The sequence below is a fragment of the Balaenoptera musculus genome, chromosome 2, assembly GCF_009873245.2.
Source record: "Balaenoptera musculus isolate JJ_BM4_2016_0621 chromosome 2, mBalMus1.pri.v3, whole genome shotgun sequence".
NCBI classification, from domain to species: Eukaryota; Metazoa; Chordata; class Mammalia; order Artiodactyla; family Balaenopteridae; genus Balaenoptera; species Balaenoptera musculus.
The window spans coordinates 78,863,300-80,016,732 of NC_045786.1; the positions used below are offsets into that span (position 1 = coordinate 78,863,300).

At 36.9% G+C, this 1,153,433-nt stretch overlaps 2 protein-coding genes and 1 pseudogene across 2 annotated transcripts; 2 read left to right on the plus strand and 1 right to left on the minus strand.

The window, feature by feature from the left end:
* Positions 1-81,579: 81,579 nt before the first annotated feature.
* UNC13C (unc-13 homolog C) lies at positions 81,580-673,062 on the minus strand. Its single transcript, XM_036844585.1, is given in 32 exon segments — positions 81,580-83,434; positions 86,887-87,046; positions 88,575-88,667; positions 132,717-132,864; positions 140,970-141,050; positions 147,242-147,298; positions 149,809-149,932; positions 154,341-154,490; positions 163,991-164,079; positions 184,646-184,723; positions 189,596-189,673; positions 197,882-198,025; positions 198,679-198,775; positions 208,007-208,133; positions 272,765-272,850; positions 305,879-306,012; positions 357,580-357,727; positions 363,624-363,712; positions 365,402-365,470; positions 374,541-374,697; positions 405,956-406,119; positions 408,034-408,149; positions 410,910-411,079; positions 448,786-448,927; positions 449,878-450,105; positions 461,683-461,902; positions 475,167-475,238; positions 476,383-476,388; positions 477,424-477,502; positions 547,744-547,808; positions 548,394-548,416; positions 670,069-673,062. Coding segments are annotated over 32 exon segments (6,669 nt in total). The 5' UTR covers positions 673,058-673,062; the 3' UTR covers positions 81,580-83,148.
* A 159,157-nt stretch (positions 673,063-832,219) lies between these two features.
* On the plus strand, positions 832,220-838,809 carry LOC118889840 (annotated as a pseudogene).
* A 63,899-nt stretch (positions 838,810-902,708) lies between these two features.
* Positions 902,709-1,103,646, plus strand: WDR72 (WD repeat domain 72). Its single transcript, XM_036843803.1, has 20 exons — positions 902,709-902,784; positions 917,113-917,277; positions 922,840-922,946; positions 928,731-928,809; positions 929,925-930,099; positions 930,764-930,840; positions 931,879-931,998; positions 933,000-933,145; positions 933,526-933,625; positions 939,999-940,143; positions 940,772-941,017; positions 942,647-942,867; positions 945,375-945,570; positions 976,678-976,880; positions 1,018,491-1,019,308; positions 1,022,027-1,022,118; positions 1,025,993-1,026,072; positions 1,031,653-1,031,848; positions 1,097,975-1,098,079; positions 1,103,573-1,103,646. Exons 2-20 carry the CDS (start codon positions 917,125-917,127, stop codon positions 1,103,626-1,103,628), a joined length of 3,315 nt encoding a protein of 1,104 aa, XP_036699698.1. The 5' UTR covers positions 902,709-902,784; positions 917,113-917,124; the 3' UTR covers positions 1,103,629-1,103,646.
* The last annotated feature ends 49,787 nt before the right edge of the window (positions 1,103,647-1,153,433 follow it).

Here is a 1,153,433-nt window from a genome sequence, read left to right on the forward strand (position 1 = left end):
TTACAGTTTCAATTTCATTACTTATAATAGGTCTGTTTATATTTTCTAATTCTTCCTGGTTCAGTCTTGGAAAATTTTGTCTTCTCAAGAATTTGTCCATTTCTTCGAGGTTGTCCATTTTATTGGCATATAGTTGTTTGTAGTAGTCTCTTATAATCCTTTGTATTTCTGCGGTATCAGCTGTGATTTCTCCTTTTTCATTTCTAATTTTATTGATTTGCCTCCTCTCCCTTTCTATCTTGATGTGTCTGCCTAGAGGTTTATCAGTTTTGTTTATCTTCTCAAAGAACAAACTTTTAGTTGTATTGATCTTTGCTATTGTTTTCTTTGTTTCTACTTCATTTATTTCTGTTCTGATCTTTATGATTTCTTTCCTTCTACTGACTTTGGGTTCTCTTTCTTCTTCTTTCTCTAGTTGCTTAGGTGTAAGGTTAGATTGTTTACGTGAGATTTTTCTTCTTTTCTGAGGTGAGATTTAATTGCTATAAACTTCCCTCTTTGAACTGCTTTTGCTACTTCCCATAAGTTTTGGGTCATCGTGTTTTCATTGTCATTTGTTCACATGTATTTTTTTTTCCTCTTTGATTTCTTCAGTGATCTCTTGGTTATTTAGTGCACTGTTTAGCCTCCATGTATTTGTGTTTTCTACAGTTTTTCTCCTCTAATTGATTTCTAATCTCATAGCATTGTGGTTGGAAAAGATGCTTGATATGATTTCAATTTTCTTAAATTTTCTGAGGCTTGATTTGTGACTCAAGATGTGATCTATCCTAGAGAATGTTCCATGTGCACTTGAGAAGAAAGTGTATTCTGCCACTTTTGAGTGGAATGTCCTATAAATATCAGTTAAATCTCTCTGGTCTGTTGTGTCATTTAAAGCTTGTGTTTCCTTATTTATTTTCTGTTTGGATGATCTGTCCATTGGTGTAAGTGGGGTGTTAAAGTCTCCCACTATTATTGCATTACTGTTGATTTCCCCTTTCATGGTTGTTAGCTTTTGCCTTATGTATAGAGGTGCTCCTATGATGGGTGCATAAACATTTATAATTGTTATATCTTCTTGGATTGATCCCTTGATCATTATGTAGTGTCCTTCCTTATCTCTTATAATAGTCTATTTTAAAGCCTATTTTATCTGATATGAATATTGCTACTGCAGCTTTCTTTTGATTTCCATTTGCATGGAATATCTTTTTCCATCCCTTAACTTTCAGTCTGTATGTGTCCCTAGGTCTGAAGTGGGTCTCTTGTAGACAGCATATATATGGGTCTTGTTTTTGTATCCATTCAGCCAGTGTGTGTCTTTTGGTTGGAGCATTTAATCCATTCACATTCAAGGTAATTATTGATATGTAAGTTCCTATTACCGTTTTCTTAATAGTTTTGGGTTTGTTTTTGTGGGTCTTTTTCTTCTCTTGTGTTTCCTGCCTAGAGAAGTTTCTTTAGCATTTGTTGTAAAGCTGGTTTGGTGGTGCTGAATTCTCTTAGCTTTTGCTTGTCTGTAAAGCTTTTGATTTCTCCATCGAATCTAAATTAGGTCCTTGCTGGGTAGAGTCACCTTGGTTGTAGGTTTTTCTCTTTTATCCCTTTACATATATCCTGCCACTCCCTTCTGGCCTGCAGAATTTCTGCTGAAAAATCAGCTGATAAGCTTATGGGGAATACCCTTGTAAGTTATTTTTTGCTTTTCCTTTGCTGCTTTTAATATTTTTTCTTTGAATTTAATTTTTGTTAGTTTGATTAATATGTGTCTTGGTGTGTTTCTCCTAGGGTTTATCCTGTATGGGACTCTGTGTTTCCTGGACTTGAGTGGCTATCTCCTTTCCCATGTTAGGGAAGTTTTCGACTATAATCTCCTCAAATATTTTCTCAGACCCTTTCTTTTTCTCTTCTTCTTCTGAGATCCCTATAATTCAAATGTTGTTGCATTTAGTGTTGTCCCAGAGGTTTCTGAGATTGTCTTTAATTCTTTTCATTCTTTTTTCTTTATTCTGCTCCTTGGCAGTTATTTCCACCATTCTGTCTTCCAGCTCTCTTACTCGTTCTTCTCCCTCAGTTATTCTGTTATTGATTCCTTCTAGTGTATTTTTCATTTCAGTTATTGTGTGTTCATCTCTGTTTGTTTGTTATTTAGTTCTTCTAGGTCTTGCTAAACATTTCTTGTATGTTCTTGATCCGTGCCTCCATCCTACTTCCGAGATTCTGGATCATCTTTTCTATTATTACTCTGAATTCTTTTTCAGGTAGGTTGCCTATTTCCTATGCATTTATTTAGTCTAGTAGGTTTTTACCTTGCTCCTTCATCTGTAACATTGTTTTATCATCTCTTTCTTTTTTTTTTTTTGATGGGTTGGATTGTGTTCCTGTCTTACTGGTTGTTTAGCCTGAGGCTTCCTGCACTGGAGTTTGTAGGCTGTTGGGTAGAGCCAGGTCTTGGTAACGAGATGAAGACCTCACAGAGACCTCACTCCGATGAATATTGCCTTGGGTCTGAGGTTCTTTGTTAGTCCAGTGGCTCAGACGTAGAGTTCCCACCATAGGACCTCAGTCCCGACCCCTGGCTCATGAACCAAGATCCCGCAAGTCTCGCGGGGTGGGAAAAAAAAAAAGAAAAAGAGTAGCAGAGGGCTTCCCTGGTGGCGCAGTGGTTGAGAATCTGCCTGCCAATGCAGGGGACACGGGTTCGAGCCCTGGTCCGGGAAGATCCCACATGCCGTGGAGCAACTAGGCCCGTGAGCCACAATTACTGAGCCTGCGCGTCTGGAGCCTGTGCTCCGCAACAAGAGAGGCCGCGATAGTGAGAGGCCCGCGCACCGCGATGAAGAGTGTCCCCCGCTTGCCGCAACTGGAGAAAGCCCTCGCACAGAAACGAAGACCCAACACAGCCATAAATAAATAAATAAATAAATAAAAATTAAAAAAAAAAAATTTAAAAAAAAAAAAAAAAAAAAGAGTAGCAGAACAATAACAAAGAGTAACAAATAAAATAAAATTAGAAAACTAACGGATATGTTAGAAAAAATAAAAATATAGATGAAACAACAACCAGAAGGTAAAACAGAACCACAATAGCAAAAAAGAGGAAAAAAGAGAAGGAAAGAAAAAAAAGCCGGAAAAGGCCTTGGCTGTGGGTGGCGGGGCTCAGGCAGGGGTGGGGTTTAGGCAGCGGGTGTTTCTAGGCTTAGGACCCATGCAGCTGGAAAAGGCCCTGGGGGGGCGGGGCTTAGGCTTACTGCGGCCGGAGGGGTCCAAGATTGCCTCTGGCCTGGGAGTGTGGAGCCCCACGTTCGGGACCCCAGCAGGCTCCCTGGGCCCAATTGGGTGGGGGAAATGCTAGGTATGTTCCCGGTGATCTTCCGATCACAGATCCCAGAGGGCCCCTCCTCATCTGCCTCTCCTCCTTTTCCCCCTTCCTCCCTCCCTCCTACGCCCCTAGGACCTATGCGCCTGGAGGGGTCTCTGGAAGGCAGAGGACCTGGCTGGGAGCCCAGCAGGTTTCCCCGGGGCCCGATTGGGCAGTGGACACACTAGCCACGCTCTCCTGTGATTCTCCATGCCCAGGAGCATCCCTCCAGGTGTGGGAACCCCTGCCCTCAACCTGTCACCCCCCAGGGGCTCGAGTCTTATACAGCCTCCACTCTCCTCCCCCCTCACTCCCCCCCATGTCCTACCCAGTCAACTCAGGGGTTCCTCCCATCTCCTTGGACATCGAGGACCCCCACCAGCATCTGGTAGGTGCCCTAGTTGTGGGGAGATGCGAACTCCGCATCCTCCAACTCTGCCATCTTGACTCCGCCCCCTAAGAATACATTTACTGTTGAGAATGTGTGCATGTGTGTAATCTTTTATTAGATGTTAGAAACATCTGTTCTTTCATCCAACAAACTCCCATACTTATGTAATTTATTCTAATACTTGTGTCTTCAGAATTTCAGCAATGTATCTATTCATTTTCTGAAAGCATTATCTGCCTGAAAGTCATTTTAATCACTCTACCTTATTCAGTATGTAACTTCAGCCTTGTTTAAGGCTTCAGGTAGATCAAGTGCTGGTCCCAAAGCCATGACCTTTTTTTGGCTTGCACTGTGAAATAAAAAATCCCAAAAGAGGTTTTTTCATTTTTTAAATTATATTTTATGAAATATGTCATATCTGGGTTTAAGAATAACATGATTTGCTACAAAATTGTAGAGATTTGTCTTCAGATTCTAGATGACTAATTTTTTCAGGGTGGTGATACATTGTTAGCTACTATCTCAAGTTACAGTGTATCCTTAGGATGAGGTTCTCTGGTAACAATAGTGCATTTAGATGTAGATCTATATTTAAAATAATCTTGACAAATCCAAGTTTTTGTAGCCTACTTCTTGTCAGACGTAATTAGACTGTCATATTTTTAATCTCAAAGCTGACAAAGGGCTTGTACTTAGAGTAGGAATAGCATTGGCTCTGCTTTTTTTTGTTGCCTGCTTCTGCTTTCCTATTAGTATTGTATCCAAACTGATTTTTTTTTGCAGAAATTTTAAAGTGTGTGTGTGTGTTTTTTTTTTAAATGAGGGTTAATTTGGTCAAATACAGACAATACAAACTGAAAATCCATTTAATCAGTTGTGCATATAATGAAATATGTTGCAGTATATTAAAAGCAAGCCTGTAAGAAGAGGTGCCACTCTCATCAACTCTGTGTGGGGAAACTTCCCCACCTACTTTAGGGTGGCACAGTACTGGGAATGGAGCTGACACAGAAATAGAGTATTGATTCATATAGTAAATGAGATTGAGTTTTGTGTTCATTTCTATACATGTATAACTGTAAAATAAAAATTGGGATGTTTTCTTATCATGCTGCAGTGGATCATCTTGTCGAACCCCTAGGGTATGAGATAGCCCACTTTTGGACATGCCTGGTCTAGGCAAGTTGGTGTGGGAAAAACCAGTGGCAAATGCTTTGAACTCCAATGAGTCTAGTTCTGAATCTTGACACTCCTAAGGCTGTTTGGTTTTTATTTTTTTAGGTAATAAAATTCTTTTTTTCCCTCAGTTTTACTGGGATATAATTGACATATAACCTATGTTATATAAGTTTAAGATGTACAGCATAATGCTATGATACATACATATATTGTGAAATGATCACCACAATAAGTTTAGTAAACAGCCATCTGCTCACATATTTACACTTATTTTTTCCTTGTGATGAGAACTTTTAAGATTTATTTTCTTAGCAGCTTTCAAATATAAAATACAGCATTGTTAACTATAGTCAACACGTTGTACATTACACTCCCAGAATTTATTTATCTTATAGTTGTAAGTTTGTACATTTTGACCACCTTCACCCCATTCCCCCACTCCCCACCTTCTACATGTGGTAACTACCAATTCGTTCTCTGTTTCTATGGGTTCCTTTTTTTTTTTTTTTGATTCCACATATAAGTGATATCATACAGTCTTATAATATACAGCTACATGTTCCTCAAGGCACAGAGACTCCAGAAGACAGATAATATACTTGTTACCAGTTATTAATATTCTCTGATGGGGTGGGGGGCGGATTTATGCTTTGTAGGAAATCCCTTGCCCCAAAATCTATCTTTCTGGCTTCAGTTTTATAGCAGATTCACTCTTTTGCATCAGCAGGAGGCATGTATCTTCAGTGCTATAGGATCATCCTTTTACTCAAAAACAACCTTACTTTACTAACGTTATTCTGTTATTGATATTCATGTGTGGATATTTTCTATATTTTATGTTTCCTATGTCAGACCAGATAAGATATAAAAATGAAGCCGTCTATAACTAATATAAAACCATACACTTCCTGGTTGGGTCTACTTAATCAGCATTAGATTGATTTTCTCTCAAAAAATTCTGGTAACCTCCAGAAAATAAAGCATCATAACCACTTCCTAAGCATAGTCATTTTTGGTACTTTCTGGTTTCTTAGCTTTAAGGGTGACTACTCTTCCATCACACTGATGCCCTTCAAAGGCAAAACTATCAAAGCCTGAAGTAGTTGCTTCTATCTGCCAGCCAAAGTTGTCTCTGCTCATGGTCCAGAGAGTTGATGTCTGAAATGAGGGCACTGAAACTGTACATTCTCATTGCAAAGGGCACTGTTACTGCAGCTCTTTCCACCTGTTGGTATCATCACTGAGGCTACAAAAGTTGGTGAAGACAGGCTGGTGAGATCTTCATGTGAACTAGTTTTGTATTTCACTTTGCCTGAGGACTGTAGCAGCCCTGTGTTGAACTCAAGTAGGTGCTAATATAATATTTATTGAGGAAAGAAAAGAATCTTATGGCATGAAGTTACATATTACATTAATGACCCCATACTACCATTTGCAGAATTCATCAAAATTATAATTAATTGGATTTGTCTGTAATTGTTTATTTACCCCTTAGTTCTAAAACTATCCCCCTACCAAGTAAGCATCATGAATCTAGAGCCCAAATCATGTTTAATTGCATCATTCTGTTTGCTTCTTGGAAGATCATAGTTAAAGAGTAGGATAACCAGAATCTTTCTTCCCAACCTGGTATACTGTAGTTGATCAAACTTTTGTGCCTCAGCTTCTGATTCTTAGGATGGAATTTTCCCTATGATGCTGCTTTGTCCTTTAGGGACATAAACTCTTAAAGAGCTTCTCTCAAATCTCTCCGTACTTGCCTAGGCACCCTACATCCATGACCTGGATATGAACTACAAATGTGAAAGCACAGACTTCTATGTTTACTGATGAGGCAGTAGAAGAATATAAGAGACAATTTATCTTGTACCACTCTGAATATAGAAGAGTGAGACTTGCAAAGCCCTGTTCTAAGTGCTAGGTGACATGTGAGAGCTGGAAGGTTTGAGAAATTTTAGATTTAAACTTTTCCATAAATTGTTACTAGTAATGATGTTGTAATTTTTGTTACTCTTTGCATTTTCATATTTATTGATTTGAGTAGACCTAGGCAGTTCAATAAGAAGAAAAGGACAAGACAAATGTGCTTTGTGAGCAACAAAGTGACAAAACATTAGTGGCCAAAATGAGAATATATGGGAGAGCCAAGGGCAAAATTAATATAATGGAAAAATACAGAGTACTCGGGATTTGTGCTGATAATTTTATTCTCTGAAATTTGAATTGTGTGGTATAGCTTTCTAACTTATATGAATTACTGGCTTGTACCGGCCTATTAGAAGTATCTGCTGAAGTCATATGGATTGAATTTGACCAATGGGACCTTATTGCAAAATACAAAAGGTAGCGTAATAAATTCCAGTTGGATTGGGTAAGTGAAAAACTTAGTCATGAAGCAGCAGAGAAAGGCGTGATCAACAGAAACTGGGAATTTAGACAAGGAGAAAAACTAGCTTGCAAAAAATGTCCATCGCTCACTGCCTGAAAATTAAAGTAGCCTCACTTAGACTGAGTGATCCAAGGTACAATGAAATTTTAAAATGCCTTAGAATTGCCCCATACAAGAGCTGTGTTTTTCAGTGTATCAGTTTTTGTGTGTGCTTTGAGCGTATATTCAACAGATGGTGGAAACTTTTGGGCTTTTTGGGAGAAATGGCCAATCTCACAGTAGAGGCATCTGGGGGCAGGATATCCTCTTTAGGCCCAGGAGAAAAGGACTGAGCTATTTTCTAAGCAGGCATAAGTCTATTTGGCAGTGATCGGCAGGAACTGAGCTACACTCTCATTGTAAGAGCTGTGTTTGCCACAATATCACTAATCAGAAGGGAGTTCCTCTAATTGATAAATACTATGTAGTTTCTTTGGGAAATCGTAGCATTATGCCATGACTGGTGCACTTAAACAAGCACTAAGAGAAGTAAAAGGTGGATACATAATAAGACATTGGTGATTCCCAGGACCTGAACTCAAAGAACCAGGGACAGGACCTGAAACTAAGAATTATGACTCAAAAGAGGATATATAATAGTTGAGGAACATTAAACCTTTTTTGTTTCTTTGTTTTTGTATTAGCCTATTGGGTTAATGTAGTTCCTTGAAGGTAAATCTAGGCTTACTTTCTTGCAAAATTTCAGTGAATGACTTTCACTCAGGCTACCAGGCTATCTAGAAGATGGATCAAGCCAGAAGACACATGGCCTTTTTGAAAGACCTGCTTGTTTCTTAAGACTATAAAATCTTTATCAAAAAGATTAACTTGCAAGTGAAAGCACCATTTTTTAAATGTGTTTTGTGTCTACTATGTGTCACTGTGGGCTGTAAGAAACAGAAAAATTTATTGGTACTGGTGGTAGGAGATTCAAGGGGACAGTTTTCATTCAGGGTCTGCCAGTGATCCAAAATGGATGGTCGATTTTTAGCTAATAAAAGCTAGAAAGAGATTAAAAAAAAAAAAAAAAAGGATAGGAGAATAGAAGAAGAAAGGAAAAAAAAAAGAAAAAAGGAAGGAAGGAAAAGAAGAGAACACAGAAAAAAATGAAAATTAAAGTGAAAGGGGGTGGGACAGGAAAATATCATGTGTTCCCTTTGATCCTCATTTCCCTGCCTTGGTATTTTCCAGATGTATCAAAATTTTTAATTTATTTTTTACTATGAAGGGCAATTTTTAGTGTTTCTCCCTGTATAGGTCTGTGCTAAGAAAGTTTTTGTGTACTGAGTACAAACTATAATTTATGTGACACTATTTCTGTTACGCTTATTAAAATACTGACCATAGGTTTATTACCGTCATTTCCACTCTCAGAAACTCTAGATTGGGACCATTACTCCTAACTTCTGTGTTGATTTAGGGAAATTAATCCTGTTAACTTTGGTACCAGAGTGTAGAATATAGAACTGCTCAAGAGTTCTCTAGATCTGCCAGAGTGGGCTGTTGGCCATTGGGCACTGCCTCACCCTGTTGCTCATACGCATTTGCTGATTTGTCTTGTGCCAATACCCTCTGGTCCCCTCTACAAGGAGTTCTCAGGCTGCAATTTTTCCTTCTTTCTACTCTTTGATTCCCTGAGAGCCTAAATATACTCTCTCTGGCTCTTAGAAGTTCTTTTCTTAGCATTCAGCTTTGTGAAAGTAGAAATTAAACTATTTAAAATAAGTAGCTATATTATTATATTTTAAGTAATTAATTTTGGTAAGCCATCAAAGAAATATGGATATTTGACTCTTTTTAAAAAAATAAGTTTATTTATTTATTTTTGGCTGCATTGAGTCTTCATTGCTGCACATGGGCTTTCTCTAGTTGTGGCTCGTGGGCTCTAGAGCACAGGCTCAGTAGTTGTAGCACATGGGCTTAGTTGCTCCGTGGCATGTGGGATCTTCCCAGACCAGGGCTCAAACCCGTGTCCCCTGCATTGGCAGGTGGACTCCCAACCACTGCACCACCAGGGAAATCCAGATATTTGACTCTTAAAACCATGTTCTGAAAATTTATAGTCTCTGGAAAACATGACCTCTTCTAATTTATATAGTCTTATCATTGTGTCTATGAAATTATTCAGCACACTGATAAGGTCTTGTGTGGGGTGTAAATTGGATGCTACTGCATTGTATCGTAGGTCCCATTAACTAAGAGGAAAATGGTCTGAAATAATTTTCTTCTGTAAATCTCACTTTCAACTTATTTGATTCTACTAATTTCTAAGAATGTATTCTTTTCTTCTAGGTTGCCCAATTTGTTGGCATGTAATTGCTCATCGTCATATTTTATGAGCCTTTGTATTTCTATGGTATCGGTTGGAACTTCTCTTTCATTTCTGATTTTTTTCTTGGTGAGTCTAGCTAAAGGATTGTCAATTTTGTTTATCTTTTCAAAGAACCAGCTCTTAGTTTTTTTAATCTTTTCAATTGTCTTTTTAGTCTTTATTACATTTATTTCTGCTCATCCTTATTATTTCTTTCCTTCTACTAACTTTGTGATTCATTTGTTCCTTTTCTAATTCTTTTAGGTCTAAAGTTAAATTGTTTATTTGAGATTTACCTTCTTTTTTCTTAGACTTTTACATCTTTAAAAATTTTTTTGTATTCTTCAAAATTTTTTTTATTTTTAATACAATTTTTAAAGGTTACTTTCCATTTGCAGTATTAAAAAATATTGGCTCTATTCCCCATGTTGTGCAATACATCCTTGAGCCTATCTTACACCCAGTAGTTTGTATCTCCCCACTCTGTCACGCCTATAATGCCTCTTCTGGCCTCACCCCACTGGTAACCATTAGCGTTTTCTCTGTATCTGTGCGTCTGCTTCTTTCTTGCTATATTCACTGGTTTGTTGTATTTTGTTTCTTGAGGTAAGCCTATATAGCTGTGAACCTCCCTCTTAGGACAGCTTTCGCGGTATTGCATTTTGGTATGTTGTATTTGTTTTCAGTTGTTTCTAGGTAGGTTTTGATTTCTCTTTTGACTTTTTCGATGTCTCAGTAGTTGTTCAGTAGTTGTTCAGTAACATGTTTATTTTCTTCTTGTGATTGATTTCTGGTTTCATACCATTGTGGTCAGAAAAGATGCCTGATATGATTTACATTTTCTGGAATTTATTAGAAATTATTTTGTGGCCTAACATATGATCTATCTTTGAGGAGGTTTCATGTGCACTTGAGAAGAATGTGTATTTTGCTGCTTTTTAGATGTTACTTTTCACATTTAAAAATTTTATATATCTTTTAACTAATTACTGTAGCGTTAGTTAATTTTACTACTTCTGTCTTTTAACCTTCTTAGTAGCTTTATAAGTGATTACTTGACTATGTTTACTATTTATTTACCTTTTCCAGTGAGATTTTTACCTTTGTATGTTGTCTTGTTTTTAAATAGTGTCATTTCTTTTCAGCTTTCCTGTAATATTTCTTGTTAGACCTGTTTAGTAGTGATGAGCTATTTTAGCTTTTGCTTGTTTGAAAAACTCCTTATCTCGCCTTCAAATCTGAATGATAATGTTGCTGAATAGAGTATTATTGGTTGGAAGTGTTTTCCTTTTATCACTTTGCATATGTCATGTGACTCCCTTCTGTCCTACAAAGTTTCTGCTTAGAAATCTGCTGATGGCTTTATGGAGTTTCCTTGTATGTAGTAATTTGTTTTTCTCTTGCTGTTTTTAAGGTTCTCTCTTTAAATTTTGATGTTTTAATTATAATGTGCCTTGGTGTGGATATCTTTGGGTTCAGCTTATTTGGAACTTTTTGGTCTTCCTGGACCTGGATGTCTGTTTTCTTCCCTAGGTTAGGGAAGTTTCCAGCCATTTTTTCCTTCCCTTCCCTTCCCTCCCCTCCCCTTCCCCCTCCCCCCTCCCCCCTTCTCTCTCCTCCCCTCTCCTCTCCTGTCCTTTTTTGCCATTATTTCTTCAAATAAGATTTCTGCCCCTTCTCTCTCTCTCTCCTCCTTCTAGGACCCCAATAATGTGAATGTTATTATGCTTGATATTGTCTAAGAGGTTCCTTAAGTTATCTTCATGTGTTAAATTCTTTTTTCCTTTTTGTGGCTTTGTGCGGGTGAGTTCCATTGCTTTCTCTTCCAGCTTGCTGAAACATTCTTCTGCTTTATCTAGTCTGCTGTTGAACCCCTCTAGTGTATTTATCAGTTCAGTTATTGTATTACTCAGCTCTGTGACTTCTGATTGGTACTTTATGTTTTCTGTCTCTTTGTTGAAGTTCTCACTGTGTTCACCCATCCTTCTCCCTAGTTCAGTGAGCATCTTGATGATCTTTATTTCAAATTATTTATTAGGGCACTTACCTGTCTCTGTATCACTAAAGTCTTTTTCTGAGGTTTTGTTTTATTTTGTTTGGAACATATTTCTCTATTCCCTCATTTTGCTTGATTCTCTGTGTTTGTTTCTGTGTATTTGGTGAAACAGCTACCTCTCTCAGTCTTGAAGAAGTGACCTTGTGTACATGATAACTCTCCTTGTTTAACTTTGTCCTTGGTTGTCTCCAAACCATCGTGATGGTCTAAACTGCCTGATTTATTCTTAATAAATAAGAATACCCCCATTGTTGAGGGTGTCCCAAGATCTGTCAGTGTTTCAACTGGAAGTGTTTCAACTAGTTTCAGGCTGATTGGATGCCAAAACCTCAGGCAGCAGCTTTTTTTTAAAAAATTAATTAATTAATTAATTTTTGGTTGCATTGGGTCTTCGTTGCTGTGCGTGGGCTTTCTCTAGTTGCAGGGAGCAGGGACTAATCTTCGTTGCTGTGCTCAGGCTTCTCATTGCAGTGGCTTCTCTTGTTGTGGAGCATGGGCTCTAGTCATGCGGGCTTCAGTAGTTGTGGCACGTGGGCTCAGTAGTTGTGGCTTGTGGTCTCTGGAGCACAGGCTCAGTAGTTGTGGCGCATGGGCTTGGTTGCTTTGCGGCATGTGAGATCTTCCCAGACCAGGGCTCGAACCCATGCCCCCTGCATTGGCAGGCAGATTCTCAACCACTGTGCCACGAGGGAAGCCCAGCAGCAGCTTTTAAAGTTTATAAAAATATGCAGTCCTGTGGGGCCACAATCCCTGCAGGTCTCCAGGCCAAAAGATCTGGAGATGACCCTGGGAGACAGTTGTGAAAATTGGGGCTCTAGAAGAGTGTATAAGCTCATTTCTGGGAAATTTCATTGAGCCATAACAAGGCCAAGGGGATATGCAAGGATGGTGCATATCACCATCCTTGCATCTCCTTAGCCTCTAGATGGCTGGGAAACCTGAAGTCTGTGCCTCAGGCTGATGCTTTGGGTTATGTAAATAGCCCTTTTTCACAGGAAGAATGGGGTTGTGTTTCAGTCTGTTGTCTGCAGTGCCCAGGGAGTGGTGGCCTGGCAAGAACTGTCTTTCCAGTTGTTCTAATCCCATGGAAATCAGGAACATCAGCCCCCTTGACCACCAGGACCAAGTGATCAAGTCCTGTCCCTTGTGTGGATTGTGCAAGGCAGCTGGAGAGTAGAGGCAAGACATACTTGCTGGCTTTAGAAAGGCAGTGGGGAAAATGTCTTGATTGTGCATGACTTAAGGTTTCAGTAATGCAAGGGAGAGTGCCTGTCTGTGCACATGCACTGGCTTCAGACTGGGAGCTAGTGAATGCCAGATTGCTCCAGCCCCAGCTTGGGGCAGGGGAGTTCCACAACCACCTGTGGTTCACAGGCTTTAGCTAGGTGGCGGTATAATGCTGCAACCATTCCCATGTGCCCGCCCCAGCCAGAGAGTAAGAGAGTGCTGAAACTGCCTGCCGTCTCTGGCTTTAGCAGGGCAGTGGGATACTACCAGGACCGCTTTCCCCCATGTCTTAGAAAGGTGGTGGGAAGGTGCCATGGCTGAGCTCACCTGCCTGTTCCAACACATTAGGTTGAGCATGTTATGGCATCTGCCAGCACCTCCGTCTCTGTGGAGAATTTTGACTGTCTCCTGCCCCTCCAGACAACATTTTTAGTTAGCAAATGAATCTCCTTCACGTATAGTTTAGGCATTTTCCAAACTGATATTGTTTCATTGGGTTTCATGGTAAGCCCTTGAAAAGGGGAATCTCAGTTTCCTATAGCAATTTGGGTCCCTTGGACTTCAGCTCTGTTGGTTTTCTAAGCCAGACATTTTGGGAGCTTGTCTCTCCAGTGAAGATTCCAGGGATTGGGGGTACCTAATGTGGGGCACCAACCCCTCACTTCTCCGAGAGAGGCACCTGTCTGGTGGCATGCTTCCCTGTCGTGTGTTGCTACACTGGGGGTGGGTATTTTTTGTGAGTGACTGTGTCTCTGCCCCTCCTCCCCTTCTCAATGTGGTCCTTTGATCCTTTGTTGTGGAAAACAGTTTATCTAGTTCCCAAATCTTTTTCAAAAGGAAATGATCCATATGGAGGTGTAGATTTGGTGTGTCCATGGGAGGAGGAGAGTTAAGAATCTTCCTGTGTTGTCATCTTGGACTCCTCTTCAACTTACTTGATCTTGAAATGAATATACCTTGACCCTCTTTTCCACAGTACAAAATAGTTTGTTGTATTTAAAATGTCATCAGTGCTGATAATTGTCTTGAAGTAAGAGGCAGTTTTATCACCTTATTTTAATATCAAATTGTTTTCCTTGGTGAAATAGAGCTTACATTTGAGTAAAATACAAAACTTTTAGCTAAAATCCAGGTATTTCCAAGTATTTCAATGTTCATCTTATAGAAAAAAAGTCTGTGTCATATAAATGATTTTTAACCTTTCTTATAATACTACTTTTCCTATAACTATTTTGAAATCCAGAGGGATGCTAGTTCAGCCATAATGATGAAGTTTTAAAAAGAACTAAATATTGTGACACCAATCCTCTTTGGAATATTTTGCTTACAATATTTTCTAGCCTAGCAAGCCTTCTTGATGGCAACAACAAATATTTTATGTTAGTTTATTGTGTGATTTATATCAGTTTCATTAATCTTCCCACATGTAGTTCAAGAATAAAGCCAGATGATGCAGAAACATTTTGTTTAAAGTACAAAGTAAAGTTTTAACAGATGAAAATCTTTAGTGGAGATTCAGGGGTATATTAGGTGGTGATTGGTTAATGACCATAGTTCTTTATATCATTTTATAAAGATCAAAATAAAAATTCACATCACAAAAATAACACAGAATAAGTAGAACTAGAACTGTGAGCATGAAAGATAGAAGTCAAGTTAATATAGTTACTTACCATTTGATAAAATGAGTGTACGTGAACCCCAGATGCTTGCATAGATGTATTATTTTTTACTCATTCATTCACATATAGATGTCCTGTTTATGCTATATATTAACTCATGGTAGGAATAATAAAGATTTTTTTTGATTTACAAAGAAAAATAAACTCCTTAATATTATACAAAGTCACAATTTAAGGATTCCCGTAGGCTTGAAATTGCAGAGTTTTAGAATTTCAAGAGACCTTAGGGAGATTATTTGGCTTGGTCATTTTACATTTGAGGAAACCAGGATCTAGAAGCCTGATGTGACTCTTCTGATTATATTGCCATGGATCAAGGAGAATTTGGTTCTTATTCTCATGACAAACATCCCTTGCTTCAGGTATAGAGGAACATGTGCTCTACAGACAACAGCTCAACTTTCCCCCCATCTTCAAGTGTATGAGGACTACTATGAACACAAGCACAAATTTATAGTAATCATAGCTACCATTTATTGGGTGTCTTCTATATAGTATCCACTTGACAATATTATTTATTATTCTGACAACTTGTGAGCTGGTAATTAAGGTTTTTAAAAAATTAATTAATTTATTTATTTTTGGCTTCATTGCATCTTCATTGTTGCAAGCAGGCTTTCTCTAGTTGTGGCAAACGAGGGCTACTCTTCGTTGTGGTGCATGGGCTTCTCATTGTGGTGGCTTCTCTTTGTTGTGGAGCACGGGCTCTAGGCACGCGGGCTTCAGTAGTTGTGGCTCACAGGCTGTAGAGCGCAGGCTCAGTAGTTGTGGCACATGGGCTTAGCTGCTCTGTGGCATGTGGGATCTTCCTGGACTGGGGCTCGAACCCGTGTCCCCTGCATTTGCAGGTGGATTCTTAACTACTGCACCACCAGGGAAGCCCTTTCTTCTTTCTTTAAATATTTATTTATTATTTATTTATTTATTTTAAATTTATTTTTGGCTGTGTTGGGTCTTAGTTGTGGTACGCAGGATATTTGTTGAGGCATGTGAACTCTTTCATTGCCATGTGTGGGCATCTCCATGGGGGATCTTATTGAGACGTGCAAGTTCAGTAATAGTGGCACACATGCTCAATTGCTCCACGGCATGTGGGATCTTCCTGGACCAGGGATTGAACCTGCATCCCTTGCATTGGAAGACAGATTCTTTACCACTGGACCACCAGGGAAGTCTAAGTTTCTTATTACACTGATGAGGAACTAAAAACTCAGAAAGGCAAATTACCTTTTTCAAATCCATGTACAAAGTAAGTAGCTGAGCCAAGACCTGGTCTGACTATTTCTAGCAGTTTCAGGAGAAGGAGTTGGGAGGAAGAGGAGATGTGAGTTTTTCCATAAGTGTATAAAATATTCCCAGGGTGAGTCCACATAATGGGAGACTTGGAGGGACTTGAACTTCTGGTGGTGACTGAGATAAGCAGCAATATCAGACATGAATGCTTTGGTTTTTAAGAGTTGGTTAAGTCTAAATTTAGGAGATGATATTTATTCTTTATAATTAAAGATATGTAAAAACTAAAGTATACATCTATAGCATTAGAATTTTCTGTTTGCCAAAGAAAATTTAAAAGTGATATGTATTACAGGTGTAAAATCTATTCACATTTCCAGCATTCCATTTTACTCTTTCTTCATAGGCTTTATCTCTTTGATGAGATTTCCCATTTGTTCATGCATATTACAATCCTTTCCACTAGATCATTCAATATATTAATCATAGATATTTTTAAGTCATTGTCTGAAAGTTCCAACACCTGGTCATCTCTGGGTCTAGTTCTATATATAGGCTGCTTTTTCACTTGACAATGGGTGGTTTTTATTTTAACCTTTTTATATGTCATATTGTTCAATTAAATACCAAACATTGTATAGAAGAAGGGTAGAAACTGAGGTTAAATATTATTTGTGCCTGGAAATGGACCCACCTCTTCCTCTGTCAAATCAAGTGTGGGGAGTTGAGTGAACCTAGTCAGTAGTTGAGCTGGGTTTGAGTTTTGTTGCAGTAGTTGCATTCAGTGTACCATAACCTTTAAATACTTCTAGCAGTGGGCTGCAGCTACCTTGGGCTTGGGGTGCCACAAAGTCTTTCTCAATGTTCATATTCCACTTTCATAACCACTTTGCATATATGGGTCACAATGTGGATCTCTATCTGCACTCAGCAGCAGACAACTTTTGCTACTATCTTCCCTGGCCACTAGGGACAGTAGTATTTCCTAAACCTGGTGTATGGCTTAAGGCTTTTGTTTCACATAATGGTTCAGAGAATGGACACATTTTGTGTCTGTGCACCACCAAAGGGGCTCATTTGGACATCCTGCTCTGATTCCATTCTTTCTTGTGAACACCTGGTGGAGGCTTATGAAAAAGAGTTGATGAATGAATATAGATACCCCTTGTGTCTGTGCTTCCAGGGATTATAGGCTGTCACGGTAATCCACAGTCAGCCTTTAAGGATTATTTATTTTTCTGATTTCTTCTTTTTCTTTCTTGGCAGGTTGCCTCTTTCTCTTTGTGTTTTGTCAAAAGTGAAACCATTCTGGTGTCCCATCTTTCCTTTGGAACTCAGTTCACTTGATTTTTCTGAAACCTCAGCTCTTGGTAGGCTTAAGAAAATTCTGTAGATTTTCCACCTTTTTCTGGTTGTTAGGATGAGAGTTACATTTTTTGTAGCTTTCCATTAATAGCAGTGGAACTCCCTTGGCAATTTATATTAAAAAGATGTGATTATAGCTATCTATCTTTTCTTATTCTTGACTCAGCCTCAGTTTGGGTGCTTTTTAGCATATTTCCTTGTCATATAAAAAATATGACTCAGGGCTTGCAATGAGGCTGGGTGTTTCAGTGAACCTAGAAGCTTGTGCTTATAGCCAGACAATACTAGGTGGAAATCACTAAATGCCAATTTGAACAATAGCTTATTACTCTGTAACATGATAAAAAATGGCATCATTTTCATACTATTGTTGTGAAGATTAGAATATACTTGTTCATCCAACAAACCTTTTTTTGAGTATCTACATTATACCAGACACCACTGAAGGTGTTACAAACACAGGGATTACAAGAGAGAAGCAATACTTTGCCTTTACAAAGCTTGCATTCTACTGGGAAGAGACAGATTCTAAACGCAAAAAAATAAAGATTCAGGTAGTAGTAAGTGCCTTGATCAAGCAGGGAGAGAAGAGAGAGTGAAGGGGTCAAGTGTGAGCTGTTGATTTGGGTGGTCAGCATATGTGAGTAGGTGACTTTTGACTAGAAAGTGAATGGAAGGAAAGAAAAATCAGCCCTGTGAAGGCAAAGAGAAGAGAAGATCACTCTAGGCACAGGAAACAGCAAGTGTGAGGCCCCAAGGTAGAATGAGCTTAGTGTACTTGAGCAACAGGAAAGTCATTCTGACCACTGCAGAGTGGGAGAGAGGACAAGTGGAACAGGGTAGTTTGGAAAGAGGCAGAAGCCAGATTATGTAGGGTTTATCAGGCCAGGTTAAAAAAATTGTATATATGCATGACTCTAACCCCCAAATTGACAAATAGTGGGTATTTAAGAAATGTTAATTCCTTTGTCATTTTCGGTTACTCATCTCCATGGATGAAGCTATTTATCCCACCCTGAATGAATGAAGGGCATAAAAGGGATGGTGATACACTGCTCTGGAACCATGAATTTGGATAAATTAGTCTAACACTACTACATATAAAATAGATAAACAATAAGGACCTATTGTGTAGCACAAGAAACTATATTCAATATCTTGTAATAACCTATAATGGAAAAGAATCCGAAAAAGAATATATATATATATATGCCTGTGTGTGTATGTATATACATGTATATATATATATGTATATAAGTGAATCACTTTGCTGTACACTAGAAACTAACACAGCATTGTAAATCAACTATACTTGAATTTAAAAAAAAAGATAAATAAATCTAAACTGAGAAAACTGTGGAATTTAGGAATCTAGGATTTTTGTCCTCCAGATTGGTCCTAATATCAATACTCAAATATGTGCTGGCTGCAATTAGAATTCTAGGCAAAATCTCAGAGTGGCCAGAGTTTGTGTTCTCACTCACTTAATTACTATTTTTCTTCAAATGCTCTTCTGCCCTATATATTGCAAATATCTTCATATCACCCCATGAAAGCTCTTATTCTTAAAGCCAATATGTGAATTAGGAATTGAAATAAAACTTAGAGAGTGATGACTAATAGCTTTTTTTTTTTTTTGGAATATAGTTGCTTTACAATGTTGTGTTTTTTTCTGCTGTACCATGAAGTGAATCAGCTATATGTATACATATATCCCCTCCCTGTTGGACCTCCCCTCCCACCGCCCGCCATCCCACCCATCTAGGTCATCACAGAGCACTGAGCTGAGCTCCCTCTGTTATATGGCAGGTTCCCACTAGCTATCTGTCTTACACATGGTAGTGTATTTATGTCAAACCTATAAACTCCTAAACCCTGTCCATGTAAACACACTCCTACAGGGATATATGCATTTCAGACAAAAGTTGCTGATAAATGTGAGAAAAGGTATTTTTGAGCAAAGGCATCTTGCGTATTCAAACTTATTATCCTCAATCCATGTGACTCTGGAAACACAATACATTCAACACTGTTTATTAACGTGCAGACACCTTATCTACTCTTCCTTCATTTTCTTTAAAAAGTCTTTGCATTAAAACAACAAGCAAACAATTACTTTCATTTCATATCGAAATTGGCTCAGCATGCCACAGAGACAGGTTTCAAATCTACTTTCTCATATAATCCTTTTGTTTCCTATTTTAACAGAAAAGAGCGTACTTAGATTTAAGAATAGAAACTTAGAGCGAAGGCTGAAAGGCAGCGTAGAGGTGTCTTGTCCCACCACCCTCCAAAGCTTCTGCTCCTCTGTAGCCCTGCTGTAGCATCTCACTGGCTCACCAATGGTTGGACAAACTCCACTGGTCACTCTAGAGGACCCAGTGTCTCAAGAGGAGGCCCACTGAATCTTGGGTTATTTATTTTAAAGTTCTTTATGTTAGTAGATATACATACACACATCTCATCATTCTCTCATCCTAAACTATTCATAAACATTGCATGTTGGATTCTGAGAGACTGAATGTTCTCAAAATGCTGATGTTTTTTTCTTCAATTATTTTATCTTCCTCTTTTGGGTAATGTCTCTTACCCTCATGGTTGCTTCTCTGGTACCTTTTACATACTTATATCCTTCTGCATTTCTATTGTCAACTTGTCAACATTTTAATTTTTTTGGTAAAAGAGCATAACTTTTTATTACTAGCACTATCACAAGAAATGATAAGTTTGCTTGTTGATTCATTAAATAAATAGTTATTCAGAGCAAGGCATTCATCTAGGCCCTGAAGGTACACCAGTGAACAAAAAGAAATTTTGTAAGTTAGATGTTGTAACACCTGACCACACGCGTTCACCTATTTACTTTTTTATCCCCCCAAACTTTACACAGGTCCTCTATATACATATACATGTATAATTCCCTTGGATGCCAAGAGTGAGAAATTCTGGAAATTCTCTAATTTATGGGATTTTAATTATTGTTATATCATAAATATCAGTGACACTAAAGTAAGAACCTCACCATAGGGCTTTTTTTTTTTTTTTTTTTTTTTTTTAGAAATTCAACTCCCAAAAGTCAGCTTTTTTTTTGGTTTTTTGGTCTTTTTTTAAAAAATTTTATTTATTTATTTATTTATGGCTGTGTTAGGTCTTCGTTGCTGTGCGAGGGCTTTCTGCAGTTGCGGCAAGCGGGGGCCACTCTTCATAGCGGTGTGCGGGCCTCTCACTATCGTGGCCTCTCTTGTTGCGGAGCACAGGCTCCAGACGCGCAGGCTCAGTAGTTGTGGCTCACGGGCCCAGCTGCTCCGCGGCATGTGGGATCCTCCCAGACCAGGGCTCGAACCCGTGTCCCCTGCATTGGCAGGCAGATTCTCAACCACTGCGCCATCAGGGAAGCCCTCCATAGGCCTTTTGTTATTGCTGAGAATTGGGTACTTCCCCCCCCCCCTCCTGTAGTCTCAGTGGATTCATCCTTTACTCTGGTGCCTTCAGAGTCTCAGTGCTTTGGGACTCTGCCTTCTCAGTGGAGTTCTCTTGACGGTGCTCTCTCTTCCTGTCTCTGAAACTCAGAACTTTGGTTTGAACTGGGCTTTTCAAAGCAGCGTACTCCAGGTGACATCCCTGCTCTGACTACCTCTTAAATTTTCTTTAGCTCCTAAGAAAATTATAATAAATATCTATTTTATGAGTTGAAAGTCTCATGCTGAAAATCTCCTTTGAGATTTTTTTGTATACTCTTTTGCTCTCTCTCTTTTTAAATCCTCAGGCTGTATTCTCAACCATGCCATTTTTTTCACTCTTGTGTGTTGCCTTGTGTTTATGTGAAAAATCTTTCTACTAGCCTTTCAAAACTGGCAAGTACAATCTGGACTGAAATCTACGGTTGTTATCCTCTGTTGTTTTTTTTTTTTTTTTTTTTTGCAGAAACCCTGAACTCCTCTGCAGTGGTTTTGGTCAGCCTGCCTTTTCTCTTGTTACAGATTCATGACCCACCTTTCAGTCAAGTGTTTTGCCACATAGCCTGTTCTTCCATAGGACAATAAGGGACCCTGTTGGTGGTAGGAGCTGTCCACAACTAGTGTACAAGAGAGAAAGGGGCACCAGGACCATATTATCATTTTCTATCAGCCAGTAAATTCCCCACGAATATATTTCCCTTTCTACTTCACATCGACATATATACACTACCAAATGTAAAATAGATAGCTAGTGGGAAGCAGCCGCATAGCACAGGGAGATCAGCTTGGTGCTTTGTGTCCACCTAGATAGGTGGGATAAGGGAGGGAGGGAGACGCAAGAGGGAGGAGATATGGGGATATACGTACATGTATAGCTGATTCACTTTGTTATAAAGTAGAAACTAACATACTGTTGAAAAGCAATTATACTCCAATAAAGATGTTAAAAAAAAAAATTCCTGTCTTCCTTCTCCTTCCCCCCATCTCAGTATTATAAACCCATCATCATTTTCAATTTCTCCCATCTCTTTCTGAGTTCCCCTCAGAGATTTTCTTTTCCCACAGAAGACTATCCTGAATTGATCGGGGCACATTTTACCTGGTCTGTTGGTTCTTTCTTCTCCTGTGTTCTAAGCTCTGAACATGTGTGCCTGCCTGTACTTATCGTTTAATGGTCTTTAGCAACTTGAACAGGTTAGTTTTCTAAAGCACAAATTATACAAGATTTTGCTCCATTTCCCCCTGGCCCTCATAAGATCAGTGGTGAACTTGTTTTAAAAAGAGCTGAGATTTTTTTTTTTTAATTTTGTACATATTGTATTCCATTTATTTCCAGATCCATAAAACATGGTTTTTTAAAACCTTATCTGAACCTAAGTGAAAAGCATCTGGCATTAGTTAATCTATCTGTCTCTTGTCTAATTTTACTTCATCTTTGTATTTCTGGATCCAAATCTCGAAATTTTACTTATTTTTTTTCTTAAATAATGTTTTTATTACTCTTACAACAAGCTTTTTTTTTTTTTTAAAGAGAATTAAAACAAAATCTTGGGTTCCTTCTTCCTATTGTTACAATTCCCAAAGTTATCTGTGTGTTTACCACTGACTCAATGCTGTGTCAAATGCTTTAATTCCTAAACATTTTTAAGTGCTGTAGAAAGACAGTAGACACTGGAGGCAAGCACTGCAATTCAAATAACTTCTATCCTGGGTTCTGATCATGAGGCCTTGATATCTAGCTCCCTTAAGTTCCAATTTCTTCTTTTGTAAAATGCAAACGATACCTTTCAGGACATTTAAATGATAAAAATTAGAGATAATATATGTAAAGGTTGATTGTAAACACATACACATATTAAAGGTAATGTATAGAAAACATCTAACAGCATACCTGGCCCATAGAAAGTGTTCATAAAATGTTTGGTATTTATTATTTCAGCAAATGAGTGCTTTGGATTTTATTTTCCAATGAAAAATAACAATGATCACATAATCTCTTGTACCTAGTGTCACAGCTAATTTTTCTCCTCTTCCAGAAGTTTTACAGATTGTCTTTGTTTCTTGTGTTCTCTTTTTCACCAAAAATTCTAGGATTCCAGAAAACAAAACAGCCATACCAAATATTTGCTTCAGATTTTCTCTTTCCTTTTTAAGGCTTCCAGCTTTGTACTGTCTCTTCTTTTAGTTTCCATTTTTAAGTGGCCCTGATCCCTTGCTTTTCACTAGTGGAGGTCTGAGAGGATGCGGGGAAGGAACAGATAAAATGAAGTCTCAGCATATCTAATCGTCCCCAATTTATGACTTTTCTTTTTGCGCTCAGTTTTTCTATCTCCTTAAGAAAGCAAAGTCACAAGGCTATCTTCCCACACTGTGGCCTCCACATCTACCTCCTGTCATTGATCACTTTGTCTTTTTCCCAGTAAAACTTCTTGGTTTAGTGGGAAGCAGCCGCATAGCACAGGGAGATCAGCTCGGTGCTTTGTGACCACGTAGAGGGGTGGGATAGGGAGGGTGGGAGGGAGGGAGACGCAAGAGGGAAGAGATATGGGAACATATGTATATGTGTAACTGATTCACTTTGTTATAAAGCAGAAACTGACACACCATTGTAAAGCAATTATACTCCAATAAAGATGTTAAAAAAGAAACAAAAAACAAAAAAACAAAAAAAACTTCTTGGTTTAGAAAACGCACAGCAACCTACAAGTATTACCATTATTGTCTTGTAAGTAAGAAAATTAGGACTCGCACAAGTTATTTGCAATGGGCAAATAAAACTGGCAGCATGTCTGCATCTCACGTGACTCCAATTATGGGACTTTTCCTACCTGGCCAATAGGTATGTCTAATTCAGCGTTTCTCAAACCTGGCTAAACATGATAATCACCTGGTAGCTTTTAAAAGCAGTATTACATGCCTGAGATACACCATGAACGATTCAGAATCACTGAGACTCGGGCCAGGGTCTCTGTATTTTTAAAACCTCCCTCAGTGATTATACTGTACAGACAAGGTTGAGAAACATTGCTGTAATGAGCCATCTACTCCTAGCATGCCTTTATTTTTTAATTTATTTTCTTCTTTTTATCTTTTGCTTGCTTTTATTTTTAAATGCAATTTCTGTGGTTTTGAAATCAAAGAAATAATTTTCAAAATAACATTTCTTTTTTTCCAGTGAAATTTTTTCTTTAACAGAACAAAAAAAGTAGAGTTGCTCTGGAGTAAGAGTATGGAGATCTACCTAACCAGGATCCCTCAGTCTGCATCTCAGAGCCCATAAGGCCACCTACACTATTTGAAAACCCTTAGCCTAGGAATAGTAGGCAGCAGTGCAAGGTGTGTAGTGAATACAGTACAGGGATATCTGGACTATTGCCCCTGTAGTGTGTGGGCCATCTGGGCAGGATGTAGACAGTAGCACTTTCTGGCCAGTTGCCTGCAGTAATTTGGTGCTGCATAAACATTCCCATTTTCTATGTATGCATTGGTGTGAAAAATGTTGGGAAGCACTGGTCTAAGAAGTTATTTAAAAAAAATTTTTTAATAGACCTTTATGGGAGTATAATTGTTTCACAATGCTGTGTTAGTTTCTGTTGTACAACAAAACGAATCAGCCATATGCATACATATATCCCCATATCCCATCCCTCTTGTGTCTCCCTCCCACCCTCCCTATCCCACCCCTCTAGGTGGTCACAAAGCACCGAGCTGATCTCTCTGTGCTATGCTGCTGCTTCCCACTAGCTATCTGTTTCACATGCCGTAGTGTATATATGTCGATGGTTCTCTCCCTTCACCCCAGCTTCCCCCTCGCCTCCATGTCCTCAAGTCCATTCTCTATGTCTACGTCTTTATTCCTACCCTGCCACTAGGTTCATCAGTACCATTTTTTTTTTCTTTTTAGTTCCATATATATGTCTTAGCATACAGTATTTGTTTTTCTCTTTCTGACTTAATTCACTCTGTATGACAGAATCTAGGTCCATCCACCTCACTACAAATAACTCAATTTCGTTTATTTTTATGGCTGAGTAATATTCCACTGTATATATGTGCCATATCTTCTTTATCCATTCATCTGTCATTGGACATTTAGGTTGGTTCCATGTCCTGGCTATTGTAAATGGTGCTGTAATGAACATTGTGGTACATGACTCTTTTTGAATTATGGTTTTCTCTGGGTATATGCCCAGTAGTGGGATTGCTGGGTCATGTGGTAGTTCTATTTTTAGTTTTTTAAGGAACCTCCATACTGTTCTCCATAGTGGTTGTATCAATTTACATTCCCACCAACAGTGCAGGAGGGTTCCCTTTTCACCACACTCTTTCCAGCATTTATTGTTTCTAGATTTTTTGATAATGGCCATTCTGACTGGTGTGAGGTAATATCTCATCGTAGTTTTGATTTGCATTTCTCTAATAATTAATGATGTTGAGCATCCTTTCATGTGCCTCTTGGCCATCTGTATGTCTTCTTTGGGGAAATGTCTATTTTGGTCTTCTGCCTAGGTTTTACTTGAACTGTTTATTTTTTTGATATTGAGCTCCATGAGCTATTTGTACATTTTGGAGATTAATCCTTTGTTGTTTCATTTGCAAATACTTTCTCCCATTCTGAGGGTTGTCTTTTCATCTTGTTTATGGTTTCCTTTGCTGTGCAAAAGCTTTTAAGTTTCATTAGGTCCCATTTGTTTATTTTTGTTTTTATTTCCATTTCTCTAAGAGGTGGGTCAAAAAGGATCTAGCTGTGGATTACGTGAAAGAGTGTTTTTCCTATGTTTTCCTCTAAGAGTATTATAGTGTTTGGTCTTACATTTAGGTCTTTAATCCATTTTGAGTTTATTTTTGTGTATGGTGTTAGGAGTATTCTAATTTCATTCTTTTACATACAGCTGTCCAGTTTTCCAGGCACCACTTGTTGAAGAGGCTGTCTTTTCTCCATTGTATGTTCTTGCCTCCTTTGTTGTAAATTAGGTGACCATATGTGTGTGGGTTTATCTCGGTTTTCTATCCTGTACTATTGATCTATATTTCTGTTTTAGTGCCAGTACCATACTGTCTTGACTACTGTAGCTTTGTAGTATAGTTTGAAGTCAGGGAGACTGATTCTTCCAGCTTTGTTTTTCTTTCTCAAGATTGCTTTGGGTATTTGGGATCTTTTGTGTTTCCATACGTATTCTAAAATTTTTTGTTCTAATTCTGTGAAGAATGCCGTTGGTATTTTGAGAGGGATTGCATTGAATCTGTAGATGGCTTTGGGTAGTATAGTCATTTTCACAATATTGATTCGTCCAATCCAAGAGCATGGTATATTTCTCCATCTGTTTATGTCATCTGTGATTTCTTTCATCAGTGTTTTATAGTTTTCTGAGTACAAGTCTTTCATTTCCTTAGGCAGGTTTTTTTTTTTTTTTTGAACATCTTTATTGGAGTATAATTGTTTTACAATTCTGTGATAGTTTCTGCTTTATAACAAAGTGAATCAGTAATACATATACATATGTCCCCATACCTCTTCCCTCTTGCCTCTCCCTCCCTCCCACCATCCCTATCCCACCCCTCTAGGTGGTCACAAAGCACCGAGCTGATCTCCCTGTGCTATGCGGCTGCTTCCCACTAGCTATCTATTTTACGTTTGGTAGTGTATATATGTCCATGCCACTCTCTCACTTTGTCCCAGCTTACCCTTCACCCTCTCCGTATCCTCAACTCCATTCTCTAGTGGGTCTGCATCTTTATTCCCGTCTTGCCCTTAGGTTCTTCATGACCTTTTTTTTTTTTAATTTAGATTCCGTATATATGTGTTAGCATACTGTATTTGTTTTTCTCTTTCTGACTTACTTCACTCTGTATGACAGTCTCTAGGTCCGTCCACCTCACTACAAATAAGTCAGTTTCATTCCTTTTTATGGCTGAGTAATAGTCCATTGTATATATGTGCCACATCTTCTTTATCCATTCATCTGTTGATAGACACTTTGGTTGCTTTCAGGCCCTGGCTATTGTAAATAGAGCTGCAATGAACATTTTGGTACATGAATCTTTTTGAATTATGGGTATATAATTTTTTATATGGGTATATGCCCAATAGTGGGATTGCTGGGTCGTATGGTAGTTCTCAGGGTATATGCCCAATAAGGGGATTGCTGGGTCATATGGTAGTTCTATTTTTAGTTTTTTAAGGAACATCCATACTGTTCTCCATAGTGGCTGTATCAATTTACATTCCCACCAACAGTGCAAGAGGGTTCCGTTTTCTCCACACCCTCTCAAGGATTTGTTTCTAGATTTTTTGATGATGGCCATTCTGACCGGTGTGAGATGATATCTCATTGTAGTTTTGATTTGCATTTCTCTAATGATTAATGATGTTGAGCATTCTTTCATGTGTTTGTTGGCAATCTGTATATCTTCTTTGGAGAAATGTCTATTTAGATCTTCTGCCCATTTTTGGATTGGGTTGTTTGTTTTTTTAATATTGAGCTGCATGTAAATTTTGGAGATTAATCCTTTGTCAGTTTCTTCATTTGCAAATATTTTCTCCAATTCTGAGGGTTGTCTTTTGGTCTTGTCTATGGTTTCCTTTGCTGTGCAAAAGCTTTTAAGTTTCATTTGGTCACATTTGGTTTTTTTGGTTTTTATTTCCATTTCTCTAGGAGGTGGGTCAAAAATGATCTTGGTGTGATTTATGTCATAGAGTGTTCTTCCTATGTTTTCCTCTAAGAGTTTGATGGTGTCTGTCCTTACATTTAGGTGTTTAATCCATTTTGAGTTTATTTTTGTGTATGGTGTTATGGAGTGTTCTAATTTCCTTCTTTTACATGTAGCTGTCCAGTTTTCCCAGCACCACTTATTGAAGAGGCTGTCTTTTCTCCACTGTATAGTCTTGTCTCCTTTATCAAAGATAAGGTGACCATATGTGCATGGGTTTATCTCTGGGTTTCCTATCCTGTTCCATTGATCTGTATGTCTGTTTCTGTGCCAGTACCATACTGTCTTGATTATTGTAGCTTTGTAGTATAGTCTGAAGTCAGGGCACCTGATACCTCCAGCTCCGTTTTTCTTTCTCATGATTGCTTTTGCTATTCGGGGTCTTTTGCGTTTCCACACAAATTGTGAAGTTTTTTGTTCTAATTCTGTGAAAAATGCTTGTGGTAGTTTGATAGGGATTGCATTGAATGTGTAGACTGCTTTGGGTAGTAGAGTCATTTTCACAATGTTGATTCCTCCAATCCAAGAACATGGTATATCTCTCCATCTATTTGTATCATCTTTAATTTCTTTCATCAGTGTCTTATAATTTTCTGCATACAGGTCTTTTGTCTCCTTAGGTAGGTTTATTTCTAGATATTTTATTCTTTTTGTTGCAATGGTAAATGGGCGTGTTTTCTTAATTTCACTTTCAGAGTTTTCATCATTATTGTATAGGAATGCAAGAGATTTATATGCATTACTTTTGTATCCTGCTACTTTACCAAATTCATTGATTAGCTCTAGTAGTTTTCTGGTAGCATCCTTAGGATTCTCTATGTATAGTATCATGTCATCTGCAAACAGTGACAGCTTTACATCTTCTTTTCCGATTTGGATTCATTTTATTTCTTTTTCTTCTCTGATTGCTGTGGCTAAAACTTCCAAAACTATGTTGAATAATAGTGGTGAGAGTGGGCAACCTTGTCTTGTTCCTGATCTTAGTGGAAATTGTTTCAGTTTTTCACCTTTGAGGATGATGTTGGCTGTGGGTTTGTCATATATGGCCTTTATATGTTGAGGAAAGTTCCCTCTATGCCTACTTTCTGGAGGGTTTTTATCATAAATCAGTGTTGAATTTTGTCAAAAGCTTTTTCTGCATCTATTGAAATGCTCATATGGTTTTTCTCCTTCAATTTGTTAATATGGTGTATCACGTTGATTGATTTGCGTATATTGAAGAATCCTTCCATTCCTGGGATAAACTCCACTTGATCATAGTGTATGATCCTTTTAATTGTGCTGTTGGATTCTGTTTGCTAGTATTTTCTTGAGGATTTTTGCATCTGTGTTCATCAGTGATATTGGCCTGTAGATTTCCTTCTTTGTGACATCTTTGTCTGGTTTTGATGTCAGAGTGATGGTGGCCTCATAAAATGAGTTTGTGAGTGTTCCTCCCTCTGCTATATTTTGGAAGAGTTTGAGAAGGATAGGTGTTACCTCTTCTCTAAATGTTTGATACAATTCGCCTGTGAAGCCATCTGGTCCTGGGCTTTTGTTTGTTGGAAGATTTTTAATCACAGTTTCAATTTCAGTGCTTGTGATTGGTCTGTTCATATTTTCTATTTCTTCCTGGTTCAGTCTCGGAAGGTTGTGCATTTCTAAGAATTTGTCCATTTCTTCCAGGTTGTCCATTTTATTGGCATATAGTTGCTTGTAGTAATCTCTCATGATCCTTTGTATTTCTGAAGTGTCAGTTGTTACTTCTCCTTTCTCATTTCTAAATCTATTGATTTGAGTCTTCTCCCCGTTTTTCTTGATGAGTCTGGCTAATGGTTTATCAATTCTGTTTGTCTTCTCAAAGAACCAGCTTTTAGTTTTTATTGATCTTTGCTATCGTTTCCTTCATTTCTTTTTCATTTATTTCTGATCTGACCTTTATGATTTCTTTCCTTCTGCTAACTTTGGGGTTTTTTTGTTCTTCCTTCTCTAATTGCTTTAGGTGTAAGGTTAGGTTGTTTATTCGAGATGTTTCTTGTTTCTTGAGGTAGGCTTCTATAGCTATAAACTTCCCTCTTAGAACTGCTTTTGCTGCATCCCATAGGTTTTGGGTCGTCGTGTTTTCATTGTCATTTGTTTCTACATATTTTTTGATTTCTTCTTTGATTTCTTCAGTGATCTCTTGGTTACTAAATAGTGTATTCTTTAGCCTCCATGTGTTTGTATTTCTTACAGATTTTTCCTGTAACTGATATCTAGCCTCATAGTGTTTTTGTCGGAAAAGATACTTGATACCATTTCAATTTTCTTAAATTTACCAAGGCTTGATTTGTGACCCAAGATATGATCTATCCTGGAGAATGTTCCATGAGCACTTGAGAAGAATGTGTATTCTGTTGTTTTTGGATGGAATGTCCTCTAAATATCAATTAAGTCCATCTTATTTAATGTATCTCTTAAAGCTTGTGTTTCCTTATTTATTTTCATTTTGGATGATCTGTCCATTGCTGAAAGTGGGGTGTTAAAGTCCCCTACTATGATTGTGTTACTGTCGATTTCCCCTTTTATGGCTGTTAGTATTTGCCTTATGTATTGAGGTGCTCCTATGTTGGGTGCATAAGTATTTACAATTATTATATCTTCTTCTTGGATTGATCCCTTGATCATTATGTAGTGGCCTTCTTTGTCTCTTGTAATAGTCTTTGTTTTAAAGTCTATTTTGTCTGATATGAGAATTGCTACTCCAGCTTTCTTTTGATTTCCATTTGCATGGAATATTTCTTTCCATCCTCTCACTTTCAGTCTGTATGTATCCCTAGGTCTGTAGTGGGTCTGTTGTAGACAGCATATATATGGGTCTTGTTTTTGTATCCATTCAGCCAGTCTATGTCTTTTGCTTGGAGCATTTAATCCACTTACATTTAAGGGAATTATCGATATGTATGTTCTTATTACCATTTTCTTAATTGTTTTGGGTTTATTATTGTAGGGCTTTTCCTTGTCTTGTGTTTCCTGCCTAGAGAATTTCCTTTAGCATTTGTTGTAAAGCTGGTTTGGTGGTGCCGCATTCTCTTAGCTATTGCTTGTCTGTAAAGGTCTTAATTTCTCCCTCAAATCTGAAAGAGATCCTTGCTGGGTAGAGTAATCTTTGTTGTATATTCTTCTCCTTCATCACTTTAAATATGTCCTGCCACTCCCTTCTGGCTTGCAGAGTGTCTGCTGAAAGATCATTATTTATTTGTTTATTTGTTTTTCCTTTTCTTCCACTTTATTTCATATTCCCACCACAATAATGACTTCTTTAATTTAAACTAAAAACCATAGAGGGTTCCTGAAAGGGTGGCAGCAAAGGAATGAAAGTGTCAAAGACTGGGGACAGATGGGGTGGTGAATCAGCAAATCGTCTTGACTGGACTGTTGAAGTTGCTGGCCGCTTGGAGATGCAGCTGGTAGACCATCGGATGGATCTTGAAACCATAGAGCCTGGGCACAAACTGGTTGGTGGGCCTCTTGGGCCGGTACTCAGGGTGCACCATGAAGAGCATGTGAGGGAAACCGGTGTTATTTGTTGTTTTTCCCTTGCTGCTTTTAATATTTGTTCATTGTATTTAATTTATGATAGTCTGATTAATATGGGTCTTAGTGTGTTTCTCCTTGGATTTATCCTGTATGGGACTCTCTGTGCTTCCTGGGCTTGATTAACTATTTCCTTTCCCATATTAGGGAAGTTTTCAACTATAATCTCTTCAAATATTTTCTCAGTCCCTTTCTTTTTCTCTTCTTCTGGGACCCCTATAATTCAAATGTTGGTGCACTTAATGTTGTCCCAGAGGTCTCTGAGACTGTCCTCACTTCTTTTCATTCTTTTTTCTTTATTCTGCTCTGCAGTAGTTATTTCCACTATTTTATCTTCCAGCTCACTTATCCGTTCTTCTGCCTCAGTTATTCTGCTGTTGATCCCTTCTAGAGAATTTAAAATTTCATTTATTGTGTTGTTCATCACTGTTTCTTTGCTCTTTACTTCTTCTAGGTCCTTGTTAAATTTTTCTTGTATTTTCTTCATTCTATTTCCAAGATTTTGGATCATCTTTACTAACATTATTCTGAATTCTTTTTCAGGTAGACTGCCTATTTCCTCTTCATTTGTTTGGTCTGGTGGGGTTTTGCCTTGCTCTTTCATCTGCTGTGTGTTTCTCTGTCTTCTCATTTTGCTTAATTTACTGTGTTTGGGGTCTCCTTTTCTCAGGCTGCAGGTTCGTAGTTCCCGTTGTTTTTGGTGTCTGTCCCCCGAGGCTAAGGTTTGTTCAGTGGGTTGTGTAGGTTTCCTAGTGGAGGGGACTAGTGCCTGTGTTCTGGTGGATGAGGTTGGATCTTGTGTTTCTGGTGGGCAGGTCCACGTCTGGTGGTGTGTTTTGGGGTGTCTGTGTCCTTATTATGATTTTAGGCAGCCTCTCTGCTAATGGATGGGTTTGTGTTCCTGTCTTGCTAGTTGTTTGGCATAGGGTGTCCAGCACTGTAGCTTGCTGGTTGTTGAGTGGAGCTGGGTCTTGGCCTTGAGATGGAGATCTCTGGGAGATTTTCGCCATTTGGTATTACATGGAGCTGGGAGGTCTCTTGTGGACCAGTGTCCTGAATGTGGCTCTCCCACCTCAGAGTCACAGCCCTGACACCTGGCTGGAGTACCAAGAGCCTGTCCTCCACACGGCTCAGAATAAAAGGTAGGAAAAAAAGAAAGAAGATAAAATAAAGTAAAATAAAATAAAGGTATTAAAATAAAAAATAATAATTAAAAAAAATTTTTTAAATAATAAAAAAAAAAGGACAGACAGAACCCTAGGACAAATGGTAAAAGCAAAGCTATACAGACAAAATCACACACAGAAGCATACACATACACACTCACAGAAAGAGAAAAACATATATATATCATTGCCCCCAATGCCCACCTCCTCAATTTGGGATGATTTGTTGTCTATTCAGGTATTCCACAGATGCAGGGTACATCAAGTTGATTGTGGAGATTTAATCTGCTGCTTCTGAGGCTGCTGGGAGAGATTTCTCTTTCTCTTCTTTGTTCACACAGCTCCCGGGGTTCAGCATCTGTTCTTCACTCAGACAGGACGGGTTAAAGAAGCAGCTGATTTGGGGGCTCTGGCTCACTCAGGCCAGGGGGAGGGAGGGGTACGGATTCGGGGCGAGCCTGCGGCGGCAGAGGCTGGTGTGATGTTGCACCAGCCTGAGGTGCGCCGTGCGTTCCCCCAGTGAAGTTGTCCCTGGATCACGGTACCCTGGCAGTGGCAGGCTGCACAGGATCCCAGGAGGGGAGGTGTGCACAGTGACCTGAGCTTGCACACAGGCTTCTTGGTGGTGGCAGCAGCAGCCTTAGTGTCTCATGCCCGTCTCTGGGGTCCGCGCTGATAGCCGCGGCTTGCGCCCATCTCTGGGGCTCCTTTAAGTGACGCTCTTAATCCCCTCTCCTCACACACCAGGAAACAAAGAGGCAAGAAAAAGTCTCTTGCCTCTTTGGCAGCTCCTGACCTTTTCCAGGACTCCCTCCCAGCTAGCCGTGGCGCACTAGCCCCTTCAGGCTGTGTTCACGCAACCAACCCCAGTCCTCTCCCTGGGGTCTGATCTCCGAAGCCCGAGCCTCAGCTCCCAGCCCCCGCCCTCCCCGGCGGGTGAGCACACAAGCCTCTCAGGCTGCTGAGTGCTGCTCGGCGCTGATCCTCTGTGCGGGAGCCTCTCTGCTTTGCCCTCCGCACCCCTGTGGCTGCGCTGTCCTCTGTGGCTCCGAAGCTTCCCGCCTCCGCCACCCGCAGTCTCTGCCAGTGAAGGGGCTTCCTAGTGTGTGGAAACCTTTCCTCCTTCACAGCTCCCTCCCACTGGTGCAGGTCCCATCCCTATTCTTTTGTCTCTGTTTTTTCTTTTTTTTTGCTCTACCAAGGTACATGGTGAGTTTTTTGCCTTTTGGAAGGTCTGAGGTCTTCTGCCAGCGTTCAGTAGGTGTTCTGTAGGGCTTGTTCCACATGTAGATGTATTTCTGATGTATTTGTGGGGAGGAAGGTGATCTCCATGTCTTACTCTTCCACCATCTTGAAGCTCCTCCCTTAAGCAGGTTTATTCCTAGGTATTTTATTATTTTCATTGCAGTGGTAAATGGGATTGTTTCCTTAATTTCTCTTTCTGATTTTTTGTTGTTAGTGTATAGGAATGACAGAGATTTCTGTGCATTAATTTTGTATCCTGTAACCTTACCAAATTCACTGATTAGTTCTTGTAGTTTTCTGGTGGCATCTGTAGATTTTCTATGTATAGTATCATGTCATCTGCAAACAGTGACAGTTTTACTTCTTCTTTTCCAATTTGTATTCCTTTTATTTCTTTTGTTTCTCTGATTGTCATGGCTAGGACTTCCAAAACTATGTTGAATAAGAGTGGTGACAGTGGACATCCTTGTCTTGTTCCTGATCTTCGTGGAAATGTTTTCAGTTTTTCATCATTGAGTATGATGTTTGTTGTGGGTTTGTCATATATGGCCTTTATTATGTTGAGGTAGGTTCCCTCTCTGCCCATTTTCTGGGGCATTTTTATCATAAATTGGTGTTGAATTTTGTCAAAAGTTTTTTCTGTATCTATTGAGATGATTATATGGTTTTTATTTCTTAATTTGTTAATATGGTGTATCACATTGATTTATTTGCATACATTGAAGAATCTTTGCATCCCTGAGATAAATCCCACTTGATCATGGTGTATGATCCTTTTAATATGTTGTTGGATTCTGTTTGCTAGTATTATGTTCAGGTTTTTTACATCTATGTTCATCAGTGATATTGGTCTATAATTTTCTTTTTTGTGATGTCTTTTTCTGCTTTTGGTATCAGAGTGATGGTGGCTTTGTAGAATGAATTTGGGAGTGTTCCTCTCTCTGCAATTTTTGGAAGAGTTTGAGAAGGATTGATGTTAGTTCTTCTCTAAATGTTTGATAGAATTCGTTGGTGAAGCCATGTGGTCCTGGACTTTTTTTTGCTGGAATATTTTTAATTACAGTTTCAATTTATTTACTTGTGATAGGTATGTTTATATTTTCTAATTCTTCCTGGTTCAGTCGTGGAAAATTGTACCTTTCCAGGATTTGTCCATTTCTTCGAGGTTGTCCATTTTGTTGGCATATAGTTGTTTGTAGTAGTCTCTTATAATCCTTTTTATTTCTGCAGTGTCAGTTGTAATTTCTCCTTTTTCATTTCTAATTTCATTGATTTGCATCCTTTCCCTTTTTTTTTGATGAGTCTAGCTAAGGGTTTATCAATTTTGTTTATCTTCTCAAAGAACAAACTTTTAGTTGTATTGATCTTTGCTATTGTTTTCTTCGTTTCTATTTCAATTATTTCTACTCTGATCTTTATGATTTCTTTCCTTCTACTGACTTTCGGTTTTCTTTGTTCTTCTTTCTCTATTTGCTTTAGGTGTCGGGTTAGATTGTTTATTTGAGATTTTTCTTGTTTTTTAAGGTGAGATTGAATTGCTAGAAAGTTCTCTCTTAGATCTGCTTTTGCTGCATCCCATAGGTTTTGGGTCGTTGTGTTTTCGTTGTCATTTGTTTCTACGTATATTTGGATTTCCTCTTTGATTTCTTCAGTGATCTCTTGTTTATTTAGAAGCACACTGTATAGCCTCCATGTATTTGACTTTTACGGTTTTTCTCTAATTGATTTTGTAATTGATTTCCAATCTCATAGCGTTGTTGTCATAAAAGATGCTTGATACGATTTCAGTTTTCTTAAATTTTCAAAGGCTTGATTTGTGACCCATAATGTGATCTATATGGGAGAATTTTCCATGTGCACTTGAGAAGAAAGTGTATTGTGCCACTTTCAGGTGGAATGTTCTATAAATATCAATTAAATTATCTGGTCTGTTGTGTCATTTTAAGCTTGTGTTTCCTTATTTACTTTCTATTTGGATGATCTATCCACTGGTGTAAGTGGGGTGTTAAAGTCCCCCACTATTATTGTGTTACTGTTGATTTCCCCTTTCATGGTTGTTAGCATTTGCCTTATGTATTGAGATTCTCCTATGTTAGGTGTGTAAGCATTTATAATTGTTATATCTTCTTCTTGGATTGATCCCTTGATCATTATGTAGTGTCCGTCCTTGTCTCTTGTAACATTCTTTATTTTAAAGTCTATTTTATCTGATATGAGTATAGCTACTCCAGCTTTCTTTTGATTTCCAATTGCATGGAATATCTTTTTCCATCCCTTCACTTTCAGTCTGTATGTGTCCTTAGGTCTGAAGTGGGTCTCTTGTAGACAGCATATCTTTGGATGTTTTTTTGTATCCATTCAGCCAGTCTGTGTCTTTTGGTGAGACATTTAATCCACTTACATTCAAGATTATTATCAGTATGTATGTTCCTATTACCATTTTCTTAATTATTTTGGGTTTGTTTTTGTGGGTCTTTTTCTTCTCTCGTGTTTCCCATCTAGAGAAGTTTCTTTAACATTTGTTGCAAGACTGGTTTGGTGGTGCTGAATTCTCTTAGCTTTTGCTTGTCTGAAAAGCTTTTGATTTCTCCATCGAATCTGAATGAGATCCTTGTTGGGTAGAGTAATCTTGGTTTTAGGTTTTTCTCTTTCATCATTTTAAGTATATCCTGCCAATCCCTTCTGGCCTGCAGGGTTTCTGCTGAAAAATCAGCTGATAACCCTATGGGGATTCCTTTGTATGCTATTTTTTGTTTTTCCCTTGGTGTTTTTAATATTTTTTCTTTGAATTTAAGTTTTTTAGTTTGATTAGTATGTGTCTTGGTGTGTTTCTCCTAGGGTTTATTCTTTATGGGACTCTCTGTGAATCTTGGACTTGAGTGACTATTTCCTTCCCCATGTTAGGGAAGTTTTCCACTATAATCCCTTCAAATATTTTCTCAGACCCTTTCTTTTTCTCTTCTTCTTCTGTGACCCCTATAATTCAAATGGTGGTGCGTTTAGTGTTGTCCCAGAAGTCTCTGAGATTGTTCTCAATACTTTTTATTCTTTTTTCTTTATTCTGCTCCTCAGCAGTTATTTCCACCGTTTTGTCTTCCAGCTCACTTGTTTGTTCTTCTGCCTCACTTCTTCTGTTATTGATTCCTTCTGGTGTATTTTTCATTTCAGTTATTGTGTTGTTCATTTCTGTTTGTTTGTTCTTTAGTTCTTCTAGATCTTTGTTAAACATTTCTTGTATTTTCTTGATCCATGCCTCCATTCTATTTCTGAGATTCTGGATCATTTTTAGTATCATTACTCTGAATTCTTTTCCAGGTAAATTGCCTATTTCCTCTTCATTTATTTGGTCTTGTAGGTTTTTACCTTGCTCCTTCATCTGTGACATATTTTTTTTGCCATCTCATTTATTTTTTCCTTTTTTTTATGAGTGGGATTTTGTTCCTGTTTTGCTGTTTGTTTGGCCTGAGACTTCCAACACTGGAGTTTTAAGCTGTTGGTTAGAGCTGGGTCTTGGTGCTCAGATGAGGACCTCCATGAGACCTTACTCTGATGAATATTCCCTGGGGTCTGAGGTTCTCTGTCCGTCCAGTGGTTTGGACTTGTAACTCCCACTGCAGGAGCTTTGGCCTGACCCCTGGCTCGTGAACCTAGATCCTGCAAGCTGCATGGGGTGGCAGAAAAGAAAGAAAAAAGAGAAGAATAACAAAGTGAAGAATAAAATTAGGAAACTAACAGATATTTTAGAAAAAATATAAAAATAGAAAAGTAGATGAAATAACAACCAGAAGGTAAAACAGGACCACAAGAGTAAAAAAGAGGAGGAAAAAAAAAAAAAAGGTGGAAAAGGCCTTGGTTCTGGAGGGCAGGGCCTAAGCAGGGGCAAGGTTTGGGTGGTAGGCGCAGCCTATGCTTAGGGCTTATAGGGCTGGAAAGGCCCTGGGGGTGTGGGGGGATGTGTTTTAGGCTCAACAGAACAGAAGGGGCCCAGGCGTGCCTCCTGCCTCTGGTCTCAGAGGGTGGGGGACCAGCCTGGGAGGTCAGCAGGCTCCCTGGGCCTGAGTGGGTGGGGCAGACACCCTCTGCTCCTCCCCTGCTCTTCCAGTCCCAGAAGACCCCTCCCACCTGCCTCTCCTGTTCTCACTTGGCATTCCTCTTACGTCCCCAGGACCAACCCAATCTGGAGGGGACCTCTGAGGGCATAGGACCTGGACCCGGCCTAAGAGCTGGGCAGACTTCCCCAGCTGATTGGGCAGGGGAAACGCTGGGCATGCTTCCCCCTGATCCGAGCCCCTGAGGGTCCATCCAAGTGTGGGAACCCTTCCCCTCTCTCAGCCACCCCTCAGGGGTGCCGGTCCTGTCTGACCTCTGCTTCTCCTCCCCTCTCAGTCCCCCCACCCTGTCCTTCCAGTTCGCTTGGGGATTCTTCCCACCAGTGTCTGGCAGGCACCTTAGTTGTGGGGGGACATGAACTCCGTGTCCTCCCACACTGCCATCTTGACTCTGCCCCCAGAAGTTATTTTTAAGTCGGTTTTGTCACCATAGAGATGTCTACAGATTTCACTGCACACACACAACAATTGATAGTCCAATGAACAATTTGCAGTATCTTTAAAATTTTTTTGCCAGTTTATCCATTCACTGTTTTTGCTTTCTTTTGTTTTCCTTTCCTCCCAGTTCTTATTTTGTATTTCTTTGTGAAACAGCATGTAATTAAAATTTAATCCACAACTGGTTGTAACAGAAGATAACTAAGCCAAGGAATCATTTCTGTCACTGTTACTCAGGATTTCTCAGGGGGTACTAGCCTTGTTGCTATGTATTTTTTACAACAGAAACCTTTTTACTCAGAAAGGAATACATTTTTGCATCCAGCTTGCCACCTGCTTGTAGGAGATTCCCAGCAGGCACACACACACCCTGGGTCAATGATTCTCATCTTATTTCATGTGTAAAGTGAATTGCTGTTAGGTGTAATTTTGGGGTATGAGTGAATTTCAGCTGTCATCTCTAGGGCAGCTTACCTAGAATTAGATCCTGTCATTTCAAATGCTATTTGTCTTCATTAATCTTCACTCTTGCTCCATTTGTCCTGAACAGTTAACGTGATCTGAATAGCTTAGTGGTGCCTGTTTGCTGGCAGGCTGGCTAAGACTGAAACACAGTCATATCCTCCAGACACTGTTACCTGTAAATCTAAGTAATATTAAATCTATTCTTTTTGTAGATTTGTTGTAATTGTTTTTCATTTAGCTTTTCTTTTTATTTTATTTATTTATTTATTTATGGCTGTGTTGGGTCTTTGTTTCTGTGCTAGGGCTTTCTCTAGTTGTGGCAAGTGGGGGCCACTCTTCATCGCGGTGCTCGGGCCTCTCATTATCGCGGCCTCTCTTCTTGCAGAGCACAGGCTCCAGACGCGCAGGCTCAGTAATTGTGGCTCACAGGCCCATCTGCTCTACGACATGTGGGATCTTCCCAGACCAGGGCTCGAACCCATGTCCCCTGCATTGGCAGGCAGATTCTCAACCACCACCAACGCCACCAGGGAAGCCCAGCTTTTCTTTTAGTATTACCTTTTTGGTAATTTAGTATCAAGACTGCTGCTGTCCTCCTATTTTATTTTTATAGAACAAGAAGTATGTGTGATAAAGAACCACCAGACAGACTCTTGAAATCTAAACCAGTCTGAAAATTTCTGTTTAAGTCAACAAGGATTTAATGAGTTACAACTATATTCTGGGTAGTTGTTTTATTAGATTAAAAGTTCTTTAAGGTCAGGAGGGATGTCTTAATCTCCTTCATTCTTCACCTCTAACACAGTGCTTAATATGTAGTAGGCCCTAGAGTAGGTAAAGTTTAATGATTAACTTATAACTGGAGAATACAAAAGAAGTACAGTAAAGGTTAATTGTCCTTAAGGACTATAACAATCTTTTTGCAGAGAAGATAACTCCCTGAACAGGAAGCTTTACATATGTCATATATTTTAATGCTCTTAACATCACTGTGAGGTAGGTGATATTATCTTCATCTAGAGATAGATAACAAGGCTCAGAGAGGTGAAGAAAGTTACACAGGTCACAGAATGTATTAGTGGAAGAAGTTTTTCAAATCTGAACTACAGTTCATACAGAAAGGCAGGGTCAACGTTTGATTCTTTCCTTTAACTTTCCAGCTTTTGGATTAATAGGTTGATGTCCTGGCAACCTCCAAAGGGCACTAATAGTTTTAGTTTTTAAAATAACACTATTAATTCATAAATTTTAACAAATATATTTGCTCTGTCAATCAATAGCAGTCATTATTCTTTTTGATGCTTATTTTTCTACTTTTAACCACTCTATTTCTTCAAGATGGCCCCAGTATACTTTAGACACTAGCCTAGTAAATACTCTGACATTTTTCTTTCTTTCTTGCACAAAAGTATGCACCAGGTTCCTTTTGTAAATTTCCTTATCAAGATCTGGAATTAGCTATTTCTCCAAGGAACTTTGGCTCTAGTGAATTGGTTTTTAGACACCATAATTTGGGCAATTGTGATATTCATTGCTACTAGGTTTTCATTACTTCTAGGCTATTTCCATGGACAGAGCTAGAAAATACATTTTTTAGAGAAAGAAATTATGAGTTAATATTGATATTTATAATTCAGGACTAAAAATGCAGGTTTTTAAAACTTAATTACGATATGTTTATATTTTTCTCTTTAAACTGAATATCTTAGTTTTGAATAATGTTAGCATAATTATTTATTTTCCTTATTCTACATTGTATATATAATTGCAAAATAACAATATTATTACTAAATAAGGCAGCCATTCTTACACCTTATTTTTCACTGATAAATATTCTGAAGATCAATTGTATATAGAGAGATTCCTCATTAGTTTTTTCATAATTTATTTTGAAATCTTTTCAAACTTACATTAAAGTTGTGATAACAGTAAAAGAAAAACAAAACAAAAAACCTCCTATATTCCCGTATTCCCTTCACACAAATGCCCCAATTGTTACTTTAGCACATACGCTTCATCAACCATAGCCTCTTTCTTCCTCCTAACCTCCTTCCCTCTCCCTCTCCTTCTCTTCCTCCCTCCCTTTCTTTCTCATAAATACATGGGAGATAATAACTTAAAAAGAGGTGGATTAGAGCTCTGGTTTATATTACATCTTCAATCAAGGACAGTAAATTTATAGAGAAATGAAAAGAAGAGAGAGAAAGAGGGAATAACCAGGGATGACACTTGAGATTTGGTGGCCAGGGAAGGCTCCAGTGAGTGGCATTTCAGTTAAGAGCCAAAAATCTGCTAGGGGATCTCTGAAACATGAGGATGACTGCAGGAGAGAAAGCAGTTGGGCACATGGAGAGGAGTCATTCCACCAGCCTGAACCCTGTGGCCTATGAACAGAATGTCATTTGTGGGTGCTCTGCTGGCCCATCACCTACCCCATGGTTAGTGATATGCTCAGCTTGGCATCGGATAAATTGGGAGGAAAAACAAAGTAGGAAACATGCTCTTTGACCTTAAGAAACTTACCACCTGGCTGGAGAGGTGAAAGTAATCTGTGAAACAATCAGAGACTTTTAGAGAGTTGGGGGATTGGGGAAGAAGGAACTAGGGATGGAACTGGGTGTGATTTGTTCAGTGGGTGGAGAAATGGTGAAGGCCTGATGGGCCAAGAATTGAGGCGGGTGGATCTATTTTGGAGAGAGGCAGAGCACGGTCCTGGGGTCAGGAGCTGTTCTGAATCCCGGCTCCTCCATGTACCAGCTAGGTGACATTGGAAAGTTTTTTTCTCTCCGACCCTCAGTTTCCTAATCTGGAAATCACATCTTATGGTTTTTTGTTTTTTTTTTTACCCTTTATGTTGTTGTGAATATAAATGAAGTAAGATATATTCAGGACTTTGGAGAGTGAAACGCCCATGCTTCACAGTCATGTAGGTAGACCCTCTCCCACTGGTAGCACTTGGCAAATTTCCAGTGTCTGCTGCAGCCACCAGCTCAGCCTCCTAGTTAATAACTGGGGGCATTTGCTAGCAGTCCAAGTCTGTGCTCCCTAATTAACAGTCTTGACTAAATGATAGGTGGAGTTTGTGGAAACCACAATCTGGGTTTGTAAAGGAAAATCAATCTCTCTCCCCCACCCTCCCTCCCTTTCTTACTTCTTTCCTTTCTCTCTTTCTTTCTTATTGAAGTATAGTTACTGTACAATATTATATGTTTCAGGTGTATAGTAGAGTGATTCACAATTTTTAAAAGTTATACTCATTTATGGTTATTATAAAATAATGGTTATATTCCCAGTGTTGCACAATATATCCTTGTTGCTTATTTTATACTTAATAGTTTGTACCTCCTACTCCCCTACCCATTTATTGCCCATCCTCCTTTCCCTCTCCCTACTGGTAACCAATAGTTTGTTCTCTATATCTGTGAGTCTGTTTCTTTTTTGTAAAGTTCACTAGTTTGTTGTTTTTTTAAAATTCTACTTATAAGTGATATCATACAGTATTTGTCTTTGTTTGACTTATTTCGCTTAGCATAATGCCCTCCAAGTCCATCCATGTTGCTGCAAGTGGCAAAATTTCCTTCTTTTTTATGGCTGAGAAGTATTCCATTGTGTGTGTGTATATATATATATATATCTCACATCTTCTTTATCTATTCATCTGTTGATGGACACATAGGTTGCTTTCATATCTTGGTAATTGTAAATAATGCTGCTGTGAACATTGGGATGTGTGTGTATATCTTTTTGAATTAGTGGGATTTTTTTGTTTGTTTGTTTGTTTTTGGGTATATAGCCAGGAGTGGAATTGCTGGGTCATATGTAGCTCTATTTTTAGGTTTTGAGAAACCTCCATACTCTTTTCCACAGTGGCTGTATCAGTTTACATTACCACCTATAGTGTACAAGTGTTCCCTTTTCTCCACATCCTCACCAACATTTGTTATTTGTGTTCTTTTTGATGATAGCAATTTGACAGGTGTGAGGTGATATCTCATTGTGGTTTTGATTTGCATTTCCCTGATGATTAGTGATGTTGAGCATCGTTTCATGGCCATCTGCATGTCCTCTTTGGAAAAATGTCTAATCAGTTCTTCTGCCCATTTTTAAATCTAGTTGTTTGTTTCTTTGATGTTGAGTTGTGTTAGCTATTTATATATGTTGGGTGTTAACCCCTTATCAGTCATATCGTTTGCAAATACTTTCTCCCATTCAATTGGTTGTCTTTTTGTTTTGTTGATGGTTTCCTTTGCTCTGCAAAAGCTTTTAAGTTTGATTAGGTCCCATTTGTTTATTTTTGCTTTTATTTCCTTTACTTCAGGGGACAAATCCAAAAAAATACTGCTGTGATTTATGTCAAAGAGTGTTCTGCCTATGTCTTCCTCTAGGAGTTTTATAGTATCCAGTCTTACATTTAGGTATTTAATACATTTTGAGTTTATTTTTGTGTATGGTGTTAAAGCATGTTCTAGTATCATTCTTTTACACATAGTTGTCCAGTTTTCCCAGCACCACTTATTGAAGAGACTGTCTTTTCTCCATTGTATATTCTTGCCTCCTTTGTCATAGATTGATTGACCAGAAGTGTGTGTGTTTACAGAAATACGTTGTTTATATTGATCTTATATTGATAAACTTTCTAAGTTTTCTTACTATTTTGAATAATATTCTTATACATTCTGTTTTCTTCCCTTTGTTGGTAATCATATAATCTGTGAATAAATATGGTGTTATTTTCTGCCTTTTCTATCTTTATAACTTTCTAATTATTTGTACCTTCTTTTTTTTAGTGTTTCTTGTAGGGTTTACTGTATATACATATGGTAGAGATATGTTGATATACACTTGTATATATGTTATGCGTACACATATATAATTGTATCACTATCACTAATTTTTCACAGTCTAACTTCAAATAATCTACCATTTCACATATGGTTTTAAGAACCACAAAAGTACACTTCTATTTCTTTCTTCCTATCCTTTATGTTATTTTTCCCTTAATTTTACTTACACATATGCTGTACACCTCAGAATACACGTTTACTACATTTTGCTTTAGGCAGTTATATTTATTAACAAAATATTTTGAAATTTTAGACTTACAGAAAGTTGCAAGAGGAGTACAGAGATTTCCTTTATACCCTTTACATTATTTAAGGGTGGCATCTGTAAAAACACCTGGCTCAAAGACCAAAATCAGGAAATTAACATTGATTTAGTAGTATTTATTCCTTTAAGACCTCAATGAAATTTTGTAAACTTTTTTGCTCATGTACTTTTTCTGGTCCAGGAAGTTATTCAGGATCCCACATATGATATAGCTGTCATGTTCCCTTAGTCACCTACAATCTGTGACAGTCCCTCAGTCTGTCTTGGTCTATCATGACATTGACACAATTGAGTTACTATGAATAGATGATTCTTGCTTGCCACAATCATTGCTGTGGTGGTTGCCTATTGGGTTTTTTTTTTTTTTTTGGCTTCGTTGAGTCTTTGCTGGTGCGTGCGAGGTTTCTCTAGTTGTGGTGAGCGGGGGCTACTCTTCGTTGTGGTGCATGGGCTTCTCATTGCGGTGGCTTTTCTTGTTGCAGAGCAGAGGCTCTAGGTGCGTGGGCTTCAGTAGTTGTGGCATGTGTGTGCAGTAGTTGTGGTGAGCAGGTTCAGTAGTTGTGGTGCATGGGCTTAGTTGCTCCGCGGCATGTGGGATCTTCCCAGACCAGGGCTTGAACCTGTGTCCCCTGCATTGGCAGGTGGATTCTTAACCACTGCACCACCAGGGAAGTCCACCTATTGGATATTTTCTATTTCCCTCATTATTTATACATTTATCATTTGGAATTCTACTATAAGGAAGAACAGTTTTTCTTTATCTACCTGTCTGTTTACTCAGTTATTTATATCAGAATGAATTTATGGATATTTATTCTATGGGTTATAATTCATTATTGTCATCACTTATTTTGTTACTCAATTTGTCCCCACTTTGGCCATTTGAAGTCCTTCAAGGTCCATTTTTAATCCTTTTATTGCAAATTGTCTGGTCATGTCTTTTGTCCATTTTTCTATAAGATTTTTATTTCTGTCTCAATTTTTAGGAATTCTTTACATATTAGAGATATTAACCCTTTGTCTTTGGTATATGTTGTAAATATTTTCTTTCATTTTATTAGTTGTTTTTGAGTTTCTGGGGGGTTTTTCCTATGAAAACTTTAGAAATTTCTATGTGGTCATTTTTTTCAATTTTTTCTTTCATTTTTTTTTTTTCTGGATTTTTGAGTCATAGTTCAAAAGTCTTTCCTTACACAGAGGAGTTAGATAAATTAATCCATGTTTTCTTCTAGTACTTGTAAGGTTTATTTTTATATTGAAATCGCTGGTCCATTTGGAGTTTGTTCTTATATACGGTATAAACTGTGAATCTAATCGTAGTTTTTCCCAATACTACCTAGTTGCCCCAGCTTCATTTATTAAAATTCCCACCTTTGCTCCAGTGGTTTGAGATGCCACCTTTATTATATTATTATAATATTTATAATATAAAATATAATAATATAAAATAATTATATTATTTTATCACATACTATTATGTATGAAAATCACACATGTTTGTTGAAACTATATGAATTGTTACCTGGTCAGTCTTTTATATATTTCTTAGATGACTCAGAGGAAACTATGTTCTCAAAGTTTTGAGTGCATGTTTCTATTTGGGCCCATGAGAGCTAATTTATTGATTGTGTTGCTAAAATTTTCTATTGCCTAACCTATCATTTACTAATAAATAGATGTTAAAATCACCCACTATGCTAGTATTTTCATATGTCCTTGTAATTCTGTCTCATTTTCTTTTAACTAGTAGTATTAAGGGAAAATAACTTTAGAATTATTAAATTTTTCTGGTTTGTTGAAGCTTTTTATTAGTATGTAATGAACCTTTTTATTGCTAATAATGCCTTTTGCTTTAAATCATGTGTGGTGTGATATTAGTATAGATTTCTAAGCTTGTTTTCTTAGTATTTGGCTGGTGCACTTTTATTCATACTTTTATTTTCATTCTTTTATATACTTATAATTTAGGTTTGTGGCTAAGTGGCTTTTTAAAATCCAGCCTGGTAATTATTGTCTTTTAAAGGAAAATTTTAAACCCATTTGTTTTTATTGTGATTACTAATACATTTGGATTCTTCCCTACCAAATGCCAAGGAATGCTATCAACTCAGGACTACCTTAGATTAAGTTCTCAAGAGTAAGAACATTTATAAGGTAGAAATATGATAGAATATTTTTGTTTTATTTTTGTTTTGTTTTACTGTGTAGGTGATAGACATTTGTCTAAACTTGTGTGAGGGTTTGCCTTTGGTAGCAAATATTCTTGGGAGTCTTTTTCTCTTCTCTGCTCAGAGCCCAGACCTAGACAGACCATTTCTCTGGTATCTTCCTTTGTTGTAGAGTTTGTCCCCCTGTCTTCCCTACTACTGAGTGTATATCCCCTTTGGGATTCTGTATTTTTGTTTTTAATTTATTTTATTGAAGTATAATTGGTTTACAGTGTTGTGTTGGGATTTTGTATTTTTGAAAGGATCTCTATTCAAATGTTGGCCAGACCTAAGGCTTCTCTTTATCGCCTGTGCAGTCATTAAAACTCAAGATCCTGTGTAATTGGCAGCATAAAAACTTGAGATGAGATTTTCTTCTGAACATCCCATTCACATAGTGAATTACCTAGCTATTGTTTCCCCTGGAATATTTCACAAATACATGAAATCAAATGTTTCTTTAACTGGACATTTGCTTTCCCTTCCACATTAGATCTTCCTCAGTCTTCCCAATCTCCATTCAGTCACTGACACCACCATCTGTCCACTTATTCAGACTGCAAACTGAGAATTAATCTTGCCTTCCTCCATTTCCATTTCTGTGTGCAAACCATCAGCCAGGTGTATTGATTTTACATTCAAGTGTATCTCAAATCTAATTCTCTGCATCAATCTAGACAAGAGTCGTCATGATTTCTGTAGACTATTTCAATAGCCACCTAACTGGTCTTCTGCTCTAGAGCCCCTTTAGTCTATCTATGCCACATACGCCACACACAGAGAGACATTTTAAAAAATATATTTGATCATGTTACTCCTTTATAATGATTTATCATCATGCTTAAAATAAAATCTAATTTCTATATTATTTCCTACATAGCCCTATGTTATTAGGCTCCTCTATTTTTGTGCAATCTAAACTCCTTCTCCTACAAACTCTGACAAAACAGACTTTCCCCGGGGCTGTCCTGAGTGTTCTACTCCTTGCTCTTTTCATTAGAGAAAAATACTTCAAACAGCTGTGCCAGGAAGCTTATTTATTATTTGCATTTCCATTTACATGTCATAACTATAGAGATTTCTTCTCTGACCACCTTATCTAAATTATATCTAGGTCTCTCCTTCTGGTCTTGCTGTTCTTTTTCATTAAATACTGTTGGGGTTTTTTGTTTTGTTTTTTTGGTAGCACTTACCATAGTTTGAAGTTATATGTTGTTTGGGTGGTTTGTTTTTAATTTAAAAATTATTTTAAATTGTCTTATTCTTCATTAGGGTGTTAGAATGATGAGCATAAGGTTTGTGCATCTATGAACTCTTGTATTCCCAGCATCACACATAGTAGATGTTCACTAAATATTTCTTACTTTATTAGTCTTGACTACAAAATTAATTTCCCTAAATATTACTAGATCTCTCTTTGGAGAGATATACCTTGTGAATTTGATTCAGAATCCAAAGTTAAGGATTTGAGTTTTGTTTCTGCCACTGGCAGCGTATCACTTCATTTCTCTGATTCCCAACTTCATCTGTAAATAATAGGCTTGGGTTCTCTATGTATTAGGATAATTCTCCCATTAACCAACTACCCTAGGGTTTTGGGGTACCATAACATTGGGAAAAAAGTTAAAGTATCTTGTGGGTGTTTTTTTTTTTTCCCTACATGACTCCCACAATGTAGTGTGAATCAGACTGTCTTGGTCTAAGCTTGTCTTAGAAAGAAGAGAAAACACATGATTGTTTATAAGTTCAATAATATAGTTGTTTCTCAGTTGGGTCCCTTTTCCATTTCCATTTTAACCCATATAGCAAAGGGTGGGAGAAGAAGATCCTGATGCCTGTTTTTCCTTACAGCTTTATCTCCTTTGATATTTCATGATTTACGACTTAACTAAATAGATCATGAAGAGACTATTGTGCATTTATGCCAAGAATCAGAAATCCCAACTTCTTTATATTTTACATATCATATAGGGCATTGTTCTATCGATATCTCTTTCACAGAGGGCTGTAATTGGCCCCAGGAAAGGCTGGGTCACCATGGTATTCTGTAGCAATTAACAGGCACTGCTGACAAACTTTCAGCAAATATATGCCCTTTCAACTCTATAATGCTCTGAGAATATAAAATCAGACACCAAGTGTAGAATAGACTAAGGGTCAAATGCAAAGTTTTTCTGTTTGAGTGCAGTTCAATTTTATTTTAGTACTTGAATTCATAATTAATATTTGGACTTTGCAGTAAGAGGGCTTTGAAATTTTAAATTGCTGAAACATCTCTAACTTCTAAAGGTGTGCCTTCAGACCTAATATTCTTTTATTTTACTGTAAAATATACCTATCAATTTTTTGATCAATTTGAGTTTTTGTAATTCTTTAGAATATAAATTAGGCAATAAAATAACTTGTAATTATATGATGACATGCAGTTAAATTATTTAGAAACAAGTCAAATTAATGGCTTGTTAAGACATAGAACAATGCAAGGAATTGTGTTCTAGGTAAGAGTGAATCAATATATATTTATACTGTGTTTTTGTGGAAAATAAGACAAACATACATTTGAATTCCATTTCTGTAATTTAATAATTGTGACCTTGAGATACCTAAGTGATACATTGCCTCCTGCTACCAAATTCCTAGAGATTTTCCTATTTTATTTTTTAGTGAAAATGATAAGTACCACTTTTAGTTCAGGATTAACAACCCTTATAGCCATATGCTTACAGGTTAATAAACAGGTTTGTGTCATTCCTTTTATTGTTTAAATGACTCTAAATACTTCTGTTAATTTGGAGGAATGGCTCCCAAATGTATATTGAATATATTAGATTTCCATTCATTTCCACAAATTGCCTTTCTTAAAAGTGTTAAGAATGGGAACAGGGATAGAAAACTCAAACTTATACTGAACACATGTGTTTTTAGTAAAACCTATAATGATTTGCTTTTACTTAGTGGAAGCAGCAGAGTATAATGCTTGATAGCTTAGACTTTGGAGTCAGACCGACTGGTGTGAATTCTAGCTCTGCCATTTGTTGGTTTACTTATTTGTTTAGGATGAGTGGCTTGACCCAATATGTGGGAAATGGGCTGAGAGAGGTTAAGTTCTTGTCTGAAATCACAGAGTTCTTACTGTAATTAGTCCAGGAGAGGATCTAAGCAGTCTGTCCCCCAGTCTATTCTTTAAAAAAAAAAAAAAAAAGTAATGTATTTACCTGTATATGACCTTAAATGTTAATCACAGAATCTCACTGAAGGCATTTTATGCATTATAATAATTCAGTACTGGTAACCGGATGCCGTTGCTGTCAGTCCTGTGTCCTGGGCCCTCTCTGATCCCTGTTTCTTGATTATCATACACACAGACAGCCTTGTGTGGTGTCAAGGTCCATGTGAGGCATATTTTGCTCTAATGTTTGTCTTAAGGGAGACTTACTATTATTGGCATCTTTAGTGGCATCTGAGAGCTGGCCATAGAACATTCTTTTACGGGATTCTAACTTATCCAAGAAGTGTGTCAGTGGCAGGGAAAATAGACATGGTATGAAGGATGCTTTCCTAAAGGAATTTCTGAAGCAGTAGAAATTAGTCTGGCTTTTCGAGTGTACTTTTTGTGCACTTTAACTGAAATGACGGATTTGCCATTCTCTCCTCTCTGCTACCTCTTGATCTAGTCAGCACTGGATCTGAGATGAACTCTAGAGTTTTCTAACACAGAGATTTCTGGAAAGCTTTTGGCTTCCAGGATATTTCTGTAACATTCAAATGTCACATAAGGTCCAGAATGACTTTTTATTATTTTAAACTGTTGTTCAGAAAATAATCCAATATTATATTCTTTTACCTATGTAGCATGATATCACTATACAGTCTATAAATTTACATGACCTCTATTGTCAATGACTGTTATAGTAGTTTGCTCACATATTTGGTCCAGAGATCCCTGAGGATCCCCAGTGCTAATTAACAGTAGAGTTTCTCACTATCATTGTAAATAGCCTTGACCTTAAATTATTATTTCACTTTGACTCCATTTGGCACCTCCATGCTTGTTCTATAAGGTTTGGTCAGTCACGTAGAAGCCGACTTTTCTTCTATGTCCGTATTTCTTCCTAAAAGGACATATTGAGAGAAACATGCTTTGGCATCATCTCTCTGCACTGTTAACAGACCCCTGCTGTCCTTTGCTAGGTAAGTGGCTGCCAAATGCTTTGGGACATCCATGGTGAGGATGCATTGTCCCCAGACTGGCCAAAGAAAACCCAAGTGATCCCTCAAAAACAGACATGAAAAATTCAAATCCCACTGTGAGCTCACAACTCTTTTGGAATTCAAGAATCATGAAAAGTTAATTAAGGCTTTGTCATAAAGAGAGAATAGCAATACCTAATGTGTAGCTGGTGGGTTACTCTCTGCATACACAGTTACATTCCCTTTGCACAGCTAATCCGGTCCTGCCAGGCTAAGAAATAGGCGCTCTGCCAGATGTTTTGTTAGGTGGACAAATAACACAGCAGGTGGGAATATGGGTATCAGAATCAGACTAACTCATGTTCTCCCCCCATAAACCTCTCCCACTTACTGGGTGTGTGACCTTGGACGAGTTACATAATCTTGCTAAATCTCAGTCTCACCTGATGAAGGGTGATAATGCTATTTATTTCATGCATCTGTCATGAGAATTAATAATATAAAATACCTAAAAACTTAACACAGTTTCTGGCATATGGTATGTGCTTTTTAAACAGGAACAGTTATTATTAAGGAAAGAAAACAACTCAGTTGTCTAAAAGATTTCCCAGGTTCTGTGTTTCTAAGTAGACTGCAAATTAATCACACACTATCTTTCCATCCCAGCAAATGATGCTGATAGCTATAAAGAAAATATTTTCTAAATTCCACATGTTTATTTTTTTCAAAAATTGCTAAAGCCAGTGGGAGTAGTAAAATGAAATTGTGCCATTTGCAGAGTTGTGGATGGACCTAGAGACTGTCACACAGAGTGAAGTAAATCAGAGAGAAAAACATATAATGTCGCTTATATGTGGAATCCAGAAAAATGATACAAATGAACTTATTTGCAAAGCAGTAATAGAGACGTAGACATAGAGAACAAATGTATGGACAACAAGGTGGGTAGGGTGGGATGAATTGGGAGATTGGGATTGGCATATATACACTACTATGCATAAAATAGATAACTAATGAGAACCTACTGTATTGCACAGGGAACTCTACTCAGTGCTCCGTGGTGACCTAAAAAGGAAGGAAATTCAAAAAGAAGGGGATATATGTATACGTATAGCTGATTCACTTTGCTGTAAAGCAGAAACTAACACAGCATTGTAAAATAACTATACTCCAATAAAAATTAATAAAAAAATATTTGAAAAGGGACTACCAAATATTTGAAAGAATATTTGAAAAGGGACTACCTCAAGATATAGGTGGATACTCCGGGTGGTCAATTAATACTTATCCATCTTAAACAAACAAACAAACAAAAAATAAGTTTGATCAACACCAATTACTGGAAAAACTTGATTTAGAGCAGTTACAAATAGACCTCTTCTAATTGCACAATTACCCAGTGTTCCTAGAAAAGAATGTAAATGGTGTAGTTGGATTGGATTAGACATAATACTAGACTAACCACTGGTCAGATGATCCGATTCTAAAGGAAGTGCCAGGACAGGCCACGGACAAGTTTGTGCTGGGTGTGCGCTGGCAGCTGCCTGATAACTCTAAATTTTAAACATTAAAAAAGCCATAGTAGGGCTTCCCTGGTGGCGCAGTGGTTGAGAATCTGCCTGCCAATGCAGGGGACACGGGTTCAAGCCCTGGTCTGGGAAGATCCCACATGCCGCGGAGCAACTGGGCCCGTGAGCCACAACTACTGAGCCTGCGCGTCTGGAGCCCGTGCTCCGCAACAAGAGAGGCCGTGACAGTGAGAGGCCCGTGCACCGCGATGAAGAGTGGCCCCCGCTCGCCGCAACTAGAGAAAGCCCTCACACAGAAACGAAGACCCAACACACCCAAAAATAAATAAATAAGTTAATTAAAAAAAAAAAAAAAACATAGTAAAGGCCAAATGCCCACTGACATATTCAATGAAGGTTTCCTGACGTCCTGAAAAACACCTGGATATAGTTATCCAACTGTTTCTGGGAGTTTGGCTATCCTTGTCTGGCATTTTTTCTGTAGTGAGCACACAGTGAACTAATAGTCCCACAGACTGGCACTAAGCAGCTTTTAAAGCAAGAGTAAATGTCACTTAGGATTACATTTCAGATCCCTGTGTCAATCAGCTGGGCTTAACAGGACCCTGAGAACAAAGCCAAGCGGGGGCGGAAAAATAGATGTCATTAGTGCTAGGGGAAACAAAATATCCTTTGTTCGTACATTTCATCTATGAGAGCAATCTCATGATCTCATTCTGTTCTTTCAGAGCTGGTGATTTCAGTAATAAAGGTTGCAACTTGATGTGTAGAAATTCATAGCATGCTGTATTTGCTGAATATTCTGAATCTGCCTCTCAGGCTTCACTCTCCAGCTTTCTCTTATCCTGTTTAGGTGGCTGACCTCCAGGGATGTTGTAAACCAGGCTCTTTTTCCTTTCAGCTATTGGTTGAGATGCCCAATGGGAGGACCCAAAAGGAGATTGGTGCACGGGAAGAAAAAGAGGCTGGAGTGTTTATTTCTTTAGTCCCCTCTCTGTGCCTCTCTGCTTGAGGTCACAACTCCTGTTGGATGGCCCTTTCTTGGAACTTTCAGTGATTGTCAGTAACCATTCTGGCTACTTGCTTCCTGTCGTTGCTTACCCCAGGATGCCTCGTCATCCTTTGTGGTTTCCCTTAATTCCATCGTTTGTGAATAGTCCCTTTATTCAACTCTGTGCCTTCATCCTTTTGAGTGGGCTATTTCCTGTTGTGACATTGTTTCCAAAGGAGCCTAAAGGAGCTGAAGAAAGAGTGGCTCAGTGTGATCATGGATTTCTATCAGTTTTCCTTACATGCCTGTTAGGAATTGGAAAATTTAGTAACTTGGGTGTCTGTATATATTCCTGACTGTTAGCTCACAGCCTGAGGGGGAATTGAGCACTTGAGTACTTGGTGGTATGGTGAAGTGAGCACAATGTAGACTTGAGAAAAATAATACATATTTGGAAATTAATACATTTTAAAATAACCCATGGGGCAATAAAGATTTCATGAGGGAAATTGGAAATATTTTGAGCTGAATTAAAATGAAAACAAAACATAAAAATTATGATGTTAACTTTTTTCAGGATGCATGCAATTCTAACATATTAAAAAATCAATTATATTTCTATAGTCCAGCAAAGAACAGTTAGAAAATAAAATTAAAAAAATTACCATTTAAAGTGGCTTTGGAGAACAAGAAATAATTAGGGATCGTTGGCTGAAAAAAAAATGCCCGACATGAGAGTTGTGAGTTAAGACTTAGTTGGGGCAAAATGAGGACTATAGCCCAGGAGACGGCATATCAGTTGGCTCTGAGAAACTGCTACAAAGAGGTCGGGGGAAGGTCAGTATATATGTGATTTTGGTGAAGGGGGAGTACATGCAGTCAAGCACATATTATTTGCAGAAGGTTTCTGCTAGTCTTGAGAAGGTTACTGCTGGTCGCGAGGAGGAGACATCACCATAAAGGATTTTAGTGCTTTTCTAGATATGAGAAGATGCAAGGCTTGAGGTCATAAAATTGTCTCCTGAAAATATCTAACTATCTGAAGACCTGTTCTGCCAGTTTTTTCCAGAGCACAGAGTGCCTCATTTCTGATCTTCACCCTGAACTCCTTTCAGGGGGTGTTGAAGGTCAGCAGCTGCAGCGGCTCATAATTTAATCCTTGTAGAGGTAGTTGGCAAGTGCCATTTGTAGGTGACAGGATACATTTAACAAAATATGTGCTTGACCTATATCCTGAAAACTACAAAACATTGCTGAGAGAAATTAACATAAGTGTTCATGGGTCAGAAGATTCAATACTATTCAGATGTCAGTTCCTCTCAAAATGCTCTGCAGATTCACTGAAATGCCAGTTAGAACACTTGTAGTCTTTTTTTTTTTTTTTTTTTTGGTAGAAATTGAGCTGCTTCTAAAATTTACATGAAAATGTAAGAAAAAAGAGAAAATACAGGGGAATTAGAATATCCTAAATAATTTCTAAAAAGAAAAAGTTGGATGATATACTGATTTAAAGGATTTCCATAGTTATAGCAATCAAGATAGTGTGGTATTAGTATAAGAAAAAAAATAGATCAAGGAAATGCAACAAAAACAGAGTAGAAAGTCCAGAAATAGACATACATATTGTGTGTGTATGTGTACATAAGTTGAGAATATATGTATTTTATTTTTATTTTATTATAATTTTTTAAAAGTACTTGAAACTTTACCTTATGCTATACGCAAACATAAATTCAAAATGTATCAAAGACGTAAAAGTTAAAACTAAAAAACTTATCAAAGAAAGCATAGGATAAAAAGGATAAAACTTCTTGACCTTGGTGTAGAAGATCTGTTAGGACACAAAAAACATGATTCACAAAGAAAAATGTTGATAATTGGACTAAACTGAAATTTAAACTTTCTCATAAAAAAATACCCTTGAGAAAATGAATAGGCATGAAGCAGAAGACTAAGATGAAATTGTATGTATGTGTGTATGTATGTGTGTGTGTATTCAACTTATTTATAAGACTAATTAAAAATGGGCGAAAGATTTAACAGATCTTTCACATATGGGGGTATGTAAATGGCTTATACCTACATGTGAATATGCTTTCTATCACTTACCATTAGGGAAATGAAAAGTAAATCTTCAGCAATATATGACTGCACACCCACTAGAATGACTGAAATTTAAAATGTTAATAATAATGTGTTGGCAAGGTTATAGAGCAACTGGAACTTTCCTATATTGTTTTAAAAATGCCAAATCATAACAACCACTTTGGGAAACATTGTGGAAATTTTTATACAATTACATAAATATACATTTACCATAAACACCAGTAATTCTACTTTTAGGGATTAAGTCAAAAGAAAAGGAAACTTGTATCTATACATAGTGTAGACTCTAATATTTGTAGCAGCAAGACTTACAGTAGCCAAAACTGTGAACAACTTAAGTGTCTATCAGCAAGTATAAGGATAAATAAGTTCCATTCAGTGGAATGCTACTCAATAATAAAAATGAGCAATGTACTGATACATTCAACAATGTGTATTAGTTTCAAAAATATTAAGTTGAATAAAAGAAGTCAACACAAAAGTTATGTATTGTATATTACACTTATGTAAAATTCTAGAAAAGACAAATCTGATTTATAGTTACAAAGAGCTTATAAATGGATTTGGAATTAGGAGCAGGAATGGCAGGATTGACTAAGGAAGGGGGGCAAGGGAACTTTTTAGGGTGAGGCAAGTGCTTGTTGTCTTGATTGTGGTGTTGGTTACATGAGTGTATACATGGGTCCAAACTCATCAAACTGTACCCTTAAAATGGATGCATTTTATTGAATGTATATTATACCTTAAGAAAGTTGACTAAAAATAAAATTAAGAATATACAAGTATTTCTATTGTTTATATTATGTTACCAAAGAGTAACAAAAGAAACATTGTAATGAGTTTATCAGTTTCAGAGAATAAGCCACACAGTGGTTGAAAAACACATTTTTCTTTTAAACTGAAAAACAATTTACTGTCCAAGAAAAATAAAAACTCCTTGCAACCATGATGGATTTTAATAATTAATTGAGTTTACCTTAAATTTTAGTTTTAGTGTAGTTTTTTATTCCCCAGGGGGGAGGTTACTGAAGAGAAATACAAGGGCATATGTTCATGATGTGAAGAGATACCAATAACTTGAAACTAGGTGGAATTCCTCCATAAGATTTCTATAGGCATTACAAACCAGTTATCTAGCTTTCTTTTTTCATATCTTCCTGATGTCTGAATTCTTTTTTTTTTTTTTAAAGATTGATTGATTGATTGATTGCTATGTTGTGTCTTCGTTTCTGTGCTAGGGCTTTCTCTAGTTGCGGCAAGCGGGGGCCACTCTTCATCGCGGTGCGCGGGCCTCTCACCGTCGCGGCCTCTCTTGTTGCGGAGCACGGGCTCCAGACACGCAGGCTCAGTAGTTGTGGCTCACGGGCCTAGTTGCTCCACGGCATGTGGGATCTTCCCAGACCAGGGCTCGAACCCGTGTCCCCTGCATTGGCAGGCAGATTCTCAACCATTGCACCACCAGGGAAGCCCCTGATGTCTGAATTCTTTTTGTTAGCATTTGTGCCTCTCACCTGTGATCCAAGACCTCCTCTGTATTTAATTATCCGCGTCACTCAGAAATTACCCTCCTACTAAAGCATCATTTTCCTATGGAATCATTGCTTTTGCATCTACATTTTAAGAATTTCTCTTTGTAAAACCATTTTTTATCTGCTTTTATTATAAAAATGATGTGTGCTTATTATTACAATTAAAAATAAGAAAGCATATGAATTAAAAATGAGAGTTTTCCCCGTCCTCTTTTCATTGATGAAGTAAACACCGTTAAAGGTTTGCTGTGTATGCTTTTCTATGTCTATAGAAACATAAATATAGGTGTAAGTTGTATATATAGCAGATTAATAGGTAATCATACTTTATATAGTATTCTGCAACTTGCTTTTTTATTTAACAGTATAAAGTGAACATCTAATGTGTGTGTGTATAATTGTTTCTCATGGCTGCAGAGTATTTTATAGCATGCATGAACCACAGTTTATTCAACCACTTGTCCATTAATAAACATTGGGTTTGTTTTGGTCTTTTCCTCTTTTCTATTATAAGCAGTGCTGCTCTAAACATTTCTCTACATATATCTCATATAGTCAGGTTTTTGTTTCTTTGCAATAGAAATCTAGACAGATCTGAGCAGGACCCTAAACACCTTCAGTTGTTTGCTCATAACTTTCAAAAATCTGTGTATAAGGAAATAGAGGTTCTTTTTAAAAAGTGCAAACTCTGGCTTACCTACCTCCTACCTCCAATGATTCTGAGATGGAACCCAAGACTTTCTACCTTTAAACAAACATCCTCAGTGTCTTTAAAACAGACATTCTTAGAGCCACATTTTAGGAAACACTTCAAATCTTAATTATCTTGGGCAAGTTGCATAGTGTTTTTGAGTTTCACTTTCCTCATTCTCCCACACTAGAATGTAAAATCCACCAAGGTGAGTAGTGTTTATCTGTTTAGTTAACTGATGTAGAGCCTAGAACCATGCCTGGCACATTGAAAGCACATAAGTATTTGATAAGTAAAAGAATAAATAAACTAATGAATAAATCTGTGAAATGGAATTAATACCTACTGGATAGGATTGCTTTTAGGTTTCAGTACAATAACGCATCTAACACTAAACTGTAAACAGTAAGTATTAACTCATTTTTTTCCCTTAAATTTTCAAAATGCCAGCTACAACTCAATGGATAGTGTTAAAACAACAATAAGTATAATAAAAGAAGGAAAATGAGCTGGCCAGTTCAATGACGCAAACATGATATGCTGTATTTTTTTAATGGAAGGGTTATATAGGTCATTCTATACCCTACCGTTTCTTTACCAAAAAATCCATCAAGATGGGAATGTTAACTTATTTCAGTAGCTTTGTGGAATGTGAAAAATATGTCATAGAGCACTAATGTTGCTTGCTATCATAAATCAAGCTGAGTGTGTGTTTGTAGAAGCAGAGGGATATTTCTGAGGATAATGGGAGATCTATTTAGTTTTTAGAATTATCTTGACTAGTCAAAATTTAAGGACAAAACAGATTCTTCCAGATACAGTGAAATATATTATTTATCCAGATCCTAACTGACATTAGTTTTGTCTGGGCTATTTCCCTTTCCATTGTTAACAAAGGAAATGCATTGGTCTAAGAGGTAGACAAAGCTTTGCAAAGTTTTAGGTTTACTAAGTTATGATGGAAAACTTCATCTTCTCATTCATATTAACTTATTGTTTAATTGGTCATTTAACTTCATACTCTGGGAGCTTCTGTGAAACAGTATAGTCATTCATGTAGTTGTAAATACAGTTGTATTGCTGGAAAATTACTGGAATGATGAGTTCCCAAAATAGAAAGTTAAGATTTAACCTTAAGAGCTTTAGAGACAAGATAAACATAGAATTTCAGTACAACAAATAGGTAGTATTGTACTGGAACGAGTAAAAGAAACTCATAAGGCATTTTTTTTTGTGGGGGGAGGTCAAGTTAATTAGTATGGTTTATCATAAAAAAAATGAAAGCACTTTCAAAATATCAGCTATTTCTCATAAAAAATTAGACAAGGAAGACATTTTACAAGTGAACATAACGTTAAGATCATATCTTTATAGTGAGTTAAAGTGAAATATTATGGAACATCTTGATGAGGCAGACTAGTTTATTTTGTCAGTCATTCTGAGTAATTGAGGGAGGCTTGGGCAGTTAACATATAGGTAGATTCCATTATGACTTATGATTGGACGTGATTTCATAGAACTGATGTTTGTTAATATAACAATCTAAGAAAAAAAGGAAGGAGCAGCATTTTTGCCCCAAAGAGGAATATTTCCTATTACCACATGTTTCATCTCAGAGGTGAAAGTCAAACTGATGCAGAGAGAAGGTGAATAACTTGCTCAAGGTATATAGCTACTAAGAAGCACAACCAGAACAAAAAATGTCATTGACATAATAAAGAAATAAAATCCTTGCAATTTCTGACTCATATTAGATTTATAAATTAAACTGGTTGCCAAAGAATCTTCTACCATTTCTTTGGTGGAGAATATTACATTAGTCAGCTGCATGTTGTTTCCTAGACACCTTTTCATGAGGAAGGTGGGCTTATCTGGACTTCATCTGACCCCATAGATAGTGATGGCTAGTTCATACAAGCAGGGCTGCCTTGTACATTTCTGGTATCCAGCTGCCCTAACCACACTGCCTCTTCTGAAACCTATTTTTATCAGGCTAAATATCTAGATTTGTATTTGTTTTAGACATTGAGTATTTTGCTCTTTGGCAGGAATTGTGACTGTTAGCAATTTCAAACTCTATGTTGTAGTTTCACCTACGTGAGAAAGAAAGTTTGGCTTCTTTGGTTGCTTAAGTGAATTCCCACATCCGTGATAGGCAAGCCTAGCTGTGTTCTTTGTGCAGACAGAATGTCCCCTGGGTCCTGTTGCAGATTCTCAGAATGTTCTAACTCCTGGTTACCACCACTATGGTATCTGTCTATTCAGTTTGAAGGTGGCTGGAGCAGGTTGAGCCAAGTGGGTGGGAACTTGATCCAGGTAAATAAACAGGATTAGATGGTGTTACCAGCTGAGTCGGCACTTTGAACAAAGGCTCAGAGGTGGGACTAAGTGTCATATAAATCATGGGTGGTGGGAAGTGAGTGGGGAGTACAATGAGGAGATCAGCCTGGTTAAAGCAAACAGTAAATATACGGAAAGTGACTTATGCCCGGAGTGGTGCCAGATTTCTGCCTGTGTTGAATTCTAGGCAAGGAGTTGTAGGTAGTCCCTCAGGATGGATTCAAAATAAAACAGATTATATGGAGAGCAGTGTAGAACTCTTGTCATATTCCAGGCCAGAAGCAATGAGAATGTGACTTGAGAAGAAAAAACACATTTCAAAGCCATTATTAACAAAAATAACAAAGAATTAGTAGTTCATATATCACCAAACTCATAATCAATATTTACTAGGTACCTCATTATATTCATTGGATCAAGTTTGCCCATCAGTAAGATAGTTATTATTGTGATTTGGAGATTAAAACCAACTTGATAAATAAGCTGTCACTAGGGAAGTAGCTAGTCTATGGAGGATGTATTAGTATACCTAATGCAGAACAGACAGGACAGCCTACATGGAACTTTGAAAAAAGGAAAGGCAGGTGGGCAAGTTTTTCTTTCTCTTCCAACTCACCCCTTCACCCCAGCTGGACTTCAGATTCAAGAGGCCTCCTTAACTCTCAGACTTCTCTTCCTGGTGAGAGAGAGTCATTCTGAAGCACTATAGGTCACACACAATTGGAATCAAAGTGTTACTTCATTGGCAGCTGGGGATCTGAATGACCTAGACTTGTCCAAAGAACCGTGGAAATCATCAAAGGATACAACTCTTGAGACATATGACTCATATTAGAGTTTTATATTACTGGCTGCCAAATAGTGAGTCTTAGGACATCTCTGAGAAGACATTTGTCAGGTCATCTCTGGATATTATACTTAGATGTGGGAAGTGGGAATCTCTGGGGCTTTCTTAGTGTTGTCCTCTGTGCAGCTGCATCTAAGGGGAGATTCTGGCTTGTCCATTTGATATTTGTTTGCTGTACATTCAAGAAACTTTGAGCTTCCAAACACTCAGGATACAAAAATAAAGGTTTAATGATGGAAGTAGATAAGTAAACATGTGCATAGGATAGGAAAGGGACATCTGTGTGTGTATGTGTTGGGAAGGGATACTGAGGTTTCCTACAAAAATATGACTTCTGAACTTGAGTTAAAGACAGACTTCTAGGAGCTAACCAAATGAGAGAGGGTGAAGGCAAGGGCATTCTAGGCTGAGGGCAGAGTTTGAAGTCAACTCCTACTGGACATTTCGTTTTATCAGTTTAGAAAGATGTTTACAATATCATGAGGGCATTTGAAAGGCATTTATTCTCTGAAAGCTTTCTTTTTCCTTCATTCAAAAATAAGTGAGTTGTGTTTTGCATACAGGTTGACAGTGGCAGAAACTCTGAAGGAGAAGAACTCCTTGAAATACTCAATGTGACGGGTCATAGGACCATGCCCTCCAGGAAAATGGAGGAACTGGTGAATCTGTAGTGTCGATGGGTTCGTTTTAATAATGATGGGAGACTTTCTTGAAGGGGGTGGGGCTTAATCTGCCTTCTGTAGATTTCTGAAATCAGCCTGGTTTAACTGTTTCAAAGGAGCCGGGGTTTATTTGGTAAGGAACTGTGGAATTCCTTATCCATCAGGGAGGCTTGAACGTGGATAGGGAGCTGGCTGTCCAGTGGGAAATACATACAATTTTATGGTTAAAATAATGTGTTCACTGAGCAACCATAGAGTCAGAAAAAATAATCTTTGATAAAAAAGACATCCATCTCCAGACTACAGATTCTCTTCCTTGCATAGTAGCAGATTTCAGTGCAACTTCTTCTCTAAATAATTAATACATATGAAAGATCCATCAGAGGCACACACTGACTGAATGCATTAGGAGCCATTAAAAAAAATCAACAAAAAGGACTTAATATTTCCAGTATGAGGAAATAGGTATGCTTGTATTTGTTCAATGAATAAGTTAATTAATTAACTGTTAAAAGTTTGTTAGATGTTTGTTCATCATGTTTGTCCATGTTTCGACGGCAGTAAAAGACAGAGTAAAACTCCAGCAACTATCTTCATGATATAAATGAAAAGCTATCCTCAAAGTGCTGGGTGATATTTTTCTCTGTGATGACCTTTAGCAAGTGTCATGCTCTGTTCTCTAGAAGTTGTTAACTCTCATTACATACTTCACACACCCTCAACATCAAGCTTCCTACATTATTTGTGACACGTCTCCAATCACAGAATGTTCTGTAAATAATGCTCCCAACGTTTCAATCTTGCCATCTCTCATGAGACTTTGGCCCAAGCAAACATATTTTCATAAAACAACAAACAGAAATTTATTTAAATCTGTATTTAAAAAACCTCATAAAATCTTTTATTTAAATGCTATTCAGAATGTAATGCAGTTTTCTGAAAAAGGGGGAAGGGAGCTAGTATTCACTGAGTGCCTGCTTTGTGCCAGGGGCATGTCATGTTTTTTCCTAATCAATTCTCAAAACAAATTCAAGAGGTGGGTATTAGGCTCTATTTACAAAAGAGGAAATTGAAAGTCAGAGGTAAAAACGCTTGTTCAAGGTCACATAGTTAGATAATACTGAGCAAAGATTTGAGCTTGAGTCTGCAAAACACCAAACCTCTTCCTCGTTCTCTTACACTCTTGTGAGTCAGAGGGAATTATCAGACTTTAGGGTGCCATGGACTCTACAGCTGCAAAGAGAAGTGTTAAAATATACTTATGTTCAGGAAACAACTAACTTAGTACCTAGCATCTCAAAACAACTGAAATCAAACAACAACACAAAACAAACAACACCACCAAAAACCGCAGCCTAATGAAAGTGTTCATATCTTCTGCCAGAGGAGATTTGAGATGTTTTGTCCAGACAGTTTTATAATACCAACAAGAAGTGTTCAACTATCTAATTTCAGAAACAAAAATATAAATTCATTAAAATAAATAATGTTCACTCCCACACAATATCCAAAGAAAGGAGAGATTTATTTGAATCATTTAGTTTTCTCTGCTAGGATTCATGTAATTATTTAGCATTTTGATAACATTTTCAGTAACTTATATTCTGTTTAATAACAATCACACATGCCGAAAATCCTAAAAGTAACTATGGACACATAAGAAAAGTAAGCACTCTTGTGGGATGCTTTTTTTTCTTAAATGGATGATAATTAAATATTGTGCTAATAAGTATGCGAAACGCGTTTACCAAGTACCTGAGTTAGATGCTTTTTATGTCAAGACCACACTGCAGTTGGTAAAAGGGACAAGGATTAGAACAGAAAAGCAAAGGTCAAAATCAGCAACAAAACTTTACTGCATAAACCCCATATATGAAAAAAGAACAAGCTATTTGACATTAAATGCAAAAGAAACAAACAAGTTCCCTGGGGAAGGGTTAATTAAGGGGGCATTTTAAACTGTGTGTATTCAGACAGAATCTCAATCTCACTAAGCACTGTGTTGAAGATTTACATGGTTCTATTTCTGAAGGAGTCCATTTTCTCTTCTTTTTTCTTTTTATGATGATGGTAGATAAATATGCACTTCCGGAACATGTGCAGATACTGGAGGTTTTGCTTGAGAGTAATTAGAATTCTCTATTTCCAGTTCAAGGCCAGGCTACCAGATGTTTATTTTCTCAGGACAAATAAGATTTTGTGGACTTTTCTGGGCACTCAGTTTTTCTATGTATGCTTTTAGCCTTTGCAAAGGCCACTGCTATCAAGAAATAAGAGATACTGTCATTGGTTCAATGAAGACTTTTACCTACCTGACAGAATTCAATTGTCTGTTTTTCAAGATTTAAAAAAAAAAAAGTATCTTTAAAAATTATTATTAATGCTATAGAGATTGAATTAATCAAATTCCTAGGTTAATGATGCACTGTTATTGGTACATTTAACGCTTTGCTCTTGTTCAACTTTACCCGTTCATTTCATCTGTCTACTTCCTTTCCTGTTCTTCCAAAAGTAACCAATGTAATTTAATCTATGCAAATGTGCATATGTGCATTTTTAGTACAAAGGGAATATTTCCTCAAACATAAATTTGGGTGGTATTTTTTGGAATGTGAAACATTTACTGCTGTTTTAAAATTTCTCCAAATTTGTAAAGTAAATAAACTTAATATAAAAAATAATAAAAATTACTCAATGCTAATTGTATGAAATATGAAACAGAGAGGAGTAAAATAAGGAAAATGTAATCCATGACCCTATCGCACATTATTAATATTTTAGGATATTTATATATTCATTCATTTATTATGTCCGTTTAATCTCTCTCCACATGTACACCTTTTTCAGCACCTATTTTGTGCCAAGTACTGCACAGGAATGCAATAATGAGCAAAATAGATACAATCCATGCTCTCAGAGCATCCAGTGTGTGTTTTGGGAGAGGGCACAGGTAAATATCAACCAAATAATCACACAAATATGTAACTGCCACTGTGATTTAGTGCTGTGAAGAGAAATATATGACACAATGAAAGATATTAAGAGGGAATATCAGATAACTAGGAAGAAATAAACATATATGATAATGAGATATTGAGGAAAGTGTATCTTATCAGGTAAGCTCCTCAATGAAGAAGATTTGAGACAAGATTAAGGCTGAGTGGAAAATAAGAAATAGAAAGTGTGGAGTAAAGAAAGAAGAGAGGAAAAGAACTTCCAGGCAAAGGGAACAACCTTTGTCAAGCCTCCAAAGGGAAATGCAGGAGGTGCATTTGATGAGCATAAAGAAGGTCGGAGAACCTGGAGCACAGAATACAATGATGAAGAGTTACCAGACACCAGACCATAGTTTTTCTTTTAGGTTGTTATCAATTTTGATCTTTATCGTAAAGGCAATGGAAAATCATTGTACTGTTGTAAGCAAAGGACTTGTATAATGAGATTGGCTTTTTAAAACGTCACGCTGCTTGCAAAGCTGCAGAGGAAATTGGAGGAGAGGCCAAAGTGGATTCAAGTAGAAAGATTGGTAGGTTTTGATAGTAGTGCATAAGAGCTATGACAGTTGTGTAGACCCGGCTGCTAGTGGAGAGAAAGAAAATGTGGGCAAATTTGAGAGATACCTAGAAGCTTAAACAGATAATACTGGTCACGGATTCGGTGTGGGAGGTTAGGGAGATTGCCTTACATTGACCCCTAAGTTGTTGGCTGACCTAACTCAAAAGAAGATAAATGCTGTGACAGGAAAGAGTTAAGGTAGTTGGGTTTGAGGGAAGTTTCTGAATTTAGCTTTGGGCATGCTGAGTTTACTGCTTCAGACTTTTACGAGGTATCAGTAAGCAATTGCGTGTGGATGTTTAGGGTTCACGCAAGTGATCTATGCTGGTAAGATGTATTTGGGGTTCCTGGGGCAAGATGGTAATTGAAGATATAGGTATGGCTGGCTGTGCACAGCTGGGTTTTTTTTTTTCCTTTTTCTTTTTAAGCCAATTCCTCACTTAAAGTGATAGTGCAAAACAGATAAAATCCATGCTCTCAGAGCATCCAGTGTGTGTTTTGGGAGAGGGCACAGGTAAATATCAACCAAATAATCACACAAAAGAATAATGTCTAATAAGCTTGTGATCAGATGTGACTTAATTTTTTCCCATAGGAAAAAGGAGCTATAACTCTTCCTTATACACTAAAGTTTGGGTACAGGATGAAAACAATTAAGGTTGTTTTAAATATTTTAAAATATTTTCATCCTGTTCTTACACTGAAATTTGATTACCTCATTTATACTGTAGAGGAAATAGCACATGCCAGCTAGCATATACAAGCTAGAACACATACTCTATATAATAGTGACTTGAGCAGACAAGGAATTATTTTTCTTCATGTAAATGAAGTCTAGAAATTGCTCTCTGGGGTCAGTATATTGGCTCCACAGTCATCCGGGTTCTAGGTTTAGAACATGACTTAGGACCTTAAGGTTGCCTTATGATCCAAGATGGTTGCTACACCTCCAGCCATCACACCTGCAATCCTGGAAGCAAATATAAAGCAGAAGAGAAAGGTACTGTCTACCCACAGCTACAAGGGAAGTTGAGAAATAGCATCTTTTAAAAGGACACTTTGCCATCTGAAATAATGTCTATTCTCCTCTTCTGTTAGTGAGAAAGAGGGGGACAAGGAATATGGGTAGGCAGATAGATCTTTCTGTCACAGAACATGTGGAGATTGGGTTTAATTCCAGGTCCTGCTGTTAATGGGCTTTATTACCTTTAAAAAGCCCTCTGTGAAGAATAAATGGCATACTATATGTGAAAATGTTGTTTAGTAAATGATATACAATCTTAGCCATTGTTATTATTTCCAAAATGACTAGCTGTGTAGGTACTTGAAAAGTAGTTCAATTTTTGTTATAAATGTTGAAAGACTACTTGGATTTCCAAATTACTGCTCTAGAAATAAAAGTTATTCTTTTAAATGCATGACTATTGCTTTTCCATAGCTATAATAAATATAATTTTGTATCTTGCTTTCCTGTTTAATATTACATTCTAGGCATTGCCCATTTTCGCATAATGCCCATAGCCATCAATTTTAGTGGCTGTATAAAACAACAAAATCAGTATTTTGTAAATTTGCTGTTATTTCAGTAATTTTCATGAGTGAACTGAAGAGCCCACTTCTTTTTTCTTTGATTCATGCATTATTGCATTCTTTTAATATTCCAGAAAAGAAACTTTTATGGAGTATAATCTATTAACATTTTGAATCACTACGTTGTACACCTGAAACTAATATAATATTGTAAATCAACTGTATCTCAATAAAACAATAAAAAGACAAACGAAAAAATTTCAGAAAAGTATTAAATACTGTAGAAAGTAGGAAATTTTGTCTTTTTCCTCATTTTAAAGGAGTCATTTCTTGTGGTGAGAGTTATTGATTTACTCCTATTTTCTCTAAACTGTTATCTAGCATATTTGTTACATTTCACAGTTTGTAGCTTCTAATGAGAGAATCATTTAAATTTTATATATCAATGTGATATATTTTATTAATGGACTTCCTAATGTTAGATCTTTGTATTAGGAGAAATTTACTCTCATAGATAATTTTCTTGCAATGCTATTGAATAGTTTGAAATAATTTTAATTGTTAAAAAAAATTAGTTTACTAGTCTATTAGTTACTTGTGGCATGTAATAATAATAGGAACATATGTTTTTTACCATGTGCCATTTATTATTTCAGCATTTTATGTAATTCATTTAATCCTCTCAATAATTCCAGCACTGGGAATATTGTTATCCCCACTTTGCCGATGAGGCAGCTGAGGCACTATTTCTATCACAGTGGAAATCAGTGTTAAAGTAACTTCATAAAATACATTGTGTAGTTCCCTATTTTTTAGTACTCTGACATTTCATAGGGTATAGAGACGAGCTACTTCTTGAACATTTGAATGAACTCACCAGTAAGACCAAATTCCCCCACAACCTTTGGGGAGGAGATTCTTTTAAATTATTTCCATGTCTTTCATAGTTATAGCTCAGCCAACTTTGCTGCTTCATCATGAGTCGCTATTGATATGGCAGAAAGTGGCTACGTGTTCGGTAACTCTGGGTTTCTCTCAGGGAACACAGGATGCCAGCTTTGCTCAGCCTCCCTTGCAGCCAGTGGCCTTCCAGTTAGGCCAGCGGAATCTGGATGGAAATGATGTATGCTACTTCCATGACAGCCTTAAAATGGTCCATGTGACTGACTTCATGGTTATCTTCTCTCTTGTCTAGATGGCTGTAAGTGGAGGAAGGAAAGTCACTGCTTAAAGAAAACCTGCCCAGGAGTCAACCAACTCACAGTTTGCCGTGAGTAAGAAATAAACCTTTATTGTTTTGAGCCACTGAGACACATTGCTTGTTACAGAAGCTAACGTTATTTACCCTAATATAGTTGGTAAATAAAAGTTTGCCAGAAAAGTGGACATTTTATCCATGCTTTCAAATTTATTAGCATGGGGTTACAAATTTCTTAAAATTTTAAGCCTTTGTGCTGTTATTTTTCTTTTTTAAAAAGTTATACTTTTCTCAATCCCAATTTTGTCTATTATTTTGCTTATATTTTCATCTTTTCACTTTTCGAAAGAAGAGTTAATTTTATAGTTTACTTTATTAGCTTTTAGTGTGAGGCTAGTATGGCCTGTATGCTTTCTCTTTTCTCCCTTCCTTCCTACATATTTAATGACATTTCCTTTGTGGCAGAATATTTGATTCATATTTTTTAGATATTCCATATAGGCTTGAGAGAATATGTGTATTGTTTATAATATTTGCAGATTTCAGGAGTGACTTAATTCTTTCTAGTTTAAGTGTATTATTCAAATGTTATGTATTTTCCATTATATTTCAGCATGTCAGTATCTTTTAAAATTTCAACCAGTGTTTTAGTCCTTACTCCTGTGTCCTGGATTTACTCAATTTATTCTTTTATTTTTTAATTTTTTTAACATGTTTATTGGAGTATAATTGCTTTACAATGTTGTGTTAGTTTCTGCTGTATAACAAAGTGAATCGGCTATATGTATACATATATCCCCATATCCCCTCCCTCTTGCGTCTCCCTCCCACCCTCCCTATCCCACCTCTCTAGGTGGTCACAAAGCACAGAGCTGATCTCCCTGTGCGATGCAGCTGCTTCCCACTAGCTATCTATTTTACATTTAGTAGTGTATATATGTCCATCCTACTCTTTCACTTCCTCCCACCTTATCCTTACCCCTCCCCGTGTCCTCAAGTCCATTCTCTAGTAGGTCGGCGTCTTTATTCCTGTCCTGCTCCTAGGTTCATCAGAACCATTTTTTCTTTTTCTTTTTTTTTAGATTCCATATGGTATTTGTTTTTCTCTTCTGACATACTTCACTCTGTATGACAGACTCTAGGTCCATCCACCTCACTACAAATAACTCAATTTCATTTCTTTTTATGGCTGAGTAATATTCCATTGTATATATGTGCCACATCTTCTTTATCCATTCATCTGTTGATGGACACTTAGGTTGCTTCCATGTCCTGGCTATTGTAAATAGAGCTGCAATGAACATTGTGGTACATGACTCTTTTTTTTTTTTTTTTTTTTTCATGACTCTTTTTGAATTATGGTTTTCTCAGGGTATATGCCCAGGAGTGGGATTGCTGGGTCATATGGTAGTTCTATTTTTAGTTTACTAAGGAACCTCCATACTGTTCTCCATAGTGGCTGTATCAATTTACATTCCCACCAACAGTGCAAGAGACATATAACATTGTGTAAGTTTAAGGTATGCAAAATGTTGATTTGATACATTTATAATTTGCAGTATGATTGCAACTGTAGTGTAAGCTAGCACCTTTATCACATCACATAATTATCATTTCTTTCTTGTGGTGGGAATAATTAAGATCTAGTCTCTTAACAAGTCTGAAGAGTATAACACAATATTATTGTCTATAATCACTTCCCTATGCATTAGATCTTCTGGACTTACTTATCTACTAGCTGCAACTTTGTACCCTCCTATATCTCTCCTATTCCCCCACTGGGGAATCATTTTACTCTCTGGTAAACATCATTTTACTCTCGGTTTTTAATGAGTTTGGCATTTTTTAGATTCCACATATAGCAATATCATACAGTATTGGTCTTCCTATGTCTGACTTATCTCATTTAGCATAATGTCCTCAAGGTCCATCCATGTTGCTGCAAATGGCAAAGATTCCCTCCTTCTCATGGTTGAATAATATTTCATTGTGTGTGTGCATATCATATCTTCTTTATCTATTCAGCCTTTGAGGGACATGTAGGTTGTTTCCGTATCTCAGCTGTTGTGAATAATGTTGCAGTAAACATGGGAATGTATATCTTTCTTTGGTATCCTATTTTCATTTCCTTTGGACATATATCCAGAAGTGGAATTGCTGGACCATATCGTAGTTCTATTAATTTTTTTAGGAACCTTCATATTGTTTTCCATAGGGCTGTACCGATTTATATTTCCACCAACAGTACCCAAGTTTTTCCTTTTCTCTACATCCTTGTCAACATTTGTTATCTCTTCTTGATGATAGCCATTTTCACAGGTATGCCATGATATCTCATTGTGGTTTTGATTTGTGTTTTCCTGGTGGTTAGTGATATTGAGCACCTTTTTACGCAACTGCTGATAATTTGGATGTCTCATTCAGACAAATTTCTATTTAGTCCCTCTGCCAATTTTTTTTCCTATAGTATAGTTGATTTACAATATCATACTGGTTTTGGGTATACAACATAGTGATTCAATATTTTTATAGATTATACTCCATTTAAAGTTATTAAAAAAATAATGGCTGTATTTCCCTGTGCTGTACAATATATCCTTGATACTTACTATTTTATACATAGTAGTTTGTGTCTCTTAATCCCATACCCCTATCTTTCCCCTTTCCCCACTGGTAACCACTAGTTTGTTCTCTATATCTGTGAGTCTGTTTCTGTTTTGTTATATATATTTGTTTTATTTTTTAGGTTCTACATGGAAGTGATAACATATAGTATTTATTTTTCTCAGTATGACTTATTTCACTAAGCATAATACCCTCCAGGTCCATCCACATTGTTGCATATGGCAGAATTTCATTTTTTTAATGGCTGAGTAGTATTCCATTTTGTGTGTGTGTGTGTGTGTGTGTGTGTTTGTGTGTGTTTGTGTATAGCACATCTTCTTTATCAATTCATCTGTTGATAGGCACTTAGGTTGCTTCCATATCTTGGCTATTGTAGGTAATGCTGCTATGAACATTGGGGTGCATGTATCTTTTTGAATTAGTGTTTTAGTTTTTTGAGGAACCTCCATACTGTTTTCCATAGTGGCTGAAACCAATTTACAATCCTGACAACAATGTACTGGGGCTTCCTTTTCTCTACATCCTTGCCAACATTTGTTATTTGTAGACTTTTTGATGATAACCATTTTGATGGGTGTGAGTGGATATCTCATTGTGGTTTTAATTTGCATTTCTCTGATGATTAGTGATGTTGAGCATCTTTTTCATGTGCCTGTTGGCCATCTATATGTCCTCTTTGGGAAAATGTCTATTCAGGACTTCTGCCCATTTTTAATCTGATTGGTTGTTTCTTTTGATGCTGAATTGTATGATCTGTTTATATATTTTGAAATGTTAACCCCTTATCAGATAATGGTTTGCAAATATTTTCTTCCCTTCAGTAGGTTGCTTTTTCATTTTGTTGATTGTTTCTTTTGCAGTGGAGAAGTTTTTATGTTTGATGTAGTCCCATTTGTTGATTTTTACTTTTGTTGTTTTGTGCTCTTGGTTTTATATCCAAAAAATCATCACTGAGACCAATATCAAAGAGCTGCTTCCCTATGTTTCATCTAGGAGTTTTAAGGTATCATGTTTTATGTTTAAGACTTTGATCCATTTCAAGTTAATTTTTGTGAGTAGTGTAAAATTGAGGTTCAATTTCATTTTTCTGCATGTGTTTATCTAGTTTCCTCAGTACCATTTGTTGAAGACACTATCCTTTTCCCATTGAGTATTCTTGGCTTCCTTTTCAGATATTAATTGTCCACATATGTGGAGCTTTAATTCTGGGCTCTCTGTTGTTCCATTGATTTGTGTGTTTATTTTTATATCAGTAGCATACTGTTTTAATTACTATAGCTTTGTAGTATAGTTTGAAATCGGTAAGAGTAGTGTCTCTAGCTTTCTACTTCTTTATTCTTATAGTTTCTTTATATAAGCCCAAAGTTGGCAGAAGGAATGAATTAAAGATCAGGGTGGAAATAGAGAACAGAAAAACAATAGAAAAGATCATAGAAATTAAGAGTTGATTTTCTCAAAAAGATAAACAAAATTGACAAACCTGTAGCTGGACTAAGAGAAAAAGATAAACAAAATTGACAAACCTGTAGCTAGGCTTTCTCAAAAAGATAAACAAAATTGACAAAACTGTAGCTAGACTAAGAGAAAAAGAGAGAAGACTCAAATAGATAAAATCAGATATGAAAGATAATACAACTAATAGTATAGACATATATAGGATCATAAGAGACTACAGTGAACAATTGTATGCCAATAAATTAGATAATCTAGAAGAAATGGATAAATTCCTAGAAACATACAACCTGCCAAGACTGAATCAGGAAGAAATAGAAAATCTGAACACACCAATAATGAGTAACGAGATTGACTCAGTAATTAAAAAACTTCCAACACAAAATAACACGAGGACCAGATAGCTTCACTCGTGAAATCTACCAAAAATTTAAAGAAGAGTTAATGCCAATCCTTCTCACACTCTTCCAAAAAATTGAAGAGGCGGGAACATGGGGACCCTGCCAAACTCGCTCTATGAGGCTAGTATTACCCTAATATCACAGCAAGATAAGGAGACTACAAGAAAACTTAGACCCATATCCCTGATTAATATAGATGCAAAAATTTTCAACAAAGTATTAGCAAGCTGAATTCAGGAACACATTAAAAGGATTATATACTATGACCAAGTGGGCTTCATCCCTGGGGTGCAGGAATGATTCAATGTATTTAAAGCTCTATCCTTGTGCTGCATGTTCATGTAGTCTGTCTCACACATTTGGACCTGAGTGAGAGGTTCTTTGGGATATAAAGCCTTTAAGTGGAACTTGTAAGTACTGCCATATTGCTTTCCCAATTGGCTGTTCAAGTTTACACACTCACTAGCATTTTTGGAAGGTGAATTTCTTAATAAATTTTCCAATTAAAAAAAGCATTTTAGAGTTTATTTGAGGTTCTATACATGTTTTGGCCAGTTTTGGCATTTTATATTTTTCTACACATTTATCCACCTCATCTGTTTTTTAAAGTAGTTTTATTCATTATTCCCTTATTATTATTATATTTCTTTTGGGTCCATAGTTCCCCTTTTCATTCTGTATTTTATGCAGTAGTATCTTCTCTACTATTTTTCTTCACTAGTCTTGCCAAAGGTTTATCTATCTTATAAATCTTTTCAGGGAACTAGGTTTAGGTTTTGGTTTTGATAAACTTGTACATGGATTTTCTTTTGTAAGGAATATCCGGGTGTCTGATTTTTTTTCTTAACCTTAACTGTATACCTTTCTTCTTTGTTGTTTCTTTGGCCTGTTTTCTTGATTGTCTTCCAACTTCTTGAGTTGGATACTTCACTTATATTTTTAATAATTTCTTGTTTTTAAAACAAATATATTTAAGGCTATAGAATTACTTCTGTGTATTGCTTTCACATATAAATTTTGACATGTAGTGTTTTTATCACAATTCAACTTCAAGTATTTCTTTCTTCCTTCCTTCTTTTATTTATTTATTTCTTCCATAAGACAAAGAGTATTTGGTAAGATGCTAATTTTCAAACATATGTAATTTTTAGCTTTCATTTTTTTATTAATTCATATTTTTTTTTATAATACTGAGACATCATTTGCTTTTTTTTTTTAATTTTATTTATTTATTTATTTATTTATGGCTGTGTTGTGTCTTCGTTTCTGTGCGAGGGCTTTCTCTAGTTGCAGCAAGCAGGGGCCACTCTTCATTGCAATGCGTGGGCCTCTCACTATCGCGCCCAACTTGTTGTGGAGCACAGGCTCCAGACGCGCAGGCTCAGTAGTTGTGGCTCACGGGCCCAGTTTCTCCGCGGCATGTGGGATCTTCCCAGACCAGGGCTCGAACCCGTGTCCCCTGAATTGGCAGGCAGATTCTCAACCACTGCGCCACCAGGGAAGCCCCTAATTCATATTTTTATTGCATTTTGTCAGAACACATTCAATGTGTTCTTGATCCTTTGGAATGTTTTGAATTTGCCTTTGTAGCCTACTAGCTATTTTTCTAACTGTTCTGCTGCTGCTCAAAAGCAAATCATATTCCTTGTTTGTAGGATATAGAATTCTCTGTATGTATTTCATACCTAAGATTTACTAATTGTATTGTTGAGACCATTGATGTCTAAGACTATTTTAGAGGGCTTTATAAATTTTTGAGATGGGCATAATATTAAATTCTCCAAGTATATTTTCTGGTTTCATTCTTTTTAATCCTCTAGGTTTATAGGTTGTTGCTTAAATACATTTTGATATAGGCTGCATTGTTAAGTGAATATTTGTTTATAATAGCTATATCATTGTCCCTCTTTTTTTTCCCCTTGAATTTAAAATTGGAATTAGACTATCCCAGTTTAGATCTTGATTTCCTTAACAGCTTCATGACATTAGGCAATCTACTTAACCATTCTAAGCCACAATTTTCTTATCTTTACAATGGTTATTATAATACCAACCTCATAATGCTATTGTGAAGATTAAATACGTTGATACATCTAAAGCATTTAGAATAGTGACTGGCATATTCTAGTTCTTAGTTAATGGTAGCAATTAGTTATTAAGCATTAAGGCCGATAAAGCATAAAGGACAACTGAATAAAAGAACTAACCGCTCAAGGGAGAAATATTGGTAAAGTAAATATAAGTAATTTATTAAAATATTACAATAACAAATATAAAATAAAAATATCTTTATGTTGAAAGTTTTCATATTTAAATGAGCTCACTTCAGGAAAAAAAAAAACAAACACAACTGGAAGTCTAAGAAAGGCCAAGAAGCTGAAAAACAAAACAAAACAAAAAATCCCAAATCCCCAAGAAATAAGTGTGTTAAATTTCTTGACTGGTAAGTGTGAGATAAAAGTTATTTTGTGTGTTTATGATAATAATGACTATAAATAACTACTTGTGAAAAAACTATAAATCATTAGTAGAATTTTAAATGGAGTATCTTTCTTGCAAATTACTGTAGAAGAAAAACTTAAACAAAACATAGTCAATTCCCCCCAATTTGTTGAAGAAGGGAGAGATGAGCCCCAGCATAGAGTCTTTGGCACTGCAGAGCCACTGTTACCAACTTCTATTTGGTGCTGCATCACTAGGAAACATCTAGTTGTCAGAGGTTTTTCTCTAAACTCTCAAAAAGGAGGAACACTGGAGAGACACTGTCTCCTTAAGTAGTAATTTTTTAGCCTTGGGAGTTTAGAAGGGAGAGCAACAGAGGAGAGGATCATCATGCAGCCAACCTGTTTACACCTGGTTTAACAGTGCTTTCATAGTGCTGGGTGGTTCATGCCCATTTCTAAGGTGAAGGCCATGATTACCTTGACCCAGGGTAGAGGCCAGCTATACTGCCAAACATCCTATAGTGCACAGGACAGCTCCCCACGACAAAGGATTATCTGCTCCAAATGTAATATTTTCTCTCATTATTTACTTCTCTTGGCTATGGTCATTTTTAAAGCACTTTATTTTGGCTTTCATTCTTATAGTTCATAGACGCAATGTCTTCTTGGATCTTGTTAATGACATTGATGAGGGATTGTTCAAAATATTATGTTGATTCTTGAATCAACTTTTTCACGTTTCTGCTGATTTGAGTGAGATATATTTTGCATTTTTATTATTTCTATTGAGAATAAGCATCTCTAAATATATTTATTGTCATTGGTGTTTCTCTTTTGTGGATTGCTTATTGATTTTTCTATTGAATTTTTAAGTAATTTTTAAAAGTTTGTGCCACAGTGTAGTTGAGTTCATTATTAATTAAGCATATTAAAATATTTTTTGTTTGGCTGTTCATCTAACTTTGTTCCTTTTGTCACTGAAAAGTTTTAAATTTTAGTATGTGCAAATTTATCAATTTATTTCTCTCTTTTCTTTTATGCTTTAAAATTCCTGTTTAAAAAATTGTTCCTAATTTCTACATGGTGAAGATAAGTTTTTCTTCTAAAACATTACTGTTTGACTATTAATTATTAGGTGTGCAATTCATCTGGATTTCGTTTTATTTTTGTTTTGCATTGTGATCTAGTTTTATCTATTCCTATATAGATATAGAATATATACATTCATTAAATGTATATTAATGTATACATTTATTAAACGTCTACCCTACCCAACATGATATCAAATTCTCACATATTCATAGATCTATTTCTAGGGAATCTATTGTATTTCATTGTCTATGTATCTCTATGCAAAACCTACACTATTTACTACAGCATTATGACAAATCATGAAATCTGTTAGAGGTGTGCAGCTGGGGGGGGATACTTGATCATTCTTCAAAATTACCTTGACTTTTCTTTTGCTTCCATATGAATTTTTAAATTAGCTTGTAATCTATTCGAAAAATATGTTGTTTTTTAAATTAAAATGTAATGAAACTTGTAGATTAATTTGGAAGCAATTACCATCTTTATAATATCGAGTCTTGTCATTCATAAAGAGACCTATGTTTTCTTTTGTTTGTATTATCGTCTATGCCCTTTAATAGAGTTAGAATTTCCTTATACAAGTCTTTATGCATTGTTTGTTAGATTTCTTCCTAGGTACCTTAAAATTTCTGTTGCCATTGTGAATGGAATTTTTTTCTTTTTTCTTAATATATTTTATAATTGGTTATGAATGTGTCCATATATCTGTATGAGCATAAATAAGTAAGAATGTGTATGAATCTTGCCAAGTCATTTAAACTCTTCAAGGTTTGGTTTCCTCATACATAAAATTGAGATTAAAAACATATTCACAGGATATGATTCATTAGAATTAAATCAATTCTTCTAGGTATATGAACAAAAAAGATGACTAGCATTTGTTAATGTTTTTAACCTCCCTTTTCTATAATGCTACATTTTAAAGAAAGAATACTCAACCATCTAATATCATCACTAAAAAATATGTGAGAATTAGCTGGCTAATTTAGATACCACTTTTGGGACAAAAATCACAACTTGGCCTAAATTTATCCCTTTGATTTCTGGAGGCAGCCCTAGAGGACTGATTTTAGAGTATTTAGAAGTGCCCCAGACAAGGTACAGGTGTGGGGGAGAGAAGATAGCTTTAGGAAAATTAGCTCATCTGGATTCCAGTTTCCTATTATGCTATTAACTAGTTGATATTAGGTTAGATATTATATACCTCTGAGGCTTAGTTTCTTCTCTCGAGTGAAGAATTTTGATTATCTGTATGATTACTTTGAGCTCTTAAATTTTATAATTCTGTCATATCTTTTTCAAGAAGTACCAGTGTAGATGCTTACAACTTGGGCCTATATTAACTTTTCAAACTTGTGGCCTAAATGACTTTCTATAAAGAAGACAAAAGACCAATGTATTATGAGTCTTTTTATTTCAGCTATCTCAGATCAGAATTTTGGCAATTTAAAAAATCTAATTAATTAGCTTTGTAAAATGGTCAAAGTGTACCGTGTAAATAAAGATTGTCAAGTTAGATTTTAAAAAAAAGACCCATATATGCCACATAGATGCTGTCTACAATTATCATACTTTAAATATAGTGATACAGATAGTTTAGAAGGAAAACAATGGGAAAAGGTACACAACTTAAATCCTAATTTAAAGAAAGCGACACTACTATCAGTTATTGCAGACATGAGAACAAAGGAAATTATCAGGATGAAAGAGGAACATCACATAATTATAACAGCGTTAACTCACTGAGAAGATAATCATAATCCTAAATGTATATGTACCTAACAACAGAGTTTCAAAATAAACAAAACAAACAGAAGAAATGGAAAGATAAATAGAAAGATTCATAATTATATTTGTCAATTTCAACACTCTTCTCAAAGTAGCTGGTAAAACAAAAAAGAAAATCAGTAAAATATTGATGATCAGAAGAACACTACCAATCAACTTGACTTTGATTGTTAGATTTCTTCATAGGTGCCTTAAAATGATAACTTCTAATGTAAAATTATAAAATAACAACAAAATAGACTCTTTTCTGGTGCATATGGGACATTTACCATGCATATCTTGGGTCATAAAACAAATCTTATCAAATTTAAAAGAATTGATATCATACAAAGTATACTCTCTAACTTGTAATGAAATGAAACTAGAAATAAGTAAGAGACAATATTTGGAAGTTTAACAAGACACATAATTTGTAACTTATGGGTCAAAGAAGTCATAATGGAAATTGGAAAATATTTTTAACTGCACAAAGACAAAATACAGCATACCAAAATTTGTGGAACGAAGCTAAAGCAGTGTTTAGAAGATTTGTGGCATTAAGTGCTTATATTTTAGAAGATAAAAGGTACCAAATCAATAATCTAAGGCTCCACTTTAATAAATTGGAAGAGAAAATTAAACCTATATCAAACAGATGGAAGAAAATAATAAAGATAAGAACAGAAGACATTGAAATTCAAAGCAGAAAAAAATAGAGAAAATGAAATCAAAGCTAGTTCTTTTTAAAAGATTAATAAAATAGATAAATAGAAATGGAGGAAACAGTTCCAAAATCTTTAGGAGGCCGTAAATACCCTGATAACAAGACACAAACATTATAAGAAAAGAAAAATATAGATCAATAGAATTCGTGAATATAGATATAAAAATACAACAAAATATTACCCAATTGAATTCAGCAATACACAAAAAGACAATACATCATGACCAACTGGGGTTCATCTCAGAAATGCAAAGTTGCTTCAACAATCAAAAAATCAGTCCATGTAGTTTACCACATTCACAGACTATAGAAGACAAATTACATGATTATCTGAATTGATGCAGAAAAAGCATTAGACAAAATTCAAAAGTCATCCTTGATAAAACTGTCAGCAAAGTAGGAGTAGGAGGGAACTTCTTTAAGCTGATAAAAGAAAACCTATAACTAACATCATATTTAATGGTGAAGGACTGAATGCTTTCTCCCTAAGACTGAGAACAAGCCAAGCTTACCACTCCTATTAAAAATTGTACTCAGTTGTAATATTGCATGCCATGAGAATAGGTTAAAATGTGAAGTCAGTGTGTTAACAAATGGATAAAACTAATGTAAAAAATAAGAACTGTGCCTCTTCTTCCTGCTTTATATTATATATTGTGGTGTGAATACATTATGGAGGGAATTCAGCTACACTAAATAGTTTGAGACCACTGAAGCCAAATTCTTTCTAGGGTCATTTTCAGTGCTACAAGTTGTAGTTGTATATGATATGATTAAATCTACATAAACAGTTTTTCCCTGTTCTCAGAAAGAAAAAAAGAAAGAAAAAAAGAATGTACTGGAAGACTTAACCAGTGCATTACAGAAAGAAAAGTGATAACATGCACACACATGAAAAGAAACAAAAATGCCTCTCTTTGACATGATTGTCAATGTAGAAAATCCCAAAGAATCCACAAAAAAGATCCTACAAATAATAAGGAAGATTAGCGAGGTCGTGGGGTACCATGCTAATATACAAGAATCAATTTTTATACTAAAATGAACAATTGAAATTTGAATTTTATTCTCAAATTACTGCTTACACTATCATACATGCACACACAGAAGAAATATTTGGTAGGATTTTTATGCTGAAAACTAACATTGATGAAAGAAATTAATGAAGACCTAAATAAACGGAGAACAAGGTACTGTGTTCATAGATTGATGACTCAATATTGTTAAGATGTCAGTTGTCCCCAAAATGATTTGTAGATTCAATAAAATCCCAATCAAAATTCCAGTAGTGTTTTAATTTTTTTAAGAATGCAAAATTACTAGAACAGCCCACAACAATCTTAAGAAAAAGAACAACATGGAAAACTCACACTGCCTAAGTTCAAGACAATACAAAGCTACAGTCATTAAGACAGAGCCACACTGGTGTTAAGGGATTTCAGAAATAGAGATTTTAAAAATAGACCCACACACATTTGGTCAATGGATTTATGACAAAGGTGCAAAGGTAATTCATAGGAGAAAGTGTAGTCTTTTCAATAAATGGTGTGTGGTACTGGAACAATTTGACTTCCCCATGCAAATTAATTAGTAGATTAAAAATAATGAAATAGACAGATAAACCTCAACCCAAACCTCACATCCTATAATTAAAATAAATAACCTCAAAATGGATCATGGATCACAGACCAAATAGTAAAATCTAAAACTATACAACTCCTTTAATAAAACATGGGAGAAAATCTTTATGACTCTGAGTGAGGCAAAGAATTTTTAAATATAACAGCAAAGCCATGATCCATAAAAGAAAAATATGATAAATTACTTTTTCAAAATTTAAAACTTTTGCTCTCTGAAAGACACTCTTATGAGAATGAAACGAGTAGCCACAGACTGGGATGAAATATCTGCAAATCTCATATCTGACAAAGGATTTCTATACCCAGTATGCAAAGATGTCTCCAAATGCAACAATAGTAAAACAAAAAACTAGTTGAATAAATGGACAAAAGATTTGCAGACACTTCACCGAAGATAATATATGGATGAGAAACAAGCAAATGTAGAGATAATCAACATCATCAATCATCAGGGGACTGCAAACTAAAATAGAAAAAGGACTGACAATACCAAGTGCTTCAAGGATTTGGAGCAATTGGAACTCTTACCCATTGCTGCTGGGAATGTAAAATGATACAACACTTTGGTAAAAGTTTGACCGTTTTTTATAAAGTTAAATATATAATATGACCCAGAAATCCCACTAGTTTGTATTCACTTAAGAGAAATAAGCACTTATGGTGACACAAAATCCTGTACACAAATGTTTATAACAGCTTTGTTCATAATCTTACAAAAACCAACAACAACCCAGATGTCTTTGAACTTTTGAATGAACAGATGCTCTTTTATATGCCCATGCAATGGGATACTACTCAGCAATGAAAACAGTTGATACATGCCACAACATGGATGACTCTTAAATGAATAATGCCTAGTGAAAGAATTTAGGTTCAGAAGGATACCTACTATCATGATTCCTTTCCATGGCATTCTGGAAAACATAAAACCAGGGGGACTGAAAATAGATCAGTGCTGCCAGGAGTTGAAAGTAGAAAGAGAGTTTGTTTACAAAGTAGTAGGATAATGGAATTTTGGAGGATGATGGAACTGTCCTATATTTTGCTTGTTGTGCCTGATACATGATTCTATGAATTTGTCAAAACAGAAACGTTTACCAACAGAGTTAATTTTAGTATATGCAAATTAAAATATATATGATTCTTTAAAAAGATACCTAACCATTACTTTCTTTCTCTACATTTGTTTCTAAGAAGTCATTCATTGCACGATGAACCGTTATTTACTACTAAAAAAGGAAAAAAAGCACCCATTAATCTATAGCTTGACAATGATTATAAAATATATCCTGATTTCAAAATCATCATAATGTGAAAAAAGTATATTTTAAAATATGTATAATATGATATTTACAAATTGGAGCTTAGTCTCAGACTTCTATCCAGGGATATTTTCTGAGTCCTGCATAAATCTGATTATTTTTCATTATTTGAGTATGAAGATTGAAACTACTATATTAGTCCATAAAAGTGCTAGTATAGTCATCTTTATATAAGAGAAATTAAAAGGAGAATATAAACCTCACTTCAAACATTTTTTTAAAAAGGCCAAATGCAAAACATTAAGCTAGGATTGTCATTTATAAATGTACCTCATTTAAGGGAAATTCAATATATAAATTATCCTAGAAATAGATGAATTAGAGCAGGTTGCGATGAGGACATCTGATTACTTATCTTAAATAATAATTCATCAGAGCTCCTTTAAATAATAAGTGTTCCACTGTGGTTTTAAACACCTCATTTTAGCCAAATTTGATTTTCATGTGTTTCTTTGAGAACTTCTAATGTGAGTTTCATCTGTAGATGAAAAACAGAGCTTTGTCTTTGTGCATTTTATCTAAAATATGATAAATAAATTGCTTCACACTTTAATGGAGTCTATAGTTGACAGAGATTGCTGTGAACTTCAGAGTGGTTACTAATTTGGGTATGTAAACACAACAGGCTTTGTTCTGGAGACAACAAATACTTGTATCTTGGGAGAAACAACAAAGACTGCAGAATTCATAATTATTTCAAAATTAGGACTGATACTTTATGATATTAATAAATAGACTCAATTCATACCATCACCATTAGTGTTTGATATATATTGTGCACACACACAAAGACGGAATGAATAGATCCAATTAAACAAATACTGGAAAAAATACTTAGCTCATAATTTTTTAAGTGATCAATGCAAACGCAAACTGCCATTTATTCAAGGGTGTGCTGCTTTATGACATTAATGTGCTCCTAAAGAGCTCAAGTCAATGTTCTGTAAAATTGTTATAAATCTTGAATGAATCTTGCAATAAAATAATGAAACCTTTTGTCATGTAAGTTTTTATTTAACTGTGTTGCTTGTCTATATGTTGAATGTTGAATTTTCTTCATGGCTTAACAGTATTCAGAGACGTACTGACAGGTAGATACATCAGCTTTTTTCTTATTTGCAGGGTCATTATCCTGTAATATGTGGCTTTTTCCATGAATACAACTCCTGGAAAAATTTTTTTTCAAATTCTAATGAGATACTAGAACCAAACGTTGTGAAGAGTGTTCTATCCAGTAAAAAGAGCCTGGATTTTTTATTCTTAAATAGTGGAATGATGTTGCATACATGAAATAAAAAGGCAGAAGATACAATGAAGTATTGCATGTGCTCAATATACATCCATTTATTAATGCATATGCCAGAGGATTGCATTGTACTATGCATTTGGAGACGTCATTAACAAAGCACTTGCTTATCAATTTAACACGAATTAGTGGATCTTACCATCTTTGATTTCTGTTCTTAACATATCAGACCAGCTTGTTCACAAAGCACAGTCACTGTAACAGGATCTTGTTCCTGCATGTGTATGTTGCCCACTAACAGTTATGACCATAAGTTACAACTACAAAGTACTCTTCTACAGCCAAGTACTTAGGTACAGATTCTAAAAAGTCAAACCATAAAAACAGAGAAAATGCAAATATTCATAAACTATTTCATATTCAAACTCTAACCTAGTTATATTTTTATCTACCGAGCTGTAATAAGTCATTTTCCTATTGCATTGTATGCATCTTGGGCTTATAAATAACATAAATTACAAAATTGTAAGCAATTTCTTCAGACTTCATTTTACATTTTTCACTAAAGAGTTGAAGACATGACTTTTTGCTCCAGTGCAATATATAGTAATGCTGCATTCAGTACAAATTGTTGAATATTTCTAAAAAGAGAAAAGCATTTAACTGATTATAGCACTCAGTAAATAAGGAGTTAGTCATAACTGTCAGAAGGAAAACACTAACAGTATAATTACTTATCGTAGGTAATTTAAGAAACAAACCTTCCATCATACTCCTAAACCATTAGTCGTATGACTTTCTAAAGAATGAAATTTGGTAAAGCCAAGACATAATGCTAGATGGCAAATGCTTCAACTTACCTTTTTTTTTTTTTTTTTTTTTTTTTTACAAATGTGATGTGACCTTGGCAGTTTTAAAGAACAAAGTTCTGTTGATATATCAAACACTGTTAACAAACTATTTAGCATTACTTTTTATAAGTTTGCTTTAAGAGCATTTCTTCACAGTGATTTCAGAAAGGTTGGAAACTGGTTGGCATAAAATATTTCCCACATTTTCTATTTTAATATGTATGCAAAAATCATCACAATATATCTGCAACTATAAAATTACAAATGCTTTCTAGAAGTAACTGCATTTCTAGTCATGATAGAAAAGGGTATTTGTAAGACATCTATAATGAGGTAAGCCTAAATAAAATAGAATTTGAGTAACAAATGCTTTCATACCTACTGGCCATATACACCAGTGTAACAAGGACAACTAATGGACCAACTTAAGAGACTGTTTTTTAGTATGTTTAATGGATGAGAAAGTGGTAATGAAATAAACATTTTAAAAGATACTCTGGATATTTCACTTTACATCATAATTTTGGCACTTCATGGAACATTTATTTCTCAAAGAAAGACCAGAAATGGTATAAAAGTTTCACAGGTTTTCCACATACCTTGTAGACATTGTTCTTGAGTACTGGCAAACACTGAAACGTAGTGAAATAAACATTCCCGTGTATTTGCACATGCATGCAGTAGTCAAACAGTTACAGTTTATGAATTCTCAAAGATGCTATCTTGCAGTATTTGTTTCAAGCACTGTCTTCAGCAGATCTTGCTTCAGATTTAAGTCTTACAAATTCTTTAGCCACATCGTCACTGGTCCTCTGCGAGAGGATTCTAAGGATAGTCAAACCAGTTTCATCCATAGAGACGTTTTTCAATAGGGGATACCATGCCCCGTGGCTTCCCTTTTCTGCTATGTTCTGGAGCTGAATTACTGTCATTCCGATAATTCGATCTTCTCTGGCAAAGCAGTAATCTTTAACTGAAAGGTGAAGTTCATAGGCCCCTGGGCGGTTTTCTTTACTCAGAATGCTGTGTGGATTAAAAATACGGATTTTGAGTGTCTTCAAATAGGGATCAATATGGTTCTAATAGACTGTTGAAAATTTTATACATTGCTCAGAATATTATATTGGCAAATAGAGTATCATTGTCTTTGAACTCTGATGCAAATATCCTTTAAATTTTACTTAGATTGTATTTACATAGCTATTACTCTGCAATCGAACTTAAAAACTCCTTCTTTCCCTAGATAGAAATAGGAAATCAATCTAAAAATGCTTTACTGCCCTGATGTTAAGGATATTAATAGAAACTGGAATTAAAATATTATGTTGTAATTAATCATTGGAGGCAAGGTCTCCCCAGTGATATAGGGGTAGGAGGCGTTACTAGGGGTCATGGAAGCTAGGCCAAGGGGGACAGGTACCTTTTGGAACAATTCCTGTGCCATTTCAACATCCGTTATTACAATTTCCTTTCTTTACCTCAGACTCCTGGATACGCTATTATATCTAGGAGCCTTTTCTCAGGGGAATACACTGGACAGACTGTCAAGCACTATTCACAAGATGCTAAATTGCATAGAAATCTCCAGAGTAAATCAGTTCCAGCAGAGCCTGGTGCTTCAATGCCAGCTCTTTCCTATGGCAACAGTTAGACCTGTCAAGATTGGGACTGAGGATGGCCTCTCCTAATAACAACCCAAGACAACTTAGTGCAGAGCTGAACCTAATGAAGAAGGCTGAGTGGAGAAACTCTGAGGATAATCCTTCCCTGCCCCTTATTTTAATTCGTCCTCAGATAGTCCTGACTTTTTTTTTTTTTTTAATAATTAATTAATTTATTTATTTATTTATTTGTGTCTTCGCTTCTGTGCGAGGGCTTCCTCCAGCTGCGGCAAGTGGGGGCCACTCTTCATCGCGGTGCGCGGGCCTCTCACTATCGTGGCCTCTCTCGTTGCGGAGCACAGGCTCCAGACGCGCAGGCTCAGTAGTTGTGGCTCACGGGCCCAGTGGCTCCGCGGCATGTGGGATCCTCCCAGACCAGGGCTCGAACCCGTGTCCCCTGCATTGGCAGGCAGACTCTCAACCACTGCGCCACCAGGGAAGCCCAGTCCTGACTTTTTAATGAATGCACATCTATTCCTCAGCAGTACAAGCTTCCAAATTCCTTCCTTTTCTAAGTCATTTTTTCTGATCAAACATTTTGCCGAGTCAGACTCTTGTTTCCAGGTGACATTGACAACTAAACTGTGTACTTATTTTAAGAGACAATCTGAAATAACATACAAGAAGATGGAATCCTGGGGGGTAAGAATAGAATGGCAAAATATGATGGGATCTGGGTCTTCTTGTGAACTAAAATGAGTCAAAATGCCACCTTTTCCCAGAATTGTGGTCTTGGTAGCTCACAGTGTTGTATCTGAATTTTGCATTATCCAAGTAGTCCTAGAACCTTTTGGAAGACTTTTCAATTGGATCAAAATTTTTGTGTAGTTTGGAGGAGCAGATAGGTGGAATCTTGTGAGCTGGTTTCTTAGCAGGCATTATTAGTGGGATTAATCTGTTAGAACCCTTTTAATTGATGTGGTAGGATAGTTAAGTTTTAATGAGTGGTAAGAGAGTGAAATATTCAGAGAACAGAATGCTGCAAGGTCTCTGGGAAATCGAGAATGCGAAATAACAAAGAATCAAACCAGTAAGGGATGGTTTGGTAAGTGTGCATGCGTGTGCGTGTGTATGAAAGCCCCTAGGGCTTGGTCCTGTGTCCCTGCTCTCCATCTCTGGGTCAGCTCATGTAGATTTGTAGAATTAATTACATCCTTATGCAGATAATTCTCAAGTTATATCTAACTATGTATTTAATATCTCCTCTTGGATGGACTGTAGGCATCTCCAAGTTAATAGATTTAAAACAAAATCTTTGATCTCCTCATCGCCTGTCTCTATTTCCCCATCTCAGTAAATCAACATCTACCCAATTGCTTATGCCAAAAACTAGGAGTCATCCTTGATTTTATTCAGTGCCAGATAGCTTCCGTTTGCTCCAACTGGATCTATTCTCCATCCTTCTTCTTGTACTTTGCAATACAGTGCTGACCTGTAAGGACCACACACATTGAGTTTCTCCGTGCTCTGGCTTCCAGTTGGGTTTGGCCAAAAGGGAGCGTCATTAGAAAATCAGAAAAAATGATGAGAGTGAGGTCAGAGTTTATTTCTCTGGCTTCTTGCATGTGAGGCTCCCTCAAGTAGGCTGTTTCCCTCCATGGAAGGTCACTCTCCTAATAAGGTGAATGACTACAAATGAAGTTTCACAGTCCCGATTTTAGTAACTGCTCTTCCTCTCCCCTAGGCACAGAAGGGGTAATAACCTGGCTATTACTAGCCCCAGGTTACACCTCTATTGCTCATAGCCCCTCTATTCTCACATCTTTGTACATTCCTTTGTAAATATATGTCTTGAATTAATCTCAATTGAATGTTCTTGGGAGCCTAATTCATATACTCTTTCTTTCATATTCTATCTCCAATCCACTGTAAATTCTATAGGATCTCTTAGAATTCCAACACATATCCAAAATATTTCCACTTTTTTCCATCTCTTGACTACTTCCTTCCTCCCTAAGACTATCTGATCAGTCACTATTATCTCTTACCTAGACTACTGCAATAGCCTTCTAACTTATTTCTACATGTTTGGTCTTGCCTTCCCTATAGTTACTTCTCTATACAGCAAACACCATAATCATTAATGATGTAAATCAGATTGTTCAAACCCTCATATGAAAATCCTTCAACGTCTCCTATTGAACTTAGAATGTGACCCAGGCTCCTTTACCACTGACTTCAAAGCCCTGTGTGATGTAGTACCTGATCACCTCTTCAAATTCATTTTATCTCACTCCCTTGCCCACTATATACTGTGTTTTAAATATGCCAGGCATGCTCCTGCTTAGAATCCTTGCACTCGCAATTTTCCTTGTCCTAAAATGCTCTCAACTCTCTTCCCTACATGACTGGTTCTTTATATTCTCAGGTTCCTATATAAAAGGCACATGCTCAGACAGGCTTCCCTGAACACCCCGTCTAAGCAGCCAACCGATCACTCTATTACATCACCCTGTTTTAATGCTCTGCTTAGTACTATCATACGATAACTTTATTTATTTATGATGTTGTTTATCATACATTCTTTATCTCTAGAGAGTAACTTCCACGAGAGCAAAGTCCTCCTTCTACATTTATCCAATGCCTATACTATTGCCTGATACATGGTAGGCACTGGACAAATATTAAACAAATGGAAGAGAACTAAAAACTTCTTCATTTGCCTTGGATCAATGATGAACAGGAATCTTTAAACCCATAGGTTTTGCTTTCCTTAGCAAAGCCCAGTGCCATTCCTACCCTGTGAGTCACTCATAAGTGTAGCTCTACAACGCCTATTGCCTGGTTGAATAAAGGATTCAGGTCATAACTTACAACTGAAATGTTTCATTATATTTTGGTGACCATGTGTTGCTTTTTGTCTTTGTGCCTTGTTTTCTCTTCTTGTCTCCGAGATTGGGTCCCAGCATACAAACTTCCACAAAGGGGCGGAACATTGCAGTGGTCTGCCAGTGTAAGTCATTAATAGCAATCACTAAAAACCAAAAGGAAAGAGACAGGAATATAAAGTATTAACAAACCAATGTGTGGAATCCTAGACTCTCCCTTTGATCCTTAGAGTGAATTTTTATTTTTAAAAATGATGTATGAAGTTGTAACTTGCATTTGATAGCACCCTAACCCCACTGATGAGGAAAAACAATTTACTCTCTGGACTGCATGCTTGTTGGCGCTTTCAGCTCTAAGCCATGTGGCATTGGGATGGCAAATGTTAGCTGTAATTGAAATGACAATCATTAATACTGAAAAGTTATGATTCTTGTTTAGGTGAAAAAATGATGCTTTTCATATTTAAATTATATGTTCATCATGAAATATTTAGAAAATATACAGAAAATAGATTTTTAAAATCTATAATTTTATCACTCAGAAGAAATGACTGTTAATATTTTGGTATGATGTTTTCAATCTTTATATATAGAATGGGATCATAATGTATTGCAGTCTTATAAGTAGCTTTATTTTTTACTCCCATCACGGCTAGCATTCTAATTTATTATGTATTTTCCAACAGCAAATATTTCATTATATGTACATTTCATTCTATATTTACCCAATCACTTGTTGTTGCATATTATGGCGGTTTCCTAATTTCAGGCATCATAAATAATACTTAAATGAACATTCTCATACAGGTTTGCTCATCCTTTGATGATGATATCCTTAAGGAATTGTCTTACAATTAAATTTGCTAATGCAAAAGGTTGATAAAACTTTTACCATTTGATATGCATTGTCAAAATATTTTTCAAATATATTTAGTGACACTGGAATATATAGTCATGCCCACTTTTCTGTATGATTACCAGTACTGTATATAATCTATTATAATCCATAGCAGTGTTACTTTTATAATACAAAGATACATTAGGTAATGCAATTTTAAAATGTTAGAAGGCCATGGTTTTGATTAAAGTAGATATTATTTAAAGTGACTAAGTCTATAATGATATAAAAATAGAACATGGTTCTATTGAGCAAAGTATTAATCATTAAATTACATCTTTGAAATGACCCCTATTTTCAGATTGTGCTTTTACAATATAAAACCAATTGATTCAACCACCCATTTAAAAAAAATCAAACAGTTGTTGGAAATCACATAGAAAAAGTAGGTAGATTATGTGGCTAGTAAGAACATGCTGACTTAACATCTAAAATGTCATTGGCAAGTTGGAGCCAACCACAGCACCAATGTTCAATGTATATCATAGCCTCAACCATAGAGAACACGTTCAATGTATACAGTTTTGAAATGTAATCACCAATGTATTTAAACCATTTAGATATTTCAAGTAACATAGGTTAAATACCTGTGCCATTCATTTTTTTCAGTTTTAAATCAAAAGTTCTAGATTCATGAAGAAATTCTGAGCATGCCCTGAAATCATTTAATATAGATTTTAAAAGAGAGATTCAAGAAAAAACAACATTTTTGATATACTTATTTCCAGAGGTTAAAGTCTCATAGGCTGTTTTATCTACCTGGACCCGAAATATACCTTTTATAGTGACTTTATGCTCTCCTGTTCCTGGGGTGGCGGTGATGTCCACATGAACAGATATCTGACCCACTGAATCTCTGGAGGAGGGACCTGCAAATCAGCAAAAGTTTACTGGCCTGACCTTTCAGACCACTTAATAACGGACATCGGCATTCTGTGCACAAGGGACTGTAAAGTGTGATCATAGAAATAAATGGTTCTTTTCGTTAACAGCACATACTAGATTTTGATAAATGTTCACTAAATTAAATTTGCCATGCAGGTTTGAGGCTTGGGTATAACCATATTTAGCCCATTTAGCTAAACTTTCATATAGTACTCAGATACCTTAAGGCACACTCTTAGTATTACTATCGTTAAAAAAAAAAAAAAGGCAGTTGCCTTACTAGGCACTTAATAAAGCTCTCCTCGTTGTTGCTTATGTACAAAGATGTATCATGCCTTTCTTTCCTTTGTGCAGTGCTTTTCTTCAGTGTACCACACCAGAGCACCCGGTATACAAAGATGGCTCTACAGAGCACCTGCCCTCACGAGGCCCACACTAGACCAGGGGAGAGCAACATATATACATATTGCTGCATATAGTGTGATACATTCTAAGATAGCTACATTTACAAGGTCGACTGATGGTATAAAAAGGAGTAGTCAATTCTACCCTGATAAAGGATAGTCAAAGGTTAAGCATGTTGTATTGGAAAGTGCCTGTGATTTGGGGTCAGATAAGCTTGAATTCAAATCATAGTTATGCTGCAACTGGTTCTGTGATTGGAATTTGCTATGTTCTCAGGTCTCGCTTTTCTCATTTGTAAAACAGGGATAACTACATCAACCTCATACACACACACACACTTATCTATTAACATATCACCTATAAGCACGTGTATTTTTTTCACAAATAAAAGCACATACTCTAATTATCATTTACCTTGCCTTTGTCTTTTCACCTAAAAATATATTAAGAAGATCATTCCATTTCAGTATACATAAAGCTATGCCCCATTCTTTAAGATAGTCTGTAATATCACTGCATTAACTACAAAGTCAGTGTTCCCTGAGTACTTGCTTAAAAATGAATCACTAATCTGCTTACCAAATAATGAAAACATTAAAATATTCAAAACATTTAAAATAATGTTTAGCCTTTATTCCATTATATGAACATACCATTATTTATTTAACTACACTTTGGTTGTTTCTAATCTCTTGCTCTTATGAGCAAAATGTAACAAATAATTATTTTTCATATTTACAAGTTTATCTATAGTATAATTTCTAGAAATGGTATTTATTTGTCAAAGGTAGGTGGAATTCTAATTTTGTCCTATAGAGATTTTAACCATTTACAATATATATGAGAGTAATAAGAATCTTATTTTTGTAAAATAAATGGCTAATGACCAAGCTGAAAATGAAAGGTTTTAAGAGACTTCCAATTTCTAACTTCAGAAAATCACTGGATTTCAGCCAGAACCTCTTAACAGGACCTGCTGAGAAGAGCTGGTTCACCACAAGCAGCCCTCTCACCCACACCCCATCCTAGCCATTTGATAATAAAAGAACTGAAAGATAGAAAGTGATCACTATGGGCATTAGCCAAGGGACTGTTCATTGTTCTGTGGGAAGGGAAGAGCGGAAATGTTTCCTTTTCCTGAGGTGAAGGAAAGAAAACTCCAAGTAGAAGTACTCCTAGACTCTGGAAGTGCCAGCAAGATGAGCATTTCATTTTTTAATTGGCTGCCTACTTAGCAGACCTGAGCATGGCCAAGTGAGGAACAGCAAGCCAAAGAGTATGTCAGGACTTTCCCCTCTGCTTAAAGTCATGGTTGCTGAGAAATATGGGAGATGGCTCCTGAATGGGCTTGAAGTGCCAGAATTGGGGATAAGAGAGGGAAAATGTGATTGTAGGCTCTGGTTTTATCAGGGATTGTCACAGACGTGGTAAAGAGGCAGACCTCTCAAAGGAATGTGCTATGCCCAGGTGAGGTGCAGCAGGAAAAAGTGTCCAGGTCTTGAGTTTTGGAAGAGTTCGTCAATGCCCTGGGGAACTATTTGGAAATAAGTTTCACACCAGCCAGTTCTATCAATCAAGCTTGTACTTCCCCTAAGAGAAGGGGCTGGAAAAGCTCTACCACTAACTGAATAGACAATGACCTTTAAATAGATAATGACCACTAATGGCCACCATTGAAGTTTATTTTTTAATTTAATTTTATTTATTTATTTATTATTATTTTTGGCTGCATCGGGTCTTAGTTGCGGCATGCGGGATCTTTGCTGAGGCATGTGGGATCTTTCATTGCAGCATACAGGCTCTTTGCTGCGGCTCGTGGGCTTCTCTCTAGTTGTGGCCTGCATGTTTTCTCTCTCTAGTTGTGGTGCGTGGGTTTTCTCTCTCTGGTTGTGGCGTGTGGGCTCTCTAGTTGAGGTGCACGAGCTCAGTAGTTGTGGCGCATGGGCTTAGTTGCCCCTGGGCATGTGGGATCTTAGTTCCCCGACCAGGGATCGAACCCGCGTCCCCTGGGTTGGAAGGTGAATTCTTTACCACTGGACCACCAGGGAAGTCCCCAACCGTTGAAGTTTTAAATAAAGAGTCATCCTTCTCTTTTCTCTCTTTCCTTCCTCCTCAGTATCAGGGAAACTACGTCCAGGAGAAAGAGGAAAGGTACACATTACAGAAGCCCATGTCTTCCTCCACCTCCTGCTTCTACTACTACTAGAGTCACCATTTCCCCCTGCTTGTGTAGAAAGAAGGAGAGCTTTGAATCCAATAAGTGATTAAAACTTTAATGTGAGCAGAACAAGGTCTTAGAACCTGAAGAACGTTCTAATAGTGCAAGTAATTAACATGGTATGTACCTGGGTGTTGATATCAGTGAGGGAGGTGTCCATGCAGTAGAAAGTAGGGCTCATAAGAGGAGCTGATAACACTTTTTGGAAAAATAAAATAGTTTGATATCATTCCTAAACTGGTGACATCTTTCTGGTATGAAGAATAGAATATATCTTCCCATTATTCAAGTCTCCTTTTGTGTATTTCAATTATGTTTTACATTTTTCTTTATGTGAATATTGAACATTTTAAAAGCTTATTCCTAGTTATGGTATCTCATCTTATTTTAAATGGGACCGTTTATTCCATTATATTGTATAACAGGAAGGCTAGTGACTTTTGTATATTTTTTTATTCAGCCAACTGAATTTTTAATGAAAGATTTACATTTACCCCTTTTGAGTAAATGAAATACAATCATATTATTTTCAGTGAATGACACTTCTCCTTTCCAGTTTTTATACCTCATATTGTTTGCCTTGGCTAATTTTATTAGCTTATGTTTCTAATACTAGATTCCATGACAGTGTTAGAAGTGGACATGCTTGTGATCTTCCATTTGGCTCTCCAAATTCATTTTCCACCCTTCTCCACTCTGCCCTTAGATGGACAATTCAATGGTCTCCTCTATACTGTACTACCGCCGAGAAGTCCTGGCAAGATAGGGGAAGGAGGGAGTAGAGTCGGGTCAGGTATTTATTTCTTTAGTCTCCTTCCTGTGGGGTCACCTTTTGCTGGCTGAATCCTGCAACCAAAAATCAAAATTCCCCTCACCAGCACTCAATAGGCGACAGTCTCTTTCCTGGTTTTAGGAGCTTCTTCCTCCCTTGTTATTTTTGTTGCAGGGAGGTTAGTTTACTATTTTTTTCTGGTCTCCTTATATCCAGCACATACCTTTGTCCATAGTTTCTCCATTAAATCCTTCTCAAATAATCTTAATTGGGTGTGCCATCTGATTCCTACTGCAACCTTGGCTAATGGAGTTAACATCTTTGATTTGCTCATAACTTTAATGGAAATGCCTCTAGTATTTTCACAATATTCTTAGGTCTTGAGGAACATTGAGACAATTTTTTTTTTGTGGGGGAGACAGGACATAAAATATGGATCCTCACTACTTAACTGTTATCATGATGGATTTTACAGGGGAGACAATGCTTAAGGAGGCTCTTGAAGGTTGAGTTGAAATTCATTTGTTTTAGACAAAGGAGCAGGAAATAGCATGTGCCCACATGTGGATGCATAAAACAGAATGGTGTGTCCTGGAAATTGCAAGGAGTTCATTGTGGATGGAGCAAGCATAGATGGAGTAACAAGAGGAAATGTTAAAATGTTGGTCCTTTGAATGCCATTTAAAAGTTGTTAGACAAAAAATAAAATAAATAAATAAATAAATAAATAAATAAAAGTTGTTGACATTATCTTGGAGATACAGAGAAGTCTTTTAAGGTTTTGGCCATGGGGGGCATAGTCAGACCTAGATTTTGAAAGAATTTGTCTCATCTGTGTAAAAGATAGATCATTTCTATCACCCTATTCCCTTCTGGAAAACCTCCCACTTGCATCTTATTATACCATGAATCAAATCCTAAAACCCAGCCCCTTGCAAGGATGCTTCTGATGACCTTTCCTTCATCTGCCCTTCTGGTCCATGCTGTTGTCTTTGGCTTAATTCTTCAAAACTTTCTCCATGTTTTCATCAACTCAAACCACATGTTTGGAACATCTTCCCTCTATTATCTTATGAAGCTCTGTCCAAACACCTCTACTGTAAAATACTTTCATTTTTTATTATTCTATAAATAATCTGTAGTTATATTCCTGATTTCCTCAAATACTATAACATAGTATAAAAAAACTGGGCAATGAAATCAGATTTCCCTGATCATGAATCTGGTCTGTCACTCATTAACAGTTTAAAACTCCATAAACTTGCATTTCCTTATTTGTAAAGTGGGGATAAACCCACCTACCTGGCAACATTATGGTGAGGCTAAAAAGGGAAAATTTTGAAAAATATGTAGGATATTATGTGCCTTGCACATAACAGCTATCTGGTAAATGGATCCAAGTTTATGATGATAATAATTCTTAATAAGAGTATTTCAAAGTTATTAAATACCTCAAAGATTCATAGAAAAATTATGGAGAAAAATCCATTGATGCTATAGTTATCTAAATCAAATACTGCAGTAAGACAACATGAGTGACTGGAGTTTTCCCCCAACAACTGTGGAATTCTTACTTTCTTCAGTAAGATTTTATGGGTTGAGTACACTAGAGAGGGAAGGTTTTTAAGAGCCCTCATGTTGAATGTCTATTAGGGAATATTGTTCCCCACTATGATGTATCAATAAAACCCTTGATTAATCAAGAATTCAGTGAAATGAGTTTTCTTGATTACTAAAGGTTTTTTGTTTGTTTGTTTAACTTTTGTTGAAATCAGAGTAAGTGAGAGATGGTCTCTCAGCAACACTGAAAATGCATCCAGATTGTGTATGTGTCTCTGTTGTTACACCAAGGATCAGAGCCTGCTCAGTACCTGGGTTTGTGGTTAAGACTTTTATGTGCGGTCTTATATGTATTACTATAAGCAGTAATGTAGCAATGGCTGCTTTCTGCCCAGAGTAAACATCTAGAAATTATGGTCAGGAAAGTTATTGATTTAAGAAATTTGTAAATGAGAAAAGCCTTCCATCAGAGCACTCACCAGGATGTACCATTTCTTCATCTGAGTTTCTAACCGGAAACTTTTCCAAGGTAATTTAAAGCCTTTAACTGTGTTGTTATAGAATTTGATTTTTATTGGAGAATATATAAAACTTGAATTAGGAAAATATGTGAGTTTCTGTTTAGCGCTCTTATAGAGGAGGAATTTTATGCTGTTTGAAAACAACTAACAGCTAAAGAAATGTGCCTAAAGCTTTTTAAAAGGTACTCTAAATGCATAGATAGGTTTTTCCCTTTTCCAAACTGCTGCTCTCTAGTCCTCCACTTGTATATCCTAACTCTGTGCTTGTGTGTGTGTTTTCTAAAAAGATTTGGAGGGTTGCATTGGTGGGGAAAAGCATGTTAAAAATCAAACTTATGGGGCTTCCCTGGTGGTGCAGTGGTTGAGAATCTGCCTGCCAATGCAGGGGACACAGGTTCGAGCCCTGGTCTGGGAAGATCCCACATGCCGCGGAGCAGCTAGGCCCGTGAGCCACAACTACTGAGCCTGCGCGTCTGGAGCCTGTGCTCCGCAACGAGAGAGGCCGTGATAGTGAGAGGCCCGCGCACCGCGATGAAGAGTGGCCCCCACTTGCCACAACTAGAGAAAGCCCTCGCACAGAAATGAAGACCCAACACAGCCAAAAATAAATAAATTAATTAATTAAAAAAAAAATCACACTTATGTACTCAGCAGTCCCTGAACAATTTTGTGGAACCTCTTGTGTGGAAACATAGACTAGAAAATACACATTTCCTTTTCTAACATAAAATGTGAAATTTACTGCTCAACCAAGTCAAACATAGTCTTGAGAGCTGCCTGCTTAATATGGTACAACCCTAAAAAAGTGGAATTAGGAATGTGACCATCTTCTGACAATTTTGAGTAGATGCAACTAGTGTAAAAGGTTTTATCATTATTGCAATTATTGCTTAATAGTCATGTTATTCATAATTGTCTCCTGAGAGCTCCAGGTTTGTGCTTCCATGGCACAGTGTTTATACCACTCCTAGCACCTATGTTATGCCTAGTATTGTAGTTACTTATGCAGATTTTTTCTTCCTAACTATATTCCATAATGGCAGGAAGCCTCTATTCATATTAATAATCCATACTTCTTATCTCTAATTCATACAATAAACATAATATTCTTTTGATACATATTAAATGGCCAGTTTATATTTATTCATTGATTAAACATGCGAGTAGTCCTCACTTTGCACAGGTTTTCATGTTCCGTGATACGCCTGGATTTCAGTGCCCACAGTTTAGTTAAATAACACACACTTCCCAATGACACATTCAAATTTCAGTTATCATGGCCTATTAAACGTGTATCATTGCCTAAAGTACAAACTTTGCTGCTAGTTTCTGAGTCCACAAATCATCATATAAGTAACAGATAGGTATTATCATCAGCAACCAATGACATCACTTCTTTTAAAGTCTGTTGGTGATTGGTCACTGTGCCCCTGTTCAGTTCACACATAGCAGAGTGTGTAGTTGTGTTGCTGCCTTGTTTTCCAGTGATAAAAACATGGATAATCAAAAGAGGGAATGAGCCAGAAAAGAAGAAAGTGCAACTAAGGAACAAAGAGTGATAACACTGGAGTGAAATTTGTATAGAATGTAAATGGATTAATAGAAAAAAAAAGTACTGACCTTGTGAATGTTGACAGTACTGCCCTTGCAGGGCTCTAGAGAAGCAGACAAGGAACTTAATGAAAAGTGACCTTATTGACATAAATGAGAAAGAAGATGAAGATGTCCTAGTGGAGGTGACATTGGAGAAAAACTTCACATTAAAGGAACTCTGAGATACGTTACCGCATCGAAAGCAGGAAGGATAAACTGTTGGTGACTGATCCAAACTTTGGAATGACAATTCAACAAGGCACAGAAAAGATGCTTGCACCTTATAGTTATGTGATGAGAAGAAAAAGGCAAGTACTGTTCAAACTACACCCGCTAAGATTTTAAAAAGAATCGAAGTGCTTTAATTCTCCATGTTTCTAATGCTTCCAATTACAGCGTATTAAATAGATGTTTTCTCTTTTTTCATTTCCCTATACATTTATAGCTGACAGCAAAAGATTTTGTTTCTTTTGACAGAATGTTTTCAAAAGTCTTGGTAGAATTATAATTTTCCCCATTAATTAGCAAGATTGCTTTGAACAGTTTCAGTTTGCACAGTCATTTTTATGATTGTACATATTTGAGTTGATTCATTTAATACCTTTGCAGTTGCTGAAACAATACCTTTGTAGTTGCTGAAACTATGGAAGCTGCTTAATTCAGTCAGATGTGATTTACATCTGTGTTGCACTGTGCAATAGAGTTTTCTTCCCATTTGGTGGGGTTGGTTTGCTATAACCTTGATCTGATCCATCTAACATCTGCATGGTGAAATCTGTTGATTGCCTATCCCTGAATAAAAATGGTACTGAATAGAAGCATCTTCATGTTGAAGAAGGTATATATCAATCAAGCAGTTATTTTCCAAAAAGAGAAAAAAAGGTAACATATAAGAGATTTCCATTTGTGACGGAATGAAATATGAGAATAATCTAATATGGAGCTTGTTGTTCATCTATTTAACAATTTTTATGAGCATTTAATGAAGATTTAATCAGAGGCTATGCCTGTTACATCATCTTGTCTATTCTAAATCCATAGAAATTAGGCTATTGTGCCTCAAATCAACTTCTGGGCCCCTAGAATGTGTCCTTTGTCACCAACATTACTGGATCATGAATACCAAACTCTCTATTCAGGAATGAGTAATGCTCATGTGAGTAAACATTGGCAAAGGGCAGGAGGATGAAAGAACTGATTGTTTTATTTGAAGTTCTCTTTAGAAGAGCAGCTTTTGATAAAAAGCTTTTTGATAATAGATCCTGATTACTATCAGATTATGATATAGCATTATATAAGCACCCCTAATAGAGTTAGTCTCTCACCCAACATAATTTGAGTACATTCTGTGAATGAATGAATAATTTAAAAAACATTTAGTAATGATTATTCATGTAATGTTTTAAATAATTACCTCCAAGTCTCAATTAGCATCCTGTAAAATACTAGATGAAAAATATCACAGCTGCTCGTCATTTGTACAAGTTTACCAAACTGCTTAAGCCCCTGACAAAGGGGTTTGAATCAGTCCTCATGGGACTTTGCTGGGCCCCTCAAAGGAAAGGTGTGGTGAATTCATGAGGGATGACCACTCTGGCAATGTCATAGTTCAGTAACAGCTGACCTAACCTATCTCTCCTCCCACCTTCAAGTCTAGGACTCCAGGTGGGAGTAACTTACCTCCATTCAGGTTTCTAGGTCATTAGACATCATCAGAGGTGCTAGGAGTAGAATAAACCAGGAAGTGGCTTGACTTAAGCCCCATTCCTTCTCTTATGCTTTTTGTGCTTTCCTCATGTTCCCTCCTTGTCCTTTGCTCATTATCTCCATGTTATTTAATATTTATATTTGAAGTAATTCATGGTAATGATAACAATCATGGGTACAATTTTTGACTACTTGTGTGTGCCAGGCATTGTGCTGAATGCTTTAAGGATAAGATCTTGCTCTGATATCAGATAAAGGTATTGTGTACATTTTACAGATGGTGCAATTGGGCATGGATGTTAGTTACCTGTCAAAGTCAGTAAATGGAAAACTGAAATTTGACCTCAGATCTCTGACATGCTGTGATGTTCATTGAATAGCTTCTCTTCTACTCTTTTCCCCTCCCCCTTCCTTTTTTCACATCAAAGAGGAGAAAGCAAACTGTCTTGGTGGTTTTATTTATTTTTTGTTAATGGCATTTAAAGTCTTGGTGAACTAAAAGGCAGAAGAAGATGTGAAATATAAGACAAAGAACATACTGCATAGACAGAAAGCATCGATATATCTTAAGGTTATTTTTGTGTGTGTGATAATATTTAGTTTTCATTTGCAGCTTTTTATATTAAGCCCCATGGTAATCATTCAAATGTATATTTAAATTAATTTTGTGTTCTGGGATGCTTATGGTCTCATAGCTCTCTGTGTTTTATCCTTAAACCTACTATTGATTGAAACATCTTATATTGTTACTTTCTGTCAGTGAGTTTCCATGGCTATAGCATGCTTAAATGTGTTGCTGAAAAATTAATCAGTGATTACTAAGATTTGAAATGTGTCAAATCCTGGAAGTAAGTCACTATGCTAGTTGGGTATCCTTTTAGAATTGTTTTGGAAAGTTTAGTTATCCTAACCTGAAATATTTTAGTATTGAAAAATATATAGTTTTAATGTTAGAACTAGAGTGGGCCTTGGAAACTATTTGATTCGATATTTTTGTTTTAGAGGTAAGGAAGTTGAGGCTAAGTGTCTTGTACAAATTTCCATAGCTTGGCAGTATCAGTGGTGGGTCTTGTTATTTTCAGTGAAGGTCTCTTTCCACTGACAAACTAGCTTGCCTCTAAAAAGGTCTTCTGGAATTCACACAATGGGGCAGACTTTCAAAGAACAGTAGAATTTGGGAAGTAGGTAGGATGTGGATATAGACAGTCACTGCTGTTTTTTCCTACTGGAAACTCAGAAGTGGCAAAAATCAGAAAATTAAACTTTCAATTCTGACTAGTGCCTAAGAATTATATCTAATCATTATCTATTTCACTTGATCTGTTAGCATCTCTCTTTTAAGATCTTTTCATTAGCATCATGACTACTAGCAAACACTACTACCTGGAGGAGAATGAGATAAGAAAGATTACTCTCATAAGGCAGTATGTATTCACACCATGTAAATCATTGTTGGTAGGAGGAGACTAGAGTAGGATACGTTTTGAGGGATGAGAGCTTTAGGACATGTCTTTTCTTCTTGGTAGTCACTGACGATGTCAATAAATGTAGTAGTAGAAACTGAGCTAGTTTAGATAAGTGAAGTCAGGCTAGGGGCTATGCACCCCACAGCTTCAAATGGTTGGAACTATCAGTAACCAAGGATTTTTGAGATGTGGCTAAGGGTAATCCAGTTTACCTGAATGTATGATCTGAATAGATCTTCTTATTTGAGGATAAATATACATATAAAACTCAGGGGCTTCTGAAAAATAATTCTACGGTGCAAGGAAAAGGTAACAATATCTCAAGGACTCAGGCAAAAGCCTATTGCTGGAAATGATGCTCCTGAAGAAACCATAATGAAAAATGGAGTCATAATCAAATGCATAAGAAAAGCAAATTTCTTGAGCTTAAAAAAAGCCCTCAACTTTTAAAGAATTCAATTTGTTTTAGAAAAATCAAAAAGCACAGACTATACCCATGTATATCCAGGTGAAAAGGAGAAGAAGAGAAGGAGAAGGAGGAGAAAAAGAAGAGGAGGAGGAAGAAAGGAGGAACAGGAGGAAGAAGACATGTATCCAAGAAGAAAAGGGAAAGCATTTCAGCTGGCCTATAGTTTTCCTCACAAAATAAAAATCAGAAGGAAATGAGCCATGCCTACAAAGTTATGAGGGAGAGAGTCTATGATCATAGAATTTTAAATCTAGGAAAGTTGTTTCTCATTTTCTCATGTATGAATGAAACAAAATGTAATTCAAGAGCCAAGAAAATTTATTTTACACACACACACACACACACACACACACACACACACACACACACACACACACACACACACACACAGAGTTTCCCCAGAGACTATGACTTGGAGACATATTTCAGCCAAAAGAACCTCAGACTGGGGAAGTTGTGTTGTAGAAAGTATGTCAGTAAGCAATAGCATGATTTAGATAAACTATCAGGTGGATATCAAATGGATATACCTTCCTTATTAGATTTGAATTTATTAGGGCAAGCGTAGTCTTATTTAGTTTTATATTCCCAGTGTCTGTCTCTGTGCATGGAACAGTGAAGGAGCTCCATAAGAGGAGAATGAACAGAAATTTGGATGACGTGTGGATTGAACAGGAAGGCAAGTGTTAGGAAGGGATGAACTCTTTTTTAAAAATTTTTATTTATTTATGGCTGTGTTGGGTCTTCGTTTCTGTGCGAGGGCTTTCTCTAGTTGTGGCAAGTGGGGGCCACTCTTCATCGCGGTGCGCGGGCCTCTCATTATCGCGGCCTCTCCTGTTGCGGAGCACAGGCTCCAGACGCGCAGGCTCAGTAATTGTGGCTCATGGGCCTAGTTGCTCCACGGCATGTGGGATCTTCCCAGACCAGGGCTCGAACCAGTGTCCCCTGCTTTGGCAGGCAGATTCTCAACCACTGCGCCACCAGGTAAGCCCAGGAAGGGATGAACTCTTTAATGGGAAAGTAACTTTGAAAAGTTTGTTCTCTTCGTTTTAGTGTTTTAGTGTTGTGTAAGTGAATCAGTGGTAAAATAATGAAATTATAGGCGTGCTTAAAGCAGATTTTCCTCGTCAAATAAATGGGTATTGATCTATGTCTGGCTTCCATCACACAGAAGTATTCTCTCTTTCAGTACAACAGCTACAGAGGCAAGTTACCATCTTTGCAGGAAAAATGTGCAAATAAAAACAATTCATGTGAATAGATGACTATGGAGTTTAAATTTGCTTTGTAGCAGCTTAGAGATGCTCATGGCAATCCCTTCATTATAGAGGTTCTGGGAGTTTGGGGTTGTGGGTATTAGCTATGGAGCAAGTCTTACCTTGAGTAAAATTTCAAATAATTTTAGAGATTTTATACATATTTTGCTAAATTTATTTGTAAGTATTCTTTTATTCCTATTTTAAATAGGATTCTTTTTTATTTCACATTCTAATTAGCTATTAGTTTTGTAAAGTTATGCTGTTGAGTTTGTATATTGATTGTGTAGTGAACGATTTCATGGAAAAGTCTTATTAGTTCCAATAGTTTCCCTATAGAATTGCTTATGCTTTCTATGTAAATAATTATGTTGTATGCTTATAGGGACTTTTTTTTTTCTTTTTCAATTCTCTTGTTTTTGTGTAGAGAACAAGATGATAATCTCCCTAATTAATTTTATATATATATAACATTGAGACAAAAACTTAATATGGAGAATATAAAAAGAAGACCTAGCTAAACTAATTTATATATACATAACTACAAAAATTCTAAATAAAATATTGATAAAATGCAACCCTATCACCGAGTAGGGTTTATCTTAACAAGAAATGGTTGTTTTAAACTATTATCCTAATAAATATCACTAGAAACTTTTCTCATAAATTCTGAAAAAGCATTTGATAAATTTCAGTGCCCATTCATGATAAAATCTCTTAGTTATTCAGGTTTGAAGGATGGTTCCTAACTGTGATAAAGAACATTTCTTTTAAAACAACTGACATCATACCCACATGTGAATCATTAGAAATTCCCTTTCAAAATTGGGAACAAAATAAGACTATGCAAAATAAGAATAAATACAGGGTCTGAAAGTTTATGTGGAGGTAATGGTTAAAAATGGAAAAGTCAGTATGGGTCCTGGAAATGGTGACATTATTTTTTTTGCAATAACTAAAACAACAATTGAAAAATTATTGAACAAGAGTGTTTCTTGAATTAGTTTGATAAGAGATTAAAACATAATAAACAAATAGTTACATGATTCTGGATGACAGTATATCATTCTCAAAGCAGCCAGAAAAAAAAAACAACCCTGAAATAAAGTTAATTAAAAATGTGTTAAAACAATGAAATTTCATATAGGCATAAAATAATAATTACATGAAACATATCTCTAAACTTTACAGTTAAGGCAAAATGTCTTAAGGATGTCACTTATTTGCATATTTAGTTATAGATTTACTGCAATTTTAACCAGAATCCCAAAGACTTCAATATTTTTTTTTGTTTTTACAGAATCCAAAGCTCATTTGAAAAGCAGTGACAATAGAAACTAAGAACTTATTAAAAATAGAACTTATTAAAAGTAAGAATTTTTAAAAACACTAAATGAATAGTAACTAAGAACTTTCCTTAAAAAGAGAGAAATAAAAATATATTATTCTTATAAAATATTAAAATACTTTATTAAGCAACAATAATTAAATTAGTCCAATCTTGGGCTATAAATGGTCAGACAGAATAGGATAAAAGGTCCAGAAACAGAATTCCAATATATTTAAGGTATCAATGGCAAAGGTATCATCAGTGGGACAGGGCAGAATTATTCAATAATTGGTAGGAGAATAGGTTATTATTTGGAGAAAAACTTTATATCCTCACTGTATATCATATACCAAAAACAAATTCTGATATATTAAGTTAAAATTGAAAAATACAACTGAAAAAGGAAGAAAACATAGATGAATTTTATTTGATATTTGCATGTGGAAAGGCTCCTTGGGCTTAAAATTAAGGAAATAAATCACAAAGGCAAACATTTGAAAATATTTGTGTGTCAAAAGACATACTATGCAAGTAATCAACTGAGTGAGAAAATGTTTGCAACAAGTGTTATAGAGAGTTACTATCCTTAATGTATAAAGAAATCACACAAATTGATAAACTCAAAGGCACCATTAAAAAATGAATAAAGGGCTTCCCTGGTGGCGCAGTGGTTGAGAATCTGCCTGACCAATGCAGAGAATACGGGTTCGAGCCCTGGTCTGGGAGGATCCCACGTGCCGCGGAGCAACTGGGCCCGTGAGCCACAATTGCTGAGCCTGCGCGTCTGGAGCCTGTGCTCCGCAACAGGAGAGGCCGCGATAGTGAGAGGCCCGCGCACCGCGATGAAGAGTGGCCCCCACTTGCCACAACTAGAGAAAGCCCTCACACAGAAACAAAGACCCAACACAGCCATAAAAATAAATAAATAAATAAACCCAAAGTTAAAAAAAAAAAAAAAAAAATTAAAAAAAAAAAATTAATAAAGGTCATAGACAATTCACAAAAAGAAATATTCAACTAGTTAAAAAATATTGAAAATGTTTATTCTTTTGTAATCAAATAAATGTATATTACCTATTACATTAACAAATATTTTAAACAAATATAACCACCTAGAACTAGAGATTTTTGTGGAAAAATCTAATATTCTAATCAACTTTTGATTGGAACAAATTTATAGTTGGAAAGCTAATTGGGTATTACATGCCTTCTAGATATTCAGAACTTTGGATTCAGTAATTCCATTTATGGAATTCTATTCAAAACATAATTCTAAATACAGAAAAAATTTGCCTGGAAAGTTTTTAGTAAATGTAATTTAAAATATTGAATGAAAATGAGAAATAAACTTAAGTATTTTGTAATTGGGGAATACATAAATTATGAATCATCTATGTGAATGGATATAAGCATGACACATTGACAAGGAGTTATAAAATACTTATGTTGGAATGCTGTATGAAAGGGATACATAATTTCCTGTAAAGCTTCTGAAGTATTTAAAACAAACATAAGATGAAATTGCAAGAAAATATATCAAAAGGTGAATAATTTGTGAATAATCTTTTCCTTTTTAATACTGTTCTGAATTTTCTATTTTCCAATATGTATATATTACCTTTATAATCAAAATACAAGAAACCTAGTTAAAACAATGTTTTAAAACTTGTGTCAAGAAACTTCGGGGCTTCCCTGGTGGTACAGTGGTTAAGAATCTGCCTGCCAATGCAGGGGATACGGGTTCCAGCCCTGGTCCGGGAAGATCCCACATGCCACGGAGCAACTAAGCCTGTGTGCCACAACTATTGAGCCTGCGCTCTAGAGCCCGCGAGCCACAACTACTGAGCCCGCATGCCACAACTAGTGAAGCCCATGCGCCCAGAGCCCGTGCTAAGAGAAGCCCAGGCAATGAGAAGCCTGCGCACTGCAACAAAGAGGAGCCCCCGCTTGCCGCAACTAGAGAAAGCCCGCGCAGCAGCGAAGACCCAAAGCAGCCAAAAATAAATAATAATAAATAAAATAAATATTTAAAAAATCTTTTCTATAAAAAAAGAAACTTCGATTTCATACTGGCTAAAACACAAAATTTATCAATAAATAGGAATTTTTAACTCCTGATTATAGAGTTTTGAAACAGCATATCCATATATTTTTGCAGAAGAGTTTGATAAGGAGGTTAAAAATAGCTTAACCTTTCAGGATCCTACAAGTTCCCCCAGAGATTAATTCAGATATACTTTTTAAAAAACTCAACCAGCCTATGCATCAACCTTCTGACTTATTTAGATGTTATCTTATCCCTCATATTTAATCATCAAATTTCTTGAATGTACCTTCTACATTTGCTCACTTATGTCCAAGCAAGTTTTAAGTCATCTCTTGTGATCGTATAGCATAACTCTACTGGAAATTTTGAGAATCCCCAATGATCTCTTTTTAAACTATATAAAAATATATTTTTTCCAGTTCCTTGCTATTTTCCATGTCCTTGGCTTTGACATATTTGAATACCTCCTTGTAGTCTTATCCCTCTTGACTTCCTTCACTGTCTACTTTCTTGATTCACTGTTTACTTCTCTGGTTTACTCCTTTTCTGCCATCTTTGTAGCCACCTTCTTCTTTCAGCTTTTCATTATGTGCCATTCCCCGATATCAGTCCTTGGCTCTCTCCTCTCTTTTCTCAATACTCCTTTCCATAGTGTTATAGTTTCAACTTTCATCTTTATTAAGTTTAAAAAATATATTTCTAGTCCTTATCCTCATCTTCCAAATGAACTCCATTTCTAATTGTCTAATAGATACCCTTGCTGGATGTTTTCCCTCTTAGTTTAATCTCATTAAGTCCAAAAATTGACCTATGGTGTTCCCAAACCTACTCCAGTTCTCAGCTTCCCCATTTCCAACCAGATGACACTATTCTTTCTGCTATCCAAGCTCAAATCACTGAAAACCTCATGGAACTTTTCCTTTCTGCTTTATTGCTGATCCTAACCAGTAAGTAAATCTTGCCCATTATTCTTTACAGAGTTTATTTGATTCAATCTCTACTTCAACATTCTACTCTCTTAGTTTGTGACCTCATCACCAAATCTGGATATCTCTGTCACCTTCCAAGAAGTCATTTTGCTTTCATACATTTCTATTATATTTTATATCACTTAGCAGGACTAAACTTCCCAAGATACAAATTTCTTCCTATTACTCTTCTTCTCCTAGAACCAAGGGTTCCTGTTGTTTTGAGGGGAAATTCCACATTCCCTAAGTAACTCTTGGCTTTAGAAATTCTGCCTCCATCAATTATGATCAAATTCATCCCTCACTACACTCAACAGTAGCCCTTTCTGCAAGCCTTCCTTCCATATATTTAAGTACTACCCCCATCTGAACTCTGCCATCTGTTTATGGCTTTCCAGTCACTCCAGCCTATATGGTTGACTGTCACTTGCATCCACTTCTCTGTTCTTATCCATACCACCCATTTTCGTACTTAATATTCTGCCTCATTGTGTACTCCTGTGTCTGTTCTACTGATTGAACTTTATTGCATCATGAAGTTACACCAAGATTAAAATTGTTTCAATGTTAAATTAAAAAAAACTATAATTATCTAAATTTTAAAATAATATCCATTATTGGCAAAACTGGTGGGATAACTGATATAAAAAATTAATTGGAAAGCAAGTTTTGGAGGCAGTGTGCATAGCAAGTCTCTGGGCCATACGCCTTAGATTTGAATTCAGGCTTCACCACATATTAGCTGGGTGACCTTGGGTAAGTTGTTGAATCTCTTTATATTTCAATTCCCTCATCTGTGAAATAATAATAGTAGTACCTGCCTCCTTCAATTGTTGTAAAGATTAAGTGTTATCACCTGTAAAGAACTTACAAAAGCACCTGGCATATAGAAAGTCCTCTGTATTATTGTTGTGGTTGTTTATTAGAATATTAAATCATTCCCTTTGACCTAGCAATTTCTTTCCTATGAACCTGTCATACAGAAATATTTGCATAAATACACAAAGAATTGTATGACTAAAGATTTCATGGCAACATTTTTATAATGACTAAAAAATTTAGATACAACCTATATGTTTATAAGTAGTAAAATAGTGAGTACATCATCATATATCTTATTATGAGATATTATGAATCCACTCTAAAGGGGGTAAATCCATATATAAGACATGAAAAGGTGTGTATGAAAAATCAAATAGCACAATAGTATGCATTGTGCTACTATTAAATGAGAGATCATTTAATATCATAGACTTCATTGCAGGTCAAAAGGCTAAAGAACTAGAGGCTAGTGTTCTAATAGGAAAATGTAACTCTCCCCATCACTTTGAGGCAGTTACTCTGCAGGAGGTGGGTATACATACACAAATGAACTCCTCTTCAGAAACGCACCAGGACTTGGTAATGTATTGCTCTGAACTTTTTATCAAGAATTGGTCTAATCTAATGTAATTCAGTGAAGACAGCATAACAAGACAGAAGGAATTGTAATGGACAGAATGAATAACATTTGTCAGAAAAGAAATAGAGAATAGATATGGTTCCACTTCCCAGCAGGTACAGTGAACATAGTTAGAGAACTTCATGCAAGAAACCCTCTATGTTTCCTTTTCTTCTTTCCTTTTCTTTACCTTCTTTAGTCTGTTTTGCTTACTGATCATTATACAGTACTGAATAAGACTTTGGAATCTGGATATATAAAAATTGAGTTACTGTACAGAGTTTAAAAATAAATGAATTAAACATGGTTTCTTCATTCGGTTACTAATATATTAAACCTGCCACTTGGCTAGGTTTTGTGGGGGCAAAACCCCATGAAATGAGCGCACTGCATTTCCTCCTTATACAGCAGTGGAATAAAATAGATACATAAATAACCCTACTTGAAGATTTTTGTAATTTTAAATGTGAATTTGTAATCTGAAAGATTTGGGTTTGAATCCTGGCTCTGTTGTTTATTAGCTTTGGCCTTGGGTGATTATTTTAACATCTCTGACACTCGGTTTATCTGTGGAACTGAAATAATCACATCTTCATAAGATGAAAAGGACAAAATGAGGTAACATTGGCTGAACTCTCTGTCTAACATATATCAGGTGCTTATAAATGTTAATTCCTTTATGTTTTTTCATTTTAATTTGGAAAGATCTATTTTATTTTTGTTTAAAAAACACATTTTATATTTATAGCAAATACTAATATGCCTTGTTTTAAAGGAAAGTATCTTGAATATACTGATTAGATTTTAGCTTTGATCTAGGCCTTAGATTTGATTAAGAAGAAAATTTTTAATATCTACTCTTCAGTAATGCTTATTTTCTTCAAAAAACCTTGAGCCTCTGAAAAAAACTTGAACCTCAGAAAAGTGAAGAGAAATTGGCTTTCTTTTTTCCCCTAGAGAATACATACTTTTTTTTTTTTTAATTGGGATATAGTTGCTTTATAGTGTTGTGTTAGTTTCTGCTGTACAGTGAAGTGAATCAGCTATATGTATACATACATCCCCTACCTCTTGGACTTCTCTCCCACTCCCCTCATCCCACCCCCCCATCCCACCCATCTAGGTCACCACAGAGCAACGAGCTGAGCTCCCTGCTCTATATGAAGTAAGTCAGAAAGAGAAAAACAAATATTGTATATTAACGCATATACGTGGAATCTAGAGAATACATACTTTTGAGGAGACTTTATGTTTTGAAGTAAACACACATAAAAATACAAAATCAACTATTTGTCTGAAGCCATCAGGAAAAAAGCCAAAGACCTTAGAAATAATTCCCAGTGATTGTGTTCTTTATAACTGCCATCACTCTAAAAACTTCATAAGTTCAAACAATGCTGAGGAACTCCATTGTAGGGTAGAGCATTACAAATTATTTTTCTTTTTAAAGAAAAGTTTGGATCTGACTCTGAAAAAGGTCAAACATGCATGGAGAAATACAGATAAGGACAGAGTTTTGAAGGAATTTAAATACTAGCTTCCAGTAATTTCCCTGGTCCAATACATCCCTGCACCCTCTGGCTCAGTTCTAACTTGAGAGTTGCTAGCATTTTTACAATTCATTTCCCTCTTTGTTTAAACTATTTAGAACTAGACCTCAGTCAGAGCCTACAGCTGGTTGCATTCATGATGCAGAATGTGCCTTAGAACTGAGTATCACTGCCCTAAAATAAAAAGTCAATTTCAATGTATTATCTTTTCAAGTAAAAAATAAATAAATAAATACAGGATGTGAGGCTGAGGCCAAAGACCATTTCCTAAAGGAAGCCCTCCTTGACCTCTCCACCAGAAAATAATCTCTCCTTTGATACAACTTCATTTATAATCCGTTTAAAGCTTTAGTATTTTCTACTTTGATTATAGTTATTTGTATACAAAATGCATATACTTCCAATTCAGTAAACTGTAAACTTCCTAAGGATGGGGATTTTGATAGATTCGTCCATGTGACCACCATGCTTACCCCAGCACTACGAAGTCAAGATGGCCTCAGTAGTGGGGCACAGCAGAGGGCATGGGAACAGGCTCTGGAGGATCTAGTAATAACCTATAACAGAAAATAACCTGAAAAAATATATATATATACAAAACTGAATCACTTTGTTGTGCTCCTGAAACTAACACAATATTGTAAACCAACTATACTTCAATAAAAAAAAAAAGAGAGGTTTAGAACTAGAGCTTATTCTGGGGGAATCAGGGAGACAGAAGAAGGAGAACCCCTTATGGATAAAGACATCAGTGATCCCCCAAAACTTCTACCACCCCAGTGAAAACAAAGTGTCAACAGCAAATATCCACCTAAACTCAGAGATGTTGTAGCTGTTACTTTTTTCTGGTATAAGAGTACCTGCAATTTCAAATTCTTAGTTGTTTTCCTTAATTGAAAATAACCTACAAGAGTTAGATGCATGGTTCAGCACAGTTTAGGCATGGTAGGAAATTATGCATTACTTAAAACTCGTACTTTCCAAGATTTTTAAATGGCATGTGAAGGTGTTATATAATATTGGGAAAAGCAGGCCATCTGATGCTATACAATGTGGTGTTTACAAGGTCAGGGCATGAATGAAAATGGGGCCAGCCAATCCAGTGTAGGACTAAGAAAAGGCCAGCTCCATGAAGAGATGGGCAGGGGTCCAGGTCTCAGACCAATAAACTGAGGGTTAATGCAGCAGAAGCAAATCAAAGGTCTGGAAATCTCAGTATCAGGCATCTGTGGCCTGAGGAGATCAAAGGACCTATGAATAAGTGGGAACAAACACTTGGAATTTGGTAATGAAGACTATGGAAACACTATATTTAGGAAGTCAGGTAAAAAAAATAAATCATGCTCAGGAGTGAGGTTTCAACAAAGTGTATTTGAACAGAGACGTTCCTTGTGTTTTTACTATTTGTGTGTGAAGGGGTTTGGGGTGAGAATGGTTATAGGTCTGGATTGGAATATTAGCAAGAGAAGTGATTTTCTGAGTATGGCTAAGAAAGAGTTCAGTGCTACAAGTAGGATTCTGGTAGCAAATTAACTGTGGATTGATAACCAGATAAGAATCTCTCAATATACAGAATAAGCAGGTTTTCCCAAAGTTGCCAGTAAACTGATTTTATGAATATCAAGTATTTTTCTCATTAAATATACAATAATCTATTCCTTCAAAAATACATTCTATATGATAAAAAATCATACTAGAATTCTGAGGAGATGGCTCAAAACAGTGTCAGCCTAATTTTTGGATCTTCCTAAGTCCATAAAAAGACACACAGAGCAACTACTTGGTGAAACTACAAACCCGAGGGAAACATTTACCATGTAACCGGTGCCAAGGGAGCCCATGAATCCCTAATCGTGAGAATGCAGGAGCCACCAACAGCCACTAGGCTTTTGTGTAACTGATGGCTGTTTGGAAGAGAAGCATGGGGACATCTGACAGATTTGAGAACCAGAGTGCCCCAAAATAGCCAATAGGTACTCACCAGATGGTCCCGGTGGCCAATTTGAGATAGCAGCTGGAACTTGGAGGGGAATTGCCCAATGCACAAACAGGAGAGGGCACAGAGAACAGAGTGAACATTGAAGGGGCAGGAACACCCCAGCTTCTATGCACTCTCTACACTAATCCTACCTATTGCTTTACCTAAGGGATGGAACTTGAGTCTAGTCAAGCCTCTGGACCCAGTAGCTAATTCGTAGGAACACAGAAGGATATGCTGAATCACACTCTAAATCTTCAATCAGGAAAATCCAGACTATGGGAGACTCTGAATCAAGCAACCCATGTTCTTCAAAAGGTAAATTGTAAAGAAAAAAGGTGGAGGAGGAACTTACAAATTAAAGGGACTTAACAGGTATCCAATAAAAAAGAATGTGCAAGGTGAAACGCTCGAGTCTAAATAAACTCTCTTGGGTATAAAACTACGAAGCGATGCTAAGAATTGATTACTATAAAAGTCAAGACAGTGGTTACGTTTGGAGGAAGGTTGAGGGTGTGATTGGGTCAGGGAACATGGAGACGCTTCTGGGGTGGTTGGCAAAGTTCTCTTCGTTGACCTCTGTGGTTCTTACATTTGTTTTATGTGGTTCTCTTTACTTATTTTTACAATTAAAAAAAAACCTTAAAAAAGAAAACCTATTGATACTATAACCTCAAAGTAAAAATATTAAAATATGCTACCTACTTGATGGCGGAACGGTGGTGGCCACTTAAAGGATATTCCTGTGCCTCATTTCTATGAGGTTGGCTGTGGGTGGGAGGATTTTCTTCCTACTCTCAGCTTGCTTTAACCCTGTCTCCCTTTCAGCCCAGTGAATCTAATCTATTGTTCTCAGTGAAAGCTAGAAACAATCGTGTTTATTACTCCGAGTAGTGTGTTAAAGAGCTATTATGGTAATTAAGGTGCTTCAGAAATAAAGTTATCCCCTCCAACTCCAGGCTGCACAGCTCCATGGAAACCACCTATGGCTTTGCTTCCTTTGGATGCTTTCTCGGTCCTCAGAGGCCAGTAAGGAGCTAATCTGTTCTCCATAGCTGTTAATTGATGGAGAAAGAATTGCCTGTTGAGTGTAAGCCAGGCTAAACCAGACAAGAAGAGGGCTAGTGAGGAGGGCAGGAATAAGACCGGGGAGCTGGCTGTGGGATCACAGAAGAGAAGTACGGCGAGGGTGTGAGTCAGCCCTCCCACTGATGGGGCAGTGTGTGGGGAGGACTGGAAATCACTACAGTAGACTGCAAAGACCAGGCCCTTCTCATCCTCACTCTTTCCTCACCTTTTCCTGCTTCCACGTCTCCATTTTGAGGGGGAACAGGACCTTAAATGGTTGGCAGTAGCCCTAGAATGACACCTGGATGATTTCATTATTGGCCAAAAAGTTTGTTCGGTTTAAAGTAAAAAAAAAAAAATTTCATTTTCACCAAGAACTTTATTGAACAACGTATTCATTAGCCGAACAAACTTTTTGGCCAACCCGGTATTTCCTTCTGCCTGCTGTTAAATTAATTGAACAGCTCTGACAGAACTCTTTTAAGGTGGGGCTAGGGAGGAAGGCAGATGTCTGGACCGTTCTTCCATACCCTCAAAATGAAAGAGCATAGTGGTAATGATCAGGGAAGTCTGGTACTCGGTGATTACCAAAACTTTACTACTTTTTCCTGCTGACAGAGTTGGTGAAAGCCAAAGTTGATTTTTATTAGCTGCCTATAGAAGACAGTGATACAAATAAGGCTAATGCTACACCACTCTGCCCAATGTTTATGTCTTTCTTTTATTCTCTGCTTGTTGATGACTATACAAATCCTACTCATCCTTCAATGTCAAGCTAGGTCTTTGTTTCTCCAGTGTCTCCTCAGCCCATTCCTGCCATCAAATGCTCTCTCCCTCCTCTAAACCCATAGCACTGCCCTGTAATGCTCTGATAGGCTTGCCTTGGATTATTAAGTAATTTTGTTTGTGGCCTATTCCCCCAGGAGGTTTTCTTCTCCTTGATATTAGAAGCCCTATTACATTGTCCTCTGGATTCCCTGCAGCATCTAGCAGAATTCCTGGCATATAGATTATCAAAATATGTTTGTTGTTTATTTGATTTATTTTACTCATACCCATTGCATGACATGCCAACCATTTCCTGGAACTAAAGAATTAATTGCTAGGAAGAATGCAGTAGTTCACTCTAATCTAACCTAATCCATTAGACTGTAGATGACCTGAGAGTAGAGGCTGAAGTATTCGGTGTTGCATCGCTAACATCTAGAATAGTGTGTGGTCCATGATAAACACTTAGCTAACATTAGTCCTGTGAATTAATAAATGATCAATCTATGGAGTTCTCTTAAGGTATAAAAGAGGTGAGTTTTTTTTTTTTTTTCCCCAAAGAGAGAGGGGGGAGAAAAAAAACTTGTATAAGAAAAAAAACAAAACAAAAACTGATTAGGTGAGAAGGATGTTCCAAATTCAGAAATGTTGTTTATCAATAAAACGCCTAAAAAAATAAGGCACCAAAAAGTGAATTGTAGTGAGTATTCAGGTGTTACAGTTACTATGTATTCAGAAATATGAAAGTTCTATATGGACAAAGAAGTCTAAGAGGCACTTTATAATCTAATTTAATCTACCTGAGCTCATCCTGTTCTCAAACTAGACCTTCTGTTCCTGACCTTCTGGCCTGTGCCCCCCATATCCTGAACCCAGCCTAACTCTTTGCCTTTGATGATTTGATATTGTGTTCATAGAAAATCCTTGCTTCTCTAAAGCATATGCCTCTATCGAGATCCATCTCTAGACTTCTCTCTTTCACACAGTGCTCCTTGAATAACAACTCTATCCTTTTGGGATTTATAGAGGCCTCGCTCTAATGAGATGAAGGAGCAGTCCACGCTAATAAGTGCTGCTTTGAAATGACCCTCTAACGGTCCCATGCTTACCTGTTAGCTCTGGTAAATTAGATCAAGACTTACTCTGGTAGGAATGGCATCCATTATTCTCCATGGCTCAAAGCATTTAATAGAATAAGAGGTTAATAAATGATTATATGTCTGCTATGTTACACCTATGAAACCTCTTCCTAAAAACAAACAGAAATAATCAAAACACTCAACCACTTTAAAAGCAAGAGAGGAAATTAATCATTTCAAGGTCTCTAACTTAAATAGTATAGATAGTTAATGTGCTCTTCAAGTTTACTTGCAGTGGTTGGGGAGAGACAAGAGAGAAAGAAGAATGAGAGGTCCATTTTTTCTTTAGGGTATAAGTAATCTCAGGAAGAAAAGAAACAGATATGCTTCATTTCTATTCAGGACAGAAACATAGATAAAATAAGCTTAACACATACCCAGGGAAAATGTGTCTAAATGTGAGGAAGAATTTTTCACTGTACAAGGGATTGAAAACGAATTGGGCCACCTAAAGGAGATTCTTAAAAACAGTGTAGACCAAAAGTGTTTCGGTGGTTTAAGCATTTGATTACTGTAGGAACAATTGCTCTCTTGAGATTCTCCCAGGGCCCTGGATCCATAATGATCTAATATTATTGGAGTATCTTATTTTTCAAAACTTGGACAGTTTTACCAGAGTTAGAGAAAAAGTTCTTACCTGTTATACTGTTGTAGATAAAAACAGTAACAATGATTGCAAGGAGATACTGAAGAAATAGAAATTACATTGGAGATTTATAAAAGATACAATGTCAAAGTGAAAGCAGGAGGAGTCCAATGCAGAAGAAATTGCTTAGCTTTTCTCTTCTTGATCTGAACCTCTGAGGCTGGCATAAGTGCTCATGGGTAGTAAAGAATGTACTGGATGTGGAAACTTGAAGCAGGGATTTGTGTCTTAATCATTAGTGGTGGGACTTTGCTTGAGTCTTTTCACCTCTCAGAACCTCAATTTTTTCATTGATAAGATAGGAATAACAATATTTCTCTACCTATGTTTTTGTGAGGATCAAGTAAGATCATGAACACAGATATATTTAACAAACTCTAAAATCTGCTATTACTGTAAGGTCTGATTATTCTGAGAGGGGTAAGCGGGAAGAAAGGATTTGGTGAGAAGAAAAACAGAATGGACTGTTTTATTTTTTTTCGCACTAGCACGATTGCTGATTTTTCATTCAATAAATATTGAGCACCAGGCACCAGGGGTACAGCAATGAACAGAACAAATACCCTGCCGTCATTTTTGAAAGAAAACAAACTCTAAAAATTCAGGAGTATGTGTGTATGCGTGTGTTTTAGTTTAATCAATATTTATACATGGCGTTATGAGTCATCTATACCAAATGAGCTTTGTAAATATAAGAGATTTCTATGAACAAATATATGTGGAAATATTGCACACTATGTCCTCTTCTCAATGCATATTAGCAAATTAAAAATGAGGGAAAACTCCTTAACTTTTAATTTTAAGACAGAGGTCACAAAACTAATTTGACCGCATAACCTATTTTTTCTTGTTTCTGGATTTTTTTCCCCTCATATCTTCTATCATCATCCTAAGGAAGAATTAGAAAACACTAAAGTATTCTTCATCTGGTAGCTCTTAAATAGAATAACTCAAGTGGCCATTTTTTTTTAAGCCTAACAACCCAACGACCCATCCTCTCAAAGGCTAGCCTCACTGCAACACAGCAAACATCTACTGTGTGTCTGCTCGGTAATAAATTTCATGAATGACATATGCAAGCAGCCAAATCCTTCTAAAGATAGAAGGAAAAATTTAGGAAATTTAGTGGAAATTATAACACCAAATTGAATTTTACAATACTTGAGCTAAATCAGGATACATTTCCTAAATTCTTTTAGGAAAACTTTAATAAACCTTTCCTAGTGCTGCTTCCTTTAGCTTGATTCCACAGAACTTCAATCCACCCAAATCATACACAGAATGCACGGAAATGTCTCTGGAGAATATAAAACTGTAGGACTGTATTCAGATAGCTTTTTACTCTGAATTTCTAAAATCCTCAAGCAATCTTACAGAATCTTAGAATTAAAAAGGACCTTAGAGGTTAAAACCTTCCATTCATTGCAGCAGTCCTTTCTACAATATGCCTGGAAAGTCCTGACCAGTCTTAGCTTGGCTATTTTCTATCATGCAGGCATTACTACATAAGAAGGCATCCCATTCCTTTACTGGATAGCTCCAATGGTTAGTACATTTTTCCTAATATTAAGCCAAACTCTGCCTTGCAGGAATACATCTAATACCTCAATTTTAGTAAATCATTATTTTGCTCCATGAAAATTAGATATAATTGAAAAATGGCTTATATTATTGGCTAGACATAATAGTATTTTTATACAGTCAGAATAAGAATTTTATATAATGTATCTGCTTTTCTAACGTTTAGAATCATCATTAACGTGAGCAGTTTCCTGTGATATTTCTGATGTAATGTATTAACACATCATTCTGTAATTTACGCAAATAACATGTGGAGTTCTTTTTATGTGTTAGGCAATAGATTGCCAGTTCATGAGAAGATCAAAATCCAATTCTTTTTTAAAAAAATTATTACCTTTCACACAGCTTGGGCACTCTTGCCCCCTTCTGCAATGCCTCAGGATGTGACGATTCTCCATGCCTAGCAATTCTCCCTCTCCTTCCATACATCTTCCCCCAGACATTTCTGTGAGGTTCATAAACAGAGAGCCCCAAACCCTGGGCTAAGATGAACCCCTTGTGTGTGGAGGGCCTGAAGCAACAGAAACTCTGGTCTGGAGGTGCTGTGGATGCCTTTCTACCAGAGGATGCTGGGTCTCAAACGGTTTGTCCTCCAGCCGTTGTCTCCTAGTGAACCTGGTAGGATTCCTCTGGCTCTTGCCTTTCTCTGGGCACCCAGTTCTGTGTAATGTCTCACACGTGATCTCACTACTTGTCCCGAGAGACCTTTCTTGCTTGGCCTCTTGAGTTGTTGTTGTGCTTGTGTCTGCACACGTGCATAGCAGAGGGTAGCTCCTCAGAGTAAGTCTGGACCTAAAGTCATTTGACATATTTTTATTTAAATTCCCATTCATAGATGAAAAAAAATCCACAAAACTAAAAACACTATAATTGGCTGGCCTCTGTAGTCAGCTTTCTATGGGGACAAATTATCTAAAATTCACAGGGAGGCATGTTTGGCATGTGTTACAGGAAAGATTCTTTTAAATGTAACATTTCTGGGAGAAAGAATGCCCACAGTTGTATTAAGCATATTTATATGCCACGAAAAGGCAACATTTTGGTAAATATAATCTCTAAAATGGAACTTACACATATTTCTGGTTTGAACTTTCACACTAAGTAGCTTAACCCCAGTCCAATTCAGCAAGACTCAGGCATATTGGATGTTTGACCAAAACTGCCAGTTAGTTCAGTCAAAACACTAAAACCAAACACTCAATAGACAACTATAATTGCTACTGAAGATGCTTTTTTTCACTGAAAATTCTTAACGCCATTTTTATATTTAATATTTGTTATGCTGTGAGAAAATCTGTTAGCCACCTAATCATTTTTCAAGAGATGAAATGAATAATAAAAGGAATAGAAGATTATCTTTCAATTATTTGGCTACATTTCTATACAATATCAAGTACAGATCATTCAAAAATTGAGTCTGTTCAAATGAGCCAAAGAATGAAACAAATAGAAGCTGTCCAAGAACTTTAAATTATTTCTGGAGAAAAATGTTATACACTTAAGTGATGTATTTGCATCACTAAAACCACTCTTAGCATAAGGGCTAGGAAATAGATTTCCATAGAGTTTTCTTGGCAAAATAAGAGATGAAAACACAATTACCTTCATTTAAACAAAAACAATAAAATATCACTAGTTCTATAATTGAGAATCCAGTTATAAAGTACTTATTAAGTATTAGGCATTGTTTTAAGAGCTTTATATATATTAATTCATTTAATCTTCTCACCAACCACACTGGGGGTACTATTCTTATCCTCATTTTACAGATAACAGAATTGAGGCAAAGAGAAATGAATAACTTACCCAATGTTACATAGTTAATAAATGGCAGAGCCAAGTTTTGAAGAAATAGATAATATGACCATATGTGCAGAGGAAATTTCAATTTACTTTAGAGAATAAATTTAAAATATATTAGCATTTCCTTTGTATTTGAGCAGATAATGCTTTGGGTTCTAGGGCTAATTGCTGAACCATCTTATCTAGGGATTTCAAATCTCTACAACTTTGATTCTACCTGATCCAGGAATTAGACAAAATCCATCTTCCTGAGACTACAGTGTTTCACCTATGGTCAGTGCCCAGGACCAATTTTATTATCTTTTGAAACTTGGTATAACAAATACCCTCCCTAGAAATTTGGTTGTCTAGGGAAGGGGGCAGAGTGACATATGCCTACTGGGATGAACCCCATCCTAACAGAAATGTCTATAAATTGAGAAGTAGGGGGATGGTACAGAGGCCTTAAAACCAATGCCAAACTTCTTTGTTGTCAGTTATTTAAACATGGAAGTTATAAAACTACATAATCTTTTAAAATATTGCAAATCCATACTCTGTCCAAATTGCCTTTTACACCAGCCATTTTGAGTAAGTTGTATTAATTGCTTGCTGGTTGTTTTTAAGAACTGGGAAGGAGTGTAGAAAACTCTGTTTCCCACAGTAGACTCTGGGCACATAGGAAACTTCAGGCCATATAAATATTTCATGGGTTTTCTGAATGGCACTGGTAGAAGGAGATTCTGCCATCTGATATTCTGTCATGTCACTTCATAGGTATCGTATCAAATCAACATGACACAAAAGTCAGAAGCTGAAATCTAAGTTTGAATCCCAATCAATAGACTTACACAATTTACAATGGTAGTAAATGATTGCTGGAAGGAAACAAATTATCTGGGTAGCGTCTAGCCATATGGTGTATAAAATGAATCTATGAATGATTAAATGTTGAGTGAATGAATAAGGGAACTGATGAAAAGTGGCTGTGCTGCTGGTAAATTAATATTGACTGATGGCTTTAACAGTCTGTCCAACCTAATTATATCCCTCAGTAGGTGATTCTTCTGTACATTCACCTTTCTAGTTCCTGTCTTCTCAAAGATTGGGAGGAAAAACTATTTTTTAACTATACTTCCCAAACACTCCCCAGTGCCAGGGAAAAGATTTAGGCAATATATAAATGTCTGTTGAATTAATGTCTATAGTTACCCATCTCGGTTACTGTTGTATGCACACGAATAATAAGAGGTTCTATTAGACTTTATTACATCTTAATTCTGCTGCTCATATAGATTACTTATGGTAGGCTAATGACAAGGAGTAATGACTATGGGCCAAAATTGGTTTTACTCATATGTCCAGAGCATTACTCTGTTAGAAAAATCAGCTTTCTGATGAAAGCTTTGGTTAGTGGGCTGGTTAGTGAAAAAGGCCCTGTGTTTACAGTTTGAAAAATTTGGATTTGAGCCCAGTTCTACTACTTAATATTGATGTGACTCTTACAAGTCACCCAATCTCACCCTGAAGACCTGTCTTCTCATCGGAGAATGCGTATAGTCTCCTGTTCTTTATAGGATCACTGAGAGGATCAAGTAGGATACACAGGTATGCTTTGTATAATGGACATTTGGACCCTGTTTGTCTAGGATTCACTAGCCTTGCCATCTAAATAACTGCAACTTTTTACCTGCTAATTTCCAAACTGGCCTACTCCAAAGGAAAAGAAAAATTGACATTCTTCATTTGCATTTCCAGTACATCCGTCTGTTCATCTATTCTTCTGAATTTCTTCATAGTGGCTTTCCTGCCTTTCAGCACCATTTTCTTTCCTTTCTTGAATGATGTAGGACATGATGCCTATAGTTTTGCTCTGCTTAGTTTGAGTCTACCTTGGGGGTTATTATTGCTAAGGGGGATGCTCTATCAAGTTACCTTGTCTTTTCAGTTAAAGAGAATTCAAGGTGTTTATAAACCAAGGGAATGAAATGACTTCCAGTGGAAAATGAAATGAGGCATAACCGCACATAAGACAGCCATACAATTTAGAGCTAGAGGATCTAATGTATTCTAAACCGATCACAAAATTTTACATTATAAACACATACGTAAACGGCCAAGTTTTCCCATAGAAATTGGCCTTTCAATCACATCATATTGTTCATGAATAAAAACTGAACTGAAAATAATTGAAAATAACCCCTTTTGTATGGAATCACAGGCAGGAGTCAAGTTTCTAGGTTCTTCTACTATACTAAAAAGGCAATGTCATTTGAAGTGAAAGCTAAAATATGAGGAGAATGAGAGGAAAATATGCAGGCCTGAATGTCAACTTTGGCCAAGAAGAAAGTGCTTTTGTTTTCTTTCATAAAGACTTTTCTGTATTTTACCTTTTAGGGTGTGTGTGTGTGTGTATGGAGTCTACAGGAGGCTCTTCCTTTGAGGCTGTAAAGCACATACTTTCATTTGGAAAAGAACATTTTTATTGACTCCATGCTTTCTTCTTATGCTTCTCCAGTGCTCTGATCTAGAGGTTTCAGCCTGGAAACACTAAAAAAACTTGCCTGAAATGATTGTTTGCAGCCAATGCCTTGAATGAGCTACAGGTGACGTCATTATAGGGTGTGCCTCTGTGTAAGGCTTAACAACAGTTCTCAAAGTGTGGTCCCCGGACCAGGAGCATCAGCAACTCCTGGGAACCTGTTAGAAATGCAAAGTCTCGGACCCAACTCCAGACCTAATGAGTCAGAAATTGTAAGAGTGAGGCCCAGTAGTCCGTGTTTTAACGAGCCCTGCAGGTGACTCTCATGTGCACTAAAGTTTGAGAACCACACATTTATTGTTACAGAAACCCAAAATGAAGTAATTAACGCATTTCTTAAGTACATATAAATGGTCAGCACCCTTAGGTCTTTCTGATGGTACTGAAGGCCATCACCCGGTTTAACAGTAGGCTAATAGCAGTGATGCTCATAATTCCTATTTTTCCTAGTTGGCCCTTGTCACGAGCATGATGATTTACCCGCAGGACTCACAGGGAGCTATAAACTTGTCCCTTCTGAAGTGCTTAGACTCAGAGACCTTTTAAGGCGCTAGTAGCAAAAGTGCTTAAATGGCACTGATATCTACCCTGCCCTGATCTTCACCTTCTGTTTCCCAGCCACGGCTTTCCCTCTGAATAGTGGCTTGCTCCGTGATTTCACTTATCCTTCCTTGCTCTGTGTCCTTCCCCAGAGCTTGTACCCTCTCCCCAGGATTCAGGAATCACCTCCTGAACGTAGTTGAAGAACCAACCACTCTCTCCACTCCCTTTCCCATCTGCCCAGTGGACATAGTCCCTTGTATGTCCTGCTGTTAACACTGACGTAAGTAAAATTGAATTTATCACTTGCATCAAAACAGCTCCCCATCAACACTTCTACATTTTGCTTAGTGGTAGGTTTCACTGATCTACAGGTTACCTAAGTTTACCACTCTTTCTCCTTTGCTTGCTTTATTTTGTAATGACCTGTAGTTTCTTCCTTCATGATGTTTCTCATATTCATCCTTTCTTGTCTGTTCCTGCTATTACTACATTTAGACTGTAAATATTTAAACTGCAAAACTATTTACCAAGAGGTTTCCTTTCCTTCCCTTCCCTTCCCTCTTCCTTCTCCCTTTCTCCCTCCTTCCCTTCCTCTCTCCATCCCTTCCTTCTTTTCTGCATTCTTTCCTTCCTTTCTTCCTTCCCTCCTATGCAAAAGTAGATGGCATAGCATGAGTCCTTTAGGTTAACCTGTTGACCTCCCCTTTCTTCTGGGCCTCACATTGACTGCAGGTCAATCTCTACACTCCTGGGCCTGACATTCAAAGCTCTCCAAGTTCTGATCATAACCTATTTCTTCCATCGCCCCTCCATTCACTCCTCCCTACAGACCCTTTACCCCGGTGGTTCTCAAAGTCAGTTACCTGGAGGGCTGGTTAAAACACAGACTTTTGGGCCTTAAACCTGGAGTCTCTAACTCAGCACTGGGGGTGAGGCTTAAGATTCTGCAATCCTAGCAAGTTCTCAGGTGTTAATGGACCAAATGCTTGTGTCCTTTCAAAATCCATATATTGAAGCTCTAACTTCTAATGTGACTGTATTTCAAGACAGGGCCTCTAAGAAAGTAATTAAGGTTAAAAGAGGTCATAAGAGTGGGGGGGGGCCCTGATGCAACAGGATTAGGGTCTCTATATGAAGAGACACCAAGAGAGTGTGCTCTCTCCACCATGTGAGGACACCAGGAGATGAGAGCTACCTCCAAGCCAGGAAGAGGGCTCTCACCAGAAACTGAATCTGCTGGCACCTTCAGCCTCCAGGACTATAAGAAAATACAATTCTTTGGTTTAAGCCACCCAGTCTGTGGCATTCTGTTACTGTGGTCTGAGCTGACTGACGCACCGGGAGGCCCTGACACTGCTACTCCTGGGACTCCACTTTGAGAAGTACTTCTTCTTGTAGATGTGGACTCTGTGCCTTGCAGACATGCCCTCCTCTTCTCCTCTTACCTGAACCTCAGACATTCGTCAAAGCCCACCTTGAGCCACACTTCTCTGAATCCTCCCAACTCTCCTGCCCACAGTCATTTCTCCCTCCTTGAAAGCCCTTAGTACTTGGTCTTTAGATTCACCTGGTATTTAGCGTAAGCTACCTTGTGTGATGCTTTTTCCCTCTCATGTAGTTGTTTTTAGCTTCATTGTAAGCTCCTTGGAGCAGAGAGTTTTCCCCCTGTGTCTCCTACCAGCATAGCGTTTTGTGCATATACCAAGTGTTCAAAAAATATACAATTATTTGACAACCATGGCGTGTATGGAGAAGAAGTTCATAGAAACTGCAGGTGTGAATCCTTCAAGTGTCAGTGTGGTAGGTTTCTCAGTCACTCTGAGAGCCCCTTGGTAACGAGGTACAACTCACAGAGGAGCATGTGATTGACTATCAGCTTCCTTGCTCAGAGAGCTGCATCCTAAGACAGTTCCTCTCTGTTCATGTTTGTAAAAGAAAGAGGTACTTTTTAGACAGTGTGCCCAATATCAGTGATGCACTAAAAATTAACATTTATTGAGAGATTGCTGTGCACTAAGCACTTCACATGTATTACCTTTGTGATCCTCCCAGGACCCAGTGGACTTTGGAATTGCTATGTTATCCATCTTACAGATGGGAAAATTGAGGCTTAGAGAAGTTAAGTGACTTGTCTGAAGGTCAGATAGCCAAGCAGAGGTAGAACAGATGCTTGGGCCATGACTGCATGGTTCCCCATTTCCCGGTTTTAACCAACATACCAATTTCTTGCCCCTTCTTCTCCATAAATAAGCAGAGACCTTTATGCTAGAGGTTTATACAAGCTTGAATTTCAACCTTTAAAGATTGAGATTTACTATTTCCATTTTACTTAACACAGTTCTTATTTCTTTTTCTAAGATAAATTAAACACTGAATAGCAAGGCTTAACTTCTAGTGCCACGGGATAACCGAAGGAGAAAACAGTTATAAAGGGCACGTGGAGGTTGTAAAGCAATAGTCTACAATTTTCAATTAATGCTACTGAACCCACTGGTCACAGAAACCTGTTCTCAGTGAATAAAAACAGATGTTACAGCTCAGAGGATCCAGAGAAATTGTTTTGTGTTTTGCTTTCTTGACTCAGTGATTTGAAGAATGTTTTTCTGACATCTCAGTTTGTCAGCATTTCCATAAAATTCCCAACAACTGATTCTAACCTCTGTTTCGCTTTCTAATCAGTCCTAAAACAAAAATAACAACAATAACAAAAACATTGAAGAATATCATAATTACCCATAATAAGAAAGTGTTAGATAATTTTAAGAATACCTGTTTTATCACTGATTTAGCATTTGCTTAATTTTAATCAATGCATTACACAATTACTCTGGTCATTTTCTTCATAAAATAAAATTTATAAATAATTAAATTACATATACACATATAGCCTATATATGTTTGTAAATATAACACGTATGTGTAGTTCATACTCTAAAATTCTCCTACCAACAGAGCAATTTTGAGATCCTTTGAATCGTAAGGAGAAGGTTTAATTGGGCTGTTAATTTCATCCCACAGATTTAAATCCAAGGTCCTGAAAGACATTAAAACCTACCACCTTGAACTGATTATACCTTGGTATTCAATGAAACTAATTTACTTTGCAGATCAAAGTGTGTTCTCCACATATTTCTTTTAAAATTATGATTCAACAGAAATGCCTGGACTTTCTTTGATAATTTGAAAGTGCAGAAAATTATAAGCAGGCAGAAAAAAAAACATAATTTCACCACACAGAAGTAAATATTGCTTTATTTTAATACCCTATAAAAGAAATTTATTATCCTAAATTTCTATTAATTTGACAAGATTTATTTCACCAGCTCATGCCTATTAGAATGCTGAACGACATCTTGAACCTGCTCGCATGTCTCCATAGTTATTCGCACAGCCTAGCCTCCAACCTGGCTGCCTTCTTTTGTCTTGTCTCCCTTCAGTCTTTTTCTGCACACTGTACCCTTGCTCAAATCACTTCAATGGCAACTACTGCTCTTGGGTGAAATGACCATCTCAAAAGAGCACCCAGAGGCAGTGTGGAATATCAGACCAATAATCCAAAGACCTCTGTCTGACTTTGCAGGGCTGTTCTCAGACTCAGGTGAGAAAAAAGGTATTTGAAGATGCCTATAAACTATAGTAAACTCCAAGTGTGAGTGGTTATTCATTAGATCCTTGAAAGTAATGCCAATGTCAAGTGCTTTTTGTTGTTGTTTGTTTTGTTTTAGAAACAAAATAATTTTTATTTAATTTTTTGGTTTAATTTTAGAAAAATATGCACATTACTCATTATCAGAATTGTTTAAATCCAACTTAGCCTTTAAGATGCAACTAACAGAGAGTACTTTAAGTGAGAAAGCAGTGTTCTAATACCACTGATATTCTGCATAGTCTTGGAATGAGATCTAGTTCTCACCCAATTGAGAAATGAAAAGATACCTTTCCCTTACACACAGTTGTATGGGTAGTGTTATGGAAAAATTAATCTTTCAACTATTTATGCTAAAAAATGAATGAAGCAATAATGAAAGTACCCTTTTTCTGACCTAGAAATATGCATACTTAGATGAGCGCACAAAGAATGATAATTTCCCCATACATGACATACAATAAACACCTGCTTAGTCTGTGCTATGAGGGCTCTTAAACTTTGCAAATTTCACCAGTGGCTCCCAGTTGTCTCAATCTGACTTCCAGTTTTCAGAGATGAAACTGAGCAAGATAAACTGCATTATGAGAAAGTGGGAGCTGGGATTTTGATGACTTGGCCAGAGTATAACAAATATTCTTGTGAGTGAAAAGTTAACATACTCTTCCATTCATTCTGGGTAGCTCAGTCATCAAAATGCAATGTTTTTTGTTTCTCATTCCAAAGATAATTATTCTGATGCTTGATTTGTTTATTTTAAAATGTAATCTTTGATGACCTGAGTGAAAGAGTTGGCATGGAAGAAAAACCTAGCAAAGCCATGAAGATTTGCCTTTGTATGCGTCGGGGTATCATTAGCAAACAGATGGAAACTCAAATTAGGGTAATTTTGGATGGTTTAAGAAAGAGACTGTTTGTGAAGGTTTAGGTGGTGGGTTAGGGAAAACACGAGGGATAGTGGGGCTGTTAATATCCATAATCCCTAAAGCCTGAGGGGCGGAAGTCGCTACTGTGGTCCACAAGGAGAGTCTTCTAGGCAAGGCAACTTTGAGAGGCTTAGAGTCAAAGGACAAAGTCAGCTTGAATGAATGGATCATGCCCAGAGGGAGCGGACAGAATGAATACCTTACCTCACTCTTGCCTCCCCCACAGCTTTGCAGGGGCTCCCTACTGGCTGAACCCAATGGGAAACAAGGAGTAAGAGAGTCTATTGTTGTAATCAATACGCCCCAGCCCCAGGGAGAAAGTAGGGTGGATTCCAAGGGGCAAATGGAAGATATTCAGCACAGCCTTTCATTGTAGTTTTAACTAGCATCTAACACAAAGGCTGGCACATGGCAAATGCTCCTAAAAATGAGTCAGATGAAAAGGTATATGAATGTATCTGTGACCTAAACTGAACACAGTAGTGTATTTCATTTTTTCCTGGTTATGTTTAAGTTCATGTAACAGATTGAATAACACATGGTGATTTCAAGAGTTTAATACAAATCCGTGATCTTATTCTCTCCGTCTAACTTTATATAGCCCTTTGTATTTCTCCAGTGGCACTTACTATCTTCTACCTTGTACAGAAACTACTGAACATTATCAGCCATCAAACTGTAAACTTCTCTCTCTCTGTCTCTTTCCCCCCTCTTCTCTCTCCCTCTCTTTTGGGCTGTAAATATACTTGCTTTCAATAAAGATTTGTAATGGCATCAATTCAAATATGAGGACTGTGTCATATCACACAATTTAAAATTTTCTGCATTTAATTTCCCAGCATTTATTTTTTCTAAAATTCACTAACGCACCTACTTTGTATCCAGCACTATACTGCGCACTTAGATTTGAGGGATGAGTAAGCAAGGCCTGTCTTGTAGGATTTACATTGGGAGAAGAGAGAAATGTAGATTAGCACTCATGATATGACTCTATGTGCAAGGGGAGTGTTACAAAATGATCTTTCTGCTGGTGGGGGACAAGGGTGAGAAGAGTAGAAAAGAGAAGAAAGACCAAAGCAGCAATAGCCTAAACACACACACACACACACACACACACACACACACACAGTAGACTCTAGAGGAGTGAAATCAGCCTATGTTAGAAAGGGTTTTTGGAAAGCAGCATGCATTTTCTTATTCTCAACTTAGATTCCTACAGTACAATTACTTCCAATTAACATTCAAAAGATGCCCTGGCCACTAAGTCTGCCCAGTAACTGGGGCCAGAATGAGAAGAAACTGGGAAGCAAGGAAGACGTTCGGGGATAGAGAGTTTGTTGCTGATGTGAAAAAGATACCAACTGAAAGATTATCTCCTGAACAGAAGGGAGCTTTAGTCTTACCAAAATGAGAAGTAAGAAGTATGAAGTGTAACCCCAATTATTCACAACTATGGAGAAGAAAGCGCGGGGTGTAGGAAGTAATAATACATTCTGCTTTTTGCTGATTAAAATAAGTGTGAAATAGTGAAAGGGCGTTGTCTCTGCCACTTATCTATATGACTTTAGCAAGTTTCTTAATCTATTTGTGACTCGTTTCTTAACCTGAACAAGCATGGATGGAGTTACTCACCTCGCAGGACTGGTTGGGAAGACTGGCACAGCGGTGGACAACTTGCTTTCAGTGCCCAGTATTGCTCAGCATTACTGTAACCTTATCTAACACACCTCTACCTTGGGAAAGGATTCAGTGTGCTCAGGCCATTATCACATCACCACTCCTACTAAAGTTATTTGTGTACAGCTTTTTGACTGCACTGAAGAGCCTCACCCAGCGTTGAATGTCGTCAGACCAACTGCAATATTTGAAGAGCCAAATCGCATAAATTCTCAATTTTTCCACTGCATAAGAAATGCTAACCTCTTGTCTTAGAAGGCAGCGCTAACTAGTGGAATCCCACTGTCCCAGGGATAAGACAGGGGCATAGACGTGTTGGAGGGGATTCTGGTGATCTCTGAAAGGCTTATTAGCTAAAATGAGAGACCACTTCTGACTGTGCTTTCAAATCAGTATTAAGTTGAAGATGGCTAAATGAACTTTATTTAGCCTGAAGACATTCCTCAGCATTTTCTCCCATAGGTGGCATCAAGGTGAAGTTTCCGCTGTGGCCCTTGGCCTAAAGGCTAATCTCTTTATTTTGATGCCAGCTCTTCTGCCAACTAAATATTATTAATGTTAAGTTCTACATTTCTGATAAGAAGAGACCTTTTCTACAGTGAACCACTTCACAAAGGGTTTCTTTTCTTCTTATGGACATATCTTTTGTGATTTGAAGAACATAATTAGAGATAATTAATGCTTTATACATAATGAATGTATTGAAGCATATTCATAGATTCAAAATGTGAGTCAGTAGCTATCTGATTTACATTTCAGATTAAAATATATTATACTTTACTTTAGCAGGAAACAAGTTATTATAATGACCAAAACGATCTGATTTAAATTTTAAGAAATTTCAAATAAGTAAGGACTCAAAGATATTGCTCATAAAAAGTTAAAAAGAGGACAGATTATAGAATAAAGACATTTTACTTCATATATTTTAATATATACAGTCATTTTTTATTTTTTTGCTTTATGAGCCATTTGTAACTTAGACATAAAAAATCCCCTTTGTCTTTAAAGCTTTTTAGATTTAGGTTCCTCAAGCTGTAATAAATGCTCAGGTAAGGAAACAGAATATGACACAGGATAGGTCAGCAATTAATCATTCTGTGCCTCATTCCAAATTGTGTTATCCATTGAAAAGAAGTCTACTTAATATGTTAAAGTTTTATACATTTTTCACTGTCTGCTACTGCATGAAATATTCAAAGAGCCCTTGGTATAATGAAATAGCTGTTAGAGAAGCTTTTTTTAAAATGATGATGAATATTGTAATTAAGATTCAAGAAATGAATTTTGTACCAGCTTCTAAAACTGTAAGTAACACATTTTTGAGAAACCACAATAAAAAAGTATAAATTTTCAAGATAACTACCCAATTTAAGCCATAGGGCCAACTCCAAGAGAAGAACATGGTAATTACTTTAAATATTAAAATAATTTCTACTAATGTTACACAAAATAGTTAACAGTGCAAGGAACTCTAAGGTACTTTTAAACACAGTGGTGATATGGTGAATTTTGCTTTAAAAGCAAAACAAACATTTTTTCCTCATAAAAATATACTGTGGATATGCTTGACATGTTGGGATTTTAAAATTAAGAATGCAAGGATATTCTTTCCTGGACAGTTTCTGAATCCAGAATGCCTTCCTCTTTCTACCGCCTCATGACTCAGTTTTCCCACTGACTGTTCTGCCTTTCCGGTCTTCCCAAGGCAAATTTTTCCCTCTTCTTACATGACATGTTACATCACTTCGCATGTTGTTTCAGTCTAGTATTAGAGCAGGGTGTCCCAACCTCGGCACTACTGCCACCTGGACACTTTAGGTAACTTCTTGTTGTGGCCTGTCCTGTGCACCGTAAGATGTTTAGCAGCCTCCCTGCTCTCCCCCCACTAGATACCAGTAACATGACCACCACTCCCAGATGAGACAAGCAAAGCTCTTCAGATATTTGTAATTAATTGCCCTGGGGGGACAAATTCACCTCTGCTTGAGAACCACCATATTAGAGCACCTGGTGTACATAACACTATGTTCAGCTTTGAATATATGCCCCGTGGTGTGGGACTTTATTCAGAGGTGATGCTCAGTAAATATTTGTTAAGTGAATGCAGCATAATATGGTGTTTTCTTACTGCAGTACCTTGCTAGACTAATAAACATGACACTCTTATAAATTGAACTCTCAGTTTCACTTGAGGACTTAAGAATACTTCTCTATCCATTTGGCGTTTGTTTATTTTCCAATATTTGGAATAGAAAGAGGAGAGAAGACAGTGTTTTTTCCAAACTGATGGATTTCATTTGAACTCTGGGCTCATAAATTTCTAATGAAACTCTATCCTTTTTTTTTTTTTATTACTGGAGAAAGAGGACATCTAAATCTATTCTAAAAAGAGATCAAAGAAAGAGGAAAGGAAGGTGAAAATGGAGAGAATGGAGCAAGGGAAAAAAAGAGGAATAAAATAAAGAATAAGTGAGCAATATACAGCAGGTTTTTCTATACTCACAAGCCCATTTGTGTAAAAACTGAATTAAAAATATTTTTAAAGAAAGTATGTCTTTCAGTTTGAAGACAGTGAAAAAATAATTCATTAATATTCATTGTTTTTTTCCCATATATTTAATGTTACAATTAATTTGCTAACACAGATCAGGAAAAAACAGAAAGGAGAAAGAGATGTGAAAGAACACTTTAACAAGAGAGAGGGAAAGAAGAAAACGGAGTAAGGGAAGATTTTATGAGAATACGAGAACAAAATATGGATGCTTTAAAAAGCACAGTTAAATTTCTAAAGGATTCCAAGTTCTTTTACACAACATGTTGATTAAGTAACACTTGAATGATGTTTCATTAATACTTGTAGAGTATGAGTTAGAAATGAAGGAGACCAAAAATCAGTTTGTGTTTTGTCAGTCATAAAGTAAATGAAATATGTAAAATTTGTTTTCAAATAATGTTCACTACTTTATAAGCTGAGTTTCTCTAATTAGTTCTATATTCCTAACTTAAGAAATCGTGAGAGAAAAAGCTCAAGTAATGGGGAACAATTCATTCAGGGCATTTGGCCTTTATAATTTAATTAGCATCGAGAAGATGCAGGCATAATGGTTAAGAGCCCCGGATTTAGATCTAGAGGAGCTGACCTGGAATCTGGATCCTCACTTTCCAGCAGGGTGACCCTGGATTTGGGTTCCCCCGGGAGCAGAGAGTTGAGACAAGCATTCCATGGTAAATGGTCCATCTGGGAAGGCATCCTCCCTGAAGGGATGAAGCTTCATCTCACAGGGGAACTCTGGAGTTGGCGTAGAATTCATTTTAGAGTTGTCCCAACTGAGGAAGCTGACGTTTTGTCTGTTTTTTAATCTGCCAGCTTCCTGTATTTCACTGGTTGAGGGCTGCTTCCTGGGGATCTGACAGCCCAGCGTACCCTGAATGGGGCTCCTCAGGCAGAGGGTAGCAGGGGTGTGCAGTGTGCAGCACTAGCTCCCATTTCAAATTTTATATTTGAAAGATACCATAACACCAGTATGGTCTTTCTAAATTGTATTAACAAAATATAAATTAGATTAACAAAAATTAAACATAATAAATATTCGTGGCTATTTGGTACTGAGCCAAGTTCTAGAAAATTATTTGAATAATTGCAACAATATTTACACTGGAAACTGAGACTTCATTTGGTCATTTTGGACTCTTCCTGATACTAGGATAGCAGGTACAAAAAAGGGAGAGTTGATCCTACTATTAATTGTAAATGAGCATCTGCAGGGAGGATACCAAAGGAATCCAAGGGGTGGCACCCAAGTTCCTCTCTTTCAACACACCCCGTGTCATATGTTCATAGAAGAGTAGAGCAGCCCATGTAAATAAGGCCCTCGAGAATTCAACAACTTTTCTGTTTCTCTGTCAGTTAAAGAACCCTGGAAGCTGAGGTTCCTTAGAAGCCAAAGGAAATATGGGCTGGCCCCAGGCATTTGGAAGTCATACGTACAACCCATGATAGGGACTGTTATAGAAATGGGGATTGCATCCTTTAATATGTTCTATTTTGGGGTATGTCATACAGAATTCTAACATTCAGTGAATTTTCCTCTATCTCTCCTTTCCCTATTTTATAAGGGATATGGTGCTGTTGCTAACTTTATTATTCAGTCTATGGTAATGAGTATTGCGATAGGATTATGATAGAATTGGAAGAAAGGAACTGGATAAAAACTCAGAAACACTGCATCCATTAATTGGTGAGACTTGGCTCGCCTCTGTTTTTGATTGAACAATGGTTATGCTCTATTAGGCAGCAGTGTTTCTCTCTTCCTCCTCCCCTCCCCCCAGTTTGAAAGTATAAGCAAGTATTTGAGCAGGTAGAAAGGAGAATTGTAGAGAGAGGGCAGGTGATTGATAGTGGAGAAGTCCCCATTATCACCAAAGACGTGGAAAGCATATATGAGCTGCGGTGGGGCCCACTGGAGGAAGCTGGGTGGCAACCTTCTGGCTGGGACCCCGTTCCAGAGGGCTGGACACTAGGAGCAGACACTCAAGGAGCAGGAAGCCACAGTAGGTGCTGCAGGAGGCAAGAACTGAGGACTCCCTGAAGGGAGCGGAGCAGATAGGAGGATCCCTAGCACTGGGCCCTCAGGAAGCAGGTACTGGACGCAGCTGTACAGGGGGCATTAAAGACATCTCCCTCCTCCCCTTCAGTTTCTGCCCCCAAAACCCTGAAGCAGAGAGGGATCTAGAAGATGATGGGGACGAGGGAGCAAAGAGCACTTCAAGTCCCCTTCACACCTCAGGTCCTTTGGGCCTGATCATGCTGGGCTGGGGGGCAGTTGGAGGGATGACAAGGGAGGGAGGGAGGAGATGGAAATAGTTTCCACCCAGCATGGTTGAAGGTAACTATCAGAGAAAAGGCAAGCCATTTCATATCCATAGCTTACCAATTTCAATTATGCAAAAAAAAAAAAAAATTGTGTACTTAGAAAAAGCCAGAAAAGGGGAGTAAAAAAAGAAAAAGAAAGACCAAGATGAAAATAAGTTATGTTGTCAGGGATTATTAGGATTATGAATCCTCTTATTCCCCGCCGCTATTTATTTTTGATGTTGCCAAACAATTCATACAAAAGAAAATCAACACGTGTGCCAAATTCCATACACCAAAATTCATATACATATGTAGATTTTTCGGTGTAACATCTATGTTGAAACATGGGTTGTGCGTGTATATACACATAATGTATACCTATAAAAGCAGAGCTAAGTTTTTATGCACTCACATTCTTTGGGAATAAAGCAACGACACTATTCTGATAAGATGTGTAAGAATTGCATTCATATTTACACAGTTTAGAAAACCTTGAGGGATCATGGGTTCAAGGAGTAATGTATATCTTGACAAGGCTTTATGACTCAACTCTTTTCTCCTTTCTGGAACCATCCTAAAATGTAAGCTGGGTTTGAAGATCACATTAAGAGGAGTATTTATAGCATTTAGTCGGATACTATCAGAAAGCACAAAGTATTATGTTAAAGACAGGTCAAGCACCTACCTAGCACCTACCTACCTTGGCATTATCTTCCATGTAATTAGAAAAATGAAAATATCCATGATGAAACATAGACAAGTCTGGAGCATTTTCATCAGAGGAAAAAGATCCGTATGCTTCCTTCGAAGGAGCTCTCATGAATGAAGATAGTGTCCTCTTATTTCTTTTTATTATATCTGGGAGGCAATTTATTATGTTCTAGAGTTTGAGCCTGCATTTGGTTTTTTTTTTTTTTTTTGACTCAGAGGGACATTTTCAATAATCTCTCAGAAATGCCAGATCTTAAATACATGGAATTACCAAAATATAATAAATCACAAAGCAACTTGAAAGAAAGGTTAACAGTAATATCCTAGAAGCTTATGAGATGGGAACTTTGCCACATGAAACAGATCTGAGTTTCCAATAAAATACTTGGCTCTTGGCTCATTTCAAAGTAAGTTAGAATTTTTCTCATATAAAATTAGGATTAAATGATGTTGCCCTCCTGAAAACCCGACAGCAGGAGATTTTTGCATTTGAAGGCAGGATTTGGGGAATTATGCTCTTACTTTGGAAGGTACCAAGACCAATAAACACTAACTCTTTTGTTCTAAATTGAGAATATCACAGTTATGGATATTCAAAACTAGGGTTTACTAAATTTTATGAAATTAGAATCAACAGCAAAGGTCAACCACCCTATATAGTTTTAGTACTGAGCATATCCCAGTGTTATTGAAATTATAAAATAATTTGCTAAAGATTGGGCAATTTTCTATGAATAATAATTACCCATTCTTATTGCTGCTTTAATTTATTATAGTCAAATTAGAGATATTATTTATAATGATTTCTATGTTGAAGTTTAGTTGTGTTCAGTTTACTTATTCTCACATCCAATGTGTTACTTACTCTGTGAGGTTTGAGTGTCTATGAATTTCTTTATCAAGGCATCAGTTGTTTGGGTATAAAGACTGAGAGCGTATCTCAGAGACTGAAGATCTGGGCTTTTCTCCAAGAAATTCTTTTTCAGGCCATTTCCTCCTGCATGAAAGTATTGCTAAAAAGAAAAAAATAATGTAAGCAGAGGCATTTAGAAAGAAGTATTAGATGAAGGATTTTATTGCCATAATCGTGAGGCTCAAATGGAATAATACAGTATGATCAACATGAGGTAGATACAAAGAAATAGCACCAGATGGCCATTGCCAAGTCATCACCATGTAGTTCAGGTTCCCTCAGTATCTCTGAAGTGTTGCTCTGCATCACAGACATCAGATCCTCGCAGCTTAAGACTTTTCCTCTCATTCAACACTTAAGTTAAAGAAATGGGATCATGAAGATGCAGTGGTCAACATGCTTACAGAATGCCAGGTTTAGATACTGTGTCAACTTGGTTGTTGACTTCTGTTTCCAGAACATGAGAAAAACATCTAAGGTTGTCAAATTTCATAAAGAAGGTATCTCCTGGTCATGTATTTTCCAGATACTAGTTTGCAATTCTAGGACAGGTGCCCACTGCTCCCATCTTCCCCATGATCTAATCACACAATGGTGCACACATAGGCCAACCTGAGGATGCAGAGTGGTCCTTGGAAATCCAACATCTCCTGAACCTTGTGTCTGAGAAATGCAATGAAACACAGAGCTTCTTTCTTCTTCTTTTTTTGCTCTTGTCATCCAGCAAACTCAAAGCATTGCAATATTTATAGGTAAGATAATAGACAACATATATATTTGACAATAAATGAGGTGATTGAGGGATATGAGCATTTCTAATGCTGCAGGTATTAAGCACAGACATCACTTTGGAGGGCTCACTAAAGATATGTGATAGGATTAAGGATGTTATTTCCCAACCATTTATAGATGATAATGTGTTTATAGTATTCTATTAATGTTAGATAAATGGTTCTCTCTCTCTCCCTGTACCAACAATGCTAAACTACACCCTCATTGCAACCTGCCTCGTACAATCTAGGATTCTCACAGAATGGCATGTTTTGGAAAAGCTCAACAAATGATTCTGATACACTCTCCTAAATGGATATATGTTATCCCTCTATCCCACTTCTTAAAAATTTCTGAGGTGAAACATGTCAGTGAACTGAAAATTCATAATTGTCTCAGTTTTCTTCCCTAAGTAGAAACACACTCTGAGCATTTGTAGGCATCTGAGTGTAATTTCAGAGACCGTAATGTAGAGAAGACTAAGGGCACAGGCCTGAGGAAGTAGGCAATGGTGATATGATCTGAAGAAAGTTGGCTACAACTGCAGACACCCTTCTCCCAAAGAAAACCCCATGGCCACTTACATTTCCATTCCACTCCAGCTGGGTGCACTGTGAAAACACAAGCTGCACCTAAAGCTACCTATGGTTATGAAGAGGGGGCACAGCAAAATGGGAAGAGCCTTTTCTTATTTTTGAAGAGTCAACAAAGCTGTAATATTTAAACTTGTTCTGTACCTTGATCTTCTTATATAAGTGTTAAAATATTTTCACATGTAGAAAGTATTTATTGAAGACTGAGAGTCTGGAATTGTTTCAGGTGCCTTGGTGGATAAAAAAAAATATCAGAGTTCCTTTCTTTAGGAAAGGTGATATGATACTTAAAGTGGAAAAATATTAAATGAGTGTATTGAGAGGGGAAGGTTTCACTTGGACTTGATTGTTTTTCCTGGAGGAGTGGTGGGGTGAGCTCTGGAGCTCTGTTTACGTAATGACCCAGGGAAGTATCAGATGAAATAACATACCCTAACTGTAAAGAGTAGTGGGATAAACTGAACCAGGACTAGGTAGCATCTGTGGAGGGGAAGGCATTCTCCCTCTCAATGTTTCCCAGACAAACTTCAGTTTTATGAAACCTGAGCATAAGTGCTGGAGAATTAAATTAGTAAAGTACAGGAAGAATAACAAGCAGCAGCTACAATGATGTTTCACGATCTCTTGGCAACTGAGAGTTGTCAGAAATGCAAATTAATTATTTCTGGTGGGATGCAACTGATGACTGTTTTGTGGCTAGACCTGTTTTGCCTCTATTTGTAAATTTATTTCAGCTTTCCTCATTGCTTATCTTTATGTGTGGTTCTTGGAAATCTTCTTTGAGCCAGTTATAAGATCTTACTGGTTCCCTCATTAATTGATGAGTTAAATAATATTTTGGACAAGTTTTATAACTGCATGAATGTTACAGTTATACTCTAATTTTTTAAATTAATTTTTATTGGAGTATAGTTTATTTACAATGTTATGTTAGTTTCTGCTGTACAACAAAGTGAATCAGTTATACATATACATATATCTACTCTTTTTTATATTCTATTCCAATATAGGTCATTACAGAGTACTGAGTAGAGTTTCCTGTGCTCTACAGTAGGTTCTTATTAGTTAACTGTTTTATATATAGCAGTGTGTATATGTCAATCCCAAACTCCCAATTTATCCCTCCCCCCCTTCCCCCTTGGTAACCATAAGTTTGTTTTCTACATCTGTGACTCTGTTTTGTAAATAGGTTCATTTGTACCATTTATTTTTAAAGATTTCACATACAAGCAATATCATATGATATTTGTCTTTCTCTGTCTTACTTCACTCAGTATGACAATCTCTAAGTCCATCCATGTTGCTGCAAATGGCATTATTTCATTCTTTTTTATGGCTGAGTAACATTCCATTGTGTATATGTACCACATCTTCTTTATCCATTCATCTGTCGATGGACGTTTAGGTTGTTCCCATGTCCTGGCTATTGTAAATAGTGCTGCAATGAACACTGGAATACATGTATCTTTTCGAATTATGGTTTTCTTTGGATATATGCCCAGGAGTGGGATTGCTGGATCATATGGTGGTTCTACTTTTAGTTTTTTAAGGAACCTCCATACTGTTCTCCATAGTGGCTGCATCAATTTACATTCCCACCAACAGTGTAGGAGGGTTCCCTTTTCTGTGTTTTTTAATCACAGTTTCAATTTCAGTACTTGTGATTGATCTGTTCATATTTTCTAATTCTTCCTGGTTCAGTCTTAGAAGGTTGTATCTTTCTAAGAATTTGTCCATTACTTCTAGGTTGACTATTTTATTGGCATATAGCTGCTTATAGTAGTCTCTTATGATCCTTTGTATTTCTGTGGTGTCAGTTTTAACTTCTCCTTTTTCATTTCTAATTTTATTGATTTGAGTCCTCTCCGTCTTTTTCTTGATGAATCTGGCTAATGGTTTATCAATTTTGTCTTCTCAAAGAACCAACTTTTAGTTTTACTGATCTTTGCTATTGTTTTCTTTGTTTCTATTTCATTTATTTCTGCTCTGATCTTTATGATTTCTTTCCTTCTGCTAACTTTGGGTTTTGTTTGTTCTTCTTTCTCTAATTCCTTTAGGTATAACGTTAGGTTGTTTATTTGAGATTTTTCTTGTTTCTTGAGGTAGGATTATATTGCTATGAATTCCCTCTTAGAACTGCTTTTGCTGCATCCCATAGGTTTTGGATCATCGTGTTTTCATTGTCATTTGTCTCTAGGTATTTTTTAATTTCCTCTTTGATTTCTTCATTAATCTCTTGATTATTTAGTAACATATTGTTTAGCCTCCATGTGTTTGGGTTTTTAATGTTTTTTTCCCTGTAATTGATTTCTAATCTCATGGTGTTGTGGTTGGAAAAGATGCTCGATGGGATTTCAATTTTCTTAAATTTACTGAGGCTTGATTTGTGACCCAAGATGTGATCTATCCTGGAGAATGTTCCGTGTGCACTTGAGAAGAAAGTGTAATCTGCTGTTTTTGAATGGAATGTCCTGTAAATATCAATTAAATCTATCTGGTCTATTGTGTCATTTAAAGCTTGTGTTTCCTTATTAATTTTCTGTCTGGATGATCTGTCCATTGGTGTAAGTGAGGTGTTAAAGTCCCCCATTATGATTGTGTTACTGTCAATTTCCTCTTTTATAACTGATAGCATTTGCCTTATGTATTGAGGAGCTCCTATGTTGGGTGCATATATATTTATAATTGTTATATCTTCTTGGATTGATCCCTTGATCATTATGTAGTCTCCTTCCTGGTCTCTTGTAACATTCTTTATTTTAAAGTCTATTTTATCTGATATGAGTATTGCTACTCCAGCTTTCTTTTGATTTCCATTTGCATGGAATATCTTTTTCCATCCCCTCACTTTCAGTCTGTATGTGTCCCTAGGTCTGAAGTGGGTCTCTTGTAGACAGCATTTATATGGGTCTTGTTTTTGTATCCATTCAGCAAGCCTGTGTCTTTTGGTTGGAGCATTTAATCCATTGACGTTTAAGGTAATTATTGATATGTATGCTCCTATTACCATTTTCTTAATTGTTATGGGTTTGTTTTTGTAGGTCCTTTTCTTCTCTTGTGTTTCCCACTTAAAGAAGTTCCTTTAGCATTTGTTGTAAAGCTGGTTTGATGGTGCTGAATTCTCTTAGCTTTTTCTTGTCTGTAAAGCTTTTGATTTCTCCATTGAATCTGAATGAGATCCTTGCCAGGTAGAGTAATCTTGGTTGTAGGTTCTTCCCTTTCATCACTTTAAGTATATCGTGCCACTCCCTTCTGGCTTGTAGAGTTTCTGCTGAGAAATCAGCTGTTAACCTTATGGGAGTTCCCTTGTATGTTATTTGTCATTTTTGTCAATTTGATTACTATTTGTCTCAGCATGTTTCTCCTTGGGTTTATCTTGCCTGGGACTCTGTGCCTCCTGGACTTTGGTGGCTATTTCCTTTCCCATATTAGGAAAGTTTTTGACTATAATCTCTTCAAATATTTGCTTGGGTCCTTTATCTCTCTCTTCTCCTTCTTGGAACCCTATAATGCAAATGTTGGTGCATTTAATCTTGTCCCAGAGGTCTCTTAGGCTGTCTTTATTTCTTTTCATTCTTCTTTCTTTATTATGTTCCACAGCAGTGATTTCCACCATTCTGTCTTCCAGGTCACTTATCTGTTCTTCTGCCTCAGTTATTTTGCTACTGATTCCTTCTAGTGTATTCTTCATTTCAGTTACGTATTTTTCATCTCTGTTTGTTCTTTAATTCTTCTAGGTCTTTGTTAAACATTTCTTGCATCTTCTCAATCTTTGCCTCCATTCTTTTTTCAAGGTCCTGGATCATCTTCACTATCATTATTCTGAATTCTTTTTCTGGCAGGTTGCCTATCTCCACTTCATTTAGTTGTTTTTCTGGGGTTTTATCTTGTTCCTTCATCTGGTACATAGTCCTCTGCCTTTTCATTTTGTCTAAGTTTCTGAGAATATGTGTTTTGGTCCACAGGATGCAGGATTGTAGTTCTTCCTCAAAAGCTCAGCTTTAAATAGGGTTTCTCCATTGGCCTCTGTAGCAGCTTGCACATACTGATTAAGTTGTTAGCTGTCTGTTTCAGAGCTGTTGCCTTTCTCCTTTTATTTTCAAATACTGTTGATTTGGCTCAGTGTTGGCAGGTAAATGTTATGTCTCTAAGGCCAACCACGCCAGCTGTGGCAGATCATTGTAATTCTGTTTCTTGTGCCATGTTCTATCCTTTTAACTTACAATTGAAACTACCTGCAACTGGTATGACTAATCCAGTCCAATTAGAATTTTAGTATTTAAGAAAGTTAATATTTTCCTTGGTACTTGTGTAGAGGTTGAAGGATTTCACATTATTTTAAATAATTAAAAAATAAACTAAATAATTGAAATACAGTATTTTAATTTAAAAAGAACTAATCTCTCTGTGGGAATATTACCTGTTTTGGCTTGCTGCATTTTCCTACACCTTGTTAACATTTAGTGAAATAATGAAACATAGAAGCAAGGACACTGATTTTAGAGTTTGGAATCTTTTCTCAGCTCTGCCAATTACAAGCAACTCTGTGGCTTTAGGCAAACAAGTTAAACCTGCTTAGCCTCTGCTTTTTCATCTGTAAAATGTGAATGATCATTCTTGATGTACTTAACACCCAGGATGTTTACAAGGATCAGGAGAGATAATTTACGTATATGAAAGATGATTGAAATAATGCACAACACTATTTCAGTCTATAGTCTACAAATTCCATAGCATTCTCTTCCTTCAGTTCTCACTTTCTCATGTCCAGCTTATTTGCTTAAATTCAGCTAAAGAGGAATTAAGGATCATGTCTTTGGCAGCCTGGGTAGCATCTACTGCTTCAGTATAAGAATATCTTTCTCATGAAGTCTCTGCCTTACAGTGTTCCCTTTGCTGGGCTCCCAGCAGATATTGAATCACTAGCTCTTGTGGCTACAATTCTTTTAAGTAGTACCTCTTTCTCCTGAATTCCTTTGCAGTCAACATTTCAGTTAGTGCCCTGTAGTACAGTCAGGGCGAATCTCAGAATCAGAAAAGATAAAAGGGTCTCAAAGCAGGTAAAGCAGGTGTAGCATGGGGACCCCAGAGAAAAAGTTGGCATCACAGAAGTTGGGAAATAAGGAGACTGAAGACCTGACCTCAGACTCTGAGGTTCAGAAGGACCAGGGTCAGACTCTGGTCCTGGAGAACAAGATAATGACATGGATCCATTTGCTGGATCTTGGACACCAGGCAGTAGTTTTTTCCTAAAGAGCAAGGCAAGTGTCTGGTGGCTGAGGCTGAACTAAAATATCATTGGATGACCTGGGAAGGAAGATGGGATAGTTGAGCTGTCAACATGTAGATCAGGGGGATCTGCTTGGGGATCAGGATTGTCCCAGAGTTTGGGCAGAACTAGTCCTGTGGGAGGTGGTCATTTGTCCCCACCAAGAAGAATTAGAGAAATGCTGGGGTTAGGAACAGGAGCCAGGTCTGTCAGTACATTGAATGCCATTCTCTATTTTCACAGAACATATTTTTCTTGTGCTCTCTCTTAGAGTCATCCATTGACTTTATAAAATCCATGCAGGGCTGAATTCTGATTTTAAAAATCTTACTTTTTTTTTTTTTTTTTTACTGTTCATGGTGTGCCTCGGAGTTATTTTTTCTACTAGCACTTCCTTATTTGTAGCCATTAGTGCTGCTATAACTCCATAGGGTCAGTCATTTCTTATTCATATTTTTGAAAATTATTTTCAAAAAGAACAGGTTTTTCTATCTTTTCCTTTTTCTTCATGTTTACCATTTTAAAAAATGATTTTGCAAAATGTTTATACTTCCAGCCCATACTCTGGCTGCATCTTTAGAAACTCCATCACTGTCATCTCACTGCTGAAATTCACACTCGCCACTTTCCACAAGGTGTCACAAAATAGTCACCTCACAAATTTCGTTTTGCAGTTTTTGACACTGAAGCAGCAAAAGATGTCCTCTTATTAAATGCTGAAACTACAAAAGTCATGAAGTAATAGTTTTTTGAAGGTGTCCAATTGTTAAACAAATAGAACTCGGTTTTAATGACTACCGTTGCAGTGTCTGTTTCTATCCAGTGAGATTATTCTGTGCTCAGAAAATGGCTTGTGGTAGCTCACAGTTCTTTGCTACACTATTCACACATCTTTGATGATAGATGCTTCCCCAAGTGAAGCATTGAGACACTGGACACAGTCCAAATTTAGGAGATGAATTAATTTTTCACTCTTTAATGAACTTTCACATATAAATATAAAATGTACGTATATAAATCTATAAAGAATCATATGAAAACAAAGAACTTCTAAGTTATGTTTTGAGATCTGCCTATATTTAGCCCACAATCCAATAACTTTTGGTCAACCTTTGGCTATGAAAAATTGATGCACACAATGCAATGCCTTTGCGTTTTCAGCAGAAAACTAAATTATTGTCCTTACTGAGAGAGAAGAGAAAATTGCTGTTTCCAAAACCATTTCAGCAAACATAGAAAACACAAACAGAAATTCTGTTAATCCTAAATCCCCTGAAGTATCTATTTAACTGGGCTTTGGGGGTACATGTCTTTCTTTGAAAACACCTGTTAAACATAGATTTCATACACGTTTTCTAAAGGTAGACAAAGGAAGCAACTCTAAGGGCAGAGCAATATGGATGTAATAATGACAGAGTATGGCCTAAGTCTGACACACTCCCAGAATGTATGTGTACAACTGTCTACTGTGTCTATGGATGGCACAGCTCTATAGATATGCATCTGGGGGTATCTTTCTCTGAGGGTACACAGAGAACTCTGGATCCATATCCAGGGACACTATAACCTTACCTTGATCGTAGCCAGGACCACCTCCATTATAGCACACTGTCTCCGTGTCAGACCCTTGGTATCCTCTCGAATCATGTGCTCCTGGAAAACAAACAAGTGAAAAACTGCTTATAAAATTACCAGTTCATTTATTTAACAACTGTTTTCAAACAAAATCTGTATATAATCCCTGTATGCAGATATTTCCCATTTGAGATATCTTTTTCATATGAACACATTTTAGAGGATGATTTTGTCAGATATTTAATAAGAATCCATTTTGCCAAAAGAAGAAATGCTTTTGAATGTTTTAATTTTAAAATGCTTTTAAATGTTTACTTAAAAAGCAGTGCTTTGATTCATAGGTGGTTTTATTTTTCACCTGCAAGCTAATGGTAGGGAAAAAAAAAAAAGAGATAAACCTGGAAAATGTGTGTCCAAGCTTTTCCACCTTAATTCCTGCTTTCTGTTCTGTCACACAGAGGAAGGTCCATCATGTAAGGGATTTAGGAGGTAAATTTTAGCCTCATTCAATTATCACTGATAAAACCTACTTTAAGTATAATGCTCCCACTTTATTTTCTTTCTAGGATACCCTTAATGCTTAGTCATTACCAGGAAAATTCCTAAAGAATTAACTGATTTCAGCTCTGGAGATTTTCTATATTTTAAAGTCATTTTTCAATATTTTGGAACTGATTTCCATATTAACAGTGCATTTTCCTCATTGTTCACTATGAACTCTCTTTATTTAAAACTATTTTAGGGAAATGATGGTAGAAAGTTGAAGACAACAATAAAGGAACTTTGTGTAAAAGAAAAATTTAGAAATTCCTGACCCCCATATTGATATAATCTCCCCAGGGAGCCACTAGTCTATGTCAACAACATTCAACAAATATTTATTGAGTGCTTATTATGTGCCAGCACTGTTCTAGGTGACAGATAGATATATTGTTTCATAACAGAAAGACTTTTGTCCTCCTGGAGCTTAAATTCTAACTTATGTAAGTGCCTCTTTGTGAATTAGAAGGAAAGCCGATGTAGCTCTGAGAATGCATGACTTGGTCAAGGGATCAGTGCTTTTGGTCAGTAATAAAAGGTGCCTCTTTTTCTACGGGGCACAGCTGCACATCAATACATGTGGCTTAGCAAGTGCTGCATGGGCCCTAACTCGGCCGTCATTCACTCCCTTAGTGGGACAGTTTTGTGCAATATACAAATTGTACAGTCACAGCCAGTGGCTCATCCTTCTATTCTAGCCTTTGTCTTACTCTGTCATTTAGTAGATGCCATGACTTTCTGAAGATAATCTATATGTTTTACTCCTGCAGACTTTCAGTGCCTATCTATCTTGGCAATTATCACCTGCTAGGCCCTCAATATGTTTTTGGTAATTGAATTGTACTTCTTCAGCATATCCTAAATGATTCAATATGCTTGAATGGAATCACACTCCTCTGAATATTGTTGAAAACATGGTATAATGCTGGATCCATGATATACACTTCTGCATCTCACTGCCTCTTTCTCTGATATAGGGATTTCAACACAAACATATGAGTCCATTTAATGTTTTAAAAATATTTAAAAAATGGGTAGTTAACTACCCATTGAGACCCAAAAATTGATGGAAAATTTTTGCCAAATTATAGAGAGAAATGCTTTACTTTATATTAACTAAATCTCTCTGACTTCATCAATCTTGACTGGCTTTTTGATGTGGTCAGATAATTTTTTAATAGATCCTAATACATGTTAGTGCTATAGAAAAATACAATTCTTGCAAGAAATGATTTTCTGGGATTTAGCAATAGCTCATTGAAATAAGGTAGTCTCTGAAAAAGTCTTGTAATGAGTTACTCCTTGCTTGCAGTAAATTCATAGTCTCAGATGTATTTTTACTAACTGGTTTTGATATTGTATCACCTGTCCATAAAGATGTATTCATTTTTAAAAAAATGTTATGCCAAATAAATCTGATACCATAAAATAGTGATAAGTTGGGCATACTTAATATACATACATTATAAAGTTCCAGAGGATGAAGTAATATAGAATATGTCAAAATCTGAATAAATGTTTGCTTAATGAATTAATCCTAAATCATAATCAATCACATGCAGAAAAGCAATTAGTTTCCCTCATTGTTCTATTCTCCTCGTTTCTGTGTTCTTTTAAGTAAGGTAGTCATTTGTTAATATTTCTATATAGGATTTCTGAATTTACTCATCAATACAATTATTTCAAATGATGCTTTTCCTGTGGATCAAATCTGCTTTCAAATTAACACATGAAAATGAAAAGACCCATGATTTTAAATGAAAACAAAAACATTGAAAGTGACATTCTAGTAAAATATGGGAAAACAGCTTTATAAAATTTGCAGTTCTGCCTAGAACACAGGCAAAACATTCTGACATAAATTGTACCAATGTTTTCTTAGGTCAGTCTTCCAAGGCCATAGAAATAAAAGGAAAAACCAAGAAATGGGACCTAATCAAATGTACAAGCTTTACAGCCACATAGGACAGGGACAGGGAGATCAGCCTGGTGCATTGTGACCACCTAGAGGGGTGGGATAGGGAGGATGGGATGGAGACGCAAGAGGGAGGAGATATGGGGATATATGTATACGTATAGCTGAGTCACTTTGTTATAAAGCACAAACTAACACACCATTGTAAAGCAATTATACTCCAATAAAGATGTTAATAAAAAACAAAGAAACAAAAAATGTACAACCTTTTGCACAGAAAAGGAATCCATAAACAAAATGAAAAGACAACCTATAGACTGGGAGAAAATATTTGCAAGTGATGTGACTGAGAAGGGTTAATTAATTTCCAAAATATACAAACAGCTCATACAACTCAACAATAAAAAACCAAACAACCCAATCAAAAAATGGGCAGAAGAACTAAATAGACATTTCTCCAAAGAAGGCATACAGATGGCCACAGGCACATGAAAGGATGCTCAACATTACTAATTTTTAGAGGAATGCAAATCAAAATTACAATCAGGAATCACCTCACACGGATCAGAATGGCCATCATTAAAACTCTACAAATAACAAATGCTGGAGAGGGTGTGGAGAAAAGGAAATCCTCCTACACTGTTGGTGGGAATGTAAGTTGGTGCAGCCACCATGGAAAACAATATGGAGGTTCCTCAAAAAACTAAAAATAGAGTTGCCATACAATCCAGCAATGCTACTCCTGGGCAAATATCTGGACAAAACTACAATTCAAAAAGATACACGCACCCTATGTTCATTGCAGCACTATTCACAATAGCCAAGACATGGAAACGACTTAAATGTCATTGACAGATGAATGCATAAAGAAGATGTGGTACATATATACAATGGAATACTACTCAGCCATAAAAAAGAATGAAATAATGCCACTTGCAGCAAAGCATGGATGGAACTAGAGGTTATCATACTAAGTGAAGTAAGTCAGAACGAGAAAGACAAATACCATGATATTGCTTATATGTGAAATCTAAAATATGACAGAAATGAAGCTATCTACAAAACAGAAACAGACTCACAGACATAGAGAACAGACTTGTTGCCAAGCGGGGGCTGGGGGAGGAATGGATTGGGAGTTTGGGGTTAGCAAATGCAAACCATTATAACATGTAGAATGGATAAACAACAAGGTCTTACTGTATAACACAGGGAACTATATCCAATCTCCTGTGGTAAACCACAATGGTAAAGAATTTGTATATATATGTATAACTGAATCACTTTACTGTATAGCACAAATTAACACAACACAGTAAATCAACTTCAGTTAAAAAATTTGCAATTCTGTGTTTTGGCTAGAGTTTTAATTTTTTAGATAACAATGTAGAAGGCTTATTGCTCTGTAATTCAAATAATAACAACTAAATGGACCAAAAATTTAAAAATCAAGGGACAATAATAGGAAAACATGATTTAAAACTAAGTTATTTTTCCATCACCTATGGATAACACGATTCTATTTTTAGTCCTTCAGATTATTTCAGTCTTAATGAATTAACTCTTAGGACATTTTATTCATAATTTGCTTTAGTTCATTATAATCAAGAGAGAATTCACTGAATTGAGGAAATTTTGAGGCCACGAAGGGACCTAAAGTGTGATGTTTTCTGTGGACTCTGATTTTTCCCAGGTAGCGTGCATATGCCCAATGAGGACCCAGTCTCTCCCATTTAGTGTTCGTAAGATTTGAAGGGGGCTGCCTGTATCCCCAGCTCAGGGGTGGGTAAGTGAATTAAGCCAAATAGCATACGCCATTCCCCAGGCCACAGTGGTTGGCTTGGGAGTGGTGATAATATTCTATTAGAGTTGATGATGTGCCAGTGGACTTTGCTGGAATTCCTTGCACCAAGGGGGGGTGTTTGTTTTGTTTTGTTTTTTTTTTTACAAGATTTCAAGTCAAAAATGTTAGATATAAGCAGAGAACCATCTTACAAACAGGAAAGGAGGTTTGTTAAGGCAGTAAGTCAAACAAGGAAAGAGCAGAGTTGAGAGACATTGAGTAACTGGGTTCTGTAACATTGTTTGACTTCCTAATCAGGCAGTGATGGAAACCAGAGTTATCCCAGGACTATAAAGTTTCATGGAGCAATGAATTCCTTTCTTGCTTTTGTTAGTCTGGCTTTCCATCACTTGAAACTGAAATAGTTATAGCTGATATAACAAACATTCAGTTCAGAAAACTGAAGCTGGGGGAGATGGATTATGTTTCCCGATGTCATACAGAATGCTAGACACACAGCCAGGGCTATTTCTTTTGTAATAAGACACTGTGATGTTTCACTTTCATGGTTTTCTATGAGAAACTTCAACACTGTATAAATGCATTTTTCAAAGTAGGGACTAGAAATGTCAGGGAGGTAATAAGAGGGATCCAAGATCCAAAACGATAGCTTGACAGTGACATCTACCTTTTACTTTCCCTCTGAACCACCAACATCACTGAATACCTGTGAGAAACAATTTTATATCATGGTTATGTCTCCTAAATGGATTACTGGCTTTTAATTTTTTTCTGACAAAGGGGATAATGAAGGTGATATAATAAAGTACTGACGTTATAGGGCACCTATTTTATCTCAGTAAGTAATTATACAGTCAAATGGATTATCCTTCGCCTGTGTTGTACGCACAAAACAGTGCCAGTGATACCTAACCCTGAGCTGCCAGCTGGGGGAGGAAGCAAGATAACCTCTGTGAGTGGGAGATGGCATACTCTTGACAGTTACCATGCAAAGATAATGCATGCATTATCTCATTTATCCTCACAACAATTCTCTGAACCAAGTGGTAACATCGTCTGGATTTTACAAATGCCAAATCTGAAAATTAGAAAGGTTAAATACTTTGGGCAGCGTCACATATTTGGAAGCAGCTGAGGTAGAATTTGAGCCAAGGTGGTCGGTATCTGGAACCCACCCCCATGCTATACTATATTCTAATAGGTAGTAATGGAACGGGAACAAATATTTCAACTACAGGCACAATGTTGGCCTATATGTGGTCCACTGATACATGAATGGATAAAAACACGTGGTATATACTTACAATAGAATATTATTCAGCCTTTAAAAGGAAGGAAATCCTGCCATATACTACAACATGGAGGAACCTACAGGACATTATGCTAAGTGAAAAAAGCCCGTCACAGAACCGCAATATGTATTTTAACCAATCGAGTTCCTATTCTACAGGGGAAAGAAACCTGAGGTTCCCTGCACAACTGCAAAGTCTTGTGAGTCTCCAGCGATAATAAAAGGTAAGGTTATTTATACAGCAAATCCTTGTTATAATGGGGTTGATTATGTCGATGAGTTCAATGTCTGCTTTGATGAGTTTATTTTCCCGCATTAGGTTTCTTGCCTTAAGAGTTCTCTAGACTTTACTGGATTTCTATGAAGCATTCTTTGCCTTTATTCATACAAAGTCAGTTTACTATAGAGAAGAAAATATGCTCTCTAATTTAGTCTAATTTAAAGCAGTAATGCTTCATGCTTCAACACAAAGTCAAAAATTCCCAGTTGCTCTATGAATTGGAAAATATGAGAAATATGGTGTGGGGAGAAGAAGACAGTATAATTCAGTCCCTAAATTTTGATCTGATTCATCCTTAAAGCAGATTGTGAGATCCCAGACACACATCCTCCCTAGTCCTGCCATATTAAATACCATTACTAATAGGAGGTTGGTTTCTCACAGAGTTGTAGTCAGCTCATTGCTTGTCATAGACAACTAGTAATTTCTTTATTCTTATTACCTTCAGTTTGGATAGTTGTCCCAGATCTTTAGCTGCAATGAAAATCATCTGGGGCCCCTAGAGACACACACATAAAAAAGGAGAGAAGAGGACTCAGTCATAAGATCTTCAGTAACAGTCAAAGTAGAAATGTAGTCAATAGATAATGTACTCTATTTTTCTTATTATATTTGTGACTTTAATGCCATAAGCCCTTAACTGGTCTATTTTACAACTTGGATCAAAGATATCTAGTACTGCTGACAATACAACTATCTTCGTAGGCATCCTACTTCTGGAAGTTTTAGTTTGAGTTACTGAATGGGTTACTGCTAGTGTATCTAGTTTAGTGTATGTATTACCTCAGTGAGCTTTATTTTTTATTTCTTTATTTGTAGCAGAGGCAACTACTTCACTCCACTCTCCACCCCCCAAAATAAATCTATGCAAAATGTCAAGATCCAGAGCTGAAGAAGGCAGAGTGGTCCCCCTGACATGCCATTCAATCTATCAGAGCCCTGCCCTCGTAACTCCTCCCTCAGCCAGAGGTTTTCCCTAGCACCCCAAGGCCCTGGGGAGAGCTTGAAAAACATCAGAAGCACTACTAGAATACTCAACAGTAGCCTAGGATGTTTTCACAATAAGGAAAACCAGCTATTCTGAAGTAGTAGTCTCCATGTTTTTATTGGAGCCTGTATATTCATTGAGAAATCCATACTTGGAGATCTTGATGTTCGAGAAAATTGAGGTGATGGTTAGCTTTCCTAGGGAAGATCTTATATCAAAAAATGAAATGTCATATACAGCACTTCTGCTATTTTAACATGATAGGTGTAGTCTTGAAAAAACTCATATTCTGTAAAATTGTGCATTAGAAATAGTAGGGCTTTTGGGGAAAATAGGAGGGGGCAGTGCAAAGTCCATGCAATTTTGTTACCAAAGAACTAGCAAAAACAATAAATGCCACTTTGGGAGACAGCGCAAAGGGAGCTCAGTGAAGCTGGTGGCTACCTCGAGGGATATTAAAAATGTAAAATAAAAACCCAAACAAACAGCAGCACAATAGAGTATAACGTGGGCTGAGACAATGCCTGTAGAAGTGGAGCTCTGAGCACAGGGACGGGGCAGCCTGCCACGTGTGAGAGGCTAGGTGCACGTACCTGGATACAGACCCATGTGCAAGAATGCCCCCTTCCGCTTTTTTATCTTTTTAGAAACAGGATGAAAGGGCTCCTGCCTATGTAGCAGCCAAGCTGAGTGCTCTTTCCTTTTCTGCTGAAGTTTATAACTCTTCTGTTATATTCCCAAGCCTCTCACCTAGAAACATTTACTTATAAAGCAACCCAACTTGCAGATTGCACTGACATCATTCCTCTATTGGCAAATTAAGTGACAGGTAACTGGTGTTACAGAAATGCCTTACGTGTTATAGCAGAATAAGGGGTGTGTGAGAATGTGGGGTGTGTGTGTTTCTGTATGTGATTTGGCTACCCACGTTGTGTAGGCTATAATAATTATACCATACACTCATGGCATGAAGCAAAACTCAAAGTGATTTATATTTAACACTCACTGTCTGGCCGTAAATCAACACAAACATATGAATCTTTGCACCTTGGAGCACTTTACAAGAAAACATTTTCTATATAATCTCACTGGATAAATATGGACTGAGTGTGCATGATTAATGGGGTCAATATATATTTTAGTTTAGTTTATAATTACTCATTATTTGCATCAACTTATTGTCCTCAGTCACAGAAAAAAAAAAAAAATTCCATAGCAGGTGCTTGTTAGGGTTCTTTCTTTCCTCGCTTGGCTCAGGATATGCTGAGTTAGCTGGACGGGGTATCCACTTGACCACTGTCTGACTTTTGCTGCCAACTGATCTTTCTGGTTCTTTTTGATTTCACTGTGTATGATACAATCACATACTTCAAATCCAGTAAAAGATGTCTCCTGTATTAATCACCAAGTGCGAAGGTGATAGATAAAAGCGAAAGGGAAAAGTAAAAAAAATTCCAGATAGCAGTGTTGTCTTTATCTTCTTAAACTAAAATTGCAGAAAGAAACACAGCAGGCATATTCTATCAAAAATCTATTTCCCTGGGGTGGGGGGGTCATAATAAATAAAAATTACATGTGTAGACCAGATAACCCTACAAGTTGAGCTTTGATACATTTGTTTTTCAAGAGATAACGTTTGAAATGTCAAGCCAGTGTGAAGTATGACTGCTATTGCCACTATTTAAAATTGATTTGTGATGGTGGTGCGGGAGGATTGCATTGGGAGTTTGGGATTAGCAGATGCAAACTATTATATATAGAATGGATAAACAACAAGATCGTGTTGTTTAACACTGGGAACTATATTCAGTATCTTGTAATAAGCCATAATGGAAAAGAAAAAAATTGATTTGTATAAGGTGATGTCATTGGAATGATCATTGCTAAGACACCGTATACCACAACCTTTGTCCCCAAATGAATTTAATTACTATTTCATCGGGATCAAAACCATTCATTGAAACAAAAAACAATTAGGTGGGCTATTGAAAATATAATCAAATGTTAGTTTGAATACTTACTGTTTGATCTGTCAGAGGAGGGAGGACAATTTGTTTTTCTATTTTGTTGAGAACTAGCTTCCATAGTTCTTTCAATATTCGCTTCAGGACTGTTTTCTCACAGATTTTTGCTGAGAGACTTAATCTGAAACGAAACAAAACACACCATCACTTATAAGTCTCTTACTGAGGTATCATTTTATTGATCAGAAATTCACATTTTTCAGCACTGACATTCAAATACCTGAATAGGTCTTTATAATTTTCAAATGCTAAATTTCATTTACTGAAAAAAATACATAATATCAAAAATCTGTTTCATCATATTATACATTAGGTAATTCACTGTTTGGTAGAAAATGAATTCAGAGTATTTCCTTTCTTAAATTGCATCCTAAACTGACATCAAGGCTCCCAAAGTACACAATTTTTACCTGCATTCCAGACTTATATTTACTACATGCTCCATGTTCATGGTACAGGCCAAAGACCAAAGAAGGACATTTTCATCACTATCCGGCACTGGACCAACATAACAACATGGCAAACATGCATATGATTTCACTCAAGAGCAAAACTTTACCAACTTTAATTTCCAGATTTATTGAGATACGATTGATATATAACATGGTGTACGTTTAGGGCGCACAAGATAATGGTTTGATCTGTGTACATACTGTGAAAAAATCACCACCATAAATTTAGTTAACATTCATCACCTCACGTAGTTATTTTGTTTTGGCTTGTGATAAAAACTTTTAAGATTTACTCTTAGCAATTTTCAAATATATAATTTAGTATAGTTTCCTAGAGTTACTATACTATATATATGCTGTGCATTACATCCTCAGGACTTATTTATCTTATAACTGGAAGTTTGTACCCTTTGACTCCCTTTACCTATTTCCAGCCAGCACAAATGTGTTCTCTCTCTGAGTTCAGATTTTCTAGATTCCCAATTTACCAACTTTAATAGGCTTAAGGTATTTCTTACAAATTCTTCTCATGGTGAGATAATGATGGTAACATCATCTAGCATTTATATAACACTTGAGTTTAGAAAACTCTTCTGCAGATTTCTCACGTATTATATGAATATCTAGTATATCCATTTTAGAAATCAAAAACCAGCTCAGAGACGTTGGGGAACTTGTCTAAGGAAGTGAGGCTAGTAAGTGAGGGCCAGTACATTGACCAATGCCCCATGCTACCCTTGGTAAATGTACTTGTGTGTGAAGGCCCAGCAATACATGAAGGCACAGTGCTGCATAAAGATTTACGGAATGTACCATAATATGACACTGAACTCTTCGAGACTCCTTTAATAAGAGTTAATCAAACCTGTTGCACAGAGGGCCAAAGGGGGGCATCATATATTTCAAGGTAGCCTCATGGACTTTCTATAGTGCTACTAAGTACTCTGTACTTTTGGACTCAGAAATTATAAACTGGGTTCTGATAGAGACAGAATTGACTTTTAAATATTTAAATATATAATTAATATTAACATTTAAGGAATTAATATTTAAAGGCATGTGATGTGTGAGAGGCAAAGGGAGAGATTTCCCAAACACATTTTCATGTAGAAGTATTTCTCCTAACACTGCTGTGTGTAGATACTGAATATATAAAAATACATGAAAGTGACCTCCTCTGGTTTAAGAGGAGGGTTGGGGGTCCCTGAGGCATAGCTAGGGAACTCTGTAGCCCCACTGGTTTGGAAACCATTGTTCAAAGGTGGTAATTCTAGCTTGCTGGTAGATAGGTATTCACTATATGGACATAGGGTGGAAACCAGATGATGTGTCATAGAAGAACAGCAGAACCTATCCTCAGAGAAATTCCTAGGATGATTTGAGACGCAACAAACCTGCCCATTTTACAGCAGATGTGTCATTTCCAAAAGGTCTGAGTTTAAAAATGGATCTTGTTTTTATGGTCAGCTGATGTACTTGGCATGCTAACTAACCCTGTTTAAACTGGAACTGAACCAATAGGAATAAAATTGTTGACAGGTTTGCAGCTCTGCATGGGATTTCTGTTAGCTGGAAATGGCCCTTATAGCTTGTTTTATAGAGTGGTGAGGTCTTGATGGAGAAAATGAAGCATAAAGAAATATGATGTTTTATATAAGGAGGCTGCACAAAGAGAGTCTATACATTTATAATATAACAATTTTTAAGGGGATTGTCTCAAAACCACAACAAAAAATAGAGGGGAAATCTAGCAACTGCTTCCTTAATTTAGTCAAAGTTAACCAACTTGGTAATGCAAGCTGAGCACATATATTTTGGAACCTGAGCTATCTATTTTGGCTGACCACAGGACCAATTAACCAGACAATTTTCAAATGCCATGTAGACTAGCTGCTAATATGATTTCCTGTCACACAGTTGATCATATTCTCATGAAAACACATCCAGCTGTTTTTCCTACCCCCTGGAATGCCCATCCCCTATTTCCATACATCTAAACCCTAACTGCCTTTAAAGAAGACCCAACCCAAGTGGAATTTCTACTGACCACCTGAACAGGAGATGATTACTTTACACTTTATTGCATTTATTTGTTCTTTTTCTTTCTAAACTCTTAGCTCCTTGAGAACAGAATTAATATCTAACTTTTAAAAAAGTCCTCTAACAAGTGGCTTTATGGCTGTACATTCTGTATTAGCCCAGAAAATTTCCACAACTCTCCATGCCTCATATAATATCTCTTTCCAAAATTTTAAAATCTTTTACAATATTTTAAAGCTCATTGATGTTTTTCTATTTTTATATACTGTCTCTTTTTACTAAGAATTAGAGGAAATTACATACATGATGATATAATAAAGTATAATTAGAAAGAGAAAATAAGACTGAGGAAAATAAGAATCTAAATATCCTGAAAAGAAGAGCCAACCCACTTTATGTATTAGCTCTGTTTTATAGATGATGAAATGGATTCAAGGTCCCTCAACTAGTAGATAACAGTATTAGGATAACTTCAAACTTTTTGTATGTCCCACAACTTTGCTTATAACATATGCAAAAATAAAGTTTTGTCAATGATAAATGATGTATCTCCAAACTGCTGCCTGGAATTCCAAAAACAGAAGGCATCCAGTAGGAGTTTTAAGAAGATCAGGATTGCTTTGTCCTGCCCTCCACTCACCATCACATTCACAACTAAATGGTAGTTTCTGTGATTCAATTAAGTCTTGTCCATAGAAAAGAGCCATATAAGATGACACAAATTTCAAGGGGTTTTATAGGAAATGAGGTGATAAAAGTGTCTATTAGGAAACTAAAGATATGAAGACGCCTTTCTCTCTTTCTTCCTCTTCTCTCTCTTTTCTTCCTCCCTTTCTTCTACTTCTTTCTTCTACACCACTTGCCTACCTACTTCCTGCTAAACTACCTAATTACCTATTCACCTATCTTCTAGATATTTCCCCATAGCAGACAGAAAATAAGACTTAATTTTTCTACCAAATACTAAAATTAAAGTGATAAGAACATTAGTCTTACTTATGCAGTAAGGTTATAAGCAAAGGGAAATGGAATTAAGGTAGAAGTCATAAATATATAGAAGAGGTTCTCCTTACTTAATTCCTTCTTTGTTGTCCTTATCTTTAAGGAAAGGTACTGTATCCCTCTTATTTATCTTGGTCTCTTTGGCATTAATTAATTTTCCACAACAATATTAAATGAGGTAATATATATAAACTAGTAGGTATAACACCAGTCCCATGGTAGGCATTCAAAATTATTTTTTGCTTTTCTACCTTCAGTTCTGGTTTTAAGTATCACCATTTAAGAAATCATACCTCTTGTTGCTGTAGATCAATGGTTCCCAATCGTTAATACATTTAAAAATGAAGGTGCCTGGACCCTACTCCAAACTTACAAAACTAGAACTTCGAAGAGGAGGGATGGAACAGAAACAAAATAAACCAACCTTTTTGGTTCAGAACACGGTCTTAGTTGGTCATAAAGACCTTCATTCCCACCCACTCCCACCACTACTGGACTCGAATCTCCATGGAGTCAAGGACCTTGACTCTCCATCATCACTGTCCAGTGCCTAGATTAGAGTTTGATACAGGTGGACACTCAGTAAATAGTTATTGAAGGTGGGGTGAGGCAAGCAATCTACTTGCCTCTGAGCTGAATTAATTGTAGTCACATTTGTGCTATTCTCTTCTTCAGCAGGTTTCTGACATGAAATCAGATATTCTGGAGTCAACTCAGTCTTTCTCCATGTCCAAGAAGTTGCAGAACAATATGTTATCTGAGAAGCATGAAATCCTAAATCTCTCTATGCCTCAGAGCAGCAACCTCCTTAGTTACCCATACTTATTTCCTCTCCATTTTTCCTTTTCTGTACATAGTCATTCCCATCTAGTAATGAATTAAGAGTGAGTTTTTCTTTTTTAATGCATTGATCTATTTCTGTAGAAGCCCTTTTAAAGCTGTCCTACATAGAGGAAAATATGTTTTTTCTCTCTCAAATCTATATCAGCCAAATTGAGGGCAGCGAATAAAAAGAAAACTGGGTAGAACACTTACATTTTGTCCAAGAAGTCCATGAGAGGTCTTAATACAACCTCTGCATCCATGGCTGTACTGTTCTTATTAGATGCGGTATTTCCAGTTGCTCTCATTTGATTTAGTTCAAAACTCATCTGTTTTACGCACTCTTCAATGATAAGCTGGAAACTGAAAATAAAGAATATAAATTCTGGAATAAGAGCAAACATTTACGCCTTCCTTTGCCTGTGTCTGTTAAATTCACCCCAAGGAGTTTGATCTGTTTGTAATGGTGTGATAGCCCTTGCTCATTAGTTTTCAAACTTATTGTTTACCTGCAAAAAATTGTGTTGCAATGAAAGCTTACTTAGAACTCTTATATGTAAAGTAGGTAAGAATGATGCTTTTCAGGTCGAATTAACTTGAGTGGGAGATCATTTGGCCCCCATCACTCACAGTAATAGCTGAGATGTCCCTCTGAGCATTTTTTGGAAAAATGACTGTGAATGACTCTTGGCATCTGGGTACACCTTCTTCACTTAGCCTCTGGGACTTCACAGCCTCTTAGCTTTCCTCCAACCTCACTAGCTGCTCCTTCTCCATTGTCTGACCTCTAACTATTGTAATAAGGCAGCCAGACTTAGCATATTAAAACACAGAATGCCTAGGTAATTTTAATTTCAAATAGTGAATAATTTTTAGTGTAAGTATGCCCCATGTGATACTTGGGACATATTTATACTAAAGATTGTCCATTTTTATATGAAGTTCAAATTTAATTGGGCATATGCTGTATTTTATCTGGCAACCCTACATTGGCAATCCCACCTCTAGGCTCAATCCTTGGACCACACCATTTCTCCATCAAAAATCACTTCCGTGGGGCTCCCCTGGTGGCAAAGTGGTTAAGAATCTGCTTACCAATGCAGGGGACACGGGTTCGAGCCCTGGTCCGGGAGGATCCCACATGCCGTGGAGCAACTAAGCCCATGCGCCACAACTACTGAGCCTACACTCTAGAGCCTGCAAGCCACAACTACTGAGCCTGTGTGCCACACCTACTGAAGCCCACACGCCTAGAGACTGTGCTCCGCAACACGAGAAGCCACCACAATGAGAAGCCTGCGCACCGCAATGAAGAGCAGCCCCCGCTCACTGCAACTAGACAAAGCCCGTGTGCAGCAACAAAGACCCAATGCAGCCAAACATACATAAATAATAAAATAAAATAAATTTATTTAAAAAAAATCACTTCCTTGGCAATCATATCTAGTCTCATGATTTTCTTACCATCTGTATACTGGTGATTGCCAAATATACATCTATAGATATGACTTCTACTCTAAAATACAAACCATTATTAAACTGCCTATGTAGCCTTTTGACTTAGATAAAAGTCTAATGAATTTTTCTCATCCAATCTAATGAAATTTTCAACATCCAATTCGTCAGCAAATCTTTATAAAGTATATTAAATCTGAGGATCTATTATTACTTCCACAAAGCTACTGCAGACCAAGCCACCATTATCTTTCACCTGAAATTGTGTAATAATTTCCTACATTATCTCTCTGTTCAACCCTCTACAGGTATCTTTTAAAATAGAAACCAGATCATGTTCCTCTCTTGCTAAAAACCTTCAATGGCTTCCAGATCCACTGAAAAAAAAAGAAAAGCCTAGAATGTATTTCATGGAGTTAATTAAATCCCAACATATTCTGGCCCTGGAAACCTCCCTGATGTCATTTCTTGCCACTATTCCCTCTGCTTCATTGCAGTCCCGCCACAGTAGTCTCCCTGGTGTCCTTAGAATTCTCTGAGGACACTTATCTCATGGCCACTGTTATGTTCCCTCCCCCATGCAACTTCTCATAGGTCTGTTAGTCCTTCACTTATTACAGGCATAAGCCAAATGTCACCTCCTCAGAAAAGTCTTTCATAAATACTCCACCTGCAATGAAATTCCTATCATTCTCCATTTCCTTACAGTTCTTTATTGCATTCTCCATTATCTGACACATTACATAGTTTTTATCTATTTGTTTGTTGTCTATTGCTCCAAATAGAACATAAGCTCCATGAGGTCAGGACCGTTTTTTTCAGTGTTATATACCCACACTATGAGTTCCTCAAGAAATATTGGCTGAATGTATCAATGGACCATCCTCCTTCCACCCACCCCTATTAAACGTGTTGAACAGATAAATGACCTGTTTAACAACCCCCCATGACCCTCCCCCACTTAAACCCTATGCTCTACATGCCTATAATACCCCACCAACCCCCCAAAACAAGACAGAAATATATAAATACATAGAATTTAATTAATCTATCCAACAGCGTGAACATTTCAGTGCTCAAAGTAAGATAGACCTGGAAAATAAACCCTAATCGTACCAATGAATTACTTAGATATATACCACTTATATAGACAGACATCTCCCTAGATCTATATCAGCCATTTTCATTAAAATTTTCATACTAAATCTAACATAAATTATACAGGACACCTATATACGTTACATCATTATATAAACACAACTTGTTAATGTAGCTTAAATTCTAAAGCAAGGCACTGAAAATGCCTAGATGAGTTTAATAACTCCATAGGTTTGTTCCCAGCCTTTCTATTAGTTTTTAATAAAATTACACATGCAAGCATCTGCACCCCAGTGAGAATGCTCTCTAAATCATTACTATTAAATGGAGCAGGTATCAAGCACACTAATAGTAGTAGCTCATAACACCTTGCTTAACCACACCCCCATGGGAAACAGCAGTGATAAAAATTAAGCCATAAATGAAAGTTCAACTAAGTTACATTATCTAGGGTTGGTAAACTTCGTGCCAGCCGCCTTGGTCATACGATTAATCCAAATTAATAGAAAACTGGCGTAAACCCTGTTAAAGAGTAATAAAAAATAAAGTTAAATTCTAACTAAACCCTAAAAAGCCATAGCTAAAATAAACTATGAAAGTGACCTTAATATTTCCTGATTACACGACAGCTAAGACCCAAACTGGGATTAGATACCCCACTATGCTTAGCCCTAAACCCTAATTATAATAACAAAATTATTCACCAGAGTACTACTGGCAGCAGCTTAAAACTCAAAGGACTTGGCGATGCTTCACACCCCTCTAGAGGAGCCTATTCTATAATCGATAAACCCCGATAAACCTCACCAAGCTTTGCTAATTCAGTGTATACACCGCCATCTTCAGCAAACCCTAAGAAGGAATAAAAGTAAGCATAAATATTATACATAAAAAGTTAGGTCAAGGTGTAACCTATGGGATAGGAAGAAATGGGCTACATTTTCTGTTTCGAGAATGTACTTCTCACACACGAAAGTTTTTATGAAAACTAAAAACCAAAGGAGGATTTAGTAGTAACTTAAGAATAGAGTGCTTAGTTGAACAAGGCCATGAGGCACACACACACCGCCCGTCACTATCCTCAAGTATTATAACAACTTTCTATAACCTATTAACAAACACCAACTATATGAGAGGAGACAAGTTGTAACAGGGTAAGCATACTGGAAAGTGTGCTTGGATCAATCAAAAAATAGCTTAAATAAAAGCATCTTGTTTACACCTAGGGGATTTCATAATCTATGAATACTTTGAACAACTCTAGCCGAAACTTCCACAAATTTTACTAACACGAGCAAATTAAATAAATCGTTCACTCAGCATTTAAAGTACAGGAGATAGAAATTTAAAACAACCTTTGGCGCTATAGAGAAAGCACCGTAAGGGAATGATGAAAAAAGCATTACAAGTAATAAAAAGCAAAGTTTACCCCTTTAACATTTTGCATAATGATTTAACTAGGAAACATTTAACAAAGAGAACTTAGCTAAATACCCCGAAACCAGATGAGCTACTTATGAACAGTTTGTAGAACAAACTCATTTATGTAGCAAAATAGTGGGAAGGTTTATAAGCAGAGGTGACGAGCCTAATGAGCCTGGTGACAGCTGGTTGTCCAAGAAAAAAATCTTAGCTTAAATAACTTTAAAAATTACCCCAAAATTAGAAATTTTGGGGCTTCCCTGGTGGCGCAGTGGTTGAGAATCTGCCTGCCAATGCAGGGGACACGGGTTCGAGCCCTGGTCTGGGAAGATCCCACATGCCGTGGAGCAACTAGGCCCGTGAGCCACAACTACTGAGCCTGCGCATCTGGAGCCTGTGCTCCGCAATAAGAGAGGCCGCGATGGTGAGAGGCCCGCGCACCGCGATGAAGAGTGGCCCCCACTTGCCACAACTAGAGAAAGCCCTCGCACAGAAACGAAGACCCAACACAGCCATAAATAAATAAATAAATAAATTAATTAATTAAACATTTAAAAAAAATAGAAATTTTAATGTAGTTTTAAACGTTAATCTAAAAAGGTATAGCTTTTTAGAAATGGATACAACCTTATCTAGAGAGTAAATAAACAACACCATAGTTGGCTTAAAAGCTCCACCAATTAGGAAAGCATTCAAGCTCAACAATAACTTTATCTTAATATCACCAATAAGCAAATCAACCCCTAGTTTTACACTGGACTAACCTATTAACCAATAGAAGCAATAATGTTAATATGAGTAATAAGAAATATTTCTCCTTGCATAAGCTTACATCAGTAACTGATATTATACTGACAGTTAACAGCAAATAAACACAATCCAACATTAAATTATTTATTAAGTACACTGTTAACCCAACACAGGCAAGCAGTCAAGGAAAGATTAGAAAAAAGATTAACTAAGTCTGTGAAGAGTAAGCCTTAGAATTACTGTTTTCATTCCTTACATCCTCTACACCAATTTTGGTGGTTCCTACCTAAGCAGCAGCAAATAGTAAGAGATTTAAATAGTGGAGAACTTCAGCATATCTACAATTTCTCTATGTTGTCTGTTACTTTCATACCTCCAACAATAGGAGTAATTATAATACACATTCAGGCAGGCAAGAAAAAAGCCAGTTAGGATAATGGGGGTAAATAAAATCCCAGGAATGGTGATGAGAAGGAGGGAGTTGATTTTAGTATTGAAATCAAGTCAGTCCCATTCCTCTTTCTCCACACACAATGATTACACAGTTCATGTTATTTAAGAAGGATCCAAATGCATCAATTCCTCACATTTTATATAGAGGTTTAGGAAGTTTCACTATATAATGCTGTCATTATTCATTAAATAGAAAGAATATAAATATTTATTAATGTATGTATGCATTCTATATGTTTAATTAATACTTAATGTGTGCCAGTCTCAGTTACTAGGATACATCAATGAACAAAACAGATAAAATTCCTTATTCTTATGGCACATATTTGACCCTTTATTTTTGAATTTACATTATAAAAATATTATAGTTAGTCTGTTGTTAAATATTTCATTTTTCTAGTTTTTGGTTTTGCCACCTAATATGGGAAATCTTTGATGTATTTTAAATGATCACAACTCGGGCATTTTTCTTGCTCCTGATATAGCAGGTTTATAAATATTGGTCCGTATTTTTGAGCATGTAATCAAGGCCTGATTCTACTTCTACCATTGTGTTTTGGCTGTTTCCATCTTTGGCTCCTGACTTCTCTGTGACTTTCTTTACTAGTGATATCACCATTTTTGTTCCTCTGCATTTGGTTCTTTGATCCTTGGATCTCAGTTTGCCTCTGTGGATGTGGCTCATTTCTTGGCTCTCTGTGTATTTATCTCATTCAATGGAATATGCTGTTTCAGGTTTAGGTTCAAAGGAAGCTGAATGCCTGACCATTTGGCTTTTTTCTGGCTGGACCTGCCTTTGGACTTTTGTCAGGTAGTGGTTGGGGGGGAGGGTGGCATTGTGGGTAGTGAAGAAGGTGAGAAGGGGGTGATGGTGGTGGGTGTATTTAGTGAAGGGTAGTGGTGGTAGATACTTGGGGCAAGAGAAAGGAAAGGTAAATAATGTTGGAAAACTTGACCTAGTTGATTTACCACTGGGCATCAGTGATCCTGCTGACTGTAGTAATAATCACCTTTGAAATATTTTGAACTTATTCTCAAATCAGTGTACTGGGGTGGAGGATAGACTGAGCAGAAGGTATGATACTCATGATCCAAAAATGTACAAACAGGTTCCTACAACAGACCCATATGGTAAACACCCACCAGAAGCCAGCTCTGTGTGGGGGGATGAGGCATATGGAGGGAGGATTACCAGAGAATAAAGAGAATGACATTCTACCTTAGCATGAATCCAGGGTGAATCAACACCTGCATTTGACCTGAAAATCTTTTGTCTCTATCAATTTTTGGTAAATTCACCTAAAGAGTCTTTTTTTCCTATCCATTTTATAGTTGAAAAGTTTTTATTAATCAGCAGTACCAGGTAATAATGACAGACTCTGTGATCACTCAAGATGCCAAACACACAGAAGAAATCTTATGAAATATTCCTAAATTTTTAGTCTACTTAATCCAGCCAGCCACTGGCATCAAAGATATCATTAAAAGAAATGTAATAAATCAAAAAACCAAGCTGCAAAATGTGTGTAAGCAGAAACCTAAGTGGCACAGGTTTTGAAAACGTTAAGAACATCCTTAAGATATCATTGAAGTCCTATTGCTTAGTCTCAGTTCCCAGGTGGGTGCCCTGCGCATGTTATCAGGAACCTGGGGACCTGGGCTTCAAATGTTTGCTTTGGCTCTGTCCTGACTTTCCTGAAAAATCACCCTACCAGCTACATAGGGTAGAATAATTTAATTGTGGGTTTTAATAACAGCAGATGAAATGGATTTGGGGCAATTAATTATGCACTTAACTATAAAACCCTAGACCACTAATTTAGACTGTAAGAAGGGTGGATTCAGTTTGACTTCACAGCATGAAGTCCAGCATGAAATTATCCAGTTTGACTTCACAGCATGATCACACTGATCATTATGGACTTCCCACCCACCCTGAGTGTGTGATGCAGACCTGGTTGGCAGTATGGGAAATAAATCTATGGCAACAAAGATATAATAATTATTCTTTTTATAAGGAAAGCATGACATGTAGGCTGTTTATTTCAATAATCCTAGCTCTCTTAGAGCTATATTTAAAAAATAATGAAGAAGTACAAACAGGGTAACAAGGAGTTTCAATATCTAGGTTAAAATAGCTGACTTCATATGACTAAAGTACTTCAAGTGCCCTCCTAAGGGCATCTCTCCTTATTTCATAACGGAAGTTTGCTAAGTTTTTCCAATCATAATACACATTACAGCCTTTGTAACCTGAATATTCCCCAATCTTAAACAAAACAGAAGATAATTTGAATATCCTTTTTTTATTTAATTATAGTTTCTATTCTGTTTAATCATCTTATTTCCCATAAGGTTCTGAACGCCTCTAGCTATTCCTGACCCCTTTTTTCTCCCCTTAACTTTGCTAAATAATCTCTATTTTTGCCTTTGTAGCTGAAGGCAACAGTCCTTCTGCTAATCACATATCAATTTACAACTAGAATAAAGAGAGGTAAGCCTCTAAGTGTCACCCCAAGTCAGAGCCAATGAGCCCCCAAATCTCTGGGACAATGTCTGCCTCTCCAACTCCTTGTAAGCAGAAACTTCAAATTGCTTATTAACATTTAGGCCAAGTAAGCAGGATCATCCAGGTCAGCTAACAACACAAAGCAGAAGGCAGAGCTATGACCCTAAAAGCTCAATACATCAAGACTGCATCTGGCCCAGCACTTACACTATGAGAGGGGGCTCCATGAAAATAATGAACACACCTCTGATACTGAAGAGAAGTCCAAGCATAGGATTTTTCTTTACTTTGCCTCATTTCTACATTTGAGAAAAAATATGATACTTTCAGTGTCTTTTTTGTTTTAGTCTTTCGGATTTAAGAGTGGCAAAACTAATCAATGAATGTGTGTTAAGCATGTATCTTTCCAAAACACACTAATAAGTGATGACTGGGATTCAAAGAGATAACTAGCCCTCTCCATAAGAGTAAATTTCAGTCTTATTTGAGAACTGAAGACATAGCTTCAAATAATAAGTCAACATTGATTGAACTCATATTTAAAGCAAATTCTGTATGAAATTAATGAACCTCATCAAAAATGTGTTTGATTTACCATTGCATTAAAAACAAAAACAAAAACAAAAAAAACCCACATAGGAATAAACCTACCTAACGAGGCAAAATTCCTGTACTCCAAAAACTATAAGATGCTGAAAGAAATCAAAGACCACACAAACAGGTGGAAAGATACTGTGTTCTTGGATTGGAAGAATCAATATTGTTAAAATGACCATACTACCCAAGGCAATCTTCAGATTCAATGCAAACTCTATCAAATTACCAATGGCATTTTTGACACAACTGAAACAAAAAATTTTTAAATTTTTATGGAAACACAAAAGACCATGAATAGCCAAAGCAATCTTGAGAAAGAGCAGAGCTGGAGGAATCATGCTCCCAGACTTCAGACTATGCTACAGACTATACTACAAAGCTACAGTAATCAATACAGGATGGTACTGGCATGAAAACAGACACATAGATCAATGGAAAAGGACAGAAAGCCCAGAAATAAACCCATGCACTTATGGTCAATTAGTCTATGACAAAGGAGGCGAGAGTACACAATGGAGAAAAGAGAGTCTCTTCAATAAGTGGTGCTGGGAAAACTGGACAGCTACATGTAAAAGAATGAAATTAGAACATTCTCTAATACCATATACAAAAATAAACTCAAAATGGATTAAAGACCTAAATATAAGACTGGATACTATAAAACTCTTAGAGGAAAACATAGGCAGAACACTCTTTGACATAAATCACAGCAATATTTTTTGGATCTGTCTCCTGAAGTAAAGGAAATAAAAGCAAAAATAAACAAATGGGACCTCATTAAACTTAAAAACTTTTGCACAGCAGAGGAAACCATCAACAAAATGAAAAGACAACCTACTGAATGGGAGAAAATATTTGCAAATGATATGACCGATAAGGGATTAATTCTAATCTATTTTAACATTTGCTGATGAGATGATGGCTTTTTCCTATAGGTCCAAAATGAATTTTATCTAGGATGAACTTCTCATTCTTTAGAACCACACCATAGGCAAGCAAAGTTAATTAAAAAAAAAAAAAGACAAAACATAGATATGTCAGTAGTTTCCCATGAGTTAATTGCATTAACATTTCTAAAGCCTAAAATAAATCATCCTGACTTAATTCAGTTATGGGGTTAAGAGTTCAGTTCTTTGGAAGTGAAACCACACTGATATGTATGGCATGAACACAACTCATACTTGTTATACATGTGAGGATCTTCTCCCTGCCTTCCTTCCTCCCTCTATTCTTTCAACAGCCAATTGCTATGCTCTAAACACTAGAATTGCAAATAAGAATGAGATGTTAAGAAACATACAATAAAGAGAGGGAAAGAGGAAAGTTAACCAGAACTTAGAGCATAGTGTTGTAAGTGCTACTCAACTGCAGGATACTGGGGAGCAGGAGTTCTGGGGAGCAAGCAGCAAGACATCACTATAAAATCGCAGGGTCATAGAAGATTTTCCAGAGGAGGTGATGCTTAGATTGAGTCTTGAAGTTAAACGGATTTAGACAGAGGAGAGAGACAGTGTTGAAGGCATGATTATCATTAAATGGAACCTAATACATTTGGATAATAATTACTTAGGCCACTTACCTTTCACCGTAAGTGACACTGAGCTCATCCAGAACCCCACTGAGTTTAACCTGAAGTTCTTTTAGAATAGTACTAGCTTCAGGATCTAGCTGCAAAGAGACCATAAACAATATTACTTTGGAGTTCTGAGAGAGCATGCCTTTTATCTCTTAGAACATTTTGCTTATTACAAGGCAAACTTCAAACAATATAGCATACATATACTGTTTTCTTTCCTTTCTTTTTTTCAACCTTTGAAATCAAATGCAAAATTTAGATAATTCTAATGAAACCAGAAGAGTTCTTACATTTGAAAAAATTGATTGAAATGCATAGCATGCATACAAAAAAGAGCTAGAAAGCAAAGCCTTTGTTGGTTACAGCAGTGGGATGCAAGGCATGACAAAATATCCTACAGAACTTGACAACTTCATAACTTAGAAAACTGGTTATACATTAGTTGAACATACGTGTTGCTTGAAAATATATTTTCATTTTTAATATCCCTGTAAATAAATACGCCCACTGAAAACTTTAAAAATGGCTAAAAATTAATTTTTGCATGTTGTGTTTTGCCTTATTTTTCCAAGTATGGAATTAAAAGTAATAAACAATTATCCTATTGCTCCAGTGTGTTTCTCTGGAGGTGACAGGGCTAACTTTTCTTCCTGGATGCCAATGGGTAACTCAGAGTTCAAGATTCAAAGTTTCCCATTTTATTTATTTATTTTTAAAATTTTCGCTTGGGGGGAGGGGCAAAAGAAAAATAATTAAATCAAGAGGACATTTTATGCTTATTCTTACAATGTAAAAGCCAATTATTCTTTTTAACTGATTTCAGTGCTAAAATAATATCAATCAATATTAGAAAATAACATATTATAAATGAACACAAATAAAACATCAAACTATTAACGTGGCAGTATTTTTTTATAATTAAAGGATGAACACAAACTTTACCAGCATTTAGAAAATTTTATCCTGTTTGTTAATTTAATTTTTGCAAACTAGTTGTCAAAATAGAATGACTTATAATAGATGTACTGTATCTAGCTGATAGAAATTCATGTAAAGGGAAACCTAGAATATTCTCTGAAATTTAAGCCAATCTTCCTTTGAGTCTTCAGAGATTCAATTTCCTACCATTAGTACCTATAGTGCTTGCCCAAGCTGAACTATTGTTGAAGAGAGGGGCATAGGATGAAGACAACTTTGGGGAGTAGAGAAAATTAAAGGAGGACTTGGTATAAACAAGAGAACCTAAGAACACCAAATTCATATATGACCCAAATCAGTTTAAACTCCTGGGAGGCAACCCAGGACCAAAAAGTGTCCCTAATAGAATACACTGGTCATAAATCTTATAATCCTCCAAGAACATTTTCTAATACTAAGAAACTATTAGGAAGAAGTATTATTTACACACCTCAGCATCTGGGTAGCTCTATGTTATGCTAACTTGATTAAAAACATTGGAGTAGAAACCAAAGATTGCATTTGACATATGATACTTTACTGGTTATGTCAAACCAACCCTTAATGTCAATTTTCACTCAAATCTAGGTGATTTCAGGATTGGTTAGTTTCCGCCCCTTTATCAGAGCCAATGTGATTCTTCTGGACTAATTTTTTTCTGTCTCTGTCATAGGAGATTACCCACTCATGCACAGGCCACCTTAACACATGCAGACTTCTCTAGCAGTTGGAAACTTACAATATCCCTAAGTCTCATACTTTGAGAGTTCCATTCAGCTATAACCAGTTACAAGGCAGTGATTCAGAAAAACAATTAGATATTACCTATTTTTATATAGCCCTGACACTGATGTGCATTTAAACATAATTAGCCTAATAAAACATATCTCCCCAACCCTTAACCAAGAAAACATATGTGAACTGCCCACCCCAATCCTAGGGAACCTTGTAAGCCGAATGTTTTTTATCACATGTTCTTGCTATTATCCTAATACCAATTTTAGACCAACTTCACTTGGATAAAAATGTTTGGGAACAGAAAATGAGAGAAGACCTCCCATAGAATTTTCTTCATGCCCCACTCCGTGTTAAACCGTGATAGGTGGTTGTTCCCCACCCACATATCTGCCACCTCCAAGGAATGGCTCTGACAGTAGGGTTTTCTTCAGGAAATTGGGTTGCTTCTTATTTAAAGTATGTATTTTGTTTCCATATTAGTTTGATATGCAGATTGACTTAGTTTGTTCACCTGTTAAGACAATTACTTTAAAGTCATACAAAAATGGTTAGGTAGGTCAGTTGGATGAAATTATGCTCTTTTCTTATGAATCATTTTAGTCTACCTTAGGTATTTTGTGAATGGAAATTTCCTATCAAATAATTGGTTATTACTTGAAAATCTGAAACTGTCAAAATACAGCGATTTAAATATTGGATGACAGTTTTCATTTCCTGAGAGAAGCATGAGTTTCTAAGCAGGTACAGACAGAATGCCTCTGTCATATAAACAGGAAAAAAAAAAAAAAAAACAACCCCAGAAAAGCTTTAGTTTCAGTTAGGTATTTGATATTTATCTGATCTAAATCATATGATTAAACCATTAAAATAGGAACAGTAATTTTGAGGCAAATATGCAAATTGCAGGTCTTTTGTAATACAGGGCATAAATAGCATACCCATCTAATTATAAAACAATCTCTTTGGCCAGCAAATTTGCCAATTCTTGAGTTCTTCTGCATTTCTTTATGTGTCCAAATTGAGAAAAATTTCCTTACTCCTACAAACTCCCTAAAGTTTGTAAGAAATAATAATTTGGCATTGAGAATTTATTGCCTAAATTACCAATAGCATATTTTACAAATTATTGGCTACCTTGGAAAGGTAAAAAGCTACGTAATTTTTTTCACAAATGTTTAAAACTTAGCTTAGTTCTGTAAGGAATATGACATCAAACATCAAAAGTAACTTGCGCCTTTTTTTGTATTTTAGACTTATTAAAAGCAAAAAGAGAAACAAAGAGAAAAAAGAAAAAAGATAATATTTCAAGCATTCAGAAGTCAAGGTTAATAAATTTAGTTTAAATTAGAAACTGTATTAGCAAGTGTACCTGAACAACTTGGCTGGCAAAGTTATTTACACCACTGAGATATTTTACACTATTGAGCTGTGGTAATATGAATGACTTCTGGAAGAGATAGCTAGAAGGCAAAATATCTTTGCAGTTTTTTGTCCTCAAGGCTCACTTCTACTTTTCCTTTAAAAGACAATTTACTTATCACCTCCTTTTACAAATCTGACCCCAGATGTCACTCACCCCAGGCAGTCAGTGGCTCTAGTTTCTGTACTAACTCTGCTGTGCACTCTTACTGTCTATACAGCCCTCTCTTTTAACTGTTCTCCTATGAATCTATCTCTCCCACTAAACTCTATCTTACTTAACTTTCTCTCCTGAGTGTCTGTCCCTGCAAGCCTAGGCATTTACCAAATATTTGAGGAAGGAGGTGAGGGCAGCAAGAAGCATGAAATGATTCCCTCAAAGGGAATCTTGATATCCAGAGTGCTCCTTCTCCTTAGACTGATACTTTGCATTGACTATTAATAGAATACTTTTGCATTTGAAATCTTTCATTCCTTAGCAACCACATATTCTGGAACTACCAAGTTAGTCCTAATTTCAAGTTTTTGTGTCATTGCCAGACCATGTCAGATTATGTCCTGATATTTGTTTGGTTCTAAAAATATGGTTACTATACCCCCACTGTATATTTTTTTCCCTAGCATAAATTCTTTCCCTAATGGACCTATAGAGAGTATATGTTATTTCAACCTCTTATAACAGTCATTGTTAAACCAACTGTCAAGCTCTTGACAAAGATATAAATATTGAGTTGGAAAGTGGAACTTAAACACTTTAGATAGCACAATACAAACTACTGAAAAATAAAGACTTCCTATGGAAGAAGTTCAGGGCCTTTTGTGTGAATTGTATTCCTTTTCCACAGTCTTCATTACTATCTCATTTCCTTTCTCTTTTCTACAGGCTACTAGGCTGCCTTTCCTCATGTTCACCTCATCAGTGTTAGGGTTCTATTATTTGCTCATCTAAAGAAGTGTAGATTAGGAAGGTCTATCACTCCCCTGGCCCTTATCTTTACAGCATCCAAAATTTGGTCATTAGTCTGGTGGGTTTCACATCTTCTTCAAGATTTTTCCAGAAAATGCAAACTTCACCACTATTTCTATATATATATATAAAAAAAAGAAAGCCTCGTTTCCAAGTAAAATGTTCAACTTGAGCTCTTAGTTTCTTCTTTTGGATTTTGTTCCATCAAATATCCCTATCTTCATTCTTCCATTGTTATTTCTATTACCCCATCCTATAAATCATACTCAAATAGCATTTATGTTAACATAAAAAGTAAGCAAGTAATAAAGGAAAAAGCCAACTTATTTGTAACTACCTTCTTATTGACATCTAGCTAATATTTTTTCTTCTCTTGGCCTTTAAACTGCTCACAATGTAAGTGTAAAATTTGTTGCCTTCTTATCTCTTACATATTCACTAATCCTTTGTCATGTGGTTTCTTCTCTGAATACTCCACTTAAATATTCACATATATGTCACCAGTGATCTCTTAATTGCTAAGTCCAATGACGTTATCCTACTCAGACCGCTTTCATACTGTTGTTTACTCTCTTTCTCAAGCTTTTTATTTCCTTGCTTCTCTAGAGACTACCTTCTCTAGGTCTCCTATTTTTCTGCCTATGATTTGTCTATCTCTTTGGTTGACTTCTCTTCCTCTGTATACTCCTTAGACATTAATGCCCTGCAATTTTCCCTTTCTAGTCTTCTTTCTTTTCCACTCTATATTCCGTTCTTGAGCAATCACATTTATGTCTATGACTTCAGCTCCCACCTCTATGCTAATGACCTCCGAATCATCACCTACAGCTTTAACAGGATGCATGAGCACCAGGTCTATATTCCCATTTGCCTATTAGCCTTTTCCACTTTGACAACCTCAAGCTCAACCTATCAAAAAGTGACCTTGTTACCTGTCCATCCTTAGTTTATTTCTCTTATTGTCTCTGATTTGATTGATAGCATGCAGTCGCTTAAGGCAGAACTATGAAAGTCATCTTTGACTCCTCTCTGCCTTCTTCCTTCCATATTCACTTGGATACCAAATATGATTGATAATATTTATGGAATGTTTTCTCCATCTCTGCTATCCTCTTCATTTTCTGATGTGGAATTTTTCTCATCCAGACTATATTGCAATCTCCTGGTTGTGTTCTTCTTTGCTATTTTCCCACTTCTATTCCATCCTCCTAACTCTTCCTAGAGTTGTTTTAATAAAGCCCAAATCTGATCATGGCACCTGCTGACCCCTCTAGCTGACTTTCAACCAGGGAAGTGCTTCAAGCAATTTCTTATGGTCTCATCTGGGCTCTTGCTATTTCTTTTATTTTGAAAAGATCACTTCTCTCCAACCCTTCTATTTGACCAGAATTTATCCATCCTAAAGTACCTAGCTCAACTTAAAATAGATGACTGAGAAATCAGTGAAAATTCCCTAGTGAATCCAGCAGGAAGTTACTCTCCTTGAAATGCCCTAAATCACTTTGTAGAGCTACAGCATTCAGCATGGATACTATGGTATGTTGTCAGAAATAGAAGAACACATGGTCCTTTCTACTGCAAACAATATGCCCCAGATCTACCAATGCAACTCTGTCTTTAGTTTCTTTATGTTTTATTCGTCTTATGAGAGAACCTCCCCAAGAACTTATAAGATCATTTTTGGAGATAGACTATGACATTTTTGTGCCATTAAGATGTGCATGAATTGTTATGCTAGAAGTAACAGTTATATAAATTCATGCTCCTAACTTCTTGGTTTCGAAAAGTGGAAGAACATCAGTAGCTGTCTCTCATCCTAATTAAAAAGTGTATGCAGTAAATCCAGCTGTCATTGTACTTCAAATCAACTAAATGTCTTTGAGATATGTTAAGTTAGGTTCTTCAGACTAGACAACTGAAGGGAAAAAATGCCTCATCTTTTATAATTCACTCAATGTAGTTTTGAGTTAGTGAATATATGGCAAATTATGAATTTTTCTATTTCTATTTCTCTGAACTTTCGTAAAAAAGCCTTTAAGCCTTATATGAGTGACATATTCTTTGCTCTCAAACATTTTTTTTCTTTTTCACCTACAATACATACATTAATCTTATACTCTATGGATTGATAACAAGGTTCTTGTCCTTATAACCACAGATTTTTAGACTAGACTAAACTTCAGAAATCCTATAGTTCATTTCTTTCTTTCTTACAGGTGGGGAAAATCAAGGCCTAGATGATGTGTCATGTCACATGACACATTGGGGAGGCCACATGAGAACTGAAAAGCAATGATCTAAGAAACTATATTCTTTTAAGAAATTCTCTTCTGAAAATGGTCATAAAAAATCAAGTTCAATAACTTGATTGTGAAGGAATTTTGGGCTTATAGTCGGCTGACCAATTAAGAAACTGGACAGAGTAGGGATAACTCAGGAATAGAAGAAATGAGACACAAAGTTTATGTTCAGAATTTATTCTGTAAAAACTGTCTTTTTGCCCTGTCTCACTCTGTCTTTGCCTTTCAGCTGTTCACATTACTGAATCTCACCACTGCTCAGTACTGTGAATACACTCTTCTCAATCAACTGAATTGAGGACCTGTTAATCGTCAAGTGATGGGCACAGAATGCCCTCAGTGAGCCATCTGCATGAGGTGCCTGAAGGCCAGTCTGCCAAGTAGGAGAAAAGGGAGGCTTGGTTGGATTAAAGGAGTAAGTTTTACTACTTTCTGCATTGATCTATGGTTTGTTAAGGCAGGCATAAACAATTGTAGGGGGTTCGCAACAAGACAATAAAATAGGTCTATTCTAGAAAATGTTTCTCTGCCCTCTGGCTGTAGCTCACATCCTCTCTCCTGAAGTTTTCTTAAGGTTCAGAGGAAGGTTAGTTTAAAAAGATGCTTGGGGAGACCTTCAAGATGGTGGAGCAGTAAGACGTGGAGATCACCTTCCTCCCCACAAATACATCAGAAATACATCTACATGTGGAACAACTCCTACAGAACACCTACTGAACACTGGCAGAAGACCTCAGACCTCCCAAAAGGCAAGAAACTCCCCATATACCTGGGTAGGGCAAAAGAAAAAAGAAAAAGCAGAGACAAAAGAATAGGGATGGAACCTGCATCTCTGGGAGGGCACTGTGAAGGAGGAAAAGTTTTCCCTTCACTGGTGGAGATGGGGTGGGGGGGGGCGGCTGGGGGGAAGCTTCGGAGCCACAGAGGAGAGTGCAACAACAGGGGTGCAGAGGGCAAAGCGGAGAGATTCCTGCACAGAGGATCGGTGTCAACCAGCACTCACCAGCCCCAGAGGCTTCTCTGCTCACCCGCCAGGGTGGGCGGGGGCTGGGAGCTGAGGCTTGGGCTTTGGAGGTCAGATCCCAGGGCTAGTGTGCCACAGCTAGCCAGGAGGGAGTCCGGGGAAAAGTCTGGACCTCCCTAAGTGGCAAGAGACCATTGGTTCAGGGTGCGCGAGGAGAGGGGATTTAGAGCGCCGCTTAAAGGATCTCCAGAGATGGGCGTGAGCCGCGGCTATCAGCGCAGACCCCAGAGACAGGCGTGGTACGCTAAGGCTGCTGCCGCCACCAAGAAGCCTGTGTGCGAGCACACGTCATTCTCCACACCTCCCCTCCTGGGAGCCTGTGCAGCCCGCCACTGCCAGGGTCCCGTGATCCAGGGACAACTTCCCCGGGAGAACACACGGCGCGCCTCAGGCTGGTGCAACATCACGCTGACCTCTGCCGCCGCAGGCTTGCCCCGCATCCGTGCCCTTCCCTCCCCCCGGCCTGAGCGAGCCAGAGACCCTGAATCAGCTGCTCCTTTAACCCCGTCCTGTGTGAGCAAAGAACAGACGACCTCAGGGGACCTACACGTAGAGGCAGGGCCAAATCCAAAGCTGAACCCCGGGAGCTGTGCGAACAAAGAAGAGAAAGGGAAATCTCTCCCAGCAGCCTCAGGAGCAGCGGATTAAATCTCCACAATCAACCTGATGTATCCTGCATCTGTGGAATACCTGAAGAGACAACGAATCATCCCAAAATTGAGGTGGTGTACATTGGGGGCAACTGTATACTTGGGGTTTGCTGTATGCAACTGACTAGTTTCTGGTTTTATGTTTATCTTAGTTTAGTATTTAGAGTGTATTATCATTGGTAGATTTGTTTATTGATTTGGTTGCTCTCTTCCTTTTTTTTAATATATGTATATATTTTCCTTTTTCTCATTTTGTGGGTGTGTATGTGTATGCTTCTTTGTGTGATTTTGTCTGTATAGCTTTGCTTCTACCATTTGTCCTAGGGTTCTGTCTGTGCAGTTTTTTTCTTCTTTTTTTTAGTATAGTTTTTAGCACTTGTTATCATTGGTGGATTTGTTTTATGGTTTGGCTGCTCTCTTCTTTCTTTCTTCTTTTTTTAAAATTACTTTCTAATTTTTAAATTTTTACTAATATTTTTATTTTTTATTTTAATAACTTTATTTCTTTTTATTTTCTTTCTTTCTTCCTTCCTTCCTTCCTCCCTCCCTCCCTCTCTTTCTCTCTTTCTCCCTTTCTCCCTTTTCTTCTGAGCCATGTGGCTGACAGGGTATTGGTGCTCCAGCTGGGTGTCACGTCCGTGCCTCTGAGGTAGGACAGCCAAGTTCAGGACATTGGTCCAGCAGAGATCTCCAAGCTCCACATAATATCAAACGGCAAAAGTGCTCCCAGAGACCTCTAACTCAACGCTAAGACCCAGCTCCATTAAAAAACCAGCAAGCTACAGTGCTGGACACCCTATGCCAAACAACTAGCAAGACAGGAACACAAACACACCCATTAGAAGAGAGGAGGCCTAAAATGATAATAAGGCCACAGACACCCCAAAACACACCACTGGATGTGGTCCTGCCCCCCAGAAAGACAAGATCCAGCCTCATCCACCAGAACACAGGCACTAGTCCCCTCCACCAGGAAGCCTACACAACCCACTAAACCAACCTCAGCTACTGGGGGCAGACACCAAAAACAACGGGAACTATGAACCTGCAGCCTGCGAAAAGGAGACCCCAACACAGTAAGTTAAGCAAAATGAGAAGACAGAGAAACACACAGCAGATAAAGGAGCAAGGTAAAAACACACCAGAGCAAACAAATGAAGAGGAAATAGGCAGTCTACCTGAAAAAGAATTCACAGTAATGATAGTAAAGATGTTCCAAAATCTTGGAAATAGAATGGAGAAAATGCAAGAAACGTTTAACAAGGAGCTAGAAGACCTAAAGAGCAAACAAACAATGATAAACTCAAAAAATAAAATTAAGAATTCTCTAGAAGGAATCAATAGCAGAATAACTGAGGCAGAAGAATGGATAAGTGACCTGGAAGAGAAAATAGTGGAAATAACTACTGTAGAGCTGAATAAAGAAAAAAGAATGAAAAGAATTGAGGACAGTCTCAGAGACCTCTGGGACAACATTAAACGCACCAACATTCTAATTATTGGGGTCCCAGAAGAAGAAGAGATAAAGAAAGGGACTGAGAAAATATTTGAAGAGATTATAGTTGAAAACTTCCCTTATATGGGAAAGGAAGTAGTCAATCAAGTCCAGGAAGTACAGAGAGCCCCATGCAGGATAAAACCAAGGACAAACATGCCAAGACACATATTAATCAAACTATCAAAAATTATATACAAAGAAAAAATATTAAAAGCAGCAAGGGAAAAACAACAAATAACATAGAAGGGAATCCCCATAAGCTTAACAGCTGATCTTTCAGCAGAAACTCTGCAAGCCAGAAGGGAGTGGCAGGACATATTTAAAGTGATGCAAGGGAAAAACCTACAACCAAGATTACTCTACCCAGCAATGATCTCATTCAGATTTGATGGAAAAATTAAAACCTTTACAGACAGGCAAAAGCTAAGACAATTCAGCTCCATCAAACCAGCTTTACAACAAATGCTAAAGGAACTTCTCTAGGCACGAAACACAAGAGAAGAAAAAGACATACAATAACAAACCCCAAACAATTAAGAAAATGGTAATAGGAACATACATATCGATAATTACCTTAAATGTAAATGGATTAAATGCTTCCACCAAAGACACAGACTGGTGGAATGGATACAAAAACAAGACCCATATATATGCTGTCTACAAGAGACCCACTTCAGACCTAGGGACACATACAGACTGAAAGTGAGGGGATGGAAAAAGATATTCCATGCAAACGGAGATCAAAAGAAAGGTGGAGTAGCAATTCTCATATCAGACAAAATAGACTTTAAAATAAAGACTATTACAAGAGACAAAGAAGGATACTACATAATGATCAAGGGATCAATCCAAGAAGAAGATATAATAATTGTAAATATTTATGCACTCAAGGTAGGAGCACCTCAGTACATAAGGCAAATGCTAACAGCCATAAAAGGGGAAATCGACAGTAACACAATCATAGTAGGGGACTTAAACACTCCACTTTCACCAATGGACAGATCATGCAAAAGGAAAATAAATAAGGAAACACAAGCTTTAAATGATACATAAAACGAGATGGACTTAATTGATATTTATAGGACATTCCATCCAAAAACAACAGAATACACTTTCTCCTCAAGTGCTCATGGAACATTCTCCAGGATAGATCATATGCTGGGTGACAAATGAAGCCTTGGTAAATTTAATAAAATTGAAATGGTATCAAGTATCTTTTCCAACCACAATGTTATGAGACTAGATATCAACTACAGGAAAAAATCTGTAAAAAATACAAACACATGAGGCTAAATATTACACTACTTAATAACCAAGAGATCACTGAAGAAATCAAAGAGGAAATCAAAAAATACCAAGAAACAAATGACAATGAAAACATGACGACCCAAAACCTATGCGATGCAGCAAAAGCAGTTCTAAGACGGAAGTTTATAGTAATACAATCCTACCTCAAGAAACAAGAAACAACCTAACCTTACCCCTAAAGTAATTAGAGAAAGAAGAAGAACAACAACAAAAAAACCCCAAAGTTAGCAGAAGGAAAGAAATCATAAAGATCAGATCAGAAATAAATGAAAAAGAAATGAAGGAAATAATAGCAAAGATCAATAAAACTGAGAGCTGGTTCTTTGAGAAGATAAACAAAATTGATAAACAATTAGCCAAACTCATCAGGAAAAAAAGGGAGAAGACTCAATAGAATTAGAAATGAAAAAGGAGAAGTAACAAATGACACTGCAGAAATACAAAGGATCATGAGAGATTACTATAAACAACTCTATGCCAATAAAATGGACAACCTGGAAGAAAAGGACAAATTCTTAGAAATGCACAACCTTCTGAAACTGAACCAGGAAGAAACAGAAGATATAAAAGACCAATCACAAGCACTGAAATTGGGACTGTGATTAAAAATCTTCCAACAAACAAAAGCCCAGGAACAGATTGCTCCACAGGCGAATTCTATCAAACATTTAGAGAAGAGCTAACACCTATCCTTCTCAAACTCTTCTAAAGTACAGCAGAGGGAGGAACACTCCAAAACTCATTCTACGAGGCCACCGTCACCCTGATATCAAAACCAAAGATGTCACAAAGAAAGAAAACAAAAGGCCAATATCCCTGATGAACATAGATGTAATAATCGTCAATGAAATACTAGCAAACAAAATCCAACAGCACATTAAAAGGATCATACGCCATGATCAAGTGGGGTTTATCCCAGGATTGCAAGGATTCTTCAATATACGCAAATCAATCAATGTGATACACCATATTAACAAATTAAAGGAGAAAACCCATATGAGCATCTCAATAGATGCAGAAAAAGCTTTCGACAAAATTCAACACCTCTTTGATGATACAAACCCTGCAGAAAGTAGCTATAGATGGAACTTACCTCAAAATAATAAAGGCCATATATGACAAACCCACAGCCAACATTGTTCTCAATGGTGAAAAACTGAAACCATTTTCTCTGAGATCAGAAATAAGGCAAGGTTTTCCACTCTCCCACTATTATTCAACATAGTTTTGGAAGTTTTAGCCACAGCAATCAGAGAAGAAAAAGAAATAAAAGGAATCCAAGTTGGCAAAGAAGAAGTAAAGCCGTCACTGTTTGCAGATGACATGATACCATACATAGAGAATCCTAAACATGCTACCAGAAAACTACTAGAGCTAATCAATGAATTTGATAAAGTAGCAGGATACAAAATTAATGCACAGAAATCTGTATTCCTATACACTAATGATGAAAATCTGAAAGAGAAATTAAGGAAACACTCCCATTTACCACTGCAACAAAAAGATTAAATATCTAGGAATAAACCTACCCAAGGAGACAAAAGAACTGTGTGCAGGAAACTATAAGACACTGATGAAAGAAATTAAAGATGAGACAAACAGATGGAGAGATATACCATGTTCTTGGATTGGAAGAATCAACATTGTGAAAATGACTATACTACCCAAAGCAATCTACAGATTCAATGCAATCCCTATCAAACGACCAATGACATTTTTCACAGAACTAGAGCAAAAAATTTCACAATTTGTATGGAAACACCGAAGAGCCCTAATAGCAAAGCAATCTTGAGAAAAAAAACGGAGCTGGAGGAATCAGACTCCTGGACTTCAGACTATACTACAAAGCTACAGTAATCAAAACAGTATAGTACTGGCAAAAAAACAGAAACATAGATCATTGGAACAGGATAGAAAGCCCAGAGATAAACCCACCCACATATGGTCATCTTATCTTTGATACAGGAGGCAAGAATATACAGTGGAGAAAAGACAGCCTCTTCAATAAGTGGTGCTGGGAAAACTGGACAGCTACACGTAAAAGAATGAAATTAGAACATTCTCTAACACCATACACAAAAATAAACTCAAAATGGATTAAAACCCTAAATGTAAGGATAGACAGTATTAAACTCTTACAGGAAAACATAGGCAGAACACTCTATGAGATAAATCACAGCAAGATCCTTTTTGACTCACCTCCTAGAGAAATGGAAATAAAAACAAAAATAAACAAATGAGACCTAATGAAACTTAAAAACTTTTGCACAGCAAAGGAAACCATAAACAAGATGAAAAGACAACCCTCAGAATGGGAGATAATATTTGCAAATGAAGCAACTGACAAAGGATTGATCTCCAAAATTTATAAGCAGGTCATGAAGCTCAATATCAAAAAAAACAAACAACCCAAGCAAAAAAACGGCAGAAGCCCTAAACAGACATTTCTCCAAAGAAGACATACAGATTGCCAATAAACACATGAAAGGATGCTCAACATCCCTAATCTTTAGAGTAATGCAAATCAAAACTTAAATGAGGTATCACCTTACACCAGTCAGAATGGCCATCATCAAAAAATCTACAAATAATAAATGCTGGAGAGGGTGTGGAGAAAAGGGAACACTCTTGCACTGTTGGTGGGAATGTAAATTGATACAGCCACTATTGAGAACAGTATGGAGGTTTCTTAAAAAACTAAAAATAGAACTACCATACGACCCAGCAATCCCACTACTGGGATATATCCTGAGAAAACTATAATTCAAAAAGAGTCAGGTACTACAGTGTTCATTGCAGCACTATTTACAATAGCCAGGACATGGAAGCGACCTAAGTGTCCAGTGACAGATGAATGGATAAAGAAGATGTGGCACATATATACAATGGAATATTACTCAGCCATAAAAAAAATGAAATTGAGTTATCTGTAGTGAGGTGGATGGACCTAGAGTCTGTCATACAGAGTGAAGTAAGTCAGAAAGAGAAATACAAATACCGTATGCTAACACATATATATGGAATCTAAAAAAAATGGTTCTGAAGAACCTAGGGGCAGGACAGGAATAAACACGCAGATGTAGAGAATGGACTTGAGGACATGGGGAGGGGGAAGGGTAAGCTAGGACGAAGTGAGAGAGTGGCATGGACTTATATATACCACCAAATATAAAACAGCTAGTGTGAAGCAGCCGCATAGCACAGGGAGATCAGCTCGGTGTTTTGTGACCACCTAGCTGGGTGGGATAGGGAGGGCGGGAGGGAGACGCAAGAAAAAGGAGATATGGGGATATATGTATATGTATAGCTGATTCACTTTGTTATAAACCGAGACTAGCACATCATTGTAAAGCAATTATACTCCAATAAAGATGTTAAAAAATTAATTAATTAATTAATTAAAAAAAAAGATGCTTGGTAGTACGGGAGTGACCCTATGATCTCTGGGGAATGACGTTAACAAGCAGCACCTCCCTGGGTTTGAATTTCATTTTGACATGCATCAGCCGCCCAGAAACCTCTCAGCCTCCAAGGGAGCACCTTTTCTTAATATCACCAGCTTAGCAGTTAGCTGAACTTTATGTGGTAGTAGTGCTAGATCCTTAATCATATTTATTAAATCACCTCAATGCGATTTGCCCTTTTGGTCCTCATTATTCCCTTAATTTTTGATTAAGTCCAACTTATTAACTCTAGTTGCAGAGATGGTTAGGAGGAAAAAGAAATCAGGCAGTATCGTCATGCTGCCAAAATAGAGGGCCAGCACTTAAAACTTCAAGCGTTCAGTCCTCTTTGTTATGTGCTGCCATGAAACTAGAAATAACTGCTTACTTTTACTGAGTTCAGCCAAATACATCTCACCTTTGGGCTTTATTTACACAATAAGAGGCTAGAGGTTTGAGCTGATTCTTTGAATTATTGCGGAATAAGATATAACAATTACAACTCTCATTTGAAAGGTACTGTGAAGTTTAGAAATTGTCATGGGGGGGATTGTCACAACAAACCTTACCTCTTTAATTGTTCTGACTTCCCTCATACATTCAAAGTTCTTTGAGGTTGGGGTCTGCATGCTAGTAATCATTGTAACTCTGGTGTCTAGTAAAATTTACAGCTCATCATAGGTGCTCAGCAAATCAATAATTTGTTGAATGAATTAAGGAAGGAGTAAATTCTGTCTTCATGTGCAGCAAGCTCTAGTCTCTGTTTTTCTTGGGGTAGTCAGCACCGAGGGCAAGAGGTGTGTAAAGTTGTCCAGGCAGGACAGGGAGCATTTGGCTTCTAAATATCTCTTTCACGGGGCCCAAAAGGGAACTCTGCTCTAACTGTTATTTTATAAGGCCTCCTTACTCCTTCTTATTAGCTCCTTGAGGACTAGAGCATTCATTAAAATTTTTTTCTATTCCCTGTATCAACACCTGCCCCCCAATAGAAAATATAAGTAGGCACCAGTAGACACTTCAATTAAATGGGAAGAATTTTGCAAATTGCTTTAGGAAATATTTTATAACTAAAAGGAAGACATACTATGACTAGTTAAAAGTCTACTATCTAATGACATCTAATACCTACTTTAATTATTTTATTTTGTAATTCATTTTGTATTTCTGAAAAAGAGACAGAAATCACAGATGGCTTCTCATTAATGTATTAACTAGTGAGTTATATCTCTATTTACATTGAGAAAAGTTGAGACAGATCAGAAACCTGAACATAAAGCTTTTAGCTTCTTTACAACTATTACACCTCTTTTAATAAGATTATAGATAAAAATGCGAGTATAAAATTCCAGAGTTTTAAAAATGCTGGATATTTGTATAAGACTGCAAATTAGCCACCTATATTTTGGGATTATTATATTCTTTAATCCAAATGCTTCCCTGTCTATTGCATGCTGTCTCAAGGTCCATTCAAACACATTAAATCCGATGTGCTCTCAAGATTCAAAACACATTAAGTAGGTGGGTTAGGAGTCAAGCACAGGTAAGGCAAAGGGGTATTCTGGGCCATTTCCCAATTACCTGGTTTCTATCCTAAAAGCAAAGAACAATAATTCTCACAACATCATCTCCTGACCAGTAGCATCAGTACCACATGGGAATTTGTTAGAAACGCAACTCATGCGGCCCAACCTCAGACCTACTGAGCTGAATAGTCCAGGATGGAGTTCAGCAATGTGTCGTAATCAGCTCTCCAGGTGGTTCTCATACCTGCTAAAGTTCAGAAACTACCGGCATGAAGTATTAATACCCTTAAAGCAGGGATCTTCAACCCCTGTAGCCCAGGAATTATAATGTTGAAAGCGTATTGCTAAGTAAAATATGACAGAAGTTAATTTCTGTCCTCTCTGGTCAGAGGTTGCTTAGCTGAAGACCGAGCCTGTATGGCTAGTAAGTTTTACAGTGAATTTCAATCAGCTACATGCATGCACTTTTGGGCAGTCAGATTCAGTTTCTAATTGACACATCAAATTCATCATTAAAAAATAAAAAGCAATATAGTATGCATCTCTGAAACAAAAGATAATTAAGTTGCTCATTAAAATATGTACATTTTTAGGATAGGTAGGGTTATGTTCCTGATTCCCGACCCTGTTCAGGAAAGTTTAACAAGGTGCAATGAGTCAAGAGATTCAATCCTTCTGGGACATATCAATAAAAATAACGTTACTATTATACCTGCTTCGTCTGTTTTGTGGTCAGCAGAATGAGAAATTTTAGCTAAGAAAATACCCCCCCTTCCCATTTCCCCCAAATGTCTTAATAATGGCTAACCTCTAGAATTTGAAGTACAGTCAGTAGAATAGCGGGCCTATGGATAACTATAGATTCTACCATTCAAGATGATTTTACCATCCCAATATTGTGAAGGAGCAGTGCATCCTCTGCTTACACAGCACAGTCATAAGTCTTCTAAGTCAATCACTACAACGCAAGTTCATAACCAATATCTTATGACTTTCTGAAAAGAAAGTACATTTTGGATTATCTGATTTTCTTTTTCATGTACTTGTAAAAATTAGATTGCAGATCAAGCAACTACAACAAAATCCCTTCTGTTACTGTAGCAATGTTTTTATGAAAAAATGAATATAGACTTAAGTATTTATTTGCAGTTGATATGTGCTGAGTTATACTCATGAAATAATCAAGCTATTAAAATGATATAAACCAAAATATATCTGTTTTACTTTTGAGCTATTATAGGATGATAAAACAATCATTAACCAATACATGAAAATTATTACCTAGCATTCTGATGATTGTTTTGCTGTTACTGTGTTACAGAGGGACAAGTAATACCATCTGGGAACTGTGGTATAAATAATTTAACTTCTAGCTCAAGTCAGTCCATAGCAGTTTGGTTATTTTTTCTGTTTTACTATAGTGATTCCTAAAACCATATGAACATAAAAAATCACCAGGATGCTCTTTAAAAAACAGACCCTGGACCTCATTCCTAAAGGCTACTTTTGCTTCATAGTTTGTGACTTTTTTTATTCTTATTTTCTAGAATAATCAGAGAGTTGTTAAGCTAAAACATGCTCTTAATTTGTACGCAGGGAAATGTGTTGGAAAGAGACTATAGGAGAAGAAATATAGTGGTTTGCTTTTCTCTTTTGATTCTTTTTTCTAAATAGGGCATTGGTAAAGAATGTGCCTACAGGTCCCACAGGCTACCGTGTGTGCATTTAACAGGGACTACTCAAGTGGTGGTTTTTGGAGCTACTGTCAACGGCATCACCCCCAAGACTGTCACAGCGTTAGGCAATGTTTCCATCTTGGACTCCACACAGAGAGTGAATAAAAAAAGGTTTTAAACACTCTTTCTGTTTCCAGAGGGAAAAGAGATTGATCCTGCAAAGAAAGAGCAGTTGCCCCAACAGTGGTTGGGTCAAAGCAGCAGAGAGCTGCAGCATCATGCAACCAGGCCTGCAAGCGGCCAGCACTTTGCAGATGGTCTGAGAGGCCAGCCACGTTATTGTTATATTGTTAGAGACCATCTAATGGACACATGGCAAAAAAAAGAAAAAATGATAAAGGAGTTAAAGAGAGGGAGAAATCACTACTATTTTGGAAAATCAGTAAGGTTTCCTAAAAGATGTAAAGAATAAATTTTAATTGATCAAAAAAAAAAAAAAACTATTTTGAGCATATGCACAAGCAATCATTAGCTAATTAGTTTTCTGTAGCAAGAAGTGCACATCCTAGCACTGATGGTGGGGCACAAACTAGTAAGAAACTACTAAAAGAAGAATCAAATCTAGTTTAGAAAATTTTCCTTAGCAATAGCAGTCAAGGTTTTATAACTAGTTCCACTGTGAGGAAACAACTGGGAATTGGTAATAGTACAAACACATTGTATTATCATTAAAGACCACTGAACATGTTCATACTAAGTTCTGTATATACTTTTCCTATCAACGAGTGAATTTGTCTTTCTCAGTAAAATGCTTTTTCATCTTTATGAAAGGCCCAAGTTAAGGAACCCATTTAAATACTGCCATATAGATAACTACAATGAATGGGCTTTGCCTATTATATTGAGATTCTGGAGGCTGAGTGTAGCAATCAGCAGCTCTAACATCATTCTGTATTAATAAAGATTATTTCCGTCTGGGAGGCTGCCTGTTACACTCAGACTTGGGTTTAAGTCAAGCTTCTTCCTGACATTTCTTCAATCCCTATGTAGTACTGACAGGGCCTGCCTAAGGCTTTTTCTTAGCTACAAAAGACAAGATGAAAATGGAAAAGAATAAGAGAAAAGAAACAGCATAGAAAGGGAGACAGGAGAACATAAAAAGAGAGGGAGGGGAGGAGGGTAAAGAGAGGGAGGGGAGGAAAAAAAATATTTAAATGTAGGAAAAGAAAGGAGCTAGGGTCAATGCTGTCCCTCTAACAAATTCCATCTTGAGAAGCTAGACATTCGTTTCATTTGTTTAATTGATTTTCCCTTGAAATTATGTATGAGGAGTTTAAATTAGCAATTGGCATGGAAAGAGTTATAAAGGGAGAAGGCATCCAGCTGAGCACATCTTCCATCATTTTCTCCAGTAAAGAAGAGTTCTGTGATGTAGCCATAGGTTTGCAGCTCAATTTATCATGAGAAAACCTGTACATTTCAAACTGGCAATTTTATCTGAAACAAGCAGTCAATTTTGGTTGGTGAACAAACCACCCCATAGCTTTTTTGGTTAGCAGGTGGCTTGGCCCACACAGTTTCCTTTAAATACAGGCATAATTTGGTTAACACTCAACTCAGCAATATATCACTCACATTAGAGTTCAACCACAAAATCGTAATGACATAGTAGTAGCATTAGGAGACATTTCTGGAAATGTGGCATTTCAAATACAACTCTATCTTCAACTGGTTTGTGGTCTTTAAAGTTCACTAAAAGGAGATAGAATTTCCCACAAGAAATCAGTAATTTCTTCACTACTTTTCAAGACAGTAAGTGGCCTTAAAGTCTGAATATAAAACATCACTAAAATTAAAAAGGGAATCTCCAGTTATGATCTCCAATTGCTTGTGCTTACCTAATTCAGCAAAAGAATTCTAAAACTGAGATCGACGCCCTCAAACTGTGCAAAAACCATTAACGCACTTTGGGGAATGAAGCCTTATTTCATACAAACTAGACGGAGACAGCAACAGCAGCACAGTTCAGAAAAGTTCATTTTTGAAGTTTTGCACCTTCACCCATGTATCCTGGTGCTTCTCATTTGTAGGATGCTAAATAGCAAGTTCATTTTTCAAAAGACTGAGACTTGAGAATAATAAAAAAGACATCAGGGGGAAAATGTATAAATGTCTCTTGGGTTAAAAGAAACATCATGTGTGAAGAGGTCCCATCTTAAAAGAAGCATTTTCAGCCTTATCAATTTAGAAATGAATGGGATCTTGGCTTTGAAATCGAACCTAGCTTTACATACGTCTTGCGTACTTACCACAATAATTAGGAACAGTGTAAATCAAACCTTAAACAGAAATATCCCTTCAGCCTAGCCACCCTTGGGATTGTTTTACGGAGGGGGTGGCGGTGGGAGAATGACAGCTGCATGACCTTCCCTTGCAGCACTGTCTCCAGTCCTCAATTCCCCAGATGCGCATGTCAGTTTGTGAAATACTGTGGCAGCTCAAGGCAGGTGCCCAGTTAGTATTTCACAGTCTGCCTGATCCAAACAAGCAAATGAGAACAAGTAGGAAGTGCAATCGTCTTTGAGTTTGGAGGGGAAACAGTCATAAGACGCTTACTATCACAAACCTCATAAAAGAATCTTCCTCTTTCCTTTTTCTGCTCATGAATTGCAGGTCAGAGATGTTAGACAAGGACACAACACATTACAGACACTACACAACACAGTTCTGACAGATTTTTGAGATGTGAAAAATAAACCAGCGATACATCAAGAACCAGTAGTGCCACAAAGCACACTGCAGAAGAAAATTGATATCAAGTCGACATTGTGCAGTATGGTAAAAGACATCTGCAACTGTGAAACTTTACATATCATTAGCATATACAAAAATATATTTAATAGTGTATATATGACTATATATACACATTACAAAAGGCTATTGACCATCTCCCTCCTCCGATTCACACTTCCGATGTATTTACTGAAGTATTCTGTTGCGGAGTAATGATCACCTTAGCTGTTAATGGTATTTTACATTGTTAGCATTTCCAGTTCTTTAGCTAAACCTTGATTATGTCACTCTCCATAGCAAAGAGATACGCTGCTAATGATCTCTGAGATATTTGGCAAACGCAGGCATAAAAACATACCCACCTCTTTTCCTCCCATGGATTCAAACATTTTTTCCAGCTGAACCCGCAATTGTTGAATATTGTTCATCAATATACAGGGCTTTAAATAAAGCAAACAAAACAAAAAATACATTAAATTATTGAATGAGTTTACCTTCAATGTGATAGTATACAACTATCACCTAAGTTCAATTCTATTTGGCAAATAGAATATTATGCTATTTTAAGATTATACTTTTTAACAGTTAACAATAGAAGAGAGAAAATATGACCACTTTGGGGAATGAAATTTAATAATATACTTAGACAATAAACCGTCGGAGACCTATTACTAGAGTTTATTTTATTCTTAGCATTGTGGCGTTTTGTACTTCAAAAATAACCAAATTCAGTTTAGTTTTTTAAAGATTTACTTTAAGAAAAACAAACTAGTTTAAACTATTCTATTATTTCACTGTTTCAAAAGCTAAAACACGATCTGAATTTCAGAAATGCAAAAAAAAAAAAAAAAATACCCCAAAAAAACTTTAATAAATTCTGGCTATCGATAAAGGCCACCCCTTGGTATTCAAGGCCCTTAGTTATACAGCTCCAAACCATGCTTTTCTTCTCCTCTCCCTCTACTGTATTATGATGAACTCTCAACTCCAAGAGGCTTGCTTCCCACCTCCCCAACACCTGTGCTTTCCAGACTCTGTGGCTCGGCTGAGCATGTAGGCCCTTCACTTGAACTTCTTCACCTATTTCAGTCATATCCATCATTCAGGTTAGGGCCTTTGTTTTCCCAGATTGTATCTTTTTTGTCACTCACTTGACATTTGTTTTATTTAACTTCACGTTTGAGTTGCTTTTGACTGTCTTGCCAGCTGACCTTAAATGCACTGTATGTGCCTCTGTGTCTTTTTCTGCTTTTTCTTACAGAGTACTACACAGAGCCACTACATAATACATGCTTTAAAAATGTTCCTTGAGTTGTTTCCAAGGAGGCAGAAATATAACAATCACATAAAGATGTAAAGCTTTCTGACAGGACTAGATGTGTCCTCAGCATAGTAGAAATTAATTTATAATGGAATTGAGAATAGTTATGGAATAATTTAATATTTGCTACATACTGATTCTGAAAAGCCAGCATATCAAGGGAAGAAAAGAGTGAAAGAAAGGAAAATGGATATGCCTTCCAAGGTGCTGGGAAATGAGCCAATAATGAATCAGAGAGAGAGGCCTGCAAAGGACTTCCAGGACATCAGAGAGGTGTGAGTGCCCATCAGTGGAAAGATTTTATTATTATTTTAACCACATTACTGACCTTTGAAAAACTTTATATTTGACTCTTAAAGTGACCACATCCTAACTTCAATTTACAAAAACAATTTAGAACTTCTACTCTCTTAATTCCAGGCACTCAAATATTTTCTTTTTTTTAAACACAGAGATTTATCTCCTATAGATTCTGTTCAGTAAGCTGAACCACAATGTTCTACAAATGATTCAGATTGCCAGCTGTGATGGAGAGCCACTGGATCCAGGCCCAATCCTTTCCGTGGCATGTATGATCAGATTTTCAGGGTTTCCGCATCTTGACCCAATGTCAACAAACTGAACCAACAGAGCTTTTTCCATGAGGGTATAGGGCCATTGGGGTTTTTTCTTTTTCATTGCAGAGGGAAGAGAACTAAGGAAGAGCATGACTCAATGAGAAGCAGGAAGACTACATGGGTAAAGGTGTTATCACCCTGCTTCTCATGGGTCTAAGTTAGCTGGGTAGTCTCTTTTATTTACGATTATTTGATATTAGCATTCAAGCTTATCTCTTTTGACACATGTAATAGTACTTTAGTTCCAGCTTTACAAATTAAACCAACCTCCAAGCCTTCTTAATATAATAATTTCCGACGGAAAAGAGCTACTAAGAAGCCAAAGGAACAAAGACACTTGGGCTCACTTGGCATGGATTGCCACTGACCTGGGTAAGGCGACATATAAAAAAAGAGATGCAGTTATCCAGAGGGAGATAAAAATAAATATGAGACTTTCCTCTTTGATTAAGCTTCCCCTGACCTTGACATGTTCAAATTTCAATTTTATTGAATCAATTTATCAAATCAGTACTGAGAATTGAATTACACAACTCTACCTTAAACCTAATCGGGGAACAGCTTTTACTTTAAAGACTTCAGTAGTAAGTGAAAAACAAACAAGCAGAGACAACTAAAAATATCCACAGTAAAGGGAACATTAATCTAATTTAGAAGCATCATTTGTTGATGAGTTTAGCTAGATAAAAATAACCTATGTTTAAAGTTAATTTGTAATCTTTGTATATTTTGGCTTTTCCCCTAAAAATGTCATAATGTATTTCATTTGCTCTAAACCTGGAACAAAGTTAGGAACCTAAAGTACAATGAATATGAAAGTTAGATTTGTTCAGACTATGGCCATTTCTACATGACCCAAATAGATTTTTTTTACCAAAGTATAGTTGATGGACAATATAAGTTACAGGTGTACAGTATAGTGATTCCCAATTTTAAAAGGTTATTCTCTATTATAGTTATTATAAAATATTGGCTACATTCCCCATGTTGTACAATATATCCTGTAGCTTATTTTATACATAATAGTTTGTAACTCTTAATTCCCTACCCCTATATTGCCCCTTCTCCCTTCCCTCTCCCCACTCATAACCACTAGTTTGTTTTCTGTATCTGTGAGTTGGCTTCGTTTTGGTTATATTCACTAGTTTGTTGTATTTTTTTAGATTCCACCAAATTATGTTTTTGAGTTGAAAAAGATTTAAAAAATAAATCAAGCATTTCTGATTTAGATAATGTTGCTTTGCTATAATGTGGAGTGTGGAAGAATGGATTGAAAACTTGTGACCCGGCTTCCCTGGTGGTGCAGTGGTTGAGAATCTGCCTGCCAACGCAGGGGACACGGGTTCGAGCCCTGGTCTGGGAAGATCCCACATGCCGCAGAGCAACTAGGCCTGTGAGCCACAACTACTGAGCCTGCGCATCTGGAGCCTGTGCTCTGCAGCAAGAGAGGCCGCGATAGTGAGAGGCCTGCGCACCGCGATGAAGAGTGGCCCCCGCTTGCCGCAACTAGAGAAAGCCCTTGCACAGAAACGAAGACCCAACACAGCCAAAAAAAAAAAAAAAAAAAAAAAAAAATTTTTTAAACAAAACAAAAAAAAAACTTGTGACCCATTCCAAATTTAAAATGTCACAGAAGAAAAAAAAAATTCTGTCACAGATATTTAACTGTCATCTATAATTCTGACCCTTGGGAAAGCAAGTGTTATGGTCGTCTCTTAGAAGATGTCTCTCTTTAAAAGTTTCTAGTGCAATTTGCAGATGAAATAGGAATATTGTCATATATATACAGAGAAAATAAAAAACAATAATGTTTCAATGTTCTTGATATTTAAAGAAATCTGTAACAACAGTGATATGTACACACACAAATGTACAAAAGCACTTCTTCAATTTATCTCAGCTGAAAGCTTAAACTAGGCAGCTAACTGATATCCTTTCATGGAAAAGCTAAAATGATACTTGGCATTTGAATGAGAGTCTAAGACTGGTCAAGATATCAGTAATTAGGAAAGAAAAGCATTGAGAAAGGAAAAGTAAGTTCTTGTGCTATAATATTTCAATGACTTTTTTAAAATTTGATTTTGAAAAGTATAAAATATAAAGGAAAAATACAGAGAATAATACAATAAATGCTGATCTATAATTTTTCTCCTTTAAAAAATAAAATATACTATAAATGTTAAAACATAAAGTAGAAGTTTGCAGGGGCCTTTTAAGGCTACTTTTCCTTTCTGAATGACAGGAATTAGCCTTGATAATTCATAGCCACCTTTCAAAATCTTCAGTTTGGTTGTCCTAGTAAATCAGAATCTTTTCTGAAATTATCTGTCACTGTTTTGATTTTCAATATAATACTTTTCAAATGTATTATAAATTTAATTGTAGCTATATGCTTGCAATAAATAAATACTCTATCTTGCCTATTAGAGTATTTATAATCAATGGCAATTAGAAATCACTGCTGAGATACCTGGGAGTTTCAGTAAAATTTCTGGGTAGCATTTTCCTTTAAGGAAAAGAAGCATCTTCTGGGACCCTCAAGAACCATTAGGACTGACTTATCTTAATGAGCTGTCAGCAAGAGGTCAAGGAGGTTTCAGCAAGAATTCTCTTTAAGACTTGCCTGATAGTGGGAACTGATTTTTTGAGGGAGAAAAAAACACCCTGATTTTTGTCTTGAAAAATCTAGTACTGACTTTTAAAATATTTTTTCAGTGCTTAAAAAAAAAATCCTATAATGTTACCAACAGATTTCTCCTAAAATTATATATGGTGAATAGAAAGATTTTACCCTCTACCATAAAATAACACTGATTATATTCTAAATTAGTTTATCTTACTTCTCTTTCTTCCTTTTGTTAAGCTTCAATACTGGCTTCGATTTTATCAATGTTTTCTCAATCATCCAAAAAATAAAAGGCTAAGTTAATAATTCAGAGTATAAATTAGCATCACTCCTTACGTTAACCATACTTTTCAATTTATTTGAAAACTGAAAGGCTAAATTATACTCATTTTGGTATTGGTGCCAAAACTATACTAGTTGGTATTAACAATAAACCACTTTTTAACTCCTAGGTCCCAGCTCCAGTGTTTACAATGATGAGGGTTTTCAGCTGTTTATATGAGCCTTATTCCTTATCATCATGGAAAACCACAAGCTGGCTGGCATTGAGATGCTCTCAACCTTCCTTTGAATTCTATTTTGTACCAGTTCAGGACTACTAGGAAATTTTCGAACAATTTCTTGAGATCCCTATTTTCTATCATCCTGTATGAAAACAGAAAGAAAACAACTTCCTTTGCTTACTTATTAGTTTGAAGAAGTGGTTCTCAACTGAGGAATACTTGAAAGTAGAGACATTTTTACTTACCACATTTTCCTTATCACAGTATGAACTGAAATCACTCGATACAATTGCAGCATACTGAAGCAGAACTTTATTGATGGTCTAGGAAAAAAAATTGTGAAATGTATCCAGGTAAGTAGAGACCTATATGTATGTATATACAGATATATGTATCTATCTACACACACACACACACACACACACACACACACACACACACACACACACACAATCCAGGTTATGTTAACTGGGAAAACTTTTCAAATGTCATTTTCAGCTGAACAAAGGCCATAAGTAGTGATTAAATCTACACCCTTGCCAAAAGAAGGATCTCAATTAAACTATTATATTTAGATGACAATTTGTAATATTTCTGAGTACATTTGGAAGATATTTCACATGCATCCATTCCATTTTAATACAACCAGCTCAATCACAAAATTCTTTATTTCTAACTTATCTAAATACTCAGAAGGTATACTGTTTGGTGGTAACCTCCTCTATGCTTGGATACTTATTACCTAATGCCCCCTAATGATTTTTCTTTTCCTGAATGAATAACACTTCATGCTTTCATCATCTCTCATGGTTTCTAGTTCCCATCCTCTCCCCCTCCACCCCTAACACACACACACACACACACACACACACACACACACACCCCTACCATGACAAAATTCCTTGTGGTGGTTATTTTTTCAACTTTCTGCAATGTTCCTAAATAACTCATTATGAGAGGGGGGTCAGAACATTCCCATATATGTCACTTAGCAATGAATATTTTCAGTAATTTTCTATGATAAGGAGCCTTACTAATAACAAAGACCACCTCTTAAGACCTAAACTTCAGCTTTTGTTGCATCACACTATCTCAATACATTTACCTTTAATTAGTAAGTTATTTATTGGTGCAATATTTGCTAAAAATATTGCCTAATCCTCCCCCTCTTTCTGTCTTTTTCATCTTAATTCCAAATTTTCCTTCTCCATCTAATAACTCTTTCTGAGCCTAAGGATGCCCTCTGCTTCCATTAACTATGCAAAATAAGGGAAAATGAACAAACTTTGTTACATTTTATTTCAACTACTTAAAGAGATATTGATGAGTTTGCACCCTACTGCTGTTACTTACAGAGCTTGAATTATCATAAGTCCAATGTGGACATGATTTTCTTAGAAGAAAGAAAGCAACAAGAGCAGTAGATACAGACCATCTCTTTCCATAGAAAAGCAAAGACAAAAAAGATTTTCTTTTTTGTGTAACTTATTTGTCTGAAGTTTCTTTGTGGGTCAAAATCAACTTGGGGAGACAGTCCAAGGAGTTAAGCTAAAGGAGAGATGTTTAATTTACAAAGCTGAATTCACCGAATGTGACTATGAACTCCTTTTATAGACTTTAAAAATCACAATGAAAACCTGAAACTGGAAATTAGGGATAACAGAAAATCCATAGTTTGTGGAAGTACAAGGTAAAGTGATAATATGCATCAATTTAAATGGAAGACTGGCCTTGGAAAATATAACATCTTATCAAGCAGCAGACCAATAAATCTAGGAAAATAGGTGGTGGATCAGCCTAAAGTATCTTCCAAATGCACCTGTTCAAAACTTATTTTAGATGTAATGTTGAAAATTACTTTGGGACTTACCTAATGAGTGCTGATTTACTCATACATGTGAACACTACTCTCAATTTACAGGTTCTTATGACAGTGTAAACTGCAGGAATCATTTCACTATATTGCAAGAACAAAAACCAACAGAAGCCTGACTTTAGGAGCTTGTTGCAACTCAGACTATCACTTGTTCAAGATTTAGTTTGGGCAGGGGAATCCAGACATCCATTTCTGATTATTCTTAAGGTCTTCCCATGGTCTAATTCTTGCCTCTATTTCATAGGAAAAACCTAGTCCCTTGAATTCCTGCTGGGAGGAAACTGATCCCACGATCTCGCATCCACTAGCCTACAAATGCCAGTGGTTAGCAAGTCAGGATAGGGTGCATTGAAGGAAAAGGGCTCAGCCATGTAGGATGTAGTTTAAGGCCTTCTGCCCATAAGAGTTGTGAGTACACTGGCTATAACAACATCCATTTCTTTGTGAGTTATACAAAGTACACCTGAATGAAAGTGTTCATGTACATTTCAGGGGCAACCTTGATTTCATTCTAATTTATTCAACAAAGTAAAATCACTACTAGATATTAGTTCTTTAATTAATACTAGTGAGTACAGTTGAACCTTGAACAACCAAGGGGTTAGGGGCGCTGACCTTCCGCACAGTGGAAAATCTACTTATAACTTATAGTCAGCCTTCCATATCTGTAGTTCTTTCATATCTCCGAATTCAACCAACCACAAATCATGTAGGACTGTAGTATTCACTATTTAAAAACTGTGGACCCCCATAGTTGAAACCCATGTTGTTCAAGGGTCATCTGTAGTTAGTTAAGACATGTCTACTTTAGGCATGTCTCCAACAGTATCATAACCATCACCTGGGAACTTGGCGGAAATCTAAATTCCCTGATCCAGTCCCAGATCTACTGAGGCAGCAATTCTGGGGTTGGGTCCCAGCAATTTATGTTTTAACAAGCCTCCAGGTGGTAGTGGTGCAAGCTGAAGTTTGAGAACCATTGTCCTACCTAATGTACAGCAGGGTGGAGATAACTCTTCAGAGAGAACCAGTTGATGGAAGGGGTACCTAGGAAGGCCTGGAAGGTAGGATTTCTGAGTGTGTGAACTTAGGTCATGATTTTCTTTTTGGTGGACTGTTGGGCTTCAGCAGTGGGGACAGTATAGAGAGAAAGACAGAGAGAGGCAACAGATAGCCTAGTAGGGGAAGTTTGCATCATGTTCTATGGTAAAATACAGTTTTTATGAAGAGATAGTCATGAGATGTAGATAATTCTTTTACGAATACAGCAAAGGAACTACCATTGAAAAAGCCCCCAATTAAATAAGATGAAATTCTAATAGGATTGTGGCAGTGAAGCAAGGGATTCTGCTGTATTTAAAGAATCAGATAGGATGACTAAAGTATCTCCCAGCTTCAATCTGCTCTGATTTGACCTGCAGCTTCTGGTACTATTGAGCTGGGATGGCCATCAATTACTCAAACAAAGCCATTATGGTCTCCCTTAAGCTAATGCCACACTAGTAGAAGTAGGCTAAATATCCTGTCAGTACTACTGGTCGGTACATCTAGGGGTATTACTCTTACAATCAGGAAGACAAGAACCCTGGTCCAAATCCATCTTTGCAGTCACATTTTATGCATGGAGCTTTACAGTATTAGAGCAACACAGAAGACAAGAAGACTGCAGTATTTGTTAAGTGACATTAGTAATGTTACTTCAGTGCTTTATACGCTGTATTTTAACACATCCAACATAAGACAGAATCCCCTACAGATGCCTAGGTTTGGTCTAAAGAGTAAAAATAAATGGTGAGATTCTGCTCTCCAAGTTACTAATTGATTTCTGATGACACTGGAATGTGAAGGTAGTATAGCTTGGTGGTTGAAAGCATTCCATTCATACCATTTCTAGTCTTGTTTGAATTATATAAAGTTTCTGAGCTTGTTTTGTCATTTGAAAAATAAGGAAAAATAATTGTATCTATCTCTTAAGAGGTGAGATATATATATATATATCTTGTATATATAAAATGATTAGCACATAGTGGTACTCAATGAATTATAATTATTATTTTTAAAAATTAGGATTATGTTCCCAGAGAACAAAGAATATGTGGGTCTCATTCACCATAGTATGGCCAACTTGGAGCCAGAAGTCAATATTTGTTGATTTGTTTTTAAGTAGTACTGAAGATACCATTACTTCATATTTCTCGGTTTTAAATTAAACTACTCATACTTGTCAAGAGCAGCCATACAGCCATAGGAATTTTCACCGCTCATGTGCCCATTTTACCACTCATCGCGGCTCCTAAATGTACCAGCTATGAAATTTGAAGCATTTGTTTGATACCTTATTCAGTCTTACGTAGTAAGAGTGAATCATCTTACTTTAAGATACATTAAAAAAAAAAGTGAATCATCCCTTTAAGATCCATTTCACAATGCTAGCTAAAGTGTCCTCTAAAGTGTCGGCAGATATCATTAATGTGTCTTCTCTCCAGGGGATGGTTTAAATCAGTCTAAGTCCCAGAAGGATAATATGATGTCAGTATCTTTTGATACAAGGATCCCAATCCTAAGAAGGATAGGGTTTTCAAGACTGATGGTCACATCTGATGAAATAAAACAAACTTCAGTAATCTAAAGTTACTGTGAAATAGCTAATTATATTAACTACAAAGGGCTATTTTTATTTTTATGATTTTCAATTCTAATAACATAGAATTTATTTTTCAATGAAGGTTGCCCATTTCTACTTTCCCAGAAAATGTTTTTCATTCCTTGTGATAATTCATCTCCTTGTGATAATACCGGATTAGTATTGAATGCCCATGGATTAAAAATGCTTTACTTCACTGAAGTTATTGTACTGTGCCAATAAAAGCTCACATTTCCTCAGTGACACATGGAGCCTAATTATTTTCTTCTTGCTTCAGAGAGTCCCAGTTCGGCTTTCCTGCTACTCCTACTCAGTGCTTCCGTGTCTCCACCTTACATAACCTGCTACCTGACTACTCTGAGGGTGAATTCTAGTTACTTTTGCAATATGTGCAATTATGACAGTATGTTACTAAATATATTAACTCTGAGATTCTGAAATTCTCATCTGAATCTGCTTCTACTACAGAGTTCCAGTAATAGCATGTAACACAGTTTTAAAAACACTATCCCTAATGACCCTGTTTCATTCTTTTCTTGTCAGTCACCCAAAACACAGCTGCTAGTCAAGAAAAGACTTTGGGCATTTTTTAGAATAATTCTGCAGAATTCACTGCAGATTTCCCCATTATGAGAAATTGGAATCAGCTGCTACCAAGAAAGTCTCAATAAATGATTTTAAGCTATTATTACCCTTTTTAAAAGTGTGAGGTTACTTTAGTCTTCCTAGTAAACAGATATAAAGACTGGAGTTCAAAATATCTCATGGCAGATAAATATTTTAATACAGTTTAGGCTGACAGCTTGTCTGCCTAAAAGCCTTCATTGGCTCCTCATTTTCTACTAAAGAAGTTCAGCCACTTTGCCAGTTCTTTACGACTCTTTACAATGCAGGTCTAACTTTCCAACTGCAGTTGCACAGCACTCTATGAATCCTATGCTCTTTCTTCAGTGGGACCTCTCAGGCTAGAACTCCTGAGTCACAGAATGGTGAAGGACAACAAAGATTCTCTCTTGACCAAACTCTACCCAGGTTCTTCCGAGTCCTCTCCCTTACTAGGCCTCAACCTTGGCCTATAAAGACTTGAACAAAACAGTAGCATAGTTTCTAACAGCTCAAGGCCACACCCCTGGGATGATTCTACATGCCCTGAAAGTGCCTGCCTGAGAAAACGCAAGGCTGCCAAAAGATTTGCCACTTGTTCCAGCCAACGTCTGAAGATAGGGCCCCTGTCTCCCAGCCTCTGCGGGAGGGTAGGAGGCTAACTTCGATAAGCACCAGTTAGCAAACCCAGATGCGCTTCCCATGGACCAACCCCCCTCTTCCTGCTTTTTGAGACCCTGCTTGTGCCCTCCCTGTTCCTACACTCTGCCTCTAAAACAGCCAGTGACACCTGTACAAATCAAAATTGACTCTCGTTCAGTCTGGACTCTTCCCCATTGCACTTATTTATTGCTAATTAAAATCTGTCCTTACAACTTTAACTAGTATCTGGCTTTGTTTATTTTTGACAAAGGCTCCCCCATAGGGTCGCCCAACCAGTATCTGATGTTGGGTGAGCAGGAAGTAAAACTTTGTTGTGTTAAATCATACAGTTTCTTGGTTTCCTTGTTACCTCAGCAAAACTATCTTACTACAGTTAATAAAGATGCTGCCTCCTACAAGAAGCCCTTTCCTAATCCACCTGTCAGTGAACCAGGCTTAAACTTTTCTAAGAGCCAGAGCCAATGACAGGGTCAGGCTCAAGCCTCCCATTCATAAAGGATCTCAAATTTAGACTTTTTGTGATATCGCAAATGAAGTAATCTACTCTTGTGTTGGTGTCTGTGGTTGAAAGCAGTGGCATGTTAAATGTATACATCCTTTAGGGGCTGAATTTTGCCCCTCAAAATTTATATGTTGAAACCCTAACTCCTAATATCTCAGAATATGACTGTATTTGGAGACAGGGCCTTTCAAAAAGTGAGTTAGTTAAAATAAGGCCATTAGTGAGAGCCCTAATCCAATATGACTGGTGTCTTTATAAGAAGAGAAAATTTAGACACACATAGAAACACTAGGGGTGTAGGTACACAGAGGAAAGACTGTGTGAGGACACAGTAAGAAGATACTCATCTGCAAGAATCCCTGAGAGCCCTCAGAAGAAAACAAACCTGCTGACACCTTGATCTTGGATTTATAGTTTCCAGAACTGTGAGAAAATTAATTTTTATTGTTTAAGCCACCATTCTGTGGTATTTTATTTATGGCAGCCCTAGCAAATTAATACTTCTTAAATATTATACAATTTCACTGAGTTTTGTCATGTCTTTATTTTTAACATGATCTATATCTATATCTCTCTACCTATCTCTCTCTCTATCTATATAGATAGAGAGATATAGATATACACTAGGCCTTTTTCAACCTCTGAGATACCCTGATTATAGCATTTGACTTTTTCATAGTTGTTTATAGGTTTGGCCATCTCATTATAGGTTTTTTGAGGTCGGAGATTGTGCTTATTCATGACTACATCTCTTAAAGTGGCTAGTAAATTGTGCAAGTGAGGCAAAGAGTAAGCCCTTGTCAAATAAACAGCCAGCTGAAACCTCTGCCATCATCCAACCCATGAAGCCAGGCTTATCCTTAGGGCCGTCAGGCATAGGAGTGTGTAGGTCATTGCCCTACATCCCTACATTTGTCGTATCACTACCGTGATTCAAACTCTCCAAATATTCACTGTTTCTTAAATTGTTCAAAAGATTAAGTATAAACTTCTCAACCTGGGAAGCAGAGCTCTTCAAGATCTGGACCCATCCTCACTCTCCTAACATTCCCCACTACTTCTCCCAGAACAGATTTTCTTTTTCCTTTTCTTTTCCTTTTTTCTTCTTTTTTGCCAGAGGATTGTTTCTCCCTGCTCTTCACGTCACGCTCAGCTTTTCCTTTCCCTTTGTTCCTGCTGTTCCCGTGGCTTAAAATACTTTTCTAACTTCACCTTTTTAGGCTGAATGAGCCCTGTTTTCCCAGGGAAACTGTATTTCAGCTCTCATTAGTTTTCCTTCCGCTCAACTTACTGTGCACTCTACTGTGCTTGAGATTGAATTGTGTCCCTCTTCATGCCATCTTCCAATTAGTTCATACCATCTTCCAATTAGTTCATGCCATGTGGTCTTATTATATATATATATATTTTTTAAGATTTGAAGGGCAGAGACAGCATTTTTTATTTCTTATATTTCCCCAGAAACTTTTGCAAAGTAGTAAGTAGTTTGCAAGCCTTCTTAGACAATAAGAGGAGGAAGAGGTCTTCAGAGGAATCTGGTTGCTCAAAATCAATTTGCCAACTAAGAAAACTAAGCTCATAAAAATCAAGGGACTTTGTGACCTTGATTGTGACCACCTAGAGGGGTGGGATAGGGAGGGTGGGAGGGAGACGCAAGAGGGAGAGGATATGGGGATATATGTATACGTATAGCTAATTCACTTTGTTATACAGCAGAAACTAACATAACATTGTAAAGCAATTATACTCCAATAAAGATGTTAAAAAAAAAAAAATCAAGGGAACTGCTCAGACTCACACTACAGTTATTGGCTGATTTGAAGTTAGAACTCAGTTTTCATTACTCCAAGTTCAAATACTTTTTATCGTACTCCTGATTAAAAAAAAATACTTGGCGATTTGAATATGAAATTCCAAGATCTATTTTCAGCTACAAAGCTGAAATAGAAATTAATTTGGCCACCTATGGTAGTCTCATCAATTACAAATGACTGAGTCATTCATGTGAATAATAAATAGGTTTTTTAAGATGATAAATCCATACTTAGGAAACAGGAAGGGTAAAAAGAGAGTCAGATGACAAACCTGAAACAGCCTATTTTTACTGGAATTAGAAAATTAAATTGGGGTAGTAGTCAGACAAGACTAATGTTACAAAACAACAGCATTTTTCAAATTCTGTGCAGGAAAATAACAACATGCCATAGTCCCAGTGAAGAAAGGATTCATTCCATTTAACCTACCTTTGCAAATCTTCTCATTAAGTGAGATAATGCTTCAGGATTGGGGCATTCCAGTTTCTTAATAATCTCAAAGCTCTGATTAAGCTGAGCAAAGACATCAACCACAGAGGAAGAAAACAGCGCGTGATCAGATGTCTGCTGGAACTGAGGGGAGAGAAGGTGAAACCATCCTCATAAGCATACTTTAGAGGGACTGTGGAAGGAATCTTCATTATTTCACAAAAACAGCTCAATCTCCTATATCATGTACTTTCATTTCCCAGTAATAAAATGCTTGCTCATTTTAAAATCATCCATCTCCTTTTCTGGAAAGTGTAGTAAAACTAATATCATGGGGCAGGTTGCTATTAATTGGTTTCTCCATTACTGAATTGAGGGACTGGTTCTTTCAATTTCTCATTCCCCACAGGCATTAGGATGGTTTAGCAAGCCGATTGTGGCTCAAGACATTTGATTTGCTCCAGAGGGATTTGGAGGGTGTCTGTTCCTAATCCTGGAATCCTGGAAAGGTTCCAGAACTACAGGGGAGCTTTGTATAAGCCCACTGAACTTGTAGATTCAGACCAATTCAAGGAGTAAAGAATCTTGGGGCAAAAGCGTGATTGATTTTTTTTTAAAAAGCGATTCCCTAGGGTTCTTATCAGCATTTAAAATTGTGTTTTAATTATATTTTGGTAATGAGAGGATTAAAATTAAACTTAATTAATAGCAATAAGCCTAACAATTCCCATTAGCTTAAAAGTGAGCAGTGTAAATGCATCTTGACAATAGGCAATCTGAAAGTCATTTAAACTCACTCCATCTTTTTTGTCTCTTCCCAGGGCTCCATGAAGGAACTCCATTGACACGTCTTCATTTTCATCTAGCCACTGCATGACAAAAGGTTCAAACCACCTGAAAAAAAATCAATAGTATTGCATACTATAAAAGATGTCATTTGCACATGATTAACAGTGAATACTGCTCTTTTCTTATCTGAGAGTAATTCAGGACCAAAAATCTCTTTTCATTCTCTCTTTCTAGTTCTGCTACCTTGAAGACCTTTAGTTTCACTTCTCAAACATATCCCCTTCCCAAAATTCCTTGGCAGTCCAGTGGTTAGGAGTCCAAGTGAGCTTCCACTACATGGGGACATGGGGTACAGGTTCATGGGTTCAATCCCTGATCGGGGAACTAAGGTCCTGCATGCTGTGCAGTGTACCATATACATGTGTATGTATATATATATATATATATATACACACACATATACACACACACATATATATGTGTATATATATATGTGTTTGTGTGTGTGTATATATATATATATATATATATATATATATATATATCCCCTTCTCTTTTACTTTCAATCTCTACCTTTCTCTTGGCCCTTCCAATGCTGCCTCAAATATGCTTAGTTCCCAATTCCCACTCTACAATTCTCTTTACAATTCAAAATCCTGTAAAATGTAGATCTTGTGTGCTATGTCCCCCACTGTGCCATTCTCTCATTTCTTAGGGCTTTACCATCTGGCTTTCATCTACACCGACTCACCTCCTGTAACTGATCCTGGGTGCTCACCTTTAACTTTTAGTGATCTGCAATCCACCAGTAGGTGGGTTTTGTGAATGGTCTAAGTTTCAAAGTTCTTTTTTCCGTATGAATGTGCACTTGTCTAGCACCATTTATTTAGAAGGTCATCCTTCCCCCCACTGCTTTGAGTTGGCATCTTTCATGCAAATCAGGTAACAGCAATGTGTGGATTTGTCTCTGGACTATTTTGTTTCATTGGTCTATTTGTCATACACAGCACCATACAATTAATAATTAACTTTTGAATAAGTCTTGATGACTGATAGTGCAGTTCTCCAACTTTTTTACTTCCTCTTCAAGATCGCTATGGCTAGTCTTAGCCCTTTGCATTTCTATGTATTACATATTTTTGGATGAACTTGTCAATCTGCACAAAAATAGCTGCGGGACTCCTTATGGGATTGCTTTGAATCTGTATGTCAATGTGGGGAGAACTACCTCCTTTACAAGAATGCATCTTTTTAGGAATATTGTATATTTTTATTTAGTTCATCTTAAGTAATCCTCTCAGTAATATTTTATAGTTGCCTGAATAGAGGGCACGCACATCTTTCATCACATGTGTTTATCACAGTTTTAATGCCATTCAAACGGTATTGTTTATATGTAATTTTCTAACTGTGGCTATCACATAGAAATACAATGAACTTACTACATTCACTTTTTAGATTCTATTAGTTTTCCTATACTTTCTTTTGAATTCTCTAGGTGTATAAATATGTCATATACACATATGGATAGCATCATTATATGCTTTTACAACCATTATACTTTTCTCTTTCTTGTCTTATTGTACTGTCTAGGACTTCTAGCACAATGTGAAATAAAAATGATGTTATCAGCTATCGGTCTCGTTCTTTTTTTAAAAATTTATTTTACTGAAGTATAGTTGATTTACAATGTTGTGTTAATTTCTACTGTATAGCAAAGTGATTCAGTTATACATATATATAATCAGTCATTCTTGATCTCAGGGGAAGTTTTCAAAATTTTATCCATGAGAAGGTTTGTACAGTTTTTTTCAAAGGGTGGGTCTTTTATTAGATTAAGAGAGTTCCCTTCTATTCCTAACTTGATAAGAGATTTTTATAATAAATTGATGTTCTATTTTATCTAATTATTGTTATATATTTAGTGTAATGATTGTAGCGATTTTCTCCTTCATAATTTAAATGTGGTGATTTACATTCATTGCTTTTAAAATGTTTAACTAATCTCATATTCCAGGAATAAATTCCCCATGGTCATGTTATATTACTGTTTTTATAGACCACTGAATTCTATTGGCTAATATTTCATTTATTTTTTTAAACTATGGTCAGAGAGAAATTGGCCTGTAATTATTCTTACTTGTCAGGTTCTCAATAGGTTTTAGTAGTGAGGATATGCTGACCTCAAAAAGGATTTGAGAAGTATTCCTGCCTTCTCTGGAACAGTTTGTGTAACATTGCTGATATTCTTTCTTAAACAGTTGGAAGAATTCCATTTGGAGCCATCTGGGCCTGGAGTTTTAATTGTGACATGATTTTTATTTAAGGATTCAAATTTTAAAATAGTTATAGACCCGCTCAGATTTTATCTTTTTTCCTATGCTAGCTTGATAAGTTTTCTTTTTAAAGGAATTTGTACATTTTGTCTAACTTTTAAATGTGCTACCATAAATACTCTCTTAATAATTTTTTATCTTTGTAGCATCTTTAGTGACATCTTTTCCTGATAATGGTAATTTGTGACATATCTTTTTTCACTGGCCTTACTAAGGTTTTTTTGATTTTTATAGTCTTCTCAAAAGCACACTTGGCTTTTTAATTTCTCCTTAAATTTTCTACTTTATTTTTATTACAGGTCATGTTGATTATTTTTTCTACTTTCTCTTGACTTGACTGGCTTTTAAACATTTCTTCTGATAACTTATATTACTGATTTCATAGCCTTTTTTCCTTTCTCTTTATAGAACTAGAGCTATAAATCTTCCTCTGTTTACTGTTTTAGCTGTAATCCACAAGTTTTGACATGCCATATTTTATCACTTAGTTAAAAATATCATGTAATCTACACTGTGATTTGTTTTTTGACTTATGAATGATCTAGAGTATCTGCTTAATTTCCCTATCTGGTGACTTTCTAGTTATCTTCTTGGAGTAGATTTTTGGCTTAATTCCACAGTGGTCCAAGAACATACAGTATATGCTTCAATCTTTTAAAATTCATCATACTTGCTATCAGATAGTCTATTTTGGTAAATGCACCATGTACATCTGATAACAATGTGTATTTTCTCATTGCTGGTTATAATTGTAGATAGGTAGTGTGTGTGTGTGTGTGTGTGTGTGTGTGTATGTGTGTAAATAATATCTATGAAAATTTGTGGAAACTCTGGGTGACCAGAAATAGATGGACAGATATCATGTTGTTGAAATGTCTTTTTTCTTAATAACATTTTTTGTCTGATTCTTCAATCAGTTTCTGAAAGATGTATAATCTCCAAATAGAATTGTAGATTTGATTTTTCATTTTACTTCTGACAATTTTTGCTTTATATATTTTGCTGACATGTCATTTGATACATACAAATTTAGAAATGAAATATATTTTTAAATTTTATTTTTGAAATATTTTAATTGAAGTATAGTTGATTTACAATGCTGTGTTAGTTCCTGGTGTATAGCAAAGTGAGTCAGTTATGTATGTTATGGTTTCATATATATATATATATATATATATATATATATATATTCTATTTCATATTCTTTTCCATTATGGTTTGTTACAGGGTATTGAATATAGTTCCCTGTGCTACACAGTAGGACCTTGTTGTTTATCTATTTTATACATAGTAGTTTGTATCTACTAATCCCAGACTCCTAATTTATCCCTCCCTCCCCCTTCCCCTTTGGTAACCATAAGTTTGCTTTGTGTCTATGAGTGTTTGTTTTGTAAATAAGTTCATTTGTATCATATTTTAGATTCTACATATAAGTGACATCATATGATATTTTTCTTTCTCTGTCTGACTTCCCTTAGTATGATAACCTCTAGGTCCATCCATGTTGCTGCAAATGGCAATATTTCATTCTTTTTATGGCTGAGTAGTATTCCACTGTATATATGTACCACATTTTCTTTATCCATTCATCTATCAATGGACATTTAGGCTTCTTCTATGACTTGCCTATTGTAAATAGTGTTGCTATGAACTTTGGGGTGCATGTATCTTTTCAAGTTAGAGTTTTCTCCGGATATATGCCCAGGAGTGGGATTGCTGGATCATATGGCAACTCTATTTTTAGCTTTATAAGGAACCCCCATATTGTTTTCCATAGTGGCTGCACCAATTTACATTCCCACCAACAGTGAAGGAGGGTTCCCTTTTCCCTACACCCTCTCCAGCATTTGTTATTTGTAGACTTTTTGATGGTGGCCATTCTGACCAGTGTGAGGTGGTACCTCTTTGTCATTTTGGTTTGCATTTCTCTAATAATTAGCAATGTTGAGCATCTTTTCATGTGCCTGTTGGCCATCTGTATGTCTTCTTTGGGGAATTGTCTATTTAGGTCTTCTGCCTATTTATTTTTGAAGTTTGAACAAAAAGAAAAATGATATTTATTTATTTGTTCTGCCCATTTTTTGATTGGGTGGTTTGGTTTTTTTTACTGAGTTGTATGAACTGTTTTTATATTTTGGAATTTAACCCCTTGTTGGTCACATCATTTGCAAATATTTTCTTCCATCCCATAGGTTGTCTTTACATTTTATTTATGGCTTCATTTGCTGTGCAAAAGCTTATAAGTTTGAGTAGGTCCCATTTGTTTACTTTTGCTTTTATTTCTATTGCCTTGGGAGACTGACCTAAGAAAATGTTGCTATGATTTATGTCAGAGAATGTTTTGCCTATGTTCTCCTCTAGGAGTGTTATGGTGTCATGTTTTATATTTAAGTCTTTAAGTCATTTTGAGTTTATTTTTGTGTATGGTGTGAGGGAGTGTTCTAACTTCATTGATTTACATGTAGCTGTCCAGCTTTCCCAACATCACTTCCTGAAGAGACTGTCTTTTCTCCATTGTATATATTCTTGCCTCCTTTGTCAAAGATTAATTGAGCGTAGATGTGTGGGTTTATTTCTGGACTCTCTATTCTGTTCCATTGATCCACATGTCTGTTTTTGTGCCAATACCATGATGTTTTGATTGCTGTAGATTTGTAGTATTGTCCGAAGTCTAGGAGGGTTATGCCTCCAGCTTTGTTCTTTTTCCTCAGGATTGCTTTGGCAATTCACGGGTCCTTCATGGTTCCATGTAAATTTTAGGGTAATAATTAGTTTTGTGAAAAATGTCATGGGTAATTTGATAGAAATCAAATTAAATCTGTAGGTTGCTTTGGGTAGTATGGCCATTTAACAATATTAATTCTTCCAATCCAAGAGCATGGGATATCTTTCCATTAGATATCTTTCCCACCTTTTTGTCGAATTGCTCCTTTAATCATCATGAAAAATTTCTCTCTCTCAAAGTATTTATCTTAAAATCTATTTTGTCTAATATTAGGACAGCTGTGTAATTTTCCTTTCAATTATTTTTTTCATCTTTTCACTTAACATTTCTAGACTCATGTTTTAGATGAATAAACTGTAAGCAAGATATTTTGGGTTTTGCTATTTTATCTAGTAGGACAATACTTGTTGGCTAGAGTATTAATATATTTGCATTTAATGATTACACTTAATTTTCTGATACATTAAATTTTAAATCTATCATCTTGCTTCCCCCACCCTCAATTTCCTACTTGCTCTTCCCTCTTTTCACTCTCGTTTCTTGATTTTTACATAATTTTGTTTTATCCTCCTCCCCTTCCCCATTATCTTATTGATGCATAGTATTATATTATACCTTAAGGGGTTACACTATAAATTATAATACACATCCACGACATAGTCAAAGCTTTTTAAAATGAGTATTTTACACTTTTCAAACAAGTCAAGGATCTTGTATTTACTCAGTGTATCACTCTTCTACCTTTTCATGCTATTGCTGTCTTCTATTTTAAATTTATTTGTTTATTTATTATTTATTTTTGGCTGCATTTGGTGTTCATTGCTGTGCGCGGGCTTTCTCTAGCGGTGGTGAGTGGGGGCTACTCTTCATTGTGGTGCATGGGCTTCTCATTGTGGTGGCTTCTCTTGTTACAGAGCACAGGCTCTAGGCGCACAGGCTTCAGTAGTGGCTCATGGGCTCTAGAGCACAGGCTCAGTATTTGTGGCGCACGGGCTTAGTTGCTCCGCAGCATACAGGATCTTCCCAGACCAGGGATTGAGCCTGTGTCGCCTGTATTGGCAGGCAGATTCTTAACCACTGCATCACCAGGGAAGTCCTAATCCTATGTATATTTTATTCTACAGATTTTTAAAATTTTATATAGTTAATGTGTTTATTTATTTATTTTTTAATTTTTATTTTTTAATGTGTTTTAAATGTACTCATTTGTTCACCTTCTTTAATGATTTTAATTCTTTACTATATTACTGTATTTTTATCTTGAGTCATTTTCCTTGTCTGAAGGCTTAGAGTATATTTTTGGTGAGAGTCTGCTGGAAATAAGTTCTCTCAACTTCTCAGTTATATAAATGTTTTTATTTTCCTTTATTTTTGAAGGCTATGTTTGACACTTGTAGAATTCTAAATTGTTGTTTTCTTTCAGCACTTAAAAGGTATCATTGCATTGTATTCAGGTTTCAGTCACTTCTATTGAATAATCAGCCAACTGTTTTACTGCAGCTCTTTTGAAGGTAAAGTGTCTTCCCTTTCTTGACCCAGTACATTTAAAGATTTCTTCTTCTTTTTGATTTTAAGCAGTTTTCTATGATGTACCTACAGGTAGTTTTCCTTGCATTTACCCTTCTTAGGATTTATAGAAATTCTTGAACTGTGGCTTCATGTTTTTCATCAGTTTTGCAAAATCCACATCTAGTGACTCTTCACACACTGCTCTAGTACTGTTTCTCTCTTCTCCTTTTCTGGAACTCAGGTCTTTGTACATTAGACCTTTTTATAATTTGTCCCATATATCTCTGTTCTATTTTTTCTATATTTTGTATTTTTTGTTTCTATGTTTTTATATGAATATATTCTTCAAAAATATGTTCCAGTTATTTTAAACCCTCTTCTGCTATGTATATTCTGCCATTAGGTCCATCTATCACATTCCTAATTTCACCCTATTTCAGTTCTACAATGTCCATTTTATTCTTCTTATAGGTTCCATTTTTCTGTTGAAATTCTCCCATAAGTTGAAGTACACATCAAACTCTATGTCTGATAAGACTAATATCTCTTTTTCTCTTGGATTCTAGTCATTTGGTCCTGTTGCCTGGCAGTCTTTAATCTTTTGTTAAATATTGTGCATTGTCTATGAAAAATTATGGAACATTTGGTTGATCATTTCCTCCAAAGTGGATCTGAATTTCTTCTTGTAGACAGAATGTAGGGAGCTCACCACAATCTAGGAAAGACTGGGTTTTAGACTGGGCTACTTCCAGTTTGCCCTTATTTTTAGGACAGAGTCCTTCAGGGATCTCACCTGAAAACCTGGGATGTTTATAATGCATCTTCTTTCTTAGGAAGCTTTGCTTTCTAATTTTTATCTCCCCAGCATTGTGAGACTGCTGAAGTCTCTGCTTGGTTTTTAATCTCTTAGTGCCTGCTTTCTACTTGTTTATTTCTGCCTTACTCTCCACACATGGGCAGATTAAGAATCAGAGAATACCTCAAGGAGAAACTGCATGCAACATGCTATACTTACTTCTCTGTAGTTCCCTTTATTCTAGGATGTTGGTCCCACAAGACAAAGCAGCCTTCAGAGTCTTGAACACCAATGTTTGTTTCTCTAGCCCAGGGAGATCACTATAAACTCGGGGTTACTGTTTTCTATTTGACCACCATGACTTATATGGCAAATTGGTAAATGCGTGTAGATGGAGAGGACTGGAGAGAAACTGCAGCAAATACAGGGTTCACCTCAATGCAGTTCTTTTCTCAGGGACCATAGCTTCTCAATCCCTGGTTGCCTCAATTGCTGTCTGATACTGTTTAATTTTGTTTTGCTTTTATAGTTGGTCTTCAGTGAGCATGTTAGTCTGATTTAAGTTAGTGTAGTTTAGTTAGTCTACACAGAGCCAGAAGCAGAATTCTCTTGGCAAATAGCTCCCTTTTTCATTTCCCTATTCCCAGTCAATGATACTACCAACACTTAGGCACATGTACTCCATGTTTAACTCTTCCTTCTTTCTTTTATCCTCATGTGTCTTTAGTTGACAAATTCTGTAAATTCTATCTTTGAAATTTCTCTCCCATACATCTTCATCCTTTACATTTTTACTACAATCACTCTATTATGTGTATAAAATTTTTACTTCTCCCAGTATACAATTCTATCTTATAAGCTTCTATGAGAAAAGTTAAATAAATGGGCAGTTCTAATCTCATCACTACGTTACTCACTAACTTCTAAATCCCTTCCCTACCTCCCTCCATTCTCTACCTTTTCCAACCCCCACAATGCCTAATGAAAGTGGTAAAAGCTTCACAGTATTTATATAATCTAGTTCAAAACCACATTTCCTACATTACTTTCTACTAATTTTGTAAAGATACCCTGTACTCCACTGAAATGAAACTATTTCCCATGGACCATAGCCCATGTATTCCTTCCTCCATAATTATGCTCATAACTTTCCTTTCGTTTTCTTGCCATAGCCAGAACAACATTTCAAAGTCTGTATCAAATGCTACCCCATCCATAAATACTGTGTAGAGTCATTGAAATGGGGTAATATCTCTCTTCTGTGAGACCCGATTGCACTTTGCTCATATTACTTGAATTAGTAATTATCTCAATTTGCCTTGCTTTAGCAGGATTTTTGTTCTTACACTATCTCCTTGAGTATAAGCCCTTTCAAGGTGAGGCCTTTATTTTATTCACTATTGTCCTACAATACTTGGCATAGTGCCTAGAATTTGGAAGCCCTCCCTCAACAGAATAAAACAGAATTCTGACAAATATAAAATGCAGAGTATTATAAATCTGTGTGATTACAGTTATATCTGATAGATTCATGTTTCTGAAAATGTTACCTGTTTAATAATGACTTCTATTTTAGAAATATAAATATCTAAGACATTTTTAGGTTTGAAATAAAGAGTAATTTGGATTATATAGATCAATACACAAGCACCCCTCATTTTCCCAACAAAATTTGAGTTCAAGCACTTTTACAAGAAATAATTTCATCATGTGAGCCATTGTGTATTATGTATTATGTATTTCTTTCTCTTTGAGTTGAATATCCAAGTAAGTCATACTTCAAAAATGCAACACAATTCAATTAAATATGGTTCCCAAAAGTATGCAAATCATTTAATGTTAATTTTATGACAGAAATGTCAGCATTCAAATGAAGCTTATGTGAAGAGATTTTACGGCTGCATAATTCAGGTTTAATTTTACAGGACTATGAATTGAGAATAAACTTGGAGGTGAAAATCACTACTTACAAGGAATATTCAGGAACGGCATCCTTGAAGGCAGGAAGTTCTCGCACATATTCATTATAAAACCATTTCACTTTGAAATGCAAATTCATATAATCTGTGCTCTTGCATAACCGCTGCTTTTCATGTTCTGTAACGGATAAAGTCAAATATTTAATAAAGTTTGGTTTGCCAACAATGCTGTGTTCCAATCTACTTTTATTATTCGTATTTCAAAAAGGAAAAAAAATAACATATCTGAGGTTAAAGCAAATTGAATTGCTAAAGACAGACCTGAAAGTTTACAAAATGCAAAAATCATCTGTTAGGTCCTATGTAGAATAGCTCAGGCAGTAATGAGAAATGACTTAAATGCTCTAATATGCCTTCCTGAAAAAGGTGAGAATTCTGGTGAGTTAAAGAGTGATAATGTATCACCATTTTTCTATTTATCTGCAAGCTTTCACATTTTGACTACTTTTAGCATGATGCAAAGTGCCAGAAAGAATGAAAACTTGTAAGCATGAATAAAACATGAATCAAACTAGGAGGCATAATCCCTGATTAATACTGGAGATGTGAATGAGTAGACTGCATTTTTGGCCTGGATATTTAATACTTAGAGAATTAAGGAGAAGAAATATATTTAACTTCTAAGCCAGCTGATTTCTTCTTCACCTTTTAAGTTCAGCAAAAATTATTTTGTACGCTGTGACCTTTTTTTGACATTTATTTAGCAGGATTTTCTTTTTTTTAAATTTTTATTGGAGTATAGTTGATTTACAATGTTGTGTTAGCTTCAGGTGTACAGCAAAATGAATCAGCTATATATATATATATATATATATATATATATATATATATATATATACACATATATATATATATATATATCCACTCTTTTAGATTCTTTTCCCATATAGCAGGATTTTCTAATATGCGACTTTTTCTCTCTCTCTTGCTCAAAAAGTATAGCTTAAAACTGTTACTTTGATCTGAACATATAGTACTGGGGAATAGAGACAAAAATAATGTTACTGAACACATTTATCTCTGCTCAATATTAATATGTTGGCCAATTCTGGCTCTAAGTATAGACACAACCAAACCCCAAATATCCCTAACTATATGTAGGTTGAAAGTGTCCTCTGAGAAGTTCTGGTTGAGGTCTGTGAATCTCCTTCAAGCTAAGGGCTTTAATTTATAATAGGAACGCCCTTTACTTAATATTCCAGGCTGAAAACACTAACTGAAGCAATTAGATTGTTATAAGGTAACTGAGGTCATCCATGCTTTTCAAAACCTGACTATAAAGAGACTTAAATCCCAATAATAAACACAAGAGGTAACACAACCCCAAATCAAACATTTTCAAATTATCTAAGCAATGATTAATTCAAGACAATTTGTAGAACCAACAAAGAGGCAGAGACAGAGAGAAAACACATCTATACACAGAAACAAGAGTAATATACTAGTACCTATAGACCAAACACCCAGACAAAATTATGAACTAGGTGACTGGCAGCCATTGTGCAAGGATGGGCCTGGCAACCAACCGGACTGGGAGCCAGCCATGCCTACCAGACTGCCCCCAGTAGTCTACCCTCCACAACAGAAGGATCCACACACATAGGGGCACCCCTAGAGCATACAGCTCTGGTGACCAGTGGGGAGTGGGCTGCTGAGACCCATAGGACATCTCCTACAAAAGGCCACTTCTCCAAGGTCAGGAAACATAATCAACCTACCAGATACATAGAAATAAAAACAGCAAATTAGACAAAATGAGGTGACAGAGAAAGATGGTCCAAACAAAGGAATAAGATAAAACCCCGGAAAAAGAATTAAGTGAAATGGAGATAGGCAGTCTATCTGAGAAAGAGTTCAAGGTAATGATTGTAAAGATGATCAAAGAACTCAAGAGAAGAATGGAAGAACAGAGTTATTAGTATGTAAATATTATCATTATTACTATGATTTATGTCAGAGAATGTTCTACCTATGTTTTCTTCTAGTTTTATGCTTTCCAGTCTTACATTTAGGTCTTTAATCCAGAAGTTAAAATAGTTTAACAGAGATGAAGAATACAATAACTAAATGAAAAATACACTGCTAGGACCCAACAGTAGGTTAAATGATACAGAGGAACGGATCAGTGAGTTGGAAGATAGAGCAGTGGAAATCACCAAAGCTGAACAGATAAAAGAAAAAAAGAAAGAAAAAGAAATGAGGAAAGTTTAATAAATCTCTGGAATAACATCAAATATTCTAACACTCACATTACAGAGGTCCCAGAAGGAGAAGAGAGAGAAAGGGGCAGAGAACATATGTGAAGATATAATAGCTGAAAACTTCCCTAACCTAGAAAATGAAGCAGACCTCAAAGTGCAGGAAACACAGAGAGTCCCAAACAGTATCTACCCAAAGAGGACCACCCCAAGACACATTGTAATTAAAATGGCAAAAATTGAATATAAGAGAGGATATTAAAAGCAGCAAGGGAAAAGAAACCAGGGAACTCCCATAAGGCTATCAGCTGACTTTTAAGCAGAAACTAAAGTGATGACAGAGAAAAAACTACAACCAAGGATACTCTATCAGGCAAGGCTTTCATTTAGATTTGATGGAGAAGTCAAAAGTTTAACAGGCAAGCAAAAGCTAAAAGAGTTCAGCACCACCAAACCAGCTGTACAAGAAATGTTAAAGGGACTTCTATAAGTGAAAAAGAAAAGGCCACAACAAAAAACATGAAAATTACAGAAAGAAAAATCTCCTCGGTAAAGGCAAGTATCCAGTAAAGGTAGTAAATCAACCATGTACAAAGCTAGTAGGAAGGTTAAAAAACAAAAGTAGTAAAATCATCTATATCCACAATAATCAGTAAAGGGAAAACTAGACAGCTACATGTAAAAGAATGAAATTAGAACATTTTCTCACACTATATATAAAAATAAACTCAAAATGGATTAAAGACCTAAATGTAAGACTGGAAAGCATAAAACTAGAAGAAAACATAGGTAGAACATTCTATGACATAAATCATAGTAATATTTTTTTTGGATCTGTCTTGCAGCCAAAGGAAACAAAAGCAAAAATTTAAAAATGAGACCTGATTAAACTTAAAAGCTTTTGCACAGCAAAGGAAACCATCAACAAAAATGCTAAAACCTACTGAATGGGAGAAAATATTTGCAAATTGTATGACTGATAAGGGGTTAATATCCAAAATATATAAACAGCTCATACAACTCAACATCAAAAAACCCCCAAACAATTTGATTTAAAAAATTGGGCAGAAGACGTGAATAGACAGTTTTCCAAAGAAGACAGACATGGCAACAGGCACAGGAAAAGATGCTCAACATCATTAATCATAAGATAAATGCAAATCAAAACCACGATGATGTATCACCTCACACCTGTCAAAAGGGCTATGTTCAAAAAGGTCATAAATAACAAATGTTGTCAAGGATGTGGAGTAAAGGGAAACCTAGTACATTGTTTGTGGTAATGTAAATTGGTGCAGCTACTGTGGAAACAGAATGGAGTTTCCTCAAAAAACTACAAATCAAACTACCATATGATCCAGCAATTCCACTCCTGGGTATACATTCAAAGAAAATGAAAACAGTAATTTGAAAAGATACATGCAGACCAGTGTTCACAACAGCATTATTTACAATTGCCAAGATATGCCAACAACCTAAGTGCTCATCAACAGATGAATGGATAACAAAGATGTGGTGTACACACACACACACACACAATGGAATATTACTCAGCCATAAAAAGAATGAAATCTTGTCATTTGCAAGAACACGGACCTGGAACATATTACGCTTAGGGAAATAAGTCTGAAGGAGAAAGACAAATACCATATGTTACCACTTATAGGTGAAATTTAAACAATAAAACAAATGAATGAATACAACAAAGAAGCAACAGACTCACAGGAAGAGCAAACTAGTGGTTAAGATGGTGAGATGGAAGGTGGAGGGGCAAGATAGGGGTAGGGGATTAAGAAGTACAAACTACTATATATAAAATTAATAAGCCACAGGATGTATTATATAGCACAGGGAATATAGCCAATATTTTATAAAAACTATAAATGGAATATAATCTATACAAATTTTGAATCACTATGTTGTACACCTGAGACTAATATAATACTGTAAATCAACTATATCTCAATTTAAAAAAAAGAGTGCATATAAACTGAGATTGGATAGAAAACATGTAACCTCAGAGAAGAAAAAAAAGGCTGAAAAGAAATTTTTAAAAGTTCAAAGATATGCTTAAATATTTTAAGACAGGAAAGAATTAAAGACAACAGACATCATGTGACTTTGGAAATGTATTATTTGGTGCCACTGTAAATAGAACACAAAATATGTGAAATATTTTATTATAATGGCATAATTAGTCATTTTGCGGAAATAAAGGTGAAAATATACATTTCTGAAAGAAAAATATAATTTATGACTTATTTGTATCTTCACTGGAAAACACAAACATTGCCTCTTGGGACACCAAAATATGCATATTGATAATTCAATTGCTATCTTTGATATTTTGCCAACTTTCAGCATATTAAAAAATAACGTCCAAATTTTTTTATTGTATCAATATGAAAGTAAGTTTATTTTTTTTCTTTTTTTTAAAAAATTTTTTAATTTTATTTTTGGCTGCGTTGGGTCTTCATTGCTGCGTGCAGGCTTTCTCTAGTTGTGGCGAGTGGGGGCTACTCTTCATTGTGGTGCGCGGGCTTCTCATTGCAGTGGCTTCTCTTGTTGCAGGGCATGGCCTCTAGGCACGCAGACTCAGTAGTTGTGGCTCTCGGGTTCTAGAGTGCAGGCTCAGTAGTTGTGGTGCACAGGCTTAGCTGCTCTGCGGCATGTGGGATCTTCCCAGAACAGGGCTCGAACCCGTGTCCCCTACATTGGCAGGAGGATTCTTAACCACTGCACCACCAGGGAAGGCCGAAAGTAAGTTGACTTTTTGAGGTAAGACGATAGAACACATTTCATTTAAAAGTTTATTAGCTTGATTTAGAAATGATAAATATTTAGGTCTATGCTATGTGGACCTCCATTTATGCTCTTGTCTTTGCAAGTGTTAGAGGTGAGAGCCTGGAAATGTATTACCTCTTCTTAGAGTTTTTGCACATTATCAGAATCCTGAGGGAAGGGTAACCCAGTTCCATCTAATAACAAAAATGTTTACTGAGTGTGTAGCTTGTGCCAGGTCACATGGGAGGCACTAGAGAGATAAAGATGAAGGACCCATATGCACAGAGCTTAGGGAAGAAGGGTGACATGTAACAGGGAATTTAATATAGTATGGCAAGTGCCGTGATTTGATATGTACAGGAGGATGTGGTCTCTTGGAGGAGATGAATTTAGCCCAATTTTATGTTTTAGGTGAACAATTAAATACAGAAATTATTTGCTGTTAGTGGTTCAGTGCACAAAGAGGAATTTGAGCCAGATGATACGTATTATATAAAACAAAACTTCATATAAGAAATGCTATTTAATATAGATGTGTCTCCTTTGCAAAATTTTATAACTATGGTTCCAATTAAGGCTTTGGGTTTTTTCCTCTTTCTACTCATGTTCTGGTAGCAAGTTTGGGTGAACCCTATGTTGTGTCATAAAAGGAAAAGGTTTGCCAATCTCTGTCCCTTACAATGAAGTCGCCTCTGTACTTTGGAGAGTAGGTAAAAGCAGCTGTGGGCAGTCCCCAGTCAGATTTCTAGACAAGACCTGCAGTTTATTTGCTTAACCATTTACACTTCACTTCTCCATAAATGCAGCAGTCTTGCCTTCTTCCCTATTTGGACACTCTGCTCAGAGCTTACAGCCTTCCCCAAACCCACTCTCCTGGACTCTGCAAGGTCTCTGCCCTCCTACATTCCCCTCATTCCTGCTGTTCCCACATTTCCAGGAAAGGAACACTTCTATTTGTCTAATGTTCTGTAGCCACACTGTAGGTAGGCCCCCCAACTCTTCTTCCCCACCTACCACGTCCCTCCTACTGAGGATAAACACAAGAAAGGAGAAAAGAAGGAGACCAATTATCTTTTAAAACGATGAAATCTTGTTTTGCTCTAGTCTGGAGACCATCTTTTCTAGTTCCTAAGAATGTATGTGATATGATAACTCAAATTATCAGGGTTTTAGTACCCCCCTCTGCTAAAAAACAAACAAACAAGAAAACAAACCTTATAAGAATTACTAATAGTTTTCTCCTTAAAGAATTGCTTTTGAGGGGAAGACCTTCAAGATGGCGGAAGAGTAAGATGTGGAGATCACCTTCCTCCTGACAAATACATCAGAAATACATCTACATGTGGAACAACTCCTACAGAACACCTACTGAATGCTGGCCAAAGACCTCAGACTTCCCAAAAGGCAATGAAACTCCCCACGTACCTGGGTAGGGCAAAAGAAAAAAGAAAAAACAGAGACAAAAGAATACGGATGGGACCTGCACCAGTGGGAGGGAGCTGTGAAGGAGGAAAGGTTTCCACACACTAGGAAGCCCCTTCGTGGGCGGAGACTGTGGGTGGCAGAGAGGGGGAAGCTTCAGAGCCATGGAGGAGAGCGCAGCCACAGGGGTGCAGAGGGCAAAGCGGAGAGATTCCCACACAGAGGATCGGTGCCGACCAGCACTCACCAGCCTGAGAGGCTTCTCTGCTCACCCACCTGGGCGGGTGGGGGCTGGGAGCTGAGGCTCAGGCTTCTTCGGAGGTCAGATCCCAGGGAGAGGACTGGGGTTGGCTGCGTGAACACAGCCTGAAGGGGGCTAGTGTGCCACAGCTAGCCGGGAGGGAATCCGGGAAAAAGTCTGGACCTGCCTAAGAGGCAAGAGGCCATTGTTTCAGGGTGCACGAGGAGGGGGGATTCAGGGCACCGCCTAAACGAGCTCCAGAGACAGGTGTGAGCGGCAGCTATCAGCACAGACACCAGAGACGGGCATGAGACACTAAGGCTGCTGCTGCCGCCACCAAGAAGCCTGTGTGCAAGCACAGGTCACTATCCACACCTCCCCTCCCAGGAGCCTGTGCAGCCCGCCACTGCCAGGGTCCCGTGATCCAAGGACAACTTCCCCGGGGGGAACAGACAGCGTGCCTCAGGCTGTTGCAACTTCACATCGGCCTCTGTCCTGGCAGTCTCTCTCCGCATTCCATACCTCTCCCTCCCCCCGGCACCCCCCCCTACCCTGGCCTGAGTGAGCCAGCGCCCCCTAATCAGCTGCTACTTTAAATCTGTCCTGTCTGAGCAAAGCACAGATGCCCTCAGGCAACCTACACCCAGAGGCAGGGCCAAATCCAAAACAGAACCCCAGGAGCAGTGCAAACAAAGAAGAGAAAGGGAAATTTCTCCCAGCAGCCTCAGGCACAGTGGATTAACTCTCCAAAATCAACTTGATATACCCTGCATCTTGGAATACTTGAATACACAATGAATCATCCCAAAATTGAGGTGGTGGACTTTGGAAGCAATGATATGTATATATATTTTTTCTTTTTCTCTTTTTGTGAGTGTGTATGTGTATGCTTCTTTCTGTGATTTTGTCTGTATAGCTTTGCTTTTACCATTTGGCTTAGGGTTCTGTCGGTTTTTTTTTTTTTTACTATAGTTTTTAGCACTTGTTATCATTGGTGGATTTGTTTTTTGGTTTGGTTGCTCTCTTCTGTCTTTCTTCCTTTTTTTTTCTGTTTTTATTACTTTTTAATTTTTAATAATTATTTTTTATTTTAATAAATTTACTTTATTTTATTTTATTTTTTAATTTCTTTTTTTCTCCCCTTTCATCTGAGCCATGTGGCTGACAGGGTCTTGAAGCTCAGGCTGGGTGTCAGGACATGTGCCTCTGAGGTGGGAGAGGCAAGTTCAGGACACTGGTCCACTAGAGACCTCCTGGCTCCATGTAATATCAAATGGTAAAAGCTCTCCCAGAGATCTCCATCTCAACGCTAAGACCCAGCTCCACTCAACGACCAGCAAGCTACAGTGGTGGACACCATATGCAAAACAACTAGCAAGACAGGAACACAACCCCACCCATTAGCAGAGAGGCTGCCTAAAATCATAATAAGGTCACAGACACCCCAAGACAGACCACCGGACACAGACCTGCCCACCAGAAAGACAAGATCCAGTCTCATTCACCAGAACACAGGCACCAGTCCTCTCCATCAGGAAGCCTACACAACCCACTGAAACAACCTTAGATACTGGGGGCAGACACCAAAAAGAACGGGAACTACGTACCTGCAGCCTGTGAAAAGGAGACCCCAAACACAGTAAGTTAAGCAAAATGAGAAGACAGAGAAACACACAGCAGATGAAGGAGCAAGGTAAAAACCCACCAGACCAAACAAATGAAGATGAAATAGGCAGTCTGTCTGAAAAAGAATTCAGAGCAATGATAGTAAACATGATCCAAATCTTGGAAATAGAATGGAGGAAATTCAAAAAACGTTTAACAAGAACTTAGGAGAACTAAAGAGCAAACAAAAAAAGATAAACAACACAATAAATGAAATGAAAAATTCTCTAGAAGGAATCAATAGCAGAATAACAGGCAGAAGAGCAGATAAGTGACCTGAAAGACAGAAGAGAGGAAATAACTACTCCAGAGCAGAATAAAGAACAAAGAATGAAAAGAATTGAGGACAGTCTTAAAGACTTCCGGGACAACGTTAAACGCAGGAACATCAGAATTATAGGGGTCCCAGAGGAAGAAGAGAGAAAGAAAGGGACTGAGAAAATATTTGAAGAGATTATAGTTGAAAACTACCCTAATATGGGAAAGGAAATAGTCAATCAAGTCCAGGAAGTGCAGAGAGTCTCATAAAGGATAAATCCAAGGAGAAACACACCAAGACACATATTAAACAAACTATCAAAAATTAAGTAGAAAGAAAAAATATTAAAAGCAGCAAGGGAAAAACAACAAACAACATACAAGAGAATCTCCATAAGGTTAACAGCTGATCTTTCAGCAGAAACTCTGCAAGGCAGAAGGGAGTGGCAGGACATATTTAAAGTGATGAAAGGGAAAAACCTACAACCAAGATTACTCTACCCAGCAAGGATCTCATTCAGATTTGATGGAGAAATTAGAACCTTTACAGACAAGCAAATGCTAAGACAATTCAGCACCACCAAACCAGCTTTACAACAAATGCTAAAGGACCTTCTCTAGGCAGGAAATACAAGAGAAGGAAATGACCTACAATAACAAACCCAAAACAATTAAGGAAATAGAAATAGGAACATACATATTGATAATTACCTTAAATGTAAATGGATTAAATGCTAAAACCCAAAGACATAGACTGGCTGAATGGATACAAAAACAAGACCCATATATATGCAGTCTAAAGACACACACTTCAGACCTAGGGACACATACAGACTGAAAGTGAGGGGATGGAAAAAGATATTCTATGCAAATGGAAATCAAAAGAAAGCTGGACTAGCAATTCTCATATCAGACAAAATAGACTTTAAAATAAAGACTATTAGAAGAGACAAAGAAGGACACTACATAATGATCAAGGGAGCAATCAAAGAAGAAGACATAACAATTGTAAATATTTATGCACGCCACATAGGAGCACCTCAATACATAAGGCAAATGCTAACAGCCATAAAAGGGGAAATTGACATAACAGAATCACAGTAGGGGATTTTAACATCCCACTTTCACCAATGGACAGATAATGCAAAATGAAATAAAAAAGGAAACACAAGCTTTAAATGATACATTAAACAAGATGGAGTTAATTGATATTTATAAGACATTCCATCCAAAAACAACAGAGTATGGGCTTCCCTGGTGGCGCAGTGGTTAAGAATCCGCCTGCCAATGCAGGGGACACGGGTGCGAGCCCTGGTCCAGGAAGATCCAACATGCTGTAGAGCAACTAAGCCTGTGCACCACAGCTACTGAAGCCTGCGTACTTAAAGTCTGTGCTCTGCAATAAGAGAAGCCACCACAATGAGAAGTCTGCACATTGCAATGAAGAGTAGCCCCCACTAGCCGCAACAAAAGAAAGCCTGTGCGCAGCAATGAAGACCCAACACAGCCAAAAACAAAAACAAAAACAAAAACAAAAAACAAACAAAACAACAGAACACACTTACTTCTCAAGTGCTCATGGAACATTCTCCAGGACAGAACATATCTTGGGTCACAAATCAAGCCTTGGTAAATTTAAGAAAACTGAAATCGTATCAAGTATCTTTTCTGGCCACAATGCTATGAGAATAGATATCAATTACAGGAAAAAATCTGTAAAAAATACAAACACATGGAGGCTAAACAATACACTACTGAATAACAAAGAGATCACTGAAGAAGTGAAAGAGGAAGTCAAAAAATACCTAGAAACAAACGACAATGAAAATACGAAGACTGAAAGCCTATGGGATGTAGCAAAAGCAGTTCTAAGAGGGAAGTTTATAGCAATACAATCCTACCTCAAGAAACAAGAAACATCTCAAATAAACAACCTAATCTTACACCTAAAGCAAGCAGAGAAAGAAGAACAGAAAAACCACAAAGTTAGCAGAAGGAAAGAAATTACAAAGATCAGAGAAGAAATAAATGAGAAAGAAATAAAGGAAACATAGCAAAGATCAATAAAACTAAAAGCTGGTTCTTTGAGATGGTAAACCATTAGCCAGACTCATCAAGAAAAAAATGGAGACGACTCAAATCAATAGAACTAGAAATGAAATAGGAGAGGTAAAAACTGACACTTCAGAAATACAAAGGATCATGAGAGATTACTACAAGCAACTATATGCCAATAAAATGGACAACCTGGAAGAAATGGACAAATTCTTAGAAAAGCACAACCTTCTGAGACTGAACCAGGAAGAAATAGAAAATTTAAACAGGCCAATCACAAGCACTGAAATTGAGACTGTTATTAAAAATCTTCCAACAAACAAAAGCCCAGGACCAGATGGCTTCACAGGCGAATTCTATCAAACATTTAGAGAACAGCTAACACGTACCCTTCTCAAACTCTTCTAAAATATAGCAGATGGAGGAACACTTCCAAACTCATTCTACGAGGCCACCATCACCCTAATACCAAAACCAGAAAAATATGTCACACAGAAAGAAAACTGCCAGCCAATATCACTGATGAGTATAGATGCAAAAATCCTCAACAAAATACTAGCAAACAGAATCCAACAGCACATAAAAAGGATCATATACCATGATCAAGTGGGGTTTATCCCAGGAACGCAAGGATTCTTCAATATACGCAAATCAGTCAATGTGATATACCATATTAACAAACTGAAGGATAAAAACTGTATGATCATCTCAATATGTTCAGAAAAAGCTTTTGACAAAATTCAACACCCATTTATGATAAAAACCCTCCAGAAAGGAGGCATAGAGGGAACTTACCTCAACATAATAAAGGCCATATATGACAAACCCACAGCCAAGATCGTCCTCAAAGGTGAAAAATGGAAACCATTTCCACTAAGATCAGGAACAAGACAAGGTTGCCCACTCTCACCACTATTATTCAACATAGTTCTGGAAGTTTTATTCACAGCAATCAGAGAAGAAAAAGAAATAAAAGGAATTCAAATTGGAAAAGAAGAGGTAAAACTGTCACTGTTTGCAGATGACATGATACTATACATAGAAAATACTAAAGACTCTACCAGAAAACTACTAGAGCTAATCAATGAATTTGGTAAAGCAGCAGGAAACAAAATTAATGCACACAAATCTCTTGCATTCCTATACACTAATGATGAAAAATCTGAAAGACAAATTAAGGAAACACTCCCCTTTACCATTGCAAGAAAAAGAATAAAATACCTAGGAATAAACCTACCCAAGGAGACAAAAGACCTGTATGTAGAAAACTATAAGACACTGACGAAAGAAATTAAAGATGATACAAACAGATGGAGAGATATACCATGTCCCTGGATTGGAAGGATCAACACTGCGAAAATGACTATACAACCCAAAGCCATTTACAGATTCAATGCAATACCATTCAAATTACCAATGGCATTTTTCACAGAACTAGACCAAAAAATTTTTACAGTTTGTATGGAAACACAAAAGACCCCGAATAGCCAAAGCAATCTTGAGAAGGAAAAACGGAGCTGGAAGAATCAGCCTCCCGGACTTCAGACTATACTACAAAGCTACAGTAATCAAGACAGTATGGTACTGGCACAAAAACAGAAATATAGATCAATGGAACAGGATAGAAAGCCCAGAGATAAGCCCATGCACATATGGTCAGCTTATCTTTGATAAAGGAGGCAAGAATATACAATCGAGAAAAGACAGCCTCTTCAATAAGTGGTGCTGAAAAAACTGGAGAGCTACATGTAAAAGAATGAAATTAGAACACTTCCTAACAGCGTACACGAAAATAAACTCAAAATGGATTAAAGACCTAAATGTAAGGCCAGAGAGTATAAAATTCTTAGAGGAAAACAGAGGCAGAACACTCTATGACATAAATCACAGCAAGATCCTTTTTGACCCACCTCCTAGAGAAATGGAAATAAAAACAAAAATAAACAAATAGGACCTAATGAAACTTAAAAGCTTTTGCACAGCAGAGGAAACCATAAACAAGACGAAAAGACAGCCCTCAGAATGGGAGAAAATATTTGCAAAACAGGAAACTGACAAAAGATTAATGTCCAAATTTACAAGCAGCTTATGCAGCTCAATATCAAAAAACACAACCCAATCCAAAAATGGGTAGAAGACTTAAATAGACATTTCTCCAGAGAAGATGTACATATTGCCAACAAACAGATGAAAGGATGCTCAACATCACTAATCATTAGTGAAATGCAAATCAAAATTACAATGAGGTATCCTCTCATACCAGTCAGAATGGCCATCATCAAAAAATCTACAAAAAGTAAACGATGGAGAGGGTGTGGAGAAAAGGGAAACCTCTTGCATTGTTGGTGGGAATGTAAATTGATACAGCCAGTATGGAGATCAGTATGGAGGTTCCTTGAAAAACTAAAAATAGAACTACCATACGACCCAGCAATCCCACTACTGGGCATATACCCTGAGAAAACCATAATTCAAAAAGAGTCATGTACCACAATGTTCACTGCAGCTCTACTTACAATAGCCAGGACATGGAAGCACCCTAAGTGTCCATCGACAGAGGAATGGATAAAGAAGATGTGGCACATATATACAATGGAATATTACTCGGCCATAAAAAAGAAACGAAATTGAGTTATTTGTAGTGAGGTGGATGGACCGCAAATCTGTCATACAGAGTGAAGTAAGGCAGAAAGAGAAAAACAGATTCCATATGCTAACACATATATATGGAATGTAAAAAAAAAAAAAAAAAAGTCATGAAGAACCTAGGGGCAGGACAGGAATAAAGATGCAGATGTAGAGAATGGACTTGAGGACATGGGGAGGGGGAAGTGTAAGCTGGGACGAAGTGAGAGAGTCGCATGAGCTTATTTACAGTACCAAATCTAAAACAGATAGCTTGTGGGAAGCAGCCGTATAGCACAAGGAGATCAGCTCAGTGTTTTGTGACCACCTAGAGGGGTGGGATAGGGAGGGTGGGAGAGAGACGCAAGAGGGAGGAGATATGGTGATATATGTATATGTATAGCTGATTCACTCTGTTATAAAGCAGAAACTAATACACCATTGTAAAGCAATTATACTCCAATAAAGATGTTAAAAAAAAAAAGAATTGCTTTCACACTCATAGGAATTAGTTTCTATTCTTTTACGTTTCATGTCTCTCGTGCACCATCAGCTAATATTTACAGCTCTGTGGACAGGAACGAGAGACCAGTACCAACTGTTGTCACATTTTGCCAATTCAACCAGAGTAATTGACATCTTTGCATGCACTATGCACTTCAGCTGACATAGCAAGAGGTTTTCAGCTTACTGAGTTAGTTTGTGATGTAGGTTTGATCTGAAGAAAAATGCAATTGATAATGGAAATGGTACCCGCCTATATAATAAGGTGCACCTGTTTTGTCCTTAAGTAGAAAATATTAAGTAGAATTTAACTTTTTTCAGCAGTGACTTGTGGTGATCATCAAGAAACTCAGTATCTGTGGCAAGTTTAACTAATTAGATGGTTATCGCACTAAGTCCTTTTCCTCCCAGGCATACAACCAGACTACATTTCCCAACCTTCCTTGCAATAGGTTGGCCTATGACTGACTTGTGGGCCAAAGTAATATATGCTATTTTCAGCCTTGCCCTAAAACACCTCCTGTGAAATCTGCTGTGCTTGCCTTTCCCTCATTGTGGCCAGATGCAGAAGATCCAGCCAAGGATTCCAAGGTTCTAGGGGATCACAGAGCCGCTAGACGGTTGAAATCTGGGTCCTTGAGCCATTTCTCAGAGGAGAGCCACCCAATCAGAAATACCTTCTTTGACTTGTACAGGTTAAGAAATAAATAAGCTGGCACTGTGTTAAATCATTCGTTATGGAGTTTGGCTACGTGGGGTTATGTTCTGTTGCATCACACAAAGGTTTCTGAAAGGTTAAGATGTGCTTATTAATTAACCTCCAAACTATTTTGCTTTCTAATTTCCTGTTTCACACACACACACACCCCCACACACGCCCCCCCTCCACACACACATACGTAGTCAGGCTGTCCCTTTGCTTTATGGAACTGTATCAATGTAAGAACCTTTAGCAGACCCCACTGTGAATTGATCCACCATCACGTAGGAAATCAGTGAATCAGACTTCTTAAGAACTTAAGAAGTTCCATGTTAAGAAAATAGTATATAGGCTCTGAGAGTGGAATTATCATAGAAGTAATACATTTTGCAGGGAGACTAATATTACAGTTAATCTTCCTGTCAGCCTCGTTTCATACTTGTAGTCTCTCAGCTATATGCTGAGTAGTTATCACCACTTGGATGATTTTATATAAAGTGAGCTGTTATTTTCCAAAATCTATATGCCTGTTTTCCTCATGTCTTCATGTATTCCTCCCATAATGTGTAATGATATATTATAAGGAGATATTTCAAATAAACTACAATTATATCTTAACTACCACATGCCAAATATTGATTTAAGATATTATAATATCAAATTCAAAGATATACTTCAAATTATCTTTAATTCTCCCAAAGTATCTTCTGCTTAGTTGTAGACCAGTCGCAAAACTGCATTTATCTCATATGATGTGAACAACCAAATTTATTTAGCCATCAGTTCTCCTACATTTTTAATTTTGGCAACAAATATTTAACTTGCTCATTACATTTACAAGATAAACCATTTAATTAATTTTCTGAACTGCAGTATAATAATTTTCTACAAAATTTAATATTTGATGAAAGAAAACCCTCAGAATGGGAGAAAATATTTGCAAATGAATCCTGACAAAGGACTAATTTCTAAAATATACAAGCAGCTCATGCAGCTCAATATCAAAAAAACAAACAACCCAATCAAAAATGGGCAGAAAACCTAAATAGACATTTCTCCAAAGAAGATATACAGATGGCCAATGCATGAAAGGATGCTGAACATCACTAATCATTAGAGTAATGCAAATCAATACTACAATGAGGTATCACCTCACACCAGTCAGAATTGCTATCATCAAAAAATCTACAAAAAATAAATGTTGGAGAGGGTGTGGAGAAAAGGGAACCCTTTTGCACTGTTGGTGGGAATGTAAATTGATACAGCCACTATGGAGATCAGTATGGAGGTTCCTTAAAAAACTAAAAATAGAATTACCATATTCCCCAGCAATCCCACTACTGGGCATATACCCTGAGAAAACCATAATTCAAAAAGAGTCATGCACCACAATGTTCGTTGCAGCACTATTTACAATAGCCAGGACATGGAAACAACCTAAATGTCCATCAACAGATGAATGGATAAAGAAAATGTGGCACATATATACAATGGAATATTACTCAGCCATAAAAAGGAACAAAACTGAGTTATTTGTAATGAGATGAATGGACCTAGAGACTGTCATACAGAGTGAAGTAAATCAGAAAGAGAAAAACAAATACCGTATGCTAATGCACATATATGGAATCTAAAAAAACGGTAATGATGAACCTAGTGGTAGGGCAGGAATAAAGATGCAGACATAGGGAACAGACTTGAGGACACAGGTTGAAGGGGAAGCTGGAACGAAGTGATAGAGTATCATTGACATATATACACTATGAAATGTAAAACAGATGGCTAGTGGGAAGCTGCTGCATAGCATACGGAGATCAGCTCAATGCCCTGTGATGACCTAGAGGGGTGGGATAGGGAATGTAGGAGGGAGGCTCAGGAGGGAGGAGATATGGGGATATATGTATACATATAGCTGATTCACTTTGTTGTACAGCAGAAACTAATGCATCATTGTAAAGCAATTATATTCCAATAAAGATATTTAAAAATTAATCTTTGAATTTCAATTAGAAGAATATTTTACTACCAGAATAAAAATGCTTCATTAAAATTGTACAAGGAAAAAGCTTGGCAACTTAGAAGACTATTCCTATTTGCCTTTAGATGGTGTTTACCAGCATTTACTTTAAAATAATATATCTTCTTCTGAAAGTTAGTGTATGCATGGGATTTTATGAACAATTATGTATCGATTTACAGGATAGGGGTGACATACACTCAATCCATTCTCATGCCAAAAGCAAATTTGCTGCCATCAATCATCACAGTGTCACTTTCCAGTTCTTAATCTATGACACCATTTTATTGCATAAACACTCTGTGTTGTCCTAGAGTTGGTAGTTCAATTCTGTAGGGCTCTCTTAAACATCCCTCTAAGTGTTTGACAGGCTGCTCTATCTCTAAGAGGTGATGATATGGAAGGTTTGGAAGGAATACCAAATAAAGAGTCAGCATTAGGGGGTCAATGCACATGATGGTTTGTAAGATACTATGTGCTCACAATCCCCAAACCTTATCAATCAGAAAGTGTGATTGTAAAAATAAATATGTATCAGACTTTTACAGATAATACACACATATAAACATCTATCAAAGGTAAGCATAAATGCATATTAACAATATACAGGTGGAGATCATGGGCTCTTTTTCATATACTGAGAATGCCAATCCATGTAACTAGAAGCAAAAAGAGAAAGGCAGAGAGAGAGGGGGAGGGGAGAAGAGAGAGAGAGGGAGAGAGAGAAAATAAGAATTACAATTTTCCATTTTAGAGCAGCTCTATAAAGGTTTTGTAATATCAGCACATCTTTGGAGGTGAGATATCATGTAAAATTCTGGCTGCCAAAGTAAGGTATTATACTTACAAGGTAATAAAGCTTGGAGTAATAAAATAAAAATGAAAAAATAATGGACTATACATAATAATATGTTAGCCAAAAGTAATTTGGACCAATGTGAATCTTCCAGAGAAGGAAATCAGCAAACAAGAGAAAAGATTAGCCATAGTAATCAATTATTGTAGTCAACTTTCAGGAAAAAAATATCATTAATTTTTGTAGGGTAAGAAAGAAGATACGGAAGTTTCTTTCATGAAACATTTCTGGTAACTAAGCCTTAGCAAAACACTAGGAAAAAAAGCCAAGCAATATTAGTAAAATATTGCCTTACTCCATGACCACTGAAACTGATGCTAGAAGCAGCTTTATACTTGTAGCTGGCAGTCCAACTCAAAATTAAAACAAGTATCTCAGCAGAATCCCAGAATGAAACAAGGCTCCCTGGTAAACTAAACCAGAAGTGATGTGAGGTCAGACATACTTCACAGCCATACACTCTGATATACCTGCTTAGAATTCTGGTGTAGATCTACAACCCACAAATCTAGACTGCTGGGTTTTGAAAAAGACTGGCTATTTCCACTGGAACCAAAAACCCTTGAACCCCTTTCAGCATCATCCAAAACTTGAACTTCCTCTGTTTCTGGATAAGAAACCTGTTCACAAATGAGCTGTGCAATTCAATCACCCTTTTGACTTCAAATGTTTCTTTGCCAAAATTAAACAGTACAACACCAACATTTCCTCTATAGTCTTCATCTATGACACAGACTGCTACATCTGTGAAGTGTTTTACAGGCAAGCCAGAGTGTGAAGCTGCTCTTCCATAATACTCAGAAGGAAGAGCATACCATTTTATATTAGACTTGGAAGAATTCTGCATGATTTGTCTGAGTCATAGACCTTGAAAATTCAGGAAGCGGTATGAAGTCAGGACCACATAATCTGGTGCTAGGAAACTAGAGATGGATAGTTATAAGGAAAAAAATGGGATGAGACAGACTTCAGACTATACTACAAAGCTACAGTAATCAAGACAGTATGGTACTGGCACAAAAACAGAAATATAGATCAATGGAACAGGATAGAAAGCACAGAGATAAACCCACGCATGTATGGTCACCTATTTTTGATAAAGGAGGCAAGAATATACAATGGAGAAAAGACAGCCTCTTCAATAAGTGGTGCTGGGAAAACTGGACAGCTACATGTAAAAGAATGAAATTAGAACACTCCCTAACACCATACACAAAAATCAATTCAAAATGGATTAAAGACCTAAATGTAAGGCCAGACACTATCAAACTCTTAGAGGAAAATATAGGCAGAACACTCTATGACATAAATCACATCAAGATCCTTTTTGACCCACCTCCTAGGGAAATGGAAATAAAAACAAAAGTAAACAAATGGGACCTAATGAAACTTAAAAGCTTTTCCACAGCAAAGGAAATTATACTCCAATAACGATGTTTAAAAAATAATAATACAAAAATAACGGGATGAGATGTGAAATTATTTTTAAAAAGAGAGCTGGCCAACAGGCTGAAACATAATGGTAAAATACGGGCACCCAAAGAAGCTATTGGCATTAATTGACAAGCCATGGAGCAAGGGTATAAAAAATAAACAAAAACAAGCTTCACTTACATTATACTTTTATACATAGGCCTAGCAGTCCTAGCAATACAGGTAGTACAGAGTATTTCCATGAAAGTTAGTACTTAGGACCAAAATGTGGATTTTATTCACTTGTGCAACATATCTACTGATTATCTACTATGAGCCAGGTACTATGCTGCATACTGAAAGTATAGCAAAGAAGAAAACAGAGGGCTTCCCTGGTGGCGCAGTGGTTGAGAATCTGCCTGCCAATGAAGGGGACACGGGTTTGAGCCCTGGTCTGGGAAGATCCCACATGCCACGGAGCAACCAGGCCCCTGAGCTACAACTACTGAGCCTGCGCGTCTGGAGCCTGTGCTCCACAACAAGAGAGGCCACGATAGTGAGAGGCCCGCGCACCGCGATGAAGAGTGGCCCCCGCTCACCGCAACTAGAGAAAGCCCTCGCGCAGAAACGAAGACCCAACACAACCAAAAATAAATAAATAAGTAAATAAAAATTAAAAAAAAAAAAGAAGAAGAAAACAGAGCATTCCTGCAATTTTGGAATTTATAATATAGTGAGGAGAGGCAGACAATAAAAACCACTCAATATAATGCAAAGTAGTGTAAGTGTTCTGGAAAAATAAAATGCAGGGTAAGGGAGCAGATGAGCTGAACATACATTTTTTTTCAATAGGCCACTAAGGGAAGATCTCTAATGAGGCGACATGAAAGCAGAACTGAATGAAGTCAGAGAGCAAACCATGCAGCCTTCTTCTGGAAGAGCATTTCAGGTAGAAAACAGAGCAAGTGAAGTGGCCCTGGAGCCAAAGAGTGTCCTTGACAAGTTCAAGGAGACGCAAGGAAGCCAGTGTGGCTAAAGCAGAGTGAGTGATTGAGAGTGGTGCGAGCTGATTTCAGAGAGAAGACAGGGTCGGGTCACATAGAATCTTGATCTCTACGACTAGAGAGGAGAGATCCAATATAAGGAGAAAAAAAAAAAAAAGTCAAACAAATGGAACAGAATCAATAATAAGATGCATAATTAAAGAGAACAATCTTTTAGTGGGAGAGAGAGGAAAGCAAGTATGAAGTTAAGAAATTCTCTACTAGTGAAGAGTTACTCACATCTAGGTACTAATGAATAGACACATCTGCCAAAATGTTTGAAAGACAAAATAAAGGAAAAAAATCTTTTAGGCTTATAAACAGAAAAGCTAGTATATAAAATTATTTAAAGCAGGCTGACCTGTGATCCTTCCATTCCCTAGAGGCTATGGGATAACTAAACAACATCTACAGAGTCGTGAGAGGAAAATTTGCAGTGGACCAAAGAATTTTATATACTGACTTGTTTTTGACATGAAGGCAAAGAACATACAGCTGAACTGGCTCTACTAATCAACATGCAAAGATATGGAGGGATTGGTTCCTTCTTTCATAAGGCATGTAGATAAACCATAAAAGTGATACATCTTATCATGAATCATTTTTCGTTACAGAAATAAATCTATTTACTGGATACAAGGAGTTCTTTTGTTCTAGCCTCTCTCCCCCTCAGGCCAGACTTGTACCAGATTCAGAAATCTAATTAAATAGGAATTACAATTTTTATTAAAGGATAAAACAGCCACCATCTATGCCAAGAAAAATGACTGAATGAAAAGATCCAAAAGGTTATTATGGGTACCTCTGGATAACTCTTCTCCCCTATGTACTTGTATTTAAATAAGAATGATTTTTTATGTTTATTCTGGAAATGAAGATACATACTCACTGAAAAAAATTCAATCAATACAGAAAAGTTCAAAGAAAAATACCGATTACCATAAATCCCATGATTCACAGATATGTTGTTAAACTATGCCTGATTACCCTTCAGGATAACACTGTATGAATTTATGTATCTAAAATATATATGTGCATACAATTTGTATAAATGCTTTATGTTCTATAACACACTCCTTTCACTCAACAGTTTTCCATGCCAATAAAATTAATGTCATCATTTAATATGGTTTTTAAAAACTATGCTTTGTGTATTCTTGGGCATACGCTTCTACATATTTCTGTTATATTCTCCAGATCTGTCTGAGCTTAGAGAATAAAAGGTCTTTTTATTACATCATACGACTTCATCAAGGGGGTTGATACACAAAAAATGAGTTTCAGATGGATTGTAGATCTAAAATAGAAAGGTAAACAATAAAGCTTTTAGAAGAAAACATAAGAGATTATTTTCATAATCTTGGGTAGGCAAAGATTAATTAAAGAGAACAAAAACAGTACTACTAATAAAGGAGGTTATTGATAAATTGCACTGTTTAAATTTAAAACCTCTATTTTTCAAAATAAATCATTAAATGACATGTTAAAATGGCCATACTACCCAAAGCAATCTACAGGTTTAATACAATCCCTATCAAAATACCATGACATTTTTCACAGAACTAGAACAAATAATCCTAAATTCATATGAAACCACAAAAGACTCAGAATAGCCAAAGCAATCTTGAGAAAAAAAGAACAAAGCTGGAGGTATCACACTTTCAGACTTCAGAAGATACTACAAAACTACAGTAATCTAAACAGCCTGGTACTGGCACAAAAACAGACACACAGATCAGTGGAACAGGATACAAAGTCCAGAAATAAGCCCACACACCTATGGTCAATTAATCTACAACAAAGGAGGCAAGAATATATTATGGAGAAAGGACAGTCTCTTTAACAAGTGGTGCTGGGAAAACTGGACAGCTACAAGTAAAACAGTAAGATTAGAACATTTCCTCACACCATAAAGAAAAATAAACTCAAAATGGATTTAAAAAATTAAAAAATAAAAACAAGCAAAAGGCAAACAAACAAAAATAAAGAAAATAAGTAGCATATTTCTATAAAAGGAAGACGAGAAACCATAAAGCTCCTAGAAGAGAACATAGGCAGAACACACTTTGACATAAATCGTAGCAATATTTTATTGGCTCTGTCTTCTAAGGCAAAAGAAATAAAAGCAAAGATACATAAATGGGACCTAAGTAAACTTAAAGCTTTTGCACAGCAAGGGGAACCACTGACAAAAATGAAAAAAATCTACTGAATGGGAGAAAATATTTGCTAATGATATGACTAACAAGGGGCTGATATACAAAATATATAAAAAGCTCATACAACTCAACATCAAAACAAAACAACAACAACAAAAAAACACCAAACAACACAATCAAAAAATGGGTAGAAGACCTGAATAGACATTTTTCAAAGGAGACATACAGATAGCCAACAGGCACATGAAAAGCTGCTCAACTATGCTAATTATTATAGAAATGCAAATAAAAACAAGGTACCACGTCACAGCTGTCAGAATGGCTATCATCAAAAAGTCTACAAATAAAAAATGTTGGTGAGGATGTCGAGAAAAGGGAACCCTTGTACATTGTTGGTGGGAATGCAAATTAGTGCAGCCACTATGGAAAACAGTATGAAGGTTCCTCAAAAAACTAAAACTAGAACTACCATATGATCCACCAATCCCACTCCTGGGAATATATTCAGAAAAGATGAAAACTCTAATTCAGAAAGATACATGCACCCCATGTTCTTAGCAGCATTTTTACAATAGCCAAGACATAGAAGCAACCCAAGTGCCCATCAAAAGACAAACAGATAAAGAAGATGTGGTATATATATATACAATATAATATTTCTCAGCTATAAAAAGAATGGAATTCTGCTATTTGCAGCAACATAGATGAACCTAGAAAATACTATGCTTAGTAAAATAAGTCACATACACGCGGAATCTAAAAAAATAATACAAGTGAATGTATATGCAAAACAGAAAAAGACTCACAAATTTAGAAAACAAACTAGTGGTTACCCAAAGGAAGAGGGAAGGGGGGAGAGGCATATCAGAGGTATGGGATTAAGAGATACAAACTACTATAAAATAGATAAGCAACAAGGATATATTGTATAGCACAGGGAATTATAGCCATTATCTTGTAATAACTTTTAATGAAGTATAATCTGTGAAAATACTGAATCACTAAGCTGTACACTTGAAACTAATATAATATTGTAAATCAACTATACATCAATAAAGAAAAGACATTATTAAGAGAGTAAAAAAGCAAGTCATAGACTGAGAAAATATTTGCAATACAAATATTCAACAAAAGGCTAATATCTACAATATATAAAGAGCTTACGATTTTTAAGAAAATGTCAGAGAGCTCAATTTAAAAAATGGACAAAAGATTGAAAAGGTAGTTCACAAAAGAAATAGCCAAATGGCCAAAAACCTTATGAAAAAGTATTTCACTTTCTTAGTCATCAGGAAAGCAGAAATTAAACTACAATTTTAATTATCATTACACGCCCATCAAAATGGCTAGAATTAAAAAGACAGGCAATAGCAAGTTGGTAGAGACGTGGAGCAATTGGAACTTGTATACACTGTTGATGGGCGAAGTAACTGGTATAATCACTTTGGAAAACTAGTTTGTAATATCTACTAAACTGAACATATGCATCTCTATGACTTAGTAAGTCCACTCCTTGCGTATATCCATGACAGATATGTGTACATATATATCCACTGAAACGTGTATAAGAACATTCATAGCACCACTTTAATAGCCTAAAATTGGAAACTACCCAAATATACCTCAATAGTAAAATGAATAAATAGTGTCATATTTGTACATTGGAACATAATACTGTAATGAGAATGAATAGACTATGTGGGTAATATCTAAGAAAAATAATGTTCAATGAAAGAAACCCAGCACAAAAGAGAATGTATTCTATGGTTTGATGTAAATGAAGCTCCACAACAGGCAAAAGTATTATATCGTGTTAGAAGTCAAAATAGTGAGTAACTTTATCAGAGGGATTAAGTAGTGACTGGAAAGGAACATGATGGGGACTTCTGAGGTTCTGTTAACAGGTAAGTGCACTGTGTAAAAATCTATACAGCTGGACACCTATTATTTGCACAATTTCTCTATGCATGCTATAGTTCAATAAAATGTGTATTCAGGGAAAATATACCTCATCCTTTAGGCAATGGTCATTGATTGAAGGTACTTCATGTACTGGAGGATTTATGAACATATAAATTACATGATGTCAACTGCACTATATCTAAGCCAACACTTTTCAGAATAGACAGAGTATGAAAAACACAGCATCTTGGTATTTTTCCCCCTCTTTATTGAACTTACCATCAATAAAATTCCCACCTGAAAGTTAAAAATACTAGTCAAATATTTTGTTTACATTTGCAATACTACCTTTATATAATCAATTGCTCATATTCATTTACCTAAATTTTTCATTGTGTCAGCTAACAAATTTTACTCTTTATGTGAAAATTAAGACAAAGAGAATCAATATATGTAGGGAACTATTTAAGCACAGACTTATTCTTTTCTCTTTCCCTTTTTATTTATTCATACTACATTGTAATTTAACTCAACAAGTATTATTGATTGTTTGTGATGTGCAAGCTACATATTGTGCTATGGGAATACAAAAGAAGCCTAGGATATAATCCTCACATTTAAGCAAAAGTATAGAAAAACTCATGTCTTTGGGGTTAGATGGATGCAGTGGAGGAAAGATTTGAGACAGCAAGGGAGACAGAGACATGAATCTTTGTCTTGAATCCATCACTTACTGCCCTTGTCAACTTGGGCAAACCATTTTACTCCTAGAAGGCTCAGTTTCCTCTTGTATAAAATGGGATTGTAACTCTATCCCCCTTTCAGGTTGTTTTGTGAAAAATCAGTGAGATAACACTGTATAAATGTGCCATCACTGAAATATACTTTATAAATGGCAGTAATTGTAACAATTAATTGTAGTTGTAACAAGAACTACCATATTAAAAGACTATTACAGTAACTTGGTTAAAAAGGATTAGACACAGAAAATGACATTCTTTAGCCAATTTTTCATCTCTATTATTCAGAAATAGTGAATTGTACAATACTTTATTTTGATATAATGTAAAAATTACAGAAGGTGGGCTTCCCCGGTGGTGCGGTGGTTAAGAATCCACCTGCCAATGCAGGAGACATAGGTTCGAGCCCTGGTCTGGGAAGATACCACATGCCGCGGAGCGGCTACGCCCGTGTGCCACAACTGCTGAGCCTGCGCTCTGGAGCCCGCGGGCCACAACTAATGAGCCCGCATGCCTGGAGCCCGTGCTCCGCAGCAAGAGAAGCCACCGCAGTAAGCCCACGCACCACAATGAAGAGTGGCCCCTGCTCGCCGCAGCTAGAGAAAGCCCACATGCAGCAACGAAGACCCAATTCAGCCAAAAATAAAAAATAAATAAATTGTTATAATTACAGAAAGTTGCAAGACTAGTACAATGAACTCCCATATATTCTTTACTCAGACTCAACAATGGTCAATATTTTGCCAAATTTGCATTATGTCTCTATTTCATATATATTTAATATATATACACATACATATCTAGATGTATAAAAATATATAATTATTTTTATGAAATATGGTAAGGAAATATCCATTGATTTCTATGATATCAATCGATATCACCTCTACGACTGCCAGGAAGAGGAGATCCTGGAGCTGGAGATTGATGTGGATGAACTCCTGGACATGGAGAGTGATGACACCCGAGCTGCCAGGGTCAAGGAGCTGTTGGTTGACTGTTACAAACCCACTGAGGCCTTCATCTCTGGCCTGCTGAGCAAGATCCGGGGCATGCAGAAGCTAAGCACACCGCAGAAGAAGTAAGGGTCCTCAACCCAGGTGAACGATGGCTCCCACAGGACAATTGCTGACCCCCAACCTTGTAGCAACAGCAATACCAGGGGAGCCCTGTGGCCAGGCCTGGTGCCATGAGCAGGACTCCCCATGCCCCTGGCCCAGGGGCCTCTTCCTTGCCCCCTCAGTTTTCCATTTGTTGGGTTTTATTATTATTAAACTGATGGGACTTTTTGTGCTTTTATATTGACTGTGGTGAAGGCCCTTTAACAGAGCTAGGATATGCCTTTGGTGCAGTTAAAAAAAAATTCTACTGTATATATAGCAAATCAGCTTCCATTATCCTTGGAGCTAGACAATAAATGAAAATTTTAGTGAAGCATGTTATTAGAGAAGTTTTAAGATATAGAGAAAATCAATGTGTGAAGACCTCTGAAATTGTTTATCCTTTAAAAGCACTCCATTTGTGAGTTCTTAATACCTTTTCATCAGTCAGGAAAATAGTGAATAAAGTTGCATTTCTCTTAGTGTTACATTAATTTAACTCTCATTTTCTACCAAAAAATCCAACAAATTTATCTGAAGCAGTACTGCCTATATATGTGTGGAGTTGCTGTTGAGAACCTAAGCTATTCAAATTAAGTCAAGTAAAAGGTTTTTAAACTTAAGATCTGTCTTTTTCCTTGTACTAACTACAGCCACTATAAAGTTTAAAAAATATTTAACTCATATACAATACATTTTGGTCCTTTAGAAGAATCAATTAAATCCAAATAAACAATATATCAATCTGATGCTTTATCTACACAATTGATTACTAAATATATACTAATTGTAATGTTTATTTTTAAGAATGGGAAGATTTATTAATACTTCACTAAAATATCAATATAAAATAATTGGACCTGCCTCTGCAGCAGACCCTCCAACACTAACACAAGACAGGCCTTTGTTTCCCCTGGCTGCTTTCACTAAGGCATGACCCACAGGAGTCTCCTCTGAATGTCCAGAGATAGCCTCATCCACCAGAGGGCAGACAGCAGAAGCAAAAAGAACTACAATCCTGCAGCCTGTGGAAAGAAAACCACATTCACAGAAAGACAGACAAAATGAAAAGGCAGAGGACTATGTACCAGATGAAGGGACAAGATAAAACACCAGAAAAACAACTAAATGAAATGGAGATAGGCAACCTTCCAGAAAGAGAATTCAGAATAATGATAGTGAAGATGATCCAGGACCTTGGAAAAAAAAACGGAGGCAAAGATCAAGAAAATGCAAGAAATGTTTAACAAAGACCTAGAAGAATTAAAGAACAAACAAACAGAGATGAACAATAGAATAACTGAAATGGAAAATACACTAGAAGGAATCAATAGCAGAATAACTGAGGCAGAAGAACGGATAAGTGACCTGGAAGACAGAATGGTGGAAATCACTAGCAGAGAACAGAATAAAGAAAAAATAATGAAAGAAATGAGGACACCCTAAGAGACCTCTGGGACAACATTAAACGAACCAACATTTGCATCATAGGGGTCCCAGAAGGAGAACAGAGAAAGGACCTGATAAAATATTTGAAGAGATTATAGTCGAAAAGTTCCCTAACATGGGAAAGTAAACAGCCACCCAAGTCAAGGAAGGGCAGAGTCCCAGCCAGGATAAACCCAAGGAGAAACATGCCGAGACACATAGTAATCAAATTGGCAAAAATTAAAGACAAAGTAAAATTATTAAAAGTGAAAAGCGAACAACAACAAACAAAATACAAGGGAACTCCCATAAGTTAACAGCTGATTTCTCAGCAGAAACTCTACAAGCCAGAAGGGAGTGGCACGATATACATAAAGTGATGAAAGGGAAGAATCTACAACCAAGATTACTCTACCCAGCAAGGATCTCATTCAGATTCAATGGAGAAGTCAAAAGCTTTACAGACAAGCAAAGCTAAGAGATTTCAGCACCACCAAACCAGCTCTACAACAAATGCTAAAGGAACTTCTCTAAATGGGAAACACAAGAGAACAAAAGGACCTACAAAAACAAACCCAAAACAATTAAGAAAATGGTAATAGGAACATACATATTGATAATTAAATGTGAATGGACTAAATGCTCCAACCAAAAGACACAGGCTCACTGAATGGATACAAAAACAAGACCCATACATATGCTGTCTACAAGAGACCCACTTCAGACCTATGGGCACATACAGACTGAAAGTGAGGGGATGGAAAAAGATATTCCATGAAAACGGAAAGCAAAAGTAAGCTGGAGTAGCAATACTCATTATCAGATAAAATAGACCTTAAAATAAAGAATGTTACAAGAGACAAGGAAGAACACTCCATAATGATCAAAGGATTAATCCATAAAGAAGATACAATAATTATAAATATATATGCACCCAACATAGGAGCACCTCAATACATAAGGCAACTGCTAACAGCTATAAAAGAGGAAATCGACAGTAACACAATAATAGTGGGGGATTTTAACACCTCACTTACACCAATGGACAGATCATCCAGACAGAGAATTAATAAGGAAACACAAGCTTTAAATGACACAATAGACCAGACAGATTTAATTGATATTTATAGGACATTCCATCTGAAAACAGCAGATTACACTTTCTTCTCAAGTGAACACGGAACAGTCTCCAGGACAGATCACATATTGGGTCACAAATCAAGCCTCGGTAAATTTAAGAAAATTGAAATCATATCAAGCATCTTTTCTGACCACAACTCTGTGAGATTAGAAATGTATTACAGGGAAAAGAAAACCTGAAAAACATAAACACATACAGGCTAAACAATATGTTACTAAATAACTAAGAGATCACTGAAAAATCACAGAGGAAATCAAAAAATACCTAGAAACAAATGACAATGAAAACATGATGATCCAAAACCTATGGGATGCAGCAAAAGCAGTTCTAAGAGGGAAGTTTATAGCAATACAATCCTACCTCAAGAAACAAGAAAAATCTCAAATAAGCAATCTAACCTTACACCTAAAGGAGCTAGAGAAAGAACAAACAAAAAGCAAAGTTAGAAGAAGGAAAGAAATCATAAAGATCAGAGCAGAAATAAATGAAATAGAAACAAAGAAAACAATAGCAAAGATCAATAAAATTAAAAGCTGCTTCTTTGAGAAGATAAACAAAATTGATAAACCTTTAGCCAGACAGTTCAAGAAAAAGAGGCAGAGGACTCAAAGCAATAAAATTAGGAATGAAAAAGGAGAAGTTACAACGGACACTGCAGAAAAAAGCATCATAAGAGACTACTACAAGCAACTCTATGCCAATAAAATGGACCACCTGGAAGAAATGGAGAAATTCATAAAAAGGTATAACCTTCCAAGACTGAACCAGGAAGAAACAGAAAATATGAACAGATCAATCACAAGTAATGAAATCGAAACTGTGATTTAAAATCTTCCAACAAACAAAAGTCCAGGACCAGATGGTTTCACAGGTGAATTCTATCAAACATTTAGAGAAGAGCTAACACCCATCCTTCTCAAACTTTTCCAAAAATTTGCAGAGGAAGGAATACTCCCAAACTCATTCTATGAGGCCACCAGACACCAAAACCAGACAAAGATACTACAAAAAAAGAAAATTCCAGACCACTATCACTGGTAAATATAGATGTAAAAATCCTCAACAAAATACTAGCAAACAGAATCTAACAAACATTAAAAGGATCATACACCATGATCAAGTGGGATTTATCCAAGGGATGCAAGGATTCTTCAGTATATGCAAATCAATCAATGTGATAATCCATATTAACAAACTGAAGAATAAATCCATATGATCATCTCAATAGATGCAGAAAAGACTTTTGACAAAATTCAACACCCATTTATGATGAAAACTCTCCAGAAAGTGGGCATAGAGGGAACCTACTTAAAATAATAAAGTCCATATATGACAAACCCACAGCAAACATCATTCTCAATGGTTAAAAACTGAAGGCATTCCTCTAAGATCAGGAACAAGACAAGGATGTCCACTCTCACCACTATTACTCCACATAGTTTTGGAAGTCCTAGACACAGCAATCAGAGAAGAAAAAGAAATAAAAGGAATACAAATTGTAAAAGAAGAGGTAAAACTGTCACTGCTTGCAGATGACATGACAGTATACATAGAGAATCCTAAAGACGCTACCAGAAAACTACTAGAGTTAATCAATGAATTTGGTAAAGTAGCAGGATACAAAATTAATGCACAGAACTCTCCTGTATTCCTATACACTAATGATGAAAAATCTGAAAGAGAAATTAAGGAAACACTCCCATTTACCATTGCAACAAAAAGAATAAAATACCTAAGAATAAACCTACTAAGGAGACAAAAGACCTGTATGCAGAAAACTATAAGACACTGATGAAAGAAATTAAAGATGATACAAACACATGGAGAGATATACCATGTTCTTGGATTGGAAGACTCAACATTGTGAAAATGACTATAGTACCCAAAGCAATCTACAGATTCAATGCAATCCCTATCAAATGATCAATGACATTTTTCACAGAACTAGAACAAAAAATTTCACAAATTTGTATGGAAACACAAAAGAGCCCGAATAGCAAAAGCAATCTTGAGAAAGAAAAACAGAGCTGGAGGAATCAGACTCCCTGACTTCAGACTATACTACAAAGCTACAGTAATCAAGACAGTATGGTACTGGCACAAAAACAGAAATATAGATCAATGGAACAGCATAGAAAGCCCAGAGATAAACCCACGCACATATGGTCACCTTATCTTTGATAAAGGAGGCAAGAATATACAATGGAGAAAAGACTGCCTCTTCAATATGTGGTGCTGGGAAAACTGGACAGTTACATGTAAAAGAGTGAAATTAGAACACTCCCTAATACCATACACAAAAATAGACTCAAAGTGGATTAAACACCTAAATGTAAGGCCAGACAGTATAAAACTCTTAGAGGAAAACATAGGAAGAACACTCTTTGACATAAATCACAGCAAGATCTTTTTTGACCCACCTCCTAGAGAAATGGAAATAAAAACAAACTTAAACAAATGGGACCTAATGAAACTTAAAAGCTTTTGTACAGCAAAGGAAACTATAAACAAGACGAAAAGACAATCCTCAGAATGGGAGAAAATATTTGCAAATGAATCAACGGACAAAGGATTAATCTCCAAAATATATAAGCAGCTCATGCAGCTTAATATTAAAAAAAACAAACAACCCAATCAAAAAATGGGCAGGAGACCTAAATGGACATTTCTCCTATGAAGACATACAAATGGCCAAGAGGCACATTAAATACAAGTCAAAACTACAATGAGGTATCACCTCACACCAGTTATAATTGGCATGATTAGAAAATCTACAACAACAAATGCTGGAGAGGGCATGGAGAAAAGGGAACCCTCTTGCACTGTTGGTGGGAATGTAGATTGATACAGCCACTATGGAGAACAGTATGGAGGTTCCTTAAAAAACTAAAAATAGAACTACCATATGACCCAGCAATCCCACTGATGGGCATATACCCAGAGAAAACCATAATTCAAAAAGACACATTCACCCCAATGTTCATTCCAGCACTATTTACAATAGTCAGGTGATGGAAGCTACCTAAATGCTCATCGAGAGATGAATGGATAAAGATGTGGTAAAAATATACAATGGAATATTACTTAGCCATAAAAAGGAATGAAATTGGGTCATTTGTAGAGATGTGGATGGACCTAGAGACTGTCATACAAAGTGAAGTCAGAGGGAGAAAAACAAATGTCCAAATATCGTGTATTAACGCATACATGTGGAATCTAGAAAAATGGTACAGATGAACCAGTTTGCAAGGCAGAAATAGAGACACAGATGCAGAGAACAAACGTATGGACAGCAAGGGGGGAAAGCCGGGGTCGGGGGGTGTAGTGGGATGAATTGGGAGATTGGGATTGACATATATACACTAATATTTATAAAATAGATAACTAATAAAAAAAATATTTGGAAAGCACTTGCAAGGCAGTTTATATCTCAGAGGGAATTTCTCTATTCCAGGAAGATTTCTTTCAAGTAGCTAATAAAAGGTGAACACATCAGCAGAAAAATGGTCAAACTCGTGAATGGAAAAGGAAATACAAATGACTAGACAGGAAAAGATGATCAACTGTACTTGTTGTTAGAAAAGGAAAATCCAATCCCAAGATAATTTCACCCAGGAGATTGATAACAATTAAGCATATTGATAATACCTGGTATTGGCAAGATATGGAGAAGCAGACACTTTCAAAACCATTAACAGAAATATTTAATGATACAACTTTACTGGAAATTACTATCAATACTGGATTTACATTTCTTAGCCCACTGCTTTTTTCTCTTCGCAATCACTACTGTCTTCATTTTTTGTGACCTTGATAACTATGTAGATGACCTAGTTAGTGTCTTGGTTCTCAGCTCTGAGCTCCACTCTCCCTTGGGTTTGTCCTCCCTCCCACAACAGCCATCCCTTTCTATGGTCTGACCTTAGATCATGTCGGTACCAACAAGGGCACTCCCTCCAAATCTCAACTTTAAGCATTCTGCTCTTTGAAAGGCATCATGCTCTTTGACTACTACCTTACCTTGCTCCCTCTTATATCCACTGAGACCCACATTTTCTCTCTAAATGACCTCATTCATAACTTTACTTTCTCTTTAACTACCTGAGAGTGTACGGTCCATGACTATAATCTCTTTTTTTATATATACCCTCAAATACTTGGCCTGTCTCTTTGTCATACTCTCCTGGCCAAGGACAAACCTGTGTAAATCCAATTCCTTATCTGTTCTGTGTCTGTATCCTAGTGTCTCAACAGGACTGGAAAAAACATCACCATGCTGGCTGTTGTTATCTAAAATAATGGCCACAAATGTCAAAAGGGCCCTCCATATGGACAGCCATCTCCACAGTTCACTAAGCACTTGGTCCCTATGCTCTGAGAGTATTATTTTATATTCCTGTTCTTCTCTTTCCACAAACATCCAAGAACCCTTGTCCTCTCTTCACTCTTAGCAGATCACTGAGATTCCACTACCACATTTACCATTCTGCCTCCTAAAGCCACGTACTTTTCCTCTCCTCTTGCTACTATGACTGAACTACCTCTACTACTACCTAAAGCTAAGCAGTTCACTTGTGTACTGAATAATAACCAACTTCTCCCACTCAAAGACTTGGCTGTTGCAATCATGTGCTATCTCTTCTGCATCACACATTTTTCCTCTGTGCAACTGAATTATTCCCATAACCACAAAAACATATGACATATTTCTATTATAAAATGGATATTTAACACTAAAATGAAGACCAAAGGGATCAAAGAATTAACATACATACAGAAATCAAATTAGAAACTAACAACATATTTTGCTGGATAACATTGAAACTAAAAGAAACCATAAAGATAGATCATATTATATAAAAACCCCTTATAACAAAAATAATGCAATTTAAATGGAAACCATCCTGAAAAAAATATATGCAGCAATAGTTTTAAAAATTAAAAGCTATATTGTACAAAGAAGCCACAGAGATTAAAAATTAAAATAGTATTCATTGAATTAAAGACCAATATTTAAAGGGCAGGGACATGAATAAAAAGAAAAACACACAAGTAAAATTAGTCAACAAACATATGAAAAAATGTTCAATTCCTTAGTTATGAAAGAAATTCAAAGTATAAATACATAACGAGGTACCACTTTATTAAAACAGCAAGCTTAAAGTCTTTCCAATATTCTATTCTGTCGAAGGTGGGCTGAAACAAGCGTACCCATCCCCTGGCGACAGTGCACACTGTTGAAAACTTCAGTACATGATTTGGTAACACATTTCAAGAAATATACACGGTATTAATCATAGTGTTGATATTCAATGATTCTACTGGAAATTTGCCCCAAGGATGTAAACAAAATGAGGAAAAAGCATAATACAAGAACATTTTCATTGTAGCATTATTCATTGTAATTTAAAGAATGCTATTAACCTGATTATCCAAAAATAGAGGGTTGGTTAAAAAGCTGAGGTTTACGGATGTGGTGAAATATTATGTAACTACTGAAAATATTCTGAAACTCTATCAATATGCCAAAATTCATAAAACATTAAAAAATACAGAAGTGCATTTATGCTATTATTACAATTGTACAAAGTTCTGTGTGCATATGTAGCAGTAGAAAATGGAGAAGAAGGATCATGGCTAACTTAAAAATCTATTTCTGTTATGATTACTGAACAATAAAACATAAGTTAAATAAATTCAAAATTATCAACAAAGGAACCATTTTTTCTTGCATCGTGAAGCAGAGAATTATTGTTTCTATTTTATATTTTAATTCAAGCTTTAGATTACCCAGTCTAATGAAAACTGGTAAAGGCACTGGCTTCTGACTGCTCCTTTTGGAATAGTAATATACGTACACATAAATGGCATTCATGAAGAATTGAGCAGCTATTCAATGCAAAGACATTGGACATAATATTGTTATTAATGGAATCTTACCAACATGTTTTATATTTAGAACAATTCCATGTAGAAGAGAGGGAGAGGGAGAGAGGAAGGATGAGAGAGGGAGGGAAGAAGAGACAGAGGGGGAGAGAGGGAGAGAGAATTTTAGACAGACCTTATGCAGCAGGAGAGAGGCAATTTGAGAAGCTTGGCATCTAGGAAGGAATCCATAGGGAAAATGATCTTGTCTTGTACTAGTGAAGTTGTGAGTGGGTTTGAGAAGAAGGGAGAAAAGAGGAGGACACTTAAAAGTGAGAACTGTTGGAGCTCTGACCCTGCAGAGGAGGAGTAAGGAAGAGTGGTGCACTTAGTCTGATCTGAGGATGTGAGTGGGGTTCCTGGGCTCAGAGTGAGGCTGTCAAGTACAGTAGAGGAAGAACAGTTTTGGAAAAACGATGAATTCTTGATTTGACTTTGGGATTCTAGAGATATTTCTCCACCACCAACCCTCTAGAGAGGCTAATTGTAAGTCACAGATGCATAGATCAAAACAGTTCAAAAGACAGAGAAATTGTACCTAAATACAATTGTGGATCGTGGATCCACGTGGATCGTGGATCCACGTGGATCATGTGCCTTTAAGACAAGGGTATATGCATTAAGATATATTCTACTTAGCATTTTAGAATTGAGAAGATTCTGAGTATATGAATCCAGGAATTCACTCGGAAAGGGGATGCCTCATGTTGACTAGGGAAGAGGGGTGAGCCATACTTAAATCTACGTTTAAAAAATGTGCATGCTTATAATCGGTGAGCACAAAGCCTTGGAAAAAAGGGAACTGAAGGTTTAAAATACAACTCTTTTGTAGACACAGCATTTTCTACTAGAAGAAAAGCCAGCAGATGGGCATCTTTATATTGTGATCCCCTTTCCATCCATATTTTAGTAGAAAAATCAGGGGCATTAGGAGACACTCATAGGAAAATCAATTGAATTTGTAAGGATTTAATCACAAACTTTATGTAGCTTAGAATTTACTGTAGGATCATAGCTGCTGGTTCAGTAATCTGACCTGAAAATCTCACCTGGTCTGGGCCAAAAATGTGGCCCTTTTTCTTCTTTTTGCTGAGAAAACCTATAGGCATTCCTTACGTGTAAACCCCATCATATACTTTGTTTAGGGACTAAGCTGATGATTGCTTGGGATCTATTTACCTTATTTCTACTTATAAACACACTCACCCCTGCTAACTAGACAAATTTCTGAGTTTTAGATAGTCAAAGAACATAAAATAAAAGATGTAAGGACACAGGAGTAATTACTTTCATTGTATAGTCAAAGAACATAAGATAAAAGATGTAAGGACATAGGAGTAGTTACTTTCATTGTATACCCAAATTGTAGCAATACTTAAACGTAGTCAAAAACCATTTTTAATTTCATGGGTTTCAAGTGATGATTTTAATCATTATCCTATAAATGTATAGTACAAACTATACTGGACAGATTCTGGAGAAGGTGGTTTACACACCTCAGCTGTGTCCTAACCACCTGTGTGACCTTGAGCAATCATTTGATGTTCCTTGTTACCAGTGTTCTTGTTTACAACTGGACAGAGTTGGACTAACTGACCTCCCTCTGATAGGTCTTAAATTCCAACTCACCTGATTCTCCTCATAAAAGATTCCCTATCATTCAACTTCCTCCATGGCCTGACTTCTGGGAAAATGGCCCAACTCTGAAGACGTAACATATGGGAGCCCAGAAAATAAACAAACTATATGGATCTGGAGAAGGGAAGGGCTGTAACGTGAACAATCAAATCAATCATAAATGAGACTCAGATTTTTATGATAAAAATATCAAATGTTTGAGTATTAAAACTTTTATAAATTTTGGAGCATCTGTTGACTGAGTTTCTTTGCAGCTTATGTAATAGATGCAGCAACAATATTTAGCTGCTGTTGAATATGTATGTCAAGCTTGCCAGCTGGAAATTATTTCGTGACTAAAATATCACACATAGAATCAAAGAGCTAAAGATGGACATGCATTTCCTCTTTTGGAACCTTCTGGGGACTTGCCAACATAGAAAATAGTTGAGGCTCAGTGGTAACTATTGAGAGCAATTATTCAAAAAGAAACTCATTTTACCATGGGGAAGAAGCATGTTTGTTACCATACACACCAAACTGGTGAACACATCCACACATAAGCCAAATACTCTCACTGCAGGCAGCCAACAGAGAAATGTAAATTCTAAATTTCACAAGCTATAGACTTATAGGGTTAATAATGATATTTAAAATCAGTAGTTGAAAAGATTTTGCAATACATTTACTGGTTTTAAAATTTTTCATTATAACAGGCCTTTCCATCCCTTTTCAACTGGTTAACTCCTGCCTGTTCTTGAGATGTCAGCTGGAAAATAACTTCCTTAGGGAATACTTTTCTGAATTGCCTGACAAAATAAAATGTTCCTCTCAGCTGTTCTAATAGCACAATATACTTATCTTTTACAGCGGATATCACAGTTACTTTTACCTAAATAAGCATGAATATTTGATCAATACCTGTCTTCTTGACAAGACTTGCGTTCCATAAGGGCAGAGATTCTCTCTTTTTGGTCCCAAGTACCTACCAGAGTGCCTGACACAGAACAGACATTTAAATATTAGCTCACTAATAAGGATGTATTGTACAACACAAGGAATAGAGCCAGTATTATGTAGTAACTATTAATGGAATATAACCTTTAAAATTTGTGAATCACTATGTTGTATACCTGTAACTTGTATAATACTGTACATCAACTATACTTCAATTAAAAAATAAATTAATATTAGCTTATTTAGTGGTCAAATAAATGAGTAACTTTTTTTGTGGATGTAAGGAATGCATTTAAATAAAAATTATAGGTCAATTCACATCTTAAAAATATTTTTGCAGTAGCCTTCCTTTAATGATCTTACCAAATGACTATTTCATACTTCCTGGGATTATAGATATGGAGTCCACATAATCTGGATTCTCTAAGACTGTTCCAGTTTCAAATATGTTGTTCCACTTTATATGGAAATACTCTCTTACTTGTCAGACTACGTGTCCTGTTATTTTGTTAAGAAGAAATTGTAAATGTAACTACAGGATATTCTGAATTCCAGAAAATGCTACTTTACTAGAGAAAGTAATTTGCATAATATAAAACCAAGTCTTCAAAACTACTTTCTCAGCTGAAATCAATTCATATTATATAGATTGCAGCACATATTTTAAATAGATCTGTTTTACAGAATGTGGATCGTACAAGAATGGTGAGACAATAAAAATTCATTTCATCAAACTTTGAAGTTTAAATAAAAGAGTTTAAAATAAATAAAACCAGATGGATGTATATTAGTGGCACATCCTGACAAAATATGATAATGCATACTTGACACTCTATTAGATATTCTAAATATTCAAATTTATAGAAAGAGGAAGTAGTTCTAGGTAAATTCTGAGAACCCGTATAAAGAGAGAGGACAAATATTGGAAAAGTATTGTGATTCAGAGAAGTAAAATTGGTAGAGGTAGCCTTTCAATACAGTTATACAATATTCAAGGAGATCTGAAATTTTAAAATTTTAATTGTGTATTCTGGAAAATTTGCTCATGTTATAAAGCTGAATGGAATCAGCTTTACACATTACTTTTCTTGAATATGTGATTTAACGAAACCACACAGTCACCAAAATAAATCCCCAAATCTGATACTCTCTTTGCAATAATTGCTCCTCCCTGAGTAGTGGGTTAAGAAATCACTTTGTTTGCAAGGGCAATGAGAAGCAAAAAAATATTGCTGTTATTGCTTTGGGTGTTATCATCTCCTGTCCAGATTTTCTCTAAAGAGAGTTTGCAGCATGCTTCATGCTATGTGAAACTCCCCATGGAAAGACCTGGATCACTAAGTAGGCAAAATCTGTCCAAACCCACGCACCAACTGTTCTCTCAGTTACACTAGCTATTGAATATAGCTGCCAAGTTCCAGAATCTCTCTGTGGAATAAGCAAATGAAAGACCTCCATTACCCTGCAGGCTCATTCTGCTTCTTGAAATTCCTGAGATAGTATTTAGTGTAGTTATCAATCTCACGGGCTCAGTCTTCCATGGAGTGCAAAGAAAATGGGATTTCAATTCCCATACAAACAGTTGTATTCAGTTAGTGCAAATTTAAGCAAGATAACCGCTTCAAAACGAATGGCATATGAAATATGACTTGACAAGTCATTTAACCTCTGTGTACCTCAATTTCTATTAGTATTTAACACTGATTTACCTCATAGTATACTGACAAGTTTAATAGGCTAATGATCAAGTAGCACATTTAAAAATGTTTAAACTTATACATGAAAGGCAGAATTCAATATGAAATGAGCATGCAAAGACTAATAAATACAATTTTAAGATTTCTATATATTTTATCCCAACTCATCTAAAAACTTTGAAAGCTTATTCCATTTGGGTTTGGCTACCACGAACTAACCAAAATATTTAAGGTATCATAATTTGAAGAGTTTAAAACTAAATGTAATAATTCTTTATCACCCTAAGTGGAATAAGAGTTGGTAAATCATAACTTTATAGGGTAGAGTGCACACAGGTTATTTTTCCTTATTCACAAAAAAAAGTGAATATAGAATCTGAGACTACCACTCATCAAATATTTCAACTCACTATTAAAGACTGTTTTATGGTTAAAGATATGCTTGAGTATGAAGCTCTGAAAAAATGAAATGATAGTCAATTATACATTTGTTCATAGGTTGATACTCTCAAATTGCCTAATTATTTTTGGTAATAAAGTATTTTGGTGACAAGTGTGCATTTCAGTATATCATATGCCTTCGTTTAACTGTAAAAGATAAAATACCATTAAAATTCAATTTTTATTATCTAAATAAAATCTCTTACATTTTATCCACAACTATATTACTCTTCAGTTTCTGATACTTACTTTTAAGTGACATGACATATTTCTCCTTAGGCAAATAGAAGCAGATTAAAGGAATGGCAAAATGGCAATGCTACCATTACACTGACTTCAAAGTTTCAATATCAATTTCCCATACAGATAAAGAATAAGAATTAGTAGATGAGGGCTTCTCTGGTGGCACAGTGGTTAAGAATCCGCCTGCCAACGCAGGGGACATGGGTTTGTGCCCTGGTCTGGGAAGATCCCACATGCCGCGGAGCAACTAAGCCCGTGCACCACAACTACTGAGCCTGCGCTCTAGAGCCCACGAGCCACAGTTGCTGAACCCACGTGCCTCAACTACTGAAGCCCGAATGCCTAGAGCCCGTGCTCCACAACGAGAAGCCACCACAGTGAGAAGCCTGCGTGCTGCAACGAAGACCCAACGCAGCCAAAAATAAATAAATAAAAAAAATAAATTTAAACAAGAATTAGTAGATGATAAAATCAGAAATTAGTGAACGTGGGTAGAATTCAACTAAGAGAAAAACTAATTAAAATTACAAGTACATAAATATTCATAAATGATATTGGTACCTATTCAGAATGGAAATTACCCATCTGCGCATCTACATGAAAGAATTTGACAAAGACAAATGATGCAGATATCGCTAGTTACAGTTAATATATTAAACCTACATGTAACTTTATGTTTCCATATTTACTTACATGAAACAATATTTTATGGTTCATGAGAAATAACTTATAATTTGAGAAAAATAACGGACAATGTGTTAAAGTTATAAACCTTTGCATTTTTTAAAAGGTAAAAAGATGGACCATATGGGAAGTTCATAAAAGAATAATCCTTTAACATGTTAGCCTCGAGGTGTCTCTAATTTTTTTTCAGCCTAAAAAAATGAAAACATCTATATGACATTCCTGCTTATAAATCACTTTTTAAAAGAGCATTATTGAGATACAATTTACATAGCACAAAGTTCATCTGTTTAATGTATACAATTCAAAGAGGGTGGGGAGACAGGGTGGGCACCCCTGCTAAGGGGTGCAAGCTTTCTTTTTGCAATGATGAAATGTTCTAAATTTAGATTATGATGATGGTTGCACAACCTTGTAAATATATCAAAGCACTTTGAGCACCATCTCATTTCATGCTTACAAAAGCCTTTAAGAGTCAAGACTCCAGGGAAGGATGGCATTCATATGTAAGAAACTTTAAGAAATTATATAAGACTTGGGAAACATGGGACACAGCAAAAGGAAGGAGGCATAGGAGGGAACAACTGGTAAACAGCAAGGCAGCAACCCACCAGGACTTGATTAACGACGCTTTTATAGTTGCTGGTGGTACTGCAGCCTACAAAACAGAAAGGCCTTGCTTTTATGGAGCTTATATTCTATAGGGGAAATGGACAAATAAGCATGCCTGTGGGTGATAGATTGGGGGTGGATCCATTTTCCTATTTTATAAGGTGTCAAGGCTTTCCTTCCTAGAGACCTGAAGTGGATACTACAAGCAGAGGGGATAGCACATGCAGAGAACCTGAGGGAGAGATGTGTTTGATATGATTGGGGAAGGGCAAGGAGGTCAGAGTGGCTGACTCAAAGTGAAGGGCTCAGAGTGCTGAGTTCAGAGAAAGCCACCAGCTACTGTGTAGGGCCTTGTGGTCCAGGGTAGGGACTCTGGATTTCATTCTGAGTGTGATGAGGGTTATGAGCAAAAGAGTGACATGATTTGATTTTTGTCAGTTCAAAGCAAAGAAACAATAAAGAGATGTTTTCAGAATTGGAGAAATATCTGAGTAAAGATGTTTTAAAGACCCATTGAGTACCAGGCAGAATTAACAATGGAAAAAAAACCCTTCCACATATTTTCAACATTAGAAATTTCAAGTTAAAAATATCTAGTAAGCACCCAGGCTGAAGCAAAACAGAACAGATTGTGTGCAAAGAAAAAACTAAAAGTCATTCTGGTCTTATATTCCTTTGTTATAACCCTGAACACCACAAGGCAATAGAGAAATGTTAACAGAGTTCTGAAAGAAAACAAGTATGACCCACAAATTATATACTTAGCCACTTAGTCATACAAGTACAACAGAGAGATATTTTCAGACATGCAGGGGCTTAGAATATAAAACCATGTATACTTTCTAGTAAGACTTACAAATATATGCTAGAAAAAAACCCAAATCAAGATCTGGGATGACATTGTTTTAAAAAAAATACAAGAACAAAGCAAAAGTAGGATAAAACGCAATACCATATTTTCACATAAAAAGTATTTTGGTTAATTATAATGTAAAAACTTAAAGGTATAAAAGTATTTGTATGTCAAATTTGAGAAAAACATTTATTCATTCATTCATTCATTCTTTTTTGTGCTTCTCTGTAACTTTCAAATTTCCCATAATTGATTTTTTCAATCATAAAAATAATATTACAAATTTTTAACAGACAAGAAACCATCCTGTCATATCCTCTGGTGTCTAATAAAATGTTATGTTCCACATTTTCTATATATTCTAAGAGGTAAAAAAATAGAGTTTTTAGATCATAAAGTACATAGATCTTTAAGTTAGATCTAACTAGTTCAATAGTTTTCAACTCATGTTTCAGCATTGAGTACTCCATTCAATGTTAATATTCATGGGGCACTTATTCATAGGTGCCAGGCAGTCTTCTAACCATCTTGTTTGCAGCACCTCATTTAATCCTCACAATAATATAATTTATCAGACAATGAAATTGAGGCACAGAGTTGATACAAAAATTGCTGGATGTCACATGGATGGTAAGCAGTGGAGATGGATTTTGTACTCATCCTGTGTGATTAAAGCCAGCGTTCTTTGTTACTTAGCACTCTGTGGAAGATATCCTCTGAAATAATACCAACTGATCCCCACCTTCAGGTATTCACACCCTTGAGTAATCCCCTCCTCTTGAGGGTACATTGGACCTAACGAATGACTTCTAATGCATAGAATACAACAGAAATTAGGAGATAACACTTTTGTGGTTGGGTTATAAGAGACTGTGAATTCCACTTGCTATAGACTCACTCACTATTGCTTTTTTGGCTTGAACACTTTGATTAAATAAGATGTCATGTTAGAGAGGTCCTCCTGGCAATCAACTGCAAGGGAAGAAGTGAGGCCATCAATCTAACAGCTTTTGAGAAACTGAATTATGCCAACTACCACATGAGAGAGCTTGGAAGAAGATGTTTCATCAGTCGAGCCTTCAGATGAGACCACAGTTTTGAATGACACCTTGATTCCAGCCTTGTAAAAGACCCTAAAACAGAGGTCACATTTGAACCATGCCCAGACTACTGACTCTGGTAGGCAAAATAATGCACCCCTCAAAATGTTCAGTTGGAATTAAGTTTGCTAATAAGATGACCTTAAGATAGGGAAACGATCTTGGATTTCTAGATTGGCTCAACATAATCACTAAGGTACTTAATGGTAAAAGAGGGAGGCAGAAGGGTCAGTGTCAGAGTGATGAAGTATAAGACAGACTTGAATAAATATTGCTGGCTTTGAAGATGGAAGGTGGCCACAAGCCAAGAAATGTGGGAAGCTTCTAGAAACTATAAAAGTAAGGAAATGGATCCTACCCTAGAGCCTCCAGAAAGAAAGGCAGCCCAGTCAACACTTTGATTTATCCCAGAAAGACCCACATCACACTTGACCTACAGAATTGCCTGAAATAATCATTGTTTGAAACACTAATTCTGGGAATATTTTGTTACAGAGCAACAGATATCTAATAAACATACTCTGTCACACAGAAGAAGAATCAGCTGCTTTGTAGTCTTTCTCTCTGAACACCCCACGTGCCACCAAAGTAGTCACTAAAGTTTTGAACTAGAGTGTTCCATAGAGCACAACAGCTAGAGCAACTGAGCTAGACTAACTTCTCAGGAGATGGAGAAATTCCTCTGAACAGTATCACTATGAGGGACTACAAATATTGAGAAAAGAATAAGCCAATATTATAGGCCTTGTTTGCCTTTGGGTTTTTTAATGTGATCTCTCATGCCAGGTAGTACTTGTAAGATTTTCTTATGTTGGGTAAGAGATGACTTTTTTTTTTTGGAGAAGTCAAATTTTTTAAAAAATTGAAGTATAGTTGATTTACAATATTATATTAGTTTCATGCGAACAACATAGTGATTCAATATTCTTATACTACATTTAAAGTTATTATAAAATATTGGCTATATTCCCTGTGCTCTACAATATATCTTTGTTGCTTATTTATTTTATACAGGGTAGTTTGTTAATCCCTTACCCTCATCTTCTCCCCCCTCCTCCTTCTCCCCAATGGTAACCACTAGTTTGTTTTCTTTATCTGTGAGTCTGTTTCTGTTCTGTTATATTCATTCCTTTGCTCTATTTTTTAGATTCCACATATAAGTGCTAACATACAGTATTTGTCTTTCTCTGTCTGACTTATTTCACTAAGCACAATACCCTCCAGGTCCACCCATGTTGTTGCAAATGCTAGAATTTCATTCTTTTTAATGTTTGAGTAATATTTCATGTGGTATATATACCACATCTTCTTATCCATTCATCTGTAGATGGACACTTGGGTTGCTTCCATATCTTGGTTATTGTAAATAATGCTACTATGAACACTGGGATGCATATGTTTTTTCAAATTACTGTTTTCATTTTCTTTGGATATATATCCAGGAGTGGAATTGCTGGATCATATGATAGTTCTATTTTTAGTTTTCTGAGAAACCTCCATTCTGTTTTCCACAGAGCTACACCAATTTACATTCCCACAAACGATGTACTAGGGTTCCCTTTTCTCTACATCCTGGATAACATTTGTTATTTGTGTTCTTTTTGATGATAGCCACTTTGATAGGTGTGAGATGATATCTCATCATGGTTTTGATTTGCATTTCTCTGATGATTAGCAATGATGAACATCTTTCCATGTGCCTGTTGGCCATCTGTAGGTTTTCTTTGAAAAGTGTCTATTCATGTCTTCTGCCCATTTTTTAATTTGGTTATTTATTTGTTGATATTAAGTTGTATAAGCTGTTTATATATTTTGGATATTAACCCCTTGTTGGTCATATCATTTGCAAATATTTTCTCCCATTCCGTAGGTTGTCCCTTTGTTTTATGGTTTCCTTTGCTGTGCAAAACTTTTAATTAGGTCCCGTTTGTTTATTTTTGCTTTTGTTTCCTTTGCCTTAGGAAACAGATCCAAAAAAAAGATTGCTACTATTTATGTCAAAGAGGGTTATGCCTATATTCTCTTCTAGGAGTTACAGAACTATATAAAACTGTAAAGTTCCAGGTCTTACATTTAGGTCGTTAATCCATGTTGAGTTTATCTTTGTATATAATGTGAGGAAATCAAACCTCTGGTTTGATGGTTTCTTTAGTGGCATGCTTGTATTCCTTTCTCCCTAGATTTTGTGTATTTAATGTAGGTTTATGAATTGTGATTACTATGGAGTTCATATATGTTGACCTATAACTATATCTACTTGTTTTAAACTAGTCACTTAAGTTCAAACACATTCTAAAAGATCTATATTTTTTTACTCCCCTCTCCCAAGTTTTGTGTTTTTGATGTCATAATTTACATCTTCATGTTTATCTCTTAAGTGTTTATTGTAATTATAGTTAATTTTATGATTTGCTTTTTTTGTCTTTTCATCTTTGTACTAGCTTACTTAAGTGGTTAATCCACAGCCTTGACTATATATTTGCCTCTACTAGTGGGATTTTTCCTTTCCTATAAATTTTTGCTTTTGTTGTTTAATTTTCTTTTCCACTTAGAGAAGAACCTTTAACATTTCTTCTAGGGTTGGTTTAATATTGATGAACTCTTTTACATTTTGCTTGTCTAAGACGTTCTTTATCTCTCCTTCAATTCTGAATGATAATCTTGCTGGGTAGAGTATCCTAGGTTGCAGGTTTTTCCTTTTTAGCACTTTAAAAATATCATGCCACCCCACTTCTGGCCTGCAAAGTTTCTGCAGAAAAATCAGCAGATAATCTTACAGGGGTTCCCCTGTATGTGACCCTTTATTTTTCTCTTTCTCTTGCTGCCTTTAGAATTCTCTTTAACTTTTACATTTTAATTATATGTCTTGGTGTGGGTCTCTTTGGATTCATGTTGTTTGGGATTCTCTGTGCATCCTGTACCTAGATTCCTTCTTCAGGCTTGGGAAGTTTTCTATCATAATTTCATCAAATACATTTTGGCCCTTCTTTCTCTCTCTCTTTTCCTTCTGGAATCCCTGTGATGTGAAAGTTATTACACTTGATGTTGTCTCAGAGGTCCCTTAAACTGTCCTATTTTTAATTTGTTTTCCTTTTCCTATTCTGACTGGGTGATTTCCATTATTCTATCACTTATGCATTCTTCTGTACCACCTAGTCTGCTCTTAATTCCTTCTAGTGTGTTTTTCATTTCAATTATTGTATTCTTCAGCTCTGAATGGTTCTTCTTTTATATTTACTAGTTCTTTTTAAAAAGTTATCACTGTGTTCATCTATTCTTTTCCCTAGTTCAGCTAACATTATTACTATTGCTTTGAAACCCTTTATCTGGTAAATTATGTGTCTGTTTCATTAGGTTTTTTTCAGGGTTTGTTTTTGTTGTGGCTGTTATTGCTGTTGTTGTTCTTCCATTTAAAACAGATTCCTCTGTCTTCCCATTTTTCCTTGACTTTCTCTGTCTCTATGAAATTAGGTTAAGCAATTACCTATCCCAGTCTTGAAGGAGTGTCCTTGTGTAGGAGTGTTCCTTTGCAGTCTGTGTGTGCCCAGTGGCTTTGGTGGGAGAACTGGACCTGAAATGAGTATGAGTCACATCTTCCCCCAGGGTGTGCTAGCAGCTATCACCTTGGTGGGAGGTGGGGCTGGAGATGGAGGGGTTAGAGCTAGAGCCAGGTGTAAGTCAGGGCTTCTCCTATGCTCAGTGGCCAAAACTGCCTTATCAGGGGTATAGGCAGGTCCCAAGGCGCAGGAACAGAAGCCCTGAGGTTTGGGTTCAAGCTGGTTCTGTTCCCTGTAAGTGTGCTCTCCTCCCTCCCAGCATCAGCACCTTTGCCCCAGAAGGGAGCAACACTGAAGCAAGAGGGGGCAGAGTAGGTTCTTGGCATGGGTTGGGACCCATGCTTTGGCAGTCCCTGCAGACCAGAGTTCAAGACTGCTTCCAATCTGCCACCTGCCTGAGCGCCTTCACCCTGTTCAGATGCAGTGCTGGGTCAGAGCCAGCTCTGTCCCCCATACTTGCACACTCTCCTTGGCAACAACAGCCTTTGCCCTAGTGGGGAGCTGTGCTCTGGAGCAATGGGGGCTGGAAAGGTCCTCAGCGTGGTCAAGGGTGCATGCTGGGGCAGTTTCCGGAAACTGGCCAGGGTCCCAGGCAGTCTCAATCTTCTTCCTCCACCATGCTTCGGGAGCAAGCAAGTGTGTGCATGCTCTTCATGGGTGGAACCCAAGTTTCTCACAGCCCCCGTCCCCCCCGCCCCCACTGCCGATCTCACTGATCTTCAAAACCAGCCAAGAGGACTCATCTTCCCAGTGTCAGACCTCACAGCTGGGGTGCCCAGTAAGTGGTTCAAACTGCTCACTCCCCAGGGAGGATCTCCAAGCCTGTGTAATCATCCCCCTTCTTTGTCCCTTCCTAGCGGTGCAGGTCCTGACCTGATCACTTTTTTTCCCTTCCAACCTGACTCCGTGTGGATCTTTCTTTCCAGCGTTTGTTGTATAAGAGTCTTTCTGCCAGTCTCCAGTTTGTCTTCAGTGAGAACTGCTCCACATGTACGTGAATTTTTGATGTGTTCATGGTGGGGAGGTGAGCTCAGTGTCTTCCTACTCCTCCATCTTGATCTCCTCTGGGATGGTACTTCTTCAGCCTCATATGTGAGTGGTGACTCTCCTGTGCTTGTAGTTTTCCTGCTTGCAAATGACTTACCACTGGTTGCTTCTCTTTGCCTCTGAAGCATCTTCACACATACCTCCACCCTATAACCTTGTGCCCAGCTTTCATTCATTTTGCTTTCTGCCTTTGTGTTTCTCTAAGCCCGAGAAGTGGTTCTTGGTCATTATTTTGTGGCACCCTTCCATCTATGCAGTGATTTATGAGGTATGACGCAATGAAGATTTTATTCATCATAATGATGCTACTAAAGTTTATAGATAAGTTACTTCACTCTTTTAATAGAAGAAACTATTATTTTAGGTCATGTATTATTATTATAATATTATAATAAATAGTATTTTATTTTAAAATATATTAAAATAATTTCACTCATACTCTCTTAATGCTAAAGTTGTTCCTACTGGGAGAGAAATGGCTGGAGTTTCCTGCAGCACATGCCATTTGTGTAGCTTGTCAGCCTCGGTTCTAGTTGGACCTATTTTGAAGTCAGGATTATCATTTTGGAGCACTCCAATGACAAGCAGTGTACAGTGCACTGAAGTCTCTTGGGGACTTGGAGAAGAGGGTTCCCAACACAGACCACAGCACAGTGGATTCACCTTCTCCAGTACACATCTCTGTTCTGTCTCCAAAGTGCCTCTCATACTCCAACCTGCTCTCTCCAGCATCAGACTGTCACCAGGTATAATCTCTGTCTTCCTCTCCCACTAAGCTTCTAGAAATGCCCTCTTCTTGCCCCTTTTCAGCTCTTTTGCCATCTTGAATAGCCCATTGTTATGAGATTGATGTAAGTCTGAGGTTACACCACCACAAGCCACTCACAGGTAGTTTCTTAATAGGGTGAAAACTATGTGCATCTTGTTTCTATTATGCTTTCAAGGTCTGCTCTAAAGCACAAAGCGACTTTAGACAGGGCCTTTTCCCTTCTTCTCAAGTTATAACCAGGCATCATATATAGTCTATAACTGGCAATCATCCCAAGAGAACCAACAGGAGGTCATTCATTCAGAGATTTCCCTGGAATGTCTCCAAATAAAAAAACATGGCAAAAGCATGGTTTCTGGGCTCCTTATCAGGAGAAAGTTTCTGGAAAGCTGGTTTATACCAATTGCCATCCCCTTCCTGGGTTTTCATTGTTGTCAAAACATTTTCACTTGCTGGGTATTGTGAATCTCCAAACAAAGACAAAGTTTCTTGATCAAAATATTAACCCAGAAGCTACAGATATTTGTATTCTTTGATTCCATCTGTATATCTGCAGGCACTGTTGCACCTGTGATTGATTTGATTTGATTTAGTGAGAGTAAATTTACAAGTTCCACAAGTAAAGTCAAGTAGTTTAGATAATGTTCATGTGTTGCTAAATCATCTTGTCTTCTTTAATACCTACCAGGGGCTGCAAGGCAGCAATAAGGATCTTACGGCCAAGATATTTAAATATTTATATTTCCCTTTTAAATTGAGTTTTTCAAACTAATTTTAACAGTTACTTTCAATTTGTTATTACTAATGTTTTCTTTTAACTAAAACTGCTAATAGGGAAGAAAATTCTGAGGTTTTGTTAGTTTTTCTTTACTTTTCTTTTTATTTTCCCCCTATCTTTCCCCAGTTGAGACGTGGCTAAAAGATTAATAGCAGGAAAACAATAGAGGGGAAAATGAAGAGTTAAATACATAGTTTTCATATAAGTGGTAATTTACTATGTTATGCTATTGACATATGCAAACCCATTTCTTTGCTTTCAGCAATTGCCAACTTTATTTTCTTAATTGCACTCTTACTACATTTTCCTCCTGGCAATTATGACCTACTATAGATTTCACATTCAAATGCTCCATTCAAATACCTTGCCCAAGGGATGTGATAATTGGCCAGGAATATCTTAATTAGTTTTAAGAGAAAAAATTGTTATGCTTAAATATAACATTCTCATTATAGGTATTTAAAAATAAATAGTTAGGTACACAAAAACAGGATCAAAATTGTGTCAAATTCCCAATTATTATTGGGGAAATTATGTCTATACTCTATTGGTATTTGAAAATTCATGAATATGGAAATAAGTCTGGATGTTCTTCTGTGGGATTTAAGTCTTACTGCTGTGTAGTTTTAAATGATTCAAAATTTTTTATTTGATTACCTATCATGTTCTAGAAGTGAGGATTGAACTACAAATGGGATTATAAAGTTTCTGACTCCATGAAGCTTGTTTTTAAGTTTAAGAGCAGTGTTTTTAAACTGCTGGTCCAACTCAACAATGGGTCATAAAATCAATTTAGAGCACTATAACTAAAATTTAAAAAATATATATATATAATTTTAGTTAGTATATTTACATATATATCTACACACATATAAATTGAAAAACAGAATAAGAAATAAAGTTTGAGGGTTTATATTACCTCTACACTTGTCAAGACTCCATGTGTCATGAAATTTTTGTTTTGGTTGTGTGTGTATCTGTGTGTGTATATATACTGTGTTATTGTAAAAATGTAGTTTTTGCTTTGGATTGTGACCCAAATGCTTACAAATAGTTCCATAAAAGAAAGAGAAAAAATTAGCAAACAAGTGAATAAATAACTAGGCTAAATAAAATGATTCAGATACAGTAAGTGTTTGAAAGAAAAAGGGGGGTGGATTTTGTGGGAGTGGAGTGAGGGATGGGATGGTCAGGGTAGGTTATGAAAAGGAATGAAATGTGAACTAAGACCTGCAGGGTGGGAAAGAGCCCGCTATACAGAGAGCAGGGAAGAGCTTTATAGGTGGAAGGAAGAGCCAGTTTGAATGCCCTGCTGTAGAAGCAAATCTGGCCCAGATGAGGAATAAGCATGAGGGCGGTGTGGTTACAGATAAACGAGAGGGAGAGGGAATGAGATGCACTTGGAGGGTGAATAGATTCAGACTACACAGCATGTCATAAGCCATGGTTTTAAAAATAATGGGTTTTGGTTGACTGAAAGGGGAAGATTTTGGAAGCTTTTATATGCCAGAGAATGTCTTGATCTAATTTAAATTTGTGTGGGTTAGTCTGGATGTTATGAGCACAATGGATTAAAGGAAAGCAAGAGTGGAAATGTGCAAAATATTTAGGGGGCTATTACAGCTGTCAAAGCAAAGGAGGTCTGTGGCTAGAACTAGTTGGAGGTAGTGGAGATGGAGAGAAGGGTACAGAGCTAGGTATGTTTTGGAGGTAGAACAAGTATCGTTTGCTTATGGATATCTGTGTGTTATGTGTCTGTGGATGGTGGTAGACGGAGAGAAATAAAGGAATCAAAGATAATGGCTAAACACTATACAAATGACATCTTTTGCTGGAATGGCAAAGGCCAAGACAGGAATGGAATTTGGGTGGGGAGGTTTTAATTCTAGAGGTTCATTTTTAACAGGTAATTTTGAGATCTAATAGACACAGTTTTCGTCCACAGCACTGATTCAATTTTATAATTATATATTTATTCGTGTAATTATTTGCTCATTATAGAGTAAAAAGTTCCTCGAGGCGGGAGTCATGACTGTTTTGTTTATTTTGTGTGTTGTATTGATCCTTGCTTTCCCAGCACAGAGCAAGCATGCAGGGAAAATCTACTGACCTAATGACATATAGGTGTTGTTATTAATGAACACTTTTATGAATGTCAGTGATGGACTTTCCTTTGGTGATCATTTTTTTCAAAGAAATTAAGTTTTAACAGAAGAAAATTTCTACCTGCCTAATGGTGAGGCAAGAACAATGAGATTTCTTTACAGAACCATGAAGCTAGGGTCATTGACCAGTTAATCACTTGCTTCTACACACCAGCCTTCTAGAACAGTTGTTTCACACACTTTAGCACACATGAGATTCATTTGGAAGTCTTGTTAAAATAGGGAATGCTGAACCTTATGCTCAGAGTTTCTTATTCAGTAGGTCTGGGGTAGGGTCTGGGGATTTGCATTTCTAACCACTTCCCAGGGGATACTGGTGATGCTGGTCCAGGGGAAATCAGTGCTCTAGCAAGAAAAGGTTCTTAATCTGGGGTTCACAGATCCCTGAAAAAAGTCTGCAAAAGCGCTGTGGGGGATTTACACACACATCCCTGAAAAGAGATATACACATTTTTCATGTATATGCTATGTGCATCTTTCTGGTGATAGACCCAGCATATTTCATGAGGTACTCAAAGGCCTTCAACACTTAATTAAGAGTAGTGTTACTCAATCTTGGATATATAATAGAACTCCCTGAAGTCTCGGCTCTTCTATTCAATTGCTGTGTGACTTTGGGTAAAATACTTAACCTCTCTGTGCCTCAAGTTCTTCATGTATAAAATGGAGCTAATATAACAGTACTTACCTTATGGGCTTGTTATGAAGTTCAAATAAGTTAATATTTGCATATCATTTAGAGAAGTACTTAATAAGTGCTAAATAGGTGATTGCTAAATAGGATTATAAACCTTAGAGTATTCTTTTTTTTAAAGTCTAGGATCCACCCCTGGTGATTCTAATGCACAGCCAAGGATGACAACCACTGCTCTGTAATGAAAAGAGAGCAAGAGATAGATGAGTGCCTTTCTTGAGAATGTGGTGTTAATTTCCTCTCAGCGTAGCAGACCTCCCTTCCCAGAGGAGCTTTGCTAGGAAACTAGAGAGGGCTAGCAAGAGCCCCAGCATCTTGGAAATGAATTTTCTTCTTAAAACCTCAAGAGCTGGTTCATGCTGACCTTTTTTCTTGTGGTAGGGGGAGGGGCTGAGGCAAAGCAGCAGAAGGAAGAAAATTGGTTTTATCCAAGCTATTTCTTTTGTTTAAAATCAACGCAAACAATAAAAGCCTGTCCTAATATAAGAAAATACTAACATTATAAAGAAATGATCAGAGAGGTAAATACTAACTGTGTGAGCAAACTAACCTTTGAAATGACACCAGCGACCCTTGCCTCCTGTAGTTCATGTCCTTGTGTGCTCCCTCCTACACTGAATGTAGCTGAACTGTGTGATTAATAAGATATCACAGAAGGGACAAAGTCTAACTTCCCAGGCTAGGTTGGAAAAGACATTGCAGGTTTCCCACCCTGTGTCTTGCGTTGTTCACTCTGGGAGAAGCTAGCTGTCACACAGAGAGAACAGTCAAGCAGTTTGTGGAGAGGGCCACAAAGAACTGAGGCCTCCCACCAACAGCCCTTAGTGGCTTGACAGCCATGTGAGTGAGCTACGTGGGAGAGCCACGTGGGAAGTGACTCTTCCAGCCCATCAAGCTTTCAGCAACTGCAGCCCTGGTTCCTATCTTAACTGTAACCTCACAAGAGACCCCAACCCCAAACCTCCTATTCTGCAGAAACCATGAGAGATACTACATTACTGATTTATGTTTTAATTCACAAAGTTTTGGGATAATTTGTTACACACTGATACATAACTGATGAACTAAACTTAAACTTTTATTTTTTAGATGCCTGAGCTGAGAGTTTCCCTTTGGCTATTTTGGTGCCACTGCAGGTGATCTGCTCATTTTATTTTTCCTAACCCTTTAAGCCCATGTAAGATACAAGGAAATGGTTAGCTAGTAAAATAGGCATACTCTACGGGGGAGAGAAAGAGAACCCAGTCTCCTGCTTTGTGTTTTCCTGAGGCCTCACATCCAGAGAGAAAAAAAGTAACAAGATTCTTGAGCTGTACCAAGCTCAACAGTTAGGGGTCAGCTATGCAGGACCCTGAATTGAGTCGACAAAGTCTAATACTATCTTAAAAGAAAAATGCAAGAAAGCTCAACGTTTCTTAGGAGCAAAGATGGCAAGGTTGCCAATCTAAACCCCCCTGAATTGTTGGTGTCCACTACTGTTCTTTATTTCAAAACCAAATAAACCAAAGAATAATGTGAGAAACGAGTAGATTTTTCCTGGTTAAGACTGAGTTTGGGCTGAGAGAAAATGACCATGAAGACCTTTAAGTGCTATTTATATACTGGTCATATAACAATTTGAAATAGCTGAATAGGTGATGCTCCATCACACGGTTCTAATAAACCAGGTTATTTGGCTTTTGGAAAATAATTTCCATTTACCTGAGATTTTGCTGAAGTTCACCACCGTGGGGAGACAGACATAAAAACTGTGGCACTGAACCTGAGAATATACATGGGGTGTGTCTGACCAAAATATGTGCATATGCAGACAGAGAGATCACACCCATAGCCTACATTAACTTAGACCTGTTCTTGCTGTGTGATTACCTTCTGAGTTGGAGATGTGGGGACCCAGAAAAAGTGGTTGACCAGTTAATTACATCCTACTCTGATATGCTCACTTCTATCCAGGGAACACAATATAGTACTCAGATCAGCACATTTTAATTAATTTTTACCAAAATCAATTATAAGGCGAGTTGGTAGGTGATTACAGGGTGAGATTAATGACAGCATTACAAACACTCCTGAACACTTATTTTTTTCTTTCCTGTTATCTAGAAGCCAAATGTTGTAGTCAGCATGTTCTAGATTCATTATACACACAGCTCATCCTCTCTGTCTATTCCAGAAATTCAAAACAAGTAGTTTCAACTTAATCATGGGGGGCAGGGAAGAGGAATTGTCAGAGAGGAAGCAACTGCGAAATGCATTTACTCTAAGTGTGAGCAGGGCTCGGGGCTCCCCAGTTGAGGTCATTTGAATGAACACTGATGCTTTCCTTTAGAGTAAAGATGAAACGAGGCAAGAAAGCCCTAACTGTCTGAGAAATAACATGTTTAGAAGGTGAAAAGCAGAGTCAAATAAGCTTCATATCTAGTTTCCATTTTATTTCCTTTTAAGTGTGTGCCCACTTCCAGCTCACCAGGGTAAGCAGGATTTAGTTTGCCATCCCCACCCCTCCCAGTTTTTAATTTTAATGCTTTTTCTCCTTATTCTGATTTCAGGTCTTTTGGAAGGGCTAAGCAAGATGTCCCAAACACCTCAGTGTGTTCAATCTGCTGGAAAATCCTGAGTGCACCAGGTGTTCGAGAGGATAATAAAGAAGGGGTGAGGGACTGGTGGGGAGTAAGAGGAAAACATAAGACAAGTGGAGGAAGGCGGGGCTGAACCCATCTGTCTACCTTGGTCTTGCCCTGGCTTTTTAACATTTACTTTCACTGATTTCTATTTCCCTATTAAATTCCAGGGGGGTTGGCATTTAAAGGTTTTAGACTTTAGATTATATAATTTGACAGCTAATTTTTATTAACCAGCCTGTGACATCTGTTTGATGGCTAAAATTTGTCTCTAACTCATAGAAGTAGAATTTTACCATATGTTTTGTATGCTGTGCTTGCTAATGTGAAATAGTTTGTCATATGTTGGGAAGCCTTTGGCTAAGGATTGAATCTCAAAGGCTTATGTGATGAAAGACATCTTGTTGAACTGAAGCTTTAATATGCTGTTGCCCAAATATCAATATGGACAATTCGAGTGATGAATAATGTACTTTAATATAGAATGTACTAGAAATATATAGAAAGTTTTAACAATGTGCATTCCTGGGCTCTAATATAGATGAAAGTCACTCTGAATCATGTAGGTAACCTACACACACATTCATATACACACTGTTTTAATGCACCTTGGATTTTCATTGAATGATTATTTATTGAGCCCCTACATGTGCCAGGCATCTGTTAAGGACTGAATATGGTCAATGTGGTCCCTTCCCTCAAAGAGGTCAAAACTTCATATAATTGAGAATGTCACTAGTAAGAACCACCTATGCTACTTAATAAAAATTTTCTGTAAAATATATATGAAGCATGCTGGACAGTTAACTGTGGAAAATACTGTTATGCAAAGCCTTACCAACATCCCCAGTTAAAGTCACACTGAAAAGAAAAATAAAACATAAATAGATGGCAAAGCTAGTTATCTCCTTTCTATAACATTTAGCTTTTACAGCATTATGGTTCAAAAAAAGCATTAAATGTTTCAAAATACATTGAGTTTTGCTCTATTCAAAATAATAAAGATTTAAAGAAAGATGTAAACATTAGAGGAAATTTATTTGCCTTTGTTGTAATTTGACTCCAAGACAAAAAAATGAAAAATTACTTGACATGAATGGTGTATGAGCTTCTGTTTTTCCTTTGAAAAGGAGATAAAACAAAATAAGCAACTTTTTCATTCTTTTCTAATGAAGGGTCACTTTCCTCTAAGTTACTGAATACACCATGGACTTTTCTTAACCTAAGAATTGTATGCCTACTTGGCTGAGTCATCAATATCTTTCTTGTCATTTTTCTCCCATTGAGTTTCATGCTAATGGACTTGGCCCAGTCCATTCCCTTCCTCCCTTTATTTTCTTGAAAATTACTTTTTAATTCTCTTCTCCTTTTAAAAATTATTATTTTAATTCTTCTTTTCTTTCTATTTACTTACAAACTTTTAAAAATTGATATTGATAATGGGTCTGCTCCTTGAACTTGTTTTTCTTTCCTAATTTGTTCTTACATAGTTGATGCATCCATACCATTCCTCCACTTTAACTTTTCATTATAAGGGACATTTTTCTGACTTACTTATATATCTTCAAAAATCATTGTGCATTCACTGGTCAGAATGGCCACCATGAAAAAGTCTACAAATAACAAATACTGGAGAGGGTGTGGAGAAAAGGGAGCCCTCCAACACTGTTGGTGGGAATGTAAATTGGTGCAGCCACTATGGAAAACAGTACGGAGGTTCCTTCAAAAACTAAAAATAGAACTACCATACAACCCAGCAATCCCACTACTGGGCATATACCCAGAAAAGATGAAAACTCTAATTTGAAAAGATACATGCACTCCAGTATTCATTGCAGCACTATTTACAATAGCCAAGACATGGAAGCAACCTAAGTGTCCATCAACAGATAAATGGATAAAGAAGATAGTGTATATGTATATACATGTATATACATGTATATGTATACATACACACACACACACACACACACAATGGAACATTACTCAGCCATAAAAAAGAATGAAATAATTCCATTTGCAGCAACATGGATGAACCTAGAGATTATCATACTAAGTGAAGTAAGTCAGACAAAGACAAATATTATATGATATCACTTATATGTGGAATCTAAAAAAATGATGCAAATGAACTTACTCACAAGACAGAAACAGACTCACATAGATAACAAACTTGTGGATACCAAAAGGGAAAGAGAAGGGGGAGGGACAAACTAGGAGGTTGGGATTAGCAGATACACATTACTATATATAAAATAGATAAACAAGGACCTACTGTATAGCACAGGGAACTATATTCAATGTCTTGCAATAACCTATATTGGAAAATAATCTGAATATATACATTTAACTGAATCACTTTGCTGTATACTTGAAGCTAACACAACATTGTAAATCAACTATATTCTAATTTTTAAAAAATCATGTGTTCAGCTCAACAATGGAAGAAGGCACTATGTTGATTATACATTCCCTAGATTAGTAGTTCTTAAATTTTAGCATGCATCAGAATCACTTGGAGATCTTATTTAAAAAAAAAAAATCAAAAACAGATTGCTGGGCCTCAATCTGAAACAGTAGGTGTGGGGTGGGACCCAAGAATTTGCATTTCTGATATCTTCCCAGGTGATGCTGATGCTTGCTGGTCTGGGAACCACACTTTGAGAACTACTGGCCCAGTGAACCAGGAAAACTTAAGAAGTACCAGTAAATACATTTTGTTCTTTTTTTTATTTGGGGGTGTGGGGCAAATATAACACAGGATCCCTCAAATAAGCTGCCACATATAAACTGATACATCAATCCAGAAGTCATGTTTCGGTTCATGGTTTGACTCATGTGACCTGCAATTTAAATGAATAGACCTGGTCTTTTTGCAATAATGAACACTGAGAGTTAGTAACCATTTACTTTTGTTTTGTTTTCATTTTTTGTCCATTAATCTAGACTTGGAATTCTGTGTGAAGATATGTCAAAACAAATTAGTGGGTTGCTGTAGAAAAGCAGGTGGGGACTGATGAACAGAGTGTGACTGGAAGAGGTATTTCACAATTTGTTAAGGAAGCAAAGCATTATAATCCTACCGTCTTCTCTTACCACATACAAATGCATGAGCAACACACACACATACACACACACACACACTGTTTCTGTGGGTAAATCAAAGGTATTTAGGTGTTGTTTTTTTCCACATCTGTGATTATTAAAACCTTCCCAGAACTGCTACAACCACAACATGTGGTAAAAATAATTATCGGGACTACATACTTAGAAAACATTTCTCCTTTATATGAGTGATTGTAACTGGTTTGTGTGATTTGTGCCAAATTGTGACCGGAAATTTGAGTTTGGGAATGGAACGTATATCTTTGCTTTTGTCTGTTTGTAGACATAGGCTTATATTCATGTATGCATTCATTGATTCATAACATTTTTTATTAAGGGTCAGAGAAAGGGAGAGTAGGAAGATTCATACAAAGATGAATGAGAGCTCAGGGCATGGTGGATGATATATCTGTGAAGTATAACACAAGCGTAAATGGTACAATAGGAAGTAGTCAATATTAAGGGAGAATAGGGAAGAAGTAGGTATTGCTCAGGGAAAACTTGACAGAAGAAACATTTGAATTGGACTTTGAAGAATGCATGAGTCTTTGCTGGGGATGGCAAGTAGGAGAAAGCCTGGGCGGGGGTGGGGGACATCATTCACACCTCCTGGGGAATAAACTTGTATAAGGATTTCAGGGAAATTTTAAACAGGTGGATGTAGGTAGAGCATATAGTATGTGTATGGAGGAAATTATTAAGCACTAGGGCTGAAATCAGGTACAGAAAGGAGAGGAGGGAGATGGTGTAAGCTAGGCTAAGGAATTTGGACCTTATCCAGTGGTCCAGGAGGTGTCTACAAAGGAAGAACCATATCAATGAAGGTAGAAGCAGGAAAGATAATGTGTCTGAACAAGAACAGCAGTAAGAATCATAAAAAGGAAAGTTACTGAAGAGAATTTCATATATAGAGCTTTCAGTATAGATGTGCTAATAGGACGCAGAGAAGAGAAGAAGTCAACCATGATTTCCCAATTTTTAGTTGAAGCAACTGTACTGTTTATGATGCTATTTTATAATATCAGGAATGTAGAAGTGTCTTAAAGTTGTGTTGAACTGTCTCTGTGGCATTCTGGCAGCCATGGCCAAAGTACCTAAGTCTTAGCAAAAAAGCTTTCAGAACAGGAAAATGACTTATTAGTCATATGAAATATAGGATAGAATTTGTTCAGGTATAAGACATTATCCACTAAAAGCTAATATTTTATCAGTAAGTATTGTATTATTTCTTTGAGTCATTCAACAGTTGTTTCCGGACAAGAGTAATATTGAAGATTCTCAACAGGATGAGGGAAAGCCACCTGTCATCTCTCCTTGGTTGAGAAATACCAACATCTCTGTTATTTATGGGAATTTCTGTACCTCTGAGGAGTGTTGCAACAGGGAAGGACACCAAACAGGTTGAGAACCACTACTGTATGAAAAGGAGGCCAGAGAGACCCTTTACAAAGTGCTCCCAACCTTGGCTCCAAGCACAGTCTTTGAAGAATACAGAGGCATAGCTTTAATCTCTGTCATTCCAATAAGGTTAAGAAAGATTGAGAGGAGGAAACAGGAGACGAAAGAAATCAGTTGTTCCCAGGGAGGTTTTACTGATTGCAGAAATTAGTTGGAAGCCAATCTTTTCTACCAAAATATGAGGATCAAGATAAATTGACAACCAGTGATTTGTGAGAGTAAACTTAAAAATCAGCAGAAAATTACTGATAGGAAGACAAGAAAGGTGACAAGTATCAAATAATAGTTTGAGGTAGACCAGGTATGAGCTAGACCAGAAAGATGTTAAGGACAAGAATATTCTAAGGGAGGCTAGAGAAGTTCATGGGTCAATAGGTCAGTTCTTTCCGTATAGCCAAAGTGGTCAGCGAGACCAGGAGAGATGTGACCATGACTTTGTGTTCTCATTGTTTTTGTGCCTACAAGGTCAAGGACAATGTTCTTAAATGCACAGAGTGGCCTGAGACCTGTATGTGGGTGAAGGGCAATAAAAAAATTATACTTCTCTGAGAGAAGGCCTCCAAAAATAAATGTAAGAGAGTAAGATATTCTAAAGATATTCAACATGCAAATACTCAAATTCATACATCACGAGAAGATAGTGCATGGAAAGGGTGAGAGCAGAGTTAACGGCAACAGTTGTGCTTATTAGGATGATGAGATAGAGAAAGATTACAAAGGCAGTCTAACAATTTTCACCTATTGATGAGGACCAACATGATAACTAAGCAGCAGACCAGAAAGATTGGTGATAAAAAGATAGAATGTCCAGTGTTAAAGCCTTGCTGCTACTCAGTGTGTGGTGCACTAACCAGATGCCTGGACATCATCTCAGATTTTGTTAGAAATGGGGAGAACCACCTACCCTGCCCCCAAAAAGGTCTACTCAACCAGAATCTGCATTTCAACAAGATTCCCGGGGACTATTGTGCACATTAAAGTTTGAGGAGCTCTGATCTGGGAGACTTTAAATAAGGCCAGGTGAAAGATGACTGTATTTTGCATATCACAATTAATTCCATCTCTGCCTAAGTTAATTAAGTAAAACAGCCATTTTTAACTCATCTATTTTCAATGATTTTTAATTATTTTTCTACTCAAAGAATCATCTGAGAATTTGGCAAATGCCTTAGATACTCTTCTCCCATCCCATCCATCCTTACAAGTGGATGCAATTTCAGAATATAACTTAAAGCCCAGCCACAAATTCCAATTTAAGAAGCAGTATTTAAAGAATCCCAAGCACTCTTCTACAGAATTATTAATTAGAAACCACCTGAATGCTTGTGGACCCAATCCACCAACTGGCTGCTATCTTGGGGCCTAGCAGGGTTTGCTTTTAATAGAGACTTTGAAGACACCCACATATGTTACACAATCAGGGCCCTGAAAAGGACTGCCTTGATTGCCAGGCAACCAAGTTCTATGGATACCAAGATGACATATAAAACGTGTTCAGTCAACTGCAATTGCCAAGTAAAACTTTCAGTCACTTACAGGCATCTAGACATTTGGGTGGTATTATAAATCATCTGCAAGTTTTTGTTTACTAAATTATAATCCTCAAGATTGTGATAATGGCTAATGTTTGAGTATTTATTATGCACTAGGAAACTATCCGCTCCTCGCCCCCGTATCTCTCTCTCTCTCTTCCTTTCTCCTTAAAATAACCTTGTAAGGTAGGTATTTTTGTCCCTAATTTTAAAATATGGAAACTGAAACTTACTTTAATAAACTGTCCCAAATCATAGCTAACAAGTAAATGGAAAGTAGCAGAGCCTGAACTCACACATAGATCTAACTTACTGCAAAACCTGTATTTTTACCAGCCAGGCTAAAGACTATAAAAGTCTTTAGAATAACTGCTTTAGAAAAAATTCTGCAAAACCAACTCTATTTCACTATAAAATGAAATATTTCATCAGAGACTTTTTTCTTCCTACACTACCTTTTCCACAGAAAGTACATCTTTTTTGTAAAATCTGTAAAATAATTTATTCTGGTTCATTCAGCAAGTTATCACCAAAGTTTGATACTGCTTATCAAAGTTGTAAGGTGATTATTGTCAAATATGAAAACAAAATAAGATGGCTCATATAGACTGAGTAAAGTTGGGGGAAAAGTTATTTTATTTTTAAATTAAATTATTCTTTTCGTAGCAGCTGATGAGTTCATGAAGTAAAGCAAAAAGCTGCATCAAAAAGCCTTAAGTCCATAAATTCTAACTCCCTTCTCTGTTGACCTGACTTCATCAGAGGTTACTTACAACTTGGGCTCAGATGCTTTAATCATAAGACAAACTATGTAGCCCAAATTATATAACAACACAGAGTCTTTCTAGGCCAATAGCCTGAAGCAGTCCTCCACAGTCAATTAATTTTAACAACATTCTATAAGGCAAATAGGGAGAGTAAGAACATTACTATCACATGCAAAAGAGCCTGCCAGAAGAATGTTTTTAAGTATATGCCCTCTATTCTGTAAGGTAGTCCTGGTCCTCATTTTCTTTAACAATTATGATTCATGTCACATTTTTTAAAATGTCAGAGTATGAAGCCATATATTACATTGAAATGGTGAAAGGGAAGGAGGGAGAGATAGGGAACAAATGAACATGGATTTGTAAACACTCTCCTAGGAGTTTTAAACCTTAAATGATCCCTAAAGGAGACTGTTTTGAGACTTTCACAGATCTTTCTCCATTTATATAATAATAATGCTCTCCTCCCATTAGCACCGTGATTTCGAAGTATAGTATATTTGAGGTATCATGTAATCCTCACACCAACCTGTGAACTCTTATCACCTTTTTATTGAAAGGAAGACTAAAGTTTGGAGACGTTATACATTAATTGCTCAAGCTGGTGCAGCTCATAAGTGAGAAAGCTTTCTGAAACTGGGTTTTTCCCAGACTCAGATCTCTTGCTGCCTCCCAACTAGCAATACTACAAATGTTTAGTTTGAACATAAGTATCTGGCTTTGTCTGCGAGGCTCTTTGTATAAGGTTGTCCCATTTGTAATTTGATTCAAGTAAACTAACACATACTAAGCTTCTATTAAGGTTCAGTGAATACAGAAATGACAAATACAATCTTTACACACAAAAGCCTTCTCAGCTGGTGTAGAAGAAGATACATAAACCAGGAACTGCAATCTAAATTACTTCCTTACTATACTCATCATGCCTTCCTAAAAATGGGTGTGAATGTGCAAACTAGTGAACTGGACACTTTAGGTGAATTGTATGGGATGTGAATTATATCTCAGTACAGCTGCTATTAAAAAAATAAAATAATAAATTAAAAAAAATAAAAAAAATCTGTGTTAAGGAAAGGATTCTTGTCTCCAGAAAACCTAAGCTAGTCACAAAAGAATTACTTACCCTTGATCTTGGACCTGACTTTTAATAATACAATCTCAGCATTTTGGGATACTGCTTTTGTCCAAAATTATTAACCTCTAATCAATAAACATCCAACCAAAGTTATGGTGCTTTACATGTAGCATTTCTAATTTCATTGTTGTTTCAAACAAACATTATATTTTTTGAGATTTACATTTCCTAACATAAATATTATACTTAGTTGTCTAAAATTACTACTTATTTTTTAAAGCAAAGGTAACATCAAATAAAACATCCAATAGTTGCACAAACATTATATAAATAAAGATAGAGGCCCTGTCCAAACGAAATGTGCACTGGTGGGCAGTGCCACTGTGGAAAGTTCCCAAATAGTCAAGTTCCTCTGAAATACGGGCAGGAGCGGCTCCTTGCCCATTGCCCAGCCCTCTGACCCAGTGTGAACTTTTCATTTTACAGGTGAGGACAACGAAACACGAAGGTGTTGACCTCTTAAAATGTTCCCAAGATCACATAGAAAAGGATCACAAACAGACGTCTCTACTGCTTTTTCTACTACTCCATTGAGTTGGGATTAACTGGTAAAGTCTTCACTGATGCAACACATAGTTATTAAGTAGTTTCTATTTTCTAGGCTTCGTTCTAGGCAATATAGATGTGTTGATAAAAATCACAGGCAAAAAATTTACACTGTGGCAAGGAAGACAGATAAGAAGCCAGCCCAGGTAAACAAGTAAATAAAGGATAGTAATTAGTTGCTATGCAGAGGATTAAGATAAGGTTATTCATGGAGGTGACTTTACCTCCTGAGCCCTACATGGCTGCTTGCAAAGAGTGGTGGGAAGAGAAATCCAGGCAGTAAACGAGCTGATGAAAAAGCCCGAAGGCAGGAATGAGCTTCAAGTGTGCTGAGGAAAGTAAAGGAATCCACGATAATCCTATGTGTTTGATTTAAGTAACTGGTCGAATGCTGGTGCCAGTAATTGCAATGGAGATGTGGGGGAAAGAAGCAGGTTTTGACAGGGGAGATTAAGAATTCTATATTGATCCTAAAAAAGTTTGAGATGACTGATAGGCAGTCAAGGAGGGTAGGGGTGTGTCGGGGATAGGACTAGGGGAGTAAAATGCTATCTGAAGAAACTGGTTCCTGTCTGACTTACACATTTTGGATCCCAAAGAGACAACTGAAGCAGAGTGGTATAAAAGGATGTGGTTGGTAGGAGGCAGAGGTACAGAAAGCAGGATTGATCAATACAATGGAGAAGGAACGCTTCACTGCAGAATAAGGAGTTTGCATCTCTGAGCAAGTTCTGGTATAATTTTAAGGATAAATCCTAATTTATCTAATTAGGTGGTAGACACAGACTTTACCAGAAAATCAGGTATTAAAATCTATTGTGTACCTTCTTTTTCAAATAAGGAAAAGCACTGTATGTTTCCTCTGTGTGCCCTAGCAACAAGCTTACATTTTAGCAACACTAAGAAAAAAACAGTGGCACAATGAGCGCAAACTCTATCAGTCATCTTCCACCCTGCGGCCCCAATGCCTGTTCTAAGCTGCCAATCTGAACAGGACATGTCCCTCCTGAAATCCCTTTATGGTCTGTCGTTTCTCTTAGCAGAGAGTCAAACTCCTCATCATGGCCCACAAGGCAGCACATGCTGGTCCCTGCCAACTTCTCCAGCCTCATTTCCTGCTACCTCTTGCTCACAGGACCAGCTGAGTTCTCTTCTCAAATGAACCCTGGGTTCACTCTACTTGTTAATGCTTTGTCCTTGACCAGGACAAGACAGAGATGCTTCTTGCTCATCTATTCCCAAAGTGAACTCCTACTTATACTTCAGGTCTTTGTCAAGATAACACTTCCTCAGAGGAAGTTCCTCTAGAAAACCTGCCTTGCCCCCTTGTCCTAAGTCTGACTTAGGAGCTTCACCTCCAGATATTCCATCATCTTTAGCACTGACCACCCCCACGTTGAGAGGGTCTACATATTTGCAGCTGTCCTGCATAATCTTGTTGAGGGCAGGGACCATAGCTGTCCTGTTCATTGTTGTATCTTCCATACTGAGTGCAGATTGGGCATTTCGCATCTAGGGGCTTAAGACGTAGTGAATAAGTGCAAAGAAAACTTTCTACTAGATTTTAAATTCCTAGAGAGCAGGAACCCTAGGCTGGTTAAAAATACTACCTCCAACTCTAAACACAAGGGGAGTGCTCAAAGAAATTTATAGTTTTTCAACTGAGAGCTGCATTTCCCATGCTTTACATTCTATGATTTGAGTATATTGAAAGTGGAGCTTCTGGTGAAGAGCCCTGCCATTGTCTTTGCACCAGCTTTGGCCATATTTTAACCTGCCCAGCCATTGGATACCATTTCTAAGTCTAGGTAGACAAATATCTGAACTAATATTACTCATCTACCCTCTCAATATGGTCTGATTTATGCCATAAGTATTTATGCCATAAAGTATTCCTGATTTATGCCATAAGTATTTATGCCATAAAGTATTCCTGCATCTAAACTTTGTCCTACAAATGAAATACTCACTATTATCCTGCAACTTAGACCATTTGATTTAAAATGCATTTCTTCAGGGCTTTTAAATACTTTGAGATCTTTATCTTTCCACAATGTGGAAATAAGTTTTAGAACTAAACTGATCACAGTGATCGATGTTTTGATGCAACAGTTCCTTACACTTAAAATCAAGAACACAAAATCAGAATTTAACTAAAACATATACTCTTAATAAGTTTAAATATTTGTAATTACCTTCTAGTGCCTCTTTCATATCCTGAGCAAAAATGGTCCACATAATTTCAGCACTTATTTTTCCCATGTTCAGTTCTTGAGGGAACCTAAAGCCAAACACATATATTAGTAGATCAAAAAGAAAAATGTGCCTGAAAACACAAAACACTTCACATTACATAGACACCACAGTAATTATTACATAGTTTATAAATACTTTTACTTATGAGATTTCTCTTTATAAATTTTCAGGGGTAGGGAAAAAAAGCTAAACAACAGAGTGTGGCGATAAAGACAATTATTGGGTGAAAGGAAAATAGACTTCATTACATCAGTGCCAATGTAATGGTGCCCAGGGCTCCTGATGGATGTCTTATGCTGTGTGTTTGTTTGTGTCTAAAGAGTTCCTTTAGTTTTATCAAACACTTCGTCTTCATATGTCTCAACTTGAGGATAGGCCAGAGGAATCTGAGGAGCAGATGCCATATAACAGCAAAACCCACACCTCGCATTCATCTGTCAGCCATTTTTCTCGAAGCAAACTTGAGTGCTTCCCTTCTCTATTTGCTTAAAGCAAATTATTTCAAGAAAGATTCCTCATTCCTCTGGTAAAATGGCCCATGGTGGACCCACTAATCAGGACTCCAGAACTACCAGGCAGGCTGTGTATTTTAGATCAAACAAGCTTAAGCCAAAGACAAGATTCCTACTGCTGCTGGATATGTATTCTGTTTGTATGTGTTTTCAATCTCATGTAAGCCCAGTGAAAATAATTTCATTCATTTCATTTCACTGTAAACACTCAACCCATGCCAACATGCAAGACTGAAAGTATTTTCTGTTCTAACAAATATATATTATATATTTTATGCATTGAATATATTATTTATAAAGTGCATGCATATAAATGTTTATATACATATATACAAGCTAACATATTAAGAAAAAATATATATATACATATACATGTAAAGTAACAAGAATAACTCTCACATTCATTTTTTTTTTTTTTTTAAAGATTTTTTTGATGTGGACCATTTTTTTTTTTAAGTCTTTATTGAAAGTTAAGACTTTGTCTTCCTATGCAGGGGGTGCGGGTTCAATCCCTGGTCGAGGAACTAAGATCCCACATACCTCACAGCCGAAAAATCAAAACATAAAACAGAAGCAATATTGTAACAAATTCAATAAGGACTTCACATTCATTTATATCTTTGAGTCCAAATCAAAAAAAGAGAAAAGAGTAATATAACCCTGAATGGGATAGAAAGGGTTACTTAAGTAAATATGACCTCAGTATAACCTCAACAAAGAAAAGACCACATATCCTGCATAATATTTCACCAAAGCACAGCGTGTTTCATCAAATGTCCCTTACAAATTTCCATCTATCATCAATTTACCTAATAATGTCAACTGATACTTTAAAACTTAAATGCGGATGCATTATTATTAAGTATTAAAACAGAACACTTCCTATGATCAAAAAATAAATATAACCTAGATATATACAAAATTAGTTTTCAACAATAAATTTTACCCCCTTTATATAAAAATAACCTTTGGCAAGTAATGTTTCATTTGTGGATAGCTACGAATATCCCATATATGTAGTATATTAATTTTTATGTAATAGATACACAGCAACAAAATTGTAAGTGATATAATTACAGTGATTTAAGCTTATAAAATGAGGAAATCTAATATTTTAATTTTTTGAATCCAGAATAAAGAATGTATTAATTCAGTTTATGGTGCCCTGATATAAAAAACAAAGACATTGGGAGACCTTCAAGATGGCGGAAGAATAAGACATAGAGATCACCTTCCCCCCCAACAAATACGTCAGAAATACATCTACATGTGGAACAGCTCCTATAGAACACCTACTGAACGCTGGCAGAGGACCTCAGACCTCCCAAAAGGAAAGAAACTTCCCACATACCTGGGTAGGGCAAAAGAAAAAAACAAAAAACAGAGACAAAAGAATAGGGATGGGACCTGCACCTCTGGGAGGGAGCTGTGAAGGAGGAAAGGTTTCCAAACACTAGGAAGGCCCTTCGCAGGCAGAGACTGCGGGTGGCAGAGCGGGGAAGATTCGGAGCCATGGAGGAGAGCGCAGCAACAGGGGTGCGGAGGGCAAAGCGGAGAGATTCCCGCACAGAGGATCGGTGCCGACCAGCACTCACCAGCCCAAGCGGCTTGTCTGCTCCCCCGCGGGGGCGGGCGGGGGCTGGGAGCTGAGGCTCGGGCTTTGGAGGTCGGATCGCAGGGAGAGGACTGGGGTTGGTGCATGAACACAGCCTGAAGGGGGCTAGTGCGCCACGGCTAGCCGGGAGGGAGTCCGGGAAAAGGTCTGGAGCTGCCGAACAGGCAAGAGACTTTTTCTTGCCTCTTTGTTTCATGGCGCGTGAGGATCGGGGATTCAGAGCACCGCCTAAACAAGCTCCAGATACGGGCGCAAGCCGCAACTATCAGCGCAGACCCCAGAGACGGGCATGAGATGCTAAGGCTGCTGCTGCAGCCGCCAAGAAGCCTGTGTGCAAGCACAGGTCACTCTCCACACCTCCCCTCCCAGGAGCCTGTGCAGCCCGCCACTGCCAGGGTCCCGTGATCCAGGGACAACTTCCTGGGAGAACGCACTGTGGGTGCGCCTCAGGCTGGTGCAACGTCACACCGGCGTCTGCCACCACCTGCCACCGCAGGCTCGCCCCACATCCGTACCCCTCCCTCCCCTCGGCCTGAGTGAGCCAGAGCCCCCGAATCAGCTGCTCCTTTAACCTCGTCCTGTGTGAGCGAAGAACAGACGCCCTCAGGCCACCTACATGCAGAGGCGGAGCCAAATCCAAAGCTGAAGCCCAGGAGCTGAGCGAACAAAGAAGAGAAAGGGAAATCTCTCCCAGCAGCCTAAGGAGCAGCGGATTAAATCTCCACAATCAACTTGATGTACCCTGTATCTGTGGAATACCTGAATAGATAATGAATCATCCCAAAATTGAAGCGGTAGAATTTGGGAGCAACGGTATATATATATTTTTCCTTTTTCTCTTAGTGAGTGTGTATGTGTATGCTTCTTTGTATGATTTTGTCTGCATAGCTTTGTTTTTACCATTTGTCCTAGGGCTCAGTCTGTCCTTTTTTTTTTTTTTTTCTTTTAGTATAGTTTTTAGCACTTCTTATCATTGGTGGATTTGTTTTTTGGTCTGGATGCTCACTTCTTTCTTTCATTCTTTATTTATTTTTTCTTTTTTTATTACTTTTGAATTTTTAAATTTTTAATAATTTATTTTTTATATCAATAACTTTATTTTATATTATTCTATTACTTTTCATAATTTCTTTCTTTTTTTTTTTCTCCCTTTTCTTCTGAGACGTGTGGCAGACAGGGTCTTGGTGCACCGGCCAGGTGTCAGGCCTCTGCCTCTGAGGAGAGAGAGCCAAGTTCAGGACACTGGTCCACCAGAGACCTCCCGGCTCCGTGTAATATCAAATGGCGAAAGCTCTCCCAGAGATCTCCATCTCAACGCGAAGACACAGCTCCACTCAACAACCAGCAAGCTACAGTGCTGGACACCCTATGCCAAACAACCAGCAAGACAGGAACACAACCCCACCCATTAGCAGACAGGCTGCCTAAAATCATAATAAGGCCCCACACACCCCAAAACACACCACTGGACGTGGTCCTGCCCACCAGAAAGACAAGATCCAGCCTCGTCCACCAGAACACAGGCACAAGTCCCCTCCACCAGGAAGCCTACACAACCCACTGAACCAACCTTAGCCACTAGGGGCACAAACCAAAAACAACGGGAACTACGAACCTGCAGCCTGCGAAAAGAAGACCCCCAAAACAGTAAGTGAAGCAGAATGAGAAGACAGAGAAACACACAGCAGATGAAGGAGCAAGGTAAAAACCCACCACCAAAAAAATGAAGAGAAAATAGGCAGTCTACCTGAAAAAGAATTCAGAGTAATGATAGTAAAGATGTTCCAAAATCTTGGAAAAAGAATAGAGAAAATACAAGAAACGTTTAACAAGGACCTAGAATAATCAAAGAGCAAACAAACAGTGATGAACAACACAATAAATGAAATTAAAAATTCTCTAGAAGGAATCAATAGCAGAATAACTGAGGCAGAAGAATGGATAAGTGACCTGGAAGATAAAATAGTGGAAATAATTACTGCAGAGCTGAATAAAGAAAAAAAAGAATGAAAAGAATTGAGGACAGTCTCAGAGACCACTGGGACACATTAAACACACCAACATTCTAATTATAGGGGTCCCAGAAGAAGAAGAGTAAAAGAAAGGCACTGAGAAAATATTTCAAGAGATTATAGTTGAAAACTTCCCTAATATGGGAAAGGAAATAGTAAATCAAGTCGAGGAAGCGCAGAGAGTCCCATACAGGATAAATCCAAGGAAAAACACGCCAAGACATATATTAATCAAACTATCAAAAATTAAATTCAAAGAAAAAATATTAAAAGCAGCGAGGGAAAAACAAAAAATAACATACAAGGGAATCCCCATAAGGTTAACAGCTGACCTTTTAGCAGAAACTCTGCAAGCCAAAAGGGAGTGGCAGGACATATTTAAAGTGATGAAAGGGAAAAACCTACAACCAAGATTACTCTACCCAGCAAGGATTTCATTCAGGTTTTAAGGAGAAATTAAAACCTTTACAGACAAGGAAAAGCTAAGAGAATTCAGCACCACCAAACCAGCTTTACAACAAATGCTAAAGAAACTTCTCTAGGCAGGAACCACAAGAGAAGAAAAAGACTTACAATAACAAACCCCAAACAATTAAGAAAATGGTAATAGGAACATACATATCAATAATTATCTTAAATGTAAATGGATTAAATGCTCCAACCAAAAGATATAGACTGGCTGAATGGATACAAAAACAAGACCCGTATATATGCTGTCTACAAGAGACCCACTTCAGACCTAGGGAAACATACAGACTGAAAGTGAGGGGATGGAAAAAGATATTCCATGCAAATGGAAATCAAAAGAAAGCTGGAGTAGCAATTCTCATATCAGACAAAATAGAATTTAAAATAAAGACTATTACAAGAGACAAAGAAGGACACTACATAATGATCTAGGGATCGATCCAAGAAGAAGATATAACAATTGTAAATATTTATGCACCCAAAATAGGAAGACCTCAACACATAAGGCAAATGCTGACAGCCATAAAAGGGGAAATTGGCAGTAACAAAATCATAGTAGGGGACTTGAAGACCCCACTATCACCAATGGACAGATCATCCAAAATGAAAATAAAAAAGGAAACACAAGCTTTAAATGGTACATTAAACAAGATGGACTTAATTGATATTTATAGGACATTCCATCCAAAAACAAGAGAATACACTTTCTTCTCAAGTGCTCATGGAACATTCTCCAGGATAGATCATATCTTGGGTCACAAATCAAGTCTTGGTAAATTTAAGAAAAGTGAAATTCTATCACGTATCCTTTCCGACCACAACACTATGAGACTAGATACCTACTGCAGGGAAAAAATCTGTAAAAATTACAAACACATGGGGGCTAAACAATATACTAATTAATAACCAAGAGATCACTGAAGAAATCAAAGAGGAAATCAAAAAATACCTAGACACAAATGACAATGAAAACACAATGACCCAAAACTTATGGGATGCAGCAAAAGCAGTTGTAAGAGGGAACTTTATAGCAATAGAATCCTACCTCAAGAAACAAGAAACATGTCAAATGAACAACCTTACCTTACACCTAAAGCGATTAGAGAAAGAAGAACAAAAATCCCCCAAAGTAAGCAGAAGGAAAGAAGCCATAAAGATCAGATCAGAAATAAATGAAAAGGAAACGAAGGAAACAACGCCAAATATAAAAAAAAAACTAAAAGCTGGTTCTTTGAGAAGATAAACAAAATGGACAAACCATTAGCCAGACTCATCAAGAAAAAAAGGGAGAAGACTCAAATCATTAGAATTAGAAATGAAAAAGAAGTAACAACTGACACTGCAGAAACACAAAGGATCATGAGAGATTACTACAAACAACAATATGCCAATAAAATGAACAACCTGGAAGAAAAGGACAAATTCTTAGAAAAGCACAATCTTCTGAGACTGAATCAGGAAGAAACAGAAAATATAAACAGACCAATCGCAAGCACTGAAATTGAGACTGTGATTAAAAATCTTCCAACAAACAAAAGCCCAGGACCAGATGTCTTCCCAGGCAAATTCTATCATTTAGAGAAGAGCTAACACGTATCCTTCTCAAACTCTTCCAAAATATAGTAGAGGGAGGAACACTCCCCAACTCATTCTACGAGGCCACCATCACCCTGATAAGAAAACCACACAAAGATGTCACAAAGAAAGAAAACTACAGGCCAATATCAGTGATGAACATAGATGCAAAAATCCTCAACAAAATATTAGCAAACAGAATCCAACGGCACATTAAAAGGATCATACATCATGATCAAGTGGGGTTTATCCCAGGGTTGCAAGGATTCTTCAATATACGCAAATCAATCAATGTGATACAGCCTATTAACAAACTGAAGGAGAAAAACCATATGATCATCTCAATAGATGCAGAAAAAGCTTTTGACACAATTCAACACCAATTTATGATAAAAACCCTCCAGAAAGGAGGCATAGAGGGAACTTCCCTCAACATAATAAAGGCCATATATGACAAACCCACAGCCAACATCGTTCTCAATGGTGAAAAACTGAAACCATTTCCACTCAGATCAGGAAGAAGACAAGGTTGCCCACTCTCACCACTATTACTCAACATAGTTTTGGAAGCTTTAGCCACATTAATCAGAGAAGAAAAAGCAATAAAAGGAATCCAAATCGGAAAGGAAGAAGTAAAGCTGTCTCTGTTTGCAAATGACATGATACTATACATAGAGAATCCTAAAGATGTCACCAGAAAACTACTAGAGCTAATCAATGAATTTGGTAAAGTAGCAGGAGACAAATTAATGCACAGAAATCTCTTGCAGTCCTATACACTAATGATGAAAAATCTGAAAGAGAAATTAAAGAAACACTCCCATTTACCATTGCAACAAAAAGAATAAAAAACCTAGGAATAAACTTACCTAAGGAGACAAAAGACCTGTATGCAGAAAACTATTAGACACTGATGAAAGAAATTAAAGATGATAAACAGATGAAGAGATATAGCATGTTCTTGGATTGGAAGAATCAACATTGTGAAAAAGACTATACTACCCAAAGCAATCCACAGAGTCAATGCAATCCCTATCAAACTACCAATGGCATTTTTCACAGAACTAGAACAAAAAATTTCACAATTCATATGGAAACACAAAAGACCCCGAATAGTCAAAGCAATCTTGAGAAAGAAAAATGGAGCTGAAGGAATCAGGCTCCTGGACTTCAGACTATAGTACAAAGCTACAGTAATCAAGACAGTATGGGACTGGCACAAAAACAGATATATAGATCAGTGGATCAGTATAGAAAGCACAGAGATAAACCCATGCACATATGGTCACCTTATCCTTGATGAAGGAGGCAAGAATATACAATGGAGAAAAGACAGCCTGTTCAATAAGTGGTGGTGGGAAAACTGGACAGCTACATGTAAAAGAATGAAATTAGAACATTCCCTAACACCATACACAATAATAAACTCAAAATGGATTAAAGACCTAAATGTAAGGCCAGACATTATAAAACTCTTAGAGGAAAACCTAGGCAGACACTCTATGACATAAATCACAGCAAGATTCTTTTTGACCCACCTCCTAGAGAAATGAAATAAAAACAAAAATAAACAAATGGGACCTATTGAAACTTAAAAGCTTTTGCACAGCAAAGGAAACCATAAACAAGACGAAAGACAACCCTCAGAATGGGAGAAAATATTTGCCAATGAAGCAACTGACAAAGGATTAATTTCTAAAATTTACAAGCAGCTCATGCAGCTCAATATCAAAAAAACAAACAACCGAATGCAAAAAAGGGCAGAGGACCTAAGCAGACATTTCTCCAAAGACAATATACAGATTATCAACAAACACATGAAAGAATGCTCAACATCACTAATCATTAGAGAAATGCGAATCAAAACTACAATGAGGTATCCCCTCACACCAGTCAGAATGGCCATCATCAAAAAATCTACAAACAATAAATGCTGAAGAGGGTGTGGAGAAAAGGGAACCCTCTTGTACTGTTGGTCGAAATGTAAATTGATACAGCCACTATGGAGAACAGTATGGAGGTTCCTTAAAAAACTAAAAATAGAACTACCATACAACCCAGCAATCCCACTACTGGGCATATACCCTGAGAATATCATAATTCAAAAAGAGTCATGTACCACAATGTTCATTGCAGCTCTATTTACAATAGCCAGGGCATGGAAGCAACGTAAGTGTCCATCAACAGATGAATGGATAAAGAAGATGTGGCATATATATATATATATATATACAATGGACTATTACTCCACCATAAAGTGAAACGAAACTGAGTTATTTGTAGTGAGATGGATGGAACTAGTGTCTGTCATACAGAGTGAAGTCAGTCAGAAAGAGAAAAACAAATACCGTATGCTAACACATATATATGGAATCTAAAAAAGAAAAAAAGAAAAAATGGTTCTGATGAACCTAGGGGCAGGACAGGAATAATGATGCAGACCTACTAGAGAATGGACTTGAGGACGGGGAGGGGGAAGGGTAAGATGGGATGAAGTGAGAGAGTGGCATGGACATGTATACACTACCAAATGTAAAATAGATAGCTAGTGGGAAGCAGCCACATAGCACAGGGAGATCAGCTTGGTGCTTTGTGTCCACATAGAGGGGTGGGATAGGGAGGGTGGGAGGGAGATGCAAGAGGGAGGAGATATGGGGATATATGTATATGTATAGCTGATTCACTTTGTTATAAAGCAGAAACGAACACAGCATTGTAAAGCAATTATACTCCAATAAAGGTGTTAAAAAATACATTATACAAAAAGTAAACTAAAGAGCATTATCTCTCATAAAATTGATGCAGAAGTCCTCAACAAAAAATGACAAATTCAATCCTTAAATATATACAAAGGATGATACATCATGACCAAGAGACTTATCCCAGAAATGCGGCATAGGTTCAACATTCAAAAATGAATCAATGTGATTCACCATATTTACAGACTAAGGAGAAAATTTTTATCATCTCAATAGATGCAGAGAACGTATCTGACGAACTTCAAGATTTGTTCATGCTAAAAAGAAAACAAAACAAATCAAAACCAAAAACAAATGTCCCAAAACTAGGAAATTAAAGGGAACAAGGGAACTTCCTTAACCTTATAAAGAGAATCTGCAAAAACCTACAGCTAACATCATACTAAGATAAGGATCAAGGTAATGGTATTTACTCTCACTATTCCTATTAAACACTGTACTGGAGTTCCTAAAGATTGTAAACAGGCAAGAAAAAGAGATAATGTCAGAGGCATATAGAAATAAAACTCTCTGTTTGCAGACAACATGATCATCTACATAGAAGATCTCCAAAAAACTACAAAAAAGCTAGTAAATAAGTTCAGCAAGGTCACAGAGTATGAAGTCAAGACACACAATCATTGTATTTCTATATTCTAGCAATTAACCACTGGAAACTGAAATTAAAACAGCAATATATTTACAATAGCAGCAAAAGATGAAATACTTAGGCATAAATCTAAGAATATATGTACAAGATTTATATGAGGAAACCTTCAAAGTACTGAGTAGAAACATGAAGTAAAGCTTAAATAAATGGAGAAATATGTTGTATTCATGAATTGGTATATTTAATGTCAGTAGAATGTTAATTTTTCCCAAATTGATTTACAGATTCAGTGCAATCTCACCCAGCATTCCAGCAGAACTTTTTTTGCACAAACTGACAAATTCATTCTAAAATTTACATGGTGAAGCAAAAGAACTAGAAGAGCAAAAATGGTATTTATTAAAATAGCTGAAGGATTTACAACACCTGTCTTCACAGCTTACTATGAAATTATAGTAATTAAACAGTGTATCTTCAAGGTAAATTAATTTTCAATAAGACGTTACATTAATTCAATGGAGAAAAGATACACTTTTCAATACGTCTGCTAGACTAGTTGGGTATCCACATGCAAAAAATTAAAAAAAATCGTAAACCTGGACCCAAACTTCACAACATATAAAAAAAAACTCAAAATAATCACAGACCTAAACACAAAACCTAAACTATAAATCTTCTAAAAGAAAACACAGAAAATCTTATGATCTTGCATCACGCGATAGTTACTTAGATCTGTCACAAGAAGTGCAAACCATAAAATAAAATACTGATAAATTGGACATTATGAAAATTAAAATCTGCTTTTAAAAAGAAACTGTTTAGAAAATGAAAAGAAGAGCAATTGAGTAGGAGAAAACAATTTGCAGAATGCATATCTGATAAAGGACTTATATCTGGAATATCCAAAATACTCTCAAATCTCAATAATAAGAAAAAAATTGCCCACTAAAAAAATGGGCAATTGATCTGAATGACACTTTAGCAAAGAAAATAATTAGATAGAAAATAAGCACATGAAAATATGTATGGGTGGTGATGTGATGACTTGGGAGATTGGGATTGACATATATACACTAATATGTATAAAATGGATAACTAATAAGAACCTGCTGTATAAAAAAATAAATAAAATAAATTTCAAAAATTCAAAAAAAAAAAGAAAATATGTCAACATCATTAGTCATTAGGTACTTTCAAATAAAAATTATTGATATAATGTGATACCACTACATGTCTACTAAAATAGCTTCAAAACAAAACAAAACAAAACAAAACAAAATGACACCTGACAATACCAAGGGCTGGGAAACGTGTAAAGATACAGAGAAGCTGGAATTCTGATACATTGCTGCTGAGAATGCAAAATATGACAGTCACTTTGGAAAGTAGTTTGGCAATCAAGTTAAATATATTTAACTTGATTTAAATATTTATCAGCAGTCCCACTCCAGGTATTTATCCAAGAGAAATGTACCTTATATTTATACAAAAACTATGTATGTGGCTTAATTTTCAATCAGCAAAAACTGCAAATAGCCAATGTCTTTCAGCTGATGAATGGATAAATAAATTGAGATAGGTTCATAAAATGCAATCTACTAAGTAATAAAAAGGAATAAACAATTGATACATGTTAACAGTGTGGATGAGTATCAAATGAATTATGCTAAATGAAAGAAACTGGACTCAAAAAAACCTATATAAATGTATGATTCCATCTAAAGTATATTATTGAAAAGGCAAAAGTATAAGGACAGAAAACATATCAGTGGTTGGCAGCGGCCTGGGATAATATTTTTATCACCCTTTGTTGGGTGATAAAAATATTCTGTATCTTGGTTTTGATAGTAGTTATATGACCATATGTTTGTTTTCTATTTCATCGATTTCTGCTCTTCATTATTTTTTACCTTCTACACTTTGGGGGTTTAATAAGTTGTTCCTTTTCTATTTTCTTAAGAAAGATACTTAGATAATTAATTTTGGGGCTTTGTTCCTTTCTAACATGTATATTTAAGGTATAAATTTCTTGTAGGAGCTGCATTTAGCAGTATCTTCAATATTTTGCAATTTGTTGAGACGATTTACATCCAGCATATAGTTAATTTTCCTAAGTCTTTATTTTTCATCTACTGTCTCCTTGAACTTCCTTCTGGATATTTTCTTCTGGACTATCTTCATATTTACTAATTCTCTCTTCAGCTGTGTCTAACAACCAGTAAATCCATATGTTCAGTTATTAATTTCATTTGTTGTAGATTTCAGCTCTAGAATTTCCATTTGATCCTTTCATTAATTTTAAATTCACTACTGTTTCTCCATTTTGTTACTTAATTTCTTAAATATATTAATTATAGTTACTATAACATCGTATTTCTAGATTCTATTACATTAATCTCTTAAAATGCGTACTTTTTTTTTTTTTTTTTGGGCTGCACCACATGGCATGCAGAATCTTAGTTCCCTGACCAGGAATGGAACCCAAGCTCCCTGCAGTGGAAGCAGGGAGTCTTAACCACTGGACCATCAGGGAAGTTCAATGTCTACTTATTTCTGATTGAAAGAAGTGTGTGTGTGTGTGTGTATGTGTGTGTAAATTTGAGTCTCTGGGTGATATTGGTATTCTTTCAGAAAGGATTTATTTTTCTTCTGGCAGTAGTGTTTTAAAGTTGGGAGAGATGACCTTAATCCAATTAGGTACTGAGCTTATTCAAAGCATGTCAATATTTTATTCATACTGTCTCCTAGGACATATCCCTTCATACCAGAACTGTATGCTTGGGGGGTTTCACCAGGACCCACTACTTTGTAGGGCCTTATTTCCTATTATTTTACTGATCCCATGCTCAGCTTTCTCAGTTTTTCAACTGGCACTTTCTCAGGCTCTCAGCCTCTGCCTCTAGGCAGATCAGTTGATGTCTCTAGGGGAGAGGGTCAGCATATACCTGACACACTTTTCTAGTAAATACATGCATATATCATGAAGATATAAAGAAATTCATGGGGATAAAAAGATCAAATCTATTCTAATAGGTTTGGGCAAGTAGTAAAGGGAATTGAATTCAGGGAGGCATATATACACATGTCTTCAATCCAATTTGCAATGTTTTGTTTATTTTAGAAAAAAACTAAAAAGTTTATAATTTTACAAGCAGTAAAATAAGAGGTAATATAATACAAATGAGTGCTAACACATTTAGCATTTAATAAGTAATATTTGTTAATAAGTCGCTATTAATTGAAGGCCTAGCATGTGCTATGCACTGTGCTAAGGGCTAAATAAAACACATACAGTCCTTGCCCCTCAGAAGTTTACAACCTAGTAGAAATTGCAGTAAAAAAAAAAAAAAAAATATATATATATATATATATATATATAACATATCATATGATATATATTTGATAAGTCTCACAAAGAAAGCTAGAGGGTGAAACAATAGAGCTGGCTGTGAAAACAGTGGTTTTAGAAAATCAAGGGTTTGGAGAAAAAACTCCTCCTCTTTACTGGTTCTTAGGGGCTGTGACAGCAGCTTATTTTCAATGGAGGGTCACTCCTGTAGCCTGTACAGAGATGGGAAGCAGCGGCACGAACAAGTTTGGCAAGAGAAGATTCAGAACTTCTGGTATCAAGGACCAACAGTGACAGGAACCTTGGTGTATGCTGTAAATGATGGTGACTGCCATGATATCAAAGGGGAACAGAAGAAGAGCAACATGGGGAATGGGAATACGGATAATAAATAGAAAAGGAGACTGCAGAACATCAGCTGTAGGTGAGAAAATACAGAGGAGCTAGACCAAGGAGCAAGGGCAAAAAGAGCCAAAGATATCCTGAGTGGCTGCTGTTTTTCTATTCTTGGGTCTACACTTGGGTGATGTGACTTCAAGAAACATGGGTCACTACTATATATAAAATAGATAAACAAGGATCTACTGTACAACACAGGGAACTATATTCAATATCTTGTAATAACCTATAATGGAAAAGAATCTGAAAAAGAATAGATAAATGTATGTATAACCAAATCACTTTGCTGTACACCAGAAACTAACACAATATTATAAATTAATCATATTTCAATTAAAAAAAAGAAACATGCGTCATAATGGAAAGGGACATTTTAATTTGCACTAAGTACAAATTACTAAACACAATAAAGCTAAGAGTATATGATGCAGAAGAATATACTGGTGCAGTCATTCACAGAAGTTACTTGAAGAAAGTTAAGATTTGTATGTACTTTTGGAGGAGGACAAAGATTAATTGGTGGAAGGGATAAGCTATGCACCCCAGTTAATGGTTGTAATTACCATAAGAAAAGACTCTCAAAGTGACTTTTAAAATATTTTTCCTTTAATCTAGACTGTTCAAATAACTTCAAAACAGGGAATCTAAAAATAAGCTATTAGTGTCAGGATTTTCTCAGTTGCATAAGCAATGTCAAGTTTGATTTTCATTCTTGAAAAACTGAGGTTTAAGGGTTCTCATAATATTACTGTTGAGGATTTAACAAAATCTTAAACCAAAACCAAACTACTATTTAAAATAAAAACAACACACAAGAAAAATACACACTAGATATATAAAAGGCAAAGGGATAATACTATTAATACAAGAAGAATTGTTACAAATCTGAGGAAAAAGAGGGATATTAGAAAAAAATGGCTGAGATGAATGGACAATCTAAAAATTAAACAACACAAAAACCTAGTAAATATAGAAAAGGGATGCTCACTTCTCTAATATTCAAAGAAATTTCAGTTAAAATAATAGTAAAATTTTTTTACTAAGGACATTTCAGGCTAGAAAACAAGCAGAAAATATTAATGAAAATTCAGGACCTGTCTGAACCTGATTTCCAAAAGCTATTTAATGATTCTCTATAGGCTTTCAGTTTTTATGTTATTCCGATACCTGCATTATTTCCACTCCCTGCTCTCCTGTGTCCCAGGAGTCCCCTCCATGGACTGCATCATCATGGTGTTATAAGAAACTAGAGAATAATATGCATCTATTAAAAAGAGCAAGATAGGTCTGCCTATATTGACATGAAAAGATGTCTGTGAAGCAGCTTTAAGTGAACAAAGCAAATTACAGATTAGTGTACATATCCTATATTTTGTAAAAAAAAAAAAAAAAAAAGAGGAAAAATAAATATTATTGGGGCTTCCCTGGTGGTGCAGTGGTTGAGAATCTGCCTGCCAATGCAGGGCACACGGGTTCGAGCCCTGGTCTGGGAAGATCCCACATGCCGCGGAGCAACTGGGCCCGTGAGCCACAACTACTGAGCCTGCGCGTCTGGAGCCTGTGCTCCGCAACAAGAGAGGCCGCGATAGTGAGAGGCCCGCGCACCGCGATGAAGAGTGGCCCCCGCTTGCCACAACTAGAGAAAGCCCTCGCACAGAAACGAAGACCCAACACAGCCATAAATAAATAAATAAATTTAAAAATAAATAAATAAATAAATAAATAAATATTATTAAATGAATTTCTATACTTATACGTGCACAAAATAGTAGTTGGAAAAAATACACCCAACTACTGAAAATTTGTAAGGTGTGGGTAAGGGAGTCTTATTTTTGGTTTTTATTTATTTTCTTCATAAAAATGATACATAAACATTAGAACTTTCACTTTCTACTTCAAATAGGCCTGTGAAGTTGAATATGAATATTTTAATAAACACAAAAGTTTAAATAAATTCTGAAATAAACATCAAAGGGCATTTTACTAAATACTATGTAATTATTTTTAAAAAGCTAAATAACATTCATTTATTTCTCACAAAATTCCCATTTGACTGCTGTCATTCTCATTTTTCAAATGAGGCATTGGTGGTCAGAATTAGAGCCTTGAGCTGTTTTTCCAAAGCTCATGATCTCTCCAATAAAGAAGCAGCAAATATTCAAATTTTTTTGATACTTAGAAGAGACATAAAGATAACTTTGACTACACTCATTTTAGACTTAGGAACGTTAGAGATTTAGAAACATGTCCTAAAACATGAAACACGTCAGTGACAGAATCAGTAATAGAGCTTATGCTTCTTGACCATATTTCTTTTTCATTCTTTTTCTTATGACAATAACAGAAATTCCCAAGCATTGAAAATGTCTTCACAGCTAATTCTTTTGTTTTGTTTAAGCCTATTGATTTTGCCTTAAAATATTTACAGTTCAAATCATTAGCTTCATATTTTATGTAATAGTCTATCTTTAAATTTAAATCTCAAGATTTACTTCTTGCCAAGCTCTGCTTCCATACAGAAGATAATCTTTGGGGTCTGAGACATTATTCTGATATCTGTTTTACAAGTTTTGCTTATTGTGTATTATGACAGGCTAGCTTCAAATTTGGTTTTCTTACTATTACCTATGGAAATAATAGATATCCTTGTGCTAGAAAAAAATAACTCAAAGATCCTTTGTTTACCTAATCGTTACATAGGTTCTTCTGAAGTCTATATTTTTATTTTACTTTACTACTTCTCTGTGGTATTTTTGGTGCATTTGGAAGTACTTCTCTGGCTCTGTCTTACATAAATCCTAGTTAAATAAAAAACTTCACTAGTCAGCCCTGAATCCAGATAGCACACTTGGTCATCCACCTCTTCCACAATCCACAGAATCTTCTCCTTTCTGCTCTCCTGTGGATTCTTCCTTTGACATACCTGTAGAATTTGTCCCTGCCCTGCTCCTACCATCACATCTCCAGTTCAAGTCTTTACCCTCCCTTGCCTCAAGAGCTGAACTAACCTGTTAGTTTATCTATTTGCCTCCATTTCTTCCTCTTCAAATTCATCCTCTATACTACCACCTAATTTACCTTTTAAGAACATAGGCTGTAATATTTCAAACCACTACTTTAAAACCATCAATTGCTTGCCACACATTCATTAGCATAGAGAAGTTTCAACTCATTAAGATGACTTGCCTGGCCAATGACAGTCTGACCCCCACTTTAACTCTATCTCTACTCTCCAACACTTTCCATGCTCTAGCCACCCAGACTACTTATAATTTCTTAACATATCTGATGTCCCATGTCTTCTGATCATTTTCCCCTAACTGTTCTCTCTCTTCCTCAATTTCCATTTGATCATAAATACTCTCTTTGTTCCTTCAAAGCATAGCTCCTCCCACTAAAGTCTTTTGTTGTAATGAAGGCAGAATTAGCAGTGATTAATTAGCTGTGAGGGAAAAGGGTAAAGGAAAGTTTACAGCGACTATAAACTGAATCATAGCACACTAAATATTAACAGTTAGTGATAGCATTGGTGCTTTGTACTGTGTAAATTCCATAATTTTACTGTTGCCACAAGATTTAGCTTATCTAGTCTAATTTTATTGACATTTGTTTTATAGTTCAGAACTGATGAAATAATATGAATTTTTTTTCTCTTTAAGCAGTTTTGGCTAGCATTAGAAAACAATTCTCCATCTAGTATCTCTTCACTAACAAGTAATATTAATTGTGCTTATATAATCTTCTTAATGTATATACACATATATATATTTTTATATATGCATTTATTTATTTATTTATTTGTATGTATGTATGTATGTATGTATGTATATTTCCTCTCCATGCAATTTAAACAGAAACCAGGATATAACCTGGTGACAACATCTGCAAAGCTAACAGTTTCCAAAACAACTTCTTTATTCCTACCTACTCAGTGAAAAAGGTGAGAAAAATTCACAACTATATACAACAAATAAGAGAAGGAAATCAGAGCTTGGAATGAGAGGAGAGACACCTAGTATTTCTCATAACAGATTTTATCAAGTTCTGAGTAACTACTAGCTAGATTCTACGTTTCCATTTTTAAGGGGCAACAAAATAATCATATTCCCATAAGAGTGTATTTTTGCACTGTGCTCAAATTTCCTTTGTAGATATGCAAATATATAATCTCACTCTGGCATCAAATTTTATATGCTATGTCTATGTGGTCTCCTCAGTATCAAATAATGATTCAAATGACAGAGTTGTTTTCTTCCAACACATTCCACAGTTGAATATTTCTGCCTTTTCTTTGGGCTGGCTAAGAAGTCTACACCATTTGCATATTTGCTAGAGGCTTATTTTCTGTAATTTAAGGCAGTTCTGGCTATTTCCTGTGCACAATTCACAGAAGTGTAATGTAGTGGTTAAGCCTCAATGTAATCCAAAGGACAGAGATTTGATTTCTCCTCTGCTACTTAACTAATTGACCCAGTGGAGCACTGAGTAATCTCTTTAAAACTCAATTTCCTCATCTGTCAAATGGGGATGATAATAATTGCAATTTGGGCCTTTCTAGGGCTGTTATGAGGATTAAATGAGATTTTACATGTAAATAACTTGTACAGCCACTGGCCCATAGTGAGCACTCAATAAATGCTTGCTGCTGATGATAATGAAATTTTAACTATAAATAAGACATAAGACATACAAGAAAATATAACTTAGATTCCACTGATTTCTAATGTGAAAAAAATTATCACAGAAAATGAATGGAAGTTTACATTTGTGTTGCTAGTTATTAGTCTCCAGAAAAAAAAATTGCTAATAAAATTAATAGCAATAAACTTGATTGCAGAGGGAAATTATTATATACTAACAGGAGTAAACTGGTTTCATAAACTTCAGAAATCTCTAGCCATACACTAACAATTTATATGCTAATTATAAATGAATTCTAAACTATGATACAAGCAGGACTAAAAGAGTTTTTAACTTTCCATGACCATTTCCTAACCTCGTAGGAATTAGTATATATATTTAAAAGTTAAAACAAGTACACATATAATATGGTACATTAAATACTCATATTTCATTATTCATATTTTAAAAACAAAATTGGTCCTCTTCATCCTGGTCCAAGTTAGTGTACACAAATTGAATTCTAGAATGTATAGCTCCACCTCTTCTTCATTTTCCATGTAGTTATAGCTTAACTTAGTCTATCATTTATAAAAAGAGGTTTAATGAAATAACTGATCCATTCCAACATTATTTGAATGTCTCCTGTTTTTAATTTGCAGCAGTTAATACAAAGCATAAATGTTTTAAACCTTGACTCCTATGAGACACAACAATTTAATAACCCAATTTATTATCTTGAAAATGTCTCAGTGAAATAAGGAAAACACAATCTTCCACTGCCAAATTTGATAATACTGATTCATTAGTCACAACAGATAAAATTAGAATCCATTAAATGTGAAGTATTGTTTTCATATGCAAAGTTTGCCTTTGAAGATAAGTGTATTCATTGTTACAAGTGAGTAAGCAATGGTTCTGATATCATGTGTCATGTATGCAACTGAAGCTTCATTGTCACAGTCAGAAGTCAAGACATTTAGTTTGCTCTGCTCTTTTAACATTGTTATCTTTTTTTAAATCAGCTTTTGTTAACATGTTCTCCATTTAAGAGAACTAGACTTGCCTTAGTGCAATTAACTGCCATTACCATGGAGAGAGAGAACTGCCAAGAATGAACTTTATCAAGTAGGGTTACAAACTAGCCTTACAAGTTAAAGCTATATTAAAAGGCAACTAAAACATATCATAACATTGCAGTTCAGGGTGAAAGTTAGTTTAAGCATTTGGAGTGTGAACTCAACAACTGGACATTTCCTGTAGTGATCATCTTTCCTTTTGTACTTAAGTTCTCTTGTACTAAAAAGCAAGTAGGTCACTAATGCCATTTAAACCCAACTACCCTTTTATCTTTTTGTTTCTCTTTATTTACATCTACAACCTAAGGTATTATTTTAATAAACTTGGATCTTTAAATACATATTTAATTTAAATATGAAAAATAAAATTTGGGATGGATCTAGATTAACTACTGAAATCAGCATTTTGTAAGACAGTGAAGATGTCACCTGGCAGTGGCAAAGGAGGTGGAGATGGCAGAAACAGCTTTAAAAAATGTGGGTAATGTGCCTGGGGTGAAGAGTAAATGGAATTTACTGACCTCAGGTCACGTTTCTCAAGCTACTCCAGTGCTTCCAGATTACAGACCTGGGGAAAGCAAGTCCTCATTTTCATGTTGGAGGCAGGGAGCTTGAGGCACTGAACGCCAAGAGATGGGAGTTAACATCTGATGAGCATCTAGTCAATGCCAAGCACTGGGATAGGTGCTTTTAAGCATTATCTCCTCGAATCCTCATAATGGTCCTCTGTGTTTTAACTCCCAAATTTTTCAGATTGAGCTCCCAATTTTTCCAGTTTTAACTCCCAATCTTTCACAGGTGGAAAACAGTCTGAAAAATGTTGCAAAACTTTTCTAAGGTCTCATGGCTCAGTCTCTCTCACGCAAAAATATTAGATCACTTAAGCCACTCAAGCCACCTTGATCTTTGCGTACTTAAAACATAGTCCTCTTTCTTTCTTTATTTTTACTTATTACTGAAGTATTCATCTCATTAAAAAATACTAAGATGGTTTACAAAATATAATAAGATGAGATTTGTCTTCAAAGTAGAGACCTTAATGTCTGTTGGATGACTGACCAACAAACATCTTGCCTGCCCGAGCAGCAATGGAGGGAGACCCTTCCGTCTAAAAGTTGTTTCCCAAGTGTAATGTATAATTATGAATAATTATGAATGGATCTCAAGGACACTGCATTGTTACAAAGATTGCTTAGAACTAGTTCCCTTAAATCCTTTCCCTATGGTTCCGCATTCACTTTTATCTTTCTGCATTCATTGAAAAAGCACATGTAGTATCTGATTGTTCCTGTCTGGTGCCAATAAAATTAATCTCAAATTTCTGCTAAGAGTTTCCCACAGTAAGCTTTTAGCAGGCCATTTATGGTAAAGAGCTTGGATGTGATTTTACTAAACCAAAGTAACCATCTATTGGTCTGTCTCAATTACATGTTAGGAAGGGAGAAGGGAGTATCACTGAGAAAAATCTGTAACTGGCCTTAGACAAAGGCAGAGGCAGGATAAGTATGGAAGTGGCAAATTTTATACACAACATGAGTTTGGGGCCCAGCAGAACCCTGCAGGCCCCCCCTCCGCCCACCCCCAAGTACTAGAGAGTTGTTTTACACATACTAAAACTGCCACCAGAGGTAAAAAAGCTAACTGCACGATGACCAGACTGTAGCCATGACATAAGCTGCTCCAGCTTGAGCAGTATGGAATCTATGGCTAGCACAATTCCAAGAACTGGTCTCAAGAGAATGGGATTAACATTATTGCTCATAATAATCTATATCTTTGTGGGCATCAAAGTAATTGTAGCTTGCCCTGCCCATATATGTAAGTGACAATTAAAATTGCCAGCAAAGAGATGCTACAGACCCACGTTGACAATTTCCACTCTGAGAATACAGCATCCTATGTCAGCATGAAGAAGGTACAGAAGACAGACCTTCGCCCCTAATCCCACAGAAATGGAACGACGTTCTGACAAGTGAGAATCTGTCAGCAGCTCTTTGCAGGAAACCACCCTCAGCAGGAAGCCCCTGTTCCTGTCACTTTAGCAAAGCTATATTGTAACTAACTTTTAAACCAGGCGCCCCCATGCTCTACTTATCTCTGGCCCAAGTGCACCTTTCAAATCTTTTAATCAATACCTTGCCTAACTTGTCAGTTCTTTCCGTTGATCAAAGAAGTAGAAATGAAGAATAAGCAATGAAATGTAGAAATGAAGATGACCAGATCTCTCCCCTAGCTTCCCCTTCAGTCATCTCCCAAACAAACTGTGTGACCAAACTGTGTGAATGAGATAACATCTAGAGGAAGATCACAAGAAGTCAACGAGCCTGCACGCAGTGGGGGGATGGTGACAACTGTGACCCCCTATCTCAATGATTAACTGAGATTACTTCCCTCCTTTCCCTTAAAAGTTTCATGGTCAAGCAGAATCTTTGGAGGTGGTTTTTGGGGGATGTTGAGTCCATCATCTCCCCAGACTATGGACATTCTGATTAAAGGCAACTGTCGTTAGCTGCCAACATTTGTGAGTGTGTAATCGATTTCGTAAGTGGGAGCAGCGGGACCCCCATTCGATAACAAGTGGAACATCATCTCTTCATCGGACACTATGCTAAGGTGGTAAAAATAAAAAGATGAAAAGACATGGTCTTTTCCTTCAAAAACTTTTTAGCATAGCGGAAGAAACAGATTTATATACATATACTCATAGTACCATACTATAAATGCAATGATAGAATGTAAATTCATGGATGAACCATAATGTGGTACCTATACATCCTGGATGCATTAGGGAAGACTAGCTGGAAGAGGTAATGCTTCAGTTAAGTCTTAAATCTTAAGGGTAAAGGAAAGTGTGGAGGGAACTTGGAGTTAGATAGTAGAAAGTCCATTAAGTGTTTTGTAAAACTATCTTTGCTGAAGAAAAAAAATAACTAAAAATCAAAAACAAAAACAAAAAAACAAAGCAAACAAACAAAAAACTTGACTAACCAAATTACTACTTCTCATTCTCTCTAACCTAAGGAAATACTGGCCACATACCAGGTGACAGCAACTGAAATATGGACATGAAAGCAAAGTGTTGCAGTCTGTTTGCCTTGCCATCTATGGGAATGTGCAGCTCCATCCAATAAATAAAGGAGCCACTTTTATGGCATCAACTCTTCCTACTGTTTCTCCCACTGATTAAGCCCCAATCACATGGCCTTTCTTGCTGCTACTCCAACGTGCCAGGCTTCAGCTCTGAAACTTTGTACTTGCTATTGATTCTCCTGTTTACAGTTACCAAAGCTTTGTTTATGTTTGCCTTCCTCTGATCCAGGCTTCAATTCAAATGTCACTTTCTCCAAGAATCCTTTTGTAGCCATTGAAATTGACATATTAGCACTGATCTTCACTTCTGCCAAGTCACTGTTTTCAGTATTGTCTTGCTTTATCTTCTCCATAGCATTAGTCAATACCTGAAACATTGTATTATCTGTTTATTTTTAGGTGCCTTGCTATCTAACTCCTCTCCCCTCCCAGGAAAAGTAATAAAGAACTTCTTTTGGCTTGTTTATTGCTGAATCTCCAGTTTGTAACATATTGTACAGTAATCAACATAAGTTAAATGAATGAAACCTTCTAAACCAACGGTAGCCATCACTATCTCCAAATAACAGCTCTGCAACAGACCTAGAGAACAACCAGTTTAGAATCCAGCAGGAGGACACAGGGGGCCTCCAGGGAGAAAATATGTTTAAAAAAAAAAAAAGAGAAGAAAAATGAAGATATAAAAATAAAATGATATTAGACATAGAAATGTAGAAAGGTATGAAGTTAGATTCTATAGAGTTATTAAATGTGGGCCTCCTTGGTTCTGACATTTGTTGCACCTAATCCACAAGGGAAAACATCATTTTTGTGTATCGCAAATGCTTGGGAAGCAAAGTTTTTAACACAGAGAATTCTAGAAAAAAAAAATTCTTTCATGGTTTCTCTTGAGGGTGCCAGTGAGTACACACTACACATTTACATTTTTCTTACAGTAAATTACAAATTGTATGCATTTTGTCTGTTGGTTTATATACAGCTACAACTGGTGCCATCATATGGCATATCTTGCACTTTAAACTTTTGTAATTATTGTTTCAGGTTTATCATGACCAGATTCAGATTAATCATTGAGACATCAGAAATGTTTGGATGGAGCTAAAGGATTAATGCCCTTACTTATAGGATTTTTCCCTACAATTAATCGTTTTGTTAATGCAGAGGGTTGCTTAGATTCTAATTCTGCCACTTACTAACTGTGCTTCAGTTTCATCGTCTGCACTTTGGGGATGTTAACAGCACTGATTCTATTACAATTACATTTAGGATTCAATTAAACATTAAACTGTAAAAAATGCTTAGTACAGTGTCTGGCTCCAATGAATTTCCCATGGTTCCCTATACGATGGTTGTAATATTTATATGGTTGTAATGTTTATAACATAGATATCTAGTTGTACATAAATCATCTGGCAAGCATAATAAACTGAAAATCCAAGATGAACCTTTTGTTTTCTCTACGATGTGCAGTCAGGGAGGCAGAAAATTGAAATCTTCAGAAGTGACTGAATTAGTACAATTCCTAGTTAGCAATCTTACAACAGTACTCTTATGCTCTTATAAAAATATTCTTATTCTTTCCAGATAATATATTATTGTTTTGGGAATTTGCAGAGAAACACCTTATCTATTTTAAAATTTAAATTGGCTGTAATTAACATTAGTAAAAGCTTTCAAAATGACTTCTTTTTTGTGTGTGTGTGCTTTTATTCAGGTAGTTTTAGCCCAGGTTTTCAGATTTTCTGGCTATCCATTCTCCCCAATGTAAACGCTAGCTCTGCAGAACTGTTTACTCATAGGAAATATATTGTTTGCTTATATCCCAGCAATCGAAATTGAAGCATTCCTTTACACTTCAACAGCAACCTAACTGCAGCTCTATACAGTGGAATACACATGTTGCTCCATGTAATATAATGGTTTAGTTATGCTACTTTAGCTATAAGGATCACAGACTCAAGGAACCGCAAATAACTAAAAGGTAATTTTGATAAGTATACTTTGCATAATGGAGAAACAAGACTAAACTGCCTTGCCACATTGTGCTGGAACCCAAGGAAAGCTGAACTTGGTTTAACAGATGGAGCAAACACCAGTAGTCAGTCTCCTGGCACCAGGAACAAAAAGCTCCTTCCGAGGTGAAGGCATTAGGGGAGCAGCGCAGTGAGCGACCACAGCCAGGATCCTCACTTAAGAAGTCCACCAATACCAAGACTCTGCTATTCTCATCGTTTCTGATTTTCCTTGCAAGCATCCTTTCCCTTCTTTTACTGAAAACTGCCTTCTTCTCCTTCAACCATGTTTATCTCCTGGCTTCTATTTACACATCATTTTGATTTATTCTTAATTTTGGATCACTTACTATAGCCATCTCCAAACTCATAACCTTTCAATGTCTATTCTTGTCAACTATCTCAATCTCTGGATTTCTTAGTCTAATTCCAAATCTAGTTTTTCTCATTAGGTTACCTTAACAAGGGACTAAGGTGAGGAATTTGATCTCAGAATGACTTGTGATTGTGGCAGGCACAGTTTAAGGTTCATGTTTGATTTTGTATACCTCTTTCCCGATTAAATCTTTGTGGCCCCAGCTTTGCATAGTACCTGGCAACTATCAAATATTCAATACATATTTATTTAAATGAGAATTTTAATGAAAAATAATAAAAGTAAATAGAGCAGAAAAAAAGAATGAAATAAAAATCTTTAAAAGAAAGAATTGAATATTTGCCCTATCTTTCCTATACTTGTTCTATTTCAGGGTAATGATACAAGAAATTTTCACATACTGCGATATGGGGAAGTCATTCTGGCTTATATATGAGTTAACTTGAATTTTATGTTAACTACAACAGCCTGTTTGTGGCCTATCAAACATAAATTGTGCTTGTGCTTTAATTATTAAAAAAACAGGGTGTACTGAGCAGAAGTAAAGAAAGACCATGTTAAAACTAAAGATTAGATGCCTCCCTTCCTGGGGCACCAATGCTGGTACTCCTTCGATGATAAGACTCCCTTCCCAGGTGCCAAGGCTAGACTGACTCACTGTGTACGTGCTGATTTGTTTTTTTTGAAACCTTGAAGGAATGTATCCCTGGCTTGTTTCATGTTCTTTGTTCTGACAAGATATAAAACTGTGCTTATAACCATGCTTCTACGGAGCAGTTCCTCGGAGTTTTCTGGGAGGCTGTTTTCTAGGCTAGAGTTCTCAGTTTGACTCAAATAAAATTCTTTTCTATTCCTAATATAGGTTATGTATTGATTATTTTCATCAACAATAACCAGATAAGCAGCCCTAGTTGATGAAGGCAAGTCCTTCTTCACAGAAAAATTCTAACTAAATAAATGTTGAACAAATAACATTATAAAATCACAATTTTGCCATCCCTAATTGAATAACTTATTCTGAAATGATTATAAGTAAATGAAAGCATTAGAGGAGAGGTCAACAGAAACACTGAAATGGAAGGATCAGGCTGGCAGCACTGATCAATCTTGGCATGACCACAGGGGGAACAACCAGACTTAATGTGACCGTGGATGTGATGGGAGTATGAAGTACACAGAGTCACCTGTGAGTTATTCTTGAAAAAAAAAAAAAAAAGGGATCTGAAAGATAGCCTTTAAGCTAATGCTCAGCTATGGGGAGTACAGAATACGGTGGAACAAATTAAATAAAAGAAAGAGACAAGCAGAATGATCCAGAAAGTAGAACATTCTAAAGGACAATGAACATGGCTTCTTTAAGAAAGCAGTGGTATGGATGAAAGAGAAGTTAAGGGAGAGGAATTATGATGAAAGAGACTTATGACACAAAATAACCAAAATGTAGTATGTGGACCTCATCTGAATCCTGACTAAAACAAAACAAATGTAAAAAGGGATTTTTAAAGAAACACAGCAGCATTTGATTATGGGAAGGGGTACACAATACTAATGCATTACTGTTAGTGTTATTAGTTGTGAGAATGACATTGTCATATGTAAGAAAATAACCATAATTTTTAGGGATGAAATGATATATGTCTGAGATTTGTTTAAAAGAATTCAGCAAAGGGGAAAAAAAGAATAATAAAGCTCAGTGTATAGGTGAAGAAAATATGACAAAATCTTAGTAATTGTTGAGTTTGAGTTATGGATATACAGCTCCATTGTATACTCTCTCTACTTTTTAGCATAATGAACAGTTTTGTAACAAAGTTTTAAATAGAAAAATAATTTAGGGAAGCCACAGCGCAAGCAAAGACATCAACAGCTTTAATACTTTGAAGAGCATTAGTTCCAAAACAGAAAGAAGATGTAAATCCTTGATCAAAGTAGCTTAAACCCAATTTTCTCACTGCAGCAAATGAAGTATACTATCTTTTAAAACATAAAATTTGAAAATAATGTTATGGCTCATCCCACAGCCTTGACAAAATGAAAGCAGCATACCTCATCTTCACAAATGAAACAGCAGATTTTTGAAAATTGTTCCATTTTCTATTCAACACATTGTAACCTCTCTGATATATACTCTTAATGCAGAGAGAAAATAAATTGAGCCTTCACTGTATGTATACTTTGGAAAGATGCTAAAAGAAATTACAGACAATAATAAAATACATGCAAATACACAGGACCATAGAATGGATGAAACATATTTTTGCTTACATTTTGGTCAGCATTACAAAAACAAAGTAATGTTAAGTCACAATAATTTAAATAATCTGAGAGTATAATTACATGAATATTTTAAAAGATATGAGATTTCTTACTTTCAAGCATATTTAGTGAACCTCCCCTACATTATACATTTAGTTGTTGTCAGTCTAAAGGAATTTCACAGCTAAGTATACAATTGCCTACTGCATATGATTCATGGAGGTCATACAGATAGCCAAATCTCTATATATCCAAATATAACTCACTGTATACTTCTTTCTTTTAACTATGTACTTCCTTAAACTGGAACTTCCTCCTGAATTTATTATCTCAATTAATGGTGCTCCCATAAATACAGCGTGTTCATTGTCTCCATCGTCTTTCCTAACCTTCCACTCAATGCAGTTAGTCAAAAAGATCTCTTGATTTATCTCCTAAATATTTCTCAGATCTGATCCTACCTCTCCATCATCTTATCCAAAGTCCTCATATTTTCTCACTGGATTACTGCTGGAGCCACTTAACAGTTATCTACACTTACAAAAGAAAGAACATAATAAGAAATAGAGAAGACACCAATTTACTTTAAAACCAAAAACAATATTGAGATTTAATGAAACCAAAATCTGTTTCTTTTTTTTTTCCAGAAGACTAATAAAATTCATAAATGTCTAGCCAGTTAGACAGGAAAACAGAGAGAAGATACAAAATGTCAATATTAAGAATGAGAGAAGAGAAATGACTTCAGATTTTATAGACATTAAAGGCATAATAGAGAAATGTCATGAGCAACTATACAACAGCAAATTGCCACTTAGATTAAATAGAAAAATTCCTTGAAAGACAAATAACAAAAACACAATCAAGAACAAGTAGTTTTGGGAGGAACCAAGATGGCAACATAGGAGTCTCCTGAACTTCCCTCCACCCACAGATGCAATGAATGTACAACTACACATGGAGAAATTCCCACTGAGAGAAATCCAGTGGCTCACAGGACTATGGCAAATAAAGAAGCATTTGTCAGTGGGTGCACATCACTCCCTGTGGCTGTCTCCTCAAGGCTCAGCCCAGAAAGAGCAGGCAAAAATGCCCATCTCCCAGTCTTGCCCTGGAGGGGTTTGACTGCATACTTTACAAGTTGATGCCTGAGGGTCTGGCTTCTAATTTAGCATGCATCTAGAGGCTGGCTGAGATCTTTCCTAGAGCCCAGAGGAGCTGGTGGGCACTTCCCCTGCATTCTCCCTCTTGCTTGATCCAACAATGAAAACAAACCACCAGTACTTCCCTGGAAGGAGCTTGTCCACATATTTAATGCATCAACTTTTATGGCTGCAAGCTGAGGGATGGGTTCCCAAATCACGTAGCTCTGATAGCCAGTGGGTCTTTCATTCACAAGTCTCACAGGACTACAGCAAACAAAACAAGCAGCTTTTCAACAGGTGCAGAAGCACCCTGCTTGTCCCTCCCCCACTGTCATGGCTATCCACCTGGGCTCAGTGCAGAGAAAGCAGGCAATAATGCCCATCTTCCAATTTCTCCTTCGAAGGGGCTTAACTATATCTTTCCCCATCTATTGCCTGAGGGTACAGCTTTTAGTTAGCCTGCATCTAGGTGCTGACTTTTATCCTTTTCCTTGAAACATTGACCGGTCTTGGCACACCCTCAATTAGGGAGCCGCTAAGAACAAAGATGGCAGCTTGGACAACCATAAAGGTTTGAGAGACAACCAGGAGCTTGGGCTGGGCTGATTGATGAGACAGTCTGTCCAGACTGGGAGAGGTGGTTGTCTAATCTAATGTGCAGAAACCAAAACAGAGTCAAGGAAAATGAAAAAAAAATAATAAGGACATATGTTCCAAACAAAAGAACAAGATAAATCACCTGTAACTGACCTTAATAAAATAGAGATAAGTGATTTACCCAATAGAGAGTTCAAAATAATGGTCATAAAGATGCTCACTGAGGTCAGAGAAAAAAGCATGAACAAAGTGAGGATTTCAGCACAGAGAAAATATAAAAGACAAAGAGAGAATCCTAAAAGCAGCAAGATAAAAGAAGTTTGTTACATTGAAGGGGATCCCCATAAGACTATCAGTGAATTTTTCAGCAGAAACTTTGCAAGCCAGGAGGGAGTGGAATAATTTTTCAGAATGCTGAAAGAGAAAGCCCGCCAACCAATAATATTCTACTCGGCAAAGTTGTCCTTCAGAATTGAAGGAGAGACAAAGAGTTTTCCAGACAAAAGCTGAAGTTAATCACTACTAGACCCATAGATATATGGATCAATAGAACAGAGAGTACGTAATTGGACTCACACATATAATTAATTGATTTTTGACAAAGTTACCAAAGCAATTCGATGGGGATAGGATAATTTTTCTAACAAATAGAGCTGAAAAGATTAAACATATGAAAAAAATCCCAAATAATCTTAAACTCTATATCATACCGTATACAAAAAATAACTGGAGATGAACTATAGATCTCAATGTAAGATATCTAGAAGAAAACTACAGTATTGCAACTTGACTGTGGGTGTTGCAACGATTCCTTAAATAGAACACAGAAAGCCCAAATTATAAAAGAAAATAATCAACAAATTGGACTACTCTATCAATTATTTTCTTAAAAACAGCTCTCCAAAAGAAACTAGTAATAAATGGAAAAGAAAGTCACAAACTAGGAGAAAATATTGCAACATTTACATAACAGTAGACCTTTATTTAGTATAATTAAAGAGCCATTACAACTCATTAATAAGAAGATAAACATCCCAATTTGGAAATGGCAAAAAGATTTGAACAGACATTTCACCAAAGAAGATATATGTATTGCAAATAAGCAGATGAGAAGATGGTCAATATCAGTATTTAGGAAAGTGCAAATTAAAACCACAAGGAGATATCACTACACTTATTTGAATGGCTAAAAGTAAAAAGTCTAATTATACTAAGTGTTGGAAATGTACAAATACTTTGGAAAGTGGTTTGGCAGTTTTAAGAAATATTAAACATGTACATATTACATGACCCAAGGAAAATAAAAGAATATGTCTACACAAAATCTTACAAACAAATATTCACAGAAACCTAATCTTGAAAAAAAATCCAAATTTACCCCCTAACCTTAACCCTAATCCTAACAGATGAATGGATAAACATTTTGTGGTGTATCTATATAGTAGAATATTACTTAGAAATAAAAGGAGATGAAGTATTGATACCCACAACCACCTGGATGAATCTCAAAATAGTTGTAATTAGTGAAAGAAATTAGACAAAGAAATGTACATAATATACTATCCCTTTATACAAAAGGATAAAAATTTCTAACTAATTTGTAGTATTAGAAAGCAGACCATTGGTTGCCTGGGGTGGGTTACATAAGTCACACAGAAACTTATGGGGGTTATGGATATCTTTATTATCTTGATTGTGGTGATGGTTTCATGGTTAGATGCATATGTCAAAACTAATTAAATTTTTAACTGTATTCAGTTATACCTCAATACATCTATTTAAAAGGGAGAGAGAGAGATCCACATTGAAAGATCTGAAAATACTGTGCTCAATAGTTTTCAGTTTCAATGAAATAGAAACACCTGGAAAGCCACTTCATAAAATTAATCTTTAAAATGTGAAGACATATCACTCAAAGAAATACTCTAGTACATCAGTTAATCAATGGAGTAGGAACAGAGAGAACAGATACCAATTACACATATGGATTTACTTTAATGTATTCATTAATTCAACCAATATATATGCCTGGATACATACTAGTGTACAAAATAAAACAAATCCTTCCCCTCATGTTTACTTTCTGCAATTATTATAAATTGTTATCAAACTTGAATAAGCAAATGCTTGCAATATTTGTTTAGTCAAAATAACCATGAATACTTCATTCAATTAATTATTTATATCAATAATCTTAGATATAAAAATAAGAAAGATATAAAAATAAGACATATTTTTAAATCATCCGTTCTCTTGCCATTACCTTCAAACTAAAACCAAAATTTGTTTTAGCTGGACATGTCCTTCACAAACTGACCTGTGCCTTCATACTCTGGTGTATAAAAACCACACAAGGGATACTTTATTAATAATGCAGACTTCTGTGCCAAATTCAGATTTTAACTCCGTAGATTTGGGATGGAGCTCAGAATCTGCATTCGCAACCATCAGCCTATTTGATCCTAATAGTCTAACTACCCAGTGAGATAATTAGTGATGCCTAAATGTGATGACACATTGCACAAATAAAGAAACATGCATGAATGGAAATCTCACCAAATTACACAAATGCAACATTGGCCACTAAGAGCACACCTTGCTATCTAGGTGAGTTCACTTAAAATATAAATTTAATTAAATGAGAAACAAAATGCAATGATCCTTAGTAAGCAAAAAATCTTTAGAACATCTTCAAAATCTGAGCAAATACAATCATAAAGCATAGATTCCCAACAGAGGGAAAGCATTCAGCTTTATTAGAACTAGGTTTTCATTGGAACAAAAGTGACTCCAAACTCTGACACTATAAACAAAAATAAAAAGCAAGACAAAGACATATCTCTTCTTTCCTGGTGTCCTTGCTCATTTTTGTACTTAGTAGACTTAATTTAGCTCATAATTTAAAATTTATTTTTGCCATAAGTAAATGCATTCCCTCCACTTCCTTTAACACAGTCACAAAAAAGTAACTAAAATCTTTGTATATCTTTAATGGTATATGATTAAGGATGATTCTGGGGAACTTTGATTCCATGATTTTATAATGTATCTTTTAATAGTCATATCCTGAATATTTGATAAATGTAAAGAATTCATTTGATTAAAAATAAAATCCTTTCAAATAACTTTTAATTAGCATTTCTCAGCAGATGTTTGTTTTCATTCCATTCTCATTAATCAACTGACCTACCCCAGGCCAAGGGCACAGTCTTAAAACAAGTTACTGATGTCCCTACCTTTAGGAAATCTACTGTATCTTCAAGAAAGATCCAAAGAATGAATGAGAAAACATATCTAACCCACAAAGCTGTCCAGGAGGAACTGAGGACATGCCATATGTTAAAAGAGAGGATCTAGTCCTGAGCTATCAGAAGAGAATAAGAGAAAATCTCTACAGATGGTCATCATGATACACTCTAGCATCAGGCAGAAAAGGTGGATATAAGGAGAAAAGGAAGAAGAAAGTGTAAAGGTAAACCTAACGATGCTGTCATTGCCTATCAAAGAGAGGAATACTTTCTCCACATTTAGAAGAAATTCAGGGCAGGTGAAAATGGGTGGTGAAGAAACAGGAAAGGATAAAAATTGGAATACTTACATGTATTTCTTCTATAATTGGAATTTCAATTGTATTCCACACAAGCTTTTTGACCCAAACTGTCTTGACCAGTACAAAAAATTAGAAATAATAAAACCAGTTCTCCATATTAAGCCTGAATGTACTGCATGGTTTGTCTATTTCTGCTGCCCCCAGGTTTTCAGGTATGACCAATATGTCAGGATACTCTCTCTATTACCAGATTGCAAATACCCTGCGGGCAGAGTCAGCTGTTATTTTGGTTGTATAGCTCTCGACGTGTGGGTGTGAAATAAATCCTAAATGTGCAACATTAAAGGTGGACTGGATCTTGGAAATTATCTGGTAATATATCCTTATTTTATACATGAGGAAACTGAGACCCAGGGAAATTAGATAATTTGCCCAAGGCAAATAGCTAGTGTTAAGTTGATAAGTTGATGATTTCAGAGTCTTCTAGAACAGCCATGAATTTTAATTCATCTGCCTTGCCAACCTGCTCATAATTTATAAATTCTATGCATGGAGGCATAGGCTTAGGTTATTTGAGAAAATGGACTTGTTCTCTTAAATACTGCATTACATTTGTTACATCTAGCATACACAACTATTTTGAAAGCAAGTTTTTTTGAAAAATCCTTACTATTAATAAAGTCACAGTGGAATATGTTTAATACTAACTCTTTAACATTCTTTTTAGTTTTGGGGGATTGCATTTTTTTTTCTTTTAAGACAATGAAAGAAACCAGTGGAAAGAAGAAATTTTTCTACATCAAATAAAAATAAATTTGTGGGAAATATTTGTCTCCATATCCAAATAATCACTCTGTATGGGGCTGAAACTAAAAATCCATAATATCACTGAATTAATATTTACTGATAAAAGTAAAAATATACTGCTTTCTATAGCTTGATTTTGGAAAAGTTTGTCATTGTCATGAGAGTATAATCCATACTTCAAATATTTTGTTTTCTTAACTTTAGTGGAATAAAATCCATTTATTACCAAAACAGTGTACTTACTGATTCAGGACAGGAGTGTAGGCAGTTTTATCCTCATCAATAATCGTGACCATCAGTGTAATAAGTTGGGGCCAAAAATCCAAATTCTTGGTGGTTGGTCCCTGATCTTCCCGAGGAATGTCCCGTTTCTTACTCTGCTCACAAGGTCACGCACATGCAAAAGAAAAGGTTAAATGGTATGACTTTAGTTAGATGTCATTGTCAAACAGGAGGATCAGAGAAAAGGGGTAATGGAACGACTCTCAGATCATGCCAGCCAAAGCTATTAAATTCAGGTTTCCTCTCTTCATTGAATGCATCCTGTAGGGTAAAGTCACAATGGCCAGGCTTGAATTCCTAAATACTTTGGTTCTGGAATGGAGGTTTCTCTTCCTCTATTGCAGTTCATGACCTTAGGAATTATTATTGTAGAAATTATCCCTTTAATGTGGCTTCTTCCAAGGCAAAAGGTTGAATTCTGTTTGTACAATGATGTGTGTGTGTGTGTTGTGTATAGAATTTGTCCTGCCTAAATATTTTGTCCATAGTCACACTGGTAAATAAAGTGGGCTGAACTCAAGCAAGGTTGCCTGGTTACAAAGCCAGTACTGTTAAATAGGACAGCATATACAAGTTGCATGAATGGTCTGGAACACTCTCATTCCACTCACAAATGTATCTTGTTAACAAAAACTTCGTAAGTCTGTCTTTCTTTTTTGTGCATGTATGTGTATTTAAATCATATTGGAATCCTTCTTGATTTACCATACTGAATGAATTCTCCCCTCTCACCTCTAGAAAGAGTGTTGCCTCGATGATCTAAATTTACAGTGAGATTAACAGGGTATAATAACAATTTTGAATGTTTAACATATAAACTTCATACTCAACAAACACAATTCCTTTGAACACACAAATAAATTATTCTGGTCACTTTGTCTGGTGGGCATTCTTCTTATAACACTTCTTTCACATTTACTTTTTTAAATTAGGCAAAAAAGATAAAGACGAGACAATTTTCCCTCAAGTATATGACTCAGTGGGAAGCATATCGTTTCCTTGACTGTTTTTGCTGAATTATTTATAACCTCATACATCCAGGATATCTGAAAACTCCAATGTGTAGCTCAGGAAATTTATGGGCTCTCATACAAAAGGAGGATTAGATTTTACTTGATCCAATCTTTTGCCCTATCCAACTACCATGTCTTTTCCAAAGAACAGCCACCCTCTGCTGAATGGTTGCATGCCTATCGTCTAATGCTGCCCAAGACATGTAACCAGATTTGGATGAGTCATCACACTATTATTATTCTCACTTAAGTTAAAATATAACCCTGTATTAAATCCACTTACTGTTAGAGACCTCATACACAGACTATAATGCACCTTTAGGGACTTAAATTTTCCTAGGGTGCTTCCAAATGCTGTTGATTTACCTTTAAGCTCAAAATTTAACAGATACTAAAAGTTGAAGAGCTAAAATAGTCAAAAAATTAGTGGCTAGGACAAATTACTTCAAATTGCCAGAATGAACTATAAGCAGTCTCCAAAGGATCTTAAGAATCTTATATATCTGGTCCCTGAGAACCACTTGAAACTCTGGCAGCCTTCCTCTTTTAATTCCTTAGGTACACCAAGGCACATCAGAAGATCTTTAATAAAAAAAAGGCTTACAAATGTCTGACTTTGCCTATTATTAAGTTACATTTTCTATTGAAATTTATCTTTCTTTTATGAACAGGAATTTATTATGGTCACAATAACATAATTATTTATTCATTACATTAAGCTCAATAGATTTCCTTCTCTATGATGTAGTTAGAAAGCCAGAGAACCTGGTGAGTTGTGAAGATTGTAAGTAAAATTAGTTCTGATGACCACGGTGGACTATATGAGAATACTATCATTAATCATCATGTTGTGTATATAGCCGAACTATATGCCTAACATTTCAAGTAATGTGATTAAATAAAAATAAATGACTACAGATGACATGTCTAACACCAGAGTCACTTATCATCATTCTGCAAAGAGTGATCTGGGAAAGGGGAGAGACCAAAGTAGTTGAATATACATTCATTCCAAAGTCCCTTAGCTGTCACAGATTACTTTTTTATGACATCAGAGGATTACAGTTGGTAATGTTTTTGCATAAAATTCTGTATGTTGCATCAGAATAAACCAAACTTGATGCTGAGTCATGAAGTTTTTACATACCACATATCAGTATCATAAATCACGCTTTATGTATTTTACTAGTGCACTTGAATAAACTGCATGTTTGAAACATGTAGTACAACCATTATATAAGAATACTTACTTGACTGCTTAGGAACTCAGTTTTTCTAAGTAATACTTTATGAATATTTAAGAAGTCTATTGGGGCATTTGAAATTGTGGTTGGAAGAATTAAGTTAATGGCAGTAGAAATTCTGAAAGCTAGTAATCAGTGTATTAATATTTACTAAAACCCCTATGAATTAATATGTATCACAAGAAAAATTTAATAAAATATATTTATATTAAAGTATAATATATAATATTAACCTCATTAATAACAAATAAAATACAATAGGTTTATAAAGCTATGACTTAGTATGTCAATCTTAATATGGTCATTGGTACTATAGTGTCTAAAAATTATTTTGTTAATAGATAATTGAGGAAAGAGATATGAAAGAAAGACTGTGAAAGTATAATGGGGAGAGAATTTTTTAAAAGTAGAAAGTTACCAGGGTGTAGGATCAGCTGAAAAAACTTCTAGTCATCATATTTATAAAGGATATTTCAATACAAAAAGCTTGTACAGACAAGCTGATAAGATGTACATTATACTTTCACAATATCAAAGAAGAAGATATGAAGATACTCCATTAAGAAGAGATCAATATACAGAGAGAACCATTATATGCAAAAAAGTATTGAAATAACAGATTATATCTTCAATGTAGTAGGACTTAGCAACACTTCTAAGGTTGCTACAACATATTTCTGTTCCATTCCATGTATTTGTTCAATAAGCATATAATTTTGAAATACCTCCTCTAAGGAGTTGGCCAGACAAGGGTTGGGGGGAGATATTTAGTAGAGTAATACAGTGGGATGCTTAAATGCAAAAGCACGTGACATTGATTGGGGAATTACTAGCAATGTGAGGCTGCAGGCTTTTGACAGATTTCTCTAACATTAGTTCTACTGGATATTAGTGAGTATCTCACACACACACACACACACACACACGGTCCGTGCTCAAATTGAGGAAATTTTGCTTAAACGAAGTTAAATAGGTTATTTCCAGACTTCTTGTTGTAAGATGCTAATGTACATTGTGATTCTCTAACATGGTGGTTCTCAAACTTTAGCGTTTCTCAGCATCATTGAGCAGGCTTGCTAAAACACAGATCGGTAGGCTCTACCACCAGAGTTCCTGATTCAGTAGGTCTAGGGTGAAGCTTGAGAATTCGCATATATAATAAAGTCTCAAGTAATTCTGGTGCTGTTGGTCCCAGGGCCAATTTGAGAGTCTTCTACTCCCCTCCTATTCCCCACATCCCATCTTGTAAAACATTCCACAAAGTGTTCCTCTGAGTATACTTTGGGAAACAAAAGGCTAGAGAGATGCAGGGGTCAAATACTGAAGGACCTTTTGTGTTATATGAAGAGATTTGCATTTAAACTAAATTTGATGAGGACTATTGTATGATTTTAAACACAGGAATACTTAATTACAGTTGTGTTTTTAAAAAATGATTTGGCAGTAGCAGGAAGTTTAATAAATGAAAACTTATGAAATAGTCAATAAATAAAATTGATAGGTTTATGAAAATACTTATGAAATAGTTAGGTAAAATTAATAGAACTCATTATGTAAATGGTGAGAAAGAAGAGAGAGAGGGAGAAGTCAATGGAACTATCCAGAAGGTAATTAGGTAAACCAGCCTGGAGTTCAGAAAGCACTCTGGACTACTGATATAGCTTGAAGAATTCCAGGATGTATGTGGTAGCTGAAATTACAGAGTAAACAAGTTTACTCAAAGAGAGAGAGAGAAGACTACATGGCTAGAAGCAAAACCTTGGGGAGAAAGTCTAAAAGAGAATAACATTTTATGAAAGAGGGGCATAGATGGGGGAGTGAGGCCCCTTTTGAAATGGGAGAAAATGGGATCCAGAGTAAATATGGGAGGATTAGCCTTGAATGTAAATGAAGAGCAAGGCTTTCTCTGAGTCAGGCAATAAAGAATCTTGCAGATAAGTCTTGTTGATGGTGAGAAAGGACAGCTAGAAGTTTCTATCCTAAGAGAAGAGGAGGAGTAAATAGTAAAAGTTTGAAACAACTTCTGCAAGGAATGAAAGTGGGCCTTGAGTTGGACCCAGAGTGGCCCTGCCAGGGAGCTGGGGAGCGCTGTTGAGGCTGGGTCCCTGCACTTACAAGGATGCAACTCTGGACCATCGTGAGTTTCCTCCAGGACTGGATTCAGGAGTCAAGGAAGCAGAGTGTTGGATTTACTACTGGAGGGCAATGAAGTAGGAAAAGGATTTAAGTGTTTGACCAGAATGGTTGGAGTGCTGGAACAAATATATTTTATGGTACAGAGGAAGGAAGAAGAGAAATGGGAGGGACGATGGAGGAGTAGATCTAGAAAAAGGAGGGAGGAAAAAGGAAGGACAGCAGATTGTTGGAGGAGGATGTGTGTTTAGGCATTCAGACCACGGCGGGGCAGGAATAGAGATCAAGTAAAGGGCTCTAGGGTGGAGGTCGAGAGGAGCTGAGGAAAATGATACCTCAGGTAAGATAAGGAAGCTGTGGTAACTCTGAAAAGAGCTCACAGAATTTGTGTGCGTGTGAGCAGGTGACTGCTGCAGCGTACATAGAAAGATGGTCTTCTTTCAACGTAAGTGATGGCTGAAAGTTTTGGCAACAAGGCTTATAGATGGTAGGAATTTGGAAAATCAGGACAGCATGAATATAAAGACACAGAAGAAAATGAAATACAGGTGAGCCTGAGTATTAAAAATGAAATAAGCTTTAAATTATAACAAAAAGGCTAGCAAAGTAAATAAATATTAAAATATGACCTAGATAGCTCTTTTATAATAAGTTTGCAACTTCCTCTGACTCTGAGTTGGCTGTATGTCTTCTCATACTTCGGAGATAAGGACATCTTAGCCCTAGCAGTTCACAGGTTAGAAAAATTGGAACTTTGTTACTGGTTTTGGAAGCAGAACATAAAGTTTGAAATGCTCAGGGGATTTGAGATCTTTATGAAGAGCAACGTGGACAGTTTATCAGCCAGGAGAAAGGAGGACATTTATACTGGCCTTCCCTTAGGCAGGATTAGATACAGTTTCTCTAGGTACCCTTCCCTCAGCAGGTGGAACATTTTTTACATCAGTGGAGACACGTTTCTTGCTTCTCTCTCCAAAATATTATTGCCATTCCTTTATCGTCTAATAATACTTCCACCATCTCCAAAAACACCAACAGAGGCATCTTTTTTTAAACTCATTCCATGGTCAGTTCTGACAACAAACTTGCAGCCTTGGAGACTGAATATACAAATGAACAATGGCCAGACCACATATGACAGAAATCTGACCCACAATCTCCAGAACAACCAGTTTGGGAAACCAACCCAAAATCTCTGCAACAGTCAGCCCAGATTGATCAGAACTTGGTCAATGGCTGCCAGTTTCCTTATATTTTACCCTGACTTCTAACTCAGGACCAAGCATTGAAAGCCAAATATGTCCCCCAAATCATGCACCCAAGATGCCTTCTTCTAGCTAGGTGACCCCCCGTTTCCCCAGGCAAGCTCCGATCATATTAGACCTGAAACCTTCCCTGCTGTTTTCACTATAAAGCTTTTCCACTTCCCTGTCTGCCGTTGAGTCTCAGCCAAATAAAAGTGATGTTGGCCGCCTTCCCTGTTTGAGCAAGATCTGAATAAATAGCCTCTGTCTGTTCTCATTTGGGTGGTCTTCACTGATTTTCAAATATCAAAGCCAAACATTAAAATCCTGATTTCAGAGATGAAGAAGCTGAGGGTTACCTTATTTCTGACCGCTTCTTCTTCACTGAAAACAGAACACGTAGACCACATTAAAAAACGTATAGCTTTGGTTTTCTATTGATATCCTCAACTCCAAGCCCTGGTTACATAGTTTGTAGACACAGGTGACAACCATGACCTCCCACTAATAACAATGAGCTGATTTTTATCCTGAGTTATATATCTTGAATGAGAAGGAATGCTTTCAGAAAATAAAATTATGGATGCTTATGTGAAATCCCTGCACAGGTCCTGCATTCTTGAGACTCTCACAACTGCTCAGCATTCATCTGCAGTTTGAGAGTTACAGGCACAAGGAGGGTTTGGTTCTAAGTTAATTGCCAGTTGTTTCCCCCCACCCCCCGCCCCAGTTTTAGAGCTTTCTTTTTTTTTTCAACCATTTTTTGAAGTATATTTAATTTACAATGTTGTGTTAGTTTCAGGTGTACAACAAAGTGATTCGGTTATATGTATATATACGTGTAACTTTATAACTTGTAATAACCTATAAAGGAAACTTTAGTAAGAACTTTTGGGACATTGGATACTGATGAATGATCAAAGAGTATTAACTAACAAAGCTCCATAAATTAGGAGTTTGGGATTAACATTAAAAAATAGATATAGATATGGATATGGATATCTATTCTTTTTCACATTTTTTTCCATTACAGTTTATTACAAGATATTGAATATAGTTCTCTGTGCTATACCGTAGGTTCTTGTTGTTTATCTATGTTATATATAGCAGTGTGTATATATTAATTCCAAACTCCTAATTTATAGAGCTTTCTTAATTGATGCTGCTTTATAATCAGTATCCAATGTCCCAAAAGTTCTTACTAAAGTTACTAGTTAATCCTTACAGTTTATATAACTGCAGTCATTTTATCTGCTTCTCCCAATTAGTGTTGGTTTAATTCCATTCAACTTTGGGCAGGATGGACAACCAGACATGGACATAATAGGAGACCCAGAGAGTGAAGTTCCAACACTTCATACACTCCCACTCTACTTGCCCAAATATAGGAAACCATCAAAATGACACCATAGTGTCCAGAATGACTTCACTAAAATTGCTTATCTTGGTAATTCCAGATGGCTAAATCCTTGTTTGACTGACTACACTTAGGGAAAATGATGTGAGTCTCTGATCAAGGTGTGAAGGGGTAGATAGGAAATTTAAAAAGCAGGATGTGAAAATATTTCAGGGAGGCTTGTACCTAGAAGAGGAAGAAAATAAACGAGGAGAAAGATTGTTAAGATGTATTAACTGTATGTGAGAAACTTGGTCACCACACTGAAGAATTCTACAATTCTTTGTCAGCTCAGACAAAGGCAGTCAACTGGATTCCAGGGTCTTGCATTTGGAGTAAAATCAAGGAGACTATCCACAGGCAAGATAAGAGAGGAAGAGATACAGAAGTTTAAATCGGTGAAGAAGTAAATGCAAATCTTTTTTGCTCACTTCTTAACAGCCAAGAACTCACAGACCTACCCACACTGCTTTACCTCTTCTGTTCTTGAATCACAGTGTAGTACTGAAAAGGCTACCGAAACACTTACTGCAATTTCTGCATTCTACAGATGAGGAAACAGCCTGACAGATGAGGAAACTGAGCCTGACACAAATTAGTCAGTTAAATGGCAGAAGACAGAGTTGGATTTTGTTTGTTAAGGCATAAAGAAGCAAATTTAGTTATTGATCAGCAGGTTCATGACCCCTCCCTCTAATTAAAAAGTTTGAAAATCACTGCTAAATGGAAGCATTAGTATTTGTAACTGATGACCTAAGTCTCCTTACACATCTTAAGAGCTAAGATAAATGGGGCATCCATTTTAAGGTGGTGCCAATATTTCCCATTACTTATTGAAAAAAATTTTTTTTTGCCTTTGGCAAAGTTTATTTCATCTCTTGCTTAGACCATTTGCAAGTTTATCAGCTTTTTATCTACCTAATACTTCAAAGGTTTTTCCACTATTAATCTTTAATGCCACTGTCAAAAATGCCTTCTTCACCACTGAATTTTACCGATATATAGTAAGTCACTTAAACTTGGTCATGAGTGGGAGAGACTCTGGGAAGTTATTCTGAATGAGGCTTAGTGCCTGGATTCTCTAATGAGCTGGATCGTGATCATACACATAATGAATAGCCCTGAGTATTCTGGTTATGTGTGAGTCAACCTGAGTCTACTTTCATCACAGACAAAGTTGTGCCATTTTTGCTTTCTGGGCTAACTGGGGCAGAGTCTAAATTCCAGTTGCCATAATTAATTGTATAACTAACTTTTTAAATCCATAGCAAAAATGCTTTGGGACAATGTGAATTGTAACTTTTGCAGAGAACTTAAAAGAAACATGCCAAGCAGTGAAATTTGAGACTATATGCTAAGCTGCCACTGCCCAGTGTTTTTCTAAGTCTGGTCCATGGATCATCTACATCAGAATCACCTGGGTTTCTTATTACAAATACATACACTTGATTTTAGAGTCCCTGTTGCAGACCTACTAAATTAAGATACCTAGACTTATGCCTGGGAGTCTGGACTTAACACATACAGCTCTGCTCTTCCGAAATCCTCACATCCATAGGTAGAATTCACTACTAGATTGTCAGTAAGTCAGTTAAAAATAGGCCTTTTTTTTTTTTATTTTTTTAAAGGAAGGGTGATACATCTCTTCCTGGATGCCAATGTCAGTCATAGGTTGCTAGATTTTGCATTCTGTGTGATAACAAAAGACTTCTCTTTTATCTTTATATATGACAAATTTCCAACTACATAGTTCTCTAATTTTAAGAGGAGGTGGAGTAACTTATTGGATATTTATATGGTGCCCATTCCAGGTGTTGACAGATTGCTATGCTAACCCCTTTGAAACACATTACTTTTTAAATTAAGAGTCACTAGGAAATTACTGTTATACCCAAATAACTTAATTTACTGTTGCTAATTGAGAACAAAAAAATTGAGCACCTAGTGGTCTTAATAAGACTAATTACTAAAAACCAAAAATATGTTAATATGGTTAGAAAAAAAACAGGGAATTTCCATATATTAGAATATTGTATTTGTATTACAGCAAAACAGAATCTTCACTGGGTCCTTTCAGCCTCAGTAAGTCTGAGATATCCTGACACTTAAATTGCCAAAACTGCATTTCAAAATTTGGACACTCCATGTGGTTTTTAAAATCTCTAAATGATTCCTTGAATTTCAATAGACTGTACATAGTTAATGATCTATACATACTATAAATTGTCATCACTTTGAATGTGGACTTTAAATATATCCACACAAATTAGTTAACAGCATGGAATAATAGAAAAAAATAATTGAACATGGAATCAGAAACTTATATTCTGTTCTAAGCTTACATTAATTTGTCCAAACTTGGGCAAGGAATTTATTTCTTCAAATTTGGATTCTTAATATTGAAATCAGAGTATACATACCTAATCCTATTTTTCTGGTAGTTCTAGCAAGTATATAAGTAGAACACCTTCAGTAAGAGACATTTATTACCGTAACAGGTGAATACTCACTTTTAATTAAATTTATGGTAAATGCTCTGCTAATTGACAAGGTTCTTGTTCAAATTCTGAGAGATGTATAAGACAGTTTCTTGAACATAAAATATTACTATTTTAATGGATAAACTAATAGTTTTCCCCTTTTCTCTTTACATAAATTAAACTTGCATTAAAAAGAAAAAAAATGTAATAGGTCACATCTAGAAGGCATTTATTTTCAATTTAAGATATTACATATTTAAGAGAACTAGTAGTACTGAGACCAAACTCAGGAGTACCACGACTGCTGACTTCAAATACATGATGGACTGTGGTATAGAAAGAGATTAGAAGAGAAATTGGATATGTCTTGTATGGTCAAGAAAATAAAACTAGTACTTGTGAGTAAAACTTTCAATAGAGAAGATTTTAGTACAACATAAGGAAAAAAATGTCTAAATATCAGATCTCTACAAATGTTATAAACCTCCAGCCATTTAAAGGTATACAAGAAATCCTTTGTCCATGTTGTACCTAAAAATTGGCCACAATCTCTGAGTTTCTTTTTAATATACTTTCTATTATTATACTCCAGTAACTAAATTCACAGAGATGAACACATAAGTTTTGAGCACTTGATGGGATGTTGATCACAAATACATGTTACTTTTTTTTACAGCCTTATTGATGTGCAATTGATATACAAAAACTGCATTTATTAATGTACACAGTTTGATGAGTCTGAATATATGTATACATCCACGATAGAATCACTAAAAACAAGGTTATAAACCTAGCCATTGCCTCCAAAAGTTTCTTTGTGTCCCTTTCCTCCCACCCCTTTCCCCTGTAGTAAGAATACTTAACAGGAGTCCTATCCTCCCAACAAATTTTTAAATTCACAATATCATATTATTAACTATAGGCACTAGGTTGTATAGCAGATCTCTAGAACTTGTATAACTGTAACTTCATACCCATTGAATATATGACTACTATTTTAAAAGGGTAGAATACACTGTGGCAGAGAAAGGATAGCTGTTCACCAGATCTATTTCCCCTTTTCCTTGAGTACACAGCTAGACTACTGTGGAGGATTTAAGATGCCTTTAAATTCTTTGATAATCCTTTCATTAAAGGTATGCCTATTTTCCTTCCCTTGAATATGGGTGACTTTGACCAAAAGAATATGGCAGAAGTGACCTATCTCTGTGTTGAGGCTAAGGTTTTAAGAAACTGGCAACTCCCAATTCCTATTTCTTGGACCACCTGCTCTTAAAATCCAGCCACTAAAAATTGTGAGGACACCCAAGTAGCCCCATGGAGAAGTCCATGTGGAGAAGAACCAACAGACCTGGTGCAGTTCCCAGCTGACAGCAAGAATATCTTGCTAGCCATATGAGTAAGCCTCTGGGAAGTAGATTCCCCAGCTACAGTAAAGCCAGACCAGCTGAAGCCGCACAGAGCGGAGATGAGAGTTTGACACCCAGACCTACCCACATGACAGATCTGTGAGCAAAATAAGCTACTGTTACAGTTTTAAACCACTAAAATTTATGGTGGTTTGTTAACTAGAATAGAATTTAATGCTGGAAGTGGGGTGTTAATATTAAAAACCTAAAACCTGTGGCATTGATTTAGGATTGAATGGTAGGCAGAAGCTAGAAGGGCTGCAAGGACATCATTAGTGAAATCGGAAGACTTGCTGGTGAGAACCTGAAGGATAGTGAGGAAATTTTTATTTTAGGCCTCATAAAAGGTGACTCCTGTTACTTAGCAGGGAAAATTTGTCAACATTGTCACCTGCAATAAATACAGAAAGTAGAAAATGTGAGCTGGTGGATTTGGCAGAATAATGAATCTGTCAAGTGTTTTCTCAAGGTCATGTAGAATAACATAAAGCTGGAAAGAGAGATGAGCTAAAAAACAAATGAATCATTTTCCAAGCAGAATTCCAAGGAAATATAAAGGAACTAGGACTTTCTGGGTTCAAAATGAAAACTTTCTCATCCTTAATCTCCCCAGAGGACAAGACTTTCAAAGCGAGAAAGAGTTTCAGGGAACATATCAAACCCAGGGTACTTTACTAGTATGACTCTACAGTCGTGCAAAGATGTCTAGGTCCAAAGCAAGGTTCCTGAGAGGGTTATGAACATTTAAGGTGTATGCAGTACAGCAGAAGCAAGAAGAACTACAATCCTGCAGCCTGTGGAACAAAAACCACATTCACAGAAAGATAGACAAAATGAAAAGGCAGAGGGCTAGGTACCAGATGAAGGAACAAGATAAAACCCCAGAAAAACAGCTAAATGAAGTGGAGATAGGCAACCTTCCAGAAAAAGAATTCAGAATATTGATAGTGAAGATGATCCAGGACCTCAGAAAAAGAATGGAGGCAAAGATCGAGAAGGTGTGAGAAATGTTTAAAAAAGACCTACAAGAATTAAAGAACAAACAAACAGAGATGAATAATACAATAACTGAAATGAAAAATACCCTAGAAAGAATCAATAGCAGAATAACTAAGGCAGAAGAACGGATAAGTGACCTGGAAGACAGAATGGTAGAATTCACTCCTGCAGAACAGAATAAAGGAGAAAGAATGAAAAGAAATGAAGACAGCCTAAGAGACCTCTGGGACAACATTAAACAAAACATCATTCGTATTATAGGGGTCCCAGAAGGAGAAGAGAGAGAGAAAGGACCAGAGAAAATATTTGAAGAGATTTTAGTCAAAAACTTTCCTAACATGGGAAAGGAAATAGCCACCCAAGTCCAGGAAGCACAGCGAGTCCCATACAGGATAAACCCAAGGAGAGACACGCCGAGAAACACAGTAATCATATTGGCAAAAATTAAAGACAAAGAAAAATTACTGAAAGCAGCAAGGGAAAAATGACAAATTACATACAAGGGAACTCCAATAAGGTTAACAGCTGATTTCTCAGCAGAATCTCTACAAGCCAGAAGGGAGTGGCATGATATACTTAAAGTGATAAAAGGGAAGAACCTACACCAAGATTACTCTACCCAGCAAGGATCTCATTCAGATTCAATGGAGAAATGAAAAGCTTTACAGACAAGCAAAAGCTAAGAGAATTCAGCACCACCAAACCAGCTCTACAACAAATGCTAAAGGAACTTCTCTAAGTGGGAAACACAAGAGAAGAAAAGGACCTACGAAAATAAACCCAAAACAATTAAGAAAATGGTCACAGGAACATACATATCGATAATTATCTTAAAAGTGAATGGATTAAATGTTCCAACCAAAAGACACAGGCTCACTGAATGGATACAAAAACAAGACCCATATATATGCTGTCTACAAGAGACCCACTTCAGACCTAGGGACACATACAGACTGAAAGTGAGGGGATGGAAAAAGATATTCCATGCAAATGGAAATCAAAAGAAAGCTGGAGTAGCAATACTCATATCAGATAAAATAGACTTTAAAATAAAGAATGTTACAAGAGACAAGGAAGGACACTACGTAATGATCAAGGGATCAATCCAAGAAGAAGATATAACAATTATAAATATATATGCACCCAACATAGGAGCACCTCAATACATAAGGCAACTACTAACAGCTATAAAAGAGGAAATCGACAGTAACACAGTAATAGTGGGGGACTGTAACACCTCACTTACACCAATGGACAGATCACCCAAACAGAAAATTAATAAGGAAACACAAGCTTTAAATGACACAATACACAGATAGATTTAATTGATATTTATAGGACATTCCATCCAAAAACAGCAGATTACACTTTCTTCTCAAGTGCACATGGAACATTCTCCAGAATAGATCACATCTTGGGTCACAAATCAAGCCTCAGTAAATTTAAGAAAACTGAAATCATATTAAGCATCTCTTCTGACCACAATGCTATGAGATTAGAAATCAATTACAGGGAAAAAAATGTAAAAAACACAAACACATGGAGGCTAAACAATATGTTACTAAATAACCAAGAGATCACTGAAGAAATCAAAGAGGAAATCAAAAAATAACTAGAGACAAATGACAATGAAAAATGACGATCCAAAACCTATGGGATGCAGCAAAAGCAATTCTAAGAGGGAAGTTTATAGCTATACAAGAAACAAGAAAAATCTCAAACAAACAATCTAACATTACACCTAAAGGAACTAGAGAAAGAAGAACAAACAAAACCCAAAGCTAGTAGAAGGAAAGAAATCATAAAGATCAGAGCAGAAATAAATGAAATAGAAACAAAGAAACCAATAGCAAAGATCAATAAAACTAAAAGCTGGTTCTTTGAGAAGACAAACAAAATTGATAAACCATTAGCCAGACTCAAGAAAAAGATGGAGAGGACTCAAATCAATAAAATTAAAAATGAAAAAGGAGAAGTTACAACAGACACCACAGAAATACAAAGCATCCTAAGAGACTACTGCAAGCAACTCTATGCCAATAAAATGGACAACCTGGAAGAAATGGACAAATTCTTAGAAAGGTATAACCTTCCAACACTGAACCAGGAAGAAATAGAAAATATGAACAGACCAATCACAAGTAATGAAATAGAAACTGTGATTAAAAATCTTCCAACAAACAAAAGTCCAGGACCAGATGACTTCACAGGTGAATTCTATCAAACATTTAGAGAAGAGCTAACACCCATCCTTCTCAAACTCTTCCAAAAAATTCAGAGGAAGGAACATTCCCAAACTCATCCTATGAGGCCACCAAAACCAAACAAAGATACTACAAAAAAAGAAAACTATAGACCAATATCACTGGTGAATATAGATGCCAAATTCTCAACAAAATACTAGCAAACAGAATCCAACAACACATTAAAAGGATCATACACCATGATCAAGTGGGATTTTTCCCAGAGATGCAAGAAGTGTTCAATATACGCAAATCAATCAATGTGATACACCATATTAACAAATTGAGGAATAAAAAACATATGATCATCTCAATAGATGCAGAAAAAGCTTTTGACAAAATTCAACACCCATTTATGATAAAAATTCTCAGAAGGTGGGTATAGAGGGAATCTACCTCAACATAATAAAGGCCATACATGACAAACCCACAGCAAACATAATTCTCAATGGTGAAAAACTGAAAGCATTTCCTCTAAGATCAGGAATAAGACAAGGATGTCCACTCCCACCACTATTATTCAACATAGTTTTGGAAGTACTAGCCACAGCAATCAGAGAAGAAAAAGAAATAAAAGGAATACAAATTGGAAAAGAAGATGTAAAACTGTCACTGTTTTCAGGTGACATGGTACTATACATAGAGAATCCTAAAAATGCCACCAGAAAACTATTAGAGCTAATCAATTAATTTGGTAAAGTTGCAGGATACAAAATTAATGCACAGAAATCTCTTTTATTCCTATACACTAACGATGAAAAATCTGAAAGAGAGATTAAGGAAACACTCCCATTTACCATTGCAACAAAAAGAATAAAATACCTAGGAATAAACCTACCTAGGGAGACAAAAGACCTGTATACAGAAAACTATAAGACACTGATGAAAGAAATTAAAGAAGATACCAACAGATGGAGAGATATACCATGTTCTTGGATTGGAAGAATCAATATTGTGACAATGACTATACTACCCAAAGCAATCTACAGATTCAATACAATTCCTATCAAATTACCAATGGCATGTTTTACAGAACTAGAACAAAAAATCTTAAAATTTGTATGGAGACACAAAAGACCCCAAATAGCCAAAGAAGTCTTGAGGGAAAAAAACAGAGCTGGAGGAATCAGACTTCCTGACTTCAGACTATACTACAAAGCTACAGTAATCAAGACAGTATGGTACTGGCACAAAAACAGAAATATAGATCAATGGAACAAGACAGCCCAGAGATAAACCCACGCACCTATGGTCAAGTAATCTATGACAAAGGACGCAAGGATATACAATGGAGAAAAGACAGTCTCTTCAATAAGTGATGCTGGGAAAACTGGACAGCTACATGTAAAAGAATGAAATTAGAATACTCCCTAACACTCTACACCAAAATAAACTCAAAATGGATTAGAGGCCTAAATGTAAGACCGGACACTATAAAACTCTTAGAGGAAAACATAGGAAGAACATTCTTTTACATAAATCACAGCAAGATATTTCTTGATCCACCTCCTAGAGTAATGGAAATAAAAAAACAACAATAAACAAATGGGACCTAATGAAACGTCAAAGCTTTTGCACAGCAAAGGAAACCAGAAACAAGACGAAAAGACAACCCTCAGAATGGGAGAAAATATTTGCAAACGAATCATTGGACAAAGGATTAATCTCCAAAATATATAAACAGCTCATGCAGCTCAATATTAAAAAAACAAACAACCCAATCCAAAAATGGGCAGAAGACCTAAAGAGACATTTCTCCAAAGAAGACATACAGATGGCTAAGAAACACATGAAAAGCTGCTCAACATCACTAATTATTAGAGAAATGCAAATCAAAACTGCAATGAACCACTTAAACTAGTGCTGCTTGGAGCAGAGATGAGCCATCCCAGCTGGGCCCTCCCCAAACTGCAGATGCAGATTCATGAGCAAAATAAATTACTGTTTTTTTCCAGCTGTTGAGATTGGTATTGGTTATTACAGAGCAATCAGATAACCAGAATAACTATATTTCCTAGCCTCCTTTGCAGTTAGTTGTGGAAATATGACTGAGTTCTTGCCAATAGAATGTGAGCAGAACTGCTTAAGCCTCTAAACCTTCCACTTACAACCCTCTATGCTCTTTTCCCTTCCACTTTTCTATGCAAAACCATAGCTACTTTACTACCATGTTTAAGATGGTAGAATCACAGGATAGAAGGGAGCGGGTTCTCTAAATTACTGCTTGGAGGAGTGAAGCAGCTGCTTGTGGACAATAGTGTCACATCTCTTAAGCCCACCGCATTTCAGCGAAACTATGGTGAGTAATTCCATGTATGATGTCAGGGTCCCACATCAAGCACTTGCTGCAACCTTTCTCTGATTTGCTGCCTGGGGCTTTTTATAAAGTCGCAGAAGGCTCTTCTTTCACATTCAGGTGTGGCCCAGACGTGCAGAGGAGTCAACAGCTCAGACTGCCTGTATTAATTTCCTAGGGCTGCCGTCACAAATTACCACAGACTTGGTGGCTTAAAACAATAGACATTTACTCTCTCACAGCTCTGGAACCGAGAAATCCAAAATCAGATCCAATAGGCTTGTTTCTTTCTGCAGGCTGCCAGGAAGAATTCCTTCCATGCCTCTCTCCTAGCTTCTGATGACTGGGGGCAACCCTTGATGTTCTTTGGTTTGCAGATGCAGTAACGCCAATCTCTGCCTCTATATTCACATGACCTTCTTCTGTGTATTGCTGTGTCTTCTTTTCTGTCTCTTACAAGAACACCTGTCACTGGATTTACTCTAATCTCTAGATGCTGACATTAGCTACATCTGCAAAGGTCCTTATTCTATATAAGCTCACATTCTGAGGTCCTGGGTGATACCATTCAACCCACCACACTCCCCATCATCCACTGGGACAATTCTGAGGTACGTGCCATGTAATTTCCCCGTGGGCTTCCAAAGGAACAGACCTCAGCTGACCACAGAGATAACCAGCTCATGATGCACCCTTTATTGCTTTTCTGTATTCTTTATCTCATTTTCCCTATACACTCAACTTCTCTTTCCTGGGATCATGTCTCAAATAAACTACCTACAAGTTCTTCTTTTAAGTTCTACTTCCAGAGAACCCCAACCATGACAGGAACATCCATTTTTACAAACTGTACGTGAGTGAGAATAAAATGTATCACTCCCATTTGAATTTAAGTTTTTCTGTCTTACCATCTGCTTTGATCTGTAATAAGACAAGCCCTTTTTTTCTTTACAAAATTTAAACTCCCCACTGGTTTTTTTCTATGTTTCAGACGTCATCCACATTTTTCTTTTGTTTCTGTCATTGTTATCTTCTCAAAACCTTTCTGTCCCTAAAGGAATCAGAGAAAGCCTTATGTTTTCTCTTAGGCTTAGCCATTCTTAGATGTTTCAGGAAAGCAACTTTTAGATATCTTATTCTTGAAATTGACATAAATAATTTCCCTCCAACACTTAAGTTCCTATAGGTACTCATCCATGGAAAAGGAATATAATTTCTTTGAAAGGAAGCAGTTACTACTAGATACAATGCTGCAGCAATTTGAAGTATACTCAGTGCCTCTTTTCAATGGATTAAGAATTCTCTTAAAGATAGAAATAATAAAGGCTCTCACTCCAAATGCAAAAGACCCAAGGAAATCAAGGAAATCAAATAGTCACATGGAGGAAATAAAATTATGTGGTTGAAAAAAAGAGAAATTTTGCTGCTAAGCAGGTGTATTTTTTTTCTACTGTCTTGTAACAAACTGCCACAAGTTTAGCAACTTTAAACAACACATTTATTGTCACACAGTTTCCATAGGTCAGGAGTCCAGGCATAGCATAACTGGGTGCTCTGTTCAGTGTCCCACAGAGCTGCAATCAAGGTGCTGGCCAGGCTTGGGATCTTACCTGAGGCTCAGAGTTCTCACGCAAGCCTGCATGGTGTGGCAAAATTAATTTCCTTATATATGTAGAGTCCATGGCAGCTTGATTTTCCAATGTCTCTGACCTCAGAAAAGGCCCAAGCTTCCTTTTAAAGGGCAAACCTGATTAGGTCAGGCCTACCCAGTGTAATACCTCTTTTCATTAATTCAAAGTCAAACTGATCAGGAACCTTAATTACATCTATAAAACCCTTCCCCTTTAACATACAATCTAATTGTGGGTTTAAGTTTTTGTTTAGGTTTATGGTTTTGGGCATATTCTATTGGTTAAAAGCAAGTCACAGATTCTGCCCACAGTTAAGGAAGAAACATTATATAAGAGCATGACTCACTGAGAGTTATCTTAGAATTTTGCTAACCTCTAAAGGGTAAAAGTTATTTTAATACTTTATTCAGGAGGAAAATGATATCAAAGACCCTAAGCTTGTCTTCTTAAAGGTAGAATAGATATTCTGAATAAACCTCTCAATTGCCAGACTGGGATATTGAATGAAAGTCTGTAATTTGTAAAATATACAGCCATTTTGGAAAACAGCTTGGCATTTTCTAGTAAATTATAAACATATTCCAACTCTCTGTAATTTCACTTATAGGCATATATCCTAGAGAAACCCTTGCATTTATTCACCAGGAGACATATGAAGAAATGTTTAGAGAAACAGTGTTTATAATAGCCACACTTCTCCACACTGGAAATACTCCAACTCTCCATCATCTATAGAATATATAAATAAATTGTGATTTATTTATATAATGGAATCTCCATAGAGTACTGCAAATGAATGGCCAACTGAATAACGGATACTATGGTACTCTGGTCAGATTCCCTCTTTAGGGCCTGGCACCAACCCCCCAGCTACTGGTAATATTGGCTGCTGAAGGCTTATAGCTGTGCGCTTCAGTGGGAATTGCCCTCAGAGACAAGAAACTGATTCACCCAAGATTTCTCCTTCTTTCAGAAGGCACCACAGATGACTGGCTTATGCTCTGATACTCAAGTTCAGTTGCTTTGCCTCAACTTTGTCCCTCAAAGCAGGGACAGCTTTGAAGGGCCATCCCTGCTCCAGACCTTCCTGTAGGATTGGCTGAGCTCTTGCCATGTAACCACATGGCAAGTCAGCTTTGCCCTCTGCCCGATTCTGCCTTTACCACTTCCTTACAGGTATATTTCTCTAGAGTTGTGCTGTCCAATACAGAAGCCCATTAGTTACATGTAGATATTTAAATTTACATCTAAATTAAATTAATTCAAGCACTCAAGTCACATGTAGCTTGTGGCCATGGCTACTACAGGAGGCCGTGTAGATATAGGGCATGGTCACCATTCCATATAGTTTTAAAGGACAGCCCTGCTTTAGAGCACTCTTAGGTGAAACTTCTGCATGCAATTCCCCACCTCAGAATCTATTTCCAGGGAACCCAAGCTAAGCTGAACTGTTACACACCTCAGTACATATGAATCTCAAACATAAGGCTAAGGAAGAAGATCATGACAGAAGAACATATTCAATATAATCTCTTTTATATCAATTTAAAAGCGAGTAGTATTAGATATTAACTAATTTAGAGAAATGTTTGTATGCGGTGAAAGTATAAGGAAAAGCAAAGAGATCATTAACATAAGCTTCACCACAGTGGTTATTTCTGGGAACCACATGCTAACAGGGAAACCTTTTTCTAAATCTGGGCTACAAATACTTAAGTGTCCACCTCATTATTATTTTTTTAAAACATAACTGTTCACTATTTTTTTACTTAGGATATTTTTCAAAATAAAAAAAATTAAAAAATAATCTGAGCTCTTACGGAAAAGGAGATTGATTCTTTTTGTATTATTTTTAGTTCTATCAGTAAGATAGAACCCACTGATACAACATGTTACCATTATTAAGGAGTCTTTTATTTTAAACAAAGCTGTAGTAAAGCCATAGACAGATCCTGCAAGTTCAATAATTACACATGCAAATAAGCTTAGCGACATCAAACAGAATGGTAAGATCTATAATTTATTACATCTTTCTATAATAAGATGTCTTATCCACAATGGACTAGTGAAATAAGAACTGCTGATAAGTCTCAGACCAGTCAAAAAAGTTTTGAGATGAGTTGGGTAAGTTTATTCAATTTGGGAACTTAATAGGGTGCCATGTTGATGGCAAGAATGGGCAATGAGTAGAACATATGTTGAATTAGACTTAAGAACTTCTATTCTATACATTTCCTTCAAATGCTTGATAATTATTCCAAATAGGAAAATTAATGATTAGTGAAAATTTACATTTTAATCACGATTGATGTTTTAATTTTTAAGCTTATGTCAGTGGGATTTTTTTTTAATTTAGTTTTTTATACCTGTGAGAAGTTTAGATGCTTATACCTTATCCAGATACCTAGGTGAGAGACTGTTACTAGAGGCCAAAAAGCTGTAAATAGTCTTTGGAATGCTGGCTTATAAACTGAAATCTACAAATAAAATATGACAAGATGTCAGTTTAGAAATCAGAATGATTCAACTTGAAAACACCAAATTCCAGTTTTGTCAAAAGTAGGCTGAAAGTCAAGATGCAGGCAGGGGTAATTTGAGGAGAATTGGCATGGAGGAATCTGCAGATGTTGTCATGATATAACAATCAGATTGCTCATAGAGAGTTTGAGAGTTGAAAGGAGGTTTAAAGATCTCAAGTTCTATTTTTCTCTAGGCTTAATGACAAGTAACCAAACTTTACCTCTATGTCCAAATGTCTGTGTTTCATTGTATGGTATTTATTGATTTTATGTAGTGAATTAACTGCTTGAGGGTAATTCAAGGTTCCAAAATTTATGTTGAACTTAGCAAAAATAGACAGTTACTAGGGCTTTGCTTTTGTAAAATTGACTATTTCTCATTGTTTAACAGACATGCTAAATGGGATCACTAAACAGAGTAGGTATCAGTTCATTTCCATCACTTACTGAATAAGCAATGCAAGCCACCATACTGTTTTTCGTTTTTCGTTGTTTTAATCTGTGTGTGGAGAGATGGAAGTAGTTAACATGGAACCAAGCAAATACTAAGTGTTACAGAAATACCAAGTGCTAGCTCTACATAATATATCAGCGATAGTGACACAAGAACTCAACAACAGATACTAAGTAGAATCAATGAGCTCATATGAAACAAAAGTTGCCCATTATTTCTTACCACCCTGAAAAACACAAGGAGGGTATGTAGTTAACATAACTGAGGATCCCTGAGTAACCAGAGTTTCTAATACAGTCAACTCTCATTTTTTAAAAAAATAGTAGAAAATGATAAGATGGGTAATTAGAAGAGCAAACAGGGCCTCATATATTTTTGTTCTCCTCCTTTACCCATGTGAGCTGACTGATCTGAGTGGCACTTTTCTTCATTGTTTATCCACCCATTAGTAAAGTAATAAATTAGGGAAATTGTCATAAACAAAAAATAGAAAAGGTGAATCTAAGGCTCTTTCAAACCAGATAACGCATCTGCAAATAACCAAAAGGAGACTGTGCTTTCTTCATACTATCTTTAATTTTACAGTTGATAGCACCCATCTAGAGTTTCCTGCTGCATTTTTCAATTCAGTGGGTAAACATAAAATTTGTGGTGCATACTTTTAAATTGTATGGCTTCTTATTAATGCCTGAATCATTACTTACGAGTTTAGTGTTGCATGGGGAACAGTGATCTAAAAGTCAATTAACAATTTAATTGTAAATGTGGCTGCTAGGCTGGATTGCAATAAGCAAGAAAGGAAAGGGCTTAAGTAAAGGGGGTACCTTTGTTGATGGAGGAAAATCTCCAAATTAACCTTACCCCAAATAACCTCAGTTCAATACTACCAGCATTAAAATAAAATAAGAATGTAACACCATACCATTCAACTGGTGAATACCAACATTCAAAATGTACTCCTCTTTGGCTAAAAATCCTTTAATCCACAAAGTTTATTTCTGTAATTTACTTGTGAATATCAAAACACAAAGATGTTCAATTTTATCAAGTGTGGTGGCTAGACAAAATTAATTATTTTTCTTCATTTGTGGCTCTGGGAGGTTTTTATAAGGTATATTAGAATAAACCATTCCTTCATGGAGGAAATGATTCTGATTGTCTTCTTTTATCAACAATATAGTGAAATGCATCTATAGTTGTTTAACACAGTAATGCCATACTGATTCATTCATGTTCCGGATTTTATGGAATAGACTCCTCAGGCTTAATAATAATAGAAAGGATAATACTAAAAACTACTATTTAATAACTTCCTACTCTATTTCAGTTACTGAAACAGGAACACTTCAGTCATGACAGAAACTATCACACTTAATTATTTAATTATTAAGCTAAATCTATTCTGTGTAACAAAAGGCCAAATCTCCCATGCTGAATGAATGATCTGTATTTAGTGCAGATACCAGGCATATAGCAGACTCTCATTAAATAGTTAATAATAAACATGAATTAGGTGTTAGCATCACCATGCTTTGGGGGTGGGCAGAGGAAATGAAGCTTAGAAAAATTAAACAACTTGTTTAGGTTTTACTGATTTTCAACTGTTTAAACCCAGTTTTGTCAGGAGAAGTGAATATTCAAAGCACCAAGAGTCACTACACAGAGGAGAGGACATTTGATTTAATTATAGAAAGAAGGTCTGATATTTGAGAAGCTACCAAGGGAAAAAGATGGGGTAAAAGGAAACATGCCTTGATTCCCACAATAACAGAAACAATACTTTGTAGATCTGTGAACAATCTATTCTATGGATGATTCTGTGTTGTTCTCAAATAGTCAGTAATGGCGCCACAATGCCATCGGTGGTTTCAGAGGGGTGCAACAATATAAGACAAAGTATCAGTGGTGAGAAATTTCTGCTAAGAGTCATTGAAATGCAGGGCTGGGACTAGGGTGAGGCAAGTGAGTTGCCTTTAGTATAAAATTTAAGTGTTAACCCTACACTTGCACAACCCAGGGAGGCTTATACTAGTGGACCCTGGTCCTGGTCCAGCTGGAGTGTTTTAGTACAGTGTGAATTTCCATAGTCTAAGTTCTAGAGCTATGCTTTCTAATTCAGCAGCCACTAGTCAAATGTGTTTATTTAAATTTAGTTGAAACTTAAAAACAATTCAAATTTGGTTCCTCAGTTGCTGTAGTCAGAGGAGCTATAATTTGTTGAATTATTTGCATTTTCCCTCTAGGAACTTTTAAGTATTTTTTTGAATTCATTCATTCTATCACTATTTGTTGAGCAGATAACACATGCAAGGCACGGTGTGTAGGCTGGGGAGGGGGAAGAAAGGGATTCTTAGAAATGAATCAAACTCAAATCCTCCTTCCAAAAGGCCTGTGGTGTAATAGGTGAGCTAAGACCTGCAAAAAATAACAATAATATAAGGGAAACAAATTCCCAAATAGGAGTTCAGAGTGGCGAGAAATTATTTACTGTTAGATATATCAAAAGATCTTTATAGAAAAGGTGGTATTTAAATTGAGCTTTTAGGGATAGGTACGGTTGGGAAATGTGAATACGGCAGCAGGAAGACCTCTATAAAAAAAGAACAAAAAGGCAAAGCAGGAGGAAAACATGAGCCATGTATGGGAGGAACTGTTTGGTTTGCTTGGAGTATAAGGTGTGTGGGAACTGACATACTTTCTTATGTTTTGTTGGTACCTTCTGTTCTAACTTCTAAGAAACAATTTTGATATAAACAGATGGTTAATATAGATTTGAACTAGTACGTAATTTTTATTTCATTAATAGCTGATCTTATGCATAATTAAATTCTGTGAACTGTACGGCCACTTTTAGCTCCTGAAGTTTGATAACATACAGCCAGTTTTCCCATGAGGAGATAGCCATGTTAGAGCCCCAGAATTCCAGATCTAACTTGGTCTTACAGAATAGTGTCTTGCTCTGTTTTGTGGGGACATCAGGGCCCTGCAGCCCTTAGCTGACTGGGTGTATCATATGTATATAATTGAGGGCTGTCCAAAAATGTTTTAAAGACAGGTTAGCTAGTTTTTAGAAAACTGAAGAAAACATCTTCTATGGATTTTCTGTAAAATCTGTGAGCTCGGAGGCATAGTGCCACATAAGATATCATCCATTTTCAAGATGATTTTTAATACAAATATCTCTGAGAGACCTTCTCTTCCCATCAGCGTGGCAGACTTCTTTCTTCTAGCAAATTGGAATTACAATTACTGCCAGTATTGTGGGTCAAACAGTTAATCATTTTCAAACCAATTAACTGATACTATTTACAATTTTAGTACACACATATTATAGAAACAAGATATCACAAACAAAACACTACAGGTACCACATATAGGTGTATGTGTGTGCACGTGCGCACGCGCGCGCATGTATCTTGTGCACGTAAGTAAAATATAAAATGTTTTTATATTTTACTGGGGATCTGACTTTGGGATGGAAAATGAACCTCAGGGAAAATACAAAGCAGGATTAAAATCCACGTCTGTAAAGCCATTAGGGAAATCTGGAAGGGCTAAACATAAGTACCCTAAGCTGATAGCTTCTTTATAACATTTTGCCATGTTATGGAACAAAATCTGTTGTACAGCAGGTAGAAAATGCATCAACAAAATTATAGGCAGATAAAACATCAGTAATTAATTTTGAATCACAGAATAGTTATAATAAAGATGCTTTTAAAATAAAAATAAGGTCTTTGAGGGAGAGATGCTTGATTTTAAAAAAAGCCATTAACAAAAATAGGAAATAAAATAACACACATAAATAATGTCCCAAATTGCTTTGCTTGGATGGAACAACTGAACAAATTCTCCTAGAACACTTTACCTAAAGTGCTGCAAATGTCAGAAAAGTTAACATATTTCTAAATATCTTCGAAATGTGGAAATGAAACTAATATATTTTCCTTTCTTTATAAAAACCTATGATATTTTTCTAACAGAATAAGATGAGTTGTCCAAGTACTGAGCCTTCAGGAAGACAAATTCTAACTGAAAAAGTTCTGAAGAATGTTTCTACTATGTTCACAAAGATGAACTGCTGCTGGGAGGTCAAGTGCTGGGGGTGGGGATGAAAGGCAGGCAGGGATCCTCAAAAATTTTTCACATAAGGACTGACCTGAAAGGCTCGGACTCTTCTATCAGAAAACCTGGGTCTCCCAGCTTGCATAGCTGACGTGCATAAAATTGTAAAGCAACATGGACTTCTAGGCTAGCCCAAATTCCTAGGTAATACAAAGGATATCTTGCAGATATAAAACATAAATTTAGACAAATAAAAAGAAAATCGACTTCAATGCAGAGCCCATGGGCCATAACCAGAGACTCACCCTTCCCCAAGACACTGTGAAGATGAGGGTGAGACTTCCAGTGGACGCAGTGAGCTTAGCCTCTGAAGATCAACCAACAAGATGGGGAAGGATGGTGCAGAGGAAAGGAGCTCAGGGCAGTCCCTGCATTCAGTGAGGTCAGGAATAAAGACAGGCAAGGACTCAGAGGACCATTAGGACAGCCCAAGGCTGTGGGTGGTTCTGCAGCTCTACAGATCTGACGGGGAACAGTTTAACTCTCTGGATGGGATTTCCTCTGCTGGACAAAGAGGAAAAGGCTGTCAAAATCAGAAGGATGCTGGGGTTGCACCATCTCCATGGCTTGAGTCTTCACAATTCAGTCAAAACTACTGCTCCAGGCACAGCGCTGGAGTCAGCGACAACGTACAGAAATGCAGGACCCTGCATGGTGGTTATGACCCAGTTGGAGTGTTGTTATGTCCAGGCAAAAGTGGTTCACGTATGCTACTATTATTCATTCACCGTGTTCTAGTTCTCACAACTCTTGCTCAGTGAGAATCAATCACTAGATAAGTATGTTACCAGCACTTCCTAGACAAATTACATCGAATAAGGTCCATTAAGTCATTTAATGGGGAAAACAGTAAGTACAATCAGTGCCATATTACACTTCTAGCGCTCCGAGGTGAACATTAGATATGGTGCCTCTGTTTTCATTAAAGGTTTTAAACTTTTTATTTAGAGTCATATGAGTCTGTTTCCATAAAAGAATGTTACTAAACTGAATTCATCCTGTCCCTCACTAAAAGTACAAACTGTCATCTGCTCAATCTGATTACAAAAGCACCCGCCACTCAGAGGATGAGAGGAAATGAATTTGACTGTGAACAAAATGGCATCAAACCCCACTAGGCTTCCTACACTGAAGACAAATGAACATTGAAACGGGGTCTGTTCAAATACTGAGAACGCAGGGCTTTCATGGAAGTTGATGTTTTTCCTTCTCATAGTAGCTCTGAGTGTAATTACTTATAAATAAAATACGATTTTTAATCTCAAAAATTGAACTATTTTCAGTCAATTTAATTTTTCTTTTCATTTCAGGTCATTTTTCTGCCTAACTCTTGGCTAGTCCCCTAGTTCCCTTAGGTCCAGCTACCACATAATAGATAACATGCCACAGTTTGTAATCTTTAAATAGCAAGATACATGCATTTAGTTTCTCCCACGGATTCTATTTCTTTTTCTTTCCTACTGCATCAGTCAAGCAAAAAACTCATTTTCTCATGATTTTGTTCTCCAGGGATACACAAAGGTCAAGATGGAGTTTCTAATCAGCATTAAATGACCACAGAACCTATACTGAGTTGACATAACTTCAGATGAAAAAGAAGGAAACATAAATTTTAATGTGCTTTCACGCAAATGTATGATTCTTATTGGACCTTTTAATACACTGAAAATAGCTTGTGACTCCCCCTTATTTTCTATTAACATCCACTGTGTCCTGGATCCCCAAATTAGAAGCCCTTATTTAAGAGATAAGATTTTAATCTTTCGGTATGCATTATTACTCAACATAAGCCAAAGACCTAAGGCATATTTTGTAAATAAATTATTTTAGCAAGAACAAGTCAGATTCTATTAGAAAATTTAACTCAACCAGATTACCCTAATAGCCTAGTAGGTACTCTCCTTGCTTCCAGTCTCACCCCTCCAATTAATTCTCAATTCTGCAGCCAGAGCCATCTTCATAAAACTCAAATCTGATGCTCCTATTTAAAATTCTTAGTGGCTCCACACTTCCCGCAGGACAAATCCAAACTCAATAACTTGGCTTACAAAGCATCTGCTTTCCTCTTCAGCCTTACTATCACCAGAACTACTTTCACTATTATTAGTATCAGTATCACTATTATTAGTAGTTGTGACACTCCTGACCCTTGATTAAGCCTCATGATCAGCTCTACACTGTGGTTGGTCCAATTCGCTCGAGCTTTCACTCCTGGGAGGGAGCAAACCCTCACACAGCTCTGAGGTTTTGCATGTGTGGGACCCTCCTTTATTTGTAATATTCTCTCTTGCCTTCTGTCCCTCACCATGCCTTCCTTCTTTTACCTAACCCACCCTGCTTGCTCAACTCCTACTTATTCTTTCTGTTTTCTTAGACGTCACTTATTCCTGAAAGCCTTCCTTGATCCCCTCTTCCCCACCCACCCCAGCCCAGGGCCTTATTTGAGCTTCCTGCATGCTCACAGAACACCCTACCTTTCCTCCCTCAGCGTATTTTCCACATTGCATTGTAATTGCCCCCTTACTTGTCTGAGTTATGTGGATCAGGGATTCTCGAACAGGCATATGCATCAGAATCACCTGTGGGGCTTGTTAAAGCAGATTGCTGGACCCCACCCTCAGAGTTTCTGATTCAGTAACTCCTGGCGGGGGCCCATGGATATGTGTTTCTGACAAATTCTCAGGTAATGTTGCTGCTATGTGTCTATGACTACACTTTGTGAAACCTGCAGTAGAAAATAAACTTTGAAAGCAAAGCTCTGAGTTATTCACCCTGGCATAATTAGCATCTAGCCTAATGCTTTATATACAACAGGAAATGTACAAGTGTTTATCGCATGGATTGGCAAGTTTAGGGCTTAAAATTAGCCTACATGTAGAGATACTGGTGAAGGCCTTAAAACTTTATCTTTGGCACTTCCCTAACTCAGTACTGACCACATTTCCTGGTATTTCAATACCTACCACTATCATCACCACATTTTCACATGGTTAATTTTTCAACATTTAAGCTGATGATGAGAATAATCTAGATTGCATATAGATTGAATACAGAATCCCCTCAATCTTTTATTTATTTATTTTTAACCAAAAAGAGTTAGGTATCTTTGGGCAAGAACATAATTAGCATAGACAAGCCTACATGGCTTTTGGTGATTACTGAGGAAAGACTGACAATATATTAAATAAAAAAAGGAAAATGTGTTTCGTAAGAAAATGCTATTCCAAGAACAAAGTGAACTTATATGCAAACCAGAGAATAGTTTGTTTGTATTTTCCCCTGGCTTTTTCAGTGGTTACCTCCCCAGGTCACTTCCTCCTAAAGAGTTTACACTTCCTACTTTATCTGTTTTTAGAACTTTGGGAGCTTGAAGTTTTCTTTTTTAATGCATGTGCCTGATGACATCTCTTTTAGTTTCTGCTCTGTCTTTTAAAATATTTATCAGTGTACAAAGAGGTATATGAAAATATGTAGTATTAAAATTAGCTGGATTTTTTTTTTAGAATTTTAGGTAATGAGGTTAGAACAGAAAAAATGTCATCTTATTCTTAATGCTGAGCTTGACAACTACTTTCAAATTTAATATCTCATTAAAACAATTTACAGGATGACATGTTATAGATAGTATAGGAAAACAAGAATCTTTTTACAGTACTCCAGGCTGTAATTTAGAATGAAACAGAATACAAAGCAAAGATATCATTGGTTGATTTGATTCTGCACTATAATTCGTACTTAACTCATTTCCAAAGTTGCAGTAAAACATTAGTTTAAAACAAGATTTTCCATCACACCTCATTTCAAAATAAATTCCAGGTGAGTCACAAGTTTAAATATGAAGAAGCTATAAAAATTCTGCATAAAATGATGGGATAAGATTTTTAACGTAATCTCAAATTAGGGAAAGTGCTGATATAAAAGACAGTTTGTGGCTGTTTAAGGAAAGTAGGATGTGTGTTTTTAGTAAAGAACGTATGAGGAATGGAATTACTTTTTATTAAGGAAAAAGGAAGTCTGTCTGTCTTAGAGCTGGTTGTTTCTGGATGGAGACAGAATGTGATGGAAGGTTTGTGGGAAGCGGACCCAGAGCATAGAGTTTTGTGCATGGTCAGGATTGACTAGGTTAGAATAAATTTAATTGAGTAAATGAATTTTAAAAGTAAGCTGGTGCAAAACTTGAATTTGACTTTTCTCTCTGTTAAAAGGACAAGTTTTCTTAAAATGCTGAGCTGCCTTTGATAACAGATTTTAAGTTCCTTTGCCTTTTAAGTGATCAGTTCTGTATTTGCCTTTGAAATCTTTTATTGTCTCTATGGCTAAGAAGTGAATAACTATTGTTTCACAGTGACCTATGATCCTATATGACCAAGTACTTCAAATCCTTTTTGGTATTTTTTTTTTTACAAAACTTCCTAAATCAAATTCTAATGAAGTCCTTTTGACCACCAGCTAACTTTGGGATGCTTCAAAGGGCCCCTGAAATACCCCAAAGAGAGATATTAAACTAATTAGATTCATTTGATATGTTAAATTACATGTGAAGTATTGTCAAATGAGTAATAAATCTTCTTAGGTTATATTGTACAGTAAATGTTATTAATATAGATATTCTAGAAATTATATGGAGTTCTTAAAAATCTGATATGTCCTGGTGAAATGTTATCAGTCATAATTCTAGTTATTATCTGAAAGTGTTATATGTCACAGCAGTAACCAAGTTTCTTTGTCAATTGCATTGTAATCAGATTTTAAACCTGCCTTCTTAAGTCATTTGTCATAGACAGTTATGGTTTTACTCTGATGTCTTTTTGCTATGGTTTTACCCTGATGTCTTTACAAAAATCTTTTCAAGAACATTTTCAAGAAGATTTATAGAAAGGACTTTTGGATAAATACAAGTTTCTGACTTGCAGACCATAATGCTGAATTGGGTAAGAAATTTAAAAATTCTAATGGGAAAACTGATGCCTTCATAAAACTGTTAACAAAAAGGATTAGTTACATACGACTGAGTGAACTGGTGAATGTGGTTCTAATTGTATGGTTTCTATCTGAAAAAAAATTACCAGTTTAAGTCTGTGTTTTCCAGATATAAGGAAACCCTTCCCCTCAAACTAATTATGATTTACAGTAATTTGGTAAATTATACCTTTGCAAGCAGAATTGAAACATTTATCTATTCTATCTGCTCCCTCCAGAGACTGGAAACTCTTAGGGTCCCAGCAGCTTTATCAGATAAATCAGGAAGGCTACCTCCTAACAGATACAGGCCCATGAGAGGGCCTTTAAAACTTCAGGCTGAGCCTCCTTATAAAAATTTCAGCAAAGACAATTAAAGAAAAAAAGCGTATATGATCAATTACAGTTATATACATCATCAAGCCATGTTTATTGAGACTTATTTTGTAAACAAATTAGTTTTAATTTGGCTATATTTGGTAGAAATTAGGATAATTTTAAAGAGGAAAAGATTGTTTCAGTGAACATTAAATTCCAGTTTTGTTAACAGAGGTCTGTATTTACTAAGACTCGCTTCCCAGATAGTTCCTTGCTGTTAGGTTATATTAACATAGAATTTAATTGAATTATAAAAAGGACACTCTAGGTTTGTTTCTGAAGCTTATCTTAGTAATCTATCTTTGGATGAAAATCAGATGCCCCACGACATGCAACCAGTGGAATATGCATACTGGAAAAGACATATTTTAAAGGACCATCACCAACCCAGATGGAAGGACCCTTATCATGTACTCTTAACTAGCTCATACAGAGTGAAAGCAAAGGGAATTGACTCTTGGATTAATTTCAACTTGCAAAGGGCCCCTGCACTGGACTGGTCTATAGAGAGGACTGCTGACCTCAATTTCATCTTAAAACAACACTCAAACAGAGGGAAACTACACTCATACCAGGACGGGAAGAAGACAACATCAGAAGTAGACAGCTGGGCTTCCCTGGCGGCGCAGTGGTTGAGAATCTGCCTGCCAGTGCAGGGTACACGGGTTCGAGCCCTGGTCTGGGAGGATCCCACACGCCACGGAGCAACTGGGCCCGTGAGCCACAATTACTGAGCCTGCGTGTCTGGAGCCTGTGCTCCGCAACAAGAGAGGCCACGATAGTGAGAGGCCCGCGCACCGCGATGAAGAGTGGCCCCCGCTTGCCGCAGCTGGAGAAAGCCCTTGCACAGAAATGAAGACCCAACACAGCCATAAAAATAAATAAATAAATAAATAAATAAATAAATACTTAAAAAAAAAAAAAAAAAGTAGACAGCTGGCCTAAGATCCTGGATCTGACTCGTATGATCATTTATAGTGTTTTCTTCACTTCTTGGACCTTTACCTATGAATCAAATGTTTTACTATCATAGGCACAATCCTATGCTAGCTTTTTAAAAATAAATTTATTTATTTGTTTTTTTATTTTTGGCTGTGTGGAGTCTTCGTTGCTGTGTGTGGGCTTTTCTCTAGTTGCGGTAAGTGGGGCTACTCTTTGTTGAAGTGCACTGGCTTCTCACTGTCGTGGCTTCTCTTGTGGAGCACGGGCTCTAGGCGTGCAGGCTTCAGTAGTTGTGGCTCGTGAGCTCTAGAGCACAGGCTCAGTAGTTGTGGCACAGGAGCTTAGTTGCTCTGTGACGTGTGGGATCTTCCCAGGCCAGGGATTGAACCCGTGTCCCTTGCATTGGCAGGCTGATTCTTAACCACCGTGCCACCAGGGAAGCCCAATCCTATGCTAGTTTTAAAAATCAACTCAGTTGTTGGGTTTGTGCCCAATAACCTGTGTCTAGTACTTCTGGGTTACCTTGGTGGATTTCTCCACTTCGAGGCTCTAATTGGTTGGCCCTTAGGAAATTTATTCTAGAAGAAATAAATTATAGTCCTGTTCAGGCCACTGTGGATATTACTAGGTGGGATCCCCTCATCTAGCCAATTAGTAACACCTGCTCTGACCCTGGCCATGAATATGAATTTTCTTGAAAAGTTATTCAAGCTCAGTCAGAGCAACAAACAAAATTTCAGCCAAGGAATAAAACCTCCCACAATTATGGGATGGTTTTACGTGCTTAACACCAGGCTATGTTCATTTAAGTTTTAAGGCCCCCCTTAAAGCCTAGTAACATTAGGAAATTGGGCTGGGAGCCATATGGACAGTGCCAATATATAATTTCCCTGAAAGATAAGGATTGGTAGAGAAGAGACTAAGTCAGATGACCTGGGGATATACTGGGCCATATCTAATGGAAGTTCTTGGCTTAATTCTTACGACTTTACTAATACTACTAGCTATGTTATTAGTATTTTGCCTATTTTTACAAGATTGCTGTTTCTTGCATTACCAAATGTGTGACTGAGCCTCCAACAAAAATATATAGCTCTATATGAGATCATTGATTGTAATAGTGTAACTCTAGATATGGGAAGATGCAACAAGAGGGAATTTTTCCTGGACCATACAGACTAGTAAGACAGGTGGTCCAGAGACTTTTGGCTACTGTTAATAAGGCCTAGTCCAGTAACAGCACATTGAGTGGCCTATCAACAAAATCTTCACCAGACCTGGGAATGAGCATTCCTAGCACTGAGGGACAAAATGTTCATGAAATGCCTCCCAAACCATGGTCGAATGTATGAACATGAAGGGGCCCTGCCAACTACAAATTGGCACTTGCAATCTACCTCTACATGGATTAAACCATGAGCTGCTGTAGCTGCTGACCTTCAACACCCCCTGAAAGAAGTTCAGGGTGGAGATCAGGAATGAGGTACTCTGTACTCTAGGAAAAACTGGCATAACAGGTCTTCAGATAGTTAGATAATTTCAGGAGATTTAATGAGCCCAGTTCCTGTATGTCCTCGTATCTAGAAAAGCACTAAAATCCTTCACGGTGACATCTGCTCCTCATCACTAGCAGTAACCTTCTGCAAAAAATATGTGCCTGATTGTATATACTCCCCCTTCACCAAAATCACACATATATTAACCTTCCCCCCCCACCTCTTTGGAGCAGTTTCTCAGAGCTATCTGAAATGCTGTCTCCTGGGCTATAGTCCTCATTTTGCCCCAAATAAACTTAACTCACAACTCTCATGTTGTGCTTTTTTTTTTTTAGTTGACAAAGGTATTTCTCAATATAACATAAACCTCAGAAGCTATAAACTCATACAGTTGACAATGTAAAAAAATCTTTACAAAACACATGGAAAAAATGGCATAGACAAAATAAAAAATAAAAAATGACAGGCCAGAAATTATGTTTGCAGCCCTTATCAAGACCAAGATCCTATTTCCTTAATAAAGAACAAAACAGTACAAATCACAATTCCACAAACTGATAAAAGAAATGAACCAAACTTTGATCAGACATTGAATTGGCTTTTTAAGATATGAAAATTGTTTAAACTCAGCAGTAATAAGAGAAATGTAAATCGAAACTCATTGATAGTTTCTTCTTTTACATTTATCAACTTAAGAAAAAAAATGAAAAAACAACTTTGGTCTAACAGTGTATTGAGGAGAAGTGGGAAAAAGGCACCATGGTAGATTGGTAGAGGGATTGAATTTAAATAAAACATCTTTGGAAGATAATTTAGTATTATCTAATAAAATTTACACATCTCATTTTAGAACAAATGTCCTTTGTTCTATCAACTATGCCTCCTGGAATTTTATCCAACAGATATACATTCACAAATTACAAAACAATACACATACTTTTTTTTTCCTTTTTGCAGCATTATAATAACATAACATTAGAAACAACTTGAATTTCCATCAAAAGGGGCAGGTTAAATAAATTATGAAATATCCATTCAGTGGAATAAAAAATGGAAATATTCTAGGTATTGATATGAATCCATCTCAAAGACACATAGTGAAATGTGTAGTATACTATTTGTGTAAAAAAAAAAAAAGGGGGGGTGATGCATGTATCTGTATATATGTGTGTCTGTATATACATATCTATATATACATCTATATGTATATCTAGAAAGCACATATGCTTGTATATGAAGACAGTGTCTTTAAAAGGGTTTTGACGGAGTTTCAGTGCCAAGCTTAACTACAGAGTGTGCTCCAGTGTTTCCTACCTGGAAGATGCTTTGTGAGCAGATGGAGAGAAATAGCATATACATTTCAGAGTAATCCTGATGAGTCCAGCAAACTGTGTATTTTGTGTTATAATCTCCTCCTTCAGATAGTTAGATAACTCAGGAGAAGATTTTATGAGCCCAATTCCTGCATCTCCTCGTATCTAGAAAAGCACTAAAATCCTTCACAGTGACATCTGCTCACGGTGAAGTCAGACTGAGCAAAAGAGGCAATGAACCAAAAGAGGCAATGAACCAAAAACTGTGTTTTAGTGCATGCTGCTATAGTGTAAACTCCTGCCTCCATCAGTAAATTTAGTACAAGAACAAGGAAGTATATTTGACCCTTGAACAATGCAGGAATTAGGGATACCTACCCCTTGCACAGTCAAAAAACCTCCTATAACTTTAAAGTCAGCCCCCCTATCTGCAGTTTTGCATCCATGCATTAACCAACTGTGGATCCTATAGTACTGTAGTATGTATTTATTGAAAAAAATCTGTGTTTAAGAGGACCTATGCAGTTCAAACCCATGTTGTTCAAGGGTCCACTCTGCTGATAGAATTTTAGAAAAAGGAAGATCTAAGAGCTGTCCAAGTTGGTGATGTAGGAAGATCCTGAAATTTCTCATGGACACACGGAATCAACAAGCTACATATGAAACAATTGTCTCTGAAAAAGACCTGAAAACTACCAGAGCAGCTCCTTCACATCAGCAAAGGAGAAAAGGATCACACTGAGGCAGGTAGGAGAGGCTGGGGCACAATCTCACTGTAAATGCCACCCCCAGCTCAGTGACCCACAATCAGCAGGGAACTCAGAAACCCAGAGCTCCTCCCTGAGGAGTGAAGGATTCATACCCCACATGCGGCACCCCAACTTTAAGACCTGCACCTGAAAGATGAGGCCCCCAAACATCTGGTTTTGAAAACCGATAGAGCTTAGGTCCATGGGCTGAGCAAAGGGCTGTAGAAAACTGAGAAATGACTTTTCAAGGGTTTTTGCACAGACTCACTCACCTCAAGGCCCAGCACAGAGGCAGCTTTTGAAAAACCTCCAGACTTTATATGAAAGAGATTCATTTGCTAATCTCAGAGTGTTGGGGAACTGTTGGGATACCATCTGGGAATGGAGGTGCTGGTGGGTGCCACTTGCATACTCTCTCTTGCAAAGCTGGTAGGTGCTCTTTTTTTTTCCAGTGGGTGCCAGCTTTATCTTCCAAACAGTGGGGCACCATCTTTGTTCTCCCCCTCTGCCTTGCTAAGTCTAGTGGATGCTATCTTTATTTTATTACTCTAGACCTTTATTTTTTCTTACTTTTGCTGGTGCCGTCATCACGCTCTTCATCTACCATGCACCACAGTACCAATATCTCCTTGAGGTAACCTTTTATGCATGTCTGCTACCCTGGCTTTTAAGGCTTTAGCCCAGGGAATGTCCCTTGGTTACCTGGCTCTGGAGTCAGTGGAAATGGCATTCCTGGGTCCCATGAGACTCTACCACTTGGAGAAACAGTTCTTGGCAGGCTACCACCCTTGCACTGCACTGCACAGATACAAGACTGAAACACACCTTCATTCTCACATCACAAGAAAAGAAAATTACAGGCAAATATTCCTGAGGAACAAAAATAGATACAAAAATCCTCAACAAAATATTGGCAAACCAAATTCAACAATACATTAAAAGGATCATACACCACAAGCAAGTGGGATTTATCCCAAGGATGCTAGTATGGTTCAACATCTGCAAATCAATTAACATGATACACCACATTAAAAAATAAATGATAAAAATCATATGATCATCTCAACAGATTCACAAGATGGATTTGACAAAATTCAACATGCATTTATGATAAAAAGCATCAACAAATTGCATATAGAGGGAATGTATCTCAACATAATAAAGGCCATATATGACAAACCCAAAGCTAACATCATACTCAGTGGTGAAAAGCTGAAAGCCTTTCCTCTAAGATCAGGAACAAGACAAGAATGCCCATTCTCACCACTTTTTATTCACCACAGTATTTGCAGTGCTAGCCAGAGCAACAAGGCAAGAAAAAGAAGAAATAAAAGGCACCCAAACTTGAAAGGAAGAAGTAACTGTCACTATTTGCAGATGACATGATATTATATATAGAAAACTCTAAAGTCTGCACCAAAAAAAAAAAAAAAAAACTGTTAGAACTAATAAATGAACTCAGTAAAGCTGTAGGATACAAAATTAATATTAAAAAATCTGTGGCATTTTTATACACTAATAAAGAACAATCAGAAAGATAAATTTAAAAAAATCCCATTTACAATTGCATCAAGAAGAATAATATGCTTCGAAATAAATTTAACCAAGAAAGTGAAAGACTTGTACAGTGAAGACTATAACACAGTGATGATAAAAGAAACTAAATAAGATACAAAGAAATAGAAATATATTCTGTGCTCATGGATTGGAAGAATCAATATTGTTAAAGTATCCATACTACCCAAAGCAATCTACAGATTCAATGCAATCCTTGTCAAAATTCCAATGGCATTTTTCACAGAAATAGAACAAACAATCTTAAAATTTGCATGGAGCCACAAACAACCCCAAACACACAAAGCAATCTTGATAAAGAAGAACAAAGCTGGAGGCATCATCATGTGCCCTGATTTCAAACTATATTACAAAGGTATATTAATCAAAACAGTATGGTATTGACATAAAAACAGACACATAGATCAACAGAACAGAATAGAGAGCCCAGAAAACAAACCCATATAAATATGGTCAGTTAATTTATGGCAAAAGAGCCAAGAATATACAATGGGGAAAAGACAGTCTTTTGAATGAATGGTGGTGGGAAAACTGAACAGCCATATGCAAAAGATGACTCTGGACCAGTATCTTACACGATACACAAAAATTAACTCAAATGAATTAAAGACTTGAATGTAAGACCTGAAACCATAAAACTCCTAGCAGAAAATATAAGAAGTAAGCTCCTTGACATTGGTCTTGGTGAGGATTTTTTGGGTTTGACACAAAAGGAAAGGCAACAAAAGCAAAAATAAACAAATGGGACTACATCAAACCAAAAAGCTTCTGCACAGCAAAGGAAGCCATCAGCAAATGAAAAGGCAATCTACTGAATGGGAGAAAATGTTTACAAATCATATATCTGATAAGGGGTTAAAATGCAAATACAGACATACCCTGTAGATATTGTGGGTTCAGTTCCAGACCACCACAATAAAGTGAATATTGCAATAAAGCAAGTCACACAAATTTTTTGGTTTCCTAGTGCATATAAAAGTTATGTTTATACTATACTGTAGTCTATTAAGTATGCAATAGCATTATGTCTAAAAAAACAACATATATACCTTAATTAAAAAATACTTTATTGCTAAAAAAATGCTAACCATAATCTGAGCCTTCAGAGAGTTGTAATCTTTTGGCTGGTAGAGGGTCTTGCCTCGAAAAAGTTTGTAATATTGCTAGAGTAACCAAAATGTGACAGAGAGAGGAAGTGAACAAATGCTGTTGGAATATGGTGGATAGACTTGCTTGACGCAGTGTTGACACAGACCTTCAATTTGAAAAAAAAAAATGCAATATCTGTGAAGTACAATACAATGAGGCTTGCCTGTATATAAAGAACTCATACAACTCAATAGCCAAAAAAAATTCACTTAAAATAGAAAAGAGCAGAAGATATGAATAGATATTTTCCAAAGAATATATAGAGATGGCCAATAGGTACATGAAAAGATGTTCAATATTACTAAACATTAGGGAAATACAAATTAAAACCGCAATGAGATATCACCTCAGCCCTGTTAGTATGGCTATTATCAAAAAGACAAGATATAATAAGCATTGGTTAGGATGTGGAACAAAGGGAACCCTTGTATATTGTTGGTGGGAATGTAAATTGCTATAGTCACTATGGAAAACTGTATGGAGGTTCCTCAAAAAAATAAGACAGAAAACTACCATATAATTCAGCAATTTCACTTCTGGGTATTTATCACCAAAATCCACCAAAAACACTAATTTGAAAAGATATACGCAGCCCCATCTTTATTGCATCATTAGTTACAACTGCCAAGATTGGAAACAACCTAAACGTCCATCAATAGATAAATGGATAAAGAAGATATGAGATAAAGATATATAGATACACATACATCTACACATACATACATATAGATACATACATACATATACGTGCATACACACACACACAATGTAAAACTATTCAGCCATGAAAAAGAATGGAATCTTGCCATTTAGAACAACATGAATGGACTTTGAGAGTGTTATGCTAAGTGAAATAAGTCAGAGAGATAAAGACAAATACTGTATGAGTTCACTCATATGTGGAATGCAAAAAGAAACACAAGCTCATAGATACAGAGAATAGATGGTTGGTTGCCAGAGGTGGGGGGTGAGGGTGTGGATGAAATGGGTGATGGGAGTCAAAAGTTTCAAGTTTCCAACTATAAAATAAGTAAGTCATGGGGATATATTGTACCACATGGTTACTATAGTTAATAATTCTGTATTTCATATTTGAAAGCTGCTAAGAAATTAGATCTTAAAAGTCCTCATCACAAGAAAAAGCATTTTTGTAACTCTTTATGGTGACAGATGTTAACTGGACTTGCTGTGGTGATCATTTTGCAATATATACAAATATTGAATCAATATGTTATCAACTTAACGTCTATATGTATAATAATGTTATATGTCAATTATACCTCAATAAAAAAGGACTATAATAAAAAGAAAAAAAAAAAGGAAGACCTTCTGAATACCTATGAGTAAGGTTATTCACAAGCACTATCACATTTAATCCTCACAGCAATCCTATGAGGTAAGTGTTGTTATCCCCTTTTGCCAAATGAAGAAATTGAGGCTTAGAGGAATTAAATAACTTGCCCAAGACTCAATATCTTTCTAAGTTGATGGTGGGGACAAGGTTCTATTTGAATGCAGGTGCACGTGATTTCAAAACTTCATTTCTTCCTAAGACAAGCCCACTTACTGGCAAAACGGGACAAGATTCTTTGTTGACATGAGGCAGGCAGGACCATCTATATATCTGTAGGACTTATGGGAACTATTTCCAGAACTGAAGAAGAAGGGTCTACCTCCTTCCTCCTGGACCAGACACCAGCCCTTTTTTTCCAACAGGTTGATGTGATCCCAGGGTTTCTATGGGACTGCCTTGTGTTTGAAGCACTGGATTAAATCACAAAGTACAGCTAGAGTAAGTGCCAAGAACAGAGCCCTGGGCCCCCAACATTTAAAGGCCTGGTGAGGAGGGGGTTTGTAAAACGTTCAAAATGGAGCAGCCACTGAGGTTGCAGGAAAACATATAAAGATGGTTGTTAAACACTTAGAAAATAGTATTTCAAGAAAGATGGAGTAGTCAGCAGTAACAAATGTTACTGAGAGGTTGAGTAAAATGAGGCTAGAGAATTGACAACTGGTTTGGGCCAAGGCGAGGTACTTGGTGACCTAGTTAAGATAATTTCAGTAGAAGCAGATAACTGAAGCCCAACAAAAATGGGTCTAATTTACCTCTTTTTCTGAGATAAAAAAAAAATAGAACACCTTACAGTATTCCAGATACTGCCAACCATACTGTCATTTTGAACAAAGGTTAAGAGAATGTTTTATTTATTTTTGTTTTGTAACACTTTCCTGCTGTATTTGGATACATAGTTCCTGAATTAATACCTCCATGGAAGGATCTGCCATGGCAGATTTCCAGAAATCATATTATTATAAGTTGTACTCTTTCCTACATCCAAGACTAGGATGGTTTTCTGTTATATATTCCAACAGCACATTGTATTTTCCCTTCCCAGCACCTGACATTATTTTAGTTAGTGGTGTCGTTATTTTTTAAATATCTACCTCTCTGGCTTGACTGTGAGTCAAGGACTACTCATTGTCCTTTCCCTTATTCTTGTTACTGCTCTTTTCCTTATTCCAACAGTGCCTGGAACATAAGAACTCAACAAATCTTAGTTACTGTATATTTCTGAATGAATGTGTGACTTTTAAATCCTTTTCCCCATATGGGACAGAGAACTCAAAACCAATCTTCCATATGATTTGGAATGCTTCCCTTTGGCCACTTTTACCATTGCCAAGATAAGAAATTAACTAAAGTTAGAGTTTTTCACCAGATGAAAATTTAAAGGCAATAAAACCTGAATATTTATAATATTAAAGAATGGTGAGGAAGCTGAACTTCTCTGTGGAGAGCCATGTAGTACATTTGAGAAAAATAAAATGCAGCAAGGAAATGGAGAAAGGGACCAATTCACTTCTTTGTGAGACTCCATTATCCTTTAACTTGCTCTGCAGAGAGTGAGGGAAATTGGATTACCAGATTATAACAGTCTATTTTGCCTTTGCTGACCACGTATTAGAGAAAATGTATAGACACCAAGTATGGGAGGTGGTTAAATTACATATGTATTACAGAAGTTAGTACAATAGATAGTTTGCTGTATTTTTGTTTTATACTTTCCATTTTGACACTGTTCTGAAGATTAGGAGCTTTAAAAGAAAACTGCTACTCAATATAAGGATCTTTTAATGGAGATTGTCTCATCATTACATTATATCCCATTTTATTAATGTCATACCATTTTACTCAGATGAGTTTATTGTTGCTGATGATGTTCCAAAACGATTAATATGATAAAAAGTATTAGGAGGGTATATTCTGCCTCTAAACACACACACACACACACACACACACAAACCCCTTATTTAAAAAGCATGTAAATAAAGTCAAAACAATGAGGACAACAGTACCGATGTCTACTGGGAGACTGCACATATTGATTTTTTAAAATACCTCAAACGTTACCATGTAAGGGCCCTTTTAGATGTCCCAGAGTTCCTGATCTCCTCCTTTAGAATTTCACATTTGCCTTTCAACCCAAGGTCTGCATTTAAGTAAAAATCACCGAGTAAATAATATCCCAACTTGAATTCTATTTTTACTATATTTCTCTTTTAATTAATTATGTTTCTGCATTGTTTTCTAACTTACCAGCTACTTTCAAACATATAACTTTCTGATTTTAAGGATTTAAAAGTCACTCATTCATTCACAAATATATAATAATGAAAGTTCGTTGAGTTCTGTACTAGAGAGGAAAAGTATCATTATGCTTATTTTAGAGATAAGAAAATGGTTAATTAGTGATTGCTTTGCTAAGTCTAGTTAGTGAGTAGAAGAGCCACAAATTGAAAAAAAAAATAGTTTTAATTACATGTATTATAAATAAAAATCACAACAATTACATTCAGTGTTTTTGGAATACCTATTATATGTGAATGCTATACCACACATGAAGAATTCATTGATGGGCAAAAGTGACATAATTCCTGCTCTGGTGGGGTTTACAGTCTGTACCACCATATTGTCTCTTCTATGATCTTAATTGCTATATTATTTTACTAATGATTCAGTGATATCACTAACATCTACTTAGTTTTTCTCTTAAAAGGGAATTACAGTAAGTCCCCTACATATGAATGAGTTCTGTTCCAAGAGTGTGTTCATTAAGTCTAACAAATTTAGCCTAGGTACCCAACTAACACAGCTGGCTATACAGTACTGTACTGTAATAGCTTTATAATACTTTTCACACAACTAACACATAAAAAACAAACACAAAAAATAAAGAAAATATTTTTAATCTTAGAGTACAGTACCTTGAAAAGTACAGTAGTACAGTACGACAGCTGGCACTTCTTAGCATTATCAACTACATCACCACTGCTTTCATGCTTGCTTCTGGACATCCTGGGCTTGAAATAAAGATACTGTACTACTGTACTTTATTCAGTACTGTAAAGTACACAAAAGCACAACCAGTTGTAGAGGATGCATACATGTGACAATGTACGCCAGACACGTGAACTAACTTATATGATTGGAAATGCTAATGCACATTTGCATCTTAGAAATTTCGCAACTTGAAGGTTCGTATGTAGGGGACTTACTGTATATTAAGAATTCTATAAATTCTGGGCAGCTGGAAAAGAGCATCCTAAGCCATGAAAAATAATACAAACTATTAGGCAAAAATATTCCTTAAACAGATTTCTTACATACTCTAGCTCTTTGTGCAATTTAATTTGCAGTTGAAGTTTATTTTCTTTTTCTCTGGGATACTTATCAGAAAGAAAAAAATCTAAAGAAAAAAATCAGAAGTAGTGACAAATAAAATTTTATTTTATTTAATATTTGTTTAATGTCAAGTATCTCTTGAAGAACTTATTAAAATATGGATTCCTGGGATTCTTCTCAGATATCCTATTTTATTGGGTCTGAGGTGGTCAGGTTCCCCAGGTGATTCTTAGGATCAGGCCAGTTTGGGAAATATTGAACTAGAATCAAGCAAGTATAAGAAAATGTATGTTTCCTTCTTTATGTTTAGTGCACTTTTCATGAATTTCAAGTAATCTGATTTACTAAATGCCCCATCTGAATCAACAAATGTGTTTTAAAAGTAACAGATTCAAGACCCATTGATTTTCCAGTTAACAGTGTGAAAGAATAAATTGTAAGTGAGATGACTCGACTCCATGTATAACCTTCAATGAAACACCACATTCCAAACACCTTAATTAAAGACACTTAAAAAATACCAAGAAGCACATAATAGATTGATTTTTTTGCCTGTAATTATTTGTGAATTAAGTATACCTTTAAAGAATAATCATTTCTAAAGTGGAACACATTAAAACAAAAATCACATAATGCAATATCGATTCTAATAGGGTAGCTTTATGGCTACAATATTATACAGTTTCAGGGGTCATCATTCCTATTATTGTGTATGACCACGTGAAGCAGGCAGTGTCAATAATAAATCTAACCCAGTTCTATACTTGTTGGATGCCAAATTCATATCAATTTAAAGGTTTTATGAAGATTAGGTACTAGATTCCAAATATATCACAAATACAGAATATTTTTCTCCAGAAATTTAGACTTCATGTATTTTTTTTTACTGGAGGTAGGAAAAACATTGAAATCTCAAATACAGATATTTTGACCATGCACAATTCATATATCCATCTCTCTTGTACATCTATCCATCCATCCAACCATCCTTCCATCTACTCCTTTTTCATCCATTCCAAAATTCCATCTCCTCCTAATCTACATAAGATCATATACTACGTTTGGTGTTTATCTATTTCTCTGATCTTGTAAAATGTTATTATTGTGGTGTGTGTTTACTTTAAATTTACTTAACTAGTATTATGCTATACAACACCTTCTGTTTCTTCTTCTTTTTTTTTTTTTTCACTCAGCACTATGTTTTTAATTTCTTTCCATGTTACTAGGTAAACAACTACCTCATTTCTTCTAACTGCTCCATAATATTCTATGGGTAAATCCACATTTTATGTATCTATTCTCCTATGAACGACATATGGATTGCCTCCAACTTCTAAGTATCACAAACAATGCTAAAGTGAATATTCTATTAAATATCTTCTTAGGGATCTTTGTGCAAATATATCTAATATATAGATCTAATACCAGGATTGCTGGTTCCTAGTTTCCATGCTAACCAAAAGTTCATGAGAGTGTCAATGTCTCCATTTCCTCATGAAATGGAGACATTGGCATTATCTAGTTTATTAATTTTTGCCGACCTGCTAGATATAAGATTATAGCTCAGTGATGTTTTGACTATATTACTTTAATTAATAACGAGTTTAAGAAACTTCTCAAAGCTTATAAGCTTCTTGAGTAAGCATTTTTATAAATTGCCTGTTCATTTTTTGTGCCTATTGTTTAAATGGAATCTCTATCTTTTTTGGTTGCTATTTTGGAATTCCTTAGTCCTTTGTCATCTTTTGACACTGCAAAGATTTTTTGCAATCTTTCATCCTTCTTGCAGTGTACATTTATAATAAATTGTCAATTTTAAAATAATTAAATAGATCAATTTTTCTATTTAAAATTTGTGCTTTGGAGTTTTAAGAAGTCTTTCCTACCATGCATCAGAAAGGTATTATCCTATACTATCATTATTATTACATTAACACTTGTCTTTTTCATCCTCTTAAGTTCACATTGGATATGGTATTAGGCAAGAAACCAGCTCTTCCCACAAACCCCCAACCCCTAGCTCCACATGGTGAGACAATTTTCCTTACACTCTAAATGTCTGTTCCTTTCCCTAGTAATCTGTGTGCCACAATTTTTAGTGTAAAGAAATTCTATTGTTCTTGTATTTGTTGAATGAGATTTATTCTTATGTGAACCAATAGCTTTTTGAAGAATCTGTTAGTTTTCCTACACATATAGTCATATGACTCATAAATTATAACAGTTCTTTTCCTTTCTAATTTATATTCTCATTTCTTCAACTATTATGTTGTACAGCAGTATTAATAGGATAATTATCTCTATTTCTTACATGAATGTATCTACATTTCATCTGTTAATGTTAGCCATCGGTTTTTTTTAATGTAAACTTAAATAAAAGAAAATCTGTTCTATTCTTAATTTTTTGAGAGTTTCTTTTTTAATCATAACGAGGCATCAAATTTCACCATATGCTTATTCTACATATATTGCATAAATATATGATCTTCCCCCTTTAGATAACTACTATAGTGATTTATATTGATAAATTTTTTCCCTAATGTCAAACGATCCTTGAATTCCTGGGATAAGATTGTTTGATTTGGTTGTATTTTAAATATGCCATTTGATAATTTATTTAGAACTTCGAAATCAGTGTTCATTTACAAAATGTGTTTATAATTTTCTTTTCAAATATTGTCATAATCCATTTTAGAATCAAGATTACACTAGTCTTACTGGCACAACTTACTCTGCATGTTGTTTATTCTTTCAGAATTTATTAAGGTTTCATTTGTGGCTTAATTTTTGACCTCACTTTGTTAGAAAAATTGAAATACACAATGATGGAAACATAACAGTCTAATAACTTTTGAGGCTTTGGATTTTCACGTTCCTGTCTTCTTCACCAATAAATAAGATACCACTCATTTTGAACATTAGATAAGAATTTATATATTGCTTATGAAGCTGGCACTTAAGAAGAAATGTCCTACTTATAAACTTTCTTCCACATATTTTATAATAAAATTTAAAGAAAAGTTAAGCTTAAAATGTGTCTGTATTTACTTAGTTCTAGTGTAATGACAATAATCACAGGAGGTAGTGAAAAAGTACCTTCTTTTCAGAATGAACATCATTCCCTAAACTAATGCTACTGATTGCATAAGAAAGTCCATTGCAAGGGGAAAAAAAATCTAAGAAAAGTCAGGGACACTTTCTAGCTAGTTCCTTAAGGATTACTATTTAAATAATATCTCAAGAGTTATAGAATTGAAATTTTTCCACTTGTAAATTTCAAAGTCACATTTTATTTTAACTTTCCTTTTATTACTGAATTATTTAGAATTGACTAGACCAAAAACAAAAGAAAAAACAAACAAAAATAGCTATGGCAACTTTTTTGGCTAAAATAACTGAAAAAGTACACATCTACAAATCAAGGAAAACTTTCTGAAACTTGACATGCATATGTTCATGTAAGTTGCCAATTTAAGATATTGTGGGAGGGTGTTTTCTTTTTTCTAAAAAAGTTTTCAGAGGATATCTTGGTCAAAATTTTTAAATGAATAGCAGTAACTTATACTGCATACATATAGATATTTTTGCATAGAAGTTCTATTAAGTAAGCAGTTATTCGCTGATTTCTGCTACTGTATGTGAGGTACAGAGTTATGTACTACAAGTTCAATAATAAACAAAACAGTTTCTATTCTCATTAAACTCAGTGTTTCCTGTGGGAATCAGACAAGTTGAAGGACATTTTAATATGGGAAAAAATAGAGGGTGTTTTGACCACATGGTACAATCATGTTTGCATTATATATAGTAGAAATGGAAAAGCAGAGGAAAGAAAGGCATTCTTCTGTTCTTTAAAAGCATTATGATATTCATTGTACTATTATTTGTAAAAGTGAAACACTGGAATTGATATGTAAATTGTGGTGTATTTATGTGATAGGTAGCTGTAAAAAAAAAAAATCAATATACTGTACCTAAATGTATCACAATACATAGTTCTCAAAAAGTAACACCAAGCTTTAAAAATTACAAAATCATTCCTACCAAATAACTAAACATTTTTTAGTCTGGTACTGGAGTTAGTACATGTAACCATATCACTACATTGTTTGTTTGTACAATGTAGAGGAGAGACATACTCATATACTCAAATGGTTAATAGACACGTATAATAAATGTTCATACAGATGAACCAGAAAGCTAATATCAAATTAATAATAGAGACCGCCTCAGAGGTAAGAGGCAGGGAAATTTGTTTTGGGAGGGAAACAAAGGGACTCTTAAAGTCACTCTAATATGCCAGGCACTAGTGTAGGTTCTGAGGACACCTCAAGGAACAAACGACAGTTTCTTTAAGATAAAAAAAAAAAAAAAGACCAAACATTTCAAACAGACTTGAAAATGTATTGGCTTGTCCTCTCCTGGATCATCTATATGAAAAGAAAATCCATAATCTGAAGGTTGCTTTAGGAGCAACAGCAGGGGAACTAGTTGGACAATCCTAACGGTGATTATTAAGAAGCTGGAACACATTCATTTTATTAAATTCCACGTAAGGAGATCCTCTATTTGGGGGTGAGTGGGAAAGACTTTTTAATACTGCAAATTTTAAATAGAAAAATTGGTCAATTTGATTATATTAAAAATGAGAATTTCTTATAAATGTACGCTGTGACAAAGATAAAGATGAAGGATTGTGAACATCTTTGCAATGTCAAAAGCTGACAAAGAGCTAAGTAACTTTAGAATAGCAACCAGAAAGAGAGATTCTATTTTAAAAAATAAGCACAAGCTATGAATAGGTCATTTATAAAAATGGTTACTCAAAAAGCTAATAAGCTTATGAGAGAGTCTTAAACTCATTATTAATTCAAAATATAATTAGAACATTGGGCTAGTTTATAGATTGATCCCTCATGTGTCTTTATGCAAGAGATCAATCACCTAAGTCCACATTGCCACACCTGAGTTCTTAGTTTTGCTAAACTGAAGGATAAACATGGGCGTGGTGACTCACCCAAGGTAAATGCTACTCCAGGAGTGTGCAACCAGCCTTTTTTAGCTATTTCTTCTAACTGCACAAACAATTTCATTCACTTTCTTTCACACTTTTCATTCATCATTTTTCACCTTATCTCTCAAGTTTGTTTTTCATTCTTATTCTGAGCACTATTTTTATATGGTTCTTCAAAACCCCTTTGGAGAAAGAAAGAGAACTTCCACATTTAAATAATCAGAATTATACTGTGCCTAACAACCCTGAAACTCTTGTTTCTTGGTTTCAGGCATTACATTATCTAGAGAGAACTCAGATAAAAACAGAAGTGGCATGAATACTAAAAGTATGTCTTGGTAAAGAAACTGAGAGTTGAAGAGGCTGACTACCTCATCCAAGGCAACCAAACTAATAAGCAGTAGAGCAAGAATCTGAACTCAGGGGTTCAAACATCATGTTCTAGACCACAGACTTTGAAGTGGAGTCAGTGAAGTAGAATATAAATAAGTAACAGAGTGCTGTTTTTATAAAATTTCTTTCTTATTAATTATTTCATCAACTGTACTCTGTCAGGCATAGCGTTGAACACTGGGGCTACAAAGATGAAACTCACAGCCTAGTAGGGAAGACAGGCCAGACAAATATTACATTATATGCCTAATAAATGTATCACGGTAAGTGTGCTAGTGGTGACATGTCAGGGTATTATGAGGGCAGAGAGCGGCAACTCCGGCTTTCTGAAGAAAAGGTCAGTGAGCTCGAGTTAGCCATGAAGGGGTTTGGGGGAGGTGAAGCAAATCCAGGTAGGTAAAAACAATGAGGATGGAGGCATCATGGAGTTTAGTGTCCTGAATCACAGAAAGCAAGGGGAAAATTACATTGAAATAAGGAAAGCTAGTCAGAGCTCACATCTTAGAGGGCCTCTGAATAATTGCAAAGTTTAGACTTAATCCCATGAGTGAATGGGGGTTACAGATAGGACAGTCACATATATTTTAAGTAGATAGTTTGGGTGGCAGGTTGGAAATGGATTTGAAGGTCTATTAGTCAAAATAAGCCAAGTTTGTTGTGGTAACAGATAAATCTCCTAACCTCAATAAGTTACTGCAGTAATGGGTTACTGCTGAAGCTGGCTGGATAGCCATCCTTCACCTGGTAGCCATACCATGTGGAATGTGTGTCCTTCCAGGTTACTACAGCAGAAGAGAGCGAGCTGGAGGAAACTTCAGGATATTTTTAAGGGCTGGGACTAGATGTGGCTTTCATCAGTTCCTCCCTTGTCTTGTCCAGGACCCTGCAACACTACCCCATACAACTGCAAGAGGCTTCAGGCAAGGACTGAGAGTCTCCTATGACAGAGCACCTCATTCAGTCTTGTTTATAAAGGGCCAAATAACCTGTAATTTCTTATTGTATCGTTTAAGAAAAGTAATTGTTTATTCATTCATTCAATTTATTTGACAAACACATTTCTGAGCACCTTCTATGATCTAGGCACTGTTGCAGGTACCAGGGATACAGCATTGTTCATGTTACTTTCCTTTCCACTCACGATGATGTATGTAAGGACAGAGTAACAGAGTAAGTGGGGCGGAAGGTGCAATATGGGCAGATCCTGGGTCTTACTGCCATTGAAAGGACTTTGAACATGACTGAAATGAAGGGACTTTAGAATATTATGTGCAAAAGAGTGACATAATCTGACTTACTTTTTAAAAGGATCATTCTTGCTGCTCTGTTGAACATAGGCAGAGGTTGTAGGGTAGAAGCACTGAGCTCTGTTAGTAAGTTATGTAGTAATCCAGGTGAGCAACAATGGTGACTCAGACCAGGTGGGAGCATGAAGGTGGTGAAAAGTGGTTAGATTCTGGATGTACTGTGAAGATAAGGTGTTTGATTTTGAAGATAAACTCATCAGAATTTGAGGACAATTCAGATGTATAGTGTGAAGGAAAAATGGTCTTAACTTGAGCTCCTCGGAGAATGGGGTTACAGTCAAATGAGGGGAGATAAGGCTTAAATATTAAAATTTTTCCCAGATGGTTCCAGAAGGGCTCTAGGGAGTATTAATTTCCTAAATTGTTCAGGCCCAATGGGTGCTTTCTTTAGAATTTCAAATGATAACAATGTTTAAGGAAAATTACTTTTCTTAGATTTAAAGCTTAGCTCCAAACAGTCTCCACATGGATAAGATTTCATATAAAATCTATAAATCTATCCACATAAAATGAATACCAGTTAGTTAGAAAATCATACAAACATTGTTTTTGAAGCCAAATAAGCAAATATTAAGCTATATTAGATTCATTTTGATGTGACAATTTATTTGCTTTTTATTAGGGGTATGTTTGCTTTATGGGAACTGTACATATTTCTATATATCTTATATAAATAAAACTGTTATTTTACTATTATTAGTATTAATATATTAGAAAGACACTAAATAAGGTATGACACTTAACCTTGATTTGATTCATCCACTGAGTGTGAATTAGTAGGAGAGGAGGTCATATTTAAGTTGGATTTTTTGAAGGCAGAGGATGGGGGAAGAACATTTTAGGCAGATAGAACAGGATAAACACAGGAATGTAAAAGAAGATGGCCAGTCCATAGAAAATAATAGAATTTAGGGCTCATGAGAGGGGACCAGTTTGAGTTTGGAATTGCAAGGAGTAGGAAATTAAAGGTGGTAAAGCCCGGTAAGATTGATTATAAAGTTATGTATGGGTAACTTATATGGTATAATAAAAAGCTTAATTTTTATACTTTGGGTAGAATAAAGACGATGTTGAAAATGTAGTGGAAGAATTGAAAGAGCTTTGTGGGAGGAAGATAGAGAGTAGAGAATAGACAAAGGGAAGCCATTAGAAAGCCACCCAAGGGGATATTTGAAGTCAGAGACAATTTAATCCGTAGAAATCCCAGAGAACCAAGTTTCCAAACAAGAGCACACACGTAGTGGGAATGTTAAGCTAAAGTTAAGAACAATTATGTGGTTTTATGTTGTTTTGCTTATACAATGACAGACTCCAGCTTTCATGTTTTCTCCTATTAGGCTAAGGAGTCAGTGACCCCAGAAAGGATGAATACTGTAAGAAACCCAGCCTGAAACCTAGCTTGAAAGAGTCCTATGTGCCTTCATCCAACATCGGCTTTCTAGAATCTGCCCCACTCAACTAAACAGGAAGTTCCATAGGTAACTGCACAGTTTTCAATATCTATTTGAGCAACTGCATTCTTCAGGGAAGTGGATAGACAATAGATACATGTTAAAGAGCCATCCCCAAACAATAGTTCTATAGAACTAATAGCGATATATATAAATCATAGTGTGCATTAAAAAACTTCAATGCAACAAAAAGACACATCACATATAAAGAGAGAAGTAATATATGAAATTACATAACCAACAAAGATTAGTATCCAAAATATATTTTAGAATTTTCTACAGATTAATAAGCAAAAGACAGGCAAGCCAAGAGAAAAATCAGCAAGGAATTAATAGGCGATATACAGAAAATAAAACTGAAGTGTTCATTGAGCATATTGGAAAAGATGTTCAAACTCACCAATATTAAAACAGTGTTCATTTCTGAAGGAAGAAGGGAGGAGAATGGAATTTGAAAGAACTACAAAGTGAAATGCCAATTTATGTCTAACATTTAATGGCTTTAAACAATAAAAATCAGAGCAAATATTGCTCAATGTTAACAGTTGGTCATCTACGTGGTAAGTATATGCATGTTTGATTTACTTTCTGTATTTTCTTTTTAGAAATATTTCTTAATAATAAATTTACATATGTGACAATGTTACCATCCTGTTCTATAAATATGTCCCCATCTATCAGTTTTATGAGAAAAAAATGATAAGGGAGGCAGATGAATTAGGGGAAGGACATAGAAGTAGGAGTTGAAATCCTAAGTTCTAGTCCCAAATCTGCCACTTGCCCACTGTGTGACCTTGAGAAAATCACTTAATTCTTTTGAAACTGACTCCTCACCAGAAAAACTTGAACAACAATATCCACCTTTAATACATGAAGTTACTTTAAGGAGTGAACTATTTCACTCTCATATATAAGAAAGTGATGTTCAAATGTGAGGAAAAGATATGGAAATTCTTAAAACCTGCAGTTAACATGAAGTTGAATGAACATACTTTCCCACTTACTGTCATTCTAAACTTATGGACGCAGACACTAGAACAGAAAGCAGACACACATCTTTTCTTACCGGGTCTATTAGCTGGGAATAGAGTTCATGGCAATTGTCAAAAATATACTTGTACGTAGAATCCAGGCAAGCCCTGACACAGTCTTTCACCACCATGCTGGCCTTTGGGGGACTTTGCAGCTCCAGAACCTGGTAGACAAAATATTTTCTTAAATTCAAAAATAAAACATTGTATAAACTGTATAAATAAATCAAACCATATTGAATAAACACTTTTATTCAACTTTTTGTTGACCTTTCTGTATTCAGGAGAAATGTGGTCTTAGAAACGTTTTAAATGTATAAACACCCACCTTAACTTCCTAATATAACAACTCAGAGAAAACGAGCATAGTTGTAAATATTCAATAGAAATACTTAAAGTGACCAATCACAATATCATTCATTCATTCCATTCAACCACTCAACAAATATTTATCATCACCTACTATATATCGGACAATGGTGATAATGCAGTGAGCAAAAGAAACAAAAATCCCTTTCCTCTTTAAGTTAATTTTAGTAGATAATAAACAAAAGAAATCAGTAAAATATATTACATGATGTTGCATGCTGAAAAAAAAAATACACCGAAGAAGAGGGACAGAAAGTGTTTCAGTGGAATAGAATTTAATACAAAGGACTTCAATAGTAGATCAATTCAGAGAAGTAACAGGATGGGACCAGTGGAAAAATTGCAAGTAGACTACTCCAAGAACCTTAGCTTTGAGCGAGGTGGGAAGAAAGTAGACTATTTGAGCAGAAGAGGAAAGTGACCTATTTTTTTTAAAAGGCTCCCTTATGCTGCCTTAAGGCCAGGTATGGACAAAGCAGAAAGACCAGTGATGAGAATAGTTCAATAATTCAGTCATGAGAAGACAGTGCTTGAACTATGGTAGAGCAAGGAGTTGTTAGAAGAAATTCTATTCTGGTTAATTTTGGAAGGAACGGGTAACAGGATTTGCTGACAGATTGGGTGACCAGTGTGAGAGAAAGACACACCAAGCGTATGATCAGGTCACTCAAGACGGCTGTCCTCTTGCTCTCTGTACATCTCCTGCTCCAGGAATGCCTACTTCAGCCACACCCTACTACCTGACTGACCTTCCTACATACTTGCCCCAGGCCCCAGCTAATGATTGCTCTAACTTTAGCCACGATGATAACCTATCAAAGGGGTGGTGAGGGACATGCCCCTCTGCTGGTTTCCCTGGTAACTGAGGTGCCAACCTGACATCAATTCCCCTATAACTGGTAACCTCCCTTTCCTCCCAGGAGTGAAGATTGCCTTCATGGCCGGCCGAGAGCTTGGGGCACACAGTGAGGTCTCACTCCAGGACCTTGCTTCAGACACATAAGATCCCCCATCCATTAAACCATTGACGTCTCTGTTGCTGATTCCAGATTCTTTCTTTGGTCTTGAAGATGGGCAAGTACAGGCCTCGTAGGCCTATGGGGGGTGGCCTAACACCAAGGTTTTAGCCCTAAATAACTGGTACACTGGAAGTGGTCTCAACCTAGATGAGCAAGACTATGCTTGGAAGATCAGGAGCTCAGTTTATGACAGGTTAAGATTGAGAGGCCTGTTATGCATACAAGTAGATTTCAAACAGCCATTTGGGTAAATGAGTCTGGAGTAGTAGAGATGCCTGAGCTAGTGATATAAATTTGAGAATTATTAGCTTAGAGAAGAATGTAAAGAAATGAGACTAGATGAGCATGGACAGAGAAGAGAAGGGGTCCAAAAAATAAACCCTGTGTAATTCTAGCCCTATGACATTAGACAAATGAGAAAGAACAAAGCAATGGAGAAGAGAAAAAAGGCAGCCAATGAGATAGGAGAAAAAAGAAGCAAGAGGGGTGTCCTGGAACCTAGGGAAGAAAGGCTTTCCTGGAGGAGGGATTGATAAAATATATTAAGTGATACTGAACACTGTAGGATGAAGACTGATGACTGACCACTAGATTTAGCAAAGTGATGGTCACCGGTGATTTTGACAAGATCATTTTTGGTAAAGTGACGGGTTAAAGGTCTAATTGGAGTAGGTTCCAAAAATAAGGGTGGATTTGAAGATTTAACATTTAAAATTTTTTAGTTCTCTACAGATTGATCTATAGATTTAATGCAATCCTAACCAAAATCCCAATAAGAACTAATATAATCTATTAAACAATTCTGAAAAGTAGCAAAAAAGGTGGAGGACTAAAACTATCTAATTTTAAGATTTGCTATAAGGCTTCAGTAATCAAGACAGCATAGTAATGGTAAAAGTATAGACATTTGGACAGCATAGAGAGTCCAGAAATAGACCCAAACAAATATGATCAATTGATTTTTTTATAACGATGTGAATGAAATTCAATGAATAAGGGATGATCGCTTCAATAAATGGTGTGAAAACTACTGAACATCTATATACAAAAAAATGATCCTGACCCATACCTCACAACTTATTAAAAAAAAAAAACTCTCAAAATGGAACCCAGGATTAAATGTAAAAGGTAAAATAAAACTTTTAGAAGAAACACGGAAAAATCTTTGTGACCCTAGTTTCGTCAGTAGCACTACCTGTAAATAGAAAGATTGATAAAGTAGACTTTATCAAAATTAAAAACTCTTGCTAGGCAAAAGATAATTTTAGAGAATGAAAAGACAAAACACTGACAGGGAGAAAACATCAGCAAATAAAGTACCTGACAAAAGACTTGTATCCAGAGTAAATAAAGAACTCAATACTCAACAATAAGAATGAAGAGTGGGCAAAACATTTCAACAGACTGTTCACAAAAGAAACTCAGATGGCAAATCAGCTCAAGAAAGCATGATCAACATTGTTAATTAATATAGAAATAAAATTAAGACCATAATATGATATAACTTCATTCCTATTAGTGAAACTGAGCAGGACCCTGTGGGGCTCCTGGTCACGGAAGTCTTTCTCGCCCCCATTTCTTGTTTATAGGGAATAGACTCCAGCCTCCATGACCTTCCCTGAGTTCCAAAGGGCAGATTAGAACAGTTGCTAATCAGGGAAGGGAGGGGCTGCCGAGACAAGGGAGGAGCAGTCAAGAAACAACAGTGCAGCCTTGGGGCAGGGTGCTGGTTCCACCTCAAGGGATACACATAACAATATCTTTAAGCTCTTTATAGAACTAAAACCCCCAACAAATGGAAGATGCCAGCATTCTTCATTCCAGATTAAAGGAACCAGAGAAGCTCTTCAAGAAGACCACCAGATTAAAGGAACCACAGAAACTCATCAGATTACCTGAGGCCAGATTAAAGGAGTGCAGGCCCTGCACACACCCTAATCTTACCGGAAACCTCACCCTTGAACTGTTGCTATAAAACTCCTTGCTAAATCCTCCCAGGTAGGGACACATAGTTTTCGAGGGCAGGATCCCACTGTGTCCCCCCTTTGCCTGGAAAAGCAATAAAGCTATGCTTTTCTACTTCACCCAAAACTCTGTCTCTGAGATTCGATTTGACACTGGTGCACAGAGGCCGGCTGAGTTTTTGGCATCATTTGAACGGCTAAAAAGATAAAATAAAATCATGGAAAATGCCAAGAGCTTTACCAGAAGATGTAGGACAACTGCAATTGGCATTTCTTGTAAAGTGTTACATACATTTACCAAATGACCAAGGAATCTCCCTCCTTGTTATTTATCCAACGAAAGTGAAAATTTATGTTTACACAAAAATATATATATATCAATATTTTTAACAGTTTTATTTGATATGACCCCAAACTGGAAATAACCCAAATGTCTGTAGATCATATATAACAGAGAATTACTACTCAGCAATAAAAAGGAATGAACTGTAGATACACTCAGGAAGAAGGCTGAATAGCCAATATGTTACACTACATAGATTATTATTTCATTTACACGATGTTCTGGAAAAGGTAAAACCATAGGGGGACAATAACAGATCAGGAGGTGGGAGAGAGGTTGACTATAAAGGACTAGCACAAGGGAATACTGGAGGCGAATAGGACTGTTCTATATCTTTACTGTAGTGTGGGTTATTACAACCACACATGTCAAAACTAATAGAGCTCTAGGACAAAAAGAGTGAATTTTACTGTCTATAATGAGGAGAAAAAGACAATAGAAGGAGAAAACTTGTTCAGAAGACAACTCGAGAAAATAAATTGGAAAGAAAAAGTAAAAGGGACTATTTTGAAGGGTTTTGGTATTAAAGGAAAAGAAGGATAAGGGTAGTAGCTGTAGAAGAAAATGGAGTCTAGCAATATTTTTAGGACTGGAAATAATAGCATGTTGGGTGATGGGGAGTATCCAGTAGAGAGTGGAAGACTGATAATTCAGGTGAGTGAGGAAGATGGCTGGACCACTGTTTTAGTAACTCAGGAGGGGAAGAAATTAATTACATCAGTGGAAGATACAGCTTTTTTTTTTTTTTAGGAGAACAAACAGCTAAGCAATCATAATAAAAAAAGAAGGAACAGAATATGGACACAGATGCAGGTAAGTAGGTAGATGGGTGGGTGGCGGGAGCATGTGGTCAGACCTCGAGGAAGGTCTCCAGTAGTTGCTCCTGTTTTTCCAGTGAAATCAGAAGCAAGGTCATCAGCTGGTAGTGAGGGTGGGGGAGGAGGACTTGCAAGTTTGAAATGATTTTGTTTCCTATACACTGCAAGGCTGGTGATTGAGGAAAGGCAGGTATTGAGCACTGTGCTGGCACTCCCCTCCCTCACTCCCATTTTCCTACCCCCCTCAATGTCAATGGCAGGCGTCACTTGTCAATGAGAGCCTGGATCAGTTCTCACTATCACCCTCTATGCACTGTTCCAGCAGCTACTGCCAGCAGATCAGAATTGATGTAAATTCTATTTATCCCAGTCACCTAATCTTACCATGACTTCAAACCAAATGAATTTTAATTGGACTTTAAAGGATGGATGGTTTATATAGCATAGTTTTGTTTTCTTTCTCTCTTATAAAATACCAATTTTATTGTTTTAGTGAAGATAATCATGGGCAACTGAAAAGAAGAAAAATAATTATTTCTATTTTTTTCTGTACAGGAATTTCCTGAATAAAAAATCATAAACTCTCTTTCAAAGGGCAAAAATGTTTAGCCCATAGTCTGACAAGTAGTTTTAAGAAAGGCTTGGGCTTCCCTGTTGGTGCGGTGGTTGAGAATCTGCCTGCCAATGCAGGGCACACGGGTTCGAGCCCTGGTCTGGGAGGATCCCACATGCCGTGGAGCAACTAGGCCCGTGAGCCACAACTACCGAGCCTGCGCGTCTGGAGCCTGTGCTCCGCAACAAGAGAGGCCGCGACAGTGAGAGGCCCGCGCACCGCGATGAAGAGTGGCCCCCACTTGCCGCAGCTAGAGAAAGCCCTCGCACAGAAACGAAGACCCAACATAGCCATAAATAAATAAATAAATAAATAAATAAATAAATAAAACAAAACCAAAAAAAAAAAAAAAAAAAGAAAGGCTTTACATGAATTGTCCGGCTAGCCAAATTATAATTGCAGACAACTTGCTATTAAAGCAGAGAAGATATACCTAAAAAGAAATGTTTGCATAGGTTGGTATATAACAATTAATTATACCAATGGATTAAACAATCACACATAATCATATGCAGACATTCCCAGGGCAGGAAATGGAAGTTGCTACAATTAGGGTAAACTTAAAGGAGTTGGCTACTCTCTTGCAATGAAAAAGCCTGCAAGATATCTCAGTTAAAATTGAAATGCAAAGTGAACTCCATTTCCATTTAATGTTCTTAGGGATTTTTTTTTTTTTTTTTCGGAAAGTGTCACATCCACTCACTAGAGAGCTTTGTTTAAGATGAATTTAACTTAAAACTAAATTTGAGCCAAATGTATCAGAATATCTTAAGTGTCTAGGATAATCTCTTTTTCAACACACATTATGTTGGAAGATTCATTTAGCTCAGGCAAAGGCACTGCATCTTAATCAATGGGGATGAACAGTACTGATCAAGAGAAGGGTAAAACCAGACTTTACCAGGGAGTAAATGTATGTCACACGAAGACAGTGACAAAAATAAAAGATGTACCTTCATCCTAAAAAGGTGATACTTGTTAGCAGGTCAACAGTTGATTTCAGGTCTTGCAATCTTTCAGCATTGCTGGCGGGAAAGTTTTCCTGGTTAATTAGGAAACAGAAAATGGGTAAATTATCACTTTACCCATTAAGCATTAAGGCATTAATGCCTCCAGTGGCAAATAAACTACAACTAACTTTCTGTGAAAGAAAATGGTAAGCAAAACTGTGTCAAATTTAAAAAGTATCACCCAGTATTCTCACAATATTTACTGTAAAACATCACAGAAAATAAACAAGTTGAAGTATTCTCGTCTTAGTCTTAGAAAGCCATATTCCTCTATTTATTCCCACAATGTAACAAAAATGTACAAAATATATCATTAATTGCAATGTTTATGAGGTTATTCATCCTTGTTTCACAAAATAGCTTTCCTGCTGAAATTGGGAAGGTGAGCATATATTTGAAAATATTTTTTATAATTTTCTCAAGATGGGTTATTTTTTCCAAAATCCTTTTGGGAAACTTTACATGTCCTATATTTACTTTAGTCACAAAGAAGCTAAAAGTTAAAAAAGAAAATAAGACTTGCACTGCATAGTCTCTCCCTGAAGTATACTTCAGATTTAACAAAAAGTTTTTGTTAGTGAAGTTTGGTGAGAAATGTGCTATAAAAATGCAGATGTTCAGAATTTGAAGGAAGGAAAGGAATTATGAAATATTAAGGAAACGATTTCAGCATTGAGAAATTTCTCATATTAATGTGCTTTCAGATAGGCTTTTTAAAGAGCCATTAGGAAAACCACAGGTAACTTTTAGGTATTCATGAACTCAAGCAGAGTTGGCGGTGTCAAAGTGATGGTGAATGATGTGGCTCTCAAGGTCCTTCTTGCCCCCAAATATCATTTTCATTGCCTGTCACAGCAGTTCGATTCTCATAGGGTTGCACCAGTTCCGACACGAAAGGTAAGTATTGACAAAATTTGGTATTATAATTTCTGGAAATGCACAGTTAAGCGATCCATCAATAAGAGACTAAAAATTGAATGTAAGAAAGATACATATATACAGATATGGAAAGATATTTATTATAGAAAAATTGTTAAAGAATGCAATAATTGTTTACTATAGATTTTTTGGTAAATAAAATTTGTAACTAAATTTTTTGTAACTGTATTTTCTAAATAAAATTATATCTGTGTCTTTACAAACACAGACACACACATGAATATAGTTGTGTATGTGTGAGTTTGTGTGTGTTTCACCTGCAGGGGAAGTATAGAATTGTTGACAATGAACTCTGTACAGCTTCAAAAAACGCACATTGTATTGATCTAGGAGTGAATTAAGCAGTGAATCCCAGAAGGAATATCAAAAGCTGAGGAAATATCAGCTGGATATCTTAGTAAGAAGGGGTGAGCTTTTAAGATGAGGACTGGGCCACATGTCTACTTCATGAATTAGCTGAGGGCCACTCAATCTGATGGTTATTAAAAGAATTATAAAATTAAAGCTGTACATGTGCACGTGTGGACACACACACACACACACACACACACACACACACACACACAGAGTACTGCAGGCTGATGTGGAGCAAGGTACCTAAACAAGGGATGTCTACTTGATTCCTTAAGGGACCCGTCTAGTGTAACAGGACCCAAGATTCCAAGATCATTATCTTTACTTTTCCATTACATAGTGGATAACTTTTTTTTTTTACAATATGACAAGAAATCATCTGAGCCAAACACCATATTTTACCTTTAGGCAAATAATTTTGTACATACCCTATACTTTGACAGGTCAATCCTTAAAGAGTTATGCAACTGGTCCAGCAGTTTTATGAATTTTTCCCTCTGTGCAAACACAAAATAGGAGAATGGAAATCAATGATAATTCTAAATGTAGTCCTCACAACAAAATCTGTCTGAGTTAATGTCCCCATTTGATAGAAAGGAAGATTCAAAGATGTCAGTGATTTCTCCAAGATCATAGAGCTGGTATGGGACATAGCAGTGATTCAAACTCAGGTCTCTGACACCAAAGCCACACTCTTTCCTGTAAGTCACACTGCCTCTCTGTGATGAATGAGACAGTATCCAAAGAGTTGAGTCATGAAGAAAGAGTCCAGACAACTGAATTGCCACTGTACTCCTTCACAGCAGTATGAGTCAACAAGAGAAAATATAACCCACCCCTCTTCCCACCTCCACATACCACACCACCTCCCCAAAATTAAACTATAGCTTTTTTAAACTTCTCCCACCTATGGAAGGGGGACTAGCTGCTCTTTGTGTCAAAAACAATTTCAAAAAGTATTTTCCTTTTGGTAACAGACTTCATAATCTGAAAGGATCGACTGCCTTTAAAGTATGTTTATGATTTAGTGCTAAAAAAGTATAAAATATCAGGTCAACAAAAATTACCAATGCCTCCCTCTGATGCTGTATCAGGGTTGGACTGACTTCTTCATAGAAGGTTTTGAAGATGATAAAGGATAAGAATTAAAACGTTTTGCTAATAAGCATAAGGATATAGTTGGGTGGATTAAATAAATTATATAAGGTAAAAAACCATCAAAGTCACACATGAAAACTTTACAATAGACAAAGCACCACTCTGAGTTTCCGATTCCTAAATAAAAATGAAAAAAAAAATAGGGGGATGGTAGTAAATGACAGTAAAGTTTCCTCCCTAGATTAATATTCTGTAAACACCAAATTACACTTTGGAATATATTAGCAAAAGTAGAAATTTTTCCTAGTAGTTTCACGTACAAGTTGGATTTATGGGGTATATAACTGTTATCCCTTTAAGTCACTGATCTTGATGAAGTGAGTCGAATATTAACGGGAGTTGATAAATTGTTCCTAAGGTGAAACTTCAATTTTCTGAATAAACTGCCTTTTTTCAGGTTTATATATCAGTGAACAAAGTTTGAGTCTTGCCTCTGTGTTAATAACTCTTGTGGAGGCAATGAAGGAGCCTAAGAAATGACCCTTCCAGAAGCTTGCTATCTTGTTAGGTAAGTAAGACTCTCCAGTAAAGCTGCTGGAAAATACAGTGAATGTCTTAGAGTTTTCTTTCTTACTCTCTACCATACCTTCCTAGGGGAGGAGGTGACCTATGTTGCCCTTTATTAACCCCCATCCCCCATCAATGTGGGTCAGTGGATCTCAATCAAAATAGAAAAATAAAAGAGCCGCTACAATCATCGGTTTAGGCCATAGTAGTTAATCATTCAACGACTGTAAAAATCAAAGTGTTTGTGTCAGTCTCTGGATGCTTTATATGACCTCTGTGATTGGTATGAATCATTAAGACAGCTGACATGACCCTAGTCAACCACACTATGACCCAAATCACTGGCCCTGTTGTGTATACTGGGACCAACTGTTCTGGTTGTCTGCCCGATATCCCTTCTTCTTCTCTTCCTAATAGAACCTCAAGAGTCAAATATGTCCTTTATGAAACACCTACCCTCCCAGGCCTCTTTTAGTCTAGCAATGGCCAGGTAGCATGATTTTGGCCAATGAGATGTACACAGTTTATTAAAGGGGATGGAACCAGCCAGCATATTACCGATGAATTATTATTTAGAAAGATTCTAGAAGAATGCTCTGCAGAGTTTGTTGTATTAGTATTTGCTATATAATTCTTTGTTAGGCCTTTTTTTCCATTTGCCCTTTGTGTCTCTCTCCTTTGTCTCACCTTAAACTCAGACGAGATACTAGAAGGTCAAATAGTCATCTCGTGGCTATAAGATGAAAAGCTAAACAAATGGTAAGAATGATGAGGCAGGAAGCTAGGAGCCTCCACACGGCAGCCTAACTCTGTCTGCCCACCCTTTCAAAAACTTACAATCCTAAGCAGCTGTACTAGCCCTGAATTCCTTACTACCTTTGGACTTAGGTTACATGGGAAAGAATATTGAGTTAGGTTTGTTGAATTTGTTTCATGCAGCTGAACAGAATTCTGACTGATACAGATCACACATTTAATCTTCCAACCTAGGTCTTCAGTGCTCAGCTGGAAAATTTACATTCCAGAAAAATAGAAAACTGTGGAGAAAACTGCCAGGCTTGTTGTCGCTAAATCCCAAACAATATCAGGTGATGTGAAATTAAAAGTGTGCTCCTGATACAATCTTCACAGACATTTTTTAAACAGAAGGACAGCCTGAAATTTTATTTCATTTACCGTATTTCTATTTAACTTGAGTGAGATTGCCTTTGTGAGAGCAGAGGAGGCCTATCACCTACATGGTGTGATTTGAGGAATAAGAAAAGACTGCAATTAAAAAACGTTTCTCGAGGGACATGCCACAATATCTGAAACTGTCACGTTACTCAGTTCTTTGCATTTGGTAAGGACTACATATGTCTGCTATTAGGTAGGGGCTAAATCTATAATATTAACATTAAGCATTATCTGTTATCAAGTATTTAGGTTTAATTATTTGACAAGAATAACTCTAGACCGGGGGTCAGCAAACTGTCTGTAAAGAGCCAGATCATAAATATTTTCAGCTCTGTGGTCTCTGTCACAACTATTAAACTCTGCCATTGTAGCACAAGAGCTTCTATAACCAATATATAAACAAACGAGCATGGTTGTTTTCCAATAAAATTTTGCTTATGGATACTGAAGTGTGCATTTCATATAATTTTCAGGTATCACAAATGACAATATTTTGATTTTTAAAAACCATTTAAAAATATAAAAGCCATTCTTAGCTCGTGAGCTGTACAAAACCAGTTGGTGAGCCAGTTTGACCCATGAGAAGAGGGGAGATTTTGAGTAGGGGGAGGCAGTTGCTACCCCACAAGGACACTCTTAGCAAGTTTCCCTAGGACACTGGGAATCGTGGAAGGAAAAGCTCTTATAAAGAAGGTGTGTAAAAACCTCTGCATCATCCCCAGCTTCGCTCTCCCATTCCTTTGCTTCTCAGTATCTCACTCCAACAGCAGCAGTAGATTTCACCTGAAGCTAATGATGCTTAAGCTCTCGGGGTCCTCACTTGATTCAGCTTCCCTGGGAGGAGCCCTAGCTGCATGTGCAACCTGCTCTTATGTTTTCATAAATTTACAAGAATAGGATAAAATTATTCTGACCTGGACCAGCAAATTATAAAAAGTTTTTCCCAGATCATATCGAAAGCAGTCATTCTTTAAGCAGAACAGAAAGATTTCAAGTAGAATTAATGTGTAGGCTATTTTGATAAGTTTTTGATAATTTAATTAATGCTAATCATATGAACATACTGGAAATACATTTGCATTTCTTGTTGATTTGAGATTAATACTGATACCAACAGAGATACCATAAATTATAAAATGCCACTGAAACAATGCTATCAATGACACACTAATTAATAAATGACATAAATTCAAAGAGTATATAAGAAGTCACTTAATAGGCAAACTTGAAAAGCACTGAGATATTATTGTTCACTGAGCATGAAAGCCTAACGTTTCTCTCAGTCTGACTAAACTTTAGACAGGCTTCTTCTTGACACTAGATCTTAACCTCTCTTTTTTATTTTTAGCGCATTTTCTTTTCTTTTTTTTTTTTCGCAAATTGTTTTAGACACCATGTTTTTGTTTTTTTTGCATTTTCTATGATTGTAAGCATTTCCTGTCACTCTATCAGAAAGTTCGGGTTTCCCAGGGATTTGGAAAAGGAACACATAAGTTGGGGCATGGCTGTGTGATCAGGGGGAAGTGCTGATTTTTTAAAATTATTATATAAGTTTCAGGCGAACAGTATTATAATTTGACATCTGTATACACTAGAAAGCGATCACCACCACAAATCTAGTTCCCATCCATCACCGTATAGTTGAATCGCTGTCTGATATGCATTCTATCTCTCCCCTCTGCAATATTTCCTCTACAGAGTGATCTTTCTAAATCAGAAATTCGATCAGATTCTACAAGATGCCTCAAGAACGAAGTCCAAACATCTGAGTGGGCATTAAAGGGCCTCAGCAATCTAATATCGATCCAGTAACACAATGTTCTCTTATATTTCCATCTTTTATTCTATCTGCCCTATTCACTAGGCAGGCTACCTTACACACACTTTGAACTTAGTTTTATACCTTCTCCTTGTCTTTACTTCGAAGACCTAAGGTAGTTTTCCTTCTACTTCTTAGACTTTGAAAAATACTACTCATTCCTAAAAGCACTGTTCCTTTTGGCAAGCTTCCATGAGCCTCTGAAGAGTATCCATCACTTTCTCCTCCTCAATCTCAAAGCAAATTTATAAGTATGAACTCCTTTGACACTTATCCCATTTGGGGACTGATTTATGGTTATTGTTACACATGATTAGGTGACTATCCCATTAGAGTATAAAACCCAGAGAACAGAGGTAAACATTTATCTTTCAGTCCCTCTACTACCTGCCATAGTGCCTTATATGAGGTATCACATAAATATGTCTTGAATGAACAAGCAACCAAATAAAAGAATACCTGTAATGAAAAGGAAATATTTATTAGCATATTTGTTTTTGAAGGGCACTGGCTATGTCAGAGGGTATCTATGGCTCAAGAAAAAATTGAGCTAGATAAACATCAATTTTACTAATAATTTGCTATTTGTGTCTTAAGATAACTAACCAAATAAGTTTCCTAAAGAGTTTTCTTCAAAGTTGAAAAACTGACCCCCACCTCATGGAGTTTTCTTCCTTTCCAACTCTTCCTCTACCCATGGTGTTTTCAACCACCATGGAGATGTTTTATCCAATCAAGTTCTTTGATAATCTTGACTCCCAGCAATCTTCGCATTCAAGGGTGTGCAACAAAACCATCTCTCCAAAAGAAAAAAGCCTTGATTTTTAGCATTTGCCAGTTTTCATGATGTAAATACTCTCAGTACTTCCAGTTTCAAGATGGCTGTATTCCACAACCAGCCTGCAATATTCCTAAAAATTCAGCAATCACTGCCTGTTAGCAGGTACAAACTAGCTCCAGTACACCACTGTTCTTACACTCAGTTTTCAACAACCTACTCCTAGAGATACATCTTGGACCTGAGGCTTCCCCCTTTGAAATCTTAACTACATGGATGATGTTCCTACCCAAATCCTTTATCTCCGTCTCTATCATGGTGCCACTTATCAAACCTAGATCCCATGGTGAATCACTTCAACTTTCTTTTGATAGTGTCACCTATACGCTAATTCCCTAACCCTTCCATCACCTCTATTTTTTGTATGTGTGGGAAATTTCAACCTTCTGCTATATGTTACTACATCAGAATCTGAATGCTGAGAAATTCTGAGAAAAACTCACAGCCACATGAATTGTTGTAACAACAGATTCATGCTAGGAATTCCTCTTGCGTGATCCTGAAGCATTTGTCTTTCTATTCCCTTCAGGAGCTTATCCAAACCTTTTTCCAGCCTCCTCTACCTTGTGCCTCTCTATCATAGCCCTTGTCTTATATATAAGCATTTCTTGTCCTGTAGACAACCATAGAGAAGATTAGGGAAATATAGTATGATTCCATCAACTTTTCACTCCTATATCAGAAGCTTAGCATTCTCTGCAAGGACTCACACACCATTTCCTCAAATTTCAGAATAGGAACTTGTCCTTTCTTATTCCAAAGAATGTCCCTCCTTCCATCTTCTTGACTACATTTACTTCTTTCTCCTCTGGGATGTTATTATATCACTTATTCTCCCTCTGAAAAATTTGCAACTTCATTCTTGCAGCTAGTTCCTGTCCTAACAATCTATAAATATGTTAAAATGTATCTTATTAAATAATAAAAACTCCTACCCAACCACACAGTAAAAGTAACATCTCTTTTTTCATGGTAAAACCTTCTCACTCTTGACCAGTCTCTCTCTTACCTTCTCATTCAAGTTGCTTAACAGGTTAGTCTCTATTTCATCACCCACTTTCCCTCTTTTAGTCACTATTATAAAATACAAATACAATATAGAAAAATGTACAACTTTAGTATAAAGATGAATACAAAACAAAAACAACAAAATATTAGCTTTAATCCCACCAAGTGGCTACACTATTGGCATTTTGGCACATTTTCTTTCAGGCTTGTTTCTAAACCAGTATATATGTGTGTGTGTGTGTGTGTGTGTGTGTGTGTGTGTGTGTGTGTGTGAGTGTGTGTGTGTGTGTGTTCAATGTTGGCATTAGATTATATATAGATTTTTGTATGTATATATTTTCATTTGTCATTTTTTCATGGGCATTGCTCAATTATATACACTTTTCTTTAAAAAGCTTGATTTTTTAATGACTGCATTATATTTTAGGGAATAAATGAACCCTAACTGACACAGCTATACATACATGTCATTCACCAAAGATCTCTATGAAATTAGGCTTTAATCTCAACTGCTTCACTTAGCAATGACCTCCTAATTGCAAAGCAACAGGCTCATTCCTTTGCCATCTTACTTGAACTTTTTGCAACAGCTGACAATGCAATATACTCCTCTTTTCTTAAAATATTTTTACCTTGTCTTTAATAACGTCAGATTTTTATCATTATTTTTACCCAATTTCTCTAACCATTTTCCTCAGCAAACTTTGCTTCTCTCTCATCTCCACACTCAATGGTTCTGTTCTTTTCACTTTGTTCTTGAACATTTTTCATCTAAACCATGACTTTAAATACACTTGCACACAAAAAGTTTGGATTGGAAAGAGTAATGATTTTCTTTTCTTAAATATTTGTTTGTTTTACAGTCCTCATAGGTAAGAAAGCTTTTCCACTGGTTTATTTTTTGAAATTCAAAAATGTCTGGATTACACCTTTGGGAAATATAAAAAGGGGCCAATATAATAGTGTTCCTGCCGGATTCACAAGTGACAGTATCAGCTTCAGAAGTCAGGTAAATAAGAACTTCAGCCAAGTTGAAGGTGGGAAGCTTTATACTTATTATATTTGACTGAGCAAATAGCATTTATTTTTCAATAGGTAGAGAAAAATTTAGCAAATTTACACATCAAATCACTAAGTTATCCCGATGTAGTTTGAAGAAAGATTTCTTTTTTGACCCTGTCCTACAATAAGTATTTGATTACAAAGTGAAACTTTGTTATAACTATGTTCGCTACTGAACCACTGCAAAGTAGTGAAATCCAATTTGGCTTCTCTTATTTGGGTCCGCATGAAGTAACGGAGCATGCTATCTCATTTCCTCCAGGTAGCTTTTATGGAAATTAGTCATATAAACACATCTTCTTTCTCAGAGGTAGAAAGGCTCAGTGTTCACAAGGTTGGCTTATTCTCTACAGTATACCCAGGCCAGAATATAAAAGCAAAACATTTCATGAGGTTTTTTAACAAAAATATTCTATGATCTGGTGATGGTCATAATATGTATTTTGTTGAGCTGACTAGGGAATTTTCTTTGGTCCAGCTCTTACAAGAGCCAATCTGTCTAACAAAGTCAGAGGATAGGCAGGAGAGATGATGAATCCTCATACCTTATATTATAGAGTACTTTCAACTCTTACAAACTAGCTTATCTTTTACTTCATTTGATTTTCATCTTAAATTTGAGAAACATGTCAGAGCAATAATTTCTACCCTCATTGAACATATTGAGATATTGAGGCTTGAATGACTGAACTGACTTGTTAAATTTGAAAACAAACTCAAACCCCATGACTCTTAACCCAGATAGTGTTCTCTTCTACCAGTATTTATTTTGATTGTCGTTAAATAACAATTACTTTTCTTTTAATTCATTCCAACTCATCTCACATACTTCACATGCATTTTCTTTTAAATGAAAAGGACAAGAAAAGAGTAAACATAGCAGCACATTTTTTTCCCTATTGGCTTTACACCCTTTTATTACCTGGGTCTCATTTGTTTCTACTTTATGACACATACCTCAAATTTGATTTCTCTAACAACATGATCAATAACACAAATCTATTCAGTGAACCGATTTGGAAGTGCAGTGAAAAGAGTAACTATGGTGTCATGGAAATCACTTTCCTACAATGGATCTTAGTTTCCTCCACAAACAAATGAGTACAGAACTACCTGTCTCACAGGGTTATTGAACAGAGCTACCGCCTACCAACTGCCCTGGTGAAAACCTTGGGAATCTTTCCAGGCATCTTTCCCTTTCTCTCACTGTTCACATACCTAAAGACAGCAAGTGCTGTTGATTCTATGCCCTGAAAAGCTCTGGAATTTGTCCTTCCTACCCCATCTCTACTAATTCTCAGTTCTAGATCCTTCGCCACTTTACTGGAATTACTGTTTATTTATATCCTATTTCTAGTCTTGTCAATTTCAATTTAAATATTGCTTATGGAGAATGGGTTCCAGCACCAGTTACAGATAAATACTTGAGACTCCTTAGGATCCTGCATTTACTTTTCAGTGTGTTCTTGATGCATTTGACTGTCAGGTGGACAGTTTTAATTAGATCAGATAGTTTTCCTTGGCTTCTCTTATAAACATAACACTTTTTTTACTTAAGATGAATGCCCTTTATCCATCAGTACCGGTAGAAAACCAATGGAAGTGCAAATGGAGCCCAAAAGGCTCAGAGAAGCCAACTGAGCTCACATTTACGTCTGACGGGACCGATATCTGCCATGGTTAATCCCAAATTTGCTTGCATGGAGGATTTTCTATAAATCCTAGTACTCTATCACAAAACGTATGTTTTCCTCCATTGGAAAAGCCATTCCAGATATGAAGATTTAATCTAATGAAGATACCTATTGACGGTCAAATAAAGGTATTTCACTGAACATGTTTCAAATAAACTTTAAGCTTTAGTCTATTACACTAAGAGATACTCCTTAAGATGTACACTCTGTGGTAAGATTCTAAGAATATCTGGAATCCAAAGCTCCTTGAAAATCTAAGTCCCATAAGTTACGAGGAATTTTCAAGTTCAAAAAATAATACTTACACCAAAGTTGGTAGCAGCAAATCGATCTGAGGCAGAAACCTGTACATTTGTTGAAACAGTTGTGTGAGCATAGAAAGCATTTATATTTGCCAGCAAGGTGCTCATTACAGCAGGGACACCGGGGCACATGTATTTAGAAGACAGACATGAAAAGTGCCTGCAAGACAAAAACATTAAGTGCTTTAAAAGCAGAATCTAATTAATTCACATAGCAGCGTATCCTCTAACATCAGCAATTAAATAATTCCTCTACTCTATCTATGAAAAGGAGAGAAAACTTACAATTACTAATTGAAAGAGAAAGCAATTTCAGCCTTTTAAAAATTTCTCATTCACAAATGTGAAGTGGCTTAATTAGAATGTGATTTGCCACAAGGATATGTGCATAATTTCTTTCAACTGGGAGAGTGTTGTGTGTACACACAAAAAGTGCAATTTCCAGTGGAATCTAACACTGTCGAAAAGCAATAATCCAGGAGTCTCCCTTTCTCTGGCAACTCTGTCCCCAATTACTTCAGTTCCTGAAATGCTGAATTGCAACCAGAATGTTCTTTCACACTTGCATTCCTCTCACATTGATAAGGTAAACAAGAGGCCCTCCTTTCATTGCATGCTGATTGAACAAGTCAATTTAACATCTGACCTGAGTCCAGTTTGTGAGCTTTTGTTATTAAGGAGTATCTTCCACAAGCAGTTTTGTTTATTGAGGTTTTGCTAAAGCCAGGATTTAATTAAGCAAACAAATGAACAGTGAAGACAAACTGAATTATGCCAGCTTTATGCTTAAAGACCATTTCTTTTAAACCTTGAATAACAGTATCATTTACAGACATCAGAAGCATCAAGTGTTCAATTCCATTATTTCTCTCAGGAAAATTTGTTTCATTTGAACTCTAACAAAAGACTTAAAAATTGAAAACACAACTTGTGATAAAAGTGAAAAGATAAAATACCCATGGAAGAAAGAAATTTTCATTACCTAATCTGATCCTATTCTGCTCTCATATGTCAGTAATTTATCCAACACCAAGGCATCTCTGAATTTTATATTATTGAACACAAACACAGAATGTACCCATATAAATAAATGCTCCAAGTGGCACCTCAAAAGAAATGGATGGAGGTCCTGGAAATGGTGCTTTTCTTAGACCTTAGCCAGGCCACTCATCTAACTTCGATTAGCTAATAAATGTAGGCTACATTTTTAAACATGGATCTTTGCAGATCATGAACAACAAAGTATGCCATGAGAGTTACATGATCTGTGTAATTTAACCCTGGAATTAGATGATCACTACTTTCTTCTTTTAGGTAAATGATGCATATTTTGACTTTATTATATACTACTTATAATTTATATCTATTAAGAATACCACAAGTGATATAAACATATTAAAAATAGAAATTAAATAAAAACTAGCATATGGTATCACATTTCTTTCTTTTTTCAAAACTGTCAAATAATTAGATTTGTTAGACCCAAGTCAGAGGTCAAGAGATATGGAATATGCAATGTCTAAATGGAATGGTGTGGGAGATGGCAAAAGGGAAATATACATATCTAGGTGGGAACAAGAGACAGACAATCACCAACTGTCAAAATAAACTGGTGAGGAACTCAAAGACCAGAAGTTTATTTTCCTCAGCATGCATTATCTATTTAAAGAGATTCTGGAGGTCATCAGAATGAATAATCTTGGTCTTGGTTTTAAACCAGAATTAGTATTCTCCTAATGCAGCTGTGTTACTTAGTCTACACTGTCTGCAGCTGCCAACCTGTGATTTTTGGTGTCCGGTAAGAGCAGGAGCAACAGCTTAGCAGGTACTTTAAGTAGAACAATGGAGGAACATATGAATATTCTGCTTAAGGCATTCACGGCGTGAATTTGATAAGTGAAATAGAAAGTTTTATTTTGAAGATGATGTAATTATAAGGCATCTTAGGGGAAAATGAGTGCCAAATGGGAAGACCGGGGATATCAACAACCAAGCTTTGTCTATTTTATACTTTGACTTGATTCAGCCAATATCTTAATGATGAAAATGCCCTATGAAACTGTGGCTTTGCAATCCCAAAGCAATGTTTTATAACCAAAATGAGAGGTTTAACAAATAATTTGTTAGATATGAAAATTTATGGGTAATATAGGCAAAAAGCTATGTAAATAAATGTAATTTGGAGTTTCTTAGTTTAATGAAATATTTGCTATGTGTTTATAATTTAAAGTTAATACATATTATTCATAAACAATTAGAAAACAGGAAAATAAACTGCCATTCATACTGCTGTTCTCTAAAAAAATAAATTCAATTTACAGCCAAATAGTATAATTATAATACTCTCATCAGAATTGATGAAAAATAGAATTAGAATTGATTCTATTGTTTTTCTACTCTTTAACCTTTCTTTTTTTTTTTTTATGTTAAAGGCATCTGGCCAAAGTATTCTCCCTTTAACGACTACACATTTACTATATTTCTGGGACTATTCTTCCTGATAGGGATCTTGAGTTGATTAAAACATGGTCCTGGTGTAAAAAATTAATGTATACCCTAATTAAGAGGCATGCACATTAAACCCTCATTTTGTCATACAAGAGAAAGTGCTGTTACAGAAGTATGTAGGGGTTTGAGTGGGCCATGGGATGGAGGAGTGAGGCCTGGAGATGGATGGCAAAGGTCCAAAGGTTGAGTTGAGGCCACTAGTGGTGAACCTAGTATAGGAGAAATCAGAGAGAAACATCTGAGTCAAGGTCTAGAGGATGAGTGATTATGTAATGGCCATGGAAGAGTGGAGAGTTTAGTGTCCCTAGAATTTACTTTGATAGGTGTTTACTGAACATGTCTGAAAGCCAGATACTGTATTAGATACTGGGTATACAGTAATGAGTTCACTTACAGATTAGTGGGAGAATCAGTGACACAAGAAATGTAATACAATTTTGAGAAAGTTATGAAAAAGAAAAGCATAACAGTGTTATGAAACACCAAATTAGAGTGTGTGTATTGTACCCTTGTGGTGGGGGGGGGTTGTCTAGGAAGACTTCTTGAAATGATGCTGGGCTAAGAGTTAATGTATGACTAAGACATAGCCAGAGCAAGCACAGGGCTTGCTATTGCTGATAGATAAAGAATGTAAGTATTCCAAAGGAATGGAATAAATAAAAGCAAGTCACAATGGAAAGAAACAAAATATTGTGTACAATGAACCCTAGCAATTTTAGGCTGGTGGAGCCCAAGTTTCCAGGAGCACATTCCAGACCATTATATGACCAGAGGCAAAGTGAGGGGTATGTATGATAGTCTCGTGCAATATGGTAGGCAAGTTGGACCTATTATATAGGTCAGAAGACTTTTTCAAACAAAACTCAAAACTCAAAATCTTACAGAGTCAATATAAGTGAAAAATTACCTCCAACAATCTCTCTTTGTTTACATGGGGTAGGAAGTGACTCTCATCAGAGTTGAGTTTAAAATAGAGTTGGTGGGAGGGGATTTTAGGAGGATGGTTTAAGGAAGGTGAGACTGAGAAAAGAGTCCAATTAGGAGGTTATAAAAGGAACAGATGATGGGTGTCTGAACTAAGACAGTAGCTGTAGAGATAGGGAGGAGGGAATATATTTTAAAAATATTAAGAGAGGAAACCTGTCAGGACTCAGTGCTTGATAAAGAGTGAAAGAGGAGAAAGATAAGTGATGAAGTTCCAAGGCTTCGGTCTGGATGACTGGGTGAGGGGTGCTTCTGCCCAGTGAGCTGGGAACTAAAAAGGAGAAAAAGGGGTTGTAAGGTCGGGTCATGTGTCCAGTCGAGTTTGAGCTTAAGGTGCTTGTAGGGTTTCCATAAAGGAGTGTCCACCGGGTTACTGGAGATCTGGGCTGGACACTTAGATCTGGGCATCACTTCAAAACCATGAAAATGGGTAAGATCATCCAGGGGAATTATACAGAATGAAGAACAGTGTCAGGAAATGAAACCTGGTAAACACCGATATATAAGGGACTAGTGGAAGACCAATAAGTAAATTCTATGACTGAGATCAAACTTAAAATGATAGGGACTTCCCTGGTGGTGCAGTGGTTAAGAATCTGACTGCCAATGCAGGGGACACAGGTTTGAGCCCTGGTCCGGGAAGATCCCACATGCTGTGGAACAACTAAGCCTGGGTGCCACAACTACTGAGCCCACGTGCCACAACTACCGAAGCTCATGCACCTAGAGCCTGCACTCCACAACAAGAGAAGCCACCGCAATGAGAAGTCCGTGCACCGCAAGGAAGAGCAGCCCCCGCTCGCCGCAACTAGAGAAAGTCCACACGCAGCAACGAAGACCCAATGCAGCCAAAAATAAATAAATAAATAGATTTTTTTTTTAAAGTATGTCCTTAAAAAAAAAAAAAAAAAAATAGGTAAAAGGAAAGCCAGGGCAATGGAATTAGGGAAAACATGGGAATAGGAGGTTTGAAGGGTGAAAGATGATTGATGCTGATAGGTGCATTGAAAGAGTCTTATTATAAGAACATAAAATAACTATTGGACTTGACAAACATCATTGTGACAGCAACAACATCAGTGTTAGTGGAGTAATGGGGGGGCTGCACCGAGACGGAATAGGATGAAAAGTGAGAAGTAGCAGAAGATGACCAAGGAAAAATGGATCAAGGACAGATGTTGTTGGTCTTTAGCTAAGGAGTTTTGACTTTCTCATGTGAACTACACAGAGTTAGCTGAAATTCCCACAGAGGGAAGTGATACTGTCAGATGAATTTGGAAAGATGACTCTGAACTGGTGTAAAGATGGATCGAAATGAGTAGGTATTGGAAGCAGAAAAACAATTTAGGAGATGTAGAAGCAAAAAATGACATTTCTGCCCCACTTCCAATATGACTAAGCCCTTCACATACCACAGTCATAAGGAACAAAATATTTTCCACCTTGAGATAATCTGAAAATCACAGAATCACATTATTTCTGGTCTCCAAAATATAAAACCTCAAATATTTCTCTAAAACCTGAACTTCCTAACAAAACAGTTTTGAACTGGAGTTTAGCCATGCTATATCTGAAAATGTATTAAATCTCATTATATGACCTCTGAAAGTATGAAAACCAGGTGGAAAGCTGCTGTTTCCACCAAGAACAGCATAAGAACACCATGTAAACTAGGTAGCCTTAGGAATGTTATGTTTTTGTTTTTTGTTTTGTTTTGTCAGTGCTTCTAAAGTCTCATTCCCTCTCTGTACTCATTGTAATTAAATATTTCTTTCCTTTTCTAATTTTTTCCTCCCTAAGGTCACAGAGCAGTACGATGATTAAGGATTAGAGTTCAGGCAATGTAAGTTCAGAAGCATCTTTCTTAACCACCAGGGTGATCTTCTCTTAATTTATCCTCCTCCCTCTCTAACGTTGTATATTACTTGTGTATGTATCTGTTTCTTCCAGAATGTGTTTAGTTCATGCTTAATTGTCATCTAATCCAGCCCACTTCTAGCATAGTGTTTTCTTGTACACAGGAGTTGGCCCATAAGTATTTAATGAAAACAAGTGAAAGCGATATGAGTTAACTGTATTTATGTAGCATTAGTGTATAGGACATGCGCTTGGTTACTTTGAGTGTGACAGTTTACCACAACATCCAATTGCTTTGTGAACATTGGGCTGAAGTGCATAGTAGTTAATGCCATAATGATCACAACTTTGAAAGTGAATTGTGTTCTGCTTATAATTGGTACACTGAGAGCAGTATTTTAAATTTTCCAGAGCATTAGGCATGCATTAATCTTAGAGACCAGACAGAACTATTGTACTTGCTGATTCAGATTTAACTGAGATGATTTCTGGGGTATGATGCGAGGTAGCCAGCTGTTCATGATCTACCCCTCTGAACCGCCCATGGAAATGGCCATGAAAACAAAAATAAATGATGTAAAGTCAGAGCAGCACTGGAAATTAGGGGTACCAATCAAAGATTTCCCTATATCTGGGAGGGACTTTGCCTAAGCTTAGGGCAGCTGGATAGACTGAGAGATATTCGGTGACTATCCAGTGCCTAAACTCCTAAAATATTCACCTGACTAGAGAAGACATGGGAGGATATTTCTGGGAGCCATACACTGTACACCCCCATATCAGAAATGTGAGGCCTAGGCGGCTGGCCAGCAAGGTTGTTGATCACTTTCCTATTCCATGGTAATGGCTTCCACACGCAATAAAGCTGTCTCGTGTTTCCCACACCTTCTCACTTTATATCCATTAAAGAGTACACAACTCCCAAGACTGCAATACAGCCTGTGCAATAGGGAATGGGCAACGGGATTAGAAGCTAGTTAGAAGAAAGGGTTGGAAGAACACCGGGAATAATATATCGTGGGGATCATCTATAACCTTTTATGTTCTGCTCTAGCAAGACAAGAATTCACAAGTTGTTTACATTATCCAGGAAAAGAAATCCAGCTCTCACACTTAAAAAGTCCAGCAACAGGAGCAGGTAAATATCTTTGCCCAATCTAAAAGCAAATTGCATTTGAATAAAGTCATGGCACAGAGGGAACATTTTTAGAGGCTCACCTCCCATTATAAGATCTGCAGGTGAGTACTGGTAACACGCTGGTGGTCTACAAATACTGATTCAAAGGACCCTGTAAGTTGCCCAACAAGCAGGATGCAAACGTCTTTGTACACTATTATCTCAACATACATACAAGCGCTTGTGTGTGCATGCACACTCACGTGTGCACACGCACACACACACACACACACTTATACAGCAAAAATAACCAAATAAAATGGTCACAGTGTTATCTGTGGGTGAGGCTACAAATTTTTATTTAAAAAATATATCCTGTATTTTTAAAAGTAATTTACCATTAGCATGTTTTATTACCCTAATCAGAAAAATATTTTAGTTACATATATATTTATAGTTTGTAAATGTTAATTCAACTTTTGCTCTATTGTTGATTTTACAAGTCTCTTTGTAACTTTTAGCACCAATAAGAAACAAAGTAATACAACTCCTTTTAAAATTCTTGTTTGACTAAAGTAAAAATTTCTTTATATTTTTCTTTCCTAAAAAAGCCATAAAACCTTTAAAGTATATAATGTAAAAAGCCTATATTATTCTTTATAGTATCATTAAACAAGATTTTTGTGAAGTTAAACAAATCACCCATAAAATAATTTTTTCTTTCAAAATTTATCATAGACCTAATTTCTGATTAATGAGTAAAGGCAAAAAATGCCATAAAATTACTACGCAATAGATGCCAGTTTTAGTACACTAAATAAAATATATCAAGAATTAATTTTAAAGATATTAATGAAACGATCTTGGCTCATAACTTCCTAATACAAAATATAGGGCTGAGAATGGTGAAGATACGAAAAATCAAAGGACAATGAGAAAAACCCAGTATTTCATTTAATAATACTGTTCTTCCCATTAGATTTTTACATCAGTTTCAATATCAAATTATCACTACCATGGTGTTTCTCTTGTCAGATTAAAATTGTAAACAACAAAAATTTTGTTGTTTGTTAAAAGGAAAATAGATCAAATTCATAAATATGAACCTCCTAAATTTGGTCAGAACTTAGTTGAACATGTCTCAATATACCTAAAGATTAAAGACACAATACTCGGGAAGTAGTTGTCACCTTTTAGAACTTATATTAAAATGTTCTTCGTAGAATTAGTGACTCAGGAGGTAAACAATCAGTTAGAATACCAAGATTAAAATTTTAAGCATTTGATATTAACTAAACAAATAAAGCACAAACTCAGAAACAAAATCTTCAGGTCACTATAGGAAGTGTAATCTTTTACCTGGTTGGTAAAAATTATCTGTCCTTTTTTAGAAACTGTGACCAGGAGCTGGGTAAGTTAAGGACAGTAGCTGTTGTTACCAAACCAATAATCTACATCGAACTTGCCTTTCCACGTTCACTTTTAACCCTAAATCGTAAATGATTAGGCAGCCAATATAATATAGGTAGTTGTGATACCAATCAGGGCCCTGTGGGGCTCCTGGGCACAAAAGTCTTTCTATGTCCCCCTATTTCTTTGATTACAGGAAACGGGCTTCCTTCAGCCTCCATGACCTTCCCTGACTTCCAAGGGGCAGATTCAAGCAGCTGTTAATTAGGGAAGGGAGGGGATGCAAGGCAAGGGAGAAACCAACAGTCAAGAGAAACAATAGTGCAGCCTTGGGGCAGGGTCCCAGTTCCCCATCAAGAGATACACACAAAATATCTTTGAGCTGTTTTGTAGATACTGAAACCCTCACCAGGTGGGAGAAGTTATCTGTTAAGGATGGTGTGCTGCCCACAAGCACAGAGACCCCAGACCGGTTGGAACCAGAAGGTTGATGATGCTGACTCCCACTTACCTCACCACCAACCCATCAGAAGAATGTCCACAGGCTGATCACGCCCTCTTTGAACCATTACTATAAAACTCCTCACTACCCTCTCCAAGTTGGGACACACAGTTTTGAGGGCATTAGCCTGCTGTGGCCCCCTTTGCCTGGCAAAGCAATAAAGCTATTCTTTTCAGCTTCACCCAAAACTCTGTCTCCGAGATTTAATTTGGTGTCGGAGTCCAGAGGCCTGATTCTCCTTCAGTAGTATGCATCAAAGTACACATTTCTTAGATGAGTGAAGGACAAAAAGAAAAAAGAGACAAATTTCAAAGAAGTAAAGATATTCATTAGCGTTAGTGGCTACATTTCCTAGAAATCTTGCAGAAGTAGTTCAGTAAAAAGCTTTTTTTGGTATGTGGAGGGGAGTGGGGGTGGGTAGGGAGGGATTATTGGTGGTCAATTTAGAGTTATAGGTACCATGGCATAGAGACGATTCATTCTAGCCCTTGCCCTGTTCTGTGGCCTTAGAAAAGTAACTTTATCACTCTTAGATTCAGTTTCTCCATCTGTAAAATCAAAGAGCTATTACAGATTGTAAGGATTAGATCTTCTAACATGCTATGAATCTCTGAATACAGATAACACATCGGACCTAGACATACACATTACTTTTCCCTACCAACAACATTTGGTTCGTTGGATCCAATGGTTAGTTGGGATGACCAGGAAGCAGGGGACAAGGGAATCCTCTTGAGGTATCCTTTGCTCTTTGAGAGTTTTCAGCTAACAGACTTCTACATGATCTTCAACTTGGCAGTATTTGCCTCTGAGTTTATGTGCGCCCATTCTTTATGCAAAGTTACTGTCAAGGCAAACTTAACTTGCTTCTAACCATCACCTTGAAAATCATTTCCTTTTAAGGCTGCAGTTCTAATACTACTTAAATTATTCCCAGGGGGAGAGGGGAGAGGGGAACAGGATTAAAAGTACAATTAGCAATTTAAAATGACTGAGTATATTCCTGCAGCAAACCATTCCCTCAAAAAGCACACCTTCAAATAAAATAGGTCAGAAAGTACTACTGAATAATCTCTCAAAATGTGTAACATTTCCCGACAAAGACATGATTAAAAAACAGTGGATTAATAATGTTAAAAACATTTGACTTTGCTTTTGCCAGAAAATGGGGTTAGTGTTAACTCAATTTAACAAACGGAATTTCAATGCCATGGGAAAATTAAAGTCACAAACTCCAGAAAGATGCTTAAATTGCCAAAAATGAGATCGTTACTGGCATGTTTTCAGCTGAAGCAACTGCTACATTATCAACCATTCATTCTCAAAATACTACTGACAAAATATTAGGAAATTATTTGTATTTCAAATAACAAATCTGGATTCAGCTCACTTGCTATTGTCTTATTTTTTGTTTTCATCAAAACAATCATCTAACTCCTCTGCCTTTCCATGGACAATTCTGCCTAATCATACCCATCTTGTGGTTTCAAAGGATGGGAAACGCCTTTGATTCAAAAGATTTAAAAATCAGTTATTATGAAAATAGGAACAGAATGATTGGAAAGAAGCACTAAAATGCAAACAATGATTCTTAGATCCTTAGAAGAGATTTCAGAGAAACAATATAAGATGAAAGGAAAGACTATCTGTATTCCTAATGTTAGAAATACACTAAAATAATATTTATCACATTTGTTCTTGAAAATTCAGATTAGCATGCATGTCAGTGATTTTATTCATTGTCATCACTAAAGAGGGGCTCAAATATTTAAGGATCACTTCTCCTTTTGCCCAAAGCATCATAGCTTTTCACAGTTGCTCAAACTCAATTACGGAGGTTTTGAGTATCAGGGCACTGGTGAGGGACAGGAAAGTAATGAAACAAGTAGGGTTTAGAGAAATGGTGGAAGTTGAAGAGCAAGTAAGGATGGGACCCTCAGGCTGCCTATCAGCTTTCTCTGAAACCTCTCCTCATCTGTGCCTGGATTGGTCCCTCCATGTCTATGCCCTTACAGCACCCATGCATGCCCCCATTATACTGTCTTCTTATTATGCAATTTATACGTTCGGCCACCAAAAAGGTTCATTCGAGTTTTTCTGTAACATCTTACAGAAAAACCCGAATGAATTTTTTGGCCAATCCAATATTCTTCCTCTTCTCCCCAGATTAGGAGCTCACTGGGGACAAGAGCTTCTTTTATTGCCATATCCGCACTGCGCTGTGTAAGTCCTCGTACTTATATCCTCAGACAGTGTCTATCAAATAAATGAATTACATCTTCTGGAATGTGGGGTCCATAAGAGCCTGGACCTTAACGTCTTGCTTGCTGACGTACTCTCAGTGCCTTTAAAATTTCCTGGCATATGGTAGGCGCTCGAGAAATATTTCTTAAAGGAATCAATAATTCAATTAAGCAACACTCTCCTTAGAAAGAAGGCTCATAGGAGACCTTCAAGATGGCAGAGGACTAAGACGTGGAGATCACCTTCCTCCCCACAAATACACCAAAACTATAGCTACATGTGAACAACTCCTACAGAACACCTACTGAACGCTGGCAGAAGACCTCAGACTTCCCAAAAGGCAAGAAACTCCCCACGTACCTGGGTAGGGCAAAGGAAAAAAGAAAAAACAGAGACAAAAGAATAGGGACAGGACCTGCACTAGTGGGAGGGAGCTGTGCAGGAGGAAAGGTTTCCACACACTAGGAAGCCCCTTCGCGGGCAGAGACTGCGGGTGGCGGAGGGGGGAAGCTTTGGAGCCACGGAGGAGAGCCCAGCCACAGGGGTGCGGAGGGCAAAGCGGAGAGACTCCCGCACGGAGGATCGGTGCCGACCAGCACTCACCAGCCTGAGAGGCTTGTCTGCTCACCCGCCAGGGTGGGCGGGGGTTGGGAGCTGAGGCTCTGGCTTCGGAGGTCGGATTGCAGGGAGAGGACTGGGGTTGGCGGCGTGAACACAGCCTGAAGGGGTTAGCGCACCACAGCTAGCCGGGAGGGAGTCCAGGAAAAAGTCTGGACCTGCCGAAGAGGCAAGAGACTTTTTCTTCCCTCTTTGTTTCCTAGTGGGCGAGGAGAGGGGATTAACAGCGCTGCTTAAAGGAGCTCCAGAGACGGGCGTGAGCCACGGCTATCAGCGCAGACCCCAGAGACGGGCATGGGACACTAAGACTGCTGCTGCCGCCACCAAGAAGCCTGTGTGCAAGCACAGGTCACTCTCCACACCTCCCCTCCCAGGAGCCTGTGCAGCCCGCCACTGCCAGGCTCCCGTGATCCAGGGACAACTTCCCCGGGAGAACGCATGGCGCGCCTCAGGCTGGTGCAATGTCACGCCGGCCTCTGCCACTGCAGGCTCGCCCCGAACTCCATACCCTTCCCTCCCCCTGGCCTGAGTGAGCCAGAGCCCCCGAATCAGCTGCTCCTTTAACCTTGTCCTGTCTGAGCGAAGAAAAGATGCCCTCAGGCAAGCTACACACAGAGGCAGGGCCAAATCCAAAGTTGAACCCTGGGAGCTGTGCGAACAAAGAAGAGAAAGGGAAATTTCTCCCAGTAGCCTCAGGAGCAGCAGATTAAAGCTCCACAATCAACTTGATGTGCCTGCATCTGTGGAATAACTGAAAAGACAATGAATCATACCAAACTGAGGAGGTGAACTTTGGGAGCAAAGATATATCATTTTTTCCCCTTTTTCTCTTTTTGTGAGTGTGTATGTGTATGCTTCTGAGTGTAATTTTGTCTGTATAGCCTTGCCTTTACCATTTGTCCTAGGGTTCTGTCCGTCAGTTTTTGTTTTTGCTTTTTTTTACTTTTTAAAATTTTTATCTTAATAATTACTTTTTATTTTAATAACTTAATTTTATTCTATTTTACTTTATTTTATTTTATTTTATCTTCTTTCTTTCTTTCTATTTTTTTCTCCCTTTTATTCTGAGCCGTGTGGATGAAAGGCTCTTGGTGCTCCAGCCAGGCGTCAGGGCTGTGCCTCTGAGGTGGGAGAGCCAACAACAGGACACTGGTCCACAAGAGACCTCCCAGCTCCATGTAATATCAAACGGTGAAAATCTCCCAGAGATCTCCATCTCAAAGCCAAGACCCGTTTCACTCAATGACCAGCAAGCTACAGTGCTGGACACCCTATGTCAAACAACTAGCAAAACAGGAACACAACCTCATCCATTAGCATAGAGGCTGCCTAAAATCATAATAAGGCCACAGACACCCCAAAACACACCACCAGAGGTGGACCTGCCCACCAGAAAGACAAGATCCAGCCTCATCCACCAGAACACAGGCACTAGTCCCCTCCACCAGGAAGCCTACATAATGAAGGAGCAAGGTAAAAACCCACCATACCTAACAAATGAAGATTAAACAGGCAGTCTACCTGAAAAAGAATTCAGAATAATGATAGTAAAGATGATCCAAAATCTTGGAAATAGAATAGAGAAAATACAAGAAACGTTTAACAAGGACCTAGAAGAACTAAACAGCAAACAAACAATGATGAACACCACAATAAATGAAATTTAAAATTCTTTAGAAGGGAGCAACAGCAGAATAACTGAGGCAGAAGAACGGATAAGTGACACGGAAGATAATATAGTGGAAATAACTACTGCAGAGCAGAATAAAGAAAAAAGAATGAAAAGAATTGAGGACAGTCTCAGAGACCTCTGGGACAACATTAAATGCACCAACATTCGAATTATAGGGGTCCCAGAAGAAGAAGAGAAAAAGAAAGGGACTGAGAAAATATTTGAAGAGATTATAGTTGAAAACTTCCCTAATATGGGAAAGGAAATAGTTAATCAAGACCAGGAAGCACAGAGAGTCCCAGACAGGATAAATCCAAGGAGAAACATGCCAAGACACATATTAAGCAAACTATCAAAAATTAAATACAAAGAACAAATATTAAAAGCAGCGAGGGAAAAACAACAAATAACACACAAGGGAATCCCCACAGGTTAACAGCTGATCTTTCAGCAGAAACTCTGCAAGCCAGAAGGGAGTGGCAGGACACATTTAAAGTGATGAAGGAGAAAAACCTACAACCAATATTACTCTACCCAGCAAGGATCTCATTCAGATGTGATGGAGAAATTAAAACCTTTACAGACAAGCAAAAGCTGAGAGAGTTCAGCATCACCAAACCAGCTTTACAACAAATGCTAAAGGAACTTCTCTAGGCAGGAAACACAAGAGAAGGAAAAGACCTACAATAACAAACCCAAAACATTTAAGAAAATGGGAATAGGAACATATATATCGATAATTACCTTAAATGTAAATGGATTAAATGCTCCAACCAAAAGACATAGACTGGCTGAATGGATACAAAAACAAGACCCGTATATATATCCTGTCTACAAGAGACACACTTCAGGCGTAGGGACACATACAGACTGAAAGTGAGGGGATGGAAAAAGATATTCCATGCAAATGGAAATCAAAAGAAAGCTGGAGTAGCAATTTTCATATCAGACAAAATAGACTTTAAAATAGACTATTACAAGAGACAAAGAAGGACACTACATAATGATCAAGGGATTGATCCAAGAAGAAGATATAACAATTGTAAATATTTATGCACCCAACATAGAAGCACCTCAATACATAAGGCAAATACTAACAGCCATAAAAGGGGAAATCGACAGTAACACAGTCATAGTAGGGGATTTTAACACCCCACTTTCACCAATGGAGAGATCATACAAAATGAAAATAAATAAGGAAATACAAGCTTTAAATGATACATTAAACAAGATGGACTTAATTGATATTTATAGGACATTCCACCCAAAAACAACAGAATACATATTCTTCTCAAGTGCTCATGGAACATTCTCCAGAATAGACCATATCTTGGGTCACAAATCCAGCCTTGGTAAATTTAAGAAAACTGAAATCGTATCAAGCATCTTTTCCAACCAGAACGCTATGAGACTAGATATCAATTACAGGAAAAAATCTGTAAAAAATACAAGCACATGGAGGCTAAACAATACACTACTTAATTACCAAGAGATCACTGAAGAAGTCAAAGAGGAAATAAAAAAATACCTAGAAACAAATGACAATGAAAACACGATGACCCAAAACCTATGGGATGCAGCAAAAGCAGTTCTAAGAGGGAAGTTGATAGCAATACAGTCCTCTCTTAAGAAACAAGAAACATCTCAAATAAACAACCTAACCTTACACCTAAAGCAATTAGAGAAGGAAGAAAAAATAAACCTCAAAGTTAGCAGAAGGAAACAAATCATAAAGATCAGATCAGAAATAAATGAAAAAGAAATGAAGGAAATTATAGCAAAGATCAATAAAACTAAAAGCTTGTTCTTTGAGAATATAAACAAAATGGATAAACCATTAGCCAGACTCATCAAGAAAATAAAGAGAGAAGACTCAAGAGAATTAGAAATGAAAAAGGAGAAGTAACAACTGACACTGCAGAAATAAAAACGATAATGAGAGATTAATACAAGCAACTCTATGCCAATAAAATGGACAACCTGGAAGAAATGGACAAATTCTTAGAAATTCACAAACTTCCGAGACTGAACCAGGAAGAAATAGAAAATATGAACAGACCAATCACAAGCACTGAAATTGAAACTGTGATTAAAAACCTTCCAACAAACAAAAGCCCAGGACCACATGGCTTCACGGGAGAATTCTATCAAACATTTAGAAAAGAGCTAACACCTATCCTTCTCAAACTCTTCCAAAATATACTAGAGGGAGGAACACTCCCAAACTCATTCTATGAGACCACCATCACCCTGATACCAAAACCAGACAAAGATGTCACGAAGAAAGAAAACTACAGGCCTATATCACTGATGAACATAGATGCAAAAATCCTCAACAAAATACTAGCAAACAGAATCCAACAGCACATTAAAAGGATCATACACTATGATCAAGTGGGGTTTATCCCAGGAGTGCAAGGATTCTTCAATATACGCAAATCAATCAACGTGATACATCATATTAACAAATTGAAGGAGAAAAACCATATGATCATCTCAATAGATGCAGAGAAAGCTTTCGACAAAATTCAACACCCATTTATGATAAAAGCTCTGCAGAAAGTAGGCATAGAGGGAACTTTCCTCAACATAATAAAGGCCATATATGACAAACCCACAGCCAACATCGTCCTCAATGATGAAAAACGGAAACCATTTCCACTAAGATCAGGAACAAGACAAGGTTGCCCACTCTCACCACTATTATTCAACATAGTTTTGGAAGTTTTATTCACAGCAATCAGAGAAGAAAAAGAAATAAAATGAATCCAAATGGGAAAAGAAGTAAAGCTGTCACAGTTGGCAGATGACATGATACTATACATAGAGAATCCTAAAGATGCTACCAGAAAACTACTAGAGCTAATCAATGAATTTGGTAAAGTAGCAGGATACAAAATTAATGCACAGAAATTTCTAGCATTCCTATACACTAATGATGAAAAATCTGAAGGTGAAATTAAGAAAACACTCCCATTTACCACTGCAACAAAAAGAATAAAATATCTAGGAATAAACCTACCTAAGGAGACAAAAGACCTGTATGCAGAAAATTATAAGACACTGATGAAAGAAATTAAAGATGATACAAACAGATGGAGAGATATACCATGTTCTTGGATTGGAAGAATCAACATTGTGAAAATGACTATACTACCCAAAGCAATCTACAGATTCAATGCAATCCTTATGAAACTACCACTGGCATTTTTCACAGAACTAGAACAAAAAATTTCACAATTTGTATGGAAACACAAAAGATCCCAAATAGCCAAAGCAATCCTGAGAAAGAAAAACGGAGCTGGAGGAATCAGGCTCCCTGACTTCAGACTATACTACAAAACTACAGTAATCAAGACAGTATGGTACTGGCATAAAAACAGAAATATAGATCAATGGAACAGGCTAGAAAGCCCAGATATAAACCCACGCACATTTGGTCACCTTACCTTTGATAAAGGAGGCAAGAATATAGAGTGGAGAAAAGACAGCCTCTTCAATAAGTGGTGCTGGGAAAACTGGGCAGGTACATGTAAAAGTATGATATTAGAATACTCCCTAACACCATACACAAAAATAAACTCAAAATGGATCAAAGACCTAAATGTAAGACCAGACACTATAAATGTCTTAGAGGAAAACATAGGAAGAACACTCTTTGACATAAGTCACAGCAAGATCTTTTTTGACCCACCTCCTAGAGTAATGGAAATAAAAACAAAAATAAAGAAATGGGACCTAATGAAACTTAAAAGCTTTTGCACAGCAAAGGAAACCATAAACAAGACCAAAAGACAACCCTCAGAATGGGAGAAAATATTTGCAAATGAAGCAACTGACAAAGGATTAATCTCCAAAATTTACAAGCAGCTCATGCAACTCAATAACAAAAAAACAAACAACCCAATCCAAAAATGGGCAGAAGACCTAAATAGACATTTCTCCAGAGAAGATATACAGATTGCCAACAAACACATGAAAGAATGCTCAATATCATTAATCATTAGAGAAATGCAAATCAAAACTACAATGAGATATCATCTCACACTGGTCAGAAAGGCCATCATCAAAAAATCTACAAACAATAAATGCTGGAGAGGGTGTGGAGAAAAGGGAACCCTCTTGCACTGTTGGTGGGAATGTAAATTGATACAGACACTATGGAGAACAGTATGGAGGTTCCTTAAAAAACTAAAAATACAACTATCATATGACCTAGCAATCCCACTACTGGGCATGTACCCTGAGAAAACCATAATTCAAAAAGAGTCATGTACCAAAATGTTCACTGCAGCTCTATTTATAATAGCTAGGACATGGAAGCATCCTAAGTGTCCAACAACAGATGAATGGATAAAGAAGATGTGGCACATCTTCTATATACAATGGAATATTACTCAGCTATAAAATGGAACGAAATTGAGTTATTTGTAGTGAGGTGGTTGGACCTAGAGTCTGTCATACAGAGTGAAGTAAGTCAGAAAGAGAAAAACAAATACCATATGCTAACATATATATATGGAATGTAAGAAAAAATAAAAAAGGTCATGTAGAACCTAGGGGCAAGACGGGAATAAAGACACAGACCTACTAGAGAATGGACTTGAGGATATGTGGAGGGGGAAGGGTAAGGTGTGACAAAGTGTGAGAGTGCCATGGACATATATACACTACCAAACGTAAAATAGATAGCTAGTGGGAAGCAGCTGCATAGCTCAGGGAGATCAGCTTGGTGCTTTGTGACCACCTAGAGGGGTGGGATAGGGAGGGTGGGGTGAGGTAGATGCAAGAGGGAAGAGATACGGTAACATATGTATATGTATAACTGATTCACTTTGTTATAAAGCAGAAACTAACACACAATTGTAAAGCAATTTTACTCCAATAAAGATGTTAAAAAAAAAATGGATTAAAGACCTAAATGTAAGGCCAGACACTATGAAACTCTTCGAGGAAAACATAGGCAGAACACTCTATGACATAAATCAAAGCAAGATCCTTTATGATCCACCTCCTAGAGAAATGGAAATTAAAACAAAGAAAAACAAATAGGACCTAATGAAACTTAGAAGCTTTTGCACAGCAAATTAAAGGGGACAAGCTGACAACCCTCAGAATGGGAGAAAATGTTTGCAGATGAAGCAACTGATAAAGGATTAATCTCCAAAATTTACAAGCAGCTCATGCAGCTCAGTATCAAAAAAACAAACAACCCAATCAGGGGCTATTCAGAAAGAAGCTCTCACCATTTTATAGCATCATTTTTTTTTAGGCAGCAACACTGTCCTTGGCAAAAAAAAAAAAAAAAAGTCTTTTTCTTTTGTGTGTGTTTTTATTCCTTTCAGTGAGTGCATAACATTTACAAAAATACACACCAGCAGCAGTCATTACTAAGGGCTATTAATTCTGTACCTAAGCAAACACTCTGCCACCAATAAAGGCTAACGAATATGATGCAAATGACCGAACCAATACATACTGCTTAACATAAACTAGCTTATCCTTCAAATGAAGGGTGGAAGACCTGGATGGACCTTTCTCCAAAGAAGATATACAGATTGCCAACAAACACATGAAAGGATGCTCAACAGTGCTAATGGCTTGAGAGAGATGCAAATCGAGACTACAGTGAGGTATCACCTCACACCATTCAGAATGCCCATCATCAGAATATCTACAGACAATGAATCCTGGAGAGGGTGTGGAGAAAGGGGAAACCTCTTGCACTGTTGGTGGGAATATGAATTGGTACGGCCACTGTTGAGAGCAGTGTGGAGGTTCCTTGGAAAACTAGAGGTAGAGCTACCATGCAACCTAGCAATCCCACTACTGGGCATATACCCTGAGAAAACCATAATTCAAAAAGAGTCATGTATCACAATGTTCATTGCAGCTCTATTTACAATAGCCAGGACATGGAAGCAACCTAAGTGTCCATCAACAGATGAATGGATAAAGAAGATGTGGCACATATATACAATGGAATATTACTTAGCCATAAAAGGAAACGAAATTGAGTTATTTGTAGTGAGGTGGATGGACCTAGAGTCTGTTATACAGAGTGAAGTAACTAGTCAGAAAGAGAAAAACAAATACCGTATGCTAACACATATATATGGAATCTAAAAAAAAAAAAAAAAAAGTTCTGAAGAACCTAGGGGCAGGACAGGAATAAAGACGCAGACATAGATAATGGACTTGAGGACACAGGGAGGGGGAAGGTTAAGCTGGGACAAAGTGAGAAAGTGGCATGGACATATATACACTACCAAATGTATAACAGATAGCTAGTGGGAAGCAGCAGCATAGCACAGGGAGAGCAGCTCGGTGCTTTGTGACCACCTAGATGGCTGGGATAGGGAGGGTGGGAGGGAGATGAAAGAGAGAGGAGATATGGGGGTATATGTATAGGTATAGCTGATTCACTTTGTTATAAAGCAGAAACTAACACATAACTGTAAAGCAATTATACTCCAATAAAGATGTTATAGAAAAAAAAAAAAAAGAAAGAAAGCAGGCTCATAGCTCTAAACAGGTACAATGACTAGTGGTTTTAAAGTAAAGTGTATCTCAACAGTTCTGGTTCAAATGTGAATTAGATAAAGATGACCAGTGCCAAAGTATATGGTTGTTTGTTAAGCATGCCAATGTAAAAAACAATGACCTAATGCTTTTCTCTTATTTGGTATTATAGAGGCATGACAATAGTCTAACAGAATCTCAAATTTTGTGAGACATCTTGGGCTTCATTTTAAAATAAATGAAAGACTTGTTAAACACTCAGTTAAAATGTATTTGCTTGACAGAAATCACCTCTAGAGGACGATTTAATCCTTAGTGCTTGACATGAAATTCCCTTGATTGTGTTCAGGGGTGAACAGGTGGTCTGTCAGAATATTAAGAACATACATATTTGCATAAACAGATGAAAAGCATCTAAATCTCTCAGAAGTCTCATGATGTAAACAGGTTTTTTGCCCGACCTCATGCTAAACATGTGGAAGAGCGTGCTCCTTTGAAAAAGGGGACAGACTCTCATTCTTACTGTCACAAATTGGAAAATTGCTTTTATGTTAGATGGATGGTTGAATTTACCATGTGGGAACAGATCCTCCAGGTCCGTGATCAATCACTTGTCCAAACAGAAAAATTGTAATCCCTTTCCTCCAAAACATGAACACGCCAAAACAAAAGAGTGATTTTTATGGAACAAATAGGACTAATACATTGTGCCCTCATAGCAAATGTTCTCTGGTAAAAAGGAAAAAACATTTACAGTAAGCAGGAGGTACCTTGGAGTACTGGAAGGTTTGGTATTCATGTTCAGGTTATTTACCAGCAGAACAGATTCAGGCTCCTGCTTATGAGGAGAAATACACAAGAGGAAAATTTAATAATGTACATCCAGACTCTATGACTTAATACATACGTCCCCTTTATTTATTTGTGCTGCAAATCCATCTTCAAAGAAATGGGAGTATGCTTGAAAGAAACCAAGCAATCTCTAATAAAGGAGCAAGGTTATGAAGTTACCTGGGGATCTGGCTAAGCATCAAGGGACTTTAAATATCAAAAGAAACTGTGATTTGATTCCTTTTTCTGATCCAACGTTGTCTAGGGAAGTCCAAAGAATTAAAGTTTTGTCCTTTCCCAAACTTTTAAGTATTCTTACTATATAGAGAGGACATTTGTTTTTTCCTTGAAGCTGATTTTCTTAATTTTGTGTTTTTAAAAATAAGAGGGGATACTTCTGAGATAGGCTTGATATATCTAGGTCTGTTTTATTGTTGTTTGGTTGGTTTTCTCGTTATGTTTCTTGATCCCCTCCAGCAAGGTTTCAAAACAACAGCAAATTACCGATTCAATAGGCAACAAGTTTAAATTCAAAGATAAGTTGGTTATTCATCAAGTCTTTTTTGTTGTGGCTGCATTATTCATTGGCCAACAATAGTTTAGGACTCAAGTTACAAACGTATCATGTGGAAAATGCTATCAAAATCATCTCTGAAAGTTATGTTTCAAAACCTGACAAAAGAATGCCAGTACTCTGAAATTTCTCCAGATTACAAGAAATGAGCATTCAATACAGTACGCTCTAAAACACTTAAATGCAACATAATTGGTAGAATAGATACCTACGCCAGCTTAATTAAACATTCAAGTTCCACTTTGCTTGTTTTTGGCAACTGCAAATTTCTGACATGAAGAGATATGCCAGGAGAGGTTAATAAATGTAATTCTGATCAACAATTTCTGCTTCTCATACATTCAATTACAAATATGTTCTGCTTTTCTATCATGCACCCAGAACTTCTTACAAAGCACTAATAAAAGATGTGTAACTCCTTGATTCAAGATTTCAATTTGTAAATCTTTGAATAGAATTCAAGTGCCCCTCTAAGGGACTCCAGTCTCTTTATCTCTCTTAAGCATGATTATATTGATATATATACAATTATGATAGCTACATACTGATATAAAATGAGTACATATGTATTTTCCTATTAAAATAATTAATTTCAGCAACTAATGATCACTAATGAATAGTAAATGAAAAGATTATATCTATGTTGGTAACAAATTTTTTAGGAGTTATCAGATTGTCAAACAATAGGATTTAAAAAAAAAAAAAATCCGGTGAGATGATAATTTTTGTGCCATAAAAGCAAAATTGCACTGGACAAAATTAAATAGGAAAGCAACATTTTATTCATGGCTATGCAACAGGGAAGAGAAACCAGAACTTAGTCTGAACTCAACTTCACTGAAATAAAAAATGAGAAAGTTTTTAAGAGCTGAGGTGGATTGATGGAGGGGAGAGTTTCTAAGAGCTGGAGTGGGGGGAATCCCAGTCATGTGTGTTTGCTAATTGGCCTTACCCAAAGCAACAGTAAACTTTCTCTCACCCTCATGACAGGAGGTAGCATTACAACTTGGAGTAAGGCAGCTACCCAAGTTAGGCTCCTACGCTCCCACAGAGACTGAGAAACAAGGACTATCTTCCTTGATGAGGACATTTGAAAGGGATGTCTCCCAGGTCCTTGAGAAAGCTGGTCCTGGGCTGAAAAACTGGCAAGAGGCTTTAAAAATTTTTATATCTCAAAAGGACAGAGAAAAAATATAGTAAGTTTTCTAAAATAAATGCTCTGAGGAAAGGGAAGGTAGGGCCCTCTGAGGTTAGACTTTCTGGATTCTCCAAGGGCCAAGGTGAGGGGGAGGCCTGGGGCCTAGAGGCAGAAAGAAGCCTGTCTAAAGTTTTGTCAAGCTGAGGGAAATGTCAAGGCCATCTTGATGAGTACTCAGTGCTAAAAGAAACATTTAATAAATAAAAATATCAATATCAAATCAAATGTGTAACCAGCAGTAGAGGTAATGTGCCACATTTTGTTACTGTCAAAGTGCAATTGTCAATTTATCCCACAAAAAGCAGGCATTCTTTTTCCTTATGTTTATCTACCTTGCTCTCACTCTTTAGACAAGCAGTTGGCAATCTAAAGTCCACAGCCAAATTCAGCCCATGGATTTTGTTTTTAAAACAGAGTTTTATCAGAGCAAAGCCATGCTATTTTGTTTACTTAGTATCTACAGCTGCTTATGCACTAGGAATGTAGAATTGAGTGGCTGTGACAGACACCATAGGACCCACAAAGCTGAAAATACTTACTCTCTGGCCTTTACAAAAAAAAAAAAAATGCCGACCTCTGCTTCAGACAATTTTCAGTGTGAGCAGGGGCTTTGTCCCACTGTCTTATAAGTATGATGGGATCTAAATTCACCTGCAAGTCACTGGATACCAAAAAAGTAACCAAAATTATTTTTATTGTTATTGTTTACTTAAGTTGAAGGATCTATGATTCTTCTCTTTTAAACTACCATACATTTACCATTTTTTCTGTATTAACATGGTTGTGCTTCTCAGAATATCAGAAACATGGCGATGAAGAAATCTGACATCAGCTCACAGAGATATTTTGGAATAAATTTAACTTGATCCTTTCTTTTACTGGGATTCTTTCCAGAAGATTTTTTGGTTTTTGTGGGTTTTTTAAAACATACTTCCCTTGGCAGTACAGTTCATTTATTTTAAACTATTAAATCATAGTTACATTTTAATTGTAATGAAATTTTATACTAGTTGCTATGATGAGTTCTTACAGCCATTGACATGGGACAGAGCAGAGAGCAGTCACAGACTTCATCATGGTTGCCCAGTTTCAAAATAGGTTGCCTCAAAAGGAATGAGCTCCCAGAGATCAGATGAAGATGGTGGAGGAGTAGGATATGGAGCTCACCTTCTCCCACAAATACATCAAAAATACATCTACATGTGGAACCGTTCTCACAGAACATCTACTGAACGCTGGCAGAAGACCTCAGATGCCCAAAAGGGCAAGAAAATCTCCACATAACTGGGTAGGACAAAAGAAAAAAGGAAAAAAAAAAAGAGAGAGAGAGAAAGGAATCAGGACGGGACCTGCACCCCAGAGAGCAAGCCGTGAAAGAGGGAAGGTTTGCGTACCCTGGGAAGTCCCCTCACTTGCAGGGCAATCAGCCAGGACAGAGGGGGAGCTTTGGAGCCTCAGAGGAGAGCACAGTAACTGGTTTATGGAGGGCAAAGCAGAGAGAGACCTACACAGATGGTAGGTGCCGCTGCCCTGCACTCCCCAGCCTGAGATGCTCATCTGCTGGGGCTGGCAGGGTCTGGGTGCTCAGGCTTGGGTTTTGGAGGTCAGGCCCCGTGAGAGGACTGGGGTTGGCTTTGTGGAGACAGCTTGAGGGGGCTAGGGTGTGGTGTGACACAACTGAGGGAGTATGGGAAGAAGTCTGGGCCTGCCAGAGAGGCAAGGCACCATTGTTTGGGGGCACATGAGGAGAGGGGTAGGACCAAAATAGGAGCTTCCTTCTCTGGGAGAGTGCTCTCAGGTGGCAGGGCACTGCCTACACGAGCTCCAGGGGCAAGCGTGAAACACGGCTGCCATTTCAGACTCCAGAAGTGGGCACAGACCACAGCTGCTGCCAAGGATCCCATGACTGGGCACCAACCACTGCCCACACCTTCCCGGGAGTGCACACAGGCCATGCACCTGCACACCCCCTATCAAGGGGATAACGACCAGCACACACTGAGGAAAGAGATGGCAAGCATCCAAACCAAAAACAGCCCCTATGCCAAAAAATATTAAATCCACACAAGCTATGCAGTGATGCTCCCACAGATAAATAGCCCTCCAAGACTACAGTAGATAATTGCTTCTCTTAAACTCACAGAGTAAGAGAAATATAAGCAAAATGAAGAAGCAGAGGAATGATTCCCAGTTAAAAGACCAAGAGAATTCCCCTGAAAGAGCAAACAATGAAACAGACATCTTCAGTCTAATAGACACAGAGTTCAAAAAGGAAGTAATGAAAATACTGAAGGAATTAAGAAAGGCTATTGACAGAAATGCAGATTGCTGTAAAAAGGAACTAGAAACTATAAAGAGGAGCCAAGAAAAATTAGAAAATTCATTTGCCAAGATGAAAGCTGAGCTAAAGGCAATGAATAGCAGAATGAATAATGCAGAAGAAGAAATAAGTGATCTGGAAGATAAAGTAATGAAAATTAGCCAATCAAAACAGAAGATTGAAAACCAAATTTTAAAAAACTGAAAGCAATATAGGAGGCCTATGGGATAATATAAAGCATGCCAATCTATGCATAATAGGGATTCCAGAAGGAGAAGAAAGAGAAAAAGGGATTGAAAATGTATTTGAAGAAATTATGGCTGAAAACTTCCCAAACCTAAAGAAGGAAACAGATATCCAGATATAGTAAGCATAGAGTGTCCCAAACAAGATGAACCCAAACAGACCTATGCCAAGACATGTTATAATAAAAATGACAAAGTTAAAGATAAAGAGAGGATTCTAAAGGCAGCAAGATAAAAACAAAGTGTCAATTACAAGGGAACCCCCATAAGGCTATCAGCTGATCTCTCTACAGAAACTCTACAGGCTAGAAGGGAGTGGCAAAATATACTCAAAGTCTTGAAAGAGAAAAATCTGCAACCTAGAATACTATACCAAGCAAGATTATCATTTAAAATAGGAGAAATAAAGAATTTCTCAGACAAGCAAAAACTAAAAGAATACAGGAATATTAAACCTACCTTAAAAGAAATGTTGAAAGTTCTTCTCTAAATCGAAAAGAAACAAGCAGATATAGGAAGGAGGAAATCACAATTGGAAAGTAAATCACTTAAATTAGCCAGTATACAGATGATTAAAAAAAAAAAAAAAAACCTACTGTGAAAGCAATGATAAACACATGGAACAGCAAAAGGATAAACATGAAGACGTAAAAAAGAACATCAAAATCATAAAATGTGTGTAAGGAGAGTAATAAAATGGAAAATGTAGATTATGTTTTTTTTTAAGAATGTGCATGTAGATTCTTTTTTTTAGAATGTGTTTGAGCCTATATGACTATCAGTCTAAAGCAAGCAGATATAGAAAGGGGTTAACATACTTGAAAAACAGGGCAGCCACAAATCAAAAACATAAAATAGAGTCACAAAACCCCAAAAGAACACAAGCATAAAATAAAAGGAAATCAAACCACAGAAAGAAAAACAAAGGAACAAAGAAGAAACACAGAATCAACTGGAAAACAAGGTTTAAAATGGCAATAAATACATATGTATCAATAATTATATTAAATGTCAATGGGCTGAATGCTCCAATTAAAAGATATAGAGTGGCAGACTGGATAAAAAAACAAGAGCCTACAATATGCAGCCTACAAGAGACCCACCTTAGAGCAAAGGACACACATAGACTGAAAGTGAGGGGATGGAAAAAGATATTTCATGCAAATGGAAATGACAAGAAAGCAGGAGTTGCAATACTCATGTCAGACTTTAAAACAAAGGCCATAAAGAAAGATAAAGAAGGACACTATATAATGGTAAAAGGATCAATACAAGAAGATTTTACACTCATCAATGTACATACACCTAATATAGGAGCACCAAGATACGTAAAACAAATACTAACAGACATACAGGGAGAAATTGATGGGAATACAACAATAGTAGGAGATGTTAACACCCCACTCACATCAATAGACAGATCTAGACAGAAAATCAATGAGGCAACAGGATCCTAAATGATACAATAGAACAGTTAGTCTTAACTGATATTTTCAGGACATTACACATTAAAAAAAAAAAAGAATACATATTCTTTTCAAGGGCACATGGAACACTCTCTAGGATTAACCATGTACTAGGGCACAAAATTAACCTCAAAAAATTTAAGAGTATAGAAATTATTTCAAGCATCTTCCCTGACCACAATAGCCTGAAACTAGAAATGAGAAAATGGAGACTAAACAACATGCTACTAAAAAACCAGTGGGTCAACTAGGAAATCAAAACGGAAATTTAGAAATACCTTGAGACAAATGACAATGAAAACACAACTATACAAATCTATGGGATGCAACAAAAGCAGTTTTTAGAGGGAAGTCCATAGTGATACATGTCTTCCTCAAAAAACAACAAAAATCTCAAATAAACAAGCCAACCTACCATCTAAAAGAATTAGAAAAAAAAGAACAGACAAAACCTAATGTAATCAGAAGGAAGGAAATAATAAAAATCAGGGTAGACATAACTAAAATAGAGATTAAAAAAATAGGAAAAAAATCAACTAAACCAAGAGCTGGTTCTTTTTTTTTTTTTTTTTTTTTTTTTGGCTGCACCAGGTCTTAGTTGAGGCTCACAGGATCTTCGCTACCGCGTGCGGGATCTTTAGTTGAGGCATGCAAACTCTTAGTTGCAGCATGTGGGATCTAGTTCCCTGACCAGGGATTGAACCCAGGCCCTCTGCATTGGGAGCGCAGGGTCTTAGCCACTGGACCACCAGGGAAGTCCCAAGAGCTGGTTCTTTGAAATGGTAAAAAAATTGACAAACCTCTGGCCAGGATAATCAAGAAGACAAGAGAGAGAACCCAAATAAACAAAATAAGAAATGAAAAGGAGAAATCTCAACTGATACTGCAGAAATACAAAAAATCGTAAGAGAATACTATGATCAATTATATGCCAACAAATTTGACAATCTAGAAGAAATGGACAACTTCTTAGAAACATACAGCCCACCAAAATTGAATCAAGAAGAAATAGATAATCTGAACAAACCGATCACTAGAAGTAAATTAGAATCTGTAGTTAAAACAAAACAAAACAAAAAACAAAAAAAAAACTCCCTATAAACAAAAGTCCAGGACCAGATGGCTTCACAGGAGAATTCTACCACACATACAGAGAACTTATTCCAATCCTCCTTAAACTCTTCCAAAAGACTGAACAGGAGGGACCACTCTCAAAGACATTCTATGAGGCCACCATCACACTGATACCAAAACCAGACAAAGATACCACCGAAAAAGAAAATTACAGGCCAATATCTTTGATGACTATAGATGCAAAAATTCTCAACAAAATATTAGCAAATCAAGTCCAACAACACATAAAAAAGATCATACACCACGACCAAGTGGGATCCACCCCAAGTTCACAAGGATGGTTCAACATATGCAAATTAATCAATGTAATACACCACATTAGCAAAAGAAAAGTCAAAAACAACATGATCATCTCAATAGATGCAGAAAAAACATTTGACAAAATTCAATATCCATTCATGGTAAAAACTCTTACAAAAGTGGGTATAGAGGGAACATATCTCAACATAATAAAAACTATTTATGACAAACACAACCAATATAACACTCAATGGTGAAAAGCTGAAAGCCATCCTGCTAAAATCTGGGACAAGCCAAGGATGCCCACTCTCACCACTTCTATTCAACGTAGTATTGGAAGTCCTAGTCACAGCAGTCAGACAAGAAAAAGAAATAAAAGGTATCCAAATTGGAAGGGAAGAAGTAAAACTGTCACTATATGCAGATGACATGATACTATATATAGAAAACCCTAAGGACTCCACACAAAAACTACTAGATCTAATATATGAATTCAGCAAAGTGGCAGGATACAAGATTAACATTCAGAAATCAGTTGCATTTTTTTTACACTAACAATGAAATATCAGAAAGGGAATGTAAAAAAAAAAATACCTTTTAAAATCACACCAAAAAAATAAAATGCCTAGGAATAAATCCTGACCAAGGAGGTGAAAGACTTATACGCTGAGAATATTAAAACATTAATAAAGGAAATAAAAGAGGATTCAAAGAAATGGAAAGATATCCCATGCACTTGGATTGGAAGAATTAATATTGTTAAAATGGCAATACTATCCAAAGCGATCTACAGATTTAATGTGATCCCTATCAAAATACCCATGATATTTTTCACAGGAGTGGAAAAAATAATCCAAAAATTTATATGGAACTATAAAAGACCCAGAATTGCCAAAAGAAATCCTGAGGAAAAAAAACAAAGCAGGAGGCATAACTCTCCCAGACTTCAGACAATACTACAAAGCTACAGTAATCAAAACAGTGTGGTATTGGTACAAAAACAGACATACGGATCAATGGGGGAAAAAAATGGAGAGCCCAGAAATAAACCCACACACCTATGACCAATTTGTCTTCAACAAAGGAGGCAAGAATATAAAATGGGAAAAAGACAGCCTCTTCAGCAATTGGTGCTGGGAAAGTTGGACAGATGCATGTAAATCAATGACGTTAGAACACACTCTCACACCATGCTCAAAAATAAACTCAAAATGGCTTAAAGACTTATTTAACATAAGACATGACATGATAAACTCCTATAAGAGAGCACAGGCAAAACATTCTCTGACATAAATCATATCATGTTTTCTTAGGTCAGTCTCCCAAGGCAATAAAAATAAAACCAGAAATAAACAAATGGGACCTAATCAAACTTACAAGCTATGCAGCAAAGGAAACCATACAAAAAAACAAAAAGACAACCTATGGAATGGAAGAAAATATTTGCAAATGATGCAATCAACAAGGGCTTAATCTCCAAAATACACAACTCATATTGTATGCAGCTCATACAACACAACAACAAAAAAACAAACAACCCAATTGAAAAATGGGCAGAAGACCTTAATAGACATTTCTCCAAAGATGACATACAGATGGCCAATAGGCACATGAAAAGATGCTCAGCATCACTAGTTATTAGAGAAATGCAAATCAAAGCTACAATGAGGTACCACCTCACACCAGTCAGAATGGCCATCATTAAAAAGTTTACAAATAACAAATGCTGGAGAGAGTATGGAGAAAAGGGAGCATTCCTACACTGTTGGTGGGAATGTAAGTTGGTGCAGCCACTATGGAAAACAGTATGGAGGTTCCTCAGAAAACTAAAATTAGAACTACCATATGATCCAGCAATCCCACTCCTGGGCATATACCCAGACAAAACTACAATTCAAAAAGATACAAGCACCCTTATGTTCATAGCAGCACTGTTCACAATAGCCAAGACATGAAAACGACCTAAATGTCCACTGACAGATGAATGGATAAAGAAGATGTGGTATGTACACACAATGGAATACTAAAAAAGAATGAAATAATGCCATTTGCAGCAACATGGATATAACTAGAGATTATAATACTAAGTGAAGTCAGAAAGAGAAAGACAAATACCATATAATATCACTTATATGTGGAATCTAAAATATGGCACAAAAGAACCTACCTACAAAATAGAAACAGACTCACAGACATAGAGAACAGACTTGTGGTTGCCAAGGGGGAGTGGGAAAGGGAGAGGGGTCAACTGGGAGTTTGGGGTTAGTAGATGCCAGCTATTACATTTAGAATGGATAAACAACAAGGTCCTACTGTATAGCACAGAGAACTACATCAAATCTCCTGGGATAAACCATAATGGAAAAGAAGATAAAAAAGAATGGATATATGTGTATAACTGAGTCACTTCGCTATACAGCAGAAATTAGAACAACATTGTAAATCAACTATACTTCAATTAAAAGAAAAAGGAGTGGGCTTCCCTGGTGGCACAGTGGTTGAGAATCTGCCTGCCAATGCAGGGGACACGGGTTTGAGCCCTGGTCTGGGAAAATCCCACATGCCGTGGAGCAGCTGGGCCCGTGAGCCACAACTACTGAGCCTGCGCGTCTGGAGCCTGTGCTCCGCAACAAGAGAGGCTGCGTTAATGAGAGGCCCGCGCACCGCGATGAAGAGTGGCCCCCACTTGCCACAACTAGAGAAAGCCCTCGCACAGAAACGAAGACCCAACACAGCCATAAATAAATAAATTAATTAATTTTAAAAATATTAAAAAAAAAAAAAGAAAAAGGAGTGACTCCCTGTTACTGCAGGTGAGCAAACTAAAGGATGATAAAAACTAGTGAGGGATGCAAAAACAGGGTTTCCTGATTCAGAGGGAGGTTCAATTGGGTGACCTCTAAGTTCCTCTTCATACCTAAGAATCTATAAGCTTTTGTTATTTAGTATTAGGACATTCTGCAACCTGAAAAAGCACACACTATCAGAAAATTTAAAAAAATCATTCTTACATATGATGTTCTAGAAATATGACTGTTGATTAAATTCTCTGAGCAATAAACCTTGAAGATTTTGCTCCAATATATATCCATCAAGTTAGCTGAAAATGATTGACTATCTGGGTCAGCATCTATTCTGTTCACATGAAAATATGATTTGATCTCTAATATGAAAGAATAGCCCTAATATATGTACACAGTTTACATATTATACATGGTTTATATCTGAAGAGAATGCACTTATAAACTTAGACCAGGTTTCAAAAGATAAACTCTGGACAAGTAATATAACCCCATTCTAAATCCTTACTGAAACTCCTCAGTAAGGGGTGTATTTCTGTATGGCTCACTTCTACAGGATCACATTTACTGTAGTGTTTGGGTTCTATGGGTGGTCAATAAATCTTGGTTTCGCCAAATTAGCAGCACTGAGATAAACATAGGAAGGAAGGATATAGTCTAAAGTTACGGTCAACACCGTAGGGACTCTAGATGTGTCTCTGATGCTAACAGGCTTTGTAACCTTGGACGACTCACTTTAATCATCAGGCTTTAGTTTCTCAGATATCAAGTAAGGCATTGGTTCTCTAACCTCAGAGTGTATGAGAATCACGTGTTGGGCATATTAAAACAGATCGCTGGGCCTCACCTTTAGAGTTTCTGATTCAATAGGTCTGAAGTAAGGTAGAAATTTTACATTTCTAAGTTCCTAGGTGCTGCTAATGCTGCTAGTCAAAGAACAGCACATGGGAATGGAATAAGAATCGGGAAGATAATGGTAGTGAGTTACCAAATCCTTAATACTTTATAGCTGTAATAGAGAAAGTAGCCAGCATCCAATCAATTACATCCAAAATGTAACTGTCTTTTTAATCAAAATTTCATTTGATTTAGAAGAAGGGAAACGAACACCCTTTTTATTCCCCCTTTGGATTTCAACAGCGATTCTGAACATGTAAATGTTCTATAATACTTACGTCATAGCTTGATAAATGGATTCAATCCCGTAACGCATGGCAAATTCATCGACTATTTCTTGGGAGGCATCATCAAAGAAAACCTTCCAGGCTTCATCCCCTTTGACCTCTGGGATTTTCACTCCACCATTAGATTTCACTTCAGTCAAGTAATGGAACAAATTCTAAAAGTAAGTGGTTTTCAAATGTTCAGTTTTCTCAGACTAGGCCAGATATATTTAACTGTAACTTTCATTAAATTATACTTATAATTGCATCTAATGTTTCATCAGCATCTATAAACAATAGAAATGTCTCAGATTTTCGTTCTAACGTACCTCATCTTTATGCAAGTTCTGATTTTATTTCTGTCTAAGTTTATACGGAATCAATGATTTAAATGTTTCAGATATACCAAATCATTTTAGAAGGAAGTAAATGTTTTCTCATGTAAACATTTCTACATGCTGGAACATCTTTTGCATTCATGGGCTCTGAGTAAATTATAAAGCTCTGGATGAATAATGTGTTTTGGCTACATTAATACAGAATCTAGGTATGCAAATAATACTAAAGGACTTCGGCTACAAAACAGTATGAGCCATGACAATGAATTCAGGTTAAAAATAAATATTTTTAGAATTTTGTAATGAAAAAACATCACTACAAAGAATTCCTTTTTGCTTCGAAGAAGTTTAGAAACTGCTGCATGGATGCAGCCTGGGTCACTGAAGGACCCTTTCTTGGATTTCATTTCTTTTTGTGTCTTGGACCAACAGAAAAGACTCTGAAAAGCAAAGCATGATGCTGTTCCTGTGATCCTAAATCTCTGCCCACATTTTAAGGTCAGTGTTGGCTCCCCATCCTGCCAGTTCAAGGGATTTATTGGTACTGGTCTAAAAACTGAACCACCTTTCTTGATGGATTATCACTGGCTAGACTGTAGTCAGGAAATTAAGGCTTGGTTCTATATCTAATGACTGTATAATGTGTAAATGACTTAAATATTGTTCCTCATTTCCTTCTTTAGTAAAATGGAGGTGAAAATGATTACATATGTACATTTTCATAGATATATTTAGGAAAAATACTGTACAAAGAGCAAAGATTCTCCCAGCTATCTTTTTCTTTCTTAGGAAGGTACTTCCTCTGTACCCTTTGAACATGGGAAAAGGCATATTCCTCAGCTTCACTTCATATTTTTTGATACATGGGATGTGTCATTTGCATCAGGGAAAAGCTCTGGTGACATGTCTAACTAAGCTCTCAGTTGCAAAGCATCCAATAATAAAAGCCCAAGATTATCTGTCTGTGCATTTACGCTGAGGCACAAACAGGAACTGATGAATCTGCCCTTTTGACTCAAATTGGGTGGTCTCTACCTCTCTCTAAGCCAACAGGCTCCTTCTTTTGGGTAGTATATTCTCTACTATCCGTGGATGGAAAGCTACATTCTGATACCTGCCACCCAGATGTGTTTGTGTAAAGGGTAGTTAAAATGGAGGAGGCTTCAGTATGTATAAAGCCCTCTGTTGTACTCAGAAAAAGACAGACAAAATTACTGCTAATTACATTGGCTCCCCAAAGCCATTGCTACAACGTCAGAATTTTTATATTTAATAGACAATACTCCTAATTAAATCTTCAACAAAATCTGAACACTTACTCAGAATTCTCAAAAACTATCATGATTTGGATCCTCTCCTCCATTACTAAAGTACTATATATTTAAAATGCTTCCAAAATATCATGACTTATTTCTTCAATAAATGCTTTCTAATATTCTTCTTCCTCCCTAGAAGAACGGTAGTTTAATTTGGTCTACTTGTTCATTATCATCTTATTGCCTCATTTATTAAAACCTGCCTCATACGTTTGTTGTAAATCCATTCAAAGACAACGAACTCTCTCTTCACGGGGTAATACACAGGCTATGTGATCCCCTAGCACATCACTTGCTATAGTATAGAGCAAGAACTTCAGGGACAATTTTACAAACCTAATTCAACTCTATTTTTAAAACAAATATTTTGTTGCATGATCCATAAACAATACAATCTTTCCTAGGCTTTGTTATTAATACAATTCAACTTACTTACCTCATGTAAACATGTATATTGTAAATGATACGGAGCAACCTTCTCCTCTCCTTTTATTTCCACGTTGATTTTCAATCGAATGGCCCCAGACACAGCTGATTTATCTGTCCGTTTCTCTGATAAAGCAAAAAGTAATTGGTCAGTCATTTTTGACATCATGTTTCTTATACAAGTTCTCGAAAGCTTTAAAAAAGGGCTTATATTGCTAAAGGCCATTTTTCTAGATCAGATTTGATTAACCATAATGATTCTGCTAAATACAATTTAAAATAATGCGCCTGATATGTCGCTGGGATTGGCAAACTGTGATATAAATATTTCAAATAGAAAAACTCAATCAGAAGACCCTACCATTTTGATATAAATTTCTGTGTACTAGATCAGTTTATACAATGAAATTAATTATTTGGGCAATTAAAAGCAAAATAACTAAAAGATAAAATTAATCAGGAAAGTATTTTATCTAAAAGTCCCACTCTTTCTTTCTGTCCTTGAAAAAATGAGTCAAAGCTCTAACAAAAACATTTGTTATTAGGTTTCTTTGTCAGTGATTCATGAAGACCTATAGTCTACAGCCTGTGTCTACTTATGTGTTAGATTCACTCTTTCTTTGAATGGAATCAGTATGTAGCCAATTCAGTCTAATAATGTGTGTGTAAGTGTATGCACGTGTGTCTAATATGAACTGAGTAGTAGCTGTGAGAGAAAGAAAAGCATAGTCACAAAATTCCTAGGGTGTAAATGTAGGTAACAGACCTATGTCTGATACCTACTTCCCCGATGAAACACATAAAGAAGCAAGCTGACGCATCTCAAAAACAAAAGATAAAGAGATAGAGTGACACAAAGTCAGTGGTGAAGACTTCTTTAATTGCCCCTCTTTCTAAGCGTAACTGTATTTTTAGCCAAATAAGATACAGTTAAATCACATAGTCTACTTTCTTCTTGTGGAATGTCTGATGACTTTCATCGTTAATATTTAATAGTCATTGTGTTGCGAAGATTCTTCCCTTAGGACTGCCAGGATCTTGAGAGTTTCTCCTATTGGCTGGGAGATCACTGATTCTCAACAAATGCTGAAGTTCTCTGCTGAAGCCAAGAAAAAGTCAAGTCCTGAGACCTTTATGTCACAGACCTTTTCCTGGAATCACAGGGGAACATTTTAACTACCATCATCACAGTGGATCCATGGGACACAGGCTCTGCTTAGATGCCTAGGACTTTTGGCCAAGTCCTCCTCTGCATGGTGGAATGAATTCTAAGTAATGAGGAAGGAGGAACATTGTACAAAGAATGAAAATATGGTACTAATGGGAATGGAACTCACTGTGGGATTTCATACAAAGCTAAGACCTGTTCTCTCTCTTTCTAAAGGTTAAAAATCAGCAATGACAGCACAAAAGTATGAATTGAGGCTGAGCAAGCAAAGGTGTCCATGTTATGTTGCATCATGTTTTTCTTTCCATAGACTGAAGGACAGTTTCTGCACAAGAGCTGGATGGCAGATTTTATTAAAAGCACATTCAGATTCTTTTGCAAACTAAATATACCCTTGTACGTTTTGTCAAAAGAATAATTTGAGGAATTTCTGTTCCGAATTCTAACTCCCTCAATTCAAGAACATGTTAACTTATTGTAAAAAAAAAAAAAAAACAAAAAAAAACTCACGTAGGCAAGCCTCTTTAATTAAAACACAACTTGTGAGTATTGTGCAGAGTTAATGCCCTGAAGTTTACCCTTGCCTAACACCTGTTTTCATATATAAAGTTATTTAATAGTATAAACAAGATACAGGAGGATTATCATTATAAGTGAAGCAAAAACTCTATGCCAATAATGGAGAAGCACCAATTTTCTTTAAAGATTTCCTCAAAATAAAATATTTTTTGATAACGAGTTTTTAGTCTAGCTTGAATCATCTGTGTTCAGATAAGTTATATATCTCTCCTTCTTTAAATTATTATATAATTCAGATGTTCGTTAATTTTGTGGCCTTACCCCTTTACTTTGCCAAATATTACATTACTTGAAGTACGTAGGTTTTTAAAAAGTCAAAAGCACTCTTTAATTTGCTAAGATAAGTTGGTATCCTAAATGGAAACACTTCATAATCCTGGGAGTATGTAAACCTTTCTTAGATTCACAACCAGACCTTAAAAATTTAATTAAAGCATTTCAGATGATATGATAAAGCCGTTTTGGATCATGTCCTTTACAGAAAATGAGGTGATCCATATATTCTTACTATTATTAAGTCAGCAATGAAGATTCTAGCTTATTATTCAATTGTAGTAAAAGTCAAATGAAAACTTATCTTTATTCAATTCTTGGTTCCATAATAAAATTCCATTTTAAAATCATGCCAATTAAACATACTCTCAATATCTTCATCATCAGAATAAGCAGAAGTTCACATGTGTATCTGGCTTTGCCTGCTAAAGCCTACTCTTATATCATCTTTGAAAAATATCCAAAATACACTTTTCCTTTATTGCCAAAATTCATTAAGGGACTAAAAGGAAATAAGTCAGACATTATTAAGTCATAAGTTATTTATTTTCTGTACATTTGGCAAAGTTTTTTGAAGCTATACTTCATGAATTAAAAATTCAGAATGGGATATTTTTCTCCTAAAAGACACCCAGTTGATTCCTAGAAAGACTTTTCTCTTTTCATCTCAAATTTACCAATATCTTTCAATAATACAGAGTTTGAATAATTGTCACCTTAATTTCTAATGAAACTAAACTGCCTGAAATCCATGAGAATGTTCAAGAAAAGCACTGGTTATTTTTACCTATATGGGAATATAACACCTTCCACAGATATTCTGGAATTTTATTTAACATTTTTCAAGTAGATATAAAGACAGTCACCTAAATTGTACCAGACATCCATTTCTCCACTCAGGGTCCTCACTTCTACAATTGTTTGTCCCAGAAAATCATCTGACTCCTTTTTGAAATGTTGCTTCACTCTGGATTTAATGTCATCATCTTCATCCCACACTCTGACTTTGATTCGATCTGTGGAGTTATGGCACTCACTGAAAATAGATGTGGATAAGTTAACAACCATTGATAACTTCTCTAAATGGCATCTGATGTTAGCAACTTGTTTTAAATCTAAGCCAGAAAGGCATAGTATATCACAGAGTAAATAAGATTTCCCACAGACTATTCCACCCATGGGATGTTGCAGGTATCAGGGATATTGAAAAAAAGTTGTGATAGTTAACTAATGTTAATAAGGGAAAATCCTACCCCATTCCATTCTATTTCCTTTAATTGAACTGGACATAATCAAATATGGATCAGAAATCTTTGGGATATTTTCTCTAAGGTATATTTCCTATTTGCAATAGTTATCTATGACAACAAGTCCATGCTCAGAAAATTCTGTACCATAAAGATAACTTAATTGCAATGGGTGTTGAGGAAGTGGACATCACAGAGTCCGACTGACAAGCTAAAAATCCCAGTAAGCATGTAAGATATTGTTAGATCAAATCATCACATATGGATGCCCAGCATCTCTAAACACTCTCCTTCCATTTTGGCTACATTTCTCCTTATGTTCCTCGTCTTCTCAAGACAAGCTAGATCAAATACATTCTTAGATTCCTTTGTAGTTAAGGTCCAGATATTTGACCTGCATTCAAGCAAGATCTGAACTCAAATTGAGCAAAGCGAGCCAGTGACTGTATTGTGGGGTTTTGCTCTTTCGGCAACAAAGGTGGTGGTCTTTTGTACTTTATTGTAGAGTCTCCAGTATTCAGTCCTGAGGGACAAAGAATTTTTTTTTTTTTAATAAATTTATTTATTTATTTTTGGCTGTGTTGGGTCTTCATTTCTGTGCGAGGGCTTTCTCTAGTTGCAGCGAGCCGGGGCCACTCTTCATCGCGGTGCGCGGGCCTCTCACTATCGCGGCCTCTCTTGTTGTGGAGCACAGGCTCCAGACGCGCAGGCTCAGTAGTTGTGGCTCACGGGCCTAGTTGCTCCGCGGCATGTGGGATCTTCCCAGACCAGGGCTTGAACCCGTGTCCCCTGCATTGGCAGGCAGATTCTCAACCACTGTGCCACCAAGGAAGCCCGGGACAAAGTATTGATCAATGGTGGCAATGGTGTTTTCTCCAAAGAAACCCCATGATATAATTGGACATTGTTTCTGCACAGTAGATTTAGAGGTGGGCATTTGGACCTCTCCAGAAATTCCTGAGTGACCTAAGAGTCTATGAAATAAAATTTTTTTCTGTATAAGCTAACTAGAGTAGGCTCCGTTGTTTGCAACTAAGAATACTGATCAATGTAATAATTTTTAAAGAATGAAGGGAGCTGCAATAATAGGACTTAAAATGTGGAATTGACTCTGGAGGGGATGATGAGGGCAAACAGTGAACATTTAATTACCTCAGGCTCGAAAGCTAATGCATTTTGAAATGCAGTAGCGAAACAGCTAGTCAAACTGTTCCTTGTTATGCTTTGGAACTGTGACCACATGCCAACTGAAGCTTTTTTATTAGTGTGAATGGTAGGAATAAAATTCAGAATATTGGCATGTGCGTATTAAATCTTGCCGCTTTCAAAAGTGTACTGTGGTAGAGATGCACTCAAACTAGAGCTAGACAGTCTCTAAGCAGAGATGCAAGGGAGCACAGCTACCTTTACCTACAAGCAGAGGCTCACTGTGCTTCTGTCCTGCAATATAAATTGACTGAGAATATCATAATTTGGAACCTTGGAGGGTTGAGAACAGCCAGCTGCTTCTGTATACAAAATGTATGTATACAAGCAGAGGTTTCTGAGTGCAACTTCAAAAACGTACAAAACTGTTGCCCCAGGGTGTTTCAAACACTTTCCTTTAGGAAGTCTCTAAGTGACAATGAAGGGGAACTTAGTGGCAAAGATCAGATTAATGGTGTTGCACCCTGGCACGCAGTTTTGCAGGGGCTGAGGCGGCAGCCATTAGGTTAAGAGTGAGGAATTGGTCAGAACAAAGGAGTCAGTAGCAACAAGTTACATTTTCCAGGCTGATGTGGCTACTCATAAAATGGTCTTGAAACTCACCTCCTGGAAGCCTGGTAAAATTTCCAGAGCATGGTATTTCCAAATGTGCCTCAGGCTCACTACAGCTGTATTTAAAGTAATTTCTGGGTCCTTGAACTCACAGCGAAAGGAAATGGACTCCAGGTTGAACCTCTTCCCAGCTAGGAAGACCATTTACCTGGATTTCCTGGGATGGTCCCAATTTATGGTTTTATAGATATGCAATGCCTTTTAATTCTTTTTGGAACCCTCTTTCTTTTACTTTCATTTTAGTAGGCATTGGCACATTGGTCTCCCCAGATGTAGAACCAAGGACTTGGAGAAAAAAGATAAAAGAAATTCACCAAGAAAGAAGTACCAGGGCCTCCAGATTGGCTAGCCAAGTAACTACTTCTGCTGCTAGTATCAGGAAGTCCTGAGTAACCCACCCAGCAGGACTCTATATTTGCTATGAACCACCGACAGTCATATATTTTCTACGTTCCCTCTTACTGAATAAGACTTTTTAAATTGCTATTATCCTATTTTCTTCTCTCTCCACAGTAATACATTGGGAATGTTAGAAGAAGATGACTTGTCTTTAATTTATAGACCTAAGGATCACAAAGAACCAAACCTGGAGCTGATGGAGAGATTACCCAAAGATCCTAGACTTCAAGCTAAATACAGTAACTGGATATAATTTGGGGATTACCTGCCTTGGAAGACAGAGGATGAATTCATTTTATTTAAAGTACAGAGAAAGATATAAATATTGTGTATAAATATAGAATGCTCAGAGAGGTGGAAGGTGACAGATACAGTAAGTTCATTCACTCAACAACCTTTTAAGCCCTCCTTCCCTTTCCTGCTTTTGTGAAATATCCCAGTCTCCCTTGCAAATAGAGATGACCACTTGACGTAATTCTGCCAATGAGATACAAGCAAAAATCTTCTGGCCCTGTCTATTCTGTTCTCTTCTTTTATTACTCTGGAACATGCATGTAGAACATCCTTCACTAAAGATGATAAAACAGGAAAACAGATTTAGCTTTTTTCTTCAGTGGAATAATTGAGTTACCAAACTAGCCCTCAAATGCCTATACCTGGAATTCTTGTTGAATGAAATAAAAAAATCTCTTTTTGACTAAGCCACAATCATGGCTTAATGTGAAGTTGAATAAAATTCTAATTGAATCAGTGGGAAAGTAATTAAAAATCTACCAAGTTCATTTTGTTTGATTATATATTAAATGATTTAAAATGTTTAATTTATTAACTCTTACTATTTTTGTACTTGCTGTTTCATTCCTTAACTATTTAACATGTGTTTCACAAACCTTGACTTTTATGAAAATATAAAGGTTTGCAGTTTAGATGGGAAACTGGAGGCTTATGTAGGAAAATTTGACAGAAAGAAATATTTTTACACACAAGGGAAAAGTCTATCACATAAAATAGAGAGAAAAAGCATACTCCCATTAAATCTTACTCCACTAGATCATTCCTCACCTGATTAATTAGCTAACAAAGACTCCTGGTTTAGTTCACCAGCTTGTGATTTGGCCTTTCTATAAGTAGAGCATAAGATATTTTACCGCATGAACTCTTGGTAAATAAAATAAGTATTGTTAAAGCCATTTGCTTTGTAGTTGTTTTTTTTTTTTTTAACTAAAACCAATCTGCATCTTAAAGAGTATTTCATGTGTCTAATTTTGTGTTTTTTCATTGTTAAAGAGAGGAATGGTTTGGTTTCCATGGGAATAAGTTATTTTATTCTTTCCTAAATTAAAGCAAAGCATTTCCCCTTTCTGGACTCAGAATTATTGTGTGTGTTTGTGTTCTGTTTTTTCTTTATTTTTGTTTTCAATTCACAGTTACCCTATCTCTGTACAGCCAATCACTACTTGACCAATTTTCTTTTGGCAGCCATCCAAAAGACTAATTTCCTTATAATTACTTATTCCAAATTTGCAAATGGTCTCACTGCAAACATTTTTAGATTTAGAGTTTCCTAGATATGGCCCAAATACATATCTCCTATAATTAAGGCAAAACAAAAAACAAAGACAAAAAGCAAATTAAAAAAACAAATAAAAACAAACCCCAAACCCACTTCTTACCCAATTTATCAGAGTTCAACCTATTCTGAGAAGGACTGCTTTACCTAGAGAAATGCCCATGAGTTTCAAAAAGCTAATAAAGCCTGATTTCAATGGAACAATGAGCTGTTGCTCAAGCAGTCATCCTCTGATGGGAAGTCATTACAAAAGTAGTATATGAGCAAATGACCATTCAAAAATGAGAACTGTACCTATAGTCAAGCTAGTTCTAATGAAGCAACTAAAATACATCTCACACAGCGACTGTATCAGAAAAAAAGCCAATAGTAAATGATGTTGCCATTAAAAATCATGTTCATTAAGAGTTTATAAAATTCTAGCTATATATTTTAAGTATAACAAATGAAATTTCTATAATATTTTAATGCTATTATAATAGATTTTGTTAATAGACACATTAATAAGAGATATTAAATATATGTGTTTTTATATACATACATATCCATATATGTGTATGTATATATATATGCATTGAAACAAGCTGTAAGGTTATATGTCAAAATATAGGTGGTAAAATTAGTGAAAAAATTTTATTTTATTCTTTATATTTTCCTATTACAATCAACAAAATTATATTTTAAAATATCTAGTAATTGTAAATAATCTCATTTCAACTCAAGCTGGAAGGCAGGGCATTGATTGAGAAAATCATCAGCCAGAAACCTGCAAGAGCCATCCTTAGGCAAAGCAGCAGCAGCCTTTCAAACAGTGATTGAATTCTCTAGTTACAGCTTAATTCCTTAAACTCTGACCCACCAAATGGAAATATGTGAGACACTTGATGTGCACATTTCCTCTCAGTGATTTATTACGAATTATGTAACCCACTTCCATCACAGTGTAGGTGTCTTGTTATTGAATCAAGAGCCCTAACCCTATTATCTTTTAATTGCATTATAGCAGAGAGACAAACTCTAAGTTCAAAACCCAGTGCCAGTGCACAGCGACTTTTCCCACTGCATTTATCAAGGACAATTTAATTATGGGAATTAGGATGGAAAAAAACCCACTGGTCCTCAATATTTTACTTTTGTTTAAGATTTTCTGAGGGTATTCTATGTAGTAATTAGACGTTGTAGATCCATTCTATTAATCAATGGCATGGAAGACAAAAGAATGAGAATAAGAAATAAATTATATTATTAGAGGTACTTTTGTAAAAGAAAAGGAGCTGAAGAGGAATTCATATGCTGACATTTAAGGATTGGTTGAATGAAGTTCTACTACTGTAATAGGTCAGAGAACCAAAGAACAAAGTATGATCTTATAAGATATACCAATTTTCCTGCCCCACCTTCTAGCCCCACAGTTAGACCATCAATACCTCAAAGTCCTGTATTCTATTTTTATATCTAATGTTTCCTTCCCAGGTACTAATGTTGCAGATATATTTATTTTAATAGCTGTTTTGATAATTATTCAATATTAAATATTACAAAATTTAATCATGTTAAAATAATAAAGGTAAGAAACTTGCTTGTTTAGAAAAATACTTTGTCCATTTTGCTGTGCAAAGAGAGAACACTTAGGGAGAGAGATCAGAAAACAGGAAGATCTATATTATATCACTTTTAGGTGGAATCTAAAAAACTGAACTAATAAAAACAGAGAGCAAAATAATGGTTACCAGGGGCTGGAAGGTGGGGAAATAGGAGAGATGTTGTTTAGGAGTACAAAATAGTCGATAAATAAGTCCTAGAGATCTAATGCACAATATAGTGAATATAGACAACAATATTATATTAATCACCAAACTTGCTAAGAGACTAGATCTTAATTATTCCCATGACAAAAAAGGTAATGGTAGGTTGGGGAGAAGATGGTGGAAGAGTAAGACGCAGAGATCACCTTCCTTCCCACAGATACAGTAGAAATACATCTACATGTGGAACTGCTCCTACAGAACACCCACTGAACGCTGGCAGAAAACGTCAGACCTCCCAAAAGGCAAGAAACTCCCCCCGTACTTGGGTAGGGTAAAAGAAAAAAGAAATAACAGATACAAAAGAATAGGGACAGCACCTGCACCAGTGGGAGGGAGCTGTGAAGGAGGAAAGATTTCCACGCACTAGGAAGGACCTTTGTGGGCAGAGACTGCGGGTGGCGGAGGGGGGAATCTTCGGAGCCACGGAGGAGAGCGCAGCAACAGGGGTGCGGAGGGCAAAGCGCAGAGATTCCCGCACGGAGGCTCGGCGCCGAGCAGCACTCACCAGCCCGAGAGGCTCGTCTGCTCACCCGCCGGGGCGGGCGGGGCTGGGAGCTGAGGCTCGGGCTTCGGTCGGATCCCAGGGAGAGGGCTGGGGTTGGCGGCGTGAACACAGCCTGAAGGGGTTAGTGCACCACAGCTAGCCGGGAGGGAGTCTGGGGAAAAAGTCTGCAGCTGCCGAAGAGGCAAGAGACTTTTTCTTCCCTCTTTGTTTCCTGGTGCGCGAGGAGAGGGGATTCAGAGCGCCGCCTAAACGAACTCCAGAGACGGGTGCGAGCCGCGGCTATCAGTGCGGACCCCACAGCAACAGGGGCGCAGAGGAAAAAGCGGAGAGACTCCCGCACAGAGGCTCGGCGCCGAGCAGCACTCACCAGCCCGAGAGGCTTGTCTGCTCACCCGCCAGGGCGGGCGGGGCTGGGAGCTGAGGCTCGGGCTCCGTCGGATCGCAGGGAGAGGACTGGGGTTGGCGGTGTGAACACAGCCTGAAGGGGTTAGCGCACCACAGCTGGCTGGGAGGGAGACCGGGAAAAAGTCTGCAGCTGCCGAAGAGGCAAGAGACTTTTTCTTGCCTCTTTGTTTTGCGGCGCGCAAGGAGAGGGGATTCAGAGCACCGCCTAAACGAGCTCCAGAGATGGGCGTGAGCCGCGGCGATCAGCGCGGACCCCAGAGGCGGGCGCGAGCCGCGGCTAACAGCGCAGAATCCAGAGACAGCCGCGAGCCGCGGTTATCAGCGCGGACCCCAGAGATGGGCGTGAGACGCTGGGGCTGCTGCTGCCGCCTCCAAAAATCCTGTGTGCGAGCACAGGTCACTCTCCACACCGCCCCTCCTGGGAGCCTGTGCAGCCCGCCACTGCCAGGGTCCCGTGATCCAGGGACAACTTCCCCGGGAGAACGCACTGCGCTCCTCAGGCTGCTGCAAAGTCACACCGGCCTCTGACGCTACAGGCTCGCCCCGCCTCCTCTGTACCCCTCCCTCCCCGCGGCCTGGGTGAGCCAGAGCCCCCAAAGCAGCTGCTCCTTTTAACCCCATCCTGTCTGGGCGGGGAACAGACAACCTCAGGCGACCTACATACAGAGGCGGGTCCAAATCCAAACCTGAACCCCGGGAGCTGTGCGAACAGAGAAGAGAAGGGGAAATCTCTCCCAGCAGCCTCAGAAGCAGTGGATTAAAACTCCACAAACAACTTGATGTGCCTGCATCTGTTGAATACCTGAATAGACAACGAATCATCCCAAATTCAGGAGGTTGACTTTGGGAGCAGGATATATTAATTTTTCCCCTTTTCCTTTTTTTGTGAGTGTATATGTATATGCTTCTGGGTGAGATTTTGTCTGTATAGCTTTGCTTTATAATAGCTTTATTTTACTTCACTATATTATAGCCTCTTTCTTTCTTTCTTTCTATTTTTTCTCCCTTTTACTCTGAGCCGTGTGGATGAAAGGCTCTTGGTGCTCCAGCCAGGGATCAGGGCTGTACCTCTGAGGTGGGAGAGCCAACTTCAGGACACTGGTCCACAAGAGACCTCCCAGCTCCATGTAATACCAAACGGCAAAAATCTCTCAGAGATCTCCATCTCAACATCAAGACCCAGCATCACTCAATGACCAGCAAGCTACAGTGCTGAACACCCTATGCCAAACAACTAGCAAGACAGGAACACAGCCCCATCCATTAGCAGAGAGGCTGCCTAAAAGCATAATAAGGCCACAGACACCCCAAAATACACCACCAGACGTGGACGTGCCCACCAGAAAGACAAGATCCAGCCTCATCCACCAGAACTCAGGCACTAGTTCCCTCCACCAGGAAGCCTTCACAACCCACTGAACCAACCTTAGCCACTGGGGACAGATACCAAAAACAACGGGAACTACGAACCTGCAGCCTGTGAAAACGAGACCCCAAACACAGTAAGATAAGCAAAATGAGATGACAGAAAAACACACAGCAGATGAAGGAACAGGGTCAAAACACACCAGACTTAACAAATGAAGAGGAAATAGGTAGTCTACCTGAAAAAGAATTCAGAATAATGATAGTAAGGATGATCCAAAATCTGGGAAATAGAATAAACAAAATGCAAGAAACATTTAACAAGGACGTAGAAGAACTAAAGAGGAATCAAGCAATGATGAAAAACACAATAAATGAAATTAAAAATACTCTAGATGGGATCAATAGCAGAATAACTGAGGCAGAAGAAAGGATAAGTGACCTGGAAGATAAAATGGTGGAAATAACTACTGCAGAGCAGGATAAAGAAAAAAGAATGAAAAGAACTGAGGACAGTCTCAGAGACCTCTGGGACAACATTAAACGCACCAACATTCGAATTATAGGGGTCCCAGAAGAAGAAGAGAAAAAGAAAGGGACTGAGAAAATATTTGAAGAGATTATAGTTGAAAACTTCCCTAATATGGGAAAGGAAATAGTTAATCAAGTCCTGGAAGCACAGAGAGTCCCATACAGGATAAACCCAAGGAGAAACACGCCAAGACACATATTAATCAAACTGTCAAAAATTAAATATAAGGAAAACATATTAAAGGCAGCAAGGGAAAAAAAACAAATAACACACAAGGGAATCCCCATAAGGTTAACATCTGATCTTTCAGCAGAAACTCTGCAAGCCAGAAGGGAGTGGCAGGATATACTTAAAGTGATGAAGGAGAAGAACCTACAACCAAGATTACTCTACCCAGCAAGGATCTCATTCAAATTTGATGGAGAAATTAAAACCTTTACAGACAAGCAAAAGCTGAGAGAGTTCAGCACTACCAAACCAGCTTTACAACAAATGCTAAAGGAACTTCTCTAGGCAAGAAACACAAGAGAAGGAAAACACCTACAATTACAAACCCAAAACATTTAAGAAAATGGGAATAGGAACATACATATCGATAATTACCTTGAATGTAAATGGATTAAATGCTCCCACCAAAAGACACAGGCTGGCTGAATGGATACAAAAACAAGACCCATATATATGCTGTCTACAAGAGACCCACTTCAGACCTAGAGACACATACAGACTGAAAGTGAGGGGATGGAAAAAGATATTCCATGCAAATGGAAATCAAAAGAAAGCTGGAGTAGCAATTCTCATATCAGACAAAATAGACTTTATAATAAAGACTATTACAAGAGACAAAGAAGGACACTATATAATGATCAAGGGATCGATCCAAGAGGAAGGTATAACAATTGTAAATATTTATGCACCCAACATAGGAGCACCTCAATACATAAGGCAAGTACTAACAGCCATAAAAGGGGAAATCGACAGCAACACAATCATAGTAGGGGACTTTAACACCCCACTTTCACCAATGGACAGATCATCCAAAATGAAAATAAATAAGGAAACACAAGCTTTAAATGATACATTAAACAAGATGGACTTAATTGATATTTATAGGACATTCCACCCAAAAACAACAGAATACACATTTTTCTCAAGTGCTCATGGAACATTCTCCAAGATAGATCATATCTTGGGTCACAAATCAAGCCTTGGTAAATTTAAGAAAATTGAAATCGTATCAAGTATCTTTTCTGACCACAACGCTATGAGACTAGATATCAATTACAGGAAAAGATCTGTAAAAAATACAAACACATGGAGGCTACACAATACATTACTTAATAATGAAGTGATTACTGAAGAAATCAAAGGGGAAATCAAAAAATACCTAGAAATAAATGACAATGGAGATACGACGACCCAAAACCTATGGGACGCAGCAAAAGCAGTGCTAAGAGGGAAGTTTATAGCAATACAAGCCTACCTCAAGAAACAGGAAACATCTCGAATAAACAACCTAACCTTGCACCTAAAGCAATTAGAGAAAGAAGAACAAAAAAACCCCAAAGCCAGCAGAAGGAAAGAAATTATAAAGATCAGGTCAGAAATAAATGAAAAAGAAATGAAGGAAACAATAGCAAAAATCAATGAAACTAAAAGCTGGTTCTTTGAGAAGATAAACAAAATTGATAAACCATTAGCCAGACTCATCAAGAGAAAAAGGGAGAAGACTCAGATCAATAGAATTAGAAATGAAAAAGGAGAAATAACCACTGACACTGCAGAAATACAAAAGATAATGAGAGATTACTACAAGCAACTCTATGCCAATAAAATGGACAACCTGGAAGAAATGGACAGATTCTTAGAAATGCACAAACTGCCGAGACTGAACCAGGAAGAAATAGAAAATATGAACAGACCAATCACAAGCACTGAAATTGAAACTGTGATTAAAAACCTTCCAACAAACAAAAGCCCAGGACCAGATGGCTTCACAGGTGAATTCTATCAAACATTTAGAGAAGAGCTAACACCTATCCTTCTCAAACTCTTCCAAAATATTGCAGAGGGAGGAACACTTCCAAACTCATTCTACGAGGCCACCATCACCCTGATACCAAAACCAGACAAAGATGTCACAAAGAAAGAAAACTACAGGCCAATATCACTGATGAACATAGATGCAAAAATCCTCAACAAAATACTCGCAAACAGAATCCAACAGCACATTAAAAGGATCATACACCATGATCAAGTGGGGTTTATCCCAGGAATGCAAGGATTCTTCAATATACGCAAATCAATCAATGTGATACAACATATTAACAAATTGAAGGAGAAAAACCATATGATCATCTCAATAGATGCAGAGAAAGCTTTCGACAAAATTCAACACCCATTTATGATAAAAGCCCTGCAGAAAGTAGGCATAGAGGGAACTTTCCTCAACATAATAAAGGCCATATATGACAAACCCACAGCCAACATTGTCCTCAATGGTGAAAAACTGAAACCATTTCCACTAAGATCAGGAACAAGACAAGGTTGCCCACTCTCACCACTATTATTCAACATAGTTTTGGAAGTGTTAGCCACAGCAATCAGAGAAGACAAAGAAATAAAAGGAATCCAAATCGGAAAAGAAGAAGTAAAGCTGTCACAGTTGGCAGATGACATGATACTATACATAGAGAATCCTAAAGATGCTACCAGAAAACTCCTAGAGCTAATCAATGAATTTGGTAAAGTAGCAGGATACAAAATTAATGCACAGAAATCTCTTGCATTTCTATACACTAATGACGAAAAATCTGAAAGTGAAATTAAGAAAACACTCCCGTTTACCACTGCAACAAAAAGAATAAGATACCTAGGAATAAACCTACCTAAGGAGACAAAAGACCTGTATGCAGAAAATTATAAGACACTGATGAAAGAAATTAAAGATGATACAAATAGATGGAGAGATATACCATGTTCCTGGATTGGAAGAATCAACATTGTGAAAATGACTCTACTACCCAAAGCAATCTACAGATTCAATGCAATCCCTATCAAACTACCACTGGCATTTTTCACAGAACTAGAACAAAAAATTTCACAATTTATATGGAAACACAAAAGACCCCGAATAGCCAAAGCAATCTTGAGAACGAAAAATGGAGCTGGGGGAATCAGGCTCCCTGACTTCAGACTATACTACAAAGCTTCAGTAATCAAGACAGTTTGGTACTGGCACAAAAACAGAAATATAGATCAATGGAACAGGATAGAAAGCCCTGAGATAAACCCACACACATATGGTCACCTTATCTTTGATAAAGGAGGCAAGCATATACAGTGGAGAAAAGACAGCCTCTTCAATAAGTGGTGCTGGGAAAATTGGACAGGTACATGTAAAAGTATGAAATTAGAACACTCCCTGACACCATGCACAAAAATAAACTCCAAATGGATTAAAGACCTAAGTGTAAGGCCAGACACTATCAAACTCTTAGAGGAAAACATAGGCAGAACACTCTATGACATACATCACAGCAAGATTCTTTTTGACCCAGCTCCCAGAGAAATGGAAATAAGAACACAAATAAACAAATGGGACCTAATGAAACTTAAAAGCTTTTGCACAGCAAAGGAAACCATAAACAAGACCAAAAGACAACCCTCAGAATGGGAGAAAATATTTGCAAATGAAGCAACTGACAAAGGATTAATCTCCAAGATTTACAAGCAGCTCATGCAGCTCAATAACAAAAAAACGAACAACCCAATCCAAAAATGGGCAGAAGACCTAAATAGACATTTCTCCAAAGAAGATATACAGATGGCCTACAGACACATGAAAGAATGCTCAACATCATTAATCATTAGAGAAATGCAAATCAAAACTACAATGAGATATCATCTCACACTGGTCAGAAGGCCATCATCAAAAAATCTAGAAACAATAAATGCTGGAGAGGGTGTGGAGGAAAGGGAACACTCTTGCACTGTTGGTGGGAATGTAAATTGATACAGCCACTATGGAGAACAGTATGGAGGTTCCTTAAAAAACTAAAAATAGAACTACCATACGACCCAGCAATCCCACTACTGGGCATATACCCTGAGAAAACCATAGGTCAAAAAGAGTCATGTACCAAAATGTTCATTGCAGCTCTATTTACAATAGCCAGGACATGCAAGCAACCTAAATGTCCATCGACAGATGAATGGATAAAGAAGATGTGGCACATATATACAATGGAATATTACTCAGCCATAAAAAGAAATGAAATGGAGGTATTTGTAATGAGGTGGATGGAGTTAGAGTCTGTCATACAGAGTGAAGTAAGTCAGAAAGAGAAAAACAAATACAGTATGCTAACACATATATACGGAATCTAAGGAAAAAAAAAAAAAAAGGCCATGAAGAACCTAGTGGCAAGACGGGAATGAAGACACAGACCTACCAGAGAATGGACTTGAGGATATGGGGAGGGGGTGGGGTGAGATGTGACAGGGTAAGAGAGTGTCATGGACATATATACACTACCAAATGTAAAATAGATAGCTAGTGGGAAGCAGCCGCATAGCACAGGGAGATCAGCTTGGTGCTTTGTGACCACCTAGAGGGGTGGGATGGGGAGGGTGGGAGGGAGGGAGATGCAAGAGGGAAGAGAAATGGGAACATATTGTATATGTATAACTGATTCCCTTTGTTATAAAGCAGAAGCTAACACACCATTGTAAGGCAATTATACTTCAATAAAGATGTTTAAAAAAAAAAAGGTAATGGTAATCATGTGATGTGATAGAGGAACTAGTTAATGCTACAATGGCAATCATATTATAATATACAAATGTAACAAATCAACATATTGTTTCTTAAATTTACACAGTGTTATATGCCAAATATAATTTGAAAAGAAACAACACGTAGAAAACAGGAGAATCAAATTACTCTTTAAAAAAATAGGAGAAATGTATATGCATGCGAGTGTGTGTGTGTGTGTGTGTGTGTGTGTGTACGCAATAGGGATGGTTTCTACTCACCACCTCCTTGGTTCACCACACGTTTTTCCCAACTCAGACCATTTGTTCATTGTGTTTCTTAGAGCAAGGATGTCTTTTCCCTACTCCTCTACCTAATGAACACTTACCTGTCTTTCAAGACCCAGATAAAACATCACCTCTGTGCGAAATTCCCTAAGAAACATTTTTCCAAACCCTAGTACCTACAGCAAATAGAAAGGAAAAAACTGTTCACCAAAAACATAAGAGAAATATCATAGGTCACAGTAATCATACTCTTCTTTATTGTTGCTCATTAACTATTACAAATGTGCATATTCCAATTAGTGGTTAATTATGCAGCTGAAATCTAACCATTTGCTTTAAGTTGGAAATAAGATCCACTTTGGATATATGTTTGACATTTATTAGACATGTGATTAAAGGCATTATCTTTCCAAATGTGATTTTTCTTTAAGTGGTGACATGCATTTTTTTCTTAAACTAACTTGTCCATAGATAAAGAAGCTGCACAGCAAAAGATAATGTAACTGTAAGAAGCCAAGGACAGTGTATATTGCCATTGGTCTGTGGTTGTCCTATTCTAGCTCTAATATTCCAAGGTCTATGATTCATAGAATAAGTTATGCCTTTTTCATTTTACTTTCAAGGCCAATGTGTACTAGGCATGATGGAGTAACAGAACAAACTTGGAAAAAGATCTGCCTGATTCAAATTCAAATTTGAGCCACTTACTAGCAATATGACTTTGGGCAAGTTATGCAACTGCACTGAGCCTCCATGCCCAATCTATAAAACTAGAACATCGATAATGATCTTCTAAACATGATTAAATATATAAAAAAACACAGAACTATGCTGGGCACTTAGCAGGCTTTAATTAGATCTAGCTAACTAATGCAGCTAAGTACATCATTCAAACATATAAATATATTTTGCCTTTAACAGCAATGGACAAGTTACTGCAAATATATAAAACAGGGACATTTTTAAGTAGCCTGATTATCAGAACACTGAAAATTAAATAATTGACATATACTGATATAATAAAATTTTATTCAACTATTAAAAACACTGTTTTAGGTGAAGATTTATTTCAGGGGTCTCTATTCTGTTCCATTGATCTATATATGTCTGTCTTTATTATAGTACCACACTGTTTCTGTTACTGTAGATTTGTATTATTTTTCCCCATAACAAACTTTTAAGTGTACAGTACAGTATTGTTGGATACAGGTACATGGTTTATAGCAGATCCCAGAACTTCTCTTGCTTAATTAAGACTCCGTGCCTACTATTTACAATAGCCAGGACATGGAAGCAACCTACGTGTCCATCAACAGATGAATGGATAAAGAAGATGTGGCACATGTATACAATGGAATATAACTCAGCCATAAAAAGGAACGAAATTGAGTTATTTGTAGTGAGGTGGATGGACCTAGGGTCTGTTGTACAGAATGAAGTAAGTCATAAAGAGAAAATTAAATACCGTTTGCTAACACATATATATGGAATCTAAAAAAAAAATAAATGGTTCTGAAGAACCTAGGGGCAGGATAGGAATAAAGACGCAGACGTAGAGAATGGACTTGAGGACACGGGGAGGGGGAAGGGTAAGCTGAGATGAAGTGAGAAAGTGGCATTGACATATATACACTTCCAAATGTCAAATAGATAGCTAGAGGGAAGCTGCCGCATAGCACAGGGAGATCAGCTCAGTGTTCTGTGACCACCTAGAGGGGTGGGATAGGGAGGGTGGGAGGGAGACACAAGAGGGAGGGGATATAGGGATATATATATACATATAGCTGATTCACTATGTTATGCAGCAGCAACTGACACAACAATGTAAAGCAAGTATACTCCAATAAAGATGTTAAAAAAAAACAAAACAAAACTCTGTGCCTATTGATTAGTAACTTCCCATTTCTCCCTCTCTCCAGCCCACAGAAACCACCATTCTAGTCTTTAATTCTGTGAATATGATGATTTTAGATACCTCATATAAGTGGAATAATGCAGTATTTGTCTTTCTGTAACTGGCTTAGCATAACATCCTCAAGGTTCATCCCTACTGTCACATATTGCAGAATTTCCTTCTTTTGTAAGGATGAATAATATCCCATTGCATGTATATAACACATTTTCTTTATTCATTCACCTGTCACTGGACATTTAGGTTGTTTCCACATCTTGGCTGTTGTGAATAATGCTGGGCTTGGAAGTGCTAATATCTCTTTGAGATTCTGATCTCAATTCTTTGGAATATATACCCAGAACTGAGATTGCTGGATCAATGGTAGTTCTATTTTCAAATGTTTGAGTAAACTCCATACTGGTTCCCATAGCAGATGTACCATTTTGCATGCCCACCAATAGTGTACAAAGGTTCACAAAATGGGAAAAGACAGATAGGAACTGGGACCACAGAGGAAGGTCCCATCCAACAGAAGCTTGAATCATGAAGGAAACCCACACATCACTGGTGATGCTGTCCAAGTCAGAGAGAGAAGGAAAAAAAAAATACTCAGGCTTCTCCTATCCTCCCACCTTTGATCTTATTGCAGTGCTTCCTCATGGCCAAACCTAGTGGGCAGGGAAGTCTAGGAAAGGTAGCCTTTAGAGTTCAGTTCCCTGAGATAAAGAACACAACAAAGACATTTCAGGGAATAAATGGTATAGCAAACAGGTAAATGACCAGCACATATGCTAAACTCATGTAGAAAATGCCATAACGAAACACATAATACTATACACTTGGTTTGAAGTGTTTGTTTCTCTCTCTTACTCCTTTTAGCATTGCCGTGCCTTTCCCTAAGAGGTCTTAACATTTGCATCTTCATAGATAAAACCCTTTAATGCTGAAAGCATTTTTCTAGAGTGTATCATTTAACTTCCTTATTTCAGGAAAGGAAACTGATAAAAAGAGAATAATAAACATTTTTGCACTAGGTAACACAATGAGTGATTTGGAAAGAAAATTATGAGTATAAAAATGCTTTGAAAAAATAATAGTACTTTATAAATATAAACCATTTTATTATCATTAATGTTATATAGTCACTCTGTATAAGCATATGGATGCTTTAAAACTTTTTAAAAATACTGTTTTTCAGAAAGATGGAGCATCTCTCTTCCAATTTCCACTGCAATAAGCACAATTCACATTATCACATATTTGTATTCAGTGCCCTACTTTACTCAATGAATGTTATTGTCAATATTTTAACGGAAAGATATTGCTTAGTGTTAGTTTTTACCTTTAAAAGGTTTGATACTTGATCTATATAATTGTGTTTAATTTTAATTGAATTTTTATAAATGCAGGATTATACTCTACATACCATTTAGCATCTTCACTTTTTAAATTTAATATACCATGTCCATCCTGACATATACACATATACATCATTCTTTCTAATGATTATATGATATATTCCATTATATGGATGTTTCCTAATTGAATTCATCCCCTATAGATAGTAGATGGGTATTTAGGTGGTTTCCAATATCTTACTGTACTGCCATACAGAATGCTTTGTATGTATATCTTTATGAACTTATAAAAATATTCTAGTCTGACAAATTATTAAAAGTGGATTTTTTAGGTTGGAAGTCATGTCAGTTACATACACATCTGTATACAGATAGATACACACACACACACACAATTACTAAAATATCTTGCAGAAAGCATATATGTGCTTACACTACACCTGTTTCTCTATACTTTCATTAGTACTGAGTACTAATTACTTTTCAATCTTTGCTAATCAGAAAGCTGAAATATGCCTTCTCCTATTATATTGACTTTTAGGGAGTCCATCTGTTATACATTAAATTAAATATGAAAAAAAGAAAAAAATGAAATATGTATGTACATTTGTGCAAAATTTTCCTCTTTCCCACACCAGTCCAAGTGAAAAGGAGAAAAAAAAAATGAATGAAAAGTGCCCTCCCCCACCATATATCAAAGAGACCTCTAAAGAGCTTATGATTATTTCTTGCCAGAGAAAAAGGGTTAAAATAAATAGCCAGAATCTGTACCTGGCAAGAGAACAGAATCAGTCAGCATGCTTTTTTATAGGCACTTAATTTGCCTTTCTCTGAGAGGTTCCCCTTCACTCTTTGCTAGAAAAGAACAGCTGCTATTCTCCTGAGAAACTCTGAAGCAATGATGGGAGTGTCAGCGGCAAGCTGCAGTTACATCAGTTGCCTGACCAGACCTTATCTGAACACCACACTTGAATCAGAAGCAGCGATGATAAAGGTAAATACTATTAACTAACACCCCTCTCATTCCAAACATCAGCAACACAGCAACAGTGCACAGGCTAGTGGAAAACTTCTGCACTAATCACCAAGGAATTGCTAAAAAAGAGAAGAAACGTTAGGAAATCCTACCGTCCAATTAACTTTTCCACTTAAATCTAAGCTCAACCAATTATCGGGAATGGAGCAGTTATGCCTAAGAATTCATAAATAGTAATGTTGGGTATACTTCAGACCTCTCTGGACTCTTTTGCTAGATGTTATGGAAAATACAACGAGATAGAATTCAAAAAGAAAAAAAAAACCAAGTTGCCACACAAACACACAAAAAACCACTTGACAGCACATGTGTTATTTTGGCAATGGTGCTCATCAACAGTAGTTACCCTTCATCATTAAAATGTAAACTCAAGTGTCTTGAAAATTAGAGTTCGATCTACATAATTATGAACATTTAGCCAAAAATTTAGATAAAAAATACATCTATTTGAATGTTTTCAAACTTCCAAAAGAACACAACTTGATCAACTATAAACATAGCTTAAGTTAAAAAGGTACAAAAAACACTATCCTCCAGATGATATAAAGGTATGACTGATTATTCAGATAGAATTAATTTCAACAGAAGATATTACTTTAGGTTAAACCATATGAAATTGCCATTTTTGTAGGTCAAAAGAGTTGACCATCAGCAATTTCATATGGCTTGGCCTAGTAATAACTAGTTCCATATAACAAAATCTTGTTTGTGTCCTAGCTGAACATCCACTTTGTACTTGGCAAGTACAAGAAATTCTATGAAATTAAAAAGCTAGTGTATTCACAAAACCTAGTCTGATCATTAGTCAAGATACCGAAGAAATTAGTGGTGGTGGTGTGACAGGGAAAATAAAGAAAAGTACCAAATAACAAAGATAGTCAAGACTTCCTAAATTGGATGTACTTGAGAATGGTACTGATCCTAGGGGGGACCACTTAAATACTATTGTGAAACATTTTTCAAGAAACTCAGCCACTCCTCAGGGGACTTCCTCATCTGTCCCCCACCAGACAATGGATTAATTTTGTCTATTCAAGGAAATCTCAAGATCTTAAGCCCATGTGAGAATATTATCCTGAGCTTAAAGAAGGCAGCAGTCAAAACTTCTGGCTATTAAAGAATTTATTGGGGTTCTAGAAAGATAAGATCCATATTCATCAGGGACAGTAGATAAATAAAGAAGATAAGATTTTACATAATAGGAGAAAAGATGTAGGGTGCCAGCATTTTAAAAAGGGCACAGTAGAAGCCAGGCAAGACTGTCAGAGGTCTAAGGTCAAGGCCAGATGGCCATAGATGGTAAGGAAAGCTAGCCAGGTGTGTAGATAGCATTCACATAAGAGCTACTCTTGAGTTGCACTGATCCTCTTTCCATAAATGTAAAGTCTTCTAGGGGGACTGACTCTTTCTGCTTGCCCACTGGCTATTACCTGTACTAAAGCATGCCTCATTCTAGAGTAGTCCACAGCCTCTGAAATCTCCTGGAAAGGCAGTGCATAAAAGTATCAGCAACTTAACTTTCCCCCAATTTACCATTTCTCCACAACCTTACTCCTGTAATACGAAATAGTCTGGGTTCTAATCACTTAGTTTCATTTCAACCTTTGTGACTAAATATACAACTGAAAAATAAACTTAGACTAGTCATTTCAATTACTTGTAGGAACAAAGCAAGGTATAAACAATAGCTTAAAATCAAACATTTAATTAAGCATGCTTTAAATCATGTTAAATACAGCCCTTATATTAGCAGTGTTGAAAAAATAGTGTCTCCTTCTTTGAAGGAATTTTCCCAATACATGAACTTAATTATTTGGCAATGGTAAAGTTTCATAAAGTAATATACCTATGATGTCAGAAAGGGTCTTAGATATCATCTTCAGATAAAAACACATGTTAAATGTCCCCTCAGAATTAGTGGTAGTTTTCCATCCTGTGCTTTCATAATTTTATCCATAGTTCTGTGAGGACAGATCGAAAAAGGATGACAAAATCTAGTCTTAGTAAAAGCTCAAGAAATTATTCTACTGCTTATTTCAGTGCTTTAAGTCACAATGCATTGTGTCCCCTTTATTGTCCCTTCAATTCCAACTCTAATCAAAAGCATCATCAAAAGTAACATATCATGAAGACTAAAGGCATTGGTAAGGTTTCATCAGGCAGGAAAACATGTACTGGTGATGCTAGTAAAAAAGTAAATGCTTGACCGTTGTAACGTCACGCCGGCCTCTGCTGCCGCAGGCTCGCCCTGCATTCTGTACTCCTCCCTCCCCATGGCCTGAGTGAGCCAGAGACCCCGAATCAGTTGCTACTTTACCCTGTCCTGTCTGGGCGGGCAACAGACGCCCTCAGGCAACCTACACGCAGAGGCGGGGCCAAATACAAAGCTGAACCCCAGGAGCTGGGCGAACAAAGAAGAGAAAGGGAAATTTCTCCATGCAGCCTCAGGAGCAGCGGATTAAATCTCCACAATCAACTTGATGTACCCTGCATCTGTGGAATACCTGAATAGACAATGAAACATCCCAAAATAGAGGCGGTGGACTTTGGGAGCAACTGTAGACTTGGAGTTCGCTTTCTGCATCTGATTTGTTTCTGGTTTTATGTTTATCTTAGTTTAGTGTTTAGAGCTTATTATCACTGGTAGATTTCTTTATTGATTTGGTTGCACTCTTCTTTTTTTATATATATACATATTTTTTCCCTTTTTCTCTTTTTGTGAGTGTGTATGTGTATGCTTCTTTGTGTGATTATGTCTGTATAGCTTTGCTTTTGCCATTTGTCCTAGGGTTATTTCTGTCCTTTTTTTTTTCTTTTTTTTTTTTAGTATAGTTTTTAGCTCTTGTTATCATTGGTGGATTTGTTTTTTGGTTTGGTTGCTCTCTTTCTTTCTTTTTTTAATTAATTTTTAATTTTTTAATTTTCAATAATTTTAATAACTTTATTTTTCTCTTTCTTTTCTTTATTTCTTTCCTTTCTTCCTTTCTTTCTCTCTCTCTCTCTCTCTCTCTCTTTCTTTCTCACTCTTTTCTTCTGAGCCATGTGGCTGACAGGGTCTTGGTGCTCCAGCCACGTGTCAGGCCTGAGACCCTGAGATGGGAGAGCCAAGTTCAGGACATTGGTCCACCACAGACCTCCCAGCACCACGTAATAGCAAATGGAGAAAGCTCTCCCAGAGACCTCCATCTCAACATTAAGTCCCAGCTCCACTCAACGACCAGCAATCTACAGTGCTGGACACCCTATGTCAAACAACTAGCAAGACAGGAACACAACCCCACCTATTAGCAGAGAGGCTGCCTAAAATCATAATAAGGCCACAGACACCCCAAAACAGACCACCGGACGTGGTCCTGCCCACCAGAAAGACAAGATCCAGACTCATCCACCAGAACACAGGCACCAGTCCCCTCCACCAGGAGGCCTACACAACCCAATGAACTAACCTTACCCACTGGGAGAAGACACGAAAAACAACAGGAACTACGAACCTGCAGCTTGCAAAAAGGAGACCACAAACAGAGTAAGTTAAGCAAAATGAGAAGACAGAGAAATACACAGAAGATGAAGGAGAAAGGTAAAAACCCACCAGACCAAACAAATGAAGAGGAAATAGGCAGTCTACCTGAAAAAGAATTCAGAGTAATGATAGTAAAGAGGACTCAAAATCTTGGAAATAGAATGGAGAATATACAATAAATGTTTAACAAGGACCTAGAAGAACTAAAGAGCAAAAAAACAATGATGAACAACACAATAAATGAAATTAAAAATTCTCTAGGAGGAATCAATAGCAGAATAACTGAGGCAGAAGAACGGATAAGTGACCTGGAAGATAAAATAGTGGAAATAACTACCACAGAGCAGAATAAAGAAAAAAGAATGAAAAGAACTGAGGACAGTCTCAGAGACCTCTGGGACAACATCAAATGCACCAACATTTGAATTATAGGGGTTCCAGAAGAAGAAGACAAAAAAAGAGGCTGAGAAAATATTTGAAGAGATTATAGTTGAAAATTTCCCTAATATGGGAAAGGAAATATTCAATCAAGTCCAGGAAGCGCAGAGAGTCCCATACAGGATAAATCCAAGGAGAAACATGCCAAGACACATATTAATCAAACTATCAAAAATTAAATACAAAGAACAAATATTAAAAGCAGCAAGGGAAAAACGACAAATAACATACAAGGGAATCCCCATAAGGTTAACAGCTGATCTTTCAGCAGAAACTCTGCAAGCAAGAAGGGAGTGGCAGGACATATTTAAAGTGATGAAAGGGAAAAACCTACAATCAAGATTACTCTACCCAGCAAGGATCTCATTCAGATTCGATGGAGAAATCAAAAGCTTTACAGACAAGCAAAAGCTAAGAGAATGCAGCACCACCAAACCAGCTCTACAACAAATGCTAAAGGAACTTCTCTAGACAGGAAACACAAGAGAAGGAAAAGGTTTACAATAACAAACCCAAAACAATTAAGAAAATGGTAATAGGAACATACATATTGATAACTACCTTAACGGTAAGTGGATTAAATGCTCCAACCCAAAAACACAGACTAGCTGAATGGAAACAAAAACAAGACCCATATATATGTTGTGTACAAGAGACCCACTTCAGACCTAGAGACACATACAGACTGAAAATTAGGTGATGGAAAAAGATATTCCATGCAAGTGGAAATCAAAAGAAAGCTGGAGTAGCAATTCTCATATCAGACAAAATAGACTTTAAAATAAAGACTATTACAAGAGACAAAGAAGGACCTATGTAATGATCAAGGGATCAATCCAAGAAGAAGTTATAACAATTGTAAATATTTATGCACCCAACATAGGAGCACCTCAGTACAAAAGGCAAATGCTAACAGCCATAAAAGGGGAAATTGACAGTAACACAATCTTAGTAGGGGACTTTAACACCCCACTTTCACCAATGGACAGATCATCCAAAATGAAAATAAATAAGGAAACACAAGCTTTAAATGTTGCATTAAACAAGATGGACTTAATTGATATTTATAGGGCATTCCAACCAAAAACAACAGATACACTTTCTTCTCAAGTGCTCATGGAACATTCTCCAGGATAGATCATATCTTGGGTCACAAATCAAGTCCTGGTAAATTTAAGAAAAGTGAAATTCTATCATGTATCTTTTCCAATCACAACACTATGAGACTAGATAGCAATTACAGGAAAAAAGTCTGTGAAAAATACAAACACATGGAGGCTAAACAATACGCTAGTAAATAACCAAGAGATCACTGAAGAAATCAAAGAGGAAATCAAAAAACACCTACAAACAAATGACAATGAAAACATGATGACCCAAAACCTATGGGATGCAGCAAAAGCAGTTCTAAGAGGGAAGTTGATAGCAATACAATCCTCTCTTAAGAAACAAGAAACATCTCAAAGAAACAACCTAACCTTACACCTAAAGCAATTAGAGAAAGAAGAACAAAAAATCCCAAAGTTAGGAGAAGGAAAAAAATCATAAACATCCGATCAGAAATAAATCAAAAAGAAATGAAGGAAACGATAGCAAAGATCAACAAAACTAAAAGCTTGTTCTTTGAGAATATAAACAAACTTGATAAACCATTAGCCAGACTCATCAAGAAAAAAAGGGAGAAGACTCAAAGTAATAGATTGAAATGAAGAAGAAGTAACAACTGACACTTCAGAAATACAAAGGATCATGAGAGATTACTCAAGCAACTATATGCCAATAAAATGGACGATCTGGAAGAAATGGACAAATTCTTAGAAAAGCACAACCTTCCGAGACTGAACCAGGAAGAAACAGAAAATATAAACAGACCAATCACGAGCACTGAAATTGATAGTGTGATTAAAAATCTTCCAACGAACAAAAGCCCAGGAACAGATGCCTTCACAGGCAAATTCTATCAAACATTTAGACAAGAGCTAACACCTATCCCTCTCAAACTCTTCCAAAATATAGTAGAGGGAAGAACACTCCCAAACTCCTACAAGGTCACCATCACCCTGATATCAAAACCAGACAAAGATGTCACAAAGAACAAAAATGACCGGCCAATAATACTGATGAACATTGATGCAAAAATCCTCAACAAAATACTAGCAAACTAGCAAAAAAAATCCAACAGCACATTAAAAGGATCATACACCATGATCAAGTGGGGTTTATCCCAGGAATGCAGGGATTCTTCAATATATGCAAACTAATCAATGTGATACACCATATTAACAAATTGAAGGAGAAAAACCATATGATCATCTCAATAGATGCAGAAAAAGCTTTCAACAAAATTCAACACCAATTTATGATTAAAAAACCCTCCTGAAAGTAGGCATAGATGGAACTTACCTAAATATAATAAAGGCCATATATAACAAACCCATAGCCAACATCATTCTCAATGGTGAAAAACCGAAACCATTTCCACTAAGATCAATAACAAGACAAGGTTGCCCACTCTTACCACTATTATTCAACATAGTTTTGGAAGTTTTAGCCGCAGCAATCAGAGAAGAAAAAGAAATAAAAGGAATCCAAATCAGAAAAGAAGAAGTATAACCGTCACTGTTTGCAGATGACATGATACTATACATAGAGGATCCTAAAGATGCTACTAGAAAACTACTAGAGGTAATCAATGAATTTGGTAAAGTAGCAGGAGACAAAATTAATGCACAGAAATCTCTTGCATTCCTATACACTAATGATGAAATATCTGAAAGTGGAATTAAGGAAACACTCCCATTTACCATTGCAACAAAAAGAATAAAATACCTAGGAATAAACCTACATAAGGAGACAAAAAACCTGTATGCAGAAAACTATAAGACACTGATGAAAGAAATTAAAGATGATACAAACAGATGGAGAAATATACCATGTTCTTTGATTAGAAGAATCAACATTGTGAAAATGATTATACTACCCAAAGCAATGTACAGATTCAGTGCAATCCCTATCAAACTACCGATGGCATTTTTCACAGAACTAGAACAAAAAATTTCACAATTTGTATGGAAACACAAAAGGCCCCAAATAGCCAAAGCAATCTTGACAACAAACAATGGAGCTGGAGGAATCAGGCTCCCTGACTTCAGACTATACTACAAAGCTACAGTAATCAAGACAGTATGGTACTGGCACAGAAACAGAAATATAGAACAATGGAACAGGATAGAAAGCCCAGAGATAAACCCCCGCATATATGGTCACCTTATCTTTGATAAAGGTGGCAAGAATATACAATGGAGAAAAGACAGCCTCTTCAATAAGTGGTGCTGGGAAAACTGGACAGCTACATGCAAAAGAATGAAATTAGAACACTCCTTAACACCATACACAAAAATCAACTCAAAATGGATTAAAGACCTAAATGTAAGGCCAGACACTATAAAACTTTTAGAGGAAAACATAGGCATCTTGCTATTTTTTATTTTCCCCATTTTTATCCCATTTTCCCTTTTATCTGCTTTTTTCAATTATTTTTTATAACTGAATTTTATCTACTTTGTTGTCATATTAGCTATTAATTCTTTTGTTTTGTCATTGAAGTTGTTACTTTAGTATGCATATTTAAGTTATCACAATCTACAAATGTTTTATACCCTTTAATATACAGTGTAAGACCCTTATAATGGTATATTTTCAGTTTTGTCCCCTAGACCTTTATGCAATCATTATCATATATTTTAGTTATTGCATTAACAACTCAGGAATAAATTATTATTTTTGTTTTAATACTCACCAATATTTTAAATAAATCTAAATAAAATATAAGAGCCTAATATATATGTCAATGAGGTTAGTATTTCCAGAGTTCATTCTTTTTCATGTCTTTATATAGATCCATATTTTCCTCTGGCATCACATTTCTTCTGCCTGAGAAACTTCTCTTAATATTTTTTGTAGTGCCAGTCAGAAGGAAAGGAATTCTTTTAGCTTTCATATGTATGGAAAGCCTTTATTTTGACTTTGTATGTTTTAAACCATTTTGTTGCCTTTGTTTTTGAAGAGTGTTTTCTCTGTGTTTAGAACTCTAGTTTGACAGTTTTTGTTTCAATAATTAAAAGATGTTGCTCCACTGTACTACTGGTTACACCATTTCTGAGGCCATCTTTATTTTTCTTTCTCTGTGTACAGTGTGTCTTTTTTCTCTGAAAGCTTTCATGATTTCCTTTTCTTCACTGGTTTGGAGCAATTTGACTATGTTGTGTTGGTGTAATTTTTTCATGTATCTTATGCTTGAGATTCATTGAGCTTCTTGAGCCTTTGGGTTTATAATTTTGATCAAATTTGGGAAAAGAAAGTCCATTATTTCCTCGGATACTTTTTATACCCATCTTCCTTTCTTCTCCTTTAGGGGACTCTGATTAGATGATTTTTGGCTGCTTGAACCAGTCTCAACTGTTCTGTTTATTCTTTGTAATTTTCTATATGTTTCATCTCATGTTTTTTATTATTATGTCTTTAAGATAAATAATCCTTTCTTCTGCAATATTTAATCTGCCGTCATTCCTATTCAGTGTACTTACCATTGTACACAATGTACTTTTCATTTCTAGAAGTTCATTTTCAGTCTTTTGTAAAAAATATCTTCCATATCTTCTCTTATCTGTTTTCACGTTGGGTTTTTTGTACTGGGTTTTCCCTGGCTCTCTTTGGGTGGTTGTTTTCAATGATTGGCACTAGTAAGGGAATGAGATAGTGTGGAAAGGGCATTTACTGTGGTAATAGAAGATGAGGATAAGAGTCTTGGTTCTTTTACTTTCCTTGTTTGGATGAATTCTTTAGCAACAATCTGTTTCCCTCCCTGAGTCTTAGTTTTCTTATTTATAAAATTACAATAACAACAACAACAACAGTAATGACAATGCTTCGTAAGGTAGTTGAGAAGTGTAATACATGTGGTAGCAGTTAAGATACAGTAAATGGTTACACAAATATCAGGGACTATAATTATGATGATACTTGCAGTGATTTGGGTTTTAGATTTTTCTTCCTAGCCATTATATCTCAATAAGGTGATTACTTATCTAGAATTTCTTTTGTCCAATATTATCTTGTTTTACACACCTTTTACATAGAGATAAATGTTCTATTGTCAAGCTCAGCCAGGATGGCAGGACCAAGCAGAACTGTCCATTCTCCCCTAACTTCCTAGCATTGACTCTTTTCCTAGCTGATATGAGTCTCAGCACAGTCTCCCCGCCAATTAGAATGAGAACTCTGTAAGAGGAAGCAACTATTGTTCATATTTACCTCAATGTCTGTAGCAACTAGGAGAGTGCCTCACATGTAAATATTTGTTGAAAGAATTATTTTTCTAAAGAGGGCTGGAGCTGGTACTGACACACACAATAAATGCCCAGGAAGTTGGACTTTACATTGTAGGGTTCTAAGTCAGTAGAGATCTGCACATTTCCAATTTGGCTAGGGATAGCACTAGCATGTGAGACTCCTTTCTCTGCCTTCAAAATGGTTGGTCCACATGTGGGGCACATCCAAGAGGTGGGGGGATGAACCAAATAGAGGTTGGCTGGCTATAGTGCTTGGGTCTTGAAAATGCTACATAAATCCAGATGACTGTAAGTACCTTTACTTACATTCTATATATATATTCTACTCAGGGGGAATTGGTTCAATCCATAGGCTCAAATTAGTCACCAGGAGACCACCTACGACTTGTATGGTTTGTTTCACAAAGAGGAATTGGGCTAATTGCTTAAAAATGCAAAGAAACTTCCTGGAGGCAAACTGTGAGCACTAGAGGTAGGAAACACATGACCTTAGTGCTAAGGTTATTACGAACCACATGGAAGCTAATTAATGAAAAGCTATTGATTAGAGATCAGGAATCAGACTGGAGTACAGAGCCGGGAGGAAAGAAGGGAGGGGAAGGGACAGAAGGAGGGACAGTGACAGATGAGAGGCAGACAGGGAGTGGGAGAGGGAGAGGGAGAGACGGAGAGAGAGAGGAGAAAAAATATGATGGAGGGGCAGAGATGGAGAAAAACAGGTAGAGATGGACAAACATCAGAGAAAAATAGAGAAAATAAATGGGCATAATATTTTCTGTCCTTTTGGAGTTCTACTGTTTGGTTTTTCCTGGATTCCTGCAAAGGCTTTCTGTAATACAATTTGTTTCCTCCTAATTCCTTTTCTATGGACCGGTTTAAATGCAGACCCTTTCTTCCCACCAAGAGGGATCTCTACAGAATAGACCCCATCGCCCCAAGAGTTTGCTGTTTGCAATTTAACTGCTCCCTAAAGATTTGGGGGATTTTGTTTGAATTCTAGTTGATCCTCAGTTTAAAACTAAGTATATGGCCCTCTGTATCTCAGCCTATAGAATATCACAGCGCTATCTCCAAGGATCTGTCCTGATCCAAAATTTTATGGTTTGTTGACTATAAATCAATTCTTTTTGGTGGCCCTAAGTTCATACTTCATTGAATTCTGTCCAGACCTCTTTCCATACACCTTCCTCTCCTTATTAACCCTTAAGTTCTGGTATGAATTATTCATGAAGTAGGTGCTAGTCTATTGGCTCTGCTGTATATGGATGAGTAATGGCTCAACCTCGTTTACTAAGTGAAAGGCAGTATTGGTTATTATATCCTCCTGTTGCCAGGCATATTCACAATGTAGACAATGATAAGTAAACAAATTTGTAAGCCCATAAAGTGTGACTAAACTCCTTCTTGCTTTAGACAATCATGGGACTATCTTCTTGACAAATGACTTCCTGATGCATCATTGTAAGCTAGCTCAGATGACTGAGGAAATGCTCCCTTCCCACGTAGCCCAGGAAAGGCCTCCACTAGCAATCCAGGCAATAAATCAAATCCTTGATTACATTCAGGCTGTCATTTTAAAATATTAACCTGCCATGCTCTGAAGACATTTTTATTTAACTGTAGCATTTAAATGTTATCTCCTATGGAGCTTAGTTTATGCTTAATTCATACTCAGCCCTGGGCTGAGCAGCACATGGCACAGTGGAGAGCCTTGGGCCTGAGGCACTCAGCGTGCCACCCCATCTGGGTAGCTGTGAATGCAACATGGGTGGCATATGCTTCAAAGGGCCAAGGCAATCACACCTCTGTAAATAACAGCATTATGAATTTTGGGTGCTCATGTGTTAAAAGAGCTTTCGTGTACACTACCTCCTAACAATAACTTCATTGAGTCAAGGTGGGGAATACTTTTTGTGCACAATGCCCACTGTGAAACTGAGATTCAAAGAGGTTGAGGGGTTTCCTGGAGGTCAAGAAGCATGCTGGATCCAGAACAATTCTGGAACTCAGGTTTATAAACTTGAAGGCCAGACAGCTTTTGGGTATAACATGAAATTACTCAAGTCAGTACTTTCCATGGACCCAGTACAGTGCTTTGCATATAAAGGACACTCAGGAAATGTGGGTGGAATTTAACTGATACCCCACAAAGCAAGTGAAGCTGGTTGTTCAGTCAATACACGAGTAGAATGTTTAAACACCACTGCCGTGCCTATTCAACACCACCATGAACAAATGAGGGTGTGTCCACACTCCTACCACAGGCATTGTATTGACTAGACTCTCTGTTATTAAAATAACTCTTTACTCCAATGGTTAATACTGACACCAATCAAAAAAAGATAGCCAATACATACCTCCTACTGCCCCTCCAGGAGGGAATCAGCATATTTTGTTTTTATTTCCTATGTTAGCAAAAGTGAGGCACCAAGGATCAACTGTAGAGTTCTCTAGAAAGCATAGTATCAACACATATATAAAATTTAAGTCTTCTAACTACAAAATGTCTTATTCAAATGGGCAGGCTATACTGCCATTTTCTCTCTAGAACCCACTGGGAGAGACTGACTCCTTTTCCTCCTGAGGGAATGGTTTATGCTAAGCATAACCATTTCTTTAATTGTAGCACAGGAAAATAAATTGGGTCATAATTAATTATGAAATGATCGAATCCATAACTTACTAGGATCCAAGAGCAAAGATAAGGAGCACGTTAGATTTACATAACACTACATCATTTTCAAAGTGCTTTCATATAGATTAGCGTAATTAATTCTCATGTGATATTTTAAAAATTACACATGTTTACAACCCCTCCTACCCCACATTTCCGCAAGGGCTTAATTGGTCATGTCTCTGTTCTCTGTAAACACTGTCCACAGTGCCGCATTCTAGAATCACACATCCACAGTCTTTTGAAGATTAAAATTTCAAACTTCTTTTTTTAACCCATGGCAAGAGAGGTAAAATTAAAATTGAAATTACTTAGTATTAATCTTTTGAGGGCATCCAAGTGCCATTAGTGGGGGAACAATTAGGCTTTCAAACAAAAAAAATTGAAAAATTACTTCATCTTCATTTTTGTCTTACCAGCTTTGTGACTGCCTGCCTGGTTCAGGTCAAGTGCACTTTTTCCAGAGGAAGAGTCTGAATGTGGGAAAAGACACACCTCTTTATTTCTACTTGTATCTTATTTTTGCCTTCACAATAGGGGGCTGCTTTGTAGTCTTGGCTCTACTATAACCTGTCTAAGCTTTGATTTTCTCATCAGTAAAATGAGGGAGTTGGATAAAACCATGTCTCAAAACTTCGCCCAGTTTCAATTTTCTAAATGCTTCTTTCAGCAGTACTGCCTTCCTACAGCACCTTGTTCATCAGACTCCTCTTGGCCTCACTATCCAGGTTGGAACCTTTTCGGTATGAAAGTATTACTGCCATTTCTGTTCTAAGTCCTGAATCTTGGCACAAAGGATGTGATCATGTTATTAATGCTAATAATTATAAAAGTACAAGTGCCATTTTGAATATGCTTAACAAGTGACAAAAGCTCTACATACATTATCTCAACAAATATATCAGTCCTGGGAAGTACATATTATCCCATTTTCTCCATATTAGAAAAGCTAAAGCTCAGAATTGAAGCAAATTGCCCAAAATGCAAACTAAAGCCATACGATGAATAAGCCATCCTATTTTCAGAATGTCAGGATACGTTTTTACACTCCGGTTCACAGGGCAGAACTGTCAAGGTAGTGGGAGGCCTGGGTGAGTTCATCTGCGACATGTACGCATTTTTCAAAATCTGCACATAAATTCACTATGAACTCATTTCCTCCTTCCTTATAAAGGAAGATAAGTTTGCAACTTTCACACCATTTTCATGGTCAAATGAAATGATGCACAGGTAGATTCAAAATAGTATTTCTAAAACCAGTGATATACAACAGCGATAATAAAAGTGGAATCTTGGAGTTCAGGTAACTGGCAACAAAATTAATTACTGTTGAAAATTTAGGCATTTACTTTTTGATATTCTAGAAGGAAAATATAGAAAATATTTGTGAGCATGATTTCACTTAAAGCTCATAAATATTTTGTCAGTAAAGTGAAAAACGTGAAAAATATGCTATATATATATATATATATATATATATATTATATGTACAACCTGGTGCAATAAATTTAAATTTGAATTTCTTCTTCCTTGAAAAGGATGCTGTTTTAAAAATACGTGTATTGTTGGTGCCTCCTATCAAAAGGAAAACAGGTATACAGTAAATTACATGAAAAACTGCCAGTTAGAATACTGATAACTCATGCTTCCACTATCCATTCCAGTATACTCAGCCCATGAACCATGAATCTTTCTAGCCTGTCCAGTGGGAACAAACACTATTCCTGACGTGACTGAATACTGGGCACTGTCATATCTAGTTCTTTTGGGTGGACCTTACCCTGGTCTTGGGAAGTTTCCTCATATTCATGTACTTATCATTATTCAGCTGATTTGTCAAAGGGGGTCCTTTGCAGGATTATAAAACTAGAATATTTCTACTACTGCATTTCTTTAAATGGATGCTTTATTTCATAGATTGCAACTGAAAATCTATGGCTCACATACCTCCAGAGGTTGTACCTTGTTTGACATGTTCTGTGTTGGCTTTCATACTGTTTTATTTTGTTTTGCTTATCAATTAAATTCAAAGTTCCAGACTTTCTATTCTAGTCAAGAGGGAGTAATGGGGAAATAGAGATTCCCCCCACATGAAAAGTTAAAAAGTGAGCGAAATATATGAAACTTTGTTTCTCAATATACTGAAGATCTGTCAAAGAAGAACAGTGATTTCAAGGAGGTGAAAAGAATTAACAAGGTGAGCCTTACCATTACTTCAGCTTACTTCCCTGAGGGAGTTTCCAGGCCACTGTGCAAAGGGAAAACCCAGGTGGAGTCCACTGGACTCTCTGAGTTGGAAAGACAGAGTTGAAAATCTGAAAAAGCCAATGTAGCTAGAAGTCACGGGGCATACATACTATCAAAAAGAAGACAACTGAACAGAAAGAAAGCAACAATCTGCTAAAGGGTCATCTTGAGCAATCAGCTGAGTAATAAGTGCACCCATGTGATGAAACTACCCAAAGCCAGGTTAAAAGCCACCCTTGAAAGAATTAGATGTCACAGTGCCCAACACTCACCAAGGCTAGAAATAGTGCTTGTGTCTACTGCAGAGACAAGAAAACCTTATCATTCACGAGTCAGTAGGCGGAGGACATGGACGAGTCTTGCTTCAGTACTGAGGAATAATTAGCCTGAAGTTGAGTGCTATTTCATTCCCACTTAACAAATTTTAAAAAGCAAGACCTACCTAAAGAACTATACGTTTCCATGTAACTTAACTGTGTCTCAGAACAGAGCTCAAGAATATTTAGAGGATACCAAAAGTATCCAGCAACTAAAAAGTAATATTTGCAAAGTCTGTCATCCAATATAAAATTACCAGGCACATGAAGTAGCAGAAAAACACAACACAAAATAAGGGAAAAAAAATTATCAATCAAAATTGACCAAGAATGGACACACATGTTAGAATTGTCAGTCAAGGGCATCAAAACAATTGTTATAAGTATTGCATGTATCAGAAAGCTAAGTAGAGAAAGACAATGTCAGGGGAATGAGAAGGCAAGCCACAGACATGGAGAAAGTATTTTCAAAAGGCACATGTGATGAAAGTCTATTATCCAAAATATTAAAAGAAATCTTAAAACTCAATAATAATAAACAACTTGATTAAGAAATGGGCCAAAAAGCTTAACAGACACCTCACCAAAGATAATGAACAGGATTGCAAATAAGCAAATGAATAGATGTTCCACATAGATCGTCTCAAATGAAAATCAAATTAAAACGAGGTATCATACGCATCTACCGGATCAGCCGAAATTCAAAATACTGACAATGTCAAACACTAGAGAGGATGTGGAACAAGAGGAACTGTTATTCACTGCTGGTGAGAACACAAAATGGTCCAGCCACTATGGAAGACAGTTCGGCAGTTTCTTACAAAACTAAACATACCCTTACCATAGAATCTAGCACTCATACTCCTTGGCATTTACCCTAAGGAGCTGAAAACTTATGTCCACATAAAAACCTGCATATGAATGTTTATAGCAGCTTTATTCATAATGGCTAAAACTTGGAAGTAACCAAGATGTTCTTCAGTAGGTGAATGAATAAAAACACTCTAGTACATCAAGGCAATTAAATATTATTCAGTGATGAAAAAGAAATGAGCTATCAAGCCCTGAAAAAAACCACAGAGGAACCTTCAATGCATATTACTAAATGAAAAAAAAAAAGTCAATCTGGAAATGCTACATACTGTATGACTCCAACTATATGACGTTTTAGAAAAGGCAAAACTTTGGAGACAGTAAAAAGATCAGTAGTTGCCAAGGATTTGGCGAGGGAGGAGGAACGAATGGATGAAGCACAGAGGATTTTTAAGGCAGTAAAAGTACTTTGGGGGCTTCCCTGGTGGCGCAGTGGTTGAGAATCTGCCTGCCAATTCAGGGGACACGGGTTCGAGCCCTGGTCTGGGAAGATCCCACATGCCGCGGAGCAGCTGGGCCCATGAGCCACAACTACTGAGCCTGCGCGTCTGCAGCCTGTGCTCCGCAACAAGAGAGGCCGCGATAGTGAAAGGCCCACGCACCGCGATGAAGAGCGGCCCCCGCACCGTGATGAAGAGTGGCCCCCGCTTGCCGCAACTAGAGAAAGCCCTTGCACAGGAACGAAGACCCAACACAGCCAAAAAAAAAAATAATAAATAAATAAAATTTAAAGAAAGAAAGAAAAAGTACTTTGTATGATACCATAATGATGGATACATGTCATTATACATTTGCCCAAACGTATAAAATGTAAAACACTATGAGAAAGGTAATGTCTACTCTGAATTTTGAGTGATTATCTTGTGCCAATGTAGGTTTATCAATTGTAACAATATACCCACATGCTGGTGGGAGATGGTGATAATGGAGGGAGGCTGTGCATGCGTGGGGGTAGCGGGTACACAGGAAATCACTACACGTTCCCCTCAATTTTCCTATGAACCTCCCCCCCCCATAACATCTTAATTTTTAAAACAATTAAGTAGAGATATGGAAGATACAGAGACTCAATTTGAACTCCCTGACATGGAAAATAAATGTCTGAGATGAAAAACACAGTGGCTTGGATTAAGAGTAGATTAGACATTACAGAAGAAAAGGTCAGTGAATTTGAATGCCTAGCAATAGAAATAATTTAAAGTGAAACACAGAGAAAGAAAGGGGGGCAGAGAGAGAGGGAGAGAGAACATAAGAGCATCCGTGGCCTGTGGGACAACTTCAAGAGGCTTAATATATGTATAAGTGAAATCTCCAGAAGACAGGGGCAGAAAGAATATTTAAAGAAACAATGGCCAAAATTTCCCCAAATTTAAAGAAAACTGCAGACTCACAGGCCCAAGTAGCTCAATAAACCCTAAGCACCAGAAACACAAAGAAAATTACACCATGGCGCACTGTAATCAAATTGTACAGGTGAGTAAAGAAAACAAAACCTTAAAAGCAATTATGGGGGGAAAAAGACATGTACGCGGTAACAAAGAAGACAACAGATTTATCATTGAAAATAAGGAAGCGAGGCAAACACAAAGACAGTGGAACAATATCGGCCAAGTAAAGTTTTAAAAATGACATTCGGAATCATATGATTCTCTCAATAGATGCAGTAAAAGCATTAGACAAAATGCAACATTGATTTCTGATCAAAATTCTTAGCCTACTGGAAGTAGAAGATGGCTGTCTTAACTGGAAAAGATGCATCTGCAATAAGCCCAAAGCTAATATCACAGTTAATCAAGAAAGGAACGTCTTCCATAAAAGATCAGAACAAGGCCAGGATGTCTGCTCTTATCACTTTTACTTGGCATTATACTGGAAATCTTAGTCAAGGCAATAAAGCAATCAAAACCGTATCAGGCTTTCTTTTGTGTGAAAAATGATAAGCCAATTAAAAAATTCACATGAAAATAATTCAAAGGTTCTAAAATAGATAAAATAACTTTGAAAAAAAGAAAAAGTTGGAGGGCTAGCACTACCTGATTTTAAGACTTTATTTATTATAAAGTGTAACTATGGTAATCAAGACCATGTGGTAGTGGCATATACATGGAGAAAAAGATCAGAATAAAAAATCCAGAAACAGAAATAATCTCCACACATATACAGAAAGCTGAATTTTATAAAAGGTGCAAAAGCAGTTTAGTACAGAAAGGATAGTGTTTTCAAAAAATGGTGCAGGAACCATTGGATTTCCATATGTGAAATAAAGAACTTGGGTCTATAACTTATACCACATTAAAAATAATCACATCAAAATGTATCATAGACCAACGTGTGAAACATAAAAATATAAAACTTATACAAATAAAAACACAAAAAAATAAAAGTGGGCAAAATACTTGGATAGTTAACTAATGAAGATACATGGATAGCATATAAACAGATTCTAAGATGCCTGAAATCATTAGTCATTAGATAAATACAAAATAAAAGCAGTATAAGATAACAAAACACATGTATTAGAATGGCTAAAATCCAAAAGACTGGCCTTACATTGGAAGGATTTGTATGACCTGGAATTCCCATACATAGGTGGTGAAAATGTATATAGAATGGTACAAGCACTTAGGAAGAGTCTTAAAAATTAAACATGCTCCTAATATATGTTCCAGCTATCCTAGTCTTAGGTATTTATTCAAGAGAAATGTAAACATATGTCCATACAAATATAAGTGCTCCTAACAACTTTATTTTTTAATAGCTAAAAACTAGAAACATACCAACTGGCCATTGAAGGTGACTGCGTAAACAAACGGTTATATTTTAATACAATGAAATGCTACCTGGCAATAAAAAGAAATAAATTATTGCTCATCCCTACAACGTGGATGGATCTCAAAACAGCTATGCTGAGTGAAAAGAACCACACAAAAGAAGGACGCATGCTGTAAGATCTATTCACATAAAATTGTAGAAATGCAAAAAAAAAAAAAAAAAATTTCTATAGCACCATAAAGCCAGCCAGTGATTGCCTGGCATGGGGGGGCAGTCAGGACGGATGGCTTCAATGGGGCATAAAGAACCTTTTTGGGTTGATAGATATGCTCATTTTCTTGTCTGTGGTGATGGTTTCATGGGGTATACATATGTCAAAACTTAAATTGTACAGGATGAAGATGTAGACTTTTTTTTTTTCCAATTATACTTCAATAAAGTTCTTTTTAAACTTTCACATCTCCAGCTTCTCCTAAGAAACTGGAAACTAGCTGCACCGCAGCTGCAGGACTGCATGGCAGTGGAAGCTGTCTCTTTCCCAAGTCACTTGCTCTCAAGTTTGCCACAGTCCTTGTCCTTCCCCTTTGTTGCCGTTATCCTACTTTATTCACTTACTTGACTGCCTTAGGAATAAGAATTTATGACTATCAATTGATTTCTTATCTTCTCTTAACAAAGAGATATTAAAATGGTTTCTCCCAGCAGTTTGAAGTAGAAATCATAGAAAGCTCTTAACTTTTTCCATGGTACTCTCTGTTATTGGGTCCCAACTGATTTTCCACACCTTTTTCTTAACACTCCCTTCATCAGCCAATATACATGTGAAATTCTGTATTTTATATATACTCTTGTCCACATTCCCAAACAAGCTGTATGTGTTGAGGCTGCTTATTTAGCATGTTTATGAGATCCATGTTTAAACTATTAACAAAGAAAGAAGGAAAGAAAAAGAACAGTCTGCCTTTAAACTCACAGTTAGGGCTTTTCATTTCTACCAAATGGTAACTGGAAGTTACCTTACCTCTCTCCAAGAAGGGGTAATAGAAAGAAAAGAACCCTTGACAAAAAAATGATTTCTTGCTGTTTGGTACAGGATATAAGAGGTTTAAAAATAAATGACCTTATGGAAAATGAGAGGTTTTAAAAGTTATCATCAATAATTTCATCAGTACAGGCTGGTGTAGCTGTAATGGGCCAGGTGATGCCCAAAATCTTTCTATTGTCTTTAGTCATCAATCTTCAGATGTCAAGCTATTGCTGAATCAAGCTTGTAAATTCCTTACTATATTGGGTCATAATCTTTCTTTTTTGTTCTCCTGCAAACTCACCCTAGCTGTGCCAACTTTTTTGTTTGTAATATTTTTTTTAAATTCACTTGCTTCCCAAGATGAAGAATAAATAATAAATATTATGAGGTTACTGAGTTCATAAAATTACTTTCACATTTTTTATAATTTATGCATAGATACAATTAAAATATGAGATAATTACTGCTTGCATATTTTGCATGCCTGTCTTAAATTTATCCTGAAATATTTTAATATTTGTAATAGTTTCATTATTTACTTACAAATAAAACTTCTCATCCCATACTGGATTCAAGTTTCCAAAAATGGTTTTAGTTCTTCTTTTGTTCTTTCCAACTTGAACTGTAACATATGGGTCACTTGACCCTGTTTTGTCTTTTGCCTGCAAGCCTTGTGCAGAAACCACTGAAATAAACCAAATTCAAACTTTTAATATAAAGATTTCCTCAGAAACAAAAAAAATGATAATGAGGGAAACATTTTCTATTTCGTTGTCCCCTTGGTTTGCAATGCAACCCCATTGCTTTCATTTTCATGAGCAACAGGACTTAACAAAATGTTTAATAAAAGAATGAATCACAGAACATTAAAACCTTCCTTTGATGAATATTTGCTTTTGCCTGTAATGAACAGTATTGGTATACATACATATGCATATTAGCTATATACTCATATATCACTGTACCATGTATAGATAAATGAGAATGCACATACAATAAGCAAATTACCCAATGTAATTCAAAGGTCTGTGATTTAAAATTATTTATGAATTTACTGTCAGTATTGATCAACTCAACTCAGTAATAGAAGCTTCTTTATTTTACCTTTTGAATACAATATGAGTAAGTTAAAAGGCATGGTAAATATCAACATGTAACAATATGCAGTTGCTGTTACTTACAAGCAACTTCAGAAGTTCAAGTTATTAGACATCACTAAACTCAAATTGCCGAATCAAGGATCAAATGAATGAGGGATATCGATCCAGGAGTAAATAAAACAATATATGTTTTCTCATTAAGAAAAACTGACTGAAGAGATTACTGGCTACTCGTCATTTATCAGTGGCAGGCAGCAACAAAACTAGTCTCTTGTAAACTGCAGCGTATTGATGAGTATATTATAAAATAGAACTTTCTTCCTCTTGAAGAGCTTTTGATTAGAACAAGACATAGACTGAAATGATTTCAATTATCTAGTACACATTTCAGAAATTTGAAGTACCAATTCGACTTCAATATTAACAAGATTGAAAAATTCTATTTATCTTACCTATAACTATTAGTAGCAGTGATTTCTAAGACATATAAAAATCTCAATATGGAATGAAAATTTTAAAAAAGACTTATTTTTACCTGTAATGGTTATTTTTGCTGACCACTTAGACGTCCCGTCCAGTACACTCTGTTTGGCTGCCTTTGTGTACTGCACAAAATCTTCTTTAGAAATCTGAAACATTTCCTGAATTACTTCAAACACCTCTGGCCTGTTTGTCTCCCTGATCTTCATTCTTTCTTTCATGGCTGTAATAATGATCTGAGTCTTGTCTTCCGCACCATGCTTAGAACTCTTTTCTGCTGCTCCTATAATAGAAAAATAAACGGTGATGTACATATACATGAAGTTACTTTTTGAGGGACCAGGAGAGGGAGGAAAAAAAAAGGAAGAACATGAGAATGAATGAATGCTTTCATTGTGAGGAGTCAGGGTGGCTTTTTCAAAAAATATCAGGGGAACAAGCTCTATGTTGAGACTAGCCCTTGTGTTACTGGCAAGGAAATGGACCTCCACGATCCCAGTTTTTTCAGTTGTATTACTGAACTGAATTACAGTTGTGCAAATATTTGGTTTGAATTTTTAAAAACAAATTTCAAAACCAAAAGGAACGCACACAATCAAATCTGTTATATACCACACATATTTACTCACCGAGTAACCAAAACAAGATTGAGAAACAGACTGGATGCATACAGCAAACGTCACTTGAAAATCAATATTTCAAATACTTGTGTTCATCTAAAGTACCTAATTATTTTTAATTGATGAAATTTGTCATAATGAAAAGCTTAAATTTTTCCCTGCAAAATAAATACCACCACTATTTGTTATATTGAAATATAGGGTAAAATTTTACTTGGAATGAAAGTAATTCTGCTGTTTAAAAAGGATGTGGAAACCACTGGGCTGGACTACCTCTACCTCATGGACCACAGACTTGAACTCTCATTCTGTGACATGGCCATAGTTTTAAACAGGCTGAATTTTCACTTTCTACTCAAAACTCTGTTTTGTTTTCTAAGACATTGTTTTTTCATGATCGGTCTCAACTTTCTGGGCACTTTTGTTTATAACACAAATCCTGGCAATGAAGGATTTCCAAAAGCCAATTCTTGGGTCCCTCACCTTCTCCAACTACCGGCCGGATAGTCTTATGTGGCCTCTGCATTGCTCAGTATTCCACAAGCAAATAGTGGACCCTGATTCCAGCTCTCATGTTTCCTTACTGAGTTTGAAGTAGGAAAGCAAAAGCCCATGTATCAGGGTCTATAGGAACTGTCGCTGCTGAAACCAAACACTGTTTGATACAGAAGCAACTGAGATATAATGAAAAGAAGAAGAAAATTGTGTCTATAGGTGGTAATCATTCCAACTTTTATCTTCATGACTGTAAATACTGCCCAACTTGTATTATTGAAATATTGTATTTCTGAAATAAGCATACTAATAGAGTTTAGAGACTGAATATGATAATTTATCTGTACAATTCCTATCACAAAGGATAGCCTCAGTAATGTCCTTTGAGTCTACTTCTGTGAATGTTATACCCAATTTAAGTACAGAAGCTAGGACAAAATACAAAAAGTCAACTCTGAACTTTCCTCGTAATAAATTCATCTAAAATTTAACAGCAGTATTTTAGTGAACATCTTCATTTATTTGAAAATAAAACATTTATTTTCTAAAGTAGAAAAAATACATTCATAGTAATCAAGGTATAATTAGAGTACACTAAAAGAGATGAAAAATCTATTGGCAGAAAGAGCAGTTTCCCTGTCTTTACCTTTTTTTTTTTAACCTTTGAGAATTTATACCACATTTTAAAAAAATACTAAAAATTAATGTATTCCATTTAAGATGTAATTTGAAAGGACATTCTAAGTGCCCTAGTCGTCTGTTAAAGCATGCCCTCGAACAGCTACACATTTGTGAATTGTGCACCTTTAAGCAATTAAGCATTTTTGTAATTTGTCAGTAATGGTTTAGCTCCACAGAACATTAATTCTACATGGTAAAATTAGCTTAGGTCACACTATATAGTTACAACTCCCCAAAAGGCATATTTTACTTCAAGTATTGGAATATTCATTAAAAAGAAAGAACAGCAGTGCCTTGAAAAAGTCACCTACAAGATTCAAAGTGCCTCAAAAGTTTGGTTTGTAAAGGTCATTCTAAGAATGCTCAAAGTGTCATAAAAATGTTGACTTCCCCCGGATTTCTAAACAACTATTACTGTTGTGACTATTATGCCCTCAAAGCTCTAGAAAAGTGTGTTAAATTTCCCAAGAGTTAAATGTACTTTGGATTATTTTTCTAAATTCAGGAAGAGCCAGCTGACTGCCATCCACATAATAAATGTTCATTCTAGTAATAACTACCAAATTAAAGGCTGGAATGTCAAGAGATTTTTCTTCCTAAGAAACCAAATCTCTGTACCTAACAACTGCCGCTTGAATTCTTTTAAGGAATTAATTAGGAAAGCTTGACAATTAGCTTTGAAATCATTCACCAATGCTTTTGATGTTGGAGTAGAATATCTACTCAATATGTACAGACAACATACAGACCCATAAATTGTGAAATCGCCAATCTAGGAGAGCAAGTTAATAGAGACTTATGTTTGAGCCTTTTAACTGTTATTTCTAGAAAAGATACATAGCTTTTTTTAAGTTCTACTTTTATATTTTTGATCTGAAGAAAATGATTCAAAGTAGATCTATTTAGTTCAGGGATACAAGACAAATTCATAATTTTTGTAACTCATCTACAATGACTTTTCATTGCCCTGTTATTTATGGAACCTATATATCTCATCTTATTCTTCTAATGGTAGTACGTCAACCAGAGATCAACAATAAAGGAGATCAAGAGATATTACACAGTGAAAGCACTTGGTAGAGTAATACATACTTTACCAAGTGCTTTCACTGTGTAATATCTCTTTTGATCTCCTTTATTGTTGATCTCTGGTGACATATTACTGTATTTCAATGAAGCTGCTAGAATGCAGACAAAGAGAATGGACTTGAGGACACGGGGGTAGGGGAGGGTAAGCTGGGACGAAGTGAGAGAGTAGCATTGACATATATACACTACCAAATGTAAAGTAGATAGCTAGTTGGAAGCAGCTGCATAGCACAGGGAGATCAGCTAGGTGCTTTGTGACCCCCTAGAGGAGTGGGATAGGGCGGGTGGGAGGGAGGCTCAAGAGGGAGCGGGTATGGGGATATATGTGTACATATAGCTGATTCACTTTGTTATACAGCAGAAACTAACACAACATTGTAAAGCAATTACACTCCAATAAAGATGTTAAAAAAAAAAATCAGGCTCTGGATCATAAAAAAAAAGAAAAGAGTAATACATTATCCAAATGGAATGCATCTTTGCTACTTTTAAAAACACTTAGGGACTTCCCTAGTGGCACAGTGGTTAAGAATCTGCCTGGCCGCAGTGGTTAAGAATCCGCCTGCCAATGCAGGGGACACGGGTTCGAGCCCTGATCTGGGAAGACCCCACATGCCGCGGAGCAACTAGGCCCATGAGCCACAACTACTGAGCCTGTGCGTCTGGAGCCTGTGCTCCGCAACAAGAGAGGCCGCGATAGTGAGAGGCCCGCGCACCGCGATGAAAAGTGGCCCCTGTTTGCCGCAACTAGAGAAAGCCCTCGCACAGAAACGAAGACCCAACACAGCCAAAAATAAATAAGTAAAATTAAAATATCCCCTAAAACTTAAAAAAAAAAAAAAAAGAATCCGCCTGCCAATTCAGGGGTCAAAGGTTCGAGCCCTGGTCGGGAAAGATCCCACATGCCGCGGAGCAACTAAGCCCGTGTGCCACAACTACTGAAGCCCACGTGCCTAGAGCCTGTGCTCCGCAACCAGAGAAGCCACCGCAATGAGAAGCCCACACATCACAACGACGAGTAGCCCCCACTTGCCGCAGCTAGAGAAAGCCTGTGCGCACTGACAAAGACCCAAAGCAACCAAAGATAAAAAAACAAATAAATAAAAAAATAAATAAATAAAAACACTTAATTGACAGATTAATACAATTATGCACAACAAAACTGCAAGAGATTTCAACCTTAGACAGAGGCAGACTTATCCCACATGGCTCCCTTCCACCTAATTTAATGGAACATCCAATTAACTAGAAACCTTCATTTTCTTTCATTTTTATTATTTACCCAAAGCATGTAAATTGCATATAAAAGTCAGTTTCACCACTTTTACATGGCAACTTACAATTTCAGTTTTCCTTCCAAATAATTATCTATATGCATGTAACAAATGTATGATTCCACCGTGGTCTCAGTCTCTTCTCTTTCCTATTTTTCCAAACAGCTGTTCTAAAACATTCCTACTCTTTTCAAGTCATCTACCGCAGCCATCACTCTCCATTCTCAGCATGTGATCTTATCTCTTCCTTAACAGAAATGCAGGCTTTCTAAATTCAGTGGTCACGTTTTCTCCCCTCCCCCATGGAAAAAAGCTGAACAACAAAAGCCAAACTTGATTAATAGCATTAGCAGATTTCTGTGGTGTAAATACTCCTAGCATGGCTGATTTCAAGGAACTGCCTCACAGAATTCTTCAATATTTATCAACCAACACTGACACAACTACCTGAATATATATATATATATATATATATATATATATACACACACACACACTACTCTTCAAGGCCAACCACAAGTAAATGTGTATTCCAAGTATCTAACACGTTGCTTGGAAAATAGGATACACTCAATAAATAGAGAAGATAAAATGTTTATTGGGGGAATCTAAAAAAGAAACAATATATTTGAGTATTTAATTGGCTCTGGGTTTAATTTAATGTGCTATAAACTTCTTGCACACTGTGACCACAAGGTCAAAATCCTGGAAGAAACAAGAATGAATTCTATCTAAAATGATAAACATGCTGTGGAATATATTTTATGAAGAGACAAAATACACCTGGCCCTCAGCTTCAGATTTGGGACTTTCAGAAAACAAATGGGTGCCCAGCATTATAAAGCAGAATTTGGATTTGGTTGGCATATATACTTCATGAATTTAATAACGTAAAGCAAGGGCATAAATCCAATTATAAATGCAAAAAAATCAATCAAGACAATCACTTTTAAATAAGGCAAGAAAGCACGGTGCTCATGGTGCTCTGGATATAGCAGAACAGAGCCTTGTGTGTGAATCCTGATTTGCCACTTACTAACCATTCGAACTTGTGCTAGTTAATTCGTCTCTGTAAGCCCTAGTTTCTCCATCTGAGAAACACAAGGAAAGAATAGTAGTGTCTTCCTTTACAGGGTCATTGTAAGGATTAAATGAGATAATGCATATAGTTTCAATAATAACAATTGAATAAGTGTAGGGATTTCAGAATGTCTAAGAGGTGAAGTTATAAGCATTTGTTAAAGAATTTCACATTAACGAGGAATTTTAGGGTTCTGAGCTTCATAATTACTTTCCCTGTGAAGCAACTCCCTGAAAACTTTTCCCTGGACAGTGCCATGCTCAGTGTCTGCCACAGGCTAAATGCTTTGTAGCTATTTACTAGATGGGAGTCAATGAAGTGCTTGAAGATAAAAGACAACAGAGTTCAAAGAGACTGCAGAAGATACTAATAACAACAATAATAATAATTTATTATTAACATCCATTAACCCTTACCTGTGTTTGAGGCTGGTGAACCCAGAGGTAGCTGGTGGTTAATAAACCTGGAAAGCGCACTCAGGGTCTGATATTGAGGCACGTGTCTCCCTAAGAGCGTCTAGTATGAGAAACTTTATTGCTTTTCTTTTTTTTTTTTAACCAGGAAAACCATGTAGGTGGACTTGCTTTTAACACCTCTGCTTTTCTTTCCCATGAAATCATGTAGGTGGGCATGTAGTTGGCACTTGCTACCCTTTCCCTTTAGTTGCTTTACAACCAAGATGATCTTAACCCTCCTCTTTTAACATACCTTCAATCTTTCAAGGAACAGCCCCAGACTCCCCCGTCTTCAAGTCAGCCGCCTCCTTTTTCTTGTAAGATCAAAGCCGCACACTCCACACGATTTCTCACAAACAACAAAGGACTGATGCTTAACAGGAGAGTAACGGGAGGAGCACAGATCTAGCGGCGCGTCATCTCCCACCCCTGGAGGTGGGGAATGTGGGCAGGGAGCCTCCTTTTGAGGAACTGCCACCTTCTATAAAGTGGCTTCACTGTCAGTTAAGCCTACAGCCCCAAATAAAGAAAAACAACCTTTCTTCTCCTCTGCTTCCACTATATCAACCCCACCAGATTCGATCATCCCATTTTTAGTAAATGCAAACTTTTAGAACAAGTTTAGAAACGTGCCTGCCAAAAACCCCCCCACAAAATCAGGAATACACTCTCACAATTCTTCGTCAAAACTCCATCCCATGAGCGTTATCTAGATACTCACTTTCTCAAAATTTCCCAGTCATTTCAGAGTCCAGAACTATCTATAAGCTCTAAGGGAACAAATTAATTGTAAAAAAGGTGGGGGGGGGGGGCAACTTCAAAAACATTTTTACTATGTAAAGAAAAAAGAAGGAAGCAAGGGAGAGATTGGAAGAGGAAAGATCTTTTTGGTCTCACCACTGTTAGTTACATAGATTTCTTCATATCCTTTTCAAAAAAAAAGAAAGAAAGAAAAAAAAGAAAAAATTAAACATAGGATTTCTTTCTTTTTCTCTTTTTTTAAAATAGCCTCTGACACCTGTAAATTCAGCTGACACATCTGGTTCACACTGTGGCTAGAAGCTGGCCTGGCGCTCACCACTAGGCAGTAATGCTTTCCAGCTGGGTATAAGGACTCTCATAGGACACCATCCTCACACATGGTCCCTCTTAAAGCAAGACAAACAAGGCCACTCTATAATTTTTTCTAAGCACAGATGAAAACCAGGTCACCGTGTAACCACAAAATACCAAACATCCCTCTCCTAATATGAGTGACTACTGCTTCTTTACTAAGTACAGCTATTAGCCTCACTCTGCTTTCCTCATAGATTCTTTTTTTTAATGTACACAACCACAGAATTGTTCTCACTTCAAGGCAAACCCGATCAAGAGAAATCCTCTGCTTTTTTAATGCCCTCTTACTGAGATGCCCTGTGGTTCACCCTGGTGTGCATTCTCCATGAAGTGATGGGGAATAAACTGAACTTTTAAAACCATAGGCGTGTTCCTGGTGGTCTTTAGCTGGAGGGCATTGACAGGTATTATTATTTTCACATATATGGAAAATGGTGCTCAGAGAGGTTTTAAAAAACTCTACTAGTGACAGGATTAGAAGCCAGATCTTTCTCAAGTAGTTCAGGAGTATGAAAAAAATGTATATAGATAGATAGGTAGCCTTCGCTTAGGTTACATAGAATACTTCTGTGACATTATGTAAGGCATACTCACCCTTTTTGTGCCCCATGTACCCTATCCCAAAACCTGAAAATGCTCCATTATAAAGTTATTCCTTTGGGTTAAGGAACTGACCATTGTACTAAGCTAACTTAACTATTGATTCCACTTTTATCCAAATTAACTTATCAAATCATTTCCTCTTTAGTGTTGAAAGGTCAGTGTAGTGAGTGAGTTGTGATTGGAGACGGTGGACTGAGGGTATACCCCGAGCTTGGTGGGTTGGTCATAGAGGGAGGCCTTGAGGAGTCATCATGATGGGGAGCGCTGGGAAGCCAAGGTCTGGGCAGCACAGAATGTCTAAAAGACAGGGAGGGGGGGAAAGCACTGGAGATAAAATTTAACAACTTTCCATTTTTCCCCCTAGGGTCCACTTTGCATATTTGTTTATAAATTAGGAGAGATCACTAGGCTGGGAGTTCAGAGACCTTAGTTGTAACCCTACCTATGTTACCATTTGATTCTTTTTGACAAGACACTGAACTGTCTGAACTAAGTAAAATCAGTAGATCGGGTTCTCCAATCCACTGATCTCAAAGGCTCCCTTAATGATCTACGGTTCTATGGAAGGATGATCTTTAAACCATTTCATGCTATTTCTAATTGTGTTCACATGCCCTCATTTGTTGCTTCCCCAACATTTATTATGCAGCTAGCTGTGCTTAAATGTGTGCTAAATTATGGGGAAACAAAGACTGGTCTCCACCCTATAGCAGTAGATACACAAAATCCTATTTCTAAGCTTCCTAAGTATATTCATAACATAAACGTACTTTGCATAATTGCTGTTGACAGAGTAGAATGTCAGAAGTTTCCAACATATGTGTTTACATCTATTCACCTGAGTTAAGTTTTAGAAAAAATGTCTGAGTCCAGGGACAACACTGATTACTTTCTTTCTAGATCTGAAAGCCCAGAATAACGCTCCCACCCATAGCTGTTCAACATATACAAATAGCTGACCGTCTTAAGATAGTGTGGTTGCAAATGTGGTAGCACAAATATGAAAAAAAACTCAGTATCTAGTTTGCAGACAGGAGTGCACTAGCCAGACTTTGTGAATGTTACGAATTCGCAATGGCTAATAATTAGTGCACGTAAGCTTAACTTAATGTCAGTGGGAAACACAGAACAAAATAGCACATCTCACAAGATGCTGCTTTCCTGAACTCTTGATGAAATACTTTCTCTCTTTATGCAGATAACTTGAAATTTCCAGTTAGGAATTAAAACTAGGCGGAATATTTTTTCAGTGGGACTCTGGGATTTCTTTTTTGGAGATGTCTAAGAAAGTGCTAGCCAGTTGGGTTGGGCTCCGTGGTTATTTGCATATTTTTCTGATTTTGAAGTTATCTCTTTTCTACTGTAAAAAGGTAATCAAGGAAAATATTTTAGATATGATCTCTCTTTTGACATATGTCTCACTCTGCATACAACCTCAACCCAGCCAACATACACTTTTTTTCACTTTTTCCTAGTTTAAAAGTGCCACCATAACTGTTTTGGCAAGGTCCTTATAGGTTACATGAATATCATTCAGGGTCAGAAACCGCTCCTCCATTAGCTGTGTCACCAAATGCCATTTCTTCCATCACCAAATGCCATTTCCAAAAAAGAGTAAATGTATTTTCAAATAACACGACAGAAATGAGTTAATTCAAGAAAAATAGGTGAACTCTATCCACCGCTACTGGCCTGGAACAGGGAGGGGTATGACAGATCAGTGCTCTTCTCTCAAGCATTGCTATGTTTTCCTTTGCTATCCTTTGCTCCTACCTTCCACTTCACATGGCTGTTAGCCTCAGGCCAGGAAGGCAGTGAAGTGTAGAAACCACCAAGTAGAATCAACTAGACAGGAGCTGAGATGATGCTGTTTGGGGAACCTGTTTCCATGCATCTCTGCACCGAGGTACTAGAACAGTGAGTGGGATATTATCACCTGGTCTAATTTCCCTTGACTGCAAGTGTGTAAGTCACAGACCCAAGACTTGATGGGACTGAAATACCAAACTCAAATTAATTTGAAGTAACTTTAAATACCCTTTATTTTGTACAGGTCATTAGGCAGACCCAAATGCAGACTTATTTTTCCTTTTGTTTTATTCTGAGTGTATGTGTGTATGCACGATGACAGACTGCAATGTCTTCAGAAAAGAATTAGCAAAATAATGAGGGTTCTAGAAACCTAAAGAAGACTATTATCTTCAAGTATTTGAAAAACTATCATATATGATAGAAGTCAATTTATTAAATATTTTCTCCAAAGGTCAGATTTGGCCTAATGAAAAGAATTTGCTATAAGGCAAGAGTTGGTTCAAATTTTATTTTATAAGCTAGAATTTTCTAACATAAATTAAGCTGCCTGCCAAGGTGTTAAATTTTCTCTGTAGATGCTCAAACAGAAATTGAATGACCATTTGGAGAAGGAAATCAAAGAACTTCCTTGGGCTTACAAGTGGCAGTATTAGCTGTCTTTTCCAACTCTGATTTCTCTTAATTTTTTATTCTCTCATTTTCTTTCAATTTTGGCACACATGAAAGTATTTCACACAAGGTGTCACATTGCAAATTTCTTGCTTAAAGCAATGAAAAGAGAAATTTCTTAAGGAAATGTCACTGATTTTGTAGGGACAACTTTAAATTTTATTGACAGTTATTGTGGCAAGCGATGAAGTTGAATTCATGTATTAGCAATACCTCTTTCCATTCAAGGTGAGAACACGGGTTTTAGGGAAAAATAAGGAGGAGTTATCAAGGAAAATATCCTTTTCCTGGGGCATACATGTCTACCCTCATTTTTTCTTCACTGTTTTTGATTCTTCCAATTTACATGTGCATTTTAATGAATAACTTCAGCGCAAAGCTCGCCTAGTGTATTTAACCAATACCAAATAATACCAAGAAATGGAAATAGACTATGAAAATGTTTCTAAAGTTTAATGAATGGGTGGCATCTCTCTTCTCTGAAAGACTTAAAGAAGAATGAACTCATTTCTTAGGTATTATCTGCATCATTTTTTTTTTCTTTAAGGGACTCAAGCCATTTGTTTCTAGATGGCAATATTTTTCCTATCTGTTTTCTCAAAATGTCACTGCCCTAATGTGATTGTTTCTTAAGATGCCTGTTCACAATTCAGTTTTTAAACAGGCAGACTGAATTTTAATTGTATTATGAGCTCTTGCAAGTAAATTGGCTGAGTAATATTGAGTCAATCTGCCTTCTTCTAAGCACTCATTCCTAAATATGCCTTTTATTTTTCAAAGAAGGGGTACTATTTTGTTTCAAAAAACACATTCATTACCATTAACAGTCTTAGGCTGACCTGACTCTGTAGGGAGAATACTGATCAGGTAGAGGAAAGCGTACAGTATGTGTGACTGTTACTGCAAGAGCCAGCTGTGCCAGCATTTCTGATTCAATCTTTATTTTGACATTTTCCTCTGTCCTCCCTCAATTTCAGGCAACCTATGTACCTTACAATGACTGCATTCCTATAAAGAATGAACAAAGGGGACAATATTTAGATGTGAAAAAGATCATTTGAAAATGAAAATCCATGTTTAAATAGATTTGTTCAGCCGTGCTTTTTTAGTTATATAAGGTCAGCAGACAAATCCAGCAGTGAAAAGCCAATAATATGTATTTTAGAGTATGATGTTTTGGCATTTCAGGACCTAATCTAAAGTACCAGTATAAAGGATTTTTTTTTGGAAATGGAAAATTTAAGATAACCTGTCATGAAAGTCAAAGTGACATGCACCTATTCAGAAATGTAAAAGAATGGAGAGGCGATTAACATTCATTGAGCATCTACTATGTGCCAGACTCTTAGCAGCAACTATTTCATTTAGTTTTCGAAATAACCCACTGAGGTAAATTTTATTATTCTTATTTATTTGGTGGAAGAAAATGAAGCCGAGAAGTTAGAAAAACTTGCCCAAGGTCACCTATCTGGTAAGTTAGATTTGTCTTTGACATCAAATACAAGACCTCCCAATTCTAAGGGCTGCACAGGGGCTGCAAAAGAGCATGGCTCTTGCCTGCAGAAGGCAGGTGTCAAGTAGGCTTGGAAAAGAATTCCAGTTGCTGTCATCGCAGGGGTGTGTCTTAACCCCTGTTTGAGGAATGTGACTTTACATGTTCCCACTGACCATGTGGGGCTATTATGAGATAAAAGTGAAAACAAAGATTGGAAGTCACTGTGAAGTTTTCTACTTGGTCCGAGTGCCATTGAACTCCAGGTAGTTATTCTGAGGAATCTGAAAGTGCCAAGGTCAACAGTGTAGGAAGACACAATCAGTTACATGACTTGGCGGGCAGTATGTATATCTTTGTGTGAATGAATAGGCGGGGGGTGAGTAGGATTTGTTGAGAATTAGCAAGAGCTGAAAATGCATAGGGTAAGACCAGCTCTGCACACCTGCTTCTTCACCTAACCGAGTACTCACTCTGCAAACAGTCCGCGTTCAGGAGGTCCTGACACTTTTCGTGGCACTTCACTCCACACTCTGAACACTTCATGCCTTGCCGGGCAATGCCCCACAGGAGCCCTTCACACTCGTAACAGTAGGTAGGTGTCGTAGCTGTCCAGACCTCAAAGTTGTGTGGGGTGGTGGAGGACATGGGGTAGATCAGTGCCTGCAAAGTCTTCTTGAAGACATGTATTTTCTGTGAAGATGAGACAAGTAACCGACACGAGACATATCAGTGGATCTGGAGAATTTCATCAAAAACAAACCATTTTATCACTTTTTCCTGAAAACGCTATTTTGAGGGGACCCCTTGATTATTGATTTAAGTGAGGACAGTCATCAAAATAACTCTGCACACTTATTCTTTGTTCAGTGTTCTAAGGCCCATTTCAGTTCTTTGAACACAAAGAATTCCCTAATCTTCATATTGGACTGGGCTCCCTGCTGTGTAAGCTTCTTTCATGGCAGCACAGAGCTCTTGTTACTTGATAATGACTGTGTCCCTCTATCCTGTGAACTCCATGAGGGCAAGGATGATGACCATAGTTCTCACCGCTGGCTCTATCCTCAGAGCCTAACCTAGCCTCTGGCTTGAGATAGGTGTTCAGGAAACATCAATTCAAAAAAAAAAAAAAAAAGGAATTTATATTACTATCTTTGGTCTAAATTTGTTCTTGGTAAAATTATGAAGTAATGGAAAATATTCTCAATGCTGATTTTAACCCTCTAGAAACACTCCCACCCCTCTTTTATATTCTACCCAGGCCTCATCTCCCTGATTCTATACCCTCTCTAACACTACACCCCTCCCCAGTCCCAAAGTACACTTCTTCTGTAGATCTTTCCACAGGGAACTGCTTTCATCACCTGTTCCTTAGGAAGGAGCTCATCACCTAATTGATAAGAAAGCCCTAGTAGTAGATAAAGGTTAACTGTGGCACTCTCCCATGGTGCTTTATATTTTAAAGGTAGATAATTTTTAATAGCACATGGAAGCTGTTGGTAGAGTGAGCACTGAACGAGGAGCCAGGAGGCCCGAGTTCCCGAGCACAGGCCCCATCGTGTGACATATGAAATGGGCTTCAGAAGGCAGGAGCTCTCTTCCCTATTTCTCTAGTGCCTAAACAGTGCCTATCATTGTCCTTGGGCATAGTAAAGGTACAACACATTTTTTGTGTGTGAAATGAATGAATGTCTGTTACTTAAGAGCCTTGTGATCTAGGAAGAGACTTAAACTCTCTAATCCTCACTTTCCTGTACAACCTATCTACCGTATTATCAAAGAAGATCAAACTGTGAGATGGTAACAAATATAGTCCACAGACTTCAAACACTAAGAAAATACTAAGTATTAGTGTTGATAGTGGAGACTTGTTTGGATGTGTCTGTCCAATTGATTGTCATATCCCACTGTGCAGGTGATGTCCTGGTAGAAAGACTAGCACTCTCTGAAGTTACAATTACAAATAACTTCTCACAACTACCTGATGCATAATGAATGGTTATTTACATAAATCCTGTAGGAGTCTAGCTGATAAGCAACGCTAAAAAGGAAGCACTTGTATTTTGCATTAATCATCCTTAAATCTCATTTCAGAATATCTTCCCACAGTGTTGAAATGGCTGACTTGTCATTATTTTTCAAATCCATAGTACGGTAACAGCATATTTCCCTTTATTAATACATTCCCCTCATTATGTATTTTCCCAGAATATGTTTGTTAATGGTGGAAGGAGGTTCCCTACCAGGGAGTTAAGCATTACTAAAACATTTTTCTAGCCTTTGAACAGCAAGATCCTGCCTTGCTACTACATGAGGGGCTGATCAAAGCTGTTTATATTTCAAGTGAGTCTACAGAGCAACAGTATGTTCAAACTATGGGAATTTCTCAAGTAGAAGACCCCTGTGTTAGGGTTTGTATAGACAGAACAAGTAGATCCATCACTTTTCAATAAAGATAGTCTGACCCAATAAATCTCTTGGCTTCATTCCATAATGAAGATGTCTTGTCTTGAAAAGAACTGTTAAGAGTTCTTTTAGAATTAGAAGTATGTATTATGCATCTTTGTTTCCCATTTACTGCCTAGCAGAGTGATATCCAATATCATCAAAGTGACTTGAATGATTCTTGGCATAACAGATTTACAATCAGCTCTCCATAGACAGTTTCATGTTCTAGCTGAGCTGAGGGGCTGGAGGACCGTGTAATGTGTATATGTGGTGTCTGTGTGTGTGTGTAATACAGAATTTTTGGTTGAGCTCAAAAAATAGGAATGGAGTTTAGGTATATTTGCGATTGCATAATTTGTTGTCTTAGGGGAAAACAACAATTCTAACTCATTGGAACACTGGGCGGGAAGAGAACAGTCTGCTACTGAACGCAAGTGAGAAATACATATTAATTTAGAAAGCAGAGTTGGGCAAGGGGTTGATTTTGGACATGAATTTATCTGCATAATTTAAATTTGATGATGAGCACACTTTAATTCCCTATGTCCATTTTCATTTTATTGAATTCAAGTGACATATATTCAGTGCTCTAAATCCTTAGGCTATAGTAGGAGTAATAAATATAAGGACCACTTGCTAAAAAATTAAATAGGCTGAAGGAAAGCAAGTGAAAGACAGCTGAGAAGGTTTCATTGAAATGTTTGATTTGGGATGGTTTGGTTAAAGAGGGATGGTCCATTTCATGAAAAGCGGAAGTGAAGCTAATTTCAAAAAGAAGAAACATGGAAAATTTACTAGACAGCACATTGAAAATCAATTGAATAGGGCATTAGAATAAACCATAACATTTGAGAACTGTAGAAGCTGGAGAAAAACACTAGGTAATTCACTACAGGGTACATATCCCCAGTGTCAAAAAAACGATAATGAGTTTTTCCATTCTTGATTTTTGGGGATATGGGCACGTGTTTACCAAAGCTGAAAATTACTCTAAAATAAATGGCTAAAGAGAAATCAAGGAAACACTCCCATTTACCATTGCAACAAAAAGAATAAAATACCTAGGAATAAACCTACCTAGGAAGACAAAAGACCTGTATGCAGAAAACTATAAGACACTGATGAAAGAAATTAAAGAAGATACCAACAGATGGAGAGATATACCATGTTCTTGGATTGGAAGAATCAATACTGTGAAAATGACAATACTACCCAAAGCAATATACAGATTCAGTGCAATCCCCATCAAGTTACCAATGGCATTTTTTACAGAATTAGAACAAAAAATTTCACAATTTGTATGGAAACACAAAAGACCCCAAATAGCCAAAGCAATCTTGACAAAGAAAAATAGAGCTGAAGGAATCAGGCTCCTGGACTTCACACTATACTACAAAGCTACAGTAATCAAGACAATATGGTACTGGCACAAAAACAGAAATATAGATCAATGGAACAGGATAGAAAGCCCATAGATAAACCCACGTACATATGGTCACCTTATTTTTGATAAAGGAGGCAAGAATATACAATGGAGAAAAGACAGCCTCTTCAATAAGTGGTGCTGGGAAAACTGGACAGCTACATGTAAAAGAATGAAATTAGAACACTCTCTAACACCATACACAAAAATCAACTCAAAATGGATTAAAGACCTAAATGTAAGGCCAGACACTATAAAACTCTTAGAGGAAAACAGAGGCAAAACACTCTATGACGTAAATCACAGCAAGATCCTTTTTGACCCATCTCCTAGAGAAATGGAAATAAAAACAAAAATAAACAAATGGGACCTAATGAAACTTAAAAGCTTTTGCACAGCAAAGGAAACCATAAACAAGATGAAAAGACAACCCTCAGAATGGGAGAAAATATTTGCAAATGAAGCAACTGACAAAGGATTAACCTCCAATATTTACAAGCAGCTCATGCAACTCAGTATCAGAAAAACAAACAACCCAATCCAAAAATGGGCAGAAGACCTAAATAGACATTTCTCCAGAGAAGACATATAGATTGCCAACAAACACATGAAAGAATGCTCAACATCACTAATCATTAGAGATATGCAAATCAAAACTACAATGAGGTATCGCCTCACACCAGTCAGAATGGCCATCATCAAAAAATCTACAAACAAAAATGCTGGAGAGGGTGTGGAGAAAAGGGAACCTTCTTGCACTGTTGGTGGGAATGTAAATTGATACAGCCACTATGGAGAACAGCATGGAGGTTCCTTAAAAAACTAAAAATAGAACTACCATATGACCCAGCAATCCCACTACTGGGCATATATCCTGAGAAAACCATAATTCAAAAAGATTCACATACCACAATGTTCATTGCAGGTCTATTTACATTAGCCAGGACATGGAAGCAACCTAAGTGTCCATCGACAGATGAATGGATAAAGAAGATGTGGCACATATATACAATGGAATATTACTCAGCCATAAAAAGAAACGAAATTGAGTTATTTGTAGTGAGGTGGATAGACCTAGAGTCTGTCATACAGAGTGAAGTAAGTCAGAAAGGAAAAAACAAATACTGTATGCTAACACATATGTATGGAATCTAGAAAAAAAAAAGGTTCTGAAGAACCTAGGGGCAGGACAGGAATAAAGACGCAGATGTAGAGAATGGACTTGAGGACACAGGGAGGGGGAAGGGTAAGCTGGGATGAAGTGAGAGAGTAGCATGGACTTATATATACACTACCAAATGTAAAATAGATAGCTAGTGGGAAGCAGCCGCATAGCACAGGGAGAGCAGCTCGGTGCTTTGTGACCACCTAGAGGGGTGGGATAGGGAGGGTGGGAGGGAGACACAAGAGGGAGGAGATATGCAGGTATATGTATATGTATAGCTGATTCAGTTTGTTATAAAGCAGAAACTAACACACTATTGTAAAACAATTATACTCCAATAAAGATGTTAAAAAAATTACTAAATAAAATAAAATAAAATAAAATAAATGGCTTATGAAAACATTTCTTATTCCAACAAAGACTAAGATGGAATGATGGTCACTTTAGAAACTGAGGAAATGAATGGCTAAGGAAAGCATGAAAAATACATCTGATAAGAAGGGACTCATATCTCAGGGGAATACTGCATACTGGGGGAAAGAGTGTATTTTTAGCAGCAAAATAAGACCAGATCAAACAAGATTATACGGACATAGAGTGTGGAGTTTTTGTGGAATAAGGCAAAAGATAGGATATCGGGCACTGAATAAAAACAAAGCAGAAGAAAACAAGGGGAAACAGTAAAATTAGCCATGGACAATGGGAAATGGAAGCCTGTAACTGACCTTTAAGAGTTGGATTAAAGGGAAGAGAAAATATATATACACACATACTTTCATACATACACACATGTACTTAGAGTAGGTAGAAAGATAATAGGGTGTAGCTAATAGGATCCAAGCTGATGTGAAAGGATGGGAACTGGTTATGTTATCAAGAGAGGGTCTCTGGCCTAGGTAAACAAGGAACTAGACATATGGAGAAGGTGGTCTGAAGAACAAGCAGAGCTCAATTACTGGAATTAGGACTGAAGGACAGAGTGGATTCAGCAATTTGGGAGACTTCCTGCTAATCTATTTTAAGTGTTTCTAAACTTTTCAAATCTTCTACAACAAACATATATTATTTGCTAAAATGTATGTATGTTCTGATAATAATAAAATGTATGCTCACTGCAAAAGTAATTTATAAACCCAAACAAGCATTAAAATGAAAAATAATTTAATTTTTCAAAGTTAGGTATGGTTTGATGCATGTTCTTCCAGTAATTTTTCTATTTATAGCCATGATATCAGGCTTTTGCAATGAAGTGAAAAACAATAAACATTATTTTTATATTACTAGTGTGATTCCAGAAAGTAAGGCAATTTTTATTGTTTCAACACTGCTTTAATCTGTAGAAATGATTACTCTGCTTTCACTCAGGTAAGACTTAGTAGCCAAGTACAACCTTTGGACTACAAAGAGGAAGATGCTCATATTTTAGACATAGATTTTGTTAAAAATTCCTGCTCTGAGAAACTGGAATTTAAAGTGAGTTGCCCTAATATATCACTTTCTGAACAATTAGGACAGGGAATGAATTGCCTTTTCTATTGATAACTACATGGGGAAATTAAAATGAGTCCGAGAAATAAAGCAATCAAGCCTCATGCAGAGAACAATTACCAGTGTTTTTGGACCACCAAAATTCCAATCTACAAACTGTTAACACTTATAACAGCAACAAAGCTTGACTGTCTCCATTTGCCACATACCTTTTCTCCTTTTCCCTCTCCTATGTTAACCAGCAACTTAACTAATGAAGTTCTATTTTTGTCTGCATCCTGTGGGCTTCCCTGATAGAACTATGTAAACCATCTCTTTCCTATACTTGAAAACAATCACATTTAGATAATTCCAGGAAAAAAAGTAAGCTTCTTGTTTTCAAGCATATTTCACATACTTGATGCATGATTTTAGAAATCTATTTACTGTCCTCTAAGTATCATTTTGCTATTTCTGGACAAAAGCATCAGAAAGATTTGCAGAGCAAAGATTAGGTACAATGTGACCTTTGAAATTGGTTATAAGCATGAGGACAGAACAACGGTAGAATAAGTTCCTGAGTATAAAAACAGACATAATTTCATGACTGATTTACTCATTAGACTAATCATTACATAAGACTGACTGTAGAAGCTAAAATTACTCGGGTAAAATTTTTTGTAGCAGAAAGTGCTAACAGAGACTAAAAGTTATGTGCCTAAACATGGAAGACTGTAATTTGTTTTTACTTATATTGTTTTATAACAGGTACTAATTACCAGTGACCTAAGTAACTTAGGGATTGAGTCCAAATAAAGAGGGTGGAACAGTGATAAAATAGATGGTTCAATAATTTAAGGAGAGGACAATATAGGATATACACTCTGAAGTACAATGTGGTTCCATGCCAATACATGACATGGAACTTGATCTGATAACAAATTAGGGTAAATTTGTCATGTACTATGTAAGTATCACTTTTTCTCCGATTCAAACTTTCAATGAAAAAATATATATATACAAATAAAGAAGGTGGTATGAGATGAGTAACTTATTAAATATAAGTGGCCAAAAATAATTTGAATTTCTCCACTGAGAGAAACTTTAGGCATTTTAATCTGGAAAGTCTAATTCTTACCAGTTGGGGCAGAGACTGAGTTCTTATAAATCTTCTGACAGAGGCCATGAAAGAACAGGAAGAAGGGTTAGGATATTATAAAAGGAAGAGAGGGAAAGGGGTGACCCTCCCTCTTAAAGGGAACCCATTCTATTGTTCTCTTGTAAAACCAAGAAAGTCAATCATGTAGCTATGGAAAGCTGTGTAGTGAAAGTAGACAATCATAAAAAAAATAACTAATATTTATGCATCCAAAATGGTTGAAGTGCTGTCTATTTGTTATCTCATTTGATTCCCCTCCAAATCCTCTAGAAATATTAGTATATTCATTTTGTTTATTGGAAAACTGATCTGGCAACCTGGCAAATGAAGTTGATATAGCCCACTAGGTAAGTGTTGGAAAAAAACATTTTACTATGTAGAAGGGCTCCAAAGAAAGATTCCCCAGGCACCTAAATACATAAATAAATAAATAAATAAATAAATGGAACTTAATGACAGAATTAAAAAAGCAGATTCTGTGGAAACCTAACAGGTATGTTTGGGATCCAGTTAAACTCCATGGGCTTGGATCTTTGGGTTTTCAGACCATTTTCAGATATGACATTTAGACTTGCCTTCTACCTAGTGTGGGCATTGAGGGTAGTAATCAGAGACTAAGCATTTTCAGACCTTCATATATTTTTTCAGGACAGAATTATTGATCAACTTTAAAATTTGAAAAGTATTTTAATTAAACATTTAAAAATAATAGAACTAAGCTCAAATTTATTATAATAAATGTAAACTGAATCCACCCATAAAAAGACAAATTCTGAGACTGAATTTTAAAACTAAGCTATCTGTTTTTATGAGATATGCATAAAACACATTAAGATTTAAAGAAAGGGCTAGAAAAGTTTCTATCAAGGAAGATATTAACCTAATTACTTCAGTGAGCTGTATTAATATCACAGAATATTTTTAAGGAAAAAACATTCAAGAAATTAATAGGTTTGCTACCAAAAGTTGAAAGAAACAATTTGATTGCTACCAAAAGTTGAAAGAAACAATTTATCAGGGATATAGAAGTCCCAAAATTTATGTACTGAACAGAAAAAGCTCATATGGGATATCTACAGTGTTGATCATGTACTAAGCCATAAAGCAATCTTCAATTAAATACCAAAGACTGAAAATACAGTCCATGTCCTCTGAACATGATGCAGTGACAAAAATAAAGCCCTTATCTCTGGAAGAGTAATGAATATACTTTCTAAATAACTGATGAGTCAAAATATTAATCACTGGACAATTTATGAAATAATTCTATTTCAACAACAATAAAAGCACTATACATCAAAACTTGTATGATGCAGCTAAAGTGTGCTGAGAGGAAAATGAATAGTTTAAAATGCATTTGGTAGAAAAGACTAAAAGAAAATTAGGTTATACAAGTGTGGTAAAAATATAAACAACAGCAACAAAATGATAGATACGAAATCTTTGAAATTTAGAAGGAGGAAGAAAATGAGGAAGGAATATACAAGGGATGGAAATATTCTCTTTTTAAAGCTCTGAGTGATGGATATAAGGTGTTTGTATTGTTATTTACTCCCTTCATTTATGTTGTAGATATTATTTTGTGTGTATGCACTAGTTAATAGCAACAATAAAAATTAACAAACTACATATTCAACTTAATAAGTTAGAAAAATAGCTTCAGGGAAAATATAAAAAGTAGAAGATGAATAAGAGCAGAAATAAATGAAATATAAAACAAAGAAACAAAATATGGAGTCAACAAAACAAATGCCAGAGAATCTCTTGCAGTACTGATTCTATAAAAGAGAGAAAAAAATACAAATAAATAATAAGATGAAAACAGCACAAGCTTTTATAAATGATATAATTATATGGAACAATTTGACGGTATTAAATTTGCAAATTTAGAAAAAAGGATAACTTTCTGGAAAAAATATAAATGATTAAAATTGACTCAAGAACAAATGTTTAAATAACATGGATAGAATTGTTATACTACATAAATTGATTTAGTAGTCATATAACCACCCTAAAAAAAAAAAAAAAAAAAAAGTACAAGACGGTTTTAGAGGCAAGTTTTATCAGTCTTCAAAGGTTAGCAACACTTACTTTATGCAGATCACCCCAGAGAAGTGGAAAAGGAAATCTTCCCTACTTATTTTATAAAATTAGTTTATTCTTGATGCCACAATTGTTCAAAGACATGGTAAATCATAGGCCATTTTACTAATGAATATAGGTGCAAAAATCTTACATAATTAGCAAACATATGAGAAAATTGAGGCCAAGGAAATTTCAGTAACTTGCCCAAGTTCCCTCAGGTAGTAAATGGTGGACTTGGACCGACATTTTTCTCAAGCCAAGGACCATGATTTCCTTCTCTTGAAGAAGGAAAGCAGCAGGACCAATAGCAATACTACTTGTAAACAAGAGATAACCTGTACATTTGGTGTCATTGCTGATGACTCCACTGTCAGTACTCCCTGCAATCTGTCCCTCAGTTGCAAAGGTGACAGGGAGGCACTGGGCTTAGCAGGTACTCTGGATACTTCATCCTAAGTCCCTGTCCCACTGCCCTGACTGCCACTGCTGTGCCTGGCAAGACATTTCTTTAATTCTCTCTCATTGTGAAATAAGTATTATTACATTAATTTAACGATGAGATAAACAAGTCTCAGGGAGACAAAGCATATTGATAAGAAATGAGTTCTCAAAGGCAATAAGAGGTGGAGCTGAGATTCAAATTCAGGCCATATCACTTCAATACTTGTTCACGTGGTATGGAAGGATTCCTGTTCCTGAGCGGGAGTCTGGAATCCCTGGGTGAACTGAGCCTGCAACTTCCAGATTGAACCGCAGGCACCAGACAGGTGTTCTGACCTGCTTCCTCCTTCCATGTATTTTTCTAGGTCATGCTAGGAATAGGACCCAGGTCTGATATCCTGTTTATCCCCACACCTAGTTCTTGCCAGTCCCTTTTCTTTGGCCTGAATCCTGTTATTGGAAGAAGGACCTCTATCCTCCTAGACAAATCAACCCTTTATGAGAATTGACACTCCCTATAAGCCTGCCCTTAGGCCAGCCTCCTAAACATGGACATCAACCCAGATAGAACAAACAGTGTTCTAGAATCTCTTTTAGCCTTGGTGATTTGGATTCCTCACTCTACCTGAGTTTCTCATAACCATCATCTAAGCCTGTCTTAGTCTAAATAACCCTGCCTACTAAAAGCTTCCATTATGAACTATAGCAACAGTGGGTACAAAAGATAATATCTCAGCTCCTCTCTCACTATAAGCATCATGACAGCAGGGATTTTTAAATGAGTTGTTCTCTGCCTTATTTCCAAAATCTGAAACAATGCCTGAAACACAGAAGACAGTCAATTAATATTTGTTGAAATAGTGAACGGATTTACTTTGATTGTGCTACTCTTGGGTCTAAACCTAGGAAACTATCACTGAGAAAGCAAGCACAAAGCTGAGCATTGTAGTGCCGGGCAGATTATTGTTGTGGTATATGGATACTAGATTGTTATCCTGTCTGGTGTTATTAAACCAGATGGGAATATTTCAAAGCTGTAGTACTTAAGGGGTGATTAGACGGAGATTCCCAATCAGTCCCAGTAGCTCCTCGTGGTGACTGGGAATTGGTGATGGATGGGGCGCCTGGCAATACTTTGCCCACTGCCAACAGTGTGTCAGTGGAGGTGGTGCTGGCTGACCCACTGTCATCTTGCATCAGACTTTATAGCCCTTTCCTTCCTTGGAAGAGATGACTGAGCTTTTTACCGCACATCTCTTTAATTCAAATAGAAGGGCTACCATTTTCCACATGGCCAAGCCTTTCTTCTTCATGTAATGGCAAATATTTCCTGCTTCACATTGAGGGTGCCTGGGACTCACGGAACTGGGAAGTGGAAAGTTATTTGCTCCAGCATTTATGTTAGTTGCCCATGTAATGACTTAATGTGACAGCTTGTCAAGAGTGACATTTAATATGCCTGTTGTACAGAAGTCATATTTCATTTGCTTTTTGAGACATGGGCCCCAGGGATACGGGCTCTATGAGTTTTAGAGGGAGCTGATGAGTTTTAGAGGGAGCTGTTCATCCACTCAACACCCACACAGAAATATCTTCTACATAGGTCTTCTGAAACTAAAGAAGCAAAATGATATGTTTAAGTAAAGGAACAGTAGATCAATAGCTAATTTAACTATGAAGTGAGGGTGTGGTCTCTGTCAGAGCCTCGGAAAATGTAGTAGCATTCCTCTAATTTCTGTCGCTTTCCTCTTCACTTTTCATAGGAATGAGTATTTGTGCGTTAAACCAAATAGCAAATTTTAAAATATAAGAAAGGAACAGTCTAGGAGTCTATCAATAAAAACCTTCCATCTTGATTGTTTCCTTGATTATTTCCTCAAAAGCAAAAGACTGGATACTTTGAGATTCAGCAAGCAATATGAGGCTTTCTCATATACCAGAGAATGTTTACTTTCTCTCGTATCCAAACTATAGTGAAAATATTACATGGCATCATAAACCCAGTAGATAAGAATAAGCCCCTGGGAAAGCAGCCATATTTTAAAAATCCTACGGCACAGTAAAAAATGTTCTGAACTTGCTGTAGCACCCAGATATTCAAAGGGACATGTACTATTGCTGATGTAGTACTTAAGGGCTGATTGGGTTGGGGAGCGTGGCTTGCTGATAGACACCTAGGAAAGGCTGGCTTTGGGTGGAAGATGACAATGACAGGAAGAAGAGAATGAAAAATATAAATACAAATAATGGTGTTTAAATGGCAAGTGTATAGAAATTTAAAACAAGTAATAATAGTGGCCACATTTTTATTCTCTAAGAATGACAAAGTCTCTAAAATTGGGGGAGGTATAGTACATAGTTGCACTAAAGGAGGGCACAGATAAATTGTCTTGGATAAAAGCCCCAGCAGAGGGACTTTCCTGGTGGTCCAGTGGTAAAGAATCCGCCTTGCAATGCAGGGGACGCGGGTTCGATCCCTGGTCGGGGAACTAAGATCCCACATGCCGCGGGGCAACTAAGCCCGCGCGCCGCAACTACAGAACCCACACGCTCTGGAGCCTGCGTGCCACAACTAGAGAAGAGAAAACCCGAACACCACAACTAGAGAGAAGGCCGTGCACCACAACGAAAGATCCTGCATGCCTCAACGAAGATCCCAAGTGCCGCAACTAAGACCCGACGCAGCCATGAAAGTTAATTAATTAATTTTTTTTTTTTTAAAAAGCCCCAGCAGAGTGGCTGTGCAGGATGCAGTTACCATGGCACAACACCCACTGCTCATTGGAATCACCTGGAAGTTTAAACAAAACAAAAAAACCCTCTTCTATCCAGGCTATACTTGAAGCCACTTAAATTAGAATCATGGGAGTGAGACTCAGACATAAATACGTTTTAAAGCTCCCCCAGTTGATTCGAATGAACCAAATTCAAGAACCCCTGACCTCCTTGTACCTTCTAATCATGCTGGTTCTTTCATTCAACAAGAATTGACAAAGCATCTGTCTTATGTCAGACAGTGTACTAAGCAATAGGGATGAAAATATTTAACAAGAACAACAAACACGATATAGTGCTACCTTCACGGAGCCTAAAAGGAAAGGCTTATGCAAAATAATCAAACTGTAGTAACAAAAATAATAAGAACACCAGCTTGTAATTATTGTTTACTGAACCCTAGGCTGTGTAAGCGTGTTAAATATTCATCCACTCCCTTAATCTTCTGTATTATTACCATCTCACTATACACATGAAAGAACTCAGGCTCAGAGAAGTTACATAACTTGCCAGACACAACAATGCTATTTTAGTGGCACAGATGGGACTCACCCCAAGCAGCCTTCACTCTTAACCATCCTATACCATACTATACTATGGAGGTCATGATTAAATGCTAGAAAAGCCCAGTGGAAGAAACTAATAATTGAGCCAGAAGGGGAGGAGGGTGTTTGGGAAAGCCTCCAAAAGGAAGCAAAACGTGAACTATGTAAAAACTTAGCAGGATTTTTAAGGTAGACAGTAACAAGCAAACTGAGTTAGGATGAAATAGCATTTGTAAAGATGGGAAGGTGCATGCATATTTGAGCAGCACTGGATAACTTGTATGATCATGCAGCTGAGGCCCTGAGAAAGTTTGTTTAGGGTCAGACTTTCCCCATGTTCCCAATTATTCCTAGAACTTTGGAATGAACATAACAAACAAGCAGCCCAAGGAGAATGCTTTTCCCCAGACTATGATCAATGCATAGTTAGTAACTGACTCTGCACCTACCAATTCCTCATTATTTAGAGACGTCCTAATCACCATAGCCAGGGAGAGTCCAGATTTCCGGGCAGCCAGGGTCTTAAAAAACAAACAAGAAAAACACAGAATTATGAGGTGACTGCTATGTACCTATTACTCAGTAGAAGGTGAAACTGTAGAAGTATAGACTATCACTATTCACACTTGAGTCAATAGGGACCTACCATTTTCAGTAGTCAGCCAGTTCATCCAGAAGGTGGAATCGTAGAACATTAAAGCTGAAAAAGTCCCTTTAGATCATCAAACCTAGGCTCTACATTTTACAGATGGTAAAACTGAGGCCCAGCAAGGCAGGCTTGCAGCCCAAGGTTTCTAGTCTAGCAAGAGGCTTCTAAGACATTGTTTTTCCCCAAGACGATCATAATCACGTTGCTTCATAAAACATAACCATTGATACAGGGCCAGCTGATCTGTCTGACAGCCCTGAAGCACAACTGGTACTAGATGATTCTTGAGTTGTCCACAGTTCCCTGAAATATGCTTCCATATCTGGCCAGAAGATTTTCTTCCAAGTGTCCATTTTATCAACTGAGAATCATCGTTAGACTTGTTTTCTTCACTCAATGTTGGTAACTTAGGTGATTTTAAATAAGAGTCACACCCCTTTACTTTCCCCTGTAAAATAGAACCATTACGCTTTTCCACCTGAAACATACACAATATAATATAGTCGGATGGTGCTATAGAGACCTCTGGAAATCAGGAGTTCTATATGGGAATATTAAATCTTCTCTCCCACTACGAACAAAGGGAAGTCAGAGTGGAATAATAGATCTGGTCAGAAATATATCTCCTTGGAGCTACAAAGCCGTTGTGCCCCGTTAGGTTCAGTACAGTCCTAAGTGAGGAGGTGACTCACTCCTTGCTTGTAAACTCCTACCATCTCCACTCCTACCATGTAAACTTACACAGGACTTAGCTCCAAAGATGATCTTCCATCTCTGACAACTGCTGTCCCTAAAATTATGTTTTTATTTTATTTTAGTCTGTATTTGGACCTGTTGTTTATTAAATTGGTCTTTCAGAATTGAACTAGATGTTAAATTCTTGGAGAACCCAAACTTCTTACTCTAATATGTCTCTTTTTATTTCCCCATCTTGCTCTCTTTGATCCCATGAATAAGACCAGTGTACATTTGAGAAGATTGCCAAATATTAATTAAATAAAATGAAAGTCACTCACCATGGCCTGAAGTGTCCAAGTGACAGAGAAAACAAAATATAAATAGTTAGACATATGACAGGTGAGAAAAGAGTATAATAATGTTAAATAAGCCTAACACTTAAAAATAATGTCATGCTATAATGGCAGGAATCTGAGCTAATTGTACAGACATATCATGCTTTCCAGCATAAGATTTTTCCAGGCAAGATTTTGTCTTTCCTAATTTAAAACTAAAGTGATGACCTTCAGATGAAGGTTTTCATAGCAAAATTGAAGATTACCGGTATCAAGAAATTGTGCACGTTGTTGCTAAAAGGGAAACTTCAGTTTTTCTGAGGGAAAATATATTTTCATATAATAAACTATTAAGAATATGCCTCCAGAAAAACATGAAAACAATGTGAGTGATAGAAAACATTTCTTTTTCATGTTGATGGGCTATCTGTTTTTAGAATTTAATACAGACTATTATCAATTCTTTGCATCTCTAAGCAGTCCCCAGCATATTTCCTTATAGGAGAGTTTGTCATTCAGAGTTATGTTCAGGGCTAATAAAGGTTTTAATGACTTGGAAGCCATGGTTTTCTTTGGAGAGTGGAACAGCTTATTAATTTGGCTAGACTTGATCTTAATATATGAGAATAAAGAACTGATTAATATTATCTGCATGCTTCATAAAGTACTAAAGTTTACTGGGTTAAGATGAAGACTGTCAAATCTAGCCTTCAACTGCAAAGTAAACTTGTGGTCATCAAAGCCCAGTTGCAGCAGCCCACTTTGCATGCTGTGTGACTTCTTTCTGCTCAATTATAGGGCCATTTTAACTCAATTTGTAATTTCAACTAATATCAAAAGCTGTCAAAAGGTTAGAGTTATTTCCTCCATCTAATAGATTTTAAAGAAATAATAAATATAACACTTGCTAGCATCCGGCTTCTTCTGTGTTTTATTCTATGATATATTTACAGGCTAGGCATTTAATGAGAAGGACAATATGACATCTAATAAAGATAAAGACAACGTATGCAGTCAAAATGAATTAAAACAGGAGTGACTCACCACATCTCGTACAATAGGCAGAGTTTTTTTCCTACGGAGATCTGGCATACTATCAATACCATAAAGTCCCCGCCCGGCTCTGAAAGAGGGGAAAAAGGAATGATTTTAATGGTTAACTGACTCTTTATAAGAAAAATTCCACTCTTTGTAGTAAAAAGGCTGTGAAAAAAGGTTAAAGGATTATCATGCTGGTTCAGACAGCAGCAAAGATCCAAGACTCAAGGACCTTGCCCAAAAATGAGAGACTGACTACCACACACAGTGATCACTTGCCTTCTTCGATAGTTGCATACTTTGAAACTTTATACATGGTCTGATTTGACACATTGTTTTACTGTACCACAGAGAGGACAATTGAAATTGTTACATATATGGAACTTTGCACCTTGAGGAAGAAACAGAACCAAACCAGTTTTGGTGAAAGTTTGGTCTGTCTGCAATGGTAAAAAAAAATTACTTTTATTGTAAAAATACTATCTTTTGTGTATACTGCATCTTCACAGATTGAACTCCAAAGTGGCATCTCAAGGATTTATAGACACATCTAAAATATTAGTGATTATTCCAATACCATAATTTCCACATATCTGAATTATCTAAAGATAAATGCACAAGATTATAATAATTTGTTATACAAGGATGTTCACTGCAACTTTTTTTTTTTGTAGTAACAACAAAAGCTAGGTAACCTAAATATTCAACAACAGTATACTGACTGAATGAATTATAGTATATTATACAATGGGAAGGATGCAATTGTTAAAGTGAATACGGTAAATATATATGTGTATATATGAAAAAATACTTATAGTATGTTAAGAAAGCAAGTTTGCATATTATTATGTTTCGTATGGTCCCACATTTGTATGTGCGTTTATATATGCACAGAAAATTTCTAGAAATATATTCACCAAATTGGTAAACCGTAGTTACCTCTGTGGAGTGAGAGAAATTGGGTGATAGAAAAAGAGAAGACTCTCCCTATGTTATAAATCTGTTAATGTCCAATGTTTTTATAATAAGCATGTGCCATCTTTGCAATTTAAACTAATTTTAAAATATATTAATATTAATGCTTATTAAAATAAGTTTAATAGATTGAATTTGTTTTACTGCATTAAAACTAGTCTTTTTATACAACCAAAAAGGTGCTAACGTCATTGATGATAGCTACTCCTTCCACTCACTTGAACTGCAAAACCCCTGCTAACCTCTAGCTGAGAGTCAGCTTTTGCACCAGAAACACCACAATTCATACTGCTGGGTTTAGGTGGGCAGCTCTGCCATTGGAATAGGCTACAACAGCCAATAATAGGTTATCAGCATTTTACTGTCTAGTTTTCACTGACTCAGAGATTGTTTCTTCATTTCTGCTGAATTTAACAAAGGGAAACCTTTGTCTTATTGGATCTCTCTTAGTAGCCACAGTCTTAATTCAAATACTTCCAGTTGTACCAATTTGGTGATCTTGGACAATTTACAAAAATGCACCATACAACTCATACAAAATATTAATAAAAGCAAAATATTAATAAAGATAAGATGGTAATAAATAGTAATAATGCCATAAACTACATGTCTGAAAATGAGGACCAAATGCAGTAATAAATGTGAAATATTAAAACCACTGCACATGGGTCAGAAGGATGTCAGTGACGAACTGAATATACTTAAAGTCACACACTTGAAGTAAAAGTTACCTGTATATCATAGAACACAGGACAAGAGTAATTATGGGGCAGAGATCAAGGAAGAGGAAAGAAAGAAGAGGGGGAAGGAATAAAAGATGGGAGGGGAGACAGTGTGTGGTAAGGGGAGATGACACCTAAGTAGTCCACCACTGAACCTGTGAAAAAGGAGTTAATACAGCTTCCATCGTTTTCTAGAATAATGCCAATTGACACTCTGTAGGTTAAGGATTGTGATAGTCACAGTGACAGTCAGAGATCAAGAACTGCAATCACAAAAGAATCATTGGCAGCATCTTCTTATGAACTGCAAGAAACTGCAGAGTATATAGGAGGAGGAAAGGGCAGTGAATTTTTTTTTTCTTTGCAACACTCATCTTCAGAAAGACTACTACTCTCTCAGTGTGACGTCTTGCTTCCCTCCTATCCTATTTCCGTATTCTTGCCCTCTCCCTGCCTTGACCCTCCCACATCCCAAACATCAAATATATGGGAAAAGGATTATGTGAGTGGGTTCCTAAAAGGATTTTTCCAGTTTCATTTGCTCCAGTCTAAGGCTCTGATTCCAAGCAGTTTCTATTTTCTCTCCTCTGTGAACAGAATAATAATGGCATAAAATGTACATCAATAAATGTCTTTCCACCACATTACATAGCAATCATACTAACTAACTGCCTCCAAATATTTTGAAATGTTTTGAAGTTACTTTAATAACTTTTTAAAGAAATATTCAATTGTGATAATGGTTGAGAAAATGATTTATAAACTGCCAAGTGTTATATAAATGATGTGTTTTCTTCCTATCAATAACAAATTATTTATTTTCTTTATGTTTTCCTTCTTATGGAACTTAAATTCCCAAGCCAGCCTAGAATTTTGAGCAACCTCATATTTTCACAAATTCAGGAATCAATTACACATATATATGTTCTTGAACCTCACACTTCACCCTTATGCTTCTCTTATCAGAACAGAGATATCCAAGAACCCAGGCCAAACTTGAACCCAAGTTAGAAGATATGGATCCAAAATTCATCTCTGTCGCCTCTGAGCTTGTCATTTACTTTCATTAAACCTATATTTTTAAATTGCAATGCAATAAAAATGTTCTCTTAACGTTCACACATAGTCCCCAAAATGTTCTTTATCAGGTTGTGTTTCCTTATAATTTTACATTTTCATCATTACTGTAAGAAGTTTGTATAGATGTATACTTTAATGAGCTTATCCATCTAGTAATAATAAAACTTTTATTTCAAACCTGAATCTTAAAAAAAAAAACAAACCTGCCCTAATAGCCTCACCTCATGAATAGAGAAGTGCTTGGTGAATACTGTGAAGCTCTACACAAATATTTTTGTAATATTTACTGAGAGACTTCCTAACCAGGAGAGATCTGGGAGCGATTAGATAACAAGAAAATGGTGAAGCCTGGAAAGAACAGTAGGTAAGTAAATTATTGCCTTATAGGCAAAAGGTCAAGTTCATGGATATCCATTAAAGAAATGAGCTAGGCTTGATGATCAGGAGGTCACAGGAAGTCATCAACACAGGCAACAGCAGACAAGTAATTCTGAAGGGAAGCCTAATTCTAGGGAAGAAGCTGTCTGATTTCAACCCTTTCTGGTATCGCTGATTGGATTAAGCCATCTTTAACTGTAGCAAGCAAACTAGCTAATTCTAGCTGATATTTACGTGGCGCTTACCAGGAGCCAGAGAGAATGCTCTCCATCATAGCCAGTCTTTACAAGCATTACCTCATTTTATTCTCAAAAAATCCAATAAGGTATAACTACAATTATTTCTCTCATTTTATAAATGAGGAAATGGAAGCATAGAATAGTTCAGAATCATCCCAAAGGTCATTATCTAAGTCAGAGATAGCACTGCCAAGATTTGGCTTCCCATACTCTACTGCTTATATGATTACATTATTCCACATTTACAACAATAATATGAGTTGAGGTTTCCCATTAATCCCATTTTACCTTTAAAAATTGAGCAATTTCCCTAGGCCTAGAAATATCTGGCAGAGCTTGATTTCCATTGCAGGAGTGTCTTGCCTCAAACCTCATGTTCTTAATAACTAATATATGTTTTTTTTTTGGTAGGAGGAAATCAGAGGCCTGTCCTAGTAAAGGTGCTGCTAGTATTTGAATTTAAAAAAATGTATTCTAAGGGTATTATCTTCGAATTAGAAACACTGTATTACTGTATAAGATAGTCCCAATCCTTCCCAAGTGGTTCCTCTCCAGCTATTCAAGTGTTCTCCCAAGGAAAAAGGAGACCTTTAGACTACAGGCGTTACAAATGAGATAAAAGTATCAGGAGATCTACAGAAATATCTGGAACGTCAATGATCACATATAATTGACAATGGATATAATTTTACAGGCTAAATTGAGATGTGTTCTAATCCAACATTTGTTCTATTAAAAAGTCTTCATATTTTTCATGGTTTTATTCCTTAGTTCTTTGCATAATTATACTAAAAGAAGTTTACTGAGTTTAATAACATCTGAGTATAAAAGTATATGGCTATATACCTTGACTTGGGTTCAGTTAATTATCTTGTTACAGAAAAAAACACATATCGTCTAAAAGATATATACAGTATGCTGTAATTTTTAAGAAATTTGATACACAGGTAGAAGAGGTAAAGCTGATTTTTATTAAGTACATAGTAATTATTTTTAATCCAAAATTGATTTGATAACATACGGAGTCTCTACGGATTGAAAAAGAACTCTGAGAAGGCACCAGGAGAGTACTGCATGAAAACAATTAAGCAGGTTTCCTGAAAGTATTACTTTCTGATTATGGGACAAAGATGGGCTATTTCCACATGTGGATGCTTGATGCTTAATTGGTAATATTCAGAGACTTGCTGATTTCCATTAGAAATCAGAAAATTGTTAGACTCTGTTTATATCCAAAGGAGTTGTTAAATTTATTGAAGACTACAGGCCTGAAAAAACAAATTATAGCGCTTCTGTTTATTTCTATGTTTCCAAGGCAATTATTGGGCAGGGCTATATAATTAATCTTTTTTAGCATTATGGAATATTAAGGCAATGTAAAGGTTAACAATAAATCATATTAACTCCCTCTCCTCTAATATAGCTGTACTCTCAGGCTTTTAAAAACAACTCTTTGTATTTATTTCATTACTTAATGATGATAAACATACAATGATCTATATTGCTTTTTTTGCTTAACATGATCTATTTTACATACATTTTAACACACTTTTCTTGATGATCATTATATACTTTAATTATTCCCCTGCAGCATATTAGGATATGTTATTCAGGATATTTTCTTTTCATTTTTTTTTTCACCTTCTGGAAAAGATTTCCATTACTGTCAACACCGAATGAGTATTTATGTTTGTGTAATTGATGACTCACTCCTCACAGCCAATTAATCACCAATTCCTAATGATTTTTTGATTCTTTATCTCATCAAAACTAAGGCACCATCTATCATAAGATAAAGCATTATTTTATATATCATTGTGAAAAAATCAAATTAATCTCTGACACCATGCTTTCTTAGCAATTAGAATTTAAATTTTATACTTATTGAAAGGGCACTCTTTAAGTGATTTTGTCTATGGCATAGATTTCTGTCGTATGTCATGTACATTTTTCTATATATGAAAAGGAAAATATAAGCAAAACAAATTGTTATTCCTTAAACTTCTCATTCAAAATTCAACCTTTCAGAATTACTCTGCAACCCAGAATTGTCACTGTCTGGGACTTTTTCCAAATTATCGCCCTTTAAGCCATCAAGAGCAACGGTTGATCGGGCATTATGGAAAACAGTGCTCCATTACTGTCTCTTGTATTCCCAGAAGCAGATAGTTCTGCTGCAGATTTCAGTGATGGTGGGCTCTCAACCTTACCAAAAGCATCAAAAGAGACAAACGAGACTCTGATCCTTCCTCCAATCATCACTGTTTTTCTAAACTGAAGCATTAAGAGATTGCAATTGTCCAGCCATACCACTAGCAATAAAAACAAAATGATTACACTTTCCCAGGGCACTTTTAACTAAGTTTACAAGTGTGCAGGCTTGTAAACTCTTACAACTGCTGCTTGGCTACCAATGTTTTTAAGACACCATCGGTTATTAAGATGCATCTCCATTTGTTATAAAGTATAAAAATGTGCATTGTAGAATTGATAAAACGATTCAGCCGTCTCCCTCTTGAACTCTCCCCTTGACAGTGCCCTAGTCCAGGCTTTCCTATCTTAACTAATGTCTTAGAATTTTTGCCAGCCCATTTTTTACACTGCCAACAGAGTGATTTTTCTAGAACACAAATTTGAAGATGTGTTTTTTTTATACTGAATATGCCTTAGCGCCTACAAGCGCCTACAAAGAACAAACCCCTTTACATCCCAGTAAGGTACGATTTCTCCTCCAGTCTCATCTCTTTCGACTTCTCGCTAGACTTCCTTGCTCCAGTCATCTTGAACTCCTTGCAGATCCCCGGAGGCATCACACTGTTCCCTACTTGTCTGCTTTCACTCTGCTATTTCCTCTGCGGGTACTGGCCTCCTTGCTGAGTGGCATAAGCTAACACCTACTGACCTCTCAAATGAAACTGGAACAGAATGCTCATCCGTCCATAAGGTAGATGTCAATCCATCCTCCCCATCTCAGCCAACTCTACTTGACTGTGACCTCAACATCAGGATGCCCAGTGGAAGGGGCTGGGGAGTGAGGGGAGGAAAAAGGGGGAGGACCATGCCTCCCGCTTTTCAGTCACGCTTCTCAGCAGCTGTGGGTTAAAAGTAAATATTTGTTACTGAGAGAAGGATATCCTACTTTTTGGTTGAACTGGGGCAGAAAAACACTGGAGAACAGTTGTTCTAAGTCTTCTGCCATGACCCCTGTAAAACCGCATTCTGTTTGTTTACATGGAAGTCCCTGCTAGAATATAGGTTTCCAAAAAATGGGAAATAAATCTTACTCTTCTCTACTCCCCTAGAGCCAACTCTGGCATGTAGCAGGGAAGACTGAAACACGGAAGGTCAAGTGACTAGGCCTTGACACTGGAGAGATGAGACATGAAGCAAGCCATGGTTTTTATTATCTCTGCTTCATTATCTCTGAAATAACACCTAAAAAGAACAAGACAGGAGCCAGAGGACCAGGGAGAAAGGTAAGGACCACACACTGAAGTGGGGTAGCAGGCAAGGACTTAGTCATTGGAAGAAGATTAGAGCCTAGTTACTCCACCAGGAAATATTTTTTAACCTCTGTGAACCTTGATTATCTCATATGGAAAATGCAAAATTTACCTTCACAGTGGCATTGTGGGGAGCACTGATTGAGGAGACATGTGTAAGTAGATTATGCATTATTGGTAGCAATTATTTTATTATAGACTTGTGTAAACAGGAACATGATTGAACTTGATGGAATGTTTGCTGGCCCACTGCTGCCCTACGGCTAGTGACATTCCTCCAACTAAGGAAGAGATTAGTAACAGTCTCTGGCAGGCATGCACTTGTGGGTAGCTATCTACTTAAAGAATTAAAGAAAGAGAAGGGCAGAAAGCCAAATTTGTAATTGCATCCCATGCGGTATCCTGAGCGTTATTAACTTCCTCTTCTGACTCAGCTTTGGTCTAGACTTCTTTCCTCTGCTGGTCTCGTTTTGGTGAGTGCCTCAGCCCTGATGAGCACGCATCTTGGCTGAGCTTATTCCTTGCCTAACCCTCATCTACAGTCCTGGTCCCAGTTATTTAACTTTATGTTGAACAAAGGTCTCACAGATGCTCCAACCAAGTCCATTTTTTCTGTTAGCTCTAATCTTGAAAAACACTGCTTTTATCCTCTCAAATAATTGTCTAAGCCCTGACTTAAAACAGAAATAAAATTCAAAGCATAAAGCTTCTCCCTAGTACTAATCATTCCAGACTCCTCTATCCTCTCTTCATTACTTCCTGGGTTCTCTGAACTGTGGCCGTAAAGCAGGATATTTGTCTTTATTGAAAATCACATCTAGTCCTCTAAACTACCACTGATGATCTCTGTGGAGGGAACTACATTAGAGACCAACACAATGTCTCTCAGTAAAACTGGCACAGCCATATTTCCTTTTGCCTTGGAGTGATCACTAGTTGCTTGGGGGAGAGTGAGATGAGCCACTCCTGTGTATCTACTGGTTCCGCATTCCTAGATTCAATCAACTGCAGATTGAAAACATCTGGAAAAACATAATCCAGAAAGTTCCCAAAAGCAAAAATTGAATTTTCTGTGTGCTGGCCACTATTTGCATAGCATTTACAACTATCTAAATAGCATTTACATTCCACTTGCTATTGTAAGCAATCTAGAGGTGATTAAAAGTATACAGGAGGACGTACATAGGTTATACACAAATACTACACCATTTTATACAAGGAACTTAAGCATCTTCAAATTTTGGTAACTGTGAGAGCCCGGGAACTAATCTCTCACAGACAGCAAGGGGTGAGTGTAATCGGCTTGAGTTTAGAGGCCATGGTTGTAAAAAAAATATAGAAAATTATGTGCATGGGGACAATGCTGCTCCCATTTGCGAGGCCAAAGGGAAATGAAACTTTGTCAGGTTCAGCATATTCTTATCCTCCAACTCTTGCTCATTCTGGGCAAATGTTAATAAAACAGTGAACTGGCATGTTGAATTGCCATCATTTTTTTTTGTTTGTTTTAACATCTTTATTGGAGTATAATTGTTTTACAATGTTGTGTTAATTTCTGCTGTATAACAAGGTAAATCAGCTATACATATACACATATCCCCATATCTCCTCCCTCTTGCGTCTCTCTCCCACCCTTCCTATCCCACCCCTCTAGGTTGTCACAAAGCACTGAGCTGATCTCCCTGTGCTATGCGGCTGCTTCCCACTAGCTATCTATTTTACATTTGGTAGCTTATGTACGTCAATGCCACTCTCTCACTTTGTCCCAGCTTACCCTTCCCCCTACCCGTGTCCTCAAGTCCATTCTCTATGTCTGTGTCTTTATTCCTGTCCTGTCCCTAGGTTCTTCAGAACTATTTTTTTTTTTAGATTCCACATATATGTGTTAGCATATGGTATTTGTTTTTCTCTTTCTGACTTACTTCACTCTGTATGACAGACTCTAGATCCATCCACCTCACTACAAATAACTCAATTTCGTTTCCTTTTATGGCTGAGTAATATTCCATTGTATATATGTACCACATCGTCTTTATCCATTCCTCTGTCGATGGACACTTAGGTTGCTTCCATGTCCTGGCTATTGTAAATAGAGCTGCAATGAACATTGTGGTACACGACTCTTTTTGAATTATGGTTTTCTCAGGGTATATGCCCAGTAGTGGGATTGCTGGGTCATATGGTAGTTCTATTTTTAGTTTTTTAAGGAACCTCCATACTGTTCCCCATGATGGCTGTATCAATTTACATTCCCACCAACAGTGCAAGAGGGTCCCCTTTTCTCCACACCCTCTCCAGCATTTATTGTTTGTAGATTTTTTGATGATTGCCATTCTGACTGGTGTGAGGTGATACCTCATTGTAGTTTTGATTTGCATTTCTCTAATGATTAGTGATGCCATCATTTTTAAATGGTTTCCTTTCTCTTTCTTGCTTTCATTCTCTTACTCTTTCTCTAGTTCATACAGTAAATTTGTATATGACTTGACTTCACTGTAGTAGGCAAGGAGCATGGTTGTTTTGCTGAGTGCCTGGAGCACAGTGGATATCAATAAATAGTTTTTAAGTGTTCTTGAATATTTCCACAAACCTGTCAGCACTTTCAAGTAAAGACATCCATTTTAGAACCAATTATCTTTCCTGCAAATGATTTTGGATGTCTCCTTTTCATTGCTTGGATTTTTATACTATCACCATTTGTCCAGTTGCAGAGGCTTAAACTCCTTAATAACAGCTAATCCAAGTCGAAAAACTTAACCAACCTAAGAAATTATATATTCTAAGTCTTGTATTTTAGGCATACAGAAACTCAGCTGCAAAAAACTTGCTTGTTCAAGATACCCAGCTTACAGCAGCTAGCTAGAAATTCTCAGGACTCCAGAACATCACTAATGCCCTTCCCTCTCCTTTGCTTCTAATATCCAAGAGGTAACAAGCCTTGTCCATTTCCATTCATCACAGTTTCTTTTCCTTCCTCACATTGTCTCTCATTTGTATCTTTCTTTATTTGGATCACCACAATTTTTGTTGTGAATTTTATCCTATTATACCTGGAATTCTTTCTGTTGACTTTCTAGTTACTAACTTCCTTATCTGCAGTTCATCTTGAACAGAACTGCCATGTCCATCTTGCTGTGAGTACGTAGCCATGAGGCTAACATGATGAAAGCAATGTTTTAAGAAGACCAGTCTGGCAGTGCTGTTCATGATGGATTAAAGGACAGATAAAGGAGACAGAGAGATGGTCTAAAAGATTGTTGAAGTAATTCTGGATTCCTCAATGAGGGTCTTGACTGAGGTGGTTTCACCACTTTCTTTTTCAACCCCTTCATTCCACTTTATGAACTCTGGTAAAATTTCCAATTCAAACTACTATAATATTTTAAAGAGTAAATGGCCTCGTTGCCAAGGAGAGCCTTTGTATTCCACTAAACTACTTTCTCCTTTCCTAGGCATTGACCTCTTACCACTCTGTAATGCTCCTTAGTACTTTAAGCAGGCTTTTCCTTTCAAATCCTTGTTCTTTTGAAACATTGTTTCAGAAATGCTCACTACCTCATTATTCATTTTTACATTATTTTTCAAAAGCTAATGTCATTTTTAAGTTTTTAAAGACATAAAGGGGATGTAAAACATTCACCATTCTGTTAGTAAAGGGGATTGCAGGCTATATTTCTAATTATTAAAAATATTTTTCATAGCAAAACAACAAAATGGTCCTAGGTTTTAGCACACAATGAGTTGCAGAAGTGAAAACCTATAATGCAGCTGTTAAACACTCCCCTGAAAATTTCTCAGTGTTAGTCTTACGGGGACAGTGTCAGGTGTCAGGGATTAACTTCTAACAACTCAATTATTATATGTACTTTCTAGGGCTCATTTCCTTAACAGATTGTTTATCAAATAGACAATATAGCATTTTCTAAGGCTTGCAATTCCCTGCACAGAAAACTTTTCTTACGCCTCCCATAACATTATCTGCACCTAGATTAAACTCATAACATCACATACTACACAAAAGAAAACAAATAAAATATGCAGCCCCCAAATTTTCTTGTGACTAAGCAATTGTTATTATTTGGAAAAAAATGTCCCTTTAATTAAAATTCTTGCCACATAGGGTCTTGATTTAGGGTGCTAGTTTTTAAACTCCTAAACTAGGCTTCTGTGGCACAAAGCTACAGTAAATACGAAATTGTGTGTATTAATGTTCCTTGGTTTAAAGCTAATTTTCTTAGTAATCTCTCTCTGGAAAAACTCAGCATTCGTTTAAATATAGTTTATAAAATATAATCATTCGTAAATTAATGAAATACCAGCTTCTTAATATGCTTTACTTAGAGGCCATTAAATACAATCAAATATACAATAGCAAAGAAATTACATTTCTCAAAGCTGAAACCTCAGATTCCTTTTAATCATAATATTCTTTAGAAATATGCTGTCTTGAAATATTTAATCCCCTGAAATTTTAAACACTCCGTCTCCTATCAATAATGAAAATTAGTTTCTTAACAATTCCTCTCCAATCACTAATGAAAACTGGTAGTACCTAAAGGCAGAGACTAAGCCATTAGGTGGCTGCCAGACTTTCACAGCCCAAGCGGCCTCTTATTCTCTATGTTTTTTGAATCCTTTCTATAATTTGCTCTATGCTAAGAGAAACACTAAACATGGCCCAGAATTTAGCTCAGAATAAAGACACACCCTACCCAGTGGTCTACCTTTGATAGGTAGTACCAAGAAAGATCCTGAAGCCCTGCTCACCACAAAGGAAAAAGAATAAAGAGTGAAGAAAACTGAAGCTCTGTGTATCTCAGGAAGTACCCCGTTCACAGATAACATAACCGACTCAAGCCCTGATGATAGGTTATCCCATGGCTGTCTCATTATTTTAAGGGATATTACAGAATTCTTGCAGTAGAATTAAAATACACTTTTAGAAAAACAATAAATATATACCAAGTACTGGTTTAGTGAATTGCCAACCAGGGAGTGGGTGTTGGAGGGATTCCAACTGAAACAAATATGCAGGGACAGAATATTATAATATTAATTATTTATTTTAAAAAATGTTTCTCTGGCCACTGATTCCAAGTCTGTTACTTCTCTCCCTCAATAGCTTCAGTCTGTGCTCTGACTCCCTGGATCTCACATCCTATGGCTGGAAAACTTCTGGAACCACTGGACTCAGCGACATTCTCATACCTATGAAAGCTTCAAGCATAACCACCTATTATGCTTAGCAAGTTAAGAAGTGGCTTCCCTAACCTATCCATCTGCTGAAAAATCATTCCTCTGCGACTCATGCAGGTACTCAGAGGAGTGACTGCCCAGGGTTGTACAAGGGATCAGAACCTACGAAGTTAACAAAATTCAACTGCGTGATCTTAACTTTATTTAACAGCCAAGGACCAATTTGACCATGCTACCACTATACTTAATTTACTCCTTCTATAATGATAATTATTTGCTCATATCTGATTTTCACTCAGATTATGGACTCCTCAAAAACAGGGACTATATACAACTTATTTTTCATCTCTAGTATTGAGTATAGGATTTGACATATGTTAGTATTAGTACATATACTACTTAGTAAATAACAGTAAAATTAATGATTGGAAGAATTCTTTTCAGTTATTTTTTAGACATTCCTTTTTAAGGCAAATAAATATGTACATTTAGAATCTCAAGTAATTAGAAATCAAAACACTGTCTCAGTTCTCTTGCCTGCCTCAGGATCTGGAACAAAGATTGTTATTCCAGAAGGTATGCTTCTCTGAAAATTGAAAAACAAATCAAGTCATTATTTCTCTAATCCAAAACATTGTTCTTACTGTTCTTAGCTTTACTTAGCCAATGCAATCAGGGGTTAAATAGAGAATAAGTATTGTTTGCTCCTGATGGATATGCCTTGCATTTTCAGGTACAGTTACTGGAATTGAAATGGAGCTTTAAAAAGCACATACCCAGCCAAAAGGTAATTACAGTTATTTAAACAAAGGCAAACCCGTCTATGTTTAACCTAATGTGTCATCAACTCTGCTAGCACTGTCAAACTAGTATTCTAGAAACACTTTTTAAAGCCAGTATTTCAAACAAACAAACAAACATAGATGTAATTAGAATGGAAGAGAGACAGATGAAACCAAACCCTGTAGACTTGGGGGGTCTGACTGTGCTGACTGGAGAAGCAGAAAATGGGAAAACCTTGTTTATTCTGCTTGGCGCCTATGAGGAAAACCTTATCATGTTCATGATCAGCAATGTTCTCTCCGTATATGTTGATATTGGAGCTGGTTTTCAATGACTGTATATGAGTCTCTGGATTTGGGCAAGAATCATCTGGCCCGTGGTGTTTAAGTATAGTTACTTGAGAATGGGCATGTTTCTCAATATGGTCATTAACACAAAAATGATACAAAGATCTACCTGAATTTTTCCCTTAGCTGTATGCCTGGCTGTCCATGCATCCATCACATGGATCTCTCCTCAGAAGTTTGGTACAAGAACTCAGCAACTTCCATGCTCGCAATACACGTCAAGTTTGTTTGTAAAGTGCAAGCAATATGATAATGGAACGAAGGTAGCATCCTTAACCAGTAGGCAAGTGCTGGCCACAGGATATATTAGCTCCTGGAATCACAACTTGGTAATTTTTCCTCCCGATGCAAGATAAATCATTTGAGCCAATAACAATTAGGGTCCCATAAAAAATGCATAGGTCTTAAGAGTGAGTGAATAAGCCAGTGAGAAGTAGTCTACTATAAGCCCTTGCCTTATAACCTGGGGGCAACATATAAGGGAAAAATAGACTTTTGCACCCATCAAAATACTGCTGTAGGGGATGGAAGCTGAGGTTGCAACCTGATCTGAGTCCTGCTCACAGGCTAGGCAGCTCTCATGCAAACTTAATCCTTTTGATTTTCTCTAGAAAAAGCAACTAAGACTAGATTTATCAAATATGGTATCCCTACCTAGAAGTCTCACTAGCATTGCATTCATTACACTTTTTATCTTGAGAGAGAACACTGAGACAAAAAATGAGAGTTGGGGGAAAGGACATTTGGTACTATTACTTCCATTTTATCCAATGCAACCAGTGGTGTACTGGAGCTGGTCTCATGGCTCTGGAGAGCAGACTGTATACATCTTTCCCCAACTCCACATTCAGTGATGTCACTTTGATAGCTTGAAATTGGCTATGGCAGGATTACTCAGACCAGGAAAATAGGCAAGCAACACAAATTAGGGCCTTATTCTTTAGTGGAGAGCCGGCTGTAAAACACCAGCAGACCACTAATCATGACGCTCGCTAATAGTCCCAGGAAGGAACTCCTACAATTTGACACTTCACTAACTGAACTAACTCCTTCGTTCCCATTCATCTCTATCTTTGACTGATGTGGGTCCTTACTATCTTTCGACATCATCTTTGTATGAATATTTGAGTTCTTAGTGTCTTCCTCAGAAACTCAATTGAAAGGGAAATCAGCACAAAGGGCACAAAGATAGTCATGTTATTTTCAGCAATGACTTCCTGATTCTCTGGTCAAACTCATTCATTTCAACACTTACTGATTTCCTACTGTGTATCTAGACTACTAAACTGCTGTGGAGTGCTGGAGACAATTTCTCATGGGTCTCTTGCATTTCTGCACACCTTGTGAGTAGAGACCGACTTTGTTCTGGATTAGCCTTTCACAGATGTTCGTGGCATGCATATAGAGATACCGTACTCTTCTGGAGTAGAAGACAGATTTGTGTGCTGACCAGTAGAGTAAATACAGTGTCTCCTTCTGGGGCAAAATTTAGCTTGTTCGCTTTCAAAAGATTGGGGCTTCCTAAGCTCAAAGACTGACACAAATCCACTGTGTTCCTTGCATCCACCTAGGTCTGTCACCACATTGCCCCTGTGGGGCTTCAGGGACAAGAGAAACTGTTGCAAACATGAAGCTCATGCTATCTGCTGTGCCATGAGTAATGAAGTTCTTTGTCTCTGATCCAGGTGCCTCGTGTCTTCTGCCAGCATCTATGAAATTACGGTAGGGTAACTTGTCAGCTAGTCTGTAGGGTAAAATATCAGGCCCTTCATAGTTCCTGACATGGATAATATAAAATAAGGTTATTCATAGTCTTAAAGAGACATATAAACTTGTTGAGATGTGATTATGTATAAATACATGTAATTATAAAGCACTGACTTGCATACAACCAAAATGCATAAAGCTACATCAAGTAGTACAAAGGGGGAAAGATCTGTATCATAAGTACTTGAATCTGTCATCATGAAAAAAATTATGGTACAGCACTGAATTTCATTAAAAAGTAAATAGTTTATGCCACACAACCCTCATTCATGATCATGCTTGTACATGGAGCATTAATCATCTAATTAGTAACACAGCAACTAATTTAAAGAACCAAGATAGAAAAGACATTCAACAATATCACTGATTAGAAAAATTAACACTTGTTTGGCTAGACAAAAAATTTTAGTCTAGTAAGTTGTTTATATAATAAATGATATTAAACATTTCTTCAATTTGTTGAACACCAACAATAGGGCAGGTAGTGCAATAGAGTCTTTACAAGCAGTCTTTGTAATACAGTAGCTTTTCAAGTAGAAATTATTATTTCTATTTTATAGGAGAGGAAATTGTGTTCAGAGAAGAAGAACCTGCTTCTCTCTTGGAGACTCTGAATTACCTAAAGCAAGACTCCTTGCTCCATTTCTGTTTGACCACATAGACAAACACTGATAAGCATAAATATATGGGGGCCAAAATAATACACAGGTAGAGAACCAAAAAGCAATTTTATTATCTTTTCAAAGAGACAAACTTACCACTATTGAATACTGCAACATGCAAACTGCCTCTACTCCCCTGCCAAAATCCACCCCCACCTCAGCACTACCAATCCCCTTTATCCAGCTTTACTTTTTTCTATTTTCATAGCTCTTATGACTATCTTACACGTTACATAATTTACTTATGTTTATTTTTTATTATCACCCCTACAAGAATTCAAGCTGCACAAGGAGCAGGATCTTTGTTTTGTATCCAAGTGCCTTGAATAAACACATAGTTGCTCAATAAATATTATGGGATGAATGAATGAATAAACAACCATTAACTGTTCAAAAATAATAATTATTTATTGGGCTCTTGCTATGTGTCAAGTACTGTTATAGCTTCTTTACACACATTAACTCATTTAATGCATACAATATATCTATGAGATAGAATTACTGTTATCCTTATAAGTTAGCATACTACAGTACAAAGTATCTTGCTCCAAAATCACACAACTACTAACTACAGAGCTGAGTTTTGAACCTGGGAGTCTGGTTTCAGAGTCAATCCTCCTAACCACTGCATCAGTGATGGATATTCATAATGATAACCTGAGCCATTTCAAGAAAAGACAAATATTATGTATTAATTATTTTAAGAAGGCAGAGATGTATGTAGTACTTTTAGAAAGATACTTAACCTAAATTATTAGAATAAAATATTAATTATTTAGGTATCTTTAACTGGCACTTCGGTTTTCTAGATAATTAACTTACATGGATTATCCCATTCCCTCAAATACCTGGTTAATTGTAGACTTCCAGTGGGCATATTGTTTCCATAATGTCTTCTCTCCTATCCTTCCCCTAATCCTTCTCCCTTTTCTGTTCCACTCCTGTCCTTCCTCTTTTCTAATTCTTGATGATCACCATCATCATCACCAATATCAGCAAAGTGGTGCTGGGAAAACTGGACAGCTACATGTAAAAGAATGAAATTATAATACTTCTTAACACCATACACAAAAGTAAACTCAAAATGGATTAAAGACCTAAATGTAAGGCCAGACACTATCAAACTCTTAGAGGAAAACATAGGCAGAACACTCTATGACATAAATCACGGCAAGATCCCTTTTATCCCACCTCTTAGAGTAATGGAAATAAAAACAAAAATAAACAAATGGGGCCTAATGAAACTTAAAAGCTTTTCCACAGAAAAGGAAACCATAAACAAGATGAAAAGACAACCTTCAGAATGGAAGAAAATATTTGCAAATGAAGAAACTGACAAAAGATTAATATCCAAAATATACAAGCAGCTCATGCAGCTCAATATCAAAAAAACAAACAACCCAATCCAAAAATGGGCAGAAGACCTAAATAGACATTTCTCCAAAGAAGATATACAGATTGCCAACAAACACATGAAAGAATGCTCAACATCACTAATCATTAGAGCAATGCAAATCAAAACTACAATGAGGTATCACCTCACACAGGTCACAATGGCCATCATCAAAAAATCTACAAACAATACATGCTGGAGAGGGTGTGGAGAAAAGGGAACCCTCTTGCACTGTTGGTGGGAATGTAAATTGATACAGCCACTATGGGGAACAGTATGGAGGTTCCTTAAAAAACTAAAAATAGAACTACCCTATGACCCAGCAATCCCACTACTGGGCATATACCCTGAGAAAACCATAATTCAAAAAGAGTCATGTACCAAAATGTTCATTGCAGCTCTATTTACAATAGCCAGGACATGGAAGCAACCTAAGTGTCCATCGACAGATGAATGGATAAAGAAGATGTGGCACGTATATACAATGGAATATTACTCAGCCATAAAAAGAAACGAAGTTGAGTTATTTGTAGTGAGGTGGATAGACCTAGAGTCTGTCATACAGAGTGAAGTAAGTCAGAAAGAGAAAAACAAATACTGCATGCCAACACATATATATTGAACCTATAAAAAAATGGTTCTGATGAACCTAGGGCCAGGACAGGAATAAAGACACAGACGTAGAGAAATGACTTGAGGACACAGGGGTGGGGGGTAAGCGTAAGCTGGGACGAAGTAAGAGAGTAGCATTGACATATATACACTACCAAATGTAAAATAGATAGCTAGTGGGAAGCAGCTGCATAGCACAGGGAGATCAGCTCAGTACTTTGTGACCACCTTGAGGGGTGGGATAGGGAGGGTGGCAAGGAGACGCAAGAAGGAGGGGATATGGGGATATATGTATACGTGTAGCTGATTCACTTTGTTATACAGCAGAAACTGACACAACACTGTAAAGCAATTATACTCCAATAAAGATGTAAAACAAATAAAAATAAAAAAATAAAGGGAATTCTAATGCAAAAAGAAATTTTTAGATTAAGTAGCGCATCACCTAGATTTACTTAAGAAGCACAAGATTTATTTTTTAGTGTAAGTGGTCTTTAAAACGTGCTGCAACTAAAGGCTTACTCTGCAAAACTCCAATAAAAGAAACTAATTATGCAAAAACAAACAAAAAACTAAGGTGTCCCTGTTACTTTAAATTGGCTCATTGTACTGTGTGAGAATGAGAATTCTCATATTGTGAGACCCAAAACTTTAGTGATAACTTCTATTTAGGACTCAAGCTATTGTTATTTCAGATACCTTGGATTTTATTTTCCATTAGAAATGCGTTATATTTTAACAACACCAGCACAATGCTTTATATTGCGAGTTATAAACGTAACTGTAGATCACCGCATCGTAGACTTCTGATATTCACATGAATTTTGCTCTTGCCAGAGCAATTTCATAAGTCAAGAGCCCTTGCCTTGCAGTTTCATTTTGCTGTAATTTTCCAGATTGTTTCTTTGACCACACTAACAGTTGACTCCTTATATTCACTATATGTATTAGAAGCACTGTGAGACTCCCATTTTTATATTACACCTGCTGACACGTGCCACAAATAACTTTAACGCAATTTACTGTCTGGTCTAGACAGAATCATATCTGACAGGCATTTCCTTCACCTGATCCTGGCTTACTGCCCAACTATGAGGATGATATGCTCTGTTTTGGAAGCAGAAGAAAAGTAATAGAGTCCTTAAATATTGTGAGTATTGATTCATGGTCCAAGCCCTAATAAGCAGCAACATTTAAATGTCTAAACAGGGACAATTTAATATTGCAATTCATTAACCATTTTCTGAGAGGGATGCTAGCCTACACTGCTTCAAGAAGGTAGAGGTGAGTTCAGAATAATCACAATGGGGAAAAAAAAGCAAACCTTTGCTGTTATGGAAAATAACTTCTATTTATGTAAATGAGAACTTAAGCTCATTGGAGGATGAGGGGTAGGAGCCTTATGAAGATCAACTTAGGCACAACAAGTGGGTGGTAAATGGATAGCACAAAGAGAAGGAGAGATACTATTACAGAACAAAAAAACCCCAGAAAAATCATTATCGATACTATTTTTAGGAAGGTAATTTTGGAGCTTTTGTATAGAGCCTAACATTAGGAATATTGGTACTCCTAGATAATTGAGTATTTACTATAAATCCAATCTGTTAGGCATTCATACTTTAATATCATTGATTTTTTATTCTGTTATCTTAGATGACAGTAAATGCTTGATAGAAAATTAAATTATACCCTGATCCCTGAAAGTAAGAGCTTAATAGTTCAGCTAGAGAAATCTGTCCTTAGATATGCCTAGTTTAATCCTATACCAGTCATACATTCTCAGAAACACAGCTGTAATTTAAACTGATTTAATTACTTTCCTGTCATCTCACTGGTAAGGGAATTTTAAAGGAATACTACAATGTACTCTCTCCCTGTGTTGTTGTGCCCTATAACACACTCAGAGAAAAGGGCTTGGAAAGGTGAGGGGTCCGCTTGCCAAATCATATTCTGAATAGTTGTAAGTAAGGAGTCTGGCTCCTAGTTAAAAACCTATGTGGAAGAGATATGGGAACATATGTATATGTATAACTGATTTACTTTGGTATAAAGCAGAAACTAACACACCATTGTAAAGCAATTATACTCCAATAAAGATGTTAAAAAAAACACACAAAAAAACAAAAACCTGTGTGTGATTTTTCAGGCCTCACCACAGGCAGTTATGAAGCTCTAAGTATCAGCCCTCGCGGGGTAAAGCTGCCCTCCCCAAACCAGACTGGGTGCATGGCCAATGCACTGCTACTTCTGGAGAGAGGTGCGGTCAAGGACTCAGTCCCCTGGTTGGTCACTGCCTTTCACATATTTAGATTCCTAGCCCTGGGGACTTCATTCCTAGGTCTCTCTGAGGCCTTGGACAAAGGTCTTCTTTAGATGCTTCTCAAGTTCTCCTTATAGGGAGAGGGAAACCTTAAAGATACATTTTTCCCTACTCTGATTCAGTACTCAGTACTTTTCCACCTTTAACCCTTTCCCCTTTTCCTCTCTGTTAAACACACATCTCAGGGTCAATGAAACTGCTGGAGCCCTCTGTACTGGGCTCTCTCAACAGTGAGGACTCCCAGGTCTGCACTGATCCCCATGGCCCTCGATCAGTGTTCCATGGGGGAAATGGAACAGGGAGAATCAGCACTTTCTCTGGTTTTTAACTCCTGCTTATACCATCACAGTAAGTGATTAAAGTCTGAACTCTTTCATTTTTGGCTTGTTGCTTGAAGCAGCTATTCTGGAGACCTGGCAGCTCAGCTCTCACCTACCCCCACTCTAGCTCACCTGAGTTCCTGACAGTAAAAAGTACAGATATTTTGCAAAAGGCAGAGAAAATTCAAAGGTGATATGACAAGGCTCTTTAAATGTTTAAAGAACAAGTTCCATGACAGAGAAAAGAGACCTGTTCTTTGCTGCTCTAGAAAGCAGAACTAGGACAAACAGGTGGAAATGACAGCAAGTTAGAAATTCAATCATCACCAATCACTATAATTACAATAAATGTGGGAAAGAGCCAATATTTATAGAGCCTTTACTGTGTGTGAGGCATGAGGCATGATGCTAAGATATGTACAAAAAGCATCTCATTTTTTTTTCTCCATGTTAACACTTTTGAAAAATGAGAATCTAATGTTAGTGGAAGGACTGCTTAATGAGCTCCTTCCCAATGGAAATAGACAAGGTGAGGTATATTGACTATCTATTATGATAGTGCAGAAAAAAACATCTTACATTGTGGGAGAGGATGAACTAAAAAGCCAAAGTTGCCCTGAACTGGCTAATCATCAAAATCACCTAGAGAATTAAAGTAAATGGAAGATAGAATGTATTTGGTTTTTAAAACAGAGGACTATACTACCAATCATCACTCCTTTTACTATATTCCCCTGACCCAAGAGGTAATTTAGCAGGATTCTGATTAAAGAGATCTAGAGAGAGTCATGACATATATATTTTAAAAGATCCTTCAGTACTCTGATTATGAATCAGGATTAGGAAACATTACTTCTAATATCTCCCAATTCAAGAAGTCTGAGAGCAAATATTAAAATATTATTATTAAAAGAATAAGGCTTATTTTAGGATTATTTTCACATGTCATTTAAGCTGTGCTATTATGAAATAATTTACATGTAACAATGCAGGTGACTATATATGATATAAACACTCTCGTATTTACTACTTAGTTCAAAAAAATGTTTCCAATATTATTTGCCTCTCTTCAACCTTATCCCTCTCCTCCAGAAGTAACTATCCTGAATTTTCTGATAATAATTCCCTTGTTTTCCCCAATACTACTCTGTTTTAATTACTAGAGTTTTAAACTAAGTTATTTGACTGGTAGGATAAGTGCCTCTACCTTGTTCATTTTCTTAAGGACTGTGTTAGCTTATTTTCCTTTCTGTCTTCTGTAAAATTTTTAGATCACCTTTTCAATTAAATTTTAAAACCTGTTGAGGTTTTAATTATATTAACTACCTATCAATTTACAGAGAATTGGTATCTTCCATTGGATCATCTATGCACTGAGCATGATCTCTCTATTTATACCCTTTTTAAGTGCTTTCAGTTAAGTTTTGTGTTTTTCTGTAAATGGCACAAATATTATCTACTAGATTGTTCCTATGGTCCTTATACTCTTATTGGCATTGTCAATTCTTCCTTTTTACTGAATTGCATTTCTAACTCATTATTGCCAATAAATAGAAATGCAATTGACTTTTGTATATTAAGCCTATCCAGTATTCTTTCCAAGCAGGCTTCTTAAAATAATTTGTTTCAAACTTGATTTTTATATGTAGACCATTGTATAATCTGCAAATAATGGTAGCTTTGTTTCCTATGTCAAAATGTTATAGCTTTTCTTTTTCTTTTATCGTGGTGCTGTTTAGAATCTCCAAAACAATGCTGAATAGAGGTGGTGCTATCACAGACTTATTTCCTCATTACTGGCCTAAAGTAAATTTTTTTAACATTAAGCATGACATTTCCTATAGGTTTTTGTTATATAAATTCATCAGGTTAAGAAATTTTTCTTTCTAATTCAATAGGATTTTTTTCAAAAACCACTAATGGGTTATCAATGCTATTGAATGATTATTCATCATCTATTGAAATGGTCATACAATTTTTCTCCTTTAATCACCGTATAGGTTAGATTATCTACTGTTAAACTTGCACTCCTGGGATAAACCTAACTTGATCATGATTTATTATCTTTTTATACAAAATACTGGATGCTATATAATACTGTAGTTAGTAATTTTCTATATACATACATGAGTGAGCACAGCCTGTAACTTTCCTGCTTCTTATTTTCCTGATATGATTTGACCAACATGATTATACTAGTTTCATAAAATAAGTTGGAGAATGTTATCTTCTTTTTCTATTATCTGCAAAAATGAGTGTAAGATGAATCCTTCTAGGGTCTGCTTTTTGTATGGATCTCCACTACAAAGTCTCACTTACAGAGGTCCCAGGTCCTTTTCTTATATGGCCTGCTTACCGCCAAAGCTAAAGATGTAGGCTTCCAAGATTAGCAGATACCCCTGGGCCAGGTGATACTTTATGTTTGCTTGTCTCTCTGGATTTGCAGTTCCACTTGAAATTTATGAGGGTTTTCCTTACTTTCTTGCAAGCTCAGCAATACATTTAAGAGGATGATTTTTATATTTTATTTAGAAATGAGTGTGTGCCATACCTTGAGTGGGGAGAAAGATAAACCTCATCTTTAATTCATAGGAGAGCTTTCCCACGATAATGTAACATCATCTGCTTGAGTGACTAGAGGGGAGTATTCCTAGAGTTGGTGAATCTGGGATGAAACAAAGATGGCCAAGACTATGCACTACTACAAGAAAGGGTTGAGAACATATGCATTTGCAAAGTGGCAGCAATGAGACAAAATAAGATGGAGCTGCAGTACAACAAGCTTTGTAGCTTATTTTACATTAATTCAGCTTCAGTGTACTCTAAAGCAGCAGGTTAATTTGAGCAGTTTTAAGCAACTGCAACAAAATGCCCTCTCTGCAGTCCTTAGCACTCTCTCCTTTGGCTTCACTTTCCTAAAACCTTCTCATACTCTGCCACTCAAAACAAAATGACATTATAAACATCCCTGAAAAGAAAGTACAAATAGAGTGGCAATGAGATTGATTTGCTAACAGTATGAAGACTGAAGAGCAAGTAGTAGAGGATTTTGAATATTCAGAGGAGGAGTTCGGATTATGTAACGTTTGACTCACTTTGTGCCTGGGAAGCTTCATGATATTAATGGTGTACTTATTGATCCATCTGTGGTACACAAGGGGCTACTCTGTCCTCCTCCCAATACTCTACGTATCTGATCAAAAAGTGCAAAATTGGCCACTCAATATTAACTGAATGAATAAAGAAAGGGCTGGTATACCCATGGCTTTCTTCAAAACCATTGGTACTTATTATACACTGGTTCAATATCAAAGCTACAATGGAACAGTAGCTTGGAATGGTGGTGTCTGCATTGTTGAATGATCAAATGACATTCACACCTGCACTTTGTCTGCCAGACAGGCTTCTACTTAGACAGTGAGGTAGAATATAAACATCCCTCCTATTGTGGGCATATGCTTTTTCCTTTTCCAGCAGAGTTGTTTATGGAGTAGTTAACAATTGGAGAATAATCAAGATTGAAATTCTACCTTCCTTATATGAGCAATATCAAAGATTTGGGGGGAAGAACCAAAAAATCATAAACACATACACCCAAAACACTCTTATCCTGAAAGGCTAACTGAACTCAATGCATGGAAGACCAGTAGTGAAACATAATTTTTGATGAAGGAAGACGTTACATAGAGAGGAACTTTAAATTATGGAATCAATCATAATTTCCTATTTGTCTTTTATTGAAGATTTTTGTTTGATAGTTTCTTTTAACCTTTTTCTCAATAAATGTGTTCAGTGTTTTAAAAATATACTTAGGTTTGTAATTTTTTTAGACAGTATCCTGCTCTATTTCAACCCCTCACCCCACACCTGACACCCAATACAGTAGTAAATGCACTTCATGGCATTTTACCCAGAGTTCACATTGAAATTTCACCAACTAGCTCTGAAGTAATTTGAGTTCAAGGGAGAGCTTTGCATCATTTTGTTTTAATTTATAGAATCAAGCAAAATTATCAAATTCTCACATGGCAGTCAATGTCGAAAAGTACCTTAAAGCTGCATTCTTCATTATGTGTTTATCTAAGAGCTTCAGCTTTAAAACTTCTGTTTTTTATTTAACACTAAAAACATCTTACGATTAAATTATGGATCAATATTGTTCTTGCTAAAGAAAAGGTCAAAGAACATTGAAAATAAAAAATATTTGACAAATGGAAGATGATTTATTACCGTTGAGTGAGAAATCATCCTTCCACAAAGAATGAAGATTAAGAGTATGTGTCAGGGAAAACAAGAAGTGAGCTTGATAAAGCAGGCTTTGGCTAATGACCTTAAAAGGACCTTCAAAATGTGATCACCTACATCCATCACTGCTCTAATCTAAACCATCATCCCCTCTAGACTGGATTATTGCATAGTCTCCTAACACAGAGCTTCCAGAGTGATCACTACACATGTAAGTTAGATTCCCTAATTAAAATCCCCTCAGTGCTTCCCACTACCCTTAGAATATAGTCCATGCCTATATTTGGACCACATTAGCCTTCTTTCTGTTCTCCTATTGGGCTAGGCTCATCTCCTCCTCTGATCGCTTTGCTAGGCCAGATCTCAATATCCAGGTATTAAATCGTGTTATCTTGAAAAACAATCCGAAATGTTACCTGGCACTCTCTAGCACATTATCTTGTTTTCCATAACACTTAACATTATCTGATACTCCTAATTTACTTGTTTGTTTCTCTCTATACATTAAAATTTAAGTTCCAGGACAGTGAGACCTTGTCTTGTGACAGTTACACCAGTGCCTGAAACACTGTAGGAGGTTAATAACCATGTGATGAATGGATGACTAAAGAATATTCTCCAATATTCAGTAGAGAACTACTGTAACTTCTGAGCAAGGGAGTGACATGATAAATTGTTCACACGCACGTAGCGCTTGTGTGAAAATACGACTAGATTTAGAAGAGGGTGCAGATAGGATGGTCAGCAGAAATCCATGGTGAACTGTATTACTAAAGTGAATTTAAATGAAGAAAGACCACTCAGAGAATTTATACTGTCTGGGAGCAAATACTGAAGAGTTTACCAGTATTAGCACAGTCTTAATACTAAAGGAAACAGGGTAAGCAGGATTATAACTGCTAGAGAAAGAGTAAAACTGTTTATATATATATATATATATTTTTTTTTTCTGTATGAAAATAGTGTGAAGAATAAAAATTAATGTATTTTTAAATATTTCATTTTCATTTGTATAAAATACTCATTTAGAAATCAAGTCCAGATATGCACATTTAGGAATCATTACTATACAAGTAAAAGGGAAATCTTCACAGAAAGATGAATTTCCCTCAAGACAAGGCCTTATACTGAGAGAAGGGTAGGCTACTTTACCTCTTACTTGCCTCAGTTCCCTTATCATTAAAATGGAGATAATGGTAGACACCAGTAGATTATCTAGTTCTTCAGCCGGTTTATTTGTAAAGGGTAAAACAAAAATGGCAGAGCAGATTGAATAGCCAGAGGATGTGAGTGTAGGGTTTTTTGGTAGGTGGGCAAGAGGAAACGTTGAAAAGCAGTAGGGCTGACAGGTGACTCAACACAGATGGAAGCTTCTAGCATAGAAGTGGATGAGGGGAAGAGAAAAAGGATTAGAAAGTAACCAGCTATAGGGAAAAGGTAAATAGGGGAAGCCTTTGAAACAAAGAAGTTATTTCCTCAATGAGGAGGTGTCAATGTGTATCAAGTAATGGTAGGAAAACTGTGCCTTACATACTCAGACTTTGTAGAGAAGGGAGTCATGAAGTGTGGATATCATGGCAAGCACATCATGTGGTCATTACTAACAAATGGTGAGTGAGGCTGAATTTCTGATTCTTAAGGAGATATGTGAAAACTCTGATCAGAACTTTTACAAGAACAATTGTTCCTAAAAGACCAAAACATTTTTTTTCATTTGTCACATATTAAATATCACCTCACTTAGTACTTCCCAAAGCAGAAGAATAAAATTTTATAAATACCTGGAGCCCCAATTGTAATGATCATGAAGCTAAGATGGTAAGTTATCTAGAAAAATACTAGCGAGGCATTGATAATGTAATGTAATACTGTTAGCAGAGTAATTTAGAGTATGAGCTTCAAGTTGCTTAGGTTTCTATTTTGAAAATAGATAAAAATAAATAGCACTGCCTCCTTTCCCTTTTCATTTGAAATTAATGAAAGAGAGAGAAGCAAATTTGATTTTAGGTAAAACCAGGAGATATTTCTAATTCAAACCACAGCATATGAGAAAGGGCTGCCAAATGCAGTGAAGGTTGAATAAGGTACAAAATGAAACAGAGAGCAGCCCTACAGCTACAGCTCTCAGATGAAACTAATAGGACACAATGTTCAAAATTAGATAAACCTCTTTGGGTAATAAAGCCAATAATCCTTTGTAATGGTGAAAAGATGTGCCGTGGACACTGCATGGTGGTAAAGTAAACCAAGGAAGAACCGACAGGAAGAGGAATTATCCAGATATAATAATTTGAAGAATAAAATGTTGGAGAAGAAAGGGTGCATTGTGAGCAGTCTGGCAGGTGCTAGTCTCAGTTGTCGGGAGAGAAGTAAAAGGTAAAAGAATTCACATAGTGATTCCCTGGTGGCACAGTGGTTAAGAATCAGCCTGCCAATGCAGGGGACACGGATTCGAGCCCTGATCCGGGAAGATCCCACATGCCGCGAGCAACTAAGCCTGTGTGCCACAACTATTGAGCCTGTGCTCTAGAGCCTGTGACCCACAACTACTGAGCCCGTGTGCCACAACTACTGAAGCCCACGCACCTAGAGCCCGTGCTCTGCAACAAGAGAAGCCACCGCAATGAGAAGCCCATGCACAGCAACGAAGAGTAGCCCCCACTCGCCGCAACTAGAGAAAGCCCGTGCACAGCAACAAAGACCAGTGCAGCCAAAAATTAATTAATTAACTAAAAATTCACATATACACAACTCTGTCATCAGGTACAGCTTGTAAGTCAAGGAGAATATATTCTTGCCTGGGACACTCCTCTACTGGTAGATGCCCCAAAATGGACTCATGTCTTTTTGAAAATGACTGAATACTACTAATAATGGAACACTAACACAAGATTAACAGAAAGACACGACAAAAATAAAGGTGAAAAGAAACAGGAAAAACAAATGACAATAAGAATGCTACCAAGATATAAAAAGTTTCCCCTAAAGAAATGAAAACTGTGACAAGCACACTGTCTTGCATTTAAGAAATAAAGTGATTTCCTTTGCTGTGCAAAAGCTTTTAAGTTTCATTAGGTCCCATTTGTTTATTTTTGTTTTTATTTCCATTTCTCTAGGAGGTGGTCCAAAAAGGATCTTGCTATGATTTATGTCATAGAGTGTTCTGCCTATGTTTTCCTCTAAGAGTTTTATAGTGTCTGGCCTTACATTTAGGTTTATAAATCCATTTTGAGTGTATTTTTATGTATGGTGTTAGGGATTATTCTAATTTCATTCTTTTACATGTAGCTGTCCAGTTTTCACAGCACCACTTATTGAAGAGGCTGCCTTTTCTCCATTGTATATTCTTGCCTCCTTTATCAAAAATAAGGTGACCGTATGTGCATAGGTTTATCTCTGGGCTTCCTATCCTGTTCCATTGATCTATATTTCTGTTTTTGTGCCAGTACCATACTGTCTTGATTACTGTAGCTTTGTAGTATAAACAAGATGAAAAGACATCCGTCAGAATGGGAGAAAATATTTGCAAATGAAGCAACTGACAAAGATTAACCTCCAAAATTTACAAGCAGCTCATGCAGCTCAATATCAAAAAAACAAACAACCGAATCCAAAGATGGGCCGAAGACCTAAATAGACATTTCTCCAGAGAAGATATACAGATTGCCAACAAACACATGAAAGGATGTTCAGCGTCACTAATCATTAGAGAAATGCAAATCAAAACTACAATGAGGTATGACCTAACACCAGTCAGAATGGCAATCATCAAAAAATCTACAAACAATAAATGCTGGAGAGGGTGTGGAGAAAAGGGAACCTTCTTGCACTGTTGGTGGGAATGTAAATTGATACAGCCACTATGGAGAACAGTATGGAGGTTCCTTAAAAAACTAAAAATAGAACTACCATATGACCCAGCAATCCCACTACTGGGCATATACCCTGAGAAAACCGTAATTCAAAAAGAGTCATGTACCACAATGTTCACTGCAGCTCTATTTACAATAGCCAGGACATGGAAACAACCTAAGTGTCCATCAACAGATGAATGGATAAAGAAGATGTGGCACATATATACAATGGAATATTACTCAGCCATAAAAAGAAATGAAATTGAGTTATTTGTAGTGAGGTGGATGGACCTAGAGTCTGTCATACAGAGTGAAGTAAGTCAGAAAGAGAAAAACAAATACTGTATGCTAACACATATATATGGAATCTAAAAAAAAACAAAATTAAAATGGCTCTGAAGAACCAGGGGCAGGACAGGAATAAAGACGCAGACGTAGAGAATGGACTTGAGGACATGGGGAGGAGGAAGGGTAAGCTGGGACGAAGTGAGAGAGTGGCATGGACATATATACAATACCAAATGTAAAACAGCTAGTGGGAAGCAGACGCATAGCACAGGGAGATCAGCTCGGTGCTTTGTGACCATCTAGAGGGGTGGGATAGGAAGGGTGGGGGGGAGATGCAAGAGGGAGGAGATATGGGGATATATGTATATGTATAGCTGATTCACTTTGTTATACAGCAGAAACTAACACAACACTGTAAAACAAATATACTCCAATAAAGATGTTAAAATAAATAAATAATGTGCAACAATTGCCTTTATAAAATAAGACTTTATTGGAAATATACACAAGCTCAGAGAAACTACAATTAGACAGCATTTAGAGATAAATCATTGGAAGTAGTGGTAAAGGAGGTAGGAATCAGAGAAGAAAAAATGATTATAGAAATGACTAGAAGAAAAGGAGAACAGGCACTGCTGAAAATACAGAAAGAGTCAAGGAGGATAAGATTGAGAGGAGTGAGCAAACTGCAGTGGAAATAATTTCATCATATAAAACACTTTTAAATAATAATGTAGATAGGAAGACCAACAAAAAGAGATCCCATCCAGTCATATTCAATACTTCAAAGGTAAATGACTAGAAAACTAATAATCCAGTAGTCTCTCCTTATCCATGGGGGATACATTCCAAGACCCTCAGTGGATACCTGAAACTGTGGATAGTACCAAACACTATATATACTGTTTTTTTCCTGTGATAAAGTTTAATTTATAAATTATGCATGGTAATAACTGATAATAAAATAGAACAGTTATAACAATAGACTGTAATAAAAGTTATGTGAATGTAGTCTCTCTCTCAAAATACCTTACTGTACTGTACTCACCCTCTTCTTCTTGTGTTGATCTGAGGTGATAAAATGCCTATTTGATGAGATGAAGTGAGGTGAATGACACAGTCTTAGGCTACTACTGACCTTCTGATGATATATCAGAAGGAGTACCATCTGCTTCAGGTGATCCTTGGGCTATGATAATGTCCATTGTTGGGTGTCAGGAGCAGACATTATCCACAATTGGGGATCCCAGGTAGGATGGAGTGGGAAGGCACAAGATTTCATCATGCTACTCAGAATGGTGCCCAATTTAAAGCTTTTAAATTGGTTATTTCTGGAATTTTCCATTTAATATTTTTGGACCATGGTTGACCACTGGTAACTGAAACTATGGAAAGCAAAACCACAGATGAGGATCTACTGTAGTAATAATTATAATGTATTGTAAAATACAATATTCCATAAGTAAATAGACATTTCAAAACATGTTGAAGATACATTATGTTCCAGACTAACAGAGACTCAGAATAATATCAAGGTATATCTTATTAAAATTACTGAACCGTAAAGATAAAAAATACTTGGAGTGAGTAGGCAAAGATATTAAGTTACCAATAAATATGGGGGGAAAGGAGTAATCCTTAGATTCCTTCACAATAACATTCAGAATATAGAATTGCTTTTAAGTTCCTCAAGAAAAGAAAAACACACATATTATTTTAACCCAGATAATGGATACTATTAGTTGGTTAATTTGATCTCCAGACTATCTTCCATTTAGTATGTATTCCAGGACTGCAGATAAGGGAAGGTAAAAACTCCACTCCCCAGACTCCCATGCAGATATGGCTATTATTTCAAATTAGGATCCACCAATTACATGGACTCAAGTGAGATTTAGAAAGCAGAATTGCTGCAGAGTCCATTTTCTGCCTCTTTTTAGTAAGCATAACAGGTTTTTCTGCAGCAACATTTCATTTTTCATTCTTCAGGTTTCTAAGTTCAAAGGCAGGTATGATGGTTTCAGCAGCAGTGACAGCTTCTTAATTCTGGCTTCCTAAACTCTAAATTGCAGCTATACTTTTATGGATTTAATTCAGCATTTGCAGTGGTTGCCTCAGATGTAATAACTCTGCTGTTGGGTAAGTTCTGTGTTATTCTGCAAGACATTTCTGAAGGCTACTTAAAATACTTAAAATGGCTTTTGTTTCCTGCACTGTATTCTGATTAATAAACCAGTTAAATTATTGTTCAATGGTAAAGGCAATAAACAAACTTTTCTTAAACGTTGAGAATTTAGAGAATACAGTTACATGAGCCCTTCATAAAAACAGTAGAAGATGAATTTCAACTAAGGTGAATGGAGAAACTCTGGCAAAAGGAATAGGGGGAAACATTGAGTCATTTTACCTGTTATACAAAGACAATAACAATGAGAATTAATGTCATAATTGCAGAAAGGTATGTAAATATAAGCCCTCATGAGGCAAAAATGATGTAACTGACAAAAACTAGGAGGAGAAGGGAAAAGGAGGTGAGAAGTAGTTCAAGCTGGCTGAAATCATTATTTTTAGAATCATGGGCCAGGCTATCATTTAAATCTAAGTTCAGAACATATCTAAAAGAAATAAGTAATAAAATCACACTTGGGTGGTGAGGAAAAAATTAAAGGGCTAAACTAATGTGTACTAAACTAATTCTATCCTTGTTTATCATGAGAAATACTTCAATATTGTCTCAAATTCTAGAAGACTAATTATAGATTAGAAAGATAAACTCTACAGATTACTAGAGAAATATTACAGACTACAAACAGAAAGAAGTCATGGCTTATAAAGAGAGAAAATATAAAATGGAAAAAGATGATAGCACTAAGCCAGTTTATCAATAAACGTAAACGGTTTAAATATTGTACCATTAGGTCAAAAAGCAGAATTCAACTCTACTATATGAAGAAAGAGACACCTAAAACAGAATGACTAAATGGCATATATAAAAATAATAGTCTCTGCAGCACTGTTAGTAATAAAATAAGACTGGAAACAACCTAAATGTCCCTCATGGATATTATGATACAGTGTAAAATGGAATACTGCATAGCTTCTAGAATATATAAGGTAGCTATATATCTGTTAGTATGGAAGAAACTCTCTGCTACATAAAGTTAAAAAAATGCAGGATAGCATATATGACATTCTACCATATGTTTTTTACACACATAATGACATACATAAAAATGCTTGTAGAGCAAAGAATATCACTGGAAGGAAACATAAGTAAATGGATGACAGTGGTTGTCTCTAAGGAAAAGTAACGGGTGACTAGAAGTATAGGTATGGGAGATTTTTCTTATCACAATGTATTTTTGGTGCTGTTCCAAAAGTTGTGTATACATATTGCCTTCTTTTTAAGTTAACCTTTTTTTGAAAGCAACAACTTTCAAGTTAGTAGGTCTTGGATCAGAGTCTTGGCTCTGCCACTTACTCGTTGTGCAGCAGTTGATCATTGCAGTAGCCCACTTAGTGGGTGTGGGCTACTATAATACTATACCACAGACTGGGTGGCTTATAAACCACAGAAATTTATTTCTCACAGTTCTTCTGGAGGCTGGGAAGTCCAAGATAAGGAAGCTGGCAGATTTTGAATTCATAGACAGCTGTTTTTTCTGCTGTAACCTCACATGGTGAGGGCTCTTTTTGGGTTCCTTTTATAAACACAATTATCTGCCCTCATGACCTAATCTCTTCCCAAAGATCCCACCTCCCAATGTGCTCACATTGGGGCTAAGCGTCTCAACATATGAATTTGGGGGTGGGGGACATAGACATTGCCTTTTTTTAATTGGAGTAAATTTGCTTTACAATATTGTGTTAGTTTCTGCTGTACAGTGAAGTGAATCAGCTATATGTATATATGTATACTTATATCCCCTCCTTCTTGGACCTCCCTCCCACCCCTCGCCCATCCCACCCATCTAGGTTGTCACAGAGCACCGAGCTGAGCTCCCTGTGCTATACGGCAAGTTCCCACTCGCTATCTGTTTTACCCATGGTAGTGTATTTATGTGAAACCTAATCTCCCAATTCATCCTACCCTTCCCTTCCCCCACTGTGTCTACATGTCTGTTCTCTAAATCTGCATCTCTATTCCTGCCCTGGAAATAGGTTCATCTGTACTATTTTTCTAGATTTCACATATATGTGTTAATATACAATATTTGTTTTTCTCTTTCTGGCTTACTTCACTCTCTATGGCAGACTCTAGGTCCATCCACATCTCTACAATTGACTCAATTTCATTCCTTTTTATGGCTGAGTAATATTCCATTGTTAGCAGGGGGTAAAATTATTAATCAATTCATATGGTTAATGTATCTCGCTCTCTATAGTTATATAGATATAAATATATATTCATAAATGTAGTTGTTTTAACCACCTGCAGGGACCACAAAACTAGAAACTTTGACCTTATTGAACTTACGTATTACCCTATAACCCTAAGGAGTAAGGCATTGCCACACTGAACATTATCATGAAATTTTGCAGAATCAGTTCTGGCCCCTAAGCCTTCTTACAAATGCAAAAACATTAGCTAAAAAGACCATTTATCTGAAATGTTACATCAAATTTTTATGATTTTTCCCCAAATTATCTAAATCAGTTCTATCTTTGCAGTAGAATCCTTTCCAAAACAGGATTTTTTAAACTGAAATATGTATCTAGTGGCATCAAAAAAATAAAGATGTCACAACAAAGTAGCTGTGGGTGACAATGAAAACTTCATCTGTACATGGTCTGATGGACTTTGCTGCAACTAATATTGACTCATGACCAGAAAAACTCTTGAATCAAATAATTCAATTTTTTCTCTTAATCATCTTGTTTCTATTTGCCCAAAATATCTAGAAAACTGCCTCAAGTGCCGCCTTCATTCTGCCTCTGTTGACGTAGCTCCACACCCTAATATACTCTTGAAATTTCCTAATAACTTCTACTGAAGTAGTTATTACTTCTGGAGCTCATTTTCCTAATAGTTATAAAAGATTCAGTAGGCAACTGGTGCTATGAAGGTGCTGTTTTTCTTGAAGGAGCAATTAAAATAAATTGAATTTTTAAAAATGGTAACATCAAAGAGCTCGCTTTATAAGAAAAGAAATTCTAAATAGAATATGAACAGGCCAGCTGAACACCCACATCCTCCAACTCATTTCTCCCTTGTGTGCTGAGGCGATGTTTATTTTCTGGGTGAGGAGAAGAAAAAATTTCCTAAGCCACTTTTATACATTCTACCCTGATTCCCGGCACTGATCTGCAGGACAAAGAAAATGAGCTTCTCACATGTAGAGAACAGATGGCCATTACTCACGATAACCAATGGGATGTCCCTGATATTTTATTTATTTATTTTGGGGTGCAGATATCTCTAAGTTTTCTAGTGATAAATTTTTAATATAATTTAGCCAAAACCAACTTTCAAATCAGTAACAGGCCTGATCTTTAATGTAATTTTATCAAAAGAGTATTATATAAATATATGCCTTGTTGCTAGAGAATTTGCAAACTGCAACAACAGGAGAGCGAACCTGCACTGCTTCCTGATTAAAAAACTCCTGTTTGGAAAAGACAATAATATTTAAGCATTAGTGATTTCCCCTATTTGTGATAATCAATTTCAAATTTCTAATACATGTGATTACTCAAAGAGGGTATCTAATAAACAGGGATAATAATACAAACCTATCCAGCAATGAGGCTCAAGAGAGATCATGTACATAAAGCTCGTAGCAGAGTGCCTGGCACATAACAGATGCTTAGCAAATGATGGCTAATATTATACACAAAATTGCCACAGCAAAGCAGTATTATAATAAACAGCTTAGGCTCTGGAGTCAGGTAACCTGATTTTGAATCCCATTCACATTTGCACTTAGGAGAAGTAAATAACTGATGTTTGAAAATTGTTTAGCAAGTTACCACTCACAAAAAAATTCAAAACAAATATAGTTTACTGTATTCCATCATCATCGCAAAATTTTTTAAATCAAATTCTATTATAATTACATAGATTTTTAGAATGATAAATAAAATCTCTTCTTATATAATTACTATTTGCCTATTTCTATTACATGGGTGAGATGAAAGTTCAGCAAGTATTTTGTTTGCTTTTATATGCATCACAACTGGAAAATACTTAAATTGGGGGTTTATCCAAAACGAGGTCAGATTATGTCTTCTTATGTTATTGAAATTAACTTCTGTTGTAATGACTTTTTACTTAGTTTAAATGATGTAAGAAATTTAAACAATTGTTTATTGAGTCCTACTATGTATCAGGCATACTCTGCTGGATACTGGGGAACAACTGGTAAGTAAAAACATACAATCTAGTTCCTGGTGGCCCTCACCATCTAGTGGAGAGAGAAGACATTGATCAAATCATTATACTGATAAAGGTATAAATATAGCTAGCTGGCTGAGTGATGTAAAACAGACATACATGGTGCCATGATAACTTATTATAGAAGAAAATCATATCATCACAGAGGTCAGAAAAGGCTTTCCTTGAGAACATGCTGACTGAGATATGATGGATGAACAGGAGTTACCTAGGTAGAGAAAAACAGGCAGACTGCTCTGAGCAGAGAGGGCATCAAAGACAAAAGACCAGTGGTAAAGAGAGCTAGACACACTTTAGAAACTGACTATTCAGTGTGACTGAAATGCAAAAAAGCAGGACTATAGCGTTATGGAGAAGTGTCAGGCCATTTTATGGATGGTTTTGATCTCTAAGAGCAACGGAAAGTCGTTAAGGAATGTTAAACAATTCATAATGTATTCTGAAATAGCCCATGATATGGAGAACACCTTGAGGTGGGGCAAGAATGGATGTAAGGATGGACACCACATGAGAGACTATGGTAGATGTCCAGGTCAGAGTAAGAAGTAGTGATGGAGAGAAAAAGAAAAATTTCAGAGATTTTGCTTTAATTTAAAAAATACTCTCAGCAATGGCTATGTATCCATTTGCACACCTACTTTATGCATATAAACACCGTACCAACACTATACGTGTAAAAATGATACCAAGCCTGTTTTTAGTGTGTGCTATAGATCATAGTAGTTTGTGATTAAGGGCAATGTGCATTAAGTAACTTTAAAGTCAAAGATGCTCTTTTTCAACAAAATAATAGAGATTTTCTCCAAAAATCTTAAAGATATTAAATTGTTCTTAATATGGAGATTGACCCATCCTTACTCCCAATCCATAATTAATTTTCCCACAGTGGGTGTGGGTTTATTCTCAGTTATAATATATCATAATATAAATTATTCTGCTTGAGAAAAGTTATATTCTGTGGTATAAAGAGATAAATTTGCTTTTTAGAATCCTGAAATATGCTGTATAATTGAGGAGAAAGTATTTTAATATTGCTGTACTTGATTGATTTCCGCACAGTTATTCTGTGTAAGACATAAGTTTTCAAATGTCAAATATATACCAGAATTTATTTTATTTTCTCCATCTACTTTGAGTGAAATAAATTTAAACTAGAAAGCAAATGGATAATGAATCAAATAGAGAATAGGATAATACCTTGATTTGCTTGCTTGTTAACTTTATTTATTAGCATCTGTTACTTCAGAAACAAAACAAAAGAAACAAACTAAATCAGATGTAATACTTCATGTGATGAAAATGCATGGTCAGTATTTCATAGACTATTATACTAAAAAAATTGTCATACATTTTAAGATTATACTTTTTCCAAGTTATGAATCTACTTGCAATTTTTTTTCAAATATTCATTCCTCAACTAGATCATTTATTTAACATTTAAGACACAGCTAATGTGTCTTGTCCTTCGTGAAGACTTCCAAGTCTCACTCAAACAAAACCAATCATCCCTCCTTTTGTGACCCTGCTCAATGTAGAATTTACCTTTACTCTAATACTTACCACTGTCTGCAATGATAGTTCTCTAGTAATAGACTGAAATGTTTTTTCATCTCACTACATCTGGGGCCAAGCAAAAAGACTAGCATATATTATGTGCTCAATAAATATTCATAGCGTGAATAACTGAATTTCAAAACATGGTTCATTACTCATATTCTCTACAATGTTGTTTCAATAATTCGCATCTCTCAACTTTATAAATTCTCTAAAGATGGATAAATTTCTTCTTGATTTTTAGCACAAACCAGCAATATACTGGCCATTAAAAACCTTGTCATTCCATATGTAAATATTCAGGCAAGGCAAATAATGATAACCATTTCTTCAGAAAGAAATGATTGAAAAATCATATATGTATTAAGCAACATTTCTTAAAAATAATGTTTTGTTTTGTAAAGACAAGTTGATCTTCCCTGATTACACAGATAATTAATAGCATAGTCAATACTGGATCCAGTTTACTTAAATTCAGAAAAGTGTTGATATTCATTGCCACATCTCTTTTTTCCCCTTTATTCTATCTTCCTTGCCTCCTTTTGTGTCAATTTTTAAATTTTGTAGTGCCATTTTTCTTCTCTATTAGCTTCTTTGTATTATATGTTATTTTATTACAGTGGTAATTCTACATATTAAAACTGTAACCTTGCTTATTAAAGTCAACCTCAAATTAGTACTTATATCACTTCCTTAATGATGAATGAAACATAATACTTTAACTCCATTTATACCATATCATTGGCATTTATTTTATTGCTATATATGTTACGGACCACACATGGTATTATTTTATTTACATTTAAACAGTCAATATTCTTTCATAACTATGTATATATTTTCCTTTTCTGATGCTCTTTGGTCTTTCCTAAGGTTTCATGCTTCTATTTGGAATTATTTTCCTTCAATCTAAAGAACTTCTTTTAGCATTCCTTGCAATAAATGTATGCTGCTGAATTCCTTCAGTTTTTGTTAAAGGATATTTTCTCTGATTGTACAGTTTTACAGGATAGAGTTCTCGGTGGACTCAGGGTTTTTTTAGCACTTAAAGATGTCATTTTATTTTCTTCTAGCATCAATAGTTTCTTTTGAAAAATCAGCTGTATATCACATTCTCTTTTTTAAGAGTTTATACATGTGATGCTTAAATAAAAATTTAATTTGGAGTTAATTTATCAGGAAACAGACCCATAGAAGAGAGTACACACTGGAGTAAAAGTGGAAAAATAAGGTTCTTCTTGTTTCTGCTTTTCCTCTGAATTAGTTTAGGGCCTCTCTTTAATCTCTAAATGAGAGAGACTGGTGAATCATGCCATAACAACAATATGATTATTTCTGTATTTATTTATTTATTATATATATGCTTATATTAATATAAATAGCAGTATGTAGTCCTCTCCCAGAGGATGGAAAGTTGCCTTAGCCCATGTGTGTGTGTAGGTGCTTATGAAATCCTGAGTTGTAAAAATCCTCTTTGGGTATCAGGTAGAACCCAATGGACTGATGTAGTCATTATCCCAGGCAACACATACAGTACCTCTGTTAACTATTACCATCACCATCATTTTTTTAACTACTATTGGTAGTTGGGCTAGTAGTGGCAGTATTTTATAAAACAGTACCTGTATAGGATCAATTCTCTTTAGCTATGTTAACCCTTACACAAGTGCATAGTATAATCCTAAAATACTTGTCCATACTGTTAGATAGATACAGGTGGTTTTGCAGATCTTCCTTCAGAATGTCTTTGAAACATTTTAGGTTTTCAGATTCCTAGGCTATAATCAGAGAAAAGTATTCACTTGAGATGTTAGAGTTAAGCAATCCAATTACATATCCAGCTTGCCAGTTTAAAGATAGTTTAGTAATATCAGTCAGTACTCCTGCTATTCATTTGATAAAAGCTATTAAACTCTCTTCACCTTAACTTGGTGATTCTTCATGGGTAGCATCCGTGCTTCTTTTATAACACTGCAAAACACCTCCCATAAAACTTTCATCTTCTTGCTCCATAGAATAAGGTGGAAATCATGACTGCATGGTGAACCAAAAATTTAATTCTAGATATGATGTCATAGTCCTCAAATATTAAATCCATACCATTTTGGTGGTTTAAGGTACTACTTGATCATATTAAATGTATTCTTCAATATCAAACTTTCATGAAAGATAGCTCTAATTTTTTTTTTCATTCTCTCTGATCTTACTGTGAATATAAATTATTAGAATTATAATTTTACCCTTAAGAACTTTTTGAGAGGGCTACATCTTTCAGCAATAGTTCTAACAATGTTTTTATATATAATATCTGCAGAAATATTATAAAATGTGAATAAGAGTTAAAGAAGATACTATAAAAGGTGATTGCAGGTTACAGGGTCAATGTAAGCCAGATCCCAAAACTCAAAAAGATTGAAGCAGAAAGCCAGGACAGACAACCCAAATCAGAAGGCATATAGTTTCTTTGATAGAAGGTAATAATCCCAGTACCTTCACTAGAATTGGCTCTTATCTTCCAGAAGCCACCAGCTACAGTGAGATTCAGAGATGCTACCAAAAAGTGGGAAATAGTTTCTTATACATCATTGGAAAAAACTACTATAAAGTTTAATAGAGATAAAAAAATCTACAGTTTGAAGACCGTGGCTGAAAAATGTTAGACTGTCTGCCCCTTAAGATTCTTTTCAGAAAGTTAAAATCTGTGATTCTATGAGGTTAAAATAAAGGATATTATAAAAACATAAATGAAGTAAAGGATAAATATCCACACTGAGCAAAGAGGAGACAGTTTGCCTAAGGGGTGGGAGAAGAGAAACCCTATATATGGCAGACATTATTTTTGGCACTAAAAATATATTCTGCAGTAGTATTTCTCAAGCAAACTATGGTGAAAGGCAAGATTTAGTTTTTAAAAATCCTATCCATAATAAACCACTATGTGGTATTACTGCCCATAACTAGTATGCAGTTTATACCACATGCTTCATACTCCTATTTAATCAGATGAGCCCACTGATCATGGATCTGAATGTTAGAGCAATGTCAAATCACTTTAATGTTTTTCTAAACCCTTACTCTCAGCTTCTGTATATCTCCTTGTGGAATGGTAAGAGTTCTTGGACCACAACAGGGTTTGGCAGGGACAACGTGCCTCTTTTCTTCTGACAGCTTCTCTGTTCAAATACATCCTTATTTCTTGACAAGAGGAAATCTTATTCTAATTGGTCAAGTTCCAAATGTCAGGTCAGCTATAACAGCCTGGAATCATTTTGCATTAAAATATGACTTCCATGTCCTGGTTATACATTAAGGTAATGATCTTACTCTTTCTCTTCTCTGCCTTCCACTCTCCCCAAAATTTCTATTCCTTGAAATCTGGTAGTTTGGTAGACCCAATCCTACACAGCTGGTGCTATCACCCTCTCTTCAATTGAACACCCAAGTCGACTGTCTGCTAAAGGCAATAAAATAACGGTATGATTCCAATATTTATATTCAGACTTTACAGGGAGGTTGAGATTCACTTCGGTCTCTGGCCTGAACTATGTGTTCTATATCAGATTTACCAGAGAATCCTACATTATTAAGGTATCAAACAGTGGTCTAGATATTAAGAAAGAAATATTTTGTTTTCATCGGCAACTTGGAATTCCACATAAAAAAAAGCTGATGGAGAGATGGATTTCAAAGGTTACTGGTCATTATGCCACCGAATATAATTTTAAAACAACATAAAGGAGCTTAGCTGATGAACTAGCATGTGAGAGGTAAAGTGTCTTATTGGGAGAAGCAGGCTCTAGGTAACGTCTGACTACAACTGATATTAGACGCACAGCAAAGAAGATTCTTTTGGCATCAGGAGATACTCATCTCAGAAGCACAGATCTTTGGTTTACTGTTTTTATGGGTACTATCAGGGCAAATAAGGTATTGCTACTAATGCTAAGTTGTCCACCATGGAGTCTGTTCCTCTTGCGCTTGTCTTGAAACATTTTTTGCTCTTTAGTCTGTTTCTCATCCACAGCTAATCAATAGTTTTTTTCCGTGGTAAGTTACTTTCTGTTGCAGCAAGAAAATAAGTGGCGCAAAGGAAATATTTTGGCCCCATTGGAGTAATGAAGGTTAGCCAAGGCCTGGGAACTGAGGTGCTGAGCAAAGAGAAAGGTACGCATCAGCCTGCTTCTCGCCGCCACTGGGATCCCAAGTTTGGGAAGGGCAAGGAGGAGCATGTGGGGGCAGTAGGCTGGAGCATGACAAAAGGATTCTGCAACATTTGGCAAAAGCAAAATTTAATCTCATGTGAGGTTTACTCTAAATCAACTGAAAATCGAAGTTTGTGAACTGTGGCCAGTTGGCATCTTAGAGAAACTGAAATCAAGACCACTATCTCTATTCTCACCTGCTTTATCTATGTGTACAAAAAAAATTGTTCATGACTAGAAAAAGCAAGAGGAGAATATACTTTTGATAAAGAAATTATCAAAAGTTACTTCATGGGCTTCCCTGGTGGTGCAGTGGTTGAGAATCTGCCTGCCAGTGCAGGGGACACGGGTTTGAGCCCTGGTCTGGGAGGATACCACATGCCGTGGAGCAACTGGGCCCATGAGCCACAACTACTGAGCCTGCGCGTCTGGAGGCTGTGCTCCGCAACAAGAGAGGCCGCGATAGTGAGAGGCCCGCGCACCGCGATGAAGAGTGGCCCCCGCTTGCCATAACTAGAGAAAGTCCTCGCACAGAAACGAAGACCCAACACAGCCATAAATAAATAATAAATAAATAAATAAATAAATAAATAATAAATAAATAAACTTCTTTTAAAAAAATAAAAGTTACTTCAGAGGAAATAATGGTTTCTGAATTGTGTGGCTCGGGGGCTGGTGCTATGATTTTCTCATGTGCCCTGCTGGCTCTTTAGTGCTTTGGACAAGTGGAACTTGGGAAAGACTGAGTCCTGGATTAATTGAACGCTGGAGATGTTAAAGGAGCTAACCCAATCCAGGGAACTATGACCTGGGCTACTGATCCTGAAGAGAGAAACCAGATTCTGGAGTCAGACTTCCTGGATTCAAATCTCTGTTTCTGACACATATTACCTGGTAAGCCTGGACAACATATTTAACCTCCTTGTGCCTCATTTTGTTCACCTGTAAAATGAGGACATTCATAGTACTTCTCTTACAGGGTTACCGTGAGGATTAAACAAATGATCTGACACATTTAATCTCTTAGAATAGCCCTTTTATAAATGTTAATCTTCATTGTTGTTATAATCCCACTTTGGGATCAAAACATTTTGGCAATGCTCCCTAATTGAGCTTTTAACTAAAAGTTCTGCATTGGGGGTTACTGGGTACTAGCCAGTTCTTTCTAAAATAAAATTTAATTCTTAATTGTTTTAAGATGTAGGTAGAGGAGGACGCAAAGAGGGATGATTGGCAAGGCAGGATTATAACATTTCTATACCCCCAGAAATCAATCAAATTTCACCATACCTTGTCAGAGCAGAGATAACACCAGGCTTTAACATAAGGTAATGACCTTGTCTCTAGACCTCAGCATTGTCCAAGAGAAAGATAATATAGTAGCTATATTAAATAAAGTAAAATATATTTTATTAAACCCAGTATATCCAAACTATTATTTTACATATAATCAATATAAAAATTAAGCCATTTTGCATTTTATATCATATAAATTATTTAAAATTCAATATGTACTTTATACTTACAGCACATCTCAATTTAGACTAGCTATATTTCAAGTGCTTGATACTTATTTGCGGCTAGTGGTTAAGGTACTAGACAGCAAGGTCTAGACGACCCACCTCACTTTGCTCTAATTTCGTACTTTACAATTTACCTTTCAATTATTACCTCTGCTTTATATCCCACAATGCGAGAAAGTAGATGTCCTTAGTAGTTTAATAAAAAGTGTACACTCCAATGTTTTAGTATAAATCGGTTTCAAGTGAATTTGGATACAGTGATCCAGTTATCATAGGTACTGAGCTTCCCTGTCTAAGTTCACCTTAAAAGATAAAAACTTACAGAGCAGGGAGAACAATTCTGCATCACTGAAATCCCTCAAAATCACAGTAGTATCTGATGTCCAGCCCCACACAGCCAAACTTCTTCTAAATTAACACTTGTTGGAGTTAAATGATTGAAAGTAAAAGTAATTTAAGTTTCATCCTAAAGTCTAAGGAGATTATCAACTTTGCATCCATTTAATAATTTATTTGCACCACAGCAGGAAGTTCATAGGCAATGAGGTATAAGATTGCAGAAAAATACATTAAATCTTAAGTTTTGAGGAATAGACTGACTTTACTAAAAATCCAAATCTAAAGAAATCTGTGTTAAATCTCTGGCTACAATTCACATTATTGAAAAATAATTGGCAACCAAATTTCTAAGTCTTGGAAATTTTTTAAGATAACTATAAAATATAACACTTAAATGGGAAACTCTTCAGAAAGTGAATGGGGCATGCTATTAATAACAATGTATAAATTATATTAGTTAATAATGTCCCTCACAACTGATACACAACTGACACATGTGACCACCTTGTAAATCATGATATACATCATTCTGTTGCACAAATGTTTTTTTATCAAGATAAGCTTTAAGGATAAAGGTTTATATCACTGGCTTCTTAACAAAATTCTAGATCCAATTTGGGGTGATGGATTATACTCAAAGAAAGTATTGGAGGACAGAATCAGAAATCAAAAAATTTCAAGGCATCCTTTCACCCTAACATTATAAGCCCAGAACAGTTGTTATCTTCTCCTCCACTCAATTCTGATAACACTTTCTCTCTTTTTAAATCCTGTAAATTACATGGATTTCAGCAGACTTGGGTTCTAATTTTAGTTCTGCTACTTAGTGACTCTGGATAGTAATCTCTCTGAGAAGCTCCTTTTAGACATGAGTGATGATATTTATCTCACAGGACATGTTAGTGACAGGGGATTACACATCCCACAGACACTGTAAAGTGAGGTACAAACTGACATCTGCAGATGCCTAGCTGCCTTCACCATTATAAAGATATTTATATTTAAATCCTGACTTTTATCCACTATCTCTGAGTGATGTACTGAGTTCCAGGGTATTTGATTGTGATTTTAGTGGCTGATACCCTTCCTAACATGTTAATTGTTCTCTTCCTTTCTGCATCCACATTTACACGGAACATAAACCTAGGTTTGCCCCTCCCCCTTTCAATGCCATGTGCCTCCAACATATTTAATTAGTCCCAAGTCTTTTAAGTTTCACCACCTAAATAAAGAATCTATGCTCTCCTCTTTATTCCCACTGCTACTTGCTTTTTTAGTGCCTTGGTTTCTTTTCTTCCCGATTTTTACAACAGTTTTCTAACTGGCCTCCCTCTCTTCATTCTCACAAATTAACAATTCATTTTCTGCAGTATACTAGGTTGATTTTCCTAAAAGCTAGATCTACTTTGTCAGTTCTACTGACTGAAATCCCACAGGAGTTTTCAGAAACTTCCTGTAAAAGACCATGCTCCTCAGCATAGTGTGGGGGCCCTTCATGCTGTGGACTTTGCCTACATCTGTCTTTGTGCAAATTCCACCTTACCTTGATCTTCTCCATATTGAAATTCTTGTGGTTTCCCAGATTTCTTGTGTTTGTTTAAACCTCATTTCTTTTGAGAACACTGTGTTTCTGGCAATGAAAACGTCCACATCTAGTCTGTGTGGAAATCCCTATTCGTTCCTCTAGACTTAGCTCAAGAGGCCACATCGTTGTTACCACTTTCTTGATATAGCCTTCTTCTCCCCTTTTTCTTTAATCCATTTACCACTAAAACTCTTATTGATTATTGTAATTATTTTTCTCTCCATGTCCCTTAATTGTCTATTAACTCCTTGACAGCAGTCAAAAAATAATTATGGAATTAATGTATGATCCAGGCTTCATTTTACTTTAAGAATTTGAGATTAAAATATAATCATATGCTATTCATATTTTTTGAAGTTATTTTGTTTTAAGTGCAAGTTGGCTTTAATCCTAGCATTTAATTTTATTTCTTGATGTTATACTACATTGTAGTCAAGAATACAATTTATATCACACCTGAACCAAACCAAATTCATTGCTGAATTTTGATATGAATTAAAATAGCAAAGGTATGATTAAAAATTAAAAGAAAGATTTTCTATGAATAATCTCTCCACAAATAAGTGAGAGTTGATTATGTAAATGAACCTGCTCACTAGTTGTAGAAACACTTTTATTCCTGGAGAAGCTGTAATTTGTGTAAAAGCAAATTGTTTTGTTTTGCAATCATTTATTTTCTACTCTATCATTTATTTTTTAAATATGATAATCTAAATATCTAAAATAAAGTCACAGAAATAGAGAAGGTGTTTCACCATTCTCTATGTAACAATTTCACCTTACGTTATCTCTAGAAACTAGGGTGAAGTTCTGGTAAATGTTGCTGTACTGCTCTTATTAGTAACTTTAGTAACATTTGGAATAAGTGTGGAAGAGACTATTAAGAAGTATCAAGATCCGTGTGACATGACATTAAGAACATGAAATCCTAGGAACCAATAAGAAGTGACAACATTTAAAAATATATGTACATTGACTCAGCCAATTTGTATAAATTGACCCTTCAAAGACACTTCACTCAGTGTCACTGAATCCATGTTTCTCTTTCTGACACATAACATTTGACATTGTGGTGAGGTACTGCTTCTCAAAGAGCAGCAAGAATGAATGTTTACTCACCTTATTTTATTGCGGGACTTCAGAAGAGGCATTTGACAAAATTCAACATACATTCAGTGATTAAAAACTCTCAGGAATAGGAAGGAACTTAATAATAAAGGGCAACTACGAGAAACCTACTGCTCACTAGGGTAATGGTGAAAGCCAGAATCCCTCTCCTCAAGACTGGGAACAAAGTGAGGCTGTGCATTCTATCACTGCTACCTAGCATTGTACTCCACATCCTCGTGTGCATTAAGGCAGGAAAAAGAAATAAAATCCATTTGTAGGAAGGAAGTAATAAAACTGTATATGCAGATAACAGAGTTGGATACACAGAAAATCTTAAGCAAGCTGCAAAAATGAAACCTAATTAGTGATTTTGGCAAGGTTGCAGAATACAAGATTAGTATTACAAAATTAAATTCCGCCTCTAATTCTGAGAAACAAAAAATTGGAAAGTAAAATTTTAAAAGTACAATTTACCGCAGCATTCAAAACCATGAAATAGTGGTCATCCATTTACAATGCTTGGTGTCAGTCTATTTATCTCTTGTAAAAATAAAATACAGTGTGTGTGTGTGTGTGTGTGTGTGTGTGTAAAAAAAAAAAAACCATGAAATACTTGAGATGAATTTAGCAAATACTTGCAAAAACTGTACACAAACAAGTGTCAAGATAAATTGAAGAAAACCTAAATAAATGGAGAGACATTTTATGTTCTTTGATCAGAACGTTCATTATTTTCAAGATGATAACCAACCAGCAATTGGCCAAGAGATTTAATGTGTTATCAATCATAATATTGGCAAACTTTTTTGGTAGAACTTGTAAAAATTTATATGGAAATTTGAAGGAATTATAATAGCTGAAAAAAATCTTGAAAAAGAGAGCAATATTGGAGAAATAACACTACTGGTTTTCAAGGCTTACCAGATAGCTGAAGAAATCATGATGGTATGATATTGGCATTAAAACATACAAATAAATCAGTGATCAGGATAGAGGATCCAGAAATTGACTCACCCATAAAGATCAACTCATTCTCAACAAAAGTACCAAGGTAATTCCATGGGTATATTATTTTCAATAAATGATGTTGGAACAATTGTATATCCATATGGACAAAAGTAAATTGTATCCCTTACAATAGGTACAAAAATGAACTATAAATGGTTCACAGGTATCAGTATAAAAGCTAAAGCTATAAAATTTCTAAATGACACTGTAGAATAAAATCTTCATAATCCTGAGGTCGTAAAATATTTCTTAGAGAGGACATAAAATGCCCTACACAGAAAATTAAAAATATATATAAAATGATTTGGCAAAAATTAAAACTTGTTCAAGAATGCTTATAGAGGTGTTATAAAAATAGCAAAAAACAGCTCCAAAACCTCAAAACATTCTAGGTGTGTTTCAGTCAAGGACCAATAATCTGTGGCATATTCATACAGTAGAACATTACTCAGCCATATACAAATGACTACTAATACAATCAACAATTTATGAGTTAAAGAATCTGGAATCAATGTGAGATAAGAGATTACACTGAATAATATTCAGTTTCTAAAATGTCCTGCTTATTTGCACAAATAAAAAGAACGACCCTGTATCTGTGATACTTAAAAAAAAAAAAAAAAGTACTTACTGTATTACTCCACTTATATTAAATTCAAGAACATGTATAGTTAATCTATAGTGACTGAAAGTTGCTCAGTGATTGCCCATAGCCTAGGGTTAGAAACTGATTATAAAGGGAGAAGAGAAAACATTTTGCAATGATGGAGATATCCTGAATTTTTATTTGTTTGCTGTTTATACAAGTGTGTGTCCATTTGACAAAACTCATTGAATTATACACTTAAAATGGGTTTGTTTTAATGTATGTATATTCCCATCCTTGCAGTTTTCCGCTACCCACACTTTGTATATCATCCCTCTGTAAGCAAATTCTCCTGTTTTGCAATGCCATCTGCTTCCTGTTCAGACCCTAACTGAATCTGATATACCTTATATACCTCTAAACATTCAAGTATCGTCTATCATACAAGGCTAGGCCAATTTACTCATTACGTGTTTGTGAAAGAATGGGGATTCCTGAAAAGAAGTGTCTTTGTTGTCAAAAAATACCTAGTGCACAGGGGTCACCTGAGGAGTATTCACTGCATAACTCTCTCTAGCAGGGTACTGTGCCTTCCAAGCACCATCACTAATCTAACATCCCAAGAGCTTCAAGAATAGGATACACATTATCACAGATAAAATCCTGTAACTTTTTCAAATGAAATGGCTGTCTCTTTCTAAGAAAAATAAGCCATTTTAGGGGGGGAAAAAGGCAATTAAAAACTCTTACCAATGTTTTTAATCTTAAAAAAGTCTCACAGTACCACATATAATGATAATAACATTTGTTTGAAATGCACTAGACTATCTAGATAATTTCCTTTTCTATATTTATACTCCCTCCATACTATCTATATTTTAGGAGCTCGTGTTTTTTTGCCAAATGTGTAAGTTGAAATTGACAGTCACCTGTGCAGCTATGAGCTTAATGATTGTTTTTCTCATTTTTTTCTCCTCTTAGCACCATATAGTTTTATTTCTGAGAATCCTATCATTAGACAAACTCTCTATTCCATTAACATGTATGCTTCTCAAATATAAATGCCTCTCAAATGGAAATCTATTTAGTCACTATCAGACATGAATATCATAACAGAGACAAGCTTTTCTTACTTCCTTGTAAACAGACAGGTGAGAGCAAGGTCTTATCTGAAATAAACAGGAACTCATTTTGATAGCATTCTATTTTTTAAGAAGTATTTATGGAGCTCCTACTATACAATACGCTCCGTGCTAGGTGTAGAGGTATAGTGATTGACAAAAAAAGATATCCTCCTTGCTGATGTGAAGCATACCACCTTGTGGGAGAGGAGAGAGACATCAAACACATCATCACAAAGATACAGATTCACAAACTATGAAATGCTCCCTGAAGGAAAAGCACTGACCATTATGGGAGAGAACAGGGGTACCTAGTAAAAACTCTAGGGCCAGGGAAATCATCTTGGAAGAAGGGTCCCATACACAGAGATCTAAGGTATGGACAGGAGTCAGTGAGGAGAAGTGAAAAGTGCACAAAGAGCACTCCTGGCAACGTGAATGGCAAGTTTAAAGCCCTCAGGCTGGAAAGTGGACTTGTCATATTTGAGGAAACAAAACAGGCCATAATGGTGAGCAGTAGGGTGAAGTAAGGAAGGTGGGGCATGAGATGAGTCTGGGGAGGCAACCTAGGCCTCTTTCAGGTTGTGTTAAATGTATTGAGTTTTAATTCTAAGTGCAATGGGATGCCATTATTTACAGAGAATGCCCCTGGAAACACCAGAAGTCAAATGAATAACTATTGGAATTGATAACAGAGCTTAGTAAGATGGGCAGTAATGTGCAAAATGCTATAAAAAAAAATCAGTAGTTTTTCTACATAGAGAAAATCCCATACTTAGGAAGAGGCTGGGTTCTGAAAAGTTGTTCATAATTCCATTAGTGTGTAAAATCAAAATGACCAAGAGAAATTAAGCTTAGCCGTCAGATGCATTTCAACCAATAGGCTTCTGAATTAGTCCACCAGATACAGTTGGTCCTTGAACAAGAGGGGAGTTAATCTGCCTACAATTTATGATTGGCCCTCCACATCCAGGGTTCCTTCACATCTGTGGATTCAACCAACTACAGTCCCTATAGTACTGCAGTATTTACTACTGAAAAAATATCTGTGTATAAGTGGGCCCGAACAGTTCAAACTTGTGTCGTTCAAGGATCAACTGTTTATCTTACCCAGATAAACATTCTCTCAGGTCAGGCTGTTTTAAAAGGACAATTTTTATCTATATGGAAAAAAAAAGTAAGCAAATGCCTACACTCTTTGATGGTCTCTGTCAGGTTCTACCTCTTTAATAGATAGGTTACCTGGAAAAGTTTCCTTGCCGTTTGTTTGATGTTGTTCCTATCTAGGTGGGCCTTCAGCCTATCCAACCTGTTTCAGCAGCAGGACTCATCGGGCTTACCCTTCTTCTGAATTAGCATTAGGTTAAAAAGTGACCTGGAGGCTAACGATGTTGCACATTTTTCCATATGCGTATTGGCTATTCCTATATGTTCTTTTGTTAAGTGTTTGTTGAAATCTTTTGCTCATTTTTATTGGGGTAAATTACTATTATCGAGTTGTAGGATTTCTTTGTATCACCTGCATGCCAGTCCTTTGTCAGATGTGTGTTGTGTTAATATTTCCTCCTTACACATGGCTTATCTATTCATTTTCTTAATGGTGTCATTTCTTGAGCAGAATTTCACTGAAGTCTAATGTACTATTGTTTTGTGTGTGTGGTGTGAGTTCGAGGTTGAGGTTCCATTTTCCCCCTATATGGATATGTGATTATTCCAGCACCATTTGTTGAAAAGACTTTCTTTTCCTATTGAACTGCTTTGTCACCTTTGTCAAAAATCAGACAAGCATATTTATGTAGGTGTATTTCTGGACCCTATGCATTCCATTGATATATTTTCATTTTTATGCCAGTTCCCACTGTTTGATCCTTATAGTTTTATACTATATCTTGAAGTCAAGTACCATATATCCTCAAACTTGTTCTTTAAGATTGCTTTGAGGGGCTTCCCTGGCGGCACAGTGGTTGAAAATCTGCCTGCCAATGCAGGGGACACGGGTTCGAGCCCTGGTCTGGGAAGATCCCACATGCCACGGAGCAACTGGGCCCGTGAGCCACGACTACTGAGCCTGCACGTCTGGAGCCTGTACTCTGCAACGAGAGAGGCCGCGATAGTGAGAGGCCCGCGCACCGCGATGAAGAGTGGCCCCCACTTGCCGCAACTAGAGAAAGCCCTTGCACAGAAACGAAGACCCAACACAGCCAAAAATTAAAAAAAAAAAAAAAAAAAAAAAATATTGCTTTGAATATCAACTACTTTACATTTACCTGTACATTTTAAAATCAGTTTGTCAATTTCTATTTCAAAAAAAAAAAAAAAAGACTCCTGGGATTATGACTGGGTTTGAATCAGAATCAGATTGGAGAAAACTGACATTTTTACAATTTTGCATTTTCCAGTCCACGAACATGGCATATTAATTTATTTAACTTCTCTCAACCATGTTTGAATTTTTTTAGCCGCTAATTTGGCACGTCATTTAAATTTTATTCCTGTATCTGTTATTTGTTTTGATGCAATTTGATGACATTTTAAAATTTTCATGTTTTAGTAGTTTGCTTATAGCATAGAAAAATAAAATTGACTATGGTTATATTAATCCTTAATCTCTACTGCCTTGATTATTTCACTATTAGTTCCAGTAATCATTTTGTAGACTCCTTAGGCTTTTCTACATAATCATTCCCTCTACAAATACAGACAGTTTTAGTTCTTCATTTCCAATCTTTAACCCACTTTTTTCTTGCATAATTTCCTATACTTAATTTGAAAAGCTGAGGAATTAGCCCTAAAACTGATAGAAAATGGAAAGTCTAGAAATAATCAAAGTGATTTGGGTACAAGTACATATGATTCGGCATAAATACTTAAATTTCAAATATCTGGAAAAATAAGGTGTTCTTCAATAAATGTTATAATTAGATAAATAGTTGGGAAAAAAATTATTTTGATCTCATACCATACATTCAAATAAATTAATATAGACTAAGGATACAAATGTTTGCTTAAGAAGACTGGAAGAAAATCACATTAATCTTGGTATGGGGAATAGTTTTATAATTATTATCTGGAGACGGTAACCAGGAGAATGTTAATAAACAAAATTAAAATTTCTTCAAAATGACACTATACATACTATTTAAAATACTATAAGCTGGAAAATATTATGATATACAGCCAAAAATACTCTTAATACATGAATAATTCCTACAAACCTTAATTGAAAAGATAGTTTACCCCAAAAGATAAATGGGAAGAAAACAGCAGAACAATCACAAAATAAAAAGTGCAAATGGCAAGAAACAAGAAAATGTTTGACTTCACTGGTAATAAAAAAATTTTTAAATAAGATGTGTTTTTGACCTTTCAGATTGACAAGGGAGAAAATTATAGTATAAATAATATGTAATAGTACAGGAAGTAAGAAAATAATAAAATCCTCATTGAGGGCAATTTAGTAATCCAGTAATTATAGTTCCAGTAACTTATCTTAGTGAAATAATTTTGAAAGCACATTATTTATAATAATGAGAAAGAAATAACCTAAATATTTAATGATAAAGTTCACTTAAATTATGTATCATTATATTTGAATTATATGTGATATTATGTAAAAGATGATAAACCTTTATTGGATGAGAAAATGTCTACAATACCTAAGTTCTGAAATAAGACAGGACTGGGATTAGGATACAGTTCTGCCATTTACTCATTGTGTGCCTTGGATTTAATGTCTACCCCTCAATTTCCCCATCTGTAAAATGACAATAATGGGAATTACCTAATATAGTTGCGAGAATTAAATGAGACATTTAATTAAAAATAGCAGTACTCGGCACATAGTTAGTGCTTATTACAGTTTTTTATGCACAGCCTTCCAGAAATATTATAAATATATGCATATAATTACGTATTGTTGCTAACACGTTTAAGCGAACATTCCATTTTTGTTTTATATATAGAAGGGGGAGGAGAGTGAGAGGAGGGAGGGAGAAAATGAATTTCTAGAAGAATACACAATAAATTGTAAACAATGGCTAATCCCGGGAAGTGGGAAAGGAGATACTGAGAAAGAAGGGATGTGGATTTGGACTTTTTATTGATTTCACTTTTGGAGCTCATGGAAATTTTGAAATGAGTATGGATTATTTAAAATACACACACAAACACACACACAATATTAACTCTATCTCTGGATTGCAGGATCTTGAAAGTAATTTTGATGTATTCTTTTCTGTATTTTCCATTTTTAAATAAATTATTTTAACAACATTCTGTAATGTACAAAAACATAAAGGTAAACAAATTGGTACCTCATTAGTTAAAATACCAACTTATAAAATATCATGATGAAACCATTCTAAACTAGAGCTACCTGAATTTTTGGCTGCTTGAAAATCATAGAGATCTCATTGTTTTTAGTCCTTCAGTGCCAGTTGGATTGGTTGCTAAGAAAAATCAAATCCAAGTAGTGTACAATTCAGAGCACTTAACACTGTACTTCAAATTCAACAATGCACATACATAATATAATCGTTAGTGAAAGCGGCCCCTCAAGAGGGTGATGGTTCTGGAAACCCTGTTCAATTGAACAAAGGCTGTTTCTACTTTTAAAACCTGTTCTTATTTAGGAGATGTTAGCTCCATGTTTCCTTGCTTTTCAGTTTTAACACTGTCCACCTGACATTTTAAGGAAGCAAATAACTTTATGAATAAGAACTTCCAAAATAAATGGGTATTATAATTTACATTGGAGAACATAATACTCCAGCTAGGAAAAGAAATTCTTTTTCTATGCTAGCTAATGAACTAGGTAATAATTGATTTTTCAGGTTGCAAGTAACTTCCCTCTCCAAGTTTATTACTCAACACATGATTACAAAAGAGATTGTAACCTGTTAAAGAAAAGGATACATTAAAACAATATCTAGCACAGCACTGAGCACCTAGCCTATATTGGATAAATAATTTCTGTTAGATTGATGACAGAAGCAATCTCAATTCTCAAGTAGCCATAGTAGTAAATGTGCACAAGAAGCTCTGGTTATAAAATAAAGAAACCTGTATAAGATAGAAGACAAGAGACTGAAAAGAAGGACGGTAGATGTTCCAGAAGATGCAAAGTGCACTGGTGGTAAAGTTTAAGAACGATTTAGACCCATTAAAAAAAAAAAAAATAGAGGGATAGGGTACTAGTTTCCTATATGCTGCTATAACAAAGTATCACAAATTTAGTGGCTTAAAAATAACAAAAATGTCTTATTTTATAGTTCTGGTCAGAAATCCTAAAATCAAGGGATCAGCAGGGCTGTGATCCTACTGTTTGCTTTTGGAGAGAATCAATTACCTTGCCTTTTCCAGCTTCTAGAGGCTGAAGCTGCCTTAGCTTGTGGCCCCTTCCTTATATCACTCTGACCTCTGCTTCCCGTCTTTACATCACATCTCATTTTTTGACTCTAATGCTTCTGTCTCCCTTAAAAGGACCCTTATAATTACATTGGTTCCACCCAGATAATTCAGGATAATCTCCTCATTTCAAGATCCTAAATTCAGTCACATCTACAAAGTTCCTTTTGCCAAGTAAGTCAATATATTCACAGGTTTCAGGGTTTAGAATGTATACATTTTTGCAGAGCCATTATTCTGTCTACCTTGGAGAGGGACAGAGAAAGAAAGAGAACAAAATCCCAAAATATGGCATAACTTTATCTAGATGTCTCATCTCTTACCTGTTCAGGTAACATAGGTTGAAAAGTTAAAATTAAACACAGTGACTTGAATTGTTCAATGTCTGTTTTCTCTAGATATCCCCTTCATGCTTAATCTAGTTGAATTTGAATAAGGGATCATTTAGGAAACTGTTTTAAATTCAGAGTAGTTTAAGAGCACAGCTCTGTAAGGGATTAGAGAGCTAATGAATTAAGTGGAAACTAAAAAGCACATTAACTAGAATGTAACTAGTTTGCATTAGATGCAGGAAGGAGGTGGGAGATGATTTCTGAGTCTAGAGACCCCAGGAAACCTTTTGCACTAATATCCAGGAACTGTCTATGTTCTGGAACTGGCCTAAATATCCTTGCCAGGAGATCTTCTGGCATGAGGCCACAGTAGTTCAAATGTCTTTCTCTTATTACAAAGACTGGCCCAGGCAGTCTCTCTGAATGTCTTTTGGTTTGTCCATTCATGATTTCATAAAGGCACAAGCCAAGGGAATTTGGTCTTAGATTCTGCAATCACAGGGGATGAGCCCTGGAGGGAACCAAACAGGATAATGGACAAGTCTCTACCTTTCTAATGAAATTACCAAGAATTGTATTTGAATCTCATGTCTGGCCTCACCTTAACCCTTTGAGTTATAGATTGATATCGGGTATATGGAAAAAATCTTAAACATCAATTTGTCATACACACACACAGATTTACACACAGATTTACAAATAACAACAATATGACTCTACAATATGTAATTTCTTAATAGCTAGAGAACATAGAACAGAGAATTTTGGATAAACAACATAAAATTTATGCTTCAGCAAAACCACAAATCCCTCTACGGCAGAGACATGGAAGTGTGTGAAAACAAACTTCTAATGATACTTGACAAAAGGCCTACTGTATCCAATAAAAAATAAAACATAAAAATACCAAAAAACAGGAAAACTACTCAACCTATAAAAATATTATGATGTTTATTCCCATTGTAAGAGAAATTGTGACAGTATTATTAATTCTATTTCATTGAAACATTTAATAAATATTTAAACTTAGGCCAGCTGCAGTTTCCCTGGATAAAATCATTAGCTTCAGGAAGTCTTACGCCACTGTCAAACTAGGCACAAATGCCAGGCAGCAGGTCATGGCTTTATGACTAATGCTAGCCTAAGACCTCATTCTCTGTGCCCAAATTCACCAGCTTATTTGTTCTTATTATTCAATTTACAGAATGACCCTAAAATTAAATATAGATCCAAAGAGTTATTTATAATAACCCATCAAGTGTGGACCAGCAAAGCACTCAATTTTGGGGCTGTCGTGCTACCCACATTGGCTTTTCTTAGCACATTTTAAACTGACATATAGTAGTTCAATATGAATGTGATGTTACAAAGGGTATTCACTGATGTGAGCACTTAAGTTCTCATTAAAGTAATTTGATCTTTAAAATCTAAAGTATCAAGAAGCTATGAGAGATACAGATTTTAAAGCATATTTGAAATCATGGAACAATTATTAACGATCAGCATGTAACGACCGTTTGTTTTTTATATGCTATATATTGTAAAACAGTGTAAAACAGTAGTGTAAAACAGTTACATATGCTGATTCATTTAATACTCCTAGCACTGAAATGAGGTGGAAATGGCAATTATTTACTTATACAGATGAAGAAACTAATTTTAGAGAAATTAAGAAACCTGCTCATAGATGTACTGATAAATAGCTATTTAGCTAGAATTCCAGACATCAGAATTTTACACCAGACTTAAAGTTCATGAATTCCATTTCTAAATTTAAAAAGAGAATGAATGACTCTAGATCTTCATAAGTTAGTCTCAGAACACATCAGTCAAGGATATCCTGGAGTGAACAACCACTTATCACAGTTTCTATGACACAAGCATATGCTGTAACATTCTGCTACTTGATACAAGGAAGAAAGTAGTATACATTGTCATGAGGATTTAACAACATTCTTCTTTCTTAGTCATTCTGCGTAGGTTTCTATACCCTATCTGTGCCATTTCCATTTAGCTATCAACTTCTGCAGAATTCAATCTCTAATCTCTACACCAATCCCAAACTTTCACCCATGATCTAGTCCCTCATCCCTAGAAGACTACCCAACATTTATATTTGACTATCCACTTCATATTTCCCCCAGTTGAAGATGCTTAAAGTCATCATTTGTTCTGATAAAGTAGTCGTTATGCTTTTTGTCCATAATATTTCAAGTCTTCCAATTATCTGGTTTCTAGTATATATTATACACAACTTCCACTTCAATCTTCATACAAATTTTTTTTTTTTTAATTGTTGTTCAAGTGCCCTCCCTGGCTTCTGATTGTCTAAAACCGGTGCTTTCCTCAAGGCTATGCAGGTGATACAACATCCAAGAGAAGAGGAAGGTGCACATGGCACTTCCCCTGATTCTGGTGAGCCAACATATCCTTTGGGTATTTGGAGTTAGAAAATCAGTTTAGAAAACACAAAAAACCCGTGCTTCATAGTTGATGTTCAAGGTCCTTCCCAATCTGGTACCAGCTGATTTTCAAAACCCTTATGTCCCAATAATACCCCTCATGAACACCCTATTCATCTACCAAAATGGATCACTAATCCACATGTCCAAGTCACTGTTAAGTAGGGCCTTAAATACTAAGAGATCATTCATGTATATTTTGGCCACAAGGCCACCTGGTTTTTCTTTCCTGTTTCCTATGGTCCCTTATAATTCACACGCCAGTCTTATCCCCTCAACTATCTTCTCAGCTTAACGCAACATGCACAAGGAGAGAGATGGCCTTATGTTTTGCACCCTCTAATCAAAAAAGATCCTTAGAATAAAGAGTGCTTTTGCTCTTGGTGTACTCTTAATAAATGTATTGACTTATCTCCAAAATTTTACAGTCCTCCTTCTGTCTTTCCTCTCAACTGAATCCATTGATATTTATATTATATCAGATTTTTACTGTGTTTATGCTGTCTGGTCCAATGGTCTCAATAGAATTTGGATACTAGAGAAACTTGGAAATTATTGTATCAGAATGTTTACTAGTTCTATTGTAGCCTGCTCAGTAGTGAGTATGAGACAGCTAAAGTATAATAATAAGACACATTGCCATTAGGGAGATGTTTAATGGTGTGATGCAGGGAGTGTCCAGTTTCTAAGCAGTGGTCAGATCTGTTTTCAGCTCTGACTCCAAGAGGTTCACCCTTTCTGCCAGAGATACTGAAATAAAAGCCTGCCCATGCCCCAGCTTGCAATAGCAGGAAAGAAGAAGCTTATCTCATTTGAGATGCTAAGCCTAATATCTAGTGAATAAAAGCAGAGAACTAGACTGTAATACACACTAAAAGGGGGGAAGTTTGTCAGTATCTGCCACATCTTCAGTCAAACATCAAAGATTTTTAGAAAAGAGAGGCAGCCCTGCTGAGTTCTACTTACTGTAGCTTCCTCAAAGGGTCAAGAGAACAGATTTGTATGCTACCCGCTTCTCCTTTTCACTCTCAATTCAGATCAGAAATGGACTCTCCATTCTCTCTCGTAAGGCCCCTCTCTTCCCTGTCCCTTTGTCTTTGAGATATGACCCTTGTATTTTCGAGGGGCAAACAATCATGTCTAATGAAATATGCCGAGCAGGAAACTGAAGTAGGAAACTACTTCTCCAAGCTTGAATCCATGCATTTTTTCAGGCAGAAGCCCAGAGAAGTAGAGTTGCATAGAAAGAAGTACATTGCCTAATTTAATTCCCTTAACAAGAGTTTCTAGTGAGCTACACATGTGTTACAGGTATGCTGATCTTAGAGAAACCACCTTAGTGGCCATCTGGGGCAGCCAGAGTCCCTTGGCTCCTCTAGGATGGCCACTTCAACCCAATTTGCTCAGGGCTCTCCTGGGTTTACCCGTGTCCTGCAAAACTCTTTGGTCCCAGGAGACCCTATCTCTGGCCACCATGAGCAAAGCTTTTACTTTTCCGGTAATGTATCATAAAACTATTATATTTGTATGTGCTGGGTGAAAAAGCTGAGATGCATTAAATGATCCGGTGAGCTAACTGTTATGGTTATAAACCACATTTTTCAAATGAGGCATCATGACTTACAGATTAAATGACTTGCCCAAGCTCACCCCGCTAATCAATGGTGGAGTCAAGATTGAAAAAGAGGACTTCTAATTCCAAAGCCTGTATATTCACTGATATACCACATTTGCCTTTTGCTCAGGGATGATGCAGGATATTCCCCTCCTCAGGTCCCATTGGCTGAATGAAAGAACTGAAAATATGATTAGCCCTTACTTAGTGTTCTGTCTCTAGTGTGTACCCTTTGAGTTGTTTGTACTCAGCTGGGGAGGGCAGGGGGATTCAGCAGTTTTGCCCGGATCCCAAAAGAACAGCTCAAAGTCACATATACCCTTTTTTCTCCTTACAAGTTACTTATACAACTTTTTAAGGCTGGATAAGGATAGCTTAAAACAAACACACACACACACACACACACACACACACACACACACACACACACACACACACAACTCCTTCCCCCTCCTATTCAGGTCTTAGTCTGAATTGCCATGTCAGGCTACTTTTGTTCCCTTTTGATTAGTCATTTCACAGGAATCCCCCTGTCCTTCCCTGAATTTTCCTGCAAATCACTTTCATTACTGCTAAGCCGGCTTTACCACCAAATATGTCTAAGTCTGAACCCCAATTATGAGTACTGCTCACGTACTCTCTTCAAACTCTGTACAAATCAACGAAGGCAAATACATACCTTGGCAAGAGCTTTCACAGATCTCACCACATTGATCAAATGAGTCTCAACTCTGACCCAGACAGGATACTCTGTTGCATATTATCTGTGGTTTCATTCACTCCTGTGCTATAGCTTTGGTACTTCCTATACTTTTATTTTAAATGTAGAATTAATACACATTTATTATAGAAAAGTCAAAAATATATAGAAGATCTAGAGAAAAGCAAATATGTAAATAAACAACAAAAAATATTCCAAATCCCAAAACCCAGCAAAAGATAGCTACAGCAAATACTGTCAGCCCACTTTTAAAAATTTTTTTAACTCCTTCTAAGCACTTACATTTCCAGTGAGACAAACTCATAGACCAAATAACATATTTCATCACTTCTGACATTTCTGCTTTTTACCTATGTGAAGTTTATAAGGGACACTGTATTTCTCTCACGGTATACTTGGATTAATTTGCATTTCCAGAAGAAATTTTATGTCTCCATTTTTTTTTTAAATTCCTATACTTGATACAAATAAATGCATCTTATTAAACTTGGGGATTCTTCTGAAACTTGAGATTTTGTAGTTGTCACCGTAGTTGTCACCTGGAACAATTATTTCAAGTATTGTTTCCTGAAGGAATCTTTATATGCAAAGATTATGAGGCAGATGGTGTCACCCTGTGTGAAAAGATTTATACGCAGATCATTCTGAGCAGCAATTGCTTCTACCAGTCTCTGCTTTGGCCTTTCCTCCCTGGGACCTTAGAGTCTAAGCATCAAGATAATGAGCAGGAGTTGCAGTGATGTTTTTCACGGTTGACAGAGTACGTAAAAGTACTCCAGACAAAAGACGTGTCTGCTATGCCTGAGCACACTTGCCTCTGAAGACTAATGTGTATCTAAAAATTGTCTCTTGTACTTTTGGCAGATGAGTCTATCCTGTTAAAGAAAACCATACAATCTTGTGAATATAAATTCATAGCTTCTTCCCTTCATTGTCATCATCTAGTAGTTATTGTTCAACCATTATGTTCCCAGAACAACTGAGTCATTTTCACAAGATGCAGGAATTCAAAGTTATAGATACATTATTCAAAAGATTAATATATTTAATATCTATAGTCATGTATTCAAAATTTCCATTTGCCTGTCCAAACCCATCTTCCACTTTTCTCCTGCATGCATTCTGACACATTATTGTCCAATACATTTTCTTGCCCATGATGCTATTTAAGTTTTTGTACTGCTTCCTGCTCTGACTTTTCTATATCCAATTATCAAAATCCTACACAAACGTCAAAGCCCAATTCAGTGCCATCTTCTCCATAAAGTCTTCCCTGATAACTCCGAATCAGAAATATCTTCCTTTTATAAATTTTCAGAGCACTTTATCCACTGGAAAGTAAGTCACACTTTACCTTGTATTGCAGCTAAGTGGTTAAATACCAAAAATGAGATTCTGGCATTTTCATAGTAACTCCTACTTTTTAATTATTCCAAGTACGGAGACTATCATATTGTAAGTAAAGGTAAATACATGGAATAACATTCTATTTTCTTCAAATTATAAGAAATATGTTATTTTTGAATAATATTTAATTATAGGTATACATAATTATGGTAGATCATTAAAAAAAAATGGCCTCAGTTCATGTCTCCCATAAAGAGTCAGGGTCTATTTCCATGTTCCTTGGATCTGAGCTGAATTTATTACTTTTTTTGGACAACAGAATGTAGCAAAAGAGCTGGTTGTCAATTCCAGCCTTGGCTTAAAGTAGTCTTGCTGCTTCCACTAGTTTTCTTAGAATCCCGTCACTGCCATATGAATAAGCTTGATCTGGCTGGCTGGACAATGAGTGACATAAAGCCAACTGTCCTCTGTTGCCCAGATAATAGCCATATACCCACAGACATGTGACAACCAGGCCCTGTCCAGCGGACCATACATGCCTAAGTGAATGCAGACAACACTAGTAGATTCATTGTTTTAAGCTACTGAATTTTAGGGTGGTTTACTACACAGCAACATCTGTCTGATAGAGTGATTATATTAGGATAGGATGTAATATTAGGATAGGATGTAATAGAATCTTAAGTTTAGAAGAGGCTTTAAAGAATCAAACATCTGATATTTAAATTTCCTTTGCAGCATTTCTAACAAGTGATCACCCAAACTATTTAAATCTCTCTGGAAATGGAGAATTTAGTTTTTACAAAATCTCTTCCTGTTGGAAATTTCTTCTCACACTGAGAAGTCTGCCTACTCATAATTTCACCGGTAAGCCATGGTTTTCCCTCTGTGAAGCTCAGGACAATTTAATCCCTTTTTCCACACCTAATCCTTTAAATATCTGAAGACCTTGAGCACATTCTCACCACAACTTTCTCTTTTCCAGATTCAGTGTCCCTGGTTTATTGGTGGTTTTTCCTATGGTATGATTTGAGACCCCTTTTCAACCTGTTTGTTTGATCTGCAAGCCTTCTCTTTTGTCTACACCCTGTTCAGGTGTTGGTCCCTGAACTGAGCACACAGTCCTGAGAAGCAGGGGAGCTCGACAAGTGCAGGGCTTTCTGTCCCGTTCCAACCCTGCACTTCCCTCCATGTGCTCTACGGGGGCTTTCCCTGCAGGCCCCCTGCACTAGCACCGCAACCTTACTTAATTTGTCACTAGATTCAATGAACACTTTGAAATTTTTCATACATTGATGTTAAACTGTATTTGCTCTCTTCTATAGAGTCTGAGTTCAAAGCCCACATTTATCCCTAGTTGTGATAATTAGGGCTGTTGAGAAACATTCCAGGTCTTTCGTCCTTTCAGACACATGATAGGATTGCACCTCAACCCTCCCTTTAAAGTAGTTATTCTATGTGATTTGCTTTGTCCATTGTAATATGAACAGAAGGGAGGCATGTCACATCTAACTGGAAGTTTTAAGAGTTAAGAGTCCAGTGTGTCACATCCTAATTTCCCTACAGTGAAAACATGAAAGTGTGTGTTGAGACAAACCTTTGCCAGCCTGGTTCCCTGGGCAACTATCAGGTACATCCTCCTCCCTTGTTTTATATGCATTGAAAACGTAGTGTGGGTGAGAAATAAACCTTTATTTGATTAATACACTAAAACGGGGTATGGTGGGTTATTGCATAGTAACTTAGTTTATCCTGACTGATATACTATTTATACTTCATCTTGTTATATTCAGTTGTAGTATGCTAAAAATCTTTTAGATATTAACTCCATTATCTAATAACACTAGTTATTTTGCCCAACCATGTCACCCTCAAATCCTACAATCAGATCTTTCATATTTCCATTTAGTTCAACTAAAAATAATCTGTCTAATACTCTGGGTTAGTCATTCAATCCATCACTAATTCACCTCAGTGATATTATGAAATATTATATATTTCTAGGGGATAATACAAAAACCCTTAGCAAATACTTTCCTGGAATCTAGATAGAAATATATGTACAACATTTATTCGATACCCCTATTTAGAAACCTTGTCAGACTAATACATAAAGAAATATCAAGTTCAAAATATAATATATAATTACAAAGAACTGATGTAGACTCAAGCATCATCTATTTGCAAATTACATCAGTTTGGCATAATAGTAAAGCAGTCAAGCCCTGGAAGATAGTAGACCTAGTTCAAACCTCAGCTCTAATAATCACTATTTCACCTTGACCATGTTTAATACCTCTAAGCCTCAGTAACCTCATTTGAAAAATAAAATAATTGTAACATCTACCTCAAAAAGTTGTGATGAGGATTAAAGAAGATAATGCACAAATGACGCGTAGATATGGGCCTGTTATACTGTAACACTAGTATTAGTTATTATAATAATTATGAATTTAAAACATCATCCCCATTTTTAAAATATCTAAAATGCTTCCTTATATTCCCCCTATAATATTTCATACTGTTCCTAAATGCTAAGAAAGACTAAAAATCAAGAACTACCTACTGGACATCAAGGTAGAATTGGTCATATCTGAGATTTATGGTTCGAACAACAAGCTGTTCAATATTTAAGAACACACTGCGGATTAAGCAAACCTGTTACTTCAAATAAGGAGTAATTACAAGGTATGGAGGCAAACTATTTTGTTAGCAGCGACGATTACTGTTTTTCTGCTCTACTCTATCGTCTGCCTATAAGAGGAAATCTCTGTTATCTGCCTTCATGGAATATGGTATTCATTTATTAAAAGGTACTTAAAACCCCATTCAACATATGCTTTACCGGGATATACAATGATCAAGCTCATTTTTTTTCCCCTAAGATAGTTCATGTATGTTCGATGTACTCAATAGCCATATCAATTAAGTTTTGGAAAGAATCCTCTGGTTTAGGAAGCAAGGTAGTCATAACTGCCATCTTACCTAGAGGCGTTATTTTCAATGTTTTTTGACCAATAGCTGGTAATTTTCTAACACTTCCTGTTGGGTGTGTTTTTGCCTGGCAGTCACCTAAAGATAAAAGGAAAAGCAGGCTGTTTCTGAGGAGCCAACGAGTGCTGTAGGCAACAATTCTGGAAGGCTCCAGGGCGAGGAACTGGCTAAAGGAAAGCTGTCAGCACTGGTGATGGCTGGTGGTGGCTGTGGTTTCCTTCCCTGAAATGAAGGCATTATGTGCATCCAGGGCTGATATGGATGAAGAGTCATACACATCTTCTCGATCAAAAATGTAAACCTATCTTCCTCAAAAACAAGAGAGTGGCCTTTGTGTGACGAGTAAAATCCTGCAACCCAGGATGATCCTGAAGTTGCATATTCTTATGAACAATTTAATAACAGAAGTACAAACGTACTCTGGGTGAGGAATTCTCCATGGACTGCTTTCTTGGCACAGAAAATGGTCTCATTTAGAGTAGACATCAGGTCTCTTGTGGATGGCAGAATCTTTTCACTAGTATCATTACCAGAAGATTGGAGAGCCTTATACAGTATCCCTGGATTGACAGTGGCTCATAATCAAGTGTCCTTCTGCATTTATAGTCAGAAAAAAATGTTAAGCTACAAACTCAGGCAAGGTGTCAATCTCTAACTTTGTGAACTATAAGCTAGTAGTAATGAGGTAACAGCTCCATTTTCTTAATCCTTTGAATGAGTTCTGTGAATTCTTTGCCAATATCTATGTAGGAAAAAAATATGCCTGAAAGAAATGATTTATAATCCATTCCAAGAAAACTATGGCATCTATAAGCCCGGTTTAGACTGTAACACTAGACACTAACAGGGTCTAATAATGTGGTCCTGGTGTTTTGTAGGTTCATACATTGAAGGAGTCAGTCTAGTGGCTGGTCTTTGTGGCTAATGTAAAAATGTACTCTCTAATGACCAAGATTTTCTCAATAGAGGTATTGAGTGCTCTCTGAGTAAGTTACAAGAGTCTAATGAAGCATTTCAGCTCACCATGAACTAGGAAACTGATGGCTGGTGGTAGGCCAAAATTAGATAGGCAGGGTTTTTTGGTTTTGTTTTTGTTTTGGCCATGGGAAGCTAATGGCTTAGCAATCAGGATTTGATACATGGGTTTTAGAAAGTTGATGGCCTTATTGATGTCAGTTTTCCTAGTTAAGAGGCTCTCTGTCTAGGCCAAATCTTGGTGTATAGAATATAACATTTCTGCTTGGCAGGAGGACTGCAGGCGGAGTGCCGAGCACTAGCGGACCTGGTATAATCCAGAGTCTGTAGTAGGGTTGGGACTGCCTCAGCCTCATATGAGATTCTTTTCTAGCTTATATAACTACCCAGTGTCATGATTAGGTCTGACATTAGCTATGAGATGCCAGGTTTCATTCTTTCTGTAATAGATTAAGCAAGACAACTCCCTTTATTACTTTTATAAAGGACAAGGTGAAAAAGTTTGTTCAATTATTAATCACCAAAGTTCTCCTTTCTCAAGTAGTAAGAATGGATTTTATTACAGGAAATCTCTAATACAGTGTGAATTTATATCTAGAGTTTTCTAAAGTGGTAAGGTTTTCTGATAGGAGAAAGAAAGGATAAAATTTATCTTAGCATAATTAGAGTAATATTTTTTATAAATTTTCTCAGTAGAATCTTCAAAAGTTTCTCCAAAATGGAGAAAAGGAGATTCACAATCCAAAGCAAAGTGGCCTCCTGGTCAGCTAGGGTTACATCTACTGTGAGAAAAATCCCCTGATGATTTTTTTTCCTGTAAGGGCTTAGTAACATTGAGTTTCAGGGGTGGGTTAAGCTGCTTTTAAAACTCAGAGTACTTCTCATGTGTGTCTGATCCTCAAACCACAATTATTTCAGGAAAAATTTTTCTTAAAATGTGGTAGACCTGAATCTCTTAAAAAGTAATTCTAACCAACTGATCGAAGAGACTGCCATTCTAAAACAAAATTAACTTATGAATGAGGTCCTAAATGGGCAAAACACTATCATAAACTTTATAGAAGGAAACCTAAGTAATAAAAGACCAACTCTATGCCTTTAAAGAGCTTAAAATCAAGTCATCAAGGATATGAATCTTGTTAAGGTTATACAATTTAAGAAATTAATATGTGCCATAGGAATGACACAAACAAGAACACAGATAAGGCAGATAATATTTCTCTTTTGTACAAAGAGAGAAATAGAAATCAAGAAGTATATTCAAAGCCATGCACAAAAAGCCATACTTTACATTGCAGAAATGAGGAGTCATTAGACACATTTAAGTAGAAAAGGACTGTGCTTTAAGGAGATTAACCTTTAACAGTGTATAGATTGGATTTAACGTGGAGGAATAAATTGATGCAGGAAGATCAGGTAGAAGATAAGCTTGCAACTGCCTAGGTAAAAGGTATTGAGGATTAAAACTAGACTGATGGCAATCTGAATAAGTTGAAAAAAGTACAGTAATGGTGATTGAATTGCTGTACAATTATGAATTGTGAAAGTAGATCCTGTTTGCATCTGATAACCCTTATAACAATTAACAGTCCTAATCCTAACTCACTTCTCTCTAAATCTATAGTGAACTCCTCTACCAAAGCCCCTGGGGAGAAAAGGAGTTCTTCCATGAAAACACTAATCAGAAAGTCAAAGAAAAAGCTTCCATTTTTCTCCAAAGAGTGACCTGCTACTGTGAGTGAAGCAAACTTACACCGGGGCTGTCATTTTCTTGGTACTTGGCAAACCTGGTTCAGAGAATATAAGAATGTTTAATGTACAATGAACCATTGACCCAGGGAAAGGTTTATAGCTCTGGAAAGAGCCATGATCTAGGCTTCGGAGAATTTCTGGCTTTCCTTTAGAAGTAAGGAAATTACCTGAGGGGACAGGGAAATTTTTAATTTATGGGCTAGATAGGAACAAACAAAAAGTTTTCAGCTACCAGAGAAAAGACTGCTGCTATGAGAAAAGATGGGTTAAGAGCCCCTTAAGAGTAAGAACAATCTTAGCTTCCATGTTAAGTGACTGATTTCATGCCCTGACAAAACATGGAGATCAAGACTAGCAGCGGTCTCATTTGTTTATTTTTGGTTTTATTTCCATTTCTCTAGGAGGTGGGTCAAAAAGGATCTTGCTGTGATTTACGTCATGGAGTGTTCTGCCTATCCGTCATACAGAGTGAAGTCAGAAAGAGAAAAACAAATACCGTATGCTAACACATATATATGGAATCTAAAAAAAAAAAAAAAAAAAAAAAGGTTATGAAGAACCTAGGGGCAAGATGGGAATAAAGATAAAGATGCAGACCTACTAGAGAATGGACTTGAGGACACGGGGAGGGGGAAGGGTAAGCTGGGACGAAGTGAGAGAGTGGCATGGACATATATACACTACCAAATGTAAAACAGATAGCTAGTGGGAAGTAGTCGCAAAGCACAGGGAGATCAGCTCCAGTGCTTTGTGACCACCTAGAGGGGTGGGATAGGGAGGGTGGGAGGGAGGGAGATACAAGAGGGAACAGATATGGGAATATATGTATATGTATAACTGATTCACTTTGTTATAAAGCAGAAACTAACACACCATTGTAAAGCAATTATACTCCAATAAAGATGTTAAAAAAATAAAAATAAAAATGGGCAAAAAAAAAAAAAAGACTAGCAGCAGGGAAGGTGGCGTGAAGACAGAATATGACATCCTAAAGTTTATAGCGACTATAAAAGCAATGTCAGAACTATGATAAATATCAAGAGTATATTAAACCTGCTGTATCCATATACTGTACCACCTAACTCATGTCAGGTGTAACAACTACAACAAAAATCATGATTTTAATCAAGGTAAACTTAAAAACAAAGGAATTGTTCAGAACTTTGGCTAATGATTGACTTATTCACTTTCACAAAGTTATTTGTTCATGGCAATCATTGAACAACATTGGACATCTCAGCACTTATTTCATGTATTTTTTTTTTCTTTTGCTATTTTACCTATTTGAAAGGGAGGTCAAAACAGAAGCTTTTCTTTTGCTATTTGTCAATCTCTGTGTCATCAAACTGACATTTAAAGACATCAAAATGTCAGAGGCTGGGTAGCCACGGGCACGTATCACTCAGATATTCCTCAGAGAAAATCTAGGAACAGTTGGATGTCAGCCCTCAGTAACCACACCTCCAGAATCAACTGCAGCATTCACTTGAGGCCAGACTCTGCCCAAGCTGCTGCCAGCGTTCAGTGAGTGAACGTGGTGAGGGTAAGGAGCTGCCCCTGTATGCTCAAGGTGGGACTCCTCTAACAGACAGCCTCATCTCTAGCGCTTCCCATTGGTCCGACTGACACTTTATTGCAGTCTCATGGCAGTTTCATTGCAGTCAGTTTAAGGCTTTTCATACCTAGCCCTCCTTCTTTCTCCTCCCCCTTTCCCCAGGTATCAGACCTATATCATGGTCCAAGGCACTTCTTGCCTACTCCTGTTGTCTGTCTCTCCACTTTATCTGAGCTGTTTCTCCCCCAAAAGCTCTTGTACGTCTGTCATCTTGGTATGACTCTCAGCTTACGTATATGACAAAAGTTACCAAACTCTTATCAAAGCACTGAGATGTTAAACGTTAAATGTAATGATTTCACTGAAACAAGCATCCTTCCAGCCTTCTCTTTTTCTGTGCATCTTTTCTCTCTTCCTCTCAGTTCTTTTCCAAGAAGCTGTCTGAATTTTTATTGTAACAGATAGGAAAAATAAAGTTTGGCATGTATTTTCCAGCAACACTTACAGGACATGTACAGAGAATGAGCAGAAATCAGCAGCACTGTTAATTCCATTGTCTGGTTTCAGTGTGTATAGATTGTGCTTTTATTGACACTTGAGAAGTGAGAGGGAAGGATGGATGTGGTTTGGCTCTGAACTCATTAGGGATGCTGAAGGTAGAGAGGTGAAGGATATAGTAGCCTTGCCCTGAAGCAGCAATGACTCCCTATTTTCAAAGTCTGCTCCAGTGTCAGTTTCCCAGGACAACAGAAATTTTAATATTGAGGATTACAGCAATATTTTACTCTACTAAAATATATATATTTAAATATTGATAGGGAAAGTAAAATAAACAAATATTTCTGGAATAGGCTGTGACTGAAAGCTTGCATTTAAAGGTACTCTTCAGGTTCTTCAAGAGGAACTTGCCTTCAGATAACAGCAAATTCTCTTGAAGACTAAAAATTATCACCCCTTTCCCATACCATCATAATTCCAAAATCCCTTGCTAAGTCCTTGAAATAGGAAATTTCTGGAAAAATAATGTGGAAAGGATCTAAAGAATTGAAATGAAAAGATGACCTATTGTAGCTAGACATTTACACAGCATACACTTAACAAAAACATGGATGTAGATTAACTCTATTGTTCTGACAATGATAAAAGTCCATATTCAGACATGAGTTAAGAAAGCAAGTTGTTTTCAAGTGATGGATGCCACAGGAAGTTAGGAATTGAAAGAACTGTAAGCTCATAAACTCAGATAAGCCTCTAAGACTATGGCATACAAATTGTTTTAAAATTTAAATTGGAATTCAAGTTATTTTCTAAAATAAACATTTTATTAGTTTTGTCACAGTATCATTTTTGTGTTAACTTAAAGACAGTATATGTGGGGTAGTGGGGAGAGAGTAATCCATTTATTACCTGAATTTTCTATAGATAATCCATAGTGAACTTTTGCCACAGTTCGTTTTTATAACATATTTAAATTATTGTGACATTACAAATGTGAATATAATTCTTCACATATTTAAAGGACACTGAAATGTTTGTATACATAAATAATATCTTTGTTACTTATTTGAAAAATCTCAGTAAAAATGATGTTATTATTCAGGACCCTTAAATTTGAAACTTAAAAATTTTCATATATTTAATTTAAAGAAAATAGCATGTGGATGTTATTTAACAAAATTCATTTGAAGAGGATGAGAATATTATAAAACATAACCGTGAGACTATTTCTTTGTCCCTCCAAAAAACCCTAAACCATATATCTAAATTTTGCTTCTATTTCTATTGTACACAAGTGTGTTCAAATTTCAACACTTATATAACAATTTAACTATCTATCCTGTGCATAAGCTTTGGTCCACACATTACACTTCGAAAATTGATTATATGTTTGTTCTAGTATCATTTACAATAATGACACAGAAATATTCTGGAAAATTCATTAATAGAAGAATGAAGAAACATTACATTAATGTTTTGAAATATTTACATCACTTATGAATAATGAAGTGGAAAGTTTTCCAAGGTATGTTGTCAAATAGTAAAAAAGAAAAGGTAAGGAAAAAGAAAACCACAAGCTGCAGATGAAATATAGCAGAGGAATTAAGATCACAGACTCTGGAACTAGACTAACTTTGAATACTGACTTTGCTACTTACTAGCTGTATGAAGAGAAAGGTTTGGTTTTGGTTGCTTTTCTTTCTTTCTTTATTTTTAACTACTTTATACATCAGTTTCCTCATGTGTAAAATGGAGGTCAAAACAGTACTTACCTCACAGGGCTACTGTAAGGAACAAATGAGTCATTATATATGAAACAATTGTAATGATATTTGCTATTATGTCAGCACTAAATTAGTGCTTCCTTATTTACATATAGAATGGCCTAATTTATGTTCAACACACAGAGACAAACAAAACTACTATTCTATATGAACTTATAGAACATATATGTTTGCAAGCACACAGAAAAAGGCCTAACAACACACATGCCAAACTGATACCAATGTGTCATTAGGGGCATTAAAGGGGATCCTTTGCTGTTTGAGTATCTTACATAGAAAATATAATTAATACAGTATTTTGTGATTACATTTTAAATACTTTATACACTCATTAAATGGAACTATAAAAAATAATGGTGAAGATTACATTCATTCACTTATTGACATAAAAAAAATGTTCATGCACATATCGTAAAGTGCAAGCAAGCAGATCAAAACACTATTAATTTTATTAACATGAACTCAGTAATGTAAAATTATACGGTTATGTTTTGTGTATGGAATGATCGTGTTAATGTTTATTCTGGCTAGGTGATTTCAACTTTGTTCTTTATATATAGATACGTGTATATATAATTAAACATAAATATACACAAATCTATATATTACTTTTTTAAAAACACTATAAAAGCTATTCTACTGTGAAAAGAAAGCAACAGCAAGGCAAGCTAGTTATATCATCATGCAACATTCTGCACTCAAAATACATATGTTGAGACCACCACTGAGAACCACTGATGAATGGAATGAATTAGAAAGGTTATGAATGTACTTACCCACCAAACGCCTGTAGTGCAGAGAATTTGGAAGCATCCAAACCATTGCCACTTACTATTCGAGCCTTAAACGAAAATGGAGAAAAACAAAACAAAACAAAAGAAAGAGGTTTTTAGCATCCTATAGCTGTGTATACATGAATTTGGAACACGCATCAACTGCACTAGACATGTAACACCTAGTATGACAGATGCTAAGCAGGGTCAGCTTCAAGTCAAAGCTACTGTGTTTTTGTGAGTGGAGGTTTTGAAATTAGCTGTCAGCATTCAGACAAAAGCACTGGCAGAGTCGAGGAAAATATCATATTCCAAATACTATTTGCCCTTAAAACTTGGTATGTGCAGTGAAGATCATGAATCAGTCAGAGAGATCATGATTCGCCAGACTTAAAAACAGATGCTGAGTTTGACCGTAGCAGACCCCTAGGTTGGCAAGTGTAAGCTAAAGTAAGCGAAGCTGGCAAGGTGTAACCTCTTCATAAATGCAACAGATTGGGGCACACTTAAAGGACAACCAAAGAATGGAAAGCTGGGATAACATGCACAGTTGACAACTAAAACAGAAGAACCAAAACAGGTCTAATATGTCACAAACAAACATGTACAAAAGACAAAATCCCTCAGGAGGGAAGAAAAAGTATGACTTAAACCTTTTCATCCACAGAACTGCTATCTGAAAGAGAATCAGGAAAAGAAGGAATAAATGTTAGATGGAGTACTTTTCAAGAAATCATTTAAACATATACATGAACAAAGTGTTAGTGTTATATAGTTTAAAATCATAAATGAACCCCAAGGGAAGAAGGATAGTTGGTCCTCACAATTTAAAGAACCGGAAAATGTGCCAGAATGCTTGAAAAGTATAAAAGGGTGATTACAGGACTTAATGAAAGACAGTGTGTCATAAAAAGAAAAGAACAGTTGAAGTATCAGAATGCCTAGGCTCCAGCTGGGGCTCTGGCATTTACTAAGCACACTGGGCAAATTATCAAATTCTCTGGAGTCTGGAGTCTAGACCTAACTCTGAAATCAAGTCACTAATACTTTGCTTTTTGCCTCCAAACGTTGTGGAGAGGATCAATTAAGATCAATACGTATGAAAGTAAACCCCAGGTGACTATATAAACTAAAGATGTTTTATTGAGGGATTATTTATGGCTTCTCATAGAACTTCAGAACTAAAAGATTAATTAAGTATATTTCATCTTGCAAATAAGAAAACTTGCCTCAAGCGGTTAAATGACTTAGGATCCCCAAACTAGTAAATGACAGAGTGGGACACAAACCCAGGGCTTCTGATCCCCCACCTGTTGCCCTTTGGATCCAATGTTTCTGGTGAATTGAACAAAACAGTGAGGGGTGGTTGATCCACAGTTCTCCAGTGCAACTTAAGACAAATCACAAGGTCAACATTTATCACTTTCAACTGCTCATGGGCCCAAGTAGATGAACAATGGACTAGTGCTTTTTTTTTTTTTTTTTTTTTTTTTTCTTTTTGAAACTCAAGTCTAAATCTGTAAGGGTCATCATAGCATGGTCCATTTCTACCTTACATAGTGTTATTGCTTTTTAGCATAAAGCTGGAGAGATTTCTCTATGAATACAAGTTTGCAGAAAGCTAGAGCTGGCATGACTTTGCAGTTCATGTAGTCCAATCCCCTTATTTTTATAGATGAGCCCCAGAGACAGAAAGATTTCCCTGAGGTCATGTAACTCAATGATGACCTTTATTGATAAAAATCTGAAATATATTTGTTTTCTTGACTCATTAAGTATGAACTGGTTAACATAACTAAATATTTTTGTGCAATATTTAAGATTTTACAATATCCCAGGGTTCTATCTTTGAATATAAAACAGGGTAAGGCACAATATAGAGTAAAAAAGCAAATCTTATTTATGGCCATAAATACTTTTAAATACTTCACAAAATACAGAAAATAAAATTCAGCACAGTATCAGAAGAATAATATATCATAGCCATGAAGATTTTTTTCATAAGCATGATTTAAAATCACTGACAAATTTAACATGACATATTAACTGGTCATAAAATACATATCTGCATTTCAACAGGAACACACAAGTTATTAGATAAAATTTCAAAATCTTCCAAATAATTTTTAACCTATTTAAAATAGGATTGGAATAAGTCTTAAGTTTAATATGCTAAAAACATCTTTCAGATGTTTCAGACAGGCTGCCTGTTGATTTTTTCAGAATCAACTTAAGTGTAAAATATTAGGGCATCCCTGTTATTAAAAGCAAAACAAAAATGTTCACTACCATATTCTAACTTAATTCCAGAAATTCTGACCAATATATTAAAACAGAAATAAACAACACAAATGTTGAAACGTAAAATACAGAGTTATTATTTTTCAGGAATTACAGTATTATACCCTGAAAACAAGCCAAACCAAACCACCTGGAAAACTATTAGGATAATAAAATAGGTGGCAAAGTGAATATATAACCAACACATCAAATAACAACATTAAGTTATTTCCTACTAACTAGCAATAACTAGTTTGGAATACAATGACATTAGATCTCATTTCAAATATCCAGTACTGTGACATAGTCTTCCATTCTAACTGGCTTTTATAGCAACCACTTGACTATATAAAGGTAATCTTACCAAAGTTGTTATTTTTCAGCTGCTAAATGTGGTAATACATTAACTTTTCATTCATTGATTCATTCAATGTTCATTCATTCTTTCACTGAATACATATTTTTATTAATTATCAGTGAACCTTTGTTATTCACTTTGACTCCTTTCTTGTCCCCATTTGAAACCTTTCTGAAATACAAATATGATGTCACTTCCCTTTTTAAAACCCACCAATGTCACCCAATGCCCATTTGAGAAAATTAGATCTATATATACTGGAAATTCATGGCTCACCAGTCCTCATTCACATCCTACACTTTGGCCACAATTAAATTCTTGCCATTTAGTTTCCATGACATGTCTTTTAAATGTGTGCCTTTGCATTTTCAGTTTCCTCCCCCTAAAACAAGTTATCGCTTTCTTCATCCAGCTAACTGCCTGTCAGCCTCCAAAACTCAGCTGAAGCATAACCCCCTCTCCTGAAATCTTGTCACTTTTCAGTGATTCATGGTCTTTATACATGAGCACTGCACACTGTGTATTCCTCTTGGATAACCCTCAAAATTTTCCAATTTCCTTATCTGAAATCCTTCTAAAAAAGTGTCTCAATGATAGTTTATTTAATCTTTTTGTCAACTTCCATTATATTCCTGAAACACCAGGAGATGACTAATAAATGTTTGCTAAGCAGTGAATGTACAACCTTACATGAGCTATGCAACTTTATTGAAGTATTTAAAAATCCATATAAAGAAAACTATTATTTCATCTTTCTGTATAGGGAGGATGAATTACTTTCTAACAGATTTATAGATTTAACAGTTAAAATCCTAATGGCAAGTTGTTGTAACTTGAAATTATTCTAAGTATAACTAGGTCAACAAACAAGTAAAAACATGTAAGATTGTTTTAAAGGAGATTAATGAGGACAGATTACACAAATATTAAAAGTCTATAATAGCTAAAATATTATGGTTGTGGCAAAATAATAGAAGATCAGTGAAACATAAAATATACCAAAGTAATATACCCTTATACTTAAGAACTTAGTGAATAAGAAAGGACATATTATCAAAGAAAATGAGAAACATTAGTAAATAAATGATGCTTATGGGGGCAGAGACAAGATGGCAGAGTAGAAGGACCTGAGCTCACCCCCTCTCACCAAAACACCAAAATCACAACTGACTGCTGAACAACCATTGACAAAAAAACACTGGAAACTACCAATAAAGATATCCAAAGACAAAGAAGAAGCCAAATGAGACACTAGGAGAAGCACAATCATGATAAAATCAAATCACATACCTGCCAGGTGGGTGACCCACAAACTGGAAAACAATTATATGACAGAAGTTATCCCAGAGGAGTGAAAGTTCTGATCCCCACATCAGGCCCCCATCATGAGAGTCTTGCATCAGGAGGAGTCCCCAGAGCATCTGGCTTTGAAGGTCAGTGGGGTTCTGATCACAGGAATTCCACGGGATGGGAGAAACAGAAACTCCACTCTTGGATGTTGCACACAAGGTCTTGTGCACACCCGGACGCAGGGGAAAAAGCAATGACCTCATAAGAGCCTGGGCCAGACCTACTTGCTGGTATTGGAGGGTCTCCTGCAGAGGCAGGGGGAAGCTGTGGCTCACTGCAGGGGAAAAGATAATGGAGGCTGTAGTTCTAGAGAACACTCATTGGCAAGAGCCCTCCTGTAGGTCACCATTTTCCCACAAGACCTGGCCCCACCCAATGGCCTGTACGATCCAGTGCTGAAACACCTCAGGCCAAACAACCAACAGGGTGGGAACACAGCCCCACCCATCTGCAGACAGGCTGCCTAAAGTCATCCTGAGCCCACAGCTTCCCAATAAACACACCACTTCACATGGCCCTGCTCACCAGAGGGATAAGACCAAGCTCTAGTAACCAGTGGGCAAGAACCAGTCCCTCCCACCAGGAAGCTGGCATAAGCCCCTTACACCAGCATTATCCATCAGGGGACAGACAGCAGAAGCAAGAAGAACTAAAACCCTGCCTCCTGAGCAACAGAAACGGCAAACACAGAAAGTTAGACAAAATGAGACAGCAGAGGAATGTGCCCCAGATGAACGAACAAGATAAAACCCCAGAAGAACTACTAAGTGAACTGGAGATAGGTAATCTACCTGAAAAAGAATTCAGAGTAATGATAGTAAAGATGATCTAAAATCTTGGAAAAAGAATGGAGGCACAGACAGAGAAGGTACAAGAAATGTTTAAAAAAGAGCAAGAAGATCTACAGAACAAACAGAGATGAACAGTACAATAACTGGAATAAAAATACACCAGAAGGAATCAATATCAGAATACATGAATCACAAGAATGGATAAGCGAACTGGAAGACAGAATGGTGGAGATTACTGCTGCAGAACAGAATAAAGAAAAAAGAATGAAAAGAAATGAGGACAGTCTAAGAGACCTCTGGGACAACATTAAATACACCAACATTCTCAGTATGGAGGTCCTAGAAGGAAAAGACAGAGAGAAAGGATCTGAGAAAATATATGAAGAGTTAATAGCTGAAAACTCCCCTATCGTGTGAAACGAAGCAGTCATCCAAGTCCAGGAAGTGCAGAGAGTCCCAAGCAGGAAAAACCCAAGGAGGAACATGCCAAGAGACATAGTAATCAAGTTGACAAAAATTAAAGACAAAGAAAATATTAATAGCAACAAGGGAAAAGCAAAAATAACATACAGGGAATTCCCATAAGGTTACCAGCTGAATTTTCAGCAGAAACTCTACAGGCCAGAAGGGAGTGGCACAATATATGTAAAGTGATGAAAGGGAAGAACCTACAACCAAGAATACTCTACCAAGTAATGCTCTCATTCAGATGTGATGGAGAACTCAAAAGCTTTATAGACAAGAAAAAGCTAAAAGAATTCAGCACCACCAGAACAGCTTTGCAACAAATGCTAAAGGAACTTCTCTAGGTGAAAAAGAAAAAGCCACAACTAGAAACAAGAAAATAATGAATGGAAAAGCTCACCAGTAAAGGCAAACATAGAGTAAAGGTAGGAAGTCATCCACACACAAATATGAAGTCAAAACCAGCAACTGTGAGAAGAGGAGAGTACAAACGCAGGACATTGGAAATGCATTTGAAATTAAGGGACCAGCAACTTAAAACAATCTTGTTTGTATACAGACTGCTATATCAAAACCTCATGGTAACCACAAAGAGAAAATCTACAATAGATACACAAAAAATAAAAAGGAATCCAAACACAACACTAATGTTAGTCATCAAATCACAACAGAAGAGAACAAAAGAGGAGGGGAAGGAAAAAGACCTACAAAAACAAAACCAAAACTATTAACAAAAGGGCAATAAGAACATACATATCGATAATTACCTTAAACATAAATGGATTAAATGTTCCAACCAAAAGACACAGACTGGCTGAATGTATACAAAAATAAGACCCATATATGTGCTGTCTACAAGAGACCCACTTCAGATCTAGGGACACATACCAACTGAAAGTGAAGGGATGGAATAAGGTATTCTATGTAAATGGAAATCAAAAGGAAGCTGGACTAGCAATACTCATATCATACAAAACAGACTTTAAAATAAAGACTGTTACAAGAGACAAGGAAGGACACTTCACAATGATCAAGGGAACAATCCAAGAAGAAGATATAATAATTGTAAATATATATGTACCCAACATAGGAGCACCACAATATATAAGGCAAAAACTAACAGCCATAAAAGGAGAAATCTACAATAACACATTAATAGTGGGGGACTTTAACACCCCACTTTCATCAATAGACAGATTATACAGGGAGAAAGTCAAAAAGGAAACAAAGGCCTTAAATGACACATTAGACCAGATAGACTTAACTGATATTTATAGAGCATTCCATCCAAAAGCAGCAGAATACACATTCTCCCTACTGCACATGGAACATTCTCCAGACCTGACCACATGCTGGGTGACAAAATCAAGCCTAGGTAAATTTAATAAAATTGAAATCATATCAAGCATCTATTCTGATCACAATGCAATGAGATTAGAAATCATCTACAAGAAAAAAACTGGAAAAAAACACAAACACATGGAGGCTAAACAATATGCTACCAAACAACAAATGGATCATTGAAGAAATCAAAAAAGAAATCAAAAAATACCTGGAGAAAAACGAAAATGAAAGCATGACAATCCAAAACCTTTGGGGCTCAGCAAAAGTAGCTCTAAGAGAGAAGTCCATAGCAATTCAAGCTCACCTCAAGAAACAAGAAAAATCTCAAATAAATAACCTAAACTTACACCTAAAGCAACTAGAAAAGGAACAACAAAATACAAAGCTAGTAGAAGAAAAGAAATCATAAAGATCAGAGCAGAAAAAATTGAAATAGTGAAGAACAATAGAAAAGATCAATAAAACTAAAACCTGGTTCTCTGAAAAGATAAACAAAATTGATAAACCTTTAGTCAGGCTCATCAAGAAAAAAAATGGATAAAGAAGGCTCAAATCCAAAAAATTAGAAATGAAAAAGGAGAAGTTACAATGGACACAAAGGATGATAAGAGAATACTACAAGCAACTATATGCCAATGAAAGGAACAACCTGGAAGAAGTGGACAAATTCTTGGAAAGATACAGTCTCCCAAGACTGAACCAGGGAGACAGAGAAAATATGAATATGCCAATCACAAGTATTGAAATTGAAACTGTGATGAAAAAACTCACAACAAACAAAAGTCCAGGACCAGATGATTTCACAGGCAAAGTCTATCAGACATTTAGAGAAGAGTTAATGCCTATCCTTCTCAAACTATTCCAAAAAATTGCAGAGGAAGGAATATTCCCAACTCATTCTATGAGGCCACCATCCCCCTGATACCAAAACCAGACAAAGATACCACAAAAAAGACAATTACAGGCCAATATTACTGATGAACATAGATGCAAAAATCCTCAACAAAATACTAGTAAACCAAATGCAACAATACATTAAAAGGATCACACACTACGAATAAGTGGGATTTTTCCCAGGGATGCAAGGATTTTTTTAATATCCATAAATGAATCAGTATGATACACCACATTAACAAATTAAAGAATAAAAATCATATGATCATCTCAATAGATGCAGAAAAAGCTTTTGACAAAATTCAACACTCATTTATGATGAAAACTCTCCAGAAACTAGATATAGAGGGAACATACCTCAACATAATAAAGCCCATATATGACAAACCTACAGCTAACATCATACTCAATGGTGAAAAGCTGAAAGCATTTCCTCTAAGATCAGGAACAAGACAGTGATATCCACTCTTGCCACCTTTATTCAACATAGTTTTGGAAGTACTAGCCATGCCAATCAGAGAAGAAAAAGAAATAAAAGGAATCCAAATTGGAAAAGAAGTAAAACTGTCACTGTTTGCAGATGATATGATACTATGAAGATGACATGATACTATATATATATAATCCTAAAGATGCCACCAGGAAACTACTAGAGCCAATCAATGAATTTGGTAAAGTTGCAGGATATAAAATTAATACACAGAAATCTGTTGCATTGCTATACACTAACAATGAAAGATCAGAAAGAGAAATTAAAGAAACAACCCCATTCACCATTGCATTAAAAAGAATAAAATACCTAGGAATAAACCTACCTAAGGAGGGAAAAGACCTGTACTCCGAAAACTATAAGATGCTGATGAAAAAAATCAAAGATGACACAAACAAATGGAAAGATATACCATGACCGTGGATTGAAAGAATCAATATTGTCAAAATGACTATACTACCCAAGGCAATCTACAGATTCAATGCAATCTCTATCAAATTACCAATGGCACTTTTCACAGAACTAGAACAAAAAATCTTAAAATTTGCATAGAGACACAAAAGACCCCGAATAGCAAAAGCAATCTTGAAAAAGAAAAATGGAGCTGGAGGAATCAGGCACCCTGACTTCATACTATACTACAAAGCTACAGTCATCAAAACAGTATGGTACTGGCACAAAAAAACAGAAATATAGTTCAATGGAACAGGATAGAAAGCCCAGAAATTAAACCATGCACTTATGGTCAATTAATCTACAACAAAGGAGGCAAGACTATACAATGGAGAAAAGACAGTCTCTTCAATAAATTGTGCTGTGAAAACTGGATAGCTACGTTTAAAAAAATGAAATTAGAATATTCTCTAACTGCATACATGAAAATAAACTCAAAATGGATTAAAGACCTAAGTGTAAAACTGGATACTATAAAACTCTTAGAAGAAAACATAGGCAGAACACTCTTTGACATAAATTGCAGCAAGATCTTTTTTGATCTGTCTCCTAGAGTAATGAAAATCAAAACAAAAATAAACAAATGGAACCTAATTAAACTTAAAAGCTTTTGTACAGGAAAGGAAACCATAAACAAAATGAAAAGACAACCCACAGAATGGGAGAAAATATTTGCAAACAATGAGAGGGACAAGGTATTAATCTCCAAAAGTTACAAACAGCTCATGTAGCTCATTACCAAAAGAAAGAAAAGTAAAGAAAAATCCAATCAACAAACGGGCAGAGGACCTAATCAGACATTTCTCCAAAGAAGACTGCAGATGGTCAATAGGCACATGAAAAGATGCTCAACGTTGCTAATTATTAGAGAAATGAACATCAAAATTACAATGAGATACATAACATCTCACACCAGTCAGCATGGCCATCATCAAAAACTCTACAAACAATAAATGCTGAAGAGCATGTGGAGAAAAGGGAACCCTCCTACACTGTTGGTGGGAATGTAAATTGGTGCAGCCACTATGGAGAACGGTATGGAGGTTCCTTAAAAGACTAAAAATAGACCTACTACATAATCCAGCAATCCCACTCCAGGGCATGTATCCAGAGAAAAACATGGTTCAAAAGGATACATGCACCCCAATGTTCACTGCAACGTTTTTTTACAATAGCCAAGACATGGAAACAACCTAAATGTCCATCAACAGATGAATGGATAAAGATGTGGTACATATATACAATGGACTATTACTCAGCCATTAAAAAGTGTGAAATAATACCATTTGCAGCAATATGGATGGACCTGGAGATTATCATACTAACTGAACTAAGAGAAAGACAAATACCATATGATATTTCTTATATAAAGAAAATTAAAAAATAATACAACTAAACTTACTTACAAAACAGAAACAGACTCACAGACTTAGAAAACAAACTTATGGTTACCAAAGGGGAAAGGTGGGGGTAGGGATAAATTGGGAGTTTGGGATTCACAAATACACACTACTATATTTAAAATAGATAACCAACAAGGACCTGGTTTATAGCAGAGGGATCTCTGCTCATTATTCTGTAATAACCTAAATGGAAAAAGAATTTGAAAAAGAATAGATATATGTATATGTACAACTGAATCACTTTGCTGTACACCTGAAACTAACACAACATTGAAATCAAATATATTCCAATATGAAATAAAAATTATAAATAAATAAATGCTACTTATTGGGAAAATATTTCTAATACTCATTTGTATCTCATACATATATCATGAAGTTCCAGATGTATTATTAAATTTAAAGTAATTCAAATTCAAGTAAGAAAAAGTAAAAATAAAAATGTATATTTATTAAGCCTATGGAATAAGAAGATATGCTCAAACTTAGAAGTAAAAGAATACACCAAAGAGAAACGTTTGATAAATTTATATTCATTTACTATTTTTGTATATAAAAACAAGAAAATAAAAATATTTTTTGCTGAAAACATGTATATTAATCTGTTCAATGTATAAATAACTCTCACATGTCTGTAAAAAGTGACACTAATACCCCAATAGATACATGGTCAAGAATGTGACTAGATAATTCACAAATTAGAATGCAATGGTCAATAAGCATAAAAAATTAACCAGTTTATTAAAACTATGCCTAACCATGATTATAAAATTAGCAAAGTTTAGAATAATGATATTAATTTTAATGATATTGAAAATAATTACCAAGGTCTTTGAGGATATCATGAATCAGGCACTCTGATATAGGGTTGGTAACAGTGAAGATTATATTTGTCAGAAACCTTTTAGTGATGTCTAGCAATAAACTTTGTTCTGATGGGTAAATTCCTTTTTCGGAAGTTGATGCTAAGGCAATTAATTTTGTTATGGACTGAATTGTGTCCCCGTTAATCCATATGCCAAAGTCTTAACTTACAGTACCTCAGAATATAGCCTTGTTTGGGAGTAGAGTTCTTGCAGATATAATTAAATGAGGTCATACTGGAGTAGGGTGACCCACAATCCAGTATGACTGATGTCCTTATAAGAAGGAGAAATTTGGAGACAGATAAACACACACAAGAAAAACATCACATAAAAATCAGAGTTATACTGCAAAGCCTAGGACCTAGCTACCAAAAGTCACGAGAGAAGCCTGACAGATCCATCCCTAGAGCCTTCAGAGGGAGCACTGCCTTGTCAATACACCTGGATCTAGCCTCCAGAACTATGAGACAATTTCTTTTGTTCTCAGTCACTCAGTTCATGGTGCTTTGTTACAACAGCCCTAGCAAACTAAAATAATTTTAAATACTGAAAACAATCTATGTGTGAGGATCTGCATTGTTTCATTATTTACAACAACAACAAAAAAAACTGGACAAACATACACATCCAAGTATAGAAGTGTGGGTTGAAAATTATGTTCTATGACCTAGATGCAATAATTTGCTACCATTAAAATAAATGCATTTAAAGACTATATAAAGATGTAGGAAATATTAATGGTGTATGTATATTATATATATGTATAAATTTATATTATACATGTTACATATGTATGTAATCAATATACACATTCTCACGATGGCTTTGTTCCCTGATGAATTGCCTTTTACTCTACATGTAGCTATTTTGCTTAGTTGAATTCTGGTTAAAATTCGAATTACATGCTGGATACTCCCCATAATGCTTCTCCTAATGCTGCTTGTCTTAGAAGCCCTACCATCTCACATCAAGGTCATTTTGCAGTTCAGTGACTTGATATCTTTAATATAGACCCATGGTGCCTCCATCTACTTATAGTGAAACCTCCTCTATAAATGGGATTATAGTGAATTTCTGTGACTATATGTTTCTTAATGTCTCAAAATAACATAGTTAATTTTTGTAAACATAATATTTATCAGGTGAACATCACTATTCTAATCAACCGTGCTGCATGGGAACCTAGTAAACTAAAATCTTTAGCATGTAGGAGTGCACATGATGTAAGTTTAATAAGCCCATCAGAAGTTCTTGTGTGAGCATCCCTGAGAAGGAAATCTGAATGTGATTTAGGCAACATGTGACCACCTTTGCCCTCAGTTTTCCCTCATATAAGTGAACTAAGGTTTGACTAGCATGTATCTGAAGCCTCTAACTCTAAATTTCATGCTTTTGTTTTCGTATGTATAATAAAACTTCACTATAACAAAGTGTATTTACTCACAAGCTACCACAAAAATATTTAAAATTAGTATCTAATGCTTAAATGAGTTATTTATAATCATTTCACATTCTCCTAAGATAAAAGTAAAAATTGTTTCTGCTCTTGATAATTTACCCCATAACACAACACCTTTGGAAGGAAATTTGGTAGAAAAGACCTCTAAGTTTGTAAAGAAAGTGAGTTCTAGAGTCATACCTGGCTTAGGAGTTTCGTTAAACTTCTTTGCTCTAAGATTCTTCAGTGATAATATATAGCTTCCATTGGTAGTAATATTTCAGTATCTGCTTTGGAAATATGTTTGCTTTACTTACCAGCATATCAAAATATCTATCACTTTTACAACATGTATAATATATGTCTGAGAATCATGAAATGGGAGCTGAAGACAATTCAGAGAAAATGCTATAATGTTATCAGAGGACTGTTGAGTTGCCATTAACTTGTACAGAGTACCTACTATGTGCTACATAATCTGCAAAGCACATTATCTACACTTTTATTGAATGCTGTGAACTGTCTTATAATGTATCAATATTCCTTAGATGCTGCCAGGGCAAAGGAAATGCTGTGAGCATGGCTCACATTTCAGTTCTAATTCTGGATGCAATAGGGTGGGTGCTAAGTGAAAGATTAATGCTTATTAACTCATCTTACACCTTTGTTCAAGGAGGTGACCTGAAAAATTGAGTCAAAAATATGAAAGATATGATATGGGAGCACAGAGAAGAAATCTCTCTCTCTAGCCAGAGAGGATAAGGGGTTTAGAAAGAATTAACAGGAGATTATTTATGAGTGGGTCTTTGTCAGATGAAGACATTCTTGGCAGAGGGAAAATAATTTTAAAAGGCACTGAAGCTTGAAAGAGTATAGAGTGTTAGGAACTAAAACATGGGAATGTGAGAGTAAATACTAAGAAATAAAAGGTAGATAAATGGAGTTCAGAGTATGAAAGTCTTCACATATCTTATTAAGGACTTTATACCCTAACTGCAATTTGAAATCACAAATAGTCTTCCAAGCAAGACAGTGACATATAACATGAACAGAATTTTATTTTCTGTTTTAAAAAATCCAAACCAGTCCTCTGGACAAGGCAGAACAAGATGATATGGAATGGTCTGCTAATTGATCCACATATACCACAATTTTACAAACATACACAAATGGTAAGTAAAGTAATTTTTAAAACTTTAAAGCATATCTAAACTCAAAAAGAAGAACAATCTCCCAATACGTACAAATGAAGTAGAAATTCAGCACTAACTATGAATGAAATAAACCCCAAAATTGCTTACAGGGGTATTATAACCATTCATTCATTCATTCAGCAAATATTGATCAAGTGCCCCCTAAGTGCTAAGCACTGTGTTAGGGACTAAGGATACCAAACTTGAAAATAAAGATAAAATTACATAAGCAGTCGTGATATTTAACGTTAAGTCCACATCACGGAATCTGCACAAGCAAAGCTAAAATTTTTTTTGAAGCTACCTGGGTAAAGCAGGAAGTCAATACAGTATAAATACACTCATACAATAAAAACGAATGAGGTAAAAATTATCTATGGCAATGGAGAAACAAGGAAGTTTTCCATCCACTTAAAGACATAAACAAAAAAAATTTACAAAGGAAAAACTGAATCTCAGGCCTGTACCAAATGTGGTTTCACAATTCATATCAAAATTAAATACATTTATTCTTTTCACATAAAGTACTAATAAAAATTGACAATGCACCTTGCCACAAAAGAAACCTCAACATATTCCATGAGAGTGTTATCCTAAAGACCAATTACATAAGAAATCAACAATGGGTTAGTGATTTAAAAAAACAAAAAAACCTCCATTTGGAAACTCATCAATATTTCCCCTTAAGATTTACAGAGAATAAAAAAAATGGTGTAAATCATGAAATGTGAATAACTACACTAAAATTAAGCATATACAAAGACACACATATATATATATTTGTGGGATAACTCTGGTATGATAGAGTTGCAGACTTAAATGTTTTCAGCAAATAAAAAAATTAAAACAGACAAAGTAAAACTGCAACTCAAGAAGCTAAAAAGAATTATAGCATAACCCAAAGAAAGTAAAAAATCAGAACAGTAAAGACTGGAAATAATGATGTAAAATTATTTTCTGAAAAAACAGGTATGAAAAAAGATGTTTTAAAAAACTTTAATAAAAGTATAGACAATCTTGCAGCTTGTGGAATGAAAATCATATTCACAGAAAGGCAGACAAAATGAAAAAGCAGAGGACTACGTACCAGATGAAGGAACAAGATAAAATCCCAGAAAAACAATTACATGAAGCGGAGATAGGAAACCTGCCCGAAAAAGATTTCAGAATAATGATAGTGAAGATGATCCAGGACCTCGGAAAAAGAATGGAAGCAAAGATCGAGAAGATGCAAGAAATGTTTAACACAGATCTAGAAGAATTAAAGAACAAACAAACAGAGATGAACAATACAATAATTAAAATGAAAAATACACTAGAAGGAATTAATAGCAGAATAACTGAGGCAGAAGAACGGATAAGTGACCTGGAAAACAGAATGGTGGAAATCACTGCTGCAGAACAGAAAAAAGAAAACAAAAAGAAAAGAAATGAAGACAGTCTAAGAGACCTCTGGGACAACATTAAACACACCAACATTCACATTATAGGGGTCCCAGAAGGAGAAGAGAGAGAGAAAGAACTTGAGTAGATATTTGAAGAGATTATAGTCGAAAACTTCCCTAACACTGGAAAGGAAATAGCCACCCAAGTCCAGGTAGCACAGAGTTCCAGACAGGATAAACCCAAGGACAAACATGCCAAAACACATAGTAATCAAATTGACAAGAATTAAAGACAAAGAAAAATTATTAAAAGCAACAAGGGAAAAATGACATATAACATACAAGGGAACTCCCATAAGGTTAACAGCTGATTTCTCAGCAGAAACTCTACAGGCCAGAGGGAGTGGCATGATATATCTAAAGAGATGAAAGGGAAGAACCTAAAAGCAAGATTACCCAGCAAGGATCGCATTCAGATTCGACGGAGAAATCCAAAGCTTTACATACAAGCAAAAGCTAAGAGAATTCAGCATCACCAAACCAGCTCTACAACAAAGGCTAAAGGAACTTCTCTAAGGGGGAAACACAAGAGAAGAAAAGGACCTACAAAAACAAACCCAAAACAATTAAGAAAATGGTAATAGGAACATACATATTGATAATTACCTTAAATGTGAATGGAATAAATACTCCAACCAAAAGACACAGGTTTGCTGAATGGATGCAAGAACAAGACCCATATATATGCTGTCTACAAGAGACCCACTTCAGACCTAGGGACACATACAGACTGAAGGTGAGGGGATGGAAAAAGATATTCCATGCAAAGGGAAATCAAAAGAAAGTTGAAGTAGCAATACTCATATCAGATAAAATAGACTTTAAAATAAAGAATGGTACAAGAGACAAGGAAGGACACCACATAATGATTAAGGGATAAATCCAAGAGGAAGATATAACAATTATAAATATACATGTACCCAACATAGAAGCACTTCAATACATAAGGCAAATGCTAACAGCTGTACAAGAGGAAATCAACAGTAACACAATAATAGTGGGAGACTTTTACACCTCACTTACAACAATGGACAGATCATCCAGAAAGAAAAGTAATAAGGAAACACAAGCTTTAAATGACATAATAGACCATATAGACTTAATTGATATATATAGGACATTCCATCTGAAAACAGCAGATTACACTTTCTGCTCAAGTACACATGGAAAACTCTCCAGAATAGATCACATCTTGAATCACAAATCAAGCCTGAGTAAATTTAAGAAAACTGAAATGATCTCAAGCATCTTTTCTGACCACAACACTATGAGATTAGAAATTAATTATAGGGGAAAAAAACGTAAAAAAACACAAACACATGGAGGCTAAACAATATGTTACTAAATAACCAAGAGATCACTGAAGAAATCAAAGAGGAAATCAGAAAATACCTAGAGACAAATGACAAGGAAAACATGATGATCCAAAACCTATGGGATGCAGCAAAAGAAGTTCTAAGGGGGAAATTTATAGCAATGCAATCCTATCTCAGGAAACAAGAAAAATCTCAAACAATCTAATCTTACACCTAAAGGAAATAAGAATAACAAACAAAACCTAAAGTTAGTAGAAGGAAAGAAATCATAAAACTCAGAGCAGAAATAAATGAAATAGAAACAAAGAAAATAAAAGCAAATATCAATAAAACTAAAAGCTGGTTCTTTGAGAAGATAAACAAAATTGATGAACCTTTAGCGAGACACATCAAGAAAAAGAGGGAAATTGATACAGCCCCTATGGAGAACAGTATGGAGGTTCCTTAAAAAACTAAAAATAGAACTACCATACGACCGAGCAATCCCACTCCTGGGCATATACCCCGAGAAAACCATAATTCAAAAAGAGTCACGTACCACAATGTTCATTGAAGCTCTATTTACAAAAGCCAGGACATGGAAGCAACCTAACTGCCCATTCACAGATGAATGGATAAAGAAGATGTGGCACATATATACAATGGAATATTACTCAGCCATAAACATAAACGAAATTGAGTTATCTGTAGTGAGGTGGATGGACCTAGAGTCTGTCCTACAGAGTGAAGTAAGTCAGAAAGAGAAAAACAAATACTGTATGCTAACACATATATATGGAATTAAAAAAGAAAAATGGTCATGAAGAACCTGGAGGCAGTATGGGAATACAGATGCAGACCTACTAGAGAATGGACCTGAGGACATGAGGAGGGGGAAGAGTAAGCTGGGGCAAAGTGAGAGAGTGGCATGGACATATATACACTACCAAATGTAAAACTGATAGCTAGTGGGAAGCAGCCGCATAGCACAGGGAGATCAGCTTGGTGCTTTATGACCACCTAGAGGGGTGGTATAGGGAGGGTGGGAGGGAGGGTGATGCAGGAGGAAAGATATATGGGGATATATGTTTATGTATAGCTGATCCACTTTGTTATACAGCAGAAGGTAACACACCATTGTGAAGCAATTATACTCCAAAAAAGATGTTAAAAAAAAAAGACCATATTCACCACAAAAAAAAAAAAAAAGGAAAAAGACGGAGAGTACTCAAAACAATAAAATTAGAAATGAAAAAAGGAGAAGTTACAATGGATACCACAGAAATATAAAGCATCATAAGAGACTACTATAAGCAACTCTATGCCAATAAAATGGACAACATGGAAGAAATGGACAAAGTATAAGAAAGGTTTAACCTTCCAAGACTGAACCAAGAAGAAATAGAAAATATGCACTGACCAATCACAAGTAATGAAACTGAAACTGTGATTAAAATTCTTCCAACAAACAAAAGTCCAGGACCAGATGGCTTCACAAGTGAATTTTATCAAACATTTAGAGAAGTGCTAATACCCATCTTTCTCAAACTCTTCCAAAAAATTGCAGAGGAACACTCCCAAACTCATTCTATGAGGCCACCATCACCCTGATACCAAAACCAGACAAAGACTACAAAAAAAGAAAATTACTGACTGGTACCACTGATGAACACAGATGCAAAAATCCTCAACAAAATACTAGCAAACACAATCCAGCAACACATTAAAATGATCATAAAACATGATCAAGGGGGATTTATCCCAGGGATGCAAGGATTCTTGAGTATATGCAAATCAATCAAGGTGATACACCATATTCACAAATTGAAGAATAAAAACCATATGATCATCTCAATAGATGCAGAAAAAGCTTTTGACAAAATTCAAAACACATTTATGATAAAAACTCTCCAGAAAGTGGGCATAGCGGGAACCTCCATCTAATAATAAAGGCCATGTACAACAAACCCACAGCAAACATCATTCTCAACGGTGAAAAACTGATAGCATTTCCTCTAAGATCAAGAACACAACAAGGATGTCCACTCTCGCCACTATTATTGAACATAGTTTTCTAAGTCCTAGCCATGGCAATCAGAGAAGAAAAGGAAATCAAAGAAATACAAAATTGGAAAAGAAGAAGTAAAACTGTCACTGTTTGCAGATGACATTATACGATACATAGATAATCCTAAAGATGTCACCAGAAAACTACTAGAGCTACTCAATGAATTTGGTAAAGTTGCAGGATACAAAATTAATGCACAGAAATCTTTTGCATTCCTATACACTAACAACGAAAGATCAGAAAGAGAAATTAAGGTAACAGTCACATTCACCATTGCAACAAAAATAAAATACCTTGGAATAAACCTACCTAAGGAGGTAAAAGACCTGTACTCAGAAAACTATAAGACAATGATGAAAGAAATCAGAGATGACAAAAGCAGATGCAGAGATATACCATATTCTTGGACTGGAAGAATCAATATTGTGAAAATGACTATACTACCTAAAGCAATCTACAGATTCAGTGCAATCCCTATCAAATTACCAATGGCATTTTTCTTTACAAAACGAGAAGAAAAAATCTTAAAGTTTGTATGGAAACATAAAAGACCCCAAAAACCAAAGCAATTTGAGGAAAAAAAACAGAGCTGGAGGAATCAGACCCTGTGACTTCAGATTACACTGCAAAGCTACAGTATTCAAGACAATATGGTACTGGCACAAAAACAGAATATAGATCATTAGAACAGGACAGAAAGCCCAGAGGTAAACCCACGCACCTATGGTCAACTAATCTATGACAAAGGAGGCAAGTATATACAATGGAGAAAAGACAGTCTCTTCAATAAGTGGTGCTGGGAAAACTGGACAGCTACATGTAAAAGAATGAAATTAGAACACTCCCTAACACCATACACAAAAATAAACTCAAAATGGATTAGAGACCTAAAAGTAAGAATGGACACTATAAAACTCTTAGAGGAAAACATAGGAAGAATACTCTTTGACATAAATCACAGCAAGATCTTTTTTGACCCCCTTCCTAGAGTCATGGAAATAAAAACAAAAATAAACAAATGGGACCTAATGAAACTTAAAAACTTTTGCAAAGCAAAGGAAACTACAAACAAGACAAAAAGACAACCCTCAGAATGAGAGAAAATATTTGCAAATGAATCATCAGACAAAGGATTAATCTCCAAAATATATAAACAGCTCATGCAGCCCAATATTAAAAAAACAAACAACCCAATCCAAAAATGGGCAGAAGACCTAAATAGACTTTTCTCCAAAGAAGACATACAGATGGTCAAGAAGCACATGAAAAGCTGCTCAAGATCACTAATTATTAGAGAAATGCTAATCAAGACTGCAATGAGATATCACCTCACACCAGTTAGAATGGGTATCACCAGAAAATCTACAAACTACAAATGCTAGAGAGGGTGTGGAGAAAAGGGAACCATCTTGCACTGTTGGTGGGAATGTAAATTGATACAGCCATGTCCTCAATATGGAGAACAGGATGGAGGTTCCTTAAAAAACTAAATATAGAATTACCATACGACCCACCAATCCCAGTACGAGGCATATACCCAGAGAAAACCATAATTCAAAAAGACACATGCACCCCAATGTTCACTGCAGCACTATTTACAATAGCCAGGTCATGGAAGCAACCTAACTTCCCATTGACAGACAAATAGATAAAGAAGATGTGGTACATATATACAATGGAATATTACTCAGTCATAAAACGGAATGATATTGGGTCATTTGTAGAGATGAGGATGGACCTAGAGACTATCATAAAGAGTGAAGTAAGTCAGAAAGTGAAAAAAAAAATCGTATATTAACACATATACATGGATTCTAGAAAAATGGTACAGATGAACTGGTTTGCAAGGCAGAAATAGAGACAGAGATGTAGAGAACAAACGTATGGACACCAAGGGGGGAAAGTGGGGTGGGGGGGTGGTGGTGGGATGAATTTGGAGATTGGGATTGACATATATACACTAATATGTATAAAATGGATAACTGATAAGAACCTGCTGTATAAAAAAATAAAAAATAAAAAAATGAAAACTTTTTAATAAGAGTATAAATCTTAAGCAAGGCTGAGTAAGAAAAAGTAATGTACATTTGAACAATATTATGGAAAAGAGATATAACCAAAGATGAAGTGGAGATTTAAAAAGTTTAAGAGTGTGCTAAAAACATCCTTATGTCAATCAATGTTAAAACTTCAAGAAATGGGTAATCTTCTAAAAACACTGTTACCAAAGTATGAATTTTCTAAGACAACCTACCACAATTTATACAAAACACAAAAAGTAAACAAACCAATAATTACTAAAAAATGCTGAATCAGTAGGAAAATCTCCAAAAAAGAATACCAAATTTTATAAAGTTTGTATAAAACAGATAATACAAATATACTGATAATATAAACCTAACTACAGAAGTTTATATTATGCACTTCCAGAGTCACATAGAAACATAGCATGGAAACAGAAGGAAAGGTATCCAATTAATTTTCTGAAGCTACAATAAGCTTGATATTGCCATCAGAAAAGATGCTCAACATCACTAATTATTAGAGAAATGCAAATCAAAACTGCAGTGAGGTATCACCTTACAACAGTCAGAATGCCATTATCAAAAAATCTATAAAAAATAAATGCTGGAAAGGGTGTGGAGAAAAGGGAACCCTCATACACTGCTGGTGGGAATGCAAATTGGTACAGCCACTATGGTGAACAGTATGGAGGTTCCTTAAAAAACTAAAAATAGCACTACCATATGACACAGTGATCCCACTCCTGGGCATATACCCAGAGAAAACCATAATTTGAAAAGATACATGCGCCCCAATGTTCATTGCAGCTCTATTCACAATAGCCAGGACATGGAAGCAACCTAAATGTCCATTGACAGAGGAATGGATAAAGAAGATGTTGTACATACATACAATGGAATATTGCATATATAAAAAATAACAAAATAATGCCATTTGCAGCAACATGGATGGACGTAGAGATTGTCACACTGAGTGAAGTAAGTCAGACACAGAAAGACAAATATCATATAATGTTGCTTATATGTGGAATCTAAAAAGAAGGGTACAAATGAACTTATTTACAAAACAGAAGTAGAGTCACAGATGTAGAAAACAAACTTATGGTCACCAGGGCGGGGGGGAAATTAAATTGGGAGGTTGGGAGTGCCATATACATACTACTATATATAAAATAGATAACTAATAAGAACCTACTGTATAGCACAGGGAACTCTGCTCAATACTCTGTAATGGTCTAAAAAAAATTAATTAATTAATTAATTTTTTAAAAAGTGAAAGCAAAAACTACAGATTGAGAAAAATATATATGAAAATCATTTCTATCATTCATATATGTGTATGCAAGCATATATGTATGTATATATGTACATATGTAGGTATACATATTTAAATATATACATATATTTGTGAATTTATATCTAAAATACTAAGACAATACAATTTATAATTGGACAAAATATTTGAACAGACACTTCACAAAAGAAAATATATGAATGACCAAAAGGCACACAACAATACGATCATCATTAATCACTGGGGAAATCAAATTTAAAACCATAATGAGATACTATGACCCATCCTGTAGATTGACTAAAATTAAAAAGACTGACAACAAGTGTTGACAAGTATGTGAAGCAACTCAAACTTGCTTACACTGCAGGTGAGAATGTAAAATGCTACAAATCACACTGGAAAACACGTTGGTTACTTCTCAAAAATTTAAACATACACTTACCATATGACCCAGGCATTCTACTATTTGAAAGAAAAGTGAAAACGTATGGCCATACAAAGACTTAAAGACAAAAATTCACAGCAGCTTTATTAATAGCTATAGAAACAACACAAATGGCAAGCAACAGAACAATAAGTAAACAAATTTTGCTACATCACAAAACAAGCAATACATTGCTGTTACAGACAAGCACATAGATAGATCTCAATAATACTAGGCTGAGTGAAAGAAACCAGTCACACAAATATGTACACTGCATTATTCCACTCCTCTCTAGTTCAAGACCAAGCAAGACTAATTTATAGTAATTAGGATCAGATAAGCAGTTGCCTAATATAGCAGGCTGGGGGTATTGACTGCAAAGGGCATGAGGGAACTTTCTGTGTTGCTGGACATTTTGTCTGTCTTGATCGTGAAGTGGGTTACATGGGTGTAAACAGTCAAAACAGATCAAATTACACAATTAAAATGGGTATATTTTATATAGGGAGCTTATAACTCAATAAAGTTGATGTAAAAAAGCCCATCAGTACAATTCACCACATTGAAGTATCGAAGGAAAAAGAAAAATCTCATTATATACAGCAAAATAATAAAATTAAACATTCATTAATTGCCAGAATCAGAAGAAAGCAAAACCATATTAAATTAAGAGTCTTCAGCAATTTCCTTACCTTAATAAAGATGTTTATTAAAAATATAACATAACATATATAAATGATGAAACTTTAGGTCAGGAGTCAGGTACATATGCCTGCCATCATTTCTACAATTTAACACAGTATTCCAAAGACCTCGCTAAAGCAAGCAAGGAAAAAAAAAATTTTTGTTTACAGACACTACTACTAGCTACGTAAAAGTCCGAAAGAACCTATAGATAAACTATTAAAACTAGTAAGAATGTTCATTCTGGTCACTCCCTATAAAAATCAACATACAAAATGAAATACCACGTTTATATTTTAATGAGAACCAACTAGGAAATATATACCAAAAAAATTTTTATTCACAACAGTATAAGAATAACATTATATCTATAAGAGCATCATCTAACAAAATAAGTTCAAGATCTTTACAAAGGAAATTATAAAAACATTTTTGAAAGAGATAAAAGACATAGATAAATAGAAAACTATATAATTTTATGGGTAAGAAAACTCAGTACCTAAAGATATAATCTCCTAAAATTAATATGTAAAGACTGTGCACATGTAATCAATACTACAATAAGACGTTTTCATAGACTTCTATAAAACACATCTAAAATTTAGGTCAAAAAATAAAATTTAAGAGTAGCCAAAACAACACTGTGAAAAGGAGTATAAAACATTGCCCTACAAATATCAAGGGTAATTAAAAAGCTATGAAAATTGGTACAGTGTAATACTGTCACAAAACATATTTTAAAAACATTGGAATCAGAGAGCTCCAAAATACACAAACACACATACACATGCAGACTTATATATAAAAGAAATAGCAGTGCAAAACCATGAGGAATTAATGAAGTTGCCGTAAGTGGTTTTCCACAAAGAGGAATCACATTCCTTGACTTCAGACTATACTACAAAGCTACAGTAAGTAAAACATCATGGTACTGGCACAAAAACAGACACATAGATCAACCGAACAGGATAGAGAGCTGAGAAATAAACACATGCACTTATGGTCACTTAATCTATGACAAAGGAAGCAAGAATATACAATGGAGAAAAGACAGTCTCTTTAAGTGGTACTGGGAAAATTGGACAGCTACATGTAAAAGAATGAAATTAGAAAATTCTCTAACCCCACATACAAAAATAAACTCAAAATGTATTAAAGACCTAAATGTAAGACTGGATACTACAAAACCCCTAGAGGAAAACATAGGCAGAACACTCTTTGACATAAACTGCAGCAGTATCTTTTTGGATCCATCTCCTAAAGTAAATAAAAGCAAAAAATAAACAAATGGGACCTAAGTAAACTTGAAAGCTTTTGCACTGCAAAGGAAACCATCAACAAAACTCAAAGAACATACTGAATGGGAGAAAATATTTGCAAATGATATGACCAGTAAGGGATTAATATCCAACATATATAAAAAACTCATACAACTCAACATCAAAAAACCAAACAACCTGATTAAAAAATGGGCAGAAGAACTGAAAAGACGTTTCTCCAAAGAAGACATACAGATGGCCAACAGGCACATGAAAAGATGCTCAACATTGCTCATCATCAGGGAAATGCTAATCAAAACCACAATGAGATATCACAACACCTGTCAGAATGGCTATCATCAAAAAGACTTCAAATAACAAATGTTGGAGAGGATGTGGAGAAAGGGAACCCTTGTGTACTGTTGGTGGGAATGTAAATTGGTGCACTCACTATGGAAAACAGTATGGAGGTTTCTCAAGAAACTAAAAGTAGAACTACCACATAATCCAACAATTCCACTCCTGGGTATATATCTGGAAAAAAATTAAAACACTAATTAAAAGAGATAGAGGCAGGCCAATGTTCATAGCAGCACTATTTACAATAACTAAGATATGGAAGCAACCCAAGTGACCATCTACAGATGATTGGATTAAGAAAATGTGGTATATATACACACAATGGAACATTACTCAGAAATATTGCTATTTGCAGCAACGTGGATGGACCTAGAGAATATTATGTTGAGTGAAATACGTCAGAGAAAGAAATTGTTTATGACATTACTTATACATGAAATCTAAAAAATACAAACAAATATATATAGCAAAACAGAAACAAACTCACAGATATAGAAAACAAACCTGAGGTTACCAAAGGGGAGAAGGAAGGGTGTGTGGACAAGTTAGGGGTATGGGATTAAGAGATACAAAATACTAGGTATAAAATAAGTAAGCAACAAGGAAATACTGTATAGTACAGGGAATTATAGCCATTATCTTCTAATAACCTAGAATGGAGTATAATCTGCAAAAATACTGAATAATTATCCTGTATACCTGAAACTTACATAATATTGTAAATCAACTATACTTCAGTTAAGATAAAGAGAAAAAAAAGAGAGGAAAAAAACAGAGAAAAAAGAAAAAGAAAAAGAAAAAAAAAAAGATAAAGAGAAAAATCATTTTTTTCCAAGACAGTTAGCAATCTAACACAGCCATTTTAAAGGACATTTTTGTAAATTTCAAAATAAAAATAGATTGTAAAATTGTACTTTAGAAAAACAAGATGTGGTGTGTATGTGTATATATACACACACACACACACACACACACGCATATATATTTTTTCACATACATACACACAGGATTACTCAGCCATAGAAAAGAAAGAAATTCTGCCATTTGCAACAACACAGATTGACCTAGAGAGTATTATGCTTAGTGAAATATGTCAGAGAAAGACAAATACTGTATGATATCACTTACATATGGAATCTAAAAAATAAAATAACATGAATGTATATAGTAAAACAAAAACAAACTAATGATACAGAAAAAAACAAAAAAAACAAAAAACTATTGGCAACCAGTGGGGAGATGGAAGCAAGTGGCAAGATAGAGGTATGAGATTAAGAGCTACAACTATTACGTACAAAATAGATAAACAACAAGGATACATTGTATAGCACAGGGAATTATAGCCATTATTTTGTAGTAAATTTTAATGAAATATATAAAAATACTAAATCACTATGCTGTACACCTGAAACTAATACTACTTTAAATCAGCTATACTTCCATTAAAAACAATATTAGATTCATTTCTCCAAACATATGTGTGAACACATCTTTGGTTCATTGAAACCTAAATGTGAACAAAACCTCTTTAAAATACAGAATATATTTTATATAGTCTTATGAGAAAAAGTTTTAGATAAGACACAGAAAGCATAAATCATAAAGGATAAGAATAGTGAATTTATCACCTCAAAAGTAAAAGAGAGACAACAAAAACATCATGAAAGAGCTGGAGAAGATATTTGCAATACATAGAGGATCAGCTTAGCATCCTGAATAAAAGAACTTGAACAACAACCCAGTAGAAAAATAGAAAGTACATTTCAACATGCAATTCATTAAGAGGAAATCTGAATTAACAATAAACATAGGAAAAGATGCTCAAAGTCTTCAACTATGAAGATTGTGCAAGTTAATATGGCAGTGATATATTATTTCCCAACGACTGAAATGGAAAAAAATAGCCTCCAAGACTGCTATGTTGTTATGGATGGACACTTTCATCCACGAGGTGAAATCTGGTAGTGCTGTTGGTAGTAAAAATTTACATGATCACTCTGGAGAACAAAATCTCAGTAAGGGTGACATTTGCTTACCCTTTTGCTCAACAATTCTGATTCTAGGTACGTGAAATGAAGAAACTCTTGCACATATGTACCAGATTACATGTAGGAAGATTTTTATTACAAAATTATTTATGACAGCAAAAAAATGATATAGCATAAATACCTATTAATATGAAATGGATACATTTTTATATATTATTGATAATATGATAAATACATTAAAATAAATGACTTATACATTAAATGACTTAGATCAATAGACATCAATATGAATAATTTTCAAGAATATAACACTGACTTAAAAAAGCAAGTTGCAGGATTATCTAGTATGACATCATTTGTATTAAAATGTTTAAATCACAAAGCTCCACTTTGATAGTATTTACGCATAGTAAAATTATGACAACACAGCCTGGAAGAACACACATGATATTTTTTTATGGTGACTATCCCTAGGGAAGGAAGGGTATGAGTCTAGAGAGCCAAATGACCTTTAAGGAAGAGCAATACCTCCTCTCATGACTCACTATTTACCACCAAAGGTAACACTTCTCTCTGCCTCCCAGGACTGGCTCCCACTTACCCTCAAATTATTCTTTGGCTTTCCATCTGCTGATATCATACCGTCTTTTGATGACAGGGACCTTTCCCATCTATTACTGGTATAGCAGAGTATAGAGCAAATAACATGGAAACAGTAATTACTTCTTAGAAACCTATTATCTCAGAACCAAAGGGCTTTTAGAGATCATATTGTCTACTGGTGTTCAAATTGTGTTCCCAGAAGCCTTTGGGTTCCCAAGAGGCTCCAGGGGATGAGAAAGGGGCTTAGAAGCTAGGACTCCACACCCACCACCCCTGATTCAAGTACAGCATTTCTGATATTATCTGCTTTATAATTGGTGTTCCAAGTAAGGCTTTGTCCACAAAAACAGTTATTTTCAACAGGAGGATGAAAATCACTGGGTTTAGGCATTATTATTATTATTTTTTATAAGGAAATAAGAACTGAAGTTAAAGTCATTTTCCAGCAAGGTTACATAGTTCTATGTTTAACTGATTTGATGCCTACAGAATTCTCAGCACAATGGAAAGCTGTTAAGAAGATCCATGAGAGCCTTTGGTTTCTATGTCCATCTCAGTATACCATACAGACAGCAGGATGTTCCGCCAAGTAAGTGTCAAATCAGAGGTGAAATTATGTTCAATTTGCCAACACAGAAATTCTGGTACATATTCAGGGAAGAAAGAAGGTAGAATATGCTCTCTCAAATTTTGGGGTGTGCATCATGCCCTGCTCCAACAGTTGGAAGACAAAGAGTCATCACCCACTGGACTGGGCATGAACTTTTGGAATCACTTAACCTAGCAACCTAGTGATAACCTTGTAAATAAGCATTATGCATTAAAGAAAGTGCAATGGTGTGTGAGTTTTTGGAAAGCAACCATTTATTTTTGTCTGAAGTCGCAGGACTTCAGGACTAAATCAAGTTTCCATTCCTGCCTGTTAGCTTAGTAATCTCTAATGGAAATCATTCCTGAGGCTAACCAGTCCTCTTCAAGGAAATCCCTAAAGAAGGGGGATAGTTAAGTTAGGCACCAAAGCTCATGAGGAAGAAAATTCACAAAAACCAACTTTGATCTTTACTCCAGGCTTCGCTTAATGGTGTGGAAAACTAATAATCATTAATTTTCACAAAAAGATGTCATATGGCTACAGCTATAATGTTCAAATAACATTCAATTATACTTTTCCTGATGAATGGAAGTCTCTTTTAATCATCTTGAAACCAACTACCACAAAATGCATTTTTTTTTTTAATTCCTGTAGTATCTTCACCCTAAATGCTCAAAACACAGAAAGCAATGCCACCTCCCAGGCTATACACTAAAGACACAGAAGTTGATTTTGCAATTCAGACCTCATTCAACCTAACAAACCAAATAATGGCAACATTTTCCTCTATTGTTCCTGGTATAAAATCTTTGAAAATTACTGTTTGTCTTTTGTAATATTTTCCAGCTTAGGAATTGTCTGTTAATATTTCTACTTTAAACAGAAGGCTCTGCAACCATGCTTAGAGATGTTTAGGATAGTCCTTTTCTTCCCTGCTAATGCCCAGGGAAGATGGTGTAGCCACCAAGCAAAGTGACTGACAGGGAATGAACTGTAATCACTTGTCTTAACTGATTTTGCAGGGGGGAGGGGGAATAGTCAACAGTAATACCACAATCTCCACCTGTGCAGCTCAGAAACCACACTATTTCATAATGATTCCACATCTTACCAAGAAGCACGTACACATAGGGCTTAAGAGGTGTGGATTATTCTAAAGATTATTAAGTACAAAATTATTTGTATTAGCCAGAAAAAAATAGTTTGTAAAACGTTTACCTCTGCTAGCAGGGAAGTTGCTATGTCTAGCTTTTGGTTTTGTAAAGCATGAGTTGGAGGCTGAGACAGGCACAGGTGAGAAACATTTTTATCCTAAGTAGGAAACATCTGTCAGGGCAAGGGATGCAGAAGATAAAGGTGGGTAGAGTACCCCCATGTGGAGGTGGGAATTACAGTAACCTCACTCTAAATGAAGGAACTGAAGGCTTGTACCCACATTCCAGGTTCTGGATCTCACTCTACCTATCAGAATTCCTCCCAGCTGAATGTATAAAAGCAAACCATCCCAAGATGGAACAGCGACATGGACTGCTTCCTCCTTTGGGTTTGGTGAGTGCCTCTGTCTAAAAGATTGTTTGAATCTGTGGTATCCCCCACAGGAGACTCCTCCTCTTGCAATCACTAAATCAACCAATGGAGAGAAATTCAGCTGACTGTAGGAATTGACCTCTTTTTTAATCTATAGTCCCTATTTTTCAGACATAATAGAAATGGAGAGAAAACATCAAGTTACAGCTTAAAGAAGGACAAGCTTGTTCCTTTGATCATTGATAATTCTTATCCACCTTTGGAGGTGAAACTATATGCTATGGGGAAACAATTTTAAGGGAACTTGGTATAAACTGAGACTTGAAAACAAAACTACTATAATACTATGACTGTTATACCAGATAACTTTTTCTTGACCTACCTTGCTTGAGATTTTTAAATAAAAGGATTACTCAGTAAAAGGCATTTTGTTGAAATACCAAAAAAACACAATTGTCAAATCATTACCTCCAAAACTTTGCTACAGAACCAAAAAGAAAACAGTCATCCCTACACAGCAGAAAAAAAAAAAAAACTACATAAAACTTGTATTTGTTACACACTTAAAAACGTTCCTCTGACATATGTTTTTTCCTGTTTTACAAGAAGTGGTATAAAAGTCCCAGATACCATCGTTCTCTCATCTTCACTCATACCAACTGTCAGTAACTTTTAGCATAAAACATCAACATTTCTATCCTCTCAAGACTCAACTCAAGGGGCGCCATCAAGATGGCGGAGGAGTAAGACATGCAGATCACCTTCCTCCCCACAAATACACCAGAACTACATCTACATGTGAACAACTCCTACAGAACACCTACTGAACGCTGGCAGAAGACCTCAGATTTCCCAAAAGGCAAGAAACGTCCCACGTACCTGGGTAGGGCAAAAGAAAAAAGAAAAAACAGAGACAAAAGAATAGGGATGGGACCTGCACCAGTGGGAGGGAGCTGTGAAGGAGGAAAAGTTTCCAAACACTAGGAAGCCCATTCATGGGTGGAGATGGTGGGTGGCTGGGGGGGAAGCTTCAGAGCCATGGAGGAGAGTGCAGCCACAGGGGTGCAGAGGGCAAAGCTGAGAGATTCCCACACAGAGGATTGGTGCCAGCCAGCACTCACCAGCCCGAGAGGCTTGTCTGCTCACCCACTGGGGCAGGTGGGGGCTGGGAGCTGAGGCTCAGACTTTGGAGTTCAGATCCCAGGGAGAGGACTGGGGTTGGTTGTGTGAACACAGCCTGAAGGGGGCTAGTGCACCACAGCTAGCCGAGAGGGAGTCCAGGAAAAAGTCTGGACCTGCCTAAGAGGCAAGAGACCTTTGTTTCGGGGTGTGTGAGGAGAAGGAATTCAGAGCAGCACCTAAAGGAGCTCCAGAAACAGGCACAAGCCGTGGCTATCAGTGCGGACATCAGACTGGCCTGAAATGCTAAGGCTGCTGCTGCAGCCATCAAGAAGCCTGTGTGCAAGCAGAGGTCACTCTCCACACCTCCTGTCCTGGGAGCCTGTGCAGCCCGCCAGAGCCAGGGTCCCGTGATCCAGGGACAACTTCCCCAGGAGAATACATATCACGCCTCAGACTGTCGCAACATCATGCTGGCCTCTGCTGCCGCAGGCTCACCCCACATTCGGTACCCCACCCTCTCCCCGGCCTGATTGAGCCAGAGCCCCCTAATCAGCTGCTCAATTAACTCCGTCCTGGCTGGGTGGGGAACAGACATCTTCAGGCGACCTACACAGGGAGGCAGTGCCAAATCCAAAGCTGAACCCCAGGAGCTGTATGAACAAAGAAGAGAAAGGGAAATTTCTCCCAGCAGCCTCAGGAGCAGCAGACTAAATCTCCACAATCAATTTGATGTACCCTGCATTTGTGGAATACCTGAATGGACAATGAATCATGCCAAAATTGAGGCAATGGACTTTGGGAGCAACAGTAGACTTGGGATTTGCTTTTTGCATCTAATTTGTTTCTGGTGTTATGTTTATCTTAGTGTTTAGAGCTTATTATCATTGGTAGATTTGTTTATAGATTTGGTTGTTGTCTTCGTTTCTTTATTTTATATACATATATATATTTTTTTCTTTTTCTCTTTTTGTGAGTGTGTATATGTATGCTTCTTTGTGTGATTTTGTCCGAATAGCTTTAATTTTGCCATTTGTCCTAGGGTTCTGACTGTCCATTATTTATTTTTAGTATAGTTTTTAGCACATGTTATCATTAGTGGATTTGTTTTTTGGTTTGGTTGCTCTTTCATTTTTCATTAATTTTTAATTTTTAATATTTTTTTACTTTTAATAACTTTATTTATTTTTTCTTTCTATCTTTGTTTCTTTTTCTGCCTTTTCATCTGAGCCGTGTGGCTGACAGGGGTTTGGTGCTCTGGCCGCGTCTCAGGCCTCAGCCTCTGAGGTGGGACAGCTGAGTTCAGGACACTGGTCCAGCAGAAACCTCCCAGCCCTGCATAATATCAAATGGCAAAAGCACTCCCAGAGATCTCCATCTCAATGCAAAGGCCCAGCTCCACTCAATGACCAGCAAGATACAGTGCTGAACACCCTATGTCAAACAACTAGCAAGACAGGAACACAAACCCACCTATTAGCAGAGAGGTTGCCAAAAATCCTGGTAAGGTCACAGACACCCCAAAACTCAACACCGGATGTGGTCCTGCCCACCAGAAAGACCAGATCCAGCCCCATCCACCAGAACACAGGTACCAGTCCCCTCCACCAGGAAGCCTACACAACCCACTGACACAACCTCACCCACCAGGGGGCAGACACCAAAACAACGGGAACTATGAACCTGCGGGCTGTGAAACGGAGATACCAAACACAGTAACTTAAGCAAAATGAGAAGACAGAGAAATACACAGCAGATGAAGGAATAAGGTAACAACCCACCAGACCAAACAAATGAAGAGGAAATAGTCTACCTGAAAAAGAATTCAGAGTAATGATGGTAAAGATGACCCACAATCTTGGAAATAGAATGGAGAAAACACAAGAAACGTTTAACAAGGACCTAGAAGAACTAAAGAGCAAACAAACAATAATAAACAAAACAATAAGTGAAATTTAAAATTCTCTAGAAGGAATCAATAGCAGAATAACTGAGGAAGAAGAACAGATAAGTGACCTGGAAGATAAAATAGTGGAAATAACAACTGCAGAGCAGAATAAAGAAAAAAGAATGAAAAGAATTGAGGACAATCTCAGAGACCTCTGGGACAACATTAAATGCACCAACATTCGAATTACAGGGGTCCCAGAAGAAGAAGAGGAAAAAAAAAAGGGACTGAGAAAATATTTGAAGAGATTATAGTTGAAAACTTCCTTAATCTGGGTAAGGAAATAGTCAATCAAGTCCAGGAAGCACAGAGAGTCCCATATAGGATAAATCCACGGAAAAACATTCCAGGACACATATTAATCAAACTATCAAAAATAAATACAAAGAAAAAAAACTAAAGCAGCAAGGGAAAAGCAACAATTAACATACAAGAGAATCCTTATAAGGTTACAGCTGATCTTTCAGCAGAAACTCTGCAAGCCAGAAGGGAGTGGCAGGACATATTTAAAGTGATGAAAGGGAAAAACATACAACCAAGATTACTCTACCCAGCAAGGTTCTCATTCAGATGTGACAAAGAAATTAAAACCTTTACAGACAAGCAAAAGCTAAGAGAATTCAGCACCACCAAACCAGCTCTACAACAAATGCTAAAGGAATATCTCTAGGCAGCAAACACAAGTGAAGTAAAAGACTTACAATAACAAACCCAAAACAATTAAGAAAATGGTAATAGGAACATACGTATCGATAACTACCTTAAATGCAAATGGATTAAATGTTCCAACCAAAAGACATAGACTGGCTGAATGGATACAAAAACAAGACCCGTACATATACTGTCTACAAGAGACCCACTTCAGACCTAGGAACACATACAGACTGAAAGTGAGGGGATGGAAAAAGATATTCCATGCAAATGGAAATCAGAAGAAAGCTGGAGTAGCAATTCTCATATCAGAAAAAATAGATTTTAAAATAAAGCCTATTACAAGAGACAAAGAAGGACACTACTTAATGATCACGGGATCAATCCAAGAAGAAGATATAACAATTGTAAATATTTATGCACCCAACATAGGAGCACCTCAATACATAAGGCAAATGCTAACAGCCATAAAGGGGAATTAGACAGTAACACAATCATAGTAGGTGACTTTAACACCCTACTTACACCAATGGACACAGCATCCAAAATGAAAATAAATAAGGAAACACAAGCTTTAAATGATACATTAAACAAGATGGACTTAATTGATATTTATAGGACATTCCATCCAAAAACAGCAGATTACACTTTCTTCTCAAATGCTCATGGAATATTCTCCAGGATACATCTTATCTTGGGTCACAAATGAAGCCTTGGTAAATTTAAGAAAATTGATATCGTATCAAGTATCTCTCCTGATCACAATGCTATGTGACTAGATATCAATTACAGAAAAAAAATTGTAAAAAATACAAGCACATGGAGGCTAAACAATACACTACTAAATAACTGAGATCACTGAAGAAATCAGTGAGGAAATAAAAAAATACCTAGAAACAAATGATGATGAAAACATGACAACCCGAAAACAATGGGATGCAGCAAAAGCAGTTCTAAGGGGGAAGTTTTTTGCAATACAATCCTATCTCAAGAAACAAGAAATATCTCAAACAAACAACTTAGCCTTACGTCTAAAGCAATTAGAGAAAGAAGAACAAAAAACCCCCAAAGTTAGGAGAAGGAAAGAAATCATAAAGATCAGATCAGAAATAAATGAAAAAGAAATGAAGGAAACAATCACAAAGATCAATAAAACTAAAAGCTGGTTCTTTGAGAAGATAAAGAAAATTGATAAACCATTAGCCAGACTCATCAAGAAAAAAAGGGAGAACACTCAAATCAATAGAATTAGAAATGAAAAAGAAGAAGTAACAACTGACACTGCAGAAATACAAAGGATCATGAAAGATTACTACAAGCAACTGTATGCCAATAAAATGGACAACCTGGAAGAAATGGACCAATTCTTAGAAAAGCACAACCTTCCAAGACTGAACCAGGAAGAAATAGAAAGTATAAACAGACCAATCACAAGCACCGAAATTGGGACTGTGATTAAAAATCTTCCAACAAACAAAAGTCCAGGACCAGATGGCTTCACAGGCAAGTTCTATCAAACATTTAGAGAAGAGTTAACACCTATCCTTCTCAAACTCTTCTAAAAAATAGCAGAGGAAGGAACACTCCCAAACTGATTCTACGAGGCCACCACCAACCTGACACAAAAACCGGACAAAGATGTCACAAAAAAAGAAAACTACAGGCCAACATCACTGATGAACATAGATGTAAAAATCCTCAGCAAAATACTAGCAAACAGAATCCAGAAGCACATTAAAAGGATCATACACCATGATCAAGTGGGGTTTATCCCAGGAATGCAAGGATTCTTCAATATAAGCAACTCAATCTATGTGATAAACCATATTGACAAACTGAAGGAGAAAAACCATATGATCATCTCAATAGATGCAGAAAAATTTTTGACAAAATTCAACACCAATTTATGATAAAAAAAAACCCTCCAGAAAGTAGGCATAGAAGGAACTTACCTCAACATAATAAAGGCCATATATGACAAACCCACAGCCAACATCGTTCTCAATGGTGAAAAACTGAAACCATTACCACTAAGATCAGGAACAAGACAAGGTTGCCCACTCTCACCACCATTATTCAACATAGTTTTGGAAGTTTTAGCCACAGCAATCAGAGAAGAAAAAGAAATAAAAGGAATACAAATCAGAAAAGAAGAAGTAAAGCTTTCTCTGTTTGCAGATGACATGATACTGTAGACGGAGAATCCTAAAGATGCTACCAGAAAACTACTAGAGCTAATCAATGAATTTGGTAAAGTAGCAGGAGACAAAATTAATGCACAGAAATCTCTTGCATTCCTATACACTAATGATGAAAAAGCTGACAGAGAAATTAAGGAAACACTCATTTACCATTGCAACAAAAAGAATAAAATACCTAGGAATAAAGCTACCTAAGGAGACAAAAGACCTATATCCAGATAACTATAATACTCTGATGAAAGAAATTAAAGATGATACAAACAGATGGAGAGATATACCATGTTCTTGGATTGGAAGAATCAACATTTTGAAAATGACTCTACTACCCAAAGCGATCTACAGATTCAATGCAATCCCTATCAAACTACCACTGGCATTTTTCACAGAACTAGAACAAAAAATTTCACAATTTGTATGGAAACACAAAAGACCTCGAATAGCCAAAACAATCTTTAAAAAGAAAAGGGGAGCTGGAGGAATCAGCCTCCCTGACTTCAGACTATACTACAAAGCTGCAGTAATCAAGACAAAATGGTACTGGCACAAAAACAGAAATATAGCTCAATGGAACAGGATAGAAAGCCCAGAGATAAACCCACACACATATGGTCATCTTATCTTTGATAAAGGAGACAAGAATATACAATGGAGAAAAGACAGCCTCTTCAATAAGTGGTGCTGGGAAAATTGGACCGATACATGTAAAAGTATGAAATTAGAACACTCCCTGACACCATACACAAAAATAAACTCAAAATGGATTAAAGACCTAAATGTAAGGCCAGACACTATAAGACTCTTAGAGGAAAACACAGGCAGAACACTCCATGACATAAATCACAGCAAGATCCTTTTTGACCCAGCTCCTAGAGAAATGGAAATAAAAACAAAAATAAACAAATGGGACCTAATGAAACTTGAAAGCTTTTCCACAGAAAAGGAAACCATAAACAAGACCAAAAGACAACCCTCAGAATGGGAGAAAATATTTGCAAATGAAACAACTGACAAAGGATTAATCTCCAAATTTACAAGCAGCTCATGCAGCTCAATATCAAAAAAACAAACAACCCAATCCAAAAATGGGCAGAAGACCTAAATAGACATTTCTCCAAAGAAGATATACAGATTGCCAACAAACACATGAAAGAAGGCTCAACATCACTAATCATTAGAGAAATGCAAATCAAAACTACAATGAGGTATCACCTCATACCAGTGAGAATGGCCATCATCAAAAAATATACAAACAATAAATGCTGGAGAGGGTGTGGAGAAAAGGGAACCTTCTTGCACTGTTGGTGGGAATGTAAATTGATACAGCCACTATGGGGAACATTATGGAGGTTCCTCAAAAAACTAAAAATAGAACTACCATATGACCCAGAAATCCCACTACTGGGCATTTACCCCGAGAAAACTGTAATTCAAAAAAGGTCATATACCACAATGTTCATTGCAGCTCTATTTACAATAGCCAGGACATGGAAGCAAACTAAGTGTCCATTGACAGATGAATGGATAAAGAAGATGTGGCATATATATACAATGGAATATTACTCAGCCATAAAAATAAACGAAATTAAGTTATTTATAGTGAAGTGGATGGACCTAGAGTCTGTCATACAGAGTGAAGTAAGTCAGAAAGAGAAAAACAAATACTGTATGCTAAGACATATATGTGGAATCTAAAAAAAAAAAAAAAGAAAAGTTTCTGAAGAACGTAGGGACAGGGCAGGAATAAAGACACAGACATAGAGAATGGACTTGAGGTCACGGGAAGGGGGAAGGGTAAGCTGGGACGAAGTGAGAGAGTGGCATGGACATATATACACTACCAAATGTAAAATAGATAGCTAGTGGGAAGCAGCCACAAAGCACAGGGAGATCAGCTCAGTGCTTTGTGAACACCTAGAGGGGTGGGATAGGGAGGGTGGGAGGGAGACTCAAGAGGGAGGATATATGGGGATATATGTATATGTATAGCTGATTCACTTTGTTATACAGCAGAAACTACCACACCATTGTAAAGCAATTATACTCCAATAAAGATGTTAAAAATGAAATAAAATATAAATTAAGAAAAACTCAAGTGTTTTTTAATGGGAAGTTTCACTTCCAAGGATGCTTCTGCCCTGTTTATGTAATCCTAGAATGAAAATAAGGAGACCTGAAGAGATGATCTAATCTATTCTCATGTTTCCTTAAAAGAGAACAAAACCATGGCAGAGTAATGGGAATTATTCTCTTGAATATAAAGCCCTGAGAGAAGACTCTACTTCCCTTAAGTGTTGTATATCACATTAATTCCCTTTCAACTGATAGCTGCATTCTCATTCTGTAAGAAAGCAGCAGTACCATTGGAAAGCCAATTCTGCTCCTGTTCTCAGCTGGGTTCCAAGTTTGAATTAATATCATAAATTTTAAGGACTGCCTTCTTCTACTGCAAATTGTGAACTCCTTCAAAAATGGGAACCAGGTGGTCACATTTATAAGGGACTCCACATTCCATCTCTGTGCCTGGCACATACTTGCATACATCAGGCAATACATGAAAGTACTACAAGTGCATGAGAAACTATATTAAACTGGCTTGAAAATGTTCATATTGATATCTGAGTGATTATCATTTAAGATACAAAGATAAATCCTTTTTTGTTACAGCCTTTTCTCCCCCTTGTGCCTAGGAAGCCCTTATTTTCAGCCTTATTCTATTCAACTCTTGGTGTATTAAACATTAAAAATTCAGGCAATGGCTCAGGCATATAATTGCAATAAGGGGTTATGATTTGAAGTGAAGAAAATGGTCCACAATATTAGCCACAATTTCTTTTCATATCAATGCAAATAGGTGTTGCAATGCATGTGTTAATTTTCTGATATTTTTCTACACAAGAATGTATTTGATGTCAGTATGGTCAGATGAGGCTGCTGCATAGGAACCTACAAAACAAACTAATTTGGAGAATTTGCATTTCTAGGAATGTGGCTTCACTCTAAAAATAGTTTTCATTACACACAGCAGGGGAACATAAATGAGCAAGAGTACCCCCTGATCCAGTACTCTGCTATGTGGAGCAGAGTCTAAAAACTCAAAACCAAGCCAAGGGCTATTTCCATCCTGCCTGCCTGCCAAGTGCCAGTGCACCCTCAATCAACTTTCACTATTGTCCAATTGCCTTTATTTTTTTTTTAATTTAACTACAGTTGATTCACAATATTGTGTTAGTTTCAGGTGTACAGCTTCAGATTCTTCTCCACTACAGATTATTACAAGATACTGAATATAGTGCCCTGTTGCTATACAGTAAATCCTCGTTGTTTACATATTTTATATGTAGTGGTGTGTATCTGTTAATCCCATACTCCTCATTTATCCCTCCCCACCTCCTTTTCCCTTTGGTAACCGTAAGTTTGTTTTCTATGTCTGTGAGCTTGTTTATGTAAATAAGTTGATTTGTATTATTTTCTTTATATTCCACATAAGTGATATTACAGGATATTTGTCTTCTTCTATCTAACATTTCATTTAGTATGATAATCTCTAGGTCCATCCATGTTGCTACTTTTGACATTTTGGCCAGTTTAAGTCTGAGTCATATGGTAGGTACCTATTAAATGTCTTTTCAGAGAAGGAATGGAAAAAAAGAATGACTGCAGAAAGAAATTCAGTGGGTAAGATGAGATGATGAGATAGCACGTGGAACATAAAATAAAGGAATAACTTGATTTGAAGGAGGATGACTTTTCTACTGGAACAAGAGAGAAAAATAAAGAACAAGAATGTATGTGAAATGATGATTATATGCTACTTTTATTCTGAGCAAGTCCATCACAAGTCATTCTGTGTAAACTGTCAGCTCAGAGTCACTTTTTAACAGCACACCTGAAAATATCCGCACTTGATGTGTGTTTTTTTAAGATTTAGAGGAGTTTAGGTGGTCATTGGGGTATTTCAAGTTCTTGTCTTAATATTTATTCTCTTCAAGATGGCTTTAGGATCAGTAATAATTCACTTTTATAAGGAAATTTATCCACTCTGACAAACCCAAACTTTAGCCTTCAAATTCTGCTTTAAATATCATTTCCTATTTCTCTAAACATGAGTCTCAGAGGTCTTAAAATTCTTTCCCATTTCAAACAAAGGCAGATGCTTCTGAAATGGAATCACTGTATTACTTATATTTGCTCAAAGAGTCAAGGGATCAAGAAATATTGCTTTACCAACAAACAGAATTATTAGAGCTCATTACAAGTACATCATTGAGAATGGCACTAGCACACATTGCAATCACTGCCTTTCAAACTTTAAGAACATAATATCTACCTAGCGACCAACTCTGCTTGGGTGAACCCCAGGCATCTCTAATTCAGTAAATCTAAAATAGATCTGACCTATTCGTCTGCCAATCTCCCTCCTTCATTCTCTTTGTTTAAAAGAGGATAATGGCTTCCACCCAGTCATCAAGTCAAAAGCCTTAAAGTCATCCTAGACTTTTTATTCTTTTCATTACATTCACCCCCATATTCAATCGGTCACTCAGTCTGGTTGAAATCATCTCCTAAATCCCTCTCACATTCACATTCTTCTGCTGAGTCCTATCAGTGTCATATTCAGATTTTCATGATTTCTCCAATAGTCAGTATGGTTTTCCTGCCTCTGGATTTTTAATTACAAACTAGTAGAAAGTTTTTTGGTCATTTGTAGTAGACGGTGTTGTTTTATTTAAACCTTTCTATTCCTTACTCACCAGAGGGCTTTAAAATATAACATGGAACTTGTGTTTAAACTTGATGAATTGGCCCAAAATATGTACCTCTTCTCCCTTTTGTAATTTCACTAAGGTGATAAATTAAAATATAGAAAGGCCCTCAGAATGAAAGAAGCAATAGGAAAGATACTTAAGTGGGTACTTACTACAAGAAAGAAACTTATTCTAATCACAAAAACCTCTGACATATCCCAGACTATGAGGATAACAGGTAACAAGGAGTGCACACCAGAGGAAAGAGGATGAAAGCAAGAGAATGACTGACCATCTGAATACAGTATTTAGACCCCTGGGTTCTGTTCACCATCATGCACAGTCAAGCTGTCACACCTCAGGAAGGAGAGCCAAGGTTTGTTCTCATGATAAATTGAATCTGGGAGTCTATGGATCCAAAAAACCCAGGCAAATGCTGGGAATGAGATAAGGACAGCAAAGTTAAATGAAATCCTATATATGAACCATTGAACTTTAAGACCTCTTTCTGCATCTGCTCCCAGAACCGCAGATGACCTGTAGTTAAGAGAACTAGAGGTTCCTCCTCTAGACAAAGTGAAGAGCCTCAGAGACAAGGTTCCCAGAAAGTGACATCTGCAGCACTTTTGGACACAAACCAATGAAAATTCAAGCTTGCCACCAGATTACCTTACAGCTTTTCAAAAAAGTTTCTATAGACAAAGACATTTCCAACCATGAATATGCTCCAAAAAGGAAGATAAGAAGTGAGCATCATATGGATTCTTTGTCAGAAATGTTCTCACTTCCATGATAACAGAGTCAACTTCAAAAAGAGATATAGCATCCAGGTATCTTATGAGGACAATGAAGGGAATTCCAAGAATGGTTGCCAACAGAAGTCCCAGGAAGAACAATGAAGCAGGGATCCAGAGCAAAGAACAAAATAAGACTTAACAAAGTACCTTAAAAGCTTTATATGTTTAGGAAATAATACTTAACAGTTGTCTGATAGGTATGATGGTACACGTAGAAAAAAAATGATGGTGTCATAGAAAACTAAGCAAATGAACAAAGCAGTCAATAATTCTAGAGAAAACACAAGATGTTCAACTAAGTAAGTTTAATGGTAGAATTCTGTTGACTTTGAAGTCAAAAGTATATCATCATACTAAACAAAGAACTATTTCAATAAATAATGAGAAATATAGAGCAATGAGAAGGGTGAGTAGAAAAGAAAGATGCTAACAAGTTTAATATATATCTACTATGTAAGTTTAATAAAGGATGATTAATATTGAGAACCAATAACGATATAAGCACATTATTTGGACAAAGGGAGAAAAACCTTTTGAGGGGTTGCTGTGAGGCAAAGTTCTGAGAAGGGGAGACAGAGGTACTGTCTACTCAAATTTCATTCAGTCTTTTAGGTTACTGATTAAAAGCAATATATTATTTTAACATTTAAATAATTTTAATAATAATTTCATTAAGCAGGCTTTGTTGAATGATATATTGTTCTACCCAGCTTCTTACTTTTCCTAATAGGTGAGCAGAGACAATATCTTACATGTAGTTCACATTTGTAGTTTTCTTCACTCTTTGTCTGGATTTATGTTTCTATCTGGTATGATTTTCCTGCTTCCTGAAATACTACCTTTAACATTTCTTGGCGTGCGAGTCTGCTGGTATCTTTTACCCTCTGGCTGCTCTAAAATTTTTTTTGTTTTAAGTAAGTAGAAAAAACAATCCTAAAGTTTATATGGAGCTACGAAAGACACTGGATAGCCAAAGCAATGCTGAAAAAAGAAGAACAAAGCAGGAGGCATCACGCTTCCTGATTTCAAGCTATATTCTAATGCTATAGCAATCCAAACAGTATTGTACTGGCATTAAAAACAGACACAAAGACCAATGGAACAGAATCAAGAGCTGAGAAATAAAGCCATGCACATACAGTCAACTCATATCTGACAAGGGAGCAAAGAATACTCATGGAGAAAAAACATTGTCTTCAATAAATGGTACCAGGAAATTTGGATACTCATACAAAAAGAATGAAACAATACCCCTATCTTACATCATTCACAAAAATTAACTCGAAATGGATTAAAAATTTAAATGTAAGACTGGAAACCATAAAACCCCTAGAAGAAAACAGGAAAAAAGTTCCCTGACATGGGCCTCCAGCATAAGTTTTTTGGATATGACATGAACAAGATAAAAAATAAACAGTAGGACTACATTGAACTAAAAGCTTCTGCACAGCAAAAGAAATAAAGAAAATGAAAAGACAACCTACAGAATGGGAGAATATATTTGCCAATCATATATCAAACAAGGAATTAATATCCAAAATATAAAAAGAAATCATACAACTCAATAGCAAAAAACAAATAATCCAATTGAAAAATAGGTAAAGGACCTAATAGACATTTTCCCAAAGAAGGTATATGCAAACGGCTAACAGGTACATTAAAAGGTGCTAAACATCACTAATCATTAGAAAAAAGTAAATCAAAACCACAATGAGACATCTCCTCACACCTGTCAGAATAGCTATTATCAAATGGACAAGCGATAACAAATGCTGGCAAGGCTGTGGAGAAAAGGGAATATTTGTGCATAGTTAGAGTGACTGTAAGTTGGTACAACCACTATGGAAAACAGCATGGAGATTGCTCAAAAAATTAAAAATAGAACTATCGTATGATACAGCAATTCCACCTCTGGGAATACATCTGACGGAAACAAAAGCACTATGTCAGAGAGACACCTGTATCACCATGTTCTTAACCACATTATTTACAGTAGCTAAGACATGGAAATGGCTTAAGTGTCAATCAGCCCATGAGCGGATAAAGAAAGTGTGGTATATACACAATGGAATATTATGCAGTCATAAAAAGAAGGAACTTCTGCCATTTACAACAACATGGATGCATGTTGAAGGCATTATGCTAAGTGAAATACATCAGAGAAAAACATATAATGTATGATCTCATACGTGGAATCCAACACAAAAGTAAAACAAAAAAACCCATAGAAAAAGTGTGGTATGTATGAAAGTGAAGAGTAAATCCTAAGAGTTCTCACCACAAGGAAGAAAATCTTTTCTTCTTTTGTATCTGTATGAAATGATGGATGTTAACTAAACTTACTGTGGTATTTCACATTATATGTAAGTCAAAACATTATGCTGTACAGGTGTAAACTTATACAGTGCTGTATGTCAATTATATCTCAAGAAAACTGAACAATTTTAAAATAAAAAATAAAAAAAATTTAACTTAGGGAAAATGCAATCTTTATAATGTTCAGTCATCCTGTGCAAGAATACGAGGTATCTTTCCACTTGTTCAAGAGCACTTGTGTCTGTCAGGAGTGTCAAGCTACATTTAAAAATTGCTTTCCAATAAATTTAGGAGGTAAACTGAGTTTTTAGAAATGTGATAACATGCAAAATGAATATGTCATATTCTATGCAGTAAAAATAACCAGTATCTTATAGCCACTATGGAGAACAGTATGGAGTTTCCTTAAAAAACTAAAGACAGAACTACCATATGACCCAGCAATCCCACTACTGGGCATATACCCTGAGAAAACCATAATTCAAAAGGAGTCATGTACCACAATGCTCACTGCAGTTCTATTTACAATAGCCAGGACATGGAAGCACCCTAAATGTCCATCCACAGATGAATGGATAAAGAAGATGTGGCACATATATACAACGGAATATTACTCAGCCATAAAAAGAAATGAAATTGAGTTATTTGTAGTGAGGTGGATGGACCTAGAGTCTGTCATACAGAGTGAAGTAAGTCAGAAAGAGAAAACAAATACCGTATGCTAACACATATATCTGGAATCTAAAAAAAAAAAAAAAAAAAAAAAATTGTTCTGAAGAACCTAGGGGCAGGACAGGAATAAAGACGCAGACGTAGAGAATGGACTTGAGAACATGGGGAGGGGGAAGGGTAAGCTGGGACGAAGTGAAAGAGTGGCATGGACATATATACACTACCAAATGTAAAATAGATAGCTAGTGGGAAGCAGCCGCATAGCACAGGGAGATCAGCTCAGTGCTTTGTGACCACCTAGAGGGGTGGGATAGGGAGGGTGGGAGGGAGATGCAAGAGGGAGGGGATATGGGGATATATGTATATGTATAGCTGATTCACTTTGTTATAAAGCAGAAACTAACACACCATGGTAAAGCAATTATACTCCAATAAAGATGTTAAAAAAATAAATTAAATAACCAGTATCTTAAATGCTAATATGACTCACATTATAAATGATGTTTTAAAAACCTGTAGCCTTTGAAAAAATTTTATCCATGTCAGCTGTAGAAAGATGCTCTGGGTGGCCAGGAAATGCCAGAAATACAGGGTTATTTTCTTTCCTGGATCCTCCTCTCAGGGCTCTGCGGGGAGCCAGATCTTCCCCACCTAAACCATAACATCTCTTCAAAGGTAAATAGCTTCTCCCTCTTGGAGAGGCAGAGAAGGAGGCTGATATAACTAATAGAGTCAATGATCTGAGACAAAAACTTTCCAAATAGAGTGGAGGAGAGAAAGAAAGTGTGTAACGATTTGTAGCCAGGACAGCAAAGCCCTCTTAATAGAATAATCAGGCACTGGATAGACTGCAGAGAATTTATACATATCCATCCACCCTTTCTACCCTCACACACAAACATACCCCTAGAGGACAGAGAATGACAGAATAATTGATCAAGACACAGAACAAAGATCTGAGAGGGACAGAACTGAGACCCTGGCTCTGCCACCGTAGCCAGTGAATTGTTAGCAAACCCCCTCTGTGAGAGAAGTGTCCTGTTCTAAGCCCAAAGCACCTTGATACATTAGATTTCTAATCAGTGGTAATGTTTTACTATTTAGAAAATTTTGCCCATGGCTGACACTTGTTATTTTGAGAATATTGTTCACTATAAGTTCCACTTTAAGAACCTAATAAGGTTCTCTGAAAAAAGGCAAAGCTCTCCCTGCCCATTAGGCCCTGACTCAGGGACAGCCTGCATTTGGCTTCTCCACCCCCATCCTATCTGGAGGGAGGAGGGTGCCGGCTGGATGACTGACAGGCCCTCCACAGCTCACCTGATGCTCAGGCCTAGTGAGATTCAGGTGAGCTCATTAGTCCTGGATACAAGCGCCTGAAGTTGTGCGAGGCCTGGGTCAGGAGACCACCCAATGCGGCCGACCTCATTGCACAGATCCAGGTCTGCTCCTAATTTACTCTGTGACCAAAGCAAACCCTTGCTGTGTCTTATCTTTCTGATCTGTCAGGTGAGAACAATGACACGTGAACTACCTACTTTACTGGCACTGAATAGAAGGAGACAATGAATGTGAAGATACACTAAAGAGAATTAAAAGTGCCGTCTGAAAGGAAGGGACTCCCTAGAGCGCTTCAGTGTCCTAATTAGGAAGTGAGGGGACAATAAGATAACTTCCAAACATGTTTGTCATGGATTAAAAAAAATACCCATTCACTTAGTGGCCGAGTCACTATTCTAACCACGGTTGTATGTATGTTAGATCATTTGAAAAGGGGTGAGTAATCTGCGTTCCACAGCTGAAAAGACTTCCAAGCTCCCATAACCTGGCAAACAGACTTCGGAATGAGGCCATCCCCTCATTGCTGGCAGGGGACGCCGAGAAGATGGAGGAGGAGGTTGAGTCAGAGGGAAAAAGTTATTGTCACTCTGGAAAAGAGTCTGTAGACACCTGGAGAAGGAGTATCTGTTATGTTTAACTAGGAACCAGTATAATCAAAGAAAGCCCCACATTTATGTCTGTCCCTTTTGGTGTGAGCATATTTGTTCTCTGGGTTCACGCCCATGAATCGTAAGCATCTTCTGAGTAACTCAATACTTGGAAGTGTTCTGCGGTGTAGAGATTTGTGAAACGCTTCTCCTGCACAAAAGTCCCGAGCGCGATCTCAGGCAGAGGAAATAATTCAAGCCGTGGCCCTGCTGCGGCTGACGACGCGGCTGCCCCCCGGGGGACCCCGCCCGGGCCGCTTCTCCCGGACTCAGATCCATTTCAGGTCAACAGCCCAGAAGGACACGGCCAGACTGTGAATATCGGCCTCTTCGGACCCCAGCCTCCCGTTTCAGGGCTTTTCCACCCCAAGCGAGGTGTCCCTTTTCCTAACCTCTATCACTACTGAACAGGCCTTACCTTAGTCACTTATACTTTACTACGAACACACTTGGGTTCAGGAAACATTTGTCCTTTGTATTATAATTCAGTCTTTTAAGTATGGAAGTGAAAGGTCTTAGGTGCTATTAAAATAATTTCAGCCGTCAGCAAATAGGTGCGGGGAGGCTGGGGGAGGCACATCCAATTGCCCTGGAATCTCACCCCTCCCGCAGGGGAGGCCAGTCCCGAGAGGGAACTGAATGTACTCATTTGGGGGCTTCGGGGTCACCTGCGTCATGGGGCGCAAGGGTAGAGGGGAGGGCTTGCTTGCTTCCTCCCTTCAGGGCCGCCGTCTTACCTGCTCTCCGTCCTGGAGCTGCCATGGCCTCTGCAGGTCGCCGCTGTGACCCCACGGCCCGCTCACGGGTCCCTCCCGCTCCTCGGGCGCTCCTTCCTCTCCCCCGACACCTCCCGCACGTCTGGGAGCCCGTGCTCACTGCGGCGCCCTCCTCAGGCCCGCCCGGCCTGTTTCAGCTTCTCTCCCGCCCACGCTTCCCCCGGGGGCGTCCCAGGTTGTTCCCATCAGCGATGATACCCGCAGGTGCCGGGGCTCCAGGGAAGAGGACTGGGCGGGGCCTCGGGTGGAAGCGGGCGAAGTGAAATGGGGCCTGGCTCGGGGGACAATTGGGAGCCCAGGTCATCAACCGGCATCAGGCTCAGGTGCCCGAATGTGCACGGAGGTGGGAAGGTCAGCACCAAGTGGAGAAAACTGTTGGCATTAATTACAGGTCCTGGAATACCTAATAAAGAACAAAGAAAAACCTAAAAGCTTGGTTTTGGCTGGAAATACACTACCAATTGTATTGTTTATAATCTTCCCCCAATCACCACTTATTCTATTAAATACAAAATATAAAATTAACTTAATAAAAAAAGGTTTTGTTCTTTATTACCTTTTTTTGAGCAATTTGCTTATGATGTGCCTTGATGTGGTTTTCTTCATGTTTCTTGTGTTTTGCCAAAAGGGGAAAACCCATGGCAGATTTCTAAAATTTTAAATCCCTTTGCTTTTTTATGGAAGACATTATGAAAAAAGTGTCCATGCCCCTTTCTTGAATTTCCTTTGATGGTGTTTTGTCAATCAGAATTCTCCAACTTAACACTCAGGGGATCCAGGAGTTCTTCTTTGTTTTCTGCCGTTGGAATGCTAGAGTTGAAAGTGTTTTATCAATGATATACTTGCTAATCTTCGCAGGTGTCCTGATGGGATTCTGGTTTGGCAACTAATATATATCTGATAACAATAATTGAGATAAACAAACATCATTTTTCCATTATTCCATTTATCCTATGTGCACCTAGTGAGTGGTGACTCTGTGAAAGTTACCAGAAAAAATTTTCAGGTATTAGGGCTCAATTTATTAAAGAGTGAAAAATGAGTTATTTTTTATTGATATACAACTCAGTGAGATTGTTCTCAAGCAGGTAGAACAATCTAGACGTTCTTCCTTCAGTTACGTCAAGATACTTGAAAGCTCAGTTCTATAAAATAGTGAAAAAAAAATAGCAGCTACTAATTATGAAGCACTTACCCTACAGCAGGCAGTGAAGTGGGAAGTTTGAATCTACTATCTCTCATTTTTATAAAGACCTTAAAGAAATTATCTCCATATCACCAGTATGAAAACCAACTTCTCCAGATCACATAGCTAGTAAAGAGTAAAGCCAGGAGTCTCAGAAAGGAACATGTTTTTCCAAAGCCTGTCTTATTTCACTTAAAATTTTTTCATGATATAAAAGAAATCATTCTTTGGCCATTAAAAATTAATTGAGCCACTACTGCCCTTACTTCAACAAGTAGTTAAATCACCTGCAAACAATGTTTCTCCTTGCTACTCAGCAAAAATTTCAGTTACTTAACTGAAACCAGTTCCTCTAAAGAGGTAGAAAATTAATGTTTTCTTATACAGCTATGACATAGCAGATAGTATGCTATATTATTTCACAATTATTATCTCATGTATTTTTACCAAAACCTTGAAAGCTGCATATTATTATCTTCATTTACAGACGAGGAAACCCAAGTTCAAGTAAGTGATTCCCCATCAGCCAGTAAGTTGAAAAGTCTGTGTCTGAAGTACAGTGATTGTAAAGTCTTTCAACTGTATCCCACTATGTGTTATTGTAGCAAAGAGCCTGAATGATGCTAAGAGATCAATAGTCTTTAAGGTATTACTTTCCAGCAAAGTCTCCTATCCATTATTTTACTATCCATTGAAGTAAAATAATGTCCTTGATTTTTAGTTAATTCTAAAGTGCTGAGGGAAGTCATCATTTTTAGTTACTTCATATCCATGCTCTTTACCATAGGGTAGTTATCAGTGGCCTTACCACTTACTGAGTACATTAAAAAAAACACATAAATCCAGATCCAAAATGGACCTACTTGAAGTGACCAAAATCATATAGTCATAAACGGAGAAAAAAATAGATAAAAAGAATGAAGTCTTATTGTACAAAAAGGGCGATTTAGAAAGTGGAAATATGACAAAATGTCCATCAAGTTTTTCATCGAATTTGAGCAGATCCTTAAATTGCTATGAAAGAACAAATAGCTGAAAATATCCAACAAAGCAATAAAAATTATAATAAATACTACTTCGTGTAATACTTAATATAAAGTAATTAAATTGAGGATTTGGTTTAGAAACAAACATACCAATGGAACAGAAGCTAAAGCCTCCAATAGACCCTGCATATATCTATCTATATAAATATATATAGATATTTATATGTATTTTATATACACTAGGTACAAGACAGAGGTAGCATCACAGATCAATGGGGGAAAAATGGAAGACTGAGTAAATTATGGTGGGATAATTATACACACATATGAAAAAATAAAATTGATTTCTATTTCATGTTATTCCTTTAAAATGTCCAAATTAAAGAACTATCTATGAAGATTAAAATGCTAGAACTTTTAGAAGAAAATTTAAGAGGATATATGACTTCAGAGTAGGGAAAAATCTTTTCAACAAAATCCCCAAAGACACATCTCATAAAGAAGGAACATATTAAATGTTACTGCACTAAATATAAAACCTATCAAAAGTTACCCTAAAAGGGTGAAAAAAAGGTCACAAGCTGTGATAAGGTAAAATTAGCTGATTTAAATGACAAGGGATTATGAATAATTTCTACAACTGAGAGATAAAAGGACAAACAGTCTACTAGAAAAAGGACAAAACCTCTGAAATGACAATTCCTTTAGATAAGCAGAAATTCGTAAATTATTTAAAAAGTTGGCAGGGATATGGCATCTCCTTATGCATTTTCATAAGCTGCCAGTGGCTACAGCAACTTCTGGAAGCAATTTGGCAATATCAAGTTGGGTTAAAGATATGCATTTCTATGACTGGGCAGTTCAATAATTCTATATATTCCTTAGAGGCTCTCGTCCATGGAAAACATGTATAAGAATGTTTATAGCAGCAGTATTTTTAAAAAGTACTTTAAAAATCCTAATATGATTGTAATAAAATGTGGCCTACTAGAAAGTAGGAGAAATGAATAAGCTCACTACATATATCAAGATGGATGAATCTCATGAACATATAGTTCAGTGAAAAAAAGAAATTGCAAAACAAAAGAGCATTTTAAAACTTAAAAAAATCTCACTATATGTCAAGCATTATTGTTTTTTTAGATACTAAATCACTTATGCTCTCGACAACCTAATAAAGTAATTATTATTATTTTTCCCATTTTATAAATGACAAAACTGAGACAACAAGAAGTAATAAAACTTGTAAGAAGATGCACTAGACATTGTTTAAAAATACATACATACGTAGTAAAAGTTTAAAGAAATGTAAGAAAATGATAAACAACAGATAGAGAATAGTAGTTATTTACTAGGAAGAGAAAGGGGGATATAGAGATACACACGGGGTTCACTTCTATCTGCAATATTTTTTTCTCTGAAACTGGGTGGTTGGCGCATGGGTATGTTGTTTTTTTACATTTTTATGTCTGAATAATTTTTATGTCAGAATAATTTGTATTATTTTTTTAAATAACGCACCCTAAATTGAGGGAATATAAGAGACAGAGAGAGTGAGAGGTTTGTATGTAAAAGCAGTGTGTCCTTGGTCATGTCCCTTAATGTCCCTGAGCTTTGTTTTCTTTTTAATTTCTAAAAGTAAAATGCTATTGTGTTTTCAAATAAGATAATTAATTTCCACACACTGTGTAAACTATAAAATGTCCTATACATACCACCAGGTATGACTTTTACCTGGAAGAAATAGTGTTCACCTTGTGTCAGGAAATAGAGTGGGCTTTGTGTCTAAGAAGGGAGGGTTTCCACTCTCAAAGCCTCAGGATGAAGGTGATGAAGGTGGGCTGTGCCCAGTCACCCTGGTGCGCCCCTCAGGAAAAGTGTAAGTGTAGGGGTGTGTGTGTGTGTGTGTGTGAGTCTGCACAAGTGCATGTGTGTGCCTCTGGGTATGTGAGTATATGGGTAGATGTGTTAGGAGAGTGTGTGTCTAGGTGTGTGTGTCAGCGAGTCACCAAATAGCCATAATTGTCAGACCCCAGGTCTGTGATGGGCATGCAACACCACGGCTGAACAAAGCACTGTGGAAAGGTCTTTCTGTCTCAGATTTGCACCCTGAGAAACTGTCTAACTATGAACTTCAGTCACAGAGGACACAATCTGCCTTCCATCCAGAACAAAAGGAGTATTGATCTGCTAATGCCATGAACAGGTTTCCAGCAAGAGACAGGTACTGCATCTGGCCAAGGGATCACTTATTTTCAACGTGACACCAGTGCTATGGCAACCACAGAGGCAGAGAATGCTGCTCTCCAGGAGAACTCATCAGATTTGCTTCTTCGTTTTTATCCCATGAAACAAGAGCCACCAGGGCTAAGTGAACACACTCAGGGTTCCTATTTTTAGAATACGAGGACAGTAGGGGTAAAGAAAGATGCAGAGTAGGAAAGACAGATGCCTTCTCAACAGTAGAATGGGCACTCAGAATCATTTAATTTAAATATGTAAAAGACTGTGGCTTTTTAAAAATACTCCAAGCTGAGAAAGTAAAAAATACTAGATATATACAGAAAAGGTTTTTATTGTAATTTTTAAATATTTGTTTTGCTCTTGCACCCCCCAAAAGGAGGCGAGAATCTTTCCCCATGGACAGCATATTCACAGTTGTACAGACATGCTTTAGAATTAAGGGGATGAGTAATGGGTCTGGGAATCGTAACACAGATGTACAGGAGCAAGTTCCACAAGAGCAATGAAGTTTTCAACCTGAAAATTCTTTAGCCAGATCACAAGGCTCTCAAGGTACTTCTGGATGCCCTATGACATTTTCTTTCAAAGTTGGAAAACTGAATTTTAACGAAAATACTATACAATAGCACAGACATTCTCAGGTTAGACTGGGCCTCCAGTTCCTAGGTAATTATATTAAGAAGGATCTGGTAAAAGTTTATATGCATTGTCCCTGAATGTGGAAAAATGAATACTGGACTCCAAGACATAATATTTTGGTGCCACTGTGTTCATTTCTTTATTTTTATGATTTGCAGAAGTTTGCTTAGCCTGAGTCCTGGTTTTCTCACTTGTAATATGGGTATTTTAAAATCCATGCCTCAGATACCTTACACAGGATGACATGGGCATTAAATGTGATAATATATGTCCCAAAACTCTGTAATGCAAAAAGCTCTAAACAAAGGTAGCTGGCTTAGTTATTTGAACAGATTCACCCTACCAGTGTTTTCAAAATTCTGTTCTTTGGTTCTCTAGGTCTCCAAGGGGGTCTGAACAGTGGAAAGAGAATGTGGAGGACAAATGGTATGACCTCCATGTCCCACAGCCTTTGATCTGCAAAAGTTCCACTTATCTTGTCTACATATTGGAATTACGAATGCAATTTTATTTAGTAAAAAATGTAAGTGTTTCAGCTTTAAAAATATTTGTAAAGAACAGCTATAATCAACAGGGGAAAGAGTGGGAACTCTCACAGACCAAAGGGACAAATTTCCATTCTAATACAACAACATGGCAAAGAGAGGCTATAAAAATAATCACAGGTTGTGAATCAGGAAACACATTTTGTTGTCTCCCTGTGCTATGTCAAGTAAATGACCTTAAGCAAGTCATTTAACCTGCACAAACCTGAGCTTCCTTACATGTAACATGAAGGTAGTGCTCTCTAGTTACAAAATTATAAAATTTAGTCCTGGAAACATTTGATCTAAGGACTTGCAATACATCTATAAATTTCTCTTTGAATAATGATTAACTGCTAATAAAAAGGGCTAGGAGAAAGGGGGAGAATTTTAGAAAAATGATGCAGGCTCTGTGGCAGGTACTAGAAACAGAAATAACACACAATTAAGTCCTATATGCTTCCGCCAAATTAACCAGGGGCTGGGAGGAATCCCAGTCAGTGCATCAAAATACAAATTCTGCTTTTCACGTGGCAAAGCATCCACAAGAAAGAAAATTATTGCCGTCCTGGACTGGGAATCAAAAGACCCTAGTTTTGTATTCAGTTCTGTCACTCTCTGCTATATGCCTTTTGGCAGATTGTTTGCAGTACTTTAGGTCATAGTGTGGAGTTTGTATCTTATACTACTTGCAATGTACAGTTGTTGGAGAGTTTGAACCAAAGGAGTAATGTGATTTGATTTTTGCATTTAAAGCAGAGGAGAGTTTCATTTCTGCCTATGGCAGAGTAGCTAATATCAAACTAACTCCCACACCAGGAAGAAATATAAACTCTGGTTTTTGAAAAAAATAAAGAACTCTATGAAGGCATTTGACAATTATCAAAATACTGGTATTTGAGGTGACAAGATTCCAGACATAAGAAAAAAAATTACATGAAGCCTAAAATTCTGTAGGCAATTTCCCCTAGAAGCATCTGCTAATCCCTAAATTGCACAAATGTGAGTGAGACACCAAGGAACCAACAGAAAGCAGTTGCTAAGAGACTAAAGTGCTAAGCAGATACTTCAGCATTTCTCTGGTTCTGGGTAGATCAAAATTAAAATTCAGGAGCCTTCAAGGGAAGGGAACACTACTGTTATGGACTGAATATTTGTGTCCCTCAAAATTCATATGTTAAATCCCTACCCACAAATGTGATGGTGTCAGGAGGTGGGGTCTTTGGAAGGTAATTAGGATTAGGTGAGGTCATAAGGGTGCAGCCATCGTGAATGGGATTAGTGTCCTTACAACGGTCAAGAAATAGCTTTCTTCTGCCTTCTACTCTCCCCCGTTTTAGGACATAGCAAAAAGATGGCCATCTGTGAACCAGGAAATGCACCCCCCCTGCAACACACCAAATCTGCTACCATCATTATCTTGGATTTTCACCCTCCAGAACTGCGAGAGGTAAATTTTTTTGTTTGTTTTTTGTTTTTTTTTGTTTAATCACCAGTCCATGGTAGTTTGTTATAGCAGCCTGACAGACTAAGACAACTGCTAAAGGCCTCAAGATTTCTATTGAAATCCCTGAAGAAATCTACTCTAGGAATAGGATAAAATTGGAAACAGACCAGTCTCTAATGCAGCAAAGCAACCTGAACTTATTCTGACTGTATTCTGGAAAATAAATGAACTCTTAGTAGACAAAGATAAGGTCATTTTAAAACTATACAATTTTTTACACATAGTAATGATGATTAAATTTAAAAAAAAAAACTACCAAGCATGTCAGGAGATAGTAGCAAATAACTAAAAATCAAGAGAACAAAAGGACAATGAAAAAAAATTAACACAGGTTATCCAGATATTGGAGTTATCAAAGACAGATTTAAAAAATTATATATATATATATATATATATATATATATATATGGAAATACATACGATGGAGAATTTCACCATAAAACAGAAATATATACAAAACAAATCAAATGAAATTCTAGACTTAAAAACTACAAAAAAACTGAAACAGATTTAAGAACAAATATTGGTCTTTGGAGTGCTAATAACGTCCTAGGTTTTATCTGGATGCTAATTATTTGGCTGTACACTTAATATTTATGCATTTTACTATACGTGTATTATACGTTATACCTCAATAAATACATTTTTTAATTAATTCCTCCTGCTCTGTGGAAAAAGGGCTGGGGGGAAGGTGTTAACAAGAGGGATGGACAAAAGTGAAAGCAGGGAGACCAGTTTAAAAGCTATGTAGTTAGTTCCCAAAAGAGATAATGGTGTGGATTATGCAGTACTGATAGAGAAAGTGATACATTTCAAATAATGGTAATTGTATTTCTAATAAATCTTCGAATATTGAGAGTTCTTTTTTTTTACATGTTAATTTTGAGATGTCTGTGAAACATCTGCCATATAGGTAACTGGATGCATAGTTACTAAGCTCAGAGTGAAGATCTGAGCTAAAGATAAGTTCTCAGTATAAAAATTGTATTTAAAGAAAACCATAAGACTGGATGAAATCACATAGGGAGAGAGTGTAAATGGAGAAGAGAAGGGGACCCACGTGTGAGCCCTGAAATACACCAACATTTAGAATTTGGATGCAGGAATTGGGGAGAGCAAAGAACACCTAGCTCTCTATTCTGTTCTAATGTTCTATGTGTCTGTTTATATGCCAGTACCATTCTATTTCAATTACTATCAAAATCAAATATGATTTGAAAACAGAAAATGGGGAGCTTCCAGCTTTATTTTTCTTGCTCAAGATACTTTGGCTCTTCAGAATCTTTTGTGGTTCTATAGGAATTTTTAGGATTGTTTTTTCTATTTCTGTGAAAAATGCCACTGGAATTTTGATAGGGATTGCATTGACTATGTAGATCACTTTGGGTAGTATGAACATTTTAATAATATGAATTCTTCTAGCTCATCAGCATGGGATATCTTTCCATTTATTTGTGTCTCCTTCAATTTCTTTCATTAATGTTTTATAGTTTTCAGTATACAGATCTTTCACTTTCTTGGTTAAGTTTAATTATTCCTAAGTATTTTATTCTTTTTCATGCTATTGTAAAAGGAATTGCTTTCTTAATTTCTTTTTCAGAGAGTTTGTTGTTAGTGTCTAGAAATGCAATTGATTTTGTATGTTGATTTTGTATCCTACAACTTTACTTATTTCATTTATTAGTTCTAATAGATTTTTGGTGGAGTCTTTAGGGTTTTCAATATATAAGATCACGTCATCTGCAAACAAACACAATTTTACTTCTTCTTTTCTGATTTAGCTGCATTTTATTTCTAATTGCTCTGGACAGCACTTCCAGTATTATGGGGAATAAAAGTGGTGAGAGTGGGCATCCTTGTCTTGTTCCTATCTTAAAGAAAAGAAAAGCTTTCAGATTTTCACTGTTCAGTATAATGTTAGCTGTGAGCTTGTCATATATAACCTTTATTATATTGAGGTGCCTTTCTTAACTAAAAATGGAACTACTGTATGATTCATCAATCCTACTTCTGGATATTTATCCAAAGGAATTGAAATCAAAATTGGGATTAGTGCCCTTACAACGGTCAAGAAATAGCTTTCTTCTGCCTTCTCTCGAAAAGGATACATGTACCCCCATGTTTATTGAAGCATTATTCATAATAGCCAAGAGGTGGAAGAAACCTAAATGTCCATTGACAAATGAATGGATTTAAAAAAACATGGCATATATATACATATATACACACACACAACAAAATATTATTCAGCCTTAAAAAAGAAGGAAACTCTGGCATTTGCAACAACATGGATAGACTTGGGGAACACTATGCTAGGTAAAACAAGCCAGACATGGAAAAACAAACACTGTATGATATCATTTAAATGTGGAGTATAAAATAGTCAAACTCATAGAAGAAGAGATTAGAATGGTGGTTGCCAGGGGCAAGGGGAAGGGGAAAAAGGGAGGCAACGGTCAAAGGGCACAAAATTTCAGTTGTGCAAGATAAACAAGTTCTAGAGACCTACTATATAGAATAGTACTTACAGCCAACAGTACCGTGTTTTATAAGTAACATTTGCTAAGAAGGTAGATCTTATGTTAAGTGTTTTACCACACACAGAAAATAATGATAAAGGGGTTGGGGGGGGGGGCTTTGAGAAGTGATGGATATGTTTAGGGCCTTGATCAAGGCAGTGATGGTTTCATGAGCGTATACTTATCTCCAAACTGACTGAGTTGTGTCCATTCAACACATACAGATTTTTACATGTCAATTATACCTCAATAAAATAGTACAATTTTTACAATAATTATTTAATTAATCAGTTAATTTAGAAAAGAGAACACTGAAAAGGAGTGTCAGTGGGGCAGGAGAAAAGCTGGTGAATGTGTTGCCAAAGAAGCCAAGATTGGAGAAGCTGTTAATAAAGAAAGAGTGGTCCATCATATTAAACTATACTGAGAAACTAAGTAAGAAACAGGCTAATATTTGACTGAGTGGAGTTCATTGTTGACTTTGGTGAAACTGTTTCCTTGGATAGTGGTAGCAAAAACCTGAAAGAAGTGAGTCAAAAAGAGAATAAAAGGTGAGAAAGTAGACATAACAGATAGACACAACCCTTTCAGTATGTGAAAGGGAGAAAAGAAATTGAGTGGTAGTTGGAGGAGTGTAAGAAGAATGTTTTGTTTTAAATATGGGATATATTAAAGCATGCTTCCACTTTAGAGGAACAAAATGTTTGAAAAAAAATCAGAGTGAATGGGTGAAGACTGCAAGAGAAGGGGAAAGGAGGGCTCTTCTTCCATTTTAATCAGAAGGGAAATCACTGGGTGCAGATACACATACGTTTAGAAGTTCAATGATGGAAAGATGGGTTTTCTCATTAAAGTTTGAAAATGTTCATCATTGTGGAGACAAATATTGGAAGTTTAAAGAAAGTGTAGAACTATGAAAAGGTCATCTTGGAGAATTAGGAAGCAAAATTATTGAGGAAATGAAGCAGAGAGGCTGGAAAGGGCTCCTTTGAGATGCACGGCCATATATTTACAGTGACACCACTTATCAGGTCTGCTTTCTTTTCACGCAAAATTCACCAGCACAGGTGTAGAATACAGTGTAGGAGCAGGAGGAATGTTAGATTTAACCATGGCTTAGATTTTTTCATAGGAAGCATGTGAAAGAAAAGGGGCATCCTATCCTTTTTGGATGCTATAGCCTCTTACACTGAAATACCCCAGAAAGTTCTGTCATCAAATTGCAAAGAAGTTGGGGGTGAGAAATTTGGATTTGCTGTCACTTATTGTTGTTCTACTCAGACAAAATTGCTCTTTTCCAACTAAAAACTTCTACCAGTTCATCAAGTGCTATCAAATTCTTTGGACATCTTTGGTTAAAGCAGAGACTGCTGAGCTTTGGTAAGTCTTCTCAGAATGATTCAGGTCAGTAAAACACATAAGGCACTCACAAATTGCAAAGTAATGGAAATAACGATCCATTCTCTAGCTCCAAGTTAAAGAGGCAACTGTAGTCATACCTAAATCCTCAACTATTTCAAGCTCTGATGATTCTCTTTAGCAGTGTATTGCAGAATAAAAATGTCCTTCAGGGATTCACTGATGTTTGATGAAAAAGATGGAAATCTCTATTAGCAAGATCATTATTTGCAAATTATCAAAAAGAAAACCTTAAATTGCTTGCTTAAAAATGTTTCCTGGTAAGATGTTTTTAAAATGTGCCTATGGAAAGGTTAAACACTTGCCTGTATGATTTTCCAATATGAATTGGAAAAGTGTAATTCTTCATGATGTATCAATCTATCTTTTGCTGGTGTGCATTCCTTTCTTTATAACCTATTGAAAGAAACCCATGTAAAGTATCAATAAAAACATAAAATCTCTATCCTTGCCAAAAAATGGGATGTTCACATGAATCAAGATTGGGGATCTGATGATTGTTGCAGTTCCAGGAACATGAAGGAAAGGAAGTTATAGAAGGAATCACCAGACCCAGCTATCCCAGAAGGACCATCCCAGGCTACTATGCTTGACTAAGACCATTGAATCTGCCATGAATTGTTCCTGATCTCTGTACTGGTAAAACCACACTGTATTCTTCTGTAACAGGTAGTGCAATTTAAACCAATATGGCAGAGAAACTTTCATAGTCATTTAGCATACATGGCTCTACAGGAGGGAGACTTAGTTTTGTTTTGTTTTTTAATCCCTGTGTCCCTACATACAAATGAGTGTTGTAGCCTTTACAACACTCATTTTGCAAACAAGTTATTCCAACAATGATGTCAATGTTATTTTGATGAATTTCTCTTAGAGATGGCATATCAGTCATTTAAGAATAGAAGTCTCATTACTAGACACAATTGATCATTTCAAATCATAGATGAGTTACAGATAGACTTGAGGCCATAGCTACTTATGGGTCTATTCCTAGAATTTGCTACGAAGACGAGTGAGTTATTGGAACTTCGGGTCCTCTGACTTTTTCTACCTAGAAAACAATCCATTACTCTGGGCCCCTGATACCTTTACAAGTTAAAGAAAGAAAAAGTGTCTGAAAGTCATTAAACTACACACAATACCAGGCATAGTAACTAATCAGCATTTCACAATCTTCTTACAAAGATCTGTCCCAAGTTCCCTATTAAAACAACCAATTTTCTTACATATTGGTAAGAATGAGGTAAGTCTATATCTCCTGTCATAGGAAAATCTGTGAGATGTACAGTTAAAGTGAAAAAAAAAGCAAACTAACAAATAGTACACGTGATGAATAGGTAATTTTAAGAGAAATGGACACCATAACAATTAGACAAAGTGAACTCCTTTAGGGAAGGGGTGGTGACTACCTTAGCAAACTACATTTTTGGGGTCCTCAATAAATATTTGTAGAATACACGCAACACTAGAATAGATCTATAACCAAACTACTGTGATAACACAGAAGAGAAAGGGTCTAATTTTCTCTATTTAAGACATTTGGAGAAGGGAAATGCTGTTTCTTAACTAAGTCTTTTTAAGAATCTGACTTAAAAATTTGCCAGGTGATACATGAATTTATTTTTAAGGTGGTGTGAAAAAATAGAAAATATGTATATTGGTATCGGCCCCTGGTTCCTGGCACAGAGCTCCTGAAACTCTTATAATTTCCTGAGTGATGTGAGTGTCTTTTGTTCTAATGAGCTGACTTTTGGTGGGCTCTTCAGGATGGCGGAAAGTCACCAGAACGATCAAGCCATGATTAGAAGCTTGGAACTTTCAGCTCTAGAAAGGGGAAAGAGGCTGGAGATTGAGTTAATGATCAATCATGCCTAAGTGATGAAACCTCCGTAAAAATCCCAATAGTAGAGGCTTCAGAGAGCTTCCAGGTCGGTGACCACAGCTACATGTCAGGAGGGTGGTGAAGCCCAACTCCACCAAGATAGGAAGACAGAAGATCCTACACATAGGACCCTTCTGGACTTGCCCTATATGTCTCTTCACCTGACTCTTCATTCATATCCTTTATAATAAGCCAGGAAACATGTTTCCCTGAGTTATGTGAGCCATTCTAGCAAATTACTGAACCCGATGAGGGGAGTGTGGAAATCCCAATTTAAAGTCAGTCTGTCAGAAGTGCAGATGACAACCTGGAACTTGCAATTGGGGTCTGAAGTGGGGACAGAGACTTCACTTGTGAGATCTGATGCTAACTCCATGTAGTTCGTGTCAGAATTGAATTGAATTACATGACACCAAGCAGGTGTCACGGAGAATTGCTTAATGTGTGGGAAAACACCCCACACATTTGGTGACCAAATGTGAAGTGTGGTAGAGTGATAATAAAGAAGAAACACAGGAGTGTGTTTTTCTTATATAGGTAGAAATTGGATTCAAACATTACAGATAAAAGAGATAAGAAGATTTTTCCTCTCAATCCAAAACTCCCCCCCCACCAAAAAAATATAACCATAATCATTAATTTATCATATATCCTTCTAGATAGTTAAAAATATATTCACATACATATATGTACATAAAGAAATACATAGGATTTTCCTTTTCATTTAGCCTAGATCTCTCTTACTGTGGGTTTCATTCTACCTCTGTCCCGGAAGACTGGAGGAGAGTGAATGAGGGCTGGAAGAGCATGAGATCAGGTTGAAGAGGAAGGCAGGAGCCAGACCGTGCTAAATTTTAGGCAAGGTAAGGAACTGGTGTTTAGTCTATGTTATTTTTAAATGCTTAAAGCAGGAAATTGTCATAATCAGACTATGTCTAAAGACCACTCTGGCAGTTGAGTGGAGACTGTATCAGAATGGGGCTTGATCCATATATTTTTTGAAAATAACAATTTCTTTAATATCATAAGATAAAAATTTCCAGTTGTCTCAAATGTCATAACTTAAAAAAAATTATTTTAAAAATAACTAAAAAATTATTTTAAAAATAACTAAAAAATTATTTTAGTTTGTTTGAATCAGGATTCAAATTAAGTCCACACATTGTGACTGGCTTGTTGTCTCTTTCAACCTATTGGTTTTGCCTCTCTCTCTCTCTCTCTCTCTCTCTCACTTTGCTTGCAATTATTTATTTAAAAAAGATGATGGGGAGAGGATTTGTTCTATAGTTATAGCATTTCCCACAGTCTGGATTTTGATGATTATATTCCTGTGGTGTTGTTTTCCATGAAACTCTATTTCACTGGATTTTCAGTAAATTGGTATTTGGGTTTAGATCCTTGATCAGGTTCAGGGACAATTTATTTGGTGAGATTACCTCATGGGTGATGATAAGGTCTCCCATTAGAAGGAATATAATGTCTGGCTGTCTCTCTTTTTGTGATGTTAGTGGCCCTGAAAAGGGGCTTGATCCACATTGAAGAGAGAATGAGAGTGAAACACTGGGAGATGATAGTCAATATTAACAACTAGGGAAGTTTTCCTGTGAAGGGGAGCAGAAAATTGGCACTTCTCCAAAGCAGGCTCCCAAACACCATACCCAGCATGTCCCCCTTTTAAAATTCCCCTGGGAGTAGTTGAGGCCACAGTTCTTGGTCTATCACAGATTATTTTTTTCAAATAGACAAATGAGCAGTATCAAAGATCATGGGACCAACCCTGGGACCGCTGACCTAGCACAGTCCAACCCACCTCTCCAGATTATATTCCTCTCCGGCCAGATAGCTTCAGAAGCTTATTAAAGTCTCAAGCTACTCCTCTAACACACTAGTAGTTGCTGAAGCACAAAAGCTAAGGAGAATCATTTCCTAGATCACCAGAGGAACTCCTTCACTTCATTTCTAAATGAAGTATAAACTCTGACTCAACATTGAAGGCCCTGATGTATCTTCCTTATTGTTGCCTCCAGTACGGCCTCCAATGTGGCCTCCACTTACCCTCTCTTCCAGTCAAATAGAGCTGCTCTCTGTACCTGTGCCTACTAATGGCCCCCTCTGGGCCTTTATTTACTCTAATCCTTCCATATCAAAAGACCAATTCCTCAGTTACACATGGCCAGGTGATATGTGTCTTTCAAAGCTCAATTCAAATCATTTTCTTTCTGAATCTCCAGCCAAAACATAATCTTTCCTCCTCTAAAATCCTACAGAACTGTATTATCTCTTAGCATTTTAATTTTATTCTTTGCATTTTGTTTATGTATGAGCTTGTTCAAGCTCCCCTCCAAGACCACAATTCAGCCTTTTGAATATGTGTTGTACCTAATAGTAGTCAATAAATATTTACTGAATAAATAGTAACTATAGTTGTAATAGAATATTAAAATAGGATACTTCTTACCTGTTTCAGCTGAGTACTCTAGGCTAGGCTTTCTCGAAAGTTACTGTGAATACAAATCACCTGGGGACCAGGTTAAAATGCAGATTCTGATTCAGTAGGTCTGGGATGGGACCTGAAACTCAGTATTTATGCAAAGTCCCAGGTGAGGATGCTGCTGGTATTTGTACTATCCTTTGAATATCAATCTATTGAATAGGTGCCAACTATTGCCACATTCCACAGTAGGACCACAAAACCAGGAAAGTTTGCCTACACTGCAAAGAAGCTTGCTTAATACTAGTTTAGTGACATGGAGAATAAAATGCACCTCTAGCTTGTGAGAAAGATTAGAGGGGTCAAGAGGGGGGCTCAGAATTTAGATGAATTCTGGAGAGAATATTGCATACTGAGGATGTTTCACACCCTGCCATACCGTAACCTATGGGAAATATAGAGGAGATTCTTTCATCTCTCAAGCCTTGGGAAAAGGTCTTGAATGGGACTAACATAGAGTTTGATTTGTATCCCTCAGAGTTTAAGAGACACGATGCCTGAGAAATCTAAAGGAAAAGAGACTATGGCCATCTATCTGCTGAAGTGGACAGCGTTCTTCAGTGAGCCTGCTATATGTTGGGGCACCTGCACGCCCAGAGTTTGTTGGACAAAGGATGTGTGAGTGTTTCCCATGGAGCAGATGTGGACACACCTGTGAAAGAGTCAGTGTGGGGTTGGCTCAGATGTTCAAGAAAGCCATCAGAATGTGTTTACGACCTCCCCACAAAGATGCTTGAGCTGTCTGGATAGATCCCCCAGAGAGGAAGGATAATTTAAGCAAATATCTAGGAGTTTTGATTTTGGGCATATCAAGAAACAAGAGTGAGAGGCCCCCAGTAATGAAGGGTTTCCCAAACAACCAAGAGAAAAGGACTCAGTTTTAAAACTTTGCAAAACTCAGCGATGACTCCATAGACCTAAACTGAAGGGGAGGAAAAACTTTAATAAAACTTTAATAGACCTTTTGATTATTACATGGAAGTGGGTACTTCAATTGATGAACTGAGATGCTTTGGTAAACTAAAATGTTCAAAAAACTTTTTTGTTATGTAAGGATAACATAAAATTAATGATATCTACTGAAGTTTTCATCTAAGAGCGTCGGAAGAGAATGTTCCCCCAAACAAGTTTGAAGGAACAGTAGGAGACAAAAACAAAGTGATTTTTAAAGTTTTACTCTGTGAGTCCAGCTTATTTAAAGACATAATTACACAGTCACCTCAAAGCTTGATATAAAATACACAACTTCATGAGTTCCAGTTGCTCTTAAACCTAAGCTAGTAATACTGTCTTAGCTTGAAAGGTGAAGGTGTTAACCAAGTCCGCCAAGAAGCAGATGTCCAGATGGGAATGGTTAGATGCACAAATATTTATTGAGGGTCACATTTGTTAAGGAAAATAAAGAGGGAGATGGAACAGGCTGAGAGAGCTGTCAAGTGGAGATGCAGAACTGACCTTGACCCTGGGAGAAAGAGAGAGAAGGAAGGTTGGGTGGAAGTGTCTTAGACAGCAGTGTGGTTCTAAGACAGTCTGGCAAAGCCTTTGGAGAATCCTTACATCAAAGTCACCTGTCAGAGGAGCCCCATGTCGCCCAGTAAGCAGGTCTGCTTTTGCGTCTCTGCCCTGCTCAGTCATTGGCTGGCGTAGCCCATAGGAAGCCTGGCCTAAGTGGAAACACAGTAATGGATCTCAGAGCCCAGCAGTTGGGACTGTAGGTCAGTTATGCTCCTCACAGTCAGAGATTTGACAGGTGTATTCTCATAACTTCTACAGTGCTTCTGCATATTTCTTATTTATTTACTTACTTATTTTTGCCATAAGACCTTGAACTAAGAAAACAGCATTTTGAGGACGAGCCATGGCTGGTTTATTTTCAGAAGATGTTACTAACTGAATTACTCTTGGACAATTCCAATGTATTTAAAAGCTGAATGTGACTACTTCCCTTCATAAGAATCAAAAAGGTGGTACTAATATGAGCATACACTCAACAGCAGCAAGAGGCAGTCATATCAAGTCCAGAATATACCTAAATTATAGCAGGGAGAATCTGAGTAAAGCTTTCCAAGGACTCTCAGATCATGCTAAGTCAGACCATTGCAGCACCCTCTATAGCATTTGGTAATTATTCACCAATATGAACAAGATCGTAAAATAAAAACTCATTTAAAAATAAAAGCTGTTCTCATTAAGCTGTTCATTTCAAGAGAGCATCATTAATATCCAGCTTGACAAAGGTTATAACCCATGCTCTTTATTAACTGCTGATCATCAAATTGCACCTTTACATAAAAGCAAAGGACAATTTAAAGAGTAAGACTAATGCAAAGCAAACACAACTAGTTTAACTCTTTAGCCATATCTACATAAATAGATATAAAACTAAAGAGCCCTGGGGAAAGTGAAAAATTAATTCAGTCATTTTATCTATGCAATAAGAAATAAATATGTTAAACATGTTTGAATGACTCGACTATTTGGAAACAGCCTTTGACTGTATTGTCAAAATAGCCAAGATTGACATATTTTTTTTAAAACACTTTATTCATAATTTTTATTATTCTATAAATATAGCCCTAGGGATGAATAGTAGCAGCACAAATATAAGTTGGAGTGGGACTGGTAATCAAGAATTGATGCCAAATAAGGATAAGACCCTAAGGAACCTAGCTAGCATCATCGGGCATAAATGAAGGGAGACTAAAGGGAACTGGGATACTTAAATCTTAGAAGCTAGGAGATTCTTCCAAGATCATTTCACCTTTCCTTGAGAGAAAGATACTGTCAGATACTCTCTAAGCAAAGAGAACTTTTTCCTATCTTTGTCATAGAATAACTGGAAATTTAAAAACCATTTTCTACTGAGGTCTCCAATGCAGTAACGTCAAAATCCATACTAAAAAACAAATCTGCAGTGACATCATAGGTAACTATGTCCCCTATAATCCCATTACACCTTGTATATCTTTTCATTTACAGTATACTTCAGCTTACATATTATATATTAATTATCAAATGTCTATCTCCCCCAATATCTACTAAATGTATTGAAGGTATGGAGCACTTCTTTTCAACTTTTACATCACTTGCAACTAGCAACGTTCTTGATGATTAAGGGGAGGGATTTTCCAGGTTTAAAACTTGGCTCCAACACTAAATGTGACATAGTTTAAAAGAGGGATTATAACACTCCCTGTGCTGGTGTGAGCATAAATGGAATAATGTATGTAAAGATTTAGACTGTACAAGATATAGGTATTATAAAACATTGATAGAGTTTATTTACTATCATTACTTTTTAAAATTTTGGCAGATACTCTGTAAATATTTGTTGAATGAATGTGTTGTGTGACCTTACCAGCCCAATAGTAGCCCCTATTGTTTTGGCACTTAATTCAAAATTTACTAATTCTTGAACTCCTTTCAGCCATTGATGTCATTCCTTTCTTTTTTTTCTGCCCATCTTATTGAGATATAATCGACATACAGCACTGTATGAGTTTAAGGTGTGCAGCATCATGATTTGACTTACATACATCATGAAAAGGTTACCACAATAAGTTTAGTGAATACCCATCACCTCAGATACAAAAGAAAAGAAAAAGAAAAACATATTTTTTCCTTGTGATGAGAACTCTTAGGATTTACTCTCTTAACCACTTTCATGTATAACACAGAGCAGTACTCATTATATTCATCATGTGTAAATGACATCCCTAGTACTTATTTATCCTACAACTGGAAGTTTGTACCTTTCACCCATCTTTATTGAATTCCCCCTCCCCGACCTCTTGCCTCTGGTAACCACAAATCTGCTCTCTTTATCTATGAGTTTATTTGTCTGTTTGTTTTGAAGTACAACTGACCTACAACACATGTTAGTTCCTGGTACATAACACAGTGATTTGATATTTCTCTACATAACAAAATGATCACCATGACAAGTCTAGCTATCACCTGTTACCATACAAAGGTATTACAGAGTTTATTGATTATATTCCCCATGCTGTAAATTTAATCCCCATAACTCATTTATTTTGTAACTGGAAGTTTGTATCTCTTAATTTCCTTCATTAATTTTGCTTATCCCCCCACCCCTATATAGCCCCTAATTTTTGAAGATTATGGAGGTTCACAGTAAAAATAAGTCATGCTAAATACTTGACTTCATGATACCATACACTGTCATCCTTAAATTGTTTGTTCAGGTAGCATCCTAAACTACACAGCTTCAGGGAAGGGGCTTTCTGGGATCTCAGGCCCTGTCAGTAAGGTGGGCAAATCATAGCCAAGGCTTTGAAGGGTGGCAATGTGGTAAGAAGAAATTAAAAAGACATCATAACCCTCTTTCTGGCTTCTAGGAGAGAGGTTTTACATCCAAATTCCCAAACTTAAGAACTGTAGTAAATTTGATTTTAATTCAAACCAATATTGATATAAAATTTCTGATATGTAAGGAAAGAAACATGGGTGGATATATAATAAGCAAAGCTTGCCCGTGATGAGAACACTAAAAATTAAGGAATAAATCTCAACAGGAAAATGCCAGTAGCAGAAACCAAGCCAAATGGAAACTTTTAAGACTTGTGCAAAAAAGTGATGTCTCCTGAAAAGCCAATCAACTAAAAAACGTTAAAATCCAATAAAGTTTCCAGAAAGAGGACAAGTTACAAAATAAGTATCTAGACATTGATAGCTTTTCTATATATTGTACTAGCAGAATCCGGAAAAGATACTGAAAACACTCCCCATTCAAAGGAGCAATAAAAATACAAAACCTATAGAAATAAGCATATTCATAAACATAAAAAACTACATTCAAAACCTACAAAAATTTACAGAGAGATCAAAAATAACCCTCAAATAAATGTAAAAATACAGAATAGTGAAGATGGGAGGATTCACCATTGAAAAAATATCGTCTTCCCTAATTAATCCACAAGTTTAAAGCAACTCCAATATAAATTTCAACAGATGATTTAGAGCCTATGAACAAACTCTAAAATCCATCTGGAAGAATAAATGGGAAAAATAGCCAAGAAAAAATGCTACTGAGGCTCTACAAGGACAGAACTGGGGAGAAGATGTTACCTGAGACAGTACAAGGTAAGAAGGACTGGAGGGACATATCAAGGGAGGGTCTTATAAGGAAAGAGGAAATTCTAAGTGCAGGAGGGACAAGTGCAAATGCTAAATTAAAAACAAGAGGCAGGATCAAACCAGTGCCACAAAGCCAGAGTTCAGAGAGAGCCAGAGAAAGTCAGAGGAGACCCAGGTAGAAGGGCTGTGGGAGGTTGCCAGGCAACCCCTAATGGCCTTGGTGGAAGGTGTGTGATTCTTGGTCCTCTCGGGGATGAACTTTAGAATTTACAGAACCAAGAGACTTCTCTGGAGGTCCAGTGGTTAAGACTCCATGCTTCCATTGCAGGTTCGATCCCTGGTCGGGGAACTACGATCCTGCATATTGCATGGAGTGGCCAAAAAAAAAAAAAAAGAAGGCTCCTAATTATCCTTAGTGCTCCTCGGCCCATCATCATCAGGTCCCTACCGACATGTGCCAGTTGCATCACACACATGCCATCTTGGAGGAACAGAATCAAGCTGGTTCCTCCCAGAGCTGGAGCACTTACCTAAACTTCAGGCAGCTTAGCACAGTGATGGGAGTCTCCAGTCTGAGAGCCCTTCCACAAGGAGCTATCAAATGTCCTGTTATCCACCATGTCTATAGAATATCAACATCCAGATGGAAAAGGGGGGAGGGTAACTCCTATCCTTCAGAATTTTCAAACATTTCAATGTTGGGCAGTGTGCAGAATAAACTTCTTGATAAATAATTGGTAAGAGCATGAATTTGAGCCAGGGAGTATGAGCTTGAATCCTGACTCTGCCACTTTCAAAATGTGGATGGTCACATAATTTCTCTAGGACTCTCTTGGGTAAACCAGGGTTAATAGCTTGAAAGCAAATATAAAAAGCATTTAGAAGTATGGTCATATGGTATTATAATCGCATTTGCTCTTATTATCTTAAATAGGACACTCAGTATCCAGTAGACAGAGTTTCTTGCCCCATCATTCTTAAGCCTTTTTATCAATGCTTTTTTTTTTTTAACAGTATCTAAAGAAATCCTCTAGAATGGCCTACAAGGCCCCAAGAGGAGGCCCATATAGAATGTATTCTCCCCCTGCAATCCTGAAGGGGTTCCATTTTCAGTGAGCTGCATCACTTTGGGTAGCAACAAATTATCGCTTGACATTTGCAGGTGATACATATATCCTCAGAAAAAGAACTTTAACCAATGTCAGAGTTCTTCTGTACATCAGCAAAGGAAACACACGTGCACATCAGGCTCTCTGTGTCAGGGCCAAAGTCCTTCCCAGTAATACGGGTCAGAGCTCTGCTGCCTTCCTCTCTCTCAGACATTCCACTCAGGATTGAAACATCACATTTGGAAGTCCCTTTGCCTGTCGTGACCCTATTCCCACAGGAGCAGGAGGAGGTGGGAAGGCAGACATTTTAATGACACATAGGAGAATGGTCAAGGGCATTGAGGTATAGTATAGGATGGGACCATAATATTGCCAATTCCAGCATCAAGTTTCTGGAACTTTCATGATGTTTTTCTTCCCAATTATCTGGCCCCAAAGCCAGGTGGGGTCAATCCCAATTTTTCTTCTGTCTCACTGGTGTGAAACTAGTTCCTTATTTTCCTCCTCACAGGCATTGAAAGAAGGAAGAGTAATTTACTTATGAAAAAGCAGAAAATGTTTAAGTCCTCATTTATTGTTTGCAATGTTAGTGCTGAGTCACTACACATGACGTTGTCTCCACTCTCTCTATGCTTAGAAATTTAAAATTAAAAGATAGACAAAGGGGATTCATTCTCTTCTTAACCAACAATCCTAACTCCCATGTCAAAATGTAAACTTAAGAGAATATTTTGGAGAAAGGAAGTACCACGCAATGGTAAGAACTAAAGTCTAAGAGTAGGTAAACTTGTTTGTACCTGAGCTCTGATTAAACAACAGTATTAACAACATATAACAACAATAACAATATTCATGTTTTGTGAGAAAAAAATTAATGTTTCTATGAATCAGCATATAAAAGCATTTACTGTTTGGAACTACACTGACAATCACATTGTGACCAATGCTGCCTAAGAACGCTGCTCTCTCTCCACAGTCAGAATAGCATGTTCTCCCTCCGCCCATCTTTTCTTAAGAGTGAAAATGTGACCTCAAACTGAGGGCCAGTGATACAGGCAAAGATGTGTGTGTGTGTGTGTGTGTGTTTGTGTGTGTGTGTGTACGATCCCTGGGAACTGAATCTGAAGAATTAGGGCTGTGAATGGAGACAATTTTGGAGACTGAATAAAGAAAAGAAAGAAAAAGAAGGAGCTCACAGGTGCTTCTACATCTATGCCTAACGTGTTTTTAAAAAATGGCAATTCACTTGATAAAAACACTATGGGAGCCCATTTTAAGGCCATTTTAAAATCAAAGGATGTATGTAATTTTCTGGATTCCTAAGCTACATGGGGTTTCATTTGTACACATTTCAATAGTCAAATGGATGTGTTCTTAAATACTGGATGCAAATTTAAGTAAATGAAATCACATTCTTTCCATTTGGTCTACATTTTGATTAGTTTTGTTTTAAACAATATTGGAAATTATCTCTAAGCTTTCTCGCTCCCAATATATAAGTTAACCAGAATTGATTATAGTTGGAAATTATTTCATAATTTTCCCAGTCAAGGAAGTTTCTAGTGGAGATAAAAGCTTTGGTCAGTAGAGAAAGTGAGTTTGAAGAACATGAAACAGAAAGTTGTTTTTAATTCAGCCTCTTTGGTGTCAGGGCTAATCTGTAGTAATTCTCTTTTGTGCTGAGACAAGACTCTGCCTAAAGCAACTGCTCTATAGGTATCTCTCAGTGGTAACTGAGGCACAGGAAATCCACCTGTGGTGGTAACATGCATCAAACTAATTTAAGTCTGTAATCTGCACATTTGCGGACTTTAGGGACTCTTCGACACTACACACTAGTTCACAGATGTTTATTAATGAGAAAAAAAGGAAATAGAAATGATCACAAATATAATAAGGAAAGAACAAAGTGGGTAAGAGTGAATGGAAAATTCATGGTTGCATATTTCAACCTAATACAGATGAAAACTTTCTCATAAATGGAGCTTTGCAAAAATGCAGAGGTAGTTTCACAGATAATGAGCTCCCAGATAATGAGCTCCCAGATACCAGTAGTATTCAAGGACAGGCTAGAAATCCATCTGTCACATTTGATGAACCTGAGGAATTCCATGGGCTCCCTAAAATTTAAGATGCTTTGATTTTACAAAAAAAAAAAAAAAAAATTGGTTTCTTGCTCTTTCCCCAAAGCAAAGCACATGCTAAGACAAATGATTCACCTCCCGAAGTTAGAATTAACATTACAATATTTAACACAGAGACAATCAGACTTTAAGCCTGTTCCACTGTCTGGAGAATTTATAAAAATAGTGCTTGACATGGGAACAATGAAAAAAATACGTGAGAGGAGGCAAATGACACTTGTCTGAATCAGGTAAGTTCAATTTACGTTGCTAGGAGAAAAGGAAACAGTGCTTCCAGCAGCTGACAAGCACTGAGCTAGAAAATCAGCAGCACCTATAGTACATGTGAAGTCAGTGGTAATGTTTCAAACCTACCAAAAACAATAAAATTTCCGTGGCAGCACAGTGCTGCATTTCAACAGATTTATCATTCCTTTCTTCATCACCCCAACTTTACCTCCTTTAAATTCTCATTTTAGGGAGATTACAAAACAAACACAAGAGCTGAGCAGAGATTTATGTTCTTCCTTTGATGGGGAGTATCAAACCCATCTAATCTCCGGTCCTTTGCTAGCATTTTATTTTGAGTGGCCTAGCAGCCTTGATTTTATCACTTTGTTGATAAAGTTTTGGTTATGCCATGTGACCCTTAAGGGGATAGAAGACATCATTACTGAGAATCTCAGAAACAGATCTCCTTAAAAAGATCTTTTTGGATGTTCCATACTACCAACATGTCTTTCTTCATGCAGATTCTATTAAAACATGTCATCCTATTAAGGGACGAAAATAAAAAGGAGCAGCCAAACAACTCTCCAGAGTTCTCTACCAATAGTTTCATAATTATTTTTTAATTTTACTTTGTTTTTAAGCATTTTTAACTGTGCAGACAGAAACTGCACTACACAAAACACAAAGATCATTATACTGTGAATGGCCACATAACCCCCACAAAGGTCAAGATATAGAATATTTCCAGTACCCTTGAAACTCATCTTGTGCCTCTTCCAAATTACTATCTCCTCCTGCTCCCCTAAACACTACGATCCTGACTTCTAAGTTAATCACTTCCTTGTTTTTCTTTTTTAGTTTTACTATATGAGCTGGAATCCCTAACTCCTATAATTCAGATTGTTTGGTTTTTGAACTTAGAAAAATGGAATCATACAGTGATGTATTCTTCCGAGATTGGATTTTTTTGCCTCAAAACTTGGTTTGTGAGGTTTTTCCAAGTTGTTTGTGCAGTTGCTCTTCATTCACTTTTATTACCATAGAACACGTTTTCTCAACCTTGACACCATTGACATTTTAGGCCAGATAATTCTCTGTTAAAGGGGGTTATCCTACGCACTGTAGGATGTTTAACAGCATTCCTGGCCTCCACCCCTCAATGCCAGTAGCACCTCACCCACCCGCCCACTTAACTGTGACAACCAAAACAGTCTCCAGACATTGCCAAATACCCTCTGGGGGTCCAGACTGCCCACTGTTGAGAACCACTGCTGCAGAGTATTTCACTGTATGACTGTTCCATAATTTATCCCTTCTACTGTTGGTGGACATTGGGTTGTTTCCACTTTCAGGCTGTTACAAATACTACTGCTCCTAATGTTCTTACTCATGGCTATGTCTTATGAATGTTCTCATGTATATCTAGGAGCAGAACTATCGATATGAAGTCACAGAGTATGGGTCTCTTTAACTTTGAGAGATAAATCTAAATTTTTTTCTAAAGTGGTTGAACCTACTGACACTCTTATCAACAGTCCATAAATGTTCCTACTGCTGCACACCATCGCCGACATTTGCTATTGTGATCATGTACATTTTTAAGTCTCCTGGTGGCATACAAATGTGTTTAATTTGTAGTTTTAATTAGTATAGTACTGATCGCTAATGAAGATGAGTGCCTTTATTTGTATGTCTACTGGTGAATTGACTGTTGTCTTTGTGCAGTGCCTTTTCATCTCTCCTGCTCATTTTTCTACTGGGTGGCCTAATTTGCAGAAACCCATTATATATTTTGAACATAAGCTCTTTGTCAAACATATGCTCTATCAGTCTGCTAGGGCTGCCATAACAGAATACCACAGACTGGCTGACCTAAAAAACAGAAACTTATTCTCTTACAGTTCTGGGAGATGAAAGTCCAAGATCAAGATGATGGTTGGGTTGGTTTCTGGTGAGACTGCTTTTCCTGACTTGCACACAGATGCTTACTTACCGTGTCCTCACATGGTCTCTCTCTGTGTTCATACTCCTAGTATCCCTTCTTCTTACAAGAACACCAGCCCTGTTGGATTAAGGCCCATCTTTATGACCTAGTTAACTTTAAGTACCTCCTTAGAGGTCCTATCTCCAAATACAGTCACACTGGGGGGGTTAGGGCTTCAACATACGGCTTTGGGGGGAACACAATTCAGTCCACAACGTATGCTTAGCAAATATTTTCTGTCACTTTGTGCCTTCCTTTTTTACCCTCTTAATGCTATCTTTTTTGTTTATTTGTTTTCCTCACAGATTTATTTATTTATTTTAATTTAATTTTTATTTTACATTGGGATATAGTTGATTTACATTCATGCCATCTTTTGATAAATACAATGTTTTCACTTTAGCGGTAGTCCCATTTATCAGTCTTTTTTCTTTATAATTAGTGCTTCTTTGTATTTTAAGAGATCTTTTCATAACCAGAAGTCATAAAGATAATTTTCTGTATAATCTTTTAGAGCTTTACTGTTTTGCCTAATAATTTATTTTTGTGTGTGATATGAGGATGGGATGGAATTGAGATTTATTTTTCCCATGTAGATATCCAATTTAACCAGCAGCATTTATTGAAAATACCATCCTTTCCCCACTGCTCTGTGGGATGTACTTTGTTGTTAATCAAGTGTCTATAATACATTGGTCAACTTCTGTGTTCTTCAGTCCCGCCCTTTAGTCTATATTTTTATCCTAGGATCAATACCACTCTGACTTTATTATTATAACTTTGTTATATATATTAATATTCAAAAAGTGAATCCTCTCATTTTGTTCTTCTTTATAAAGAATTTCTTAGAAATCTTTATCTATTTAGGGGTACAAACTAGTGTTTGAAAGTGAAATTATCTGGTATCTGGAAATTGCTTTAAAATATATCAGCTAAATGATAGGGGGACTAGATGGAATAAAATTGACAAAGTGTTAAAAAAAAATTTAATCTACAAAATAGGTGTATAGGGTTTTCACAAATTTTTTTACTTTTATAAATTTTTGAAAAAATTTTAATAAAAAATTAAAATTAAAAACTCTATCCTATATATCGCCAAAAGAATATATTGAATAATCTTTGTCCTTGCATTTAAAAAAGCTTGTTAACTAAAGTTAATTGAATTGTACACATTAAATAGGTGAATTGTATGGTATGTTTTGTATTTACTTATCAACTATATCTCCTACAGATGATAACAGAATTCTTTTATTTATTTATTTATTTATGCCTTACTTCAATGGCCAGGATCTTCAAAACAATATCTAGTTGGAGAAGCGATATCAGGTGTCCTTGTCTTGTTTCTCATCTAGGGGAATTTTCAACATTTCACCCCTACATATGACTGATGTATTGTACCATTTCATAGATACTCTTCAGATTGAGGCAGTTAATTTTCACCAGTTCACTGGAGATTAGTCAAAAATAGATGTTGGTATTTATCTAATACTTTTAAAATTTTATCTCATGAGGTAATCATATGATTTTTTCCTTCATTCTGATAGTTGAATGCTATGACTTCCTATTTGAATGTTATTAAATCTGTGTTATTAGAAGAAATTCAGCTGGTTTATGTTATCCTTCATATATATTGTTAGATTTGGTTTGCTAATATCTATTTAGAATATGTGTATTTATATTCATGAACGCTATTATTCTGTATTTTTTTCTCATAATGCCCTTGTCAGGTTTTAGTCTCAAAGACGTGCTGCCCTAATGAAACTAGCTGGAGTGTTCCCTTTTTTTCAAGACTTGGGAGAAGTTTGTGAAAATTGGCATTATTTGTTCTTTAAAAGTTAGGTATACTTTTCCAGTGATGCTATCTGTGTCTGAGGTTTTACTTGTGAGGAGATTCTACATTATATATTTAGTCACTTTCATTGTTACTGGACTATTCAGACTTCCTATTTCTTATTGTGCCAGTTATAGTAATTGCATTTTTCTAAGCATTTGTCTATTTCATTTAAATTTTCAAGTTGATTGTTCTAAGATTCATAATATCCTGCTATGATCTTTTAAATGTCTGAAAAGCTTGTGGCAATGCCTCTTTTAATTCCTCACTTTGATCGTTTCTTTCTCTCTTTGTTCTTGATCAGTTTCACACAGTGTTTAGCAGTTTTGTTAATCTTTCCAAAGAACAAACTTTTGGCTTTGTTAATTCTAATTTTATATTTGTTCTCTTGCCCTTAATTTCTACCCTTATCTTTCTTCTTTTTTATTTTTTTGTGGGGATTTTTGTTAATAGTTTCTTGAAATGAATGCTTACTTCGGTGATTTTCAGCCAGTCTTCTTTTCTACTATATTCATTAAAGATTATAAACTGCTCTCAAAATCTGGCTTTACTACATTCCAGGTGTTTTGTTTTGTTTTTTTTTAATTAATTAATTTATTTATTTATTTTTGGCTGCGTTGGGTCTTCGTTGCTGCGTGCAGGCTTTCTCTAGTTGCGGCGAGCGAGCACTACTCTTCGTTGCGGTGGCTTCTCTTGTTGCAGAGCACAGGCTCTAGGCACGCGGGCCTTAGTAGTTGCAGCACGTAGGCTCAGTAGTTGTGGCACGCAGGCCCTAGAGCGCGCGGGCTTCAGCAGTTGTGGCTCACGGGCTCTAGAGCACAGGCTAAGTGCTTGTGGCACACGGGCTAAGTTGGTCCAGGGCACGTGGGATCTTCCTGGATCAGGGCTCGCACTGGTGTCCCCTGCATTGGCAGGCAGATTCTTAACCACTGTGCCACCAGGGAAGCCCCATTCCACAGTTTTTATATAGCATTTTAAATTATCATTGTGTTTAACATATTTGCTAATTTTCATTGGAATTTCTTCTTTGATTCAGGGGTTATTTCTAAATGCATTCTTTTTTTAATTTTTAATTATGGAAAAATTTAAAACATATATAAAGATTGAGATAATAGTTTAATGAATCCACCTAGGGCTCATAATCCAGACTCAATAATTATCAACTCATGTGCATTTTTTTTTCATCTTTATTCCCCTCTACTCCTCCCCTCTCAGGACTATTTTGAAGCAAATCATTGGTAAATATGTCACTTGTAAATAGCTTAAAAATATAAGGACTGTTTTTCAAAACATAACCACATTATTCCTTAATATAACCTCAACGTTGAATCGATTTCAATTTTCCCAATTCTCATAACCTAATTTTTACAGTTTATTAACCAAATAAGCCATAATACCTGTATTTCACAATTGATGGATATATCAGAAGTGTATTTCTTAACTTCCAAACATGCGTGGATTTTTAAGGGTCTTTACACTGTTTATTTCTTGCTGAATTTCATGTGGTCTAAGAACATATTTTAATTTTATTTCTTTGGAATTTGATGAGACTTTCCTATATTTGGTCAAATTTTGGGAACATTCTATGGGTACTTGAAAAGAATTTGTATATGTATTCTGCATTTTGGGGATTAGGTGCTATAAATATATCCATCAGATCTAGAGTGTTGATGGGCTTTTCAAATCTTTAATGTCTTTACTAATTATTTTCTGCCAGTTCTATCAGTTACTGAAAGAGGTGTAGTCAACAGCTACCATTCTAATAGTAGCTTTACCTATTTCTTCTTCTATTCCTACTGATTTTTGCTTGTATATTTTAAAACTAAGTTATTAGGTACATATAAATTTAAGATTATTTACCTGGTGAATGGAACTTTTGTCATTATGAAGTATCTCTCTTTATCTTTAATAATCCTTTTTGCCTGTCTTCTTTATCTTGAGATTACTATAGCCACAATAGCTTTCTTTTGTACAGCATTTGTATGATGCTTGTTTTTCCATCCCTTTATTTCCAAGCTTTCTGAATCATCATGTTTTAGATGTGTCTCTTTACATGCCTAAAAAATGGCAATGGCAGTAGAGAGGACAGGTTCAGACCCTGGGCCCCCTGAATTTAGAAAAATAGGTGGAAATAATCCAGGCATGAGGCTGGAAATTTGCAAAGCCACAAATCAATAGTTTAAATAAAACATATGATTTAGGAAGAAAAGAAGATGGGTATGCCTCCACGTTCATTGCTCCTGAGTTATAAAGACAATACATAAGCCCAAAAAATGTAATTGCAAAAAGGGATCTTTGAGAAAATCAAACCCTCCCCTCATTTTCTGTTATAAATGAGGAACTTAGACCCAACTGATCAAAAGGAATAGACTAATAGAATAGAAAGAGTACAGAACCAAAGAAAAAAGGTGATGAGGAAATAAAATTACATAGGCTTATTTGTTTAGGTAGTAATGTCTTATTTAGCAAGTTGGGTTGTAATTATTGTTATTAAATTTAATTAGATATTATGGGACCAACAAAACAGCTACTATTTGTGCCAATTACTAAATTAGTATTTTAAGAATGAGTATTGCTGAAGAAATACAATTTGCAAATAAGAAGATGCATTAAAAATGCACCATGAGAAAGAAAATGTTTAATAATCTGTATTAAGAATGGTACAGATGAACCTATTTGTAGGGCAGGAATACAGACGTAGACGTAGAGAACAGACATGTGGACACAGTGGGGGAAGAGGAGGGTGGGACAAATTGGGAGATTAGGTTTGACATAAATATACTACCATGTGTAAACTAGATAGCTAGTGGGAACCTGCTGTATAGCACAGGGAGCTCAGCTCGGTGCTCTGTGATGACCTAGATGGTGGGGTGCGGAAGGGGTGGAAGGAGGTCCAAGAGGGAGGGGATATAGGTATATATATAATATATATAGCAGATTCACTTCATTGTACAGCAGAAACTAACACAACATTGTAAAGCAATTTTACTCCAATAGAAAAAAAAGCATATTTAGCATTTTCTAAAAAAAGATATTCAGTGAGAAAGAGCCTATTCATGCTGGGCATTCCTGCCTCTTTTTTCTTTCCCTTTACCTCCAAGGCTTTTTGGGGCCCATGGATATAGGGGTAAAAAACTCATGGTATTGGGGCTGCCCTGGTGGCGCAGTGGTTGAGAATCTGCCTGCCAATGCAGGGGACACGGGTTAGAGCCCTGGTCTGGGAAGATCCCACATGCCGCGGAGCAACTAGGCCCGTGAGCCACAACTACTGAGCCTGCGTGTCTGGAGCCTGTGCTCCGCAACAAGAGAGGCCGCGACAGTGAGAGGCCCGCGCACCGCGATGAAGAGTGGCCCCCACTCGCCGCAACTAGAGAAAGCCCTCGCACATAAACGAAGACCCAACACAGCCAAAAATAAATAAATAAATAAATAAAGCAAAAACTCATGGTCTTCTCAGAAGAACCCTGTACTTGTTGCCTGAAAATTAAAATTTGAAACCCAGTTTAGCTATTGACTAGCCATGCACCCTTGATAAATCACTCATCTCTCAGATGCTATTTTCTTATCATAAATATGGGGATAAAATGTCCATTCTATAGATGAGAAAAAAATATATTGAAACAAAGATGACTATACAAAATGAGCTTTTATAATCATTTATCTAAATCACTCTGTAATGTTAAATTCAACTTTCATGGAAAGAAAGCAGGTAGAAATATCTGTTCAGCTACATCCATCTCTTTCCCCTTCATCCCTCCTCCACAGCCAAGAATATTATCACAAGGATTTGACCTAAAACAGAATGTGGTAGTGAAGTTAAAGATGAGTGTGCATTTGTGTGTTGGAGGGAGATGCTAATGACAACAATTCCAATTCCTAGTTTTCATACATTGAAGCAAACTCATTATGAAGTCAAAGTAGAGACTTTCTCTCCTTTGCTGGCAGCCTCCTGGACACCTAGTAGAGAACTAAACTACTTCTATTTCACTACCCAATAAATGTGGTGTTTTCCAGGGAATTGTAAGCATTTTAAAAATAATTTTCCTAAATACTTTCTACATTTACAGAGGACACTTAAATACAAGAATCTGAGTGAGGAAAGGCAATTAAATACAATTAAAGGCAATTAAATACAAGAATCTGAATGAGGAAATGGAAAGAGGTGGCCTAGAACTGTAGGAGACCCTATTCATGGACTCTGCCATGAACTAGCTGTGTGACTTCAAGAAAATTACTAAGCATCCTCGTCTATACTACGAAGCCAATTAACTAGATGGTCTCTAAGATCCTAAGGTTCAGTTTTCAGATTAAAAAATCATCATAATTTGCATTTTTATGTATCTAATATTTGAAAATTAATCTCTGGCACTATTTTATCTCTGGAGATAGTAGTTTTACAGAGAGTGCTTTTAAATATGTGCACACATTGATTTTTTTTTAAATTGATCTAAATTACACATGAATTCTTTGAATTAATAAATTGCAGTACAATTGGCCAGACTGATATTCTATTGACAATGGCTGCTCAATGCTTGCAATAGTACTAACAACCATCATATATGAAAAGCTCCTATATAAGCCTGAGTGTCAGGTGAAACACTTTATGTATACTCTCTTCCTTAATCCTTTCATTACTCTGTGAGTAATATTAGGACATTTTCCATCATATGCTATCACTTATATGTGGAATCTAACACAAATGATACAAATGAACTTATTTACAAAATAGAAATAGACTCACAGACATAGAAAACAAACTGATGGTTACCAAAGGGTAGAGCAGGAGGAGGGAGGAAGATAAATTTAGGAGTTTGGGATTGACAGACACACACTACTATATATAAAATAGGTAAACAACAAGGACCTATTGCATAGCACACGGAATTATACTCAATATCTTGTAATAATGTATAATGGAAAAGAACCTGAAAAAGAATATATTATATATATATGTATATGTATAACCGAATCACTTTGCTGTACACCTGACACTAACACAACAATGTAAATTAACTATACTTTGATTAAAAAAAAATTAAATTAAAACAAAGACATTTACTGATGAGGAAATCGAGGGTCAGGTCACAAGCAAATGTTGGAGCACAGGTCTGCCTGGCTCCCAACTGCACAATATTGATGATACTAAAAACCTGCATCACCAATAAGATAGTCCTTCAGGGTGATCGATTCTTAAAAGAACTGTGAATAGGAAGAGGCTGTGGATCTACGGCAGTTTAAATTGTTGGCAAGCTCTTAAGAATTGGTTAGTAAATTCATTATCCAGTTACATAATTACACCTACAAGTAGTAAAATGTTCTTTTATACAGATCAACCTAAAAGACTCGAAACTGCACATTACCCAAGAGAAATGAGAACAAAGCTCTCTTGTTACGAGTTCCTAGATAATTCAAATCCCTTTCTCAATTTCTCCACCTACCCCAGGCTGAACTTTCCATTCAAATCACCTCAGTATGAAACAGAAAATGTAGTGGCTTGAAAGAAAGGGGGAATAAAAAGGCCTTGTGTTGTCTATGCAAATCAAGCCCCATGTAAGAGTGACATGGCAAACTCCCAAACTGTTTGGGGGATGTGCACAATTTTCCCCTTCTCATGCCCTATTGCTTCCATTTAGGTAAGAAGTGGGTGTAAAGTACAGCCTCAACAGTTATCAAGGCTTTTTCTGGACACTCTGATGGAGAATTCAGGTTGCCCTAGATTTTTATCACCAATTTTATCTACGGATAAACTTGGGGGCAAAATACGTATAGTGTGGAAAGTACAGATTTTCAAAAAAGAATCTAGCAGGCTTATTTTGGGCTAGGGTTTTGGCAGCTCAGACATGTTTGAAACAACAACTGAAATTGCAGACTGCATTGTGCTAGAGCAAATGCACCCCTGCTCCTTACCCTCTACTTCCACAGATCTATCACAGATGAGCCATAGATCAGGCTCCTGGTTTCCACTCCTGCAACTGGGAAAACAGGGGCATGTAAAGTCCATGGTAGAAACGATAATGGAAGAAAGAAGAAGGTCAAGTTCTGCAACAGAGAAGGGAGATACCCTCAACCACAATAGAAGCAAATCCAAGGTCATCTTAGGAAACCAGGTAGAGTGAAATGGGTTTGCTTCACAAGGCAAGACAGGGAAGGACACCAAAGTTTGAATTTTATATAATTTTCACATTACAAAATATTGTTCTTCTTTTGACTTTTGTTTTTATCCATTTTAAAATGTAAAAAAAACATTCTTGGGCCAAAGGCCTTGCAAACAGGCAGCAGGCCACATGTGGCCCATAGGTCATTGCTTCCTGCCCCCTGGGTCAGGGCAAGCCATGCAGAACTGATTGTACAGAGTGCCTCTATATGCTTAAAAGTGGACATTTAGGAGGTAGTTGCAGAAAATCAAATGGAGAATCTGACTTAGGAAATCAATATTTTAGACAAAGATACTAACAAAAGGAAATAATAGCAATAATCATTACTTATATAGATCTTACTATGTTCTCGCCACTGTTCTTTACATCCATTAAAGCTTTGATGAAGTAGGAACTATTATTATTTTCATTTTATACATAAGAAAACTGAGACAACAAACACAAGAGTGTTAAGATAGCTATAGCCATCCATAAGCCTTTACCTGCAATTCTGAAATTCCCAAAGTTTAGAAACAGAACAAATTTATTGCAAGACCGGACCTGATTTGATAGCAAATCCTGACTGAATTGACATGTGGTTATGCATAATTTTTTATTTCTCTCACTTAGGGTTAACATTCATACATTTCATGGTAGAAATATTAATTTGTTTAATTGCGGATACTGCCCCGACCCTGTTGGACTTGTTCCATAATAGTTGACAGGTTAATAGCATTACCTCCCTAAGGTTTAAAAAATCTGACTTTCCAAACATATCTGGTTCCACGGATGCTAGATAATTAATTGTGTACCTGTTTTAAGTCCATATTCTCTACTAAAGGATGAATTGATTCTCATGAATGATAAGTGTGGTCTAGTAAAAAGAAAACTAGATTAATATAGTTAGGAGTTTTGGGGTATAATTCATCCTACTACTAATTAGTTGGATCCTTAGAAATTTGTTCCACCCTCTCTGGGTCTCATTTTCCTCGTCTTGATCAGGGGTTATAAACTCAAATACCTATCAGGCCAGGCAAGACATGTACATGGGAAAAGCAGAGCATCTGTAGCTCCTGGGAAGGCAGAGGTCACAGAAAACTGGAAAACACAGGCTCTGACTTTTGCCATGTGAACATGTATGGCCCACCTCTTCTGAAAATTTCTTTTAAGAAAAACCCAAAGCCAGATTTGTGTGTGAATTGACCAAAATTAAAAACAAAACAAAATAAAACAAAAAACTATGCAGGTCTGTAGGATAAATGTGATGTCCACACTGCAACCCTCACCTGGCTGATGGCTGTAATAATGTCTTACACCACATTCAGATGCGCGTTCCTTTCCTTGGGGGTTTCTCCTGCAGCTGGAAGTGACTTACCCTTCTCCAACCCCTGCAACACTTACATATTCCACTTAGTCAGCTCTTGGCATGGGTTGCCTTTCATTTTCAGTTATCTTTTCATATTGTCATGTCTTTTATCCTTAGCTAGATACTAAGATCCTTGAGGGTCCTTGAGGATGGCAATGTATCTCTGAATTTCCATAACAATTGGCACAGTGCCTTGAACACAGCAAGGGCTTAATGAAAACATTTGGATCGATGTCAAAACAGGCTATAAATAGCTGTGGCTAAATCAGAGCAGCCCTAAGTCTGAGTTACTTGGGTTCCTCATTCCTGCTGGGAGATACTGTGGTAAAACCATTCAACAGGGGCTTTAGAACCCAGCAGACCTAATGCCAGCTCCTTTGCTTCCAGCTGTATGATTCCCTGCTTCTCAGTTTCGTCATTTGTAAATTGGAAGGTGAACAATAGCTAACTCATTCTGCAGATTAAATGAAATAATGTATAAAGTATGTGGCATGAAACAGATGTCAGTAACTGCTGATTTTCTTCCTTGCTTAGGTGGCTGAGGAAAGGGAAAGTTTCTTACAGAACACTGAAGACTTCCTCCTACTACTTGTATGACTCTTCATCATCTACAGAAAATCAGGTCCAACTGCTACAGGATCCCCAGGGGTCCGGTACACCTCACGAGAGCTCAAAATATGATCGAACTTTGTGGTGTATCTTGCGTGATTTCAAATCATCTATGATTTTCTGAATTGCCTTGAAAAAAGTCATTCTTTTCTTTCAAAGCAACCAAAATACCTCTGTGAGCACAAGACTTGTGGCAAGAAGATACTTGTAGTATCAGAAAACCGTTTCAGGCAAACTTGGCAAAGCATCAAACCATGTGTGCTTTTCAACATAAGCATCAGAGAATTTAGTCAAGGATGTGATGCCCAGGATTATTTTGTGCAGAAAGTAATACATTTGTAAAATAAACAGTCTCATTAGGAAATATGTACAGCCTCTCAGTATGCATGGACACGCTTGCGATGCTATTAACGTCTATCCACATGGGCTGCACCAAAAGGAGATTGCCAATGACCGCAATCTAAAGAAGACTGTAAGCAGGACTCCTAAAATGCCATAGGCTATTAATCATAGAATCTCAGTCTAGAAAGAGATTCTGACAGCCACCTTGTCCAGCTCTTATCTCTACACCTTCCTGACGGTCATCCTGCATCTGCTTAAACACTTTCAACCTGATTGAGAACTTGCTCTTTCCCATGATAACCTTTGTCATATTGAGAAATAAAACTGAAACAAGGCCAGCTTCCTTACAGCTGCTTCCTATTCTCCCTGAGTCCGGTCTCTGGAGATATACAGGCTATTCTAAAGTGTAAGCATCTATATGTGTATGCATACATATATATAGTATTTCTCATTGTGCTCCTAGGATCATTTAAGATGTGATAGGTAATAGAGAATAAGTCTAGTGCCCTTTTTTACATGTTGTCATCTTGATGGCAAAACCCATGCATTGTGCCTTAGCTTAGAATGCCTAAAACAGACATAATGCCCTGTGCACAAAGACCTCTCAAAAAATATTATTCACTAATCATGTAATTGCCCTCATTAAGGGATCAAAAATGTAAAGGGAAAACAATTCCTTTCTGACAATTCTAGCGCACCTTACTGAAATGCAGTGACTACTACAGTTATAGTAATCTGTTCGCTCTTGGTATGTGCAGCTTATGTTTTGTCATTTTTGAAAAGGAAATTATACATTTAGTATGGTCTGCCTGCGGTAATTAGAAGAGCAGACCCACTTGTCTCCTTGTAACCATGGGGTGAAGACAACACTTTCTCCTTCAGCAGAGATCAAGACTGTTTTTATAAAGAGCCAGAGAATAAATATCAGGGTTTGCTGGCCATACAGTCACTGATGAACTACTCAACTCTGCCACTGTAGAGTGAAAGCAGCCATAGACAATCTGTAAACAAATGGTCCTGGTCATCGCCGAGCCCCAAATAAAACTTTATTTACAAAAGCAGGCGGTTGCCTGGATTTAGCCCATAGGCACAGCATGGCGGAGGGGAAAGAACAGTGGCCCGGGCGTCAGGGGAAGGGAGTGCTAGCTGTGGTTCTTCCTCTAGCTACCTGTAGGATGGCAAGCAATCCATTCCCAACTTTGGGCTTGAGTCTTCATCTCTAAACAGAGCAAATTAGAAGGTTTTTAACTGCCCTGCAATTTTGAAATATCTATGAGCTATTTCTCAAAATCGCTCAAATAGTTGAGGCTACTGAATTATCCATGTTGCATTGCAGCTACATTCAGAATGGTTTATCAAGCCTTTCCTTAATACTGATTAAACAGGTTCCTAAAGGGCCCTCCAGAAATTCAGTCAGTAATGCAGGTGGCAGGAAGAGACAGGGAATTTCTCTTTCCTTTGGAAAGTGATAGAAACTGCCCTTTGCAGCTTCTCAATAACCCCAATCTAGAGTTAGTAGATTTAGGAAGTATAAATTACTAGTTGTTTATCTGAAATTTACATTTAACTGGACATCCTGCATTTCATCTGGCAACAGTACTCCAGTTCCTTAATTTGAGAAAGAAGTCAGACTGTAGGCACTGTTACAAATATATCCTCACATGTATCCATCTCATATGATTCACAGTACTCCACCTGTAGGGCAGAGGGACGCTTATCCTCATTCTAATCCAGGGAAAGCTGAGGCCCAAGGACTTGAGAATTATCCAAAATCAGAGGGTTAGTGACACATAAGTCTAAATATCCCCTACTAACTCCAACAGACGCAAAGTTAATTCATTATGGAGTTACTGTCTACTTCATACAGTGGACACTCATAAAGATTCACCTGTCAATAGTATAAAACTTCGGTTTCCCTGTTGTTTTATCTACACAGTGCCAACATTTACAGCTATTTCCTAAAACAGTATTCAAATGAGGCGTCATTGGGACAAACTTTACCTGTTGCAGCATGACATTGGCTGAAACAAAGAATTCCCCTTCTCTGGGAGAAAGGGCATTTTTAAAAATCAATTGAAGAAAGTCAAATATTTTAACAATTTTATAACACATTATAAGACTTAATTAACTCTGAAAATAGAGGATCCAAAATTAGGTGTGGTATGTGTTACCCTAAAAGACAATCTAGTAGACACACTTGTTCTCTCAGAAGTTAAGTAAATGATTAAAAGGCAATTTTAAATATGGCATTGATCTAAATATTCAATAATGTTATGTAGATAATCCAGTTTTCCTTGAGGCAAAAGTAATTACTTGAGACAACATCAGTTTCAGGAATACTCAACCACGATTAAGAAAATAGTCAGTCATCAAATTAAACTAAACAGGGGTATGGGGAAGAATTACTGTCTTAATAATCTTAGAAAGTCATTTACCTTGAGAACTATTGGCACCAGCCAGGGCTATAAGCTAAAAGACAGTCAAAGCAAGCAAGCATGAGATGGAGTGAGTACGGTAATACCTTGAATTAACACGGCAAAATCTATTCTGCCTACATTTTACACAACCAAATGCAAATTTCTGTATTCCCTTTAAACATTAATGCCTAGATTCCAGTGATCAGATGGGCCTTTCTGTGAGAGAATCTCTGTCTTTTAGAATACTGTGCTGGACAAAATTTGGCGGACATCCCGACCCTAACATGCCTAGGACTTCTTTTTTCCCATTCCTCAATTTTGAGTGCTGAAGTCCCCCAGTTGGCCCAATTTCTGGTTTCTGCTTCTCAGAGGAAAGACATGCTCTGTCGATTTAGTCATTAACTTCCTGGAAATGGTCATCTGTAGGTACAGAGTGTGATCTCTCAGCATCACAAAACCTCACTCTACAGGTCTCAGTTTACACAAGCGGGGAGGGCTCTGGGGAACTCCTCTGGCCACCTTGGGGTGGGGCTGAGGGCTGGAGGCTGAATGAAATCTTTGGCTCATAGCACCTCTCTGTGTGTCTACTTAACATAATAAATGTGCAGACACACTGAATTTAAACATGAACTTCTAAACCTAGAAAAGAAAGTTTGAAAACAGTGGGGACAAGATGAACTTGCTCCAAACAAACATAAGCCCCAACTCTACTAGGAAAGGATTTTAAAAGCCTATCCCATGTTCACTGGAGAAATCAGCCATCAGCAAAGGGGAAAAGAAATTAACCTTTATCCAGTACCTCTTTTATACTAGGCTGTTGATATGTACACGAAAAGCCTTAGACCTAGCCTTAATAAATCTACAACTACTTACCTATTAAATTAGACAATACATGATTATTTTTTGTTGACATTAACCATAAAAGTGAAATAAATTATTCCCAGAAGCTGCTCTGGCTTTACTTTGGTGACTGGTTTAAGGATTTTTTTTTTTTTTTGGCCTTTTTTTTCCTGTTTGCTTAAGACTGGCTCAAATATCATTAAAGCCATAATTAGAGATAAAGTAATTCAGATCTGCAAAACTTTACCTGGACGTTCATGCAAATAGACAGTAAAAATGTGTGGGTATAGTTAATTAATCACGCAGGAAAAAATAAATTCACACTGTGCCTGCTTTTTCCCCTAAGCCAGTATTATAGTCACTTAATATATACCTCCCTTAATAGTAGTTAATAAGTCATTCAGTGACAGGCACGGTAGAGAGTGACTAGATATTCACCAATAGCATTTCCTCTTTCTATTTGCAGAGGAAGAGTACATTTCCCAGGTCACTTGCACTTAGACTGGGGCCTGGGACCAGCTCTGGCCAATGGAATAGCCTGGCCCCTAAAAGTTCCTGTGAGGTCCTAGACTTTCTCCCATTAACTGGAAGTAAAGGACTCCATGATCATGAAGCCACCCTAAAGAAAGTGTCCAGATGCCTGTGTCCCTGTGTATTGGAAGACAGCCTCCTAATACACATTGAGCTGTCCTGTGAACAAGGGATGAATCATGCGTTAAGCCATGAGATTTCGTGGTTGTTTGACACAGCAGCTTACCAGAATTACCCCGACATCCAGGAGGGGGCTCACATTCTGAGTCCTCCTAGCAGGATCATCGTGAAGGAAAAATAGTCTCAGGTGCAAAAGTGAGCAGCGAGGAAATGGTGAACAGTGAGGGCTGGCACCAGAGACCATGGCATGCAGAAAAAACAGAAGAGTAGAGTTGGGGACCTAGGGAAGCTGAGACTGTTGGCAAATCAAAGGCAGAGATAGCAGAGGTCGATGCAGATCTGGAGAACATGTCTTGGAGCTGGATCCCTTGTGAGGACTGGGAAGGCAGGCCACCAACAGGGAGGAGAGCCCCTGAGGGCTTCCCTGACTGTACCTGCTGTCTATCTCTCTGATCCAGGCTAGAAGGTGACCTCCTGTACAGCCAGACCAGTTGTCATGCATACTGCAGTCCAGAGCCTGGAGAAAGACACTGTGGTTTATGTGTCTAATCTGGAGGCCTAGATACTAGTTCAGAATTCCAAGGATACCATGAAATTGGAATGAATGAATATTAAACCCAGCCAGTTTCCTATAATAAAACTATTATTAGTCAGCTAGAAATCCCTGCAGAATAAATTTGTTTATTTACATATTCCATTTCTCGAATACTCTCAGACCTCTCCAATTTTGAGAACTAAATACAAGGCTTTCTTCAATGAAAGCTTTCTCACCTGGTGATGGTCAACAACAGCAAATTAAAACCTTTAAGCTTTTGGCAGTCACATCCAAAGAGATGGGAACTCTCAAACTAAAGCCTGTTTCCTGAAGATAAATTAAACAGTACCTCTAGTGGTCCCTACTTAACTGCTCTTAACAAGATTTTTACGTGGTGGTTCCTGCTGACAGATTGAGTGCAGAGGAGCGAGAAGCACAGGGAATGGGGGAGGGAAGTGACGGATGTGAGTAAATATGTATTGGGGAGATTTCCATTTAATTCTTCTGAATGAGCTTCTGGCTTATGTTAGCATCATCTCTTGGGAAATCAACCACTTTGCATTTGTTTCACTGCTCCTGCCTGCATATTGAATGGGACAGTGCAGACTCAATATGAATTTATTCTCTGCTGATCCTAATGAAGGGGAGCACAATGGAAATTTGAGGCATTGACCTGCCAGCCCCCTACTGTAAATGCTAAAGCGAGGAGGGACCTCCCCATGCCCTCTTCTTCTATTTTCTCAAGCTTCAAGGATGTGATCATTGCTTCATAATCTTTTTAGCAACAAATTGACCACATTTATGTAGAGCCTGTAGGTCTATGGATAGGCAGAAATAACCAAAATGAAATCATGGCAAGATCGTGGAGCCATGGATCTCTATGTCACCATGAACTAGCCTTACGACCTTGAGGCAGTATTTCTAAATAATTCTTTGTCCCTTACCTTTGTAGGCAAAGCTTCTTTTGTGAGAACAATTTTACCAAAAGCTGGACACAAAAAGCCATTTACCTTAAGAATCTAAAGGAAGGAAAGAAAACTAAAGAAGGAAGATGGTGAGAAGTTAGACTTAAGAGAAGCAATTGAGTCTTCTCCATCCAGCAACTTTTGCACCTGGCTGTGGGTCAGATCTCAGAAACTCGTGGGTGGCAACACATGGTGATTGTTCTCTCCATAAAACTCCTATTGTCCTTTGTTCCCCACAAAATACCTTACTTCCAGGTTGTAGTACAGTTATTTGCACACTGCCCCTTTCCCCTCCTTAATGACAGCCTCTTTAGGGCAGCCTTTGTGTCTCTCATCTTCGTATCCCCTGTGTTATCTGTGGTTGATCCCATTATCACTTTTCTGCTCACACACACAAAATGTTTGTGGATTTAATGGAAGCACAGCATTTCTTCCACACACTTAATACAAAGAGTGGTCGTTTTTTTAAAGGTCAAGTTATTTTTGTAGCATTTCCGGTGTACCTAGAATTCCTTCACGAGAGAATCCCCTTTAAAGTATTTTTTCTAATATCCAGGAAATGGAAAATGAGCGAGGGAGAAGTAAGTAGGAATGTTTAAAAAAAAAAAATTGGAAACAAACAAACAAAAAAGCACGATAGCTATCCTTGACTGATTACCAATAGCTTCTATGGGGAATCTAAAATAAAAGTGAGAAACAGACAGTACTGCTTTGGCTTATACCTTCAGCACCTCTTTCCTCCTCCTTGGTGCCCTATGAAAGCTCACTAAGCCCTCTTTCTGCCTAAATCTTTCCCCATCACCCACCCCTCCCCGTTATGAAGTCCCACACCTCCTATTCAACCTCATGTATGTCTGGCTTTGGAATTACCCTTCCCCTAAATCAAAATTCTCATTTTCTTTAGGCATCTCAGCCAGGTTAGAATGAAAGTTAATTAAGCTAATTCACATTAAGTTTATGACTAATCATCTTCCCACATACTCTTTAACCTACTCAGGAATGTTTTCTTATTAACTCGAACTGATGAAATTTCAGTCAGTGTGGAAGAGAGATTTTGGAATAGGAAGACATCCTCTCTCTTCCAGGAGGAAGAAAATCAAAAACCACAGATTTTCTCTTAATCCATCCCTACCAAGATTCCCAGGGCCGATCCCTGATAGGAATGCATGGGCCTTTCTCTCACCTCTCAACAACTTCCCGAGCCTTCAAAACCAATGAGCCTTCCTAATTACAATTTTTCCTATTGGTGAAAGGAGCTGGGATAGAACAACTGGGATGTCAGCCTTATCCCAAGCTAGAGCAGGACCTCCTTGTCTCAGTTCCCAGTATTTGCAACCAATCATTATAGAAGTACTATAGTGTGCAAAAGTTATGGTGGATCGGAATCACCTGAAGGGCTTATTAAACTAGACTGCCAGGCTCCACCTGGTTTCCAAAGTTTCTAATTCAGTATTTTTGGGTGGGGCCAAAATTTTGCATTTCCAACAAGCTCCCTGGCAACGCTGATACTGCTGCTGCAAGGAAACATGTTAAGAACCACCATATTTATACAAAACTTCCCTTCCATATGGAAGAGAAAGAACACTCCAAAAGGAGGAAGGGCATATTCAACAGCATAGAGGTGTGAAAAGCGTTCCACATGTGATAACAATGGCATTTTTCTTTCCCTGGAGATTGAATTTTGTGGAAAGTAGGGGAAGGAGAATGGAGTTGAGGAAGTTTGGGGCTGGAGTGAAGAACCCTATCAGTTTAGAATGTGGTGCTGGGATCACCTTCTATGGGAAACTGTAACCTCTGAGTTGTTAGGAGAATAACACCTAGAATGGGAATTGTTAAAAGATGTATGGAGTCACCTTGAGTCATTCCCCATCTTGGCATAAACTAAGAATCAAGTTGCTGGTGTATAATAGAGGAGGCCTAAATTTTGAGATGTATTTTTAATTTTATAAACATCAATGACCCTGATTTAACTGACATCCCTGTGGTAAGTGGGAAGGGTGAGAGGGTCTCTGCCTCATCCATTTCCCATTCCCTTCCCCTTTCTTCTTCCTTGATGCTTCCTGCCTCCAAAGCATTCTAGAACCTTAATGGGGCTGTATTTATAGTAGATGATAGAATAAATATACTTTTCCCTATTCTATACTCAAAGAATATACTCCCTATTCTATGCCACTGTGCATGAAAAGGTTTTGTGGAATGAGATTTTTCTCTTCAAGTTCTCTTGTCCCCATATTGGGGCACTCATAACCTATTCTCTTCACTATCTTGCTCCCTTTGTTCTATCCCACTTAGGCATGCCCAAGGGCTTCCTGTACCATTTTCCTAACAAGAGAGGTAAGATTCCAAGGCTTGGCCTTGGACATAAGGGTATATACTTCCTCAGAGGCCTTCAGGCTGGTCTTTGTGCTCCAACCCAACTTTAACAAGAGAAATCTGATATTAAAAGAAATGAGAAGTGGTCCAATTAATTAGTGAAAAAAATTCCTGATCAAGGGCAAAAGGTAGGCAAGCTTCCAAAAGCAAAAAGAAAGTATTTCTTACTTCTGTTTGTACAACCAAAGTGTACTGCATAGAGTCTATATTTCTTCCAGGAACCTGAGTTCTAAGGAAGCACAGTCATCGATCACCAACTTAGATTGGGTTCTCCCAGAATCAGACCCTGAAGGGGATGTAAGTGCAAGTAGTTTACTTTGGGAGGCAGTGCTAACAAGCAATGGCAGAGAATTGGGAAGTGAGAAAGGGCAAGGAAGAAAGCCAACACAGAAAAGTTAGCCCCAAAGGGAACTGGGGCTTATTCCTGCTGGGCATTCTAGAGAGTGATATAGAACACAACTCAGAGTTGTCCCATGTAAGAGCAAGTAAGCTGGGGGCTATATCTACCAACTCCCTCTAGTTGTTCATTAACAGCTGCTCCCAAGATGTGAACACCCTGTCCCCAGATGGTTCATGCATGCTCCTGCAGTCAAAGAAATCAGAGACTCACAGATACTAATGGAGGATATCCAATGAATGTGGGGAGAGCACCCACAACTCTCCTATAGTAATTTGGGGGATTTCTCCTCTTTCATCATTCAGTTGTCCTAAAATTCCTTGTTGTAAAGCAGGAGGCATAACCCTCCCAGACTTCAGACAATACTACAAAGTTACAGTAATCAAAACAGTGTGGTATTGGCACAAAAACAGACATGTGGATCAATGGAACAGATTAGAGAGCCCAGAAATAAGCCCACACACCTACAGTCAATTAATCTTCAACAAAAGAGGCAAGAATATACAATGGGAAAAAGACAGTCTCTTCAGCAAGTGGTGTTGGGAAAATTGGACAGCCGCTTGTATATAAATGAAGTTACAACACAGCCTCACACCATATACAAAAATAAACTCAAAATGGCTTAAAGACTTAAACATAAGGTATGACACCATAAAACTCCTAGAAGAGAACATAGGCAAAACATTCTCTGACATAAATCGTACTAATGTTTTCTTAGGTCAGTCTCCCAAAGCAATAGAAATAAAAACAAAAATGTATAAATGGGACCTAATGAAAGTTACAAGCTTTTGCACAGCAAAAGAAACCATAAACAAAACGAAAAGACAACCTATGGAATGGGAGAAAATATTTGCAAACAAAGCAACTGACAAGGGATTAATTTCCAAAATATACGAACAGCTCATACAACTCAATAACAAAAAAAGACAACCCAATCAAAAAGTGGGCAGAGGAACTAAATAGACATTTTCTCCAAAGAAGACATACAGATGGCCATCAGGCACATGAAAAGATGCTCAACATCGCTAATTATTAGAGAAATGCAAATCAAAACTACAGTGAGGTACCACCTCACACTGGTCAAAATGACCATCATTAAAAAGTCTACAGGGACCTCCCTGGTGGTCCAGTGGTGTGGGTTCAACCCCTGGTCAGGGGGCTAAGATCGCACATGCCTTGTGGCCAAGAAACCAAAAAACATAAAAGAGAAGCAATATGGTAACAAATTCAATAAAGACTTTAGAAATGGTCAACATCAAAAAAATCTTTGAAAAAAAAAGTCTACAAATAACAAATGCTGGAGAGAGTGTGAAGAAAAGGGACCCTACTACACTGTTGGTGGGAATGTAAGTTGGTACAGCCACTATGGAAAACAGTATGGAGTTTCCTCAGAAAACTAAAAATAGAACTACCATATGATTCAGCAATCCCACTCCTGGGCATATACCTGGACAAACTACAATTCAAAAAGAAACATGCACCCCCTATGTTCATGGCAGCACTATTCATAAGAGCCAAGACATGGAAACAACCTAAATGTCCATCGACAGATAAATGGATAAAGAAGATGTGGTACACATATACAATGGAATACTACTCAGACACAAAAAGAATGAAAGAATGCCATTTGCAGCATCATGGATGGAACTAGAGATTATCATATTAAGTGAAGTAAGTCAGAAAGAGAAAGACAAATGCCACATGATATCACTTATATGTGGAATCTAAAATATGACACAAATGAATTTATCTACAAAACAGAAAGAGACGCACAAACATAGAGAACACTTGTGGTTGCCAAGGGGGAGAGGGGGCCAGGGAAGGATGGAGTGGAAGTTTGGGGTTAGTAGATGCAAACAATTATTTTATTTTATTCTGTACTATTATATACAGGATGGATAAACAACAAGGTCTCACTATATAGCACAGGGAACTACATTCGTTATCCTGTGATGAACCATAATGGAAAAGAATACAAAAAAGAATGTAAATATATGCATAACTGAATCACTTGGCTGTACGACAGAAATTAACACAACATTGTAAATCAACTATACTTCAATTAAAAAATAAAATAAAATAAAATTCCTTGTTGTCACATAAATTGTACCCACTGGAAGCAAAACAGATATTTGAGTTTCATGATTCAGTTTGTATTAGTGTCACTGTAACTCTGTTCCATCCCATTATTTGATTGACTATTAACATTTTCCTAGAAAATGTATATAGGAATAAATTTATCCCCAAAAATCAAATACCACCTATGCAAAGATATCATAAAGCCATGAAAATTAGTTCTATAAAACAACTCAGAGAAGTATGTTCAACACTTTCCAAATGCATACTGACAGTAGAAAAAAAAAATCAAATACCCATATCTGCATTTTGTCTAGACATGGTTACAGACTAAAATCTTCAGTTGATCAGTTTGAAGTACCAAGCAAATCTTTGTCATCAATACAACAATAGTACTTGCTTATGTGTTTTGTATTGGTGCATATCAAAAGAAGAAATTTTAAAAATAGAATCTCAAGAAAGGCAGTTCCCCAATGTAAACACTAACCAAAGTATAACCAAAAAGTTAGTTTGGTATAACTTTACTAGAGAAATTACAGAAAGAAGATAGGACAAAATACAACAATAAAATTGGCAAGGGCCAACTCCTAGACAGCTAATTTAGTGTTCAAGGAAACTGAAATATACATAAGTGCGATTTGTATTTTGTTTATATACTACCAATGAGTTGTTTTAACCAATTTACAAGTGAGGTAGGAGTATTCTGCTATAATGAATTGATTACATGATATCATGTTTTAATGAATATAATCAAATCAGTTTGCCTTTGTGGACAAAGAGTGACTTTTGTAATGTAACATGTAGCATGACCAAGTTTAACTCCTACAATAATGCCTGTTTATCTATAGACTATAATTATAAAACAAGAAAATAAATAAAACTATCTAGCAACCTTGATCAAACAATGCAGGCCACACTTGGTTCAGATATTGTGATAGATTATCCAACTTGTTGGGTAGCAGACTTCAAGGGCATTAAATAAAAATAAAAATCAACTATGCAAAGTCAATTGAGTTTATGACTAGCCTTCATCAAGAACCAACAAGACAAAATAATAACCAAAAACAAATCTTGGTGAAAATCTCATTTGGGCTCTCATCTAGATGGCAAGGTATAGAAGGAAAATACATATTTCAGGTAAAAAAACTGCTATTGTGATATGCCTTTATGTTTAAAAACAGTTGACTTAGTATATTGTAGAAATGACAGAGAGAAAATGGAAAGTTATTAAGTGAAGAAAGTGTCAAATTTGGTTCACATGTCAAATTTAAATTATAAACAATGAGGGATGCTTAACATCCAGTTTAATGATCCCAGCTTCTTAATTCTGCAAAAGTATAAGAACTTTTAAAATACAAAGTCTTAGATTCATCACTTTTAAATTTATTCACAGAATTATATTTGAACCAAATTATGCAATTAATATTTAACAGGGTGCAGCCCTAAAGTAGGCATTATAATAGAAAAATGCAAAGACACATCAGTCACGGTCATTGATATCAGTAGCTTACAGCCTAAGAGGGAGAGATTGACAAGAGCAAAAGAGTGGATGGATATTCTGATGGAAGTGTCTTTTGGGTATGTGGGTCTGGAGAATAGAGCTGTCAAATCATGGGTGGGCAGGGAAGCATATGCCCCAGAAAGCTTTATAAAAAGTGTGACACTTGAGCTAACTGTTCATTGTGGTGTTTATATTTGCCTTTTTGTACCAATCAGTCCAACATTCCTAGAACACAGCCCAGGTTAAGGATGACAGAGTTTAAGAGTCAACTGGATTTCTATATTTCTTTTTCTGTATCCTTTTATTTGGACAGTACCACTTCACTGAGCATCCTATTTCTATCATTAGATAACTACAAAATCAAATAAACAATTATGTTGAAGACATTGCCCTAGATGGTAAATGAAAGCAAATCAAAAAGGAAAAAACAAGGGCAGAGACAGTGGTGAAGCACAGCCTGTGCAATCCAAGAAGGGAATGGACCCACAAAATGAACTTTGACATATAAAGAGTTAAATACGAAAATTTAAGATAGTGCTTGACACATAGAAAGGCATCCTTCCTTCTTGGATAATACATATCAGCACCATAAGCATGTCATTTGTCATTTATCATTCAATTTATATTGTAGTGCATATGTATATAGAGGTATATATTTTATAATATATATAGTATATATATCATATAGCTCTATCTATCTATATATATATTACAATCTTTATGAAAATATCAACAAGATTTTTGAGGTCAACAAGCTGAATTTAAATTTCAGGTGAAAATAACAAAACAGAAAGCCAAAAAAGAAAAACCATGAAATACGCAGCTATATGGTCATCAGCAGGCCTATCCAGATACTGAAATAAATACCAAAGCCTCTGTCACTGAAAGACTGTGGTATAGCACATGAATAGAGAGACAAAGCGGTAGAAAAAAAATAGAAAGTTCAGGAGAAAAAGCGCAAATACATGTAAAATATAAGTACAGATCTTCCTCAACTTATGATGGGAATATTGATCCTGACAACTCCATGGTAAGTTGAAAATATCTTAAGTCACGTATGCATTTAATACACCTCGCCTACTGAACATCACGGCTTCGCCTAGCCACATCAAACTTGCTCTGAACATTTACATTAGCCAACAGTTGAGCAAAATCATTTAACACAAAACCTCTTTTGTAATAAAGTGTTGAATGTCTCATGTAATTTATTGTATACTGTACTGAAAGTGAATAACAGAATGGTTGTGTAGGTACGGAATGGTGGTAAGTATACTGGTTGTTCACCCTCATGATTACGTGGTTGACTGGGAGCTGCAGCTCGCTACCACTGCCCAGAATCATGAGAGAATACAGCACATTGCTAGCCCAGGAAAAGATCAAAATTCAAAATTGGCAGTACTGTTTCTACTGAATGTGTACCACTTTTGAATCATCATAAAGTCAAAAAATCTTAAGTTGAACCATCATAAATCGGGGAACCTTTGTATAGTATACAGGCATACATCATTTTACAGTGCTTTGCTTTATTGCATTTCACAGATATTGCATTTTTTACAAATTGGAGCTTTGTGGCAACACTGAGTTGAACAAGTCTATCAGTGCCATTTTTTTTTCCAACAGCATTTGCTCTCTTCATGTCTCTGTGTCACATTTTGGTAAACTTCAAAATATTTCAAAGTTTTTCATTATTATTGCCTTTGTTATGGTGATCTGTGATCAGTAACTTTTGGTGTTACTATCATAATGGTTTTGAGGCACCATGAATTATGCCCATGTAAGGTGGTAAACTTAATAGATAAATGCTGTGTGTGTTCTGACTGCTCCACTGCCCAACGTTTCTTCCATCTCTACCTCTCCCCGGGCCTCCCTATTCCCTAAGACACAACAATCTTGAAATTAGGCCAATTAACAATACTACAATGGCCACTAAGTGTTCAGGTGAAAGGAAGAGTCGCATGTCTCTCATTTTAAATCAAAAGTTAGAAATGATTAAGCTTAGTGAAGGAGGCACGTCTAAAGCCAAGACAGGCCAAAAGCTAGGCCTCTTGCATGGAACAGTTAACCATGTCATGAATGCAAAGGAAAAGTTCTTAAAGGAAATTGAAAGTACTACTTCAGTGAACACACAAATGATAAGAAAGTAAAACAGCCTTATTGCTTATATGGAGAAAGTTTTGGTGGTCTGGATAGAAGATCAAACCAGCTACAATATTCCCTTAAGCCAAAGACTAATCCAGAGCAAAGCCCTGACTCTCTTCAATTCTATAAAGGCTGAGAAAGATGAGAAAACTGCAGAAGAAAAGTTTGAAGCTAATAGAGGTTGGTTCATGAGGTTTAAGGAAAGAAGCTGTCTCCACAACACCAAAGTGCAAGGTGAAGCAGCAAGTGCTGATGTAGAAACTGCAGCAAGTTATCCAGAAGATCTCGCTAAGATAATGAAGGTGGCTACACTGAACAACAGATTTTCAATGTAGATGAAACAGAACAGCCTTATGTTGGAAGAAGATGCCCTCTAGGACTTTCACAGCTGTAGCGGAGAAGTCAATGCCTGGCTTCAAAGATTCAAAGGACAGGCTGACTCTCTTATTAGGGGTTTATGCAGGTGGTGACTTGAAACTGAAGCCAATGCTCATTTACCATTCCAAAAATCCTAGGGCTCTTAGGAATTATGCTAAATCTGTTCGGCTTGTGCTCTATAAATGGAACAACAAAGCCTGGCTGACAGCCTATCCGTTTACAACACGGTTTACTGAATATTTTAAGTTGACTGTGATACCTAGTGCTCAGAAAAAAAGATTCCTTTCAAAATACTACTGCTCATTGACAATGTATCTGGTCACCCAAGAGCTCCGATAGAGATGTGTAATGAGATTAATGTTGTTTTCATGCCTGCTAACATAGCATCCATTCTACAGCCCCTGGATCAAGGAATAATTTTGACTTTCAAGTCTTACTCTTTAAAAATACACTTTGTAAGGCTACAGCTGCCATAAATAGTGATTCCTCTAATGAATCTCAGCAAAGTGAATTGAAAACCTTTTGGAAAGAATTCATCATTCTAGATGCCATTAAGATCATGCGTAATACATGGGAAGAGGTCAAAATGTCTACGTGAAAAGGAGTTTGGAAGAAGTTGATTCCAGCCCTCATGGATGACTTCAGGGGTTCAAAACTTCGGAGGAAATAACTGCAGATGTGGTAGAAAGAGCAAGAGAACCAGAATTAGAAGTGGAGCCTGAAGATGTGACTGAATTGCTGCAATCTCACGAGAAAACTGGAACAGATAAGGAGTGACTTCTTATGGATGAGCAAAGAAAGTGGTTCTTGAGATGGAATCTACTCCTGATGAAGATACTGAGAAAACTGTTGAAATGACAACAAAGGATTTAGGATATTACATAAACTTAGTTGATAAAGCAGTCACAGGGTTTTAGAGGACTGACTCCAATTTTGAAAGAAGTTCTGCTGTGGGTAAAATGCTATCAAACAGCACTACATGCTGCAGAGAAATCATTCATGAAAGAAAGAGTCAACTGATGTGGCAAACTTCATTGTTGTCTTATTTTAAGAAATGTCGGGCTTCCCTGGTGGCGCAGTGGTTGAGAATCCGCCTGCCAATGCAGGGGACACGGGTTCGAGCCCTGGTCTGGGAAGATCCCACATGCCGCGGAGCAACTAGGCCCGTGAGCCACAACTACTGAGCCTGCGCGTCTGGAGCCTGTGCTCCGCAACAAGAGAGGCCGCGATGGTGAGAGGCCCGCGCACCGCGATGAAGAGTGGCCCCCGCTTGCTACAACTAGAGAAAGCCCTCGCACAGAAACGAAGACCCAACACAGCCAAAAAAAATAATAATAATAAATTAATTAATTAATCAAAAATAAATAGATAAATAAAAGGTGTCAACTCAATCCACTAGGTAAAAAAATAGACCTTTAAATAATTAGTACTGGGACACTGGATAGTGATTTGGAAAAATAATGAAATTGAATTTATTCCTTATACCATACACCAGAATGAACTCCAAATGTATCAAGGATACAAATAGAATACATGAAACCGTAAAACTGATAGAAGAAACTGGCCAATTCCCTTAGAACCTGGGTATGAGGAAAAGCTTTCTAAGTATGACTGAAATGCAGATGTAATAAAAGATTGATAAATATGACTATATAAGTATAAAATTTTAATACAACAAATATTCACAATAAGCAAAATAAAGACAAATGCAAAACTAGGAGAAAATGTTTGCAACATAATCATAGCTAAAGGGTAACAATCAATACAAAAACTACTTTAAATGTTGAAGGAAAAAGCCATTAGAAAAATGAACAAAAATTATAATAATAGAGGCAGTTTACAGAAACATATATAAATAACCCTGTGGAAAAAAAGATGCTTGATTTCATTCGCAGCAAGAGAAAAACAATTTAAAATTACATTGAAATAGTTCATAACTATTGATTGGCAAAAATATAAGTTTGACAGCACACATTGTTGGTGAGGTTCTGAAAAAACAGGCATCGCATACGTTACTGGTTAAAAAAAATCACCATTAAAGTTATAACTACAACCTTGCATTTTCAATGATAAGGTCACATTTATCAATGGTAAGTTCCAACATACTTTTATTTGACTATGTGAAAAATGAAACATAGAAAATAAGAAAAAATTTTCTGGCAATCATTTGGATCTAAGAGTTCCAACACCCGACACTGTAGTATTGTGACTTCTTATAATGCCAAGCCCCAACTCCATCATGCTAAACTGAGAAGTAAAAGACCAGGTTTTGAAATATTACAGTCTTCATAAATCTTACCACATAATCCTCTACACCACTGAGGGCGCTGTACTCCCAGGACAGACAGGCTTCAGTTAGGATGAAGTACTAGAAATGTTCCATTACCCAGAACTGGGCCCAGCAACAGCCTCTTTTGACAGATGACATCAAATTATTCATATAAACCCACATGTGTTGTGTGCATTTGAGAACACTTATTCCATAGCCGCTCAGAATCTTCCCCCAGGTTAAAACTCTCTGGGCATGACTGTCTCAACTCAACTATGAAAGGGTTAGAGTTAATGCCCCCGCCAATTAGAAAAGGCATGGGAGAATTTACAACGCAGCTCTGAGGAGTGTCGTGGGGTTCCTGTGAAAATGTTGAAAAAGAGCTCTCCCATGAAAGTCTGTCACCACAGCTTCTGGTGCCTGAGTAAGAGAATCTGTCCAATTTCTTCTCTGTTCTTATTCAATTTTCCTCAAAAATGGCAGGCTGATTTAAATGATAGGAAATAAAAGCCAAGTTAGAACTTAGCTCCTAAAATACACTAAAATGCATTTTAGAGAGGTAAAAGCCTCAAAAAGTAAACTGATAACAATAAAAATAAAATCTAAAGTATAGGTGCATCTCTCTATGATTTCTGAATGAGAAAAATCTTCTAAACTTAAAAAATGAAGACATGATATAGGAAAATATTATTAATATACTATCATATACACAATTTATGGATATCAAAGATAAACGATTAAAGAGCAAATATTTATTTAGAAAAATATTCATCCCAAATATAAGAGATCAATATCCTTACTATGTAAACCAATAAGAAAACATTAAGAGAACATAAAATTCTCAAAAGTGAAAACATAAGTGCCAAATATAAACTTCCTCAAGATGCAACTTCAAAATGCATATAAAGCATAATAAGCAATGTGCCTATTATTCACTTATCAACTTGAAAAAGTCTCAGTATATTAATAGATAACAGTTAGACAGTGCTTGTCATGTCCAAGTCACTCATCTAAGTGCTTTACCTATATTAAGTAATTTAATCTTCACAACAACCCTGTTAGGGAAGGAACATTATTTTCAACATTCCCATTTAACGGATAAAGAAACTGAGGCACAGGTAAGTGAAATAACTTGTCCAAAGTCACACAATTCATAAGTCAGAGAACTGGTATTCAATCCAAGCCAGTTTGTCTCCAGATACCTGCTCTTAACCATTGTGCTGTCCCACCTCAGGTTGATGCAAAGGATGTGGTGATTCAGGCATATTCATTCATTATTGAGTAGAGGCATATGGGGACAAAATTTCTGAAAGACAACTTTATATGTATATATCAAGAGTCTTGAAGGTAATTTTTAGCTTTTGAGGAATATTTTGACTTCTAGGAATCCATTCTAAAGAAATTATATTTAAAATGAAACAGATTTATGCACAGAGAAGCTCATGCCAGCGTTATTTATAATCGCCAAAAGAAAATAGCAAACACATGCCAAATATTACAAGAATGTTTAACTATAGTTTATAGAAACAATGGAATACTTGGCAGCCAATAAAAATGACATTTACTATGAGTTTTCATAATATGGGAAATATTTATGACATACAATGCTAAGCAAAATGGAGGATACAAAATTTTATGTATACTACTATTTATATTTAAAAACGCAGAAATTTATTTATTCAAATAAGTAAGCAAAACAAAGTTTCCTGCTGTGATAGAGTTAACTTTCCCATGGAACAGGTAAACAATGAACTTAATAAGTAAATGAATTATGCAGTGAATTAGAATAAGTACAGTTGAAAAAAGGGAAGAGCACGATGATGGGAATTGGGAATTCTGGGTTCATGCATGCAGGTTGCCAGATTAAATAGAGGAAAGCCTCACTGAGACAGTAAAATTTGAGCAAAGATGTAGAGGAGGTGGAGGATTTAGCCATGTGAATACCTGAGGGAAGAGCATTTCAGGTTGACAGAATAGGTAGAGTGAAGGCTTGGTAGCAGATGCTGTTGGTACCCTACCCATATTCTGGGTGTGGACCTCTGCACACCTAGAGACAGTTTACTGCAAACACCTGTGACTCACTTCCTACAGGTCCCTATTTTCAGGCCTTGGAGCATGCTCAGTCAGGATGTGAGACAATCTGGAAATTAATGGTCCTGAAATCAGGACTCAACCAATGACAGCTAAGGAACTGATGAAAAACTCCCCCCAGGTCCCCTGCCCTTGGGTGGGCTAACTCAGAGACATGTTGCCCATTATCCCCTAGAGCAGTGTTTCTCAATCATCAATTAGGACATATGAACCACCTGAAGTCCTTGTTAAAATGCAGATTCTGATTCGGGTGGGGTATGAGATTCTCATTCTAACAAACTCCCAGGTGATGCGAGAGCTGCTGGATCACAGACCATACCTAAAGCAGCGAGGTCCTAGAGTTATCCAGTGGGTCTGGGCCCACTTGATCACAGCAGTAATACACCCTCTATTGGCTTCTTTCCCACCCCTGATCCATTTCTTCTCTCCCACATAGTGTTAACCTGGCATCACCTTTAGAATAAACTAGTTGCATTCACCTGTCTTAGGGTCTGCTAAGACAAGCCTATACCATACCCTGAGGCAGAGTGCCCTGGTGAACTAGAGGACACAAAGAATCCAGTGTGGCCGGAGCAGAGTGAGGGGCTCAGTAGCAGGAAAAGGAAAAGAGTTTGTAGTGGTAATGGAAGAAGATGATATTGGACAAAGGTAAGGGTTCTGGCTCTGACTCAGAGTAAAATGATGGGCCATTAGTACAGTTTTAAGCAGAGGATGATATGATAACATGCTCTACCATTAACAGCCTCACCCAGGCTACTGGCAAGGGTCAAGGGCAGATGCAGGTACAATAGGTTAATTTGTAGGCCACCGCAGTAACCCACGGCAGAGATAACAGAGGTACGTGGTAGAGGCAAGGACACAGGAGCTGGCGGACATATGAGGGGAAGTATAAAGTCGTCAAGTAAACAGTTGGATCACAACGCTCTAGAGTTTGGGAAAGAGGTCTGTGGTAGGAGATATAAAAGTGGCTGTCGTCAGCATATACTTGGCTTTTAAAATCACAGACTGAATGAGATCACTTAGAAACCAAGTGCAAGTAGAAAAAAGAGAGTCCAAGAACTGAGCCCTGGAACACTTTAACCTCAGGAGTACTGGAAGTCCTCACGCTCAAAGTCAACAGTAGCTGTGTCTGTGTGGAGGGCTTCTGGGTGGTGGTGATTTTTCTTACTGTCACTAGCCTGACTTCAGTTTAATGTCTGTGGAACCAGAGATCTGAAGGACATACAGCATCCAATGCTATGTCATTCTATCTCACTGTGGCTCTGCCAGTCAGGAACAACATGAAAAGAATATAGAATTCCAACAACACAAATCAGGCAATAAAGTTAAATGAGATTTCAAAAGTATTACATATGTGTGTGAATTATCCGATGGCATAGAAAGAGAATATGTTTTGAGCCAGATGGGAAAACATTAAAATGCATTAACACAATCAAATAACTGCAAAACCTAAGCAAGTCATGAAGACAATTACAGTCTCAATAGGAGTGGACAGAAATGTTACATAATGATAGTCTGAACCCAGGAGAGGACAACGTCCTCTAAGGACAGAAAGTTCCTGTTGTTATAGTAACTATAAAAAGCAGGTCAATTTGTAGGTATGTGACACAGGGAGAATCAAATACTGCATCTAGGCCCAAAATTACTCACTGATGTGTAACCTTAACTGGCCTTAAACAGAAATGTTTAGAATTTAGCACAGGGATGATAAATCAAACCCATAATCAGAAAACAATTGTAAGTTCAGGAAACTGGTTTTTGTAAAAATAGAAACAATCTATCTATATTTAGTAAAGTATTAGAAATACAGTATTTAAGACAATTTAACTTGTTAAGCTAACTTAGAAGCCAGAAGGTTCTAAATTTAAACATAATTAACTGATTTTGGAATCGTGATCTTAATCACACAAAGATAATCTAGTCAAGTTTCTAAACCGTGTTGGGATGTTTAAGAGAACTTGATATCCATATTATTTGTAACTTTAATTTATTATATCATAAGAATCACTTAATCACTTGGAAAGTTTCTGTTTATCAAAGTGCTCAGAATGGAAACCAAATATTTTAATGTATAAATGCAATTTTAAAAGTTTAAAATTGTTTAGCTAACTTCATTTGTAAATGGAATGTAACACTAATTCAAAGCCATCTTGATTTTAACAAGTGATTTTTAAAATGTTACTGCATCTATAAATAGAATAAGATATACAAGTTGCACTTAAAAGCATAAGGAAAAGCTATATTTTAAAAAATTGTAACTGTAATAAATGAATATTAATTTTAAAACAATATATATAACTAGAATTTTCTTGCTCAAAAGTTGTTCTCAAAGGCACCAAAAAAGTTCACTTTTATACTTCCCACTTTTTGGTAAAAGAATGCAGATTCTCTTGCATTTGTCAAATTTCACCCAGTAAACTTATGTGAGTTTTATTTGGAAAGAAATTTAATAGGATACACACACAAAAAATATGAGTTTAGCAAAATGTTGAATGTACTCCCCTTAAATATTTTTACAAGTGACAATTTGAGGTGTTGGAAGACCAGATCAGAATGAAGAACTTCCAAAGTTGTTGTTGTTTTACCTCTGAATTTCTATGACTGTGAACTTGGAAAACCACCAATGACTCAGTTGAAAGGTCCTGGATATGGTAAGAAGAATCACTAAGCTAATGTACCTTCCATGCTTACTTTACTTAGTTCACCTGAAGCAAGTCACTCTGCCTACATGAAGGGAAGAGCTGCCAAGAAACAGAGCCTCTTGTGAAGACTAAATGTGATTTATTTTATATTGTTTGGGCTATGGTAGGACCTAGCATTGGGAGGCGACCTGTCCCAGGGGGTACTTTCTGCACTTTCCAGTTACAACAGTATTTCTAAGTCTGGACGTCTTCTTGAAAGAAAAATGGCTGCCTCTAGTTTAGCAATCACTGCTTCCAACTACTTTGAGTCCTAGCTCCCCTTTTCAGCACTCACATGATTTGCAAGTTTCTTACTTCACTAGTAGTTGCACTTTTAGGCACCACAGTGAAATGGTTAAACGTAAGTGCTTTCTAGTCAGAAAGACCTAGGTATTCCACTCTGAGTTTCTCTATAACGTGCCTCGGGCAAGTAGTTTAAACTCTCTATTCCACGCCTTCCTCAGCTATAAAATTGGGATAATAATAGTATTTTCCTCATTTAGTCATTGTGCAGAAATAAAAATATATAAAAGACTTAGCACGATGCTTGTCATTGGGTGAGCAATCAGAAAATGTCCATAATTATTTTGCTATTTTAGTATCTATTGAGTACAGCAAAAGCAGCTTTTACTTCATTTGTACATTGAGATGAGTATATGTTATTAATTATACAAGCATCTATACACATTTGAAATATAGTAGCAAATTATCTATTTGTTAGAGTAACAACTAACCTGATTTCTAACACTAGAGCTTAGTTTGGCCTGTTTTGGGATGTAGTGTTCTCTTTAAAAAAAAAATTGTCCAATTTATATGAGACATTCCCATGACCTCTTCTACAAGTATTCTAACACTATTCATGTAGCATTTGGTGACAAAATGGTTAGGTTTCTAAGTTTCTTTGGGAATGAATACGAGACCGAAGGTAGGTAGAGACAAGTGTCCCCGGAAAGAAAAGAGTTATGGTCTGGAGACAAACATCTCACCTTGGCTTGCAAGTCCCTAGCACGACAATAATTCTCTGTAACCTCAAGTCCCAGATGGCCAGCCAACAAAATTGCTCAAGTATTACTACCTGACCTGCCTTTTAAGACAGAGGAATTTATGACCACATCTTCATCTTTTCTATCTCTTTCTGGCAGCCGATGACTTTATCTAAGAATGTAGACCCTGCTCTTTGATTTAACACCTTCCTTCTGTGTGAAACCTCTTTGTGAGTTGCTCGGACTTTTGGAGTCTCGTTCTGAACTGTCTCTGCTTCCCAGCATCATGCACTCATTCGTTCACTTTTGGATTGCTGACATCTTAGAGATGAAACCCTTCTCATCACCCATAGAAATCAGCTTCCACAGTCCCCTCAGAGTGATGGTGCACACAGGCATTTCTCTGCAAATAAGGTCAGAGCTTGACACCTCCCTGGTAACAGAGGTGCACAAACCCCCAGCAATGGGCTTTAAAGTGGTTGGAATAAGCACAATGGAATTTGAAGGGAGCTCCCCATACACGTGTGTCTCTCAAATGGCAATGAAGAGTTCCTAGGAAGTCAATATGTGAATTAGCAGTAAGTGTTTGCTGGGTGACTCTAAGTTTTCACCACCATCACCAGGGAATTATGGCTTATTTGTTTTTATTATATAAATAATATATGTTTATGATTTAAAAAAGAAAGAAAAACATAGGGAAATATCTCACAAATAGGGTCATATAACATATGCTGTTCTACATTTTGTATTTTTTTCAGCTTAAAATATCTCAAGCGTCTAAATATACCTCATTCTCTATAATGACAGCAGAGTAATCCATTGTCTGGAAACATTATACATTTTTAGCAACTCTCCTTTGACGAATGTTTAAGTTATATACTGCATTTCATATGACAATGGATGTTTAGGTTGTGTATTGTGTTACATACGCTCTGGTGAAAAGCCTTACACACGTGTATCTGAAACATCGTTCAGAAGAGAAGAAATGATGAAAGAAAGGGTATGTTTATTTAAAATGCTGGTAGATAATGCTAAATTGTCCTGAAAGTGGTTGCTCCAATTTATATTATTGTTGGGGGCGGGGTGGATTTTGAAGTGTTTGTTTCAGACTTCTGGGATACCTTAAGTTACAGGTTATGGGAATGAGATAAATTCTAGCCTGTCTTTCTCACTCTATGGTCTCCCTCCCAACTTTAACATTTTTATGATATACACAGTGAAGTTGCACTTAAACATGGAAGGAGGTTCTGAAGTCAGTTTCTAAGGAGGAAATCCTATGTAGTCAAAATTGCCTTTGAAAACATTTTAAATAGCTCACAAAGTACAGTCTGTATAGTTTTGTGTCAGCAAATTTGTATACTAATATGTATTCAAAAATGATAAAATGTATAGTAATGTGCAATGCAAATCAAGCAAATATGCAAAATAGAATTTCACATCATTGTATTCTTAAAGATAAATCCATTTTAGTTCAAGGAGATACTGACACTTCAAAGAAACTCAAGAATTAAGAATTACTGAGGGAAACAATTAATCCTCTTTCCCAACTTATATTAATCTAGCTACCCGTAGAAAACAGAATTAATGCCAGTGGTTCAAATGAATGTCTTTAAGAAAGGGACAGATGACAGAGTTGTGAGCTGAGTTAAGGAAGCAAAAAAGGGATGGTAAGGTGTCCAGAGACTAGCTACAGTGGGAAATGGTTACTGTGCTGGGGGCTTAAGGGCAAAGGGAGGGTAATAGTGTATCCAGTGCCCAGTATCCAGTGCAAGCTGCTATGGTGTCTGACAGAAGCTGTGAACTGAAGAGATACAACTATAACCAGAACTGAGACACTGAAACAGAACGGGAGAAGAGATACCCTGACCTCCTTTCCCTTTGCCAGCTGACCTTCTGCAAACTTGACCAGACCCTCCTGGAAAAGGAGATTGAATACAATAGGCAGGGATCAGCCTCCTGGAGCAGAGAGTAAGCCAGAGAAGTCAATTCAGGGGCAAAAGATCATTGAATGAATTGGCAGGAGGAACCACTAGCAGTATTTAAATTCCTCTCTCTCTCCATCTCTGTCTCTGTTTCTCAAATCTCTCTCTGTCCATGGAGTTGAACTAGTTCAATGACACTATGATGACATTCCACTGTATATAATATGGGGTTTTAATAGTGAGGTCATTCCCGTTCGATGCTTTTCCTAGCCCACAAAAATGAGCACCGAAAGGACATATAGGTTACATATACCCAAGAAGCTCAAAAAAGAAAAGGAGAAAAAATTTTAATTGCCTAGGTATTACCTAGTATCTGTATCTCAGCTTTTCTCATCTGTGAAACAAGGGGACTGGATTAGAATGGGAGTTCTCCATTCTGGCTGGTCTTCAGAAACATAGGAAATCCTATTGACCATACACATTCCCAGATCCTTCTCCAGACCCAATGAATCAGAATCCTCAAGAGTGAGACCCCAGAACCTTTGTATATAAAATTCCCCCAGGTGATGCTGGCATGCATCTAGGCTTGTAAACAACTGTACTCAAGAGCTACAAGACTCCCAGATCCAAAATACCATGACAATAATATAAAGTTAGAAAGGTGATCAAAAGAATCATTTTTCTTATCACCCAATAGAGAACATTAGAAATTAAGATATATGTATAATATATATAACATATATATAATATGCATATACATATACATTTTTCTTATCACCCAATAGAGAATATTAGAAATTAAGATATATATAACATATATATATAAATGATGTTTCTCTAACCTATTCAAAATTTTTAACATTTTCTTTTTTTATATTTTATATTTTCAGATTTTCATTCTTATGTTGGTAAATAGAAGGTCACTGAGTATTTTTCATTTGTGTTTCTTCCTATAATTTAGGCATTGGTCTCTGATGCAGTCTTGTATTAATTGCATCTATGCTATCATGAAGGTAGTAGCTATTTTAATAGTGGCATTCTTTTACTGCAATTCAGCATGTAGTTTTACAACTGACTACATGAGGAGAACCAGTTTCTAGTAAGTTCTTCAGCACAATTACTGTGTGATCTTGGACAAAACATCTAACCTCCAGGCCCTCATTTTCCTCCACTGTTAAATGACAGAATCGGTCTAAATCATTTAGAATGTTCCTTATAGCCTAAAACACATTAGTCTGAGAAATGTCACATTAAATCTACATGTCTTCCTTTGTTTTCTGCTGCTTCATTTTAAAAGAGAGTCTGCATACAAATAAATGTAAAGATATTCCATGTTCATGGATTGGAAGAATTAATATTGTTAAAAATGTCCATACTACCCAAAGCAATCTACAGATTTAATGCAATCCCTATCAAACTACCCATGACATTTTTCACAGAATTAGAACAAGTAACCCTAAAATTTGTATAAAACCATAAAAGACTTTGAATAGCTAAAGAAATCCTGAGAAATAAAATAAAGCAGGAGGCATCATACTTACTGATTGCAAGCTATAAAATAGACACATAGGTCAATGGAACAAAATAGAGACCCCAGGAATAAATCCACACATATAGTGTCAATTAATCATTCTTTGACATAGATCTTAGTAATATTTTTTTTGATCTGTCTCCTCAAGCAAGGGAAATGAGCAAAAATAAACAAATTGGACCTCATTAAACTTAAAAGTTTTTGCACAGCAAAGGAAACCATTAACAAAATGAAAAGGCAACCTACTATATGTTCCCACTTATATGTGGAATCTAAAAAATAAAACGAATGAATATAACAAAACATAAACAGACTCACAGATACAGAGAACAAACTAGTGGGTTACTGGTGGAGAAAGGGGTGAGGGGAGGGGCAAGATAGGTGAAGGGTATTAAGAGGTACAAACTACTAGGTATAAAATAAGTAAGACACAAGGATGTAATGTACAGCACAGGGAATATAGCCAATATTTTATAATACCTTTATATGGAGTATAATCTATAACAATATTGAACCACTGTGATGTTTACCTGAAAATAATATAATATTGTAAGTCAACTATATTTCAATAAAAATAAATAAGACAGTCTGGGTTTTCAAAAAATTGGATACCTTGTGCTAAAGGGAGTGTGATAAATAAACAATTGTCTACTAGTTATTTACACTTCAAACCTGAGTTACCATTTTCCCAATGCAATAGGGAAGCCCAAGAGGTTGGACAAAGTTTCCAAGCGTCACTCATGTTTATTCAATCTTGTAATCAGAGGAGTGTTTTCTTATCAACCTGATTTGATTTACCTTGACATGGAAATGACTTCCTTCCCCACAACTGCTCTTCTTTCTAAATAATTTATACTCACACTGAACAATGCCAGAGAAATCAAAGTCACCAACAGAATCAAATTACAGTAATAAATGGATACACTGATAACTAATAATACTACTCAGCACTTCTATAATATTTCTCAGTCTGGAAGACATATAGAGTCATGTCTTTTACGTAAGAAAAGGAAATCCTTCTAATACTCCATTGACTATTAAAGTTTTGAGCAGAAAAGTGAGTTACCTAAGCAACGGACCATAAGAATCAAGGACCCATGTAACAATTCAGGGTGGTAACAAGCAAAATGTATGACAAAGTTCATCAGTGATATACAAAAATTGCTTTTGCTTAATAATTGGTTTTAATAATAATCTACCCATGTTATTTGATAACATACTTGACTGTGACTATGGTTAAATTAATGGAGCCAGATCAAAGCTTTACTGTATTTGGTTTTTATTTCTGTAGTGTCTATAAAAGGCATCAATGAAAATCATTTGCTACCTGCCCAGTTAGGTCATTACGCATGTATGCACATTCACTCAGGCAAACACACACTTGTATTTCTTCCAAAATATCTGCACAGAAATGATGCTCTGATTCTTTACATGTCTGTCAGTCCTGCTAACTCCACCTCAAAGATGTAGAAACTTCAAATTGTTTAAAGATGGTTTCATTCAAGCCTAACCTTATGTGAGCTTGGTTACTAAAATGGTGTGATTTCAGGACATGTGGACAGGTTCTGCTATCCAAAAACTAGATATCCCACCTGTTTGCCAAAGCCTAGAATGACTTTACCAGAAGGAAAACCTGTCACTGTATAACAGAAGAGAAAAGGCAAAAATGGAAATATCCTCAAGAGATACAGCTTATTAACTGAAAATCAATTACAATAAATATCGGAGTCATTCTACAAATCAATGTTGGGAAGGGCAGGGGATGATGAAGGAGAGAGTGGTGACTACAGGGCACTTAATAATCAGAAGACATAGCACTGCCAGCCCAGAAGACTGCGGGTGAGGGGCTGGGGTGGGGGCTAAGAAGATGATGATGGAAGCCCCATTCACTTCGACACAATTTTGCCCAGATATTTTTCAACATGCACAGAAGTGTGTTTGCTCACTCACTGCTGTCACTAACAATAATTTCTAACCCAATTCACCTCACTGCCTGAGATCATTTATAAGGTCTCTCAAACCCAGGCATTCTGATTGCAAATACCTTCATATTGTTCACAAGAGGCTGTATAGTAATTAAGAGCAACTATCTGCACACTGGCTCTGATGAAGGTGACTCAGCTACGTAAATGACTGCTAAACTTAATGGCCTAAGTAAGTCTCTATTACCTCCTCGGTAAAACGAGGGCATTAATAGTCATGACCGCAGGCCTTAGTTTGGGTTTCCCCAGAAGTAGAGATTGGGACAAGAACATGAGGGTAAGTAGTTTCTTTGGGAGGCGGTCCCTGGAAGCAGGAAGGAGAAGCAGTGAGAATGAGGCCGAGAGGGAGGACAAGCCAATCTAAGGGTGCATCACTGGGGCTACTGCAGACAACAGCAGGTCCTCCAGGGCTGTGGTCTCCTAAAGGGTAGAAGGCTGCAGCATTTATCTAGTAACCACCCAACACCCCTGCTTGAGGGTTGCTGATGGGAATCCCTGAACACCAGGGAGACTCCAAAGCAGAAATTCAAAAGAATGAAGGCACCTGCCTGAGGTGGGAGGCTGTCAGTGAAAGATGAGGCTGAGCGCCCATGCTGTGGGACATGACGGCTGCAGCTGAAATCAGAGGAGGGCTCAGGTGAGTGACCTGGAGTTCCAGAGACACCTGCTGCACTCCCATTGGTTTGTGGAGACTTAAGTTGAAAAACACATGCAAAGTACTCACTTCTGTTATATAGTTTGAAATGAATAAATGTTACTTGTTATCTTTAATGTGATGACTCCTTTTCATCTTCAGCTTATTAGTAGTAATAATTAACAGCTACAAGTTAAATACTAATTAATTAACAATTAAATAGTAATTGTCATTAGTCATCCAGTGATTTAATTATATTTTCTGTCTTCACTTCTAATTATAATTACAATGTCCTTCACAGTATACATTCAGGTAAATGCTAATAAATATTTTTATAATAAACAATTTAATAATATTTGACTATAAGCCACAATGCCTCTTACTACAGTTAGCTCAAGAAATAATTTGGTTGTTTTTTTAATTGATGTATAGTTGATTTACATTGTGTTACTTTCTGCTGTACAGCAAAGTGATGCAGTTATACATATGCATGTATTCTTTTTTATATTCTTTTCCAGAATGCTTTATCACAGGATATTGAATATAGTTCCCTGTGCGAAACAGTAGGACCTTGTTGTTTATCCATTCTAAATATACTAGCTTGCATCTGCTAACCCCAAAAGAAATAATTTTGAATCGACCTGAATTCGACGGTAACCCTTATCAAGGAGAGAATCCAGATCTTTGCATCTTAGGTTTTCTCCCTTCCCGTGGCCCTAATCCTGAGCTCATCACACTTCTAGCACTCAATAAATGCTGTTGGACTTACTTGGTTCTCTTTGTTGAAACTGCCCTGAGGCAAAGCAGTTAACAAGTTAGAGAGTTCAGGCAGTTGCTCGTTTTTGTGTTCCATTGAAACATCGATAACTGTAGTCATTAATACTGTGTCCAGCGCCTTGTGCCAAGCTGCCTATGCCCAGTCTTCCAAGCATTCAAACCACAAAAATAATCACATAACTGGTCACTTCCCAAAATGCATTCTAGATGGTTTAGTTCAGTTAAGAAACATATGGGAAAGTAATTGTAGCATTGGACTTCTGGCTCGAATTTCTCAGAAATAGTTTAAGATCAAAGGAAGAAGTCTTTACGCTTTTTAGGTAGGTTGGCTCCCTACTGATTACTTACTGGTTTGGTGGAAAACCTATCTTTTTCTTTTAATTTAATTTAATTTTTATTTATTAATTTTTTAAAATAGGTGACCAACTGTGGAATCAGGTAATGATACATTTTCTTTCTTTTTTCATTTTTTTTGGCTGCGTTGGGTCTTCTTGCTGCGTGCGGGCTTTCTCTAGTTGCAGTGAGTGGGGGCTACTCTTCATTGTGGTGCACGGGCTTCTCATTGTGATAGCTTCTCTTATTGTGGAGCACGGGCTCTAGGCATGCAGGCTTCAGTAGTTGTGGCTCACAGGCTCAGTAGTTGTGGCTCGCGGGCTCTAGAGCGCAGGCTCAGTAGTTGTGGCGCACGGGCTTAGCTGCTCTGTGGCATGTGGCATCTTCCTGGACCAGGGATCGAACCCGTGTCCCCTGCATTGGCAGGGGGATTCTTAAGTACTGCACCACCAGGGAAGTCCCTTTAATTTTATTTTTATCACATGGAGATACTATTATTGTTTACATTTTGTCAGTGAGGAAACTCAGCCACAGAGAAATTAAACAACTTGCCTAAGATTGAACAACTTGTAGGCTGACTCAGAGACCATGCTTTTAACCACTCTGTTAGGCCACCTCATTGCTGGTCACTGATGGATACTGTGACAGATGCCAGGGAACACAGCACAGCCTCTGAAGCCCAGGAGCTCACCACCTATGAGGGGGGCGGCAAGCAAACAGGCACTTCAGCACAATGAGCCCACTGGTTGTCTGGACCTTGTCCTAAAAGTACGACAAAGATGTTTTTTTTTTTAATAGATTTGCAGGTTTGTATGTATCTCTGGATACACAGAGGTGACAGATTGTGAGGGCAACAGGGAGAACCAGAGCAAAGAGACAGGAAGACTAGTTAGGAAATTCTAGCAATAGTCCAGGCAAGAGATGATGGCTGCTAGAATTAGGGGAGACACAAGGAGATTGAGACAATGTGCTGTGGTTGAGAGACAATTAGAAGGTAAAATGGTCAGGGCTTGTTAAATGACTGAATTCAAATTCGAAACCTTTGGCAGAAGCTTCCAGTGAGCCAAGTCTTAAGTCCTGTGCTCAAGCCAGGGCTGCCAGGGGAAGGGAGAAGGAACTTCCAGCCACCTGCAGCATCTGCAGCAGGACACAGGGCACTACTTCCCTCCAAGGGCTCACACACTCAGGAACATCAATAAGAAAGGAATTCAGATGGTTGGCAGCCCAAAATGAGACAAATGTCCATAAAGTGTGACAAGGAAGCATCCAAGAAGGATGACTTTCTGACCTGAGCAAACAGGGAGATGTGGTGCCATTTACTGAGATAGGAAATCCAGGAGGAGAAACAGGATTAGGAGACAGAGGAAGAAAAGAGTTTGATGCTAGGCATGATGAGTTTGAGATCTACAGAATATTCCATTCGAATGAAGTCCTACAATTCATTATGGCCAATCCCTTTCTATGGCTTTCCATGGTAATTAGGGGAAAAAGTCCCAACTGCTCCACAAGACTCAGAAACATCTGGCCTCTGGATATTGCACCAGATTTGTTTCATACCATTCTCTGCCTTGCCTGAGAACTCCAGCCACACCAGGCTTTCTTTAAGTTTCTCAAATATTTCATACCACTTTCTGCCTTAAGATCCTGGTCCAATCCACTTCCTCTGCCTGGAATGTTTTTTTCTTTCCCTTAGCCTAGTTCAAGGTATTCATTCTTCAGACTTCAGATCAAATGTCATTTCCTCAGGGAAGTCTTCTCTAAACTTCAAATGATAATATGCCCTCTTAACACTTTGTACTTACTTCTCCAGCAGTTAGCCAAGTTTAAAATGATGGATTTGTGTATTTTTGAAATTTAAGTTCATCACAATCACTTAACAAAGACGAAGACCAAATAAGATTTGTCAGTACTATATCCCAGATGCCCAGCCAGGCAATTATATACTTACTGAGGGATGAGTGAACTAGTCGGTGAATTAATGACTGAAAGAATAAATGTATGATATACATTTGGGGAAGGGAGAGCTAGCCCAAAGACACTGATGTGGGACCATCAACACAAAAAATGATAACAAGCCAGTGGAGCGTATGAAATCATTCAAGAAAGAGTGAAAGGAGAAAAGCACTTAGTATCTATTATTAACTATTAACTGTTAAGCATTTCTTAATGTGATCCATGAATCATACTGCATTGAAATTAACTAAAGATTTGATCAAGGAATTTATATTTTAGTCCAAGTGCTCCCAAGTGATCCTCATGCATTCTAAAACCTGAGAACCACTAACTTTAAGAATCAGCAGAGAAATACCCTTGACATAGCCCCAGAAGTTTGTGTTACAGACCAGGTGTTCTAAAGTCCAGAAGGAAGGAGCATAAATGTACACAAGTAGCTAAGAGCATGCTGTTGTGCACAGAGCACCAGAGTAGGATTCAAAAGTCCTGGAGTTGATACCTGGTCCCATCGCTTGCCAGTTTTACAACCTACATAACTACTAGTAATTACCTTAAGGTAACAGAGACTTGAAGAGGTTGGCTCTCTCACTGGTGTTTTATGAGAATTAAATACATGTGATAGTTAATTCTAAGAAACATGAAAATTGCTTTATGTGTTTAGAAAACGCAAAGGGAATGTTGATCAACTTGGGAATTTTCCTACTGATTTTCCTCACATAGTAAAATACCACCCTGTTAACACTGAGTGAATTCACATCTGTCTCTGTGCATGCCCACGTGAGTGTGTGTGTCTTCAATTGTAATCACTAAAGAACAAAATAGAAAATGAAAGCCATGGGCTTTCCACAAGACATCATTAAGCATCAGAAAAGGTGTTAAAGAAAGAGGAAAAAAAAGAAAGAGGAAGCTTAACCTACATTTCTGGGAAATAATATCATATTCAGTCTGTCATTTCTTGTTGCCACTATTACATGCAGCCAACAATTTCATTTCTCACAAGTTTCACAGAAATGGTACCTGGATAATCACGTTGCCTGTAATAATATCATGTAAAATGGAAGACGGGTCTGATAGCTTGAGTGCTGGCTTATGATTTGGGAGAACAGCTTGTAACTGTAGCTCTGCTTACAAATCTGTGCTGTCAGGTAAATCAATGTTTCGCCACCTCAGGTTTCCATCTTATAAAATTGAATAGCAATACTTAATTTCTAAAATCCCAAACTAGGCAGCAGTGAGTAAGCACATAGAATCTGGAAAATAAATGCCTAATTCTAAATCCTGGTTCTGCTACTTCTTAGTTTTTTTTTCTCCTCTTAGAAGAAATATAGTGTCTCTGTTTCTCATCTATAAAATGGAGATGATAATAATAGTACCTAGCTCATAGGATTATTGTGAGGATTATATAACTTAATATAGTATAAAATATTTAGAATAGTGTCTGGCACATAAAAAAGCACTCAATAAGTGTTACCTGTTATTAAGCTACCTATCTTATGGGGTTCCTAAGAAAATTAATGTGTGTGCTTGTGTGTGCCAATGCTACATTAAAAAATATCCACACACACATCAAGTTTCATACTTAGAAATTAGTACTATCCTTTTCAAAGTAGTAACCATGGTTGAACTGGGGAAGAAGTAAGGGATAAGTTGGAAGTGAAGATGATTGGAGGGAGTAGAGAGAGATACATTTATTCTAAATAAGGTGACACTGCTCAAAGTATCTTTGGGATCTTTGGGGACTGCCTACAGAGTCATATCACAGTCGCTGGAATCTGCTGAATGTTAGTCATTTTTATCCTCTAAGGGTTTCTTTTATTTTTGGAAGTAGCTGAGACCCAGCATGAACCAAGTTTGATGAAAGAGGTAGTTGACAAGATTCCATAACATACTTTCCTTTTCAAATGAAGAAGAAGAAAATGCACACCATAGGTTGGAATAAACCATGGATGGTGAAGAAGTCCATTAATGCATTTAGTTCCTTCTGGTCTTGTAGTCTATGGAGGCAACCTAAGCTAATACCTTATCATGGGGAACAGTTCTGTTTGCAGTCAGGGCATCCCGGCAATCTTTGACTCAGCATCAAGTCATTCTCCCTGCAAATTGGGCTCAGTCCTTGGATGCCAGTGGAACAATCAAACTTTTTTTTTTTTTTTTTACCTATATTAGAGACTCATTCCTGACCATGGACCTCAGTTCAGGCAACTAGGTCGCTCTCTGGATGACCTATTTAGTATATCAATCCCACTGGGATTTGCTTTCCTCTTAATAGTTCCCATTCTGGGATGTTCAGATCCTTTCCTAGTCCCTAACTAGGTAACCAATGTCCAATCAAAAAAGAAGCCTTCCTGGAGAAAATTCTTGCCCACCTCACGTCCCCAGTTCTCTTTGTTCCTGGCTGTTCTGTACCTCCCCAGCTGATAAGCAGAGTTAGACTCTCGATGCCTTAGTAGCCATCTGTAGCCTGAGGTATACTTTCCAAGTAGCAGATTTTCTTCTGCTGCACTGGACTTTCTCTCCTCACTTCCTCTTGGAATTTATCCCAGAGCCTGAATCACCCCTGTGGGTATATCTATTTCAGGTCCCATCTCCTCCAATTCTAATCTAATCAATAACAATTGATTAGGCTATACTTTGCTGTGTCTTACACCAGGCTACAGAGTCTCTTTATTTTATTCCACACCACATAGAAAATTCTCACATGATTCACAATTTCTATAGAATATATCTCTCTATTTGAACTTGCAGAAAGTGTATGAACAATGACATTAGCCAAAACAAACAAACAAAAACCTATCCACCTGAGATTTTGACATAATACCTTTTCTTGAATCTCTGGAATTTGGAAATCGCACTGCAGGCTTTGAAGTGATACTCTTAGTACAATCTGGAAATCACCATCTTTCATCGTCAGTCAATACTTCCCCTGAAAAATGTGTTTTTAGTTTCCCTACAAAGACAAGTGTTCCAGGTATATAGCTGGGAGCCATTAATAATTATAATAAACAAAATCTTTGAACCCTGCATTTTCATTGTTCCTGTTAATAGCCGGCTTTCGTTTATCCTTGTGAATTTCTTCCCTACCTCCTGTAAAATGCTTTCATTTCTCAAAAACTACTATTATCGGCACTTCCTCACTCTTAATAAAGTCTTTTAATGTGACAAGTGTCACCCTCCAGATTTTGTAAACTTCTTAAAAATGTGATAATATCTCATCCTAAATTATTATCACTCACTTTGTGTTAACAGAGATCAATACTTACTCCAGAAGCTAACACAAAACTGGCTGATCTTAAAAGCACAACTTATTTGTATGCTTAAAAATATGAGCTATGCCTTTTCATGACAAGACTTGCCCACACCTGCAATGGGATGTCATGGAAAGAGCATCAGATGCTGAATTCTATCGTACGTACATGAATTTCCATCAATATTCTTATTAGCTGTATAGACTTTGACCTGCTTTTGCCTCATTAAGACTCAGTCATCTCATTTGCAAAGTGGGGCTAATACTACCCAACAAGGATTAAATATGTACTTAAAATTTCTAGAGGTGAATAGGATAGGAAGGTGTTAAATATGTGTTGGTTCTGTCCCTATCTGTTAGCTCCATCTCACACCAGCATATACTCTAAGACCTTTGGGTCCTCTTGGAACATACCACCATTACCTCTCTCCCCACGCAACTAATTTATAAACACATTTGTATTCTGAGTCCCAGTCCTGTCTCCTAGAAGAATTACTCCCTTAGGTATTTTGGGCTTTCTGTCTAGCAAGAAGTAGAGATGCCAGCTGTGTCTAATGCCTGTAAGGGCCCTTGGCCACTTCACTCTTCACAGGTCTCCTCTCTAGATCATAATCTATTTCAAAAACCAAGACAATCACTTTATATTACAGGTAATTCTAGAGTATTTAGAAGCAAACAATACTAAACCAAAAGTGTATTGCTATGCACAGCGTTTTAATAGAACATTTTACAAATGCTTTGCCTTCTGCTATTACCAGTACTGCTATACTTGCCTTGAAGAAGGATGTTTCAATTTCAAGGAATACATATATTGTTCTCTATATTTTAATGTGTATAAATTACCAAAACCTTTTCATAAGTGTAATAAACTACTGCTCTGGAGAATTAGAAAATCATTCTTCATTTTAAGAAAATTATTCACACATTCTCTTAGACTGATTCTATCTCTTCTAATTTGAAAAGAAAGAGATGAAACAACACTATGCAGGAAGGTATAATATTTGCTGTACAGTGCGTAGCAGCACTCTTCAATTGTGCTATGATGCTCATCTGCATCAGGCAGCATGTTAAAAAGGCAGACCCCATCGCTCCTGACCTAGACTCTCCGCAGGGGAGGCCCAGAGGCACTCAAAAATTTAAGAAGCACCTTGTGATAGACAAACTTGAGCCAACAAACCTCCAAAACTTAGTTGAACTATTTATTCTTCAACATTAAACCTGGAATTTAAGTAAATTCAACTAAGTTTTTAGAGATGTATAAGTTACATCATCATAGAAAGAAAGATGTGATTAACGGAGCCAAAGGAGTGAAAAGTCCTGTTTGCACTCTCCATCACATTTTCCCTACTGTACTATATTAAAATATATCTAGTAAAATTGTCTTTTTGATGGAAAGAAAGAAAACTAAAGTTTATTTGAATTCTAAGGGTTCTCCACTTTGTATGGAACTAGATAGCCAAGCAACTTAGAAAGGAGTCTAGCATTTAGACTAGACGAGATAAATAAATATGTGTGGGCTAGATAAATTTGCCAGATACTGGGGCAGGCTCTGGCATTACAGTAGCAACAGCAGGAACAATTCACTCATGGACTTTATAATCTGTCTAGGAGCAGCCTCTTTCAGAACATACAGACAGCCTGGAAACGGCATTTCAGAACAAAACAAAATTTTTGTTATTTGCTAGAAAAATTTACTGCAAACTGACTTTAGAATCAGGTAAAGTGTACTCAGACTTCAAAACAGCATCCTTCAAGCAGCTGCTGTACACTATTTATTGGGCTCTACAAGCCTTGATTTATAAGATGAACCATGGATTTGAAGTAGAAAAACTGGGAATGAACTATTTCATAACAAAACCCTAGTGCCTTTCCTATTAGTCCTGTTTTCTCATGAAAATCCTTTAGCTGGAATAAGGCTCATGGCTCATGCCTCCTCCATTTTCATCATGTTTCTCCACCTTCAAACATGAACAAAACAACCTTTGAGGTGAGTAAGCATATGGCTGCTCTAAATAAACAAATTAGCCATCTATTTAATTCTGGATTCACCCCCTTAGTAACTGTATGACACTGAACAAGTTATGGAAGTTTTCAGCATCTCAGTTTCCTCACCTGTAAAATGAGATAATAATGGAATCAAATTCATAGTGATGTTGTAGGAAGCAAAGGGATAAAAAAGCAGATAAACTGCCTGGAAAGTGCCTGGTATATAGTAGTGCTCAATAATAAGTTTTTATCTCTAATCATACTTCTGAACTCTCAGGAGATAAAGTCATAGTCTTAGCAATTATAGGTCACAGTTTGGATTTGGATTTGACTTCAAAGCTTGTGCTTTTTATTTAGTATCCTGCTTCCCTTGATTCAGGCATTCATCCAAGGTATTAATTCAGTGCCATCTCTGTATAAAGCACTGGTCTAGGCACAGTGCAGATGAAGGGATGAAAAGACAAGACCTCTGGCCTTCAGATTACAGTTTAGAAGAGAACATGAGGAATGCACATAAATTGTCATTGCATAAGGTGGAAGCCACAGCCATAAGAGATAGGTATAGGGAAATTCAGAGGAGATAATAATTAATTCCAGTTGATGGGTGGTGAAGGGCTAGAGGTAGGGGATCAGATGTTCACCGCCATGGTGTGGGTTTCAGGCCAGCTACACAAGCAGGCTCCAGCAACAAGAGAAGAATATGGCCTCATGGGGGTTCTGGCTACACACAGTCTAAAATCTCTTTCCCCACTGGCCTGCTGTTCAAGGTGAAGATTCCCAGAAACACTAGTACCAAACATCCACGTACATTGGGGTCTTTAAAAAATCCCTCTTTACCAGGACCCTGAAGACAAAAGTTGAAATAAATGATTCAAATTTATGAGCTAACATTTCCATCAAGCAATGACAGGAGAATCGCATCCCACATCGTTTACAGCAAGAGCTCTAAGGTCCAATCTTGCCAGGTTAGTAATGGAGAAAAGACAGCACTGCTACCTAATGGTGACTGGGTGGTCATGGAGAGAAAAATCTGTTGGCATCTACCCAAAGCCCAGTAAGCAGATGGCCATGGACATGAAACCCATCATGACGACCGGCAGCTCATTGGGATGCTCTGAGCCGGGAAGGGGCCTGAAAAATGCCCTTCTTTGGCTGCCCTTCCTCATGAGGCATATTGGCGGCACAGGAAGGGGACAATTGCCTGACTGCTGCCAAAGGGAGAAGAGATGGCCTTTAAAATCTAGGCTACCGCAACCTCCTGGGTAGTCAATCTGGTGCCTTTCAAGCAACCAGAGAGCATCTTAAAGACGTGTGTATGATTTCCTCTAGGATAAATGATATCCAACAGATTCCATTCAAAGCTGGCTCATAGGATAACAAGCCAAGCTCCAAGAAGTAGAGGGGTCTGAGTTCTCTGTTGTCAGGCCTGGTGTGTCAGGTATGTGATACCGATTGTTTCACCTTCTTAGGATTCTGAAGTGGGTGATGTGTGGATAACCAAGTGTATTTATGTCTTCTGAGGATAAGTGCCACTGAATGACTAGGATTGTTAGCTATGTAAATGGTCATTATCAGTAACAATCTACCTTGCAGAAGTTTGCTAATTTGGGGTATTTTTTAAGTTAATGAAGATCCACTTTTTTTCTGAAATGTATAGTTTCATTATATTTATAATATTGCCTAACATTTCAGATACCTTAACCAGTTAGCATTAAAACGTTCATGTATTGCATCACAACAGACAAACACAAACATATACACACACACTGCTTATTCTTAATATGCCTTTAAGTAGACCTCTCTGAATCCATAGTAAGTAAAATACACTGCCAAAAAGCTGACCTGTATTTGAAGAAACTATGAACTGAGTTTCAGTAATAAGAATATATAATATTAAAAGTCACTCTGAAATAAGATAGACATTATTCCAATATGAATTACATTTACATAAAAATTTTGACTACTTGGCCCTTTCAAATCAATTTTAAAGATAGTTGAGAACTTTTCCCTGAAAAAAATAACAACCAAAAAACACAGCCAATGTACCCAAGATGCCCTTGACTTATATTGTTCTTTAAATAAATTACATAAGATATGTTGTTTTATATGGACAGAATTTTAGAGCAGAGAACCCTGATAGTTATTTCACTTGTTTTAGGGCCTGAAACAGTTTAACCATAAAGGTATCTGATTATTCAATGATCCACCCATGTCAACCAGAAAATGGCCAGTTTGGAGTAGTATCTGATCACAATTTTGCTTAAGAAAAAGAAGCCATAATCAGCTACCGGCTGAAGAAATTATTATATTATTTCATAATAGCAAGTAACACTTGATCATAAAAATATATACCTTTATGGAGTATTATGTACAGTAAGTATTTTAAAGATGACAATGCCATAATCAAGGAAACCATTGACAATAGGTAATTCATTAAAACTGAGATTATCTCAAACTACCCCAAAGATATAAAGAGATAAGCATGCAAATAACATAAATGGTAAGGGATTGAGGTAAGTGCAGATGAAGTTTGGTTGATAAATAAAAAGTCAAAAAAATTTTTATTTACATGCAGCTAGTTTTCCAAAGTATATGATCCAAAATTGTTCCCCCAGGAGGTCAAGTAAAATTATTAGGTAAGGTACTGCTTTCATTTCCATAATGGGCAAGAGACCTCTACTCCACTCTTTAGGAGGAAGCTACTCAACTCTATCTCCTTTATCCTCCAAAAGAGTGACTTGTGACCACTCAGGTACAGCCTAGGGTTTTGGCTCTAATACCCTCCCTCAGCTGCATCGGTAGGTAGTGAGGGAGGTTGTGGTCCTCCATGGTATGGGCTGGGGTTGGCTGTGCAGAACTAGCTCTTCCTGCTGGCAGGCTCCAAAGTAAAGATTTGTTGGGAAAAGGAGTGGGAAATCTGGGAGTCCATGTTTCCTAATTCTTTAAGATTAATTTTATCTTTCTCCCAATCCCTGTAAAACCTAACAGGACCAAAAAGTAGACCCCAGGCTGCTCTTTGATTTCACTCATCCTTCCTTTGATAACTGATGCAATAAAGTTGGAAATATGAAATGGGGTTTTTGCTTAATCCGAGCACAGAAATCTTAAGCCACAGAGTATAGGGCTTATTTTACTATGACCTATTTGAAAACACTTTGATTTTAAATCATCAAGCCCAACTTGTTGGGGGAGTTGAGTGAAATAAAATCCTTCTCAGAATAAACATGCAAATTCCTTGAAAGTAAATTCCTTCCCCCAAGAGTAAACATAGAACATGCTCTAAAGAACACCACCCAATGGTAAAACACAATGAGCTCATAATGTAGCATTTAAACATAAATACCTCCAGCCAGGATCTTCGCTTCCAATTCTGCCATTTGCTTCTTATAGGCTTTCAAAGCTGCTTCTTTGAAAGAGGGACGAATCTGCTTTGGCTTTATGATTTCCAGGGGCTTTTCAGGGATGTTTTGGTTTTCATCTTCTTTTATTTTCATTTCAGCTGATGTTTCCTTTAAGGGTTCCAATCCCCCTTCACTAACCACATCATTTGCCTGCCCATCATAACCCTCATCTTGTGGGGTTTCATAAGGTGTTTCATATGAAGGGTGATCATATTCCTGAATTTGTTCATCTGTTTCAGTAATACTAGTCCTGTTTTCTAGCTTAGCAAGGACTTGTTCCATCACTTCAACATAATCTGTTTCATTATCAGCCACTGGTTCACTATAGTCCCCCTCATCCTCTGCTTTGTAGTAATAAGGCTCTGTGTAGACATCAGAATCAAGCGTGGTACTTGATTCATTTGCAGTTGATTGGGATAATGTTCGAAATCTCCCAATTAAGGAAGAGCCGCTGTCCTCATACCCACTGAGACTCTGTGTGCTTTTGTTCCATACCACTTCCAAGGCTGATTTAGCCCTCTGTAGTGTGGATCCAAATTTTGGGAAGCTGAAAGCCTTATCAGTAAGGTCAATGCTTAATCGACTATGCCAAGATTTGGGTGGGGCATCCCCTGAATCATCACTTTGCAATTCACTTTGACTTCGATACATTATGGACAACTGGTTTTGGTTTTGGTACAGCTCATTAGAATTAGCTTCCTGATAAGAATTATACTGGCCAACCCACTGTCCTTGTGGTTCATTATCCAACCCAGGGCATGGAGATGAGTTGTCATCTTGGGTTAAATCATAGCTCTCAGAGTCATCCTGAAGGACACTGTGGCACTTTCCCAAGTCTTCTAGGTCTTTATGGTAAACATCTAGCTGTTGATCAGATAGACTGTTTGTGTCATAGTCAAAAACTTCCTGGGTGGATGAATCTAAACCTAAATCAGCTCCTTGCTCTACTTGATTCCATTCCTTCCATGGAGAAAGATCTTCATGTAAAGAGAGCTGAGAATCACTGTAGTGACTCTGATCTCCAGATGCACACACCATGCTATTACTCACTCCACTGTCCACAGTTTCTGTGTTCTCAATTTCACCCTGTACTTGGACACCCTGAGAAGCCCCATTCAAACATTGATCCTGAGGGCTGTCATACAAGGTAGGTGTGCCCTCCTGTTTCCTCTGCCAAAGTTCCCGGTCTGAAGACGACAGGAGGGAGCTTCCATTAGTTCTAGTGAAAAACTGATTTTCTGAAAAATCCTCCGAATAAGATTGACACAATTTGGAAAAGTCTGATTCAGAATGACTAAGTTTAGTGGTGAAAAAATCGCTCTGTGAGTGCCAGAGAGGTGTTGCATCTGCATAATAGGTTGTGGTTTGCTTTGCCAAGTTATCCGATTCTGGCAAATGCAAGGAAATTTTATCATATTCTGATTTATTTGCAATTCTGCTGCTACTAGAAGTTTTATTCTTGGCTCTAGCATTGTGTGATTTTGAACTTGACTTGGAAGTACTTCCTTTTGTTGGAAACTCTGACTTGGAAAGCACAGCATAACTGTTTCTGTTTAGGTCAGATTCCAGCTCTCTATCACTGTCATCAGGTGACTGCCAACTGTTCTTCTTGCTTTTGGGCTCTGGAGTAGACAGCTTTATATCCATGCTCTCATATGTCTGGGAGGATGGTATCCCTCTCTCTTTTCTTTCTCTGATGTCATGAGTAAGAATATCTGTCGAGATTCCGATGCCTGTTCCTTTGAGTTTATATGATTTTTTTAAGACGGAATCCCTTTGCTGAGGGGTTTCAAAATACACAAGGATAGGTCGAGGCTTTGCATTGGGGCAATCCCTTTGGTGTCCTATCCTCTGAGCAAATTCAATTTTAATAGCATTTGGTGCATCTGAAAAACCCATTTTATCTATTAGAATTTGGTACACCACACTTTCAATGTATTCAAATCTTTCTTCAGGCACATTTAAGAATCTCAGGCTTGCCTTGTTACCCATATGACCTAAGTGTTTAATATAATCATGGATGTCTCTGGTTTCCCTCCGAGACTGGACAAACCCTGTACGGAGCTGCTCAATTTCACTTTGTACAACCTCCACGCTGCTGGACATCTCATCAATGGAATGCTTGAGAGCATTGACATGCCCTCGGAGTTCAGAAAGTTCTGTTTCAATCTGACTTATTCCCTGAAGTTCCTTAAAGATCATTTCCATGACATCCTGTGTTTGGCTAATGCAGCCAGAGGAACTGAATCCGGCCTCCAGGGCACTGGTCTTTGGGTTTCGGGCAGTTCTGTCCAAAGATTTGCTTCTGATTCCCCAGGTTTTCTTCATTGTGCTCAACTCTGAATCCGAGGAGACACACTCTTGACTCTTTTTCCATTTCCTCAGTTTGCGTAAAGCTCCTAGTTTTAAGCTATGCAGAGTGCGTTCCCCATCAGAGCTCCCCTCTGAGGGTGCCAGGCTGCTTGAACTCTTCCTGTTGCGTCTAACTGGCATCGTGCGTGTTGACTGTGCCTGGTTTTCTGTACTGCTCCTTAGTTCACTGAGTGATTCTGAGTAGGAGCTCTCAATGGAAGATAACTCCTGAAGGAGATCCTCATTATCACCATTGGTTATATGAATATTTTTCTGGAGGCCATTGGCAATAGCTACTCGGTAACTGAACGTGGGGGAGAGGGAAAATTCTTTGTTAGCCTCGTCTTCTTCAGTGGATAAGTTGCGAGCGGATGAACACTTTGCAATCTTCTTTACAGTGCTTTTCAAGGTATTAGAAAATTTAGGGGGTTTGGTCTGGCCAGCAGTAAGAACGTCTTGATCCTTTTTCAGCTGACGATTCTTTTTTTTGGTTGTATTTCCCAATTTCTTTGCAAACATTCCTTTGCAAAGCTTATGGATGTAAGGTAAAATCAGGCTCTTGAAAAGATTAGCCACCATGGAGAGCAATTAGTGCAAGCTTTTCTGCCCCAAAGAAGTAAATAAGGTATCAGGATGGAAATCTGTAAATCCAAGGCCAGCATCACTGTTCAGATGTTCTGTGAATCACTGAAAATAGCAGGAAGGGCCGCTGTGGCTCTGCCACAATGTCAGTGTCCTGGGAAAACCAGAAGCCAAGCTCCATTTATGAAAGACATTCATTCACTCTTGGAGGAGGGGTTTCGTGAATCGCTTTCATTTCCACATAACTTAATGCAGTACCTAAAAGAAAGGAACGTTAAAATGAACATCAGAATTCAATCCTAGATTTATCCCATTTCCAACATTTTTCAAAGCTATTCAAGATACACAGCGTGTGAAAAATTGCAGAGGGGACAGGGAAATATCTGAATTTCAACACAGTTACTTTTAAAAAAACTAGTTAAAGCAAATCAGAACCAATAACTATGTTTAAATTATAATTTTCTTTTCCTAAATCACTTATGGGTGGACACAATTAAAATACGAGTAAAGGTAATAATAATTATTTAGAAAATGTTGTGTAAGGTGACAGGCAAATTTAAAAAGCTATATTACCTGCATGGTCTTATCATTTCCACTTTATATCTTTTCCTACAATTACATTTACTTATACAAACATAAACATTTCAGTCTAAATGTATTCCCCCCACCTCAAACATTTAAAATTCATCAAATTAATATTACCCATGTAGGTAAGATTTTTTTAATGCAAATAATCTTGTTATTCTAGGTATTCAATGATTGATAATTTCTTAAATAATGACTAAAGTAATTCAAGTAAGAAAACATTTCATGTGATGACATAAATACCAAGAGAAAATACATCTTGTATAGGCATCAAATTTGTCAATGGAGTATCATGAATTGAAAAAAATAGTTATATCAAATTTAGGCATTGTAATAACAATAAAAACACAATAGGAAAATATATTTGAAAATGAGGATAACACATCTTAGTTCTGAGAGGATGTGGCTTGAGAAAGCAAAGCCACCTTAGGCAACCAGTGCAGCCTTGTGGCAGGTGGCAGGAAACCCATCCCCAGGGTTAGGACCATGACTGAAGATAGAACACCAAATCACAAAAACAAAATTGTACCACAAATGAAACATGTCTAAAGATAATCAAACATTGGTTGAATATAATTCATCCTATGATTTGGTATTTTATAATGCAAATGACCACACAAGTAAATCATATTTGTGATAGCTAGTTTTTTGAATTACATGAAGAAGAAGAAGACAGTTTACATTAATTTTGCTGCTTTACCAGCACTGTGCCCTGTATGTGGTAGGTATTCACACACAATTTTGTTGAATTGAACTTACTATTTTATCACTGAAATATATCACAGAATAATAGTAATGACCAAAAGCCTTTGTTGCTATCAAACTATGGATTTGGGTACATAAATAATCTATTTAATTCTTTAAAGAATACATCACAAACTGCACATTGTTTTAGGAGCCTGATGGCTCTTTATCATCTCCCTGTACTTGGAAATCTGCCAATTTCACTTTACTAGGGTCCTGCAGGGACTTGGGGAATACATTCTCTGGCCAGGAGCCAAGCTTCACAAGAGACAGGGCACTGCAATGAGAAAGGGAAGAAAAAAAGATGGAGGAGAGAAACAGACAGACTCTAAACCCATGTCTTCCGGGTTTCATAAGCTGTTAGAGTCTAATTCTGCTTGTCTGAAACAATTTGGTATTCATTCAGAATTACATGCCATGTTTTCTACTAATAAAAATTGCAAGAAATTAATTCCTGAATTAAATTCAAAAAATATTTATTGTATTCCTATGTGACCTCTCCTTGTGGAGAGAAAAAAAAAGACTTTAGAAAGTTAAGTAATGGGGATATATGTATACATAGAGCTGATTCACTTTGTTGTACAGCAGAAACTAACACAACATTGTAAAGCAATTATATTCCAATAAAGATGTTAAAAAAAAGAAAAAGAAAAGAAAGTTAAGTAGCAGTAGGGTAGATAAATTATTTTAAAACCAACTTTGATAAAATAAATTGTTCCACTAATCACTCAATCTAAGATCCTGGGTCTCTCAAACCTGGAAACAAATACCTGCTTTTTATTTAAATGAACGCAGCAATTTTGTCAATGCCTCTAAAGTTTTCATGAAATTGTGTCTAGACTTCTTGACCTGCATTACTAGTTCAGAGCTATTGTTCTAGACTATAACGGTTGGAAAATTTTTGAACAGGAAAATTCAATCTACATTGAAGCCCTGCTTCAAAACGCAAGCCTGCGGACATGTGGGCATAGCTGCACAGACGAACTCACTTGCTCTGTATTCCAACCATACAGGACAGCTTGTTATTCACTACAGGCTCTACGCTCTTTCACACCTCAGTAACTCTTCTATTCTCTCCACCTAGAATATCATTCATGTCTAGCTCTTCTTATCTGTAAAAATTGTGTTTCAACTTCAAAATCATTTGTCCAGTGAAGACTCCACTGACCACCCACACTGAGCTTTTCCCTCTCTTTGCCACACTCTCCCACAACCCAGTGCATAAGCAATTCGAATTCTTCTGTATTATAACCTCATTTCTGTCTCCATCCACTGGACTATGTCCTCTTTAAGGGTAAGCCTATGACTTGTCCAATTTTAAACATCCTGAACCCAGCAGACATAATAAACATTCAATAAATGGTTATTGAAGAATTGGTCCAAAAGGTACAATGTTTCAGTTATGCAAGATGAATAAGCCCTGGAGATCTACTGTACATCGCAGTGCTGTTAGTTAATAATACTGTATACTTAAAATTTTGCTAAAAGGGTAGATCTTACGTTGTGTTCATATCACAAAATAATAATAATTATAAAGAAGGAAAGGCAGGAGGAAACTTTGGGTGATGATGGATATGTTCATAGCATAAATCTTGGTGATGATTTCACAGATGCATACGTACCTCCAAATTAACCCACATTTCAGCTACCTATTAGTGTCTTCACCTGGTTGTCTAAAATTAAACTCCATACAACACCTAGTCATTTTCCCAAATTATTGATCTCAACTAATATCATATCATCATAGTTATTAATTTACCCAAGACATATACCCAGGAATCATTCTAGATTCAATATGATCCATCCCATATTCATACTTGATGTATGTCCCCTTATCCCACTAGTGATGCCTTAGTTCTGAACTCCACAATTTCTCATCTGGACCACTACAGTTGTATCCTATATGGTATTCTTAGCTCTAATTTGGCCCTTCTCTCAAATCCTCCTCTCTAAAATTAATATATTTAAAAGATATAATTCCTTCTACTTAAGACACTACCTTTCTCAGCAGTTTCATTTCCTGTCACTCCCCCAAGCACATCTGCCCAAGGCACTGAAGTAGTAACTGTTCCCTGATTACCGTATTGTTGCCTCACCGATGTGTCCATGCTGTTCCTTCTGCCGCCATCCTTTCCCCTTCCCTCTATCCCCACATGCCTCACTCATGAATATCTCTATATATTCATCTATGTATCTTAGATCCAGCAGGGACCAGCATCATCTTGTTTGACCTCTTCAGAGTCCAGCACTTCCTCCTCTGTGCTCCCACCATACCTTGAATGTACCTTTGTTATGGTAAATGACAGTACAGTAATTATTTGTGTGAAATATTTTATTTATATGTCTATCTCTCAAATCTGACTGTGATTTGAAGGGCAGGGGCTATGTCCTATTTAACTTTAAATATCTATGTTACTTGATATGTAATAGACTCATAATGTTTGCTGGACAAATGAATAAATATATGAACAAATGAATGAATGGACAAACAACAAGCCCATGAATTACGAGATAAACGATAAAGATACAAAGAAGCCTGAACTAGCTGAACTGGGCCTTAAATGATCCAGAGAAAGAAAATCAGTATAAGCAGAAGGGAAGCATCACAAACATTCATGTCATGTCCAAAGATGGAGAAGCACCCACCTTGGAGAGAGATGGGAACTAAAGGGAGATGGGTCTGGGTGGGCAAAACCTAAACAGAATGTGGAAAGGTTTGAAACTTAGGCTTAGAAGCGCTATTTGATGAAGAGGCACTAACGGTTATTGGTTTTCAGCACGGCCTCTGGATTCAGATCACCTGCATTGGAATTCCAGTCCTGAGGCATATTACAATAGTTGGATGAGCTTGAGAAAGTCACTTCTATACTGCCTTCACTTGTACATTTATTAAACTGGGACAGAAATACTACCTCCTCATGGGATATTTGTGATGAGTTAACACATGTGAAGTTCCAGAGCAAAGCCCAGTACATATTAGTTGTCATGAGAACTAAGAAGGCTGTTGAAAAGATGCAAGAAGTAATGACAGAAGATTCATAGTGTGGTATCTCTTGTGAAAATTAAGGTAGATAGAAGTAGGAGGAAACTTAGGAATCCTGCTATGTTGGAGGATGAGATGAAAAAATATAGCATATATTTTAAAGAAGAAACTGGAGGGGAAATGGAGAATGCTTTATACCTCTATGGTCCAGTGACAATTTTCCAATATTGAAATCTCACCTTCCTAGTCTTTGGGTTCTCTCTCTCTCTATCTCTGTCTCCATCTCTCTCTCTCTCTCTGTTACAAAGCCACAGCTGCCTTACTAAGGTTACTGAGTCTCAGATATCAGCTGTGGTACTTCCTTCAGACAAATGGCCAGGGTAGAGAAGGAAGCTAACATTTAATGAACACCTGTTATGTTCCAGAAGCTTAAACTACCCCAATTAATCCTCACAGAAACCTGTTGAAGAAGACATTATTATATGTCCATTTTACAGATGAAGAAACAAGAGGTTCAAAGAGATTAAAAGATACAGCTAAAGTTATACAGCTAGTAAGTGGCACCACGTTACCCTCCCTCCCAAGAGCTTCCACCAGAGCTTTATGAAAGATAACTAAAGCAAAAAGATATCTTGGGATTTCCCTGGTGGCACAGTGGTTAAGAATCCACCTGCCAGTGCAGGGGAGGTGGGTTCGAGCTCTGGTCTGGGAAGATCCCACATGCCGTGGATCAACTAAGTCAGTGCACCACAACTATTGAGTCTGCACTCTAGAGCCCACGAGCCACGAATACTGAACCCCGTGCACCTAAAGCCCATGCTCCACAACAGAGAGAAGCCACCGCAATGAGAAGCCCACGCACCACAATGAAGAGTAGCCCCCGCTCGCCACAACTAGAGAAAGCCCGCACTCAGCAACAAAGACCCAATGCAGCCAAAAATAAATGAATAAATTAAATCTACGTTTAAAAAAAAAAAAGATATCTTGGTCCTTAGTCCTGGGGTCTATGAAGCTATCAGTTGCAGGTAAAGTGAATGTTGCCAGTGGTAATTGACACAAGTCCTCACACCCACCACATACAAATCCACATACCTACTCTCCTCTCTAAAGTTCTTTTTTTTAAAAATGGGGAGCAGCCCAGATCAGGACAAAATCAGCATCAGTATGAGGTATGTGGGAGGGGAAGGGATTGAGGAGGGATGGGGAGACCAACATATCATCACATGATTCTTTACTTGAATTCAAAATCTCATATTTACCCTCCAGTTGTATTAGCTTTAATTACACAGCCACACATTCTTTTCAGTAATGAAGTTTGGGAGTAAGATTTAAAGTTTTGGGAAGGAGGATTTTGAAAAAGATTAAAACACTAGACTATTATGAGATGCCTTAGTAATAATATTTAATTATTACTTACCATGTGCCAAGCACTGTATATGTAATTTTCTGAAATTTACCTCATTTCACCTCATTCCCATGATAATTGTGTGAAATTAGTAGTATTATTTTCCAGAAAAGGAAGCTGAGGTTTAGAGTTTTGAGGAAACTTGCCTTAATATATGCAGTTAACAAGCAACACAGCCTTGACTCCAGGCCCCAGATTTGGACTGCAAGTGTATCAACTCCAAACCGCATATTACGGTTCAGTGGGGAGTAAAATATTTTTTGCCTGTATGTTAACAAATCCATTTTGTAAAAGAGCTATTTAGTATGACTATAACAGTAGGCATCCTTGTGGGCTAAAAGAGCTAATGAACATTTGAACAGTCAGCAATTTATTGCTAAATCATTACCAAAACTAAGTTAAAGTATTTTCAGATAAATAAACAATTTTAAGTTCCTTATCAAATACAGTAAAATAGGTGAACTGGGTATCTAGATGTTAACTTGCAAGGGAGAGAGAAGACCAAGAGGCATGATGTGCTACAGCCCTACTAGGTCGCCTCCCCAAGTCCTGCCCTCTCTACTTCAGCATGATGCTTCCCTCACACTCCCTGACTCTGACCTGAATTCCCGCCTTTGGTGTAGGAACCTCAGGCTTGCCACGTGCGTTTCTGACCTTCTATTTATTACTATCTGCTTAATCCCTGCTACCAGCCCAGTAGGGAAATCTCACTCTTAACTGCTCCTTTGTTGGCACTGACTTTGTGTTAAGCATCCAGGACCCTGTTAGGAGGATAATTGATCCCCCACCAGAAGAGAGCAAGAAAGCCTCTGTTTCTCATTACAGCACCTCAGCAGTAAATACCCTGTACTCTCTGACTGCTGGTTTAAGAGACGTTTTTCCAAAGATAAATCAGAGAAATATATGAACATGGTTCACCAAATATCTGTTCAACCGGAAATTCTTGGTGCTTTGCAAAACAGCTGACCGGAAGAAACTTCCCACCAGATGGGAATGAAGAGGTGCTGCTGCAGAGACAGAGCAAACCTAACCACGCACGGGGGCAGCTCATTGGAGCCAGAAGGCCCAAGGGAAAACAGCACTGGCCAGCGTGCTGACCGCAAAACTCCACGAGCAGGATCCTTAAAGCACAACAAGGTAACAAACCTGGGGAGCTGGAAATTGAAGGGAAAGCTAGTCACACCAACAGCCACAAGGAGCTGATGAGAGGGACCAGTAGAGTAGCTGGGACAAGGCAGGAGATAAGAAAATAAAAAGATCAGGTTTTAAAAAGCATCTCCTAGAATGTCTTTATTGGATCAATGCAGATTTATCACTGTTTTATATATCTTTTTATATGAAGGAGTAAAAGAATTATATATCTAATGTAACTGATGGTCACAGGGATAACTATGAAAATGAAAATTGCTGAAACACGATGACACCTGAAATGATGTCCTTGTGAACTCTTCATTTTTTGCCTTATGTTAAGGCACAAACAATAAACCAATACAAGTGAAAATATTTTCAACAAAAATGAGCAAACTTAAGAGCTTTATCCTAAGCTAATAAATCATTTTTTTAATAAATAGAAAGACCCATTTCCCCAAGAATGAAGGCCAAATGATTCATGCCCTCTTTTTTCTAGCTAATAAGATATTTCCTGAATTTTTTCATCAAACAACAGCCCATCTACATTTTTACTCACCTCCATTGATGCTACTTTGGTTTACGAGTGCACAATGACATCTAGTACTAATAATTCTGTAATTCTCTAATTCTCTAATTATTCCAATTCTTTGGAACCTACAAAGTACTTTTGTATGTATCAACTCCTGATCTTCTTGGTAACCTTATGAGGATATTATCCAGTTTTTGTTTAGGGGTGGTGAGTCTCATAGATGCTAAGGCAGTTGCCTGGGTCTCCTGACTCCAAAACTTGGTTCCTTCACTATAATAATGTACCTTCTCCTTACTCTAGATATTTAATATTGCAATAGCTTACTAGCCTCCTAAAGTAATACCCTCTGCCACTGCAAACCATCCCATGAACTGATTTCCATCTAATCTTCCTTAAATATAGTTTTCCTGTTATTCTCCTGCTACAGACTATTGTATACCCTCTATTCTAGGCCTCTTCATGGTTCTGTGGATACACTAAGTTTATTCCTCCATTGTCACTTTTATTCTCGTTCTTCACCCTGCCTAGAATGTCCTCCAGCTAATCTGGCCTCAATCATTTAAAAGACAGATCAAGACTAATCTTTTCTGCAATAGTCTCTTTAACTACTTAGTCATCTTTTCTTTTTCATATATCCCATATAGTCTAAACCATGATATTTAGTCTTTCATCATTCTTCTAAACTATCTACCAAATAGCTCTTGTACATCTTTTTCCATTTGTTTAATGCTTATTATATGCTGTACTCTGTCTTGAGTCCTTTGTAGAGATTACTACATTAATGTTTGTTTATAATATCTGCAGTAGGTATTGTTGTTGATCCCCACTTTGCAGATGAAGAAACTGAGAATCTGAGTAGTTGGCCCAAAGACACATAGCTACGAAGTGATGCAGCTAGAGATGCAACCCAAACTGACTGGCTTCAGAGTCCTTTCTCATAAACACCATGCTCTACTGCTAAGCCCACAAGAGCCAACCTTAGAGAAAAAAGTGGTCACCTATGTAACATGTTTGAAGAAGAACATCTGCCTCAAGAAGAAGCTATAATTAGAGCTTTATCACTTTTGTTTAAGATTTGGTCTTTGTTGACATGCAAATCTCACCAAGGGGCTCCAAGGTTTTAAGGCATGTATCACTTTGTATCTTGGTATAAAAGGTTTATGAGAACATTCCTCAAGAGCAGGAGGGAGAGCAGAGAACACAGAAGAGCATGGGGTCGGGGAGAGTCTCCCACCAAAGGAGACAAGTAGTAGGATGGGCCAGATATGAGAGACTGAGGAGCCTTTAAGTCTTGCCCACTTACTGTCTTGGCCATGGCCTGGCCCTATTCCAGCTAGAGAACAAACTTCTGGAGAATAAGAACTAGGTCTTTTTCAGTCTTTGCAACTTCTGCCCACTGACATGTACAGAGAGCAGAGCACAGGTACACTGGCTACAGATGAGCAACTTAGAATGATGTCATTTCAGAGACAAGTTGTTTTAGTTTACTTGGTTTTTATCCTCACAACTCACCACTACCCCTTCTTTTTCCCCCCAACTAAAGCAGACGTAGAAACTCAATGAATATAACTGATCAAAGCAGAGCCCCTTTGGTTGAATTAAAGAAGCAGTGCTGGAGTCTTACTTTACCTGCTGCTTCCACACTAGCTACAGCCCATACACACCCTCTACAGGTTCCTAGGGCTTGGAGAGTATAGTTCAAACAGCACTAATCCTCAAATTGTGCACAACGTGAAATGAAAACCCAGAAAGGTCAAAACACTTGCCTGAGTTCCAACAGCAGAGCTGGAACAAAAATGCAGGTCTCCTGCCCCAACTTCACTGTTTTTCTCCCTGTGCTGTGTTGCCTTCCTCTAAAGCAATCATATCCATAGGGCTGGCATCTTCCTACCATGGCAACATTCTGTGATGTAGTAATCTAACTCTAAATGATTTGACTTTGACCTTGATTCTCTATAGTCAACGTCTATAATTTTCTGGAGCTAGAAAGTCTTTTGCTATTAAAAGAGGTTTCTGTAAGAAAATCTTATGAGCAATTTTGACATGTATTGGAATTCTTACTTGGCACTTAAGCTGTATAAAGGAAGGCCATTGAGGAAAAACACCATTCTGGAGCAAAAGTTGCCACTAATTCTAATGTTTCCCACATCTCTGTCCCACCAGTTTGGTTGGACACATTACCAGCCTAGCATCCTGTGCCAAGGCAGGGTCTCAGATCCCTGTGAGAGCAAATTACACACCCCTATCTAAGCTTCCCAAGCACTTTTTGCTATCTTCATCACTCTGTCTTCAATATTTTTAAATGATTAATCCTTAAAAAAATCCTCACAAGGTAAAATATTACTCTCATTCTAAAAACAAGAAAACTGAGACTCAAAGACCCTGATGACTTACTCAAGACTTACTCAAGTGATGGGGCTAGAATTTGAACAATATAGGTGTGGTTCCCAAACCATACACAGCACACTGTTCAAGTAAGATGACATCAGTTCTATCAGGGAGCACTTCTGTCCTTGGTGAATAGAAGGCATATTCCATTTGGTGCCCAGCTGAGCTCCAACATACACTATTCATTATGTTAGGGGTGGGGCATGGGATGGAGGCTTAAGCCAGACCTCCTACGGTGAATCATGGCTATGCTTCACGCTAGCTGTACACAGTGAGCAAATTGTTTAACCTCTCTGTTCCTCAGTGTCCTCATCTGACAAATGAGAAAATAACAGTACCAACTCCCTCATGTTGCTGTAAGGATTAAGTAAGAGAGAATTAGAGGAGTGCCTAGAACCACAGAAGTACTCAGAAATGTTAGTTATTGTTTGTTTTTATAAATAACAATAAGATCCCAATCTGAGCAGACCTTTCCTCTACCCACATTCCCTTCCTGACTGTAGAACAGCAAAGGAAGGCACATTGTAACAAGCCCCTCTTTTAGAGTGTTCATTTAGAGTGCAAATTGCCCAATGTTTTTTCAAGGTAGAGTAAGAATCATACTAATTCTGAAGGTCTGTGAGGAAGATAAAAATGTGTACTGTTATATACAGTTAAAAGTTATTTCTTTTAAAATGTTACATACTCTACAGGAGTGGATGAGAAACTTGTAACAATGATTTTATTGTATTTTATTGATTCTAAGACATGCATATTTTCACATTTTAACATTTCTCAAACTGGGACTGAGACCACAGATATTTCATATTCCTCACATATAAACCAGGAATTATATTATCTATGTCCTAGGGGTGTTTGCAAGATGTATAAGATTATGTGATAATGAAAGTGAACATATCTGTCACATTTCTTGGTGAGGCATAGTGTTTGGTTTCATTAATATCCACTTTCTTCTTTATCACTCTCTCCCTTACTTCAACAAAATGTTATTTAAGCCAAAACTCATGAAGGCAGCCAGAGTGTTTTCAATTCCTTACTTGGCAAGTTGGATTCTAGGTCCAGGTCAATAGCACCCTGCAGAAGTCCTCTGATGGCCCAGGCAGGAGTTAATGTGTCCCTCTGTCTGTATCATGAGCCCACTTGGACACCATAGATACATTCTCTGAACCACACACGCACCTATACTACACTGCACTACATGTATTATAGCAACAGCATGAGGTAATATAATCTCTCATTTTTGCATCTGTCTTCCCTAATAGAATGTATCAGGGTGCCTGATATTTAATAGTCGTTTAATTAATTTTCATTGGAAAAAAAAAAGCAATGAAAAATGTACCAATATTTTATGAACTATCACTAATCTGTTCAACCATAAACAGAACTCGACCTAAATGTTAGTAGGGTGTCAGGGGAGAGGATTTATCCTGTCCTTAATACAAATTTAATACCCTCTTGGATGAAGTAATTATCGTACATTCTGAAAAAGTAAGGTTCAAATTTATAAGATGTTATTGAATTTCTACAAGAGTTGCCTATACCATAAAATATTTCAGCCAAAAATATGCCTTATGCTAAAATTACACTGAATATATCTCTAACAAGAAATTATGATTATTGCTGGCAAATTGGTACACTGATCAGATGTCCACATACCTAATTAATGAAATCTAAAGAGCTCTGTACCTTGGGTGTCTCAATAAAAATCTGTTCACAAAGTATTCTTCATAAATGATTAGGCACTGCTAGTTTATTTTGCTCATTTTTATGGCTTTTGATCTGTCTAAAAAATTCACTGTAATAGCGAGAGCATATCCTTAAAAGCAATACAATGGGTTAGTAGTCAGTGACAATTTCAGACTGATTTCTAACTAACCAGTAGGTGCATGGAAATGTATTCTATAGCATTAATTATCAGGAAATGCAAATTAAAAACCAAAATGACATACCATTTCATACAGACGAAAATGGATAAAATTTTAAAAGCCTGGTTATATACCACATTCTGGAGAGTACGTAGAGCAACTAGAATTTTTATGCATTAAACAGGACGATGTTAAAGAATATAATCACTTTAAAAACTTTAGCAGTTTTCTTACAGAATTAAACCTACACTTACACTATGGCCCAGCAACTGCATTCCTATGTATTTACCCAAGAGAAATTAAGACATATTTTCTCAAACAAACTTGTATAAGAATTTCTATGCAGCCTTATTAATAAGAGCCAAAAGGTGGGAAAATATCCATTAGGAGGATAAAGGATACACAAATTACAGTATTTTAAAATAGTGGGACTTCCCTGGTCGTGCAGTGGTTAAGAATCTGCCTGCCAATGCAGGGGCATGGGTTCGAGCCCTGGTCCGGGAAGATGCCACACACCACGGAGCAACTAAGCCCATGCGTCACAACTACTGAGCCTGCGCTCTAGAGCCCACGAGCCACAACTACTGAGCCCACGTGCCACAACTACTAAAGCCCACGTGCCTAGAGCCCGTGCTCCACAACAAGAGAAGCCACCGCAATGAGAAGCCCATGCACCGCAACGAAGAGTAGCCCCTGCTCGCCGCAACTAGAGAAAGCCCCCGCACAGCGACGAAGACCCAACGTAGCCAATAAATAAATAAATAAACAAACAAATAAATAAATAAATAAAATTTTAAAAAATAAAACAGTGGAGTACTAATCAGCAATAAAAACAGAATGAAACACTATTACACGTGAATCTCAAAACGTGTTGAGCAAAGAAGCCAGACAGAAAAGAGTAAATACTCTCCGATTCCATTTATATTAAGGTCAGAGCAAGACTAATCTATGACAACAGAAATTGAAAAGTTGTTGCCTATGAAGGGTGGGGATTGACTTCAAAGAGGCATGAGAAAACTTTTGGGGGTGATACAAACGCTCTCTATCTTAATTGGGATAGTAGGTATGTTCATTTTTTAAAATTCTCCACATTATAAACTTGAAATCTATATATTTTACTGTTTATAAATCTCATTCCAGTAAAAAATTATATAAATAAATAAATATAAATAAAAATATAGCATGTGCTTTGATAATGGAAGTAGCACTTGAGAATCAATTTCCTGGAAAGGTGGAAACTGATTTAATTGAATTTGGTATGAAAATTAGGACTTTTTTTGGTTGCCCCAGTTAGACCATGCAGTACTGAAAAATCAGTTGGGCTGTGCACTTAAAGACATAAAAGTCTAAACAAAAACACATCCTGTTTAGGGAATAAAAGGTTCTTTTGACATCCAGTCTCATCACAAAGGCCAGACCTCAGTTCTCATACCTGCTTGGAAATCTAGCTGACACAGAAATGCCTCCATGACTAAGAACAGATCGAAGTTATCCAGAGGTTTAACGTCACCCAGTTGGAACAACCACGATAAGTATTCAGAGAGAGATTTATTTCAGCGCTGAATGTTCACTGAACATCCTATGATACAAGGATGTCTTCTTTCCAAAGGTCATATCTCCTCCTGTGATCTTGATTGAATCATCTCTCACCACCTCTAGAATCATGCTCCAGCAACTCTCTCTTCCCTTGCTTGTATCTTAAATCTCTTTCTCTCTACTGGGTCTATCCAACCTAAGCAATAAGCATGTTTATATTCTACCCTATTATAAATAGAAAACATAAGACAGGCTTCAGCTTTCCTTCAAGGTTGTTACCTCCTCAGGCTACTGTACCTTTCATCTACCTCAGAGGAGTCCTGCTGTTTACTTCCTCATGAGTCAGTCATCTTCAACCTCTTGCTGTCCAGTTCCGGCCCCAGAACTCTATTAAAATTTCTCTTTAATTGGGCATATTGGTACAAAACCTTAACCTTCCCTAACCTCTCTGCTGCATCTGAAACCAGTAACCACTCAGCCTTTCTTTACATCATTGTATATACCTCCACGACAACACAGCCTCTCTCTGGATACAGTTATTTTGACCAGAGTGGTTACATGATGGAAACTGGGCCAATTAGCTTTTCTATCTTGGGAACTGGGAGTTGGAACATGGAGATTTTGTCAGATCTTTTCAGGCATTTCAACAAGAAAGTAATATAACGTTGTGACCTGACAAATCAACCTTTGATCTTTGGAAAAACTGAGCAATGAAAACATATTTTCAGAACAACAACAAAAAAAAGCATGCAGACAGGTCATCAAAAGCAGAAATAAGAGACCACAGGGCCACAGAAGGAGCAGATCCTGTGTTTCTGATTGCTCTTTAGGCCTGTGTCTGGGGCCATTATGGGTTTTGTGTAAGGGATGGTGAGACACTAGCATAAATAAGTGTGTGTTCTTCTTTACAAAGAGGCCCTAACAAGGTCCTTCACTGGTCTCTCTTCCTCTTTTCAGACTTCTTTTATTCCCCTCTCTTCTAAGTACCAAATTAGTATGTCTGCATCTAGCTTCTCTTCTTTGCATTAATTCCTGTTTGTTGGTTGATCAGTTTGGTCTGAATGACTATTAACATCTCAAATTCAATATTTGAATTCAATAGTCAACATATTCAAATTCATCTTCATCCATAAACTACAAAGTTCTCTAAATTTCTTGTACAGTACTAATTAGCAAAACCAACATTCTCTTAGGTATACAGACTAGAACTCCAGGTTTACCTTTGCTTCCTCTATTTATTTGCCCCAAACTTGTAACTGGTTCTAAATCTTCTGGTCCTAAACTTGACTATTTCTCTCATTCTCCACACCTCCTTTCGATTCCAGGAGCTACTGCCTGGGTTCAGGCCCTCATCCATGTTCATTTGAGGTCTTTACCTTTTTTTAGAAAATAAAAATCCACAAAAAATTAAACATTTTTATGGAGGTACTAAAATTTCCCCTCACTGTACTCTAAAGAATATATTAAAGAAGGGTAAGCTGTGACAAAGTGAGAGAGTGGCATGGACTTATATACACTACCAAATGTAAAATAGATAGCTAGTGGGAAGCAGCCGCATAGCACAGGGAGATCAGCTCGGTGCTTTGTGACCACCTAGAGGGGTGGGATAGGGAGGGTGGGAGGGAGATGCAAGAGGGAGGAGATATGGGGATATATGTATATGTATAGCTGATTCACTTTGTTATACAGCAGAAACTAACACACCATTTTAAAGCAATTATACTCCAATAAAGATGTTTAAAAAAAAAAAAGAATATATTAAAGAACATATATTCACTTAATCCTCACCACAGACTTTTACACTTAACTACTGATGTGACTTCCTAGCTGTTCTTCTCACTTCTCTGATTGTACATAACTCTAGATGTGTCCTTATTCTGTAGTAAAAGTGAGAATTTTAAATTCTAGTGAATGTCGTACAGCCTGCCAACAGAGCAAAACTTAGATGCTTACATAATTAGCATCCTCCCTCCCTTCCCCTTTGAGAGTATTAGATTCAGTGCAATTCTCCTCATTCAATGGAACTTCATTTGATTCTAACTTTTGGGTGAAAGTCAATTTCTTATGCTTTAGAGCATGCAAGCAGAATGGGTGTGGCAATTATAAGCAAAATTAAAATTAGTGTTTCATTAAATAGAGGGGCAATTTCATCCTTTTCCTATATCACAGGGTATATTTAAAGTAAATCTATAAATAAATTATTTCAAACTGCCTAATAGCAAGACATCTTTTAACTTTTCCAGCAAAAATAGAGCATATTCTATATAATGATAAGCAATACATGCCCCCAATAAAGCATTCAACATAACAAGTTCACTTCTTTAAAAATTTCTTATATTTTTTATTATGGAATACTAAATTATACATGGAAAGTCTCTTCAGTTTAAAACTAAAACATGCTTAGCATTGGCCAGCTCTTACTTCAAACAGCATCTGGGAATAAGTAATCACCAGAGAAGCAGTTGTTAGCTTGATCTATGACAAGTCTAGGTGCTGGTATAATTGAAATAAGAAAATAGGAAGAAATTAAGAAGGCAATACAAAAATTTTTATATCTCAAATAACCACAGACATACAATATACAATGTCTATAGAAATTCAAGTTTTCAAAAACCCCTGTTCACAAATGAAGGGAAGCCCTTCCTCCCTCTCATAAAATTACACTAAGATTCAGTCTCTGGTTGTACCTGTGTTTACCTGGCCCCCTGACTCAGCCCAGACCCTTTCCTTAGGACTTGATGACAGCTAGAAAGCAAAGACTCAGAGCAATGATGTAGGAAATTAGAGAGTTGATCTCTGACAACAAGGAACCACAATCTGCTAATTTTTAATACATTTAAAAATATAATCTAAAAATAATTTTTAAAAAATTATTAGTGAGAAAGCCTTCTGAGTCAACTGCTGTGTCATAGAAAAAAGAAGAACACAGAAGGGGTTTCCCAGAGCACATACACTTTCTGCATGTCCTTGATATTAAAATCAAAGTAATCTCGACTATAATATTTGCATTCCAACCTCCCATCCAAGTCTACCCTCAGGATTAAAGGAAAGGTATGGTATAGCTGTGGTATGCCACACAAACACCCCTCCAGGACAAAGTCACTCATTCACCCAAATGCCAAAGGCACGTAGCTGAGTCACTCTCCGAGAATAGCAGAGGCCAAGGGGTTATTGCCCTTCCTCTGGGTCAGCCCACATGCAATGACTAATTGACATGGGCACCCAAATGCCTAGCCCTCTTGCTTTAACGCAGAGGCCATCCTAGGATCAGCAGTTCCTGTAGGGTTGGCTGAGGTCTCTGATGCAAATGCATTGTGGCTCAGCTTCTCCCAAAAGAAGCTCTGCACACATATCTCTGTTTCATAGTCTGTTTCCCAGGAAACCTGACTTTAAAAAGTTGGTATGAAGGGAGTACTGAGGAAGTAGCTCTAAAATGAGATATTTTACCTGAATCCTCTCTGTTGGACTGGAAATGAGGGCCCAGTCACTGATGCCAGGTAGAGAACTGATAGCCAATGGTGTACTGTGCAGCAGGCCAGTTGTTAAAATATTCACTAGTGGTAGACTAGGGTGTGATACCAGTGGAAGGAGATGAACTTGTATGTACAACATCTTAAAGCATTTTAGAGGTTGAGGAGAGGAAGTGATTAGCACTGTGCAATAGAATAGCTGTTGCTGGGGCCTCTTAATGCAGTAGAGAAAGACATTGAAAGGCTTAGAGTGATAAGTCAACAATTTAAGGCTAAATGTAAAGACAGCAGATATCCATGTCACCAGATAAAGAAATTCTCACCTCTTGCCGCAGATGCAGAAAAAAGCTGAGCATCAGACCCCGGAATTAATCATAAGAGTGGCAGAGAGCCAGAGAAGGTTTAATTCTCAATTTAGGCAAGTTGGCTGTGCCAAGGTTCGGGCCTTAATTGGGAAAAAATGGGACTATGAGTCATTTGCTGGGGACATCTGGGTTGATTCACTTGAAACTTTTTAATCCTCAGATTCCCCTGGATCCTCTGAGACTGCAAAAGTGGCCTCTTCCCCCTGTTAGTAGCTAGTGTTCCACCCTTGCTTAAAAACTTGCAAGAAAATCTGTGCACCCTCCATCAAGATCTACCAAAAACACTCCCATGGACCTCCAGACCGACAACTAGGGAAAAGTCATAACATAATCCAGCTGAATAAAACTGGACTCTGTTAAGGGAGCAAAAAGACATTATGTTGAAGAAATTGAAGGACCTCACCAACATATACACACCAATAGGAACATATAGGAACTGACAGAGTACTTATGAACTGGATTCTGTGAGTACTAGATCCATGCGGAAGTATATAAAGCTAGATAGGGAAGAATTTACTGCTATTGAAGCAATCTTCTATGATATTGAATTTAACACCTGGCAAAGATCATGGGAGACAGTATTAACACAACTTTACCGTGATTCTTGGAGGCTTGGAAAATGTTATGGTCTATACCAAGTAGAAATAGTATAGCACACAGTAGAAAAAGGGTTTGTAAGTCTCAAAGAAGTGGGTGTACTAGAGTAGATATACTATATAAAGCCAAGGAACTGACCAGCCAAAAACTTTTCCACGGGCAAACACATCATTTATCAATGAGATAAGTAATGCAGTGGTGAGTTTCCCAATGGCATCATTGAGTATCTCAGTGATGACTATCTTCTATAGGCCAGAGACGTTACAGAACTAGGCTCAAATAACAATAGCAATAATAGGATCCCCAAACAATTGAGGTGAGGTAGTAGCATTGAACTATCAAAAACAAAGTGGGTGAAACTATCATAATAAGCTGCAATGGTGGGGTGGCAGCCATGAGGCAACTCAGAGAGAGCTATTGAGATGATTAAGAGAATGCAGTTCCTAGAGGCAAGATAGATGCACACCTCTCCACAGATACTGTTTAATTTACATAAGAAAGAAATTATGGATATCTGATCAGAGAATTGAGGACAGCTTCCCCAGTAAGAAGATAAATCTCTTGCCTAGTTTCTGGACCAGAGCCAATACTCAAATCCAGAACCCAGTGACTGAAGGAGAGGCCAGGTCTCCATAAGGTGTGGACCCCACTACTATGACAAATGAATATGGTAATGATTCCCATAGACCTTCAACAAAGGGCCTTACTTGTATAACCATACACTGGGGAAAAGAGAACATCCAGACATTTTGAGGACTGTGAGACACAGTCTGAGTTGGTATCGATACTAAGCAAACTAAACCCTCTTTCAGAGTAGGAGTATATGAGAGCAGGTACTAAATGTACTTAGCTCAGCTATGAATCTCAGTGTGTCCACTGGATCCCTGGACTCACCCAGTGATAATTCCTTCAGTCTTAATGCATAACTGGAATGAACACATATGGTAGCTGGCAGAACCTCCGCATTGATTCCTGGGCTTGTGGGATTAGAGCTATCATAGTGGGGAAGGCGAATAAATAAAAAACATTATCACATCTTGGGGAATGCAAAGTTTAGTATTACCCTTAAAGATTTAAGTGATGACTGTCTCCATCATATCCATATTCAACTCACCTCATTTAGTTCACTAGATTTGCCCCTACAAAACCCAGAGAGATCCTAGTGGATGACAGTGAACTACCACAAATTCAAAAAGTAGTCATCCCAGTTGCAGCTGGTGTGCAGATGTGGTATCCTTGCTAGAGTAGATTAACATAGCCTCTGATACATGGTATATGGTCACTGAACCAGCAAATTTATTCTTTTCTATCCTTAAAAGGAAAATGGTTCAGATGCAGTTCAAATTCAGGTGGGACAGACAAGCATGTACAATCTCGTCCCTGGGCTGTGTTTTCCCATCATGAACCACCATGTACTGCCATTTTCTCACCATGTACCAGGACCTAGACCATCTGCGTATTCTGAACATCACACTGGTCCACTACATTGATGGCTTCCTGTTAATTGGATCTAGTGAACAAAAAGTAACAAGAAGTTGAACAAGAAGGCCTTGATAAAACACATGAGTTCCAAAGATAGATTAACCTTATCATGGTTCAGAGGCTCAAACCAGTGTAGTTTTCAGAAGTAGTCTAGAGGATACCCTGATATTCCTTCCAAAAGAAAAAATAAATCAATGCCTCTCACATCCAAAGTGTGGTAGTCTCTTCAGGTTCTGGAAGTAATATAATCCATACTTGAGAATACTACTCTGACTCATATGCTATATGAAAGACTGACATAGTTCAGACCCTATGAAAAGAGACATCCATGGTGAAAAACTTACCTTGTGGAATTTATGATGAACCCCAACATGATAATGTTGACCCCTGGATTCTGGAGAAAGGTCATGACATCTACAGAGGAGACCTACATACTATTTTTAAAAAATTCTCAATCTGCAACTGGGTCCAAATATGTATGGAGCCCTTGAGCATGTGGCATCACTTGACCATGCTGCCAGAACTACCTATCATGAGCTGAGTTCTGTCTCACTCACCAAATCATAAGATTGGGTGAACCCAATAGCAATCCACTGAAAAATGGAAATGGTATATCTGGGATTATCAGACAGGACCAGGGTCACAGGGCACAAGTAAGCTGCATGACATAGACTTTGGACATTCACTACTATTCACCAGTGTCTCTCCCTCAGTGTGTCGGTATATGTATGTGTGAGTGTGCGAGTGTGTTTACTTCCCTGTTGGAAGATATCCCTTGTTAGTGGCTAAGGGAAGAAGAAAAAAATATCTGAACTTAGTGCATGGACAAGTTGTCTAGTATGTGGGTATCTCAATATGTTGATAGTCCACGAAAATGGACTACTGCTACACTATCCCACTCAACATGGCACTGAAAGACAGCAGTGAGGGAAAATCCTCCCAACAGGTAGAATTTGGGGTAGGTTACCTGATCATCCACTTTGTGTGGAAAGAGAAGTGGCCCATGGTAAGAATATACGTGGACTCATGAGCAGTGGTGAATTGCTTGCCTGATTTCACAGGAGCTTGCAAGAAGAAAAATTGGAAGATCAGATTCAAAGAAACCTACAGAAGAGGCATGTGGGTGGATTTGAGGGAAAGAGCTCAAAGTGTGAAATTTTTTGAGTTGCATGTTATGGCCACCGGAGAGCATTCACCATGGAAGTAGCAATAAATAAGCAAGTAAACAATGATTTGACCAAATGTGGTTGAGATAGAGATTATGCATGGACTCAACAGCATGGGCTCCTACTCACCAAGGTTGAGCTTGGTACTACTGCTGATGAATGCCCAACCCTCCAGCAAGAGAGATCAATGCTGAGTACCTGATAAAACGTCTTTCAGGAATATCGATTAGTCACTTGGTAGCGATTGAGTACATTGAACTTCTACTCTGGAAAGGGCAGGGCTGCACTTACTGGAATCAACACAATTCCAGATATAAATTTGCCCTTCTCACCCACATAATTTCATCTTCGACCAAGGGGACTACTTTACAGTAGTGGTTGTGTAGCAGTGTGCTCCTTACCACGGACTCCACTAGTTCCATGACATACCACATCAAAACCCAGAAACTTCCAGCCTAACAATTGTAATAATAATAGCCTTTGAAAACACATTTGAAGTGCCAGCTTAAAAATGAGACCCTGATGGAGTGGGGTACCATACTTCAGAATGCAGTATATATTCTAAATCCATGACCATCACACGGTATTGTGCCCCCAGTAGATAGAATACATGGGTCTGGAAACCAAGAAGTGGCCCTGCTTATTATCACTCTCAATGTCCCAGGTGGAATATTTGTACTTCCCATCCCTACAACTTAGTTTTCTCTCATTATAGAGCATCTGACTCCAAGAGTGGGACTGCTTCTATTAGGACACACAGTGAAAGAACTATGAAGTTTTAAAATATGGTTTCCATTTGTTCTCTTTAAACTTATGGCAGGAGGAATTGACTCTGATCATTAGGAGAATGTAGGGCCAAAATTACATTATGCAAACAAGGAGGGACACATCTGGCACCCAGATAAGCCACTGAGGAAACTCTTCACAATCACCTGCCAGATTTGATGGTAAATGGATAAGAATGGCAAGATGACTGAGGTCTCACATCATTCAGGGATGATAATCTGGGTCACCCCAGGAGGTAAGCCAGCTAGACCAGCAGAAGTACTAGCCATTGGTAGGAGACATCTAAAATGCGAGGTGTAGGAGGAAGATGATGGGTTGTGGTCTTGAGGGCAGTTGCGATTACTAGGGCTCTAGCTCATTCCAATAACTTTGTTCATGCAAGTTTCCCCAGGATAATAGACCAGCAAGCTATCCCAGATGGTTAACTTGAGATATGAAGCAAGAGTGTCTGAGAGGCACACAGGGCAGACTATAATGGATGCTAGAGCATGATACCTTCAGGACCAAGGTACACATCCCCTGAGTCAACCCCTGGAATGGCCCTCAGCTGAAGGGAGTCTTGGTTCCTGGATTGGCACAGACACCAGTTCACGGGTTTCCACATTGTCCCTAAATATGCCCTAGTTTTGATCTTCAGGTTATGTGACTCCAGGTCTGCAAAATATATTTTCTTTATTGTCACAATATATCATAAGTAGCAGAGACAGCTAATGGGTAACAAATATTAATAATAGTAGTTGCCATTTAATATTTGCTTGCTCTGTTCCAGGCACTACGCTGAGTATTTTAAAAGTTATCTCATTAAATCATGGAAACAATCTTCTAAAAAATGCACTATACTATTCCTGCTATAGAGAGGAGGAAACCGTGGCCTGGCATAATTCAGTACCTTGCCTAACACCACAATTCTAGAAAGTGGTAGTGTCTACATCTGAATACAGAATATGAAATTCCAAAGCCTTCACATTATATAACTTTTTTATATAGATAATTGGCAAAATATAAAAAGTAATACTGATGTCAGGGAGAACATAATTTGAGTTTAAACTGGCTGATTATCCACTTAAATATACTACTGAATATACTAAATATAGATGTAGTAAATATTCTACTGAAAAGGCATTGTATTGATATATTGTACAGAAGTTAAGAAATTAATTCTTGATGGATCTTTATTAGAAATTGCATCTCTAAGATAGATTCTTCATGTCCTAGCTGTGTCCAAATATGGAACACTATTCTAAATGAAAGGTTTCCTAGCATCTGATAGAGCTCTCAGACAGATGGTCTTGAGCCTTGGAACTGAGGGGCCCAGAAATGCCTAGCCCTAAATATACAAAGTTGTGAAGTGTACATTTTTTGTTCCCAACAACTTGGCCTCATCTTTGTTCACCTTTTCTGCCCCACTCTCTCGAGGCCTCAAGTAGGCAATTACTCAGGTCTTAGCTGATCTACCACAACTTTCAGGAAAGAATCTGATGACTATAGATGTTACTAACAGAGGCAACCTAACTTATGTACTTTTCTTGGATGTTTGGAAGAATTTTAGATGCACAATTAAAGCATCAGTACTCTGGGGGTAGAAGGATAAGGATTGTATTGTTTTTTGTTTCCGTTTTTCCAAACAAAAGAACTTCATGGCCCTGAAATCTTACCAAATAAATAAAAAGTCCTTTGTTACTTCTAACACACCTAGTTTATTTTTCTTTAAACTATTTTTTTTTCATTGTCTACATGTTCAACTTAAATCATTTACACAATAAAAAGAAAACTACAAAGAAAACTTACAATTTTTGCAAGAGGGTATGAGGTAAGAAAGATATGTACATATATCATTACTGAAAAGTTTTAAAAATAAAAGACTCTAAAATTTTATTATATAACACTTGGGTATGACTCCAATAAACCCCTTATAAACAACTATGAATATTCCAATTGAAGCTAGAGTTCTGTCACCAATTTCATGGCCAGCAGAGGGAAAAGCAGTCCCCTGTCCTCCTGCTCTGCAATTAAACTTCCTAATCTTTTGTTGGGTTCTCCTGAAAGCTCTATCATTCTTTATTTATTCTTTATTCATGGTCTCGCTTTCATAGATGATTCTGTGGATACATGAAATAATTATCTACATGTTTAGAATAATTTAAAACATTCCAAATAACTAAGGAAATGAGACACAAAACAGGCATGTTTTAATAGAGAGATGGGCAAAAAAAATTTAGAAAAAGAAAAGAATGGAAGGAAGAAGGAAGGGAGGAAGGAAGGAGGAAAGGAAGGAGAATTGGGTTAAGGTGAGGAGGCAGAGATACTCAGAGTTGTCATGGCTTGTTTACCTTTTGGACAAGCTGTTCTGTTCTCCCTTTACGTGTTCTTCCCCAATTAAGTAATCCCTACGTCATTACCCTGCTTAGGGATAGTGCTCAGAATCAGAAAGACTCGTGAATATGGTCTTAGACATTTTAGCCCAATTCTTCCCCTGATTTCCATATCATGACAGTTCCAGAGACCTCCACCAAACTGGAGATGCAGGGGTATTACAGTGTTACACGTCTGTACCTAGGACAGCTCCTTTTAAAAACAGAGAACAGAGTGACCATGCTGTCACTGTTTTCAAAAAAGGTCCAGTTATGCATCAATATAAGCAAGTTAATACTTAAAAAGCAAGTAAATCAATGGATTGATACTTGCTTTACAAACATATTTAGCACGATTTTCCAGAAAACAAAAAGCTAGTTCTCTAGAGAATTTAACATTGATATTAGCTTGCAGATACTTTGAAAACCTATATGGTACATAAATTAAGTAATATCTGAACACAGAGTCAGAAATAATCCTCCCTCTAGTTTGTATTTGGGTTGTGTTTGTATTCAACAGTTAAAAAAAAAAAAGAAAGAAAAAAAAAGAAAAAGAAAACAGGTTTTATATTGCATAATAAACAAAGCACAAACCCTGTTTGCCAAAGAAGAAATCTATAAATTTAATGGCAAAATAGGTGAAGCATGAGGAATTACAGTTTTAATTTAAGACTATTGCCCTCCCTGTTATCTTTAGGAACTGTTTGGACTAATGATTAATTAATTATTTACTTTTGTATTTTTATCCTTGAATTTCTTACCAGGCTATTATTTCAGGCAGGAACCAGAAAGATTACCTAATATTTTTTAACAATTAAGCAGTACTTGTTAATCAGAATTTGTTGACAGTTTTCCAAGACTGTAATTGAGGTTGCATAACCTTGCCTTCATTGATAAATGCAAATTGAACCATAGTGTTCAGGTGAGAAATATCTGATCACAATTTGGAGGGAAGGTACTTATTCAACAGATTCCAAAATATTGAACAATATGCTGACATTAGAGAAACAGCTCAATTTATCCTCTAATGTTCTACTCACAACAAGCATGGTACCTACCTATGTCTTCTCTCCATAATAAGGCTCCAAGCCTCTTTTTTGAAGGACAATTCTTTTTAACCCCAGGACTTGCATGGTGTTTTACACAGAATAGGCTACTAGTGAAGATGGAAAAGTAAAAGATATATTCAAGAGGAATCTATTGAGAAATTTCGATTTGAAGTCAAAATTTTTAAAAATACTAACAATGTGAAGATATCAGCCCTTTATTCATTCACCCAACAAATATTTATCGAACACTAGCTATGTGTTGTGACCTGTACTAAGTTGGGTTGCACAATGGTAGGCAAAACACAAACAGTCCCTGACCTCTGTAAGATCAGAATAAACAGGGAGAATTAATTAAGCAAGCAATAAACAATAGTATTTTCTTTCCAACCCACTTCCACCAAAAAGTGACTCCCTGATACCTACTCCATGAAATTCAGACCTCCCCACAGCCCCACTCCTCACCATATATTCTCTGCCAACATATCTCTTTACCTTTTGCTTGAATAGAATGTACTTTCATTTCCTCCTCATCAGACCATTACTGTTGCAATGGGGAGTCTTATCATTCATTCCTTCCATTTGTAATTCATACTTAGCCCACATTCACATTCACGACTTTGGCAGCCTACCCCTAATTCGCTCTTTGTATAATAATTTGTGTTTAAGTTTCCCTCTCCCAATAGATGTGAGAGCTTTTGATGGCAGGTCCTCTACTTATCATTTTCACATTCCCTCTGTAGAGCCTACCAAACTGCCCAAAGCCTTCTTAAGTAGCAGCAAAACCAGCTTGCTGTCCTCCTCTCATGACTTTGTTATTTCCTCTTGAACCACAACGTTCACTCTGCCTGGAATATTCTCTCTGATCAATAATCATAATCTATATCATCCCCTCTTTTTGAGAGGAGTTACCAAGAAAAACTCTTTTAGCCATTATCTTTTATTGTTAATAATCTCAAACACAGGAAACTGCTGTATTGTATCACATCAGAACCATTTTCATTTACTAGTTCTTTCTTTCCTCTGCAAATAATATAGGTAAGCATTCTACCAGTTTTTCAGTGAGGATAAAAATGGCACAAGCCTTGCACTCAAGGAGCTCACAGTCTTGTGAAGAATAGCAGAGAAAAGCACTTGAAATTCAGACCTGACTAGACGGTGAGGGAGAGAGGGTTCAGAAAAGCCAAGTCGTCTGTCCTCTGCACAGGTCACTACACATTAAAACCCCACAGACACATCTTGTCTGAAACTCACCTTGCTTCATTTCTGCAAAAGCTGCTCACAGCTCTGTAATTAACCCAGAAGGAATCCCCTAGACTACAAATGTTGTATAGCTTGTCTAATTAGGACAAAGGCAGCTGCTCAAGAGGCAGGATATACATCTCTCAATCAGGAAGGTACAAGAGCTGTCCCTCAGGCAGCCTAAGGCATATAGCAAGAAGAGAGAATGTAAACACAGTCACCTTGGTGTGCTGGGATCTCTGAAATGTGCATTTTGTGGACATGTTTCAAACCCAAGCTTGACTTTCTCCTGTTGTCTGTGACACTCCTGCCCCACCTTTTTCCAGAGCCACCTGCTGAGGCCTCAGGACACACAGACTAATTTCAGTAGTGATTTAAGTAAAGTGTAATTAAGATAAACCTGCTGGTACTCAGAAATATGAAAAGTGTACTGTCTTTCAGGCATGGAGTTAATGTTCTAGTTTCCCTTCAGGAGGATGCTGGTTTTGAATTGCTTTTCTGGGAAAAGAGATGGATTTTTCATAACAATAATTTCTTTTCTATCTCTCTTTATGACCAATTTTTTTCCTCACAAAGATAATGTGTTGAGATCTAGGTCTCTGATCTTGGGACATAATAGTTCCCTCGGTGTTAATAATCAATCTACAAAGGGGTTAACTTACATTCCAAAGGTCATTTCTACTATCTCCCAAACCAAATAACTAGGATCCTAATTATACAGACAGCCATCTCTCGTCACTGGCATTGTGCTATTTAACTAAATAGAAAATGACAATTCATCCAACGTTTCTACTTATCAATTTCAAATAATTAAAAAGTATTAAATAAAGACCAATTATGATAAGCATAAATTAACATTTTATAATATAGAAAGTGCTAAGGGGAAGCCTTGAGAATCTTCCATGCCATCTCAATGAATATATATCATTTTGTACAATATTGCAAACATAAGATATCTTAATGTTTAAATAGTATTATCACCTATAAATATCTATTATATCTATCCTGGTTCTAAAGATACTGCAACAAATTAGTTAATTGTTTGCTAATGTTTGAATTCTCGATGAAAAGGAGGTCACAGTATCTCTCCATTAGATTACCGATTGCTTGGTTTTATCACTCATTAATATTCACATAACACATCTTTTGCAAGAAAATATGAACAGGCTTTATCTTTTGGTCCATTTTCATCTGATATTAAGCACTACAGTAAATCATCTGTCCTCGAGGCAGTTTAGATAACTGAACTTAGAGCTGGAGTTCACAATGAAAAGGGAGACAATATGTGGATTAACTGAGAAACAAGTTAAAAATAGGCATCCAGAAATTGTAAGTACTTTGACAAGTACTCTCTTGGTACTCCTATAGCTTTTTTAAAACCACATCTAGAGTCTTATAATTCTAATTACATTTGACATTTGAAATTTGTGTCACATCTTGTAGACTTTTAAAAATTTCTGCTTTCTAAGAGACAACTTTTCCATTTTCACGGAAGAAAGCTTTATATTCCAAACACAAAAATCAGTAAATAATAGCTTGTGGGTAGGGCCGGAAGGGCAGACAACTGGAACTGACTATGAGAGAAATTAATCCAGGCTTATAGTGTCAAGGGTCTTAAGAGGAAGGTAATATAAAAGCCAGTAACTCTCAAGGAAAACTTACAAAGCCAGGCTCAAGTTTTCTCTCCATAGATTCTAGAGTTGGCCACACTTTGCCCTCTTAATTGACATTCTTTCCTGTCACCATCATTATTGAGAAATTTAGAGATTTCAAGGTCAATCAAAGAATTCAGTGCAGGTTTTACTCAGACTCTTCATTCGCTCTTTTGGGGGAAATTTTTCTCCAGTATGAAATGTTACAAGTAAAAACAGCTGTCTATAATCAGCCATACTGCCTCCCATCTTGGAATAAACAGATACTCTAAGGATTCCTTCTAGAAAACTGAAAAAGACCACTGGCAATTCCCTGGACTTTTTTATATAATTGTGGCTATTGCTGAATCCATCGGGAGCTGGATGCCATAAAGCAGAAGCCAGGATGGTAAAGACCAATACTGTGGACACAAGTTGGGTGTACCGCAGGACTAAACAGGAGAGAGGTAGACCGCATCCTAGATTATTAGCTGAAGTTAAAAGGGGAAGATTAAGATCAAAGGAAATGAAGGGGGATATGGGGCATAGAGCCAATGAGGAAAGTACTGTTACTAGAAACACCAAACTGAAAAAGTAGTACTTAGTCTCTGAACCCCTGATCAAACACAGGAAGACACAACACAGGGAGTTGACCTGGACTTATACTGTGACATGGTTCTGACCTAGATAAAGTCAGGCAGGCAACTCCCCTGTTTTTAACTGTTTGTATTCCACCTCTCTTGAAGCTACACTTCTTCTGCCTTTCACTATTTATGCTCATGAGCTGCACGGGCACTAGATCCTGACATTCACCTTAGAGTTACTGAGTGCCTCCTAAACTCAGACCTCTAAACAATGAGAATAAATCGGGGTCACTGGTCATAGGCTAATCTCTCTTCTTGTTCTCAGGACTATTTTACAGTGGTAGACTCTTCATGAAACCCATACCTTCTGTAATATAGAAAATAACTAGTATTTGCTGCCTCTTGATACCATGGAAAACACTCATAAGAATGTGAGAATCTCAGGGCCTTTGATTTCAAAGAAAATTTGGGTGTCCAAAGCTATTCCAATTTGTTCTAAATGTAATTGCTGAGGAAATTACTACCTTAAGTCACAGTAGAGGTTTGAATTTTTCCTTCTGACTTTACTTTTTTGCTGTTATTTCCTACTTTGTATACCAGCCTCTCTCCTTCCCTTACCAGTCTTTTTCTCTAATAACTGATATTACAGAATTCAAATTAAATATAAAAGCAAACAAATTTACTGAGCACTCACCTTTTATATACAAGTTAGTGAGCAAGATGAACATAATTACAATTAAGAGTAGCCAGTATTCCTTGGACACTTAATCTATATTATCTCATTTAATCTTCATGAAAACTCTATGAAGCAATACTCTTTATGGTGCCATTATTTTCTAGTTGAAAAGTTAAGATGCAGAAATTTTAAGTTACTTGCCAAAGTTTACACAGATACTTAATGTGTTTATAGTCTTGCTAGGAATTTTTTTTTTCAAGTTACATGCAACAAAATAGGTTTAAACTATAGGTCAAGACCAAAGGTGAAATCTCATGAGAAAGTATATGATGCATTAGTAAATGAATGATGCAAATAATTTAGTACTATGGAATTGCATAAAATTTCAGTATTTGGAAACTCTGAGTAATCTGTTTAATTGGGGCAGAGACTGGGTCAGGAACCAGAAGGTAAAGCTGAAAAAGGCAATCTGGGATGTGCTTGGGAAACGTGTCTTTTTTCCACACTAAGTAGTCGAGGCTTCATTCCATATACAATGCGGTGTCCTTGAAAGTTTCTGAGCAGGGAGTGAGTGACATGTGCCATGGTCAAGGCATTTTTTAGGACAATGAATCTGGCAGTAGTATGCAGAACAGATGCTCAGAGGAGAGGCTTATCACAGACAGAACTGGAAGATTAGAGCAGTATTCTGGTCGCAAAGGGATAAGAACTTGAAGGTGGTGACAATAGGGGAAGGAACGAATACATGGCTAGAAATGATTTAGAGAAGAGAAAAGAAGATTTGATGAGTAATTGAATATGGGTCATGAGGAAGTATAAGGCAGTGACAATGACTTGAGATTTGAGTCTGAGAGACTGAGGAAAAATCAGGCAAAGGAGCTGTTTGGGGGAAACCAGAGGAGGTGAATCTCTTGACTTTGGTGGGACACCTTAGTGTAATTCCTCTCAATGAGGTAGTACAGGTCACTAAATAAATTCAGCTCACCGAGACAGAGAGTAGACAGAGAGGATCAAGAGAACACTCCAACTCAAGGCTAAGTGGAGGAAGACAGCTATTGATGTATGTGTTTATTGTAACCTGTTGTATTTATTCATCAAGTTTAATATGTCTCATTATTTACTATTTGAAAAAAATGTTCTTCACCTACTGTCCAGGAATATTGTGACACTTGATTAGGCATTTAACATGGTCTTCTAATCCTATGGATTGCTTTCTAAGAAGTAACTAGAATTGAATTTTAATTTGTACATATATGAAATTAATTTACATATTTTGCCTCCTGCCAATCAACCTTTTTGGAAATTAAGAAGGAAGTATAAATTCTCCTATGTTTTCCCTTCAGCCATGAGAGAGCCCCACAATCCCCTTCTTTCTAGCATGTTCTCATGAGTATGCCCATCCAGAAGGGAAGACAGCTGGAAAGAGAGAAAGTCTATTCAAATGACTAAGTAGAGTATGTACACTCACTTTACTTTTAAAACCTCTCAACAAAACTGTTCTTTGAACACCTCAAAGTCGTTCTAAGTACCCAAATACCATTTGTTTCTTGTACAAAATGGCAGCATTTCAACGTCTATCAAAGCTGCAGCAAATATTTTATGACTCACAAATACAGGGCCTTATACAAAATATGCAGTTACATGGAATATGAATAAGACAATACTTATCATTGCCTAATTGTTTGAAGGAAAACAAGCTGTTGGATTTCTTAAAAGTTCTAAAAGGATTCGTACCACTTTTTCAGCTTATCAAGCAGGTAGATGATATTTATAAGCCTCTAGCCTCAGGAGAAGCAAATTAGAATCAAGTAATTCTGTAGCTACATTTCAAATGGAGTCAAACCTACAGAGTTTGCATTACATAGATTCTGTAGAATTTCTGAGTCTGAGAACTGAGTCTTCTGGAGCATCAAATAAGTCTTCCATTACAGATGAGGAAACCAAAGCTAGGAAATGACAGCCTGAGTTTACCCAGCCAGCTGGAGGCTGAAATTGGATTTGACCAATACCAGTATTTTCTCCTAGACAGCAAAAAGCAATGGACTCTCATTAGAATGTGTGCATTAATTCTCTATCTTTGTCTGATTAGCAATTTTTACTAAGTAGTTCTGGTAAACAAAGCAGTTGTTTAGGTTTTCTCAGTTATGTGTCACTTCACAATGACATGATGCAAATCACGTTTGCTCTTCTCCCAGTTTTTCTAGGATCAGGTCAACGGTGTCCTGTCTCAGAAACACGCCTCAGTGATAGTGCCTAAGTCATCGATTCTTCCCACCTGTCAGTACGATAGAAATAGTCATCCCTTTCTGACAGCTTTTCTTTTTCTTTTCTTTTTTTTCCCCTTAGGTATAATAAGCCTGGAAAAGATACTTCTAGAGTAGGTTATTTCAAACTTCTACAATACATAAAACAAAATATTTCCATGCAAAACACTTTTTGTCTACCAACAAGACATGTTGCATCCAGATTTTCAAGAGCCAGAATGCTCAGGAAAAAAAAAAAAAAAAAAAGGTGTTTTATGTAGGAATTGGGCCAATGGAGATTGTCTATTGGGAATAGAGACAGACCAAAGATGAGCTTGTAAAAGTCTAAGGGAGACAAGAAACTATTTTAGAGAGAAACCCATCTTCTCTGATTACTTTTTTTTAATACTTTGAGAATCCTGACAATTTTGACAAAAAAATTGTTGACAAAAATTGTTGACAAAAAACTCAACAATTTTTAATGTTGAGTTTATTTCTTACTAACCAGCATTTATATCCACCAAATACTTTAATTCTCTATATAGAAAAAATAACACAAAATATTCTCCCAAATCAAGATTACAATAATTTGTATATGCTGAGGCTAAACTATACAATATAACTAGGATATGCAAAAGATAGGAAACATATATACCTCTTGGATCATTTTCACAAGAGAAAGAGAAATGATTGTGTGTCTTCATTTCTACTTCTCCTCTGGAGGACTTTTGGTCTCGAGGCTAGAATACCACCTGTCCTCCTAACTCTGCCTTAAAAGACAAGTTGAGCAAGCACTGCTGTGGCATCATTATCTCCATAGAGATTATGGAACTGGGAGCTCAGTCTTCTGCCTGCTCAAAAGCTACAGACTGAGAGGGCTATTAATAAACCCGCCCCCCTTTTTTTAAGCTAGAAGGGAATCGGAGCTTAGCCATCCAAGCACAGAAAATTTAACATCCAGAAGGATTTGTAACAACAGCAATAACAACAACATATACAAATGCCTTGATTTTACAATTATTGTCTGAATGATGTTTTAAATGTATGGTATCAAACAAGTTGATATTAGGTATAAACCATAATACCATTAGAAAGTGACTTTCTATCTGTAAGAGTGTGTTTTAGAAATAAATTTGGCATGTATTTTTCAATCCTCAAAATTTCTGGCTGAAAATTTTTTTCTGCTGGGAAGATGATTCTCACGTTTCAAAGATTCTGGAGAAAGTTTTTCCATAGCAAAGAGAATGGGTTGGAAAGAAGGAATAACAGGCGATGGTATTAAAAGTGGAAGACAATGTACAGGTGGCAGAATGCCTCAGAAAACTCACAGTAGGTGTATGAATGGCATTAACCGAGTAGGTCAATAGAAATGAAAGTGCATGGAGTACAGGGAAAAAGATATTTTCATACCAAAAATGTACTGACATTCAAAATCACAGATTTGCCCTAAATCAGCTAAGACACAAAGGCTACTCTCTTCTCAAATGACCCTTACACACACACACACACACACACACACACACTCACTTCATATAATCTGTTTTTGAAAAGGGAATCACCACAGTTGTCATCTGTTTACAATGTTCCATGGGCTTTGAAGTAAGTAGGTCCGTGCATCACACACTTACTTTACTGCTTCAAAGACTAGCAACCACAGAAAGGGGTTAGATGGCCTAGAAAGGGAAACACTTTACTTTGTTAATAATAGGCACATGGAAAGTGGATTCTCTAGGCTTATCTAACATGTTTACCTCATATTTCATGGGGGCATGGATTTACTGAATCACTTGCTAATGACAATTTTTGAAGAAGTTACCAAGTCTCTAGAGTCTAACAACAAAAAATCAGATGCTAGGAAATAAACCATACCTGCTTATCCTCTTTCAAATCCAAGTCCACAATTCTATTAAAATTACTTTCTCAACAGAGTTCCATTGTAGTATGAAAAGGTAACTTTGTAAAGGAAAAGTTCAAATATTCTTTTAAATTATCTTAGTTTATTCATTAGTTTGAAAAATAATCATTTAATGGACTCAGTAAAATTACTGTTGTATTGTTGCTATAGTGTTTCATCTACAGATATTATAATGCTTCCCATATTACAAGATGTCAACACAGAAGAAATACACAATTTTCTCCACACCTTACTAATGAACATAAATTCAACTCTTTGTCCATCTTCCAGATCACTCTTCTGGCCCAGGAATTGCCGGTAGTTGCTGACCATGTTTTGATATTGTTATTAGAGTAACGTGTGGAGTTTCGAAACAACTGATTTCCTCATTTTGCTATATGGCCCAAGTCAGTGCTCCAGACAGTTACGATTTGGCAAAAATGAGATTTTAGTTTTAAAAGAGCAGGGTGGTGATTTACTTTACAATATGCATACATTATAATTTAAATCCCATTTATTTCTATTCCATTTGTACTTTTAAATCATAGTAAAGTAGCACCAATAATTAAAAATCAGTGTCCTAGAGCTTTGGCAGGAACCCTCTGTACTAACAAAACACTTCAAAATCTATAAAATACTTTGATATACAAAAAAAGTAGCAAACTTGATCATTCTCTTGTTCTCTCTTCTAGTAAAGCTCATTGAATTTAATACACATATGTATAATATACTACCAATTTCACCTACTTCTTTGAAAATACTGTATTGAAGTGTAAGAGATGTCAAGATTATTTTTAAAGCACTACATTTATTATTAATTCAAAATGAGATAAACTTACATTCTTAGTTTTTTAAAGAAATGCAGAGTATTTTCAAAAACTCATTTTATGTGTGGTACCCACCCACCTCTTTCCTTTTTTCCTTGAAAATCCTAATGAGGAAAAGTGACTTTTGAGCTTTGTCATCTCAGCCTAGGTACTAAAGGCAGCCAACATTACTACTGTTGCCATATCTGTCTTTCTCTTTATTATACAAGTATATCAATGATGTAATTGCAGAAGTTAGGGTTTACTCAAGCTATTGGAGCAAGGGATTTTTTTTAGATTGCCTCCTTCAGCAGGATAGAACAATTGTAAAACAGAACCAAGTACACAAGTTAAGCAGTTCATCTCTGGAAAGCAAATCTGCAGGATCTTCATCTTGAAGGACTAATCAACAGCTCGAAATGCAAAACCATTGGTCAAGCTCAATTTGCTCCAGACTGGATGGTGAGCTGGAAAAACACCTGGGTGACAACAATGCTAGCCTATGACATCTTGGCTTTTAACCCCTTCCAAGAAGCCCTCAACTTTTCTATTTAGCCCTAATTTTTCCCCCAAATCCCAAGGGATTAGAAAATGTCCCAGCCTTTTATTGCAGCCTTGTTTTTTTCCTAAGCAGATCTTCCCCCGAAAGTTGAGCAGAAACTAAGCAATCATTTATCATTCTGCATTTAAAATAAAACAATACCTGAGAAGTCTAGGATCCTCAGCAGAACCAACCATATTATAAACACAGGAGAGCTGAGCGTTTAAAATCCGTCGACTACACTAGAACCCCCCTGGTTGTGATTCAAAGTGCAGACAAAAAGAATCGACCAGAAAAGACAGACACAAAAATCACATGCAGATGAGGCAGGCGCACACCGGGAGAAGAAACATACCTGAGGGATTCTCCTTAAAAAAAATGCACACACCAGCTGGGCTGTTCCTCCCCTCCTGCTGGAGCGTCTGTGTTTTCCTTTCAGGAACACCACTTGCGATCCCGTTTCTAGTCTCCTTTCCTTTTTTTCGGCCACAAATAGTTGAAGCGGAGGCTGCGTCCTAGCGATCTGACTCAAGTGCAGTCAGGCATGCCTGTGGTCTGCAACGATGTCTGTTCTTGTCAGTTCTCTCGTGCTCCCGGGCAGCCTGCAAAGCAATTTACAACTTAGCTGCTGGCGGCCAAACTGCCTTTCACTCTCCTCATTGCAAATTCCTTCAGCAGCTCGTTTCTCATCTCTGTCTCTAGGAAAGCCAGAGGGGTTGTCTCCCGTGCGCTGACGAGCGCCCAGGTTCATCAGCAATTGGGGGTGAGGGGCAGCGCGGCTGAGTGCGTGCTGGGAACTTCCCAAGCGCTGCCGCGGCCGCTGCTTTGGGGAATGCAGCACAGCCACCGTGCTGCCCCAGCCTCCTCTACCCGGAGCGCCTCGGCTCCCTCTGCCGCTGCCGCTGCACAGAGCAGCTCCCCTCCGGGCTGAGCCACAGCCCTTGCTCGCAGGAGATGCGCTGTGGCCGCTGCCAGGTGTGGCCGTCACCACCGCACTGATACCTAACTGTGTGGGGCGCAGCTTCATATCTGGGGAAGACGCCTGGAATGCTGGCGCTTCCTCAGCCTAATTTTCCCTGTATCGCTGAGTGATGACCTAGGAGACGATCGTAGGGCCAGTTCCTGCTAGCCTCGTTTGCAGCCTCTTTGATAACAGAGATAATGTAATAATTACTGGTTTGGCTGTGCTCGGAATCATGAAAAGTACAGTGCGCGGAGTGTAATTCCCAATTAGCCACCAAGGGACAACTAACAGAACACCCTATTTAGAGAGAGGAGATGCTGAGATCTCATCTCAGGTGGTTTTCTTCTTTTTAATGTGTGGAAAACCATTTGAATTAAATCCTCAAAAATCTGAATTAAAGACACATACACAAATCAAAGTGGGAAATGGTAGATAACTTAGAATGATACAAAGGTTTTGTTTCTCACTTAGAAATACTGTCTTCCCATTTGATATGAGCATTTTACAGATCTGGCTAGGAATTGAATGGCCTTGCTTTCTTTTTTAGTTTTGCAGAGCAGACGAGGTAGGGGGAGTAATAGCTCCCACTTTCCATCAATAAAGCATTTTCTATCCTCTAACCCTCCTGTTGAAACAAACACAAAAAAGTGCTGGATCTTAAAATAGAGCCTTAGAGAAGCTCAAGTCCTGAAATAATCTGTAGGTTTTAAGCTGCATCTGGTCTGCTGGCTTACTTCTATTTACTTTTCTCAGCTTTATAGAAAATAGGAGGATGTTTCCAGGACGAAAGAACAGTCGACTACCAGCCGAGATCAACCAGTATAAGAAGCATAGACAGATTTGTGTGTCATTTTTCAATACATTTAAGGATGGATATTCCTTGACCAACTTTACATTTGACTCTACTTTGCCGAAATCTTTACTATACCATAGCTGCCAGCAAAATGGACAGTTAAGCTTGATATCACATTTTTGGCTAAACTTGTGGCAAAACACATTCCATCGACTATATATGACAACCAAATGATATCTCTATGACTGTTTTTAAAAATTGTCCCCAAATTTAACACAATATATGTATCAGGTGCTGGGAGCCAAGGCTTTCCCACTCCCAGCTGTCAGCCCCACCTTTAGCTCATAGCAGCACAGCTTCCTCTACCTGCTGCTTAAGTGACTATTAATAGACTTGAGCAGCTGCTCAAGGTCTAATGAGCTGCATCGGGGGGCAAACACTGGGGCAGTGTGATCCCCACCTTCAGCAGCCACCAGAGTGGCTGCCAGGACAAAACTCAGCCGCCCTGGGGTTTTAAGCACTCAAACAGTAAGCAAAGGAAAACTCTTAGACCTGAAAGTAGATTGTAGGGCAAACCATGACTTTTTTATACAGAAAAATTCAGGCTAGCCAAGACACAGTTTTGAAGAGTGCCCTTCAATACACAGAGGAAAGAAACGCCTATTCAGAGTCTTCTTTTCTTCTTTTCCTGGTGTGCGATACCCGGAACAAAGTGCTGAGGCTATGCCCAGCTGAGAGCCCCTAGTACCCAGCATAGCGCAATATATATAAGTCCTCAGTAAATTGGGATATAATGTCAGTGTTTTCAATGTTTAAACCTACAGAAGGAAATACAAGAGGATCCTAACCCTGAGTGGTCTCCAGAATGTGTTATGCAGTGTAAAGAAAAGAGGTATGAAAAATATCGCTCTAATTCAAATACGCTCATAGAGGACGTAACAACAGCGTTAGTGATCATCAGTCTGTTTTTTAAGAAGAATGCTCCAAAGCCAGTGTGTGTGTTCTGATAAATGTACTGCTTAACTCTAATCATCAGCATTCTGGTTATATATTTCAAAATGGAAATTGTTTACATCTCTGAAAGTGGCAGGAATCATGTGTCTGAGGGATACCAGCTGCTAATAAAATAGGTCACTACTGGAAAGAGTGACAGAGCTTGATGACTTCATTGACCTGCAAGGACACCACAGTTCCTAACAGAATTTCCTGGGTGCTTGTTGGGTAGTTTTCACCTGCTGAGTATCTGATTTGAATAATGTGTAATCACAGTGATATAGATGCAGCATTGAGTTAAGAGTCCTGCACATGCTTATCAATAAAACACATTCATTTCTGCAAAGAGCTTTTCAAATTCTTGGATTAGTGACATTAAACAACACAGGAGAGTAAACGATTGATTTCCATATATATACTTACAACTCCACATATACATGCCCCAAAACTTATTCACAGATTGATTAAGACAATAAGATCATTTTTTCCTCTAAGTCTTCCAGCTGTAATTTCAGGAGGAATAAAACCTCGAGGGTACTATTCACCTCCCACGTCCCAGGACATAAGCTGGGCCAGATCATTTGCCTCATTTACGTCTCAGGTGGGAGAAAAGCAAGCTGTCTGGATCACTGGTCATTTTTTATTGATAGTAAAGCTTGACTAAACCAAAAGGATCAAGTAAAAGGGCCATTCTTGTATAATTTTGTTATTGCCAGTGCACTTGGCTTTAAGCAACAAAGGAATTCTTGAAAGAGCATAAATCAACCTTGTGTGCATTGAATTGTATTTTCAGCTTTCTAGAAAACCTCACTCTTTATTTCAGGGAACTGGGAACCAATCACTAGACCTCACTATTTTTAAAAAACTGTGACCAGTCGTTGGCTCTCTGTATCCATTCAAATGAATTGGTAAAACTGATTAACTGTCAAGATGATTGAGGACAAAAACATGATTACATCTAAAATAGCAAGCTGTTGTTTCTAGCTCTGTGTAACTGAATAATATATAGGGGAACAAATATTTTGGAATAAGCCATCCAGTGCAATTTGGAAATATTTGCAAAATGTTGAATTCATGATAGCAAAGCACACACTAAGTTCTGCTTTTAATGCTTTCCATTTAATTATGGATCACTTAAAAATTGTACCTTAGAGCAGGAGTAACAGTGCGTAACTTCAGAGACTAGGTCACACAAGGTACTGCAGATTTCCTTTGCCCACTCTTTCTTCCTCACTCTGGGAGAAGCTAGCTGCATGTCATGAGGACACTCAAGCAGCCTAGGAGAAAGCCAACATGGTCAGGAACTAAGGTCTCCTGCCAACAGCCAGATAGGAACTGAGACTTCCAGCTGACTGTCACGTGCACGAGCTATTATGAAAGCTGAACTTCTATAGCCACATTCAAGCTCTGACCTGACTAGAGCCCCTGCTGACATGCTGAATGAAACCACCAAAGGAACCCCTAAGGCAGAAATACCCAGCAGCTAAGTTATTCCTGAAATTCTGACCCACAGAAACTGTAATATAATAAATAATCATTGTTTAGAAGAAAGAAGGAAAGGAAGGAAGGAAGGATGGAAGGAAGCAGGGAAGGAAGGAGGGAAGGAAGGAAGGAAGAAAGGAAGGAAGGGAGGAAGGGAGGGAGGGAGGAAAGAAGGAAAGGAAAAAGAAAGAAAGAAACAAAGAGAAAGAAAGAAAGAAAGAAAGAAAGAAAGAAAGAAAGAAAGGAAGAAAGAAAGAAAAAGAAAGAAAGAAGGAAAGGAAGGAAGGAAGGGAGGAAGGGAGGGAGGGAGGAAGAGAGGAAGGAAGGAAGGGGGAGGAAGGAAGGGGGAGGGAGGAAGGAAGAAAGAGAAAGAAAAAAAATGTACCTTTGAAATTCCCAAATGAGGAAATTATTTGACATGTAGATTTAAGTACACTTAAGTGTTTTAAGGTACAAAAATTTTAGGTTGAACAAATTCAATAACAAGATGAGCATATACCATACTTTCCTAGTCAGTATTGGTAGTTTTCTTCTCTGGGCCTTCTTAGCACTTTTATAAACCTCTATTATAGCATTAATTGATTATAAAGTAGTTAACTATTAATTTACTCATCTGCTTGCTGTTCCATGCTAGAAGGTTCCTTGAGGACAGAGATCATGGTCACTTATGTTTCTATCATCAATGCCCAGACGAAGGCCAGGCTCATGAAAGGTAGGTTGAGTGAGTAACACTGTGCTTAGTTAGTAGAGCACAGAGTTAATGAGGCTAAGGACATGAGTTGCATCCCTGTGTAGCCAATTAGCTTTGTTCTATTTCTTGGTCCAAGTGGCACCCTTAGTTCACACCAGCTGTCTCATATATATGTGCCAGATCAAACCTTCTAACTGCATACTTCAACGGTGGGGAGTCCTTAACACAATAATAATATCTAAGGTTTAAAACCCTTACAAAGTGTTTTTCCGTACATTTTCTCATTTGATACTTATCTTTAAAAACCTGCAAGACATAGTAGTCCTATTATTGGCCCCATACTCACATGATGAAACAGAGACTCAGAAAGGCTACATGACTTACCTGATTGCACAGAACTAGTAAGTGATGGAGACTAGATAACAAATCAGCCATTCAACTCCTATTTTAAGACTGGTTCCAAGGCAAGGAGCTGACAGGTATCTATTTAAAGTAACACCATAATAGACGGCAAATGTTGTAAGTTTTTTTTTTTTTTAATAAATAAAGTGAGTGAAATTATTCACGCAGATGACCTTTTAGAATATTTCTGCTTGGATAATTATCATTAGACCTTGGGTAATGATCATTCTCTACTGGATGCTATTTGGCGTGATAGCATCTATACAGTCATTCTGATGTGCTGGTTTTTATTTTCCTTATGTAAAATTAGTTGTCAACACTGCACCCAAGCAAATCACCAGATGAAGGTATCTTTGAAGGGGTTCTAATTTGCTGAAAAAACACAGCATATGGATGAATAGAAAGTTTTCCATTTCCTTATTCCTTTGATTTTAGTTGATTCAGGGAACTATGATTTAGTGATGCACCACAACATCTAAAAGTTCTGACTCTGGAATCACAGTGCCTGGTTTCTAATCTTAGCCCTAACATGTACTTACCTTTCTGACTTTGGTCAAGTTTCTTAACTTCTCTAAGCTTTAGTTACTTCATCTTTAAAATTGTATAAAAATAATCCCTATTCATTCTCTTGCTGATGAATCAAGTGAGATCGTCCTTGTAAAGCAGTTTGGTACATACATGACTTGTAGTCATGATTCAATAAATATTAGCTAGTAATAATTAATATGTCATCAAACGTCTTACCAGATATCACAGTCCTCATTTTCTGCTGTTACTAGCCTGCCTTACATTCATCGTGGCGAAGTTTTCAAAGAAGTAAATTATTTTTAAATTATAATAAGAATTTTTTAAAAAATCACAGTTTTAGAATAACAAAGGGCCTATTTTTGATTCATAGCTCTGCTGCTTTCTTCCTGTATGGTCTTATACTAGTTTTGTAACCTCCCTGAGCTTCAGTTTCCTGTGTTTGTATGTACTATGTGTTCAGTATGTGTATTCCCTTTTTCTTTTTCAACTTTTTTTAAATCCGACTTTTCTGGGACTAATGAATCAGGTGGTTAGAATCATAAACTCAGAGAAAGTTAAAATGAAGAGGAACGTAGCAGTTAATTAGTACTTTTCCCTTCTCATTTTATTAATATATACGAGAACAATAGGCACACTTAACTTTCCCAAGAAAGAATGAATAAATACTGCCTAATCAGCTACATACATATTTCATAGATAAGCACAAGATAATGTCACACTACCTTTTCTATTCTTTATTGATTTCCATATGCAAATTTTAACTTGGTTTGACAAAAATAAAAATTATCATTTTAATGGTTTATATTTGCTTGCTAAACATTTTATGTCCACTAGAAATTTTTACACACTTGATAATAAAGTTCATATATAAATTGAGCTATCTTGTTCAATATTAGAGGGAACAAATGTCTCAGATAAAATATTTATGTATATAGTGATAAATAAATGATTCTTGGTTTTTCTTTTCTTATCTTTCCCTCTCGTGCAAAGGTTAAGGAGTACAATTTTAAATCATATTACTTGCCAGTATTTCAGGAGTTATTCAACATATGCTGTTGACTCCAAGGACAGTGGAAATGACCTCAGTAGAAGCTTCATATGACTGGATGAGAATCATTACCAACCAAAAACTGCATAGATTCAAAATTTGTGAAGATATATCCTTTTTCTAACCGAGTTTGGTACTAAACCATATTTGGTATTAAAGAGATTTTATTTGCCCAGCTTCTGGTTATAAGCAATGGTTCATGGCTTACATTAAAAGTCCTTTCCACCTAGCTTAAACAACTGTGTACGACATATACAAACCACGAGGCAGTACAAGAACATATTTCTTTGAAATGGTCTAAAATACTTTTATCAAAAATAGATATATTTCTGGGCTTCCCTGGTGGTGCAGTGGTTGAGAATCTGCCTGCCAATGCAGGGGACATGGGTTCGAGCCCTGGTCTGGGAGGATCCCACATGCCGCAGAGCAACTAGGCCCGTGAGCCACAACTACTGAGCCTGCGCGTCTGGAGCCTGTGGCTCCGCAACAAGAGAGGCCGCGACAGTGAGAGGCCCGCGCACCGCGATGAAGAGTGGTCCCCGCTTGCCGCAACTACAGAAAGCCCTCGCACAGAAACGAAGACTCAACATAGCAATCAATCAATCAATCAATAAATCTTAAAAAAAAAAAGATATACTTCAAATATTTTATTTAATAAAATTAGACATCATAGCCCTCCTCTTCATGCCATTTCATATTCTGCTCAGTTTCCTTGCTGTTATCTCCAGAGACCACATTCATATACTCAGCAAAGCCTGGAAGGAAAACAGCAACAACAAAACCCTGCTTGCTGGTTTGGAGAAAGGCTCTCTTATCAGAAGGTCTGACTCTATGTCAACTGTGAACTTCATGAAGCTTGGAATCAGAGCATTTCACTTTCCCTGTCTTTGCTCTTTTTTGTTTCTCCTTCAGCATCTCTTTGTTTTACTTTGGCAGTGTTACTGAGAAAAGGCTCTCTAACCAATGCCATGTTCGAAATTAATAAAGTATATCACTTGGGGGGAACAAGAAGTTAAGACAATGAACCCACAGTCTTTCAAGAATAATTCTGATGTCATAGCACTTAAGTACAATTGGTAATTTTAGTGTTTAGGACATCTACAAAATGAGGGGAAATAAAGAGCAGCTACCCATTCATGTGTTTGTTGTGAGAGTTAAATGCATGAAAAATGTAAAAAGCTTGATAGCATATCAGCCACTGTTGTTACCAATATAATCATTGTCTTTCTTATGGGTTCTGGAGAAGGAGAAGTTACACCTCTGGAAGTGGTAGGAGGAAACAATACCTTGTAGTATCAGAGAAGGATTAGATGGGAGATAATAACAGCCTTCCTCATGTAGATGGATTTTTTCCACTTTCCAAATATATACCCTGAGAAAAAGGTATTTTTAAAGAAGACCAGAAAGACCTTCTGCTAAAAATATCGCCCTATTACAATACCTGAAATTCCAGCAGCTAGTGGAGAATTTTTTAGATTGATAAGTGATCTTCTATTAAGTTAAAAATAGTGTTACCTGCAAATACTTTCTCCCATTTTTTTTTAACATCTTTATTGGAGCAAGATTGCTTTAAAATGTTGTGTTAGTTTCTTCTGTATGACAAACTGAATCAGCCATATGTATACATACATTACCATATCCCCTCCCTCTTACATCTCCCTCCCACCCTCCCAATCCCACCCCTCTAGGTGGTCACAAAGCACCGAGCTGATCTCCCTGTGCTATGCGGCTGCTTCCCACTAGCTATCTATTTTACATTTGGTAGTGTATATATGTCTGTGCCACTCTCTCACTTTCTCCCAGCTTACCCTTCCCCCTCCCCATGTCCTCAAGTCCATTTTCTACATCTGCGTCTTTATTCCTGTCCTGCCCCTAGGTTCTTCAGAACAATATTTTCTCTTTTTTTTTTTTTAGATTCCACATATATGTGTTAGCATACGGTATTTGTTTTTCTCTTTCTGACTTCACTCTGTATGACTGACTCTAACTCCATCCACCTCACTACAAATAACTCAGTTTCATTTCTTTTTATGGTTGAGTAATATTCCATTGTATATATGTGCCACATCTTCTTTATACATTCATCTGTCGATGGGCACTTAGGTTGCTTCCATATCCCGGCTATAGTAAACAGACCTGCAATGAATATTGTGGTACATGACACTTTTTGAATTATGGTTTTCTCAGGGTATATGCCCAGTAGTGGGACTGCTGTGTCATATGGTAGTTTTCTTTTTAATTTTTTTAAGGAACCTCCATACTGTTCTCCAGAGTGGCTGTATCAATTTACATTCCCACCAACAGTGCAAGAGGGTTCCCTTTTCTCCACATCCTCTCCAGCATTTATTGTTTGTAGATTTTTTGATGCTGGCCATTCTTACCAGTGTGAGATGATATCTCATTGTAGTTTTGATTTGCATTTCTCTAATGATTAGTGATGTTGAGCATCCCTTCATGTGTTTGTTGGCAATCTGTATATGTTCTTTAGAGAACATATACAGATTGTTTAGGTCTTCTGCCCATTTTTGGATTGGGTTGTTTTTTTTTTTTGATATTGAGCTGCATGAGCTGCTTGTAAATTTTGGAGATTAATCCTTTGTCAGTTGCTTCATTTGCAAATATTTTCTCCCATTCTGAGGGTTGTCTTTTCATCTTGATTATGGTTTTCTTTGCTGTGCAAAAGCTTTTAAGTTTCATTAGGTCCCATTTGTTTATTTATGTTTTTATTTCCATTTCTCTAGGAGGTGGGTCAAAAAGGATCTTGCTGTGATTTATGTCATAGAGTGTTCTGCCTATGTTTTTCTCTAAGAGTTTGATAGTGTTTGGCCTTACATTTAGGTCCTTAATCCATTTTGAGTTGATCTTTGTGTATGGTGTTAAGGAGTGTTCTAATTTCATTCTTTTACATGTAGCTGTCCAGTTTTCCCAGCACCACTTATTGAAGAGGCTGTCTTTTCTCCATTGTATATTCTTGCCACCTTTATCAAAAATAAGGTAACCATAGGTGCGTGGGTTTATCTCTGGGCTTTCTATCCTGTTCCACTGATCTATATTTCTGTTTTTGTGCCAGTACCAAACTGTCTTGATTACTGTAGCTTTGTAGTATAGTCTGAAGTCAGGGAGCCTGATTCCTCCACCTCCGTTTTTCTTTCTCGAGATTGCTTTGGTTATTCGGGGTCTTCTGTGTTTCCATAGAAACTGTGAAATGTTTTGTTCTAGTTCTGTGAAAAATGCCAGTGGTAGTTTGATAGGTATTTCATTGAATCTGTAGATTGCTTTGGGTAGTATAGTCATTTATACAATGTTGATTCTTCCAATCCAAGAACACGGTATATTCCTCCAGCTGTCTGTATAATCTTTAATTTCTCTCATCAGTGTCTTACAGTTTTCTGCATACAGGACTTTTGTCTCCTTAGGTAGGTTTATTCCTAGATATTTCATTATTTTTGTTGCAATGGTAAATAGGAGTGTTTCCTTAATTTCTCTTTCAGATTTTTCATCATTAGTGTATAGGAATGCCAGAGATTTCTGTGCATTAATTTTGTATCCTGCTACTTTACCAAATTCATTGATTAGCTCTAGTAGTTTTCTAGTAGCATCTTTAGGATTCTCTGTGTATAGTATCATGTCCTCTGCAAACAGTGACAGTTATACTACTTCTTTTCCAATTTGGATTCCTTTAAATTTTTTTTCTGCTATGATTGCCATGGCTAAAACTTCCAAAACTATATTGAATAACAGTGGTGAGAGTGGGCAACCTTGTCTTGTTCCTGATCTTAGTGGAAATGGTTTCTCTTTTTCACCATTGAAAACAATGTTGGCTGTTAGTTTGTCATATATGGCCTTTATTATGTTGAGCTAAGTTCCCTCTATGCCTGCTTTCTGGAGGGGTTTTATCATAAAGGGGTGTTGAATTGTGTTGAAAACTTTTTCTGCAGCTATTGAGAAGATCATATAGTTTTTATCCTTCAATTTGTTAATATGGTGTATCACATTGATTGATTTGCATATATTGAAGAATCCTTGCATTCCTGGGATAAACGCCACTTGGTCATGGGGTATGATCCTTTTAATGTGCTCTTGGATTCTGTTTGCTAGTATTTTGTTGAAGATTTTTGCCTCAATCTTCATCAGTGATATTGGCCTATAGTTTTCTTTCTTTGTGACATCTTTGTCTGGTTTTGGTATCAGGGTGATGGTGGCCTCATAGAATGAGTTGGGGAGTGTTCCTCCCTCTGTTATATTTTGGAAGACTTTGAGAAGGATAGGTGTTAGCTCTTCTCTAAGTGTTTTATAGAATTCGCCTGTGAAGCCATCTGGTCCTGGGCTTTTGTTTGTTGGAAGATTTTTAATCACAGTTTCAATTTCAGTGCTTGTGATTGGTCTGTTTATATTTTCTATTTCTTCCTGGTTCAGTCTCAGAAAGTTGTGCTTTTCAAGAATTTGTCCATTTCTTCCAGGTTTTCCATTTTATTGGCATATAGTTGCTTTTAGTAATCTCTCATGTGCCTATGTATTTCTGAAGTGTCAGTTGTTACTTCTCCTTTTTCATTTTTAATTCTATTGATTTGAGTCTTCTCCCTTTTTTCCTTGTAGAGTCTGGCTAATGGTTTATCAATTTTGTTTATCTTCTCAAAGAACCAGCTTTTAGTTTTATTGATCTTTGCTATTGTTTCCTTCATTTCTTTTTCATTTATTTGTGATCTGATCTTTATGATTTCTTTCCTTTTGCTAACTTTGGGGGGTTTTTTTGTCCTTCTTTCTCTAATTGCTTTAGGTGTAAGTTTAGGTTGTTTATTTGAAATGTTTCTTGTTTCTTGTTTCTTGTGGTAGGATTGTATTGCTATAAACTTCCTTCTTAGAACCGCTTTTGCTGCATCCCATAGGTTTTGGGTTGTGGTGTTTTCATTGTCATTTGTTTCTGGGTATTTTTTAATTTCCTCTCGATTTTTTCAGTGATCTCTTGGTTATTAAGTAGTGTATTGTTTAGTCTCCATGTGTTTGTATTTTTTACAGATTTTTTCTGTAATTGATATCTAGTCTCATAGCGTTGTGGTTGAAAAAGATACTTGATACAATTGCAATTTACTTAAATTTTTCAAGGCTTGATTTGTGACCCAAGATATGATCTATCCTGGAGAATGTTCCATGAGCACTTGAGAAGAAAGTGTTATCTGTTTTTTTTGGATGGAATGTCCTATAAATGTCAATTAAGTCCATCTTGTTTAATGTATCATTTAAAGCTTGTGTTTCCTTATTTATTTTACATTTTGGATGATCTGTCCATTGATGAAAGTGGGGTGTTAAAGTCCCCTGCTATGTTTGTGTTACTGTCGATTTCCTCTTTTATGGCTGTTACCATTTGCCTTATGTATTGAATTGCTCCTACTTTGGGTGCATAAATATTTACAATTGTTATATCTTCTTCTTGGATTGACCCCTTGATCATTATGTAGTGTCCTTCTTTGTCTCTTGTAAGAGTCTTTATTTTAAAGTCTAGCTTGTCTGATATGAGAATTGATACTCCAGCTTTCTTCTGATTTCCATTGCATGGAATATCTTTTTCTATCCCCTCACTTTCAGTGTGTATGTGTCCCTAGGTCTGAAGTGGGTCTCTTGTAGACAGCATATATATGGGTCTTGTTTTTGTATCCATTCAACCAGTCTACGTCTTTTTGTTGGAGCATTTAATCCATTCACATTTAAGGTAATTATCGATATGTATGTTCCTATTACCATTTTCTTAATTGTTTTGGGTTTGTTTTTGTAGGTCTTTTCCTTCTCTTGTGTTTCCTGCCTAGAGAAGTTCGTTTAGCATTTGTTGTAAAGATAGTTTGGTGGTGCTCATTTCTCTTAACTTTTGCTTGTCTGTAAAGGTTTTAATTTCTCCGTCAAATCTGAATGAATAAATCTGCAACAGTTTTAGAATCAGAAAAGACTTGATATAGAAGGTGTTTACAAATTTAATTTTAATTTTAAAGAAAATCATGTTGCAGTTTAAAAGTTTATTTTAAGGAAAACGTTGACCATGACATTATGTTCATTCCATAAAGGTTCAGTGAGAGGGTAATGACCATAAATATGTGGCTATGTCTAAATAATATCTGGATCGTTGGTATCACAATCTGGTACTTTTCCAAAATATTTCTGAAAACTGTGCTGGGACCAGGTCTTGGTGAAAAGAAAATGCTGGTCGTTTAGAGGGATTCATTCCAAATAAAGGTTTTGATTTATAAGGATAAAAAAAAAATCTGAACGAGATCCTTGCTGGGTACAGTAATCTTGGTTGTAGGTTTTTCCCTTTCATCACTTTAAATATGTCCTGCCACACTCTTCTGGCTTGCAGCGTTTCTCTGAAAGATCAGCTGTTAACCTTATAGGGATTCCATTGTATGTTATTTGTTGCTTTTCCCTTGCTACTTTTAATATTTGTTCTTTGTATTTAATTTTTGATAGTTTGATTAATATGTGTCTTGGCGTGTTTCTCCTTGGATTTATCCTGTATGGGACTCTCTGTGCCCCCTGGACTTGATTGACTATTTCCTTTCCCTTATTAGGGAAGTTTTCAACTATAATCTCTGCAAATATTTTCTCAGTCCCTTTCTTTTTCTCTTATTCTTCTGGGACCTCTATAATTCGAATGTTAGTGCATTTAATGTTGTCCCAGAGGTCTCTGAGACTGTCCTCAATTCTTTTCATTCTTTTTCCTTTATTCTGCCCTGTGGTAGTTATTTCCACTATTTTATCTTCCAGCTCACTTATCCGTTCTTCTGCTTCAATTATTCGTCTATTGATTCCTTCTAGAGAATTTTTAATTTCATTTATTGTGCTGTTCATCACTGTTTGTTTGCTCTTTAGTTCTTGTAGGTCCTTGTTAAACGTTTCTTGTATTTTCAACATTCTATTTTCAAGATTTTGGATCATCTTTACTATCATTACTCTGAATTCTTTTTTAGGAAGACTGCCTATTTCCTCTTCATTTCTTTGGTCCAGTGGGTTTTCACCTTGCTCCTTCATCTGCTGTGTATTTCTCTGTCTTCTCATTTTGCTTAGCTTACTGTGTTTGGGGTCTCCATTTCGCAGGCTGCAGGTTTGTAGTTCCCTTTTTTTTTGGTGTCTGCCCCCAGTAGCTAAGGTTGGTTCAGTGGGTTATGTAGGCTTCCTGGTGGAGGGGACTGGTGCCTGTGTTCTGGTGGATGAGGCTAGAGCAACCAAACCAATAAACAAATTCATCAATGATAACAAGCGCTAAAAACTATACTAAAGAAAAAAAAATGGACAGAGAGAATCCTAGGACACAAGGTGAAAGCAAACCTATACAGACAAAATCACACAAAGAAGCATATACATACACACTCACAAAAAGAGAAAACGGTAAAATATATATATATATATATATATATATATATATATGTATAAAGGAAAAGAGCAACCAAATCAATAAACATATCTACCAGTGAAAATAAGCTTTAAATACTAAACTAAGATAACCATAAAACCAGAAACAAATTAGACGTAGAAAGCAAACCCCAAGTCTACAGTTGCTCCCACAGTCCATTGCCTCAATTTTGGGATGATTCATTGTCTATTCAGGTATTCCACAGATGCAGGGTACATCAAGTGGATTGACTGTGGAGATTTAATCTGCTGCTCCTGAGGCTGCTGGGAGAGATTTCCCTTTCTCTTCTTTGGTCGCACAACTCCCGGGGTTCAACTTTGGATTTGACCCCACCTCTGCATGTAGGTCACACTCTGGCATCTGTTCCCTGCCCAGAGAGGACAGGTTTAAAGTAGCCGCTGATTAGGGGGCTCTGGCTCACTCAGGCCGGGGGGAGGGAGGGGTATGGAATGAGGGGCGAGCCTGCAGTGGCAGAGGACAGTGTGACGTTGCACCAGCCTGAGGCTTGCCATGTGTTCTCCCGGGGAAGTTGTCCCTGGGTCACAGGGCCCTGGCAGTGGCGGGCTGCACAGGCTCCCAGGAGGGGAGGTGGGGATAGTGACCTGTGCTTGCACACAGGCTTTTTGGTGGCTGGAGCAGCAACCTTAGTGTCTCATGCCCATCTCTGGGGTCCGTGCCGATAGCCGCGGCTCACGCCCATCTCTTGGTCTCGTTTAGGCAGCACTCTGAAGCCCCTCTCCTCACACATCCTGAAACAATGGTCTCTTGCCTCTTAGGCAGTTCCAGACTTTTTCCCGGACTCCCTCCCGGCTAGCTGTGGCGCACTAGCCCCCTTCAGGCTGTGTTCACACAGCCAACCCCAGTCCTTTCCCTGCAATCTGACCTCCGAGGCCGGAGCCTCAGCTCCCAGCCCCCACACACCCCAGCAGGTGAGCACACAAGCCTCTCAGGCTGGTGAGTGCTGGTCGGCACCGATCCTCTGTGCGGGAATCTTTCTGCTTTGCCTTCTGCACTCCTGTTGCTCTACACCGCTGTTGCTGCACTCTCCTCTGTGGCTCCGAAGCTTCCCCTCACCCACCCCCCACCTCTACCAGTGAAGGGGCTTCCTAGTGTGTGGAAACTTTTCCTCCTTCACAGCTCCCTCCCAGAGGTGCAGGTCCCGTCCCTATTCTTTTGTCTCTGTTTTTTCTTTTTTCTTTTGCCCTACACAGGTATGTGGGGAGTTTCTTGTCTTTTGGGAAGTCTGAGGTCTTCTACCAGTGTTCAGTAGTTGTCATGTAGGAGTTGTTCCACATGTAGATGCATTTTTGTTGTATTTGTGGGGAGGAAGGTGATCTCCATGTCTTACTCCTCTGCCATCTTGAAGGTCTACTCTCCCATTTTGTATGTTGACTTTTCACTCTGTTGACTGTTTCCTTTGATATGCAGAAGATTTTTAAGTTTGATTTAGTCTCACTGTCTATTTTTGGTTTTGTTGACTGTGCTTATACTGTCATATCCAAGAAATCATTGACAAATTCAAAGTCTTGAAGCTTTCCCCTATATTTTTTTCTAGAATTTATATAATTTTAGTTCTCATGTTTAGGTCTTTAATCAATTTTGAGTTAAAATTTGTATAAAGTGTAAGGTTAGGTCCAGCTTCATTCTTTTGCATGTGGATATATAGTTTTCCCAATACCATTTGTTGAAGAGACTATAGTTTCTCCATTGTGTGGTTTTGGCATTGTTGTCAAAGATTATTAGACCATATATGCAAGAATTTATTTCTTGGCTCTCTTCTATTCCATTGGCCTGTATGTCTTTCTCTGATAAGGGTTTAATATCCAGAATATACAAAGAACTCCTACAACTCAGCAACAACAACAAAAATTAACCCAATTAAAAAATGGGCAAATGACTTGAATAGACACTTCTCCAGAGAAGATATACTAATGGCCAACAAGCATATGACAATATGCTTAATATCACTAATCATTAGAGCAAGTCAAAATAAAACCACAAGGAGATATCACTTCACACCCATTAGGATGGACACAATCAAAAAACAAAACAAAACACCCCACAGTGTTTATGACGATGTGGAGAAATTATAACTCTTGTGCACTGTTGGTGGGAAAATAAAATGGTACAGCCGCTATGAAAAACAGCATGGAGGTTCCTCAAAAAATTAAAATTATCATGTAATCCAGCAATCCCACTTCTGGGTATATAGCCAAAATAGTTGAAAGTAGGATATCAAAGAGATATTCACACACCTATGTTCATTGCAGCATTATTTCAATAGCTGAGAGGTGGAAGTAACCCAAATGTCCATCAATGGATAAATGGATAAAGAAAATGTAGTACAGTTGATCCTTAAAAAATGTGGAGATTAAGGGCACCAACCCCCAGCAGTCAAAAATCCTCATACAACTTTACAGTCTCCTGGGTGTATCTGGGGTTCTGCATCCTCAGGTTAAACTAACCTAGGATCGTGTAGTATTATAATAAATATTTACTGAAAAATATTCACATATGAGTGGACTCACACAGTTGATATTGTTCAAGGGTTGACTGTATACACATACAACAGAATATCATTCAGTCTTAAAAAGGAAGGAAATCCTGTCACTTACTACAACATGGATGAAACTGGAGGACATTATGCTAAGTGAAATAAGCCAGTTTCAAAAAGACAAATACTGTATGATTCCACTTGTATGAGGCATCTAAAGTAGTCAAACTTACAGAAACAGAAAGTAGAATGGTGGTTACCAGGGACAGGGGAGGAGGAAATGGAGAGTTGGTGTTCAATGGGTATAGAGTTTCAGTTTTGCAAGATAAAATGTTCTAAAGATCTGTTGCACTAGGATATGCATAGTCTTAGCACTACTGAATGGTACGCCTAAAAATGTTTAACATTATAAATTTTACGTTATGTGTTATTAACCAAATTTTTTTAAGTGCTGCTATTTGAAGGGGGTATTATGTTAAACTGCATATTAACATATAAAAAATAGTTTATCAAGTTCCTCCTGGAGATGGAGGATAGAATGCTGGAACTGCCCCCATCTTGAGCTCCTAAGAGCATGACCAGGGGTTGCCCTGAGGTGCGTCATATTTCTCAAGTGCTCTCCCTTCCATGCTCTTGCCCTTTATAGGCTTAGTTCCAGTGATCAGCTATCCTGCTCTGACTCTTTTTCATTTCTTCTTGATCAATTAGCAATCATTGTCCCTTAGCTTCTATATAATTCATGGGTCTGAGATCTCTGGCCCTCCAAAGTTTCTGGTTGGTAAACTCTTTCCCTGTAGAGCAGAGGTGGCAAACACAAATAATTCCAATGGTCAGGAAGGTCATGTTGATGGTTTACATTATTTGAGTGTGATAAAATTCAGAGAAATGGGGACTGTAAGAAACTGCAGTGTACAAGCCCTATAAAAGGGATAATGAGAGGCACACTGGACGGTAAGGTCTGCTTGTTCTTTGAAATAGGCCAGAAATCTGGAACTTTATATGAAAACTTGCAATTTTAAGACAATTCCCATGCAGAAACGAAATAAAACAAAACAGAACTGTGGGTTCTTTGCAGTTTACTGGCCATCAGCTTCTGATTATTGCTATAAAACTCAAAGAGATAAGAAATGTGGATATTCTCCCAATCTCAAATTACATACAAAAAGAGGACTGAGTCCTCTTTTCTCATGGAGAGACCCAGATATGAGACCTTTTGAAACCTTATGAAACCCTAGGACTTAGGCTCTTTCCTTAGCCCAACATCCTTCTTGGTGCTTCTTCTCCTTGGTATCAATGGCTTCCACAGGCTATTGTTAGTTGATAGGCTTTGATTCCAAAAGCTCCTCCCATAGAGTTTCAGTGATTTTACACACCCTCTTGCCTTTGTTAGTCATTGTCCTGGGTGTATCTGCTTCCCCAACCATCTTCCCTGGGTTCTTCCTCATCTGAGAAGTGTTTGATATCTTTCATGTTTCCACTGTTCTTACTGGTGTCATACTCTCATTGATATAAGGCTTCCAATGTCAAGGGCCCCTGCCAAATTCACTAAAGGCAACTGTGAGCTGAACTTTTAAAATTACTTAGGAACAAGATCTCACAGAAACAATCAGAACCTACTCAGGTTGCCTAGAGAAATGAGTGTCTAGAACGCAGCATAATTCAGTCTCTTATGTCCTCTCTAAATTATCCTCTGGTATGCCATGAGTTGGGCCACATTCCCCTCTGGCCCAGAGTGCAAGGACATTTTTCCTCTTAGTATCTAGATGCAAGTCTCCAAAGACATGAGGACAATCCCATTTTACCATCAGAAACATTCCCATTATGCATAGGGTGCATAAACTAATCAAAATCCAGATATAATGATCAATTCTCAGTAGTTTTTCCAAATTAAATATGCAAAATATTTTGAGATATAGAAGCCATAGGAAAATAAATGAAGCTACCTATTTAAGAACAAGACTTTATAGGGCCTACAGATTGATTTTCTTGAAACAACCCATCACAATTGATACTGTTCCATATTATCACTGTCTCCATGAAACCACTAAAGCAATCTCAACATATTGGTTTGTGTCAAATATAGTTTATGTCAAGAAAAGCAAATACTTCATTAAAGCAAAAGAATTTAATGTAATTTATTCTTCTCCTTCCTTCCTGTCTCCACCTTAATCTGCATGATGAGCTCCTCTTTAAGTTTAATTCAAGGGAACACCATTTAAATTTAGACAGAGTAACTAGGATAGCAAAACCAAAAACTCACAGACATAAACAAAAATAGTTGACAAGATGCCCTCATTCTAAAATATAAATGGCTATAAGACCCTCCTGGTATCATCTTGTGTATGGAAAGAAATAGAAAGAAGCCACAAGGAATGTGAAAAACTTGAGAACAGGAGAACCCCAAAATAAACAAAGGCATTCAGGTGAAAGCACAGCAGGTAATTTGAAAACAGCAGCTGCATACTTCAACTCAGGATGAATTTTTAAAAATATGTTCTTGAAAACCAATTTTGTGAAAAAGTGAAGAACAGAAAAGGAACACATTCAAACCCCATACACAATGTGTATATGAAGCAGAATAATATCCCTCCAGAAATAAAAACATGACATAAGGACAAGCCCACAAAACAGATTTTAAAAAGAAGTAAGCTAATATTTCAAAAAAACTAAAATAAATTTAAGAAAGTGATATAAGATATGAAAGAATAATGTAAATTAGAATTAGGAAAATCACAGTGTGTTTATAAAACTCAGAAAAGAATTAGAACTATATTTTCTCAAATTATTTCTTAAAAGTAAAAGCAAATTTCAAAAATGAAAAAAAACAGACTTTAGATACACAATTCATCACCTTAAGAGAAATATAAGTAAAAGGAATAAATTTTTAAATAAAAATTATGGAAAATAGCAAAAAGAATTCAAGATAAAATGGAAGTTATAAAAACTAGGCAAAGAAAATTGAACAGACATACAATAGGACGACCTGAAGAAGAAAAAGAAATAGTAAAATCTTTAAGGAAAGTTTCCTGAAATTTAAAACAAACAAAAAAATGAAATCTGTTGTTATGAGAGCTCATACTGCCTGCCTGGGAAAATCAAACCATAAAGATCAATATCAGCACATATTCTAGCAAATTATTTGGATATTCAGACAAAAAGACCAAGTTATTTATATGGGAAAAAGTCAGATTGTTTTCAGACTTTTTGACAACATTTTATACCAAAACAGCAATGGAGTAACAAAATTAAAATACCTCAGGAAGGAAAATATGAGCCATAAATTGGACATCTAGACAAATTGACTTTCAAGGATAAAAAAAACCAAACTGTTTTAAACATAAAAAATTCAAGGAATATTATTTTCGTAATTTCTTCCAGACAAATATCCTATAAAAAGAGTTTCAGATAACCAAAGTAAGTGGGTGCATTTTGGCATAGAAAAACTGGTGGCAATTTGTATGGAAACACAAAAGACCTCGCATAGCCAAAGCAATCTTGAGAACGAAAAATGGAGATGGAGGAATCAGGTTCCATGACTTCAGACTATACTGCAAAGCTACAGTAATCAAGACAGTATGGTACTGGCACAGAAACAGAAATATAGATCCATGGAACAGGATAGAAAGCCCAGAGATAAACCCACGCACCTATGGTCACCTTATTTTTGATAAAGGAGGCAAGAATATACAGTGGAGAAAAGACAGCCTCGTCAATAAGTGGTGCTGGGAAAACTGGACAGCTACATGTAAAAGAATGAAATTAGAACACTCCCTAACACCATGCACAAAAATCAACTCAAAATGGATTCAAGACCTAAATGTAAGACCAGACACTATAAAACTCTTAGAGGAAAACATAGGCAGAACACTCTATGACATAAATCACAGCAAGATCCTTTTTGACCCACCTCCTAGAGAAATGGAAATAAAAACAAAAATAAACAAATGGGACCTAATGAAACTTAAAAGCTTTTGCACAGCAAAGGAAACCATAAACAAGACCAAAAGACACCCTCAGAATGGGAGAAAATATTTGCCAATGAAGCAACTGACAAAGGATTAATCTCTAAAATTTACAAGCAGCTCATGCAGCTCAATATCAAAAAAACAAAAAACCCAATCCAAAAATGGGCAGAAAACCTAAATAGACATTTCTCCAAAGAAGATATACAGATTGCCAACAAACACATGAAAGAATGCTCAACATCACTAATCATTAGAGAAATGCAAATCAAAACTACAAGGAGGTATCACCTCACACCAGTCAGAATGGCCATCATAAAAAATCTACAAACAATAAATGCTGGAGAGGGTATGGAGAAAAGGGAACCCTCTTGCACTGTTGGTGGGAATGTAAATTGATACAGCCACTATGGAGAACAGTATGGAGGTTCCTTAAAAAACTAAAAATAGAACTACCATACAACCCAGCAATTCTCCTATGGGCATATACCCTGAGAAAACCATAATTCAAAAAGAGTCAGGTACCACAATGTTCATTGCAGCTCTGTTTACAATAGCCAGGACATGGAATCAAACTAAGTGTCCATCGACAGATGAATGGATAAAGAAGATGTGGCATATATATACAGTGGAATATTACTCAGCCATAAAAAGAAACAAAATTGAGTTATTTGTAGTGAGGTGGATGGACCTAGAGTCTGTCATACAGAGTGAAGTAAGTCAGAAAGAGAAAAACAAATACCGTATGCTAACACATATATACAGAATCTAAGGAAAAAAAAAATGGTTCTGAAGAACCTAGGGGCAGGGCAGGAATAAAGATGCAGACATAGAGAATGGACTTGAGGACATGGGGAGGGGGGAGGGTAAGCTGGGACGAAGTGAGAGAGTGGCATGGACATATATACACCACCAAATATAAAATAGCTAGCTAGTGGGAAGCAGCTGCATAACACAGGGAGATTAGCTGAGTGCTCTGTGACCACCTAGAGGGGTGGGATAGGGAGGGTGGGAAGGAGACGTAAGAGGGAGGGCATATGGGGATATATGTATAGGTATAGCTGATTCACTTCGTTATAATGCAGAAACTAACACACCATTGTAAAGCAATTATACTCCAATAAAGATGTTGAAAAAAAAAAAAAAGAAACTGGTGGCATTGGTCTTCAATAGTTACCCTCACAAAAAGAGAGACAATCGCATAGCATGTGTCTTCTTATGAAAAAGTAGATACAACCACCTATGAAATAGTCCTACCAAAGATGATTGAACCTGCGTCTAATAGAGCCACTGGATTTAACTACTGATATTTAGGAAATATAAATTTTAGATTGTGTTAACTTATGCCAGAGGGATCTGATCAACAAAATCCAGGATGTGGGAAATCTATAAACAAGTAACCCTAATATTTTCTTCAACAAATAAATTTCAGAAAAAGAAGAAAATAAGAGAACCTATAGATTAAAGTACACTTAAAAGATATAACAAATAAATTCAATGTTTAGGTATTATTTGGATTCCGATTAAAAAGAAGGGAAAGAGGAAGAGGAGAGGGGAAAGAAAATCTTTGTGAAATAACTGGAGATTTAAACATTCAAATGGATATTCAGTGATATTAGAGAATCATTGCTAATTTATGAAGCAATGGTATGAAAGATTGTGTTACAAAGAGTTCAAATACTTTTAAAGTGTATACTGAAATATTTAAGGGTGAAATGATATAATATCTGAGATTTGCTTCAAATTAGACAGGCTGAGAAGGAGTGGATAGGGATAGAGCTGAAAGATCAGTCATTGGTTGATAGTCATTGAAGCCAGTTGACAGGCACATGGGAGTTCATTATAATAATCTGCCTATATTGTATGTTTAATATTTTATATAATAAAACACAATTCAAGTCATCTTATGCCTAGTGATCACATTGTAAAAGAACCAGTTTATTTGGGGCTGTACAGCCTGTGTGAGTGTAATGAACCAAATATTTCTATACCTTCATGAATAAAAATTATTTGGGCTTTATTAGCATCATCAGAGAGAAAACATAGGTCATTAGCCTCATTTTCTTGCTTAAAAGACATGCATCTGGGGGCAGAACATAGCCAAAACTATCCCAATCTTTAGACCAGAAACCTTTTTTTTTTTTCCTAAACGGGAATTTATTTGTTAAAGATATTGACCTTCAACAACATAACATCACAGATTTCTGATGAAACCTGTCATTAAAATATCAAATTATGTTAATCACAACATTTTGGTACACCAGGTGTGATCTGAACAGTTTAATATTGCAGCAATGAGTACCAGTATGTTAATGAGAATTGAAAGTTATGATGATTAGAGTTGCCTTTAGGGTGACCATGAAGGTATAAACCATTTTAAAATGCTATGAGACTTGAGTTTAGAGGGTCCTGATGCGATATTTAACAAGCTTCACAGAGAAAAATCTTTGTTATGACAACAGTACTGTGAATGACAAATGTATCTCCACCACTGAGGGGGGTGGGGGGAGTCTTTTCCAAGCTTTGTCTCCACAGAAAGTGTGGAAATCCAGAAATCATCTTAGTTTGTAATACACGTGTGTGATTGTAGCTGACAACATGGCTTTGAGCTGTGCTACCATCTTCCCCCCAGTGACACTGGCTCCTGTCAGAGCCTCTGAGGTGCCCAAGGGTTGTAAGTTTGTTTGTTGCTTGTCAAATCTTCATCTGGTGCTGACTCGAGATAAGATGCTATTTCTAAAACACTACTCGGAGTTTTAGAAAAGTATGGCATTTCATACTTTTAATAATGAAAGTGAAGTCCTGGTTTAATGTGATAGATTTCTGGTTCACCTAAGCACTCAGGCATGTTTTATTAAGTTGTGTATTTAAATACCTCAGAAGAACACCTTAGCATCACCTCAGAATTTATTTTGCCTGATTGAGATGCCTTACATGTCCTCAGAGCATAGAGAAATATGGGGATACTCAGTAATTATTTGAAGAAAGAACATTTTTGTCTACTTTTCTTAGATACCCAAAGGGACAACTCTGTACAAATAGCTGTTAAAAATATAGGGTTTGTACTAAATAAAATTCTTAGATGTAAAATACTACTTCCACAGAGAGTTCAGGATTTAGGGATACAGATCAACCATACCGACTCTTTTCAGCAAGTAGATGAACATCCCTGCAAAATTGTTTATTTGCTTCCAAACTCTTTTTATCAAGCTGTTTGATTTAGTGGTCCCCTGAATACCCAGTTCAGGATGAGGAGGTAGATAGTCTTTCCCCTGAGAATTCTCAAGGCACATTCGACTGCGTAAATATGTTGGTCCTGCCTGATTTTATTTCCTGCAATTGTAACCCAATTTTGCTCCCCCAAGCTCACATCTTTCATCTGTCAAACCTCCAAACTGTAAAAGCACAATGGGTAAAGACTATTTCCTTCCAGAACAGATGGGCCTGCTTGTGATTTGCCAAACTCCAAGAGATATGTTCTTCCCCAAAGCCTGCCAGAAAGAACTTGGGTGCTAAAATAGATGCAGAAAATCTCTCTGTCTTGACACAATTGCTTGACTGTAAATTATGTTTCTGGATATAAAACCATCCAGCCTGTTTTATTTCCATTTCCATGTGTAGCACTCAATTCCCCTGACAATTTCTTAGTCATTTTAGGTTTGTGAACTGTGAACTTCAGTCATTGGCTCCGTATTCCTGTAGATCCACCTTTGCTAACTGAAATATGCATCAGACTTGCTTGAACATGTCATTTGCCCTTCAGTTCTAAAGACTCATCCTGTCATAAGCCTTGCCAAATCCACTCTTATTAGGGCTTCTTTAATAGGTATTATTACTATTTTTCTGTGTGTGTCTTCTCTTTCCCAGGGTCTGTACTCATTGTGAGTGAAGGATAATATTTACCAGGATTTTACCATGTGGCTTATAGAGTTAAAGTCTCTACATATATCATCTCATACAGACATCTCAACAACACAGTCAGGGAGGTACCCTTCTCATCCCTATTTCACCAAGGAAGAAACTGAAGCTCAGGGAGGTCACAAAATTTGCTTCAGGTCACACAGCTCTTAGGGGTTCAAATTTAGGCAGGCTCCATTTAATTCAAAACTTAATGTATTCTGTTATGCCAGCTATTTACCCCCAAGCTAGAGCATTATTACAACAAAAGTCTTCAGTATAATTTTGGTAAAGTATGAAGACACAGGTCTTCATATAACACAATAATTTAAAATTTGAAAACTTAAAAATAAGGTTTCATGTAAGGGAGAGTGTGAGTGTGAACATTTGCCCCTATGAAAGATAAAGCTAATCTGAGCCTTTCTCGCAGCTGATGTTCGCCCCCTGCTGGCATATTTAATTTGTGTTTCAAAAGCATTCTCTGCAAAGCCAGAACCCTCCTGTAGGGTCATTAAAACATAACCTACCTTCTGTCAGTTTAGAATGAGGACAATAAAATCAGCCTTCTGACCTTAGTAAGCCAATATGGAAAATCAAGCAATGGAAAGAACTACATGAATAAGCTCTATTACGATTCTTTGCAGGTGGAGATAACCTGCTACCTTTCACTTCTAGGCAGTCTCAATTTTGTCAGGTGCAAAAGACAGCAGAAGAACTCTTATTGGTTATTCCCTTCAGGTGGTTCTGATGAGGGCAGCAGAGAAGAAAAGGCTGATATTCTAACCAAGGGAAGAATTAATTAAAGCAGAAGCTCACCTCTGTGATTCCATTTTATGCCTGAAGAGAAAAAGACACTAAAAACCTTGGCATTTGCTCCAATCTATTCCTCTCTTCTCTTTAATAATGTAGGATTCTTTTTTGCAGCCAGCAGCTGATGAACACTGCAACACTGAAATGGAACAGTCAGCAACTTGTAAGTTTGTCTGCTTCTTGAGACAAATGACTGTCACTCAGTTTGCTAAGGTCCCCTTTAGAGCTAAGGGAATTAGACATGTGCTCTGCAAGAAACTGGGGTCGTTCCAGAGTGTAACAAACTCACACCTAAACAATACACATATATGAAAATAAAATTTAAAATATTAAATCATATACTTGAAAGAAATCATAAATTTATAATGAGACAGTGAATATATAAAAATATTAACTTGCTCAAATAGCATCAGTATGCTAAAAGGTGAATACCGAAAAATAATTAGCAAATTAGTAGTTTTCAATCTATGCTTCCTGTTCTATTTTTCATGTAATGATCCTTACATTTATTTGTCTGATTTCCTCATTAAAGTTGTTAGTGTGGAAAATGATATGACTTAATCCAGAAAAATGCTTAGCACTGTGAGATGTTAGCCAGATACTAGAGTTTAGACAAAATATAATCAGGGATCTAAGATTACTCCTAAAGCTTGATAATATAAACAGAGCCAAGAAATAAGGAAAGGCATTAAAAATAAGGAAGAGGAATAGATGAAGAAAGAGTAGCAAACAGGTTTGTAATTTCTATGAATTCTTACTTTCTCCCAAATTCTTGACGCTGTGAGGTTGGTTTGTAGATTCCTCAGGCTGATGCAGCATCCAAAATACAGTTTATTCTGCTACAGTACATATTTGTATGAGGAGCATTATCTCATATATTTGTGGTAAATAGGACGCTAGTTACAAGGTTTTCAGGAATGTTTGTTATAGCAGTAAACTACCCAAAGATAAAAAGTGTTTTATGCTAGGCACTCACATACATTAACCAATTTAATACTCTCAATAACCTCATTTTTTCTCTGTTTTACTATTAGGGAAATGAAGGCTTAGTGATGTCACACAGTAACAAAATCAGGATCCAAATGCAGTTTGTAAACCTGCTCTTAACAACTGTGTGCCATTTCTTCGAGGTCCCAGGGATAAAAGCACACCCCTGTCCACTTATTAATTCACCTTCAACATGAAGAAGTTAAGGGCAGTGTTTTTCGGACAAAATAGCTAGGACTGTGGCAACTCTTTACAAACAGGTCCAGTTTTTAGGAGGTCAGACAATTTGGAGAGGAAGACTGTCAGAGCCCATTCCTGTGGGAGAGGAAGGACACCACCAAGGCCTCAACGATTCACAGCCAGGACCTGGCAGGAACAGGTATTCCTTCCACAGGGCCACGCTCCACTGTCAGGGGTGCCTCAGAGAGATCCAGGGAATTGCTCACTGACCACTGGCTGCAACAAAACGCCAGGGATTAAGGACAGGTTGAGGGCAGGAGACATGGGGGCCACCAGTAAGTAGGAAGTCACTCAAGAGGTGAATTTTGCTTATCTATATGTTTTAGGCAAAGTAATACATACACAAACAGAGAGAGACTTTTGAACTTTTAAAAATAATTTTGTGATTTATCCACCACAAAGGATAATTTAAAATAGCTACATCATGTTCTTTGCCTGTTATACAATATATAAAATTAAGGAATCTCACCTACATGTGGAAACTAAAAAAGGCTGAATTCATTGAAATAGAGAATACAATGGTGGTTGCCAGGGGATCGGGGTGGGGGAAATAGGGAGATATTGGTCAAAGGGTACAGAGTTTCAGTTGTGTAAGAGGAATAAGTTCTGGAGATACAATGTACAACATGGTAAGTATAGTTAGCAGTGCTGTATTACACACTTGAAAGTTGTTGAGAGAGTAGATCTTAAATGTTATCACCACACACACACACACACACTGGTAATTATGTGAGGGGATGGAGGTGTTAACTAACCTTATTGTGGTAATATTTTTGCAATACATACGTGTATCAAATCATCGTGTTGAATATTTTTGCAATACATACGTGTATCAAATCATCGTGTTGTATACCTTAAACTTACGTATGTCATGTGTCAATAAGATCTTAATAGAGCTGCGGGTAAAAAGCAGCAAGAGAAAAAAAGCACTAGGGAAGACGTGGGAGTGAGAAGTTGGCTGCAGAGAAGGTGAATGCATCTGTGGCAGGTAACTCAATGGACAAACTTGATTTGATGTCAGCATTCATTTAAGTGAATACGAAAGAACTGACTATTAAAGTGATAAAACTGGACAAATTATGCCCCACCTTCTAAAAACAATCTACTTCAGGACCTAAATTGTTATGGGTGGTTAGTTACTATTAAACTTGCAAGCTGAGTCATTTCCAGATCGCATCCTTTCTTCACATTGTACTGATACATGTTTATAATAATCTCAACTGTATTTTCATCACAGTTTGTGTGTGCATTCCAGTGTATAGTTCCTGGGCCTCTTATTTAGAAAGTCTTTCCTTAAATGGTACACTAATGACCTAACAGGTTTAATTAAACTTTGAACACAACAGAGTACAAAATAATTTTTTAAAGAATAAGGAACACTGGTTTCATTCCTGTGATCCTTTGGAAGCCAAGCTACCATTTAGAGGAGAGAGATTCAATGGTGTGGGTTCAATACTTAGAAGCCTACTATAGGATCCTAAACAGTTCTCACTGCAGCCCTCTAAGGTAGTTGTCACTTTATTACACAGATAAAGACAGAGTTTATTATCTGTCTGAAGTGACAACTGCAGCATGGGGATCCCTACCTAGATCTCATTCTATTCAGATGCAAATGGCCCTTTGGTAACTGTGTAGAATTGGTGAAAATGGTACACTACTTAGAGACAGTACATCACCTTAGAGCCTGCAGTTAGCCAGGGTAAAAGTGTGATCTCAGTGGTCTCTTTGAGTATAAACTATTTTTTTAATGGGAAAAATAATGTTTATCCAGGGAGTTTTAAATGCTGCCTTCTAACTACTTCACCACATTTATTAAAATGTCCTAATTTTTTCTCTTCTAAAATGTAATCTCTAAAGATTTGCATCTTCAATTTAATTTTATTGCCGTGATACCCAGCTCAGATTTTGTAATGAAGTCCATGGAAAAATGTAAATGGAAATTCACTTTATGAAAAACTTGGCTGTAAGATTTATTCTGATCAACACGGATCATTTGTATCATATTGAGTTTCTACTTTAATATTGCAGCTTGGATCTGTTTTCTGTTGTCAGACTTTAATACACAAAATGCTGTAAAATCTCTCAAGTAACACTACGTACCATTATTTGTCAAACTGGGTTAGAAAGCCTTTGTTTGAGCCCTGAAACCCAAAGAGAGCACCTTCAGCCGTATACAACTGTGGGGAAGCTTCTAGGTGTGGGTGGAAAATCAATAGTGAGGGTTAACTGAAGAGGCTGCCAGCACGAGGAGAAGCAAGAGTGAGAGAGAAGACAGGAGGGAGGGCAGCAGGAGGAACCCGGGATGGGGATCAAATAGCTCGAGTCTTACCAGAACGTGTCAAAAGACCAGGCAAGCCAAGAACTCTGTTTCCTCATCAATAAGTTGAGGTATATGCATTAGAGGCATTCTAATTTCCCTCAGAATATGAGCCCTGTCCCTGAAAGGCAGCCCAAAACCTTCAAGACCAGGTAAAAAGTCAACAACAGTGAACACAGGCATTCCGACCTTGACAATGAATGAAACAAGGAGACAAAGAATTTTGTAAATTAGGCAGTCATGCTGAACCATGAGGCTGAATTCATTTGAAATTTAGAGTTAACTTTTCTTTTAATTTAAGTATAGTTGATTTACAATATTGCGTTAGTTTTAGGTATACAGCAAAGTGATTCAGTTATACATACATATGTATATATCTATATTCTTTTCTCAATTCTTTTCCATAATAGTTGATTACAAGATACTGAATATAATTCCCTGTGCTATACAGTAAATCCTTGTTGTTTATCTATTTTATATATGGTAGCGTGCGTCTGTAAATTCCATACTCCCAATTTATCCCTCCCGTACTTTGGTAACCATAAGTTTGTTTTCTATGTCTCTGAATATGTTTCTGTTTTATAAATAAGTTCATTTGTACGATTTTTAAGATTCCACATATAAGTGATATGATGTAATATTTGTCTTTCTCTGGCTGACTTAACTTCACTTAGTATGATAATCTCTAGGTCCAGTAACATAGGCAAAACATTCTCTGACATAAATTGTAGCAGTGTTTTCTTAGGTCAGTCTCCCAAGACAGTAGAAATAAAAGCAAAAATAAACAAATGGAACCTAATCAAACTTACAAGCTTTTACACAGCAAAGGAATACATAAACAAAATGAAAAGACAACCTACGAACTGGGAGAAAATATTTGCAAACAATGCAACTGACAAAGGATTAATTTCCAAAATAGACAAACAACTCATACAACTGAATATCAAAAAAACAAACAACCCAACCAAAAAATGGGCAGATCTAAATAGACATTTCTCCAAAGAAGGCATACAGATGGCCAACAGGCATATGAAAGATGCTCAACATTGCTAATTATTAGAGAAATGCAAATCAAAACTACAGTGAGATATCACCTCACATCGATCAGAATGGCCATCATCAAAAAGTCTATGAATAATAAATGCTAGAGAGGGTATGGAGAAAAGAGAACCCTCCTACACTGTTGGTAGGAATGTAAATTGGCGCAGCCACTATGGAAAACAGTATGGAGGTTCCTTAAAAAACTAAAAATAGAGCTGCCATATGATCCTGCAATCCTACTCTTGGACATCTATCCAGAAAAGACGAAAGCTCTAATTTGAAAAGATACATGCACCCCAATGTTCACAGGGGAACTGTTTACAATAGCCAAGACATGGAAGCAACCTAAGTGTCCATCAACTGATGAACGGATAAAGAAAATGTGGTATATGTATATATATATATATATATATATATATACACACACACACACACACACAATGGAATATTATTCAGCCATAAAAATGAAATAATGCCATTTGTAGAGTTAACCTTTGAGGGGAAAGATCATTATATGTTTCTAGAGCTATCCAAGTTTGAGGTGGTTCTGATTCTAGAAACTTAACCCCAACCCTTTAAACAGTGTGTAACAAAAAGAACAAACCTGACTCCATATTGGATCAATTCCTTTAGCTCTAACCCTTGTGCTCTGTTGCCTGTGCTTAGTCATGCTGGCTCTGCACCTTTCTCTAAAACAATGTTGCCTATAGCCTGAAATATACATGGAAGCCCTTTCTCAAGGCTCTGCCTCCCAGGCTTGACCTTTAAAGCCGTAACACTTTTCCTTCCTATGGAGATAAAAAGTTGCAGAACAGAAAATAACATTTGTCTTGTTGGTGGTTTTTAGACACATCATGACCTGACCTACAGGGACAGCTGCACCAAGAAGTCTGCAACAGTCACACCCGCTCCCCTTTTAATATAAAAGAAGCCTGAATTCTAACTCAGGTAAGGTGGTTCTTTGGGACACTAGTCCTCCATCTCCTCAGTCTGCTGGCTTTCCAAATAAAGTCACTATTCCTTGCCCCAACACCTCATCTCTCTCAATTAATTGATTTATTGGCTTGTCATGTGGCGAGCAATACGAGCTCGGACTCTTTAACAATTGTTGAAGCTAGCTTGATAAAAGGAAACTGAACGCTAAACCTTGTCTGAAACTCTCTGCAGTTTATCTCCTTAAGCAGTAGCTGTATAAATTTTCAGGCTTCTACTAAATTATATGGGAAACATTACTTAAGCACTGTTTGACTACCTCTTCAAAAATGCTCTGAAAATAAGGAACAAGATCAACCTCAGTCTCTGCCTTTTCCACCCACCAAAACAAACTGTTTAAGCCCACACTGTAATATTTAACCATAGTTTGCTGTCTAAGAGATCTGTTTATTGATGCCTCTTTCTTTCCCACTAGACTACGAGCTCCTAGGGGTCAGGGATTGTTTGGTGTTTGCTGCTGCCTTCTACACAAGGCTTAGCACTGTTTCTGGCACCTGCTAAGGAAGAGCAATAAATGTGTGCTGACTTGAACCAAATTTAAAATAAGGCGAAATTCCTCTATTTCCTTTATTCATTTAATATGTTGCTATAATTGAATGTTAAACAAGAACCAGAAAAAGGAGTTGGTGTTTATATCATGCTAGTCAGAATTTCTGAGGTATCAAACAAAATGATTTGCTTGGAGTGGGGGAGAATTTTCTATTGTAGTACAATCCACATAACATAAAATTAACTACATTTAGTGCATTCACAATGTTATGAGCATTTTTAAAATTAAAGTCTAATAAAGAAAATATTTACAAAGGAAGAAGCCACCACCTTTAAAAACACTACTTGAGCACATTTCCATTTCTGTAAATTCTCACTTTGCTTATGTTAGAATTTCAGAGAAAGGATGTCATAATTAGTATACATTTAGTAATAGCATAATAGCATATATTCTTTGGCATTTATTTCAGTGATAAAATATTCCTATGAAGGCAATACCAGAGTGTTTTGAGCCTTCTGGGTAGTACTCAGAGCTCCTCGAGTATTTTATAAGCCTGGAGTGCAGGGCATTCATGTTTACACACACCTGCCCACAAGCACACTCTGCAGCCCCATGAACAACCCAGCCAACAAGGCTGCCTCTCAGTTCCACGACCTCCTCAACTTTGATGATCTAGTCCTCCTTTCTACTTCCACCATCCACTCCCTGGACCATCTCATGACACTGTCATCACCTATAATTCTTCCCACTACACAAACATTCTCTGCTCAGTTTCCATTAGTTTTTTGGTTCAACTGCTCCCAGTATGACCAGTCTGCAAACTCAATGAGCTACCCATCCCTTTGAGTTCCTAGGTTTGTCCCAATCCTTAAGCTTCTTTTTTTTCACTTGTCAACTTACACAGGTTAAGACCTGTCATTTCAATAATACCCTTGCCAGTCTCGTAAACTTCCTCACCCCTCTGTTTTGTTTTACAGCCAAACCCCATCTAAGACAGGTTCACATGACAGGTAAGGACAGAAGTCTGGAGCAAGATGGTGTATGTCTGTTTTTGATCACTGAGCATTCTGAGCACCCAGCATAGTGCCTCTGTGTTGTAGGCAGTAAAGATATATTTGCTGTGTGAACACTCCACCTCTTAATATTCTTAAATGGGTGAAATCTGATTAAAATGACAAGGTTTAGGAGGTAGCAGGATGGGAAAGATAGGCGATTGTAGTATTACCAGACCACCCAGCTGATTGTGTGTGTATAAAGCCTCAGGATTTTCAGTACCAACTGCTTCTCGTTCTCTCTGTGCCCTCCACCTTCCCCGTATTCTTGAGCTGCTGCCACCATCCACTTACACCCCACCACATCATGACTGCCCCCAAATTTCTGTAGAGAATACTCTAACGGTATTTAAATGTTTTGGAGATGGAATTTCAACAGCCCTGTCGCTTTGATTGTGTTTCAGCCAAATGGAGATTGCTCTAATTACCCACATCACTTTGGCTGGAGCAGTTTCAACTTTTCTCATTTCCAATTTCCTCTCACTCTAATAAAATAACAGGACTGTAGCAACTGAAAAATCATGTCTCTTACTAAACCTGTCTCTTATAATTTTGTATTCCTTAATTCAGCATGTTCAATATTGAAGATGATTCCTAGGTTGCTCTTTTCCCATTATGACTTTTTTCCTAGTTAGATTCAATATATATAACTCTTTGGGGAAAAATAATAACTTTGACTCCATCATATAAAAAGAGGCAGAAATCTTCACAGAGAAGTCCAGCATCTCTGTCTACACAGGTGAAATACTATAGATAATCGAAGATATTATCTACATAATTCCTGCTCAAAATATATACTTCACCTGAAATTGCCTCACACATAATAGCACTGATATTTTGGTGCATCTGTGGATGAACATATATATTCCAATTCTCTTCTTATATTTTCCAAAATATCAAAAGTAGAACCAAGGGGCTTCCCTGGTGGCGCAGTGGTTGAGAATCTGTCTGCCAATGCAGGGGACACGGGTTCAAGCCCTGGTCTGGGAAGATCCCACATGCCGCGGAGCAAATGGGCCCGTGAGCCACAATTACTGAGCCTGCGCGTCTGGAGCCTGTGCTCTGCAACAAGAGAGGCCGCGATAATGAGAGGCCCGCGCACCGCAATGAAGAGTGGCCCCCACTTGCCACAACTAGAGAAAGCCCTCACACAGAAACGAAGACCCAACACAGCCAAAAATAAATAAATAAATAAATAAATTTAAAGTACGTGCCGAAAAAACCAAGAATTTGCAATCTGTATCAAAAAGTAGAACCAAGAAGTTGAATTTCAGATGTCCTAGCTGGCTCACCTTAGTATTATAACTGGACTGTGAAAATATGCTGATTTCTTGATCATTTTGACCTTCGATATGGACCTTTCGTTTTGACTTTGATATCACCATAAATTATGAAAGCCTTAAAGTAACAAGATAACAGTACCCTAACAGCCCAAGCAAGGCCAAGAAACACATCATTTATTTATCATAATTTTTGAAATATAAACTTGGTCATAGCATTTTACAATTCATATACATTTTCTCCCTTAGGCTTGAGAGAGTGAGAACTACCTATCCCTAAACATATACCAAATCACTGAGGAGAAATCTTACTATTCTTTCCTAAGCTTGTCCTGGGAGCCATCTAAATGTTTTTTGTTCTGTAACAAATTTTGTAACAAATTTGTTTTGTAACAAATCTAGCTCACAACTTCCATTTGAAGTGTACAGTTAGAAGACAAAACCTGGAAATTTCGTTCAAGTTGTAAAAATGTATGGCAACATCTAATTTTGGATTACATCTTCATCAGAAGAGGCTGTCTGATAGCAGGAAAAGCCCTGAGACCTGAAGTGAGAACTTTGGCACCTGAATCCCAGGTTAATCAATTTAAACCTGTGTAATAATCAATAATTACCAATAAATAATCAACTTATACCTTGTGAAAACACTTTTAAACTTCCGTTAATACTGCCTTTGCTCACAGCAGTTAGAATGGGCATCATCAGAAAATCTACAAACAATAAATGCTGGAGAGGTTGTGGAGAAAAGGGAACCCTCTTGCACTGTTGTTGGGAATATAAATAGATACAGTCACTATGGAGAACAGTATGGAGGTTCCTTAAAAAACTAAAAAGAGAATTACCATATGACCTAGCAATCCCACTACTGGGCATGTACCCAGAGAAAACCGTAATTCAAAAAGACACATGCACCCCAATATTCATTGCAGCACTATTTATAATAGCCAGGTCATGGAAGCAACCTAAATGCCAATTGACAGATGAATGGATAAAGAAGTAGTGGTACATATATACAATGGAATATTACTCAGCCATAAAAAGGAATGAAATTGGGTCATTTGTAGAGACGTGGATGGACCTAGAGACTGTCATACAGAGTGAAGTAAGCCAGAAAGAGAAAAACAAATATCATATATTAATGCATATATGTGGAATCCAGAAAAATGGTACAGATGAACCGGTTTGCAGGGCAGAAATAGAGACACAGATGTAGAGAACAAACGTATGGACACCAAGGTGGGAAAGCGGCGGGGGGTGGTGGTGGTGGTGGGATGAATTGGGAGATTGGGATTGACATGTATACACTGATGTGTATAAAATTGATGACTAATAAGAACCTGCTGTATAAAAAAAAATACTGCCTTTGCAACTATCAGTCACTAATTTAAAATAGACCTATACCTGTCCAAACCCTTATTATGTGAAATTACTATGCTAAGTAGCAATAGTTCAAAGAGAAACATTGCCTCTACCCTCAAGAAGCACACAGTTTAGTGAGACAAAGAGACAAAACACTGTATCAGCATAGATTTAGACGTGAAGCATGCTTTGAGAATGGGCAGAGAAACACCTCACCTGGTCTTTGGCCGATGGTAATAGCTTCTGACAGGTGACTTAGATAAATGAGATGGCATATGTAAAACTGACAGGCACATAGTAGTTATTCCTCCTACAACCCATCACTATGAGAAATCCAGGCTCTTTAAAGGATGGGTAGGAAATGATGAATGAGAAAGGAGACGATGGTAAGGGATGAGAAGAGCTGGGCTGCCCTGCTTCTCCTTCCATTCAAAGTTCAGAGCCAGAGCCGTGCATACTAACCTGGCTGTGATGCACCTCTCCAGAGTCATGGCACATGTCTGTTTACCAGCTCACTGACAAGAAACTCTGGATTCTGTTCTGACATTGCTTCTAGGGGATATAAGAGCGAGGGGAGATTTGTGACGAGGTAAACCTATCAGCACTAGATGTCTTAGAGGTCAAGTAGCAGGAAACCAGGAAGCACAAGCAAAATGAAAATCTAATGTGTTGGCAAGTGTTAACAATTGTTATGGGACAGGTAGATCATATCTAAATATCTACTCTGCCTCTGAGTCATTGCCACCAGTCCATGACACAGGGCAACTGCCCCCAATTTGTAATGCATCCATTTTTAGAGCAAATTTGTTCAAGCTTTAGCCTAGTCCAAAAAGGAGAATCTTTATTCTGCTTGTCCTGTAATATTCTTGGGCAACGCCACAATTTTGCTATTCCAGAAATATCCCTGAGTCTAAAGTTTCCTTAGGGTTGAGTTGGACAGAAGCAGGAGACTCATTGCTAATGTGACTTGACTTTTGGGGCCCTCCTAAGGGGAAACCCCTACAGTATCACACAGCAGCCGCCTGTGGCACAGCCTAACTCCCCGCCTACCTGCCATGCTCTTAGAAAGAAAGCCATCAATTTCTCATTTCCCTGGGGATTCAAGACTGCCTGCTTTGCATCAAATTAATGGAGTTTTTCCACATAGAAATAAAACGTGATCTCTGATCACCTAACCGTGTGAATCTGAGGGAAAAAAGAATTCTCAAAGAGCATTTCAAAATCCTCTCATCACATCAAAGTCTGAACCACGATATAAAAAGAAGCCTAAATTACCCACTGAGAGCAGCTGTTGCGAGGTGCTAATTCAGTAACAGTTTATTCACATCTACTATTTTACTTAATGTTTTGAACATAGAAGTGACATATATTTCACATTTTGCACTTCACATAAATACAAGGCACTCCAGCAATCTTATTTTCGTTTTGCTATGTTCTTTACCAAACCTCTCCAAAAAAATCAGACATTTTAAGAGACTGTAAAATTTTGCAATGTTTTATTATGCATGCCCTGAAAGCTATGAACAGCATGGGTCCCTGTGCTTTAATGGTTTTTCTGTAAACTTGGAGTAAGAAGGAGAGGCTTTGAATCCCCTATTTTATCGCAGTGCTTTAGGTCATCTTTAATTCCTAGACGCTAACTAAGTGCCTAGCACAGTGGATTCCTAATTTGGTTACACATTAGAATCATCTGGGAAGCTTTTAAAAATCCTGATGCCCAGGTTACAGCCCAGCAACTAAATCAGAATGTCTAGGTTGGCAGCCAGGAAGGAATCAGTATTTTTCAAAGATCCCAAGGTGCTTCAAAAAGGCATCAATATTTGGAACCCCTGTCCTAGCATAAAGTTGGTACTCAGTACACTTTTTCTGATAACTGATAATATAAATTAGTTGATGAGTGGGAGGGAGAATCATGAGGGAAGAGAGAATGAATGGGAGAATGATTTAGAGTTAGAAGTCCTGAGTTTAAGATCTAGCTTATTAATTTCTGTGTAACTTTGGGAAAGCAAGTCATTAGTTGTATGAATCTATTCCCTTTTTTCATACAATCGAGATAATATTGTCCTAAGCAGTAACACCACCATCATCTTAACGACCATTACCACCTTTACTTCTTAACTATCTCATGAAATTCCCACTTCAATTCACATCTATACAACTTTAGGGCAATGACCATGCTTCTCCAGGCCATGTGTCCAAGGTCTTCAGAATCAATACTTTTTAGAAAAGATTCCTCTTCTCTTCTCAGGACAATGACAGCTCAAGGAATGATTTACTGTATCATTTGCCTTCAGAATATTATCTTAGCCCACCACTACAAGGCTCAACGTTGCCTAAGCTCCCACACTGTCCTATAGCAGATGTGTGAACCAAAGGGGCATATCATCCTGTGCAACCTCTATCCTTTGTCCTTTGCAGCCAAAGTGTTACCTTTACAGAGGCTTAAGGATAAATAAACCTTGAACAAAGATAAAATCCTTGTGACCAGCTGGTCTGTAGCTCTGCTGGGACACAGCCAAAGGAATCACTTGAACTTGCAACAAGATGGATTGGAGTTTAACATTAGGAAAAATGTCCTAGGTGTAAAGGTTATTTATATTTATAAAAATAAAGGAAGTGATACCCTTTTCTGTCTTACATTTTAAGTAATTTTTCCTAGCATTTAGTGGAAAAAGTTTCCTTAAAGTGTAGTGGTTAAGAACATTAGTTTTGGCATCAGACAGAACTGAATTTTCATCCTGGCTCCATCGCTCACTAGCTTAACCTCTCAAAACCAGGTACCATAGCCTGACCTGTGAGATTAGGAGAGTAACAATACTGTACTCACAAGTTGTTGTGAGGAATAGGGTGACCATATAATTTGCCACTCAGATCAAGATACTTTTTTGAGAGTGAAAAGGGGTCACCTCATTAATTAGTGGGTTTTAATTAATCTGTAATAGAGTTAATATCTGTTCCTGGCAAACCTGAACACATGGTCAACCCTCATAGTGGGCATCCCCAAAATGGTTTGGTTATTCACATTACTCTGTTAAATATCCCAGAAAGCCTTTATAGAGAAGACAGATGTGAAATTAGGGTAAAATGTTGAAATGAGTCAAGATGGAATTTAGTCCTTCCAATTCAGCTTGTATATCGACTCTCTGGAGGCATTTCTTATGCCAAGTCACCCATCAATGCAGGTTCACTGAATTGAATTGGGTTTAAGAAAAAAGGTAGAGATTTTCACACTTGTTAAAAACATATATAAATAATAATTAAAGAAAATTTGACAAAAGGGACCATGGATATTATCCAGTCTACTGCTCATATCTTACAGTTTAGGAAACAAATTCAAAGAAAAGGCATTGTCTTCACATATTCTCCTCACAGTGAGAATCAGAGAATGGAGAAAACTCCAGGGTTCTTTCCATCAGATTATTATATTAAATTTCTCTTTGCGATATACCAAGAACTGTTGCTACATAAAGACAAAACTTTGGGGAATATGTTTATGAAGGAAATGCACTTGCCTTAGCTGCTTTCCTAAAAGCCTCTTGGAACACAAACGTGTCTTTCGTAAGCATAACAAAGTGTTGTAGCCCTAAGCCACCCCTGAGCTGCTGTCTCCTCCGAGAGAAAAATGCCTGATTGCTGGCTGCCACTCACTGCTTCTGTGTCTTAGGTCCCGAATCCAGAATCAGACGTGACTTTCTCAAATCGGTTTCCTGTCTTACAGAAGCATCTTGCAGGAACACTCCATGTTTTACAATACAGACAGATGTTAGAAGTGGACCTACTGAGTGAGTCCACAATTAAATATCAAAAACCTGGAGTGTCCATTGAAGTCTTTGATTCCCCAATTATTATCGTCTGTTGTCAAAGATGAGAAATTACTACAAAATTAGGGTACTGCAGAATTCTATCAGAAAAGGTTAGCATCAAAGTAGCTACTAAACATCAGATCCTACAGAGGTAAAAATCTTTGTTAGTTTCTGTCTTTGTTGTTGATGATACTTCTTTAAACAAGCAAAGGAATTTTAAGAAAGGGGGGAAATGATAACTTATTTAACAGAAAGGGAAAAAAAGAGAGACCTTCTCTGGACAAATTACTTGACCTCTCAAGGTCTCAATTTCTGGTCTATAAAATGGGAATAAATGTGTCTACTTTACATAGCTGTTGTGAAACACAAATTCATAAGTATAAGGTGTGTTCCACATGGTGGGCTCTCAATACCTAATCATCTTTATTCCACCCCTTCTTTATATTTTAGGTTTAGAAGTTACCATACAGATAACTTTCAGTTCCCTGACTGGGGTTAATATGGATTTTTTTCCTCCTATGTGTACTGATAGAATACACTGAGGTAAGAACATCACAGATGTTTTTTCTAGATACACTTCTGTGTATTGACATTTACGTCTTCTTATTGCTTGTGTTTCTGATGTTGAGGATATGGGTGCCAAAAATATGAAAAGAACAAAAACAGATGGTGGAGATTTTTAAGGTCAAATATAATTTTAGTTAAACTTGAATTTGTTATAGGATACCTTCTCCGCTCAAAAAGAATAAGTTCTTGAGTATCAGTTCAACAACCAACATTTTATTGTCTTAAGTGCTTCTCAGACTTTAGTGTATGTAAGAATCTTTTGAGAATGGTATTTAAAATGCAAATTCTGAAAGCCTCCTAATAAAATCTGATGCAGTACGTCTGGAGCAGGTCTCCAGGAATCTGTATTTTTGCAAGCCCACGGGTGGTCCTTGCATGATGCTTTGAGAAAATTCTCTCTTTGACATTCCAGGTCCTCTGCTTAGGATTCTGGAGAGCTCATGGTCCTCCAGTCCTGAGATGTGTAATCAGAGGACTACAGTCCCCCAGGAAATACTAATGGAGGTCTACACAGGGTGCTACGGGGAAATAGAAGGGAAAATGAAGAAATATTCCAGATTCTAACTAAACAAACCCTTAAGAAATTATTCTAGGACTTCCCTGGTGGCACAGTGGTTAAGAATCCGCCTGCCAATGCAGGAGACACGGGTTCAAGCCCTGGTCCGGGAAGATCCCACGTGCCGCGGAGCAACTAAGTGCATGCGCCCCAACTACTGAAACCCGCGTGCTTAGAGCCTGAGCTCCGCAACAAGAGACGCCACCTCAGTGAGAAGGCCACGCACCACAATGAAGAGCAGCCCCCACTCACCGCAACTAGAGAAAGCCCACTTGCAGCAATTAAGACCCAATGCAGCCAAAAATAAATTAATTAATTTTTAAAAAAAAGAAATTATTCTACACAAATTACTTTTGATAACTTTCAGCTTTCTTTCTCATTTCTCTCTTAGACAAAACCAGAAGACACTTGTATGGATTTCCTGGGTTACCTCAATGAATAATTCTTAGTCAGGTGCTAATTTTTTAAAACACCTGCCAATCTCCCTTTCAACAAGTAGGAAGTGGCCTAGGATTTAGGACTATCAAGTATCTGCTATGTAGCAGCAGGTATTTTACCTTATTTGAGTAAGCATCTCACATTGCCAGCCTGTAGCCATCCCCAAACTACACCAAGTGTGAGCAATCTAAAATATCCATAACTCCATTAAAAGGGCTAAACTTCCCCAATGCAGACAAAGATAATGTATTCATTATATTTTAATTGCCTATCCATTTCTTTGTACCCCTCACCAGAGTCTAAGTGCCTGGAGGGAAGACACTGTCTTGCCCTCTGCTATATCCCCAATGCCAAGAACAGCTCCTAGCACAAAAAATAGTGATGACCCGATTAATGGGTAATACCTTTAATGGTTTAATAAAGAATCAATTCCAAGATCTTTAAGCACAACATCTAAGGCTCTGAATTCATCTTGCTAGCCTCATTCCTAATCATTCCCCTGCCTTTGACTTCAGCCTAAGGTGTCTCTAAATATCATACTCTGTATCAGCTATGTGGCTTTACTCTCCCTATTTCCTCTCCTTGAAAGGCTATTTCTTCACCTGCCTAATTCCTATATATCCTTCTAGAATCATTTCAGTCCTCCCCCTTCTTTTTCTTTAAATTTAAGACCCCAGAAAATAAAAGGACTGTGGCCCTAGATTGCTAGAGCATAATAAATCTACTTCTGTTGGTCTTTAGTACATATCATGGCTCTTTCTTTGGTAAAGGTTTCTCAATTGGCCACTTTCTTCTGAAAGCAGTATCATTTTTTTTTTTCTGTCTTTAAATGAGAACTTCAGAAAATAACATTCAGGAAACTGGTAATTTAAAAAGTTAAAAATATAGTAAGAACCTGCTGTATATATAAAAAAATAATAAATAAATAAATAAAAAGTTAAAAATAAAAAGAGTAAGCAAATAAGACTTATTATGTTAGAAAGTCTAGGTAGATCTTACCTGGGTAGTTTTTGGGAGGGAAAATGTTTTTAAGTCAAGATTTTGGTTTTGGTCTGAACCCTCAGCCTACTCCTTTTGTTACTTTTAGTTCTTATTTAGCTTTAGAATATATTCAGGTACTTTCACTACTGAATTTACATAGCAAAAAAATCCCACTGACAAAGTTAAAACTACAGCTAATTTTTTATTCAGAAGATACTGGCTGTCACTTTCCAAAATTTATGTCATGATATAATTCTGAAGACAAAGTCACTGTGATACTAAACACGAGTTTTGATTCTAGATAATTTTCTGCCCATCTGTTCTTTGCAGTGAAACCTGAAGGGTCATCTTCTAACCCTGACAATCCTTCATCATCATCACAGAACAAGTCCCAGACAATGGCAACAACCACCTCATGTGGTCCCAATTTTCTGCAGTAGGCATTCAACGAGAATCTCTGAGGCATACAAAACACTGTATCAAGGGCTGTGGTGACAAGATCAAAGAGACACAGATGCCCTTTTTAGAAAATAAAGAAAGCTGCAAGATCATAATAAGGCATGTGAATAAATATCTCCAACAAGAAGTAGAAAGTGATCAGTGGAATTACAAGGAACTGTAAGATTTCAGGAAAGGGAGAGACTATCTACTTCCAGCAGGGAGAAGATTTGGAAAATATTGTGAAGGAGTTGGTCTCTGAAATATGCCTTGGAGGCTGGGGATTGGGTATAGACAAAAGATGCAAGAAAGGATATTCTAACAACTGAGGACTGTTACTGAGCTGAGAGTTAATAAATCAGTTCTCTACATTTTTTCATTCACTCATTTGACAAATATTAATCAAATGTCTTTTATGGGCTACACAATGCTATGCTTTAAGTATAAAGTGGTGAAAAAAAAAGACACAGCCCTTGCCTTAGTGGAGCTTAGAGTCTAAAATCCTCTAACTACCTCCTTTCCTCATTTTCACTTTGCAAGTCTGGGGCAATGTACTGTCCTGGAACTAATTAGAGCGTAGATTAAAGAGTCCAGAGCAGGACATATGGATAGTTGTTGATTGACTGCACAGAAGTGATCACTATAAGCTTGAGACCAAGTTTTATACCTACATTTATAAAGATAAGAAACAAAAAGGAGTGTCTTTTCCATATGTTTGCTCATAATCTAAGTATAACTAGCTAGAACTTTCATTACAACCTACGAGGTTCTGTGCTCATGATTTTTTAAAAATTGAGCCAAACAAATTAAATCATCCAAATAATAAAATAACAAATTTATTTTTTCTTCTAAGAGCTTTAAGAAACACAACAATTAGAAAGACTGAAGTTATCTTATGATAAGCCATTCATATTAAATATAAAAAAATTAAATGTAAATCATCTAAATATACCAATTAAAAGACACATATTGACAGAGTGGGTTAAAAAATATGACCTCATTATATGCTGTCTATGAGAAACTCACTTCAAATATAACAACATAGGCAGGTTGAAAGTAAAAAGATAGATAAAAATAACTAAACATTCATCAAAAGAAAGTAGAAGAGGCTATATTAATATAACATAGGACTGTAAACTTCTGAGCAAATAAAATTATCAGACACTGAGACATTACATAAAGATAAAAGGTTCAATCCACCAAGAAGATATAGCAATCCTAAACATACGCATACCAAATACAGTTCTGCAAAATATTTCATGTAAAAATTGATAGAATTGAAAGTGGAAATAGACAAACTCATTTTTAGCTGTAGACCTTAATCCACCCTCCACCAACAACAGATAAAGCAACTAGACAAAAAAATTAGCAAATATATAGAATTCAACAACAGCATCAACTAACAGAGCCTAATTGATGTTTGTGGAACAATCCCCCCAATAACAGAAGAAAATACAGTCTTTTCAAGTACCCATAGAACATACACCAAAATTGGCTATATTATGGCTGTAGAGTAAATCTCAACAAATTTAAAAGAACTAAAGTCATATACATGTATTTTCCATCTACAATAAAATCAAACTTGAAATCAATAACAGAAAGATAACAGGAAAATCTCCAAACACTTAAGAGACTAAACAACATAATTTAGTCAATGTGTCAAAGAAGAAGTCTCAAAGGAAATTTTAAAAGTACACCGAGCTGAGTAAAAGGGAAAATATAAAATATCAAAATTTGCAGGAAACAGCTAAAGCAGCATTGAGAAAAATTTAAAGCACTAAACGCATGCAATCAAAAAGAAGTCTCAAATCAATAATCTAAGCTCCCACCACATGAACCTAGAATAAGAAGAGCAAAGTAAGCCCAAAGTCAGCAGAAAGACTGGAGTAATAAAGATTAGAGCAAAAATCAATAAAATTGAAAAAAGAAAAACAATGGAGAAAATCAATGAAATGAAGTGCTTGGTCTTTGGAAATATCAACAAAACTTACAAACCTCTAGCAAGACAGAAAAACAAAAAAGGAAGACACAAATTACCAACATCAAGAATGAAACAGAGGATATTACTACAGACTCTACAGACATTAAAAGAATAATTAGGGTATACTCTGAAAAACTTTTCACCATAAATTTGACAGCTTTGATATAATATACCAATTCCTCAAAAAACACAAACTACCACAACTCTTTGAATATGAAATAAACTATTTTAACACCCCTGTACTATTAAAGAAATTAAATTTAATTCTTAAATTAAATTAAATTAATAAGAAACTTATAAAAATAGTTAATTTTCCCAAAAACTTAATATGGTTTCACTGGAGAATTTTGCCACACCTTTAAAGAAGAATTAGCATCAATTCTACATAATTTCTACCATTAAATCCTTCTCAAATCACTTTACAAAGCTAAGATTACCTTGATACCAAAATGAGACAAAGACAGTACCAAAAAAGAAAACTAGAAACCAATATTCCTCAGGAATTTAGATGTAAAAGTAACAAAATATAGACAAACAGAATTCAGCAGTATGTAAAAATAATTATATGCATTGACCAACTAGTATTTATTTCAGGGGTGCAAGGCTGGTTCAGAATTTGAAAATTAACCAATGTGATCCACTATATTAACAGCCTAAGGAAAAAAATCACATTATCATATCAATAGATGCAAAAAAAAGCATTTGACAAAATTTAACATTCATTCATAATAAAAATTCAGAAAAGCAGAAATAGAGGGGAACTTCCTCACCTTGATAAAGACCATCTAAAAACATTTACAGCAAACAATATACTTAATGGTGAAAGACGGGCTGCTCTTCCCTTATGATTGGGAACTAGGCAAAAATATTTGCTTTCACTATTCTTATTCATGGTGTTAGAACTTTTCACTATTCTCTAACATGGTGCTAGAACTTGTAACCAGTGGAATAAGACCAAAAAAAAAAAAAAATAGTAATTTAAATATGTACCGATTTACAGGAAAAAAATAAACTGACCCTATTCACAAATGATATGATCATCTATGTAGAAAATCTCAAGGGCTCTACCAAAAAAAGCACCTAATAGAACTAATAAGTGAATTAAACAAGGTTGCAGAATACACAAAAATCAGTTTTCTATAAAAAACAATGTTTCTATATACTAGTAATGTATAGAGGATATCAAATTTTAAAATATAATACCATTTATAGTTGCTCAAAAACTTTAATACTTAGGTGTAAATCCAAAAAACATGTATTAAACTTTACGCTGAAGACTACAAAACACTGATATAACAAATCAATGGACATCTAAATAAATGGAGTGATATGCAATATTCATAGATTAGAAGATGCAGCACAGTAGAGATGCCAATTCCCCCCAAATTGATGCTCAGTTTTAATACAATTGCTATCAAAATTCCAGCAAGAATTTTTTATAGATATAGATCAGATTATTCTAAAATGTATACAGAAGAAGAGCACAGGAGCTAGAATAGTTAAAACAATTTTGAAAAAGAAGAATAAAGTTGGAGGCATCAATCAACCCAATTTCAAAACTTATTATATATAATAACTTTAGTCAAGACATTTCTGCAAGGAATGCTGCCCTTAAAGGAACCAAAAGCAGTCAAACCTCTGTCATTGTCCATGGGATATTTCCCCAAATGATAACTTAGAAAAACTGGCTAGGGAAGCCCAACAATTAGCTTCAGAAAATGAAGAACAAGACTGGAAATTCAACAGTTGTTTTGATAAAAAGTGAAAGCTCTGGTTTGGACCAACTAACAACCCAGTCTTACTGGAGACTCCAACATTCCCACTCCTAATCACTGTACATGCATTAAACAATTGGTTTATTGATAAAACGATAGCATTCATTAATCAATATTGATGGGAAAACAAACATTTACAAGGCCAGAAAACATGCCTACCTCACTTGTCCCACTTACTCGAAACACAATCCAGGGAACCCTGCTCCCAGACATTTAAAACTGTCTAATGGACCATTCAAGTTCTGGCAAATGGATTTCATACAATTTTCTCCATCTCATGAATATAAATATGTTTTAGTCACGATCTGTATGTTTTCTCACTGGACAGAAGCCTTCCCTGGCAGACAGGATACTGCCTCCTCTGTGGAAAAGAGTATCTCTACTTGGGAAATTCCTCTCAAACATCAGAGTGATCAAGGACCCCATTTTACTGGTCAGGTACTTTGACAAGTCTGCGTTCTCTGTCCGGTTTTAAAACACTTTCATTGTGCTTACCACCCTCAATCCTCTGGTTTGGTCAAACATACTAATGGCATTATTAAGGCTCAACTGGCAAAATTTGTAGAAGCCCTCCAATTACCTTGGCCAAAAGCATTGCCATTGATCTCTCTGAATCTCAGATCTACCCCTTTTGGAACTCATAAACTCTCACCCTTTGAAATAGTTACAGGACACCCAATGTACTTGCCCCTGCCTCTTTTGACCCCCAACTAATAAAATAAGAGATAGTTCAATATTGCAAAGGCCTAATTACCTTTATTTAAAACAACCATGCTTTGGTAGAGCAATCTTTTCACAGTGTGTTCTTGAGAGATGTAGACCTTGAGCATCGCACTTTGCAAACTGGAGACTTTGTTGAAAAAGACACCCCCAGAAAGACTCTCTTCAACATCGCTGGAAAGGTCCCTATCTGGTACTGCTAACCAACCCTCGTGCTGCCAAACTTCAGGGAATAGAGCCTTGGATTCATGTGACACAGCTAAAGAAAGGACCCTGACTGGACCTGTATGTCATCCAGTGACCTGAAAGTGAAGATTTCCCAGAATTGAAGCAGATGACATCTGATCAGACAGCTTTCCCAAGATATCCAGACCAGGCCAATTGGAAGTTTATTGCCAAACCTTTGATGGTGACATAATGTTTCAAATGATCTCCAGTGTCTATAATCTTGTTAACATATGGACTTTAGATAAAAAGTGCCTAAGAGTTCTCCCCACTACCCCTCCTTGTTACTCAAATGTGACCTCAATAGGTTTCAACCTGCACACTTTCCCTCGAATGTGGGACATTATGCCCAGGAAAGTTCCTTCTGGCATTGAAGGACAAAAAGTCATTGAAACCAGAAAACCTAACTCTTGATCAGAGATGCTTTCAGAGAAAGATCTTGTTCAAAAGTGAGAAATGTAAAAATTAATAATCAGAAACCTCAATTAAAATAGTCAGTAGGCCAGAAGGGCATGGGCTCTCATGCCCTTAAACAATAGCAGAGTCCAACAGGAAGAAGAAAGATTTCCTCCTCTTGCTTGGCAAGAGCTCCACCAATGAGAGACTGCCACAACTTAGCCAATGAAAAGCTACTATACTTTGAACTCTCAATTCCTCCAATCAACTCTTTGTTTCCTCTAGCCCTCCCAACTTCCTTTCCCCTTTTGAAAAGAGTTCTCTTCTCCTTGCTGTGTAGGGACTTGTACGTAGCTCACCATCACTGCAGACCCTGGATTGCAATTCTTTGTTGAGCCCAAACAAACCCATTTTTGCTAGAGAAATAACTGGCAGTCTATTTGTTTTAGGTCAACAGGTAAAAGAGCTCTGTTATAAGAGAGTGTAAGGTCATGTATCAGTAGACAATTATAGATACAAGCAAGCGCAGTGAGATTGTGTAGATCTTCTTGCAGAAGTTCTGTACAGAATATTGTTCGGTAAAATTGCAGGAAAGACTTCAATGATGAAAAGATTCAGGATATATGCCATGAACGTTCAATAAATGGCCACCAAGTAGACAAGGCTGGGAAAGTTACTCCAAGCTGGAACAGCAGATGGAGCAAAGGCACAGAGGCATGCAATGGCATGGTGCTGTCAGGGAGATGCAGGGGTTCAGCATGACTAATGCACAGTGCACCGAGTGTGTTAAGGCAAATGGCTGGAGAAGCAGAGAGAAACCAGACCATGTAAGACTTACTACAGACTTTGGAATTTACTTCACTTAGCATGATAATCTCTAGGTCCATCCATGTTGCTGCAAATGGCATTATTTCATTCTTTCTGAAGTAAGCCAAACAGAAAAGACAAATATCATATGATACTACTTATATGTGGGATCTAAAAAAAAATGATACAAATGAATTTATTTACAAAACAGAAGCAGACCCAGAGACATAGAAAGCAAACTTATTGTTACCAAAGTGGAAAGGTGGGGGAGGGATAAATTAGGAGTTTGGGATTAAAAGATACACACTACTATATATAAAATAGATAAACAAGGACCTTCTGTATAGCACAGGGAACTATACTCAATTTCTTGTAATAACCTATAAGGGAAAAGAATCTGAAAAAGAATCACTGTGCTATACACCTGAAACTAACACAATGTTGTAAATCGACTATACTTCAATAAAGAAATTTAAAAAAAATTTTTGGAACTATCCAATAGCTCAGAGGTGTACTTGTGGGATGTATCCACCACCAGTGCTATTATATGCTGTGCTGGAGCATGGGAAGTAAAATTAGAAGGTGTGTTCATATTTATTTTAATCTCATGCTTAACTTCTATTTGTGTATATGTTTTATAATGAAATATATTTGTGTAGTAATACATGGTGGTATTTTATAAGTGAATAAATATATATATGTTAGGAACATATGTTTAAGTTTTTTCTTTACTGATGAGGTACATTATCTACAATGTTTGGAGACAACAGCTATTAACGTATTAAGCAGGGAGGGCCATAAAGTAATGAGATTTTTGCACTATCAAGTCTTCATGGTAGGGGAGTATGGAACAGTGTGGACTATAGATTCGAGGCAAGGAGAAGAATTAGGATGTTATTATAATTGTCCAGGCTGAGACGATGAGGATCTGAACTGTGGCAGTAGCTTTAGAGTTGGTGAGGAAGGAAGGGACTGCTATTGGAGAATTTTACAGAAAAATTATTAACAGGGTTCAGTCACTTATGAGATAGAAGAGATGAGGAACGGGGCATATCTGGAATGATTCCCACGGGTGTCATTGGATTTGGATGACTAAGTGAATGGCAGCACCAGTCATGTGCATTAGGGCATGGGAACAGAGAAGGTTTGGTGGGAAAGCTAATGAGTGTGAACTTTTGACATGTTTAATTGTGAGACTCTTCTCTAACAATTGGATGGAAATGTTTAGGCTACAGTTGGATATCTGGGTTTTAAAGTTCTGAAAAGGGATCTAACCTGATGATAAATATACATGGGAGTTACCAGCTTATCCTCAGAAGAGTACCCACAGAGTGAAATCAAAAAAATAAAAAAGAAAGGAAAAGAAGCTGAAGGACAGAAGCTAAGGGAACTCCAATATTTAAAGGAAAGTGATAGGAAGAAAAGACAGAAAAAGCCACCCAGAAGAAAAGCTTAGATTGCTAGGAACAGTATGAGCAGAGATAGGGGTCATGGCAGTCCAGGTGAGGAAGAGTCTCATGAAGACAAGTGATCTAATTGTCTGGGGTAAACAACACTCCCTTGTTCATCCTCCTATTAACATTGTCAAGTCTTTATTGAGCACCTGCAGTTAGACATATTGCATTAATTTTAACATCACACAATTACAGACACAGACTACAATGTAGAACAGAGTATCCATGAATAGTATTCTCAACATGAGGCAATTTTCTCTGCCATTTAACTGAGGTCAGCATTGTTAATTCAGCACTTAGTATATGGTAAATTAAGAACATCATGAGGTGTATTCTGTGGATGGTTAAAAACACTGATACTGATGTTGGGCCAGATGTTAACAAATGATCAAGTTAATCATCTCCATTTTAGTAAATGACCTTATTCTACTACATGAATCAATGACAACATCATAATGCCAGGGACCTGACTCTACTTGTAGGGTACATGCCAGACGTGACATTAGGCATACTTCCTATTAGCAAAATAGGAAATAGTTTTTATCAAAACACAACTCAATTGATTTCATCCTTCCTAGGAGAAGAATCCCAAAATCTTCCACAAAACTCACCCACATGTATACCTTGGTTTATTTGTCTTAACAATGTGTTTTAAAGCTTAGGCTAGACACATAAGCCAGAAGTTGAGTGCCCTGCAAATCAACCCCTTACCTTGAGTCACACAGGAAAGCATATATGATTAAGAACAAGGCATCAAAGACAATTTACACACACACATGCATATACTTTGTAATACACAGTTTATGATTAATAAACAAAAGAAAAAAAATAATTTCTTGCCTGACATGGAAAGCTCATCTCACTTAAGCAGAAGTCATTGTCATCAGACAGCATTAGACAGTTGTCACCTGCTGGTTCTTTCCCTGGGAAACCTCTTGATTAAGTGCCCTTTCCAATTAGGCACATTCAATTTAGGAAAAGCCCATTAAACAATAACTAGATAGTATTTTTCATTCACCATGACAAAGTGTTCTCTGCAGATGTTGACAATAATATTATGTGGGTTTAAATCTTACTTTCAGTTCATTGCTTGAGAAATCTTAACACGGAAAAAGTATCTTAAGATCTCAGAAGTAAAATGTACAAGGGCAGCAGCTGTGTTTGCATTGTTCATATGTTTCCCAGCACTGACCTAACATTCAGCATTTCCTCAGTAACTGTCAAATGAAGAAATTAGAGTACAATTTAAAATCTATACATTATATCCGTTCTGTCAGGTAATATAGTGTTTGAGTTCAGAAGGCAAAGATACAGATAAAATCCAACAAAGTCTACAGAGAAGGAATTTTTCCCAGTACAGATGAAACAATACAGTTCTTTTTCAGTATCAGTATTCTAGACATTTAGTTCACCACTGCCCTGGAAGGAATCGCAGTGGCCCACTTCCCAGAAAATGTATTTTTAATGATGTGGTTGATTGTCTACAGAAATGGCCGCCAACAATTCCACCCATCCTTCTAGCAGCAGGCTACTCCTCCCATCAAGAGGTGGAGGTTATTTCCCCTCCCTCTGAATTTGGGCTGACCTTGCGATTTACTTTGACCAATAGAATGCAACGCCAGGGACATGTGTGAGTTCAGAGCATAGCCATTAAGTTGACTGATAGCATCCACTTTTGCTCTCTTGGGACTGAACTGCCATGTTATAAGGAAGCCCATACTCTCCTGCTGGGAAGAGTGTTCATGTGGAGAAACCTTGGACGATAAGACACTACATGGAAAAAGAGGCCACATAAAACCCTGGAGAACAGAAGTAGTCCAGCTGACGGTCACCTTCAAGGCCCCAGACATGTGAGAGAGGTTGTCTTGGATATTCTAGCCCAGCCCATTTGCCAGCTGAATGCAGCCAATGGAGGGACCCTAGCTGGAGCAAAAGGATCACCAGCCAACCCGCAGAATGGTAAGAAATATTGATAAAACTATTAATGTTTCAAGCCTCTATATCTTGGGTGGCTTGTTATACAGTAATAGATAACTAAAACAAATGACATTACACTCCTCCCCTTCTATGGCACCATTAGCCTCTCTTTTCTTTTTTTTTTTTTTTGATACTTTTCTCATAGAAATTCTACCCTGTTTCCTTTAGCTGTAGTGTTGAAACCAGTTTTTAGAATGAAGAGCTACAGTTGGAAAATGCTGGTTTCTAAAACTTTCCAATGGGTATGATGTCAGGTAACATAACTGTTATTATAAGGGAGACAGACTGTCTCTAAATTGTTTACAATCAAAGGTTCTGTACTTGACACACTCAAATGCATAGAACTTTTACTCTTAAAATTCTTGTAATTCTTAAGTAGTCAGTACAAGGAGAGCAAAGCCCCCATTGAATGCAGTCGGTCCCCACTACATGCACCTGAAAGAATCATTTGGGTTGAAGCTGATCCATTACACAGTTAACTATGTATCTAAATATTTAAATGTTTCTAATCAGAAATGGTTTCTTCCTCTGTCATTCTAAAGGTCAATATTAGATGTTTTAATATTACTTAGGGTAGGTACACTCATCCAGAGAGTCTCTGGCAACATCATTTTACTCAGTGGCATTTCAAAATAATGTGGCACAATGTTGTAAGCTCTCAATAAAACCTCCTGGTAAACATGGAGTGTGATCTTTCCCTTTAACGACTCCTGCCATGAAGTAATCCTCATCCTTTTCGTCTAGGCTGAGTTTCAGTGTGGACTCCTCCCGAACAGAACATAAAGGGCATGACCTATTCCTGAAATCCACTGACATAAAAAATCTTTCTTATGTTAAGATTACTTATACAGTGGATAAAACGGTTAAGTTCCACCTCCCAGTACTCTGTGAAAGCAGCAGTGCCTCCGGTAATGTACCCCAGCCTGCCCCGAGAAACCTATTGACTGTAAACCACACTATATTATAAATCCCAACGGCAAGCGCCTACAGTGACACGCTCTCATAACAGAGCTAAAAGCAGATATAATCCAGTGTCTTCCCAGGGGAGTCTAAAGACAACTTTCCTTGTGAATAGTCAGACATTTTATCGCTGTGCTAAAATGCTCAGCAAGCAGACATGATTTATCCCTTCCTTTTTATGAACTATTATTTCTGCAGTTGTTAAACTCTAATTGAGCAGTTACATATGCCTAATTTCAACTAACTGCCGGCAGAATACGCTGATAGGATTTTGCTCATTCTATTATTCTTGAAGATAGCCACGACAGCTGGCTCTCCCTAGCGTTCTATTCCAAACCCTTTGCTCTTCTCACTTCATGCCAAAAGAGGCGAACTCAAACATCTCCATCTCTAAGCTGGCTCAGATCAGTAGGGATCCATTTAAACTTTCCCTGGGCATTCACATATATATTCACAGCTTCTGTGATGACTCCCAAATCTAAATTTCAGACTTAGACCTTGCCTTTGAATTCCAGCCCCTATAACCATCTGTGTTCCGTACCTGGCCACCTGCATATTCCACAGCTGCTTCAAAATTCACACGGTCAGTTATATTTCTCCTCCCATTCTTAGTCTAGGTTCTTCCCATCTTGTTAATGGAATCATCACTTACCCCGAAACTTGAGATTCTTAACTCTCTCTCCCTTACACTCCATAATCAGCCACACCAATTACTATCAGTTCTACCACCAAACACATCCTTTGAACCCATCCATTCCCTCTGTCTTACCTCACTGATGCAACATTTCTTGTCTTGACTTTTACATCTCTATCCCCACTGGTCTCCCTGCCTATAGCCTCACCTCCTCCTCAATCCATCCCCTGCCCAGGACCAAGGGTGATCTTTCTAAAACAGGGAACTAATCCTGAGTGGCAGCGTACTGGAGTGCTTAAGTCTGTGGAAGTCAGAAGCTGGGTTGAATCCTGGTTCCATCACTTACAAGCCGTGTCATCTTGGGAATGTAACTTATCCTGTCTTTGCCTCACTCTCCTCAGAAGTTAAATGGGAATAAAAATAATATCTACTTCAGTTGATTGTGATGAGGATGAAATAAACATGTATAAAGCTCTTAGAACAATGCCTAGCACACAGAAAATGCAATACAAATAGTAGCTTAAATAAATGGATGCCACTTACCTGCTTAAAGCCCTTTTCTAGAGGAAAGGGCTTCCTGAGGGAAAGTGACCCTCCATAATCTGCCACCTGCTTCCCTGTCTGGCCTCAGCTCACTCTGTTTACCCCACATAGAAGCAGAGCTCCAGGCATAGCAGATCCTGAACCTGACCTGCTCTTTCATTCCGCCAACGCCCATCTCTCTGGAATACCCTCATCCCCACGGGAGGTAGGAGGAAACTCCTACTAATCCTTCAAGCTTCAAAGGATTAAGTGTCCGTTTCCTTTGAAAGTCCTTCTAGACTCACTCAAACCTAACTACTCAGTTCATTTTTGGTTCTGTTCTGGGATCTAGTAGCTATCTCTATTATTCTATCTACCACACTGCCTTGCAATTATATTTTTACAAGGCAATTTCCCCTACCAGGCATCCTCGTTCAGGTCAAGGACTGTATCATATGTCCTTATATTCTTAATGGATAGCATAATATCTATTATGGAACACGGGGTACAACAAATGTTTATATTTTTTGCCTCTCCATTCTTTCCTTCTTCTCCCAATAGTTTTAGTAGTAATAATAATAATAGCAATATCTTACTGCTTTAATATTCATAAAACACTTTGAAATATATCATGTCATTTTATTTTGATCCATAGAATAAAATACAAAAAAATTATTCCCACTTTATCACTGAGAAAACTGAAGTCTCAGGAGTCATGTGGTTTCTCTGGGATCATACAGTCATGTAGCCATTATTCAAATCCAAGGCTTGCTATTCCAAATCTTATGTTTTTGCTTTTGGTGTTTTTTTTTTTTTTTTTTTTCTCACAATCAAAGACCCTCCCTTCAACATGATCATTTTGTCCAAAATTAATTATATGGCCACCTCCTTCAAAAATACCTCTGCTTTAATGTCTGTAAGATTCATAACTCCCCATCAAAAAAAAAAAGAATAAAAACAACTAAACCATCTTGTTTGAATCAACGATAGTATTGTTCCTGGTCAAATGCATTTGTTTCTTACAAATATGTCTTACAAGATCCCAAACAGGTGTCATTTTAAAATACTTTGTGTTGCCATAGGTGTGATCCCAATGTCTGTGGGTCCTAGCCAAGGGCACCAAGTCCTTGGATTCAGATAAGGAAGCCTGGTCTGCGATATCATTTCATATTTTACAGACTCAGTCAGGAATGTTCACAAACACAAAGCATCTGGTCAGGCATGGAGATATTTCATCAGACCTATACAAGGAAGATCTTTCTTGAAAAATATATTTTTTGGAGACACCTGAAGATTAGGCTCAGAGCCAGCATCACTGGTAAATAACAGTCTGGTGTTTATGTTTTCACTGGGGATTGTTTCCCCTGACACCACAAATAAAATGAGGCAGCCAGACTCTCAGAGCTTGTAATTTTACCAGGCGGGCTATATGTTTAAAATCTAAACAAAAGAGCTAGTCTGCCTTTACAGAGAATTTAAGAAAAGCCAGAATTTAGAATGCAAAAACGCTCTGCCCTGTTCCACTAAGGGGCTTTGTACCAAAGCTCTAAAATGAGTTTTTTCTCCTCCCTCAGGAGTCCTTCCAGTTTCACGTGCGTGGCAAATGCTAAAAGCCACAGAGAAAACAAGCCTTTCCCTTGGGAAGGAGAGGCTGTATTGCTAAACACAGACCCTTTGGGGTTTGAAATCTTGACAGGCCCCAAACAAACGTGTCTTGTTTTTGCCTCTTCTTTATAGACTGCAGTGTTTAACTTTTGTAAAATGAAAAGATATAATATGATGTGATTTATTTTATCATTATTTTTGGAAAATTTCTACCCTATGAGAGACTATCTGAAATAAGAATCTAATGTAGTTGCTATAAAAGTCCATGAATATCTAATCAAATCACTGGGTGACATGTATCCCCTCCATTGAAAAAGCAGAATAATGCAAACAAATTCCATTTGTTCTGGGATATTACCCATGAAACTAAGTGCTACTTTCTCTTTATAAAAACCATTGACTGAAATAATACTCTGATTCAATATTTGGCCCAGAACAGCTGTGGAAGCACAATTTTCTACTGAAAGGTTAATTCTCATCTCACCTTGGGATTCTTAGTTATAAGCAGGCTCCCAAACACATATAGCCATACACCCTTAACAAGCAGTTTATAAATAACATTCCATCTTCAAGACTGAATTAATTAAAACCATTAATTTGTTTTAAAATCAGAGTCTATTTACTTGTGTTTAAAGAAGTCATATTTTGATTGTTATAATATTCAGATGATTCAGTGTTCAAAAGTCTATGATTTAGTCAAGTTAAACATAGGCTTTCTTTGGGATTAGGAAAGGATATCTCTTGCTTTTAAATTTTCTGTATGTATGGCACATCATTTTCTAAATTTGCAGTGAAAGTTAAATAATTATCTAGGTTAAACTAAGCACAAGATCACAAACCAGTGTTTTGCCCAAATTATCCCAACTAAAATTTGCCTCAACCATAAGCTCAAAATATAGTACCGTTTGTCATGATTTTCTTCATCCATGAAAGTAAGATATAAGTGGAGGAGGTAAATAATAACATCTTACATTTTCAAAACACTTATCTACTTTCTAAATTGAACCTCACCAGCAATTCCATAAAAGAGAAGGGAAGGGATCATTACTTGCATTTAATAAATGACGAGCTGAGTCTCAAAATGGTGACGTGGCTTCTGCAAGTTCACCCAGCTGGTAAATGACAGAACTGGAAAAAAATGTAGTCTATTGTCACTGAATTATGCCATGCTGCCTCTCTTGAATAAACTTTACGAGTAACCTATAATAATCCACTTAGCTCCAAAACTGCTATTGGTTACCAATCTGCTGTAAATTAACTCTAGCAAAAGTTCTACAAATCTGTTCTCTGGTCAGCATGAGGGGAGAGTTCCTGAGAAGCAGCTATGGAGGACTTATAAACCAAGAGAAGATTCTCTGTGTGATTGTTCCACTCCAAGGAAGAACCACACTGTCCCTCCATATGCCTTGGGCTCTGTGGGCTCATCTCTTTCAACAAAATCCTACTCTCTGCAGTTCTACATTTTAATAGTTTCCACCAGAAGACAAATAAACAATGTGAGTTACATGAGTGACAGCTAACACTGAACGGAAATGCAATGCGTGGGGGTTGCACAGTCATTTTTTAAGGTCAATCAAAGGTCACGGGGCAATTTCCCACAAGTCATCGAGGCTGGTGGTTACTCAGGTTGTCACAAGCCTCTTCATTATTGTTTCCACCATAAACATCACATAGAGTCAAATATGCAATGAAGCCAATCTTAGAATAATCTGAAAATTGTTCTGTTTTAGCACATTCAATGACAGACACATGGAGGCTTACTAAATTATTCTAGTCTTCTTCCATTCAGCAAATAATTATTGAGGATCTATTTTGTGCCAGGCTCTAAATTAGATCCTGAGGATACATCAGTCTTGTATAGGAGACAGACACATAAATAACCACACTGATTCCTGGTGGATGGTATAACTAAATACTTTGGGTGTGACTGTTTCCACTTGGGTGAGTGGGAAAGTATCACAGAAATGATGTTATTTGATTTGGTTCTTATAGGTTAAATAGTAGTTCAGTAAAGGAGTAGAAAGGGTAGTATTTTATTCCTGCTGCAATTCACAAATGTATACATACAAATGAATAATCAATTCCCATGGGAAGTTCCAACCTATCTACTGTTGAAATATTTTTATAAAAAAAGAAAATCTCCAGAACAATGTATACAATGGCTTAGTAAATCACAACTACATAAATGCACCTCATGCATTTCACTGTTGTTAATTGCTTCTGGTGAGTAATGAACACTTTATTACATCATGTATAGATTCTCAAAATATTAAGGGTAGAAAAGTTCTTAGCTCTATCCCAGTCCAATGTCATCTTTTTCAATAAGGCATAGAAAGGTTAAGTGTCTTATTTAAAATCACACAGTTAATCACTGAAATTAAGAGACTAAAACTTAGATTCCCTGATGTCCAATTTAGTTTTTTTCCCCCTGCAGTACGCATGCTCTATTATTGTAAGTTGATAGTTTATGGTTAGGGATGTCTTTTGTAAGACATAAGAGTGGTAGTTTGAGGTCAGAGGGTCATGTTAGTAAAACTCATGGATGTTGTTATTTATTTTCTGTTTAATATGAAAAGGAATAAATCCCTAAAGAAGAGAACATACACAGGCAAAGAAATTCCAAAGGAGAAGGACAGGAATGGAGATAAATATGAAAGACTAAGAGTCAGGAGACCTGTATTTTAAGTTGTCTTGAACAAGCTGCTTTCCCCCATTCTCTTCCATCCCATCACCTGTAAACTCAAGCCAGTATGGGTGGGAACCATTTACTTGCATGTTTTCCTGTCTTAGTTTGTGTGTGAACAAGTGTTGCATTTCTAATTGATATAGATTTAACATCTCCTGGGAACCTTTTTCATATGTGCCCTCAATTATTACTCAAGCCACCTCACACATTTGGTACTAGATAGCCTCCATGTAGAAATGGGGAGACTGTGTTACAGACAGTTTATGTGACTTGCCCAAAGCCACTTCCCTAGTACATTACAGAGCTTTAATTTGAACATAGTTGTCCAAGCTTATTGCTTTTCTGTTAAAAACACCTTTAGACTAAATAACCATTAAAGTCTGCTCTGGTTCTAAAACTGGACTCAATGCAATAAAAAATATGGAAATGCTTTAGAAAATTTTAAGTGCCATGAAAATATGAGGTGACCATAACACCCCCATTAATCATATATATCCATCTGTATGGACCCAAAGCACTACAAATCCACCCATTGCCTACATGCCAGAGTGACAGGGCAGGCGTTTTGAGTCCTTTATAGCCCAGAGAAGATTAAGTCATCAATAGCTATAATTTGTCCTGACCTTTAGAAAGTTGATATCCCACTGAAGAACTTATTAGATTGGAGAGCTCTGAGATAATAGATGTTTAAGCATGTTGACTTCCTTTCCTATAAAATATATAATCTCTACAGAGATTTGGCCAACTTTAATGTCAACCAGGATATTTACATTTGCTTTGCTTGTCTCAGAGTCATCTGGAAAATGAAATGCCTTTTATTGACATAAAGTCATGGATGTAAATTTACTCTCTTCAAAAGAGCTATGTAAATAATATGGCAATTCCTTTACTTTTTGACTAGAAATGGAATACTGTTTCTAAGAAGCATATAGAGATCACCAAGCAACTCTGAAAGCTATTACCAATATTAGAACCAGTTTTTACTGTAGCAATGAGAAGTCTGCAGAATGAAAAGAAAGAAAAGCATCAACCCTATTCTCCCATTCACATCCAGAGTAACTATTCCAGAGCAATGTGCCTCTTGTCCCAGAAAGCAGATGTCTCAATATCTGTGCTCCAGCTACCCTTGCATGACTTTCTAACCCCCAGTGAGTCTTTCCCCTCCTGTCACAGGGTCAGTTCAAATGTTCTTCTCCCTACTTAGAAAACACCTCAGCTTCCTAATTTACATTTTATTCACCCTTCACAACTAAGCTAAATAATACTTCCTTAGAAAATTAACCTGAGCCTTTTCCCTTAGTCACTCCCCATAGCTAAGCCTCATGGCATAACACATTTTACTGTTGTACAATATTGTGAGTTGTTATTTATTTGTGCAATTATTTGATTAGAAGCGATTCCTTCACTAGATTCAGTCTCTAAGAGGACAGGGGCTATGTCGTTTTGCTCATCATCACATCCTCAGGGCCTAGCAGAGTACCTGGAACATGCAAAATACTCAGTTAATTTTTTCTTTGAGAGACTAAATCATTCTCTCCTGGAGAAGACTCCATCCACTCTTGGTCATCATGTTTCATATCCTCCTCCAAACTCTATGTCTGGGGTCTATTCTTAAAGAACCTTACACACCAAGGAGCTAATGCTTTGTAAGAATAAGACAATCCAGTTCATAATTATGAATATAATATTACTTTTTAAATTGATGCTTAGAGAAAGAATCCAAGAGAAGGGGAAAGAGGCTATGCACAAAGTAATGGGCTGTAGTGTCATCTTAACAGTAATATGAAAATAACCTTAGCATCCAATGAGAAGGAAACAGTAAAACACAATACACCTATGCAGTAGAAAGCTAGCTATACATTAAAATGAATAATTATGAGGATTATGTTATTTCAAAAAATGCTTGAGTAAATAAGGCTAAGTGAATTAGAACAAAACAGAGAAGTATATATTACCTTCTAATGTACAAAGCATATATTTATGTATAAAGACTGATTGAAAAATATGGAAAAGAAAAGCTACTTGATATGATAGTGTCATATAATCTTACAACTTTATAATAAAATTATAAATATGGTAAGACTATAATGAATAATTTTATTGTGTTGTAATATTATCTATATCAAGACAATCGCTTAAAAGTACATACAAAGTAATACTTAAAGGCTGACTGCAGGATATTTTCCACCCAAACTTTAGGTACTTACCTTGAGTATACCATATCATGTTATATGTGTCATATATTCCAGTGTAAAGAACAACTGAGTTATGCCTTTGAATGAAGGCTGAGTACCAATAGGCATCTAGCTTTACTCTTAGAAACTCTGTGATTTACAACTACTGAGTATACTTGGCTAGAATCTAAAATTAACATTGTTCCAACAAAAGATTGTGTCAGCTTCTTGGGATATTACATTCTGCTCCATCACATGATAGTATTGGAGATGGACATGTACTGGCCTAGAATGTAGATGATTTTTCATTCTGTTTTCTTTTTTTTTTTTTTTCATGCCAAACTGCATTCTGTTTTCAGTTGCATTCTGATTACAAATCAGCACCCAAGAGCTACAAGGATCCATCCTCCGAGAATCCCTCTCTGATTCCAATCAGGGAGTTAATTCATTATCCAACCAGGGAAGCTCTACCCTAAAAGCACTGGTTCACTGAGGCATGCATGGTCTCCTATGAAAACAAGCAGGCCCTTCTGATGTTTGTACCAAGGGCTAATACGTTTGTTTATGACGCGCCAGACCCGTCTCTGAGCAGGCCAACCATGCTACTCCATTCATCCTCACACAACTCCACAGATGAGGCCTTCGTATTAAACCCCACTTTTCAATAGAAGGAAGTGAGGCACCATAATAGTTACACAACCTGCCCAAGGTCACAAAGCCAGTAAGTGCCCAAGTCAAGAACAGAACCTAGAGCCCACACCTTTAAAGATCATACTGTGCTACCATGAAAATGTGAGATTTGTAAAACTCTAGAAAAAAAAAAATGGCAAGTTAGAAAATACCTGCTTCAACTCTATAATGTAAAATTCACATGAATGATAGAGCTTTTTATAAAACAAAGACTGTAGAGGAAAAGAAATCCCATTTCACTTCTCCCTCCTGTGGAGTCAGGGAAGTACATAGTCTATGAATGTAGAAATGACCCTTGTGTCCCCATCTTTCTAAAGGTACGCTAAAGCACTATGCAATGCCCCCAAAGAATTCACAAGCCCGTGACTTATACTACCAGATAAATTCCATGGTGTGTGGGGTGGAGGCTCTCTGATGACAGGCACTTGCAGGAAAAAGCATCTGGCTTTGCCATCCTTGCTTTACCACTAGTCTTTGTCTTGGGAAACAGCCAGTTTCTGAGTCCCTGTGGGTTCAGCAGTTACCAGGTAATGGGAGTGTTCAGTCTCCAGGAGCCCCAGGCAGTGTGCAAATCAGCTACAAGGGCTGGGACAGTCCCTGTGCTCAGCATTGACTGGCTGTCAGAGCAGGGAAAGGACATAAACAAGACTCTCTATCCAGGGACACAAATATCCATGCCATGGACTGATGCTTCTCTGAGGGGAAGGGAGAATAATATACACCATATGAAAGGTTGAAGGTTGAGATACTACTTTTCACCTCTGTCACAACCGAAAAGACTGTTAACAAGCTGTTAATAAGTTTGACTTGTGACAAGAGGGTGAGAAAATAAAAAGAATCTTACTAGGGAAATAAAAATTTGTTGACAACAGGAGGAAGCAACTGGGCCTGAGGCCAAATACCTTTTCATCTCCCTGGAGCTGCAGCTTACCTGTGTTGAGAGTAACACAAGCAAGGCCTCAATACAGCGCTGATTTGAGTCCCTGCTGCTTCTGCAATTGAGTGGCTTTCACAAGCAAACAAAAACAAACACAAAAACAAAAACCCCCAATAATTCACGTTGAAAAGGAATAATCACTCATCCTAATTAAAACAGAATTTTAGAAACCCTTGCTGGAAGCAGGGGGAGAATTTATTGTAATAATACTCACTTTTTTTTTTTTTTTTTCCCTAGAGTCTCACTTTTCCTTCTGGGTTCTTTTCTTTTGATCCTACTGCTAGCACCACGCCCAGCCCCAGGAATGTCTTACTCTCTTTAGAACGTGCTAAATACTGAACAAAACTCCTTCCACTCTTCCTCTTCTCTCAGTTAAGACAGGTGACTATGTTTTTGCTTTTGTTTTTTTAAATTTATTTTATTTTATTTTATTTATTTTATTTTTGGCTGTGTTGGGTGTTCCTTGCTGTGCACAGGCTTTTCTCTGGTTGTGGCGAGCGGGGGCTACTCTTCGTTGCGGTGCGCGGGCTTCTCATTGCTGTGGCCTCTCTTGTTGCAGAGCATGGGCTCTAGGCATGCGAGTTTCAGTAGTTGTGGCACGGGGGCTCAGTAGTTGTGGCTTGCGGGCTCTAGAGTGCAGGCTCAGTAGCTCAGTAGTTGTGGCACACAGGCTTAGTTGCTCTGCGGCATGTGGGACCTTCCCAGACCAGGGCTTGAACCCGTGTCCGCTGCACTGGCAGGCAGATTCCCAACCACTGGACACCGGGGAAGCCCTGGTGACTGTGTTTTAAGCTAGTAAAAATTTAGAAAGGGCAAAAAAGGAAATAGCAGCCAAATTAAAAAAAAAAAAAAAAAACTCAAAATCAATGAAAATAAAAACAAATAATTAAAAAATAGAATTTCACAAACAAAATTAGTGAAAGTAGCCAAGAATCTTACATAGCCCCAAATGCTTTTTTCCTAAGCCTAAAAAGCTGGTTCCACTTTATATATATTGCCTGTCCTATTTTCGTATCTGCTAGAGAAAAGTATGTGTGTGTGCGTGTGTGTGTGTGTGTGTGTGTGTGTGTGTGTGTGTGTGTGTGTGTGTGTGTGTGTGTGTGTGGTGAGGAGTGGAGTGGGGGAAGAGGGCAGGATATGAAGAAGAGGCCCTTCCTATCCTGTGTGTGATATTTCTGTCCACGGTCTGAATTATCACTGAGTTACATTTCCTTAAATGCAAAATTTTTCCCATGAGAATTTTGGATGCTCATTGCCCTGGATCTCCACCGATGTCCAGCCTGCGTTCAGACAAATGACAATTAATGACCACTTGTAATCTAAGAACTGATATACTTACTGATATAAGTTCCATCCTGGGGCCTGTAAGAGAACTCAACTTCCTTTTTTCTTTTTTCTTTTCTTTCTTCTTTGTATTTTCTTTATTGACATCTCTAGTCGTCAATGCCTTCTCACTTTGTTCTGATTTCCATCTCAAAGGCATAGCCAGCTGGAAGGAGGGTGTTTGACACCATGAGGCTAGCTGCTTTTGACTCAGGCATAACTGCAGACACCTGTTAAAGAATTTCAGGAGGCTTAATTGGATGAAATCACTTTGCACTCAAGAAGTTCACAAGTCACTTCTTTGCATGTTTACAACCTACCTGATAACCAGTAATGATGGTTTGGAGATAAGAAAGAAAAAGATTCTCTCACAAAATTCTCATATTATATTTAAATATTAAACAGATTCACCAGCACTAGAGTATCATGTAAGTAAATAAATAAACAAATAAATAAGGAATTAGGATGTCATTCTGGTACTGTACTTAATACCTAATAATAGGTCATCTGATTCTTTGTTTTCCTGACAATTTTTAACTTTATTCAAAGAACCTATAACATTATTTCCCTAAGTGCAATTTGTGAACCACCTCTTTTAAAGCCCAGAGGTGCTTGCTAAAAATGCAGATACCTTGACAGCACCCCAGCTGCAGTGCATCAGAATCTCCAGTCATGGAATCCAGGAATACATCCTTTCTTTGCAAGCTTCCTGGTGATTCTTAAGCATGCTGATGTTTGATGGTTCTCAAATTTTAAAGTGCATGAGAATCACTTTGAGACGATGCACAAAATGCCTACCCTCACAGACTGGGATTCAGTACTTCTTAATTAAGCTCAGCAATCTGCATTTTCAGAAAGCAACTCAGGTAATTCTGAAATAGGAGCACACTTTTCACAACACTGCACAGTTTCTGAGCATTCGACCAGGCAGGCAGCTCTGCTTCCTGATTCTTTGACTACTGATAGGTCTCAGTTTTCTTTATCTTGCAAGTCCTGGCCTTTTCCATTCTCTCTCTGGTTCCTTCTGAGACAGGAGGGAAGCTGGCAGGGCACAACTTTTAAAAGACTGACATAGCCCTTGAGGATATGACATAAACTGGTTAGAACCTACAAGACCCAAGATGGCAGAAGATTCAGCTTGCAGTAGACCTTGAGCCTCATTATACACTCGTTGTAATATCAATATACTAGCTAAATGACACACCCACAGGCGCCATGACAGTTCTGAGGCTGACCATAAAAGGCCAAAAAGTGGGCGATGGCCCAATTCCTGGAAATCTCTGCCACTTCCCCAAAATAGTTGGAATAATCTTCCTGCTCCTTAGCCTATGCAATTACCCAGTCCATAAAGACTAACCATCCCATTTTCGGGCCACTCTTACCTTCTGAGATGGACTGCATTCTACCTATGGAATGTGAATCTCTAAATAAACTTGCTTTCACTTTACTATGGCTCTCTCTTAAATTCTTTCCTGCACAAAGCCAAAGACCTCACTTGGTGAGCCTGTCCCTGGGGCTTGTCAGAGACCTGGGACATGACCCTCCTCTTATGCCCCATTCTGCAATACTTCTCCACTGCTACTTTCCCCCCATCCTTTGCATTTCAGGCCAGCCGACTCTTAAATTCAAGGGCAACTAGGCCCTGACCTGGGTTATTTTCTTAGGGATGGCTCCTCTAGACCACTCTCCAAGCTTAATGACTTAAGCTGTACTGGAGGTCCCTGCCCTGGGCTGCCAGCTCATTTACTCCCATTTCCTGAAATGTAACTAATCCTGACCTCAGACTACCCTGTTAAACTGCCCCTTTCTTACATCCATTTTACAAGCTGTTTATTCTGCAGCCCTTATTTTATAGATTTTTATTTCAACAGTATAATACTACAACAGAAATTTAGGGGAAAAGGGAAACTTGGAAAAAGAATTTAAATAAAAGGAAGGAATATTAAAAGTAATGCATTCCTTTTTCTCCATTTTACAGATAAGGAAACAGATAAAGAGCAATGAACATTGTTCCATCAGTATTTTTCATAGATATACTTTTACTCATATGCATAGATGTCAATCATAGTATAAAAGAATTTGTATCTTGTATCTCCTCTAATATTCATCAGTCTACTTCTTCATTTATATATTCATTCAAAAAATATTTAATAAACTACAGTGTGAAACTATTGGTGTATATTATTTTTAAATTTTTGCTGATGTAATAAGAAAAATATGATTCAACCTTGTTGTTTAACTTGTATTACTTTGCTTGCTAGTGAAATTTAACATGGTTTTCAAATATTTGGTTTTTAATTGTATTCCCTCATTTATGAAATAGCCACTTAATTACTTTGTCCATTTGTTTTTTGAGTTCTTTGTGACTTTTTTTTTATATGAACACTTTATATTTAAGAAATATTAAAACTTTGTTGCTCATAGTTGCTACAATATTTTTCCAGTCTTTAGTCTGTATTTTTACTTTGGTTGTTTGAATATTTGTATATATGTCAGTGAAAACTCTTTTAAATCATGTTAAGTAGTTTCATTTGTAAATGTTTACAATTATCATGTGCTTTTTGTTACTTGAAATAAAATAATGGAGGCGCTTCAAGATGGCAGAAGAGTAAGACGTGGCTGTCACCTTCCTCCCCACAAATACATCAGAAATACATCTACATGTGGAACAACTCCTACAGAACACCTACTGAATGCTGGCAGAAGACCTCAGACCTCCCAAAAGGCAAGAAACTCCCCACGCACCTGGGTAGGGCAAAAGAAAAAAGAAAAAATAGAGACAAAAGAATAGGATGGGACCTGTACCTCTGGGAGGGAGCTGTGAAGGAGGAACAGTTTCCACACACTAGGAAGCCCCTTCGCGGGTGGAGACTGCGGGTGGCGGAGGGGGGAAGCTTCGGAGCCACGGAGGAAAGCGCAGCCACAGGGGTGCGGAGGGCAAAGCGGAGAGATTCCCACACAGAGGATCGGTGCTGACCAGCACTCACCAGCCTGAGAGGCTTGTCTGCTCACCCGCCAGGGCGGGCGGGGCTGGGAGCTGAGGCTCGGGCTTCGGTCGGATCCCAGGGAGAGGACTGGGGTTGGCTGCGTGAACACAGCCTGAAGGGCCTAGTGCACCACAGCTAGCTGGGAGGGAGTCCGGGGAAAAGTCTGGAGCTGCCGAAGAGGCAAGAGACTTTTTCTTGCCTCTTTGTTTCCTGGTGCGCGAGGAGAGGGGATTAAGAGCACCTCTTAAAGGAGCTCCAGAGACAGGCTCAAGCCGCAGCTATCAGTGTGGACAACAGAGACGAGCATGAGATGCTAAGGCTGCTGCTGCCGCCACCAAGAAGCCTGTGTGCGAGCACAGGTCACTATCCACACCTCCCCTCCCGGGAGCCGGTGCAGCCCACCACTGCCGGGCTCTCGTGATCCAGGGACAACTTCCCTGGGAGAACGCACTGCGCACCTCAGGCTGGTGCAACGTCACGCCAGCCTCTGCCGCCGCAGGCTCGCCCCGCATCCATACCCCTCACTCCCCCCCGCCTGAGTGAGCCAGAGCCCCCTAATCAGCTGCTCCTTTAACCCCGTCCTGTCTGAGTAAAGAACAGACACCCTCAGGAGACCTACACGCAGAGGCGGGGCCAAATCCAAAGCTGAACCCCAGGAGCTGTGTGAACAAAGAAGAAAAAGGGAAGTCTCTCCCAGCAGCCTCAGGAGCAGTGGATTAAATCTCCACAATCAACTTGATGTACCTGCATCTGTGGAATACCTGAATAGACAACGAATCATCCCATATTGAGGAGGTGGACTTTGGGAGCAACAATATATATATATATATTTCCGTTTCTTTTTTTGTGAGTGTGTACATGTATGCTTCTGTGTGTGATTTTGTCTGTATAGCTTTGATTTTACTATTTGTCCTAGGGTTCTATCTGTCCGTCTTTTTCTCTTTTTTCTTTTTAGTATAGTTTTTAGCACTTCTTATCATTGGTGGATTTGTTTTTTGGTTTGGTTGCTCTATTCTTTCTTTCCTTCTTTTTTTTTATTACTTTTTAAAAAATGTTTTAAAAATTATTTTTTATTTTAATAACTTTATTTTATTTTATCTCCTTCCTTCTTTACTTCTTCTTTTTTTCCCTTTTATTCTGAGCTGTGTGGATGACAGGTTCTTTGTGCTCCAGCCAGGCATCAGGGCTGTGCCACTGAGGTGGGAGAGCCAAGTTCAGGACACTGGTCCACCAAAGACCTCCCAGCTCCATGTAATATCAAATGGCAAAAATCTCCCAGAGATCTCCATCTCAATGCCAAGACCCAGCTCCAGCTCCACCAGCAAGCTACAGTGCTGGACACCCTATGCCAAACAACTAGCAAGACAGGAACACAACCCCACCCAGTAGCAGAGAGGCTGCCTAAAATCATAATAAGGCCACAGACACCCCAAAACACACTACCAGACATGGACCTGCCCACCAGAAAGACAAGATACAGCCTCATCCACCAGAGCACAGGCACTAGTCCCCTCCACCAGGAAGCCTACACAACCCACTGAACCAACCTTAGCCACTGGGGGCAGACAGCAAAAACAACGGGAACTACGAACCTGAAGCCTGCAAAAAGGAGACCCCAAACACAGTAAGTTAAGCAAAATGAGAAGATGGAGAAACACGCAGCAGATGAAGGAGCAAGGTAAAAACCCATCAGACCTAACAAATGCAGAGGAAATAGGCAGTCTACCTGAAAAAGAATTCAGAATAATGATAGTAAAGATGATCCAAAATCTTGGAAATAGAATGGAGAAAATACAAGAAACGTTTAACAAAGACCTAGAAAAACTAAAGAGCAAACAAACAGTGATGAACAACACAAAAAATGAAATCAAAAGTTCTCTAGAAGGGATCAATAGCAGAATAACGGAGGCAGAAGAACAGATAAGTGACCTGAAAGATAAAATAGTGGAAAGAATTACTGCAGAGCAGAATAAAGAAAAAAAGAAAAAAGAAAAGAATTGAGGACAGTCTCAGAGACCTCTGGGACAACATTAAACGCACAAACATTCGAATTATAGGGATCCCAGAAAAAGAAGAGAAAAAGAAAGGGACTGAGAAAATATTTGAAGAGATTATAGTTGAAACTTCCCTAATATGGGAAAGGAAATAGTTAATCAAGTTCAGGAAGCACAGAGAGTCCCATACAGGATAAAACCAAGGAGAAACACGTCAAGATACATATTAATCAAACTGTCAAAAATTAAATACAAAGAAAAAATATTAAAAGCAGCAAGGGAAAAAAAACAAGTATCATACAAGGGAATCTCCAGAAGGTTAACAGCTGACATTTCAGCAGAAACTCTCCAAGCCAGAAGGGAGTGGCAGGACATATTTAAAGTGATGAAGGGGAAAAACCTACAACCAAGATTACTGTACCCAGCAAGGATCTCATTCAGATTTGACAGAGAAATTAAAACCTTTACAGACAAGCAAAAGCTAAGAGAATTCAGCACCACCAAACCAGCTTTACAACAAATGCTAAAGGAACTTCTCTAGGCAGGAAACACAAGGGAAGGAAAAGACCTATAATAACAAACCCAAACAATTTAAGAAAATGGTAATAGGAACATACATATTGATAATTACGTTAAATGTAAATGGATTAAATGCTTCAACCAAAAGACATAGACTGGCTGAATGTATACAAAAACAAGACCCATATATATGCTGTCTACAAGAGATCCACATCAGACCTAGGAACACATACAGACTGAACATGAGGGTATGGAAAAACATATTCCATGCAAGTGGAAATCAAAAGAAAGCTGGAGTAGCAATTCTCATATCAGAAAAAAACAGACTTTAAAACAAAGACTATTACAAGAGACAAAGAAGGACACTACATAATGATAAAGGGATCAATCCAAGAAGATATAACAATTGTAAATATTTATGCAGCCAACATAGGAGCACCTCAATACATAAAGCAAATACTAACAGCCATAAAAGGGGAAATCGACAGTAACACAATCATAGTAAGGGACTTTGACAGCCCACTTTCACCAATGGACAGATCATCCAAAATGTAAAATAAATAAGGAAACACAAGGTTTAAATGATACATTAAACAAGATGGACTCAATTGATATTTATAGGACATTCCATCCAAAAAAAACAGAATACACATTCTTCTCAAGTGTTCATGGAACATTCTCCAGGATAGATCATATCTTGGGTCACAAATCAAGCCTTGATAAATTTTAAAAAATTGAAATTGTATCACGTATCTTTTCCAACCACAACGCTATGAGACTAGATATCAATTACAGGAAAAAAATCTGTAAAAAATACAAACACATGGAGGCTAAACAATACACTCCTTAATAACCAAGGGATCACTGAGGAAATCAAAGAGGAAATCAAAAAATACCTAGAAACAAATGACAATGAAAACACGATGACCCAAAACCTATGGGATGCAGCAAAAGCAGTTCTAAGAGGGAAGTTTATAGCAACACAATCCTACCTTAAGAAACAAGAAACATCTCAAATAAACAACCTAACCTTACACCTAAAGCAATTAGAGAAAGAAGAACAAAAAACCCCAAAAGTTAGCAGAAGGAAAGAAATCATAAAGATCAGATCACAAATAAATGAAAAAGAAATGAAGGAAATGATAGCAAAGGTCAATAAAACTAAAAGCTGGTTCTTTGATAAGATAAATAAAATTGATAAACCATTAGCCAGACTCATCAAGAAAAAAAGGGAGAAGACTCAAAACAATAGAATTAGAAATAAAAAAGGAGAAGTAACAACTGACACTGCAGAAATACAAAGGATCATGAGAGATTACTAAAAGCAACTATAGGCCAATAAAATGGACAACCTGGAAGAAATGGACAAATTCTTAGAAATGCACAACCTTCCGAGACTGAACCAGGAAGAAATAGAAAATATAAACAGACAAATCACAAGAACTGAAATTGAAACTGTGATTAAAAATCTTCCAACAAACAAAAGTCCAGGACCAGATGGCTTCACAGGCGAATTCTATAAAACACTTAGAGAAGAGCTAACACCTATCCTTCTCAAACTCTTCCAAAATATAGCAGAGGGAGGAACACTCCCAGACTCATTCTACGAGGCCACCATCACCCTGATACCAAAACCAGACAAAGATGTCACAAAGAAAGAAAACTACAGGCCAATATCACTGATGAACATAGATGCAAAAATCCTCAACAAAATACTGGCAAACAGAATCCAACAGCACATTAAAAGGATCATACACCATGATCAAGTGAGGTTTATTCCAGGAATGCAAGGATCCTTTAATATATGCAAATCAATCAATGTGATACACCATATTAACAAATTGAAGGAGAAAAACCATATGATTATCTCAATAGATGCAGAGAGAGCTTTCGACAAAATTCAACACCCATTTATGATAAAAACCCTCCAGAAAGTAGGCATAGAGGGAACTTTCCTCAACATAATAAAGGTCATATATGACAAACCCACAGCCAACAACATCCTCAAAGGTGAAAAACTGAAACCATTTCCGCTAAGATCAGGAACAAGACAAGGTTGCCCACCCTCACCACTATTATTCAACATAGTTTTGGAAGTTTTAGCCACAGCAATCAGAGAAGAAAAAGAAATAAAAGGAATCCAAATCGGAAAAGAAGAAGTAAAGCTGTCACTGTTTGCAGATGACATGATACTATACATAGAGAATCGTAAAGATGCTACCAGAAAACTACTAGAGCTTATCCATGAATTTGGTAAAGTAGCAGGATACAAAATTAATGCACAGAAATCTGTGACATTCCTATACACTAATGATGAAAAATCTGAAAGTGAAATTAAGAAAACACTTCCATTTACCACTGCAACAAAAAGAATAAAATATCTAGGAATAAACCTACCTAAGGAGACAAAAGACCTGTATGCAGAAAATTATAAGACACTGATGAAAGAAATTAAAGATGATATACAAGAATATACAGCAAGAATATACAGTGGAGAAAAGACAGCCTCTTCAATAAGTGGTGCTGGGAAAACTGGACAGCTACATGTAAAAGAATGAAACTAGAACACTCCCTAACACCATACACAAAAATAAACTCAAAATGGATTAAAGACCTAAATGTAAGGCCAGACACTATCAAACTCCTAGAGGAAAACATAGGCAGAACACTCTATGACATAAATCACAGCAAGATCCTTTTTGACCCACCTCCTAGAGAAATGGCAATAAAAACAAAAATAAACAAATGGGTCCTAATGAAACTTAAAAGCTTTTGCACAGCAAAGGAAACCATAAACAAGATGAAAAGACAACCCTCAGAATGGGAGAAAATATTTGCCAATGAAGCAACTGACAAAGGATTAATCTCCAAAATTTACAAGCAGCTCATGCAGCTCAATATCAAAAAAAACAAACAACCCAATCCAAAAATGGGCAGAAGACCTAAATAGACATTTCTCCAAAGAAGATATACAGATTGCCAACAAACACATGAAAGAATGCTCAACATCATTAATCATTAGAGAAATGCAAATCTAAACTACAATGAGATATCATCTCACACTGGTCAGAATGGCCATCATCAAAAAATCTACAAACAATAAATGCTGGAGAGGGTGTGGAGATAAGGGAACACTCTTGCACTGTTGGGGGGAATGTAAATTGATACAGCCACTATGGAGAACAGTATGGAGGTTCCTTAAAAAACTAAAAAGAGAACTACCATATGACCCAACAATCCCACTACTGGGCATATACCCTGAGAAAACCATAATTCAAAAAGGGTCATGTACCACAATGTTCATTGCAGCTCTATTTGCAATAGCCAGGACATGGAAGCAACCTAAGTGTCCATCGACAGATGAATGGATAAAGAAGATGTGGCACATATATACAATGGAATATTACTCAGCCATAAAAAGAAACGAAATTGAGTTATTTGCAGTGAGGTGGTTGGACCTAGAATCTGTCATACAGAGTGAAGTAAGTCAGAAAGAGAAATCAAATACCGTATGCTAACACATATACATGGAATCTAAGAAAAAAAAAAAAAAGGTCATGAAGAACCTAGGGGCAAGTCAGGAATAAAGATGCAGACCTAGTAGAGAATGGACTTGAGGATATGGGGAGGGGGAAGGGTAAGTTGGGACAATGTGAGAGACTGGCATGGACATATATACACTACCAAATGTAAAATAGGTAGCTAGTGGGAAGCAGCCGCATAGCACACGGAGATCAGCTCAGTGCTTTTTGACCACCTAGAGGGGTGGGATAGGGAGGGTGGGAGGGAAGGAGACGCAAGAGGGAAGAGATATGGGGACATATGTATATGTATAACTGATTCATTTTGTTATAAAGCAGAGACTAACACACCATTGTAAAGCAATTATACTCCAGTAAAGATGTTAAAAAAATAAAATAAAATAAAATAGAATAAATTTGTATTTTTTGAATAGAAATTTGAATAAAAATGTATTTTTTCTCCAGATGTTTAATAAATATACCATTCTATTGTATTTTCCTCTAATGTTCACTTAATTTACTAGACTTTGGGATAAGGCTCGCATTTGCCTCAGAGTTTCTCTTTAGGCCTCTATAACCCCTGAGACATTGTCTTCTCTACAGCATGGTTATTGCATTCTTCTTTTAAAACCCAGTAGACATAAGAAATAAAGGGTGTTCTCTCTGTATTATATGTAATTATGAATGGGTTGAAATCTTTGCTTGAGTGTGAGCTCCTGGGGGTAGAAACTATACAATATTAATCATTCACCCTGCCCAACCACCCTGCCTACTCTAATCCCAGCACAGAGACTTATACCAAGTATGTCATCAAAACTATATTTATGGGGCTTCCCTGGTGGCGCAGTGGTTGAGAATCTGCCTGCCAATGCAGGGGACACGGGTTCAAGACCTGGTCTGGGAAGATCCCACATGCCATGGAGCAGCTGGGCCCGTGAGCCACAACTACTGAGCCTGTGCATCTGGAGCCTGTGCTCTGCAACAAGAGAGGCCGCGATAGTGAGAGGCCCACGCAGCGCGATGAAGAGTGGCCCCCGCTCGCCACAACTAGAGAAAGCCCTTGCACAGAAACGAAGACCCAACACAGCCAAAAATAAAATAAAAATAAATAAATAAATAAATAAATAACAAGAAACAAAAAACGATATTTATGGAATGAATTCAAAGGCAGGATCCATTGGCTTTGTCAGATATTTTCAAAATGTTAAATCCTAACTGTAAAAAACTGTAGCACTCTATTGGAAAGATGGTATATCTCTAAATACACAATTATATGTAAATTTAAATGGTGTTTTGCTAAAGATACCAAGAAAAGTTCACATAGAGAAGTGTGGTTATTTTGTCGGAAGCAGTTAGATGGTTAGTTAATTCTATAGATAGAATTTACGACAAGATCTAGAATTTATGACACAAATCGTGGGTGAGGTGATTTGGCCCAGAGGAAGTAAGGTGTTAAAAATATACATATATAGAAAGTTATTGTCTCCTCAGTGTGTTTGATAAATCAATATGCCCACGGATTTTTTAGTTTATAAAATATTTTGTCTAATTAGGTAGAATGGTTCTGTGAAAAGTGCCCCCGGGAACTCGAATTGGTGCACTGGGCTGACCTGGGCCCCAGAGCTCAGGCTCAGAACTGAACAACCCTCAGTGGAATTGGCCTGGGCTCATCGGGGCTCAGTCACGCTGTGGGGCTAGAGAAGGGGGAGGAGGAATCCCTCTCCTTTCTGCTGGCAGACAGAAAGCTAGTAATTGCAGCAGCATCTAATTTCCAAGGCCTCCAGGTATCTGCTCAAGGTTTTTATCAGTAACTGAGTCAGAAATACAAGCCGCTTCAGACAAAACTTTTAGCAAAGGGCTTCTAAACATTTCTCAATTGAATAGAGTGACTGGCTCAACATAATTACCACTTTTGTAACTTTTTTCTCCTCCTTTCAATATTTTAGTCATCTGCCTGCCCCCACAGAAGGAAATCTTCTAGGATTTCTGTGAATTTAGCCCCTAGGGTATTATGCAACGTTACAGGATTAAGAATCAGACTCCCTGCTCTGTCACTGTCTCATTTTCATATTATCTCCTTGACAAGGATGTATGCATGTTCCTGCACAGGCTGTGGATAATGAGTGCACACCTATGGTCAAGAATCTATTCTCATTTTTACACTTATGATAAGAAATGCTAACAGGTAGAAGAATATTCAACTACTTAAAGGAAATATATCCTCCTACTTCTCTTTCAAACATCTTAGTTTAATTGAAGTAAATCCTAAAACTTCAAGATACATGCATTTTAAAAAATGTTATCTATGAAAATTAGGAATTTCTTAATTCTGACTAAACAGAACAAAATCAGAAACAAATTGAATGATAAGGGTGATATAATCTCTAATGGTTCTGTTTATCATTTTGCTTTTATTTTACTCATTTATTCAACAAATATTTATTGAGCACCATTTATATAAGCATTATGCTTAAAACTAGAGATAGAGGGGTAAAGGAGATAGGTAAACCTCTGCTCTTTGGTAAAGGAGAAAGACCTGAATACGTAATTAGATAATAATAAATGGTAATTACAGAATTCTAACCGTGAGCAAAGTTCTGTGCCACTTTCATTTGCATCATCTCAGTCGATAATTATGGTAATTATCTGCCAGAGTTATTATTATCCCCACATTACAGATGAGGAAACTGGCTCAGAGAAAGAGATTAAGTGACTTGATCAAGATCCCCAACAAGAAATAAACAGAGAATTACTCAAGTTCTGAGGAAAATTTGAAGTAGAACTATTCCTACATGGCTTTCTCCCCATTTTAGGCATCATCTACTATCACTAATATTTATTACAAAAATTAAATATGTTCTTTCTTTTGAAAGCATTATTATATTATCAATTCACTATTCATAGCAACTATCAGAAAATAGGCAAAATCATGTAGTATTCATGCTAGTAAGTAGATACTACCTGATCTTAGGAGTTCTTTTATTGCATAAAACAGAAATACACCTTAAGTTAAAAATAGTGACATTAATGGAAGATGTTGATTATTTCATATACTTGATAAAAAAGTTCAGGAACAGTCTTTGAATAAAGGAGAAAGCAGAAGTGTTCTGGGGTTCTTGGTTGAAAAAAAGAAAAGAAAAACAAACAGACAAAAAACCAGTCTCTCCTGGGTTCCAGGTACTGCCATCTGTAGGAATCAGCAATAATTAACTTAAGTCCTTGAATCAGTTGATTCACGATTCAATATCCTGGAGTGAAAGTTTAATTGTCCTGACTAATCCCCCAACCAAAGGTGTCCTTGTTGAGTCTTCAAGATTTAAAATCATAATTCTCAGGCTTGCATTTGGTCAAATAAATCAATCAATCAGCCAGCCAATCAATTAAGAATTATTAGGTATGTGGATATTCATGTTAAAGACCCACTAAGGTTCCAGTTTTTTAACCTTTTATATCCCTGCACAATGTCATCTCTATTTCACAGGATCTTTCTTTTTTTATGTGTTGCCAAGGTCTAAATACTAAGCACTCCCTATCTCAAATGGAAATTTCATTATCTCCCTTTTCTTTCACAATTCCACAACCACCAAAGCAGCTCTCTGAGAGGTCTTCGGTCACTCAATACCTTCTTATTCACAGCCAGTTAGGCTGCACATATGATTTTCTACCTGACCTAGACGTGAACACAGCCCCTCCACTTCCAGTTTTTCAATATCAGATCATGCCTACTACCTGCTTTCCTTTGCTTGCTCTCAGGCTACAGAACATCGCTAGGGAAAGTCATTGGACAACAGTATACCTGGTCTGATCATGGTGGATAGATTGGAGATTGATAAGAATTGCCATTCTATTGATTTGGCTGACGGCAATGGAATTGAAGAAAGGCAAAATTATCTGGTCAGCCTTGTGGTCATCCAGTTTCACATGGAGCTATCATCACAATCTTGTATTAATGAGAAGGACTCTGATCGAATTTGTCTTGCTCTGGCTGGATTTCAAATTCTGGAAACTTAATTAGAATGGAAATTATTTTCTCTTGAGAGATTATACTCTGAAATAGTTCAAGTGACATTTGATGGATGTGCTTCTGATGTATTTCAATAGGCACCATGAAAAAATCTTGTAATGTAGAACAATATGTCTGGGCCCTTTTATTTACACTAGGAAATTCTAATGTGTTACATCTGTTGAGGTCAAGGCAATCTTGAAATCTGAGTTGATCTGATGTCATGCAGTTTGCATTAGCTTTAGAGTTCCAAAATAGAGACTAACGTCTATGTATCAACATAACTTATTTGAATTTTTATGAAGACTTTATCCCCTGCATTAGAGAATACTTTTTAACCAATTTATTGCATCAGCATTATCTTGTATTTATTTCAAACAGAATAAAACTTCAGATTGACTATATGATTTCACTGGCATCTTCCAAAGATACTCTTATTAGGACCCGTGTCTCACCATTCCAGCCTCATCCCTGCCACTTTGAAGCTTCTACTGCTTCTGAATTTCCCTTCTATCTCTCCTAGAATCCCTCTTATACCATTATTTCCTCCCTTCATACCTGTATTATTCCAAAATGAGTTTCAGTTGCCTCCTTTTGTGCTGTTGATACTGGGATGCACTTAGGCTACAGTTACCATGCATCCTTGTCCCCCTAAATTCCCTGAAGACCCCTGACCAATCTGTTTCTGTATTAGCTTCTATAACTATAAATTTCTTGCTTCTGCCATTACTGACAATAAATTATCTACCCCTTGAGACACTATATTGCCTGTGCTTAGCATGAAGGAAGTGTTTAATAGGAGTTAAATAAATAAATGAATGAATAAATAATTCAGACTTGTTAGTCTCAGCTATTTTCTGGTCCTCATCTGTCATTGCATTTGGTTTCTTCTATCCCTAATTATTCTTCCTGCTACTGTGTTAGGTTTCTGCGGCCCCAAACTACTCATGATAGGTCCTCATGTTCCACAAACACCAGCTGATAACATTAGTCCTTTCATCAGTGTACTTTCTGACCATATTAGTCTTTTTTTCTCTTCCATTACTGCCAATTCTTGGCCACAACTGATAACCCTATTGAGGTAGAAATTTGGCTGCAACTTCCTCCAATCTTTCTGTCTCCTATCTCTAGAAAAGTACACATAGATGGGACTAGGGTAAGGGAGTATTAAAGTATCATATAGGACAAGTAAAATGAGTTGTAAAAAGAGACCATTGGATTTACACATAGTAGATCACTAGTGATCTGAGCAAAACTTGTTCCAGAGAAATAATGCCATTGGTGCCCAGAAGAAGGCTGGAAGTGGAGAAAGTTAAGGTGGGGTGTTAAGACCACTCTTTCAAAGAGATTGGCTGTAAAAGGAAGAAGAGAAATAAAAGTATAACTAGAAGGGAAAACTAGGATGAAAGATTTTTAATGAAACAAAATTGAGAATTGTTATAAGCCATGAAGAAAGAACCAAAAGAGAGATATTGAAGATACTGATATAGTTTCTTCAAGATATTGAAAATACTAAAGACAGGGTAATGGCTAAGAGAGCATGATCTTGGAGGATATAGAAAGAGATGAGAGATAAAGTGCAAGTGGAGGTATTGAACCAAATCAAAAAGGTAATTTCTTTTACTGAGGCAAGTGGGAAGGAATAAGAATGAGTGTGGCTATGGGCAATTTTGTAGATAGAGGGACAGGAATCCTCAATTTTCACTTTAAAAAAGGAGTGAAGGTCGTATTTAGAGATAAGTCAGTGACAGAAGAGAAGACTTGAGGGGAGGACAGAGACATGGAATTACCGATTACCATAAAATATTTTTTAATGAGAATATCCAAATGTTCTGGATGCAGTAAAATATACACTCTCAAGTTCCTGGCAGCATTATAAATTGGCAAAGTGTTTTTAGAAATCAACTTGGCTTCAAAAATATTTATATATTTGAATCTATTGACTTCATTTCTAAGAAAATAATTCAAAATATAGAGAGAAGTTTATGTACAAAAATGTTCACTGCAACATTATTCATTATGGGGGAAACACTGCAAACAACCTAATTATCCAATGATAGAGAAGTGGCTAAATAAATTATGATGAATCCAAGCAATAGAAATTTATGTAGACATTAGAATAATGTTTACCAAGAATTTTTAATTTCATGGAGAATTTCTTTTATAAAAAATAAGCCCAATGACTTTATTATGTTAACTAAATATGTCATAGGCTAAAATAGAAAGAAAATAAATAAAAATAATAGCAATGCATAGAATTATTCTTACATTCTTATGTAAACAAACCTTTCAGTATTTTCCAAATTTTCTACGAGGGTATATATTACTTTTGTCATCAGAAAGCACATACTAAATGTTAAAAAAAAAATCTTTGGTAAATTATGAAGACTAGTGTTGGAAAGGAGAAAAAATAAATATTTGAAATATTTGTGAAAATGGAGAGAAATTGGAGGGAATGAAGTGCAGATTCCTGGAACTCAGTTAATTAACAATATAGAACATTTTTTGAGTCAGCATTGCGAAAGTACAAAATAAAGTTTGCAGATTTGGGCCTAAGATATGTTGAACTTTTAAAAATTGGGTAATTTATTATATATATCTACATGTCTTTAATCAGTTGACTTTTCTGTGTCTTTAACACATGTTTTTCCTCTTCTCTAATTTTCTGCTTTTAATCTGTGAACTAGAAAAATCATATCTATAATTAACAGAATTCTATTTGAAGTTGGAATAACTAGTCAATGGGTGATATTTAAAAACACAGAGCTTTTGACCTCTATTTTTGCTTCCTTGAGCTCTTTAATAAAACACTGGAAGAAAAAAAGTAAAAAATCGGGTGATTTAGCATAAAAGATATGCATTTCTGATTTTCCTTAGCGGGAAAAAAAACACAAAATCAAAACACAAAAAAAACAGGGTCAATGAACAGTGGGTCTCTGTTGTTATACAGTAATAATTTCCTGGACATGTGCTGTGGCCGCCCTCCTTAGGTGACTTATGTGACTGCAGTTATCCATAATGCTCACCACCATACCCTATTGTTTTTCTAACAATGAGATCAAATATCAGTAGCTTTTTGTCATCACCCTTGCTTTTTTATATTTATTATGATAAATAGGTGTTTACAGTAAATAAATGTTTTTCTGTCACCATGTCTATTGAAATTGGAATTAAATAGATATACTTTCTGTGGAACATTATGCTAGGAGATTGAGGAGGCATTTAATATTCAAATTCGGTCTTTTCTTTGGGGGGATAACCTACACATAAATAAAGTAGTATAAGGATCTGTTACACCAATCTGATGACAATATAAACAATAAGAGATATATAGAAGGAAAGAAAAAGCTGTCTATAGGCTGGAGTAGTGCTTGGTAGGAGAGGGGATATTGAACCATGTGGAATTGGGTGAAAATTTATAGTTGGAGGAATATAGCAAAGATGAGAGACTGGAAAGAGACTTTCTCAGGGAGAGGGAACTCAGTCTTCCAGCCCAGAGTTCATTTAGGGGAAAAAGTTTAAAAGTTTGGGGGTTAAAAAGTTTGGGTTAAGAAAATTAGCATCTTGAAATTCAGGAAGAGGAGTTTGGAACTTTATTCTCTATGGAAGCTATTATGTGCTCTTGAACATAAGAAGTTAATGCTTTAAGAACTTTAATTGGGAAGGAAAGTGATTTGAAGGAAGAGATTAGAGACAAAGATGACAATGAAGTATTTTTAAGGATCCATATTTATTCAGACAGTCAACAAGTTCTTACAGAGCACTTGTTATGAGAGGCTCTTTCTTAGGTACAGTAATCAAATTCCTTGACCTCAAGGGTATATGCCAGTGGACATACACAGATAACAAATATGTACAGAAATAAGGATAGCAGTGCAACAGAATAGAGTGACTTGTGTGCACAAGATCCTACTGGTGTTAATGTGTTCAGAGAAGACCTGAGAAGTGACATTGACCTGAGTCTTCAGTGATGAAAATGAGATTGTTACATGGAAACACATCAGAAGAGTATTTTAAGCAGAGGAAATAACAAGCGCAAAGGCCCCAAGACAAAATGAGCATGGTGTATTTAAGGGAACAGAAAGGAAAGAAGCCAAGGTTGTAGAAATGTAGTAAGCAACAGGAAGAATGATAGGAAATACAATCAGAGAAACATGTAGGGACTTGCAAGCCATGATAGGGACTTGGACATTCTTCTCACTGACCTGTGAAGCCACTGAAGAGTCTTAGGCAGGAGAGTAATACAATGGCATTCACACTTAGAGAGATTACTTTGGCTGTATGGAGAGTGGACCATGGGAGGACAAAAATGGACCCAGGAGGACCATAAAAAGGCTGTTGTAATAGTCCAGAAGAGACATAATAAAAGTGGCTTAGATTAGGCTTTATCAGTACAGATGGTTTTAGGTTGTCAGATTTGAACACATTTTGGAGGAAGTATTGATAGGACTCATTAATGGATTGGATATAGACTAGAAGGAGAAAAAGGAAATCAAAATTTTGATTGGTCAGGGTCCTGAGCAACTGGGTTTGGCCCTTCCTGAAATGGTGACAATTAGGGGAAAGAGTGGTGAAGCAGACCATAGAAATTAAGATTTCTGTTTAGAAAATCTTAAACTAGACATGTCTATTAGATTTCCAAAGAGAGGTGCATCTGTGAGGAGGCACTTGGATATGTAAGTCTGGAGCTCAGCAGATGCTTAGAGATGTGCATTTAAGAGTAATCAGGTGATGTTTAAATGCATGGTTCTGGGAAAGAACAAAGAAAAGCCAAGAGTAGAGCCTTGAGATAACTCAGCATTTTATTTCAGGAGAGTAGTAGATTAAAACTCAGATGTGTCAGAGCCTTTTAACAATATTCTGAAAAATTAATCTATGGATATTCTGGCCTAACTGCTCATCTAAAGATCAACAATAGTCTTTGTCAAGTCATTATTGGCCTACAAAACAAATGCTACTGCGTTCTCTTAAGACACACGGACTATCTATTCTTGAAACATGTTAACTTTAAAATAGCCCAGTCAACAGTATGCTCCTTCAGTAAGCTAATGCTTTTTGATTCTTTTCCCCTTCACTAGGGAATCAGAAGAGGCCATGGTGACCTCCCTCTTTAGGCTGCCATAGAGCAAGCCAATTTAGGAAAATGCTAATTTGAAGAATACATATGGCTATTAGGAGAAAAAAAAGTGTGTGTGTGTGTGTGTGTGAGTATCTGTGTCCGTGGGCAAGAATCATTTAAAATAATTTTATTAGAGCCATATTTAAAAGATAAATGTGACTGGTTTAAAAATAATACCATAGTTGTAACTTTAATGTTAGAAGAAGATGGTGATGATGATGATGATGGTGATAGCCATCAACTTTGCGTAAAAGGAGAATAGGCTGCATTTTTAGGACGGTAAGAGCCAGCAGGAGGAAGTGATCTAGAAATTCTCACATTGAACTGACCAGCATGAATCGCACAGCTGGAAAAGTTAGCCCAAAAAGAGAATACTTGTAGAGAGTAAGGTTTTCATCATCAGACACCAATGCTCATCAAGGCTTTTATCATAAGAAATTGAAGAACATAAAATACCCAACTTGAACTACAGTGATCAAGACTCACAGTTTTTCAAAGTACAGCATTAATTCCTTGGGACTTTAGTAGTGGTTAGCCAAAGAAAGAAGATAGACAGGATATTCAGATAGAAAATAAATTTGGAAAGTATTAAGGTAAAGTTAAATCAATTTTTTAATTATAGTGCATATAAGAATCTTTAATATTCTAAGGTGTTTTGTGATTTTCCAAGAAAGGCATCATGTATAGAGCCCTTTAAGGGAGAGCTTCTAGTCATGGCAATTCAGGAACGGTGGCAAAAATGGTATTATAGGAGGGACAAGTCTGAAGAGGTGATGCTATAAGAGTTTGATGACATTGTGAGTAGATTCAATTGGATTGTAATGTGTTTCTGTTAAATGTGTATATAGAATTATCATTGCTACCCAAGGACTTAAAAGAGCACCCAAAGCAGTAGTGTAATGAAGGATTACTGAGCTGGTTATCAGGCAAATGGATTTTAATCCCTATTACACATTTTCTTAATGTAGTCATTGGATCCCTGTGAGAGCTCACTGATTCGTACATTTATTCAATGAACACTGAGTATGTCTGCTGTGTGAGACACGGTCCTAAGTGCTAGGAATGTAGCAATGGACAAGAAAGATCTAGTCCTTAACCCTGGGGAACTTACATTCTAGTGTGGAAGACAGACAGTAAATAAATACATAATTTTAGCTGATTTTGGGCACCATGAAGAACAATCAAGTTAGATAAGGTGTTATAAAGTGAAGAAGGAAAGTAAGGTTCAGTTACTTGTACAAATTGAGGAGGCTGGACTCCATCAGGAATTTTCACAGTTTTTAAGTAATTACATGTAAGAAAAACCTAAACAAATTAACTATGGCTTTCCCAAATAAAAGTTTATTTTCTGATTTAACAAGAAAGTAGGAGGTAGGCAGTCTAGGGCTGGTAGAGTAGTTTCATGATGTCACTGGTATCCTGGCTGCCTTCAGTGTTTCTACTCACTGTCTTTAGGGTGTGGTTTTTATGCTTATGGCCATCCGCAAGATAGCTGTCTCACATTAACCCTGCAAGCACGAAAAGAAAGAAGTGCCAAGGAACACAGAATAGTGTCTGCATTAGGAAAGCCATACTTCCCTAGAAATTCCCAGCAGACATCCCTTGCACCTTTAGGGAGGCTGGAAACACGAGTATTTTTCAGATGATTGAGGGTCTTCACTGAAAAATATTCAGTTGCCCTGAACCTGGTTCACTTAAGAAAGAAGGATAAGAGTAGAAATTCAGTAAGCAATTAGTCTGCCATAATGCTCAGGGGTACAAATGTATGTCTACTTCAGCACCCAAAGTATTACTGCAATAATAATATTCATACTGGTAGCCAGCATTAGGAAGAAAATACTGATTCATACACAAGTATCTATAAGTGATATTTTTGAAAAAACAAGCCATCCATGAAAGCTCAGAGAAATCTACTAAACTGAGCCAGAAGGGCAAAATAGCACCCAACGTAAGAGTAAGTGCTAAAACTACAATGAAAGATTGACACAATTCACTATTAGATCTAGACTTACTGTCACTTAATTGGATTTGGCATACGTGTACTCTAGTAGCTTATTGCTCACATTTATCACAAGTGAAAAATCTAACACCAAATGAAAAAACAATAGTTATGTGCTCTTCCATCAACAACATTTTTATAAGATACTCAAGAGAAGTGTCATTCTTAGGACTCCACAAAAGTATATTACATTGGCAACTCAAATGAACTTGATGATAGTCACTAATGTGTCATATTTGACATTAGCAAATTTAGGTTCATACGTTGCTTTTTCTAACTATAATTTTAATTTGTTTCAGAAGTCTTTTTAAGTAAAAATCAAATAAAATATTTGCAGAGCTCTGAAGACCCTCAAAGAAACACTAAAAGTTGAAAAACACTGGACTAAATAGCTTCAACTTCACCTTCAGACTCAGACATTCTTAAGATTTTTGCATCTTTCTAGAACCCTATCTTTGTTAAGGACATACATTAAGCAATAGATTGATTAGCAGTCTTAGCTGTTGCTTTCAATGCTCATCAAAGAGCAGTGATTTCTCAAACCTTTGAAGAATTTGTAGGAGACATTATAAAACTGGTAGAAATATTAATGATATAATGAATTCAGAGATGGGTTAATCCTTCTCATCTATAATTCTTAAGGAACACAAAAAGTAGTATTCATTCTTTAGCTATCTGCACACATTCTAATCTCACAGACAGCTAGAAAGTACAAAACTCATCTACAAGGGATATGTATTATTAGTTAGATATGCAGCTTACTTAGGCTGGGATATATTTTAATTACGTTTATAGAAGCATTCTAAAATATATTTTACAAAAATTGTTTTTATTTTGTCAATATATGAACATTCAATGATATCAACTAAGATTTAAACAATATCAGATCATGCCTGAATCTTCTACATTCATCTTTCAAAAGACAAAGACCTACTGACTTGATAATTTCATTTCTAGGGAAATACCTTTAAGAAATAATCCTAACAACAACAACAAAAACAGCTTTATCCATGAAAATGTTCACTGGGTAATTACACATAACTGAATTTGGAAGCATTATAATTATCAGTATAATACTGTACAGAGCAGAGTGAAAAATAAACATACTAAATAAGAAAGGATTATAAAGATGTAGACGATAGTGGCCATTTTTAATGTAGTCAAGTTTTTAAATAAACTTTATCTTTTAAGATAGGTTTATATTTACAAAACTGAGAAGGTAGTACAGAGAATTCCCACACTGCAATTTTTCTGATGTTTTCTCATGATCAGACTAGAGTTATGGATTTAGGGAAGGAAAATCATAGGTAAAGTGTCAATTTCATCACATCATACCACGGGTATATGCTATCAAACTGATTTATGACTGGTGATATTGACCTTGACCTTGATCATATGACTCAAATAGTGTTTATCATTTTTCTCCAATGTAAAGTTAACCACCCCTCTTTTAAATACTGTATTCTCTGGAAGAAAGTCACTAAGTGAAACCATACTTAAGGAATGGAGAATTATACTCCCCCTCTTTTATGGGGGAGTACACTCATCAATTATTTATAAAACTTCTGCATGAGAAATTTGTCCCCCCACACACACACTTATTAATTTATTCAATTATTCCCTTACATCAGTATGAACTCATAGATATTTGCTTTATACTTTGGGTTATAATCAAATGTTACTTTATTTTTTTGCTCAAATTTTCATAGCTTTGGCGAATTGGCTCTTTCAGTTGATTCCTGTGTCCCTTTGAAATAACTGAAGCTTATCTTAGCCCCTCACAGAATTGCTTTCACTAAATTGTGCCTTTGCCTTTTGCTTAAATAAAGACACACTGTGAGTGAGGATGTGGAGAAAAGGGAACACTTGTGCACTGTTGGTAGGAATATAAATTGGTGCAGCCACTATGGAGAACAGTATGAAAGTTCCTCAAAAATTTAAAAATAGAACTACCATATGATCCAGCAATTCCACTTCTGGGTACCTAACCAAAGAAAACAAAAACACTAATTTAAAAAGATATGTGCTCCCCAATATTCATTGCAGCATTATTTACAAATGCTGGAAATATGGAAAAAAGCTAAGTGTCCATCGGTAGATAAATGGATAAAGAAGATGTGGTATACATATACAATGTAATATTACTCAGCCATAAAAAAGAAAAAAAAAGTCTTGCCATTTATACATAGATGGACCTTGAGGATATTATGCTAAATGAAATAAGTCCAATAGGAGTGGTTGGAAGAGAGCAAATAGGTGAAGGGGATCTAGAGGTACAGACTTCCAGTTATAAAATAGTTGTCATGGGGATGTAGTGTACAGCATGAAGAATTCAGTCAATAATATTGTATTAACTTTGTATGGTGGCTGGTGGTAACTATATTTATTGGGGTGATCATTTCACAATGTATGCAAATGTCAAATCACTATGTTGTACACAATAAACTAATAAAATATTATAAGTTAGATATACTTCAATTAAGAAAAATAAATCTTACTCAAGCCTCATAGAGATCGTATTGAAAAAAACCTTTTAGGCTATAAATGAAAATTCTTAATCAAAAATTGAATGTTCACCTTAATTGCAAGATACACTAATGATTAAAACATAGTTGTTATGAACAAATTACTGGTTAACAATATAAACCTTTTAAATGCAATCTGTTTCTGTATATTACTCACCTTGTCCCCTAGGAAACATGAATTTCATAAATTAAGAAAGTTAGGGGCTTCCCTGTTGGCACAGCGGTTAAGAATCTGCCTGAGAAGGCAGGGGACACGGGTTCGAGCCCTGGTCCGGGAAGATCCCACATACTGCAGAGCAACTAAGCCCATGTGCCACAACTACTGAAGCCTGTGCGCCTAGAGCCCGTGCTCCACAACAAGAGAAGCCACCGCAATGAGAAGCCCGCGCACCGCAACGAAGAGTAAGTCCCGCTCACCACAACTAGAGAAAGCCCACACACAGCAATGAAGACCCAACTCAGCAAAAAATAAATTGAAAAAATAAAATAGGGGCTTCCCTGGTGGCTCAGCGGTTGAGAATCTGCCTGCCAATGCAGGGGACACGGGTTCGAGCCCTGGTCCAGGAAGATCCCACATGCCACGGAGCAACTGGGCCCGTGAGCCACAATTACTGAGCCTGCGCGTCTGGAGCGTGTGCTCCGCAACAAGAGAGGCTGCGATTGTGAGAGGCCCGCGCACCGCGATGAAGAGTGGCCCCCGCTTGCCGCAACTGGAGGAAGCCCTCGCACAGAAACGAAGACCCAACACAGCCATAAGTAAATAAATAAATAAATAAAAATAAAAAATTTAAAAAAAAATAAAAAAATAAAAAAATAAAATCTACCTTGAGAAAAAAAGAATGTTATTGTCCTAAATGAAGTACTTCAAGCATAAGCAAAAATAAACATAGATTCTTATATTGGTCATCAAAGAAGCCAAGATAATGTTGTGCTCTATAATCCTTTTTGAAAAATTACTTGCTATTGCTATGAAATGTCATTCAGATAACATGGTAAACCTTCCACAAACTTTTGTAGATGGTGTTCTAATTTATTTATCAGTGCTAAAAATAAAGGTCTTAACATTCAGGCTACTTGCCAATATTACCATGTTTATGAATGAATTACAAAAATCAAAACTCGTAGCTATGCATTTATCTAATAATCTATCATTTAAATTTAAAATTAGGCAGGTGGTATCCTGGAGATAACTGTAAATAAATCCATTCTTATAAATCTCTAATTTGATCATGAACAATTACTCCAAATCATTTTATAGAATTGAGAAAGTCTTCCTACATTGGTCAATTCCCCAAACAACATGCTTGTCTGTAATCCTAGTAATTAAGATACTTATGCTGTTCCAAATCTTATTTATTTTTCAAAACATATCATAGAAGTCCTCCCAAGTCCACATTACCAACTGGAAAAAAAAAAAAGACATTTGAAAGAGGGAAGGAACTTGTGTATCGATAGATGCTATGAGATAACAATTCAAGCAAAAGAAGCCTGGCGTTCCCAAGTCCTAAATCTTATCATAATAGCTACCAATTGAAACTAACTTCAATTTGATTTAATTCAATAAATATTAATTGAGCACCTGCTTCTATGTGGAGAACTTTTTTGCATTTTGCCCTCAGTGGAAGAGTGCCTGTCATGTTCAACTGATGGCAAGAAGGTTGAGTGTCTGAAACAAAATGAAAAAAGAGAAGAAGTCAGAGAGGGCTGTAGCAGGAGGAGGTAGATCATTGATCTTCACTCTGAGTGAAATGCAGAGCTATTATAAGGTTTTGAGCAAAAGAGTAACGTGATCTGACTCATGTTTTTAAAGCATTATTTTGACTTCATTTTGAGAACAGATAATACGTGAACGAGAATATTAGCAAGGAGATTTTATTGGAGGCCACTGCAGTAATGAGATGAGAAATAATGGTGGACTGAGCCAGGGTGGGAGAAGTAGAAGTTAAGGTTGAGTCAAAGGGGAATTTCTGATTGATGGGATGTAGAATGTGAATAAAAGAGGATCCAGTAATGACTCCATGCTGTTTAGCCTGGTCAATTGGAAAAAATGAAGTTGCCATTAGTTGAGATAAGGAAGGTTTTGGGGAGGAGCAGATCAGTGGTTCAGTTTTTGATATGTGAACCTTAAGATTGCTAAAAGAGATTGCATGTCAAACTGGATAGGCACAAAACCCCAATATCTGTACATTTTTTTCCAAAACAAATCTCCATTGTAGGCAAAAGGGAAAAAACATAACTGAATGGCAACAAATCCATTCCTTCCATAGACCCTAAACATTTTTTTAAAAACGAATAAAAACAAAAACAAAATAAAGATCACTGATTTTGAAGCTCTTCAGAAAAGGAAAATGTTTCTATTCACATAATATTTCATATGCTTTTGAAATTTTTGAGGACAAATTAACTTCATCACTGTAAAGAGATAGAGCTTATTTGGAAAAAAATCAAAAGGAAAAAATGTAGAGTATTCAGGTACAATGGTTTGAATGCTCACAAATTAGATTCTGTACTATAAAAAACTTCTTGGAATCTGAAAAATTAATAGTTGCTATCTGAGTGTCCAAAGTTATGCAAATGCCTATAAAACATTGAAAAAAGAAATTTGAATAGTAACGTAAGTTGAATTATATGAAATTGTCAATATTTTCAACTTTTGTCAATTTTTGAACTGCAAAAGTAGCAATAGAATATGGTTCAATCTAATGTACTATGAAATTGAAAAGAAACAGTCACACATTAGACAAAGGGCATGCTTTGGTCATTATTTTCTGAACAATATTGACTTTCCATTGCTAACACAGTGGTACCAAACACTAACTCAATAATTCCTTTCAGCCAATGTTTCTTAAATAGCCACTGTCTGCAACATCCCTGATAGCTACTGCCAGAAAAGCAAAGATGAGGGAGTAGAGTGCTTGAAAAACTTATAATATAATGAAGATGAATAGGATAACTACCAAGGCAATTGCACCAGAAGTTACAATAAGATGAGTGGGATTCCAAAATGGGAATTTCCAAGTTTGAATGGGTACTTCAAGAATGCTTTCATACAGGAAGGGACATTGAACTGGAGGTGGGGAGACACTGTAACACTGCCAATGAGACATAAAGAAATCTGAGGGACAGAAACCCTGAGCTTTAAAACTGTATTTATGGGTCTTTTAGGAGAGAAGGAAAAGAGGTCTTATAAAAGAAGAGCTTCTAGGATGTGCTTTGGCCGAAAATGGTCATGAAAACAATTAAGAGTGGATAATCTATTAGGGCTGATAGATGCTTACTTAGCTATGCTAAAGAATTCCCAATGCTTTATTTATTTGTTTCATCTTATTCATTTATTACTCTATGTTTCTGGAATCACTGTGGGATCTAGAAGGCAGAAGTCAACAATTCCACTCTACTGCTTTTAGAAAAGTACCAATACAGGAGGATAATCGCATATAATACACAACAAAACTAAATAAATTAATAAGTATCTCATTAAAACTCAGGGAAGTAAAATCCTAAATTGGGTTTCTTTGAGCAAGGAATGGCATGTTACCCATTACTACTAATTTAAGATATGTGAACTACTATTGACTTTCTTTTTACTTAATATGCTGTCTTTACTGTACTATTCTAATGAGCATAAAATATATTAATATGTTCATAATTCATATGTAATCTCAATCATCCAACCCTATTTTTGTTAGATCTTACCAAATTCCTTAAACAAAAAAATGGAGGTTTTTAGAATTCTAATCCTCATGACTAAGACACAGATACTCTTGAAAACAATGTATAAGATGTAAAACCAAGTAGATAAGTATATTATTCCTCCCTTTTGGAAGCCTAAGCTATATAAGTAACATGTAATATATATATTTTCTCATCAAGATTCTTATTAATATATAAAAAAGCTTATTTTTTAAATTATATTTTTGGATATTGAGAAAAATACAAAAGTCCTTCAAAAGGGGAGAAGGATTCATAAAAGTACTCTAGGCTTTTCTTTCTATAAAACTTTCTCCTTGGTGAGGTTGTATTCCTAGAATGGAAACAGTAACCATCACAGGCTTGCACATGGTTGCACTAAACAAATATTTGTTGAATTGAATATGGTCTGGTGAAATCTGTAACAAGTTTGGAACAGCCTGAGTCAGGGAGTTGGGGGGAAGTTTGGGCAGAAGCTTCTGCCTGGTCAGCAAAGAGAACTAGTGGGTGACTGAAAAGCAAATAAGGGGACTGTAGAGAGAATGGGGTGTCCAGGAAGAGGAAGTGGAAAGGAGGATCTGCACCGATAGAAACTGAGAGAAATGGCAACAAATCCCCGCCTCACACCAGTGGACAGAGGTGGGACCCTGTGGTGAGGCCACTGCTGAAATTTTATGCAGGGTAAAGAATAAAATTTGCTCCTTAAAGTTCAATTTTTTAACCAGTTTGAGATACATACTGAATCCTGTATTATTTTCAGTTTAACCTTCTTGTTTTTCAGAAAAAGAAATTCAAGCTTACCAAGGTGGTCTAAATTATTAAAAAAATATATATATATCATCAGTTTCTTAGAAAGGAATGTCTTTTAAAAAGAAGCCTGGGGGCTTCCCTGGTGGTGCAGTGGTTGAGAGTCCGCCTGCCAGTGCAGGGGACACGGGTTCGAGCCCTGGTCTGGGAAGATCCCACATGCCGCGGAGCAACTGGGCCCGTGAGTCACAACTACTGAGCCTGCGCGTCTGGAGCCTCTGCTCCGCAACAAGAGAGGCCACGATAGTGAGAGGCCCGCGCACCGCGATGAAGAGCAGCCCCCGCTTGCTCAACTAGAGAAAGCCCTCGCACAGAAACGAAGACCCAACACAGCCAAAAATAAATAAATAAATTAAAAAAAAAAAAAAAAAAAAAGAAGCCTGGGTGCATACTGGCCACGCGTGCTTAAGGTATTGGGTAGAGTTGGCCACAGAGGATAAAAGCAGGAGGGTGTAGGGAGGGAAAGAGAGAGAGGCTGAGAGAGCACAATGATTTGAATGGAATTCTCTTTCAAGTCAGGTTTGGAGCTGTCAACTCAGAAAAAGAATTAGCTGGCTACTCTAATCAGCTTGATTTTTTTCCCTTGGGACTCAATACATAGACAAAACAGGTGTTACCTTGGTTTTTCATCAGACCATCAGGTGGGAGAATATACTGGCTTTTTGCCAAAGTAGAAAAAGGGTCAGCCTCCCCCACCTAGCAGGAGCACCCTGTAACAAGAAGCAGAGTCTTCACCAGAACACCACCCAGCCCCGGGGGGGTGGGGGCGGTGGGGGGCGAGGGAAACTATAGGGGGCTACAGGTTTCTCATTTAGTCTCTGTGTAGCAATGTAAATCACCACTCTTTGTTAAATGGAGATAAAATTTTCAAAGCTTAGTGAAGATTCTGATTAGAATTTCTGAAGCCAGAATTCTGTCTAAGCCTCACAGGGTGAGAATAATGATGGATAAAATGATGGAGGCCTGGGCCCCAGGACTCTGGAGCATTCAGAGGCAGCCTGGTAATATACAAAGAGTCAGTCTCACCTAGATTCAAATGCCAACCGTACCCATTTCCAATTGTGTGATCTCCAATAAGTGATTTTAACATCTCTCTGAAATGAGAATAAAATACCATACTTCATACAATTATTGTGGGAATCAATTGAGGTTATATATGTGAAAATTTTTAGCATATTTCTCTGCACATAATAAACACTCAATGACTATTTTTTTCCTCCTTTTCCATTCTTGCAGTGAAGTATCCTATCAGAAAATAGATAATGTAAGGCTGTCGCACTAGAGCCTTCTAAGTACCTTTATATCTAAGGAGGGGCCAACAAGGTAGAGCAAAAAGAAGGTAGATGCAACTCGCTACAGCTAGCAAGACAGCAGATGTCCTTTGGCAGCCGTTGGAACAAAAGCTACCTGACCCCTTCTGACCGTGATAGTGACTGTGAAATAATTTAAAAGGGAATTTATTTGTCCCTTGAGCTGCAGAAGTGGGAGTAGGGAAGAAGACAGAAATATTCAACAGTGTTACATCAAACATTCAGTAGTGTTACATCAAACGGATCAGGGCATCCTATGATCTTGCCATTTGGAGGGTCTGTTTTCAGCTGGAGTTTCAATCAGGAAGTTAGTGTTTCAGCCAAACGGAGTAACTGTTTCAGCCAATAGAGCGACATTTAACCATTCCCATTCCCACATCCGGAACACATAACAGGGCAGAATATTGAACACAGAGTCCCAAGAGTATAAAGCAGGGTGGTCCTAGTATCAGACAAGCCCGAAGAGGGAAGCCTCATGCATTAACACATAATCAAAGATAATTTACAGAGCAGATTAATGGGAACTAGAGTGCCCTAAGCAGTGTAATTTGCAGTGATTTGTCACTAAAATCTGAGCTTTAAGCAGTTCAGACTGGGACTGAAAAGTGTCATGGAAAGAGAATGGGACTTGGATATTCCTGGGTTTTAATCTCAGCTTACACTTAGCACCGTGAGATGATGGAGACATGATTTAACCTCTCTGAGCTTTGATTTCTTCAACTGCAGGGCAGGAAAATACTCAGCTTAAAGAGCTGTTGTGTGGAGTACATGAGCTTGCTTTTAGAAAGTGCTAAGCACAGCGCCTGGCAGAAGTAGTAACTGGATAAATTGTGGTGATGGTGAGAGCAGGATGGCAGCTGCTGTAGTGGATATTGTAATATCCACTACAGGATACAGGAAAGGCCAGCAGGTGGAGAGGGAGTCCTCAAGGTCATCGGCAAATAAAACCTCTGGAGGGGTATGTCCGAGTCAAAACCACTCAGAGAATGCCAAGACTCGAGGTGGGGAGATCCCACTCAATCAGGATAACCAAACAGCAGGATTGAGGCAAAAAGAGTAGCCTGGTCAAGATCAGAGGCCAGTGGAGGAAGTGGAATGGAAACAAGTCAAGGATGAAGTGAAAAGGATCCTGGGAAATTACTGAGAAAACAGCTGAATGGGGAGTCAGTCTGCCTGGATCACAGCTCTGACACTAGCTGATCGTATGACCTTGACAGGTCCCTTCACCTCCCTGCACCTCAGTTTCCCACTTGAAAAATAACAGGATTCTATAGTTGATTTGGACCATCCCTTCCAGCCTTCAGCACTTATGAAGCTCTTTCACTAACAGCAACGATGGTCTCAGCTGGCCTCGTGGATCCTAGCCCAGGTGTGCTCAGGACCTGGAGCATTTCCCCTGACCTCTGCATCGAGGCAACTTGGAAAACTGGAAATAACAAAGAGAAAATGGAAGAAATCTATCCTCAGACTTTCCCTAGGATGCTTTTGCCCAGAATTATTAAAAAAAGAGATAAATACCAATACCCTGAAATATTTTATATGCTTATTCCAAATATTATAATGCTTTATGAAAGTCTGAAGCTTTCAAAGTCAAAACAAAACCTATTTTGAAAGAAAAAAATTTGCTCTTCAGGTTTATGTACTTTTTTTAAAATAAATTTATTTATTTTATTTTATTTATTTTATTTTTGGCTGCGTTGGGTCTTCATTGCTGCACACAGGCTTTTCTCTGGTGGCGGTGAGCGGGGGCTGCTCTTCCTTGTGGTGTGCAGGCTTCTCATTGTGGTGGCTTCTCTTGTTGGGAGCACGGGCTCTAGGCACACGGGCTTTAGTAGTTGTGGCGTGTGGGCTTCAGTAGTTGTGGCTCACGGGCTCTAGAGCGCAGTCTCAGTAGTTGTGGTGCACGGGCTTAGTTGTTCCACGGCATGTGGGATCTCCCCGGACCAGGGCTCGAACCCGAGTCTCCTGCATTGGCAGGCGGATTCTTAACCACTGTGCCACCAGGGAAGGGAAGCCCTTTGGTTTATGCACTTCTTAAAAGTAAAATGCTGCCTGGGAATTTTTCCTCTGAGATCTCTGCAACAGCCGAAAGCAAATATATCTTCTCTGACAAATAACAGTTCTGTATTATGACTAAAAAATATATATATATAATCTGGGGAAAACACATACTCTGTCTGCATAAAATAGCAATAATGGGACCAGTATCTACCACTTCTGGCATTTGTGCTTTTAACTGCTTTACCAACAACTCTATGAGAAGACATGTGACAGACCTGAATCGGCATTTTCCTCTTTCTTTTTGGGTTAAGAAAATTAAAGTAAGTCTTGAATCTGATGCAACAAAGACAGTTATCTTTTAAGAGTTATCTTTTTCTCGTGACTCCACCCAAAAACCTGAGAAATGTGCTCTACTTGTCTGCCCTTGTATTATCCCTACCTTCTATGATGTTTGTTTCTGGTCTTTCTTTTCTTCAAAACTAAGCTGTGCTGACTTTTGAATCAAAACTCCAAAAGGTTGCTGACTAGATAATCAAGATAATTAGTGTTAAAGTGATCACAGGGGTTAGAGGCTGGATGTACAGTTCTTCTGGATAATATTTGTATTTTAACAGGATCCTTTATGGTTTTATGTAGTGAATAATCCATTCTAATTATCATTATTATTGTTATTTTATTATTATTCTAATGTAGAAATAATTCACTTACTGGAAGCCATTGAAAGATTTTTGAGAATGTAAGCCCTCTAAATACTCCCTAAATGGATAAATGTATTGGTCAGGACTTTTACTGCAAGTGACAAAATCAACTTTCAAACATCACAATTTCCATAACAAGAGAAAAATGACGAAAAGACCTCCTAATCAGGTGGTTAAAAGTTCTGATTGGTGGTTTAAGTCAGACACCCACTGCTGGATAATTAAACTGTGACCAGGGAAGGGGATCTAGAGGTTGACAGCCTCTATTCATTCTCTAAAGGATATTCTTTACATTATTTCTCATTCATGTTAATCTGGTTTAAAGTAGCTGAAAGTGGCTGAGCAAAACTTCATTAAAAATTACATGAATTTAACTTCCAGTGTCTTCAAGTCAGAAGTTATGGTCCCAATACAAGACAAAGCTTTTTAACTTTAAGATATTTAAAATGACCATTTTCACAATGGGATAGTGTATGTATCCACAGACTTAGACACAGTGTTCAACCCTAGCACCCTAGCATTCCCTAACCACGGAAACTTGAGTAAGTAGCTACCTCTCCAACCAGCATGGCAACTTTGAGGCTCAAAAGAACTTAGACGTTTAAATAAGTTCCATTTCTCCTTCACAAAGCAAAACAAAGAGAACTAAATAGATTTAAATTTTCACCTACACAAACACCACACACACACACACACACACACACACACTCAACTTCTCCAGCTGACTTAGAGGAGTCAATGCAGCCCATAATGGATGGGCTTATTCCTTGCTGTAGCCCAGACACCGCTGAACCTTGACTCAAGCTGTGATGCATTTGACAAGGCCAACATTACTTGGGGTGATACAGAAGAAGGACTGATTATTTTCTATTCCACTTCCAGTTCAGCCCCAAGTTGCTTTTCTCTCTTGGTATGTTTCTTTATTGCCTTCCAAATTCCGATGCTTACTCACAGGCTCCTTCTTTTGTTCATGAACATTAAAACCAAGCCATTGTTATCCTAAAACTCACTTGGGTATTCTCTAAAAGGGAGTGAGAAGCAATGGTGTTGGGAGGGGGCTGTGAGCAATCACCCACATCTTATTTTATCCATTATCTGCTGCAATGTCTTAAGCAGAACCACTCCCTCTCAAGCCCTTCTTTTGTGATGGTTTCCGTAAAGGATGACAGGGCAGCTTGCTTTAAAAAAGAGGAAAAAGAGGCCCTGGTTAATTCCTGTTAGAAATCTCATTTCAAGTTATCCTGATCATAGATGGGGATTTGGTCCCAGGAGAGCCCTCCGCTGACCTCACAGAAGCTTCTTGAAGCTAAAGGCCTTTCGAGCTGTCGCTGAAATGCTGACGCACGGTCGTACTCTAAAACACTGCACACAATCCTCTCTGAAAACCAAACCTGCAGTTCGAACGTTATAGGGCGATTTCTTCAGCTCTTCAGAAAACAATTGCAAAGCTGCTGCAACAAAAATTAACTTCTTTGAAATTTAAGTAATTGGTCAATAAAGTTTATTCTGGATGAATATTGATTTGCCATCTAGTTTTTTCAGTTTTTATAATACAGCCAGCTTTTTCAGCCAGCTTTCTAGTTCTCAGATCTGAGTAAAATTACTGTTCATCCAGAGCTCTCATCATGCCCTTTGCAGACCCTTTCTATTCTTGGTTTTGTGCCTGGTCCTCTCCTTGGGTGGCTATGCCAAAAACTGAAAAAGGTAAGCAAAAAAAAAAAAAAAAAAAAAAAGTGTATAGGGGAGAGCGCTGAAAAAATCTCTCAGAGGGGCTGAATTTTCATTTTAGCCTCACCTCTTTCTAGCCACTTAATATTGCAGGATCAGCATTCCATATCTGTACAATGGGCACAGTATTTGCCCATTTGACTTCAGTAGAGTAGCCACAGGATGTAAACAAAAATACCAGTCATCCTTGGTAAAATGTGTTGCCTGAAAACAGAGAAAAATAACACATGTGTGCACGCACATATGCAGCACAATAAATTTATTTAAAATTTTAGGGAACTTTATATTTTATATTACATGGCCCTTATATATTTTTTTATTTAAAAAGGGAATCAGGATTTACTTTCTAAAAAGTCACAGAAAGACCTAAGAGAGCTACAAGCCCAAAGCTCATTATTTACTGACAGAGTGTATAAATAACCATTAACACAAATGCTATGTCCACACATACATTTGACAAAAATTGAACTTATTTAGAATCATGGAGGAAACTTCTCCTTGCTAAAATATTTTTCTTTTATTTTTCAATATGCTTCTTTTACCAAGGCAATCAAAATGTACAAGGCATGTCTTCTTTACAAAGAGAGTTTGGAGGCAAATCTTTTCCTGGGGAAATATGACCAGATTTGACTTAATTGTTCAAAAACAAAAATAGTGGACTTCCCTGGTGGCGCAGTGGTTAAGAATCCGCCTGCCAATTCAGGGGTCACAGGTTTGAGCCCTGGTCCAGGAAGATCCCACATGCTGTGGAGCAGCTAAGCCCGTGCACCACAACTACTGAGCCTGTGCTCTAGAGCCCAAGTGCCACAACTATAGAAGCCCGTGCTCCTAGAGCCCATGCTCCACAACAAGAGAAGCCACTGCAATGAGAAGCCTGTGCACCGCAACAAAGAGTAGCCCCCTCTCACCCCAACTAGAGAAAGCCCGGGTGCAGCAATGAAGACCCAATGCAGCCAAAAATAAATAAATAAATATATAAATTTTAAAAAAAGCAAAAATAGTTTTAAAATGAAAGTTAAAGATCTTTTAACATAATATAGTAAATTTTCTAGAGGTCATCCTTCTCCAGATACCATGCAGTTTGTATTAGCACATTCACTGTTCGAGAGGTTCATTTGTTGGCTGTTCCCATGACATGATACTAAGCAGTCCTTCAGTAATGCAAAAGGACACTTATACAAAACTTTTTTGTTTCCTTAAGTGATTTCAGAACTAAATTGAATGGAAAATACCTTAAAGCAGCTAGATCTTTCATTTACTTTTTAGAACAGGTTTTAAATATTCCTTACTTTTATTTATTTTTAAATTAATTTTTTATTGAAGTATACTTGATTTACAATTTTTTTTTAAGAAACAGCTCACACAATTCAATATCAAAAACACAGACAACCCAATTAAAAATGGGCAGAAGACCTGAATAGATATTTTTCCAAATAAGACATCCAGATGGCCAATAGACACATGAGAAGATGCTCAGCATGACTAATTATTAGAAAAGCACAAATCAAAACCACCTCACACCTGTCAGAATGGCTAACATCAAAAAGCCTACAAATAACAAATGGTGAGGATGTAGAGAAAAGTGAGCCCCTGTACACTGTTGTTGGGAATGTAAATCGATGCAGCCACTATGGAAAACATTATGGAGATTCCTCAAAAAAACTAAAAGTAGAACTACCATATGATCCAGCAATTCCACTCCTGGGCATATATCTGAAAAAAATTAAAACGCTAACTCAAAAAGATACATGCATACCAATGTTCATAGCAGCATTATTTACAATTGCCAAGAAACGGAAGCAACCCAAGTCTCCATCAATAGATGAATGGATAAAGAAGATATGGTATATATATATATATATATATATATATATATATATATATATATATATATATATATATATATATATATATATATATATATATGAGATGGAATGTTATATAACCATAAAAAAGAATGAAAGTCTGCCATTTGCAACAATATTGATGTATCTAGAGGGTATTATGCTTAGTGAAATAAGTCAGACAGAGAAATTCCTTGCTTTTAAAAAGCAATGTGTAAAAGACCAACCAACGGTGAACAAAGAGCAGCACAGACAAGAACTACATGTTTATAAGCAGGCACACTGAGCAGGGCAGTAGAGTTGGCTGCATTGAAACCCTAACCAGGTCTTATGGACACACAGAGAATCAGTAATTCTTATTACAGTCCCAGAGAAATTCGATGTAGTAACACATCACAAAATTAGAATTTGGGGGGAAGGGAACAGAAAGTCCATGAACCTGACTCTCCATTTCAAAATCTGATACCTAGAAACTATCAATGTTGATCAAGGTGAAAGAAAATGCTGTGTATGGAGATGCTTTATAAACTGTAGAATCATGTGTAAATGTGAAATACCACTGCCAAGTAGATTTGGGCACTTCAGAGGACATTACCTTTGGTTAAAATTTGGTAGTAAGGAGATGATAATAATCGGCACAGATGAAGTTTCCAAGTATTCAGTTATTATTTGTTTCCAAATGATCTGGTCCCTCATCATGTGGCACATGTATGCTCAGTTCAAATATTGAAATTGCAGTAATCAGAACACAAAATGAAAAACCAAATATCACATAAGAAAACAGGAAGACAATTTTCATGGGTAAACAAATGTGGTATAGTCATAAAGTAGAATCATACCCAGCAGCACTATGGATGAATCTCACAAACTTTATATGAAACAAAAGAAGCCAGATACAAAAGAGAACATACTGTATGATTCCATTTGTATGAAGCTCAAGAACAGTCAAAACTAATCTACAGTGACAGAAATCACCATATTTGTATGGAGGGTGGAACAGATTTCACTGGAGGTTGAGTAAAGAGACTCTCTGAGGTGAAGGAAAAGTTCTATATCTTTATTGGGAATTATTTATACAGGTACACATGTGCTAACCCTCATCTGATTCTCCAATTAAGTTCTGTACATTACCCCACACACATTTTTAACCTCAATATATTTTTAAAAGGTGAGCACTCCTCTCCTCTCTCCTTTTCTCTTCCAGTTTCTTCTCCTTCATCTGTCCCTCTCCCTTTCCTTCCTATCCCCTCCTGCTCTTGGCTTCTCCCCCCCTTCCACCCCCTCCCTTCCTTCTTCCTTTTCTTCCTCTTCTCCTCTCTCCTCTCCCTCCCCCCCCACAAAACACACTACCCTTTCTGTTTAACCTCATCTCTCTCAATCACCTGTCCTAGTCCCTGAGGAAGTAAGTCCTTTCTCTTTAATTTCTATGAATATTGACATAGGTTTTAAGCTGGATTAAGCATAAGCAATCCTCTGACACTCAGAGCAGAAACCTCCCTGAACTACTTTCTGTCTTCTCTGAACCTGGGATCCTAAGAGCTTCTGCTCACCCTGAGGGAGGGAACATGGCAATGAAGGGATTGATGGGGCAGGAGACATTGGAGAGTGTTAGGTCAAAGAGAGCAGGAGTTTTTCTAGCTCTTCTATAAACTACATGTGAAACACAGAAACATGTTTGCACGATTCATCTAACCAAATTCAATAATTATCTTAAAAGGACTTATTTCACCTGGACTTCTTGGCATGTTACTATATTATCCCATAGGGAACTTATCTTGACAACTTCCGAAATTATCCAGGGAACCACTTCCAGAATCTTTAGGACCCAGTAAGTTACCCACAAGCTTAACTCAACCACTGATTTAAATTATTGCACAGAATGGTTTAACAGCCTGAGATCTATACTTTAGTGAGTGAGCAGTCTTTTAATCGCCACAGAGTTAAGAGACATCCCCCACTGAAGTTGTTGGATCTTAAACCAAGATAAAATCCAAACATGAAATAAATTGCCTCAATGGTTCCTGAAGAGTAAATATGCCATAGTTGGACTTACAGAAATACCATTGTTTCCTCTTCTGTTCAAACCACCAAAAATCCCATTTATCTGTTGTCTATCTATCTATTTACCTACCTATCTATCTACCTACCTATCTACCTAGCTACCTATTCCATTAGACAGCAAATGGTGAAACAGTTAACAGTGGTTATCTCTTCCTAATCACAGGAAGCCTTCTTTATCTCACTCACCTCTGAATTTGTTGTTTTGCTTTTACAATTAGTATATTGTTTTTGTAATCACAAAAAAAGACTGAAGGTGTAATAAAAAGTATTTCTAGGATGAAACAGAGATGAATGAGTAATAATAACAGTCTATACTCACTTTGTTGCCCATACTTTATAAAAACGTAAACCTGGCCATGCCTACCATTTGGAACAAAAAGCCACATGAGCCAGAAAGCCCTGACATTGACAGCAGTCTCTGCTCCGGTCATTTGATTTCCAAGAAAACATGTTGTGTGAACACTATGAGACATGAGGCTTTTTTATAGAAGAAATCAATCCATATCTATAGCATTTTTTTAATATCTAAACATTCTGGTTTTATAATGCGGTAGATAACGTGGGGCAGCTGAATTGCCAGGCCCGTTCACTATTCCTACAAAGATTAACATACCACTGAGTCAATCCTTCAAGCCTTCATTTTCAACATAATATTGAAATTAAAAGTTTCAGTTTGAGAAGGGCTCAAGTAAGAAGGTACCTCCTAAAAAAAAAAAAAAAAAAGAAGGTACCTCCTTGAAACTCAGTGGAAGTTTTAGTACTTGAACTTAAAGGTTTTAACTTTCCATTGAATCAGGAAAACAGACTCCAATGTATTAATGAGTGACTTTAGCACCACTTTATGCCAAGATGTCTATGCATATTGAACTTCAAAATGCAACATAAGCAAAAGCTGAAAACACTCATGAGTAATTCAGATCACATCATGTGTGTTAGAGTAGAGAAAAGAAAGATATTTTATCTTGAACGGAAAACATTATTTCGCATAAAAGGTCATTATGTGGGACCAGAGCCAAACAAAAGCATTAGAACACATGTCCTGTGCTCAGATACCTGAAAGAACTTCTTTAATCATTTAAATTGACGTGGCACGTGAATTAATGTCCCTTCCTCACCCCATCTTGTTCCAGAGAAGTAACACTGAGTCTCCAGTAAAACAACTGTCCATGGACTGCCTGCATGTGTCAGACACACAAATGATAAAAGGCATGACCCCAGATCTCTAGAGCTTGAGTAAAGAATGCTACAACAGAAAAAAATTGGAGAACACAGGACAGTGCTAAATTGTGTAGTGCAGACCACAAGAATTATTGGAGACGTATAACTACCTGGGCCTGCAAGGAAACAAAAGGAACATTGATTTCTTGATTCTCACTTCTTTCTGCTTCAGTCTTACTGACAGATCCATCGTCCCAAAGTGAGGCTCCAATCGCACATTGTTCATCAAAATCACTCTTTCGCTCAAAAACTTGAGTGTCTCCCCCATGACTTGTTTGTTTGAAAATCTTTCCACTGACCTACCACTGGCCTCCAAGCCACCTTACCAGCATCCTCCTGCTATACCCATCACTCAGAAGCCTTCAGGGTCTAGCGAGGCAAGGAGAAATGTATAGCAGCCTGTTAGAAAACTAAGGGAAAATGAAATCTAGACAAGACCCACCTAAAAGCATTCATATTATAATTGGAAAAAATAATCTTATGCTGGTCAAACAAAATAAAACTGTGATCTACAGTCAACCTGCTGGGTCACACACTGCACCCCAGGGAGGCCATAGTAAGCCCTTTACCTGAGTGCTATTTGCCTTTCTCTTTGCTTTTTCTTGCTTTTTCCCCTTGACCTTCAATGCTCATAATTCCACATCTTCACCTTCAGGGCTGATCTTAAGTCTGCTTCCTCTAAGAAGCCTCCCAAATCCCCTCAAATCAATGCAATCTGTCCTTTTAAGTTTCATAGCTATAGCATTCATATAACTTGTTCTCGTAACAATAAAATTTGTACACTTACGTGATGTTCTTTACTAAGTAGAAAGAAGGTTTCTTGAGATTAGGGATTTTCTTACTCATCTCTAGGTACATTGTGTTAGGTGCTCAACACATTTTTTTAAACTTCTTTTTATTTTTCTTTTCAAGTATACAACACTCGTTTGAAAAGCAAGCACAAAGATCGGCCCTGTTTGTGCTGCCACCATGGCTGCAGAGAGGAATGTCAGGCAGTTTTGTGTTTCAGTCACTGTATGGCAGCAGCTACACATGGAGTATTTTTAGGCCAGCTTTTTAAAACTCTGAGTTAGGGTAAACAAAACAAGGAATTGTATCACCTTCATCAAGACTCCATCGGCATATCTAAGCACCTGTTCCCAAAAGGGCCACCAATAGATAATAGACAAACTGAATTAAAATTACAACATGAGGGAATATTTTTTAAAGTAATGCTCATGTTACTGACAATCTATGTGAGGGAGGAAGTCATGAGCACATGAAATGATTTTTTAAATTAGTTACATGGCAACTAAGGAAATGCCAAGACAGTCTACGTGGGCGTGTCATGTGCATGGTACCAGCAGAAAGTGGCATAAGTTTCAGACGAATGTGAGACCACTGAGGACTGGGCTGGACAGGGAAGTCTTTGGGAGGTGGGATAGGGTGGAATCTGAGGTAGGTGTTGAAGGCTATGTAGGGTTTGGATATAGAGGAGAGTAAAGAAGGCATTTGAGGAAAGTTCTGATGTGTGGCCTTGACAAATTTGCCTGCCCTCTCTAGGGGAAGGTTCTCCTCTGTATGATGGAAATATCTAACTGAATACTCTCTCAAGTCCAATGTCAACAACAGGAGTAAAGCCATAGTGCATGGTGTGTCTGGAGTCAATATGTCATACAGGTTCAGGTCACACGGACCTGGGCTCCTGTCCTGCTACTGCTACTTTCCACACGTGACCTGAGAAGAACTGTGTAACTGATTTAAGCCTCAGTTGCTTTCATCTATAAAATGAGTATAATACTAACAATGCGTACTCCATTGGGTTGTCAGAGGACTAAATGAGATAATGCATTGAAGTGGTTTGTACGGTACGTAGGATCTTAGATGCTCATTAAATTTAGCTATTATTTTTATTAGGAGAAATATGCCTATCTGAGAACTTGTAAGAAAACAGTCAGACTTTTCCTGTTTTCTCCAGAATTGGGACTACAACTTAAAGCTAGGGACTGACAGCTGACAAGAACATTCTGAAAACTCTTGAAAGAGCAGACACCTCTTTAAGGCTTTTTAGAGGTAACTCATAAGCCATCTCATCTCCCCTCCAGCCAACACCTCATGACAACTGTCCCATCCAATCCACACAAGCAGAGGAATGTGCAATGGAGGGGGTGGGGCAATGGAGGAAATGTCAGAATGTAAGTCATCTGCCAGGGCAAGAGTTTTATATTATTTGTCCCCTCAGTTCCCCATGAAGGGGGAACAAGGAGATCAATCCTCCCTTAAAGTCAAGTGAGAGGGCCTTCAAGAGATTCAGTCAGTATATAAGGGTAAATGGTATTCATCCCGTGATCAGAAGTAGGTTTATACATACTTTGACCTGAGGAAAAAGACAAAGAGAGAGGGTGGGGAAGGGGGAAGGGATGCAGCCATGGAGCAGCTCAGATGCTCACAATTTGACAAGGAAAAGCTGCTGCGTGGTTTCCTGTGGGTCAGATGGACGTCATGGAAAAGGAGCCAAGTGAAACCATCCTGCAGGCAACAGAGGAGTGTTACTCCAGCACCAAAGGCTGCAGGGATACTGCTTTGTCAGAGACTGAGACAAAGTAAGATCTGAGAAAAGGAAGATCCAGAATGGACCTTCTCCAAGAACCCCAGCCTCCACAGGGAAGCCCAGACACTCATAGCTCCCTCTCCCCGGAGCTAACACTGGGAGGCCTGAAACACAGACAGCGTTGATGTTGAGTCAGTGTTAAGAGTAATAGGGACAGCCCCAGAGGGAAGACCACACCAACGGCCACACAAGGAAAAGGGACTCTCTCCCTACTCCTTAACACCAGAGGATCTAGAATCAGGGGAGAAAGGAAAAGAAGAGGGCAAGAGCAGACAATATCCTACCATCCTGAAGATCTCCTGGGACACAGATGGAGCCTGTGTTAAGTGAAAGGGAGGAGATAAGACTAGAGTTTAAATTTGTACTAGACGGGACTTTTTGAGAACGAGAGTGACCAAGATGCCATGGAAACTGATGGAGCTACCATTTAAAGAGCTTTAGCTGGCTGAAGAAAGTGAATGGAGAAAAAATTAGGATTTCACACGTGTGTGTGCCCCCAACAAGGTCAGTTACAAGTATAGTCAACCTAGAGGAATAATGAGAAAGGATATCAAAAAGATAAACTGCATCCAGATTGTGAGAATCTTGGATTTATTTGCACTTGAAATTTATCCTGATAGTAACAGGGAACATTCAGTGCTTTGGACCAGGTCAATACAGCCCTTATGAGGGTTGAATGAGCTGTGGTGTGTAGGGTAGTTTAAAAGATGCTGCACCTAGAGACGTGGAGGCTGGAGAGGACATTGCTACAATAATTCTGATGACTCTGAGTCACTGGGGCCTACACCAGTGATGCCTGTTAAAATGGAATATAAGAGACAGACAGCAATGGTGTTTTACATGCAGAATTTAAAGATCTTGGCAACCATCTAAGTCTAGGGAGTAAGAATAAAGGATAACTAACTTGATTTGAAGTTCTTGAACCTAGATCATGATTACCATTGGCCACTCCTCTCTCACCCCACACTTTGTTGGAAAGAAAGAAGAAGCTATGAATGGTGGTCACGTTAAGAGAAAATATGAAGAGCTCAATGTGGCCTAGAGTCGTTTCTCCTTTCCAACTCATCAAAAACTTCTTCACTCCTTATCCCACAACTTCCTCCCAAAGCTGCTGTTCCTATCACCGCGAGTCCTCCCCTCCTCTGAGAACGGAGCTGGTGCAGCATGGCTGGACTTACTGAATGTTGGGGCAGACGCATGGCTCCCTAAGAGATTTGGCTGTGAGTCTAGAAACAAAAACAATAACCAAGATTTCCTGAGTCTTCGATCAGAGGTCACTGTAGCACATCACAACACTTGTTCTGTGTGTTCACCCTAAAAGTGGGAGGTTTGGGGCTTCATCTACCCCATACACCCAGTGCATGAACACTCCCAACACCACCAGCTGCAGAAACCAGCAGCAGAGAAATTGTTTTCCTTCACAATTTGGGGTTGGGGGGGAGAAAGGGATGCATAATTACAAGTTGAAGAGTTAAAACACAAGCACTCACCACCCTAATAATCACTGTCTAACCCTAATGCCTTCCACTGGTAACAGGCTTGATGTATCATCTTGCTTCAACTGAGATACTTAGGTGAGCATGTAGAAGGCACCAGTTGTATTTCCAATGCCTGGAGTTCAAAATTTCAGACCTAAACCAAGGCCACAGGCTCAGCCCTAGAGAGTCTCATGAACATCTGCTGACCCCTCCCAATTTCATCCACTTATTCAGTCATTCAAAATATATTTATTAAAGGCCTACTCTGTGCCAGGCACTAAGCAAAATAGACCTGATCTCAAGGAGCTCACAGCCTTGTCAGGAATGCATCAAAGACGTAAAAGCAGAATGTTACACCTGATATAAATGAGCAGAGGTTGCTATGGAATTGATCAGGCAGCAAAGGCTTGGAGAGTCAGGGCATGCTTCCCAAAATTCAGGCATAAGCTGAAGGTGAAGAAGAAGAAGTCAACCAGGGAGAATCAAGAGGTAAGAGTCCCAGCAGTACAAAAGCTCCAAGGCAAGAATAAACATAGCTGAACACGGGATGGGCATGGAAGGTCAATTAAGTGTCATTGGAACCTAGAGAATGGAGGGAAGGGAAGGGGTTGGCAGGAGTAGTGGGGCAAAAAACGAATAACACAAATGAATGCATATGCAAAACAGAAACAGATTCACAGACATAGAAAACAAACTACTGGTTACCAGTGGGGTTAGGAAATGGGAGAGGGGCAAGTTAGGGATAAGGGATAAGATATACAAACTACTATGTATAAAATAGATAAGCAACAAGGATATATTGTATAGCACAGAGAATTATAGCCATTATCTTGTAATAACTTTTATGGAGCATAATCTTTAAAAGTACTGAATCACTATACTGTACACCTGAAACTAATATTATAAATCAACTATACTTCAATTAAAAATAAGTAAATAACTGATTATAAAACAAAATTATACTTTACAGCTGCAAAAAAGAAAAAAAAAGACATTCCAGGAGCCATATCATAAATGAAAGCTTTTGTAAAATAATTCGACAAGGAATTCAAAGGCAACACACAGCAGTCAAATTTATTTGGGGGGGCAGGTGACTTTGTAGGCTAAATGAGAATGAATCAGAAATAGAGAAGAATATGACTGGTAACTGGGAAAACAATTAGGGGAAATAAGGATGGTTGGTGGTAGTAGGGCTGGAGAGAAAGGAAGGGAATAGATTATGAAACTATCGTCAAGAGGGATTGTCAAACCCTGGTCTTAATTATACATGAGGAATGAAAGAAGGGATGGATCCATCCCTGAGTAGATGTATGGCATGCTGGTTCAGAGCAGAGGCTCTAGTTCTCTCACTCATTAGCTGCGTGACCTTGGCCAAACTTCGTAATCCTCTGCCCCTAGGTTTACTCATTTGTAAAATGGAAATAAGGACAAGACCCACCTTACAGAGTGATTATGCAAATTAAATGTGATAATGCACTTTAATAAAGTACTCAGCTATTAGCTGGCACATATTAGATGCTCGTATTAGTTAGGACGTAGGCTCACCTGCTATAACAGAATCTCCAATTTACAGTGTCTTAAATAAGATAGGGTATATTTTCTTTTAAATATCCAGATTTAAGCAGTCCAAGGAAAGTTAGTTAGATGGACGAGGACTCTTAAATCTTGTTGCTCTGCCATCATTAAGATGATTCGCTCACCTACATGGTCCAGGCCACCTCCATCCAGCTAGCGGGGAAAAGAAGAGAGGTGAAAACGACGTACAGCTAAAATTCAGGAGTTGTGTCATTATAGCTAAGGAGAGGATGCATATCAGGAGACAGCAGCTAGCAATATTCAATGTTAACATGATATAGAGATAGAAATCAACTGCTTGAATGAGAGGATAAAAGTAGGAAAAAAGAATTTCTGGTAGGTGAGACTTGGTAAACTTAAGACATAAAATATTTCCAATGTTCCGTTGAAGGAGGAGGACTTAGATGAAACAATATTATATAAGGATAATGAGGAACCCAAAGGATTTGATCTCCATGTAATAGGGATATTGAGAGAATTAAAGTATTTGGAACAAAGCTACAGGAACCACCAAATATTATTAATGATCTGTTTTTAAGGAGAGGGTAAATATATTCTACTATTGAGAGAAAAATGAGTAAGCTCACAACGGAATTTCTAAGTATTCCCTTTTTTATGGAGCAATGCATGATATCGTGGAGAGAAATATTAATGATTTTCTTCTACTTTGAGATGTCTTCGAAAGAAAACAAAGTCATCAATATTTACACCAGTGTATGAACATTTGCTTCTAGGTAGCTCATGAGACACGTGATATCTCATCCGAGAGTCACAGGACCTCGAAGCAAGTGGCGCTTGCCACTTCACGATGGCAAAGGTTTGCCACCCCCATGTGGCAGTCCTGTGTGACTGCAGGGGTTGCTGATCCTAGACTGCCCTAAACTTCATGCCTTCAAATCCCACACCCTGATATCTCTGTCCATCTATCTCGCATCCAAAATGGTGGACTATCAGTTAGCTTTCTGTCTTTATGATTATTCTTGTTTTTAAATCTGGCCCTCAGTGAAGTTTCTAGAGAAAACCTCAAAGAGCATTTCTGCCCCCCTGAGTAATGGAATGGAGTCTCTAGAATTTATTTTCATCCCTCCACACCAGTCATTTTTAAGCTCTTTATGGTTTGGCCAGAAGCAAAATCAACAATGCTAACTTCCTGTGGTTTAAATAGGCGGAAATATATGACTTTTTGTGGACAGGGCACTATCCCAAGTAAGAATATGTTGTATTGCACGTTGAGCCAGAGATAAATACCCTGCTGGAGCAGGGTGCACAGGTGATTCTGACCCCTGCAGTACAGTTAACACAGCCTCCAGATCTAAGGAAGATAACCCAGGGGCTGATTTTCAGATGGATTCTTGTACCTACTTTCTTGGTTTAACTTAGTCCTTTTATTATTAAAGGACCATAGACTACCAGTTCGAGTGGACCCTGGCTGCAGTTTTCTGTTGATCAGTTCAAGCATATAATGCAATTGCTTTTCCAGTGGCTCCTGAGGTGGGAGTGAATTGAAATGTCCTCCACCCCATCCTGCCTGCCTGCAAATCCAGTAAGGTGGTCAATGGAAACTTCTGGGTATCAGAGAGCAGCAACTTGGTCATTTTCTATTCATAGACAGATAAATGTGATAAAGATTTGTAGTTTAACCTTGAACAAGGAGGGAAAGAGTGCACCTTTGCAAAATAATGTAAGGGTTTTTATTCTACAGGAAATAAGATACACATCATGTTAATGGGAAGGAAGGAAGGAAATCAATCTTCACAGTGGCAAGCTGTGTTTATTCTTAGATACTTCAGGAAAAAACCACCACCATCCACAGGACCAGAGCTCTCCTCCTACCCCACCCCTTTCTCAATTACTCAGACCCATCTGCTGAGTTTTGTCCAGAAGAGAAATCCACTGACTTTTAGAGGATGACTTGAGGCTTTGGGATTAGTAAAGACCTAGTTATAAAGTAATTTTCAGGAATCCAGAGAGAAGTGGGAGCACAAACAGAGAGAGGGCAGGATGTGGTCACCTCTGAAGGTGTAAGAAGGGCATGGGTAATGGGAGCAATTTCATCAAAATCCAACACTATTCGTGTTTTATCCAATGTAAAAATTTTGTATTTTATAGAAGTTTTAGTTTTCATTCCTGTTAGTATGACCAACAAGAGCATGTTTTTTCATGCTATTGTTCATTGATAATTTGCATTTCTTCTTCTGTAACTGCCCACTTACATCCTTTGATCTCCAGTCTGATGTTAAATAATAGTAATGAGAGTAGATATCGTCGTCTTTTTCCTAAATTTACTGGGAATTCCTCTAGTATTTCTCTATGAGTATGATTTCTACTGTTAAGTGCTGATTTTAAAAAAAAAAACCTTTCAAATTAAGCAAAATTTTAAAATTTCCAAGTTACTAAAGTTGTTCCCCAGAAATGGATGTTGAACTTCATCAAATGGCCTTTCTAGCATCTGTAATATACTTTCTCTCCATAATTACTGATGCAGTGAATAACTTCAATAGATTTCTGAACATTGAACCGTCTCTGCATTTGTGAAATATGGCATAATGTTATTTTAATATTCTTCTAGAATAGATGGCTCCTTTTAATATTTTTGCTTCTATGTTCATTTATCAAATAAGTTTGAGAATTTCTTTTTTTGTGTACCACTTTCAGAGCATGAATTGCTTATTTGTATATCTTTATCTATGCTTTGCAATAGCTTAAAAATCTCAATTTCTTGTGCTTTGAAGTTGGATTGGATTTATTGTCCAAACATTTGAATCTTGTGCCTATGAGCCAGGGGTGAGATGGAGGAGAAAGCTCTTTGACTATCTTTCTTTATAGTTTCTACCAGTTCTTGAATCCAAATTGCTATCTTTTTTTCAGGAAGGTTATTCATATCTTTTATATTTTCAAATTCATTGGTATAAATGTATAGTTAATATTCATTTTAAATGATTAAATTATTCATTATCTGAGTAAATACCTCCTCATTACTGAGGTTGCATATATGTGTCTTATACCGTCTTTTCAAAGAAATAGCTCTGACAACAATACTTTTATTTCCATTTCATTAATTTCTGCTCTTCATTAATTTCTTTATTCTTATTTCTTTAGCATTGCAATTTATCTGCCTTCTGAGACTGAATGTATAGCCCATGTATTTTGATTTTTCTTTGAAAAAGAATATAAAGGTTTAAAATGCCATTTATTAATGAATATTAATCTATTATTACAACTGTGACATAATAACATCATAATTTCAGAGCACTGAAGAATAACAATTGAAAAGGTTTTTTTTTTTTTTTTTTACTACCCTTGTGTACCACATAGTTTTTTACTTGCCTTTTTTTTTTTTTTGGTTGCATTGGGTCTTCCTTGCTGCACGTGGGCTTTCTCTAGTTGTGGCGAGCGGGGGCTACTCTTCGTTGCGGTGCACGGGCTTCTCATTGCGGTGGCTTCTCTTGTTGTGGAGCATCGGCTCTAGGCGTGCGGGCTTCAGTAGTTGCGGCATGCGGGCTCAGTAGTTGTGGCTCACGGGCTCTAGAGTGCAGGCTCAGTAGTTGTGGCGCATGGATTTAGTTGCTCCGCAGCATGTGGGATCTTCCCGGACCAGGGCTCGAATCCACTTCCCCTGCATTAGCAGGCGGATTCTTAACCACTGCACCACCAGGAAAGTCTTACTTGCCTTTTTAACCTGAGTTTTTAGAAGAGTTTCTTTTTAAAAATGATTTCTTTGTGGTTATTTTACTGTCTGCCTTTGCTTTGCTTGTTTTGTTTTTACCATCTTTTAGTCATTGATTTTTTTCACCCTGTTGCTTTTTAGGTTTGGGATTTATATTTTGGGGAATTTATTGACATTTTTCTTTTCCCCTAATATGTAAACAATTTTTTGTGTGTGAATGTTCCATAGTCAACCGACTTTTAAGTGGAGCCAATTTTTAGCCAATTTCTATATTTACAATTAAAAAGAAAATAAACAGATAAATAGAAATATAATTTTAGATATATTTTTCTTGATATAGCTTTGAAAATATGTAAGCTAAGATTCAACATAGATTTTGATGGATCATTAAATTATGGAGTTCAGTGGTTCTCAAAACCTGAGCCCTTATCATTCTTCTACCTTCCTACCTAAGTCATTGGTATGGATTGAATTGTGTCCCTCCAAAATTCATAAGTTGAAATACTAAGCCCCAGTACTTCAGAATGCAACCCTATTTGGAGATAAGATCTTTCAAGAGGTGATTAAGTTAGAATGAGTTGATTAGGGTGGGGTCCAATTCAATAGGGCTGGTGTTATTGCAAGAGGAAGAGACACCAGGGACCTGTGCACAGAGAAACAATGAGAAGGTGGTCATCTGCAAGACAAGGAGAGAGACCTCAGGACTGGGAGAAAATAGTTCCTGTTGTTTAAGACAACCAGCCTGTGACATTTTAGTATGGCAGCCCTAGCAAACGAGTACAATCACCCATGGACCACAGTTCCCATCACATCTTTGTAACTGAGGCTAAGTGCATTTGCTACTCATCAGTCACACCTCCACCACTGCTTTTCTTGGGGTAGAGACATTGTTCTCAATACCCATGTCTTTATTAAATGTAGAAAAACAAATAACAGTCCAAGTTTGATCACTCATGTAACTTGTCTGTTCCCAGTAGACATGAACTCATTCCTTTAATTTACTCATCCTTTTCTCTCTGCTTGAAGTTCACCACACCCACATCTGAATGAACAGGTCAGTAGCTGGTCCAAGCCTATGAAATCAGGTCTCCTGATTCTTGGTTCAATGTCCTTCCCTACTCCCTACACAACTCATTTTATAGACTCAATGATTTGTCTAGAGAATTTACTTTTTTCTCCATCTCTACAAATATAACTGCATGGAACTACATAAACAACTGCCCTTCAAGCTTTTGTGAAAATGACCATTTCTGAAGTTCATCATAAGGTCTGATACCTTTTTATCTAGAAGGAATCAGAATTACTTCATGATAAATAATATAACATAGGAAGAAGATATTCTTCATGGATCTCTATACCTAAAATTCTGCAGGTTAATCCTCTTTTGGTGAAAAAGAGGATTTCTCAGCTCTAAAATATTTAAAGATGTAGTCAAGGCAGAGAGAATATTGAAAGTTTAAAATTGAAATTCACTTGCTGCAGGAACTGCCTGTATTACCTTTAATATTCCTTTGACTGAAAACCATTATATAATTATACAATAAGTCTTTGAACTATGAATCAATGAAACTCATATTAAGAAGCTTTCCTTTGAAGGGACTGAAATGAGAATGGGATTGTGAAAGAGAGAACAGGTGATAAAGTATTTGTTAATTTTTCCTCTTTAAAATAACTTTATTCTTAAAAGTTATTTTAAAACTTCATTAAAGATAATACAAATAAGTAAAAAGAAAATACCCACCTATAATCTCACCATCTCCAGTAATAACCAATATTGCCAATTCAGTCTAATTCAATCTATGTATTTTCAGTCAGTGTTATATAGACATATTATTTTCTATTGAAATTCTGTTTGAATTTGTGTTTTAGGTTGGATTTCCCTAGCAGAAGACCTTCAGACAAATATTCGAGTGGTAGTAGTTCATTTTAGTGATGATGTCAGGAAACCTAGGTAGGAGAGTAGAAAAGTGAGACAGAAAAGGGGAAGCAGCCAATGAAGCAGATGTTACCCAGGAAGTGACCACTGTGGACAACAGGAGCTGATCCCAAGGAGGAACTCTGGCTCCCACAGTCAGTATAGGACATGGGCCTCAAAGTTATCTCAACAAAGGGGTGTTGACCTGGGCTACTTATACATGAATTCCGTCAATTACTAGGTCAGTGCTCATCCAGGGGCATAATTTTTCAGCACTTCTGGCCTGATAAGCACATGGATGAAAAAAACTCAAGCAAAGAGAAGTAGGTGCTGGCAACTGGAGGGACAGCAAGCATACACCAAAATAGTGAGGGTGAAGGTATACAGCTGTGGTACCCATAGCATCTACCATAATTGGAATATTGTTTGGTAACCTGCTTTATTCATTTATTTTACCGTGAATCTTTTTCATGGTATTAAATGGTCTGAGTACGATACTGTCACTCCTTTTGGTTGCATTCTAGTCTATTGAATGAATACATCAATCTCTGGTTGCTGGCATTTGGGGTTTCCTCTTTTCATTATAACTGTGATAGACATTCTTGTGTTGAAATATTTTGTCCAACTATAGAAGTATCATTATTATAAATAGCCAGCATTTGAATTACTGCCATCAAAGGATATGCAAAGTTGTATAGCTTTTGATTTGCATTGCAAAGCTGCTCTTTTGAAAGATTGCACTGATTTACACAATTAGCACTGTGTGTTATTTCTATTGTTTCCAGCCCAATTTTGAGCCAAAGGGTCAAGGCTGCCCCAAGAGCCATGGGGGTGATGCTGCCACTCCCAGTGGACTTGGAGGGCAGAGCATCAAACCACAGAGAATTATTCTTGAGACTTAAAATCTAAAGGAGGGCTTCCCGGATGGCGCAGTGGTTAAGAATCCGCCTGCCAATGCAGGGGACACGAGTTCGAGCCCTGGTCCGGGAAGATCCCACGTGCCGCAGAGCAACTAAGCCCGTGTGCTACAAGCTCTAGAGCCCATGAGCCACAACTACTGAAACCAGTGCACCTAGAGCCCGTGCTCCCCAATAGGAGAGGCCACGGCAGTGAGAAGCCCATACACTGCAACGAAGAGTAGCCCCTGCTTGCCACAACTAGAGAAAGCCCATGCACATCAATGAAGACCCACCGTAGCCAAAAATAAAAATTACTTAATTAATTTTTAAAAAAATCTAGCTCCATTTTTCATTCTCAAGATTGCTTTGGCTATTCGGGGTCTTTTGTGTTTCCATACAAATTGTGAAATTTTTTGTTCTAGTTCTGTGAAAACTCCCTAACACCATACACAAAAATAAACTCAAAATGGATTAAAGACCTAAATGTAAGGCCAGACACTATAAAACTCTTAGAGGAAAACATAGGCAGAAAACTCTATGACATCAATCACAGCAAGATCCTTTTTGACCCACCTCCTAGAGAAATAGAAATAAAAACAAAAAGAAACAAATGGGACCTAATGAAACTTCAAAGCTTTTGCACAGCAAAGGAAACCATAAACAAGATGAAAAGACAACCCTCAGAATGGGAGAAAATATTTGCAAATGAAGCAACTGACAAAGGATTAATCTCCAAAATTTACAAGCAGCTCATGCAGTTCAATAACAAAAAAACAAACAACCCAATCCAAAAATGGGCAGAAGACCTAAATAGACATTTCTCCAAAGAAGATATACAGATTGCCAACAAACACATGAAAGAATGCTCAACATCATTAATCATTAGAGAAATGCAAATCAAAACTACAATGAGATATCATCTCACACCGGTCAGAATGGCCATCACCAAAAAATCTAGAAACAATAAATGCTGGAGAGGGTGTGGAGAAAAGGGAACACTCTTGCACTGTTGGTGGGAATGTAAATTGATACAGCCACTATGGAGAACAGTATGGAGGTTCCTTAAAAAACTAAAAATAGAACTACCATATGACCCAGCAATCCCACTGCTGGGCACGTACCCTGAGAAAACCATAACTCAAAGAGTCATGTACCAAAATGTTCATTGCAGCTCTATTTACAATAGCCAGGACATGGAAGCAACCTAAGTGTCCATCATCAGATGAATGGATAAAGAAGATGTGGCACATATATACAATGGAATATTACTCAGCCATAAAAAGAAACGAAACTGAGTTATTTGTAGTGAGGTAGATGGAGTTAGAGTCAGTCATACAGAGTGAAGTAAGTCAGGAAGAGAAAAACAAATACAGTATGCTAACACATATATATGGAATCTAAGGAAAAAAAAAAAAAAGGTCATGAAGAACCTAGTGGCAAGATGGGAATAAAGACACGGACCTACTAGAGAATGGACTTGAGGATATGGGGAGGGGGAAGGGTAAGATGTGACAAAGTGAGAGAGTGGCATGGACATATATACACTACCAAACGTAAAATAGATAGCTAGTGGGAAGCAACCACATAGCACAGGGAGATCAGCTCAGTGCTTTGTGACCACCTAGAGGGGTGGGATAGGGAGGGTGGGAGGGAGGGAGATGCAAGAGGGAAGAGATATGGGAATATATGTATACATATAACTGATTCACTTTGTTATAAAGCAGAAACTAACACACCATTGTAAAGCAATTATACTCCAATAAAGATGTTAAAAAAAAAATCTAATGTAATTTGCCTTGCTAGGTTTGGGACTTGGTTGGAAGCTGTCACCCCATTCTTTCTTCCAATTTCTCCCTTTTTGGGTGAGAATATTTATCCTATTCCCGTCCACCATTTTATTTTGGAGGCACATAACTTGCCTGGTTTCACAAGTTCATAGTTGGAGAATTTTGCCTCAGGATGTACTGTATATTGATTCTCACCCATTTCTGATTTAGATGATATTTAGATGAGACTCTGGACTTTAGACTAAATTTAGAGTTGATGCTAGAACAAGTTAAAAGTTTGGGGGACACTGGGATGGAATGAATGTGTTTTGCATGAGAGAAGAACATGAACTTGGGTGGTGGGCAGGTGTGGATTGCTTAAACTGAATTGTGTTCCCCAAAATTCATATGCTGAAGCCTTAAGCCCCAAAGTGATGATAACCAGAGATGGGGCCTTTGAGAGGTAATTAGGTACAGATGAGGTCATGAAGGTGGCCCTCATGATGGGATTATTGCCCTTAACAGAAGAGACACCAGAGAGCTAGCTCTCACACTGTCTCTCGCGCTCTCTCTCTCTCTCTCTCTCTCTCTCTCTGCCAGGTGAAGACACAACAAGAAGGCAGCTGTCTGAAATCCAAAAAAGAGAGCTCTCACCAGAACCCAACCATGCTGGCACCCTGACCTTGGACTGCTCAACCTCCAGAACTGTGGAAATAAATTTCTGTTCTTTAAGCCAGTCTACGGTATTTTGTTACAGCAACCTGAGCTGACTAATACACCCGGTTTAATTCCAAGTTTGAGATTTGATGCCACCTAATCATGTACCTACTAGTGCAGATATGTCAGGTGAGGGATAAGATAGCTGAACTGGGGGAATGTGGGGAGTTAGTGTGGGTGAACCTTAACAAATGCAAAGCGGGAGAGCACAGAGCTAGGCAGATGCATTTCTCCCTTTTAACTCTCTTCCACAGACTACTCTGAGGTGTGATTCCCTTTTACAATCCTCCAGGAAGTGCTGAATGCCAAGTAAACATGCCCATTGAGCAACCTACTGGGTCTGTTTCCAGCTCACTGTGTTTCATGTCTTTCTTTGCCTCTCTTCTCTTTTTGCCTCTATCTTACCACACACGTTTCCACCTCATTAGGCAGCAACATTTTGTTGCCTCAGGCTCTGCTTTCTAGAGAACCCAGAATAAAAACATTTTTGATAAAGACATTATATTTTAATTATAACAGAAAAAAAGTCCAATGAACTTATAGAAAACAAAAATAACATATGCAAAAATTATTGAATTGGGTCATTTTACATTTGAGATGGCTATTCAGACACCATTATCTTTTAGACTACAAGCAATAAAGTTTCCAATTATACCCTTGTATAAAAGCATGGTCTGAATAATAAAATATACTTAATTGGATTCATGACTTTTAGACAACTACCCAAATAATATGAATTAATGACAGCGTAAACTTGATGGGAGGTCTAAAATATAGTCCTTGAACAGATTCATGTTAATGTTTATCATTGACACAGATTTGAAAATCTAAGCTGAATGTGTAAATAATAGGAAATGGAGAGAAATATATATTATTATAAATTATAAAATTAAAATTCAAAATATTCTCAGTCTATAATGTGAAGCATCTCCATCTTACAGTGAATGCTAAATATATTGTCAAGGTCAATTTTAACAAAGATAAATCTAAAGCCCCAAATTTTGGTTCAGAAATTCAAATGTATAAGAACTGGTTAGAAAGAACCTATTTCAGCAGCAAAGATTAAATCTAGGGATTTTAGTTGGTAAAAAAACTCATGTGAACACCTTAAAGAATCTAATCCAGTCTTATATCCTATTATTAGGAGTACTTTGTCCAGATGATACAAAAGAAATAGTCTACCATTCTATGTTTTATAAGACTGTTTTGTCAGAAATACTTTGTCCAGCTTTTGGAGTCAAGGAGAATTGGAACGTTGTCAGAACAGTCAACATATATAGGAAAATTAAGTCTGAAAGATTAAAGATCTGAAAAATATGTCATATGAAAAGTAAATGAAATGGTTGAAAGGACTAGGAATATTTAATCTAGAGAAGCAAAGACTCCTGGAAGATTTAACAGCTATCTTGAAATCATCAAAGGGCTATTATTAGAAAAAGATATACGCTTACAGACTTCAGGTCATTCTAGACAAATTTCCAATGATGATGCCCAATCTTACAAGGTGATGACCTCCTCATCATTAGAAGTATCCAAATAGAGGTTGGCTGGCCATTTAATTCAGATGTTTTCACTATGCAGTGTGAGTAGAATAGTGGAACAATGGCCTCTAAGGCTCCCTTTAACTCTAAGCTACCTGCTAGAGGATCCTCAAAATACCATCCTTTAATTTTGAAACTTTGTGAATCATTATCATGTGAGGCTCACCTCAGTAAATTATTTTTTAAGTAATGAAAAAAGTCCCACACATTTTCAAAACTTAAAGACAACTAGTGAAGTATTTCATACAATTGAACAAAATATGTATATCTTTAAATGTCATGGGCAACAAGAAAGCATTAATATTCAGGAAGAGAATATGCACAGTGCTGATATAACTAGCAGAACTGAAATTTGGTTCAGGTGGGGAAAAACATGTCTGAATTTTTAATTAAAGTTGGGGCTATCACAACTAGGGTGGGGATTTCAAGGGGCAAGAGGGTAGCACAGGGATTTCTTGCCCTAAATACCAGAGAATGACAAAGCCAAGGGCATGTGTATAACCCAAAAACCTAGGTCACAAATCCAGGCGTGGAATCAGAAGCATTATGCAATAGAAAGCCATCACAAACAGCTATCAGAAATGAAGTATGACGCCAAGACTCTGGCCAGGGAGATAAAAACAGGGTCTGGGTAGCAGCCAAGAATTGTATTCCCTGGATGCCCATTTAGAAGTTTTCTGAACATGAGATTGGAAGTTCATAGCATGAAAAATGAAAAATCAATGAGAGTGAAGATAATTTGTTTTATAAACTGTTTTTCTCAAGTATATGAGATTATAACCTTCCTTTTTTCTTTTTTTTGGGGGGGTGTGGGGTATTTATGTATCCTCTTCTTTTATAAAATAATGATAGTTGCAAATTTTGTTTTGTTCTGTCTAATGCTCTCACTGGCAACAGGAAGTACTAACAAACCTGGGCCAACCTCTTCATTTGTTTTCCTTTTAATTTCACCAGTCTGTGAAATTTAAAAATTGGGAAACAACTGGCTCAGAACATCAATTTGTGTTTGCAGTTTGATTTTGTGAGGCAGTCAGGGTGATATGTTTAGACTAAAAAAGAAGTTTGAAAAGAATCAATTCATCTGGTAAGTGCAACCAATAACTGTACAAATTATTTCCTACATGTCACACAGCTTTATTAATTTTCAAATATTCAGATTTTTTAAAAACAAAAATATTATAAATACTACATAGGGTTCTTTTTCATTCCATTTTGTTTTACTGTGTTCATTAACTGCTTTGATGAATGCATGGTAGCTGGCTTTATTGTTCTGTGAGTAGCACATGCTCATTTACAGCACTTAGGTGAGGACAAAAATTAAAGTTAATAATTTTCAGTACTTAAATTTAGCAAACTATTAAACATCATTACCCACATATATTTTTTTTTTATATATAAACCTATTTATTTGTTTTTATTTTTGGCTGTATCAGGTCTTCTTTGCTGTGCGCGGGCTTTCTCTAGTTGTGGTGAGCAGGGGTTACTCTTCGTTGTGGTGCGTGGGCTTCTCATTGTCATGGCTTCTCTTGTTGCAGAGCATGGGCTCTAGGCGCACGGGCTTCAGTAGTTGTGGCACATGGGCTCAGTAGTTGTGGCTCGCGGGCTCTAGAGCGCAGGCTCGTAGTTATGGCGCACGGGCTTAGTTGCTCCATGGCATGTGGGATCTTCCCAGGCCAGGGCTCGAATCCATGTCCCCTGCATTGGCAGGCAGATTCTTAACCACTGTGCCACCAGGGAAGTCCCCACATATATTTCTAAATGCATAGGAACTGCTTAATATTTGAATCTCAAATAAAATGTATCTATGGCATAAAATTATAGTTTAAATCATGCAACTGTGACTGAATCCTGCTGGGTACTTATTCCAACCACCGTATCAATTCTTTTGAAGATTAAAATAAATCATTAATATGAATTCTACATATACTTAACATTTGTAAAATTTAAGAGGCAGTATGTTAGCCATTAGGCCACAGATAAGCATTATTTTTCTGAGCCTGTTTCCAAATCTCATTATGAGGAAAAAAATAAGGTAATGTACGATACACAACAGTGAGTTATTTTTATCATTGAAAATTATAAATTTTCATGTCATGTCACAATGCTAAAATAAAATCAAGTACAATTTAACTTATAATACTCCCAAGAAAATAATTCAAAATGTATACCGAAGTCTTACAGTGTTTTACATTGTTATCTTCAGTTCTCACTGTGTGTAAATATGCTATAAAACAGAGTTCCAATTGATAGAATACTAGATAATATATTGCCCACTCTTATTTCCATCTAACCACCAATATTAGATGTACATATCAAAAATAAAAAAATTAAAATATGACATAACATTCATATGAGCATAAAAATACCATTTCCACAAGAGCTAAATTAGAAGCCCTAAAATAATATGTGTCATTTTCTTATACTAACATGTTCCAAATTAAGAAAACAGCATGTTAAGTATAAATCTTAATTTATGAACTGCCTTTGGGAATGAAATAAATTCTGGGTGACTAAGTTTCTTTAAAAATAACTTTGCATTTATTATTTTAAGCAGTATTGAAGAAAACCTTCACACCAGCTCACCACCATACTTTCAGTCTGATAATGCAAGTGTCACCCAAAAAAAGCTAGTTTATCATATAACATTTATATTAAATCCTTTCATTTTTTCACATAATTTTCCCCCTAATCCTCTGCCAACATACGAGGAAGAAATATAATCTTTTCTCTGCATAATTTTCCCCCAGCAGACTGCCGTTGCCAGCAGCAGTAGATTAATAACAGATGCTCAGTGACTCTTGGAGTCTTACTGGTGTTAGGCAGCACAGAGCCTAGGGTTAACACAAAGGTCACTTAGGGTCCTTCCGCTCAAAAGACCTACAATAATATTTTGCTAGATCTCCCTTCCATGAAACTTAAAAAATTTAATGTCTTCTCTCAGATTTATGAAAATTCCCAGGAGTGTATGGTCACAAATCTGACTCCAAGCTTCTTTTCCCAATACTAACTCAGTTTAGAGAAGCATTTCCATTTCATGCATGTTATTTTTGTTCTGCCTGGTGCCAATCCAAATGTAGAAACCAATAGTCTTCCTTAATTTCTACAAAATTTCTACAAAACAAATGGTCTTTAATTTCTACAAAATTCTACAGAATTCATTCACTCAGTTTTTTGTGTGTCTAGCAAATTCTACCAAAGATGTGAGGTATTAGAAATATTTACATCACAGAAACACGAACAATATTTATTATTAGGCGGTCTCTTTTCTCAAATACCTTCTCTTTCCTTAGTCTTCTTGTCTCCCCCTTCCTTCTCCTCCTTATTACTAATTCCCAACTTTAAAAAATATATAACTATGGCTCTCGCCTCCTACCCTACTAGTTTTCCTCCATTCTAGCTTCCGTTTTTCCTCTTCTATGCTATTTCCCCTATGCTATTTCTTCTTTGCCCCTCAAGGGAGTAAAATAGAAATAACTCAGTTTTTAATGCTAATTAGTTCAAATTCCTCTTAACAATACTGCCTATTACAGTGTCTATAAAAGCAACATCAAAGTAATTCATTTAGAAGTCAAAAGTGTTTCTTAGTTTAAAGGTTCCCATCTAGAATTCAAAATTACTTGGAATAATAAAACCTTGAGTCGCTATGATTCAAATATCCCCTGCTAAATGACCTTGATAGGGAATAAATTCTCTGTAGATGACTTCAGGCAAGTAATTCCTACCAAAAATTACACATATCTCACAGAGTTAGAGGCATAAGCCAATTAGAGGCACAGCATATAGGCAGAAGTCAAGGTTCATGAGCCCTGGATGTGCTTATATCTGTGTTCATCTGAATCAGATATTCTTACTTTTCCTTTGTATGTGCAAACAGTGGGTTGCAGGGAAAATTAGTTATTAAGATTGTCCTTTAAAGTTCCGATGAGTTCTTCAGCAATTTACTCAGATATATAAGAACTCCTTTGTCTATTGCACTACTAGCAACCAAAAAAAAAAAAAAAAAAAAGCAGGCAAGTTGATTACCACTTTCAAGCATGAAGGAGTATCATGATTCAGAATTAACCTTTCTGGTTGTCATAAACAACCAGAAAACTAGAAAAATCTATGACAAAAAAAAAAAAACCCTATTGGACTGCAGGTAGTATAGGACTGTGATGCCAGAGAGAAGTAAAACAAATGAGGTAAACCTTATAATTTCCCATACTTTCTGCCTTGATGTAACTTCCAGACAGCAGAATAGAAAGGAATGACCTGAAAAGTCTAGAGAAAGAGCTCCGATTTCAGGAAGGTACAAGTAGCTAAAATTCCCAAGGCAGAATACCTGAGAGGAAAAAGCTATGCACAGAAAGAGTTCTATAAATTTATTTTGGGGTCACTTTAAGTCTGTGGCTGAATAGCAATCCGTGCAAATGGGTGGGGAAATCCCATGGGGCCAAACTAGGAAAAACTTCTAGAGAAAGAACAATTTCAGAAAGCTGTAAGATGAGAAATTCCCAGAGCTCACATAGGGCCTGGAATTATTCAAGTTGGCAACAGCAAGAGTAAATGGCCCCAGTGAACACAAAGTGTATTCATTAGAAACTACATAGAGGCCAGACATTAGAACTGGGGCTAAAGTAAAGGCTATTCTATCTGTACTCACACTAAAGGGACTTTAAAACGAGCTTCAAAATGATCAAACTGATATATGAGTTAATCTTATTATCTGCCAGAACAAATTCCAGCACTCTTTACAGGAAAACAACAAAATCTCAGAAAAATAATAGAGAAAATCAATCCAAAAGATGAACATAAACCTCTAAATAGACTGATCAAGAAAAAGGAATGAGGGACTTCCCTGGCAGTCCAGTGGTTAAGACTCCGCACTTCCACTGCAGGGGGCATGGGTTTGATCCCTGGTTGGGGATCTAAGATCCCACATGCATGCAGCCAAAAAGTAAAAAAGAAAAAGGAATGAAAGAGAGAGAGAACTTAAATTACCCCATGTCAGTGATAGAATGAGAGGATATCACTAGAGACCCTACAGATACTAAAAGTGTGATAAATTATGAACAACTTCATGACCATTAATATGAGAATTTAGATGAAATGTCATGTGCCCATCCTCAACCCATCACTTTAAGGTTAGAGAGTGGTTTGATTGGCCCAATTTTGGTTACATGTTTACCTCTCTCTTTGAGAGTTCAAATTCACTCAAACCACATGGATTATGAGTTTAAGAGAGGTACTGACAATGTTTTCTTAGGCCAGTCTCCCAAGACAATAGAAATTAAAAAAATAAACAAATTGGACCTAATCAAACTTATAAGTTTTGCACAGCAAAGGAAACCATAAAAAACAAACAAACAAAAAAAAACCCAAAAAGACAACCTATGGAATGGGAGAAAATATTTGCAAATGATGTGACAGACAAGGGCTTAATCTCCAAAATATACAAACAGCTCATACAACTCAACAACAACAAAATAACCCAATCGAAAAATGGCAGAAGACCTTAATAGACATTTCTCCAAGGAAGACATACAGATGGCCAGTAGGCACATGAAAAGATGCTCAACATCATTAATTATTAGAGAAATGCAAATCAAAACTACAATGAGGTACCACCTTACACCAGTAAGAATGGCCATTATTAAAAAGTCTACAAATAAATGCTGGAGAGAGTGTGGAGAAAAGGGATCCCTCCTACACTGTTGGTGGGAATGTAAGTTGGTACAGCCACTATGGAAAACAGTATGGAGGTTCCTCAGAAAACTAAAAATAGAATTACCATATGATCCACCAATCCCACTCCTAGGAGTATACCCGAAAAAGATTATAATTCAAAAAGATACATACACCCCTATGTTCATTAGCAGCACTGTTCACAATAGCCAAAACATGGAAACAACCTAAATGTCCATCAACAGATGAATGGATAAAGAAGATGTGGTACATATATACAATGGAATACTGCTCAGCCATAACAAAGAATGAAAGAATGCCATTTGCAGCAACATGGATGCAACTAGAGATTATCATACTAAGTGAAGTAAGTCAGAAAGAGAAAGACAAATATCATATGATATCACTTATATGTGGTATCTAAAATATGGTACAAATGAACCTATCTACAAAACAGAAACAGAATCAAGACATAGAGAACAGACTTGTGGTTACCAAGGGGCGGGGAGGGGAGGGAGAGGGATGGACTGGGAGTCTGGAGTTGGTAGATGCAAACTATTACATTTAGAATGGATAAACAACAAGGCCTGAATGTACAGCACAGGGAACTATATTGAATATACTGTGATAAACCATAATGGAAAAGAACATAGAAAAAGAATGTATATATGGGTATAACTGAGTCACTTTGCTGTATAGCAGAGATTGGCACAACACTGTAAATTAACCATACTGCAATAAAAGTTTTTTTAAAAAGAGAGAGGTACTGAGTAGGCAAAGAAAACATACGTCTACTCTACAACAATTGTCCATGCTTAACCTTACCATTTCATCTTCTGCATTTGTATCATTGGATAGTCACTGTTTTGAAGTGAATTTCTCCATGTCTAAAGACCACATCCTTCCTACTTAGGAAGAATGTAGGAAATTAGCCAATGAAATGCCTTGCCTAGTCCATGCTTCATAATCTTTCCAGGGGCCTTTGACATCTTCCACAGTTCTTGACACAAATTGATAACTGGTGAAAGTTAAAAACCTGCAAGTCCAGCTCCATCCAAAATCTAGGATCAATCTTGAATTTGGTCAATGGAAAATTAAGAAATTTTAAAATTTTAGCATAAGTCTCTACAGCTAATTGTTGTTTTTTGACCTTGGGTCCATGTACATCTTTCATGTGCATTTTCTTTGTTCTTGACATTGTGGCCCAACACTGCACTCAAGTCCCTATAGTCTAGGAAATGGCTCTACCTAGGTCTTTCTAGTACTACTATTCTAAACCTTCAGCTTTATAGTTGGGCCCTACCCCATGAGACTTGACTCCTCTGAGAACAGCTCATGTTCTCATAGTCAATGAGCCTTGCTCTCCTACTGAGACATTCTGGGATATATCTGACTGTTCCTCACAGTCTAGATTTTATATATTACCAAGCTATAACTAAAGGCTCTTCCTCAAAAAGCTTAGGATTATTAAATGACCTACCTTCCCAGAAATTTTATTTCTGAAAATAAATTGAATTAGCATGTAAGAGTATGAAACATTTGTACAATTGACACAATTTTTTTAAAATTTGCCATTCTTTAAAACTACCTAGGGGACTTCCCTGGTGATTCAGTGGTTAAGAATCCGCCTGCCATTGCAGGGGACACGGGTTCGATCCCTGGTCCGGGAAGATCACACATGCCGTGGAGCACCTAAGCCCGTGCACCACAACAGTGGAGCCTGTGCTCTAGAGCCCGGGAGCCACAACTACTGAGCCTGCGTGCCACAACTACTGAAGCCTGCAGGCCTAGAGCCCGTGCTCTGCAACAAGAGAGGCCACCGCAATGAGAAGCTCGCACACCGCAACCAAGAGTAGCCCCCGCTCACCGCGAGAGAAAGCGCACACGCAGCAACGAAGACCCAATGCAGCCAAAAATAAATAAATAAAGAAATAAATTTATTTAAAAGAAAAAAAACTACCTAAAATGTCTTAAAGAAAATAACTATCTCTATATTAATGCATGAATATTCCTGGCTTTGGCTACGAGGGCAGCCTAAAACACAATTTCATTTAATCTCCATGCCACTCTGCAAGGTAAATACTAAAACTCTCTTTTTATATATGTGTAAATTAAGTAACTTGACCAAGTTCATAGATTACTGAAATTCAAACTAAGTTTGTAACACCACTAATTTCATGGATTCGTTATTATAAAAATTATTAAATAAGATACATGCAAACAAACCAAAAAAGAGACTACCATAAAATTTTAATTCTATTTAAACAAATGAAGAGCATCACTAAATGCTATGGACTGAATGTTTGTACCCTCAAAATTTCATATGTTGAAATCCTAACCCCCAAGGTGGTGGTGTTAGGAGGTGGGGCCTTTGAGATGTGATTAGGTCTTGAGGGAAGAGCCGTCATGAACGGGATTAGTGCCCTTATAAAAGGGACCCCAGAGAGATTCCTTGTTCTTCTGCCAGGTGAGGACACATGAAAAGATGGCTGTGTATGAACCAGAAAGCCAGCCATCATCAGACACTGAGTAAGCCAACACTTTGGTATTGGACTCCCCAGCCTCCAGAACTGTGAGAAATAAATTTCTATTGTTTATAAGCCACAGAGTCAATGGTATTTTGTTATAGCAGCCCAAACAGACTAAAACAACTGATCTCGTGCATTCATTAGTTATGGCTTCTAAACCTCATCAAAAAGCAAAGATCGGATGAAATCATTTCGGTATAAGGATTCTGGCCAGTAAAGGAATGATGGTGCTGACTGCAAATAAATGTCAGTTGGATCTGCTACAGTTCAAATATGTCTCATTAACAGGACCTAAAAGATCTCTTTGAATTCAGGACATTATGGGAAATAAAAATATTTATTAATAGAACTTCACCACCTCATGGACTGAATCACATACAGTTTACTGACACTTATAGTAAGCATAAATATATAAATACACAATTAATATAGTTACAACTACTTATATTGAGCTTTTCATCCTCAGAACAGTGTTTGGCATACCGTAGGCATTTAATAAATCCCATGAATGATTAAAACACTAAATGCATGATGAAATAACATGCTCTGATATTAAAAACCAACTCTGTATTACAAGACTTTGTTGAAGGCTGTAGGTAAAGTGTGACCTCTAGCTCTGCTCCATAATCCCTTCCTTCTATGATTCTAGTTGTGTAGTTGAGTACTTTTTACCTCTTTGTCTGTTCCATATTGCTCTAAACTAAACATTCTGTCATCAGTGTTTATATGATCAGTTTAGAGAGCTTTCTCTGAGATTGCTTAAACTTGTCTATATATCAGTCTTGCTGCTTCATCACCTTCATACACCTGAATCATGTAAGTCAATATGACCTTGAGAAAGTCAAACACCCAGAGAGTGGTGACAAGCACTCTCTTCAAGGCTTCTATCAACTCAAGGCCATGTCCCTAGGTTAATGAGTCCAGCTCCTTTAAAATGCCTGCTTGAGAAAGCTCACTGCTACCAAAAGAATTTGCTGATTGTTTCAATCAAAAACTCACCATGAGCTTCTTATCTTTTTCTTAGAGAATTTACTTTAGAAAATTCACAATTGTAAATCTTTTCTCTATACCTTTGAGACTGATCTTCTACAAGCCAGGAATGTCTTTCTCAAGGACCTGGAAGCCATCCCTTTGAAATGTGATCATCAAGAAAGATAGGGCCCCTGGCTTCCAATCTCAGTGCAGGGTAGGAGCCTGACTTCCTTAGGTGCCAGTTAGCAAATAGAGCTAGCCTAATCACATAGATCAACACCCCCCCACAGCCCCCCCCACAACATTCCTTTAGCACACTGTAGCATTTTAAAAGCTTTTCACCTTTTGTTTCAGCAAAGATGAGCTCAGTTTACACTGAAGTCTCTCCAATAATGCAGTAGCCTGAATAAAATCTGTCTTGCCACCTTTAACAAACGTCCAGCTCTGTTTCTCTTTCGTCACGGCCACATGTCCTTGTCTCATATACAACCTTGCCTCCTACTTCACTCAGGAAATTTATATTATCAGTGGTAGTCACCCCCAGCTTTCTGATTCCCGATCAACATACTTGTGCACACTAAGACACAATTTTGGCCTTCTTTCTTCTGATTTCAGAGGTGGCATCTTTCCAGTTCAAGGCTGACACATTTACATAGCAATGGCATTTACTTATCTTTCTCTCAGCTGGGGCCTAACTTTATCAACTCCTCCCTTTTATATATTACTTCTCCTTTAAACTGGTTTATTCTTCTTCGACTATCAATATACATAGGGCCTTCCATTCTGAAAAGATTTTAAACTCTCCCTGATCCTATGGTCTCCTATTTTCATCACATTTCTTCTCTTTTTAGCCATGATTTTTCATTGAGTTATCTCCACTTTTCAACTCTCATTTTTTAATAACCACCCATTTATCATTTCACTGAAATAGAGCCTCTCAACAAATATCATGGAATTGCTCTCACTAATTACTAAAAGCCTCCTAAATGCTGATCTCAAGGGAAAGTTTACAGGCCCTATTTATTGGGTCTCTGAGTTGCATTTATTTATTTATTTATTTATTTTATAAATTTTTTTTTTTTGGCTGTGTTGGGTCTTCGTTGCTGTGTACAGGCTTCCTCTAGTTGCAGTGAGTGGGGGTTACTCTTCATTGCGGTGCACAGGCTTCTCATTGCAGTGGCTTCTCTCATTGCAGAGCATGGGCTCTAGGCTCACGGGCTTCAGTAGTTGGGGCACACAGGCTCTAGAGCTCAGGCTCAGTAGTTGTGGTGCACGGAATTAGTTGCTCCACAGCATGTGGGATCTTCCCGGACCAGGGATGCAACCCATGTCCCCTGCATTGGCAGGCAGATTCTTAACCACTGCGCCACAGGGAAGTCCCTGTGTTGCATTTAAATATGCAGAACATTAACACATTCATGAAATGTTTCACTTACTCCCGTGACTCTGTGAAGCAATACACTTTGCCTTCATTTTCATTCTCTTTGAAGGACTCTTCTTTCTCCACATACATATAACAAATACCCTTCAAACTTCTAACCATGGTCCAATTCTCATCCATTGATCCCTCTGTGAACAATATGACTAGTCTCATAGCTTTGTTACTTACTGTAAAAAATTAATTAATTAAATGTAAGCAAATAAACCAAAAAAAAAAAAACTTAGAGAGAATCCACCTTAAAAGGTTAATTATATTTACCAAATAACTGACCTCAATACATTGTTGAGAAATAGAAATATTAAAATGGCAACAAAAAATTCAACTGAGAAATGTCTAAAGGGCATGTGACATCAAAGTCAGAGATGGCTGATTTTTGACCATTCTAGTTATGAGAAAAATTCTAGTTATTTAGCAAGTTTTAATTTAAAATAACCTGTGTATATATGAGTATACTGATGATTCTGGTATTCAGAATTTTTTTCAGTTTCAAATGATAGAAACCCAACTGAAATTGGTTTAAGCAATAAATCAGCTCACTTAATTTTTGAAAAGTTAAGGAGCAGATGTTTCTGAGTTCAAGCTCTCAAAGCATGCCATGTCTCTTTCTCAGATCAGTTTCTCTATGTGATAGGGACAGGGTAAAGGGTCAAAGTAGGTAATTAAATAGTTAACCCCACTAGGAGATTGTAAGTAAAGAAGAAAAGTATGGGAGACCCCTGTAAGTTAATGATCACTCAAGAAAGCAGGCTTGCCTAGCAACAATCCATGTAACAGAAGCATGAGACATGCCCCAAAACAATAAAACATTGGTGGCATGAGATCCACATCCTGCCAAGTGAGCTCAGTAAGTTAGTGACCCCTAGGACATGCTCTCTGCACACATAAAAAACAATAATTTATGGAAAGGTGACATTTCAAAGTGAAAGATCCTCATTGTACTGAGACCTGAAATAATTTTTCCATAGTGCCATGACACTCCCGGCTTGACCATGGAGGGACAAGAAAACTCCCCCATCTGACATAGAGGAGGAACTAAGGATGGAAGCATGGTGTCTACTCAAGAATGAGGAAGAAGGTGGTCTTTCCCCCCTCCCCACGTTTCTTCTGATAATAAAACTGTAGCCTACTAAGTTCTCGGGACATGGCACCCTTTCGCCCGCCCTCTTGTAAGCCTCACGGGCATAGTATTGTAATAAATTACTTCTTATATATCACTTTGCCTCTCGCTGAATTCTTTCTGCACTGAGACATAAAGAACCAGAGCTCCTCAGAGCACCCTGAAATGCCACCCAGCAGTTTCATATGTATCAACTTCATTTTCACGTTGAATATCCTCAACTGGTAATCAAAGTATGGTTAACTCAGGCTTATATCTTATCAGCTAAGCACCTATACCTGAAAGAGAGTATAGTTCTTTCAATATATTCAACAGAAGTCTCAAGAAGGGTTCTCAACAGCCTGATCTGTGTCATGAATCCATCCAGGATCATTTTCTATGACCAGGGGTCACAAGTTCTGAGTCACAATCTCAGTCAAGGTTTGAGAAAATTGTTAGCCTGGATTAAGGATAGTGGAGAATAGTTTCCTCAAAGGTAGATCAGGGTGCTATGTTGTCAGAAAATTAACCTATAGTGATACCTGGAAAGTCTTTTTTTATCTTCTCAACAACAGAAATTATTCACATCTTATGAAGGATAAACCAACATTCAGAGGGATTAAATTCAGTCACATAGTAAAAAGCAGGATTGGACTTTAATTTCTATTTTCCACTCTAAAGTCAATATTCTTTCCACTAGTCAATGCTTCCGATTCTCCTGCTCAATGGGAATAAGAGACCCCACATTTTTCAGAGTGAAAGAAAAGCACTTTACTGAAAGCTTCAATTTATGCAAATGCAAGTATATAGTTCTCAATTCTCATGTTCTCACTTATCAGATTATTACAATGTACATCAAACTAGAAAGAGGTACTAAGACAGTCACAGAGTCAATATTTTAATGAACAGCTTTATGCCCTTACCCTGGCTTTAATATACATAAAAATCTTCCTTAAATGGTCCAGAAATTCTTCCTATCTTGATCATGCCATAGTCTACAGGTAAGAAGCAGCATCCTCTGTGCAAAGCTTAATGTCATTAACATCACCATAGCAACACTATCCCTGCAATGTAGAGATGCAAATGTTTTCCTGAAAATTAATCAGCTGCAGTGACAATCTTATTTACTATCTCTGGCAAGTAGAGCAGATCCACCTAAGACCACTAACAATCTTCTAGTGCTTGTTTCCACTAAATAAGACCATAAGATTTTATTAAGAAAATAATTTTTCCCAAACAAAAATCTGAAACCTTCTATTCCTAGAGCATCTCATGGGATGTACACATTTATCACATGTACTCTAAACTTTTTTTAAACTGCGTTCAGAATGTTATATTTCCACATATTGGTTCCCAGATAACTTTTTTTTTAACTGACTCCTTGAAAGGCTATTGGTTGCTGAAAGATTTATGCTTAATAAAAATGTCTTGAGAAAGAGGATATGAAATGAGTAAGAAATAAGAAAATCCATCCAAATTATATTTTAAAGAAGTAAAAATGCATATTTTTCAGCCAAACCTATGGTTGGAGCTCTCAGGACTCATTTAAAAGGAACAAGAGTTCATTTTATTGAGAGATGTAAAAGTGTAGTGGAAAAAGCACAACTCTGGAGTGAAATAAACTGCTATTTAAATCCTAGAGATGTTAGAATGGTTTAATATATAAAATCAATAGGTATAATTTTCCAATGAAGTTTGAAGAAGAAAATGATATAACCATGTCAACAGATAAGTTAAAGCATTCAATAAAATCTAACATCTACTCCATAAAAATAAAGTCTAGAAAAGAACTTACTCAAACCTGATAAAAACATAACTACGAAAACCTACACTAAACATTATAACTAATGATAATAAAAATTATTTACAATCAAGAACGAGACAAGTATGCTGGCAAATTTGCTGGTTTGAAAATAAGTCTTCCAAGAAAATAATAAATGAATGAATGAGTAAATGGCATAATGTGTGATAATTTTATGGAAAAATTATAAAACTTTAGTGAAGTATTAAAGAAGACAAATAATGGGTAAACATATTCTGCTTATAGATAGGAAGGCAATATTTACAGATATTGATCCTTCCCAAATTGATCTATAAATTTATGTAATTCTGATCAAAATCCTAACAAGAAATTTTATAGAAAATAAGCTAATTTAAAAAATTTTATAGAACAGCAAGAAACAAAAAAAAAGAAAAATATTCCAAAAACTGATGATTAAAGAAGGGGAACATTACCCAACAAAATAGCAAGATTTATTAAGCCAAATTAGAGTTGGTAGTAATTCATTCATTTAAATGTTATACATTGATTTAAAAAAAAAATAAAGCAGACCAATAGAACACAATCTAGAACTCAGAATCTGACCAACACTCATGAAGAAATGTGATCTCTAACAAAGATGGCATTGCAAATCAGTGGAGAAAGGGTAAACTATTCAGTAAATGGTGCTGGGGGAAAATTCCATCTAAAAAAGTGAATCTGGATCCCTACATCACACTATACATAAAAACCAATTCCAGTTATATTAAACATGTAAATACAAAAGTAAAACATGCTAACTTTCAGAAGAGACTGTCATCTCCCTCTCCTGCTGTCTCTGAAAGCCATCTGTGTGCTAGTTTGGTGCTGCCTGCCACCTCTTTTGTAAAACGGCAGCTAAAACTACTCCAGCATTCACCTTGGCCAATAAAAAGCCCATGTGTGGAGTCAAGACAGAGAACAAGGATCAAGTTAATTTGAAGTGGCAAGGCAGACACTGCAGTGCAGTTTAAAATTAAAATGTTTATACCACTTAGTAGACTAATGAAAACATATTGTGAACAACAGGGCTTTTCAATAAGGCAGATCAGCTCCTGATTTGGTGGGCAGCCAATCAATAAAGCAGACACCCCTGCAGAGCTAGAAATGGAGAATGAAGACATCGTCAGTGTGTTCCAGCAGCAGACAGAGGGTGTCTAGTAAACTGAGAAAGTTCTTGCTACTTTTCTCTAGACCTGTGCTCCCAAGTAAGGCAATGTATTCTAAATTTAAAAACCACGATTTGGTTTCAACACACTCTGACTGCTATGGTAGGTTTTCTTTAGTCTTTTATTTTCCCCTTCTTGATTCATTTTAATTGTATATAAATAAGTAATATATGCAAACAGGTACACTGCATTTTATTTTCCAAATAGAGAATGAAATGCAAAGCTGGGAATAAAAAGTGTTACTCAGCTCTTATAAATTCTGTTATAACCTTTACTCCTTTAAGCTTTTGTAATTAGTCCCTTGCAAATAAACCCTCTTCAAATTATCCTAATTTGAGCGAGACATCTGTTTTCTCAGTCTCTGATTCATACACCTATTTTTCCCAGGCTTGGTACCAAATCAGAATGTCTGGTGGCAAAATCTGTATGATTGTCCGCTGGTTGGTGTAATCTGTTCTGGCTGAGGTCTGGGATTCTGAATCCTCAGAGAAGAGACCAGAATTAGATATAAGGCCCTAAGTGAGTTTCTAGCAATTAGGAAGAGAGGTAATGAAGTGAGTTTGGGGGAACCACAGTTCTACACATAGGAATATATTCACATAAAACCTACATGTAATCTATAGGTAACCGAATAGAAACAAGCATATTATAAACACCTATTTATTCTGGCAACAAATTTCTTACTTTCTTGCATAAACTTGAAATTTTATACAAATAAACTTTCTGTTTGTGTATGAAGACATTTGTTAATAATAAGAAATTTATTTGTGAAGCATAAAATCTTATTGTTTATACATTTTAACATAAAAATATGAAAACTATCCAAAAATTAAAAAAAATAAGATGGTATATTTCTCTGGTCTAAAGGTCCCTTTAACTTCAGGAATTGAAGATGATATTAGCTCTGTGGTTGCAAGGTCAGAAGCAAGGATATCAGACCCAGGAAGGTCAGAAGCAAGGATATCAGACCCAGGAAGTTTTAGTTCCTGAATGCCTTGTGCAGTTCAAGGTCCTTAAGCATGCTGATCACATCTAGGAGGATTTGTTTTGCTGTGTTATTTTTCTTTGCTGTCAGATCATTAGCAGTATTTAAATTGTATTTCTTAAGCACTCTGCTCTTCTCCAGCCTGTGTTTTTTAAAATTTGCTTCTAATATAAATGACAGAAGACATTTCACAACCCAGCTCCAACTACTTTCCCAGTGTCATCTCCTGTTTATCCACCTAACATCCCTTCCCCAGCCTCTCCCTGCTCCTGGTACAGCCAAACCTCAATACTTCTATTGCAGGCCATGTCACTCATCTTTCTTACCTGTGTAGTACATCATGTCTCCTTGTCTGGAAAGCTCTCCCTTCTCTTTTTCACTAAATCCTTTCCTAGCAGCTGCCCCTTGATATTTTCCTTCTACTCCTTTTCACGTGGAATTGTCCTAGGGTTCCCATATATGAAGGAACCAGAAACTCCTTCCTTCTTCTCTATATCCTGTCCTGGGCAGGTGTTGTCTGCTCTGCCCTGATATATCACATTGGCTTTTAAGTCAACATGCCACACATGTTGTGAGAACCAACTGTACGCCAGGTACCCTGCTGAGCTCTGGCAATATAAAGATTGCCAGGGTGGCAGAGTAGAGAAGGTGGGAAACAACAGGCACCCGGCAAAGAAGCACATTACAACGGTCCATCCTGGAGGCATATGCGAAAGGCTACAAGTACACAGATGCCGTCAACAAGCAAGATGATCAAAGGCCATGCCCAGTGGGCAGGAAGGAGTTAAAGACATTTCCTGCTGGTCCCAGTCTGCAGTCTACCATTGCAAAGTCACATTCATACAGTTTCTGTTCATTTGGGAGAGAAGACAAAAAAGTATCTTAGAGCAAGTAGTGTTTTCTGGTGGATACCAATCTCCCTGCAGCCCTTTTCAGAACACACAAGAGCCCCCTCTGTGGCTACATCAAATCCCCTATGACAGGGCTCATTGCACTAGGTCTCTCTCCTTCCTAGCACGTGATATAAATGCAATTTTGAATTTTTTAAAACTTGATTGCTTGATGATTTTCTATAATGCTGAACTGAACAGCCACAAGGCCAGGTCTGTGCTTTAGTTTTCCCATCTTTGTATCTTCAGCACCTAACGCAATGTCTGCCCTGTTAAAACGCTCAATAAACATGTCTCAAAGAAGAGCCAATAAATAATAATACTATTATCAGCTAAATAGCTACATAAATTTAGATACACTGTCTCATGTAACCCTTTCAGTAACCCTATTTTAAATATTAGGTAACTCAGCCTTTGAGAGCTGGGAAATGGCAGGTTTAATATTTAAATTCGGGTTTGTCTTGCCTTGCTGAAACCACACTCTTAGCTCTACCATCGTAGGATAAGATCCATGTCCTTAGTGAAGAAAGGGGAGATGGTCGATACAGCAAGTCTCCAGAAACAGCAGGAGCCGGAAACAACAGACAGAATGAAGGGTCATTTTTAGCAAGTCCATCTGATACCAAATACAGAAATGCTGAATTCCTGCCACCTCCTATTCTACGATGACAAATTGGAAACCACTTAAATATGCAAAATAAGAAAACTGTTAAATCAATTATGACACATCTGTGTGATAGAATACTATTTCATCATTAAAAGTCATAAGAATACAGAAAATGCTCAAGATAAACCATTAGGTAGAAAAGGCAGATTATAAAACAGCCTGTACACTATAATTCAATTTTGTTAAAGTACATATTGCATATGTTTTAACACACACACACACACTCACATTTTAGAACAATATACACCAAAATGTCAATAGTGTATGGGTGGTAGTATTACAGATTATTTTAATTTTCTTTCTATTTTTGATTTTTCCATATTTTCTATAATTATCACATCCTACTTTAAAATTCTTGCAAGTATAATTTATGGTAAACATATAGGTAAAATAAAAGAAACTAAGCCAAAATGTTAATAGTGATTTTTCTCTGTGTGGTAAAATAATGATTTTATTTATTTATTAATAATCTTCCTGTATTTAAAAAATTAAAGCAACAAAAGAGGTTTATAAGACTGAAACAAATTAAATTCCCCCTCAATATGCTTTGATAATACTCAAGTTGCAAATAGAAGTACTCTCCGTTCCCTCCCACTCCTTCCTATGTAATTCTGCTACCCAAATTGATGTTCTTAGCAACTTCTATAACATATGTTCACAGTTGTTTTAACTTTGGAGTTCCAGTCATTTGTCTAACATATTTATATATCTCAATAATGTGGACCCTAAAATAAACAAATTGTTTGCCTCCATAACATTTCTAACACCCTAGAGTCCCTGAGGAAGTGCTAGGTTTATTTTCACAGCCAGTTTTTGCCTTTGGCTGCCCTGGGTCCTGGCTTCATTCCCAGATTAGGTCTTGGCTCCTGCTAGGAGTCAACCAACTACTGAAAATGCAGAGACTTAGAAGCCAAAAGACTGGAAAAGAAGAACTTGAAGAGTCAGCCAGCCTGTCAGCTAGCCAACAGGCTGTATCTGGGAGGGGGTGGGGTAGGCAGAACAGGAGCTCCCGCCAACCATCAAAGGGATTCCAGGGTGGACCCCAGAACATCTGGGACAAGATGCAGGAAGGTCAGGGGTGGAACTGTTCTGAACCTGAATCCGGCCTATAACCTAACAACAATTCTTATTTGATTATGTTCCACAAGGGTCTTAGCTTTTACCTCCTCCGTCCATCACGCTTTCTCCTTTTTCACAGGCTTCAGTAATAACTTCTGCCATTAGCAGGTAATAAAAGTCCTTTCTGCCTTGTTAACTGCCCCAGTAGAAGATGAGTTGGCCTAGTTGCCCTAAAAGTCTGTATTCAGGGTAGAGTGTATGCCTGAGATGTTTATAAGTTCCTAATAAGATAGCAGGCTGGCCCTCAACCCTCCTAGAAACTCTGGAAATCAGGCCTCCTAGGAAGTCCAAGAGCTTTACTAAAATATGAGGGTTGCCTCAGTCAGCTTTCCTGTGTTCACAGATTCAGAGTATTAAGCAATAAAGAACAAGAGGAGTGTTGAGCAAACAACATATAGATGTGGGGTTCTGAGCAATAAAGAACAGAGAACCAGCCTATCCCAGGAATCAGAGACAGCAGTTTCAAGTACAGCCTTCCCACAATCACCATCTCTAAGTGCAGGTGGGAGGAAAACCTCTCCCAGTGGAATCACTGGGTTAATACAAGCATTTTGTTTCAGGAAGAGTTTTTTCCCTTTCAGATGTGTCCTTCATTCTGATGTATTATTTTACTCTAAATTTAGCCTAGGCCAAACATTTAATTTTAATACTACTCCCCCTCATTTTCTGGTATGTTCTATATATCTACATCTTTAAAAGTAATAAGTCCACAACGAATCCCTGTGGTATTAGAACTGCTTAGTGTCTTGACTGTGGTAGCAAATACATGAACTTACACAGCTGATAAAATGTATAGAACTTGGGCTTCCCTGGTGGCACAGTGGTTAAGAATCCACCTACCAATGCAGGGGACATGGGTTCGAGCCCTGGTCCGGGAAGATCCCACATGCGGCGGAGCAACTAACCCGTGTGCCACAACCACTGAGCCTGCGCTCTACAGCCCGCAAGCCACAACTACTGAGCCTGCAAGCCACAACTACTGAAGCCCGCCCGCCTAGAGCCCATGCTCCACAATAAGAGAAGCCACCGCAACGAAGAGTAGCTCCCACTCGCCGCAACTAGAGAAAGCCCGCGTGCAGCAACAAGGACGATACACAGCCAAAAAAAAAAAAAAAAGTACAGAACTTAATTCACACATATTACATAGCAATGATTGCAAGTAAAACTGGAGAAATCAGAGTATGATCTTAGGATTGTATATACGTCAATATCTTGGTAGCGATATTATGCTACAGTTTTGCAAAATGTTACCATTGGGAGAAACTAGGCAAAATGTACAAAAGATCCTTTTACATTATTTCTTACAACTGCATGTGAAACTGCAATCATCTCACATTACAAATAATCTTTAAAAAATAACAGTAAATCAAGCAAACAATCTGCTAAATAAAATATACTCTATCCCCCCAACCTTGAAAAATGTACGTCATAACCACCTGGAATTCTGGCTTCAAATTTCAAGTTCTCTCATTCCTTGGAGTTTCACACAGGAGTGTGGCTACCCCAGGATACCTACGGATCCCCAGAGTACCCATTCCAGGTGCACCCCTCTTCTCTTCCTACCTCAGGCTCCACCTGCACTGTGCAAGATGCCTGAAATGCATATTTGTGGCCAGGAACACACAAGCTCTGTTTACACCCCTCGCATCCCTCAAGCAGAGCCCCCATGGCCACCGCAGGCAGGCTCCGAAAGCAGGCTCAGAGTCCTATGCACGTGAAATTCTGGGCTCCTACGTGTTTGGAGCTAGTCTTTGGGGTGGAGCTGGAGTGCGGCAGGCGCTAGATGGGCACATCCCCTCGGCCCTGCTAACTCTTCACATCTTGCCAAGCAGCATAGTCAGAAAGGGCCGGGAGCTGTGTCCAGGGCACCGGCCTCTCCCGTCAAAGACTACGGTGGTGTCAATCATTACTACCATTTTATAAATAAGAAAATTGCGACTTACAGAAATTATGCCTCTCGCAGCTGATAACTGGTAGCAGCAGGTTTCCCGCTAGATCTGTCGGAGTCCAGAGACCTGTTGAAATCTGAGTGTAAGTCCATTTTACCCTCTTTAAGGAGTCGACGAAGGGCCTTCCTATCCCCTCACAGCTATTGTAGTCATGAGCCAGATATATAAGTTGCCTTTCTCAGGACTCGTGCAATTCATTTAATGGAACACATTATCATTGAAATTGAATTCAGCTGGCATTCATTGAGACCCTACACCAGTCCTTCAGAGGCTGCTCATTATTTGCAGGGCCAGCTCATTAATCTTGATTAATTCAGGTGCCAAGGCTGCAACGTAAAATATAGATGCTAAACTGAAATAAATGTTATGCAGTCACCAATATAAAGAGTAATACTTTAGCAGGCATTTGTAAGACACTTCTAAGCATTTTCCTCTATTTTTTCATTATTTCCAGAAATTCATCTCTAGTTCTTAAAGAATAGATTAATTAAATAGGATGATACACAAAGCATGCCCTCCCTTGCCCAGGCAGGGAAATAGAAAAGGGACAAAGATAAAGGTAGCCGTGGAAAGAAAGAGAAGTGGAGAATAACAGAAACCTTAAGAGTTTTAAATGCCTTCTAATTTGTCAACTATAGACATTCCAGGGCCTCTCACTTCTAAACTTTAAAAAATGTCAGATACGCTTGCTGCTTCCCGTCAGAACGTCCCAGTCTGTTCCTTCAGGTGTCCTCAATATTTCCTACTGATAAGGTGGTTTTCACATTGTGGGACTGACTTCACCCCACACCAAACTGAGTGAGCTGAGTGGTCCATCCTATCAACTGGAGAAAGACAAATTCTTCAAACTCAGAGGTAAGATAACTGAGATCCCCAGAAACAAGAAAGAAGGGAAACTCCCTGCCACAGAGCACCATGTGTGACTGAGGAAGACCCTGAGGAGCCTTCCTGGGACAGACCACCCCCGCCACAGCTCCCCATGGCCTCCACCTGCCTCTTGTTTGCAGAGAAACTTTAGCCTCCTAAGCCTTCCCTGAGTTCCAAAGAATAAATTTAATCAGGCAAGGGAGAAAATGCAGCAACAAAGGAAAACAGTCAAGCAAGACAAAATAATAATAGTTTAGCCATTAAACAAAGTCAAGGACTTTGAGTTCCTCCTCAAGGGCTTCAGATAATATTCTGAGTCATATCCTTTGAGCTGTTTTGCAGATACTAAAACCCCACCAGATGGAAGAAGTTAACTGTATGCTGACCATAAGCACGTAGACCCAGACCGGTTGGAACCAGAAGATTGATGATGTTGACACCCGATTACCTCACCACCAACCAATCAGAAGAGTGTGCATGAGCTGATCACATAACCGTAACAGTCTCCCTCACCCTGTCTTTAAAAACTTTTCCCTGAAAACCATAGGGAAGTTCAGGTCTGTTGAGCAGTAGCCACTCAGAATCCTTGTCTGGTGCCTTACAATAAACACTGCACTTTCCTTCACCACAATCCAGCGTCAGTAGATAGGCTTTACTGTGTATGGGCAAGGGGACCCAAGTTTGATTCAGTGACATATGGACGTTTATCATGTAGCTCTTCTAATGGTCGTTTGTGGAGATGAGGCTGTAAGAGGAAAACATGCGGACTTTAGGGCATGAATTGCAGCTCCTTTTCTGGCAGCCTAGAGGCGTTTTTTGTTGTTGTTGTTGTTTTCTGAATTCTCTCTGCATTCCTTTTACATGAGGCTATGGAGTCAGAATCTCCAGGTAAGAAAAGTGTTACTTTAGTAAGGTAGAATCATACACATTTAGGAGATTATTCTCAGAATAACTTATTGAGTTGGCAGAATCCAGGAAATGTTAAATTATTTGAAAGATGTGAAGAGAGGTCACCTGCCATGTTTTTCCAGGTATAAAATAGGCTGGAATGAAATCGGTCAATGACAGGAGCTGGATCACAAAAGATTAAATAAGTAGAGAGGGGAGTGGTACAATGTCAAGGAAGAGATCAGAGCAAAGGTCAGGAAGCAGAAATGTGGGTGATACATAACAGTGAGGCAGAGAGGAGTCTTCCGGACTGGATGGGTGACTGCTAGAGCCAACAGTGCCTCCTGTCTCCACACCTGCCTGCTACCTGCTACTCTCAACAGAGACACCAAGCTCCCTCAAAGGGCTTCTTCCTACCTACTTGAAAGGGTTACCAAGTCCAAGCTTGCTCTGCTCGCCCGCAGGACAGGCCAATAAATCGGAGACGAGGTGCTGAGGCAAGGAATATGACTTTATTCAGAAAGACGGCAGACCCTGAAGATGTCAGACTAATGTCTCAAAAAAAAAAACCATCTTATGGGGGTCTGGATGCCAGCTTCTTTCTAGAACAGAGATGGGGAGAAAGGGAGGAAGTAAAGTAAAAAGGCCATAAGATGTGCAAATGTTTGCAGGAATGGCCAGCCTCGAGGAGGGGATGTGTTCATTTCTTCCTTCTTGCAGCCAGGCACAGGTGGACAGGGTCAGGATGTTTCGCTGAACAAAGGCACTTTGGTTTAACATTCAGGCAGAAGGGCAGGGCTTCCTGAGGCAGGCCATTGTGTATAGACAGTATCCTTTTGGTGAACAAAAGCAACGGGAAGCAAAGTAAAAGAAACAGATCCAATGTGTAGTCAGATCTGGCTCTTCCCTGTTACAATTCCCCACTGTCAATGTCCGTTCCACAATCTTGTGGAAAAAGGGGTGATGACTGTTCTAATTGCTCTGTCAGATGGATCTTTCTGGGAGTGTCCGTCATTGGTACCAGTGTTCCAAATGTTGTGTCTTTTGTCCCTCTCTGGAAAGTGTCTCCTTTACACCTCTAGACTTAAAAAAATATTCACAACCTAAAAGTTGAGAGTTATGATTTATTTGGTGGGAATTTTGAGGGCTTCAAGCCCGGGAGACAGCATCTCAAGTTAAGGAATTTAGTGCTTTTCTATGTATGGGAAGATGCAAGAGTCTGGGCTCACTGAAATCATTCCCTTGATATGCACCTCAGCTATCTGGGGCCTGTATCCTGTATTTTCATATCCTGAGTTTCCTCAGGGCTCACCGGCTCACGCTGGAGGGCTGCAATCGCTAATGACTGACGTGGCAGGAAATATTCCATTTCTCAGATCCTCTCCTCTTGGTCAGGAATTTGACCAATATTTGGGAGACATTTCATGATCAACTTTTGTCCCACGGTGCTGGGAGGCTTATCCCAGATCAGATGAAAATTCTTGATATGCCACTCTAGGTGCTAGTTTTCGGATTAGGCCCTACTGATAATTAAAGATTCTCTGGATCCTCTATCTAATTATGATCCAGGAGACATTTTCCCTTGTTGCTTCTTCCCATACCTAGAATCACACTATTACAATTATTTTATGTTATAAATGTGTCCTATTTCCTGAAGATGTTTAGCCGTAGAAGTTTTGTTGGAGGCCTGGTTACACATTAGGTACTATAAGAGACAACATCTTATAAAATAGACGGGATATATGTAATGTAGCTAGTAACATTGACAAAGACATAATACAGCAGGGAGACACAAAGCACAAACAATTTGGAAACAAAGAACAAATTAAAACAATGATTAGTATAACTAGTTATAATCCAGTTGCAATAACAAGCGACCGATTTAACTGATCGGTCTGATTTAATAAGCCATCCGCAGTTTTACTGTACTGGCGGTGCATACTTAGACATGCATGGCCTAATCTTCCAGACAAGCATATGCTACTGGCAGGATCAACTAGGAAGAGAGAAAAAAATAAATGTTTCAATGCTGCTTACAAAGGTATAATTTACCAAATTACTGTAAGTCAGAATTAGTTTAAGGGGAAGGTTTTCTTTACACCTGGAAAACACAGATGTAAACCAGTCATTTTTCAGATAGAAACCATAAAAATTATAACCATATTCACCAGTTCACTTAGTCCTATGTAACTAATCCTTTTTGTTAATAGCTTTATGAAGCCATCAGTTTTCCCATTAGAATTTTTCAATTTCTTACCCACTTCAGCATTATTAAGTTTCTAAAAGCCAGAAACTTGTATTTATCCAAAGGTCCTTTCTATAAATCTTCTTGAAGAGGAAGCATTTTTGCAAAGGCATCAGAGTGAAACCATAACTGTCTATAATGACAAAAGACTTAAAAAGGCACGTTTAAATCTGATTACAATGCAATTAACAAAGTAACTTGGTTACTGCTATGATATACAACACTTTCAGATAATAACTAGAATTATGACTGATAACATTTTACCAGGACATACCAAATTTTTAGGAACTCTATATACTCTCTAGAATACCTGTATCATTTGCCATACAATATAACCTAAGAAGATTAATTATGTATTTGACGACACTTCCCGTGTAATTCAACATACCAAGTGAACCTAATTAGTTAATTACTATCTTACTTTAGAGTGTTTTAGGGCCCCTTTGAAGCATCCCAAAGTTAGCTAGAGGTCAAAGGAACTTCATTATAATTTGATTTGGGAAGTTTTGCCAAAAAAAAAAAATATCAAAAGGGTTTAAAAAACTTAGATAGGATAACAGGTCACTGTGAAACAATAGCTATTCACTTAGCCAAAGTAACAATAAAAGATTTCAAAGTCAAATACAGAACAGATCACTTAAAAGGTAAAGAAACTTAAAATCTGTTATCAAAGGCAGTTCAACATCTTAAGAAACCTTGTCTTCCTAACAGAGAGAAAAGCCAAATTCAAGTTTGTACCAGCTTACTTTTAAAGTTCATTTACTCAATTAAACTTATTTTAAACTTAGTCAATCCTGACCATGTACAAAACTCTTTTCTCAGGGTCCACTTTCCAAAGAACCTTCCATCACTTAACTTATTTAACACAATTCTAACTTTCAAGTTATCGATTATCTGGAGAGACTAATTTTAGATAGACATTCCTAAAATATAATTATTTTTAAAATTTACCTAAAGCTCTCATCTCATTTGCATTTTCTTTCCTTAAAAGTTTCTTCACATCAAGTTACTTCCCTTGCTGACAAATTTGCAACAGATATAACAAGATTTTATTTAGCTTATATTAAACCTAGGCACAATAGAAGTATTATACTTAATGTTGATGATTTTAAAGACATGTCTATATTAATTAGATCAACAAACAAACATTAATATCAGGTATTAATTTAATACTGAATATTTCCCAGTTCACGTGAACCAGAAACTCATTTAGCTCAATTTCTCTTGTATTTAGAATGGCTTGGTTTGTAAGCGCTTACTTTTCTTTAGGCCAATTAAACAGAGCTCATCCACAAATTAATCTCAGCAATGTTATCCAAAGACAAAGACACATACAAGGACACAAACAGAGGGACATCATAGTTCTCATTTCAAAATTTCAGGCCTAAGTCAGGTACAGCAATGTAAAACCCATCAGTTTACAAAAAGAGGTGGGATTAAAGCTAGGTTTCTGGCAGATAGAACAAATCAAGCTCACGTGTCTAGATGACTGAATTTTTTACAGAAAAGACACTTCAGTTTTTTATTTATCCTTGACAACTCAATTTCTAAACTATTTTACCCTCTTTTCAAAGTTTGCATTTTAAAAAGATGGCAGCGATGAGGGTTCCTGAGAAGACCATCTCATCTCAAAGATACAGGCGAGTTTTTCCTAGGATGACTTTGTTTCCCCTTTGTTTAATATTTACAAGCCTCTTAAGATAAATAGGGAAGGTTTCAGGAGTGGTATCCATTAGAAAGTCAATCAACTTCTTCCCCACTGTCAAAGTTGCCCAGGGCTCCTGTGGGGAAATTAGAATGAGACGCCTCAAGTCTAAGGGAGTCCCCTGGCCTCTTACAGGATGTTGGCACAAGGGAAATTGCCCTGCTGCAGAAGTGGCTCCCGGTCCAAATTTGGTACCCTGTTGGGTCTTAGATGGTGATACTAAACCAGGCTCCTGTGCTCTGGGGGTAAACATGGAAACTTCTATTTGATCCCCATGGGTATGGGAAACAGGGAGAGGTGAATATGATGGCGGCATGGGGAGGGGGGCAGTTGGAACAACTTCTTGTGCAGCCTGCTCTTTTGCAAAACACTTCTAACTGCAAGATCCTATAATAATTGAGCGAGCCATTCAGGGGCTATCGCTCTTCTGATCCTATGTATTGGGTCCACACCCTATTAAAATAGTATATCATGTCTTTCTTAGTCAAAGGCTCACGGCTATGTTTTGCCCATTTATCTAATATACGCCCCAAAGGGCTCTCCTTCGGGATAGATGGAGTATTTCCCATTTTCATAAGTTTGATAACACCAAAACACAAAAAGGAGCAAACAAATTCCAACCAAAAGGCCCAAACAAATTCTAGCATTGATGCACACAAAACCAAAACAAGACCAAGACCAAAACCAACAAACTGGTTCCCGAATCAGGTAGACTTACCCTACAAAATCAATGAACTAGCTCCCAATGAACTGGTTCCAAATCAGGTAGAGTCCAACAACAATTCCCCCTCCAACAGGGTACTCCAATCAAACAAATTGGCTTATCCTGTAAAGGAAAAGCCCAAATTGAGAGGGGAATATGTTCCCAGTATGCACACCGACTTACCCTACAAAGTCTGTTGACTCGCAACACAAAAGGATACACAAAACCAAGGCTAAAACCAACGAACCTGTTCCCAAATCGGGTAGACTTACCCTACAAAATCGAGTCCATCGACTCGCAGAAGTTGGTCGGTTCCTTGCTTCAACTGCCAAGCGCTGGGGTAGCTGGTGCCGCTTCAGGGAATTTTGAAGGGACGATCCTCAGGACAAGTGGTCCTGGCAGCTGCTAAGGCCTTGCTGCAATGTTCCCTGAGAGGGGCCAGCTAGCCGTGAGCAGCAAGGCTCCTTGCTGGCTAAGCCAGATTTGTTACCAAGTCCAAGCTTGTTCTGCTCGCCGCACGGTAGGCCAATAAATCGGAGATGAGGGGCTGAGGCAAGGAATATGACCTTATTCAGAAAGCCAGCGGACCAAGAAGATGGCAGACTATTGTTTCCAAAAAATCCATCTTATCGGGGTTTGGATGCCAGTTTCTGCTATAGAACAGAGAGGGGGAGGAGGTGAGGAAGTAAAGTAAAATGGCCATAAGATTTGCAAATGTTCCCTGGAATGGCCAGCCTCGAGGAGGGGATGTGTTCATTTCTTCCTTCTTGCAGCCAGGCACAGGTGGACAGGGTCAGGATGTTTCGCTGAACAAAGGCACTTTGGTTTAACATTCAGGCAGAGGGGCAGGGCTCCCTGAGGCAGGCCATTGTGTATAGACAGTATCCTTTTGGTGAACAAAAGCAACGGGAAGCAAAGTAAAAGAAATAGATCCGGGGCTTCCCTGGTGGTGCAGTGGTTGAGAGTCTGCCTGCCAATGCAGGGGACACGGGTTCGAGACCTGGTCTGGGAAGATCCCACATGCCGCGGAGCAACTAGGCCCGTGAGCCACAACTACTGAGCCTGCGCGTCTGGAGCCTGTGCTCCGCAACAAGAGAGGCCGCGATGGTGAGAGGCCTGCACACCGCGATGAAGAGTGGCCCCCGCTTGCCGCAGCTGGAGAAAGCCCTCGCACAGAAACGAAGACCCAACACAGCCAAAAATAAATAAATAAAATTTTTTTAAAATGCATTTTCCTTAAAAAAAAAAAAAAAGAAATAGATCCAACATGCAGTCAGATTTGGCTCTTCCCTGTTACAAAAGGAAACTCAGAGATATCATGCCCTACAGCCTTGTATGATCTGAAGTCTGGCTCTCTCTTCAATTACATTTCCCACCATTTTTTCCTTAGTTTATTCCACTCATCCACTTTGGTCTGCTTGCTGTTCCACAAATACTTCAAGCATGCTGCCACTTCAAGAACTCTGCACTCACTCTACCCCCTGCCTGGAATGCCCTTTCCCTAAATAGGTACACAACTCCCTCCCTCAGTTATTCAAGTCCCTATTCAAATACCCACCTTGTCCAAAAAATCTTCCTTAACCACTCTATCCTAAATGGCACATATATTCATCTAAATTGCTCTCTCTCCTCCTACCCTTATTATTTCTCCTCAGTAAGGGTTACTAATGACACCATGTTATTCTGTTTGTTTATTGTCTGAGCCCCATACTGGCTTTAAAATCTACGAAAGCAGGGACTATTTAGGTTGCCTGTGTACCCACAATGCCTACAACACAACCACGATACCCGATAGCATGTGGTATGTTGAAGCCCTTCATATGTTGATGTCTTAACCTCAATTTAATTATATCTGGAGATATGGTCTTTAGGAGGTAATGAAGGTTAAATGAGACCATAAGGGTGGAGCCCTAATCCAATAGGAATGTGGTCTTATAAGAAGAGAAAGATCTCTCTTTCTCTATCTCGCTCCCTTCCCCTCTCCCTCTCCCCTTCTCCCCCCTCTCCCCTTCTCTTTCCCTCTCTGTCCCTATCCCTCTCTCCCTCTCTCCTCTGCTCCTCACCCTCAGCCCTTACCCTCTTCCCTCTTCCCTTCTCTCCATTTCCCCTTTTCTCTTTACCTTGTGAGGACACAGCAAGGTGGCCATTTTCCAGCCAGGAAGAGAGCTCTCACCAGAAACTGAATTGGCCAGCACCTTGATCTTGGATTTCCCAGCCACCAAAACTGTAAGAAATAAATGTCTGTTGCTTAAGCCACCCAGCCTGTAGTATTTTGTTACAGCAATGACTAAGAAAGTAGCCTCCTGATATTTCTGTTCCACAAAATGTTAGAGCTTCTTTCCTGCTCCAAGAGTCTTTGAGAATACTATCTTGGGTGAAACAAAAGTGCAACTGGTGGTGGGTGGTAAATAGGACTGTTTCCCTTAGAGACACTGACTTTAAGTCACATATCTATCACTGAGGCAGCCGGCATAAGGACCCCTCTGAAGACACATTATGGGGAGGGAGGTGTAATTTCCCTTGGGACAAACATCCAATTTTCAGAGTTACATTGTGCATTCTCACAGATGAGGAGGGCCACCCTCTGCTGTTTATACCAGTGTACTAAGACACTCCAGGAAAAGCATTTTAAATGGCTTCCATGATCAGAACATCATTTTGAGCCAACATGTTATCTGCATTTTTTTACTATAAGATTATATAACAATTTTGTAGTCATAAAATATTAATAATTTTAAAACAAAAGCAGGATATATACACATTCACATATTATAATAACAAATGTTAAAAATACACGCAATAAAATCATAATAGCAAATCATCAACAATGGTTGCCTTGGATGAGGTTAGCTAATTATTACTGAATACTTCCTGGAGCCAGATGGTTTATCTGGGTGACTCATTTCATCTCACAGCAACCCTATGGTATAGTCACTATTAACATCATCTCCATTTTACAACTGAAGAAACAGAAGCACAGACAAGTAAAGTCACATTCCCAAGGTCATACAGTTAGTTGGTGGCACAGTTGAGATTTGAAGCTAGTCAAGTAGACCCTAAATCTGTGCTCCAAACCACACACATTCTGCCAAATATATGGCATTTTATTCTGTCCAGTTCCTCAGTTTTTATATGATAAGTATGCTTTACTCTTACTATGAAAAAAAACTTAAGATTCTCCACATTTCTTGTTTGTTGTATAGAAAAATACAATAGTATTAAAGGATCAATATACCAAATTCAAGGTGATATACAAAGTATATCCTAAAATTATAACCTGTTTTATTGATTTCTGCCTTGCATGAATAAAATTCCATTGCCCATTTCTTGCTGAGACTGTTTACTGAGAACAGGCAACTGCATATGCCCTGGGGGATTGACCCATATCTTGGAAAGAGAGCCTGCTGCGACTGCATGTGCAATCCGAATCATGATTTTCAAAAGAATTAAACTAGAAAAAGAAAACTACAATGGCATGGTATGTGATTTAAAAAAAAACAACAACTGTTGAAACAATTTTAGCTTTTCAAAGTCACTATCCAATTCTATTTAAATTTTTCTGGGAAAAAATACATCATTTAAAAAGTATAGATTTTTAATTGTTAAATTTTTCTGCAAGAGATACTGACTTTTAAGTAAGAAAAATTAAACAAGATGTCATGGTATCAACTGAAAATAACTAGAAGCCCTTTTAAAAAGAAATCTGTAGAGAAAGGAGTACATTGAAATCTGTATATGAGGTATACTCAAAGAATCAGTGACTGTACGTTCCATTTTACAGAATACCCAGTTTGGATAAGGATCTAAGGAGGGCCATATTTTGGGTAAGTTCTGGTAATACAGCCAAAGTGATATTATGCACAGGTACTGCCATGAGGTAGTCTGTGTCTCCATAGCACGCTTTGCATGATCTTAAGGAGAAGACCAAAGTTTTAAGTTTACTTCTTATCAACATTACTTCATAAAGAAAAACATACATATATTGGAGACAAGACAGAAGTTTTAAAAATTCTTAAATATTTATTCAGAGTTGGAAAAGACACATCTCATGAACAGTTGCTGAAAGATCACTGAGTATGGTAAAGCCATACTTATTATTTTACTTGAAGAAAAGCCTCCTGCTAATTGTTACCCAGCCACTTATCCACTATTTTATATATTTTCATGATTCATCTATTAGATTTAAATTAACAGGACTATATTATAGATTCTCCTATAAATAGTATACCCTTTATAAGTACATACTGTACTTAATGACTAATAATTTCTCTTTTTTTGCTGTTAATTTCTACAAAGTTGATTAAATTGCATTCTTAGTATCCACTTAATTATGGGTGTAGAATAAAATGCTCCCAAATTACATGTTCTGAACTGTAGAAAATCAACTTCGGTCAATTAGGATGGATTCCTCCCTCTCAGATGTTGATAGAATATGCTTGTTCCTTCAAATGCATAATGATAAATTAATACTTTTAATCATGAAATGAAGTTACAAATGTAACCATACATGATAATTCTTAAGGTTTCTTCTCACCATCACACTTATTAAGGCATATATGAACAACCTGTTGAAATTTGGCTATGCAAAAAAAAAAAATCCTAATGTGCACATTAGGTATGGAACTAATGCTGAACATTGACCCTTGTCTTATTCTAGCTATAAAAAATGTTAATCTACATAAACATGATCTAATTGGAGAAAAATATCCCATGCATCTCACTAAGAGATGATTTTAAAAAATAATTTTGCTTGTTACATTTAATAATTAGTTGAATATATTCAGTAGAATTATGTAATCTTTTTATTTTAAAATACTGATATTTTAAAATGAAAGGAATTTTTCTGCAAAATTTACTCTCAGTTGTCCATTTAAAAATATCTAAGGACATTTGAACAAAAAGTATGAAGCCCATTCCAATAAAGATTTTTAATTTAGTTCTAAGTGCAATGGAAAATTCATAAAGGTTTATCATGAGATTATCAAAGTAATAAGATTCACATTCTTAAAAGATTATGGTGGTTGATATACGGGGGAAGAGGTTAAAGAGTGAAAGCAAAGGGACTGGTTGAAAGGCAGTATCTCATCCTTTCCTGAGAAAGGATGGTGATATGGACCGGGGTGGTGACTATAAGAATTGAGAGAGGAACTGGATATAAAATATATTTTAGAAGTAAAATCAACAGAAATTGCTAATGGGTTTGATGTGAAACATGTCAGTGGAATGAGTCCTAGGTTTTTATTTTCTTTTGTGTTTTGATTGGACAATTGAATGCACAATGGTCTTGTTGAATTAAGAAGCCTGGAAAGAGGGTAGAACTGGGCGACATCAAGAATTCTATTTCTACATATTAAGTGTGAGTTGCTCATCAGTTGTTTAGCTGAGCTTTCAAGGAAGTTATTGGATATAAAATGTGGAACTGCTAGAGATCAGAGCTGAGGATATAAATTTCGATTCACCAATATCAGATGGTATTAAATCCATGGAACTAGAAGAAACCATCTGTGGAGTGATAGTGAATAAAGAGAGAACTTTTAACTCCATCAAGATGCTCTCCTTCATGTAGGAGTCAGGCAGAGGAGGAAGAGCCTGTAAGGAGACCAAGCAGCGGTAGCCAGTGAAGAAGGAGGAAAACCAGGAGAGTACGGCATCACAGGGGGCAAGCGAAGAAAGCCTTTCCAGACATCTTCACTAACGTGACTATCTGAACCATACCTCCTCTTGGCCCATACCTGAAATGAGCTCTGTATAGCAAAAGAGTTTTAAATAAAACCTATAACAGAATAACTTTGTAAAGGGAGAATAAAAAGAGAACTAATTTGGGTAATGATGAAAGGGGCATTCTATCCCTTTATTAACCTGGTATTTATTAACCAGAGGTTAATTTAGGGCTTGTAAACCTGAGACCCAGGAGGAGGAAGTTGAGAAAGCTGTTTCCAGATCTCTCAGCACACCAGGATTCTGAAGAAGAGAATCTTCTTCACTTGCAGAGGGGTCGTCACTTCAGGTTATGGCTTGGCCAACAAGTGCCAAGTTGAACATTCAGAAACTTGAGAAAAAGGCAAACTGAGGGGGAAAAAAGGCAGGGCTGTGAGATGGGAGTAGGGGTGCTCCCTCTCTCTTCACCCCCCCACTCAATTACCATAAACATCTGCATGAAGTAACCAGACTGTAGACGCTGTTAAGGACAAACAGAAATTAAAAATAAGAGGCTTGGGCTTCCCTGGTGGTGCAGTGGTTAAGAATCTGCCTGCCAATGCAGGGGACACGGGTTCGAGCCCTGGTCTGGGAAGATCCCACATGCCACGGAGCAACTAAGCCCGTGCGCCACAACTACTGAGCCTGCGCGTCTGGAGCCTGTGCTCCGCAACGGGAGAGGCCGCGACAGTGAGAGGCCTGCGCACTGCGATGAAGAGTGGCCCCCGCTCGCCGCAACTGGAGAAAGCCCTCGCACAGAAATGAAGACCCAACACAGCCAAAAATAAATAAATAAATAAATAAATTTTAAAAAAGAATCCTCCTGCCAATGCAGGGGACACGGGTTCGAGCCCTGGTCCGGGAAGATCCCACATGCCGTGGAGCAACTAAGCCTGTGCGCCACAACTACTGAGCCTGAGCTCTAGAGCCTAGTTGCCACAACTACTGAGCCTATGTGCCACAACTACTGAAGCCCGCGCACCTAGAGCCCATACTCTGCAACAAGAGAAGCCACTACAATGAGAAGCCCACACAATGCGATGAAGTGTAGCCCCCGCTCACCACAACTAGAGAAAGCCCACGCACAACAATGAAGACCCAATGCAGCCAAAATAAATAAATTAATTAATTTTTAAAAAATAAATAAATAAAATTATATATAATTATTCCTTTATCTGTGATACATTTGGCAAATATTTTGTCCCAGTGTGTCATTTGCCACTTAACTTTGCCTATGATTTCTTTTTGACATGCAAAACATATTTTGGAATCACACATATCTATGTTTTATTTCATCTGAATGTTTAATCATAGGGAAGAATTCATAGTTAAAAGTTATTTAAAAGTTTAAAGGGAATCACCCAAGTTTTCTTCTAATTATATGATATTTTTTCATTGATAACTTTTGATCCATTGGAGTTTATTCTTGTGCATGAGATAAGGTGTAATCCAGTGACCATCAAGTTGTCACAATGTCATTTATTTAAAAGCCCATCTTTTCCCTCAGAGGTTTGAGTGGTCACATATATAATATACTTCTGTACATATTTTGGTCTTTTTCTAGATTTGATATTTGATATTCTCTCCATTAGTCTATGTACTATTCACAGTACCATGATGTTTTAATCATAGAGGCTTTAGTGTATGTTTTAATATCTGGTAGGGTTAGGCCCCATCATTGTTCTTTCCTTTAAAAAAAAACAGGACTTTCATAGTTATTCTTACAAGTTTAGTTTTTCATATGAACCTCAGAATTAATTTGTCTTGCTCCAGAAATACTTGCAGTATTCCAATTGGGATAGCATTAAAAGTATGTGCTGACATCTACATGTCACTGATACCTCCTATCCAAAAAGAAGGGATGTCTTTTAATGTGCTAATGTGTATTGCTGTGTCTTTCAAGACTGTTGTAAAGTTTCCCTCATATGCATTTTGCATATTTTTGTTAGGTTTACTCCTAAGGATGTTGTTTTTTCTATTGTTATTCTAAAAAAATTTATCTTTTTTTAATAAATCTGTCAGAAATAACCCTACTTTAAATATCAAAAGACATTTATTACATTTCTCTTGGGAGTAAAATAATTGTAATATTTTCCCAGGCAGATGGATAGCAAAGGGCTGAGTGGATACAAAATTCACATACCGTACTGGAGAAGGCAAAATAGACCATCTTTCTACAAAGTTAGCTCACTTATTTTCTAAGGGTCTTTTTAGATAATTTCTGTGTCAGATTGACACCTAGTGGCCCACTCTGGTATAGTAATTGAAAGAGAGAGGTAATCAATTCTATTAGAGAATTAGGGACTCCACAGTTACTTTGCACATGTTTGAATGTTAAATCATTTTATATGTAATTAAGTTACATAGTCTATGGTAAGAATAATAACCTCAATTAATGGATATCAATATAAGAATCATTGCTCTAAACAATACAAGTTTTCCCTCTGATATAAAGGTTTATAAATTTTCACCATTTCAGATATTTTGCTAAATCACAATAAATCAAAGTCTATTCAACTTTAGTTCCCTGCCCACCGTATGTAGCTGGCAAATATTTCAGAAAGAAAAGTGAATATAGAAAAAGCTCTGGTTTTGGAGGCAGACAAACTTGAAGTTCCTGCTCCATCACTGTGTTCTAAGCAAATTACTTAAACTTTCTGAATCTTTGTTGGATTGGGTTTTCTATCAATCTTAAGCAAATCTCAAAAAACTCAAGAGAATTTAACCAACATCTAAATCACACATCTGAATTATCTGATACAGCAGATGCTATAGAAATTGTGTTTCTCTAGTCCTATTTACCTCCTTTTTTCTTAATGAATGAACTGTAATAAACAAATGAATTACTTGTTATCTTTGGTATCATTTGCCTTGAAAAGCCACAAAATTCATGTAAAAAAGTTAAAAAAGTACAAATTTTGGAAGGTGGTGAAAACCTCTGTTGAGGAAGCCAATCCTGTTTCTCATTATACAGGATACACATAAATCCATACACACATACCTGTTAAAGCTTACAACAGATGACTCCTTGAGAAGAGGAAATTGGAGCATAATGAAAGGTTAATTTTTGGCAATAGTAAATATTGTCAATAAGAACAGAGTCTAATAAATGCAAAGTAACTATTGTTTTATTTGTGAGATGACCCAGTATTGGGATTTGATTGTGAAATTCTGTCTATAATTGTTAAACAAAAATGTGTTAAAGTCTTATTCTGACACTTGTTAGAATGGTAAGGAAGACTTCATTCAGGACTATTGCAAGAGCTGTCAAGATTATCACAATAGCGGAGAGAGAATGGGCTTAACTCCAAATATACCAGAGACAGCTGGAAATTTATAGCCAAGGAGCAGAGTGAGGGGGTCAGTGGGTGGAAAATTAACCAAGAGACATCAAGTGTAGGGGAACTCTTGCAAAAACCAACTTAATAGGATTCTTGCTGAAGGCAAGTTAGGGTGATCAGATATCAAGGGTGGGGAATTCTTGCTAAACTGAGTTAGCAGGATTCTTGCTATAGCTGGACCAAGTAGGCCAAAGATAAGCCCCAAGGACAAGGCCTAGTTTACTCCTCTAGTCAGACTAGAGGAGTGTGACTAAAATTTGATCAAGGAGAGAGTCTTTGTCTCAATCAATGACTGTCACCATGGATGTCTGAAGGGATGCTGCTCTAGAATTATGAGGACTCTTACATGATCCAGAATATGACCATATATTTTAGGCTTATTTGTGAATGACTGTATTTTAATTTAAAAAATACTTTTTAAAAAGGAATATCTTAACTCTAGGAGAGAGAAAAATTCACAGTGTTACGCGGGAAAGTGCCTTAAGCAGGAACGTGGACAAACATAAAGTCCTGAGTTTTGTCTCCAATCCTGCCTGCCTCTGCCCCTATATTAAGACATAAAATGTCAATAGTTTATATATCCACTACCAAAAATAAACTACTTATAAAAGAAAGACTAACTCTTCTTTTCTTTGGATCCTAAGATGTCAGGGTGACACCTGGTGGACAGACAGTCCTAATATGTCCAGCAAGAGAGTAAAAATTTCTACCTAACTCTCACTTCTTTAAAAGTTGTGAAAGAGTTGATAATTTAAAAAAGAGGTTGTGCCTCAACTGGGAAGAAAACACAATGCTTAACCCCAAACACAAACTGTTCATAGTGGATCCTCATAATTGAATGATTGGATCTAGAGATACCACACATACTGTCAATGCCCATTTCTAAGAAGCAACATGGCTCTGAATGAAAAATATATGCATTTCGTCTTGCCAAAAGGCAGTTTTTAAAACGGGGTATAATCATGACTCTCATATAGGTATAAAATGATACTGTATCAAAGATTTTACTTAACTCAATTTTTTTTAATTTTAAAATTGAGGTAGACTTGATGTACAATGCTATATACATAAGTTTCAGGTGTACAACATAGTGATTCACAATTTTTAAAGGTTATACTCCATTATAGTTATTATAAAATATTGGCTCTATTCCCTGGGCTGTACCATATATCCTTGTAACTTATTTATTTTACATGTAGTAATTCTCTATCCCTATCTTGCCCCTCCCCTCTTCCCCATCCCCACTGGTAGCCACTAGTTTGTTTTCTTTATCTGTGAGTCTGTTTCTGTTTTGTTATATTCATTCCTTTGTTCTACTTTTTAGATTCCACATATAAGTGCTAACATACAGTACTTGTCTTTCTCTGTCTGACTTATTTCACTCAGCATAATACCCTCCAAGTGCATTCATGTTGTTGCAAATGGCAAAATTTCATTATTTTTTTGTGGCTGAAAAGTATTCCAATTAATGTGGGAACCAGTATGTTTTCATAACCTGTTCAAAGAAGAATTCAAAGAACACATGTATAAAATCAGATAAGGAATGCTGAAATGGAATGGATCAATAATCAATTACATTCCACCAGACACAACTAATTTGCATTTCTATGGACAAAAACATTTGTATTATCATTAATTTTCTAAAACTAATTGAGTTGTAAAGTTGCCAAAAATGTTGAAAGGCAGAGATAACCTGCCCATTTCCAAATATTTCATTGTCTTTCATTAATTTTTCTGACACTCTTCAATCAATCAATAATTACTTATTAAACACCTACTATACACAAACTGATGGGAAAAGGAAAGAATATTACATACACTTAAGGAACTTAAAATATATTTGATAAAATGACGGTAGTGCCTAAAACAGATCTTTTGTAATTTCAACAGATTCTTTGTAATTCCTGTCTTCCTTATTTCCTTCCATACATATTTATGGGGCACCTACTACTAACATATGCTAAACACTTTCTAGGGACTTGGTATTCCATGTGAAAGACAGACAAGTTCGTTTTCTCCTATGGTGTTTTCTTTCTAGTGGGGGAACGTAGACAATTAACAGGTAATACAAAAATCCAGATTAGTATTTCTTTTAACACCTTGACATTACAATTCCTCAAATTTTTCAAAATCAATGACCTTTTCTTTTATGTCACTGAAGTTCTCCACCTACAGTATACTCCAAAGTAGTATAACATGCAGGTTCTGGTGTTAGTTTGAATGTATTCAAGTTTTGGCTCCACCTTTGGCAGGCCAGATAAATTTAAGCAAGTTACTTAACTACACTCTGCCCTTGCCTCAGCTTTCTTTTCTGTTTAATGGCTATGGTAGTAGCTACCTCATAGCATTGTGGTGAGGACTAAAGGGATATTACAAAGTATCTTATGGCAAGAGTGTCTGATACCTAGTCAGTGCTAAATACAGGCTAGCTATTGTTACTAATTGTATCAGTAATAATAGTACTATTGTTATTAGTATTATTATAACCTTGAATGTCATCACCTCTTGGATATGCTTCAGTTTTGCAATTTCTTTCTCTTTTTCTCTTGATTCAGTCTCAGAGAACATGTGAACATGTAGTGTTCATTCACTTATTCAATGAATATTTATTAAATACTTTTCATATGCACATTGTAATTGGCATTGTGGATCTAAAGATAAGGAAGATATTTAAATGCACGAAAATAAAATTCATGATTAGTTTGTGAAACTGCCAACAGTTAAAAGTGACTAGAGCATAAGGCGCAAGATGAGAAGGCTGAATGAAAGGTTCAGGATGACTGAAGTCAGCTCATGAAAACATCTTCCAAATCAACACTGGAGATGGGATACTTTTCCAGAGAAAATGGGGAGCCATTGAGATTTTTAAGCAGAGTGACATAATCTAATTTGTGCCACAGAAAATCAGTCTGGCACTCATTGGAACTTGGAGAAAGGAGACCAGATCCAGGTTAAGAAGCTGGCCCAGTAGTGCGGGTGAGAAATGAAGTCAGCAGCAGCATGCGGAGGAGAGAGAAGGAGACAAATCTGAGCAGCATCTGGGAAGATGGATATGTCCAAGCCTCACAAGCCTGTGAGGGCAGATTGAGTCACACCCACTCATATTCTAATCTTGCTAGCTCCAAGCCTCCCCTACTCAACAGGACTTCCCTTTCTCTGTATAATGTCTCCAAAATATTTCTGCACATGCTTTTCTGTGTCTTCAGGTCCCAGTCTGGGGCAGAGCCTCAGTCCTGCACCCACACTCCAGCTGGAGGGGAGGTAGGGAAACCAGCATTTCTACCTCTACGGTGAAGGAGGTTCACAAATTAGGCAGCTAAAAGGAATGAAAAATATTTACAGCAGTGACGTTTTTCTCCTCCTTTATGCTTTTCCATATAGCCTACAATTTTCTTTTTTTACAATGAATAGTATTACATAATAAAAATTTGTTTAAATAAACTTTTTACACTGGAGTTTCTTTTTCAGGTCTTTTAACCATGACTCTCTGGTATCACTTCACCCTCTAAGGGAGACAAAGAGGAAGCACACAGGTGGATGAGACTATTGTCTTCTGATCTTTCTGGAGTACACTGTTAAATGTAATACCACTTCACTTCATAGATGAGTAAACTAGGGCTGAGAGATAAGAAGCATGATACACCAAAGCCATGTGTAAAATTAATCAGGATATCTTTATATAGTCTTCTCTTTTAGTTACTCCCATAGACTATAAAGAACAGCATTATGGCGTGATTTGAGGGACATTCAGAATCCCTGCATCAACCCTTAGCTTTTTGGTAGTAGAAGAAGAATGGGCTAAATAGTGAGCTGGATTCAGCATTTAGCCTATTAGCTGGCTATGTGAACTTCGGCAAGTAACTTAACCTCTCTTTACTTCAGTAGTTTTTCTGTTGGCAAAAGGGAGTAATAATAGCAGTTCCCATAGAGGCTGTTTCTAAGGAATGAATGAGTCAGCATTCACAAAGAACTTAGAAAAGTTCATGGCACTTCATAAGCACTAAATGAATATTTATGGAATAAAATGAGCAAGAAATAGGGCAGAGTTCTCATTTTAAACTGGGTCAAACTTTGCTGACCCACCAAAAAGAGTTCAGCTGATAATGATAAAATACCTTGAATAGACCAAACTACCCACAGATTAAAGTTTTAAATTTTGAACAGAATTATTTAAGAAGAAAGCCCTTTTGGAGACACTGGAGAACAACCAAAGGCAGGAAGAAACTAGAAGGACATCTACTCTGTAAAAACAGGAATTGCACCTGGTTAGATTGAGGAATCTGGGGCTTCTTGCCTGAGGACAACCCCAATCTGCACAGCACCTCAGGCCAGCAGAAAGCCAGTGCCTTAGTGCTCTGAAGCATAAGAGGCCAGTGTCCAGGGTTTGCAGAGCAAAGAGAAAACTACAGAGAAGAGTGCGGAAGAGAAGAGCCACATAGGGCATGAGTCCTATGCAACCAATATTGCCCTGAAATTTGGCTGACCACTAAACTAATATTCACAGAGGAGATCACAGAGGAACTAGTTGGGAAAAAAAAAAAAAGCTGGAAACTACAGATCTGAAGGAAAATTCAGCTACTGACTGACTGCAGAGGGACAGAGTACGGAGTTTGAGTTCAGCCAAGTTAACCTCCTGACTAAAAGTCAGTCTTCCATGTGTCTACTATGTATTATTTATAATGTCAGGTACCCAGTAGAAACTCAGTACATGTGCAAAGAAACAGAAACATGTGACCTATACTCAATAACAAAAGAAGTCAAAATAAATACAAATTCACATGACCCAAATGGGCTGTGCAATAGTGACTTTCTTCCAAAGAGTACAGTATGGAAAGGAGGAAGAAGGTGTAACTTTACAAACAGTACTTCAGCCAGGTGATTAGGGTCAACACTCATAATTCATGTCAACACTATGTACCTTTGATATGATATAATGAATATGGCACTTTACCTTTGTTATATTTCACCTCAAAAACCATAACTCCTGCCTAATCATCATGAAAATATCAGACAACTTTTAATAGAGGGGCATCCTATAACATACTTGACCAGTATTCCTCAAAATCATCAAAGATTATCAAAACACAAGTCTGAGAAACTTACAGCCAAGAGGAACAATTTTTACTTAGTGTTTTCTTTTATTTACATGTGCTACTTAAAAAAAAAAAACAAACCCAACTCTCTGCTTATTTGGGTCATGTCAATATCACATATAAGTGATATCATATAATGTTTTTCTTTCTCTGACTTGCTTAACTATAATATTCTCTAGGTCCATCCATATTGATGCAAATGGTAATATTTCATTCTTTTTTATGGCTGAGTAATATTCCATCTTCTTAAGCCAATTGTCTGTGGATGGACACTTGGGTTGTTTCCATGTCTTGGCTGTTTGTAAATAGTTCTGCTATGAACATTGGCGTGCATGAATCTTTTGAAATTAGAGTTTTCATCTTTTCCGAATATATATCCAGGAGTAGGATTGCTGGATCATATGGTAGCTTTACTTTTAGTTTTTTTAAGGAAGCGCCACACTGTTTTCCATATTGGCTGCACCAATTTACATTCTCACAGTTTTGGTGATTATTAATACAGCTGCTAAAAACATGTACATGCAGGTTTTTGCATGAAAAAACATTTTCAACTCAATTGGGTAAAAACCTAGGACCTAGGATTAAAATTGCTGAATCTTGTGTTAAGACTGTTAAGCTTTATAGCAAACTGCCAAACTATTTCCAAAGTCACTGTGCCTTTTTGCACTGCCACCAACAATGAATGAGAGTTCTCCTTGATCCATATCCTCATCAACATTTGATGCTGTTAAGGTGTTGGATTTTAGTCATTCTAATAGGTGTGTGTGGTATCTCAATTTTACTTTAACTTGCAATTCCCTAATGATACGTATGCTGAACATCTTTTCATATGCTTATTTGCCATCTATATATCTTCTTTGGTAAAGTATTCAGATCTTTTGCCTATTTTTTAAAATGTATTTTATTTTTTTATGACTTTTTTTTTTAGAGTAGTTTTAGTTACATAACAAAATTGAAAAGAAAGTATAGTATAATGTCAATTACCTGCAGTTGATTGATGGTGCTATTTAGTTCAACTATATCCTTACTGATTTTCTGCCTGTTAGATCTATCAATTACTAAAAAAGGGATGTTGAAGTTTTCAACCATAATTATGGATTTGTCTATATTTCCTTGGTGTTCTATCAGTTTTTGCCTTATATATTTTGATGCTCTGTTGTTAGATTCAAACATGTTAAGTATTGTTATATCTCCTTAGAGAATTGACTGATTTATCATTATGTAACGCCCTCTTAATTCCTGGTAAATTTCATTGTTCTTAAGTCTACTTTTTCTGAAATCAACATAATACGCCATCTTTCCTTTGATTAGTGTTATCATGGTATGTCTTTTCACATCCTTTATTTGTAACCTATCTGTGTCTTTATTTAATATGAGTTTCTTACAGACAACATATAGTTGGGTCTTGTGTTTTTATCTACCATGACAATCTCTGTCATTTAATTGGTGTACATAGATTATTCACATTTAAAGTGACTATTGACATAGTTGAATTAATATATACCATGTTTTTAACTGTTTTCTCTTCATTGCATTTGTTGTTTGTTCCTTTAAAAAATCTTCTTTTTCTCCCTTCTCTGGTTTTAATTGAATATTTTACATGATTCCATTTTCTCTCCTTTCTTAGCAAATCAATTACATTTATTTTCCTCCTTTTTTAGTTGTTGCCCTAGAGTTTGCAATATAACTTACAACTAATCTAAGTTTACTTTTCAAATAACACTATCTCACTTCACAGGAAGTACAGGTATCTTACAAGAGTATTCCCAATTCCTTCCTCTCTTCTCTTTTAACATTGCTGTCTTTCATTTTATTGATACTTATCCATATGCCTTCATCACAAAATATTGTTACAATTACTACTTTGATCAGTTGACTATTAGATCAATTAAGAATAAGAAAAATAAAATATTTTACTTTTATTTAGTCCTCTGATACTCTCTTTCTTTATGTAGATCTAAGTTTCTGACCTGTATACTTTTCCTTCCGTCTGAAGAATTTCTTTAACAGCTCCTGCAGGGCAGGTCTACTGGTGATAAATTTCCCCAATATTAATTTTTCTGAGAAAGTATTTCTCCTTCACTTTTGAAGGATAAGTTTGCTGAATACAGAATTTTAGGTTGGTGTTTTTTTATCCAATCTATACTTTAAATATTTTACTCTACTCTCTTCTTATTTGCATGGTTTCTGGCAAGAATTTCACTGTAATTCTTATTGTTTCTTTAATAGTAAGGTGTTTTGTCCTCTGACTTCTTTCAAAAACTTCTCTTTGTCTTTGACTTTATGCCATATGTTTTTTGTTTTTTGGGTTTTTTTTTTATCCTGCTTAGTGTTCTCTAAATTTCCTGGATGTGTGGTGGTTTGTTTTCTGTCATTAATTTTGGAAAATTCTCAACCATTTTATGTTCCTTTCTCTCTTTTCCTTCTAGTATTCCAATTATGCATATGTTACATCTTTTTCAACTGTCTTATAGTTCTTGGATTTTTTTTTTTAATTATTCTCCTTTTCTTTGAATTTCAGTTTGGGAAATTTTACTGATATATCTTCAAGCTCACTGATATTTTTCCTTGGCCATGTCCAGTCTGATGAGCCCATAAAAGGTATTCTTCATTTCTGTTACAGTGATTTTGATTTCTAACATTCCCTTTTGATTTTTACTTAGAGTTTCCATATCTCTAACTTACATTACCCATCTTTTTTTTCACGTTGTCTTCTTTTTCCACTGGAGCTCTTCACATATTAACCAATGAATCATAGTTATTTGAAATTCTCTATATGTTCATTCTAAAATCTGTGTCACATCTGAGCATGGTTCTGATGCTTGCTATGTTTCTTCACACTGTTCTTTTTCTTGTTTTTTAAGCATGCCTTGCAATTTCTTATTGAAAGCAGGACATGATGTAATATATCAAGTAATGGGAACTGAAATAAACAGGCCTGTAGTGTGAGGTTTTATGTTGATCTAGCAAGGAGTTGGGCTGTGTTTAAAGTCTGCTGTAGTGTAGCCATCAATGCCAAGGACTTTGGTTTCCTCTAGTGTCCTTGTTTTTATTTTTTTTTCCTTCTCTTGTTTTTGGGTTTCAAAAATTGAGTCTATATCTTGCATCTCTCAATTGCAACCCACTGTTATTATACTGAAGCCCTGTTGATGCAGTGGTAAGGTGTGGGAGGGGGAAGTGTACTGTAATCATATAATTTTACAGTGGGCCTACAACCCTGGGTGTGACCTTCACAAAAGTTTCTTAGCCTTTTTTTTTCTCCTTTTAGGTGAGACAGAAAAGCTACAGGGACTATAGTTGGCTTATCACCCTGCCCCTGAGTCAGGTAAGGTTCTGATAAAGGATTTTCCCTTGCTTAAATTAAGGATTTTCCCTTGCCTTTGTCATGGAGTCTATTCTGTGGGTATTTCAGATGGTCACTTTTCCCTCTCCCTGACCAAAATGGAATTTTTCTCAGACCTATACCTTGAAAACCTCTTAGGTTTCTGGAGAACCGCCCCCCCCCCCAACACACACACACCACCAAATGGGGAACCTCTAAGCCTGGGACTCCAGTAGTTTCTTACTCTCAAGCTAGTCAACACTCAGGCTCCAGGAATTCATCAATAAAACGGACAACCTGGAAGAAATGCACAAATTCTTAGAAAGGTATAACTTTCCAAGACTGAACCAGGAAGAAATAGAAAATATGAACAGACCAATCACAAGTAATGAAATTGAAACTGTCATTAAAAATCTTCCAACAAACAAAAGTCCAGGACCAGATGGCTTCACAGGTGAATTCTATCAAACATTTAGAGAAGAGCTAACACTCATCCTTCTCAAACTCTTCCAAAAAATTGCAGAGGAGGGAACACTTCCAAACTCATTCTATGAGGCCACCATCACCCTGATACCAAAACCAGACAAAGATGATACTACAAAAAAAGAAAATTACAGATCAATATCACTGCTGAATATAGATGCAAAAATCCTCAACAAAATACTAGCAAACAGAATCCAACAACACATTAAAAGGATCATACACCATGATCAAGTGGGATTTATCCCAGGGATGCAAGGATACTTCAATATATGCAAATCAATCAATGTGATAAACCATATTAACAAACTGAAGAATAAAAACCATATGATCATCTCAATAGATGCAGAAAAAGCTTTTGACAAAATTCAACACCGATTTATGATAAAAACTCTCCAGAAAGTGGGCATAGAGGGAACCTACTTCAACATAATAAAGGCCATATATGACAAACCCACAGCAAGCATCATTCTCAATGGTGAAAAACTGAAAGCATTTCCTCTAAGATCAGGAACGAGACAAGGATGTCCACTTTCACCACTATTATTCAACATACTTTTGGAAGTCCTAGCCATGGCAAATTAAAAAAAAAAAACAAAAACCCACAAGGACTCAGAGGCAAAAAATATACAAATCAATTTTCACTGCAAAGTCAAGGAGCTGTTACAGTGGGAAAAAAAAAAAAAAAGTGATTTCTGATTCTTGAATTGTTTAGCTTTAAGTAAAATATTGGCACGCATGTAATATATCACAATGATATTTTCTGTTATTTTATATAGCCATTAAAAATGTTGGCATGGATCGAAAAAAAAAATTGCCAATTAATTGTTTTTAATCTGTTTAAAGCTCCAGTTGTTTCTGCTCATGTAAGCTGATCTCAGCTGAGATTCTCTCTATTCACCCATCTCTCCAGATTTTGGAGCAGCAGTTGCCTTCTGACCTAGGTCTCTAATGAGTCTTTTTTCAGCATTTTTTCTTGTTGTAAGAATTAGAGTGATGATTTCCTAGCCCTCTACAAGTCAAACTGAAACCCAAAGTCTCTTACATATCTTTTAATCTATAACTTTTCTCTCACTGTCTTTCTTCCCTCACAATTTATTTGTTGAAGAAATTGGATTCCCACATTCTAAACTTTGCTGATTGCCTCCCTATGAGGACTTTTCACACATTCTTCTGGCTCCTATATTTTATGGAAAGCTAAAGTCTTGATCACGTTCAGCCCAGGTTTATAGCATGACTATTTTATAGGAGTGTTGTGTAATTCCATTAGGAGAAACATAATGTCTAGTTCTTTCTCTTTTTTGTGACATTAAGACTGGGCAGTAGGCTTGCTGTTGTCAGCCTGATCCACCATTATAAAGCTCCCCATCAGCAATTCACCTAATGGTTTTAAGAGCCATTAATGATCATGGCCTAAATCCATTATTTCATTAGGAGTTCAATGGTGATATTCTAATTCTACCATTGCTTCCACATTTATTTGCTGAAATTCTTTTAAAAAGTCTTTCCCAAATTAACTACTTGGCACCCTTAAATACTATTTGTACAAAAAAATTTAATATAAATGCTTGATTGTTTTACTGCATTTACCAGTTTTCAGCATAAAGTTTTGGTTTCATAGCATCTTCCAAAGATGACTAATGAGAGTTTTTGTGTGTGAGTATCATTAAGAACTAATGGATTTTAACATATGTGATGTATCTCAATCCATTATCATTATTATTCTTTTTTGCTGCTAATATTACCCCATCTTTGGCAAGTGCAACCCCTTCAAATTGGCTCTGGTGTCCATTTAACATGAACCCTGTCATCTTTAATAGTTTCCTTGTCTTTCACATAGGACAAGATATTCCAGACACATTTTGTGCATTTCTTGGCGCAGAATTGGTATCAGCCACTTCTCCAAGGAGCCCAACTCTCTCTAAGCCCTATAGTCTTAATACAAACCACACATATAAGACAGTATGAAATATCAGTGATGATGGGTTGCAATTTGCTAATATTTGATACCAATCTGTTGGCTGTCTGCCCTTAACTATATATAAGATGTTTATCAAAATAGCAAATGTGGGAATTCCCTGGCGGTCCAATGGTTAAGACTCCACGCTTTCACTGCTGAGGGCCCAGGTTCAATCCCTGGTTGGGGAACTAAGATCCCATAAGCTGTGCAGAAAAAAAAAAAAAAAGCAAATGTCTTTACTGCAGATATTTCTGTAAAACAAAGTGAATGTCTCAGTCAAAAATCTACTTGCTTTGGGTAACATTCCGTACAATTCCATTGTACCAAAATAATATTTATCTATTTCTGAAAACCAACTTGGTATTTTCCCTTTCTAGCTATTGTTTATTTGGATACCCTGTTCATAATTCTGCAATATCAGCTCTCCAGCTTTATTCCAACCTTCATCTTCCAACTGCACCCATCCTCTCCCTAACCCATTTAGATCTTATGTTCATTTCAATTCTACCTAAGTACCCAACAACACCCACCCTAGACATCCTGGTCAATGAATATGTGGAATTCCCAACCTCAGATGAACTTTACTATTTAGTCATTTTCTTATCCCACTCATATTCTGTTATTGTCCCATAAAGGAGGACACATGGCCTGCTCTAAGTGTGTACACAGCAATTTGTCCCTCCTCACTACCTGACAATTCTTTTCCACCTCTTCAGCAGTGCTTTTCTGCAGAGGAATCCTGTGAGCTTGTTAAGATATCATTCTGATTCAGTAGGTCTGAGGTAGAGACCAAGTTCTGCATTTCTAACAAGCTCTCAGTGGCAGAGGCCACTGGTCCTAGACCACACTTCAAGAAGCAAGGCTCTACTGTGCTGCCGCTATACGGAGATATTTCAAACACATATCTTTCTCCTTAATCTCACCCTCTGTTCTTCTCTAATCTTATGTTTGATGGTCTCCCCCATTACTTCATCTAAAAGAAAAGGTCGACAACATCAGGTGGGAGCTTGAGCAATTGATACACTACTACCTTTTTGACAATGAAAAACCTGTTACATCATGTGGTAGTTTTAAAACATGTTACGGATTATTTTTCATTTCCTCTATTCAAAAAGGGAAGTCTAATTCCCCTCCCCCTGGAACACAGACCAGCCTTAGAGACATGCTTCTAAAGAATTGCAGAGGAAATGAGGCTGAGTGACTTCCAAGGCTAGGTCATAAAAGGAACACAGCTTCTACTTGCCTCTCTTTGAACCATGTACCTTTGGAACTACCCTGAAGCTGCCTTCCTAGAGAGGCCAGGTAGAGATAGAGATGCCTGCAGAGCCCCAGGTGTTCCAGCCCAGCTGTTTGAGTCTCCTCAGCCCAGGCACCAGATAAGTGAAGGAGCTGGCCTTCAGATGATTCAAGCCCTAGCCACTGACTAAAACAACTGCATGAGACACCAAAAGCCAGAACCTCCCTGCTGAACTACAGGCAACTCACAGAACCATGAGCTAATAATAAACAACTGTTAATGTTCTAAGTCACTGTTTTGAGGTGGTTTGTTACACAGCAAGAGATAATTAGAAACATATCATATTTCCCCTTTGCCCCGACTGCCAAAAACCTCAGAGCCAAATTTGACACTGGATCACTCCTATGATATTAGCTCTCATGGTTACAATATTTGCTTCTTACTTCTAAGTCCTTATTTTTCCTGTTTACTAACTTTATTATCCCTTTGTCTTTTTTTTGTAAACTGGCTCAAATTATTTTAGAAAATAGAGGAGGTACAAATAAACAATAATTTCCTGTTTCTCTCCCATTTACCTTTACATTCTCATGTCTCAATTTATTTTCTTTCATTCTTTCATGTTATCTCAGAAAACAAAAATCCTATTTGTTTTCACTTCTCCAGTATCTTTAATCTTTTGCTACCTGTCTCCATTCCCTGTGATTTTAAATAAGTACAAAGTTCTATCTTGAGAACATGTTTACTCTTTGACTACTGCCACTTTTATTACTTTTTTTTTAAATTCTTTTATTTTTTAAAACATCTTTATTGGAGTATAATTGCTTTACAATGGTGTGTTAGTTTCTGCTTTATAACAAAGTGAATCAGCTGTACATATACATATATGCCCATATCTCTTCCCTCTTGCATCTCCCTCCCTCCCACCCTCCCTATCCCACCCCTCTAGGTGGTCACAAAGCACGGAGCTGATCTCCCTGTGCTATGCGGCTGCTTCCCACTAGCTATTTTACGTTTGGCAGTGTATATATGTACATGCCACTCTCTCACTTTGTCCCAGCTTATCCTTCCCCCTCCCCGCGTCCTCAATTCCATTCTCTAGTAGGTCTGCGTCATTATTCCTGTCCTGCCCCTAGGTTCTTCATGACCATTTTTTTTGTTTGTTTATTACTTTTTTATTTTCATAGTCAATCTTCTGAAGAATGTTTCACTGCTATTTTACTGAAGCTCAAACTGAGTCTTCACTGATATATCAGTATGTGAAATACAACAGCTTCTCCAAAATAAGCATGTGAGTATGGCTGGTGCTTTAATTTAACACAGAAAAACCTCAATAAAGTGTTACTTTTGTTACACACAAAACATTCCTCAGTAGGCACTCAAAAACACCTCCATAATTTTGCATGTATCTCCAGTGGACACTTTTTGCCCATCTATCCTTTCACAATTTGTGAAAGCATGTTTGTTTGCAAAATGTTGCTAATTACATCTCCAACATTCACTCCGCAGTAGCACTGTATATCTTTCACCATTTGGTCCAGTGGATTATCTTTGCAAAACAAAAGCCTGGTAATGACAGGAAAAGTGACATTTTTCATTAATATTTAATTGCGTTGTGTGTGTGGTAATGCAATAAATCCCCCCTCTTTGTCACTGTCATCCTGAACTCTGAACTAATGTCTCCTCATTCTTTACTATGACAACATCTGTCCCCAGCACTGATGAGCACTAATTAGAAGAATTGATTGGGGAGAGGGGCTTGTCACTGAGTACAGAAGGGAGGAGAGGCTCTGGGCCAAGATTGGTCCAGGATCAGAAACATGTTTGCAGCATCGCTGGGAGTGGATGTGATGAATTTCAATAAGAATGTCAGACCATATTCTCTGCATCTAATGAGTGTTGTTCTATGAAGTTCTAATTTTTAGAAGCTGATTATTTATTCAAATTTCTACTTTTGGAATTACCAGTTCTCTTCTTAAAACCATTCCGTAGTTCCCACACTTCTTGGCCTGGCTTATAAGATCTGCCCCATCCAGTCTCATCCTTGCCTCTTTATCCCTTCCCTTCCATTTCCATTTCACAACTGACAGAAAAGCTTATCTGTGTTTCCACCAAACTACACTATTTGCTTTACCACAGTTGTGACACGTTGTCTTGTCTAACCCAAGATCTGCAGACGCTGTTCTCTTTGACTAGATTTGCCTCCCATTCTTCTTGCCCCAAACCCCACCTTACCATTTGTCTGATTATCACCTGCTACCCCTCAAGTCTCAACTAGAATATCAACCCCCCAGAAGGCCTAACTACCCACAATGGGATTAACTGCCCTTTCTTGACATTCATATAGATCCTATCATATCACTACAGACACTATATTGAACTCACCTTCTCATGTGTCTGAGGGTGGATGGGGGGGATCATTTTTTTCTTTTAACATTGTATCTCCTGTACCCACAGAACTTAACACAACACCGGGCACATTATACACTTGCAAGGAATGTTATATGTTGAATGAGAACTGCACCTTCATTCCTTTCAATGCTTAAAAAAACAGCGCATTTTATACATTTGGAGGTAGGTTTGGTTTTTTAAAATAGTCAAAAGTTATTTGGATTAAGTAGGGAAATAAAACAAAGATCAAGTTTAATAAAATATTTTTGAGGGGATAAAAAATATAACTACTACCTCTCCCCCCCCAAAAAACTTACAATTGCAGAATAATGAGGCTGATTTTGAAATGTCACTGAAAACCACACCAAAGAAGGATTTAGAGTATGAGAAATACATCTGAGGAGAATGAAAATATCACAACTTAAAGAAATTCTTTTCAATGAGACAGTTTTCCTTCAGCTGTATAAGGAGGAATTATGCAGAAAAGTGGTTCCAGTGGAAAAAAATCCTGCAGTGGAGTTCCAAGTGAGACAGGCTGGGACCTGGGACACTTTACCAGAGTGCTTGCACCTGGACAAATGCTTCCTTGAGCAACAGAATACAAAGAAACTATAAGGGACTAAAAATAACTGCACACACGAGCAGTTGGTGCAGTTACGAACAATAGGATACACAAAGGCCACAAACCAACTGCCACTTCTGAGGTGCAGGGAGCAAAAGCTCCTCTTGCATGGGATCCCTGCACACAGCACCACCAAGGGCCTGAGCAGACCTCCGAAGCCACGCCTCCTGCCCAACCTGTCTACCCACCCCTGTTGTTACCCCTTTTAAGGACCCAAGCACCTCCTCTCTGGAGCGAGCAAGGGCACCTGTTACTTGTCTTTGCTCACTTGTGCTGCAGCAGGAGTCCCAATAAAGCCTTGCCTGAGTTCTCATCTGGCCTCCTATCAGTTTCTATTGATTAAAGAGTCCAAGGGACTCCCCTGGTGGCAGAGTGGTTAAGAATCCGCCTGCCAGTGCAGGGGACATGGGTTCGAGCCCTGGTCCAGGAAGATCCCACATGCCGCAGAGCAACGAAGCCCGTGTGCCACAAATACTGAGCCTGCGCTCTAGAGCCTAGGAGTCACAACCATTGAGCCTATGTGCCACCACTACTGAAGCCTGCATGCCTAGAGCCAATGCTCCCCTAAAAAGAAGCCACCGCAATGAGAAGCCCGCACACTGCAACGAAGTGTGGCCCCCGCTCGCCGCAACTAGAGAAAGCCCACGCGCAGCAACGAAGACCCAACGCAGCCAAAAATAAATAAAATAAATAAATTTATTAAAAAAATACAGAGCCCAAGGACCCAGGTCGGTAAAACAAATTCTGTCTCTAGCTCTGGCACTGTCTGGGCATATGACCTTGGGGGAAAGATTCCACCATGCGTTTCCTTCCCCTTGGCAAAAGAATGGACTAATAGTGCTGCTTATCAGGACACTGCTACACTGTGAGCATTCTGGGGCCCTGACACTAAATGCCATGAGCAACTCCAGGAAACTGTCACAAGCATGTACTGCCCCTTGGGGAGGACTACTGTCTGATGATCTTTCCAGTCCTTTACTGTTCTATTTTTGGGCTGCACCCCACAGGCCTGCAAGTCTTGAAGTTGCCCAGAGACAGCAACAGAGACATCAATGATTTACTGGACAAGGAGAACTTACACAAAGGGTCCTGGAGCAACACCCCACTGTGTACAGCTCAGGGCTAGCAGGAAGAACATGGCATCAGCCTTAGCTACTCAGGGGAGAAGGAGGCTACCATTTATAGGGCGCAATTGACGTCAGGTGGGCTCATCAGTTAGGAGCTACTAATTAAGCCCTATAATTAAGAGGACTGGATAATCATCTGAGTGAAGCAGGGCCTGGTGGAGCAGGGGAGTACAGAGGGCAAGAGAAGAGCCATCTTGAATGGCTTGATCAAACATCTATCATCCTACAAAAGAAGCAGGGACTTATTAACTTGACTAGTTGTTTACAATCATCACTTTTATTTGTTTCCAGGAGCGGTCTTAGGAGGTTCAGCCAATTGGATTGCTTTTCTGATGTGAATCTTTCTCATTATTTGGGCCCTGTTTGGATATCCGAAATTTCATCATAAGATTCTTAATCTGGGTTAAAACAGTGACATTTTGGGACTCTTGCACATGTATTAGATCCCTGAAAACTCAAATTAAGGACTTAAGTGAGGTTTACTTGTTATCTGGAAATAAGTAGAGAAGAAAAAACTAATCAACTAGCCTAAAATTAGGAAGATCTTGATACAGTTTTAGGAATTATAATATTTCTCTCTAGGGAGGAGAGATAAAGGTAGTAAGCACAGTGATCAATTAGTACACCAGCTAAAAATACCTTAATCCACTGCTAAGGAATACAGAAAACTGCAATACCTCTGGCCTTTCCTATGACACACTGGGGAATAAATAATAAAAATTAAAAGAGAGAGAGAGAAAACACAAGTACTAGGGGGGAGTACTAAAGAAGCACCAGAACCAAGAGGCTGATTGGATAGAAATTCTTCCTAGACTTTCACACTGTCAGTTTGAAACAATGTAAGTATCTTAGTCTGTAAGATACCACTAAGGTCTTATAGACTGTTTTTTGCTTTTTCTCCAGCACCTAAAATATAATAGATATTCACTGAATATTTGCTGAGTGAATAATAAGAGCCTAAATATTTCTTGATTGTTGTATTTGAATGCACAACAGAATGGGATAACTCATCAGCCCCATTAGCCTACCAGCACGGGTTAATGAGATAAATTGGGTCACAATGCCCTCTCTGATGAAATGGGATTTAGGAGGGAGAAAGTTAGAAACGAGTGTGCTCTCAGGGAGATAAATTGAAGGGAGAACCAGAACAAAATAAACTGGCTGAAAGATTCCAAAGCGTAAGGCTATACCAGCTTCTTCCACTTGACAAGTTTGTCAACAGCTAGACCTGTTAATAAACCATTTCTGGCAATGTCACTCTGTAGTATCAAGGAGATTTGAACTTCTCATTAATGTTATCTCAGGAGTCCTAAATCTACCACAGCAATATACTTTAATAGAAGTGAAAGCCTGTAAATCAATGAACTAAGCATAGACTTTGTAGTTGGGTAGATGTAGGTTTAAATCCCAGAGGAGGGTGCAGATCACCATGTTCCCTTCCCCCATATTAAATCCATCCACCCTCCCCCCATTTTGGGAGCAGAGGCATTGCATTGGAAGGAGCTAATCAGATAGACTAAGTAAAACCCTCCAGGATATAAGAAGACTTAGAATTTGTCCTTAGTTTTTATCCTGATGAAAAATATATAATATTTATAGTCATCTCAAAAAACGAATAGAACTTCACTCATGTTTTACTGTAGAGTCAAGTATATATATGCAAGTACCATCATGATTTATTATCACATCTTCAGTAGAGTTGTTCTCCCTTTGTGATATTAACTGGTGATGTCGTGCTCCATACTATAACCCGGGGAATGTGTGATCATTCCACTCATCATCAACTGAAGCTACACCACTACCACAAAATTGTAGTTGTGTGGCCTCGAGCAAGTTACTTAACCTTGGCAAGCCTCCTTATTTTTAAAAGGGGAATTACAATAACATATAGAGTTTAGTCTGTGTTAGGTCCTACTCTGAACACTTTACACTGCATTATCTAATCCTTATAACCTTCCCAGGAGGTAAGTACTATTATCATCACCATTTTATAGAAGAGTAAACCTGGAGCCCAGACAGATTAAATACCTTGTCTGAGGTTACATAGTTTTTAAGTGGTGTAGCTTGGATTCAACTCCAGACTGTCTTGCTCTGGGGTTAAAGTTCATAGTCACTGTACTATAGGTACTTCCCTTGCTCACCTTGAAAATATTCTACACAGCAATCATTACAATCAGATCTTATTGTTACTCTGCTTTAAAATCTTACAATGGCTCCGTGCTACTCTGAGGGAAATAACCAAGTTTCTATTAGGAACTAAAGGCCCTGAATGATCTGGTACCTGCATGATATACGGATTAGAACATATATCATGTATATCCTATACATGATACATATTTCATATATATGAAGAGTTTTAAGATTATATATGCATATATCATAGTATAATATATTTTTGTTATATATTATATAATATTTTAATAAAAATGGGTCATACCAAACACATCATTATGTTACCTGCTTTTTTTACTATGAAATGATATGAACATCTTTTCAAGCCCATAAATACAATTTTGCAACATCATTTTTGCTACACAACTTAATTCATCGCCAAGTCAGATAATCATAAACAAATTTTTATTATAATAAAAAATACTGCATTGAGATAATCGTTATGGCTAAAACTTTGTGTAATTCTTAATTATTCTCTCAGGAAAGTTTTCTAAATTTAAATTGTTGGGTTAAAGGGCATATGTGTTTTTGAGGCATTTAGTGCATATTGCTAACTGCCCTCCAAAAACGTTTTACGGATGTCCACTCACACTGGCAAATATAAGAGTGCATGCCTTCTAGTATCATTCTATTTTATTTTGGTCAGTTTGATAGGTAAAACAAATACCCAACCAGGATACTGTTTTACTTTGCATTTCTTTAAATATTATTGAGACTAAGCATGTTCTTATATACCTACCAGACTTTTGTGTTCTAGGTGAAATATCCATTTACTTTTAGCCCATTTTTAAATTGGGGTCTTTGTTTTACTTGTTTATAAGACCTCATTTGTTTATTCATCAGATATTTATTTAGCATCCATATCATTTTCTGAACACTGTGTTGGGAATACAATTCAGTTTATGATCAAACAAACGTTTACAACCTCCCTGAGGTCCTTCCAGCTTTGGCTCCTAATCCAGTCCAAAGTCAATGCCACATATTTTAGGTTTTTCATTGCAGCAGCACATTTAGCTACTGCTATAGACAATGTTTGTGTCCCCCCCCCAAAATTCCTACTTTGAAACCTAATGCCCAAATTGATGGCCTTTGGGAGATGATTAGGTCATAAAGGCGGAACACTCATGAATGGGATTAGTGTTCTTGTAAAAAAGATTCCACAGAGCTCCCTAACCCTTCCCACCATTTGAAGTTACAGCTAGAAGGCACGGTTTATGGACGAGGAAGTGGGCCCTCACCTGACAGCAAATCTGCTGCACCATAATCTTGTACCTCCCAGTCTCCAGAACCGTGGCTTGCTGTTTATAACCCACCCAGTCTGTAGTATTTTTCTATAGGAGCGCAAGTGGACTAAGACAACTACCTAATTTCATTTTAGTTAATTGCTGCCTTAAATGTCAATTATTTGATTACGTCCCGTGGCTCTGGGACTGATTAGGCTCAGCAAGATAATTCTCTAGCTGGTTTTGTTTGGGATCCCTCTCCTTTATAAAGTCTGGAATGGGGCACTCAAATGCCTCGTCCTCTCTCCCTTTCCATGTCAAGTCTCAGGGCCTCTCCTTTCCACATGGCTTCTCCATGTGGTCTCCTCACATACTCTTTCCAGAGAAGTAGTTAGACTTCTTGCATAGAAGCTCACTACTCCCCGAAGCCCACAAGTGGAACTCATCGGGCCTTTTTAAGGCTTAGGTCCAAACTAGCACAGTTATTTCTGCCACCTTCTTTTAGTTAAGCAATCACAGAGCCGGCCCAGATGCAAGAGGGTGGGAAATAAACTCTCTTTCTCAATGGAAGAGTGACAAAGAATATGCTGCCATCTTTAATCCATCATAAATCATAATGGTTTCAACATGATTTGAAAGTATTTTTCCATGTTTGTCATTTGCCTTTTAACTTTGTTTATAACAGAATTGATGTGTAGGTGATTTTAAATTATACACATAAAATTTATTAGTATTTTCCTAGATAATTCCAGCTCTGGCACACATACAAAATGCTTATTTTCAAAGGAAAACTGAACAAAAAGGTCATCTTGGTTTGTCTGGGAGGGAAAAGTGAATGGGTATATGGAATATTAATGGACTTTCATTTTCTTAATAGTCTTTTTGTATTTTTTAAACAGATGTGGATGATTTTTATATTTTCATTCTAACAACAGAACAAAAAGAAGGAAGAGGAGTAGAAAGAGAGGGAGGAAAAAATTAAATGTCAGAAGAGGTGGAGGAGGAAAAAATAGGGCAAAGAAAAGCCACACCAAAGTTTTACCACACCAAGGTTTTAAAACATTTACTAATATCTAACTCAGAAAATTTTTTAGCCTCCCTTTTTTTTAAACTTCTAAATCTTTAATTCATTTGGATTTTTTGTAAGATATGAGTTAGGATCTAACCTTAATTTTTTTTTTACAAGTGTTTAACTGGTAATATAAGTTTAGTTATTCATTTTATTATTCAACACATTTTATTAAGAACCTTCTATATGCTAAGCACTTTGGTGATAAATGACTGTATAGTGGTGAAAGAAATTGAGTAACTACCACTATGGAACTTATAATAGTGCAGTGGGGGAAACAAGAAGCAAATGGATGTATAATCACAATTTTGACGTGTGCAACAATGGGAGAAAATGGGGGCTGTGACAAAGCAGGGAGGTAAATAATGGGAGTAGAAACTTAGAACAAAATAGGGCATCGGTGGGAGCAGAGTGGACTGAAGAACTAGGAAGTGTGAAAGGATGGATCAACAGATAAGAATGAGCAAAAAGGAAATAATCTGGATTATTTCTGAGGATGGAAAATTGAAAACGAAGGGGAGTTAATATTATCTATGGAATGAACTGGGTTCAATTAAAGGGACTAATTCATAAAAGATAATCCAAAGGAAACAACTTCTTAGGACAACAACAAGGGTTCACCTCAAAATGACATCATGCAGAATTGCCAAAAGCAATGCAAAGTCAAAAGCAAATGATTTCTATGTCATGTCCTTCCTCTGCTGTTTTTGTATTTCATTTCTGCTATATTGTCCTTTAATTGTATCAGTTAAATATTTGTAGAGACGTGGCTGGACCTAGAGTCTGTCATACAGAGTAAAGTAAGTCAGAAAGAGAAAAACAAATATCGTATATTAACACATATATGTGGAATCTAGAAAAATGGTACAGATGAACCTATTTGCAGGGCAGGAATAGAGACGCAGACATAGAGAACAGACGTGTGGACACGGGGCAGGGGAAGGGGGGGTGGGGTGAACTGGGAGATTGGGATTGACATATACGCACTACCATGTGTAAAATAGATAGCTAGTGGGAACCTGCTGTATAATGCAGGGAGCTCAGCTCAGTGCTCTGTGGTGACCTAGATGGGTGGGAAGCAGGGGCGGGGGGAGGGAGGTCCAAGAGGGAGGGGATATATGTATACATATAGCTGAGTCACTTTGTTGTACAGTAGAAGCTAACACAACATTGTAAAGCAACTATACCCCAATTAAAAATAATAATAATAATATGTATGAAAGTTTACTGAAGAAGTACCATCCAAATGTAAGTCATTGTTGCTATTATAAATTGGAGTTCAGTCCTTGTTTGTGAACTGATTCTCCCAGAATAACATATATAGTACTAGGATACTAACTATAGACTACTCTGTTCCTTGACCCTTTCTGGGATATTAATATAATTAAGTTCTGGGAATTAAACTTCCCTTCATGTCAGAGTGTGCTAAAATCTGTGGGACAGTTTTTCTTCTGGAAGCTTCCAATTGCTGATGATTAAGTACACAATGTTGCAATCATTTATACAGACAGTTGAGCAGAATTCACAAGGAGACTGCAAAACCAAAGTGCCTCTGGGTCATTCATTCTATGACATTGTCTCAGGTAATTATTCTGCTTTTGTATGAAGCCTTTAGAGCGTGGAAAATAACTAGGTTTGGTTACTGTTGTAGTAACAACTTCAAATTGCTTCAATACCTACCTTTTTTAAGACCCAGAATGCTATCATAAAAAATAAAATACATTTACTTGTCTTTTCTCATTTTGCTTTCAATGTAGGCACTTCCAAAACAGGAAGAAGAAATATATTTGACCTTGAAATCAAGTGCTAGAAAAATAACCTGTCTAAATGTTACTTTTCACCTAAAATATTATATTATAGCATTGCTCAATGGCACCACTATAATCAAGAATCTGCCATCATTTTTTTAAGCTCCTTGTTTCACAGGCTTATAACTTCTTTAAAAGTCACCCAAGGATCTTCAATCTCACTGCCACTTCAGGAAAGAATACACACACACACACACACACACACACAGACACACACATACACATACACTTCCATTTTCCTAGTTAAAATGTCATGTTGCATTTGACAATGTTAAAAAGTCTATAATTTTTATAGTTAGGGCCTTAGTTGAATAGCATAAAAAATTATAAGTCCCAGACTTCTCCCCCCCAATGACTGGTCAGAAGGACACAGTCTTTGCCATTGCCAGGTACTTTCATAGTTCTCATATTACACCATCTTGGTTTAGGGGATTATAACCTAGTGAAAGAATGCATGTGAAATGTCAACAGGAAATGCTAAATTCTTATTATCCATTGTTGGGTTTAGTTGTAAATGACAGATATCCATTCCAGAGACTTCACAGAAAATTAATTTATTAAAGTATATTGTGGGCACTGCCAAGGACAACAACTAACATTGTTCTGTGAAGATGTGACTGCTGTCACTATTGGGCACAGGCAGCAGAATTATCACCATTGCTTTGGGCCCTGGATCCTATCAATAGAGCGACTACCATCATTGCATCTGGAAGCGGAGGTCTCTGCCACCTAGGTAGCTGAATTCTGCAAGGCACCTACTCTGTCACATCTGTGTTAATCTATGTCTCTGATGGGTGCATCTGATTGGTGAGCTTAGATCACATACCCGCTCCCTGGCTACAAGGTAAGCTGGGCAAGAAAGTTTTGCCTTCTCTCTTGGGAAGGTAGAAATTGGTAGAGTGGGGAATTTCCCACTCTACCAAATAGAAAGAGTGTTCTAAGAGCCTGGGAAGCCCAAAAGGAGAACAAATGTCCATTATAATCCTCTTCTAGCAAATTTTAAGTAAAGGGAATTTTATTTACAATTTTTATTCACACATAAATGTTAGCTGTTATCATTGCAAATGCTATTTCTTCTTTTTATTTCAAATAATGTTAATTGTAGTACTTACTTTGTGTTTGCTTAATTTTTAGTCCCTTTTTTGACCTCTAGAGCTCAAGCAGACCCAACAAATAAATGTCTGTCAATTATTTTTTAAATGCTCATCCATATCAAGTAATCCATCTATTTCACTTTTTCTCTCCTCTAAAGGCTCTTTCTTTATTTCCCACTCCAGTATGGACTGGCTCTTTCTGGGTTTTGGGCATGTGTCTCATGCTGAGTTTTCCCTTCAGTTCTTTTCATGTTGACTACTCTATTCATTTTAATCCTAGGTATCATGCTTTTCTCTTTCTTGGTTAATGTCTTCATTTTCCTGAACGTATAGTTCACAGCTTCCTAAAAAGTGTGCATGGGAGGTTTATCATTTTGTTCTTACATATATGAAAATGTTTTATGATTGATAACTTGGCTGGATATAGAATTCTAATTTGAAAATCATTTCTTCTAAAAAAATTTGAAGACTTTGATGCACTGTTTTCTAACATCCTGCATTGCTGCAGAAAAGTCTAAGACAATTATTCTTCTTCATTTGCAAGCGACCTTTATTTTTTTCTCTGGAAGATTTTAGAATCTGCTTATCATCCTTGGTATTGGGTAACTTCATAATAATGTAATTTGAAACATTTTTATTTTTGCTTTGATAAAGATTTTTTAATTTGTTTTATTTTTAAGGGCATTACTTGGCAAAATAAAAATTGGCAACCCTATGTTTATTCTCATTTTCTTTGAAATTTTACTAACCCGTGAAATCTTCAAGTTTGGGAACTGCTTAGAGCAAGGATCCCTAACAAGCCTTTTGAGATCAGGTGGTCCCCATGGTCTCAATGGTATAGGAGAGCCCTTTGTTAATGAAAATTCATATACAACATCATGGTCTTACAGTCTTACAAATAAAATGAAGAGACCCTGCCTTAAAGAACAAGGTACCTTTCGTTAGGCATTATGTCTGCAGTGCTAGTGTTAGCCAGCAGAAGGATGGTGTGTCACCTGGTCATCTAGAAGCAACCCAGAATGAGAAAGGAGGATGGGGGGGACAGGAGAGAGGCTTCATATCTGTACCTACTTCTGCAGGGACAGAATTATTTTAATAATTCTCACGTCTAACATGTGCTTATCACTTACAGTTTACAGAGGACTTTCTCTCACTGATAAAAATGATTATCTTTCTGAAAATTGTGTGATTTGTCTGTAGTCACATAACTAGTTACAGGCCCAGAATTCACAAATCACAAATTTCTGGCTCTTGAATTTCACGTAATTTTAGCTTTTAAGAAAAGGAAGGCTTTGAGAGGGCAAACAGCAGAAGCAAGAAGAACTACAATTCTGCAGCTTGTGGAAGGAAAACCACATTCACAGAAAGATAGACAAAATGAAAAGGCAGAGGACTTTGTACCAGATGAAGGAACAAGATAAAACCTCAGAAAAACAACTAAATGAAGTGGAGATAGGCAAACTTCCAGAAAAAGAATTCAGAATAATGATAGTGAAGATGATACAGGACCTCAGAAAAAGAATGGAGGCAAAGATTGAGAAGATGCAAGAAATGTTTTAAAAAGACCTAGAAGAATTAAAGAACAAACACCTAGAAGAATTATAGAACAAACAAACAGAGATGAACAATACAATAACTGAAATGAAAAATACACTAGAAGGAATCAATAGCAGAATAACTGAGGCAGAAGAATGGATAAGTGACCTGGAAGACAGAATGGTGAAATTCACTGCCACAGAACAGAATGAAGAAAAAAGAATGAAAAGAAATGAAGACAGCCTAAGAGACCTCGGGGACAACATTAAACACAACAACATTCACATTATGGGGTCCCAGAAGGAGAAGAGAGAGAGAAAGGACGTGAGAAAATATTTGAAGAGATTATAGTTGAAAACTTCCCTAACATGGGAAAGGGAATAGCCACCCAAGTCCAGGAAGCACAGAGAGTCCCAGGCAGGATAAACCCAAGGAGAAATGTGCTGAGACACATAGTAATCAAACTGACAAAAATAAAAGTCAAAGAAAAATGATTGAAAGCAACAAGGGAAAAATGACAACATACGAGGGAACTCCCATAAGGTTAACAGCTGATTTCTCAGCAGAAACTCTACAAGCCAGAAGGGAGTGGCATAATATATTTAAAGTGATGAAAGGGAAGAACCTACAACCAAGATTACTCTACCTGGCAAGGATCTCATTCAGATACGACAGAGAATTCAAAAGCTTTACAGACAAGCAAAAGCTAAGAGAATTCAGCACCACAAAACCAGCTCTACAACAAATGCTAAAGGAACTTCTCTAAGTGGGAAATACAAGAGAAGAAAAGGACCCACAAAAACAAACCCATAGCAATTAAGAAAATGGTAATGGGAGCATACATATCGATAATTACTTTAAACGTGAATGATTAAATTTTCCAACCAAAAGACACAGGCTCACTGAATGGATACAAAAACAAGACCTATATATATGCTGTCTACAAGAGACCCCCTTCAGACCTAGGGACACATACAGACTGAAAGTGAGGGGATGGAAAAAGATATTCCATGCAAATGGAAATCAAAAGAAAGTTGGAGTAGCAACACTCATATCAGATAAAATACACTTTAAAATAAAGAATGTTACAAGAGACAAGGAAGGACACTATATAATGATCAAGGGATCAATCCAAGAAGAAGATATAACAATTATAAATGTATATGCACCCAACATAGGAGCACCTCAACACATAAGGCAACTGCTAACAGCTATAAAAGAGGAAATCAACAGTAACACAATAATAGTGGGGGACTTTAACACCTTACTTACACCAATGGACAGATCATCCAGACAGAAAATTAATAAGGAAACACAGCTTTAAATGACACAATAGACCAGATAGATTTAATTGATATTTATAGGACATTCCATCCGAAAACAACAGACTACACTTTCTTCTCAAGTGCACACTGAATATTCTCCAGGATACATCACATCTTGGGTCACAAATCAAGCACTGGTAAATTTAAGAAAATTGAAATCATATCAAGCATCTTTTCCGACCACAATGCTATGAAATTAGAAATCAATTACAGGGGAAAAAAACATAAAAAATACAAACAATGGAGGCTAAACAATATGTTACTAAATAACCAAGAGATCACTGAGGAAATCGCAAGATACCTAGAGACAAATTACAATGAAAACACGATGATCCAAAACCTATGGGATGCAGCAAAAGCAGTTCTAAGAGAGAAGTTTATAGCAATACAAGCCTACCTCAAGAAACAAGAAAATTCTCAAATAAACAATCTAACCTTACACCTAAAGGAACTAGAGAAAGAAGAACAAACAAAACCCAAAGTTTGTAGAAGGAAAGAAATCATAAAGATCAGAGCAGAAATAAATGAAATAGAAAAAAGAAAACAATACCAAAGATCAATAAAACTAAAAGCTGATTCTTTGGGAAGATAAACAAAATTGATAAACCTTTAGCTAGACTCATCAAGAAAAAGAGGGAGAGGACTCAACTTAATAAAATTAGAAATGAAAAAGGAGAAGATACAAAGGACACGCAGAAATACAAACCATCCTAAGAGGCTACTACAAGCAACTCTATGCCAATAAAATGGACAACCTTGCAGAAATGGACAAATTCTTAGAAAGGTATAACTTTCCAAGACTGAACCAGGAAGAAATAGAAAATATGAACAGACCAATCACAAGTAATGAAATTGAAACTGTGATTAAATATCTTCCAACAAATCAAAGTCCAGGACCAGATGGCTTCACAGGTGAACTCTATCAAACATTAGAGAAGAACTAACACCCATCCTTCTCAAGCTCTTCCAAAAAACTGCAGAGGAAGGAACACTCCCAAACTCATTCTATGAGGCCATCATCACCCTGATACCAAAACCAGACAAAGATACTACAAAAAAAGAAATTACAGACCAATATCACTGATGAATATAGATGCAAAAATCCTCAACAAAATACTAGCAAACAGAATCCAACAACACATTAAAAGGAACATACACCATGATCAAGTGGGATTTATCCCAGAGATGCAAGGATTCTTCAAAATATGCAAATCAATCAATGTGATACACCATAGTAACAAATTGAAGAATAAAAACCATATGATCATCTCAAGAGATGCAGAGAAAGCTTTTGACAAAATTCAACATGTATTTATGGTAAAAACTCTCCAGAAAGTGGGCATAGAGGGAACCTACCTCAATATAATGAAGGCCATATATAACAAACCCACAGCAAACATCATTCTCAATGGTGAAAAACTGATAGCATTTCCTCAAAGATTAGGAACAAGACAAGGATGTTGACTCTCACCACTATTATTCAACATAGTTTTGGAAGTCCCAGCCACGGCAATCAGAGAGGAAAAAGAAATAAAAGGAATACAAATTGGAAAAGAAGAGGTAAAACTGTCACTGTTTGCAGATGATACGATACTATACATAGAGAATCATAAAGACGCCACCACAAAACTACTAGAGCTAATCAATGAATCTGGTAAAGTTGCAGGATACAAAATTAATGCACAGAAATCTCTTGCATTCCTATATACTAACAACAAAAGATCAGAGAGAGAAATTAAGGAAACAATTGCAACAAAAAGAATAAAATACCTAGGAATAAACCTACCTAAGGAGGTAAAAGACCTGTACTCAGAAAACTATAAGACACTGATGCAAGAAATCTAAGACGACACAAACAGATGGAGAGAAATATCATGTTTTTGGATTGGAAGAATCAATATTGTGAAAATGACTATACTACCCAAAGCATTCTACAGATTCAATGCAATCCCTATCAAATTACCAATGGCATTTTTTACAGAACTAGAACAAAAAAAATCTTAAAATTTGTATGGAGACACAAAAGACCCCGAATAGCCAAAGCAATCCGGAGGGAAAAAAACCGAGCTGGAGGAATCAGACTCCCTGATTTCAGACTATACTACAAAGCTACAGTAATCAAGACAATATGTTACTGGCACAAAAACAGAAATATAGATCAATGGAACAGGATAGAAAGCCCAGAGATAACCCCACGCACCTATGGTCAACTAATCTATGACAAAGGAGGCAAAGATATACAATGGAGAGAAGACAGTCTCCTCAATAAGTGGTGCTGGGAAAACTGGACAGCTACATGTAAAAGGATGGAATTAGAACACTCCCTAACACCATACACAAAAATAAACTCAAAATGGATTTAAGACCTAAATGTAAGACCGGACACTATAAAACTCTTAGAGGAAAACATAGGAAGAACACTCTTTGACATAAATCACAGCAAGATCTTTTATGACCCACGTCCTAGAGTCATGGAAATAAAAACAAAAGTAAACAAATGGGACCTAATGAAACTTAAAAGCTTTTGCACAGCAAAGGAAACTATAAACAAGACAAAAAGACAACCTTCAGAATGGGAGAAAATATTTGCAAATGAATCATTGGACAAAGGATTAATCTCCAAAATATATAAGCAGCTCATGCAGCTCAATATTAAAAAAACAAACAACCCAATCCAAAAGTGGGCAGAAGACCTAAATAGACATTTCTCCAAAGAAGACATACAGATGGCCAAGAAGCACATGAAAAGCTGCTCAACATCACTAATTATTAGAGAAATGCAAATCAAAACTGCAATGAGGTATCACCTCACACCAGTTAGAATGGGCATCATCAGAAAATCTACAAACAATAAATGCTGGAGAGGGTGTGGAGGAAAGGGAACCCTCTCACACTGTTGGTGGGAATATAAATTGATACAGCCGCTATGGAGAACAGTATGGAGGTTCCTTAAAAAACTAAAAAATAGAATCACCATATGACCCAGCAATCCCACTACTGGGCATATACCCAGAGAAAACCATAATTCAAAAAGACACATGCACCCCAATGTTCATTGCAGCACTATTTACAATAGCCAGGTCATGGAAACAACCTAAATGCCCACCAACAGACGAATGGATAAAGAAGTTGTGGTACATATACACAATGGAATATTACTCAGCCATAAAACGGAATGATATTGGGTCATTTGTAGAGACGTGGATGGATCTAGAGACTGTCATACAGAGTGAAGTAAGTCAGAAAGAGGAAAACAAATATCATATATAAACACATATATGGGGAACCTAGAAAAATGGTGCAGATGAACCGATTTGCAGGGCAGAAATAGAGACACAGATGTAGAGAACAAATGTATGGACACCAAGGGGGGAAAGTGGCGGGGGAGGGGCTGGTGTTGGGATGAATTGGGAGATTGGGATTGACATTTGTACACTAATATGTATAAAATAGATAACTAATAAGAACCTGCTGTATAAATAAATAAATAAAACAAAATGCAAACATTCAAAAAAAAAGAAGAGGAAGACTTTGCTGTAGAGAAGTTGCAGAGATTATCTGTTGAGGTACAAAAAATGCAAATAATTTTGAATAAATATTGTAAAGATTGCACAAATGAGGCATCTGGCCCTATATTTTTTTCTATTTGTGAAATATCATGTTGTTATGATATTCCTTACTATTATCCTTGACCTACCCCAGCACTGAAGTGTTTGCATTGTTTTGATAAGTTGTTATTACACAGGTGATAAACATATTCTAGTCTCTCTCTTTAGTTCTACATGATTAAATGAATGAATTTTTAGTTCCTTTTTTTTTTAATTTACACGCAGTAAAATTCACACTTTTTATAGTACAGTTCTGTAAAAAATGGCATACAGATGCAAAACAGTCACATAACCACCAACACATTTAAGATATAGAACAGTTCCATTACATGTCCCTGGCAACCATTAATATATTTTCTGTCCCTCTTGTTTTGCCTTTTTTCAGAATGTCTGATTTGTTTCATTTAGCATAGTGCACTTGAAATTCATCCACATTTTCAAGTGTATCAGTATTTCATTTCTTTTTATTGCTGAGAAGTATACCAACATATGGATATACCAGAGTTTGTATATTCACCAGCTGAAGGACATATGAGTCGTTACCCATTATGAATAAAGGTGTGGTAAGCATTTGTATACAGGACTTTGCATAAGCATAAGTTTTCATTTGTCTTGGGTAAAAACAAGGAGTAGGATTGTTAGATCATAAAGTCAGTATATGTTTCACTTTGTAAAAAAACCACTTACCATTTTCCAAAGTGTACCATTTTCCAATCCTGCATTGTATGGGAATTTCAGATTCTCTTTACCTTCACTGGCATTTGTCAATGTCAGTTTCTTTTTTTAATTTTAGCTATTCTAACAGGGGTTTACTGATATCCCATGGTGGTTTTTCATTTCTTTAATAACTAATTGATGCTGAACATGTTTCACGTGTTCATTTTCTATCTGTAGTGGGTTTTTTTGGTGAAGTGGCCAAATCTTTTGGCATTTTTTAATTCAGTTGTTATTTTAGTTGTTACTGAGTTTGGAGAGCTTATTTTATATTCTGGATACAAGTCCTTAATCAGATATAAAATTGAAAATAATTTCTCCCAGTCTCTGACTTTACTTTCTCTTAATAGTGTTTTCCATAGTTCTTAATTTTAGTTTTTCTTATTTTTTAAATATTTATTAATTTATTTGGCTTTGCCAGTTCTTATTTGCGGCACACGGGATCTTTGTTGCCACGTGCAGGATCTTCATTGTGGCATGCAGGGCTCTTTAGCTGTGGCATTCTAACTCTTAGTTGCAGCATGTGGGATCTAGTTCCCTGGCCAGGGATCGAACCTAGGCCCTCTGCATTGGGAGCTTGGAGTCTTAGCCACTGGACCACCAGGGAAGTCCCCATAGTTTTTAATTTTAATGATGTCCAATTTTTCCATTTTTTTTCTCTTTTATGGATCATGTCTAGAAACCTTTGCTAGTCCAAAATCACAAAGATTTTTCCCCTGTTTTCTTCAAGGAGATTTATAGTTGTATGTTTTACATTTAGATCTATGATCTATTTTGAGTTAATTTTCGTATAAGATGCAAGGCATAGATTGAAGTTCATTCACTCATCTGTCCATTCCCTCACTCACTCATTCATTAATTTATTCATTTAACATATGGATGACAGTTCCAGGACCATTTGTTGAAAATACTATCCTTGCTCCATTCAACTGACTTTGCTTTTTTAAAAAAATCAACTGACCATGTATGTGCAGGTCTGTGTCTGGACTCTCTATTTTGTTTCACTGATCTATATGTCTTTCCTTTCACCACTACCACTGTAGTGTGGTGTTACTGTAGTTTGATAATGTTTTGCGATAGAGAATGTGAGTTCACCAAATTTGTACTTCTTTTTCAAAATTGTTGACTATTCTAGTTCTTTTGCCTTTTCAGATAATTTTAGAATCAGTTTGTCAATTTGTATGAATATTTCTGATGGAATTTTATTGGGATTACATCAATATTATATTTTGGAGAGAATTTTTACAATATTGAGTCTTTCCCTTGGTGTACCTAAGGATATATCAGAGTTTGTATATTCACCAGTTGAAGGACATTTGAGTTGTTTCTAGTTATGACTAAAGTTGCAATAGACATTGGCCTACAAGATTTTATCTTTATTTCTCTGGGTGCTCAAGTAGGCTCTTTCTATCTAGAAATGTATGTCCTTTATTTCTATTAGATTTTCTTCCATTATTTCTTTGATTGGTCATTCCCACTCTACCTTTCTCTCTGTTCTCTCTCCTTGGAATGATTGGTAAGGTTTTGGAATTCCTGAATTAATCTTCTAGTTGTCTTCTCTTTCTCACTGGCAATCTATTGTTTTTATTTACTTTCAGAAAGGTTGCCTTAACTTTATTATTCAACCTTTCTATTAAAGTGTATATTTTTAGTATTGTTTGAATTCGAAGGAACTTTTTCATTCTTTGTTTCTTTTTACAAATATATTGCCTCAGTCTTGTCTAATGTATTCAGCTTCTCCTTTCCCAGAGAATATTTTCTTATTTGAAATTTTATTCTGTTCCTGAACTGTCTCTGTTTCTTCCTTTTCCCTTTTCAAGTTGAGATGTTTTAATCTCCTTCATATTGGAGGTTTCTACATAATTCTGGTAATCCTTTGGCTTTTTATTAAAATGTAAAAGTAAGGTAATAAAATCCAAGGGGACACTCTTTGTGTAAGAGTTGGACTTGTCAAGTAGTGACCTTCTCAGTCAGATGGATACCCACTTATTTACTTGAGAACTTTCAAATGTCATTTTCTTAAAGACTTTTCTAGAATCATTCAATTTTATTTGTGAAAACGTCTCCAGTGTCTTACATGGGATTATATACCTAGTTGTCAGCATTCTTACAGCTGATGGCATTAAAGCACTAGGGCTCCCTGTTCAATAAGTAGACTTTGTTTTAAGCCCCTATTTTTTCAAGACTCCCTCCATTGGTTGGGCAGAGTCTGGAGTCCTTCTATTTCTTTTGTTGGGATTTGTTGGGGTTGTTCACACAGATAAACAAGCTTAGTAAACATTTTATCATGGATAGAAACAGAACCCTGAGAGGGCATGAGGAGTGGGTGAGAATAATTACTTCTTCCTGAGGGCTCCGAAAAGGCTGCAAAGAGGAATCATCACTAAATCTGGGTTTTGAAGTAAGAAGAGGCAAATTGATTAAAATGTGTGGGAGGCAGGGATGAACAGAGAAAAGCATTTGCAGGAAGAAGTATCTATACAATATCAAGGAAGTCTGGAAGAGCACAGTCCATTTCTGAAGCAATAAGGGGTCCAATGCCATAATGTTGGCTCAATATGTGGGTCAGGGTAGAGAAACAGCATTTCATCTGGTTTAAAGAAAAACATAATTAATTTGTTTCTTTTTAAGTAGATAAGCCTTTTATCTTTTAAACACTAAATTTAATTATCTGTTTGCTTAGCCCAATCTGGACTAATCAATGTGTCCCAATTCTTTCACTTGCTACTTGTATCTAGCAAGACATCACTTAACAACTTTGGTCCTCAATGTCCTCATCTGTACAATGGATATAGCAGCTGCTTGTATCAGTCAGGATTTTTAGTTATGTGCAATAGAAAACATTACTTGCTATTCTAAGCAGAAAAAGATTTATAAAAGGATATTCGATCTTAGAAAGTGGAAAATTAAGTTTGGGTGTTATGCAATCATGACAAAGTCCAAAATCATACTGTGGCCCTGGTACCGTGGAGGCATCACTGCCAACAGCGCTGGGCACAGACACTGATATCTCTGCTGCTGTGCATTGGATGCATCTGCTAGAAGCACTGCACTGCTGCCTCTGGGAACTAGATGTGGCTCTGGTGCTGCCAACTCTGACACCAGGATGTATTTTGTCTGGGGCTGTGAATCTGACTGGTACAATGAGAACATGTGTCCCTGACCTGCGTGTAATGGAGTACCAAAGAGTAAGCAAAGGCACTGTTTATTTTGTGTTTTTTTTGTTTTAATTTATTTATTTTTCACTGTGTTGGGTCTTCATTGCTGCACGCAGGCTTTCTCTAGTTGTGGCGAGCGGGGGCTACTCTTTCTTGCGGTGTGCGGGCTTCTCATTGTGGTGGCTTCTCTTGTTGCGGAGCACGGGCTGTAGGCACCTGGGCTTAGTTGCTCCACAGCATGTGGAATCTTCCCGGACCAGGGCTCGAACCCGTGTCCCCTACATTGGCAGGCAGATTCTTAACCACTGCACCACCAGGGAAGCCCCGAACAAAGGCACTGTTTTACAGCTTCTCCATGAAGTCATAAGCTCTGCCTCACAAGGAGGGTGAGTGTTCTCCAAACATAGGGAACAGGGGCAAATACTTGGCTAGTTAAGAATGATAGGACTTCCCTGGTGGTGCAGTGGTTAAGAATCTGCCTGCCAATGCAGGGGACACGGGTTTGAGCCCTGGTCTGGGAAGGTCCCACATGCCGTGGAGCAACCAAGGCCGTGCATCACAACTACTGAGCCTGTGCTCTAGAACCCACGAACTACAACTACTGAACCAACATGCCACAACTACTGAAGCCCGCGCACCTAGAGGCCATGCTCCACAACAACAGAAGCCACCACAATGAGAAGCCAGTGCACTGCAACGAAGAGCCAACACAGCCATTAATAAATAAATTAATTAATTTTTTTTAAAAAAAGAAGAATGATAAATGTCCACATAGTTCAGCTTATTAAAGGGGTTTTGGAAGATATATAAGCCATTATAAAATAAGCAGAAAACTCTAAAACTGCTTGATATTGTTAGTATTATCATCTTTAGCACATCAATGTCAGGGAAGGTTCTTGAATCAGTTCTGTATTAGTTTTCTATTGCTATATAACAAGTCACCACAAAACATTGGCTTAAAAACAACAAACATTACTGCAGAGTATGTGTGGATCAGCAATTTAGGGGTGGCTGAACTCTGTGGGTCTGGTGCAGGGTATCTCATGAGGTTGCAGTCAAGATGTCAGCTGGGACTGGAGGATCCATGTCTAAGATGGCATCCTCATATGAAGCGGCCTCAGCTTCTTGATGACTATTAGCAGGAGACCTCAGTTCTTAACCACATGGACCTCTCTATAAAGTTCCTTGAATGTCCTAACAACATGTTAAGGGGCTTTCTCCAGAGAGAGATCCAAGAGAGAGGGAAAACGAGGTGGAAGTTACAATGTCATTTTATGATGTACCTTTGCTAGTTATTCTCCATCATTCCTACCACATTCTATTTGTTAGAAGCCAGTCATTAAATATAGCCCACACTGAAGGGGAGGGGAATCAGGCTCCACCAAAGGAAGGAGTATTATAGAAGTTTTAGACATGTATTAAAACCATCACAAGTTATTTTTGATTATTTCACAGAATTGGCCAAACTAATATTTCCTTATGTATTATTTCTATTCATTTTTTTGTATTATAGTATGTTAGAGAATCTATTCTGATTTAAAGTTAAATTACCACATACCCTCCAGGGATAAGTACTTTATCTCGTAAAAATCTTTCAGTGCTTAAAAAGGAGAGATGGTTGCACTGGCTAGTATCTTGTCACCAAAGAAACACATTTCAACTGAAAATGAAATATTCGTCCTTTCATTCAAACACTTGAATTCTACAGTATAGAGATTAGCAGACATCATTGCTTGCCTATCCATATCGATGTGGTGGAGGAAAGGGAGGAGATATTTTTGTAATTCAAGGCCCTTTTCTGAGAGCACGAAAGCAGTCTAGGGACGCAAACTTAAATTCCTTCAATGACCAAAGAGGTAACATAAATGTTGAAAACTACAGAGATTGGTGAGGAGTGTGACATTCAAATTCAATTTAAAAAATAACAGCAACAACAATACCAGGCTAGTCAAACAAATCACCTCCAGTGCTCACTTTGGTTCTCAATTGCCAGATTGCTTTTTCTGCTGAGGTCTATAAGGTCTGACTTGCTTTTCTTTGGAAATTCAGCTTCTGAATTCTTTAGTTTTGGGGCCAAAAAAGATTTTGTTCTATGTAATCTAACTTCTCCATTTTATAGCCAGGAATCTGAGACAGTGCACTTTTGCTTTTGAGGGCCCTTTCCTCATAAACAATGCAGGCACACCTCATTTTATTATGCTTCGCTTTACTGTGCTTCACAGATACAGTGTTTTTAACAAATTGAAGGTTTGTGGCATTCCGGCATCAAGCAAGTCTATGGGCACCATTTTCCAAGAGCATTATTTTTTAAATAAAGTATGTACATTTTTTTTTTAGACATAATACTATTGCACACTTAACAGACTACAGTATGATGTGAACATAAATTTTATACTCACGGGGAAACCAAAAAATGTGTGACTCGCTCTACTTCAGTGGTCTGGAACTGAACCTGCAATATTTCTGAGCTATGCCTGTATTAAAAAATATATTTTACAAGGTCAATAAAAAACAAGGTAAGGGGAGACTTTATTCAAAAGAATTTTCTAAGGGATTACTGCAGTTGGGGTAGGGGGACTATTGCAATAGGGGAAAAGCTTTGATCCTTAGATCCACAAGCCTTTGGAAGGTTAGGTGGAAAAGGTCTTTTTTCTAGGGAGGAATAAACAATGCTGTAAGGAACAGGATGTGGGGAAGTGGGATGAGCTAGAGTGGCATGATCTTACAGTAGAGAAGAGAAAGTTGTACCTGGAGGTTAGCTTATTTTCAGGGGGCTGTTAAGAGTGGTTGTACTACCTTACCAGTATTTAACTAGTACTTACTTTCTTTAAATGAATCTGAAAATGTTCCTTTGCCAACAGAGATGTTCATTGTTTGAGAAGAGCTTTTTTTAAAATGTATCTTGTAACTTAGAAATCTTTCAAAAAATCATCAAATTAGATGTGGCTTCACCTATTAAATAATCATTCAATATTTCAAAATAGTCAAATTTACTTTTCCTTGAGTGATGAAATCAAATGTTAAGCTTCAGTTTTTTTGTTTTTTGGTTTTTTTTTAAGCTTCAGTTTTAATGCTGACAATTAGCTACATTTAAAAGTAGGTGATTCTGTGAATGTGAGTTGGATTTATCTAGATTATTAATATTAGGAGCAAAATATGCAAGCTCCATAAACAATGTATAGAGTTGAACGGCTAACATTTAAAATGCCATTTGAAATTCTCATATCATAAACTTTCATAGAAACATACAACAGATTCCAGTACAAAAAAAAAACAATGAAAGGACTCCAACTAGGATTACAAGTAACTTTAAACAAAATAAAATTAAAATCCTCTGCCTCAAAACTTAAATAAAAATACACTTAGTAATGATATTTTATGACAATATTTTCCAGCAACTTTCTTAACCGGTGTTATTTTTCTATGAAACATATAATGATAGCTTACACATAATAAAAGTTTCATAGTTTTTCTCTCATGCTGTTTTCAGATTCTCAATACAAATATCATCACAGTTTTGACACCTTACTTGACAGAATATTTTTTAAATGCCAGACACTTAAGAAGGTTGTTTCTTTTTTTTTCATACTCACTTTTTGTTAATCCTCTTTTAAAATAAACACCTGAAAAATGAAGAGAGCAGCTACATTGGAAACCTCTTCCACCTGCTGTGTGAAGATTTCAAATATTCTTAGCCTTTAAATTAATGTCTCAAGTGTTTTGGATTCATATTTTTGAGTTCTTTTCTATACTCTTTTTAGGATATTGTACTAATTGTATTTTCACAGATTTTTTTGTGCTTTTAACATGTTTATTGCAATGTCAATAACACTGCCTTGATAAAGTATTCTCTGAGACTTACGAGCTTCTTCCTAAGTGTCAGGTGGCACCTTGCTTTTAACAATATTGTATGTGCATTTTTACAGTCAGATTTTAATTCTGTTTGCCTAAAATATTTGATAATATTGAGTTAATGCTGAAAGAAGCTGAGAGTCTTCTTTCAAAACATATTTAGTTGTGTTTTGAATGATTTGGAATTTAACCACTATTTATTAAAATTTTATTACAGAAAAAAAAAAAAAAAAAAAAGAGTGGTTGTATGCTGGCTCAGGCTGAGGGCTGGTCAAAGTTCAGGGCCAGGGAGAAAGAGAGAACCTAAGTAAAGTTTGGTCAAGTCAAGGTAGCAGGTATTTTGTTCAGATTGGTTAGCGAGCACAAACAGTTCAGCTAATCATTTATGATGCAAAGAATGGGAATTTGGAGGGTCTGTGTCATAGATAAACAAGGTAAGTCTTATCAGTAAGTCTTCATTTTAAAAAAATTTTTAAAAATTTACCTTCATTTATTCTATTTTCAGTGCTTTTTATTTTCCTTAAAAAAATTATTTTATTAATTTATTTATTTTTATAGAGCATGTTCTTATTAGTTATCTATTTTATACATATTAGTGTATATATGTCAATCCTAATCTCCCAGTTCATCCCCTCCTCCACTTCCGCCCTTGGTGTCCATACGTTTGTTCTCTACACCTGTGTCTCTATTTCTGCCTTGCAAACTGGTTCTTCTGTACCATTTTTCTAGATTCTACATATATATGATAATATATGATATTTGTTTTTCTCTTTCTGACTTACTTCACTCTCTGTATGAGAGTCTCTAGAGCCATCCACGTCTCTACAAATGACCCACTTTCACTCCTTTTTATGGCTGAGTAATATTCCATTGTATATATGTACTGCATCTTCTTTATCCATTTGTCTGTCAATGGGTATTTAGGTTGCTTCCATGACCTGGCTATTGTAAATAGTGCAGCAATGAACATTGGGGTGCATGTGTCTTTTTGAATTATGGTTTTCTCTGGGTATATGCCCAGTAGTGGGATTGCTGGGTCATATGGTAATTCTATTTTTAGTTTTTTAAGGAGCCTCCATACTGTTCTCCATAGCGGTTGTATCAATTTACATTCCCACCAACAGTGCGAGAGGATTCCCTTTTCTCCACACCTTCTCCAGCATTTGTTGTTTGTAGATTTTCTGATGATGCCCATTCTAACCGGTATGAGGTGCTACCTCATTGTAGTTTTGATTTGCATTTCTCCAATAATTAATGATGTTGAGCAGCTTTTCATGTTCCTCTTGGCCATCTGTATGTCTTCTTTGGAGAAATGTCTATTTAGGTCTTCTGCTCATTTTCGGATTGGGTTGTTTGTTTTTTTAATATTGAGCTGCATGAGCTGTTTATATATTTTGGAGATTAATCCTTTGTCTGTTGATTCGTTTGCAAATATTTTCTCCCATTCTGAAAGTTGTCTTTTCATCTTGTTTATAGTTTCCTTGGCTGTGCAAAAGCTTTTAAGTTTCATTAGGTGCCATTTGTTTATTTTTGGTTTTATTTCTATGACTCTAGGACGTGGGTCAGAAAAGATCTTGCTGTGATTTATGTCAAGGAGTGTTCTACCTATGTTTTCTTCTAAGAGTTTTATAGTGCTCGGTCTTACATCTAGGTCTTTAATCCATTTTGAGTTTATTTTTGTGTATGGTGTTAGGGAGTGTTTTAATTTCATTCTTTTACATGTAGCTGTCCAGTTTTCCCAGCACCACTTATTGAAGAGACTGTCTTTTCTCCATTGTATATCCTTGCCTCTTTTGTCATAGATTAGTTGACCATAGGTGCATGGCCTTATCTCTGGGCTTTCTATCCTGTTCCATTGATCTATATTTCTGTTTTTGTGCCAATACCATATTGCCTTGATTACTGTAGCTTTGTAGTATAGTCTGAATTTAGGGAGGCTGATTCCTCCAGCTCCATTTTTTCCCCTCAAGATTGCTTTGGCTATTCGGGGTCTTTTGTGTCTCCATACAAATTTTAAGATTTTTTGTTCTAGTTCTGTTAAAAATGCCATTGGTAATTTGATAGGGATTGTATTGAATCTGTAGATTGCTTTGGGTAGTATAGTCATTTTCACAATATTGATTCTTCCAATCGAAGAACATGGTATATCTCTCCATCCATCTGTTTGTGTCATCTTTGATCTCTTTCATCAGTGTCTTATAGTTTTCTGAGTACAGGTCTTTTACCTCCTTAGGTAGGTTCATTCCTAGGTATCTTATTCTTTTTGATGCCATGGTAAATGGTATTGCTTCCTTAATTTCTCTTTCAGATCTTTCATTGTTAGTGCATAGGAATGCAAGAGATTTCTGTGCATTAATTTTGTATCCTGCAACTTTACCAAATTCATTGATTAGCTCTAGTAGTTTTCTAGTGGCATCTTTAGGATTCACTATATATAGTATCATGTCATCTGCAAACAGTTACAGTTTTACTTCTTCTTTTCCAATCTTCTTTCCCAATTCCTTTTATTTCTTTTTCTTCTCTGATTGCCCTAGCTAGGACTTCCAAAACTGTCAAATAATAGTGGTGAGAGTGGACATCCTTGTCTTGTTCCTGATCTTAGAGGAAATGCTTTCAGTTTTTCACCATTGAGAATGATGTTTGCTGTGGGTTTGTCGTACATGGCCTTTATTATTTTGAGGTAGGTTCTCTCTGTGCCCACTTTCTGGAGAGTTTTTATCATAAATGGGTGTTGAATTTTGTCAAAAGCTTTTTCTGCATCTATTGAGATGATCATATGGTGTTTATTCTTTAGCTTGTTAATATGGTGTGTCACATTGATTGATTTGCATATATTGAAGAATCCTTGCATCCCTGGGATAAATCCCACTTGATCATGGTGTATGATCCTTTTAATGTGTTGCTAGATTCTGTTTGCTAGTATTTTGTTGAGTATTTTTGCATCTATATTCATTAATGATATTGGTCTGTAATTTTCTTTTTTTGCAGTATCTCTCTCTGGTATTGGTATCAGGGTGATCATGGCCTAATAGAATGAGTTTGGGAGTGTTCCTTCCTCTTATGAGTAAGTCTTATTTAAGTCATTTGGGGAAAGATGATTCCTTGCAATAAACCAGTTCCTATTTCTGGAACAGGAAGGAGTGGGAAGATTTCTTCAACTCTTATTGTTTTCCACCATTATAGGGCTTAGAAAGTTCAACAATGTCAACTGCACTGGCAATAAAGACCATTAAATTAATATTATATATTATTAACACTTTTTTCAACATAAAAGTTCTATTTTAAAAAATTTTTCCTTTCCCCCCCATTTTCATGTGCCCTAAAAGTATCAAAGGCTCTGATCTGAGACCCAGAATGGTTGAGGGTTTTTAACACACTTGAGCTAGTTGTGGCAGAGCTCAAACAAGAGAAACCAAGTCTAGGGCTCTTTCAATACCTGCATCTTTATGAAGACTGAAGGAGAAGGCTCTGCTCAAGAGGTCGGATGAATACTTGGCAATGGCAATGGGGGTGGGAATGTCAACTTTGAAATAAAATCCTGAAGACTCAGAAGTTAAGGATAGGTGAGGGAAGTTCTTTAAAGAACTGGGGCCTGTGGTCACCTTAACAGGTAACTGTTAGATGCATGTCATTGGTCAACAATATTTATTATGTATCAATATCTACTACATACTTGGTGTCCCTGTCTTCACAAACCTTACAGGCAAGCAGGGGAGGCCAATGCAACAAGTAATTGCAGTAGGTCATGACAAGTGTTATGACAGAGGAAGTGCCACATCTTGGGAGTGAATAGCAGGAACACCTAACCTGCATGGGGTAAGTGAGGTTCCAGATAAACCAAGAATAGGAACCCAGCTCAGAGGATGAAGATGAGAGGAGTGTCCTCCTTGGAGGGATTTCACACAGGAAGATCCAGGGTATGTGAAGTCTGACTTCAGAGGAGACCTAGAACTTGTGCTGACTTGGGCCTGGCCAACTATCCTTAGTATTTGGGAAGCCAGATAGGTATCGGTGAAAGGGGAGTGGTTAAAAAATCTGTCCCCCAGAGTGAGAGAGTGGCATGGACTTACATATACTACCAAATGTGAAATAGATAGCTAGTGGGAAGCAGCTGCATAGCACGGGGAGATCAGCTTTGTGACCACCTAGAGGGGTGGGATAGGGAGGATGGGAGGGAGACACAAGAGGGAGGGGATATGGGGATATATGTATATGTTTAGCTGATTCACTTTGTTATACAGCAGAAACCAACACAACGCTGTAAAGCAATTATACTCCAATAAAGATGTTAAAAAAAAATCTGTCCCCACCTGCTTCCAGGAGTCTTAGAATTCAGGACTAAGTTGCCCACAGGGTGTGGAGGATTAAATAAAATAACTGAGAAACCTGAGAAAAGCAAACTGTCCCTCCCATTTTTCTAAACTACCCGGTCAGTTGTCATACTTGGCACACTCAGAGCAGGTCAGGACGCTGGTTTCAGTGGTGAATTTTCCACCCTTTCTAGCTCCCTGAACGCTCACTCTCCCCTTCTGGGAGGATGCGGACGGAGGTGAACTTCTTCCCTTCCTTTCTCAAAGGTCCTGAGGCTCCCAGTCCCCGTCAGTGCCGGGGTGAGGGTCCTTGTCACCTGGCCTACCTTGATTTTCCTCGCCTCAACTCCAACTCTCTCCAGCCCTGGAAGGACAGAGCACTTCCACGCCCGAGGACCGGCCTGTTCCAGCCGCCACCGCCAGTGAGAGCGGGAGGGAGCCGCGGGACCGCAGGGGAGAATCGGAGCTCCGGCCGGAGTGAGGGTGGGGCGCCAGGCGTGGCGTCCGCGGTTGGGAGAGCGTGGAGTCGGGGTGGGGCGTGGTGCCGGGGAGGGGGCGTGGTGTCGGGGTGGGGGCGTGGTGTCGGGGCGTGGCCGGTCCAAAAAGGCCGTCCCGCTGGCCTGCTGCCCAGCTGCCAGGCTGCTGGGCCGCTGCTGCTTCGCGGCACCCAGGCTCGGGTAAGGCGGCCTCCCACCGGCTCGGCTCGGGTTCGTCTGTCCCAGGCGGTGGGTCTCTGACGGCCTCAGGCCCGTGCAGCCCTCGGCTTCCCGCCTTCAGGCCGAGGGTTTGGATACTGAGGGGCTGGGAAGGAAGGTGAGCGCGTGTAGCAGTTGCTATAATCTCTTCTTTTGCTCCAAGTTCTTGCACGTGGAAAATTCCCTCTTCTACTCTCTCGTCCAGATGTCGCATCAGTAGTGACCGAAGACACGCACCTATCAAACTGGTCCTTTCGAGAATGGGGCGGGGGGGTGGGTGGCGGAGGGTAGGTGAGGGCCTTAGTATTCCTGCCTGTAGTCTGCCAGATACTTTTAGAGACCCGCCATTCACTACTGAGAGAGTTGCTTGGGTCTCGGAAATCGGACTTCTCTGGGACTGGAGTCCGTTGAATTCATTAAGTTGAGTCCGGTAGCTGGGGAAATCATCCGGTGGACGCCGGCTGGCGAGGGTGTGACAGCTTGAGACCTGTCGCGTCAGTGGATCTGGTGAAAACTTTCCTTGCTGTGCACCTGCCGCTGAGCCAGCAATAAAGGTTACGGACACAACACTTTTGTCACTTGAAAAGTTGGACGAGGGACAGGAAAATCAAGGGGGTGATGTCTGTATTGACGAAAATCTGGCAAAGGTGAAGCGCTAGTAATACTCCCTTGCGGACGGGTGCTTTCTTATTCCGCCCTCCTCATCGATTAGAGCATTTTTGTGTTCATTTCTAAACTGTTTCTAAGATGCAAACAGAACGTTGCTGTATAGCAACGTTAACTTTGTCTTCCTCCCCCTCGCACTTTTAATGCTAAATGAGTTCAAGGTCACCTTTGGAGACTAGGTCACATGTTGGGAATTTTCTACCTGAAGAAAGGGGTTTAGAAATTTTTGTTTCTTTCATCCCCATTCCTACCCCAACCCTCACTTCTCCCGCCCTGCAACACACAGTGGGTTAGTCTCCACTCTCCTGAATTCTCACCAGTTAAAGACCAGGGGAGAAGAAAGCAGCCTCTTTTGTCATGCATTACTTGTGGTTAATTCGGTCTTGTGACTTTTGTTCCTTAGCCCTCTTTTAGCTCCTTCAATATTAAAATGCACCAACAGTGTTTTCTGTAAAGAATGCAAAGGGCTGGAGGAGAAAGGGAAACTCTGTCCATGCTACCATCTAGTAAAGTGATTATTATTTTTTAAAAACCGCAAAAATTGGGACTCTCTTGAGTTCCAATATTCTCACTACTTTTCGGGAAGATGTTTTAAAATTATTAATATAATTATTTTATCAATAAAATATCAACTGTTAAGACTCTCTGTGTGTGAAATATTGCATTAACAGTCTCTATCCAATGAAGTGACCAGTTTAGAAACCTAAGGTTCTAGTTTATAGAGGCCAACTGGAATAGAAGTATATATAAGTTATTAAATAACTCTATGGAACCTTGAAAATAATGGTATTAGGAATATTTCAAAGTTTCAAGATTGCTTCATTCAGATTTATTTGTGGCTTGACAGTTCACTTATTTTTTCTGTTATTTAATAGTGCTACAGTATGCAGCATGTCTTATTAAGAATTCTGTCTGTGCATTATAAAAGACATTTCTCTGGAGCTCTGTTCTGAATGTATACTTATTTTTTCCCCAGTCATAACATTTTTAGATTAAATTCTGCTCTAAACTAAGTTGGAGGCAGGGAGATGAGGTAGGGATAAAGACTAAAAGAATATGTCTAAGTTCTCATACCAGACCATCTCTGAAGTCCTGGCAAGTCCCCAGATTAACTCTGAGGTACCAGCAAGTCCTTTAACTTATGTGTGTCATTTTTGTCTTCAAAATAAGAAAATTCTGTTTGGTCTTAAAGGACATTTGGGTCTCTTTGAACTCTTCTATAAAAAGCAACTACTCATTTCTAGAGCTAGGTATCACTGCTGTAGAGCAATATCTCGTCTAGAGTTTGCTCTCATTTCCAAAGGGCTTCCGAACATGTTGGGCAATGCCCCTGCCCCACCTAAGCAAGGTAGTGCAGTGGTTAAGGGCGTGAGATCTGGAGACTCCTGAATGTGTCTTGGTTTTCTACCTCTTATCTTGGGCAAGCTATTTATATTCTCCAAGCCTCATTTTCCTCATGTTTAGAATAAAGATAATAATTATGCTTAGGGTCATTATGAAGATCAAATGAAGTGATGCACATAATGTAAATAGCAGTGTCTACAACTTAATAGTCGATAAATGGTAGAAAAATTTTTCCCAACACTGACCTCCTTCCTTCTTTACTTTTAACAAGACAAAATTTCACCTGGAAAAATTAAAGTCCTATATATGAATGTTTAAAGAATAAGCAAGTACAGGATGAGGGAGTTGTAATTAATTGAACCAGTCAATCTCATGGTAAATTGAATGTGTGTTTCCTCTGAGTCAGTGGTGAGTTTTAAGGGCCCAGAAAGCTGATAAGATTTTAGGCTGCTTCAATAAGAATAGAATGCATCTTGACAGCCAAGGATATTTTTCTACATCTGCCTTTTCTTCCTTGTGCAGACAGAGTTACAGTCAAGCTGATTTGTCTGGGAGAAGAAGAAAAAAAGAGGCAACTCTTGAAGCCATATCACATTCACTTATAACAAATACATTAATTTTTGACTTCCCCCTCAACATTTTTTTACTTCTTGCTATATGTAAAACTACCTGCCAGCAAAATGCAAAGGAAAAAGAAACAGTTTCCTGCCTTCCAAGCATTCATGGTATAGTTCACGTAACAGGAAGAATTGGATCAAAGTGATCAGAGCTCTGGTAAAGGTAGAAAAGGGAAGGCTGGGAGTAGAGGAGTGCTATGTATCAACCAGGGGAGGCTCAAAGGAGTTAAAGGAGTTAAAATTTAGTTCCCGTTTTGAAGGTTCCATTTTTATAGGAGTTTGCCAGGAAGAAATGCTGAGGAAGAGCATTCTGGGCCAAGGGAGACTTCTGTGTCTTCAACGGTATAGGGTGAGAGAGTATGACAAATGCAAATCATCACACAGTATCCCTATGCTGTCTCATCCTTTCCTGGCTACAGGATGTTGGCAAATTATTTTGGTTCTCTGAGCTTTAGTTTCCTCAAACGTAAAATGAGGGTTGTATATTATTTTACACTGTTAGGTCCTGATTTAATTTTCAAGTCTCTCCCATAAGAATGTCAACCTCACAACTTTGTTGGAAGACTTCGTTGCCTACAAAACACGAGGCTGTCTGACACACAGGTGACAATCAACCAGTGTGGTTCCCTCCACCCGTCTTAGTCTCTTGATGAGAGAAAATACAACAGGAATCCAGCCTTGAGTATAGATGGGATTTAGCAATTTCAAGCATATTATAAAAAGCAGACCAAGAGGTGTTGTAACTATTCTGGTTGTTTAGAATGAAGTATGAAGCTATTTATACTTTCACCTCCATTACCCCTATTTCCCAACCACTAAAGGCTTACTTTCAACTCCAGCTGTGTTTTTTAGCCTATATTGCCAGACCAGGCTCTGTAAAAGGAGTTCCACGACACTGAGAGTTCTTTGATAGACAAAGGTTAACATTCCTGTGTTTACATGATAAGATCTCAGACCATTTTAGGCCCTGCTTCCTGCTCTAGTCCTTGTTTTCAGTCTGAGCAACTGAAGTGAGGCTTAGAAAAAAATTTTGTGGGGAGGGGATCTGGATAATGTGTTGTTAGCTCTTTTGGAGTACCAAATTGCAAACTGAACATTTTGGGAGGAATTTGTTAGAGGATTTTACCCTCTTGTGATTTTTCTCTGGTATTGTTAGCTCTTAAAATTCTTTTAAATTTGGAAGACTTTGCCTCGACATTCTAACTTGATCATCTTGAATGATCCCTTCTTGTAAACAATGTACACATTTGCTCAACTATTGAATACCTAGAGTTTTCCTGTTTAGGCACTTTCTCCAAGTGGATTTCAAAGGAAAGACCTCAGGTAGTTTTCTTGCGAAGTCCTACAGAACATGGAAGATTTCTTTCCATGTTTCGTTTAGACAGCAGTAGATAGAAAAAGAATTTAACTACTTTAAGCTTTAGTCATTGCAGAGAATTTAACTACTTTAAGCTTTAGTCATTGTAGGTTAGGGGCCAGACAAGGCCTGTTCGCTGTGGAAGGCCCAGATTAGGCCCGCCAGGTATTGACATTCTCACTAGGTCATGCAGACCAGGCCCTGAGTAAGAACTTTTTGAGGGAATTATTCTTTTTGGTCACTCATTCAGTGAATATTGCTTTAATTTTATCAGTTGATTTTTATATTTCATTAATTGTGTAGTGCATGGGGGATGATGAGATTAAGTTCTTCGCCTCAAATGTAAGAATGTCTTTGTAGAGCAGGTTAAAATTCAGATTTCCAGCCTCCAGTTGAGATTATCTGAACCTCAAATGGTGACCAGAGTCAGGCACACAGTAGGTACTTCATAAATATTTGTTAAGTGAACTGACTGCCACTTTCAAGATCACTGTTAAAGCAGAATTCATTTTCTGTAGCACATTTCATAATTTTCTCCTCTTTTTTTAAGTGTGAAAAACTCTATACTAATTCTGTGTTTCCTTTTGAGAAATAAAATGTATTCAATTGCAATCATTATTTAGAAATTGAAAATAAAAAAATTTTTAATAGCATCATAATTTTTTTTTTAGTTAAGAGAAACAGTGACTGTGTATAATAGCCCAATATGCCACACAGGCACAGACACTTACTTTTGCTCCTCCTGAATCACTGGGAGGTGAGAATTTGAAGCATCTTCTTTATGTGCATTTCGATTTCCTGTTGAACAAAATATACAAACAGAAAGAGCTTCTTTTTTGATTAATTTCAGGGAGAGCACAGAGATAAACTAAGTCAGAGCAACTCTCTTGAAGAGCTAATGTCTGTTGCCTGGAGAAAGAGAAAATTATTTTCTGCCCTCCATGTTGATGTGTACAGAACATGTGTTCTGCGTAGCTGCTATTTTCACTGCCTCTTTTTCCAGTTGAAGTGCAACATAAACTATTTTAATTAATATTGTGTCACCAAAAGGGATTGAAATAGCCAATTGAATTCTGCCAAGATAGAGTCTTTTGATGAAAACATATCTTTATTGATTGTGGACGAAGAAAATCATTCTTAAAATGAAATCCAGAGAAAAATCATATCCCTCAGAGAAAATTTCTGAGTGGCAGGCCGAGATTAACATCATAAAATTGAATTTGTGCTGCAAGCCTTTGATGTAATCAGCAGCTGGGAGATGGTGTTGCCCTTACTGTGCTCCCTCTGATTGTGGTGAATTATTGTGTGGAATGAAATAAGTGTTTCTTGTGTCCCTCGTCCAAGAAATACAAACAAGGTATTACTAGGTAGTTTCTTGCTAGTTAAAATGGGTTGGATCGATTCCAGGCCTCTCAGACTCTCATACTCCCATGAACTATAGGAGCTGGGCATTTATTTATGCCCCAAGGACAGAATTTCTTGATATCACTGGGCAGGGACTTGTTCAGTCAGTAGAAACCCAACAGAGAAGTGACAAGAGGGATCCCCCCTGCCAGGGATATTTTTTTTTAGAATAAGCAGAAGCCAGGATATGTTAGAAAAGTGCTACATTTGCCTGGTTTCTATTGGCCTGTAGCCAGCCAAGCCCTTCCCTGTCTCCCTCAGCTACCGCTTGTGATATACACTGCCTTGAAGTCACTGCAGTGTGGAAATCTCACTTTATATTAGGAATCTTGTTCCATGATACCAGTGTTACAGTGGGCTTTTTGTTGTTGTTTCTGTATGAAGTCCTGATGCTTGGAAAACATTCTTGCCCATGCAGGTACTTTCACATGTGTAATGATGTAATGAATAGGTTTTGTAGATTAAGTAGAGAGAATCTATTTATACATTTACCCACAGATTAAAGAGTGATGTGGCACCTCAATCACCCCTGTGGTTGGACCTAAGTTGTTTTTGATTTTTTTTGTTTTTAAATGAATAAGTGGACTGGCTCATCTATAAACAAGGTAGTGGAGTCATCAGTGTGTACTCTCACTCTCAAGTTGTTTGAGAAGTGGGATGATCCTTGAAGTCAGACGGATCTGGGATATAATTCTATTCAAGGGATTTAGATTTATTTACCAAGCCTCCTTTTCGTAATAAGACTAATGGTGGGTGTGTCGACTAAATGAGATAATGTATGGGAAAGCCCCCAGCACAGCACCACGTCTAGAGTGTCTTTTAGTGAACACAAATTGAAAATACTTTGTCTTAAGACTGGGAAAGGATAATTAAGGCAGAAGGTGGGGATGTGATCTGGAATAAGGGAAAGTAGGGGGAGCCAGGACAAGGAAAATGATGAAAAGAGGTGAGGAAGAGGAATATAAAAAAAGAGGTAGGATTTGTCTGCTCCTGACAGAAAATCCACAGAGGTGAGAAGAATGGTTGTAAATGGCTCACCTCTTGTGTCTTGAATTAATGCTGAAATGGGCTGGAAGTCCCAGAAAATATCTTTTTAAAGAATTGAATATTCCAGTAAGGCTAAGTTTCCTTTGGATTATGACCCTCAAAGTCCTGTCCCTCCTCTACCACTCCCTCTAAACCACCATGGAATTCTGCACCCATAAGCCTTCTTGATGTAAGTCTGTTTTGGCCACATTTCTGCTCAGATCCTGGAATGTCAGAGGGTGGTCTTAAAGACTTCCTTGGCAGAAGCATCCGTGTTTTGTAGGCAGAGTCAGTAAACACTGGAATCCTGGGTATTAGAGAGCCTTCTCCAAACAGGAGTTGTCTACCTAGGTTCATACTCCTGCCTGTGGGAGTGCCTTCTATCTATTTATTCAGCGAGGAAAGGATTATCATAATGGCAGTGGACGGACTTCAACGTCAGCGTGTGCTAAAGATGGGAAAAGGGAAATAGATTCAGGGCTAGGGAAGGAGACAACTGGTCCATGGGAAAACGCAGAATTTTTCTAGGAGAGATGCCTAGGTATAAGGGATGCACCATCCACAACCATGGGAGCAAAGTGCTCCGTGCTCTTGTACCTCAGGAAAACTCATCACAGTCTACTTTGCATCAGTTATTACTTACCTATGGCTTGACTTGTAGCTTGTGAATTCCTAGATATCAGGAGCCTGTGTTTTTTCATTTTCATTTAGTAGAGCTTTTAATAAATACCTGTTGAGTTAATAAATGAATATATTATTTCCTCAGGGAACCTATAATATGGATGGAAAGAGGATTTATTACACAAAAGAAGTAGAGAACAGAATTTGGTATATGACCAATTGTGTGATTCAGAGTAAAGTTTAAGTATCTGTCTCCAGAATTGAGATATGCATTATTAAGATTTATGTTCTTACTTGGAAGAAACAAAGCCTGTCAGATGGTATATTAGCTTGCTAGGGCTGCCATAACAAAGTACCGCAAACAGAGTGGCTTAAATGGCAGAAATGTATTATCGTACGGTTCCAGAGGTTAGAAGTCTGAAATCAAGGTGTCAGCAGGGTTGGTTCCTTTTGTGGGCTGTGAGGAAGAATCTGTTCCATGCCTCTCTCCTAACTTCTGGTGGTTTGCTGACAATCTTTGGCGTTCCTTCTCTTGTAGAAATATCACCCCATCTCTGCCTTCATCTTCACATGGCTCTCTCCTTGTGTGCATCTTTCTCCAAATTTCCCTGTTTTATAAGGATGCCAGTCATATTGGATTAGCCCTAACCCAGTATGACCTCATCTTCACTTAATTAATTACACCTGCAATGACCCTATTTCCAAATAAGGTCATATTCTGAGGTATTGGGTTAGGACTTCAATATATGAATTTTGGGGTAAGTTCAGTTTAACTCCTAACACATGGAAAGATGGTAGATTTTGTTCTACTTTGCCAATTTGGTACCTTTGACGTTTTATTTTAGTCTCCCCTTCTTAAGTCACTGAATAGCTGGGATCTATTGTAAATTGTGATAAAATGAAGGATTATACTTGACAAGGATTACACTTATTGTTCTACTATTTACTTAACAGGATTTATACACAAATTTTGAGATTAAAAAAGCCTTCTGATAAGAGTGGCTAACATTTATTGAATGTTTACTATCTAATGATTTCCATGGATTAGAGCACTTAACTTTCACATCTACCCTGTTAGATAGATATTATTATTTATCTACATTTTATTGATGGGAATCCAATACACAGTTGTAAAGTTATGCACCCGAGGACATACAGTAGTAGCGTTGACATTGGAATCCAAGCTGACTAACTCTAGGGCCTCACCACTGGGTACAAGCTGTCTCCTTAGTCTTATTACAGCCAGGTTAGGTAAATATTATTACCATTTTATGGATAAGGAAAACAAAGTTTAAAGTAACTAGGGACTTTCTTGGGTCACAAAACCAGCACATATATAATATTGATAAGTGTATAATATTTGGGATTTGAGTTTAGATATTAACTTCCATGGGGAAATCCTTTCTACCTTTGATTTCAAGCTCCACTTGTGTTTTCTCCCCAGACATTCTTGCATTTACCTTACAAGGCACTCATCACATTGTTGGTGACTCAGGATGTGCTTGTCTCCTTAGAAACCCATGAGCTCCTTGAGGTTCGGAGATTCTTATCTACATTCCTAGAATCTTGCATAGTCTCTAGCACAAAATAGATAATAAATGTTTTTAAACAAAATGCATGTAAGTAAAGGTAAAGGAGCCAAAGAAAAGGGAGCCCAGATGAAAACACAAGAAATAAAGGTCAATAAAAGGAGTAACTGAGGTGACAGAAGATGAAATTTGGGGTAATGATAAAAATGTTATCATAGGAGATTAGTATGAATATCTTAGAAAAATAAGCTAAAAATAAGGAAAAGATATGATATGTTGAAGTGATGAGAGGAAGCTCTTGTGTAAGTGGCTTGTTTTTCTTGGTTAATTGGAAGGAAGGATCATCAGCTAAGAGTATCGGGGTGTAAGGAGTTGCCTGGGTTGCAGGGAGGTTTATGAGGGGGAAGAGGAAAAGATTTGACTGTGGGACTGTATTAGAGACATGTTTCCCAGTGTGATTTTAGGTAGTACACAACAAACATTTATGTTAATAGACAAGTATTTATTTCAATGTACATTGTGAAAAAAAATCTAACTAGCATGTCAAGTCCCATGATTTTATATGGTTATTAATGATTAAGATAATTCTAAAGAGATAGTTATATAACAATTTATTCTTAATTGAATACTTAAAATAAAAATAAAATGAGTTAATTTAAAGAAATAGGCAAATTGTTTTACAGATTGTATTTGGATATGGCAAAGAAAAATATGACTCAAGACTGGAAATACATTTACAGAGTTCATACACGTCAAAACAATTGCCTAATAGTGGGAATACTTAGTTAAAACTAATCATAAAATTACTTCGTCGTATATACTTTGAGGTCAGGGGTTGTGTTTGTCTGTTCTTTGTGTTCTCTGCAGCTCAACCCACCACCTTGAATACATTTGGTTCTCATTAACTATTCATTGAATTTATTTAAGAATGGACTAGAACAGTGAGACTTTTTGTTCATGTTAAATATCTCTAGGTTAAGAAAAAAAAATGACTTGGACTGTAAATATTCAGAGTTAAATGTAGCATAAATTAAAAAGAAAAAAATCCACTTTTTAAAGCCTAAAACTAAGGTTTTAGACAAGAGGATTTGAGTTCCATGAAGTTGTTCATTGACTAAATATAAAGAAAAGTGAAGGAGCTCTATTTCCAGAGAAAACCATAATTCAAAAAGGTGCATGCACCCCAAAGTTCATTGCAGCACTATTTACAATAGCTAAGACATGGAAGCAACCTAACTGTCCATCGACAGAGGAATGGATAAAGAAGATGTAGTACATGTATACAATGGAATATTACTCAGCCATAAAAATGAATGAAATAATGCCATTTGCAGCAACAGGGATAGACCTAGAGATGAACATACTAAATAAAGTCAGACAGAGAAAGACAAATATCATATGATATCACTTATATGTGGAATCTAAAAAAATGATACAAATGAACTTATTTACAAAACAGAAATACACTCACAGACATAGAAAACAAATTTATGGTTACCAAAGGGGAAAGGTTGAGGGGGAGGGATAAATTAGGAATTTGGGAGTAATATATACACACTGCTATATATAAAATAGATAAACAACAAGGACCTACTGTATAGCACAGGGAAGTATACTCAATATTTTATAATAACCTGTATGGGAAAATAATCTGAAAAAGAATATATATATATAATTGAATCACTTTGCTGTGCACCTGAAACTAACACAACATTGTAAATCAACTATACTTCAATAAAAACTAAAATTTTTTAAAAAGTGAAGGAGCCACCCAGAAAGAAATGAGTTGCTTTTCTCCTGTTTCTTTTTCTGGCCATATGTTCATCTGTTCGACATTGTTTGTAAATGGAACACACTTGGCATTAATGGGGCTATTTTAAATCTGTTGCTCTACAGCTTAATAAGCAAGGAGATGAAATTTGAAGGTAATGCTTTGTAATCTTTTACTCACAAGACTGGCAGAGTTGCAAGCTGTGATGGAAACCTCATCCGTGTAGTGATAGGGATGTGATTTCTTGGCTGTTTGGTTTTATACTTGTTCCAGATCATGCGTGTGTGGAGTTCAGAGATTATTTTGTGTATCTGTCTAATTCATCCCTTGATCTCTGGGTTATTTTACCACTGACTTTACCTACCATGGTATTCCCTACCTAAAACACATTACTTTCTAGCATTTCTTAAGTAGCAGTTAATCACTAAATAATAACATTTTGGGAGGAGCTTGGCTTTGATGTTGGTTAGGGGTTAATTCTGAAATTGTCACGCTCCACTGGGTAAACCAGGTGGATTTTTATATGTTATTCAAATATGCCTTGGGCAGCTTATGACTTTATAGAAACAATTTTTTACCTTTCCTAAGGAATGATCTGATTACAATCTGTTGATAAAATAAGACCTTTTGCTTTGGGAGCATCTGCAAACAAACAGGTTTTGGGGGATAGGGCTTCTGCTGAGACCAGCTGAGCACAAACCCTTAGGTCCCATTGATTCCTGAAGCTCCTTGCTTCATTTCCCGGTTTTTTTTTTGTTTGTTTGTTTTTTTAATAAATTTATTTATTTATTTTTGGCTGTGTTGGGTCCCCGTTTCTGCGCGAGGGCCCTCTCCAGCCGCGGCAAGCTGGGGCCACCCTCCACCGCGGTGCGCGGGCCCCTCACCACCGCGGCCCCCCCCCGCCGCGGAGCACAGGCTCCAGACGCGCAGGCCCAGCAGCCGTGACCCACGGGCCCAGCCGCCCCGCGGCATGCGGGATCCCCCCAGACCAGGGCCCGAACCCGCGTCCCCCGCATCGGCAGGCAGACCCCCAACCACTGCACCACCAGGAAAGCCCCATTTCCCGGTTTTAAAGTAGTTCTCATGCTGGCCTACCCTGATGCCCAGGTACGTTTCTCTTCAGCTAACATCTATTCCTTGTTGCTTCATAAAGTCCCACTTTGTCCTCTCCCAATTTATTGCCACTGACTAGCTAGCTGACATCCAACAAACTGCTTTATTCTAATTTCCAATCTATTTGTTTTTTTCAGCTTCATTAAGGTATAGTTTACATACAATAAGGTACACTCATTTAAAGTGTACAATTTGATGCATGTTAAAACCCCAAGCTTTTTTAACCTAAACTTAAAACTGGGTGACGAAACTTCCTCTGGGCTCAAGATGACCAAGTTATCTTCTTTGAAGGAGAGAATCATGAGGCAATTTATTTGTGTCTCTCACAGTACCTAAGTATGAGTTTTGAAGAAAGTAAGTAGGATTCCTTTCCACTTAAGAGATGGGATTCAGAGGCCACATAACTGTAAGAGGCAGATATGAGATTCAAACCTAGATCTGTTTTACTCCAAAGGTTGTATTACGAACTGCTATACTGTTTTTACTTTCCTCACAGATGTTTACTTTGGTCAGGAGGTTGTTGTCAGAATTCATGGATGGTAACTGCGGAGTATGTCCTTTGTATTTTTTGACTGTCCTCAGTAAAGGGGTTTGACGTTTGTCTTTGTGTTTGAGGCTGGCAAGGCAGACTCAGTGTCAGGGCATGTCCCTGAAGAGAGCTATTTATGACAAGCTAAACAATTCCAGTGTCCAGTAGACACCAGCCACAAAACCCTATTTGCCTCATATTTATTTTTCTGCTAGCCTCAGATCAGACAAGTAAGAAAGATAAAAGCAACTTGTTACAGGGAAGAAGACAAAGGTGAGAAGGAAGATGGGGGCTGTAACGGTGTGTTGTCTTCTCTAGTGCTTTCTCGTAATTATGGAGAAAGGACCAGGAAGCATTAGCACAGCTTTTAGAGACGATGTAGGCCACACTGGTGCCTGAATGGACAAGAGGTTTTATTGTTGTTGTTTTACTTGACTATTTGCTTTTTGTTATTTATTTTTGTTTTTTTTATTTTTAAAGAAATACCGACATAAAGAATTTTGCTTAGCCTGTCACAAAGACTCTCTGGTGGGGAAGCCTGGGTTGTCTTTGTCATGGTGTGCAGGAGGAGAGTTCTAGGTGGAGTCTTAAGAGACCAGGTTCCAGTTCTTACTCAGCCACTCTCTACTTGGGTTACTTTGGCCAAGTAAACAATTTTCCTGAGCTTTCATTCTCCTGTCTGTAGAAGGAGGGAAGGGGATGATAGTGATCTTCAAGGCTCCCTTTTGGCTGCAACTTAGGGTCGCCAGTGGCCCTAAGATGCCTATAGGATACCCAGTTCAGTTTGGATTTCAGATAAAAAATAAATAATTTTTATAAGCATGTCCCAAATCTTGTCTAGGACATACTTACACTAAAAACATTATTTGTTGTTTACCTGAAATTCAAATTTAACTGGACAGCTTGTATTTTTATTCGCTAAATCTGAGGACCCTAATATTACCTGAAGTTGTTGATTAAAAGATCATCATAGATTTTAGAAGTAATAATAGCATGTACATTTTTAAAAATTAATTAATTAATTAATTTTTGGCTGCGTTGGGTCTTTGTTGCTGCTCGTGGGCTTTCTCTAGTTGCGGCAAGCGGGATCTACTCTTCGTTGCAGCGCGCGGGCTTCTCATTTCAGTGGCTTCTCTCGTTGCGGAGCATGGGCTCTAGGCACGCGGGCTTCAGTAGTTGTGGCACACGGGCTTAGTTGCTCTGGGGCATGAGAGATCTTCCCAGACCAGGGCTCGAACCCATTTCCCCTGCATTGGCAAGAGGATTCTTAACCACTGCGCCACCAGGGAAGCCCCTAAGGTTTATTTTTGATTAGACATTTCTGGGGAATTGTACAGGGTCTCAGAAAACATGGATTTACTCTCTCTCCTGTTGATAGCAAGGCACCAAGTTTCTGGGGCTAATTTAAAAATTTTTCTGCTGAAAAAAAAAAAGAGAGCGGGAGAAAGTCTGAAAAAAGTGATGTGCAAACTTCTGAGATGTGCAACCTTTTAATCTGTTACTTATTCTCACTGTACTCGCTTAGTCTCTCAGAATCTCAGAATTAGAACTGATCCTAAGAGTTATCTATTTCTCATTGTTAGTTTTCTTGTAAGTGAGGGGGATCAGATTAATGCTCCCCAAAGCCATTTCTTGCCTGAAATTCTAGATTATAGTTTATGAGTAGTATAATGATAGCATAGTACGTATAATTATACCTACATGCTTTTATTTGCATCACTGGATTTATTGCCCATAAGAATACTGAGATGTAGGCAATGTAGGTGACAGTATCCTCATTTTACTGCATATAACCATTATAATATGGAAATAAAGGTAATAAATAAGTGGTAAAGCAGCCCTATATCTAGGTCTCTGAATACCAGGTCTGTTTTTACTACATTTAGCAATCTGGACTGTTCAGGATGAACTCTGGTTGAGATCTGATTTCTTGTGGTTTGACCTTTGTGCTTTTTGTTTTCTTATTTGGATGTGTTAGGAATCTTATGACTATTAAGGCTTTTAATACACTTACAAAAATATTTACTTTTTAATAGCAAAGTTCAGATATTTGTTACTTAGATGAGGTGACATTTCTGGGGAAAGGGAGTCTGCAAAGTTGTCTTCAAATTATAGTGTGTAGACAACTCTATTTTTCTTGAAAGGCCTAGCTGGACTTTGGTGTGGGTAAGGTCACCCATAGTCAGAGCTGGGTGTGGGATGGGTAGACTATTCCTATCCTTCTCTTGGTTAGCATCAATCATCAGGAATTGGAATAAAAATCATTCTTCTTTGACTGATTAACAATGGGCATGGTAATTTCAATGTCTGACTACATTCTTCTCTATTTGATGGGGACACACCTTTCTCCACAGCTCTGAGAGAACACATTGTTCAAGTCTGTGTCATCATAAACATTTATGAGATGATCAATTTTCAAAATTTACAAATGATAACTGTGTACACGTCTTCCCATCTCTGTGTGCCCAGGATTCCTTTACCATGAGGTCCTCCCTACAGGCTGTGGCACTCTGGGGAAGGAAGGCACCTCCTCACAGCATCACTGCCATCATGATCACTGATGACCAGCAAATGATTGTGACGGGAAGTCAAGAGGGTCAACTCTGCCTCTGGAATCTCTCATCTGAACTAAAGGTGAGTGAAAACTATTACTATTGAAGCAGGTAGAGCTCATAAAATAAACACAGCTTGCTGCTTCTGCCCGCAATGACAGTGGAAGTTTTGCATGGTTGTTAAAAAGGTACTTACCAAAGTAATAAATGGGTTTTACTTCTGAATTTGGAAAAATGAAGTATTATATGATGGATCAAGATCATATTTGAAAATTATATTGTGAATATCACCAATCTTAGCTACCAGTTAAGTGTTATCATGCTTTAAGCTATGCTGAGTTTTACTATTTTATATCCTGAATTATATGTTTAAGTAACTGAACTACGGACATGTAAGTATAATTCTAAAAATTATGGCTCATTAATCTAAACAAAGGGAACCCTTGAAAACCACTATTAACTAAATGAGTAATATTTTAATTATCTGTGTGTTTCTGCCAGTTTGGCCTTCTTGCCATTCTTTTAGTCTCTGCTTGCCTGTGATTTTTACAGGTCACATAGAAAAGCTCTAAATCCAATTTACTATTGTCGTCCTCCTATTTCAGAACCTGACCTCACCTAGGATTTGGCCCATTGATTAGCAATTAATTGTCCTTGTTCCAACTCATAAACATTTAACATATTGGAATAGATATTTGCTTAGCTCTAGGAGCCTCTAGACCCAATTTGAACACTTAAACTAATGATGTACTTAAAGTATACTGCCCTCATTAGAAAGCCTTTTAAAGATCAAAGACTATTTTTAGCCTTTAAAGTTTGTCACTTTAAAACCTAAATTAACAATTAATTGTAATTCTATTTTATAGTGTAATTAATTAACATCTGCCATCACTGAGCAGTTACACTACAGGACTGCCAAAAACTGCAAGCAGACCAGCTCAGCTCAATGTTTATGAACATTCCTGAAAGAAGGACTGGGTATTATTGCAACAGCTGAGCTTTGAAATTGGCCCTTGCCTTTATTATCTCTTACAGTCTAAACTTAAAATCCTAAATGGCTTAAACTATCTTGCTACTTTTTCTAATATTGGAGTGTAGTGTTTCCTGGCTGAAGTAGTTGTCTTGTAATATGTAGGTTGCTATAAGCTTAAGAAATTTGGAATCCTAGCATCTATATCTTTTTACATATGTTCCTGGTATTTATTCAACATGCATTTATTGGGTGCATTTTATAAGTTAGGCAGTATGGTGGGTACCTGAGTTCAAACGTGAATGAGAAGACCTGGTACTTGCTGCCCAACTGGTTGCAGTGTCGTAGAGGAAGGACATAGGCTAGTAATTGCCAGTGCAGTTATGTTATAATACAGGGTGCTCCTTGTGGGGGTCAGTTTGTACTTCATCTTCAGTGGGAATAGTTATTTCATGCTTTTCTTAGGAGCAAGTCTTCTGCTTGGGGTTAGAGCAATGGGAAGGGCGACGCTATTGGCATCTAGTGGGCAGAGGCCAGGGATGCTGTAAACATTCCGTAGTGCACATGACAGCCCCTCACAGCAAAAAAATTATTCCACCCCAAATTCTAATAGTTGCTGATATTGAGAAATCACGGTTAGAAATATGAGGTGGGAATGGGAATCAGATTGGCAGGGGTGTAAGGAACAAGAAGAATCATTGAGAAGACTTAAGAAGGAGATTGGATGAGTTTTATGTTTTGGAAATTCACTGTGATGACATTGTGAGAAAGTTAGTAACACAAGTAAGATATTGATTAGTATGAGTGTGAGATTTTCCACATAAGAGTTTTCCTTAAGATTTTCTATGGCTAATCATAGGACCAGAAAGAATGAACATCTTCTCTTATTTTTCCTTTGAATCTTGCCCCTACATGACAATGGGTCAACTGTTAGCAGGGAAGATTCTAGGCTTTTCAAAAAATCAGGGCATTTTTGAGTTCTCAGCAAATCCTCTTGGTATCTGTAAGATAGTCAAGTGGGTGTTCCATCACTGATATTTTAATGCTTAGTAGTTTAATTTGATTTTTGTTTTAAAATATAGAGATAAAGGAATAATTCAGCCAGAGGAAGAAGAACAGAGGCCTTGAAGACAAGGGAGATTTTAAGAGAGGTTATGACCACGTGGTTGATTGAGTGGCTGTAGGGCAGCTTGAGGCCGATGGGCATAGCAGGGGAAGACAGTAGGAAGGGGAGAAGAACACTGCAGGGAGGTGGGGTGTAAAATGAACTGGGAGCTCTTTATTTCTTCCTTGTACTAAATGTGGAAAGCTTCTTCCCCTCTCCAAAAGGGTTTAGGTAAGAGAATAATCATGCTCTGTGGTCTTAAATGCTCACTCACCACCAAATAAAGTGGAAAAACAAACCTAAGGACACTCACTTATGCAGTCATTAGACGAACTACACAGATGCCTTTTGTCACAGGTATAGATTCCTCCTTCAGGTTTCTCAGAGTCTAGTGGAGGAGACAGACATGTAATTAGGAAGCTGTAAAGTGGTGGGATACACACTGTCTCTATGAATTTGACCTTACTATGTATCTTCTATAAGTAGAATCATACAGTATTTATCCTTTTGCAACTGGCTTATTTCATGAAACACAATGTCCTCATACATGTTATAGGATATGTCAGAATATCCTTCCCTTTTAAGGCTCAATAACATTCCGTTGTATTTATATACCACATTTTGTTTATCCATTCCTCAGTGGACATTTGGATTGCTTCCACCTTTTGACCATTGTGAACGATGCTGCCATGAACCTGGGTGTATAAACGTATGTTTGAGTCCCTGCTTTCACTTTTTTGGGCTGTACTCAGAAGTAGAACTGATGGATTATATGGTAGTTCTATTTTAAAATTTTTGAGGAACTTCTAAACTGTTTTCTACAGTGGCTGCACCATTTTGTATTCCCACTAGCGGTGTGCAAGTGTTCCCATTTTCTCAACATCTTCACCAACACTTGTTATTTTCTATTGCTGTTGTTGTTTTTTTAATAGCCATCCTAATCAGTAAGAAGTGTGCTTTTCAAGGGAAAGGCTTTCTGAGGGTGATGCCTGAGCTGAATTCTAAAGGATGTATCAGACTTGAACAGGAAAAGCAGGTGGGAGGAGATTGCAGACAGAATGATAAGTGTGTGTGTGGAAGGCAGGACTATTTTGCCTTCAGGGAACTGGTGAAAGCAGTGGAGCAGACCTGGAACATAAAGGGCAAATTAGAGGTGACAGGCACATCTGGAAAGGACAGAGCGGACTCAATGTGGAATCTGACATGCTGAGGAGATTAGATTTTTTTTTTTTTTTTTTAACTAGCAATCGCTAACACTACGTGCTAATTAAAAGCAGTGGTAATATTAAGGGATTTTGAGGAGATGACATAATACTATTTTATTATATTTGTAATTTAGAATATCACTTGGTATTAAGGGCACATTGAAGGGAGAAGGAGATGAGGTAAGGGACAGGGACTTTGGGCAGGAGGCTTCTACAGTAATGTAGTCAGGAAAGTTCTTGACTATGAACCAAATCAGTGGCAATGGGAATGAAGAGGAGATGAAACCTGGAATGATGTTAAGAGGAGAGAATGGACAGAACTGAGAAACCAGTTGGATGTGGGCTAAAGGAGCAGGAACAGGCAAAGATACCTTCCAGATTTGGGGTTTGGGAGATGGGTAGGACTGGTAGAATGAGAGTATCATGTTTCTGTATAAGAAATAGAGACGATTAGAGAATAGGAATAGGGAGGGAAAGAAGCTGATTTAAGGTCTGTATATGGAGTATCCAAGCATTCATTAGGGGATTGAGTACACATCTCAGACATTCCCTGTCCATGGGTGGTGGGATGGCAGGGTGCAGGGGAGCTGGAGAATAAATGTCTCCCTGTCCTGGCTGCTCATCACGTATCTAGGTTAAGCATTCTGCTTCCAGGCTCAGGGTCTGACTCTCAAAGCCCTGTGCTTTCCCCAAAACTTTGTGAGGTCTGCCAATGGGGAGCTTCTCCAAGTCCCATCCTAGGAACTTCCTCTCTTGGGCCTTTTGGTCTTGATTGCTGGCATTCATCATACCTGTGAGCATAGAAAAAGTTGAACTCTGAACATTCTCTCAGGTATATTCTCTTAGTATCAGTATGTTCTATTTTTCTTCCCGTTTTATGCTCAGAAGGAAACACGACAGTGACAAAATGAAGAACAGCAATGTTGAGTAGAGAAAAAGAATAGAGGTCTTGGTCAAAATCTAGGTCTGTTATGTACCAACTCTGTAGTGTTGGGCAAATGACTTCTATTCTTCGAGCCCTAATTTCCTCAGCTGTGAAATGGGGATTAAACCCTGTTCATAGTTGCATGAGTGCCTGGAATATGGTATATGCTCATCAAGTTGTGTGTTCTTTTCCCTTTTCTATATGTACTATGGTGGGAGTGAGGGGGACCAATGCTTCATAAAGGTGGAGCCCACGAATAGAAGTAAAGGTTTCCTGGATTTCATCATGGCAATGACTAGGTGTGATTGTAGAGGTTTTTGTTATTCTTCACAGCAGAATGTGTGACAAAATGAGGAGATTAGAGTGAATTGTCACAGCTTATTCAACTACATGTGAAGATTTAGTAGCAGAATGAAGACTTCATATGAAAGGCAATGGTGTTCTCTTCTGACATTTTGTCCCTAGTGGATTTTCTCTGGAGGAGGAGTATCTTTGATTTGCCCTGATTCATTGCTTAATTTGGTCTGTAATGTATAGGACAAGGGTTAAATTCATAGAGGTACGCTTTCCCAAGTGTGATGATAGGGAAAGATAGTATGTTGTTTTCTGAGATGGAACCTGTATTTCCCAGGAGGAAGGTAGAGAACTTGGATTGTAAGTGATTAGAACCAACTGCAAAATGCTCTTTGTAGCACTAGAAATTTATTCTGATAACAGACCTTTTAAAGAAATATTTCTGATTAATATAGAAATAAGAGGAAGGCAGAGAACAATTATGTTATGAAATAATTTGTTCTTATTGTTATGGTTGGATTATGAGGAACAGACTTCTTTCACACATGAGATTATGGAAGAATTAGTCCTTGGTGTCATTTTTAAAATTCACACATAGGAGAAAAAGTTAGCATTTTGAAATGGCATTTTAACTAAGTTGGCTTAGTTAAAATTTTATTTCTAATGTTGACAAGTTAATTTTTACTATTTCTGAGGCAGGAATTCAAATAAGGCATTATAATGGTTACAAAAAGGGTAATATATTCTCTGCATTATTTTGTAAACTCGTTTCTGAATTCTGAAATCTGCACATAAATATGCTACTATTGTTTGAGGCACATTTTGTGCATAATAAACGTCAACACTGATTTATTTGTATTCAAAACCTAGATGTTGTAAAACAGGTCCAGCAGTCATCTAGGTTTCATGACAGTTGCAAAACCAAAAACAAAAAAAAATGTGTGTAACACAGTTCCTTTACCTAGAAGTTTATTATTCTGGGGATTTTGATATGCCATATATCAGTTTTCCTGAAACTTATGTACAGCAAAAACATAATATAACAGCATTCCTAATTAGAATTATGAATAATTATATAATGTCATGTTATATTCTTCTACTAAAAAGTTTACAGCTATTTAAACACTTACCCTCATCATTTTCAGATTTCGGCCAAAGAACTTCTTTTTGGTCACTCAGCTTCAGTGACGTGTTTGGCGAGAGCGAGAGACTTCTCTAAACAGCCCTTCATAGTTAGTGCTGCTGAAAATGGGTAGGTAAGGTGTGTGGAACTGTGCACCCTTTTCTGTTCCTTCTCCCTTTTTAAAAACTCTGATGGGATACAGAATTCTAGGGCTGAAGGAAACGTTAGTGATTAACATATTCCTTTTACATATAGGAAAAGTTAGATCTTGAATGGTTGAATAACTTGTGTGACAGTCCCAAGGAAAGTAATCAGTACTATGACTCTCAATCTTTAAACATCCCAACGTGTATCAGGCCTTGTGGTTGCCTCATTGTGTAAAGGATGTTGGCAAATGCCGCCTACTATAGAACTGAAAATGGAAAAGTCTGGGCGCTTGTCTTTTTTCATGTAGTAACTCACTTTGAGCTATTAAGCAAATCCATGCAAGCCTTCATAGTTTTGTGAAACAATTCAGCAGTTATGATCTTTATGTTGTACACTTGTCTGATATCATTTTAAAACAGAGGAGAGGACTCACTTACAATTGGGACGTGGGAGTGAGAAGGAGAAGGAACATAGTGATCTGGGTGCAGTTTCTTGGAAGGAGGTTTGTTCCAATGAAACAGGACTTAGCTGTAGGAAAAAGCCCCACTGATGGAAGAGCTACTGTGAACTACTCTGCTGATGAGATGTTTGCCAAACTACACTCAGGAATGCGGAATCCATTCAGCATGTGTTTGCGAATGAGGGATTGGGTTGCTGGTTGAAACAAGAGAATCTCCTCCTTTTTTGTTTTTAACCCAAGGAGAAATTATATGGCTTAGAATTCTGAGACCCAAAAGAAGAATGAGGAATCAAGTGTCCAACTTTTAAAAATGGAATAGTTTAACAAAATGGCTAGTGGTACAGACGTCAAAGAGATACCTATTCTCATAGCTTATAGCAAAGACATAATTGTTATACTTAGAGAGATTGAACTTTGGAGGAAGCGAAAATGAAATGTCCTAGTACATTCTTTTTAAACAACTGCTTAGCTTTCGTACACTAGGGCTGCCTCGAAGCCTGCTACATAGGCTGAGATATTTATTCCCAATCTAGAGAATTTGGGGGATGGTTAGTTCTTCTGAGACTACTTGCACCGTTGATAAAATTAATAGCTGAGTGAGAAATAGATCTGAAAAGTATAACTGAGTTCTACCTTGAGGTTTTTGTCCGTAGTGGTCTAGCTCCAAAAAAGAAACTAGGGGTTAATGGACATATTCTTGATGATAGATGAATTCAGCTGTATAATTCCTATAAATATGATTGTTAAAGAGCCAAGGAGTCTGATTGGTCTTCCTTTTCCAAGATGATTTGAATTTTCTTTGGGGTCTGACACCTTGCATCTATGAGATTCTCCTTAGGCAGTACCTACACTTTAGCTACTGCATACTTAGCAAATCCTAATTCAAACTGCTGAAACTTGTTAAAATTACTAGGCTCGACCTATTACTTCCTAAGTAACAATGATATATATATATTTTTTAGCTTTTAAAAGTCCCAGGAAGTGACCGTTGGCTTAGCATTTCTGCTTCCAACGTTATCAGATTCATGCTGATCATGACTTGCTTCCTGACTTAGTTTTTCATTTTTTTCACTTAGTATTACTTCATCTATAGGCAAAAATCCTAATATTCAGGAACCCAGTGAATTCCAGGATAAATGAAAGGAAATAAACACCTGGAACCTGATGTTGAAATGATGGAATGCCGAAGAAAAAGAGAAGAGCCTGAAAGTAGGCGATGAGAAAAAGCAGATTACTTTTAAAGGAAAGTTAATTAAACTGAGAGCTGACTTCTTAACAGTAAAATGAGAATTAGATAGCAGTGAAATATCTTTTAAAAGTTGAGAGAAAATATCTATCAACTTAGAGTTATATCTCTAGCAAAACATCTTCAAAAAATTAGGGCAAAACAGTAACATTTAAGACAAATACTGAGAGTGTTCACTGCCAACAGACCCTCTGTAAATAATGAAATTCGAAATTATGTTTTTCAGTAAGAATAATGATTTCAGAAGGAAGATCTGATGGAAGAAGGAATATTGAACAAAACCCAGCAAAGTTTTAGAAAATTTAAATAAGCACAGATTATATTACAATATTGTTTATATGTCGCTCCCATCCACCTCCCCCCCACATACACAAAATCCTAATCAACAACTGCATATCATAAGCGTAGCGATCAGACTCCGTGTGTTCTGGTGTTCTAGAGGTGGGTAAAGATGGTGATTAACCTTAGAATTTAAGCTAGATATACATGCTGACATTTCCAGGGTAGCTGCTAAGAGAACAGACAAAAGAAATAAAAATGAAAGAAACAGAATATATAACTTCCAATTTAAAAAAAGAAAAAGAATGTTGTTTAATCCAAAGGGGACAACAATAAATGAGATAAATAGCACAAAATAAGGTAATTGAAATAAATCTGGATAAACCAGTAATCTCAATTAAGTAAAGGGACTAAGTCCATCAGATAAATTACAAAGATTGTCAGACAATTTAAAAAACAAAAACAGCATAAGGATATATAAAAATTAAAAGTAAATGGATGGAAAGAGATTTATCGGGCAAATACTAATGAAATTAATGTTAATATAGCCATTTTAGTATTATATTAATAAATATATATAGTTAATCAAACCTTAAGGCAAAAAAGGCTTGACATTGATAAAGAGAGTTATTACTATTAATAAAATTTCCAACTACCAGCAAGAGATGATACTAGAGAGATAGGCAGGCAGGCACCCAGCCTTACAGTCTTCTAGGATAGTGTTCACCAAACCTAAGCCTGCATCAGGACCACTTTCAGAGCTTGTTTAAATACAGATTTCTCGGCCCCATTCCCGGAGATACAGGTTTAGTAGGTCTGGGCTGAGGTTCAAGAACTTGCATTTCTAACATGTTCCTGGAGAGTGCTATGCTGCTGGTTTAGAGGAAAATATTTGAAATAGTGGGTACCCCACATTTGCGGCAGTGAGAGAATGTGTGAGTTCAAGAATGACTTGGGAAACTCATTGGTGATGATACCATTCATTGAGAATGGGAACAAAGGAGGGAAGGCGTTATGCCTCATTTTAAGTACGAGGAGTGTGAAGTCCTGCAAGTCATCGAGGTGGAAACATCTAATTACTAGTTGTATGTGGAAATCTAGAGTCCAGTGAATAGGTCTGGACTTCCAACATCATATAGTTGGTGCCTGCAGTCATGGGAGTAGATGACTCATCAAGAGAGAGTGTGAAATATGAGAATGTAAGAAAGCCTAAGATACTAAGGAAAACCAACATTTAAGAAATAGGTATAAGAAGATGGGAGCTTGAGAATGCCAAAGAAAACCCAAAAGTGTAACTGAAGACAAAAGTGAGTTTGAAGAATGTAATGTACTTGTAATTCAAGATGGCAAACCAAGCATTCGTATGTATCTCCTTTCCCTCTAGATGCTTCATTAAAATTTGAGCAAAACGATAACAGTGTTATAAGCACACAAATATGAGAATAAGAATAGGGCCAAGAGAAAACAGTGTACTTTTGAGAGATGGAAAGTGGATGAAAGAGTAGTGACTGATTTATGTATCCATTGAATGAATTTTTATTGAAGCGCACAAGTGGGGATGTAGAGTTGAATAAGAAAGAAAGGCTCTTTCTCAAGGAGTTTTTAGTGGGACTATAATAATCTAATTTTATATGTTATGGATTTTTTCCTGTGTGATTTTCTTTTCATTGAAATTTAAAAATTAAGAATTTAAAAAATTTTGGAAATTGTTAAATTAATTTTTTATAATTGAAGGTGATTTAATCTATGTACAAAGTCGGGGAACAGTATTTGAAAAGAAAAAGAAGAATGTTCATTTTAATAGTTAATTTTCATGACTTCCTATTAGATACATAACTGAGCAGTTCCAGCTAAAATGCCAATGCTACTTTTGATATACAACGAATTTGCTTTTCTTTCTTTAATAGAATTGATTGGCAAGGAGTCAATTTTTACTATGTGATATTTTTGTATTTTTTTCCAGTTTAAGGTAGAAAATAAGATGATAAGCAAACAAACAGGGAAGGCATTAGAATCCAAGAGAGTTTAGAAACATTAGTATCACTGGGAGAGCTTTTATTGATGCCCAGGCTCCAACCTTAGAAACTGTGATTTAATTAGTCTGTCTTGATGTCTGGGTTGGGTCCCAGACATCAGTATTTTTAAAAACCTCCCTGATAAATCTAACGTAGAGCAAGAGTTTTAGAACCACTGGTTTAGAGATAGAGTTATCTAGAAACAGGTTAACTGACCAGGAGCTTTGCAAAACGCCACATGCCAGTACCCCAACACAGAGCCATGAAATTAGAATCTCTGAGGAGAAATTTTTATATATTCACAGGTGATTCTTGATGCACAGCTAGAGTTGAGAACCACACTGATAAACTCAGATTTTTTTGTAGAGCTAAAATTTTATTTTGATGGCTGCTTAAAGTTCCTTTTCTTTACATATATATATACACACACACACACATCCTTTGAGATATATTATTTCAATTTCTACCTTATTCCCAGTCTTATTTTTCACACACACACACACACACACACACACACACACACACACACTTTCCCCCTGTTTTACTAAGTTGCATGTCTTTTCAGATTACCTCAAATCCTTTTTGGCATACAGTTGGATATAAACAGAGAGAAATAAAATCACTATGAATATTTAGTTCTATATCTAGGACATGGTTTTGCAACCTCAGCACTAATGACATTGTGGACCACGGAAGAATTCTTTGTTGTGGGGGACCATCCTGTGCGTTGTAGGATGTTTAACAGCATCCCTGGCCTTTCCCCACTAGATGCCAGTATCGTGTTCCTAGTTGTGACAACTAAAAATGTCTCTAAACATTGTCAAATGTCCTCTGTGGGGCAAAATCAGCCTAGGTTGAGAACCATTGATTTAAAGATTGATTTCCAGTGTTTGGCTAAAAATAAACCCCAAAGCCTGCAAACACCAAATGCATATAGCGTTTACCGTTATTGGTCCGTGTCTTTTGCTTCTTAATAGCAGCTCTCCCTTAAAGCCAATAAAGCTTTCATTTTTCTTCCTTGGAAAATTTTGCTTATGTGTTGAAACTGTAAAAACTGAAGAATATTATCAAACAACTCTGAAACAGCCATTCTGGTTTTTGTGAACTGAAATCATACAGATTTAAACTGCCCTATACTGGATGTATTTGTAACTGTATTTCATAACTGTATCTATATCTTTGTAACATATATGTAACCAAGTCAGAGTTTTCTAAACAATGAGAACTTTCTAACAATTTAGTGGCAAGGATGGTTTCAGGATTTCAGGAGAAGCAAAGAAATAAAGCGTATCAATGACAGACCAAATGTGGCCTCTTGGTGGCACTGTTTATTTTTACAAAAATGATACCTGAGCTCCAGAAGATGCAACACTTGATGTATTATGCTTTTCAGAATATGTAGTTTAAGTTCAATAAAATAAATCATTTTCAAGAAGATGCAGTTTCCATAGAAAGATTGTTGTACTGTCACTCTCCCAGGCTGTGATAGCTGCATCCCCACAATTTGTTGTAGGTCAGGTTGGCACTCAAGTAAGGTTTGTAGGCTGGTGGCAGGGTGTAATTACCAAAACAAAAAGACATAGATACAGCATGTCATCCCTGCTAATGACCACAACATTTTCTTGCCCAGTAATCTGTAACAAAAAGCCACATAAACGATCAGCCTGCATTTAAGTGCAGCACTAAAGAAAAACTTGGTGGCACAAAAATTATTCCAGCCAATTGAGTGGAAATGACAGAGAATAATACAAAGTTATCTCTGCTAGGGAGATGTGTGTTTGGAATGTCACCAATGGACAGTGCGTGGAGAAGGCCACACTTCCTTACAGGCACACTGCAATCTGTGTAAGTATGTTCACTTCCTTGAGAACATCTCCAGATTCTACAGCTCCTTCAGAGCATTTGCTAAGCACACATTTAAAGACATGTCTTTAGAGGGATTATTTTCTTGAATTTTTTTTTTTTTTGTCATTAGAATAGAATACTGTCAGTTATCATCTGTTATTTTTGGCATTTTTCCTTCCCCAAAGTAACTATTCAACCAATTTTTTTCCTTATTCTTTCTCTTATTTCTGTATCTTTCTAACATAGACAAATTTGAAAAACAATTTCCTTATTTTTCCTTAGTTACACTCACAAAACACACGCACACAGTGACACACACGTGAAACGATTCCATTTTATTGACATACAGTTTTATAAAGCAAAAAAGTTTTGTTTTTTTTTTTTTTTGCTTCCAGTTTAAACCTTTTTTGGATGGATAGGTTCTGAATTTCTTATTTATGAAAACAGAGCAAGAGGCACAGCCTTAATCTTTATCATAACTTCCCAATATTTAAAAGAGATTCTGGCTTTTGGTATGTGGACTCCAAGCATATGTAAGGTATGAGTCCATGGTACTGACACTGCTTTTTATATTGTGTGCATTGCTTTTAGCATTGATGACTTGCATTGAAACATTCATGAACTCCTTTCTGGGATCAAAACCTGAATAGCGAGAGAGCTTGTCAAGGGTATATTATATTACTCAAACTTTCATAAAAGCCATTCTCAAAATTCATTTGGCACAAAAATTCCTCAAATGCTTTTCAAACACTTTTATTTCTTCTTAAGATGTAGCAGTGTTGCTAGGGTAAGAAGCCTGGCTTTTGTTGTTTAGTTCTACATAGCATTCCAGAATTAATATAATTGTGAGCTTTCCATGAATTGGAATAAGATTAGTTCTTCCCAAAAGATCCCCCTTCTCCAGAAAAATGACGAAATGCAAGTCAGATAAACGGCAAAATTAACACTTCAGAAGTGTAGAATAATTGAACTAAAAGAAATTTTAGTTGTTATTTAGCCTAATACCTTAGTTGAATAGATGATAAAATTAAAAGCCAGAGAAGTCTTCACCGCAGCCAAAATTACGTTAATTGCTAGTGATAATTAAACTTTTGCTTTGAATTCAATTTGCATAGTATTACCACTGCTCATTCCGGATGATAGGAGAAGGCTGGCTTCTGTGTTGTGGAGAATATCAAGATGTTCTTATAATTGATGCCAAAAGTTTGGTTATTATTCACACTTTCACATCATCTCAGTCTCTGGATTGGATCAACTGCATGTGCATTGTTCACTCCATGAGAATTCAAGGTAAGAGTTAGGTATTATCTAACACTAGGGATTGCGTATAAAAATATCACCTTTGAATTATTTGTTAAATTACTGGGCAAGAGTTCAGAATGCTTCTTTATGTTTACCTACTGGTAGGGATAGCTCTCTAAGCCAGATCAAGAAAAACTGAGAACATCCATCCCAGTGGTTCAAATCACTGGAAAGTCAGCAAGAGGTCATGAGGAAGTGGAAAGAGGAGACACTGTGTTTCCATGACCCAGTTCTGCTTTGATACATTTTAAGAGTGACAAGCAGGCGTTTGTTGTGGATTAACAGGACTCTTGGATTTGCCCTGCTGTATCTTCTGGATGTAGTGATGAAGAGAATTCAGTTCCTGTAATGAGGGAAGGCTGGCTCCTTACTTATTTCTGAAATAGGAAGGTGTAATTAGTATTGCCAGCGTGATGGTTTGCAATGTGGTTCTCCTTTTAGTGGTGCTCTCCTTTTACATGGGAGTCACTTTGAAATTGCAAAACAAATTTAGAATGTGATCTAAAATGTTTACTTTTTTAATTCAAAAAACGAGCTGAGTATTTTCTACCTACATGCCCTGCATAATCCTTAAATGACTATGAAATGATCTTTAGAGCAACCACAGTTATAACAGTGGTCAGCTTATATATGACCTTTGTTGTTTTTACAGAAGATTCTCTCTTGGTAGTGTCAGTAGCTGGTGAGCTCAAAGTATGGGATCTCTCTTCATCTATCAACAGCATTCAGGTTGGCTTGTGAAACTATCCTTTATTCTCCAATTTCAAGCATATGTATTGATATTTTTTAAATTATAAGAGTGTTACATTCTCATTGTTAAAAGTCCAAATAATGTATAAGTATATAAGTTTTACATCCATGTACTTTTTCCTTATCTCTGTTCCAAGTAGTGAGCATTGGTAACAATTGCATGGTATGTTTCCAACCTTTTCTCTCTATGTATACAAATGTTTTTATCTACACGCACATGCGCGCGTGCACACACACACAAACATTGATTATATTTTAATTAAAAAAATCCATCGTGGAATATTTCCCTGTCCCTTACAGCAGAAGACTCCATTTCTTCTGGCTCTTTGTGAGCTGTGGCAATGGGGGTAACATACACTGGGAGTCCAGTATGGTCACCTGCTGCCTGGCATCAGGCTACAAGTCGAAGTGATGGACAAAAGAACAGTCATGGAATTTGTGCGGTTGACAGAACTGTTTCAACTGCCCCATACTCTGGACTATCCTTCAGAATTTCTTGGTTGGGAAAACCTGGGAATTGTGTTGGCATACTGAGCCCAAAAAACACACACCCAGCGTTATCAGAAACTTATTGAGAACATAGTATTCCAGGTGTTCTGTGCTGGCTACGCTTCTGTCTTTTCAAAACATTTTGTTTGTTTTTCTATTTTAGCAATTAAGATACTGCAAGGGTTTTTTAAAAGATTATTTTACTTTTTTTTTGTTTTATCTTTCTGCCATATCTGAAAGTCAGTAACTTATTCATATCTTTATATTCTCAGTATCCTGCAGCAAATTTCCTGACAGAATGTTTGTTGAATGATTGTATATAATGAATTCTTGAATTCAAGTGGGTTTCCTTTTCATGGTTTCTTTTACAAAGTAACTTCCTTAGTTCAGAAAACTCAAAAGGAAAATTGGGTGCTTTTTTATAGTAACAGTGTGATCTACTTCAGGCTTAGAGGGGAGGAGTCTTCTCATACAGTTTTATATAAATTAACTAGAACTAGTACTAAAATGTTTTTATTCCTTTTGAAGGAAAAGCAAGATGTTTATGAAAAGGAATCCAAATTTCTTAATTCCCTGAACTGCCGGACAATACGATTTTGCACGTATACAGAGAGACTTCTACTGGTGGTATTTTCTAAATGTTGGAAGGTATTATAAAATAACATAATAAGTACCAGTGATACACAAATGTAATTTGATTTTTATCTTGTTCAGTGCAACAATTGTAAGAATATGTTTTAAATATGATACAAACTTTTTATAATATTATTACCGCAGCAGGAAATTACTTGTCTTTTATGACTGACTTTTATCAGTTTTCCTCTCACTACACTGGGTAATTTTGCTTCCCAGGATATTGTATATATAAAGTATACCCTAATTTTATTAATAACAAACTATTATAATAGTGAGCATTTGTCTCAGATTATTTTAAAGAGTTGATGCCTGCACTTTATAGTTAAAAAGAAAACTAATACTTTTTACCTACATACATTGGTCTTATTTTTATACTTTTTTTCTTTTTCTGCTTTGTCACTACATTTGTTTTCAGGGACTATATACATTCTTTTCTTGTGAATATATTCACTGACATCTCCAAGAAGAAAGGAAAGCTAAGTTACTATCATTTGATAGCATCCTTTTTTTCTCTGATGTTTCATATACTTGGCTCAGTTAACAAAACTATATTGTCTTACTTAAAGGCTTATAATATATTTTTGAACTAAACTGTAAAGTAGATGGTTCAACATGTACTTTAGAATTTCTACTGTATCAACTTCTTTTGTGTGTAATAAATTTTTCAAATGTTCAGGTATGACTCTCCATATGGAAAGAATAAAATTGCATAGAAAATTTGGGATTTTTGGTCTCTGTGCTTAATGGGCACATTCTGGAATGATACTGTCAGATAGTTTGTCCACTGAAACCTACCTAGGATAAATGTGAAAAAATAAGTACTAGTGAAATATTATCTTGGTCCATGAGTATAGTGTGGCCTGTTATGATACTTAATACTTCATATTAATAATTAATATGTTGTTGCATTAACACTGTTATCTAAATAGTCTTGATAAGCATAATTTGTCTTTCTCCTTGGTAGATTAGATTGGAAGCTTCTGTTAATGGGCATCATTCCTTCTGTGTTTTAGGTTTACGATTATTGTGATTTTTCTCTTCTTTGGACTGAAGTTAGCGGGAGCGGGCAGTTCTTTGCTGGTGGAGAGGTGCTTGCTGCTCACAGAATCATCATCTGGACAGAAGATGGTCACAGTTATATCTATCAGCTGCTGAACAGGTGGGCTCAGATGGGAGCGGCACACAAAACATTCAGGTAGAAAATGAACTTTGGGAGGTTTATTATGGAAAAATCCCCACATGCTGCCCATGATCAAAAACCAGAACAAAACAACTTTGGCACTAGAAGATTTACTCTGGGCTTGGTAGGCTTCAGCCTTTGTATAAAACAGCAGGGGACGAAGGAATGAGATTAACCATGTATAACTTGTACAGCTGGTGCTGGGTTTTCAAAAAGTCACTTGTAATTATTAACCCAACAATTTCTAACTAGAGTTTAGAAACTTGAATGGTACCATCCGGCTTTTGAAAGTGGGAGGGGAAAACACGAATAAAGAACCCCAAAGTTCTAAACTTTGCTTTTTATTTTTCACTATGCAGTGGGCTTTCAAAAAGCATATACCCTGCTGATGGAAGAGTGCTTAAAGAGACCATTTATCCTCATTTACTGTGCTCTACTTCTGTGCAGGAAAATAAGGTAATGCAAGAAAAGAATGACTGCCTCAAAGCTGGTTTCACTCCACTTCTCAGATAAGTGTTGCTTTGTCTGTAACAGAGTCTGGCTTGAAAAAATTGAATTGAAGAATCACATCAAGTTGTTAATGAGAAAATTAAATCTAATTGTTAATGGCTACTGAAGAAAACTTGGCCTTTAGAAAAGCTATTTTTTAAGTCTGCTTAACTAAACAATACATATTTATTATGGAATAATTATAAATGATAAAAAAGGGAGAATTAAAATTTCTAATTTTACCGCCATAAATATTCACTATGAATATTTTTATTTTTCATATTTACTTATTTTAATTGGAAAATGTTCAAATATTTGAAAGGTTGTAAGAATAGTACAATGACCAGTCATATACCCTTTACCTAGATTCACCAATTGTCAACATTTGCCGTATTTATTTCCTCTCCCTCTCTCATTCTCTCTTTCTCTCTTCTCTCTCTCCCCCACCATATATATATATATACATACACATTTTTTCCACTGACCTTTCTAATAGGTAATTTGATACAAAGTTATTAACATTTTGATGTATCTACTTCAATTTTTAAACTTTATCAAATGGCTTATATCCTGCTTTTTTTTATTCTTAAGGAAGCTGTATATTGAGATCATTTTCACATGCATTTAGCTATTCTTCTGAATAAATGTTCTTGTTAAAACAAATATAATTATGATTCCTGGCAGAGAGTTGAGGATGTAATTGTGGGTTTTCACTTGACTGAGTTATATCTTTGACACTCTATGAAGCCTGAAAATTTAAGCAGTTAGTTTACTTTAGTGTCAATGAAAGTGGTTTTTTTTTTTACCTATTGGACTTAGTCATCAGTTAATTATCCAAAAAGGTATTTCATGGAGAATGGAGGAGTTTTGAATTATTGATGTGTCAAACAACGAAGCATGTTACTTTTTACAGTGATGGTTTGCTTAATTAGACAGCATAGCTGCTGCAAATCATATGGTTCAGTATCATCTCTTTAACATATCTGTGAGGTTTTGTTGCAAAAACTTGATTAAGACTGTCAGCCAAAAATTGGAACTTCAAGTGCCACTAGGGCATAGGCAAACTTTAGAGTTATGGTGTGGAACACTATTTCTAAAGTCATTCGTGGGTTGCAATAGAGCCTTGTTTCACTGTTGATCACAAAAGCTTTCTTGTGGCTTACTCAGAAAGGCATTTTAAGTTATTTTTTAAAGGACTTTCCCTTTTTTTCCTTTTTAGCTCCCGAATGCATTTTTACAAAGCACAGTTTGCCCTAAATCTAGATATAAGAAATATCCTTTAGGAGCTTCTAGTCTACTGCAAATATCAACGCTATACATAACTATGAGGAAAAAGAACAGCGATTACAAATTAACTTAAAAAAATACTAATCTTATGGGAAGCCACCTTGCTTTGTGTCTCAAAAGGTGAAAGCATAGATTTGTGAGTCTTCTGTCGATGTATAATTCTTGTTTAGACAACCACAGTTGTTTCTGTATCTTAAAAGTGGGAAGTACTTGGAAACCAGTGAAAATGAATAGAATAATCTGAAACAAAAAGAAGCTGGTCTACTCATCTGTAGACCTTTGCTTGCCCTTTATCCGGCCAAGAAACTAAATTCAGACGTTGTTCTCCCTATTCAAAACATCACCAAGGGCTTCCCTGGTGGCGCAGTGGTTGAGAATCTGCCTGTCAATGAAGCGGACACGGGTTCGAGCCCTGGTCTGGGAAGATCCCACATGCCACGGAGCAAATGGACCCGTGAGCCACAACTACTGAGCCTGCGCGTCTGGAGCCTGTGCTCCGCAACAAGAGAGGCCGTGATAGTGAGAGGCCCGCGCACCGCGATGAAGAGTGGCCCCCGCTCGCCGCAACAAGAGAAAGCCCTTGCACAGAAACGAAGACCCAACACAGTTAAAAATAAATAAATAAATTAAAAAAAAAAATCACCAATATTCACTAAATATAAGACTTCTTATTGTTTCGTGCAGTTACAGGGTAATGAAAGCATTTTCATGGCGTAGGGAGGTGAGTTTGATAGATACAATGACCTTAGAGAAGCATGCTCTGTAAACATGTTTTTTGGAGTGATGCCATAGAATTAAATCCCAGTGTGTGACAGTAACATGTTCTCATGTGATGCTAGGAACTTACCTGCTGATGGAGTTGTAGTAGCAAAAATGGGGACTCCTCCTTCATTCCAACAGCTTTAGGAAAGTCTCCCTAGCTTGAAGTCATGGCTGATGATCACTGAAACTTGTGGTAGGGGTCCTGGCTGCTGAGGCGAGGAACTGGGCTTCCCAGGGTCTTAGCTGTGGAGTAAGATTGCAGTGTTGAGGTGGGAGTAGATGGCATAGAAACAGCCTGAGGATTGCAGATAAGGAATTCGGATGCATGAACTAAGAGTAACGACAATGACGATGATGATTGGTAACTTTTTTTTTTCAGTCCTTATTATTGTTAAACATACGCACTGCCTTATTTACATGAGTTTCCACCATGACCCCATTTTGAAACTGATGTTCAGGAAGGTTAATTCCCAGGATTTGAACCTAGGCAGTTTGGCCCCAGAGTCTGGGAATGGACTTTGGAGTGAATTTCTCATTTGTTTTGAGAATGGATAATAAGAATCGTTACTGCTTATTGAGTATGTCCCAAATGCCTGGCACCATACTAAGCACATTACCTTTATCAACTCATTAATCCTGACAGTAATCCCATATAGTAGGTGCTTTTATTTATTAGCCTTCTTTCACAGTTAGAGAAAATGAGATATAGAGAGGTTAAGTAAATTGCCTAAATCAAGTAATTGGCTCTTTTAATAAAGTTAGTATGTGCTAAAACCAGGATTTGAATCCAGGCAGTTAGCACAAGATAATTCACTGTTTTGTTTTGTTTTCTTTTTTTAGAGTCTTTTTTTTTTAACATCATTATTAGAGTATAATTGCTTTACAATGTTGTGTCAGTTTCTGCTGTATAACAAAGTGAATCAGCTATATGTATACATATATGCCAATATCCCCTCCCTCTTGCATCTCCCTCCCACCCTCCCTATCCCACCCCTCTAGGTGGTCACAAAGCACCAAGCTGATCTCCCTGTGCTATGCAGCTGTTTCCCACTAGCTATCTATTTTACATTTGGTAGTGTATATATGTCAATGCTACTCTCTCACTTCGTCCCAGCTTATCCTTCCCCCTCCCTGTGTCCTCAAGTCCATTCTCTACGTCTGCGTCTTTATTCCTGTCCTGCTTCTAGGTTCATCAGAACCATTTTTTCTTTTTTTTTAGATTTCATATATATGTATTAGCATATGGTATTTTTCTCTTTCTGACTTACTTCACTCTGTATGACAGACTCTAGGTCCATCCACCTCACTATAAATAACTCAATTTCATTTCTTTTTATGGATGAGTAATATTCCATTGTATATATGTGCCACATCTTCTTTATCCATTCATCTGTCAATGGACGCTGAGGTTGCTTCCATGTCCTGGCTATTGTAAATAGTGCTATGAACATCGGGGTGCATGTGTCTTTTTGAATTACGGTTTTCTCAGGGTATATGCCCAGTAGTGGGATTGCTGGGTCATATGGTAGTTCTATTTTTAGTTTTTTAAGGAACCTCCATACTGTTCTCCATAGTTGCTGTACCAATTTACATTCCCACCAACGGAGCAAGAGGGTTCCCTTTTCTCCACACCTCCTCCAGCATTTATTGTTTGTAGATATTTTGATGATGGCCATTCTGACTGGTGTGAGGTGATACCTCATTGTAGTTTTGATTTGCATTTCTTTAATGATTAGTGATGTTGAGTATCCTTTCACGTGTTTGTTGGCCATCTGTATATCTTCCTTGGAGAAATGTCTGTGTAGGTCTTCTGCCCATTTTTGGATTGGGTTGTTTGTTTTTTTTGATATTGAGCTGTATGTGCTGCTTATATATTTTGGAGATTAATCCTTTGTCAGTTTCTTCATTTGCAAATATTCTCTCCCATTCTGAGGGTTGTCTTTTCATCTTGTTTATGGTTTCCTTTGCTGTGCAAAAGCTTTTAAGTTTCATTAGGTCTTGAGAAAGAAAAACAGAACTGGAGGAATCAGGCTCCCTGACTTCAGACTGTACTACAAAGTTACAGTAATCAAGACAGTATGGTACTGGCACAAAAACAGAAATATAGATCAATGGAACAGGATAGAAAGCCCAGAGATAAACCCACGCACATATGGTCACCTTATCTTTGATAAAGGAGGCAAGAATATACAGTGGAGAAAAGGCAGTCTCTTCAATAAGTGGTGCTGGGAACACTGGACAGCTACATGTAAAAGAATAAAATTGGAACACTCCCTAACACCATACACAAAAATAAACCTAAAATGGATTAAAGACTTAAATGTAAGACCAGACACTATCAAACTCTTAGAGGAAAACATAGGCAGCACACTCTTTGACATAAATCACAGCAAGATCCTTTTTGACCCACGCCCTAGAGAAATGGAAATAAAAACAAAAATAAACAAATGGGACCTAATGAAACTTAATTCACTGTTAATGACTATTTTAATACCTCTTGGAAGATGGGTACTTCTTGTGATGGGTACTGGGTACTGTGACGAAAAATCAGAATCACATGATAAGGGGCTTTGAGGCAGTTTTCATGTGAACTAGAGAGGAAACTACTGGAAAGGAGGAGGATTGAGGTGTCAAGGAGTGGGTGTGAGCAAGTGAGGAATGGTAGTACAGAATTGAGTGTAGAGGGAGTAACAGCGTCTGGGGAGCATTGGCTGTAGGGGCAGCACATTTTGCTGGGAGGGAGGAGATGTGCTGCGACCAACTTCAGTAACCACCCAGCCTCTCTGGAGCGTCATTCTCATATCAAAATCATGAGAGAGTTGGGCTACTCAATTTTAAGGTTCCCAAAGGTTGAGAGAGTTTGAGAAGCCAATCTAACCAAGTTTTATTGTACCATTTCTAACACCTACAAAAATGGTGGCCTTGAGAAGTATAAGACCCCAAAGTGCCTTCTGAATCTTTAAAAAAAAAATTATTCAGAGAACTCACTTCACTGGAACTGTTTTTCTTCAATGCTCTCATTTCTTGGGACTATAGAGGATTACATATCTTGGTCTTGAATTAGTTTCTTCTTCTCTCGTCTTAATTTCCTTATCTCTATAACAGAAATAATAATAATGTTTATTTACTATGTAGTTTTGTTGTAAGGATTAAATGTAGCAATATTTGGGCCCTTAATATTCTCTAGAGATACATTATAGAATTTTTCCACTAAAATAACTAAGTCTGGACCTTCAAACATGTGTTTTCTGACTAGAAACTATCACTTCCTTAGACTTCTTTAATTCTAGCACCAGCAGTTGGCTTTCTTTTCAGGGTGCCTTTTATTTGTACATCAAAAGAGGTTTTGTTTTTGTTTTTCTAATCACTTAATCATTTTGATCCCTTGTGTGTAATCTCTATATACAGGTCTGCCCAAAGAACCTCTACACTGCACTGAGGTACTAGGGAGATTCTGGACCCATTCACTAGAGAAAGTGTATCTTTAAGAGCTCTGGTACCCAATATTCATACTGTGCCTCAACAAAACTATATCTTTATATATATAAATATATTTATGTTAATTATAACTTATGCATTTATTTTTACTAGTATATATCTATCTATATAAGTTATGAATTCATTTTTCTTTGTGTCCTTTTGGGAAGTTTGAAATCAAGTATGTTAAATCTGAAAAATGGTCAAAGGAAAGTAAAAAGCATAATAATACCACAAAATTACCACACAAATATTAGTTGTTGCTATTTTAACTGACAATTGGAACTGAAGGGATCATAAAGACATCAGACCTCCTCAGTGGACCGTAGAGCACTGTCATCAAGATGTGGGCTCTTGAGTCAGAATTACTGGACTCAAAAGCCCACTGCCATCTATGTCACCTTAGATAAATTAACCTCTTCCCTCTCAGATTATTCATCTGTAAAATGAAGACAATGATAATACCAACTTCACAGGATTATTGTGAGGACTACTTAACTGAATACAGGCAACGACCCTAACAGTATATGTAATACATACACTGAACATGTTCAATAAATGTTAGCTATTCTTATTAACTCTCTGAAATCTAGCTGATGACTTTGCTTCTTATTTCATAAAAACTTTTTTGTTTTGAGTAAGAGGACTATTTCACTTAATTTACTTGAAATTTTTTAAACAGTGGGAAATAAATGGAAATAATTTAGTTCATCTATGAAGTCTTGTTCCTTCATTTAAAAACAGTGGCTGCCATTATATATATAGATTATTTTTAAAGAGATTTTTTCTACATAAATGCTAACTTTTTTATTTGGACCAGAGCCTTCCCTTTGTTATGGGCTACATGAATGAAAGGAAAGAGCCTTTTTATAAGGTACTTTTCTCTGGAGAGGTCTCAGGAAGAATTACTTTGTGGCACATCCCTGATGTTCCTGTATCCAAGTTTGATGGTTCTCCTAAAGGTAAGACAATTTCTATTTCTAATCACATGTCTTCTGAGAACTACTTTATAATTAACTCAATGTTTTTTCTTTTAAGTTGAGTAATATGAGTCAATAAACAAGAAAAAGTTCTCATGTACCACTATGCATTAGATGCTAACATAAAAGTAGGTATAAACATGATGCTTATAGATCTTATACAACAGTGCAACAAGTATAATTCAAATTAACATCAACTTAACATGAATGATGTTTTATTGACTTGAAATGAATGTTGGCAATATGAATATAGGATAGACTGATAGACCATATTCATATTTTTGAATTCGTCATGTACATATCCTATACCCCTTTTCAACCAATTTCTCTATTCGAAAGAGTTTCTCCATTCTTTTCAGTTGACTTAAGTCTAAAATGAATGCACTAATACACATCTATTCTTCCGAGGCTCCTTGAGGGAGAAAGAATCAATAAAATAGCATTTGGAGTGAAAGCAATGGATGGCAGAAGAACTTTTCTGCCTATAGCATACTGTTAGGATGGCAAAAGAGTCTCTATGTTCCCCAAGGTATGGTGCCTTGATAATATTTTCTATATCTATGATGAATTTATAAACCAAATTTTCCCTTTTTGTGTGTTTTCCTTTTAGAGATACCAATAACTACCACCTGGACCCTTCAAGATAATTTTGATAAGCATCATACCATGTCACAAAGTATTATTGACTACTTCTTTGGGTTTAGAGATGAGAATGGAATTGCGGTTGTCACTTCATCAGAGTATGTTCCAAGTCTTGATAAACTAATATGTGGCTGTGAAGATGGGACAATTTTCATTACACAGGCTTTGAATGCTGCCAAAGCAGGACTTCTAGAAGGCGGTTCTTTACTAAAAGGTCATTGAATTTTATTTGACCCTATTTATTTAATTTACCTAAGCTTCAACTTTAATAAGCTATACTAAGAAGATTTCTGAAGCTTAAGAAAATTGCAGGCATTTGCTAATAAATTTGTGCATGTTTTAATGTTAAAGTAAAACCCACATATAGGTTTTTTTTAAAGTCATACAGAAGGTTATACAATGAGAAATACATTTCTCTCCTTCTTTGATCTTCCAAGAAGATCACCAAAGTCAAGTACTAGTAAGTTTCTTTATACACTTTTTGAAATTTCCTATGCATATATAAGCATATAACAAAAGAGCAGTATACATTCTTTTAATTATATTATAAAAATAGAACCACATTCTACACACTTTACTAAAATGTCCTTAAATCTTAATAAAATATTTTGGAGCACATTCTTTATGACTTCATTTTAAATGATTAATAATGATTGAATTCTAATTTTAAAAATCTCCTATGATGGGTATTCAAGTTTTTTCTCATCTTTGGCTACTATAGACAACGCAGAATTAACTATCTTTGCACATATATGTAGGTATATGTATAGTATTAATTTTCCGGAGTAGAATTACTAGAGCAACCTTTATGTGTATTTTTAATTTTGAAAATATATCTTAAAATGTTCTCCAAAGTATATCAATATACATGTGTGTCCACTAACACAGATGTATGAGAATGCCTTTTCCCCCCAGCCTTAGTCAACTTACTGTGCTATTCAATTTTTTTAATATTTGCCAATCAGGAGAAAGTGGTACCTTCCTGTTTTAATTTTTAATTTTTTTGGTAATGAAATGTATATGTGTTCTTATATATCTTTGTGCATTGCAACAGCAAAAATCTCTTAAATAAAGACCATTATGCAGTAAGTTGTCTTATGTAAAGCAAAGAAATATAGGAGGTGATTGAGATTTGGGGCTGTGTAGGTAAATTTGTATACCACTTTTCATTGTATGGACCCTATTAGACTACAAGGTCCTGACAGACCAAATATCAATTAAAAAAAAAAACCAAAACTTGTTACATTGCCTATTGCTGTTCTCAGCTTACTTTGGCTACTTACTAAATGTTCTAACTTTTCAGCGATTCAGTGATTGGCTGAAATAGAGGAGTGAGTAGCAATAAAGCGAGGAGAGGTAATATACCACTTTACATCTCAATGGCTGCTGTTAAAAGTTAGTAAAAAAGCTTAAGACCTTAGCATATTTTATCTAGGCTGATTTATCTTATCCTGAAAACAAGCAGAAACCTACATTTGATTTTTAGCATCTGAATTAATATTAATTAATATTTTGTAGAGACACAATGTATAAATTGTTCACTCTTTTAGAACAGAGTTTGCTATTTCATGGCACTGGAATTGGTAACTTGCTAACATCCTTAAAGAATTAATAGACTTTGAACAACCAGATTTAGTGCTCCATCAAAAGCATGACCTGGCTTATAATGAGGCACTTGCTTTTTGAGAGAATCCAAGGGTTGTTCATTAATTTTCTTAGTCAACTGACTACCTTTAATTATATGTAGTTTCCTTATATTAAAAATTTATAAAAGAAAATCTCAGGACTATTTCTTGAACAAAAATAACTCTTTTTTATTATTTGGTGTTTGGTTGTTTTCCAGGTTCCCTTCCTCAGAAAGTTCTCAAAGGCCATCACCACAGTGTTACTTCCTTGCTTTATCCACATGGTCTCTCTTCAAAATTAGACCAAAGTTGGCTGGTATCTGGGGACCAGGACTCATGGGTCATCTTGTGGGATATCTTTACTGAAGAAATTTTGCATAAATTCTTTTTGCAAGCTGGTTTAGTAACGAGTCTTTTGATGTCACCAGAGAATTTCAAAGTAAGTTAAGATAAAGAGTGAAACATAACACATAAATTTAAGTTATACATATAACATTTCAGAATGTTTAAAAAACATAAGGAAAAATAACCCATATTTCCACAGAAAAGAAAAAAAAAACATAATACAACTGGGTGATTTTTATGAATTCCTTTCTTATGTTTTATGCATTTTATTATTTTTACAGCTTATAGAGATAATTTGGTTCTAAAGCAAAGGTCTCATCAATTACAAAAGTCAGTTAATTCTCTTTAAGTACTTATACGTTTGTTCTTTTTTTTTTCCTAGTTCTACATCTTAATTTTTAATGGAATTTTCTTTTTAAATAAAAGTAATGGACACTCAATGGAAAAATAAATACATAGGAACTGTAAATTAAAATTAACTTTTACCTTCAACAATTTAATAATAATAATGATAGTTACACTTTCTTTTTCTTAAATAGATTTTTGTTTACTCTTTCATTTATTTAACAAATGATGAGCTTTAACAAATTTACGAGCATCTACCTTGTGCTGAGCAAAGGAAATACTTTCAGGTATAATTTTCTCATGCAGTGTCAGCTTAAATTCAGCTTTCATAAAACTGATATCTTTGATAAAATATGAACAGCCAAGTTTTGAGTTTTCTGAGTTTATAAGTTAGTTGATTGACTTGTAAAAATTATTTCTCCATAGTAATGTTATGAAAAATCAGTTCCAAAGTAAAATCAGAGGAAACTTGTACTGTATTTTTGTAGTAAGAAAAAATGAAAGCAGTATTTCAGGGACAGAAATGATTAACCAAAACAGTAAAACAAAGTTAAGCGACCCCTCCCCCCAGAAAAAAAAAAAAAACCTATGTGGTGATTTGGGATACCTTGATACATCTTTTATTCCTGAAGTTCTCCCTTTTTCAAAAAAAAATTTTTTTTCTCTTGGCCCCAGGACCGTAGTCCAAGTCAGTTCCACTCCTGACCCCTCTTACTTCTGCCTCAGTCATAGATGATTTGACTCCAAGGATCAGGACACATTCAAAGTCAGATAAAAAGGGAGTTTATTGAAAGGGCACAAGGGGCAAACCCTAGGCATCCAAGACAAAGCACTAGAGCAAGCACCTACAGTGGAACTTAAATTCAGAAACCAAGGTTACTCTTTGAATCCACTGCCCCCAAATGGTCTGCTTTTCTGTGACTGCTCCATTCTCTTGCCTCTTCCTATGACTTCTTTTAGCTTTACAATTTCAAACGCCTAGAAAAGAGAATCTGATTGGCCAAGTGTGGGTCTCTAGTATATGTCTACTCCTGGCCATAGGATCTGTGTTCACGTGTTATGTGTGTTTTCTTGTGTTGTAGGTGTGTGTGAGTTTCCTGAAGTACACTGGGCTGTCTGTTCTAGAAACTGGGGGTCAGGCAGGTTCTCCAAGAGGTAATAGTTGGGGGGCAATGCCATCCGTGCCCCATTCTAAAAGTCCAGGCTCCCCATATATCACACCTGCCATTTTGTGATTCCCACACCCCTGCTCAGAATTTCTGTAGTCTCCTTTAAAAGTATTAGGAAAAATAACAAGTTCCCCAATGCCCCACAGAGAGAGGTCAGTGATGGGCACAGTGAGATTCTTCAGGAACCCTAGCTGATGCTTTTAACATAGCAGACGAAAGTCTGGCTAGGTGCCTTAGTGAAAGTAGGAGCATCGACATAGCAAAATGGTTAGAAAAGAAAAAAATAGCAGAGGAACTACCCACTGCCCCTTCTCACCACACCCCAGCCATACCCACTGATGGGCTGATCAATGCATGGCCCTCGTGGTGAGGCACAAAGCTGCCCTGTAAACCTCTCCTAGATGAGCCTCAGCAGCACCCAGCAAGAATAGTCTTTGTCCTAAACTGTGCTGAAGGTAACCACATGCTGACGTTCTTGAAAGTATCTTAAGAATCTTTGTCCTGTGAGACTATTTTTGGTCCCCGTGTCTTTGAAGCTGTACATTCAGTTGGAACTATCTAATGCTTACCTCTTTTAGATTGTGTCTACACTGAGTTTCCTGTTTGGATTAGAATCTGTATAGTTCTGGGAACAGCACCAAATCACATTTTGAGGCTCTAAGTAGAAGATATCAGCTCATGATACCCTTGGGCCTAAGCTTGTGTCTACAAATAGCTTCTTTTTGTGGCAACAAATTAGTTCTGGGGTTTATTTTATTCTGCATTATTTCCGATGTCTGCCTCACTGCCTGAATCTGCTGAGTGATGATCAAGTCCTTCATTTATCTTATAAGTAGATCTGGCCTGGAATTCTCCTCTTTACTTGTGTCTTTTGACCTTCCTAATAGGTCTTTGTATTTAAAATCTACTTGGTTTGTAAAGCTCCCCTGTGCAGTGTTATGTGGAGAGGTGCTAGAGAAAGGAGAACTGTCATTTTGTAAATGGGATTTTAACAAAAACTTACATTACTAGGGGGGAAAATCTGATTTAATTTTAAAGAAAGCATTTGACTATTAGCTTACAAAGAATGCCATTTTTTTTTTCATAGCTACGAAGTCATCAGGTAATTTGCTGTGTGTGCAGTGACCATTCCGTGGCTCTCCTTCACCTTGAGGAGAGGAGGTGCCTCCTGAGCGCCCGAAAGCACCTTTTCCCTGTGAGGATGATAAAATGGCATCCCGTCGAGAACTTTCTAATTGTTGGATGTGCAGATGACTCTGTCTACATCTGGGAAATTGAGACAGGTAAATTGAAATTTTACCCCTTTTCATCCTTTATATCTTTATGCATCAAAACATTTGGCTGGGTGGAGAGTTCCAGAAAAGACACGGTGATGCCCTCACTTGCTTTTACCTTTGGTTGGGCTGCATTTAATGGCTTCGTTTGAAGGTGTGTATGGAAAATAAACACAACGGCCCAAGTCAGATCCTAACCCACTTACGATTAGCTGACAGAGCAGTGCGCAGGAACGAGCCGGATATTTCTGGAAGCTATAAATAAAAACATAAGTTATCCACTTTAATTATTAACAAGAGAGAAATTTAATGTCCTACTACTAGTCTCAGTCATTGAATTCTGCTTTCTTCAGCATACTTACCATCTCAGCAACATTTTGAGCTAATTGTTGATCAGTAATAATGGAATATAATTAATTACAAAACTCCAAAATGTTGAGTCAGGGAAACTGAAAACTGAGTGGTTCCATTGAACTTTTGATGTCAGAGCATAGAGAATGTATAGTTTGAACTTTTAAGTTTTTAAAAAAGTTTTACTATATAACTTAAGATTAAGAGTAACACATTTTAGGCCAATGCTGGGAACAAATCAAATAAAGAGAGGTAATTAATGAATGTGAGTCAAGGGAGTGCCCTGGAGAGTACATTTTACTGAAACCATTGCATGATTTGTATTGATTAATCAGTGGTGGGTTTATGCTGGGTGTTATGAACAGACTGGATAGTTTATAATATTATAGTTTAGAGCCATACTTCACCAAAATAATTGCTATTTTCTTTACACATGACTTTCATGTATTAATGACGATGGTACACGGAGGATGCAAGATAATACCACCTTATATTTGTGCTTTGCTTTACAGCTTTGATGGGCTTTCATGCTCATTTCCCATTAGATTATCACAACTTCTAGGGTAGGTAGAAGAGGTATTATACCCCACTGCATGCATGAGGAATTTGTTGCTCTGATTTGTAAGTGTGCTAGGTTACACACTAGTAAGTGGTGAACCAATATGAGACCCCCCTCCCCGTTGTTCTCTGCACATATTCACAAGATTAGGAGAGTTTAGAATTCTTAGGTAATCTATCAACCTGAGTGATGGTTGAGTATAATGGATCAAATAGGTTCTAATGCCTGGACTTGCCTCCAGGACCTGCAAGCAAAAACTGTATGATCTTGGACAAATAACTTGGCTTCACTGCATGTCAATTTACTCACCTATGAAATAGGAGTAATAATACTTGTCTTCCTATTAGGATTAAATTAACAAATACCTACAATTCTTGTAAACAGAGCCTGTAGATGCCAAGTCTTTAGTAAGAGTTAACTATTATTAATATTATTTAAAAATGCAGCAAAATCTTGATTTGTGCTAGTGAAATATGAATCTGTAAAACACATACACTTATAAATGTGTGCAACTGCATTTTTTTTAATGGTTATGATAGCATGTATTTATTTATTTATTTTAACTTTTTATTTTATATTGGCATATAGTTGATTAACAACATTGTGTTAGTTTCAGGTGTACAACAAAGTGATTCAGTTATACATATACATGTATCTATTCTTTTTCAAATTCTTTTCCCAATTGGATTGTTACAGAATATTGAGCAGAGTTCCCTGTGCTACACAATACATCCCTGTTGGCTATTCATTTTAAATATAGTGCAACTGCATTGTTCTTAATTGTGAAATTGTAAATACTTGCTAATCAAACATATTTTTTTCCTAGAAAATGGAGTCTAGCAAGAATAAAAAAATCTGGGCTCTCATAAGTGTTTATGGTTCCGTTGCCCCACCAGGACACCTTTCAGGCTATGCAACTTTTAATTTATCTGTTCTTGATGGGGTGGGCAGTAAAGAAGGGAAGCCAAACCACTAGTACTTCTTGAAACCATATTTATTCCCACATCGTATTTTAATTGTATTATTTCTTTTTATGCTCCCAAGATATATAATCAAATGTAGAACAGTTGAAATATACAGAGAAACATAAAAAAAACCCAAGTAATCCTATCCCACTGCCTAAAGATAGCTGCTATTTATATTTTGATCTACTTTCTGTCAGACATCTTTCTATGTCGATAAATAGATGTCTATATTATATTTCAGTCACAGTCCTGGCCAGAAATTGAAGTCAACCCAGGTGGGTTAGATGAAGAGACTTTAAGGAAGGGACTCTTTATAGGGGTGTGGATAGGGATTAAGGAACAGACAAGGAGTGGATAGTGAGGCCATCACCCAGACAGTAGCAGTATCAGGAAGCTCTTACCACCTCTAGGGCTGAAGTGAAAGACAAGAAAATAGTGGTACTGGAACCCAGTTAAGCTGAAGCCAAAGAGGAGTGGATACTCCTTGGGATCATGGAAGAGAAACAGCTTCCACCAGAAATGCAATACTGAGACAAAGAGAGAGTTGGAAGAAATTCTCTTCTCTCTCCTTCTGCAGTCACCGTCTTCATTAGTTTAATCCAACTGGAAGTCAGAAGGACATTCAGTTCTAGGCATCAGCCAGGGGCACAGAACAGGACACAGAAGGGTATTGGAAGGATGGAGTGGGTTGTCAAATGGACAATAATTGACATATTGGCCATTATGGACACACCATACTTTAACTCAGGAATCTCCTATAGTTGGTTATGTATATTGTTTCCTATAAAAAAAAAAAGCTCGTTTTAAAATGGCCATATAAAATGATATGCACATGTTTAGTGCCCAGTTAACTTATAGGATATTTATTTCAAATGAAACTATGAGGCTGTTTTATCTCTTGGTGATCTACAGTAATAGTTTATAAACAACCATAACTCAACTTAAGCTTATAATTGGTGAAAATGTTACCAATAATTGTATCATTGCCTTCACATTTGTGATGTGCCTCTTCACATTTTCAAGGCATCCTCCCCTTGATAATCTCATTTGAGCCCCACGACACTCTGGAGATGGCTGACAACTGAACTCCTTACCACACACATTCCTTTTGAATAAGTCTGTGTTGTTCCTTTTAGTCTGTGTCTGGTATTGGCTTTGTTTTGAGTTGCCTTTAACCTCAGCAATTCCAATTTTGTTTAAAATTTAATGAACTACTTTTTCTTTCTCAAGTTGTATTTCATCTGGCTAAGATACTTCCATTATGTTTGCTGTACTTGATATCTATTTTATCCTTTTTCTGTAAAGGTCGGAAAATCCAGGATCAGGAAGACTTTCCATTTATAGTTTCATAAAGTTAGGAGAAAAAATGCCAGCTAAGACCAAAACAATTAGGCTGAAAAGAGGTCTATGAGGGTATAGAATATGCTTGTTCACTGACATGCCTGGCACATGAATAAATGAACCAACCCAAGTTTTCTTGGACTTCAGTAGACTGAGTACAAATGAGTTCATCTTACCATTGGCTGGTTGCAGTGGCTCTTAGAACGTAGCTGCCCAACTGTAGATAGACCCTTAGCTTTCTCTTCCAAGTCTCCCTTAGGGTTTCTGGAATTCACAGGCGCATACCTCACTTCCTTGTGTAGAAGTCTGTGTATTTTCTACGCCAGCCAATTTTTCTTCTTTTTTTCCTTTTAGCTTTGCTAAAAGGTTCAAACTTGGTTCCATGTCTGAACAGACCTATTCTCTGCTCCATTTTTCCAGCCCTCTGCCTCCTCTAAATACATGGAGGAGAATAAACTGACACTCAGGCATTTATCAGATCTTTCAGCACTAGAGCAATTCCAGAGCTCCTAGAGAGAGAAATAGGAGGTGTCAGCGGGATAAGGATTTGGGGGCAAGAGACCTAGAAATAAAAGGCAGGGGGAAGGGGATTAAAGCCAAAGGTAATTAATTCTCAACTGCACCAAAAGCCCACCTTGGCAGAAGGTTGGGGGGTGGGGTATAGGTCAGACCCTGTGCCACCTTCCTCCAGGTGTGGAGGATGGGATATGAGACTTTAGTTTTTCACAAATACTTTACAATAACCTATTCTCACTTTATTCATGAGATGTATTTATTCATTTATTTATTCTCTTTGGTAGAATGCACAAGCATATTCTAGAGCCACGTACCCCCATGCCTATCTTATCTTGAAATTGTCTGAGGTGTATCTTTTCAGTGACAGGTGGCATAGCCAGATATGTACCAGGGTAAAGTTTGGGATCATAGGTGGGAATGCTCATCTCATGGGAGAAGCAAACAATCAAAGCAGAGGAGTATTTATGCAGCAGTGGGGGCCCTTGTCTTCTGGCTAAAAGTGCAGTGCTGCCAGGTTGGGAGTGATGAGGGCATCTAGTTTTGCTTATTGATTTACCAGATGTCCCATGATGTTTAGGCCTGATTAGGAAGGGAAAAAATTGGAGATGTCATTTTGATTAATATTTGAGCTCCCACAGTATATTTGACACTGACAACTCTGGGCAGTTTTGTCACCCTCATTGCTATGAGACACAATAGGGATAATGTAATACTGATTTTTTCCCCTAAAATACATACCAGAAATAAATCTCTGCTCTGAGTTCATTTTTCTTTTAAGAATTGAATTTAAATTAATTCTGAGGACTTTTCTGTTCACAGCAATGGATTTACATAGCAGAAAACTTGTGTAATGAATTTCTTATGTGTTATTAAATATAAATGTTATTATTATTGAAGGTCTTCTGTTAAGCTTATGGCCTGTGTTGTGAAATATGCTATATTAAACAACTGAATTTTTTTGTGGGAAAAATGAAGCCTTATTTGCTTGAAAATAAAACATTTATTGATAAGATAGGTCAAAAAAACTTTTTCTGTAAAGGGTTGGAGAGTAAATATTTTCAGCTTTGTGGTCCATATGATCTCTATTGCAGCTACTGAACTCTGCCCTTGTATGTAGCACAGAAGCCATTGACAATACATAAAGGAGTGGGTGAGGCTTTGTTCCAATAAAACTTTATTTACAAAAGCAGACAACAGGCTGGATTTGCCTTGCAGCAGTAGTTTATAGACGCCTAAGAATGATGGTAGTTTTTTTTTTCTCTTTATTTATTTTATTTATTTTATTTTTGGCTGCGTTGGGTCTTCGTTGCTGCACGCGGGCTTTCTCTAGTTGTGGCAAGCGGGGGCTACTCTTCGTTGAGGTGTGCGGGCTTCTCATTGCAGTGGCTTCTCTTTGTTGTGGAGCATGGGCTCTAGGCACGTGGGCTTCAGTAGTTGTGGCATGTGGGCTCAGTAGCTGTGGCTTGTGGGCTCTAGAGCACAGGCTTAGTAGTTGTGGTGCATGGGCTTAGTTGCTCCGTGGCATGTGGGATCTTCCCGGACCAGGGATTGAACCTGTGTCGCCTGCATTGGCAGGTGGATTCTTTTTTTTTTTTTTTTTTTTGCACTCTTTTGAGAGCTTTGCTTTACCTGTTTCTTTTTAATTTTTTTAAAAATTATTTATTTATTTATTTATTTATTTTTTATTTTATGGCTGCGTTGGGTCTTCGTTTCTGTGCGAGGGCTTTCTCTAGTTGCGGCAAGTGGGGGCCACTCTTCATCGCGGTGCACGGGCCTCTCACTATCGTGGCCTCTCTTGTTGCGGAGCACAGGATCCAGATGCGCAGGCTCAGTAATTGTGGCTCACGGGCCTAGTTGCTCCGCGGCATGTGGGATCTTCCCAGACCAGGGCTCGAACCCGTGTCCCCTGCATTGGCAGGCAGATTCTCAACCACTGCGCCACCAGGGAAGCCCGGCAGGCGGATTCTTAACCACTGCGCCACCAGGGAAGCCTGATGGTCATTCTTTTTAAAGATCACTATTTTGACACCTCATTCTAAAGCAGTTTGTAATTTTAATTCATTATACTTCACTGACTCTCTATGGTTATACCCATTTTGCAAAGGAGGAAATGGAGCACAGAGATTTTTTGAATCCGAAGGTCCCCAGGCTGAGTGTTGGGCACTTGCACTGGAACGTGTGTCTCTCTTTCGTTCTGGTGTGTTCTTCACTGTACCGTACAACAGGAGCACCTTCTGCAGATGGAGGTCAGCTTTTTGAGACTGTCAAGCAGGGAATTACATAAGAAAAGCTCTGAGAAGAAAAGAAATGGCTACCAGGACCCCCCCCGCCCCCGCATTGCTCCCCTGAAGGAGAGGGTCTCTGGCTATCTCTCGGCACCTGGCTCTCAATTTACATGCAGTTCTAACAGACCTAGTCATCGGATTTCTCAGATGACAGATTAGATACAGCAAATTGCAAGTGGGGAGACTGTTAGTGGCAGGCACTCTGGTAGCAGAAGCAACAGCTGACGGGAAGGGAGGATAGGCAAAACTATGTGTCACTGCTCAGGGCAGTCTTTCCTGTACTCAGGGGAAGACGGTCACCCAGAAAAAGAAAATGCTGAGATTGTTTCCCTTGTTCAGGAAGCTCTTAGATATGCTTGCACAGGTTATGGGCAGCTGCCAGTCGCCTTCCTGTGGCTCCTGCTGGGGAGCTGGGCCTTCTCCTTCCCAGCACTAGCTTCAGGAAGAATATTTAAAGGCATTATATACAAGGAGGATTCTAGACCTAAGAAAACCTCAGAAGCGGCTTGGGGCCTGGAGTTCAAGGCCAACGAGTGGGTAGAACTGAGAGTCCATGTGAATCTATTTTTGTTCATGTCTTCTTGTGTCTGCTCAGGTAATGTGAGCTGTGTGACCTTGGGCAGGAAGCTTTACTGCTGCAGTGTGGCCTGAGGATCCAGCCTCTGGTTATGACATGGTTTCTGTGGGAAAACACATTCTGAGTTTTAAAACAACCATCTTATAAACAGACCATTGGAACAAAGCCTATGAATGTGAAATTAAGGAAGTAAGGAAGAAGATAATACATTTTGGAGTTATTTTCACCACAGGTGTTTAAATTTCCTCTCTCTTAATTTCTTTTTCTTAGTGAAATTAGTAGCAGTTAGCTATAAAATTATTCAATCTACTATGATGCCATGTAAATGAAGCATTTGTTCTTCTGTGGTTTCAAAGTACAAGAAAAAAAGAAAATTTAAAAACTAAAACTACTAAGAGAGATAAGATGAGGTTTGTCAACTAATAGTTTATAGGCCATATTTTTAGAAAACATCCAGTGTTTAATCTACTGTAGATCTGAGTTTGCTTTAATTGTTTAGGGTGAGGTCTATATAGATATATGCAAGGCACAGTTTCCCAGATATATGTAGTCATATTTTCCCTAAGAGAATAGAATCATGTGTCTAAATTCCTACTTTGCCACGCCAAAATATCACACAAGGTCACTACTTGGAGGAGTAATTTTCCAGTCCACAAATTTTAGTTGGTTTTCTTCTTTTGCAGTATATGTTGGGTTGGCCAAAAAGTTAGTTCTCATTTTTCCGTAAGGTGTAACAGAAAAACCTGAATGAACGCTTTGGCCAACCCAATAGTATATTTAGTATATAGTGTATAAAATAAAAATTTAAAATTCCACTAGTTACCAACTATACCATTCTGAGGGGCAGTTTTGCTTGGTTTTCTCATCAAGGTCACCCCTTTGTAGATATAGGGGTAAAGTTATGTTGTGTCGACTGCCTTGTCAGCACAAACTGAGTATGACTTTCATTATATGCGTTTTAAAGGTAGGTTTTGGGTATGCAGCATCCGACAGGCAGTAGTCTCTCCAGTGTGTCATTTTCTCAAAGCCAAGTTATTTTGTTGTGGTAGATTATAGATGGAACTCTCTTGGGATGATTGTTTTTAGAAAAGAAAAATAGGATGCATTAAAGCACAGGGTAGGCTTTTTTCCTATATCACCTTTTCTTCTTTATTATAATAATTACTGGTGTTATTGCTCAACGTGTATTTTTAGTTTTACTGCCTATTTTTTGAATCTTTATTTTTTTGTCCTTGGTCCTAGTTATCACAGCTACACTATAATTTGAGAGTTTGATTCACGTAGTATTGTGTGCACGGGCATGCAAGTGTTTATGTACGTACTTGTGCATATGAGCTTTGTCTGCAGTTTAGCTACTGAATAGTTGCACAGTTGTCAAAGTTCAATGTCTTGCATAGAAATTAGCATCCAGAGGGGTTATGACCATGAGCCCTGAGATTCGTACTGCTGGGTTTAAATCTTGTTCTACTCTTTCCAATCTTTATTATCCCCAGTCAACTTTTAACTCCTCAAAGACTCACCATCTCTTAATTGCAGTTAGCACTGAATAAACATTAACTATTACTTATATAAGTCCTTCATATATTACCATACCAGTTTATACTGAAAGTTTCACTGTTTCTCCCTCTTTACCTCCTGTCCCCACTCTAGTTGAGCTCAACAGTTATTTCTTATTCTGATGAAAGGCATACCACTCTGAGGTACACTAGAATTATCACATATGGCCTTTCAATAAAATCATGGAAAGTTTATCCCTTTGAAACAATTTGAAAAAATATAGGGCAACATATAAGAATGTGGTATATGAATTATGCTAAAGTGCCCAAATGTACTGACAAGTATTCTAAGCTCTTAGCTGAAGGCAGGGATGAGGGCAAGTTAGTGTAGTGGAGAGTTTTGTTACTTGTTCCCATAGCACAATGTACTTATAATTTCATACTTAAAATTTCATACTTCAGTAGCCTAAAACACCATAAGGGCAAGAACTGTGTCTGTCATGTTCACTGTTCTATTCCCAGAAGCCAGCATAACACCTAACACATGGGAAGAAATTAACAAATATTTGTTGAATTTAATTAAAAATTTTAAAAATATTTAGCTTTTGTAAATAATATGCTACTAAACAACCAATGAATCACTGAAGAAATCAGAGAGGAAGTAAAAAATACCTAGAGACAAACAAAAATGAAAACATGTTGATCCAAAACCTATAAGATGCAGCAAAAGCAGTTGTAAGAGGGTAGTATAGCCATACAAGCTTACCTCAGGAAACAAGAAAAATCTCAAATAAACAACTTAAACTTACACCTAAAGGAAGTAGAGAAAGAACAAACAAAACTCAAAGTTAGTAGAAGGAAAGAAATCATAGAGATCAGAGCAGAAATAAATAAAATAGAGACTAAAAAAAAAGAAAAGATGAATGAAACTAAAAGCTGATTCTCTGAAAAGATAAACAAAATTGATAAACGTTTTGCAAGAATCATTAAGAAAAAAGAGAAAGGGCCAAAATCAATAAAATCAGAAATTAAAAAGGAGAAGTTACAACCAACACCACAGAAATACAAAAGATTATAAGAGACTACTAAGAAAAACTGTATGCCAATAAAATGGACAACCTAGAAGAAATGGACAAATTCTTAGAAAGGTACAATCTCCCAGGACTGAACCAAGAAGAAATGGAAAATTTGAACAGACCAATTACAAGTAATGAAATTTAATCAGTAATTCTAAAAATACCACCAAACAAAAGTCCAGGACCAGCTTCATAAGTGAATTCTACCAAACATTTAAAGAATTGTTAACACCTATCCTTCTGAAAATATTCCAAAAAATTGCAGAGGAAGGAACACCCCCAAACTCATTCTATGAGGCCAGCATCACCCTGATACCAAAACCAGACAAAGATATCTCAAAAAAGGAAAATTATGTATTACTGATGAACATAGATGCAAAAATCCTCAACAAAATGTTAGCAAAGCCAATCCAACAATACATTAAAAGGATCATACACCATGATCAAGTGGGATTTATCCCAGGGATGCAAGGATTTTTCAATATCTACAAATCAATCAATTTGATATACCACATTAACAAATAAAAGACTAAAAACCATATGATCATCTCAATAGATGGAGAAAAAGCTTTTGACAAAATTCAACGCCTACTTATGATAAAAACTCTCCAGAAAGTTGGCATAGAGGGAACATACCTCAACATAATAAAGGCCATATATGACAAACTCACAGCTAACATCATACTCAACAGTGAAAAGCTGAAAGAATTCCCTCTAAGATCAGGAGCAAGGCAAGGATGTCCACTCTCACCACTTTTATTCAACATAGTATTGGAAGTCCTAACCATAACAATCAGAGAAGAAAAAGAAATAAAAGGAATCCTAATTGGAAAGGAAGACATAAAATTGTCACTATTTGCAGGTGACATGATACTATACATATAAAATCCTAATGCCACCAGAAAACAACTAGAGCTCATCAATGAATTCGGTAAAGTTGCAGGATTCAAAATTAATGTACAGAAATCTGTTGCATTCTATACACTAACAATGAACTGCCAGAAAGAGAAGTTAAGGAAACAATCCCACTTACCATCACATCAAAAAGAATAAGATACCTAGGAATAAACCTACCTAGGGAGGTAAAAGACCTGTACTTGGAAAACGATAAGACACTGATGAAAGAAATTAAAGGTGACACAAACAGATGGGAAGATATACCTCATTTTTGGATTGGAAGAATTGATATTGTTAAAATGGCCATACTACCCAAGACAATCTACAGATTCAGTGCAATCCCTATCAAAACACCAATGGCATTTTTGACAGAACTAGAACAAATAATCTTAAAATTTGTATGGAAACACAAAAGATCCCAAGTAGCCAAAACAATCTTGAGAAAGAAGAACAGAGCTGGAGGAATCATGCTCCCTGACTTCAGACTATACTACAAAGCTACAGTAATCAAAACAGTATGGTATTGGCACAAAAAACAGAAATATAGATCAATGGAACCGGATAGGAAGCCCAGAGATAAACCCACACATTTATGGTCAATTAATCTATGACAGAGGAGGCAAGAATATACAGTGGAGAAAAGAGTCTCTTCGATAAGTGGCACTGGGGAAACTGGACAGCTACATGTAAAAGAATGAAATTAGGAAATTCTCTAGCATCATATACAAAAATAAACTCAAAATGGATTAAAGACCTAAATGTAAGACTGGAAACCATAAAATGCTAGAAGAAAACATAGGCAGAACTCTCTTTGACATAATTCATAGCAATATTTTTTGGATCTGTCTCCTAAAGCAAAGGAAATAAAAGCAAAAATAAACAAATGGAACCTAATTAAACTTAAAAGCTTTTACAGCAAAGGAAACCATCAACAAAACAAAAAGACAGCATACTGAATGGGAAAAAATATTTGCAAATTATATGACTGAAAAGGGGGTTAACGTCCAACATATACAAACAGCTCATACAACTCAACATCAAAAAAACAACCTGATTAAAAAATAAACATTTTTCCAAAGAGGACGTGCAAATGGCCAATAAGCACATGAAAAGATGCTCAACATTGCTATTCATCAGGGAAAATGCAAATCAAAACCACAATGAGATATCGCCTGCCAGATTGGCTATCATCAAAAAGAACACAAATAGGGCTTCCCTGGTGGTACTAGTGGTTGAGAGTCCGCCTGCCAATGTAGGGGACACGGGTTCGAGCCCTGGTCTGGGGAGATCCCACATGCCGTGGAGCAGCTAGGCCCGTGAGCCACAACTACTGAGCCTGCGCGTCTGGAGCCTGTGCTCCGTAACAAAAGAGGCCACGATAGTGAGAGACCTGCACACTGTGATGAAGAGTGGCCCCCACTTGCCGCAACTAGAGAAAGCCCTCACACAGAAATGAAGACCCAACACAGCCAAAAATAAATAAATAAATAATTTAAAAAAAAAAAGAACACAAATAACAAATGTTGGTGAAGATGTGGAGAAAAGGCAACCCTCGTCCACTGTTGGTGGGAATGTAAATTGGTACAGCCACTGTGGAAAACAGTAAGGAGGTTTCTCAAAAGACTAAAAATATAACTACTGTGTGACCCAGCCATTCCAATCCTGGGTATATATCTGAAAACACAAAAACACTAATTCGAAAAGATACATGCACCCCAAAGTTTATTATATATGCTATTATATAGCAGCATTATTTACAGTTGCCATGCAACCTAAGTGTCCATCAACAGTTGAATGGATAAAGAAGATGTGGTATATATCAATATGTGCAAAATGGAATACTACTCAGCTATAAAAAAGAATAAAATTTTGCCATTTGCAAAAACATGGATTTAGAGGATATTATGCTAAGTGAAATAAGTTAGAGAAAGAGAAATATTGTATGATACCACTTATATGTTGAATCTAAAAAATACAACAAACTAGTGAATATAACAGTAAAGAAACAGACTCACAGATATAACAAACAAACTAGTGGTTACCAGTGGGGAGAGAGAAGGGGAGAGGGGCAACATAGGGGTTGAGGATTATGAAGTAAAAACTATTATATGTAAAATAAGCTAAACGATTTATTGTTCAACACAGGGACTATAGCCAACGTTTTGTAATAACTATAAATGAAGTATAACCTTTAAAAATTGTGAGTCACTATACTGTACACCTGTAACTTATATAATATTGTACATCAACTATACTTCAATAAAAATGCAAAAATATTTAATCTATGACTACTAAAAAGGAATTTGGAAAAAGTTTGGATAAGACATAAAACCTCTTCTGGGAAAAAAATTTAAAAATGTTTAGCTTCTGTAAGCATAAATCATTCCATATGACTCATCATTCACTCCTAATGTATCAAACTAATGTTACTGCCCAATATTTAGAGACAGAAGATTCTGCCACTGTTAATTTGTGCACTTTTTGGCAAATCACTAAATTGATCAAAGCCTTAGTTTCCTCATGGTGATGATGATGATACTTAACACAATGCTGCAGAAGAGATGTGAGAAGTTAGTATGTGTGAGAATGCTGGCTTTATTTTTATTAATTAACCACATATATGTGTGTGTATATTACACACACATATATTTATATACATACATATCTATATATCTATTTCTATCTATCTATCCACATACATATATATACAAATATATATATATATATATATATATCAATCACATGGTTGCGCTAATAAAAAAGAAACCAGAGCAACAAAAGAAAAATAAATGGGACTCCATAAAAATTAACAACTTTTGCCCATCAAAGGACATTAAGAATGTGAAAAGACAGCGTACAGAATGGAAAAACTTATTTGCAAATTATATATCTCATAAATGTTTAATATCCAGAATGTATAAAGAACCCTTACAACACAACAAAAAGACAACCCAATTTTTAAAAGGACAAAGACTTGAATAGATATTCCTTCAAATAAGATATGCAAATGGCCAACAAGCACTTGAAAAGATTATCAACATGTTAGCCATCAGGGAAATGGAAATCAAAATCACAATGAAATACCACATCACATTCACATTTATAATAAAAAAATGGAAAATAACAAATTTGCCAAGGATGCAGAGACATAGGAACCCTTATAGACTGCCAGTGGGAATATGAAGTGGTGCAGCCACTGTAGGAAACAGTTTGGCAATTCCTCAGAATTCAACCAGAAATACCATATGAACCCGCAATTTCACTTCTAGGTATAGACCCAGAGAAATAAGAACATATATCTACACAGAAACTTGTACGTGAATGTTTGTACCAGCACTGTTTATAATAGCCCAAGGGTGGAAACAACCCAAATGTTCATCAGTGGATGAAGGGATAAACAAATTATGGTGTATGCAATGAAACTGTCATTCCATCCAAATGAGGAACTGATACAAGCTACAACTTGGATGCACCTCAGAAACATTATGCTAAGTGAAAGAAGCCAGTCACAAAAGATCTTATATTTTGTGATTCTTTTTATATGATATATCAAGAATAAGCAAATCCATAGAGGTAGAAAGTAGATTAGTGGTTATCAGGAGATGGGGAATGATTGCTTAATGGGTATGGGGTTGTCCTTCAGGGGTGATGAAAAAAATGTGTAACTAGAGAGAGTTGGTGGTTGCACAACATTGTAAATGCACTAAATGCCACTGAATTGTACACTTTGAAATGGTTCATTTTATGTTATGTCAGTTTCACCTCAATAAAAATAAGAAAACGCAGAAATACAGATAGTATAAAGGAAATATTTTTAAAAGCAGTAGACTTCTAAAATTTGTTGATAATCATTAATGGTTAGCATATTATAATTTTAATGTTTTTTCCTTTTACATATTAATCTATACAGAGACATGCTTATATTTATTTTGGTTTGTGAAAGTCTTTCATAAGGCATTATCCAATTATTAGTTCATTGTTTTCATTACTGATATAACAACCTGGGAGGTATAATGTGGGACTTTAGAGGGTTTTTTAAACCCTAAATGAAATGAAGTATTTCTTTCCATTTTGAATGCAGGGAACATTTCACAGCAGTATTAGCAATACCTGTGACTTTCTCAACAATAGACATCACAGATAATTTTCATATCACATTACAATTGTTGCCAGTATCTCAAAGTATCATTTATGTTTATCAGTGTCGTAAACTTTTAGGCCCACCACTAGTTCTTGCTATTTAATACATTAACAAAGAAGCATATAAATTTTTTAAAAATTATTTTGATGATTATATTTCAATATAATCGATATCCTTTATTATCCTGTGTATTTTATTTCCAACATTTTAAAATATTAATTGTGAGAAAGGGTTCATTGGCATTCCCACTGCTAAAGGGGTTCATGGCACAAAAATGGTTAAGAATTCCCTGTTGGTCTAAATGATTTGTAATGTGGGATGTATCAGAATTACTCAATGGTAGCAGTACAGTTGGGGAGTATAAATCGATATCTGCCTTTTTAAAAAATATCAGAGCAAAATTACAATAATAATAAAGAATTTAACCTTATTTTTCAACCAAATTAAATCCAACAATTAACAGTGCATCACTGAAGAGACGCATATGAGTCTCATTGTATATTTTCTTTTACTTCCATATTAAGCCTCGGTAGACTCCTTTTACATGCATGTGAATACACACACACACACACACACACACACACACACATGAATGTATAGCCCACCCCCCCCGACAGGAATCTTCTGTAATTCCATGTAGTGAACATGAACCTCTACTTTGGTGAAATTATATAAATCTTCATTTGATTTTATAATTTTACAAGCTTTCAAAGTAAAGAAATTCCAAGGATGTAGACAAATTCAAGAAAAACATAGTCTTCATGGGGTAGTTTCTGCTGTGCTCTTTAAAAATCCAGATATAGGGGCTTCCCTGGTGGCGCAGTGGTTGAGAATCTGCCTGCCAATTCAGGCGACATGGGTTGGATCCCTGGTCTGGGAGGATCCCACATGCCGCGGAGCAACTAAGCCCGTGCACCACAACTACTGAGCCTGCGCGTCTGGAGCCTGTGCTCCGCAACAAGAGAGGCCACGATAGTGAGAGGCCCGCACACTGCGATGAAGAGTGGCCCCCGCTCGCCGCAACTAGAGAAAGCCCTCGCACAGAAACGAAGACCCAACACAGCCAAAAATAAATAAATAAATAAATAAATAAATGTATTTTTAAAAAAAACAACCAGATATCACATTGAAAAGCTATTAACAAAAGAAGCCCAAATAATTTTCTTTTCCCAAATTTGGATTTGCTTCTTTCTCAATCCTCATTTGTTATAAACATTTGAACAATTTTCTACATTTTATTGAAAAATTATACTTTATGTGAATATGGCTCCATATTGTTTTTAGATACCCCAGATGGACTTTTAAAATTCTACAGTATATGATTAATTTTTATCTGATAACACACATACAGGAATATGTGTGTGTGTGTATACATTTTAATTAATGTATTATTCAACTCCATCATTTTTTAATCTCCTGGCATCTTAATATGTATTAGTCATCTCATTGTGGTATTTGTAGGTTGTCTTTGGAGCATTTTGTATGGTCAGAAAAAAATATGAACATCAATACAGTCTCATTCTAATCATAAAAATAAATACTTTTTGCTCTTAAAATTACTTTCACCAGTTAAGTGCCATGCTTCACTGCTTTTATTATTTCCCTTGTCAGTTGCTATCTTTCTGGGTTTTATTTTAGTAAAGAAAATACTTGCAATAATCTGTTTTAGCTTATTCCTGCAGTGTGATTAAATTTTGAATCAAGTGCTGGCTGGATATGTTAGTTACAAATCTGCATTTAATGTTCTCAGGAGCTTCTTCTATAGCAACAAAAAGAGGAACACATCAGGAAGGCTCTGTGGCTCTTCCTTAACTTGGCCCCTTTTGCGAGCATTTTATATGAACACTTGGAACATTAGTGGGTTTCACAGCTGCCATGTTTGGTGAAATAAACCCAAAGGAGCCATCTGCCCCTCCCCATGCTGCCTCCTTTCAATTCCCTAACAACTTCACAGTAGCCAGCTGCCACAGAAACGATTGGAAAAGCAGGACTCAGTGGACTGTAATGATTGTTATTCTCTGGGAAAGTGGGTTCTCTGATTTGGCTGAGAGATAAAGGATATTGAACGCACTTGATTCATCTGAGGGTATCAATAATATCCAACTTCCACCATTAACTTACTTGTTAGGATTTGACAGGAAAGGTCTTTTGTGTTTCCAGGGTTGAATCAGGTGAAAACAAATCCAAAGGTCAAGTCCTTGGCTTGGGTGGTGAGCAGGGAATTTGACTACGGGAATGTTGTCAGATTTTATTTTGTGCCATACAAAAAACGCTGGTTGCTAATCTCAGCCTTGTCAAAAGTCCTGGGCCTGGATTGGCCTACTATTTTTCCTTTTCACATTCAAATGCAGGTGGATTCCATCCACTCTAGGCCAAAGAAGACAACAGACTTGTTTCAGCCACTTGGAAGAGTCAGAGTAACAGAAGCTCCACTGAGGGACACAGGATGTCATCTTATAGTTTGTTCATTGTTTGAGGGGATAGCAAGTCGTTTTTGTAACTTCAGTTAAATGAATTGTACTTTATGCTGATAGGTCAAAATTGAGAACCAGGAAAATAACTGGCATAAGAAGATTTGATAAGATAGTTTACTTTTAACCCAAGATTTGCACTGGAGGTTAACCTTCTTTCGTCATCACATTTTTCTTACTTCCAGAAGCATCAATTTTAAGTCTAGTTAGGATTATCACATTTTACGTTTCTTATTTTATGTCTATCATTTTTAAAACATGTTCTTATCTTCATTTTTCACATCCATGACTGCCTTCTCAAGTTTGGTCTGTTAATGAAACTATCCCTCATCAATGATTTTTATAAAGCAAGTTTTGCTTTCTTTAAATACTAGATTTAAAAGAATCTTTAATACATTATAATCTAATAATATATAAATAAAGCAATCAGCAAAACTGGGAGTTTAGAATTAGATGACTTAGCTTATCTGAATAGATACAAGGAGAGGTCAAATGCATGATCCAATATCCTATACTATAGAAAACTGAGCACCCTACCAAGTTATTTCAGAAAATATCTTTTTCGTTAGTTCTGGCCTCCTGGCTATCAATTATTGTGAATAAAGGTCCACGTTCTTCTAGCCGCAATTTAAAATTTAAAAGCTGTGAAAACAAAAGTTTTCTTGTTTTTTTTTGATTCGTTTGTGGTGAGGCAACAAAACCAAACCTTAATTCACACGAGGTTATTTATTCCACGCAGTGTGAGTATTCTTTTTTGCTGTAGATATATGACACGTTTGAGTACTGTCTGCTCTTCCAGGCTCTGCTATAATTGTTTTACAATATGCATTTGTGCATTATCTTTTTTCTGCAAAATCTGAAAAATCCTGAATTCTAAAACACTATGGTCCCAAATGTTTGTTTTTAAATAAATTTATTTATTTATTTTTTATTTTGGCTGCGTTGTGTCTTGTTGCTGTGCGCGGGCTTTCTCCAGTTGCGGCGAGCGGCAGCTACTCTTCGTTGCAGTGTGTGGGCTTCTCATTGCGGTGGCTTCTCTTGTTGAGGAGCACGGGCTATAGGTGCGTGGGCTTCATTAGTTGTGGCACGCGGGCTCAGTAGTTGTGCCTCACGGGCTCTAGAGCGCAGGCTCAGTAGTTGTGGCACACCAGCTTCATTGCTCTGTGGTATGTGGGATCTTCCCGGACCAGGGCTTGAACCCATGTCCCCTGCATTGGCAGGCAGATTCTTTTTTTTTTTTTGGCAGGCAGATTCTTAACCACTGTGCCACCAGGGAAATCCCTCAAATGTTTTGAATAAGGAATTATGGGCTTCTGTTATCTTTCTCTGCTTTCTCCCCAAAGTAATTGATAGCTTTCTACAAAGTGCCATGTATCTCTGTGTCTTTGTTTTCTTGTCTCCCATTTATTTAACACATTTTAATCTGGCTTCTGCCTCCACTATTCTAATGGAACTGTTCTTGAGGTCACCTCGTTGCCAAGTCCAGTTGTCATTCTCTGGATGGCAAGTACTTGACTTGTCTGCAGTCACTCTGTCATCAGTGTCCTTCTCTTCTCTCTCCACCCTCAGGCTCACATGATACTGCCTTCTCCTGATGGCCAATAGCCCCTCTTTCCAGGTTGTCCTTCTTCTGTATACTCTTGCTCTATTGTTTCCTGAGTCTGTTCTCAGTGTCCTTCTCCTTTTGTTTGTATTTTCCTTGGGCTATTTTACCAACACAGATGCTTTTTTTGTATGGTAAGATACACATAACAGAAATTTTACCATTTTAACTATTTCTCAGTGCATAGTTCTGGGGAATTAAACACATTTACATTGTCGTGCAACCATCCTCACCATCTTGGGAACATTTTCATCTTCCCAAAATGAAACTTTGTACCTATTTTTAAAAAGTCTTCATTCCTCCCTCCCCTCAGCCCTTTGCAAACACCAGTCTACTTTCTGTCTCTATGAATTTGAATCTGACTACTCTAGGTACCTCATATAAATGGAATCAGTACAGTATTTGTCCTTTTGTGACTGGCTTATCTCACTTAGCACAATGTCACCAATGTTCATCCATGTTGTAGCATGTGTCAGAATATCCTCTCTTTTTAAGGCTGAATAATGCTTCATTAATGTTTTCTAATTCAGAACTGGGTAGGACAATGGTTGATGCCATATGTAACTACATACAAATCACTTAGAGGAAGTGGCAGTGGATTATAAACTATAGAAACAGTGATGGTGGTGAGAAGAATAGGATAAAATGCTCTGGTTAAAGAATAAGAAAAAGGAAATGGTTCTATAGAGTTAAGAACACACCAAAGACCACTGGCTATATAAGTAAACTAAATAGCCATTCCATGAAAGTCCTGATCAGTAATTCCAAAGGGCATTACTGCTTCTTAACCTCAATATTGTCAACAGTGTCTAGTGGTGAACTTGGATCACTTGAAAGATAAGCTATGTTCTACATTTATTTTGTAAGCCTCCAGTAAAACATGGAATTATATAGTATACTTCAGAAGTACCAAAAACATTTAAAAATATACTTTAGGGCCAGATGGATTGGAATCTTTATCATCTTTTACATGACCCGTTGAAAATATTCCTGACTACCTTGCCAGTCAAACACTTTCTTTAGTTCTCTTCTCCTTATTGCCAACCAAACATGATTTACTTTAAACTTAGCCCTGAAGATGCCAATCCTCAAGGTCTGTGGTGGAAATGTACCCTACTGCACAGCATTCTTCTTGCCTTTTCCTAGCTTTCAGTCAAAATACCTTCCCTAACCACTTCCTCAACCACAGTACACACAAATACCCTGAAACTTATCCTTTCTGAACCTCTGTTTTTTTTGTACCTTCCTGCAGTAAGAATTAAATAAGATGTGTATTAAGTGCTAAGCAAAGATTAAAATGTACTTAATTAATGGTAGCTAATAGCAGTTTTGATGATGATGATGATGATGTTAAAAAGGAGGAGAAAAAACATATCTTACATATAATTCGTTCTGACATAATTCAGAGCTTTAAAAGCCATTTTTTTGATGTGGTATATTATTGCTCAATCCCAGCTATTTAGTGCATCTCCTCATGGTTTCTAATACTCAGAGTGTGAACGTAGGAGAAGGGGATTATTAAAAAGTATGGAATGTCTAGCCAGCCTTCACGTTTATTTGTTTTTATGACTATGCATGTATGTATTTAGTTATTTATTTTGCTTAAGAAGCAGGACTTTCACATGTAAAATAGTGAAAACAACAACAACAACAAAACTTGAGGTCTAAATCTGTGGTCCAAAGTAAAAGTACTGCCACAAGTCCTACCTGCATTAGTTTCCTATTGCTGCGTAACAGATCACCACAAATTTAGCAACTTAAAACAATACCCATTTATTAACTCACAGTTCTGTAAGTCAGTCCAGGTGAGCTCAACTAGGTTCTCTGTTTAGGGTTTCACAAGGTCAAATTCAAGGTTCAGCTAACTGGGCTCTGAACTGGAGGCTTTGAGAAAGAATTCAATTCCAAGCTCATTCAGTCCTGGGCAGAATTTAGTTCTTTATGGTTGTAGGTCTGAGGTCCTTGCTGGCTGTTGGTGCTGTCACTCTCAGCTCCTCCAGGCCACTCCCTGATTCTTCTTTGTGGCTTCCTCTATCTTCAAAGCCAGCAATGGCACCTTGCATCCTTCTTATGCTTTAAATCTCTCTGAGGTCCCCCTCTTCCACCAGCTGGAGAAAACTCTTGCTAATTTGGCCTGGCCCACCTGAATAATCTCCGTATTTTAAGGTCAGCAAATTAGAAACCTTAATTATATCTGCAGTGTTACTTTTTGCCATGTAACAACATAATCACTGAAGTGCTATCATCATATTCACAGGGGAAGGAATCACATAAAGCTGAGGGTTATTGGGGGTTATTCGTAGAATTCTACCTATCATATTGGTGTTCAGGTAGGTTAGTGTCTCGAGGTCCCCATGGGTAAATGAACCCATGGAATGGAAGAATGAAGAAATAGGAGAAGCTTTTTGGGTAACTGGGTACAGAAACATGGCATGAAATTGTACAAGTGGCACTGGGGTGCCAGGATTATAGTGAAGGTACACTGAGAATTGGTGCTGACATGCCTGCTGGAGCTTTGGTCACCCATTCTTTGCCTAAAGGAAACCACTGCCATGTACCAAGGGGAAATTGATTGCAATCAAAAGGGTTTTGTCCTCCCATGACCATCATATCCCTCCAGCAAAAAAGTGACTTTCCATATGACTTCACCCCTCACCCAGCCAGCATCTTTATTCAGGAGACTGTTCCCTGATTTTTCCTTGTCCAGTAGTCTTCCTTTTTCCAGGAAAAATTCTAGACAACTCAGCAAGTTATTTACCTAATTAAATTAACTGACAACAGAAGTGAATAAATGATAGAGTCAAATCTCTAGGGATATTGTATCGCCTAAGTAACTTAACCTTCAACCAAGAAAATGAGGGAAAAAAGTCTATTTTTGAAATATTTTAAAAGTAAAAAATAAGCATGTCTGGTGTAAAAGAATCAAAAATACAGAGTGAATGGCATTTTACAATACTTAGAGGCAGTACAATTTTAATGTTTTGTATATAATAGGTAATTATAAACTTAATTAAATATATTTTTTGTATCATAATATAGAAATACTTTTCCATAAACATTCACTTCTTAAATTTGTTTTAAAATTATATGAAGTCTTAGAATGAGGTTAAAAATTGAAATTTATTCATAGTAGCTTCTATGGTGTTAGCACATGTTTAAAAAGAAGGAATATTTAATAAGTAAATACCTTATCCAAAAAACTCTACTTTCAAATTTGTTTAAAATTAATGCATTATTTGTAATCCTTATACCTCAACAACTTTAGACCTCGATGTATTTTGGTCCTTTTTTTTCTTTCACCCCACCCCATCCCCACTCCTTTATTCAGTTTTTCTGGAGGTCAGTGATCAGAATTAGATGTGAGTGTTGGGGTGGCCCAGCTGATAAATCCCAGTGTTTCTTTGAATGCGCCAGAGGCAGTGGCAGAGCTGGGGTTAAGGTCGTGGTGGTCAGAGACTTTGTGAAAATGTATTCTACATACCCTTAAGGTACAGAAGGTTGACATGAAGCCAATCGTGAGTTTATCATATTAGGACTTTTATATAGAGCAAAATGAGCTGCCTCCTTGGCAATCTATTTTACAGCTGAATTTATTATATTCAAATACATTTAGGAGTGAAGGTACATGTCTTTATGCCTCGTTTAATGTTTTCAGATCCATCACCTATCCCCACCTTTCCCTTATTTTCTAGTTAGCTAAGTTTGATACCTCCAGGGTCCCCTATCCCTGGTCAGAACCCCCATCAGTTATACATTTTCTGGAGTAAGATGCAGTAACTGTGAAATGGTTTTGTTAGGAAGGGGGCACCAGGTCGATCTCCATACACTTCTGCGAGCAAGGCAATGAACTTCATGTGTAACTGAAGATAAATGGTAAACCTTACAACAGACCCAGTGGTCAGATTCCTTGATATGTGGAATTTGATTACAGCTGTCAGTCAGCTGTTTTGTTGAAAGGTGATTTTATTAATCTGACTACAAAATTTGGTAGCGAGGCCATTATTTTGGCCTATTCTCTTTTAGAGAGAGTCACTTTGAAATATAACTGTCCTCTTAATTACTGCCCAATATTGTGGTGGATTCAGTTAGAAAATGCCTACCTGATGTAGAAAAAAGACTAACTATATGATGTGTCCACTCACATGTTCTTAATGTTAAGCTTTAGTCATATAAGTACAATTTATATTAATTACTAATCACATAATAGGAATTATTTACCAAATTCTGATTTTTTCACAATCCCATAATAAGCACAATATTTACTTGAAAAAAAATTTTTGGTTAAACAAATTGTTTAAAATTTGTTGGTTTATAATATATGTGATTTTACTTTTTACTGTGCTGGGAGGATTTTATGTTTCTGTAGTAATGCTATTTCTACAGTGTTCTTCTGAGGAAAAATACCATGAGTTATAATAAATCAATTACTGTCTCAAATTTATTTACATATAATTTTTAAGTAAATAAATGTTTCTGTACAATGTGATAAAAAGTTGACCCATCTGCATATTGTTTTTGAATCTTAATTTACTCATTATTTGCAGATGTATTCACCAAGTGATTATGTTTTCTTTATTAACCATTTCTGTCCATTATGAGATTATAGCTATTGCTTTTCCTACAGACTTAGTTGATCTAGATGTTAAGTTGTAGAGCAAAGTTTACCTGGCTGGGGCTTTTAAATATGTAATTTAAAGCTATTCATTAATTGGTAGCAGGCTGTGATAATTTTGTTGATTTTGGAAAGCACATATTAGTGGGAGTTGAAAAAATGTTTAGATAGAAGATAGCAAGTATTTAAAATATGGGAAGATTATAAGAGAAATAAAATCAAGGGAGCAACTTCTGATCATGTGGAAGGGAATCAAAGTGTAGAATATTACTACTCCTTCTTCCTTTTCTTTATGTAGATATTCAAGTCTATGACATATCAGGGATATTTTATCATCTAAATGCATTCTCTTTACCCTCTGCCTTGTTCTTCTATCACAATTGAAGGCAACATCCTTCCTAGTACATGTCTTGTTTTAAAATATCTTGATACTTCAAAATCAGATTTCATTACAGGCACATTACAAAGTGATGATTTGCCCTATTTAAAAACAAAACAAAAAAGCTGTAGATGCCTTACAAATATTGACAATCCCAATGCACTTAAAATATGGCTGTATTTTAGCAACATACTGATTTACAACAGTTTCTGAATTTTCCTTCTTTCCTTTCCTCTCTATGTGCAGAAACTGCTAAAGGTTTTCGGCTGGTCTCCTGACAAATCTCCCTCCAAACTCTCTTGAAAATGACATTCTTTCATTGGGATTTAATCCTCTATCATCTGCTGATAATGCTTCAGCCTTTGTCTCTCTGCTCTGATTGTTGTCTGGAACTGTACTTGTTAACTTTTCATGTCTGTTCGGATGGAAACAGAAACATCTCCTCTGTGCCCTCTTTATTAGGACCGTTTAGGTCGCTAGCAAGCGGCTACTCCACAGGTCAAATTAAAATATGTCATTCAGAGACTTACTTGTGTTTCCAGTTCCAGATTCTTGGGACATCAGGAAGGACCTGGCCACACTGCTGAGACCTGGGACAGGCGTCAGGCATGTGAATGCTGCTTTTCCCAGTGTTGGCTCCTCCTGGGCTCTAGGGCTGAAGTTTATAATGGGTATAATCTGGTGTTTTCTTCTGAGACCTTGGCATGCTCTGGTGCTTTCATAGCCACCTCCTTCCACGGCTACAAGAAAAGGGTAAAATTTGGTTTATTCATTCAGTGAGCACATATTGAGCTCTGCTTTGTACCAAGCTCACAGAATACATACTTGCCAAAAAGAATTTAGCATCTAGTAGAGAGACAGCTCTGCATTTAAGTAAGCAAATAAAATACAGCAATTACAAATGTGTTAAGTTCTGCAAAGTAAAGAAGCTGAGATAGAAAACAATGCATCAGAGGAGAATTTACTTTAGAAAAGCCTCTCTGAGGAGGTGAGGTTTTAAGCTAATTCTTAAGGAGAAAGATGGAGCTAGCAGGAGAGAATTTATTTTCAAAGATGTTTTTTCAAAAAAAAAAAAAATCTTATTTGTGAACAAGGGGAGGATGACATGGGAGGAAGCAGGGGTGAGAATATGACTTGTGGGTCAAGGAGTTTGGATTTAATCCCAAGTGTAGCCACCGTGAAAAATCATTAGCCAGGTTGCTGATGTCATGTAATCCATTAAGAAGTATTTATCTAGCCTTTAATTTAGGCCAGACTCCAGCCTGGTTTACTGAGGAGGATTAAAAAGTAAGGCAAATGTATAATCCTACTCTGATTTTGATTATAACCTATGCTGAGAGGCAAGGAGGAGTTTCGAGTCTCAGGTAGGAGGCAGGGGGACCACACTGATCTTATGCTTAGTGAGCTCTGGCCTGGTGTCAGGCAGATCCCAGAGCCACGGAGCTAAACTGCTCACGAGGGGCTGAGAACCCACTGACATCAGAGGAGGACTGTCATATGGCCCAGCACCCACTGTGTGCCAGAACCTATTCTAAGACGTTTTACATATCTACTCAATCTAATTCTCATAGTAACCCCGTGAGGTAAGAAGGATTAATATCACCATTGCACAGATGAGGAAACTGAGGCACAGAAATGAAATGACTTGCCCAAGACCACACAACAGGTAAGGGTAAAACCAAGATTCAAGTGCAAGGCAGGCTGGTGCTGAGTCTGCTCTTACCCACCATGCAGTGATGTCTCAGGGCTGTCAGCCTTGGTGGTAGAGAGGACCACAGCTAGGCACATGGTTCCAAAGGGGGCCATAGAGAAAGTTCTGGTGTAAAAAAAGAAAATGTGATTAGGAATGCTGTGGGGTGCTTGAATTAGTGATGAAAGCAGGATATACAAATGGAAATATTGTCAATATGGACCTAGGCTCTGCAAAGAGGATCTTGGCTGCTTCTTATGTTTCTGTGCACTGGCTTTTTGAGGAATACGTAATTTTGGATCCGTGAAACTGCTTGGAATACTTGCCAGTGCCATCTTTCCTTCATTTTCCCATAGCATGTTAATTGTTCTAAGCTCTCTTATGGTTGTTTCCATTCTCTAATGTACTATTGTATAGTTAGGATTAAAACAAATTGTATAAAACCTCATATAAAAAATGCAACATATTTATGATTTTTTTATGATATTTTATACAATGAATATTTTACTTGGGGTAGATTTTATGGTATTGTTTGCACAACATCTACTATGAGGGAGGAAATGATATTGTCACTTTCAATAATATTTAACTCACATATGTCTCTGCATACTTCCTTATCATGTTCAGATTGATCCAAATGAAGAGTAGGTGTGAGTTCAATCATATTCTTGATGTAGTACAGTGCAAAAGAAAAAAAAAAAAAAACCTAATTATCATTGAGTTCACTTTGGAAAGGAAAAGATCCCCTGAAATTAGAAGTTGAATTAAGCAGTTTTGTAAGCCTTCAGTTTCTGATATTTCTTTAATATCAGGCAGTAGTGACTATTCTGCCTCTTGCCAAAGGCAGCTTATTAGAGTTGAAAAAGGCATCCTGTGTTGGACCTCCTTGGGGTCTGCCCTGCCGCCTAGGTTACTATTTACATTAGGAATACTGTTCTTGCTATTGACCCTCTCTAACAATTTAAGTATATCTCTGAAGTTATGTAAATTTCATAATTTCAGGAATATATTTAAAGGAACATTCTGCATCAGAAGTGATTTATTGTGACATATTAATATTAATCAGGATATAATCAAGAGAGAGAAATGACACAGTAATTTGAACAGAGATCATTTAAAATTAAAAAATTAGTAACCACCATAAAGAATTTCAGTGGGAGGGACAGGCTAATAAGAACTAAAGAAAACTAAAGAGTATAGGAGTAGCAGATTTAAGAAGCAGCCATTACCCTATAGCTGAGATAGCTGCCCAAGGAAGAGCCCTCCCCAACCCCAGGGCTAAGATCCTGACCTTGCTGGAGAGGTTATAGCTGTGGTCACTGGATGGTAGTGGAGCTGCTGTGGTGTGGTATAACTTGCCAGAAATATGCCCTCTAGGCGACTAGGGAAAGCAGTTCACAGGGAGATGCCTTACTGGAGGCACTCTGTTACAAAACCATCCAGAGAGTGTGCCAAGGGAAGCTGCCGTCTGCTGGGTGCTGCTAGCTTACTTGCACTGCAGGAGCCTGGTGCTGGGGAAGACACCAGATCTGAGAAGAAAAACCCTTTCTTCTACTAGGTCCTTCCAGCACCTTTTATCCACAAAGGTTAACATTGCACCAGCTGTTAAAGGAAAAATATTTTAAAAGCCCATATCCGTTTTCAGAGCAGGCAGTAAAAGGTGAATTTGGAGCTAAGATACAATAAATTGATAACTGGCATACATGGGAATCCCTATCTATCCACTGTCAGGGTTTTGACAAAAGCTGTTGTGCTGAACTTATTAGAAAATCAACTTATTATTTTCAAAATGCAATTTATGGTTTCTGGTCTTACATTTAGGTCTTTAATCCATTTTGAGTATATTTTTGTATATGGTTTTAGAGAATGTTCCAATTTCATTCTTTTACATGTAGCTGTCCAGTTTTCCCAGCACTGCTTATTGAAGAGACTGTCTTTTCTCCATTGTATATTTTTGCCTCCTTTGTCATAGATTAATTGACTATAAATGCATGGGTATATTTCTGGGTTCTCTATTCCATTCCATTGATCTGCGTGTCTATTTTTATGCCAGTTTTGATGACTTTAATTTTTTAGTATAGTCTGAAGTCAGGGGGCATGATTGCTCCAGCTCTATTCCTGTTTCTCAAGATTGTTTTGGCTATTTTGGATCTTTTGTGTTTCCATACAAATTTTAAAATTATTTGCTCTAGTTCTGTGAAAAATGCCATTGGTATTTTGATAGGGATTGCATTGAATCTGTAGATTGCCTTGGGGAGTATGGTCATTTTAACAATATTCTTCCAATCCAAGAATAAGGTATATCTTTCCATATGTTTGTGTCATCTTCAGTTTCTTTCATCAGTGTCATAGTTTTCTGAATACAGGTCTTTTACCTCCTTAGTTAGGTTTATTCCTGGGTATCTTATTCTTTTTGACGTGATGATAAATGGGATTGTTTCCTTAATTTCTCTTTCTGATAGTTCATTGTTAGTGTATAGAAATGCAAGATTTCTGTATATTAATTTTGTATCCTACAACTTTACTAAATTCATTGATGAGCTTTAGTAGTCTTCTGGTGGCATCTTTAGGATTTTCTATGTATAGTACCATGCCACCTGTAAATAGTGACAGTTTTACTTCTTCCTTTCTAATTAGGATTCCTTTTATTTCTTTTTCTTCTCTGATTGTTGTGGCTAGGACTCTTTGACATAAATCATAGCAATATTTTTTTGGATCTGTCTCCTAACACAATGGAAATAAAAGCAAGAATAAACAAATACAACCTAATTAAACTTAAAAGCTTTTACAGCAAGGGAACTATCAACACAACAAAAAGAAAACCTACTGAATGGGAGAAAATATTTACAAATAATATGACTGAAAAGGGGTTAACATCCAACATATATAAATAGCTCATACAACTCAACATCAAAAAAACACAACTGGATTAGAAAATGGGCAGAAGAACTGAATAGACATTTTTCCAAAGAGGACATGCAGATGGCTATGCACATTAAAGGATGCTCAACATCACTAATCATCGGAGAAATGCAAATCAAAACCACAATGAGATATCACCTCACACCTGTCAGAATGCCTATCATCAAAAAGAACACAAATAAGAAATGTTGGCAAGGATGTGGAGGAAAGGGAACCCTCCTGCACTGTTGGTGGGAATGTAACTTGGTGCAGCCACTGTGGAAAATAGTATGGAGGTTCCTCAAAAACTAAAAATAGAACTACCATATGATCCAACAGTTCCACTCCTGGGTATATATCTGAGAAAAACAAAAACAATAATTCGAAGAGCCACATGCTCCCCTGTGTCCATAGCAGCATTATTTACAACTGCCAATATATGGAAGCAACCTAAGTGTCCATTGACAGATGAATGGATAAAGAAGGTATGGTATATACATACAATGAAATACTACTCAGCCATAAAAAAGAATGAAATTTTTCCATTTGCCACAACATAGATGGACTTGGAGGGTATTATGCTAAGTCAGACAAAGACAAATACTGGGGCTTCCCTGGTGGCGCAGTGGTTGAGAATCTGCCTGCCAATGCAGGGGACACAGGTTCGAGCCCTGGTCTGGGAAGATCCCACATGCCGCGGAGCAACTAGGCCCGTGAGCCACAACTACCGAGCCTGCGCGTCTGGAGCCTGTGCTCCGCAACAAGAGAGGCCGTGATAGTGAGAGCCCCGCACATCGCGATGAAGAGTGGCCCCCGCTTGCCGCAACTAGAGAAAGCCCTTGCACAGAAACGAAGACCCAACACAGCCAAAAATAAATAATAAATAAATAATAAATAAAAATTTAAAAAAAGACAAATACTGTATGATATCACTTATATGTGGAATCTAAAAAATACAACAAACTAGTGAATATAACAACAAAGAAGCAAACTCACAGATACAGAGAACAAACTAGTGGTTACCAGTGGGGAGAGGTAAGGAGGAGGAGGCAGTATAGGAGTAGGGAATTAAGAGGTACAAACTATTAGGTATAAAATAAGCTACAGATATTTATTTTACAACCCAGGGATTATAGTCAATATTTCATAATAACTATAAATTGAGTATAATCTTTAAAAATTGTGAATCACTATATTGTACACCTGTAACTTACATAATATTGTACATCAACTATACTTCAATAAAAAAGGAAAAAAGAGAGTAGATATGCCTTGAAGAATGTCATTATAATTAAGCAAATAAAATTTTTGCAGCCATTTGGAGAAAAAAATGCAATTTACTTATTTGTCTATGGTACCTTTTAAAGAAACTGACTCACTGTAACCACTCCCCCTTATCACATTTGTGCTTCAACTAGTTCTTTGAAACAAAATGATCTAATTATTTTAAGTATTTAATAATTAGTCAATATGGGAACTATTGCTTACAAAAACAAGTGCTCAATATTTGTGAGAATGGGAGGTTTTTAGTTTGGAGTGGAAATAACTTATGTGTTACTTTAAATATTATAAAAATTAGTTTTCAGATGTCTCTTGCCTCTGCATTACCATTAGATTTTAAGTCGCTCCAGGGGGACCAGGCTCGAGTCATTCTTGTTTACTCTGTATGACAGTTTGAGTAGCCACAGAAAACCTATGAGAAGAAAATACCCACTGTGACACCGTATTCATAGAGACTCCTCACAAAGACAGTGAATTTTAGATGTTGCAGACACAAGTTCTGGAATACAATTATTTTCAGGAAGAAGTACTAACTATAGTAATTACTGTTATCTTTGGTTTGAGAAGCTCTTCTATTGTCATCCTTAAGAGAGAGGATTTTCTTGATGTTGTTGCCCAGTTTACTTGTTGAAGATACATCAGTCTTGATGGAAAAGGAAAGCTTAGAGAAGTAGCATTTATAAGATTTATATGTTAAAGATGTTAATTTATGAATGTAGATATGTTATCATGAAAAGATATCACTGTTAAGAGACCAGAGACTAAATTTCTCCCCAATATTTTAGCATAGTAGCTATTAGTGATTCAGTATCCAAAGCACCGACTAAAGGTAGCTTATTGCTGAAAAGGAAAGATATGGAAGAGAGAAGGAGAAATGAGTAAGGATTGAATAGTCATAATCTTCAAATCTATCTAAAGACATAGGGGTATAGAAGCATTCTTTCTATTTTCTTATTGTAATTACTTTAAATCGTTTTTTTCTTAATACTGTCAGTAAGAATGATCTTTTTCCTTCTTAGCAAATAATACAACTGCTTCTTTTTTCATTGGCAGAAAAGGAATAATAAGAAATAAAATTCTGTGTTTAGATTCTATGTCAAGTTAATTTTCCTTAGCTGCTTTATTTAGTAGGATATAGAGTATATATTTAATACAGTATGAATAATACAAAGGAACTCATAACTGAGACGAGACTGGTCATGTTTAATTGATATTTATCAAGATTTCACTGAGTGTCATAACATTGTATTTTATAAAAACACTCTCTGTGAATTGTTTTCTGATACTTTTGCTCTATTTTATACTTGTTCCTTTTAACTGTAAATTGAACTTGTCAGTACTTTGAAATTCTGAAACTGAAAGAATGGCAGCGAAGAGGGCAAAATAATTTTTTTCTCTCCAAATCAAATAAGAAATAAAAGCCAAAATATATAACAGCAACAATATCAGCAATACTGCCACCAGCAACAAAACCCTAGAGTGGCCTGCATTCCTGAAGCTGAGGGTACTTGAGTATCTCTGTTCTTATTTCCCCTATTCACGTAAATGCTGTATTACCAATAGAAACATTTTAAGGTTGGGAACCCAAGCAAAGCACTGTGGATTCTCTGTTGTTTGTGAGTTGGAACACTAGGGGACAGCACTAAAATATTGCATAGTTGTTTGTTATTGATCACTTGCATACTGTATAATAAGTATGAGATTTTCCTGTTAACGACTATTGAAGGCCCTGTTGATTTCAGTGGATGAAAAAGCACAAAGAGGAAGATGAGCTTTTCAAGTCTATAATTTCAGCCTTTGTAAAATGATGATTTGAATAATTTAGAGGAAGCTCCAGGCTGTTTTTTGGTTGCAAGGAGATAGTAAGGCATGATAACTTAAAGAATTGTGATTTTGTGTTACAAGTGGTTTCTTCTTTTCATTCTTTGGGGGTAAATATTTTGCACAAATTTTTATTTCTAATCTTGTTTTCCAGGCACTTTGGAAAGACATGAAACGGGAGAAAGAGCAAGGATTATCCTTAATTGTTGTGATGATTCACAGCTTCTAAAGCCTGAATCTGTACTTCCAGTTGCCTCAGAGACACATAAGCACAAAAGTGTAGAACAGAGGTCCTCCAGCTCCTGCCAGTTTGGGCCAATACCTTGCCCTGGTCTGCAGGTGGAGTCTTCATGTAAGGTAAGTTCAAATCAAGCTGCTGCTCACGAAGAACATTATCAACCCTGAGTAAGAAGTAATGTGCTTTCATAAATATGTGGCCATTAAATATCAGCACAAATATAAGAACTCAGAGATGATCGAATCTACCAGACGTACCTACCAAGCGATCTTGGCTGAATCGGGATAACTTTTTGAGTGATTATTATTTTTGAATGACTATAGCATTCTTTTTTTGATAAGACAGGTCCTGGCTTATCAAGACTGAACAAGTTTTATATTAATCCTTGAATTCTAGATGGTTTTCAATGAAAAGGGGGGGAAATTATATTCTGTGGTCTGGATCGATTTTTTTTTCACGTGGGTATTTGACCTCTTTTTAAAATGCTGATTACAAGTAAACCAAAAAACATCAGAAAAACTGGATCGTTGTTTGGGCAATTCTTTTGGTATACTCAGCATCTCTAGGATCACTAGCTCTTTAGGATTCCAGGCCTCAGATTACACACAGTGATGGAGTTTACATTCATTTTCTCAAGCCACGTTAACCAGCGTCACAGAAATTTGCATGAGTTTGATTATTTTTCAGTTCTAAACATGACAGAGCAATTTAATCTGCTTTCTTTAAGGGATTCTTCCGTTCTTCTGTCATCTACACCTCCAAGTTATCCCCTCCTCAGGTTGCAACTGTGGCATTTATATGCGTATGTATAATGTAGTATTTTTTTATGTAAACATATTTTCATAACAATGTCTATTTCTTTTTAATGGCTGCGTCATGCTCTATACTGTGTATTTACTATACTGACATGAATTATTTTCCTATGGCTTAATATATGGATTGTTTTTTATGCTTCACTTTAGGACTAACACAACTAATGAACCTAAAGTTTTGTTTTTTTTTTTAATATTTAGTGTTATTTAATGGGATATATTTCCAGAAGTGGGGTTTCTAAGTCAAATTTTAGCTGATTTCTATTTATATGTTGTTAACATTTTCCGTTATTTTAATGATATTATGAAGACTTAAAGTAACATTAATAAGGACTTTAAATAAGACTTTATTTTATCTCATGTGTATGTATGTAGTTAGAGGCAAAAGGATGTGTCATTTTTTAAGAAAGGCCAATTGGCTGCTAAGCTTTGCCTCAAAGCTGCAGGGGTGGAGGTGGGGGGACCAGCATATGAGCCTCAGCTTTTTAGGTTTAAAGACTAGATTTCAATTTTATCAGTGAGGCCAGAGTTTGTCAACCTTTTGAGAACTGAGTCATACTAACAAAACACCCAAGAAATGCATATTTAAATTAGAATGACAATTCTTTAATTTATAATGATAAATATGATGGCAGTTCATTGCTCAGCAGTCTCACAGTAGCAAAGCTACAGGGCATGAGGGAGAACCGGGAGGTGGAATTTTAGCAGAGGATTCCTTGATGGGCATGGAGTCAGAGCCCCAGGGTATTCATTCATTGAGCTCTAAGAAGCTAATGCAGTTCCTGCTTTCAGCCCATCGAGGTACTATCTCCCTTGGTCAAGGCTGATATACATTGAAAAATTTCTAAATTTTGGATTTCTCTCTTTAGGCCAGCTACTTTTGTTTATGCTTTCTCCTGCAGATGTTAAAACCAGTGATTAGGCTGCAGCTTTTTTTCCCCCTTTCTTTCCTTTTCTTATTTAGTCTAATTGTTTTTAGATTTTTCCAAATCTGTTTTTCATGTTCTTAACTTGAAAGAAGTCATGGTTTTTTTCTTTTGGCTACGCCGTGTGGCATGTGGGACCTTAGATTCCAATCTGTGCCCCCTGCAGTGGAAGCTCGGAGTCCTAACCACTGGACCACCAGGGAATTCTCAGGAAGTCATGTTTTATAAGGACAATTATATCAATATGATGAATTTTTTTTAACATTCACAACTGAAGTTGAAAGTGATAGGGTCTTAGTCTCCTAAAGTGGGAGACAGAACCACACTTCTATTACATATTTTAAAGTTGGGGTAAATAAAGCCCAGTGAGTGAGCCAGCTGACTGCCAAGCATTCCCATCTTAATGTGGCTTTGTTGCTTTTCTTTCACAATAGAATTTGTATTTTACAGTGGAAATTATATGCTAGAAGAGTGGATGAGAACTTGGATATGTCTTTTGACTCGTGCATGTCATATGCCTAAGGTCTGCAGGAGCAAATCTCATTCATCAAGTGCCTATTTTACTAGTTTAATTCCCAGAAGGTAAACTGACTGCTGTTTCTTGCAGGACCTCAGAGCCACCCTTTAGGTAGTGATAATAGTATATATAGATTTCATTTTCTTTATATAATTTTGTTTCTTTCTTGACTCCAGAAGGCAATAAAATGCCGGGGTCTTGTTTTCCTACTCTTAGGCTGATCCCAACTTCATTTCCTAGCTGCTGCCCTTTACCTTAGATGACTGCAATTTCCAACTTTTACTCTCTACAGAGTTGGAGAACTGAATTAGACAGGATTATCACCTCCTTTGTTCTATGTACTTTACGTCTCTTATTATTGAGCTTACTGTTGAGTAGAGCTATTTTTATTTGTGCTTCTCCTAAGTTATATCTTCTCCAATTATGTACTGCATATCTTCTTCTCATCGTCTTAGATTTAAGCCTTTAAGATTGTTTTATCTTGATCTTTTATTTATGAATTTGATAAGCATAAAATTTCAAGAATGCTTATAAATTCTCCATTCTCCTTTTTGTTAATATAGTAAAATGCTTCATTAGTTTTCATAAGATTAAAAAAAAGCGGATTTAAAGAAGAGGAATTGAATCACACTTATTTCAGAGCTGGGAAAAATGAGGGACAATAAGCCTGTAAAATTTGGAACTATGTAGGGTTACTCTGTGTTTCAGAATTTTTTGGTATGGACTTCAGTGAGAGACAAGTCAAGTATTTTCGAATGGTAGCATGAACTGTTTAAGTGGAAGAATAGCATGTAATATCTGTGTGGTGAGCTCTTTGTATTTGGCAATATTTTGCATTTATTAGGATGCTGTGTCCACTTTTCCTTCTTGCATTTGAAGAGTGCATATAGATTTAGGAGAAGGTTTTAAAGAGAACAACAAATACAATAAAACATTTAAAAAATGGGTCCAATTAGAAAGGCCAAAGGAGTTGAATTTGTGCAGCTAGGCAAAGAAAAACCTTTGGGGTAGGAGAGGACCAGAGTCTTAAAGGATTTAAAGGAATACAATATCATATTAGTGATGGGGAACTGCTTTTCTCAGATTCTGCTGAGGATAAAACAAGATAAAAACTGTTTAAATTGCAGTGGGATGAATTTAGCTTCAGAGTAGAAAATAAACAACCTTACTAAAATCATCTTTACATGGCAGAACTCTTCGTTACCTCATCAGATTTTAACGAGGGAAGGTCTTTTTTGTCTTTTATTCTGTTGGTTGGTTTTAAATTCTTTTTCCACACTTCTTGTCTGTAAAATGAGTAAAAAAAATAAACAGGATTATTTTAACTGCCACAATTTAGACCCATTGTAATGTCCTGGAAATGCCTTTTAAAAAAACAACCTGATTTTCTGTAGAATGGGTCCCCAACAGCTCCCCCTGGTTGCTTTTTTAGAGTTACATGTTTAATATGGCAGCCATTAACCATACATGGCTATGGAGCACTTGAAATTTGGCTAACACCACATGTTAAAATGATGTTTTGGATATACAGGCTTAAATAAAATATATTATTAAAACCAATTGCACCTGTTTCTTTTTATGTTTTTCAATATGGCTACTAGGTAGTTTAAAATTACACATGCAGTTTGCATTTTATTTATGTTGGACAAATGTTGAACTAGACCAGGGATAAGCAAACTTTTTTGTAAAGGACCAGATGGTAAATATTTTAGGCTTTGCAGGCTGTATTTTTGCTGTTGTAACTATTCAGCTCTGCTGTTGGAGCACAGAAGCCACCACAGACCATTCTTAAACAAATGAGTGTGGTTGTGTTTTGATAAAATTTTATTTACAAAAACAAGCAGTGGACCACATTTGATACTCGTTGGCCATTATTTGCCAATTTCTGATCTAGTCAGTCCTCTCTAGACTTGGAAATCATGAGGTACTTGGAGGAACTAGCAAAATAGCCAATACCTACCCTCTCCCTAGATATCTAAATTTTTAATAAAGCAGCTTATCCCAACTTCTTCTGCACTGTGAGGAATGTAATCCAAAAGCCCTTGTATCAAGTCTGTTCCCTGACAGCATTCATGAAATTGATGTGTTTGAAAATCTGCCCTTTGTGGAAAACAAATGTGCACATTATGCTTCCTAATCCAAGCAAGATTTTTTAAAATGAAATTTTCTTTAAATAAAGCACTTATACATGCATCATTATCTAAATATATAAAATTGATTATAAATAATGCATTTACATTTATTTACGTTCCAGTTGAGCTTTCTAGAAATATGTTTGTATTTTTTTAACCTTTAGTTGACCTTAGAGTGATGCCTGTTTGGTGCCATTTGCTGAAAAATCTTATTAGAGCTTTATCCTGCTACCTCTTGTAAAACACAGATGGTGTACTGGTAGGCCACCAATAGAAAATCGGATCCCAGGACTACATATTACTTTACTGGAATGCAACATTAGTTCTTTTACATTTTATGAAACAAAAACATAACCAAAATGGAACTAGAGTAGTTTCTTAATTGTGCAATTTGAAAATTTCACCTGCGAATTTACATGTATCAATATGAAATAATAATTCACTGTGGCAATATTGCATGTTGCAGATTAACTCAGTTTTCATTAAACTATCTATATTTTATTATCAAAATTGAATTATTACAAAAAGCACAAATAATATTTATTTGAAAACAATTGTGTTATATAGGGATAAATCCTGAATATAGAATGATAATTTTCACATTTTTGATTAGTAGTTAATTTTCGGTATTCTTTTTAATGTAATAAACAGCATATGCCTATTGTTTCTAATGTAGACAATATTTTGCATCAATTTTATATAATTTTAAAAGAAAACAGATTTTTATTATTAGACATGCCAGCCCTTCATGAAAATATAGGAATTTCTCTCTGTTAACATTGGATTAAGATTTTTGTTTTAAGTATTTTGATTTAGTGAATCCCAACTCAAAACTTAGTGCCTAAATGATATCACCTGTCCTAGTGAGATAGAATAGAGAAATATACAATAGCAGAGAAATATAGAAGTCAGTTTGCTTTTTGAACACATGTGAGGTGGTGCAAGTTTTTGACATTGTAACCATTCCTCATAAGCATTTTATATGGTAATTTTAACTACTGTAAGTCAAAAAAATTTCTGTAATATGCAATGTTTTGTAGCTGTTTTATGAAGGATATCCCTTTTCTTACTTTGTGGCATGAGTTTAAGCATTTTTGATACAAAGTTCCCTCAGTGTTGAGGAAACCTCTGAAAAGCATATCACAGCTTTGTTCCAAAACTAATTCAGGAGGTCTCAGAGTCACTGTGAAAAGTAGCAACCCCACACCATTAAATGACTCCAGCTGTCCGCCTCGCACACAGAAGCAACCCTGAATTTCCTTACAGGACTTCAAAGCCTTGCTTGTATCTAAACATTCGTTGGCCATGTAAATCAGAGACACAAAAGGAGAATGCTCCTATTTCATGGTGCACGGCTGGTCTGAGTCCGGCTTTGTGCTGCACGTGCCGGTGGGGAGTGCCAGAAACAGAAGGGCACTGTTCTGACGCGTGTGACAAATGTAGTTAACACCAGATCCATATTAATGTTGTCAAGTTCCCTTGATGTATTTAAACAGATTTTAATTATTTTCAGCATCCGTCCAAAGGCCTGAAATATATAGCCTAATAGTTCTTCAAAGAAAGCTTACTTAATGTGTGAATGTAAAACCTCTCATAAAAATGAAACTTTTATATTAGCCTTAGTCATTGACATAGGTTATTCATCAAGTCAGCAATTTGTGTGGCAAAGTGCCATTTGAATAGCGTATTGTTAGGCTACTTATGGTCCACTTGACAAGGGCTCTTTCTGTAAATAGTGCAATTTGACTCCAGCTGTTAAAGAGTGGCTTTGACAGCAGCCAAATAGAATGGAGATGCCTTACTGCACTGCCGAAAAATCAATATTGGGTTCTTGTTCATGGTAACCTGTTCTTTTCTCTTCTGTAGATTTATAAACAACTATCAAGGGTTTATAAGTGGAAGTTTAAGTATTATTTTAAATGTAATTCACTTTGAGTCTCAAATTAAGACTTGTGATAAATGGTACAAGTGCAGAGTTTTAGGATATTATTTCCACCCCCTGGTTCATGTTTAGTCACGATTACAGTTAAGTTGAATTTGGATTCTCCAGCTACAATAGAAAAGAATTAGTGTAAAACATGGACTCAAGAGTGTGTGCCTATTGTATATTGCCAGTGCAATTATTTCTTCTTTTTGATTCTCTTATCAGTTTCTCTTCTGTGTCCTCCCATCTTCTCTGTGTGTATACCTTTCTGTACAGATGGCAGGGTTCTTTGTGGTTGTGCCCATGGCAACACCCACAGATGTTGACAGCCAGTAATGTCCCCCGTGTTGTTGAAGATTTCCCTAAAGCAGGGTCTTGCTGGTTTTGAAGATTTTTCTAGCGTTTTCAGCAATACAGGGTTGCTATGATACCTGACTGGCGGTAATAGATATTGAATCTTTTAATTACAGTAACCACACACAAGGACTTTTTTCACTGGCTTTCTCTGCTGTTGCTAGCTGTTATATTTAAGATACAGAAGAGGAAGTGAAATTATATACTCAAGATGAGAAAAAAATTTCCAGAGTTTACTTCGAATTCCAATATTTAATTTTAAAAAATTCCTGGTGTAAAAACCTTTTAGCAGACTGATGGAAATATAGTTTATTTAAATTACAGATATAATTTATTTAAATTATTTCTAGTTTTGACTGAACTTGATTTTGAATTTTTATTGTTTACCTGAGATGTCGTTAAGCCTTCGTCTAAGGTGTGCTAAGCAGGATTTGAAAAAGCTGTCATTTTTAACATGGGAAAAGCTGGTGGAATGTGTACTTTCTCAAATGCCTCTTTCAGTGAAAGCTGTTAAAGTAGCCATCTTCCTATTACTGACCAACTCTGCATTTATTGAGTTTGTGGCTGAGATAGCAACTGAAAATTCATAAAGCTGATAATTGTGTACAAAGACCTGTAAGGCTGATTCAAGGTCAGTGTTATTGTTTTTATAATTGCTGAGAGGCAGTTCTCATTTCTTCAAGAAGAAGGGTTTGTTCTGCTTTGATTTTAGTTGGTTTCAAAAAATGTTATCCCTTCTGTTAATTCTAAAGTAAATCTTTTCACTGAATAAATGTTTATGTTGTTCTTTAGCACTAGATTTAGCTAGATTTACCTCAGTACTTTTCCCCACCCCCACAATATTAATCAATCCTGTAAGAAACATGGGAATCTAGGATTATAACTTTTCTCTTGAATTAAATATTCTGATTATAGTCATCAATTGACTTGTGGGTGAGGATTCTAGCTTAGAAAGATGAAGAAAAGTTAAACATATCAGGCAGTTTTATTTTGTATTTAGATTAATCTAGGGACAGAGTAGCATAATTTATTAAAGCATGTCTTTAAATTTGCCTCCATTTGCACAATAATTTTATAGGGATATTTTAGAAAGTACATATTATGTAATAATGTACCTACCATATTACCCACCATAACCATTTAGAGACTTTTTGTTTCTCCCTCATTTTTTTCTTTCCTACATTTTTTTTCCTCAGTTGTAATTAAAAGCAAAACAAAAACAAAAACCCTGTGACTTTTCAAATTTGTTAAGGCCAGCTTCTTGTAGGACCTAAAGATGGACTATTCAACTTATTGAAAGAGGTCTAAATCTTCTGGGATACAAATTCACTCCAGTGGATTTAGATGTTCTGTTATTGAGCAAATTGCTGGTTCTGATTAGAAGATGATGGTAAATGTTACTCCTTACAGAAACTTGGAGTTTTCTTGGTAACCAAGTCATTGTCTGACATCAGGAATATTTTCTGCTTATATCCTATTTTTGATGACTACCACAATGGATGGTATTTTGAGGAGTAAAAAATGAAGTTTATAGAAATTCAGATGTTGAGTTAACTAAAAGGGTTAGTGGCTTATAACAGGAAAGAAATGAAAGAGAATAAAATCTTTCTTTTTGAAAGCTGGTAATGTCACTTATAGACTGAGAGTACCATCTGGACCCATTTAAAGGAATCCCAACAGGAGCACTCCTTCTGTACCAATGACTTATGTTGAAACTGGCCCTAAGAGAGCAGCAAATGCAAAAATGTAACAGGAAGCAATTCTCAGAAAAGAAAGCATCTCTTCTCATGGACTATTTCCCCTATGTTGATAAAAACAAAATGTTTGAAGACCTTAGCTTTGAATCTGTAGATTGCTTTGGGTAGTATATTCATTTTCACAATGTTGATTCTTCCAGTCCAAGAACATGGTATATCTCTCCACCTCTTTGTATTGTCTCTAATTTCTTTCACCTGTGTCTTATAGTTTTCTGCATACAGGTCTTTTGTCTCCTTAGGAAGGTTTATTCCTAGGTATTTTATTCTTTTTGTTGCAGTGGTAAGTGGGATTGTTTCCTTAATTTCTCTTTCAGATTTTTCGTCGTTAGTGTATAGGAATGCAAGAGATTTCTGTGCATTAATTTTGTATCCTGCTACTTTACCAAATTCATTGATTAGCTCTAGTAGCTTTCTGGTAGCATCTTTAGGATTCTCTATGTATAGTATCATGTCATCTGCAAACAGTGACAGCTTTATTTCTTCTTTTGCGATTTGGATTTCTTTTATTTCTTTTTCTTCTCTGATTGCTGTGGCTAAAACTTCCAAAACTATGTTGAATAATAGCGGTGAGAGTGGACATCCTTGTCTTGTTCCTGATCTTAACAGAAATGGTTTCAGTTTTTCACCATTGAGAACGATGTTGGCTGTGGGTTTGTCATATATGGTTGAGGTAGGTTCCCTCTATGCCCACTTTCTGGAGAGTTTTTATTATAAATGGGTGTTGAATTTTGTAGAAAGCTTTTTCTACATCTATTGAGATTATCATATGGTTTTTATCCTTCAGTTTGTGAATATGGTGTATCACATCGATTGATTTGCATATATTGAAGAATCCTTGCATTCCTGGGATAAAACCCACTTGATTGTGGTGTGTGATCCTTTTAATGTGCTGTTGGATTCTGTTTGCTAGTATTTTGTTGAGGATTTTTACATCTATGTTCATCAGTGATATTGTAGTTTTCTTTTTTGTGACATCTTTGTCTGGTTTTGGTATCAGGGTGATGGTGGCCTTGTAGAATGAGTTTGGGAGTGTTCCTTCCTCTGCTATATTTTGGAAGAGTTTGAGAAGAATGGGTGTTAGCTCTTCTCTAAATGTTTGATAGAATTCACCTGTGAAGCCATCTGGTCTTGGGCTTTTGTTTGCTGGAAGATTTTTAATCACAGTTTCAATTTCTGTGCTTGTGATTGGTCTGTTCATATTTTCTATTTCTTCCTGGTTCAGTCTTGGAAGTTTGTACTTTTCTAAGAATTTTTCCATTTCTTCCAGGTTGTCCATAAGGGGGAAGGGTAAGCTGGGACGAAGTGAGAGAGTGGCATTGACATATATACACTACCAAATGTAAAATAGCTAGTGGGAAGCAGCCACATAGCACAGGGAGATCAGCTCGGTGCTTTGTGACCACCTAGAGGTGTGGGATAGGGAGGGTGGGAGGGAGATGCAAGAGGGAGGGGATATGGATATACATGTATATGTATAGCTGATTCACTTCGTTATACAGCAGAAACTAACACACCATTGTAAAGCAATTATACTCCAATAAAGATGGTAACAACAACAACAACAACAACAAACTTTAGCTTTATTCATTGCAACTAAGAGCATGAACTTACTGAAAAATATATCCAGCTAATATTCTCATCCATTTTTCTGAATTGGGTTTTAATAGTGACATCCTGAAGGCACAACCAGTTCTCTGCATCCCCAAATGGCATTCATGCCATTAAATACAAATAATGACATAAATTACATTTTTTTGTAATTTTCTACATACTATGAAGCTCATATTAGTCTGGAAACAGTTTTTTATCCTAAATGGAAATATCCTGCATAAGCTTTTGGTCCAGGTATGATTATTCCTATCAGATATTTTAAAAAATGGTCATAAGAGGCCGCTGTGAGCAGCAGAGCCTTTCTTATACACGTGTTTAACTTCATGCACATCCAAATATAACTGAAAATTTTAGGTTTTATTTTTTTGTCTTCACATGTTGTCTGAGACTTGCTGGCTTTTAGAAAGCTATTATGAAAGCTTACAAAATGTGAAATTGTACTCACCTTTACTACTTTCTTTCCAGCTCCCAGCTCCATTATACAAAACTTGGCCCTCTACATGTATTCTCTGGTAGCAAATATCTTACTTCCTTTTTTGCTCCTTGAACTAAAATAATAATCTGTATACATAAAAAGTAGTAATGGAGGGAGACAGGTTCATCAGACCCTTTATTCCTAGTTTTAGCATTGTAGCCTGTTAGAACCAGAAGTGGTCAAATTATCTGTTCTCTCCTTTCTTAGGAGAATTTTGGAGCCCAGTCTTGATTGAATAACACAGTAAATTGGGTTTAGAGCTGGAACTGAGACTTTCTGGTTCCTGGATCTGCTCTCTCAGTGTCAGTATAGCTGAATCCACTGGTGGATGGATCCTGTAGCCAGACTTTGACCTGCCAGATTTCTCTCATGGCTGGGTTCCTGTGTTGTCCTCTCTTCACTTCCCCATCCCATCTTCTTGAAGATTCTTTGCCAACTGAGCTTGGGATCTGGTGTACTAAAACTTGGTTTTGGATATTTTTATAGTCCCAGAATTTCAGAATTCCCTGGCTTTTCTGTGATTAGTTGATAGGATTTAGCTTTTGCTTGGAGCTCTGATTTTTCTTCTCTCTGTCTGATCACCCTCCTTAGTATACATCTGCCTTCCAGGTTGTCTCTTTAGGAACCAGTGGTCTCACTAATGACCACTCTGACTTCTTCTACCTGAACCCTTTGAGATGATGGTGTTTTAGTTTTCTGTTGCTATGTAGCAAATTGCCACAAATGTAAGGGCTTAGAACAAATTTCACTTATCATATCACCATTTCTTCTGTGCCAGGAATCTGGCATGACATTGGGTTCTTTGCTCAGGGTCTCATGTGACTGAAATCCAGGTGTGGGATGCAGTTGCTGTATCTTCTGAGGCTGGGGTCCTCTTCCAAGCTTATTCAGGTTATTGCCAGAATTCATTTCCTTCTGGTTGTAGGACTGGAATCCCTGTTTCCTTGCTGGCTGTTGACCAGGGGGGCCACACATTCCTTGACATACAGTCTTTTCATCTTCAAGCCAGCAGTGGAGAACTTCTTATGTAGGGAGTCCCTCTAGTACTCTGAATCTCTGACTTCCCCCTCAGCCATCAGCCATAAAAAACTCTCTGCTTTCAAAAACTCAATGTGATTAAGTCAGGACAACTCAGATAATCTTCCTATCTTAAAGTCAACTGATTTGGAACCTTAATTACATCAGCACAATCCCTTCATGGCAGACCTAGATTACTGTTTGGTTGGATAACTGGAAGAAGATATGCTTTGCCAGGTTTTGAGAATACTGGGGGCAATCTTACAATTCTGCTTATAGATGGGAATCATTCTAACTCAGGGTGACTGCTGTCTTAGGACTATTACTCTTTTCTTCTGGTTCTGTAACATTCAACATCTGCTTAAGTGCCCTGATTAGCTATCCTGGTACTAATCGTTTCTGAAGTTTGAATCAAACTCTTGTTTCTCTTTGGGACCTTTTCACCCTGTCTGTTCCTTCAGGGAGTTCCACATGCTGGACACCTGGAAGCATAGTCAAAACCTAGAAAATATCTCCTTTAATATTTCAGGATGTTAATAAATTTCAAATTGTTAATCAGTATTATTTTTATGTAATTTTTATTGTAGCTCCTAAGCTGGGGACAATATCTACTCTTAGCATACCTTCTGAGTTTTAAATTTGATTTTGATGCTTATCTTTGGGTGGAGATTGAACATATTCTTCAGCTGTGTGACTTTCCAATATGTTGAACACACAGTACAGTTTATGAATTAGTCTTTCAACCACCAGCATGACCTGGATGGAAAGAAAAGAGCCTCAGAAATGGATATTCAACTATTATTCATCTGAGTTGTAGTCATCCTCAGATAAAATCCAAAATTATAAAGAAAAAGATATTGAAAAGGTCAACTGTAGATTTGGGGCCATAACCTCCAGCTACATATTTAATCTCCAGCTACTTGGCCTCATTAAAGTAACTCATATTCTCCCTACTGCTTGTCTGCTATCAGAATATTTCCCCTCTGATTCTTCACCTTGAAGTCTAAGCTTCAATGTCATTTTCCATAAAGTATGTAGCAGCCCACCTCCCCTTATTCTCTGTCTCAGCATCCTTTTTATTTCATTTTTTATTTTCCCCACCTTCCACAACAGTATAATCTCAAAACAGGCAGTGATATGCTGTCAGTTTATCATGGTATCCTCACCACCTGCATATGTTGGACACAAGGCAGATTTTCAGAAAATATTTGTCGAATAAACACATGGACTAAAAATTACTAAAGTTGAAACATGAAAAATACACGGTAAGAAAGTGAAGAATATGTCCTTTTTTGAATTGTAACAGAAACAATGAAAATGTATGCCCCCCCCCCCACCAGGGTATTTACTTTGTCAGTCAATTGCTTAAAGTCCAAATTGGGTTTTTATGTGTGACTTGATCTTACAGAGGGGAGTGATCTAGCAAAAAAATAGTCAATAATAGCAAAGAGGTTGTTGAAACACAACTGCTACCCCACTGATATTTAGACACAAATTTCAATCAATTCAAAAGTTTGAAAGGCATATCGATATTTATACCAGTCCAAACCAGTACCAAAGTTTATAAGAAAAAGTTTATTAAAACTGGTAATGAAATTTAGGATATTTAGCACATTAGGGAGGAATGATTCACTACAGGTAAGATAGGAACAATGGTGAGCTGATATAGACTCAGAAAGGAAGATTAAAAGGCAGTGTAGTTAAATGGTTTCTTACACCAGCAAAGTTTGTTATTGCCCTATTCACTTGCCTTAAATTTCAGACTATTTTTTTTAGTAACAAAGTTTTCTAAAATAAGCACTCAAAAATAGCCTGAGGATTGTACTATATATCATGAGCCCTCTGCTTCCCTCAAATAATTACTTTACTAAGCCCTCCCCTTGACACAAAACCCCTGAAGCCAGCAAGGGTCTAATCACAGGTTTGTAATAACTTTTAGAAATGTAAGTATAATAAATATGAAGAGGCCTGATTTATGTTTCATTTCCCAGATGCAGAGTCTCTGGTACAATCCTCCATCCCTCAAGTGGCCGACATCACTTCCTACTTTCATAGATCATTTGAAAATTGCTGAACCTCTCATCAGAGGTTGGTGAAGAGAGGGCTGATTCTACTCCTTGATATGTATGACAGTAAATGCTTTAGGTAACTCCTTATTGTGAGAACATAGGGTAGTGTGCTGGGTTAACAGCCCGAGGAGACACCAATCCTCATGGGATTTGCTCTTCTTCCTTGTAAGATTTGCTCCTCCTCCAGGGAGAAGGTGTCTTGGTAACGGCGGGCAGGTCAGTGCCCCTCCACACGGTTGCCCTACTGATTCCACTCTGCACATATCTCTTCTTGCCTAATCTCATGTACAGGAGGTGCTCTTTTCTCCACCTAGTCAAATCCTACCGATACTACAATATTTGCATGCTATTTAACATGCACTAGTTAAACACTTGTAAGTTAACTATGGATTGCCTAGTTATTTTACAAGTATATATATGTCTTATATTCACAACTAGACCTTAAGCTACTTGAAAGAATTGCTATGCCTATACATTATGTCAGTTTTGTAGTGTGGAATGCAGAACAGAATCTTTTATTCATTCAGCAAATATCCACTGAACACCTACTGTGTGCCAGACAGTCTTCTTGATACTAAGAATTTCAACAGTCTTGGCACTCATGACACTTACATTTCTAGTAAGAGAAGATAGACTATAATTTTTTAAAAGAAGATTAAATTTATAAGCTTTTGCACAGCAAAGGAAACCATAAATAAGATGAAGAGACAACCCTCAGAATGGGAGAAAATATTCACAAATGAAACAACTGACAAAGGATTAATCTCCAAATATACAAGCAGCTCATGCAGCTCAATATCAAAAAAACAAACAACCCAATCCAAAAATGGGTGGAAGGCCTAAATAGACATTTCTCCAAAGAAGACATAGAGATGGGCAACAAACACATGAAAAGGTGCTCAACATCACTAATTATTAGAGAAATGCAAATCAAAACTGCAATGAGGGCTTCCCTGGTAGCGCAGTGGTTGAGAATCTGCCTGCCAATGCAGAGGACGCGGGTTCGAGCCCTGGTCTGGGAAGATCCCACATGCCGCGGAGCAACTCGGCCCGTGAGCCACAATTACTGAGCCTGCGCGTCTGGAGCCTGTGCTCCGCAACAAGAGAGGCCGCGATAGTGAGAGGCCCGCGCACCGCGATGAAGAGTGGCCCCCGCTTGCCGCAACTAGAGAAAGCCCTCACACAGAAACGAAGACCCAACACAGCCATACATACATACATACATAAATAAAAAGAATGTAAGCAGACAAGAATATCATTAAAAAAAAAAAATTAAAAAAAAAAAAAAAAACTGCAATGAGGTATCACCTCACACCGGTCAGAATGGCCATGATCAAAAATTCTGCAAACAATAAATGCTGGAGAAGGTGTGGAGAAAAGGGAACCCTCATACACTGTTGGTGGGAATGTAAATTGGTACAGCCACTATGGAGAACAGTATGGTGGTTCCTTAAAAAACTAAAAATAGAACTACCATACGACCCAGCAATCCCACTACTGGGCATATACCCTGAGAAAACCGTAATTCAAAAAGACACATGTACCCCAATGTTCATAGCAGTATTTACAATAGCCAGGACATGGAAGCAACCTAAATGTCCATCAACAGAGGAATGGATAAAGAAGATGTGGTACATATATACAATGGAATGTTAGCCATAAAATGGAACAAAATTGGGTCATTTGTAGAGATGTAGATGGACCTAGAGAGCGTCATAAAGAGTGAAGTAAGTCAGAAAGAGAAAAACAAATATTGTATATTAACGCATATATGTGGAATCTAGAAAAATGGTATAGATGACCTTATTTGCAAAGCAGAAGTAGAGACACAGACGTAGAGAACAAATGTATGGATATCAAGGGGGAAAGGGATGGGGTGGGAGGAATTGCGAGATTGGAATTGACACATATACACTATTGATACTATGTATAAAACAGACAACTGATGGGAACATACTGTATAGCACAGGGAGCTCTACTTAATGCACTGTGGTGACCTAAATTGGAGGGAAATCCAAAAGGGAGGGGATATATGTATATGTGTGGCTGATTCATTTTGCTGTGCAGTAGAAGCTAACACAACATTGTAAAGCAACTATACTCTAATAAAAATTAATTTAAAAAAAAAAGAAAAAGAATGTCAGATAGTGATGAAGGCTTTGCAGTGAATTAACATCAGACAATGTGACAGAGAGGGCCTGGGGATTTACTTTAGGCAGAGTAGTTAGAGAAGGTCAGAGGAGAAGGTAGCATTTGTACTGTCTGAATGGCTAGATGTGGCCAGCCATGTGGCTAGCAGAGGGGAGAATTTTCTAGGCAAAGCAAACAGCTACTGCAAAAGACCTATTAAGGAATTGGATTAGAGGAAAGGGAGTGTCAGGAAGAAGAAGCTATTGCATAGTTGCAGCAAGAAAAGGAAATTATTAGTTGGGGCTGAGCTTTTTAACATCAGATTGGTAAAAGCCATTATACAATACATGTGCTCTAACAGACCTACATCCCAAAGTACTACTAGAGAACCGTAGATGGTGAGACCCACGCTGTTCGCAGAGTGCAGAAATTCATGCTGGGTCTAAATCTTGATGCAGGAATAATTTTGCTGTGGGGAACAGCAGGTCCAAAAGCCCAGAATACAAAGATGAGTGGTGAGGAGGGGATTGATGGGAAGTTGATATGCCTGGAGATTAAATATATAGTGGGAACAGTGGAAGCTGACTGTCTTATTGTCCGGCAGGAAAATAAAAAGAAGGCTTTGGACCTGGCCTTGGACTTCTGAGAGCAACTTATATTTATAGTGGAAAATCACATTAGGTGGCAAAAAAACATCCAATACAACCTTAAGATAGAGTCCTTTTTTAGAATATAACTTACCTGAATCAAGGGGATTTAACACCTTAAATTGCCTGCTTTATATTTATATCATGGTTTTGTGTAAAAAAAAAATTTTTGTGCATATTTAAAATTCCTGTTCATTTAAAATAGGCCAGGGATTGTCAGACTTTTTCTGTCAAGAGTCACATAGTAAATATTTTTTAGATTTGTGGGCCATGCAGTTTCTGTCACAAACTACTCAACTCTGCTTTTGTAATGCTAAAACACCCATTGGCTTATACATAAACAATGAGCATTTCTGTGTTTCAGGGATATTTTATTTACAAAAAAGATGTGGTAGGCAGTATTTGGTCTGCTGGCCATGGTTTTCTAACCCCTGTGGTCAGCAAAGCTGTGATTAGATTCTGTTATAATTGAGTGTAATAGGCCACAAGAAGAGAAGTAGAAGCTTTCCACTGGAAAGTACTGTTTTTGGTTGTCATTAACATATAATCTTGTAATGCTCCCTCTTTGCTAAAATTTAAAACTGTTTGCACTCAATTTTGGAGCCCTGGCTTGTGAAATCTATTTTGGCATTTTGGACATTTTTGTCTTTTTCTCCCCACTTCTTACTCCTCGAAGGTAGTCTACAAACTTGATCTTGTCAATTACTAGCTAGTGGTAATTTATTGTGTGTGTAGTCATTTGAAAGAATGCATGTCCTCACTTTAACTTTAGTTTATATTATACACTTTTTTTTGTGAGAGTATTCTGTAGGTATTGGTTTCAATTTAATAGGTATGTGTTAAATCGAATTGACTAAAATGTTTGGTGGTCACACAGAGACATACATCCAAATAAGTGTTGGCTGGTTATTCTTTATATAAATACACATAAGAAGCATTACAAAAAAAAAGGACTTTTTTTTTTTTTTGTCCTTTGATCTACTTAGTGGTAAACCAATTCTAAGTTATTGTCCTTCAGCTGACATCCTTTCTAACCTTTTGGCCAATTATAAGCTTATTAGTATGATGTTTGGAAAGCATCAGCATGATACCACTGACTTAAAAGTCATAGTTGGGAAGCAAAGGTGTTTGGAGTAAGTCAAATTAGTATATCTACAGCACATCTCTTTTTTTTTTTTTTAGCATCTTTTTTGGAGTATAATTGCTTTACAATGGTGTGTTAGTTTCTGCTTTATAACAAAGTGAATCAGTTATACATATACATATGTCCCCATATCTCTTCCCTCTTGCATCTCCCTCCCTCCCACCCTCCCTATCCCACCCCTCTAGGTGGTCACAAAGCACGGAGCTGATCTCCTTGTGCTATGCGGCTGCTTCCCACTAGCTATCTATTTTACGTTTGGTAGTGTATATATGTCCATGCCACTCTCTCACTTTGTCACAGCTTACCTTCCCCCTCCCCATATCCTCAAGTCCATTCTCTAGTAGGTTTGTGTCTTTATTCCCGTCTTGCCCCTAGGTTCTTCATGACCTTTTTTTTTTTCTTAGAATTCCATATATATGTGTTAGCATACGGTATTTTTCTCTTCCTGACTTACTTCACTCTGTATGACAGACTCTAGGTCCATCCACCTCACTACAAATAACTCCATTCGTTTCTTTTTATGGCTGAGTAATATTCCATTGTATATATGTGCCACATCTTCTTTATCCATTCATCTGTTGATGGACACTTAGGTTGCTTCCATGTCCTGGCTATTGTAAATAGAGCTGCAATGAACATTTTGGTACATGACTCTTTTTGAATTATGGTTTTCTCAGGTTATATGCCCAGTAGTGGGATTGCTGGGTTGTATGGTAGTTCTATTTTTAGTATTTTAAGGAACCTCCATACTGTTCTCCATAGTGGCTGTATCAATTTACATTCCCACCAACAGCAGCACATCTCTTTTAATTAGTTTTCGTCTCTTGGGGGTGTGATTGCAGAGTAATTTAGCAACATAAAGTTGTTATCTTAGTTGATAATTATATACAGAGAGAGATACAAAAATTTAAGGAAACAGTTGCTATTTAAAGAGAGCATGTAGGACTTTATCTTCTGTGCTACATATAATTTAGCTTTTAAATGAAATTGCTTTGAATTTGATATGACTACTTTTTTCTATTAGTTTAATTGAATTTTTTATAGGACGCTGAGTAGACCCACATATAAAGGCAAAAAACAATATAGCAAAATCTATTTTTGTAAAGTTAAGCATAACTTTATGCTTAACTTTTTTTCTTGTTTTTCTTACTAATTTTTTTAAAAAAATCTCTAAATGTATATCAATATCTTTAGTCTCTTCTGTAATTCAGAATTTGGTGTCTGAGTTAACATTTCATATTCTGTGTTATCATGATTTTTACAATAGTGAAACATTTCTTTTCCTGAGATCTAGCCAGATTTGCCCAGCATTCTGATGGCATCCTCACCATAGCTTTGTACCAAGATAAGATAATCTTTTCCATATTTTCTCTAGTACTGGTAATACCCTACATCTTAGAGGAATGTTTTGGCTTCAGTAGAAAGTTAGATAAGTTTATCAGCAATTATTTAATTATTCCTAGATTTAATAAAAACATCTTAGCTTGGACTATTATAGCAAAATATCATAGATGGTATGGCTTATAAACTACAGAAATTTATTTCTCACTGCTCTGGGGGCTGGGAAGATTAAGGTGCTGCCGAGTTGGTGTTTGGTGAAGGCTCTCTTCCTGGCTGCATATGGCTGTTTTTTCATTGTACCTTCATATTGGGGAAGGAAAGTGAGCTAGCTCCCTGGACTCTTCTTCTAAGGGCATTAATCCCACCCTCATAGCCATATCACCTCCTGAAGTCCCTATCTCCAAATACCATCACACGGAGATTATAATTTCAACCTATGAATTATGGTGGGGGAGTCCCAACACACAAACCTTCAGTCCATAGCATTTGGTTATGTGAATTATTTTCCACAATTCCTATTTGGCCGTACCTCAACTTGCCATGTTTTTCCTTAACTTTCTCAGAGCCTTTCCCCGAAGTCGATCTCTGTCACGCGGTATTTCATTGCCTAGAAAGAAGATTGTATTGCACATTTGTTCTCAGAATTACTTATAAAACCCTAAAACTTTAAAGCTGGTATTGATTTTTGTCCCTTTTCAGAAATTGAGGACACACCCGTGGTTGTGGTTCTTTTTTGTTGGGAAGGATGCATCTGCCCGTAACCTTTGTCCTAGTATGTTAGCCAATTTCCAGTCCAGGATGCCCTGAAATGTTCCTTCTGACCCCTTGGTAATTTTGTTTACCATCTTATTTCCTTTTCTGTATCTCTCCTTTTCTCACTAAACTAGTTAGTTGTCCCAAAGTGGTGAGTGGTTTGTTTAACTCTAAATCAGTTATGTCTCTTGTTTTGGTCTTGCCTGCAACCAAATCTGTTTGCCTTATGGAAATGTAGTTGATTGCTGAGAGATTATTTTGGATATATCATAATAGGATTCCAGTAGCATGGACTTTATAAGCACAAAATATAGAAATTTAGTCTCGAGAAAATTAGTAGTATTCTTATAATTGAGACTTTGGTTATTTTTTGTTTGTTTGTTTACTACAAATCAGAAGTTTTCAAGAATTGGAACTAAATAAATTGAACCTGAAAGTTAAAAAAATGTATCTTCTTTTTAGTCATTTAAAAAAATAGACTTACAGAATTATAATTGTGATTTACAGAACAATAGTCACACTTAAAGAGTAATACAGAAATATAGATTTTTTAAAAAAAGAAGTATACTTGTTGCCACATTCCTTTAAGATTAGGTGACCATACATCTAGGATCACTGGAACAATCCTGGTATATGCCTATTGTTCCAGTGTAATTATTAATAGTGCACTATTTCACTCTCAAAAGTTGCCTGGTTTGAACAATAAATTATATGGTCTCTTAGAAGAGACGAGCCTTAATTCAAGTGAAGAAAAATATATACATCTTCTACTTTAGGTTAAAAATTTCAAAATATTCAGATAAACATGATGATATACTAACACAAACAGCTTAATAAAATATAAAACTGACGCTTAATCATTTTCCTTTCATATCCAGATATGTAAAAATACTATACTCTCCTTCTAGTAAGTGAATGACATAGTTTAAGAGAAAAATTTAAGTCTAAGGACAATTAAAATCTTTATTTTTACTTCATCCAATACATAATCTTGTTTTTCAGTGTATGTTATAACTTTCCTGATGCATCATTAATTTTTAAAAAATTCAATAATATCATTGCACAGTAATGAAAAGTAAACCCTGCATTTTTAAGTGGCTTATTGTTATAGTAATCAACATGTAACCAAGTAACCCTTAGTTATGCTTTACAAAATTCTATTCCTCAGACTTATAAAACAAAACCTACCATTAAAAAAGAAGTAAGCAATCTTGTCCATTAGCCAGAGTTAGAGTATGCTATTTAAAACTGGATATTTTGTTGGATACACTAACAATATTTTATACTCATAAACCAGTTTGAAGCCTGAAACACAATTTCATTTATCTTTACATTCTAAGCTTTATAGTGTCGCAGAAAGTGTCCATCTGTTCAGCTGAGATTGCTTCAAATAGTGAGTGGTCAGAAAGACTTAGATGATAAAGGTCAAAAGAGCCTCTTGACCCTGTGATACTTGCCAAAGCAATTGGAGCATAGGGACTGATATACCGTTAGATACAGTTCACTAAATCAGCCTCTACTTTAATTGGTAATGATAGCAAAAATACACAGTAAAGTCACTGCTGAAAGAAAACAAAAAGTATCCAATATAGTAATTTATTACCAGTCAGTGGGTTTCCCGCACTCGGTTGTTCTACCCCTGCAGTGGTGAGAAAAAGCAAAAAGGTACTCTTAACACTTAGCTGAAAATGGATGCCCCGCTGATACCCGGGATGCATGGTGGCCCCATGATTGCCTATGCCATTAGCTTGGTAATGTCATCTCTATTGTAAACTCAGCTCCCCATGTTCTTCTTGTGCATCAGCTGCAGATTGAAGCTTTCTCCTTTGTCTTCTATTTGTGCTGCCAATCATGCTGCTCTCCACAGACCCTTTGGAGGGAGACATTTTTACTACCAACAACTATGTCCAGCCGCCTAGAGCTCAACGGATCTAAAAATGAATGGCTGACACTTTCATTTACACCTTGTTTGATTTATGCATTGTTGGGCTATTTGTTCATTCCTATCCTTCCACCAATGGTTTTTCATATCTTTGTAAGATATATGTTTTTTGTAACTAGTATATCCCTACCTGTTTATAGTTTTCTATGAAATTAAGTTATTTGTTATAAATGTTGAAATGTATTTGGTACAATATGAGCAAAGCCCTTGTAGATCTTTTTCATTTAGTCAATCAATAAAAAAATCCTTTTAAAAATAGTTACTGGTTTCTGTCAATGAAGGAAAAATTCCCATGGAGAAGTATAAATGAGCTCTTTGAACATCAGGGCTTTTATCCATAAAAATATCTTAAGATCAACAATATAGCACTGAGTAAAGACAGATTAAAGAGGAGATTTTGCTAATCGCAAGCACAGAGATGGTAAAATAAATTTTAATTCACATTTCTAATTGTATATGGGAGGTGCAGTTTGTGTTTTTGATTTCTGTTTGTGTCTGCTGTAAAATAGCTCAACCTTTATAGAATGAGTAAGAATCAGTAAGCATATGGATTCTCTTACCTTCCTCAAATACTTGAGTTACTTCAAGGTTTGCTTCACTTTATAACTGACAGATACCCCATTTTCCTCAAATCATAATAGAAATTTATTCCAGAAATAATTATAAAGAAAGCAATATTAATGTAGCATTTACAGTTAAACACAAAACATAAACCTGATTTTGTTTTTATAATTAAGGATCTGGGTAGTGTATTAAAAGTTTGTTACTGTGTACATTTTTAATGGATAAAGTAGTCCTTCATACATTTAGTTTTATATATCAAAGTAAATGACATGTTATAATTCTCCATGGAAATTTTTTTTTCAATTAAAATCTAAACATTTTAGGTTTGGTTATGGAAATTCGTAAATTGTTGAAAAGGGTGTAATTTTCTCTTTATACCAAGACACATGTTTCAGCTTTTAATTTAACAAACATTCTCTAGGATTATTCTGGACTCTAAAACTAGATATGTGAGGAACTAGAAAGCTCCAAACCAGAATCAGCCTCTACTCCACTAGTGCTTTTATTTTGACCAGGTTTTCAGCACTGTATTTGATTACTGCGAAGGCAGTTTGGTGGGAAGCATGTCCCAAGCCAGCTCCCATCTATTTCAGAAACTGCAGTGCTCTGTGCTTCAAAACAACTATGGAGTTTATTATCTTTTCAAGGACAAATAGAGAAAGGCATTTCAGAAAGAAAAATGTCCTAATAATGCATTTCTGCACCGCGAGGGATTGTTTGACTTGCAGAATAAAAGTCTTCTACTCAATTAATTTGAGTTATTATTACAATTAATTGGTTAATTAATTTGTTTCTGGTATAGAGACCAGGAAACTCATTATACCCCATGTCATAAATATTCATAAACCAAAGAATCCGTAAGTCAGTATCTGGCTTAGCTCTTAGTCTATTTTTTATACCAAATAATCTAAGATGAAAATTGTGTGAAAGCTTTTTAGCACTGAATAAACGTTAATTTACTGTTACCTTTATTAACAATCCTTTCACTTTTCTTTCTCACTGTATTTTCTACCTTAGAAACATCCAAAGGGCAAGGTGGCAGGCAGAGGAGGAGCTCATTCACCAGGAGTTTGTGTCTTGTTAGGAAAATGACTAGTGTCTTAGGAAAAGAGGGTAAACCAACTTGGGACTCTCCATCAGCTAATGGAAACGTGTAGTTTAAGGAAGGTAGCACAGTTCCCAGAATAAGCTGAATCTCAATGGTAAACAGCCTTCAGAGACAAGAAGGTAGATAGGTAAAACAGCATCTTAGTTGTACTTTCCATGAAATTTTTATGTGGTTATGTGTATTAAATCAGTTAAAGTAGATGACATGTCTTGATGTGTTTGAGGGGGAAAATATAAAAGCATTTTCTTTTCCTGGATATCATATCAGTAATATATACAGTAACTTGACTTTTCAGGTACGGTTTATGTTGTAATTTAAGACTTTTCAAAATACAATGTAGCAGTATTGGTTTTCATGTATCACTAATGGATCGAGGGTGAATTTTAGGAAATGAGTGCTTGACAGTACATGGAGGACCCTGACATTTATGAATAGTAAAGAAACCTCTCTCACTCTTCAAACCACAGCCCTGTGTTAGCCTCTGTTATTATGATACTTTTGATGTGTTCCTTTCTAGACCATAAAATAAAAACATGTGTGTAGGTCTGTGTGAATGTGTATAAATTTCGTTTTCACATAGAAATGAGATTATATTATAAATTCTGTTCTACAAATTAAGTCAAAAATATTTGGTGGATATTCTTCTATATCAGTACATACACATCTACCCTGGTTAGATTTTTAACCAAGCCTCCAATAAATACTATTTTAGTTTTCTCTTTCAGAAAATCTTTGATGGGGGAAGCTATTTAGGACTATATGTTAATATGCAATTGTTACTAGTTTATGTTGTTAAAATGAACCCAGTATTATTTTGTTTACTTGAAATTACTGCATAAATCAAATTTAAATGACAGAATTAAAGAGGGATGGTTATTCATATAAATGGACCTAGGAAAACCACTTCAATTTATCCAATATTAAGAAAATGTATGAATCAAATAATTTTTTAAATAAAAAAAGCAATAATGATGCCAATTTAATTTATAATAATCTACCATCCCTACTATTATTTAACTTTTTTTCTGGCAGTTTTAGCAAATGCCAAATCATAAGAAAAAGAAATAAAAAGGATAAAAATAGAACAAATTACTTTTATTCAAATATAGTAATAGTGGATACTCTACATTTGAAAAAATGAATAGAACAGAAAACCTAATAAAACAAAAAATAAAGTTAAGCATAGTAGTGCCGAAAACAAAACTCATATACTAACACAAAAAACTCTAGTTAGAAAATACAATGAATATAAAAAATTCCATTTAATGAATATAGAAAATTAATAGGGATAAATTTAATAATAAATATGCAAGATCCATATGAAAACACATTCTAAAAATTACTAAAAGTCATGAAAAATATCTTGATTTAGTAACATAATGTAATCCCAGATGGAAAGTACAGTATTTTAAAGATTTCCATAGTCACAAATCTGTGTCACAAATTTCCATAGTCACAATAACTTCCAAGATCTCCCTGGTGGGTTTTTGGGAACCTGGTGAGTTAATTGTAAAATTCGCCTGGAAAAATAAATGTATAAAATGAGCTAAGGAAAGTTAAAAAATGAAGAAGAATGGACATGGGGCTTTTTCTCAGATGTCAAACGTTATCATCTCTCCATCCATCTATCTGCAGTAGAGTTCATTAGTGGTTCAAGAACAGACAGATAAATGGAAAAGAAAAAAAGAGTTCAGGAATGAGGATGTATATAAATCATAATTTGCTCTTTGGAAAAGATGGCACTTTAAATCATAGAGGAAAGTAAATAAGTGGCTTTTGTATAATTGAGAGTAATTTCTGGGAAAAATACAAAATTATATCCTACTCTCTACCTTTAACAAAAATAAACTTAAGATGAATAAAAGTTTTAAACATAGAAACATAGATTACTAGACAAAAATACATAATAATATTTTTAGTAATTGTGAAGGGCCTAAGAGTGGGAAAATTCTCTAAATATACATGAAAAAAATAATAGTTTTACTATTTAAATTTGAAAAATCATATTGCAAAAACCCCAAAGATCTATAAATTTAAAATCTAATGATACTTGAAAAATATTTGTAATATATTCAACAGATGATCAATATCTTTACATACAGAGGGGCTCTTACCATTTGATAAGGAAAAGATAAATAGTAAAATAGGAAATGGGGCAAATATTAACACTTAAATTACAGAAAAATCTACAAATAGTCATTAAGTTTTTCTCACTAAAAAATATCAATGCATATTTTTATAATCAAATTAGTAATTTCTTAAAAAGTGATGAACTCTTTAATGACATGATGAAATAATTTATACTTACTCATTTTTGATTCAAGTGTGTTTTGAAACAACCTTGCTGGAGCATAGTCTAACAATTTAACCACCATTTTAAAGGCACATATTTTTTCACCCTGAAATTCCATTTCAAAGAATTTTTTAAAGAACCTGAAATGTGTTCTATGATTTTAGGCACAGGTATGTTCAAAGAAGGCATAGAAAACAGTGGTTTTCATTTGTAATCTATGGAGAAATGGCTTACTTGGGGAGCACTTTGTCCTCTTCCAAACAACCCCAAAGTCTGCATCAATAAGATTTTGAGGAGTCATAGTTCAAAGTCAGGGCAATGACATCCAAGTATGCCAAGACCCAAGAGTAGGGGCACCCTAACTGAAGCTCTGGGTAGACAGAAACCCACTGACTGGAGGCAATCTGTTAGGAAGCAAGTTGACTCTTGACTGATCCTGTAATTAGGTGCTTAAATGGGCTAGTGTTGTGAGGCACTTATTTTTCACTTAGGCGACAGTTTCTTAAATGAATTCCTCTGGTCACAAAGATGGGCTTATGGAAATGTGCAGGACTAACACCTGAGGGCTGAATTCCAAGTTACTAGAAACAAAGGCATACTTAATAATTATTTTTAAACTGTGCTGGCTTTTATTTGTTATTTTTCAAAAAGACCTGGAATAACATCTTAATCATTATGTTTTGGTATTAAATAGTTACTAGAGGGAGGATGCCTTGAAATAAGTATGCTTGCCCTCAGTGTTTACATGACTTGGCTGACCTGCACTTTTAGACTCAATGAAGTCTTCTGTAAAAGATCTCATGTTTTATGAACTCTTAACAGAACAAATTCCTGTTGGTATAATGCACTGAGGTTGAGGCACGCTCAGCTATTTAGAGATTGGAGTGGGTGACAATAATGGTATTGATACTTATACATATGATGATGATGAAAGGTAAATGTTGAAAAAGAAATAAAAATGTCATAAAAGATATCCAAGGAAGGCAAGATTACAGCTGGAAGAGGATATCAGAAAAAGTTTGTGTAGAGAAATCTCTTGGGGAAATGAGCTTTCGTTAGGGATAGAATTTCTGTAGATGGGTGTTAGGGCGTTCCCAGCATGAGAAGAGGCACAGAGGCAAAGAAATCAAAAAAGCTAAAAGGCCAAAACTAGCTACTAACAGCAGAAGAATCAGGCAGCAGTGCCAAGCACAGTTTGCAAATAGGAGAGAAGGTTGGGGGAGAATTTGAGTGAGATGAACTAGACTGCGAGTTGCATGCTTCAGGGACCATTGGTCTTGCTCACCACTGTGTCTTCCACATATGGCACAGTGCCTGGCACGTAGTAGATGCTTAGTAAACATCTGATAGATGAATGAATGAATCATTAATGAAAAGTGAAGGAGGGAACATGGTATGAGAGGCATTGAAGGAGGACTTCAGAGAAGGAAAAGATGATATCCAGATTTAAGCCTGGTTCACTGGAAGAATGTTGCTGCCAGGGATGTCAGGAGATGAAGTGGACTATCTTAGTGAGGAGACTAGTACTGCAGTACAGATCCAATTAGGAGAATCTGTTCCTCCAGATTTAATTTAATTTAATGTTTTAAACGTTTTAATGTAGTTAGTTTGGATATTCTATTTAAATATATAATTACTTAATTTAAAAGATTTTCTTGTATTTGCTATTACAATCACTTATATTGTAATTAATTGTGTTTTGGTATGGTAGATCAGGTTATGATTGAATTTTACAAACATTTTCAACTTAATTTCTATAACTCCATGCTGACAGTGAAATAGCTTTAACTGAGATGTTGACATAGAAAACTTTCACCTTTATTGACAAAAAGTATGATTAAAAATTGAATGACTTGCCACTTCACTCAAGACTTTAATAAAAGTTTTATACAGAATAAGTAATAATAAAGTATAACTTAAAGCCAGGCCACTGATGTGGCCATATACTTATTAACAGTAGTTTTCTAATATACCTCTACTGCATTTTAAATACAATTACCATACTTTCCTAATATTCCTAATAAATGCTTTCTTATTTATTCATTTTCTTTTTTCTTTTTTTCTTTCATAGCTCCTTATTCATTTTTGTGAATGTTATTCCTTCAATTTCTCTTTGATGATTTTTTTTTCAGTCCATTCTAAAGCATTGACTTCATCTGGAGTAAGTATATATCTCAGCTTTTATTTTTTAGCTATTAGATTTTCAGTGTTTTGGAATTTTGGTTTATAGACTCATTTCTAGAGCAATTTTCTTATGTTTTTTTCATTTTGGTGTATTTTATTTTCCTCTCTCTCCCTCTATACTCAGCTGACATTCTCTGTTGGTTTTACTGTTGCCTCTGTCTACCTTTTCAAGGTCCTCAGTCCAGAATAAGGCCTGGACCATACTGATACTAATGTCTAATTAGGGAGCTTGTGGGTTGATTTAGTTACAAGTTAAAATTGTTCTAGGTCAGCTACCCTCCATAGTGACGTTAACCTCAGGGGCTAAACTCTAAAGCCTGGCACCTGCTTAAAGGCCTGTGACTTCACTTCCACACACAGCACTTTGTGTTTCTGTCCCATTTTGGTCCTCGAAGATGTCTATTTTGTTTTTGAGCTTGTCTAAACCTTTTAAAATTTCTTTTAAAAAATATTTCATCCATCATTGGTATCCATTTGGAAGAAATAATTTGCTCCAAAGTCTAAACTTTGCCATCTTGACTAGAAGTCAACCGATATTTTCAAAACCTCTAGGATTTGTTAGTTTGTCATAAAACAAAAGTAGTTGATTAAACTTAAAAGCTTTTGCACAGCAAAGGAAACCATAAACAAAATGAAAAGACAACCCTCAGAATGGGAGAAAATATTTGCAAATGAAGCAACTGACAAGCGATTAATCTCCAAAATATACAAGCAGCTCATGCAGCTCAATATCAAAAAAACAAACAACCCTATCCAAAAAATGCACGGAAGACCTAAATAGACATTTCTCCAAAGAAGACATACAGATGGCCAACAAACACATGAAAAGATGCTCAACATCACTAATTATTAGAGAAATGCAAATCAAAACTACAAAGAGGTATCACCTCACACCAGTCAGAATGGCCATGATCAAAAATTCTACAAACAATACATGCTGGAGAAGGTGTGGAGAAAAGGGAACCCTCCTACACTGTTGGTGGGAATGTAAATTGATACAGACACTATGGAGAACAGTATGGAGATTCCTTTAAAAAGTAAAAATGGAGCTACCATATGACCCAGCAATCCCACTCCTAGGCTTATACCTGGAGAAAACCATAATTTGAAAGGATGCATGCACCCTGATGTTCATTGCAGCACTATTTACAATAGCCAGGACATGGAAGCAACCTAAATGTCCATCAACAGAGGAATGGATAAAGAAGATGTGGTACATATATACAATGGAATATTACTCAGCCATAAAAAGGAATGAAATAATGACATTCCTTAGACATGGATCAACCTAGCAACTGTCATACAGAGTTAAGTAAGTCAGAAAGAGAAAAACAAATAGGGTATAATATCACTTATATATGGAATCTAAAAAATGGTAGAGATGAACTTATTTGCAAAGCAAAAATAGAGTCACAGACATAAAGAACAAACTTATGGTTACCAAAGGGGGAAGGGGGGGATGAATTGGGAGATTGGGACTGACATATATACACTACTATGTATAAAATAGATAACTAATGAGAATCTACTGTATGGCACAGGGAACTCTGCGCAATGCTCCATGGTGACCTAAATGGGAAGGAAATCTAAAAAAGAGGGGATATATGTATACGTATGACTGATTCACTTTGCTGTACAGCAAGACACTAACACAACATTGTAAAGCAACTATACTCCAATAAAAATTAATTTTAAAAAAAGTAGCTATCTGAAGTTTTTAGTAGCAAAGATGTAGGCAGCTACTGTAATTTCCCTTTGTATCCATGTACCGTATTCTCTGCTTTTTGTGGCATGAGTTTTAAAGATAACTTCTTATATAATATATTCAGTATATTAGGTCATAAATTCATCTACATTGAAGAGTTGTTTCTCAGAAAATTTTCTACTTCAAGAAATTGTGTTACCTTTTCTGTAAATTTAACATGTTTGTTAATCATCATATAATTTCTCAGTGGTAGTGTTCAATACACAGATACCACATTCCTCCCCCCCCCCCATCATCTGTGCCATCCTTACTTGAAAAACTCCCATTGTCACAAATCTTTTGATGTGGATACTTTCCCTTGAGTATAGATACATTTTCTAGAATTCCTAATCTTTTTTTCTGGCGTGAACTACACTTGCAATGCATCAACTGTGACTTCCAGTTTTTGTTTATTTAAAGAATAGGAAGAATTTAGAAAATTACAGAGTAACCAGAGTGCTGAATCTTTGTATATTTTTATGATTATTTTCTGATCATAATTATGGATGATTATTTTCATCCATACCTAGTTAGACTGAAGTTGTTAGAGTGACTCATCACCATAGAGTCATTCAGATGTCAGGGAAGAAGAAAACTTTCCTGTACCCTTCTAGGTTCTTCTGGCTGGTCTAAGAGTTAAATTGACATGAGACAGATTAACAATAGAAAATCAAATTTAATTTTGTACTTATGGGAATCCCACATACATGAGAGGGTTAGAGACAGAAAGGTAAAATGAGGTATATATGACATCCTGAGCTAAGGAAGGGGATAGGAGTCTGGGGCTTTCAAGGACAGGAGGGTCATTCACAGGATGATAAGCAGAAGAGCACATGTATGGGTAATTAGACGTTTGCCTTGACATATAGATGGGGCCACTTAGATAAAATCTGTCTCTGGTTATAACTCTTTTCTGGGAAAAATCCCCAACTTAAATTCTTCTAGCTCATTAAGGGAGGGGCAGTAGTTTCTCTTGAACCCTCAGGGTCTGGATTACCTTTAGTTCAAAATAATCCTCATGCAAAAGTGATACATTTTGGGGAGGCTCATTCTGAACCTCTATACAGATTACTAAACTTTGTTTTCTCAGGGACTATATTTTACATGCAGAATTCCCCAATTTTTATATAACTTATTAAATTACGCAATTAAAGTTATAAGCCTGGGAAAGAATATTGAGAACAAAAAGGTGAAAGTACCGACAAGCAAACATCATAGTTCCTGTGATTAGAAGGCAGAAAGTAGAACATAGCCTACCAGTGGTCAGGAGGATTGTAAAGCACGGGTTAATCTGTTGAGTTAGCTGTTAAAAAGGTCCAAAAAAAATTTTTATTTTAAACTAAAAATAAAGTTAAAATTATTAAAATGTAATTTATATTATATTTAGCAAAATTTAGATTATGATTATAATTATATACTACTTCTTTGGAACAAATCATGTGTTTTGTTTTGTGTATTTTTTTAAATTAAACTGTATGGTACATAATATGTTACCTTTTACTTCATGTTTGAATTTCATATTGAATAATACAGAGTTATTTTAGAAAAGCATTTAAAAGATAATCAAGTGAAAACAAAAAAACAAAAACAAAAAAAAAGATAATCAAGTGTTTCACAGGCCTCTCATATATTTTATGTTACAAGTTTGTCATTTGAAGCATCTGAATTAATTTTCTCTTCTTCAGTTGTTAACTGGTCTTCTCTGCTGGATTCTTATTAGCCAGTGACAATGGGTCTGACTCAGTTCCAACATCCCTGTCTGGATTTAGTGTAATCCTGCATTTTTAACAGTATATGCTATTTACTTTGCAATTGGATTGCATTATTTGATAATCAGTCAGAACCTGACTGATGGTTGTTAGAAAGGGAGGAGTGTTTGGGTACTAATTTTATAAATGATCAGCTCATTAGTAAATATTTTCATATAATGATGACTTTTTCTTCCTTATACATCTCAGTGAATATGGTGTTTCATAAAAGGAATGCTTAGCTAATGAGGACCCTTGGTATATCTTAGAAACAATAAATAAAAAACATTATTCCATTCTTTGAAAAATCTAAGTTGATAATATCATCTGAAGAATAGATAGAAAAAAAACAGACTTGAGAATCCTGACTTGGCTATTTACCAAACGGGTAACTTTGAACAAATCACTTTACTTCTCTGTCCCTCATTTTCCCTTGTGTAAGGGGAAGGGGTCAGATTAAATCATTTCTAAATTCTTCTTGCTCTAACAAAACTAAATATCTAAAATATTTGCCAGTTATCATCTATATGTTTTCTCACTTAGGATTTAAATGTTTGTACTAGGTATTATTGCACAAAATCACAAGAGTGAGCAGATGAGTGCAATTTTAAGCATCAGTTTTACCAGATGCATTTTGTATTTGTGGTAGGTTGGGCAGGTCAGATTCTTTCAAAACAAACTCAGTGGGGGATTCAATTTGTTTTCAGGAAGAAGTTTTATCAGAACATGTTGTTAGACAGTGTATTTCCACCTTCAAAGACAGAAGGTAAAAACAGTCTTTTTTAACCATTTTGTCTTTCTGAATCAGATAGGAAAAGAAGAGGCACAGCTGAACACAGCAAGATGAAGAAAAAAATAAGTGAATAGACTTTTTTTTATAAAGATGTTAGACTTATACCTTCACACCTTTTACATTGTTTTCCTCCGAACGTTTGGGTCTTTTTTGGTTTTCTTTTTTACATGTATACTGGGTTGTTGAGAGTTTGAATTTTGTGTTGTTAACTTTAGTTTTACTTGTCATTTATTCTGTGTTCTTTCTGATAGTAGAAGAATAATTTCTGCCTGCTGGCCATCTGGGATTCTACTTGTAGACTTTCTGACTCAGTAGCTTTTCCCCAAATCTATGTACTTCAGACAAAGAGCTCAGCTCTGTGTGCCTCTTTCTACTCCCCACCTGCTGTTTAGAGCATTCACATGTAGATACATCAGTACCATTTTACTCCCCAGCCTCACAAAGTTCAGAGGTTGGAATGGACCATTGTTCTTTAGTGCCACCCTCTTGCTGTCCTGATTGTAAACCATACCTCCACTCTTGCCTCAACCTGAATGTCAGAGAGTAAGACTAAATGTGATGTGAAGTTGGGGAAAAAACCAGCACCTTCTGATGTATGCAAAACCTGGACAGTACATTTTGGGGAAGTATCTGCCAAGCAATCAGAGAGCATTCTATAAACAACATGTAAACTAATAACTTAAAATTTATATTTAGCCCTCACATTTTTGCAGTGACATAGATTGAATGAAATACTCTTGTATTTAATTATTTATTCTAGACTTCTTTTTATTGTAACCAGATTGGTGAATGTTTCTAAAACACTCCTGTTATAATGATGGTTTACATATACTTTATCATTCTAAAAGTAATATAATTACATTTATATTTTTACACAACATCATTCAGTCATGATTTAGCAGGTTGCTGTTAATAGAATTCTTGTCTGAGTAATATATTGTATATAGGTAACATATAAATATAAATAAGTTTAAGAATTACCGTAACCTTTGCTACACATTACTAAAAGTTATGTGTTGCCCAATTCATGATATGTTAAAACCCAGGAATTACTATTATAGGTATTTATTTTCTTTCTATGTTACTTATGTCTAAAACAATGGGAAATATTGTTTTTCAAATCCTTTGGTGACGTGACTTTAAAAATATACTATTTCTTGGGCTTCCCTGGTGGCGCAGTGGTTGAGAGTCTGCCTGCCAATGCAGGGGACACGGGTTCGAGCCCTGGTCTGGGAAGATCCCACATGCCGCGGAGCAACTAGGCCCGTGAGCCACAACTACTGAGCCTGTGCGTCTGGAGCCTGTGCTCCGCAACAAAAGAGGCCGCGACAGTGAGAGGCCCGCGCACCGCGATGAAGAGTGGCCCCCGCTCGCCGCGGCTGGAGAGGGCCCTCGCACAGAGGCAAAGACCCAACACAGCCAAAAATAAATAAATAAGTAAATAAATTTATTAAAAAAAAAAAAAATATATATATATATATATATATATATACTATTTCTTAAAAGATTTTAAAATGCTCAAACAATGATGACTGGCTAGCATTATAACATTTAATCATTTGAGTACATTCAAATATAACAATGGTTTATACATATCGCCCAATGGACTTATTTCCAAATGGAAGCCAACTGTGTTGTATGTTAAATAAATTTGGAATAACATTTATGATTTGAAAATATTGTAAAACATCCAGTTGCTCCTGAGGCTTAAGGTGATCACATTTAGGGACAGAAATTTAGGATTTTTGTTTACAGCAGTACAATGGGCCTATTGTGGTGGTGTGGATCTCAAAAGAAGAAGATGAGACTAGACCAGGGAATGTGTATATTGCTAGAATCATTGCTGTGATTTTTGAGTGGCCCAGTAATTGAGGAGGTCTAGCTGTTGTGTCCAGAGAATATTATAGCTTGCGGAAGTGGAAGTTCACGGGAGGGTGAAACCCTGTCTTCAGCCTGCTTCATTAACCCCTAATTCAAAAGAAACCATGGCTATAGTTTGTGAATAGGTGACTTCCTTGCTTAATACCCTTCAAAGGTCATAACTGCTCTTTGAGTAAATTTGAAACTCAACAGTTTGCAGGGCTTCAGTGTAATCTGGCTCCTGTCCTGTCTGTCTCATTCTGTAATACATTCCCATATTCTACTCTGTAGACAAACTAAGACTGTCACAGTGCATGATCCCTACATACCTTCTCACTCCTCTTCCAGCCATCACTCTAGAGGGCTTCCCATTCTCTTCCCTTTGCCTGGAATACTTGGCCTCCCACTTTTCTTCAGTTCATTTCTCCTTTATCTTTCAGATCTCAGTTTGGTGTCACTTCTGCTTAGCCTCCTACTTGTATCTTTCAGGCTGAGATGCCTTCTTCAGATCTTTCTAGTTTCCTATATTTTTCCTTATACTGCCCTCATCTAATCTATGTGGTTATTGCTTGGCACATCTGTCTCTCCCCTCTGACTGTAAAGAATGTGAGCTGCATCCATGCAGATGTTGGGTCTTGTTCTGTATTGGGTGGATAGCTTCTCACACCATGTTCTACTTAGTAGATACTCAGCAAGGACCTCTTGAATGACAGCTGAATGAAAGAAAACCAGGCATAAACCCAAAGGATGGACTGGGAATGGTAACCTTCAAGAACATGAAGTAGCATCTCAATTAGGGAAGATGATACTCAATATTTTTAAGACTCTTGATACATATTATCACAATATTTTTGAAAAATGTTAAGGACATCTAGATCTTATCAGAGTTCACCTTGAAATGAGCACTCAACAGTTTGGGATACTCTACTTTTTGTTTGTTACAAATTTGTGAAAATTTTAGCTAATTTAAGGGATCAAAACTGGTATAGTATATAAAATTTTATACTTGTTTGGTTTAAAATGGTTTAAAAACTATTACCCTCTGTGATATTTTTTAATCTCCTTTTCTCATTTTTTCTCTTGAGTATATGGCTAATTAATTTTTGTGAGTTCTTTAAATATCTAAAATATTAGTCTTTGGTCATTTATGCTGTAATTGTTTTTCTTACACTTTTAAGTTTAATCTGATTAATGCACTTCTTTTTTTAGAGGTACCTGTTAAAAATATTTAGGTAGCCATATCTATTATTAACATTTTCTCTGTCAATTTGTATTACTTTTTTAAAACAGCTTTTGTTTAGTATGGTAAAATATAAATTTTTGTAGGAGTTTTAAAAATAGATATAATCAAAAGGAGTCATAAGAAATCTCTGCAATTTTGTAAAAGATCAAACTTTACTTTTCAAATCTAGATATTTTCTATCGACAATATATGTGAAGCTCTTGCTGTGACATTATGTATTTTATAAAGGACTCTTTTTAATATCTACTTAATATTTTAATGTGTGCATATACCATAATGTTTTAGCCAAATCTCTACTATGGAACATTTACTTTCAGCTTATTGATATAGAAAATTCTACAATGAACATTCTTTTTCATATAATTTTGTGCATCTTTGTAATTTTACCCCAGGATAAATTATTTGTAAAAGAATTTCTGCATCCAAGGGTGTATAATAGTTTAAGGTTATTGATACATTTTGCTAATTGCCTTCCATGAAAGAGATACCAGCTTACACCCATCATGCAGTATGTGAGAGTGCCCATTTTCTTGCTCCGTTATCAAAACTGAGTATTTTAATTTTTAGTGTTCTTTACAAACCCAATTTCTGTCTCTTTGTAGGCTAATAGTCTGAACAACAGCACTGATTAATTCTCTAAAAATAGTGAATAAGGTATTTTAAAATTCATCCTTAAAAATAATACATATGTTAGTTTAAATGAAATTTAAGGCAACTCTGAGAGGTAAAAAACAAAATGAAAACACAAATCCAGACAGGTAGAGAGAAAGCTGAAAGACCATTTGCTAATCTCTGGGTTCTCTCAGCTTTGGTTTTAACTGTGACACAGGTAATTAGAGGTAATTAGAGGGAATGTCCAGGCTCAGCGTATTGATGAGAAGTTAGGTTGGAGACAATTGCACAAATCCGTTATTCTCTAAGAGCTGTATATGCAGTGAAAAAGTGAACCAAGGTGAGGGATATATTCCACAAATGGAGATAATAAAGATTTTTCTATTGGTTTTAGCCCAAGATGGATGGGGGAAAGTAGGTTTGCCTGAAAATTGATAACCATAACCTAACTTCACACAGGTTGAGGGTTAGGATTCACATTACTTGCAAGGAATGAAAAACTCTTAAGGTAAAATTTTTATTTAAATAGGGACCTGCTGGTAGTACCCCTGAGTACCTGGCAGTCAAAAACACAAATACTCTCTTGAAGAATGCATCTTTAACCCATGTCTCAAAGGATTCTCACCGATAATGTTTCACACATACACACACACACTTACAAAACATATAAGGAAACAAGAAAGCATCAGCAAAATAAAAAAGAGCCATATTCACAAGGATTTCAAAAATTGGAATTATAGATACAGAATGCAAAATAAGTATGCTTAAAAAAATAAAAGAAGGCTTGAAAAATGTAAGTAAGAAGTAACTGACTAAAATATGACCAATTTGTCAAATAAAACTTCTAGAAATGAAAAATGTAAAAGTTGAAATTAGAAAATCCATGGATAAGTTAAATGACACAATAGAGACAGGGGGAAAGAAAACTGGCAAATTAGAAGAAATTCTGAAGTGATTGCCCAGCATGTGACACAGAGAGACAAAGAGATGAAAAACATGAAAGGGGATAGAGTGACAAATAGCTAATCAGAGTTCCATAAGGGGATAATAGGCTAGAGAGAGAAGATATTCAAAAAGACAAGTCTGAGAACTTCACAAAATTAACGAAGGATAGGAATACTCAGATACAACATAAGAAAGATTGGGGGAAAACATACACACCTAGAAGAATCACAGTGATTCTATGATTCTACGCAGAATATTAAAGACAAGATCTAAAAAGCAGCAGAGAGAAAGGCCAGATGGAGTGACAGACTATCAGCTCTCTGTGTGACCACAGAGATCTCAACCACATCAAAGGAAACCAGAAAACTGCAGAATAATGCCTTAAAATTGCTGTGAGAGAATAAGTTAAAATAGTATACTCAGCAAAACTATCTCCTAAGAAAAACATGATTCCGTTGAGAGGATGAACAAAATCAAAGTTGATTCTTTGAAAAGAAAATAAAAACTGACAAACTTCTGGCAAGAAAGAAACAAAAGCAACAAAAATAATATCAGAAATGAAAAAGGACCCATAGTTATAGGTGTTACAGAAAGTTTAAAAATTATAGGCAAATAATATAAACATCATTTTGAACAATTATAAAACTATCAAAAGAAATTAAGCACTGTCTAAATAAGTGGGAGATATACTCTGGAATTTGATAAACATCCTCAAATTTATATAAAAGAGTAAAAGAACAGGATAGGAGAAACTACCCAACCACCTCTTAAAGTCTTTTCATGAAGCTGTTATACAATGGAGTATTGTGCAGTCATAGATAAATTGATTAATGTCCCAGGGAACAGAGATCAGTGAGAAAAGGACAAATTCACAAATAACGTTGGAATAATTGAATGTCAAAATTTAAAAAAACATGAAAATTATTCCCAATTGCAAACCAAACACAAATATGAAAGAGAAAAGTATGAAAGAATTAAAAAGTTGTGTGGAACTTTAAATTTTGGAAAAAAAATAGGTAAATAATTTTATATCCTCTGGATACCTATAATTTTTAAAGTAAATATTTCGTAAATTTGATAGCATTAAAATAGGAATTCAGTGTTCATCATAAAACACTATTAAAAATAGAGAAATGACAGGCCACAAATAGAAGTATTTGGACCACATAACCAACAAAAGATTACCTCTAGAATGAATGTATAACCCTAAAAATCAATAAGGAAAAGACAAAAGAAAGTTTATAGAAGCCATAGGTAGACACTTTATAGAACAAATGTGAAAAGCTAATGAAATATTGCAGTGATAATTTATGGTAATAATTTAAAAAATGAAAATTAAAACTACAAGGGATACCATCTTATATCCCCATATTGACAAAAATGAGATCCTGTATTAATAAGGATGTGGAGCATGGAAACTCTTTATACAGTGCTACTGAGACTTATAAATTGATACAATTATTTGGGAAAATCTAACAGAGTTGAAGTTGTGCGTATCCTATGAATTATCAATGTCACTCTAGAAAGTTTTGCAGATGTGCACCAGAAGAAAGTCTTCACCAGAAGAATATTCACTGTGCCTTTTTTTCTTTTTGTAATACTAAATCTTGAAGATAATTTAAATATCCATTTAAATGAATAAACTGTAGTTTTCATATAGTATAATACTTTATAGTGGTAAAAATGAACTACAGCTGTAATCATCAACAAATATGAATCTCACAATCGCAAAATTCAGCATAAATAAAGCAAATCATGGAAAATTATAAACAGCATAATCATATTTTTATGAAAAGTGAGAACATGCAGAATCAAATAGATTAATTAGGAATAGATATTTAAGATTAGGACATTAAATGAAAGCAAAGAAATCATAAACATGGAATTCAAGATAGTATTTAACCTCTGACAGTAGGCAGGGGTATCGAATCAGAGCAGGTTCTATTTTTTTAACCAAGATGGTGACACATTGTTGATATTTCTTTAACATTTAAGTTACATTATTTGTTGACAATGAAATGTATAACACATATAGAAAAAATAAAGAGAACACAGGACAAAAATGTACAGCTCAATAAACTGCCACAAAGCACACACCTGCATGATCTCTACATAAAGTAATAAAATATTCAGCACCCCAGAAATTATGTCCTCCCTGCCCTCCAAACGTAATCACTATCCTTATAGATTTATTATCTATGAATGCTTCCTTAAACCCTATTGGTTTCTTTGCTCCTGTTTTTTGTTTGTTTGTTTGTTTTTGTTTTTTATTTAACAGTGAATTATTTTGTGTCTGGCATCTTTGGTCAACATTACATGGGTGGATTCATACATTTTATACATGTTGTTAAATGTCTATAGCTCTTTCATTTTCATTGTATATTTTTCCATGGCATGAATACATCACAGTGTCTCTATCCATTCCACTGTTGATGGACATGTAGGTTGTTTCTAGTTTGGGTCAATTATGAATAATGATGCTCTATAGTTTTGTCCATGTTTCTTAGTATACAACATGATGATCCTAAAAAGACTAAATGTATGGTTTATATAATATTTGTGTGTATTAAACATTACAAAATAAAATAATATAAGAAACTCCTTTTGCAAAATTAATAGGTAGTGAATGGTATTTTTATCTTAATTTCACTTTTTGATCACCACTGGTGGTAAACATGTTTTATATTTTACTTTGAATGTTATTATTTGTGAATTGCTATTGATGCTATTTGCCCATTTTTCAATCTATATAGTACTTTTTTTGATTTGCAAGTATAGCTGATTCACTTTGTTATAAAGCAGAAACTAACACACCATTGTAAATCAATTATACTCCAATAAAGATGTTTTAAAAAAATAAAATAATTGTACTATCCCTTATCTTTTTAAAAATTTTTTTATACAGCAGGTCCTTATTAGTTATCTATTTTATACACATCAGTGTATACATGTCAATCCCAATCTCCCAATTCATCCCACCACCACCCCCCCCCACCGCCACTTGCCCCCCTTGGTGTCCATACATTTGTTCTCTACATCTGTGTCTCTATTTCTGCCTTGCAATCCCTTATCTTATTGGTGAAAAAAAATGTGCTTTTTAAGGTTGCCGCCATTTTGCTTTTTTACTTTAAAATTTTTTAATGGTTTTTAAATTTTTAAAATATTTTAAAATATATCATCACTGAAAAATTTCAAAAAACTAAATCAAAAAAACAAAACAGGGCTTCCCTGGTGGCGCAGTGGTTGAGAATCTGCCTGCCAATGCAGGGAACACGGGTTCGAGCCCTGGTCTGGGAAGATCCCACATGCCGCGGAGCAACTAGGCCCGTGAGCCACAATTACTGAGCCTGCGCGTCTGGAGCCTGTGCTCCGCAACAAGGGAGGCCACGATAGTGAGAGGCCCGCGCACCGCGATGAAGAGTTGCCCCCACTTGCCGCAACTAGAGAAAGCCCTCGCACAGAAACGAAGACCCAACACAGCCATAAATTAAAAAAAACAAAAAAACAAAACCCAAAGTATAAATAACATCATTTTAATCCCCTCTTCCCAATTAACTGTTGTCAATATTCTGGTATCTGTCCCTTGTGACTAAATACACATATATATTTATATTACTATTATAGTGAACATATATAATACATAATATATTATATGTTATATATTATTATATACATATATTTATATATGTACATATGTATGTATTATATCAACCTTTAAAAATATCTACATATCCATATGTACATAGTTTGTTTTTTTTTAATTTATTTTTTGGCTGCGTTGGGTCTTCGTTGCTGCGTGCGGGCTTTCTCTAGTTGCGGCGAGCAGGGTCTACTGTTTGTTGCAGTGCGCAGGCTTCTCATTGCGGTGGCTTCTCTTATTGCGGAGCACAGGCTCTAGGTGCACGGGCTTCAGCAGTCGTGGCACGTGGGATCAGTAGTTGTGGCTCACAGGCTCTAGAGCGCAGCCTCAGTAGTTGTGGCGCACGGGCTTAGTTGCTCCACGGCTTAGAAGATCTGTGGGATCTTCCCGGACCAGGGCTCGAACCCATGTCCCCTGCATTGGCAGGCGGATTCTTAACCACTGTGCCACCAGGGAAGTCCCACACACATAGTTTTACAAAAAGGATTTTTCCTGCCTAATAGAACACATTTCCCCCCCAAAATATAGTTGTACACCATCATTTAAAGATATTTGGATGATATTCCATTGTATATATATATACTAATTGTTCATTCAACAAATATTTATAATACTGTATAGTAATAATAATACCGTATAGTAGCATTATTTTATAGGCATTGGGAACAAAGGGATGCACAAAACACCAGCGGTGGAGTTTGAATGATACTGGGGAAAATAGACAGTAAACAAATAAATATTTCATATAATAAAGGTAATAATTAGTACTATGAAGAACAAAAAGCAAGGAAGAGGATAGAGAGTAATAGGTTGGCATGAGAGTATATGGTACTCAAGTAAGGCACCCTAAATGAGCAGGAATATAACTGAATTGTGGGAGCCCACCATGCCAGTATCCAGGGCAAAATCATCTTAGACAGAGAAAGAACAAATGCAAGTCCACAAGGCGAGCCTTTAAAATAAAAAAAAAGCAATTTGATACTGGTTCACATTTAGGTTACTTCCAATTATTAAAATTTTTAAACAAATTTGGAGAGACCATTTTTGTTAAAAGACTTCTTAAATTATTGCAGGTGTTCTAAATGTTCTTCTCAATTTTCATACCCACTTTTGCCCTATTGTATGTTTTCATGGCTATATTGATAAGAAGATATGAAAGTGTATCTGGAAGGAAGTTAATCTGATGCCATCTTACTCTATAGGCCTAATTCATATTTTTTAGAGGAAAAAATGAAAGTTTTAGAAAGAAAAAGTTTTTCAAAAAAATCAGAATATAGAATGTTGAATTTAGAGGGGAATTTTTATAGCTAAGGCAAAAAGTTAAAATGCCTTGGGTTGTACTGCTACTTAATTTCTTTTTATGCCATTTTAATATCATGGAACCTTTAGTAAAATCACTTAAAAATAAGAACTTTGACACATAAATTTTTAAAATCTCCCTTAGGTCGCTGATGCCAAGTCTTTCTCAGGACCTTTTAATGTCTTGCCTGTGAAGACAAAATGGAGTAACATTGGTTTTCATATCCTTCTATTTGATCTGGAAAACCTTGTTGAACTTTTGCTGCCAACTCCAATCTGTGACGTTGACCCTTCCAATTCATTCTATGGCAGTGAGATCCTGAGAAGAGCCAAAAGCACAGTAGAGAAGAAAACACTGACACTGAAAAGAAATAAAACTGCCTGTGGTCCTCTCTCAGTGGAGGCACAAGCCAAGCCTGTTAGTGAAAGCCCAGCCCAAGGAGAAAATACCATGAAGTTATCAGAAGAAAATGATGGCATTAAAAGGCAGAAGAAAATAAAGAGCTCCAAAAAGATGCACCTTAAGCAATCTAGAAAAGTCAATGCCAACCTCACAATAGACACAGCTAAATTGCTCCTATCTTGCCTTTTGCCATGGGGAGTGGATAAAGAATTAGACAATCTTTGCATTAAGCATCTCAATATTTTAAAGCTTCAAGGTCCCGTTTCTTTAGGACTTGCTTCAAATGAAGATCACTTCTCACTGATGCTGCCAGGTTGGGATTTATGCAATGCTGAAATGAAAAAAGACTATTCAAAAGTAAATTTATTTTCCAGAAAAGTTTTGGACTTGTCAAATAAATACACTTCCACTCTTCCAAATCAGGCTGGGATGCCAAGCAGACCGGAAAATAATTCTGATTCTTTGCAAGAGCCAAACACTATAGTTTACTTATTGAGCAAACTATTTTTAGTTAATAAGTTAGTTAACATGCCTTTAGAACTGGCATGTGGAATTGACAGGTAAGACATGCTTAGAGATTTTGACTATTCTTATTTATGACATTAAAAAAATTATCATTATTTGTTATATTTAGCTCTCTAGCCTCCCTCCTCCCCCCTCCCTCCCTCCTTTCCTTCCTTCCTTCCTTCCTTCCTTCCTTCCTTCCTTCCTTCCTTCCTTCCTTCCTACCTTCCTTCCTTCCTTTAGATGAAGAGTAAATATGCAACATCTCCTTTAGCTCAAAACAATTTTAAGAAAATCTTCCTTTTAATTCTTTGAGATTGGAGACTACTTTGGGCAATAAATCTATATGTTTTAAAATTTATTCGTCCAACAAATATCCATTGCTCTCATAATATGTGCCAGGAAATTCACAGTACTGGATGCTGAATGATTCAATAGATAGATAGATCAGTAGATAGATTCACACACACCTTGAGATCCATTATACTTGTTGTGAACTAAGTATGAACAAAAAACATTTAAATAAATGCCTATGATGATATACTTCATATATCATTAGGAAAGGAAAAATTTGAAAATTTCGTACCTCAAATCCCACTGTTTAATTCATACTTTGGCATATTAAAATAGAAGAGGTTATCATTAATTCATTTATAGAAAGTACAGTTTAGTAATAATAGGCATTGTTTTTTGAGTGTTTAATATCTACTAGTCACCATGTAAGCCCTTTACATACATGATTTCACTTCATGTGCACAGCAAAGCTGGGGTATAGGTACGATTATTTTGCTTATTGTATAGATAAGGATATTGAGGCTTATGGAGAGAAAGTATCAACCCCAATATTAATTCAGAGCCTTACAAGCTGATTCAAGGCTGGGCATCTGTCTAACTCCAGAGCCTGATTGCTAACCTTGACTCTGTGTTTACCTTCTCCCACTGCTAAAATTCAATATACTTTTTCATAGTCTGATGTTAGAAGATTGGATTCAATTCATCAAGTGCTTACTGAATATGTCCTTAGCACTAGCTCATAGAGGAAATATAAATAAATTTCTCATTTGGGTAGGAACTAATTGAAATGATGAAGATAAGGCACATGAAGTAAGTAGAAAACACTGAAGGAACAAGGAGAAACATTTGTAGTATAGGTAAGTATTATAGGTGGTCAGAGTAAAGAGAATACTTAGTGTGAGATGAAACCATCAGAAAGCCTTTATGGAAGATGTGCTCATGAACTGCTCAGTACATGGTGGTAAATAGTCCTTGACATTTCTGTTCTTTGGTAAGAGCTCAGTTCAACAAATATCTGTGTCAGGTACTAGATAATAGAGCTCCTGCCGTCAGTGAACCTACAGTCTGGTAGCAAATCCATATGGATTATGTAGATTCAGTGTTAAGCTCCCTATCATTACAATGCTTCTATGCTATAGGGTTTTCCATTTTCTGTTTGGTGGCCCTAATAATGAGAAAACAGAGACTGGTGAATTTCCATGATTCATATACTTAATTCTCCTCTATTTTCTTCTGCTCATTACAATATATATATATATATACACACATATAATATATAACTTCATATTTATAATTTATATATATAATATATATGTATTTTAATTTCAGTTAGGCACTTTTCTTTCTATTACTAAGAAAATTAAATAACAACTAAAGTATGATTAAAGAAAAATTGTAGTCAGCCAAGCCTGAAAACCTGAGAATGAACCCTGGTTTTGTTGTTAAACTAGTCATGTGGCTTTGGACTAGTCACTTAGCCCCTCTGGGCCTTGCTTTCCTCATTTACAAAATGAGATGAATAGAATAGGTGATCATCAAGATTTTTTCAAATTCTTGAAAACAACTTATATTTGCTAGCATAATCATGATCCCACAGAGCAGATGAGGGACTCAGTTATTGTCGCCAGAGGTTTTCATTCTGAGTTTGTTCCAGATACTGAATACAAGATGTGAAGGATATATCTGGTGCCCTTTAGGGGAGATTAAGGGCTTTCAGCATGCTTTCCATTAAATGGCCTTAAAATCATTGCCACACATTAGTTAATTCTTTACAAAATTCTTCATTAAAACAAATTATTGAATGGAGGTGTCAGGATTAGAGACTGCTTCCCTAAATAAGCCATTTCAGATTTGATCTGCTATTGGAGACTGCATGTTATAGTTAAGGAAATCAAAATAATGTGTATTGGATTTGTCACTCCAAATCCTTCCAATAAATTTGGCCATTTTGCTAACATTTCACTGTGGTTGTGAAGGTGGAGAAATCTTTGTATGCTTAACAACTGAGTGTGTGACGAAACTGAATTTTAAGGAAAGAGCTATCTGCCTATGAGAATATCCCTGGATAGTATCTGAATTTCCTCTCATTGAATCACTGGACTAGGGTAAAGCCTGTCTTCATCAAGTCCTGATGGTACCTGGGGATAATTCTTTGGCAGCTATGAACATATTAGGATTCAAAAATGTATTACATTAGCCACAAATCACATGACCTAAAGTCGCAAGGCCCCTCCAGTAAAAGTGGATCACAAGATAATTCTGGTAAACTAAGATTCACAATTCATTTGGGGTTAGGGTTTTAGGTAAGTTAAAGTGGGGAAATAAGATTCACCGAAGAGAATAATGTCAAAGATATTGCTAAAAATAATGTGTTCAATTCCCAAATTTGTTAAAGTGGTCATGCAGTCATATCATCAATTTATTTCTCAAAATGTTTTTTATACATCTTTAATAATATCCTTTGAATCTTATTTCAACAGTTCTTTCACAATGGAGTCTGTGCATAACAAGATGAAAAGTCCTGGGAATGATATTTTAAATGTTTCAAGCTTCTACGGTTATTTACGAAATGGTAAAGAAGTTACAGATATAGTCTAATAATTTTTTTCTTCTATGAAATAAAAGTGCTATAACTGGATAGCACCCTACAGTTTAGAATAAGAAGTGTGCATGTTTATTGTTTGATTCAGTCTGTATTTTACATGGTTATAGTTTTGTATTCTGTCTATATTTGAAATATACATGAAATTTTGTTATTAAAGTAAATATCTTATAAGACATGTAATATGATAGATTTCATCAAATGATCTTTGAAATACCTAAAAGTCTGAAACTTTTCAACAAAGGAAACATTTGAATATTAAATTAAGGTCATATGTGATTTATGGGGAATTTACTGTATCAATATCTTTATTACCAAATAAGTAATTATTATATTAGAGAGTTTTACAGTTATTTCAGAAGATTATATAATGGTCCTTGAATTCTTCTGAGTAACAGTCTTAGTGTTTGGATTTTCTTTTGATGCCAAATGGCTAATTCATCTCTAAAACCTGCTTCTCCAAATTTTTGACATCTCATTAAATGGCAATCCAATCTTTCCAGTTATTTAGGCCAAGAACTTTAATGTCATATTTACTTTCCCCTTTTTTCTTGTACCCCACATCCAATGTTTTAGTAATCATGTTGGTTCCACCTCCAGAATATATCCCAGATTCTGACTGGTTCTCTCCACCTACATGGCCAGCCCCCTGGTGTGAGCCTTCATCCCCTCTTGCCTGGATACAGAAGCCTCCTAACTACCCTCTGCTCCTATTCTTGGTTCCTACACTCTATTCCCAACCAAACACCCAGAGTCATCTACTTGAAACTAAGTCAGAACCCCATGCTACTGCTTAAAACCTTTCAGTGGCTTATGTTTCACTCTGAATAAAAGCTACAGTCCTTAGGATAGCTCACAAGGCCCTGTATAACCTGGCTGCTCTACTTATGTCATCAGACACACCCCCCCATCTGACCTCATCTCTTTGTACTCATCCCCTGCTTCACGCCTTCCAGCTTTGCTGGGCTTTTTAACTCGTACCCAAACATGGCAGGCAGGGTTTAGGGTCTTTGCACTGATTGTTCCCTCTGTCTAGAATGTCCTTTCTCCAGATTCCACATGAATCAACCTGCTGCTTCCCACCTCCACCCTCCATCCTTCAATTCCTCCTCAAATACCATCTTATCAATGAAGGTGCCCTCCCTTCTCCCCCGCACACCCTACCCCTTTCCCTGTTTTATCATAATCCTTTTCACTATCTGACATGCTGTATAGCATTTTTTCGTTTGCCACCTACTTCCTGCTACTCAAATGTAAGCTCCAGGGAGGTTATTGTTTTTTATGACAGTTTTATTCACTGCTGTGTCCCCAGTTCCTAGAACAATGCCTGCAAGGAATTAAGCAAGTACTTTTGGATTAATGGATGAATAGAAAATAGAACAATGGTTTTGGAGATAAACCACTAAGGTTCAAGATCAAGTTCTGCCACTTACTACTTAACTTTGGGTGTATCTTTTACTCCTTTCAAAGCCGAATTTACTGCATTTATAAAATGGGAATAAGATTCCAGAATTGACGTGCATTTTGCTTCCAAAGTTGTGCAGTATATGATCAATACATTGGGATGGCCTGAACAACACTGCACAGTGGCCCTCTCAGGGCTATTGAAAAGAATATTCATTTGGGATATTTTAAAGTGAGAGTTTATTAATAGCTTCCAATTATTAAGCCCCTAGTATGTCCAAAGAATTATGCCAATGACTTACATATATTACCTCAAATAATATATAAACAGCAGTGCACAGTAGGAGGATCTATCTCTGTTTTACCCTTGGGAAAATTGGGACTCAGAGAAGTTAGATGACACGCATAGTCAACCAGCCGACAAGCTGAAGGGCTAGGATTCCAGTCCAACTCCATCTAATTCCATACCCCTGTTCTTCCCACTATGTCAGGCCACTTCTCATATTTATGATTACAAGTCATGATTCCTCTATATGATCCCGTCTGGATTTCCAGCCTTCTCCTTAGATAGTAGCCCTTTTTAGGGTCATTTGCTCTAATTTTCTTTTTTTATATAACACTGGGAAAGAGACTAGAATTTAAGGTGCAGTGTAAGTAGTTTCTGCAGAGACCTAGGGATTTGCTAACCAGAGCCAAGGAGGCCCCAACTTTTCCTATGACTGTCCCAACCAAAGCAGCCTGAGCAACTAGTGTTATTACTGAACCATCTCCCTGATGTTGAGAGGTGGCATTTACAGCATTTAAAATTCAGTTAGGTACTAAGGAAATATAGTTTTATGTTTTATAGTCGCCAGATGGGAGGTGAAGGGAAAGGAGGGATTCACTTCATGCTATTAATTCTATAAAGTCCAAGCCTGAGGAAACCTGGGATGTTTTCTTTTTATCTTTCCCCCTGAAGTTATAATTAATTCTTTAACTCACTGTTATTGCCAAGAAAAGTTGGCTCTCATTTCCATCTCATATTAAAATTTTAACATCACATTAAAGTGTGCTGTGAAGTACCCCGTGATGCCAGTAAGTAGTTATGGTTGAGACCGATACTTAGCTTTGATGGTGGAATCACAAGGTCAACAAAGTGAGAGAGGGAGAAAGGAAAGCGATCAAAAGAAAATGCTGTTACCTGCTGTGCTCATGAAGAAATGGAAAATACGACTTCAAACTCATAGTGTTGTATCATATCACATCTTTTATGTACTGTTCTTGGGCATTTCAAATTCACATCATAAGTTCCATCAGGAGAAAATGATGATATTAATGAGAAGTTTCTCATATATTTCTTTCATATTCTCAGTTTATATTATATCAATACCTTCTATTACATTTCCCTTGACCACTAATGTGAGATATATATACACACACACACATATCTATTAATATATAAAATGGTAATTCAATGAAAAGCATCTTGGACTAATACTAATTTGAATAGTTGATCCAGGATTTCAAACATACATTAATACATTAATTTAAATAGACAATTATAGCAATTTTCCCTCCAGCTCAAGCCTGCATCACTCTTCCTTATCTCGCTCCTGGATCTGGCACCTAGATAATATACTTTAGCCATCAGAAAGCCTTAATTCATTGATTTTTTCATTTGGATGATAATATGTTCATTTTCAATTAATGAAAGGGCACTTATTAAGTGCTCTTCTGTGTAGGGAACTGTCGGACACTCTATGGATCAATTTAAATAAACCAAGCCATAGCTCACTCTTAAAATTTCACACTGAACATTAGGGCAAATAGATAGAAAGGACATTTAAAAGGGCAAACTTAAAAAGAAACAATACATAACAAAATGAGTCAAATTAAAACATAAGTGCTATACCTATTGATCAGAGTAGTATAGCTCGGTAAGGACGAATCAAAGGAAGTCTTTTATAGGGTTTTCTGTGTGACAGATACTGATTCATGGCAAGGTAGAATTTCAGGAATTATTTGTATGAGGAAGGAGTAGTAAAATTCAGTGATCTGTTTTGGGGGGAATGTTGGTCATTGCATTTTGTTGGCAAAAAGGTACAGACAGAAATGGGTTTAAGGTATAAAGATGAATTTGATTTGATGTGAATGTGTATTAGTATAATTGTTAGAAATATATATATATATATATATATATATATAAGTTAATTAATGTTTCTTGACTCTGGCTATATAAGAAAATCATCTGAGATACTTTTAAAAAGTATTAATGCCTGCCCCACCCTCACCCAGGGACCTATTAAACCAGAATCACTGGAAGATTGAACCTGGGCATCGGTGTTTGTGGGGAAAAAAAAGGCTCCCTAGGTGATTCTAATGTGCAGCCAGGGTTGAAGATCATTGGGCTGCATCCATGTTTAATACTCAGAAGATATAAATGTGTTCCATATATTTCTAGGTAAGAGTGAATCCCATCTACCTGAAGCTGACGTTTCACTTTTGAAGCTAATTTCCTGTTGGAAAGACCAGTCTGTCCAGGTATGATACGGTTCATGTTCTTGAAGTTATTGGAAGAGTTCCTTGCTGCTGTGGTTCATTCATACTCCCCTTTACCTGAGAGTATACGTGAGTAGGTACTCTTGTCCTCACATATTTTCTTCCAGAGTATTTCATTTAATAGGACTAACGCAGAGACTAATAATGAGGGAAAAGTGGAAAATAACATGCAAGGATGCACCAAGTTAAGGGGCATGAATAGAGGGGGCCGAGGAAGGGATGTTTATCTTGTTACAGGTAACTTATTGTCCACTGAGGTTTCAGGTGGTGGCAGAAATGTCTATTATTTGATTTCAAAATTAGATATAAAAGTCCCTAGGCTTGAGAATTTGGTAGGTATAATTAGAAATCATTTTTCTATCCTTTTCATCTGTGAGCTGATATAGAGAGCTGGTTTCCTCAATGTCCAATTTAAGTCTTTCTTCTTCTTTTCAAGGATTTTTTTGTGGATAGCTTTGAACATTGTACAATAAATATCTGTGCATTGATTAGATGAATATTTATTGGAACTTTATTCTTCATGGGCTTAATAAATGTCAAATTTGCAAGACAAGAAGAGCAATAACTCCAATTACAAATGGTTATTTTTGGTTACAGGAAAACAAAGAAAGTCAACTCAGAACAAATTATGGGGGCTGACACCATAAAACCAAATAAACACAGTTGGGATGGTTATTAAAGCCATGACCTACATGATTTGACCCTCGCCTAACCTCTTTCTTCATCATTCTCCCCCATTCTCACTAGCCACGTTGATCTGCTTGTAATTTCCAGAACATACAAAGCTCACTTCCACCTCAGGACCTTACTATTCTCTCAGGCTGGAATTCTCATTTTTTCCATTCATCATTTGGGTCTTTGCTCAAAAGCCAACTCTTCAGAGAAGTCTTCCCTGATCACTCCATCTAATATTGTCACCATACCTTGCTGCCCCATGCTCCAGTTACCATCACATTATCCAGTTTTATTTTCTTTGTTGTGTTTGCTTTTAGTGGAGATTATACCATTTGCTTTTTTTGCTTGCTTACCTTCTGTCTTCTCACTGTAACAGAAGCTTGCTGAGAGCAGGGACTTTGCCTGTCTCACTCACCCCTTTCACCAGTGACAGTAGCCAGTCAATATATATTTAATGAATGACTGAATAGCTATGCAAAAAGCATCTGTGATAATCAAATAAATATTAGTATATGTTGACTTTACCGGCATATTTACAGTCACCCTAAAAGAGTCTCTATTAAAGGTGGGATTTTTTTTTTTCCCCAGTAGCCAAAGAATTTCTCAACAGGGAAAACAATTCTTAAGGAAAAAAGAATTCGATAAAACATTTATCCTGAGTTTCTCTAATTAAAGATCTTTTGTAGTTGTTCATTTGACCTTAAAATAAATTTTAATGTGGTTTGGATATGTTTGGACTAATGGAACTTAAGGTTCTATGATTCTATGACCTTGTGTAAAATGCTGGCAGCAGGACAAATATTACTAGAGCATTTATTACTCACTCTGTATGAAGTTTAAGCTTCAAAATTCTCCTCTCATTTCTGCCACTAACCTGATGAATGACTCTGGAAGATAGGTTTAACTTGTTGATTATTTATTTTACTCATGTGTAAAGTGAGAATGAGAATTCTGGGGCCCTCAGGAAAAACAGAGGCTCTTGCAAGTATCCATATAAATGCTTCGTTAACCAATCCTCAAATTCCTTATAAAGCTGTTCATTTAAGCAGTTAGTCAAATCATGTTAACTTGAATCTGCTTTTTAATGTATTTTAGGAACACTAGGTGGTAATGGAATGATTTTGTAAAAAAGAGCGTAATCCTACTTCAGAAATTGAAGGGGGCGTACCTTTAAGGGAATGGGTAAGGATGAGTTAATTTTGCAGATGAATGAGTTTGTCTGGAGATTGTTTTTTGTTTCTCACACATGAAATATACACAACATAGAAATAAATGCTGAAGAAGCAACAGCAGGTTTTGGGGTTCCTAACTTGCATGTTTCTGAAGCAGCACTAACGTTCTTTGGATTTTATAATCTAACACCAGTGGGTGAAATCATGACATCCAGGCCTCCTGAGAGAAGTATTGCTTTTCCAGGAGATGATGCAAGACATGAAAGGCTCGTGTGAGCCTGAGTGTTGGGAAAATGCTTTTATGCCAGAAAATCTGGACACTGAAACCACAAGCAGGCCACGGGGGCCCTTAAGAGTCTTTATAATGCTCTGTACTATTTTACAATACTTTCAAGGTGTTGGTAGAAAACCATTAACATTTTTAGCTTGCTATGGCATAGTAATACTTCTAGTAAAAAGTATATGGCCCAGATGTGGCTCTCTTTTCCCAACCAATAGATTTTTAAACCTTATTTTAAATCTGCACATTCCTTCATAAGCATGTAATGCTTTGCATATCTGTCTTTTCAGGAAAACTGTATATGCATTTGGAAGACAGCTTTATAGCCATAGTGCTTTCAATTTTAGCTCAGTATTAACATCACAAAGTTATATAAAATAATGTCTACAGATTTTATATTTTGTTGGGAAAAATTCTATGCCTACTACCTATCTACAAAATTTATCAACTCTGTTTATATGCTAGAGACACTTAAGTATTGACCGTCAGAAACTATCATTAAATTTTACTTTCCATAGTATATATTTTTAAAGTATACAATATCTATTTCAATTCCATTATCATGGTTTTAGTGCTCACTGTATACCAGATACTGTAACATTATTATATGCTTATATAAGTTGTACCATTTCTCTGTGTATTGACTTCACACTGAGCACAAAGTGTGTATTTTGAGTTTGTTTCCAGTTGGGTACGTGCCATTCTGTATTCACTTTTAAGTTTTGTGGCTCTGAGTATCCTGCTCATTGTGGTTAATATGTTTTATTCTGCTGTTTCTGCTTCATCTTGTTTTTTAATGATACTCATATTGATTATTCCTGCAATATGCATTTGTAGTGACAAATATGTCAAAAAGTTTCAAAATTTAACAGGTAAAAAAAATATGGTCATGATATATAAATCTAATAATTAGAAATGTTAATTGAAGCTGCATAAATCCCTGTATTTTTTTAAGAAAGAATATGAATCCAAGTTGTTAGAGAATATTATATCTAGTGGATAGAGGACTTTCTAAATCACAGTTGTGAGAGGGCATCCATAATCCCATGGGAGCATATGGCCAAACTGCCCATTCTGAGGGATAGACCATAGTCTGGATGTACTACAGTTCTGAGGATATCCTCTAATATCTTCCTGATTTTTATAGGTATGAACAGAAGCAAGTTCCATACAGCTTTCTGTGATTGAAAGCTCTCATCCTAGCCTCTCTCAGCATCACAGACTGTTTTATAAGTACGGACATGAAGTCCCAGAGAAGTACGTGACTTGTCAAAAGTTACATTTGTAGTAACTGTCATAGTCAGATCAGGAACTTGGACCTTCTCATGTCACATTGAGAGCTCTGTATACCACACCATTCATGTCTTGGAAGCAGTGCTATCAAATAAATGTGTGGCAAAATTAAAATGACATAAATTCGGTGTTGTAAAATTGTCCATGAATAATTAATACAGGTTGTCCCATCATAATATCTACATGATAAGCATGATTCACTTATTGTGATATAGAATAGTATATGTTAATAGATATCATAGCTAATAGTTAATATACAACATATCTCAGCATATGGTAGATATTAATAAGCATGACTCATCAGTATCATGATGTGTAGAATTATATGTTGTGTTCATGGTATGCAACAGCTTTCACAGTGTTGAGTATCTCCTCACATGATGTAAGCATTATGTACCTGCATTGTGACAGGCAGTACTACAATGTTAATAGATTTGGTATGCAATAGTAAAATCATATCATTCATTAGCCTTTTTTCACGACCCAACCCAGCATTTGACTGGGCAAGAACAGGGGGATGATCAGTGATCAAGCAGCTCCTCTGATACTTTCAGGAAGCTCCCTATATTTAAAACTCTAGAATAGAGTTTAGAACCCAGTTCCTTCTACTCCTGTAGTTCACCTAGCATCTGCCATCAGCAAAAACTCTCAAGTGTCCCTGGAACCTAAAGGTCTCACATGCTACCAGGATACATAAAAGGGACTAAATAAATATTTAAATGAATACCTACTCTGTTTTGGGCATTAGCATCTCTCGATCACCAGTCTCAGTGGTGTTGTCCCAAAGCCCTAGCTCTAGGCATCCTATGAGTATACTGGGAATAAGGCAGAGGGGACGATGGTAATTATGGAACATGAGTCATCTTGACAGAGGACAGGCTTTTGAAGGGAAAAGAGTAGGCATTGGGATGTGGCTATGTTAAAGGTTTAACTATCAGCCAGGGGAGGATATTGGCAAGGTGTCCTAAGTTCATCTAGATCAGCAGTGCCCTTCCTTTTCTCTCACCAATTCAGGTCTTGGCTTTCCTTGAACTCTACCTAACTTCTGGACCTTACCTCATCTCTTACCAGGAAGGGGCTAAGGTACTGTCACTGGCTTTTTACTGAGATGTAAGGGTATAGAACCTTGGGAGGACATATACTACTAAGGACATAGAATCAGGGGTTAGAAGGCCTGTCCACCAGGTCTGTGTGGAACTTGGGATGTCACATCCCAGGTTCTTCATTTTAAAAATGAACATATTGGATTAGGTGCCCTGTGCTAAATATCTCCCTTCCCCTTCCCTCAACCACAGGTCCTTGACTGGGTAGGTACAATAATCGGAAGGCAGGCTTTGCAGTATTTTAAGCCATGTAAAACCATATACACATACACACAGTTTAGTGAGATTTACTATTAAAGTCTTGTCTTTAACTTTCTGTATTAAACCTAGTTTAAATCAAGGGTTTTTAGCTGAATCGTGTTTTAGAGCTAGACATTGAGGAACTAAACCTGTCTTTCAGAGCAATGTGATATATTAAAATTTTCTTTATCTTCTGGTATAAATGAAAATATTTTATGAGAAAGAATTGAGAACTCCCTTTAAACTTTCCTTTTACATTCTCTTGAGTTTTTTTTTTACTTTTTTAATTTTTTTAAAAAAATTTATTATTATTTATTTTTGGCTGTGTTGGGTCTTCGTTTCTGTGTGAGGGCTTTCTCTAGTTGCGGCAAGTGGGGGCCACTCTTCATCGCGATGCGCAGGCCTCTCACTATCGCGGCCTCCCTTGTTGCGGAGCACAGGCTCCAGACGCACAGGCTCAGTAGTTGTGGCTCACGGGCCTAATTGCTCCGCGGCATGTGGGATCTTCCCAGACCAGGGCTCGAACCCATGTCCCCTGCATTGGCAGGCAGATTCCCAACTACTGCGCCACCAGGGAAGCCCTCTTGAGGTTTTTTTAAAAGAAGAGTATGATGATTTGGGTGCCAGTTTTCAGTAACTGCATTTCAATTGTTTCAGATGGTAATTTTAGTGGAATGGAGCATTCCAATTTATGTGAGACTTATTCAAATCAAAATTCTAGACTTTGGGTTTTACATAAGACTCCACGCATTTGTGATAACACTAAAAATAATTCATTAAAAATAAAAAAACTTTACAGGTAACTGAAGCAATACAAGCTGTTCTTTTGGCGGAAGTTCAACAGCACATGAAAACCTTTAGAAAGACACCAGTCAACAGTGAACCAGTGTTGGTGGCAGAGAATGGTGACTATGAGATGACGCAGATCCTGCCAAAGATGGAATGGGCCAAGGAGCCAGAGTTACAGTGTATTACAGACACTTTGTCTTTGCAAAGTAAGTGCAACATTTATTGGTATGCTCTTTCATCAGAACTTTTTCTACTACTCAGAACATTTTGAGAATGAGTTCACAATGTATCATTTCTGCAAAAACCAAGCCAAGTGCCCTGTTTCTGACCTTTTCTGCTATCAATTTCCTCATAATTGTCAAGTTTCTAATTCTAAATTCTATTATAATTAATAAATTCTTTACAGAACAAAATTTATGTAATTTATTAAAATGTTTTAAAGTTAAGTCAGTAAAAATGAAAACAGAACTAACAGTGATAGCTTAATGGGACATACATTATAAGGATACCCTGATAATAATGGGTCCTAAATTTGTTTTCATTTGATACCATGGTAATAGCCATGTGCCATTTTTTTTTTTCTTTTCTGAGAGTAAGAAATGTACTACAAACTAAAATTGCACTGCTTTACAGTTGGACCACTTGATTCTTTCTATAACAAATTTTATCATTGTAACTTTATAATCATAGTGTTTATGGTTTTGACTAGCAAGTGAATCTAAATTTCTGCTGTAAAATGTCATCTGATTTTTCAGCCTGTTAGTTGTGACTTAAAAATAAAAATTAAAAAACAGTAAAAAAAAAATAAGCAAAAATTTGATTTTCAACTTCATTAGTAAGGTTTTGATGAACAAATGAATTTATAATATGATTAAATATATATATTTGTCAGGAACACATGTTACAAATTTACATATTTCAGGTTGAAAGAGATTTTTATTTGGGACTCAGAGAAATGTTGCTGTATTTAAAATGTTAACTCTTACAATGGGTGTCATTCTTAAAAATGCATTATATTTATTTCTTATTATTTTTATAAGATTACTGACTAGAGAGCATTATGTAGTGAGAGAGTATATGCAGCAGGAAAAGGCTTTTTCAGTAAAGGCCAAAGATCAAAATAGACAGAATATTTCCTAATGCCAACACAGTCAGCAAGGCTGGTAAATTCAATAAGTAATTTGTTAAAACTCAATGGCAATTTCAAGTCATTTGTTTACTTGTTGTCAAGAAATTAGCTTTAATTATCTGGCAAATTCACCCACTTTAAGACACTTCTTTTTGATCATATCACAAAATTGTAGTTGTATTACACCTTTCAAGCAAGAAGTAGAAAAATTCCTTTTTAAATTAATTTTCAATGACTATATTTGTGTTCTTTATTCATTTGGAGAGGCACCTGTAGTGTCATTTAGTAGGTTTCTTCCAACTCTCCAAAGACAGCTAGTGTGCTCATCATGTGTTAACTCTCATTAGGTGGTATTTCTGTGCCTTATCCATAAACTTTATTTATTTATTTTTAACATCTTTATTGGAGTATAATTGCTTTACAATGGTTTGTTAGTTTCTGATTTATAACAAAGTGAATCAGTTATACATATACATATGTCCCCATATCTCTTCCCTCTTGCATCTCCCTCCCTCCCACCCTCCTTATCCCACCCCTCTAGGTGGTCACAAAGCACAGAGCTGATCTCCCTGTGCTATGTGGCTGCTTCCCACTAGCTATCTATTTTACGTTTGGTAGTGTATATATGTCCATGTCACTCTCTCACTTTGTCCCAGCTTACCCTTCCCCCTCCCTGTATCCTCAAGTCCATTCTCTAGTAGGTCTGCATCTTTATTCCCATCTTGCCCCTAGGTTCTTCATGACCACTTTTTTTTTAGATTCCATATATATGTGTTAGCATATGGTATTTGTTTTTCTCTTCCTGACTTACTTCACTCTGTATGACAGTCTCTACATCCATCCACCTCACTACAAATAACTCAGTTTCATTTCTTTTTATGGCTGAGTAATATTCCATTGTATATATGTGCCACATCTTCTTTATCCATTCATCTGTTGATGGACACTTAGGTTGCTTCCATGTCCTGGCTATTGTAAATAGAGCTGCAGTGAACATTTTGGTACATGACTCTTTTTGAATTATGGTTTTCTCAGGGTATATACCCAGTAGTGGGATTGCTGGGTCGTATGGTAGTTCTATTTTTAGTTTTTTAAGGAACCTCCATATTGTTCTCCATAGTGTCTGTATCAATTTACATTCCCACCAACAGTGCAAGAGGGTTCCCTTTTCTCCACACCCCCCTCCAGCATTTATTGTTTGTACATTTTTTGATGATGGCCATTCTGACCGGTGTGAGATGATATCTCATTGTAGTTCTGATTTGCATTTCTCTAATGATTAATGCTGTTGAGCATTCTTTCATGTGTTTGTTGGCAATCTGTATATCTTCTTTGGAGAAATGTCTATTTAGGTCTTCTGCCCATCTTTGGATTGGGTTGTTTTTTTTTTTGATATTGAGCTGCATGAGCTGCATAAACTTTAGTGTCTAACTTATCCATTGGCCCATAGTACTCATTTCTGGGTGAGAAATTCATGGTAGGCTATCAAGGTGAAAATTTTTATGAGTTTTGCTATCACATGACTTACCCATTATTTGAAGTTTCACCAGATTGGGCCCTGTTCTGTCCCCAGTTAGTTCTCGGATATAAGAATTATTAACTCTATGGAACTGAGTCTTACTATGACTAAAAAATCTGGATCTTAATAAATATTATCTATCTTTTGATCATTATTGAGTGGTCCTTTGCCAATGTTAAAAGAAAATTTAGGGTTAGCTTGTGATAAGAATTGGAACACAAAAGTATTAAAGCTACTTTATATGTTGGTGGATGAAATTTAGAGTATTTTATTTAAAATAAATATAACATATTTACAAAATAATGAGCATATATTTTCCTGGGAAATATTCCCTGTAGGAAAATACTAATTACAATTGCAATTAAATAGGAAGCAGATAAGCATTGAAGAGGAAAATTTCCAAGCAATATTATATTGGATATTAACATTGCCATTTTTTCCCCTTTTGGAAAAAACTATTTTTTAAACTATTCAGAGGAACTAAGTAAAATTATAAGAAAAGTTTTAGACCTTTATTAGTGGTATATACTGCATTACTTCATGGAATTTTTAAAAATAAATAAGCAAAAAGCTATTTTATTTACTTCAAATGTCCTGATTTAAAGGTTAAGAAGATGGTGTATGTGCTATTCACCAGATATGATTATTCTTCAAATGTTATCGGGAGATTTACTTAACCCCAGTGTCACTGCAACATACATCATTTTATCAAATATTCTTATGATAAATGGTTTATGTTTTTTGATTTTATCAGGTCCTTGTTCATTTTTCCTCTGTGAGCTCCCCATTCCCCCATCTTTTTTTCTAATTTCTTTTATTCTTTCTTGATGCATCTTATTTGTAAATCATTTGGAAAGTAATAGATGATTTTTTTTTTGTACAGATACTCATAAACTTCTTTTATGCCAGGGTAGATTATGTTTGGTTTATTAGCATTATGGTAATATGACAGTAATATTCATAAGGAAAAAATAATATTAACAACAAAAGTTATTACATTCTTAATATGCTCTAACAGTAGGCTAAGTAATTTAGGAATGCTAGCTCACTTTTTCCTTTTATTTTCACATGATCCACATGAACCCTAAGGCTCTGTTTCCAATATTTGAGTTGTCTGTGTAAACAATTTTACAGTTTTTTAAAAAAATGTCCATGTTCATGGAATTGAAGTCACAAAGTACAGCTGAAAAGAACTACTCTCTGAGAAAGAGAGATTCCCATGGTGCTAGCTAGGCTTTTCCTGACATAAGTCTCTGTATATGTTTAGGTTGACATACTAATTATGTATCTTTCTCATACACATAAAAATAAATAATATTTCAAAAAAAGTTCATCACCGTACTAGCTATCTTGAAAGCCACTGGTTTTGCACATCTTGCACTTTGAGACATGCTTCCTATTATTATTCCATTTTCTAAATGAATAAACTGGACTTACCAGGAGGTATGTGCCTTGTCTACAGTCACAAAATTACTAAAAACAAGGAAACAAGCCCAGATATTCTTTTAAACACTGCGTTCTTATCCAATAAGCTACATTTCCCATACTGGCAGCATGAAGGAAATTTGCTCTAAATCAGCTTGATCTGAAAATTGAATAATTTATTGAGTGGTTTTCTTAGATTTTTATTCCTTTCTCATAAATCATACTTTCTATTAACAAAGAAAATGCAGAGTGTTCAATCATTGCCATCTCAGCCCTTTTAATAAGGAAAATCACCAGGTTTCTTGAACTGTTTGTACATGAGGTGGAAATCAGTAAAGTGAGAACTGAAGCATAATATATGTTTGAACTTTATAATTTTGTATCTTATTTTTCAGTGTTTTCACTTGTTACATTTTACAGCATGTATTTTATTTGAGGTCTTAATATTTGTGAATCAGTATTTTATGGGAGAGTGGTGGATTTTATCTGAGTTTACATTTTTATAACGATTGCATTGCTATCTTCCTTGAATCTCTTTAATATGAAATTGTGTAATTAACACTCACATTTAGGGCTAAGATTCATTGCTTTAAAAAACAGCAGTGGTTTCTATTATTAAAATGCATTTGAAAGTTATTTCCTTTAACTTTTTTTTTTAATGTTATTTGGATCAGTTTAAACAAGTATTCTAAGTTGTTCCATTAAACAAATTGCTTGAAATACAAATGGAGGCTTTGTAGATAAAACTGTCACCTTAGAATTACTGGCTGAATTTAAATTCGCGTTAAACTGTGTGGTTGTGAAGATGATGCATCAGATATGGGTATTGCAAATAATCTTTATTATGTGCACAATTTTCAAAGTCTTATCTGCAAAATTAAATAATAAAAATGTCCTCTTTAAGTAAAACCATTATTTTGTAGTAAATAAACATATATTCAACAGAAAAGTGTTGTGGTCCTGGTGGCCATCAGTAGAAGGACTGGCTTGGGACAGTCTTTATCTGCCTGCTGAATTTCTCAGAAGGAAATCTGTCTAGTTGTAGAAAGGCTTTGAAACATAGTGTCTGACTACCTCACAGGGAAACTCTTTCTTGACCATCTTTAGTTATGGTAAATGCATCTTCCACCTCCACCTTAGTCTTAAGGCTAAGTGAGAAGGCCAATGCATTCTTCTTTACAGCCACAGAAGTCATTTAGGAAAGATCTGTGTAAGGCGAGTGAGCAAGGAGTAGAGAAGTAATGAGGGATCGTCATAGAATGCCTTGTGTATCAGAGTGAGGTCCTAGGCTTTCTCTCTGAGTGAGATGGGAAAATATTTGAGCAGACAAAGGGCACATATTTTAATGGGATCTCATTGCCTGAAGTTCAGGGCCCTGGACAGAAGCTGGAAAACCAGTTGGGAGGCCATATAATGCTAATGCAGATGATGGCGGCTTGGAACAAATATGGTGGCTTGGATGGAGAAGATGAGAAGTGATCAGATTTTGAATGCATTTGAAGGTATAGCTGACAGTGTTTGCTGACGAATTGGATATGGAGGAGTGAGATAATGAAAATCTATACTTGCATTTTTTCAAACAAAAATATCCTTGATACAAAGATTGACCCTGGTATCCTGATTTGAAACCTATGTTGGTTAGTGTAGTGTCGCATAGGACATTCCAGGTAGGCTGAAGGAGAGTAGAAGACTCACTTCAGAGAAGGCTGCCTCTGCTATGTTCAGTTTCAAGTGTCCCTGCTTAGATGATCTACAGATTTTATTTTCTAGTATTAACTAAACTAACTCTCAGAAAATGAGCAAAATTTCCTGCCAAGAAACTACAGATTGAAGATAATTCTAATAATGCAAGCCTAAGCAAATAAGATGTAAATGGCATTGTCGTGTGTGTGTGTGTGTGTGTGCGTGTGTGTGCGTTAATGTCCTCCTTTTGAAATTTTAATTTTTGTGTACATTTTAGAGTGGACTTAATGTGGATATACTAATAGCATGTATATTATTTATAAACAAACATACATATATTGGTGATGCGTGCATCAAATTCTTCCTTGCTATTTTCTGCAAGAAAGTATCCCAACCACAGCCTTGGGTGGAATCAGAAGGCAGATATGATAAGCTTTTGGGTATGCAGGGTTGGTAACTTGATATACTATGTTGCACATTGTGCTGTCTCCAAAACATTGAATACATCTTTATGCATCACTCCACTGTGCCTCTGTGTACTGATCCAAGAGTTGGTGGTACACAGAGAACTAATTGAAAATCCCCAGTCGAAGACCATAAACTAGCATCAAGATAACCATATGTGTGTCAGAAGCCACGGAATAGTCTGCAGGAGCTCATCACAGAGGTACTTAACCCAGACTTTGAGGTCAAGAAAGCTTCTTAGAAGAACAGTTGCCTAATGCAAGACTTGAAAGATGAACATGATCTAGCCAAGCAAAAATAGTTTGAGTAGGAGAAGACAGCTGTTTGCTAAGACCACTAAAGCCACGTAATCCCTTTTCTTCCTCGCAAGAATTATCTGCTCCATACATGCGTAAATGAGGAACCTGAATATTAGAGAGAAACCCATATGTCCTTAACTTCTTCTCTGGCGAATATCTGTGTCCTCTTTGAATCTCATTGTGCCAACGCCTTCCTCTCCTAACCCTCAGCCTTCCAGAATAACAATGATAGTGATAGTGATGATAATAACAGCTAACACGGATATGGCTTAGTATGTTCTAAGTGCCTCACATACCTTAAATCATTTGATCCAGGCAACAATTCTGTGGGGATAGGTAGTATTGTTATACCCATTTAATTGATGAGAAAACAGATACAAAGAAGTTAAGTAACTTTCCCAAGGTCTTATTACCAACAAACAACAGAACCAAGAGTCAAACCCAGGCAGTCTGACATCAAAATCTGGGTTCTTCATTACTATCTGGCATTGCCTTCCAAGTAACCACTATTTTCCTTCACTATTTCTTAATTCAGCAAATATTTACCAAGCGGCTCCTATATGACAGTTACAGAGATAGGTATAACCTGTGTTGGGGATCACAAGGCAGCAAAACCCCAGATATTTGGCAGAGCAATGGAGGAAAATACTCTCTTGAATCAAGTAATCAGCAAATATCAAATATCTAATTTCTACTAAACTTTGGATGAGACACCGTAAGCTATTTCACTAAAGATGTACTTAATACTAAGACTTTTGTTTGGAATATAAATTTATAGGAATGTAAGTTTTAGTGTTAAAAATTAAAAGGTTTTATGCCTGGGAACTGGCAATGCCAACTGGTAAATGTTAGAAATGAAAAAGATTCAGCATATACATATCAGTCAAAAGGGGGAAGGGTTAGCAGTATATGAGGAAGAGAAGAGGAAAGTGAAATTTTCATTTTTATAGATTAATTTGAATCATGTAATAGGCTTAACTGACTTAAAAAGCAAGATATTCATGTTAGATGATGATGATTTTACATATGACAAGCAAATAATTTACCACCTAGAGTACACTACATACCTTTCAAAAAACACTGTTGCCATTTGGGTTTAATATATGTCCTGTCTTATTTTTAGCTTCTTGTAAAATAGGTGGAGAAATTTTATCATTTCCCTTTTCCCCATATAAATTCTTCTGAACTTCTCCACTGCCTCTGCCCTCTCCGTATCATCTTAAAGATTGCATCACCTTAGAAAGACTGATAGAGTTCACTACTCTTTTTACCAAAGAGTTTCATCTTTCACAGAGATTGAGATTGATGACTTTCATCTTGGCATACGAAGAACTAGAGTATTGCATCATCTTTTTTCCTCATGAGCAATCAGAATGCCAACCTGGCCCAGCTGGGCAGAGACGGTAGCATCAAGGAATTGAGTTAAATAGTTCCTTGGTAACGGTTGTGCAGGCACCACTTTATTGATTATTGTCTGCATACCCATTTAAAGTTATTGACAAAGGAAAAGTGATCTAGATTCTGTTGCTGCAATCAATGTGTTCTGCACTATTGTTCTCCAAACTGAGACTGGCTTCCCAACACTGACCTCTCAAGGACGGGGTTGGGTCTATTTATCTTTTTCCCTCCCATCACCTGGGATGGTCCTTCACCTAGTAGCTGGTAATAAGTGATTATTGAGTGGATGGATGAATAGATGGACCACGGGGTAGCTTGTACTAAAGATCCAGCCAACTCCTAATTAGTAAGAGAAAAAGACAAGGAAAATCAACTGATTGCTTTTCCTTAGCAGCCATAGTCTTGAATATACACACGAAAATTGTTTTCTAAACATCATCATCCCAGGATCATGTGTATGCACATAGGCTGACAAAAAAATTAAAAATAGACACATGAATGAATCTAGCTTGTAACCATTCAGAAAACATCTTTCCTGATGGTTGATTATTTGGCACTTCACTACTCATTTTGTCATGATCTGGTTTCAATCTGATGTTTTTGGAGAGCCCAGAGACTTGCCTGAAACTCATCTTCTTATTCTTCATTCAGCTACAGCTTCTCCAGGGAAGTGTTTAAAGAGCTGCTGTGTCAAACACTATTTCCTCAGTATTTGGATTCACATCCTGGGTTCTGACTCATCTGCCTCTCTTTGGATTTCTGGCTCACTCGTGATCTCTTGTATCCAACAGCCCTTAACACTGCTAACCTGGAGTTCTGCTTACAGCCTGGCTCACTTGCGTCAGCCTCCTCCTTATTGACTCCATTCCTACTTCCGAGCCTGGCACTTTGTGTGATATTAGTTCCTCCATCAAATGCAATTCCATTAGCCAATATAGATATGCATTCCTAGTTCTGGAAATAATTTTGATATAACTAAATTCCTTGAGAGAAAAAGCAGGGATTTAGTCAGCTTTGGATTCTCAGCAGATAGAACAGTGTCTGGCAAATGGCAAGGCAATTGCTAGAGAAATGGGGGTTGATGGAAAAAATATCCATATGTTCTCAGGTCGTTGGAATACCCCCATTCCATCAGAATTTCATTCACCTTGCTGGCACGACCCTTATTTTTCCATTTTAACTTGCCAATATATCTGCCCAACTTTCACCCTTGGAACAACGTGAATAACTTCAAAACATCTCTTATTAAGCACTATGTCGAAAGTTCAATGTAAGGTACTGAAATTTTTTATTACATCATTTTATACATTTCTTGTATATTCTTCTAAATTGTCTAGCACTCTAATTGTTTATTTATTTGCCTTTCTTTCCCACCTCTCTGAACTCCTTGAGGGCAAAAGTTGGAACTTATTAATCTTGTGCTCCTAGCAGCTAATGCACCACGTGGCTCATGATGGGTGCTCATTAAATGTTTGTTGCCTGTGTGAGTGGAGGAATGATAAATGACAGTGACAGACATGTATCAAAGAACTCTGGTCTAAGGCAAAATGGAAGAAATGCTAAATAATATGTTAATCGTCTGTAGGTAGGAAGAGAATGGAAAAGATCATTATAGGGATGATGGCTTTCTTCTAAAATGTTAATCCAGAAGCATTTCTTCAAATTTATTTATTTAGTTCAGGGGCAATTTATCTGTCTATAGAGCTATCAGGAAAAATTAATGCTGACAGATGCTTGAAGGCAAAAAACAAGGCAACCCCAGAGAACAAGCTACAAGAAATGAAGACAGCTGTTTCAAAGAAGAGTTGTTCCTTTTTTTTTTTCTTTTACCTGATGCAGATGAACATGGGCCCTTTATCTGTGCAGGAATGCCTGTCCTCCAGCCAGGCAGCCCTGCTAATTTGGGGCAATGTAAAAGCGCCCCGTAGTAGCTGAATATACATAAGAATACGGTAACTGCGGACAATCTTTCAGCCTCTTAGGTTTCTTCTCATCAGAATGAAGTTGGTCTTGAAATTTTAGAAAATTTAAGTGTGGTGTTTCTCAACCCTTTCAGTCCTAGAATGGACTGAAATATTGCTAATGTTGTGTAATGTTCCCTTTCTAATTCTAAAATGAAGTTCATAAGTAATATAACCTATCTATACAAATAATTTTTATACAATTTACAGGATAAAAAACAAAGAGTAAGAAATTTATAATAAAAATATGTTAGTAAGTAAATCTTGGGCATAACTATACTAAAAGATATAATAAAATGCTGACCAGGAAACATTTCACTGCTGAGAATATGACAGCTGCCAATGCAGTCCCTGCACACGCATGGTGGTGCTGTCAGTGACATGGGTGTCCAGATGGATTTTTCTTGGTAAGGTTCTGGACAACATCAGTGAAATGTAGCCATTCTTTGACATACAAGGTTAGTGTCCTTCCTAGAAAATTGGAGGTATAATCAAAACCTTGAAAGATCCCTGTGTGTAAAATTAAGTTAGATTCTGGACTCAAGAAATTATAAGCAGGGCTTTCCCTTCCAGGAACGTCTAGTGGAAAATTTGGAAGCCATGTGAAATATCAGGACAATTTTTTCATTGCGAAGGACCGTCCTGAACACTGCAGGACATCTGGCATTTCTGGTCCCTGCCCACTGAATGCCAGTGAGTGTCTCCACAATCATTGGGGAAACCAAAGGTCTCTTGCCTCAGCAGTTTCCAAAGCCTTCCTCTAGGGGGCAGTACCAAACCTGCTGACAACCAAAGCCTTCAGAAAGGGATTCTATACATTCTGATGCCTTTCTTTGTTTCTATCCTTCTCCCCTTTTGAAAATGCACAGGGAGGTGACGGAATTAGGAACCCCTAACTAACTCAAGAAGTTCCTTCTTTAGCTCCCCCTTGTTTGCTCCTTCCTTTGTACTCCACCCACGTTGTTTCTGCACTGGCCATAGTACTTCCAAGGATGTGTAGTAAATCATCTGATTGCAGTTCTGTCTCCTCCATTAGAAAAAAGAACTTCTTGTCCTATCCTTTCACTTTCATCTTTGTGTCCTCGAAGGCTGGCTCTGGGCCTGGCATAGAGTCAATGTTGTTTTGTGTTTCTAACGCCATCTTAACATCTGCTTCTGGGAGGACCCAACTGACACCAGTGGGAAAGAACTTGATGCAAAAAGGGTATTTCAGGCAAAAGGAATAACATGAGGACAGACACAGAGGAATACAGTGTGGTGTGGGCAGGGTATAGGAGATGAGGATGCTCCAGTCTGGATCCAGAAGGTGAGACACCTAGAATGTAAAGGATCTGGCAATGGGCTTTTTCTTGAAAGATAAAGGGAGCCACTACAAATTATTTTAAGAGGAGAAGTGAGGCATTTCCAGTGCAAAGTAGACAGTGAATAGAGCAGGAGCTGCAAAGAATCCTTGTTTCCAAATTTTGTCAGAATACCTCTCTGTTTGGTATTTATTTGTAAAGCAATACTTATTTTCCTTAAAATTTTTATCACCTCTTCACGAAATTAGGTTATTTAGACAGAATATTAGTGCTTTATCTCACATAGAGAAAGAAAGTATGTTCACATTACATAGAGGAGAGAAATTTTGTCTCCTTGCTTTTAGACCAAATGACACCAAATGTTCTTCAGGATCATCAGAATCCAGGTCATGTTAGTAACACCTTCAGAGTTGCTGTGGTTCTTGGTGCTAATTTGAAGTTATTTCTCTTTCTTTATATTTGGTCACTATCTCAATCTCCCATCCAACTGAGTCAGTTCTTAAATTTTTCCCAACTCATATTTGTACAATACTTGGTCTGAGCTCTCAGCTGTTTTGGATGCATTTGGATCACTTACCATATATTGACAAGTTTGGGTTTCACCATTCATTTTATTTTTCTTTTTTCTGTGTATGCATTTATGTAGACATTATTGACCTCCTTTTCTATCAACATCCTTTACTGAAACATTAAGTAAGACCAGGCTTATTAAGTCTTTGCTATTAGACATTTTCCAGGAATAGGATATATTATTTCTCTTTACCACTTAAAAAAAAAAAAAAAAAACTTGATTTAATGAATAGAATTTTAGCAAAGCAAGGTAACTTTGAAATGTGCTTTTTCATGTGTTTATATTAATAACCAATGAATAATTTCAAAGGTTAAACTTCATGATCCATCTCTTCAAGTCATCTACTTAAGTCTAGAGTCATTACATCACCTGCTTCCCTTATGCCATTGATTTAGTTTCTTTCAAACTGCTGAGATTGGGCAGTATCATTTACTTTTTATATGACAGACTCTGTACTATGAAACAGAGTTTCAGAAGGTAATGGCACAAATACTTGTAATACAGTATAGAATGGCCTACTCACCTGTGTGAATCAGTAAGTTATCCACTAAAACTTGTCTGAGGTTCTCATAATGCTGAAAGAAAATGAAAGGTTTTAATCAGTCTTTTTTTGTAGCAAATAAGTCAGGAGAATTTAGTAGTACTCAGATACCATAATGTGTCTGTGTTTAATGCTGAGGAATGCAAAGGAGTTTTTAGAATTTTCTTAGGTTTCTCCTGTTTCAAGCTCTCCAAATTATCTAGAGTCTGTTCATAATGTACTGTGCAGAAATGTTCATTTCAGGACTGCCAAAATATCTATTTTACCATTATTTTCAGAAACTAAAAAAAAATAAATAAGTGGATTATTTTCAAATAAAGCAAGCCTTTGCCCATTTCAATGAAAGGAAAACTAGGGCATGGAAGACTTAAGTACCTTTGCTATGTTGATATGACTTGTTGGAAAATGGTCTTAGACTAAACTGCATGCTCCTATTTACTAATCTCAGATTCTTTTCTGTAAATCATAGTCATGGGGCATCATGTACAGGATGGAATTTATAAAAGAGCAAGCTCATTTATTTATTCCAATTTATGTGTTTCCCTCTAGCTAAATCCCTAGGAGGATATTGCCATTTTTATGTTTCCAATGTCTCATTTTAAAGGAAAATATGTTACACATTTAAAAAAATGAGGTAAACTATTTCTACTGTTAATGGCAATCCATGTTATGATATTCATATTATAAAAACCAACTCTTAGTCAAAAATATAGTTTGATGAATATAGCATGTTTATAAATTGAAGATAGTGTTTTCATTTCTTCCATGGTAAAGTTGCTTTAAATATTGGTTTATTATACATATTCACATGTATTACAAATATTTCCAGTAAGCAAACACAAATCATTTTTATATTTAGCATTTAAAATGTATCTTAACTTGAACATTAAATCATCTATTAAATATTCAATTAAAGTGGGTTTTGATCCATTTTTAAAAATTAGTGGTCAGGTATTCGGGGAAACAAGCTTGCAAGATATTTCTAAAACACAATTCACTTCATTTCTTGTTCTGTATATTTTGTCAGAGAACGCCTTAATGTAACAGAAATCAGATTTGGTGTGTATTTTTACACCAAATCAAATTGTGCAGGCGCCACCCTCAGCTTTCTCCAAAACATTATAAAGGATAAGATTCCACCATGATATAGCTTAAGAAACGAGTACGGCCCTGGAAGAAGTCCATGCATGGAAAGTGAAGCTACAGGAGAGTATGTTTTACCGGAAAAACCACGTGTCTTATAACAAACATCGTTACAGAACTGGATTTAAAAAATAAGTTTACTTAGCTGAGTTCTTTTTCTGGAATCTGTATGTAAGGCATATATGCTGTTTCGAGTTATTCTGCAGGCATAAATCATACGTATAAAAGGTACTGAAAAAATTTCAGAATGAAACTGCAGTATAGGAGTGACTAATGGTATAAAGCACTTAGATGCTCCAGTTATAACAACTATATGAAGAGGGTGAAGGCATCATAAGTCTTTTTATTTATTACAATTGGCAGCTTTCCCTTCCAAGTTGTATTGAATATAGTCTCACTTTCCCTGTCTTCTCCTTGCCTCAATCCTCAATTTCCCAAATTCACAAGCCACAGTTATAAATTTTAATTATTCTTAATCTGTACTTTTAATGTGTAGCAGTAATCCAAAATTATTCATTCCTTTTATCAAATCAGCAGTGGAAAAAGTCAAGTAAACCTGCATAGGCTTTTTTAGAACAGAAGTTCTAAAATTTTCCATTTCCGATTCCCAGAAAAAAGAGCTGTGATCTGTCACTATATACATAATTGCTTAAATATCAGAAAGTTACTACAAAATAATTACAACCTAGCTCATGAAGTGAGCTAGGTTGTTTTCACCTTCATATGGGATCGTCTACATAACCATAACTGAGAAGTTGCAAAATATTAGAAAAATAAAGCCAAGCTTCACCAATAACTTCCATCTCATGTGTAAAGCATAAACATTTCTAAAGATTTTTACCAATGACTAGCTCCTTTTTGCTATTTAAGAAATGATCTAAATTGGCGTTTTAAAACTTTCATAAGTAACTGAATCTTTTGTAAAACTGAAACAATCTATCAAATTCTATGAATTATGAGATATGAAATTAAGACGGATGATGGTCATATAACTTTTGGTCTCAACAACTAATTCACTTTAGTATATTGCTTTGGATATACTAGACAGAAAAAATTATGATTCATCCTAGTAAGCAGAATAGCACTTCAATAGCACTTGTCTGTATAATTTTACATGAGTGAAACTGCCTACTACTAACAGTAAAACACAATCATGCAACCTCTTTAATAGATGATACATTTATAAATTTAAATATAAACCAGAGATTAATCTTAGATCTGCATAGAAACAGCTATTTGGTAGCATAAATCAATGTTTATTTTTTCCAAGATTATTAAAAATTCGTACAATAATTTGCCTTTTAAAATCAGGGTTCTTTAACAATAACTGTGATATATATTTTAAAGAGAAAATTTGAATCAGTTATGAATTCCCTCTGGGAAATGCTGAAGTTCCATGGAATGCAAGTTAGAAACATCTGGACAGCATCATGCATGAGGAAAGAACTGTATCATTTCTTCTGTCCACCCCTGAGCCTAGTACAAAACTGCAGCAGTGCAACAAATACTTGCCTAATTACCTCAATTTCATTTTTTTCAGTGGCCCTTTTAGTTGTATGCTTTATTTTTAAAAAGGAGACTGATCTCATAATTTGAATAATGTGACCTGTTGTCTGGCTGCCTCCTTTTAAGACTCAAGTTATAAAAGTGCAAACCATGTCACCTAGGAATGCACCTTACATTTCCCACTGCCTCAGTTTAGTGCCAGCTGGTGCCAAGCAAGCTGCTGACTTGCACAGAGAGGAATTCCAGGAAGTCGTCAGAGAGGGCCATTTTCCAATAATGCTCCCTGGCATGGACTCAGTTCAGAGCTCTTTTACAAATGGCTATTACACTGATATCATGATGAGATTTCCTAGAAGTACACGCAATGCCGTTCACTGAAATTTCCTAATTCAAAACTTTTTGTAAAACCAGAGATTTTCTTCTGAATTCTTAGTGTCACATAACCATATGTCAGTACATTTGAGTGGCCCTTTAAGATATGCAAGTGCTTAGATCTCTTAGAGACAGGCTTTTTAAAATTAAATTATTATTATTTTCACTTCACATCATTTTGTTTTAGATATTCAGCTTAAATTATATTGGATTTTTATGTCTTTTTTCAAGATGGTTGAAGACCACAGGAGTACTAAATTATTAATGATCTCTATTAATTCTGCCAACCATCAGCAGTCACTGAGAGTTTACGGTGGGCAAATGTTGCAGTAAGTACTCTAGACCTGTGGGCGTCTGTCTTGAGTGATCTCAGACTAGATTGGCCTATCAGAGCCTACCATAGCACCTGCCACTTGAAGAATCTAAAGCACATAATAAAGTTCTTCAGGGGTAGATGTGATCAGCATGTTCACAGGGTGAAATTTGGATGAAGAGAAATAATGGAGTCCTCAGTTCTACCTTGGATAAGGACTGACTCCAGCTATTGGCTCCCATTCCTTGATGTTTCTGTTAGAGTCATTTGGTATTTACTTGATCTTGAATATCGTTATGGTCGGTGAAGAGAGGGATTTTAGAGATTAGTATAGTACTTGGCATATGAGTGGTACTCGGAAAATAGGACTCATAGGACCTTTGAGTCAAGATCATTTGGAGGTCATTGAGTCTAAGCCCTTTGTTTTTCTGCCTAAGAACCTGAAGCTGAGAGAGGCGCAGATATAGCTAGTTAAGGAGTGAGACAGTATTCAAAACTAACCCTTTCCAATATTTGCTGATTTTTTAAAAATGGCCTGGTTATATAAATGGCCATTTAGTATTTCTCCCTTTTTCTCTGGTTGTTCTTATTTGCCAATAAACTGAACGTTTTCTCCTGTACGTGGCAGATGAACCATCTACAAAAAGATACGAAAACCAGTTTACATGCCTATTAAGTCCCACTTGATGGGGTTAGAGCCACTTAAAAGCAGGGTGCTTTTCTCCCTTTTACCCCTTGTAGGCTTCCATCTTATTCCAGCAAAACTATTAACTAACTCAGTTTAAGATATTATTAGAGTAACCTGTCCTAGAGGCAACTGCCTTCCATAGCTAAAGTGATTTATAAAAACACATTTGTTCAAATCAACTCTCCTATTAAGACCTTTCAATGGTGCAATGCTCCCCAGAGGTTTTTCTTTAGGATCAACTAAACAATTAGACTCACAAGATGACCACACACTGCACCTGGCACCTGTCTACTCAGAAGGACAGAGCCTGGGAACCATAGCTGGCCTACTGGACATTCCTCATCGGAATCCAGCCGTCCAGCAGTTCAGAAGTTCAGCTCTGGAAGTCATCCTGCTAAACAGCCTTGTATCTCCTGCAGCAATTCCATAGGCATTGGCTTGCCAGGTCCACTGTCAAGGACAACCAAAGCTACGATAATGGGCTTTTACGGTTCATTTACAGCTCTTCCTAGTCCAGACACAATTTACCAATGAGAGGTCATTTTTACTATCAGTAATGTCTCCTTGATCTGTTGACATTCTACCTTTATCAAGTTACCAAGAGAATCCAACTAGAGTTAGCCAAAGATCAAGTTCTTATGGAGAAAAGGCAAAAAGGTTTTCTTTGTTTGTTTTTCCTTGTTTGTTTGTTTTCTTTAAGCACACATGGCTTCCCTTTTCTCTTAGGATAAAGTACATATTATTTGAATGATTCACAAGAATCATTTTCAACTGGCCGCTGGATGCCTCTCTAGTCTCATCTTGCCCCCTCTTACCCACCTTGAACCCTACAGTTCAGCCAAACCAAACTCTTTCAGTTCCTCCAAAGGACCTATCCCCACTTGGCTCTCAACCTTCACACATGCTATTCCATCACCCATTTACTTATTTAAAGTTTTTGAATGCCTGCAGTGGGCAAAGCCCTGAGGATACAACGATGAAAAGGACAGCCTTGCAGTATCTACAGCCCCTGCCTGAAAAACTTTCCCCTCTCCCACCATTGCCTGAGACCTTCATGTCCCAAATTGAACATTTCATCCTCTAGGATGCCCTTTCCATTTCCCCCAAATTGGTTAGGTGTCCTACTCTATACTTCTTCTGTCACAATACTGACCACCCTGTATTGTCATTGCCTGGTTTCTTGTCTACTCCCCAGTGAGATTGTGAGCTCCATGATGGGAAAGGAATATGTCTAACTTGCTCACTATTATATCTTCAATGCTTAGGTCAGTGCCAGCCCCTGAAGATTCTCAATAAATATTTTTTTAAGCAAAGAGATAGGTAACAATTCTAGGAATTCCAAGAATTCTAGAAAACCACAAATAATGTACTTCTAAAGTTAAATTTTCAGGCCCTGTTATAGGTAATGAAGAAGATATTTGGGAGTAGATGACCAGCGGAATCTATGATATAAATAGAATTCTGTTTATTTTTTTAAAATTGTATTTATAAATAAAAGAGCAAAGCAATAATATTATAAAAATGGAGTAAATGAATTTAAAAATATTGATGACCAAGAATCAAATCACTTGAATAAAAACAAACTTATAACTGGGTTATTCCCAGTTACCTAAAACCTAAAATCAGTGCTAACATTAGTGGACAAATAAATGGGGTTGGGGGGGAAGACTCAGTAAGGGCTTCAAAAACTCAGAAACAAATCTAGGATTCTTATTCTCACTTAATGTAGTTTTTGAAGTTTGGCCTGGCAACTAAAGAAAAATTTTCCCATTAAGATATCATATATAGATGCATCTGTGAAGATAAACATCCTTTCCTGGAACCATTTTTCTTGTAATTTACCACATGAGTTCCAATATAAAGCAGTATTAAGTCACACAGTAGAATATACCTCCAACCAGTGTTCCAAACGGTACAAAAAATGCTCTTAAATATGATACTTTTTAATATCATCCATCTATAAAATCAAAGAATATGATATTGGGCCATACCTCAGAAGACATGTCTTTGATTGACTGAGATAATGTGGTCTAAGACACTATTTTCTGATGGTCTAAGAGTGCAGGGGTAGAATTTGGAATAGTGTAGGTAAATGGATAGTTAACATACCCATATAGGCTTTTCTCTCAAATATCAAATATCTTAAGTGAGCTTTGGGAAGGTGCTGGACCACATTCAATATGCAATCAAATTCCCTTAATAAGATTTTACAGTGCAGAAATTCTTCCTTGCTGATTAAAATGAAAGTCATAATTTTGAGTCAGGTACTGACCAAACTTCTTACATAAGGAGAGACAGCACAGTTGAAACCAGCCATGAACAGCCTGGGCGCTTACAATTCGCATCCTAGTCTATTTGAAGGAGCAGGGGATCTTTTCAAGCTCAGATGCGTGGTAGTAATGTCTAGAGACATCCAAGTCTTAGAGCTGTACAGCACAGGTGCACAGTGGTCCCCTGTGTGTGTTTTCTGTTTGATTTACACAGTGCTTCATGGGAAATAAAACTTAATTGCCAACATTTATAAACCAGGAGATTTCACAAAATATTCTGGATTTCTGGCTTCTCATGAAAAATAGGAAGAGATTTTTCTCAGAGTGACAACACATTGAGTTGTCATTTTAGTGCAACAACAGTAGGCTGGAGCTGAGTAGTGGGTGGTTGTGTCAGACAACCTTTTCAGAGTGAGTATGTGCTCTCCAGGTCATTGCAGTGCCCACCTAACCTGCTTTATTCAATTTTCACTAGGTTCTTACAGGAACTAAGGTTTTTGTAGGCTTTAGGGAGGAAGGGAAGAGGACAGGAATTATCATTTAACAGACATAAAAAATTTACCTAATAAGTAATAAGCACTGTACGTGTTACCATATATACAAAAAGGAATAAGACACAAGGTGTCTTAAGGTGTGTCCTTTGCTTAGGGCCATGGTAGTGGCTGCCCTGAACCTACCTGCTTATGGAGAGCTAAGAGAAGCTGAAGAGCTGGAAGCACTATACCTTACTTCTCTTTTCTAAACAGTCTTAAAATTTAATTTTAAAATGTTCATCTTACTAATATCTCAAGGAATCTGTGAAAGAAAAACATCTGCTAACAATGGGATTTCTTTCAAGTGTGATTATTTTGGGAAACGTGGAGAGGCATGCACTGGTTGATTTGCCCCCAACCAAACTCTTGTTCTTTGAGGTACAGCCCTTAGTACACAATCTAGAGAGGGTTAGACCCCTGGTGAGCTAATAATAACAAAAGTCAGTAAGGCAATAACAATGTCATAAGGGCTACTTTAGGAGTGTGAGTGCAACAGGTTCAAAGTTGGGGTGAGGCCAGTTTGTGAACTGTTTTATGTGCCATACTGTAGGTGCTAGGAAGTCAGGTTTATAATTTAGATATTTCTCACTATAGTAGATGGATCAAAGATCAAAGGGGCTAAAGTAGGGACACTAGTTGTCTCAGTGGGCTCCAGAGATATCTTCTGAAATCTTGCAGAATTGTTGGCTGTCAGTTCTTTCCTCTGAGATAGCTGAATGAGCTAAATGATTACATAGGCTTAACATCAGCAATTAAATATCTCTGTGTTATGGGTGTTGATGTCAGTTACTGAAATGCACAGGTTAACACCAATCCACTTATGGGCACTAATAATCAAATTCAAATTTTTATCATTCTGCAATTTTAGTAGCAGCCCAAAAATTCTGTGTGCTTTGCGCACATATCTAATTTGATTTTGGTAACAATTTTGTGAGCTACAACTATTATCTCCATTTTACCAAGGAGAAAACTGAGTTCAGACTCCCTTCTAAGATATATGACCTGTTTGCATTAAAAAAAAAATGCATGGGCACAGATTGTTCCTTTCAAATATCAACGTTTTAAGACTTTTAAACCCTAGGTTGATTTTTATACCCGGTAATAAAGTTGTGTTAAGAGATATACAGGGTTACTACATTTCAAAATGAGGATGTGTGTGTTAGTAATTAAAACTTTATTTGCAGAACAGTCATGGTTTTATTTCAGTGACAGAGCATGCCAGCCAAATAGTATTGATTATAGACTAATACATAAATTGTCAGTACCCAGCTTTAAAGCATCTCCTTGGTATATTGTAGAAACTTGCCATGAATCACTTCCCATGAACATCAAAGATTATGTCCACATTTACACATAAAAGTACATGCTTACTTGGCAGTTTTCAAATACAATTAGCAGTGATTCTCCTGTTGAATTTAGAACATATGATATGTTAGCACTCACTTGAAAAAAATCCACTACTAACTTCCCTGTATTGCTTTTTGAAATACGTGTGTATCAAAGCATAACATATATAAATTATATACGCACATATAAATATTAAAAAAATATATATGTATTGTGTCTGTTGGAAGTTTTCCTGGCTTTGAAGTGAGGGCTTGATGTGTGAATTGTTTTAATTCTACCCAGCTCCACCATCATGAATATATATATATATACTCCTTCCCCCCTCCCCATATATAATTTTCCATGTCTGAGGTCAGAGAAAATAAATGGAATGTATCCTATGGAAATTCCGTGTTCATTTCTTCTATAGAAGAAAAAAAGGAAGAAGAGAAAGTCTGAGTTTTACATCATTTGTTACATGAAACTGCAATATTTTGCATTAGAAATTATATAATGAAAGAAACATCTTTTCAAGGAAAATATGTGAATACTAAAGCAGTCTCTTTGGGAGATGTTTTAATAAAATTAAATGCACTAAAAACAGTCAAATTAGAATATCTGAAAGACCTTAAAGGTACATCATTTTTTCCTCTATTCTGAGATACATATTTTATGTACTTCTCTACATTATCATTTCTGAAATATGGTGCCTCCTATAATTGAAGAACATAAGCTTAATGAGAGTAAAGATTTTATCTGTATTACTCACCCTATTTCCTTAGTACCTAGGTCAATGCTCACCAATATTAGACTGTAAGTAAATATTTATTGAATGAATGCATGAGTCTAAGTTACAGTTGTCAGTCACACAAATAATGAGTGTCATTGCATATGCATGAACTTAGCCACGTGTAGAAGGCATCTCTTCATTCAGTTTTCACCTTCGTTGAATTATTTGCAGCAGTAGCATTGCTTGCAGCTAAATATTAAGTTTGGATTTTTAATTGTGACTTAAAATATCTTCAGAAGCATTACACTGTGATATAGAACTGAAACAAATACTGCCTTGTATGCAGAAGACTGCCTGTCACATCAAGAGATATTTGAATATATGATTAAAGACAGTGGAAATGGGTAATCTTTCATAAGAGATCATCAAATTCTCAATCTGGGGATATCCTTAAAACTGACTCATGGATTATAAAGGACTAAGAGGTTTCCAGCTGATGTTCAAGGGGATCTGCTAAATATTCTGGAATATATCCTTCAATTAAAGAAATAAAAACAAACATGAAACTAAGATATTAGCAAATAGAAAATGCAAATGAAACAGTTGATGTTAAAATTAATAAAGGAGTTAAAATTACAAGAATCATGAAAAGTAGTTCATCAAATGACATTGTTCAGAAAGGCAGTGGCCAAAGCAAATCAGAAAAATCCTAACCTCTGAATACACATAGGATTACACTCCAACATCAGTAGGATATTGGAAAAGAAAGGGGCATGTGTTGTATGAATAAGTGTACAGTATATAATTGTGAATGGATACAAAATGTGGACAATTAATGTGGAATTTCCTTTGTCCTAAAGATATAAAATTGATAATACATTTAGAATCGATGGTGTCTTGGAATAAAGGAAATACATACACACACACACACACACACACACACACACAAACACACACACTTACATACACATTTTGGAGGGTGTAGTTGGACCAAATGAGGTACTTAGCAAAAGAGGAACAAAGTTAATTCAATTGATATTTGAATGTCATGGGAAAAAGATAAAGTGTTTCTTAACACAACACGTGCTTTCAGATTTGGTTGGCACTGTTTGGAATCTATGACCATTGGAGAGTTTCGCCAGTGTGAGAGAAAATGTGCCACCTCCACCTCCTCCCAGCCCCAACTCTAAAGGTGCTTTCCTTTAGTTGGATTTCCAATTCATGAAAAACCCAATCACTGTGGAAAATCTGTATTTGTGGTGAAATGAAAGAAAATATGGTTTTCTGAAAGGGAGAGCCATAATTGCTGCTGATGCTGATGAGGGTCAGGAGTTTTTCCAGAGGAGCAATACCTGGAGCATAACTTGGATAGTGACAAAAGACCTGGGTTTGTTTTTTTTACCCTAGTGTCGGTCCGCCATTGTCTGCAGCCCACCTCAGTGGGGTAAGCAACTTCCCAGGCATCTCTAGTCATGTTGGCTTCTTCAAGGGCAGTTCCCAGAGAAAGGTCAAGAGTTTCTTGCAGGAGTGCCCGCATTCTCTCTCAGAGGAAAAAAATCATTTAATTTTGATGAAGTCCAGTTTATCAATTTTTTTCTTTTACGGGTTGTGCTTTTGGAGTCAAGTCTAACAATTCTTTGTCTAGCTCTAGATCCTGAAAATTTTCTATTTTTTATATTAATAAGATTTGTTTTAATTTAAGCTTTCAGTGTGAGAGAAAGAGATCATAAGAAGAAAGAGAAAATGAGAGAGAGTATGTACCTACCAAAGAATATTGTCCTTGGCAAAAGACCAGCTCACCTACTGAGTTGTTGAGTGTGAATCACCTTTACAGACCTTTCACTGGAGACCACAAAGACGTCTACTTTAAATGTTAATTGTTTTTATAGTTCATTTTTTCATAATTCACCAATAATGCAAAGATAAACAAACAGAAACAAAAAGTAAAAAACATATGAAACAATGCAAATTATATTCCCTCACTGACATAATGACATCCTAGGGGGACATGATGAATGAGGTCATTACTCTTGTGAGAGCAAACCTGAGTACTATGAGAGGAGAGGCTTAATTAAAGCTACAGCAACTATACCTATTTAAAGACGTCCAGGTGGCTCATGTCTTGTGGTACTCGCATTCTACATTTGGTCTTGTGGATGCAAATAAATGCTTCATAAACTGATGCACAGATATCAGATGGAATTCCTGATATACAGAATTCTTATGACTTGAATGGGTGATTCAGAGTGAGACTATTCTATGATGATATCAGTCTAGCTCTATATTTAATATGTGTTTTAGCCAATAGACACATGCTTCAATAGTATTACAGTAGACAACTCTCAGGGTGCCTGTCTGGTTGATGCTTCCTACTCTCACAGCCTCATTCATGACCTTTCAGAGAACCTGTACATATAGTGCAGATGCGTGTAACTCTGTGACCCCGGTCATCTCTAACTGGACGAGTAGTCGGTAGAGACCTGGGACAAAATGAGATTTCTATCCCAGAAATTGGAAACTGGGAATACTGGGAATGTAGAGGCCAGTTTCTGTTTGATGTAAATCAGAATGACCACATAAAGACAGAGATGGGCTGGCTACAGTAATTCAAAGCATAGAAAGCCCATCTGCAGAGAGAGACAAAGAAGGATGATCACATGTGCAGAAAGGAACAGACCAGAAGTCCTGTAAAGAGGGAAGAAAACCTTGGACTTGTATGTTTCAATAAACTCCTACTTTGCTTAAATACTCTGAATTCTTCCAATTTTCTCAATTATCCTAAGACAAATTGATAAATATTATCTTACAATTTAAGTATATCATAATTAAAAATTTCCCCTACTCTTTGTGCTAAACTCTAAAAGACAATGGAAATTTGCATGTGCCAACAGTATGTTTTGAATTATAAAAACATTATACTGCTTATAATATAGGTTGCATTGATAGAAGCTAGGTGCCCAACTCCTGGGAAATAATAACCCTCACGTGGAATTTGTGATGTTTGAGTGAGATAGTGTTTAGTCCCTGCTAGAGACGATCAGTAGTGCTCTTAGAGCAGGAATTGATGCGGGCCTTTAAAAAACACGAAGGTGGAAGAGTGACTAGAGAAAATTTTTTGCCTCAAAAAATAAAATCTTAGCATGGGAGCTATGATTAGTGACCACCCTAGTGAAAAGGGGGAAGACTGTTGGGATTGTTCCAGAAGCCAGGGCAAAGACTACTGCTAGATACATAGGGAGATTTGTGTACAGTATTTAAGGAAAAATATTCGAACTCTTAAATCTGTTGAATGATGGAACAGGCTGCCCAATCAGGTAGTGAGCTCTCTCTTGTTGTTCAAATAGTGGCGATCGAGAGGTCAGAGTCACTGTTTTGGGTATGAGATTGTTTGGAAAATTTCTATTTTCCATCCCGTAGAAATTGATTTCACTATTCTGAACATCTTAAGGATCTATAAAAACAAAAGCTACATGCTTAAGAGGAACCGCTCTTTAAAGGTGCTGCTGTTTGTTCCAGGATTTCAGCACCAAAATGAATGAATAAATGAATGAATAAATAAATAAGCTACTGTTTCTACATGCATACACATATGCGTGATTCACAAATTAAATGGTAAAGCATTATTTTGCATTTGATATAAAAAAAACCATCTATTTATAAAAATTAGACATCTGTTGACTAATATTTAGAAATTAAGTAGAGTTTATTTAAAGAAAATAAACTTAGGAGAAAAAAATGCCTAAAATCAAAGCTTGATTTCGAACATCCTAGCTAATCAATAAGTTTTCTTTTTTTTATTTAAGACGACTGTGTTTGTTATGTTCAGGATAATGAGCAATTGATGTTGAAGATAAAACTTGATAGAATGGAGGAATATTGAATTAAAATTTTTTCCAGTAAAGCTTATAAATAATTGTTTCAGTGTTTTTTCTATTAATAAAGTATAAAATCTGGCCTAATAACTAAAAGATATTTATTAAAAATTTAGCTATTAGTTTGACTTAAATATTAATAGTATATATTAGACATTTAATTGTTTTTTCAGAATATTTTAATAATATTACAATTTTATTTACATAATTTTCAGGGCTTCTGTTCCTATAAAGGTCAGCTTAAACACCTAAACATGTGTTTAGATTCTATATTTCAGTCCAATTATAAATTTTCATCTTTGGTGAATTCAGAAGTGGAATGTGATTTGCTAACATAGGAGATAGTGTTTGTAATTTACAAAATGGGTTTTATAAACTGTTGAACAAGAAAATCAGTTCCATCTCTCCAGGTCATGCCACACACTAGTTATGCTACAGAGATTGTTCAGGCACTTTCAGAGAACGTACCGTCTTTGAAAAGAGCTCTTTTATTTTTTTTCTTATTAGGGAGTTGGGGAGAGTGGGCAGGCTGGAACTTCTTGAGACAAAATCCATCAATAGACTGACAGTGCCTACATATTCTTCCCCTCAAATATATCGTATGAACTGCATATTACACAATCCAGGCAGTCTCAGAAAATCTATACTCATTTCTCGATTCCAAATGTGAAGGTCCCCCTTAAACCTAGAGGACTCCTGGAAGGATTTACAGGCAAACTATAACGAGACTGATTTTCTAACACGTGTTGGACACACAGATCACATAAACCTTCGGGTAGCCCTCCATAGATTTATACGAGGTGGTGCAGGAAAATTCTCCTAGCCATTGAGTGTGACTTCCCTGCTTCTGAGTTATGTCAGGTACATAGGAATCACTCCCAGACACTCTCCCAGGACTACAGCCTTTGGCTTTAAATCCTCAATTTGACACTTTTCTGCATGGTTATTAGAGCTTTAAAGAAATGTATCAGGACTCTCAGCCAGCTTAGGGAAAGCAGTTTTCCCCTGGACTATCACCTCCACAAGACGGTATTGGTGGGGTGTGTTAGTAACCTATTCTTCCCTTGTATTTGGGAAATATTTCATGAACGTTACTTTCATAATATATGCGAGAGGTTAGAAATAAGAGGGAAAAAGTGTATCAATAATTTATTTGTAAAATAATTCCAAGTGGTTTTGATTTAGTTTTTTTTTTTTTTTTAATTTAATTTGGCTTCGGGCTAATATTTTCTTTTGGTTGTCCTTTCCTTCCTTTCTTCTTATCTCCTGGTTCATTCTTAGTCTCTTTCAAGTTCTCCTTATCTTTGGCCTGTTCCTTAATGTTGCTCCCTGGGTGAGCTCATTCTTTCTGGTGACTTCCCAGCACAGTGGCTATACGCTGATGATGTCCCCATCTGCATCTCCAGACCAAACCAATCTCCTGCTTCTAAGATGGTAGAGACGTCCTTGACTTGACCTCCCACTGGCACCTCAAGATGAAAATCAAATTTACTCCTACCCCATCCCTTGCTTTCCAATTTTAAGTGTTTTTGAGTTCCCAGTCTTTGCAGACAATGCTGATCTGTTCCTTTTCTTTATATTCTGCATACAATCAGTTGCCAAATTCTGTCAATTCTACCTCTTTGATAAATCCCAAATGCGTCACATTTTCTCCATCCCAAAGAGGATATTGTAGTTGTTAAAAGCACTTGCTTTGAATTAATACTTGCCTGGATTTGAATCCCAGTTTTGTTATGTACTTCCTGCATAAACATGGATAACTAATTAACTTATGAACTTCAGCTTTGTTTTATTTTTGTGTGTGTGTGTCTGAAATCCGAAATAACAATAGCTATCCATCAGTGTTGTTGTAAGTAATAAATCAGATAATGCAGACTACATGCTCAGCACAGAGTCTGGCATATAATATACGCTCAATAAAACATCTTTGTCTTTCCACATGATAGATACTGGGTTATCTGTTCTTGGCTAACTGCTGCAAAGATTGCTAACCACCCTTCTGGCTTCCGGTCTTACCTACTCCAATCCATTCATTTTCCACATTGCAGTGGGGGTGTATCTTTCTAAAATGTAAGCCTAATCAGGTCACTCCTTTTAAGCCCCTTGATTTACTTCACAGTGTTCTTAAGATAAAGGTCAAATTTCTTTTTGAAGAGAAGGAAAACAGTCCTCTCTTACCTTGCAAATGGGATTGCAAATTAGTATAGCCCCAAAATCTGCCAACATGTTAAATATGAATTCTGGCAAAATCTGCCAACATGTTAAATATGAATTCCCCTTGACTCCAAAATATGTTTCTTGGAATTTAGCATAGATGAATGTGTTTGAAATTACTTAGGTACGAGTTTATTCTTTACAGCATTGCTTATAAGATAAAAGGTTAGAAACAAGCTAATTGTTAATCAGCAGGTGGATGGTAAAACAAATCATGGTGTATGTATATAATGGAATACTATATACAGTATTTACAATGAATAAGATGTGACCAAACCTCCAATATATGTTATGTCAAAAAACAAGGTGCTGGGCGCAGTATACCCTTATTCTTTAATTTATTGGGACAGGGTGTTAGGAATACATACTAATACAATATTGCATACGTATTCAATACCTATGGAAAGACACACAGAAACTGTTAATGGATTTTTCTTTCCAGTAAGAGAAATGAGTAGCCGGGGAAAAGAAAGAAGGGAAACTTTTCATTGTATATCCTTTTTACACATTTTGACCCATGCACATGTGTTCAAAAAATAAATTATTAAAACTAGAAACATATGTCCTTTGTGATAGGCTCCTTCCAACTTCTTTAAATGCATCCCTTGTCTTGGCCTCGAGTTTTCTAAAGAAAGCTGCCTAAGGTCCCCACGTGCTCTCTTTCTCATGCAGTTCCCTTGCTGGGAACATGTTCCCCTCTGCTCCCTCCATTGTGCCTAGATTATGCCTGTGAAGTTTCAATTTCTCTACCTCATTTCCCAAAACCTTTTCTGGGCTGTTAAGATTGACTCAGATGTTTTTCCTATATACCTCCAAAGTACTCAGCACTTACTCTGTGCACTTGGAAAATTCTTTTGTAGACCATTGACTGAGTACATGTTAAAAACGTATGTACCTGAGCCCACCTCTAGATCTGTTGACACAGAATTTTCATTTTTCGTAAGTACCTGCTTGGTTTTTCTGCACAATGTTTTCTATCGCACTTGCCTGTTTTCTAGTCTCCTTCTACTAGGCTGTCAGCAGGACTTGTGTCTTCATCATTTTATGCACCTAGGAGAGGGGTTGGAAAATAGGGGTGTTCAGTAAATGCTGAAGGAATGAATGCCATTCTCCTGAATAGATCTTTGGCTAGACCAGCAAATATCATTTTTAGAATACCAAATATAGATACTGATGGTAAGAGCAGCTTATCTAAGGCACACTTAGACACAGAACCTGGAGTCAAAGCCAGGCCTCCTATTTCCTTTGCCTGTCTTCTTTTGGGCTGTGTAGTTGACCTGGGAATAATTTCTTTAAAGTTAAATTTTAAGTTCTAGTTCTTTTAATCTTAGGAAAGAATGCAAAATAAATACATAATATATAGCATGTCTGTCAGGTAATTTGCTTGATATCTTTAGACAGTTCTGAGATTTGAGAGCATAGCATACAACTAGAAATTTTAGATAGACATTTGCACAGATTTAATTTTTTAATGTAAAAATTTAAGTTATGAGGAAATTGACATTTCAGGTTTATATTCATAATAGCATGTAACTACTCCTCTGTGTGAATTTTACTTTCCCCAAAATAATTATCGTGTTAGACAATTCTAGCCATGCCAAGATGATAGCCATTAGACACCTGGTTTATTAAATTCTGTTGCAGATAAAGGTGCCAGAAATAAATTGACTGTTATAATGGCTGGGCTTTCTTGCTTACAAGAAAAATACCTTGACATATTTTTTGACTCTGTGATTGGTCTACACTTCAAGGGTATAAATTAATCTTTAGAAGATCCTAAAGAATATCTTCCCTGGACACTTCACTTATACATCAAGCTGGCCATGTTAGCAATCTAATCACAAACCTGTAATTCAGTGGACAACAATTTCTTATTGTGAACAGCATAGCGGCTTTTACTATCATTTAGGTCAGCCCGAGATTGCTGATACACCGTATGTTTCAGGCCAGGGATGATGGATGGTTAGCTGGGATGCCCATCCCTAAGTGATTGGGAAGATTGAAGACACACAGTTCACTTAAGCTTGCTTACTATTATATCAAGTAATCAGTGTGATAGGCAAGCCTGTGCTCTTTATGTCATCCAACCAACTTTCGGCAGGAACAGTATTTCACATTTAAAAAAAAAAAATCTTAAGAATTGTGTTCCAGGTGACATTCCCATTACTAGATCAAAGAGCTCCACCTCACACCTGGGTGTTAATGAATATTTTAAAAATACTTTGTTAAAACAGGCAGATCTTGCTTTTCTTTATTTTAATAGCTGAAATAAAGTACATGTGTCACTGAAGTTTTACGTAAAACATGCCGATTTGTTTCCTTTAAACTTTACTCAGGTCAGAAAAAAAGAGGCTGTTAAAATAATTTCATATTTTCTATGCCTAATTTCCAATTTGATAAATTAGTCTGCTTGTTAACTTTAAATCATAAAGTTCTGAAGATTTGTCTTTGCCGAAATGAATCCATGTAAATACAGTTTTTTGAATCTCATCTGACCAATATCCAACACAAATAATTAGGGGCATCTTCCTAGCTACTATTCTGTGGTGTGGAAAAGTTTTTTTTGTAAGTGATGAAGAAAAACCAAGTGTATATCTTAAATTGTCAATTTTGCAATAAGAGCATAAATCACTGAGATAAACTCAATAATATTCCCTTGCTTTTTATTGTTTCAGACACTATAATTTATAACTTCAAGCAAAATATCTCATGGAAAAATTAAATGTATCTTGATATGATTTAAGTAACTTAGAGAACACAAAGCATAGTAGACCTTAAAACTGTTCATAATTGCTCATTTTTCTTTCTAAACAATGTCATAATGTAAGTTTCTTTGACTTTTAGAATAGTTGCATTGCCTGCCATCACACACCAAGTCTAATTTTAACTTCGTAGAGAAAAGAATGCTGAAGTCCATTTATCTCTTGGGAAGGGTTTGCAACAGGGGTTAAGAAATCACTTCTTACTTGAAGTTTTATTTTATTATCAATTCTAATTAACATAGTTTATATATCATCATCCCTTTGTCCTTTCTTACCTATTTTTATTTATCCGTACCCTTTCCTATTTACATAAATGATTTGAGGAAGCTCATAATGAAGACAGGTAACCTAAGATTCATTACAATTAATGCAGCCTAGTGATGTTTAAAGCATGGTCCAGCAGTATCAGCGTCACCTGGGATTTCCTTAGAAATACAAATTCCTGGTGCCCCCACCCAAAGCTTACAGAATCAGCAGCCTGTGTTTTAATAATCTCCCCAAATGATTCTAACTCACGCTAAAGTTTGAGGCTCACTCATCATTCTAGGGTCTAAGCCAAAGCTAGGAATCAAAAAATTGTAAGACGTATGTGTGTGTGTGTATGTGTGTATGTGTGTGTGTGTGTCTCAGGAAGAGAGATGGCAGTTAAGAGAAAACTATTTTACAGGTTGAGAAAAGCTGCAAGAATCAAATACACAAATAGGTACCTGTAGTCAGATACAGGTGTTTTGATTCCTGGATGTGCTGCTACCAATGAGCTATCTGACAATGACCAATTTATTCAACCCCTCTTACTCTCAGTTTGCTTATATGTAAAATGGGAAAAATAGCATTGCTTTGAGAGCTAAGTGAAAAAAATGTATAAGAAAAAGCTTAGTGTAGTGACTAGCGTAAGATATATGTATATTTTTAACTAACTGCTCTTAATATAAAATGATGATAAATACTATATATGCCTCATTCATGACAACATGGATGAACCTTGAGGGTATTAAGCCAATTGAAATAAGACAAACAGAGAAAGACAAATACTGCTTAATATCACTTCTATGTGGAAACTTAAAAGAAAGTCAAACTCTTAGAGTAGAAGAGTGGTTGCCAGGGGCTGAGGCGTGTGGGATGGGGGACAGGGAGAAGTTGCTAAAAGGGTATAAACCTTCAGTTATAAGATGAATAAGGTCTAAAGAGCTAATGTAGAATATGGTGGCTATAGTTGATAACACTGTATTGTACAATTGAAATTTGCTAAGAAAGTAGAACTTAAATGTTCTCACCAAAAAAAAAAAAAAAAAGAAAGAAAGCAAAAGAAAAAAAATAAATATGTGAGGTGATGGATGAGTTAATTAATTAGATGGTGGGAATCCTTTCACAATGGATAGGAATATCGAATCACCACAATGTACCACAATTGAATATCTTTCAATTTTGTCAATTATATCTCAGTAAGGATGAAATTAAAAGAAAATATATTATAATTTAACTAAGAAGATTCATGTGACTACTTGAGCTGCCTAGTAGCTGCTGAAAAAGACAAATACAACAGTCTATATAGCTTTTGACTGGAATGGTGGAGCTTTTAAAAAATAGTGGTGCTTAGACCCTCCTGTCAGAAATGCTGATTTAATTGGTTTATAGAGGAAGTCCGGTATCTCTATTTTTTAAGAGATCCTCAGGTGAACCTAAAATGCAGACAGGATTCAGAATTACTGTATTAAAGCAGAGCTTTTCAAGCGTGATTGCGCATACAAATCACCCCAGGGAACTTGTTAAAATGCATAGTTCTTACTTTTGTGGGGTGAGGGCTGAGATAGTCTAAGAATTCAGTAGGTGACAGGTACTCTGATTAACAAGGAATTCAGGTATTGGGAAATATGCAGATTCCTAGGGAGAACCAAAACATTTTTTCCCGTTTGGCTATAAGAAGAAATACTAGAGCCAGAATGCAGCAAGTACTGCAGAATGCAGTACTTGTTTTATGTGGAATACTCTCATTGCTGACAGTTTTACACAAAGTAAAACTAGGTTATACTTTGATTATGTTTTGTACTTACTTTGTTTATATTTTTATATTTGGGATATGAATTTTGTTCTGGACAGATTAATAGCTTTCAATATCTTCGTTTTCTTTCTCAGGCAATTTAAAGATAGGGTACAATTTTTTTTTTTTTTACAATTTTTACAAAATTCCTAATTTTCTGGAGGGGAAGAGGTCTAATTTAGGTCTTGGTTACACACTTAAGTTTTAGAAATGAATGTATCCTTATCAGAATTAATTTCAGATGAAGTCCTTTTTGTTTAATGTGCTATATCAGTCTATTCATTTATTAAAGATAGAAATCCAAGTGTTCTAAATAATGCCATTTATGATACTCAAAATTAATACAAAATACAATACAACTCTAAAATGCCAATAAAGAAATAGAACTTGAAGATTTTTAATGTTCTAATCTCACATAAAGGAATATGGTAATAATATCTTTAGAGAGTGAACTCTATTTGAGAATGATGTATAAAGAAAGTGTAGAAGAATATATAGCCTTTTAAAATGATTCTAGAGCAAGTCTCTTTCTCCTCACTCACTCAATCTCTCTCTCTCTAGAGGACACATAAATAAGAATAACTCTAAAAGAATGGAGAATGATTATTTTGACATTAATAAGTTTAGTTGACAAGAATCAAGCTAGGGATGAAGATCAGAGCATTTTACTGTTTCCTGTTAAACTCCTTAACAAAACAAATTTCAGTCATTGAAACCTACTAAAAAGCAACTGCAAAGTTGATGGCCTTTTCTTAAGACTACCAAGAGTGTCCTTGCCCTATCTAAAATCCATTCCTTATTTTAAAGCACAGTGAAAATAAGAATAAATGCAGCATCTTGATTCTTGGGGAAAAATATCAGCTTGTAAATTGGGGTCATGGTACTGAGCTTCCTTGCTTGCGACTCTCCGGAATTACAACATGTGCATGAAGAAAGCAGTGGGTCAGCATGGGAAGCCTACCTTAACATTCTTCCTTTATATCACTGTGGTTAAAAGAGTTGCTGGTAAGGACAAGTAAAGAATCGGAGCTTTTAACCAGTTCAGTCTTCTGTACTTTACAGTAAACCTTTTTTTAAAAAAAGTGAAGATGGCAGACTATGTTAAACACGATGGCTGGTTGGTCAAGTCAACCATGTGCATCATAAAGTGGCAGACTATGGAGCAAGGTGCAACCTCAATCTGAGCCGTAATAAAGTAGCTGTTCATCTGTGGTCAGAGAGCACCATGAAAGACCTTGAGTTCCTTCACTTTATTTTGCAGAAAGCCATCGGACAGTTTTGCATCATCTAGCTCTATCAATCAAGGGCCTCAACCGCTGCTTGCTGCTGAAAGCTTTCCTGTTTGGCTCTGTTTTTTCACAGACAGCTCAATAACTTGTCTGTGGAGCTGTGATAAATGTGCCATGAGCTTCTAAACTGTCTCTTTAACGCTGGACTGCATTTCAACTTGTAATGCTTGTGACTAATTGCTTGTATCAAAGGCTTTTTATTTATTTGTAATGATTATCCAATAGGCTTATCATTTATGTTTCTCACTTTTCTTCATGAAGTGGTTTTATTTTAAAGTTGCACATAGCTGACTGTCAGCTAACTTCTAATGTAGCAGCTCTTGCTCAATGAATACGCTGTCAAGTTAAGAGAACATAATTGGCAAAACCTAGTATATAACCAGAACAAGTGCAAACTCCTAATGAATTTTCTTCTCTTTTTGTAACCGCTGCATATCAGCCATAGTTTTAAACACCAACGTTATGGCTGCCTACTGTGTCTGTCAGAACAGAAATTTCCCAGTGGTTTTGTCCTCTTGTGTAAGAACAGTAGTCAGGATCATAAAACCTTCTTATTTGGGCACAATTGCCAGTTTCTGCTAAGGAGGCCCAGAATAGAACTATTATGGTAAATGAATAACTTCTCATTTTGAAAGAAGGTAGTTCTTTCAGATCAGGTTGGAGGTCAATGACAGGGCAAGGAAAGGAAGCTCATATTGCAGCTGTCTGCAAATGAGCTTTTCCTACAGCTACTGTAAGGAAAAAATAAGAGTCTATTAGAGAGGCTGATCTTCACCTAATCTTTAAAAACATATTTTAAAAAGAAAGGAAAACCTGTATGCTTTTTCTTAAACTTTCAATGTACTTAAAAAAATACATGCATTTGTCATCATTAAAGGTTGTTCATATTGGGAATGAAAAGTATTTCTTTTTCTAGCCCTTGGCTAAAAGAAAAAGGAAATACCATGACAGTAGTCCATGTCTTTCAACCTTAAAAAAAAGTGCTAACATTCAAGAAGAAAAAATACACTAACAAGTTATAAGTAAGTACCCATTTAAGGTTGCTATTGCCTTTTGGTTATATTTCTGTTGACTAAATGCTTGGTTTGATTCAGACATCGATAAACCAAAGTGATAACTGCTTATCTGCATGCCTGAGATTCTAACTCTTCAAGAAAGTGGATTTAATAAAAATCAGACATATTTTAAGTATACAAATAAAGGAAGTAAAAAGTAGAATGTCCTATTTTTTGAAAGGCAAGAAAAAAAGTCTCATTAAGAAACTTTTATTCTGAAGCCATTTTCTTGCTTCACAGTAAAAAAAAAAAATCCCGTCACAGAAATGAAATCAAAAGGCAGGTGCCATTTACTACTGTGAATCAGAATAAGCTAGCTTTACTCATTGGCTCAATTGGAGGAAGAAGTTGCACATAAAATCAGGAAAGCATCTACGTAAGGTTTTGGAATGTATTACAGGCTCTTCTCTTATACAGCAATGTAGTGGGTAGACTTTAACTTTTCTGAATTTATAAATTAGGAAATCAATTCAACATTCCATTAAAATATGTTTAATGGAATGTTGAATTGCTAAATCATCATTTTGAGAGGTAATCAAATAATCCTGTTCTTCCTTCACTCCACCCCTAAGTCATTTCCCTAAAGATCAGAGATAGAGAGTAGTATCTACGGAATAATATTTAATTAGGTTTCAATTGTCTAATGAAATTTGATACATAGAATTATTTTATAGCCATTCATTTTTTCAGAATTTGTTTTTGCTTTTTTCTTTAAATTCAGGGCTACCTTATTCTATTCATCTAACTTGGTTTAGCTTGAATAGTTGGTATCTGCTGGAGAAATTGCAAAAAACTGCTAGGTGATAGGAAGAGGTAATCTGGAATCAAATATGTCATGGATAATGTTCAAAATGTGGAAAATTAAGGACATAACATTATAGGATAATTGTTTGCTACTAACATTGGATAAAACATTACAATTAATATTGATGTCTATAATAGATTTCTAATATAGACTGCATGATAGATTCCAGAACACATCTATGGTAGAAGTGGAGCTGTGTCAGTCAGTGACTGTGGAAAGACAATGGATTGGGCTCTTAACCTGAGCTCTACCCACTTCTTCATAGTTCCACCATTGCTACTATTTCATCATCAACAGGGAAGACGTCATTTTTACCCACTATTCCATATAATCCTACAATAGGGAAGATTCTGGAAGCATTTTCTTTCTTCAAGTTTACACACCAAGGATGTCTATTTGTTCAAGTCAGTCTCAACAAAGGTAATAAACTCCTTCCTCTAATGCTTTTCATTGACAGCATTATAGTTCAGCTCATTTGTTTTCACGACCCACAAAGCAGACAACAGGATCTCAAGGAGGAAAGCATCTTCTGCTTCACCTTGTCTTCTGAGCTTCAAGGTTTGGCTGTGGCTCATTGTTGGAGAAGGCCAGGAGATTGGTCCCTCTTAAGTGAGAGACCTATCAACTGGTAGTGGCTCCAGCAGTTACGTGTTGAAGAGTCTCACACTGTGTCTGGGCTCAGCAAGAAAGGCTGCCATCATATACCCAGAGAAAACCGTAATTCAAAAAGAGTCATGTACTACAATGTTCGTTGCAGCACTATTTACAATAGCCAGGATGTGGAAGCAACCTAAGTGTCCATCAACAGATGAATGGATAAAGAAGATGTGGCACATATATACAATGGAATATTACTCAGCCATAAAAAGAAATGAAATTGAGTTATATGTAGTGAGGTGGATGGACCTAGAGTCTGTCATACAGAGTGAAGTAAGTCAGAAAGAGAAAAACAAATACTATATGCTAACACATACATATGGAATCTAAAAAAGAATGGTTCTGATGAACCTAGGAGCAGTACAGGAATAAAGACACAGATGTAGAGAATGGACTTGAGGACACAGGGAGGGGGAAGGGTAAGCTGGGACGAAGTGAGAGAGTGGCATTGACATATATACACTACCAAATGTAAAATAGCTAGTGGGAAGCAGCTGCATAGCACAGGGAGATAAGCTCAGTGCTTTGTGACCACCTAGAGGGGTGGGATAGGGAGGGTGGGAGGGAGACGCAAGAGGGCAGGGATATGGGGATATGTGTATACGTATAGCTGATTCACTTTTTTATACAGCAGAAACTAACACAACATTGTAAAGCAATTATACTCCAATAAAGATGTTAAAAAAAAAAGAAAGGCTGCCATGATAGATTAGTGCTCCGTCCTGTGGGCAAGGGATGGGATCCCCTAGGGGGAGGAATCAGGAGATTAGCACTGGACAATCTGGCGGGTGTGAGGTAGGAAATATTGTTGTCATGTCCGTGGAAATGTATATTTGTATATGTATAAGGCAGCATGTTAATTAGATGAAAACTAATGCTTGAGTCCCTGTACCACTATTTGTGTCACCTTGGTTAGCCTCCTTGAGCTTTAGTTTCTTTGTCTAGAAACTAGTAATAATGATACAAGAAATTAATATTTATATAACATTTTTTTGAATTGTAATATTGCTATACAAATATTAGGTGTTAGTAAATTATCCCAGGACTAGTAGCAACCCCTTCATTTAAAGGTAAGGAAACTGAGCCTCAGGATGGTCAATGGCCATTTTCCCAGGTTCACAGTGCTGGGTACCTCTTCACCCCAGCCCAGATCTCATTAGATGAGATCACAGAAGGTGCCACGTGAGCTTCCTCTTCTTCATTCCTAGTTTACAGCAGACGTTGCTCATTGATCAAGGCATTGTTTCTTGTTGGGTCTAGATACAGCATTAGAAATCTTCTGGACATATCCTTCTAGCTGTCACTATAATGTTGTTGGATGTGGCATGTGGGATGGAACTCTTAGCCATCTTAATGTCTAATTGACCCTGAAGCTGATGCAAAATAAGTTTACATATAGTGCTTCCTACTTGAGATGCTCTTATTATTGTACTAAAGGCACCAGGAAATTTGTTTCCCCAAGATTAGCTGACAGTTCAGAAAAATTGAATGAATGCTGAACACAGCACGGCTCCTTCCGTGGAGCCATGGAAAACAGGAAAGAACTCCCTAACGTTAGAAAACTAAGTATAATGACACTATAATTTTTCGTTTTGCTCTCACTGCTGTGGCATTCCCTCATGGCATCTAAACTCCCTGGATAGCCTGATATACTAAAAGTTAGTAAAGTAAATTACCTTTTAAACTGTAGTTTCTTTTTCTGGCCTAGGCAACCTTGGCAATATCCACTGTTTAATTGTTGAAGTCAGATTCCTACTGTCAACAGATCTTTTATTCTTCTTTTCCTTTTGACCTGTTGAGAGGGAAACTCCTTTTCCTTGTTTCGCTAATAACCTTGATTTCTTCATTCAGGTTATTGTGCGTGTTTAGTATATGTATACATTTTTATTGTGTTGTATGGGTGATATATATTATATGATGTTAGTAACTTTTCTACGTGTTCAGCATATTTTATGCCAATAATTTATTTTTTTCCAAAGACCTGATTTATGCTATGTTTTGAATCATGTTGTAGAATATCCATTATAGCAGTCTGTATTTTTTGTCTTATTTTAGATGGCTTGTTTGGCCTGCTGTTGTGAATTGAATCCAGTCAAGATATTGCATTTTGAATCATCAGAAAATATTCTCCATGATTTCCCAATGCAATTATATTTATTCTTTGAACTTTTATCAGTCTAGGCAGTTTACTGGGCTGGGTTCATCAGATAATTGCCAGCTAGGTGCCAAGTCAGCCTTCTTCACATGGATGATTTGGGTGATATAAGTGACAGTTGATAAGTCAGTTCCATCCATCCATGTACAGGAACACTGCTGAATGTCACCCTTGCTGATTTCCAGACCCTAATGCCTCTAGAAACACTTATGTGAATTCTGTGAAGTACCAGATTAGGAAAGAAAGTGACTTCTTTGCAATAAAAATAATAAATAACAAAACCTAAATTGAAGATGGGAACCTAAACCCTTAGTTCTAAAAATAGTACTCTATCTTAAAGTTTTTTCCTATGCTGAAAAGTTTAAATGGTTTCATCATCATAACCCATATCCTCACACTAATGTTAATTTACTCACACTAATATTAATTTACTCATGCTAATGTTAATTTACTCACTGTCATTATTTAACTACTAGTAAAATGTTTTCTTCAAGAGATGGATATTGTATGAGCCTCACTTATACATTGTCTCTTCATTATGCCTTTGTTAAACATTTACACTGGCAAGTAGAGGAGAGAAATATCATTTGTTTTCTCCATAGAGAAAAGATAGAATATATTCTGACCCATTTATCTTTAAAGAAAATGTGTTTAAATATTTACTGTATATTTTGATTTTGAAACAGTGTATTATAGTGAAAGATATCATAGGATAATAATAGAGAAACACAGATTCAAGGCTCAGTTCATTTCGCTATATGGTAAAGAAAATTACCTCATTTCTTTTGCCTTCCCTTAATTTGTAAATTAAAAATAATAGCCCTTTTTTTCTGAAGGAGTACTATAAGACTTTTAGGTAATGGATGTAAAACCACTTGTCTTCTTTGCAAAGTAATACTATCACGAAGGGATGGAAAACATTTCTTTTAACATCTTTATTGGAGTATAATTGCTTTACAATGCTGTGTTAGTTTCTGCTCTATGAAAAAGTGAATCAGCTATACATATACATATATCCCCTTATCTCCTCCCTCTTGCGTCTCCCTCCCACCCTCCCTATCCCACTTCTAGGTGGACACAAAGCACCGAGCTGATCTCCCTATGCTATGTGGCTGCTTCCCACTAGCTATCTATTTTACATTTGGTAGTGTAATATATGTTCATGCCACTCTCTCACTTCGTCCCAGCTTACCCTTCCCCCTCCCCGTGTCCTCAAGCCCATTCTCTATGTCTGCATCATTATTCCTGTCCTGCCCCTAGGTTCTTCAGAACCATTTTTCTTTTTTTTTTAGATTCCATATATATGTGTTAGCATATGGTATTTGTTTTTCTCTTTCTGACTTACTTCACCCTGTATGACAGTCTCTACGTCCATCCAACTCACTACAAATAACTCAATTTTGTTCCTTTTTATGGCTGAGTAATATTCCATTGTATATATGTGCCACATCTTCTTTATCCATTCATCCAATGATGGACACTTAGGTTGCTTCCATGTCCTGGCTATTGTAAATAGAGCTGAAATGAACATTTTGGTACATGACTCTCTTTTTGAAATATGGTTTTCTCAGGGTATATGCCCAGGAGTGGGATTTCTGGGTCGTATGGTAGTTCTATTTTTAGTTTTTTAAGGAACCTCCATACTGTTCTCCATAGTGGCTGTATCAATTTACATTCCCACCAACAGTGCAAGAGGGTTCCCTTTTCTCCACACCCTCTCCAGCATTTATTGTTTGTAGATTTTTTGATGATGGCCATTCTGACTGGTGTGAGGTGATACCTCATTGTGGTTTTGATTTGCATTTCTCTAATGACTAGTGATGTTGAGCATTCTTTCATGTGTTTGTTGGCAATCTGTATATCTTCTTTGGAGAAATGTCTATTTAGGTCTTCTGCCCATTTTTGGATTGAGCTGTTTGTTTTTTTCATATTGAGCTGCATCAGCTGCTTGTATATTTTGGAGATGAATCCATTGTCAGTTGCTTTGTTGGCAAATATTTTCTCCCGTTCTGAGGGTTGTCTTTTCGTCTTGTTTATGGTTTCCTCTGCTGTGCAAAAGCTTTTAAGTTTCATTAGGTCCCATTTGTTTCTTTTTGTTTTTATTTCCATTTCTCTAGGAGGTGGGTCAAAAAGGATCTTGCTGTGATTGATGTCATAGAGTGTTCTGCCTCTGTTTTCCTCTAAGAGCTTGATAGTGTCTGGCCTTGCATTTAGGTTTATAAATCCATTTTGAGTCTATTTTTGTGTATGGTGTTAGGGAGTGTTCTAATTTCATTCTTTTACATGTAGCTATCCAGTTTTCCCAGCACCACTTATTGAAGAGGCTGTCTTTTCTCCATTGTATATTCTTGCCTCCTTTATCAAAGATAAGGTGACCATATGTGTGTGGGTTTATCTCTGGGCTTTCTATCCTGTTCCATTGATCTATATTTCTGTTTTTGTGCCAGTACCATACTATCTTGATTACTTTAGCTTAGTAGTATAGTCTGAAGTCAGGGAGCCTGATTCCTCCAGCTCTGTTTTTCTTTCTCAAGATTGCTTTGGCTATTCGGGGTCTTTTGTGTTTCCATACAAATTGTGAAATTTTTTGAAAACATTTTTTTTAAATTGCATGTTATGGATCCAGCAAAATAATTGAATAAGTGGTTTGAATGTAAAACAAACTAAACCTCGTTTTAATTTATTTGCTTTGTGGGTGATAGGGTGGAAGTCTGGGAGAGTTGAGAGGAATATGAAATATTAGATGGTTTGTAGTTATATTAACATGGATTAGAAAACTACAGAGAATACCACAAATGAGAAATATATTTAATAAAGTATGAATTAGAGGAAGAATAAAAGTGGGAAAATGGCAAATGAGCCAAAAGGGAAAAACTAATATACACCCAAAAAGAGAGAGGTGAAAATGTTATGGAATGATAGCCCCTACTTGTGATATTTTATATATTATAGCCAAAAACCTTCAACTATACCTGGCCTTTTACTAATTACAGGAACAAATCAGGATATTATCTTTAATCTGCCTTATTGCCTAGATAAAATTAAGTCAATTGCCAGAGGTTCCTCAGCCCTGCTCTTGACATTTAATGTGGAATCCTTTTCACTGTTCTTCAAAATCTAAACAAAGCTCTGTTTAGTAGTTTAAAATCTACAAAAACAAAGCCATTTTGGGACCAGATATGTTTTACACTTCTGCCAGATGAAAAGAAATTTAATTATTGTTCTGTTAAACTGGTTTTATTTTGCTTTGCTTTTGAGTAAATGGATTGGACCATTTGCCTCCTTCCTGCCCTACACCCCTACCCTACATTGTTCATTTGGTATTCAACCTCAGATGACTATTTCTCTAATTCTCTCCCCCTACCTTTCCCATCTTTCCCCAGCTCTCTCTACTGTTCTCTCCTCTGTGTCTGTATCTTTATCTCACATGTTTCTTTTCTTTGTGTCTGTATCTGCACTGAGGCCTCTGTGTCAGTATGCAGTTTCCTTACCCTTCTGGCACTTTTCTTTCTTTTTTGTCATAACTGGCTTCACAGTATGGAAAAAGGAGAAGAACTCAGAATCTGGTAGTAAAAGTCATCTAGTATCAACCCTGTTGTTTTTTTTACCTCTCCATCTCAAATCAATCCCTTAATATCTTCACATCAGTTTTCTAAACTCCAAAACGAAAATGCTAATATCTGTCCTATATCCAGTGGTGTGATGGAGCCAGCTACCACCAGCTCATGAGAGCCAACTGTTTGCATCTCTTCCTGGCTCCATGATTAGTGACATCACTTGGTTCCTTGAAGCTAGTTATGGTGGGAGTATTCACACCATAAAAATGAGCAAATGGTACAAATGAGGGTTTTGGTTGTTTGTTTTTTACAGCAGATTGTTAAACATTTATCAGCACACAACTGCAAATATCACATGAGGTTGTAGCGAGGCTAAAATGAAAATAAATGTGAAGTGCTTTAATGGGACGAAGAAGTGCTTCACAATACTCACCAGGTGTCATTTTATTCTCCTCAATCCTGTCAACTCATCCCCTTTCCTTCCTTGCATGCCTATATAGCAGTAGTATTTTATATTATTAATTAGAATATGTCCTCACCATAAATCTAGGTCATGTGCTTTTACTGTGGAAAGTTTGTGACTTTGTAGAAAAGTTCAATATGCACAAAAGAAAATGTTTTCACGTAACACAAGGAGGCTTTGTGAAGACCCTGCACATCAAAAGTGTTCAATATGTATTCAGTTGAATCAAGTTGAATAAGCTTGAAACCAATTGAATAACAACTAGCTTTGGCTGCCATTTTGCCTTTCTATTTTTGGCAGATATGGGGAATTGCGATGAATTTGTGGTGAGGTCGTCTCCAAATCCTCCATTGTTAAGGGTTTTATTTCCCACTTTATAGTAAATAACAAAAAAATTGGCTCAAAACACTTCTTACTCACCTGTGTTATATTACTACAAGGGGAGATAATATTATTTTACTAAGTGGCCCTTCTGCAATTCACAAATTGGCAAGAGTTTAATATGAAGAGTGAAGAAGAATATCATTTTCAGTTGAAAGCTGAAAGGGAACCTAGCAAGATAAATGTAATTAGCTAAACTGGAACTTGGCCAGACTCCTGACATTTTTTTATTTAAAAGAATACCAAGTAAACACAAATTAAATGCACTGTGCATGTTCTTAAGGATGTCAAAACAAGACATATTAAAGGATATTTATTAAAATAATGCAAGCATTTACCAAGCTGACTTTATGAGAACTGATTTTTCCCAAAAGCAATGCTGAAAATTTTAAACATTAAAGTCATAAGGATGAATAGTTTAGTTTGAAGCCAAATTTCTGTTTTTATTTTTGTTGAATTTTTTAAATTTCTAGATTAGATCACTGTGTCATCCAAATAAGCTTAAACATTTTAACTAATAACTATATCAGCTTAATACTGTGTATATCTCAATCCCTTATCTAAATACGAGGACTATTTGCAGCAAAACGAAGGGCAAAGGTCACATCTTTAGCGATAAGTAGGCTCATTCCTATATTCAGAAAATTCTTTTGAAATCACCTTACTGATAATACAAATAAAATAAATATAGCAAAAGAACTTTTTTTCTAGTGCTAAAATAATAAAGGAAATCAGAATTAGAAGGAAAAATTGGCCAATACTTAGGTTTCTACTAAATTTTACAACTAAATAGAAGCCTTAAAAACCAGGAAAGGAGCCTTCTTAAAAGCAACAATAGAAATATTTCTATAAATATCTCTTTACATAACACAACAGCTTTAAAAACCTATTCTCTCTTTCATGCTACATAACATGAAAATACTGCAGCACCTACAGGCTGGGTTGAGGCAGCTCATTAGCTGAGCTGGCTCTGTGTGTGTGTCTGCCATCAGCATCTGGTGAAAGGGGAAACACTGACCCTGCCAGATTTGGGTCATGAGGTCAACAGGTCTCATTTATTATTCAAAATTGCTTTCTGACCTTTTATCTGCTAGGTCAAAGGATGTTGTATTCTAGTTGGCTGAATTTTTTAATGATGAAGCCACTATCCTGCCAGATAATAAAATTACTTCTCCCTTCTACTGGGCTATGATATTCTCTTCACCTATCTAAAGATGTTATATTCTGAATCATTGGCTGTGGAAAATCCTCAAAAGAAAGCCGTGAGTTTCAATTTTTCTTTTTTTCATATCTAAAGATTTAAATGATACTGACTGTTGACAGTGGTTGAAGTCATTTTCTTGGCTGTGATTTGAACCTCTCAGCCCATATTTGGAATTCCACCACTTCCTGTGGGGCTTCTGTACTCCACAGAAACTAGTACACACCATACTGACTCTCTCTGAGTTTGGATAATCATATTATATATTTCCAAAGCAAAAGAGGGTGAAATCAAATGGTGTTAGATTTTTACTGGTTAATATTTGTTTCAGGAAGAAAAATTAGGTGACAGACAGATATGTAGCATGTCTTCCAACTCAGAGGATGTTTGGGAGCATTCTGTATTACACAGGTTTTTCATCATCCAAGAAAAAGAGTCTTCTAAACCACTTTGTTATTTTCTATGTCTCATCTCATAAAGCATAAGGAAAGAGCAGCAGTTTAAAATCCACTCAAATAGAGAATAGATTTGAAATTATCTGAGCATCTAGCACTACACTATAAAAGTAACTATAAACATTTAACAAGCTATTTTGCAGATAATTGAGACTCCTTTAATAGCAGATTGTGTAGTTGTGCAAATAGACAATGTTCCTAAGGAATGATTTTATCTTTTATAAAACAGAAAGTGAAAGGTCACATTGGTGCTGCCCTTGGAGCAGACATATGAGACGTGACCATGTGCTTGGTGACACAGCGTATGATGAATAATGCTGACAAGCTAGTAAACAAATAGTGGAGAATATGTGGCATTCATGAGCCCAGTGAGGCATTAACATACTATACATAAAGTTACAACTCTAGTCTTGGATATATAGCTTTGTCATCATTATGAAATTACCTGCTATTGACTCTGTGTCTTTGAGTATTTATACATAATAGTGTATACACACACAAACACAGAGATAGATGTAGAACAATTCATTTGGGGATAGTCTAAAAATGTCAGGTGACACTTATGGGACATTCCAAACAACCACACTCTGTCCTTTCTCTCAGTATGCTCAGCAGCAGATGGCCAGGTGGTCACTTCACTTCCTCCCTTCCCTACCCTGACCTCACAGGACTGTGATATTAAATGGAGAGCAACTGCCAGACAGGTCAGAAGCTTCCTGCCCAGCAGATTATGTGTGTGCATGTCTCTGTGTGTGTGTGTGTGTGTGTATGTGTGTGTGTGTCTATTCTAAGTCTTCTTCCATATCTGAATTTCTTCCATATCTGAATTATCACCCTGCATCTATTTTTTACCACTCCCTTCATTGGTGCCTTTCATTAGCAGAATCCTCTTCAAGGGAATTTCCACCTCTGGTTTCCTTTCTTTGTCCAGACATCTACTGTTTGAATCTTAAAGTAATTGTTTTTCTATGGTGACTCTATGATTCATAAATGGGATCCTGATTTTTTAGTTTGATTTGTATATAGCATTATAATTACGTGTTTGTACAGGGAAACAAATTTATGGTAAAAGAAATTATGACCATTTATACCCTAGGAAGGGAGATATGACTTTCTCCCTGTACTCATCTCTGTACTCTGTACATAGTTGCTTAAAGGCACTTTCCCCAGAGAAGGTGCTGGAAAGAGGAAGGTGGAGCGTGGGTTTGATCAGATCTCCCCTCTAGCTATTTTTTACACAGCAGTCAGAATGATCTTTTCAAAATGTAAATCTAATCCTGCCACTCTCTGCATAAATTATTTTGATGTCTTCTCATTGCAGTTAGGATATGACACAGAATCCTTAATGAGTTCTATTAGGCTTATGGTTTGATACCTATGTCTCTCTAGCTTCAGTCCTTGCCAGTTGCTTTCCCATTTTCTGTGTTTTCTGTGTTTCAAGCATGCCGGCCTTCTGCCAATTCCCAGACTGGGCCAAGCTGCTTCCTGCCTCAGGACTTTTAAAAACTTTTGCAGGGCGCTCATTCAACCCGTGATCTTTCCCATCACCCATTCTTCACCTAATTTCTACCCTTTCTTCAGGTCTTACTTTACAGGTTGCTTCCTTAAACAGGCCTTCTCTGGCCTCCAAGCTTCCTTATATTTACTTCATTATCCATTTTCATAGTACCCTGTGATTTTCTTTCAGATCACTTATTTTCATGTGTAATTAGTAATTACTTTCACATGTAATTAGTAATTATTTATACTTTTTTATGTTTATATAGCTATTATGATGTGTGTGAGTAGAGTCTGCTACTTTCAGTACCTTAAGTTTAAATTTCCTTCTTGATAAATGGAGAAATCTGTACCTACTTGGCAGGGTTGATTTAAGGATTAAAGGACATGATAAATATAAAAAATATACATATATGTGGCAAAAACCAAACCTTCTGAGAATTGACTTAATAATTTTTTTGACTTCCTAATTTTTAAAGAGTCTATCTGCTGCATTCTAGTTCTCTTAAGAAACAAAATGGTCTTGCCATTCCCCTTGTTACATGTTCCAAAACCATTCTGTACTCACACAGCGTGACCTTTATCACATGTGATGGTAATTCCTTGTTCAGTCTCTTCCCTGTTAAACTGTAAGATCTATGAGGACATCAACCATGGCTATCCTTTTATTGTTTTCTCCTCCCAGCACCTTGGATAGTATCTGATTTACTAAGGTCTCCCAAATATGTAAATTGTTGAATGAATAAAATATTGAATAAATACAATGTTGAATGAAATAAAATCTCTAAGAATAAATAATGTCATACATACCTAACTTCCATGTAAACTGTTCTTACCTAGATGTGTATGTGTTCTGTATGCTCAGGGCTCAGCTGTTGGTTCTCTTTCTTCCCTAAGTTTCCTCAGATTCTTTCTAGAGCTTCTTGCTTGTCATTCCCAGCCTTCTCTGTGTTGGTATTAAGAAGAGGAACACACAAATGTAAGAACTATTTGCATTGCTCTCCATATGCTAATATCTCTATGTTGATTTTGAATCCTAAAAATGTCCTCTGTAACTACCTATGACTTACAAATCCCTTCCAGCAAATGGCTCTTCCATTTTTAAGTACCCAGAACTGGCTTTTTTTGAATCTTATAATCAGTTATAAACTACCGAACAATATGTAATGTTTTACAATCAAGCTATACACGTTTCCCCAAAAAACCACAGTTCATGACATGGTCAGAAAATGATTAACATTCACTACAGATGGTTCCCTCAGTGCTTACATTTTCACCTCACCCCAATTCCCATTGCCTTTATAAATTAGTAAATGGAGCTTATCAAAGATTAATGCCTTGCTTTCTCTTTTTGGTGACTAACTCTCTCTCCTTGAAATCACTTTCTTTGAAGTCAGCCGAAATTCTGCACATGGTCCAGATGCACATCAGGAATTCCAAACCTGGTGTATGATGGAAACTAAGCACACTGCACCACCAAATTCTAGTCCTCACATAAGGCCTTTTCCACTTATTCCACAGGAGGAAGGTGGCACTGGCCATTTCTCTTCTATTTGGGAAGTCTAACATATGAGAGATACCCTACCACAGGTACATTTGGAAGGAAGGTCAGGGATATGGTGTAATGCTAACATATTTTACTTTATTTAGGTAGGAGATGATCAGCACGTCGTTCTAAACTACTATAGGGAGTGAGCAGAATTGATGAATGCCCTATGATCAATTTTATACTTGTCATTTTTCACTGCATAAGGTGGCCTCAGATTCAGTATAGATGCATACAGCAGACAAATCCAAATGGTCAATTACAAAGAAGTCATACAGCTTATCATATCAACCTTGGGAAATCAGTGACATTTGTTGTTTTTTTTGCTGCCCAACATTCATTGCTGCCATGAAAGCACCCCATTTTGTTCTGTGCATTTTTGCAAAGATAATAAATTCATTTGTCCTCCCGCTTCAGATGCCATAGGCATGCCTGGAGCATCTACCACTGGATCAAATCCTCTATCATTACCACAGAATGGCCAAAGAGTGGGCAAGCGCCATTCACTCAACCAATCAATTAATCTTCTGAGGCTCAGAACTTTAAGCTGAATGGGGCAAGGGCAGAAGAAGCGGGTGAAATCCATTCATTCCAGGCACGGCATTCAGTAGAGACTAATGCAGTTCTTGATGCAAAGAAATTTTGGACATTCTTTGTTCTGTCTGCTCTGGGTCTGGGTTTTCAGCCTGCCATTTTACACTATAGTGAGTATCATAGTAAACGATCAATGTTTAGTGCTTAGAACCACTGAAACCTAAGTACAGAGATTACCGCTGAAATGCAGAGACTGATCACCACTGTACAGCCAGCACCTTGTATAGGACTTGGCATTCAGTCAGCACTCATTCTATATGGCATGAATGGTATTATAATAGTAATGCTTCAATTATTCTGCAGTATTACAGCATGAACTATTCAGGTAACTCAATTCTAGCAGAAATCATTTGTAGACATTTTAATGAAAATACCCACTCTTTCAATTTTATGCTTAAAAGCTGTATATATATATTTTTAATTTTCTATTTTCTCATGTGATAATTATAATCCTTGGGAGGCTGAAGGTATAGTGAACACCAACTCATAAGTTCAGATCTAAGGCCATGTTCTCCCTCTAAAAATAATCTCTGTGACTTAACATCCCTTAACTTTTATTATTAATATCATTATGTCATAGGACTAGATTCAGAGAGTTAAATAATTCAAACTTATTCAAAGTTTTTCCTTACAAGAATAAAGTACATCTTGCCATTTGTCCAAATCTACCTTTGTATCTTTTAAGAGTGCTTTAGAGTTTTCCTCATATAAATTTTGGATATTTCTTATTTTTTTAATTATTGTAAATAAAGCCTTCTTTTTCATTATATCTTCTAACTGGTTTTGTTTGTATTTTTTAAGACGATTTATATATATATGCCATACTACTTTACTAAATTCTCTTTTTGCTCGAAATTATTTTTCCATAGATTCTTTGAGTTTTCCAGATATGTAATTGTATTTTCCATTAAAAAAAAAAAAGGTTTTCCTTCTTCCTTTCCAGTTGATGTGTCTATAATTGTTCTCATTTGGCTAACTGCATTGATGAACACTTCCAACACAATGTTAGATAGTAGTTGAAAATAGTATTGTTTTCCTTGCTTTGATGAGAAAGTCACTGGTGCTTCTACACTAAGTAGGATACTGACTTTGAGGCTGAGGCGTATCATATTAAATAAATATCCAACAACCCTATTTTACTAAGTGTGTTTACATAAATGGGTGTTAGATTTTGTCAAATGAGTTTTCTTTCCCTATTTCTGCTATGGTAATTGTCCATTTACCCTCTTGATCACTACCAATTTTTCTATAAAATTACTGATTTAATTTAGATTTTCAGATTAATTTGTTTACAGTTGAGCACCATCATCTCTTATGACTTTAACAAATTTCCTGTCTATTGATAGCTATTTCTCCTCTTTCATTTTGATTTTGTAAGTTCATGAATTTTTCCTTCTTGAACAGATTTGTTAGTGGTTTGTTGGTTTTATTGATTAGTTTTTTAAAAATAGTTTTTCGATTTCTTTCTTGGTTCTGTTTCACCGGTTTCTCGCTCATTACCTTTATTAATTCTTTCCTCTGGATTTCTTTTGGCTTACTTTATTGTTCTTTATCTACCTTTTGAGTTGAATATTTAATCCACTTTCACTTTTATTAATTAGATTTTAATGTTATAAAATGTCCTTTCATAGTTGGATTAATTATGCATTCATTTCATGGATTCTGTTATCTTTTCATTATTGTAATTTTGAAAAAGTTCTGCAATTCTGTACCATATTCTCTTTTGAACCAAGAGTTATTTAGTAATATGTTTTGAAATTTCCAGGTGGAAAGATCTTTTTGTTTTTTTGATATTCTTATTAATTTCTAGTTTTATTGTATAGTGATCAGAGAATATGGTCTGTGCTAATTCTATTCCTTGGACTATTGTAGGATTTACTTTGGAGTTTAAAATGGGGGCAACTTTCATGAATGTTTCATGTGCACTTAGAAACAAGGTATGCTATTATTGGCATTCAGAGTTTGATTTTTTGATCCACCTTATTGAGTTAGTTGTGTCAGTTTGTCCCTATCATCTATCTTCAATTGCGAGAGGTGTGTTAAAGTTGTCTATTATTAGTTTATGTTTCTCTTTGTACTTCCTGTAGTCTCTGCTTTATTAAAATGGCTGTGTTATTATGTGCCTATATACATAGTTGAAATAACTTTATTGTGAATTGTAGCTTTTAGCATCATAAAAATACTCTTCTTTGAGTTCTTATTTAACATTCTTTGATTTGCATTTTACCATATTCAGTAATACTGTGACTGCTGCTTTCTTTTTATATATTTATATCCTGTCCACCCTTTTATTTTGAATCCTTCTTAATCTCTGTTCTCAGTGTATCTCTCTTGTACAACAGAGTGTTAGATTTGACTTTGTTAGCTAATCTGATTATCTTTTCTTCTAATAAGTTAAGGCCATTAATATTTACTGATACTGTTGGTAAATTTGTGCATACACACAAATATATGAAATTGTACATATGCTTTCACTATGTGGTTTGTTTTATTTGATTTTCTTCAAAATCTCTCTTCTTCTCTCTCTGCCTTATTTTGGTGGGGAGGAGTTGGGGAGTATTTGGGAATGTTTATTTTTTTGTTCCAATGCTTACCTTTATGCTAATACTTTTATATAATACTTTTTTTTTTTGCCATTGTCGATTGGTTCTCAGCTGTGAGAAATATTGAAATAACTTTGCTATTAACATTTCAGCTTCCTCTCTCCCAGCATCTAATTTAAAATAATATTCTTTAATCCCAAGTAATACTTATAATGTAATCAGTGAGCTCATCTTGCTTTTTATGCAGTCTCCATATCCTTCCAATCCCCTCTATTTTTCATAGTTCTATCCATGCATTATCAGTGCATATAGTCATATTTCCATAACCATCACTTAGCCTCAGTCCTACATGAAAATGTACACTTAGTGCTTACCTCCTGTTCTTATGCAGATGTCTCTTCAATTATGCTGGTTATCTAAAGTGTTCTCTGGTAGATTCCTTAGGAAAATTTTATGGGAATAATAGTTGGAATAATATTCCTTAAGTTATTGCATGCCCATATCAGCTTGAAGCCTTTATAGTTAAAGAGAGTTTTGCTGGATAGAAATGCTTAGCTCAAATTTTTCTTTCCCTGAATTTTAAAAACATCTTTCTCCTACATTTTCTGGGGTGAAGTGTTGTCATCAAAATCTTACTACAATCTGATTTGCTTTCCCTTGTGCGTAACTTGACCTACTTCTTATTTGATTTCTATTTTGAACTTTGCTCAAATTTGTAATATTGCTAATGTCACTAAGTTCATATTAATACCTAAAAGAACTTGCTAAGATCTTGCCAATCACAAAGTCTCTGATCCAGTTATTTCAACTACTTTTACAGAGGAAGCAACCATGTAGAGATCTGATCAACTTTGTGATCTACTGTATGTATAGGGGCAGGGAGAGCAGCAGTAAAAAATATCTGGCTCGAATTAGATAAGTTTTTAGCTACGGCCAAAGTTGAATATAAAATAATCTTAATTTATCCTATCTTGCATTTAAAAATAAAATTTTACGATTTATGTTTATGGAACCTAATAATGAACTGAAATATATACTTTTTTTCAACTTTGTGATTAAGATGGATATGCACGTGCTTTTTTTCATGGTTTAACCTAATTTTCAAGGGAAAGAGTTGTCTTATTGTTATTATTATTTGATATGGTATTTTATGGTGCTATCTACCCTAGAAATGAGAGAGAAGGAGAGGGTCAGTAGCAAGTAAACCACTATTTCTATGTTTTAGTTTTGTACTCCATCAAATGACCACCGTCCAGTAATGTTTTTGTCTTAGGTGGAACTGAGCTAGATTAGACTTTTAATTTCAATACTGGCACATTCTTAAAACATATGTGAATAGGAACCAGTAAAAAGCCTGGCAATCAAGGATTATGCATAAGTAATGCTGAAAGATCTGTGAATGGTTTCCCTGAGTTATGAGAAACCAGTTTTACTTCTTTCCTCAGAATTACAGATGACTTTGTGTGGGATTTTTTTGGTTATAGATATCATCAAATTTATACAAACCCACATATCCCCTTAAACTATTTTTTTAAATGGGTCACTAACATTATCTTCTAGAGTTCTACAATTTTAAGTGAAGTTCAAGATTATATAACTATTTAAAATATTTCTTTTATTACGTCTGAGAAATCTTAAATATTACTATATTGATAGTAAAATTAAGTACCTTGATCTGAAGGCTAAGCATCTTATTGCCATTTATACACATTTCTAGGCAAGGACATATATAATAATAGTAATAATATAGGATTTATTTACCTATTGCTTTCTAACCACTAGTCTACAGTCTATACTTTGCATGTTTTAACTCATTTAATTGTAACAACAATCCATGCATTCAGTAGAATTATTACTATTAATCATTATTACTGTTATTACTATTTTGTAGATGAGGAAACTGAGACACAGAAAGATTAAGTAACTTGACTACAGTTACCCAGTTTGTGGATGAGCCACAATTTTATTTGAATTGGCTATTTTAATAGCATATGGATAAATTCCTGTAACAATAAGCTACTTGTCTTTCAGTTGTGAAAGCTTTTTTTTTTTTTTTAGCAGAGTCCTAAAACTAAATAGTGATTTTAAACAATGTTGAAGGAAATACTTATAAGAAACTAGCCAATTACAAAAGAAAAGCAACATATGTAATTCTCTCAACATCTAATCATACTATATCTTTCAATTAAATCATCACTCTTAGTAGAATCCCTGTATTGCCAAGTACAATCCTTGCCAAATAACCAGACACAATCATGGGCTTTAAGGATTACAAGTGACATAATAAAGGATAATGACCTAAAATTAAGCACAGCAATATAGAAAGCTACGACTGCCATGCTCTGTATAAGTCAGCAATCTATTAGATTTAATGTGAGATTAAGGAGCTGTGTAACCTGCAATTATGCTGTTTTTCATTAAGAAAAAATGTGATGATGGTGCTCTGTAAAATTCTTCCTTCTATTTACCTCTGTTTAATTGGATTGGGGACTGCTTAAACATCGTTGAGTTGGAGCTTATTAGTAGATGATCCCAGCTGTTTTTCAAAGCTTAAGGCAGCAGCCGGACAACATGATCATGTCAAAGCTCATGCAAAAGCCTTAATCCTACTTTTTTCCATCAACAAGCCACTGCAGCCCAGTGTTTAACCTTCTAAGTACTAAATATGCTTTGTCACTGCTTTGGTAGATTTGCCACTGAATTGTTATTGTTTAATGCTGTTAACTTCCCTTCTTATTTCCCTCTGCCTTTGGATACTGACCATGTTACCATTAGGAGTCTCAGCATGCAGTTGATATAAATGCAGCTGATATAAAACAAGCATAGAAATTTTGAATCATATTCAAAATATCAACTATATGTATATATACACACATAGATATCTTTATATATATGCTTTTAAAAACTCCTCTGTTTTGATTCATTAAAAGAAAAATGGCAGAGTCTGAATTCTGATGCCATAACCCACACCATTAGCCACTCTACGTCCTGCTTGTAATAAAAATACACACACACACGCACACACACACACACGTAGTAGAGAATAGTGACTTGTTCGTTCATACATTTTTCCAGTCACTTTATTCATTTGACAAATATTGAGCCCTTTTGTGTCTTTCCCTAAGCTCTACAGTAGATTTGGGAGAGCAAGCATCAAGATGGTAACCAATTAGCCCCACAATCATAACATCTCAGCCAGTCTTTGGACCTCATTGTTGAAAGTAAATAAAATAATTTGGAGTCTCTTTTTTTTTTCTAGCTACATTTTGCCTCATCCAAATATCCAGCATCTTAACCTCAGGAGTATCAGCTGTAGTTTTACCTAGATCAGCAATATCATAGTATTTAAAGAGTAAAGGTTAAATGGTCAGATTAGCTTCCCCTACAGCTACACATGCTACTTGGATGGTGATGCACTTTCTTTTCTCTTTTCCTTTGAAGGGTGAGTTGTAAAGGAAAGAGGGGGTGGCTCTCTGATTTGTCCCAGTGGCAGTAAGCAGCCAGCAGAAAAGCAGACACAGTTAATGCTCAGCTGCTCAGACCAGTCAAGCAAACTACCAAGTCCCAGCTGTGCCTCTTGATGTTTTCTGATTGCACCTACTCCTCAATCTGTGAACTGTTTTCTGGACTCAGATTCATCAAGCGCTGCTGCTTTAAAAACACATGCAGGCAGGCATCCTAGGATATGCCATTATAAGCTGCTGCCAGGGGTTCTTCTAGGAGATAAATGGAATCAGTGTGAAGTAAATTAGTGTGAACCAGTCAATCTGAGTGTCAGCCTTGAGCCACTTCCATGGATAACTAGCTGGCTGAGTGCAGGCCAGGGTCTTCTGCCATATGTGGGCTGGAATCTCTGAGACTCTGTTCCACAGGATGGGGGAACATTGGTGGGGGGGCTGTTTATTCTTGGAAGGAGGCCAATTTGATCTATGTTTTAGATTTGTCAATGAAAAGGACTTGTAAAGTATTTTTGTTTACCTCCCTACTCTGGCTGTACTGAATGTCTCTAAGTTGGACAACTCCTTTCCTGTAGGAAATATGAGAGAAATTCCCTGGAAAGAACTGCTTCCTCCCTGCTTGAGCTGCCATTTTTCAAACTCCAACTGTGCTATACTTGGTCTGAGCCTCCTAAAATCTTTAGGGTTTTAAAACAAAGTAATAACCATAATTTGGCAAAATGAGTTTAATACAAATCTCCTCTCCCTATTTGTTTTTTGAGGAATAAATCTGTGTGATCTTTAATTCATGAAGAAAGGGAGATTCTATGCAAAGCCTGATGATTGTGGTTCCCTGTAGATACCCAGCATGGAAAATCAAATTTTGGCCATCAGAGGAGGTGGGGGAGCCCCTCGATAGCCAATAGAATGAGAAAACCTTTTAAATAACTTAAATGTTCCATGGAAAGAATTTAGAGAAGAAAAAGCATATGAACGAATAGAGCAGTAAGAATTATTTAATATGATTAACTGGTAAGTGAAAATGGTTCTATTATGTAAAAATCATGTTTCCATAATTCAGTATTCCTTTAGAGATCATAGTCTGTTCTTACATTAAGATCACAAGAATTCATTTTATCTAGTTAAATTATGACAAATCTTTATTTCTTTTTCCCTTTATTACATTAATAAAAAATTTTTATCACCTCCTTCTCTGTAGAATGAAATATCAATGAGATGGTTAAACATGGAATAAAAATGTGTAAAATAGAATGAGAATAATTTTAGACCTCATATTTGGGGGAAATTTTTAAGAGCATTTACACCCCCACCTCGAGGGAAGCATTTTGTCTTTCATAAGAGTCAAAAAAATCTATCTTGGAATAGAAACTTGGGCAAAACAATAATTGCTTCAATATTCAAAAAATAAGTTTATTTTCTATTTCTGGTCGCCTTTTCTAAACTCATGAGTCTGGAAGGTAGCTTTTGCGTGCTTTATGTGAAGGTATCACTATCATGGAGTCCGTGGAGACACATTTTATATATAAGAAACGTTTCGGTATATAGAGTGTATATAGTCTGTGGATGCTAGATGGCATGAATCATAGCAAAGATCAAACCAAATGCTTTAAAAATTGAGTGACCCTTTCCTTGAACTAATGAAACAAAAATGGGATGTCCTGTGAGAACAAAATTTGTTTTATGCCTGTATGTTGAGTTCAGAGAAATGAAGTCCCTAGGGGAAATTTAACTTTATGATTTATGAGGGTAAGGAAAAGAAAGTGGAAATCAGTGCATTTTCTGTTGTCCGGATAGGTATAGTATTTTGCAATGTATAACTCTTATTTTACGAAGTTCTTTGAGAGGAATGGAAGTGGGTGTTGTATAAATGATGCTATATGGCCTAGAGATCTTGCTCAACATGGTCCACCAACATCTATATGACCTCATCAATGCTGAGAAAGTTGACTTCCTAACCATGGCCATCCGTAAGTAAGCTGCCCCATGAGCATTAGATTCACCATGTTTGAGGAACACGCATACTATCTATGAATTTCCAACTGTATGAGACAAGTTAAGAATGACAGAAACGGACACACAGGGTCAGCCCTATGCTTCTTCTAGCCCAGTCTTCTGGTTGCAGCTCTAGAGGTTCCATTGTGGAGAAGCAAAGTTGTCCTCATGACATCAGCCTCAAAATTTCAAGATGTGTCTGAAATATCTTGCTTCCCTATGAATGTAGCCCAGCGAGGCAGTCAGAATGGGATAAGAAGAATAACACAGGCCAGTGAAGTGCTAGGAAACACAGAAGAAGGGGCAAAATCTATGTTAACTGTGGGCTGTTGAAGACTAAATGGAAAAGATGGCATTTGAGCTGAATTTTTAATAAGGGGGAGATTTGGGCAAGCAGAGAACTAGAGATTGGGGTGAGAGAGGATATCTCAAGATGGGGATCTTCACAAAGGTACCAATGTAGAAAATAAATGGCACATCCCGGGGACAATGGGTAGTCTTGTCCAGCTGTAGTGTATGGTATCAGAGTCTAAAACTCTCACAGCATCCATTGAGAAGCCTCTAAACGTGAGTTGAGACTGTATCCTGAAAGGCCTTGAAATCCATGGCTCCAGAATCCCCCACTGCTGACTGAATAGAGGTGATTGCAGAATTTTCTACACAGAAGCTACATGATTAGACCTTGGCTTTAGGGCTGTGACTTTTCTCAGTTTAAAGAATTACTGCAGGGAGAGATACTTTTATCAGGCCATAAAAACAGAGGTGTGATGGAAAGTAGGGTGACAGTACAATCTTCTTGAAGGGTTGGAGGAACTAGAGGTGAGAAAACTGTGGTGGTAGATAGATAGAGCTTCTTGGCAATTTTATAAATATCAGTCACTTTCTTCTTCACTTTTACTTCCATGCTAGAGTCTGGGTCTTCCTAATTTCTTTTTGAGATATTCTGATATTATATAAATTCTCCTCCCCTCAACTTGCCCCCAGACCTTTGGTTGGCCTCTTAAATTCCATTGTCTCCTGTATTGGTTATAGTCCCTGGAGACATATGCAGGGTTTCAGGTGCAGAGGCAGGGTTTACTTGTTGGTTTTCTTGTGGTTGGTTTATTGTGTTGATCTTTCCCTTCCTAAAATGCCAGGCTTCTGTTAACCATTTGCTTACATTTTTATATTGGCCTATTGTCCTTAGTCATAGCAAACGATAGCTCAGTCATGTTCTTGTTACATATACTTTGGATCATATTTTCTTTCAATGTTTCCCAGAATTTACTATTCTGAAATGTGTACACAGCATGTATTCCCACTGATTCAGCCTTACAATTGTTTTCTATAGTTAATCTAATCAACTGAATTTTTAATTCAGTTCCTGAACGTGAAATAGTTAACATTTCACGTTCAGGAACCCTTAGTTTCGTCTATAGTCCTGGAGATTCTACCACGTATTCTTCCAAATAATTTGAAACAATTTATTAAGAGAAGTATTATACATTAATCCAGGACATTGTTTTATACTGTCTTATCTAGAAATATCTGCTTGTCTCTCACCTTTTGTTTCCTATATCTTAGTTCTCTAATTATAACATCTCTTTTGTATCGAACCTAGTTTTCCGAAAGTCTCATTAGATTATGGTTGCTTGTTTCCCTTTATCCACTGCATGTTTGCTCTTTAAAACTTTACTTTCTATAGGTGTGTTTCCTTTATCCTTTATTTATAGATGGTAATGGCTTGTCTAGTATCAAAATGAGACTCTCTACTACTTATCAAGTTTATTTCTATATTTTGGGCAACCATCTCTTAGAGATACTAGTACAAATACTGTGTTACACAGTGACACAGCCTGAGGATTTGAAAAGGCAACTTTCCATTATTTATCCCCCAGAAAAATTAATATTTTTAAATGAATGACTACAATTTATATGCATGACCATAAGAGGCAATCAATGCCAACAGATCACCTATGCTTTCTATGGCTGGTGTGAGTGCATGTGTGAGAGAGTGATGCTTGCTACTGATTACATTATAAATACAGTGGTAAAGCACATTATTATCATCCAAGCATGACTTCCATTCAATTTCAATAATTTCTCAAGATATCAATTTCAATAATTTCTCAAGATATCACTAAGATGCCATTTTGATGTCATTCAAATAAAAATAAATCACATTCAGAGTACCCAAGCCTAATGATACAAAATATGATAACGTAGACCTTTTCTTCCTTGCATCCTTCTTAAGGTTGACAAAGAATTAGAAAGTGAAGGCATAGTTTAGATAATTTGATTTCCTTATTTTCCATTTCCTACCCAGGAGATGAAAGAGCTCTGACACTTGACTAACCATCTGAGACAAGCATTTTCCCCTGAGATAGAGATGGCTATCAGCTGGGGATTTGAGACTGCCTGCCAAGCATTCTCCCCACACTGATGGTGTCGTTTTAGGTTCGGCCTATGGAAAGGTTGCTACTCTTACAAATTCCAGTGGTAGTGCCATTTGACGGTTTCTTCTTCCACTGATTCTAGAGGAAAATGTTTTTGGCATTTTTCCTTATGGATAACTGTAGACTTTGCTCTGGTTTAAATTGCCCTATGCTGTGAATCCTTATCTTAAGCTCACACATAAATCATGTTTATCTCTAGTCTTAAATGCTAGCATGATGCTCTATTGATTGAAGGGTCTCTTTTGTTTTCCTGAACTTCTTCTAAATTTTCAAATGGAAGCTGGGAAGTTTACTACAAATTCCTCTTAGAATTCTCCCTTTACTGACTGTTCTTCAGTTTATCAATACGTGGGAATCTATTTGTTTTCTTCTTTGGAATCTATTCCTGCTTTCAACTTCTTGAACTTCTGAACAGTAAAATTAATTCATTTCTGTGTTTACCATAGATTCAGTCCTTATGAGAAAAGTCATATGAGTTTTACAAAATCTAAACTGCCTGAAGAGTGTGAGAGTTAATTTCTATACTTTCTTAGAACTCATTCATCACCTATACTTCCTTTCAGTGATGAAGGTGTCCTTTCAGATAAGATGTTCCTGAGTCCCCCTGTCCTGAATAATTATCTCTGTGGTTTAATGTGAAAAGCTGGAATTGAGCTTGCTGATCTGACCAGCTTATTTCTTGCATCTAGAAAATCTCTTCTTTACCAAAATATAGATAAATACAAAAATAATAATAAGGAATATTTCCCTGGATTACTTCCACTCTGAATTTACTTAATATTGACCAGGGACCAAAGCTGTGGAAATTATTTTGATTTGACGATTAAAAAATAAAAATTAAAAAAAGGTGCTTGCTCATCTGCTTACCACTTCTCTCCTTGGAACGCTGCTTGCCAAGGAGCTGGTACTCTAAAGGAGCACATGAAGAAATCCAGGCAAACCTCTCATAGGTAACTCTGAGAATTGCCTTTTGGGGATGGTGGAGGAAGAAATGCAGCAGAAAAAAAGGAAAGTTGCTTTTCCCTGTTATTTCCTTTTCTAGTTCTCAGATTACACATTTCCTTTTTCATATTCTCCCCATCCTACATCCAATATGTCTCTACAGTCTGTTTCAGTCTGAGAGTTTAAATAATTTGATTAGAGTTGGTTTTCATGCCAGGCTTGAGTAAGACAAAGTACTTCATGGGCTTCAGTTTTACATATAAAAGGAATAGAAAGAGTTGGGGTTCTACTGATTCTCCCTGTAAGAGATTTGACATGAGGAAAATACTATTCCATAGGAATACCACATCTCTCTATAACACTGTCCATTCATTCAGCAAACAATAATTGAGAACCTCTTCATGTCTGGGGTCCTGAAACCAAGATGGGGCCAGTCTTCAGAGGAGTCTAATGCCAATTCAGCCCAAACCAACCCAGATCTAACTTCCAGGCCATGGCTTGTCCACTGCAGGTTTGCTTCTTGCAATTACTTCATGGACCCAATTAATTTAGTTTAGGATGATTCATCTTGTACTGAAGTTCATATTTGCCAAATTGATCAATGAAGAGAGGGATTGTTTAAAGAAATTAATAGCATAAATATGATTCTAAGAAGGGTAAGGTATAACTTATTTTTTTTTAATTTGGTTTTAAAGATTTTTTTACACCATTGGTAAATATCTGATGGATGTTTCTATGCCAAGGAGTCACTTTGTTTGTTCTCAGGAGTAGCCATACTGCAGCCTCAGTCCTTTCTTGGTCATCTTTCGATAGGCCTGCCTCACCCTGGCATTGCAACTACCAAAGAAGCTCTCTGAAGCTGCCCTGATTTCCTCTGTCCCTCAGTCAGATGGAGATTACTACTTGTAGGAAAATATCAATCTTAATTGAGAAAGGGCCTCAAAAGCCTTCATTATTTCCAAGGTTACTGTAGTAGCCACTTATCCTCTTAGTATCCTGTTCAGTGATATACTCAGTGGTTGGCTGGTCTTGGATTCTTAACTGGCAGGAAGATGTCAAGGAAGTTGTCCAGTCCAGTTCTCTCATTTTATTAATAAAAGCACCCGAGTCCAGGAAAGTGAAATGACATGCTCAAGGTCACACTATTAGGAACAGAAGTGGAATTAAAAAACAGATCTTCTATTAACTGAGCTCTTTTCTAGTACAACATGCCTCCCCCACCCCCACCCCTGGGGAACTAAGAAGTTCATCTCTGTAATGAAGTTGTTAGTATTCACCTTTGTTTCAATTAATACATATATTTGGGTAATAAAAAATGAGGAATTTTATCTTCCCCAAAATAAGGCAGATAGGATCTCCTTCTTTATGTAGTCTGCCTGTTGGCATTAGTAATAGATTGTGGAGGTGTTTGGGTATATTTAAGCTATAAACCCTATGCCTGACCTTAAGATTTCTCCCTTAAACTTCAAGTGAAATTAATCATTGGTTTTTTTAATTCTTAGAAATTCTTGTTAGCCGCTTTACTCAGTCATTTCATAAATAGTCCAAGTATCTGCCTTGTGTCTTACATTAGGCTAGAGATGTATTTGCTTATTTACCAGCCTTACCAAAGCAACCCATTGCTCAAACATCCTGGATAACAGGAATATTTTTATATCTTAGAGGAATAAAACATTATTTAAAAAGATGCAGTAATCAATTAATACTTCTTTCTCATTCACATTTATCTTCCCCCAGATTAGACATTTAGCTGTTGTGTCACTGTAGAAGTTAGCTACAAATTTTTTTCCCTTAGATAGTAAAGAATTTGATCCTCTGCATAAGTATATTATATATCACAAAATATTTAAATAAAATAATAATTCCAATTCTATATATCTAGTTAGGATACCAAAATAATAGTTACTCTTCACAACATTTGGAAAATTTATTTCTTTACCAACTGAAAAAACCTCATGCTTAAAGCAATTCACACTAGAAAATGTCAGCCAGAAAATAATATTCTGTGTCAGATTACAATTTCAGAAAGATAGTAAAACACATAAGTCTAATCTTAACTCATCTTGCTGAACTTGTCCATAAAAGTTATTTCTTAGTTATAAAGCAGCATTAGCTATTTTATTTAATTCTAGGCATTCCTATATGATATTTTTTTCCAGTTTCCAGTCCACACTGAACACAAAGTAAGCCTGAAGTCTGATGCAGGATGTAGCTATTGCTATTCAAATGTAATCAGGAGGTCCCATCACTTGATTATCTCAGTAGATACTCTTTAAGTAGGGGTAATATGTACATAGCTCTTTAGCTGGATATGTTTTTCTGATAAGACATCTGTCCAGAGAGAACCACTTTGTAAACTGAATTTGTGGTCTGTTCAAATGACATCCTCTTTGTTTACAACCTTAGTGTTATCACTTAAAGTCTTTTCCCTGATTATGCCTCCTCCTAATTTAAAACATATTGCAGTTTTTCGTGATCTGTCAGGATTGCGTTAGTATTTAATTCTATTGTACTTGAACTTACTGTAGTTTTTCTTCCTTCTAAACCTGTAGAAAGATTTTTTTAGTTGATTCATAGTGATGCCTTATTGAGAAGAGACCTAAATTATCAGCCAAAGAAGTGATCAACTCTTGTACACCATATTGAGCTAGTAGATTTGAACTCAGGTCTTTGACTTCTTTTCCACTGCTCATTCCTCAGATCTGAGTGGACTTTTAATCTTTCATGACCTCTGTAACATGCACATTATTTTTATGCCTTTGAATAAGATGCAATTAAGATTTTTGTCTGAGTTTTATCTGCTAATACAGTGGTTTATTCTATTCAATTGACCAGCATGTCAAACTGTTATACCTTTTTATGAATGATTTTCCTATCAATATCTCCAGTGCTTCCTAAAACTCCATACATATGCTGGATGGGATCTATTTTTTAATCATTTATAAGTCATCATATTGAAAACATTGTTTGGACTGCAAATTTTATTCACACTGAGAATGATATGGATTTTTACATAAGGGCTCTATATACACTACAGTACCGGCCTAGCTTGGTAGAATCAGCTGCTGTTTGTGGAGATGGATGGAGATTTTTCCCAGTGGTCATTCTCTCACTGGGAGTGGGGAGGATGTTTCTTAAAGTTGTTTGTTGCCTTGGCCTAGCCACCTTCAAAATTTACTGAAAATTTGCATTTCCACAAATGATGAGAAAAGGCAGGAAGGAGTTTTTAGACATTAACTGAAAACAAAATAGAGAATAGAGAGAGGTAAAGGAGCATAACCACTGCTGACCCTGTCACCACATTTTTTTTCAGTAAATTCTTCTATAGGGTCTTTGTCATACAATTTTCTGTGCTTCCTCATTATATGTTCTTAAGTGTAATTTAAAAACTGATTTTGTATTGTCTACAGTTGAACCATTTATTTCTTTAGGAATTTCTTTAACACTAATTAAGCACACCATAGTCAAAAACATCTTTACAAAGTACGTGGACTTCTCCCTCTATCTAGCTTCCAAAGATATTACAAAGATATTTAGAACACTGACCTTCTAGTTGTCAATATTTTGAGGTATGTGATGAATAAATGGAACAGCCTTACATCTTTCAGTGGTAGAACTGTCAAGAAGTGTTCGTCTCTTTTGCCCCTCGCCCCCCAAATGCAGACTATTTCAGAATGCATTACAGAGGAAATAAACAGTTGATTTTAAGTTAAGGATGAGCCTAGCAACCATTTGCACTGTATTGACGTCAAAAGTACCTCTCTGCCAAGCTCTAAAATGCATCTTCAAAAACTACTGAAAATATCCAAGAACTTTAGTGATGAGCTACAAATGGACTTTAGTATTGATAAATAAAAGTCAATATGTATAGTGAAAGGACAGCTTACTGTGATAAATGGGCCCAACATCAGTAAAGATCAAATTATTGACTATCTACGGCAAGGAAAAACCTGTCTATAGCTAACTTCTACAGGTGAGAAGAATTAGCCACAACAGCAATTCAAGAAAAGCTCAAAGAGACATGTAAGGAGAATTCATTAAAAATACATACAAAAGTAGGCAGTAACAGTCTATTAAATATATCTGTGACCACAGGTTAATGTATTTCTTTGGCCAGGCCTGGGTTCACACCTTTTTCTTTTGCCTTGAATGAGCTCCCTTTGGGCTACCCATATTCCCTCTCAAGGTGATTTAATTTAAATTTCACTTCCCAACAAACCCTATTGCAGGGGAATTACCTCTGCATTCCTAAAAACCATGTCATTCTTGGAATATTGTCTCTAATGCTCCTACTAGTTACTTTTTATTATACCTCAACTAGATCACAAGTTGTATGCGGGCACATTAAAAGTGCTTCATTTTTTTTGTCCCTCACATGGTCTAGCACAGAGCTCTACCCATAATAATGACTAGATCAATATTTCTTGATTTCATCAGTTTTGAAATGATTCATTTACAGAAGCCTAGGCCACACATCATGTCAGAGTTTACTGATGAAACATCACAAGAAACACCCAAAAGAATAAGTGCAAAGATTGGCCTATCAAAAAAAAAAAAAAAAAAAAAAGGGGAATGGCAGTAATTAACCTCTCCAATGTCTGTTGTTCCCAATTGACAGAATGTAGGAATTTCTTCCACAGTGGATTTAATTGGATACTCTATAAGCTACCCAGTAAAAAAAATGGCAAATCTTGTACCATCTAAAATTTGGAAGCTAAAGTGTAATTAAGCAAAATATCGGAAGAACAACTCTTTCTACTCTCCTACCCCCACACAAAGCACACCCTCCAAAATCAGAGGTGGAGACAAAAATAGCTGCATGGTACCTTATACTGTGAGTTTAATAAAGATCATGCAGTTAAAACTATATCTAACTTTCCAGTTTTCTTGAAAGATTTGGTATGTCAGTTTATCCTGGGACCACTTTATTGCCAGTAAACATGGTTACAAGCGTTGACTTTGTTGTTCTAATACCATGCTCTCTTCAGCTCTTTGAGGCCCCTGTGTCTAGAAGAGCCTTTTGGAGGAATGAATAGATAAGTGAATAGATGCAAGTTTTAGATGAAAGAATAGTGTATGGGATCACAAGTGTGATGCAGTTGCCCAAGTAAACACAGATGCTACTTCATTCGTTGTTAGTAATAGATTTAGTTGTATGGTTAATTCCCTATTATAAATACCAATGTAAGTATCTCAGAAAATTAACAAGATATATAGAGAAAAAAAAACATTAAAGCAGGCCAGAAAATTTTGACCAATGTAATAGTACTCTGCAACTTTGATGCATTTAATTATTCCACTTAAACTTTTCACAAAAATCTGTGGATTCAAAAATAATCTGTAAGTATGATCTAAACTGAGGAAAACTAAATTAAAGGCAGTGACACCAAAACAACTACTTAGGCCATACATACTACTTAGGTGTCTCCTCCCAAGTCATGCACTAACCCACACCACCATTTTGTAAATATGCATCTTTTATCTCAAGTGGGCCTAAACAAGAAACCGAGCAGATCAGGTTGAGGATAACTCAAAGCACGTATCCTCTTGGTTCAGGAGGACATCCAGCATGGCACTTCTGCTTCATTCATTTGTTCATCCATTCACCCATTGCACAGATCCTTCAAGAATACTTTCCATAGCCCAGGGCATACAGAGGTAAATAAAACAGACATGGTACCTACTTCCGTGTTTTTTTTTTCAGAAAACTCAAATGCATAAAATGAAACATTTGGTATATTTATTCAAAATCAGAATGTTGTATATTTTTTCTCATATTTTGTTCCCATACAAAAAGTTTTAGAAAAGCAGTGAATTCAAACGCTACGCTTGCCCTTCCAAAGAAAAGAGCAGCACTATCTGTGTTCTGAGAGGGTGGGTGAAACTGGCAAGAATATTTGGACCAGAATCATATGACAAGTCACCTTTAAATGTGTATATGTGGGCCTCAGGTTATGGTCACCACTGTTATGCACAGTCCATGAAAACAAGACAAGGAGTCTGGGAGGTGTGAGCTCTCCTAAGACTGCTTTGGACCTCAGGCGGCCCTCCTTTGTATCACTTATCGAATGTGTGAAGCAACACAAGCTTTAGCCTCTGCATTTGCTCCCTTATCTCCTAAGGGAGGCTTACGAACAGCGGCCAGGCCCACTCCCCTGGGCCAACAAACACATTATTTCTTATAAATATCTATGTTAAATATATATATAAACATATTATGACTTATAAATCTATATTTTCTCTATTGCATTTATGGCTTGTAAATAATATGTTGTGTGTGTTATGAAGACCTGAGAAGACAGTGGTACTTTTCACCGAAGCAATTTGTGATAGACAAAATTCCATTTTGTTTGGCTTCAGACAAGTAAGTATGACATAATTTATATTATTGAAGGCTTGCTTTGTTTTGTTATTCAGAGTGTCTTCATGAAGACCATGTCTACTCTTCCTGACAAATGATTCCTTGAACAAATACAATAGGGAAATATGTTACTTGTGGAGAGAATTTAGACAAAGTAGTACAACTTGTGGAAAAATGTGGAAACTTAAGTCTGTGTTTCTCTAACAGAGCTAGTAGTTGTAATGTGTTTATAGGAAATTTTAGATTCCTACGCTGGCTTCTGTTTCTGTTCATAATTCCTACTCAGAAAATATATCATGACAGTTGTGTGAAGACCTACCATTCAAAACACCAGCCCTCCTTATTATCATTTGCAACGTATTCATCCTATCTTTTTAAATTTATTTTTATAGGGCTTTTTATTTGTGTTTGGAACAATAGTTTTTAATTTGATGAAAGAGAACCAAAATGCATAAAAAGTGTTCATCCACTGTGATTTGTGTGACAAAAGGAACCATTGCAACAGCATAGAGCTGGTCTAATTGAACAGCCTGATGTTCTTCCTTCTGTGTCCTGTTGCTGTTAATTGACTGTATTGTTTTAGATTTATGCATTAAAAATACGATTTCTACTTCGAAGGGATCACTTTGTTACTTTGTAGCTTTTAAGCTGATGCCATGAACTTATTTTTCTTCTAAGATAAAGTCTCATCTATAGATTTTTCAACTAATTACATGTCTGCCAATACATACTTAGAGGATACATTTTATTTCAATTTATTATTTGTGTTTACATAGTGTGTCCCTGGAAATATCTGTGGAAATAAAAGGAAATGTTTAATGGTGTTTATTACTACTTTTTCATCGCTCTCTTTCTCTTTCTTTGCTCTCTCTCTCTTTTTTTAATAGCTCCAGTCAGTCCGGTCAAGCATGACAGCAACTCAAACTCGGCAAACTTCCAAGACACCGAGGACATGCCTGACAGATGTGTCTTGGAAGAGTCTGAGAATCCAGGTGAAAGCCATTTAAAAATAGTCAAGTATAAATGATAAATTTGACACAGCTTTGGGGTCCTTGGAAGAGAGTGGGGGGAGAGGACATTGTAATGCTGTTTTCTCTTAGCAGCTGCACTGTCAAATTAATGGTCACCTCCAGGGGTCACAGTGTGGAGCTGTTATCTTTTCCTCTTTCATCAAGAATTCAGCTGGAGGAAGTACAAAGGCTTTATGACTGAGAAGGGAAGCTGACACTATTAGTTCATTATCAATTTTAGGCTAAACTGGTTAATAGGGGCAGAGATTGGAAACTGGAAAAATGGCAACATTTTAAATATTTCAAATAATGGGATCAAGTGGAAATGGAGAATTAGGGAGAAAAGAGAAACAAATCGTCATCATTACTATCTGTTTACCTCTCTAAATACAAACAGAACTCTAACTGGGTTGAGAGGATTTTAGCATAACAATAATGAACGAATGGACAGTGTCAACTGTTTAGAACAAAACAAAATAGTAACCCTTCCTCACTCAATAACATTTACCCTATGTCCAAGTTACTAATGTTTGTATTCTCTTTGTGGGAAGAACAGACAAATGTGCTGGAAGGATATGTCCAGGAACGCTTAAGCATGAATTTTTGTTTTTGTTTTGTTTTGAAGCATGCCTCGTCTTAACAACTAATTAATTAAGAGAAAAAAAATCTTGTGAGAGTTGAATGACAATTCCTGGTTCACTACAAAGCCATAAGGTGCTAGAAGATGCCTTATTACCATGAGCGAAAGAGTTAACTATCTTCCCCCACTGAACGTTTTTTCTTTCCTGTTTTCTCTGGCCGCTGTGTACTCTCTACCCTCTCTCATCTTTGTGTGCTGATCGTTGTATCAGATTTTTGATTCATCCTCTCTGTGGCCTGTCAGCTTAGTTAAGAGATTTCCAAATCTTGTAGCCTTCGCTGACAGGGGGCAGCTGCAAACAGTCCCCTGATCCTTCCCCGAGGAGAGCTACTGAGATTTAATTTTCAGTGAAAGGTGCAGCCTGCAATCTATGTCAGGTCCCCTAAGTCATCTCGGAACCCTGATAGGCCCAGTGGCAATGGCTTGTATTTCAGTCCCCTCCACTACACCAAGATTCCTCAAAAGAAGATCTGCTGCTGGGTGTCTGTTCTCAACCACACTTCTGCTTCAGCATCCATGGAACTGAGCAATGGCATCTTTAGCAATGACAGAAATTTTTCATTAGCACATTAGCCCCACCCCCTGCCATAATATCCAAACGACTAATGTAGATGTGTCCCACGTGAAAAGGGAGCGGGTAGTGGTAGCATCAGATTTCTATTAAAATTATTTTTAAATTACATTTAGTTCTGACTAAAATTTTGTCTAATTTTTACTAGGTTTTTAAACTGTTTTAAAAACAGTTTAAAAACCCAGTTTTTAAACTAGGTTTCTATCAATCATTTAACAGGCAGTTAAATCCACGAGGCAAGTTTTTAACCGAGGTGTTCATTGCTTTTGGCAAAAATAGATCAGCTTTATACTGTTTCAAAAGTAGAATAAATTTCAGTCATCCCTCAATATGAGTGGAATTGTAGTGAGATTCAAACATAGCATAGTCTATCTGATTGATATAAACAAAAGGATATATCAAAAAAGAAAGATCAATTAGAAAATATAGGTGCTGATAAAGAATCTTAACTTAAAAAGTGAGTACCATTCTATACATTGGACATCATTAAACTGGTAATAAAGAATGAATTACTCTGGCTTTTTCCTCTGTCCATTCCTGCATTTTAAGACATCTTGCCTTATAGGCCTAGAAACCTCTGGAGAGTTCACTACTGGTCTCACTGCCTTCCACTGAGAATTTGTGGCTTGGTTGTCATGGAGACATCGTATTTCTCCAAGAATTGCTCATATTGATCCGTGGCCAGGCGTAAATGGCCAAGCGAGTGTGAGGAATAAAGGGGGCTGGGCAGTCCTATAAAATGACCAGGGCTTGTGGGTTGGAAATAAGCTCATAGCAAACACTTAGGTAAAAAGAAAGAAGCAGTTTTATTTTGTTTCAAGATTTCTTTCTGCACTTTGGGCCATTGTCTTCCTTCTCTATGAACTGAAAGAAACTTGTTAGTCACTTGTCATGTCAGATCTTCAGTGCTTGTCCTGACACAGCTGTCAGCCTTCCAGCTCTGTGCAGTTCAGGGACACACAACAAAGAGGCAGTGACATGAATTATTTATTGCTCCTTGTGTGGATAAAATTCTGTGATAAGAAATTAAGACACTTCTGACAGAGGTGCTTGTTTAGTAAGAAAGATTTTGATGAGAGAGAGCAGTTCCTTGAAGTCTGAGCATTTGAGAGGCAAAATTCTTAACACTGAGCATGAAGGAAGATTTGTGAAATTGGTGGCATGGTGGGACTTCCTTGTACTGTGAAAATATGACTGTCCACTTCTCAGCATCCAAAAATTAACTTCAAAATATCAAGTCATTCAAATGTAGGGGCTCCAAAACTATAAACATTACTTTGGTTGTTTAGTTACCTCTATTTACCATGTACAGGTGGTGTTTCTCTGGAAAGCATGTTTAACTGCCTTTGTTAGAAGAAAAAAACGAAATTTGGGATTTTTAAATGGTAAACTTTGAGATGTTCTCAAACCAATAGAGCTGCTTCAGTAGCTAAGTTTATAATTTCATTAGTATAGTCATTATTTCTTGTATGGAAAGGAGTGTATTTAAATCTGAATGAATTATTCTTACCATTTTCACCTGGAATATTATCACTCATTTAAAATTCTTTTTAACGTTTTCATGTACATGCAAAATCCCCTAGTTACAAAGTTGAATGTGGTCAGTCTTTTGGCTTTAATGGATATTGACCTTACATGGTTTTATCTATGCAATTCTAAATGACTAATATATTTATTACATCATTTTAAATGAATAGCCCAGTTGTTCAAACAGCATCTGGAAAATGAAAACAAAAAAAAATCATTTTCCTATTCAAGCACAGTTCAAGAATATTGCCTCACATATTCTTCTCTCCAAGGAAAGATTTCTTGGCAAATTCTCTAAACATCATATTACTTTAGCTCATATAGCTTTATATTGCTCATATCAACTAACTTGCATTTGCGGAGAGTAAGAAAACTTGAAGTGCAGAAAAACTAAAACAATTTTTTAAAAGATGAAGTTGAAATTTTTAAAATGTTGATAGAGCATTTAAAAATATCAGTAATAAAATCAAACTTTTAGAATTTCTATAAAACAGTAAGGTTGACCTTGCAAATTGACTGTCTTTGAATAAAATGGGTTTTGAACTCAGTATGTAGATTGTTTATTTTTTCATTGACATCACTGCTTCTCCAGCACTGAATTGACTAGGATGACCCATTTGTAAATGGCCTGGAGTGTGCATATAGGTCACAATTTAGATACCTGGTGGAGTGGTCATTCACCCAGTCTCTAAAGCGCTCTACCTTATTCATCATGTGATCTCTTTATTGGTTCAAGCTGTATACCCAGGTGAGTGCCTGCAGTCCATTAAGGTTGGCAAAGCACCTTTAGACCAGAGCATTCTTGTTACTCTTGAGCCAGCTAGTGAACCTGGAGGTCTTGTCTGATCGGTTAAGGCCTCCCTCAGCAGTGTCTTTTCTTTGGAATAATTCATTAGCAAAGAGTTTTGACTCACAGGTGAATCCCAGATTGAAGTTTCTGGCTTAGACTCTGTGAAGTCTACTGGCTTCTTCACCAGCATTTATACATTCCCGGAACCTGTGGGAATAACTTCAATGTCTAGTAATAGAAGCACTGAGACAACATGTGAACTTGCAGCTCCCTTTTTTGACTTTTTAGGACCATTAGGCTTTCTTTGTTTGGCTCTTTAAGGCCTGGTTGCTTTTGAATCTGAAAGATGTTATCACAAAAATAGTTCAGTTTAGTCTTTCGATGGTTAACTTCTTATTAACTGTTTCATGCACAGTGATTATAGCTCAATCCCCAATCTCCAGAATATTAAAAAAGTGTTCCTTGCCCCTCATCCTTGTACTCATGATGATAAAAAATTTAGTGTGACATTCACAAATTTTATCCAAGTGTTAATGAGAAACCTTGAGCTTTTATCACCTTATTGGCTTGGAAAATTAAGAATTTTACTTCCTAGTGCACGAGGGATAGTGAAAATAGTAGTGACAAGAGAGAGCTTGGAAGTACAAAAAAAAAAAGGATTCAGATAAGCATTTTTATGTCATTCTGAAGTAGTTTATAATCAGTACGCATCTGCCATTAACAGAACACTTTAGTGGTTTTTATATAGCACGTTATGTGTGTAGATCCACATACATCATTGTTAAATCAATATTGCATTTGCATGAATCTGACGAACAAAACTAGATTTCTTACAGTTTCCTAGGGGATACTACATTGTGAAAAGCCAAGGTTTTTTTTGGTTTTTGTTTTTTTTGGTACTATTCTGGCTCATGAATCACCAGCAAAAATCAGGTAACAGAAAGTAGGACAGATTCAGGAGTGCAGTGTTGGAGATGGCCGATGATGATGCGTGAAGCAGGAAAAACGTAGAATGTGCGAGCAGCACATCAATCATAGCCATCGAGAATACACTTCTTATGGTGAGTGGTAAAAAAAAAAGTTCCAGAAGAAGTAAGAACAATTTCAGTAGTAAAAACATGTAAGCTCCGTCTTCTAGTTGTGTTTAACAATATCAGTATTGTAAATAATTTACCCAAAGGGAAAATTTTAAGCATTAATCTAATGACCTTTAAAGGACATACAATTCTAGGCATATATATGTAATACATATATAATACAATTCTGAATATTGGTTAGCTAATGTAAATAATCAGCTTTTTGAGTTTTTGCCAGTAGGAGTGGGAGTTACTATGATTGGTCACATCATTAATATAAATGTGTTTAGAAGTAGCTTACTGAGGCACAAAGCTCCAATTATTCAAATTAATTTAATCAAGTGATCTTTTAGCCTGCAATAATCATCCAAGTAGTCTGAGAAGTACGTGCGTTTTTTTTTTATTCCATAGCTCAAACCATATTTCAGCTGACACTTATAACATTTGGTCCTAAAACTGCAGTTGTGAGTTTCTCTAAGAACAATTCAGCTGCTTGAAATTTATGGAAATTTACTAATTTCAAACTCGATTCATCTTGTTGACAACTTTTTACCTTTCTCGGTGATTAAAAAAGACCTATACCAATAAGATGTGCAATTAAAATACATTTACCTGAGGCCTGGTTTATAAGAATTTCTTTATTGTCTTAACATTTTATTTCATATAGAAAAAGAAATGTAGAAATTATAGGTAATTCCTTTCTTTCTTTCTTCCTTCTTCCATTTCTTCCCTTATTTCTTTCCTCATTTCCTCCCTCCTTTCATCCTCCCCTCTCTCCCACCCTTCCTCTCTCCTTCCTTCCTCCTTCCCTTTCTTCTCTCTTATTTCTTTATTTCACCGTATAACCCAAGATAATCTGTTTTCTTTCCAGGTGAACGAAGGCATCATTTATGGATAGCAAAGGTGTGCTCCTGCAAGCTGTGCTAAATGGAATCTCATCTGTAGAACTGGATTTGGACAAATTAAGAAACCCCAAACATGCCAGTTGTTTATCATTGTGTATAAGCTATGTTGTTATTAGTCTAGTTATTAGTTTGTAGTAAATTTGCTGATACTTTGGCCAGAGTCATTACTGATGGAAAATATTCAAATTCATCTAATTTTAGAAAATCATTGTCTAAATCATTCAATGCCTCTTACTTTTGTTTGACTATTTCCAACAAGGAGTGCCAGCCCACAGACACAAATTTAATACCATTTTAGATTTTCTTCCATTTTTCAGTTCCTGAATTATATAACCCTATTGCTTTTAAACAATGTAACAAACAATGCTTTTAAATTTCATGTTGCTTAAATGTATTTGATCTAAAACTTTACCAAATTTGTTTGATTTGTTAGGTTAGGATATTTTGTCTTAGTAGATGCTTTAATTCAGATCAATCACTCTATGGTAAATCTCATCCTTAAGCATGAAATGTCAACAAATAGCCAATTCCATTTAGTCATCAATTAGCCCAAATAAGTGATACACAGTATAATAGGGACCAATCTTGTGCAGTCAAGTTAATTTAGACTTCTAATGACATAGAGGCTAATGTCTTTAGCTAAAGGTTGATCTTGTTGGCCATATACATGTAAACTAGGGGAGGGGAATCTACTGATAGCACATCACAATTGATCCTTAATAAGTATAAACTCTTGTAGTTCTATTCCCAGAAAGAAGCTTGACTAGCAGGAATTCTTAAACTAAAATATGGGAAGCAATATAAATAAGAACAGACATAAAGTGCTCATCTATTAAGGCCTTTAGTGATCTGATTTATTTGCTGTGATTTATATTGTATAATTCCTGAATTTATAGAAAATCATCAAGAATATTATTAGTGTGCATATGAATACAAATATTGACTAATCCATAGAAAAATGGAAATAAAGTGTTAAATATATGATATATATCTTTATATATCTATCTAATAGGGAAGTTGTAGTCAGTTCAATTCAACAAACATTTTTTGGGGCACCAGCATCAGGTTCTGTACAAGGGAGGATGCAGTGGGCAAGGGAGAGGGGGAGATTAGAGAATAGAGCTATAAAATTGAAATAGAATGGTTTCTACCCTTACAGAGCTTATAATTAATGATTGGCGTAAATAAATATACCAGAACTAGAGACGTGAGTGTGACTGTTTTAAAACAGACAAAAATGTGTGTTCTTTTTTTTCCTAAAAGATGATATTATTTGAAATTACTTTTGAGTTGTATGTCAGTAACAATAACATATTGTTAATATGAATAATGATGGAAAATTACCATCCTTTGAAAAAATATATATATATATGTGTGTGTGTGTGCTTCCCTCACCCCTCTGAAAATTGTCAAAAGCCACTTGGAACAAATTTCAAAATATGGGAAGGTAGCAAGCTAGGCAATGGAACACATTTTCTTGCATGCTGTGTTCTGGCTCTGAAAACCATTACAAGGAGGACTCCCAAAAATATTATTAATGATAGCAATATCAAATAAGGATATATCCTCTCACAAGGGCAATTTTAATAGTTGAAACTAATTCGGATGCTCAAGTTCTGGTATGTTTATTAAAAATAAACTTCTTTGTTTTTATAGCTATGTCCTATTATTCTTTTTTCAAAGAAGGATAAAAATAAGTTTAAATAGTTGCCATATTTAGCATTTTTTCAGGTCCAAGGAAACCAATACTGAATTCTTGATAAATGTTTTATTATGTCACTAGCTAGAGGAAATTAGAAGTAGCATAACCCTGACATTACTAAATGAAATTTTTAAGATTTTTTTGGTAACACATTTTATAGTTACTAAAATTTAAAAATTCCTATCGAATGACTAATTAAAATCTTTCACCAATATGAATTCTGGAGACCAACACCATTAATTATCAAAACTTTTAATTCCTAAAAATGAGAGTTTTAGAGACAGACATTTAAATAATGTTCCCTGATATCCATGTGCAAGTGTATTTATGACACAGATCCACTAGTCTGCTTAAAAATAATGATATTGACTTACTTTCAACATGTTTCAGGAATTTCTGTTGTGAGGAGGATTTGAAATAGTACATTGCCACACAATTAAATGGATCACTCATATGGTACCTAGAAACTCAAAACTGACTGCCTCTTAATTAGGTGTTTGTCCCTTTGTATGTACAGTCTTAGGTGACAGTGGAGTAATTGTATTAGCAAACAGCTGTGTTTGTATCCAGAGTCTTCCTTGTCATTGTAATAAGTAAATCATTTAAAAATTACATTGGGTTTCTTTTTCGGTAATAATCTTGGTGATGTTTATGATTATATATTTTCCTCCAAGGAATATCATATTTTCAAATTTGCAAGCCTGGGTTCTGTTATTCATTGTGGAGTTACACACTGGCAATATTGCATAAGGGAAGAATCTAGGTTTAAGAGCCAAGACTTCACTGCCATGTGTCTAGGCAGCATGTCCTTGCTGTGCATCTCAGAGCCTCGCTTCCCCATCCATGTAGAGAGCTCCCTCAAAGGGCTCGTCCAGAGGCCCTCTACGAGATGGTTTATGGAAAGCAATCTGAACACTGTAAAACACTTCAAATATAAGGTAAAATTTATAGCATTATAAACATGGAACGGTGGCCTCAGGCCTGAAATATTCTGTTGCTATTTTAGAAACTAAGTTAAGGCTACTTTAAACATGTCACTATTAGAAAAACGATAGGAAATATTTTACTAAGTATTAACATTCTATCTCAAGATGGTAGTATTGGGGTATTTTTTGTTTCCTTTCTTGTACACTTCCCTCCAATGTTCTGTATTTAAAAGCCTTTTATAATTATTCATATGAAAATTTTAGAAAAGGTATTCTTTCTCTTCAGTCTTTAGAGGGCACATTATAATAATTGAATTTTTAAAATTTAAGTTTTATGCCAGATGTTTAAAAAGAAGGCTCAGAATATATTAATTCCAATTGACTTTAAAGTCATTTTTACAGAATGGACTCTCATGTAATTTTTAAATTTCTATTGCATACATTTTGATTACACAGTTATTTAAAAGTAGTGCTATATATTCTTTGGTTCTCCACAAAATGTTATTTTACATGTAAAGTGCTCAAAGTTGTGTCTAATCTCATATGGAAGTCATTACTTTGTAAACATGTACCTAGTTAGCAATGTAAAATACTTTCAAAATGAACTGTGACCAAAAAAGTTGCAAAGTTAAAACTTTCTTGAGTAGATATCTTTCTGATGAAGCTACATGGCTTCCTGTACAATGGTCCCCAGACGACTTTGCACTGTGATTTCATCAACAAGGACCTACAGATAGCATGTATGTGAAAAATGTAAACTGGAAATTAACAGATCTTCCAGTAAGAGCATGCCACTGGAAACTCCCACCCAACTGTGACCCCTGAAGACAGCATGCGTCACTTCATGTAATTGGCAGGGCAGGGACTGGGGTGAGGTCTGTCCTGGTACCACTCACTCACTCCTCTCACCCTCATCAGACCTTATCAGATTCCATCTTTATTTAAGATTTCAATGTCATGGATTTTTTTGCATTAATTTGATTTTTATAAATATTGTGTTAAAATATATTTATCTTGATTACTGAATTTTTTGCCACCGTCTAGCCTTAGGCTCTATTCATTAAGTCTAGGATAAATTCACTTTTATCCCAGAAAGCATAGTGCAGGTAAATAGACTGTGACAACTTCATCATTATGAGCATGATTATGAAACAAATGGTAAGAAATAGTTGTTTTAATACCATGTGAAAACCGAAGCCATAGACCATTGAAAATGTTTTAAATGGCTTATTTCTAGTGGTATACAGGGTGAAATGTTGAGCACATATACTGCTCCCTTTTGACATTGTTTTTCCAAATGCCCTTTTTTCATTGCACAGACAAGGTTTTCCCATCGTTGTTTTTAGGGATCCTTTTGTCTTCAACTTGTTACTAATTGGAAAGGTAGCAGTGATTTTTTAATTCAAGGATACAAGGTTTTTAACATCAAAGATGACTAGTACATGTTTAGTACAACACTGTGCCTAAATCTGGAAAGTGCCAAATGCCAGCAAAATGCCAATACTCATAACATGATGCAATAGCAGTAATTGCTTGGTACTTGCTTAAAAAACCTATCATTTATTCACTTAGCAATTATTTTAATTGCAATTATCTGTAAAGTCATCAATCGGCTTTTCGATCTTGCATGTGTATCTTCTAGGGAGAATGTGTTTCACACAGCCTCAGTCACCAAGCATCATGGCCCTCAGATGATGCCATCCAAGATAAAAGGAAGATCTATGACATGTTCTTGACATATCACAAATTTCCTTTAGACTTTTAAAGAGATTTCCTATTAGTTCTGCAGTGGCAACTGCATTTCCTATCAGAAATAACCACTCTTATCTATATCAAAAGAATTCTTACATTCATGTTATCTCCATTTGCATCAACTTATAGTTATAATCAACTGAGGAAACATTGTATTTATTTCTTCCTCTTGTATTTTAAAGCCTGCCGGCTTGGGGTGGTGGTGGTGGGGGGGGGAACTGTAGGACAGTAAGATTGAGAGCCTTCATCCTCTCCCTGAGATACTCATTGTCACAGGGATCAAGTTGCACTTAGGATTGTTTTGATGATAAGGAAGATTTCCTTGGATCAGCCCCTATTTCATACAAGTCAGTGTATTCCCACCAATCTAGACAAAACTGCTCCAATTTCTGCAAGAATTTGAGACAAGAAGTGAGGTGAAAACAGTGAACACTATCACTTCAGTTGTGATTGGGATAGTGAATTAAAGGAACAAATATGGAGATTTCTAAAGTATGTTTTCACAGAAAGTATACTGCAGCTGATGCTTGTCTGGAAAGGGGTTGGGTTTTGTTTGTAGTCTTCCCGTCATATAGGTGGCAGCAACACTCAAGGCTAGAAATTTTCTTTCACAGTCTCTGAGCTCTAGTCCATAGCATATACTTACTAAAAATCCTTGTGGAAGAGAAAAGGTTTAAAGTATAGAGACAAATATCTCTATGTCTTCACATATCGCTAATGTGCTATTTTAAGGGTGTGCTAAAGCTGTTCCCATAATGTGAAAACATTCATCATTTTTCTTAATACAGAAGTCATATTCTACCCTCATACATGTTTGCAGTATTAGGTTTCTACTTATTTACTAGGATCTTACTTCTTTACCTTCTCTCAGGCTAAAGACTTTCTCTGAAGAAAAAGGAAGAAAACTCTGCTTTATTTCACTACCACCTAAGCTTTCCTGGGAAATGGTGAAAGTATGCCCCTTTATTCTTTGTAAGCATCTAAGAAGCCAGGGTATTTAGTAAATGTGGAGAGATTTTCCCTTAGTCGTCCAAATAAAACCATTTTCTCTTATTGTCCTAACTGGAGGTGACTGCATTCAAGTCAGTTCTGTGTGCAAATCAAATGAAGGCTCTGTCTGAGTTGAGAGGCCCAGGGCACCTGAAAGTGAGGCCAGAAAACAAACAGAAGGTGTTGAGACATTGCATTGATGGGGGTCACTGCCTTGAGAAAGCTGGTTGCTCCTGCACCCAGCCAGAAGTGAAACCAGGATGCCTACCTTTATGTAAATAAGTGTGCCCTTCCTTAGTATTGGAAACTAATGAGCAGTGAGATTTTCTTTAATTCCTGGCATTTTGCTAGAACTAGGATATGTGATAGCAAGCATAGGTAGCTTTTGTGAAGGAATCTTCAGTGTTCTTTTTATACAGGGTTGGTCAACGTGTCCAAAATAGCAAGCAAATATACACCATTCCAGGCACAGGTGAAGCATAAGGTGAGAAGAGGGTTCTATATCTAATATCTTTTAATCTGGTTTTCACTGTTCCTCACTTCTTTTGTTCTTTACGTCCTTGATCACTTTCCCCAAATACCTATGTAGTTTAATGCAGGTATTTTGTGTTGCAGCAGGCATTGCACATGGAGTCTTCAGTACTGTCATTGCATCTCACACCTTCACTTTCTTACTAGCTGTTCGACTTTACAAAAGTAGGTTCAATCCTGAACCTCAATTTTCTCATCTATACATAGGGACTAATAATTCCAATCTCTCAATTACCATATGCATGTACAGTATTACTGATATAATAATACAAATAATTGAAATTACTACACATACCAAAAATGCCTGGTTTTAGAATCTTAATTATAGCCAACTATCATGGCACTCCAGTGCTTGAATAAGTGCTTTAACTCAGATTAGGGAGAGCACTTTGGCATAAACAATCTAAATAGTCTGTTTTAATAAAAGTCTTTTCTTGTAAAATGTTTCATGTTAACTTAGCACTCCCAGAATCAAGAACTAGTTTAGAAGTTTTCAACCTTTAAGTCAAGGCTGGAGGCAACTTCAAGATGGTGTAGGAGTAAGACGTGGAGATCACCTTCCTCCCCACAAATACATCAAAACTCCATGTACATGTGGAACAACTCTTACAGAACACCTACTGAACAGTGGCAGAGGACCTCAGACTTCCCAAAAGGCAAGAAACTCCCCGCGTACCGGGGTAGGGCAAAAGAAAAAAGGAAAAACAGAGACAAAAGAATAGGGACGGGAACTGCACCAGTGGGAGGGAGCTGTGATGGAGGAAAGTTTCCACACACTAGGAAGGCCCTTCGTGGGCGGAGACTGCGGGTGGCACAGGGGGGAATCTTTGGAGCCATGGAGGAGAGCGCAGCCACAGCGGTGCGGAGGGCAAAGTGGAGAGATTCCCACACAGAGGATTGGTGCTGACCAGCACTCACCAGCCTAAGAGGCTTGTCTGCTCCCCCACCAGGGCGGGTGGGGGCTGGGAGCTGAGGCTCAGGATTCGGAGGTCAGATCCCAGGGAGAGGACTGGGGTTGGCTGCGTGAACACAGCCTGAAGGGGGCTAGTGTGCCACAGCTAGCCCGGAGGGAGTCCAGGAAAAAGTCTGGACCTGCCTAAGAGGCAAGAGACCATTGTTTCAGGGTGCACAAGAAGAGGGGATTCAGAGCACCACCTAAACAAGCTCCAGAGACAGGCGCAAGCCGTGGCTATCAGCGCGGACAGCAGAGACGGGCATGAAACGCTAAGGCTGCTTCTGCAGACACCAAGAAGTCTATGTGCAAGCACAGGTCACTATCCATAACTCCCCTCCTGGGAACCTGTGCAGCCTGCCACTGCCAGGGTCCCGTGATCCAGGGACAACTTCCCTGGGAGAACACACGGCATGCCTCAGGCTGTTGCAATGTCACACTGGCCTCTGCCACCGCACGCTTGCCCCACATTCCATACCCCTCCCTCCCCTCGGCCTGAGGAGCCAGAGCCCCCTAATCAGCTACTACTTTAACCCCATCCTGTCTAGGTGGGGAACAGATGCCCTCAGGTGACCTAAACACAGAGGCGGGGTCAAATCCAAAGGTGAACCCCAGGAGCTGTGCAAACAAAGAAAAGAAAGGGAAATTTCTCCATGCAGCCTCAGGAGCAGCGGATTAAATCTCCACAATCAACTTGACGTACCCTGCATCTGTGGAATACCTGAATAGACAACGAAACATCCCAAATTGAGGCAGTGGACTTTGTGAGCAACTACAGACTTGGGGTTTACTTTCTGCATCTAATTTGTTTCTGGTTTTATGTTTATCTTAGTTTGATATTTAGAGCTTATTATCTTTGGTAGATTTCTTTATTGATTTGGTTGCTTTCTTCCTTTTTTTAATATATATCTATTTTTTTTTTCCCTTTTTCTCTTTTTGTGAGTGCGTGTGTATGTTTCTTTGTGTGATTTTCTCTGTATAGCTTTGTTTTTGCTATTTTTCCTAGGGTTCTGTCTGTCCATTTTTTTTTTCCTTTTTTTTAGTATAGTTTTTAGTACTTGTTATCATTGGTGGATTTATTTTTTGGTTTGGTTGCTCTCTTTCTTTCTTTTTTTAATTATTTTAATATATTTATTTTTAATAATTTTTAAATTTAATAACTTTATTTTATTTTATTTTACTTTTCATTCTTTCTTTTTTTAAAATTAATTAATTTACTTATTGATGGCTGTGTTGGGTCTTCGTTTCTGTGCGAGGGCTTTCTCTAGTTGCGGCAAGTAGGGGCCACTCTTCATCACAGTGTGCGGGCCTCTCATTATCGCGGCCTCTCTTGTTGCGGAGCACAGGCTCCAGATGCGCAGGCTCAGTAATTGTGGCTCACGGGCCTAGTTGCTCCGTGGCATGTGGGATCTTCCCAGACTAGGGCTTGAACCCGTGTCCCCTGCATTGGCAGGCAGATGCTCAACCACTGCGCCACCAGGGAAGCCCTCTTTCTTTCTTTTTCTCCTTTTTCTTCTGAGCCATGTGGCTGACAGGGTCTTTATGCTCTGACCGGGTGTCAGGCCTGAGCCTCTGAGGTGGGAGAGCTGAGTTCAGACCATTGGTCCACCAGAGACCTCCTGGTCCCACATAATATCAAATGGCAAAAGCTCTCCCAGAGATCTACATGTCAATGCTAAGACACAGCTCCACTCAACGACCAGCAAGCTACAGTGCTGGACACCCTATGCCAAACAACTAGCAAGACAGGAACACAACCCCATCCATTAGCAGAGAGGCTGCCTAAAATCATAATAAGTTCACAGATACCTCAAAACACACCACTGACCAGACCTGGTCCTGCCCACAAGAAAGACAAGATCCAGCCTCATTCACTAAACACAGGCACCAGTCCCCTACACCAGGAAGCTTACACAACCCACTGAACAAACCTCACCCACCGGGGGCAACATCAAAAACAATGGTAACTACGAACCTGCAGCATGCAAAAAGGAGACCCCAAACACCGTAAGTTAAGCAAAATGAGAAGACAGAGAAATACACAGCAGATGAAGGAGTAAGGTAAAAACCCACGAGACCAAACAAATGAACAGGAAATAGGCAGTCTACCTGAAAAAGAACTCAGAGTAATGATAGTAAAGATGATACAAAATCTTGGAAATAGAATGGAGAAAATACAAGAAACGTTTAACAAGGACCTAGAAGAATTAATGAGCAAACAAACAATGATGAACAACACAATAAATGAAATTAAAAATTCTCTAGAAGGAATCAACAGCAGAATAACTGAGGCAGAAGAATGGGTAAGTGACCTGGAAGATAAAATAGTGGAAATAACTACCGCAGAGCAGAATTTAAAAAAAAAGAATGAAAAGAACTGAGGACAGTCTCAGAGACTTCTGGGATAACATTAAACACACTAACATTCGAATTATAGGGATCCCAGTAGAAGAAGCAAAAAAAAGGGACTGGGACAGTATTTGAAGAGATTATAGTTGAAAGGAAATAGTCAATCAAGTCCAGGAAGCGCAGAGAGTCCCATACAGGATAAATCCAAGGAGAAACATGCCAAGACATATTAATCAAACTATCAAATATTAAATACAAAGAAAAAATATTAAAAGCAGCAAGGGAAAAGCAACAAATAACATACAAGGGAAGCCCCATAAGGTAAACAGCTGATCTTTCAGAAAAAACTCTGCAAGCTAGAAGGCAGTGGCAGGACATATTTAAAGTGATGAAGGAGAAAAACCTACAACCAAGATTACTCTAACCAGCAAGGATCTCATTCAGATTTGACGGAGAAATTAAAAACTTTACAGACAAGCAAAAGCTAAGAGAACTCAGCACCACCAAACCAGCTTTACAACAAATGCTAAAGGAATTTCTCTAGGCAGGAAACACAAGAGGAGGAAAATATCTACAATAACAAACCCAAAACAATTAAGAAAATGGTAATAGGAACATACATATCGATAACTACCTTAAATGTAAATGGATTAAATGCTCCAACCAAAAGACACAGACTGGCTGAATGGATACAAACACAAGACCCATATATATGCTGTCCACAAGAGACCCACTTCAGACCTAGGGACACATACAGACTGAAAGTGAGGGGATGGAAAAAGATATTCCATGCAAATAGAAATCGAAAGAAAGCTGGAGTAGCAATTCTCATATCAGACAAAATATACTTTAAAATAAAGATTATTACAAGAGAAAAAGAAGGACACTATATAATGATCAAGGGATCAATCCAAGAAGAAGATATAACAATTGTAAATATTTATGTACCCAACATAGGAGCACCTCAATACATAAGGCAAATGCTAACAGCCATAAAAGGGGAAATTGACAGTAACACAATCATAGTAGGGGACTTTAACACCCCACTTTCACCAATGGACAGATCATCCAAAATGAAATTAAATAAGGAAACACAAGCTTTAAATGAACATTAAACAAGATGGACTTAATTGATATTTATAGGACATACCATCCAAAAACAACAGAATACAATTTCTTCCCAAGTGCTCATGGAACATTCTCCAGAATAGATCATATCTTGGGTCACAAATGAAGTCTTGGTAAATTTAAGAAAGTTGAAATCGTATCAAGGATCTTTTCTGATCACAATGCTATGAGACTAGATATCAATTACAGGAAAAAAACTGTAAAAAAATACAAACACATGGAGGCTAAACAATATGCTACTAAATAATCAAGAGATCACTGAAGAAATCAAAGAGGAAATCAAAAAATACCTAGAAACAAATGATAATGAAAACACGACAACCCAAAACCTATGGGATGCAGCAAAAGCAGTTCTAAGAGTGAAGTTTATAGCAATACAATCCTACCTCAAGAAACAAGACATGTTGCAAATAGACAACCTAACCTCACACCTAAAGCAATTAGAGAAAGAAGATCAAAAAAACACCAAAGTTAGCAGAAGGAAAGAAATCATAAAGAACAGATCACAAATAAATGAAAAAGAAATGAAGGAAACAATACCAAAGATCAATAAAACTAAAAGCTGGTTCTTTGAGAAGATAAAGAAAATTGATAAACCATTAGCCAGACTCATCAAGAAAAAGACAGAGCGGACTCAAATCAATAAAATTGGAAATGAAAAAGGAGAAGTTACAACAGACACCGCAGAAATACAAAGGATCATGAGAGATTACTACAAGCAACTATATGCCAATAAAATAGACAATCTGGAAGAAATGGACACAGTCTTTGAAAAGCACAAGTTTCTGAGACTGAAACAGGAAGAAATAGAAGATATAAACAGACCAATCACAAGCACTGAAATTGAGACTGTGATTAAAATCTTCCAGCAAACAAAAGCCCAGGACCAGATGGCTTCACAGGTGAATTCTATCAAACATTTAGAGAAGAGCTAACACCTATCCTTCTCAAACTCTTCCAAAATATAGCAGAGGGAGGAACACCTCCAAACTCATTTACAAGGCCACCATCACCCCTGGTACCAAAACCAGACAAAAATGTCACAAAAAAAGAAAACTAGAGGCCAATATCACTGATGAACATAGATGGCAAAAATCCTCAAAAAATGCTCGCAAACAGAACCCAGCAACACATTAAAAGGATCGTACCCCATGATCAAGTGGGGTTTATCTCAGGAATGCAAGGATTCTTCAATATATGCAAATCAACAAATGTGATTCACCATATTAACAAATTGAAGGAGAAAAACCATATGATCATTTAAATATATGCAGAAAAAGGTTTTTGACAAAATTCAACACCCGTTTTTGATAAAAACCCTCCAGAAAGTAGTCATAGAAGGAACCTACCTCAACATAATAAAGGCCATATATGACAAATCCACAGCCAACATTGCTCTCAATGGTGAAAAACTGAAACCATTTCCACTAAGATCAGGAACAAGACAAGGTTGCCCACTCTCTCCACTATTATTCATCATAGTTTTGGAAGTTTTAGCTACAGCAGTCAGAGAAAAAAGGAAATAAAAGGAATCCAAATAGGAAAAGAATTAAAACTGTCACTCTTTGCAGATGACATGATACTATACAAGAGAATCCTAAAGACGTTACCAGAAAACTACTAGAGTTAATCAATGAATTTGGTAAAGTAGCAGGATACACAATTAATGCACAGAAGTCACTTGCATTCCTATACACTAACAACGAAAAATCTGAAAGAGAAATTTAGGAAACACTCCCATTTACCATTGCAACAAAAAGAATAAAATATCTAGGAATAAACCTTCCTAAGGAGACAAAAGACCTGTATGCAGAAAATTATAAGACACTGATGAAAGAAATTAAAGATGATACAAATAGATGGAGAGATATACCATGTTCTAGGATTCAAAGAATCAACATTGTGAAAATGACTATACTACCCAAAACAATCTACAAATTCAATGCAATCCCTATCAAACTACCACTGGCATTTTTCTCAGAACTAGAACAAAAAATTTCACAATTTGTATGGAAACACAAAAGACCCCGAATGGCTAAAGCAATCTTGAGAAAGAAAAATGGAGCTGGAAGAATCAGGCTCCCTGACTTCAGACTATACTACAAAGCTACAGTAATCAAGACAGTATGGTACTGGCACAAAAACAGAAATATAAATCAATGGAATAGGATAGAAAGCCCAGAGATAAATCCACACACATATGGTCACCTTATCTTTGATAAAAGAGGCAAGAATATACAATGGAGAAAAGACAGCCTCTTCAATAAGTGGTCCTGGGAAAACTGGATAGCTACATGTAAAAGAATGAAATTAGAACACTCCCTAACACCATATACAAAAATAAACTCAAAATGGATTAATGACCTAAATGTAAGGCCAGACACTATAAAACTCTTAGAGGAAAACAGAGGCAGAACACTCTATGACATCAATCACAGCAAGATCCTTTTTGACCCACCTCCTAGAGAAATGGAAATAAAAATAAAAATAAACAAATGGGACCTAATGAAACTTAAAAGCTTTTGCACAGCAAAGGAAACCATAATCAAGATGAAAAGACAACCCTCAGTATGGGAGAAAATATTTGCAAACGAAGCAACTGGCAAAGGTTTAATCTCCAAATATACAAGCAGCTCATGCAGCTCAATATCACTAAAACAAACAACCCAATCCAAAAATGGGCAGAAGACCTAAATAGACATTTCTCCAAAGAAGACATACAGATTGCCAACAAACACATGAAAAGATGCTCATCATCACTAATCATTAGAGAAATGCAAATCAAAACTACAATGAGGTATCACCTCACACCGGTCAGAATGGCCATTTCAAAAAATCTACAAACAATAAATGCTGGAGTGGATGTGGAGAAAAGGGAACACTCTTGCACTGCTGGTGGGAATGTAAATTGATACAGACACTATGGAGAACAGTATGGAGATTCCTTAAAAAACTAAAAATAGAACTACCATATGATCCAGCAATCCCACTACTGGGCATATACCCTGAGAAAACCATAATTCAAAAAGAATCATTTACCACAATGTTCATTGCAGCTCTATTTACAATAGCCAGGACATGGAACAACCTAAGAGTCCATCGACAGATGAATGGATAAAGAAGATGTGGCACATATATACAATGGAATATTTCTCAGCCATAAAAAGAAACAAAATTGAGTTATTTGTAGTGAGGTGGATGGACCTAGAGACTGTCATACAGAGTGAAGTAAGTCAGAAACAGAAAAATAAATACCATATGCTAACACATATATATGGAATCTAAAAAAAAAACGGTTCTGAAGAACCTAGGGGCAGGACAGGAATAAAGATGTAGACGTAGAGAATGGACTTGAGGACACAGAGAGGGGGAAGGGTAAGCTGGGACGAAGTGAGAGAGTGGCATGGACATATATACACTACCAAGTGTAAAACAAATAGCTAGTGGGAAGCAGCCGCATAGCACAGGGAGATCAGCTCAGTGCTTTTTGTCCACCTAGAGGGGTGGGATAGGGAGGGTGGGAGGGATACGCAAGAGGGAGGAGATATGGGGATATATGTATACATATAGCTGATTCACTTTGTTATACAGCAGAAACTAACACACCATTGTAAAGCAATTATACTCCAATAAAGATGTTAAAAAAAGAAAAAAAAAGTGAAAGGGTAACCTTTCTATTTTTATTATAGAAAGTGCAATTTAAACCTATGCAAGTAAATTTGTGTTAAATTCCTACCAGCAAAAATAAATAAATAAATAAATAAATAAAGATCGAGGCTTTTCCCAGTTTGGTGGGTGATAATAAATAGTAAATAGTTTTTCTCCTGGGTCCTGAAAGACAATCCTCTGGGAATGTTTTATGTCAGAATAGGACAGGCCATGGTCCTTCTAAGCCTGTATGAAATGACAGGTAACTTCCCTCCTGACTTCTATCAATCTTCATATTATCAGATGACACTAACAAGCATGATTCTATAGCTTTATATGAGTGTGATGAAAAAGACCCAAACAAAACATCTAAGTACTTTTAAAATAGTATCCCCAAACTTAGAAAGTCTCTGAGTTTCTGAAGGATTTTGTAAAGCAAAACAGTGTATATCGAATTTTACTTTCCTACTGAGGATGGTATGTAGTAGAAATGTTTTCCTTTTAGGCAAAAATCTGAAAATAGATGAACTGAGTAGAAAATCTGAGTCAAGGAAGGGTTAAAGTAGAAAGCTGACCATGGCATCAGGGGTATCAAACACCAACAAAATGTACCTGGGGAGAGATGATCATCCTTGCTTTTTCTTTAATAAAGCTTGGTGGAATGTCTCATGACAGATCTCTGCTTCTGTCTCTTTCTTTCCCCTAAATGGAAAAAAAAAAAGAGTATTGATTAATAACGATAAAAATTAACAGTAACAATTAACAATAAAAATAACAACAATAGCAAAATGACAAGAGGGAGTTTCAGTTAAAATGGCAAATTAAAGACACACGTTTATCTCTACCCTCTCCTGAAGCCCTACTGAAATAATGTGATAAAAGACATAATTGCAGAAGAAAAAGAGACTGGGAAAAGGAGGTACCAAAGCAAAACTTTAAATACTGTAAAGTAAATAAATGCCACAGGGATGACGCCAAAAAGTGAGCTGGTTGGTGTTGCAGAGTTTCTTAAATGCTCAGAAATTAGAGTCAACTGTCACCTCTAAAAGTGGAGGTACTGCTATGGCTGAAATAGGAAAACTGAAGGAAGTAGTTAATATCCTTGCTTTCCACCCCCGCTTCTCTCCCTGGCTATTGCCTGGAGGTTCCCTCCCAGAACAGGCTGAACAAGAGGGACTCTAGACTCAGGACACTAAGCCTAACTGAGAGCAGGGACATAATCTTGAAAAGGAGGGATGGATAAAAATCTGCACACTTATGGCTACACCCCAACTCCAACTCCTTTCTGCTTTGTTCCCGAAATGCTGATAACTGTTCTTATTAACCCTGAATAAGAGACAGAAGATTTTTTTTTCTGATAAAATAACCAGCCTAAGGCCAATGGGCACATAAGAAGGTCCTCAACATCACTAATCATTAGGGAAATGCAAATCAAAACCACAATGAGATACCACCTCACACACATTAGGATGGCTACTATCAGAAAAACAGGCAATGACAAGTGTTGGTGAGGATGTTGAGAAATTGGAACTCATGCATTGTTTGTGGGAATGTAAAATGGTGCAGCTGCTGTGGAAAACAGCACAGTGGTGCTTCACCAAATGCAAAATAAAATTAACATATAATCCAACAATTCCACTTATGGGTATATATCCAAAAGAATATCTGAAAGCAGGATCTCAAAGAGATGTTTTTTGTACACCCACGTTCATAGCAGTATTATTCGCAATAGCAAAGGGTGAAGGGAACCCAAGTTCCTTCATCTATCAACAGATGAATGGATGAACAGTATGTGAGTCATATATAATTCAGCCTTAAGAATTTTGACACATGCTACAACATGGATGAACCTTGAAGACATTATGTTAAGTGAAATAAGCCAGGCACAAAATGATAAATACTAAATGATTTCACTTACATGAGGAACCTAGAGTAGTCAAATTCATAGAGACAGAAAGTAGAATGATGGTTACTTGGAGGGGGAAAAGGGGAAAGAAGGGAAAAATGAGAAGTTGTTGTTTAATGGGAATAGAGTTTCAGTTTTGCAAGACGAAAGAGTTCTGGAAATCAGCTGCACAGCAATGTGCACATACCTAGCCCTACTGATCTGTACTGTACTGTATAATTAAAAATGGTTAAAATTGTAAATTTTATGTTACGTATGTTTTACCACAATTAAAAAATTTAAGAACAACCTGAGAAAAAAAGATTTACAGATGTGTACCTTTCAGGCTGCTCCAATGAAACATCAAGAGCTAGATAACCCCAGGGTGAAGCCCGGCACTCTAGCCTGCTCAGGAACACAAGATATTTTCGTGACTCACTAGTGAAAGCTAAGGATCACCAGACATATGAAGAAAGCTTTCAATATGAAAGATAGAGACCAAAACAAACAAGCATAAAAAGACAGCAAAAGCAGTCAATATAGGGTATTACAGGAGAATCCCCAAACATCTATAATTAATATAGTCAGAAAAATAAGAGAGGAAATTACCTTCAAGAAACAAAAATAGGAGGCTAGAAAAAAGAACATTTGGGAAGTTAACAATATGTGATAACATTCACTTATTCAATTCAATTTTTTTTTTAATTTCTACTATGTGCAAGGCACTGTTACAGCCATTGAGAATACAACAGTAAACAAAATATATATACATACATTCACAGGTTAGCAACGTTTTTTCCCCCAGAAAGTCTGGAAGACATAATTGATGCGATCTCCCAGAAAATAGAAAATAGGACAGATAATAAGAAAATGTAAAGATAAATTCAATTAAAGGAGGTACAATATTAAAAATAATATTAATGAGAGTTCCACAAAGAGTAAACAGAGAAATCAGAGAGAAGAAAATTGTGTGAAATAAAATCAAGCAAATTTTCCAGAAATGATGAAAACAAATTCCAGATTAAAAGAATCCATGGTGTGCTTTGAAAAATTTATGAAAAAGACCCACGTGAAGACACATTTTAGTGAAAGCTCACAACACTAAAGAGAGAGACGATCTTAACTTTAGAGAAGAGAACTTTTGCCCTATATGAACAATATGAAATCTGAATGGCATTAGACTTCTCAATTACAATTCTGAATGCTAGAAAAAAAATGAAGCAATGACTTAAATATCCCAATGAAAACCATTTCCATCCTGGAATTCTTTGCTAGCCAATCTGTCTCTTCCATGCACCTTTTCTCATAAAACTGCTGAAGGGTATGATCCACCTTCAAGATGGAGTAAACCAAGAAAGAGCAGCACATACAGCATAGGAAAGAAGGAAATTCCCCAGGGGACCATGAAGGTAGACTGCATGCCTACTGCAGTCTGCAGGCCTAGAAAGCAGCTGGGCCAGTCGTAGCAGAAAGTAGAGGATTCCAGTAGAGAGATCTCCAGAACAGCAACAAAACTGGTAGATTACTGATAGGTCTGACTGTACTGAGAATGATCTCAGAGTTCTATCAATGGGCTTGGTAATGGATTAGTGACAGGTATCACGTATGACATAAAACTAAGCAAATGAAAAGAGAAAGAGAAGAAATGTAATCACAGTGTACTATGTGGTCCAACTGTGAATAATACAAGTAATAATTATTACAAAGTAATCATTACACTAACAAAAACGATAATATAACTATCAGGAGGATGAGGGGATTTTGTGAGGGGAGTGGGGAATGGAAGAAAGGAAAGTTAAATGCTAAGGAATCACTGAAATTGAGAACTACAAATAATCTGAAATAGTAGGTAAATTTCCAGTTTACAAATTTTGTTATAGCAAGTGTTGGTATATTGAATTTATGTACAAAAAGAGTTATCTGGAATCTCTGAGTGTCTCTCACCTCTGCTTGCCCTGTGTGTGGTCCTAACTTTGTATCTCTCTGGTTGTTTAGGATCATAGCTCAAGAAATTACCCAGGTTGTATGGTTCCTCTGAACTCCACAGTGATGTCACGCATTTGATGCTGTCCTACCACAGCCAGCCGTAACCAGTGTGCAGAGTAATCCAGCAGGCATGACTTCCAGGCAGGGGATTTTCCTGCACATCTGGTCACAGCTGTTAATGATCCTCCTTTGCAACATGATTAATGAGTGCAATGCGTGATTAATGAGTGTGAGTATGTAGTTATTCATAAGGTATTTTGGAAAGTATCTAAGAGTATTGGTCAAAAATATCCTATGCCTGCATAGCTGTCCATTGGACTAGAAGACCACCCATATCTATGCTTCTCAAAAGTTTACCAAAGTATTCTCAGAAGAAAAGAAAAATAGCACACAAAATAGCCTCCAAGTAGCACACTATAAATGTGAAATTTCTCTGGCATCTTGAAGTTTATCTTTAAAAAGTCACTTAAAATTTGCATGCATGTACATTTATGTTTGCTAAATATGTAAAATTTTAGTTTTTATTTAAATTGACTTTTGTTGACGTACAAATGACATACAGTATTATATCAGTTTCAGGTGTACAAATGGTGATTCAACATTTGTATACATTGTAAAATGGTCACCATACTAAGTCTAGTTACTATCTGTCACCTTACAAATGTAATACAATATTATTGACTATATTTTCCATGTTGTACATTATATTCCCACGACTTATTTATTTTGTAACTGGAAATTTGTGTTTCTTAATCTCCTTTACCCATTTCACCTCCCCCCAAACTCCCTCCCTTATGGCAACCACCGATCTCTTCTCTGTATCTATGAGTTTGGGGATTTGTTTTGTTTGTTTGTCTTCTTTTCTTTAGATTTCACATATAAGTGAAATGATGAGGTATTTGCCTTTCTCTCCCTGACTTTTTTTTACTTAGTATAATACCCTCAAGGTCTGTCCATGTCACAAATGGCAAAATTTCATTCTCTTTTATGGCTGAGTAGTATTCCATCATATATATATATATATATATCTCACATCTTCTTTATTCAATCATTTGTTTATGGACACTTGGGTTGTTTCTATGTCTTGGCTATTATAAATAATGTGCAGTGGACATAGGGGTGCATATATCTTTTCAAATGAGTGTTTTCCTTTTCTTTAGATAGATACTCAGTAGTGGAATTGTTGGATCATATGGTAGCTCTATTTTTAATGTTTTGAGGAACGTCCATACTGTTTTGCATAGTGGCTGCACCAATTTACAATCCTTCCAGCAGGGCTGGCGGGGGGGTTCCCTTTTCTCCACATTCTTACCAGCACTTGCTATTTCTCATCTTTTTGATAGCAGCCATTCTGGCAGATGTAAGGTGATATCTCACTGTGATTTTGATGTGCATTTCCCTGATGATTAGTGATATTGAGCATCTTTTCCTGTACCTTTTGGCCATCAGGATGCTTTCTTTGGAAAAATGCCTATTCAGATCCTTAGGAAAAAAATCCTCTGAAAAAAATTGGATTGTTTGTTCTTAGTTATTGAGTTGTATAAGTTCCTTATATATAGGATATTAACCTCATATCAGATATGTGATTTGCAAATATCTTCTCCCATGAAGTAAGTTGTCTTTTTATGGGGCAATGTCATGGAGTGTCACAGCTGCCCACGTGCACAGACTTTAGCTAGGGAACAATATAATGCTGCCACTGTTCCCGTTCGCCCACCCCTGCCAGGGAGCAGGGAAGTGCTGCAACTGCCTGTCTTGTTTGGCTCCAGCAAGGCATCGGGATAGTGCCTGAACTGACGACTCCCTTCCATCTGTTTTAGAAAAGTGGGGGAGAGGGGCTGGGGAGGTTGCCACATCCAAGCTTGCAGCCTACACCACCAGGTTAGGTTGAGGGGGCAATGATAGCATTTGCCAGCGCCTCTGTCACCAGGGGGCATTTTGACTACCCACGCCCCCCTCCAGCCAATACTTTTAGATTAACAAATGAATCTCCTTCCATATAGTCTAGGCTTCTTTCAAACTGCTGTTTTTTCACTGGGTCTCAGGCCAAGTGAGACCTCATGCAAGCCCTTGAAGAGGGGAATCTCAGTTTCCTACAGCACTTAGGTCCCTTGGATGTCAGCCCCGTTGCTTTTCTAAGCCAGACATTTTGGGGGCTTGTTTCTTCAGTACAGCTCCCGGGGTTGGGGTGCCTGAGTGGGGCACCAACCCCTCTCTCCTCCAGGAGAAGCACCTGCCTGGTGAGATCCCTCCCTATAGTGTGTTGATGCACCAGGGGTGGGTTTTGATGTGGTCCTTTTATCCCTTATTGTAGGGAGCAGTTCATCTAGCTTTCAGATATTTTTCAAGGAAAATATCCATATATAGCTATAGATTTGGTGTGTTCCTGGGAGGAGATGAATTCAGAATGAGTGCCTATGCTGTCATTTCGGACTCCCCATAAAATTTTGATAGTTAACATTTACTGAATATTTTGGGGGCGTGCTGTGTCTAATACTTTACAATATCTTTTCTTCGCACAGTAGATATCAAAGGTAAATGCATATTTCTATTCTATACAATAGGAAAGGAAATAAAAAGAAAGCATCAATTACTTATTAGACAAAAAATTTTATAGTTGGACAGAACCTCTAAGGTAATTGAATCCATTAATTGAAACTAATTGCTGGAGTTCATATTTTTCTCTATGAAATTTATTTTTTTATTTTATTCAATTTGTTTAAACTAAAACAAAACAAAACAAAAACCAGTTCACCCATTAACTGTTTCTTACTTGATCTTAACAGCCATTTTAAGAGATATTTTCTAATCTCATTTTATAGATAAGGAAACAGAAACACAGAAAGGCTAAGTAATTTTCCAAAGGTCATACAGCTAGTAAGAAGTGAAAAAAGAGTTTAAATATTGCAGTGCAATTTGTATGCATGCAGGCTCTATATTCAGATTCTTTGTAATAATTTAGAGTCTTTTATAACTGCCTCTCTTATCTGTGGTCTTCAGTTTTTCATTTAGGGGTATGAGAACTACAATTTGAAAAGCATAAATCTATTTTATCTACTTCCATTCACAATGGCAGAGACTAATGAAATCAACAGCAAGAATGTCACCACATTTAAAAAATATTGGTCAGCAAATAACTGATTTGATTAAAAAAGAAACAACAGATATTATCATAATCCCAGCATTAATACTATAAATATCTTTGTGCCCTTAGTAGAGGATCACTTTGGAAGCAGTAGGCTAAGGCTAGGTCTTCTTTTGCTCCACTGATAACACACTTTACTTGCTAGGCTCCCAGAGCTCATGTAGATGGGATTTATTGGGAGTCTACCATGTGCCAATCACTCGGCTAGCTGTGTGTGTGTGACATTCTACTCCCATACACAGCTCTTTGAAGCAGGTATTATTTTTATACCCATTTTACAGATTAAAAAAGTATAGCCCTTGGGAGGACAAGTAATTTGCTTAAGATTACCCAACTAATGAATCATAGGACCAGGAGTCTTGCAAGCTCAGACAGTTGGACTCAGCAATTTGTGCTTTTAACAATTATTTTATATTGCTGACCCCCTTCACCATCTTTTGTCCTATTTGATAATGCAAAAGCCAAATTTAATGGTCATTTTCAACCTTCCATTTTTAGATGTCTTTAGCAGTATATGGATTCCCACCCACTCCATGCTATAGAACTTGTTATCTTTGCATCAACTGCTAACCTATGTTGTGGGAATCAGTGGGTAAAAGTGCTGTACTTTCTTGGAGTCTTCAGTGTGGTGTATGCCCAGAGTGCTTCTGTGCACACAAGAGCTTTTGACCAGATAGGTGGCCTTTTGAGTCAGAAAAGCTAACTGGAATGGACTTCCCAGCCAGAATATCAAGGTTCTTTCATGCATTACATCGAAGTCCTTCAGTGGTGTTTCAAGATCAAAACAGCCATTTAAGGATGATTTCAGCTCTTTCAACAAAATTGTTAGCTCAGTTGTCTAAGGCAGAGGTTTCTCAACCTCAGCACTATTGATATTTTGGGCTCAATAATTCTTTGCTAGGTGGGGGCTGTCCTGTGAATTGTAGGATATTTATCAATAGTAGCATCCCTGGACTCTACCACCAGATGCAGGTAAAGTTATGATAAGCAAAAGTGTCTCTAGACATTGCTAAATATTCCCTGGTTGGGGGCGGGGTGACAAAACTGCCTCCAGCCAAGAAACACTGGTCTAAGGTAAGGTTCTTTCTACATACATTTCCAAGCAAAAGCTCATCGGGTGTTATGTTGTTTTATTTATTTCAGAATAACACCTTCTAGCCCGACTTCAACATAAAGCTTACTCGGGTTAAATTTACATCTACTGAGAGACTAAGAGAAAGTAATCACTATATTGCTCTTCTTTCTTTTCAGTGCTTACTACCGTCTTTAACTTGTATATGCCCATGCCTCCAAATCACACGTCCCTCACACACATCAAGCACCAAACCCCAAAATTCACCTACAAAGCCATCATCTCCTCCTAAACATCCTACAGGAACCTCAAGACAAAGTGTCCCACACTGAACTCATTCTCTGCCTCCACAAATCTCCTCTTTGGTCCTCACTCCCAGGATAAACTTGGTCTCCAGATATTTTCTATTTGATTTCCTTAATGGCTCTCAAATCTGACCTTTGGCATCCCCATGGACTTCCTCTGTTGGGAAATGAGTGTGACTTCCTCCGTTCACACTCATTTCCCATTCAAATTGCCACAGGAGCCTGCTGACTCGTCCTTCTACCTCCAGGCCATTGTCCACACTGTTGCCCCAGCTAACTCTCTAAAACACAAATCTCATTCTTTCCCTCCTTTGAAATTATTCCAAACCTCCTTAGCTGGGCTTTCGAAGACCTTCATAAAGTAGCCCTTGCTTTCTTCCATCTTATAACAATACATTAGTGAGGATTACATTTGCTGCTAGAATAAAGGCACAAAAAGAACCTGAGACAGATATTAAGTACATAAAACATATATCCTATTGTATTCAAGTAATGGTTTGTGTGTACTGTAACAGGTTTGAAGATGTAAACGCCTGAGGTTTATGTGCCTTTTATATTAGGAAAGATGTGAATTTCAGTACACACTCTCAGGTATGCCCAAAACTCAACCTATTTTCTCTATAAACCAATCTAATTTCTATTTTAGATTTTCCCCTTTATTTTTCCACTTTTTCTCATATGTTGCATCTAAGTTTTGAGCGCTTAAGTAAGTCACATAGTTTTTAGTGCAAAGTAAGACATTTTCTATGGTGAAAGGATCTGCTATTTAACAATTATGCACAAGGCAACCAATATAAATCAGGAATATTCCAGGTAAATGGAGATATATGGTCACCTTTGACTTAGGTAATGTTAGTCTAGTAGTAGCGGGGTGTGGGTATCTGGAGAGTATTCAGTCACCATCTGTCCATATGAGATGTACAGATAATATTATATCCAGATGTCCAGAAGAAAAAAAAAATGTTCTGCCTCATTCTATCTGGTCTTTGGTCATCTGTCCATTCATCTCTCAGCTGCCTTCACCCTCCTTTCTAGCAATAGGCATCTCTGGTCTGGCTCATAGTCAGGTCCTCTCTAAGCCCTGCTGAGGTGGACAGAAAAGATTTAAATCTATTGCTCTTCACTGGAACATGATTATGCCTATCTCAGGCATTTCTATGCAACCATGTCTGTGCCATGCTACATGCTGCAACATTTTGTGAACATGCAATCCTCCTGAGCTCCACCCAGAAAACAGCTCTCCACCCTCCACCATTCTTGAATGCTGAATTCTCCCAGGTTTCTATTCACCACCCCACCCCTAACTAGGAAACAGAGTATGCATGAGACACAGGATTGCTTTTTCAAGAATCCATCTGAATCTAAGTTATTTGTCATCTTCTCTTTGCCCTCCCCATGTAATCTTTACCTCTTTGGCAATGAGATAGCCTGACTTGTTATCTATTTTCTTAGATTTGTTGTTTGTGACATAAACTTTTTACCCTAGTATTATAGGGCTAAGGACTTTAAAATGCAAACTCCTATTAACACTTAAAGGTGTTTTCTTTACTCATGTGTCTTGTCATCTCTCCCCTAAGACAATGAATACTGCTGACAATAGGGTGAAAAGCAAAAGGTACTGGGAACTCCAAAAGCAATACAACCCAAATCCTTGCTAAGTATAAAAGCATATTCAATTTTTTCATCTACTAAAGACAAATGAATTCAAGATTAGAAGAAAAGAGTATGGGAACTGCAATGGTTAATTTTATATGTCAACTTGGCTAGGCAATGGTGATCAGTTATTTGGTCAAATACCAGTCTGGGTCTTGCTGTGAAGGTATTTTTTAGATATGATTAATTTTGGTAGACTTTGAGTAAAGCTGATGAATGTGGGTGAGTGCCTTCTAATCAGTTGGAGACTTGAAGAGCAAAGTCTGAGGTTTCCCAAAGTAGAAGGAATTCTCTTCAAGACTGCAGCACAGGAACCCTGCCTGAGTTACCAGCCTGCTGCCCTGTCATACAGACTTCAGACTCTCCAGAACCAGACCCCACGATTTCATGAACCAAGTTCTTAAATCTCTCTCTCTCTCCATCTCTATCTATCCTATTGGTTCTGTTGCTCTAGAGAACCCTAACTAGTACAGGTGTATAAATGGAGTTTTATTAATTGTACACATCAGTAGACCTGAATTGTTATACATAGCACATGGTGATCAGCAAAAATTTTCGATAGTGACAGAGAGAGTGAGTGAAGTCTGTTTAGAAATCTCAGTCTTGGCAGGACTTAAGGAGTAAGGGGTGATCCATACTGTCAAAATCTACATGAAGTTAAAGGAGAAAAAATAATGTCAATAAAGCTTCTGTGGAGAGTCATTGCAACCAGACTGATTAGGTCCAATTGAAAATCAAATGTTAAAAATAGGTAAAATGAGAAGAGAGATCACTAATTCTAAGACTTGAGCACTCAAAGTAAAAAGGACAGAAGAGAAGAGCAATAGTTAGAAAGAACTACCAAGTCAAGTTTCAGTTTCTCAATTATTTGGCTTGAGAATGGGGCTATCAATCCAAAAATCATCACTTTTTCCCCTGCCATGAAGGAGGCCCTGAGACACTGATGGTGAAGGAGCTAGTTTCTTCCTTAGGCTAACAGTGAGAATTCCATAGAGTACCACTCTTTGCTTGATTGAACAGTAGCTGATGGAGAAGAGTTCAATGATACCAAGATAAAGTGATGGGCACATCTCTCTAGTGGCTTCTTACAGAAGCTTGAAGGACAAGAAGCTAATGAACACAGGTGGGTAATACAACTGGCCAAGCCAAGTAATTCGGGGTCCGGATGATTGTCCTAAAAGGAGATTTCAAAATTAAAATGAAAACATAAAGACGTTGCATTATATCGCATTTTCTACGAATAAAATGTGTACATTTCCAATGGTAATGGTTGCACTCTCAGAAGATAATAGCATTTACGTTACATGTTTTAAAATCAAAATATTACACTCTAGTAATTTTTTTAACTTCTTGTGGTCTAACTTTGTTTATTATTCCCTCATGGAAATTCTTTCCTTGCTGTTGACCTTGACCATAATAAGAAAAATCATCATCTTTCTATTTTTAAGCCTTGTCAGCAAATATCTTCCTTTCTTCTTCCAGTTCACTCTGGATTATAAAGCAAAAACAGTAAAATATGGAGCAAAGTATAGCAAAAAAAAAGTCATTTACACTGCTATTCTGACAGCTATTATCAGCAATAACTATCTTTTCTAAGCTGTTCAAAAGTGAGTGCACACCAATAAGTGGAAACATTTTTTATAAGTGCTGTATAATAATACCTGACATGTATATAGCACCTTTCATCTGCAAGAATCCTGAAGAACCATGTAGAGTATCCTGGGATCATGTCATCGACTAAAGAAATACAACAATCTCTGGAGTACAGGTAATATTCCACAGTACTGGTATTCTTGGGGATAGGGCAAAAGTAAATACATTTCGCTCTTCAGAACCTACCTAGTCCCTCCAGAACCAACCTGGCTTACCCTCTAGTTTCATATGTACAACCCGTGGCCCCAGAAGGTAAACTCTTCTATTTCTTCCTTTTCTGCTTTCACAGGAAGGCTGATTCTTGAACAACTGTGGGTTGTTCAAACTTTGTCTAAGCACTGATTTGTTCTGATTGCTCTTATTTATAAAAGAATTTGTGGAAATTAATTAAAACCCAACATTAGTAGAAATGCCTTTGAAACTTGAACCACTTTTTAAAATTGAAGTATAGTTGATTGACAATGTTGTGTTAGTCTCTGGTGTACAACAAAGTGATTCAGTCATTCCTCTATATACATTCTTTTTCAGATTCTTTTCCATTATAGGCTATTACAAGATATTGAATATAGTTCCCTGTGCTATACAGTAGGTCCTTGTTGTTTTATCTATTTTATATACAGTAGCATGTATTTATTTGTTAATCCCAAATTCCTAACTTATCCCTCTCCCTGCTAACCCCTTTGGTAACCAGAAGTTTGTTTTCTATGTCTGTGAGTCAGTTTCTGTTTTGTAAATAAGTTCATTTGTATCATTTTTTTAGATTCCACATATAAGTGATATCATATGATATTTGGCTTTCTCTGTCTGACTTACTTTACTTAGTGTGATAATTTCTAGGTCCATCTATGTTGCTGAAAATGGCATTATTTCATTCTTTTTTATGGCTGAGTAATATTCCATTGTATATATGTACCACATCTTCTTTATCCATTCATCTGTCCATGGATACTTGGGTTGCTTCCATGTCTTGGCTATTGTAAATAGTGCTGCTATGAACATCAGGGTGCATGTATCTTTCCAAATTAGATTTTTTATCTTTTCCAGATACATGCCCAGGAGTGGGATTGCTGGATCATATGGTAACTCTATTTTTAGTTTTTTTAAGGAACCTCCATACTATTCTCCATAGTAGCTGTACCAATTTACATTCCTACCAACAAGGTAGGAGGGTTCCCTTTTCTCCACACCCTCTCCAGCATTTATTGTTTGTAGACTTTTTGATGATGGCCATTCTGACTGGTGTGAGGTGATACCTCATTGTGTTTTTCATTTGCATTTCTCTAATAATTAGCAATGTTGAGCATCTATTCATGTGCCTGTTGGCCACCTGTATGTCTTCTTTGGAGACATATCTATTTAGGTCCTCCACCCATGTTTTGATTGGATTGCTTTTTCATATTGAGCTGTATAAGCTGTTTGAACATTTTGGAAATTAATCCCCTGTCAGTTGCCTCATCTGCAAATATTTTCTCCCATTCCATAGGTTGTCTTTTTGTTTTGTTTATGGTTTCCTTTGCTGTGCAAAAGCTTATAAGTTTGATTAGGTTCCATTTGTTTATTTTTGCTTTTATTTCTTTTTCCTTGGGAGACTGACTTAAGAAAATGTTGTTATGATTTATGTCAAAGAATGTTTTGCCTATGCTGAACCAATTTTGACACTTACTTCTGCTACCTTCTATCTGTAGATTTGGGGCAGGTTTCTTAATGTCTCTCAGCTTCATTTTTTAAAATGGAGATGCTAATATTATACTTAGTCCAAAGTGATCTTATAAATTTACAGTGACTAGCAGAGTAGTTATGATAGTGTAAGCACAAAATGAATGTGTTTTTCTTCATTTCCACAACATACGTCTATAGGAAACAGTCTATGTCTGTTGATTAAATCAAGGTGGGGGGTTAGAGAATGAGGGTTCTATTATTTCTTAATAGAGAAGTTAACTTTAGTAATGGAGCCATGAATTTGATTTCACAATCTTTGGGTTTGTCAGTTACTTGATGCCTCCAATTAACCCTGTCTACTCAAAGGAAAAACAATAACTCCTACTCTCCGTACTAAAGACTTAGGATAAATTGAATAGTGTTTGCAATACAGTTCTGCTTCCTCAGAATATGGCAGAAAATGGTGCTGTGTAAAGATAATGCAACATTACTCCGGCTATGATTGTTGACCAAAAGCAAAGTAGAAATAAATTAATGAATGTAAGGAAAATATTCATAGAGTTTATAGTAAAGTAAACAGTTTATATTAAAGTAAAGTAAATGAAAAGGAGTACAAATGCTATCTTAAAATGACCCCCATCACTCTCTGACCCTTCAGTGTAAAAGATCAGAGGAATAGAGAAAACCAATAGAGGGTGAGACACCTGATTTTTCTAGACTATATAAGATATTCATTTAGCAAATATTTATTAAGAACTCATTCTTCAAAGCATGGCAACATTTCATTCTCAGGTCAAACAAAAAGATATTCAGTTCAACTACTATTCCTTGTTACCTACAATAGGAAAAGTGCCATGCTTAGTCTCAGTATTAATGAGCTAGAAAAATGAGAAAACCTTCATCCTCCAAGAAAGGTACCCATAGCTATGTCATAAAAGACAAGATGCTAAAAGTTATGACATAACTGTAAAAAGCATGAGCTTTGGAACTGGCTAGTTATCTAAAAAACGGCTCCGGGGGGCTTCCCTGGTGGCGCAGTGGTTGAGAGTCTGCCTGCCAATGCAGGGGACACGGGTTCGAGCCCTGGTCTGGGAAGATCCCACATGCCGCGGAGCAACTAGGCCCATGAGCCACGACTACTGAGCCTGTGCGTCTGGAGCCTGTGCCCCACAACAAGAGAGGCCGCGACAGTGAAAAGCCCACGCACCACGATGAAGAGTGGCCCCCGCTTGCCACAACTAGAGAAAGCCCTCGCATAGAAACAAAGACCCAACACAGCCAAAAAAATTAAATAAATACATAAATAAATAAATAAGTCAGGAGCTCTTAAAAAACAAATAAATAAATAAATAAATATTTTAAAAAAAACAAAAAACAATGGCTCCGCATTTACTAGCTATACGATTTTCTCTAAATTCTCTGTTTCCTCATACTTAATTCAGAGATATTTTAAGCATGTAATAAGTTTATGTGAGAAAGTACTTTCCAAAGGGCCTGGCCTGTGGTATTTGCTCAATATACATTAACTTTAAAAATGTTAAAATTTTTGTCATTATTTACTAATAATTGGGGGTATAATGAATTTAGATCAGTGACTCTCAGCTGGGAGTGGTTTTGCCCTCCAGGAACATTTAGTGATATCTGAAGATATTCTGGGTGTCAAACTTGGGGGAATGGAGAGGGAAAGGACAACTACCCAGTGGGTAGAGAGAGGTCAGGGACGCTATTAAACATCCTGCTCTAAACAGGACAACCTCCCACAATGAAGAATTATCCGGCCCCAAATGTCAATAGCCCCAAAGTTCAGAAACCCTGATTTAGAGAAAAGTTACCTATCTATTTATCTATCTACCTCTCTATCTATTATCTATGTATCCATTCATCCATCTATCAATCAAAATTGGTTTTTATCAACTAAACTAATTTAGTTGCTGTTAGGTTGATTGAGAATTAAAACAAAACAAAACAAAAAACTAAAAAAACCACTACATCTCTAAAATGACATTTAGAGTAGGTGTGAATCCCAGAGGTGAGAACAGAACCTAGGATCCAGAAAAAATATTGTTACTGCTGGTGATCAAACACTGAAGTCCATTATTATTAAAACAATAAACATAGAAACCATGGTATTGCTACTGGAAAGTATAACAATATTAGTGATACTTGCTACTCTGTCAATGAAGGGAGAACAGAAAAAAGAAGAAAGAAAAAAATCAGTCAAAACAGAGGCTACTAAGGCCAAAGAATCTCTTATGGAGACTGACATGTTTTAAGCCCAGCCTCAGGAGCCTGCTACTTTACTAAATGGAAAATGAGAAAACCTGAAATACCATAGAAAGAATTTCTGGTCTGTCTCCTGGGGGAATGGGCCTTCTATTCAAGTAAATAACTCTTTTTGATATAGAGAGTGAGAAAGAGAAGGATGTAACAATACAATCGGTCTCCCATGGTGCAGATGGTAGGTAAAGAGGCTGAGAAAACTTGTAGCTGAATGTCTGGTCTTGGGAGGGCAGGAAGCCCCAGGAAAGCAGCCAGGAGCCAAAGGGAATGCATCAGAGTCTAACCTGGCAAGGAGTGAATGCACGGGGAGGGCCAGGACCCCTGGATTGTGTTTTATGTAACTGCAGTTAAGAAAGTTGCAGATGAGAAAAGGAATTGGACTAGGGTAAGGAGTGTTGGGCAAAGGGGAAGTAATCTCTCTTAGAAGGATTTGTAGCCAGGACCCAGAGCTCTAATAATATCACACACAGATATTGAGTAATTATAGAGAAAATTACTAAGTGCAGCTAGAATACAGAGACTAGGAAGGATCATCCCAACTGTCTGAGACAGCAGGACAGAGGCACTTTGAAATATTCTAGCCTGAAGATTTTTTACCCACTCACTGTGCTTTTGGAAGAGTTGACAGTAAAGCTTAGCAGGTTTGATCATAATTACCCACTCACTGTGCTTTTGGAAGAGTTGACAGTAAAGCTTAGCAGGTTTGATTATAATTAGTTTCCATATTCACATCTCATAAGAATGTTCAATTGCAGCAAATATGAGCCTCTGCTATGACCTTAAATACAGGTCTAGGTATTTAAGATTAGAGTCAGGGTCTAGTGGGATGGGGTGCAATGTTGGTAGTAGCATAGGGTAGGGCATAGGGAGACAGGCATCAACTTCAAGGTAAATATTAAGCTTCAAGGTAAATAAAATAAATATTTTAAATACATATACGATACTCTGAATCTAGAGAAGACAGAAAAATTAAATCTCACTGGAGGAATTGTGAAAAGTATCACAAAGGAGGTGACATTTGAACTAAACTTTTATCCTCCCATATGATGAAGACATTCTAAGGCAAATATATTTTTGATTATAGCTAGTGTTAGCACTTTAACAAGTTAGTAAGTACAACATGTCTGGAGCCTGAACTCACATCTGGGACCTAGAGAGAGGAGAATTCAGAAAAGAGAAAAATTGTTAGTATAACATAAAGGTACCCAAATTTGGACAAATCTGGCAGTTTTCCTGATTGAATCTATGTTAAGAAAAGAAAATGTCAGGCCAAGGAGTTACTATAGAAATGGGTATGAATGGGCATTCATGGACTTTCTTCATCAGAGAGACCCGTAGCTCTCCACTTAGCTCTCAGTTAGAAGAGGGCAGAGAAGCTATTGGCAGCCCCCCTTGTAACAGCCAGGAACAAGGGAAGAGAGAGAAAATCCGTGCATTTGCAACATTTGCAACCTAAGGCCACTTAATATAGAGGCAAATAAGACTTTTATGCCTAAAAATCTTATTCTATTTTATAAATTGCCAATTAGTTAATGCTCATAAGTAAAGACTCTGAGTCAAAGTGAAAGACTTAAATATTAGGCAGTAATGTCTATTTAAAAGCTAAGGTAGGGAGACGCAAAAGGGAAGAGATATGGGGATATATGTATATGTATAACTGATTCACTTTGTTATAAAGCAGAAACTAACACACCATTGTAAAGCAGTTATACTCCAATAAAGATGTTAAGAAAAAAAAAAAGCTAAGGTAATATGTAATATATTTTAGACGTATAGGTAAAAGAGACTTTCGTTTTCCAGTTCCACTTGTAATGAGCTTGGAAGCTGCCAGTCAATCCTAACAAAAAGTAAAAAGCTGAACAGGCTGAAAAATCAACAACTCTTCTTGGATCCATAAGAGAGGGAAGAAAACAGGGCAAACCTCTGAGACTGGAGAGACAGACAGGCAAATTTAGGGAGTCACAGCTGACAAGAGCAGAAACTCAGGATTGGAAATGACCAGGGGAACCTGTACTGGGTAGGAAAACCTGAAATGTAATTGACAAATTGCTGGAGGCTCAGCGGACAACTCTGAGAGTTAAAAACTTCAGGGGGAACCCGGTCATTGAACATCCCTCACAATATTGTCAGATTTACCTCTAGGAGCTTGACTAGATCCCCACAGTATATCAGAGAAAAATTCCCTCGTGCCTCTGGCAGGGGGAGGGAAAAAGGAACCATATTTAAATACACCAGAGCACTCTGTTCTCTTTAAGAAGGGCTGCCCCTAAGAGAAAGAAGTGCTCCAGATCCTAGCCTGCTGGGGTATTATAAGAGCCTAACTGACCTGGGGAAAAGAAATACACAACTCCAGCCCACTCTAGCCATCCTGTCCCACTTAAAGTAGGGAAAAAAAGAAAAACAAAAAAAACCCTGAGAACTATTTGTGAAGTTCACAGTCCAGAGACACAGGCTCACTAAAAGACTCAGACCTAATCATAAAATTAGAGAATGCTTCCCCTACCCCCACAATTCACCATCACATTAATAAAGGCCTATTTACAGGGGTTCCTTTGACCTGGTACATCATGTTCAGCTATAAAGAAAATAAAAGTTACAAGTCATACCAAAAGGCACAATTTGAAGAGACAGAGCAAGCATCAGAACCAGACATGGCAGAGATATTGGAATTGTCAGGCCAGGAATTTAAAACAACTGTGATTAATATGCTAAGGACTCTAATGGATAAAATAGACAGCATGCAAGAACATATGGGCAATGTAAGCAGAGAGATGGAAGTTCTAAGAAAGAACCAAAAAATAAATGCTACAGATAAAAAAATAAAACCACTGTAACAGACATGAAGAATACCTTTGATGGGCTTATTAGCAGACTGGACATGGCTGAAAAGGGATATCTGAGCTATGGAATATATCAATAGAATCCTTGAAAACTGAAAAGCAAAGAAAATAAGTACTGAAAAAAATTAAAAAACAGAACAGAATATCCAAGGACTATGGACTAGCTACAAAAGGTAAAACATACACATAATGAAAATATCAGAAAGAGAAGAAAGATTGAAAGGTGCAGAAGAAATGTATGAAACAATAACAACTGAGAGTTTTCCCAAACAATAACATCTGAGAATAGTCAGATATCAAATAATAGATCCAGGGAGCTCAGAGAACACCAAGAAGGATGAATGGCAAAAAAACCCAAAACACACACACACACATGAAAAATTACACTTAGGCATACAATTTTCAAATTACAGAAAATCAAAGATAAAGAAAAAAATGTTAAAGAAGCAAAAGGGAAAACAACAACAAACACACCTTACTTATAGAGGAACAAAGATAAAAAAAGATGCAAAAATCTTCAAAAAAATATTAGCAAATCGAATCCAAGGAAGTATAAAAATAATTATACACCTCAGCCAAATGGTATTTATTCCAGATATGTAAGGCTGGTTCAACATTTTAAAATCAAGTAACATAATCCATCACATCAATAGACTAAAAAAGAGAAATCATATGATCATATCAATAGATGCAGAAAAAGCATTTGCAAAATACTTTCCCATTCATGATAAAAATTCTCAGTAAACTAGGAATGTAGGAAAATTTTCTCAAGTTGATAAGGAATATCTACCAAAAAATTCAGTTAACATCATGTGAAAAACTTGAAGCTTTTCCACTATGATCAGGAACAAAGCAAGGATCCCCTCTCACCACACTTTTTCAACACCATCTGGAAGTTCTTGCTAATGCAATAAGGCAAGAAAAGGAAATAAAAGGTATATGGTTTGAAAAGGAAGACATAAAACTGTCTTTGTTTGCAGATGACATGATTTTCCAGGTAGAAAATCTGAAAGAATTAAAAACAAACAAACAAACAAAAGTACTTCCTGGAACTGGTAAGCGATTATAGCAAGGCTGCAGGATACAAGGTTCATACACAAGTCAATTGCTCTCCTATATACCAACAATGAATAAGTGGAATTTGAAATTAAAAACACAATATTATTTACATTAGCACCCCAAAATATGAAATATTTAGGTATACAGCTAATGAAATATGTATAAAATCTATAAGAGGAAAATTACAGAACTCTGATGGACAAAATCAAAGAACTAAATAAATGGAGAAATATTCCATATTCAAGGATAGGAAGAGTCAATATTGTCAAGATGTCAATTCTTCCTGATCTGATATATAGATTAAATGCAATCTCAATAAAAATCCCAGAAAGTTATTTTATGGATATCAACAAACTCATTCTAAAGCTTATATGGAGAGGCAAAAGACCCAAAAGAGCCAACACAATATTGAAGGGGAAGAACAAAGTTGGAGCACTGACACTATACAACTACAAGACTTACTATAAAGCTACAACAATCGTGACAGTGTGGTATTGGCAAAAGAACAGACAAATAGGTCAATGGACAGAACAGTGAGTCCAGAAGTAAACCCCCCAAAATATAGTCAGCTGAGTTTTGACAGAGGAGCAAAGGCAATTCAACTGAACAGATAGCCTCTTCAACAAATGATGCCAGAACAACTGAACATCCACATACAAAAAACACGAATCTAGACACAGACATTATACCCTTCACAAAAATTAGTTTAAAATGGATTTTAGACCTAAACGTAAAATACAAACTTATAAAACCCCTGGAATATAACATAGGAAAAAATCTAAATGACCTTGGATATGGAGATGTCATTTTAGATATGACATCAAAGACATGATTCATGAAAGAAATAATGATATGGACTTCATTAAAGTTAAAAACATCTGCTCTATGGAAGACAATGTCAAGAGAATGAGAAAGACAAGCCATAGACTAGGAGAAAATATTTGTAAAATACACATTTGATATACAAAGAACTCTTAAAATGCAACAATAAGAAAACAAACAACCAGATTAAAAATGGGTCAAAGACTTTAAACAGATACCTCATTAAAGAAGATATACAGAAGGCAAATAAGCATATGAAAAGATGTTCTACATCATATGTCATCAGGGAAATGCAAATTAAAACAACATGACATACTACTTCACACCTATTAGAATGGCCAAAATCTGGAACAATGATAACACCAAATGCCAATTAGGATGTGGAGCAACAGGAAATCTTTTCATTGCTGGTGGTAATGTAAAATAGTACAGACACTTTGGAAGACAGTTTGGTGGCTTCTCACAAAACTAAACATACTCTTATGATACTATCCAGCAGTCATGCTCTTTGGTATTTATCCAAAGGAGTTGAAAGCTTATTGTTCACACAAAAACCTGCACATAGGGCTTCCCCGGTGGCACAGTGGTTAAGAATCCACCTGCCAATGCAGGGGACACGGGTTTGAGCCCTGGTCCGGGAAGATCCCACATGCTGCAGAGCAACTAAGTCTATGTGCCACAACTACTGAACCTGCACTCTAGAGCCCATCAGCCACAACTACTGAAGCCCGCGTGCCTAGAGCCTGTGCTCTGCAACCAGAGAAGCCACCGCAATGAGAAGCCCACACACCACAATGAAGAGTAGCCCCTGCTCGCCACAACTAGAGAAAGCCCATACACAGCAACGAAGACCCAACACAACCATAAATAAATAAATTAATTAATTAATGAAAAGAAAACCCCTGCACATAGACATTTATAGCAGATTTATTCATAATTGCCAAAACTTGGAAGCAATCAGGAAGTCCTTTAGTAGGTGAATGGGTATATAAACTGTAATACATACAGACAGTGGAATATTATTAAGAGCTAAAAAGAAATAACCTTTAAAACAATAAAAAGACATGGAGGAATCTTAAGTGCACATTGCTAAGTGAAAGAAGCAAATCAGAAAAGCCTACATACTGTATGATTCCAACTATATGACATTCTTGAAAAAGCAAAAATACAGACATAATAAAAAACATCAGGGGTTGCTAGGGAGGTGAGATGGGGGTGGGGTGGTGGTGGAGCAGAGATGAATAGATAGAGTACAAAAAAATTTTAAGCCAGTGAAAATACCCTGTATGATATTACAAACATGGATACGTGTCATTATACATTTATCTAAACCCACAGAATGTACAAGGGTGAGCCCTAATATAGATAATGGACTTAGGGTGATAATGATGTGTCAATGTATATTCATCAATTGTAATGAATGTACCACTCTGGTGAGGTTGTTGATTATGAGGGAAGCTATGGATGTGTGATGGCAGGACATATATGGAAAATATCTGTACCTTCCTCTCAATTATGCTGTAAACCTGAAATTCCTCTTAAAAAATGTTTAAAAATATATTTAAAGGAGGAGGTATTTTGACTTTTCCAGGCTAAAGCCTAAATAAGAAGTTGGTTCATTAAGAACAAGTCATATGTGAAATTTTGAAAAAGAACAATAAGTGGTACCCCTAATATCTGAATATAAAATATATTATAAAGCACTGATAATTAAAACAGTGTGGTGTTGGCTCAGGAATAGGTGAACAGATCAATGGAATAAAACAAATTTCCAAAATGAAACCCAGGTGTATAGGCACATTTAAAATATGATAATGATGATGCCTCAAATCAATGAGGTGAAGATGGACATTTTATTAAAGGGTTTTTAGGACCATGGGTAGCCACTTGGAAAAGATGATGTTCTACCTATTCCTCATATTGCTTACCAGTATAAACTCCAAATACACCAAAGTTTTTAAATGTAAAAATGAGGGCTTCCCTGGTGGCACAGTGGTTGAGAATCTGCCTGCCAATGCAGGGGACACGGGTTCGAGCCCTGGTCTGGGAAGATCCCATATGCCGCGGAGCAACTAGGCCCGTGAGCCACAACTACTGAGCCTGCGCGTCTGGAGCCTGTGCTCCGCAACAAGAGAGGCCACGATAGTGAGAGGCCCGCGCACCGCAATGAAGAGTGGTCCCCGCTTGCCACAACTAGAGAAAGCCCTAGAACAGAAACGAAGACCCAACATAGCAATCAATCAATAAATAAATCTTTAAAAAAAAAAATGAAACCATAAATGTATTTATAGAAAGCATGTGTGAATTCTTTCATAAACTGAGAGTAGGAAACTATAACTTGTATGACAAAAAAAAAAAAAGCCAAAAGCAAAATTCAAAAAGAAGTGACAAACTGGTAAAAATATTTGCAACTCCTAGAAACTGGAAAAAAAGTGAAAAACAACCCAACAGAAAAATGATTAAAAGATATGAATAGAGACCACAGAAAAAGCAATGCAAATGGCCTTTAAACATATGAAACAAAAGCACAACTTCACCCAGAGAGGCTATATTGACATTCTATCTCTCGACTATCATATGGCAAAAAGTCCAAAAACTTTCACAACACACTTTCTTAGCCAGACTATAAGTAAAGAGGTGCTCTCTTGTAATGCTGGTGGGAGAACAAAGTGGCACAACATCTAGGAAAGAAAAATATCCACCAAATTTGGCAACATCTACCAAATTTACAGAAGCATTTACCCCTTGTCCCAGAAATCTGACTTTGGAGACTTTTATTTCAGCATTGTTTGAAATAAGAAAAGATTGAGTAAGAAAAGGTGGAAAATAAAAAATAAACATTCATATTTACTTGTGTTTAAATTAAGGAACACTAAAAGCTTGAATAAAATAAAAATGGTTATCCACAGGAGGCAGGAGAGAATGAGATTTCTTAGTGTTTACCTTTTTATATCATTTTTTATATTGTAAATGTATTATCAATAATTATTCAAAAACTTTAAAAATTTATTTCTAGACTGTTTTGTTTTTTTAAAAATCTGGCTATTCTGCTGCAGTTCTAACCACTTTCAATATTTTAAAAATCAAAACATAAACTTAATTATGGCAGATTAAAACTATTGGTATGTTTTTCATTGCCTTCAGGAGAAAAATCCCAGTTCCACATATTGCATACAAGACCCTTCCTGATTTGTTCTTCCATAGATCAATGTCTACCTACTTTCCTTTTCTTTGTTTAGCAAATCCCTACTCATTTTTAACATTTGGTTCTGGACAGTTTCTCTCCCATCCCTCCTTCTCTTCCCTATACTGGTCTATATTTCTCAGTCACCAACTATATCACATTCCTTTTTTTTTTTTTTTCTCTCTCTCTCTCCTTCCCCTTGCCTGCCTTTCTGGAGAGCAAATAGTGCATCTTAGCTGCCAGTGTTTGGCACATGGTAGGTAGTCATTGTTTATCGGGTGGGTGGATGGGTGGAGTAGACAAGATGCCACTGATTAAGCTACTGTCTCTCAACACCACACCCAACCTCCTCTACTCCGCTTTGCCTCTGCCTAGAACGGAAGGATGCAAGCTACCTATTTCTGCTCGGCCAGAGGCTCCTTGTTAGGCGTGTCCAATAGCGGGCGCCAGAGGAAAACTGCAAGGCTCCTGTGGGGAGAAGGGACTTGCTCCTTCCTTCCTATGGGTTTCCCGTTCCTGTTAGTGGCACCCCAGCCTCATTTCTTCACCCCAGCAAATGTCTGTGTGTTCTGTTAGCAGCAGCTGAATCCTGTTGGCAGTCAGTTTTTCCCACACTTGAAATACCAGATACACGACCCCCCTCAAAATCTCCAGCACCAGCCTAGCAGTGTCGCTCCTCAGAGGCCTGACTTTCAGCTCCAAAGGCCCCTTCCACCAGGCTTCCAATTTAGAACAATTGTAACTTCTTCCCTTGGTTCCCTCAACCCAAGGCTTGAAGCTGAAGTCGCTACCTTCTAATAGCTCAGAGTTCCCTCTTGCCTTTTCAGTTCTTTGAAACTTAATTAACAAGTCTTTATATCAAATTCAGTCTGTTGAAATAGCTAGTGTGGCTTCTGCCTCTTGCCTGGAGCCTGAGTGAAGCTGCAGTGTGTCCACCTTCAGCATATCCACACATGTACTGGGTGTGACCTTGGACTGGATTTCTCCTCACTGTTGGCTGCACAGATGAGACCTGGGATCTTCTCCCAGGTTCTGTACTAAAATCCTCCATGAACTGAATAAGCTGATGGTGTCTCTACATGGGCCTGGGTGGAAAGGACCAGCTTTCAGCAGTTCTAAGTGTGGCTTTTGTTCCCTGACTTCTGCTATTTTGCTCCATTTGCCATCTCAAAGGACCCACGCCCATTGCCCATTTTGTTTTAATTCAAGTGCCCAAAGTACCCTCTACCCTTGCCCAATTTAGCCTGCTTCCTTCAGGTGCCCTATGTTTCACAAAATCTTTGCAGTTTTTGAGAATTTTCTATCATATGTAACAGCATTGCAGAGGGACACTAATAATACTACCTAGCGTTTATTAAGCATTTATCTCAAAGGTGAGAGATCCTTTTTTTAATCCACAAAACAACCTTGTTTTATCGATGAGGAAGCTGAGACACAGACAGGTACAATGATTTGCTCTGGGTCATGAAAAAAACCAAGATTTGGCCCCAGGCTGACTGACCTATTGCTTCCTTAATGACCATTAGAGTAACATTAACTGGGGAACATTTCAATTGTTTTTCAAAAGGTGATGGGGCTGTGAGGTCTTAACTAGGATTTGTTTGACATATGTATATGTGAGGTATATATAAGCTCTAGATTTTGAGGGGCATAAATATTTAGAATTTGGGGGAAAAAATCATTTGTGAGGCTTTTCAGCAGCATACTGTAAAACCAGAGGTCAAGAGTGGGGGAAGGGAGGCAAGTCATAGAAAAAATATATATAACTGCCCATTTCTCTTTGCAGTACTTGGATGACTGCTGGCTCCTTGGCATTAATCACCTGTCAGAAATTACCTTCTCCACACCTGACACTCCTACCTTGACAATTTTCGCCTCCTTGCTCATGAGTGATGGGATGATGGTTAGGCTCTATTCATCATGCATTTTGATCAAACTGTCATCCCTGGGTGACGTGCATCTCCTGGCTGAGACCAGGTCCCAAAGATGTCAGCCCCAAAGTGATATCTTGTGATGGTTGGGTAGATGGTTCTGGGAGCAGATTGATGGTAATCAGGGTTTGCTGTATGTCAGCGCCAGGTTGCCTGCTGTGACACATGAGCTGAGCACTCATATAAAAGTATAGCCGAAGACCAAGATGGCCCAGGCCTACCTCTTTAGCATAAGAATGAGTCTAATTGGATAGGTGCTCAGCTGTGCCTCATCTGGGTCAAGGATGGGTCAGAGAAGGACAGAATTCTAAACTAGTAAGAAGGCAGAGTTTCTATGTTGTCTTAGCAAATGACTCAGACACTTAACCAATGCCAACTAGGAAATGAAAGAATTGGAAATATAAGAGAAAATTTCTAGGGCTCTGAAGACCAAAGAACCCCAAAGTAGAAAGATTGGAAGAGTAAAATCATGAAGATTTGAGTGGACTCTGCTTTCAGAAGAAATCATAGTTTATATTTAGCATTATACACTCTGGGTAACTAATTTCATTATTCAGGGTCAGTAAAATCTTTCTCCAATGGGGAAGCCCAAAGGCCTGTTTAAAAACCATTTCAGTGTACCTGATCTTTTATCAGCATTAGATACTACTGCTTCGCCTCCTTCTTGAAATGTTCTCCTCAGCATCATCCATTTCTTAATAATCGAGACCAACCTAAAATTCCTTCTCCAGTCCTAAATCCTTATCAAGCCATTCTTACTCAAATTTATTTTGTAACTTTGGTCTATATTGTATCATTCACGTACTATGTTTTCATACTTTACCTTACTGGATATGTTTTATTAGAACAGCAGTTTTTATAAATCTGTCATCTGAATGTATAGTTGTATTTGTATCATCTTCCTCCCAGTTGATAAGGAGGCCTTTGAGATTAGGGATATATCTTATCTATTTGAGATACTCTAGTACTTAGCACTGGGAATGTTTATTGATTGAAGATATTTATGCTCAGATGATAACACCTAGCATAGGACTATGTACCTAGAAGCTAAGTAAGAGATGATTACGGACAGGTTCAGGTAGGGACAGATGTCTTGTTTAAAACTGTGTTAGCAAGCCTTCGCAAGACACATTCTGCACCTCTTTCTATACACACAGATGCCATTTCTATTCTTGAGAAATGACACACAGAATGCAGCAAATTGAAAACATATCTTGGGCCTCACTCAGTAAACTCTTTGCAGTTGAAATGGTATCTGTTTCAAATGCCACTTATAAGAGCCAATAATAATACAAGAGCTTGATCTTGACAGCAGAGAAATGTGTGAACTTTCCCAATGTGCTGTATTTACTGTAATCTTGAGTAAATTTCACTCTTTTTTCTTTACTCTCTCTACTTCAAGCTCTCTCATTTAGAGAGTAATTTCTTTGGAATATTGCCCAGAGTCTTGTTTTAGTTCCTAGTGTTGTCCTTAACCTAAATGCATCATTTCTTTTTACTTTTCCAATGCTTAAAATCAATCTCTTGTTCATTCATTCTGTTCTCTCCTTCACTCATTCACTCACACATTCATTCAATGTTTAATAAATACCAGCTGTTGCCACTGACTCTCCTAGTTTTACTCTTTACTAGCTGTGTGACTTTGGCCTTCTCTGTGACTCATTTTGTTTACCCATAAAATAGGTATAATAACAGTGCCTGCATTATAGGGTTATTGTGTAGATTAAATAGTTGTGTGTGTGTTGTATTTGTGTATTTATGTAACACTTAGAGTAATCTTCAGAGGCACCAAATGCATTCGAAAGGAAATTCTAAGTCTCCAGAGCATAGTTTCCACTCCTTTGAATCTAAAACATATGCCAACAACAGATTCATATTCCTCAAATACAACTTGTATCTCACCGCTCTCCTCACAAATCTCTACCAGCAACAAAGAGAAGAGAACATTAAGGTGGAGGGCTGGCTACTGTGAAAATCCAGAGAGCTCAGCATAAACTCGGTTTCCATGGAACACTTGCTCATTTATTGATCTGCTAAACTGTCCACATCAGATAATTTACAAGCACCTCTGTCTGTGGTCATAATTCCCTGCTGGGTTATAGGAATGGAAAACCTGAGATACAGACAAATGTAAAGAGGCAAAATAAAAACATCCAAAAAATGAGCAGATGTTGAGCCAGCATTCCCCAAACTGAGTCCTGATGAGTTATTGGAATATTATGTAGGGAAAGAGGGTTCCATGGTCAAAAAATTTGGGAAACCTTAAATTTAGCACGTTAGCATTTCCTACTGCTGCCATCTATTCCAGGTTTTGAATGATCTCTGGTGGGTTACTGCTCTAACCACCTGCTTGGGCTCTCTGCCTCTCACTTTCCTTCCCCTGTTAGTCCAACCTTTCTACTCTTGCCAGAGAATCTTTCTAAGACACAGACCTGATCACACCACTCCGTTGTTTGAAACCACTGGTAGTTCCTCATTACCTATAGCATAGAATCCAAATATCTTAGCATGACTCACAAAGCTCTTCAGGATCTGGGTCACAAACCATGTTTCCAATCTTCCCTCCAATCTCCCCCTCCAAACACACCCTGTTTTCTCCACCTGGAAGGACATTTTCATGTTCATATGCACAAACTCATTTAATCCTCATGGCAATACTATGGGGTATGTACTATATTATCCCATTTAACAGTTGAATAAACTGAGGTGAAGGGCTGTTAAATAATTTTCAGAGGTTACACAGGTCATAAAGTAATTTATTTAAATACAGACAGTCTACCTCTGGAACCAGTGCCTTTTAAGTCTTAGGCTTCCCTGCATCTGGGAAGTTGACAGAGAGAGACAGATCTACTCCTACTGATCCAGCTCAATTTAAGTTCCTTTCTAACCAAATATATTCCTCCTCCAAGAGTAATGAATACATGATCCTATTATGTTTTCTTCCACCAAGTATATATTTATAATGTTATGCATACACATTACAACTTCTTAGCATACTCAATTGCAATGCTTATTTAGTTATTTACCCCACAGGACTGTGAGTTCTTTATGAATAGAGACCTCTTACAAATATCCTGACATCCATCTTTATCCTAACAGCTAGGCACAACAACTGGTGCATGTTAGGCATTTAAATCTTTACGAAGGTGAATTAAAATGAATCTGCTTGAAGGTAATGGGAGGCCATGCTGACAGTTTGGTTATGATTTCTGTCCAACAATTCTCATACACACAACTGAAAAATGCAAACCCCTTGTCAAAAATGACAGTATCTGCTAAGCTGTGTGTTGCAAGCATCTCTGAACTGTAATTGTCACAGCAGGGTTTAGCAATGGAACTCAAAGTACTTTTGAGAGAGAGTCCACCTTAGTCAAGAACTCCTTCCCCTGAAATGGCCTTGGAAAAATCAATTTGGCTTCCTGTCTGAGATTTCTTGGTCACTTCTAACAGAAGTAGGTGTCCTTGGTATGGACAGTACCTCTTCCACAGTTCTTTCAATATCAAAATCAATCCCAAGCCCCTCGATCTGGCTCCCACTCAGTGTTTCATGTTGCCAGAAGAGCTCTCCAACGGTTCAGAGGGCACGATTCACCCACACATTTGATATCTATTGAGTACCTCTTATGCACTGGGCTCTGTGCTCAGGCCAAGGACACAGAAATGGACAAAACACAGCCATTGTCCTAAAAAAAGTTCACAGTCTTATAGGAGGCAGGCAAAGGAGTCAATATTGTGGTATGTCACACTGTGGAGCCATGTGACAGGCTGCTCTGAGAACAGGAGGGGGCCTCTAACCCTGTGGGGATTGAGGGGCTTTCAAAGTAGCTTCATAGGGGAGGTGATGCTTGGGTTGGGACTTGGAGGTACTAGGAATTAGAAAAGAAGGAACTTCAACATCATTGTTAACTCTAGCCCCACATATCTCTGGAATGCATCCACTGTCATTCCTTTTCTGGTCTTCCAGAATAGCCTCCTAAAGTCAATGTTGCAACTACTTTCTTTCTCTAATTCATCCACCACACAGACGCCAGACCAATCTATTAAAAACATAAACTGAGGCATATCACAACTTTGCTTGAATCCAACCAATAACTTCTAATTACACTTGGAATGAAACTCCTTACTGTGCGCTCCAGGCCCTGCTTGATCTGACATCTGGCTATTCCTTCACCTCCACCTCAAGCTGTGTCTCCCACACCATTCTCCAGCTACACTGGCCTTTATTCAATTCATTGAACCTGAGAAAGTCTTGCATACATTAGAACTGCATAGGTTGTTTCCTCTGTCTCGAAGTCTTGGCCCTGGGTCTTTACCTGGCACACTCTAAATGTCACCACCTCACTCCTTCATCCCCTTTCAATCTCTATGTCAACACTCTGGGTTTTGTTTTCCCTTCTCAGCACCTATCACAATCTGTAATTATTTTATTTATGTTTATTTACTTATTTTTGTGGGGGGGTATTCTATTTTTCTTTGTTATCTCCACTAGACCATAAATTGTATGAGGCCTTGGATCCTGTTGCCTTGTTTATCATTTATTCTTAGCCCTTGGCACAGTGTCTGGCACACAGTGTATACCCCCCAATTTTACTGAATGACTAAAGAAAGACATGGGGGCTTGGGGACACAGTCCACTTAGGATCTATGATAATTAACTGTGATATACCTGTGGTGATGGATGGATGCATGGGTCTCGGGATAAGAGACTGAGAGGCAGCAAGGATCAGGTTGTGAAGTATCTTGTATGCCATTTGGAGTGATGAGAACATCATCCTCGAATGATGGGGAACTGCTGAGGAATGGTAAAGCAGTGTCCTGGCACATAATGAGGCTTTGGTGCTTTGTTCAAGGTCACCCATGTAAGAAAATATGGCCTTGGGAACAAAGAACGGTCAGCAATTGCCATGTCTCTGCCTTGTACATATCTGCAGGACTTTGAAAGTATATGCTACACTGTACCATTGGCCTAAGCACAGCAATTACTTCCTGTTCCTTGTTAATTGCTAACGATATTATTGCTTCTTTTCTTCTTCCAATGCAGGACAACTTTGGGAAAGGAAGTAAATAGGGCTATTTCTGATCTTATTTGTTAAATGGTGCAAAGATTTAAGAGAAAGTATGATCATTGTACACCATTCTTTGCCTCCATTCCCACCTGTCACACTGTGACAAACCCTTTCCATATTTTTATTACAAAAACACTCTAAAGTATACAAAATGCACATGATATACTTGAAGGCTTTATGTTGCTTTCCAAACCAACTCTATTGCAAAAGAACCAAATAGGCTATCTCTCAAGATACATTTGAATACACGGATTGGAATAACATGCAACATATTCTGAATTCTCCCTCTGCCAACCCCCAATTATTTGACCAATGGGTAGCTTTTCATTATTTAAACTTAAAATATCCTTTGATTAATTTATACAAGTTTCAGCTTTATTTAGGAAAGACATCTGCTTTGAGTATTTTCTAGGAAAAGCAACATGTCAAATCTGAAAAAAACGTATTTTTGCTGGACAATATTTATCCAAAAGTAAATCACAAGAGAATCATACAGTAATGACCTGATCTAAGTCCTGTTATATCATTGAAATGTAACTGGTATAGAGTAATTGAGCAGTGCTATCTAAAACCCAAATTTTCTACCACCCTTTTATCTAATTTCTGACAGTGAATTATATTTTTTTCCTTTTTGCCTTTTACCCCAATTTTTAAAGCAATTCTCATAGCTTTATTTTCTACCAAATTTAAGCATAATTGAATTCTAAAGTATCAAACAAGAAAATTTGATTTTTAGTTTTTCTTAGTTTTTATATCTGAGACACCTCTAATAGCACTTGCAGCCCCATCAGAATCTAAACAGTCCCAGAGAGTATCTACAAATACTCAACCACTGTCTTCCAACCTGGTCCCCAAAGCGAAGGACTTATAGTGATTGTTTGGGACAATTTCTTTTCGGGAGACCATCTGGATCTGTTCTCTGGGGTAGCACGACATAGCTTTGCCCTTGATTGTCTTAGCTCTCCAGCTGGATACACAACAAAGAAAACTCTCTTATATGCAAAACTGGAGAAATTCAGGATCAAAATATGTGACCCAATCAGGGCCTATTTGTATATATTTTGAGCCCAAATGCATGTTAGATTTTACAGGAGGTTAGATACGTGAATCTGCCAGGCCATGCAATGCTTTTGCTTTTAGTGCTGTGAATTTCTCAGTGAGATTCGGACATTTCTGCTACAGTAAACATTTGGCTGCACTAAAGAGGTTCCCAGAAGATAACTCACTGTGTTTCCATTGACAATGCTCTTCACTCTGGAAGAGGCTAAAAGTCTACAGCAGGGTAAGTGGGGGTATCCAGACTTCATTTTCCGCTTGCATTTTTCAAGGCCAAACATGTTATTGTCAAGTAACTCTGAAATTCTACTTTGAGATAAAGCTGAAATTGAGCTCTGAAAACCTCCATTGAAAAACACCAAATTCCAGGGGAATTTATGTTTAAATACCAGACTTTCTAGTTTTCCATTAGTTCCTCCTGGGTGAGGAGGGGAAAGTGTGTGCACAGAATCTGGGTTGACTATTTAGCCCATCCCCCCTTCTCCAGTCATAATCACATTGATTTCCCCAACATCATGGTATTTCATATCCCGTAAATAGAGTGTGCATCTCTGATTGGCAACTTGTTGCAGGCTCCACAACACATATTAATAATGAAACTCTCTTCAATACATTTAACTTATCCTAAAAAATTGAATATTTTGATCATCTAAAAAAAGATGATGCAATGTTTTATTGAATATGAATGTTTAGAATAAAATTGGAAAATATATAGTTCACATCAAAGACAGTACCAGATGGCTGTGGGAAAAAGAGACAATAGGAAGACTGGCTGCCTTGAGAAAAGGAGCCAATCAATTCTGATACAGCATTTTGGGAAACAGGAGGTTTTATAAATCTCATATTATAAAACTCTCTTAAATGGATCCAAATATTTGGTTACCACTGAAAATTTTATTGTATTTTTTTTTCTTTTAGTTTTCATAATCAGTAGATAGAACTTTTCTTTTAAAATAATGATTGTTTTTAATCCTATTTTAGAGCCAGTTGCAAGCCTTGGTCAATTAAATAGGCTCTGCTAGGAGGTATATTCCAGGCTACAAGGATAGCAGGTAGTAAATGGCTACCTAGGCGTGTGCTATGAGAGAGGCCAGTGCTGGGCCTTTTCTGCTGGCCTCTCCACGTTCACTCTGCAACCTTCTTCACTACTCTGTGTCCTGTGAGACTGACCCACATGGACAGCATCAACATATGTCTTCACCCACTGGCTTCCAGTTGGTTCTTCCAATAAGAGGCACTACTAATAGGGGACAGAAAGTGGGAGGGAAACGAGGATGAGGGAGTTTTCCCTCAGCTCCATCCTTGCCAGCTCAGAGTGGGTTGGCTTAGTCTCTCTACCAGAGGCCCAGCTCCATGTAATCATTCTTTTCATACGTGACCCTCAGTGGGTTTTTCAAACTGTTCTTTCCTCTTGCTTCTCAGGGTGATAACTGCACCAACTACTATTAGACCCTGGGTTCTGTATAATTTATTTCCCTAAACCGTCTCCATATCTTTTAAAACATTTCCTATATTACACTAAGCTCAATTATGAAGTTCAAGTACGCCATTTCTTTCTCCCTGATAAAAATACTAGAAGAGCTCATGAAAGAGCAGCAGAATCCCCTTCACAGAAATGTGGCAGGGTCAAGGTCCTTTGGCACAAAATGTTTATATATATATATATATATATATATATATATATACATACACACACACACATATACACATATATATACACATACACATATATATGCATATATATATATATACACATATATATATGCTTTATTTTTTATAGAAGCCTTAGGTTCACAGCAAAATTGAGAGGAAGGCAAGAGCTTACCCATATACCCCTGCCCTGCACATGCATAGCCTCCCCCATTATCAGTATCCCCCACCAGAGTAGTAGTATGTCTTCTATAAAAAGAAAAATGATAATGATGGATACATGCCATTATACATTTATCCAAACCCACAGAATGTATGACACCAAGAGTGCACTCTAACATAGACTCCGGACCCTGGGTGATAATGATGTATCAGTGTAGGTTCGTCAGCTGTGACAAATGCACCCCTCTAGTGGGAGATGTTGACAATGGGGAAGGCTGTGCGTGCATGAGGCAGAGGGTATTCGGGAAATTTCTGTACCTTCCTGTTAATTTTGCTGTGAACCTAAAATTGCTCTACGAATATAAAGTCTTTAAAAAAATAAAAACTGACAATTTATCTTAAAATTCAGGAGTTCATAAGAAATTCAAGGATGTCTGGGTTTTCATTGTGGGAATAAATGCTTTCTGCTTAAATGAGGAAAAATAAGGAAGAATTAAGAATGCACCCAAAGGGATATCCAAAATCAATAAATCTCTGTTTGACTGTTGGTGGAGGTATTCAAGAAAGCTGGTTTAGACAGTCTGAAAACAAGAAAAAAGGCTCTGAGCAGGATGCTTTGCCACGACTCCTAGGACCAGAGAAGATCGGCAGCAAAAGCTGTCTGAAGTGTTATTTTCTTAAATGCCCCTCTACTGCTTGAACTCCTACAGTGACTGCTCTGCCAAAGCAGAGTTCAGCCTTTGCGTGCACATTTCTGGCACCTAGGAGCTCCCTACCTCCTGAGGCAACTCACTCCAATGTGAACTGATCTAATAGCTTAGAAAGCGCTTCCTTCCATAGAGCCTCAATCTGACTCCCTATGGCTTCCCCCCTCTGACCCTGTTCGGCCCTGGAGGGCAACACAGAGTCTAATCTGTCTTCCCCCTGACAGCTTTTGCAAATGTGAAGACAGCAATCATGTTCTCCCTATATTTTTTCATCCTCAGGCCCAAATCCCTAGTTCCCAGTGGTGAAGGCACAATCCTCTGGACACATATGATATTTGTTTTATCAAGGTCCTGAACGGAAAGTGGTATTTGAGAAGTGATCTTACCAGCACAGAATGGTGCTATCCCCTTCTACATTCCAAATACTGTATTTCTCTCAAAGCAGCCTCAGAGTATATTCTTTTTAAGACAGCCCTGTAATATTGTTAAATGCCAGGGGTAGAAAGGCATGGTTTTTAATATGATGGGCTAATAAAACTTGGAAGAAGTTTTACAATATTTCTAGACATGTGGAGCATCCTACCCAGGTAGACAAAGTGCTAAAATGATGATAAGGAGAGTAATAAATAAGTTGTGATGTTTGGGAACTTCTTTGTGAATTTCCACAAACAAAATTGGTGATAAGGTGACTCACATAGAGTATCCAAGGAGCTGTGACAATTTTTCTGTCACCCAGTGCTAGGTCCCCTTTCCTGGGAACACAAACTGGTTTGGAAAGTCACCTGCAAAGGCCTGAGAGTCAGAAGACCTGAATTCCAATCAAGGTCACTGGGTCTCTGAATATCAATTCATCCTTGGGAATTATCCTCTATGAATTGGAGATAATAACCTTTGCTGAGTTGTTGTGATTATGAAATGAGAGCGTTCTGGGGACAATGCTCTGTGAACTCTAAAGCTCAGTGCAGACAAGCATGTCACAAGCAAGAGGGCGGGGGGCAGGGAACAGGGAAAACAGCTATGGAGATTTCATGGGTATTGGGTTCAGGGAGAAAGATCTCTTTTTATTCGGTGATACTGCTGACAATTACCTAGTTCAGGTCCTGAACTAGGACTTTACATATATATCAAAACACTGGTAATGGGGTTAAAATTATTCGACATAATTATGGGATTTTTTTCTGCCTCCTAAATGATCCATTTACATGCAAGAAGAAGCTTGGTCATTGATGAGAAGCTAAGCCAGAAAAGAAGGAAAAGTGGTTATACATCTAAATTTTCTCCTTCATCGAGCAGCTACCTAAAAGTAAAGTAAGAGACCCAACCTTCTTTCACCCCTGGGCTAGAAAGATGCATGTGCTAATATTCTGGCTACTCTATCAACTGAGTTTACAACCACCCAGCGAGGCCTTTTTAAAGACAAGTCTCTTTGCCTGAAGGGAAGGAACTGGGAGGCATCTTCATAAAGCATGGCAAATGTTGCACCAGTGCAAGGTGCACTCTGAATCCACCTGGACACATTGACATTGATGAAGCAGGGCTTTTGGAAAGACAAGAGGTAGCATCTGTACCAAGGAGCAGTCACTGCAGCCTTCTTTATTACCATCTGGACCCATTTATGAACAACAGATCTTTTTTCTTTTCATGTGATAGATTCTAAATCTGATATTTCCTATTTCACTAATGGGATCAATGGAATCAGACTAATTCCAATTGATATTTGACAGGTTTCAAGTA

Excerpts from the sequence above, each read along its gene's own strand:
- WDR72 (XM_036843803.1), top strand. The coding sequence starts at position 917,125 with ATGAGGTCCTCCCTACAGGCTGTGGCACTCTGGGGAAGGAAGGCACCT. Across the intron at positions 930,100-930,763 it reads TCACTCCATGAGAATTCAAG|AAGATTCTCTCTTGGTAGTG; the intron begins GTAAGAGTTAGG and ends TTGTTTTTACAG. Across the intron at positions 933,146-933,525 it reads ATCTATCAGCTGCTGAACAG|TGGGCTTTCAAAAAGCATAT; the intron begins GTGGGCTCAGAT and ends TTCACTATGCAG.